Source organism: Vulpes lagopus, chromosome 23, assembly GCF_018345385.1.
Source record: "Vulpes lagopus strain Blue_001 chromosome 23, ASM1834538v1, whole genome shotgun sequence".
Classification (NCBI taxonomy): Eukaryota; Metazoa; Chordata; class Mammalia; order Carnivora; family Canidae; genus Vulpes; species Vulpes lagopus.
The window spans coordinates 5,437,869-6,501,134 of NC_054846.1; the positions used below are offsets into that span (position 1 = coordinate 5,437,869).

Consider the following 1,063,266-nt stretch of genomic DNA (forward strand, 5'->3'; position numbering starts at 1 on the left):
AATGTTAAATACACCTAAGGGTTTATTAATTATTCTAGAGGTAGATGCTAATCTTCAGGAATGAATAATGAAAATAATAAATGGTAAATATCTATTTGAATATAAATATAAACAAATATAAATATGAAACAGATGTACATATGAAACTATACCAATGAAAATAAAAGCACACTTTTAAAAAAGGTAACAGGTAATATTTTTAAAATATTTAATTCCAGTATAGTACAATGTTGTGCTAGTTTCAGATGCACCATTAGTGATTCAACAATTCCATTCATTACTCAGTGCTCATCATGATAAGTGTACTCGGAATCCCCTTCATCTGTCACTCCTTCCCCTCCCTACCCCCTACCCTCTGGTAACCATTCGTCCTGTTCTCTATCATTAAGAGTCTATTTGTGGTTTATCTCTCTCTCTCTCTCTCTCTTTTTTTTTTTTTTTGTTCATTTGCCTTGGTTATCAAATTCCACATATGAGTGAAATTATATGGAGTTTTTCTTTCTCTTACTTGTTTCACTTAACATTTACCCTCTAGACCCATCCATGTTGTTGCAAATGGCAAGATTTCTTTTTTTTTTTTGTGGTTAAGTAATACAAAAGCACTAATTTGAAAAGATATATGCATCCCTATGTTTATTACAGTATTATTTACAATAACTAAATTACAAGCAGTCCAAGTGTCCACCAATAGATGACTGGATAAAGAAGATGTGGAGTGTGTATGTGTGTGTGTGTGTGTGTGTGTGTGTGTGTATTTTATATATCAGTTTTAAGGTTGATATGGAAGTATAAACAACTTACAAAGTAAATTTAAAATAGAATAACAAAGTTGGAGGGAAAACACTACCTGACTTCAAGATACAAAGTTAGAATAATCAAGACTTTGGATTCATAGGTTTTCCTGAAAGAATATATAGGAAATACCTTAGCATTTACAAGCCATGTGTATTATCTCTTCACAATTGCTGAACTTTTTCATTATATTCTGGAAGCTACATGGGCAATACATAAACAAATGAGCTTGTTATGTCCCAGTAGAACTTTATGTCCAAAAATTGGCAGCATGCCCAATTTACCTGGAGGTCATAATTTGCTGACTCTGATCACGGCTATGGAATTAGGAAAAGGATAGACCTATAGATCAATGGAACAAAATAGTGTCAGAACAGACTCACTTATATTTGGTCAGTTTTCAACAAAGATGCTAAATAAATTCATTGGTGAATATTTGGTGGTGGTTTCTTTATGTAGTTATAATTTACATTTCCTAAGTAATGGTGTCAAATGTCATTTGTCTGTCTGAACTTTATTGAAGCATTTGTTAATTTATAATTTTTTCTCTGGTGAGAATTTAAAAAGACTGGCAGTACAAAGATTTGATGAAGATGTGGAGCAGCAACTGGAACTCATATATTGTTGACGAAAATATAATACTACACCAGTTTGGAAAATGGTTTGGTAATTTCTTAAAATGCCAAGAAAATACCTACCAAATAAGCCAGCAATTTTACCTGTAGTTACTTACACAAGAAACATTAAGATATGTCCACACAAAGACTTGTAAATGAATGTCGATAGGACATTTATCCATAATAGCCAAACCTGAAAAAATCCTGTGTGCATCAACTGATGAATGGATAAAATGACTATGGTATATCCATACAATGGAATAACAGCAATCAAAAGTAGCCAGTCTCTGAAACAAGCAACAGCAGAGATGAATGTCAAAATCCCTGTGCTGCCTACTGGTGTTATATGTGCCTGATAAAACACTAAATTCTTCTCCTGAGACCAATATGATACTCTATGTTAACTGATTAGAATCTAAATAAAAACTTAAATAAAGTCACTATGCTGCGTAAAAGAAGGCCAATATATATATTCAATGTAAATTCAATCGAATTTACAGTGAACAAAAAAGACAACTAGTAGTTCCTTATGACTGAGGAAAGAGTAGACAGTGATGAGGCACAAGGGATCTTTTAAGGGTAATGGAAATGGTTTGTATCTTGAGTCTGGCGGTGGTTTTATAGCAGTGTACAAGTTTTAAAACTCCCCCATTTTTAATTATGACTGGATGCCCTATATAATTTATATCTTAATAAAGTTCATAGAATGAAAATTGTATGGTAAATATTATATTATTTATAAGTAAACCTAACTTAGGAAGATGTCCATAATGTAACTGGATCCAATGTAGAGAACTGTTTTTTGTAGTTCATTCTGTTCTAGTATTTGAAAAAACTTCTGAGGAATAACAGATCAGCAACATCTTGTGACATAAAATATGGCATGCTAAAATTTGACATTAGGTTTCTATATTTATTTAATTTTTAATAAAAAGTCCATTTTTTGTGACAAGCAGAATGCATTCAGGAAACAAATCACTAAGTGATTTAAAAAATTAAAGATTAGTTAACTATTCACAAGGGATTGGATTATTATTAATTAGTAAATGATTGGCTCCTTGGATAAAGAGAAGACTAAGGAAGGTAAGAATAGCAGTTATAGGAATAAGTAGTAACAGGATCATGTAAAATAAGAATCTGATGGTAAGGATGTTCTTATTTCATTACTTTGAACAGCAGGTAAAGACAACAGAGTAGTATTGCCAATTTGAATAAATAAAACACAGTCTAATTTCATCTTACATGGGAACTTTATCTTAATTGATTAACAGCTGGTCTTAATTCTTTATTTATTGTATTGCCATAAACAGAACAGATGGACATTTGACAGCACAGCATCTGATTTTCAAATTTATGCACAAATGCTTTCTAGCTTTTCTTAGTTATAGCTGATTTCATTCTTATAGGAAGCCTTATATTTCTAGTTTTTTATATTACTTTCGGTGGAGAAAAAAGACACATTCTGTTACACATTATTTTATATACTAAAGTAGAACAGTTATTTGCTTTCCTCTTGTTACAGAATCCTAACTGTCCTAAAGAGATCATCTAATGTAATCTCATGTCTTTATATTATATACCCGATTCAGTTAAAATTTTCAAGTACAACACTAGTTCTTTATCAAGTCCCTAAATGAGCTTCCTATTTCCCTTACTCTCTTTTTTTTAAAAATGATTTTTATTATTAAAAAAAAAGATTTTTATTTATTTATTAATGAGAGACACACAGAGAGAGGCAGAGACACAGACAGAGGGAGAAGCAGGCTCCACGCAGGGAGCCCGATGTGGGACTCGATCCCAGGACCCCAGGATCACGCCCTGGGCCAAAGGCAGGCGCTAAACCACTGAGCCACCAAGGCTGCTCCCCCTCTTTTTTTTTTATCTTAAATCTAGTCTCTTGTATTCCAATTTATGTATGCTATTAGACATTACCACTTAATGTTCATTGAGATCAATTTTTGACTGGTTAAGGGAAAACATTGGCTCTACCAAGAGATGATTAACGAAGTTATGAAACATTGTTTTTAAATTTAAAAACACACAAAGCACATCCATTCAATAATCTTTTATGAAGAGCCAATTTTCCCTTTGGTATGGTCTTAATAATGCCTAATATGCTTGCTTCACCATTTCCAAAGTACATCCAGAGGACGTCATTTACAATATTCACTTGGGTTCATTAGGCTGAGCATAATTCTAAAGACAAAGAGAAAGTAATCTGAATTAAGAATCATTCTAGATTTCTGTTATTTTTCTCTAGGATTTTAAAATTTTGTCCTTCTTTTAATTTAGTTATATTTTTAGTGACTTTCCTTTATAAAGACAAAGCCAGTAACATTTACAGAACTTATAGGATTTCAAGTAAATTGTAATATTATTTTGTGTTTTTACTTCTTCCATAGGCTTTAGCACTATTTATTTAAACTATATGATACAATTATATGTACAACTAGTTTATGTGATAGCAAACAAAATAGAATTATGATAAGCATATATTTCATTACAAAGAACATTTTTCCCCGATCGTACTAAAGAACAACCTAGAGATGTCAGCATTAGATATACTCAGTTAATAAGGGGATTAATTAGTGGTAAAAATGGCTAAGTTTTGGAGCTGAAATTGTTTTTAAGATTTCTATTGACATTATCCTGTCATAATCTACTAAATAAATTGGCCACTACACAACACATGTAAATGACTTTTTACAAAGATATTAGTACAACACTTATACAGCATGTTTAGTGAGCATAGAATCATAGTCCTTAAAAGCTTTAATTCTCACTATGATCTTTTCTTTCATTAATTTTCAATGTAATTATTTTGTTTAAAAAGAAGAAGAAGAAGAAGAAAAAAAACCTAAGGAGTTCAGAAGGAATAAAAAAGCAAGTTACAAATTGTTCATGTTATTACTTGATTAATATTCTTGTGAGATATCCAACTAAATAATCAGATCCCAAACCAATTTTCTACATGAACTACACAGTGAAGGTCATAAGAAATGTCCTTAAAGTTCTATTCCTATCTCACAGTAGTAAAAAGAGGGCAGTGCATTGTGATGCAGATTTGCTGCAGTGTTCAGCCTCGTTCTCTAGCAGCCAGGTTCCCATGAATATCATTATCCTGCTCATAAAAAGAGGCATACCTAGTAATGGGTAAAACACTACCAACGGTAAGATGAAAGCCCTCATGGCCAGCAAACCCACTTGCCTGACGTTTGAATGTTTGGGAATTACCAACAGGTGCAAGGAAGCAAGATAGTATTAGGTGACAGTTTAAAGAATTAGGAGGAGAGTTTAGTAATAACCACTGAGAGATGCTGAACTGAGCTTGGTATTTGGCAAAGGTTATAATTTGAGAGCTACAATAAAATATGAAAGACTACGGAAATGAGTGTACTATTTAGAAGCAGGATCAAGAACAAATCTTAAAGGTCTTTCTTTAAAAAGAATGTAACATACAATAAATGAGGCAGTTTCCTATCATTATGTTCTTTCAGAATAAAGTCTTGAAGGGATAATGTATTTTAATACATTTTCATTGTATTAAATACCAATATTTTAATACCACGTTGGAAATCTGCAAATAAAGGTAGATGCACATTTAATTTATAACCGAATACTTTCTGTAAAATTTATTTATATAATGTAATGTGAATTATGTACAGTTGACCCTTGAACAACGTGGGGATTAGGGGCACCAACCTGCTGTGCAGTTGAAATCCCTGTATAACTTTCAGCTCCCTAAGTACTTAACTACTAATCACTTACTGTTGCCTGGCAGCCTCACTGATAACCTAAGTAGTCAGCACATATTCTGCATGTTATACATGTTATGTACTATATCCTTACAGTAAAAGAAGCTAGAGAAAAGAAAATCTTATTAAGAAAAAGATAAGGAAACTAAAATACATTTTACAATACTGTACAATATAGACAAAAAGCTACATAAAAGCAGACTCACATAATTCAAACCTGTGTTATTCAAGGGTCAACTGTATTAAATCATAAAGACTATTAATAAATACTTTTCATATCACAAGAAAAATATAATTTAGACTTAAAAATCTGGAAATTTTGAATGAATATAAACATTCAAAATTCAGACTTACATTAGTTTGCATATGATTTTAATAGAAATATACCAAGATGGACATTCTATATGTAATATTTTCCCATTGTGAACATTTCTCAGGTTACTAATATTAAATAAAGCTACTAATTTAGAAGTAAATATTCCTTTTTGGCATTAAAAAATCACTATTATTTTAACCTTTAACTGTATTGCTGTCAAAAATGATCATGTATTTATTCTGATATTTAAAAATGTCACAATCATTTTGGACAATAAAAGAACAATTATAAACTCCTCGCTAACTATAAAATAAAACTACCTGAGGATTCTACTGAGTAAATAAATACAGGGAGAATATCTAAAGGAGTTCAGTCTTAAAGGAATTGGCTACATGACTGTATTTCCTGTTGTAGGGCATGGGTAGCTAAAATACCAATAGAAAGTACAGCTGTATTTTTCCATGGAAGCACCACCCCCCCGCCAAACACAAAGGGGTTTGGGAGTCAGGGTTGGCAAAGAGTGACCAGGAAACCGTGGGAAGGAAAAAAACTGTAAATTCTGTGTATGAGTTTGCTAAGATTATATATGTTTGTGAAGAAAAATGAACATAATCTGATTTGAGATCTGAGCTCTTCTACACCAAAGGTGCAGCAGATTTTTGGTTCAACTTAGATTTTGCTAGACAGAAACATTAAGTCTCTTCAGAACAAAATAAAATAATTACAGATACCCACAATACAATGTTCATGATGTTCAGAAAACAATCCCAAATTACTTGACCTATAAAAAGCCAGGTAAAAATAAATTCATAAAAAAATAGAAAAAAAAAAGCCAGGTAAATGGAATCATTTTCTCAAAGAAACGAAAAGCAGCATATACCGAAAATGACTCAGATGTTGATATTACTAGAAAAAAACTTTAAAATAGCTCAATATTTGTTCCTGAGGTAAGTAAACTAAATTTAGAACATTTCGTCAAAGAAATAGAAAATGTTCTTTTAAATGGAAAATTTACAATGGAAAAAAAATGTAGTCTCAAAATATTTAGATGCCAAGCTTAATAGCAGAAAGGAGATGTCAGAGGAAAGTTTCAGTAAATTTGAAGATAGATTAATAGTGATAATATCAAATCTGAAAAAGAGAGAGAAAAATTAATGAATAAGATGGTCAGAGCCCCTGGCACATGTGAGGTATTTTTCCCTTAGGCTTTGATCGTTTTATTCATTCATATACTAAGATATGGGTAATTGAAGTTCCAAAAGAAAAAAATACATGAGAGAATAGAGCAGATAAAATGTTTGTATGAATAATTATGAATGTCTCTAAATTCATAAAAATATAGATTTATAGATTCAAGAAACTTAGCAAAATCTAAAATCTAAAAAACTTAGCAAAAGATGAATGACACACACAGACACAGACACACATACACATCACAAGTTCATCAGCGTTAAACTACCAAAAACCAACATTAAGAAAATTTCTTGGAATCAATTACATTGATCATACATTAAATGTGGAGGAACAACGGTTCCTTGTATATGAGTTTGTGTGTGTGTAGGAACAATGATTCTAATGATCTCTGACCTCTATGCAGAAAAGATTAGGCCGAAAGAGTGAAAAAGCATTTGTAATGTAATTGTAATGCTAACAAAAAAAAAAAACAAAGATGAAATAAATTTTAACAGAATAAGTCTAAGAGAAACTGTTGATCCATACTACAAAAGAGAAATGTTAAATACACCTAAGGGTTTATTAATTATTCTAGAGGTAGATTCTAATCTTCAGGAATGAATAATGAAAATAATAAATGGTAAATATCTATTTGAATATAAATATAAACAAATATAAATATGAAACAGATGTACATATGAAACTATACCAATGAAAATAAAAGCACACTTTTAAAAAAGGTAACAGGTAATATTTTTAAAATATTTAATTCCAGTATAGTACAATGTTGTGCTAGTTTCAGATGCACCATTAGTGATTCAACAATTCCATTCATTACTCAGTGCTCATCATGATAAGTGTACTCGGAATCCCCTTCATCTGTCACTCCTTCCCCTCCCTACCCCCTACCCTCTGGTAACCATTCGTCCTGTTCTCTATCATTAAGAGTCTATTTGTGGTTTATCTCTCTCTCTCTCTCTCTCTTTTTTTTTTTTTTTGTTCATTTGCCTTGGTTATCAAATTCCACATATGAGTGAAATTATATGGAGTTTTTCTTTCTCTTACTTGTTTCACTTAACATTTACCCTCTAGACCCATCCATGTTGTTGCAAATGGCAAGATTTCTTTTTTTTTTTTTTGTGGTTAAGTAATACAAAAGCACTAATTTGAAAAGATATATGCATCCCTATGTTTATTACAGTATTATTTACAATAACTAAATTACAAGCAGTCCAAGTGTCCACCAATAGATGACTGGATAAAGAAGATGTGGAGTGTGTATGTGTGTGTGTGTGTGTGTGTGTGTGTATTTTATATATCAGTTTTAAGGTTGATATGGAAGTATAAACAACTTACAAAGTAAATTTAAAATAGAATAACAAAGTTGGAGGGAAAACACTACCTGACTTCAAGATACAAAGTTAGAATAATCAAGACTTTGGATTCATAGGTTTTCCTGAAAGAATATATAGGAAATACCTTAGCATTTACAAGCCATGTGTATTATCTCTTCACAATTGCTGAACTTTTTCATTATATTCTGGAAGCTACATGGGCAATACATAAACAAATGAGCTTGTTATGTCCCAGTAGAACTTTATGTCCAAAAATTGGCAGCATGCCCAATTTACCTGGAGGTCATAATTTGCTGACTCTGATCACGGCTATGGAATTAGGAAAAGGATAGACCTATAGATCAATGGAACAAAATAGTGTCAGAACAGACTCACTTATATTTGGTCAGTTTTCAACAAAGATGCTAAATAAATTCATTGGTGAATATTTGGTGGTGGTTTCTTTATGTAGTTATAATTTACATTTCCTAAGTAATGGTGTCAAATGTCATTTGTCTGTCTGAACTTTATTGAAGCATTTGTTAATTTATAATTTTTTCTCTGGTGAGAATTTAAAAAGACTGGCAGTACAAAGATTTGATGAAGATGTGGAGCAGCAACTGGAACTCATATATTGTTGACGAAAATATAATACTACACCAGTTTGGAAAATGGTTTGGTAATTTCTTAAAATGCCAAGAAAATACCTACCAAATAAGCCAGCAATTTTACCTGTAGTTACTTACACAAGAAACATTAAGATATGTCCACACAAAGACTTGTAAATGAATGTCGATAGGACATTTATCCATAATAGCCAAACCTGAAAAAATCCTGTGTGCATCAACTGATGAATGGATAAAATGACTATGGTATATCCATACAATGGAATAACAGCAATCAAAAGTAGCCAGTCTCTGAAACAAGCAACAGCAGAGATGAATGTCAAAATCCCTGTGCTGCCTACTGGTGTTATATGTGCCTGATAAAACACTAAATTCTTCTCCTGAGACCAATATGATACTCTATGTTAACTGATTAGAATCTAAATAAAAACTTAAATAAAGTCACTATGCTGCGTAAAAGAAGGCCAATATATATATTCAATGTAAATTCAATCGAATTTACAGTGAACAAAAAAGACAACTAGTAGTTCCTTATGACTGAGGAAAGAGTAGACAGTGATGAGGCACAAGGGATCTTTTAAGGGTAATGGAAATGGTTTGTATCTTGAGTCTGGCGGTGGTTTTATAGCAGTGTACAAGTTTTAAAACTCCCCCATTTTTAATTATGACTGGATGCCCTATATAATTTATATCTTAATAAAGTTCATAGAATGAAAATTGTATGGTAAATATTATATTATTTATAAGTAAACCTAACTTAGGAAGATGTCCATAATGTAACTGGATCCAATGTAGAGAACTGTTTTTTGTAGTTCATTCTGTTCTAGTATTTGAAAAAACTTCTGAGGAATAACAGATCAGCAACATCTTGTGACATAAAATATGGCATGCTAAAATTTGACATTAGGTTTCTATATTTATTTAATTTTTAATAAAAAGTCCATTTTTTGTGACAAGCAGAATGCATTCAGGAAACAAATCACTAAGTGATTTAAAAAATTAAAGATTAGTTAACTATTCACAAGGGATTGGATTATTATTAATTAGTAAATGATTGGCTCCTTGGATAAAGAGAAGACTAAGGAAGGTAAGAATAGCAGTTATAGGAATAAGTAGTAACAGGATCATGTAAAATAAGAATCTGATGGTAAGGATGTTCTTATTTCATTACTTTGAACAGCAGGTAAAGACAACAGAGTAGTATTGCCAATTTGAATAAATAAAACACAGTCTAATTTCATCTTACATGGGAACTTTATCTTAATTGATTAACAGCTGGTCTTAATTCTTTATTTATTGTATTGCCATAAACAGAACAGATGGACATTTGACAGCACAGCATCTGATTTTCAAATTTATGCACAAATGCTTTCTAGCTTTTCTTAGTTATAGCTGATTTCATTCTTATAGGAAGCCTTATATTTCTAGTTTTTTATATTACTTTCGGTGGAGAAAAAAGACACATTCTGTTACACATTATTTTATATACTAAAGTAGAACAGTTATTTGCTTTCCTCTTGTTACAGAATCCTAACTGTCCTAAAGAGATCATCTAATGTAATCTCATGTCTTTATATTATATACCCGATTCAGTTAAAATTTTCAAGTACAACACTAGTTCTTTATCAAGTCCCTAAATGAGCTTCCTATTTCCCTTACTCTCTTTTTTTTAAAAATGATTTTTATTATTAAAAAAAAGATTTTTATTTATTTATTAATGAGAGACACACAGAGAGAGGCAGAGACACAGACAGAGGGAGAAGCAGGCTCCACGCAGGGAGCCCGATGTGGGACTCGATCCCAGGACCCCAGGATCACGCCCTGGGCCAAAGGCAGGCGCTAAACCACTGAGCCACCAAGGCTGCTCCCCCTCTTTTTTTTTTATCTTAAATCTAGTCTCTTGTATTCCAATTTATGTATGCTATTAGACATTACCACTTAATGTTCATTGAGATCAATTTTTGACTGGTTAAGGGAAAACATTGGCTCTACCAAGAGATGATTAACAAAGTTATAAACATTGTTTTTAAATTTAAAAACACACAAAGCACATCCATTCAATAATCTTTTATGAAGAGCCAATTTTCCCTTTGGTATGGTCTTAATAATGCCTAATATGCTTGCTTCACCATTTCCAAAGTACATCCAGAGGACGTCATTTACAATATTCACTTGGGTTCATTAGGCTGAGCATAATTCTAAAGACAAAGAGAAAGTAATCTGAATTAAGAATCATTCTAGATTTCTGTTATTTTTCTCTAGGATTTTAAAATTTTGTCCTTCTTTTAATTTAGTTATATTTTTAGTGACTTTCCTTTATAAAGACAAAGCCAGTAACATTTACAGAACTTATAGGATTTCAAGTAAATTGTAATATTATTTTGTGTTTTTACTTCTTCCATAGGCTTTAGCACTATTTATTTAAACTATATGATACAATTATATGTACAACTAGTTTATGTGATAGCAAACAAAATAGAATTATGATAAGTATATATTTCATTACAAAGAACATTTTTCCCCGAGCGTACTAAAGAACAACCTAGAGAATGTCAGCATTAGATATAGTCAGTATAATAAGGGGATTAATAGTGGTAAAAATGGCAAAGTTTTTGGAGCTGAAATTGTTTTTAAGAGTTTCTATTGACATGCTCATCCTGTTCCACTATACTACTAACTAAATTGGCCACTAACACATGTAATGAATCTTTACAAAGATATGCAGTACAAACATATACAGCATGTTTTAGTGAGAATATTATCATTTCAGAAATATTTATTCAGCTCTACATCCCTTTAAACATTTGCCCAACAATGTATTTAATCTTGTCTACTGGGCTCTGGACTGAACACTGAGGATATGCAGAGAAATAAAAAAAAAAAAAAGAATTCAAAGACTAGGTGGTTTCAAGTCCAATTTTACTCACAAAGTGAATGATCTGGAAAAAATCAGTTTCATACTCTAATCTTCAATTATTTTTTCCTAAGAGACTATACATGGATCTGATGAAAACTAAATGGGTTAGTATGGAAATGGGCCAGTCTCAAATATTAATATAAATAATTGTTGACACATACCTGTTTTTCTTAGTACATTGAGTTTTTTATTTTTATTTTTTTTTAAGATTTTATTTATTTGATACATAGAGAGAGCAGGGGGGTGGGAGGAGCAGACAGAGAGGGAGAAGCAGACTCCCGTCTGAGCAAGGAGCCCAATATGCCGGGCTCAATCCCAGGACCTCGAGATCATGAGCTAAGCTGAAGGCCAACATTGAACCAACTGAGCTACCCGTGCACCCCTACACGGAGTTTTTTAAATGATGACCAATATAGGTAAAGAGAGAAATAGTAAATGTGAGATAAGTAAAGGCAATTTCAAAACATGCAGAATCAGGAGACATTGAGCAAATACAAGGAAGTAGAACACCACTTGATCCCTGAGAATACATTCTTGAAGTTTTTAAGTTTGAAGAAATCAGTTTAAATTTCTCTGGTAAGCATTTTGTTAGTTTGTTATGTTTTGTGTATTTTCTCAGATATGATGTAATTATGTTAGAGGTAAAATCATAAGTATCGAGAGGAATCTTCAAAATTCTCTGGATACATAAAATGAAGGCTTTATTAAGTTCAGCTAAGCAAATGTTACTTAAGCTAAACTGGAGTTTATCTATAAAAACTTTTAAGTTGTTTAGCATTCGTTATCTTAAATATAGAGTTAATTATCAGAGACTGTTTTTAGCTATTCTCCCCAGAAAAACACATTCCCTTCTCTTAGGAAACACATGATCAGAGGTGATAAAGAAAGGATGGATAGTTAAAATCTACAGATAAGTCATAATTTTGTTTCTAGATGAAAACACTTTAGATTTATTTCATTTTTACATTATTAAATTGAACTATTTTTATTTTCAAATTACTAGCTCAATATAAGTGCTCTGATAAAATGCTAATTAATAGGGAGACACATACATACTACTGCTAGGAGTACATCCCTTAAGTTTTAGCCAATATTTGCTCTTGTGTAATTTATTTAATTTTCTGTATTTATAAGTTTTAGGGCCAGAGTGTTGGAATTTTAGTTTCTTTCATTCGTTTTAAGCTAATATTGAGCTTTAACTACTTAAACTAATTTAAACTAATAAACTACCCTTTAGGAAATAATTTTCTTCTACTATGTCTAGAACACATGATGTCGGGCTAGTAGGTAGAATAAGACAAGTGTAACAGAGGCAAGAATTGAATATTATGGGGTACATCTTGGATAATCATGTTTGGCAGGTACGTATTTAAAGTGTAGACAGTAATTGAATCTGGAAAAAGAATACATTTATTAAACAAATATTTATAGACAGGTGTCCGTGTGTCAAGCACTTTTCTATATGCTAGGGAGAAAAAGCAGGGAATGAAATACACACACGCACACGCACACACACAGAGTTCTCTGCCCTTAAGGATATTTGATTTCTGTTGTTTTATGAATCCAGGTTTGCAAGTAATAGAAAATGAGGATATTGGGATAGAACCACTGAACAAGTTGCAGGTTATTTAAACCAACTTATGGAACAGAGTTTCATTCAGGCAGGCGCTATGCAAACAAGGAGTAATGAACTGGTGGAAAATAACAAATGCTACATGGCTTATGCCTCAGTCTTACTCCTGGTCAATGAATGAAAATTCAGAGTTAAGCAAAGCTGACCGCTAAGCTTCCCTGATGATGGAGGTGGCTGTAGGGTAAGGGGACAGAATCAACTTCTGTAGCATAAAAAATTACACAACTTTCTTCCTTCAAGCGAACTTTTAAAAGTTAATTTTTTCTGGATTGTTTACTTCCTTATTTAAGAGAATAAACTTTTAATTTCAATTTTAATTATCATTACAGAAAATTATAAAAACTTCCAACTTTATTTTTTCTATTGAGTTATTGAAGGTATGGTATTAGCATTTATTTCTGCCTTATGTGAAAAAAGGTTAAAAGTACTGTGAAAGCTAATTCACCCATAAAAGACCCCAGTTAAATAATATGAAACTCGGCCTTGGAGGTTCTAGGGTAAGACAGGATTCACTTTGTCCTTCAGATTGTTGCTTTTGTACAAACATGACATTTTGGTTGGACTTTGTGTTTGACAGCTCTATAATATAATTTTACAGAATGTGTTGAAGCAGAACCAAATGCCATTGGCTTCGTTCAGTAGATTTTCTGCCTAATGGAAAGCACCATTACTATTCTATTCATTTTTACAACCAATGAAAAGAATTGATCATTTTGATTTGTGGAGTTCTTTTATACATGATTTTCTAGGAGATAAAGATCATGTATTAGCCCTTATGTATGTCCATGATTGAGCATTAATTGACTTTGATCTGTAAGAAACTGCCTATGCTTCATTCCAAGGTTAATTTTGGCATAACTTGCACTAGCAGTTAACAGGTAGTGTATTGGCTTAAGGAATATATGTGAGTGGGAGGAGAATTCTGTGGTGTAATTTAAAGGGTGTTCATGTACACAGAATAAAAAAGGGATTTATTTTATAATATGAAACCAATTCATAATTTGAGAGTAGAAATGAAGCTGAATCAAATACAAGTGCCAAGTGAAAAACCCCTGGGGTCTTGGGATACTGTCCAGTCGGAGAAAGGAGGCAGCAGTAAGGCTGAGGTTACTGGAGCTCACAGGTCAGATACAGGTCATGATGTAGGTCAGAGTGACACACCTGGGGGAAAAAAGAAAGATCTATAGGTTGTTGGTATTGGAATAAAGAAGCCCCTCCAGACATAAATTTTTGTTTTGTTTAAAACTAGTTAACTTGAAATTAGTATTTTAAAGTAAAACATTACTTAACTTTTTCTATCGGACTCATTAAGGTTACCTACCTTTATGGCTCTAGGGAAGCTGTGACAACTTAGAAAAGAAGCTGTTGGGGCACTTGAGTGGCTCAGGTAGTTAAGCATCGAACTCTTGATTTCAGCTCAGATACAGGTCATGACCTCAGGGTCCAAGGATGGAGGCCCATGTGGGGCGCCACACTTGGCATGGAGTCTGCTCGTCTCTCTCCCTCCCCTTCTGCTCCTCCCCTAACTCATTATCTCTCTCAAATAAATAAAATCTTAAAACAAAACAAAAACAAGAAAAGAGGCTGTTACTGGGCACTACTGTAACTTTTGAACTTTTTAAAATATTTTGCTGCTTATCTCTTTTCCCTTCATAAAAGGAGAGGAATCATCTCTTACTATGCGACCTTTAATACTTTAATCAAACTATTTAACATGCTGACCTTGAGAATAAAATAAATAATTTATTAATATGAGAGAAACCTAAACCACGGTGAGTTTGTGATTTTTAATGTATAAGCTTAAGTTCTTTATTTGCATTTGTCTCCCAGCAATACTTTTTCGGGATGACGATAATATATGTAGATAAGAAATCATGATGCTGAAATGAAAATCTTAGAACTTCAACACAAAAGTCCACCATCTGATATAATACTGATTATTTTGCATAGTAAAAGCATCGACATAAGGTGTTAGAACAAAGGGTATCCTGATACCTGCCCTGTCCTGTGGTCCCAGACTGGACGTACACACAGTCAAGGTATTATTATTATTATTATTATTATTATTATTATTAATTTTCCAGCCCATCAATAGGAAATAGACAAATAATATAAGAACCTCCTTGTACTTCTCAAGCCTATCTAAAATAGCAGCTAGCTTTTCATGGGAGATCATTTGAAAATGAACTGGGCTGTGGATCTTTTTAGAGTATGAAACATTCACTTGAGTCAGAGCTGTCTCTGCTGCCTTCTTCTAATTCATTATAGATATAAATCTCTGTCCCAAGTTTCCCAGACCTGAGAATGTTGTACATGTGACAATGGAGGTAGAGATTGGATGGATGCTTTGCAAACTACTGAGTATGAGTGATTGTTGGCAACCATCAGAAGCTGAAAGAGGCAAGGGAGGATCTTCTAGAAGCTTCAAGAGAGACCAGGGCTCTGCCACTTAGGCTTCTACCTTCCAGAACTGGGAGAAAATAAATGTCTCTTGTTTTAAGCCACCAAGTCTGTGGACTTTGTTACTACAGCCCTAAAAAACTAATAGAATGTGCTACAATGAAACACCTTCAGGCATAAAAAGGAATACACTACTGACATATAATAAAGCATGGATGAATTTGAAAATACTATAGTAGTAGAAAGAAATCAGACTCAAAAGATCACATATTGCATGATTTCAGTTATATGAAATGTCTGCCTTAAAAGCAGAAAGTAGATTAGCAGTTTTTGGGAGATGTGGATGAGAAGCAAGGTTGTCTGCAAATGAGCAGAAAGGATATCTTTGAGGTGATCAAAATATTTTCAGATTGAATTGTTATAATGATTGCATGACTGCAAATTTACCAATTTCTATAATTTACTAATTAAATTTTCCATAATTTCTAAATTTCCAGTAATTTTTGAATGGTATACTTACATGAGTAAATGTTATGGTATGTAATACTGTAGCTCAATAAAGTTCTATTAAATAAAAAGGAAAAAAAAGAGATGCTGTGAAGAACAATGAAGAAAGAAATTAAGTGAAAGTGTGATGGTCCTTGAGAATATAAACAAGAGTGATAACATTGGGGAAGAAAAAGAATCTTGAAATCTAGAATATTTCTTTTTTACCCTAGACATACTTTCCAGTTTTTCTTTTCAATTATTAAAAACATATGTTCCATTTTTATGTTCATACTGTAATTAGGGGAATAGATTGGGGAATTACCTAAGAGCAACAGGGAATTAATAACAGAATTTAAATATTTGAATCTGTCTGTACAAGCAGATGACTCTGATCTCATTGGTTGCCATCCTGGATCTCAGGTTCCTATAACTCATTTAAAGGAGTAACAGATAATCTCAAACAACTTTTGCTATTTCTATAGGCATATTATAAATCTCAATTCTATTATAAAGACTTCACATTTTATATGTTTATGTACTTTTAGATGCAATTATATTAACTTCCTATTGTGACAACATGTCTCTAGTGATTAGAGTTTCTAATGATATATGTTTTGATTAATAGAAAAGTGAGTAAATTACTGCTTGACACATGCTATTGTTTAATCAAAGATACTCTTAAATACCTAATGTCTTATATGAGAAGAATTCAATGAGATCATGGTGATAAATAATTTGGGAACAATTATTTTAATTTGCATACAGCACTGCTTAATATGTCAAGTGTGTCAAACATAAGCAGAAGGGGAAGGCAATTGGTAAGCAATAAATAGGGTGTTGGCAATATACTTGTACCAAAATATTATGGAAACTGTTTATTAATCTTTTATAATTATTAAATTAAGTGTAATTGACAAGATATAATTTAATGTGTATTTTCAAATATAATAATGTAAGCATAGACTGATTAATCTGCTTAAATAAAATGATTTATAAACAATCTAAGCAATGTTTATATTACCTTAATTTTTTGGATGAAGACTTGCAGAATATAAACTAAAGTTCATGCATTTTCTGTGTTCAGTATTTTCTCTGTAAAATGGAAAAAAATCTTATCTTCAGGTACCACAAAATTGCTGCTATTTATAGTTTTATATGGGATTTTCATAAAACATGTAAATAAAAGACAGTAATTTAAGCAATCTTAAATATTTTCAAGAAGACGTTGTGAAATGAGTTTTATAGCACTCACTACAAAAAGGAATCAAGAGTATTTTACCCACTTACCATGTATCTTTCATTATTTTGGACCTAGGCCTTTCATTTATTATGTACCAATTTGCTGTAGTATCTGGAGCATAATGAGATCTCTTATATGTGATGAGACTGTTCTGGAGTGGTGCATAAAAGCAACCACACATCAAGTCAGCTAGATAAACAGAGGGGAGTTTTCCCCAGCTTATCAATTTTAAATGTAAAGCATGATTCACATAAAATCCTTCATATTCTTTACTTTCCATGACTGTTTATATGATATACTCTTGTTCTTTAAAACAATAACTTTTGGTTATTTTTTACTAGCCTCTTCTTCTGATACAATCTGTGAGTTGGACACAAATATAAACTGTTTTCTATCTAATTATTTCCTTTTCAGCTATCTTGCATTTAATATATAATAAGTATACTTATATTAGGCCTGTTTAGCAAAACTCCATTCAGTTTTATAAAGATACATATTGGCCACATAGTTTTAAGTATATGTTGACATCATATATAACTACTTTTTTTCAATTGAACTATAGTTGACATATTATATTAGTTTTAGGTATACAATGTACTGATTCAACATTTATATACATTACAAAATGATCACCAGTATCTAGTTATCATCTTTCACCATACATAATTATTACAATATTATTTACTATTTTTCCGTGTGCTATACTTTATATTCTTATAATTTATTTATGTTATAACTGGAAATTATACTTCTGTATCCCATTTACCTCTTTCTCTTACCCCCTAAACCCCTATCCTCTCACAACCACCAATTTTAAAATTATTCCCTGTATTTCTGAGTCTGCTTCTGTTTTGTTTTGCGTGCCCATTTTTTGTTTTTTGATTCCACATATAAATGAAATCATACAGCATTTATCTCTGACTTACTTCATTGCATAATATCCTCTAAGCCCATCTATGTTGTTGCAAATGGCAAGATTTCACTCATTTTTATAGCTGAGCAATATTCCTGTGTGTGTGTGTGTGTGTGTGTGTGTGTACATACCACATCTTCTTGATCTATTTACCTCTTCATGGACACTTTAGGGTGGTTCTCCATCTTGGCTAATGTAATAGTGCTGCAATAAACATAAGGGTGCACATATTTTCTTTGGATAAATTAAGGGAGTTTATATTTTCTTTGTATAAATACCTAGAAGTAGAATTGATAGATCATATGGAGTTTTTACTCTAAATTTTTTGAGGAACCTCCATGCCACTTTTCATAATGGCTGTGCCAATTTATACTCCCACCAAAAATTCATGAGGGTTCTTCTTTCTCCGCATCCTTGCCAATATTTCTTATTTCTTCTCATTTTGACAAGTGTGAGGTGATATTTCATTGTAGTTTTGATTTGCCTTTCCTGATGGCTAGACTAGGTATGAGCATCTTTTCATGTGTCTGTTGGCCATCTTTATGTCTTTGGAAAAATGCCCATTTTAAAATCAAGTTGTTTGTTTATTTACTTATTTACATTTGTTTTTGGTGTTGAGTTGTATGAGTTTCAATTATTATAGCTGTGTAGCATAGTTTGAGATCTGGGATTGTGATACCTCCAGTTTTGTCCTTCTTTCTCAAGATCACATTGGCTATTCTGAGTCTTCTCTTGGTTCCATATAAATTTTAGGATTTTTTTTGTCCTAATTCTGTGAAAAATGCTATTGGTATTTTGATATTTTGCACCGAATCTGTAGATTGCCTTGGGTAGCATAGGCATTTTAATATTAATTCTTCCAAACCACAAACCGTATATCTTTCTATTTATTTTTGTTGTCTTCAATTTTTTTAAAAATATATATTTATTTATTTACTTGGGGGGGGGGCATGCACATGAGTTGGGGAAGGAGCAGAGGGAGAGAATCTTCAAGCAGACTCCCCAGAGTGTGGAGCCCTACATGGAGCCAGGCATGGGGCTTGGTCCCACACCCCGTGATGATATCATGACTTGAGCTGAGACCTAGAGTTGGATCCTCAACTGACTGAGCCAGCCAGGCACCCCTGTTGTCTTCTATTTCTTTTATCACAATGCCTTATAATTTTTTGAGTAGAGGTCTTTCACTTCCTTGGTTAAGTTTATTTCTAGGGTTTTTTTAAAATTCAATTTTAAATGGGCTTTTGATAAATTTCTCTTTCCGGTAGTTCATTATTATTATACAAAAATGTAACAAATTTTTGTATATTAACTTTGTATCCTGCAACTTTGCTGAATTTATATTAGTTTTAATAGTTGTTTGGTGGCATCTTTAAGGTATTCTATATATAGTATCATGTCATCTACAAATGGTGACACTTTTACTTTTTCTTACCAGTTTGGATGCGTTTTATTTCTCTTTCTTGTCTGATTATTGTGGCTAGGATTAAATGGTGAGAGTGGGAATTCTTGTCTTGTTTTCTGATCTTAAGAGAAATGCTTTTCACCACCGAGTATGATATTAGCTGTTGGTTTGTCATATATGGCCTTTATTTTGTTGAGATATCCCTCCATACCCAGTTTGTTGAGTTGTTTACTTTTTATCATGAATGGATACTTTACTTTGTCAAATGCTTTTTCTTCATCTATTGAGATGATTATATGATTTTTATTCTTTATTTTGTTTGTGTGGTCTATAATATTGATTCATGTATGTTAAGCAGTCCTCGTTCCTTGTCATAAATCCCACTTCATCATAATGTAGGATCCTTTCAATGTATCATTGAATTTGGTTTCCTGATATTTCATTGAAGATTTTTACATCTATATTCATCAGGGATATTGGTCTGTAATTTTTTTTTTTTTTTTGGTTTTCAGTGTCATTGTCTGATTTTGGTATCAGTAATGCCAGCCTCATAGAATGAATTTGGAATAATTCCTTTTTCTTCAATTTTTTTGGAATAGTTTGAGAAGAATAGATAGTAACTCTTCTTTAAATGTTTGGTAGAATGTTGGCCTATGAGGTTATCTGGTACTGGACATTTGTTTGTTGGGAGTTATTTGACTGCTGATTCAATTTTATGACTCTTAATAGGTCTGGTCAGGTTTTCCATTTCTTAATTCTCATTTCTTAAGGTAAGCCTGGATTGCTATAAACTTCCCTGTTAGAACTGTTTTTGCTGTATTCTGTAAATTCTGCAATGTTGTGTTGCCATTTTCATTTGTCTCAAGGTATTTTTTTTTTATTTCCTTTTCAATTTCTTCGTTGATCCATTGGTTTCTGAGTAGCATGTTGTTTGACCTTCATGTTTGTGTTTTTACCAGTTTTTTCTTGTAATTGACTTCTAGTTTCATACTAAAATACAATTTAACTCCAATCATTATCGTTACGGGGGCAATTCTGCACATGATAGAAACACAATTAGAAGAAATTAGGTATAATAGTTGCTCTAAACATAGGGAGACCATTTCATAGAATTATTGTGTAGGTAAAGCAGAAATTAGAGGTCATATTTTACATAATGTTGAAATATTTAAGGGTATTAATATCCGTAGAGAAAGAAAAGTTAATAAAACCACTTGGCAATGTGATTATAGTCTATAAATTGCTAATCTGATGTGCAGACAGCAGCTGTGTCACTTTGCTGGGGAGGTCAAGGAGCTGCAACTGCTTTTTTTCTGCCTGAAGGAGAAGGCAAATGGCCCGCTAGTCAACTGGCTCCAAAGATTTTATAAACAAACACTTTGCGTTTGAGAGAGAGAGAAAAAAAAAAGAAAGACATTCTATTTCTAAGTTTGTGGGTTTTGGCTTATTACATTAAAATACATAATTTTACAGCACAGTATGACTGAGAGAGTTCTAGAAAAGGATGTAATAATCATTTGGAAAATCATTATATGATCTCTGAGGTCTCATTCAAAAAGTTCTAAAAGTTCAACAAGTTCTAAAACTTCATGTCTTTTTGCTTTATTGTTCTATACATATATATATATATATATTCTATACATAAGCAACTGCTTTTAAAATAAAAGCAACAATGCATCTATTATTGCTCCATCTTGAACATTATTCTCTTCCCAGTCCCTAGCAATTACAGTATAGCAAATTATTTACATTTCAGAACAACCCAGTAATAAGCATCGTATATTTTAGTTTTATTGTTAAGAACCTGAATACTAAATGGCAAAAGCAGGCACAGCATGTATTCTACCAGTGTGGTGTGCAACCTCTTTCTCATATGCTTTACTTTCCCTTTACACTTGCAAATTGGATAAATGCAGCCATAGGTGGTTTGACAGCTAATTAAATGTGAATTTGTGCATTTATATGTCAGCTTACTACCAGTATTTGTGGAAATAAGGTAGAAATTGTATAGAAAACTTTAAATTCAGTTACTTACAAATCTGATTTTACGATGCATACTAAAACATTCAAATTGGAATTTTTATTGTGTATGTGTATGCATGTACATCTCTACGCACTTATTACCTGTTTGAAAGTATACTTTATGTATCTCACATAATAACAAATCTGTGGGGAGCAAATAATGTTAGTTTGGAAATAAATTTGAAGGCCCTAGCTTTTTCATTATTCTTAGACTTCGTGTTTTGTAAAATTCTCATGGAAGGAACATACTGTAGGGCTTTTAGAAAACTTAGATTCCTGAGAAAACATCATTTTGACGATAGTGGAGTTCCATTATATTGGGTTAGTCACAGACACAGTGAGTAATAATCCAGCCTTCTGAATTATGATGGAAGATTCATAGGACCTTGGACAGTGTAAGTATTAAAATATACTGTAAAACTTATCCCTAATTCAACAAAATATTTTCAATTTCAAACAGCCTGTACTTTAACTGTGTTCTATACATCCTGGATTTCCCTGTAAAGTTGATCATAAAGTATATGGAAAATATAGGTAACATAAGGTAATCATAAAAAGAGAAGTAGAAGTCTAAAATAAGGCATCAATTAGGACAACACAGGTTTATAATATAAATCCAATATAAACAAAAAAAAGGAGTTTAAGTTTGGTTCTAAATTTTGGAAATTAAAATGCAAAGAGAAACAGCAGGTTAATAATGCACAATGACAACAAAATATAAAGAAACCAGTTATTCATCTTAAGGTGAAAATTAATTTTTTTCTTGAAGTTAACTTTAAAAAGAACATCATTGTAATTAGCAATGCCTTTAACAGCAGGATCATAATAAACATCAAAGTTTGTCTTCTAACTTCCCTCAAAAAAATGTTAATTAGATTCCCATTTTGTTCAACAAAAACATTACCCCGAGGGGCAGCCATATAAGGCAAAATCAGGCTCTCTGCTGGTCGGGTTAAATTATTTGGTAGCTGTTTACTGAATATATAATTTCTTCATAAATACTATTATTTTGCAAATATTTTATTTTGTATACAAATATATTCACAATAATTTGTTAATTTCTGAACAGATTTTAGTTAACTAGTTCCCAAAATTGCCTTTCAGAAACCACTCGTGATTTGGATGATATTTCCCATCTTGCCTTATCCTGGAGGGCAGTGATCGGTCCTAACCAGGCAACTATCACATACTTTCAGCTAAAAAGAGATTCAGGAAGAGACATGCTTCCCAAGCAAAACCTATGAGAAATTATGATGCTTGCTGAGACTTTTGTGACAGAGTTATATACTTTCCTCTTAAAAACAAATTCAGAGGCACTTGGGTGGCTCCATTGGTTAAGCGTCTGCCTTCAGCTCAAGTCATGATCCCAGGATCCTGGGATATAGCCCCTCACCAGGGACTCCCGGCTCAGCAGGGAACCTTCTTCTCTCTCTCCCCTCTGCTGGTGCTCTCCCTCCCCCCCTCTCTCTCACAGATAAATAAACAAAATCTTTAAAAAAATATTTAGATTTTAGATGTGTATCTTTTTGACGTATTACCATTAATTTATTAGCACCATATTGCACCTGAAAATAACTCTCTCTTAATGTAGGACAAAGGCACCGTGGGTTCTAATGGCAATTAACTCTCTCTCTTTTTTATTATTTTATTTTATTTTATTTTTTATTTTATTTTATTTTGTTTTATTTTATTTTATTTATTTATTTTTTTAACTCTCTCTTAATGTAGGACAAAGGCACCATGGGTTCTAATGTTATTTTTGGCAATCCACTAGAAACATTGAACAGATTACTGTTAACTTATGTAAATCAGTATATTCCCTTTTGTCTTCAGTTAGATTTTTTTTGTATTTTTTGTTAATTTATGTTCAAAAGTTTAATACTTAGAATGCTGTGTATACACAGGGATAAAAATTTAAAGGGTAAAATGCAGTCAGAATACAAAGTAAATACTTTTCTGTTTCTTCACCACTACAGTTGTCCACTGCAGGGGCAAAAATTGTTAAGACATTGTGTATGCATTCAAAAATTTTCTGTGCATCTACAAGCAAATATGTTTAGATTTTCTTTATGACACGTAGAAACATGTTGCACAGTCTTTTTTTACCAAGTTTTTTCACCCAAAAAAAAAAAATGTACCTTGGACATTTTTCCATACTATGAAAAAGGATTGTCTCATTCATTTAATGACTTTGTGATTTATGTAACTAATTCTCTATTAAAGTCTGGTTAACTGATCTAATCTTTTGCTACTGTATTAATGCAGCAATAAATAACCTCATATATACATTGTTTTGTGCAATTGCAAGTATTCATAGGTATGTGTGTATGTATGTGTATTAGCTACTGTCACTTTTACACACATCTGCCATTTATATATATACACACACACATACCAATTTGTCTTCCCTGTGATTATACTAATTTGTTCTACCAGCAATGTATGAAAATACTAATTTTCCTCTCCAACACAGTTTGTCATCAACCTTTTGAAACTTTGATAATCTGAGAGATTAAAACACTAATCAAAATTTTTTTATTTTGAATAACAATAAATTTTCCTATATGGAAGTCATTGAATTTCTTGGTTTGTAAACTAACTTTATATACTTTGCCAGATTTTATTAGATTGTTAATCTCTACTAGTTTTTCTTATATTTTTAAAAACTAGTTGTGGAAATCAGCCCTTTGTGGTAAATTGCACATTTTCACAAGTGTTTTTGTTTGTTTCTTTACCTTGTGTAAGACGTTTTTCTCCATAACAATTTTTAAATTTTGATTCATTTGAAGTTAAGTTTAAATTTTCATTGGTTTTATCTTTGTGTGTGTTGCAGTTTATAGCGTTTATTTGAAAGTCTTCTCCATTCCAAATTACTAAAAGAAACTTAAATGATATTATCCTTTGTTTCCTTTTTTAACATTTATATCTTTGATATATCCAATAATAGTTTTGAATCAAGGTATAATGTATATATAGATCAACTTATTTTCCCAGATGACTAATGAGTTATTAGCATTATTTAAAAAAATTTTTACTTAGGGACTCCTGGGTGGCTCAGTGGTTGAACATTTGAGCATGTGCCTTTGGCTAAGGTTGTGAACCTGGGTCCTGGGATCAAGTACCACATCAGGGTCCCTGTGAGGAATCTGCTTCTCTTTCTGCCTATGTCTCTGCCTCTCTCTCTTTCTTATGAATAAATAAATCTTTAAAAAAATGTAAATTTTCTACTTGTATCCCATGGCTATGAAATCCCACTTTGATATAGGTCTACATTTTCTCATCATTTCTTTCTTAGTTCTTTTTCATGTTATGATAGCACCATGCTCTGTTGATTATTTGCATAATATTACATGATATTTATTATCTAGTAAGTGTCATTCCTACATCATCTACTATTACTAGTTGTCATAATTTCTCTTATTTTCTAGTCTGTATTATTTATATTTTTTTTTGTCTGTATTATTTATAAACTTTGAAATCAACTAATCTATTCTCTTCATGGAAAAAAATTATAGATGTTTTTATTGAGATATACTAATTTGATTTATAATTAAAAATTTAATTTTATTTATTGTAGGTCTCTATTTTTTCCAACAATATAGTAGACTCGTCTCTTTTTATTTAAACATTCTTGCTGTTCCTCAAAGTTCCATTTTAAAGTTTATTTATACCTCTATCACATATACCTCTATCCCATATGTGATATGTGTACTCTTAGATATTATTCTATTCTTAAAAAACAATACCTAGTAAGTAGAATTCTAAGGTGATCCACAATTACCCTCTACCTTGTGTAATCCCTCCTATATTTTCATTGAACCTGTGACTATGATGAGCTATCAATACCATGATTATATTACATTACATGGCAAGAGGGAGATTATCCTTGGGTGGACCTGATTTATCAGACGAGCCATTTAGAAACAACTTTCTCTAGCTGCTCATAGAAGATAAAGTCAGGCATTTGCAGCACCAGAAAGATTGGACACTATGTTACTGGCTTGAAGATGAACAGGGTCATCAAGTAATGACCTGTGGGTCAGCCTTAGGGACTGAGAGTGGTCTCTGGCCTACAGCCAGCAAGAAACCAGGGATTTCAATAAGATACGCAGAAGGAACAGAACTCTACTAATTACAGGTACGAGCTTGGACAAGTATTCTGAGCTTTAAATAAGACCGTACCAAGCTGACTTCTTGATTTCAGTCTGAGCAGAGCATCCAGTTGTGCTGTGCCAGACTGACAAGCAGAACTATGTGCTAATAAATAGGTGCTTGGTAAACCACTAAATTTGTGTTAATTTGTTATGCTTCAATAGAAAACAAATACAGGAGCGTACATCCATTTTATCTTCTAACAGGCTGTTATTTGTTACTCATTTTCTTTATTTTTCTGCTGTAGCATTTCATTTAATCACCTCATAATTAGCCAAAGGGGGGAAATTAACAGTTTTTGTTCTTTAGTTTTTCAGGCAAACAAGCATGACATCTGCAAATAAGAATGAATTTGCCTTTTCTTTTCCATTTAATATTTTTTCTCTTCAACATTTCTGACTATAACTACAAAATAATGTCACCTTAGAAAAGTAACTGCAGACATTCTTATACTAGACACTATTGTCACTCCTATGTATGTTAGATTTTTATAGGGAACGCCTCAAACTCTGCCTGAGAGCTCCCACTGGCTGTAGGAATGCTCTAGTCATTACACAGGCTTGACATAAATGTTGAGAATTATTATTACGTCCTATTGCTGCTGTAACAAGTTACTTCAAACTTAGTGGTTTAACCAATACAAGTGTATTATCTTACAGTTCTCTAGGTCAAAATCTGAAAGACCCACTGGGCTAAAAAGCAATGTATTAGCAATATTGTGTTCCTTTCTGGAGTCTCAGGGGTATAGGATTTCCTTGCCATTCTAGCTTATGGAGGCTGCCCGCAACCTTGGCTCATGTACTCTTTGCTCTAAAGGTAGCAAAAGTTGGTCATGCCCTTCTCGCATCAGATCACTCTGACCTCACTTCTCTTGCCCTCTACTGATTTTAAGTCTCTGGTGATTACATTGGATGTATAATGTATAATCTTATTTTAAGACCAGTTTATAACAACTTCAATTCCATCTGCATTCTTAATTGTCTTTGCCATGTCACCCGAGGTATTCATAGATTTGCAGATTAGGACATGGACATCTTGTGGTGGGGAACATTATTCTGCCTAGAAGAAAGATGCATCCCAGCTTCCTTACCCCTGGATAGTACAGTTTGAAGATCTGATCTTCATTTCCCTCACAGATTACAAGTAGGAATGAACTTCAGTTGCACCCATTCATATATTCTGTGTTCTCAAATCTGTGCCTCAAATCCCCTTTTCCCCTTTAATGGAATGAAGGGCTTACCTAAGACAATTAATAGCATATGTGACCTTAGGAAATACTCTTACAATGGAATTCTAGAACAAAATTATTCCCTGGTCCCATGATAACAAGAAATTGTTTATTGTAATTGTTTATTGTACTGATTATGTGTAACATACGTAAACATCACCAATTATTAAGATTTTTACTTGAGCATGAGATATAAAGGTGGAAGGGGATGCAGTTTCTGTAGTACACGAGGAACTTGAGAGTTAAGGGAGGAGTGGTAATTACAAGGATTGAAAGCTTGTTTGCCAGTTGTTAATGGCCATAGAAACTCTGAATGAAGAAAGTCACAGCTCGGACATCAGCCTACTATCAATCCAGGGCACAGTGTGAAAGCTGAAAGGCTACTGTTGCTCAATTTAAAGAGATGCTCATCTACAGGCAGATGACACGTTATGATAGAAAACAGACTCAGGATTTGAAAGTAAAAGTAGTAGAATTATGAAGGAAGGTAAATTTAAATCTCTGGCTCCCAATCTAAAATCCTGTAGAAAAGAGGAGAACTAAGAGACCTGGGATTGGTATCAGAGGAAGTGCATGAGAACCTAGAATTCACAAATCTTCAGAATGTTCTGGATTGGCAGAAATGGCTCCTTTCCCCTTGCTAGAGGAATAGTGTTTCATTGCCTGGGAACTATGCAAATCTCTCATCTGAAAAAGATGCATGATTTTGCTTATTCTTTTCAAGATTTTCCACTGTCTCCCTTTGTCATTTCTACATTATGAGCAAGAGTGAAGGCTCAGTGTCACCTGCCCATATCACAGTGTCCCTCTATGAGAAGAAAAGCTATTCACCAAAGAACTAAAGAATGTGGTTAATATACTGGCAGGAACTGCAAAGTAAGGTCTAGGATGGTTCTTAACGAGGCTGGACTCGTGAAGGAAAAATATAAGAACGTAAGAGGGCGTTTATCTGTAAGGGAGGATTCTCTCATGACTCAAAACTGAACATATTGGCAAGGATTCCCGGAGTCCTAATATGCATCTGGAACATGGAAACTTAGAAATGAAGTTTACAGTAAAGGAGTTGAAGCTGCTGTAACTCAGCGGAGTAGTGATTATCAGGTCAAATGGCTTTGAGACGTGGGCATGTTGGAATGAATTTGCTATCTAAGATCCAAAAACCTGGTGACCTGGAATGATTCCCAAGATCCACCAGAAAGCACTCCTTCACAAGAAAGATGAGAAATGGACTAGTGAGGAAGGCATTAACATTATCTGAGAAACTTAGTGGTGACTGTCCTCTGTGAGCAAGTATTGATTGCAGGATATAGGCTTTGAATTTGTCTGCGATGTTGGTGGGGACGTTAGGATTCAGGAGTAACAGAAGCCAGGTGTCAGCATATAACCATTAGAAGCAAGATGAATATAATAAAATAATAAACGGAAAGACCATAATGATAATCCATGTGGACTCCTGTCTCAGAGACAGGAGATCATGTAGTTGCTTATCAGAGGCAAAATAGCTGGGCAGTCAACTACATTCCTGTTTGATGTAAATAACCAGAAAAGACCAAGAGTAAATGACTGTGAAGGAGAGGCAGGCTGATGAATAATCACTGTCATTTGAAAGTTTGCCAGACTTTATTTCTCAGCCTAGAGCCCCTTGCTTTACCTGGAGGCCAGGTACCACTGAGGAAGTATCAAGAGGTCATAGCAAGTGCATACAATCACTGCTTTGACTCTTCAAGGGACCTGAGCCCATTTGTGAGAGTTTCCATCCATAAGAAAAAGAACAGATTGAACTTTCATATACTGTTGGATGCAGGATATGAGTTGACATTAATATCAGGGGAACTAAAATAACACAATATTCTTTCCCAAAAAAGCCCAGGCAACAGAATAAAGGCCCAAAACCCATCTTATCATAGGTCCACTGGGTCTGCTGAAGAATCTTATCCTTTTTTTCCCCAGATCTGATTTTATATTAGGAATAGTTATACTTAGCAACAGAACCCTCACATGAGTTCTCTGACTCATGAAGTAAAACCAATAATAATAATAATAATAATAATAATAATAATAATAATAAAAGCTAACTGGAAATTCCTGAAACTGTCTCCTTTCCTTCACTTTAGACTGGGACAAAAATGGTAAATCCAAATTCTTTATTCCAGTTGGAATGGCAAGGATCAGTACCAAGTTCAGAGAATTAAAGGATATAAGGGTAGTAGGCATCATCATATCATTTAATTTATAGTTTTGATGTCTATGGAAACCAAAAGAATCATATGCAGATAATATGGACCTAAATTTGACCAGTGATAGTCTGATGGTAGCTGCTGTCCAAAGTGAGCACCTTTTTATTTATTTATCTTTTTTTTAGAGAGAGAATGTGGGTGAGCGAGTGTGGGTGGGGCCAGGGATGGGCAGAGGTAGAGGTGGAGAGAGAATCTTAAGCAGGCTCCACCATGCCCAGCGCAGAGCCTGATGTGGGCCTCGAACTCATGACCCTGAAATCATGACCTGAGTTGAAATCAAGAGCCAGATGCTTAACTGCTTGAGCCGTCCAGGCACTCCACATAGTTTTGTTTTTTAAACAAATAAAAAAAGAGATTAACTCAGACTCTGGAATTTGCTATGAATCTAGCAAATGTTCTCTTTATAATTCCCATGAGAAAAGAGAATCAAAAAGAGTTTTCTACCAGAGATATATAGAAAAACAAACAAACAAACAAAATCAACTTTTTATTTATTTATTTTTAATTTTTTTAAAGATTTATTTATTTATTTATTTATTTATTTATTTATTTATTTATGATAGACAGAGAGAGAGAGAGAGAGGCAGAGACATAGGAGGAGGGAGAAGCAGGCTCCATGCCAGGAGCCCGACACGGGACTTGATCCAGGGACTCCAGGATTGTGCCCTGGACCAAAGGCAGGTGCCAAACCACTGAGCCACCCAGGGATCCCCTCAACTTTTAACTATAGAGAACTAACTGGTGGTTGCCAGATGGGAGGTGGATGGAGAGTGAGTGAAATAGAATAAGGAGATTAATAGTACACTTACCTTGCTGAACACTGAGTAATGTATAGAATTGTCAATCGTTATATTGTACACCTGATGCTAATAAACACTGTATGTTAATTATACCTCAATAAAAACAGTTTAAAAATAAGATGCATTTTATTTTTTTGTCCCAGGTTATGGTAACTCTCCTTCTCTGCTATAAAGTTGCAGAGTTGCCACATGAACCTTACGGCCCAAAGTATACTATCTGGCCCTTTTCAGAGAAAGTTTGTTTCCTCTTTTCTAGTGTATGCTGGAACATCCTCTCTAAGGTAATAAGAAATTATTTCATCTTCCATGTCCATTAAAAGGAACACGAAGCTCTCAGAGCCTCTTGACATTTTGAAGGTAATATATATAACTCACTTAATCATACTACTTCAGCCCATTTATTAGGTGAATCATAAAGCTAAAAATCTTGAATGGGAACCGAGCGGGAGAGTGTTCTGCAGCACATTCACACTGATGTTCAGATGACTGCAATTTAGTCCAGATGACCCAGCAGATGCCAGAAGTATAAAAGGAATATAAGGGCAGAGCGTGCACTTTTGGCCAGCCTAAATAGGAGAGTTGCAGGGGTAGGGATATACCCAGGGGTGTGATTCAAAGTCCTGCTGCTTCAGCAAAGACTCATTCATCATTTGAAAAATCAGCTCCTGATAAGTTATTTGGCCCTAGCAGACACTCTGTGTGACCTTCACATACGATTTGATTGTGTCCAGAGTTGGGCACCATGAGCTGCGGGTTGTAAGATCCATCATTTGAGTTGAGTATGAACAGCATCAATCTCTTATAAAATGGAATTATTACACATATTCAGGATAAGGATCAAGCAGGTTCCTTTTCAGAAATAAGACCAGACCATCATGACACCTATCCCTGTTCTCTAACGCCTCTATTCTAGCTAATACCTGTAGACATCTGGGGAATTTCCTGTAACCTGAGGACGAGAAACCTGAGCCTGGTTCTCTGTACACTGAAGTGAACTGAAGGCAGACTGCCAATCCGATTTAACTCCACATAGTGGTGACCTCAGAAGCTAATATGAGAGGAATTTCAAATGTTTTAACCGGTCACCAACTTGATGAGGAGAAAGAAGTGGCCAAAGATATACACAATGACTCCCAAAAAGCATGAAATTGCCCCATTGGATTTTGAGCTGCCAAAAAATGACGAGGTCTTGGAGGTTTGATGATAAGACCCTTAGAATTTAGGACACAGTGTGGAGATCTTGGTGTCTCTTGTCAGTGCTCATCAGACATGAACTTTTCAGCTGTGGAAGTAACTAATTGGAATTTCACGCTGCAGAGGCATGGTAGGTCCAGCATATATGTCAAGAGCAGAATCTACTGCTGAGCCTTTGACAAGCTTCTGTTCCTTAGGAGACCAACCAGCTCTTGGTTTCAAGTTGATTTTGTTGGCCACCTTCTATCCTGTAGAAAGCAGTAATTCATCTTTACAGGGATTGATAGACATTTTGGCCTTAGCTTTGCCTTCTTATCTGACATGACAGCAGTGCCGTGTGAAACCCTTGAAGTCTCTGACTTATTGCCGTGGAGCGTTACAAAAGACTGTCTTGGATAAAGAGGCTACTTTATAACAAGGAAGATCCAGTGGTTGGCTTATGTCTTTGGGATTCATTTTTTTCATTTAAACATTAGAACATTTTCTTTATGACTCTATATGGAAGGTGGCAGCCTGAGAGAACATTTTAGCTTATTCTCAGAGGTGCACGTAAGGGGTGACACTTTGCATAATTGAGCAATGGTCTTTATATGTTGCTATGATTTCAACAATTAAACCATACTGAGCCATAATAAAATTTAAAAGATAGTATTACGTCCGCCTCCTCTAACCGTTGATCCCACGAATACGCATTTGGAAGATACACATGGGAGTCAGGTTTCCTGAATTAGAGGTTCTAGTTCTTGGAGAGCAGATGCTCCAACCAGGTGGTAGCAGTGGCATAGCAAGGGTAGGAGGTGGAGGGGGACATGTGAATGGTTCATTCCTGACAGGAATATCCTTTACCACTGACATTGTTTAGAATTGCTGGTGACTGTGGATAATAAAAAGTAACAAAAAATTTAATAGTTTAGTACTGTTTTTGAATTCTATACAATGCATTCTCTTCCTAGTACACATTCTAGATTTCCCCTCACATCCGGCCAGTGCTTGGTCTAGTTTTTCTTCTCATGTGTTAACCCGGACTTCTATTCCCGAGGAGTTTAGCCTCTGGTTGCTGTGTCCTTGTCAGGACAGGGTCACAAATCCTTAGGAAAGGACACTCCCGCAACCTTGCTCCTTGCGATGCCCCTGGTCAACAGTAAAGTTTCCACTAAACCTGAAGCTGAGACTGACTGACGTCTGATCATTTTGCAATGCCTCTGGACCAGCAAGCAAAAAAGCAAGTTTCTGTCAAGGGATTAATAGTTAGCTGTGGGTTGCATAAGGACATAGAGTTGGCTACTTCACAGTTAGGGGGCGAGAAGAATTATGTCGAAAAGTCAAGTAGATGCCTCCTATTGTTTCATGTCCAGAAACAATAGGAGGCACGATTATTGTTAATCATCAACAGACCAATGCAGGAACCTTGTCCTGACAAGGACACAGCAACCACAGGCTAAACTCTTCGGGAATAGAAGTCCGGGTTACTACATGAGAAGAAAAACTAGACAAAGCACTGGCTGGACGTGAGGGGAAATCTGGAACGTGTCATAGAGAAGGGAGGTGATGTTTATAAACTCCAAATTTGGAACCGATGAGAGCAACGATGTCTGTAGATGTAGCTTCTATCTTTACTCCGTAAGGTTTTTGTTTTGTTTTGTTTTGTTATTAGTTAAGAAATTCTGCGGGCACCTGTATGGCTCAGTCGGTTGAGCACGTGCCTTCTGCTCAGGTCATGATCCTGAGGTCCTGGGACCAAGCCCCGCATCAGGCTCCCTGCTCGTTGGGGAGTTGCCTTCTCCCTCTGCCTTTCCCCCGCTCATGCTCGCTCTCTTTCTCTCTCTCTCTCAAATAAAGAAAATAATCTTAAAAAAATAAATTCTGACTGGCTATTGCTTTGATAAATCAGTGATAGAGTATAATAAATGTGTTATGGCGGCATGAGTGGATCTCAGACATGCAAAGAATAGATTGTAAAAGAAATATCAGAACTAAACAGTTACATACACCCTTCTTAGTGTAATCATTGAGACTTTCTATATCCACCTTGCTATAGGAGCATGCTCAGCCACAGGTGGACCAATAGACAAATCACCAAAGAGTTATTGTGGTTAAAAGAAGCCCCCAACTAATGGCAGATAAGAATTGATTTGTAAATAACCCAACTGCCTTACTATGGTAAGCGGATTAATCCCCACTCCCACCCCAAGATTTACATATCCTAGTCCCTGGAAACTATGAATATATTGGTACATGGGGGAGAAATTAAGGTTGCCAATGAAATGAAGGTTACTAATCAGCTGACCTAAAAAAGATTATCCTAGGTTATCCAGAGAGGCCCATTGTAATGACACAGATCCTTTAAACATGAACAAGAGAGGCCGAAGGGTGAGTGTCAAGGTGATTTGATATGAGAAAGACCAACCATTGCTGCCTTTGAGGACAAGAGGACACAGCAAAGGAATAGAGACAACTTCACGGGACAGATTCTCCCCTCTGCCACCAGAATTGGGAATACAGCCCTGTAAATACCTTGAGTAGAGTCCAGTGAAATGCATTTTGGACAGTTGACCTCCAAGACTGTGAGATGATAATTTTGTGTTGTTTAAAAGTCGCTACGTTTGTAGTAATAAATTATGACAGCAACAGAGACGAAGAATATACTCTCCCTTCTTGCAGGACAAGCCTGAGGCTTGCAGATTATCTCCCATTGGTGTCATCGGGTAAAATTGATGATACTACTGATACTTCCCAGAATTACCTGCCAAATAAACTATTTACTTTTAAGTCCCGGTCTCAGGGGCTACTTCTGGGGCAATGTGCCCCAAAACATGAGTTGTTGTTTTTCTACCTTTAATGGAAGTATTTCTGTTGTTTCACCTAAATCCTGATGCAGGCTTTATGGTTTGATTTTTTTGAGTCTTGCAATCTTAAATGTTCTGGCTGAAACAAATTGCTTCCATGGTATATAGGATGTTGCAAGTGAGAGTATATCCCCCCACTTCCTGACTGTCCCCCTATCTGTGGCATTGTGTGAGACACGACGGAGAGCAATTCTGGGAGTTGGAAATCCTTATTCTAAGTTACAAATAGCTGGTTAAACTTTAATATAAGTTGGAAGTCAGTGTGCCTACCGAGGTCATGGCCGTAATAGACCTGAAGGATGAAATCTAGATGTATTCTATTGGCTACTTATCATATGCTTCAGTAAGGTTACCCTGTGTGTGCGTTTGTGTGTAAATTTTTACTGAAAAAGACCTGTCAGTAATGCTCTATAAAATTGCAAATCCTAAGAAAAGTCCAAGCATCCCTAACTATATGTATAGAAAGTAGACTACAAAATAAAGATTCTCCAAGAATCATCTGTTTTCAACTTATATCTGGTCATGAAGTAATGTGCATAAGAAAAAAATTTCCCAGAGAGTAGATTTAGGAAAAATGAAATAAAATGCCCTGAAAAATATGGCAGTGATCCGTGCTGTTTCTTCTTTTTCTTTTTAGATCTGTCCATTTTAGTCATCATGTTCACTTTCCAATACAATGAATGGGCTATGTCGCAGGGGGAAGGTTAATTACATCTGCCATTTATTCATTTGCTGCTGTACCAAGTGATCTATCAATAAATCTGTCTGTATATCATCATCATCTTCTTCAATCTGTCTTACCTTTGCTCTCTGGAAAACCTCTAAAATAGGTCATTTTTTATTTTTATTGTCTGAAAATGTAGGCTAATTTGGGTGTCATTCCGTTTGCATTTTAGTTGTTTCTGTAGTAAGAGATGATTATGTCAATAAGAAAAAAGAAAGGTCTGAGGAATTGGAGACAGGACGGGAGAAGAAAAATTAATTTCCCTTAAGCCTCATTTACTTCATAGTATTTGGCTACTCTAGGAATAATACAACATCAACTCCAGACTAAGATGCCAGGGAAGGACAAAAGATTTTTGCCGGTGTTTCCTTGATATATTGTATTTTAGGGGAAGTGTACTAAAGGGAGAATTCATTCAGCTTTATTTTTCTAGTCCAGTAGTATACTATAGGAGCTTTCACTTTATGCAATAATGATTGAAATTCAATTTTCCTTCATGTCTTGTGAGCATGTCTTGCTTTAAACTTCTTCTAGTAATGACTAAAAGTTTTCTTTTAGAAAATTGAAAAACTGTAACATAACCTTTAAATGACAAATATAAAACCCTGGAAGATACATGCAGCATTCTATAACATATACCATTGTTTAGAATATTTTTCTACAAACTATATGTTAGTTATGTATAAAATATAATTAATATTACATATTTCACATTATCATCCATTGAATTGAATATTCTCATATCCATGATACTCATAGGTATCCATACCCAGTGCCATAGGTATCATGGATATGATATAGTTCCATCTACCTTATAGAATTTTTATGTTTTTCTTTAATTATATATTTCAAAAGCCAACGCAATGCCCTGGCATATAATGACACTTGTCATAACTCTAGAGTGATTGTATCAGATAGAGAAAAACCTGCTAATTTCACAGTCTATCAGTAATTTTCCAGGCAGCTTCTTGGTCTAACATTTTCTGTAGCTTTGAATTCACTGGAGCCACCCACATAAAATTGCATGTTATATGAAATATGTACTTTTTTTATATAGTACATGGCATATAATATATAACATATTTATGTATATTACATTATACTATTAAATCATATATAGATATGATCGTATTAAATCTGATTTGAGGAACTAAATGGGTTTAATTTAATAATTTATCCGATTTAATAGTGGGTCAATCCGCACATGAACTTAAGTTTCCCATCTGTTGGGGCACCTGGGTGGCTCAGTGGCTGAGCATCAGGTCATGATCCTGGGGTCTGGGATCAAGTCCCACATTGTGCTCCCCCCAGGGAGCCTGCTTCTCCCTCTTCCTGTGTCTCTGCCTCTCTCTATGTCTCTCATGAATGAATAAAAAAAAAAAATTTTTAAAAAAAGTTCCTCACTTATTTTTGTAGGTCTTTATTCTAAGAACTATTTACCTAACTTCAAATTGCTAGCAAAAATAATAATAATAATAAAAAATTTAAAAATCACTGTACTTTTTTTTTTAAAGGAATCTCTGTACCCAGTGTGGGGTTCAAACTCAGGACCCTGAGATCAAGAGTTGCATGCTCTACTGACTAAGCCAGCCAGGTGCCCCATCACTGTACTTTTTAAAAGACTTTCCAAACTGAAAGATAATATTGTTTAAGGTACAAAGTAGAATAATGAAAGGAAAACATTTCCTTTATATTTCAAAAAAGTAGAAATTGGAAATCTTCCAATGTCTCTGAGTGGTAAAATGCGCAGGGTGCTTGTGTTTGTGTGTGTGTGAGAGAGAGAGGGAGAGAGCACATGTGTCTTTTTTTCAAGAGACTTACTTGAAATGTAAGAGAAATTTGGTTCTATGAAAACAAGATAGGCAGATGTAAAAGCACTGGGTAAATATTGATGAAAATTTACATTGTTGGTTGAGAGGCTGCTGACTGTCTCAATTAGATCTGTTTCTGAAATTTCTAAGTCTACGAAATTTTTGTTTAAATAAAATTGGTAGAAAAGCATAGACATAAAATTAGATAAACTTGGGACTGCTGTGGTTTCAGGTAGAGGAGGCAGTGAGGATATAAAACTCTGTCATCTACTCATACCTTCTCTCTGCTCTTTCTCTGGCAATAAACATTTGTGAACACAAGACATGAAATTTGACTTTAAAGTGAGTGAAGAAAGCAGAACGATCCCTAATTCTTATGAAAGTCAGAGTAAAAGTCGAGTACAACATGTTACTTTGCCCTGAAGTTCTCTTTGAAATAGTTTTCCTTGTGGTTCTGAAGGGCTTCCCAGTTTGGTGCCCTATGTCTTGGAAAGTTACTTAAATCTTCCCAGTTTTTTAGGAACACACACATGCACATGCACAACCAGGAGTACGAATTTTCGGGTTTGAGCTCACTCACATTTTTGTCTTGGATGTCTGAGGTGATGCTGGGTTACCTGAGTTGAGAATGGTGGCTAATTGGGAAGCATTTCAGGCCATTTCTGTAACTTAAAAGATGAGACAGTAGGCTTCATATTGCGTTCCTTAAAAACAAACAAACAAACAAGACAAAAAGAAAACCTACCTCTTTCTCCATACACTATAAATCTGCGTGAGAATGCAATTTTTCTTATTTCATTTGGACGTCTCTGCAGTTACTTGTTTAGTTTTTAATTACTTGGCCAAATTCCCTCTGAATATTCTGGGTCAGGTGTACTCTGTTCATTTTTAAGGCCTCAACTTGTCTTAGAATGAATGATAAACTTCGACTTGGTCTCTAAGGTCTATTCTAGTACTCACATTTTATGACTTTTAAGGTTTTTTTTTTTTTTTGTATATTTTTTATTGGAGTTCAATTTGCCAACATATGGTATAACATCCAGTGCTCATCCCGTCAGGTGCCCCCCTCAGTGCCCATCACCCAGTCACCCCATTCCCCCACCCACTTCCCCTTCCATTACCCCCCTGTTCGTTTCCCAGAGTTTGGAGTCTCTCACGTGCTGTCACCCTCTTTGATATTTCCCACTCGTTGTCTCTCCTTTCACCTATAATCCCTTTCACTTTATTTTATATTCTTAAGTTTTTATATTACTTTATTTATTGGATAACAAAACAATACATATGACTGTAAAAGATACCATATTTCTCCAATGTCTAAGCCAGTTTTTTCCTCTAAAATGTTGTTGCTTATTAATTTTTTGAGGGGATATTTTTAAATTTATATCAGTTGTTAAAGAACAGATATATTACTGCTTTACATGAAGGTTGTTGTTAACTATTCCTGAATCCTTTCTATGCGATCTGATACTCCTAACGTGGGATCGCCTTCCAACACAGAGGCAAGGGAAGGAAATCCTGTTGCTCTCCTATATTTATATCTTTATTCCCCAGACACTTCTATATTATAATGAAGAAAATATTTTTAAAATCCACATTCTGTGGTCTTCTCTTCAGAGTTCGAAATACATTACCTTTTGTACAATCAGTAAAAAACAGACCCATTTCTTGTACCTTACAAATTGGTATCCTATTATGTTCACTGTTTTAGAGGAATAAACTACCAGTGAATAATAAGGTAGGCATTCAGTTTTAGCCTTTAATAGTTAAGATTTAGCTCAACTATTGAATAGCTAGCTGTCTGTTAGCAAGTTTCTTACTTTCTTTTTGCTTTGTTGTTTTATTCATAAATAGTGTTAAGGATGAGATGTATTTCAAATGTTTCCCCCCCTGTAAGGAGTAAATAAGTTAATTAATATAATGTACTTTGGCTGTTTCTGGGATATAGTAAGCATCCAGTAAATAACAGCATTATTATCAACCTATTTGTCCTGTGGGTTAAAGATGTACATTCTATTTTATAGATGTGCAAAGACATTACAACTTTGTTTATTTTCTGCAACTAATGTTATTTTTTTTACATGTCACCCTTCCAATCACCCATCCAGGTAGAAAAACAAAAATAATATATAAATATTTGTTGCTTTTTAATTCACTTTAACTGTTAATTCTTTCTTTTTTATTTCTCACTTAAAATAGACTTACTTAAGGGCACCTGGGTGGCTTGGTCGGTTGAGTGTCTGCCGTCAGCTCAGGTCAGATCCTAAGGCCCTAGGATTGAGCCCTGCGTTGGGCTCCCTGCTTAGCGGGAAGTCTGCTTATCCTTCTCTCTTTGCTCCCCACCACCTACACTTGTGCTGTCTCTCAAATACGTAAATAAAATATTTTAACACATTTTTAAAAATTAAAAAAATATAGACTTAAGTAGCATAGCTAACATCTGTACTCCTCCAGAGGCTTTGTAATCCCTCCTAGCTATGTGGGAGAAAGCAGACATGTAGTCCCAGTCTATTTTTTCCCTCTATCTTTAAAATCACCATTTCCAAGTTTGGGCCCTAAAGGAGAAACCAAGAGGTAGGTCGTTGGTGGTAAAGAATCTGAGATCTTTCATTTTTGTGATACTTGTATTTCCTCTTTACTTTTCCTGTTATATATTCCCTTTTCTCAGGATTGTAAAGACTTATAGCATATATTTAATGGCAGACTGTCTGATTTACATTTAAGGAGATATTTATTTGTTGCATCAACCTAACCATAGTTATCCTTTCTACCCTAGATACCTGTGAAAGAGCTCTTCCTAAGCAATCTGTCTTTACTCATCAGATATAATATTCTTTTTATTCTGTATCACATATATCTCTGGGGTCCACTTGCTCCATCCATTCCATTTGTCATTGCCTTATCACAAGACTGAATTAGATCTTAACTAGGTTATGGCACTCATGATATTGTCACTAATCTACTTTAATGCATCTGTTTTCCAAGCAATCTATCTAACTTGCTTAACTACCTATCAGGTACAGAGAGGAAAACTGACACAAATACAGATAAATGCCCAGCTAGTAATATAAATGTAATAGAGAGCGAGGAATGAACACTCTACCTTAAAAGAGCAAGCATTATTCAGCTTCTGCTGCAGAATTGTGAAAAAAAATAGTGTTGCCAGATCTTTCGATTTTTCAAGATGAGATTGGTGTTTTGATTTTTGTGAGAAATTCCTCAACATCTATTTATAACTGAATCAGAAATTGTTAAATTTATTTTGTAAGGCTACAGTTAAAATTCAACCCAAGAGTAACCAGTTGTCAAAAACCAACGTGCAGAAAAAGTCATTATTCTCGCAGCTTTGATCTACATTTACAAAACCCCTTGTATCGTTCTGTAACATGAATATTCAATACTACAATTAAACTGAATCCTTTCCTGTTCTCATACTTACTCGTGTGTGTATGTTTTCATATGTGTTGATCTTTTTGTCTGTAATGTATTGATCCCGGCATAATTCCCTCTAATGTATTAAGATTGAAGTCAAGGAATGTCCCCTAAGTCCCCATGATAACCAGCTCTTTATCTGTGCTTCTGAGATAATTTTTCAATGAAGTGTTATTATATAACAACATTTATCTGAAGAGTAATCTAATTAATACTTCAAGACAAGGGCCAGCTATATTCATCTTTCTTTCCCAACTTTCAAAGAACATCCAGTAGAGAAAAGATACTCATCATGAGAGGGAAGAGGTTCCCTGTGATGCTTGAGTGTACACTAATGTCTTAGAAGTGCTGCTGTCCTTGACCACCTTGGAGTAAGCCTTATTACCCTGTTGTGTTTGTTCATGCTGACCCAAGGTTCCCCATCCCCACCCTGACCATGCAACACCAGTCTATAAGTTCTAGTGATTTTCATAATACATTTGTATCTCACTTTCTATTCCCACTGCCAACACCCTAGTTTAGTCCCAAAATTATCTCCCTTATTCCAATCTGCCCTAGGCTCTAATCTCCCCTGCAATATTATTAAGCTACACCCCTATTCAATAATTTGTCTTGGCCCCAAACTCATGTCTAATGGTATCTTAACCCCTTTTCTTAGTCTAGCACTAAAGCATAAAATTGTATAGATTATTTTCTGCAGAATAATATCTGTTTGAAGAGGTACTAGAGATGTAGGAACGGGGTAGGGGTAGATGGGGCTAGATATGAAAAGATAAAGGAAAGGCCCAGAATCAGGCTCCCAGAAATCTAGGAGCCCCAAGGATACTGAAAAGCCCAGAGTCAGGCTCCTACCCATCCCAAGAAGACAGAGATAAGACAGTAAAAACAGAGAATAATAATAAACCTGGCTCCCTAGCTCCAAAATATTAGGGAGTATCTCCCTTTAATGCCTACAAAGTCATCACAATAACTCACCAGACCACAAAGAAATAAAGAAGAATTAAGAAGCTGCTATAAACATTTTTCTATGAGTCTTTTGTGAACACAAATTTTCATTTCTGGAGTAAAAACCTAGGAGTAGAGTTGCTAGATTATAGGATAGGTTCAAGTTTTATTGTGCAAGAAGAATGCGCCCAACAGTTTTCCAAAGTAATTGGACCATTTGACATTTCCACATGCAGTATATCAGAGTTCATTTTCTCTATATGTTTACCAGCATTTGATGATGTCAATATTGCCAAGTTTAGCCACACGAGTTGGGCTGATTTTGTACTTCCAGTTTTAGTAATCATTTGCCCTTTGATCACTGGTATTTATCCACCTTCAGTGTACATTGGTCTTCATCAAGTCCTTCATAAATTATGAGTAAGTGCTTTTTCCATTTTCAAATGTTGTCTACGATTTTTGTAATATAAAAATAATATCTAAAGATTTTGTGTATTTTGTTTATAAATTATTTAGGTGAAACTCAGTCCTCCTCCTGTGTGTGTTTCCTTTACTGTGTCGCACTACTGTCACACTCATAAAACTTCAGGCACCAGATGGGTGTCCTACAATTTATTTCAATTCCGATATTGTCTACCTGGAGATATAACATCAGATCCCACAGGCTAAGTGCTCAGTCCTATAAGACTGACCCACATCCCAACTTCTGATGTCAATTGCAAGCCCAGACAGTCACCTGTGCTTCTGACCAACTGGCTATAGATTAGAGATTCCAGTGACCCCTCTTCTTGAATTCCATTAATTTGCTACAGTGGTTCACGGAATGCAGGGAAGCATTTTACTTACTACATTACTGGTTTATCACTAAAGGACATAACTCAGGAACAGCCAGGTGGAAGAGATGCATAGAATAAGGTATGAAGAAAGGGTCCAGAGTTTCCATGCTCTCTCAAGCCTGTGCCACTTACACTGAATCTCCATGAGTTCACTAACCTGGAAGATGTCCAGACATCCTCCTCTTGGGTTTTTCTTGGAAGCTTCATTGCACAGGTATGATTGATTAAGTCACTGGCCATTGGTGATTGAACTCAATTTTAGCCCTTTTCCCCTCCCAGGAGGCTGGACATGGGACTAAAAGTTCCACTTTTTTTTTTTCTTTTAAAGATTTATTTATTTTAGAGAGAGAGAGAGAGAAAAGGAGGAGAGAGGCAGAGGGAGAGGAGGAAGGAGAATCTTAAGCAGACTCCCCACTGAGTGGGGAGCTGGATGTTGGGGCTCAGTCCCAAGACCCTGAGATCATGATCTGAAATCAAGAGTCAAGTGCTTAACAGACTGAACCACCCAGGTGCCTCTAATAGTTCCAATATTCTAATTATTCTAATTTTTTTAAGATTTTGTTTTTTTATTTGAGAAAGAAAGAGAGCATGCATGAGCACAAGCAGGGGGAGGGGCAGAGGGAGAGGGAGAAGCAGACTCCTCACTGAGCAGGGAGCCCCACTCCGTGCTCAGTCCCAGGAACCCGAGATCATGACCTGAGCAGAAAGCAGACACTTAACTGCTTAACCCACTGAGCCACCCAGGAGCCCCTTCTAATTATTCTAATTATTCAGGTGGTTCCCCTGTAACATTTTTGATTGCTATAATAAATAGCATTATTTTAAACCAAATTTAATATTTTCTGTTTACATATATACAATTCTTATTGTCATTATTGTTGATATTTGTATATTTATCTTATGTACTGTTGTCTAGATAAATTAACTTTTAATTTAGGTAAATTTTCTTTACTATTTGGAATTTTATTTTAATTTTTAATTTTTTTTAATTTTTATTTTTTTGTTTCAGGTTTTATTAAATTCTAGTTAGTTAACATACTGTAATATTGGTTTCAGGAGTAGAGTTCAGTGATGCATCACTTACATACAACACACAGAGCTCTAGCCCATCCCTACCCCACCTCCTCTCCAGCAACTCTCAGCTTATTCTCTATAGTTAATAGTCTCTGTGAAAAAAATGCATTTTATTTTATTATTTTTTTAAGATTTTATTTATTTGAGACAGAGAGTTGAAGGGGCAGAGGAACAAGCAGACTCCATACTTAGCAGGGCTGAATCTCAGGACCCCAAGATGATGACCTGAGTCCAAGTCAGAAGCTTAACTGACTGAGCCACTCAGTTGCCCAAAAAGTGCATTTTAAATGTTTCTTTTTGTTGTTTATTTTCTCATCTTTTATTGCCTGGATTCCAATACAATGTGGAAAGAAGTGATAATATATCTTTTCCTTTTAGGGAGAAAGCATCTATATTTCAACGTTTTAATGTTAGCTTCAGTTTATTTCAGTTTAATTTAATAGATTTTTTTTAACAGATTGAGAATATTTATTCCTAGTTTATTTCTAGTTTCATATTGATAGGGTGGTAAGACACAGGATTTTTCAGTTTTGTTAATGTAGTAAATTACACTGTTTTTCAATGCTAAAAAAGCTTTTAATCCACGGATAACCCCCACCTGGTTGGTCATGATATGTAACTCTATATTGCCAGATTTTGTTTACTTTTTATTTTTAGGAATTTTGGCCTTTTTCTTTATAAGGCATATTGACTTATAATTTGTTTCTTTGGTATCCTGGTCAAGTTCATGCTGTTTTCAAGGTTAGCCTTTTCAAATAAGCTGGCAAGTATTTCTTTCTCTTCTATTATTCAATGATTTTGTAGGAAATCAGTATTCGTTTTTCCATAAATACATAAAAGACAACCAGCTAAGCCATCTGGGCCTTGAATTTTCTTCAAGAAAAGTCTTCCTTTCTCTGATTTGTTATTTGTTTGTTTGCTTTTATTTATTTATTTTTTCATATGTGGATGAAACAAGATAAAGCAAACAAACAAAATAAAAGTGCCTCTTAGTTAAAGAGTGAAATATAACCTTCTGGAAAAGTTCTTTTTTAAATATTATTTATTTATTTTTGTATTTTTTTATTGGATTTCGATTTGCCAACATATGGTAAAACACCCAATGCTCATCCCATCAAGTGCCCCCCTCAGTACCCGTCACCTGGTCACCCCATCCCCCCTCCCGCCTCCCCTTCCACTACCCCTTGTTCATTTCCCAGAGTTAGGAGTCTCTCATGGTTTGTCACCCTCTCTGATTTGGCTCTGCTGTTCATTTGTTTTTAATTTACAAATTGAATATCTTTGCTAGAAATATAGCTAGTTCGGTTTCTTACTTTCTTAGTTTTGAGAAGTTTGTCTTCCAAGAAAATTACCTATTTCATCTAAATGGCTTATATTGGCACAAAATTGTTCTTAGGTTCTCTTCTTACTCTTGTCTTGCATATAGTGTCTCTCTCTAGTAAAATGCCTTCTTTCATTCCTCATATGGAAAATAGTTTTTCTTTATTTCTTGAATAGTCTTTTTAAAAGTTTATGGGTTGTATTCATCTTTTTAAAGAACTATTTTTTTTTTGCTTTATTAGTTTCCTTATCATTTTTCCTTTTATATTTCATTGATTTCACCTCTTATTTTTGTTTTCTTTCTTTTAACTTCTCTGGGTTTATTTTGCCCCTTTTACCTACTTCCTTAAGGTAGAGGATTATATCATTAATTTTAATCTTTTACATTAATATAAGAATTAATCTAAGAATAGAAAAATTGCATTTATAACTAAAAATTTTCCTTTAAACAAGCTTTACTACATTCTATAAATTTTGATTTTTGTGTTTAAATTTATGTTCATTTTGAAATGATTTCTATTTTTCCTTGTTGTTTTCTTTTTTGACATTTGATTTACATAAAAGCCTGTGGTTAATTTCCAAATACTTGTGGATTTTCTGGATACATTATGTAATTTTGTCATTTATTATTAAAATGTTATTTATATTTATTTATTTAGCAAGGTGGGGAGGGGAGGTACAGAGGAGACAGGGAGGGAGAACCTTAAACAGGCTCTGCGCCCAGTGCGGAGCCCAACACAGTGCTTGGTCTCACAGTTCTGAAATCATGATCTGAGCCAAAATCATGAGGAGGATGCTTAACTGACTGGGCCACCCAGATGCCCCCTTATTGTGATTTTTAATTTAATTCTGTTGTGCTCTGAAAATATGCTCTATAAGATCTCAATCTTGTAAAATTTATTCATGTTTATTTAATGGGCTAGCATATGGCTTCTATCTTAAAGATTAGTCAATGTGCACTTGAAAAATTGTGTATTCTGTGATTATTTCATGTCATATTCTATAAATATCGATTAGATAATATTAATTGCCCAAGTAATATGCCCAAGAACTCATAGCTATTAAAAGTCAGAGTCAGGTTTTGAACTGAAGTGGTTTTAATGTCTGAAGCAAACATACATGCATGGGATCCATCTTTGATTTGTCACAAATAGCAGGAACCTCTCTAACCTTCTGAATCTTCAGAACTGACATAGAGACTGATTTGAGAGCTCTGATTTGCCCTGTTAACCTGGCGGTGCCTTCACTATGTCGGATAAAGTGATTAAAATGTTAGCCCTTGGTCACTACTACAGGCATACAATCCTTAAATAAGAGTAGATAAATAACCCATGTAAATGCCATTTTATTCATTAAAATTCTACACAGCAAAATATCTAGTCATTATCTCAATGAGTAATATACTCCAGTGTCTTCATGTGTATCATAAAACATAGTAAAATGGATAATGGATATATTCCCCTTAATAATATTGCTGCAATTTAAATTCCTATTTAATGACATGAATAGGAGCACATTTCTGTGCATAAAATAGTAAAATGTCAGATTATAGCTCAACAAAGAGCAGCATTATTATTTAAAGGAAAATTAATGAATCATCCAAAATAGCATATAATAAATTTTTCACATTTGTTTTCTATTGGAATTATTTCTTCCTACTCAAAGAACAAAACCAGTATACCCTACATCTCTCAGCATAGCCTTCCACTAGAATGATTACAATATATTGTAACAAATTGCCAGTCAGAGATAATTTTTCATGATTCTGACCATGATAAGATTCTTCCATTACTTTTTAAAAGGCTATTATTAATAAGCTAAGAATGGAATATAAAAGCAAAAGTTTCCTATTCTTTATTTTTTAACAAGAAAAATCTTTCAGGTATATGATATTGAAATATCCCACAAAACAACTGCCCTAAAATGACAATCTAGTATACACAAGTTAGAGTTACTACACTCCAAAAATAACTTCAAACCAAATGCTCACAAATCCCAAATACTCTATCCCAGGGCATACTTTATTCTGTTATTGTCTTAAATGGAACATTAAATGCATATCTGCAAAAGAAATCCATAGCACTCAATCTAAGTAAAGACATTTTCTGGGAAACATTATAAAATTGAGTGAAACCTATTGCTGTGAAGTCATCCAGAATGAAGTAGGAACTTTGAAAAATTTTTATGAAGTTTTTGATTGTAAAGCTTTACTAATATTATGTGAGAACATTTTACCAGTAGCTTGCTTTCTTTGTGTTCCTCCTTTTTCTAAGAAATGTTCAGAAAGCATTGTGAATTCAGCAGTAAGGTAGTTCTCTAAATCACTAATATATTTCATTTCTAAATTTTAAGGATAGCTAAATATTTATAAATGCACTGCTGCCCATGAAAATACATGTTGTATAAATGTATATTTGTTTTAATTGTAAGTACTGATGATGAATTTTCTTAGCAATGTATATTAAACTGGGGCAGCCTGGGTGGCTCAGTGGTTGATCATCTGCCTTCCACCAAGGGTGTGATCCAGGAGTCCCAGGATCAAGTCCCACCTCGGGCCCCTGAATGGAACCTGCTTCTCCCTCTGCCTGAATCTCTGCCTCTCTCACTCTGTTTGTTTCATGAATAAATAAATAAAATCTTAAAAAAAAAAAGAAACGTATATTAATGTTTGTGGATATCAGCAAAAGAATATATGCACTTTTAATTTATTACTTTAAGCATAATTACTTATGATTTGGAAAAAAAGTGTATTAATGATTCCCAAGGTGGGGCGCCTGGGTAGCTCAGTGGTTGACCCTCTGTCTTTGGCTCAGGTGGTGATCCTGGGATCCTGGGATCGAGTCCCACATCAGGCTCCGCACAGGGAGCCTGCTTCTTTCTCTGCCTATGTCTCTGCCTCTCTCTCTGAGTCTCTCATGAAGAAATAAATAAAATCTTTAAAAAAATAATGGTAATAATTCCTAAGGTACATCTGAAGCCTGATGAATATGTGCATATTTAGAGTCATAAAAAGTGAAGATCTAAGTAACTGTCAACTGTGTGTTGTTTATTTTACTAGGAATATGTATCTGTCAGATTCGAGCATTCAAAAGTTGTTTTTAGAGAATTTGGGGGAAGTAACCTTTAACTTTTATTTTAGAGTCACAGTACATACATTTCAACAAATTTTTCTCTGTACTATTATGTTATGAATCTGGATTGCACTTGTTATGCCAAATGAATAGAGATCAAATAAATAGAGATAAAAATGGAGAAGAGGGTGCTTGCTTCTCAAAATTAAGAAGGACCAGACTGTTAGAAGAACAGCAAACATAACCTAGAAACTTCAGGCCTAGTCACTATGTCTCCATAGCTAAGGAAGTGGGCTTTATGATGATCCTGAAAATGTTGTTAAAGAGAGACAACAGTGCATGCAGCACAAACTATCACGTCTAATTCAGTAGACTCTGCTTCTTTTTTTTTCATTTCTCAACATTATTGTGTATAATTTATATAACGTCTTTTTTACCCGAGTGGTAAATGTATTTTGGAAGCTATTAGGAAAAAAAAATATTCTTCATTCTATTTTCTGTATCTTTATTTTCATTGTCTATATACAAATAAGTAGTTTTTTTATACCAAAAAATTCACTCCAGTTTTTTACGTATACGAAAAGCATAAACCCCACATGTTTATGGGAAAAATCTGCTTCTATAGTATGATAAGAAGACCCCTAAAAAAAGACCCATTTGAATTATAGAGCTTTTCTAGTTCTATATTGAGATAATTATCTCTAGTGGCTGTGTAGTAAGTTTGATGATTTGTCGTAATCTATTCAGAATAGACAGTACATTATGTAGCGTGGCCGCTATATCAGTAATAATATTGCATGTGTGTTTTATCATGATTGAAAAAAAATAAATTATAGAAATAATAGTATTAAACAAATTAGCATTGAGATCCTCTAAAATCAGACCTTTCCTCTTAATTGTGTTTTAGTTATTCAGTTCTACCAACTAGGAACCAACATTTCCCTAGATTCAAATTCTTAGTGTGTTTTCTAGGTAGTTTATACACTTGAATCTTTCTGTATCTTGAAAACTGGCAGATGGTACATCATCTTTTTTCCCTCCCTGCCACTCTGCCCCTCATCTTTATGTTAAAGGACCCATTGTTTTTTTGTGTTTGAATTATTTTATACCATTTCTGTTAATTATCATATCAATGATGATTCAATTTGTAGGGCACCATTTCTGCATTTCCCAGGCAAGACCCACAGTGAAAAATATTAATCAGAACCACTTTGGGTAAAGGTGCTGTGGTCTAAGTTTGTGTGAGTCTTTAGCAGGAATGATATTATGCTGATTTCCCCAGTATGGCAAACCAGGTGTTTTTTTTTTTCTTTTTTAATTTCAATTGATCTGACCCCTAAAATATCAAGGAGGATGGTAGCCTGATGTTTCCTGATAAGGAGACCTAAAATGGGCAGTGAATTCTTTTTTAATGACTAATTTCTAAGTCTCAAAAGTTGGGATGACTTCTGTCACATAGAAAATGTTCAGTTTGACTTATTGAAAAAAAATACATTTCATTAATCAACAATCTTGAAAAAATTTTTATTCTCAAAGGATCCTATGTCAGTAAATAAATATTATAACCAGTTTTATAGTTGTGGTATTGGTAGTGTTAACTAATTTTTTGGAAATGTCATAGAAAATTATAACTGTTGCTATTATATAATAGTAATATAATGATATTCTTCTGAGATGAATAATAATATTTTATATTTGACACAATTATATAAACCACCAAAATATTAATTTTCATCCAAATGCATCCATGTATTATAATATTGGTATTCAAGTATTTTTTCTACTAACACTTTAAAATAACTTTGCAAAACTATGAAGCACCTCATGTATTTTAAAATTGACATCTATTATTTTTTCTTGTAAATTTAGATAGTTGCAAAGGAGTTTCTTCTAGCATACTTTGTATTATATATGCGCATTAAATATATTTTCTGTGAAACTGTGAAGCTGCAGATTTATTTTATTGAATTTATAGATAATGTCACAGAGCTACTTAATTGGCAAAGCAAGCCTACATTGTCAAAGAAACCAGCCAAGTCAGACTAACAACTTTCTGTCGTGAGAAAAAAATTAGAACTCATTTTCAATCCTAATAAGCCCGCTAATAGGCATGCCTTTAGGCAACCATCTGACTTTGGTAATCTCATTGAACATAATCCCTGCCTTGAGTATGGAGCCTTAATGAAATAAGTCACACTCCTGAAACAAATCCATTTTTAAAATTCAAGTATTCGGGGCAGCCCGGGTGGCTCAGTGGTTTAGTGCCACCTTCAGCCCAGAGCATGATCCTGGAGGCCCGGGATCAAGTCCCATGTCTGGCTCTCTGCATGGAGCCTGCTTCTCCCTCTGCCTGTGTCTCTGCCTCTCTGTCTCTTTCTGTGTGACTATCATGAATAAATAAATAAAATCTTTAAAAAATATATAAATTTTAAAAATAAATAAAGTTCAACTATTCTGGGACGCCTGGGTGGCTCAGGGGTTGAGCATTTGCCTTCAGCTCAGATCATGATCCTGGAGTCCGGGGATCGAGTCCCACATTGGGCTCCCCCTAGGGAGCCTGCTTCTCCCTCTGTCTGTCTCTGCCTCTTTCTATGTGTCTCTCATGAAAAAATAAACAAAATCTTTAAATTAAAAAATAAAATAAAATTCAAGTATTCTTTCACAGGGGAGATTGCTGTTGGTGTAATCTGAAAGCTTAGACCTGAAAAATGCATTTTAGCAAGTGCTTAGATGACAGAGGAGATAGCTTTCTTCTGAAAAGTGAGGGGCTGCCTTCTGTGAAGGAAGAGGGAACAGATAGACACAAATCATGGCATATTTTCAGACAGACCACTTGTTGGAAATTATACATTTGAGAGTTGAGAATATAGATACTGAAATTTTAAAATTTATTTGCAGCTGTACCACAATATATATGCACCTTAATGTTTTTGCAAGCCCAGCTTTTAGGACTGTGCATTATAACATATCTAATACATGCTTTAAATTTTCACCATCAGGAGTAATTTTAATTATATATGTTGATAAAAAAACTTATATCTGTTGATCTATTATCTTTTAAAATTCTATTTTCTACTCTTACAGATTGTATCTTATATTCAGTGTATAACAATGACAGTTTAGTTTTTGCTAATTAGATAACTAAGACAAATATTTACTTGCATATCATTTAATTGTCATACCAACTCTACCAACTCTAAGATGGATAATATGCTTCATTTTAGGAAAATAAACTGAGATAGAACATTTATGTAACTTGCCTCGGTTCATATAATCAGTAAGGGTTAAAGTTAGAACTCAGATTGTCAAAATCAGCAAATCTTTATGGTCTGTCCTATTCTTGAATTGATTTTGTTCTGAAACAAATATAATTAAAGTAAACAACAAATTAATTTGGGTAAAATTGAAAACCTTTATATATTTACACACTTTATTCTTAGAAACTAAATTTTAGTATCAATACATGTGATGGTAAATAAATTCATATATAAAAAAATTAAATTTTCATGATTTAAATATGTCATATTAAAGAAACACTAAGTTTGAGTTGTATCTGGATTCAAAATGTTATAGTTTCTTAGGATAACTTTGAATATTTTATAGTTTTTAGGACATCACGTATCGTTGTTGTAAATCTCCATGTGAACTTAGATTGCGTTCACCCACAGTACAATTAAAACAAAATAAAACAAAAATATCCAACTTCCCAGTAGCTGAATGGATATAAAGTGCGAACAAGGTATGTTAATGATAGAAGAGTTCAAGTGGTTCTAGGAGCTAATGGCAAATAATTAATCATAGTCGTTTACAAAGGCTGTGACTTTAAGTGATTATGTAGGTCGTGTGATTTATCAAAGGTATTTCAGAGAAGAGGTTACAAAAGGCTGTTCTGGATTTGCACGTGCGCTATAGTTATCTAAGACACCAGTACAGTGCCAACATGGCCCCACATTAATAGGCTTATACAGCTTGTGAAATTTGAGTTCACCTTAAAATTTGGAAAAAAGTATAAATAAGATGTAGACAAACACAATGGGCATTAATGTGCTAGTAAATTAAAAGTTACCCCACACAACAAAACACTATTCTTAGTGCTTCCCATGGTGTAAATGCTTGTACCATAATCAATTTCAAGCTACCAAATGAGAAGTTATGAAATAATGCACAGTGGCGCTATAGTATGTTCACCTTACTGACATCATACACCTACGTGACCTCAAGCACTTAAACCTCATGTCCTTCAGTGATAGTAAACAGCTATTAATGATAAAAAAGGAAGCAATTAGTCGAGTATTTCTCTTTCTGACATCATTTACTTAATTATACGTTCATAAAAGTTCTTTATTTTTAATGTCAAGTGTGTTTTCAAAAGTTTTTAGGAGCAGGGATATAGCTTTTATTGGGTTGTACATTGTTTCAAGCCTAATATACATTTTTTTTGCCCCATAAGCTTTGCTATATTGTCAATTCATACAAAATAGTATAATTTTAATCTTAAACGTTAAAAGCAAATTTTAATAATTTTTTGTTTAATAACTAGCTTGAAAAATTCCTGTCAATTTCTCTAGTCTCCTGAGCTGGTCTGTAAATAGACAGTAATAGTCAGTCTGTATCCTCTCATCCTCTTGAGGAACATAAATATATTTCTCTGCTAAGAATAGCCCACACATCCCAGATGGACAGTCTAAAATATGGGGGGTGGGTGGAAGAAAGATGCAGCTTTATTTTTTAATTGAGGCTGACAAAATGGAATGATATTGAGCACCTTGTATTAGATAGAGATGACACCTCACTGTTAAACCCCTTTAATCATATACCCTTTAAATAAGTAGTGATCAATATAAAAGTGATTAGGGATCCCTGGGTGGCTCAGGGGTTTAGCATCATGCCTTTGACCCAGGGTGTGATCCTGGAGTCCCGGGATCGAGTCCCACATTGGGCTCCCTGCACGGAGCCTGCCTCTCCCTCTGCCTGTGTCTCTGCTTCTCTCTCTCTCTGTCTCTCTCATGAATAAATAAATAAATAAAACCTTTAATATATATATATATATGTATATATATACGTGATTAAATATCATATTATTGTGAATCCAGTAACCATGTGAATGAAACAATAACCAAAATCAAAATCAGTGGCAAACTTTGCTAATGCAATAAGGCAAGGAAAGGCAATGAGAAGTATATAGATGGTGAAGGAAGACCTAAAAATATTTTTGTTTGCAGATGACATGATCATCTGTGTAGAAAAATCTAAAAAAAAAAAAGACAATTCTTGGAACTAATAAGTAGTTGTAGCAAGTTGCAGGATACAAGGTTAATATATAAAAGTCAATTACAATCCTATATACTAATAATGGAGGGGTGGAATTTGAAATTTAAACACAATACCATTTACATTAACACCCAGGAAGGTTAATACTTAGATATAAACCCAATAAAACATGTACAAGATCTATGCAAAGCCAACTATGCAAAGCCAAGATCTATGAAAGTCTGATGAACGAAATTAAATGACAAAGTAATTGGAGAGATATTCCATTTTCATTTATAGAAAGGGTCAATATTGTGAAGATGTCAGTTCCTCTCAATTTGATCTATAGATAACTAACTAAATGAATAAATAAATAAATTAAAATAATACTAGCTTTTATAATTGCCCGTGCATATACATTTACTGAGATCTTTATTTCTTCATGAGATTTCAGGTTGCTATTTAATGACTTTTCAACTGTGGGACTGTCTTTAGCATTTCTTGCAGGGAAGGCCTAATGGTAACAGACTCCCTGACCTTATGTTTACCTGAGAATGTCTTTTCTTTTCTTCTTTTTCTTTTTCTTTTTTTAAATCTGAGAATGTATTAATTTCTCCCTCACTTTAGACGGACAGTTTTTCCAGATATAGGGTTCTTGGTTGACAGTTTATTTTGTTTAGCACTTGCATATATCAGGTAACTGCCTCTGGCTTCCGAAGTTTCTGCTGATTATCTTATTGAGAATCTCCTATATGTCATGGGCATTCTCTCTTGCTGCTTTCAAGAGTCTTTTTTCCCGTGGCTTGCAATTTTTTTTATTATAACGTGTCTTGGTGTGAGTCTCTGAGTTCATTTTACCTGGAATCTGTTGAGCTTGTTGAATGTTTATATTCATTCCTTTAATCAAACTGGGGAAGATTTCAGCCATTATTTCTTCAAATATTTTCTCTGTCCCCTCAGCTTTTCTTCTTCTGGACCCCTACAATGCATGCATATATTGATTGCTTTAAAGGTGTTCCACATGTCCCCTAGGGTATGTTGACTTTACTTCAGTCTTTTTCTTGTTTTCAAACTCAATTTTTCACTATCCCATCTTCAAGTTTTCTGATTCTTTTTCTGCCTTTTAAAATGGGCTTTTGAATCCATCTAATGAATTTTTAAATTTCAATTATTGTACTTTACAGCTCCAGAATTTGAGGTGGGGGGTTCTTTTTAGGTTTCCTATCTCTTTCTGATATTTTAATTTTGCTCATAGATTGTTTCCTTGAAATTTTCCACATCTGCCTTTAGTTATTTGAGCATCTTTGAAGATTGTCTTCAGACACTTGTTTTTAAAACAAGATCTTATATATTAGATCTACTATCAAGTCTTTTTTATAGGTCATTTCTGTTGTTTTCGTTTCTTTGCTTATTTCTGAATGGGCTGAACTTTCCTATTTCTTTTATGCCTTATGATTTTTTGTTGAAAAAGTGTATATTTGACTATAATAATGTGGTAACTCAGGAAGTAAGATTCTTCTCCTTCCCCAGATTTCTGTATTTTGTTTTTGGTTTTGCGTATTGTTTTGGAGTTTTTGGTTCTTGTAGGCTATTTCTGGGTGGAGAATCAGCCTGAGGTTTAAAAGTCTTCTCAGTTTTTTCTGAGCCTGCCCCTTTTCCTGGTCATTTGTGGCGACTTTCTAATTTCTCCTATATAAGTAATTGCTTTTGAATATCCTTATCTTTAGCTCTCAAAAGAGGGGGACAAAAAGAGGAAAGTGAAGGAGTTGGCAAAAAGAATACTGACTTTGCCCAGAGAGAGAGAGGAGATGGCAATATTGGGTGAGGTTCAAAACAATGGCTCTCTGCCTTTTTTGCACGTCTGTGATCAGAAGCAGCAATCAAGGATCAAAGCATAAATCTCTGATATTTAAAGGTAGGATCCTTTTAGCCCACCCTATTTCCCTCATACTGATTGCAGGATGCCCTAGGAACACATACAGGTCTGCCTACTGTGGACCTGAAAGGTGGGAGGAGATGGGTGGATTTTACTCTGCTAGAACTGAATTACCTACAATTTTCTATCCACACCTACCCTTGGAAGTTGCAAGTCTTGAATATATTCTAGGTTTCTAATATAGTTACTACAGGTAGATTTTGCCTGTGTAATTGCTGTCCAGGTGGAGACACATAATCGTTCCCAGAGCTTCTTACTCCATCATTTTCCCAGAATCCTCTCCTTTTTATGATCTAGCCTGATTTTTGACAAGAAATCTGGGCACCATAGACTAATTAAATTGACATGTAAAATTAAACATCACAGACTCCTACTAAGAAAATCTTAAAACAGAGCCTGGTGACTATTCTTTCAGTAGTTTTGGATGAAATTAACATGTTGGACAGCCCACACTCTTATAGTTTATCCACAGAAAGAATGTTGAAGAAATGGATATTTTCTAGAAACAAGATGATCTCCTATGAAATTCCAGCTGGAATTGTTTAAAATTATACCAAAGAGGATCACCTACAGTGATCTTGGGGTCTTAACATAGTTTCTCGGTGGAGTAGATCACCAAAGAAACAATAACTGATGTGGTGCAGGAGGCCAAACCAAAAGAGATTGCTGATTTGATTTAGGAACAAGCCTTTTGAAAGAAAGTGTCAGCTTTTTTTTTTTTTTTCTGTGAGATCCAAAGAATATGCAGTAGGTTAATGAAATAACCAATTAACAACATCTTTTATCATTCCCCTTATCTTTTCATTCTCCTTTAGTTCATTGCAGAAAGGTCAGAGAGAGTGTGAGAAGACAATAGGAGGAGGGGTAGAAGTGGTTCAGTAAAGTAACTAGACAGACCAAAGAAGCCATCTAGAATTTTCTTGCTTTAACCAAGCTCCAGTTGCATGAGCAAGAGTAGTTATAGTCTCATATTAGGTTGTAATCTTGAATACTGTGACTGGATCTAAATACTACATCAGATTCCATATTTATGCCTTTGAGATATTATAAATCACTTTTTACTATTAATCATGAGAGATCAGAGAAAGGGCATGAGTTTTCACCCAAGGGAAGAGGAAGAACTTTATGTGTTCCACTTTATGCATTTGAAAATTAGGATAGGAGAAAAAGAGAGAAAGAAAAAAAAACTTTCTGATTACAAAGTATGAATCATTTGCTCACCAAAAAATACAAATTTAAATGAGAATGTTTAAAAATAATAATCCATGTTACTATATAATATAATTTACAAATGTACGAAATAACAAAATAAGAGTAAAAAAGACATGGGAAAGTGGAGCCATCAAAAAAAATTGAAAAAAGGAAAAAAAATGTTGCGTTTATAAACCCTCTTCCACAAGTCTTGTTAGTTTATGATGAATTGTGTAAAACACTTCAAATCCTCGAGTCTTTTAAATTAGAAATTTAGTTCATTTCTGTTGACTTAACTGTATACCAATTCTAAATGTTTACCTATTTTATATTCATTTGCTCTTCACATCATAAAAACAAAATTTGATGTTTTAAATGGGACAGCCATGTGCTTCTGTTTTGTTAAATAAATGGGACTAAATAATTTGATTCTAAGAATGTTACAAAATAAACTTATATTGGGAATAACAGTAAATTTTATATAAAATTTTCTGATATTCTTATGTTTATTACAATGCATATTTTGTAACATAATTGCAATGCTCTCTAGACAGAGTAGCAAAAAAAAAAAACACAAAAAGAAATACAGTGTGGAATTTTGGCATAAAATACTCCTATAAACAGGGACATATGTACAGACCTCATATCCCACATTGCTTACCTTGGGAGGACATTATCACATACAGTCTTTAATACCTCATATTATTGTTAGTTACCTCTGTGTAATACTCCATACTCTGACATTACTGGGCACAATGTGGTGTTTTTATATTTCCAAAGTAGAGACATCGACTATTTGGAGAAAATATGTACAAGTTTGAGAGGGTCCTTGGGCTTGGTAATTCTCAGTTTTCCTGAATTTTGCCATAAAGTCATCTACTAGAATCTCATATGTCCTATCAGGATGGGATTATACTATCATGCTGTTAAGATAAATGATTCCTATCAGCTTCAGTGAGTCCGTGCCTACCATTCATCTTCTCGATTTCCACCTTCAATGTGTGATGTACTCAACAAGCTCGAAATTGGTCAAGGTTACTAAATGAATGGTCTTTGGAGATGAATGCTGGAGTGGACAATCAGATCTTGACAGCGGAGAAGAAAGTACCTCAGATTTCTGACAAGTGAGCACTGTTCAAATAAAATTCTTAGGATGTTAAGCTGCTGAAAGGGTATCATCAACCGAAAACATAATTTTTACCTTAAGGTTGTTATTATCACCTTCAGTTGACACAACTCTTGAAGGATTAGTATGCATCTACTGTACAAGGAGCACAGCAGTATTAAACTGGAATGAAAAACCTGGCACTCTTTCCATATGATTTCTGTCACAGCATCACAGTAATGGACCTTCCTGTATAATATGATGCCTGTCTTTCTCTCAATATATTTAGAAGACTTGGTATAGGTCTATCCCGTGAAGCTAACATGTAGGAATGCTGAATAATTATACCCAGACAAAAGAAATCTTTTATGTCTCTGGCCGTATCATTTCTCCATCCACAAGGAAGAGAGGTTACTATGAATTGATCAGTTTGAAGGACATTACAGTGGACTAAGTGTTTGAATCTTGAAACTTTTAATAAGGCTAGACTGTCAGTGCTCATGAGATTAGTCCCCTTCACTGCCTTGCTTTTTTATGATCAAAATGGTAAAGACTAGCACTACTCATTTAGTAGACTAATGTGATTTCTTTGTGGAGAAATATTTTATTCTCTTAGCATCAAGCAAAGCATTTCTGCTGTGATCAGAGAATGTCTAGAGTTTGCAGTTTCAGCCCGCTCTGGTAGCCATCAAGGACACTTTTATACCACTGAAGTGTTCATTGCTATTATTTGAATTTGTATATTGGTGGTTGTGGTGGGTGTGGGTGCAAGAAGGAGAACATCTTTACACTAAAGGATATAGAAAAAATAGATTTGAGGAAAATGTAATGTATTCTAAGAGAACATATTGCTTTTCTTAATTCCTTGTACTTGGCAAACCATTTGTCATTTTCAGAGTCAGGACAAAAAACACCATTATAAAAAAATGAAATTCATTTGTTTGAAAGCTAAAGAGAATATTATGTCGGGTGTGAGACTGTGTGAAAAGGACTAGAAAGCAAATTGATTTACTTAAGAAAAAAAATGATGTACTAAGGGAAAAAAACATGACTTTTTTGAATTTATAATTTTTATATTTTCAGGTCTGTTACACATTTGAATTAAATTTTTAATAACTTTGAAATATACTTGAGGAGTGTAGTTAAGTATTAAAATTAGGAAAACTATGGGAATTCTTTTTTTAACAATAGTTTGGTCATCTATACCACTTGCAAGGGTATTGTACCAATTTTTATACATAAAGCTTATGTAAACTCTTCTATTCAGTCATAAGTTCTTTTCTGAACTATACAATCCTTTAGAACAGGATATATGTCAAAATTGTCTCCATAGCCCTGCTAGCACATTCTTCAAAGCCTTGTATTTAACAATTCTTCACTGTAATATCTTCAATGAGTAAATGAATAGAATCCTGTCATATTTCCAAATGTCAAAAATCGTGACATCCTCTGTCAAACATAAAAATGGCAAAATATAAATAATACAATAATACAACATATATGCAACTTCTGATAAATTATAGTTATCAAGCAGTATATAATTTAAAATAGATACAGAAAATTAGGTAGAAAACTATATTTCGGGTCATTTAAATCAAATGCAATTTTTGAAAAGCATGACCATTTCTTAAAGCAAATAGTTAAATTGAAATTATGTGCCTAGGAAACTTATTCTCAGTTATTTGAAAGACATAGAATTATTTGCAGATCAACCAGGCATTTTATTTTAAATTTGAAGATGGGGCAGCATGCAATAGAAGAATAATTCAAAAACAAGGTATGTTTTTAAGCACTCCTATTCGGTGAATCATTTTTATGACAAAAATTATAATAAGCTAAGTATGGTACAAAATCCATCTTTTTTAACAAGGCGAGAATATAGTATTAAATTATACCATCCTTATTACAATCCTAAGTCAGTCACTTCACATTATTTTTTGCTCAGGTTGATATGTGCATTCATAGTCATTGCCAGACTTCCATTACTAACTTCCTCCGTCATTTATCATTAGTGTAGGATAGAAAGCCAAAAAGAAACCTAACGTGATAAGGAATATATAAAAGAAATATAACAAGTAAAATGAAGTGTTCCCAATAATATTCATTGAATATTCTGCTTTAGGTTGAGGAAGAGTTTTTTTTTTTTTTTTCATTTTCTTGCTTTCTGATATTATTATAACACAACCCATATGGGAAATATACAAATGAGATATTATTAAACTATGTATGATCATGCAGCAATTATTAATTAGTAAAGTAAATTAAAAGTTAGCCTCTTATCCCAGTGCTCTTCTCAGAATTCTTGGAAGTGGCAAAAACATAGACTACAGACTGAAGTGAGGTTCTATTCTATGGGGAATGGGCAATGGGCAATGGAAGCCTGATCCTGTGCCACTTTCCTTTAGTGAGACCCATTATCCAGAGAACTATCACCTTTAGTTCATTAACCTTTCTACCTCTATCAAAACTAACCCTTAGAAGACTGGCATAGAGGCAAATTTTCTAAATATCTGGAAAAGTCATAGGGCTCAGTTAGCAAAACAGGCTCTTAGAAGTGGTCTATGCCATTATCAAACATGGTGGGTCAATTGTTCCCCAAATGAAGTATTGCCTTTCCATATCTTTAGCTGTCAAATCCATGGAGTTATTCTAATAATTGCTGGAAAAGCAGCAAAATGAATTATTTTTTCAAAAATGAATTTTAAGGAAGAGAGTAAAATAAGAACAATGAATCACATAGATCCTCTCTTTAGTGTTCATAAAAATACCCCTTGGATTTTCAGGGAAAAATAATTTATACCATGAAAAAGAGGAATATTTATATAAATGAGGAATAAGACTGAAATTGTAACTGTATTTAAACTCAGATTCATTGGTTGTTTGCAAGGAGAGTACAACTGCCTATGTAGAAATCAAAACATCAAATGAATCCTAAATCTCTGACTTGATAGGGGCACATAGTCAGTGATATTGCAACCAGGATATAATAAGACTGTACATTGCAATTAGACCAAAGTCCAGTGTGTATTCAAGGCAAGATATTGGTCAATGTTCTTACTAGCAATTAACAAGAGAAATATTCGCCCTTAAGTATGGGTTTCCCTCAAAATGGGGAAAACAAACAAACAAAACTAACAACAGTCTAGAAAATGAAAGCATTTCCCATTAAAACAAATATTTTGATTATTCTCAGTATCTCCTGTGTGCCTTACTCTACAGTAAAGTTCATGCATAAAAACTAGAATTTTTCAGAATCTCTTGCTGGATGTTCTAGATGCAAACTAGTTTTTACTATTTTATGAACTTTGCATGTTTAGGAGGCAGAAGGAAAGCTGATGTCATCACACTGGTGTTTTGCTCCTTCGCCTAGCAAGAGAAGCCTGTGAAGACATGGGTGTCTCCCTATTTCAGTCAACACCTCTACCATATGTGAGGCCACTGCAGATTCTGACAGCCTCTGCTCCTGTTATTCTATGATTTTTTTTAAAAAAAAGATTTTATTTATTTAATTGAGACAGAGAGGGGAGAGTGAGAGAGAGAGAGAGAGAGAGCAGGAGCAGGGAGAGGGAGGAGCAGACTCCCCGCTGAGCAGGGAGCCCAACCTGGGGCTCCATTGGGGGACTCCAGGATCGTGACCTGAGCCGAAGGCAGACACTTAAGTGACTGTGCCACCCAGGCACCCTGATCTTGGTTTCCTTACCTCTAGATCATCGCTTCAGCAATGGCCACCTGATGCTCCCTAGCCTTTCCAATGATTTTGTTAAATTCCTAGATTAAATATCTTTCTGTTTAAAATGCCTAGAATAGTTTTGTTTCTTGGAATAAAGCCAAACTGACATAAGCAAAAAATGGGAAATACAGGTTAGATTATTTCTTATTCCCAAACAATCATAATGATTCTGCAGACCAAACTAGGTTTACTCATGGAACTGACAGAGGTGTAAGTAAGTCTTTTTCATTGTCCTGGTGTCATTATTTGGAAAGGTACAGCTCAAGCTCTTTGCAGCCACGATGTAACCTTTAAATCGGAAAATTTTTCCCTGAGTCATTAAGTGAACAATTTGAACATGTCTTCAACATCACTTCCCATGAGATCCATTCTTTTAGGATCAGCTAAAGAAAAGAAACAGGCCATTAAAATTTGTAGAGAATAGAATTAAGCATGTACCACTGAAAAAATACAACTTTTTTTTTTTTTTAAGAAAGGGAATGTAGAAAAATGCAGAGAAAGACTATTCATTTTGTATCACTGAAAGATTCTACATCTTGAAAACAGAGAAAACATTAAACCACTGATTTTAGTTGTTAAAGGAAACATAAAACCAGAAACCACTGATTAGATTCCTTACATGAATCTTCTGGATTAAGTTAAGGACAAATCAGCAATTTTTAGAGAAGATGTGATAGTCAAAACTGTGAACATTATGAAAGCTCTACTCAGCAAGATCATTCAGACCCAAGCTGATTGACATGATAGCATCTGTAGGTATGTACATATGTTTTTTTTTTTTTTTAACTCTGGACAAACTCTTTTAATCCAGTACGATAAAAAAAGGCACAGCTCCAATAAATGTATCACTGAAATGTAAATGTTGTTACCTGGCTTTGTTCTTTGGAAGAAAGAACTTCTTTAAAGTGCTCCATGGGCTCTACAAAAATCTATCAAACAATTAACACAAAGAAAAGAATTTTAGGGGATCCCTGGGTGGCTCAGTGGTTTAGCACCTGCCTTTGGGAGTGATCCTGGAGTCCCGGGATCGAGTCCCCCATCGGGCTCCCTGCATGGAGCCTGCTTCTTCCTCTGCCTGTGTCTCTGCCTCTCTCCCTCTATGTCTATCATGAATAAATAAAATATTTTTTAAAAAAGATTTTTAAAGTGTTTTTTTTTACAATGAAAAATATACATACATACCTTCGTGTATACACAACCCGCCCCCCTGAAAATAAAGTTACCCCCATAACATAAGTTTCATTAAATACTGCCACACTGTGAGGGGCACTCACATCCAGGGCATACAGGACTTTTACAGATGCTGCTTCAAAGATGACAAAGAGCCTGAGATTGAAGGAAAAAAATTCAGTATTTACATGGAAAGACCAAGTCTCTATAAAAATGCTCAAAATAGTGGGTCTTTGTGTTTAAACAATTCACTGTTATTTTGCATTCTTATAGGTTGATATTTAAAAATCTATGTACATCTGCACATACGTACAGACATACATAAATACACGCATGATGTGAAGGTGTTATTACCTATCAAATAAGGATTCTCTCCAGCAAGTGACATACATATTTTCTGCTCACAATCCTTGGCCAGAAGTAGATCAGGGGCTTCCTGGGAGACAAGGAGGCCCTAGATACTCCTCTTCCAAATGCCAGACAGAGGCACAGTCATGAGGATTGGAAGCCCGCAATTTAGAGATGCATCAGGCATTCTATTCTACAAGGTACTGGGGGCTTTCTTCTACCTGTTGTACTTTCTGTAGAATTTGCTTTAGTGTTGCTCTGTTATTGATGGATATTCTGGTTTTGTTTGCCTGAAGGGTGGTTTCACTGGAGCTAGAAATCTGAGATGATAGCTGATTTTCTTTTAGCATTTTTAAAATGGCATACTGTGTTTTCTTCTGTTAAGAAGTCAAATTCAATCATATTATTTCCTTTGAATTTTATTTCCCCAAGTTTATTTTCTCAACCAATTTCAAAGGACATAAAGCATTCAGAGTGAGTCTTTGAAGTAGAATCACGTTAGAAATGAGTAGCAAAAAGAAAACTAGAAAATAGAATACTTGGAAATTAAGCAATATACTTCTACATAACTTATGGATCAAAGAACAAATGAAGGATATTAAATATTACTTTGAAGTGAATGTTGATAAAAATATTTTATGTTAAAATTTGACTGATGTAGCAAGAGAAACCCTATGGAAAGATAATCTCTTAAATCATATAATAGAAAATATGACAAAATGGAGCTAAGCATTCTTCTTAAGAGTTTAGAAAAATATTATTTTTCTTTTTGTGTTTTTTTATTTGTATTTTTACAAATCCATGTAAAGATGCTTCCAGACTAAATGAAGAAGGACAGCGTGCTAGAATGGGTTCAAATATCAGGTCACTATTATATTCACATGGATATTAGTGGGGAGGGGTAAGTGAATTATATTACTGAATGCACATGCGGCGGTTCACTTAAGTTTCCAATAAATATTCCTTTCAAGGACCTAATAAACTGCATCTTTGGAACTGTGAGGAGATGTGGGGTAGACGAAACTTGAAATTTAATAAAGATATAAGACAAGGAATTATCTTAATATCTCATTAAGATAAGCCACTTAGAAGCAAATATACAGAAGAATTTAAAGATTTTATTTTTATCAAATTTTTAGAAAAGGAAATTAAAGGATTATAAACAACCATGTTTATACTTATATTTTTCTTCTCCTTCTTCTCCTCCTCCTTCTTTAGTTTCCATTTCCTTTCCATGATTTTGGGTTGATGGCCTTATTTATTTAGTGCTTCTTCTACAAACAAAATAATATAAATTACATTTAGAAATTTCTTACTTAATATTGAAATATGTGAGTTTTATAAGTTACTATGTAGTGTTTGCACTGACATTATGTTCTCTTATTTTTCTATTAATTTAATTTTGAAAATTCAAAAATACGTAATTATGTTATTTAAAGATTAAAATGTATATCCAATTATTCAACACACATTTAATGAGAGTTCATGTCTAGTATTGTGCTAAGTAAAAACAAGAAATTAATATAGTCATTGGGACACTTGGGTGGCTCAGTCTTTTTAAGAGTCTGTCTTTAGCTCCCTGCCTGGGGAGGGTCCTGCGTGGGGCTCTGCTTCAGGTTTGGAGTCAGGCTCCCTGCTTGGCGAGGAGTCTGCTTCTCCCTCTTCCTCTGCCCCTCCCTGCCACTGGTGCTCCGTCTCTCTCAAATAAATAAATAAATGAAATCTTAGTTAAAAAAAATTAACATAGTCCTCAACATCAAACAACTTGCAGAATATAAGGGGTACTGATAAAAATTATAAATAACAATAGCAGAAAAGTATTTAAAAGCTATTTAAAATTCAAATTTTATGGAAATGGAATTTGTTATTCATTAACCATTTTTCATAGGTAAAATTGAGTGAATTAAAAATTGAAATTGGTTGGGTATATTCAATGTACATAATAGATACTTAGAATTTAGCATATTCAAGATTTTTTTATTTATCCAGAAAGTATATATTGTAAAATCTTCAAAAAAAAGTCAAGAAATAAAAAGCTATTCATTTCAAGGTATACTATTTAATCTCAATGCCAAAATAACAAATTACTAAAATAATAAAAAGTTCTGCTTTATATATAATCTGACCCAAAGGGGAAATTAAAAACACCAAAAGAGAAAACATAGAAAATGACATAAGTGCAATGTAACATGGCAATGTATGAGACTCAAAAAGTGAGAATTCATGAGCAAATTCACTTACAAATGATGTTTTAAAAAGAAGCCCTAAATAAACATAGTGAACTACTATAATTTTCAAGTAGATTTGAAAATAACTCAAAGGAAATTATGAATATGTTAAAGATAAACTTAGAAATATGCATATGCAGTAAGATAAATTATAATGAAACATCTCAATTCTTATTTTTACAAAAATCATCAAAAGACTTTGTGAGTTTAATCTAGAGAATCATGACAAGAAGCACAAACAGCAATATTTTAATAAAATAGAATTAGGAAAATACAATGATGAAGCGTGGGTAGTCTACAACTGATGAGGTTGATAGTATCAATGTAATATATACTTTCCTATATAAAATATAATTTGATTTTTAAAAATTTTTTTAAAGATTTTATTTATTTATTAGAGACAGAGAGAAAGAGAGAGAGAGACAGGCAGAGGGAGAAGCAGGCTCCATGCAGGGAGCCCGACGTGGGACTTGATCCCCCGTCTCCAGGATTACGCCCTGGGCTGAAGGAGGCGCTAAACTGCTAAGCCATGGGGGCTGCCCTATAATTTGATTTTATAATTAAAATAGGTAGTAATCTAAATTTCCAGTAGTCTTCCAGAATAATTATTTAGGAAAAAAAAAACCAAGAATGTGCAATTTAGATACAAATTATTATTTTATAGTAAACTTTGTTTTTATGTTCCTTTTGAAAATCAAGAAAATATTTTAAAATAATTAAGTTTTAGGTAAGCCACCTACCTGTTCAGAATCAATGCATATCTAAACATCATCTCCCATCCAACTGCTTGAACATATATATAACATAACTGCTTGAAATATATACAAAGACTTTTTTCTTACTCTTTCATTCAGAAAAATTGCTTATCTTCTCTTATCATTAGTAAACATAATGTCTTCTCTATTAAAATCATTATTACTAGGATATTAATGGCAATATTATTTATAATAATGGAACACTTATGTCAACAGTACTAATATAACTGTATGGAGTAGATAATATTATTATTATTGTCATTTTTAATATTTAAGCTTTTCCGTATTTAATTCTTAATCAACTCTGAGATTACTATTAATTTCCACATTTTACAAATAAGACAAGTGTCAAGGGAAGATAGTTAACACACCCAAGTTTACAATATTCTTAAGCACCGGAGATATTGCTCAAGACCAGATTTGTCTGCCTTCAACTCCTGTGATCTTAACCACCATAGCATGCTGGCTTCCCCACCTACTTTTTGTTACTTTCCTTAGTTTTCATGGCAAGTATGTATGATGCTGTTTTAAATAACACCTTATTTCTAAATAGAAACAATTGGAGCAAACTCTTTATCCAAATCGATTGTACAGAACTTGAGAGAAAAGGAGAAATTGGTAAGATGAACTACATATATGTGAAGCCATTCCAGATCAAAAGCCACGATTTTCTGGTACCATACTTACGTGAAACTTGCTTTTCCCCACCCAGCCACCTTACAGCTAGCCTCAGTGATCCTGGGCTGGGCTCTCGGTATCGATATCCTTCTTTTCTTTCTCTCTCTTTCTATACATGTGCGTGTATACACAGACACGCACACTCACACACATATATATGTATATACGTAAATTAAACACACAGACGTATTTATATTCTTTTTAATCTTCAGGATTATGTAATGATCTTTGAATATGACCAAATATACTGAATAAATTCTGAACATGAAAGGCTCTGTTGCCCACAGGATGGACCTGTATACCCTTATGAATTAGGGAGCCCTGTAAAGGGACCTAATATTTTTGAGTGCTGCCAACCCGCCAGGCATGATACTGTCTTGCTAAGTGGGTATGCAGTGGGGTTTTAACATCCTCTTATAAATGAAGACATTGAGTTTTACCAAATTAGCAGAATTGACTAGGGCCACAGCCAGTTAATAATAGAATTAATGTTTAAATTCTGGACTAATCCAAGTATTTTTTTCTACTAAAATCTTCTACATAGAGGGAATGTGCATATGACAGCCAAAAATCTTTGTAGGTGAAAAAAAAACACACTTTCTCTCAACTTCTCTAATATTATGTAACATTGACAGAAACAAAACTCCGCAAGTGTGTGCAGGGAGCTGTCGGTGACATGCGTGAACTCAGGCTGCCTCACTACATCACCAGAGCTTTTCCAACAGTCCAGATCACTTTCCATTATAAGTTTTGCCCCTGGTCGATAGGACACTACAGTCTTAAATGCACCAAAAGAATCACCTCTGCATGCTCTCCCTACGTTCTGTGCTTTACACAAGTGCAAGGAACAGCCATGCAGGGCAGTGACAATTATTTTTCTATTGGTCTTTTCCTTACCTGCTACTTTTGGACTAGACGGAAAACAACTGGCTTTGTAAACATCAAACTCACATTAGAGTTCCATATTTTCTTCCAATTACTGTTTACCCTCCTAAAATTCTGGTGATTCATATCCCTGTTATGCACTGTTTACCAGCGTCTCTCTCGTCACTCTAATTTAATCTTGAACCTCCACACGCTGTTACCATTTCCTTTACCTTGTCAGGGTGCTGAGGATGTTCTCCCATTTTGCTTTATTGGGCAGAGAATAAAACCACAAATTTAAAGACATTTTTCAATTCGCGGCTTTTTCTTTCATGCGAGAGAGGACCTTGTTCATGTCTGAACTATGGGAAGACCTTATTTGTATTCCTCTTGCGCTGAGCAGTTCCCTGCAGAGTCCTGAACAATCAATTGTATATCTCAGCAGTGAGACTAGCAATGCTCCTCCCATATCTGACATTTGGTTGATTATCTTACAGAATGTCCTTGTATCGCTTTCTATTCTTGTTGATGAAACATTTGACAAATTGTGTCCCTGTCCTATTTCTTTCATTTTTTTCTCATTATTATTTAGATGAGGCACATGACATAAGCCAAATTTTTATATGATTTGTTTCCTCTTTATATCAATAAACTATATTTCCTTTTGTGTGTGATTTTCCTAACATATTTGGATTCAGTCTAAACTTGTGATGATTATTTAATGTGATGTGGAATAAAGCATTTATCTAGATAATTTAAAGTACGCACTTAAACTATTAATACTTTGGGTAAGTCCCTCCTGGAATCATTTATTTCCTCCTTCAATTAGAGCAGGAAAGATTGTTAAATCGGTAACAAAGTGCAATTATCTTTCTGTGGTTTCTTTTAACATCTGCTTACAGTTATATGTTAATGTATCTTATTTAGATTGGAAAGCTTTTTTACTTCCCTTGATAATTCCAAAAATTGCAATATTATTCATGCAAACAAACATATGTCACTTCACATTTAAGCTGAGAAAAATATTTAAGAATGTACTGTAAAAATCCATTAATTTTAATGAGTGTAGTTAATGTAAATATTAAATTGAATCTTAAATATTAAATAATGCTTAACAAACATTAAATTATTGAAGGTTATATATTTCATAGAACTACGTTTACTCTTTTAGAACATATTCTTCAATCATACATTTCAAAATGCTAATAAGTATCTATATATGTGATCAGTTCAAATACTGCAAATGAAAACTCATGCAGAATGCCATTCATTGAATCATTTAATTCAATTTATTGGATAGTTATTTTGTGCCAGATATTAACAAAGTGCTAGGAATGAAATATTCTCTTCAGAAGGTGACAGTTTATTTAACAGTGAAATATATAAACAAGTAAACATTTTAAAAATTATTTTAGCAAATGATTGTATTTAAAAAATATTTTATTTATTTATTATTTATTAGAGGAAGAGAGAGCACAAGCAGGAAAAGGGGCAGAGCGAAAGGGAAAAGCAGACTCCTCACTCAGTGAGGAGCCAGATGCAGGCTTGATCCCAGGACCCTGAAATCATGACCTGAGTCGATATCAGGTGCTTAACTGACTGAGCCAGCCAGGCGCCTCTGATTGTAAACATTTTCCAAGAAGCACAGATACAAGCAAATAATTCCATCTGAAAGAGTCGTGGAAACTTGTCCAGGGTTAATAGCTGAGTTATGCTGTGGGAAAGTGAGTGACATTTATCAGGGGGCCAGAATCAATGACATTAAAACACAAAGTATGCCTGGGGAATAGAGAGAAATTTTCATTAGCTTCCTAGGGCTGCCTTAACAAAGTGACACTAACTGCATAGCTTAAAATACTCTATTTCTGTGTTCAAAATTCTTTTAAGGAATCAGTCATTGGATTTAGTACCCTCCCCACCAATCTAGAATGACTTCACCTTAATTTGAATATATTTGGAAATACTCAATTTGCAAGTTATGTCACATTCATAGGCACTGGGGTTAGAACATAAACATATGTCCTGGGGGGACACAATTCAAACCATAAGAGAGTCCTACCAAGGATCCTTTGGAAAGAAATTGAAAGTGGTAATAGGACACACTGAAGTGTTTGGATTGGCATTGGGGAAACACCAAAAGTTTGAAATCAAGATGCCTACTAAGGTGCTAATTTTTGTTTCAGAAACCTAAATGTTGGGCCCGTGGAAGATAAATTGGAGGGTGAGAACGCCTAGACTTGAGCTAAGAAAGGACTAACAAAGACTGGCAAAAGGAAAAAAATAAAATAAAACTGAAAAAAAATGGGCTTTAGTTATGTTATGAATTTATCAAACTAACATTCATTAAGTGGAAAATGTGGTGCTACATGTTTAACAACAGACCACAGGAGGAATTGAGACTGAAAAGTCTATTACTCACAGGTCCTGGAGGAAGTACCCTGCATGCCTCAAGAGGACACATATGTGGTCAAGACAAAATGAAGAGAGAGAAGGGGGGTGGGCAAGCCCTGCGGTACCTGCCTTTGTGAGGATCCATGTTTGCTTGCATTTCATTGTGATTCAGTGGAGTGTTATCCAGGGGATATGCTTGCATGAAGGGCTAGTGTCAGTTCAAAGTCCTTGCAGGCCCCTTGGCAAACAAAATGGTTGCTGAGACAGCAGTATCATGGAGTAGCTTAGCTAAACTCTCAGCAGTGATGAAATGAGCATGGGATATGTGGAGGGAGAAAGATAGAGAAAGGAAACTTGATGCAAAAGTTTGTAGCTTGGGTGATTATGACAGGCAATGCACACACACCTTAGAAGATTCTTCTTAGAATCTAAGAAGAGGAGCACCTGGCTCAGTTGGTCAAGCAGCTACCTTTGAGTCAAGTCATGATCTCAGGGTCCTGGGATCAAGCCCTGCATTGGGCTCTCTGCTCAGTAGAGAGCCTGCTTCTCCCTCTCCCTCACTCTCTGCCTGACACTCTGCGTACTTGTGCATGTGCATTCTCTCTCTCCATCAACTAAATAAACAAAATCTTAAGAAGAAGAAGAAGAAGAAGAAGAAGAAGAAGAAGAAGAAGAAGAAAAGAAGAAGAAAAAGGAGGAGGAGGAGGAGGAGGAGAAGTTGAAGAAGGAAGAAGAAGAAGAAGAAGGAAAGAATCATCTAAGAAGAGTAGGTTTGGGGCAGGGAATATGGAAGGAGGAAATTGATTGTAGTGTTTTACCAGGAAACCTTGATATTTGGGGTAATGAAAAAAAGTTCCATGAGCAGTTGGAAATACCAGCCTGGAGTTCAGGAAAGGGTGAGATGTTGAAATAATGTCATCAGGTGTAAATGATGATGGAGTCCTTGGGGATTCCGTGGTATTGCTCAGGCTTCCTGGTGTGGAAGAAGAGAGAAGAAATAAACACAAAAGTCTTAGGAAAAACTCAGTGCTACATGAAGTAAGATATTATCATAAGTATTTACATAAAACTGTACTTAAAATTATTTTACAGGATTAAACAAAATAAACACAGTATTTAAATTTCAACAGTGGCTAGCACAAAAAAATATTTCATCACCATCATTAATATAATCTCATCGTCATTATTGTTTAAATAAAATATGCATATTTTCTATAAGATTGACAGTATTTTAGGTCGTTAGACCATCATATTTTTTAAATAAAAGTTTTGTTTTGGAGTTATTTTTTGCATCATATCAAGGATACATACTTTCAACCTGATTTTTACTGTTGGTACTCACTTTGATCACATAGTTATAGAGTGTTTACAAAGTTTCTTCATTGTAAGTTACTCTCACTTTTTCCCCCCCAAAGGAAACTTTAGAAGAAAGTTACTATGTAAAGTCCACCTTTAGGGAGTGAGGAGTTAAACTTTTCTTTCTTGAGAGCAGAGTATCTACATAAATCCTATGGAATTCTGCATGAAACATTTGTCTTTTCTCCCATATACTTATTTATCTCCCATATATACTTCTATAAATAAGTATACTTACATATTTATATATCAATATCTCTATCTATCTATCTATCTATCTATCATCTATCTCCCCCATATACACTTATTTATCCATATCAGTATGGACTGAACTATGGGGTTTATGACCATGTCTTAGATGTTTCCTGGTACTACAAGAGGCTTCTGGATCATCTTGTACATTTTTTCCTCAGTCCTAAAATCAGCCATTCCTCAAGGATCCTGGTTCCTTTTATTGGAGAATGGTATTTAGAAACCAATTCTGAGTGCTACATGTGCTTTTTGCTCTAGAAGTGTCATTGCTTTTACACTTTCTCATATAACAGAATCAAAAAAAAATATGTGTGTATATACTGATCTGGGTATATATTCCTATCTACAAATATTTCTCTGTGTAATCGTTTGTACCTATATTAAGCTAAACACGAACTCATATTGGTATCTCTAACTCAAATCTGTTGCCACCTACGTTATTCTCACCTCCTCTCCTTTTTTGTCCTGAAACCTCCCATTCCAACCATGAGGAATCTGGCTCCCTATCCAGCATCCATTTAAATGGTTGTTCAATTCTGGTGTACATCTATAATAGTATCAGAATTGTGTACCTGAATCCCTGGGGAAAACCACTCTATCAACTAGAGTACAGCACATATTTTAGTCTTAAAAATTTTTGATCACACTAAAAATTACTTAGATTAGTACCTTTTCCGACATCTTTCTCAATGAAGTCATTTTATATACTTGTCCAGACTTTAATATTTTAGTAAAAATGATTTTAAAATATTCTTAAATCCGTGTACAAAGCCTTCATATTTTTGTGAAGAAAGAAAAGAATAAACATTATTAATGATAAGTTTGAGTAATGTAATTGTAAAATGATAACTCTTTTCAAAGGCAAAAAGAAGGATACTTATTTCAAACTATCCTTAAAAGGAGTTCATTTAGCATTATTTTGAAATTGTCTTTGGCAGGGTAAAAATCATTTTATAATTATTTTACTGAAATGTGTTTTATCCAAATTATGTTTCAAAAATTTAAAAAAAAAGCAAAATAATTTAAGGAAGGTAATAAGGACTTAGTCTTTATGTTAAAATTTCCATACAGCTACATTTCTAAGGTTTTCTGCAACTAAAAATAAAATACTATCTTGAGAAGAGCAAACCAATTTACAACGACTCCAGGCAAAGACGATGTATTTCATTTGTTTGCATTACCAGTCAACAATTTGGACAAAACTAAATGAAATCTGAATCTTCTGAGATGGAACCACCAAAATTAACCAAATAACAACCCTCTGTTTATAAAGATCTGTCCTAGGGAACTGTTAAAGTCGTCCTCTGCATAGAAAGGGGAAAAAAACATATACTTATTTTATTATTTTATAATATCTTTCAAGTACTTTTTTTTAAATCTTTTTTTTTCAAGTACCTTTTTAAAATTAGCTTATTTTATCTAAATTCAATTAGTTAACATATAACCTGTCATTAGTTTCAGACGTAGAGTTCAGTAACTCGCCAGCTGCATATAACACTCAGTGCTCATCACATCACATGCCCCCTGTAATGCCCATCACCCAGTTACCCCATCCACCAACCCCATCCTTCCAGCCATCCTCAGTTTGTTTCCTATAGTTGTCTCTTATGGTTTGTCTCTCTCTCTCTCTCTCTCTCTCTCTGATTTCATCTTATTTTATTTTTCCCTCTTTTTAACAAGAATACTTTGAAACTGAATATAATAAAATTCTAAGCATTGAACTTTGTCACTTTCAGTAGCATAGGATTTTTCCTTATTAGTACCCATCTTTGTCATACGACTCTGTTGAAATCTTACTTATTCCCTGAAAAACAATATCTGGAATAGGAAACCCTGGAGTTAAACTAAGGTATGTTGGGAAAAAGTAAAACCCTTACCAAAAAGTTGTGAAAATCTGTGTTTCAGACCTGGATTTTTGACTAAACTGCTTGTGACCTTGAGCCCTTCCCATAACTATTTATGACTCCACTTCTTCATTTAAAAGTTGTTTGGTTTAGAGATGATCTAATGAATGCCCTAATATTAGTATGATGTGACTTTTCTGTAAAAAAAAAAAAATCACATATGACATTCTCTTTTCTAATCATACCCAAAAACATATATAATATGTGAAATACCTCCTCAGAGCAAAATAATATGGAAAAATGGCTGAAAAAAAAAAAAAACAACTAACAATTCCTTTCCTTTAAAAATCCTTGTCCCTAAAATCTTATAAAAATTCATGTAGGGATTAGGTGAAACTACAATAATAATTTTAATTCTAAATATGAATCTGGTTGTTAACCAGATCCTATCTACACACAAGGTAACCCAATAATCCAAATATATTTTATTAGAATAACTTCTCTGTTCTCAGTACAAGTACTGCTGCATAAAGGTGCTTGGAAATAAAAAGCAGAAGTTGCAGAACAGTTTTAGTGAGTGACATCTCAATAAATCATTGAAGACTCTGCTTTTGATGCAGGATTTGCTTTAGAGTCAGCTTTTCACAACCCTGTAGCTCTAAATATCCCATATTCTCATTCTTCAAAGCTCAATTACATAGAAAATATAAGTACATATTTATAGCCCCTTGCTTAGTGCTCTAGCTGTTAATCATCCAGCTCGTCTATATCTCAAGGCTCATGGCCCACTCTTCCTCATAGTTATGCATGCAACAGCCTTTTCAAGCTACTCACAACTGCCCAAATGGGACCTTTCATCAAATGCTTCCATACATGTCTTTACACATGCTGTTCCTTCTGACTATGACTCTGTTTCCATTTCTTTATCTGGATGATTTTGTAAATATTTAATGAAATCACGTACTCTCTGAATCTCACTGCTGCTTTGGAGATTAACTTAATTATTTGTTTCTGATTCCAGAGTAGAATTTTATGCAAAACTCTATGTCCTGCATTGTGTACTTAGAGTTATGAGGTCTCTCCCCTCTGGATTGTTCTTTTATTATTATTTTTTATTTCTTATTTTTTTGTTTTGGATTGTTCTTTTTTTAAGACCAGGGATAATGTTTTATTTTGTTTGATGTTACGTATACCTAACCAAATTGGGTAGTGATTCCATAAATGCCTCCTAACTGAAACAGTGAAAAGCTAGCTTCTTAAAAGATGTAGACCATGCCCCCTCACACACCCTGCCCCAAATCCTAGGTTTCTAAAAACAGACATTCACAATATACTTAAGTTTTACAAGTTGAAGCAGGCCCCTTCATGAAAAGTAAAGAGAATTAACTTTTGATTGGGCTGATTTTGATTTAAATCTTGGTTTTGGTTCTTACTAGTAGTTTGACCTTGAACAAATAGCTTACATTTTATGCGACTCAGATTCTTTATTTTTAAATAATTGAATGGAAATAATTATATCCATGTTGTTAGAGATTTGAGTGGAATAAAAAATTACAAGCCCCATTCTATGGGAGGCAGAGTGAATACTAATTAATTTCTTCATATACTCCATTTAAAGCTTAGATTACATTCTAAAATATCTAAATAATGTCTGAGATTTGAGTGTAAGTTGTATGATCATGCAGAACTATTGGCAATCAAGTTTTAGATATTAATTTGTTTTATTTTATCTTAAAAGTGGATGCATCATCACAACTATATGGTCAATTATTCTTTGGTAGAGCAGTAAAGAATTATCCAATGGGGAAAAAACAGACACTCTCTTCAGCAAATGGTGTTGGTAAAATTAGATAGCAACATGCAAAAGGATGAAACTGGACTACCTATGCATTAAAAACCTAAATCTGAGACAGGAAACCATTGACATACTAGAGGAGAAGACAGGCAGCAACTTCTTTCACGTTGGCCGTAGCAACTTCTTCCTAGATATGTCTCTGAAGGCAAGGGAAATCAAAACAAAATTAAACTATTGGAATTACATCAAAATAGTAAGTTTCTGCACTGAGAAGGAAACAATCAAGAAAACTAAAAGACAACCTACAGAATGGGAGAAGATATTAGCAAATGACATATCTGATAAAGGATTAGTATCCAATATCTATAAAGAACTTATCAAACTCAACACCCCCCCCCCAAAAAAAAGGATCCAATTTAAAAATCAGCAGAAGTCATGAATAGACATTTTTCCAAAGAAGACAGATGGCCAATAGCCACATGAAAGGATGCTCAACACCACTGATCATCAGGGAAATACGGATCAAAACTACCATGAGATATCACCTGACACCTGTCAGAATGGCTAAAATTAACACAGAAAAGAACAGATGTTGGCAAGGGTGGAGAGAAAGGGGAACCCCCTTACACAGCTGGTGGGAATGCAAGCTGGTGAAGCCACTCTGGAAACCAAGTGTGGGGTTTCCTCAGAACTGTAACTATCCTAGCATCCAGCAATTGCAGTACTAAGTATTTAGTCAAAGAATATAAAGATGGACACATGCACACTGATGTTTAGAGTAGCATTACTTACAATAGCCAAATTACGGAAAGAACACAAATGTCTATCATCTGGTGAGTGGATAAAGATGGTGTGGGGGATATATATATATATATTACTCAGCCATAAAATTGAATGAAATCTTGCTATTTGCAATGTGAATGGAGTTAGTATTATGCTAAGTAAAATAGGTCAGAGAAAGACAAATATCATATGGTTCTACTCATATGTGAAATTTAAGAACAATACAAATGAATATAAGGGGAGAAAAAAAAAAGAGGCAAGCCAAGAAACAAACTTTCAGCCATAGAAAACAAACTGATAGTTACCAGATGGGAGGTGGGCAGTAGGGAGCAAGGAGTGGGGGTGGGGGATTGGTTAAATAAGTAATGGGGGTTAAGGAGGGCACTTGTGATGAGCACTGAGTGTTGTATGGAAATGATGAATCACTGAATTCTACACCTGAAACTAATAATATACTGTATGTTAACTAACTGGAATTTAAATAAAAACTTGGAAGAGAAAGAAGTTAGTGTATCAATAATTTTGCAAGTTAGAGGAAGGCCATTGTTTTTGTTGTTGTTTTGTATTTTTTTTAGGAATGCCATTTTAAGGAAGTTGCATTTGGTCTTAAATTTGAATAAAACCACTAGAGTAAATGACTGGACAAAGCCAACAGATGCGATGGTTACACTGGACTATCTAGCAGACAATAAAGGTAAGCACTACTGTTATACAGAGTATATTATTTGCGTTAACTTTCTACAGTTCTAATTCACTTTGATCAAATGTATGTGCCAGATATTAGTGAAAATAGACCCTGATTCTATTTTTTAAAAAGTAGATGATTGATTACCAAAAATGATTATAGAATAAAAATCTTATTTCTATATGATCAATATCAGTATATTCTGAGAGATTATCTCCAACTTGGAGTGATTAAAATGCATATTATCATGTCCTAAGGTGACCAATTGAAGAAAGTAGTTGGCTATTTTATTAACTGAAAGAGTAGATCAAAATGTCAGTATTCTAAACTGAATTAATTTTTCTCCCATCCTGGACATTTTCAGTGATAACTTTCACAATAGTCAGTTGAACAGTTAGAATCAGAATAAAGTATACAGTTAAATATCAGAACAAAAGTAGATGACATGAATAGTCTGAAATTGGGTTTTGTATTTTGTCTTTTTGAAAATTCTGAACTAAAGCTCTGCATATTTAAAAGTAATTTCCTGCCATTAACAAATATTAGATATTCTGAAAACCCAAGATCTCTCTTTTTTGAAGATTTTATTTAACCCAAGATGTCTTACAGAGACTGCGATATCTGTAGCGTACAAAGATAAATCTGACCAAAGTGAGAAAAATGTAGCACCGGAGTTTGGAAAATATGAATATAAGACAAATCCATTAACTCCCTTGTTGATCTTCTTCAGCCTCATAGCTCTTAATCCATCTATACTGATACCAACTCTTGAATTTGCAGCTTCAGGCTAAATGCTCCCTTGAACTATAGACTCACGTACAACATCCTCACCAGGATGCTACTTCTAATTTACCATGTCCAACGCAGAACCCCCTCCAAATCTGCTTGTCCTTCTCCCTTCTCAATTTGGATAAATAACAATAGTTTCCTGTCAGCAGTTTATGTCCACTCTATGAAGTCATCTTCCAGTCTTTCCTCTGTATGTCATATGATCCATCAGGACACACTGTCAGCTCTTCTCTCAAATATATTCACTATCCAACAACATCCCAACACTTCTGTGCTGGTCACATTATGGTCAAAACCATTTTCCTCTCCTTTTCATTTTTTTTTTTTTATTAGCTCCGTAGTTGGTTTATCTCCATTTGCCTTGTACAACTGCAGTCTACTCCTTTAAACAAACAAACAAATAAAAAAATTTATTTATTTATTTTAAAGAAAGAGAGAGCACAGGGAGGAGCAGAAGGAAAGGGAGAGAATTTTAGGCAGGCTCCATGCCCAGCCCAGAGCCCCACATGTGGCATGATCTCACCACCCTGAGATCATGACCTGAGCCAAAACCAAGACCCATGCACATAAATGACAGCACTACCCAGGTGCCCAACTGCAGGCTACTCTTAACACAACAGTCAGATAATCTGTAAAATACAAAGTACAGTACTGTCATTTCTGTGCTCAAAACTATCTAATCCCACCAGTACTATACTTGTAGTCAGGGTTGGATTTATTGAGCTTGGTGTTAATCGAGATAAAATGCACATTGGAGGAAGCCTGGAGACTCTCAGGAAGACAGGATTTACAAGGAGGACTTTGTGAGAGTCTAAGGAAGAATTGGGGAAGCGAGGATCTGTTTTGTATTAGATACTGCTAATAAGCAAGGTGATTCAACAACTGAGTACCTTGGTAAACTTTGTTCCCAAAACAGGCAAAATAATTTGAGGCCGATAAGAAAGCAATCACACGTAAGACAAACTTTAACTGTGATAAGATCTTGAGTCTCTTCTTATAGAAACTTGTTGATACGATAGGAGAGGAAAGACCAGTTCCTAGTAGGACTGATTTTTACCTTCTCAGAGCTCATGGGCATTATCCACTCATTTTTGGCAAAAAACAAAGTCATCACAGTGAACCACAAGGATTCACTAAGTCCTCTCACACCTCTCTTATCTAATTTATTTCTGCTACTTTACACGCTCTTTCTATGCACGCTTGATTCTTTGCTTTTTCTGCAACAACCAAGTGTACTCTCTCTTGGCATCTTTTTATTTGATGTTCTTCTGCCAGAGTGCTTCACTTCAAGATATATGGGTAGTTTACTTATTCCCTTTCTTCAGATCTTCACTCAAATGTCGTGTCTTTGGAGTTGCTTTCATGGTTACATTATTTTAAACATGACAAATCTCACTCTACGAATATTCTCTATCCCCCTTTCTTGTCACATTTTTGTTCTTAATAACACGCTGTTACAATCTGGCTTGCTATAGACTTCACATATTTCTTTGTTTATTGCTTCCGTGGTTGTACTAGAATCTCAATTCCATGAAGGCAGGTATTTTTGTCCGTGTGCTTCATTGATGAGCCTAGTGCGGAAAACAGTGCCAAGCGCCATGTAGAAGTTCAATAGAAATGTGTTCTGAGAAAACAGTGCCATAACATACTGTTTTCTCTGAAATTAATCATAATTGTAAACTTAAACAGGTGAAGGTAACAAAGAGTTCTACTTTAATGCCATTGCCTATAATCACTCAAACAACTTTTTTCAGCATTGCATTAATGCTGAAATTAGAATTAAAAAAAAAAAGTCCCAAAATGGTAAAGATGAAATGGCGTAAGGAGTTTAATATGAACTTTGTGGAAGGGAATTTTAGGAGACAAAAAAAAAAAATATCTCGATTGCTTTTGGCTGCATCTGGTAGACATAATTATGGGCAGCTTTTAGACGTCTTAAAAACAGTGATGACTTCTGATAATTATGTTAAAATATATGTTGGCTGTAATGGAACAATGATTGGAAAAGGATGAGATAAAAGGCAAAAAATCAATTAGGAGATTATTATAATAGTCAAAATGATAAAAAAAAAGAGATAATATAGACAAGATCTAAAAGTGAAATGGGGAAATATGAGAGATTTTAGAGGCAGAATTGATTTGGTTTATTAAACAATGGATATAGGAAATAAGAAAAGGAGGCATTATAGCTTAATGGACTCTGGCTTGTACTGTAGTCTATGGAAGGGAGAGCCATGTGGAGGCACTCTCGTATGCCTGTGTGTGTGTGTGTGTGTGTGTGTGTGTGTGTGAATGCATAAACACAGTGTTTCTGGAGAAATTTCCATAATATTTTTTTTTATTTTCCAAATCTAATGATGACCCAGAAAAGACTAAAAACTTTTGTACCAAAGCATGTGATACGTTATTTTGTGAGGAGATGAATAAACATGATATCTTGTTTGTGATGAGAATGATGGGGAGAGGGCAGTCCAGGTGGCTCAGAGGTTTAGCAATGCCTTCAGCCCAGGGCATGATCCTGGGGACCCGGGATCGAGTCCCACCTCGGGCTCCCTGCATGGAGCCTGCTTCTCCCTCTGCCTGTGTCTCTGCCTCTCTCTTTCTCTGTCTCTCATGAATAAATAAGTTAAATCTTAAAAAAAAAAAAAAAAAGGAATGATGGGGAGACAAGTAGGCAAAAATGATCACCACTTGTGGTTAAAAGTGTTTGATTTTTCTATAGCAAAATATCTTGGGACACGTCTAGGAGCCAAAGGCAAATAATGATGTCACTGACATGAAGTGCCTAATGAAAACCAAAATTTGACATTGATGCACTCAGAAATGTTTTACTCCCCGTAGGACACTCGTTTTTATGCATTTTCATTATATGTCAACCATCAAATAGGTTCCAAAAATTAAGTTTTCTGGGTTTTTTAAAGATTTTATTTATTTATTATTTGAAAGAGAGCAAGAATGAGAGCACAAGCAAGAGGAGCAGTAGAGAGAGTGGCAGAGGGAGAGGCAGAAGCAGGCACCCCACTGAGCAGGGAGCCCAACATGGGGCTCTATTCCAGGACCCTGGGATCATGATCTGAGCCGAGGGCAGACACAACCAACAGAGCCACCCAGGCGCCCCTAAATATTTTGTTTAGAATTGAAGGAAATATCCTCATTCAAGCATTGCATCAACACATAATAATAAATGTATCATATTTTAAAAATATCTAAAGGTAAAAAAAACTTTAATCACAAAAACTTAAGTGATTATTCATATCCATTCATACCACCGACTTACTCTATTCCTTCTAAATGGTTAAATAAATGTCTGTGCTTTTAAACTGAACAACCTTTAAAAAATCTTTAATAAATTATAACTAATGCCAAAATTTGTAGCCTAACAAGAATACATGTATACATGCAATTCACTAATAAGCATAATTCACATTATATCAGACAAAGAAAAGGAAACAAGAAGAGATTCATAAAAGATACTTGGGCTCTCAAGCTTGTATTACAGCAACCCTGGGAGCTTGAAGACCTGAATGAGGCCTTTAATATGTCAAATAAAATACCATCTCAGAAAGATCAATATGAGCAAAATACTCATTAGCAGTAACAAAATCCTCATGTAAACAGCTTTAAATAAAACAGTAAAGGGCATGAGAAAGCAAGAAGAGAACAGTTCGATCATTGTCTTACATAGATCACTATGATTCAAATTTTCTTCTGCTCAAAACGAGGAAATCGGTGTTAAATTTATTTTTCTACTTAGTGAAAAATTTATTCACATAAGCAGTTAAAACTTGCTTCATCTTCCAAATTAACCTCATTTTCTAGCATCAGTTCTTTGATGATGGTTCCTCTTTTTTTGTGACAGCTTTATTGTGACACAATTGCATATTATAAAATTCATCTTTTTACAATGCATAATTTAGTAGCTTTGAGCATATTCACTATCTAATATCAGAGCATCTCATCCCTCCAAAAAGAAACCTGTAAATAAGAGCAACCTGTTCCCATTTCCCTCTCTCCTAGCCCCTTATAACCATTATTTTCTGGTCTATGGGTTTCTTTACTAGATAGATTCTATAAATGTAATTGCACAATATTTGGTTTTTGATGACTGGTTCCTTTTACTCAGCACAATATTTTCAAGGTTAGTTCTTGTTTTAGAATATGTCTATCCTTAATTCCTTTTTATTGTCAAGTAAATTTTTTATATGGCTATACCAATTTTTAAATTTACTCATCAGTTTTGAATATTTGGTTTCATTTTTAGGTTAATAAAATAATGCTGATTTGAATTTTGTGTACTAATTTTTGCCTAAGCACATAATTTCACTTCTCTGGTTATGTATTTGGGAATGGATTGCTGGGTCTTATAGGAATACTTGTATTTAACTTATTTTCCAACAATGTATGAGGGTTCTAGTTTCTCCACATCCTCAACAACACTTGTTGCCTTTTTTTTTTTTTTTAATTATTTATCTCTATGGGTGGTAAGTGGTATCTCATTGACATTCTGCTTTGTTTCCTTAGTGACTAATTATATTTAGCATCCTTTCATGTTTGTATAGGTTGTCTTCTTTGCAGGAGTGTTCGTTTAAACCTTCTGCCCATGTTTGACTTATCTTTCTATTGCTGATTTTTAAGTGTTCATTATGTATATTAAAGACTGGTACCTTATCAGATATATGGTTTTTTAATACTTTCTCTCATTTAGTTGGTTATATTTTCACTTCACTTTCTTTTGTCCTGTGAAGTACAGTTTTAATTTTGAAGGAGTTGAATTGACCTATTCATTTGTTGCTTGCACTTTTGGTGTCATATCTAAGATACAATCATGCAATCCAAGGTCATGATGATTTATTTCTTTTTTCTTCTAAGATTTTGTAGTTTGGCTTCTACAATTAGGTACATTATGTATTTTGAGTTAATTTTTACATTTGGCCTAAAATGTGGGTATGGATCCAGCTTTTTGTTTTGTTTTGTTTTGTTTTGTTTTGTTTTGGCATGTATGTTGATGTACAATTGTCCAGCACCATTCATTGAAAAGGCTATTTTTTCCATAATGAAATTGTCTTGATACCCTAGTCAAAAATCAACTGACAGTAATTTTAAGCATTTCCTTACTGACTCTCAGTACTGTTCCATTGATCTATATTTCTGTTCTTTTTTTTCCACTTCAACTTTTAAAGAGTCTTGTTTATTTATAATTTAAATCCATAATCCATATTTTATTTTATTTTATTTTTTTTACCATATTTTATTTTAAATCCAAATATATGTGTGTATATATATATATATATATATATATATATATATATATATATATAGTGTTATATTGATTTCAGGACTACAGTATTTTGATCCAATAATTGTATACATTATGCAGTGCTTATTAAGATAAGTGTAGTCTTTTTTTTGTTTGTTTTCAGATTTTATTTATTTATTCATGAGAAACACACAGAGAGAGAGGCAGAGACACAGGCAGAGGGAGAAGCAGGCTCCCTGCAGGGACCCCGATGTGGGACTCAATCCTGGGACTCCAGGATCACGCCCCAAACCAAAGGCAGATGCTCAACCACTGAGCCATCCAGGCGTCCCTAAACTTCTTACTCTATTTTGAAATCCTTATATTTATCTCAATATCATTTCTCCTCATGTCTTTTTAAATATTGATAATATCTTTACCTCTCATGAGTTTTTCTACCTTTCACAATGTCTAGAAAATAGTGAACACAGACTTAGTCATGGATATCACTTGCACCTTCCTTTTAAGGATAGTTTGATGTAATTTTTGAAACTAGACTTGAACCAATTTAGAAGAATTGCTTTTCTCTTAAAACCTCTTTATAATTGTAGACTTTAATTTCTATTAATCTGTATTATTCAGACAGGTGTATTAAAGACACCTCAGAGTTTGTGTGTCATTCTTTTGATTGAGAATATAGCTTTCTAATTGGAATTGAGGAGTAGAAGTACTAGATTAGAAGAATAGTCAGAAATCAAAAATCTCTCTTTTCTTGCACTTTTCCTCCTAATCAACTTGATGAAAATATTTTCAATGAGAGCGATGCAGAGATGAAAATGAATAGCTTCACTGTTCTGCTAATAATGGAGTCAAGCTCATAAAAAATAACTTGCAAAACTTTTAGGTCATCCTTTTAGCATGTTCTAGTTTTATTTTTTTAAGAGTTTCTTTATTTATTCATGCGACACACAGAGAAAGAGGCAGAGACACAGGCAGAGGGAGAAGCAGGCTCCCCGCAGGAAGCCCAGTGTAGGACTCGACTCAATTCCAGGACTCCAGGATCATGCCCTGATCTGAAGGCAGACATGTTACCCTGAGCCACCCAGGCTTCCCAGCATGTTCTAGTTTTAACATGGCATAAGCATAAGAGAATAACATTTAGATTTCAAACAACTAAAAGCAAAAAAAAAAAAACAAAAAAAAATAAGTAAATAAATAAATAAAACAACTAAAAGCATTCATTGTCACATTTTTTTTTTCTTGGAAAGCAGAAAATATATAGTTTACAGTTAAAAAAACAAACCTGTTTATGAATTCTGATACATCTCTAAATATAGCCACATCACTGTTTAGTTGATGATGTTATTATACTAGGTTTTATGTCTACAAATTAGAATCATTACTATTCTTAGGAAGCTTTTCCTGAAAATATTTAGCAAAATTTTTCAAATAGAAATAATATTGTTTTTAAAAGAATTCTAGTAGCCCTTTAACTTATCTCAATATGACACACTTGATATACAGAAAATCTTCTTTTATAGAAACTTTTAAAATTGAAATTACATTTACCTAACTTTCAAATTAACATCACTTCTAGCAATATACCCTAAAGGTGCACTTTTTTCTTTTTTTAGGATTTTATTTATTTATTTGAGAGAGAGAGAGAGAGTGTGGGCCAGTAGGGAAGAGAGGTGTGATGAGCAGAGGGAGAAGGGCAAGCCAACTTTGAGGTGATTGCAGAGCCTAACACAAGGCTCGATCCATGAACCTGAGATCATGACCTGAGCCAACATCAGGAGTCAGATGCTTAACCAACTGAGCCATCCAGGTGCCTCCTAAAGATGCACTTCTATTATTAAAAAAAATTCAGATACACAAAGTTATTCTTCACATTGTAATCACAAAATATCGAAAACAAGCTAACTGCTATTTAAAGGAAATGGTTGAGTAGCCTATGCTACATTCATACAATGGAATGCTATGCATCTATGAAAAAGAATGAGGAAGATTTCTGTGAACTAATATCAAGTGATTTCCAGGACATGCTGCTAAGTTAAAAAAAGCAAGCCACAAATGTGTATTTATAATGTGTTATTCTCTCTGTAACAAAACTAAATTAGATGTAAAAAATACATGTGCCTGCTTATTTGTGATAAATGAAAATAAAACAAAACATGACAAATAGAAGCCAGAGACTAAAGAGAATTTTTGCTTACATGGAAACATGGGAATTGGTGGGGAAAGTGTGGAAAGAAGGTAGAATGGGAACATTGCAACAGGGATGGGGAGGAGATGACACTTCTGAATATACCATTTTGTATAGTTCTGTGTCTTAGAACCATAGGAATATTTTATATGCATTTCACATACTCTAAAAATTAAATCATTCAAACTAAATGGACTGTAAGAAAATTCAAAATTAGATATAATCCCAAACAAATGGAGCTAACTTTATAATAAGTTAACAAAATATCCACATTGCAGGAGTTAGAAAAAGACAAAATACAACCTAAGTAATTTTGGAGAAGAATATCTTGGATGGATGCTGTAAGACTAAGACAAAAAGAATCATAAATACTGCAATCTCATCAGTAAATGTATTTCTCACAGTTTGGAAACAATTATGTGTATATACTAGAATTGAAATAATAAGTAAATACATTGTAAATAATAAGAATTGGGCTTGACAGTTTTGGGAAAGTTCCAAATAAGCAAAATGGAAGGCTAAGTAAACTGGAATTGGAATCTATGGTATAAGTATAAACACATATTTTTTAGGTAGATAGATATGGATATTGAAATAATAGATATGAGTATGGACTTAAATGTGAGTATGGCGTGGGTACTCATACAAGTACAGAAATAAAGAAGCCTGTATATGTGGTGTGCCGTAGTGTGTGTGTGTGTGTGTGTGTGTGTGTGTGTGTGTGTGTTTCCTAGCTTGAACACTGGAAGGACCTGAAAGTAATGTCTGTTTATAATGAAATTCATGTTTAAGGCCCTTGCTTGATTTCTAAATACTATTAATAAAAAAAAAAAAAGAAACCTGGACATCTTGCAGAAGTGTTTGATTACAAGGCTGGAACAGAAAAAAAAAAAATACAAGAAAAAATTAAAAAATCATCATAGAACATCTTGTGAGACCACAGTGAAAAGAAGTATTAGAGAAGGAAGGAGAAAGGAAGGAAGGAAGGAAGGAAGGAAGGAAGGAAGGAAGGAAGGAAAAGGAAAGGGAGAAAGGGGGAAGGAAATGAAGAAAGAGGGATGAAGGGATTAAGGAAAAATAGAAAAGAGAGTGAACCTGGTTAAAAAAAGAAAAAAAAAAAAAAAAACATAGGAGCTAACCTGAGTTTCTTATAGCCAAAAGTGGAACTGGATAAGAGTTATCCAAAATAACTAAATAAATGTTGGTGTCTTTGAATTATAACCCATAGAGTCAAGTAAAAGTCTATCAGCCCATACTGATATAAATGAATAATTAATTAAATAAATACATGGAGAGAAAGACAGCTTCTGCTAACAGAATTCCAGTTTACATATGCAAAAGAAAAGAGAAAGTTAAAAAACAGCATTAGGCAAAAACCTTAGTAATCATATGCACACAAAATCCAATTATGAATACTAATACAGCATTAATTTGAAGAAATACAAGAAGAAAAGAATCTCCCATCTAAATATATATTAAATAATCAGGGAAAGCTAGTAACTTTGGAATAGAGAAATATACCAAAAACCACACTGAGTGGTGAAGGTTAGCATCATCATTAATAAAATATATTGACATCATATATCTCATAATATGATGCAGAGAAATGGTACAACCTCATTTTGTATAATTCTTTTAAAATATGTATAAACTTCATCCAGTTATGAAAAAAATTAGACAAACATAGATCAACGGTCATTCATGAAAATAACTGAACAAGGTGGCTCAGTTGATTGAGCATCCAACACTTGGTCATGATAAAATAAGATTAAGCCCTGTTTGTCAGTGCTCAGCAGAGAGTCTGCTTGAAGATTCTCTCCCTTTTCCCCTCCCCACCATTCATGCACTCTCTCTTTCTCTCTCTCAAATAAATAAATGAATCTTTTTAAAAATACAACAGAAAGTAGTCTTTAAAAATGTGAAAATATGGGACATCTGGGTGGCTCAGGTTAAGCAATCAACTCTTGATTTTGGCTCTGGTTATGATCCCAGGGTGGCGAAGTTAAGCCCTGCATGGGGCTCCATGCTCACTGGGGAGTCTGCTTGAGATTCTCTTCTTTTCTCTCTGTGCCTCCCATTGCTTATGTACTCTCTCTCTAAATAAATAAATAAATCTTTGAAAAACATGTGAAAGTGTCAAAAACAAGGAAGGACAGAGGAAAAGTTATAGACTACAAGAAAGAAAGGAACATGATATCCTGCTAGGATCCTAGAACATAAAAAGGACATTATTGGAAAAACTGTTGAGGTCAAATGATGTTTTGGGATTAGATAGTAGCATTATACTAATGTAAATTTCCTGCTTTGAATAATTTACAGTTATTTAAGACATAAACAACTAGAGGTGGCTTAGTGAAGGATTTATGAAAACTCCACTATTTTTGCCACTCTTTTGCAAGTTAAAAAGTTAATCCAAAATATAAAGGTAACAAATAATATCAAAAAGAGGAGAAAAGAAGTGTAAATCTAGACAAAAACTGACATGTATTTGGTCTTACATGCTTTCTCTAGGGGGCCGAGAGCCATGTGGTTATTTGAGTTCTTACTTAAGAGATAAGAGATATTCTAGGTAAACAGACAAAGCAGGGAAAGAATCACCTTATACAGGCACACCTCATTTTATTGTGCTTCATTTTCATATGCTTTGCAAATGCTGTGCTTTTTGTTAATTGAAGATTTCTCACAGCCCTGTGTAAAGCAAGTCTGTTAGTAGCACCATTTTCCCAATAGCATTTTCTCATTTCATGTCCCTGTGTCACATTTGGTAATTCTCACAATATTTTAGACTTTTCACTAATCTGTGGTGATCTGAGAAGAGTGATTTTTGATGTTACTGCTATAATTGTTTTGGGGTGCCACAAACCATGCCCATAGGAGATGGCAAATCTAATCGATAAATGTGTGTGTTCTGATGGTTCCACCAACTGGCTATTCTCCATCCCTCCTTTTCCTGGTGCCACACTATTCCTGGAGATAAAACAAAATTAAGCAATTTAATTACTTGACGATGACCTCTAAGTGTTCAGGTGAAAGGAAGAGTCATACATCTCTCACTTTAAATCAAAAGCTAGACATGATTAAGCTTAGAAAGGAAGGAGTGTCAAAAGTGAAGATAAGCTGAAAGCTAGGCCTCTTGCACCAAACTTCTTGGACTTCTTGTGCCGGTTAGCCAAGTTGCAAATTCAAAGGTAAAGCTCTTGAAGAAAATTAGAAGTGCTATTTTAGTAAACATATGGATGATAAAAAAATCAAAACGGCCATTTTGCTGATATGGGGAACATTCTGAGTGGTCTGGATAGAAGATCACATCAGCCACAACATTCCCTTTAGTCAAAGTCTCATCCAGAGCAAGGCCCTAACTTTCTTCAATTCTATGAAGAGGTAAGGAAGCTGCAGAAGGGCAAACAAAAACAAAAACTGAAACTAGCAGAAGTTGGTTCATAAGATTTAAGGAAAGAAGCCATCTCCACAACAGAAGGGTGCAAGGTGAAGCAGCAGGCGCTGATGTGGAAGCTGTAGCAAGTTATTGAGAAGATCTAGCTAAGGTAATTGATGAAAGTGGATACACTGAAGAGCAGGTTTTCAAGGTATGCAGAACGGTCTTATATTGGAAGTAGATGAAATTTAGGACTTTCCATAGCTAAGCCTCAAAGCTTCACTGGCTGGCTTCAAAGCTTCAAAGTGCAGGCTGACTCTCTTGTTAGGGGCTAATGCAGCTGGTTACTTTAAAGATGTTATTTGTTTTTTATTTATTTACTTACTTACTTACTTATTTACTTATTTGCAAGAGAGAGACAGAGAACTCATCTACACTGCGAGAAGGGACAGAGGGAGAGGGACAAGGAGACTGCCGTCCCCACCCCCCACATACACACCATGCACTAAGCCCCTCGTGGGGCTGGACCCAGGGCTCCACATAGGGCTCGATCTAATGACCCATGAGATCATGACCGAACCTAAATCAAGAGTCAGACACTCAACTAAGTCAACCATGTGCCCCGCAGCTGATTATGTTTGATTGGAGCCAGTGCTCATCTACTATTATGAAAATCCTACGGCTCTCCAGAAATATGCTAAATCTACCCTGCCTGTGTTCTATCAGTGGAGCAACAAAGCCTGGCTGACAGCACATGTTTACATCATGGTTTACTGAATAGCTTAATCTCACCGTTGGGATTCACTGCTCAAAAAAAAAAAAGGATTCCTTTCAAAATGTGACTGCTTATGGACCATGGTTACCCAAGAGCTCTGATGGAGATGGGAGTTGAGATTAATATTGTTTTCATACCTGCTACCATGACATGCATTCAGCAGCCTGTATATTTAGGAGTAATTTTGACTTTTAAATCTTATTTAATAAATACATTTAATAAAGCTATGGGTGCCACAGGTAGTGATTCCTCTGATGGACCTGGGCAAAGTAAATTGAAAACTTTCTGGAAGGGATTCACTATTCTAGATGCCATTAAGAACATTTGTGATTAATAGGAAGAGGTCAAAATATCAATTTAAGAAGAGTTTGGAAGAAGTTGATCTTAACCTCCATGGATGACTTTGAGAAGGGGTTCAAGCCTTCAGTGGAGGAAGTAAAACAGATGGGGTGGAAATGGCAAGAGAACTAAAATTAGAAGTGGAGCCTGAATGGGGCACCTGGGTGGCTCAGTGGTTGAGTGTCTGCCTTTGGCTCAGGTTGTGATCCCGGGGTCCTCAGATCGAGTCCCACGTTGGGCTCCCCGCATGGAGCCTGCTTCTCCTCTGCCTGTCTCTCTGCCTCCCTCTGTGCGTCTCTCATGAATAAATAAATAAAATCTTTAAAAAAAAGAAAAAGAATGGAGCCCAAACTTGTGACTGCATTTCTACAATCTCATGATCAAACTTGAACAGATGAAGAGCTGCTTCTTATGGTTGAGCAAAGAAAGTGTTTTTTGAGATGGAATCTACCCCTGGTGAAGATGTGAGGATCGTTCAAACAACTTAGTTGGTAAAACAGCAGTAGCATTTGAGAGGACTGAATCTAATTTTGAAAGAAGGTCTACCATGGGTATGGTGCTATCAAACACCATTGCAGGATACAAAGAAATTGCTTGTGAAAGAGTCAATCGATGTGGCAAATTTCATTATTGCCATATTTTAAGAAATTGCCCCAGCTCTCCCGACTTTCAGCAACCCCCTTGCTGATTAGTCAGCCGTCAGCAGCCATCTGTGTTGGGGCAAGATCCTCTACCAGCAAAAAGGTTATGATTCACTGAAAGTTTAACATAAATTTTATATGTATTGGGAAACCAAAAAATTAATTTGAATCACTATAATTAATTTGACTCACTATATTGCAATATTTGGTATATTGTGGTAGTTTGAAACCCTCGGTATCTCTGAGATATGCCTATATCACAAAGATTTGTAACTTAAATGGGAGTACTAGGTAACTTTGCACAGCGCATAGGGAGATCTTGGTGATAGTTTCCTCCCCTGCTTTGTTTGTGGGTAGGCAGAAAACAAAACCAAGCAAATAAACAAAATGAAGACCCAAACAACAAAACAACACAAAGAAAAGTAAAAAAGAAAAAAAAAAAAAGAAAAAAAAAGCATCTCACCTCATGGCAGTCCTCACACTGAGAAATATTAAGGCGAAAAAAAATTTTAAATTGGCCTTAGGTTGATAGTATCTAAGGCTCATGACACAACTAGACACTTTTAAAACACAGGATTGAAAGAATTGGTGGAGATAGATATACAAGGACAACACCAAAAAAAGAAAAACAAAACAAAACCCAAAAAACAAAAACTACAAAAACTGTAAAATATCCTTGGAGAGAAAAACACTTGAATGACAATGATCAAATACATAGAGTATATTTTAGATATAAAATATATTTTATATATTTATATTCTATAAAATATACAGAATATATCCAGACAATGGAATATTACCCGTACAAAAAAGAAATGAGCTATCAAGTCACAAAAAGACATAGAGAAATTAAACTTTAAATGCATATTAGTAAGTGAAAGAAGCTAATCTAAAAGGGCTACATACTGTATGATTCCAACTGTGTGACATTCTTGGAAAGTTAAACTGTGGAGACAGTTAAAAGATCAATAGTTGCCAAGGATTTGGGGTGAGGGACGGATAGATAGAGCACAGAGCATTCTCAGGGCAATGAAACTACTCTTTATGATAATACAAAGGTCAATATATGTCATTGTAAATTTGATAATACCCACAGAATAAACAACACCCATGTAATGTAAAACATAGACTCTAGGTGAGGATGATGTATTATTATGTAGGTTCATCAGTTCTTACAAAGTGTCACTCTAGCTGAGGGTTATGATTTTGGAAGAGGCAATGCAAATGTAGGGGCAAATCTCTTTAATTTCTTCTCAAATTTACTATGAACCTAAAATTACAAAAACAAAGTCCCTTTAAAAATGTTTGATGTGTTCAAAGATATGAGAGATAGTCTTGAAAGTACGATGGAGGAAGAAACAGGTATCAAAAATGATAAGATAATTTTGAAAAATAACCAAATAGAGCTATAATAAATTCTAACAGAACTGAATATAAATTCTTGAAATGAGTAACCCAGTGCGTTTGACAAAGAGAACTAGTGAAGTAAAAGAGCATAAGAAATCACATGGAAAGAAAGCTGATATAATCCATGGACACCAGAAAAATGAAGATTTTCAGGCACAGCCACCCAAAATTTTACATGATATGCGGAAAATTACTTTTAAGAAATTCTGGTGTAGCTATGCTGTATGGTTCAATCGGAGAACAACAATACTCAAGGGAGTCCTACTTCTGTGGTCTACTGTAATGATGCCTGCGTGAGCTAATGAGGGCAATACACCAGGGTCGTAACAGTGGAGATGCTATGGATTGAAAGAATGTGGAAGCCATTTTGAAAAAGACATTAGTGTCTGACAGTTTATTAATAAGGTTTTTCAGCACTTTCCTTTGATTACGTGGTTGTATTAATGAAACTAGAAAAACTCAAAAAACCAAACTATACTAAGTCATATTGGGGGGATGTTTAACCTCCACACATTTAGGGATGTGGTTGGCCTAATTTTAATGATTGTTTTGCTAAAAGGTAGATACTGTGCTATTTAACTCAGTCTCTGCAGCATTTCTAGGATGTAGACATAATTTTGCAAGAAATAGGAAAATCACTCATTCCAACAATGGAGGTGTAAACAATTCTACCATTAAAATACATACATACCAATGAATGGCACTGACACACGCATAACTCCCCAGAGTTCTGTGGTTAGCATTGTTTGGAACGTGGCTTGAGAAGAAATGTTGGGAAATATCAGGAAGGGAGACAGAACATAAAGACTCCTAACTCGGGGAAACGAACTAGGGGTGGTGGAAGGGGGGAGGAGGGCGGGTGTTGGAGGGGAATGGGTGACGGGCACTGAGGTGGACACTTGACGGGATGAGCACTGGGTGTTTTTCTGTATGTTGGTAAATTGAACACCAATAAAAATTAATTAAAAAAATAAAAAAGAAAAAAGAAAAAAAAAGAAAATAGGTTTTCATTCTTCATCTGTGAGATGAACAAAGTCTTATTTATAAACCAAAGGTAAAAATTGGTGTTCCTAAATATCTCAGGTATTTCTTCAGTAAAGGTTATACATCAGTTACCAGCATGGGATATAATGCCATAAACAAAAAACACCATCAACAAAATCTGGTTTACAGACCTCACATAATTATCCTACTAGGACAAGTAGGAAGTGTCAAACCTAGAATTAAAAAAAAAAAAAAATGAAACCTTAAGTCAGAATAAAACTATATTCCTTTCACTACATGATGTTGCCCCTCCAGCTGTTTTACCACTTCACATATCAAAATACTATACATTTATACATGATTTGGAGAACAAGTCTGTATTGCATGCTTGTTCCCATTGTATACGGATAGGATAGGATCGAAACAACAAGCATAATTTAATTTACCTTTGATTTTATTTCAAATTTAAGACAGAAAAATGGAGAAAGTCTTATTGTCTTCTGAATAACAAATCTTAGCATACTCCTTTATTAAGCAAGAATCCAAATGGTTGCTTTCTGTCAGTGAAGTAACATATAGCAACCACATTGTCGCCACTCAGAATCAGTTCCCAGGTTTTTTGTCTTGTCCAGGGCCTGTCACACTTACACAATATGCATGAACTTTTATTCTTTCTAAGGTTGGATGGCACTTTACCTAATACATTCCTTTTTATCTTTCGATTACTGATTCGTTATCTAAGTCAACCAGCTCTGATTTATCCTTTTTCCATATTTTAAAAATATTTATTAAGAACTTATGTCATTACTCTATGTATTTTTTTAAAGCTTTTATTTATTTATTCATGAGACACACACACACACACACACACACACACAGAGAGAGAGAGAGAGAGAGTGAGAAAGACAAAGACATAGGCAGAGGGAGAAGCAGGCTCCATGCAGGGAGCCTTATGCAGGACTCGATCCCAGGACCCCAGGATCACACCCTGGGCTGAAGGCAGGTGCTAAACTGAGCCACCCAGGGATTCTCCAATGTATTTTTTTTTATAAAGATTTTATTTTTAGGTAATCTCTACACCCAACATTGGGCTCAACTGCAAATCTGATATCAAGAGTGGCATGCTCCAAAGACTGAGCCAGCCAGGCGCCCATTACCCAATGTATTTTGTATAACCAGATAACTTAGAGGTCAGGTGTTGGCCACCTAGGTACTAGGGCTAAAATAAGAATGAAAAAAAAAACTAAATAATTATTTATTTTGTTCACTTTAATTTAAAACATTAGAAACATTGAGAACTAAAGTGTTATATTTCTTTTTAAAAAACTTACCAACGGTAGCATCTACAGTCTTTGCCTTTTTTTTTTTTTTAGATTTATTTATTTTAGAGAAAGATAGAGTGTGTAGTGGGGGAGAGGCAGAGGGAGAGAAGGAGGGAAAATCCCAAGCAGATTCCCTGCTGAGAGCAGAGCCCTACAAGGGGCTAGATCTCATGACCCTGAGATAATAACCTGAGCCAGAATCAAGAGTTGGACACTCATTCGACTGAGCCACCCAGGTGCCTCAGTTTTTTTCATTCTACTTCTGCATATATAATTAGTTAAAACATACTATAAAATATAAAGAATAGCATATATTACATAATAATTATACCATATACCACTATGTATAATTAACATAAGCCAATCTAAGATTAGTAAACTAAAAATTAGAGAGTAAGGGAAAATACTGGATGAAAGACAAACTTAACAGTACCCTAGAGATAATTTAAGATGGAGAGATGCAGTGATAACAAATGTATTAGGTATTTTTCAGTGCACAATAAATCAGAACAAAATTTAGAGGCTAAAAACAACAAACAACAAGTATTTATTATCCCAAAATCCAATGGGAAAGGAATCTGGGCACATCCTAGGTGGGTGTCTCTGGACCAAGGTAAGGAATTATCTTTCACATGGCTTTCTATGTTTTTTTTTTTTTTTTTGGCTATGTTTGTATCAGTTTCGAAACATTTTATCCTACATGCTTTCAGAGCCATGCAATACTTCTAGAGTGTCTTTAATGCGAAGTTTTTGCCAGTTTTACTCCCTTTGGGACATCTTCATTGTTTTCAACACAATCATGTTCCTCATTTGTGTCCATATGTCTACCTAAGTTTATTTAGTCAATCTGGCAACATATCTAGAGTCTCCTGAAGAGTGCCATTGTCAACATTCCCATTCTTTCTTCTATAATTCCATTTATGTTGGATGTAACTTTTATTTTTGGCATTTATCATTTTTATTTCTGCTGAATTTTCATATTTGTTGGCCAATTTCATTTTTTATCATCTATGTTGGGAAATGTCATATATGTTTATCACTGTGAGAGAAGGAAGCATCACATCTACATGCCCTGCTGATAGTATGTGAACTGAATAACATGCACAGAGAGCAGTTCCTTCAAAAGAACAGTGACATAAGTGGTCACAGATCATTTTGTGTATCTATTATTTACTTGCTGACTTGTGCACTAAGGAGGTGGCAGTGAATTTTGTACTTCATCTCACATGTAATGGTCAATGGTGACTAAAAATTGGAACATGTTGCTATAATATTCACATTATTTAACTACACCATAGTAACTAGAATTCATCCTTCTCAGAGTCATTTAAAGCAAGTGTTGACTATAATTTCTACAACAGAAAAGAATGGAAGATACAGTGAAAATGCCATTTTTCATAAACATTTTCCAATAGGGATTAATAAACAGGATATTCATAGTCTCTCGATGAGGTCACTATGTTATATGTGCTCTTTTGTGCCTTTAGAGAGCAGAATAGTGATTTCAAGAGCTGAATATAATTAAAATATGTTCTTTGATTATTTCACTTTTGATTTAATAAGTTTACTATAGTCAGAATCAGTCAAATATTACTAAAAATAGTATGTACCTAACTCATAAAAATTAAAACAATATGTATTTTTTTAAGATTTTATTTATTATTTGAGAGAGAAAGCACAAGCAGGGGGAGCAGCAGAAGGAGAGGGAGAATCAGGCTCTCCCTAAGCAGAGAGCCTGATGAGCTCAATCCCAGGACCCTGGGATCATGACCTAAGCTGAAGGTAAACGCTTAGTTGACTGAACCACCCAGGGCCCCCAGAATGGTCTATTTTTAAATGAGCTAAGGCTAAGACTGTAACTGCCTATTATGGATTAATTAACTGGAAAATGTTGATAACATTGATGGCAGCTTTCTTACATTCTAGTTCCATAAGCGGGAGTGCATTGACTCTAAAATCTTAATTGATCTTTCAATTGGTTATACACTATTAAATAAATCACATTACTCATACTCAAAAATTCAATTTAAGGCATTGGCCATATAGGTTTTCCTAAATGTGTAACAGCTGGTGTATATTCATAATTACATTTTTTTGTTTTCTCCTCTCAAAAATCAACTTAGTCATAAAAAGCACTCACATAATAATTGATAACTCTCTGCAAAATACACATCTTTAGTATTAAAAAGCCTTCTATGTGTGGGTTGTAAAACAATATACAGAAATTCCATTTAGTCAAAAACAGTTGTTTCATTTTAAATGTAGTCGGATCAGATGTGTGAAAGACATTTCTTGCCTTTGGTTTAAATTGGCTTGGTTTAAATTCAGCATGGTACATGATCTACTTGACTAAGTTTATTTAAAATAAACTTAAATAGAAATAGATAGAAAATTAAATAGATAATATTTGCTGGAAAAATAAACTAGTTGAAGGTCAGAAAGAGGACGGGGAGCTCCTCCATGTTTCTGTTATCCCACCGAAGGGTCTGCCCCAGTTAGGAACTACAGTCTGGCACTCAGAATTTACAGTTGCAGGATATAGCCCTTTTACTAGATCTTCTACTTAGAGCTTTTTCAGCAAGTTCTGTGTGGACTACTAGGCCCAGGCAGTGAGCATTTAGCTGCTACCTCCTAGGATAGCTTTTCTTGAAAACTCAGATTCCTGGCACCTGGGGGAAGTGACAGCCTCTGTAGCCTGTGAGCATAAGCTATTTACTCTTCTTGTGGGATGAGGTGGCTGAAACTCCCTATACTATGTTATAGTTTGTCATTTATCCATAAGCAAAATGGTTTCCTGTTATAAGCTATGTGGTACAAGTAAAGAGAAGAGAAATTGCCAACTCCTTGGGATAAATGAAAAATAAAATCAAAACAATGAGGGATTCAACCAATTTATGATTGTATATCACTCTTATTGAAGAAACCAATATCAGTTTGGTAGGAAATTTCTGGTGCTTTTGGACAGACTATTTAACTTCCAGAAATGCATGACTTAAATTTTTTTTTTAATTTTTTTATTTATTTATGATAGTCACAGAGAGAGAGAGAGAGAGAGAGAGGCAGAGACACAGGCAGAGGGAGAAGCAGGCTCCATGCACCGGGAGCCTGACGTGGGATTCGATCCCGGGTCTCCAGGATCGCGCCCTGGGCCAAAGGCAGGCGCCAAACCGCTGCGCCACCCAGGGATCCCCAGAAATGCATGACTTAAATGAGAAAAAGTGAAATTATGATTTAGAAAAGGAAATGCTAAAAAAAAAAAAAAAAAAAAAAAAAACCAAACCACCTTAGTGTTCTTCAGCATACCCAGAAAATATGTTGCCAATACTAAAGATGTCAAGATCATGATCAGAGGTTACAAAAATTATTACTTCATTGTGATTTTATTTTTACACATAATTTGAAGCTACAGAAGAATTAGGCCATCTCCAAAGATTTTATCATGAGAGGTAAAAAAGTTTGGATAAATGCGGAAAAGGCAGAGTAGGTAAATGTAATAAGGAATACTCATAGACAATATAATTAGTACTATATCAATAATTGAATTTGTATTCAAAATATTTCCCCACAATTAAAACCTTAATGTGTGTGAGATGGTTCAGATGTTTACTTCTGTGTAATATTAAGGATGAGAAAACATTATCTTTGAACAAATTCATTCATATTCATATTCAACTTCACCCTCTTTTCAAAACTGGGATAGGCATTATAGGGAAAGAAGAGGACAGATCTTTCACAAACACAGATACAGAATTTTTTACCATATAACAAGTCAAATTTGACAACACACAAAAATGTGATACAACATGGCATAGTATCCAAGGATTAAATCATATTTTAATATTTAAAGTTTAATTAAAATATTTAATCACACTGTGAAAAGGAGAAGGAGGAGGAGAGACAACTATAGCCATTAAGTACAGAGTGATGAGTGATTACATTTAAAATTACCACACATTTTCTCTTTTAGAGCTTCAAACTATAATTGTGCCAATTCAGGAATGAGATAATCTAGATGTTTCTCACTTCTGGGTTGTGTAGCAGAATTAGAGAAAAAAAATTATGTATATCTATAGATATCTCTATATAGATAGATATAGATAAACATACTCAGATTTGAAAAAAAAAAATTTAAAAATACATTTTCCCATCCCACTAACTTTATAGGTTAAAACATTATGTAGTTCATATTTTTTTTGTGGTTAAATTCATTTAACTTAAATTTACCTCCATTCACAATTGAGATTATCTATGGACTTATATCCCATCAGTCATAACAATGTGTAGTATTAACCGATGTTTCTCTTTGCAACTTGTTAAAATGGTCTGTATAGTGTATGGAGTATGGACCCAAATCTCAGCTCTCCATTGTGTGAACTTGGACATATTAAATATATTCTCTGACCTCAGCTTCCTCATCTGTAAAAAGGGATAGATGAGAAAACACACACACACACACACAAGTAAGACAAATAAGTCTTACTTATTTTTAGGTTTAAGTGCACACTCCTATTATTTCATAAAAATATTGCATTATTATTGCTTTTTTCTTTTATCTGACTTAAAAAAAAATGTTACCTTCTTAGGTTAGAATAATGCTTAGAAAAAGGAATGCATTTGTTCAACGTTTGTTTAATAAATGATTTATCTATTCTCCTGGGTGTATTTGTTCTCATTAGACAGAAAATGTCAAGAGTTGGCTTCTGAGTATTAGATATTAAAACGATCACACCAGCCTTCAGAAAAGTCTGGATTAACATAAAGGTAATGTTTGAATACAATGTATGACCTTCATACTCAGTACAACTCCAGCATCAACCTCATGAGTGTGACTCCATGCACACACAAATGCGTATCTACACTGACACAGTTCCTCTCTAAATAAACATCATGTCAAAATAGGAATATTCTAACATCAGCAAAATGTAGACAAAAGTGATTTTTTTGTTTACAGTTCAAAAGTTTAATCACCTTGATGGATATATCACAAAATTTGTAAACATTTCAATAATTCATCAAAGAGATCTCCAAAATGAATAAAAGTACTCTATAGTAGACATAGGAATGAACTGAAATATTTTTTTAAACATTTCAGCAAAAAAGACAACGTGCAATAATGGGCTTAGTAATAGACTGGACATTCAGACAGCAAAAAAAATCCCTAAATGCCCTCAACTTGTATTAGCCTACTTAAAAATCTTAATTTCTTTTCAGGTAATCAGCATGTATCATAAAATCTTCAATATCCTGAACTGATTCAGTAATCTATCATCTATCTATCTATCTATCTATCATCTATCTGGATTCAGTAATATATTTTATATTTGTATTTATATATTTTACATAATATAAATATACTATATATAATGGATACTGTTTAATGTGTAAAAATTGAGAATGAAAGAAACAAATGAAAAATTAAATATGACTTTTTTATTACTTAGTGAAATCTGTTCATGCTAATTTTAAATATAGCCTCAACAATAGATTTTATATGGCTTCTGTTCTTTTCAAAATGGAAGCTTTGAGCTACTGCTTGTTATTGAATGGTTGTGAATCATATGCTGATTTAGGAACACTTCAGCACGAACAAAATATCCTTAATGAATACCTTTCTCTTTACGTACTAATAGCAAAAATATCTTATTATTATAATTGGAAATGTTCACATCAAAAGTAAAAATACATTTTCATAAAGTAGTAGTAATATTAAAGTAATCATATCAAATAAAATAGAAAGACCCACCTGTGTCTGCACAAATTATTGCCTATAGAACATTGGTTTTCTTTATTTCAGTCTCTATATAAAGTGCCACCACAGTTATTTTCTGAACATGAGGTAATGAAAACTAGTAACATTACCTTTATTTCTATATAAGGGATTTCAAGAAATACTTTCCTAGAAAGTGTCACCATCATTTAGAAAGTTACTCACACATCAAATATTATTTTACAGAATTACAAGAGGCCCTTCACGATGCCCTTTCCTTGAGAAGGCCAGGTGAAGTGGTCCTGGAACTGCCCAGTTTTCTTCACAATGTTGGACGGTTCTTATTAAATTCTAGGCTCTGTGAAGAAAGGAATCAAATACCACAATTATTTACAAAGACATTTCTGTTGTTGACCATCATGGTGTTTCCAAAGTGTCCTCAGAGCTGTAATGGAGGCAGCAAAGACAGGCCGCACACCCAGAAATGGACTGAAGGCCTAAACCTAAGAGGGACAGTCTGAATGAGACTTGGTTTCCACACATTAAACTGATCAGTGAGGACATCTTGCAACTGTAAATTCTATGAAATACTTGATTAGGGTAAGGACGGGGATTTGGTCTGTTTAAGTGACCAGAATGAGACAACAGAGCCCAGAGTATATACCACATATTCCCTCACTAGGGAAGTTTGGCCATATTTGAAATTACAAGCAAATCATCCCAGGTGCCTTTGATATCCAAGTAAGCTTAATTCTTATAGTTACTTCAATGATTGGATTTAAAATTTTCCCATATGCACTCATACATGGAATTAAAAAAAAGGGGGGGAGGGGATATAAAGAGAATGGCAAGCCGAGAAACAGACTCTTAACTATAGAAAACAAACATGATTACCAGAGGGGAGATGGGTGGGGAAAAAGGGGAAATAGGTGATGGGGATTCAGGAAGGCACTTGTGACAAGCACTGAGTGTTGTATGGAAGTGTTGAATTACCATATTGTACACCTGCAACTAATATTACACTGTATGTTAACTCAGTGGAATTTAAATAAAAAAACTTTTTTTAAAAAAAGTCATTAAAAAGAAGGCACCTGGGTGACTCAATTGGTTGGGATCTGACTGGTTTTAGCTCAGGTCATGATCTCAGGATCAAACCTCAAGTGGGATCCACACTCAGCAGGGAGTCTTCTTGAGGATTTCTCTTCCTTCCCTCTGCCCTTGCCCTTGCTTGCACTATGTGTGTGTGTCTCAAATAAATAAATAAGTAAATAAATAAATCTTTTTTTTAAAGTCAGTAAAATGCCAGATTTTCTAATAAAAATAATAATTTGCCAAATGAAACTATCCTATTGGATTTTACTCCTTAGCTCTTTAAGTAAAAGGTAATGACCACACTTCAAAGCTATGGTAGGGAATGTGTTCATAATTTATATAGGATCCTTAAGGTTCATACCATAGTTAAAATTTAAAAAGTATTAGGGTAAAATCTCAGGTTTATATCTTGACCAGCAAGAATGTTATTCTGTATATACTTACTATAATAATTAATAAGCTTTGATTGAGAAAACATAAACTTCAAGAATTCTTACCTTAAAAATATGCAAGCAAATTCTTTAGAGAATTTCAGCTAATTCTAGGTAATGGCTTTTTATTGTACTCATTTTAGTTTTTGTGCCAAATCTGACTCTTATGCATAGTAGTTTCAAGAATACAGTTTTACCCAAGGAAATTTATATATATATATTTTAAAGTGCCACACATAGCATGGAGCCCAATGCAGAGCTTGAACTCATGGCCACTGAGATCAAGACCTGAGCTGAGATCAAGATTAGGAGGGTTAACTAACTGAGCCACCCAGGAGTCCAAGGGACTTTGGATTTTTTTTTTTAACAAGATTTTAAGGAATCCATCAATATTTCAGGTGTCGTTGATTAGGAACTTATGATAAGAGAGGAATGGGTTAAAGCTGTTTTGCTACTAAGAGAAGTTTCTCAACAAATAGCATTTAAAACCAACTCTATAAGGTATTCAAATGGCTCAACTGTACATTGTCAAGGACATTCCAATATTTTTAAATATTAATTACAGAAACTAACATAAAAAAATTCTCTACATATGAATAGGCTTGACAAGGAGTTAGAAAAGATTATTCTTTTCTTTAATGAAGCAAAACACAGTTGTTTGGGTTCTAATGGTTGGCACAGATTAAATAATACATAGAAAATACACCTTATTCCTAATTTGTTGTATTTGAGGGATAATGTCCTTCATCACATGACTAGTGATAAATTTTACTAAATGTAAACTATTATTTTACAGTTCATTAACCATAAATATAAATAATAATTAAAATAATCAAACAAAAATAAAATACAAAAAATCTCTACTGCAAAAACATAGAACTATATCATTGTGAATTAATGGCCTATTAATGTGTACATAGTGATATAAAAATTAAAAAGAAAAATAAGACACTAGAAGTAATTTTTATTCTATTATATCAAATGAGTAAGGAAACAAGGAGAGATGAAAAACTGCAGTTTACTACTACACAAATTTAATTCAATAAGTTAAAATATAGGAAACAGACTCTTACTAATTTGATTTTTAACTGTAGAAAATGATGTCTGAATATAGGCCAGATTCATAACACACTGCAAATGCAATTCAAATTAGATCAAATTTATTTCATTGGAGACAATTTTCAATAAATCTACTTATGAAATAATGAATTGATTATAGGATTAATAGCAGAATACCTTTTTGAAATATGCCAGAGATATTCGTGTATGCAAGTGCTTTTTTTTAACTTCCTAATCAAGATGTAATTTAACGTGTCTGTAACTGTTTGATGAAGGGGGCATCAAGAAGTATCATACCTAATTAAAAGATAGTCTCTTAGAAACACAAATTCTAAATTCTTAAGGAAAACATGATGATATAACTTAATTTAAATGAAAATTTACATTTTTACTCTATTCATACAATATTGTTGAAACAGGATTGTGTGTGTGCATATTCCAATGTTGTAACAACAAAAAAAACCCAATGAGTTAGAGTGGGATTATGTGAGCATGCATCCAAAAATACAGTATTATTGATCCAGTTTTAGATTTACCATAAAGGGTAAAATTAAATGATAAAAATTTCTACAGAAACGTATTCAACTTAAACAACATACTAATAGTTATCATTTAATAGTGTCTCCTGGAGTAAAATTTCCTACATGGCACTGATTGACAGCATTCTGTATTGAGAATATTCTGTATTTTTTATGACATTTATTGAATAAGACAGACAGTAATATTGTGTGCCCTGATGTGTTTCATGTATTTATATAGTCTTTCATTTTATTCTCATGAAAACCTGGAGTTAACAATCCACAATTCAGTGATGTGAAAACCTACATGAGTAGTAGGGATATAAAATAATTCACCTAGTCTGAAAAAGATGTGGAAATTTTGAATAGAAAAATAGGTTGTGAGGAATGATGGGTGGTCCCTGGCTGTGGGGAGGATGACTATACTTTTCCATCCAGCAGGAGAATTCTGGTTCCCACCTGTTGCCTGAGGGTGATTATTAATCATGCCTCTCTCACTCTCACATGTCTTCCAGTTTGGATGACAAATTATATGGTCACTGGAGCAATGAGGAACCACGACAGGCTTTTTAGTGTGATAATGACATGATGAGGGCTACGCTCTAGAAATATTAATCTGAAAGAAATGTATACATAGGAATGAAGAGAAGAAAGACCTGAAGCAGAGAAACTGATTGGATGTCTGCTTCCATCATCTCAGGAAATGTCCTGAAAATCTGAATTAGGACGGAGAAATTAAAGGGAAATAATATATATTACAAACTGAACAGAGCAATGTTGCAGATATAAAATAAATAGGACATGGATACTAAATGCTTATTACAAGGGAGAGTGAGTAATAACAATGATTGCAAGGTTTGAGTCCTGAGTAACTGGGAGTATGATGCCACTAACATGTGGAAGGCATTGCAATTGTATTCTTGGCCTCACAGCATTTTATTTATTTGTTTGTTTGTTTGTTTACTTATGAAAAGGCTGCTTCAATTATTATGGGTTCTCTGACTTAATGTTTCCCTGTAAACTATTCCACTTCAGATACTAGGATGCCAGTTTATATTTGTCTACAGAATTTCTAACTATATAGGTCACTCTGATGTGTGCAGTTGATTTTAAAAACTGTATTAACATAGAAACTCATATTCTCTAATATTTTCACAATTGATTTTTCTTCCTTTTGTCTATATTATCTTTTATAGAAAGCCCTGCTCCCCGAGCACAAGCAGTATTTTTTATAAGTTGTTATGATGTCTCTCATATTTTCCCACACAATTTACATTATATATGATGAGGTTAGAAGTCCTGGGTTACTGTGGTCAAGAACTCAAAGTAAATGATGTTGATATACTTTAGATTACATTTAAAAAATCAGGGAAAGCACACTAACAGGTAAATATTAGTGATGTGCCAGGCTTATCGATGAAGTTTTAGAGTTTCTGAGAATAAAATATGTTCTTCTAAATAAAAACGATAAATATTTTATCTGGAAAGCTGATACCAGAAGAGAACTATTCCTATCAGAGAGTACTGATGAGGTCAATGAAAACGTAGAGGGTGCTATAAAAAGGACTGAAGAATTTTTAATGGAATCAGGTGATTGGCATTATTTATTTTTATTTTTTGGAATTCTAAATGTCTGTTTCCTTTGGGTTTGTATAGCTCTGTTATCAGCTCTGTTACATTACAAATGTAATGATATTACATTTATCAACTGTAGGAGGGCTTTTTTCATGTTTTGAATGTGCTCTTTTATTACTTTAAATACAGTGATTTTGCATTTTATATTTTACAATTGTAAATCCAGTATCTGCCCTCTTTCTGAGTCTGATTCTGCAGTTCTTATACCACTTTATTGAACATCAATCAGCATACCAAAAGCTTTACTATTAAGACATACAAGTCAATGAGTTTAGAGATTAGTATACACCAGTGAAATGGTCACCACAATCTATGTCATAAACATATTAATCACCTCCAAAAGTTTCCTCCTTCTCTATTGACTGATTTGTTTCATTTTTTTTTGTGATAAAAATGCTTAATATAAAATCTTCTACCCTCTTAGCAAATTGAAGATATACAATTCAGTATCATTAAGTATAAGCTCTGCACTGTACAGTAAATCCCTAGGGCTTATTTATCTTGAATAAATGAAACTTTGTACTCTAGGCTTTGAATTTTAACTTATAAATGGTATAAAAAGTGACAGAAAGCAAAAGGATGGTAGATATTTTCTTGAGTTATTTGAGCAGAAGGTAAAAGGATATGGAGGATTTTAAAGAAAATATCCATTAGAAAGCAAATATCTATAGCAGATTATGGTGAAATGTGAGCAAGAAAAATCCTATAAATAATTATGAAGGAATCCTGTGTACAAGAAAAAAGACAAATTATGTGAAGAAACGGCTCATTCAAGATGTTAAGTGGTGCCATTATTTTAGAACAGTTTAGCTATAAACGGAATGACCTGCAGTTAGATGAAATGGGTGGATGTAGTATCCAAAGAAAAGGTATAAGTGCAGTGTTTATAGCTAGTGTTTATATGTCTAGTCCACGCAGTGGGTAGAAATATTCTGATTCCTGTAACTATCACATATCAGGTTGTGTGCTAGACAATTTGCACATGCTGTGCAATGTTATTGTATTGTAGTAACATTGAGAGATAGCGTCGACTTGTCCCTTTGACAAGATGAGGAAACTGAGGCGTAGAAAGATTATTTACCTTGCTGAAGTCCCTCTGCTCATGGAAATGGAAACTATTCTGTGTCTGCATACAATTAAGATTATAACCCAAATATGAATATACATGGAGCCCACATATTCTCAAAACCAATTTAATAGTTTAGACCTTGAATGCCAGAGATTTTCTAAAATATTAACAGCTAAGTATTTCATAAATAGGTATTTGATCACATATAGCTTGGTTATACTTTGAAAGGCCTGTGTTGATAAACCAATATGTAGTCTTTTATCTCCATATTATCTCTGATTAATTAAAATTAATTTTTTCCCAATCTTCTATCAGGGCTGTATAAATATCGGTATACATATGTATATTTTTATATTATAAATAAATTTCTTAATATTTTATAGAAATTACAGAATTTATATAAATGAAATATTTCTGTTTAATTTTATATTTATTTTATATGTGAAGTATATTTTATAAAATTTATATATAAAAATATAAAGAAAATGTCTTTTGAATATAACAAAATAATATGCTTTATTTCTTTTTAAATATTTTATTTATTTATTCATGAGAGACACAGAGAAAGGAAGAAAGGCAGGCAGAGACATGGGCAGAGGGAGAAGCAGGCTCCCTGCCAGGAGCCTGATGTGGGACTCGATCCCAGGACCTCAGGACCATGACCTGAGTCAAGTGTAGATGCTCAACCACTGAGCCACCCAGGTACCCAATAATACTCCTTCAAATTTTAATTTTCAAATAAAGTAGATATTTTCTCACAGTTTTTGTGTAATAATGCTTAAATTATAGAAAGTTTCTCTTTTTGAAAAAATTTCTTAACAACTAATGCTACTACATTTTTCTCCTATCTTCTATCTGCCTTCTAATTAGTATTTTCTGTGGGAATCCTTAATGATGAAGTGGTATTATCTATACCTAAAGTTTTTAAAATAGCATCTTTCACTGAAAAGCATTTTAGAGATACCTTAGTGGCATGTGAATTAAGTGTCTGACTCATGGTTTTGGGTCAGGTCATGATCTCAGGGTCATGCGATCGAGCCTGAGTGGGGATCTGCACTTGGTGCAGAATCTGCTCAATACTCTCTCTCTCTCCCTCCCCCCTCAAATAAATAAATAAATAAATAAATAAATAAATAAATAAATATTTTAAATAAAACTTTAGTAGACATTTACTGAGAAGTGAATAAATGAAATGTACTTTAAAGGCTACTGATTATGTGGTGAAAATTTCCCTTTGTCTCCAGATGCATCACTATGCGTCTCCATCCTACTCTGTGCCTCTTGAATGTAGGACTTTGGTGGATTACATCAATGGCTTTCCAGTCGAGGTCAATGAATGGGTGGTATCAAAAGAATATTTTGAAATGGAAGAGTACAAAGCAAATTTAAGGTATTCATTCTGCTATTTCCAGCTTGAGGGGTTTCTCTGTCTAGCTGCATCCCTCTAAGGAAAGTCTCACCTTCTGCAAGACAGGCATCTTCCTACCATCTCTATTTTTTGTAGCATTCAATAACTTGTTTCCCATCTCACCTGCCTCTTCAAGCCCGTAAGGGTTTATGAGTGGATGGTGACATAGGTGGCACTATGCCGTAGGCGTCTCCTGTACCATTTATATTAGCTTGTTAGGACAGCCATGACAAAGTACAACCGACAAGATGGTTTAAACAACAAACATGTCTTGTCTTATAGTCCCAAGGCTAGAAGTCTGAGAACAAGGTGTTACCAGACAGAGAACTCAGTTCTGAACTCAGGTTTGGCTGCTTGGCACTAGAAAATCAATACTTGAGAGACAAGTGATGATGGGAAAGGAGAAGTTGCTTTATTCAGGAAGATGGTGGACCAACATCCCAAACCCATCTCCTCCAGTCTAGGCAAAGCCAGAAGCTTTTAAAAGGGAAGGTGAGGAAATGGTGAGGGGGCTATGCACATGGGGAGCTGGCGCTCAGCAGTTAATCACCTACCAGTATGACCTGAACTGATGTGCTGGTATCCATGGCGGCTATTTTCAGATGTGGTCTGGTGTGGTCCTTTGTTCCTCAAGGCCAGTGGTTTGCAAAATTTCAAGGAAAACAGATTCTGCTAAAAACTTTGGAACTCAGGTCAGCAAGCAAGGAGTGCATAGCTTGAGATAAGTTAGCCCTTAAGACCAGTGGACGTGTTGTTACAAAGGTATCCCCATGATCTGTTCCTTCTGATGGTGGGAAGGGTCATCTGTTCCATGCTTCCAGTGGTTTGGTAGCGACTGCTGGCACTACTTTGCTTGTAGACACTTTACCCCTATTACTGCCTTCAGGTTTACATGGTGATTTCCTGTGTATGTCTTTCTCTATATCCAAGTTTCCTCTTTTTAAAAGGACACCAGTAATATTGAATTAAGGACCACATAATGGCTTTAACTTGATCACCTCTATAAAGGGTTGCTGAAAGGGAGGTGCGTGAGATGATGGGATAATGGGGTAATGAGCATTAAGGAGGGCATGTGATGTGATGAGTGGTTTTATATACTCTATGTTGGCAAATTGAATTTAAGTTAAATCATAATTTTCATTAAAAAAAGACCCAATAGCCAAATAAGGTCACATTCTGAGGTATGAGGAGTTAGGACTCCAACATATCTTTTTTTAGAGGATACATTTCACTCTAAATCACTGTTGGCTCATCATTGTAAACAATCCTCACATTAGACACACTGCAAACTACCCAATTGGAGGCTTCCACCTGATTTTCTGGCCGACAGAGTTCTTACCAGAAGAACATTAACAGCTGCTCTCAAAGGTAGGATATCTCATGTACTGAAGGAAAAGGACTACCTATTTTCAGATCAGGAATGTCAAAGAGTATGTTATTTATTTCTTATGTGCAAATGCAAATTTAGAGCACAGGCATTTCAGTTATAGATACCCAATTTATAGATTTATTCGCCTTGGCTTAAAATCAAACTGTTTTAGCAAATTTTACAAATTACTGTAACCAAATTCATGGGATTTTTGAAGCAGACAAAAAATATGTTTTTAAACCATGCTTCTATAGATTTATATAAGTCAAAGATACAGTAACTTCCATTTCTCAGTTCTTCTTGCCTACTCATATACACTTTGACTAAGGTGAGGCATCTGTACACCATCGGTCTTAACAATTCTCACATCTGTTTCATCAAATATCACTGAGACATTTACTACAAAACAGTAATACAGAGAACTGATCAACATTAAGCAACTGCTGCCCTTTGCGTAGTACTATCCTAGCTGTACTAGTACTACCAGCGCCAGTCAGACAAATGTGAGAGGGGTGATGATGCCAGGAGTTGGAATGGGACATGGTATTTCCTACATGATGAAAAATTGTACCAGGGGAAGGAAAACAGGATCACTTTTTCATAGAGTGGGAGTGGTGACGATACTGGCAGACATGCGTATAGAATAGAAATGGCAATGGTATCATTCTAATGTAAAAAAAATAAGTAAATAAAAACAAGACGGCAAAACAAAATCAGTTTGCTAAATGCTCATATACTCTCCCATTTTTTTTTTAGTAATGACTTGAGAATTATATATATGAATAAAATATATTTATTCCTCCAAAACACTCCATATCTTTAAAATAAATGCTAAGCTGGGGAAATCTGGGTGGCTCAGTCATGATCTCAGGTCCTGGGATCAAGCACAGCAATGGGCCCCGTGCTCAGTGGGGAGTCTGCTTCTCCCTCTCCCTCTGCCCCTCCCCACCCTCGTGTGTGCATGCGTGCTCCCTCTCAAATAAAATCTTCGAAAAAAAATAAAACAAATGCCAAATAGATTTTTAGTATATATTTGGGAAAATTTAAAAGAAAGAGGAAAGGAATAGTTAGCTTTAAGCTCTGTTTTGCCAAGGTCCTTAATGTTACTCATCTGTATCTGGAATCCTGACAGAAAGAGGGTCATATGCATCCTCAATATTTACATTAACAGTAGGAATGTCCTAATTCTTAGAAGATGCCAGTCATTACTCTACCATTCCCTCCGCACACTTGTTTCAATGTCCTGTTTCTGGGGAACGGAAAAATAAGCCTGTGTGAAAACAGAAGGGAAATGCTCCAGGGGCAGACTGCATGAAGAGATAGAGGGAGGCAACAGTGAGGATCAGGAGTTCATGGAAGTCATGGTTGAAACAGGAGAAGCAGAGAAAACTGCACCCTAACAGAAAAAGGGAAACATAACGTTATGAATAAAAGATGAAAACAGGAAAAATGGAAGAGAATTTACATATTAACTTGAGAAAAATTCAATGGAAAGAGTGAATTTCAGTGAATGAATTAGGAGTAAGATGAAGAAAAAGATGCTAAGCCTGGAAAGCCTGACTTTTTATCATCCAGTAATTCAAATCAGGAGTTGCTGGATTCTATGCCGTAGAAGGGAGGAGCATAGTCAATGAGGGAAACATTTACTTATTTAGGCGATGATCAATAATCAGAGAGATCACTTAACGAGGCAGTAAATCTGCATCTTAGTGGACACCTTCTGTAACCAGCTATGTCCTTCCCTTCATTGCCTCTGTCGTCCTTAAGTCCTCATATGCAGACCCATTGGTATTGTATCTACTGGCCTCCGTTTAGGAATCAATTTTCACAAAGTTAAATGTCAGCATCCTCCATTTATGAGGTTAAAAAATTACTGTGATCCTCAAATCTATATGCTGGTGATTCATTATTAATAAATAAATACACATGCACAATCTAGAAGTAGGCTCTGAGAAATCTCTAACACAGTATAAGTACCTATAAACCTGTGGAATCAAATCTGTCTTAAGGCCCTATTCTCACCCACGGAAACAAGACAGAACAAAACCACAAAAAAATACTGCATTGATCCAGTCTGTAAACTTGGACTTGTGCCTCAGAGACACAACTTGTAACTATCAATACGGAGGGTGGAAAAACCACACTTCTACGATCAAGACAGACTTACACGTGAATCCCAATTTTAGTCGTTTAGTCGTTTAAGTCGTACAATACTTTATTGGTATTATTATTATTATTATTATTATTATTATTTTCTATTTGAGAATAGTTGACACCCAATGTGACATTAGTTTCAGGTATACAATTAGTGATTCAACAAGTTTATACATTGTGCTATGCTCACCACGGTGTAGCTCCCATCTGCCCCATTAATACGGATGTTAAAATATCATTAACTATATTCCATGTGCTGTGTCTTATTCCTGTGACTTATTGATTCCATAACCGGAAGCCTGAATCTTTCACTTCTCTGCACCTATTTTGCACAACCTCTTACCCTTTCCCCTCGAGCAACCATCAATTTGCTCTCTGTATTTATAGTTCTGATTCTGCTTTTTGCTTGTTTATTCATTTGTTGGTTGTGGTGGTGGTTTTTACACTTATGAGTGAAATCATATGGTATTTGTCTTTCTCAGTCTGACTTACTTCATTTAGCATAATACCTTCTAGATCCATCCATCTTGTCTCAAATGGTCCAATCTCATCCTTTTTTATGGTGGCATATGATTTCTGTGTGTGTGGAGTGTGTGTATGCGGGTAGGGGGTGGGTGTGGCTGTGGGGGGGGGGTGAGTGCATGTACATGCCACGCCTTCCTTATCCATTCATCTACCGATGGATGTTTTCATATCTTGCAAGGTTGCTTTCATATCTTGGTTTTTGTAAATAATGCTGTAATAAGCATAGTGGTGTCTGTGTCTTTTCAAGTTAATGTTTTCATTTTCTTTGGGTAAACATCCAAGAGTGGGGTTGTTGGATCATATGATAATACCATTTTTCAAATTTCCCAAGAAACCTCCAAACTGTTTTCCATTGTGGCTGTATCAAATTCACATTCCCACCAACAGTATAAAAGGGTTCCTTTTTCTTTAATATAATAGTTTATTATTATCTCCTAAGATAGGGATAAATTTGAAGATGAACTTTTAAAAATTATGGGTAAAAAATATAACAAAAAATTACCATTTTTAAGTGTACAGTTTAGCAGTGCTCTTTTCACGTTGTTATATGACAGATCTCTAAACCATTTTCATTGGAAAACTGAAACTCTAGGTCCCATTTCCCCACCATCCAGGCCACTGGCAACCACCATTTTACATTGTGTGTCTAAAGTTTGACTACTTGGGATACCTCACGTAAGTGGAATCATCTTGTGTTCGTTTCTGTGCGACTAGCTTAGTTCACTCAGCAAGTCCTCAAGGTTCTTCCACATAGTAACACGTGACAGGATTTCTTTCTCTTTTAAGGCTAAAAAGCATTCCCATTGTATGTATATAGCACAATTTCTTTTTAATCCATCAATTCATTATTTGAGTTGCTTCTATCTCTTGATTTTTGTGAATAATACTGCAGTGAACCTTGACGTTAAATATCTTTTAGAAACCTTGCTTTCAATTATTTTGGGTATATACCTGAAAATGGAATTACTAAATAATATGGTGATTCCATATTTAGTTTGTTGAGGGACCTCAACTGTTTTCCAGAACAGCTGTTTCATTTTACACTCCTACCGACAGCGCACGTGGGCTCCAACAAAGGACCTAATTTTCTTATGTCCTTGCAAACATTTGTTTTGTTTTTGTTTTTGTTTCTTTGATAGTGGCTGTCTTAACAGGTGAGACGTGATATCTCATTGTAGTATTTATTTGCATTTCTGTAATGGTTAATGATGTTGAGCATCTTTTTCATATGCTTATTGACCATTTGTGTGTCTTCTTGGAGAAATATGTATTCAGATCCTTTGCCCGTTTTTTAATAGAGTTGTTTTGTTTTGTTGTTGTTGAGCAGTAGGAGTTATTTATACATCCTGAATATTAAGTCCTTATTAGATAGATGATTTATACATCCTGAATATTAAGTCCTTATTAGATAGATGATTTTCTGAATATTAAGTCCTTATTAGATAGATGATTTTCCGATATTGTCTCTCATTTTATAAACCTTTTCATTCAGTTGATTGTTTTCTTTCATATGTAGAGGTTTATAAGTTTGATGTGCTTTCACTTGTCAATTTTTGCTTTTGTTGTCTGTGTTTTTGTTTTTTTTAAAGATTTTTATTTATTTATTCATGAGACACAGAGAGAATCAGAGACACAGGCAGAGAGAGAAGCAGGCTCGATGCCAGGAGCCCGATGTGGAACTGGATACTGGACCCCAGGGGTCATGCCCTGAACCAAAGGCAGACGCTCAACTGCTGAGCCACCCAGGTGTCCCTGTTGTCTGTGTTTTTGATATTATATCCAATAAATCATTGCCAACTCATGTTCATGAAGCTTTTCCCTTATATTTTCTTCTACGAGATTTTGTAATCCTACATTGAGGTTTTTTTTTTTTTTTTCCATTTCCATTTAATTTTTATATATGGTATAAGATAAAGGTCCAGCTTAGCTCTTTCCTTCTTTCTTTCTTTCTTTCTTTCTTTCTTTCTTTCTTTCTTTCTTTTTTTTTTTTTTTCTTTTGCTTTTGGATATCCGGTTTTCTTGTTTTCTCAATGCCATTTGTTGGAGAGACTGTCCTTTTCCAATGTGTGGTCTTAGAATCCTTGTTGATGATCATTTGACCATTTCTGTGAGGGTTTATTTCTGGGCTTTCTGTGGTGTTCCATTGGTCTATATAGTCTGTCTTTAGGCCAGTAGCACATTGTTTTGATTATTACAGCTTTGTAATATGTTTTGAAATCAGGAAATATGAGGCTTCCGATTTTGTTCTTCTTTTTCAAGATTGTTCTGGTTATTCAGTGCCCTTTGAAATTCTGTATAAATTTTAGAATATTTTTCTATTTCTGCAAAAAAAGAAAATCTTGGGATTTTGATAGGGATTGTATTGAATCTGTAGATCATCTTGGGTAGCATACACATCTTTACAAAATTAAGTCTCCAATTTATAAGCATAGCATATGTTTTTATTTATTTTTATCTCTTTTAAATTCTTTCGATACAGGAGAGCTTGGTTCTTGTCTCACAGAGTGAAAAAATGAATCTCCTGAACACAGGAGAATGAATAAAGGGATAGAAGTTTATTAAGTAAAGATACAGAGAAAGCTCTCAGAAGTGAGTGGGGTCCCACAGGGTTGCCCCTGAGGGCTTGTAGGGTTGGTCTTTAATTGAGAGCCTAATCAGGGAACCTAAATCCTTTTAACATATCTATTGATATCACCATTGAGTAAGGACTAGTGATAACATCTTTAATGGCTTACTTCCTTTTTAGGTCACAAGGAGGTGTTATAACAAGACACCCTCCCCACCCACACCTTAGGGCAGGGTGGTCTGGCTTGTTCCTTTATCTCTCGTTTCCTTATATCTCAGCATTTGGGGGATTTTTGTGAGCCTGCTTTTATGGCTGCCTAGCTAGCCCTGCCTAGCCCTGTTTTTCCCTACCTCACTTTCATCAATTTTTTTTGTAGTTTTCACTACACAAATCTTTTGCCTTCTTGGTTACATTTACTTCTAAGTATTTTATTGCTTTTTGTGCTATTGTAAATGGATTGTCTTCATAATTTCTTCTCAGATTATGTATTGTTAATATATACAAACACAGCTTGATTTTTCATATTGATTTTGTATCCTGCAACTTTGCTGAATTTTTCTATTAGTTCTAAGTGTTTGTGTGTGTTTATGTGGAACATAGGATTTTCCACATATAAGATTATAACATTTGCAAATGGAGATTTTTTTACTTTTCCTTTCCAATTTGGATGCTTTTTATTTCTTTTCTTGACTAATTGTTTTGGCTGGAAATCCCAATAAATTAAAGTGACAAGAATGGACATTCTTACCTCATTCTTGATCTTTGATGAAAAATTTTCAGGCATTCACCATTAAATATGGTGTTACCTCTGAACTTTCCACATATGGCCTTTATTATACTGCTATAGTTTTCTTCTATTCCTAGTTTCAGGAGAGTTTTTATTACAAAGAGGTGTTGAATTTTGTCAGATTTTTTTTTTTTAAATTGATTAGGATATTTGGATGATTTTTGTCCTTTATTCTGTTAATCTGGTATACAACCTTAATTGATATTTATATGTTGACTCATCCTTGTATTTCAGGAATAAATCCTAGTTGGTCATGGTTTATAACCCTTTTCATGTACTATTGATGTATTCCTTCCCCTGAAATATGACATCAGCCTTCTAACAGCTTTCCCTGTATGGCGTTCTATTCTCTTAAAGACAAGTCTTCACTTAGCTGTCAGATAATTATTTTAAGACATTAACCAAATTTTCCTTCCTTAACCTTTCAATGACTTCCCATCAAAATCAGTACCAAATCTAGCACATTATAATGGGTCACAAGGTTCTACATAGCTAGCCCACCAACCTCTCTGAGCTTAATCCAGTCTTCCCATACTAGCTTTCCTTGGCATCTTTCCTTGTTGTCCCTTCTATATGGAAAACTTCCTCCAGATATTTGTCAGACACTATTTTTTCCTTTTTACTAAGATTCAGATATTTATTTTATTTGAAAGGCTACTTTGGACATTCTATATGAAATGTTTCATCCTCTTCTCTTTATGCTTATGTCAACTATTTTTCCTAATTCTTATAACTGTAGCATAATATATTTAATGATATGGAGTTTTAGATTAAGTTTCTCTCCTATATAAAATAAGTTTCCTAAAATGAATACCATCTTTTTTCTTTTGTCATTACCACATACCCAGTGCCTATTGTAGCACCTGACCCAAAAAGATACTCAAAATATGTTTCTGTAAAACGTAGAGTAATAAATAATACAATCTCTCCTTTTACATTTCATATCAAACTATTCTTCTGAAATCTATAGTTTCCTTATTTTAGCTTTACTGTATGACAATGAGTCAATGTAATTCACCTGTATATTTCAGCTTGTTATAACTGTAAATGTAACTTAGAAGCAAATTAAAATATTTTCTTTCATAATTGAAAATAGACTTGAAACATGGTTAAAGTTGAATTGCTATCCAGTCATCCATCTTTGTCAAAGCATTTTATAAAAATGTTAAGGTTGGAGCAAATGTAATGAACATTTGTAGGAAAAAATATGAACTTCTGTAATAGATGAGGTGGAGCATGTTGAGAATCCCCAGCTCTGGTTTAATTAGGATTGATTAAATGTTAAAATGATAATGAAACAAGGGAACTGGAACTATTAATTGAACACAAAGATAGGTAATAAGGCAGGTTGTCTGTGACCTGAAACTGAGGAAGCAGCTCTGTGAAGTCACCTAAGATTATTCTGGGTGCCTTGTACAGCTAAGTGAACCTTGTCACTTGCCTAGTAAGTGTATAAAAACAGTGTGCCAGTAATAGGACCTGATTTGAAGTAAAAATAAATAAATAACCAAACAAAACATTGAATTACATGTGCACTGAATTGTTGCTTAAGTCTAAGGCATCTGATTACTTTAATGTTCTTTCATAAATTTTCTTTACTAGTTTGTCTTGGTATTTTATGCTCAATAGTAAACTTAGCAAATAGAACATATTAATCTTCAAGATTCATTTTAAAATGTGTTATTTCTTTTTCTTCATAGCTTTTAATTTCTTTCTTACATTTCACTGGCTAATGGAACACTTTTATTTATTCACTATAAAATGTCCTCATAGAACTATTTTCAATAATTTAAGCAACATTCTGTAAAATAAATAATAATAAAGAACTCTTTTGGCTAAAGCTTTAGGAAACAATTTAGTAATGTTGAATTGCTATTCATAAATGATATGCACCATTAAGGATAATTTAAGTATAATTGTTTTCACGTATAGCACCTATATTGTATTTGTTATAAATTTCTATTTTTATAAAAAATACATTAGTTTGATCTCTATTTTTAGATTAAAATAATTGTAATGTATATATAGTGTTTAAAACTTACAATGCATTAATATTTATTCTCTTTGCCACAAGTTTTCTTATATTACTAGATTATACATTCTTTAAACATAACAAAAACTGTCTGTTGATTGTTGCTTTCATTAAGCAAGATAAATTTCTTACTTTTTTTCTTTTTAACTCACAAGAAGGAATACTACATTGGTAAAAATTAAAGTTTTCCAATTGCCCTACTGCTTTTGGAGCAAAACCACTCAACAGATACAATAAATTCAGACAATAAATTGCTAGTGATTACATGGTTGGTATATCACTCAACCTAAGCATTACTATTTATTTGAAATGGACATATAGGGATCCCTGGGTGGCTCAGTGGTTTAGCACCTGTCTTCGGCCCATGCCCGGTATGATCCTAGAGTCCCGGGATCAAGTCCCACATTGGGCTCCCTACATGGAGCCTGCTCCTCCCTCTGCCTGTGTCTCTGCCTCTCTCTCTCTCTCTCCCTGTGTCTCTCATGAATAAATAAATAAAATCTCTTAGAAACAAACAATGAAATGGGCATATAAACAGCTTGTATCCAATAGTCATATTTTTGTACATCAGTTTGAAAAAAATGGGCATACATTTTCTTAATTTTTTTTGGAATCTTATAAGTTGTGTCACTAAAAAAATAGTGGTAAAGGGGAACTGAATATTTAACAATGTAAGACTAACATATATTGTTTTGTCAATGTTTTCCATGTGAGTTTACTTTAAAAGTTCTGTATTTCAGTCTAAGTTTGAAGCATATATGCTTGAATTATCTTGGTTTATATCCTTCTCTCCTACATTTACCAAGGATAAGTATAGACTAAGAATCGATAAAATACTTTACAGTGTAAGATAAGACATTTAAGACAATGCCCAGAACTTGAAACTTATGAATCAAACTGTATATTACTTACTTTCAGATTATAAATTTGTTTATCCAGGCTATTCCTAGAAACTGACATACCATTTCTTTGATTTCTAGACTACCCAAAGAATTTTAAATTAACCATTTGTTAGATCAATGATGAGGCATAATTAAAATTCCAGTAATATTAAGATACTGATTGATAAACATTTTAAATGATTATAACAAAATAAAACATTCTGGAAATAAATTACCAAATGATAATGCTAATACTCTTATTGACATGGTAAAATAATATTTTAGGAAATGTAGAATTCAGTGGAAAAAGTTCAGACTTTTATTCTGTTAGCAGCTATTTATTGGGCTTCTCTCGCCTGTTAATTTGTGTCTAGGAGGTGACGATATAGAAGTGAGCAATAAAAGAAGGCCAAAGTCTCATTTAGGGATAGACAACAAACACAGAAAAACTAAATACACATATTTATAGCTGGTGTGCTTACTGTGAGCCAGAAATTGACATCACATTATGGATATCAAATTTATAAATCCCAGCTTTTTTTTTTTTATGGATATCAAATCTATAAATCCTAGTTTTTCCCCCTAGGGTAATCATTATCCAATCATGATTGGAGAGAGGAATTAAAATACAAAAACAAACAAAAGCTTTGAGTAAAATCAGAATGAGCATGATGATAGACATCTACAGTGGCTGGAAATAAGGAAGTGTCACCAAAAGTTTGCAAGTAATATAAAATTTTGTGAAAGCTATGTCATTCAATATACACTTGAAGAATAGGTAGATTTTGAAAAAGTTAAAAGATGTATTAAATGAATATGTTACCAAATATATTAATACATTTATTCAGTAAATATAGAGAGAGCACTTATAGGCAACTCTCTGCACAAAAATACAAGCATGATCAGGTTGGATCTTAGACTCAATGACCTAACATTCAAGCAGGAGAAAACATAATAATGAAGAATGAGTAAATAAATGAATGAATGACTGATCTCTTTCCAGACATTTATATATCCTATGAAGAGCAAGTGGCAGTATAATTGATGAAAGTTGGTAGTGTAGAGTACTGGTAGGCAGAAAAAGGTCACTCCATGGAGCTATAAATGTTAAGGTCTCAGCCATAGGGAAATCTGGGAGAAGGAATTTGGGAAGATGGAACATCAAGTATGGAAATATTAAGATGGATATAAGCTTCACATGTTCAAAGAACAAGATTGCTACAGTGATTGAAACTTGGTAAAGATAAGGGCAGGAGGGATCCCTGGGTGGCGCAGCGGTTTGGTGCCTGCCTTTGGCCCAGGGCGCGATCCCGGAGACCCCGGATCGAATCCCACGTCGGGCTCCCGGTGCATGGAGCCTGCTTCTCCCTCTGCCTATGTCTCTGCCTCTCTCTCTCTGTGACTATAATAAATAATAAATAAAAAATTAAAAAAAAAATAAAAAAAAAGATAAGGGCAGGAGTAAAATCTGACATCAAAGATGTGAGTACCTAATTGTGGAAGGACCTATGAACAATGCGTAGTAATTTAGATTGTTAAAATACCAAGTGGAATGTGAAATTCTAGGTAAAGAAGGGACATATTGTGACATATATTTTAAAAAAATAGCTGTAGAAAATATAGTTTATATATTTTATATGTGGGAAATATATTTGAAAGGAGGTAGAAAGAAGCTAGAGATCAGTTTGGTAATCAGATAATGGGAGATGATAGATAATATCTAACGTAGATGATTGTAGGTGGGACTAAGGTGTATATATACCAGTGACAAAACAAACTTACAAAGTTCAGGGAATCTTGTACTGTCCAGTTATAATATAATTTTAATTGAGGAATTAAGGCAAAACTAAGAGTTTTTATTTAATTTAGTAGAAATAGTAACTCTCAGAAGGCTTTTTGTTGTTATTGGTGTGGTGGTTCTATTTTATTTCCTCTTCTTCAATATAGTAACTCCTGATTTTTCAAAGAAAGTTTTCGTGTAAAGCTTTATTAACTCTTGTTGAAATTAAATTCCATGAGGTCTGTGAAATTCTTTAGAAACCTCACTGCATGATTGCTATTTTCCCTAACTTGTTCTTAGTTTATACATGATTATCATCTTTTTTTGTTGTTGTTATTTCTCTTATTATCTTTATAACAACTATTATCTTCTTACTTGAGCTACATGCCTATTATTTTATCCTTCCCCCTTCTAGTCCGCTCTCAATGTGCACATTGTCACTCCTCTATTAAAGATCACCATTTAGGAATTTGGAAACTCTCAGATTCCTGGACTTATAAAATTGAGTATATTAAGTATTGAGTCTATACTATGAGTCATGTATGGGCTAAGATTAGAAATCCCATAATGAAATCTTTCATGGAGCTTCGCATAAGAAACAGGATACATGCTTAGATAAATAATTATATGTAATGTACTAAAAACAGTAATTTTGAGAAAATTAAAGATGCAGTTGACCATAATGTTGGGACACCTGATTAAAATTGCAAAGAGAGAAATAAAGGCTACGAAGAGTGGAATTAGGAATTCTTGGGGTGCCTGGGTGGCTAAGTTGATTAAGCATCTGCCTTAGGCCCAGGTCCTGATTCCAGGGTGCTGGGATCAAGCCCTGCATTAGGCTTCTTCCACAGCAGAGAGTCTGCTTTTCACTCTCCTCTGCCCCTCCTCTTGCTTGTGCTCACTCTCACTCCTTTCTCTCTCAAATAAATATATATATATATTTTTTTAAGGATTTTTGTTTATTTACTCATGAGAGACAACAGAAAGAGAGGCAGAGACACAGGCAGAGAGAGAAGCAGACTCCCTGCAGGAAGCCCCATGCAAGACTCAGTCCCAGGTCACCAGGATCACCACCTGAGCCAAAGGCATATGCTCAACCATTGAGCCACCCAGACACACCTCAAATAAATAAAATCTTTAAAAAAACAAAAAAACAACAACAAAAAGAGATTCTTCCTGAAGAAAATGACATGTAGGTTGGGACACAAAGAACATAAAAGTTAAGCTACCAGGTTTTGAGCTTTAACTGTGATGTTGGAGGTACTTTTCAGTAGGAAAGGTTCATAAAAAAGAGAAGATTTCAGTGAATTCAATTTGGGACATGTGTTTTAGATACTTGTGAATTATTTAATTGCAGTTGTTTAGTAAGGTATATGACTCTAAGCCCTTAATTATGTCAACAAAATGTAAAGGGTTGTGGAAGTAGTGGAGGATTCCCAGGGGATAAGTAGAATAATTGTAGAGTAGGATTTGACCCCTGAGAAACAGCATTTCAGAATAGTAAGAGGAGGAGGAATTACACGGGGAGAAGGTGAGAGAGAGTGAGGGAGAGAAGGAAAAAGAAAAGATAGGACAGGACATGAGAAGGAAAGCCAAGAAAATGAGGCAACACTGAAAATGGTCAGGCAATTTGTTTAAAACAGGAAGGTGTAGTGTCACAGAAGCCAAATAAAGACTGTTTCAATGTAGGAGTGGTCAACAGTGTTAACTGACTGGCAGAACTCAAGACCAGAAAAATATCTTTAAAAAAAATTTTAAAAGATTTATTTATTTATTTATTTATTTATTTATTTATTTATTTATTTATTTTATGAGAGACACAGATTGAGAGAGAGAGAGGCAGAGACACAGGCAGAGGGAGAAGCAGGCTCCGTGCCGGGAGCCCGACTTGGGACTCGATCCCAGGTCTCCAGGATCACACACCCTGAGCCAATGGCAGGCGTTAAACCACTGAGCCACTCAGGGTTCCCCAGGAAAAATATCTTTGAGATTGAAAAAGGGCTTATTTTGGTGGACCACAGCAATTTCCAAGGACTATATGGAGCAGGCATTTTAAAGATGGCAATAGTTGGAGAATTAAGTGGAAGAGGAAAAGGAGAGATAATAATTGGATGTAATTTTTAAAAAGCAACTCTTCTTGTCTCATTTGATTCTCTTCCATGACCCTATGCTTTTCTAGACTATTTTACAAACCATTTAACAGGTAGCCCCATTTTCTCCATGCCCCCTCTCTTCTTTTGCACTTTCCGCCTCTTCCTGGAATACCTTTTTCTCACCTGTGAAGCAATCTCTTGTTTCTCCGAATAGAAATGGTTGTCCCCTAACTCTCTTTATCATACCTCAGCAAAACAATTTTGAAATACTAAGTAAGGGTTGTGGAAATATGGTGGTGAATTGGAAAGATTTTCTGAATTAAGCAGATTAATTCTGGTGTGTTTCAGTAACTTGATCTTCAATAATGGACAAATCAATGTACTTTTCTGCAATCTGTTGTAAGTTGGGGATATAATAAACTTAGAGGGTCATAGGGAGTTACAAAAGAAATAATAAATTTAAAAGTCCTACCAACTTTTGATACAAAGTATTTTCTCATTTAATGCTGGTTTTCTCCCTCATAAATTTTCTTAGCACTCCAGATGAAATTCCTTAGTCATTTATGAAGTAGTTAGTTTTCATCATAACAATTTAAGACTAGTAGGAATCTGAGAGGGGGACTTGACAAAACCAGATCAGCTCATTAGTTTCAAAAATCAAGTATGCTTAAATGCTGTGATTGAGCCATTTGGTCAAGTCACAGGAGTCAAAGGAGCACGTCATTCACCATCAATTGTAGGTACATAGTTTAGGATAATGTACATTTAACTAGCATTAGCTCAGTCAAGGGGTGGAATATGGAAATACAGAACACAGGCAGTCAAAAACTTTGAAATCTATCGATCAGTCCTGAATGAGTTTTAAAGGCAGGACATTAGTCTCTTGTAGAAATACCCATAAGGCTCACACTGGTCTGGGAGGATTCTAGGCACATTATCCTAATACTTGTCACATTGTAGTGTAATGGCTTGGGTGGATCTTGATTATGGTATTAAATATTATTTTTGTATCTCTAACTCCCAGCATATCTGTTTCAGAGTAGAAAACTGATTTCTATTTTGTTGAATGGATAATTGAAGGGATACTTGGAAATTACCACTAAAGAATAGGTTTAGTTTTTATTTTGGGGAAAAGTTGGTAGGTAGACATGAAATCCTTAACTTAGAGATAGCCAGTCCAAAGTCTGGAAGAGAAGCAAAACAATTAGCTCTAGAATAATGTATCTAGGACAGAATGATAGAAACTTGGTTCTGGTCAATACAGTGTTACTTTATTTTGCCAACTTAACTGAAACTTATTTTAGAATGGATAGTAAGAGCATGAGATTTATTCTATTTAATTCCAGATAAATATGAAATCTAGGGAATAAATAAGTCTATATCTGAGGAGATCAGTGCCATCATTCATGTAGGAAGCGAGAGACGTCAGCTTAAAGTGTAATAACTGAGGTGTTGTGAGGGATTGATGCATATATAACTCTTTCAAAATCAACTCAATTGCTGGTATTTTTCAATTAGTTTAAGGTATTTATGTGGGGTAACAGACTAACAAACCTCAAATCTCGGAGACCAAATCTTAGTGGCTTAAAATAACCAAGGTTATTTCTTGCTCATATTTCATCCCCATTTTGGATCAGTGTATATTTATCAGGGTTTTCCAGAGAAACAGCACCAATAGGGTTTAGATAGATAGATAGATAGATAGATAGATAGATAGATAGATAGATGATAGATACATTTTTTTTATAGGAATTGGATCACATGATTATGGAGACCGAGAAGTTTCATGATATGCTATCTGCAAGTTAGAGAACCAGGAAAGCTGCTGGTATAATTTAGTTTGAGTACAAAAGTCTGAGAATTGGGATGTTGTGGGGAGGGCAATGTAGAAGTCCTGATCTGAGTTCAGAAGCAGGATGGGCAGAAGACAGATATCCCAGCTCAAGCATAGAGTGAATTTGCCCTTCCTTCTTCTTGTTGCTCCATGCATGCTGTCAGTGAATTGGACGATGCCCAGTGGGTTGGTAAGGGAGATCTTCTTTGCTGAGCCTACCAATTCAAATACTAATCTCTTCTGGAAACCCCTTTGCACACACACCCAGAAATAATGTTTTACCAGCTACTGGGGTATCCTTTACCCCCATCAAGTTGACACCTAGAATTAATCATCACAGTCAGCAAATGCTTCTCTCTTCACAGTTATCCCTTAGGAATCCAGGCTAACTGAGCAGCCACTTATCTCAGATGTTGCCAATTTCTTTGACAGAGAGAAAGGAGCGCTGCAGGATCTTGCTAAATTCTCTGCCCAGAAGTGATATGTGTCACTTCTACTCATAATCCTTTGTACAGAAGTGGGCACATGGCTCCATTCAACCAGTGGAGACCACAAAGTGTGATTCAGACACATTCACAGGAAGGAAGTTGGGATATTGCAGTGAGCAGCATTAATGAATACAAAAGTATATTGTAAAATCCTGATCTGTTACATAGACTTGTTTTCAAGTTTCTTTTTTTGACCATGTTTGCTTGTTTAAATGTAAATAATTTCCATATAATATTAATAAACAACAGAAATAGACATTAATGGAATGAGACTTCAAGAAAAGTGACATATGTATACATCTCCATTTGGTCCTTAGTGTATTTCCTCCCAGGCAATGCTAGTACCATTCTTGGGAATGAACTGAGAAAGATGCTTTGGCTGCTATGCTCTGGAAGGATCTCATTGAGAGGAAGTCTAAAAAGAACAAGAAAAATCAGCAGTAATTTCTTATTTCACCAAACCCTTTATTTATCCTTCAGGAATCATCACTTTTTACATATGGCATTTTCCTGATTTTTACCTGTCATATTTTATATGTGCTTCTAATATTTTTTATTTCTATCTTAATTATATAGTATAATTTTAGTTGTGACATTATTAGTTTCTATGCTATCTAATATATGTATAATATGCTAACATAATATGTTTATATAACACACACACACACACACACACACACACACACACACACACACACACACACACAGATGCCAGATCTTAAGATTTAGATCTTTCTTCCATTCTTTCTCATTGTCGTGCCTAACGTCTAGGAAGTAGCTGTTTGGGTAAAATTACTTGTCCATATGACCAAATACATATATTATCTCCACTTCTAACAGTATATCTCCTTACATATGTAATCTTTCTGAACTGTTGACTTAGAGCCATATTCTCACTATCCTTTTACATTCTGCTCTCAAAGAACAATATAACATATGTTGCTGTGTGTACTTCTTTGAAATTTGTAAAGAGAATTATTTGGACATTCCTAAAATATTCAGAGGTTTAAATACAATACTGAAAGAAGTAAATCCAGTGACATAAAAGATTGTAAGAGACCACATAAATTCTGAAAATGTTAAAATGCAGTTTATTACAAAAATTTCTTAAGTCTAACTCCTATATCATATTAGTTTTCATGTATTTGCAAGACGCTTGAAATCCAACAATAAACATTAAAGATTTCCATCATCAATTTTTGATCAGCATACATTTAAGTCATTATTTTGAAACACAGAACTTTAGGGTTCACACTGCTGTACTCTCATTCTCATATGTAATACTAACATTGGCCAATAGATGCCCTAAGAGATCTCTTAAACACAGGAACTCAAAGAATTAAAATTATGCATTTGAGAATCGGTACTTCTTATGCTTTATTTTCGTAGTTCAATTTTCATTACATTTGTAAAATGGTACAATATTTTTAGATCCTGGGGTCTTAAGATTACCACATTCCAAATTACCTGCGCCAAACACTGATTATTAAAATAATAGAGGAAAGAAAAAGAAACTTTTCCAGAATTACTTTCAAAACTAACAGTGAAGGTACATCTGATCCACTTAGATTAATGATTTCTAATTTCAATAAATACAGTCGGCAGTATAGTGTGTAACTATAACTCTCAGGTTAATTTAATCATAGAAGATTAGGGTGAGTTGTAAAGCATTTGCTCAAATGAATTAGCTGATACATTTGGATTTTTCAGATTTTACTATGATATCTATTATTTTCTACAACATAGCTATTAGCAGATTGTGCATTGAGTGTATTAATGGGAGGCATTTTGATTATAGTTCCCTACAACTACATCCAGATATTTTTAACACTGAAGTTTATTCATAAGAAAAAAATTACTTAGATTTTTTATTATATAAATCTGGGAAAATATAACTCTGTTGTTTTTCTCTCTACCTTTAGTTAATGTAAAAAAAATTATTCCCAGATTTTTTTTTCCTCTTAATCCAATTATTTTCATCTAGGCTTATGTCCATATCTGCCATCTTCCTAATGAGGTCACAAAATGTATAGACAAGTGCCAATATAAAACAATTTTTAGTTTATTCAATTACATTTACTTTAAAAGTATTTTCTTAAAAAAATACATGTATTTTCTTATTCTTCCTCCCTTCTATAGAGTAACACATTTTGACCCCATCCCTATGAGCTTGAGATTTCAGTAAAGGACATATTGGTAGATGACAGTTTTCAAAAAAAAGTTATTCCCGTTGTTTTCAGAGTAGGACAGAAAAAAGTAACTATTCTTTACCAAGCCAAAATAAGAAAAGCAAAATATAGCTCTGGGGGAAATTCATAGTAGTATCACTTGGAAGTCAGAGAGAGTATGTCTAAAAAGAGCTATTAGATGAGGAATATAAAAATACATGAAAACTCAAAAACTAGAGTAGAAAACACAAAGATGAGTCTGGTAAATCTATTATTTTTCATTTACCTTGATATGCTTATATAAGGAGGCAACTTTATTTTTTCCCTTCAATTTAGAAGATAAAACTTATCCAAGTTGAGGATCCATGTTTATCATAAGAGAAATATTAGGTTTACAGGTCTTTCTACACTTGGCAGCCATAGTACAAACCACTCATGGTAACCTACAGTGGTCCTTTGAATAGCCCAGTAGTACTTAGTTCTGAATTCGAACTCAGAATTTTCTATCACCCAAATTATTAATGATAATTATTGATAATCACCCCAGATTATTGATGACAATGAACAGATCTATTCCTTAAAATCCAACCTGATTGCTCTGTTAAATGCTGCAGATTTTAGCTTCGAGTTAGGCAGCACTTCTTGGAAAATGTTCTATTCTTTCTCTATTTAACATTACCTCAATACAGATTAACATCAACCAGTTTTTTGAACCTAAATTTTATTCATATTATACATTTGCCAAGGTTCCTGTGGAACTTGAAGACCAATTTACATAGTGGAAATTAAAGAATTCAGATATGCATTGATGTGAGACTTTGAGGTATAGAAAAAAGAGTTATATCCAAGTTTTAGCATGGTGTCTCTGGAAAGGGACTTTAATCCTTTATGAAATGTATCATTTTAATGGTAGGTTCATGATTAAAAAATATGAATAGTCTTAGTGTGTCTTCCTGTGTGTTAAAGGAAATATTAATAAGAAAAGAACTAACTTTCATAGTACTCATCAATAAAAGTAACATTCTCTTATGTGAAAACAACACAATGCCTGCACTATAATACACAATGAAGACAAAAAAATAAACATCATCTGAATTTGCAACATATATTGAAATTCTTAAAAATTAAGCTAATATAATCTCATGAAAGCTACACAGTTGATTGCAAATACCACTTAGTTCAAAAATGTCTGTGTGTGGGTGTGAACTTAATAGAATCTTTCAGTCTGTAACTTTATATATTAGAATTGAGGTTTTGATTCTTCTATCTTAAAGCTACAAACAATATATTTGAAAATCTTCAGTGCATTTCTCCCTCCAGATGCACATAAAGTGCATTTAAGATTGAATTTCTGCATTAGCCAAGAAATTTAGATATAAACACATTGTATCAATACTACAGTAATACAATACTGTATTTGTTTATTTGTTTTTAAAGATTTTATTTATTTATTCATGAGAGACACAGCTAGAGAGAGAGAAGCAGAGACAAAGGCAGAGGGAGAAGCAGGCTCCCTGCCGGGAGCCCGACATGGGACTTGATCCTGGGTCTCCAGCATCACTCCCTGGGCTGAAGGCAGCGCTAAACCGCTAAGCTACTGGGGCTGCCCTACAATATTGTATTTAAATATCTTATAACACATCAGATATACCACTAATAAACCCTTTATTATTAGAATGCTAAAATAAAAGGTAGGGAGAGAAAGGTCATAAAAGAGTAAAGCTTAGAAAGAAGTAAAGGAAGGAAGTAATGGAAGTAGGAAGAAAAACAATAGTAGATATAAGGGAAGAAAAATATATTTTCAAGTATCAAATATTCTAATAATGTTGCAAAACACTATATATCTGGCATTTGGAATTGCCATTAAAAAGCTAAAAACTAAGCATATATTAAATTTCAGGAATTATTTTTTAAAGAACCAATTGTTAAGTGCAGCTTTCGCACTTTAAAAACACTCTGTGCATATAATGCAGGAGAGAGTACAATCATATGGAAGCTCACATTGCAAGAGAGCTGAAATGTCTAAGATAGATACATTTTGTGTTCATGTTGTAATTTTATGGCTCTTTTTAATTAAGGAAGGCTTGGTCATTTGTGGTTCAGATTTTTTTTCCTGGCCTTGCTTTACTTTGATCCCTCAAAATTAAGAGTGAAAATTACTTAGCATAAAGTAGTGAATATTGGCTTTTCAAAATAAGGATTTTCTTAATTCACAGCAAACCTTCGTATAATTGATTCAAAAAGAGAAATTAGCAAAGCACACGCTATTATTATCTTTAGAGTATTTATATTACTAATGTACCACAAATACATTAGAATAATTATAATTTGAGAAGGAGCTTGTAAAATTTGATGACGCTACAGGAGTCCAAAAATAGAGAACCAAAAAGCAATATGATTAAAAGGTAAATCTTTCACACAAGTATAAATACACACTCACAAGCAACAACACAATGAGCTTCATAATTTCTGTGTATTACATTTTAATATGTTCATGTAAATTACCTAAATTAAAATCCGGGAGTACATGTTGGTCATTCAGCTCTAAAGATATTTTCCTTGTTCATGTTGACTTAATATTTTAGTCATCTTTCCCGTTACAATTTACAACTAAAAATCTATCTAATGACTTTTTGCATGCATTACATTTTATTGTTGCTTTACAATTACTTCAAATATCCTGAACAGTAATTATATGTATGGCTATATATAAGGATATTATAATATTGCTTATATAAAAATAAATGACTACTTTAACAGACCCAATCAGTCCTCTCTTAATCTCACCCTGGGCAGGTAAAATTTATTTTTTTGACTTCTCTTAACCTCATCCTTTGTCCTAGTCACTCATCTCCTTTGCACACCTCCCAAACTAATTACCCTAAGGTACCATTTTCACAGTCTTTGTACCCAGATGCCAATTTATCCCACCTAAGGGGAAAGTTCTTAAGAACTTAAATTCTATCACAATATCATTATAATATAGAAATTTATGAAGTTTTAAAGTTGTACTGTAGAATCATAGAATGACTGATCTGTAAGGAACTTTAGAGATAATTTAGTATAATAAAATCCTCAAATTTTACAAATGATGAGTGTGATGTAGGAGTTTAAATAACTTGATCTTGGTCACACAGCTAATTTAGGACAGAATAAAACCTAGAATCTCTTAGGAGGGTGCAGTCCTCCTAGTTCTTTCTTTCTTTCTTTCTTTCTTTCTTTCTTTCTTTCTTTCTTTCTTTCTTTCTTTCTTTCTTTCTTTCTCTTTCTTTCTCTTTCTTTCTTTCTTTCTTTCTTTCTTTCTTTTCTCTTTATTTTCTTCTCTTTCTCTCTACACAGTGAGAAAATGGTTTCTTTTTTTTTTTTTTTAATTTTTGAAGCATATTTGTTTTCCAGTTTTATCCCCCTAGGCTTTTGAATAATATTATGCCTGCCTAAATTTAATTCATAGCCCCAAACAAGATGATCACTGAAGTGAACTGAAAAACAGTTTCTATTAAACAGTCTGTGACACAGGCTTTGGTGGAATTTCATAAGAATTTTTATAATATACTCTGTATATTTTCACAGTGAACTTTTAAGTCTTCTCTGCCATTTTGGCATGTTGGCATGAAGCAGACCAAATATGCCATGTGACATTTCTAAAAGAAGCATAACATGTGTGCTTTGATCAGCCTGAGTACAGGATATTCAGTTGGCTTCATTGTAATTATAATTGTAGAATGCCCATCTGCCCCTAAATGTCATCTTTTATGCCCTACTGTGGTTTCTGAAACCATTATTTGATTACTTTGGGAACTGAAGCACTTTTGGAATATGTATGTGTATGTGTGTGTGAGTATATGTATGTAATGAGCAGTGCAAGAAGGCATTGCACTAGTCATTTATATATTTATATAAAATCAATAGCTGTCAAAGGAAAATAAAATGTTGCAGATTACCTGAAATGCAAGCATTACAGTCTAGATGTGTTGGGGGATCTTCCCAGGGAACTGAATATTTAGGAAAGGAACTGAACAAATACTTTAATAAAGCTGGAAAGGAAAGTTTATGTGGATGCAAAGGAAGAAAAAGAAGTTCTCTCAGAAGCAAAATTACCATTTTTTCCCTCAATTATGCTAACTAACTTTCGAGAAAGGATTTGGATATATATGTCCACAAAATAGATGTGCATCCTCGAATGATTTATTAAATATTGCAGAAAATCAAATTTATTATGTTTCTTGATAGGAATATACACAAGTGTGCTAATTTCATCAAAGTCCCTGAAAACACTCATGAGTGGATTCAGTACAGAATTATAGTCGACTCTGGGAATATCAGGACATAGTATTTTGATGGACAACAATGTATGGGATGCTATGAAGTTTCCTGAATAAATCACTTTATGAAAACATTTTTATACAACTTAAGAAAACCCGGGCTTAATTTTTAGCTGCTCATTTGTTCCTACAAGGAAGTCCCGACGGCTGTAGGTGGGACAGTGGGCAGGATGTGATAATGACCTTTCTAGATGATTGATCCCTTCAGTTCACTAAGCATTTGTTTACAAGTTTGGGCCGTCAGGGGTGTGGCTTGTAGACCCCCCCACCCCGCCTCTGGCTGACGAAGCCCCTGGAGCCTCACCGAGCCTGGAGCCTCACAGACACAGAGGGGTGGCTGCAGCCCACCAAAGGCTTCCAGCAGACCCCATCTTCCATAGAGCTATTGATATATTAGCCGTAATAAATATTGCAAAACCTTCAGGGTTTTGGCAGTGGAAGCTGAAGCTGAGAACTTTCACTTTTTTTTTTTTCCCTTATTAAATGCTTTTTTTTTTTCTTTTTAACCCTGGAATCTCCCAAGTTCACATAGCTTGACGGTGTGTATCTAAATCCTAAGAATGAAGGGGGAAGATGCTGCAGACTTGTGAGATCTCCTGTAGAGCACTCACATGAAAGAAAAAAACAACAACAAAAGAAACAAAACAAAAAAAAGCAAAAGCAAAAAGAAAAAGCAAATCTTCCGTTTACGAATGCGGATGAGCGCCGCCCGCTTTCGCGTTTGCTCCGGGCGCCCGGGCGGTCCCTGCCTCCAGGACAAGGTGGAGCTGCTGCAGCGACTCCCTGCAGCCGCCCCGGGAGCGGGAAAGTTTGTCCCGAAGCCCAGGGGCAGCGGGGGTGCCCTCGGGGGCTCCCCCGCCCTCTGCGGCCGCGGCCCGGGCCCAGGCAGCGGCTCGGGCCGCCCAGGAGCGCCGGCGCCCCAGGGCTGCGGGGCGAGCATCGCAGGCCCGCGCGGGTCTCGCCTCCTCCCCCGCCGCCCAGCGCCCGAGCGGCGGCCCAGGCCCCGCCCCCTCGCCCGGCCCCGCCCCCAGCCGGTATGCAAAGCACCCACGTCAGAGGGCGGGGGCGGGGCCTCCGCGTTGAGTGGCAGCCGCGGCGGCCGTGGGAGGAGGCGCGCGAACCAGCCGGGTCCAGCGACGGAGACACGCGGGCGGCGAGAGGAGCTGTCCGCGCGCTGCGGGTGCTGAACCGGGGCCGCGGCCGCCGGGCCCCCTCCAGGCGACGCCCTCCCCGCCCCGCCCTGCCCCGCGGACCCGCCGCCCCGCCGGGACCGCAGCAACTTGACAAAGGAGTGTGGACGGGGCGCGGGGGCCAGTCCCCTGTGAGCCACCGGGGCGCCCGTTCAAGCGTGACTTTGGAGATTCCTGTAGTTTTAGACCAAACTCTTCTCCTCTTTACCCAGCTGAGACCATCTTTTAACGTTTTTTGGGTTGTTGTTTTGCTTTTTGCTTTTTTTTTTTTTTTTTTTTTAAAACTATTATTATTATTATTGTGATCTATAGATCCCCACCGTGTAGGAATCTTTCTGGGAGACTTTTTATTTTTTTGACTCTTACAATAAGGTAAGACAAATACCATTGCTGTGAATTATTACAAATGGGGGAGGAATTGCAGAGTGCCTTACGAAATTTTGAAAGCAAGTTAGGCTTTTTGTAATCCGAAACAGGACTTTTGGCAATGATTGCAGGGGTTATTTAAATAATTATTACTATTATTATCATTGCAGGAATATCAGTTGGTGATTAAGCACGGAATTCTAGAGGGGAAGTTGAGGGTTTTTTGTGTGTGTGTGTGGTTTTTTGTTTTTTGTTTTTTTTTTTGTGAAGTTAATGTCATCAGGTTATATTCTGCTTTTTAAATGCAAATATTTGTGGAGCAGCACTTCTAGCGAGGCTCAAGAAACAGGAACCGTTCAATGCAAGCCCCCAAATATGTTAGCAAATTACATGAAATGAGCCAGCCAACAAGTTGTTTAAGACAAATGCAGTGTTAAAAAAAAAAGATATTGGAGTGGACTAATGTCTGATTAATCAGTATTACCTCTGATGTCTATAGCATAGACTGCAAAGTGCAGAGCTCTCTTAACGTTTTTGGAGGGGAGGTGGTCAGGTTAAGAGCGTTTATACCATGTTGGGTTCGTTTAGACGTGTTGTTTTGCAGTAGATCCAAATACAACTTGTGAAACTCAGTCTCTGAGAATTCTACGCCCCAAGGTCATGTGTATTTCCAAGTTGGGGGCTGTTTGTTCTGCTGTTGACTAGTAAATGTGATCCCCCCCCCACCCCCTAAGGTTAGAGGTGGATGTAAATGGGAAGCTCCGATTTAATAATACAGTATTGGCTTGTATTATAGTCGCTACTGCTGTTGGTAATTGAATGGAACTGGGAAGCGTGGGCTGAGAAAATGTCTCGCTATTTCAGCAATGTTTAACCTCTTGCATGTTTAACAGAGAGCTTTTCTCTACTTAGGAGATTTGCTTTTGAAGCTGTGCTCCTTTTGTCAACTGGCAGTGTGTTTTGAGTGTGTATGAAGAAAGAATTCAGTACAGAGAGCCGCTGAACAGTACTTCTCATAGTGAACAAGTATCAAATGCTAGAAGTTAACTGGTGCTCTGTGTATTTCTTACTGCTATTCATGACTTTGGCAGGCATGCATGATGTTTGATACACAGAATTGTGATTTTTCATCTATGTCGTTTTGTGGCACCAGGTTAAGGATAAATGAGAGTTGGGGAATATAGAGGGGAAGGTTTGCATTCCAGGGAAAGAGTTCGGGTTGCAACTAGACATCCTATCTTAATAGGAACATGTGAACTGTAAGCTGTTTCAGACTTACTAAGTATCATTCGACAGTCTAGGGCTATGTTTTTCAGCAACTAAAGAGCACACTAAGTTAAGTTTATATATTTGCATGTTTTTAGTTATAAAAATTTCTGCTCCAGTTGCATTACACTTGCAAGTGTGAACTTTAGCTTTAGAGTTTATGATTTAAAATAATTCCTCTGTGTAGAGCTTTTTCATTTTATCTACAGCATAGTCCTACGCGTGAGTGTGATTGTTCCAAGAAATGGATATTACTGCAAACACTAGAGGTAAAATGTAAATCCCCTTAGGTTGTTCCCATATTTTACCCTGAGTGCAGATTGTAGGATTTCTGTCAGTCATGTGGTCGTATATTAAACATTGATACACATTTTTAAAAGGGAACAGGTAGAGAAGCGAAGGAGGAAGTATGGAACACTGGGACATGAAACATTTACCAAACAGCCTCCTTTACATTAATATAGAATAATGATTTTTTTATACACTTTGAAATTTTCTTTTTAAAACTAATCATACGGGTATAAACACTCATACTATGGAATTTCAAACAGGACTATGGCTTCTTTTAGTTTCAGTTTTCTTTTCTTTACTGAAACATCAATATATATTTTAATTTTATAACTTACTGGAAAGCAATAATAGAAATAAACACTATACTCACCTAAATGTATTTCAGTATCTGATTCACTTCTTTCTGCATAAAGTTTTCCAAGATGTATGTCTTTGTTTGAGTATAAGCAGTTCCCCTGAACTACTAGTATCTGGAATTCTTTCAAATTAAGTTTAGTGTTGTCACAATGAGATGTTAAACACTAAAATCAAAATATGCTATTGGCAGTCATTAAACTTGTAAGGTAGATTCAATGAAATTGCAAATTTAAAATATTAGAGACATCTTTCCTGATTTTTTTACATATTTCACTTTTATATCTTAGTTCTGAGGCAAGGTAAAATTAGATGACCATGATAAGCCCGAATTTAGCACTTGGGGATGCTATCTGGATGCAGAATGCAACTCTTACTGTAATCAAATAAAATCGCCAACTTTGAAGACACCTATTGAAGATATTCAAATGTGGTGACCCTTCATAAATTCTTTGCTGCACAAAAAAAAATGACCATATTTTGGAGTTACAACTTGTCCATGTGAAATTCAAAGGAATATTCAAAACCACAACAATAGATAGCCTGCTAAAGCATGAATTCATTTCATGGCATAGATACTAAAGTAAATGCAGCACTTTTTACTTCAAGATGATGAAGTTTTACCACTTGTATAGAAAAATTATTGAAACAATTTCATTGCACGTCACATGACATACTCAAGTTGTCTTTCTTAATTGCATCTCAGTTTCTTTTTTTTTTTTTTTGACATCTCAGTTTCTTAAAGGACATTGATCTCAAAATTTCAAAAATGGTGTTGCTAGATAGATGTCTTTTTTTCTTATAGATAAGATGAATAACTGCATGCTTGGTGATATCTAAGATAAAGATGAAACAGTTGGGCTTTCTATTATCAAGGCCATACATTGCTTTTTTAAAAATTCATTTACTAATATGTACAATAGAAAATTAAAGAAATTAATAATAAACTTGAAGTATGCTAAAAAGTTTTAGTGAATGACTTGTTAAAGGTAACTTAAAATTCTACTTAAGAGATAATGTAAGTAAATTGAGAATTTTCTTTGGATAATGGCCATTTTTTTTAAAGATTTTATTTATTCATTAGAGACAGAGAGAGAAAAAGAGAGAGAGAGAGAGAGAGAGGCAGAGACATAGGCAGAGGGAGAAGCGGGCTCCATGCAGGAACCTGTTGTGGGACTCGATTCCAGGACTTCAGGATCACACCCTGGGCCAAAGGCAGGCGTTAAACCACTGAGACACCCAGGGATCCCCATTTTTCATGTTTAATCCTCATTTATTAAAGAGACCAACCAAAACACCTTCAATAATATCTTTCAATTAGTTCTGCCCCAAATTCCACAATAACTCTAATATTTTTATAACTTAATATATTATGAAGTTCTAAAGACTCTTATGAATAGATCAGAAAAAGTATTTCCTGTTATTAACATTACCATAACAGCCATGTGACCAATTATCTTACCAAACAGACTTAATCACCTTCTGCTTCAACACCTTCTATGTCCTTTGGGCATAGTTAAGTCTAGTTAAGGTGAACCGTAGGGTCCCTTGTGGAAAATCCTAATTTTCCCATTAAATTGATCACCCTACCATACAACAAAACAATTGGTCCCTTTGTGCTTTAATCACTATGGTATTGAGGAAGTTAATATTATTATAATAGATAAGATAGTGTTTTTAATAAATTCAGAATTCCAATGTCTTGATATTTTTTTTAAAGAGAAAGAATTAAACAGTAGTTTCAGTATATGATCTAAGGAATGTGTATGTGTGTACATCATGTGTGTGTGTATACACATATATATTTCTCAGTAAATTATACTCTACCATAAACATGCAATGAGAATGATCTTGAACATGCAAATTCAACATGCTACTTAATACAAAACTAATTTACATAATAAGCTGTAATACAGTATGTAATTTTTAATGACAAATGTGTTTTTTTGTTATTCTTAGTTTAATTTAGGTTGTTATGCTTTAGCACACACCAATTTTTTGCCATGAAAATGTCATTCATAAGCTCTCATGCTGTGATTGGCAAGGAAAGGGACAATTGGAAATGAAAATTTGTCAAGAATGGATGTGTACATAATGAAGAGTTTATGGCACCACACTGATTCTGAAAAAATGAGTGCTGGTAAAGGATATGAAAGTTTCTATCTCTAAAAGAGATATATCAGGTTTATTTCCTATACATCTTTGTGTAATAAGCCATGCACTTCTAAGGAATAGAGCCTGGATATCCCTATACCTAAGATGTTTTTATTCTTTGTATATCAGTGTTTTCATGCATAGATGTGGTAAAATGTGGGAAGAGGATCAGCCTTAACTCTGAACTTTCTTGCTTTAAAACCAAGTAATTAATATTAATTTAATGTGGCTTTTGGTATCAAATTATGTAAATCTCTAAAGCAAAGTAGTTGCTTAGTGAGTTCATTTGCATGTCAATACAGAGAATATTATTCCAACTCGTAACTGGTTCATGGCACTGCTAGCAATTTTAAAACACAATGCAAAAGATTTGAAAATACTTTTCTTGTTCAGTTTTATTTAAATATATCCATTGTAATTGACAGTCAAGGGAAACTTACTTTAGTGATATATATATATCTTTTTCTGTATAAGTAGCACTAAGGTAGCAATTAAAACATACACATACAATAGCAATTAAAACATACAAGCCTGAACTATGTTCCACAAAGATGGTGATGAAATGGAAATAATTTGCCTTTCATGATTGGGCCACTTCCACTTAGATAGTGTTCTATGACCACCAAGACGTTATTTTTTCTAATTTCTAAAACCCTCAGATATTTTTACTAACATGAAGTGGCAAATGTCCCCATGTACTCTGTAGATATGTGCCCCCTTTTCTCAAAGCTACAGTAATTGCTGTGATCCTGACATCAACCAGACTCTGAACTGCCTCCTCTAGGATTAAGGAGGGGAGGTCCCATTCATCTTTCCAAAGAAAGAAAGAAGGTGATTTGCTACTAAACACATTTGCTGTCTCACTGTAAATTACCTATTGATATTTGAGCATAAGGTCTTTGATCCTGGATTTACTTAAACAAGAAGAAGACAGAAGGAGATACCATTCAAAGTGTTATATACATACATATTTTACTCCTATTAGGCCATTTTATTTACATTAAGTCTAACATTTGTGAAAACTGTGAAAAAAATCATTATTTTAATTTTAGATATAAGAAAGTTGACCCTCAGATCAAAGTTATACACCTCTCTAGAGTGTGGCCACACCACTAGGAATAGGTGGATTAGGCAATCATACCCAACTCACCTCTCTTGTAGCTACACTGTGCACTTCCAGCAACTCTATTTAGATCAGGTTTTCAACTGGATGTGTCTTATTTAAAGCTACCCATTTTCTGTTAAACTTTCTTTACTCTATGTGAATGCCTCCTCTACCTCCTTTCCCCAAGTCTTTCCTTTAATTATTAAATTATATGGAAATAATTTCATGGCATTTATTCCTTAGTATACACACTCTAGAGTGCACAATACCAAAGGTTTTAAGAAGTTTTTCCTTTGTATTTAACATTAGAAATGTGCTACATTATTCCATCTCGTAGACCATTAATAATAGTAGGAACAGACAATATTTCCCTTTCTATGTTAAATAGCATAAGAACAGTAGAAGAGTTATTGTGTCCTAAGAGTTCTAGGTTTCTCCTCACTCCCACAAAAACATCCTACTGAATATCAAATACAAATACATCTTGAACTTCAGCCCACTTCAAGCAATTGCCACTTGTGTTATCAACCATTAGTCCCATTTAAATCTTCAGACTAGTTAGCTACTAATATTCCAAATGATCTGTGAGATGAAATAAGGCCATCAAAATAAAGTGAGTAGTTTTGAAGCACAGTACAGAAAGAGGTAGTCTAAGTGGTCTCTTGAACACTTAGGAAACAGTAAATGCTTCATTTATTGTTTTTTATTCTGTTTGAGGCCTGAAGGGAAATACTGACCACTAGCTGATGCTCTTTGTTTTCAAAGCTCTTTGTTTTCGTGTAGAATTAAGCTCACTGAGTAGGAGAGGAGGTGAGTACTGTTGGCAGTAATTATAAAACAGTTCCCAGGTGAGCCCCAGAGTTGCATCAGATTCCCCAATGAATCCTCATTATCCAAGTTTGGAGTTGTCCTTATTAAATGGATCCCAAAGGAGATAGAAAAGTTTGATTTATAGAGGAAGTTAACTTAAAAGTGAAAGATTATAGGGCTCTTATTAAGTACTTTGCATATTGGTTAGCAGTATCAGTGTTTTACTTTTAAAATGATGCCTGGTATACAAGTTTTTAATCTTGAAATTTCTGCACCATTTTTTATACCATTCATTTGACTCACTGTTCCTCATGCTCTGTGGAGCCCTACAGGAAGTCCATTCACTCCCACAGCTACAATTATTCTCTCTTCACAGATATCTTCCGAATATACAAGCGCTGGCCCAGATTTGAACTCTATTAATGTATTTACAAAGGTCTGATGGACATTTTAATTCTGATTTCATGATGACAGCACAAATGCCATGGACTCATCACCTCATCCCTAATATGGTCCCATGATCCCCCATCCTCATTTTTCGCCTGCCAGTTAATGACACACTTTTCTATTGACCGCAGTCTGAAAATTTCAGAGGTGTTTTGAACTTACATCATTCTTACCATACTATATGCAGTGAGTCCCCAAGTTCTAACATTCTTCCCTTTGTAATATAGATTTATCTATTTCCCTATTTTTTGTGCCCCCATCTTATCACTTTTACCTTGACCCACACTCTCTCATCTCAATCAGAATTATTTTGACACTTTCTACAGTGATCTCCTTGATTCTTGTTTCTTCCTGCAGTGATAATTAATGATACTTATAGCAAGTAAACATTTTGGTAATTCATACTATGCCATGTAATATGTTAAGTATTTATAAACGTTATCATATTCTATATGCATAGCACCCTATGAGGTAGATAGTGAAATATCAGAGCTTAAGGAGTTATGTTGCCCACAGAGTTGGGACTCAGATCAAGCTATGTCTGAAACCAGCTGCATGATCATCATCATTATGTTCTGCTGATACAGACTTCATACCTCTTCTAGATTCCTCTCAGTTAAACTAAGCTTTTAAATGTCACTGTGTCCTTCAGAAATCATCAGTGGATCTCTAATTTTTACTATATTAAGTTGAAATTCTCTACTAGTTCTTGTTTTTGGTTTTGTAGCCTACAAGTAATCAATCTGATTTTCAGTTTTCTCGTGTGTGCAATGCACTTATGTAAAAACAGAGATGGATCAAAATATGAAGTATGATTTCTTCCCTCAATACAAAATCAGTGCCCTGTCTGGACTGTTGCGTTTTCAAGAATCTCCACTTGCATCTCACTCTTCAATTTCTAGACAAGTTTTTTCATAATAGAAGAGCACATTGTGCTCATATGTGCTTTTCACGGGCTCTTGTTTTTGTTGCAATTATTATTTTTTAAAGATTTTATTTATTTATTCATGATTGACGCAGAGAGAGACAGAGAGAGAGGCAGAGACACAGGCAGAGGGAGAAGCCCCTCCCATACAGGGAGCATGACGTGGGGCTCGATTCTGAGTCTCCAGGATCACAGCCTGGGCTGAAGGTGGAGTCAAACAGCTGAGCCACCCGGCTGCCCAACAATTATTTTTTATTACATTAATTAACCCACTTACTATACGCTAGCGATGTTTCAAATGGTAGAACTTCTACTGATATTTTAACTGCTTCAGTCTTCTGATGGCCAGCTTTACTGTGATGGCCGTAGTGGTGCAGGTCCAGATCCCCTGGCTGTGGTTTTCATGCAGGAGCCTCAATGCCAGGTGCCCACAGCTCATCTTTTCATCTGGTTTTGCCACAGAAGAAGCGAGTGTACTTAGTGTGCTGGCTTATTTCAGTCTGCTTCACCATTTTCCTGAGGGAGGCACCATCAGCAGTCTTGTATTTACCCGTGATTCTGATCTTCTTGGTGCATTTAGCCATGTTGCCGCAAACTAGGTCCAAGCCCAGAGAGCTTGTTGCAATTAAGGTCATGTCAGTGTCACCAAGATGTATATTTTTTTTCACATGTATGTATGTGTTCTCTACTACTGTATAAAAATTACCATAACCTCAGTAATTTAAACATTTATTATCTCACAGTTTCCATGAGTCACAAGTCTGGGTCCAGACTAGTTGGGTCCTCTGCTCAGAATCTCATATCAAGATTTTAGCCAGGACTGGGCTCTTACTTGAGGCCCAGGCTCCTTCCCCAAGGTCACTGGCTGTTAATATTTTTTTCTCTTTTTCTTTTACTTTTCTTTGTTTGTGTGTGTCCTCAAGGCCAGATAAGAATTTGGCTGACTCCTTCAGTTTTTGACCTATAGACCTGCTTTACAGGGCTCACCTTATTAGGTCAGGTCCAGCTAGAGTAATCTCCTTACTTACTTATGTCAACTGATTTGGAACCTTAATTAAGTTTTAAAAATCTCTCCTCTTTTCCATAATGTAAGGACACTGTATCACCTTTGTCCTATTCTGTTGGTCAAAAGTGAGTTAAAGGTTCTGGCTCCCCGTAAGGTGAGGTGATTATACAAGAGTGTGGGTCACTGGGATTCATGTAGGAGTTCTGCTTCCCATACCTGTCTCAAGTTCTGCTTGAACCCTAGAATCTTTCTGCATTATTGCTGTGCCACCGGTCTCCAGCATTTATGACCTGAACTGTGCGGTGAATAGTCTGATGTGGCTTTTGGTTCTTTTAAAGCATCTTAGATTGTTCTTCCTAGTTGATATTAAGTTCTTTTTAAAGGAAGAACCCTAGGAATTCCTTCCATGTGTGCAAAACGTCGCAGTTTGAAATTACTTCATGTACATATTGTTACATAATCCTCATTGAAGTTTATTCTTTTTTGTGTTTGCCTCTACTATGTAGCGTTTTGTACATGTAGTTTATGACCATGGATTGGTTAGTGTTTTTAGGTTTTGTTCTTCTATTCTGCTTTTATTATTTTATCTTTTGTCTTTGGTCTTCAACGAATTGAAAAACCACACAAAGGGCTTATTATTATTATCTTATTTCATGCAACATAGAATCTTTCCACGCAAATCAGGGATTTATATTTAGTGTCAAGCTTTACAGATGTATAGAAATTATAATTAAAGTTAAAATGATATTTACATTTATTATTTAAGAAAAATGCCACAAATTTATTTATATTTACTTTGAAAGAAAAACTTCATATTTTAAAAGAATGTCATCTTAAAAAGAATATCACACTTATGATACTAATAATTTTGTTCTTATTTATTTAGTCTAGCAATTGGTAAATATTTAGGTAACTACTTTTCCTTACATTTATTATACAATTTTATTGCACTTATAACTTTTATAAGTTTACATACATTTTACGGTAATTTTATTTAGATAAAAGCTAAATAAAATCAACTAGTATATAAATTCAATTTTGGGGGCGCTTGGGTGACTCATTTGGTTAACTGCCTGACTTAGGCTCAGGGCATGATCCTGGGGTCCTGGATTCAAGCCCCATTTGGGGCTCCCTGATCAACAGGGAGTCTGCTTGTCCCTCTCCCTCTGCCCCTCCCCTCGCTCATCTGCTCACTCACTCTTTCTCTCTCGCTCTGTCTCCCAAATAAAATGTTTTTAAAAATTCAATTTTTGATTTTAATAAACAGTAATTTTCTTTAAAACATTAGGATAATATTTAACATAAAATAATTATTTCCGTAAACATTAAGTGCCTACTGTATTTCAGGTGCCCTTTTGGGTGCTGGGGATTGAGTGAGAAGGATAGAAAGTTCCCACTCTACTCTTTCTGTGTAAAGATAGATAATAAAGAAACTAATATAGGCAGAGGATCATGTCTATTATTGATAAGTATCATGATCAAAAGTAAAACAGGTAAAAGATTACTAAGGAATGAGTGATGTCTGAGGTAGAGGTTATCTTGGGTACCAACTCTGGCATTCTGTGGCACCCATTAGGTAGTTTCTGATAAGTTGACATTACTTGTGGATGTTGTGAATAATGCTACAATGAATGTGGGAATGCCAGTATCTCTTGAGATCCTGCTTTCAATTTTTTTGGATAAATAGCCAGAAAGAGTTGGGTCAGTGGATCATATGATAATTCTATTTTTAATTTTTAAGGAATATCCATCCTGTTTTCCATAGTGTCTGTGCCATTTTACATTTCTGCCAACAATGCACAGGGTTTCTTTGGGTTTTTTAAAGATTTTATTTATTTATGAGAGACAGAGAGAGAGACAGAGAGTGAGAGTGAGTGCACAAGCGGAGGGAGGGCAGAGGGAGAAGGGAAAGCAAATTCCCCACTGAGCACGGAGCCCATGATCTGGGATCATGACCTGAGCCAAAGGCAGACGCTTAACCAACCAAGAGAGCCACCCAAGCACCCTAGGTTTTTGTTTTTTTTTGTGTGTTTTAGTTTTTGTTTTGTTTTGTTTTGTTTTGATAATAGACATCCTAACAGGTGTGAGGTGATAATTCATAAAGGTTTTAATCTGCATTTCCCTGATGATTAGGGATGTTGAACAAGTTTTCATGGACATGTTGGCCATTTACATGTGTTCTTTAGAATAATTCTTTCATTCTTGATGTCAAATTATTGACAAAGTCCAAAAGGCTCCCATCATGATGAAAATTATTCTTTTTATTTGTATTTTTCTTGTTAACACTACAATATATCTGAAATGTTATTTAGATTAATTTTTCCTTCATTTTTAAATACACTATACAGAGCAGATGTGGTAACTAAATTCTGGGACTTAAAGCTAATTTCTGAAAACTCTTTGTGCATTGCACAGTTTATTTGTTCAGAACTTCACATTCTTTCATAGAAAACTTGAGTGCTCTAAAAATCTATGTTCCTTTGAGGCAATGATCCAGTGAGCTGGTATTTATGTCAAGTGATTCATTATCCTAGACACTATGGCATTATTAGGGAAAGAGAAATGCTTAGTATGCCTTTTGGGTTTGTGCACATGCTTGAGAAACCAGTGTTTATTAAAAACTGTGACATCATGGGACCATGTAAGGAAAAAGCAGAAGAAAATGAATGTGCTAGAAATACACCCACAACTTTATGAAATAAGTGCAACAATTAAATGCACAACATCTCAGTCCTTTGGCAGAATCTCAAAAGTTAGTGCATTTACAAAAAAAGTAAGACTTGAAAGAACTTGCACAAATTGTGGCAATGCTTTGCATAAATTACTTCCTTTGATGAGATTTCTCATGAAGTCATCATTAATTGAGCTAAAAAGATTTTAAAAATGAAGAGAAAAAATTCTAGAAATGCTTTGCATTTTAAGTCTACATATTTACAATTAATGACAACTAAGATTTCAAATAAATTCCCCCTATGACTGTTTATTTTCTTTTGGCAAGTGTCCTGTTTGTTGTCTCCTGAGGGCTGAGGACGAGGAAAGTCTTTTGTTGAGTTTGTTTTCCTGTCTGTGAACAAGTAGTATGATTTAATTGATAATATCTGGAGTTGAATTTTTTGCCGCGCTGTGAAAACTGCTCTTGATACTAGCATTCAACTAGACATCGTGATAATTGTATATGTTTTTGTTAAACATCTCGGTCAGGTTAACAACTATCTAAAAATCAGTAGAGGGAGCTCAAGAAAGCATTAAGGATATTTTGATACTAGCTTTCTCAATATCACTATGCTCAAAAATTGTCTTCTTTAGAGAGCATGGGTGGCTTAGTCAGTTAAGCATCTATGTTTGGCTCAAGTCATGATCTCAGGGTCCTGGAATCTACCCCCGAGTCAGGCTGCCTGCAGAGCAGGGAATCTGCTTCTCTGTCTCCCTCTGCGCTTTCTCTCTCTCCTGCTTTCTCTCATAAATAAATAAATAAATAAATAAATAAATAAATAAATAAAATCTTAAAAAAAAAGTCTTCTTTATCTTTAAGTGCAACATAACTTTTTTGAAATTGCAAAATTCATGGTTATTTATTTATTGAGATTGTATTTATTTATTCCTGAGAGACACAGAGAGAGAGAGAGAGGCAGAGACACAGGCAGAGGGAGAAGCAGGCTCCATGCCAGGAGCCCGATGTGGGACTCAATCCCAGGACCCCAGGATCACGCCCTGGGCCAAAGGCAGGCTCTAAGTCGCTGAGCCACCCAGGGGTCCTCAGATTCATGGTTATTTAACACTTCAAGAAGCCTCACCATTTCTCCCTATTTTTTTTGGTCCTATTTGTTAAGAAGGTAAATAGATTTGATTTATAAATTGTTGAGACACTATGAAGATCTCACTCTGTGAACCGAGGCTTTCCTGCCCCAGTTTTTAGATGTTAGCACAGGGTCTAATCAAGAAAAGAGAACATGACCACTAGGTGCCTAGCATTCGGGGACTTCTTTCTTTCTTTTTTTTTTTTTTTTTTAAATTTTATTTATTTATGATAGTCATACAGAGAGAAAGAGAGAGAGGCAGAGACACAGGCAGAGGGAGAAGCAGGCTCCATGCGCCGGGAGCCTGATGTGGGATTCGATCCCGGGTCTCCAGGATCGCGCCCTGGGCCAAAGGCAGGCGCCAAACCGCTGCGCCACCCAGGGATCCCTGGGGGACTTCTATATAGCATTAGTTGGCTTAAATTAAATCTTTGATAGTCTTGAGAATAAGTTGGGCCTTATCCTAAAATGTTACTAGTTAGCTAAACACTGGACTTAAACATAGGTTTGTGTACTATCCAGGACCTGTGCAGCTTCCTTCTAAACTTTGAAAAACTCGAACAGAATAAAGGGCATCCATTCTCAGAAACTCCTAAGCAGATCTGATGTTTTCCTTTGGCAACTTCATATAGAGAGCCAGGTCTCGTATCTATATATTTCATAAATTTGAAAGTACCAACTCTCAGGTTGTTTTTGGTTGGGACTTTGCTCCACAATTTTCCAAAGTTTTGCTGAAAATAGAAAACTTGATAATTTAAAACACTTTTTCAAAATAAAATATTTTTTTTCTGCATCTGAGAGTATAAATACATCCAAAAGATTCAATTGAAATCCTACCATGCTGTAATAATGGGCAATTACATAGCAGCATTCTTTAAAGAGGAAGGAAAATTTTATTACTAATAGCTTCTTAACATAGTCTCAGTGTGATAGTATTAGTCAGTCTTGACTTAATGATAAGTTAATAGATTCTTTTCTTGCATAATGACAGTTTTTGGAATCAGTTGCCATTTTTCCAGAGGACATTTAAATTTTATAGCAACATATGTGATTTCTTGAGATCATAATAAAGTTGCATTTTAGTAAAATATACATATTATTATTTATTGTTTGGCATGCAGTTTTCCTATGAATGTTGAGGATCTACAAACTTTTAAAAGGTATATTTGAAATCCATTCAAACGATCCTGGAGACCCGGGATCGAATCCCACATCAGGCTCCCGGTGCGTGGAGCCTGCTTCTCCCTCTGCCTGTGTCTCTGCGCCTCTCTCTCTGTGACTATCATAAATAAATAAAAATTAAAAAAAAAAAATTGAAATCCATTCAAAGCTTTTGTTGTTATTTTAAAATTTCACTAGAAGTTGAACTATTTGGGAAAATCACCTGATCATACTTAAGTTTAGAAATGGCTATTGTTGCATTATTTTATAATGATTAAAATTGATTTAGGCTAGTGATGTTTGAGATATTTGGTTATAGTGTTGCATTTTATGATTTTGTTAATATAATAGTGAAAATTATACTTACTGGATTTTTTTAAAGATTTTATTTATTTATTCACGAGAGACACAGAGAGAGAGAGAAAGAAAGAGAGAGAGATGCAGACAGAGGGAGAAGGAGGCTTCATGCAGGGAGCCCGGCATGGGACTTGATTCCACGTCTCTAGGACCAGGCCCTGGGCTGAAGGTGGCGCTAAACTGCTGAGCCACCTGGGCTGCCCTACTTACTGGATTTTTATTTACATTTCTTTATTAGTGAATATGATGTTTTAATGTTTTTTAAAGTAAGTTTTCTGTAAATTTTCTCTGTATGTTCTTTGGCCATAAATCTAAAAGAATCTTAACTCGATTTTATAAAATCAATTAAAAATTGAATTATATGAAGAAATAAATGATAAAATAATAATATTTGTCATTATTATTTTATCATTTATTGAGCAATTATTGGTCCTCAAGCCTGATTTTGTTTTTGTTTTTTGTTTTTTGTTTTTTTTCAAGCCTGATTTTGGACACCATTTAAATAATGTCACTAAAGCATTACAAGACCTTTTAAGGTAGAACCAAGGCTGAGCCAAAGGCTTTTGGGAGGTTAAAGGCCACACTGTCACAGACAGGGTCACGCATGGACTTTCCAGGCTCAAAGGACTCAATGCTCTGTGACTATATATTAAGAATTCTATAATTTTAGTGTCATATTTCTCATGCAAGCTGATTTTTTTGATGTCTAAAGTCTCAAATAAAAATACATTAGGCCCAGCAAGATTTTCTAGAAAGCACTTGAGTTTCTCAAGTACATAAGATTTCTTCAGTGACTCATGTCTTGACTGCATAAGATTCAAAATGAAACTATAGTATTCTAATGCAATCTTGATTATTCATTATTTTTTAATTAAGAAATTCTACAATTTTGTGAAAGCAAAAGTACCATGAATTAAAACTTTTTTTAATTTAGAGGAAAATAAAACTAAATTTATTAATGCAGTCTTATCTTTTTTCATTCAAGTCTTATCACTAAATGATGGAATATCAGAACTTGTGGTTTCTGGGGTATCTTAGAAAAATGTCAGACTAGACATAATTTTGAGACAATTACAAACTAAATAAAATCATAAGGTGATGTTTTTACAGGAATTATATTTTAAAAATTGTCTTATTTTTCTAATAAAAATTAAATATATGTGTATCTATACCAATGTATATAAAATATATAAAAAAATTAACTGAATCTACATTGACTTTTCAGTGGGAGGAATCTTTATTATCATTTAATTTAATAATGAGTAAACAAAGATTAAGGCATTTCATTTTAATTGGGATTAGACTCAGTTGTGTATTGGTTTCATTCCAGTCATTGCACGCTTTCTGATTTTTGTGTATAATCCTGAACAAGATACTTTCAGACATTTTATTTTGGGAGGAGAATTGTTATTGTAATAACTTTTGAATGCTAAAACTCTATTTATGAGCCTCATACCTGTAATCATATGGTGAATGGTACAAACAAAAGATTTTGGTTTTGAATTTGCAGTATTTTTCCTGATACAAATGTAGGTAGAGTAATGTCAAACATTTGTTTAATGTATATGCTTTTCAGGCTGGGTAATACATGTGGTTCTTCTTAAGTGTTTACCCCTTGTAGTCCTTATAGCTCTTAGAATTTCATATTATATAAATTGTATTCATTTGTACAGTGGTTTGGTAGTCATTCCTTTAGAAATGCAAGTTAATAATGCCTGACTCAGAAAGCCAAAGTGTTGTACTAAATCACACGGATTTTAAGAAATTTCATATAATTTTTTGGCTACCTTGTGGAATACTTTTACATGTTTAAGATAAAAGTGATTATCTCTTTGGGGCTTGGGGGTGAACTATATACATAATGATTTATTATGGACAGTGAACACTAACTTTAATCATGTTTACCTTGAAATAAATAGTATCCTATATTTATATTGTATTTTATATATATTTATATATATCTTCTAAAACCCTCAAATTATTTGGAATTCTTATACTTACTAATAAGTCCATAAGTACATTTTCAATGAAGCATTATGTTGATGTGTTAAAAGCTGAAGATCCACTGGAATCATGCATATACTAAATATAATGGTTGAAAACCCAATGGAGATCCAAATCTGAGACATAAAATAAAAGCCATTTAGTATGACACAATAATTATCACACTAAAATATACTAATAGGGCATTTTATCTCATTTATTTTGAATTGTGTATGAGGATTTTTAAATGATAGACTAATTATGTTCATCAAAGGGAAGGATTGTCTAAATAATATGTAACAGTCTTTCACAAACTCATCTAATATGGTAAAGTTCTGATAGCCCCAACTTTTAAGTATTTATTTATAAATTTTAGATATCAAATTTAGCTAAATATTGTCCAGTAATCTGCCATGTTCTAGATAATTCAGACTGGGATTTAGGTAATGAGGGTGAGTCTGTCACACAGGTACAAATGCCTGTCATTTACCTAAGTGGTCTACAGAGTTAGAAAATAAATTTTGTAAATACAAATGAAAAAACAGACAAACTAAGGAAACAGTACAAACAATAAAAATTCTTCTAGAAAACCTCCTCGGAGAAAAGATAGTGAATTCAGTAAAATTTTAACTTAAATGCTGCACAAAAATGTGAATCCAATTTCAATTTATCACTCTATTTTGTATTTTCTCACAACAATTGAGTAAATTCATAGTTCTGGACTACAAAGAAATCTTACAACTTTTATTATAGGACACACTTGGAAAAACCAAGATCAAAGAACTACCATAGTTTTTAAATCCAATTTTTACCTGTTGTTATGAAAACAGCTTCTTGTGAAATGCTCTTTGATGTTGGACTTTACTGGTATTATTTGAAAAGCAACATTTCAACGTTAACTGAAGGGGAGTGACCTAAAAAGCTAAGTTTAGAAACTAATTACCAGGTAAGAATATTTACAAAATTTTGAAAAAGTGAAAGTTAGAAAATTAGCTGAGATCCCAATTAAGAAGGGCCTATAGAAACGTAATAACGAAATGTAATGTGATGTCCTCGATGATTTTTTGGGGAAAAACAGGACATGAGGTGAAACTAAAGAAATCAGAATAAAGTATGAACTTTATTAACTTTAGTTGGTAGTAATGTATTTGTTTTGGTTTATTAATTGTGACAAATGTATTATATTAACATAAGACGTTTACAATAGGGGATCAAATGTCTGGGTACACAGTTACTATCTAGCATGGGAGATGTACTATCTTTGCAACTTTTCTGTGAACCTAAAACTTATAAAATGAGCAAGACATTAAGGTAATGTGAAAAGAAGGCTATTTTAGCTATAGATACAGTGATTTATTTTATGGGTAGTTAGTAATTTATGGTATATAGAAAATCACAGATTTGAACATATTTTTTTACTCCTCTTCATAAGGAGCATAGAAATTATGACAATGTCATTATTAAGGAATTTACTCTAGAAAGGAAATTCTACATTTAATTCTTCAGGTAGAATAGATCCACCCCAAAACTTTACAGTTACTTCAACTAAAGAGGAACTATTCTTTAGGTATTTGATGATAGATAAATAGATAGTTTGACTATAGAAAGAGACACAGAGACAGAGTTAGGGATGATAAAGATACACAGATAATCCCCATTCGAGTGTAAGAAAGAAAATAACATTGGGTGCTTAATGGGTTAAGGTCTGGGTTCCAGAAAACCATTATTATTTCCTTCACTATTGTGCTATATGAATAAGAAATTATTACACTTTGATGTATATTTCAGTAACAAAAAAATCAAAACTCTAATCAGTATAGTGCGATTGTGACATATTTTTAGTTTATCTCTAAGTTAAAATAGAGCATAAATTACTATTTCAGTGTATGTTCACAGAAATTTAGTGCAAAAATATAGCACGTAAGAGATGACTTTTGCAGGGGCGCCTGGGTGGCAGTTTGTTAAGCCGGACTCTTGGATTCCAAACAGATGGTGACTGTGTTCGCTTCGGCAGCACATATACCAAACAGATGGTGACTAAGGATCCTGAGATTGAACCTCACTTCTGGCTCCCCGCTTAGTGCAGTCTGAGTTTCCCTCTCCCTTTGCTCCTAACCCCATGCTTACTCTCTATCTCTCTCCAAAACAAATAAATAAATAAATCTTTTAAAAAATTACTTTTTCAGAAAGTTCAGAAATGCAGTATAGTCTCACCAGCCTTTAAGAATCATAATACAGGGCAGCCTGGGTGGCTCAGCGGTTTAGCGCCACCTTCGGCCCAGGGCGTGATCCTGGAGACCTGGGATCAAGTCCCTTGTTGGGCTCCCTGCATGGAGCCTGCTTCTCCCTCTGCCTGTCTCTGCCTCTCTCTCTCTCTCTCTCTCTCTCTGTGTGTGTGTGTTTCTCTCATAGATAAATAAAATCTTAAAAAAAAAAGAATCATAATACACATTAGGTTATTTTAAGGTTTATAATGTAAAAGGGCCAAGAGGCACCTGGCTGGCTCTATTGGTGGAGCATGCATCTCTTGATCTTGGGGTCATGAGTTCAAGTTCCACATTACAGGTTCAGTTTGCCTAAAAAAAGAAAAAAGATCTTGAAGTATTGTAGAAATGATCATTTCTCACCAGTTTTTAAGTTCTCTTTACTATCTGAGCATATAGAGAGATTACACTGTCTCATCCTCTTGAAGTTAGGTGTTGTCCTGTGACTGGTTTGGGCAGTGAAAAGGGAGTAGATTGAACAGGAGAATTCCTAGCTGGCAATATTTAAGAGCAGGTGCCAGATTCCCTATGTTTTCATCCCTTCCAATGGCATATCCTGATGCTCATGTTGAGATGACGGTGTCATAAGATGGGGCACTCTTCCTCATGTCAGTTTTTAAAAATAATTACACAAAAAGGCTTCTTCCCTGCCAACTATCAATGGATATATAGCATAGGCAAACATTCACTTTGAAAAACAAATAGGTTTGTGATATTTGGAGTTGATTGTTGTGTGATTTTGACAATCTAGACTATAAATGCTATATAGAAACCTCTATAAACTTGAATTTTTAAAGACATTTTAAAAATAAACTTTTATTTCTGTAATAACGTACTGGTAATATTCTATAAGCATTTTGCTCTAAATGTTTCTAAATACATATTTTGATTTTCACTTCTTAAAACTCATCAAGAATTTGAGATAATTACAATACTTGATTTCATTACTTGTTTAAAATATTTTATATGCATAACTATATATGTAAATATTCATGTTTGTGTGGATTTGCACTTGTGTGTATGTATGAGAGTGTGTGTGTACTGGTACTAGATATGTGTTTATTCAAAATGCTGTTGTATTATTGAGAAATTTATGTTTTATAAAATTTTTTTTTGAGGATTCTCACTTCTTAATTTGTGATAACAGTAATTCTGTGTGGATATCTGCTCTTTGGAATTAACTTCACATTCTAAAACATATACTTTTATATAAGCATTTTTATAAGGAAATTCCAAAACAAAAAATAGATTTAAAAAGTTAAAAGTTAACAAGCAAGATTAATATGTGCATGGTGTATCGGATTTTACCTGGTTCTTTTTGCTTTTCTGTATTGGTTGCTTGAAATACGCCTTCACTTTTTTCCTGTTGATCATTATATTTGTCTAATCAGATTTTCAAAATAACCATGATGTTCTTGATGTTTACAACCTCATCATGATGAAGCACAGCTTTGAATTGGTGTCATTTTCCAGAACTGACAAAGTTATTTAAAAAATTAAGTTGAGTTTGATTCCATACTAATCACACAGGCTGAGTGATTGTATGCAACATAGTATACTCTGACATGTTTGATTGTAATGAATGGAATACAGCTCAAATAGTAACGTGGAAATAAATTTCCATTTGGAATAGCCTTATGGGAGAAAAGTTCAAATTAAATCCTTTTAGTGCATTAAAATGCAAATATAAGAAGGCAATCCAATTGAGTTACATCGATAATAGAACATATAACACAAATGGAAATTCCTCCCAAATAATTAAGTTATAGCTATATAAATCACTGATGTGTGCATTTGAATTTTCTTCCTTTCGTGCATGCTTGAAAGTTCATTAACTTTGGATCACATTAGAATACGTTTTGTTTATCCCCTGCAGACCAGTCACTAGGCAAGCCCTTTACCCCACTGAGGCTAAGGAAGGCCCTTCACTGCATTTCATTGCATTAGAAATCCAGTAACTGAAGCTTTGAACTCTGTCAGCAGGTTCTGTTTTTGACATAAGTATGGAACTTCCCAAACTGGGTCAACACCCGGTAATTTCAAAGTCTTGAATTTTCTCAGTAAATTTTTGACTCTGAAATATGCAGATATTGTGAGAACAGTAATGGTCATACACCAATTGTGTGATCTTGAAAGAAAACAAAAAACTTTAGAATAGAAAATTTCTGCTTAGAAACTGAAAAGCAAGCTTCTCTGTGTATTTATGTGTGTGCATTTGTTTGTGTGTGTGTGTGTGTGTGTGTGTGTATTTTTGAAGTCAGGTTAACATCAGCTGTTGGTATTTGAGATTCTAAGTCTTAGTCTTTTAAGGTGTATATGGTGATTTAAAGTTCAGGCACTCAAAAACTATGCAATTTATAATAACCATGAAAGCCAAGAAACGGAATAAGAAGAGAAAAATGGAAAGAAAATAATATGCTTTAGGCATTTAAATTAGTAATGCCAATTATATGCAATTAAGAAGGAGCATTAATGGCTATTTGACCACTAAATATGTATAAGATTGTCTTTGGTACAAATTATGATCTTGAAAAAGAATCATCTGCTCTAATATTTATAAGGAGCACTGCCAGGTAATAATGTGAGCTCATAATTAAAATTTTAAAATAAAAAAATCAAATTTAATTTGATTTACATTTATAAAGCATGTACTAATGCCTTACTACAAATCAAGCTGTGGTTAATAACTTTTAAAAGTGGATTTTTTTTGGGTCATTGTAACTTAATGTCTTATACTGGAAATAAAATGACCCAATTAAATATAAATTGCAGATGGTTACTTATGACAAGTGTAGGTGTTGTTTGAGTAAATATTTCTAATGTTACCTATCATCGGGTATCAGTGTGCATGGTGTTGTTGTGTTGTTGTTGTTGTTTTGTTGTTGTTTTTAGCAGAATATAGCTAGTTTTAAGAAACTGCTAAGCAGCTATTGACATTGCATTTGGGACTTTAACTGATTGTAACAGAAATATTTCAAGGATGGTGTAGTTGATTTTTCTCATTAAAAATCAGAATACTAATAGTTGTCATTATTTAAGAGCCTAATGTGTGTCAAGGCAGAGTATTAGGTGTTATGTATACATTGTCTTATTTAATTCGTACAACAGCCTCATAAGATGGTACGATCGCACAGGTGAAAGCTGAGGTAAAGAGAGGTTTAAATAATTTGGCTAAAGTTACGTTATTAATAATTGACAGAAGTCAAAATAAAGTTCACACAGGTATGATGCATATGAATGATAAAGCTTGATTTTTCATTTTCTACTTAAAAAAAAACTTTGGAACATCTCAATTACTGTATCATGTCTTCTCTTAGCTACTCAAGGACATTGCTCTAAGGATTCTCCTCACTCTTTCAGCCTCATCAATTATTTCTGCCTTACTGGATTATTTTTATCAGCATAAAAGAGCAAGGTAGTTTTTCCCATCTTTAAAATCATCAAACGAGCAAAAACATTTTTGATTATCTGTGATTATCCTTCATTCCTTTTCTCTCCCTTGTTTTGTGGCAAAATTCCTATAAATCCCTACCACTCTATCAAATTTCTCTCTCTAAATGTATCCTCTCTGAAATCTATTCCAGTCAAGGTCAGCAATCTCCTGCCTATTACTAAACACATTGTTCAGTTTTTAGTCTTCAGTATGCCTAGACTATTATATGATTTGTTATTGTCCGTAACTTCACCCTTCAAACTTTTTCATCATGTGCTACTATCCATGACATGTCTTGGTTCTTTTTATTTCCATATGCAATTTAAAATCGGCTTATCAAGTTCCATAAAGAACCCCATTTGGATTTTCATTGGAAATGCACTGATTCTATAGCTCAGTTTGAGGAATATTGGTATATTAATGGTAGAGAATTCTTTCCAAAATATAATCACTGTTACCATCTCCTTACTTTAAGTATTTCAGTAAAATATTTGAATTCTGTAAAGAACTTTATTTTTTATTGCTACTCTAAATGTTAATTTAGAAGAAAAATACATTTTCTAACTGAATGTTGTGGCCTAAAGATTTGTAATTGTATGTTGCATGTGGACTTTTTCTTTTGGTTCAGCAATGCTTATTTATTCTAATAATAAAAATTCATTTGTTAGCTTCTATATAGACAGGCACATAATTAAAAATAGAGTTTTGACTTAACTTTCCAATTATATGTTTTATTTTATTTTTACTTTTTTAAAAAAATTTAATTTTAAATTTTTATTTATTTATTTATTTTATTTTTACTTTTTAATTGCATTGACTAGGATTCCAGTACAATTCTTAATATATTTGATAATAACAAGTAATTTCTGATTGCTGATCTTACTAAGGATTATTTCAATGAGTATTTTTAAAAATATTTTTAAAAATTAGATGTCTTTTTTTAGGTTAAGTAGTTTCCATCTATTCTTAGTTTGCTAAGAGTTTTTATCATGTTATCTGAAATTTAATCAAGAGAATTGTATAAGATAAGCTTTAGTATTAGTATCAATGATCTTTAATCTGTAAATGTGCTGTTATAATACATACTAATCAAATTAATTAATATAGTTAATTACTTAATTGAAGTTTCTATAACTGAAGTATTCTTTCCAGTACACTATGATTTATCAAAAAACTGCTTCATATTTAGATTGGAGCTAGATTGTTGAACTGCATGGGTTACTTAATACATTTAAGAGAGAGAAGGCTTATGTTATATTTATTTATATTTATATCTACTATGTATGTATGTAGAATCGACCCTTGAATAACATGAGTTTGAGATGAATGGGTCCACTTATACATGGATTTATTTATTTATTTATTTAATTGAGAGAGTTGGAGCATGTGAGTGGGGAGAAATGGGCCAAGGCAGAGAAGGGAGAGAATCTCAAGCACAGTCTGTGCTGAGCATAGAGATGGACATGGAGCTCGATCTCCCCACACTAAATAAGGTCATGACCTGAGATGAAATCAAGAATCAGTCTCTTAACCAACCCAGCGACCCAGGTGCCCCTATACGTGGATTTTTTTTCATAATTCATGTTAATATTTGGGGACATGTTTTATAATTATTCATTATGTAGAAATTTTCCACCAGTTTTTATTATTTTTTTATGGGAGAATGATGATGATAGCTATTGACTTATAGCCAACATAGAAAAATAGCTGAGAAAAAGTTAAATTATATTTTAAACATGTTTTCTTTATCATTTAGTATGCTGCATTTTTAAAGATCTTGTTTTACCTAGTACCCACTATATGCATACATTTATAGCAATCTATTTCAACATTTAATCAAAGCGTATTTATCCCTTAATATGTTCTTCTTTTTAAAAAGTAAGAATTGTTATGCATTCTTAAGAAACCCTGCATGCTCTGGCTTCCTCTTGGAACTTCCAGTACCCCTTAGCATATTGAACTCTCTGAGAAATCTTTTATAAAATTATTTTTTATGCCAGCTTCCCTAAAATTTTTCCTTCCTATATAAATCCAGCTAATATATCCCTAGTATTCTGCAGAAAGCATTTTGGGGGCAGGCGAGGTGGCTCAGTGGTTGAGCATCTGTCTTTGGCCCAGTGCATGATCCTGGAGACCCAGGATCAAGTCCTGTGTCAGGCTCCCTGCATGGAACCTGCTTCTCCCTCTGCCTGTGTCTCTCTGTGTGTGTCTCTCATGAATAAATAAATAAAATAAAAAATCTTAAAAAAAATAATGTGTTTTGGAAAACGGTTTCAGGTAAGAGATATATAATTTTTCACTAATATTTCAGGTTATATTACCTCCTTTTGGTATATAAATGGCTATATTCACAGGCTAGATTTCCTGGTGTAGAGTTACAGCTCTTTTTTTTTTTTTTTTAATTTATGATAGTCAGAGAGAGAGAGAGAGAGAGGCAGAGACACAGACAGAGGGAGAAGCAGGCTCCATGCACCAGGAGCCCAATGTGGGACTCGATCCCAGGTCTCCAGGATCACGCCCCGGGCCAAAGGCAGGCACCAAACCGCTGCGCCACCCAGGGATCCCGAGTTACAGCTCTTTATAGCATATTTATGTTATTAATCCAGTCTACTACTCTAGAGTTCTGTTTAGTTTTTTGAGTTAATAGTCTAACCAAGTCTCTCTCTCAGTCCTAAACCATTTCACAGGAATTTCTATATCCACAACTTTCCCAATTCCAGAGATGTAAAAGCTAAATTTGACAGACTCTTGGTAAATAATTTGGTTTGCTGCTGCATTTACCTTGAAAGTAATCATCGTGGACATGTCTTCCAGACTGTCTTCAATTCCTTTTTCTTTTTTTTTTTTTTCCCACTCTTAACTGGGATCGTGTCATCTCTCAAAGCCAAGCCCATTTCAGTTCTGACTATTTCTTAATAGAGAATAGTATTCTCTATTATCTCACCTCACAGAGAGTTGTAGTTACTTTTTGGGAGATTAGATGGTAATTGTTTTGGCCTAGACCATGTTATTTCTGAGATGAGTATGTATCAAAGTTTAAAATGTATCAAAATTTAAAACTACAATAGGCAGTCGTGTTTATGAATCTGAGAAGGGACTGTCTGTGATGGATATTTATTTAGAAAAGAAAACCATCTAGATGACCACTGAAATCACAAGAGTGCATGGAGAGCTAAGCAGAGTGGAAAGATGAAGATGTAGAACAGAAAGTCTCTAGCTTTGAAAGTAGTGTGGAGCAAGAGAAAATGAAAGATTTTGAATACCTCTAGATAAGTAATGGAAATTACCTTTCTAGATAAGTAATGGAATAGATAAGTAATGGAATACCTTTCTAGGTAAGTAATGGAAAATCCACAAGGGTTATTGCCCTAAGATAAAATGGAGATATTGTGTGAAGATGAGGGATATGATTGTTTATTCAATGAAATATCCAAGGAGCCATACTTATGTGCCAGGCACTCTGCTAGCACTGGACTACAGAGGTAATACCAGATGACCCCTGACCTCATAGAGCTTGAAATATACAATGACACACAATTACTTAGGGAAAGCCAAGACAGATAAGAAAGTACATAGAGATTTTCATTAAAATTACCAATGAAGATGTATGTAAGAGACTCAGTGAGGCAAATTTTTGTGCAATAGTAGGGGAAGAAGTCATATTTAAATGGGTTAAACTGTAAGGAATTTATTTTAGATTCCATGCATAAGGAAAATATTGAAATACACCAAAATATTAAGCATCATTGACTCTGGACTGTGACATTACAAGTAATTTTTATTCTGTTTTTCTCATATGTATTTTATAAATGGCTACACTCAAGATACACCTTTTTTATAAAAAGAAATATCATTTAAAAAATGAACGACTGTGTTCTAATGATTATCGCTAATTGAATTTTAAATGTAAATGGAATGGAGGTGTAACATTTAACTAAGCAATAATATGACAAATATAAAGAAATTAGATAAAACGGTTCAAATACAGACAGTCACAAAACCTTTGTAAACTTACTTTGAGGGCTTCATTATCCTGATTGGCTCCATAATGATCTAATTAAGTCGATAATTGCCAAAACTCAAGTCGTTCTATGCTGACAGGCACATATCCACCAAAAAAACTAGAGCTGCTTGAGCTGCTAGAAGTTTTTAAGAAGTGGAAAGCAAAGCAGTAATTTATGTAGCTACTAAGTTGGCACATGCTAATGGCTTCAAAATGTAGAATAACTTCAATTCCCACCAGTTTAGCAGCTGACATGATTATGTACATGAATCCTCTAGGAAATTGAAGGAACCGTAATAACAAGCCCCGTTAACAAGAGAAGAAAAGGACCGCCTGGCTGACTGTCTAAGTTTCCTGTGTTAACACTGATTATCAACATCAGTGCTGGTAAACACAGCCATTCCGGGAGATTGAGCTGTGAACATTTCTGGGAAAATGAGATCAGGAGCCATGATTCCATCCTATTAAAACAGCTCCTCCGAGGCCTGTGTAGGATAATACCTTTGTTATCCTCCCTTCCCTCCAGCCCGGGGAAGGGACTATGCAATCAGAATTTCCCGGAGCTAAATGAGAAGGGGTTAAGTTGTTCATTGCGCCCAACGTCATTGGACTGTCACAAAGCAGTAGGCCTCAGAAGCCAATGAGCTCTTCGTGTTCTGTCAGATACTTTCCACAAACAAATCAAAGCACTTTTGAAATATTCTCAGGTGGTTTCCCATGTCATGTAATAGAAAAGAGTGTGTAATTGCTCGCCTGAAGCCCATCAACCAATTACAGATTAAAATATACATCGAGGAATGCGAAACTTCAGGGGCAGTATAATCACGTATTTTAAAATTGATTACTCCGTGTTGCCGAGTACACCTCTAAGTCCCCTGACTTTAATTTATTCACCCCAACACACTTCCACCAAGGCCTCCGTGGCCCGAGATACCACTGTGCTTAAAATTCCCAGGACTATTCTTATTTCTCAACACTACAGTGCAGTGGCCCAGAGGTAGACTTGAGAGAAAATCAACTGTACGTAGGAAGGAGGGAAGAGAGTAGAAGCTATGGATGAGAAATCAGAATTTTGAGCTTTAAGGAGCCACAACAAGGATCCTCCATTCCACATCCCATGACTGACCAAAAGACATCGAAACCATTTCAGCGATGTCTGTCCTTAATGTCATAGAGCTGCTTATGTAAAGTTTCTTAAAAGCAGAAACAGAAGAAATGAAGCATCTCTTTATGGCACCAGTTATCACAAATATAGGAAGATTCATAATTTCAAGGGAACTACTTTGACAGAGCTTTTTTTTTTTTTCACTTTTCAAATATTTATCAAGTCTACCATATGCCTGGCACCAGCTGAAACGCTGACCTAGTCTGAGAAAGGGCTACATTTTAAAGTGGATGTTATCTGTATTTATATGAAAATAAGATGTTTCATGCCTTTAAAAAGAAAAGAGTGAGAAGAAGGAAGGAGGAGAGGGAGCACAGGGAGTTGGCGGGGAAAAGCCGTCCACAAACAAGGGTTGCGTGTCTTTCACTACCTCATATGCTGTAGAAACTACGAGTAAGGAAGCAGAGAGCTGAGACTTCCGGTGACCTTCTCTACTCTCTGCGTAACCTTGAGATGGTCCTTAATCTGCTCGTCCTCAGTCACTCAGTTGACACTGTGCACACCAGATTCCAGTACTCCCTTACTTGTAGTGTTTTTGAGAACCATGAACACTCTCAAAAACTCAGATGCATGGACAGATACATTGAGTTCAGCCCTAAGCTTTTGAACTACTATTAGAACGACGTTGCCACCCCTTCTCTGCTACATATTTAAACGATTTTGATCAATTTCTAATAACTAAGCAAGAGTCCGACTTCAAAAAGATAGTCACATTCTCTTAATAGCACGTAAGAGTTCACAGATTGATAATCTTAGGGGACCAAACAACTTTGTCTAGAAGATAAGAGGGAATTAGCTCCTCCCGCAGAGCAGATGGCAAGAATCCCAAAGAGAAATATAAATACCTGCAATTTTCTTGATTGCAACTTCTCCTTCATGCTTCTGAAGATGATTTCTTATCTCACCTACAGCAAAGATTCCCTATCGCTAGGCTCAGGAACATTTTCAGGGCAGGTAGTTTTAATGCCACTAATGATTTCATCTGAAGTTAGAAAGATTAGATTTTATTATTTTCAAAGTACAGTGGACACACAATGTTACATTATTAGTTCCAGATATATGACGTCGTGAATTCCACGTGTAGGGTATGCTACGCTGTTTGCCACTTAGCTGCCGTCTGTTATCACACAAACTACTCAAGTACCATTGACTAGAATCTCTATGCAGCACCTTTTGTCCCTATGACTTATTCATTCCATAACTGAAGGCCTGTGTCTCCCGCTCCCCTCCACCCATCCCATTTTGCCCATCCCTCCAATTCCCACCCCTCTGGCAACTGAAAGATTACATTAAAGAAATTCTAATGTGTACAGTATTTTCCCTCCGTAGTCTCAACCTTTTTCCCCCCCCGGCCCCTCTGCCTGTAATAAGAGTATGGAAATAAATACAATTCTGTCCACCTCTGCTTAGATCAAGAACAAAACCAACATTCAGGCACTGAATCAATGAAACAAACAAACAAAAGTAAATGCTCTACTGAACCTTGGAATGCAAATATAATTTATGTGCTTTGAGATTAATCTGTTTCTTGTTCAGGTATAGCAGGTAGTATAAAGCAGTGTTTCACGAGAATGCCCCCCCCCCCCGCCCCAGTAATAGATCCCCTGTGATGCCTGTTTAAAATGCAGATTCTTGGATTTCCTCTAAGACCTCTGGAATCAGAATCTCTTGGTTCATCCTAAAATTCTCTCGCCCACCGAAATCTGATAGCTGTAGGCATAATGTAAGGTCTGCTGTTTTAGGAGCGCAGAGAAAGGGGAGCCAGCGGCTAGGAAAGTCAGTGAGGTGGAAACTGGCACAGAACAGCGGTTCTGTACTGACACCCCTGAGCCCTCTCATTATGCCTGCGGTTTTTGACTTTCTCATTCTGACGCTGCTTGCATCCTTCCGGCCCAAGGAATCTTCTCTCAGTGAGAAGCTCCTGCTGTAGTAGGTACTCTCCAATTTCATGGAATAATTTTATATCATTGTGACATTTGATTACTATAATCTCTGTAAATAGAGTTGAATGGCTTAGCCACATCCTCAGAGACTCACAGGACATCTTTTGGAACATGACTTCAATTTGAAATGATGCCACCAGATGGCCAGCTTTAGAGAAGATCAAATGAACTGTCCTTCAGTGGCCAAAGAGCCCCACATTCTAAAATTGGGTTGTTTTTGATATTAAACAATGTGACCTTGCTATGACCACAATCTATATTTTTTCACTCTCTGAGTGCAGACAAGTACTGTAGTGGATTCATTCATTTAATATAAAATATTCATAGAGCTCTATTAGCCCACAAATAACAGAACATCCCATTCCATCTCTCCAATGAGAAATCATGTCCTATGATTACTCAAATCAGCCAGATGATATCTGAGATTCTAATTCTGTTTGGGCAGTGACTGTGCAGTGATGTGTTCCTGCTGGGTTAGGTACATTCTTAAGTCTTCTAGTGGGATTATATTATGGTTAACACAGCAGACAGTGGTACGTAAACCCATTGGATCATCACATTTGCAGTGATGATGACACAGTTGTATTCTAATTCAAATGATATATTTGCATAGGCAAATGTGGCTCTGTGAAAAAATACTGATATTTAAAAGTAGTTTCCTTTTCCACTTAATATTATTCATATATGTAATGAAAAACATGGTTTAAAGTTACCACTATGGTAGGATTGACATGCATGTATTGACACATAAAATTTAATGTTTTATAACATGTTTATATTATGGAAATGTTGATAAGGTGAATATTTAAAAAGCAGATAGCCGGTACCTGTTCCATAGTGAATTGATGAGAATTGCTTGGTTTTTGGTTATCATGAGCAACAAGGATCCAGATCTTTTATCAATGTAGTCATCTTGGACAAATCTCTACATATCAGTCTAAGTTGTTTTGTTTTGGTTTCCTATAATACCAAGTCGAATTGTTCATATAACCTCTTAACATAAAGCCTGCAATAGGTAATAACTCAACAAATGTTTGCTTTTGTTACTAATACATTGTTTTAATGATGTTAGACCTTGACATATCTGGAAGGGCTTTTTCTATAGTTCTCTTTCGAGCTGACACAGCTTATTTAAACACAGAAAACTAGGAAGAAAACAAAAACGCATTCACTTAGAATTTTTTTCTTATTTAATGTACACTATCAGTCATTTGAAAAAATCTGATTGTAAAGATAATTAGCTTTTGTTTACACAGGTCATAGATACTTCGTGCACTTTTCTAATCAGTTGCATAGGAAGTGCTTGCGTTCAGGCTTGATTGAGCTTGTTTTAAAAGACTATAATTTTCAAACCCACGAACCTATTTATTATGCATTTGATGAAGGGTGAATTTATAGTTAGGATGAAAAATTCTGTACAGGTAATACTACACTTACAGAGACGGTATATCCTTCCTTCTGAAGAATGAACTCATATGGATGCTGAAAACCGAATACGCGGTTAAAGTTTTTCAAAGACCAGACACAGATGATTTTTTCCTAAACTCTTTGTCAAGTGCTCAGGGATACCAGAATACAATCATTTTACAAGACCTTCAGTTTGTTGCTTCAAACGGCAGGGTGATTTTAGAAAATAAAAAATGTTCAATACCTGTGTGGACTTTATCCCTCTAGGTTCTTAGAATTCTATTGCTTCATGTTTCTAATCTCACTGTATTGTCTTCATAAAATATATTTATAGTGCTAGCGTGTTTCTTAAAAAAAAGCACATTTTAAATCTTGTGATGAGTAAATCTAGAAGGAATTGATGGTTTTGTTTGATTAAGCTCTTCCTCTCCTCTATAGCAGACATGTTATTCAGCACTATCTCTGAGGTTATACAATTTGGAAAATCATTATCTATTTAAATTTAGCATTTGCATAAGATATTTATTAAAAATGTACTATTTAATTTACATTAAGTTATTCAATTCTAAAGGGGCTCCCCCCCCATTTTGTATTCGTCTTATTTTGGTTTTTACATGGAGCTCAGAGATGCCTTTTTGTATTAATATTGCCATGATACAATTTGAGGCCAAGTTTAAGAACTGTCACGGTCACACAGCATTGGTTTAAGATTCTTCTCGGTGACAGACTGTAAAGAATGTTCTTTTTATGTTTTCAATTATTATGTGTTTGTGTTTGTTGATTACTATGCTCTAATTAAATATTTGCTATGCAACATCAAGGGTATCATCAAAGTTTTTTTATTATTTTTGCAAGGAATATGAAAACTTGCAGAGATTTACTTGGAAATATTAAATTCCAACAGAGTTCTCTAGCAGACATTTTCTTAAAACTTCAAATATAAATGATAATAAGTTACCACTACAATATTCAAAGGATTATATTTCATGTAAGATGTGGATTTGAACAAAATAAATGAGTTAATTAAACATAACAATAGACAAAGTCTTGAGCAATGAGGTATTACACCTAATTTAACTTGGAGATAACATCCTGCCAACATGTGACTGATCTCTTGTATATAAAATCATTTTTACAATGAGAAGAATATTACAAACACCATTACAGAAATATGCATACTAAATAACCAAATATATTAGATGGGGACAAAGAAAATTCTGGTAGCATTATTCTATTTTCTTAATCTAGATATCTTTCTTTTGCATATTCTAACATATAATGCAATCATATGGAGTTATTTGATTAGAATCTTAAATAAATCCTGAAAAGAACTCCAGGTAGTAGGAAATGTTATATCTAGACATATTCTATACATGTATTGAGAAATATTCTGGACATATTACCAAGTAATTAGCTAAGTACCATCGGAGTTCAGTTCATTATACTGACTCATTTTCCTCATCTGTGAGAAAATGACTTTGGACTACATAATTTTAATGTATCTTTCAAATATAAAATTCTAGTTTTTTTCATGTTTCATGAGACTGGATTTATGTTGGAATTAGATTAAATTTAGCATATTAATTACTGCTCTGTATTTTTTGAAAAGTAATACAAACAGAGGGATATGCTGAAAAGAATTGTAAGAATCTCCTTAGTGCATCATTTGAATTATTTCCAGGCTTATAGATCAAATAAAGTCATGATTTTCAAATGCTCTCATCAGCTTTTCCACCCAAGCATTTTTGTTAGTGTATGAATTGAATAATATATCAATTCTTGTCTAATATTTACAAAAGACCCCACTAAGATTGGCATTTCTTTTCTCTCTCAGATTTTCACAGATAAGGCCTGGTTATAGCCTTATAGTATGTGTACATTAGCATTTTGTATTTACCTTTGTATTTTTAAAAGCTTAATAGTGCAAAAAAAATCCACTTAACTTTTATCATGAAAAAGTTAATGAAAATGCTACTAAATTTATTTAAGTAAATTAGAAAACCAAATAGTTTCGAGATATATGTATTCATTAAGTGACTTACAAATGGTATTTCTGTGAGATCCATTTGTTTTTTGAATTCTTGACAACTCAGGTTTTTTTTTTAAATTTACTGAATAATTAGTTGATATTGGGTCCGTCCTTGCAAGTCCAATAGCCACAGATAGATTATATTGTGAGCATGCCTTAGACACACTCATAAACAAACAAAAAGATTTTCTTATTTATCCTTTGAGGGCATTCCTAAGCATAAAGCACCAAAACAAAAAGAGGGATGTCAAAGAGGCATAACTTTGGGGGTAAGCAGGATGAGTTGGTGGCAAGAGCCAGGGATATAGAGGGAAACACGTAAACTAACTGGTAAACTCCTCTGGAGAAGTAGTTCTTTGGGTTAATGGGAAAGAACTTTCCATTGCAAATTTTTAGGTGGTGCTAGAACCAAACTGTTTAAATTCAGGGATTGCGTTAGTATTGATTTGAGATGGAGGGAAAAAAGCTGGTCTGTGCTCCAAATTAAATCAAATTTTGCATTGAGAGAAATGGCTGCTTTAAAAAAAGAAAAAAAACAACCCTCAGGATCGGGCAAGCTAATCACAAGCTTGATGCCTGACTGCGCTGCTCTCAGCATAGTAACATGAAAGAAGGGTCCAAAGCTGCCACTGTTAGACGGGAGGTAGGATGAGACACAGACCAACATCTGCCTCCTCTCAGCCACACATGCACACACATCCAACAACATGACAAATAAATAAGTAAATATATAACTGAAGGTGATTATGTTCCAGAAGGAATGCGATTTAAGAGAAAGAATGAGGAATTTTTAAATAAATATATTTAGGAACACCAAGTAGATAAAAGGAGCCACAATGTCCAAAAATAAAAAGACATTATGCAATGGAATCACAGTTAATTAAATAAAAATAACAATATTTTTAAAAGACAAAATAATTTGAAATTTTGGCAAGCATGCCTATTAGCATTTAAATACGAGTTAAATGAAGAGGTTACACACTAGATTATACAGAAAAACAAAAATTGATGAATTATAGAATACTACTGAGAAATTTATCAAGCATAAAGTGCTAAAAATAAATAAATTTAACAAGGTGTCAAAAGCTACCAAGGAAAGGAACACATTCCCTACAAAGGAATGACAATTAGATTAACAGAAGTCTTCTCATTAAATTAGTATAAGCCACAAAACATTTTAAAGTGTTTGAGAGAATGTACTACCAATTTAGGATTACCTACCTATCTGAGGTATGATTTAGTATTAAGAGCAAGGTGTTATTTTAAGACACAAAGAACAAGACAGTTTACCTCTTATTGGCCCATGCTGAAATATTTTAGAAAGGTTTACCTCAACATAGAAGTAAACCATTAGGAACGTATAATGTGCAAATAATAAAATGGCAAATGCAGAAGTAAATTAACTATTGACAATAAGCATAATATAACCGATTGTCTTTTAAAGGTGAAGCTATTACTATTACTAATTTCATGCAAGGCCTTATATATACATATATTTTTAAAGATTTTATTTATTTATTCATGAGAGACACAGAGAGAGAGAGGGGGGCAGAGACACAGGCAGAGGGAGAAGCAGGCTCCATGCAGGGAGCCCAACACGGGACTCGATCCCTGGTCTCCAGGATCATGCCCTGAGCCCAACGCAGGCGCTAAACCACTGGGCCACCAGGGCTGCCCCAAGGCCTTATATTTTGGAAACATGTGGAAAGCTTAGGATTTTTTGTTGTTGTTCAGATGAAAGTAATATTGAATATTTTTGGCAGGAGAAATCCATCTTCAGCTTCTAAATAAAGTGAAAAAGAAGAGGATGTATTGAAAATACATTCAGTCTAACAGAAAGTATGAAAGGAAACAGAGTAATCAAAGATAAATAATGGTTAAAAATGACACACACAAACATGGAATAAAACTCTAATTGTAGAAATGCTAAAATATAGCAACAATCTTAATAAATGTAAAAATGGTTATATTCGCCTAATAAGGACATATTTTCATCATGGTTAACAAAAACATTTGCTGCTTAGAAAGTTAATGCCTAAAGTAAATCACACTGACTTAATAGAGATAAATGCAAATATAAATGTGAATCATGAGCTCTGATGAAGAACATTTTATGCTCTTTTTAAATGGATATGGAAGGGACACCTGGGTGGCTCAGGTCAGGATCCTGGGATCCTGGGATTGAGCCCAGCATCGCTCCCGCCTGAGAGGGAGCCTGCTTCTCACTCTCCTGCTTGCCCTACTTGTGCACTTTCATCTCTGTCAAATAAATAAAAAAGATCTTAAAAAAATAAAATAAAATGGATATGGATATGGAAGAGAATAGAACCAAGAGTTTTCCTTACTGTATATCAAAATTGTTATCAGACTCTAGTAATTAAAGTCAGTGCTATCTGCATAGGAATAAATGGAATCATATAGACAATTTTAAAACACAACCGCAATATGGGGAAAGCCAACCTTTAACCAAGACAGATTTATAAACAAGATAAACTTCTTTAAAAACAAAACAAAACAAAACACTTCAGTTAGGTAGAGTACAAGTAAAGGTAAAAATAAAATACAGGGAAAAATTAGAAAATAAAATCCAAGAAAAATAAAATAAAGTCTTGTCCCCGTACCATGCCCCCAAATTAATTCCAGATTCCAATGAAAAAGCTGAAGTGAAAAACTTGACATGAAAATACATGTATGAGAACATTTTTATGAAAGGGAAGTTTTCTTCTTAAATCTTACAGTTTTATTACAAACCATTTAACAGCAAATCGTATACATTATAATTAGAAATAACATATAATTAAAATTAAAAGTAAAAATGAAAAATATAATTCAAAATTCATTTTAAAAAAAAGAGTTGTTTAGAAGCCAAATTTGAGGGGAATCCATGTGCCCTGAGGTAGTTTCCCTTTATGCTTTATGGGCAATTACGCCCCCTCGGGGTTGGCCTCAGCTATTTTTGTATTTACTGTAGGACAGTAAGTGGACTGAGTCAAGCTTGTAGCTTGCTCTTTCAAGAAAAGTAATGAAATAAAAGAAGCATTTAAGTGTGCTTGAGGGAAGTTTTGATAGATTTTCCAGCTACCATTCAGTATTTTCTTGGCTGCTCTCTGGGTGTTCGAGGAGCCGTTTTGCAATAGATTCCCTTATTAAGGCAACCTGAGAGGCATTTCTCTCAGCCTCCAGCTGCAAGGAATCATTATGGTCATTTCTGGTTCTAATTCCATGAGAACAGGGGAAGGGAGATAAATATTACTGGCAATCTTGAGCCCAGCCAATTCTGTTGGGAATTTTATATTCATTACCTGGGAAAGAAAAATTGGAGAAACAAAGCTGCTTAAAAAAAAAAAAAAAGTGTTGTCAGAGTTACAGGATTTGCAGAATTACAGGTGTCCTGAGCAGGCCATTTTAGGGTTGGATATTACTACTGAATGTTACCTGCCTTGAGACTAGAGATAGCATCTAGTTTCTATATAGAGTTGCAAGTTAGTTCTCATCCTATATAGGCAAATCCCATGAAGCATTTGCCCCTAAATTTAATTAGAAGGAGACATCCCCAAAGACCTCATCTGTGTAATTCTCAGAAATCAAACTGGTACCTGAGCCTTGCCTTTATTTTCTTCTCGAAACATTTGCTTCAGAAGATATATAATATAACTCAGGAAGTTGTTAAGGATATATTGCCTGGATTCACATGTCTAGTGCACCTAAATTAGTGGACTTTGTATTGACAGATTGTTGCCAAGAATGTGAAAGCGAATGTGAATGGTGTACTTGGCCTGGAGCACCATAAATATCCAATAAGCACTTTTTACTCTTATATCGTAAAACGTTATGTTACTGCTCTTTGTTTTCCATCTTACCTCAGTTTTCTTTCTTTCGAAGCCTGTTCATTTTTTTCTTAAATCCAACCTTTCATCTGTAGTTTATTTTTCAAATTCGAAACACTATGGGTATAAAATGAAATGCAGGTTCTTCTTATGTCACTTAGTACTAATTCAAATTTTTTCCTGTGTTTTTGCTCACGACTTGGGTTTTAATCACCAGCCACCATTGGCCACATAACTTGCTAGTACAGTTTCTATTAATTCCTGATATTTCTTGGAAAGTTTGAACTACCCTTGTCTGCTTTGGTTCAAGTCACTGGAAATGTGCTCATCTTCAGTTGACTTAGCTGAAATTGATCTTTACGCTTCGTTTACTCGCTGCGTTCTCAATCTTTCATGAAAGCGTGGAGGTTTTGATTTTGAGCGACTTTGTGAAAATCCTCCCAGCAGAACTAGGTCACATTAACCTAGTTTTCCCTCTTTCCCTTTACACACGGTGGTGGCCCAGAACTGTCCTTCTGGGGAGGCGTCAGGTTGCTCTGGAAAATATTCTGGGTCCCAATGACTGTCTACTACTAACTGTGGACTCCATCCTTGGACTCTCCCCATACTTTTCTGAATTCATATTCAGTCGAATACCTCTGAGACTTGGCTGACCTGAATGAATGGGCACGTTTTCCCCCATGGCATTTCAGTTTTAAATACAGAAGAAATTAAATTGTTCCCTGTGCAGCAATTCATTGTTAAACTGTGACAGAATTTTTTTTTTTCTTGTACAATAAACGTAGTCCCCGATTTAAAGAACATAGGCGGCTAGAAACCTTGGTATGGGATAGATTGAATTTAAAATCTGACATTGACAAAATTGCAATGATTTTTTTTTTAATAGCAAATAAAATCTGTAACATGGTACCTTTGGGATTTTAGACAGAAGTCAATCCTAAGAGCTGCATTCTTCCTTAATTTACATTTTAAGTGCTCATCAAGGTAGAAAGCAATGAATTCAGAAGACAGAGACTATAATGATTTTCTCTTCTTTTGAACTAGGGCAATATCCTCAAGGTCATATAATATATTATTATTTTTCGACTTTAAAGCATCGTTTTTCGTATGATGTCAGGCAAACTTAGTGCAACTTAGATACAAACTAGGGTAATAGGACTTTCACAGCAAACATGACATGAGATTACTAATCGTTAGCTAACACTTTGCAACGTGCAATAGAGTTACATCCACAGTATTTAGAAGAAAACAAAATGAAACAAACTATGATCAATGTGATTGGTTAGTTTCAGTTTTCATGATTACTTCCAGTTGGTACTTACTTTGAAAAGAATTAGGAAATTATTAATAATTCTCAGTTTATATTGCCATGGCATGCAGATGTTATTCCTTAAATTGTTTCTTGAGAATATGAAGTAAAAAACAAAAACCCTGAACTTTATTATTGTGATTAATGTTTTTTTTTTTTTAATTTAACATACGAGACCTGTGGGTTATCAGCTTTAAAAGAGCAGATGGATGAAGGAGAATGGGAGTAGAGGCGGTAGAAGGATGGCTAGGAAAGTGAAGGGAAATCATGAGAGTATTGTGTGATTGCAGCTCAAGGGAGAAGGAGGTCAGGTAAGTGGTCACTTTTGTGAAAGCAGCATCGATGGATTAGTTGGATTAGAACTGGTTAGAAGCTGGATTACAGTGGGATGAGATTTGGAGCGCAAGTGTGAAGAGAATCAGTTTATGAACAAAGCTACAGGTAGAGTCCCTATCTTTTGACTTTAGCTATTGTTCTTCTGCAGCATGCTGCTGCTCAGCATTAAAAAATACTTTTTGTTTTCAAAAGTTTTATTTATTCGTTCATGAGAGACACACACAGAGAGGCAGAGACACAGGCAGAGGGAGAAGCAGGCTCCATGCAGGCAGCCCGACGCGGGACTGGATCCTGGAAGTCCAGGATCACGCCCTGGGCCGAAGGCAGACGCTCAACCACTGAGCCACCCAGGCATTCCTAAAAACATACTTTTTTTTTTTTTTTTTAGTACTTTTGATGCAGTTTTTAGACATATTTGTTTTCAGGTTAGCAACGATGAAAAGAAAAGTGCCCGTTTGTTGTCAGATTTCTATGAAAATGAGCTAAAACTCAGAAATTTGACTAATAAATAAACTGCATACAAAGATATAGGAACAATATTGAAGTTGCTTCCTTTTTGATCTTGTCACACATAAGCCAGGTGGGTTTACGGTACAGAAAAGCTAAGTATAGCTACTAAGACGTATCACAGTATCTTGGACATATTAGTACATGCTTTTAACCAGTCGTCTTGCACCATGATACAGACTGTAGCTTTCAGCAAGGTGGGAAATTGATGCCTCTATATGTGTACATACCAACATACATAATACAGAATATTAATATCAGATTTATTTTAGGGGATCCCTGGGTGGCTCAGCGGTTTAGCGCCTGCCTTTGGCCCAGGGCGCGATCCTGGAGACCTGGGATCGAATCCCACGTCGGGCTCCTGGTGCATGGAGCTTGCTTCTCCCTCTGCCTGTGTCTCTGCCTCTCTCTCTCACTGTGTGCCTATCATAAATAAATAAATAAATAAATAAATAAATAAATAAATAAATAAAGTCGTAAAAAAAAAGATTTATTTTAAAATAACTCCAGTTTATTCATTAAACTGGAGTTATTTTGATGAAACTGATTGCGTAAAGTTTATTTTTTAATATCACCTATCGAAGGTCATCATAAAAACACACATATGGAATTAACGTAATTTCTGCCTATACATGATATATTTTTACTATGGAATCATGAATGTATTATAAAGTCAAGTCTGGGGGCTTTTTTTGGGAGATCGCCTAGGAGTCATGAGTAACTGTATGTATCTTGTTTTTCTGCCTAAGTTTAAGGCACCAGCACTTACAATTTGAAGGTCCAGACTATTGTAAGGTCATATAATTTAATAAAATTCCTTGGTTAGGTCAGCTAGACCTAGAGTTTCATTCTGTTCCACGTTGTCAAACACATTTAAAAAAAATATGCATCCTGTACTATATATAACCATCCATATATAACTATAGAAAATCTGGAAGGTTATATGACTATGCCTCTCACATTATGTGCATACATATTCATAAAATTTATTTATTTATAATAAATATATAAAAATATTGTATAACTATAGTTACCTAAGCACTGCTGTAACCACATATGTGACGTTAACCATAGCTATATATGACTGTCTTCCCAGTGAAGATCATTGTGATAACACAAATATACAAAATTTTTTTTCTGAAAATTGCACGTAAGCAATATGATTCTGAAGAGACGGTGACGCTGATGTTTTTTCTGTTGGCTTTTGGAAACGCTAGTGGGTAGTAAATACGGAGTTGCTGGACTTCACAGAGGTGCGGTTTCTAAATAGTGCCTTAGACACTTAAAGCATCTGTACACGTGTGTCCTTTCTTTCCATAGTGAATGGCTTCTAGTCAGATGTGCTGTAGCATTTAAAAGAAAAGTAGTATATTCGGAATCGGGATAGTGACATTCCAGGCCTATGACTACCTTCATCGTAGGTGCACCTGTTATTCCTGTGCTTGTCATCTTCTTCCCATATAAAAAGAAGGGGTTACACTAGGTCTCTAATATGATTTTCAGTTCTGCCATCTTGTGTTCCATATTGTAGTTAATTTTTTTAATTTAAAAAATGTTTTTAGTGCACCAGAGGAGTTAATATAACTGCAGCATATAAATAGTTTTGTACAGCAAAGATGGTTTTAGAAAACAAATATTTACCACCCAACATGCTTTTCATAATGTGGGATTTTCATTTATTTAAAGCGGAGTACATGTATCTTTTTTTTTTTTAATTTAAATGGAATTCAGTGTGAATACTTTCTCCTAATGCAGGCTTAAATTATTATACATTTCACACTGCAGTCCTTCCAAAATGCCAATGAATATATTTTATCTATATTTAGCTTCTTTCTTTTTCAAATTAAGCTGGCTATTGAAAGGTATAATTGGTTAGAATCTGGACAGTTTTGTTCAACAAAATTAATGACTCAGATGTCATTGAAATAAAAGTTCCTCCTTCTTTGAAAGTTAAATTAATTTAATGGTCATAATTCTTATTATTTAGCAATTATAATTCTATCCCTATCTCAGATTTTAAGGAAAAGGGGTACTGCACATGTTCTAATCTTTCAACAAAAAGTATTACATTTAAAAGTTTTTCTCTCTCTTTCACAGTATGAACCAATGAGACAGGATTAAGAACTAAAGAAGTTTCCATGCTTTTGTATGTGTCCACATAGAATTTAAAGACACTTACCCAGGCAGGAGACATAGAGGTCACATAGCCATTGCCCTCTTATGGTTACTGTTTGTTTATTGTATTTTCAATCACATTGATCCAAAGTGAATGTAAGCTAAAGATTCTCTCTTCCAGTAGTATTCAGCATGAATAAGTATTTGTTTGCTGTTTATGACTACTTCTTGTTCAGGCTTTTCATCTATATCTGCATCATTATGTGTGTGTTAAAAGTAGAATTATATAATAGAACCATGGGTCAAATGTGAGTGGAGTCAGCCTTGGGTTCAGATACCAGTTTTGACAATAACCAGCTTTCTTAACATGGAAACTTTATCCTGATAAGTTTCTCTTTCTTTATATTTAGTTCAATATAAGTAATAATACCTATCAGGAAATGTTTTTGGATAATTAATCCTGTAAGGTACCATCCTAATATGTCTAGTAGGATATGCGCGATCTATTTTCTCTTTGCTGCTCTCTAGTATGGTTCTACGACATGAAGGCTGTGACTCCTAGCTGTTTTCTTATTGCTGTTAATTATGCTTATTAGAATGAACATTTGAAGACAGGACATTGATTAGGAGAATCCATTGCTCTGATGAGGATAATCAGCTGCTAGATGGAAAGAATCTGGTTCTGTAATAGGGAGAATCCACTGCCCATAATGAAAGTAGATTTTTGGAAATTTTTTTTCCCCTAAGAGAACTATTAAATTAGAACTCAAACACAGCGTTCAATGTAGTGGGTATGAAGTTAAAGCAGGTCAAAAGATAAAAACAGTTACCGCAACAGATTTGCCTGATAGATGATGTAAAACAAGTCTTTCCAGTCCTTCCAATTTCAGCTGAGCTAAGGGAATGAGAAGACTGTCAGTCCTTGACAAGGGAGGCTTTTCCACAGGAACTTCCACTGAAAACCTGGTTTTGATCCAGGTATAAAAGAAAAGCTTTTTGTAGTAACAGCAACTGGAATTCTAGATTGATTTCATAGTCAGTTTTAATGAATATTTTCAATTACGTGAAGAATATTAAGAACCCCTTAATGTACACCTACTATTTCAAATTAATTACTGATCGCCATTAATTTATTCATTCATTTATCTATCTAAAAATATTTATTGAGCTCATGCTGTATGCCAGGTACTGCTCTAATTCACACAGGTAATTAACAAAGTCCTGTCTTTATGGAGCTAACATTCTGGTTGGAAACAGAATAAACAAACCAGTAAAAATATAGCATGCCAGATGATAAGAGCTTCCAGTCATTCCATTTCAATGGAAATTTCCATCCATCTTTTTCTCCAAAATTAAAACTTCACCTTTTCACTTGCTCTACCTCCTAGTAACATTTACTCTTCCATTTTGACTAAATCTGTCTGAGAGCTTAGTCCAACCTCTTCCCATCTCACACCTAGATTAGATGGCATATAAATGCTAAGAATTCCAAATAGGTGTATCTAGCCCATATGTATTTGCTGAACTTCAGGTTCCTATATCCCAGTGACTATGTAGCATCTCTAGTAGGACTACCAAAAGGCTTCTCAAAAAAGGAGTAATGGTTTTCTCCCTCAAACCTGTTCTTTCCCATATCCTTATCCAGATCAATAAATCTACACAGAAGGGAAAATCTGGTACAAATGCTAGACTGCATAGGGTCATGAATCCCTTCCTACAGATGAGGTGCAAGTAATGCGATTGGTTTTGCTTAGGTTATACTATATGACACAAGGTAGGTGAGAAGTCAATCTCTCTGTCTCGTAGAATTATAGAATAACAAAAAGGAAAAAGGCATCGGTAATCATTTAGGCCACTTCCCTATTACCAAAGAGAACAAAGAGAGGTCTGTGGAAGTTAAGAAACTCTGAGTTTGTGATAGAACCAGTTTAGTACCTCCTTCTATATCTGTATAAGGATATTAGCCTTCTTAAGTCAATAATCATAGTGCAAGGTTGAAAAGACACTGAAGGGAGCTATGTTAAAATTGTAGCAGAGAGCAGCCAAGTCCATGTGAAATTGATGGAAGATTTGACAAAGGAAGTGACTGGAGCTATCTTGGAAGACCTATAGTATTTGTCTCGGCTGGAGGGAGAAGCAGTGAGGGTTCTCCAGGTGAAAGCCTTACTTGACTTCCCTGCAACTTTAGATAATGGTGGGGATTTGCTTCATCTTGACAATCTTTTCATTCATAGGCATGATACCAGCTTCCTTCCCCATCTCAAATGCTTTATTTTGTTCCTAAGGCAATACTTTAACACTCTTAGTTTGTTTTCCCAAGTGAGGTGAGATTCTAGAGAATGTGTAAACAAATCAAAATCCCTGAAATTTGAATCTACTAAATCATGTAACTACTCTAAATCCTACTGCCATAAGCAGCACAGCATGTTACACCATATGGCGAATAAAATAGTTTGATTCAGAGAAAAATATTATTTTTTGAACAAGAGAAACCTTTATCCATTCCCCTTACCTTTTTCAGGTCTAACTTTGTTACATCTGATGTTAAGCAGATACTTTTTAGATTTGTAAACATTTTGTTTTCTCTAAGTTAATAATGAGGTTGTTTTCTGATGCTTCTATATAAATGTTGAGGTTGCAAGGGAAAAGTCATAGGATCATTATTGCACCATCTGTTCCAGCTGGTTTGTTTTAGTCACATGCTTTTCAGTGTTCTTATTGAGCTATCAACAAACTGCCAATTAATTATGAAAATCTAACAGGTTGTCAGAGGTTACAGTACTGAGAAAGTGAGATCATGAGTCAGTGAATCATGGGATCGATTACTACTGATTTACAATCTCTAGAACAACTTCTGTGGATGAGTGAACTTTTAAAGACATGCTAATGACATCTTTGGAATCTGTAGCTGAAGATAAATAAAATGATAATTATTTTCTAAGCATCCATCAAGAAATATCTTTTTATTTAGATTGCTAATTGATAGCTATATAATGGGATTCAGTTATTTTTCTTAGTAATATCTTAATGGAGAAAATCTTGCAAGGTAGACATTCACAGAAGATCAATGCAGAAACTGGTCTTTGTTTCTTTGTCTAACACTCACTGGTAAGGCCAACACCTATCTACAATAGAAATCAGATTTCTCAAAAATAAAGTATCTGACCTTTTTAAAAAGATTATATTTATTTATTTATTTGCTTATTCATTTATTTATTTATGAGAGAGTGGAGGGAGGGGAGAGCGGAGGGAGAGGGAGAGACAGAGAATCTCAAGCAGACTCAGAGCCCACTCAGGGCTTGATCTCATGATCCTGAGACCATGACCTGAGCCAAAACCAACAACAGTTGGATGCGTGGCTGACCAAACCACCCAGGTGCCCTGGTATCTGACTTTTAATATGAATTGTTTCATTTTCTCTGTGATACCAAGTAAATCACTCCAGTTGTCTGATAGCATTTTCTGAGATTAAGCATTTATATTTTTATTTTTTCTGTTTTCAAGTTTTGTATAACTTGGTATTAATAAATTTTAGACTTGAAAATTATAGGACTATCAATGAAAAAAATCATCATAGTTAATAATATGAGAAAGTGGTATAAATAAGTTGTATATAATGCGCTGAAGATTTACGTGTTGACTGTTGTAACCAACATTTGGTGAAATTTCTTAAAGCAGAGAATCCTAGTGTATTGCATTTTAGCAGAGAAAATATTTCAGGAGATTGTTGATCTAATTATCAATGTATGGAAGTTTTCTCAAGATTTGTAAAATTTTTGGTCACCTATTAAAATTAATTAATTGTTCATTTAATGTGTATTTTATAGTATATGAAATATTTGTAGTTATGTGGAATACGTGTGTGTGATTGAGCGTGTGGATGTGTATGTGAGAGAGAAAGGACAGAAAAAGAGAAACCCTTAAGTGAGCAGTTTGAGAAATTTATGATCCAACCTTTAGCCTGTCATGATGACACAAGGCTGTTGCTGTGCCTCTTTCCTCCTGCTTCTGTTTGACAAACGAAGGAACACATAGTATTCAGAACCTTTAGAAAATATCCCTTTGGCTGAGTTGATCCTGTTTGCTTTATTCTTGGGCTCTATCTTGGATTTAAAATATTCCATCCAGTTGTCTTATAAACAAATATTTACCTCTGAGAGAAGTATTAGACTATACATCAAAATGACAGCAAAGGGATGGATTGCAAATGAAATTATTTAGTTTTCTGGTTTAGTTTTCAGATGTTTTGTAGCGGTAGTGAAATAGGAATTGCATTCAATATCATCAGAATGCAAGAAAACACAATCTTTTTTTTTTTCTCTTGAATGCAGGATGACATTCATTTATGCATTCATTTATTGAGTGTCTAGTAGGTACCAGACAATTTGCTAGGCTCAGATGATATAATGCTGGAAAAAAAAAAAAAAACCAGCAAAAAAACCCCCACCCAGATCCCTGTATTCATGCAGTTTGAAGGAGAAGACTGATGGATAATGTAGAGAAGAAGGCCACAATTATTCAACTAATCATTTTAACGATATATAATTACAAATGGTTGCTCTGAAATGAAGGAAAACTCACTTATAAGCATGAGTAACTAAGAAATGTAACTCAAGCTTGGTGTTATAGGGAAAGGTTCTTAAGGGATATGTTTGATATGTGAAGGTCTTCGGTGATAAATGGGGGTGGAAAAGGTGGATTTCTTTCCTTTTTTTTTTTTTAAGATTTTATTTATTTACTCATGAGAGACACAGAGTGAAGTGAGGCAGTGACACAAGCAGAGGGAGAAGCAGGCTCCCTGCAAGGAACCGGATGTGGGACTTGATCTCTGGGATCACACCCTGAGCCGAAGGCAGACTTTCAACCACTGAGCCACCCAGGTGTCCCGGGGAAGGTGTATCTCAAGTGATGAAAATAGTGTACAAAAGTCACCTAGTGAGAATGGACCAAGTTCAGAGAACTGAATGAAAGTCAGTGTGGCTGGACAGCAGTTCTTTAGAGGAAGAGAAAAGCACCAGAGCCTAGACTCTGTGGGCACCCGTAGGGTATGTCAGGGATTTTGGTTTTTATCTTAAGGGTAAAGGAGTATATCCTAAATTTATTAACAAGGGCAATGATGTCATGGTATTTACATTTGACATGATCATGTAGGCTATTGCTCAGGGAATGATTCAAGGTACACATATGCATGAACGTGGATGGCCAGTAAGGATGTGCTCGGGGAAGTGTGGGAGTGTGGTGCTGAGAGCTGAACTAGAGTTGTGACAGTAGACGGGAAAAAAACTGTTGTTTGGGAAATATATTTTGAAGGCAGAACTAACAGAATTTAGGAAGGGTTTTAATATGAAAGGTATGAGAGATGCCTGGGTGGCTCAGTGGGTTGAGCATCTACCTTTGGCTCAGGTCGTGATCCCAGGGTCCCAAGATCGAGTCCCACGTCGGGCTCCCTGTATGGAGCCTGCCTTTCCCTCTGCCTGTGCCTCTGCCCCCCCCCCCCTCTCTGTGTGTGTGTCTCTCATAAATAAATAAAATCTTTAAAAAATAATTAATATGAAAGGTATGGGACACAAAGTTGTCTCCTTTTGTTTCTGGCTTGATTAAATGGATGAAAGAAAATCCGGGAAAGCATTACATTATGTGGGGTTTGTATACCATGAGCTGCTTTTGAAATATACATGTGGAGCTGTTAAGTAGGCTTTTTTTTTTTTTTTGTTAAGATTTTATTTTTATTTATTTGTGAGAGGCCCACAGAGAGAGAGGCAGAGACATAGGCAGAGGGAGAAGCAGGCTTCTTGTGGGGAGCCAGATGCAGGACTGGATCCCAGGAGCCCGGAATCACAACCTGAGGCGAAGGCAGATGCTCAATCACTGAGCCACCCAGGCGCCCCATAGGCTGTCTTAATCTGGAGACTGGATGAGAAGCAATGATATAAAGCCCCCTCCCCCCCACCCCACCCCCCCACCCCCCACCACTATCAGAAAGTATAACATTCCTATGAAATCTTCCATAAGCCCCAAACAGCATAAAACAAAGAAGCAGTTACCATTAATTTACGTGGAAAATTTCTTAAGTGTTCTCATGACCCCCAAAATAAGCCCTCTCAGGGTTTTCTGTCACCTTAGCTGCACAAAATAAATCAAGACAAAGCACAGATGCTCACAGGGACACTTCAAAAGCCCTGGGGCCTTGGTACTGAAATGCTGGATGTAGTTCCCAGGGAAGGGGCTTGGCGGAACCACTCACTATTCCATGCCCCCAGGCGGGCTGCTTCCTTAAGGGCTAATGCAAAACAAATGCAGAACACTGTTTCCTCTTTAAACCTCTTTTTGTGAAAGCAAAATCCTTTTCATATTTCTCTTAGTGAAAACAGGTACTAATGCAGGTGTTCCATGAAAGCAAAGTGGTCTAATGTGAACTTTTGAAAAGCAGGAGTTAGCTGTAATTAAAACCATAGATGATGTGGAATGTCTGGACTGGATAAATAGAACAGGCATGTGGCTAAGAATGAGATTGGATAAACTATACCTTTTAATGGTGAAGCAAAGGAGTGACATGAACCTGCAAAAGGGCTGAGAAATTTTCATAAATTCTACAAAAACTGAAGAGAGGGGTGTCTTAAACCCCAAGTGACCAGTTCTTGAAAAAAAAAAAAAAAAGGAATGTTACTTTGATAGAGCAATAGGGGTAGAAGCATGCTTGAGTGAACTAGGTTCAAAAATTAAGAGAGATACACAGCTCTTTCCGAAAATTCAGAAAGTAAAGGAGAGAAATTATCTTAAAACCTGGGTGATTAGAGTATCTTTAAAGATGGAAGTTAATAACTAAGTGGGGAAGTTTAGACAGTAACTAGCAGGGTTAATTCATTGGGTAAGTTTCTCAAGAAGTCAGATGTACAGAATAGAGTAGAGAAGAGGAGAAAGAGCTCCTCTATTGTCACAATAGGGGCAAAGATGCGTTGGTTAAAATTATAAGGTGAGTTATAGTTTAATTCAAAGCATAGATTTGTGGGACACCTGGATGGCTTAGCGGTTGAGCATCTGCCTTTGGCTCAGGGTGTGATCCTGGGGTCCCAGGATTGAGTCCCACATTGGCCTCCCCACAGAGAGCCCGCTTCTCCCTTTGCCTATGTCTCTGCCTCCCTCTCTCTGTGTCTCTTATGAATAAATTAAAAAAATATATATATATATTTTAAAGCATAGATTTGTTTGTTTGGAAGAGGGGTTAGAATTTATATGATCATAAATTTATTGCATTTTATAATTTCTCTGCTGTATTCAAAGACATAGAGCAGTGGATAGACTCATGTGGCTTAAATTTAAGGCACTTACTAAGAAGTTTTCTAGAAAATATTCTTTTAGATAGTATTGGAAAAATGCATTCATAACTCAGTATAACTGTCTGCATAATTGTTGAACCTCAGCTCATTAAGTGCCTCCCAGAGAAGACCACCTTATCAAACTCTCCGCAGTCTTTACTAGTGAATTATAATAACTATAGTTTTATTAAGTGTTATTCAGCAAATGTACTTAAAGAGGAGTTCAAAATTTATAAGTATGTTGATAATCGTACTTAATATGAATGCTTAGAAAATTAGCCATGGTTTGAAGTTCAGTTGTTTTTTGTTTTTGTTTTTGTTTTGTTTTTCATTTTCTTTCAACTTGGTTTTAATTAATTCTCCTTAATACATTTTGATTGGGGTTTATATCTACGTTTTTAATGCTGTGTAAGGCTAGATGAGTGAAAAAAAAAAACAGTATTTGTTATGATCAAGGGGATCATAATCTTTATTTGGAGATGCTAACCTATTACGGATTCACTTGGCAATTACCCACTCATTTTGATTAGATATGTGGAGATTTCTATGCACTGTTGAATATTTCCTGATGCATTTTTTTCCCAATAATAATGCATTTTCTGATTACTTGTAATGCTGATTTTCACAGGTGAAAAGCAATAAGAATGTTTAAGTGCTGGTCAGCTGTCTTGGTTCTTGGATTAATTTTTCTGGAGTCAGAAGGAAGGCCAACCAAAGAAGCAGGATATGGCCTTAAATCCTACCAACCTCTAATAAGATTGCGACACAAGGTACAGTCACCCTTCTGAATTTGCTCACAGTGCCTAGCAGTTATGAACTAAACTACTAGGTGTCTGCTTTATTATACACCTAGGAGCACTTAGTTCAGTAATGCCTTCAGAATATAATTTCCATATAAAAGTGCACATTTTAAAACATGAAATGGTAGTAATTTGAAAATTTACAATTTTTGAAATTAAATATTTCTTGACAAAGTACAGAGAGGGCTCATTGAAAAAAATCATTAAAGCTTACATTGTCATAGTAATAGACTTATAAAAATAAGTAAATATGTTAAGACTTAATCAACTAGTTTCTGTTATTCCCACGTTAAGTTTAAAACTTTTAAAATTAAAGCATAAGTGTTATGTTTTTTAACTTGCAATAAAAGTAAACAGAAAAAGATGTTTATACCAGCTGGAGATGTATAGGTTGGCAAAGAATTAGTATTTATAGAAATCTAATTAGACATTTTAATTTCATACAAATCATAACTTTAAGTTCTTTAATATTGGGGAAATACTTCTCTTCCCTATGTTAAATATTTTCAAGTATAAAATAAATTGACATTTAGGCATACTATAAATCATATAGATTATGTAGTTACACTAATTAAGCTAGTGTTTTTATTTTAATACTAGAGCAACTTTAATGCTAAAGTAAGTTTTTATTCAATCAAATTAAAAGTTTATAATATATTTTGATTTTCATAGAAAGTAGAAAACAAGACAAAAACTAACATGCTAATTATGGTAAAAAATATACATTTAAGATTTTCTTATGTTGTCTCAAAAATAAATAAACAAACCTTGAAATAAATATAATTCGGTTTACCCCTGAATAGCATATGTGTTAGGGGTGCTGACCTTTGTATAGTCAAAAATCCATGCATAACTTTTGACTCCCTAAAATCTTAAATATTAATAACCTACTGTTGACTGAAGCCTCATTGATAATATAAACCATCAAAGAACACGTATTTTGTATATGTGTTATATACTATATTCTCATGATAAAGTAATGTGAGAATTATTTATGTAATTACATTAAAATGTTATTAAAAATTTAAAGGAAGAAAAAATACTTTTACAGTATAGTACTAGATTAATTTTTAAAATTGTGTGTAAGTAGACCTGCCCTGTTCAGACCTGGGTGTATACTTGTAGAAACACACACATATTTACACTGCATCTGTATACGTTGCATATAGTCTTGCTGAAATTCTTTCATAATATTATAAGATTTTGATAAAACCACCAACGTTGACTGGGATTTTTATGTGCCAGACCATACAGTAAACTCTTAAATGTAGTCTTTTATTTAATCTCCAAAACAATCTTCTAAAGATGTATCTTTTCATTTTAAATATGAAAAATCAGAATTTCTAGAGTTGTTAAGGGATTTTATGAATGCATACAGTTGTTAAATATATTAATTGACTAGGGTAACATTCAATATAGGTTTGATAGCCAGAAACAATAAAATAAGTAAAAAGTGGAAATGTACTTCAGTGTTAAAAATCATTGTTGATAATTGATCTTGTTTCACTACCTTTCAATTATCATTTGTGCCCTGTACATCACAAAAACTCAGTTTTATCCTAGTCTAAAGCATAGAGAGAATAACTCCTTTGTGAATACTCTCAAAACATATTATTAATACAATGTATTAGCTCATTTTGTTAATACCAGTGAATATTTATTCTGTGCTGTTTATCTACCCCAAGTTATATGTCTTGAGGTCAGAAACTATGCCTTTCTAATCCTTTCATTCCTGGAGCTATGAACATAATAGATAATATTTAATTGACTCCATGGCAGAAAAAATTGTAGAATGCATGGCTATGCTGTTTTTATTGTTCTTCGGCTAACTATAATACGACAGGTTTTTATATGTCAGTGTACATTTATAAACAAACCATTTTGAATTAAGTTTGGATGTTGAAGATAAATTATTTATCATGCTCTGCTGTGAGATTTAGTAAACCTTTAAAGAAAAGAAACAACACAATGAGTTAAGCCTATTTTAGAAACACTAATAATCACCAAAAATAGTCAAAGTTACCTTCCAATCTTTTCCATTTCTCTGAGTCTCACACCTAAATAGTTACAGATAATATATGATTACTGATATTTAAAAGCAGAGATGCAGAATGTTAGCAATACCTAATTTTCAAATGACTTAGGACTGAGGTAAAATTAAACTATAAAAGTTATTTGTGAGTGTGTATGTGTGTGTGTGTGTATTTGTGAAAGCGTTTGCATGACAGGAGAAAGAAGTACTCTGAGTTTTACAAGTCCCTGTCAAAACCTTACCAAGTAATTTGTGCTCACTAGCAACATCTCCACCCAACCACAGGGAAGTGCCTTTATTTCCCCAAGATCTTGATAATTAATAACGTTATAGCCTTTATTTCTATTTGAATCAATCATTATTTGGATCCCAGAAATGACCTGTCATCCTTTTTCCACTGATTCCCATTCTAGTTGCATCTATTGGTAAGGCTTTCCCAAACCATAATTAAAAATGGAACAGTCACAGGTGTTTCTTACCTCCCATTTTAAAATGTATTTTCACCATTTGTGATGTAATATATATATGTGTGTGTGTATATATATATATATATGATTTTATGTATAAATATGTATAATTTAGATATTTCCTTCCATTATGATGTGAACTACTATTTATCATGCTATACTATAGCACCTAGAATTGTGTTAGGCACATAGTCAACACTTAATAAATATATATTGAATGAATGATTCCATCTGCTGACTAGAATAGGGCTAAAATCATATATATATGATATGCATATATCATATATATGTGATACATAATTATATAGTTAATTATAATTAGTAAATTAATTAGGTATTTTTCTGCTTATGAGAGCAAAATCAACAGAGAATACTTAATAAAATGTTTTAAAAATTATTTTAATAGCATTACATACATTAATTTCCTATTATTTGTTATTTATTAACCTTCCATTTTATTTAAACTGCAAAGAATATAAATGCCTATATGCCTATATTTCTGTAAGGCTTAGGGATGGATAATATTTTCATTTTTTGGGTTAGGCCTCACTGTGTTCAATATATTTACTGACTAGAAACAATAAAATAATATGTGTGATAAATTTTGAGATATAGTAGATATTTTCCACCAGAGAGGTGTCAGTACTTTGAGTATGAACAACTATTTGTTTAGAACTCATGTTTACCAAATGTTTGCGTGCCACTGTATAAAGAATCCTCTCTGGGGAACAAAAAGTGAAATGTCATTTATTTGTCAGATTACATAGAAATATTACAGATTTAAATATAAATATATGTGTACATATTTATATCATTAACAAATATATGTATGCATAACTGATTGAAAACATATTTGTCTGAGTCTCAAGATAAATATGAGAACCATATAAATTCATCATGCCATTTATAGAAATTGTAATTATAGTCACAGTATGTCTGAAGGAGCTGATCATGTATTTCAACTGTGTGTTTATCCAACAGAAATTTATGGAACACATCAAATGTGGGGGCTTAGTAGTTCTATTCTATACATTAGGTCATTTAATCGTTGTATATTCCTATGTAATAAGTGGTTTATTGTTATTCCATAGTTGAGGAAACTGGAGTTCACAAATGTATAGTAATTTTTAATGCCACATACCTAGAAAGTTAGGAGAAAGGATTTAGGATTTAATACACAGACTAAATAGCTTGATGCAGAGTACATAATGAAAACTTTTTGTAGTAATTTGACCTGGGTACCACGTATTTCCTATTCTCCCCACATTCCGATCACATGGCAGGAAGGTTGGATTTCACGTCCCTCTGTGGTTAGATGAGACTGTGTGTCTAGTTCTGGCCAATGAGTTAAGTGCTATAGAATGCATCTGGGCTGAACCATGTGATTCCAGTTTTAAAGTGTTCCCGAACTCTCTTTTCCCCTAGCATTTACAAACAGCATCTGTTCAAGGTGGTGGTTGCTTAATCACCCCAAATTTCTAGATAACCAGGATGAGTAAAACACCCAGGCAATTAGTGTTTGTCTTGAAATGTGAAATGAGAGAGAGAGAAAAAACAAAACAAAACACTTTTGTTTTAAACCACTGAGACTTGGGAGTTGTTTATCGCCTCCCCATGACCGCAGCCGATCCTCACCAATAAAGACAGAACTTCTACTCCTATCACAGAGTCGGAAATCCTAGGCTGCTTTTTCTGTTCCATTTTGGCTTCTTGTTTCATTTCCACTCTTGGGATTTTTCTTGCACTCTTTTCTCTGTTTCTTCCTTGTCTCTACTTCTTGCTGGCTCATAATTTCCCATCACACTGTAACTTCCTATTGTATATATGCCCCTGTCATATGCAAGTCCTAATGATATTCTAACATATTGCCGTAGGCTCTAATTGGTAGGCTCTAAACTCTGTTAGGCACAGTACCCTATCTTACGTGCCTTTTCTTGCCTACAGCTCTGATCACATTGTTGCATTGTTTGCTGCTACTCGAAATCAAAGTCAGGCTTGAAGGAACATCTTAGGAGGACAATAGGAATGTTCTTTGAGGATAGCTAATGGGACCACTCAGAGATCTTAAAATTCTTACATCTTTATGTGAAACCAGAGAGTGCCATGTCCAGCTTTATGGTACAAAGCTACCCCCGCAAACCCAAAGTGGCTTATGACTCCCTTACCTCCTAAATCAAAATGTTTGTCTATGAGAGTAGTTACTGTGCAAATGGACAAAGAGTTGGCATAATTTAGTAAGTCCAGAGAGTGTTGCTATGCACCGTAGTGCAATATAATTCAAAAACATCATTTGTGGGAGACGATTTCTGACTTTTGGTATAAAAAAAAATGATAGCTGTGGATTGGTGAAGAGTAGCAAAAGAGAACTCTAGGGAAGGAGACAAATGTTAAACAACACATCAAAACCATGACTGCTTAGAGGCTGGAAACCTTCAGGCAGACCCAGGAGCATTATTTCCTGACTGAGGAAAAATTTTGCCATCCCATCTGAAATATCTGACTGCTTGCAGCATGTTCAAGGGAACGCCCTTAAAATGTTAATATATTTTGTGGAGGTCAGGAAGCAATTTAACACTCTATCTAAGAGCAAAAATGTTGGTGATAAAGGGAGTGGAGAACTGGTCAAATAATTCATTAAATATTGAAGATTATACTAATTGGGATTCCTGGTGGCTCAGTGGTTGAGCATCTGCCTTTGGCTTGGGTCATGATCCCGGGTCCTGGATCAAGTCCCACATCAGGCTCCCCATGGGGCACCTGCTTCTTGCTCTGCTTATGTCTCTGCCCCTCTCTCTTGTGTCTCTCATGAATAAATAAATAAAATCTTTAAAATAAATAAATACTATGCTAACTAATATATCGATATATTTATTCCATAGTCATCATCATGGCTGAATATTATTAATAAATCTAAGATTTTTTTTCTATTCAAGGAAATTACGTTTGAAAAATAAGAACATTTTGAAATTTTATTTCTCAGAAATGAAATTCCAGTGTTAACTGAGCTAAAATTCCAGTGTTAACTGAGCTAGTTCCCAGAGCCTGATTTCCACAGGGCACTATAAATAGGACCAGGTTAAACCAGCACATACCACAGGGACTGTTAATGGGAAGATCTGTGAGTTGAAGGACACCAGTTCTATAGTATGGGCTGTAAGCCTGCCTGTTCTTTGCACCAGAAGCACACATTATTTTTATTATACCGGACAGTAAGTATTCTGCCCTTTGCTGTGACTGGAGATGCAATCTCTCTCCTCTAAGGCTGTTAACACACTTGCTCTTTGCTCTCAAGAGAGACATTATCTCTAAGTTTCAAGGCAGTTTTTTATCCAAATATCCTTGAACAGCTAGTCCAGAGCAAATGGCAGTCAGTGTCTCTGTTCAGGAGGCCTGAGAAACATGAGGCACCGTGGAGATTGTCTCCCAATGCACATGGAAAAGACCATCTTTAACAGGAGGTTAGAGTTACCATCAAGTGTATCTATCTAAAACCAAAATTAATGCTGTGTGCACCAAGTACACGGTTAAGGCTTCATCCTACCTTTTACCTGATTAACTTTGTCCTTTCTTGAACTTTAAGGGGAAAGAAATATTTAACTCAGCTCTGGCTTTGTTGCTTGCATGTTTGTTCTTTCAAACCAGATTATATTTGAGAAACTGGGGGAAAATTGGCATGCAGAGGACTGAATCCTTTTGCTTAGCAAAAATAAAACATCAAAGGAATGTACCCACCTTCTAAAATTCTCAAGATGTGGACCAGCTACAGAAAATTGTCATTTGATCCTTTCAAGAATGAATTCTCGAAGCAGTACTGTTATAGTTGTATAGGAAGGTGCACAAAAAGGATCCTCCCTTACACTTCTCTGACTCTACGTTAAAATTTTTTTTTGTAAATCCTTAAAAGTAGCTATAACTTGAACAAATAGAGCTACTTTCCATTGAAGATGTAAAGTTTTGAAATGTTAAAAAATGTGGTGTTTTAGTATTCTATTTACATCTATTCACAAAGTATAATAAAGTACATAAATAAAGTCAAATTTATATAGTACATTAAAGTCAAGCTTGTCAAGATTTCAGAAAACTCTCCTTATGTATCAGCTTTGGGCACATATCATGCTTTCTATCACCCCGGTATGGATTTTCAAGTGACTTGAATTACAATGCTTTCTTTTATCCAACACCATAATTTTTTTTTAAGATTTTATTTATTTATTCATGAGAGATACACATAGAGAGGCAGAGACACAGGCAGAGGGAGAAGCAGGCTCCATGCAGGGAGCTTGACATGGGTCTTGATCCCGGGTCTCCAGGATCAGGCCCTGGACCGAAGGCGGCGCTAAACTGCTGAGCCACCCGGGCTGCCCCCCAACACTATAATTTAAAAAATATCCTGATAGTTAAAAAATGGCTTTACTCCTGTTTTTCTGAACATTGATCCATCTACTGAGGAAGAAACATCAGAATATCAGGACCTATGTGCTCTGAAAGAAGTTTGTCATTACTGTTCATTTTCTTTCGATTGACTTCCAAAGCCTTCTTATCTTTAAATTTTTCGATCTAGTTGTCTTTTGTTACCGTTTCTGTGGAGAGGATGTCAGCTACATCGTATTAGTTTGCTAGGAAAGCAAACTATTAGTATACCCTCATTATCTGCCAATTAAGCACATTAGGCTACCTCCTATTCAAAAAACAAAATACAGGTATGTTGTTTTTAAAGGGGTTCAATGGGAGTTTACTAAACTGTAGATGTAGGAAAAAGGGTTGTAAGTTAACAGGTGAATGAAGTAAAAATACGTTTATCTAATCATTAATATTAATATATTGCAAGCTAGCATCTGCATTCAGCACTTCAATGTGTAAATTAATTATACATTGTTTTGTACATCTTTCATTATTAAAATTCTATTGTGAATTCAATTAGCAAAGCTCTCTACTATAAATGAAAGATCCTGATTTATGAGCTTGGCATTCAGCATGTTTAAAAGATAAACACCCTATGGTATATAAACCACAACTGAAAAGTGTGGTGTTGTTTTTAACTAATATTACTCATTACTTATTTGGGGCATCAGTTCCTGTATATGAGCTGAGAGTTAGGGTTTTAGAGCCATTAGTCGAAAATATTCAATTCCTTATATAATATATATATATTTTATGTATATATAATTTTCATTCATTATATATATATATATCTTTCCTATCTGGCAAAGGAAAAGCCGAGGAAAAGGAATAGGAAAGCCGAGGGCCTGGGGGGCAAAATTCTTTGTTGAAGATCATACAGATGGGTGTTGCTCAACTAATATTAGAATCTGGATTTCTGGGGCACCTGGGTACCTCAGTGATAGAGCGTCTGCCTTTGAGTCAGGTCATATCCCGGGGTCGAGGATCGAGTCCCACATCAGGCTCCCTGTAAGGAGCCTGCTTCTCCCTCTGCCTGTGTCTCTGCCTCTCTCTCTCCATCTCTCATGAATAAATAAATAGAATTTTTTTTTTAAAAAGAAAGAATCTGGATTTCCCATCTTCTAGGACAGTTTTGTTTTCCTTTAACACATTGCTCCCTTAAATTAACCTGTTTCTTCAAGTCCAGGTTTTAATCAACAAAAACATGCATTCACTCGTTATTTCAACAAGTATGTATTAAGTAGCTGCTGCACACAAGATACTGAGCAAAATGATTCAAATTAAGTTCTTAGATACACGTATTGGTTTGCCTGTGATTATTGAAGTAAACATCTCAAATGAATTGATTGAAAATACAGGAAAAGACTTTATTTAATATACAGCAAGGGGACCAGCCTACAGGGACAGCCAGTTTGCTTCATAGACATTAATTTCAGGGAAATAAATGGGAGTGACTATGCATATTTGCTGGTCGAACACTAGGAAAAACAGGCTCAGTCGAGATGTTGAACTAGTCACCAAGCTGTCTGAAAGCGACCGAGAATTTATCAGTTGTGTGGGTTAAACAGCCCGTTCAGAGATGGGGCTGTCAATCATTATACTAACAACTGGTAGACATAACGAACCAAAAAAGGTCTATTTCAAACATTCTGTCAGAATTTTGCTTACATATGCTCTAAGAAATGCTGGCAATGGGGTTTTGTTTTCTCCTGAGGTAGGGACCTCTTTTGCTCTTGCTCAATTTTTAAAATAGGCTTTGTTTTTTTATTTATTTTTCCAAAATAATTCCTTTTTTATTTGTTGTTGTATCTGAGTGTGGTTGACTCACAACGTTATGTGAGTTTCAGGCATAGAGCGTAGTGATGCCACAGCTCCCTATGTCACGCTATGCTCACCGCTACTGTTAGAGCAGTGGTACGTTACCACCCAAATTGAGCCAAGAGTTCAGCATGCCCATGTCTGTACACCCCCCTCCTGCACTATCAACGTTCTGCGAGAGATTGTGTCCATTAGGTTTATACTTTTTTATAAAAAACACACACAAAAGCAAGTGTTCTGACAATACTAAAACAAATAATTAAATTCAACAATGTAAAGCTTGAAAATATATTATTTGAAGTGATATAAACATTTCATTGTGTAAGGGTTTAGGAAATTTTTGAAAGGAATTATGTATCCCTTATATTTGGTTTCTCCTAAATTTTGGAATGAAATTTTAAGTATACAGAAAATTTGAACTTTACAGTGAATACCCATGTAACCAAGACCTAGATAAATATTTTTTTATGCTTGCTTCTCATATATATAAGTGTTTGTGTGTATCTCCACACTGTCTTTTCATTTATTAATCTATCTTATTTTTTATTCACTTCAAATTATATTATAGACTTTAAGATTTTCTTAAATACTTTGGTACACATCATTAGTTAGGGTTAAATATTTAGAGCTTTTTTTTTCTTTTGAGATGCCATTTATGCACAATGGAAAGGCCCAACCTTTTATCTTTACTTTTTGAATTTTTATAGAAGTTTACACTTCTACAATAAACATCAAAATACAATTGTATCAAAATACTCAAAGGCATCACCCCCCCTCAAAGTTCCCTCATATGTCTTCCCTGGCAATCTCTGACATCTTCATTCACTCTGAGGCCACTAATATTCTGATATTATTCACCATAGTATAGTTTTGCCTGTTCTAAAATTTCATGTGAATGGGACCATAGTATATATTCCTGTGAACATAAACGTGATTGGAACTCTTATGAATAAAGTGTCTATGAACATTCTTGTACAAGTCTTTTTGGTTGTATAGTTTCATTTTCTTTGGGTTAATAGTTAATAGTTATTAGCAGTGGATTAGGAATTTTTCCTTCAAAAAGAAACCACCATGGGGTGTCTGGGTGACTCAGTCAGTCTGGCTCTTGATTTTGGTTCAGGTCATGATCTCAGCGATTGGCCTGCGATGGGCTCCAGGCTCAGCAGGGTGTCGGCTTAAGGATTCTCTCTCTCCCTCTACCCTACCCCCTCACATTCTCTCTCTCTCTCAAATAAATAAATCTTAAGAAACCACCAGCACTTGTAAAAAAGATGTACAATTTTACGTTCTCAACAGAAATGTATAAAATATCCAGCTACTTTACATCTATGGCAACTTTTCCTGTTCTTTGTTTTTAATTTTAGCCATTCTGAAAAGTGGTATTTATTATAGTTTTAATATGAATATTTTTGATGACAGGTAGTGACATTGACAATTTTTTTCATTTGTATACTGATTACTCATAAATTTTGTTTTATGAAGTGTCCAAAAATTTTTGTGTATTTAGTGATATTGTTTTTCTTTTTCTTTTTTTGGTTCAGTCATTGAAGTCCTTTATATTTCCTCAGTTCTTTATAAAATATGTAATTATTTCGTGCACTTATATCACTGTAAAATTTTAAACTACATATAGCTACTATTAGAGTCTTTAGTGTGATTTCATAGAAAACAATGTGAAGACAATAAAAGGAGTCTATCTTTGGACAGAGTTATAAATGTTTATAAACAATAATAATCAAAAGCTATAACCCTTAACACAAATTAGATGTGGCTAAAATAATGCCATATTTTATTACAATGCATCTGAAGATATATATAGATAGATCTTCATATCTATGTATATCTATATATGTGTATTTAGGATTATATATAATTATATATTAATATATAATATATAGAATTTAAAGTATCACATTTATTCCACTCATATTTCATTGTTAACAGATTAGGAATTCATCTATTGCAGTTGGTTTATGAGCCACTTAAGTTAATCAGTCACAGTCAAGTTAAAATCTAGAATACTATTTCCCTAGTATATTCCTCTATGACTCACTTCTGTGAGATTAACAATATGCAAACCAGAAATGGCAGAAATAACATTTACAGGAAGGAATTAAAACTCCACTTAGGAAAAGAAAGAATAAAAGGACCTATAACTATTATAATGAGAAAATGTCTCTTGTCTTATCATGTTATATTAGAGTTTTAACAAGTCTTAAAAATGATGTGCTATTTCATCTTTGAAGAATAAGAAAGTAAAAGATATTTAATGTTACTGGGTTCTACATTCCTGTCAGTTCTATAGGTATGTAGCAAGTGTTAATATAACTTCAGTAATATATCACTAATTGTATCAATTCTGTTTCATCAGTTGAATAATGTTGACTTTTTTTATTTTTGTATTCATTCTTAAAGTTTATTTTGGATTTATAGATATTTGAGAAATACATATGAGTAAATTTTATAATTCTTATTTTTTAAAGTTTTTATTTATTTAAATTCCAGTTAACATACAGTGTAATGTTAGTTTTAGGTGTACAATATAGTGAGTCAGCAATTCTATATAACACCTTGTGCCCTCCTTAGTCCCCATCACCTATTTAACCCATCTTTTCTGCAAACCTCCCATCCTGCAACCCTCAGTTTATTCTCTAAAATTAAGTCGGTTTCTTGGTTTTCCTCTCTTTCCCTCCCTGTGTTCATTTGTTTTGTTTCTTAAATTCTTCATATAAGTGAAATCATACGGTATTTGTCTTTCTATGACTGACCTACTTTGCTTAGCATAATACTGTCTAGATCCATCTGCATCTTTGCAAATGGCAAGATTTCATTTTTTTAATTCTCGGTGAGTAATATTCCACTGTGTGTGTGTGTGTGTGCGTGTGTGTGTGTGTGTGTGTGTACGTAGGCTATGACCAACGTGAAAGAGGTTACTGCCTGTGTTCTCCTCTAGGATTTTTATGGCTTCAGGTCTCACATGGAGGTCTTTTATCCATTGTGAATTTATATTTGTGTATGGTGGAAGAAAGTGCTCCAGCTTCATTCATTTGCATGTTGCTGTCCAGGATTCCTAGAACAGTTTGTTGAAGAGACTTGTCTTTTTCTCATTGGGTGTTCTTTCCTGCTTTGTCAAAGATTAAGGGACCATATAATTGTAGTTTCATTTCTGAGTTTTCTCTTCTGTTCCATTGATCTGTAGGCCTGTTTTTGTTCCAGTACCATACGATTTGATTACTACAGCTTTGGAACATAACTTGAAATCTGGAATTGTGATGCCTCCAGTTTTGTTTTTCTTTTTCAAGTTTGCCTTGGCTATTCATCGTCTTTGTGGTTCCAAACAAATTTGAGGATTGCTTGTTCTAGCTCTGTCAAAATGCTGTTGGTATTTTGATAGGGACTGCATTAAATGTATAGATTGCTTTCAGTTGTATAGACATCTTAACAATATCTTTCTTCCAATCCATGAGCATGGACTATATTTCCATTTCTTTGTGTCCTCTTCAATCTCTTTCATCAGTGTTTGATAGTTTTCATAGTATAGATCTTTAACATCTTTGGTTAGGTTTATCCCTAGGAATCTTACTGTTTTGGGTGCAATTATAAATGTGATCTATTCCTCAATTTCTCTTTCTGCTGCTTCATTATTGGTATAGAGAAATTCAATAGATTTCTGTATGTTGATTTTGTATCCTGCAACTTTTTCAGCCCTAGTAGTTTTTTTGGTGGAATCTTTTGGGTTTTCTACATTGAGCATCATGTCATCTGCTGATAGTTTGACTTCCTTGCCGATTTGGATGGCTTTTATTTCTTTTTGTTTTCTGAATTTTTCAACTTATTAAGCTTATTTATGTTTAAGCAATATTATATGGAAAAAAATAAGACATTACTTGTCCACAGAACCATTTCTTTCCTTTGAATGGAGAACATGTCTTAATCAGGTATTAGAGATACTAAGAGAAAGAGTATGTAGACTCTATGAGTGACTGTATCAGATTACTAGTTTCCATTCCATTTTACATTTAGTTTATGTTTACATGAATGTGACCAAGAAATAATACATGAAAATGGAAGGCAAGCAGAAGGTTGAGCAGAAAGCCCTCCTTATTTTACTCCCTCTTGCCTAGGACATTTCTGATTTATTTTTTATCTATTTTGAGTCATAAAAAGTCTTATTTGGATAAAATATGCTTGTTACATAATAAAAATTAAATATTGAAACGGATCATCTTAATTACCTAGTGCTTTTGTGAATTATGGTTTCAAGTGGTTTAGCCAGTACTAGAACTCAAAAATTTTTAAAAGATTTATTTATTTGAGAGGGAGAGAGAGTGAGCAGGGAGGAAGAGTAGGGGGAGGGAGAGAGAATATCAAGCAGAATCTCTACTGAGCACAGAGCCTGATGCAGGGCTCAATCCCATGACCCTGAGATCATGATCTGAGCCAAAATCAAGAGTCAGGTGCTTTACTGACTGAGCCTCCCGGGTGCCCCCCCAAAACTCAAATTTATCCCCAAAGGATGAAGATAAGCTAAAACCAAATATGTTTTAGTTAATTAATTACTTTTAGAGAGAGAACGTAAGTGGGAGACAGGGAGAGGGAGAGAGGGAATCTTTTTTTTTTTTTTAAATATTTTATTTATTTATATGAGAGAGGGCACAAGAGCCAGAAAGAGCATGAGCAGCGGGGAGGGGCAGATGGGGAGGAAGAAGCAGACTCCCACTTCGGGATCCTGACACTGTGTTCCACCAGAACCCTAAGATCATGACCTGAGCTGAAGGCAGACATTTAACCAACTGAGCCACCCAGGTGCCCTGAAAGAGAGACAAAGAGCCTTAGGCAGAGCTCAATCTCCTGACCCTGAGATCATGACCTGAGCTGAAATCAAGAGTTGGACTGTTAACCAATGTACCATCCAAGTACCCCAAAAACCAAATATATTTTTTTTTTAAAAATTGAAGACAGCTTTTAAAATAGTTTTCTTCAGGAAAGAAAATTAAATATTTTGAAAAACATATTTACATTTATTTGTACAACCATTACAAAGGCATCATGAAACTGAAAGTTGAAATGTATCTTGTTTGTCTACACATCTAATATCTTCATTTGACTAATGAAAAATTTAGGGTTTAATTGTTTTGTTCCCAAATTGCTAAAGTCAGTTAGTGATAGCTTTGGAAATCATTCATCTCTTAACAAAGAGTAGACAGGGACACCACCTATTAGGGACATCTTTTTTGATGTATTTGTTTTAAACACTATCATCATAATTATGCACATGCAGTACCTATATGTATTATATATACAAATATATCCAGGACATGCATATTTTTACCAATTGTACTAGATCTTCACCTCCTTTCTTTCTTTTTTTTTTTTAAGATTTTTTTATTTATTCATGAGAGACACACACACACACAGAGGGCAGAGACACAGGCAGAGGGAGAAGCAGGCTCCATGCAGGAAGCCCGATGCGGGACTGGATCCGGGGACTCCAGGATCACGCCCTGGCACCAAACCGCTGAGCCACCAGGGATGCCCAGCTCTTTTCTCTTCAAAGCTTGATATGCCAAGTAACCATGTATTATCAAACAAAACAAAAGAAAACAAACAACAAAACCCCATTACCTTTTAGTTCTCCCTTTGAAATCTCAGCCATTGCTTAAGTCCATCATTATAATACAAAACAGCATCATTAAAACATAAATAGAATTGGTTTGTGCTATAGTTCAAACCCTGTTGTTGTGTCTGGTGTTCCTCTTATGAGAAAACTGTTCCTTAAGATCCTACGATTTTTACTTTTGATTGATATAATAAAGTCCCTTATTCACCTCCCAGAAGTCTGTATTCATTGCCCCTGAGAACATTATTTCTGTGAAATGTTCTGCTGAAAATGGATTCTAATGACCAAGTCATTTGGAGAAAACTGCCTAGTATGCTTCTGTGGAAATCCACAATGCACAAGAGCATATTAAAGTCTGAGAAGTATTCTAAACTTTGCTTAACCTAGAATTTCCCAACTAAATGGACTATGGAAAATTTTGAACACCTTCTGGTATTCTAGGAAACGCAATTTGGGGAACTGTGCTCCAGTGGCTTTAGACTTAATTGCTGCTATACATAGCAGCCAACTTTGGCTTCTCTTGAAACTAACAATATTCAAGATCTGACTTACTATCATTTTATAGTTATAACGATAAAGTAGTATAAATTTATTTTTGCTTGGGATGCCTGGGTGGCTCAGTGGTTGGGCATCTGTCTTTGGCTCAGTATGTGATCCTGGAGTCCCAGGATCGAGTCCCACATCGGGCTTCCTGCATGGAGTCTGCTGCTCCCTCTGCCTATGTCTCTGCCTCTCTCTCTCTGGTCTCTCTTGAATAAATAAATAAATAAAAGTCTTAAAAAAATATTTTTGCTCTTTTTTATCAGTCTCTATTTTATATTTATATTTTATATTTAAATTTCTCTAGAAAGAGAATGTTGATGTTATGGTTTAAGAATTATGATACACATATCTTTTCAAATTAAGTTTTTGTTTGCTTTAAATCACATGCGATGTGTTAATCACAATTCTTTAAAATCTTGCTATCAGTAATTAGACTGTATTAAATAAAAATATTGAAATACACTAATATTTACTAGTTTAATTGAGGTAATAGGTACAGTGAAGTACATAGATCATCACTGTGCATTTATTTATTTTAATATTTTATTTATTCATTCATGAGAGACACAGAGAGGGAGAGAGAGAGAGAGGGACAGAGACATAGGCAGAGAGAGAAGCAGGCTCCTGCAGGGAGTCTGATGCAGGACTCAATTCCAGGACCCTGGGATCATGCCCTGAGCCGAAGGCAGACGCTCAACCACTGAGCCACGCGGGTATCCCATCACTGTACATTTAAACACATTTTTACATATGTACACATTTGCAGTGCCACCACTGTAATTATGATACAAAATATATCCTCAATCCAGAAGGTTCCTTTTGTCATCTCCTGAAGGTAACCACTATTCCAGACCTTTTGCCATAAATTAGTTTTGCTTTTGAACTTCACATAAAAAATGAGATCCTGCTACAGATATTCTTTCATGTATGGCTCTTTGTCTCTTTGGCTAAACACTATGTGATGTTTATCTATGTTGATATGTGTATTGTTGTTAGTTACGCTATAGTGCCCTGTTACACAAAAATCACAATTTGTTGTGTGTTCTATTATTGATGGATATTTGAGTTGTCCTAGTTTGAGACTATTATGACATTCTTATATAAGCCTTTTGTTGGACATATGCAGTTATTCCTCTTGAAGTGTAATTGTAAGATCATGAGGTTGGCATATATTTAGCTTTAATAGATAATGCCAAAGAGTTTTCCAAATGTTTGTGCCAACATATTTGTTTTGTAAAGTATTTCAGAATGACTTAGTAATTATTTTAATTCTAGATCTTTCTTTTGTCTACCTAGATGGAAAAAATGAGATGTGAGCAGATGTTATATTATTGTTGCTGCTGACTAATGATTGAGCAAAACAATTACAGGATGATTAAGTGACTGAATATTCAGCTTTCAAGAAAAAAATACTGAAATTGAACTCCAAAATTTCTTATTAACTCCATTTTTGAAAGTTTAATACGATGTGAATTAGTATGCAATGTCTGACTCAGAGAAAAGAGTCATTCTTTCATTGCAAATTTACCCTAATTATAAACAAATCATATACGTTTAAATTTTTCTTAAAGTTATTTCCCCTTTTTGACACATGAAGAAACTTAGTGATTGTCAATTTAAGCTTCTTACAGCTTTTGTACATAATATAAACACCAAAGTTCCTAATATCTATTTAATATAAAATAATCTCTTAGGTATGACATTTTATATTTATACTCTTTAAAATAAGATACTTCAAGCAGTTTCCATCTCGTCTCAATCCGTAGTGGGATTGACTTCAACATTTTTTTTTTCTGTAGTATTTTCTGGTAATTAGTAAGACAGGATTTTATTATAGAAAACTTGATGTCACTGAAAGAATATTTACTACTAGAAAGTATAATGCTTTATATATGAGAAGTCTGAAGTTTCTCAGCACACATTTGACCTGTTACCTCATAGTCCTTAAGCCAGTCCAAATTTTCTTGAAGTGAAAATTAGCCTAAGAATCCAAGAATAGTAAAGCATTACAAAATCAACAAATATAAAGCAGGAAAAAAGAGGACTGGCATAGTTTGATGCTTTACATTTGTGTAACTAGGGTACCAAAGTACCCTAGTATTATAATACCCAGTATTATTAATGTCGGGGTTTCCCACCTACACTTTTAGTCTGATTCAGCTTTGAATGCCCCTTGATATTTATTTTGAACGTCTTATTTTCTCATAATCTTATTGCTATTAATTATAGATACTTACTGAACCTAGTTTATTGAAATTACCTAAGCTTGTAACATATAAGCCCCTATACCACTGGGAGACATAGGCTCAGCTATCTTTTGAGTTATGTGCTAATTGGTAGAACTGGGTTAGTTTCTAAATGAAGCTAATATTGCTTATTTCTTTTTTACTTATCAAAATCTAGAAAAATGATGGTCCGTTCCGGCTGATACAATGAAAATACCATAGACTGAGTTGCTTCAGTGACATTTATTTATCACAGTTCTGAAGGCTGGAAAGTCAAACATCAAAGTGCCAGTAGATCTGGTGTCCAATGTCTTACTGGTTTATAGGCAACAGTCTTCTTACTGTATCATCACGTGGCCAAGAGAGATGGAGGAAGCAAACATTCTCATATTTCTTCTAGTAAGAGAGTCAGTCCCATTTATGAGGGCTCCATCTTCATGAACTAATCACCACCCATATACTGTAGCTTCAAATACCACTGAATTGGGGATTAGGCATCAACATATGAATTTGGAGGTAGACACAGATATTCAGTCCATAGCAGTGATCTGAAAATTAGTGTCATTATTGTGTTCTTGCTGGTATCAGGAGTGTAAGCCATGTGAAATGAAATTCTGGGAACAAAATGATCATCTGTTGTGAATTTTACCTGTTACCAGTTTAAAATGATAACATATTCTACTGACCCTTAACAGAAAACTTGTATTTAGGATCCTTAGGATGAAACATTACACAAACCGGTAGAAGTATATTGTGTATTTCTGTCAAATTTGCTTTTTTTTTTTTTTTTTTAACAATCTAAGGTTTCAAGAAAGCAATTATAGGTATAGACTGATTCTAAGGGCCTCTAAAGCAGTGGTTATCAATCTTGACTGCATATTAGAATTACCTAGGAGCATATAAATATGCAGATGTCTGATCCATTCCCTTCAGAAATTAAATCAGCACTTCTGGGATTAGGTCCCAGACATGGAAGTATATAAAGTTTTCTGGATGGTTCTAAAGCACAGTCGGTAGATAGCCACTGTGCTAATGGCTAGAATTCTGTATCAAAGTGTTGAATGTCAAAAAGCCATAAGAATATTAATTTGTATTTAAAAAGTAATATTAAATAGTTTTAATTATTTAATTAATTAAATTAATTAAATTTAATTTAGAAATACTGAAAACTCTGTATTATAAGATTTTATATTCTCTCTCCATATATTATTATATATCATACAAAATATAGATTATATGAGGTATATAAGATAAATGTCATAATAATATATGGAGAAAGAATATAGAATTCTTATACAATAACAATATATGGGAAGAAAAGACCATATGGAGAGAGGATATAGAATTGTATAGTACATATTTCTAAATTTAAAAAATATACATACTATGTTCACATGGTGTATGCATATATGCTATAATATGCATATATTTACATTATTTGTGAATATGTGTATACATAATTTAAATATTACCACTAAAGAAAAAATGCTTTTGTATAAAAGGAAACCCACTTTGGTGAAAATTTTGTACTGCTTGTGAATATTCTTACTACTGAAGTTGTTGGAGGGCCAAAGAAAGTAATAATGCAACAACGTTAAACAGGTCGAATGTTAATATGTGATGGATGAAGTGGAAAGTTGACTATAATATGTCTATAATACTAGCGGAGGAAAATCAAATCTATAATCTGTCAAGCCACAGACAAGGCCTGGAGAATGAGCCCCAAACAATGTAGAAGAACAGAACTTCCAGAGGGAATGTTTGGATCATCCCTTTAATTAACATCCATTTAATTGCAAGGTTGGCTGGGGGGAAAGTGCTTTAGAGACTTTTAATGGCAACTTATGGTGAAAGGAATCCCCAAAGGAGCTAAGCCTTTGTTAAGGATAGGTTGCTTCTGTTTGTAATTAGGAAACTATATTTGATTTAAGCCATAACTGATGGCAGTTGAAGATTGTGAAACATATACCTATCTAAGGCTTAGATATTTAAAACCTTCCAATAGTAATATACTCTAATGTAAGGATGTATTAGTGCAGAGATTTGAAGGGCGTATAGTACTTACACTTTCAAGGAGATAATGTATCAAACAGAAATCTTGAGGTAACCTCAGGACGCAGTGGAAGTGCATAGGATGGTCATTCAACCTGGTTTTGAGGGGTGGTATTAGTGAAGAAACAACTTAGCTCAAACTTGAAAGAAAAAAAAAATGTTGGTGTTACTTGGTAATAAGAAGGGATAAAAGAATTCTAAGCAGGAGGAAAGATACATTTATTAAGAAACCCTGAGAATGAGTTCAGTGTTTTCAAGAATTAAAATACTTGACATAGGGAAAAGACTCAGTTTATTTTTATTTTTTAAAAGATCTTATTTATTTATTCGTGAGAGATACAGAGAGAGAGGCAGAGACACAGGCAGAGGGAGAAGCAGGCTCCATGCAGGGAGCCGGACATGGGACTCGATCACAGGATACTGAGATTACACCCCTTAGCCAAAGGCTGATGCTTAACGACCGAGCCACCCAGGTGTCCCAATGACTCAGTTTAAAGAGGTGAGGAGCAGAGAGGTGATGGAGGACACTATATAAACAGTAGTAAAACTTCTGAATTTTACTATAGGATTGAGATGGAGCCAATGGGCAGGATTTAATAAATAACAACATAAAGTGAGTGATTTATATACCTTAAAGGTTAAAAATATTTTTCTAGTTTTTAAGGTAACAATTTTGTTAAAGAAGCTAACTTTTATCATGCTTCAGTTCATCATACTTAGGAAAGGCCACCCTGCACAGTCATCTGAAATCAAACGGGGCTTGTGTAGATAGGGGCTTAACCTGCCTGAAAGTTGGCAGTGGTATTACAAAGCCACTTCCTTAAGAAAGTTCAGAAAGTATGGTCTCAGAATCCAATTGATATCCTTTGGGAACTTGTTAGAAATGTGAATTCTCAGATTCCACCCGGATGTGCTAAGTCAGCCTTCCTGGTAATTCTGACTCATGATAAAATTTGAAAACTGTTGCCTAAAGGGAAAAGCATAAGTCAAAACGTTGCATTTTCTTCACATGAGGATTTTAACATAACAAGGTAAATCCCTTTCCTCAACATAATAAATGACAATTTCTAGTAAGTATTTAAGAATTTAAATCATAATTATTTCTCTTAATGTAAGATAGTTGACTTACATTATGTTATGTCTTTTGGGTACGTTAAAAGCCATCCAGTTCACCAGAGGATTATCCTCTTCTAGGCTGAATACTCTCAAGTATGCCTGATAAATAGTCATTCTGCTTATACGGTTACATTGAGTAACTTCCAACCACCTTAAGTGGGCAAAACTCCTCATTGCAACTTTGAAAATCTGCTATTTTGAACTAAACTCTATCTCGTTGTAGCTTTCAATTACTGGTGCTAATTTAGCTCGGCAGATTTTTCATAAAGTAATGTCTTCTCCATAGAGAAGCCCTTGAAATATTCGAACGTGGCTGTCATATCCCCTGAAATGCTCTATTCCTCAAGCTAAAAATCTCTCATTCTATTACCATTTTTCATATGAATTTGGCTTCAAGTTTCTCTGTGTTCTTTACTCTGCTAACCAGGGTTCATTTTATCCTTTTTCTGCAAAATGTGGTGCCTGGAATAAAACTCAGTGTCTAGGTGTGATCTTCTTCCCACTAAATTCAAACTTCTTTCTGGATATGACATCAGTACATTAATAATGAATTCGTTGCTTCTTTTCCTTTCTTACCCATCGTACTAAAGACCATCCACATTAGGTACTCTAGAATCTACAATCAAATATCTGATTTTGTGTTTTTGTATTTCTTTGTTTTTTTATTTGTTTAAGGGGAAGGTGTTTTTCCTACCATGTTGTGAAGTCAGTCTATTATATTGTGAATTTGGTAGACTCTGTATGTTGAGAGGTAAACCAGTTAAACCTTTATTTTGGTTAAAGGTCAAAAATCCTGTTTTATACATTTTTTTCTATTTTGATTCATTTTATTCTCAAATCAGTTATCATTTTGCATATACCTGTCTAAGACAATTACTACAGTTTAGAAAATGTTGATTCAGTTGTTGATATTGAAAATGTGAATAATTATTCAAGTATATGCAAGGCACTGAGTTGTTCTAGAATCAGCCTATGTAATTCAGCATTCCGTAATGATGGTATAAAATGTGTTCATGACACATACATATGTGAAATGAGTATCTACTCTATATCCCCTTGCGAGAAGGGGAAATAAAGGGAACATTTAAAAATTAGTATATGGTGACTTTTACTTAACCCATTCTGCTTTCTATAGAGTCTCTGCTTCTAGATGTCCAAAGTGTCATTCAATAATTGTTTTTAAAAAATTGTTTGAAACCAAATTTAAGCTTTTCTTTCAGTGATTTGATATATCTGTATTTTGCTTTGTTTTGTTTTTGGAGAGGAGGGAATGGAAAGAATGGAATTCATTTAGACCATGAAGTTTGAACTTGACTAAAATAGAAATATTTCGTTTTTATAATCCCTTTAGTATTATTCCTGGGCTTTTACCTTTTATGAATATTTTTTGAAGATTTCATTCTCTCGAATGAAGGCAAAACACAGCAAAAGCATATCAAAGATGTTTTCTGTCTGCAAGACGATCATGACAAAACAACAGACCTATTATTTGCCTGATTTTCCCCAAATACAAGCAAAATTATAAACCAATAAATAGCCAAATGGATTTTTCTCAACCTAACTTTAATCAATTGGAGTAATCTTATGTAAAGCACTATAAGAAATACCCAAAACAAATGTTTCATTTGGGCAGAATTTTAATTGCTTTTAAAATTCTCATATTCAGTATTCCCCTGGCTATTCGGGGTCTTTTCTGATTCCACACAAATCTTAAGATTATTTATTCCAACTCTCTGAAGAAAGTCCATGGTATTTTGATAGGGATTGCATTAAACGTCTAAATTGCCCTGGATAGCATTGACATTTTCACAATCTTAATTCTCTAATCCATGAGCATGGAATATTTTTTCATCTCTTTGTGTCTGCCTCAATTTCTTTCAGGAGTGTTCTGTAGTTTTTAGGGTATAGATCCTTTACCTCTTTGGTTAGGTTTATTCGAAGAGAATTAAAATCTGGTTTATTTTCTCTGAGTGGAAGTACGGTAGTCATGATAGTGAAGATGAGAATCTGGAGAAAGTTCTGAGCTCTCTGAATGCTGCATTTTATATACTCACACTAGTGCATTTCTTCACAGATTTACTCAGATTTGGAGCATTAGTAAATTAAGTTTTTATAGAAACAAATGAAAGAAAATTTCTATCAAAAACAAGTTATGTTAAAATATCCAAAGAATAATTATCTTGAAAATTTACAGGATAATGTGTAGTGCTAGGTATTATTTATGTAATAGCATTCAACCAAATATCACATATAATTTTTTTTTAATTTTTATCCATTTATGATAGTCACAGAGAGAGAGAGAGAGAGGCAGAGACACAGGCGGAGGGAGAAGCAGGCTCCATGCACCGGGAGCCTGATGTGGGATTCGATCCCGGGTCTCCAGGATCGCGCCCTGGGCCAAAGGCAGGCGCCAAACCGCTGCGCCACCCAGGGATCCCTATCACATATAATTTATTGCATTTTCTTTAATTATAAAACACTGCTGAAATATTAACTTAATATTCTAGAATCTTATGTTATCATTTTCTTAAACAGAAGTATTTGTTAAACACGAGAATGAAGTTTTGAGGTCCTTGAAAAAAGATAAAAATCTGAAGCTCTCAGATCAATAAACATTTTGAAAGACATAGGGGAACCAAAAGGGGAAAAATAAATCCCCCAGGCCAAATACATTTGGGAGAAACCACAAAAATCACCACAAATTCAGCATTAAAAAAGTAATAAAAAAGGAATTACATTTTAGATAGTATCAATTTTCAAAAGCATCCCACAGAGATATAGGCCATAATGCTTAAAAAAATAAATATATTAGAGCATACCCCATAGTCAGTATACCAGAAATGAAAGCTTTACAAATATTCTATATATTGTTAATGTTGCCAGTGGAATACTAGGTCAGGACATAATTGAGTAAACAGTATCCATTATCAAAATTGAAGCAGGAAAAAGAATAGCAAAAGTAAATTTGTGGATATTTAAGAAGACGGAGAGGGGAAGGACACCTGAGGGACTCAGCAGTTGAGTGGCTGCCTTTGACTCAGGACGTGACCCTAGGGTCCTGGGATCAAGTTCCACATTGGGCTCCCTGCAGGGAGCCTGCTTCTCCCTCTGCCTATGTTTCTGCCTCTCTCTCTCTGGGTCTTTCCTGAATAAATAAATAAAATCTTAAAAAAAAAGAAGAAGAAGAAGGAGAGGGGAGAAGGAGGAGTAGTAGAAGGATAGTAAAGGCAACAATATGGGAGGTAGAATGATGTAAAGGAGAGAAAAATTTGGAGTACGTTTCCCCTAATCTATATTATGGAAGTTTTAGGTTTAGCCTGGTGCCTTGTGAAATTGGACACATAAAGCACATAGTTTGATAATGATTGAACAAAGAACACATTAAATTTATTAAATATTAAGGGAGAGCGGAAAGAATATTAAATATTGCATGTTACATGGACAATGCCCTGAAGCTAATAACAGATTCAATTTCAAAGACCACCTGTTTAACATGCTGTATTTTTTTTTTTCCCTGAACACTGCTTACATTTACACTCTTTGTTACTTTGCTTCAGGAGCCTCTGTTTAATGGAAATATGATAGTTTGTGATGTAAATTAAATTGTGAAATTTTGTAGAACAAGATCACATAGCATATGAGTTGGGTATTTTAAAGGTATCCAATCCAAAGTCCTGTATTTTAGTATCTAGGAGATTGAATGCTTACAGGTAAAATAAGCCATCACTCAGGTGACAATTATTCAATGGCAGGGCCACCAGGAACAGGTGGGAAATCTGCTGCCCCACTTCATCTACAAAGTACTGTTCTTTCTTTCTTTCTTTTTCATACCTGATAACATTTCCAATTAATGAATCAGATGCTTTAGCATCTGTATCTATATATAGATACATTGAATATATATATGTGTGTGTGTGTGTGTGTGTGTATAATTACTACTCTGGCTAATATAATTCTAAGAAAAAATATATATTGTGGTTGATTTTTGTTAAGAAATTAAAATCATTATATTTTTCCAAAATTTCCTTCTGTTAAACCTGAACATAATCTACTTGTTATGAGCTTTATTATTTATTTTAAGTGACAGTAATTTTTAAATATTTACTGGATATTTGAATTTTCTTCACTACTTTATACTATAGGTATTTTAACTTTTATTAGTATATAGAAATTACTAATATATTAAAGACATTAATCCCTTGGTCCTTTTTCTTACATAAATTATTCCAAACTGTTAAATAGCTTCAAAGGCTTTCCTGGATAGTATTTTTGGTGATGAAAATTCAAAATATTTATTGTTCACAATAAATTCCTTTATGTTTTAAAAATATTTTGTCCTATTTACGTAGGAAATGATCCCCAATATTTTTGTCCTTATCACAACTGTTATTCATTAAGGCGGTTTTCTTTTCTTTGTTGACACTTGTGCTAGAGTCAAATGTTTCTAGAATATTTATCCTAGAATTAATATGATTTTATAATTTGCATTTACATTTGAAAGTGTATATATACATTCTGGAAAGCTTGGAAGACATTTTGTTGTTTTTATGTGGATTTTTGGGTCAGAAATCTTTTTATTTATCTAACTTTAACCACTTTTTTGAATTTTGTTTGTAAGTGATTCATAGTCTCCAACCTCTTTCAATGGTATTTTAATGCTATATAGATTATGTTGTCAGATAAACATGATCCCAGGAGACAGTATTCTAAATGTTCAAAAGTAAGCCTCGTATGAGCATTTACCAATCAGAAGGACTGTTGTATGGATTTATCAGCTAATAGTCAACTTGGAAATCTGTCTAAAATTTACAATTTATACCATCGATGTGTCTGTTTATTCTGGCATGGATGCAAAACTTTTTTTACTAAAGCTTTATGGTATACTTTAATACCCCAAATGATACATATCTCCCTTGCTATAATTAATTTTCAGAATTTTTTCTACCTATTGACACTTTCTTCTATGAACACTTTGGAATAACTGACTTAAATTACAGAATTATTTATTGATATATTGCACTAAAACTAATAATTAACTTGTGCTTACACCAAACATTTGTTAACAGCCATGTCAGTCGATTTTACTTTGAGAAGAATTACCATCTTATAATAAATTTAACTTTTTCCAAGAAGAAATGAAGTATCTCTCATTAACCTCCTTTTATGTCTCTTAGCAGTGTTTTGTGATTCTCCTTATATGGGTGCTTCACTTTTTTTTTTTTTAAAGAGTTTATTTACTGGGGATCCCTGGGTGGCGCAGCGGTTTGGCGCCTGCCTTTGGCCCAGGGCGGAATCCTGGAGACCCGGGATCGAATCCCACATCAGGCTCCCGGTGCATGGAGCCTGCTTCTCACTCCGCCTGTGTCTCTGCCTCTCTCTCTCTCTCTCTCTGTGACTATCATAAATAAATAAAAAATTAAAAAAAAAGAGTTTATTTACTTATTCATGAGAGATAGAGAGAGAGAGAGAGAGAGAAAGAGAGAGAGAGAGAGAGAGAGAGGCGCAGAGGGAGAAGCAGGCTCCATGCAGGAAGCCTGATGTGGGACTCGACCCCAGGACTCCAGGATCATGACCTGGGCCGAAGGCCGGTGCTAAACCGCTGAGCCACCTGGGAATCAGCCATTTTTTTAAGTTGATTACTTAGAGTTTTATATTTTCTTCTATTGGAAATTGGTCTGTTTTGATAATATTTTGGACATTAAATTTATATTTCCTTAAATTATTCCTACAAGTGTATAAAGATCTAGATTTTTGCAGTTAATTTTGTTCTTGGGTTCTATTGGTTCTGTACATTTTTTCATTGAAAGTCTTTCCAGGGAGAAAATCTCTTCCTATCAAATGGAATTTTTCTGTATCAACTCATTAATTCCTTTCAACAAAACTCTGTTATCTTGAGCCAGCTATTTGAATGAAAACACATGTTTTATCTGATACCACACTCTGCTCTTAAAGAAAGGCAATATTTTATATCCAAAAGCTACACTATCTCAGTTTCTTCATGCTTTGAATGAAGTGATGTGTATAACATTCATTCTTGAGAGAATTAGAGCATGTCACATGGTAATGATCGTTTATTGGTTTTTATGAATTCACCATTTTGAAGACTTTCATTACACTTGCCTAGTCATTAAATACAAGACAGTCATCAAATAAATGTTAGTAGGCGTATGTTTTCTGCATGTTTCCAATAGAACTACCTTAAATCAATATTGTAAAAGATAATGTCCACCCATTTTGTTCAAAATGTAAAAAAAGGGATAAAATAGTATATTATCTCTGACATGAATATCTTTATTTTAAGCTCTTTTCCAAACAAATGTATCACAAAACACTTGTCATTGAGTAAACACTAAATACTGGCAGCAGCTTTTACTGATATCACCCATTTAGTAAGCTTATGCAAATCTCACTATGTGGTGCCTGCAGAATTTTCTTTTAGCATTCTATTTGATACTGATTTACTTTGTAGTTTGTACTAAAGCATTTTCTCTGTGGTTAGTTTCTAAGTGGTTTTGGATGCCACACGAGGCTGAAAGAATATTTTGCTTAGTCTCAAAGAAAAAGAAAAAGAAAATAAATATGTATATTTTATGTGTCGTGGGCTTGGGTAGGTATAGATTAAATTTAATATGATAGTAACATCAAAAGATTTATATATTTAATATGCTGAGAGACATAAGTTCTCATAAATTGATGTGTCAGTGTTTAGGACTTGTGAATTCAAAAGATTCTAGAAACTAAATAAGTGACACAAATGAACAAATTGAGCCTGGTGAGTATTCTAAGAAAATAGAATACTTAAATGGAAAAATAGAGTCTTAAATACTTTCTTTATGGCAGATTTTGAAAAAAAAAATTGGACAGTATATCAAATAAAATTAAGAATAAGGAATTTATAAAGTAAAAGCGGAAATTGATATGCTAGACAATAGAAGTCAATGGATTAGGAAAATATACTCAAAAGCTCTTTCTTCTCTCTCTGTGTGACTATCATAAATAAATAAATAAAATAAATAAAAATAAAAAAAGCTCTTTCTTACCTTATTAATAAAATATGTATATCTCCTTTTAAGCCTAAGCAGTGAATAAGTGAAGGATAGTAGAAAATAGCAAGAGATGGAAAGAATCATAAGCAATACTTACAGCAATCTGATTGCGGAAATTTGAAAATTAAGGTAAAATTGGTGATTTCTTAGAAAAAGGCAAATTTTCAAAATCAACTCAAATGAAGGTGAAAAACTTACTCTCCAACTACTATAAAAGAGATTGGAAAGGAAATTAGAGATCAGCATTGAAAAAGGCCAGAACCAAATGGCTCCACAGCTGTCTATCATCTATCTATCTATCTATCTATCTATCTATCTATCTATCTATCTATCATCTATCATCTATTTATCTATCATCTATCATCTATTCTTAACTACCTAATTTTTAAAAACCAGATAATGCAAATGCTATTAAAATAATACAGTTTTTCTTTTTTTTAAATTTTTTTTTAAAAAATATTTATGATAGTCACACACACACACACAGAGAGAGAGAGAGAGAGAGAGAGAGAGAGGCAGAGACACAGGCAGAGGGAGAAGCAGGCTCCATGCACCGGGAGCCCAATGTGGGATTCGATCCCGGGTCTCCAGGATCGCGCCCTGGGCCAAAGGCAGGCGCCAAACCACTGTGCCACCCAGGGATCCCAAAATAATACAGCTTTTCATCGTGGTATAAAATACCTCAATTGTAGAATGTTTAAATTAATTCAAATTTTATAAAATACTCTGGGCTCAAAATAATTTTGTCAGATATATTGATTACCTACTTGAAATGTTATGTCATTGGAACTGAGGGCTGCTTATTGGTTACTGAAGTCTGTTTAGGAATATTTGAACTATATATTCTTGTCAATTTGTCTGCCTAAGAAAAGTATGTGTGTGTGTGTGTGTGTGTGTGTGTGTGTGTGTGTGTGAAGAGAGAGAGAAATGGAGAAAGGAGAGAGGCTTAAGTAATTATTTTTTCTGGTTCTATTTTCATATTATAGACCTTTTTTATTTTTTTTAGTTTACAGTATCTATGGGCAACAAAATGGCATGCTATAAATGAGCCTTTGTTTACCAAATTATTATGCTGACTCCACAGTCTAATTATGGCCTCCTTAGAAATAAAGAATCTATTTTACCTTGGGAGAACAAAGATAAAAGATTGACTGTCTTCACCTTCCATATATCATTTGATTTACCTGGGTTGTGTTCACTGATAAAGAGCAACACTTTGCAAATCAGCCTTTTACTAACCAAATGCAGACTAAAAATAAATGAGAACTAAATCCTTTTGATTTAGATGCCTGCCTCTGATCTGCTTCATTAGCAGAGGGCCATCCCCAGCAGCCCTTTGAACTCCTAGTCCCTGTGATCCATTATATTATGTTAGTTGTGATCTACTCTAATGGACATCTTACTTGTTAAGAGCATTTTGGTGCCATTGGCCCAGGAGAACTCTGGTTTTGTACATATTCCAACATTGCGAGTCCTTGAGATGTTGGCATTAGATGAGAAGTGATTAAATATTCATCTTTAAGAAATTAGAATGCTTCCTACAGTGAAGATTATTTAGAGGGCAGGCATACAGATATTCACTAAATGGGGCGCCTGGGTGGCTCAGCGGTTGAGTGTCTGCCTTTGGCTCAGGACGTGATCCCAGAGTCCCAGAATCAAGTCCACATCCAGTTCCTTACATGGAGCCTGCTTCTCTTCCCTCTGCCTGTGTCTCTGCCTCTCTTTCTGTGTCTCTGTCTCTCTTTCTATGTCTCTCACGAATAAATAATATAAAATTAACTTTCCAGCTTAATTAATATATTTCAATCTTGGAATTTCCGTTCTTATTTTGGAAAAGAAAAGTCCTGTGGGCATAACTTGTACAGACTACTATTGTCTAAAACAAGAAGAATTATATATGCTTAGTTCATGGCAATGCTTTTAAATTTTGGCAATTTAAATACACTAGGGTTCTTTCAGTCAATTTTTAAAGGGGTCAGGTAAAAAAAATTGTGCTCTAGAAGTCGCTATATTGAATCTATTGCATAAAGTTTGTCAAATTCACATTAAGAACTTCAATAACAGAACACATTAGTGAATTTGAAAACATGGGGGATTTGTTCAGATTTAATTTCAAATTATTGATATTCAAACTAAAAAGTAATAATATAGAGACAAGATAATGAAATGAACCATATAACACAAGAAAATGGTAAAACTTTGAGAAATTGATTTTTTATAATTAATTTGAAGAATAATACCGATCTATAATAAATTTATTTTAAAAAAGCATATACTTTGTAACACTTTATAAAATGCCTAGAGTGAACCTCTCCTGTAGAATTTTCCAGATTGGTGCTTACTTCAGTATGTACAGAGTAATGAATGTCAGATTCTCCCCCAAACACTTCTCTTTTAATTTATCAATACACAATTTTGTGCACAGAGGAAAAATATCCTTAAAACCCTCTAGCAATCCCCAGAAAAAATAAAAATAAAAAATAAAACCCTCTAGCAATCAGCTTATGCCCTGCAGCCCAAGATTTAATTATTCTTGTCATTTTTAAGACACATATTAAATATATTAAGTAAGAATAAATCGTTATACAATTTGCCATAGAAAAGTATAATGAAAAATATAAGGAATAATCTCCTTAAAAGCAACTGACATAAATTGTGTTTGAAGGGGCTTGGGGAAACTGAAACATGTACATAATCTCAATACTATGTTGTTTGAAGATACATTGCTCAGTTAGTGAGAAATAAGAATATGAAGGTCCATATGGAGCAGCCAAAAAAAAAGAAAAAGAAAAGATTCTAGGGAGAAGGGTACGTTTTTCCTGACTGCAAATGCAATTTGTATCATTTTACATTTGAAAAAAAATATGACCCCTTTAAACCTTTTCATCGACTAATTCATCTTTTGTTTCCTATAACCCCTTAATTGTTATTTTCCTAAACTGTATCCTATACTCTTCTCTCTTCAGCTAGCATGATGTGTTCCTAAAGCTGATAATTTCCTGTTCCTCCCACCACACATTAGCGTTACATCAAATCCAAAGTACACTTCATTATTGCAAATTTTCTTCCCAATTTTGTTGTACTGCATATTCGTATTAGGTATTTTTTTTCTATTCTTTCATTTTTCTTAAATGAATTGAACCTACCTAAATCCTGCTCCAATTCTTATTTATATAATTTTTCCGTTGGAAATTTAAATGCTTTAAAATTGCCCTGCTTCTGTCCTGAAGAATTCACTAATTAAAGGATAGAGCACCTCAGTGACTCAATCAGTTAAGCTTGAACTCTTCGTTTTGCTCAGGTCATGATCTCTGGGTCATGAGATTGAGCCCCAAGTCGGGCTCCACACTCAGTGTGGAATCTGCTTCAGATTCTTTCTCCCTCTCCCTCTGCCCCTCCCTGGTAGCACATACTCTTTGTCTCTCTCTCTAATAAATAAATAAAATCTTAAAAAAAAAAAAGGGTAATTTCACCATATCCAAATATTTATACATGCAAATTTAGGGGGGCAAATAAACCTGAATACATCCTTATTGTATTTTCATGGAATTAAAAAAATTGAAAATATAGAATAGTATAGAGAAATATGTAATAGAAACTCACATGCTCATAACCATATAAAAAGACATTAACATTTTCCCAGGTTGCTTTCATATTTCTGCTTATAAAAAATAGAAAAAAACCATATAGACCTAAAAACCCTCCCTCCATTCTCCTCCTCTCTGTTCTTCTTTTCCAAAAGTACTTTTCCCTATAGTGTAATGCAACTAATTTTCTTACAGCACAAATCCATATACCCAGAAGGAGACACATGGAGTTCCGGTAGCTCTGGAAGATATCTTGAGATGATATTCATTACATTAATTCACTCATACTCTCAACTTGATATGCTTTAATCTTAAAGCTAAATTAGAAAGTTCACCACCTATATTCCTTACGTAAAATCATAGAAGAGAGTAGATTAATATGAAAGAAAGTTGGTTGATACACAGAATAAAGTAAGGCAGAAAATACAGGTAGTTTCTACAGTCTATAATTTTCAGCCAATCACGATTGATGTTTGTAACAACCCTTCCTTCATTAATTATTTCATGTGTTCTGGATCCTTGATGATATTTCAGACACTAGAGTCCTGTTGTTATTGTTTTCTCCAGTCAGCTGGGCTCTAACTTCTTTTCTGAAGGTCCTGAGTTAAGTGATTTTTTTTTTCTGTAGCCTTCTTTCAATATTTGGCAATGCATGTGCAAATATTATGAGTTAATCCAAAGGACCTTCTGAGTTTCAGACAGATGTTTTGTGCCTGCAGCCATGTTCCCTTGATAATCATAATCAGTCTCCCTATTTTCTTGTTTCAATTGCATGAAGATATACAGTTGTCAAGTAGCAATTTAAACATCCAATTCATGGAAGAATTTTTGTGACTTACTGAGAACATTTCTCCCTTGAATACTAAAATAACACAATAAAATAACACAATTCAAAGTTAGAAAAGGAGTAAACAAAAATATGAGAATATACTATTAAGTATAATAGTAAGAAACACTTTTCCTATTGTTATTCCTTTGTTCCCTGGTATTTGGTATATGAGAGAACAGGGTCATATATTGATTATAATTGATAATATGCATTTCATCTTAAACCATTAATTCACAAGCAGTTTCCTCCTGGCTGGAAACATAACTAAGTACTCAATAAGATAAACCATTGAGCTAATCTATAAATCCAGCTGCTTCTGAATATTAGGATTTATGGTAAGGTCAGTGAATTTTTAGTTATGTTAATCACTTCTCTTGCATGAAAATTAAGTTATTTGGTCCAAAGGTAATATTTTGTAGGATATATAGCAGTAAATAAGGCATTTGATGAATCTAAAGAGGGTGACAACTTCATAACTATTGCTGACAGGGAAGTTAAATCTGTATCTAGTGTGGAAAATATCTACAAACTTCCTAATGAATGTGACCAATGTAACCGACTTACCCCAGGTAATTGGCTGGCTCATCTAGGAACACATCACATATTAGAGATTTAGTGTCAGTTTCTGCTTTGGCATAACCACAGTACTTTTCATGGGTATCAGTGATCAGCCCACTGCTTTTATAAAGATTGCATGCTCTGGTCTTGAGAGGATGTCATTACAAAGCCTGAATATGTACTTTAAGATAAGTCCATTCTAACTTCACTACACTTTATGTGTCTCATTTAGTCTTTTGAACTATATTAAAAAAATTTACGACTCAACATTATTTAATATGAGTAATTGAAACTGATGAGTATTCTAGTTTTGGTCAATAAATCAAGCAAAAAAATCAACTATCATATTCTAAAGTAGTCTGCTAAATCCAGAACATTCATAATTATCCCCACATCGATAAATATGGCCTAATCTAGTAATTTTCTTTCCTGTGTAGGTCATCATTATTAGAATTCATCTCCACATGTGCGATCCAGGCTTTTGGGGTTATAAATTATTAACATCTTACAATTATTTTTATGTGTTAGTTACTTCCTTCTTAGATTTTGTTATTGTTCTCTCTGGGGCATATGGATCTGACACTCAGGAATAGAAAGGGGGTAGAAAAGTATTGGTATGTCACTGTAAGAAAACTATTACAAATGAAGCTACTATAATGTCTTTAAGTATCTCTCGAGTAGTTTGATTCAAGTTATAGATAGAATTGATTTTGTTGACAATGGAAGTACAATAGTGTGTATCTGAAACTCTGCATTTGGGTCCATTCTAAATTTAAGAGACCTACTTCCTCTCCACTGGTACATTTAATTCTTAGAGAAGTGGCATGCTTTAGATCCTCATGGAGATGACAGCTGGATACGAAATGCTAATTCTGGTCACCGTGACTGTATCTGTCACTCAATATTATGGCATTGCTTCCTGGCAACAGTAGCGTCAGGAAGATGGCCTCTGCCATAGCAGTTGTTCCTAATATCGTGCAGGTGCATCCAATTGGAAGAACCCAATTCACATCCAAACCTTCATAGGAAAGAAAGTTTGGGAACTATAAATATTACATTTTCTATCTATCCAACCAACAGTATGGACAGGAGGTGGAAAGAGGCTGTGATGCAACCTGTGGGAAACATATCCCTGGAAATCCTTTCCTTCTCATTCACCTAAGCAATAACCAGCCAGGGCCAAATTGATATTAATATCTTACCCTGGGTTTTCCTATGTCACAGACATTGCATATTTAAAACCTACACTGGGCTTAGAGTTGTTATTATGTATTTTCAGAGGTTTCCTCAATCCCCTAGAAATGAATCAGAGACAGTTGCCTTGGTTTCTTCATGCTCCAGTGGATACAAATATTTATTTATTTTTCATCCTTCAGACTTTTACTAATGGTACATCCCTCTAAAGGTGCACATTTTTTACAGTCGTCACAGATATGAACTAGTTTTTAGAAGCCCAAAGCTTTATCTCCTGCTTTATATGGGCCGTGTATTTCAAGCCCCAGAATTGCGATACCAGCAGCTTATGGAATGTGCAGTATTCATCTTGACTCCTGTAAACTGATTTTCATTTTCCTGTTTCTAATATGTTTTGTTTCTTTTTTTTTTCCTTGAAAGCTCAAGATATACATTTAAATAAAATTTGTTGTGTTTTTTCCAGAATGTCTAGGTCTTCTTGGAGGGAGTGTGTATGTGTGTGCGTATTCGTAACAGATTTCTGAAGCTAGGAGCCAAATTATCCTTGTTGTAATAATTCACACACTTACCACTTAGCATTGCTGGGTAAATTTTTCATTTTATATATATATATATATATATATATATGTATATATATAATTCCATTATATATATGTATAATGGAATATATACATATGTATATGTATATACATATGTATATATTCCATTTTGTCTGATGGGAAACTTGTAATTTTCCCTGTAGCTCTCTCCTATAAATGTTTTCTTAATATTATTACTAGATTACTTAATATCAATTTTCAGTAACAAACAACTTTCTTGATCAGCTGTGGACCATTTTCTCATAGATATGGGCAAATCAAGGCAAGGTGGTGATATAAGCTCTTAAAATATCCTACTGGGAATATGATTCCTTGCCAATATTCTGCTGAAATAATTTCCCATCTACCTAAAGATGAAAATAATGGCTTCATTTTATTATTATTATTATTATTATTATTATTATTATTAGTTGTTGTTGTTATTTGGTGCTGGTTGTTTTGCCATAATTAAAAAGATAAAGGAATAAGATCCTTGGGTGGCTCGGCTGTTTGGCACTTGTCTTTGGCCCAGGATGTGATCCTGGAGTCCCAGAATCGAGTTCCGTGTCGGGCTCCCTGCATGGAACCTGCTTCTCCCTCTGCCTGTGTCTCTGCCTCTCTCTCTCTCTCTCTCTCTCTCTCTGTATCTCTCATGAATAAATAAGTAAAATATCAAAACAAAAGATAAGGGAAGAAAATATAGGGAGACTTGCTTACAGAAAGTTTATAAATGGTAAGATAATGATTCCAACAAATACACAACAGGTGCACAGTAGGAAGAACAACTCAGTCATATTTTATGAAACTTAATATATTAATAATTAAGGCAATATATATATTTATATTAATTCAACAGATATTCATTAACCCTTAGTACATGGTACCATGGCATTTCATATGAAATTTATGGTCTTTACTGAAAAAATTCAGTTGTAAAATCAATATGGATATATTTAGAAACCAACAAAAAAATTCAAATTAAAAATAAATAAAATTTAGCAAGATTTACTAAGAATATTATCACTTAAACCATAAATACTCAAACTGCACAACCATGATTATGAAAAATAATAAATATAACTGACAGAAAAGGGATTTTAAAATCTCCTTAGGAAGGGAAGAATGATAAATCTATAAATTACTAAATGGTGAGCAAAATACTTAGTTTGGGGAATTACTTGAAGTCACTAAAGGCATAATTTAGAATCACCTAAAATTGGAAAATAGCTGTGTGTAATCTCCTGATTTTGTGAAGTGCTAATTGTGCTGAACTAATTTAATTTCCTTTTATAATAGAATAAGAGTTTTCATAAGCAAGGGACAACTGAGGGACTTAGAAATACAAGTGAAAAAGGTATATTTTAGCATATAAGACTTCTCACTGATGAGCTGAAATTTATAAAATGCATCGTGTTTACTTTTTAAATGTATTGGCTCAAGAATCTCAGAATTCTCTAGAGATAGCAGTATTACTTTGTCAAAACTTGAAAACACTACAAACATTGCTTAATTTATCCTATCTTATTTATGAAGGGGAGGAGTACAGCAAGCATACTCAATTTTACATGCAGGGATACCAGGGGCACCTGTGTGGTTCAGTGGTTAAGCATCTGCCTTCAGCTCAGGGTGTGATCCCGGGGTCCTGGGTTCGAGTCCCACATCGGGTTCCCTGCGGGGAGCCTGCTTCTCCTGCCTACGTCTCTGCCTCTCTCTCTCTGGGATTCTCATGAATAAATAAATAAAATTTAAAATATATAGGGATATCAGAATAAGTATTTTATTTAAAACCATTAATTTCCCTACAAATTTGCCCCCTTACATATTATCATGACAAAAATTAAATCACCAGAGTAAACTATAATGCAACAAATATTAATTTTTTGCACTTGCTATTATAGTCAAATATCTATATACTTTTTAATCATAAGCATATTTTCAAAGTACAGCCACTTAGTTCCTATGCTTTGCTGCTCCTTGGGATATTTCTTGATGTAAAAGTTTTCTATATCTGCAAAGATTAAAGATATATCACAAATAAATACACCACAGTTTGCCTTTATATAAATAGCTTTATTATGACGTTTGCAGCTTAATCAATCAGATAGTTTACTAAAAGAAATAAAGAAATGAGAAAAGTGAGTTTCCTAAACTGGTGAACGTTAAAGAAGTTATTCTTTCTTAAATCAATGTTACATTACTATATTGAATTTACACCCATAAAACACACACACACCACATGATAATGTAATGATTAACAACAATTTATTAATAACATGCACTTCTACATTCTGTATTAGGGCTCTCCAGAGAAACAGAACCACTAGGATGTATATGTATTTTGAAACAAATTTATTACAAGGGATTGGCTCACGTGATTTGGAGGCTGGTAAGTCCTAAGATCTGCAGGGTGAGTCAGTAAGCTGGAGACTAAGGAGAGCTGGTGGTTCAGAGCCCGAAGGCCCGAGAAGCTGAAGAACTGATGGTATAGAATCAGTGCAGACATTAGCAGTTTCAAGAACCAGGGAGAGCCAATGTTTCGGTTCCAGGCTGAAAGCAAGGAAAAGCCAATATCCCAGATCTAAGGGGAGTGTAGGCCTTTTTGTTCTATTTAAGCCTTCAACTGATTGGATAGGACCACCACCTTAAGGAGGACAGTCTGCTTTATTCATCCTATCTATCCAAATGTTTATCTCGTCCAAAACACTTTTGCAGAAACACCCAGGGTAATGTTTGATCAAGAATGTCAGCTAGGTTTTAACGGAATATATCTTAATTTTCAATACTGTTAATATACACAGTGAGTATTTCCTGTTTGTACCTGAATGCAATTATATCATTAAAATTGATTTCATGGAAGGGTGCCTGTATTTGTCATATGACAAAACTTGTCTCTGTTCAAAGAACTGATTCTATACTTAGAAACAAAATCATATTGTATATTTATTCCTTAAATTAGTAGTATATAAGTGAATAATTATTAGTGAATAAATGAATCATTTGTTAATTGATGAGTTTTTCCCTTATAGTATTCCTAGTAGAGTTCAGAACAAGGTCATTTTTATTTATCTAAAATTCATTATGTATTACTTTTTATGTTTAGAGAGTAACTCATTTATTCATTAATTAAATATTGGACCAAATTTTTAAGTACTTTAGCAGTAAAGGACCAATTATTTGGCCCATCTCATCCTAGAAACTTAATCACATCTATGCATATGTTGCATTCAGTTTCAGAAATTACACAGAAAAATTAGACCGGAAAACTTCATTTCAATATTTTATCTCTACATTTTAGAAGAATAACCATAGCTGAAATTCCCATGGTAAGGTTTCATCTTGATTTTGTTCTATGTGTGGAAAAAGAAAGATATACTCTAGTAAATAAGCACTTCTACTTCGGCTGTTTAGATGTGAAGTAGTATTGTGAGCTCTGATTAGCTGTCCCTTATTAACTGCATTATTTAGTCTGTTGAACCAATGTCAATTAAACTGACATTCATTACTGAAAAAAATATGATTACAAAGACAGGCTATTTGATTTAAGACTCCTGAATATATCTTCCAACTAGTAGGACTCCTTAGTATCACTCTCTGATCACTTGCTGTAAATATTTATGTTATGATATCCCAGTGGCATATATAGTATCTAAGCAACCATGCCATTTCATCATAACTAATCATGCCGTTCCTCACCTAATTTTGCTCTTGAAATATAGTATCAAAAGATGATTATTTCATTGTTCTGGTTCAGTATAGGTATATTATATGCATATTATAAATAAAAGGAATGAGCAGGGAAGTCACATTTGAGCCGTATGTCCTTCTTACCCGCAGGTTTCTTAAAAAACTGTGATATGTATCAAGTCATGCATCATTCAACCTTATTTTCATATGTGGAATATGCCTCTCCAGTTTCACCTTGCATCTCACCAGTTCAAACTGAGAGAATTGTGTTCCTTCTCAGTGTCTAATCTTTTATTTACTGGTACTTCCTGTTCCAGGGTTTACACCAAAACGAATAGCTGGTATACTTAGAAATTATAGATTTTAGAAACAAAAATGTGAGAGGTTTCAGGGAACAAATCATTTTAATAAATTAAGGGTACACTTACTTGGGATGAGTTATGCTTGTTTTGAAAACTCTCAAACAGATGTTTCTTAAATATACCAAGGAAACCCTTAATAGGCCAATCTCAGAAAGAATGAGACCAAGAGGATTCTTATGGGATAAACAGAGGGGCAGATATACTTATGGGGGAGGAATAGGGAAAGAGTGAGCCTTTCTGTATATTCTATCCCTCTGTTTATTTCCCTTGCATTCCCATTATGCAGTGCAACTCTGGGGGAGAAAAGAAGTTTTATTTAAAACTGATAGATATGTACCCATGTCCATATAATTTCCGTTGCTTTTTGTTCTTTTGTATAAATCCATATTTCCAACTGGGATCATTTTTCTTCTGCCTAGAAGATTGACTTTAACATTTCTTATAGTGAATGCATAATTTCAGCATAAAGGGTAGAATGGGGAAAATAGATGTATATTATTGTAAGATTCTCTTATCATAGAAGACATGAGGTAATATGACTTGATGGTGGATATGTTAAAGCTGTGCATAACCCCCTAAATAACCAATAAAAATCTTAAAAGGTGAATGAGTTGTAGCTAATAAGCTAAGAGTGGAGTTAACTCAAAGTGAAATATAGACCAAAATGAGAAACATAAAACTATAATACTCATAGGAAATAAAATAGGAAGACACTTAGAAGACCTTGGAAATGGTGATGACTTTTTAGTTACAACACCAAAGGCACATTCCATGAAATAAATAATTGATAAACTGGACTTCATTAAAATTAGAATCTTTCCTCTTCAAAAGACATTGTCAAGAGAATGAGAAAACAAGTGACAGACTGGGTGAGATATTTGCATAAGACATATCTGACAAATGATTTGGACTTGTATCCAAATATTCAAAGAACTCTTGAAAGTCAACAATTAGAAAGCAAACAACCCAATTAAAAATGGACAAAATATCTGAAAAGACACCCTACCAAAGGAGATAAACAGATGGCAGATCAGCATATGAGAATATGTTCAATTAATTCAATAGGAGGAAGAAAAAGATAAAGTAATCAAACAACAGAAAGGACAAATGCAAAAAAAAAAAAAAAGTGAGCTAACAGATTCAAATCTAAATATATTAATGGTCACTTTAAATATAAATTGTCAAAATAGTACAGTTCAAAGATAGAGATTGTCATCATTAGAAAGACAAAGGATAATTATATACTGCCTATAAAGTGCAATTTCAATATAAATATCCACATAAATTAAAAGTTAAATGATACACAGATATATCCCATGGTAACATTAATCAGAGGAAAAGCTAGACTAGCAATATTGTAAAGAGAAAGCGTTAGAGGTCTCCAGAAAAAGAAAGATAAAACTTTGACTTTAGGAAATCATTTTAGGCCCCCAGCTATTCCATAGCCTCACCCCTTCTATGCCCTATGGTAAGGCTCTACTTGCCTAAGTACACTCCTTGCAGAACTTCCTAGGAAGTGTTCAGATTAAAAGAAATGCAAAACCCAGTAATCAAAGATTTTAAGGGGAGAGGGAATGCAAGAGTTAACAGTCTACCAGACCAGGAGATATCCTAACTGTATCAGAGACAATAAATCAGGGGTAAAATACCTAGTACTGTTGACAATAATAAGCCCAAGGCCACATCCACTTCATACCAGCTCTTAGAGAGTGGCCCGTAGCCCCTTCCCGTTGTCTGGTACTGACCTCTGCTTTATTATAATGTTAAAATCTCTACTCAAGAAGGAGCACAAGCTTCTTTTTTATAACATAGGATACCTGAATAGGCATGTTTTCTAAGTATGGCTGAGCAACTTTTGGCCTGACTTTATGTGCAATGACAAAACTTCCTTTCTGAATATTAATTCTAACCCTAAATAAAAGGAAACCACTCACCACCTCTTGGCTTTGGAAGTTATTTCCCATGAGCTCCTCATTTGCTGCAACTGCAAATGTTTGTCCCACAACTGTCCTTTGTGGGACAACTCCATCTGGTGTAGTGTCTTCCTGTACCTCACCAGGGAGTCAACTCACGTTAGTGCAGTTATAATATCACTGTGACATAAAACTAATTTCAAGGTAAAGGCTATTACTATGGATAAAGCAAGTCATTTCATAATGATAAAAGGGTCAATTCATCAAGAGGGGAGAACAATCCTAAACATTCATGTGTCTACAAATGAAGCTTCCAAATACATAAAGAAAAAAAGAGAGAGGAAGAAAAAGGAAGATACTTATTATTAGGAATTGGCTCATAACATTACGGAAGCTAAGTCCCAAGATCTGCAGTTGGCAAGCTGGAGAAGCAGGAAAGACTTGAGACCCAAGAAGGGCCAGTGTTTCAGTTTCAATCTAAAGGCTGGTAAAGACCCATATCCCAGGTCAAGTGGTCAGGCAGGAGGATTTCCCTTTTTGTTCTATTTAGTTCCTCAACTGATTGTTTTTTAAAAATTATTTTCGAGATTTTATTTTATTCATGAGAGACACAGAGAGAAAGGCAGAGACACAGGCAGAGGGAGAAGCAAGCTCAGTGCAGGAAGCCCGATGTGGGACTCGATCCTGGGACTCCATATCACGCCCTGAGCCAAAGGCAGATGCTCAACTGCTGAGCCACCCAGGTGTCCCCAGTTCCTCAACTGATTGTATGAGGCTAGCCACATTAGGGAGAACAATCTGCTTTATTCAGTTTACTGATTCAAATGTTAATCTCATCTATGTGAGATTCTCACCAAAGAACCCAGAATAATGTTTGAACAAATGTCTGGGCACCCTGTGGCCCAGTCAAGTTGACACATAACATTAACCGTCACAGGGGCTATCTGCTAATAAATGTTCACCCCTTCTACTAATAAGCCCCCAAAGCAATCAGCAAAATATCATACAGGTACTCAAAGGTCACTTTTTTTTCAGGGGGAGATGGGCAGATGGAGAGGGGGAGAGAGAATCCTAAGCAGACTCCACACCCAGAATGGAGCCTGGCAACCTTCTCAAACCCTGAGATCATGACCTGAACCAAAATAAAGAGTCAGGCGCTTAACCAGCTGAGCCACCCAGATGCCCCACAAAGAGGACCTCTGAAGAAGAATTTTTCATCAGCAAGCAACATTCCTATTTTAAGAACAACTGGCCTGAGAATGAGCAGGAAGGCATATGAGCAGAGTAAAGGCTGTTAAAGAAACTTAGGGAGGCCAACAGAAGGAGAATGAAAATACCAATGGAAAAATAGCTGAATAATGAAGAAAGAAAGAAAAGATAGAAAATGTAATTAAGGTAAATACAGGGCAATGGAAAGGAAGGGATGCATATTTTTCAGTTTCCTAGTCTATTTTTTATTAATCTGCATGATGAAATGCATTTAGAAAGCTTACACAAATCTCTGGGAGGAAGAACACAGGACAGAAAAAAAAAAAACTGTCAAGGAGAGTTTAATTTTAAGAATTCACTTCGAAAGTAATGAGAATAGCTTCCTAGAAAAGTCTCATGAAATGGGAACCTTGTTTAATTCCAGAGATAAATTAGAGGAGCATAATTGTTCAAATATAAATCTCTCAAAGTAGTTACTGTTCTAGAGGAGTACAAAAATTCAGTTTTTAAAGAGACCACAGTTAGTTTTGATCAAGTAATAACAAATGAATACGATTTTAGAAACAATGATTTAACTGTCCATGCCAAATTTAAGATAATTAATTCTGTTATAATGATATAAGTTGTTTATCTTAGAAATTAGCATCTAAATTTAGAATTGTTACTATGCCTCATAAGATTTGAAAGGATGGTTTTACTGTTTTTTCATTTCAGTACAAAAATTTTAGATGATATAGCACATTGATTAATATAGGCTATCAGTAAAACTCGAGAAGCCATTAAAATAGGCCTTTGGAAATTAAAATGCAATCGTTATTTTATACGTGGAAAACAGGAATGAAAAAGTTCTCTCATATAAAAGAAGTTTATAAAAACTTTATCAAAAGAGGCTTTGCTATTCAAAACTGTGTGCATCTAAGTTTGAAAATAGTGGGGAAATAAGTCCTCCAAAAACTCGTTCATAATTTTATAGATGAGATAAATGAAAGAAGAATGGAGAAAAAATGATGGACAATAAACAGAAATGGTAATAACCACCCAGTAGTTATAAGACTAATCCCAGAAAAATTAAGGACACAGGTGATTAAATGTTAAGATGTAAGGATGGAATTGGAGGAGTCAGTAGGATAACGAGAGGACATTCAGAATATATTTAAAAGAACAAAGGGAAAAAGCCCCTTTTAAAATAGTAGCATATGGGGTGCCTGAGTGGCTTCAGGGGGTTTAGCATCCGGCTCTTGGTCTGGCTCAGGTCATGATTTCAGTGAAATTGAGCCCTGAGGCAGGCTCTACACTGTGCATGGAGCCTGCTTAGGATTCTCCCTCCCTCTCCCTCTGCCCCTACCTGCCTCCCACCCCCATCACTCTTGCTCTCTCTCTCTCTCTCTCACACACACACACACACACAAAATAGTAGCATATAATACAGATAATAAAGAGATGAATTTTATGAACTTAAGTGTAGACGCTGTCATATCAATATCATTAATTAGAACCTGGATAGAATTCAGATACAACAACATTTTATTTATAGAGAAACTTGATTTGCGGACCGTGTACAACACCTATGAAAAGACAATCACATGAGTTGTCATTATTCTTATTAGAAAACATAAAGGAATTTGAAAATGTTGCCTAGTACAGGCAAAAAAGCTGACTCGTCCAACTAATTTGTATGAGTAAAAATTCATTCTTAAAGATTCTTCGGGTAAGCTTTACTTTATCCTACCCTTCAATTGTAAATGGGAGGGGGGGTATGAAGAAGACAACAAAAATATTATTCAGTATTTAATTATAATAATAATTCTAAATTGATTTCTTATTTAGAATATATATGACAATGGATATGAAAGAAGGATGGGAAATGTCAGGTATGTGAACGTAAATTGTTCAAAGAAATGTAAGAGGGAAAAATGTTTTATTTCAGGCATTTATGAAAATAAGTAAAGCAGGCACGATTGGATAGAAAATATTTTGTTTCTTTTGGGAAATTCTATTAGAAGTTGAATGAAGCAAAAAACAATATAAGTATCCTAAATCTCAAGGCAGTGTTAACCATTCCTATTTGTCTGTATGGCTTGTCTGCCTACTGTATCTCCACCCTTGAAATAAGATGACTCAACGACTACTTAGAATTCATATCAGAGACAGCAGTAAATTCATGGTAAGATAAACAATTGGCTTCTATTTGTTTAATCTATTATGAAAATGCCAACTTTGTGTAAGTGTTGCTAATCAGAAATAATGGGTGCTATATATCAATTAAGAAGATGTTTTGACTTCATGCATATAATTCAGGTAGAGTTTAGAAAGCACTCTTGATTGAGTAATCATTTTAATGAAAAACTAGAAAATAAAATGTCAAAATAGTGAGTCATTTATTGGTTTAATACTTTGAAACATATTATTGAGAGGGATACTCTCAGCAGATTCACCATTTTAATTTTTTAAGGCAGTTAAAGAACAAAATTAAAATTTTACGCTTTCAAATAGCTACCGTACTTACTAAATAGAGGAATTACAGGGACTCGATTGCACATTTAACGATAATTTAATTTTGCTGCAATGCTGTATCACATCAGTTCCTAGCCCTTATCTGTTTATGTATGAATCATGTCCAAGTAGGGCCAGCTTTACAGGCACGTAACCTACCCAATTGCTTGGGACCCTATGCATGCTAAGCTAGGCCACATGTTTGGGTTTATACTGTGTTGTCACTACTTTGAAATTCTTAATAATTTCTGAACAAGGGGCCTTGCATTTTAATGTTGCCCTGAGCCCTGCAGATTACATAGCTGATCCTGTCTCCAGGCCGCAAATACCTCCTTCCTGTACTTTAGGGAGACCCAGGGTGACAGTGCCTCCTGGGTGCTGTCTCTGTGGCTTTTGCCTTTCCACGAAAGCACAAATGGCAGTAGGAAGGGTGATGTTGCTTGTTGCTCCTGACATGGGTGTTCAACATTGTGGGTGCTGGAGGCTTCAGGTCTCTTGATCTGGAATGAAGAGAATGACTTCTCACGTACGCCACCTGTATTCCCAAGCAGAGTCTCCGAAAATTGCTCATCAAAGCAGTGCCTTTGGATTTATCATTCCCTTTGGTACTCTTGGGGAGCTGGGCAGTGATGAGGCCTGGGTCAGAATTCCTCCCTTACCTTGGGGGCTGCTCTTTTGCCTTCCATTATTTCTCATACTCCTCTTCCTTATCTTTTCTTTGTCCTTTTCATGCCTTACTTTTATTTTTTAACTTCCTGCTTTTTTGGTCGTGGCATCTTCTTCCCTTTTATCTTGAACCAGAACCCTCCATTTTACTTCCAGCAAAGAAACAAAACGAAACAAAACAAACAAACAAAAAAACAGGCGAGAAAAATAACAACTCAAAACCGTCAAAGCATATAAACTCATGTGTAGTACATGTTTAAAAGTGGAAAAATGTTGCTCCAATCTTCAAAAATTGGCCTAGTTCAGAAAAGTCAAGACCTAGTTCAGTCACAGAAAAATTATGTCGATCCAGAAGCATACGTGGAATTTTACGTGTTTCCTAGATAAACATAAACCGATCGTTAATGAGGAATTAAAAAGGGGAGTGTGGTCTCAATAATATTTATGTCAGAAGCAGTGTTAGCTTTTTACATAGCAATTTATTGGTACCAATCAACAGGGGTCACTCAAATAAACTCATGTTCCACTTAAGAAAAGTGATCATAAGCTAAGACGGCTATAAAAAATCTCATAAACTTTGTGGCTTGAGAACAACAGAAATATATTGTCCAGCAGTTCTGGAGTCTAGAGATCTGAGACCCTGAAGGATAATCTCTTCAGTCCTTTCTCTGGAGGTTTGCTGGCAACCTTTGGTATTCCTTGTAAATTGTCTTCTCTCTGTATCTTCATACCAAATTCCTTCTGTACATGTCTCTCCCTGTCCAAATTTTCCAGAACAGCGGTAATATTGGATTAGGCCTACCCTAATGACTCCGTTTTAACTTATTTATCTCTGTAAACTCTATCTCCAGTTAAGGTCACATTGTGTGGCACTAGGATTTAGAACTTCCCATATCCCTTTTTGAGGGACAAAATTCAAATTAGAGTACATGTCAACATAAATAGAAAAGCGATAAAGGAACGCAATTAAATTACACAAGGAAATTGCGTAATTCCTTAACGCAAGGAAATTATATTTGAGAAATCCAATCACTATTCCAAAACTCAAAGAAGATACTGTGAAATTATAGAGCCTCTCGTATCCTGTGATATGTATAGTTTTACCAACTTACCCACAGATTTGAGTATAAATCTAACATGAATCCACTATTATTTCTAACCAAAAATTTCAGCTAAATTTTTAAGAAAGTTATGGAATGAAAGATATTTAGGGAGGAGAAAAAAATAGCAGAGCTGAAAATAAGGAATTAATCTAATCCCAAATAAACAAGCCAACTGATTGTAACATTCAGTTGTGTTGTGTCTTTCTTCTACATTTCCAATATAATCTTGAAAGAAACGATAAGAAATGGCCCCTAGGAGGACTATATTTTAAAAATGTTTTAGACGAAGGATGCTGAATCAATTCACTTCTCTTAAAGTGGAATTCAAAAAAGTCTGCAGTTTAACAAGTTCCCCAGTGATTCTTATACCCACTAAAATTTGAGAAATTTGAAACTTTTTCCAGACCTGTGACCTTCATCCAGAAGTCAAGCATCTGTGCATGGTTCTGATCTCTAACCTTGATCTTTTTTGCAGCCCATCTTTCTCCACAGTCCACTCAAATGTTGGTTTTCCTTATGTTTATGGACGTAATTGTTTATTTGTCTGAGTTATAGATCATGCTATTTATAAACTATTATTAGCATTCTCATTCCACTGTGACTCTTGACTCTTCTTGACCTTTGTGATTGCTTGTGCACTGACATGGTGGGCTAGTATGATATTACACTAATTTGAAACAGAATGTGGTTTCACATTGTATTGAAAATGCTGATGACATTTAATAGACCGGATAAATAATAATTAATATTATTTTATTTCAATTTCCCTTTCAATTTCCTAGATGAGGCTATAATTTAGAGCTTTGAGCCTAACACAATTTAATTTATTGCAACTTAATTGATAAATCTAATAAATCTAAAATTCGAATGTTTTAACACAACCACAGCACTAATATATAAGAATATATGACTTATATACCTAATGTTCTGTAACGAATATTTCAATTTTGCAAACAGAAAATGTTTTACTATTAATACATATGAAATATTACATGACTCCTGGATTTTTCTCTTTTTCACTCCTGTTGTATCACAATATTAGCCACTCAAAATCTTTTGGGATTTAAATATCAAATAGTTTTAGGTTGTCTCAAACTTCTGATACTTTCTCAGACTTTTAAAAATTTGACTATTACTTAAAATATATATGGGTAGGCCTCTAATAAATTTAAATGTTATTAGATTTCTATGCTATTTGAAAGGATTTCAAGTATTTTGAAATATTTTATCTTTTCTTAAATTTAAAATGGGTTGAACCACACCTGCTAAAAGAACTAATAATTAGTGAACCTGCTTTCCAACACAATTATGCCATTGCTTTTGAATGCAGTAATAAATTATATCATTGAAAGCCTTTGAACTCACGGATTTGTATTTTTCTTCTTAACGGAGTGCGTAGTGTGAATATACCACACAGTCTTTGACTTTACTTTTTGACACAAAGCAAGTAGTATATCCTCCTTGTATTAGTTTAGAAATCTAACTCTAAATTTGGGATGTCCAGTCTAAATTGTATGTCAACATAAAAAAATATTCTAATTGAATAGATAACAAGTTGAAAATCCAAAGTTGATCAGATTTATTCTCACATTTGGAAAATTGACATAAAGATCTGATCTATTTTCCTGTCATTTGATATCCTTGCTTTCTTTTAAAGCCAGTAATTCATATGAAATTTCTACACATTTCTAATCTAGCTTTGTCTCCAATTCTTGGAAAATGAGTTTGGCTCCCCATCACTGATGTCAAATCAAAGAGCAAATCATATGGGTTCTTCATCTATCACTACCCTCACCCGCATATGTCTTACTACTTACACCCATACTCACAATCATTGTAAATATACATTTAATCTAATCTATAACCATGAGTGAAATCAATTAGAAATGTGCACATGTGCAGTTGATAAAATACCAAAATTTTCTTATGCTATATTATACTATTTAAGAATGTGTTTGTGGTATAATACCTTGTCATTGCCAGTACCCCAGCATTATATCTTTTAAAAAATATATTAAATATAGTGTGAAATTAAAGCTAACTTTAAAAGACCAATTATAGGAATGTTTAATAAACTTGTGGGTGCATTTTTATTGTCTCTTTAAGCAAAAGAGTCCAAGTAGTCATAAATATATTTAACTTTGTGTATTGGTCTACATTATGCACAATGCAAAAACATTAACAATAATAGAAAACCATATATTTTTAAATCTTAAAATTAGTGTTTACCAGTATGAATAATTATTAAATTACTCTTACCCTTTTGCTTTCATTTTATCTCGGTTGTTTTTGTTTTTTCCCCAGTGACCTAGTGGCAGAGCAGATGAAGAGTTTATCAGGATAGTAACCATCTGTGAGTAGAGGTCTTGAGAGAAATCTAGATTAAAAAGGAATAAGCAGAGGGAAAGCTTTTGCAATCCTACTAGAAAGCTATGATTTAGTGAAATGAGGTTCCTGGAATTTAAAGATTAGATAAAAATAGAAGCTGCTTGTCAGCTCCTTTCAGCCACAGTGCTAATCAGGCAGGTGGGCCACACACCCCAGCTGGGTTGTTTTGTCCCCTCAGGACCTATTTACAACCTGCTGTACACAGGTCTTTTTTAAGCATCAGTTTAAATCATACGCCTGTGCAGTCACACAATATCAAATGTCTGCATGTATCAATGTATTTTTCTCTAGGATAATGAAATTAACAACAGATGTTTTAGGCAAATTAATTTTTTTATTAGTTTATTGGAATCTGTCACTTAGGCAAATTTTCTTTCTCTTTAGTTTATTAGAAAATATTTCTGATGTATGGTGATGTATACAATAATTTAATAAAACCCTCTGAATCCAACACCAAAGTAAGAAATAAGACACTGACAATATTGTTTAAGCTCCTCCGTACCTCTCCTCAATCATGTTCTTTACGTGACTACCTCTTTGAAAGAAAATGTTTTCTTGATTTTGTTAAGTACTCTTACAGTATGCTTTATAAGCTTAATATATATGGATATTTTGACAATATAGTGAGTTTGCATGTTATAAAACTTTATATTATTGTAATATTTTATTTATTCATAGTGATTTCTATAGCTTCAATTTATTTCCTCTCTAATTAATGTTTCACTTATAAATATGTCACATTCACCATATGAAGGATAGTTTGTTTCACATTTTTATTATTACGAACAGTGATGCTAGGATCATTTTCAGACATTTTTATAAGTGCAAATATGCAGAAATTGTTCTGGGATACATTATCAAAAGTGGATTTGTTATCTCCTTGGATATCTGCATATTCAAGTGTAGCTGATATTTACAAATGACTCTAGGAATGTTACCAATTTTCTCAAACAATAATGTTTCTAATCATCTAGTGAAAATCATCTGCATTGATTCCAGTTTCTTTGACGGACCTCTTCAGATTTGTCTCCCAGTTCTCCAAGAAGAGACGTCAGCTTGGTGCTGGTCAACTTGTTAACTGGTTAGGTTACAATGAACTATCCTGTTTGTTTTAAAAAAGTGTTTGAAAGGGTCCCTTACCTTTCTTATGTATTCACAGTTCTCTACAACTGCCTAAATATTTTTAATCTCCTCAATTTATCTTCTGTATGCAGTAATCCCAGTGTTTGAAATTTGGCACAGCACAGTGACTCTTTTGTTGCTTCTACTGACATTCACATGTATCTCTTTTTAAAGATTTTTTTAAAATTTATTTGAGGGGGAGAGGGTGCAAGTGTGAGTAGAGGGAGGGGCAGAAGGAGAGTGAGGAGGGAGAGAAAATTAAGCATATTCCCTGCTGAGCGTGGAGCTCCTACACGGGGCTTAATCTCATGACCCTGAGATCGTGACCTGAGCCCAAACCAAGAATCAGATGCTCAACTGACTGAGCCACCCAGGTGCCCCCATGTGTATTTTACAAGTTTGGATTCTGTGATTTTGTTTTGCTCGTTTCTGTCTCTGGGCACCTTGCGAAGCATCAGCCAAAGGCACAAATTTCTAGAGATGAAAACTTCTCTGCTGTAAAGGGTCTTAAGACACTATCAAAGTAGAAACATTTTGCTGCTTGAATTTTTGTGGTCATAGCAGTGCATAAATTTGCACTCCAAACCCTTGTGAGGGCATTCCAGTGGTTACAAATACTAAGGAAAATATATTTCCCACACTAGAGCTCAGGCTAGAAACCACACATTCCTGTTTTGCCTCCATGTGCCTCAAAAGTTAATTTGTTTATATCATTTTATTTTTTTCATCACCAGAAGTGTACTCCCCATACCCTATTTCCCCCAATGCCCCACCAGCCTCCCCTCTGCTAACCGTCAGTTGGTTCTCCATAATTAAGAGTCTGTTTCTTGGCCGGTCTCTTTCTTTCTCTTTTCTATTCCTTTGCTTCTTTGTTTTCTTTATTAAATTCCACATATGAGTAAGATGTGGTATTTGTCTTTCTCTGACTGACTGGCTTTACTGAATTCATTTATCAGCTCTAGTACTTTTTCAGTGGAGTCTTTAGGGTTTCCTATAATACAGTATCATATTATCTGCAAATAATGAGAGTTTTACTTCTCCCTTGCCAATTTGGATGCCTTTTTTTTTCTTTATGTTGTCTAACTGTGGTGGCTGGGACTTCCAGTACTATGTGGAATAAAAGTGGTGAGAGTGGACATCCTTGTCTTGTTCCTGACCTTAGGGGAGATGCTCTCAGTTTTTCACCATTGAGTATGATGTCGGCTATGGGTTTTTCATATAAAGTCTTTATTATGATGTTGAAGTATATTCCCTCTAGACCTACTTTGCAGAGGGCTTTATCATTAATGAATGTTGTTGTACTTTTGTCGAATGCTTTTTCGGTATCTACTGAAATGATCATGTGGTTTTATCTTTTATTGGTGCCGTGTATCACTTGATCGTAGTGCATGATGTTTTAAACATATCGTTGGATTTGGTTTGCTAATATTTTGTTGAGGATTTTTGTATCTATATTCATGAGAGATATTGGCCTGTGGTTCCCTTTTTGGTGGTATCGTTATCTGATTTTGGTATCAGGGTGATACTGGTCTCAAGAATGAATTTGGAAGCTGCCCTTCCTCTGGTATGCCAAAGAAATTATTTAGACAAAAATTTATATGTATGTAACATTCCTATTTGAATTCCATACAAGACAATTGAGGCACATTCTTTAAGTGCCTGTTATCGTCATCTCGTGAAATGAATCATCTGTTTTATCTTTATCTACTTAGACATGTATGTGTGTATGTATCTATCACCATCCAACATTCTATCCTTTTCTCTATTCTTTTTCATTCCCATTTTCTACTTAACTCTTTTCCTTATTGTCAGCCATTTTATTCATTTGATGACTGATTTTTTGGCATATATTCCTATAAAGATGTATTTTCTTGTGCTTTTGTGCCTTGAATTCACATAAATAGCGTTACTTTTTTCTCACTGTGTTAATTTTTTCACTCAATACTTTGTTTTTTTTTTTAATTTCCCTTGTTATTTATTGCTTCTAATTGTTGAGTGTCTGTTATTTACAAAGCAATTTTTCTAGTGATTACCACATCAATTGCCACTAATATCTTACACAAACAATGTTGTGACAGTCATCCTCCCCCCTCCTACTCCTTATGGAACTTATGAGAATTTCTAAGCTTTGATCATATATGGTTTGCAGGGGATTATTCCTATTTGATTGCTCTAGTCTTACAGAAAAGGCAGTGTATCTTTTATAATTTTAGATTATTTTAAAGAAAAATTTCCTGATATACAAAACATTTATTTCCTGAATGTCTAGTAGAATTTATCTACAAAGATTTTGGAGTCTGGGTATTTGGAAAGAGATTTTTCATGGCCATTTCAGGCATTTTTGGTTTTGTTTTTAAATTTTACTTACCTATGTAAGTTTTCTTATTCTTCTTGTGCCATTTTTGATTTTTAATTTTTTCAGAATTGTATCATTTACATCTAAGATTATTAGAATACTGGGTTTGCCTTTTACATTAAATCACTGCTGTCTGTATTTCCAATTTTTTACATACCACATTTTGTTTACTCTAACGTTCTACTTTTTATTTTTTAATTCAGTCTTGGGAAAGGTTTGTCAGGAAATCTTATTAAACTTAAAAAGAAAATATTAATTGAAACTATATTTCTAGGGAATATAGTTGGGTGGCTCAGTGGTTGAGCGTCTGCCTTCGGCTCAGGCCATGATTCCGGCATCTGGGATTGAGTCCCACATCAGGCTCGCTGCAAGGAGCCTGCTTCTCCCTCCGCCTATGTCTCTGCCTCTCTCTTTCTGTGTCTCTCATGAATAAATAAATAAATCTTTTAAAAAAATTATATTTCTACTCTTCATTTACTTTTATCTCTGTTCCCTTGATGTCTATTTTTTTTTTTCTGTTTATGTTGTTACTATCTTTTAACCTCTGGAGTTGAATTCATAGTTTGTATTTTATAACCTTTCCTGTTTCCTGATAATTAAAGCTATAAATTTCCCACAAATATTATTTTCCAGAGCTCCATGACTTTTGTCATGCAGTGCTTTCTCTTGCTTCCATCTAAATATTTCAGAATTACTGTATGGTTTTCTTGTTAATCAGAGGATTATTTGGTAATCTAATATTTATATTTTAGCTATGGGTACTAATTTTGGCAACTTTGTTATATTATTTTACTATTGCCAAATATTATCTGATAAATTATATGTATAATTTTCCTGTTTTATACTATTTTTATCATCTTTGCTATTGAATCTATTATTAACATACAATATTAGTTTCAGGTGTACAACATAGAGATTTAATATTTTTATATATTATGAAATGATCAACTTGATAGTTCTACTGTCACTATACAAAGTTACTACATTATTAAGTATATTATCTATGCTGTAATTAATTACACTTCTATGACATTTCTTCTATAACTGGAAGCTTCTACCTTTTAATCATTTTACCTATTTTGCCCATCCGTCTCTCCCCTCTGGCAACCACCAGTTTGTTCTCTGCATCTATGAATCTGTTTTTTTTTTTTTTTAATTATTGTTTTGTTTTTAGAACAACAGAACTTTTGTTTTTAGATTCCACATATAAGTGAAATCATACATTATTTATCTGTCTCTAACTTATTTCATTTAGCATAAGATCCTCTAGGCCGTTGTTGCTGCAAATGGAAAGAGTTCATTCTTTTATGGCTGAGTACTATTCCACTGTGTGTATGTATATAACATCTTTATCCACTCATCTATTGACAGATGCTTAGGTCGCTTCCATATCTTGGCTATTATAAATAATGCTGCAGTGAACATTTGGGCACACATATCCTTTTGAATTAATATCTTTGTTTTCTTTGGATAAATACTCAGAAGTATAATTAGTGAATTATATGGTAGTTCTATTTTTAATTTTTTGAGGAATTTCCATACTGTTTTCTGTAGTGGCTGCAACAGTTTAATATTCCCATCAGCAGAACACCAGTCTTCCCTTTTCTCCACATCCTTACTAACATTTGTTATTTCTTATCTTTTTGATAACAGCCATTCTGACAAGTGTGATGTGATATCTCATTATAGTTTGATTTTCATATCTCTGATGATTAGTGTGTTGAGCCTCTTTTCACATGTCTGTTGGACATATGTATGTCTTCTTTGGAAAAACGACTATTTAGATACATAACCCATTTTTTAATCATGTTATTTGTCTTTTGTTGTTATTGATTTGTGTGAGTTCTTTATATATTTTGGATATTAACTCCTTATTAGATATATCATTTTCAAGTATCTTCTCCCATTTAATAGGTTGCTTTCATTTGGTTGATGGTTTCATTTGCGCTACAAAAGCCTTTAGTTAAAAAAAAAAAAAAAAAAACTTTTAGTTTGATGTAGTCCCAGTAGTTTATTTTTACTGGACTGAGAAGGGATATCCAAAAAAATATTGTTAAAACTGGTCAAAAAGCTTACTGCCTATGTTTTCTTCTGAGAGTTTTAAGGCTCCAAGTATTACAACTCTTTAATCCATTTTGTATTTATTTTATTATATGTTTAAGAAAGTGATCCAGTTTCATTCTTTTGGATTTAGCTATCTAGGTTTCTCAACACCATTTATTTAGAGACTGTCTTTCCCCATTGTATTCTCTTGACTCTTTTGTCATAAATTAATTGACCATAAAAGCAGTTTATTTCTTGAGTCTCTATTCTGTTCTGTTGATCTATGTGTTGTTTTTGTGCTAATATAATTCCGTTTTGATTATTATAGCTATGTAGTATAGTTTGAAATCAGGGAGCATGATACCTCCAGCTTTGTTCACCTTTCTCAAGACCGCTTTATTTCTCATGTAGTAGACACTTTTATAATATTAATACTTGCAATTCATGAGCACAGTATATCTTTCCATTTATTTTTGTTGTCACCAATTACTTTCATCAGTGTCTCATAGTTTTCGGTGTACAAGTCTTTCACCTCCTTGCTTAAAATTATTCTTAGGCATTTTGTTATTTTTGATGCAATTGTAAGTAGAATTGTTTTCTTAATTCCCCTTTCTGATAGTTCATTAGTGTATAGACATGCAACAGATTGCTGTATATTGATTTCATATTCTGCAATTTATTTAATAATTGAATTTAACTGAATTTATTTATTAATTCTTGTAGTTTTTTGGTAGAGTCTTTGGATTTTCTTTATATAGCATCATGTGATGTGCAAATAATGAAACTTTCATTTCTTTCTTAAAATTTGGATGACTTTTATTTCTTTTTCCTGCCTGATTGCCATGGCTGGAAATTCCAAAATTTGTTGAATAAAAGTGGCAAGAGTGGGATTCCTTGTCTTGTTCTTGATCTTTGAGCTAAAAACTTTTAGCTTTTCAATAACTATAATGTTAGCTGTGGGCTTTTTCTATTTGGCCTTTATTATGTTGAGATAGGTTTCCTCTTTATCAACTTCATTGAGAGTTTATTCAAAAATGGAGGTTGAATTTTGTCAAATGCTTTTTCTGCATATATTGAGATGATCGTATGATTTTTATCCTTCCTTTTGCTAATGTGGTGTATCACGTTGTTGATATGTGGATGTTAAACAATCCTTGCATTCCTGGATTGAGTTCTATTTGGGAGTTGGACAAGGTGTATGATCCTTTTAATATATAGTTGAATTGTGTTTTCTAATTTTTTGAGGGTTTTTGCATATTTTTTCATCAGAGATGTTGGCCCATAATTTTATTTTATTGTAATATCATTTGTTTTTGTATCATGGTAATTTTGGCTTCATAAAATGAGTTGGAAGTATTCCTTCTTCAATTTTTTTTCAATAGTTTAAGGAGGATAGAGGTATTAAGTGTTTGGTACATTCACCAAAGTGAGTACACGGTCATCTGGACCTGGATATTTGTTGAAAGCTTTCTTTTTTTTTTCTGATTCAGTTTCATTGTAAATAATTTATATTTTCAATTTCTTCATGATTCCGTCTTGGAAGATTACAGGTTTCTAAGAATTTATCCATTTATTCTAGATTATTTGTTGGCATATAATTGTTATACTATTCTTGTCTAATTCTTTGTATTTCTCTTTTATTGGTTGTAATTTCTTCTCTTTCTCTTCTGATTTTATTCATTTGGGATTTCTCTTTTTTTCTTGATGAATCTGTTTAAACATCTGTTGATTTTGTTTTTCTTTTGAAAGAATCAGTTCTTAGTTTCATTGACCTTTTCTGTTTTTTTTTTTTTTTTTTTTTTTTTTTTGGTCTGTAGTTCATATTTATCCACTTGGATTTGTATTGTTTTCCTTTTTCTAATATCTTTGGGCTTCATTTTTCTCCTTTTAGTAGTTCCTTTAAATGTAAAGTTAGAATGTTTATTTGAGATTTTCTTGTATAGTAATGAACTCCCTCTTAGAACTGCTTTTGCTGTGTCCCAAAGATTTTAGACTATTGTATTTTCAATTTGATTTAAAGTATTTTAAAATTTTCTCCTTGATTTATTTATTGATCCATTGTTTAATAACATATTTTTTTTGGTTTCCATGTATTAGTGTTTTTTTCCAGTTTTATTTTTATAATTGATTTTTATTTTCATACTCTTGTGGTTGGAAAAGATACTTGACATGATTTCAGACTTTTTAAATTTATTAAGACTTGTTTTATGGCTTAGCATGTGATCTCTCCTGGAGAAAGTTCCTTGTGCATTTGAAGAAGATACATATTCTTCTATTTTGGTTGGAATGTTCTGTGTATATCAATTAAGTCTATCTGGTCTAATGGATCATTTAAAACTAATGTTTCTTTACTGATTTGCTGTCAAACAATCTATCTATTGATGTAAATTGAAGGTTAAAGTACATTATTATTATTATTATTATTATTATATTGTTGTCAATTTACCCCTTCCTACTGGATTGACTTTATCACTTTATCATTAGGTACTTATCATTAGGTAATTCTTTTTCTTTTATTACAGTTTTGTTTTATTTATTTATTTATTTTTATTTACTTGTTTTTAAATATTATTTATTTATTTATTTATTCAGAGAGAGAGAGAGGCAGAGATACAGGCAGGGGGAGAAGCAGCCTCCATGCAGGGAGCCTGACGTGGGACTCGATCCTGGGCCTCCAGGATCACACCCCAGGCTGTAGGCAGCACTAAACCACTGCACCACCAAGGCTGCCCACAGTTTTGTTTTAAAGTCGATTTTTTCTTATATGAATATAAATGCACCAGCTTTCTTTTTGTTTCCATTTGTGTGGAATAAGTTTTCTATCCCATCACTTTCAGACTGTGTATGTCCTCACTTTTGAAGTTAATCTCCTGTAGGAAGTATGGAGATGTGCCTTGGGGTTTTTGTTTGTTTGTTTGTTTGTTTTATTTTTCATTTGCCACCCTATATGTCTTTTGATTGGAGAATTTAGTCAATTTACATTTAAAGTAATTATTGATAGGTATGTACTTTTGGCATTTTGTTTTTTGGCTGTTTTTGTAGTTCCTCTCTGTTCCTTTCTTTTCTTTTTCTCTTCCCTTGTAGTTTGATTGTTTCCTTCAGAGAAATGTTTAGAATCCTTTCTCTTTTTCTTTTGGGTATTTACTAGAAGTTTTTGTGTGTGTGGTTACCATGAGGTATACATATAATATCTTATGTATATAACAGTCTCTTTTACGTTAGTAGTGAGTTAATTTTGAACCCATTCCAAAGCTTTATATTTTTACCTCCCATTTTATATTTTTGATGACATGTTACATCTTTTTATTTTATATATCCCTTAACTAATTACTGCATTTTTTTAAAGATTTTATTTATTTGAGAGAGGGAGTGAGTGAGAGAGTGCAAGCAGCGAGAAGGGACAGAGAAAGAGGGAGAAGCAGACTCCCCACTGAGCAGGGAGCCCAACTCAGGGTTGATTTCAGGATGCTCCTCTGAGATCATTACCTGGGCCAAAAGCAGAAGCTTAACAAACTGAGCCATCTAAGCACCGCTCTCTAACTAATCACTGCCTTTTTTTTAAATTTTTTTTTTTTAATTTTTACTTATTTATGATAGTCACAGAGAGAGAGAGAGAGGCAGAGACACAGGCAGAGGGAGAAGCAGGCTCCATGCACCGGGAGCCCGACGTGGGATTCGATCCCGGGTCTCCAGGATCGTGTCCTGGGCCAAAGGCAGGCGCTAAACCGCTGCGCCACCCAGGGATCCCCCTAATCACTGTCTTTTTAATTAATTTTGCTACTTTTGTCTTTTACTCTTTATTCTTGCTCTGTAAGTGGTTTATCTACTGTCATTGTTATTTATTTACTTTTTCTCATGAGTTGTTTGATTTCATACATTTTCTTAATTAACTAGTACTTTTTCTTTTTAGCTTAGAGTGGTCCCTTCAATATTTCTTGTAAAACCAGTTTAATGATAATGAACTCCTTTAGCTTTTGCTTATTTGGAAAATTCTTAACCGCTTCTTCAATTCTGAGTGATAACCTTGCTGGGTATACTTTTTGATGGCATATATATATTTTTTTATTTCAGCACTTTGAATACATCATACCACTCCCTTTCAACTTACAAAATTTATGCTCAAAAATCTGCTGATAGCCTTACAGGGTTTCCTTTGTACACAATATATTGCTTTTCTCTTACAACTTATAAAATTCTTTTTATTGTTCTTATATTTTACCACTTATAATACAATGTCTCCTGATTTTTCTCTTTGGGTTCATCTTATTTATAACTCTCCTGTCTTCCTAGAACTGGCAATTTCCTTCCCAAATTAGAGGAGTTTTCAGCCATTACTTCTTCAAATATTTTTTTCTGACTTTTTCTCCTTCTCTTCTTCTGGGACCCCATAATGTAAATGTTACTCTGCTTGATGTTGTCCCAGAGGTCCCTAAATATTTCCTTATTTCTTTTAATTCTTTTTAAATTTTGCTGCTCTGTCTGGGTGTTTTCCATTGCTCTGTCTTACTGCTTACTGATTCAAGCTTCTGTTTTCATCCATTCTATTGTTAAATTCCTCTAGTGCATTTTTCAGTTCAGTTGAATTTGTTTGGTACTTCTTAATATTTTCTATCTCTTCTTTGTAGTATTCTCTGTGTTCATTCATTTTTCTCCTGAGATCAGTGAAGGTCTTTATGACCATCACTTTGAACTCCTTATCAGTGAGGGTGGGACTTTGGTGATATCTCACCTGTTTGTGTCCAAGCTGCTGAGCAAGGAAGACAAGTCTCAGGACACTCACTCATGCTGATTGTATCTGTCTCTGTGCAAGTTGGGCAGTATTCAGGTACTTATCCTGCTCTGTTATGGTTTATGTGGTGCACAGGATGGGTGTGAAATGGGGTGGGCAGATCCTAGTTTCAATGTACTAGCAGGCTAGAGGGAAGTCACCAAAAATGATGGTTGTGACTCTATCACCAGCAAGTTAGCATGAGATTGCAAAAGTGGTATCTACCAATGCTTCCATCCCCAGAAAAGTTTCCTGCAGTTTCCTGCCTCTCCAGCAGCCACTTTAAAATTAATAAGTTGGTGGCAGCCTGGGTGGCTCAGCGGTTTAGTGCTACCTTCAGCCCAGGTTGTGATCCTGGAGACCGGGGATCGAGTCCCACATCGGGCTCCCTGCATGGAGCCTGCTTCTCCCTCTGCCTGTGTCTCTGCCTCTCTCTCTCTCTCTCTCTCTCTGTCTGTCTCTCATGAATAAATAAATAAAAATCTTAAAAAAAGAATAAAATCTTTAAAAAAAGTGGGATCTTTATTCTCTATAATTCTTTGATTCTCCTGGTCTTAATCTCTGTTGATTTTGAAAACAAGACATTTTGGGGGTTTGTATTTCTGTCTGTGTCCTTCAGGATCAAGATGCCTGATGTGAGGCACAATCCCTTTACTTCTCAAGGAAGAGGTCCATATTCTTTTGGATCCCTCCTGATTGTAGGGTCACCTCATCTAGGAGGGAGTCCCAGAATGAGGTCCTTGCTTCTCCTACTCTTCTCGATTTGTCTCTTTTGTCTTTTGTTGAGGAGGTGCTGTTAATCTAGTTCTCAGCTGTTTTCAGGGGGAAATTACTCCATATGTAAGAGTAAATTTTTGGGGTCCGTGCAAGGAAGTAAGTTCAGAGTATTCTTAGGTTGCCATCCTGAACCCTTCCCTCTGTCCCGTTGGTTTCTATGAAACTTCCTTTACAACTTAATATGTTTCAGATTTTGAAAATATTACATATGTGCTTTAAAATAATGTTATTTAAAAAAAAATAATGTTATTTAAAAAAAAATAATGTTATTTTTGTTAATTGAGTGTAGGGTTCTTTATCCATATATTTGCTCAAGCTGATTCTCTGTAGAACTCATAATACAGATTATTCTTTGCTTCAATTTTCAGTTTCTGGGAGATTGTTAAAAAATGCAGCACCACTTGATCTATCTATGTGTGTGCATGTATGTGTGTGTAACTATACATATATATATACACACACACACATTTTATATAATTAATTTAGTGTTAAGTCTGTTATTAGGTAAATATACATTGATGATGGTTATATCCTCTCATTTTATGGTTCCTATTAAGACTATATATTTTCCCTTATGCTCTTATCATATTTGCTGTATTTATTACATGCATTTCATCTCAGATTTTAGTATGGAATACTGCATCAAATATCTTCTCTTTCGTACTTATGTATGTGTATATTTGTATACAAATATATATATATATTTGGAATTATATGTATATAAATATATTTGTACATATATGCTTTTGTACTTTTAAGTACTTCTTGAGGATGACATATTGCTAGATCTTGTTTTTTGACCCATCAGAGTTTTAAAATGTGAATTCAAACCATTTATAATAATTATTATTACTATTGCATTTGGAAGGGGAATTACATTTGGTTTTGGAAAGGGAATTTGGAGTTGGGTAGATGTAGAGGTGAGAGCAGTTCTCCAAAAATTTCTGTCTCTCCCTTTGTAAAGATTTTATTTATTTATTTGAGAGAGAGGGAGAACATGTGAGAGGAGAGAGAGAGCATGAGCAGAGAGAGGGGCAGAAGGAGAAGCAGACTACCCGCTGAGCAGGGAGCCTGATATGGGGATCAATCCCAGGACCCTGGATCATGACCTTAGCCAATAGCAGACATTTAACCAACTGACCAACCAGGCACCCCCAAAAGTTTCTCTTAATTTGATCTCCAGCTGCTTCTCATAAGCCATCTACACCAGTGATGACAATCTTTGATCTTCCCAATAGTTTATCACTTTTTTTGTACCCTATAACTCAGAGGCTTGCTTTGTTGGAATATTTTAGTTTATAATATTAGCATAACTCAATAGCCCCGGTACTTGCATTACTCATTATTATTGTCTTTTTCTTTACATTTTTGTCTTCATTTTCTTGATAACTTTAACTCCTTGGTGACTTGAAACCCATAAGAGCTGTGGGAAGAATATTATATGCTAATAAATAAATTCAAAAATGTTTTAGTTGTCAGATTGAATGTGTGTTTTTGTGTGTGTGTTTGTATGTGTGTATTGCAAAATGTACATTTACATTGAAGTATACATTTTCCTAAAAGGGGAGAAAATAATACAACAGTGAGGGAATCGGATGAATTATGCACCACCCAAAATGTATCTTCTTCTGCAATATACTATTATCACCCATATAAACTATTCAGAGATTTTATTTTTTCTGTATATTGTATATGTTTTAGTCCTTAAAGTAGATTGTAAGTTTTGATAGAAGAGGTTTTCACATCAACCATTGTAAATAGAAGAGGATGTCAGCAAGGTGGAAGGCTAGGAAGTCCCAGTGCTATTCTTGTGCACAAACACAATAAAAATAGTAAATAAACAACCACAACTGATGAAAATAGCTCTGGGAAAGCTCTGGACTATAATGAAGGAAGCGCAGAAACCCTGTGGAGTTCAAAAACTGAGAATGACCACAAAGATAAGTATAGGAAGCGTTTTGCATCCATCACAAAATTGCTAGTCTGGAGCAGCTCAACATTAAGAGAGATCCCCTGGAAGGATTTTACCCCATGTGGAAAAGCAGAGCAGGAAAACCCCAGAGAGCCTCAATGCCATGGTTATTTGCAGCCTTTGCTGCTGACAACTCCCACAGTCTTCACCAACACTGAACCCAACTGATGGAGCTGCCCAGAGTCCCTGTCTGTATTTTCTCTCTGGTGCAGGAACTGTCTCTGCAGTGAGACCTTTTCCTGGGGCCCCACTCAGTGCTGTGCCCTGCTCTCCAAGACTGGAACACCACAGTGCCTTCCCATCTATGGGACCAGAGCTGCTGCTGCTCTGCACCCCACCTCCAGGATTCTCAGTCAAGGCTTTGATTCACTATTACTGGGGCAGTACTTCTATTTCTCTTCGTTCTGCCTTCTAGATGCCAAGCTCAGGCTTTGACCGACCATCACCATGACTGCACTGCTGCAGCTCTGTGACTCACCACCATGGTTCGAAATTGTAACTCTGTCCCACCATACCTGTGTTCTTTACCACCCCAGGCCCTATGTTGTGGCTTTCACTACTCACCATCAACAGGCTGTGCCCATGCAGCTCTGTGCCCTATCTCTGGGGTTCTAAGTTGCAACTTTGACTTGTCATCACTGTGCCTGAGCTGCTGCTGCTGTTCTGCAACTGCCCCACTAGGGCTAGAATCAGAATGTTGACCCACCATCCCCAGAGCATGCTGCTGCTGTACACTGCCCCTCACTCCCCTGACCCAAGCTGCCACCCAGGGCCTGTGCCACTTCCACAGCCCCTCTCAGCACCCTGTGATCTGTGTCACCACAGTGAGTACCAGAGACCAAGACTCCTGCACACTCCTGTACCTCAGACACCAATACCACCACTGCAACAAGTTCATCTGTGCCTTAGGATCCAGGAACTGAGGTAGGTCTGTATGTGCCTGGTCCCAGGACTCTGCTGGGACCACTCCTTTTCAGGGGGCCGGACCTGGTTTCAGTGTCTTTGGTCAGAACATCCTCCAACAGGCAAGAAAGTAGAATTGGAAGACTCCTGCTGCTTTCATCTCTGAGAACTACCGTAACCCTACCTGCCACTGCCACCCACAGAACCTCCAAAGTCTTGGTCAAAGAAGCCCCTTTGTGATTGTCATTAACATTGGCCTAAGCTGATGGAGTTTCATGGAGACTACACTAATTTGCTTTCCCAGGATCCAAAAATGCTACATGCCACTCAGCCAACACCTTCATAACCACCTTCCGGTGAGAATCTTTCCTCATTGAAGCCAGTCTGAACAGTCAGGAAGAGTTGACTGTTCCCTCAAATATGCAGAACCAACACCAAGCCAAAAGATACGTGAAAAAGCAAACAAACAAACAAAGAAAAAGCAGATAAAGAAAATGACACCACCCAAGCACACAATGGAGATTTATGAGACACTTGAGAATGAATACAAAATGATTATTTTAAGGAAGCTCAGTGAGATTCAAGGGAAACAGATACACAATCCAGTGAAGTCAGGAAAATGATGCATGAACAAAATGACAAGTTCAATAAAAAAGTAATAAAAACTATCTATACAGATTTATACAGATTTTGATCTTGGTAATCATTCCATGATGTGTGTGTGTGTGTGTGTGTGTGTGTGTGTGTGTGTGTGTTTGGCTCTGTTCTAATGTAATCACATTTGCTTGAAAATGCTGCTGTATGTACTATAGTTATCACACTATAAAGGTCTCCATGAAACCTTAGGTTGAGGAACGCCTGGGTAGTGGCTCAGTAGTTAGTAGTAGTAGCCTTTGGCTCAGGGAGTCCCATTGGTCTCCCCACAGGGAACATGCTTCTCCCTCTGCCTCTCTCTCTCTGTCTCTCATGAATAAATAAATAAAATCTTTAAAAAAAAAACACCTTAGGTTGAAAATACAAGGGGGAGCTAGACCATGACTTTTGGTCACCTCAGTGAGATATTGTATGTAAAGAACTTAAACATTTCTTGGCATATAGTAAGATACGTGTTTTAATCTCCCCCCTCACTTCCTTCCCCTGAGAATGCACTCTCCTCTCTAGAGTCCTCTCCCTCCTTTCTCTATTTTTATATTCCCCAAGCCTTCATCTTCTCTTCATAGACACTTGCAACCAATCTTTCCATTCATTGGGATAGTAATGGTTGCGTTTATGCTTAGAGGCCACCTATTGACCTCTGTTGTGCTTATCTTCCCTATTGAGTCCCTTGGTCACCTGTGACTAAAGAATTTATACTTTGGGATATTTTGTTACAAATCTTCATATTTTCTACATTGCAAGATGTAATTTTTTGTACAAAATATATTTTCAGTAATAAATGTTAATTACTGGTAGTCTCAGGAAATTTTTATTACTAGAAAAAGCGTACTCCAGATTGTTGAAAATTTAAAAATTAAATCATTATATTCTTATAACAATAATAACTTAGGATCCATTTAGAGACTTAATAAGTTATAAATTTGAATCTATTGAGGGATAAACAGAAAATGGAATGAATTCTAATGCAAATATGTGCATTTTAAATAATACAACTTCACTAATTTCCATGTCAAAATCATTAATTAATTAGTGATTTATATTTCTATTTATTCCAAATCCTTTAATTAGTGATTTGTGTTAGGAAAATCATCATTATTTTTCACACTCCAAAAACACACTGTGAAAACTGTTATAATAATTGACATGTTTATTTAATTTATATGGCTCTTTACCAAATAGCTTTAGCTATAACACTTAAGTGGGCATAAATTTTCTTCTGGAAATGAGAGAGAAGTTTCTTGAATATATTTTTATATAATCCTCATGTTTAAAGAAGTATGTAGTTGAGCTATGCTTACCTATTCACTGTTTCTCCCAAAGGATTAAATATTTTACAATTCTGTGCCTTTGCACAGCTTAATGTTCTTTCCAACAAGAAATTAGTTTAGTACTCTTTAATTCTTAGCTCAAGCAACAATTTTCATCGTGAATTCTCCTTTTGTTCCAGACTCAGTATAGACAGTTGCTCCTCCCATCCTTGTTTCTACATCATCCTATAAATTCTTTGTCATTGTTTTATAATTAATAGATAAAACGTGAACTTCTGAGATCAGAAATTGATGTTATCTATACTTCATTCCTATCTCATAGCATGGTGCTGGCCATGTATATTCAAAACAAACCTGTATTCCAGGAGTGAGTTAGTATGTGAATACTTTATTAAAGTGGTAACATGGTCATGAGATCAATAAGTTCTAATTATATTTTGAATTTCTTCACAAGTTAATAAGTGGATAAAGCCAGTGAGAATGTATATTATCAATTTGAAAAATATAATTAACAACATTTTCTTTTTAGAAAAAAATAATCAATATTTAAAATTAAGTCTGTCTTTTAAACGTTTCCATATTTGTGCTGGATATCCTTCACAATGAAATATTGCCTACAATACATAATTAAAATTATCAAAAGCTATTTATTTTCTTAATTTACGTTCTTTCCATTTCAAATTTATGGCTTCAGAAAAGTAGCCCAGCAACATATATTAATTTTAGATTTTCCCCATATTTCAATTCAAATTCTAATAGTGTAAAACAATGATGCTGTAAGAAGGGACTACAGAGTCATCATTTTTTTTTAAAGGTTTTATTTATTTATTTAAGAGAAAGAGAGAGAGACTGAGCACAAGCAGGGGTAATGGCTGAGGAAGAGGGAGAAGCCGACTCCTTACTGAGCAGGGAGTCAGATGTGGGGCTCGATTCCAGGACCCCAAGATCATGACCTGAGCTGAAGGCAGATGCTTAACGGACTGAGCCACCCAGGTGCCCCAGAATTATCACTTTTATTTTATGATTGTAGGTTAGGTGAAAGAACTTTTTTTTTTTTTCTCCTAGCATTTTTAAAATCCTTAAATCTTACGCATTGTAAAATAAAAAGTAATTTTATTCTTTATACAGAGAGGAGTACTCATATTATTTATGCATCATGTATGCAGTTTTTAGTGAGCACTCTCTATTTTGATTATTTTAATTATCTATGATTCTTGTGAGTCTGCATTATTTTCTAACATAACATATTTTACTACCTGATACCTCTTTTCTGCAGGCTATTTTTTTCCGCCCTAAATGCCCATACACAATTCCTTCACCTAGTTAAATTCTACTCATCTTTTAAGATCCATTTCTTTTATGCCTTTCATGAATATCTGAACCAAAGATGTCTTTTCTGGCACATTGTGAAACTTCTTACTGATTGTATTGTAGTGATAGTTTATGCATATGTCTTATCCTTTTAACTTAAATACACATACTCTTGTTAAAAAAAAGCAGACAAAAAATATTTCTGATGTTTACATTAAAGTCATGAATGTAATTATATATTTTCTATAATAATGATTGATTTTATTTTAAATGTTAATACAAATAAATTTCTATTTTAACCCTTACATATTTAATGTTTAAAATTATAATACATATGTAACAAAAGCATAATACAAATATTGTTAAACATGGATTTGATTTATAAGTAAATTCCATTCTAGTTCGATTTTTTTTTTTTTTTAAGTACGGTGCTTGTCTCTTGTTACCTTGCATATGGACTTAAGAATTCAAAGTAATACTGAAGATATTCATCAATCCAATAACAAGTTCTTTTTATCTTTTCTTCTTTAAAATCATATAAACATATCAAATATAATATGAATCTACAATGAGAAACAACTATAATTTGGACATTGGAATTAATGACCTCACACCAACATATTAAACCAAATGAGAAGCAGCTCTAGATTAACAATATATAGCTTTTACAGGTCGTGTTTTGAATATCTATATATCTATCTGCATCAATCTATGTATTACATAATATAACTTATAGCATATATTTTTAATAAAATTGTACATATGCCATATATTATGAATATATGTAATAGTTCTTAAAACATAAGAGAATTGCTTACTTCTTCATGAAAAGATGAAACCTACTGGTTGGCCGACTGAAATAACTTTATCATCCCATTGTGCATTTAGCATGACACACTATTTCCTGTCTTCCATACACTGTCATAGATGCCTGACTTCGTTCAAGCTATGTCTTCTGATAGGATCTTCTTCCTTTTGCTGTAGAAATCAACTACTTATTCTTACCACCTCATCTGCTCTCGATATATTTCACAGTTCTTGACATTTTCAAAGCTTCCTTTCACCTGTCTAAGAAAGAATGTATTGTTCCCCTGACTGTGCTCTTTAGATTTTATACATAATTCCACTATTGAATATCACATTTTATTTCATGTATTTTTATGAATATCTGCCTGTCCCTCCACAAGGCTGTTAAATTCTAATGTTCAGAGACTCTATTAGGTATAGTGCACGCTCTTGCAGGTATTCTTCTAGACACTGTGGATATACCAATTAAGACCGCAAAGTTCCTTTTGCTAATTTCAGTTAAGGGAACATAAAATGAACAAATAAGTACATATTTTTCCAGGAAGTAACAACTTCTGTGTGAAAAGAATAAGAAGTAAGAAAAACAACTAATAACGGGCGTTATCTTTTAGAATGGTGAGAGTTGAGGCTTGTTGAGGTGACATTGGATCAAGAACATGGTTGAAAAAAAAAAAAGAACATGGTTGAAATTCCAAGGGAAGTATTTTAAATAAAAGATCAGAAAATTTGTTCAAGTCAGTAAGACTGAAAATTCACCATGAGAGTTTACCGAAAAAGTGTCTGTATCTCCATGATTTAGGAGACTTGATAGACTGCATTTTATTTGCAACTGTTTATTTTCCAGGCATTTTATAATTAAATTGCCCTACCAGAAGATATATGTTTTTGAGAAAGTACGTGTGTGTGTTTTGAGAAAGTACGTGTGTGTGTATGCACGCACACACACGCACTGAATGCCTCAGGGAGGGAGCTCATGTGTTCATGGGTATGCGTGCTTCAGAATAGAGGAGATTTGCTACAAGATTGTGGTGGAGTGGCTCTGCTGAAAGTCTCCTATTATCAGCTTCCATTAATTTAATATCACTTAATATTAAGGAGTACTATTAATAGCTCTAATATAAAAAACTTTAATTTTCTAATTTTAACCACATAGCACATGGATGGAAATAAATAAATATAAATATTGAACATGAGTATTTTCCTGCAAATCAACATTTCACTTTTGTTTGATGGTATTTGTCTGGTAAACAATAATTACATCAAAGAGAAGGGAAGAACCCTGAAACGAAATTTAAACTAGGTAGCCTTTTAAGATTAATAGTCTTTACCTTTTTGCCACCAAAATTTGTATTTATACATCCTTTCTTTCCATCCATTGACTGTTTTCACTGTTACAATCTATTGATCTTTATTCTTGAGTTTAAAATTATGTGTGCTTACCTCAGCTTCTATAGCAGTACTATATAGATATGCATTGTATATAAATATATGTAAATACAATGCAAATAAATACAAATACAACAGAACTGTAGCAAATATTTCTTTTTTTTAAAGAAATGTTCTACATTTTTTTTCAAGATTTTATTTATTTATTCACGAGAGACACAGAGAGAGAGAGAGAGAGGCAGAAACACAGGCAGAGGGAGAAGCAGGCTCCATGCAGGGAGCCCGACATGGGACTCGATCCTGGGTCTCCAGGATCACACTCTGAGCTGAAGGTGGCATGAAACCGCTGAGCCACCCGGGCTGCCCTGCAGCAAATACTTCTAATCAAATTTTATGTGTGCTGTATGATACACTATTAATATATATATATATATAATGATTCAGCTTTGGTGAATGACATCTTTTTACTTCTGTAACATGTATGGATCATATGGATTCTGAGCCAGATTGCTTTAGCCAGGACACATCACTTTTGGATGCAACAGACTTATTTGTCTCTTCTGTTAATGTTTAAATTTTAAGATTCATTATGGACTTGATTAAATATGCCAGCAAAACTATTCTGTACATTTGACTTTTCTTAAATTCCATGACAGAGATTTGTTTTGTTTATTTTCTCAATACATGATCAACCTAAACACGGTGAGTGTGCGTTATTTTACACTTTAGGCAATGAAAAACAAATAAATAAAAACATCTTTTTTTTCCTCCCATGACTTTAAAGAAAATCTATAGTCCCTCAGAATGTGCCACCCATTCAACCAAAGGAAATGATATGCTTAAGGGGGAACCCTTAAGTTGAAAATACCTTCCTAATATGTTAGTTATCAGGGAGCATGGCCTTACCAAATGCCTTTTCATTAATGGCCGAATGCAAACCAAGTCACATGGGGCTGAGGGAAAACAATGGCAACCTAGAAATCTTTTCTTTATCACTCCCATACTGGAGGGGGAAAGATGATGCATTTTATAGATGTTCCCTACATCATTCATGTAGTGTAGACATTATTTTTATGTGTATTCAAAAGAAAGACTAAGTATATTCTCTCAAAGTAGAGAGAGGATTGTTTTACCTCTTAGGGACCAATTCATTGTACTTGCACTTGCTTCACTCTTATATCCTTCTATGTGAAGGGAAGCCTATGGGATGACTGAAAAGGTATATAATCAGTCTCATTAATCTAGTAATATGCATATGCAATTTTAAAATAAAAGAGTATTTAAAATAAAAGAGTATGGGTATTACCTGTAAGAGGTTCATGTCTTTTGTTTAAGTGATTTAACTTTTATAGTATAGAATGAGAGGACAGTTCACCGTCTAATGTTCATAACTTAATGCTGTTATAATGGAAATTATTCACTTAGTATTTAGATGGTTTCTTCTCTTTCCAGAGACCTTGGACTTCTTAGTAAAAAGGAGGGAACCAAGTAAACTATGTTTGAAGATACCATGGACAGACATTTAGCTTTAGTGCTTGATGAAGAGACATCAATTTTTATGTTAGAGTCATCATGAGAGCTAAAATGCAAATGCAAGATAAGAAACATTCTTAAGAATATCTTCTAGAGTGATAGCATTGTGCTGTTTTGTGGGACTAGCAACCTATGCATTAGTGTTATTTAGCTACATTCTTGTCTGCCTAGGTGCTTTAAGACCACCTCATCTCATTTTAGAAATTATTGTCTACCCCATCGTGGCCTAATTTTACACTAGCTCAGCTAAATTCTATTTATTATGCTATTTTTTATATTTAAGACATATTATACAATCATTTGTTCCTTCTGAATCCACCCTACTGCCCAGATTGTCTTTGCCAATCTTTATCATAGTGTCTGCAAGGGTCTATTTACTCATTTCTACTATTGAGCTGGATTTCATGAAATCTACTTAGTTCATTAGTATAGCACTTTGGTATTCTTCCAAGAAATCATATGGTACAAAATAAAACACAAATGGTTTGCTATTATCTAATTTTGATAGGTAGCCAAAATATATTTATTATTTTAAGACAAAATCAATTTATCAGAAAATCTTTTGAAAGAATGTTAAAATTGAGTTATACCGAGGAATTGACATTTTACCATTATAGACAAGATCTAATTTTTCTTAATGTAAGAATGTTATTCAACTGTATCATGAAGACAGGGTAACAAATCTTTCTGACCTCTTAGAAATTCTCATATAATTAAAAATCATAATTTTCTCCCTAAAATTTCCCCATTAAAAATAATTAACAGTTAAAACATGAAGTAATAGTTTATAAAGTAAAATTGTGGAAAGTATATAGTCAGGTGAATAATGCAACATTTTAGCCATAGAAGCAAGTTGAAACAATTTTGACTTTGAAATTCCTAAATAATATTTAATAAATATCTACTGACATGGTTTTAATACAAGTTTTGCAGCGAATGAAGTAGTTTACCCTTATTTTTTTTTCTTATGTTACAGATCTGTTATTCTTAGTCCATTAAATCAACTTCTATTTTTTCTTTAAATACATGCTTCTTGGATATTTTTTTAATAATAAAATTTTTTTTTGGATATTTTTAGTTTGTAAAATATTTAAGGCTATTTTCATTGGTAATTTATGATTATATGTAATTGTATAAATAGATAATTAGGTTTTAAGAAAAAAAGTACAACGTAATATAATATCAGTGAGTGTTAAGCCTATTTGACAAAAATTAAAATTAGGCTAATATCAGTATCATACAAACTTATGATAGCAAATCCTAATTAAGATTTTTGACAATACCAAGCTGTATTACTCATCAACTGTCACAAAAAGCAGTGCATTTAAAATCTCGTCAAATTTCTGACAAATCAACCTACTTCACCACTCAGCTGACTTTCCTTCTAATAGATAAAGAAAATAAATCTTCACAGACTAAACTTTCAAAATTAATTAAATCAAACCCATGAACCTCTTGCATCTTTGACCCCACTTCTCTGTGCCCACCTGTTATATTGGAGAACAGCTTCTCCTTCAATCTAAATGTCTCCACTTATGTTCTGTGTCACATTCAATAACCTTATAAAATCCATCATATTATATTTCCCTTTTATCATAATCCTCTCCATTTCTACTTTGTATCTCCTATTATTCACACATTTTCAATTCTGATTTAAATAATGTAAAATAAAGATGAAACAAAGAGGAGAACAAAAACCAAACATGATACCTTTATGAATTTCACTTAGTCTCCAGCCACACATCACCCCAGGCCTTTCTTTCCTATACATGTTTCTCTCATTCCGTTTTTACTACTTCATACACTATGCAATTTCCCTCTCCTTCCTCCAGTTTTACTTCTAAACACATAACACGACAAAAAAAAAAGTGTTTTCTTTGAAATCAATGATGCCATCTATGCCACTTTTTTTTTTTTTTTAAGAGAGAGAGAACAAGTGAGCGAGTGGGGTAGGAGAAGAAGTGCAGAGGGAGAGAGAAAATATATATATTTTTAATCTACTTATTTATTCATGAGAGACAGAGAGAGAGGCAGAGACACAGGCAGAGGGAGAAACAGGCTCCTCACAGGGAGCCTGATTCAGGACTCGATCCTGGAACCTGGGATCATGACCTGAGCCGAAGGCAGATGCTCAACTGCTGAGCCACCCAGGTGTCCCAAGAGAGAGAATCTTAAACAGGCTCCACACCCAGTGCAGTGCCTGGGTGGGGCTTGAGCTCACCACCTTCAGATCATGACCTGAGCTGAAATCAAGAGTCAGACACTTAACCAGCTGAGCCACCCGGGCACCTCTATGCCACTTTTTCTGATGAGCATTGCCTTAGACATAACTGTACTTGATCTGTCAGAAGAATTCTATATTACTGAAAAATTTCCCCTACATAATATATTCCCTGGGATTCTATGATTCCATGCTCTTTTGTTTTTTCTCCTATAATTTGTCCACCCTTCTATTCTCTTTTTTTGCCTAATTCACTTAATATTTTTCTTATACTGTTTCAGATACTTAGTTCTAGATCATTCAACTCTACTATATGTTCTCCAGATACAGTACTGATGATTTATACACAGGGTGGTGATTTCTAAATTTATATGTCTTGTTGAAATATCTCCCATGAGTTCCAGACATTTTAACCATCTGCCTACTTTGCATCCTTAGAGTGATATTTAAAGTAAAATCGAAGTCAGCATGTTCAAACATCAAACCCATGAAAAATTCAGGCTCTTTATCTCTTAAAAGACATAGTAGACAAGGATTACTTTAAGTGTCTGAGCAACTAGAAGGATGAGGAGATGGGAAAGATGAAGAAGATGAGATAGCCGAAGAAGGAAGGAAAGGTCAGAAGTTCAATTTTGGATGTGATATATAGGCTGTTACTATATATCCAAGTAGAGATTCAAAAATACAGTTAAATACATGAGGCTGAAGTTCCATGGCGAGAGTTGTTGGCTAAGAGATATAAATTTGAGAGTCCTTAGAAAAGGTTGGTGGTCGCAGCCAGAAGACTAGATAAGATCACCAAAGGAGCAAGGATATGGAAGAAAGATAAGGGTTCAACATCTAGGAAACTAGTGGTTTGAAATTGAGGAGATGAGGAGGAATCAGTAAAGCAGATGGGAAAGGGGTGGCCAGACATCAAGAGAAAATTCGCAGAGTGAGACAGTATTAGAAATCAAGTGAAGAAGGGATAAAAGTGCTTCTTTTCTGGCTTCCTCATCTTAGAGGCATCTTTACCCTTCTAGTGACTCAGATCCTCGAAACCATCCTCATCTATTCTGTTTCTCAGGATACAGAGTTTATTCTATCAGGAAATCTTGACAGTCCTGATATTCCAACTGCACCGCTACCACACTGTTCCATGCATGATCACTTCCCACCTGGATTACTGCAATACCCCTTCCACTGGTCCCTCTAATTTTTCCCTTGCCCCTTTTAACCTATTCTATTTTTTTTAATTTTTTTTTAAATTTTTATTTATTTATGATAGCCAAACACAGAGAGAGAGAGAGAGAGGCAGAGACACAGGCAGAGGGAGAAGCAGGCTCCATGCACCAGGAGCCCGACGTGGGATTCGATCCCGGGTCTCCAGGATTGCGCCCTGGGCCAAAGGCAGGCGCTAAACCGCTGCGCCACCCAGGGATCCCTTAACCTATTCTAAATAGCCAGCCTGATTCTACCTAATGCAGTTCAGATAATGTTACTCCTCTGAGAAGAGACTTTCAATGTTTTCTCAGCTGCTTTAGTATCAGGGCCAAAGATCTAACAAGTGCCTCAGATGCTAATCTAGCTCCCTTTTTGCATTCCCTACCAAACTCCCCTTACTCAGTCTAGTCTACTCACAGTGGTCTCCTTGGCAGTTTTGACAATGCCAAGAACTTTGGTACCTTAGGAAATGTGTGATTGTTTTTCTCTTCTAGAATCTATTTTCCCCAGATAAACGCCCCGAATATCCTCTCATCTCATTTAAAATTTTGTTCCAAAGTCATTTTATCAGTTGATGGACATTTGGGCTCTTTCCATAATTTGGCTATTTTTGATAATGCTACTATAAACATTGCGGTGCAAGTACCCCTTTGAATCAGTATTTTTGTATCCTTTGAGTAAATACCTAGTTGTGCAGCTGTTGGGTCACAGGGTAGTTCTATTTTTAACTTTTTGAGGAACCTTCATATTGTTTTCCAGAGTGGCTGTTGCCATTTGCAATGACATGGCTGGAGCTAGAGTGTATTATGCTAAGCAAATAAGTCAGAGAAAGAGAAATACTATGTGATTTCACTCATATAGGAATTTAAGATATGGTAATAACAGATGAAATAGGGAAAAGAAAAAAAAAGGACAAGGAGGCAAACCATAAGAGGGGCAGATACCCTCTCTCAACTATAGGGAAAAAACTGAGGGTTGCTGGAGGGACAGTGGGCAGGGGAATAGGCTAAATTGATGATGGGTATTTCTTTTTAAAGATTTTATTTATTTATTCATGAAAGACACACAGAGAGAAGCAGAGACATAGGCAAAGGAAGAAGCAGACACCCTACAGGGAGCCCAACATGGTACTCAATCTCCAGACCCTGGGATCATGATCTGAGCTGAAGGTGGACGCTCAACCACTGAGCCCCTCAGGCACCCTGGGTGATGAGTATTAAGGAGTACTCTTGTGATAAAGACTGGATGTTATATGTACATGATGAATCACTAAATTCCACTCCTGAACCTAATATTATACTGTATGTTAACTAGCTAAAATTTTGATTAAAAACCTGAAACATGAAAACATCATTTTATCATTGTGGACCCATGTAAGATTGCAGTCAATTACTGTAAAGCTACCTTCTCTGGTATATCTTTTTTCTAAATAGAATTTACTGACATTTATGCATTATGTTACTTTGAGGATATATTTTTTTAATTTTGTTTTGATTGTTTTATTTTGTTTCATTACAGTTTTGTTCATCCTTTGTAACCTTGTCACTTGGAGCAGTGTCTGGCACATAAAAACAATCTGTACATATTTATTTAAATAATAATGACTGACTGAATGAATGAATGAATGATGAAAGAAGAGGAGAGAGGACAGAAACAGATTCTTTTCATTAACAAATATGTCTTTGGAAAACTTAAGCTTGTTTATCCTATATTATGAAAGAATAATATATTTTTAAATCAAATTTATTTTAAAATTTTAGTTTTAATGAACAACAGATACTCTAAATTAAAAATAAATCAGAACTGGAAAAAGTAAATTAATTAACAAAGGACAATACAGGATCTAAAAGGCTGGGTCAATTAGGACAAGAGAAATAACACACAAAGTATTAAAAGTCTAATAAAATCAAACATTGAAGAAGCATGTTACATAAATATATATTTGTCAAAATGCATTTGTATCCTCAAATATGACTCTGGAATTAACCCTTGCAGCAAAATAAGTTCTTATTTTAACTATTTTCATAAATTTTACCAAAATTTACTGGGATTCATACAATTCTGAAATTTTATTTATATATACGTGTCATGTTTTAATTAGAAATGTGTTTCAAAATTATTTTTAGTGTGAGGTCCTGAAACTTTTACACAGTGTAAACTGTGCTTGAATATTAATTGAGAAGGTATAGAGGGCACAATTTCTACTTAAAAACTTGAAAGCAAGCTAATTCTTTTGGGGTTGCCTGGTAACTAATAAGGAGTATGTCAAATTGAAAGACAGATCTGACTGAAGCAGCATTTGAATAAATAATAGAATTGTTGTCAACTTTAGCCTTAGAGAAGTAAGGCAGGGACCAATTCTAAGTTAAACTGAAGGAAAGACAGTTGAAATGTCTTTTGTGTTTTTTTTTTTTTTTTAATGAATTGTCCACTGTTTGCCCTTAAACTTTTTTTCCTCACTAACAATTTGTGGTTAATGCAGAGGCATTGAAAATAAATTCTGAAGACTTCAGTCATTATCTTTTGAAATGAAATGAAGTGGCCTAAAGCATTTGAGAGGCATGATTATTTATTATTCATTACCATTTATTTATTTATTTTTTTATGAATCCATATTATTATAATGTATTAGTTTCTTAAGAAATATATGTACAGTAAGAATGATAACTACTCCAATAAAAGATTGCATAAGTATTTTTTAAGGTGAGATTTGTTTACAATGACTCTAGGGTATATGTACAACAAAATATCTTGACAAGTCTTTAGTTACCATCATCTGTTATATCAGGCCGTTGATCACATACTCACAGTATTTGACCTATTTCTATTTTAATTCCAGCAGGAAAAGAGTCAAGACAGTTCAAGAATCAAAGGTAAGAAATGACTGTTTTAAGATCATAAATTCCTATAAGTATAGGAGAAGAAAAAATTGATTTGGCTTTGAAAATATATCTAAAAATGAGAAAACAGTAAGAATTTGAAAGTTTCAATGTGGTTTTAAAGCCACTGTGAGCCCTTTGGGAATTCTACAAGGTCACTGGGGATCCTCCATTGAGGTCTCCTTTCTTCATATAGTGTTGTTGGAAACTTGAGACATAATTTTCTGAATTGTTCTTGTGGCATTCCTCCACCAGGCATTTTCCAAAGAGTTGGTGTTCTGTTAATCTATGGTGAGAGTTGTTGGCCAGAGATATAAATTTGAGAGTCCTTAGGAAAAGGTTGGTGGTTAAGGCCAGAAGACTAGATGAACTTTAAAAAATATGTCTCATAGGAAACCAAGTATTGAGTCACTGCTGTCTCTATGAAAGAGAGAGAAATTTCTATGAAAAATCTTTTATTTCTATGAAAAATCAAGACAATATTTATATGTTAAAATTTGGTGTAGCTTTTAGTATGGTATAGTCCACTCTAGTCAGACATAGGGAAACTCTTTTCCCCATAATGACATTCTTATGTTTGATGTTTATTGTTGAGATAATAAATTACACTAGGTAGATTATAATCCTGCAGCAAAAGATTTCCATTAACTTGATTTCCTGCTGACCATAATAATGAATTTAACAGATTTTCCCTGGATTAATCCTCTGGCCTCTCCATTCACATCCTAGCACTTCTTATTCTACAAACTAGACATCCTCATCCACCTATCCCTCTCCAACAGTACATAGTCACGAGCCTGACTATGGAATGAGGGATGATTTTCCTGTTCCCTTCCATCCTTTTTTGCATAGAAATATAGATTTATTTTTACTTTAATTTTTTTTAGAGTCCTACAAAACCAAAACTGAAACCAAAACAAACAAACAAACAAACAAAAAAATGTAGAGAAGTCACTAAGTTTACATGTACTTCTGAAATGATGAAAGGGCGGGTAGTCTTCTGAGGGTCTCTAAATTGACATATCAGTCTTGCTTACTAATAACAAACCCAAATATAATCTTCTCTGCACATTTCTCTGCAACAAATTCAATTACCCAATATGTTTTCCATGTTTGGTCATCTGTGTGTGTCTGTATTACTGAAGAATGTGAAAAGATATTCTTTTTTTATTTTGGTAGGTATATGTTATTCAAATGAATTATTTAAGACTGCCCTTCCAGCGATTTCCCAAACTATTTGTGTTCTTTTTCAGCAAACTGAAGTATGTCTTGTTATTTTATATGTGAAATTATTACACTTATTTATCCTCAAAGCACTCATATTAATTCAAAGTTTCATACTTTTGTGTTGCAAAAGGGAATTTGTATTCCAAGATGTGCTGTATGATGTGCATTTAAATGATATATACATTTTAAGCATACTGAGTACACATCTTCTCACGAAGGGTCCCAGTGTTTCAGGTTAATCTTAAATCATATTTATAATTCTGTTATAGTTGAAATAAGTTTAGCATAGCTTTCTTCTTGATGCTTTATTGTCTTGGGATATATAAATCCTATCATCTGAAGTAGTAGAAATTATGTTTTTTCAACTACTGCCTCGAAACATGTTTTCTTTTATAATGTAATAAAATTTCAACATGATGCTTGTCACCTCTTTCACTGTTATTGGCTGACACTTGTTTCAGAACTCTCACATTATGGCTTCTAGGCTACTGAGTTGTAAGTAAATCAGGGACATACAGTTTTGTCAGGACCTGTTGCCTAACTCTACTTAGGACTCCGTATTTTTCTTGACTATTTATGGGATTCATCTTGAAATGTTGTTTTACTGAAAATTATAAATGGCCATTAAAAATGTCTTTAAATATCAATATTAAGAAAAAAAAGATTTGAATAAAAGCAATAGCTTACCCACTGGTATGTGAGAAAAATTTTGAAAAGTAAATATCGTACATATTTTGGTAGCTAATTATTGAAATATGTGTTATGCCCTCATTTGATGTTAGTAATCAATTCTTAACTAATAATTCTCTGGACTTCCTAATTGGTGATCTTATTTGTCAGAACATGTTTATTACATAGAAATGTATGCAGAGGAAGTCTTTAACCTTCTAATTTTCCGCATTCTGTACCTATTCCTGCTTATGACTACAGTCCAATCCTCGTTATACCAGTGACCTAAAATCACATTAATGCACAAAGCAGTCCAATGAAAAATCGATCAGTCTTTTCCTCTGTGTACATGGAGGTATATATTGAAATGTTTGGAAACTTGCTGTTTTATCTCTGATTAAGTATTTAATACTCACACAATTTTTTATTCTCATATTATTTTGAACTGCCATAGAATCCGATTTTTATATATTCTAAAATTACATATATATATGGGTAAAGTTTTATATGTGTATATATATATGTTTATACACACACACACATATATATATATATATATATATATATATAAGAAATTCAACTGACAAAATGAATTTTGGTCCCATAGTATACCATCGTATTATCAATTGACTTTCACATTTAGATTGCCTTTTATTAAATAAATTATAGCCTCATCTGTAGTTAGTACACAATCTTGAAGTTTACAGTTGTTTACGATATCCTTTATTAAAGTTACATTGACAATTATAGCAGAAAAATAAAGACAGTCCTAACAGGTTTGAAAGAATGATCAACTATTCAAAAAGCCGTATTTCACACTGCTTTTTCAGTGATATTGCAAATGTGTTAGAATAGAGTATATTATATATTTAAAATCCATTAAGAATTTGATAAACATTATTAGGAAATAATTTCCTTTGAAGAATAGTTCTAATATAAGGAGTACAAGTCAGTTATCCTCTACCAGTATTTCTCAGGGCAGTATTTTAATGTGTGATTTGTTTATTCATTTATATTTAAGAACATCTCTCTAGAGTTCTCAGTGATAAAACAGTAACAGTTTTTGACAAAAAACTTAAATGATACTTGTTTTACAGAGAGCTTAAAAATTCTGTCAGCTTAGTCAAGTTTTTAATTTTCCAAAAATAATTTACAATACTTATTACAACCAGAAGGATAATATCATTGTGGAAAGTTTGCATATGATTATGCTGTAGCATGCTCCTGAATATCTACTTTTTTCTCCCCCTTGTCAATTCAAAGAATGTTTGTTCCTTCACCAAAAATACTCAGTTCTTTTTTAATGCAATTTTCCTTTTCTTCTCAAGTGGATACTTTAGGCTCTTCTCATTCAGAAGGGATAAAAATAAAGTATATTTCCTTTTCATTGCTCATTATATGTTGGGAAACACAGAGGACTAAAAGTGGTTCCCAAATAGTCACTTACATGGTATATTATTAACATCTATCTTTTGTTAAATATCCAATAGGTATCAGACATTGGGCTGAGCTTTTTACATATATTACCTCATTTTAATCCTGAAACACACATTATTAAGTAAGATTTAGTATTAAAACATGCCAGCATATTGAGAAATCACATCTAAAGTAAATAATTCAGACCGATATTTTAATTTTGTCCTATTTGTAAATGGGTAATATTTAATTTCACCAATTTACCAATTATACATTAAATATATTTAGCATTTTGTTATTAGCAATGCTTTTGACATTTTCATGGATTTGATATATATGAATTTTATTATTCATTATTTTTCTTTAATGGTATGGCGTTTCTAATATTTCCCCTACTGAAAATTTGTATAAATATTGCTCAGGGCTTTGTAACTTTAAGAAAAATCTGATAATGATAAATGTGGCATACTCATGTTCTAGGGAACAGATGTAAGAATTATGCCAGCTTGCTCAATAAATGCTTGTGATCTTTGACAAGTGACTTCACCCTCCAGAAGTAATTCTTCTTTTATGCTTAATATTAATGTAACATATCCCATGATATCAAAAGTCCTTTTACATATATGCAATTCTAAGGCTTATATTTCTTTTTTTTTCCTAAGGCTTATATTTCTATAGAGACATTAGACAATGCTATTACTACAATTACTTATCCTTTAAAGCTCTGTAATTCTCAATAGGTTCTACATGGCAAAAATTATGTCTCATACATTTGTGTATAAGGGAGAGGTAAACTGCATAACTGTTCTCCCTGTGGTACATACACTCTTGTATATAGTGAACAATAAGTAGTATATTAAGACCATACTTAATCAAATTAAAGGTGTGTGTTTGGGACAATAAATGCTAATAAAGGTACTATTGAGCTTGTAGTCTTTACATGTGAACACACACACATGCATGGAGAAATGCACATACGTGCTATTTACTTTTATATAACCATACATTCAGATTCTCTTTATTTCCTACATCACAAAATTGCCAATTGAGGGGACTGAAAATGATCTGCTACATATAGGGATGTGTATAGCTATAGATATATGTCATCTATATATATACATTCTATATATATTACCTGTTTCCATATATAATACGTCTCTACATATAACATCCCCATATATAAATACACATATATTTACTATACTTCACTATATATAATATTGAATTGGAATTAGAATGCTAACAAACTCCTAATTTGGATTGCTTGAGTGTTCAGAGATCTTTTTACCAGAATTATAGAGTTACTGATACTAGTTGACTTCCTCTGGGTTAAGTAACTTGTCAGGAACAGTTATTGGATGGGAACAGACCTTCAAATTTGTATTCCTGAAAACTGTGAGACCCATTACATTAACAAATGAAACTCTCAATAAAGCTGAAAGACGGTAATTCATATATATGAGACCTTTATGAGACTCTTTGTATAATTGTTGTGTGTCTTTCTGTTTAGGAAATAAAATATAGCCAGTGTAATACTAATGCCTGAAATGGAGACTGTTACCATTATATAAAATACAGAGCTGCTATATTTTTAATGAATTATAATATCATACCTAGTGAATGCTAGGATTTTTGGTATTCAGCTCAGAAAGCTATTGCTGAGACAAATAATTGTAGGATTCATAAAAACTGTGATTTTTGTCTATTGTATTCAATAGTTATAATCCTTAGGAATTCAGTAGTTAGAATCCTAAACTTTTATTTATTTATTTCTAAACTTCTTTTAGAAGTTTTCTTAAATAAAACTCATATCTAGAAAATGTCAACCAAAGGATTGTTTTGTTTATTTATTCATTTGTTTTTCGCAAATGGTAATGCTGGATAAACCCCAGGCAAGTGGACTTAAGGCAGACTTGTGAAAATAATTATTGAAAAATAATTAAATGTTGTAAAAGCATGCGAAGGAGCAATAACTTGTTTTATATACAGACGTCTTTTATTATACTTCACTTTATGCTTCTTGGATAGTGTGGTTTTATTTATTTATTTATTTATTTATTTTAGAAATTAAATGTTTATAGCAACCTGTGTTGAGCAAATCTACTGGCACCATTTCTCCAACAGCGCTTGCTCACTTTTTGTCACATTTTGGTAATTCCTGCAATATGTCAAAAGCTCAGGTGATTTAGTATTTTTAGCAACAAACTATTTTTTAATTAAAATCTGTAGTTTTTGGGACACCTGGGTAGCTCAGCGGTTGAACGCCTGCCTTTGGCCCAGGGCATGATCCCGGAGTCCTGGGATTGAGTCCCACATAGGGCTTCCTGCGTGGAGCCTGCTTCTCTCTCTGCCTACATCTCTGCCTCTCTCTGTGTGTGTGTCTCATAAATAAATAAAACCTTTATTAAAAAAATGTACTTTTTTTCAGACATACTATGTCACAGTAGATAGACTACAGTATAGTGTAAACATAACTTTTATATGAACTGGAAAATTAAAAAAAAGTTTTTAAAGATTTATTTATTTATGATTGAGAGAGAGAGAGAGAGAGAGAGAGAGAGGAGCAGAGACACAGGAGCAGGGTCCATGCCAGGAGCCCGATGCAGGACTCGATCCCGGGTCTCCAGGATCCCGCCCTGGGCCAACGGCAGGCGCCAAACCACTGAGCCACCCAGGGATCCCCGGAAAATTTAAAAATTAATGTTACTCACTTTATTGTAGTACTTACTTGCTTTATTGTGGTTGGTCTGGAACCTAACCCACAAAATCTCTGAGGTATGACTGCCATATTATGACATAGCAATTGCATTATATCAAAAATTATATTTTCATTCTATTTATTATATAAAATACACTTTTAAAATTCATTAGGGACAAATGTATTCTCATGATTATCAGTTACCTTGTTGCAAAATATCAATGTCATATGTGCACCATCCATAGTGTATGATTGAGTAGCAACACTTTAATTACTTATATGGGTTCTCACATATTTCAATCAGTTTTCACTCTACACCTAACTTAATGATATAAGTGTAAATCAATTGTTGAAAACCAGATAAATTAAAAATGTAATTTCCAAGTTACTATGAACACATGGCCATGGTTTTCTGATTGCATTAGGTGACATCTGTGACATTTATGATTTTTTATTATAAAAAACTGGTCACGATTCTTTATGTGACTGGTATTTTTGTGATAATGTGAGTTTTGAAATAAAAATAATAATACATAGATGCAAATTCTTGAAGCCATATATACATGAGATAGAATTCCTTACTTCGACAAACTTTCAAAAATACAACAATTTCAGTTCTAATGTAAAACTCCATAGAAAAAAATAAATTAATAAATATATATTCACTTTGGATAATCTAAATGATGGTCTTAAATACCTTGCAAAGTAACTTTTAAGTAGTATAGATTTCAATATAAGTAATAACTTTTCTCAGGGAATTAAGATAATATTCGTTATCCGTTCTTTTAAAAATTCATTTGACCAACTCGGTTCTTTTTTAAATGATCTTGATGCCTGTCTTCCTGCCACAGCAAACAGGAAGACAAACTTCTTTCACTACCAAATGATGCTATTATCAAAAACAAGAAGAGGTGTCAAAAAGTATGTGATCGTATTCTCATTTATGTCATGAGGGACTCAGTTTGTATTATGCCAAACACATCACCCTTCCCCCCATTTTGCATACATTTTGTAGTTTTCAAAAGGTTACCAATAAATCATCTTGTCCAATAGATCATTTATTTTGGTTTCAAGGTGATTAATTTTGCCACTCATTTTGCTCACCAGGAGGCAATACTAACTAAAAGAAACGGAGGCATAATCCCTTTGTTGATGCTGGTAAACAACCCAGAACACTTGGATCTAATCTTTTAAAATTCATATTTTTTTAAAAAAATAATAATTTAATGCTGCATGTAATACCACATTAATATTGTTCAGGCTTTTCTTTACTTAGCTTAATATTTTATATACCTGTATGCTAAATCTCAATATTGATCTTCCCTTCAGTCACCAATACAAAATATCTTCATTATGTAGACTTTCTCAGAGTCAAACATTTCTGAAGCTTTTTAAAAAATTCCATAGCCTAAAACAGTTGAATGTAATATTTCAAGAAAAATGAAGTAACATTAGCCAAAATATGTTGATGGCTTCATTTATTTAGCTTGATGGAATCACCTCACTTAGTTGCAGACATGGTTAGCTTTTGTGGAAGAGTAGTTCTTGAAATTGTTATGAACATTACATTTTTTTTTTTTTTTGGCCTAAGTCCCTGTTTTATCTGCAAATGAAAAACTATCAGTTTCCTTCTTTGTCTCCTCTCTTTCTTTAAACAAGAAATTTGACTCTATTAAAAAGACTATATTTACTTAGGGTTTTATAATATATTTCTGGGGACACCTGAGTTGCTCAGCGGTTGAGCACCTGCCTTTGGCTCGGGGTATGATCCTGCGGTTCTGGAATCGAGTCTCACATCAAGCTCCCTGTAGGGAGCCTGGTTCTTCCTCTGCTTGTGTCTCTGCCTCTCTCTCTCTCTCTCTCTCTCTCTCTGTCTTGCATGAATAAATAAATAAAATCGTAAAAATAAATAAATAAATAAATAATAAATAAATAATATATTTCTTCTTTCTTACCATTGTAATAATATATATTTGTAATTATTTGATTTTTTAATGATAAAGTTAGAAATGTTATATAAAAATGAGTTATTATTTTGTGATGTTATACTCAGTGACTTTTTTGAGGTGAAATAGACCTACATTTCTTTGTCTAAAAATGATAGATTAGTTAATTTGGAATTTTGCCTATTAAGGGCCAAATAACATTCCTTTTAAATAATTATAAGATGCATTTTATAGTTTTAATTTGTTATATGGCTAACATTTTTTTTTCAATTACTTAGATAATTGGATCTAAATGTTTTTCGTTGGAAAATGCATGCCATCCTACTAAGAGTAATATTGTTGTTTAAATTCTTGGTGCATGGGATCCTTATCCTTTAGACACTGGAAAACTTTGGTCACATATGCATTGTGGTACTGCAGAATTTGTACATAGTCCTTTAGTGATGCTTATCTTTGTGTCATTAAACATTTTCATTATATTGGATCAAGGATTTCCTTTTCCCCGTTACTCATCTTTCAAGAAAGAGTTATTTTGATTCAGAGAAACTAAAATCACAAGAACCACATTCTGTAAACCACTGATTTGTATAATACTTTATAAGGTGTATCACAGGGTTTAGACTCAGCATAGTTAGGAGCAGTTAACTTATCACCCACTCTTAAACTTTTTTTCACCTGTTAAGTAAATATACCACAAAGTGCTGTTTTAAGGATTAAATAAGTTAAAGTGTGACTCTTGTGTGTGGAATGAAAATCTTTTGGTTTATGTGAGTTCTTATTTCAGTGCTTTCAAATGTCTGTAATTATTTTGTGATACATCTGTGCTAGAAACATATCTATGAAAAAAAAGCTTTAATTTCATAAAATGTTAAGAGTTCAGGACATGTTGACTTTATTTTGCCTTGTTATTTTACATTATTCCAAATTATAACCCATGTATTTTCCACATTTGAAGAAATCTGACCTACTGATATTAAATAGCCTTTAGGTATTCTCTCATAATTATTCTTAGACTAGCATTATTCTTATCTTGTTTGTACCATGATGCATAAAACTCCATAGAAGAAAAAAACTAGTACAATGCAGTGGATACTACTAGAACATACAGAAGATCCATTCTTTATTTTTGGGGAAGTAATGTGTTATTATCTGAGAGTATTAACTTGATGTAATGGTTTATATTTAAATTTATGAAGAGATTTATGAGAAACTTAAAAAAAGAAAACCAAACCAAATTTAACTTATTGAATATAAGTTAACCACGGCTACAGTTAGAAAGTACTGCTTTCTGTCAGAAATCTTCTAGTAATGTTAACCTGCCTGAAATTCAGAAAGGGAGAAGATAGGATAAATTCAGCTGCATCAGATAATAAAGCTTAGTTCAACAAATGTTTATTAGTTCAAATATTAGAAATGAGGTTAGTTAGGAATGAGGGAAATTAGGATTAAGAATAAAGTTTCCACCTCAAGGATGCAAGGAATACTGGCTTCGAGGTGGGGAGATGGGAACTAGAGCAAATAAATGCAGTCGAAAAAAAAAAAAAAAAGTGATGTATACTGATGAAGTTTTGGAATATGGATGAGGTCCGGAGCCAACAACCAAGAAAGAATTCTTGAGACGTCTTTGGTGCAAAATGGTGGTTTTATTAAAACACAGGGATAGGACCCACCTGGCAGGAAGAGCTGCTGCTCAGGGACTGTGAGGGGTGGCTGATTATATATGTGGGAGTTGGGGGAGGTAAGGAAAAGGGAGGTTTCAAAAGGGTTTTCATATGCTAAGGAGGACCTACAGGATACTGGAGGCCTTGCCATTGTCACGTTAAAGATGGTTTTTCCCTCTAGCAAGGCATTAACATTAAGACATTGGAAACTTTCTGGACAATGTCACTCATATCCTACTCTGGGTAGGAGCAGGGGATGTCCTTTGTGGGGTATCAGCCTGTGCTTTGTCCTCAGTAGCCCTCTGTCCCCCATCACACACTTTGGTAAAGAAAGGTATAGAATGCTACGCATAGAGGTATAGTGAAGTATGGGGAGGAGTTCTAGAAATGGACATTTGGGAAAGGCTGGCTATTCTTTTTACAGAGAAACAAGATATTGTCTAGAAGAATGGGGATGAAAAGGAGAGATGAGAAATTAGGGAGCATATTCTAGGTCATGAGTCATTAGTGAGTTATAAATGTTGAACTATCAATATTAGGTTGATGAGACTTACAGGGAGAAATCAGAGTGCAGTGGAGAATTGACACAAAGAATCATTTATAACTAGGAAAATGCCACTAGCAAATTTTTTTTTCGGCAGAAATAATGCTAATGTGAAGACATGGCCCAAGCTAGATGGAAGACTCATGTCAATGAGAACGTACAGTATTGCTTGGCTGGCTCCCGGGGAACCAGAATCAAGCCCCATGTCAGGCGCCCTGCTCAATGGGGAGTCTGCTTCTCCCTCTCCCTCTCCTGCTGCCCCAACATTGCCTCCATGCTCTCCCTTTCTCTCAAATAAACAAAATCTTAAAAACAAAAACAAAACAAAAAAAACGGTACAACATTGAAAAAGATTGGGTACAAGCTAAGCAGCTTTCCAATTTGAGAAGCCACAGATTTTTCCTTCTGTCCTCTGAAATCGTTCCATTTTCCCCTTGCCACAAACAGAACAAAAACTAAGAACTGCACAGTGATCATGAAACCAGTTCTGTCTGCTGGTTTAGCATTTAGGCTCAAGAAAGAGAGTGAATGTCAGTCCTGGGCTGACCACTAAACAGCTGTGCGACTCGCGGCAAATGTTTGGCCTCCATATACTAATAAGGTCCTCATCGGCAACATGTGCGTAATAACAGCACTTTCTTGGTAAGTTTGTTTTGAGGGTTAAACAAGTTGTTAAATGCAGAGCACTTAATCAAGAGCTGTCTAGGATCTGAAATTTTAGTGTCTTCACAAACTAATAAATAAGCCTCACAGTTTCCTGGGTGCAGCCAGAAGATATGAGGCTCATGGGTCAGAGACAGAGACCAGCTTATTATTACTCAGAGTCATCGCAGGAGCCAGGGTGTAGCATCTGTGCTAATTCTTACAGGGCTATGGGAAGAGGGCGCCTGGGGGTGTCCGCAAGTGGAGCAGTTCGCAGTACAGGAGGGAGCCACTGCCCTCTCCCCCACCCAGCTCAGAAAACCCTGATGTGTTATAATGGGCAAGAAGCACACCTGACAGTTGTCCCTTGGAAAGGACAGTTTATTACCTTTGGCAGTAAACACACTTGCCCCTTGCTTTAGAGGGAGACCCTCTATCTATCTTCTAAGAATATTCACTGTACAAAATCCCTGAAAAGAAAATCTGGGATAAAAAGCAAAACAGAACAAACAAACAAAAAAGCCCACTGTCTCTTCTTACAAGACAGGCAGAAATGGAAGAGACACAGGGAAAATTGTCTCTTGGTTAAGAAGTTAGAATAGTAGCAGCTAGAAAAACCCACTCAATAAACATTTATAATTACTAGCACCACTGCCACCACCATCATCCTTGTTCCGAGAGTGGTTTTTTCCCCCTTGGTTCTCCTCTGGGGTGCAAGTGAATGTAGACTATAGCAAGCGCAGGATTTTCTCGTTTACAGCCTCTCTGCTGAGGTTTCGTGGAAGGGTGCACGTTTCTGAACTTGCTTCTAGGGTAAAAGAACTAACTAAATAAGCATATAGCAGATAGATGCACAGTGAAAAACAGTGATATTTCTTCTCTTTTGTATGTTTATACATGGTCATTTAGAAAGTCAAACACAGTCCGAGAGTTAAAAATAATTACAGCAACTCACAGTTGTGTAAATAATAAGTGCCAGCCAGGTCCAAATGGTAAGATTTGTTTTTTTTTTTTTTTTTTTTTTTTGATGGATAATACATTAAATGTCAACTAATTAAATTTAAAATAATAATAATAATAATAATAATAATAATAATAAGTGCCAGGCTCTGTGTAAGGTGCTTCACTTGTTTTATCTTGACTATATATATGTGTTTAATATTTATGAGTACTTTGTCAGGTCTTCTGCTAATTGCTTTCCACGTATTATTTTATGTAACCCTCAGAAGAATTTTGTATACTCACAGGAGAGTAAATTTTGCTGTCAATCCATCCATCTAAAAATGCCTATCATTACTATTTTGGTGTATGTGAATTCAAACATTTTTTATATATGCAAATACCTCTGCCGAGGCGGAGGGAAAAATCAACTCACAAACAGCTCAGTATTCTTTTGGAAGTATTAGTGGTAGCCTTGCTCCTCAAAAGTTAGCAAATGCTTTGTGATGGATACTATGAATTGGTTCGCTCCACAACCATTTCAGACGCCAATTAGCATGCTTTCTTTTTATAGACTTTTTACAGAATCTAGTAAATTGAAAGCTACATTTCGCAGATTTCCTTGCATTTCGCCTTCTGGATGTGTTTTAGGTTTTTCCCATCAGATTCATACATGCATGGCCTTTTATGGAATTCTTTTTTTTTTTTAAATATTTATTTATTTATTTATTCATGAGAGACACAGAGAAAGAGAGGCAGAGACATAGGCAGAGGGAGAGGTAGGCTCTTTCCAGGAGCCTGACATGGGACTCGATCCCGGATCCCAGGATCACCACCTGAACTGAAGGCAGGAGCTCAACTGCTGAGCCACCCAGGAGTCCCCCTTTTATGAAATTCTTTTTGTAAAACAAGCCCAGTTTGGGGGAAAGAACTTTTCCTTTCACAGGCAATGGCTACGGCAGTGTAGTTCTGAAGCCAGCAACTAGGGTGACCGCTTACGTATGTATTAGTCCTGGTGATTGGAGAGTTAGTGAGCCTTTTGCTGTTATAGGTCTGTGGTGGGGTTTTAGAAGTTGTTTCTAAGAGCTCAATACATAGATAGCCCTTTCCTTCAGTTCCGTGAGCTATTTTCTATATCTTTTAATATATCTCTTTTGCTTAAATAGGGCCGAGGCTTTTGTCTGTAATAATGAGCCTTGATCACTACACAGATTAGGAACCTGGTGTGGACGAAATAAGTAACCAAGGATGCAAACCGATCTGCAAGGCTGAGGCAGGCAGTGACGATCAGGAGGTATAGGTCGTTAAGCTCAAACATGCATTGTTCAGGCACATGTGAAAACCAGGTGGTCCCATCTAGCTTCAAGCGTAACAGGAGGGACTTCTTAAGTCAGATGTAATTATCCTTCATACAGTCGCTTATTCAAACCATTCAAACTTTGGTGTTGAGCATCAACTGTGTGCCAAACACAGTTCTGGGCGTTGGAGATACAGGAGTGGGCAGAACAGGAGAAAGGATTTGCCTTCCCGGATCTTACATTGTGGTTCTTAGGAAATCTGCCCATACCACAGAATGGTTGCTTGTTTTCAAAGAACAGCTAAAATCTCATGAAAAGCACCGATGACTTTTCTTCTCTGCTCCTCTTCTTTCTCTGCCTCAGCACCTAAAATTTAGAATAAGGCACCAGTGCTATAGGGGATGGAGGCAGGAAGGGAAATTGAAACTGATAGATTAGAATCAACTTAATGAAGGACAAAGTCCCTCTCTGAGGAGTTTAGCTGCTGCTACCTCTAAGGTCCCCCTGCAGACCCTCAGACCTTAGAAGGAAATGATTTCTGATTCAGCAAATATTTGTTTTTCAATCTTGCCCCCAAATCTCTTCCTACGAATTCAAAATCATGGGGACTAAGTGGTAATTTTCATGATGTAATTCCCATGAATCCTAAGAGAAAGAACTCCACGACGGTTTTTGGCCCTGTTTGGTCTTTTTTTTTTTTTTTTTTCCTGTTTGGTCTTCATCAACATTTTGTTTTCTCAGGGAAATGAAGCAGGAATGCTTTCGTAGGCTGACTTAGAGCACACAGCTGTCGGGCTTATGGTTTACCTACAGAGATCCCGTTACTTGTCTTGGTTTCTATGTGATAATTTTTCTGCTTTATTATGTATATTTCTATCCTCTTACAGGCATAATAGAATCTTATTTACCCCAGTATAATTTTTAATAAATAGTGTTTTAAGTTTCTCCTTGAAAAATCTTGATATAGAGGATGCTATATGCATATATATGTATATATACACACATATATAATCATATAAATATATAATATATAAACAATATATAATGTTAATATGAAATGTTAATAACATCCAGCATTATAAATCATATGATTTAAACGGTATATCATATGATGCATATTGTATTATGTGAAATAATTAATACAATCATAATACTTAGGTGATCACAGATGTGATTTATTTTATGGTATTTTGTTGCTGTTGTGTTTGTGTATAGGCTTGAAAGGAGAGCTGATATATATCACTCCTTTACTATGTGTCACACATCTAGGTGTTTTATTTCTTCAGCTCATTGTATCTGTAAGAAAGCTCTGAGAAGTAGGCATCATTTTATGTGTCTGGAACATGAATCTTGAAGGATAAGTAACTCACTGAATATTATACAGCCAATAAATGCTTAATTTAAAATAAACTGACTGCTTTTCCTTGGGATTGTCATTCTCACAGTTATCTCTAAGCATCTTGTTGCATGCGTAATATAATACAGTGAAATTTTCTATTTTTGGAAAAATCTGTATATGGGAATAAGGTCATTGTTTGCAAATGCATAGTAACCAATATAAACTACATTGTTGCAAGATGGAAAGTCCTGTCCCCTTAAAAACTGAATAAATAGATTAATTATTTAAGTGTTGGAGTCCAAATAAAACACTCATATTTCATAGCCAATAAAAGAAGTGCACAGGTTGAACAAATTAAATGGGAGACAAACTTAAACCTTTGCCCCAAATAAAGAACTTAATTGTCCTATGATTTAAGCAAATCAACAACAAATCAACAAATTAATGAAAGATTAATTTTATTTACTTTAATACAAATCATAAAATAAATGAAATTAAAATACTACATCACTTCCTAGGAGGGGCCTGATAAGGCAGTTATCACTTGGTTCAGTCCACAAAAGGCACGTGATGAACATGTGCTGAAAAAGCATAGTTTTTAATTGAAACTTTTTTTTGTTCTTTGTGTGTTTGTTATTGTTGTTGTTATTTTTATTGTTGTTGTTGAATGGGAAGTAACTTCATTCTCTTCTCTCCTGCCCTGTTAAAATGAGTCAAATCATAACGCCGAGTGATGAGGTCACACTAGCTAGCTGGAAACCCGACTTTGCCATTCTCTAGCCATTTAACTGTAGGCATATTTGCTAATTAGGTTGAGCCTTATTTTTCTCTTCCTTAAGGGAGGACAATTGAGAGCATTCATCTAATTGGGTGGGCGTGAGGGTTAACTATGATTACACATAGAAGGTTTGGAACAGTTTCAGCACATAGTTAATGCCTTATAACTGTTAACTACTATTATACATTCTTTTTTTTTTTTAATTTTTTTTTTAATTTTTTATTTATTTATGATAGATAGTCACAGAGAGAGAGAGAGGCAGAGACACAGGCGGAGGGAGAAGCAGGCTCCATGCACCGGGAGCCTGATGTGGGATTTGATCCCGGGTCTCCAGGATCGCGCCCTGGGCCAAAGGCAGGCGCCAAACCGCTGCGCCACCCAGGGATCCCCTATTATACATTCTTGAGTGATTTCATATATGAAAAGATTTGGGGAATTGTTCATTACCTATATTATGAATTATACAGGATAGGAGTAGAAAATATCTGTAATAAGGAAAATGAGTCCTTTGAACATTCCTATCATTCACAGCAGTAAACTTAATCATCTATTTTTCTAAATATTGGATTTAATTTTGATGAAACAGATTTTTTCCAGCAACTTAATCATTAGTGAGTTTATCCATAGGATTTCTGTTCCATGATTCTTGTTAAATCAGGAGATGAATGCTCAGTATTATTTATTGAAATTGAAAAAAAGTATAAATCATATATTTTTTCATTTTCTCTGTAAATTTTCTGATTTGTAATTTGGGGATTTTTTTAAAATAAGTTTCTCTTTGAGGGGCAAATAAAATAATGAATGTTAATAATACATGAAAAATACTTAGCGCATTACCTGGAATCTCACAGGTATTCAATTAATGTTAATTAAATCTAAATCAGATAGCAGTTTATGAATATAGATAGATATCTGTACATGTACAAATATAGATTTCATATTATATGTAGTATATATATATATATACATATATATATAATTCACAATAATTTCAATAAACTGGTATAAAATGAAATACATTTAAAGTAAATTTGTGGGGCAGCCGGGGGTGGCTCAGCAGTTTAGCGCTGCCTTCGGCCCAGGGCGTGATCCTGGAGACCTGGGATTGAATCCCACGTCGGGCTCCCTGCATGGAGCCTGGTTCTCCTTCGGCCTATATCTGCCTCTCTCTCTCTCTCTGTGTCTCTCATGAATAAATAAATAAATTTTTTTTAAAAATTAAAAAAAATAAATTTGTGTATTCCTATACATATAACCTTTATATGTATAGGTATAAAATTAAATCACTTTCTACCTTTGGAGAAGCTACTATGTATTATCACACACACATTCACACACAAACACAACCAGTTTCTTTATGGTTAAAATCAGGACTTGGATAGTTTTTGTATCTCTGTTGAAACACTGGAGGTGTTATTCAGAAAGTATTTGTGAATAAATGATGAATGAACTAGAAGTCCTATTCAGTTACAAAATGTCAGTATACTTTTATATGAGAACATTTCATGGAATCCATGATGAATTATTTAGAATATTTTCTATTAGAAATGTGATACATTATTTTTACTAAAAATTAATTAGTTTCACCAGTGTTCTTTGTCAAACAGTAGCAGATACATTACCTTCTTGGTTATCTTTTCCAGTGTATAATCTAGACAAACGACATGGCATAGTTTATTATTAGCTTTTTATATTTATTGCCATACATAAAATTTTCATTTAATTTCAAGAGTTGAGGTTTGCAAATGTGTTAGCACACATTTTCATCTTGCTTCTAAAAAAATGAATTGGTAGCTATGTCATATGTTTAGCTAAATTTTTAATGAGTAATGTATAAATTGTGATCAGTGGAAACTTTTTATTTTATAAGATTTTGGGATGATGTGTATTACCAAAATTTAATTGTCCCCTGTTGAAGGAAAATATGTGTCTGATCATTTAAAAATTCTAAATTTCAGATGCAGAGAGAAAAAGCTTGCTTTGTGGCTGACTCACAAAGTCAAATTTGCAGGCCAAAAATAATTTGTGATGACAGTAAAGGGCTACAGAGCCAATAATAGGAAAGTATCTAGTGTTTGATTATGATAGAGGTTTTTACATTTCAGTGGATTCATTACTGCAGCAATGCAAAAAAAAATAACACATGAACAAGTTAGGCTTTTAACATATTATTTACTTATTTTCATGTTTCATTATTAGAGAGATTATTCAGTATGGAATTGATAGATATAATGAAAAAGACAGCTCTATCTACACTGAAATGAAAAAAAAAAGGGGGGGGAAATATGTAACTCCCTCAATATGAAGTATTAACACTGGAGCCCCTGGAGAACAGGAACTGGGTCTGAGCTTATTTAGAATGTTTTCTCAAGTTTTCTAGAACTTAAGAAGGAACACTGAGTTAGCAGATGGCATTGATCTATGTATTTTTTTTTAATTTTTTATTTAAAGAAATATAAAAGTATCAGACACAAAAGGGGAGTATTAGGCAGATGGGTAACAAAAAATATGGTAATCAATAGTGAAATGAGGAATAATCTAGATTGCATTTATGTTTTCCATTATGTACTGAAATATATCAGCAAGGGCCATCTTACAGTTATTGAAGAATTAACTTTACCCTGTATGCCGCAAAACAAGAAAACAATTATCCAGAAATGAAATGATTATCAAATTACGGTCACCAATTAGTACAGTGTTAAGTGTCAGTGGGATTCTTGGAAATTAATGGAAAACAATATTCTAACCATGAAAACCTACAAAATTTGGCTCAACCTGTACCAATTTGCACTTGCTTACTACATGTTTCAAATGGGCCCCACTCTAAAATTTGTGCACCAAGGGTACAAATAAAACATTCCAGCCACCTAACCCCACATCTTGATTAGTGCTCTTCTTCCCTTATACATATTTGCATGCCCTTTTTTTTTAATTCCTCCACCTCTTGGAAAATTTTTAAAAACAAAAATATGGCCTGAGAAGTGCCCTTTCAGATCCAGGAAGCAGGCTCAGGGTCACTGTCAGGGAATTCTGGGGTCCAGTCACCCTGAGTAAGGCCTGGAAGAGAGCAAAGTCCAGACTTGGACAGAACCCCAAGAACTGCTTGCCTTGCAAGAAACAACCCAAGGAGGCCCAGAGGGTCTACAGCAAGGAGCTCAGACAGGAAGCCCCTGCCCACGCCCAGTCAGTGTTGCTTCAAAGGTGCAATGAACCGGAAAATACCACTTAGAAAGGGTATAGTGAGTAGGAAAAGCTGCATTAGGGGAAGCTTGGGAAAGGGGACTACATTGAAAGGAACAGTGGTTTACATGGATAAAGCTACAGTTTGAAAAATTTGACAGTTTGATGAACTAGTCACTAAACATTTCTGTGTTCAGGAAAAGTGCTAGCCCCTGTTCTCTCATTCTCTAAAATCCTTTACAGTTCTTGCTGACCCCCTTCTCTGTTGATTTTGTTAGACCGACTCAGTAAGTGATCTCCTGGAAGTATGAAAATAAATAAATTAATTAAAAAGCACACAAATCATGTGTCTGATGGCATTGGGGTTCTAGGATGAGCCTGCCTTAAAATGCTCTTCAGAAGAGCAGCGGGAACTATACAGTTGGTCAACAGTGCCTTCATTGCATTATCTGACACAAGTTCCTGTTTACACGGTCATCTCTCAGTAACAGGTATCGTCTATAATTATTTTAGGGTGATGTAATAGAATTCAGAAAGGTTAGGAGCCACTTCATCCGAGAGAAATGCTTTCACTGTACTTTCAGGCTCTGAGTCTTCGGTGAATTTATCTGAAAACCAAACCAAACCAAACCAAGGTCAGGTAGAGATGCTGCAAAGAGTTTGACTATTGTCTGGTCATTCTGGAAAGAACACGCTGGCAGATAACCTACAGGAGAACAGCACACAGCCCATCTGGCGTGTGGTCTGCACACCACAGGCCCTATGATCTCAGTCACAGCAGGAGAATCCTACACGGGGTGACTACACAGGCGCCCGCAAAGACTGAAACGAAGGGAAATTTACTAGAGAATAGGAGGGGAGAAAATCTCTACACTCGGCTATTTTTAGCTTTACTTTTAAACCATTTAACTACATTTTTAACCTGTGTTCAATATGCAGTGTGAGCATCCTCCTTGAAATCTATCGGGACAGCTACGGGACCTCATGAAATCACAAACCCACTATCAACCAGGGCTACTGATATATTGATGGTTAGTGTAGATTTTGTCCCCAGAAGATGCTGAAATGAGTCAGAAAAAAAAAAAGCTTTAAGTCTAAGACTATTCCTTCTGAACTGAAAATTCATTCCAGTTCTCTTACACTTCCCAAACTATGCCCAGCCATGTTGTGAGCTAGGTTTCATCCAGAATTCTATATTAAGATTATGTAACATTATGAAGATACTCCAAAGAATGCCAAGACCATGGAGCTACTCAAATACAATTATAAATCTCATTCTTATTTGAAGCCTGGGGAAGCCATTAAAGAGATTTAATTGGAAAACTAAATTCCCATGTAAGTTAAAATCCAAAGACACTAAAGTCCAAAAGAATTAAAACTCAAAAAAAAATCAATTATCGAGCCCTTTAAAATCCAAAGAAAATAGAATGTTCCCTATTTTTCATCCTGCTCAGCGTGAGCCCTCGGGGATGTTGGAGCCTGTTTGTAATGAGGCTGCTTTCAGCACAGTCCGGGCATCTGTTTTCCACAGGGTTGATGTGGTTCTCCCACAAACTCAGAATCTCAATTAGATCAATGCCAGATCTGATGTGCCTCTCCTTTAGAGCATCCGAAGATTATCATAGTGTACATAACTAGCCAATAAATTTTGTAAAGAAGCTTATTTTCCAGAATGCGGACAAAGTTAGTCCACTCAGAATTATATTTGCAGAGCCTAGGATTTAGATTTGGCAGAGACCAAAACAGAAATGCAAAGCTATCTGAAGAAATGGAGCTAGAACACAAAATAAGGCTTGTTTCAGCTACTTTAGGACGCCAGTTCACCTGTGCCAGTTGTTCATACGTAGGAACCTCGAAAATAATTTCAACTAGAAGAAGACTCTAATCAAGAGGTTAAGTATGGCACCGTGTTTACCATATCTGGGAGAAAAGTAAACTCTTAACAAACACTCTCGCCATTCTCGGATAAGGGCTGGTGAGACATGATCACCTTCTCTTGAAGTTTGGAAATAGACAGTAAATTGGTTTTATCAAGTATTGATTTACACAGTTTTCTTTCTCATCCAGCATATGAAACATGTTTTAACTTTTCTGTCAGCTGAATTTCCCTTAAAATCAGAGCCTTTGGACAGGCTGATGTGCTAACATTTAGTGGTGAGGACATCCCTGGGAACTGAGGAGTGAAGACTGAGGTAGAGAGAAAGAGGATGAATGTTGGACAGCCACGGACTCAGCGCTCAACAAGCTGGGCGTCACACTTGATAACAGGTTAGTTATTTGGCCTCGCAGGACATCTTTAGGGAAAGGGGCATGAGGGTCCTCCACCCGCAAGTCATCCATCCATGGGCTAGAAGGGAGAAGAATTTATTGGAACTTATCCATTGAACTCCATTATTCAAAACTCATTGCTGAGACACTAACTGCCCGGCCCTTCCAGGCCGTCTAGGTGTGTGTGCGTGGGTGGTGTGTGGCGTGGCATGACACGTGGTGGATGCATATGCATGAACATCAGAGAAAGGGCATCAAGCGTGGCTCTCCTGAGGCCAGTGGCAACATGCCCCATGAGCAGGAAACCGCTAGGTTGTGGTTGGACTCATTGAGTCAAAGGCCGAATCAAGTAGGCTTATCTGGACTGAGGATAAAGGTACTGGAATCTGGTAGCTCCCGTTTCCTTTGAGCTCTGTGTTTCCAGCCCACCCATGCTGTGAAGAATGTGGAATCCTCTCAGTGACCCAGCCTCCAGCTTTTCTTGTGGACTAACGTCTACGGAACCTGGCCACGGGAGGCCTATTACGCTGCCTTGTTACTGTAAAACTGTTCAGACCCATGAAACTACCCCCCGGAGGAAGGTTTTACTCTTATTTGTGTTCTTTTTTTTTTTTTTTTTCTTATTTGTGTTCTAGCATCACTCTCAGAAGATTCCCAACTGTAACCTACTGTTAATGCGTCAGTTTGCGCTAAGAACATAGTGAAGACAGTAGATCTGCCGTGGGTTCTTCAAGGGTTCTTCAAGTCTCTCTCATCCCTCTTATTTTGAGGATTCAGATCTTGTGCATTGTTTCTAGCTGATAATTTGTATTCGATGATGGAAGATAACTTCTATTGCTTTATTTTTCTGCTCTTTCTATTCTCCTTTTTTAGAAAAGCCATTGCTAACCTGTTTATAAAATTGGTTTTTTTCTTTTAATACCACGTAAAAAAGTAGCTGTTTTCTGGCTCTAAATACCTTGCTCCTTTATCAACGTTATGCTTCTGTCCAGATTATTATTATTATTATTTTAAGATTTTAGATTCTGTATGTTTTGAGTCTGCCAAATGCATCCAGTGTTCGGGCAAGTCTTGTGCACGTTCACCTCTTGGCTTGGATAATCCTGCTCAGGAAATATTGTCACCTAACCATAACATGGGTTGAATCTATCGTCATCCCACCTGCCTTCCTGTCACATGCTTCCTGTTTGCTGTGCTTTCATCTAGGATCTCAATTCTACAAACTGATCGTACTTGGTCTCCCAAGGCACAGAAAATTCCTGGGTAGCCAATTCAATGTAACCTCATTCCCTAAATTATTTTATTACTTTTCAAATCTCAGCCATGTGGATCAGCTTCATGAATTCAAGCTTGGTTCTTCCACCTTTTCCTCTTTAGCCTTGAATGCATCAAACCTAAGTCTGACAGTAATCACTTAAAATCACAACCTCTTCAGTATTAGGCAACACGCTTGGAATCCAGCTGCCTTGCCGTCTAAAAGCCATTCCCTGTAGACAAGGCTGAAAAAAGCACAATGCGGATGACAAATAACTCGTTCTGCTCTTCAAAGTCTAGATGGTAGGTATATGGCAAGATTCCCTTTTCCATAGAACTAAACTTTGCCTTGAGTTCAATCTGATGACTCAGGCCTCTGCAGCCCCCTGGTGGCATCTGCTGAGACACCACTGTCTTCACAGCCAGGATTCACCAGGATTGCCCCTTTACTGAAGTCAAGGAGGTATTGTTTTTTTTTTCTTTTCAAAAATTTTACTTAAATTCAATTAATTAACATATAATGTATTATTGGTTTCAGAGGCAGAGGTCAGTGATTCATCAGTCTTACATAACACCCCGTGCTCTTTCCATTGCGTGCCTTCCTTAGTGTCCGTCACCCTGTTGCCTCATTTCTCCCATCCCCCTCCAGCAACCCTCAGTTTGTTTTCTATGATTAAGGCTTTTGAGTGTGCGCTGGAATTTTCTGCCTCAATAGAGTGCATTTTGCTTTCAGAGATCCATGTGGCTTCTATTTTACTTCATTCCAAGATGCCCAGTACCTTGTCAAGGTCAGTGCACCTTTGCTTAAGACCTGGTGTTTGCAGGGATGTTTTTATATCTCTTTTATAAATAGCCATGGACAAATCCTTCATAAGCTGCCATGACTAGCCAAAGTATAAAAATACTCGCAAATGCTTGATTTAAGGCAGTTGACAACCTAAAATTCACTTACATAACGTAATCTAAACCTCTACCAAAGCAAACATGTGAAGTAACATGTGAAGTAAAACCATGTAGCTGTGATTCCAACTTGTAAAATCAAAACCATGAAGAGTAGAGAATAATAATAATAATAGTAATAATAATAAATGATAAACAGTAAACAAAATACAAAAAACAAACACAAAAAAGAAGGAAATAGTAAAAGCTCAGTTTTTCCTTCCCAAATTCAATTCTCACATCAACTCTGCCTTCCTTAAGGATAAATGCAAGAGAAAGAAAGAAACCAGGCATAGTGGGTGTTATGCGAATGGGTTCCTCTGTGTGGAAGGGATTATCAGGAAGGTTCTTCCTCTTTATCTCTACTTCCTGGTCCTCAATAGAGTCAAGCTCCCCGTCTCAGGGGAACAAATTCACTACTGAAATGGTCACAGGAAATATTTGAAGTCCGATAGGCACTTGCAAAGCTATTCTGTGAGGTGATATTTTGGTGAATAAAATTCAGAATACTGTACTATTCAAAAGTTCTAATAATATATAACACCATATAGAGAAGGTGGTGAAAAACAAGATTCTCCATCCATTCTGGGAAAAAAAGTCTATAAGCTTCCAATTTGATATCATTAAGCACTCAGATATTTGATCTTCACTTGAAATGGATTTGAGGTATCTAAATTTCTTCCTGTATAATTTAACTAAAATATAAAATAAACCTTTCAAGTTTTGTCAAATTGGGATTTTTCCTATCAAAACTCAGCAAAGTTGAATTAAAATTCATATGCGGGGCACCCCCAGTGGCCCAGCAGTTTAGCACCACCTTCAGCCCAGGGTGTGATCCTGGAGACCCAGGATCGAGTCCCACGTCGGGCTCCCTGCATGGAGCCTGCTTCTCCCTCTGCCTGTTGTTCTGCCTCTCTCTCTCTCTGTGCTTCTCATGAATAAATAAATAAAAATCTTAAAAAAAAAGCATATGTGTAGGGCTGTTTCCTTTTAGTTAATATTATGCTACAGATTTTCTTAATTGAAGACATAATTGGAATGTTTTGAAGTATGATTTAAATGGAATTTGGGTCACAGTATTTCATTTTAACTCTGATTTTCTGTTTTCACTACTAATCCAACTTCACTTGAAGAATTTATATATCCTGAGAAGGACATCTGAGATCGAATTAAGGGAGGAGAATCAAGTGTTGATAATCTGGAGTGGAAATAATGCTGAGAAGATTCAGTACTTGTACTTCTGGAAAATCATCAGGATTTCTATGGGTAGCATGTTCCTCAGGATAAATCGTATTTTTTGCTTTGCCCTCAACTGGTGATATTGAAGTTTATGTCTCACTTCAGTCTGCTGCCTTGCAGAGATACCCCCACGGAGGGCTGAAGCATGTTGTCTATCAATATTTGATGTGTGCCAGGTAGTGCGTGTCTGGCTATTACCCCTTGAACACAGTGCATCACGTAGGTATTTAGAGTCTATATACTTAGTGAACATCAACCTAAGTGCAAAGTACTCACCGCGGCATACTGAAGTCACAAACCCATGAAATATTTCACCCGTCCTCTAGAAGCGTGTGGGAAGCTTATTCCACAAATTCAAGTCAGATCTTTCAGTATATAACCTAATATAAGCCTGGGGACAAAAATTTTTAATGGCTTGATGATACAGAGGACAGAGGCTCAGCACGTGAGTGGCACTGAATATCTGGCCTGAGAGTTCCCCTAACTCTGAACCTCCAAATCCTAGGCATCATTGTGTCCTAGTTTTCACTGTCATGCACACTTCCTTTACCACTACAGCCAGGTAAAAAGGCAGTGGAACAGACGTGTTCTTCCTTCCTGGGAACAACAATAATCCAGTGTCCTGGGCTTTTATTGGGCTACACAGCATTCTTCAAAATCTGATTATTTTACATGGAGTTACCATATGGCTCAGCAATACAACTCCTAGTTATATATCCAAGAGAAATAAAAACACGTATATCCAGACAAAACTCATACACAAATGTTCATAGCAGCGTTATTCATAATAGCAAAATATTTGAAGCAATCCAGATGCTCATCAACTGACAAACAGATAAGCAAATTTGGTGTAATGCAATGGAATGTTATTCTGTAATAAAAAGGGAATGAAGTACTGATAAATGCTGCAGGATGGATGGATAAACCTTGAAAACAGTGTATGACATGAAAAAAAAAAAAGCCAGACATAAAAAGGCCATATGTTGTCTGATTGCATTTATATAGAATCTCCAGAATTGGAAAATCTATGAAGACAGGAATTAGCAGTTGACTAGGGAAAAGTAAAGAAAAAATGGAGATTGACTGCTGATGGGTTTGAGGTTTCTTTTCAGGGTGATGAAAATGTTCTAGATTGTAGAACCCTGTGAATATATATTAAAAGACGCTGAATTGTGTACTTCAGGTGGGTTAGCTGTAGTCTACGTCAGTTGTTTCTCATATGTTCCTCCATCATTTTTTTCTTCTTAGCATGATAATCATTATTATGCAGGACTATACTTCTTATTTAACTTCTCTGTGATCCTTAGCATTAATGCATCACCGCCTTAGGGTGCTTTGACAAATTTATAATCTTGTGGGCATCCAAATGCATTAGAAAATGGAGAAAAAAAAAAGGTTTGAGATATACTGGAAGACACGATCTTATTATTTTGAAATAGTGTTGATATTTTGAAATAGCGTTGATAAAATCCTAAGTTTGGTGTGTTGAACTTATAAAAAGCAAATTAACCTACAAGTAGGAATGAAGCATCAAGAAACAGATCAGAAGTACCACTTATGTTTATATTCTGTACTAGTAAAGATATAGAAAATTTTTCAAAAGGTGTAACAGGTTCTATTTCTTAAAACAAAACAATACTAAGAAAATTTGCTTAAAATTGCACATCAAGGGATCCCTGGGTGGCGCAGCGGTTTGGCGCCTGCCTTTGGCCCGGGGCGCGATCCTGGAGACCCGGGATCGAATCCCACATCAGGCTCCCGGTGCATGGAGCCTGCTTCTCCCTCTGCCTGTGTCTCTGCCTCTCTCTCTCTCTGTGACTATCATAAATAATAAATAAAAAAAAATTAAAAAAAAATTTCACATCAAAAACTAAAATCTGACAATAGCATGCTCCTTTTCATCTTTATAGCTTGCCACTACTGCACCGAATTTGCAGAAACTGGTCAGAAGTATATTAAGTTGAATGAATGATTATTTATATGGTGTCCATAGGAAGAAACAAAATACTAAATGATATTGAAATCTTCATGTAGCCACAGAATAATGTAGGAATAAAAGAAAATATTTCTTGTTTTCTGTGTATAGCAGTTTTATTATTCTTATTTTTATGCCACCTATTAGCTTCAAGTCTATGAGTTAATGCTTTTAAATATTATTAATTATATATTAAGACATATTATTTTCTCTTATATTATCTACTGGCAATTTAAGGGGCAATCAAAGCTCACATATAACATTGAAATATGAATCTAAGGAGTGCTTTTTGGGGTGGTATATTTTATAATTGCAGCCTTCTGCATTATGCAGGTTCCTACTGAAACAATTATTGTAGTCATTTTGTGCTCTTGCCTTTTCATACAACTACTGCATTTCATTAACAATTAAGGTCATATTCTGGTTCATTCCAAGTACACTCTTTTGCTCCTACCCCAGATCCTAGCATGCTATTAATAGTGCCAGCTCTGGTTAACGTTTACATCAGACTTGAGAGGAGATATTACAGTGAAGTGCAAATTAAAGGCTGCTAAAATGCTGCTGCCAACAATTATACTGGGGCACAAGCACATTTTTCATTTATTTCAATGGGTCACATTAACAAGGCTGCATGCCACATTATCATAAAAGGTGGACCAGGCTGTCGGTTTTGATTACTGCTAAAGGAATGGCATTCTAAGAAGGCTTTGCTAAAAGAGAACACATCTATTCCTAACTAGTAGTTTAAATGTATATAATTATTGGACACTTCTTGTAGAATGTTAGAGGCTTCTGTCAATCAAAGGTCAATTTTTTTTATTTCCCTCCTTTTATTTATTTTTTTCTTTTCAATTTAATTTCTCTACAGAATTAAACCCCTTTATGTAAACTAAATAGATGGAAGAGAAAAAGTCTTGTATTTTAATAGCTTCCTGGATAACTGAGCCTGTTTAATTTAAAATACTACAATGCAAATTACTATCCTAGAGGAAGATTGTGTAAATCAAGCCCAAGTTTAGGCAATTTATCCTCCATATTAAATGTTAAAAAAAAATGAATGTCCTAAAGTCATTCAAGCTGAAGGAAATTAGAACCCAGTGTTTTTTAAATCTAGTTCATTGTCTTTTGGGTAAAGATGTCTGTCTGCTGGAACATGGATGGAAATTATATTTAAAAGCTCATTATTTATTCCTATATGATGTGTGCAAACATCATAGTGATTTTGTCATTGGTTCTACAGAACAGGAAATTCAGATAAGAGTTTTATGACCCTGTCAGAGGCAGAGTGCATGAGTTATAAGCCATCTCTATTTTAAGACAAAATTAAAGATGGCTTTCTTATTGAATCATCTTTAATCATATAACCATCCTTTATCAAAAAAGCACTCTTTCTTACCAAAATGAGTTGAATCTAAATATTTGAAAAAATGAGAAGATACTCTTGGAAAATAAATAGTGAATCTGAAAGTTTGGTTTTTAACCTCTTCAGCTGTGTCTAAGCCTTGTCATGGCACCGTGGTTCTTTTATCACTTACCCATTACTATCAGTCATTATGTAGAGCATTTGTATTTGCTTTATTTTTTTTTAATTTTTATTTATTTATGATAGTCACACAGAGAGAGAGAGAGAGAGAGGCAGAGACACAGGCAGAGGGAGAAGCAGGCTCCATGCACCGGGAGCCCGACGTGGGATTCGATCCCGGGTCTCCAGGGCGCGCCCCGGGCCAAAGGCAGGCGCCAAACCGCTACGCCACCCAGGGATCCCTGTATTTGCTTTATATGATACTATTTTCTTTTTTAGTTTAAAAAAAATCAAGATAAAGACAGTTGGCAAGAGTTATTATTCATGGTCATTATATTAATACAGGCATTCTGAGTTTAAATTTCAGAATGTTCTACAATATATTTACAACAAATTTCTAATTACAAACAATATTCATAATATATTTTTAAATGAATACTATATTATCATATATTTTATATAAGCAAATAAATGAATTTCAACTTTACAGTTTGATCATCACTAGACTATCTCCAAAGCCCCTTAAGCCCTCTTGGGTCACCCTCTGTCCAGTCACTATCAAGTTTAAAAGTTAACTATGATTGTAACTTCTAAAATTGAGTTGAATTTTACCTGTTTTAACCATGTATAAGTGAAATAATCTAATTATTTTGTGCTCAACATTCTAAGGTATTGTAAACACTTATTGCCCAAGGCTGTATTTTGCTCATTTTTATTACTATCTGGAATTACACTGAATGAATGTACCACGATGTGCTTAACCCAGTGTACTGTTGACCAGCATTTGGCTAATACAGAGCAGGGATTCAAATGCAATTCTCCCTGTCTTTGAGCCTGCACTATTTCTTCTACACTTTTACTTTTTGAAAATAAGTTGAATAAGATAAAATATTGTGTTGTGGTCATTGTAGAGTTAATATAAGGAGATAATACATAGCCATATTACAAAACTTACCAAACCATATAAAATATTTTAGTGCTAATGTTTCCCCTCAAAATCTAAGTATTCCAAAAACTAGTATTCTTATACATTTTTACTATACATTTCTCTATTATAATTTTTATTTGAAAAGTACACTTTCCTTATTTCAAAAAATCTTAGTATGGATAATGCTTATATATACTATGATTTTTTATAATCCCTGCATTAACATCAGAATACTTAGTGGAAGAATTATCTCTTTCATTTTTTTATAATAACTAATGTGGTATCAGCCACTGATGAACTCTTATTGGTTAATTGTGGGCCTGGCAACAAGTTATAGATAAATGGGGTTACCTCTTTAAATCTCTTGGTGCCTGGCCATGTGAAAATAAGATTCTGTTTAGCTATGAGAAAGTCAAAATATTCCAAGGATTGACATGGTAACTGACAGATAATATATGTATCAATTTTTTTTTAATTAAAAAAAGACTGACCCAGTAATTTAAATATTTTGGCAATCCTCTTCCAGAACCATGAGACCTTCATGGTTTTCTTTTTGCCACCATGCATTATCTGAAAAAAAAAATCTATCTCAAAAATAGAAAATTGCAATATTGCAAATAGTCTCTGTAGGAATTGAATTATTTTCAAAGCAGGAAATCCTACTTGAAAAACAACATGAGCATGGCAAAATAAAAGAAATTGTGTTGGTTTATTATTAAGCTACTTAGGGCAATAAATAACACTGGGATTTAGGAAATATCATTTCTTTTTTGTTACCAAAGAATACTACTTTTTTTTTTTTAAGAATACTACTTTTAATTCTTGAATATTCTCCTGTAGAAACATAAGAAAATTGACTTTAATTATAGATTTTTTTTGCTTATAACATGACAACATATACAATTTCCTTATAGGAAACCCAGAGGACATGTATGATCTAATTTTTGATATCATTTATTCATTTATCTGGTTCTCACTTTTTAGGCAACACAATGCCCAGGTGTTTACCAGTTTAACTTTCTAAATGAAAGTCAGAAAAATTATTTTTAAAATTCCACTATTATTCCAATTCCTTCCATTTTTCCCTGAAATGACAAGAGTACTAAATTATAAATTATGTTTAGAATAAGCATTAATTATGTTTAGAAGAAAAGTTTTTTTAGTATTTATTCAGGATACAAATGCTATCAAAAGTAAAATTAAATGTTGTGTCAAAATAGCTACAGGAATCTACCCCCCCCAAATAATATTTAATCTGAGCATCCCATAGCCAGTCAAATTGGCACGTAAAATTAATCATGTCCAGTTTGCCCTTTTTCAACTTGGCACCCATATGCATTTTAAACCGTACTAAAACTCTAATAAAGATAGTAACAAAGTCGTAATTCCACCTAAGACAAACTATCCTGAGTTCAACTGAAAATACATTAATTCCTTACCCAGAAGAGAAATTAACAATCATTGAGTGGTGTTTGCTCTTCTCTTTGATAACCTTTTACCTACTATGAAATAAAATCAATACATTTTATCTTATTTGATAAAGGGATAAGAGAATAAAGAAAGCAAAAATATCATGATAGATAGGTAGTAGACAGATTGATGATAGATGATAGATAGATAGATAGATAGATAGATAGATAGATAGATAGATGATAGATAGATGATAGATAGATACCTGAACATATAGCAAAATAGAGAGGAAATACTTGTGACGATTACTTGTTTTCTGTAACCGGTCAGATGACCACAGTTGGTATTTATAACTACCTTCTTTCATTATTCATTCTATGTTCCCTTTGCTTTCAGTAAGCACCTCAGTGGGCTGACCCAGACTTTATTCCTGAAGTAACTGGTCTGTTAATGGATTGGGTTGTGGTTTTTCCATTGACCTTAATCACAGGGCAGAGTAATACTAAGTGATGATTTAAGGCGTCTCTTGTATGCCAGACACACTGTTCCTCACTTCAGTTGTGGAGTAGTAGTCCAATTTCTCCTTCATGGTCAAGATCAATCACCCCAGCCAATACTGTATCTTCCTTCTTACCCTACTGATTCAGTGGCATGAGGAGCCTAAAGGCCCAGTTGGTGGTTTTAACTTCCAGTTCAATGGAATCATTATTGAGTCTCCTGGTGGAAACACTTCTTCCTCTGGACTCAGAACACAAGGTAATGGAAACAGGAAGCAAAAGCTTTGCTAGTGCATTATTAGGGGTAATCGCAAGTGGTTTCACACCCTTTTCCACCCCTTAATTGCTGACCCATAAATTATGGCTCTGGAAGAAATAGCACCATGTATCGGATGGTGATTCATAGCATATACAGCCTTCTAGAGAACCTTGCCTCAGCCCTGCATGATTTTGTCTCCTAGATATTGTATCTCAGTTCTCAAAAGGCCATCCCACCATTCTGTCAAGCCAACTGCTTCAGGATAGTGGGAAACATGCTAAGACCAGTGAATTCCATGAACATGGGTGCATTGTCATGCTTCTTTTGATGTGAAGTGGGTTGAATCAGAGGCAATGATATGTAGAATGCATGACAGTGGATAAAGCATTCTATATGGCCGCTGATGGTAGTTTTAGCAGAAGCATTACATGTAGAGAAGGCAAATCTGTATCTAGAGTAAATGGTTATTCTAGTAAAAACAAAATGTCACCCGTTCTATGCTGGAGGCTGTCCAGTTTAATCAGCCTGTGACGACATAGCTGACTGATCACCACAGAGAATAGTGCTTATTGAGAGTGGGACTCAGTGCTGGTTTCTGTTGCTGGCAGATTGGACACTGGCCATAGCCAGGTCAACCTTGGTAAGTGGAAGTCCATGTTGCTGAGCCCATAAATACCTTCATCCCTACCACTATGGCCACTTTGTTCATGAGCTTATTGGGCAATGACAGAGGTGACTGGGAAAGAGGCTAACTATAGTTTAATCCAAATCCAGAGTATTTACAATCACCTTACCTGATTATTAAAATCCCCTTCTACTGATGTCATCCTTTAATGAGTATTCATAGGAGACGCAAATATCTTCATGTTTTTTGCCTATTTGCAGAAGCCCATCTACATAACTGTGACTTAATTTTTTTCTGTCACTAGTTTTTCAATAATGATTCTTCCAAAGATCAATCATCTAGTCAAATTGTTAGCCATAGTCCACAAATCAGTATATAATCACCTCTGACCATTTATCTTGCCAAGAGCAGTATACAGCCAAGTGCATTTCTCAAAGTTTTTGTTTTTGTTTTTTTCCTCCCCATGGGAACAATTTCATCTTAGTACTATCCCTCAGGGATGTCCCAGAAACGGGCTGTATTACTGTAGCTATCTTATTTTTGGGTGGTGCTTGCATATTCTACTGAACCATCTGTAAACCAGGCCCTATTCTTCTCTTCCTGTGTCAGCCTATGGTAGGAAACTCCCCATGAGGTCACAGGTGGAGGCTAGGAAAGAGAAGGTAATATAGCAGAACTGGGAACCATGGATACTTGCGCCACTTCCCCCATATAATTTGTACTTTGTATAATTTGGCTTACTTGGGCCCATTCAAATATATACCACTTCCATTTAATAATGTAGTGTTTCTGTGTATGTCCAACTTTATGACTTTGTGGGTCAGATGATGCATAGTTCATAGTGGGTGCCTCAGGTCACATGGTAACTTGGTGACTCATGGTTGAGTATTAGTCTCTACTGAAGCCCACTACCAGTCAAGAGTTGTTTCTCAAAAGAGTAGTCCTTTGTGGATGATGGCAAGGTCTTGCTACAAAATCCTAAAGGCTTGCACTGTGAGTCACTTATAGGGACCTCCCAAAGCCTCCAAACAGCATTGCTCTCTGCCACTGACACTTCAAGCATCACTGGATCTACTGGATTCTATAGCCCAAGCGGTAGATCAGCTTCATAGATTACCTGACATCCATAAGCTTCTACTCTGACTGGTGGTTCATAGTGATATTTTGAGTCTTACTAAATTATTGTCAGTGCAGATCTGGTGTCCAGTCATCCCTGAAAAGTTTGATTATTTCCTTTCCCCTGATATAAAGTTATCAGAGCTATCCATCCTTTTGGGAACGGGTAGGGGGAAGATTAATAGTAAACATTTTCTTTTTTTTTTTAATTTTTATTTTTTATTTTTTTTTTAGTAAACATTTTCAATAGTGTCCTTGCTTAAGGTGACCTGGCTTCCTCATTCAAGGAGTTATTGCACTGTAAAGTATCTCCAGTATAGGAATTGATCGAGAGCCCATGGCTCTCTCTTTTTATGATTCAAGTTGGACTTTTGTTCACTTGAACTAGAACTTGTTTTGTTATGTAGGTCAAGTAAGGATTTATTAAACTTCCTATCTCACTTGTAGGAACACCATGGCCAACTTCCCAGTGCCACAATCTGCATAAGTTGGATTATTCTGATTGATACTTTGACTCTGCTGTACATTGTGGTAACCATGTTCACCTTGCCTGTGGCAGTTGGGTGTTGCCACTAGGCCCTTGCCACTCCAGGATTCAGTTACTCCCATTATATTTAGGTTTCCCAATTCAGAAACTATGGTTCCTAGTATGAGGTCTGTTTTAGAGAAGTATTACCACAGAGCTCTCCAAGGATATCGGGGCTTCCCTCAGTAAAAGTGAATCAGTAAAAGATATGTCTTCTAGACCCTTTCCACTATGACATTTCAATCCCCCTAAGCCTTTGATTCCCTTCCTATACATTAAACCAAGGCATGTCTGGCATTCCCAGTTCATTCATGGAGATCCACCTCTTGGCCCATGTTTCAGTCAACCAACCAAACAAACTTGTAGAGTCCTTCCTAACTCTGAGAGTTAGAATTGCAACATTAAATACTTAATCTCATTTTAGTGAGCCCAAGTTAATGAATTCAGCCTGATTTGACCTTATGTTCCTTCACTGTTATCTCAAATCCTTAATAAGCATGCCCGTGCATGTCCCCCAGGTATCTGTCTGTATACACTAGAAAATTCAAGTTGTTCTTTGGAGTCTAGCACACCTCCTTATGGATAACACTTTATGCCTCACTTTTAGGGGCTTGATGGGATATGAGTATAGTTAAGGTCCAAAAGCAAAAAAAAAAAAAAAAAAAAAAAGATGGTGGGAGTGGGTACTGGGAAGAATTAGGATTGTCTATAGGTATAGGAGGCTACTACAAATGTATGGCTAATCGTCTTAGAAAGAGGGCAAGCAGCTAATACATCTAGGAAGAGGTATGCTGCTGCCACTGCAGGGTAGAGAAACCTCTTCATTAACAAAGAAGATTCATCTAAATTTAGGGGCTCAATATCCCCAGCTACATAGCTTGGGTGACCATAGAAGTTCTTAGGTCATTTATGTAGTGCTTGAGTTGAGAATTCAAATCTCAGAACTCATCCTTTTCTTTCACCACTTTGTCCAGTGACATTAGGAGCAACTAAGCAATGTCACTATATTCATTAGTTTTCCCCACCAAATTTGCAAGTATTATATGCTGAATCTCCTAGTTTTTTTGTTTCTTATAAGTATTTGATGAGGAGTATCCTGTAAAATGTGTAGATAGATACTTTGCATATCTCTGTGAACAGTTCATGCCATTGACTACAGTTCTCCCTTTACTGCTGGAACTACAGTCATGAGTGTCTTTAAACCTAATCAGGTTAGAGAGCCAATTGGAAAGCTCAAAAACCAATTCAGGACACTCATCTTTACATAGTCATGGAGGCTGAGAGGTTGAATGATCCATCATCTACAAACTGAAGACCCAGGAAAGCCAATGGGCAATTCATTCTGAGTCCAAAAGCTTGAGAACCAGGGGAGCTGATAGTATAAATCCCAATCCAAGGACAGGAGATGAGATAATGCCCTAGCTCAAACAATAAGGTAGAAAAGGGAGGTGAATTCCTCCTTTCTCCCTCTTTTTTTTTTGTTCAGGCCTTCGGTGGATTGGATGGTGCCCACTCCTATCGCGGAGGGTAATCTACTAAGTCCGCAAATTCAAATGCTAACCTCATCTGGAAATACCACCACAGACATTCTGAAAAATAGTATTTAATCTGGCACCCTCTGGCTAGTCATGTTGACACATAAAATTAACCGTCACAAGAAGTTTATTTCAAATAGTGATATATCCCATAAAATAATTAACATAATGTGATTTAATTAAAAAGTGGAAAGAAAAAGAAGTGTGATATTTTAAGACAAGTGTTCTGGCAATGCTTACCTGACATGATAATGCTTGGGTAGACCTAACTGATAATAACTTAGAAGAAGTTCATGCTATACGGAAAGATGAAAGTAAAAATTCTGATGTAGGAATAAATTTAGCATGTTCAAAAATGAAAGGACACATATAATCATATCATTGTGAATGAAGTGGAGGTTGGTATGAAGTCCAAGAAGTAAGCAGGGATGATTATACTTGAGTTACAGCAGTAGTTTTCAGTGGCCTGATCTGGGAGAACAGTGGAAGCAGGGTCAGTAAGACTTAGCAATGAACTATTGCAGTGGATGGGAGAGAAGAAATTATGAATATTTTTTGTATTTCTGGCTAGAGAATTTTAGTAATAATTTCTATGGTAGGCAACATAGAAAGAGAAGGTTCATAGGGAAGAACATAGTCTCCTTTTTTCTTTTTTTTTTGAAGTTGTGCTGTATGCTATCCAGGTGAATAAACATGGGAAGTAGGGAAATTTGATACTTGGGTCTAGAGCTTAGGGAAAAAAATAGATTCATCCTGTAAGTTGAAGAACAGAACGTGTGAAGTTACTTAACTTTCCAAATGATGCATCAAGTGGTAAAGAAAGGGTAAAAACGATTAGGTCTAACCCTACTCTTCTTGATTTGGCTACTTAGCTGTTTTCAGAAGACTTATTTCATCTATTCAAGAATATTCTCATTTGCCAAATGGCCACAATAATACGTGTGCACCTATAGCAATAGGATTTACGGGTGAGGTGCAATAAAAAAAATGAAGCATTATGTAAAAAACACTGAATATAAATTGTTAAAAAATAAAATAATTTACATTTAATTGAATAACACTCTTTTTGTAAATATTTTACATGTATCATATATATACAATGCTATTAGTCATTCCTATGAATAATTATTATTTATTCTGTCTTCTTAATTTAATTCATTGTAAGTTAAATACTATTCTTTCTTCCCTACCTTCCTTTCTGCCTGACTTGCTATCTTCGTTCTTTCTTCCCTTCCTTTCTTGCTGTCTTTTTCCTCTTTTTTCTTACTGTCTTCTCTTCTATTTATTTAATAGTCATTTACTTAGTACCAAATTTGCTAAGACAACATGACATAATAACTGAGACTCCAAATTTCAAAGCCAGTCATCTGAATGAAAATTCTGAATGGCTTTGGTCACTATGCCTTATTTTCCCATCTCTTAAGTGGCTAGAGAATGAAATTAGTAAAACACATAGACCGACTAACATCTGGCACATGGGAATGTAAATGTTAAATGTAACATATAGTTATTCCTTGCCAGATACTTTGATAGATAAGTCAAGATGAATAAACTAATAAATGACCCCTGCTAATAACTTCTCATAGCCCAAGGTCTATGGAAGAAAAATCAGAGTCAAACATGAAGAAAAAGAACCATAATAATAATAATGTGATTACCAACTTGATAAAAGACCAACTTGGTAAGATAGAAGATAAGCTTTTTGACATAATGGTGAAAACTTCACATAAAATAAATATGTTTAGGTCTACTATTTTATCCGATTCTCTTAAGTCTTTATATACACGTACAGCTAGAATCTGGTATTCTCCTATATGATTACCATGGAACATAGCCTGGAGCAAAATGGTGGTAGGTTCAATTTTGATTTGTAGCCAAATTGTTAACAAAGCACATATAATCCCATAGTTACCAAACTAAAAATAAACTAAAAAACAAACTATAAATAATAATGGTAATTAAACAGTTGATAGGATAAGACAACATGTTATGGACATGTGTAGCAGGAGTCACCGTCCTACGGAGTCTGGATACTGAGTTGAATTCATGGAGGGTTTAGTAGAGGAAGTAGCCATTAATTTGATACCTGAAATATGTGCACAGAGTAAGCATGGGCTAGCTGGTTGGATTTGGAGAAAGAATTTTACTGATTTTAGAGTAAGTCTCTTCCTCTGAAATTATTTAAAATAGAATTTTTGAGTCAGTTCACTAGTTAAACTATGTAATGGAGCAGGCATTCTCATTAGTTATAAAAATTGTTGTACATAAAATCTTGAAATATCAATCTCTTTGAGTTTATAATACAGCTAATTCAAATGTAGAATTTGTGTATATCATCAATTAAGGTACAATATTCCTATTAAAATGTTGAATTTGTAACAATTGATCAAACCAATAATGATATACCTTTTAACAAATGAGTAGGTGTTTTCAACTCTATCTTACAACCTTATAAAATTAAGATCGCCTTTGTTATATATATATATATTTTTTTTCCCTAATGGATAGACAGTGTCTCCTTATACTTCCTTAACTATGACAGTGTCTGAAATGATATATCCAATTAAATATAGAATTTTAAATAAACACAAAGGGAAAGGAGAATAAATCATTTTTCTTAAACTTCATCAAAGCAGGAAGACAATGAGAGTTTCTGTCTTTGGCACCAATGCAGTGAAAATACTGGCTTGGGTGTAAAAATAATACTGGGCTTGAATCCTGGTGCTAACATTTAGCAATAATGCTATGATTTCTTGAGGTACTGAACATGTGTATCCACACTTACTGAATGTTATCCATGTATATACACTATACGCAGGCACACATACACAAACACACTAGGTTTATACTTTATCAGAAGGAGATCCCAGTGTATTATGTAGTTGACAGCTCATAATTTATAAATATGCTCACTATCATACACTTTCATGTACAATGAAGAAAATGAAACATTACAGAGACAATGCAATGTTTCTAAGACCTAATGGCTACCAAATGACTGAACTGTGATTCAAATTCATGACTAGGTGACTCTTAACTGCAATTCAGCAATGCCTCATTTTCACAGTCCTTCCTTACTAGTTACTGTCTCCTCAATTCTACTCCAGATCTTTGACGTTCTTCATCTATACAAGAGGAAATAACACCAACTACCTTTCCAAGTATGTTGTTAAAAAAATAGGTGGTTAAGCAGACACACATGCTTATAAAATACTGAGTTTCTTACTCCGTAATGAGAATACAACATCTTTATTATTTTAACTGGATTGCATTGCATTCAATACACCTAAAAACTTACTGAGGAGTTTCCTTCTTTAATAAAAAAAAAATGCATGTGATAAGGACATAAAATACAGGATTCAGTTCCTGGCCTGTAGATAATAACTAGTAGCTACTAATTCTTATTTGTTTGTTATGAAACTAAATCAAAATTACAAAATATTGGGACTCTTGTCATTATCGTTTGATATTTTTGGGAATCAAAAAATTGTACTTTTTGACCCACTTAGTTTAAGATACGTAATTTCTAATAGATCTGATTCAACGGGATATCAAATTAAGTCGTCTATGCACAATTGAATGCTACTTGTACTAATCTCTTTCCAACACTTACTGTTTTGAGAGCTTGGGAAGCATTTCCAGGCATATTCTACCCCCACCTCTCTTTTTCTATTTTAGTGTTCCTTATTCCCTTTTGTAAAAGGGGAGTGATTTCTATTATACATCTACTTGCACAACCCCTATAAGACAGTTTATAATTCTGAACTTCTCATAGAAAATAATAGCATGTATTTTAATAATAATTTCTCAATCCCAGTTAGATTAGAAAGGTGATTTTACAAAGGTGGTTTTGCACAATAATACAAAAATACTACCTTGGCTTTATTACTTTATTTCACAGAAGTTTACATTTAAAAAATGTCACGAATTTGGCATCTTTAGTTCTTTCAAGGCTTTTAATGGTACACTAGAAAAAAAAGGAAAATACTTGGTCTTCAATTTTAAAGAAAGCATGAACTATTGAATCTGTGGATACTAGTGTCTTTGTGTCTGGCAGGCATCAGTGTAAGCACATAGATTTTGGCTGATGCTGCCAGAAGTCAAACCTCTTGACATCTGTTCTCCTGACAGCCCCTAAGCAAAAGAACTTCAAATCCAATGTATCAGATCAGCTTATCAGAATCAATTTCAATCTTCAATCATTTAGTACAAGCTGATCGTACGATGCCTGAAATATCCAGCAAAAGCTGTTACTTGCATTGAAAAATATATTTGTTTTATCTGGGAAATCAGAGCTGAATTTGACTTCTGAAACCTTTGCTAACTTTTGACTAGACTAGAGGTGACTGTAATGATTTTCACATGAATTGTCTAGGCAAGAATGGTGAGAAATGTCCTTTTTACATCATTATTTCATGTAGGCAATTAAATTTAAAATTTATGGATTATACTTGTGTTTTTCATTTCTAAAATTAACACATAATTGAGGCATAAATGAAATTTGTTGGCTATCATGGTGTTAATTCAGGCACATTAAAGTGTTTTATCCAAATGATCGTTTGTGCATACATAATGCATTGCAATTTTCCCAGAAGAGTATAATTCTCTTCTTATTAGACTTTTTTAGACAATCCATTTGCTGATGAGTACAAATATCTTAGTGGCACCATGAAGTGTTTTCTATACATAGTTAATTAGAAAGAGATTTATTATACACAAAAGGAGATAATTTCAAAGTGAATTTGTTTTCTCATCAATATCAATTTATATGACCAGATTAAAGTTAATATTCTATTTTCAATGTTTAACTTTACTTTCAGGGGATTGTTGTTAATTTTTTTTATTGGCATTTTAAATATCCAGGTATTTTGTAACTTTTCGTCTTTGTGGCATAGCATTTTAGCTACATAGATAATATATTTTTATTAAAGCATATAATCTTTATATTAAAGAGCCCACTTCATATTTCTTTCAGAGTGGAAATAAAATAAATTAATGTCTTTATAAATAACTTTTATTAAAAGTTGAACATGTCTAAAGACTTGAAATGTAACAGTGATTTGTTATTGATATTTTGGGTATTGGGCATGCTTTTAATAGATCTCTTATAGTTTATTTTGATCACTATGTGTCATCTATTATTTCTGTAGACAATAGAAAAATCACATATGCTCTTTCCTACTACAGTATTTTATATTCCTATTTTTTTAGTTGTCTCAATCCCAGGACCCCTGGTTCATGCCCTGAACCAAAGGCAGACGTTCAACCACTGAGCCACCCAGCCATCCCTGGGTGATTTTTTTAAATGCTATCTTGGATTATATAACATTTTGAAAGTTTCATCTAGTTATATGACATTGTGGTAATAAACTTATATGCCAGAGTAGAGGTCACAAAGTCCTGTCACTTATAGAACAATGCACTTAAAAAACAGTGTAATTCACAGAAAAATTGGAGATAATTTACCTAAGAAAAAAACAATTTATAAGTAAAACCAGAATTAGAATTTTAAAAAGCCATAGATCATTCACCATTTTATCTTAATAATTGGGAATATTTTTAAAATTTTATTTATTTATTCATGAGAGACACAGAGAGAGAGAAAGAGAGAGAGAGAGAGAGAGAAAGGCAGAGAGACAGGCAGAAGGAGAAGCAGGCTCCACGCAGGGAGCCCGATGTGGGACTTGAACCTGGGGCTCCAGGATCACATCCTGAGCCAAAGGCAGATGCTTAACCACTGAGCCACCCAGGCGTCCTAATTGGGAGTATTTTTAGACATGTTTGCTAAACAGAAATATAACATTTAGTTTGAAATACGACTATAAAGGAGAAGCAATATAAGCATAAATTTAGAATCTAATATTTTATTGTAGATATTTCATCTTAATAATTTGATTATTATAATTTATTTAATAACATACTAAAATTAAAATTATTTATTTCACTTGTAGTGGTAAAATTTGAATTAACAAACTTATTTTCGGGATCCCTGGATGGCTCAGCAGTTTAGTGCCTGCCTTTGGCCGAGGGTGTGGTCCTGGAGTCCCGGGATCGAGTCCCACATCAGGCTCATTGCATGGAGCCTGCTTCTCCTTCTGCCTCTCTCTCTCTCTCTCATGAATGAATAAATAAAAAATCTTAAAAAAACCCCTTATTTTCTAGCTTGCCACTTTTTTTGGAATAATATTACTAAATGGCACTTTTGTTCAGCTTTAATTACTTGAAAAATTGACAAATCATTTTTTAAATCTTTATATTCCTTTGAGAACAAATTTTTTGTTTAATAAGTAAACACAACTATGTATTTCTTTGTGCAATTCATTTTGTATAGTAGGAGAATCTATGACCTAATTATTTAAGGCCCTGTTTGCATGAATGACTCAATTGTTACTCATCCAAAAGCAAGTCAGTGAAATTCTCTTTTAGCTACATATATTGAATAGTTACTATAAAGTAAATTATAGTACATACTTGTTAAAAATGGCAAAATTTTTTTTTAAATGGCAAAAATTTATTTAAAACTATTAAAATAGTGGTTCAGACCCTTGCAATGGGGAGAGAGATCATCTCAACTCCCCTTAGAAAAGTTGGGAAGGCTGTAAATAGCAGAGTAAGGCAATGGAAAAGTACCCAAGGAGCTCCTTTAATAGGGAAGTTGGTTGATGGGGTTAGGCCATCTGTTTTTGCTAATGGTTGCTTATCAAAGTTATGCTTATGTCTTCCCACAAAGTTATGCTCGTATCTTCCTACAAAGATCATGGCACTAAATTTCTTGATAATCACATTTCAAAGAAATAACTACCAAGTCCTTAATACAGATATTCCTGGATCACTTTCTTACACCATACACAAAGATAAATTCAAAATGGATTAAAGACCCAAACATGAGACAAGAAACTTAAAATCCTAGAGAACATAGTCAGTAACCTCTTTGACATTGGACATAGCAAATTCTTACTAGATATGTCTCCTGAGGTAAGGGAAACAAAAGCAAAAATGAACCACAATAAAAACCTCTGCACAGCAAAGAAACAATCAACAAAACTAAAAGGCAGCCTACAAAATGGCAGAAGATATTTGCAAATGACATATCTGTAAAGGGTTAGTATCCAAAATATATAAAGAACTTCTAAAACTCAATACTCAAAAACCAAATAATACAATGAAAAAGTGGACAGAAGACATAGATGGACATTTTTCCAAAGAAGACATACAGATGGCCAACAGACACATGAAAAGATGCTCAACATTACTCATCATCAGGGAATTACAAATCGAAACTTCAATGAAATGTCACCTCACACCTGTCAGAATGACTAAAATCAACAACACAAGAAGCAACAGGTGATGGCAATGATGCAGGGAAGGGGAAATTCCTCTTAAACTTCCTCTTAGGAATACAAACTGGTGCAGCGAGTCTGGGAAACAGTATGGGGATTCTTCAAAAAGTTACAAATAGAATTACCCTACCATCCAGCAATTACACTACTAGGTATTTGCCCAAAGAATACAAAATTTCTAATTGAAAGGGATATGTGCACCCTGATATTTATAGCAGTATTACTTACAATAGTCAAATTATGGAAACAGTGTGTGTCCATTGACTGGTAAATGGATAAAGAAGAAGTGGTGAATATATACAATGGAATATTGCTCAGCCATAAAGAAGAATGAAATCTTGCAATGATATGGGTGGGGCTAGAGAGTATTATGCTTAATGAAATAAGTCAGAGAAAAACGAATACCCTATGAATTTACTCATATGTGATACTCAAAAAACAAAACAAATGACAAAGGGACAAAAAGAGACAGAAGCAAAACAAGTATCAGACTCTTAATATAAAGAACAAATTGATGGTTATCAGAGGAGAGCTGGATGGAGGGATCAGTGAAATAGGTGACGGGGATTAAGGAGTGCACTTGTTACAATGGGCACAGGGTGTTGAATGGAAGTGTTGAGTCACTAAATTGTACACCCAAGTAATATTACACCGTAAGTTAACTAACTGGAATTTAAATAAAAACCTTAAAGTGAAAAAATAAAAGAATAGAGAGAGTCTCTTCCTTTGGGGAGCTTTAGATAAAAGGTTATTACAGACATCCAGTTCTGTTTCTTGCATTGTTCTAACCGGTGGTATCAAGGCCACTGTTACTTCAGTCTTGACCTTTGGGCATGTACAGACTTGTGATCTACAGTCACATTCACACATTTACATGTACATGTACACACACACACAAATGCACACAGGTGGTAAATGTAGAGACTTAAAACTCTTTGTCATTTGTAGTAGGGTATATTTGACTTGCTTTCAATGAAATATCCATTGCAAGGAACATATATACATACAATAAGCCTAATATATGTGCATGGGTGTATATAACATATATTATGTATCATATATATATTTATGCTATACATTCAGAGGATATTTGAAATTTATATAGGCTGTCTACGCTCTTTAGGGATTGATAATTGGATATGTGTTTATCCTGCATTCCCTCCTCAATGCTTCCTGTAAGTTATTCTTTTGTCAATTGTATCCATTTGTGCTACACATCTTTGGATATATTCTGAAAATAATAAGGAAAAAAATCTATTAAAGCATAAAACCTTTATATGAAAAAAGAAAATTGTTTAATTCATCAAGTAAGTTCTGTGATGAAAATCATGTTTCTAAATATATTTATATTTCTAATCTTTGAGGACTTAATTAGCTCAAACTAATTCTAAAAATTTAATTTAGGTGCATCATTTGCTCTTCACAAAAGTAATAATAAAAAGTTAATTAAGGGATTCCTGGGTGGCGCAGTGGTTTGGCACCTGCCTTTCGCCCGGGGCACGATCTTGGAGACCCGGGATCAAATCCCATGTCGGGCTCCTGGTGCATGGAGCCTGCTTCTCCCTCTGCCTGTGTCTGTGCCTCTCTCTCTCTCTCTCTGTGACTATCATAAATAAATAAAAATAAAAAAAAAAAAGTTCAAAAAAAAAGTTAATTAAAACACTGTAGAAGTTTAAAATAATACAATATATAGATAATATACATCTGTCTCACTCATCTCATGAAAGATCTAATCAACATGTGTTTTGATTGTACTCACATAAATTTTGTTGGAATGGTGATTTCACACTTTAAATATAATTGCCTACTAAAATGTGATATGTATTTTTAACTATAGAAATAAGATTCCCCTGCCATAACAGCTATCCCAAGAGAATGATTTTTGTGAGGTTAAAAATATTTTCTAATTAGCAAGCGACAGTCTTCTTGAGGTAGAGTTGGATTCCTTATTTATCATCAAATGTTTAAGACCTGCAAAAATACAGGCATTTAGTGCAATAATTGTAGAAAGCAAATAAAGTTGGCAGATTTATTAAACCATAATGTGAACCAGTGGTTCCATAGTGGAGGAGAGTGCACACCAGGTGGTACACAAAAGGATGAATCTCCAGGGGAGCCTCGGTGGCTCAGTCAGTTAAGCGTCTGCCTGTGGCTTAGGTCATGAATCCGGGGCTCTGGGAATGAGTCCTGAGCAGGGCTCCGTGCTCAGCAGGACACCTGCTCCCCCTTCTGCTTCTCCTTCTCCATCGTCTTCCTGCTCCTCTCTTGCTCACTCTCTCTGTCAAATAAATAAATAAAACCTTTTTTAAAAAAAAAATAAGATGAATTTCCAAGCCTAGAAAAAAAAAGATCTTGTAAGGCAAAGGCTATTGAATGGTTTTAAATATAATCACGTTTATATATCCAGAGGAATGCAGCAGCAGCAGTGTGGAACGTGGATTAAGCAGCGGAAACAGGTAAGGCAGGTGAAGGGGAGGTTCGTGAGAAAAATAGGACTTCCTAAATTATGACAACAGCAATGAAATTTGACCAAAGTGAGAGAGTCAGAGGTGAACATCTGGATGGGAGAGGATGGGAAGAGATGCTGCAGATGACACAAGTGCCTAGATATTTGTTGTGCATTATGAAGGTAATTCTTGGAAGAAAAGCACGTTCTGGAGAGAAAAATTATTTCACTGGGGAGCAACCTTAGTGTAAGGGATCTATAGGCTACTCCAGAAGTCCGGTAATTCAAGGTTAAAATGTGGCCTGGCCACCACCTTGGGCAACTTATGTAATATCTTTGAGTCTCAGTTCTTTTCCTGTGTAATGGAGATTGTAATTGTGAATTCACACATAACGGATTCAGAATTGAATTCATTAGCAAAAGTTACCTTTTCCTAGGCACTAGCCTTTATCCCTCTGGCATTTTGGGGGGGGGGCTTGGTTAGCAAATAATTGTTACTGCATTAGCTCTATTGTACGTGTGTCTCTCTAATAAAGTGGTTTATATCCGTGTGAAGTGACCTGTCTTTAAGAGTACCAGGTGGTCTTTTTAGGAAAATAGCATACCTTAAGATTCGGATGGGTGATCCCAAGTGTAGTATGGGTCTCCAGAGAGGCTCTTTCAGCTTAAGAAGTAGCATGTTTTCATTAGATACCAGAGGGAATATAAATCCAAATACCAAAACCTCACTATATGTTAATACTTTGGGATCCGTCAACATATTTAGGGAAATATTTAGAGAATATAAATTAATAATTCATTTACAGCTGAGTGGTCAGTATTCTAACTTTTATATTTTTAGGTAATAAAAATTTATATTTTTAGGTGTATCTTCTGTACAAAAGTACTGACGCTGATTGCTCATTATTGTATTCTTAAGTGCTAACAAATTAGTAATCCTTGTCCATCTATTTAAGGCTGATAAGGATGATCTTCCCTTTATGTACTAAAGGAGCATTTGTTCAGAGAAGATTGGTCACCCAAAGGATATAGGTGAATCATAAAGATGTGACACATTAATAGCAAGCTATGCACGGGCTTTAGTGTTGGGCTGTCTGGTTTAGAATCCTGATTCCACTGCTTCACCACCATGTGAAATTGGGCAAGTCACTTTTTTCTCATTTTTTTTTTTTTTACCCGTAAAAGAAAATAATTCCAAATTTATCTATAGAGTGGCTATCAATAATCAATTCTGGGGATCCCGGGGTGGCTTAGCAGTTTAGCACCTGCCTTTGGCTCAGGACGTGATCCTGGAGACCAGATATTGGGTCCCACGTCGGGCTCCCTGCATGGAGCCTGCTTCTCCCTCTGCCTATGTCTCTGCCTGCCTCTCTCTCTCTCTCTCTCTCTCTCTCTCTGTCTTTCATAAATGAATAAATAAAAAAATAATAATCAATGCTGTGCACATGCACAGCAATATATGCAATTTTATGCAGTTTCCTCGGCCTATGATGTATAAAGTATCATTATTATTTACTCATCATCGTTTTTTAACTAGAGAACTTGATTTCCCTCCCTACACTTGCATCCCACCAGAGTAGTCCTCTTTTAATAACCTGTAATCTTAATGCACAAAATGCTAACATTTTTGAGTCAATTAGATACTCCAAATAAAACAGCTATGTTACCAGCGCGCATCTGCACACCACACACACACAAACACACATTCACAAAATCTGAAAATCAGGTCAAAGTAAATTTAGTGTTAATTTTATTCACCACCACTCCCACCTTACCCCAATCTACACACACACAAAAAAACATTCCACTAAAGATATTCTTAACTCAAAAGCTAAGTTCATTTAAAAAGTCTTTCCATGGTGAGCCCGTAAGAAAGTGTGACAAAGTCCTATAATCACACAACTTTCAAGGTTTTGATTTACTTAGACACTGAAAGCAAATGGTTTGATGTTTTTTTCCATTTACTTTTGAGTAGTTTACATTCAGATTAAAACTCATGCAAAGGTAAAATTTATTGTGTAGTTTTGAGAAGGACAAGGATTTCCTTGTCCTTGTCAGTTATGAATCATATTCTATTTTTTAAAGATTTTATTTATTTATTAGAGAGAGAGAGAGAGGACAAACAGGGGGAGGAGGGACAGAGGGAGAAGCAGACTCTGCTGAGCAGGGATTTCCGCACAGGTGGCTGGATCCCAGGACTTTAACTGACTAAGCGACCCAGACGCCCCAATCATATTCTTTTCTTTTCAAAGATCATGTACCACTTATTTTATGTCTCATATATAACTTTCAAGTTTTTTTTTTTAAGTTGATTTGTTGCTATTCAGTAATAAAGTTAACTCATAAGTTTTTTTTTTTTTTTGAAGCACAATCTCTAAGGGCCTTGAGAAATTAGTTCAGTTATATAATGGTATCATATTTTTTTTTTCAGTTTGTGCACCAACAATATCACTGAATTATTGAAAAAAACAATTCTTGACAATTTTTAAAAAACATTCTTGTTTACATCTGACATCCAAGCCATGGAATGACCACTTGATATCAAAGGTAGAGAACAACACACACACACACACACACACACACCATTTGTGAGACATACTGAAAAGTATCTGTGTGTGAATATCTAGAGACATCTCAACTTTATCCGATCCAAAGCAGGATACATCTTGTCTTGTTGTCTTTCCCTTTCCAACTAATGGCTACTCCTTCCTTTCATGTGCTCAGTCAAATCTTGGAATCCATTTAGATTCGTCTCTTTCACTCACTTTCTTGGGAAAACGTAGTCTTTATATTCAAAACGGATTCAAAGCTCCGAGTTGCCCAAGAAATCTGCCTCTGCCCCTTTTGTCCGAGCCACTCTGACCTCCGTGGGGATGATCCCGATTACCATCCTTGGGGTTGACCTTTCTTCCCTGAAGACTCTTCTCAATCCAGTAGCCAGAGTGAGTAAGATGAAAGCTCAGACACCCTCAAGGCTCCCCTCTCCAGAGGCCCTAAGGCCATGTCCCTGCCTCTTCCCTCTGACCTCATCCCTACCACTTTCTTTTTGTTCTTGTTGCTCCAGTCACACCAACCCCCTTGTGACTCTTCTATTAAAAACTGAAACTTCCTATTTTTGTCGGAATTTCCTCTCCGCTACTCCTGCTTTTCTTTGCCTTCATGGCCTTATCACCTTTTAACAAACTGTGCATTTTGTTTGTTAATTCTGTTTTCTGTCTGCCTCCTCACTAAAATGTGAGCCACTTGAGGGCAGGAATTCCATCTGCTTGGATCACTATTGTGCACCTTGTCTTTAGAATATTAGTATATGATAGATCTTTGATGGATATTTTTTAAACGGTTAATAATATTGAGGCTTGACTTGTATTTATATCTTAAAATATTTGATAGGATACGTGAGGAAATCTTCTACATAATTATCTGCCAGCTGAAGTTTTGAAGTGACCACGTGAGAGAGAAGACATGCAGAGTCGGGGATAGTTGGTGCTGTAGCCAGTGACATGATTTTACGATGTTGGTTCTTAGTTGTGTAGGAAGACACTTCTTTCTGCTTTCTCAAAGTTCATTTATCCTAGGTATAAAATTGGATGCCAATTAGGAAATAACATTGATTATTCAGTAGGTATGAGACAAACCACTGCATTGTGTGAATCATTTTATATTAAAATGAAAATTATATGAAATTAAAACATAGTATTTCCACTTTGATTATTTTGATAGCCCTTTTATATTTTTAAGTCTTGATAGTATTTTCAAATCAATAGAAGTATAATAAATCTTTTTAGGAAATTCGTGTTGGGAATTTGGTCCATATCTAGAGGGTTTTCGTTATTGTTTTTTTCTTTTTTTTAACAAAGGCTATTTCCATTCACTCACTTCCAGGACTCCATTGTTAACATCCTACTAGTAGCTGCTATGTTTTGATCATTAGGTTGGTGAAGATAGCAAGTCTAGACACGCACGTCTAACACCCAACTAGAAGAAGTAATCATTTGGTAGCTGTGATTTTCAATTTAAAATCTTGTGTCTTGTATCTCACATATTTCATTCATTGGAAAGAGTTCAGAAGTTGATTCAATCATTTCTAGCATGGTGCTTCACAGGGAGTTAAACAAATCTTTTAAAAAAGATTTTATTTATTTATTCATGAGAGACAGAAAGAGAGAGGCAGAGACATAGGCAGAGGGAGAAGCAGGCTCTCTATGGGGAACCTGATGTGGGACCCGATCCTGGACCCTGGGATCATGCCCTGAGCCAAAAGCAGATGCTTAACTGCTGAGCCACTCAGGTTTCCTAAATCACAAAATATTTATACAAGAAAATAACAAGATAATGGCTAAATAGTCTTTCAGCATAGGATTTATGTTCTTGTCCTATGAGTTTTCGGCCCTAATTCTATCTATCATCTATCTATCTATCTATCTATCTATCTATCTATCTATCTATCTATCATCTATCTATCTATCTATCTATCATCTATCTATCTATCTATCATCTATGTATGTCAATGTTAAATATATAAAAGAATAATTGAGGGGGTGCCTGATGGGTGGCTCACTTGGTTAAGCATCGAACTTTTGATTTTGGCTCAAGTCATGATCTTAGAGTTGTGAGATCAAGCCCAACACTGTCTCCATGCTCAGAGAAGGGTATGTTTGTCTCTCTCCCTCCTTTGCCTCCATCCTCCATTCCTCCCATCCTCTGCTTGCTTTCTCTCTTTTTTCTTTCTCAAATAAATAGATAAATAAAATCTTTTAAAAAAGAGAATAGCTGATGCACCTTATTCTATTTTCACTTACTATGTTACTTTTTTATTTTATTTATGTGTTTTTAAAAAGTATTATTCAATAATTCATGCACATTTAAGAGTGTTCAAAATTTATTAACTTTATTGATCATGATTTTATAACATTATTTTATAACACCATTAGCTAAGGAAGGTGTTTTATATGTAGTCTAATATATCTCTCTTGTCAAAAACGTAACTTCTTTTATAGTTTTATTACAATATGAGGGTCACATGGAAACTGCCCTAAGATTGTTTAAATAGTCTAATTTCCTAAAACAGAGTTAACTAAATAAGCATCCAGCGTCACTAGTTTGAATAGAAGCCATCAAACTGTGTAGCATGTAATCTTCATGTTTTATTCCGAGTATTTAAAATTTACTTTAAAATTATGGGGATAGATTCTCTGAAGTTATTTTCTGTATATCTAAATCTATTCAATATGATTTTAACAACTTTGAGGTATAATTAAATTGTGTGTGTTGTGTATATATATATGTGTACATAGTATATATTTTTGTGATATGTATATATATGCACTTGTGTATATATTTGTGTAAACATATATGTATATTTTTAATCACACATATACACCATTGTTGTTTCATACAGAGTGATCTCACTGCCTTAAATTTCTTTATGTTTTGCCTCTTCACCCTTCTCTTCCTTCTAACTCTTGAAAACTACTGATATTTTTATTGTCTCCATAGTTTTGCCTTTTCCAGAATGTTATTTAGTTAGAATCATACAGCACATAGCCTTTTTAGACTGGTTTCCAATATGTATATGATTTTCCTCCATGTCTTTTCATGACTTAATAGTGCATTTCTTTATAGTGCTGAATAATATTCCATTGTCTGGATACACTACAACTTATAAGTCCATGTACCTAATGAAGGACATCTTGGTTTCTTCCAAGTTTTGGTAATTATGAATAATGCTCCTGTAAACATTCAGGGATGTGTTCTCTGAGTTGGACAACATATTCTCACATTTGACTACCTCCCAATGTAATTAGGGATACGTGAGTAGATATCTTTCTGTATCTATATTTCCATCTACCCACACACATACATATGAAATTTATTATTGTCACTTATTTTCATTCACAGAGCTGTTTAGCATCCCGTAATCACCACCAAAATCAAGATACTGAACAGATCCATTACCCGTGTTAATCTGTAATGCCTATCTTTTATAGTCAGATCATCCCCACAACTTCTGCAAACCACCAATTTGTTTTTCTGTCCCTATACTTTCACCTTTTCTGGAATAACATATGAATGGAATCATACAGTATGTAATATTTTGAGATTGGACTGGCATCTTTACTATCTAATGCATTTAATATTTTAATAAAATAGCATTTGATTTTTATTTGTCAGAGGACATATATATAAGTCTATTTACACTCAGCCATATTTCTTTAAGCTTTGATTCCATAGCCATACCTTGGCTGCTGTTTGAAGCATGATAAGTGTATGTTCATGAAGTATAAAACACGCTGTAATATTTTTAACAATATCTTGATTGAAATGTCCTAGGAGATTTTTTTTTCCCACTGAAACATTAAATACTTAAATCTAATTGAGGGTTTCATTTCTAGAGCATATTGATTATTTGGTATACAATTGACTGACCTTTTGTCTTCTCTCCTCTATTTATTCAGAGGGACGAAGCTTTTCATGTGCTAGTTTGTCTTTTTGAGAAGTCAATTGCCACCTTAGGTTTTCCTGCTTTGGATCTCCTGAGAAACATTATGAGACATGAGGCCTGTTTATTTCTTCTAAGCCTTTGTTGTACTGGCAGAGACTGCTCTTTTCCAGAGGTCTATTTTATTTCTCAAGTTGTGGAAATTGTTTAAAGGTTAGCAGAATCAGAGATTCGAGTGGAATACACCCTTGGCATAGAGGGTGTGAAGGTCATTGCTGCATTCCACAAATGATTATAGTTTCCCATCAGACACTTTTCAATCTGATCCACTTGCTATCAGAAAAGTCAATATTTGCATTCTGTTGAATATGCATAACCACCAGTGTTTGAAGAAAGGGCTACTTGATATATGCACTTCTATGATTATCTTGTTTGCATTCACAAGAAATTATCTGAAAATCCTCTAATCACTGAAAGACTTGCTGTAAGGGGTTATTTCATTATTAGAATTAGTTCTGCTGCAACTTTAAATTAAACCGACCTAGCATTTTGTATCACTTAATTTATAGTAAATCGTGAAAAAAGGGGGAAACTTAAATAACTAAAAAAATAGCTTATTTATTTAGTAAGGTATTAAATAACTTAAATAACCATAAATTAAATAACTATAAATTAAGAAACTGCTGGATGTATATGTAGAAATAACTTTTCAAAATTTTCATATTTTTGATTTTTGTAAATCTCAAGTGTATGCATTGAATGAGTTCGTTTTCTCCAGGCGGGGGATGGGGTAATGTTTCATATTTTAATAAACACAGTTAACTTCTACTAAAATTATAATATGACAGTTCTTTATTGATAAACAATTTTCCATGCTTTATATTCTATAGAATTTTCTTCTTTTAGAGATTTTAGCATGTCTTGAGAATTATTAACTGTCACTATCATCCATTTACATATATTCTGGTTGTTGTTTTACCCTGTCTCAGGGCAAATGATACATTTTCTGTTGTCAGTGATTCTGTTACTTAAGCAGTGGGAATACTTTTGCTTGCTTGGCTGTCTTTGGCTTCCCAATTCTAAATCTCATATTTTGTGGTTTGTAACCTAGGAAAACAAAGAAATCTTGTAAGTACCTCATAACCCCAAAATTGACTACTTCCTCTAGATCCTATTTGCCTTTCCAATTTTGTGAAATCAAAGAAAATGGTAACCCATATCTGATATGGGAAGCATATTTCAATTCTCATGAGCTACCTATGTTTTTCTTTTAGTAGTTTCTGAATTCAGTCACTTATTCTCTCACTATAAAATTTGTAGAGCTTGTTGTATCTTCAGTTTGAAATTTCAAACTGAAATAACTGAGAAACAGGTTCTTTAGTGCCCTGAGACTCACTTTCTAAAATATAAATGATGTCTGTAAATGTCTGTAATGATGTAATTGCATGTAAATGTAAATGTCTGTAAATTGATGAAGTTGGACTAAGTAAATACTAATTTTTATTATGATATGGTAATCTGGGTTTTCTGGATCTCTCAAAATCAAGCTAAAGGTGGCAGATCTCTTGCTTAGGGGGCATTTTCCATGAAGGCATCCTCAGGTATGGAGTCTTTTTCTGAGAACTCAAAACCTTGCAAATTAGAATTTGTTGGAGCCACTGAGTAGGAATATTTCTCCAGATTTCTATTTCCTCTGTTAGGCTTCCTACGCTCCCTGGATTCTCTTTTTATGTGGTATTTATGTTGTTACTTAAGAATTATAAGCTTGAAAAAAAAAAAAGAATTATAAGCTTGTTCTTGTATTTAGAACGTTTCTTCTCTTCCCCTTATCATTCCAAAATATCTTCCTCACAGCTTTGTTAACTTTCTGAAAACTCACCAGAGGAGCCATGTTTATTTGGGTTACAGAAGTGCTTTTCAGAAGATGAACAAATAAAAACAACCATCACCACCAGCTTCATCATCTGGGAGCTATTACACAGAAATACATAAGTAATACAAAAAAAAAAAAACAACAACAAAAAGAAACTGGCTTAAAAAAACAACAACAGGTTTTCACACATGAAAGTTAATGGATTAGCTTTGATACATTAGCTTTGACACATCAAAACTAGGTGTAGGGCAGATAAATTAGGACAAGGGTAGGAGATTCAGGGAATGTGTGTTTCCTTGGAATTGCTGCTTCTTGGCTCCTTCTGTCAATGCCATTTTCACAACTTCTAAATTTCAAATATCATATTTTTAGGATTTAAATTCTAAGGCTTATGGTCAGTCTGCGGAAAGTGTTAATTAAATTGGTCAAATAACAAGAATCCAATTGAGTAAATTTAAAAGATCTAATTGGCTTTAATCAACATTTCATGAATCAGACAGCATCCCGTCTGGCAAGCAGTAAGGAGCATCAAAGGGTTACAGAAAGGGAAAGGTTTTTAAAAGCAGAATAAGGAAGTGATAAACAACAGCAAAGATTGTTTTGGCCAAAGTCTCTTCCTTTGTGGGGACAATAGATCTTATTACATGGGTTACCTCATCAGTGGTAGCCAGAAGATTCCAAACTGACCTGTTAGGGTTGCATTCTCGGGGAAGGTTGAAATTTCTTTCTGTTTTTTTTTTTTTTTAAAGATTTTATTTATTTACTCATGAAAGACACAGAAAGAGACACACACACACACACAGCAGAGGGAGAAGCAGGCTCCCTGCAGGGAGCCCGACGTGGGACTTGATCCCAGGACCTCAGGATCACACCCTGGGCTGAAGGTGTTGCTAAATCACTGAGCCACCTGGGCTGCCCTGGAGAAGGTTGAAATTTCAATTAGGATAAGTATTAAGCCCCAGTTTGGTGACTTGGGTCTAGAACAGGTGACTCTGTTTTGGGCCTGTGGTTTATTTTTTTAATAAATCCCGTGTTTGTCTTCAGCAGTTATTTGGCTAGAAGAGCTAAACGCAGACCAGTGCCATAAATGTCAAATGTGGTGCTTGTACTCCGTCTTTTAGAGTCTTGGTCACCATCACATCATGCCTTCTACTTTTCAAAAGCTTTTGAGGTGGAAAATTTTACCTCCACTGTCTATTTAGTCATCTTAGTTCAAAGTAGTTTGAACAAAAATTTCCCTATATTTGAAGTAATTGTGAAATCTCCCAATTATTAATTTTTAAGACTCTGTACATTTATTCTTCTAATTTCTTTATCATTCAGTCTTTATTTTTTTTTAAGATTTTATTTTTTTTATTTATTCATGAGAGACACAGGGAGAGAGGCAGAAACACAGGCAGAGGGAGAAGAAGTTTCCCCGCAGGGAGCGCTATCATACAATCTTTAAATAAATATTTACTTGATATTTACTACATACCATGATCTTTGGTAAACACTAAGATTACAATTGTCAAGAGTCTCATTCAGTTCCTTATATTTTAACAGCAAAGGTATATAAAAAAATAGCACTGTGATGTAATTACTTTAGGTACAAAAGTCTGTAGGAACTTGGAGAAGCATAGTCACATTTTGTCAGTTAAAAATGTAAAAAGCTGAGATCCTTGGGTGGCTCAGAGGTTTGGCGCCAGCCTTCAGCCCAGGGCGTGATCCTGGAGTCCTGGGATTTAGTCCCACATTGGGCTCCCCGTGTGTAACCTGCTTCTCCCTCTGCCTGTGTCTCTGCCTCTCTCTCTCTTTTTCTTTTTTTCTTTTTTTTTTCTCTCTCTTTTTCTCTCTGTGTCTCTCATGAATAAATAAATAAGTAAATCCTTAAAAAAAATTAAAAATATATAAAAATGTAAAAAGCTTGGGGTGCCCATGGGCTCAGTCGATTAGGTGTCCTACTCTTAATTTTGGCTCAGGTCATGATCTCAGGGTCATGGGTTCAAGCCCCATGTTAGGCTCTGTGCTGAGTGTGGAGCCTGATTGGGATTTCCTCTCTCTCTCTCTCTGACCCTCCCTCTCCTCTAAAAACAAACAATAAACAAACAAAAACTATGAAAACCTTTATAAAGAGTTGAGAAACTGTGGTAGATACACATGGTAAGACTAGGTGGTCGAGGAAAGTAGTTTCATGGAAGACTTATGTCTCCAATGAATGAATATCAAAATAATGTTTGTTTTATTTAAAAAAAATACATGTTCAAATTATTAAATATACATGGAATACAGATATGTGGATAATAATACATATTTTATATGGAAATGTTCATAAAATTGCTCTCTCCTTAATAATTTTGATGCCATTCAACTTAGGAAACTATAATGTGAGGGATGCCTGGGTGGCTCAGCAGTTGAGAATCCAGGATCCAGTCCAAATCAGATTCCCTGTGAGGAGCCTGCTTCTCCCTCTGCCTGTGTCTTTGCTTCTCTCTTTGTGTCTCTCATGAATAAATAAATAAAATCTTAAGAAAAAAAAAAAGGAAACCATAAGGTGCCATCAAAACCTATTACTAAGTGCTTATAGAATAGTATATGGATATTTAAAAGTATAATTATATTCAAAATTAAATTTACCTCTATAACCAAGATGTTTCACTAGTCTTCATTTCAGTGAGGCTTTGAATCAATTATATTTTTTAGTCTTATTTTATTCACAAACACACACTCAGTATGTCAACCTTTGAAATTTGTGGAGAAGCCACATAGTATTAATAGATGGAATAATTGGGTAAACCACAAATGTGTCTTATAAAAAATGGAAAGTTTTCAAAATAAATACACCCTGTTTCTTAAAATGATTCATAACTAACATTATTTCAATAGAGTTTTTCATAAAGTGGCCAAAATGTTAACATCCTTGATACTGAGATTAAATAATTTTAAAATATTTTAAAACACTATTTTATAATGAGCTATAAAAACAATGAATCTAATCAATCCTGACAGCACTTTTGGTTAATAAGAAAAGAAATCTTGGATAAACATCAAAATCACTTGGAAAACATGTTGAGAGAGAGGGTGAGTAAGAGAGAAACTCTTTTGCTCTGTTACTAAAGATTTTGATGCCATAGTCCAGAATGAAGCCAAGGAATCTGGATCTTTAAAAGCTATTCTGATTATTCTGATATATAATGACATTTGCAGAACCATGACTGCAATAATAAAACAATACAGGTATCTTTACCTTCTTCTTATATATGAAAAGAAGTACATGTTGACTATTGTTAGTATTATTTTAATCTTTTGGAAATGACTGAGGATCTGGAAATCAAAATCAATTAAAAACAGTGAATAGCATTATAGAAACTCGATTCTACACTGAATGAGATTATTTCTAGTGTTCTTTTTTAAAAATTCCTCCTTACCAAGTTTAATCTGAAAATAGTTGGCAGAATAAATAACAAATGTACAACATTCATATCGTAGGTACTGACTATTGGTGTATAGTCTCTATAATACAAATAAAATTATATGTCAAAAAAAGTGAGGTGAAACCTGTAGTAGAAAAACTTAACAACAAAAGGAAAGAAAAAGGAAGATATATAGTCAGTGAGCTTGAAAGTATATAATACTGGCTAATTGCTAATTGATTTCACTTTACATATTATTCAATTAGAATAGAATTGAATAATTATGACTCTAGAAATAAAAAAAAATATATGGAAAAACACAAATTTTAAAATAGCATGATATGCAAAATAGAAGTTAAAATTCCCTTGTAATATTACAGGATATAGTATTTACTAGAGTTCTTTTAAATTTCATTATGGAAACACTAAGGAAATGTGTTTATCAGACAAGAAGTAAAAACATTTATGCCTTGGATGCTGTGTTGAAGAGTAAAAGACAGTAAGAGAATGGTGTTATATGAAGGTTGACTATGGATTCATTTTGTGAGAAGATTTTCCATAGATACTCATCAAATACAAGAGGTAAACGATGAGAACAAACTTTAATCCAAACAATATATTTTTGTGTTCTGGGATTTTAAGAAGTTTCTTTTGCATTCCCCAGGGTTGTCTTGGTGAAAGGCATAATACTGGAAAACAAATAAATCAAGAAAATATATCTCACATTTTTTTGTTATGTAAATGAGAGTTCTGGGTCCTAATTTGAATCATCCTCTGCCCTTTTCATGAAATGTATAGATATTTAAACTCTCTAAGAGAAGATATGTAATTTACATTAGTGCTAAAATAGCAAATATGAATCTCAAACCACAGACACGAGAATTAAAAAATGCACATATAATTGATATGAATGATGCATGGTTTCCATAAGAGTACATTCTTCCCCATGCTGTAAAAACCTTCTTGAAATTGTTTTTCTCTTGTCTTATCCTAGTTTGTCAGTGCAATTCATGCAAAAACTGATAGTTTCTGAATCCTTTTGTTGACTTATTACTTGCTCTTAAATATCTTCCTTTAAAAAAAAGATTAAAATACATCAGCATAGTATTTGAGTTAGGTTTGAATTGTATAACATTGTAGAAGCTTCCAAAACCTAGGGAATGCACTGTATATTTTGATGGTAATTGAGTACAAATATAACACCTCTTTTTTTCATAATATAGTATCTTAAACAGTGCTGTAATATAGTTAATGTGCTGTAAGCAATATCGAATTCCTAAGAAGTAAAAAAAACAGAAACAAAAACAAGTACTACACAGGCCTAAAAAGTAACCCATGATTATTTTTTAATGAATTAATGACTGAAGAAACTGGCAGTTTATTTTGTAACTTTCTTAATTTATTATTGAAGTGGACCATAATAGAATATAAAAGGCCATAATCATTATTCATATAAACAAATACTGTATTTTTCCATGTAACATGTGGAACACAACTCAAGTATTATTCAATATTATTAATATCAAAAGAGATAGTCTTTCACAGGTATATGATAGTTTTCCTAACCATATGAATATATAGTAAATTATAGACAGGGATGTACAAAAGTCAGTAGAATTCAGCACAATGACAGGAGTAAGAAAGTGTTCATTTTTTCTTTTGAAAAATTTATTTATTTGAGAGAGAGAGAGAGGGAGTGTGCATACATACCCTGGGTGAGGAGCAGAGGGAGGGGGAGAAAGAGAATCCTTGAACTGACTCCCCTCTCACCCCAGAGCCCAATGCTGGGCTGGATGCCAGGACCCCAAGATCATGACCTGAGCTGAAATCCAGAGTGGGCAGCTCAGCCCACCGAACCACCCAGGCGCTCGGAGCATTCATTTTCCTAAGTGCAACTTTCTCTCCCTTGTCACTATCTGTGTTGCAGAAAAACAGCAATTATACATACAGAATCATTCTGCTTTCTAATTGTGAAGTGCCTTTTTATCCTTTGATAGACATTTTTACAATTTTGGTCTCAACTTCCTGTGGATACTGTTGGTAGGGGGAGGGCTGGCAACTGTTCTCAAAAACAAGCCTTAATCCCAAATAAACAATCAGTCGGGCAGATCCCTTTTTTGTGTTATTCATTCTCACAAGGTGACCTCGTCACACAGCTTCTATTCTTTACCAGAACCAGGTCTCAATGTGTTGTGGCTTTGTTGTTATTTAGGAAGTCATGTGTAATATTTGAAAATCACAGCCTAACCTTCAACAAAATTGCTGTAGCTTAAATTTGATTTTGAGTACCCACTAGAGGCATAAGCATCATAAAACAGCCTCTAAAATCCCAATAATCAAGGAGAAAGAAATCAGAATTAATGAACTTGTTTTGTTGAAGATTTCATAAAAGTTAAATATAACTTATTTCAAAATGTATCTATTTCTAACTGAAGAAAACCAGGACCAACTTAAAGGTACCTATAGAATTTTATATAAATCACTTGTGTTTGCAATTATTATATAAATGTGCAATTTAAATGTATAAAGATATGTTAATTTTAAGAGCTCATTTGAATGTCAATTTTACTATATCTGCATATATATACGTGCATATATATATACACACATATATATACATATATATATATATGCAGTAATAAGAAGGAAAAAGGTAAAGATTATACATAAGTACTAAAATACCAAGTTGAAGACCAATTCCCAGGACCTCAGATGCAAAAATCCAAACATTTGTTACAAAATATTATTAAGATGAACTAGGCATGTGCTGCGAGGTAAGACTATAATTACACATCATTATGGAAAGAAAAGGAAGTAATGGCATATAATTAGGGTAAAAGAAGAAAATATGGGATAAATCTGGTACATATATTTATATTTATATACTTAATATACATTTATTTAATTAATATGTATAACTTTGTATGTTTATGTTTAAAAGTGTAAAGTGGTATTTTATACCAGTTATCTACACCCCAGAATTACATAAATAATTCTGAATTAAACAATGTCCTGAGAATATGAAAGTTTCACGTTCTTGGTGTAGTATATCAAAAGGCAGAGTTTTGCTAGATTTCCATGGATAGCCTATGGAAGTCTCTTCACTACTCTGATTCCTTATTGCAAAGTTACTATAAAATGCAAGATCATCATTATAACAGTAAAACATTTTCATTATCTTTTAATGGATCTAACTTCTGGTTTAGGATGTGCGCTGTGCATTATAGTGAATTTCAATTGAGGAAGCCAGAATTTTATATCTGTATTTTAGTGAGGAGGTAACATACGTGATTTAGTTAGTTGTCTCATCAAATCTTTTCCTGTACTGATTTTTTAGAAAATTTGTATCTTAGAGCTATAAAGTGTTCTTTTGCTTTTGGCAGAAAAAAAAAAAAACAAAGATCTATGCATGCTAAGTTTTGCAAAAATTACTTGAATAATGTACAATCCTATTACTCTTATTAGATGATTTGGTGTTAGTTTCTTTCCTCAAATAATTATTATTATTATGAATTGTGTAATAAAAATTAATAATATTACAGAAGGTTTAGGTGTCCTGAAAGGATGAATTTATGGAACAAGCCAGGGCATAAAAATACCACTCACCTTCCCTAGAATTTCCATTTGATACCGTAAACAAATGGGAAAGAAGAAATTAAACAGAAAATTGTAAGTAAACAAGAAGAAGAAAGAGGATATGAAACTGTAGAGAAGGAATTACAGTGAGCAAAGAAAGAAACAAATGGGGCAGGGGAAGAAAATCTGCCATGTTTAGGAATAAAGGAAACAAAAGAACAGGTGCCATGGATATAACTTGTCATTTGTTTTTTTGGTCTTAAGCAGCTGTTGCTTCTTTCCCAACGTTTCTTTTTAAATACACCTGTCTCTAGGTGATTTACTCAGTTCCTTAAACTTACTTCTTTGTCCTTTTTTCTTTTTTGTTGGGGAATAATTCAAGTATAGTTCTCTAGAAAATGTTTTGGCCTTTAGATTTAAAAAAATGCATAATGGTGGATTTGCACTGGAGGCATTTATATGAAATCATGCATTTAAAAAATATAAATTCCTTCACTTTGTCTTCCAATAGGACTAGAACAATCAACTGCAGTATGACTGAAAATATAGAGAGCCCACATCTTGATTTTTAAGTACCATTTCCCACTATTCTGGATCAGAGATCCTTGAGAAATATATGAGGCCAGGTCTGGGCAGCAGCAATATGCTAGTACAGAAAGCAAAGAATTGCTCAGAGACAATAGGGACATGTCCAAAAAGTGTAATAATTGGTATGTTAAGGGTATCCACCTGTTTAGTATGACACAATTTAAGTTTAAAAAAGAATAATGATAGAAATGGATGTAAATGGATATATATATTTTTTGAATAAAAAAAATTTGACCTCACAGTGACTGATAAAAAAAAAAAAAACAAGGGGGGTGGAGAGGGTTTTTTAAAGGCAAATTAATAGAGAAGGAAAGCAAATTTAGAGAATCATTATTTTTCAAGCCTGGAAGTAATTACTAAATCTAATAAATATCATCAGCATTTGCTACATTCCAGTTTAATGAAGTCTGATGTTGTCATATATACAAAGAACATTTATTTATCTCTCATGTGTTTTTCATTGTCCTGGACTAGTGGCTATCTGACTCACAATTTTTATTTCATGGTGAAAAACAGGAGAGCAAAAGAAAAAGCACAGCTTGCCAAGGATATGTCAAACCTCTGTTTTCATCACATCCATTGACATCTCATTGCCACAACAAGCCACATAACCAAGTCCACATTCAAAAGGAAGGAATAGGCCATTCCTTTTTTTTCCTGAGATTTTTATTCATTTATTTGAGGGAGCACGCATGTGCCCATGAGTGGGCGTAGGGGCAGAGGGAGAGGGAGAAACAGACTCCCCGCTGAGCAGAAAGCCAGCTCCAGGGATCCATGGGGGGCTCAATCCTAGGACCTGAGCCAAAGGCAGATGCTTAACTGACTGAACCACCCGGGTGCCCCCAGGAATAGACCGTCCTTCTATTTTTATCTACCACAGATTGGATAGATCTAACTAATTAATAGTTGAAAGCTTGTTGGACATCAGAATATTTATATTCAGATATTACAAATGGATTACTTTTTTGGTTCAGAGAGAAAAATTATTAAGTGAAGAGATCTTGCCATCACCATTTAATTTAATTGATAAAATGAACCTATTATGTATCTTCTAGTATGGTGTAATAAGTACACAAATCACCTACATAGTGAACTTGTCCAAAATAGTACTTAATTTTAACTTAAATTAAATATGAGTCATTAATAGGCAAATCTAGAATGTAAAATATTCTAGAAAACAAGTGGCATATAATCTTCAAAACACGCTAGAAGATGGGGCTATTATTGTGAAACAGAAGCGACTAAGAAGCCATAAAACCCGACGCAAGTTATGAAGCTTGATTAGATCTTAGGTTAAAAAAAAAAAAAAGATACACTGGAAAACTTAAGTACAGATTGCTGTGGACTATACATTCCATGTTATGATTAAATCAAGATTAATTTCATATGGTGTTATAATAATGCTGTATGTGTTATATAGACCATTCTTAGGAGAAACATGCTGAAATAATTAGGGATGAAGTTCATGATATCTGTGACTTCCTTTCAAATACATTATGTAGGTGGAATAGATAAATGGATGGGTAGGTAAAATAGGGCAAGTGTGGTAATACTTAAAATTGTTTTCAGACTGTGAATAATTAAATAAAACATTGTGACTGATGTATTATTTTTTGCATGTAAATAAAACATATCAATCACCTTAATGTGATTATTTAAATAAAGAATAAGTAACTTTGAATATTCATAGGTGTCCACTATGAATATTTTCTGGTTTCTGTCTTTTTTGTGTGTTGTTAGTGAGTGTTATTTTAATACTTTAGAAAACATTAATATATAATCAATAGCTTCATGAGCTGGTTATAGAATATATACATATAAACATACATTTGAATATTTTATAGTTTAATTTACTTAAGTGAGGCATAAATAATATAGTTTAGGTCTAGAAAATTGTCAAGATTTGTGTATTGTTAATAAGAAATTCTATTAGCCATTATTTTTCATGATTATTATATATAAACTATGTTAAAACAATAGGTTGCCTTTGGAGGTTTATAATTTAAATAAAAGTGGAAAGGCCATTCCACTTTCATTTTGATGCTGTTGGGACAATAACGAGTAATAAATGGATTTTGCATTGTTATGACAGCATCAAAATAACTTACAATTTTTATACGGTGATTCCTTGTGGTAATATAAAAATGTATATGAGCTCTAAGGATTTTCAGTCTCTATTTGGGATATGGATTAATAAAAATATCACATTGTTGGAAGCTCCTGATCTTCCTAATTCTGCTTTGGGTGAATTGTGGCCCATTATAAAGAGATATGGGATTACTTACAATTGAGATTTTATAACTAAGACTTTACAGCTGCTCTTCTCTAAATGAAGGAAATGAGATACCTATCAAAGTCACCATGGAAAATGAAAAGATGGTGCCCATTTCTGGAGAAAATAATGATAGAAATAAAGGTTGAATGATGAAAATTTAGTCTTGGATGAATTTACAATTCTTGCCTATCTAGAAGACTCTTTTGTTTCACAGGTCCCTTCAGGCCTATGAACTCATGCAGATTTCTCAAATCTAGATATGTCTTAAAATTACCTGATAATCGGGGCACCTGGGTGGCTCAGTGGTTGAGCATCTGCTTTTGGCTCAGGTTGTGATCCCGGGGTCCTGGGATCAAGTCCTGCATCAGGCTCCCCTCCTCACAGGGAGCCTGCTTCTCCCTCTGCCTATGTCTCTTCCTCTCTCTGTGTCTCTCATGAATAAATAAATCCTTAAAAAAAAAGTCACCTGATAATCAAAAGAACTACTCATATCTTGGTCTTACACAAATAAATTTTGATATTTATTTTTGGGGAGAAACAGTTTATTCTTCCTTTATCAGCTCTTATGGATATTTTGAATTAATCACTCAATACAAATACCATCAAAGAGAGGCCTTCTTGGTTGGATGCAGTAAAGAAAACAAGAAGTAGCATCAATACCAATCTCCCATAACCATAATCTCCCATCGTTATTACAAAGGAAAATATATTCATAATCTGAAGTTTTCCACTTGAGATAAATGTGGGTGAAGATGAAATGCACAGAAGTCATCTTGAACTGACTCAGATTTGGTCCCCGCCTGTATTTGATTGTTTGGTGGTAGAAGCTGGGTCTCAGTACCACATGCACAGTGAAGATTTTCCCTCCACTTTGGGTATCAGAGTCAAAGGGTCCCTCCTTCATGGTCTCACTTCTCTAACATTACCACAAGTGGGGGGCCTCACGTTGTACTGAATTACATTTCTAAACACGTTTTTGGGGGAATATTTCTGAATACAGACTTTGTAATATGCATAAGACAAAGTGCTACACGAAAACTCCTTTAATCTTCAGTGGAACCTTATGGGTTCTATAATGTCAAGTATTATTTGTATTGGTGATGAAGAATCATTGCTAGTGAAGAAACTGGTTTTATTGATTTTATTTTTCTAATATTTTGAAATACTTTATTTCCCATGATTTAACGATCCCTCTCAATTTTGTGCTATTTGTAAAATAAACATGTATTATTTGCAATTTCTTCTACATGTGATCAAAATATTTAAGAGAATAGGGCCTATTATAGAACCTAGTGATATCTTTACAGACATTGCAGCTTTATTTGATACTGTTTATGCCTAAATCACCTTTCTTTTATATGTTTTTATCTTGGCATTTAAAACCATCATGAAACATAACTTTCCCTAAGTAATACAAAAAACACGGGACACTTTAGCAAATGATTTTCTGACTTTGCTTGACAGTAAGTGGATCTGAAAAATTCTCCCGAGGAAGAATGATCAGACTGGAGATTTAGATAAAGGCCACAGATACAAAATTTTAGGTCCTATTAAAGGAAATATCAATTCCTCATGATCAATGAGAAGACATTAAAGACACTAGTTTAGGGCCACCTGGGTGGCTCAGTCAGTTGAGCGTTGGACTCTTGGAGTTGGCTCAGGTCATGATGCCATGGCTCCATGCTCTAGGGAAGTCGGCCTGAAGATTCCCTCTGCTACTTTTCCTACCCACACACTTGTATGCTGTCTCTCAAATAAGTAAATCTTTAAAAAATAATTATAAAAAAGAAAGGATTTTAAGCAGTATGTGAGGCTGGAAAAAGAGAAGGTGTTGTGATTAGGTTGGCATTTTGTACGAACAGATGTTTCTGAGTAGAGGAGAACGTTCTGGACAGTGCCAGAAGAGAAGCTATTAAGACATTCGTAGTCCATGTGAGAGTGATGGTGATTGTATTATTTATTTTTGGTAAGGAAGTACCACAGACAAAGGAGCTTATAATAAAACTCATTTTTATCTAACAATTTCTGTGAGTCAAATGTTGGTGTGGGCTCTTGCTTCTGGATCTCTCACATGCAAGGGGTCAAACATGGCTGGAGTCGTAACTGAAACTTCAAGTGGGGAAAGTTCTACTCAGAAGCTCACTGAGTCGTTGACAGCATTTAGTTTCTTAAGGTATTAGAAGCCTGTTGGAGTGAGGGCCTTGGGTTCTTGCTATCCGTTGACCAGAACCTATCATCTCCAATTCCTTGTCACACGGTCCTCTCCATAGGGCAGCTCCCAACATGGGAGCTTGCTTCAGTAAAGTCAGCAGGAGAAAGAGACTGCTAGTGAGACAGGTGTCAGAACCTTAGGACATCCCGATACATTTCTCATATTCCGTTGTGAAGAAACAAGTCATAGTGCCAGTCAAGCAGTGGGTGGAGGGTAGAGAGGAGGAATTATATCAGTGAATGATAACCAGCAGGTAGTGATCATTGAGGACCGTCTTAGAATCTGTGTGCTGTCGTCACTTTGACTTGATATATTTACTATGATGGATGGAAAATACTATACAAGAATTTTTGAGATTATTAAATAGTATCCTCAGCTTGGTGATGAATTGGATGAGGTAAGGGTAGGAGGATGGTTTCAAGAAGAGCCAACAATCAATTAGAGGAAAGATGTTGGTATTTACTGATAGATAAATCAGTGTTTATTTCTACTATTTCTTATTTGAATTTTTGTTTAAGACATGCACAGTTTATAGAAGAGGTTTTTGCATTATGTCAATTGATAGACTGTGACTGCTGCCTTTTGTATTCTGATATTTAAACTCAGGAAATGTATAGCTTTCAAAGAGGAAATCCGTAATATTTATTTCAATATTTTCCTCAGAAATGTTGAGGCAATCAAAATTCTTACTCCATTATCCTGATCACCCCATAAAACTTGTATTCATGTATGAAAATGGTTCTCTGGGTTCCTTAGAAGATTTGTGAATAAAATTAATTAACTGTTATCTTAAATCATCCATAATATATAAAGTATTATATAAAATATGTTAGAATCCTTAAAAATAGCTTAGAAAATCTTAAATAAAGGATTTATAAAATCATTTCTGGTGTAATAAACTAGAATTATATGGTATTTCTGTTATTTCCACTTGTGACCTATTGAAAAAGTATTTCTATATAGTTCGACATGCATTACACTGCAGGGATCATTGACAATCTGTCATCTGACTTGAGAACCTCACTCTACCTCATGAAATCTCCATTCTGAGTCATTTTATGTGAGCAAAATTTCAAAAAAAAATAAGTATTTCATATTTACCATTGCTATTATTTTTATACTATGGCAGTAATTGTTATATGCATTAGTAGGAAACTATTATTGTTTCCTAGTAAAATAATTCATAGGCCCAGGTGGAAAAGTCATTTCTTAATGATGAACCAGCTCCCTTTTTATGTAATTACATCACTTACAAAGAGTACACAAATGAAATAGAATCCATACTAGGTATTAACTCTAATTTCTACATGATTCGCTTGAATTTCATTGTTCAAATATAACCGATACACTCAGAGTTGCTTTGAATATAAATTAATTTTCAACCATCTATTGAAATCATATTATTCCTTTTGCATTTCGGAGGTTGTATTGTGAATATTTGCATGCATTACCATAAGGATTTTGTTTCTAATATTCTGTCTTTAATGGTCTTTTCCTTAAACCAGGATTAAATTTGTGCATTTTAGAAAGCTTTCTGCTCGGTATTCCAGCCTGAGAGTTTTTGTACAGGATGGAAAATCTCTTGTTTCTCGCTGCACAGATGCCTTCTCCATAAGGCAACATTTTGCTTTTTTTCTCTTAGTTCAATCTGGACACCATATTCCTAAAAATTTAAATAATATAATCTTATGCAAATTAAGCCTTTTAAAAAAAATTGTGTCTTGAAGGAAATGCAATGTGCCCTAATGAAACTTTAGTTGTCACCACAATATTGCATTTCAAAACATTTAGTTCATAAGTCTGTATTCTTCTTACTGCTCTTTTCTTCCTAAATCCAAACTCAACTCACTGATATACAGAATCAAGGCTCTACACTGCAAAGGCTCCATTACAATCTTGAAAAATATTATTATTAATATCATCAATGTAAACTTTCAAAATATAGAATAAGTTCTGGGATTATAAATTTTTAGAGTTCTTAAAATCTATTCTTACCTTTTTACTCCTACTACCACGATTTTGCTTCAGATCCTCATTATCTCCATCTGGTCTATTTTAATAACCCAGTCATATTTCACTCTTTCCCCCTCAAAAACATTATCTATATTTTACAACCGTTCTTATTTTTTTAACCACATAATTTTCCTGAGTTTCCACCAAATCCAGTCCAAATTTCTCAGCCTCACACATAAAATTCTGTAACTCACAAACCTCTTCAGCTCATAGGCTCTCATTCTCTGTGCGGAGACTTACACTATAGGACTAATAAACAAATTACATTTCTTCAAACACACACCATATCCTTTATCTCCTCTAGTCCTCCCTCATTCCCTCTGGATATGTTACTAGTCATCATCACCGCCTCCCTTTTTCATGTTTTTTTCTCTCCTCCTCCTTTAATTTGGCTAATGAATCAGTTCCTCCAAAGAAAGTCCTCACTCATGCCAAGACCAAGTCCTTCCTCTTCTATTTCCCTACAGCATCCTATAAAACATCTATATTAGCAAGTGTTATCTTTCTTCATTCGGCTGAAAATAAAGGTGTATCATATAATTGATTGTATTTTAGATTTGATGAAATAGGGGGAGACATAGCGTGAGGTTTTAAGGACTATTCTGTGTCATTTTGTATTTTCCGTCTCTCAAGCCTAACTACATACTTGGTCGACAATATAGCAACTTGGTTTCTTCCAAAGCAGAATAAATTAGTATTTTGTAAATTAGTATTTTGATCTTTATGTGCTCCCTAACAAAGTCTGCTATTTGTCCTCCTTCTTAGTTTTTTTGAGATTTATTTATTTATTTATTTATTTATTTATTTATTTATTTATTTATCTGAGAGAATGGGGCATGGGGGAACAGAAAAAGAGGGAGAGAGAGAATCTAGGGAGACTCTCCACTGAGTACAGAGCCCAAAACAGGACTGAATCTCAAGACTCTGAGATTGTGACCTGAGCCAAAATCAAATGAAATCCTTAACTGACTGAATTACCCAGAAGCTCTTATTTGTCCTTTTATAGACTAAATCTTTTACATGATCTCATACACATATTTTTGCCTTCCTTTATATTGACTTAACTTTCAACTTTCATTTTTACTTCCCCCCAAATGCTGAAGATCACAACCAAATAGTTTTGGTAATTATTTTATTGTATGTTTGTTTCTTTCTGTAGGGACAGGAATCTATTTATTGTTTTGGTCCTATCCTCTGCCTTTTTGAACACACTTGCCCTATAGACTGTAAACATAATTATTATCATTTTACTCTTTATTCCAAATGGTTTACTCATCAATGCTTGAAGGTAAGCTTTTGTTATGAGAGAGGATGTTCATATGATGCACTGATCATTTTCTCAAATTTTCACTGCTTGTTTCACTTTACCAACATCTGTATCAACACAGCCCATATGCCAGGTTGTTCCTCTTTATGTCTTCAACCCTTCTGTTGATGCTGTACTGAAATATGTCCTCTGTGCATATGCTATTCTTTAATCTATTACAGGCTGTTTCTTGAAGAACTAACTGTGATATTCAATTATATATATATCTTCTGTATCTGTGATTTTAGCTAATCCCGCTCAATGATGAATAAGACCCAAATACATTAAAATGTCTCCTTATAAATGCATTTCTGTTAAAATCAAAGCAAAGTGGGGTATATTTGGACATTTGTGACTTGGTGTTATTTTATATTTTTAGATTACAGGGGAAATGCTTGTCAAATTTGTGTTTATCTTGAAATTCTGATAGAAAATAAAGTAAGTAAATATTTTGTAGCCTTAAGCATGTCAAAATCTTGGCAAAGTAGTTTTGATATAACCAGATAAAATATGTTAGTTCCAGTACTTGGCAGACAAAAAACAACTTGAGAAATATAGAGAAAGGAAACAGTGAAGTAGCAGAAGAAGATACGAATTAGACTTATTTGTACATACTTAATAGGTCACATGACGTAATAGGTGAACTACAAACTGCACTTTCTACCAACACTAACTATAGAGTATCTTTGTCACATAAGTTAGGCCTTTGCTGTCAAACACATAGAGCCTCCATTCCTCACCACCACCCTGGAACTTGTATAAGCAATGCCAGTGACGGTGGTAAAAAGTTTCACAGCCAACTCATAAATTCCCTGGTACTTAAGCATTTATTTTGAAGACAAAGGAATTATGTATGTGTGTATGTGCATGTGTGTGTGTGTGTGTGTGTGTGTGTGTAATGGGTGTTAAGGGCAACATAATTGTCTTTGCTTATATAAAGTTTGTTTTGGCCAGCAGAATTGTTCTTCTCTTTTAATACCCAACACGATTTTTTTTTTTTAAGATTTTATTTACTTTTTGAGAGAGAGAGAGTGAGAGAGAGAAAGAGAGAGAATGAGAATGGAATACCCAACAGGATTAATAGAGACTAAAGTGAATATATTCAGCTCTATATAAACTAAATATTAGCTTTAAATAATTGAGATGCTAAAAATTTAAAAAAAAAAGAAAAAAGAAAAAAATTGGGAACCCTGGGTGGCGCAGCGGTTTGGCGCCTGCCTTTGGCCCAGGGTGCGATCCTGGAGACCTGGGATCGAATCCCACGTTGGGCTCCCGGTGCATGGAGCCTGCTTCTCCCTCTGCCTGTGTCTCTGCCCCCCTCTCTCTCTCTGTGACTATCATAAATAAATAAAAATTAAATAAATAAATAAATAAATAAATAAATAATTGAGATGCTAGAGACAAACTTACTAGTTGATATGTGTTATTGCTTGTTATAACAGGTGTTCAAATATATATGGAATATTTGTTGACTTAAAAGCTTTGGGGAAGATTGAGATATCAAATGGAAGACTTGTTTTAGTATGTCTCTGAGATCCTTTCTAAATCTCACATTACCTATTTTTAAAAAATATTATTTTCCCAAATGGCCAGTTTAAATATTAAGTAGGAAATTTCTGTCCTAAATGTCTGCTATGAGAATAATAAAATATTTTATTATATACTTCTGTTGGTAACATGTAGTACTGCATGCATGATATAATGTATTTGTTTGATTTATTAATACACTATTTTTCACGGACATGTGTTTTTAAATGATTCGTAGAAAATTGCATTTGTATTTTACACTTGCATTTAATATTACCCATGTACTTAACTTAATTATAAGGTTATATTTCTCTCTTCACCAGGTTTTTCTAACATTTTTGCCAGACAGTGAGTTGTTCTTGGTATCACATCATATCATATCATGTCAATGTCATATCATATAGGTTTAAGAACAACACACTTTACAGTTGAAGAAACGTGCATATTAATAAACTACCCATAGAAATTGGGCTTATAGGGGATCCCTGGGTGGCTCAGTGGTTTAGCGCCTGCCTTTGGCCCAGGGCGCCATCCTGGAGTCCCGGGATCGAGTCCTGCGTCGGGCTCTCGGCATGGAGCCTGCTTCTCCCTCCTCCTGTGTCTCTGCCTCTCTCTCTCTCTCTATGTCTATCATAAATAATAAATAAATAAATATTAAAAAAAAAAGAAATTGGGCTTATAGGAGAGCATATGTTTTTAAAAATCAGAAGTTCTTAACAATTACATCAAATTTTAAACAAATAGCAACAATAAAGAAGCATTTATTTTCTTTTTGAAATGTCCATAAGCACAAAAATTGTTAAAAGGAAACTCTAATAAAAGTTCTCTAGTTTATTTTCATCACAAACTATTCTCTTTACTAAGATGGTCTGGAGGAAGCTATTTCTTTAAATATAAGGGCTTGGGGCAGCCCCAGTGACCTGCCGTCTTCAGCTAGGGGCCTGATCCTGGAGTCCTGGGATCGAGTCCCATCTCAGGCTCCCTGCATGGAGCTTGCTTCTCCCTCTGCCTGTGTCTCTGACTCTCTCTCTCTGTCTCCCTCTCTCTGTGTCTGTCATGAATGAATAAATAAATAAATCTTAAAAAAATAAATATAAAGGCTTGAGATTTCCTAATTATAATTTTCTATAATATCTATTAGCCTTAAAAAATAGGAAAAAAAACCTTTTTTTACATTTTTAGAATAAAATCTAAATTGCGAGCCTCTTTGAACCAACTGATTCCACTGATTAATGATTTTAGAAAAGAAAAGTTAATTTATTCTCCATAAACTCTGACTCCAAAGTAGTAGTGTAAGGATGCTTTTTGTCTGCTTTTAATTTAAGACACTACAATTTAATACAAAAACTTATATCATCTTATATCTAGTTCCTTTATATCTTTATATCATTTAACAAATCAACTAGTTACAAATTTATTTTATTTAATTGAATTTTTTTTTCTCCATCCCTTAGACCTAGGACCATCCTGTTTTTAACTTTCTTCTTAAGGGTTCCCCCCCACCCCATTTCTTCCTTTATTTCCCTTTCTTTCTTTCTTTCTTTCTTTCTTTCTTTCTTTCTTTCTTTCTTCTTTCTTTCTTTCTTCTTCTTCTTTCTTTCTTCTTCTTCTTCTTCTTCTTTCTTTCTTCTTTCTTTCTTTCTTTCTTTCTTTCTTTCTTTCTTTCTTTCTTTCTTTCTCTTCTTCTTCTTCTTCTTCTTCTTCTTCTTCTTCTTCTTCTTCTTTCTTCTTCTTCTTTCTTCTCTTCTTCTTCTTCCTCTTTTCTCTCTCCCTCTCTCTCTCTCTCCCTCCCACCCCCCCCCCCGCCCCCATCCCTCTCTCTCTTCTGGGGAATAGGTATTTTTTGTTGTTTTTTGGTTGAGGAAAGTATTGCTTTTGTTGACGGTATATGGAGGCAGTCTACTAATCTTGTTTTTGCCTCAATAAACCTTTAAGATGATTGAAAAAGAAATTCCATTAGATGGAGTTTCTCAACAGTACATGACAGAGATATGCCAAACTTCCCTCAAAACTGCGACTCTAGCCTGGAAAAATTTAAGATGGATGTAATAGATGACTATCTCAGCTAAACTAAACTAAAGCCAAAAGTTTTCTTCAAATTCCTATTTTTAGGTAATGCTATAATGTGTTTTAATTATGAGACAATTTTTGTGTATTTTAGATATAAATCTCAAATTATTAAATTCAACATATAATATAAAGTCAGCTGACTTTGTATGAATCTCTTATTTGTAAAAATTAAATATTGAGAGGATTACCTAAAGCAACAACTTTAATTTTGAAATAGTTTATCTGTGTCCCCTTTAGCACAGTCAGTAATCTGTTTAGAAACTTGAAACTTGAAATAAAATATGAGAATGTTTATATATAAAATGAATTATTCTTACTCATATGAGATAATTTACTCAAAAATTGTTATCAGATCATTCAAATAAAAATCAAAAGAGGGAATACTAGAATGTACTCTATCTTGTATTTAAGTGATGTCATTCCTGATTTAAGTAGCATTTTCTAGGTTTTATGAATGACATTTTTAACTCATGAGGCTTAGCTGGTACCTGATTCTATATACAGAACAGACGGCTAGAGGGGAAATAGAAAACAAGTCAGTCAATCTTATATATTTTTATGTGGAGGTGGTAACAGATTTGTTATGGGTAAGTTAGTTATGACATAGTCCATCTGGTGTAAATTATTTCCACTGAAAAAAATCTAGATTTTCTTGCATGTCAAGCAATGAGTGGGTCATCACTAAATTGAATTAAGTACTATTTTATAACTATGAAGTGGATGTACTCCAATAAAATCATGATGACAAGGAAGATGTTCTATATTAGTTTGCTTGGGCTACCACACAGAACCACAGAAATTTGTTTTTTCACAGTTCTGGAGGCCAGAAGTTTGAGATCAAGATTTTGGCAGGATTGGTTCATTCTGAGTACCATGAGGGCAGGATCCATTCCAGGGATCTTTCTTTGACTTATAGCTAGCCATCTCCTTATGTCTTCACATTGTTCCTGCTTTGTCTACCATTGTGTTTTTTTCCTTTTTTTTCTTTTTTTTTTTTCTTATAAGGGCTTTGGTCATAATGGATTAGGGTCTGCCTAATGAAGTCATTTTCGGTTAATCACCTTTGTAAGGACGTTACCTTCAAATTAGGTCACATTCCAAGTATTAGGGGTTAAGACAAAATTATGTCATAGTAGTTTGGGGGAGGGACACAGTTTATTTCATTAATGGCCCTTTAGATATTTCCTTAAGTGCTTCTAAATTGTCCTTAAAGATTTCCTGAGTAACTTATTTAGCATTTTATATATAGCAGTGCAAAGTAAGGGATTTAGTGGAGCCTAGAGTGAAATGCTAGAGATCAACAAAATCAAGATGGATGATCACCAATTGTAGAGCTGTGTTTCAAATTTTAGTGTGAACTGAAACTTAAGCCTTAATAATCTCATTTATCTGCTTAGTATGAGTCAAATAAAATAGCCTGCTTTCTTGAGATAGCTTCAGTATTGCCTACTGCAAGATTTTATTGCAGATCTGCTATCTTTGTGGCAGTAAGAAAATCACACACAGGCACACACAGAATGGACACACAAAAAATAATAAATTTTCATAAACACATACATACACTAAAATGTACTAAGTCCCAGGTATTTTGCATAACATCTACACAATCTGCCTACTCAGCAGTTCCTAAATTAATAAACTAAATGTGTGGGAAGTTTATAAACTGCGACATAGTCTACTGATAAGTGGTGAAGAAAGAAATATTATTTCTAAGGCATCTCAATTGGATATCTACCTTTAGAGAATGACAATTCTCATAATTCCTCTTTCTCCTTTTTAAGATTTTATTTATTTATTTATTTGAGAGAGAGAATGCGTGAGAGAGCACAGACAGCAGAGAGGGAGAAGCAAGCTGCCCATTGAGCAGGGACCCTGATGCGGGGCTTGATCCCCGGACCCTTGATCCCATGACCCTAGGATTATGACCCCAGCCAAAGGCAGATGCTTAACCGACTGAGCCACTGATGCCACCCTCATAATTTTTCATCCCTTAAATGCTTGAACCCAGTGTTGTAAAACAAGTTCCTGAAGATTGCTATGCTCAATATTAAGCAAAGCCTGAATTATTGCTCCCTGATTTGTTTAAATATCTTTTCTAAGGGAATCAGGAAGCAAAGTGTTAACAAGAAATAAGGAGCCACAATGATAAGCAAATGAATGTTGATTTGGGATCAAGGAATAGCAATTTAGGGAGCCGAGATTCTAGCAGAAACCTAAAAAATGTCCCATTTGCAGGGTGAAAGCAAAGGGTTTTTATGAGGAAGAGTAAGGGGTAATATAATTAAATAAGTTAAAGAAAGAAGAACAAACTTTGCTATGGGTGTTAACTAGATGAACTACTCTGGGTTATAATTTGACTATTGATTTAAACTTCACAAAGTTCCCAATCATCAGTCTTATGATCAGGATGTCCATTCCCTGTTGACTTTTCAAGCAATTGCTTATAAAAATTGCAGTTTTGCCCTGTCCAAAGGTTTTGGCCCAGTTCAAAAAAGAACAAAACAAAACAAAACAAAGGTAGTTTCTTTGGAGTGGCCACTCCTGATGTATTATAAAATTATGCCAGTCATATCAATTTTTCAAAAAAGGACTAAAAAGTGATAGCCTCCTCAGTAGATATATAGGTCATATTTTTTTTTTTCCAAATTTATTTATACTGGGAATAGCAAATGCATATCTCAAAACAAATCCTGTCTGGTCTTATACAGATTCTGAGGTACCACTTAGTTTGCTCTCTCTCTCTCCTCTCTCCCCAAATTAAATGCAATTAATTACATAAGAAGTGAAAGGTGAACAACACCAACCAATACTGATTCTGTCTCCAGTTTGGACAAAAATTCTATTTACCATTCTAAAGTGAAATTACCAAAACTCTTTGAGCCTCTCTGGACTCAAGTGAGATTGCTAGAAGATGTAACTCCTTAAAATATATAAGGGTAGACCTATTCTCTAGTCCTGTAAATTTGGGATGCTTGAAAAAGTGTCTATAGGGTGGCCATATGCTTAAGAACCTGAATATAATTTCAAAAGGGACCATGGATATTGAGTGGAAGTTAAGGTCGAGTAACAAAGGTAATGGATCCATTAGAGATATGAAGCATTAAGCTATAATAAAAAATTCAACATTTTCATGAATAAACATGTGTTTTAAAAAATATTCAAAACGATTAATGTTGGCTTACTAGTAATCAGTTCTCTTTTAGATGTAACAATGCTTTAGGGGATATCTTAATAGTTTTACTTAGGCTCTGAATGCTTTCTTATAATTAGATAAGCATTACCCTACTCTAGAATAAAATAAAGCAATGTAATGATGAACCAACAATTAAGGATGGTCTTATTTGTTGCAAAGATATTATTATGCTTTTCTAGGAGCTCAGGAAAAAAAATTCTGAGAAATAGTGACCATATGTGTTACAAAATTAGGAAATGTTTTATTCTAAATGTAACTGTTATAACTAGAAGCCAAAATTCATGTTTCAAAAATTTCTATTACTATCATGCTGTGTCCTAGAAGGCAAACACAGGAAGCTATTAATATTTATAGACTAAGAATGAAGGAGACATTATAAATTAAATATTACCTGTTTTCATAGAAGAGCACAGTAAACTGACCAAAAATCTGGCAGATGATTTCCTATGGTAACAGGAAAACAAAAACCACAGGGGGTCTTTAAAACTGTTAACCTTCGATATTATTAAATCTCTCACTTTACTACATGCAAGGGCCCGAGATTTCTTGAGGTAAATAATAAATAGCCAATCCCTAGATTTTCAGCTAAAACTTTTATTCTTTAATTCATCATAATGTAGCTTCATTATACTATGTGGTTTTCATCTCAAAATCTGCATGTTACTTGTAAACCATGTTTAAGGAGTTTGCTACAAAGCTCTGTAGAGTCTAATAAAGAATTTGATAAGTTGGTTATTAATTAAATAATTAAAAACCAATATCAGTGAGCTGAAGTGTGAAGACGTCATTTTCTGCTAGAGGTGAAATGTGACTTGAAATTTTCCACCTCAGTCAAATGATTGCAAACCCAGAACATATTCTCAGAGATATTCTTCAAATTATAATAAAAGTCACCTTCAATGCAGTGTCTTTATTTGATATCCATCATATTTCAGGGTCACATTAGAATTCAATAGGGACTAACATCACTGCAAGTGTGAATAGTTAGTATTTAACATTCATCAAATTTAAATAAGACTAGAGAAAAAAAGGATACCTAAAAGTTATCATTCCTGAAATCTTTTGTCCCAATAAAAAAAAAAAAAAAGAAACTGTACCTAATTCAGAATTCATGGGGATGTATTATTAAATGAAAGTGTTCTCCTAAGATCACTATTGCAACCAATTTCCGAAGTGTCTTAGCAAGTTCAGAAATTATTTAAATCACTTAACAGTATATTTTATAGTTAGCCATGTGTCAAGCGTGAGCAGGAAAAAAAATGCCTTGAATTTGTTCAACATAGCATAGTATCAGGATAATACGTAAGGAAGGCCATTAATTAGTAATAATAATGTTTGCACTCTGTTGAAAACAACAATAGTTAGGCAAACTTTGGTGAAAAAGTAAATTTTATGGACTTTCTATTGAATTGCGTCAGTCTCTTGCAAAAGGTCATACATTAGAAATGGAGAGTTCACAGCAGCACACAGTTTAAAGAATCTCATGTATATAATAACATAAAATAGCTATAATTTTCTTTATATGAATGTTCAAGTATGTATCCTTTTTTTTTTCAAGTATGTATCCTAATTCAAGTTTCTGCAATATAATGTTTTACACTTTTAGTTGGGAACATATTAAAGGGTAATTAACTGGGAAGAGCCAAGGTTACTGAAGTATTTTAGTCGCAGCAAGCATTATGCATAATAAATAACCCTGCAAATGAGGACACTAGCTGTGAATGCTCTGTTTTGATTTATATTTTTTAAAAATGCAAAATCAACTTCTTAAAAATACGCTTCATGTAAGTATATACAATATATGTGAGATTTCAGAAAAAAATATCATTTTATTGAAGAACATTTTTGATGTCTTGAAGGTGACTCTCTGAACTTACTAGAACAAAGGGAGACTTCCTATTTTACAGTGATTTTGAATTCATTTACAAGAAAGTATGAGGAAAAAAAGCCAGTAACTATCATCTACTATATTAAGATGTTCTGCATAATATTTTACTTAGATTTCATTCAAATTTACAACAAATCTGGGAGTTATTGTATTTCTTCTCTATTAATGGTAAATTGGGGCAAACAATACAGCTAGCAAGTAGCATAGCTGGAATTTAAACAGTTTAATACTAAAACCTATGCTTCATCTTTCATAATAAGACCTACCGTTCAAAGTATAGGATACAACACACACATACACACCTTTATTTCCTCTCTTGAAATATCCTTGTAAATTAAAATATTCCTTAATTGGGTTCTAAACTTTTTAATAGCAAAATTTACAGATATATGAACAGTATTTCAAATAATTATTTGTATATAATAGCCAAGCAATGCTTGTTAATTACATACATACACTTTTTTTATTTTTATTTTTTGTTTTTTTTCATACATACACTTATGAAAATACACATTACTGTTGTTGGTAGGATTCAGCCTTTAGAGGTTTGGTCACTTTTATCCATAATTATAATAATAGAGGGGCTAGTTGTGAGAATGGAAAAATGGATTCTGATCTCCAAATCGCTTGTCTAGAATGTAAAATTTTTACATCAATTTTCCTCAATTGGAAAATGAATGTATTTAAATGAAAGTCCTTCAAGTGCCTTGAGAAATAAAAGTTCTTTAGTTCTATGGACATGCCTGAAATTGCAGTTAGTTATTATCTAAATAGCAGTTTAAAGAGTATTAAGGGCTCAGTTAATAAGCTGTCTCAGTGACAAAATTAAATTTAATTCATAGGGCCTGCCCTAGAGGATCTTAAAAGACAGGGCATCAACTTAACAAAAATTAAAAGACAGATAATCAACAGTAAAGGTAATAATAAAAGATGCTATCATACAATGCCTGTAATCTATTTCAAATGAGCAGTAAGGGCAATTATTATTCTGAGTTCATAGGAAGGTAGGTACAAATGAGAGTGTTTGAGGGTTGCAACAGGGGGAAAGAGATTTATTAGATTTCAAAAAAAGGAACAGTTTTGGCTGGAGTAGCAAGCAGGAAAGATTTTCTAATTCATATCAAAATAATTACAATTGAGAACAATGTTGGGTTCTTAGACAAAATATTTAAAAGAACAAGTGGGACTCTATTCTTAGGGAACCTACAATCTATTTAGGAATGTTTAAAGAAATAGTCAAATTTTATTGTGTAGCTTTCTTAATACTATGGTAAAAAGTTTTTAAATTTGAGAGTACACAAATACTTAAATACTTTAGTTCATTACTCATATTTGACTTTTTCTATGAGTGTTTGGGGCTCAATTTTCATAAAAAGGGTTCTATTAAAATAAAGATCAATATTGTGTGCTATTAACATATAATATGAACATATATTGCTATATTGAGCATAAGTAAAATAAATGTCAGACTAGTTGGTAGAGAATTAATTTATTTGAACTAATAAATTGATTTTATTATTATTATTATTATTAAATTATAATTATTTAAATATTAAACATTAAGTTTTTAATTAATATTAAATTACTCCCCCAATTGGGACAATTAAGCAAATTTTATAATTACAGTGTATGTTTTATGAATTTTAAAAGTTTTGGTGAAATTAGGCCATGTAGTAAAAATAAGGACCATGATACAATTGTTGGTAGTAAGATTTTTTTTTACCTTAGTATTCGGTTACTATTTGAGCTTTACAATGTATTAAAAAAGTTAATATCACCAAATTATCAACTTTGGAGACATTGATGTTGTTCTGTTCTACGGAGAAAACTTTGCCAACAATTTTGGGAATTGAGAGTTTAAAAGGTTAAGATAATATCAAGTGAGTAAGAAATTATGGCTATTGAATGAAAAGAAGATGTATCTCAGAATTAATTTTATATATATATATAATGATATATATATATATTGATATATATATATTGATATATATATATATATCATGTATCTTTATTTCCAGGGTAAAATGATGAATATAACATTATTTATTTGCTTATTGTCTCTTTGGGGCCAAATATACCAGTTAAGGTAGGAACTACACAATGCTATCATTTAAAATTTTAAGATCTATTATAACCAAAGTTATCTCTTCAACTTTGCTTTCCTTTTAAAAATAAAGAGCAAAATAGTATAAATTAATAACATATGCAGTATAATCAAAAGAGTATGTTTAAGAAAACTGCACCAAGTAGTTATATTTGATGAGACATACATGTAGAGTAATAATTTAAATTTAAAAATTTTCATATTTGGGACACCTGGCTGGCTGAGTTGATGGAGTATGCAGGTCTTGATCTCAGTGTTGTGAGTTCCAGTCCCATTTTGGGTGTAAAGATTACTTAAAAATAAAATTCAAAAAAAAAAAGTTTTTACATTATTTACAAATGAATTCACTACATTCTCTTAATTTGTTTTAGACATAGTTGATGAATCTTTACAATTTTGAGTTGTTAACTTAGTTTTCCTATTCATATCTGAACCTACTAAAAGTATTTTTGCTTTAAATTGTCTTCTCAAAGGTTTTGACTACTGCATTTATTGAAAGGTAGATACTTCAGCAGCAGATTCATTTCTGTCCTGAAATATATATATAAAATTTAAACTATATATAAATATTTGAATAAAATATTTAGTATACTTAAAGTATAAATAATTATTTAAAAGTTAAAATTTAATTATTTAATAATATTTAATTATTATTTTAAAATAAATAATTATTCAATAATAACATTTTAAAATTATTTGATTTAAAATAATGATTTAATAATACATAATAATAGGTTGGATAATTTAATATAAATAAATATATATACTTTATATAGAGAGATTTCATTGGTTAAAGTACATTAAAATTCTAGAGGCGCCTGGGTGGCTCAGTCAGTTGTGTCTGCCTTTGGCTCAGGTCAGATTCCAGGGTCCTGGGATCTAGCACCATGTTGGGTTCTTCACTCAGCAGGAGTTTGCCTCTCTCTCTCTCTCTCTCTCACTCTGCCCCTCCCTCCAACTCATGTGTGCTCTCTCTCTCAAATAAATAAAGTCTTTAAAAGTTAAAAAGGATTTAAAAATGAAGTATTTTAAAATTCTGTAGGAAGCTCCGTTGGGTAAGCATCTGCTTTTGGCTCAATTCATAATCTCAGGGTCCTGGGATTGAGCCCTGCAACTGGCTCCCTGCTCAGCTGGGAGTCTGCTTTATCCCCTCCCACCCTGCTCCTGCACATGCTTTCTGTCTCTCCCAAATAAATAAATAAATGAAATCTTTAGAAAACATAAAATAAAATTCTGTGTACATCCATTTGTCTATTTCTGTTTTAGCGTAAGACTAAATATTGGAAAGGCAAATAAGCTAACTGAACATTCATGTGCCAACCATTTTTATTTAGCTACAGTGTGGATAATAAATGTGTATCTCCTTTCTTTTGCTTGATTTGGTGATTTTAGTTTGAGGTTTGGGAATACTTTGAAATGCTAGCTTTGTCATGCTGAGCATATAAGAAGCCAGAATTGGTCTTCTGTGTAAACTACTCCTTGGATGTAAATTTAAAACATGGTTCATTCTTCTAGGCAACCAGGGCCCCACTTAGTGAATTACTGTTTGTGTTAAAGGCCAATTCAATAGCACACCCCTGAATTAGCTTTCTCAGACAGCTAATTCTCACCCAATAAATTGTGAGGCACAGAAGGGTGAAACGTTATTGAAAAAATCTCCAAAACCATTTACATACCAAGAAATATCTCTAATCTAAATAGATGAGATGAACACTGGGTGTTATATTATATGCTGGCAAATTGAATTTAAATAAAATTAAAAAATAAATTAATTAATTAATTAATAAAATTTCTCACACATATATGCTACTTTTTGTCAAAGTAGTTAGATATTGTGACATTATTAAAATGCATTCATTTAAAAGCTTAGCTGAACTCCTTGCCATTGTTAACATTTTTTTCAATCATTATTAGAACTTCTGTTATATAAGGGTCTATGGATTTTTAAAAAGATTTTATTTATTTATATAAGAGACAGAGAGAGAGAGAGAGACAGAGGCATAGGCAGAGGGAGAAGCAGACTCCATGCAGGAGCCCAATGTGGGACTTGATCCTAGGTCTCCAGGATAACACCTTAAGCCAAAGGCCGACGCTTAATCGCTGAGCCACCCAGGCATCCCGGGTTTATGTATTTTTAACATGAAAGTGTAGTCACCATTCATTAAATAATTAAAACTATTTCCTAAAGCATTTTATAACTATCTGAAGTAACATATCACATTGAATGTAGAATGCTATTAATTGTAATACTTTATTTGGTTACTACAATAATGAAAATAAAATCTGTAAATTAAATAATTATATCTGTATTAAAATGCAGAAATATGTGCACCTTAGAATCAGTAAAATGGGTATACTTCTTTGAGAGTTACATAAGTCTTTCTTGCCCATAACATAACAACAATTGTCACCTGAAACAATATAATGGTTATATAAATGTTTAAACTCTATGACAAAATTTGTGCTTCCAGCCAAGATAAAGGACCAGGAGGAGGTTTAGTCTCCTACCTGTTAACAACTAGAAAATCAGGACAAAATATATGATTTTTTTTTTTTTTCTTAAAGAGCTTAGTCATCAGGGAACAAAGGACAATGATCCCTGAATAACCTGGAATCAACAATGTGAGAACTATACCTGCCCCAGGTCTTGAGCTGCAATTTCCAGGTCGTGGCCCAGGAAAGGGGTGTTAGAATGAGCCCACTAGTCTCTTTGAATTAAGGAGACAGAGCTGGAATGTGGGGAGGCTAACACTGAGGCTAACAGCTGAGTTCAAAAGACAAAGGACTGGAAAGGAGACAACTGCACAGAGAAAAAGCTCTTGGACATCTGACAAAATTCTTCCTTGAGATTTCATCTGAATTCTGAACAGTAGAAATGAAGAAAATGATCTCTGAAAGCATTAGAGGAAACAGTCGCTGGAGCTCACATACGACTGGGGATAGTTCTTTTGCCCACCGTTCAAAGTAGAGCACTTTACAATTCCAGAAGCAAAGCATTAGATGGAGTATTCAAAAGTGTCTGGTTTGAGGAATGAGGCAGATCTAGCATTAGGTTAAACACTGTTCTAATCCTCATTAACAAAGCTTAAAAGCATGTTGCAAAAAGGATCAAAGTTTTTCCATGTATCTTAATTCCATCCCAGAAAAAAAGGTCAGGAATACTTCAAGGAATACAAAAATATCAAGCACCTTAGGTAAAATTCACAACGCCTTCTATTCAATCACAATTCACCAGACATAGGAAGAATCAGAAAAGTAAAACACACAATGAGTAGAGATACCAATCAGTGGAAATCATCCACAATAGAGATGATAAAATTGGTAGATAAGGACATTAAAAGAGATATTATCATTGTATTCCCCACATTCAAGAAACTAGAGAAGGAAGCCTGGGAGGCTCAGTGGTTAAGACTCTGCCTTCAGCCGAGGGCGTGACCCTGGGGTCCGGGGATCAAGTCCCAAGTCGGGCTCCCTGCAGGGAGCCTACTTCTCCCTCTGCCTGTGTCTCTGCCCCTCTCTCTCTCTCTCTGTGTCTCTCATGAATAAATAAATAAAAGCTTAAAAAAAAAAAAAAAAAGAAACTAGAGAAAAGATTTAATGTGTTAACTAGAAGTATGGAAGAATTAACTAGGACCCAAATGGAACTTCTAAAATTGAGAAGCACAAGGCCTGATATGAAAAATACAATTGAGGGATGGACAGCAAATCAGACTGTAGAGGAAAAGATTGCTAACAGTGAATTTATGCTAATAAAATCATCTAAAATATAACAAAGATAAAAATAGGATTTAAAAAAGTCTTAACATCATTGAGCTATGAGGCAATTTGAGCAGCCTAATATATATGTAACTGGAGTCCTAGAAATGATATGTATAATTGGAACTCAGAAAATTACTTTTCAAATTTGATAAAAATTGTAAACTAACATATCCATTAAGCTCAACAATCCCTAAAGCCTGCAAAAATTAAAAAAAAAAGACAATTGTGTATGTATGTGAACAATCACAGTTTAATTTTTAAAGCTCATATTTTGTTATAATTTTTCAATCTATCAAATTTTACAGGAAAATCAAAATTGTATACTTTAAATATATGCAGTTAAATGCATATTAATTATACCTCATAGCTGTTAAAAAATATAAGGCTTCCATATAATGATTATTTTAAATATGTTATTTCATGTAGTAAGGCTTAATCTATTTGGTGTGCTGTAGGATGGCCTTTGCTCTCTCCACATTTCTCTCACATTCCTTCAGTTGCTATTCTAGGCATGTTTTCATTCATTAAAGAGCAAGAAAAACAAGAGAACAAGAGTTTTTCAAGTCTCTGCTTGCATCTTGATTTCTAAAAATTCTATTAGCTAAAGAAGGTCACATGAATAGGAAGAGCAAAACATATCACCCACATATTTTGAGTCCTGACATGAGAATTTAAGTACTACAACTACAAATAAATGGAAGAACAATATGTTTATGCAAAAGTCTGCTATTTAATTTACATCAATTCAAAACTCAAATTTAAATGCACATTTTAGGGGATCCCTGGGTGGCTCAATGGTTTAGCGCCTGCCTTTGGTGCAGGGTGTGATCCCGGCGTCCCAGGATTGAGTCCTCCATCAGGCTCCCTGCGAGGAGCCTGCTTCTCCCTCTGCCTGGGTCTCTGCCTCTTTCTCTCTGTGACTCTCATGAATAAATAAATAAAATCTTAAAAAAAAATAAATGCACTCTTTAAATCTGTTCCCAGATCTACCAAATTTTATACCTTATACAGGAAACAGTTGAAAATCATTAGGAAAAAAAAATGTGGGAAAATGGTAGGGTTTGGAATATACAAAATGAAGCAACTTTGTTTTTGTTTCCTCTGAATTCAAATTATTTCTACTCAGTTTTTGAAAATTTGTGTTTGGTAATTCTGTGGTGTCCTAAAATTGTGCAATTTTATCAAAATAACATAAAATTATTGTTATTTGACTCTATCAAGTTACTTACTTAAAGAAGTATGTCAGTTCTGTTAAATATGTGACTAATTTGGGAATTGAATTCATATGGACCCATACAGCTTATAAGTTAACAGTGTCTATTATACACTGTCTACATACATAATATAAATGTCTTGTCCTAAAGGTAAATTTTGCTATATTTCATAATATTTCAAATAACATAAGCATAATTTATTACAAATTAATTGAATTATAGAGTTAAATTTTGAAGTTATAAATAAAAAGTTACAGAATATATTTTATACTTATCTAATCTTACTATGATTTAGATGAGTTTATTTTAAAGTTAACAGACTTGTAGCACTGCTCTTAAAGTCGTATACTCAAATACACTTTTTTTTTTTTTTTTTTTTTTTTGTAACTAAAGCCTTTATTTTATACAACTGTGAAATACAGATTTTTACCCTTTTGGCATTGCAGACTCAAATTCTCTGGAAACTTACTGGTTTGACTGGAAGGAAAAAAAGAAGTAAAAGCATGCTGAGGGTCAGATCTGTGACAGGAAGGGAGCATAGATGCCCCTCACGGCTTGGCAAACGGGACGAAATGGCCCAGCAAAACCCATTCTGTTAGCTCAAGGGCCCCTCCTGCAAACCCAGTGGAGGGCTGATAAGTGAGTTGGGGGTTTGTTTTACCATTAATTCATAACTATTGCTAAAAAATGTGTACCAAAAGCACACTGTTGTATTCAACAGATAGAAAGAATTGATAAAAAAGAAGCCGGCTACTCTCTGTGTAAGGGAGAAAGACTCATTGGAAACGTGGCGTGTCTTTGCTCACTTCTTCAAAGTGACCAGTCCACTTTCCAAAGGAGGCTGACCAGCAGTGAGGGAACCCTGTCTCTATGGTTGTGCGGGTAAGAATATCTCAGTAAGCCTGGACCCAGGCCCATCAGCTACCTCCTGCTGAACCTGTGAAGATGTAGAAAAGACAACACCTTCCTCCCACCCCCTTCCCCAGTCCCTGCTGTGTGGAGACTGACCACACACACTAAGCTGGAGAGGCAAATGGACTGGAATAAACTGCCCTCTGAAGGCACAAATACACTCTCACATTATATTATAGATTCGAGTGCAAATCTCCTAAATATAGAGAACAAACAGCCATATTTTTAAGCTATGGTGTAAAGGACCTACTTAGATTGCCTGTGATAATACATTTTTAAGGGGATAAAAGGAAGTAAAATAATCCTGTGATAAACCATCTGTCTTCAGGGCCTTTAGGCAGATAAATGTCTAAATCTTTCCTAAGAATTGTGTCTTGTATTCATGAAGATAAGAAACCTTGCCTTGAGCCAACAGTAAATGGTCATATAATTTAATGTATGCTTAGCCCTCTACAAACCCGTCATATTTTTGTACATGACTATGTTTTTAATAAAATGATAATTCCTAAGGTTATGACTGTAATGTCTAAACTTGATTTACATAAAGATATTTTCAGAAACAGTTAATAGTGAGATTCCATTTGCCTGACCTGATCAAAATTAAAAGGTATCATTTACCATTGTCATCATTTTATTCCTGAGCTTACTACTGCGCCTAATCATTCCCTACATATTTGTTAAATGAATGAATGAATTCAATTAATGCATAGATTTTTAAAATTAATCCAAGACTTTTACCATATTTATTTCCAAAGCCATGTAGCATCTTTTACTGCATAGGAATTTTACATTAAAAACATGAGATAATTTCTTAAACTTTCTAAGTTACCATCTAATACAAAATAAAACTTAACTAGAAGCTTCAGATATTTTTCAAGGCTTTGGCTAAAAGCACTATGCAGTATTTATGATGATGATGATGATGATGATGATGATGATGATGATGAGTTAAACTGTTTTCCAATGACCTCAGATCAGTCTGTAATGATCACTTGAAAACTACAAGATCATATCCTCCTTTCTTTCCCTTGTCCGGATTTTTATCTTCTCTTTCACTTTCCATCTCTACTTCTCCTGAGACATATTTTTCAATAAGGTCAAAAATACAACTATTGATTGTGTCTGACAAGTGTCAAACCTATTTGCTGTTAAAAAGGAATAGAAGAGAACAATACCTAAAAGTCTAATTAAAGCTAGTGAGACGGATGGTGTTACATTAGAAAGAAAGATCCATTATTTCCCCATGTATAACACTTAAACCCTTAGTTATTTGTTGTTCTTTTTCTGTAAAGCTTTATTTTTTCAGGGATGATTTTTAATTTAACATTCTATCATGGAGCTTATATTTTCATTACCTTCCATGAATACACATATAATACCTTGAAGGCTGTGTATTTCAACCAAATAAGGAATCCATCAATTTGGCTATACAGACATCTAAATCTTTCTTATAAAATATGACACCCTTCTATCAATATAGATTAGTTGAGAATTATGTTAATAAAGATGTTTCTATGAAACATCTAAAAAAAGGAATTCTCTTTAAAAAAAAAAGCTATATTCTCATGTAAAGACATAAAGCTCTATGAAAACTCCCATGTACAAAATAGATAAATTTAAAATCTCAGAATGCATTTCAATTATTTTGCAGGAAAATGTGTTACAGAATTCTTTAGTAAAAAGTTATAGACCTCAAAACACCATATTACTTGATCTTTAAACTTTATTTACACTACTGTTTTAAATTTATCTAATAGAGAAAATAATTTTGATATTCACAACTAAGTTAATTTTGAAGACTTCTAAGATTTTCAGACTTTTGCTTCTAAGTAAGACATAGAATATTTCTCTTTTTTTTATTTAAACATTTTATTTATTTATTCATGACAGAGAGAGAGAGAGGCAGAGACACAGACAGAGGGAGAAACAGACTCCATGCAGGGAACCCAATGCAGGACTCGATCCTGGGTCTCCAGGATCAGGCTCTGGGCTGAAGGCGGCGCTAAACCGCTGAGCCACCCAGGCTGCCCATGTAGAATGTTTCAAGAGAGTATCACTTTTACTTTAATAACGAGAAAAAATATAACTGTCAAAATCACAGTTTTAACAACCCATTAGAGAAATGAGGATGCAAAGAAACCTTAATGAACTAAAAACCTATGTAACGACAAGACCCTCCTAGGGGAAAAAGGGCCCTAAATCTGCTTCCATCCCTGCTGGGGTGGACGGTGGAGGAGATAGTCACCAGAGACTGAAGTAAGGAGGGTAAGGAGAAACGACTCAAAATTAAAATACACCACTACGACTAGTTGCAGCAGCAATAATGGTGGGCAAGTGGTGTCTGGCATGATGGTTTAGAATCCCGAGGTGCGCCACCCTCCAAGCAAGTCTTCACCTGCCAACTCTCCAAATTCTTCAGCAAAAGCTGGAGTTGGAGACAAAGGCCAAAGAGAGTAGAAGAGTGGATAGAGAGAACTTTCTTGAGGCTTTTGGAGTCCACCAAAGACTGTGGGCAGGTCAGGATAACTGAGAGAAGCCAAAATGAGGCTTTCTGGGCTTTCAGTAACCAGGAGGCTGTGACTGTTGAACACTGTAGGGAGGGAGAAACAATTAAGATAAACTCCACAGAGATAAATATTCTGACAATAAGAAATAACAGGCATTGCTGCTACAGGCTGTGTATATCTCATGAACCGAAACAATGCCTCTGAGGCACATTGTTTCTTCTCAGAGGCTTAAGCGCTGCATCCTAACAATGTGGCAGGATAGGAAAGTTGAGAAACCAATTTTCCAAGGCTTTTGGGGCTTTCACTGAACGCTGGACCACAGCCCTACAGAGGGCAGGCTCGGGGCAGCAAGGCAGAGGAGAGCAAGCAAGAAAACCTGAATATCATAAAGACAGAGCAGGATTAGAGAGCAAATAGAATTTCTCATAACCCAAATAGCTGAGAACCAAATCTCCTGTGGTTTAGAGTGTTAGTTCTGTGTGTAAATCAGCGAAGAGATTTTTACAGTGTCCTTGGTAGTAAGATGTCATGCTCTACTGAAGTAAATGAACCTCATCGGTACTGAACTCAACCCAAACATTAGCCTAGCCTAGGATTTCTCAACAACACATTTATTGTCTCAAAGATTCACATTATTGTTCAGAAAGAGAAAGGATATGCCCTTTTCTGAAGGTAATATTATTTATTTCATTCTCTCCTTAATTGCTTTTTAAAACTTAGGAAAAGGAGCCATAAAATATAGCATCATAGAGAGATGAAACCATTAATAGAAGCCAATGTAGAGATGGTCGAAACATTAGAATTATCAAACAGAGAATTTTAAAAATCTGTAGTAAAAATGTTTAAATGTATGGCAAAGAAGAAAATAACTTGAGTGAACAGAGGAAGAATTGAAGCAGAGAATGTCAACTGTTTTTAAAAATCCAAATGGAGATATTAGGAAAAATACATTTCAGTTTGCATATAGGAAGAAAAGGACATAGAAAAGGAAAGACTCAGTGAATCTGAATAATGACTTTGAAGATGATCTAAACTCTAGCAAACAGAAAATATAACTAAAGGCAGAACATTTGAGATCTTTTGTACAATAAGATATATTCCTATATATGTGAACTGGAGTTGAAGAGGTAAAAAGAATCGGAATAGGAAAAAAAAATGATGATATAATTGCTAAGATTTTCAAAATTTAGAAAAGTACTTATAGAATCAAGAGTCTCAGCAGACATTATTCAAGGGGAAAAAATGAAACCATACACAGCTATATCAAAGTGAAATTGAAGCAAATCAAATATAAAGAGAACATTTGTAAAAAACCAAAACCAAAACAAATAAACAAAACTGTGTAGACACACTAGTAGCTCCCCGAAGAATTCCATATCCCAGTCTCCAAAACATGTGAATACCTTACTTTATATGCCTAAAGGGACTCTGAAGATGACATTAAGAGAAAGATATGGATATGGGTGATTATCCTGGATTATCTAGGTGGATTCAATGTAATCACAAGGGTCCTCCTCACAAGGGAAAAAGTGAGACAAAAGACTGAGAGTCTGAGAAGACAATGAAAGCTGAGAACACAGAGGACAGATATTTGAACATGCTGTGTTGCTGACTTTAAAGACAAAGGGAGGGACCACAAACCAAGGAATTCAGGCGGCCTTTGACCCTCCAGAAGAAACACAGTACTACCATTGGCTAGATTTCAGCCCAATAGTTTGGAACTTCTCACTTCCAGAATTTTATGAGAGTTAATTGGAGTTGTTTAAGCCATCCAATTTGTGGTGATTTGTCACAGCATCAATAAGACAGTAAATACAAGCTACCAAAAGAGAAACCCACAGATCATATTGAAAAGCAGTAAGAAAAGAAAAATGGCAAAATTTTCATCATAAAGAATGTAATAAAGAATATGATGGAACAACATCTTTAAAAGGCTAAATTAAGGGGCCACCTGGGTGGCTTAGTTAGTTAAGTGTCTGCCTTCAGCTCAAGTCATGATCCCAGGGTCGTGGGATTGAACCACACGTTGAGCCCCACATGGAGCCCCCACATCGGACTCCCTGCTCAGTGGGAAGCCTGCTTCTCCCTATTCCTCTGTTTGTTTGCTCTGTCTCTCAAATAAATAAGTAAAATCTTTAAAAAACAAAGGGCTAAATTTAAAAAAGTAATAAACTAGTGAAGATTCAATAACTAATTAAACTGCCTATCCAGATTTCAATTTCTAGTAAAAATATTACTCAAAAATTGAAGTGAAAAAAACAAAACTTTCAGAAGGACAAAAAAATGAAAAAAGAAAAACAACTTTTCTCCCTACAGACTTATTAAAATAACAATTAATATTAAAATAACAGTAGCAACAAAAGCTGTACAGGTGGAGGGGTAATTACATTATATCAAAACCTAGATTTTTCAGAAACAAAATAATGAGGAGTATAAGAAAGGATGAATCAGTCTCTCTTTTTCTTTCTTATTTAAAAAATTAAATAAAACAGCATTTAAAATAGCTTTAACAACAGTAAATAAGCATAAGACTAAAAAAGCTTTCTATAGAAAGAATCTTTCTATAGAAAACCTAAATAATGGAGAAGCATACCACATTCATGTATTGAGAAATAATATTATTATGATGTTGATTCTTCCAAATCCATCTACAGATTTAAATAAATCTCAAGGTCCTAAGAGACAATGTGTTGGGTTGTTTTCATCTTTAATTTCAACGATTCTAATATATATATATATATATATATATATATATATATATATGGAAATATATGTGATTTCCATATATATATGGGAATCCAACAAACTGAAACTGTACAAAACTACTTTAAGAAAAAAAAGGAAATAAAGAAAAGAAATGCTATAGCCTTTACTCTACCTCACAATTTTGGCATAGGTAGGGATATATTATGTAGCACACAAAAAGTAAAAAAAAAAAAAGATAAAAAAACCCCAGAATTCCATAAAAATAAGTTTATATTCATCAGAAGACTCCACTAAAGAAATTAATAGACATAAACAAGTCCCAGAATAAGATACACATGTACATATATATCTACCAAAGAGGTATATACAGAACTTATAAAAATCACTATAAAATTATATATGACCCAATAAATATGGACAAAACACTTGAATAGAAACTTTGAAAAATGAAAATATGACTATCCAATAGCTATATTAAAAGATGTTCATCATCATCCTTCATCAGGAAAATTAAAATGAATGTAACTATGAGATACCATCATAGAAATACCTCTTATAAAGCTAAAATCCAGAAGGATGAAAGAACATGATTTAACAAAGGCGTAACAACATGTGGAACTTGCATGTGAGTGTAAAATAAGAAGCAACCTTGAATAACAGTTTAGTAATGTTTTATAAAATTAAATATACATCTACCTATGACAGAGAAATTCCACCACTATATATTCACTTAATAACTGAAAACATATTTCCAAAAGTATTTGTCCATAAATGTTCATCATATCCTTTTTCATAATAGCCCCAACCAGGAAAACAACTCAAGTCATCATCCACAGGAGAATAGATAAGTGGATATTAACATATTCATATAATGGAATACCACTTATCATTACAAATGCAAGAACAGATATGGCAACATGGATAGTTCTCAGCAAAAAAAGGTTGAATGAAAGATGCCAAACACAAAAGAGCACATACTGTATTATTGATTTCATGAAGTCCAGAGCAGACAGAAGTTTTCTATGGTGAAAGAAATCAGGACTTTTTGGGCTCTTAGCACATTTACCTTGATGGGTATTTATCTGCAAAAAATAAAAATTAAAAAAATATGTATATACTTTATTAATGACAAAAATAGTAACATTATAAAGCATTTCCTTTGGCCTAAAGCCTACTTTTCCTTCTTGATTTAAAATAAAACATTTCTATGGGCCCCAAAGATTACTGAGAACACTAGAAAGTGTGTCTTGAACAGTGCTTCTCTTTCAGGTGGGAGGAGTTGAGCTTGGAATTGACAGGAGAGATCAGAAGTGAACTTGATGTAGTTGGAATATTATATCTTGATAAAGGTAGTGTTAATAGTGTGTAAGATTGTCAAAATTGGATCACTCGAGATCTGTGCATTTGCTAATCTCAAAATAAGCTAAATATATAAATCAAAATGTCCAAATTCAGAGTTATCATATGCTCAAACATATGTCTAAAGAAAATTAAAATAATCAGTGGTGAGATTAGAAATTAATTCTTGTGTTCCTAAAAGACCATTTTATACCTTTATTCTCATTGCTCTGTGCTTCCTATCCCAGATGTCCCAAGAAATATGAAAGCCTCACAAAGTCCATGCTTTTGGTCCAACTTAATATTGGCTTTATGTACATAACATAATCAATTCAGAGTATGAAAAACAAATGGCTCCATCTATATAAATCAGCAGAGCTAAACAATAATAAGTATTTAAAAAGGAAATTTTATTTACTTCTGTTTCTCAGGAAAAATTGTGATACTCTTTTTTTTTTTTTCCTACCCTATAATATTTATTCTTAGAAATTGCCCCTTGTCAATCTGGTAAGGCTATTGAGCAACCTGCCCATGCTTTACTATAGAGAAAGGAAGTATATGCCACTCAACCTGACCTATCAGGTTATCCTTTTTTTTCTAGAGAAATGGATTGATCAGGCATGGACATCTGCTCCAATTAGGACCAGTTAGAAACCTTTGGAAGAGATTGATATCCCAAATGATGGTTATCTCTTCTACTTAGATAAATGGTGGATAGCCCCACGTAAGTCTGCAGTTACTTAGAATCATCATTGCTGCTGCATGAAAGTACTACTGTAGAAAATGAGGCCAAAAGTCAGGAAAATGGCTTATGAGGGGGAAAAAAAAGATCCATGATGACGTTGAAGAGTATCTGAAAAGAGCATGTCTAATATTAGAAACAACACTGGGTTTTCAGTTACCAGTGCCAGAGATTCTCTTTTGTGTACAATGAAAGGAAGGCCATGAACATTTCTACACTTAAAATTTTTCTATTTTTCAAGAATTGTTAGAAATATAATCTTGTTTACAGCTATAATTATCATTAGCTATTTACAACAAACGCAGTGTTGAAAGAAAACACACATTGCATATTAAATTTTAATTTTAAATAAAATAAGTGCAAAAGTACTATGAGCAATCATTTATGTTTATATATATTTTTATATATTTATGCACATTCATATGGGTATAAATAAATGGCATCCATGGCTAAGATATTTTAACATATTTGTCATCTATATATTGTTTAAAAATAAAGTTAACTTTTCTCCAATAAGTACATTTGCATTTTAATTTTTCAGTAGATCCTAAATTACTGTAATATATTTTATAAACTTTTGCAGGTAAGGTTTTAAAACAATATAAAGCAGAGCTAAGCAACCGTATAGATACATTAACAGAAATTAACATCTGTGGCTTTGTGATGTATTTGAAGCAAAATTTCCTAGACAAGGAAGGCTAAAAGGTAATCTATTACTCTGTAATTCCACATCCATTATGTATATTAAGGAGTAGGACACGGGCCAGTTCTTTTATATCCCATATTCCTGTTGGTATGCTGAACTCAAGAAACGCTATGCATATCTTAAGTATAAAATCAAGGGTTGTTTTCTCCATAGTTACATTAATATAATTTTTTAAGAAATTATAATTGTATTTGCTAGACTAGAAATGAACTCAGGTTGCTTTAAGTGATAGCAAGAATAAGAGAATGTTGAGTTAAGCTTGTCTTACTTGTCTTATGAAATCAGCAAAAGGCATGATGTAGAACTGTACTTGATCCACAAGTAGGGACATGAACAAGGATACAAAGAGTGATTAGATATCCAGACAGATCTTTTTGTTTGTTTTTTGTTTTTGATCTTTGCCATTGTCAGTTCCCTCAGCAGAAAGCTGACCATGCTCTGCATAGAAGCACTGACGACCCTACATCCTCTAATTTTGCATAGAGACCTTAACCACATGCAGAAACCCTCTAGTAGTCTCTCAGTTCCAATTCCTAATTAGAGATGAAGCAAAATCTAATGAACAGATGCGGGGTTAGTCCTGTCCCTTTATTCAATTAGTTATAGTCCAGTGTGCAGTTTTTATTTGAGATCTTTGTAAGACATCTCACGCCCACTCTTCTTAAATTGCATTCCACAAACCAGGTCATATTGTATTAAAAACAAGTCCACAACAGAATAAACCTATTTCCTCTTTCTGCGAGTTTCCGAATGTTGGTTCGAATCTAAGGGTTCTATCAAATGTAGAGTTCAAAATTTAAAGATTAGTTACAACTTTATTTAGAATAGGATAGTCCAAACACCTCCCCTTTCTAGATGCACCTACAAAAATAAGCAAATTATTACAAATTATTACATTCTGCTTAGTTTAGAGATTCCAGAAGGTATGCTAACATGATTAATAGTCAGCTGTGAGACATTTTTACTCTCCGTGGACTTGCAATTAATAGTATTTTAAGTATAGATTGAAAACAGAATTAGATCTTAAAGAATGGATCCTCAATCTTCTCAGGGGGTCTTCAAAGTTATGAAATTACTACAAGTTACAACTGCAATAAGACAATTTCAAAAAGACAAAGGAATTTAAACTCACAATCTGAGTTCATCAGAGTATCGAAATTCAATACATATTTTGCATTAGGTAACTCAGATGTAAACAGCACAACAACTTTTAAGAGAGTAGCATAAAATCATAGTAGTGCTTTAAAATGTGGGAAAGGAGAGCAAATTTTCCCCTTTCCTCTTATTTCAGTACCTGGGTTCCTGAGAATTAAGCTGATAAAAAGATTATCAGGAGAAAAATGTTTATACGTATATATTCTATGCATGGAGCCAACAAAAAAAGTAACTGTCTCCTTGAAGGATTCAAGTTATAAGTTTATAGACCTAATTAGTTGGGAAAAGGGAAGGGGGATAAAAAGCTCTTATAGGGAGATTAAAAAGGTTTCTTCAAGAAAGATAAATTAGTTTTTAGGAGAACAAAGGGAAGATAAGGAACTTTACATAATATTTGTCCATACAGATGTGAGAGGTCTCTCTCCTCCTCAGTGCTTTATGTTGACTTATTTTTATTCCTCCTCCTGGAGGCAGATTCCACCTTGAAGAGGGAATTTATAGCAGCCTCATTTCCAGGAAGTTGCTGGTTTTAGTCAAATAAGGGAAGCTCAGAGTAGGCTTCCTTCTGCATATGTTGAATTTCAAATGTCTTCAGTATAAAAATAATCTTCATACCAACACTGGGACTCACAGCGGAGTTCTGCAAAAACAAATGGAAAACACTGCGAAAAGGTAAACTGAGGAATATCAAGACTTTGTATCTCTTTGGGCAAAATTCACTTTGAATTGGGCAGTACCAAACTGGAAGCGTTTGGCAACATTCTGCCGCTGGAAGCCAAGGGAAAGTGTGGAAGCAGAGAAAGGGAATTATTTGATTGTCTATTGTCTATAAAGCGTAGTTGGCTGTTTGTGACTGTGATTGGTGTCCTTAGTGTTTTGATTTCAGAACTTTGAGGCATTTACAGGCTTAGTCTTTTGGTTTGCTTATGTAAACTGTCACAGCACTAGAGCTCCCTGTCTAATGGCTTTCTTGTTTTATTTGTTTAATAATGTCTATGATGGAAATTTGCTCACTAGAGTTCTCTATTACCTAAGAATTCTCTAAGAGCTTTATGTTTTCTGAGCCCATATTGATAGAAGGAAGTGAAGGAAGGAGAGCAATTAGTGAATACAGAAATTATTCACTTATGACTCAAAGTTCAAAGGTTACAAGACAGAACTGGAGACCATACAATCCGGGTATGTTACTTGACAAGTAAGTCAATGAATGAACATATCAGACTGGTTTATAACCAGTTTGACAAAGTAATTTGAAAATTGGGTTATAGTATACAGGAAGAAATATGTGGTGAGTTTGTAAAGAAACCTTTGACAAGCTTGGGTTAAATCCTTTTTTGTGTAAATGTGTACCAGAAATCACTTTATCTGTACAAATACTTAATATTAGTAGCATTGATTAGAACAGGGAAAGATGAGAAAAAATTTAAAGTAAAATTATATAATATGACAATGTTCAGAAATATTCTAAAAACTTTCTTTAGCTCCCGTAAGGCCCTCCATCAGAAGTCTGCTTTTTTTTTTTTTTTTTTTTTGTTATTGTTGTTGTTCTTAGTTTTCTCTGACTCGACTCAAAGAATGTTGTAACACTCTGCAACAGTATTTCTTCATTCCTCATCCATAGTTTGTGGAATTGGGAAGGGGAAAAGAGATGTGGATGGGATGCTCCCTCCTAGAAAGGAAATAGAAAAAAATCAGCAATTTCGTTGTTTGACCATGGGTAGATTCTAGAAGGAAAAGATTCCAGACGTACATACAATGTAGCATTTGGCTTTGGAAAAGAATATAATAGTTGTCATTCTTTGTCATACTAATCAGAAGCCTTCAGCTTTTAGCCTTCAATGGATTATTTTAACAACAGTTTTTTTTTTTTTGATATAGAGAATAAATTTCTCCTAGATACAAATAAAAGTGTCACCTGAAATAAACACTACGGAAAGACAGAACTGTGCTAGTTTCCTCACACCTGCTAATTAAATGTTTGGGATTTTCGGAAAAAATATTCCCGACTTCGAGCATCTTATCTGCTAACCGAACTATAAAACCAGTGATATCAAATTTTATATCATTAATTTAATTTAACCAGCATTATTTTGCTAAAGTAAAAACATTATTTTCAATGTATATATGATACATGATACCATGACGATAGCTCTGAATAAAAAATATGTATATTCACTTTTTATAAAACAATTTTTCTACCCAGTTTCTCCATTTATAGGACTATATGATGCTTATTATGATAGCATGCTGTGACTCCATGTGGCGGTGTTTGACTAAAATACACACTGCATTCTTTATGTCTGCTTCTATACTTTTCTAATTAGCCAAGAACAACCAATCAGTTACACTTCACCATTATATTATTTTATGATGTCAAATATGTCTCATTTTATGAAACAATATAAGACAAAGTTTTCATTTTTGAGATTGCTGTTCAATTTTTAATTATACGTGTAAAATATACATTCGCCTTTTAAACTGGCAGAAATATTTCGACATGAGCTCCCAGGCTAACACAGAAGATTACTGGCAGTTGACATTAGGGTGTATAAGCATAATGATAACCATAATTAAATTCTGGAATCTTTATGCAAAATGATAGACTATGTTGTTATCAGCAAGCAACTTTTAGCTATAAATACATTGAATTTCAGAATGAAAAACAAGCTGATGTACTGAGTTTCATATCAGTTAAGAGTTTCATATCAAGACAGAACTTAGAAGCTGAAATTTGGTATTTCAGAGAAAGGAGCAATTAACTTATACCTCAGAAGATTGGAAACTTACGCTATAACCCTGAAGAAAGACTGAAGCATTAAATTGATTCTCTGCCTGTTAAAAGAGACCCAGAAAACCTCCAAAACTCCACTCCTCAACATAAGGCAGTGGAAAAAGAAAATCAACTCTAAGTGTGAGAAGTTGTTGGAGAGGAAATTTTTAAAAAATCAGTTATAGATTAGTTAAAGCTATAGAGGTTATGGTGGGAAATACCCAACAGAAAACTTTAGGACTTCTGGGAATGTGATTGAAGTAATAGCTCCAAGAGATATTAGCCAGTAATATTCCAGAATTTTTTTAATGTTCCAATCATCTGAACGATCATAAAACACTTGAGCAAAATAAATGGAAATAAATTTCTATTTCCATATCATGCTAAAACTATAAAAACAACCAGAACACTTTAAAAATAATGACAGCTATACTATATAAGCATGTTTCTCATCAGTATTTTTTTTTAAAAGGTTAAAATAGAAGCACATAGATGGCTCAGTCGGTTTAGCATCCAGCTCCTGATTTTGGCTCAGGTTATGATCTCAGGGTTGTTAGACTGAGCCCTGGGTTGGCTCCATGCCGGTACGGAGTCTGCTTGAGATTCTCTCTCTCCTGTCCTTCTGTCCCTCCCCTCTTTTTTGCACTAAGTTCTATTATCGTCTGTTCCCCTCTTTTATTCTACTAACATGGTGAATTGTATTGTATTGTCTCTTCTTCTGTTTTTGGAGATTGATGGAAAAATAATGTTTGAGTAATTTTCCTCAAATGATTGTTACATAAAACCAGTGAAGTCTCTTAGTCCTGGTCTTTTTGTTGTTGTTGGTAGGTTTTGATCACTGAATCGATCTCTTTGTTATTTCAGTTATCTTTTTTTATTTCAGTTAGGTGGTAGTCATGACCTCATTTTAATTTTGAATTTAATAATTTGACTCTCCCCCCCCCCACCTTAGTTTTTATTAGCGAATCAAGATAAATGTTTTGTAAGCTGTGTTGAATTTTTCAAAGAATAAACTTTGGTCTAATTAATCTTCTCCATTGGTTTTCTATTCTCTAATTTATTTCTGCTCTCATCTTTATAATTTCCCTCTGTCTGCTGGCTTGGAGTTTATGTTTATTTTCTTATTCTAGTTCTTTGAAGTGTACAGTTAGTTTACCAATTTAACATATTTCTTGATGTAGACATTTGTAGTTATGACTTCCCTCTTAGCTATTCTCTCTTTGAGTCCTATAAATTTGGTTTGTTATGTTTTCATTTTCATTTTCACTTATCTCCAAGGAATTTTTCAAATTTCCATTTTGATTTCTTCTTTGACTCTTTGGCTATTTAAAAATGTGTTGTTTAGTTTCTACATATTTGTAAATAATTTATTGTGTTATTTATTTCTAGTTTTATCCCCTTGCAATTGGAGAAGATACTTTGGAGTACTTCATTTCTCTTTAATGTATTGGGGCTTCTCTCATGGTTTAATGTATAGATTTTCCTGGGGACACTTTTACATGCACTTGAAAGAAAAAGTTTGTATTCTGCTGTTTGGAGGTGAAGTTTTCTGAATATGTCTATTAGGTGTAGTTGGTTTACAGTGTTATATGCTTTCTTATTTCATTATTGATCTAGTTTTTCTTATTAAAAAAAGTTTCCCATTATTGAAAGTGGAGTGTTAAAGTCTGCAATTATTATTGTAGAACTGCAAATTTTTCTCTTCAATTATATCAGTATTTGCTTCATATACTCTGGAGGTCCAATTTTTCTTGCATATATGTTTGTCAGTATTATATCATCTAAATAGTACATAAAACCACCGTTTCAGACAGCTCCATTCCTCACTCATTTTATTTTTTTTTATTTTTTTTTATTTTTTTTTCCTCACTCATTTTATTGTTGTTTTCACAAGTTAGATCTTTATCCATTATAGGTATATTAATATAGATGAAAAATTATTGGTTTTTGCTTTTTCTTAAATCATATAGAGAAGAGTTACCCTCCAAAATGCCTTAATATTGACTTTTATTTCTCTATGTAGTTACCTTTATCAACATTTTAAGTTTCTATATATAGCAGTAAGTTATTACCTAGTATCCTTTATTTTCTGTCAAAAGAATCCCTTTGTTACTCCTTGGAGGTCAAGTATACAAGTACCACATACTCATAGGTTTTGTTTGTCCGAGAGTATCATAATTTCTCCATTTTTAAAAGATAGTTTTACCTGATATGGAGTTCTTGTTTGTCAGTATTTTTTATTTCAACCAATTAAAGTTATCCTACCACTACTTTCTGTCCCCCATGGTTTCTGCTTAGAAATCGTTATTTTTATTGACAATTTATAGGAGAAATTTCTTATATCTTGATGCTTTTAAGATTCTTTGTTTTTCAAAAGTTTAATGTGTATGCAGTGTGCATATTTGTGCTTTTATTTTTCTTGTACTCAATTGGATGTGAAAATGTATGTTTTTAAAATTAAATCTGGGAAGAATTTGGTTTTTATTTCTTCAGATATTCTTTCTGCCCCTTTTTTTCTCTCATCTCCTTCTTAGACTACCATTATACTCATTTTGTATGTTTGATGGTGTCCTATGGGTCTCTTAGGCTTTATTCTTTTTTAGTTATTTAGTATTGTTATTGTTATTCCTTTTTATTTTTGTTCTTTAGAATGGTTAATTTCAATTGACTTAACTTTGAGTTTTCTGATACTTTCCACTGCTTGCTAAAATCTGCTACTGAAAGCCTTTGGTGAATTTTTCATTTTAGTTATAATGATCAGAGCCAGAATGGTTGGGAACATGGACTGGTATCTTTAACATTACCACTGAGCTGGGAAAGCGAGATAGGAAGGGTGAGTGAAAATGTCACAAAGCCTTTCTACTATTTTTAAGTTGACATTTTCTGGATTCAGCCCTCTCTTGGTTTCTATAAATTCTTGACTATTTTCTAGAGTTATGATTAAGCTTATTCTGAGAGTTTATGCTCAATTATTTTTATTTTTACTTTATTTTAAATTTTTTGTGTGTGAAGAACTAAGCCCTTGGAGCTACCTAGTACTATTATCACTGACGTCATCTCACACATAACTTTAAAAGTAACTTTCCTAATTCACTCTTTTACTCATGTTACCACTTGTTCAGTAATCCAGAATGATACCTTATTTCCTATTAAATCTAGCCAAGCTCTCCAAACTGGCAGTAAGAATTGCTACACATAAGTAACAAAAATCAAGTCCTCTTGTACAGTCCTTTTCATTACATGGTCATTTTTATGGCTGAGTTATGAAGTGTGTTAGCCAGCTTAATGAGCCTGAGTATGAAGTATCTAGAATCAGTCAAAGGTTATAAAGAAGAAAACTTACTAAAACCATTGACTGAATAAACCTAAAATAGAATTGAGTCTTACCTTGATTATTTGGGATTTAAGTAAAGAGAAAATATCATAAATATATATACAGGGAAAAGAAAGCTTCTCATATTACAAATATTTTTCTTTTTTTTTTTTTTTTTTTTTTTTTTTTTTTAAATTTTATTTATTTATGATAGTCATACAGAGAGAAAGAGAGAGAGGCAGAGACACAGGCAGAGGGAGAAGCAGGCTCCATGCGCCGGGAGCCTGATGTGGGATTCGATCCCGGGTCTCCAAGATCGCGCCCTGGGCCAAAGGCAGGCGCCAAACCACTGCGCCACCCAGGGATCCCCTATTTTTCTTTCTATTTTTAAAAATATTTTCAATATAATTTCAAGTTATAGGTGCTCTAACAACGACAAGAATATGGATTTTAGAAATTCATTATAATTTTTGTTCTGTTATATTTAAATACATAAAAACACAATTTCCTTACACTTATTCTAAGAAAATAAGGTAAGTTTATTTTCCAAATTCATTCTCCTTTATTATTAAATATTTCAACAATTTTCTGTGCCAATATTGAAAGTGAAAGCACTATAATAATTAACTTGTGTCAACTTTTTTTCATCTTTAGATGATATAATTAATAATTAGGGAACTTATAATTAGGGAAGTGATGTATTATGCTCATTGTCACTTTCTTTTTTTATGACTACATCTTCTAAATATATTTTCATATTACCAACTACTCTCTTTGCTGAGGACTAAAGCAACTAATGTACATTTTTAAATTATTGATTAGTAAGTTAATGAAATTAACCACTGGAAAACATTTTCTGGACTTACGTCACCAATAAGAGGAAACTTAAGTTTAAGAATAATTCATTCCCTATAGCAAAGAGCTTTAAATAAATATAATGCTTATTCATAAGAGTGCTATTAAATCATTAAAAGCATCTTATAACCAAAGTGCTCCGAGAAAATGGAGATCTGGGACAATCATTTTTATATTGCAATATTTCTTTAGTTATGCCACATTTTTGTAGACTATTTTATTTAATCAATTTATTATTTTTTTTAGCATTGTACATTTTACTGCTCTGACTTACTATTGATATTACATTTTTATCCACCATGATATACAGAAAATGAAACTGTGCACCAGTGTTTCATATCACAAATCCTCTCATGTAATGTTTCTCATAGATAAAGTTTGTGCCAAATTTATGGAGTTTTAAAATAATAATTTTAGCTGAATATATATGTATCTATCACTTTAAAAGATAACGTGTGTATACATAAAATAAAAGACTTATGTAAATATTTCACAATGTGATTCAATTTGTTGATGCCCTTTGATCTTTTTGGATATAACATCAACTATTGTATCAAGCATTCACTTATTCACTTATTGAGATTCAACATGGACTCTGTGAGGGGATGAGAGGTGTTGAACAAACAGACAGCATCTTTGGTCTTTTTGAACCTGGATTTATTGAGACACGGATATTGAACAAATATTCAAACAAGTAGCCTTATAATCACAGTTTTGTTTTAGGTGTTGTGGAGAAAAGACACAGAGTACTAAAAAAATACATTCCCGTTGATGATCAGTGGTGAAGTTACTGTAGTGGTAAAGCAGTTTAAGGAAAGACATGAAGAAGGGTGTAAATGAAGGTTTCTTTGATGAGAAGCCATGTAATGTGAGACCTGTGCGGTGAGTGGGAGTTAGACAAAGAATGTTGATGTGTTGGTAGGGAGGTGAGAGGATTTCAGAGGGATCACCCTAGTAGAATATCTTAAAGACCAGGAAGTTTGCAATGAGGCAGTTGGCAGAGCTGTAGTGTGATCCAAGTACTGAAGTGCAGCAGACATATGGGCAGAGAGAGAGGTCTTTGAATTTTTTGCTTCTAAATTTACCATTCCCTAACTCTAGCTCTCGGAAATAAGTCAAAGCAGAAATACCTCTATGGAGAGAATGAGGTGTCCTCAGGAGCAGGACATGAAGAACAGAATAGGTGCAAGGACAGCATTAGTACGAGGCCCTTTTTTCTTTTTTCAGAATTTTGTACTGCTTTACGGCCTTCTGGATTTACCTGTTACTGCTGAGAAATCCCTAATCCATTTTCGTGTGACTGAGCATTTATTTTTTTATTTTTTCTTTTTGGAAGCTTGTAGAAAATTCTCTTTGTTTTCAATTTTTTTAAGTTTCTCAATGTCCTTGTATGAGTCTATTCTAATTCATTTTACTGGGCACTGGGTGAACACTGTCAATTTGGCAATTAATGTCCTTTAGTTCTGGGAAATATTTTACTAATTTTATTAATTATTTCCTACCATCTGTTTTTACTCCCTCTCCATCTGGACCTTCTATTATTTGGACTTTGGAATTCTGGAAGTGATATCCATGTTGCTTTAATGTCCTTTTTCCTATGTTGCCATTTTTTCTATTTATTTATTTTCTGTAGGCTTTTCTGAAGTTTGTATTGAACTATCAGGTTTTTACAATTCCATTAGCTGTTTTGGTTTTTATAAAGTTTCTTCTTGTTCTTATTTCAGGGATTACCTATTATCTTTCGTTTCTATCAGAATATAAATTACAAGTTTTGTTTCGTTTTTGTAGTACTTGTCTCCCTGTACATTCTCATTTCACACTGTCTTTGCGTGTTTATTTTGGCCTTATTTTCTATGTTAGATGGTTTACTCAAATGTCCAGTTAATGTTGGCTTTCTGCTTTTGATTATGAGAGAGATAGCAAAAGGCTGACTTGGAATTTCTGAGTACCAGATAAGGTTTTTCAACAGTAAACTTCACTGTGGGTGACCTGGGTGGGTCAATTTTAGAGAACTCCCAATGGTAGGTTATAAATTGCTCAGAGAAGGGTCTTTGAATCACCTGCTTGAGGGCCATGCCTATGACTGCCTATATTCTTGCATGGTGCTAGGAGTGAAGGCACTATGGCGAGAGAACATCTCTTCACTACATTCAAAATTCAGTATTCTTCAGATTCCATATAGTTTGTGTCTTGAGTGAATTAACCTTGAGACTTCTACAAGGGTTGTTCAGTGGAGAGAACCTAGTAATTTAACAACTTATCCTATAACTTTCTTTCTTTCTTTCTTTCTTTCTTTCTTTCTTTCTTTCTTTCTTTCTTCTTCCTTCTTTTCTTCTTTCTCTTCCTTTTCTTTCTTTCTTTGATTTTATCTAAATTCAAGTTAGTCTATTCTCCAAAATTTTTCACCAGGCCTCTATATATTTAAAAATCACTGCCACTCTCAGGACTCCTGGGTGGCTCAGTGGTTGGGCGTCGCCTTCGGCTCAGGATGTGATCCTAGAGTCCCAGGATCGAGTCCCACGTCAGGCTCCCTGCATGGAGCCTGCTTCTCTCTCTCTCTGCCTGTGTCTCTGCCTCTCTCTGTGTGTCTCTCATGAATAAATAAATAAAATATTTTTTTTAAATAAAATAAATAAAATAAAATCACTGCCACTCTCACTTCCTATGAGATACTTGGCCTTGCTAGTTTATACAGTTTTGTGAGGAATCTGTAAATTCGGATTTACAGATTGAATTTGAATCAATTTGAATTGTAGATTCAAATTTACAGATCTACAAATCTGTAAATCTGTATACTAGTAAATAAGGTTTTCAACTTTACCAACATAGGATTCAGATTCAGTTTCCTTAGAGCCACTAAGTCAGCTCCCACTTATTTAAATGCTTTCAAATTTCTATATTTTGTTGCTGTATTATTTCCAGTTCTTCCTCATCCTTGTATATATCTTTTAATATAATTGCCTCTTAGTGGTTTTGAAGCATGTAAGCTGGGAGCAAAATGATATTCATATGTTCAACATGCCATAGTAAACCAGGAGTGCACTAAAGAGGAAAATATATGTATGCTAGTGTGTATGGATATATACATACACATACTTATATTATGTACATAGTGTGGAATATATGTAAAAGAAGCTTCATTGCTTTCTTAATTTCTGCAATTCCTTAGGTAACAACTATTAAGAAACTTTACTCTGTATTTCATTAAGGGAAAGTCTGTACTGGGTGAATATAGTTCCTGTTTTTTGCTAGTTTGTTTATTTAATAAAACATTCAGAGAAGTATCTTTAAGTTTATGCATTTCTCATACGATTATTTGTGAAAGATATATGGATTAATCCTATTGGTTGCATTAGGACCATTAAGAAACTTAAGAAAAGGGGATCCCCGGGTGGCTCAGCTGTTTAGTGCCTGCCTTCAGCCCAGGGCGTGATCCCGGAGTCCCGGAATCGAGTCCCACATCGGGCTCCCTGCATGGGGCCTGCTTCTCCTTCTGCCTGTGTCTCTGCCTCTCTCTCTCTCTGTCTCTCTGTGTCTCTCATGAATAAATAAATAAAATCTTAAAAAAAAAGAAACCTAAGAAAAAAATTCTGCTAATCAGGCTTGAATGGATAAAAATTGAATATAAGGAAACTGATATAGGACAAAAAACACTGAGAATCAGAAGCAACAGAGACATGTACAAAGGAGGAGGCAGACTGTGACACCCAATAATTTGGAAGAAGTCCTATTCTCTAGAAGGGTTCATTGAAAATCCTGCCAAGATGCCCAACCGTTAATTACTTCTTAATGGTAATCAAAGAGATAGCTCTGACCATGTAACCCTAGATGTCAATCTAAAGTTTGATAACAGAGATTCATTCGATGATGATCAACTCTCTTATGTTGATGAGGACAGACTTTGGTATGCAGATGGATATGAAGCACTATAGGATTGCCTTTTTCAGAAAGACATCATGGGATGGGTGGACACCCCTTACTGAGGAAAGGCAGGGAGTTTTGCACCGTTGATGCTGTGTACCCTAGAATATAGCATAAATTGGAAACAAAAATTCTCTGGGAATCAAAATTGACAATAATGACTGGTCTCCAAAGTTTTCTCTCCCTACTATCTTGATGTTCTCACTTTTCATTTTACCAACCCCTTACTGAATGCCCTGCAAAATTGGAGCTCTGGTGTCAATAAAATCTTTAAGTAGAAGCTGGAGGTGTTCTCACTGACATTACTTGATAAGTTGACAGTGTGGATAGGAAATCTTCTGCAATAGAAGAAATATGGTCATAAGATCTGAGGTTACACTGCTGGCCATATTTTTGTTGAAGAACATTTTCTGTAATATCACCAATATAGTACCATACTATTAAATCATCAAGGGTTAAGTAGAGTTTGAAGGATAATCTGAAGCTAATCTTGTCAAATATTGTCCCAATGAGTATTACCTAGCACATAAGCTTTGGAGTGTTACTCTTTTGAAAATCACCTCCTTTTTTGATTATCCATTAGAATGAAATAAAATAGCAATAACAACAGGAGCAATAATATTAAGATTAATAATAGCTAACTGTAATACAGCACTTATTAATAGGTAGTATTTTTTCTTTTTTAAGATTTTATTTATTTATTCATGAGAGACACACAGAGAGAAAAGAGAATGAGAGAGAGAGAAAGAGAGAGGCAGAGACCCAGGCAGAGGGAGAAGCAGTCTCCATGCAGGGAGTCCGACATGGGACTCGATCCCGGGTCCCCAGGATCACACCCTGGGCTGCAGGCGGAACTAAACTGCTGAGCCACCAGGGCTGTCCCACAGGTAGTATTTTAAGTGCTTTACATGCATTGATTTAAAATAAGTCTATGAAATCAGTTTTATTACCATCTCCATTTTGCAGATGAGAAAACTAAAGTAAAAAGAAACCAAGAATATTTTCAAGATTATAGATCCAGTTACTGATGGAGGCTCAAACCCAGGCAGCGGGACTCCTGGTCCAATGGTCCTAACTAATGAGCAAATGAGACTTTTTTTCTTTTTTTTTTAAATTACAAGTTCTTTTATTACTAAAGTTAAAGATACTCTTAGTCTTGTGAAAAACTATACAAAATCCAATTTGCTATACTTCCAACTCTTCCTTCTATATATACTTTTTTTCTTACAAAGCATTCATTCATTCAGTTATCACCTATCATTTTCTATAGATGACTGTAAAATTGAGATTCCTAGACTTTCTACTAAGCTCAAGTTTTACCTTTCCAATTGCCTATAATACATATCCCCTAAATATTCCACCAGAATTATAAAAAAAATCAATAGAGGGGATCCCTGGGTGGCGCAGCGGTTTGGCGCCTGCCTTTGGCCCAGGGTGCGATCCTGGAGACCCGGGATCGAATCCCACGTCGGGCTCCCATGCATGGAGCCTGCTTCTCCCTCTGCCTGTGTCTCTGCCTCTCTCTCTCTGTATGACTATATGACTATCATAAATAAAAATAAATAATAAAAAAATTAAAAAAAATCAATAGAAACAAAATCCAGAAAAAATAATGTAATGATTAATATTTCAAACAGACGTGAGTTTGAAGCCTGGTGTCATCACTTACTGCGTGACCTAGGACATGATAAGTAACCATGTTGAGCTAGTTTCTTTTTTATTTGTAAAACAGAAAATAAATAAAATTTATTATATAGGTTACAAATATTAATAAAGGGAAAATACTTAGGAAAATACTTTAGTAAGTATACTATAACTAAAGAATACTAAAAACTAACTAAACTAAAGAAAACTTTAGTTAGTATTCATAAATGATAGTCAAGAAAGGAAGCTTGGTTTGCAGATGTTTCTGTATTTCAGAGCTAGAACTCAGAACTACATAGAAACAACTCTATTTTATGTAATTTTTGAAAATATATGATAATTACCTAAAAATAAATCATTTGGGACAATGATAAGGATTGGCTTCCCAACTTAAGAAATTATTATTCTGAAACTACTTGTAAGGGTCATATAAAAATGATACAAGAGGGCAGCCCAGGTGGCTCAGCAGTTTAGCGCTGCCTTCAGCCCAGGGCCTGATCCCAGAGACCTGGGATCGAGTCCCACATCGGGCTCCCTGCATGGAACCTGCTTCTCCCTCTGCCTGTTTCTCCGCCTCTCTCTGTGTGTCTCTATGAATAAATAAAAATCTTTAAAAAAATTTAAAAAAAATGATACAAGAGCCAAGTTTTATGGGACATAAAATATTGCTTTTCTGTCTTTTCATGTTCTTCCTTTTCCAACCAATTTCTACCTATCAAAATCCTAGCCAACTTTTAAAATCTCTGAACAGATATGACTTCTATTAGGAAGCTTTTGTTATTACTTTTACTCAAAATAAATCTCCTACTCCAAAATTCTGTAACAATTTGTATCTCCACACCTTAAGAAATATTTATGTTTTAATTGTGTCGTATCCCTATCCCCACAGCCAAAACATAAGGTCCTTTGGAGCTTAATACAAATGGCACATATGTTAGCATAGTTTTCAGTACTTGGGTGATTACCTTTTTGTAGAAAGTTCTATAACAACTTGTACATCCAAGAAAGAGAAGATGTGGAAAGGAACAAGAATAGTCATCAAGTTATAAACACCATATAATACCAGCCCCGTGAGTTCCTACCGCACTAGAGCCTGAAAGGCAAAATGAGAGAAAAACCTCTGGAAAAGAGCATCAATGCCCAATAATTGGCAGAGTAGGGAGAGTGAGGTGCCAAATCATGAAATAACTTTTAAATTCATACCAAATCTGCCATATTTGTCTGCCAGCAGTATAAAATAGAGAAACAAGAATATTATCTAAGCACATTGTACATGATATAAAGGTGAGTGTAGAGACTATCATGTGCATATGGAAATTACAACATTTATAAAATGATAAAATATTATTTTATGTATTATAGTGTGTAATACTGTGTTCCATTAAATAACTCGTAGAGAGTTTATCAGTGATTTGACAGTAACCTACACCCAGTGATGAGAACAGCACAATCAAAATATTTGGAATGCTAAGAAAACAATTCAATTATCTAATAAAATTAATAAAATGATCTTTCAAAACAACTGAAAAACTATTGCATTGGTTACACAATAAATTAAAATATTATCTTATTTTGTGGAAAAATGAGATTGCAAATATGTAGATGTGATAAACATGGAATAAGTTGAAAACTAAAGTTTTTTAGGAAGTGTGAAATAATAAACAGTGATAATGAAGCAAAACACCAACAATAACAAACAAAAAACAAAAAGGAATATGTAGAGCTACAGAATAGAGGTAAAACAGTAAGACCAAAAACCTAGAAATCATAGTGGAACATAAGCTAAATAAAAATTTAAATATAAATATATTCAGCTAATGTTAGCCTCATAGAATGAATTTAGACGTTTTCCTTCCTTTTCTATTTTTTGGAGTAGTTTGAGGAGAATAGATATTAACTCTTTAAATGTTCTATAGAATTCCCCTGTGGAACCATCTGGCCTTGGGCTTTTATTTTTTTGGGAGTTTTTTTTTTTATTACTAATTCAATTTCTTTGCTGACTATTGGTCTTTTCTAGTTTTCTATTTCTTATTGTTTCAGGTTTTGGTATTTTATATGTTTCTAGGAACTTATCCATTTCTTCCAGGTGGTCCAATTCACTAGTTTTTCATAATATTCTCTAATGTTTGTATTTCTGTGGTGTTGGTTGTTATTTCTCCTCTCTTATTTGTGATTTTATTTATGTGGGTAATTTTTCTTTTTGATTAAGTCTGGCTAAGGTTTACTAATTTTATTATTTTTTCAAAGAACTAGTTCCTGGTTTGACTGATCTGCTCCATTGTTGTTTTTATTTTAAGTTTCTATATCATTTATTTCTGCTCTAATCTTTATTATTTATTTCCTTCTGCTGGCTTTAGACTCTGTTTGGTGCACTTTTTTAGCTCCTTTAGGTACAAGATTAGGTTGTTTGAGATTTTTCTTACTTCTTAAAGTAGGCCTATATTGCTACATACAAAGGGATATCCCCTCAGACCTGTCAGAATGGCTAATATTAACAACACAAGAAACAACAGTGTTGGGCCAGGATGTGGAGTTGGGGGAAGGAATCTTCTTGCACTCAGTGGGAATGCAGACTGGTGCAGCCAATCTGGAAAACACTCTGGAGGGTCCTCAAAAATTTAAAACTGGATTTACCCTACAACCCAGCAATTGCACTACTAGATATTTACCCAAAGGGTACAAAAATACTAAATCAATGTGATATATACACACCGTGATGTTTATAGCAGCATTATCTACAATAGCCAAATTATGGAAATATCCCAAGTGTCGATCCACTGATGAATGGATAAAGAAGCGACACACACACACACACACACACACACACACACACACACAGTGAAATATTACTCTGCCATGAAAAAGAATGAGATCTTGCTATTTGCAATGATATGGATAGAGACAGAGAGCATTATGCTAAGTGAAATAAGTCAGTCAAAGGAAGAAACAATATGTGGAATTTAAGAAACAAAAAAAGCAACAGAAAAACACAGAGAGAAAGGCAAACCAAGAAACAGACTCTAAAGGAACAAATTGATGGTTGCCAGTGAGGAGACAGTGGGGGAATGGATTAAAAAGTTGATGAGGATTAAGGTGTGTACTCTCTCTGATGAGCATGGGTGTTGTATGGAAGTGTCGAATCACTATATTGTACACCTGAAACTAGTATTGTACTGTGTGTTCCTTAACTGGAACTTAAGTAGGAATTTTAAAAAAAAATTAAATAAGATTTTAAAGACAAATACATTAAAAAGTCTAATATGATAATCATTTTATTGTTAAAATAATTAGTCAAGCTATGTAACTCGTATATATGCTACATACAGCTTAATTTTCAGACACATGAGAAAAGCACATATGTATTAGAACTTAATATAGAATTAATATAAAGGAGATAATAAACAGTAAATTTTTTTTCAAAAGAGAGAAGACTTGAGACCTTGGGGATTTTACATATAAAAAAAGTCTCTTGTTTATTTGGGTGGATGGAAAGATAATTTTTTTTAATGTTCCATATGTATTAGAGAAACATCAGAATAGATTGTCATTTCAGCTGAAAAGAATATGTTGGACTTAATTCCGTGACTATAAGTGATATAAAACAATTTATTAGGCAAGAACTCAGAAAACTCCCTTATTTCCTCCATCTGTATCCTGTTCTTTGTACCTTGCTTGCAGCACTTTCTTTTGAGTTGCTGTCCTTCCACCAAGTCCTCCTCATCAGTATTGTGGTGAGTGTCCCGGCCTGTCAAATCCTTCCCTCACTTTGACAAGTAAAACCATTTCTCTAAAAAGTGCCATAGTCTTACTTCCCCACTCTTCTATGTGAGATGACTGAGTGTTGATGAAAAATAACACAGTGAGGTAAATTGATGCAATTAAAAGCACTTGGATTCCATCCTCAATTGTGTCATTTTAATCCACAGCCAATTATTTATTGTGCTTCCTGTTCTTATTGCCAAAAATATTGAGACTGTTAAGGCTTCAACCACTTACAATGCTATTCACAAGGTTACCTTTATTAAAACTACTCTTAAACTCTTCATGTTCAAAGCTACTCTTTTGGCCTCCTCTCTTTATGGCTGATACCCTATTGCTCCATATATCGATTTTCTTATAACTCTCCTTGTTCTGACTCATTGTTACCACATAGGCCAGGCTGGTAGCTTCCTGACTGGTGTTTCATTTCTATCCACCACAAATAATCCTTCTTAAAACTGCCAAATACCAGCTCCCATTGCCACACTAACACATCCTTAACCTAGCCTTCAGGGCTGTTCATTATAAATCCTTTCCCTAATTTGCTAATCATATCTTCTAACAATCTCAGCCATAACCTCTGCATTTTGGTAACATAAGAATCATCATGTGCATATATTCATACTTCTGCTAAGAATCTTTTCTTTTTTTTTTTTTTTTTTGGATTCTCTTCTTTACATGACTAATTCCCATACAATGCAACCTTTTCTTCTCTAGAATGCCTTCTAGAACCCTACTGGTTTGGATTATATGTCCTTTACATTATAAGGTGGTGACATAATACTTTTGAGGTAGTCTTCTTTTATTTTCTCCTTGACCTTTGTCCAATTCAAGCTGGGGATTGAACCTGTGTCTGTTACCTCTAATAAACTAAGTGCATGAAAAGCCAAAAACACCTGCTTTTATTCCAAACACCTAAGCCAAGGGAATTGATAGAATTCAGAAGATAAACTTTTTGGAGAAACTGTACCTGACTTAGATTTAAGCCACAGTTAACTGAAGAGAGAAGTAGGTGGTTAGTTGAAAGAAATAAGTTGACAAGAGTAGATGCAGTGCTTTTTGTTTTGTTTTTGTTGTTGTTGTTTGTTTGTTTTTAGATTTTATTTATTTGAGAGAAAAAGAGAGAGAGAGCATAAGCAGAGGGAGTGGCAGAGGAAGAGGAAGAAGCAGACTCCTTGCTGGGCAGGGAGCCCGGTGCAGGCAGGGCTCCATCCCAGAACCCTGGGATCATGACCTGAGTGGAAGGCAGCCACTTAATGGACTGAGCCACCCAGGTGCCCCTTGTTTGCTTTTGTTTTGTTTTTAAGATATTTATTTATTTATTTATTTATTTATTTATTTATTCATTCATTCTTTCATTCATTCATTCATTCATGAGAGACACACACAGAGAGAGAGAGAGAGAGAGAGAGAGGCAGAGACACAAGCCGAGGGAGAAGCAGGCTCCATGCAGGGAGCCCCATGTGGGACTCGATCCAGGACCCTAGGCTCACACGCTGAACTGAAGGCAGACGCTCAACCGCTGAGCCTCCCAGGTGTCCCTATTTGTTTTCTTTTTTTTTAATGTGCAAAACATTTAAGTGACCAGGGGAATAGGAGTTAGATTTGTAAAGTAACAAACTGTATTCTGCACCTGACACTAAATGTATTTGATATTTCATGCCTTGCTGTTTCATAAAACCCTCCCTTACATTGATTTACACCCTCAAAGAGGAAAAAAAGAACCCCCAAAATGACAGAGATTGAAGTTTTATAACTTAGTCATGGAAATATAGAGTCCTGGGTGTGCTATTAAGTTGATTCTTAGGAAACAAAGGCTCTTTTTTGAAAATAGTGGATGATCAGGTTTCATTGATGGTAGAGAACGTTGTGTGTTTTGGAAGGAGGAACTATACAGGAACTCTTTCAACTTTAATGTGTTTTTTTTTTTCCAAATTTTAATTGTGGTAAAATACGTCTAAAAGTACCTTTTTAAACCATTGTTAAGTATACAAACCAGTGGTATTTAAGGACTGTAATATTGTGCAACCATCACTCCCATTCTTGAGTTCTCCAGAAATCTTTTCATCTTGCAAAACTGAAACTCTATACCCATTAAACAGTAACCCCCCGCTCCCCCTCTTCTAGCCCCTGCCAAACTACCATCCTACTTTATGTCTGCATGATTTTGACTTCTCTAAGGAGCTCATAATTAGAATCATATCATATTTGCCTTTTTGTGATTGGGTTATGAAACTCTCTGTACTTCCCACATAATTTTGCTATGAACCTACGAATGCTCGAAAAAAGAGTCTATTAACTAAAAACATAAAATCAAGCTATGAAAAACACTTTTTGCAAAGAAGAATTATTTTTCTTTTTTAAAAAGATTTTATTAATTTATTTGAGAGCGAGACAGCACAAGTTGGAGGGGGAGGGGCAAAAGGAGAGGGAGAAGCAGGCTCTCCACTAAGCAGGGAGCCCGACTCGGGGCTTGATCCCAGGACGTGGGGACCATGACCTGAGCTGAAGGTAGACATCTAACCAACTGAGCCTTTCAGGCACCCCAAGAAATACAATTTTTTAAAGAAAATTAAACATCTTAAAAATAATGTATTAAAGTGGGTTTTAAAATGGAAACTTTTAAGTTCTAAAAGCAATATTCTTCTGGCAATCATTCTTAACAGTTCTAATGGAAATTGCTGTCTTCTTTTCTCCCTCAATTCCCTATTATCCATGTGGTTGGTCTGACTCCAACAATCAGCATTATAATGAATCTGAAGATTACCTACCCAAATCTACCCTTCCATTACAGTGTTTGATCTTCACTTTAAATATTTTATTTTGTTATTTAATATTCTTTCTCAAGTGTGAAAATATCTACATTATTTGAGAAAATCCATCTACGGTTTTAAATTTTTAAATAAATAAGAAATAATATTTTTGTAAAGTTTTGGGTTTATTCCAAAGCCTGAAATAGTTTAAGTATCACAGATGATTTAGCATATGTCTTTACTCTCATTGCATACAGTTGTACAAAATAAAAACTTTTATTTTATGTCTGCTAATTGATTTATTTTCTTATTTATTTTATCCATCAATATCATTTATAGAGGAGAGTAGCATCTAACTACTAAGCAAAAGAAATACTTTTTTCTTTCAATCACTCAAAATCATTACAGAACTAAAATATCTAAAAATAAATATTTTGCTTTTAATAATCACTGTCATCTAAAAAAAGGTCTTAAATGCCATATTCTCATCTGTGATCTATCCGTCTGTTTCTCAATTTATCTATCTACTAGTCTACCTATAATGCCATTGCATTTCCAGTTATTAATGGAAATTATTATCAAGTGAGAATTCTTTAGCTTCCAACCCATTTCCGTAATCTAAATAAATCACACAGATGATGAGAGTATTTTTATCTGGTAAAGTGTCTAACCACGAGTACTACTCTAAGACCTCAATAAGATAGAAATATTAAGTTAATATGGAAATCGTGGCTCCTAGATGGGACTTGGAAAGGATAAAATTAATAATGAGGAAAAAATTTTGTGTGCTTTGTTATCAAGGTTCCTAGTTGAGGTTGGAGTTTTAAGAGTGTATCTTAGGCTCTCTCGGTGTTCTTCTGTTGGAATTATACTGCAGTTGAGAACATTAAACAAGAAGTTACTTAGCATGCTAGCTAGTGATCTCAAATCATCGAACTTCTTGAAATGACACATCAACAATCATCTGTGCTGGCAAAAATGTCTTTGGATTTAAACAGAAACTGTAACTTGGATGGTTGGAATTTAACTGAATTCCTGTGTTTTTGTTTTTGTTTTTTTTTTACTTACCTTTTTTCATATTCACTTCTTTTAAAATAAATCTGATTGCAGAATTACATGAAGGTGTTTGCAGAAGTCCAATGGACTGACTAAAATAATACGGGGAAGAAGGTTCCAAATTCACTGAAGTACAGACATGTGACCATTCAAACTGCCTTTCAATAGTGGCACACTGGGCCACCTATCATTCAGACAGCCTTGTTTTGACCAACTTCACAAAATAACAGCAGGGCATACATATCCCAGTCTCTAAAGGTCATGAAAAGATCATACTGTGCTCAATATTCTGCAGGCATTGGAATATTTACTGGAACTGCTACTTGCCATGAAGTTTGTGAGGACTGAATGTATTTTGTTAGCGTTTACAAAAATACAGTGTCCAACAGAAACTGTATTTTGTATTTACTGAAGAGTTTTGCAATTTTTCCATATTTGGGTAACAAAATGTCACCGAAGTATTATACTTATTTTTAAAGCAAAATATGTAATCATATAAATTTGAGGGGTTTTTTGTTGTGTTTTGTCTTGTTTTTGCAGATGAGGGAAATTCTTATGTAGTGGTATGGCACTCTTGAAAATTTTATATAGGTTATTTGGGAAAAACACATTTCCACACTCCCATAAATTTATTTCTAATGGACATAATAAAAGGTAGAGTTGTAAAAAGTTGTTCTTTATTCATTCCAGGGATTTTAAGTCAATATAGTCTACATGTCAAGTCTATAGTAAATGATAATTCTTAATAATTATAACTATATTTGTTAAACACATACTAAGGCAAGCAGATCGAGTGCATTATCTCACAGAATCCTCTTATGGGATCAATCATATTATCTAATGGTTATTATTATTATCCTCATCTTATTATTTTAATAAATAATACAGATTTTCTTCTATGATCTAGTTAGGGAAACTAAGGCTCACCAATTTTAACTGATTGCCTAAAAATTACACTTGTAGTGACAATTGGAATACAAATTAAAGGACTCTGACTTTATGATCCATTCTTGTAATTATTAACATGATACAAAAATAGAATACATAGTGATAAAATCTTAGAAAAGAGAAATTAGAAAATCTACCCCAAAAATAATTTTACATTTTGTATGGCTGAGGATGTTTCTAGTATATGAAAATATTTAAACTAGGGAATTAAGTATATGATTGTTTAGTGCAGGTGAGTTTAAATATGAAACATGCTAGAGAAAGCTTATTAATATATTCCTCAGATATTAGCTTTTATTAAAATTGTGTTTTGTCAAGCATTCTTAAATGAAGGGATTGGATGAGAGTAAATCTAAATATAACTTACCTCCCATCTTACCATTTGAATATCAGGCCTAAAGACATTACACCCTGGATGAGGTCAGACAACTAGGTAGTAGAAGAGCAAAGACTATAACCCTGTTTTCTGACCAAAAATCTTTTGTTTAGTTCAACAAAGTTAACACAATACTTATATTTTGCACTTCAGCATTATACATTTTTATGAGACAATTAACACCTCAAGTAATTTGGCACTCTAACTTAATTATGTTTATATTCGATTGGAATCATTAGAGGTAGTTAGCTCATCAAATCTGGATTTTTCCTTCCTCTGCTCTTCCTGTTTTTTTTTTAATTTCTTTTTATCATTTAAATTCAATTTGTCAACATACAGTATATCACTAGTTTCAGATGTAGTTTTCAATAATTCAACAGTTGCATATAGCACCCATCAAGTGATCTCCTAAATGCCCATCACCCTGTTACCCCATCTCCCTCCCAGCAACCCTCAGTTTCCCGGAGTTCTGAGTCTCACGGTTTGTCTCCCTCTCTGATTTTTTTTCTCATTCAGTTTCCTATCCCTCCCCTGATGATCCCTTGCACTATTAGTTCCTGTTTTCAATTCAGTACCAGTCTGTTTCATACTCTGTCTATCCCTAGAGCAGCCTTCTGAACTCCTAACCCATTGGTAGGACATAAACTCAACTGTGCATGATACATTGCTTGTGAGATCTTACCTGTTATTATCCATCTCACTCTCCTTTGTGTCCCTAAATGTGCCCCTAAATCTTTGCCTCACTACTTGGGCACCCTCAAATCCCGCCTTATACCCTTTGTGAGCCACTAAAAAAAAGTGGCAATGACTATTCTTTTCTACCCTTTAGGAAGTAACCTTATCTATACTTCCCTTATCTACCCTATAGCAAGTAACAGAACCTTGCAAATAAAAATGAGTACATTTAATAAAGTTTATTTCAATCTACATCCATTCTATATTAAGTACTGTTTGATAAATTGTATATATACATATGTGTGTGTGTGTGTGTGTGTGTGTGTGTGTATGACTTGAAGAGGATTTCATTATTGAGAATCTGAAATGACCATTTTTACAATTCCATAGAATTATTTTGCTTTATGACTTGGTGTCTTTCATCTTTTAAGGTTTCATCTTTGTTTTAAATCTGTTTTTTATAATGCTCTGAAGGCATAGAAATTCTAAAATGATGTGCATATACAGCACTTTTTTGGGAACAAATGCCTGTTTTATCAAGTTATGAGAGAGCAGGATATAAGTTCTTGATTAAAATTCATTTAATGTGTCATCTGACTGAATATACTTAAAAGAAATCTTTGACATGTTGATCAGATTAAATTGATTTAATCTCAGCTGAAACTTAAGTTCAGCGTTAGTCATGGATAATTACTGTCAGAAAGGATATGTTCTAGCTGTTCATTTACATAATATGAGCTTTCTTTTGGATTGCATATGAATTAATTATATTTCCTTTAATTGTAGCAACTACATGCAACATGCAGCTTCTAGCTAGTTCATTAACTTCTAGAAAATGGCCAATATCCCAAACAAATCTCTGAACTGGAGTACAGGCTTTGAGAGGAACAAAATAAGAGGAGAGAATCTGGGAAAACAATTCACCAACCCAGATACACCAGAAATGAGTTCATTTTTAGCAAAGCATTCCTCCCCCAAAAGAAAACTACTGATTTAGTTAGCCAACTCATTTGTGACTAAAATGTAAAATGGTCAGACTCTCAATAAACATTAAACTCATTCTTTGATAGTAAAAAATAAATTATTCTCTTGTAAATCTTAAACTATTTGATAGCAAAAAAAAAACAATTTAGAATTAGATAGTAAGAACACAAAGAAAATATAAGGTATAAAATTATACGAAATATAAGTATGTGAGTCAGATTCCTGACAGTCACATCTTGGACTCTATAAACATTAGATCAACAACTGGCATAAAAACTGGCATAAAAATGAGGAAAAAGATATTCCAAATTGAAATCGGGCATATTTTATAGTTACAACTGATACAATTTTGGATTTTTTTAAAAATGTATTTCATTGAACATTAAAAAACAATAATGCAAACACAGAAACATTTGCCCAGTATTATATCCACCTAGTTAATAGTTTGCTTTTCTTTATCTTTTCTTAGTTACTCCTAAATACTTGCATTATTTTATGTTTTTAATCACATTATAAACTTCTCATCTTTTCCACTTAAAGAGTATTGCCTAAATGGTTACCTAGTCTTTTTCTTTGTGTTTTATTTATTTTGGATATAAAATAGAATGCAATAAATCAAAGACTCTAACGTATGATCCCAGAAGCAAGAGTGTCATCATCACATGGGAACTTAGAAATATAAATATTGGGCTAGCCACAGTCCAGATCTACTGAATCAAAAACTCTGAGGTGGTTTAGAGGCAGAATGAATGTTTTAACCACTTCTCTAGGCCATTTTAATGTGTGCCAAACTTCAGGAACTACCTTATTAAATATATTTTACAAAATTTGTTTAAATATTTCCATGCGTTATCACATAAAATAACACTACGTAAGGGAGATTTGTTCAGTAAATTATGCTTTTTATTTCTTTTTCTTATTTTTAAAAATTTTATAGACTTTTCTCAATAATTGGTATATGGTATCAAAGGGTTCAAGAAGATAAATTTATTCCAATTTATACTGCTATCAAAAGACATGCTTTAGGAAAAAAATAGTCAATAGTATTGGCCTTTTCTTTTTGTAATGTTAAATTTACTATTCTCCATTTGGAAATACATTTATGTATTGAAGTAAAAGTACTATATAGGTTTCATTTAAAAACAGAATTACTTTTTAAAATACTTGTTCATTTGTACATATCTGTCCGTAAGAAAATTAGTCTCTAGAAAGGTAATAATAATAATAATAGTAACAATAACAGTAATAATAACTAGCAATTAAAGAGTTTTATATGTGCCAAGCCCTTTCATTTTGATAACCCTAGGAGAATAAGGCATTATGCCTATTTTACAGATGCGGAAACTGAGTTACAGATGTCTTAGATACTTGCCCAAGATCCTGAAGCTTGCAACTGGTGGGGTTATGGTTTGAACTCTGGATGAGAATCTGTGTTCTTCATCATTATGCTGTTACCATGTGGAGAGATGATTTTAAATCAATAAAATAAAAATATGCAAAATATCTAAGAAAATTACTGTATTTTTTACCTCACAAATTATTTCTTTTTAAAAAAATATAGGTGTCTGATGGTTATACACACATATACACACATGCATATGTAAACATGTATGTCTCTATTTTATTTATGTGTATGTCTGTCTCGTGTGTGTGTGTATTCAGTTTACTGATATATATATATATATATATATATATATATATATATAAATTTTTAGTCTCCAGTCAAATAAATTCTCAAAGGAAAAAGGCCAGATCTACCTATCAGAGTGATTCAAGTTGATTAGTTTGGTTTTAGTACAAGACTGCTGGATCCATCTATTCTTTTTTGGTGCTGATGGAGATTGTTAACCTGAATAAGTAACAAGAAAACTGAATTATTTGCTATTTATTCATTTAGTTGAGAAGTGTACTTGTGATTGTCCAGTGGCAAAGGTTAAAACAAAAAGAGATCAGCTATCAGAGCCCACCAAGAAGTTCTCAAGGCGCAATTATTTTCTATTCTCTTATTTCCTGCTTTATATGCATACATGTCATTTCTCCTATCCAGAATTTTATTACTGTGAAAGTTGACATTTATTTAGCATTTACTCTATGGCAGGGACATGATTCCTGTGGATCATTACATGCTATATTTTGTATAACTTTAGGAGGCAGTCTATAATTACCTCCATATAACAGATGGGACACCTTGGCTCCAAGAAGTAATTTATCCAAAGACATAAGCTAATAAATGGTAGAGGCAGGATTTGAACTCGAGCAGTTTAATTTGGGAGATCATGTTCTTGAGGACCACACTACTCATTGAAGAGGGAGAAGAGAGTGCTACAGCACAGCGTGGGGGTGGGGTGGGGCGGAGGATTTTCAGAGTGATTTCAAAAGCTCATCTACCTGTCTGATACAAGTCTCTTTTCCACTGAGAACAACTGAACCCTGATTATACTATATTTCTCTTAGACTTTTTTTATTTCATACTTTGACATGCGCTTATTATTTAGACATCTGAATACAAGTTCTTTTCCTCTTCTTTATCCTCAGGATTCCTGATTCAGGATGGTCCTTTGGGGTCTTGTGAAAATAAATACTGTGGTTTGGGAAGACACTGTGTAATCAGCAGAGAGACAGGGCAAGCAGAATGTGCCTGCATGGACCTTTGCAAGCGGCACTACAAACCTGTGTGTGGATCTGATGGAGAATTTTATGAAAACCACTGTGAAGTGCATAGAGCTGCTTGCCTGAAAAAACAAAAGATCACCATTGTTCACAATGAAGACTGCTTCTTTAAAGGTAAACACAAGGTGGACCTAAAATGTCACCTTCTATTACTTTCCTTTTTTCAACAACTGCCTTTAAGTTTAAACTCTAAGCATGATTTTATATCAGCAAGCATTTAAAAAGGGAAAGAAAAAAATGTGAGTGTAATTACATCAATAATCGGTAAGTATATAGAAATTTACATGGATAAAATTCTGAATCTCAATTATGAGCACAAAGTTGGCCAAAATATGACTCAAATTTAATATAGCTTACAGCATTGCACCATATGGCTTCCCAATCATGGCAGTTATCTTAGGACACAGGGAGGCCAATTCAGTCAACAGGCCAAATCCACCCAGGAAAAAGCACCTGGAGTGGAACTGAGTGAATAGTGAATGCCAAGCCATGCTGTGATAACATCTCATTTCTTCCTGATTAAAAATGATGGGTTTTAGTTTTCACCACATAATTCAGATTATATGGAACCTGTAAATGTCCATTGAAATAACTCTGAAAAACTCTGCTAAATTTAATTAGTAAATTTGGGATTACAACAAATTAAAATCTAAAAAATATTGGTATTTACTTTCAAGGTACTCAAAACCATTGGTTACTGTTTATGAAAAAGTACTGCCGAATTAGTAATTTGAGAAATTATTTTAACATTCTATATAAAGAAATAAATCATTGAACGTTCTTATATCATTTATTCATAAACTTATTTTATCTTTATTTGTTTCTACTGGACAAAATATTTGCTTATTAATAGTCATAGGCCAGACTGAAATTCTGAAATTCTGTTAAATATACAGAACTTCCATCATTTGAATAAGTTAGTGATCAATTTGATTTCTAATTTTCAATTGGTTCCCATCCTATTTTTTCATAATCTTCCTAACGTTTATTTACACTTTAAGACTTGCCTGATATTAAGGTAAAATGTCTCTCCCTTTTCAAACATGGTAGAGTAAATAAAGTTTTATTTCCAAGATGAGAATAAAATGATACACAGAGCTTTTCAAATGATGTATGGTGCAATACTCTGTAATCAGTGTGGCGACTAGAGGCCCATTGATATAATTGAAGTAAAATTATAGTAGTTTCCTTACCACAGGAACTACGTGCCCTTGAATACATGCACAGAAAATTTTATCATATCAGATTCTCTTCTTTTGCAGAAAGAATAGCGGTTGCTTTGGTTTCAGTTCAATTTATTCCCTTCTATCAAATCTATTTTACAAATAACTAAAATTAATTCTATTAGCATCGTGCTTTAAACCTCATGAAAGAGAGTGTTGTGTGTGTTTGTGTGTTTGTGTGTGTGTGTGTGTGTGAGAGAGAGAGAGAGAGAGACAGAGAAAGATTATTTTTTCTATCATTTTGATCTGAGATGGTACAGTGGAAATCTTGCTATGCCACTGATGCATGACATCATAAAACATGAATAATATTCTCTAAGGTAATTTAGAGTCATACTCTGAAAATGAGGTTTTGTCCAACTGACACCCAGCAATCGATTATGTGGGAACGTAAGATATTAAATATCATGTAAGAAAAACATTTGGTATATCTAATGTTCACCTTTATTGCTGGATGCTTAGGCATAAGGCAACTCCATATGAATATCAGTATGGACATAGATGAACTGGATATAGCCAAGAATATTGTCTTCCTTGTGAAATCATAAAACAATGGTTTGAAAAACTCTTGTTTTTCAGATTATACTAAGTATATTAATCAAATCTATGGTTGTTTCAAAATACATTCTCGTCACTTGTAAGTCAAAATACTATCTTATCTCAGTATCTGTAGTATTTTTTTTATAAAAAATATTTGTAGTATTAAAAATTCATTTATATTATCTGGGTTAGCTACCAAGGGTTTACATACTTCTCAGGTCTCTTGTCTTCTATTTATTCATTTTGGGGTTTTGCCTAACATGTATATATCTCACAAAAGGACTTTATTTCAACAGAAATGAACTAAATAATATAGAACAAAACCATAAATTGTCTGTCTTATTGGTGTGCAGTTGGCGATTATAGCTAAAGGCCTGACATAGTTGTAATGACGAAAATTAATCCTTGTGATTGTGAACTTTATATTCCGTAGAATGTCTGTAATTATATTGTTTTCAATAATGGCCCAAAGGAAGAAGCAAATCAAAATATTAAATTCAAGAACTTCTAAAAACCTAAGTTTAATTAGATTTTTTAATAGAAAAAAATCACAACAAACTAAATAACAAGAATGAGTTTTCCTCCTTTAAAAAAAATTTCATATTTTAGATCTAATAAAAGTTAATTATCTAAACCTTAGAATAAGAGTCAACAAACAAGAACCTAGAGGCCAAATACAGGTCACAGTCTTTTTTTTTTTTTTTTTTCCTCATAAAGTAATGTGTTATTAGAACGGAGACACATTTGTTGATTTAGAAAACTTCTTTGGGTGTTTTTGTAAAACAAATAAGAGTTGAGTATTTATAGCAGAGATACTATGGCCTGCAAAGCATAAAAAATATTTTGTCTGTATCTTCCCGTAACAAGTTTACTAACATCTGCTTTAAAAGTTTGCCAGTGCCTTAAAATTACTTTTTAAAAATATTGAAAGAGATTTTCCATATCTTCTTGTTTATGGTGGTGAATATAAGGACCTAACTCATGTGCTATATTTGAATAAAAATAAACACACACACAAATGAATGCAAGCAAAACAGGAAATCTGAGTAAGATCAATAGGCAGTGCTAAAGATGTCATCTTGGTTATCATATTGTACTATGTACTATTTTCAAAATGTGCTATTGGTAGAAACTGGGTAAGGGGCACATGGAATCTCTGTTAATTTCCTACAACCCCATATGACTCTACGGTTCTCTCAGAATAAAAAGAGTTTGATGATTAAAAAAAAAAAAAAAAGCTGGGAAAATACTATCAAATACTTAAGACAATGTTAAAGAAGGTATGGTTTGCATTATTCATTAATTATTTCACTTATTTCAAGTTAAGTCCTATTTCACATATCAAATTTATCAGGTTTGCCATTTATATTTAAACTTATTAAGATAGATTAATCTGTACAATCATGTTTATTGATTGTTTTAAAATTAAGGTTAGCGTGCAAGTTTAAAAAGATTTATATCTATATTTACATCTTTACATCTATGCATATATCTATACTTATATATCTTCCTTCTATTACATTAGGTCCTTAAATACTTAAATTCCTCTGTAGTATGCTTAGCTTTAGTATTACTGACTCTTAGAGACAATTAGATTTCATTAAGAATTTTCTTTAATGATTTATGATCATGATGGAACTATAAATAAAATATATAATAGATCTAGGAATATAACATCTTTAAATTTATTACTATCCACATTTATGTGATTACAAAGAATAACATTATTGATTAGAATATTGTAGTATTTGCTTATTGGCATCAAATGCTTTAAGATGATACTTGACATATGTTGGGGAGGAAAAACATTTTCTGGACATTTCTAAATTCTTCTGGCTGGCCTAATAATCAAATTTACATGAGACAGATAAGAGGAGAAAAATAAATGTAATTATATACACATGGGGCCGCATAAGAATGTGAGACCCATTGAGAGGGAATTGAGGTTTATATGTGTCCTGAAATAAGAAGAGGGTAAGGATCTGGGACTTCAAACTGGAAAAGACAATTCACAGGGAGATGGTTAAGCAAAAGTTTGGTAAAGGAATGTTCACTATGCCATGCTGAGCAGTTTTTTTCTTATGTTTGAAAAGTTATCTACAGTAATAACCCTTTTCCTGGTGCAGGCCCCTTACTTAAATTCTTTTAGGCAATTAAGGGTGGGGTGGGGGGGACCAAAAAGCTCTTTTTGAGTCTTTATTGTCTTCAAATAAGACTGGAAATAATCCACATGGAAAAGTGGCACATTCTGAAGTGAACTGTACTGAACCCCATCACATAGTATAAAACTTTCTATTTTTTTGTGTGTGTAATGCCTAGTTGTTCCTTGTGATGGCAGTTTTGGCTTAAAGTCATCTCCATCCCGACCTCCACCCCCCAAGGGGCTTCTAACTTCTGCAATTCACATCACTAATAAGAAGTGTCATTTTCTCTCACTCTGACTCCAGATCAGACTGTCTTACACAGCAGAATTTACTTACTCAGAGAATAGATATAAGCTAGAGTAAGAAACTCAAGATATAACCTATGCCAAAATGAATAAGGAATTAAACCTTTTATGAGAAAGTCAATTGAACAGAAACCCTTTTGCCATTTACTGTGCTGAGAATAAAACTGCCATAAAAGCAAATGTTCTGTGCACTTAAATGTGCATCACAAACAATAACAACTTGGGAAATATGGTTTTTATGGCTATATGTGTACTATTTGAATGAGATCTGACTTTGTGTTCTTTTCCTTGGTATAATCTTGAGAGACATTCATATTCCATTTTTTAATTGGTTCTTTTACCTGATTTTTTTTTTTTTTGAAGCTAAGACTTAGAGAACTTAGGCTAGAAAACTAAGCTGCCAATGATACAATCATATTTTAAAATATAACAGGAATTGCTGTGTTAATAGACGTGGGCTTTAGATTACCTTTTTTCTTTTTTTTTGAAGAGAAGCTTTGTAAAACTTCTATTTTATGTCTAGTCTTTTACGCCATTTCATGAAAATCATTTGATAAATATTTAAACTTTGGAAGTAACACTCAGATATTTGCTTGTTTTGGCTTGGCTTTTGGTCAGTATTAGCCAAATGGAAGGTCTAGTTCTCTTGAATGCCCTCAGCAGGCACAGCATCAAAATCAATTTGATTAATTCCTGATGTTTGAGTAGATTTACAGTAAAAACTTCTGAATTTGGTGATGTGAAATTGACTGCGTTGTGTTTTACTTTTAAAATTTATCTCACATTTAATCCAAATTAATGATATATTTTGTTGTAACTCTAATAAAAATGCGAAATATAGATTCTACGTATTGCTCATTATATTACATATGTAGAAATAATTGTAATGTGCAAACTCAGAAATTTACCATTTGTTATTAAAGTCATTTAAAATGTTTATTTCTTCTCTGATTTTTGAAAACTGTAAAGAATTCTGTAAACATTACATATTATATGGGCTTACCTTCCATGTAGAGATGGATAGTAAATAAATGATAATTACATAGAATATGAAAAATGATAAAAAAGAAATTTAGATATTGACTACTTAACAAATGTATTAAAAACTATTATCAGAAGGGAAGAGAGAGACAACCAGTAGTAATAATAATACATTGAATATTATTTATTTTAAAACACTCTCACAAGTATTATATTATTGTCTCATCATAATAAGAAGCCCATGTATTATAGAGAAGTCAAATAAGACTGAGGTTTTTAAAATGACCTTCCAACACTCACATAGTGAATTAATACTACTGAGATAAGAAAAAAAAGGGGTTCTCTCTTCTCCTTAATGCACATATCCTCCAAATATTCTGCTGAAATACACAATACCATGATATCTTATTTGCCTATGATTTTTAAAGCTTCATTTTAATAGTGAATATGTGACATTATTTAGAAACATTCTTGCTTACGGTGGTATTTTTAAGGATTAAATAATGCATTTGATACCATTCTTAGCCAACTGAAGAACATAGTAACAGATAATAATTATTTAAGACTGTATCTTTTATACAATACCTATGAACATTTGATTGCAGTACATTTTAAAATTTGAATCTGTGAAACCACACATACTTTCTTAGAGGTTTACATTAGGTTATAATCTTGCATCAAAAGATTCTGGATAAATTATTACATAACTGAATTTGCCAGATTATAATTGGCTACTTTATGGTAGCAAATTTTCTGATTGTTGATAAAACTACTTAAAGAAAAACAACTATTTCGAGTTTAGAAATGTATTTATTATTAGTTTCTCAGTTGACATTTGAGAAACTTTTATAGTCACCTTTCTCACAGATTTATTTTAGGCTGATTTTACTTATGCTGTAAATATAGTATCTATTAGATATATGACAATGTTATTTTACACCCCTACCCCCCCAAAAAAAAAACCCAAAACCTTAGAAACTAAGTGCATTTTTGTTTTACTAAGTGCATTTCTTGATGCATGTAATTTTTGTCAAGTTTTCCCATTTGTTCCCCTTGTTATAGGAACTAAATTTAACATTAAAATTCATGGATAGTCTTATCTTGTTTTCATATATTTTCATGCTATATCGTTTTTCTTCAGTTTCAAGTTATAGAATTAATATTTTAGTTTAATGTTTTACTTCATGTTTTCTATGCATGTGTGAATAATATTTTAGTTTAATATTTTATTTCATGTTTTCTATGCATGTATGAATATTCCATTAATAGTTATAAGCACAATATTCAGTAGTGCTAGAAAAATGAGAGCACCTGAACATTTTATCAGTTCAAATAAATTTTCATCTGTCTTGAGACTGTTTAAATATTGTATCAGTCATTACCTCTCACTGACACCTTCACTTATGTTTACTTTGTCAGTATCCTATTTTCCAATGCAGAAGGTGACATTTCTGTAACTTAGAAAGTGAAGAACATTTTTTTACAACCATTACTTTTTAATGAAGTTAAAATCTTCTCTTTAATATTTCTTTGCAAAATAGGACGATGAAAAACTTTCCATTGATTATACTCAGCATGTATAGTTGGGGATAATATGATCTAGAAGATGCAATTGAAAAATTTTCTCTATTAGCCTGATTTATATTTCACTTGTAAAATCCTTTTGGTGGGGATGGCATCTGTACGGCTGAATAAGTTAAGCATTCAACTCTTGATTTCTGCTCAGGTCATGCTCTCAGGGTCATATGCTAGAGCTCTTCATTGGGCTTTGTGCTGCATGTGGAGTCTGGTTAAGATTTCTCTCTCTCCCACTCCTTCTCCCTCTGCTCCTCCCCAACTCTCTCTCTCATCAATCAATCAATCAATCAATCATCAATTAAATCCTTTCTGAGGGGTGTCTATCGATACTATAGGAGACTTTTGAAAATCTATTAAAGATAAACATTTAAACCCAAGTGGGAAAATGAAGAGCTTTGCCTGTGGTTATCATCCAGATAATTATGTGAAAAAAATACTTGAAGGGAATCACATTGAAGAAAGGAAATTTGGCATTTTCCAGCACAATGTAAGGCATAGGTAATTAAGAGTGTAGCTCTTTTGATAAATGTTAAGCAAAGTATAAGAAAGTTCAATTAATAAAAGTTCAAATTAATTTAATGCAATAATGTAATCAGTTTGTTTTTAGTTCAAGACACCACATCATCTAGCTACAAATTATTTATCAACCTCATGATTACAACAGAGGGTGGTGTGTACTCAGATAAATGTGAAGCATTTCATGTGTTCCCTCATGTGGTAATCACTTTGAAGACTTGTTTCTATATGTTTCTTTCATCAATATATGAATTTCCATTGATCTGTATAGCATCTCTCTAAAGGTCTTCCCCCCAAATCTAGGCATGAGTTGTGATTACATTTTGCCAGTATTTTTTTCCTCTTGAGGACTTCTAAGGAGACGTTGGATGTGAATTCATTAATACAGAAAAGTAAGGTGTTAAGTCAAGAGGTCAATTAGTATCTAATTGTAGTTATCCAAAAAGAGAGAGATGACAGTGGTTTGAACCAAGATGACAGAAGTGCCAGTGGCAGTACAAAGTTGTCCGGCTCTCTGACACAATTTGCTGTTGAGTGGACATAGAGTGTATGGGAAATGAAAAAATAATAATAAGCTAACCTAAAAAAAATTGAGAAATCTTTTACAGAAATGTGAAACACTGAGGGGCTCACACTTTTGAAAGTGGGTGTAAAGAGAAAATATATACATACACACATGCATTGAAGATAAGTTTAAATCCCTTTTAGACAAGCAAGGGAAAATGCCATTTATTCAGTAGGATATGAGTCAGGAAATGAAAGGAGAATTTGGAGGAAGATAGGTACATTTGGATTTATAAGTATATTAATAAAGAGAGTAGGCAAGGGGCTCTATAGTCGAGATCAACCAAAGAGGAAGCACGCATTGGGGAGCCAAGAGTCCTGGGGATAGAAGTGTATTTCAACCTTCAGAGGTCAGGAGATGGAGAAGGACAAGTATATATTTATGAAAGTGACAGAGGAGAAGGTTTTCGAGATTTGAGGAAAACAAAGGAACAAAAGAACTTGTAAAAAAATAAAGACAAAGGAGAAAAAAAGACAAGGCAATCTGGTAGAATTTCCAGCAGCTTTGAAGAACTCTCTATCTCTGCTCATAAATTTAAAGTGAAAGTTCTTTTGTGATTATGTACTTTTTTACAAATATAGTCAGCTGCTTTGATTAAGGCATTGAATAGATGAAAAATTAGGTTTAACCAGGATTATTTTTTCCTCGGGAAAGAATTATAGATGAGAAAAGAGTCCGAAGCCGTATTGTCCATATCTTTCAGGGGCGGTATGATTATTTTATCTCTGCTTTTGTGCATATACCTCCTCTGGCATTCAGAGACGTCCTGGTGGGTGTCTTTTGCCTTGGCTTGCATATAGGTGAGAACAAGTTCCCCAACCATCTCTACAATCTGGAAATTGCATCATATATTTTGGCTTAACTTCTTTATGCTTACATTCAGTTTACATCTGTGCCTCTTGGTTAACATTCCCAGTAATGAGATGTGTTTAAACTAGTTAGCCAGGTCGTACCTTTCCAAGATCTTTGGAAAGCATATAGGCTCATAATAGCTCTTTTATTTCAATAGCTCTCTACCTCTCTGATCAAGTAGCCATCACTATGATGGGCAAGGAGATAAGATAGATCTTTCTTTCTTTCTTTCTTTCTTTCTTTCTTTCTTTCTTTCTTTCATTTTAGAAAAAAAAGAAGAACAATTGTCAGGTAATTCTCCAAAACAGAGTCTGGATGGGAATTTATCCTGAAAAGATACCTAATGTAATATTACTTTATTATTAATTCTATAACTCAGTGGTCTTGACAGTTGAAACTGCTTTGTTTAGCTGAACAAATCATTTGAAAATTTGAGGTAGCTCAAAATTTTCTACCTAATATTTCTATATTTAAACAGATTCAATTTTTTATGTGCTTTAATCAGTCTGGCTGCCAATAATGTTAGACTAATTAAATGTGGTTATTTCTGGGGTTGTTGGCATTTAATTCAGTTTTGAAATATTTTTTATCCTAAAAGAGGAAGAAAATGCTATTAAAAATTCAGAAAGATGCATGAGCATTTGATGAATTTAATTGACCATTAGTGTAATTAATTGAAAGGAACAATATTACATATGCTTGATTAATTTTATAAAAGCTCAAAATGTTACATGCTTGTCAAAAGACTTCAAGTAATAATTAATATAAAATATTGCAAAAATAAAATATATGCATATGTACATCATGGATAGGTATGTATGAGCAAATACAATTTTTTTAGCCATTCACCAGTGATTATTTATTGACGCTTAATCCTGTGGCTGACCCATTCTCAATGCTATGTCCAAGAATAGAGATGACACAGTTCTTATTTCTGCTAACTGAGTGGAGATGAGTGGCTGGAAAAATCAATTAATGACCAGTGATGTTTTCCACCATTTCTGGTCTCAGGATATGAGGTCAGATTAACATCTGTACAATTAATATTCAACGACACGAAATTACTCTGTCATAACAAACCCACTTGCCTTCTGTTTAAGTGAAACATTTTTTTTCCCCTCATAGGGTATATGTGCCACATTACGTTCAATTTCTGTCTATGGACATTTAGGTTTTCCTCTTGGCAGTTTATGGAGTATGAAGTGCAAATTAAAAGAGAGATCAGGGATCCCTCAGAAACATAACTGGCAAGAAATAAGGGAATCAAATTTAGAAAACAACAACAGGGAAGTTAGAACTCAAAAGGAATGTGTGGAGAACTAGTTTTACCTTGTCGTCATGTATGTTAGCTCCTGTAGCTTTGGAAGGCACTCAATGTTGTTCTTATCAGTGGACAGTGTTTCTTTATAAGCTTCTCATCTTCATTCTGACAAAGTTCACTCTAACAACCCAGGAGATACTGGCCATTCACTCCACTTTCAGGTAAGGGATGACATTAACTAAGATGTAGTGATGTAGCAGATCCTGAGTTTATTGCATGTCTCTAAAAACCCAGAGAACCTAATGCCCCATATGTAGTGCATGGCGTGTTTTGACTACGTAAATGTGCCATTGAGGGGAAAGACATTTGCCACTACTTATTGACATTATAGATCTCTGGTCATTGGACCCTCATCTACTCCTAAACAAGCAAAGAATATTAACACTAGAAATCTCTAGCTTTGAGGTGGAGTTTTTATGCTTTATCCAAATCCATCATTTCTTTTGTATATCCCACATTTACTCATTTATTTTCAAAACAGACAAGTGTGTAAATTAATTCTATAAGACAAAGTGATTGCTGTTTAATTTTCACTTGAAAAATACTAATATTTTCAGTGCAAAAAAAGGTGCGAATCAGCTGCACTTTTAGTGAAATATAGAAGAATATGTAGGTTGGTATGGGATGTGTTTTCTAGAGTTCGGAATAATAACTATGGCATTTAGCTGTGATGACAGTCTACAAAACATAAGAGTAGGATTTGGGGGTTTAATTAAATTTATGTCAAAATTACTTTCAAATCCTGGGGAAAAATATGCTTGAATAATACAGCACATGTTTTGGCCTTTAAAAATTTTAACAAGTGGAAACATTTACATGACACATTGGCACAATCTCCATAGCTCAGAAACAGCTAGTATAGGACTCAGCAACAGCTTTGTTCATTAATTCCATAGTAAACATGCACACGGGCTCCTGTATGAATTTGTCAGTGCTGCGTCTACATCTACAGGAAGCAGGAGGCATGGAAGTGAGTCTCATTTCAACATATCAATAAATATATGAAAGATCATACCATGCCTTTTCTATGTCATTCTAATTATTTCAACACCAGAATACCATGATCAATCAATCATCAATCAATCAATGAATATCTTTTTTAGACATCCAGTTGTTATAAGCAATAGGGAGGGGAGGATTACTATATTTGACCCTAGGTTATCCTAAATATTTAGAACATTTACTTGCAGATTCAGAAAGTGGTTTGTACTCAAAGCCTCTTGTTACCCTACCGTGCCCCAGTCGTCCTTGCCTCCCTGCCCAATGCATCCCACTGTTCTCTGAGACTTGAAAGCAGTGGCCCTGACAAGGGAAAAAAAAAAAAAAAAGCCATTACTCTGTGGCTTTTGGCAGAGGCCAAGGCATCAACCCCATTTATAACCCAATCTCCTGACCCTGTTCTTAAGAAAAGCTCAGAAGGACCAAACTGTTAAATTCATAAAAAGCAGCCTCTATTCCAACCTTATTTCCAATCAAATTAAAGTGAATGGACCAATTTGAGCTAGAGCCTTTAGCTCTTTCAAAAATTTATCTTCTTTTCACCAAAGCACTTACCCTGAATTCCTTTGTTTTTGTCATTCTACTGCTGTCAATTTTTCTACTCCTAGATGTCGGCACAGTCTCATTACTTCATCTTATCACTGACGACTAGGAATGAAGGAGGTTAAAGATGGTTATCATTAATAGTATCAGGAACATTCATAGGATATGACTTGGGTAGTTTTTTTGTCATTTTCTTGGGGCACTTAAGTATGTCTTTTTCTCAGGACATTCAAGTCTTCTTTCCCACTCTTCTTTCACAAAACCTGTGCCTTCTCTACGGACTCAGGAGTTCGGAACCTTGACTCTTTGAACTTAACTTCAGGTTTGCACAGGTTGGGCTCTAATTTCAGAGTTCATATGCCAACCTCACAGGTTAAAACCTTGTCCAAAGGTAGGTTCTCGGGAAGCTTTCAGCCTCAGCCACATTCTGGGTCAAAAAAAAAAAAAAAAAAAAGAAAACAGGAGTTAAAATGTGTGTATTTCATAGGTTTTTTGTAGTCTCTGGTTTTCTAAAAATAACTTATAGTCAATCTTTATTGGTCCGAGTTTCTACTTAATACCAAACATGCCCTTACCCTTAAAAAAAAAGAATTTATATACATTGAACACTATTAGTATTGCTTTGCATAAATTACTTAAAGTTTCAACAATAAATTTTCTTATTCTGAGGAAGAGAATAATGGGGTATTTTAAGTAATTAGCCCTCAGCACTAATTAATAATGGGTTGGATTTTGAGAAAATAAACTTCCTATTTCTAATGATCAATTCTAAAGCACTTGAACAGATTAAATTGTGACCCAGTTTAAGAATGATCCTCCTGAATCCTTTACTGTGTTAAGGAAAAATCATCACATGTTGTGCACCTGTAATTTTACACTAAGATCGATCCTCAATTGCCAAGGCATGTAAGTTTAGAAGTGACACAACTGGGAGCCTGGGGAGCTCAGTCAGTTGAACATCTCATTCTTTATTTCTCCTCAGGCCCTGATTTCAGGGTTGTGGGATGGAGCCCCGTGTCAGGCTTCTCGCTCTGGAAGACTGCTTGGGATTTTCTCTTTCTCTCCCTATGCGTCCCCTTCACTCACACACTAAATCAATCAATCAATCAATCAATCAATCTTTAAAAACTAAAATAAAAGTGACAATTTATCAGACTTTTGTCTGCTAGTGAATCTAAGTTAATAGGTCTGGAAATTATAATGAAAATTGAGAAAACTTATTCCTTAAAGTTTTAGAATTTGAGAGTATGGACAAAGATAATCATTTTTTTTTCATATAGGACTTTTCTAATTCACTTTAGGATATTGAAGGAAATTTTTCTTTTCTCGTCAAAACTTTGCCTCAAGTTTGTCAGGCAATACTATTTCCATCACCATAATAAAGTTGCCTTTCCCCTTCTGCTCTCTTTACATGACTGAAACAAGGACTGAAGACTTAGAAGATAAATGAGGGGCCCAGGGTAATACTTTAAGGCTTTGGGTGGTCAGGGACATGCAGTGTCTGAATTTCAGTTAATTAAGTGATTGATCTATGCACCTTGTGCTTTTGAAGAAAAAAAAGACTAAGTATACTTTAAGAAAATGTCTATACTATTTCCCCAAGAGAGGAAGGCTAATACCTATAGTTCTACACACACACACAAACACACACACACACACACTCACCAATGCCCCATGCCCTCCCTAACACATTGATGTCTAATTTGGGGGAAATCCAGTGTGACATCAATAGCTGATCTTTTGATAAGAATTTTACAAAAATATTGAGGTATTATACCTAAGATTCATGATGTATGACTGTAGCTGTTAAAAACACACATGCACACACACACATTTTGCTAAAGGTCTAATATAGTTACAAGGGTGTTTTAATACATTATACCTAAAATGAAGTAGGACTAAAGAAAAAATAAATGAAAGGTGGTTTCATGTAATAATGCTTGAGGAAATGAATGAATAAAAAGGGTTTCTCATGTTTCTTGGTTTTATGGTACAAAAGTGTAATGGCTTTTGAGGGGTATAGAAAAGGAAGGTTTTTAAAAAATTATCTCTTTATGCCAGAAGGAAATGAAAATTATGGTTGAATAGAACACTTGGGACCAGTCACATCAATAGTGTCTTTTAAAATGTGTTAAAAGTGCTGGCACATAAAATGAGGAGGGAAAGTTATAGAAGACTTAATAACCTGATCAAAAGAAAAAAAAATGAATGAAATACATGAAAAAAAATGTTAGAGCTTGGGATTTGATATCCTGTAGGAATAACACCTATTAAAACCATCACAATAAAAATCCTGAAAAGGTGTTTAATACAGTCTACTGTCAACTCTCACTAGGGTGAGTAGCCTGACTTTGCTGATTAATTAGACCTCACCATTCAAACATATCAAAGTAGTTATCAAAATCTTAATATTGGTGGGCATGCTAGCAAAATGTAACGTAGCAGATATGAGAGTAGCAAGGATTAAGTATATTCACAAAATGTATTCTTTTGGAAATTATGTACCAAAGAAAGGCTTTATATGCTAATCCTTTCATCCTCACTTTAATAAGACACAAATTCAGTGAAGATGAAGAAAAAGAATTGCTGTTACATTCAAATTTAGCCTTTATCTATTTTTTAAATATGCATATGTTCCCTTTCCTGACCATTTAAATATTATGCATTTAAAAACTCTCTCTGCTACTGTAGCAAACAGAGAAAAATAATTTGGCTGATGCTTATTAACACATGAAATATGTCTGTGGGATTCTCCATCTTCTCACAGTGGACTTGAATAAATGCTTACTTATCAGATTAGATATCATATGATTTTATATAGTAAGTGGATTTTACGGAGTGCCTTTTAGGTAGGTACAATAGTCATTAAACATTAAAAACTAGGCAAAATAATGTTATGTATAATTTATAATTGGTAACAATATTAAGTTGATGGGTATTTTAAAGGACTGAGAACAATTAAATTGATCGTGTGATAGAGGATATATAGATAAAGAAACTAAAGATAAGATTAGAAACATTCCACAAATATTCATCTTTACTGGAGGTTAATTTATGTAAATCTAATATTACCCTAGTTAATTTTTTTTCTAACTATATATCGATTTCAAGGATCAGAATGAAAGTTACAAAACCCAAGATTATGTTTCTCTCTTTCAAAACACCCCAGATGCATTTTGATACCCCAAACAAGATCCAGTGTCTTAGCCACAATCCAGAAGTTTTCATGTGACCTGATCAGTACGTATCAATGTCCTTCTTCTTTTATAATTCTTCCTAACTGCTTTCTCATTTCAGCCTCCAGGTCTATTATCCTTGATACCAAAACAGCAGCTCACTCCTACCTAAGGACCTTTACATTCCCCGTTTTTGCACCACTAGTAATGTTATTCCTCAGATCTGCACAGGGCTTGTTCCCTTACTTCATTCAGCTCTCACATGTCACCTCCTCACAGGATACCATTCATAAGACACCTTTTGATATTTTCTTCAAAATACATTAAGCATTCTGTACTCATGTTTTAAGATTAAAAATGTTTTAAGTATACATTTGAAATATTGCCAGGAATATTACTACTGATTTATGTCTTCTGGTTTTCGACAGGCTTTACTACTAAAATGTAATCTCAATGAGGGCAGGGACAGCTTTCTTGTAGATCATCTATGCCAAGTCTAGAATTGAGGTAGTCACTCAGTAAATGTGTGATGAATGAACGAAAGAATGAATGAACATACATTCAAAAATATCCTTTAGATGTCTTTAATAATGACAATAAAACTAGTGTAGGAAAACAGTGATGGCCTGAATAAATGACTAACTGATTTCTAAAGAGGTAAATAGCATAGATAATACCAGGCATATTTGACTATTCCTATAATCTCTTGACAATTGAGAATTGTGCTAACTAATCATATAGAACCAGACAAATACCACAGTTTACTGTTTTGAGTGTTTCAATCTTCTTAAGTTTCAAGGTATACGCAGACACGTTATGCAAGGCTCAGTGTCCACCCATTGCTATGCTTATTAAGGGTTTTCTGTTCTTTCTGAAAATTCATTATTAGTCCCTTTTTGGGTTGTTCCTGCCACTCCCTGTGCTTCCCTTATCGTGTGGTTTTGTTCTGTGACTCTCCAAATGTGTCTTCTGTGGACAACATGGTATGCTTGTTCAACTACTGTTGAAAGCTGAGGTTTTCTAAGCTCACTCTACGGCCTCACTTTGGCATTCCTGGATTCAGAACTTTGGTGGTAATGCTATTAACATGTTTTTAAAAGACTTTATTTATTTATTTGAGAAGGAGAGAGGAAGGAGAAGACTCCCTGCTGAGCAGGGAGTCTGACTCTGGGCTTGATCCTAGGACCCCAGGATCATGACCTGAGCCGGAGGCAGACACTGAAAGACACTTAACCGGCTGAGCCACCCAGATGCCCCTGTTAACATGTTTTTTCAAATGAGGAAGCTCTTATGGGCAAGTTGCTTTGGTGCTTTTGTTTGTTTTTGTTTTTCACAAAAGTCTCAAGGGGTTTACTTGTCTTTGGTTTGCTTACTTGTTGACATATATTGTATGATTTTCTGGGGTTTTCTTTTCCATTAAAATGACATTTCATGAAGTCAGGGACATTTTTATGATTTTTCTTCATTATACCCTCAAACCCTAGAACAGTATCTGACACATAGCTGATGTTCAATAAATAAGCACCAGCTGCAATAACTAGATGGATAGACAGAGAGAAGAGGCTTCATGAAAGTTCTGCTGTGACTGGCAGAAGAATTTTAGGCCTTTTAATGACATCTGTGTGTGAATGTATCTGTTAATAACAGCTTTCAGACCTGACAGAAAAATCCAATGAATTGGATTGAGCAAATACTAAGAAATTTAGTGGTATTTACAATTAAAATTGCAAGAGTAGAATACAGCTGGGTACAGAGGTTCTACTAATATGTGTGTCCTCTGTCCATGTCCTGCCTCTGTGCTCCTCTGCATCAGCTCTACCTGACAGGCAGGAGGGAGACATATCAGCAGACATTGTCTCATGGTTCTGCAGACATTTTCTCATGGGTCTCCAGCACCTGGTGACTTCATTTTTCCTAGTTTCCTGTCCAATGGAAATATAGCTTCTCTTTCACACAGATTCCAATGAGAATGTCATAATTGACACAGTTGGGTTGTATGATATCCCTGATTCTTTGCCTACCACCTCACTCCCTATGCTAGGCCTGATTCAAATATTAAAGATGGAATTACTCCATCTAAGAGGATATGGAATGGATGAAGGGTATCTTCCTAAAAGAAAACTATAATGTAGTTAGCTGAAGCAAGGAGATAGAGACTGAGCAGTGATGGACATCTCAATAAAGGAGATAGGAGGGTAGCAAATAGTGTAAGAAAAGATGCTCAACATCATTTCTCACTTGGAAATTGCAAATATATATAACAATTAGATACTAATACATGCCTGTTAGAATAGCTAAACTAACTAACTAAATAAATATACTCCCAAACTGGCAATAACAAATGGTGGTTTGTTTCTAAAGGACTTGACACACACTTGGATTCTACAAAAAATGGAAGCCTTCCATTTGTTTGCTGCCTCTTAGTGACTTTTGCATTTTGGTTGCTTAAAAAAATATAAGAATTACACTTTACAGTTGAGACCTCATAGTAATTAAACTCTCAAGACTGAATTATACCTCCTTGCAATCTGAATATAAGGAGATTGAATTATATACTTTTTCTCTCTGTGCAGTGTACCATAGACCTGATTTATTACTGGTAATAGTATTCAATCATAGATTAGCCCTCAGAATATTCAGAATTTGAACATATCTTAATAACTGTTGAATGTTTCCTGAGAACTAATATCTGGTTTTAAAAAGTAAGAAAGCATACTTTGGGTTGATAGATGCAAGTTTTAAAACATAAATGTAGAATAGTCAGAAATGTGCCCTACTGTTATAATAGCCATGGCTTCAAAATTTCAAACTCTCTGACACCAAATAGTTGACAGTTTGGCGGTTTCTTACAAAACCAAACATGTTCTTACCATATGACCTAGGTATTTGTCCACTCAAGTTGAAAACTTACATCCACAAAAAACAACAAACCCTGCACAAATATTTACAGCAGCTTTATTCATAGTGGCCTCAAACTAGAAATAATCAAGATATCTGTTAATGGGTGAATGGATAGAGTTACCATATCCATGTGATAAATAAATATGTATATATAATATAAATATGAATATAAGATATATTGAAATGTTCATATATTTATATCATATATTTTAATTTATAATACAAATGATAATCTATTTATAATACAGGGAACATGTTTATATATTATATTTATTTTTAACATGAATATCATGATACTGATAAAATACAATAAATATGATATATGCATATAAATAAATATGCATATTTATATGTACATAAAAATAAATAGAAAGAAATGACCTATCAAGCCACAAAAAGGCTTAAAGGAACTTTAAATGCATATTGTTAAAAAAAAAATAAATGCATATTGTTAAATGAAAATGATACACATTGCATGATTCCAACCATATGACATTCTGGAAAAGGCAAAACTATTGAGATAATAAAAAGATTAGTGTTGTCAAGTCCTTAGAGATGAAAGGAGTATTGAATGGGTGAAATCTGGGGGATTTTTAGAGTCCTGAAACTACTCTGTACAATAATGTAACGATGATTACCTTATGCACTTGCCGAAACCCATAGATCTGTATGACAGAAAGACTGAACTTTAATGTAAACTATAGACTTTAGTTAATACTAAAGTATCACTATCAGTTCATTAATTGTAACAGATACACCAAAATAAGCCAAGATGTTAACAATAGAAGAAAATGTAAGAGTTGGTGGACAGAAGGACCTCTCTGTGCTACGCAATTTCACTGTAAACACAAACTTTTCTAAATATTGGCCTATTAATTAAAATAAAAACAACAACAGATTGTCACTATAAGTTACAGGAATATTGCCACAAAGAACTTAGGAACTTTAGTTACCCAGTAGATAAATACAAAAAAAAAAAAAAAGAATGAATTACTTTAAAAAATATATATGCTATTAAAATATATATTACTTATATTCCCCCAGTTACGTATTACAAACAAATTGAATGGAATATGTAATTTATTCCTCCAATAAGATTAATTCACAGACAGGACGATCCAGTTGAATTCTAATGTTTGATGTTCTCCTTATTTTAAAGATATATAATATTAACATGTTTACTACTTTGAAAAGGTTCATGTATCATATGTATATATCAAATTTCATATATGTAAACTTCATATATATATGTTTCATATATATATATATATTTCATGTATTAGTTGATGCTTTGACACCAGAATTAAAAATGTGAAATGTAAATATACACAATAAAATCCCTATAGTTCAAAAAGTCTTAAGGGAATAAGAACAGAATCTTGTAAAAAAATTTGATAAACATTCTTCTTATGCAATTATATAAAGGCCCAATTACCTAATTAGAAAAAAAATATTTTTTTCAGGTGTAAGATATCAAAATTTTCATGTTTTATCAGCTTATGCAGCTGCAGCCTTACTAGATACAAACCCCATTGTATATACTATAATTATTAATATTTATTGAGAAAGGAAAACAATTCTTAATATAGTGTAAAACAAAACCAAAGATATGAACTTTTCTCAGTTACATTAATCTGCTCTAATACTAATTTGGGTGCATGTGCAGTGGGGTAGGAAACATCTTTCAGCATTTGAATTAAAATTTTCATAAAGCATTAATACATTGGTGGCATCAATTAGGAAAATATTACCTTATAACAGGTCAAAACATAACAAATAATTTTAGGAAATAATATGATCAGTTCAAAACATAAGAAATTAATATTTACCATTTTCACCCGCAAAACAATTTTGTATCATTTTTACCATTAGTTAAGGAATGGAATAGTTCAAGTAGCAAAACAATGAGGATGTCAAAAGATACCTACATTATTACGGGCAGTAATAATGTAATAACCTCTTTAGAGAAGTAATAACCTCTTTAGAGAGGTTAGCATTATTATGGAATTCAAGGGTCATGGCAGCATATCAAGAATATTAAGATTAAACTGAAACTTGATTAATTATCTAGACATATACTGATCCTATGTATCAACTGTATATTTCCATAACCATATATAGGTGGAGGAGGAAAATATTACGGTTTTGTGATTCAGGTGGCTGTTCTATATCAGTGATAAAGTGCAATATTGTCAGATATCTAAGGGAAAATAATATAAGAAAGAAAGCAGCAGATACACTCATCTGTATTTTTGTTTGTTGCTCACCAGAAAAATGCAAGGTCTGGATTCCAGAACACTCATTATGAAACTCACCACTGCCACTTAGTCCTCCGGTCAATAATTAAGAAATGCAAAAATATTGTGACACATAAAAATAATTCTAATAGTCTGTAGTGAGGATTAAACAGCATAATGTGTAAACACCTTTATCTTGGTGGTTGGCACAAAGGTAAGTGCACTCTAAAGTGAATGAAAGTAATTAACTTTATTATTTCCCTTTTTGCTTTTTGCTGTATTTCTTCTCTGATATATCATATATAGCATCACAATTACACCTGCTTTGGATGGAGTCTCAGGCAACTAAAAAAATCTGTATGAATTCAATTTCTCTACTTAAGATAGATCTGGAGGTAAAGTCAGAAGATTGGGTTCAGTTTCCATCCCTGCTACTTACTAACAGTATGGGAAATCTTGCAACTTAACCGAGCTCCTCAAGTAAATGTGAATCATAAATCTCACTTAAAAGCTGGTTCCAAAAAAAAGAACATGACACATAATTGTTTTTTTTTAAATTAATGCTTCTTTGAAAGGTAGAAAGAAGTGTGACAATAGTTTTTTTTCCTTATTCATGCAGAAAAAGGGACATTTCTCTTTTTTAAAGGTTTATTTATTTATTTCAGAAAGTGGGGGGAGGGGCAGAGAGAGAATCTCAAGCTGACTTCATGCTGAGCATTGAGCCCCTCGTGGAGCTCGATCCCACAACCCTGAGATCCTGACCTGAGCCAAAAGCAAGAGTAGGACGCTCAACTGACTGCGCCACCCAGACAGCCTAAAAAGGACATTTCTAATACAATATTGAACTGTAATCATGGAATTCAGTGTAGCTAAGTGGTTAGAAGAAAGGACACTGGAGTCAAATTACACCTGGTGGTTGTACTCCTGCTACTTCCTAGTGGTGAGATCTTGGGCCAGTTTGCCAACATTCAAACCTGAATTTTCTTATCTGCAAAATGGGAATAATAACAATACCTGCCCCCCACTGCTGTTGTGTTGACTGAACCTTCTGTAAGAGCACAATTCACAAATCACAGCGCTTGTCACATAGTAAGTACCTTGTACATGCAAATTATCATTATGATTGATTTTTCTAAGCATTGATTTACTTTTGGCAAGTACTTGAGATAGCCAAGGGAGCTTTTCTAAATAATGTGCACATTCTTGAGGAAAATAATCTTCCGTCTTAGAGGAGCTTCCTGTATAACATGGGGTATAGTACAAATATGCACTGCATAAATTAACACGGGTGTGCACGTGGGTCTCACGAATATAATTTGGAAAAGCATGTGGATCTTTATTCACAGACAGACCAATAGAAATGACCAAGGAAGGTTGTTTTTGTTTTTGAGTTTCTCAAATACCACCCGAAATTGGACTCTGATTGTGGTCCAGTAATGATGTGAGCATGAATTAAGAAGAATTCTGACTTTTCTAAAGTCAGGACTCATACTTTTCTAGTGTAAAGGACAGGAACCGGAACTCTGGAGTCAGGGAGGCCTGACATTATTCTCTGTGCTACCTCTTACTGTGTGATTTTTATCCAGACACTCATCTCAGACTTAGATTTCCACATTCATGGTTATAACGTGGAGTTAGATGAATGGTAGTGTCCTCTTTACGTAAAATTCTAAAACTGAGAACCATATACCAGCCTCTGCCTTTATTACATTTATAGTACTGCCTATATGGAAAAATGTACCTGGTTTTCTGCAATGGATAGAATCTAAGCTCTGCAGGCATTCCCTAGAGAAGTCTGACGACTATTATGTTTGCAGAAGTGGTAAGTCGGTTTTACCCTCCAGTCCGGAACATCATTAAAATATTTAGGCACCAGGAGTATCGGATCTTTACAGAAAGAAAAAAAAAAGAGCCATTAAATAAAAATTGCTGATGTCAATTTTGAGCACTGAAAATTCCTGAGTGTGATTTCAAAGGGATTACTGCTGATATTGTAAATCAGTCAGCAGTATGCTGTGCTCATTTGTTCTGTTTTAATGGACCTTATATAGCTTCCCAGGAATTATCCTGTTAACAGAGAACCCGATAAATATCCAATGTTCAGAAACAGTTTTGAATTACCTGATAAGCAAACAAAAGTGTGTATCTGCTTATTTTTTTTTTTTTATCCAGGCAAAAGACATTTGGTGTTTTGTTTCTCTATTGTGCTATTTAATTGGAAATAGTATGAAAGCATTCTGATAATTTCAGTGGTTTGGCTGTTAATTATTATGTGATGCTTTAGCTTACATTGATGGCATTGAAAAAATGAAGCTAAACCATAATCACAGAATTATGGTAAGGAGACACGTTTAAAATATCAGATTGGAATATAGAACTTGAAAACAATCTTTCCAATGTTAAAAGCTAATTATGACTTAGAAGTTCCATTATCTGCCTTAAATTTAAAACAACTGCTAAATGGATCATTTCTTTGTTATTTAGCCATTTGAGCTTCTCTTTGATAAAGGTCCTTGCCATCCAAACGGAACATAAAGATTTTATTGGTCTCTAATGATGCTAACTACAGCTGTACAATCATCATTTTAGAGTCCAAGCTCTGTCTGTTCTTAGATCTGCTGTCACTTGATCACAATTGCAGAAGTATCTTTAAGTGTATTTGTTTAACCAGATGGTAAATGGCTGTAAGGGGATTACATCCGTCTTTTTTACTGTATGACTAAGTGGTAAAACAGAAATTTTAGCTATGGTGGGAAAACACAGACTGGTATCATACAATAAGTGGTTTCTCTTTGTTTATTGCAAGAAGCAGATACGAATATTTACAGCCTAAAAGTACAACATTGTAGCAAATACTTTCATTATATGTACTTAAATATATGAATAATTACTTTTAGTTAAAATTTAAGCAAAGCATAAAATATTGGTATAAAATGTTATGCAATGCCTGGCATATATTTCAAAAAAAATATGAAGAATTTCCTCTTGTTATCTTCTTCTTTAACTGCTAATTTAAATTATTAGAATAATGGGCCGAGAAATCATAATATTCAAAGCATTTAAATTTTCTACATACAAATAATGGCATTTCGCATTTGTAAAAGTTACCAAATAAACTTATATATAGTTTGATATGAAAGTTGATAAGAGTTTATAGTAAATTCTTGCAGTTGACTTGGTGTTAATTCTTCAAATTTGAAAAACTGTGGAGAATATTTACATAGATATATTTAAATTTATAGACTTCTACAGGGTTTCTATATTTAGAGACAGCTAGGATTAAAATCTCTGTGGCAAAGAAGAAGCTTTGGGGGTGTGCTGAGTAATAAGTATGAACTGGAAAGAATGATAAAATGTTTAACAAACTTACAAACTTTTGTCCTTGTTTTGTTTTGTTTTATTTTTTTAAAGTATCATGTAATGGCAAAATGAATGCATCCTGATAGTTTAATGACTAAAATGACATAACTAGAGATTTTTATTCCCGCATAACAAAATGAACATCCAGCTTCAGTAGAGCTGTCATTGCAAATGAGAGCAGATTTAAGGTGAAAAGTTAGTAGAAATGAGGTGGTAATTGGTGGTCATTTTAAAGTCCAAGCTGGTAGTCGTTCAAAGAATAGTATGATTGATAAGAAAGCATATGCTGATTGCATATCAGCAATCAGAGAGAGCTGATATGAAGAACTCAAAAAAATGGAAGTTACCCTGTCATGTAAAGTTGATCATTCAAATGGGCTTCTCTGATGGCAGAAACTTGTGTTGAAGAGGATGATTAATTTCATTAAGTCTCAAGAGTTGGGAAGGAAGGGAGTAGGCAGATGGGAGGTAAATAGGAGAAACAGTACCCACCTTTTTTTCTTCCTGCTGGGCGTAAAAAGGTCTTTCATCATCAAGACACATTTAGATTTTTGTAGCATTACCTAAAGGCATGCTTTGAAAGTTGGGTATAATGAAATCCCTCCCTGACTGGATAAGGTGTGCACCATTAGTGTTATGCCAATTCACTCATCATATGGGTAGCATAAAGATGGAATAATTTAATTTTTTCAAAATTTTCCCCAAAGTGATGATACATCTATAATTTATAGATTTCTAACTGTATGACCGCAAATGCGATTTTGCCTGAAATCAAAAACATCATCATAGGCTGGGGGTATTACCCACGTATTACTGTTGAGAGACTATTTTGTTTATGAGAGATCAAGTACTGACTACAAGACCAAGAGCTAGTTAATTTAAGTAGAAAAATGAGGATTTGAAATCATATGTGTAAACCGTCTCTTTTTCATTGCTAATATTATTATACCAGACTCCTTCTCTTAGTAAGCAAGTTGTCTTCTCCGACTTTACCCTGATATTTCTGCAAATAGAAAAAATATATACTTTGTCTTTAAAGAAGAGAACGGAACTTTCTAAATTTTCTTAATCCTATTCTGGGTGTGTAGAAGAACGATCACAAAACTAAAGAAATAAAATTTTAAAATAAGGAGTAAATTCCTCAGGAATGGCATAGATAATAATGAATGACTTGAACAGGGGGAATTTTGCCAAATAAAACAAATAGGATCAAAACAGTATAAATAAAGGGATAGAGGGCAGCCTGGGTGGCTCAGCGGTTTAGCCCCGGATTCAGCCCAGGGCATGATCCTGGGGCCCCGGGATCAAGTCCCACATCAGGGAGCCTGCTTCTCCCTCTGCCTGTGTCTCTGCCTCTCTCTGTGTCTTTCATGAATAAATAAATAAAATCTTAAAAAAAAAAAATAAAGGGATAGATAAATAGAAAAAGACACAGGTGACAACACTTCTTCAAACAGACTCTTCTTGTGGTTTTAAATAACTGATGTTTACAAATCATTTTACTGGTCCAAAGTATTTCCATCTATTTTTTTCCTCATTTCATGCAAAATAATCCTGGAAATAAAAGAATAGATATATTATTCTTAAGATTTGTTTCATATCATTGGTTAATAGGGACATAAGATTTACACAAAGGCTATTCAATCTTGAATTTATGATATTTGACATCATTTTGTATCTAATCTTCAATATGCCATCAACCCATAGCTTAATAAAGTACATCCATTAAGTGCCAATCAGGCAAATTGTGGCATGTGAACTTCCTTAGTTTTTTTTTTTTTTTTTTTCTTATTTAGAGAGCAAGAGAGAGAGTGTGCATGCGGCAGAGAGGAGCAGAGGGAAAAGGAGAGAGAGAATCCTAAGCCAGCCCCATGTTCATTGCGGAGCCTGATGCAGGGCTTGGTCTCATAACCCTCAGGTCATGACCTGAGCCAAAATCAAGTGTCAGATGCTTAACCAACTAGGCCACCCAGATGCCCCTGAATTTCTTTCGTTTTATATCTTAACAGAGTTCATCGGAGCTGATTATAAATATTTATATAGGTGGATTCATTTCCATTTCCTGACACAGAGAGCAAAGAGGGATAAAAATGGAGATGTATTACTTTGTAAATCTTATATAGTTCAGAATCATTTCAGCTGGAATCTCACCTTCAGTGTCTTTGTTACTGATACTAACTTTCTTACCTGCTGATATATTTCAAAATTATGAGATCAGGTTATAAAACATAGATTTTTGCTATAATAGAAATAGAAAGTTTTTTAAAATTTTTTCTCTTATTAAAAAATCTTATGGTTATTTATAGGAAAGAGGCAAAGTTATTCATGGAAAATCTATTAGAGAAAACTTCTGTTAGAAGGTAAGCAAAGATAGCAGATATTTTCAAGTTTTTATTTAAATTCCAGTTAGTTTACATACAGTGTAATATTAGTTTCAGGTGTAGAATTTAGTGATTCAAGATGGCATGTATTCCTAGGTCATTTAACTCCCAAATTTCTATCATATTTTTCAATCAGCTGGACTATACATGCACATTAGAAACAGGAGCAGAAACAACTTATTTGCATGTAAGTGAATTTACTTACATTTCAAATAAGGCTATCATAATCCTTTTAAAATATTTATTTCATGCTTCTCCAGGATGTTCAAGGACAAACATGAATTACCATCACCCTGGATTTCTCAACCAAATGATATCCAAATGATTTCAATGTATTACTCTAAGAGCTTTTATCTTTTTAAATTTTTTAAAAATTTTATCTATTTATTCATGAGAGACACAGAGAGAGGCAGAGGCATAGACAGAGGGAGAAGCAGGCTCCATGCAGGGCCCACTGTGGGACTTGATCCCGGGACTTCAGGATCACACCCTGGGCCGAAGGCAAGTGCTTAACCGCTAGGCCACCCAGGCATTCCAAGAGCCTTTTTCTTTGAACAAAACCAAATATTATTTAAAGAACATTCAGGGGACGCCTGGGTTGCTCAGTGGTTAGTGTCTACCTTCAGCTCAAGTTGTGATCCCAGAGTCCCTGGATGGAGTCCCATATCGAGCTCCCTCCTTGCAGAGAGCCTGCTTCTCCCTCTGCCTTTGTCTCTGCCTCTCTCTGTGTGTCTCTCATGAATAAATATATAAAATCTTTTTTTTTTAAAGTAAACATTCAGACCTCCTCTATCTGATAAGTGATCATAAATTGCTTTCCAAAGCTTTGCTAAATCTAAGATAGTTTGCTAAGTGTTATAAACAACAACAACAACAAAACATATATTTTATATTCACATCTATAAATATTTTTTACATCTATAAATTAATTCTTACTACTACAACCAATATCAGAAATTTAAATAACAATATCTATTGGAACACAGGAATAATTCTCTTCTTGAAATGTTTTGTGAAAAGATTAAAAAAAGAATATACTGTATACATAGATGACCCATAAATAAATCCTGAGTTTATTATTTTGTAAAGGAAATTTGAATCATCAGTGAGTTAATTTAAAGTCATAAAAATAATAATTTCCAGGATTTATAGCTTACCCTTGTGCTTTTTTTCCAATAAAGGATGCAATAGTTGAAATATATAGAAAACTAAACATCAGATCTATAGAAAACTACATATATACTTAGTGCACTATTGAAATAATTTTTAATAGAGATAGCAAATCTACTGAACATGTCAAGCCAAAAGAATTTAATGCACTAAGTAGATACTTTGTGCATTATTGTTTCAATGTAGTCCTACAACAGAACAGTGACAGAATTTGTCACCAATTTGACTACCTAAAGTGTAAAAATTAATTACTAAAATTTAAGTATATATTAAATACAATTTCACATTTTTGCCACCCATTATCCATTAGAATATTCACTATTTTGTTAAAAATAAGGACGGCATTTTCATTAATGTATACTTCAGTGAAAGTTCTGGCAAAACTCTCTCCTAAAAATTACCAAAGGCAAACATCCAAAGTAATCAATGTGTATTATCGATACAGATTTATTACTCAAGTATGCTACTTCCTAGAACAAAAAAATTCCCAAATCAGTTGTGATGTAACACAATAAAATGTTATTGCTTGTACCTATTATAGTCCAATATGCATTTTCCAGGTTTAGTTGGACTCTGCTTCATGTTGTAATTCAGAGACCCGGGTCACTTCCATGGCAAACCTCTGATCTATATCAGATCCTGTAAGTTCTCTCCATTCAGTCAGTGGATGGGGGAGCAATGAGGAGCACTGCTGGGAGATTCTCAGCAGCCGAGCTGAACGTGGCACGCAGCACTCTGCCACATCACACTGACCACACTCCGTCACTGGCTGCCCCTCACTTCAAGCGAGGGTGGGAAATGAAGCGTGGTGTATGCACTGAAGGAAAAGGATTGGGTATGAGGAGCATGAATTAATCTCTAACAGCCACATGACCTTATCTATTTTACTAGAGTAGAACTGGGACAACTTCCAGTTGGACTTTTATGAAATCAGTGGGTTAATGGGAGAAAAAAAAAAAAAAAGCTTGAATGTTTTTTATACTCAGGGACTGGGTGAGGCTTGGCACTTTGACAAGGAATTATTCTTTCTGGACTTAGATGTCCTCACCTGTAAAATGAATGAACTATACTATACCTGGTCCCTACAGAACACTTTCCTGTGGAAGTTTAACTGTAATCAGTCTGATGAAAACTAGTCTTAGGGAGAAAGTGAATTAAAATGGAAGGTTGACAATTGAATATGAGTGTATATTTGATCAATAAGTGAGATCGCTCATAAATTTTATGCACGTCTATGTATTAAAGTAGGTAAATATTGGAGTAAATTCTAGAAACTATCAAGAGAAATGTATCTAAAAAAAACCTTTTTACAAAAATTTTTTAAAGATCCTACTTCTTTTTTTTAAGATTATTTATTTATTTATTTATTTATTTATTAGAGAGAGAAAGAAAGAGGCAGAGACACAGGCAGAGGGAGAAGCAGGCTCCATGCAGGGAACCCGACGTGGGACTCGATCCTGGGTCTCCAGGATCAGGCCCTGAATCGAAGGTGGGGCTAAACCGCTGAGCCACCTGGGCTGCCCTAAAAAAAAAAGCTTTTAAAAGATGCTATAGGTACCATAAAGAATATTACAGCAAAAGATGAAAAAGCCTGAGAAGTATTTAAAATTGGGAAACCAAGGAGACCCACTTATAATAAGTAGGATGGATAGACAGATAGACATAACAGAGAAGTTCAGAAATAAAATACTGACTCATGAAACAAATCATAAATGATCAAAAAATGTTCCTCTATTTTGACATGACAAGATTGGCAATAATGGGTAAAGTAGCACTGTTTTTGTTTTTGTTTTTGTGTTGTCCTTTCTGCTATTTTTCTCTCTCTTTCTTGGTCAGAGGTCTAAATGTTTAATTTAATTTACGCTTACATAACTGTGTGATACCCTTGAAAACAAGCAACATTAAGTTAGGTTAAATGACTCGCAGCCTTACCTGCTAATGCTGTTATGGGATTTGGGATTTGAAAATTTGCTACAGACTTTCTTCAGAACCATTAAATATTGCATTGCTTGTAAATTACCAACCAATAAAATGTTAGCAGTCATGAATTTACTTATTTTAAAGGTTAAGTTGACCGTGCTTGAAAAATATGTTTAAATGCTGAAGTTCCAATCAGGGCCACAATCATTTTGTGGGGGATAGCTTACATTAGGATTGTTGTATCGACAACCCAGGGATTCTTGAATTGCTGTACAAATATCTGTGATGTGTGTTCATATGAGATTCAGTACGTGCATATCCTTAAATGGCATATTACAAAGGCGGTGGGCTTTTCAGAATATACTGAGCTTTATGATAAATTATTAGTGATGACCTTCAGATTCAGATAAAGGTAAAGGTGTATGGAGATGGAGTAATTTGTTGTGGCCTATTTCACAGTATATTCATATGCTTTAAAGTACCGGCTTTGTTTTACCTAATTCTAAATTTGATTAAAGAATATGGAGGATATTTAACTTAATGTCTCTTGTTTATCAAAATAAAATTTTCTTCTAATATAAAGTTAATTTGATCAGCTATCCAAAATGAATTATAAAACTGTATTTAATTGTTTCTTTTCCAAAACTAGATAATCATTTCCTCACAGTGCAGACTTCTGTAGTATCCTCAGTTGTTGAAATAGTGTCTACTCCAAGAGCTGGTATGTAATATGTGTTTTAGAAATAACAATTTATTAAAGGAAATAAAACAAGGACTGGTTAGGTCTTCCGGCTTACCAGTTATATTATTTTAAAGTCCTTCAATAACTCCCCATATTCCTCTGATAGCTTTCATGTTTTTATAACAGTCGACTCCTGTGGCGTTAGTTATGTTACCCAACTAATCTACATTCTTGATGAATTCATGTGTTTTACATGCACATACACATACACACGCACACACACATCAATAAAGGAAAGAAACAAACAAAAATATTAGAAACGCAGTGATTATTTGTTATGTTCTTTTCTTGTTTTATCACTGTATGTACTCTTTTTTTGAGGCTTACTTTGTCTGCAAAGTACAAAATGCAGTTAGCTTCCCAAAAGTGCAATCATACCATTAAAAAAATGTATTGAGGAAAGAAGCGGCTCAAGTGTCTTCCCTTGTTTACTTTTATTCATTATCCAATTTATATAAATATGAATTAAATATGATTTTAGCCACATTTTTTCCAGCTCATGACAATTTAAATGGCAAGTTTTATAAAAATCATTCTTATGTGTCAAAATGCATTGATTTTAGACTATACTACACCCTTCAAGTTATTTTATTCAATAATTTTGTTGATAATAACTGCCTTTTACTTTGAACATTTTGGGGAATAGCTGTCAATCAAAAATGTCCCCTTAATGGTTATTTATATCATTTGCACTGATCATTCTTCTTCAGTCATAGAAATTATTCAAATATTTAAAATTGAGATGAGCTGCAAAGACTATCACCGGAATAATTCACCTAAAACTTTCTCCTGAATTTTCTCAGTTTTCAATTGCAGAAATTGAAATTGGGCTACATTGTTAGGATCTTAAAATATGACAAAGATCAATTGAAGATTTTTAAAAAATGGATCGTAGGAGCACTCATTTAACACAGATAAAGCGATTTCTGTCTTATTACTGTGTCTGAAAACTAGGACTCCCCTCAATCTTAAACTCAACTATTTGTTGTAAATTAATATTCTATAGTCTCCATTTATCATAGCATCTCTTAAGGATAAAGGTAATTTAAAGTAAAAAAAGGAATATAATCCAAGTTTCAGTTTTAATGTGACAGTGAGAAATGAAATGGATAGAGGACACAATTTATATATGCTTAATACAACCAAATAAATTCCTGATAAGTTAGGAACTTAAAGAATGTTTTGTTACCAACTCTTGTTAAGTGATTGTGTCTCATTCAACCTAATTCCCTTGATTCTATTCGGTTCAAAAATAAATCTTTACTGATACTATCAATGGAGAGTTGAAGAATTTATGGATTCGAGATTAAAGTACTATAGGTACATACACTTATCCAGTTATTTTCTTAAGATTATTTTTAAGTCGCTTTAGGTTTGCAGCAAAATTGAACACAGTGTCTGTGTTCCTGCTGGCGCCACATCTGGGCAGCCTCCCTCATGTCAATATCCTACATTTTTCATAATCCCGGAACCTACACTGACATATCATTATCATCCAGAATCCATGATTTACCTTAGACTTCCCCCTTGGTGTGCTCCACTCTAGAGTTTGACAAATGCATAATAACTGGCATCCACCATTGTGGTGTCATATATAATAGTTTTATTGTCCTAAAAATCGTCTGTGCCCAGCCTTTCCCCTCCCAACCCCTGGCAACCCCTAACCATTTTTTCTGTCCTCATCGTTTTTCTAGAACATCAGGTAGGTGGATTCGACGTTATGCCACCTTTTCAGATTTGCTTCTTTTACTTCTTTTACTTAATATTATGTGTTTAAGATTTCTTCTTGTCTTCCTATGGCTTGAGAGCTCATTTCTTTAGAGCACCAAGTAATATTCTGTTGTCTCGATGTACCACGAGGATTCATCCATTCACCTAAGGAAGGTGATCTTCGTCGCTTTCAAGTTTTGTCAGTTGTAAACAAAGGTGCTGTAAACATTTGTGCGTAAGGTTTTGTAGACATAAGTTTTCAGCTCAGTTGGGTAGATGCCAATGAGCACAATTGCTGGACTATATGGTAGTAATATGTTTAAATCTGTAAGAAAATGGCAAACTGATTTCCAAAGTGGCTGCACCATTTAGCATTCGCTTCAATAGTGAATGAGAGTTCTTGTTGCTGCACATCCTGGCAAACATTTGCTGCTGTCAGGATTCTGGATTTTGGCCCTCCAAGTAGGAGCGTAGCGGTATCCTGTTATTGTTTTATTTTGCATTTCTCTGATGACATATGGTATTAATCATCTTTCCATATGCATATTTGCCATATGTGTATCTTCTTTGGTAAGGTGGCTGTCAAAGTATTTGGCCCATTTTTTAATCAGGTTGTTTATTCTCTTATTGTTAAGTTTTAAGGATTCTTTGTATATTTTAGTTGAGAGTTCTTTTTGAGATGTGTTGCTTTGCAAATATTATCTCCCAGTCTATGACCTGTCTTCTCATTCCCTTGATATCATGTTTTTTTAGAACTGAAGTTTTTATTTTTAGTGAAATTCAGCTTTTTTATTTCTTTCATGGGTCATGGCCTTGGGGTTGAAACAAAGGTCAAGCCATACCCACGATCACTGGGTTTTATCCTTTGTTATCTTTTAAGAGTTTCATAGTTTTACATCTTATGTTTACATTTATAATCCATAACCCATTTTCAGTTAATTTTTGTAAAGAGTGGAAGTCTGTGTCCAGATTCTTTTTTTTTTTTTTTTTTGTATGTGGGTGTTCAGTTGTTCCAGGACCATTTGTTGAAAAAACCTTTTTTTTTTTTTTTCCCATTGTATTATCTTTGTTTCTTTATCAAAGATCAGCTAAGTATATTTAGGTGGATCTCTTCCTGAGCATTCTAGACTCTTCCATTGATCTACTTGTCTTTCCTTTACCAATACCACACCATATTTTATTAATGTAGTTATGTATTTATATATTTTCAATTAGCCAATATATAGCAGAACATCATTAGTTTCAGATGCAGAGTTCAATAATTCATCAGTTGTGTAGAACACCCAGGTCTCATCACATCACCTGCACTCCTTAAAGCCCATCACCCAATTACCACGTCCCCCCATCCACCTCTCCTCCAGCACCGCTCAGTTTGTTTCCTATCGTTAAGAGTCTCTCATGGTTTGTTTCCCTCTCTGATGACTTTTCCTTCAGTTTTCCCTCCCTTCCCCTATGACTCATTGCTCTGTTTCTTACATTCCAATGAGTGAAGCCATATGATAATTATCTTTCTCTGACTGACATATTTTGCTCAGCATAATACCCTCCAGTTCCATCCCTGTCAATATAATGTAAGTATTACTTAAGCTTTAAAATAAGTCTTGGCATCAGGTTGTCAGTCCTGCTCTTCCTCAATATTTTGTTGTCTACTCTGGGTCTTTTGCCTCTTCACATAAACTTTGAATCATTTTTATCAATATTTACAAAGTAACGTGCTAAAATTTTAATTGATGTTACATTGAACCTGTGGATCACATTGGGAAGAACCGACATATTGATAATATTGAGTCTTCCTATCCATGAACAGAATGTATCTTTATTTATTTAGTTCTTCTTTGATATCTTTATCAGAGTTTTATAATTTCCCTAATTATTTCATTTTTAGGGTGCTACTGTAAATTACATTGTCGTTTAATTTCAAACTCTCCTTGTTCATTGCTATCATGTAGTAAGGTGATTGGCTTTTATAATCCCCATATCCTGCAACCTTGCTAAAATGGTTTACTAGTTCCACATTTTTTGTAGATTCTTTCAGATTTTCCATAAAGATGATCATGTCATCTGCGACCAAAGACAGTTTATTTTTTTCAACCCAGTCTGCATGCCTTTTATTTCCTTTTCTTGTTACTGTATTATTTGGAATTCCAGTATGATATTTGAAAGTAGTGGTAAGAGGAGTCATCTTGTCTTGTTCTTGATCTTAGTGGGAAAGCTTCAGGTTTCTCGCCATTAAGTATAACGTTAGTGTTAGATTTTTTGGTAGATATTCTAAGTTGAGGAAGTTTTCTGCTTTTACTAATTTGCTGAGGTTTTTTTTTTTTTTTAATCATGAATCATTGTTGCATTTTGTCAAAAACTTTTTCTTCATTTATTGATATGATCATGTGGCTGTTCTTCTTTAGTTCACTTGTATGATAGGTAACATTAATTGATTTTTAATTATTGTATCAGTCTTGCATACCTGGAATAAATCCTCCTTGTTTATTATGTATAATTCTTTTTATACATTGTTGGGTTTGATTTGCAAAGATTTTGTTGAAGATCGTTACATCTGTTCATGAGAGATACTGATTTATAGCTTTCTTTTCTTGTAATATTTTTGTCTGATTTTGGTATTAGGGTAATGCCTGCCTCACAGGATGAGTTAAGAGCTCTGTTTGTAAGTTCTGAGAGACTGTTTAGAATTGGTATAGATTTTTCTTTAAAAGTTTGGTATAATTCAACAGTGAACCTATCTGGGCCTTGTGCTGTTTTGAAGCACTTTAGATTATTGATTCAATTTTTTAGATATATATCTATACATATTGCCTATTTGTTCTTGTGTGAATCTTGGCAGAATGTGACTTTCAATTTGGTGGGCCCATTCTTGTTCATAGCATTACTTTATTGTCATTGTAACATCCATGTGCTCTGTAGAAATATCTCCTCTTTCATTTCTGATAGTATTAATTTGTGTTCTCTCTTCTCTCTCTTCTTTCTTCCTCTCTCTCTCTCATTTTTTTTTTCTTTTTTCTTTCTCTTTTCCCTAAGCCTGGATGGAGGCTTATTGATTTTATTCATCTTTTCGAAGAATCAGCATTTGGCTTTTGATTTTTCTTTATTGATTTCCTATTTTCAATTTCTTTGCTGTTCTTTAAACTTTTCTTTCTTTTCTTCTGCTTATTTTAGATTTAATTTGTTCTTTTTGTCAAAAGGTGCAAACTTCCCAGTTACAAGATGAATAGGTTCTGAGGATCTAGTTTCCTGAGGTAGAAACTTAGGTTATTGATTTTAGATATTTCTTCTTCCCTGATATATGTATCCAGTGGTATGAATATCTCTCTAGAATACTCTTCAACTCATTTTAAGAGGAATTATTACCCAGAAACCAAAGACAAATAAATGCATGGCAAGAAAACTATACGCCAATATCTCTAATTATGTATGCACAAATTCTGAACAAAATACCAACCAACCCAAATCAGCATCACATTAGAAAGATCATACAACATGATCAAGTGGAATTTATTAACACTTGTATGTTGTTAATCTCCACATAGTTTGAGTTTTTCCAGTTATCTTTTTTTATTGATTTGTTATTTAATCCCATCATGATCTGAGAACAGATACTGTATGATTTCTGCATTTTTAAATTGGTTAGGGGTGTTCTATGAACCAGAATGTTATCTATCTTATTGAATGTTCGATGAGAGCTTAAGAAGTTTGTATATTCTGTTACTTTGGATGAAGTTGTCTATAGAGGTCAATTATATCCAGTTGATTGATGGTGTTGTTGAGGTCAGCCATGTCCTTAACTGAGTATTTGCCTGTTGGATCTGCCCATTTCTAATAGTGGAGTGTTGAGGTCTCCAGCTATGATAGTGGATTCATATTTCTCCTTGCACTCTCTCAGTTTTTGCCTCAAAGAGTGTAATGCTTTGTTGTTAGGTGCCTTCATGGTAAGGATTATTATGTTTTCTTGGAGAATTGACTCCTTCATCATTATATAATGGCCTTCTTTATTCCTAATAACTTCCTTGATTTGAAGTCTGTCTTTTTTTTTAAGATTTTATTTATTCGTGATATACAGAGAAAGAGAGGCAGAGGGATAAACAGGCCCCTCTCAGGAAGCCTGATGTGGGACTCAACCTGGACCTGGGATCACGCCCTGAGCCAAAAGCAGATGCTCAACCACCGAGCCACCCAGGCATCCCCAAGACTGTCTTGTTTGAAATTACTATGGCTATCCCTCTGCTTCCTTTTGATTAGCGTTAATGTAGTATATTTTTCTCTATTTATTTTTTTAAATGAAACTTGTCTGAATTTAATAAATCGAGGAAGAACAATAATCATATTACTTAGTATCATGGATATTACCTCAGGCAGGTGAAGGGATGGGTTGACAAGAACTGCTATTTTACATAAGAAACTCTTTGGTATAGTTAATTTTTCTGCATCATGTGAAAATATTACACTGATAAAAACTTTTCTGGTGTTGATTTTTAAAATTTTGATTCCAGTATAATTAACATATAGCATTGTATTAGTTTCAAGTATGCAATATAGTGATTCAACAATTCTATACATTATTCAGCTTTCATTATAATAAATGTATTCTTAATTCCTTTCATCAATTTTACTTATCCCCCTCCTCCCCTTCCCTCTGGTAGCCATCACTTTATTCTCCATAGTTAAGAATCTGGGTTTTTTTTTTTTTAAATGAATCTGGGGGTTTCTCTTGATTTCTTTGTCATTTGTTTTGTTTCTTAAATTCCACATATAAGTGAAATTATATAGCATTTGTCCTTCTTTTAATGACTTATTTCATTTAGCATTATACCCTCTAGATCCTTCTATGTTGTTGCAAATGGCAAGACTTCATTCTTTTTATGGCTGAATAATATCCCATTGTATGTATATATACCACTTCTTTATCCACTCATCTATTGATGGGCACTTGGGTTTCTTTCATAAATTTGGCTCTTGTAAATAAGGCCGCAAATAAACATAGGGGTATGTATATCTTTCCTTTGTAGTTTCAAGTTTTTATTTAAATTCTTCAGTGAGTGCCTGGGTGGCTCAGTTGGGTAAGCAGTTGCCTTTGGTTCGGGTCATGATCCCAGGGATTGAGCTGGGATTGAGCCCGTGGCAGGCTCCTTGCTCAGGAAGCCTGCTTCTCCCTCTCCCTCTGCTTGCCACTCCCTCTGCTTGTGCACTCTCTCTCCTCTCTCTCTCTCAGTCAAATAAATAAATAAAATCTTTAAAAAATAAAAATAAAAATTCCAGTTAGTTAACATACAGTGTAATATTAGTTTCAGGTGTGGAATTTAGTGATTGATTCATCACTTACATACAACACTCAGTGCTCATCACAACTAGTGCCCTCCTTAGTACCCATCACCCATTTGACTCATCACCCCAGCTACCTCCATCCAGCAACCTTCAGTTTGTTCTCTATAGTTAAAAGCCTATTTTATGGTTTGTCTCTCTCTTTCCATCCCCCCTCAACCATGTTCATCTGTCCTGTTTCTTCAATCCCACATATGAGTGAAATCATATGGCATTTTTCTTTCTCTAATTTCACTTATCATAATACTAACTTCTCTATGATGTTACAAATGGCAAGATTTCATCTTTTTTATGGCTGAGTAATATTATATCATATATATATGATAGATATTACTTTATAAGTTCATCAACATATATATATACTAGTTTCAAGTATGCAATATAGTGATTCAACAATTCTATACATTATTCAGCTTTCATTATAATAAATGTATTCTTAATTCCCTTCACCAATTTTACATATATATATATCGATGAACATTTGGGCTCTTCCCATCACTTGGCAATTGTTGACAATGCTGCTATAATGCTATTGGGGTATATGTATCCTTTTGAATTAGTATTTTTGTATCCTTTGGGTAAATACTTAGTAGTGCAATTGCAGGGTTGTAGGGTAGTTCTATTTTTAATTTTTGGGGGAATCTTCATACTGTTTCCAGAGTGGCTGGACCAGTTTGCATTCCCACCAACAATGTAAGAGGGTTCCCCTTTCTCTACATCCTCGCCAACATCTGTTGTTTCCTATTTTGTTAATTTTAGCCATTCTGACAGGTGTGAGGTGATATCTCATTGCAGTTTTAAGATATCTTTTGGAATTGGTGTTTTCATATTCCTTGGGTAAATATCTAGTAGTGGAATTATTGGATCATATGGTAATTCTATTTTTAATTTTTTGAGGAACCTCCATATTGTTTTCCTTGGTGGCTGCATCAGTTTGCATCCCCACCAACAGTGCACAAGGGTTCCTTTTTCTCTACATTCTTGCCAACACTTGTCCTTGTGTTTTTCTGACAGATGTGAGGTGGTATCTCATTGTGGTTTTGATTTACATTTCCCTGGTGATTAATGATGTTGAGCATCTTTTCTTGTGTCTGTTGGCCATCTGGATGTCTTCTTTGGAGAAATGTCCATTCATGTATTCTACCCATTTTTAAATTGGATTCTTTGTCTTTTGGGTGTTTACTTGTATAAGGTCTTTATATATTTTAGATCCTAACGATTTATCATAATTGTCGTTTGCAAATATCTTCTCCCATTCAGTAGATTATCTTTTAGTTTTGCTGATTGTTTACTTTGCTATGCAGAAGCTTTTAATTTTGATCCATTTACTTTTAATCTATGCATGTTTTTATATTTTAAAATGATTTTCTTGTACACAACTTATAGTTGGATCTTCTCTGACAATTACTATCTTTTAATTGGTAGAGTTAAACTCTTGACATTTAAAGTGATTTTAATATACTTGTATTTCACATTCACCACATTTGTTACTATCATCTGTCCATTGCCTTTGTTCTCTGTTTCTACTTTTTCTTCCATTCTTTTGCTGCCTTGGTTTTAGTTGAACATTTTATATAATCCTATTTTTTCTCTTAGCAGATAGATTATACTTCTTTCCCCATCTCTCTTTTTTTTTTTTAGCATTTTCCTTAGAGTTAATAATATACACTTACAGCCTATCCAAGTGCACTTTTGAATATCACTTCTCAGGTAGCATGAATAAGTTATAAAAACAAAATAATCCTGTTTCCTCCCTCCAATCCTTTGTATCATTACTGTTATTATTTTCATTATGTACAAGTAAGTATATGTTATGTGTATGTCATATACAAGTATGTATATGACATATACATAATCATACATAACCAAATACTTTTTTGGTATTATTTTGGACAAGGTACTATTTGTCAGGTAACTTAGAATAAGAAAAATTAAAGGTTTTTTTTTTTTTAAGATTTATTTATTTATTCATGATAGACATAGAGAGAGAGAGAGAGGCAGAGACACAGTCAGAGGGAGAAGCAGGCTCCATGCCGGGAGCCTGATGTGGGACTCAATCCCAGGACTCCAGGATCGTGCCCTGGACCAAAGGCAGGCGCTAAACGGCTGAGCCACCCAGGGATCCCCGAAGGTTTTATTTTAATTTATTCCTTTTGACTCCTTGCTTTTGTTATGTAGATCCAAAGTTCTGACTTATATTATTTTCCTACTCTCTAAAGAACTTCTTTTAACGTTTCCTACAAAGTGGATCTGTCGGCAAGAAATTCCTTAAATTTTTGTTTGTCTGAGAGTCTTTATCTCCTTCAATTTTGAAAGATAATTTTGCAGGGTACATAATTCTAGGTTGCTGGATTTTCTTTCTCTCTACATAAATAATTCACTTCACTCTCTTCTTGCTGTATGATTTCTGAGAAGCTGCCTAATATAATTTCTATTTTTGTTCCTCTATAGGTAAATTGTCCCTACCCACACACCTTGTTTCAGGATATTTTTCTTTTTCTTTGATTTTCTGTAGTTTGAAAATGATATGCCTAGGTGTAGGATTTCCCTCAAGCCCCTCTTCCCTTCATCCTCCTCCCCTGTTCTCTTCCTCTTTCTCTTCCCCTTCCACCTTTTCCCCCTCCCTCTCCTCCTCCTCTTTCTTCTTATTTCTTTTTCTTTTCCTTCTTTATTTCTTATGCTTAGTGTTCTCTGAGTTTCCTGGATCTATAATTTGGCATCTGTCATTAATTTGGGGGAAATCCTCAGTCATTTATTGCTTAAAATATTCTGTTCCTTTTTCTATTTCTTCTCCATCTGGTATTCCCATTATGTGTACATTATGCCTTCTGTAGTTGTCCCACAGTCCTTGGATATTGTATAGTCTGTTCCTTTTTTTAAAAAAAATTCTTTGTTTACTTTCCCTTTTAGGTTTTGAGGATTCCACTCATATATCCCCTGGCTCAGAGAATTTTCTTTCCTCAGCTAGTATATATATATATATATATATATATATATATATATATGGCATTCTTCATTTCTATTCCAGTGTTTTTAATCTTTAGAATTCCATTTTGATTCTTTCTTAGGATTTCTGTCTCTCTGCTCACATTGCCCATATGTTCTTGCATGCTATCTACTTTATCCAATAGAGCCCTTAGCATATTAATCATAGTTGTTTTAAATTTCTGGTCTGATAATCACAACATCCCTGCTATGTTTGATTATGCTACTTACTCTATGTCTTCAAATTGTATTTTCTGCCTCTCAGTATGTCATGTGAATTTTTCTTGATAGACACGATATACAGTGTACTGGGTGAAAATAACTGCTATAATTAAGCCTTTAGTAATTTGGTGGTATGATCCACAGGGAACAAAAGCTTTTACACTCCTATGATAAGGCCTCAGTCTTCTAGAAAGGCTTTGCCTCTGGATTGTCAACTTCACATATGCCTCTCAGTTTTTCCCATTTTCTTAGGTTGGGAAGGACGATTAGAATGGGCTGATGTTGGGTATTTCTCTTCTGTAGATTATGTAGAGTCTGATAAAACTCCAGCTGATTGGGTTCTCCTTAAACAGTTAATTGTGAGATCAGGGCTTCTTAAGAGCAGAGTGCTTTCTCATATTTCAAAATTGTTACTTTTCCCCTCTCTCTGTGGAAGCACAAGGATAGTTTTCTTCAGTATTTACTTTGAGAATCTGGTTAAGCTCCTACAGGTAAAACTCATTAAAAAAGGTTGGGGTTCTCTATGTGTGGGGATCCCTGAAGTTTTTAACTCTCAGACTTGTTCACACTCAACCTCAGCAACTTATAAGTTATAGTTTAGGTTTTGTTTTATTTCTTTTTCTGGCACAGATTCCCTTGGTAGCTTCTGCTGGTGAGTCTCTGCTCTGGAAAACTGTGACTCCCTACATTGCATGTCCGTCTTTCCAATTTGGAGGCAGCAGTTTGCTTGGTATCCTCCCTTCTCTAACAGGTTCAGGGAGAGTTGATTTTTTAGTATCTTCAGCTTTCGACTTGTTGTTAGGACATAGTGGTGAATTCCAAGGTCCTTACAAGAGGAACTAGAAATCAGATGTCCATATATTCTGGCTTAGTTTATTTTTCACCTCTTTTTTTCAACAGTATTGTGAGCAAGAAGGAAATAATCAACCTCCCCTTAAAATTATGTGCTTTACAGACATCCAACACATATTTTTAATGGACACAATTAGATCATTCAGCAGTGTCACTGAACATCAATAATTCACTATTGATCCAAATGGAATAATACCTGGGGCATGTTGGAGTGATATCTTTTGGAGTCAAAACGAAACCAAACTACTTATGCATTTCAGTGAACCATCCAGCAATGAGCTTCATACATAGTTAATTAGAGAATTCTACTGATAATACTGCCTCCTCCATTGCCTAGAGTCTGTGGCTCTTTCCTCAGCCAGAAATATAAATTGAGTTCTGTAAAATAATAATTCCATTATAAGTGGAAATAGAAATGTGTAGAAGAAATAAAGATAAAACATGCCTAAAATCATTTTTATTTTTAATTAGTTTTTTTGATCTATCTAAATAGGAAATATCTGAGATATAGTATTCTTGTACATCATTGTTTAAAGTTTTATGCTTCCTTAATAAAGAACTTGCCATGATTACTTTGGATTTATGAATAATATCATTGGGTTTAAATATTCATTCTGGATTTTTAACATAATATTATTGGGAGAAAAAAGTATAAAATAGTAACCAGATAAGAAAATTCTCAGTTAAGAGATATGCCAAAATCTTTATGAATGTTTTCAGTTTTCCAAGTATTACAATTTCACTTTGGCACAACAGAGGAAGTTTCCAAATAATCTAATGTCAGGAATTAGTTGAAGGTTTATGGTTTTCAAGTAGCAGGTCACTAAAAATTTGAGAAAATCCTGAATTAGAGAGGAAAGATTTAAGGTAAGACAAGTGATCATCTTAAAGTCCATTACTGTTGGCTTAGGTCTTACAAGATGAAAAGAATATATATTACTGGTGCTCACAGAGTCTGGAAAAAAAAAAAAAAAAAGTTGACCAGAGAATGAGGGTAAAGGGAAGTTGGAAAAGGTCTTTTATAGTGATTGAATACTGTCTAATCAAATATAATAGATATTAAAACACTATTTTGTTTATAAAGCAGCTGTATATTTCTGTCTTAAAATTGTCTGATTAAATAGGAATTTTGAGTTATCAAAAAGAAAAGGGCCTGACCTACTTAAGAACTAACATCAAATATTAGTTTAAGGCCTTTTATAAAATCTTCTGGAGAGCTGCTGACATGGTTAATAGCCTTTGAGGGTTAATGCAAATTAACATGTAAGAAATTGCTGTATTCAGAATCAAGGAATCATTCAGGAGAAACCAAATAGAGAGAAAACTATCTTCTGACCCTGACTGTAACACAGAATATTATACTGCATATTTAACACCTATTGTGGCTGTAATCAAGCCAGATGGCCTGAGATAAACCTGTGAAAGAGAAAGTAGCTTTCTTTCATAAAAGGAGAATAAAACAAAACAAACAAAAATGGGCAGTGTCCTGAGTCTTTACCTGATATTAGCAGAATGTCAGGACTTGTGCATTTCTTCACTAGGAGTATGTAGAATGAGACAGTGCTATCAGAAGAAAGAAAAAGATAGCAAGAAATGGGATTGATAGGTCAGGATTAGAAAAATCAGCATCGAACGGTAATTTCTAAAACTTCATTGTGAATGAGAAAGATGGTTGTATACATTTTGTTTTGTGTGTTGCTGTTTTACATTGTGTTCCAGGTAATTAGTATACCGTGTTCTTAAAAATATAAAAATATATTCTAAATACTTTTGAATCCCCAACTTCTGAAGTTTACTGATGCAACTTCGGTACGTAATTACTTTTACTCTAAGAAAAACTGTGTGTGTATATGTGGTGCGTGTGCATAGTGAGTAAACAACAGAATGTTGAGTTGAAATAGAGTTATCCTACCATTGGCTAGATACACTAAGTAGCTATATTATTTGCTTTTACCAATCAGATCTGTTAAAATTAAGTTCCATTCTTCAGCAATACCACAAATTACTGTATCATAGAACATCGTAAGGTTAATATTTTTAAATTTTACAGATACGAATTTGTCTTTTTTATTTCTTTGCTGTACAGTTTTATGTGTTTTAACACATTTATAGATTTGTGTAACCACCTTCATTATCAGGAAACAGTGAAGATCCCTTAACCCCCCTAATTGCCTTTGCTCACTCTTTGTAGTCACACTCTCTGCCTAAGCCTACTTTGAGGCAACTACTGATACCATCTCTTCTCCGTTTTACCTTTTTCAGACGAGATTGGGCGCGTTCAGGGTGGTATGGCCGTAGACGTTTTACCTTTTTCAGAATGTCATATGAATGGAATCATAAGGTATTGGAGCATTTGAAAGTGGCATCTATCATCAGCATAATGCCCTTGGGATTAATTTATTCTGTTTTGTGTATCAATGATTTGTATCTTTTAACTGAATAGTATTCCAACATATGGCAGTCTGTGTATTCATTTACTCACCAAAGGACATTGAGGCTGTTTTGAGTTTTTGGTGAATAAGGATAAAGCGACTATAAACATTTGTGTACAGGTTTTTGCGTGGACATAAGTATTTATTCCTCCAAAGTAAAAACCTGGTAATGGCTTTGCTAGGTCAAATGGTAAGTGTCTGTTTAACTTACTAAGAAACTGCCTGATTGTTTTCTAGAGTATTTGTGCTTTTTTACAGTGTAGCAATATATATGTGTTAGCTTAATATATTTTTTAGAAAAACAAATATTAAATAGAAGAGTCAAGTTTCTATTATATTTAATAGTTTATGCTTTGTGTTTAATCAATGCAGTAGACAGAGTAATGGCCCTCCAAAAGATATTCAGGACCTACTCTATGGAAAGTTTAAATATTACCAAATATGAAAAAAGGTCTTTGCCAATTTGATTAAGGATCTTGAGAGAGATGCCTGCCGACATGATTAACAAATAATCATTAAGGGTTAGGGAGAACTAACATTTAGGATATTGCTATATTCAGAAACAGGCAAGAGAAATATTCTTTTTAAGATTTTATTTATTTATTCATGAGAGACAGAGAGAGAGACAGAGAGAGAGAGAGGCAGAGACACAGGCAGAGGGAGAAGCAGGCTCCATGCAGGGAGCCTGACGTTGGACTTGATCCCGGGTCTCCAGGATCACGCCCTGGGCCAAAGGCGGCTCTAAACTGCTGAGCCACCTGGGCTGCCCAGAAATATTCTATTCTTTCTGTGGAACTAACATTCTAGTGACAGAAACTAGTCTATAAGGAAATAAATATTAAATGTAACTGTAACTGTAAGCAAGGATAAGTGATAAGGAAATGTCCTACTGTTAGAAGTTTTTTGGATGGTTCCTCACATAAGATGACATTTGAGTGGAGAATTGAATGAAGTGCGGTGTGCTAGTTATGTGGCAATTCAAGAAAAGGAAGTTCACAGCAAAGTGTAAAGGTATTGAAAAAGTTTGAGGCAAAAGCATACAACATGTGTCAGGAAGTTACGACATGGTCTGTGTGACTGGAGAAGAGTGAGGAGGAAGCTGAACCCAGATGATATTGGAGCACTGCCCCAGACGAGCTCTTGCAGAGACTTCTACATTTCGCTAAACAGTCTGGGTTTATCCCTTTATCTGAGAGAAAGTCACCGAATGTTTTGCCTGGGGAAGTACAATGAACAGATTCACACAGTTGATCCTTGAACAACCCAGAAGTTAGGGTTGTTGACCCACTGCAAAATCGAAAATCCATATGTAACTTTTGACTCTGTCCAGACTTACCTAAATAGCCTACTATTGACCCAGAAGCCTTGCCAATAACATAAGCAATCAATGAACACTTATTTTGCTATATGTATTATATCCTGTATTCTTACAATAAAGTAAACTGAAGACAAAATGTTGAAGAAATTCATGAGGAAGAGAAAATACATTTAGGCCTGTACTGTAAAAGATCCACATAGAAGTGGACCCGAGCAGTTCAAACCTGTGTTATTATGATGACTAAATTGCAGGTTGAGGAAGCTGAAAGAAAGGGACCCGAGTAGGAGGCTACTAAAAGGCTATCCACTAGGTGAGAAATGATGCCAGCTAAAGCACTGTGATAGCAGTGGGGGTGAGAAGAATTTCTTGGATTCTGAATGTAATTTGCAAGTAAATCCAATGAGATTTGCTGCTGGTCTAATATGGGATGAGTGTGAGGTGAAACAAAGATAACATCAAAGTTTCCGACCTCGGAAATCAGCTAGCTATTTCTAGACCAAAGAAAGACTGTAAAAGAGCAAATTCAGGAAATTGCATTTTAGAGTGAATATTACTTATTTAAACAGAGATTTGGGGTGGGCAATTCAAAATACAAATCTAATATTTAGGGGAGAGGTTATCACTATAGAAAAAAATTGAGAATCAGAAAATATAAATTCCTGAGCCCATCATCTGTGATCTTAGGATAATAATATCCATGTTAAATAATCAATGGAAAAATTATTTGCGATTTTATAAAGAGGAGGTTTCTAGAATGTATTATCATTCTCATTAATTACATTTAAATGTATATCCAGAGGGATGGACATTTAAATTGAGGAAAATGTAGGTGTGCCTCGGTGGCTCAGTCAGTTAAATATCTGACCAGCTCAGATCATGATCTCAGGATCCTGGGATCGAGCTCCTCTGTGGTATTTCTTTGCTTTTTTTTTTTTTTTTTTTTTCCTCTGTCATATTTCTTGCATGAGGAGTTCTTTAGAGGAAGAACTGAGGAAATTACATATTGTTAAAATAAAAATAAACACCAATAATATTTGCAAAATCGTGGTTGATTCTTATATTTGGGCTTCTCAGTTCATCAAACTACAATATGTGGATATAAATTATTCCCATAATACAATCAAACTAGGAAAAAGGAAGGGAGAAAAAGCTCATGTTATTCTTCATTACAGGATTATAGATGTGTCCATAAATCCATATAAATATAGAGAGGTCTTTAAATATAAATAACAATGCACTTAGCAAAACAGCATTGGTTTAAATTTTTAGGAAGTTACTCAAGACAAGAATATTATCAAGCAATTTCTTTATGTAGTGAAGTATGGAAAATTTAAATGTTTATTTAAGGTAGAATTATTTTCCCACTTGCTGGGTAAAAAATAAAATTTTCTATTATATTGACAATGTAATTATATTTAAATAGAAATATAGACACATTATTATAGGTGTTTCTTATTTACAATAATGTTATGCATTTTATGCAATAATATAGAGGAGAAAGTGATGATGATTTTATATAAGAAACTTAAATAACGAAAAACAATTTTCAAAAATACTGAAATTACTATAAAATGAGTTTTGATTACTAACGATTTTAAGCAACAACACATTTAAATGTTTCACTGTGGCATAGACATTTTTTGTTGTTGTTTTTAGTTTATATTTATTTTAAGAAATGACTATTTTAGCTGCCCTAGAGTGCTATTCAAATAGAGATCATTATTAGCACAACTGACATAAAAGTGATACGGAGGCATACAGTGCTACCCTAATCATCTCTTGAAACTTTTTTTATGTGATGTTTTTTCACTGATCAAGTATACTTTAATATTATCTCTTGATGATAATTTAGAAAATAGGTTCAAAAATTATTTGAACACTCTACACACATACTATAAAACATTCAAAATATCTTTAAGATATTTTTGATGATTTATTTAATAATCCAAGGCCAGCTTTTCACATTTTATATTGAATAGGCATAGAATTTTTGCTTAGATTTATATCTAAAATTCTGTGATTTTAATTAAAACATTTAATTCATAACAAGTTTAATATTTCCATATCTTTACAGTTGTATAAGGAGTATTATACCAAAAATGAGAAGATAGGAATGAATTGAACATTTCTAAAATAGAAAAAGAGTGACTTTCAATTATGGCTGTATAATGCAATAAATAACATAAACAATCATCCAAATAGAACATAATGCTACAGATGCCACATAAAACCCAAGGCAGTAATTGTAAATCAGTTAGTTAAAAGGCATAAAGACCCCAAAACAAAAAAAAACACACAACAATTTTCATAAGTCAAAAGCAAATTAATAGTGGGAATTCAAGATTGTAAACAATCTCTGAGGTCACCAGGTGATCAGTAAGCATTGGCCAAATCTGACGATATTGAACTTTCGTATTTGCAATTATTTTAGGCAAGAAGTGCTTGTAAAAAAAGGAGCATCTGATAGAACGCTCTTACCTAATGTTGACTTTCAAAAGCCATGACCTCAATGCAATAAAAATATAATTTTATTCCGAAGGAAGCTGTAAGTATACTGTCTACCTTAATCTTCGCAATAGGTAGAGAAGAAGAAAATACTCTTAAAAATAATCATTACAAACTGTCTTTCCACTGAAATTCCGGTTTTCATTCACACAACAGCCACAATATGAAAAGCCTCAGTGATTCCATTTTAAATGGGTTTGGGGATGGTACTGCCAGGTAAAGGCAAAAGTACAAAGGTTTTCTTTATTTTTCTTTATTAATTTTTTAATATATATTTTTAAATATTTTATTCATTTATTCATGAGATATACCGAGAGAGAGAGTGAAAGAGAGAGAGAGAGAGAGGAAGAGACACAGGTAGAGGGAGAAGCAGGCTCCATGCAGTGAGCCCAACAGGGGACTCGATCCCCGGTCTCCAGGATCAGGCCCTGGGCTGAAGGCGGTGCTAAACCGCTGAGCCACCCTGGCTGCCCCAAGGTTTTCTTTATAAACATTTACTTTAAGCCTCTTTGCAGTTCTCTAGGAGAAAAAAAATATCAAATATAACTCCAAATTAATATATATATATATATATATATATATATATATATATATATATATTGTTCACATAATGTAATAAGAGAACCTAAGTGAGAGCAAAGAGAATAAGAGATAGGGTTATCATCTCTGCAGATATACAAAAGTTAAAGAAAACAGTTATTAAGCATAGTAAAAGAAGGACAAAAGCCTATAAAATGAACAAGGAGTCTTTAAAATTAAGTAGAAATTATAGAATCTATGCAGTGTGTGTGTGTGTGTGTGTGTGTGTGTGTGTGTGTGTGTACTTTTCTTTTTCTTCTGGTTGAACGGCACATATACTATCCAACCAGGCAGTTGAATAGTATAGATAAAATCTTGCAGAGTACTTTCTGAATCAAATCCTTTCAGAAAAGCAAGCAGGGCCATGAAATTATATAAAGGTCTTGAGTGATTTCTTAAGAGCTACCGCGTTAGAGTACGAAAGGCCCTTCTGGATTCAATAAACTTTGTTTTTGGACAAAGTGATATATTTTGGTGCAAATAAAATGTGTAGTTGTCAAGGGGTATCTGGGCGGCTCGGTTAATTAAGCATCTGACTCTGGGTTTCAGCTCAGGTCATGACCTCAGGGTCTGGAGATCAAGCCCGGTGCAGGGCTCAGCACTCAGGGTGAAGTCTGCTTGTCTCTCTTCCTCTGCAACTCTTTCCACTCACTTTCTATTTTCCTCTATTTCTCTCCCTAAAATAAATACCGAAAATCTTTTTAAAAATGTGTAGATGTGAAATGGACAAACAGTAACAGTTTTGTGTTAAAAAGATAATTTTATTACACTCTTGAAATAATAATAATTTTAATATTAGCTTTCAGACCGTGCATTTATGATTGCCAGACATGTTTATGTGCGCTTTCCAAGAATGAAATGGCTTATTTCATGCAAAGACTTTATAAGACAGACACTATATTTATCCCTGTTTTACGGACCAGAGAAGTAAGGTATAGCGATATTTGTAGCTGCTCAGTCACATAGATAATAGAAGCAAGAAACATGATTTAAACCTGTTGCTTAGGGATGCCTGGGTGGCTCAGCAGTTGAGTGTCTGCCCTTGGCTCAGGTCATGATTCCAGAGTCCCAGGATCAAGTCCCACGTTGGGCTCCCTGCATGGAGCCTGCTTCTCCCTCTGCCTATGTCTCTGCCTCTCTTTCTGTGTCTCTCCTGAATAAATAAATAAAATACTAAAAAATAAACCTGTTGCTTAGTCATAAATTCAACTTACATACTTGTTATATTAAAAATAATTCCGTTTAGAAAATGTATACTGCTGACAAGTGGTCAAATAAACCTTTAACAAATATTTGAGGGATCCCTGGGTGGCTCAGTGGTTTAACATCTGCCTTTAGCCCAGGGCATGATCCTGGAGACCCGGGATCGAGTCCCACATCAGGCTCCCTGTGTGAAGCCTGCTTCTCCCTCTGCCTGTGTCTCTGCCTCTCTGTTTCTCTCTGTGTCTCTCAAGAATAAATAAATAAATATATATATCTTAACAAATAACAAATATTTGATAGCTGAGTCTTTTCCTTGAAAATGGAGAATATTAATTCCTGTGGGCCACATAATAGATTGGGAAATGTCATAACTATTATATATGGAAATATATGTAGATTATGTTATATATAGCATGATATTAGGTAACCATCCATTGTTATTACCATGCTGCTTTTTGGAAATGTTTGGACAAATTTGCAGTCTTGATTGCAGGGATTCTTCTAATTATTGTTTTTTAAAGATACAAAAATTTTCAATACTAGATTTTCCAGAAATTAAGAATTCATTTATCTATAAAACAAACTCAGAAATTGTTCCTGATTTTTAAAAATTGAAAGTAAATAGGTCGGTGGAAAATTTTCATTACTGAAAATGCAAAGATGTATAGACTATTTAGCTGGCATCTGTTATGTTCTACATTTATTATGTGAGGTACAACTATATCAACATATACAGCACATGCTAATGAATCTCATCTTAAAATTCTTCATAATACCAAACAACTATAATTCATTCATAAGGGTATTTGCTTTTATGAATTGGAGAGTTGTACATAACTTGTTTGAAAGGTTGATTAGATATCCATACAAGAGTTGGTTGTTCTTGACTTGGAAAATGTAATGTGAAGATAATGTTTCTTTTCTAAATCTATGGTTCTCAAGTGGTGGCTACATATATATTTTTAAATATAAATTAAACTATAATTTGTATTTAAATAAAATTATTGATTTAATACATATTTACATATTATTAAAACACATCTACGCATCAGCAAATTTTACTTGTTCTTGTGTCTGTCATTCCTTTTGGGCTTTTTCTCATTATGGGAAAATTTGACCTACTTAGTACACTTGATTAGCATCCAGCTGTCTGAGATGTTTCTCAAGCAGAAAATTGTTTGCAAAAATAAAGACAGAAAAGGAATTAATATGTATTGAGTACCTGTAATGTGTCTAACGCTTAACTTACCTTAATTAATAGAACGGATCCTAATAAAACCTCTAGGTAAGTTTTATTAGCCTTATTTTACAGAAACAAACATGGCTCGGAAAGGTTAAGTGATATTTATTAATCCATTAAGAATTTATGGAGGGCCAAGTATATGCCAGACTTTTCTTCATCCAGATACTTGGAATACATTGCTTAACAGAAAAAGAAAGAAAGAAAGAAATATGTCCTGCATGTGTGAACACTGTGATGTGATATAAAATAGACAAGCCCAAGATTAGAAGCCAGGTATTTTTTTTTTTTTTTTAAGATTTTGCTTATTTACTTGAGAAGGAGAGAGAGAGAGAGAGCTAGCATGAGCAGGGGAGAGGCCAAGGAAGAGGGAGAGGGACAAGCAGACTGCCCACTGAGTGTGGAGCCCAACATAGAGCTGAATCCCAGGACTCTGAGAACGTGACCTGAACCAAAGTCAGACACTTAATGGACTGAGCCCCCAGGCGCCCCTAGAAGACAGGTATTCTGATATATATCTACACAACACATAGATGATTTTTATGAGTTTTAAAATGAGATTTGTATTATGCTTATATATACACACACACACACACAACATATGTATATGATGATTGAACAATTGGTATTTTATATTGTGATGGAAAAAGGAAAACTCCTAAATAACTTATTCTTCAGTGAAAAGAAAACATAAAGACAAAACAATAAAACAATTATCATTTATATATCACCTAATATGTGCCAGATGCTGTTCTGTGCATTGAATGGTGAACAAATAAATGACTTCTCTTACCGCATTTAGTCTAGGAAGGGAGATAGCTCATGAAATCAGGGAGGTCGGCAGAAACCTCACACTCTCCTGATCACTTTTCTCTATCGCATCTGCTATAAGAGATTCCCTTTGCAGCCTTGAAGTGAGTGTTGGTATTTATCAGGTCTACAAGCCTTCTCATCGACCTTCAGTAAGAGGGTAGAAAATGCAGAAAGGGAGATGGGAGGAAGAGGGAGGGAGAACGAGATTGGAGGTGAATGGAGAGGATGAGAGGGAGACTCTACTCTCAAGTATAATTTCTGCGTCTAAATCCAATTATATCAACTTAAGCTACACACATTCGGGACAAATACCCATCCAGGAGAATGCCGTATGTGATACTTTAGAACTAGCACAGTGCCTGGGATATCCATGATTGATTATTAGACCATGGTTTCTCAATCTCAGCACTATTTATATTGTGAGTTAAATAATTCTTTGTTATGGGGGGCTTTCCTGTGCATTGTAGGATGTTTGTCGGCACCCCTGATTTCTACTTTTTAGATGCCAGTAATACTCTCAAGTTCGTGACTTCCAGGAAGGTCTTCAGACATTACTAAAAATTCTCTTGAGAGCAACCCACACTTGATGGTGACTCACTGCTGTTAGAGAAAAATCAGGGCTTAGAGCAGGACAGGTGGGGTGATGAGAGTCAGCAGGTCAGCAACAGCGGTATTATTTCTTTTTTGCAGGTAAAGAAACTAAGACTTAGATAAAAAGCTTATTATGGTTGCACAACTAGTAATCTTTGGTCTACCTAAATATGAAACCAATATTCTAATAACTTTATCTGAGTATCTTTTAAGTTCTTTTTTTTTAATTTAAAAAGGTGGCCAAAGGAGATGATAGTTTGTGAGACTAGAGGAATAAATATGACCTGGGCCATATCCGAAGAGGGCCACACCAATAAGAGGGTCTAGGTCTAGCATTTACAAAGAGACACAACTGTGAAAGGGCGTGGCGTTAATGAATTACACTGATTTATTGCAGATAGACTGTACGTGTGGTGTTCGGAAGAGACAGAGGGTACAACCACCTACATCATGCTAATAGGTTTAGATACTATCCAGTTGATGATAAGGGATCATTGAAAGAATAGGACCAAAAAATTAATAGTAGTTCCAAGTTGTTAGAAAATCACTTTGACAATATTGTAGAAATTAGGTTTGTGAAGGATGCGGGGTTTATGTGACAGAGAGAAGAATAAGGAGGTTTAGCCAGGACTTGGTGAGAGATGATAAGCAACTAAAGTGGACACCTGGGGGGCTCAGTGGTTTGGAGCATCCGCCTTTGGCTCAGGGCATGATCCCAGGGTCCTGGGATCGAGTCCCGCATTGGGCTCCCCACAGAGAGTCTGTTTCTCCCTCTGCCTGTGTCTCTACCTCTCTCTGTGTCTCTCATGAATAAATAAATAAAATCTTAAATATATATATATATGTATATGTGTATGCATGTAAACTAAAGTGACATCAGTGGATTTGAAAAAAAAAGTCAAGTTTGAGGCAGAGTAAAAAAAGATCGATCACACATGTTAACTAATTTGAAATAGTAAAAAAAAGAAGAGGTAGCACACAGGTTTTTAGCTTGGCCATCTAATTGGTACAATACACTGATAATTGAATATCAGGGGAAAAAGAGATGGTATGGGGAAGGAGAGGGGTTTAGGAAGACCCGTGATTGTAGATGATGAATAGAAGGAGAGATGAAGAGCTACTTCACAATGTATTCTTGTCTCATTTCAAACACAATGTTTATTTAACTTGTCTCCCTAATTTTAGAAGTCTATTTCTGTTAAAATTATGCTATTTCTGCATACATACGAAGAAATGTGTATATATATACACACATCTAAATATATACATTTTATAATATAATATATATGCATTTAAATATATACATTTCATATATAATATATGTATATATAAATGTATATGTACATTTATACCTGTACACATATGTATACATATATTTACATATGTGTATATTTTATACACATACATTTACATATACATGTATTATATATATTATAAACATGTAATGACATATGTATTTGCAGGAGTTTGGGTTGATTACCTTTATTCTTTTTTGTTGTAGCTTTTGTCTATGAATTGTGGTTGACAGCATACAATAGGCAGAAATCGATATTTGCTTCTCTCACTTTGCATTATATTATAGGCGAGTCCCTATAGTCCATATTTAATTTTCTCTAAGTTCTGCACTAAAAAGTCTTGAAGTAATTATCTTTGAGTATGATTTATTTTCTATATATTGAACTCTTTCTTAAGGATAAGATCTCAATTGGTTTTATGGAACCAGAGTTTATGCATGTCTATTGTTCCTAGTCTGTATCACTTCTTTTCTTTCATAAAGGGATTTATTAAATCATTTTCTCACAAGGAATATCTAAGTATGCTCTATACTTTTCTCCATGTCAAACATTAACACAATTATTTTTCATTGTTTATATGATAGCCAAGAACTTTCTTGCAAAAAATGTATATATATATTTTTATATATTTGATTATGTACAGGTATTTTTAAAATACCTACATTTATCTTTAAATTACCTACTTATGCTTTTCCTCAAATATCCATGTGTCTGTCACATAGAAAATGCAATTAATTAGTAATTAATGGTTTAAAACATTGGTAAATTAAATATATTAATACCATGTATTCCTTAGGGCATTAATTTTAAAAGAGTTTATTACCTATTTAAGGAAATAAGTTATAAATAAAAGATAATTTCAAGATGACAGTTAAATATGAAAATATAATATTGTAAAATTTGCAAGAATATGTATATAAATTTAAACATAGATGTATGAAATGGAGATTACTTAGTAAGTGCCCTCAAATGATAAAAGATTGGGATATTAACTAAAGTCTGGATACTTCATACTATTTCTGACTCTCTTTTCCTGAATTAACAATAAACTTCAGTATTTCCAGAGGCAAATAAGATAGGGGGAAAAAGACATTTTATTAGCCAAGTATAAATCATACTTGATGCTTGCTTTCATGGTCTTCTCCTTTCGTCTGTCTTTAGAGCCTAAGACAGAGAGAAAAAATTGCCATTTAATTGCACAACACAAATTAATAAATGTGAAAATCACCATTTTTCCAGCTTTTTTAATCTTACTTTTTTTGTCCAAGTGCAATATCCAGCAAAATGGGTTGATTTGGTATGAGTCCCATAGAAAGTAACAACTTGATATTAGAAAGTTACTGAAAGAGCTTTAGTATGTAGGAAGGAAAATGTATATGTAACTAAATATGTTTTACCCTTTAATTTGATCACTACATTTTGTCATCGTCAAATATAGTTACTTTGCAACTGATGTTAAAAGCTACACTGAAAAATGCATTCGTTGTTTAGGTAATAGGTGCTAAGCGCCAAAATCTTGCGGAGACCCGTTTTTTGGCTTCTCTTTCTCACTTTCCATTTCTTTCTAGGGAAACATTTTGATTCTCTTCTCATGTTATGCTCATTTCCTTGGTCCTCTGACATCAATCCGTAGGTTTTAAGCTTATTACTATGCATCTCTATGGGTCTATGTTTCCTATAACATTCTTCTATCCTTTATCATCTATTATGAAATATTTCACCAATATTACAATCATGGTACAACCAAAATTGAACTCATTATTCACCCTTGCTAATATTTTTAAAACAATTTTACTCTGATTTATGACACTAGCTTCCTACCTGTCCTCCTACATTCAGCTTGACTTATTCTATTCACTATGACTGTCTTTAATTTAATCTGTATATGCAGCTCTGCACTAAGTGCTACACTTATGTCATTTAATCCTTACAATTTATGAGATGTCACAATACCCCCATCGTATTGCTGGATAAACTGAGCATCATGTGTCTTAGATGCTTTTCTACAGCCCCGTAGCCAATAAGAGTTAGAGATGGGATTTGGGATTTGGTCCACATGACTCCAGAGCTAGTGACTAGCTCTGATCCTTGGCTGCCAACTACATATTACTGGCAGAATGAAGCTGAAATAAATATGTTATTCCCCTTCATAACATCCTTCTGTGATTCCCATAGTGCCTTCACAATTGCATGTAATTCATTCGATTAAAAGGCATTTCAAGATCTAACTTGAAATGGTTTGTTTCTAAAAGGTAAGGATGAAATTGGTGGGTGGCAAGCTGACCTACAGGAGAGTAAATGTTGACACTGCTCCTGGTGTCTTCGGGGGCGGGAGGGGCCCATCTAAATGGGATTCCCCTTCCCAGCTGGAATTATAACAAATTTTAACAACAACAACAACAACAACAAAGGCTTTTCTTTCTTCCCCTGATAAAATTCAGCTTGAAAGACATGGCTTGCAATGTGTGAGCCTAATGGTCCTGAAAATCCTGACCACAGAATTGGCCAGATCCATCCCAGGGGTGCTGACATCTCTCTTCCGCAGACTGAACGCTCCCGCCGGAGCAGCTGAGTAGGCCCCTGCTGGCAGATGCACAGATCTCAGGGGAAAAGTGAGCGGAGCTGTGACAAGTTTGCCAAGTTATACTTTGTAAATTTACAAACAAGATAAAGAAGCCTACCTCTCAGGAGCGGAGCAGGTTAGAATGAGAGGGGGAGGCAAATCACTTCTCATGGAGATCAAGAGCTAGAAGAAGCAAACACTCTTATCCCTCTTACCCAGGCTGAGTCTGTCTGAGACCCTTCTTCTTGTTTGCTCGCATCATATCCAACCTGTCAATTCCGCCGCCAGCACGCCTGGCACATCTCAGGCAGCCTCTCAGTGCACTCTGTTGCTGTTGTTGTAACTATTGCAACAACCTCTGATTCTCCTGCTTTTCCCCTTTCGTATTCTGTGTTGACTTTCTCCAGGAGCTGAATACAAATATTCATCCTCCTACACAGTTTTGATGCTGAAACCCCTGATCTGTCGTCACGTGTGATAAAAATCAGTCTCCAATCCAAGGTTTTCTATCCTCTGACATAAACCGACCTATTCTATTATTATTATTCACTGTTTACCTCAAACATGATCATTTATTTATCCCTAAGCACAGCCATTCATTTCCTAAGAATGTGCCCTTTTATTGTTTTTCCTACATAACTGTAACAATATGACAGCATACAAAATTTATATTTATATTGAAATATGAATGCTTAAATGTCATAACCGAGAGAAAAATGGCAGGCTGCTTTGTTGCATATAGATGAGGAGTAGGGATTTCTGTAAAATGAGCTTTATATATACACTTAGGGATATTGCATATGAGACCCAATTCAATCAAATCAAATTGTGACATTATCACATGTGGTACAGAGAGGATTTTGTAGTGTAAGGAGAATTTATGACACACGCTTTTTTTAAACTCATTTGTAGCTATATCATTTTAATTTTTTGATAGTTTAAATTACAGTCAAAGTGCATTTGTAATTCTCTACCTACTTTCAGAAAAGAGGAGAGACTACAGCGTAGGCTTTCCAAGTTCTTTGCAATTCCAGATCCTCTTATACTGACTTCTTGTAGATCATTCCTGCACACATTGAATATGGTATCTACACCCTTTAAATATTGATATTTAACATGCTTGATTTGGGTAGTGACGTTCTTACTTCTTTAAAATTGAAATTCTAACAAAACACTGAATTTCTTTCACTGCCCCCAAGCTATTAATTGCCCACTAATTATTGATTCAAGTCTATCTTTCATTCATTGATAAGCAAGATAATTATTTTTCCCTTTGTTGTATTCTATTTTAACTATTGAAAGAAAAATGAAATACCACTGCTTTTAAAAAAGGAATATATTTCATAAGATTTTCAAAAGTATATTTTATCCATACATAATTAAATGAATTATTTAACATGTTTTTTTTCTACAGTATTTATCAAATGGGAAGTATTTGCATAAAGAATTCATTCCCATTGACAGTTGATTTGATCTCTGTATAACAGTTCCTTCTAAAGAAGGAAATTGAATTCTCTCACATATGCTATGTCAGTTTTACCAGGTAAAGAAAGACTAATGATGTCAGATTATTTTTCACTGGGATAGAATGAACTGAATTTGCATCAAGGGAGAAATGATTTCTTAGCCACAGACACATGCATTGATCAGATTGTCTGTGAGTAGTTTATTCTATGTATTTATATATTTTCTTTCCATCTTGCTGTCAACTGTTATTATACCACATTTATCATCAGAGAATTAAAGGGAGAAAGCAACTTCCAAAGACTGCTTGAAATGAGTTGAAGTTTGCCCACTAAATCCTCCAGCTGCTTCTCTAACAAGAATCCAGAAGGAAGAGTCAACCTCTATGCATGACAAATATGATACCGCCACCGAATTTTTGGTACCACATTCAAATGAGGATTAATATCAGAATATTTTTTTTAAATTTGAATGATGCCACCAAACTATCATTTAGCGTTTCTGACAAAAAAAAAAAAAAAAGAGAGAGAGAGAGAGAGAGAGAGAGAGAGAATTACCCTCCAGGGGAGCTAGTTAGGGAAATTATATCAATTCAAGTATTTACAAATATAACACACAAGTCACTGAACAAAGAAATGATATTTAAGAATACTTGGTTGTAGTATTGCCTTCAATGTTGTATTTTTGAGAAATATAATATGCTGTGTTTGTGGAGGGGAGGGTAGTAATAAATGCCTAATATCCATCGAAGTTCTCTTGGGCTTATAAAGCAAGTACTTGCATTGTTGCACATATATACCTGAGTATTTATTCATTGCTGAACAATACTCTGTCAGCGTTTCTTGGAGTGTGGGCATGTAAATATAGTAGCATTATGAGATGTTCTGTGGAAAACAAAGAGGGCAAATACATGTAAGATATGCTACATACTTTATACCCTTCTTAGAGATTCACCAGACAGGATATAAATTACTAAACAAGAGGGATGGTAAAATTAAGTTTCATATAACCTCAAGGTAGAGTATTTTAAAGCCCCATTGTCTCTACCCTGATTTATGCTACTATTACCTTTAATATGAATTCCTCTTAATTCAGCTTCTTGCCCCCATTTCTAAGCCCCTGGAAGCTTTCTCTACCATAAAGCAAAATTGACTGATATAAATAGGCAAATCTGACTCTATTATTTCTTAATTCTTCAGAGCATCCCTATGCTTTCGTTTTAATATCCAAACTCTGTAACATACAATACAATAACATTATTATTTGTTCAACTTCATCCTTTACCTTTAGCTCTGCATTTCAGCCAAACTTGGTTTTAAATCAACCCTATTCTCTTAAATACCTTGAAAAGCACTGGTGTTGCCTCACTGCCATCTCTCTTTTATTTAATACATTCTTCTTAAATTGTAGCCCTTAATTTAATTTGGATTTAAACTTCCCAGCCTTCTTTGACATCCCACCTTATCCTCTCATCTGAGTTCCATTTCCTTCCAACGTGTTCCATAGCCCTCTGTACCTGCATATCATAGTATTCAATTGTTGGAATGTAACCATCTGCTTCTGTAAGCCTAGCAATGGTAAGGAACAGGCCTGCCTCATCCATTATTTTATCCTCAGAAGTTAATGCTATGCCTTTCACATAACTGACTCTTCCCTCCAAATTTTTATTTAAATTTCATTTAGTTAACGTACATTGTAATATCAGTTTCAGATATAGAATTCAGTGATTCATCACAAGTGCCCTCCTTAATCCTCCTATCCTATTTAACTCCCCTCTGCTAACCAACAGATCATTCTCCATATGTAACAATCTATTTCTTGGTTTTCCTTTCTTCCCCACCCCCCACCCCCGCTTGTGTTCATTTGTTTTGTTTCTTAAAATACCACATAGAAGTGAAATCATACAGTATTTGTCTTTCTCTGACCTATTTCTCTTGGCATAATACACTCTAGCTCTATCCACATGGTTGCAAATGCCAAGATTTCATCTTTTATGATGGCTGAGTAATGTTACAGTGGGGTGTGTGTGTGTGTGTGTGTGTGTATTCACCAGTCAATGGATACTTGAGTTCTTTCCATATGGACATCTTGATTTGAATTCATTTCCTAATGTTTTGAAATGGAACAAGTGTAGCTGTTTAACAAAAAATTACAAAATATTAGGGGAAAAAAACAAAGGATCTATGAATTAGAAGTTCATATGTTAGAGTAAGAGTGTAGAGAACAACTTTGATGGCTATCATTAAGTAAAGTTACAGAGAGGTTTAGGTAACCAGTAAGGAAATTGGGAAACGTACTAAAGACTTAAAGAAAATGTCAGAAGTTTTGGTACATGGATGTAACCCAATGAAATACATTTTACTGCAGTTATCTGGTGGCAAAAGATGATATGATCATTCAAAAAATAAAATTTCAAGAACTGAGAAAGAATGTAAGAGATTTGTAAATTAACATTTGGCAAACCTTAAGAATGGTGATACTGTGATGTGAGAGAGGGGAAAAATGCCCATCCACTCCTCTAGAATAGAAATGAAAGCAGTGGGGAATTTTGTGACTACAGGTTTATACCAGAGTAATAAGGTTAAGCATTTCACTCTGATAGTCCAAATATTCCAAACAGTGGAGGCAGTATCATCTTTAAGAGTTTAGAAAACAATATTAAGAAAGCTTCCTGAAGGAGGTAGAAATGAGAGGGGAGTGGTAAGTAATATACAGAGTCTACTGAACAATATTTATCCCAATGGAGATGGGAAACCACAAATTTGCAAAGCCACTAATTAAAAATTTTATAAGATTTTATCCCTCAGTGTTCAACTGTTCCCATAGTCATGGAGAATGAAAGATACGTAAGTGTATTATAGATTTGTGTTTACCAAGAATTTGTGGCTCAAAGCAGAACTGAAGGAAATAAAACTCTAAGCAAGAGAGAAGCTCCAAGGGATATCAAGAAAAGAGACAACAGGGGAGAAAAACCAGGAGCAAAGTGCTCCTCTGAGTGTGGGAGACACCACCATGTGCTAGATACTAGATATCTCAGTATATTCACAGAACAGACCAATAGAATAGAAATGATGGAGGGCTCAATTTTGTGGTCTGGGAATGAGAATTAGAACTGCAGGTATGGAGGTGAAGCGTTTCAAAGCAGTGTCTATGGGAGAAGGTAGTTGAAGTGGACTGAAGGTTGGGCTATTTTGTGGGCTTTTTTGTTTAGTACCTGTTTCCTCTGATGGAACCTGATTTGCATGATAACAAGGATCATGTCTGCTTCTGCTACTATGCCATCCTCGTGTCTGTCAGACAAAATAGCAAAGGCATCCTAAATAAACCTTTTGTGAATATGAATAATGCAAATAAGTCAAGGATTTTTAGGTCAGTGTATGAATAGTTGCTCATAAGACTTTAAATTTGGTAGTTCTCTAAAAGTTTTTGACTTTCTACTCTCTGCAAGGTACCTGGTATTGAGAATAATTTGTAAATATAAGAGACACAGTCCCTGCCCTTCTGGAGCATTCATATTGGGGATGCAAACCTTAAATTGTTAAATTATTAAATTAAAATTTAAGTAATTAAGACAGAGATAAATGGGTTAAAAGATACTTATGTAGGATTGCAGAGATATAATCTGTAGGAAGATATATTTATACTAAGCAATGATGATCAAGTAGCATTTAGATTTATGGGAGGGATAGAGGTGGTCTGGAAGGAGGCACCGTTCCAGGCAGGTAAGTATAATGCAGCAGTTACGAATGTTATGAATAATTGCTCCCCCACTCCCTAAATTGTCTTTTGGGAAAAAACTCTTAATGGGTAGAAATATATTTTCGCTGAGGTGCTCAGATCAAAATACAGAAAATATTGTTTCTTCATTCTTTCCCTCCTATCTCACATTCAATCCATCCTTGGCTCCTAATGGAGACATCTTCCAAATACAATCCAATTTGAGATTCTTATCAATTCTTATCATGTCTCCCCCTGCCACCTAATCGAAGCCACTTTCACCCGTCCTGCAACAGGTTTTTAAAAACTGATCCTCTCCTTCCAGCTTTACAATCAGAATGATCTTTTACTAAGGCAAGTGAGACCATACCACTGCCACTTCTGAACATCCCAATCAATGAATTCCCAATTGCTCTTACAGGAAATTCTAAATTCCAGGCAATGATGTACAAAGATGAGGTATTTGGCTTCTACCTGAATTGTAGTCTTCATCTCATCATTCCCTCCTCGAGTTTCCTGGGCTCCAGTCTCCCTGGACTGTGTTTTTATTCCTTAACACGCAAAACTCATTCTGGCCTAGGAGCCTTGCGTGCTCTGTCTCCATCCTCTTTCCTCAGGTCTTTGCAAACCTCCTCTCTCATATCAGTCAGGTTTCCGGACTCATCTATGCCTTCTGTCTCTACTTCCCAAACAAACCTTCAATCTTCCTTCTGGGTATTGTTCTTTCTGATACTTATTAATATTGGAATATACATTCCCTATTTACCTGTGGATACGCATGTACACACATTCATGGATACATGAGCATGCAAATGAATCATAGATGTGCAGCTAGAGAAACAGTCTTTCTCCCCCATTAGAATATATAGTTTATTAAGAGACACAAGTATTTGGCTGCCTTATTCACTCTTGTATCTCCAAGTCAAGAACTATCTTGTCCAGTCTATACTTAATAAATGGTTGATAAATGCATATAATTAAACCGAAGGTATTTCAAAATGACTTTTTCAAAATGACTAATGTAGACCTTCCTGAAATAACTATTTTCTTAATTTTATGATTAAATCTATTATTAAATTTCTAAATATCAGTATATTTAAAATATATTTTTGAAAACTACAGGTTTTTTTGGTTGTGATATTCTCCATTCTCTTAAGCACACACATTTGCCCACTACCGTCCCTCTCTCTGTGCCGTTCCTCCTATTTTCCATAAGAAATCAGGCCTGAATTATCTCTTAAGGAAAATTCATCTTCCATGTGATTCATGAGAATTTTCCCATCCTCCAAATGAAAGTAACTCACAATTCCTTCAGTATTAAAATGTTTTTCTTATGCTTTCCCTAATAATTAGTGTTCTTTATTATAAATAGATTACTCATTGTGGCTTATATTGTGTTCCTGTAAAACTATAAGGCATGATGCACATAAACACTTAAAAAAAAAACAAAACAAGCAAACAAAAACAAACAACAAGATTTTAAATATCTTACTTTTTATCTTTCTGTTGAATCTTAATGTCTCATTCAAACCTAGATGTTGGTTCTTTAGTGCCTTTGCCTGCTCTCTGTTAAATCAACCCTTCCCAATACAGCCAAAATTATACATGATTTTATATCTACAAAAAATATCCATTGACCTGAGATTTTATTCAGTCTTGAAGTGTTTATTTTATAATAAAAGTGAAAAAATTAAGTATGTTATTAAATTAATTTCAGTGTAATATGATTAGTGTCATCCAGTTGCTTATGACCAGTAAACAAATATTTGAACAATATTCAGAGTAAGTAGATTTTTTTTTTTACCTTTTCCATGAATTTCAAATATAGGCCTGAAACAAAGTACCATGCCTTTTGTTTTTTTCCTAAACTTCCTATATTTTTTGGCATTGATACAATGAATAATTAGGAGCAGATTTCTATGTGTTTCTGTGATTTTCCAAACTATAAATTCCATAACAAATGTGAATCAGCCCTCTGATTGCAAACAGCACATTGACATTATATTGAAATAAATGAGTCTTTTTATACTCAAAGGAGAGGTTTGTTTTGTTTCCATGTATTCCTTATGGACCTGAATATATAATTTTCTTCTGTTGTGAAATTTCAAGGGAATATAGACTAACTCTGAATAAACCAGTTAGAAAGCCTCCAAAGATACCTTATGGCAATGTTACCCTATGTTTACATAGCCCAGGGCATAAAGCTTTGCTAATCTTAATTTTTATATTTATTGCAATATAATTAATTTTCCCCAAATAGCACAATTAGGGCTTAATCAGAGTCTCTTCCTTTAATATTATCGCCTTGAGTCAGATTTCTGAGAACATTCTCAATCTTTTCTTCCATGCAGTAGAATTTAGTGGTAACAAGACTAGAAGGAAAAAGACAAAACAAAACCCACAACTGTGTTCCTTGGGGAAAAAAAAGGTAAAACTCGGCTTAGCTGCTATTTCCATATTATTAGGTTTAGATTTAGAAAAATGACGTGGCTTCTTGTTAGTTTGATCTGAATATTTTTAAAATCACCTTCTGAGCTAGCAATATGTTTGAAATTATATCTATATGGTAACTATATGCCCATTTCTTTAAGTAGACATATATAACAAATATTGCACCTTATAAATTATACTTTATATGGTTCATTATGTCTTACAGTTTTGTAAAGTGTTTCTCATGAGCCCTATATTCTCGTGAACGCCAGCTACCATTTTACATACACTAGGTTTCCCTCATTCCTTGCTAGTATTTCTCATTTGAGTCACACTCTCTCACTCAAGAAGTCCGTGCTTGTCTATAAAATTGGTGTTTTTGTTAGAGTAACATTTGTAATCCCCGTGGAGAATTAAAACCTCCCATCACCCCTATTTGATTTGATATGAAATCAAATATCTTTTGTTCTCTTAGGCCACTGAAGAGACATGTAATCATTCCCAGTGATTGTGAATGCTTAGAATCAAAACCCCTGTCAAGAGGAATTACTGTGTAGGGACTCCCCAGCAGTCCATGGCACTCATCCAGAGAACTAATGCCGCTCTTTCCTGCGCAAGCAGCCTCTGTGCTGAGTGCTGAGATTGTCTACTGGATGACTCATTCCACATCAGAAGTTCCTTCCTAGGACTGAATGTATTCACTTTTGAGCAATGGCTCTTCTCAATTCAGAAGTAAATGTTAGTCCTCTTTTTCCTCTCCTTAATGAAAATATAACTGTCCAACTCATCCTGAGTTATTCCCAGAAACAGTAGCCCTTCCTAGGATGTCAGTAAGAGGTTGCTCCTCTCCTCCCAGACAGCCCACCTTCATCCAATTCTGAGTTCCAGAATAAGTTTGCATTTACCTATTAAGTTGTAACCACAAAGAAATGTATACAGGTTCTCATCTACATTTATAAATGTATCTTCTGATGTTAGTTATTGTATTTACTGTCTTATAACATGGATTATTTTTTTAAAATACTCTGAGAGAGAGCACAAGTGGGGGGTGGGTGGCAGAGGGGGAGGAGAAAGCAGACTCCCCACTGACCACTCAGCCCCATGCCAGGTTAATGCCAGGACTCTGAGACTATGACCTGAACCAAAGATAGTTTAACCGACTGAGCCACCCTGGTGCCCCTAATGTGGATTATTTTATTCAAACATCATCCTAAACCCATAATACAAAGATTATCACTTTCATTGTATTGGTGAGGAAAGTGAGTCTTAACTCTGTAAGTTAAGGTTATGAGACAGTGAGTTGTAGAATCTAGATATTCTTATCTAACCCCAGAATCCCAATGCCCCCCTGTCCTGTGTTGTCAGGATCTAAATCAACCATACACAAATACATAAGAACATTGGAAGTTGGTTTAACTGTACATCTTTTTCTGACCAGGATGAAGAGGAGTAAATACTTACCCAAGAACTAGCTTTGCTCCCTTGACCATGTCAATAATATCAAACTACTCAAGTTGTAAGAAAGCTAACAAATGTTGACATATACCCAAGTAAAGGCAAATAAATAAATAAATAAATAAATAAATAAATAAATAACTTTAGGAAAGACTTCTAAAAGTGAAATGTGAATTTTAAAAAAAAAAAAAGTAGTCTCTTAACATTCATTCATCTATGTAGTTAAATTATATGGTTTTTGTTAAAACCTCCCTAAAGGTGAATTTTATTATACTGATACTACATTTAGAAAATTGATGGGCTAGACAAAATAAGAAACAAGTAATTTGATAGACTTTTTCAGAAGAATTGTTCGGGAACAATTTTTTTTCTCATTTCTATAATATAAATAATATATAAGTGATGTAAAATATGAGAAAAAAAAAGATTAGATATTCTTAATTTCACCTCTGTTTATTGTTAAAGGGTCAGATGCCTGATGTAGGTGTTTTTCTTTTGTTGTTGCTGTTGTTTTCTTTGTTTGTTTGGCTTGGTTTTTAAGTAATTCCATCATCTTCAAATAAGTTATTTTAGATCCTTTAATACTTGGCAGGCCTTTCCTTTAGAATTTATCTGTATAATTTCTTATGCGTGTATATATTTTACATCTGCCTTAGTTCAAAGAGTGTATTTAGTGAGCACTTTGAAAGGCTGAGGGTCATATTACTAACCTAATTAAAATGAGAAACTGTGGTCATTCTTAAGGAAATATTCCTTAGGTAAGCCTCAAAAATGGCATAAATTAAGTAATGTACAATGCATTTTCTGATAATGTTGTAGCATAACAAAGTGACCTAATTGTCAAGAAGAGAAAATACTCACGTGAATGAAACAAAACTATAGGAAGTTAAATGCTTTGAGAAATCATGTGTGTGTGCATATTATAAACTGGATTTTCCTGCATACTATTTTCCTTTAGCACTTAAGATGGTTGTAGAAGAAAGTAAAAATGTTCTTAACAGGTAATTTTGAGAGAAGCTAAAAATATTAAAAATATAGCATTCAAAGGAAAATACACTCAAAAAATACAGGGAATATATATGACTAACATTTGTTTTCGGAGTTACTCTATAGTGTTTCACTAGCATTTAAACAATCTTATAATGCCTATACAAATATTCAGAATTAAGTTATTTCAGATATAGGAATAATCATTGAAAAAAATGCTATTTATTATATATACACATATTATATGTGTGTGTGTGTGTGTGTTTTTTCATACCTTTGTTTCGTCAGTTTGTCATTAGGAATGATGTATTGAGATAATATTTCTTGTATTGCTTCTGATTGTATGCACCTGTGTTTTGTGTGCTCAGGTAACCTGAGCAATCTTCATTCAGAGGTGCTAATTGTAAAACATATTATTATTAACCAGGTACTACTGGAAGATTCTTTCAACAGATCAGTTTAATGGTGGCACTTCAATAACAACACAGACTATGTGAAAAACTCACATCTGGATTTATGTTGTAAACATTTCATAAGAAAGTAATTTCTGCTTTTCTATATATTCTGTATGAAAAGAACTATGGAGTCAGTATGATCAACTTAACTTCCAAATTCAAATTTTTCTCAGTTTTTAGCTAAATTGTTTGTGAGAAAGGAATTTATATTTTTTAAGCTTCAACTCGGTCATGTGTAATTAATGAGAATAGTAATTTCTACAGGAGACCAGATTTTTACTTGAATCATTCTTGCCCTTGAACATATGGGGAAATTTAACTCAAAACTTCCAAAATCATATCCTTATTCTTCTTAAAATTTCTAGATTTCTGACTTTATTTTCTTATAGTCATCTTTATCCCCTTTCATATTAGTACACAGTTCATAGCTTTCTTTTTCTGATTAACCCTTGAAGATACTGGGTTATTGGAAGAAGTCACTTTATTTGATGCATAGTCGGCCCCCTCTCAGGCTTGGAGAGGGAGAGGGGGCTGATTATGTCATCTGGTGGTCTCTGCCACATGCTCTGCAACCTTCTAAATGTCTTTGGGCCAAACTCATGATTCTCTTCTACTAGGAAGAGTAGCACAGACATCCATGCTGCCCTCACTCGGCATGCATGCTGTGTACATGCACACATGCACATCTATACTTTGCATGAAATAATTCAATTGTGTTAGAAAAACAATTACTTCCATCTTGTTTTATTACACTGAATGGTCACACTGATAATTAAATGGACTAATGCTTTAAAAATTCATAACAGTACACAGTAGCACAATCAATGCATTTTAGTGTCTCTTCCCTTCAGACACTGCAGTCTTCATTCAGTGGTACCTATTCTAGAACACATTATTAATCTATATAGCTTTTCCTTTTTTGATCTTGACAATATCAAACAATTCAATTTTAATGAACATATATATGTTCATATATATGGATATGTATATAGACACAGAAACATATATATACAGAGAGAGACACACACACAGAACATATATATATACATATATATGTATATAGATAGACACAGATATTGATTTTCTTGACTTTGTCATAGTAAAATCTAGAAGAGCTGCTTTTGCTTAGGGATAATCTATTATGGCAGTAGTAGTAGTAAAGGAAACAGAGATAACAGTTTCATGACTATAAAAGAAAAAGTCCTAGACATTTACAGATTGTATGGGTTAAATAGGCTGACAGTGTGTTAAAGATATTAATATTTCATATTGTTGAAAGTTGTTTTTGCTTTCTTGCATTCAATTATCGAATTTATTTCTATACTTCATGTAAAGAGCTTACTTAATTTTTAATAATACTTTATATCATTAAATAACACTGTTCTTGTTTAGCAAAGAAAGAAAAAAAGAGAAAAGGTAAACAAGGGGGAAATATTCAGTAAACTTTCAAGATCCTGTGCATGTGTGTGAGTCAGAGATGAGATCATGTGAAAGTTGATACCCTATCACTGCTAGATGTTCTAAAGGGCAGAGATCTAAGAAACACAATCATGTTTCTGATGATTATTGTGGTTTCTTTTCTGAGGACATATCTAGTTTTTCTAGTTTTCTCAGGTTCAAAGGTCAATGGATACTTTTTCTAAAGAAAATCTTTTTAATTTAGAGACAATTTTACCAGGCAGCCCGGGTGGCTCAGCGGTTTAGCACTGCCTTTGGCCCAGGTTGTGATCCTGGGGACCCGGGATCAAGTCCCAGGTCAGTCTCCCCACAGGGAGCCTGCTTCTCCCTCTGTCTGTGTCTCTGCCTCTCCCTCTCTCTTTCATGAATAATAAATAAAATCTTATTTAAAAAAAAATTTTACCTAACTGCTGACTCATAAATATTTACTTAACAACCACTGTTTTCAGTTAGGTTTGTCATTAATCCCTTTATAAGGGCAATGGTAGATTGTAGTACTTTTAATATGTTTCTTATCCCTTAACCACCGATGGTATTTCTCACCATATGATTTGCAACATCTCTCAAGTGCAAACGATTACACTTCCATACTCTAATGAACTTAGAAAGTCTATAACTTGCTTTCATCACTTGAAGGGAAGCAAAAGTGACATAAGTGACACTTTTTAATAGATTAAAGACTGATTCATGGTTTGCCAACACTATCTTTACCCTTTGTCGTGAGAACTAGAAAATTTCCAGGTAGAGGGAGTATCACAAAATTTGGCCCCAAATGATGATGATATGGAACAAAGCTTATTCTAACACAATATACACATGTAGCAAGAGCTTTTCTGAATTTTTTTCACTGCAGAAAAATGTATCCTTTCCGGACTGCTTAATAAGGAAATAAAGATATATATATATATATATATATATATATATATATATATATTACAAATTATGCAAATATACAACCTATGATATTAACTTCTTGAAATCTCATAGCACATGCTAGCATATTAAATACTAACAATTCATTAAGCATTTTTTACCCAGTATACTTAAAAGAATGATGGGCCTTACTTTTTTTAAGCTCCTATTGTAGAAAATGAATTTGGGATAATATTAGTTTAGAAGAATGATGAAGACTTAAATAGCAAAAATATTATTTTGAAAATAGTGAATATACTAACTGTCCATCTCCTAAATCAAAGCTAAAACAACCAAGAAATCAGGATCCTGAAAATTAAAGGGCAGATGACCTTTTCATTGTGGCTATTACATTTATGAAAAACCTAATTATATCTGAGATCATTTTTATAGATTATTCTTAGAAAACAGTACATTTCTGATAAATAGTCATTTTAGTGTCTTTACATTACTGTAACTTTACAGTACTACAAACTATCTTCTCTTCTTAAAATAAAATTGCATGCACCATTAGATATTTCTTGAGATTACTTAGGCAGAATGATTTTAAAGGATGCCTGGGTGGCTCAGTTGGTCAAGCGTCTGACTTTGGCTCAGGTCATGATCACAGGGTCCTGGGATGGAGCCCCTTGTTAAGCTCCCTGCTCAGCAGGGAATCTGCTTCTCCCTCTGCTCCTCCCCCTGCTTGTGCTGGCTCTTTCCTTCTCTCTCTCTCAGATAAATAATAAAATTTTAAGAAAAAAGAAATGGTTTATATTATGCTGAAGTTAAAATGTTAAGGTTATAGCTATAAATACTAAGCTGTACCTGGAAGTCATTTTGTTCTTTACTGCAATTCCACTTAAATAGAGAAAGAGAGAAAATAAAATTAAAAAACAAAACAACTGTGATATCTGGAAAAACAAATGGGAGTGAACCTTTGGGTGTCTTGATTCTAAGGTCAATAAGCTCTGGTGCTGGAGAGAGCCAGCTCTGGAGCAAGGTCAACGGCCATTAATTTTCAGCTCTGCCACTTTAGTTAACCAATCACAATTCATTCTGCAAAGACTTTCATTTTCAGTGTTTCATTTTGTTCTTAAAAATATGATATCAAGTAGCTTTTATATTTTTGACATTGTAAGACAATGAAACTGAGGCAATGATAGTTTGAGTATTTATCTAGGCCAGCAGGCTAGTCAGAGTTGAAGGGAGGATTCGAACCTTAGCATTCATTAGCCCATCCTCCACCGCCTTTCTCCATCAAGCCTAAATTTTTTCTCTATCATTAAGAGTCACTTATCTCTCTTTTCTCTCTCCTTTTTTTCTTTTCCCTTTCCCCATATATTCATATGTTTTCTTTCTTAAATTTCACTATGAGTGTGATCATATGGTATTTGAATTTCTCTGATGGGCTTACTTCACTGAGCATACTATGCTGTAGCTCTATCCATGTTGTTGCAAATGGCAAAGTTTCATTCTTTTTGATGGCTGAATAGTATTCTAATATACAATATGATATTAATTATTATAATATAGTTAATATAATAATATATAATATATATCATCTCTTCTTTATCTATTAGTGAGTTGATAGAAATTTGGACTCTCTCCATAGTTCTTCCATTCTGTTTTTTGTTTGTTTGTTTGTTTGCTTTCATATCATTTATTTTGGTTCTAATCTTTATCATTTCCCTTATTCTGCTGGCTTTAGGCTTTATTTACCATTCATTTTCTATTTCCTTTAGATGTAAGGTTAGGTTATATATCTGAGACTACTCTTGCTTCTTGAGATAGGCCTGTATTGCTATATACTTTCCTCTTATGACCGCCTTTGCTGCATCCCAAAGTTTTTGGACTGTTCTGTTTTCATTTGCTTCCATGTATTTTCTTATTTCTTCTTTAATTTTCTGGTTATCCCATTCATTGTTTGATAACATGTTCTTTAACCTCCATGTTTGTGGTCTTTCCAAAAGTCTTCTTGTGGTTGACTTCAAGTTTCATAGAGTTGTGGTCTGAAAATATGCGTGGTATGATATCAGTCTTATTGTACTTCTTGAGGGTTGATTGACCCAGTATGTGATGTATTCTGGAGACAGTTCCATGTGCACTTGAAAAGAATATAAAATGCCATAATTGTGAACAAAGAAGGCATGTGAAATACCGACTGATTTAAAATACATTTATTTTTAATTTTTAGATGTAAATACAAGAAATAAAGATTATTCCAATAATAGTAACATTGTAGACTAGAAATTACATGTCATTTGTTTCACATGCACACCCACATACACACACATTTACTGTCCTTAACATCAGTTAAAATAAAGGTGCCTGTAAAAAATAACATTAAGATCTGTGAAGTAATTAAATAGCAAACCATATTATAAACTAATATACCTCAACTACAAATGAAAATCTAAGATGTGAACATTTCTGAAAACATGTCTGAGTTTCTCTTTTACAATTGCATTTAAATCCTAAGGTAAGTTTTCAATATATTTGATGGTGGTAAATATGTTTTCTTTAAAGAGGAACTCTTTCATGCCTTATTTCATGTGAATAAGATGAGTGATCAACCTTGATAATGTCATTTACAGTCACAAATGCAATAGTCTATTAAAGAATGAGATTGATTTTCCACTCTGATTTATAAGCTGGTCCAGAAGACAGCTTCTACGTACTCTGAGTCTGAAAAGACACACAATATTCATGCTTGTTTTAAGAACCCATTACCTTCTCACAGCAGGAAAAGACAGCATGAATAAAAAGAAGCAACAGCCTTAGTTAAAATAAAACTCAAAAGGAAAAAAAAAGTGCTTTTACTTGGCTTTAAAGATATTTAAGAATCAATTATTATAATTAAAAAGATTACATTAATCTCATAGCTTGTGGTACTAAAGTACATTAATTTCTCAAGCATGCAAATTAAAGATCTGGGCATTAAACTCAGGAAAGAAATAAGTTTAGTAGATGGTTGAATTCATAAGAACAGCGTTTCTTGTTTTATGTTCTGATTCTTTGCGTGTTTTTAAAAATTATACTTTCAATACAAACTCAAGGAACAACTTACCAGGACATTACTATCACCTAATTCTTAGTGACCTAAGACAAGGGGAATAAGTAGCATGACAAGAGTTTACATAAATAATAAGATAGTTATTCAGCCCTTTAAATGGATATCCACAAAGTGTATAAAGGAGGTTTCTGGAAAAAAATATTAATAATCATTGGGCTGATCAATCCTGAGAAAGAATAATAAAGTAGGATGCATTATACTTCAAACTTTATTACAAAGCTATACTAATATACTAATCAAAACTGTATGGTAATATGGTAAAAGCAGAAACATAGATCAATGAAACAGAATTGAGAACCCAGAAATAAACCCCACCATAAACAGTCCATTTGACAAGAAAGCAAAGAATACTCATCTGTGAAAGAGTAGGAGTGAAATCTGACCTCTGTCTTATACCACTCACAAAAATTAACTCAAAACAGATTAAAAGCTTTAAATGTAAAACTAGAAAATGTAAAGCTACTAGAAGAAAACAGGACACTGTGATATTGATCTTGGCATGATTTTGTGGATATTAAACCAAAAGCACAATCAACAAAAGCAAAAATAAATAGACTACAAAAAAAAAAACAAGCAAAAAACACACAAAAAAACCTTTTTCTGTAAAATAAAGGAGATAATCAGCAAAATGAAAATGCAATCTATGGAATGGGGGAAATATTTTCAAAGCATCTATTTAATATGGAAGTAGTATCCAAAATTTATATGGAATTCATACAATTTAACAGCAGCAAACAATCTGATTTTTCTTTTAATGGGCAAAGGACTGGAATAGACATAGCTCCAAAGAAACCGTATTAGTGAATATGAAAAGATACTCAATGTCACTAATCATCAGGAAAATGCAAATCCAAACCACCATGAAATATGGCATTATCCCTGTTATAATGGTTATTGTGAAAAGACAGGAGACAATAAATTCTGGCAAGGGTGTGAGAAATGGGAACCCATGTACACTGTTGGTGGGAATGCTAAGTGGTACAGTCACGATGGAAACCAGTATAGAGGTTTCTCAAAAAATGGGAACTAGAACTACCATATGATCTAGCAAACCTGTATCTGATGGAAATGGAATTACCTTTTTGAAGGTATATCTGCTACTCCCATGTTCATTGCATCATTATTCACAATGGCCGAGACTTGGGAACAGCCTAATCATCCATTAATGGAAGAATTGGTAAAGAAAATGTGCTATACACGATAATTCAGTGGAATATTATTCAGCCAAGCAAAGAAGGAAATGTGCTTCTTGGACAGCATGGCTGGAGCTCAAGGATATTTTGCTAAGAAATCATAGAGAGAAAGATAAATCTTTATGTACTCACTTACATATATAATAAAAAAAACCCACCACTTATAGAAATAGTGAGCAGAATGATGGTTGCTAGAATCTGGGAGATGGAGGAAATTAAGAGATGTTGGTCAAAAGGTACAAACTTCCAACTCTAAGGTGAGTAAGTTCTGAGAACCTAGTATGCATCATGGTGACTATAATTAACAATTTTGTATTATATACTTTACATTTGTTAAGAGAGTGGAACTCAAATGTTATCAACGCAAAAATGGTAATTAAGTGAGGAGATGGAGGTGTTACCTAACTTTATTGTGGTAATCATTTCTTAATCTATACATATGTCAAATAATCATGTTATACACTTTAAAGTTACATATCTGGCAATAATATCTCAAAGCTAGAAAAAAAGAAATGAGCTTTATTGCATTACATTAATGATTGAAGAAATGATTGTATTAAATCATATGAAATAATGAAAAATGTTTAAAAATATAGGATAACAAACACAATTAAGTTGGCAAATAGGTACTCAAGTCATTCTGATCTCCTTAGGACACTAGGTAAAGAATTATTGAGAGCACTTTTTTTTTCTTTTAAGATATTATTTATTTATTCATGGGAGACACAGAGAGAGAGGCAGAGGCAGAGAGAGAGGCAGAGGCATAGACAGAGGGAGAAGCAGGCTCCTCTCAGGGAGTCCAATGCAGGACTTGATCCCAGGACCACAGGGTCACACCCTGAGCCAAAGGCAGATGCTCAACCACTGAGCCACCCAGGCATCCTGAGCACCAGTAGTTCTGTTGAAGAACCCATGGCGGATTAAAGTGATGATCTTAAAAGATTGTATGGTTTATGACATGTATCTATGTCTTATGATATTTGGACTGCAGAAGAGGAGGAATTATTAGAAGAGTAACAAAATGATTACTTGCAGTTGCTAGGTAAAAAAATGATATCTGCAGAGGCCAACAGTAGTAAGAATGAGACCTCTCTGGGTAAACTGTTCAATTTAATTTCAATCATCTACCTCTTCTCAGATATTTCTGTTTATTATGGCTCCAACCTAATCTGTGTTATATGACAAACCAAATCTTGTGAATTGCCACAATAAACATTGCATAAGTGATTCTGCAGAATAAAGTGGGCAACAGACGCCTTAGTCTCTAATTTGGATCATCTTTCCTGTGCTTGTTGTCCTCTCTTTCCCTCTCCAGATCTTCTCGAGTTGTATAGATAACTTCAAGGTGTCTTGACTTTTGGTGTCTGGTAGGGTTCAGAAAATGAGGAGCACAGGGAAGAAGGAGGGAGGGTGAGACTGGGGAGATAAATTAGACAGTTGGATAGATGATAATGATAGATAATAGATAATGCTGCAGGTAGGTGGATAGATGATAATAGAAGATAGATGGGTAGGTAGAGATTATTAGATAGATATAAATAGATTTACATATCTAGATACCCCTCCTCCTCACCTCTTGTGGGGGCAGTAGGTCAGCTACATCCTTTGACCTAACATCATCACATCTCTTGTCGGGGGGCACTCTTCACACAGCTTCTTTCTGATAACAGCTGGTTTTTTTTGTTTGTTTGTTTTTTGTTTTGTTTTGTTTTTTCCTGCTTAGGCCTAAAATTGGGAATGGCACCTTGCTGTTACTGAGTTCTTCTGCACTCCTATAAATAGTTTCTCAATTAAACTATCCTCAAATCACCTTCAGTGCAAGCACCATTTGATCCCTACTAGGATTCTAATTGTTTCACCTCTTTTATTGATAAAAATATAAATGAAAGAAAAAAGAGAAATGACAGCATTATTGGTACAGTTTCTTAGCCATTTCTTTATCTTAAAAAAGCATTGTACAAAATGTATCAATTTTTTTTTGTATTGATATATTGATATATTTGGGTGGCCCATGTATTTGAAGTGGGCATGAATAGATTCAATATTGGCCATAAACAAATTGTTAAGGCAGGAAAAGTTACCTAAGTCATGTCTTCCAGTCTTTTGTGAATGAAAAGCTTCTAAGTTTCATTTAGCAGAGAGTCACCTAATTACTCTAAAATGAAACAGAAAGTAGAATGTATATATGTTCATCTGCTGTTAAAATTATTCTTTAAAATCAGTTCCATTTTGTATATATAAAATATGTTCTAAAGCATTGACGTACAATATTTGAGATCAAAACCCCATAAATGAACAAGTAGGATGATTTTCTTTTTTTACTCAACAGTTATTTTATAGGGGCATCTGGGTGTCTCAGTCGGTTAAGTGTTTGCCTTCGGCTCAGGTCATGACGTAAGGGTCCTGGGACCGAGCCCCACATGAGGCTCCTTGCTTGGCTGGGAATGTTTCTTCCTCTACCCCTCCTCACCCCTGCTTGTTCTCTTACACTCTCTTTTTCTCTCTCTCTCCCTCTCAAATTAATTAATTAAATCTTTAAAAATATGGATTTTTATAAAGAACGGCTTATGAGATGGAGATATTATTAAACAGAAGAGGTGAGACCACCATTCTCACAGATTTTGTGTTTAGATGAAATAATATAGGTGGCAATCAGTCATTCATAGGTTATATGAACTGTCATTCCTAATTATTTAAAGGAGTAATTTTAAGAATAAAAAAGTGACCAGTGCAGTAGGAGTAAGAGCATATTTAGTATGTTAGTGTTTATTCCTCCACTTGGCTCTTCAGTAACTGTTTTTGAGGTTGATAAGGCTTTGGCATCCACTCAATGGGCCTGAAGATCTGCTCCCAGCTGGGCTGCATGTCTATTCAGATTCGAGTGTATGTTGGCACAGGAGGATGTGAGGCTGTCTTCACAGTGAGCTTCAGGGAAAACAAGAAGGGGCCTTTGTATGGTGTCAACTATAGGACTCCAACAGCATGAGGACACCTTGTGACATCAATATAAATAGCTGCAAATTGACAGCTGGTACCAAGTAATCAAAAACAGGTGGCTAAATGTGAACTAAAATGTGATGGTGATTATTGTATTTTGAAGGTACAGTCTGTGAATCTTCCTGTGTGTAATCAGGATGGCTATTTGCATTATAAACACTATAGACTCATTCCAAACCATATCTGTGACTTCACCAAGTCAGCGTCCATACTTGCTTATATAATTTAAAGCATCTGTTCTTTTAGACACTTCATTTATACAGTTATGGAGAACCAACTATAAGCCCAAAAGTGGCCTTCTACAAGTGAACACTGGTATAGTTGTCCCTTCAGGTTATTTCTCAAATTACAGATGACAAATATAAGACACATATAAGACAAAATAAAACACAAATATCCTCATCTAAAAATAAAATGTGGGGATCCCTGGGTGGCGCAGCGGTTTAGCGCCTGCCTTTGGCCCAGGGCGCGATCCTGGAGACCCAGGATCGAATCCCACGTCAGGCTCCCGGTGCATGGAGTCTGCCTCTCCCTCTGCCTATGTCTCTGCCTCTCTCTCTCTCTCCCGCTCTCTCTCTCTCTGTGACTATCATAAATAAATAAAAATTTTAAAAAATATAAAAAAATAAAAATAAAATGTGTATCTCTCCTTGTATTTGATAAATGGGCTGCATAAGAATATGCTACTTGAGAGTTACCATCTATGTATTTCAAATCTACCATCTGCTTTAAGTCTAACTTCCACCTTACACCTAGTTAATGTCACTAAATTAAACAGTTGTATATTCCCTTAATAATGCACTATATCCAAGACAGTCTTATAAAAATATCTTTCTCTTCTCTAACAAAATGTTTGAGATGATTAAAGAGGCTTACTCTTGAGAATGGAGATCTTGCTCTTTATGGTGTTCTACTTTTTATTAAAATAAAATAAAACTTTGTTAGACATGGAGCAATTGACAATATCACACAAATTCTGAACAGAATACAGCACTTACATTGGGGATGTAGATATGGATCCAACACTATCCTTTCTGAATTTTTTTTAAAGCCTGAGTTTTGTTGTTTTTGTTTTCACTTTTCTCTCCTTTCCAAGTTAATCAAGCATATTGAAAATATGAATATTTGCTTATTATCCTTATTCTTCATTTCCCAGTCACATCTCAATGCTCTGTTTGGCTTGTGCTCCCAAGAATACATAGGGTTTACAATCCCGTAATTCAGCCGATAACTGTTAAATACAATGGATGCTGTTAGGTCATTACCAAAAGAGAATCCTGTCAATAACATGAATGAATAAAAAATGTCAACATCAGCAGCAATATTAAGACTCTATTATACCTTAGGTTTTGTAATCTGTTGTTTTGTTGGAATTACATTCCAAATTCAAAATTTCCCAGTATTCTATTATTGAAAATTCCAGCCTTTATTTAATGCTTCTCTCTCTACATGCTCTCCTGAAGCAAGCCCCATTTTTTTTTCTTTTTAAAATCGTGTTATTGATGTAAAATTTAGTGCAATGACATGCAGGAACCTAAGTATGAACCTTGACAGATGTGTATACTATGTAATCATTAGTCCAATCAAAATAGAGAATATGCTCATCACTTCAGAAAAAGTCTTTTATTTTTCTTTCTAGTTAAGCTTCCTTTCTCAGCCAGTGGTCTTGTTCATCCCTAAATACTGGTTATTAGATCTCTCTCTCTCTCTCTCTCCCTCTCTCCCTTACTTCCTACTTCCCTCCCTTCCTCTTTCTCAATCTCTGGTCATTTTTTTTGTCAGAGATTTAAATTCCATTAATGTTTTAAAAGAAATAACATTGGCTTTTAAAATCTATTATATAACGTATTTGGTTTATGTTTATTTTTATTATTATTTATTTTTCTACGTACTTTAGGTTACTTTTTCTTTTTTCTAGCTGCTTAAGATGGAATATAATTGACTTTAAACTTTTTTCCTTATATAAACATTTAAATATTCAGTTTTTTTCCCCTATAACTAGGAATACTAATATTCCTAAACAACAGAACTTATACTAGCTAAAACAACCTGTATGAAATGAATAAGTTTGGAAAATGATCTTACCATATATTAAGACTAGGTGGTAATGGCAGAGTGACAGACACATACATTAATAGAACAGGATAGAGGGGATCCCTGGGTTGCGCAGCGGTTTGGCGCCTGCCTTTGGCCCAGGGCGCGATTCTGGAGACCCGGGATCGAATCCCACGTCGGGCTCCCGGTGCATGGAGCCTGCTTCTCCCTCTGCCTTTGTCTATGCCTCTCTCTATCTCTCTGTGACTATCATAAATAAATAAAAATTTAAAAAAATTAAAAAAAATAGAACAGGATAGAGAACCCACCAATAGAGCTACAAAAAGGCAACAGCAATCCAGTGGAGGAAAGATAGCCTTTTCAACAATGGTGCTGAGGTTATTGGACAGCCACAGGCCAAAAAAAGAAAGAAAGCACAAGCATGCGTGTGCATGTGCACACACCTATACACACAGAATTCAGCTTAAACCTTACAACTAAATGTAAAACTACAAAACTTTTAGAAAAAAATAGGTAAAAATCTTCAGGACTTAGAATTTGATAAAATTTTCTTTTTTTTTAAATTTCTTATACTCAAACCAAAATCATTATTCATGAAAGAAAAAAGTGATAGCTATAACTTTATCAAAATTTTAAAAAATGTCTACTCTAAGGAAACTCATGGGACCAGTATAAAAAAAATTCAAGCTACCGAGTGGCAAAATATATTTGCAAATCACATATCCGACAAAAGACTAGCATTCAGACATACAAGAATGCTCAAAATTCAGCAATAAAAATAAACAATCCAATGAAATTTTAAGATGGGCAAAAGATATGAATTGACATTGCACAAAAAATATATATACAAGTACCAAATAGACACATGAAAAGATGTTCAGCATCATCAGTCATCAGGCAAATGCAAATTAAAACTGCAAGGAGCTATCACTGCAGACATATCAGAATGGTTAAAATAAGAGTGACAACACCAATTCTGATTAGGATGCAAGAAACTTGGATCACTTACACATTGTTGGATGGAATATAAAATGGTACAGCCGCTCCAGAAAATAGTTTAGTGATTCCTTATAAAACAAAATGCCTAGTAGCCATATATTATGGACTGAACAGATTTTATCCTTCCCAAATTCACATGTAGAAACCCTAACCTCCAGTATGACTGTATTTGGAGATGAGTTCTCTAAAGAATTGAATAGTGTTAAATGAGGTCATAAGAATGGAACCCTGATCCAATAAGATTAGTGTTTCTATAGGAAGAGACATCAGAGAGCATGGGTTTCGCTCTCTCTGCACATACACAAATGAGCACACAGTGAGAGACAGCCATCTCCTGCACAAGCAGAGACCTCTCCTCAGACAGCAATCCTGCTGGCACCTTGCTCTTGGCCTTTCTGTCTCCAGAAACGTGAGAAAATAAATTTCTGTTGTTTAAAGCCCCTTGGTCTGTGGTATTTGTTCCCACAGCCCTAGCCAACTAATATACCAAATAACCCCACAATTGCACTGCTGGTCATTTACTGTAGAGAACTAAAGATTATGCTCATACAAAATCTGTACACAAATATTTCAGCTTTATTTGTAATAACCAACAACTGGGATCTACCCAGATATCCTTCAGCAGGTGAATGGTGGAACCGACTGCGGTCCATACATACATACTGTGGTCCAAGGAATACTATTTAGCGATAAAAACAAAGACAGAAACTTTGATAAATCTCCAGGATATAAATCAACACCAAAAACAACAAAAAGAACCTAAACATTACATACTGCGGTATTTTTGTTTATATAACAGTTTTAAATGATGACATTTTAGAAATGGAAGATGGGTGAGTGGTTGCCAAGGGAGGTTTGTGCAGGGGGAAGGTGAAGGGTGTTGGGTGTGGTGATAAAACTGCACCACAAGGGATCCTTGTAATACTGGGTCTGTTCCCTGTCTCGACTGTGGTAGTGCATCCGTAACCTGCATGAGTGATAATGTTGCACACACACACACACACACACACACACACACACATACCCCTACATAAATATATGTCAGAATAAGTAAAACTGGTAAATAAAAAATAAAATCTGATAAGATAGATGGATTGTAACAATATTAATAAACTAATTGTGGCATTATGCCATAATTTTGCAAAATGTTATCAGTAGGAGAAATTGGACAAAGTATAACAGGGATCTCCTTATTAATTATTATAAGTACATGTGAATTACAATTATATCAAAATTCAATTTCAATTAAAAAGTAAAGACTGCATGGCTCTATGATCACTAATTGTCCCATAAAGTTGCACTTTGTCAACAATTTGTAAATGTAGAGAACTAGGATCCCTGGATGGTTCAGCGGTTTAGCACCTGCCTTCGGCCCAGGGCATAATCCTCAAGACTTAGGATCGAATCCCACCTCAGGATCCCTGCATGGAACCTGCTTCTCCCTCTGCCTCTCTCTCTCTCTCTCTCTCTCTCTCTCTCTCTCTCATGAATAAATAAAATCTTAAAAAAATAAATGTAGAGAAGTGGTTACACATCAATCATGAGTACAAGGGTGGTAGAGGTAGAAGGTGTTGGCTATGGAAAAATTTTCGAAGAAGAGAGTTTTGAGAAATTATTTCAGAATGATTTGAGTTAGAGGATTTCTCTTTCCCTTTCTTCTATTCAGGGAAAATTTCATGTTGGTTGCTTGAATAATGGCAGTGGTGGTCCAAGCCATGGAATACACGGTGGTCCAAAGTGGAATACAATTTGGAAGGAACTTAAATTTCCGAGTGCTATGACTGGCAAAGTGCAAATAATGCTGTGGGAGTAAATGCTGAACATCCTTTGCTTGACAGAAAGCAAAAGAGAAAAAACAGCCCTGATGCGTAACCTTTGCGGAGAAAACCTTGATTTGGTATCCTTGCTGATTTTAGCTGTGTAAATTCTCCCACCGTGGTCAAATTTAGGCTACAATGGGTTGTTGTTACGAACTTGTGGGAAGAAATGTGAACAGTTGACTCTTCTGATCTGATATGAGCTGGCTCAAGCCAGAAAGAATGAGTAGTGGAAGTAGAAATAAGGTACTTTCCGCAGTTGGGTGAAGAGGTTGCACAAACCTGAGGATCTGGTTTAATGATGTCCCCATACATTTGCAAAGCAGGAGAGGATTGTCTGCAAAGAAGCCTTTGGTTACATTTTTCCTTTTTATTGAACCTGAGTCTGAAAGATGAATCTTTCTCATATAACTCCTTTTTTACTATAGTACACATTTTAAATGGGTGTAGGAAGACTCTTTACCATTACTCAGAAAAGCTTTCAAGTTCGCTTTGATAAAGGAATACCGCCCTCTACTAGAGCCAGTTGAGAATGATGGATTTTTCCCCATATCTATTTTTTATACATAACTTGGTGTAAAAAAACAAACAAAAGAAGTTACAGATCAAAAACAAGATTTTTGTGTAGTAGAAGCTGAAGAGCCAAGAAGCATTCTCCTTTTCAACATAAGAATAGTACATATTATATATATATATTTTAGGAAATACAGATTTCTTCCCATTAGTTGATATTTTTATTCTTATGACTTCATTTTATCTTCTGAAAATAATGAAGCACTATAATTAATTCTTATTTTCTCTTTCCTCTTTTTTAATATTAACTTCCTTTCACTGCTATTCTCTGGGAGAAGTTTTACTCCATTGCACATTTTTTTCCCTCTCTTTTCTTCTCCCTTTATTTTTATTTTCTTTCTTCATGTTTACAGTTACTTAAATAAGTATTTGTTGCCAAAGTACAAGTGAAAAAAAACTAAGTAAAAATATAAGAATGAATTTGTCTTATGTCTGCCAACATAAATGCTAACCTATTATTCTAAACATATTTGTATTTATTCAACTCAAGTCCACTGTTATTTATAATTGAAAATAAAGTTATTCAACACAGAACAGGAAAGCTCTGGGCTCCCCTTCCCCCATTAAAACTCTGACTCAACAACAATTCATACATACATTTTCTTTGTGAGAAATCTGGAATTGAAATTGAGTGGCTCCTGCACACTGGGTAAATGTGAAACTAGACTAACCAAAAAGGGTAGGGAGACTCAGGACATCCTCTTTCCTGGGTCCCTGTCCTTGTGCAGCAACATATAATCAGGAAGAGAACCCCCAGCTCCCAGGTTCTCCAAGAGGAAGGAGGAGACCGGTTCACTTGTTTAGCACCACAAACTTTCCTTGATGGGCCCCTCAGAGGACTAGCTTCTCTTACCATTCTTGTAGTTCTGATGGGACCCCCATGGGGTACCTTGGAAGAGAATGAAGACGGTACCTTGGGGTAGCAGAAGCCTTGCACACTCCCTCTGCTCAGCACAGAGCAAGCAGATGAAGAATCGTCATTCTCAGCTTCTCCCTTGGGAGGGAAAGAGTTGACCATGTCACTTTCTTGCCAATCTTGGAGCTCTGATAGTCCCAGCACAGTCTAGCCCTAACAGTAGCATGGGCTGCAAGAGACTATGGATTCATCCTCACCTCCAAGAGCCTAGCCACTAACCCCCAACCCTGCCCTGAGCACAGAGTGAGCAGACAAGAAAACATCCCAACTCTCACCTGCCCCCTGGGGAGAAAATAATTGATCAATGTATCTAATATCCCACCTTCTCCCAGACTCCCCAAAGAACTAGCACCAGTCCTACTATCTTTACTGTTTTTGCGGTAACAAGAATGAAAATAACCACATGAATTTATGACATAATTTTGTCAGCTTTTGAATATTTTAAGTGCCAAACAGCTTACTATATTATGAAAAAATGTTTTACTATAAAACAAATTAGTTTTTATCTAAAAATATGAAGCAATCCAAAATTGAAACCTCAAGATAGATATTTGCAGTAGTGGTAAAGCATATGTTTAATATAAGTAAACTGTAATTTAAAGTTAATATAAAATAATAAATATTAATTTTATAATATTTAATATCAATACATATAACATACTTGTAAACATTATTAATACCGACTTAATATTTTATTAACTATTACATTTATTATGTATTTTATCAGTAAACGATTAGGTATTTACCAAAATATTTATTATTAACAGTTAATAAAACATTAACTAAAATGACTATATATTTTAAATTATAAGCAACATGTAAAGTGAAATCATAAAATATATAATATATGTGCTTTATTCATGTAATCAGCAATAAAGTTACTATGCTTCCAGGTGCAATTTTTATATAGAGTAGTACATCTCTTAACATGCACATTTATTTTATTTGATTTCTTTAATTTTTCTTTTGGTGTCTCAAAATGTGCCCAGTTCCAAAAGGATGAGCAAATAAAACCAGTTGAAGGTTGCATTGTGACTCTATGATGTATACATACAGAGACAGGGAAAGAGGTGGCAATCCGCACGTATCCCTCTACTTCTTCGAGAGTGCCAAGGCTAAGTCTCTTGGTACCCAGGTTTTACTCTGGACCCTGACCACACAGGAGAGCCGCTGGAAAAACATATGGGTTACGATAACATGTAGTACAGGACCACATGACAACATCCCTGAAGAAATAGCATTATTTTCTGAGTGACCAGTAATGATTAGTTGCATTGTATCCTGAGACAATGCTGTCTTTATTACATTGTTCACATCCATTCCAATCCAGACCTAAATTACCACTCTCATTAAGTCCATAATACTTCCCAGTTTTTATAGTAGCTTTTATGTGACATCTCTGCATTACTCAAAAATCTATTCTACTTTTCTGACATTTTAAATTTGTTATCTGTATTTCTAGTTAAAATTTCATGGACAGATGTTTAATTACTCTAAGTAGCCTGCAATGTATTTTAGAAAGAATGTTATACTTTATATTTCACATTTACATTCATTTCTAGACAGTTAGTGATACTATTGTTTGATATAAATAACCAGTTCTGAGGAAAAATTATAACATTCAGCAATGTCATTTCTTAATATTCTTCTCTTAGATCAATGAAATTTAGAAATAAAAGATATTCCATAAAATTAGAATTTTTTATGTATGTGGAGTTATGGAGAGACAAGCACATAAGCGTATGCAATTTTCCATCTATCATTACTTGGCAATATCATGAAGGTAGCATTATTTTAGCATTTTTGTTTCTTTATTTGCTTATTTTACTTTATTTTTTTGTTTAAATTTTTTCCTGAATTATCATCAACTATTGTTACGTGTGTGTGTGTGTGTGTCCTGGGTATATCTTATTAAATCCATCTCTGCTTTCTAAAACAAAAAATAACACATACAATATTAAACTCAGGTAATAAAGGGAACTCTTTTAAGTAGAAAAAATCAACAGGTAAAATAGCTAACATTCTGTGACTTCCATAATGATATATTAGTATTTTTTTTGACCTTGAAGTCAATAATATATGTATTTTATAAATAAAAAGGTATTCATAATTTCAGTTGGATCAGCATTGCTTCCATGTGTAGATAAAAGGGTATTAAATGCATCCATTATTTTGACCATATAATGCCTTTTTAACCATACTCATAGTTTGCAGGAAAAGTTAACTTTTATGACGTAGTTTTGTTTTTCTTTATGGGATATGAAATATTAGGGTTTGTTGTGTTATTGGACTCTTCATGAGTCATAGATATACAAATAATATAGTGTGATCTTTTTAATTGAATAATGATATGAAAAGGCTTTGTCTAGTTTAAAATATCTTGTCTAATTTCATTATTTCAATTCCTGGCTGTCTCTTCACTTAAAACTAATGCAATGCCATCTGCTCCCAAAATCCACTGAAACATCTTCCCCTAATTACAAAGGCATCCAGCTTAGTTACCATATAAACTAATCATTTTCAGAATTGGTCTGATATAACTTTTCATAGTATTTAGAATTCTTTTTTTTTTAAGATTTCATTTGACAGACAGGGAGAGAGAGAGAGAGAACCAGCAGGGGCAGTGGCCAGCTGAGGGAAAGGGAGAATCAGGCTCCCCACAGAGCAGGGAGCCTGACAGGGGACTCGATCCCAGGATCCCGGGATCATGACTTGAGCTGAAGGCAGCTGCTTAACCAACTGAGCCACTCAAGTGCCCAGTATTTGAAATTCTTAGCAGTCTATATATCTAGAAATTCTCAGCAGTATTATTTTCCACATTTCCTTCAGTGTTTCTTTCACAACATCTTCTTCTCTTTTATGGGCTCCTATTTCTTTTCCTTTCGTCTTAAGAAAAGGTTATTATCAGATACCTCACCTAGTGCTCTTCCTTCCCACTATTCACCCTCTATTTTGATTACCTCAACATCACTTGTGTTGAGTCTGAACGAATTTTCTACTAATTTTATACCCTATTTTCAAATAAATAATAATTTTCTCTGACACTCAACTAACATTTACATTTTAATTAACTCTTACTGAAAATCTGTCCTAAGCTTCCAGGTTCATAAGTCTAGCTATGTATTTAGCACCTGCAGTTGGAGGTCATGCAGGTGTGTTTCAGATTTAGTACATCCAGAACTGGCTCAATACCATTTCTCAAAAACTGTCCTCCTTTTTTCTTTTTCATATTTCAAACAATGAGATCAATATCTACTCAATTATTCAAATCAAGAAATAAGGAAATATTCTAAATTTGTTAAATAAATTCTTTCTGACCTTTAAACATATCATCATTCATCATATCTTCTTTTTTACATGTGTAATGTCACCCTTTACTTTACTTTAATATCTGAAAAATATGTCTAAAAACAAAATTTTTACAATATCACAAATGTTCCTCGTGGACAGCCTATTTGCAACACTCCTTCTGGAGTACTTTTCTAATGTCCAAATTTCCTTATATCATAGACTTACAATGCGATCTGCAATGCAATGCCATTTTAAAATCCCCTCCAAACTTCTTAGAAGAGCATATTAAGGCTCCCCGTGAACCCTCATTATCCACCAGACTCCATCAGCAGCCTCTACCTGAGGGATAATGCACTATATGCTGGTGTAGGAATACATCTTACTCATTATCCATTCCATGCATTTCTACTCATATTCTGGCTCTCTGGTATAGCAATCATGTCTCACAAAATACACCACCACACTGTCCTATGTTACAGTTCATTCTTTTAGTTCAGTTTTCATATTATCTATAAATTCCTCTCTTATCTTTGCCCTGAGATGGTTAGTCATCCCCTCACCTGAAGAGTTATCAAACCTTACAAATGTATGCCATAAAAAAAAAAAAAACACAAATGTATACCATACTTAAAATTGTCTTAATATTATGTGGGTGTTTGTAGTGGTTTGTTTATATGTGGGAATTTCCACTTGCCTTACTATCAGACATCTTTCCTCTCTATATTACCGGTTCTTGGCATAGACTAAGATGAAGGCATTAAAAATATGTTGAGTGTAATAGTCTTAATGTCTCATACTGCTATACAAATCACTTCATAGGTCAGTAAAGTCACAAGTAATTACTTTACAATATTTTTTAAAATACATTTTTCAGCAAATTGTCTCTAAACCCTGGGAATATTTTTAAATTTTATTAGAATGGCATTATATATCTATTAATATGCTATTCATAGATATATATTACAAACACAATTTAAATTACTTAATGAATGACATTACTTAAAGAGATATTCCTAAACAACTCATTTTTCAAAATGAAAATCAACTGGAAATGCATGTTAGAATAAGATACAATATTGAATTTGAATATATAAGAAATTTAACTTTATTTTTTGATCTCAAATATAATATAACTTTTGGAATCATTAATAAAATCATAGCATATTTTAATGTCTTTTTATATGATTCATATGTACTTCCTAGTGGTACAGAGAGTAATCTTAGAAAGTTAAAACTTTCCATTTTATTTTCAAATTTTCTATTATCTCCTCCTGAAAATGATACAAGAGAACACATTCAGGTGATGAAACGTCAATTTAAAAACCAAGCAGATGGTGCTTGCTTGTCTTATCAGATGCATAATGTGAGGCATGTTTCAAAGGGGGAAAATTGCATTTAAATGTCCAAATAAGAATGTACAGTATGTCCACTGATTAGATATTTAGAAATGAGCAAAGAGCCAAAATGTTTCTTAATGCTAAGTCATGCAAGTCGCATTTCAACTTTTGGAGAACATGTAAGAATTGTGATTTTCAAATATGCTTAGCATCAGAGCAATTTATTACTGAAAGGGACCAATGTATCCTCTGATACCACTCTTCCCCTCAAAATAAAAATGCCACCTCCTAGCTTGGGGATATGTTAATATGTTATCTAACCTTATTATGCCAGTTCTAATTTTTGGAAGTAGTCTGGTCAAACAGTTTGAGGAAATGAAGATTGATTTATTTATTGATTCATTCATTTATTCATTTAGGTTTTTCTTCAAGACTTTTTGAAGTCTCATATTCTGACATTCATGGTGTCTCTGTTGAGAGACTACACAGTGACTATTTCCTAAACATAGTCAAAGGGACACTTTTCATTTAATTTAATGTTTTTGAAACATACAGGAGCATCTTGAGTTTAACACTACTGATATTAATACTTTAATTTTATAGACAAGGAATCTCAAGACCTAAGACTTTAAGACCTTCTCTAGACTACAAAACAAAGAAAAAGAGAGGCTAGGATTCTCTTCACTCATAATCAAATGTTTTACCCACTGCAAAACTATGGCTGCAAACACAATTTAATATTTATCAAAAATTTTAGTTTACGCAGGGTAAAGCAAACATGGTCAAATTGAATGTTTTCAACAAAAACAACAGACATTCAAATTTCTTAAAGTTCAACTATAAATATCTTTACTTTTAATTCTTACTGTCCTCTTAATAACTAGGATATAGTTATGTATATCATAACAGACAGCAAAATCTCGGGAATTAATTGGCAGCATGTTCATTTATTTTCAAAGCACACATCTTTGAGTTTGCTAGGTGCTCCAAAAGGGCAAAAAAAGGTGTCTGAAAATAATTGGCCAATTGTTCTCTATACTATAATTGAAGACCTTGAGTAACCATACAAGGAATTGTGCTTGCACAATATCAAATGTTTTTACCAAAGTTAAATCTCAATGAATGTTATTTAAAAGAAAAATTTTTTTTAAGATTTTGTTTCTTTATTCATGAGAGACACAGAGGGAGAGGTAGAGACACAGGGGGAGGGAGAAGCAGGTTCCCTGCAAGGAGCTTGATGCAGGACTAGATCCCAGGACCCTGGAATCATGACCTGAGCCAAAGACAAATGCTCAACCACTGAGCCACGTGGTGCCTCTCAATGAATGTTATTACATCAGTCAAAAAGTTCAGAGATTCAGAGATCTTTGTTCTTTACCTAATCAGTTGTATTTATATCATACATATATTTAAAAGATTCATAACAATAAGATAATTCTGGAATCCTACTGAATCTTTGCTTTCTAGTCTTTATTCATCTCAAAAAATGCTTCTGATTCTAGGCTTTCACTCTGGTAAACTTAATTATTGCTCTTTCCTTGTGAACAAAATTGCAAAATGTGTTTGTTCCCTGTCATTGTTGCATACAATCATTTAAGGAAAATTGGCAGGATGTATCTGAGATTTTGGCTCTGTGGTTTGAAGACAATCTGCATACGCTTGTGTAAAGGCAGGTGGCAAAATGTGAATCCAAAACTATATCCATTATGTTCATTTACTTTACCATTTAGAAAGCACAGATGTTAACTATATAACAACAAGGTGGTTTTTATTGTAATCACCTGCTGTTAGGGTCCCTCCTGGCACAGTAGCCGAATGGATTCTTGTTTCCTTCTCATTTACAAGGTGTTTCTTATTTGATGGCTCAAAACAAAACTGGAAATCATTTTTCATTCATAAGAAAGGCTTGAAACAAGATAATTTTGAAGAAAAAATCGGTGCAAATTTGAATTGCATGCTATCATAGTTAATTGTATACATTCATCATAATGTGATTTGTGTTGATTTTCAGCTTAAAAATCTTGTTTTCTCTTTGTCTTTTGATTTGCTATTGTTTGGGCAGAATTCTTTCTATTCACTGACAATCCTGAAAATGATTACTTGATTCTTTTTTCCTTCAGCTCTCACTCGCTAAATAGAAAAGTTTAATATTTCCTTATTTTTACTATCTAATTAAAATTAATATTTTGAGGAGCTTTTGCTCTTAAATATCAGAACATATAAATATACAGTCCTAAGCAAATATAAATATAATGTTAAAAATATAATATATGTAACGCATACGTTTATTGAAGATTTTTTTGATTAATGTACTACCAGAAGTTTTATCATCAGAGAAATAATTAATCTAAAAAACAGAAAGACTGTTTCTAGAGGTAGTGTCCACTTGCCTTCCCTCTCATCATGTCTACTGTAACTAAAGCTCTTTTAGCTCTATGTTCAATTTTTCCTCTTTGGGTTAAGCTTCTCAAGTGTTCTAAATTCACCACTATTGACACCTACAAACTGCATTGTTCTCAAAGCTCATTTTTCTCATAACTTCACTCTTCACCTGAGGCCTGTTGAAGGACAGTGCTTCATATTTTGCTGTTACTAACATAGTCTTTGACATAACTCTGTACTGGAATTGAACCGGTCCGTAATCAGGCCAAATCAAAATATTTTTCTCTGCTTCCTATTGATTTCCCCTCCTGTTTGCGTGTATATCATCACATTTATAAAAGGTTGTAAAAACTAATAAATATGTGTTGGAATAATGATATATGATAAATATAATGGCTAAAATAAAATTAGATACAAAAATGCATAGATTTATCCAATCATTCAATACAAATGTATTAAACATTTATCATTTGCTAAAAATAACTCAACTCTGGCCTAGAAAAATTAGTGATATATCACTTCACACTCAGATTATTTAGTCTAATGGAAGAAGATTCTAAAATTCACAGATTCTAAAATTATCAGGTAACTTTTCTAAATGCCTTTTTTTGTAGTTAAAAAAACTCCTCATGAATAAAACATTTTTTAATAAAATAAGAATCTTAATATGGCCCCAAAGAACCTGTCAAATTTTCATTACCCTTTACTTAAACCTGTTTTTAATCAAGTAATATTATCCAAAAAAGTTTACAAATATATATGTTATATATTTGTAAAGTTTTTTTTGTTGTTGTTTTCTTGTTTTTAGTTTTGTCTTTTGGGGTTTTTTTGGTAAGTCAGCCTTTGAGTTCTAACAAGTAAGAATCTTTAAAATATCATTGTATTAACCATTGAACCCTGGAGCGCTGTAACAAATAAAAATATTGTGATGGCTCAAATATGATAAATATGTTTTCTTGCTCATAAAAACCAAAGTTTGTCTCTAAAAAACAAAGTATGTCTCTAAAAGATAAGTAGTTCTCTAAGTGGCAATTCAGGGACTCAGGTTTCTTCCATTTTATGGCTTCATCTTCAACATATGTATTCAGAGGAAATGAGCAACAGAGATCATCTACAGGTCCAGGACCCTAAAATTACCACATATCACTTGTGCTCATTTTCCATTGCCTGAATATCTGTCACTCAACTACCTACTTACTATAGGAAACATTGAAAACTGCACACCCCCGTGAATCCAGGAGGAATAAAAAATGGGTTTGGTAACAAGCACAGGCATTAACCTCTTTGATATTGGCCACAGCAACATCCTTCTAGATATGTCTCCTGAGGCAAAGGAAACAAAAGCAAAAATAAACTATTGATGATGGGCATTAAGGAGGGCACTTGATGGGATGAGCACTGGGTGTTATACTATATGTTGGCAAATTGCATTTAAATTTAAAAAATTAAACTATTGGGACTTTATCAAAATAAAAAGTTTCAATCAACAAAATCAACATCAACAAAATCAAAACGTAACCTATGGAATGGGAGAAGATATTTGCAAATGATATATCTAATGAAAGGTTATCCAAAATATTCAAGGGACTTATTAGACTCAACATCCAAACACCAAATAATCCAATTTAAAAAATGGGCAGAAGACATGAAGAGGCATTTCTCCAAAGAAGACATTTAAATAACCAACAAATGCATGAAAAGATGCTCAATATCATTGCTCATCAGTGAAATAAATATCAAAACTGCAATGAGATATCACCTCACACCTACTGGAATACTACAATTCAATAACACAAGAAACAACAGGAGTTGGCAAAAATGTGGAGAAAGGGGAACCCTCTTATACTGTTGGTGGGAATGCAAAGTGGCACAGCTCTTGTGGAAAATAGTGTGGAGGTTCCTCAAAGAGTTAAGAATAGATCCACCAATTGAACTACTAGATATTTGGCCAGAGGATACACAAATACTAATTCAAAGGCATGCATGTACCACAATGTTTACAGCAAGATTACCTATAATAGCCAAATTATCGGAATGGCCCAGGTGTCCATCAACTGATGAATGGATAAAGCAGATACACACACACACACACACACACACACACACACACACACACAGAGGAATATTACTCAGCATTAAAATAGAGTGAAATCTTACCATTTGCAATGACATGGATAGAGCTAGAGAAAATAATGCTAAGTGAAATCTGTCAAAGAAAGACAAATACCATATGAATTCCACTTATATGTGGCATTTAAAAATTTTAAAAATGAACAAAGGGACAAACAAGGAGAGAAAGAGGCAAGCCAAGAAAAACTCTTGACTATAGAGAACAAACTGATGGTTACTGGAGGAGTGGTGGGTGGGAGGATGGGAGGACTGGGTGATGGGGATAAAGGAGGGCACTTGTGATGAGTACTGGTGCTGTATGGGAGTGGTGAATCACTATATCATACACCAGAAACTAATATTGCACTGTATGTTAACTTGAATTTAAACAAAAACTTAAAATATTTTAAATTTAAAAATAAAATAAACAGCTATTTGTTTTGTGTCTCAAAAACCTATTCAAGTGAAATGTCTGCATGGGTGTATGTATGTACATAGTATTAAACTCCATACATATTGGAATTAATCCTTAAAATGTACCTATTTGAATCCTGAGAATCACAAGAAGTTATTTATGGTGATTCTGAATTTCCTTTTTCCCCCTTCTTTTATTGTTTTTATTATTGTTCTTCCTTAAATATGAGGGGGGAATATATAATATATATAATAGAACACTTCCTGTAATCTTTATCTTCCAATAATACTTTATAATCTTATTTCTGTTATAAAATATATCAGTTGATACTACTCAAAACAGTAGGCAATGTAAAAGGAAAATTTGGTAATTTTTTTTGTAGTTTGCTCCTCTGTTATTGAGAACAACTTTTGGCAAGTATCAGGCGATAAATATTTTCCACTTTAAAAACACATCCCATAATAGATTAAAAGATAAAAGGTTCTAGCACCTTAATGGAACAAAAAACATCAGTGACCTTTGGAGAAAAATGCTGTAGAAGTTTTAAAAAAGTACTCAAATGACTCTTTGTTGCATTATGACAAAAAAAAAAATAAAAAACCCTCCAAAGTATCATCAGTTTTTGATATAGACATAACATTTTGAAAAATATAATTGACTCAGAGGATGTGAACTAAATTTTCCTTTAAGTTACTATCATTGAAAAGCATGGTTAAATCACAGATTTCTCATGCCAACTTTATTAGAATATGATATTCATACTTAAATTTGAAAGTAGATTGCCACAGTTAAAATGTTTTTTAAAATGATCAAAACTGATTTTGAATTTCTTTTTCTAGTCCAAAATTCCCTTCTATCTGATGCAATGACTTGAAAATAAATTACAGTGTATCTGATTGATGTCCTTTTGCTAAAAATGTAACATTCCACCTATATAATATTCAAAATGCAAATACTGCATTTTGGAACGCTTGAAATTCACAGAGAGAGAAAGATAAATGATAGTGGAAACTGAAGATTAATTTTGAGAAACTGTAAGCCCTCTTTATATTAGTTCTACAAAATAAAATTTCAGGGAACTATCTTGACTACTTTTGCATAAAATAAATCAACTCAGAGAACAAATTACCTTCTGTCTGCCAACTAGTATTTAAAATCCTCAAAATATTAACAAAAAAATCCTCAAAATATTAACAAAAAAATCCTCAAAATATTAATTTTTAGTCTTCATTAGAGCCACAGGAGTTCATTTCGTTTTATTTTTATGTATTTTTTTCTTACTTTTGGTTGTAAAACTTGAGAAACAAAGCAGTTAAGCAATTCATACAACATCACACATCTGAAAAATGGCAGACCTGGGTGTGTGGCCTGGTGTGGCCCCAGAGCTCAGCTCTTAGCCGCTCCTTCGTAGGACTTGTACAAGTAATTGTACGCAGCTCTGCGACCAGAGAAATAAAATGGAGAAAGCTACGACTATGTGATCCTCTCTTGAAAATTCACAGTACCCTTTTAAAAGGCCTAAAAAAAAGTCTCTTTACGGATACTGGCTACGGTATTCCCCAAATATATTTGTCCCACACATTTTTATTTAATGAAGCATATATTAATATTTTGTAGAACTAATGTTTCCTAAAATACAATTTGGGAACAAATCTCTGTGGCATCTATTGAATTTTCAGCTACATTGTCATTTCATGTACTTTGATATTAAAACAGGTTCTGGGATTCTGAAAGATACATATTTCTTATTAATATTTATATTATATCCAAACATTTCCCAGGGGTTATTGTCAAGTTTCACTTTAACATTTAACCCATTGTTTAGAAATACCTATAGGGTAGTAGAAGAAGAGGTTTTAGTAATGGTAACCCTCAGAGCATTTAATTTATATATTCAGTGAGCCAATTGATGGCACCAAGAGCCAATTGGTGATATTTATTTATTTTAGATAAATCCTATGTTTATATTTAATTCTTAAGATAAATATGTGATTATAAGCCACACTGCATATAAGATCGAATTTTACATGAACTGTTGTGTATGAAATTTCTGATTTACAATAGAATAACGGCATCTCAGTCTAATACTGTGTTTGCAGTGGTTTCATAGATTAATAACTATGATTAATGACATATTTTTGTTTTTCAAACCCTGTCTTGATTTAAACATCAAGTAGGATTTTAGGTCAATGTTTCATTTCTGATTTCATCTCCATGTTTTCAGACTTATTGTACAGTATGCAAAATTCACTCTCTTCTTCTCAGTAGAGTCATTTTGAGATTAACTCTGTAGCTTGTTTCAGCAAAAGCTGAGTGAAGGAAATTTAGATTCAATTGTAGTGTATGTAGAAAGTCCATTAAAATGCTGTCACAATGTACAAGTCGCTCAATAATTCAAGTGCTTGGCATCTACGTGAAAGGAAAACATTTAAAAAATCTCATTATAAAATAATGTTATAATTTGATTATCCTGTAAGAAAATTCATATGGTTTATAATTTTTAACTCTCTCTTGCTTTGACTTTGGTGAAAGTGTACTTGTTCAGTCATTGTTGGCACTGTATTATTCTTTGAGTCTTCCGCTTCTTTCAGTGTTCCTTGAGGGATTCTCCAAGATACTGCCAACACGTCTCATCCCCTCTCTATATAGTCACTTTGTATTCCTGATTTATAAAAATGTAGAGGGGAGTAAAAATAGGTTCCAAAGGTTTTTGAAGATTAGAGGAGAAAATTCAAGTGAGATGTCTAGGACAGGGTTGACACCATCATGTAGTGAGCTTTCCATGCCTTCACATGGTGGCTACTCGGTATGGTGCATTGTTTTGCTGCTGTTGCTTTGTTATTATTATTGGATGCTTATCAAGTGCTTAAATCACTTAATCTCAAAAGTTATAACTGTTTTTGTCATGAGTACTTCTAACCACCTTTATATTAAGGAGTTTATATAAATTACTGTTATTATTACATTACATAAAGCATATATCGATTAATATTGTTATAATTAAGTAAATAAGCTTAGAACAAAGCTATGGAGTAAATATGGTTTTTTCACTGAGACATAAGCAATATACCAAAGTTTACATTGGTAGTAGAATTCAAAATCATAAGCTATTTACGTCTTGCTATACATTTTAGCTTTGTAGGAAATTAAAACATTTTGCCATAACACAACCACCGATTTAATGTCTCTGGTCAGGATCATTCTCTCCATACTCTGGTACCAAATTTTCAATTTCCTGTTGACTTTTCTATAGCTTGTTTTCTTGGCTACTCAAGCAAATGCACACAACACTGGGGCTATTTCTTATATAACATTTATTTCTCTCCTCTTGCATTCTCTATTTTATTAGTTCCATTATCACTGTACACATGTTAGTTTTAGAAGCTTGAGGTAATAATAATAATAATTAAATAATTATTTGTGTTGATTTCGTTCTATGTGCCACGTGTTCTCTTTGGTAATTCATAAGCATTATCTCATTCTATCCCATAACACCATCATGGTTTAAGTTTTCATACTGTTCTCATTTACACATGTTTAATGGAGTCTTAGATAGGTTAATTGACTTGTCCAGATTCACCTTTTTGTAACAATGAGATTTTGACTCAAACCTACACATCCTACCTTGAGAGCCAATAAATTAGTGATCAAACTATTTGACTCTGTAGAATTCATTTTCAACAGAATAACATAACTACATCTACTTTACCGTGTGACCATCATTATCATCCATGCCCAAAACTTTTTCATATTTCCCAATTGAAACTCTATGCCCATTAGATATTAGTTCTCTGTTTCTCTCTTCCCTCTGCCATGGCAACCACCGTTCTACCTTTTATTCTTATTAATGTGACTGCTGTAAGTACTAAATATAAATCGAATCATGAAATATTTCTCCTTTTGTGACTGGCTCCTTATTTCACTTACCACAATAGGGTCTTTAAAGCCCTTCCATGCTGTACTGTATATCAGATTTTTTTTTTTTTTTGCTTTTTAAAAGCTGAAGAATATTCATATATTGTATATATATATATATATACAATTCATATATTGTGTGTGTATATATATATATATATATATATATATATGCCATGTTTTGATTATTCACTGATGGATCAGGGCAATTGACCTCCTACCACCTCTTGACTATTGTGAATAATGCTGTAGATATCTTTTTGATCTAAGATCCTGTTTTCAGTTCTTTCAGATATGAATTGGTGTATCATATAGTAGTTCTATGGTAATTTTTTGAAGAGCTGCCATATTGTTTTCCATAGAGGGCTGCACCTTTTTGCATTCCCACAAATAGTACACAAGAGTTCCAAGTTCACCACATCCTAGCTACAACTTCTGCTGTTTTATGTGTATGGGTGACTGTATTGTAGCCATCCCAATGGGTATAACATAATATCGTGGTTTTGATTTTCAGTTCCCTAAAGATTAGTTTGTCAAGCATCTTTTCCTATGTTTGTTAGCCATTTCTATTTTCCTGGGGAAATATTAGTTGAAGTACTTTACATATTTTTTAAATCAGTTTATCGTTGTTAAGTTATAGGAGTTCTTTGTAAATTCTGGATATTAATGCCTATGAGATATATTATTTGCAGTTTTTCTCTCATTCTGCAGGTTTTCTGTTCACTCTGTTGATTGTGTCTTTCGATGCACATGCTTAATTTTGATACAGTCCATATAATCTATTTTTACTATTTTGTGCTTTTTTGTCATATACAAGAAATCATTGCCAAATCCAGCATCATGAGGCTTTTTCCCATGTTTCTTTTGTGTTTTATAGTTTTAGGCCTTACATTTATATCCTTGATCCATTGGGAATTAATTTTTATATGGTATATAAGTCCAAATTTTTGTTTATCCATTTATCTGTTAATGTGCACTTCAGTTGTTTCCAGTTTTTGGCTATTGTAAACAATGCTGTTATGAACATGAACAAGTCCATGCTTTCATTTCTTTTCAGAATATGCCCAGAAGTGGAAATGCTGGATCATATAGTAATTCTGCATTTAATTTTTGGAGGAATTTCTGTGCAATTCTTTCACTTTGCTATCATATGCTTCTATTTTTCTATCATCTATCATCTATCACTATTTTTAATTTAGTCCCACATTATTTTAATTTTCTATCAATCTTTTCTCTGAAGGTTATAGCACTTAGGTTATTTTCTTCATTACACTGCCCCCCCCCCCCAAATCGTTCATTCCATTATTTACACACATAGAAAATTGCTATAGCCTGGTTTTACTATGTTTTGTTTTATCTAGTTCTTTTGTTTCCCTTTCTTCAATCCAGTAACCCCAACATACATAGTATCTGTTCTCTCTTTCTTTTGATTCTTTTAATTACTCACTGTAATTAACTACTCCTAATTAACTACTAATTAATTACTCCTGATTTAACTAGTTCTCATTTCCAGGCCAGTCCATCCCACATGGTCAGCACTTTAAGCACTCTTTTGCCTACATTATTTTCACACATGCCTTATTGCCCAACCTGTTCACTGCTTGGCAAACTTTATCCAAGGCTAATACGAATTTCTGCTTCCTTGTCTACAACCAAATGGATCTACATCCCTACAGAACAAAGGTCTGTAATCCATGGGCTAACTCTAGCCTACCACTTATTTTTGCAAATAGGGTTTTATTGGAACAACAGCCATACCCATTTATTTATGTATTTTCTACGACTGCTTTCATGTTAAAACAAAAATTACATAGTTGCTACAAAAACCTATGACCCACAAATCCTGAAATATTTACTATCTAACTTTTATACAGTATGTTTACCAATCACTGCCTATAACAAATCTCTCAAAATAACCACTGCAAATTCAACCACAACTTGGATATCAGTTCTGCCCAGCAATGTTTCTACATTTTTTTTTGAGTTATCTCTATCTCCATAGTCCACTATTTCAAATAATCTCCATTGTGCTTCAGCCTTGATTCATCATTCAAAGTGAAAATTATTTCCATTACTTTTATGTTAACCCCACTGATTAACTAATATCTAGATTTATTGCTTCTAATTAATTCTTTTCTTAATAGGAAATAATCCTCTAACTCAAGCATGATTTCTCAATTATGTGCAAGCTCATACTCCCTTTTTCATATACTTTACTCATCAATCTGTTCTTTCTTAGCCTCAATTTCTTCTACTCTTCTTCCTATTAATAATCAAACATAGATACGATTATCTATCTATCTATCTATCTATCTATCATCTATCATCTATCTATCATCTATCATCTATCATCATTCTATCTGTCACAGTACATAAAATATATATGAGACCTCCCTTGAGCCCACCTCTCCCTTGAACCCACAACTCTCTTTATCCCTTTCACAATCACTCTTGAATGTTTCTACTACCTCTAATTAACTTAGGTGCTAACTATAATTTGGACTTACCCCCACTCTTCCAAGATATTTTTATATCATCTGTGATTTGCTTCTTGCTATGTTCCATCTTTTTCCTCCTGAGACTCAATTTCCACCCTTCACCGTTGAACATTTTTTAAAGCACTTCTCACTTGAATTGACCTATTCCATTTTCCTCAACTACTTTTGATACTTCTTTGAGTCCTTGAGGGACTATATGACCTATGGAGGTATGGTAGTGGGAGAAATGGGCACATACAAGAACATACCCCACAGAAACATTTTATATAACTTAATGTTAAGTATATTCATCCAAGTGCTTCCACTACCTATTGTATAACTTGAGCAAATCTCTTACTTCTGTTGGCTACATCTATAAAATGTAGTATAATAATTATACCTATCTCTTTTTTAGGATTAAATGAGTTAATATATGTAAGTACTGCAATAGTGCTGTGCACATAGTAATAATGTCTATATACTATAAGGTTTAGGAATGGCCTCCAAAACTTTTTGTTAAACACCTCAAGGATCTTAAGATTTTCATAATTGGATAATGTCAAAAAAACTGTTAAATGTCTTAAAAGCCCTTTCATAGTTTTCATAGTTGACCCTACTTTCCTATCCAGTCTCATCTTGTACTTAACCAATTGAACAATTAACCTTTTTCATTTCTATTAAGAAACTGAATTTAAGTTTTATTTTTTTTATTTTTTTAAATTTTTTTATTATTTATTTATGATAGTCATACAGAGAGAGAGAGAGAGAGAGGCAGAGACATAGGCAGAGGGAGAAGCAGGCTCCATGCACCAGGAGCCTGATGTGGGATTCGATCCCGGGTCTCCAGGATTGCGCCCTGGGCCAAAGGCAGGCGCCAAACCACTGCGCCACCCAGGGATCCCTGAATTTAAGTTTTAAAATTCACATTAGGCACACCTCTTTGAAACCCTCTAGCCATCTGTTCCAATCAACAAATCTCATTAAATATCTATTTATTTAAAAGGTGATAAAAAATCAACCCATATTTAAACATTATTGCATAAATAAGAAAATTATGATCATTGTTTTTCACTTTGAAGAAAAATTTAATTGTACAGAAAGTATTTGGTCATATTAGGAACTGCTCAATATATGTTTTGGTACATGATTTTTTAATGAACAACAATTAGAGTTTGAAAATAAAGTGTAATTGAAACAATTTAATAGTGAAAGAAATATGATATTAAAATAACTAATAAAATATTTATGGTAGGCAGAAGCTCTCCTCCAATTTTAAAGATATCCACATCCTAGGGGCTCCTGGGTTGCTTAGTCGGTTGGGTGTCTGACTCTTGATTTTGGCTCGGTCCTGATCATAGGTTCATGGGATTGAGCCCTGTGTTGGGCTCCATGCTCAGCAGGGTGTCTGCTTGGGATCCTCTTTCTCCGTGACCCCATCCATTCCATAAATAAATCAATATTTTAAAAAAGGATATAGATATCCCAATTCTTGGAATGTGTTAATATGTTGTATGGGAAAATGAGCATTACTGGTATAGTTAGGCTTGGGGAGCTAAAGATAGAGTCCCCTGTATTATCTTGATGGGGTTAGCTAATCATAAGGGCCTTTAAAAGCAGAGAGCTTACTTTGCTGAAGCCAAGAGGAAGCCACAGAAGGGAACTTCAGAGAGATTTGAAGGATAAGAAGGATTAGACATGCTATTGACGGTCATAAGATATAGGGGACCTGAAGCACATACCATAGAAGGGGCCTTCGGAGCTAAGGGTGACAGCAAGGAAACTTCAGTTCTACAATTTTGAGGACTAAATTGGGCCAACACCTGCAGGAGTGTGGAAGTGGATCTATCATAGAGCCTCTAGAAAAGAATGCAACCCAGCGGACTCCCTGATTTTAAGCTTTGAGAAACTCAAAGCAGAGGATCCAGCTGAACTACAGTATACCCAGATGTTTGACCTTAAAGAAATTGTGAAATAATAAAATTTGAGTTGTTTTAGATTGCTAAGTTAATAGTAATAATTTGTTAGGACAGCAATTGGAAATTAATGAACATTTTATTACCATAATTATTATATAACTTATTAATCAGTATCTTTGCACAGAGGAAAGTATCCATTCATGCAGAGTTACTTGTATAATAAAAATGATCTTCACCATCATAAATATTTTTGAATATTTTGAAATTTGAAACTTTGATATTTGGCTATTATGAAGTCAGTAACAGAATATTTGATCATCAGTGTTTTACAGACTCATAGATATTAAAAGACTGTGCAGATTGTATATTATCTCTCTTCAAGAAGTTACAACCTATTAAATCCCAATGTTTTATTTATATGGGTCCTTTTAAACGGATTTGAAGCATGACTCTGAAGCTTATTATGCTAGAAGATTAATTTTACCCAGTTAATCAATCACGAAGTCAGTGATAAACACTGAGCACTACCATGCACAGAAATAGAATAAAGGCTTAAGGAATTTTCAGAATGCCTTGTGCAGAAATCATGTAGTATTATTTTCAACACAGCAGCAAATTAATTCACTTCTGAATTTGTAAACCAACGAGTATAAAATATACCAGGTACTAGGATACTAGGAAAGCTCAGAGGTCAATAGATGCATCTTCTGCCTTAATTCTCTGTGTAGATTCTTACCATAATAATAGAAGGAAAAAAAAGCTTGCTCAGGTAGTGAATTATTGTTTCAAAAATTATTTTCAGCTGTTGCCACAAAATATACTAAATCCTGCTATCTTCAAGTGTGAATCTCAGGAAGCATCTTTCTACTCAATAATGCCATGGATATCATTAGTGATGGAACAGAATGATTTTTTTAATCTTCCCATCCACATGTGAATGAGTTTCTCTTCAATAACAGCATTTGTATTCTTTGTCTCCTATGTTCTAGCAGTAGCAATACATGAATTAAAGACACTATTTGAAACATAGCACTTGTGAGGCTTTACTTTTTACTTAAAATACAGCAGAGCATCTTAGGAATGACCTGATAATAAAGATAATTAATACCATGAGATTTGGAAAGACGGAACATACAGGCTTGGCAAAACTGCTCGTCTAGTAAAGTTTATTATCCCCTTTTAACTAACTCAACGAATGGTTATCAGAGTAGAGCAAAGTGAGAGTTCCACATCATTTCCCCTGACTGCATTGCCTATCTTATCATTTGTCAGAGTCCTCTGGTTTGGAAAATTGTAAATGGACTCACTGTGTTAGATTCAGAAAATATTATCAATACACACACACACACACACACACACACACACACACGAGTACCTTTAAACTGACTGGCTTTAGAAATGCTTAGACTACAGTGGCTATAATCGCTGTCCTCGAGCTAACTGTTGTGGAGGGCAGTTAGCTTTCTTCATTTCATGACCACAACTTGTTTAACCACAGAACAGAAGTAACACAGATATGAGGTGGCTGCATTTTTAAGCTCATGTGAAGAGAGAATCCAAATAATCCATTACTTTCCTAATAAAGAAAATACTAAAGGTTAACCATGATGGTCTTCTTTCAATGTAAAGAATAGCCCGCCGCCTAAATAATTTATTTCAAAAGTATGCACAGACATGAAACTTTTTGATGACTGTGTGATTGTATCCTGCTGTCATAGAATGCGTACCGTCCTAAAGTGACATCCAAGCCTTGAATACTGTGCAAACAAGGTGAAAGACATCTTTAAAGAATACCGTATCTTGCAGTTTATTTGCTGGGCAGAGAGAAGAGCATTAGTACCAGAGCACAACAGGAATCTCTTTTTAGTCAGTCTCTCCTACGTTTCAATCACAGCTCATCAGGTGTTCAACAAACTTGATGGAATGCTTGCCATGTACAGACGTTTTTCTCCAAAGGCTTTTTTATTATTATTATCCATACCATATCAGCTAGGTAAGATACTTATTTATATATCACATAGTAATAAATGATATATTCAACTACAGTTTCACCAGGAGGTATCAGTCACTGAAAATTCTGATTACAGTATGTTTAAAACTGAATGCTGTTCTGGATAAGAGATCTTAAATCTGAGACCTAGAATGTCTGCAAGGAGGAGAGGATTTTGCTTTTCTATTAGGAACATAGAGTGATAAAACAGAAGGATCTCTTGATATTGCAGAAATGATTCTTTCTCTTATTTCTCTGAGGAAGTTTTCCTTTAAAGAAAATCCCAGACCCCAGGAAAGCATAAATCTAAGAAAGACTGTCAGGCTCCATTCATTTCTCCACAAAATAAATGTGCTTTGAGTGATGCATAAACCCAAATGGTATCCCTACCGTTTGCCAATTATGCTACATACCAGCTGTGGCAAGATTAAAGGGAATAATATAGTTCATATAGAAAATGTATAGTTTATTCATCACTCTTGTCCTCCAAGAAACACTCCTCCCTCTGCAAGAAATGCACGAGCAACAAAAATCTAAACACTGAGATCTTTACAAAAGTTTTTCTTTTTTTAACTGGGACTGCAAAAATGCTGCTTTATTTATTTTTCATCTCCATAATGTGACAAGTGTAGCACTTTTCATCACCTAATACCAATCCCTGAAGCTGCTTAATGAAACATAACCACTGCCATTTATCATTATTTTCTAACAGTTCTCAATATTTCCAAATTCCTGTCCAATGGAACTAAAATTAATATATTCACAGAGGCTCTGATAACCTATCTACTACTTAAAAATATGACCAAAATAGAATTCGCAACAGTCACCGATTCTGTTATTTTATAAGGGATTGTTTGGGTTCTTCTAAGAATAAATCAAATATTTGTTTATATTAAAGATGTTGTATAAACATTGTCCCTAAAGACAACCCATGATAATAGTCGTGCTTATGCAGTTTACGCTTAGTTTTTAAAAATTATTTTCTGTGTCATTTTCCGAATTAAAATATGACTGAAGCTTAAGAGAAATGAACTTCTTAAATTTCTAATTACTATTTGAGTCATTTAGAAGTGCTAATTTATCGAAGTTTTATCTCAGTAAAATCTAAATTGAAAGTTAGCATTACTTAAGAGGTAAAGAAATCAGGGCAATTTTGTCTCAATTGAGGAAAACTGATGGTCTTTGTATATTCATCTCCATCTGCCAGCTTGAAGACTTTCTTTTTTTAAAGATTCTTTTAAAATTTAAATGCAGTCTCCATGAAGGCTTTGTAATGTCCTTTGACATAAACATTGAAAGGTGGACATTGGCCAGGCCATATGACCATAGCTGCTGACAGTGGCGGTTCTAGATCCTCTATCTTAAAGGAAGAAACAAGTGTCGCCTGGAAATGTCCCTCCTAGTCTCATCTTTAAGAGGTGCTTCTCTCTGACTTAGGCTGGTTTTGTGTATTATTTACTATATTTATCCCATTAAGTGAGATTAATAATTAGAAGCAAGATTTAGGACATAAGCTTTTTCTCCCATCAATTTGCTTAAAAATAACAGGTAAACTTTTCCCCAGATCCTCAGAGATTTATATCTAGAAGTTAAGCCTAGGAACAAACAAGACGAAGCTAGGAAAGGGATTTTTATCGCAAGGCTAAAAATAAAATGTGTAATTAGTGCTTTAAGATGATGCATCACTATTTCAATAATCAGTTAGCCAAGTCTAATCTTAGCCTGTCTAAGGCATTCCGCACTACATCTGTATGATATGGTAATCTAAATTTGAACAGATGTCCTGAATGTTATGTCAATATTTGAATTGCTATTATGGCTATGAATCAATATTACTTTGTAAACATCCTTATTTTAAGAGGCTTGAATCATGGCACAGTGGTTAAATACACAGACTCTGGAGTTTAATTGCCTGATTTTATAACCCAGCTCCAGTATTCACTGACTATATCTCTTTTGGAGCCTTGCTCAACACCCTATTGCCATAGTTTGCCCATCCATGGAAAAGAAGTAATATTCATCTCATAATATAGTTGCAGGGATTAAATGTGTTAGTATTCAGTTTGAGATCCCATAACATGATGAACATTCAATTATAATTGTTTATTGTTATTTATGTGTGCAGTAGGTCTTGCTTCCACATTTCCTTTTTGGAGTCCGACAAAATACATTGCACTAAAATATCGACTTTGTGAATGAGATGAAGGTATAGGGGTAGGTAGCAAAGTCATCTGAGTCAAACATCTCTTTGATCCTACTATCAAAATGGCTCAGGTAAAAACAAAAAATTCTATGTAAATGAGGAAGGGACTAGGATTGGGGACAAGCAAAGGGAATATCAGGTTCATCTATATTGTTTGAGCTTTTACAATAAAAAAGTATTCTAAAAAATAATATCTTCAAGTTGAATTACTAGTCTATATCCAAAATATCTGTAAATAGAATATCCATATTTTTTTTTATCTCTCCTAGCTCGTTCATCACTATGGTGATATATTCTGTTTATATTAAAAAGAGAATCTAAATCTAACCTTGTGGGGAGGGGGTCAGTTATATGTCATAAACTATGGTGAGTTCTTTACATATAATTTAGTCATTTCAAAAATTCATGAGTTAGGTTTTGATATCACTACATAAACTAAGAATGCTAATATAGCAAGAGCCAAACATTCACAGCTAGCATATATTGGAGCAGGTTCTTAACCTAGGCACCTCGTCATTTAGTAATTGAGAATAGCCATTTAATAATATGCGGTCTCAATACCCAACTGAATCCAGGGTTCATCTCTTGAGCTTTCATCTGAGTTTTATTATAATGACTTCACAGCCCATCATGATTGCCCTCAGGTGTCTGGTCTGTCTAAATCCCCCCATCAGCAGCTATCAGGGATTGTTTGGGTTCTTCTAAGAATAAATCAAATATTTGTTTATATTAAAGATGTTGTATAAACATTGTCCCTAAAGACAACCCATGATAATATGCAATATTATCATATGCAATATGCAAACTGTGCAATTTCCACTTTTCTTTCCCTTTCACACAGTTTAGAAGTTCAAATTTTTTCAACATGTTTTCTTTATTAACTCAGATTATTAAAACACAATACTTTTGCGTTTGGCACACAGGCTATGCTAAAAACTAGGCTCATGTTTTTTATACTTCCAAATGGGTCTCTTAACTGGATTACATGGTTGTGACTAAAATCAGGTTTTGTCAAAACTGAGTGTCCATTTGAATCACCCTAAGAACTTGTTAAAACACAGACTTTGGGCCATACACCTAGAATTTCTGAATTGGTATATATTACGTGGTGCCGGGAATTTGCATTTGGGCTGCAATGGGAGTGACCACTGGTAGAGACTAATATATTACATTTTAAAAATGCTTTCAATCGCTTCGTTTCCATGAATGCTAAGTATTTTTTTAAAAAATTATTATGAACATTATTTTTAACCCTTGACAAAATTCTAAGTACTTATATTAATTAGGAATTGATAAAATTTTGATTCTAAGACTATTTTTTTCCTTCTCCATTTTTTTAGGTGTTTTTAGATTTTATGGACTAGGGAAAGCATTAGTGGTACAGGAAGCTATACTCGAGTTTGTTCGTTACAAATGTCTAATGTCAATCACTATCATTTGGCAGCTTGTAAAGTAGCACAGACTCTTAGCCAAACTACCTGAAGGCCAAATTCCAGTTCTACAATTTCTTACATCTGTCACCTTGATTAAATTAACCTCTGTGAGCCACAGTTTCCTAATATAAAAAAGGGAAATAATAGTAGCATCTATCCTATTTGGTAGTTTTAGTGTCATATAGATTAATATATGAAAGGAACTTAGACATATTTACAGTGAGGGATATAGGAGTTTTAACTTTTCTTTGATGGTGGTATTATGCTTTACATAATGTTAAATATTTTGCTTGTAGAGTTTATTAACTGATAAGGTATGATAGACACAACTATCAAGGATCAAATGGAATTCAAATCTCAGCTTGACATGTTTTACATCACTTTTATATTTTTAATTCAACCATAATATTCCTGGAAATGTTATGATTGGAATATTTCCAATATAAAAGCCTTCAAAAAGACCATATTAATAAAGCAACAAATAGGCTTTGCTACTTATGAGAAAATGAATTTCTTATTCTTGAGAGTATTGCATTCATTAAAAAACCTATTTCAAATTCTTTAATAAACACAGTACTTATAAAACAGCATACAGAATCCACCTTTTGTTTTAAAACTCATTTTTTCCTAATCCTGTTCTATGTACTTTATAATTAAAATATAATCACCAGAATGGATCAATTGTTTGGCCAAATATTTATTTCTAATTTTGTGGAAGACTTGTCATTTTAATGCAAGAATAGCTAATAGTGCTAGTGTGGTAAAGAGCAGCATTTTACCTGATTAAAACCAAATTAACATAATCAAACTATTCTAGGAAAGTTAAATGCTGTACTGCATATCATTAGGCAGTTCCCAGAATGTTATAGTGCCCCATTTATAATAATTTTATTATGTGTATGGACATTTAAACAATTTGAGTGAAACATAATGCTTACTATGCATCTTCAGTGTGCTTTTTGTACCATGACCCTGCTGAATAGGCAATATGAAATCTTTGCTAAAAGAAATAGAGTAGCCAATAAGCAGATAGCTCTCAAAAATTTAAAAGTATGTGAACTATGCTAAAAGTGATGTTAGTGAGTTGATGAAAGGCAGAGCTGCATTACATTTTTCTGTTTGGACTTAACATAGAAAGGGTTGGTAGGCATTTAAAAGTTTTAAGCAGAAAAGACACCTGAAAAGGTTAATTGATGGAATAACATTAATTAGATTGAAGTTGGTGAGATTGAAAGTATAGAGGGTTACAAGTTACGCAGTTAAGAAATTAGTGCTAGGATCAGATGAATGATAGAGTCCTGAGTTCACTTACCTACTAGTATGGATGGAGAAATATAATAGAAATTAAGAAGGAAAGGTAGAAGAAAGCTAATGAAATTAAACATTTATCTCCTCACCTCCTTCAAGACTCCCATAAGATGAGTGTAAAATAATAATCCCATAAAAGAGTTGGGCCATTAATGAAAGGAACCTTAAATTAATTTCTCAAAGACACAGAAAAGAAAAAAGGTACTTCTACAATAAATGTATATAATAAAATACTGAGGACAAGCACTAAAATTAAAAAGTATGAGCATATAAATTCCAAATCAGTAACAGGAAAATGAGAAAATAAAAACAAAACAAATCAACAAAATTTGTTCAAAAAGAAAACATACAAAAGCCAAAAAATAGTGAGCACAATAAAAGTTACAGAAACAAATTTAAAGACACCGATTATCATAATTGTCTTAGTCCGTTCAGACTGCTATAACAGAATACCGCAGACTGAGTGGTTTATAAACAACAAAAATTTTTTTCTTACGGTTCTGGAGGCTGGAGAGTTCAAGATTATGGCACCGACAGATTCTGTGTTTGGGGACGGTTTCCTAGCTCACAAACAGCTGATTTTTCACTATTTCCTCACAGGGCAGAAGGGGTTACGGAGTCGGGGTGCTCTCCTTTATAGCCACGCTGATTCTATTCATGAGGGTTCCATTCTCATGACCAAAGCATCTCCCAAAGGTTCGATTTCCTAATAACCATTACATTGGGCGATAAAATTTCAACATAGGAATTTTGGGGAGACACAAACATTCAGACCATAACAATAATAAATATAAGTGGACTAATTTACCAATGAAAAGAAAGAGAATGCCAGATTTTAAAAATTCATTTATATGAGATTAGGATGAATAAAATACTGTCTCAAAGGTAGTTGGATAAGTTAGGGCAGAGTTAGTCACTAAGGCTGCCAGATAAAACACAGTGAATACAGTGCAGGATTTGGGAATATGTATGTGAAAAATTTGTTCATTATTTACCTGAAATTCTAAATTAACTGGCTGTGCTGAATTTTTATGTCCTAAATCTGACAATGCTAGGAATACTGAAATGCTCATTTACAGCATTCTTTTATCTATCTATCTATCATCTATCTATCTATCTATCATCATCTATCTAATCTATCTTCTATCATCTATCTCTCTATTATTATGCATTCATTCATTCAGAGAGCACATGAGCAGGGGGAGGGGCAGGGGAGGAGGGAGAGAGAGAACTCCAGGCAGACTCTGCTAAATGCAGAGCCCAGTGTGGCACTCAACCTCACCACCCTGAAACTGTGACCTGAGCCAAAACCGGGAGTCAGTTGGATGCTCAGCCAACTGTGCCCCCCAGGGCCCCTCATTTACTGCAATCTTTAAGTCATTTCTATTCTTTCTCTTTTCAAAGTAGATGTTAAGATATTCAACAAATATTTAGCAAGCAAATAGGTGTCAGCACTGAGGAAGGCAGTGAAAATAAAAATATATATTTGTATACGAAATACGAATTCTGTCTTTGTGTGTGTGTAGGTAGATAGATGTCGTTTGAGATATAGTTTCTTAAATAAGCTATTTTAGGCTTACCTGAGTATAGTAATAAAATAAAGGCAATGTATATAATGGGAGAATAGGGGGAAAGAAGTGTAACAACATGTTGGTATTTAATTTACAACAATGTATTGTCCCCAAAATGTCCTGTTTTAAAAAATAAAAGGTAGGGGCACCTGGGTGGCTAGGTGGGTTAAGCTTCTGCCTTCGGCTCAGGTCATAATCTCAGGGTCCTGGGATGGAGCCTGTGGGCTCCCTGCTCATCAGGGAGTCTGCTTGTCCCTTTGCCCCTTCCACTGCTCATTCTCTCTCTCTGTCTCTGTCTCTTTCTCTCAAAAAAATAAAATCTTAAAAAAAAAAAAAGGTAAAATGGCAGAGAAAGTGAGCAAGAGAGAGACAATTGCATGAATATGATTAATACAAAGTATTATAGAAGTTTAAAGGGAGACACAAACTTAGGCCCCAGCTAAGGCCTGTATGTTTCTGAACCTTAGGGACTGGGGACATTGCCTAGGTTGCTCCTAAGCTGGATGAGACTTAGAATGCAATTCATTGATAAAAGCATATTTTTCTTTAGCTTTACAAATTTATCCCAGATTTACAATTATTGCAATAGACAGAAATCATAAAGCCCTGAATGCTCAAGGCATTTGTGTGTTGCATGAGCTCCTAGGCCCATTTATGTGTGAAGAAGCAGTTAGGAAATCAGGCCTAGATTTAGCACCTGAGCTAATGTCAAGTTTGCTTTTCCGCTTAGAGGGATATGGTTATAATCTACTTTATTTAAACTCTGAACCAGTGTGTTCACTACCTTAGATGCATGTATGAATCATCTGAAGCGCTTTTTAAAAATATTGATGCCCCGGCCCTATCACAGATCAATTAAATCAGACTCTGAGAAAGAGGCCCAGGCATCACTTGTTTTAATGCTCCTCAGGTGGCTATAATACGGAACACGCACTAAAAACTACTGCTTCTGAGAGTCCTATTTTCTCATTTAGTACACCTTAAAAGCAACTTCAAGCTGTGCCAACAATACTCTTTGGGTTCTGAATTACCTGTTTGTCTAGCTTTCCTGACCATCCCCACTAGGCAAATGGCAAATCGTTCTTATGTTCACAAGTTAATAAAATGCCAAATTTACCCTGACTACATTTAACAAAATGCTTTTGCCCAAAACAACCCCTTTTGACCAAGAGGTTACTTCAATAAGAGTAAAAAGTCTAGTCTACTCTTTTATGACAAAGGAGAAAAGTCAATGACGTTCCCGGGGTATATGTAATATAGTAGCCTTCCTTCATTCTGACACTATCCCTTAAATTTATGTAAAATATTAATTTCTCACACCTTCAGCGAATTACATTTATATGACAAATTAAGGGAGCTTTTAAAATTAAAACTTAAAAAATGCTGCTTTTGAATTCAACATTGAGTATATCTGTATCTAGGTGTTTTTTTTTTTTTTCTTTTTCCCAAAATCTCTACACTTGAATTTCAAGAAAAGAGCCAAAGAACAAAACCCCAGGAATAATGTTAATGAATTTTATGTTGATATCTATCTATGCTATACTGTTATTCTATGTACCAGGGGTCACAAAGTGTGGCACACTGCCTGGTTTTGTACATAAAGTTTTATTAGAACACACCGATGACCATGTGTTCACAGGCTGCCTAGGTCTGCTTTTGCCCTACAATAACAAAGTTGAGTAGTGGTGACAAAAATGCTGTGGACCAAAAAGCCTAAAATATTTACTCTCTGGCCCTTTACGGAAGTTTGTCCAAACCTGTTATAGATTTTTCTTTTTAATCTATTACTTAAGAGAACTTGAGGTAACTACTTCCCACAGATGAGTCTTTGACAATTCCTTGTGATGAAAGGAAAATGTGTTATTTGTGAAACAGGTCTATTCCTCAATCTGAAATAATCTTCCAGTTCCTCTCTTTTTTCTCTCTGTCACCTGTCCTCTTTTCCCTTGTCTTGTTTGTTTTGTTGTTGTGTCGTGTTTGTGCTCCCTCCGCCCCCTGCCCTTCTGTGGTAGTTTCCTATCTTTCCTGGACTATTTAAAAAGCTGTACTTCCTTGACTTTTAAAATGATTGCTATCTCTCCAGAAATCAAGTACTGAATTTTCTTTGCTTTCCCTTGAGATCGTTTACCGAGTCTGGGAAAGATCATTTAAGGATGATTTAAAGAGTCATTAAAATAAAATAAAAATTCGGATCATGCTTCTCGTAGCTTTCTATTTTGTCTCTAAATCTGGCAGGATTCCAAAAAGATGGGTCTGTGCTGGGAACCTGGTCCTGAATCAAGTATTGGATACCAGCCAACCTGCTGGCATGGTTTAGCACATGTTGAATATTCGACTAACTTGTTATTTATGAGGGGCCTTGGGCAGATGTTATAATCAGGTGAAAGAAGCCCAAGAGCCAAGTACCTATATGGAGTAAACAATTGTGGAAATGCACTCACAGGTAGACATGTATTTGGTTTTTTCCACAAAAGAAGGGAGAGAAATCAATTGAATCTCTTCCAGTCAGAATTCATTTGCAAGTCCATAGACAAGAATTACTTTTCATTGGTATCGGTTATCTACAATTTACAGAGCACTAAAATATTTCAAAGGCAGCGAAAGCCTGAAGGCAGATAACCCTGCAAGTCATGTTATAAATATTGAATAATTTTCCATTGGAGACACCTAATAATTCCTTTGCTCATCCCCAACTTATTTACCAAACTGTAGTACTAGAAATCAGTATGTGGCCCGAACAACATTGAAATAGTACAAAAGGAAAATCTTTAGACAGAAACTACAAAAGCCACTGTCATTATTTTAATTATGGAGTCAAGAAGAAACCAATTTAATTGAAGAACAGACAATATTACTAAACCATTATATATTTTTGCATTGGTATCTATATGGACATACATAAATATAGGTGTATGAATATTAGTGTATTTTCGCTTCAAAGAAAGGGTGTTTTTGTTTTCATTGTTTATAACAAGTAACCAAATCAAGAAATTAAAACAGTAAGAATTTTAAAGTTAATGTAAAGGCAGACATTGTGGTTTTTCTTTTTCCTTATAAACTAGAAAGTCAGGCATTGTTTTCAAAATGTATTTATTACATAATTCCGCAGCTCATTTGTAGAATGAATGTCTTTAAAAATAAGGAGTTTGTAAATTCATTTGCATCTGAAAACATACATGAGAAGGACAAGTACTTAAGTAATTCTCTTTTACTGTTTATTCATAATGTGGAAATTAGGAATTTTACATTTCTGTCGACTTTAGAAATTGCACAGATTTTAATACATTTTTTCTTATGTGAACATATTCATAGCTCATATGCATTTAATTTGTCTTAAAATTGACTTGAGAAGAGTCAGTTTAATGAAAAAACAACTTTTCATCACACAAAGTTAGCTTGAACTTACCTTTGATAAGGTATTTCTTAGGCTTTTTCTAAACATTGGTCATACTCTATCAAAGAAATATATCTCTACAAGATTTGCTATTACTCATAATAATATAGTCACAGATTTTGTTTTGTGTACACACACACACACACACACACACACATCCTTGCATGTGGTGAAAATAAAAATATCAGCTGAATGTCATAGTAAGCTTTGCATTTCAGAGAAAGGCAACAACTCTTTTCCTCATATTTTTCCATTACCTTGCAGAGTTAGGCAATTTATCCCCCTTTCAAGAAATAGCTTTTAGCACATAAAGTTGTGTGATGAAATTGTCTTCATTTCTTCTCCACCAAACTACTGAGTTCTTTACCAGTTTCTTTTTTAAGAAGTCTGCGTCCTAATACTCCTTGAGAATGTATGGTCATGGTTTGACATTGTCATATCCACTTCACACCTCATAAGTGCCGTCCTTTATTTTTTGTCTTTTCAAGGTTTTTTTAAATGCTAGTTAGTTAACATACAGTCCAAAACTGGTTTCAAAAGTAGAATTTAGTGATTCTTCACTTGCATATCACACCTGTAGTATCACAAGTGCCTTCCTTGATCAGCCGTATTTCAACTGCCATGTATTTGCCAAAGACTCATTAGTCCAATTTATCAAGCCCTTTCTCCTTCTGAACTATAGAGCTTCTGAATTATATTTCCTTTTCCCTCATTGAGACCTCTACCAGAATATCCCCAAATTACCTCCTACTCCTATGATTTAAAAATTTATTACTTCCTCTGTATGTGTTTGCTGTCTTATAGGCCTAATTTCTACTGATGGCAAACACAATCTACACCTAATGTCCAAGCTTTCCAGGCTTTCTATTTACAATGCTTATATAGTTTGCCTTCTATTTTTTCTATTTCCTAAGTAATCTTTTGTCAACTTGATGATAAACTATTGTTAAAACATAATGTACATCCATGGGGCACCTGGGCAGTGCAGTCAGTTAAGTGTTCAATTCTTGGTTTCGGCTCAGGTCATGATCTCAGGGTCATGAGATGGAGCCTGCATCAGGCTCCACGCTCAAGTGTGGAGTCTGTTCAAGACACTTTTGTACTTACTGTGATAAATAAGATACAGAGTAGCTGAGATATTAAGAAGCAAGATGTCTATGAAGTCTTGACTAAGTTATTCAGTGACCAGAAAAAAAAGATGTATGCTTATGTTCATAAGTAGGAACTTTTAACACCAAGCTGTCCAAAGGACCCAGGGCTCATAGATAAACTTCAGGAAGAAATTAACTCAAGCTTAAACTTCCACTACAGAAAAATTTAACATTAAACTTGAGGCTTAAAAAAAAAAAATAAACTTGAGGCTTAAGGAAGAGTACTATAGTCCATAAGAGTACATTTCTGGATTTGTTCCAGACCAAAGTACTATGCTCAATGGCTGTTGAACTACATTTCCCATATGGAAGTACTACAGTTTTTCTCTGTGGCTTATCAAGCTTGCCTGATAATTGTATCACACTTGATTTACATTTTTTGAAGCTATGAGCATACAAAGTCATGATGTGTAGATAGGCTTGGTATGTCATTCATGTCATTATTAGATAGTGCCCATAATGATTGATTATTGTGGAGGGATCCCTGGGTGGCACAGAGGTTTGGCGCCTGCCTTTGGCCCAGGGCGTGATCCTGGAGACCCGGAATCGAGTCCCATGTCGGGCTCCCGGTGCATGGAGCCTGCTTCTGTCTCTGCCTCTCTCTCTCTCTCTCTCTCTCTGTGACTATCATAAATGAATAAAAAAAGTAAAAAAATAAAATAAAAATTAAAAAAATGATTATTGTGGAAATTAAAAATCCTACCAACCAAAGACCTCTCTGTCCCAATATAGAAGACAAAGAAATGATTTATCATTGACTATGCATATCAGATTTCATGCATGAAGGCAGTCTTCAGAAGACTTAAGTTCTTGACAGAATTTCACACGATTCTGTATAATAACAGAGGAAAAAACAATTAAAGCTGAGTTAATTTCTGAGTGATGGGCATAGAATCCTAGGGTTAGAAGTTTCTCCACCTTTCATGTAATGTCAAATGTCAAGCCTATTATTGGGCTTATTATGCTTTCATTGATATGGTAATTGTTCTTACTTCATAAGGTCATATAAAGATTAAATGAGTTATCTGTAAAATACTTAGAACAATGCCAACACACAATTGCTGTGTAAATACTGGATTAGAAATCATTATATGGCTATGGCTTCACAGATGAATAGTATATCTTTTGCAATTTAAATGCAAAAAACAAAACTTTCATTGGCAACCACATATTTGACTGATGTGATAAAATTGTAGGGAAAGATTATTTAGGGCTCAAAAGTACTAAGAGACCTATTCTCAAAGGAGTTACATGAGTCTTAATTTTGACTATAATCAGTATAAGGATAGATTTACTCTCTTGTAATCTGGTTAATTTTAAATGATTTGGCCAAAGTCTTTAAAAATTAAGCAATTTTTACTTAGGCAATCTTAACTCTGAGAAGTGTGATATACATACAAGTAACATAAACGAAAAGTAATAATCTTCATAAAACACAAGAGCTTTAAGATATAATATGTAAGGCAATATGTGCTCACATTTTAACAGTAATTGTAAGATTGTAAGAAGATGGAAGAACTTTGTACATATTCATGTGCAAAATATTTGTAGATAGCTTTCCAGAAAAAAAAAAAATTAAGTAGGACAAACTCAATTCACAAAGTGTTTTAACACCATTAGCTTTCATGTATTGTATTGGAGGCATGCCTTTTCATATGAAGCCTATTATGTTTTCTTGGTTTTTACTATAAAGATAATGCTTTAAAAGACCATTAAATTCCCTAAACAATTGAGTAACGCATTTGGCCAATTTTATGATAATATTGTAAGTTTATTTACTTTGGGTAAGATAAATGTCCATTTTTCATTTAGGTTTCCAAGCATTCTAGGTCATCAATTTCACCATTGTACTGTGCTGTTTTTATTTTGTTGTGTTTCCGTCAGCATTCTCGGCATGACTATGTTTATGGGGATGATGAAAGAGAGTGGTGATGGAAAGTAACGGCTGAGTTGAGCACTTGTTCCAAAGTGTGTCACCTTTGAAGGGTATAGTTGGAAAGAGCATAGTGTGCCTAATATGACCACTCACAGGCATTTTAATCAATGTTCTCTTAGGATTAAGAGAGCAAAGTGACCTGGTTACTAGAGCAGTTTTATAGAAAATCTAATATACAATCACATTTGCCAAACTAGAAATCCAAATCTTTTTTTTTTTTTAATGCTGCTTATAGAAATTTGTTGTCAATGACAGTGTAGCATGTAATTGACAGAAGTAATCATAAGTAACAAAGTGTTTGGAAAATAGATATTTAACTGACAATACTTTCCTTTTATTTCCAGTAAGGGAAGTAATTTGGATTAAATAATTTGGGATTAATTCCCAAAACTAATTAGTAAGTATACTAATTGAATTAATTGTATTTTTAATCATTTTCCTTTAAGTATTCAATAATGCTTAAGGAAATATTAAATTAAGCTAAATCACATGGTGCGTGTGTAGAGAGCATGTGAAGGAAGGGTAAAAGAACCAAGGTCTCTAGTAAAATATAGTCACTTATTAACTTAAAAAAAAACTGCCTGTAAAACAAGATGTCACCACACATGTATTAGATGGTGAAAATTCAGAACAATCCAAAAAATGCCAGCAGGATGTGTAACCATAGGAACTCTTATACATCGCTGATGGGAATACTAAATGGTACAGCCACTTTGGAGGACCGTTTAGTGGTTTCTTACAAAACAACATAATTTTACCATATGATCTAGCAATTATGCTTTTTGATATTTATACAAAAGAGCTGAAAACTAAGGCCACATAAATATCTGACCATGGTTGCTTATAGCAATTTTAGTCATAATTTCCAAAACTTAGAAGCATCCTTTGGTAGGTGAATGGATATATACACTGTGGTGCATCCAGGCAATGGCAATGGAATATTATTAAATGCTACTAGAAGTGAATTCTCAAGCCATGAAAAAACATGGAAGAATATTAAATGCTTATTATTAAGTGAAAGACCTTAGAAGGCTACATTCTGTTTGATCTCTAATGGACTTTTAGCATGTCCACTGATTGTTGGGGGATATTGATAGTAGGGGAGTCTATGCATGGGGAGGGCAGAGAATATATGGAAAATCTTTACTTTCTCTCAACTTAGCTGTGAACTTAACACTGCTCTAAAACATAAGTGTGTTCTTTAAAAAAAAAAATCCCCTGCCTCACACCAAGAAACAGACTCTTAACTATAAAAAACAGACTGATGGTTACCAGAGGGAAGGTGGGTGGGTGGTTGGGTAAAATAGGCCCTGAGCTTTCAGGAGGACACTTGTGATGACCATTGGGTATTGTAAGAAAGTGTTGAATCACTAGATTGTACACCTGAACTAATATTATACTATATGTTAAGTAACTGGAATTTAAATTAAAACTTAAAAATAAAATTCCCCGTCTCTAGGAGAAAATCATGATTCTTAAAATACCCTAAGTTGTGGGGGCACCCGGGTATTTCAGTCAGTTGGGTGACTGACTCTAGATTTAGGCTCAAAGGTGTTGATCTCAGGATTGTGAGTTTGAGTCCTGCATCGGGCTCCATCCTGGGTATGGAACATATATATTTTTTTAAATGTACTAAGTTGTGAAATGGTATGCGATGTGTGTTTGTATTAGTGAATTCTCAAAGTTAGATTTGTATCTGAGGCATAATAAATTTACATTAATTTTGTATATAACTATTATATACTTTTTGGTACCAACATTTAAGTAGAGTAACACAAAAATATTTATACTCCTATTTTTTTCACATTTAAATAGATCTTCCAGTTAAAGATTAAAGTTTGTTTTAATTCTGTTCAGACAACTTTCAATAAAGGTAATTTTACCTCCTTCATACACAGTTTAACAACTTACAAATTAATATGTTTTCCATGTTGAATTTGATTCATATATACATAGTAAATCAACATACTAAAGTTTTGACATATTCCTTATGCTCTAAATGCAAAATATTTTTCTAAAAATATGTGAAAGAGGGCAGGCTGGGTGGTTCAGGGGTTTATGCCGCCTTCCTCCCAGGGCGTGATCCTGGGATCTGGGATCGAGTCCCCTGTCAGGCTCCTTGCATGGAGCCTGCTTCTCCCTCTGCTTCTCTCTCTCTCTCTCTCTCTCTCTGTCTCTCATAAATAAATCAATAAAATCTTTTTAAAAATATGTGAAAGAATTTTACTAACAATTATTGAACAGTATGAGTTCCAATATATATTCTAATAAATGGATAGAATTAACACTAAATCAAAGCATTTAATTTTTATTCTTTGAATATCTAAGATTTCAGCTTATATTAGAACAAAATCAATCAAATTCTAAATATAAGTGTTAAAAAGAAAAATAGTATACTTAGATTTGAATATTTTTGTGTTGAAGGGAATAGGTCATTTTTATTGATGGATAGAAGAGATGGATAAAATTATACTTTCAAAAAGATAAAAACAGCCTTTGAAAAAACATAATACAAAGCATAATTGGTATAATCTATAAATTTTAGCAATTACCATGTACTGAAATGGATACTTGTACTATAGGATATATAAAATGTAATTATCTTTGGTTCCATAGAGACTTGGAAAGGCACTGCCAACTACACAGGTGCAGCCACTTGAATGTCAGAGATTCTGCATCTTTCCCATCCCCCAAGGCCAGATGGATTTTAACTGCCCTTAGAACGACACTGAACCAAGAATCACAGGGCCCCAGTGTCACTACATTCATGGGAACGATGATGGTATAGACACCACCAAATAGGCATCTCATTTGTCTTATTCTCAGTGTCTAGAGTAGGAACAGCAGAGGAGATCTCTTACTTGTCTCCTAGAATAGGAGGTAAATCCAGGAAAATATTTCTTTCCCTTAGCTACACCAATCTAACACTCTCTGTTGGTTAAGTTTTGAGAAAGGAATCTTATCAAAGCAGTAAATAAACAAACAAAAATGTCTTACCCTCCTGCCTGTGTTATTCATGGAAGAGTCTGGGATTTCCAAATATCTGTTAATTGATGTTTATTTCTGAATATCTATTCTTCTTCATTAATAATGGCAGTTCTTTTTATTTCACTGAAAAGTCAGTAAATATTTAATATTTCCAAATGCTGTTTTTGCTCCTTAACCCACTGTAAAAAAGAAGTCTACTCCATTTAGAAGACATTTGCAAATGACATGTTTGATTAAGGTTAGTATTCAAAATGTATAAAGAATTTATACAAGTCGACACCCAAGAAACAATCCAATTAAAAGTGGACAGAAGACGTGAATAGACATTTCTCCAAAGAAGACATACAAATGGCCAATGAACACATGAAAAGATGTTTAGCGTCACTCCTCATCAGGGAAACACAAATCAAAACAACACCGAGATATCACCTCATACCTGTCAGAATGCCTAAAATGAAAATGCAGGAAACGAGTGTTGGGAGGATATGGAGAAAAAGAAATCTTTATGCACTGGTGGGAATGCAAACTGAGGCAGCCACTCATGAAAAATAGTTTGGAGGTTCCTCAAAAAGTTAAAATAGAGCTACCCTCTGATCCAGTTATCATACTATCATACTACTGGGTACTTACCCAAAAAAGTACAAAAACAATAATTCAAAAAGAAACATGCACCTCTATTTTTATATGTTTATAGTACTATCATTTATAGTAGCCAAATTACAGAAGGAGCCCAAATGTCCATCAATAGATGAATGGATAAAAAAGACATGGTGTATATATGTATATATACATATATATATATGTATATATTTTGAAAGTATAATTTTATCCATATCCATATATATATATATACAATTGACTATTATTCAGCCATAAAAAAGAATGAAATCTTGCCATTTTCAAAGACATGGATATAGCTAGGGAATATAAGGCTAAGAGAAATAAGTCAGAGAAAGGCAAACACCATATGATTTCATTCATATGTGTGATTTAAGAAACAAAACAAGTGAACATTAGAAAGTGTGAAAAAGGGAAACTAAGAAACAAACTCTTAGCTATAGAGAACAAACCTATGGTTTCCAGAGGGGAGGTGGGTGGGAAGATGGGGGAATAGGTGATGGAGATTAAGGAGTGCACTTGTCCTATGAGCACTAGGTCATTTGTGGAAGTGTTGAATCACTATATTGTACACTTGAAAGTAATATAATAATCTATGCTAACTATATTGTAATTAAAATAACATAAAACAAAATAGAGAAAATATCGATTCCAATGGGAAGGAGGTATATAATAAAAAAGGAGATTCTAGGGGCACCTGGGTGGCTCTGTCAGTTAAGCATCCGACTCTTGATTTTGGCTCAAGTCATGATCTCAGGGGCGTGGGATCCAGCCGCACACTTGGTTCCACGCTCAGTGGGGAGTGTGCTTGGGATTCTCTCTCTCTCTCTATCTCAAATAAATAAATCTTAAATGAAAGGAGATTCTAGATTTAAAGAATGTTACTCCATTTATTTACTAAAATTTTTCTTTAAGGTGTCCAATTACCTACAGTTCAAGGACTTCAACAAACATGTTTCATTGTTTATCTTACTTTTATTCTGCAACATTTCACATTTCCTCATACTCTCTTCTTTGAAAGTTTTTTTTCCCTTTAGTAGTACTTTCTTATTTTCTGCAACTTCTCAGGCAGTCCTTTTCTTTTTCCATTATGCGTTTTTTTTTTCCATTTGCCTAGAGTTTATTATTATGTTTATTTTGCCCTTTTCAAATAATCCATGGACAAATTTACTGAATCCCATATATATGTTGATTTTAAAACTCAGTTCTGAAGATGAGAGAAGTAGTGAAGAAAGGACAAAAGGGATATTGCTTGTACGTAAAAATCATTGTGCTCCCTTTTCGCCCTGTAGCTTTGAACCAGTTGCTTAATTTCCCTATGCCTCAATTTCTCATCTATAAAATGATGACACTGTATTGTCTTTCTTTTGGGACTGTTGTGAGGGTGAACGGATTTAATATGTGTAAAGCTCCTGACACGTAGGAAATCTGCATTACATGTGATTTATTGTTAATAGCAGATGTTCCTATTTATTACTAAAAAAAAACCTGTGACAGAAATTTTATTAAATCTATAAATTCCACAAAATTTTGCATACGTGTATAACTACTTCTTGTCCATTTTCATAGACTATAAATGCCTTCACTGGAATGCTTTTATTTTTATTTTCTTTGGATTGCAGGCAACCACTTGAACTTTCATGGAAATTTACAAGTTGAAAAATGAAAGTATTAATAGAGATCATTGTGTTGATGACAATACTCAACTAGATCAAAATTAGAGTGTAACAACTCAAACTGTATCCTCTTCACTCAAGTGTCAAATATTAGTTAACAGGTTCTCAGCATTTAAACCCTAGTTACTCTGGCCTCTCACCAGCATTCTCATCTTCACATTGTCTATAGCCCCAGGTCAGCATCTCCAAACTGCACCCTACTCGTTACAGTCAGATGAAAGGAAACACAGACCCAAAGTCAAATACAGAAATCCCAGGTAGGGCTATTGGAATAGTCTGTGATCCTTTTTCACATGCTTCTCTCGAACATTCTCTCACTTCCTGATGCATACACATGTTCACACACACAATCACAGGCACATCATGTCGGAAGGCCACTTTCATGGACACTAAAATCACTACCTCCCTCTAGATTTGATTACTTCTCTTTTTTTGTCAGCGATTTCTTTGCTATCCTAAGAACATTTTTAGTATTATTTTTTACCGAGAACAGAATAACGCAAAATTCACTTAATCTGCAGCACAAAGTTTACGTTTGTTGTAAAAAAGAAGCTCTTGACAGGATTGCTAAACACTAAAATTGCTGAACAACAGTAGTTATTTTGCTGTCTTTGAAAAATAAGACAGTCTCTCATCTCTCTAGAAGAGATTGTTTTCCGTCTTGTCTTGAAAGAGAATGAATACTGTTTTTCAACTCCATGCTTCTCAAACATATATTTAAAAATCTTCAGAGATCTTTTAAATCTTTTAAAATTATAGATTCTGTTAAAGTCTAATTGTCAAAATTGACAACAATTATAAAGTTGGTATTTTCCCTAAAGATATGTTCTAAAAATTTTTGACTGATGCAATACCTACTACTTTTTCATTACAAGTTACATTAGGCGCTGTATTTTCTATAATATATTTTATATCACATTTGTTATCAGTGGTATATGCTACTTTTCAATTTATTATTTAAAGACACTATCATGGGGACAGTATAAGAAAAATCCTTTGTAAGATAATTATGTGAACATATTAGAGCATTTGCAGTTATTTTTTAAGACATTAAGCCAAGCAATTATTTTCACTAACTCTGATGTTGCCAGTGTTGCCCTGGTTATTCTGTGGGAAATACTGATAAAGCTGTAATGCATTGTTAGTTCAACGAGCTTATACTTCATTTGTGGAGATAAAATTTGCAAAGTTGAAACTTCAGGATACAAAATGCAAACATATATCATGGTATACACCGAGTGCTCGGAAAGGAGAGATAAACGAATATCAGAAAAATAAAGACTTTTATAGGAACACAAATATGCATTTAGCATCATTAAGAATAGAATTTTTAAAAATGCGAACACACACATATATAAATTTCTTCAAAACAAATTCAAAAAGAAAAAAGCATACTGCCAGTTAAAAATATCTTATTCTATTTTGAAACCAGATATATATGAGTTCAAGTGCAAAATTCAACACAATCTAACCCTTTGCCTTCGGCAGGTCATTTCATCTCCCTGTGCTTCAAAACCTGTGAACTACCTATATAGGAATGTATACTGAGGAACAAATTACTTTGGCATAGAGAAAATACACAGTAAATATGTTGTTGCTAGATTGGATACAAATGAAAATTTTCTATCCTACCATGAATATAACCCATTATTTTTACCTTATATATGTGTAAAGTATGCAAAGTAGGAACATAAAAGTTATGTACCAAATATATTATCTATAAAAGATATCAGCTTCTTAATATTGATACAATAAATGATTCCTTTTCAATAATATTGTTTTAAAAATAACTTAATTCTTTTGTTACAGGAGATAACTGCAAGGCCACTGAATACAGCAAGATGAAAAGCATGCTTTTAGATTTACAAAATCAAAAATATATTACACAAGAAAATGACAACCCTAACGGTGATGACATATCTTGGAAGAAGTTGTTGGTGGATCAAATGTTTAAATATTTTGATGCTGACAGTAACGGACTTGTAGATATTAATGAACTGACTCAGGTATGATTGATGATTAAATTAACAAGTTTATTTAAATATAGAATGTACAATATATTTACATCTGTGTGAATTTATTCGGTATTAATAAAATATATACTTAATCTATATTATTTGAGAGTGAGGACTAAACATATTTTTAAGTGTAAAATTTGACTAGTGTTAAATAAGATTCAACTGAGTAGATTTTAAAGATATAATTGGCTTTATTGAACAATACATGAATTGGGCAGCATCCCATTAAGCAGATAGAGGGGGGGCTGGAGCAATTGTACGAAATGGAAAGTTTTTGTAGAGGAGAGTGTGGCAAAACAATTATTAGCAAAAAGAGAAAGATTGTTCCAGACAAGGCTGCTTTTCCTTTGAGGGTAAGAAAAGGGCCATTATCATGTAGATTACCTCATCTTCTTTTGGGGGTTGGAAAGGGCCCATGTGGCAGACTTAGTGGTGCTGACTGAAAAATTCTTGACTGACCTACTAAGACTATATTTCTGGGGGAGGTTGAACTACAAGTAGATTATGTATTAAACCCCAGTTTGGGCATGTGGCCTAAGTGATGTCACTTTAGGATTGTTTTTTTGTTTGGTTTTAGGTTTTGGTATTGTTTTTCTTCTAACACTACTCTATCAGCAGTATTAATTTCAAGTAACATTTATATGATGTTGTGTAGTTTAAAAAGAGGTAACTATTTTTGATAGGTTTCTCTACCTTAAATACCTAAAGGAATCAGTTCTTTATCTTACAAAATGTGTATCTTCAGATGTATTCTGGAGCTTTTGTAATGTTTAATTTTCTATCAGTCAATAAAAATTTATGTATCCAATATTCAAGGGAACTATTCGCCAGCAATTGAGCACATCTATAATCATAATATAAATAAATCATTTAAGAAGGTATCAAATTACTGAAATATTTTACTGTTTAAATAATGAAAGATCAATTAAGATATAGTCAATCTAGGTTTAATATTAAATCCACATTATTAAATTTCATTTATTTGAAAATTGTCACCAAAATGAAACATGTAATGAGAAAATTGTTATTAAAGAGAATATTTGAATAAACAGAATGTCTATTTAAGCCATTTTGGAAAAATAGAAACACTTTTATGTGTATGTGTGTGTCATGAAAACAGACAGACTAGTTTGAAGGAAAATGTAATACCCAGACTCAAGAAACCTAAACTAGTTGTAGTTAGAAGTAGAAATGTTAAATGAGACATAAGACTTCTCTAAAAATGTATACAGGTTTTAGGGAGTAATGGAGAAAGAAGCCAATCTAGACCAATCTAGGAAAATGGTGATAGCACGGAGGAATTTTGCTTACTTCTTGATAATCCCTGTAGTGTGTATATTCAGGTGGATTTTCCTCCAGTGATTAGCAGTTAATATAGTTTTAAAAAAATCCATTAGTGTATCTCTGTAACATCATGCCATTCATCTCTTATGGTTAATTTTATGATTTCTCTTTAAAATCTGACACTGTGGGATATTGATTTTATTATACAAGAATTTCTTAGCTTTGGAATAGTGTAACTTAGCTTAGAGACGTTATGTCAAAGTGACTTTGTAACAAAGTTGATTATAGTTCTTCCCATTCCAGTTAATTAAAATATATATCATTTTCATTATCTTCTTTAATTCAGCCTGCATTCATCGACTAGTTACTAAATCCAGGCATTAGATTTTAAAGAATCAAATTCTGGAATTTTAGGTAAAATTATAAAACCTTTAATTAAAATATCTGTTATCACTTACCTCATCATTTATTTTTCAAGAAAGAAACTCTAGAATTTTATATTTATAGTGACAATGAGAAATGACTAGTTAATTAAAATGAATCTAAAATTAAGGCTTGTCACCTTGATCTACGTGGGCCTGACATATTGGAATACAATGTGTTTTCACTTTTATTTTTATTTTATATAATATATATCACATATATCACATCTCCATACTGGTGTAACCACTGGCTGGGTACAAAACATCCATCTTACCCAATCCAGTTGTTATCATAGTAGCTACATCTAAATCCAAATAGAAAATTGTTCCTCACTAGAAAATGGCAGTGACACAGAACTCTACCTGTTTCAAGTTTCTGCCACTTGAAGTTTGTGTTCGTTTCCCAGGGCAGCCATAACAAAGTAATGCAAAGTGGTTCCTAAATCAACCCCTCTCTGTGTTCTGGAGGCTCAGTGTCTAAAATCAAGAAGCTGCCTAAGCCTTTCTCTCTCTGAAGTACCTGGAGGAGGACCTTTGCTTGTCTCTTTAAGTTTACGGCAGTGCTGGCCATTGCCTGGCATTCCCTGGCGTGCAGATAACGTCATTCTGCCTCTATAGTCGCAGAGCATCCTCTCTGTGTGTCTGTCTTCACAAAGCCTTGTGTTTTCTTAAAAGGACATCGGTCCTATTGAATTAAGGAGCCGCCCTACTCCAGTATGGCCTCATTTTAAGTTACCTAATTACATCTTCAACAGCCCTAGTTTCAAAAAATGTTACATGCTGAGGCACTTGGGATTAGGACTTCAAAATATCTTTTGAGAAGATACAACTCAACCCACAATGAGGTTCATCGGCTGCAAAATAGAGTTTTGTTTTCTCTGTTTCCCTTGATTTGGACTTGCTTTAAGTCTGAAAAGTGCCCTTCCAATTTATCTGAAAGTTATCTTCAGAAACTTTATTTTCAGAAACTTCAGAAACCCATTTACATCTTGGCTATACGTGAAGTACATGCAAGGAAAGTTCTGGGAGGTTTACTGACTTCATTCTGAGTACATCCCATGCCAGATAAGTCATTCACACCTTCAGTGGTGTGTCGTGAAAATGTATCTCATCTGTCAGTAATCAACTATGAAAAAAAAAAAGGAGGAAAATGACAACAACAACAACAGAGGGTTATAAGAAGCCCTCTTGAAAAGATATAATAATAAATATCTAGATATGTCTAGAACAAATGTTGTTTTTGACTTGTGTATTTTTTAGGTTAAGGTACTCTTTTTAAGATCTTTTTGCCAGCTATTATAACCAATAATGCATATGGTTTTATTAATAAATTTTGAAACATATAATATCATAATTTAATATGGAATTTTAAAATAATTTAACTGAAAAGGGTAAAAAAGGAAAGGATCTTAATGGTGTCTCTTAATAATTTACAAGCCATTATTAGAAAAAATGTAATATGTAACTCTAAGATACTGCCAGTGACAAGTAAAAATTAAAGAATATAATTCGGCTTTGAGGTTTTTATAATTGCAGCATGAAAGCTGGCTGCACACATTCTATTTTTATTCTACATAATGAATATATATTCTAGAGTTTTTCTTGCAGATTTTCAAGTAAATTAGAACCTAGAGGTCTTTCTAGTTGAGGGTAAAAATGCATAAAAAATGTAATAGATAAAAGGAATAAGATCTTTAGTATCACAGCTAACAACGTGTCACAGCAAGAAAATATTTGCTAAAATGAACTCACCAGTTATAGAAATAAATCTTAATCAATCCATTTCTTCACTTCTCTAGCTTAACATAAGCATCTGTAACTGCACATTTACTCTTTCAGTCTGATGCTCATTTTTGTATATTAGAATACCCAATTATAAAATATAAATTTATAGCAAAGTGAGATTTTAGACTTTCAAGAGAATTGTATTTTATAAAATTGATAAAATTGATGGTAGCACACTGGTAGATTTGCCATTGGCAATGGAGGGTCTGGAAGAGTTAAAACAGGTAATAACAGAAGAAAAGAAATCAACAAAGGGGATGACATATGCATTTCAAAAGAAAAAGGACAATGTCTCAAAGGGAAAAGGAGTCAGTGGTTCTAAATTGATGAAGTCCTGGATATTTTTTTTCAAAATAATCTTTTTTTATGATCAAAGTGTGGTGGATAAGAACTTTGATTATAGAGCCTGAATTCAAATCACATCTTTACTACTTACAACCTGTGAACCTTTGGTGAGTTACTTAAACTCTGTGACTTTATTTTCCTTTCCATATATTGGCAATAACAGGTATAATAATATTTATAATATTCATATCATTTATAATATGTACCCTTCTAAGAAACATGACTAGCATATAGAAAATACAGTGAAAATACAGAAAATACATGAAGATAACTTTCATGTGATTGCCATGGATGATCATGGAAATAAAGAGGGCACACATACTGAAGTTAGTCAATGAGTGATTGAATAATATTTCCATTATGCTCATCCTCTGCATTTTTTTATTGCTTGCACTTGGATATTAGGTGATAACAACTTAAATACCATTAGTTCACTGTTAGGTCATAGCCATTATGACCCAGAAATCTATAAGCACATTATTAAACATGAAAAATATTTTAATATCAACTTTTACAATGAAGAAAATGGCTTGGGGCACCTGGGTAGCTCAGTCAGTAGAGCATCCAACTGTTGATTTTGACTCAGGTCATGATCTCAGGGTCAGAGGATAGAGCCCCCTGTTTGGTTCCCGGCTCAGCAAGGATTCTGCTTGAGATTCTCTCTCTTCCTTTCCCTCTGTCCCTCCCCCCATGTGCATATACACTCCTCTATCCCTCTATAAAATAAATAAATAAAGTCTTTAAAAAATTAAAAAGGGTGACTGGGTGGCTCAGTTGGTTAAGCCTCCAACAGTTAGTTTTGGTTCAGGTCATGATCTCAGGGTCAGAAGATTGAACCCCAGTAGGGTTCCCTGCCCAGCAGCGAGTTTGTTTGAAGATTAGCTCCCTCTGCCCCTCTCCCCCACTTCCCCACAGACTCTGTCTCTCAAATAAATAAATATTTTAAAAAATTCAAAAAAGAAAAAAAGTAGTTCTTGCAAAAGAAAATAAGTAGTTTTGGTTATCCCAAGAAATCAGAAGAAAAGAAATGATGGTATGTTTTTATACTGCTCATCTCATTTGAAGTACTTATATATATATATCTCATATAGTCAGCGTGAATTGTTAAATCCTGAGTACTATGTTATAGTAACTGATCAATAGTAATATTAGTGATAATAGTAGTGATACTATTATTTTATTGCTGTAATTCAGAAATCTGTGTCCTCTTTGCACTTCTTTTTGAGCACAAAAAATTGCATAGATAGATAGATAGATAGATAGATAGATAGATAGATTCTTGCAAAAAACATTGTAGCCTTGCAAGGAAGATATAAGGTGTTTATATCACAAATTACTTAAATCCCAAATTGAAATCCAGTTTAGATAAAGCATTTTGTACCCTTTTCCTTTCCTTGTGCTGTGTCCATGGTGTGCTTGGCATTCCCTGCACCACAGATGCAGTGCCCAAATCTATCTCTCAACTTGGGGCTCTAAATTCTTTATCATGCAAAAAATATGTCCTATTTCAGATTCTACTACTAAATTTATATGACCAAATGCATCACATTCCATGGTTGCCAAAATCTATCTTAGTTAAAAAACTAATAACAAGTTATAAGATATAACACCAACGTCAAAAACCAATATCCATCATACTCTTCCCTTAGGGAGAAATATATCATCAGTCTTTGAAACTAGAAGAAATTCCTAGCATCTGTCTTGTGCCCTATTTTTTTTTTTTTTTTTTTTACCCTCAGAACCTAATTATGTCCCACAACTCTTTCCTCTAGTATATGGCCCACTTTCACCTTTTGGGTGAGGCTTTCTATTGCCCAAATGATATGGATATGGATGGTAGGTAAAGTGGAGTGTCTATCAAATTTTTTTTTTTATAGGTACAGATTACCCTTGTCTCCTTTCCCATATAAGTGTCTTAATTACTATATGACAAAGGTAATATTTCAATAACATTTAATGTATTTTATGCATTTTGTCTTTAAATGTCTCTCTTCTCTTTATTGAAAACAGGTAAATTGTCATTTATTTTGTTCTAGTTAGTGGTCTATATCTTTTCTTGAATCCCTGCTCTAGCGCCTGGATCCCATTCATAAGGAGGGTATAGAACTGAGTAGTCTCTGCTGGTAACTAATTCCATGTACTAAAGGCAAACCAAACATCCTGCCTTTTCTTGAGGACCATTCTGATAAGGTGTGAAAACTCACTTGTTTGGTATTCGAAGCTATTTTACTGAGAAAAGACTAAATACAAATAAATAAGCACTTGTCTGGATAGAGAAGGGAGATAAGTGAGAACTTCCAGAGAATGCCATGGTAATTAATTAATCCTATTTAACATTTTAAAACCCCATAAGCGGTCTAGTAGGCAAAGTAAGTCCAGCAGAAACCAGGTGTTTGACTTAGAACAGCCCAGGATCTGAAACACAAAGAAATTTGTCCAGATTGTCCCTTAGAGGGAAATGGACAACTGTGTCTTGCACTGCGGTCTGATAGGTTGGATCTTTGGGGTAAGATGAGGCTACAGCCTTCACCCTGTGGAATGGCATCCTTGGGTTTGTTAGCCGTGTTAAAAGATAAGCTGCATCGTATTAAAATTTTAAGAATTTTCTTGAGCAAAAATTGAGTTGGGCAGTGCCAAACCAGACATGGTGAAGAAGCACTTCGCTGAGGGGGAGCTAGGGGAGAACTCATGGAGGAAAGGAGAAGGCAAAGTAAGGAACTCACTGATTGGCTGTAGCTTAAAACCTACTTGGCTATTTGTGATGGGTTGTCAGTCTTGAAAAGTTGAAGCATTTACAGCTTAGATCTGGGCTTGTTTACATAGGCGCCAGGGCATTAGAGCCAACTCAGCCTAATGGCTTCCTTGGTAAACTTAACAGCAGTGAACACAGGGTTCTTAAAGTGAAAAAGTGCTAACAGCTTGGAAAATCTACTCCTTCGGCCTCTCCCTATTTCATAAAATAACCACCCGTAGAATTTAAGTAAGCAAAATCATTCCCTTGTGATTCTGAGTTTAAATAAGCAGCTGTATTGAGTATATTGATTTAGCTCTTTCTTCATTTAGAGTCTGTCATCTTAATAAGCTGATTCACATTAGGCATGCATATTAGAATGAAATATTTCCCTAATGTGCACACATGCCAACTCTTTATTAAAATAATAAAAAGAGCTACTTGTTCACAGGATTTAGATTATTATGTTATACATATTTGACTTAAAAAGCTATTTGCTCAATGACTACCATATGTGAATACATTTACGAAATTAAATAAAAAGCAAGAATAAATAAGACTGGATATTTTTAAGCTATCAGGATGGGCATGGCAATGATGTTTTCGCAACCTTTGTGCATACAATTTTCTTTAAAAATGTTTAGAACTGTTACATAGGGAATGGACAGTTAATCTTACTTTGAGTTGATAAAACCTATTACAAATTTAAAGATTTCTTAAAAGGTTCTGGTGCCTAGTCAACATATTTATTTACTAAAAGATTGGTAAGAATTGTTTTGTCTAATAGATAAAAAGCTATTTCAGTGAAGACGAACTAAAAACAAATAAATAAGCACTTGTCTGGATAGATAAGGGAGATAAGTGAGAACTTCCAGGGAATGCCATGGTAATTAATCCTATTTAAGATTTAAAAACCCCATAAACCTTCCGCTAGACAAAATAAGACAGCAGAAACCAGGTGTTCCACTTAGAATGGCAGTGGCAATGCCAGTAGGCAGATCTTCATAGTACTGGCAGTTTCCTTTCCAGCGTTGAAGGTTTCCAGCAACGATTAGCACTTAACAGAGAAAGGTAAGGCCTGTGAATGTTGGTTTAGGAGCCCCTTGGGGCTACAATTAAGAAACAGTACTTTCAATTCTACCTAGAAACATTAGTAACTAGTTTCAAATATTCTTTTTTTTTAATGTTGTTCATAATAATATGCACAAGACAATTGGAAAATTGAAGTTTTGTTTTTTCATAAAATAAACATATCATTTATAGCATCTTTCCCTTGGAATGTTAAAGTGCAGTTAATAATTAGGCACTCACATTTACACAATCCCTGTGAACCATATATAATCCCTTAAAAATAAAATATTTTTCTTCCCACCGGTAGTTGAATAATGTAATCTCTTCAGCAGGTCTTTCAAAAGAATTAACGTTGGCCGTATTGATTTTTTAAATGTTACAAAATCTAAAAGAGAACTTAAAGGTGTAATTAATTTTTATGAGATTCCCTCCTTCTAATACACCTATTGCAGGATAGCATCGGGTATATATGAGTAAACTACTATAATTTGTAATGTTAATTATTTATCCTCTGCCCTTTCACCTTTTTTACTTTTTAGAGCACTGTTAACAATCTGTAATTATCTTGTTTATTTAATTATTTGATTACCTGTTCCCACTCATCTTCTCTAGAAAATTATCTCCCTGAGGACAAAGACTATGTCATTCTTATTTACTATATCTCCAACATCTAGCACAATTCTTGTCATATGTTGGTTGTTAAAAAGGGAAAGACAAAAAGGAGGAGGAAGGGAGAGAAGGAGAGAAGCAGAAAGGAAGTGTACAAGGAAATGTTCAGAGAACTAAGTAGTAGAGAAGCCAACCCATCCATATAGAGCACGTGGGAGAGATTTAAAGATAATGCCTAAAGATATGATTTCTTATAAAGTATATTTATTTCCTGACCCCCTAGGCTTTGATGAAATCTGCACAATTTGCCAAGTAAAGAGTGAAAATATTTTCTCTTCAACTTCACAAATGTGATACATTTTCTTTAAAATAGAGGAGCACTGAGCTCCGATAACTGAGATCATTGTGATTGTGAAATGGTCATGATTAGTTTGAGGCGAAAAGCTTGCAAAGGATGAGGTAAAGCTCAGCCCTCAGTTGAGCTTTTGAACATATGAGTAGTGTGTCCTTCCATGAGTTTACAGTTGCTATTTGTCCGTCTCTACCAAGGAGAGTAAAGAAAAAGACACAGAACTGGAAGATTCTATTCCATTGTCCTCCTATACCCTCACACCAGTGGTTTCATCACTATGACTTGACTTGAGATTATTAAGTCCATATATAAAAATTAATTCTATGTATTTAACCTCTTTTATGAGAGTGATTATAATAATCTTTGATTTCTAAGTCATAATATATATGCCCAGAAAACTAATACCCATCCATATGTCTCCACAGCAGAAAGATAATTCTCTACACCTACCTCCAGCATTTTCCTTTTTATTCTTTCCATTTTTATTTATCCTCAGATAACTTATTGTCTGACATACTATGTAGTTTACTTATATATTTATTTGTTCCCTCTCTGCTAGCATATAAGTCCCACATGGGAGGGACTTTTGTCTATCTTGTTGGCTGTTTTCAGAGTTTAGGAAAGAGTTTGACACATAGTAGATACTCAAAAATGACTTGTTAAATAGATACCTGATTAAACAAATGAAGGAGAATAATAACGAGAATAGTTTACTTTGGGAGGGACAGTTTTGTTTTTGTTTTTGTTCTTATGTTTTGGAAGAAAAAAGAATGTAGTATCAAAACATTGAATCATCCCTGAGTTATTATAATTCCTCATGCAACCTTGACAGTTCTATTACTTTGAAATTAAATATATATCCCCTCTGGGATGCTGTGTATCTGGGTTCCTTGGATGACATACATTCTGCTAATACTCCTGTCAGGTCACATTGACTCTAATCTCTGTGGAGCCCAAGATTCATATAACTTGATTTTTGATTACTAAAGAAAGTAAGAATCTCTAATTTTTGTGGCCTTAGAAAACTCACCAAAACACTGGTAAATTTGGGAAACATATTCAATATTTTACAGTAGATAACAAATGAAATTATGAGTGATCTCCCTGACTAAATATTCATCATAAGATACTTAGATAACAATATATTCAGTGAGTCTGGCTGTACATGATCACTAGTTCAGAAATAGCACATGTATTTTGAAGGGCCTAGACTGGGAAGTTCTTGGAACCAGTGCCAGACATACATAAAAGAAATGTTGTCAACGATGAAAGCCCTACAAGTTTGGATCCCCTGTGTCAAAGAGTGTTTGATATGTTACTGTGCCCTTGGGGAGGAAATCTGCTTATTTCCTGTCATGCTTTCTTGCAGGCAGTCAAACACTCATTACTTTAAGGTTATCAAAACTCTAGATATCTAAAGCAATTTCTCCATGCTGGTTAAAAGGTCATAGAAAAGTATCCCCCTCGTTTGAAATACCTCAGACTGTACACAGATCCCATCAGGAAACCTAAAGGAGAGAAGAAGTTACTAGGAAATATATTTTATCTTATTTTTTTTAAGATTTTTATTTATTCATGAGAGACAGAGAGGCAGAGACACAGGCAGAGGGAGAAGCCGGCTCCATGCAAGGAGCCTCAAGTGGGACTTGATCCCGAGTCTCCAGGATCACGCCCTGGGCCCAAGGCAGGTGCTAAATCACTGAGCCACCCAGGGATCCCAGGAAGTATATTTTAAATAAGCTGTTACATTGACCAAAAAAAATGGAATAAAATGAAGAAAAATGTGTATTTGAAATATTGATGGTAAGGGAAGAATCATCTTTCTCCTGTACATGAGCATGGTCCAATATAGATGACATAGTTGGGTTTTTTTTGTTGTTGTTGTTTTTGAGAACTTCTAGCCAAGACCATTTGCTTCTCTAGGGCACACTCATTAAAACAGCACATCCAGCTTAAGTTGTATAATCATGATCAAATCAAGATCAGGATCAAATCAAGATCAAGCTAGTGTTATGCCAGCATTCAAGAGAAAGGTAGAAGTTCATCTCCTTGTCTAGCACATGACTTAATCTGAGCAAACTATTAAAATAGAAAATGTGAGACAGAAAATGATGAACAATTTCTCCAGGTTTTTCCATCTCCTTCTCTTTATGAACATGTGTGAGAGAATAAAAACCACTAAAAAATATTATTAAAGTACCTGACCAAACCCTGCTGTCACTGCATCCTTAAAATTACTACACCGCTTGCATTGCAGATCTTTAGGAAGAGCGTAGTGAGGTAAGATGAAATATGCTGCCCCCTTACCACCCGGGAAAAAGTCATTTTCCATGATCTAACAAATAACAGATGGAGAATGGCTGAGAGCTCTGTTGCTTTCTAAATAGAAAAGCAGTATTAGTTTTCTCATTAGGCTTATAGGAGAGATGGCTTCAGCCGTTAGGTAGTTTTGTTAATCCCTCCAGCTGGACTGTGCAAAAGTGTAAGGCTTAATACTCGCTCTCAACAATATCTAGGTATATGGATCAATTAAAGCAGATAAATGTTTTGCCTTTTCTCCCCCTCTAAGGCAGCGAATATCAGCTTAACCAACGGAATGTGAATACATTACACAAGAGCAGATAACCCAGTGTATTGTGCAAGTTGTATTTAGCAATGCTCAGGTGGCTGCAGAAGGGGGCCGGAGGCTCTAGTGACCCTCAAGCTAAGCTCCATCCTCAGAGCTACCTCTCTAGCTCGGCCAATATCTGGCATAACTAAACTTTTAACATGGAGATGTTCCCAAAAAGGTTATTAAAAAAAAAAAGTTCGAGAGCATCTGAGAACCTTTAGAAGTTAGTGTCACTAATCTGCCACTGATCTAACAAAGCCTACTGCTTTATCAAAGACAGTAATCTATGGTGAACACACAGTAGTGCATATGCAAGCTGGTGTGGAAATCGGCAGTGAATTATTTGCATAAGAAGCACATTACAGGTTTAAAACGTCACTATTTTTGACTTTAAAATTGTGTATTTTTGAGTACACATTATGTGTTGTCTTCTAACTTTATGTGAGTGTATGTGTGTGTGTTTAGGTACGTGTGTGTGTGCGTGTGTATACTCTTCACGATAGCCATGAGACATAAATGTTACTACCTCCAATTTCTAGTTGAGGAAAGGTTAAGTGATTTGCCAGAGATTATAGAACTGCTAAGTGGCATTAGCAGGAGCAGAACCCAAAGCTGGCTGACCTCAGAGCCTGCATTTTCTGATTACGTGCCATCGCTTTTTAAAACCACGCTGTAATGCACAGCAAGTGAAATACTGCCTCTGCATGTAGGAGAATATGAAAAGCCATGGGCACAGCTATGCAGCCACCCAGACGGGTAGGAATGTTTGAAAAATCTTGGGGAGCTCTTTTATTTGAGAGGCAATAGTCAAAGCAGTAGAGTATAAAAAAGCTACAGCCTCAGTCCATAGGACAGAGCACAGAGGAGAAAAAGTCTGATGATTTTTCTCACCCACACTTGGATAGATTTTCATCATCAATTGGTGCATTAATTCTCTTTGGCTCCTGGAAACAGTCATTTGCTTAATAGCTCTTTTGTGACCGAGGGAGTTAATGCACAATCCCAAACGGCTTAACTTCCAGCTGAGGAGGAGTTTAGGCAGAGAAGAAAAAAAAAAAAAAATCTAACTTCATTTTTCACAAATAATTTGGAGATGAAAGTTGGAACAAATGCTCTCACTATTTTTGTTGAGAAAGAGCCCTGTTTTATTTTGACAGAGGTCACTGAGACATAGGAGGCAATTTTCATGTGGAGATATTTCCTTGAGTCAGTATAAATGGAGCAGAGAAAAGGAGTGAAACACAAAATGTTCTTGTAAAGTTCAGATTTTTCTAGGTCCTACTGTGAAATTTTTGTACTAGAAAATTTGGGCTAAATTCTAAATACCTATCTTAACTTTTTAACTTTATATCTTTGGAATGGTTAAAAATACTTTTCCAGGGTGCCTGGATGGCTCAGTGGGTGAAGCATCTGCCTTCGGCTCATGTCATAATCCTGGGATCAAGTCCCGCCTTGGGCTCCCTACTCAGGAGAGTCTGCTTCTCCCTCTGCTCCCCCATCGCGTGCATGTCATACTCATTTGCATGATCTCACTCACAAAAATAAATAAATAAAAATCTTTCTAAAAAATAATTGAAAAAATTAAAGAAAATAATTGTCCAGTAACTGAAAATCTGGGTCTCTCATAGGTTCAGTTCTTTGCCCTACTGCAGACTTAAAATGATCTATTAAGTGATGATTATGTATAATTAATTATGCTATAGAAATGCTAAGATGGTTATAATTGTATGGTTTAATTTTCTTGTCAGGTAATAAAACAGGAAGATCTTGGCCAGGATCTTTCTGATTGTACTTTGTATGATCTACTGAAATACGATGATGTTAACTCTGACAAGCACCTGGCTCTTGAAGAATTTTATAGAACATTCCGTGAGTATAATATTCATTCTCTAACTTCTTCATTCTTTTTCCTGTTTCTTTAAACAAGACAGTATATTTGCTTGATCTCAGAGTACAAACTATTTTTTTAAAGAAGTGATAAAAGTAAGATCATTTAAGTGCTTAACTGTACTGAAACATATGTAAGAGCTAAGGAGTTTGGTAATTTTAAAATGAAAATCTGGAAGTATTTGATAACCCTAGATATCAGTTCTTATTGATCCTAGTTGAAAACATTAATTCCACAATATTGCTTCTAAGGTTTGGAGTAGGAGCAGCACTTAACTTACTTTCACCATATGGCAAAAACAATTTAATCATTTACAAAGTGACCTTTTTGTTTTGTTTTTTTACACTATTGGGAAACCAAAGTAGATTACTAGATAGACTTTGCGTTATGTTAACAATAATTAGCATAAGAATGCAAAATTGTATTTATGTTAGGGTACTTTGGAATAATTTATATATGTTTAAATTGCTTAACGACTACTTAAAATGGGCTTTATGTGCTTTATAAAGGGGAGTTATAAAGACGATCTGGTTTAGAAAAGTCACCGGCCAGGTTGTTATTTAAAAATATTTCAAAGAAAAAAGTCTTGGGGACAGAAACCAGAAGGGAAAGATTTAGGGGATGTGTGCAAAAATTAAATTAACTGGCTGGTGTTTGAAAATCTCCAAAGAATCAAAGTTCAACAGGGTCTAATTCAGCACAGAAACCAGTATTTTTTACATCTACCTATCTATCATACATCTACTCTCTTTAATATGTTATGTGTATACGCATTTATATATTGCTTTCCAGAAGACAGGAAAAAGTGTATGTACTTGATGTGAAAAGATTTCTTTTGAATTTTGCCTCTGCCATCTATCAGTGGTCTGATATTCGGGGAATTACTTAAATTTCTGAAAATTCATATAAACAAGGATAGTAATTTCATATTAAAACATTAAATTATATGTTATGTAATATTTGGTATAAGCAAAATAACACATGTGAAACAGTTGCAGGTTTTAAAGCCTTCTATCAGTATATTCTTCAAATTTAATTAAATTGCATTTCCATATTAAATTAAAAGGCAGGATGACTCTGTAAACAATCACTTATAAGTATGTTGCAAGGTGAGACTATTTTTAAAAAATAACAAGAAAGCAATATTATTATTCTACATTTGTATGAAGAAACTGAAACACAGGGAAGTTAAGAACTAAATAGCTGAGTTTATAATCAAACCTTTGTCGGACTGTGAAATCTATGTGTTTCCCACTAAACTTCACTCTGTAATAGGCATTATTTTGTGTGCTCACGGTAAAAAGATACTATGTTTTTTCAGGAAAGAGATTATATATGCATTGTTTTATATTTATATTAACACCATCCTTTTATATTATTATATAAACACTGTATGCAAGATAAAAGGACTAAACATCATAAAAACACCTAAATAAAATATTAAGTGAATTGAGGGTATAATACCCAGTTTGGGAAGTCAAGGAGACTTGAAGATGATATCAATTGCATTTGTCTCCAGGATGAGTGGATATGGTTCAGGCAATAGGACATGGGAAATTGGACAAAAAATAATAGCATAAATAAGAACTCAAGTGCATGACATATCAAGGTATTTACAGAAACTAGTTCAACTGCAAAAATCTGTTCCAGGTGTGAAATTCTATGAAAATATGCCAATTATTATTACTGTTTTACTAACTTGTCTTATTAAATAAGCTGTATAACCTACCAACTCCCATCCCTCACCCTCATACAATGCAGATACATGGATTTAACTACCTAAAATTAATTGGAACTTGTAGGAAAAGCAGGTAATATTTTTAGTGGTATTCAATTTATCAAGCATCAATAAGATAATTAAATAGATGTTTGTGTAGAATTCTTATTCAAAATATAATTATTGTTGATGATGAAGCGCTGGAGCAAGAAACTGAAACCATAAAAATAATGTATAAATAGTGTGTTATTTTTATGACAGCACAGCAAAGTCTGAATAATGATCCCTGGCAATATCAGTAAATAAGAATCTTGTCCAGAATAGTGTTGCTTGCACCTCTCACAGGGAAAAAATGATACTGGGTTTTGATATATGATTTGATGTTGCTAAGGAAGGCAAGGTAGATCAGTATATCGTTCTGATAAAGAAAATTTTACATTTCAGAAATCTTGTATCATCAATAAAAGCGTTCAATAGAGAAATAGTAAACTATTGTCTATGAAGGAGCTAAATTATACTAAGAACTCCTGAGGTTGAATGGGAAGAATCTATATGATTTGGGTTAACTATTAGAAGGTAATATGGCAACAATTATATGGAAATTATTTATAGTAAATGCAATGAGTTTAATGAATATTGTAATGTTTCTTCCATTTGGTCAAAATTATGTATAACACGAAAGGTCTGCATTTTTAATATTCTGAGTCATAAAGAGATATTAGGTAATGAAAGCACTTGGCACTCAGAAATCATATTATGAGCTTTTTTCTTTTTGTATAATCAGAAAACTATCCCTTAACAATGATAAAATAGTATTCATATAATCATTTAGAGAAGATAATGTTTTTCTAAGTAATGCTGGAATTATATGGAATATTTTAATATTCTTTGTGGTCTTAACAAGCAATTTTCAGGAAAGTATTACATTTTCACTGTTGCACTTATTGAAACAGGTCATCAAACTATACAATGATCCCTCAGAGACAGCAGAATTAATTTGTATGGATTGTGTCAGCATTAGCAAGAGGTATTTATACTTTTTGAATAGGAAATATATATATATATTTCTTTCTTTCCATCTTCACAATACTTTATAGCTAAACGCACTTTGGCTTTGTGAAGGTTAGTGACAGGCTTTTAATGATGGCGTGATTTGAAAGTCACTATGCTATGAAATACTAAAAACTAGGAAATATATATATATATATTTATATATTTCTTTCTTTCCATCTTTATAATACTTTATAACTAAATGCACTTTGGCTTTGTGAAGTTTAGTGACAGGCTTTTTATGATGGCATGATTTGAAAAAGTCACTATATTAGGAAATACTAAGGTAGTATCATGAATAAAAATGTGTAACAATAGTGAGAAAAGCAATCTATTTAAAAAAAAAATCATGTATTAAGTACCTATGTGTATAGAATGCTGTGATAGTTAAAAACCTAAAAAAATGTTTTTCTTTCCTTTAGGAATATATAATCTCAGACAATGATAAAAATGACAGATCTAGTATGTGTAAAAATAATCTTTTTTTTAACATACAGAGTGATTCCCCCAGATAGTTCCTAAAAAAAAAAAAAAAATCCCAGAAAACTAAAAAGTCCCTAAATGAATGTACAGAGGAATAAATTAAGTCCAGGGAAGTTAAAAGACACATACACACACACACACACAAACTTCTCTTGATCCATTAATTATCTGCTGGTAGATACACATTTTTGGAGTTCCAGTTTAATATTCTTTCTGCCATGGTATAAAATAGAAGAAAGTAAAGCAAAAGGTAATGGGCAAACGAGAAAAGTTTAATGGTTAAAAAAAAAAAAAAACACATCATCAACACTATTACAGTGCTGTTACAGCAGTTATAAGGTTTTCTATAAAATAGCCTTTTCTTTTCCTTTTTGGATAGGATGAATTATTTCAATATTACAATCGACATTGAATGGTATCTTTTTCTTCATAATTTTTGGCCTTAATAAAAAGGTATTTAAAATACATCCTCAGTGTGAGTATCAAATATTCTAAATCATACCTCGTTTGGTTAACAAACTTGGAGATCTATTTAATGGGATCAAATAATTTTTAAATAAGGTCAGTGACATAGTTTTGAATACTTAGTGGAAATACTAAATCCTCTGGTCAGATGGTGAACACCTTTCACCAGGCATTTTGTTGTCTTGAGTATTTTCAATAAACTGTGTAGATTTTTCAATGCAAAAGTTTCTTATAGAATTAAATATGAGTCCACAGTGCTATTATTAATCACAAGGACTTGAATTGATGTACAACGAAACATCGCTTTATTTTCTTCCCATTCAAAATTAAATTAAAGGGTTTGTTTGATTTGCATGGGACACTACATTTTTGCCTTAAATCTATAGGTAAATGCAAGTGATTTGCCATCAAACAACACGACTATACACTGAATTGAGGCATTTAATTTCAAAAGTGATACTCAGATAAATGTTTACATTTACTTATTTTTGCCGTCAAACTCAATTGAGGTGATAAAGTGCCATGATATGATTATTAATTGTTTTTATTTCTAGCTAACAAAAAACGATGCTATTTAGTAATAGAAAGCATTTGGAGAATGCTTTCTGTGTACTTTATTTTCTGAGTTAAATTATAAGTCGTTTGACTCTAGTGCTAAGACTTAAAATTGTATGAAATGAGGAGTTTGCAATTCCGATAGATTCTTGAAATTCTATTAAATTCTTATGAGTTGCAGTTCCCAAAGTCATATAGATGTACTTCAAGCTATGTATGTATTCTATTAGTTCAAGTTCTAATGTCACACTTAAATAAATCTCTATCAATTCAAAATGGTCTTTATGTGTGGAAAGTTCCAAAAAAAAGATATGTGTTTCTACTAGGCATGAAATAATTAGTTTTTTGCAAACATAATGCATCGACTGTGAGCATTTATATTGAAACTAATTGTATAATAGTTCTCTCTCCTTTCTTAAAAAGAATAAGTAATTAGAATTCTAAAATTTTAAAATATTTAAAAAACATGGAATGATTATTTTAAATTGCCTAACTATTCATGATTATACTCAAAATGTCATCTCTCTTTATATGAAACAGTTCTTAATGGGATATAGTTTTGATAATGACATTAGAAGGAAAAAATCATTTTCTAGGAAATCACAATTGCTGTAATAAAAATATTACTTATTGGAACCATCTAATAATCAGAGTAATGAAATATGAATATTATGTTAATATTCATAGATATTAGATCATTAGTATATAAAAGACATTTATTTGAGAAAAATAGCAGGGCTTAGTGAGAAGAATTAAGATTCTTACAGTAATATGGGTTAAAGGTGATAGGGCCAGAACTAAAGGAGCAATTGTAATAATTCAGGGAAGTGGTCATATTTGGATAATAGCTTACAAGCAGCGTCCTCTAAACCTGATGAATGATTCCATATGCATGGGATGGAGAGGATAGGGCCAAGGATAATGTCCAGTTTTCTAGCTTGCATACCGAGGTGACCAATGATGCTAGTCATTAAGGTAGGGCACACAGGAAGAGAAGTGAGCTTGAGGACATATACTGAGTTAAATTTTCAACATACTGACATATTCACATACAAATTTTTGGTTGGAGAATATCATGGCCGAGAGCTCAAGTGGGAGTTCAGGACTACAAATAGAGATATAGGGCAGGTAGTTAAAATTTGATACTCAGACAGGGAATGAGGTACCCAAGGTGAGTATGTAAAGAGAGAAGAGATGAGCAGAAGGGCAATAAGGTGTTAAATGCAAAATTAATTAAGTAATTTAACAACAAAACAAAAAACCCACACGGTTGGTAGGAAGTAAACCAAAGGGCTACATCATCATAAAATTTTAGTAAGAAATTGTTGACCAGCAATTTCCATGACTGAGTTCAAAACAAGAGAGTATATGACAGATGAATAAGTGGCTACTGTATTTCACAATAAGGAGGTTGTTGGTGACTTTGGTCACAGCATTTTCAGCAGAGAAGTAGAGGTAGAAGCAAAAGTGCTGGCGATTAAGAGGTTAAATGTAAAAAAGGAAAGAAAGAAACAGAAAAAATGCTGAGTGAAGAAGCAGAGCACACAAGCATACATCAAGTATATATTTAGATAAAATCCAAAATAGGTAAAACTCATCCATGGTTTCAGTAGTTAGCATGATGGTTGCCTTTGTAGGAATTAGAGGGTGATGGGTTGGGAACACAAATGAGAAAAGGGCTTCTATGGTGCTCATAGCATTCTACTTTTTAGCCTTACAAAAAAAAAAAATCCCATACTGGTTTTGGAAATGCCATATTAGACGCTGATGTAGCTACTATCGAACAGCCTCACACATAGATCACTGTAATAAGAAACGTTGCAGCAACTTTAATTGCTTGTCACTTTGGGAAAATAACTCTTTTACTACATACTTTGATTGAAAAATTAATTCACTTGTTTATATAATTATAATGTTCTATGTTAGAGTTTATAGATATGCCCTGACAGTTTTGGTGTATAGAGCTTAGCACCATTCACTAACAGGTAATTTCCACTTTATATTATTGTTGTTTTGTCTAAGTTCGTTGGACTTTATAGGGAAAGGACTGTCCAACATGATTGTTGGACCCACCCTATAGACATATATTCCAAAAAGACAAATTTTGGTTCTAAACAAAATGAATTATTTTTACATACCAATTGTGAGTAGAAAGACAACAGGTAAGCCAATACCAATTGAAACTGTAATTTAAAAAATAAAATAAAATGAACTATAATTTTAAAAAGAATGAAAGCCTTAATTTTGTTTTTTCCATTTTAAGATGACCCTGTCTTTCCTGATTGCTAAGATTACCTTAATCTTTTGTAGCTAGTGCACCTTTATGTTTATTCTTTACCTTTAGCCATGATTTCTCACTGGTAATTTTGCTTGCTGACCTAACTATTTGGTGCTCCTAAAAGCAGACACAATTAGATATTTTAGCTTCTCTTTTATTTCAGGTGAAACCCTTCTATTTATTTTTTAAAATATTGACTCTTTTCATCATACAGATATTGAGAGTCAGGCCTTTCCTGACACGAAATAAAATTGAAATAAGAAACAATAAAATGAAATTGATTATTCATTCTTATTTAGCCACCATGCACCATATCTTGTCAATCATAACTTAGCGAATCTGACTTAAAATTACTTTCCCTTGACTTCAACATGGTATTCAGCAATAGTGTGTGCCTGGGGCTGTTTCGGACTTGCAAAATCATTTCTGTAATTCATTGGTACTTTGGCTTTGTTAACTCCATGTTCTTCATACTGATTGTTCAGAAACTCCTTGAACTGAGCCTTACATTGCACTTGTGTGGTTCTGAAACCCTATCTGCATGGCATCTTCTTCATAATAGCCTTCCTGTGCAGATGGCCTGCTGCAACGCTGCCCCAGATCTCATCCATTCAGGCATGAGAGAGTTACTGCACCTTGGCACCAAAGCCTTGACTGGAACTTAAAGTACCTCAGGGGCACCAGGCCCGCTAAGGCAGGAGAGCATGTGACTCTTATAGCTGGGTCATGAATTCAAGACCCATGTTGGTATGGAACCTGTTTTAAAAATTAATTATTTAATTAATTAATTAATCTATGTCAGATCTCCAAACTGTGTCCCTACTAAAGGGATTTAATTTTTGCTGGCTAATTGTTGTTCAACAGTTTAACAATTTGAATGCAATGTATCATGCTTTAATTATTAGCTGTTGTCTGAATTCCCTACCCAAGGTTAGTCTTAGAGAATGCATTTCATTTACATTTTCCAGTAGAACGTTTCTTTATAGGATTCTGCTCCGTCAAATGACCCATTATGGAGGCACTTACCTGCAAAGTGAATGTTATGATCTATAAAATCAAGTACTTTTTAAAAATATATATAAGAAATCATACATGTTTAGGCAATTAATCTTTAAAAACATTGGTTTTTAATTCAAGGATTTGGAAGCAAGTACTCAAAATACAATTAAATATAATTTTGTTAAATATAATTTAATATGTGGTTTTTATTACCATCACATTTTTTTTAAAACCAGCTAGAGGCCTGAACCCCTTGTATAAGAATTCTATCACTTTCATAGAGTGATTACATGGGTGTAACCAGATAAAACAAGAAATTTAAGTAGGCCTCATCAATAACATATAAAAATCATAAGATTTAAGTTGAGTGTCTAATATTAGTTTGAATCTATCCTGTCTTGTTCAAAAAAAAATAAGAAAAAAAAGAATCAAAACAAGAGAAATGGCTTTTAAATTTTAATACATTTTAAGCCAAATCACATATTAATAAAAGTTTGGCCAACAGACTTTGCTTTCATTAACTACCATAATTCCATATCCTTTTTAACAATGACAATTTTTGTTGTTGTAGTTAAAGAAAGCAGAAAGGCACAAAAGAGAAAATAGGAATCAATTTTAGTTCCATCATTCAGTTATAATCACTTTGATATACACATATGCACATATTTTATGAAATGTGACATTGATATTATATCCTCAAGATTTATCTTAACTCTACCTTAAGTAGGGGAACATATCTCAGTATTAACAAATGTAGCTTAGCATATTTTAATGGCTTGTATTGTATGAAGTTACCATAATTATAGAAATTATAATCATAACTCTCCATTTATTACTATTCACAAGCTATTATTTCTTTCTTTAAAGATCAACACTGTCCATTTAACGTATAGTACAAACAAAAAATGTTAATCATCCTAATAACTTTTAATTTTCTAGGAGCCACATTTTAAAAGATAGAAATGAGTGGAATTGATTTTATTAACATTTTTTATCCCAATATGTCCAAAAATATTATTTTTTTTAAAATTTATTTATTTATTTATTTATGATAGTCACAGAGAGAGAGAGAGAGAAAGAGGCAGAGACACAGGCAGAGGGAGAAGCAGGCTCCATGCACCGGGAGCCCGATGTGGGATTCGATCCCGGGTCTCCAAGATCGCACCCTGGGCCAAAGACAGGCGCTAAACCGCTGCGCCACCCAGGGATCCCCTTTTTTTATTTTTATTTTTTTTAAATTTTTTTATTATGTCCAAAAATATTATTATCACAACCCATCATCAATATGAAAATAAAGGAAATACTTTACATTTTCTATCAAGTTTCAAAATCTAACATTTACAGCATATCTTATTTCTCATTTGGACTAGTCATTGACTACCGTCTCGGACAGTATATAATATTAGAGTGTTAAAAAAATCTGTTTTAAATTTTATTACAGTTTTTTTAATAAGTACAACTGTATTTATTCAGGGACAACCCTGTCATCTATGCAGGAAATCTACAGATTCCATTCATTTATTTTTTATTGTTGATGTATAATTGACCTACCATGTTATATTAATTTCAAATGTACAACATATTGATTTGACAATTTAGTTAAATATGAGGTTAAGCACATGTTCCAGTTGTAAATAAACAACATAGTGCAAACTTAGTGCTCATATCTATTTTTCTGGAAACCAGAAAAATACATACCTTATAAAATAAATGTAGCCTCCTAATCAACAATTACATATGCAACATAAATAAGATGTTTAGTTTAAAAGTAGAATTCAAGGGGCGCCTGGGCAGCTCAGTCGGTTAAGCAACTAACACTTGATTTCAGCTCATGTCATGATCTCAGGGTTGTGGAATATCATGGAGCCTGCTTGGGATGCTGCTTGGGATGCTCTCTCTGACCCTCTCCATGGTCTAGCTCTACAAACAAACAAACAAACAAATAAATATCAATCTTTAAAAAATAATAATAAAATAAAAACAGAATTCAACAAAACATATTTAATGTCACTTACCTTAAGCCAGTGTCTTCCAACTGTCGTGTTATCAATGAATCATTTAAATCCTATGTCCCCTGCCCACATTTAGCACCCTTATATTTCCCCAGTTCTTAAGGACAATTTCTTCCTCTCTGATTTAAAACAAACACACCAATAATGGATATCTTTCAGTGAGAAGTTGTTCAGTTTGAGAATTAAAGGTCTTACTAGTCTGAGTTATTTCAGTTCACCTCTGAGCAGTGAAACACATCCAGGGACTCAGTAAAGCCTTTTATACCACAAGGATTAATGTTTACATTCAGTTTTTTTAAAGTATAAAAACAGCTAGAGTATTTTTACCTCTGAGAACCTTAGGAGACTTAATGTAGGACACTGAATATAACCTAATATTCTTTAATGCGGAGTTACTAAAATATTCTGTAGTGCACAGGACCATCACAATAAAAAAAAAAAATGCACGTACATATGTAAGCATTTATGTTAACAAGACATGTGCAAAATATCTTATTAACACACCATATAGTAATTCAGTATGATATTTTGTATGACAATTCCTTTTATAGATATTCCAAAAGAGTAACAGATTAATTTTTAGCAAATATTTTAAGAATTGACAGAAGAAATTAATATACATCCATTTTTTACACTTGTATACAACTAATTAATTTGATGAGTATTTATTTTTAAAGATTTTATTTATTTATTTGAGAGAGAGAGGGTATACAAGAGAGCAAGCCAGCACAAAGGGGTGGGAGAAAGAGCAAAGGGGGAGGGGGAGGGAGAAGCACACTTCCTGATGAGCAGAGAGCCCGATGAAGGGGTGGATCCCAGGGCCCCGGATCATGACTTGAGCCAAAGGCAGATAGATGCTTAATTGAGCCACCCAGGCGCCCCTAATTTGATGAATATTACCTATATAAATTGTATATCTGACACCCTGCTTAGTAATGTTCAATCTTTTGATTGTTGTACTCTATTCGATAATGGACTTCGATTTTTTAGAGATATTCTATTACAACTCTCTCAGTTTATAACAGACCTCTAACTCTGCAGTGCTATTTGATGAGTGAATATTTAGCATAATCTACTACTATCATCATTAGTAAATTTTGGAATGATAACTTCTTATGAAAAGGGTATTTATCCTGAAATTTTAATGAATATTCATTATATTTTTAGGTGACAATTTAAAAATAGATTGAAATTAGATAAATTTTTTAACAAGAAGGGAAAGGAGACGTTATACCAAATGCTATTTAACTGCCTGATTGAGGATTTTGTGAGGCATGGAATACGGCATATCATCTGCAATGTACTCACTGGGAAATGTGCTCATCCTAATGAAAGTTGTTCCAAAAAGGAAAGAAATTTCAGTAAACTTGTTACCCATCATTTAAGTAATGTAAAGAGACCTTTGGTGGCAGTAACCAGATAGGATGGAAAAAAAATCTATGATGTTTCAAGCATTACACAAGTTACAGATTGCAGGTCATCTCGAGAGGTAATGTACATTTATTGCACAGGCAGGTGGACATTGATGGACTACTCTTTCTTCTGACTATGGTTATAACTGGTCTTTAATGACAGAAATATAGTATGAAATAAATAAGGGAATTAAACATTTTAGTGGATGATATATTGTACTTGCTCTAAACATTTCCCACTAAAATAACTAAAAAATAAAAATTAACAAGATAAGGTAGGATGGAGGGAGGGGAAAAGGAGACGGAGAGACAAGCAGAGACATCAGAAAGAAGGCAGAGAAGAAAGATTGACAAGAGAAAGAAGAAAGCCAGGCCAAGAAGATTAAGTGTGGTTTATTTTATGGAAGTATTTTGTAGTTTAAAGCTTAGCTGTGCAATGATCCACTGATACATTTTTACGTATCTAGATTAATATTTCAAGTTAAAATTATTAACTTTTTATGCAACAGCCAACATTTGTTATACTCTTATGTGACATTATCAAGGCAAGTCACTACAAATATGAAGATAGATAAGAAAGTTTCTCTTCTCAGCTTTAGGACATTAAGCAGAAAAAAAATTACAAAATAATATGGCATGGAGTAAGTGACTCGTATAAAACACAACCAAAAAGAGACGACTCTCAGGAATGGATTCTAAGAAGAGGTAAAATCTGAATTAAGCGTATCCTCCCTATAGGAATTCTGGAGGAGAAAGCCAAAGACATCAGGGGCTTTTCTGCTAAGCAGAACATATCAGCAAAGGCTGAGCTGTGGGACTATTGCAAAAAAACAATGTGGGAGTTGAGGGAGCTGTAAGTGCAAAGAGGAAATTAGTGAAAAAAGAAGTTTAAGAGGGAGGTAGGGGCTGGAGCTTGAAAGTCCACAAATACAATATTAAGAAATTGAGATAATCTGTATAGTGACAGGCAAAGAAAGCACTAGCAGCAACATGGAATTGTCAGACCTAACTTTGGAAGGATCACTTAGAAAGCTGAGAGCAAATGTGGCTAAGAAACAAGATTGGTAGATTAATCCGATCAATGGTGTGTTGAAGTCAGTGATGGGAATCTTCAGAAATTTTGCTATCAATTTGATACGACATTGGAAACTGGAAAGGTGGGAACCTTTACACCATAGACATTTGATCACAATGTCTACAAAATCACAGTCCTGCCCCCTGATCCCACCCAACCCCAGCTCAGAGATGTGCTTTTCTTAAAAACTTGCCAGAACACTCCTGACTCAAGGCTGCAATCTGCTACTGATAAATCTTAGAGATTGAGCAAGGGTAATTGAGTAATTAAGAGGGTGTAGATTTAAAAAATATACATATATATTTAAGAGAAGAGACCTAAAACACTTGGTAAAGGATAAGGCTGACAATTTCTAGAAAAAAATCTTAGAATATATACATTTTGCAATCCCAAATTAGTATTGGTAATAATCGTTTCACCAGTTTGCTGTGATTTACAAAAGACATCTAAATAAATTAATTGGTGACAATTCTTGTTTTGTTCAACTTCACATTCAAAAATATTCTCATTATCTCCTAGAAATCTTATTGTGACTTTCTATTATAGTAGGAATAATTCATATACGTGATGTAATAGATTTTTTGATAATGGAAAAAAGTCGTGAACAACTTGTTTCAAAATTTTTGAGCAACTCAAGTAAAAAAATATATTAACTTTTTTCTTACTGATGAAAAATGGACATTGAAATGATATCAAACTAAATTAGTTTAGCAAACTAAAGATCTGAACCAGTGACTGTGTTTAATGGTATATGTACAATTCATTTCCATTGACACAATTTATTTTATTAGAATCATCTTTTATAAGAATCTCTTATATTAGCATTCTGAAAACTATGTAAGTGACAGCTTAACATTTCTTTTAAAGATTGCATCTTTGCTATAATATATGAAGTAGTAACATTTCCTTTTGATATCAAGAGTTTATCTTACTGCTATATTGAGTGAGATTTTTTTTACTTATGAGTTGACACATCTCTTATATAAAGGATATTATTCTTGTGAAGTCTCATTAAAAGTGCATATTATTTTCGTACCCTTTGTAGATATTTTGGCACTCAACTAAAAATCTAAAATTAAATATTTAACACCTTTTAACTATGTTTAAACAACAAATGAAAGTGCTATACACACCATTCCTCTATATAGCTACTTGTTATTATCACCCCATATTGTAACTGAAGTTTCATATTAATACCATGTTTGAAAATGATTTTATATTAGCACTGAACTCCTAGACTTTATAACTTAAAAGTAGCACATTTTCATATAGCTATGGATGTACAAAATAAACAGTGCCAGTAAAATATTTTCATGTGAGGTTATACTGCTTCTTTAGTCTGTGATCTTTCCATCTTTTGAGAGTTATGAACTTTTTCATATTTTAGTTTCAAACTTGAGTCATCAAGTTATCACTTGCTGAAATATCAGGATATTTGAGACATTATTGTAGCTCATGGAAATAGTAGGATTTATCAATTCTATTTGAAATTATTCTTCAAAATCCAGCCTATTTGGCCACTTTTTATGCCATTTTAGCAGAGAATTTCATTCTTTTCTCCAGAAACTACTCAGTCTTGCTGTTAGATCCAATGTCAGAACACTTGCATCTGATATTTCCTATCCCTAATTTTATAACTCATTTTATAATTTGTGTTACTTGGCCTTTTATTTATTTATTTATTTATTTTTTGATAAATGGGCAGCTATTTGAAAAATACTGATATCCACAATTATTAAACTTTGTTTCTAATAGTATGTAACTATCACCATAGAAACAGGGTCAATCAAGGGAGTATACTTACATTTAGAAGGGATGCGGTTCTAAAAGTGTTAGTATATTTAAATTGAAAAAGCTTTATGAAAAAATTTATCATAATAAATTTTTTTCTTTTAATTTTAGCTGAGACATGATATCAGAGTGTTGAGAACTGGACTTGTGCCAATTTGATCAAGAACTATTAGGTTTCTTGTAGATACTAGGTTACTTGGAGATCAGAGACCTCAAATAGTATTTTGTAGATACTATCAGCAATGGATGAATGTCTAATGTCAAGAAAATGCTTGCTTTACTGCCAGGTGGTATTATATGAATGTTGGTATATATGGTGGAATTTGGTGTGAGATTTCCTTTCATCTTTCATCACACTTTCATAAGTAGAAAAAAAGATATAATTAGAAATGAAGTTAGATCATTATTGTTACTAATCCATGTTATAATGTTAGAGAAAACATCACCCAACATTATAACTGAAGAAAGGTACACAGTGTGTTAGCTTTGACCATATCAATTCATTGGGCCAAGAAATATATCTATAGCAGTTGAATGCATAATTAAACCACAGTCATGAGTTTGTGGTGCTAATTGATTTCTTAAATTAGTTAAATAGGACTCTCAGAGAGTGTTACTGTCCAAAAGAGTCTACACAATGATGTGCTCACTCCTTATGCAGCCCTGACCATGTGCTTTTACATCTCTTGATTGTAATGTGAACAAAGCATCTATTAGTGAAGGAACAGAATAAATTTTTAAAAAACCTTGTACTTGTCATATTCTTGTAATAGTGAAAGAATTTGCACCTGGTTGAGCATAACAGATTAAATGGTTTCAAATTTGTCAGCAAGCTACCAAGTAAATTTAGATATTGCATCCTACTAGAACATAGAAAAGAAGAATGTTTGACTCCAGAAAGTCTGCTACTTTTTTGAAAACTAAGCTCCAGTTAAAACATTATCTCAGACGCAACAGCATAATTCTTCATCTTGAAAAACTTGTGAATCTTGTTATACTCATCTATCCATTTAAAAAGCAACCTGTGCATTTACAATTTTAAAAGCAAACTATATTTGTATTATTCTTTGTTTGTAAACATTTCTGAGATTATGGAGAAAGAAGTTGCAAATGTGGTAGATTTAAAATATATCTGCAAGATATTCCATATTCATGGATTAAAAGACTAATATAATTATGATGTCAGTACTATCCAAAGTGATCTATAGAAGCAGTGAAATTCTTATTAATATCCTGATAGTGAGTTTTTGTTTTGTAGTGTTGTGTTTCTTGCAAAAATAGAAAAATCCATGAAAACTTCAAGGGAAGTTAGCCAAATATACTCTCGATAAAGGAGAAAATTGGCATTCTCATGCTTTCTGATATTAAATCTTAAGATATAGTCACATAGTCAAAACAGGTGGCCCTGACATAAGGACAGACATAGAATGGAATAGAATGGAGAGCCCAGAAACAAACTCTCACATACGTGATCAAATGATTTGCAACATAACACCAAACCCATTCAATGGGTAAAGGATAGTCTTTTGAACAAATAGTATTCAGGAAACTGAGTATCCATATACAAAAAACAAACAAACAGAACCTGGATCCTTACCTTACAGTACATTAAAAAAAATGACTGAAAAGTAAGAAGTAAAACTATAAAAAATATTTGAAGAAAAGAGGGGGAAGGCATATGACATTGGATTGGGCAATGATTTCTTGGATATGATAGAACAAAGAAAAAAACAGTAAATTGGACTTCATCAAAGAACACTGTAAGAAAAGTGAAAAGGCAACCCAGGGAATGGTACAGAATATTTGTAAATAATTTATTTGATAAGAAGTAATATCCAAAATATATAAAGAGATCCAACTATTCAACAACAGCAACAAAAAAACAATGACCTAATTAACTAAAAAAATGGTAAAATGCCCAAATAGATATTTCTCTAAAGAAGATATATATATGTATATATATGTATATATATCTTTTAGGAAATTCCAATCAAACCCACAATGAAGGGTGGGTTTCACACTCATTAGGATTGTTATTATATAAAACAAAACAAAACTAGACAGCAAATAAATGTCAACAAGCATGTGGAAAAATGAGAAATTTGCCAGTGGGAATCTAAATGGCACAACTGCTATAGAAAATGGTAGGTACTCCTCAGAAAATAAACATAAAATTACCCTATAATCCAGAAATCCCACTTTTAGGCATATATTCAAAAAAGTTGAAAGTTGAGACTGCAGAGAATTTGTATACCCGTGTTCATTATAGCATTATTCAAAATAGGAGAGGTGGAAGCAATCAAGTGTCTATTGATGAATGAATGCATAAACAAAATGTGGTATTTATGTACAATGGGGTATATTGTTCAACCTCAAAAAGCAAGGAAACACTGACACATCCTGCAAATGGGTGGACCATGAAAATGTTCTAATATTATTAAATGAAATAAGCCAGCCACCAAAAAACAAATATCGGATGATTACACTTACATGGAATAGATTCATAGAGAATCTACGGCTGTAAGATCCATTTGGTCAGGGATATTATCTGTATTTGCTCTCTATTGCTTCCATAATAAGGAACAACAACAACAACAAAAACGTATAGGCTTGAAAGGACCCAACCTGATTATCTTACAAAATGATAGGTCAAAAATCTCACTCAGTGTCACTGGTCTAAAATCAAGGTGTATTGCCAAGGCTGTATCCCTTCTGGGCATCCTGGAATAGAATCGGTTTTCTTGCCTTCTTCTCAAAGCAGTCACATTGCTTGAGGTATAGCTCCATTTGTTTGTCATCAAGGCCCACAACTTTGGGTCAAGCCTTTCTCAAGTTGAAATCTTTCTGGTTCTCTCCCTTTTACCTACCTCTTCCACTTTTAAAGACCCTTGTGGTTACATTGCTCCTCCCCAAATACTCCAGGATAGCTTTCCCATCTCAAGGTCCGTTGATTAGTACTCTTAATTCCAACTGTAACCTAAATTCCCCTTTGCCCTGTAGTCTAACATATTTGCAGATTCTGTGGATTAGAATGTAGACACTTTTGGGGTCAGAGGCACCACGCTATCTAAGTAGATAATGTGTTCTGAATACATATTTCATGAATGAAACAATGACTGAATTTCAAAATATATCAAATTCAGTATAATAATTTGGGTGTAAAATTAATGTTGATGCAATATCTATGAAAATAATTGCACAGACGTGGCTCTACTGTGTGGACCAGTAATTATGATATAGTGTAAATAACATGGAAATTAAAACAAAAGACTAGAATCATCTGTTAGCCCTGCTTCTTATTATTCTTGGTTTGAGAAGAATTAATTTATCTTCTTGTGAATGGTGTTTTTGTGTGTGTACGGTGTTGTTTTGGTTTGTTTTCTACATGAAACATGGAAGTTGAAGTAGGACTTGATGTGTTTATTCAATGAAAATATAATAATCAAATTAGATAGTACAATTTAAAACTCTTCTTAAACCTTTATATGCATTGAGGATATTATCCATCAAAGCCTAAAAGGGATGTTATCTTATTTTAGACATCCTAATTACTATCTAGGATTATTTGTCCTTGATTTGTCTTTGGAACTTAAATTTTGAAATTCTTTAAGTTTTAGGGTAGTCTACAAAAAATACCAGACAACAATCTTCTTGTTTCTGTGGAGTCCAATTATATCCAGTTGGTTTTTTTGTTTGTTTTTTGTTTTGTAAGCATACTAGTTTGGCTAATTAGGTTTTAAATACACGTTTAAATATTAAACAGAGGCCAGATATATTTTTTACTTGTTTAAAACTACTCCCATGGTGGGGCACCTAGGTGGCTCAGTTGGTTAAGCATCTGCCTTCAGCTCTGGTCATGATCTCAGAGTCCTGGGATTGAATCCTGCATTCTGCTCCCTGCTTAGAGGGGAGTTTGCTTCTCCCTCTCCTCTTACCCCTCTCCTCTTCCCCCCTCTCAAATAAATAAATAAATAAAATCTTTAAAAATATAAAAATAATCCTATGCCTATCCTCCCTTTCCTTTACATTTGGACACCCTATTTTTGCCCGGATCTAAGGATGAATCTTTGACTCTGGGTCAGTCTTAGTAGCACTGGGCTCTGAGGCGATTCCTGCCCTTGCCCTTCTCCATTTATAATTGTTCCCCATTTAATTCAGCTTTGTAAAATTGGTTGGACTGGGTGCATAGAAAATTTGGCAGTTAAATCAGTAATGAACATTTTAAGCATAAAGTGAGATAAACAAATTGTATTGGTTTGCTAGAGTTACCAAAACAATTCCACAAACAACAAAGATGTTTTGTCTCACAGTTCTGGATCCTGGATGTCTAAAACTACAAGTTTTAGTAAGGTTAGTTCCTTCTGAGAGCTGAATGAAGGATCTCTTCCAGGTCTCTCTCCTTGGCTTATAGATGGCCAACTTCATGTTCAAATGGCATTTTCCCTAGATGCATGTGTCTGTGTCCAAATGCTTTATTTTTCTAAGGACATCACTAATAATGGATAGAGCCCACCCTAATGACCTCTTGGCAACTAATTGCATCTACAATAATCCTGTTTTCAAATAAGGTCACATTTTCAGATACTGGGGGTTTATCTCATATAAATTTGAGAGGGATACAATTCAACACATAGTCATGTCAACACATTTTCAGTAACTGAAGCTTAAAAATCATGCATATAAATAAGATGAATAGCGTTATTGGAATTTCCCTATACAAATAGTGCCTTGAATGAAATTTGGAGAAGAATGCTACTCTCTGTAAATTTTAAAAATAATACAGCACTTATAAAAGAGCTTGATTGCAACTTATACCATTAAGGAAATTATGCAAGTGATTTAAACAAAATATGCAAATAAACAAGAATTTTTTCAAGTGAAGTGTTTTAAGTATTATCAAGAACTTGCAAATAATCAAAGGCTTATTTTGTAGTTTAATGTTGTGTTAGGCCAAACAGTTTTGATTTTGTATATAATTTTCCAAGTAGGTAAAGCATTATTACTTTAATTTGAACAACACCAATTAATTTGGTTATCTTTCAGTTAAGTGTTCCCACTATATTTTTATTCATTTTGATATGTTTTGGCATAATACAAGCTATACTTTGATCACAGTTTATTATATTAATTATCTTTGTCTCTGGATCAGTTCCACTGTCAGCTTTTTTATTTTTATTTTACCATTATTCATATAATACTCTTTTTTCCAGTGTGCTATCTGGAAGAGTGAATGAACATCCTCTCCCCATGTTCATGCTTGACCCTTCTTATTTTGTCACTGACAGAAGTTAATATTAAGTATATTTTGAGCTATTATTTCACAATTATTGAGCCAAATTACATGCGTTATAAAAGCTTTTAGGTTTTCAAAAGCCAGCAACATAAGTTGATGCGTTGTTGGAATTATTTAGAGGTTAATGGCTACTTCTGAACACAAGAACCTTGTTTAATGGACCATCTCTCTCTTATTTTCTCAGATAAAATTGACACTCAGAAGAAAACTAAGTGTTGTCCAGAAAATATAGTTTGTAAGTCATGTATTTGGTATAACAAGAAAAAGTCTGTAACACATTTTTATCAGATAAATAATGACCTTCCTCTTTAAAAATTATATGCATGATTACTGAGAAAACTGGCAAAACCTAGTTTTCTCATTTTTTATTCAGTCTAAATCTATATGTTCATCTGTTCATCATAGGTTCCAAAAAAGGAATATCACTGAAAGTCAAAAAGGGGTTGGTCCTTTTTGATCTCTAAGATTGCTCGTAATGGTTGTATTTAAGTGCATTATATTTGGCCATTTTTAAACTTAAAGTTATAAAGCATATAATGAAGTAGTTAATTCAGAAAAATCTGGAAATTGCCCGCATTTTTTCTGTCTTTAAAAGAAACCTATCAGTGAATAGAAGTCCACATTGGTGTTATCAGACATAAAAAAAAAAAATAAGTAACAATATTTTCCAGTTTAAAAAACAAATATATACATTTTGCTTAATTGGAAGTTTGGCTGTCTTTGACTCTTGATCTCTCTTTGAACCTTTTAATTTAACATGAAATATGCCAAAAATAATGTTTGAGAACTACTTCATGCTTGTGCATAACTGGTAATATAAAGATCCTGAAAGATAGTAAGAACATGAATTTTTGTATATTTTTGCAGAGTGAATTTAAAGGTAGAGCAGTTGTTTTTATAAGAACAGTTGTCCCACATTCTGTGATCTTTCCTGCTATTCCTGCCCTACTGTAGGATCAAATTCTTTTTTCAAGTCATTATGATTGCATGTATCTCCCTCAGTATGAAACCACAAAGGTTGATTGATGGCCGTACTTTGTTTCCCTTCCCGTAGCCTTTCCTTGATTTTCCACAAAGCTGACACACAGTGCTTTGTGGACATGTCAGGTATTCATAAAGGGTTAGGTTCACTAAAAAGAATTATAAATTGAAATAGAAAAAAGTTAAAACCTGAATTTTAAATCTGACATTTCCCATAAACCCAGCTGAAGCCTACACAGAGTTAACGGTGATTCCTTTATGGGCTTGACTGGGCACTAACCTTCTTTGCTCTTCCTATTCTCTAATAAGCGTTTCTCTAGGAAACTTTTTTCTGTTTTCTGGTGTCTATTTTGTTTGTGAGTCACCTTTTGGCAATCTAAATTCCACAGGATCATCCAGAGCAGTAATGGACACTGTAAATCTAGGTTTCTTAGACTACTGTTCACCATTAACTTGAGGTGCATATGTGACTGTTTATAATTTAGATTTTCCAGACCAGCAACTTAATCTAACACAACACACACACACACACACACACACACACACACACACACGATACTAGTAGGCTCCTATAGCCACAGACATCCCTGCCAAGCCAACTATAAACTCATACAGAGGAATATGTTCAAACAACCTCTAATTTGCAGGACAAATTCTTTCATAACCACTTTCAGATTACACACCCATCCCCTGGCTCTGTAGAAATTGGAAAAGAACTCTTGTAATGACTGTTCCTTGGCTACCCATTAGGGGAAAAAATGAAAATTAATTTACATAATCAATATTATTTTCTTTACATGTCTCCTCAGAGGGCTATTTGGGGTCTACTGTTTCAATGGCATTTGATTGTCCAATACCAAATTGTTATTATAGGATCTAGGGAGGGAATAAAATGGATGTATTTTATGTACTACAAAATATATTAGACAGTATTAATAAAGCCAAAGCTGTTGTTAAGTGGTAGACTCATTCAGTTAACCAGATAGCTTTTAGGGGAGCTTCATGTCATCTGCATAGTAAATGTATGTAATATTACTGCTTTGTCTTAAGAACATTTGTAATAATGTGAGTTTTTACTAATACAAAATGGTAGTAAAGAATGTGCTAAATGACACAAACTATTTTGTAGAGATCCCCGCGACATCAAACCATTTATTTTGCTAATTGTAAGAAAATAGCATGCAGTAATCAAAGTACTGTTAGGAACTCGTGATACGAGTTTTTGAGTTTTGCTTTTTTGTTTGTTTGTTTACTTCTTTGTTTACTGGGGAATTTGTACATCTAGTTACATGCAAACAAAAATGTTCAGGGAATCAGTAATTTTAAATTGTCTCCCTGATCATTGTTGCTGATTTATTCATAATTAACAAGTAAAAGTAGGGGACGCCCGGGTGGCTCAGTGGTTTGGCGCCTGCCTTCAGCCCAGGGCTGATCTTGGAGTTCCGGGATCGAGTCCCGCATCGGGCTCCCTGCATGGAGCCTGCTTCTCCCTCTGCCTGTGTCTCTACCTCTTTCTCTGTGTCTCTATGAATAAGTTAAAAAAAATCTTAAAAAAAAAAGTGTATGGTATTAACTGATTCAATTAGACTTTAGCTAATTGACCTCCCTAAAAGATGATAATAGCCAACAGGAAAATCATCTGATTTTTAAAATTATGTATTTAACTTAATTCACCTAGATTTAAATCAAAGGACTGACTACTTGGTAAGAAAAAAAAATATTTCATTTTCTCATACAATCGAAGGGAATTTAGCTAATGGATGTTGACACAACCACATTGGTTGGAGATACACAGAGTTTAACTATTTTAAAAAAAATTTTTAAAAAGATTTTTTTATTTATTCATGAGAGACAGAGAGAGGGAGAGGCAGAGACACAGGCAGAGGAAGAAGCAGGCTCCATGCAGGGAGCCCGATGTAGGACTCGATCCTAGGATCCCAGGATCACGACCTGAGCCAAAGGCAGGTGCCCAAACGTTGAGCCACCCAGGTGTCCTAGTTAACTATTGAAGTACATTTCAAAAAAAAAAATATTAATGTATATTCTTAAACGGTCAGCCTAATCAGAGGTCAAAAAATTTGAACCAAAAATCATTTAACACCTATATTTAAGGAATAAAGGAAATGAAGCCCAGACATAAGAGTTAAGTTGTCCAGTTTTTCAGAGGTCATTAACCACTGAAAACTTGGTTGCAGCTCTCTGGATACTAAGTTCATGCTTCACTGGGATACTGAAATGTTTTTTCAAGGTAGCATATTTTCTACCTATCTCTTGTAAATTATACAAAATGGAACTGCTTTAAAAATGTTGCATTGCTATTGCAAAAGGAACTTTATAGAACTTTACTTATATTACTGGCACCTAAGTTTTACCTCTTCTGTTGACAGAAAATCTCATTAATACTTGTAAAATACATATTTATGAACGTGCTCATATGCAGTATAATGCTTAAAAGAAAAATTACTTTTCACTCATTAAAATGAATTTAGGGATCCCTGGGTGGCGCAGTGGTTTGGCGCTTGCCTTTGGCCCAGGGCGCGATCTTGGAGACCTGGGATCGAATCCCACATCAGGCTCCCGGTGCATGGAGCCTGCTTCTCCCTCTGCCTATGTCTCTGCCTCTCTCTCTCTCTCTCTCTCTCTCTCTCTCTCTCTCTGTGACTATCATAAATAAATAAAAATTAAAAAAAAATTTAATAAAAAAAATAAAAAATAAAATGAATTTATATTAGCATTCTTTAATTCGCAAAGATTTGTTCATATTTTCCCATTTAATGTATACTGTATATTAGTAGATTGAAATGTAGATTGAAAATGAAATTCAAAAATATTATTATTGTACTTTAAAGAAAAGAAAAAATGAAAAGGGAAGGAAATCTTTGTATTTACTTTGCATTACTGAGTGACCGTGAGACAGTCATTTAAACAAAGTAGAAATCATGATACTAATATTTAAATGTATGGTTTATACTAGATAATTCCTACAGTTCTCTACACTTTGAAAGAAGTACCAACTCTCCATATATATAAGAAAATGTAATATAATATTTAATAAATTTTAATTACAAAATAAACAAGTTAGCAAAATATGATAATTTTACTAAAATAGATATAATTATATTTAAATAATTATAATTATATATGAATAATAAAATAATATATATAAATAATATATAAATAAATGCATTATATATAAATATAAATAATATTTCTCATATACAAGGGTGATAAAATCTCAGCAACCAGGATATAGGAGAGGCATTGCCATCTGCTAAATGTCATCTATATAATAAGCCTTTATCAATATATCGAATATATTAGGCAAGAAAGAAATTTGAAAGACATACGGATTAGAAATGAAGCAAAATAGTCTTTATTTGCAAACAACACTATCATCCTAAAAAATTCTACCCAAGAAAAGAAAACAAAAAGCTACTAAAACTACTAAGTTTTGTAAGGACACAGGATATTATGCCAACTATACAAAACTCAGTTGATTTCAATAAACTAGCTACAAATAATTGGAAGTTAAAACTTAAAAAAATTCACAATAGCCTCAACAATATCTATAGTAACAACAAAACTATGAAATATGTCAGAGGTAAATCTAATAAGAGATGCATGAAATCTGTACACTGAAAATGATAGTTTTCATGAGAGACATGTCATGAAGACAAATAGAGAAGTTGGTCATGTTAAAGAAATAAAAGATGTTAATGTTATCAAAATTGGTCTATGGATAGATACAAATCAAAGTGAAATCCTCCGAGACTTCTTAACAAAATTCAAGAGCCGATTTATAAGTTTATATGGAAATAAAGAGTATTTAGAGTAGCCAAAACTATTTTTTTTAAAGAACAAAGCTGGGGAATTTACATCTAATTTTAAAAAGTTTTTTTAAAGCTATAGTAATAAAGACAGTGGGGTATGTGTCTGTATATAGATATACAGAATAATGGAATAGGAAAAAGAGTCAAGGAATAGCACATTAGGTCAATTGATTTTTGACAAAGATGTTAAGGGTATGCAATGAAGAAAGAATGACGTTTTCAACAAATGGTATTGGAACAAATGGATATACATAGGCAAAATAAAAAATTATATTTCTATTCTTATAACACACCACGGGGTAAAATTAACTCAAAATTGATCCTTGACCTAAATTTAAGAGCTGAAATTATCCAAATTTTAAGAGAAAATAAAGAGTTAATTTTTTTACTTACCTTGTACTGGCAAAGTTTTCTTTAATATACATAAAAACACCAATTACAAAATAAAAAAAAATGAAATTGGTGTTCATTAAAATCAATACTTTCATTTACCAAAAAATAACATTAAAAAATGAAAAGGCAACTACAAAATGAAACACATTTTTCAAACCACATATCTAACAAGATCATTATCTAGAAACTATAAATAATTCTTCCAATCTAATAATAGGACGACAAAACTTCAATTTTAAAAATGTTTTTTAAAAAAATAAATAACAGATATTCACTAAAGAAGGTAACAAGTGACAAATTAATGTGAAAAAAAAATAAAGAAAAAAATTTTAAAGATATTATTTATTTGAGAGAGAGGGCACAAACAGAGAGAGGGGCAGAAGGACAAGCAAGCTCCCCACTGAGCAGGGAGCCTGTTGTGGGGCACTGTCCCAGGACCCAAGTTCATGACCTGAGCCAAAGTCAGACGCTTAACCTACTGAGCCCCTCATGCACCCTCATGTGAAAATTATTCAACAGCCTTTATTATTAGGGGGGTGAAAATTAAAAGCACAGTCAGATATTGCCATACTCCCACTAGAATGGCTAAAATTACACATTGACTATAGCAAGTGTGGACAAGGATACGGAGCAGCCGATATCTCATATAGAGCTGATTGAAATATATAATAGAATAACACTTTAGAAAATAGGAAGCTTCTAAAAAGTTTAACATACAACTGCTTTATAGCCCTACCTAGGAGGTAACAAAAGTGAAAGAATATGCCACACAAAAACTTGTACATAGGTGTTTATATTAGCTTTATTCTTTCAAGTCAACACTTGGAAACAACTCAAATGTCTATCAGTCGGTAAATGGATAACCAAATTATGTAATGTCCACCCAATAGAATGGCCCTCATAATAAAAATGAATCAAGAATATATACACAAGATGGATAAATCAGAATGATTGTGCATTTATATACAAGAGGTCAGGCCAAAAAATAGTGTAGACTAGATTCTAGTTACAAAAATTCTGGAAAATGCAAACTAATCTATAGTAACAGAAATAGAGGCAGGGTTGACTTGAGAATAGTGTAAAGTTGAGTGGAGACTGTGCAAAGAATGGGTTAAAAGGGAACACTAAAAACTTTTGGGGTGATGATTGTGTTTATCATCTTGAATGGGGTGATGTTTCTAGGGTATGTATACACATTGAAACTCATTTAATTTTACGTTTAAGCCTATGCAGTTTCATCTACTTCAGTTTATCTCAATACAGGTGTATATTTGATGCACTGATTAAAAATAATAGCAAAAACAAGAACTATCACGGATAGTGACTGATAATTGTATGTAAAAAGTAATTATGATAAATTATCTCAAATTTGTAGATTGTAAAACAGCAGGAGTGAACCCCAATGCAAACTATGGACTTTAGGTAATAATGAGGCTGTGCATGTGCAGAGCAGGAGATATACTGGAAATCTCTGTAGTTTCCTCCTAATTTTTCTGTGAACCTAAAACACTCTTTAAAAAGCCTTTATAGGAGTGTCTGGGTGGCTCAGTTGTTTAAGTACCAGAATCTTGATTTTGGTTCAGATCATGATCTCAGGGTTGGGAAATTGAGCCTGCAACAGGCTCCACACTGGATGTGGAGTCTACTTAAGATTCTCTCTCTGTCCAACACGCAGTCCTTTTCTTAAAAAAGAAGAAAAGAAAGAAAAGAAAAGAAAGAAAGAAAAGAAAAGAAAGAAAAGAAAAAAGAAAAGAAAAGAAAGAAAAGAAAAGAAAAGAAAAAAGAAAAGAAAGAAAAGAAAAGAAAAGAAAAGAAAAGAAAAGAAAAGAAAAGAAAAGAAAAGAAAAGAAAAGAAAAGAAAAGAAAGAAGAAAAGGGGAAAGAGCCTTTATAATAAAACCAATAAATGACCTTAAAGTTTACACACACACATGTATTTCCTTTGCATGGGCACTGGTAACCTGATGGTTTATTTGTTTTGGAAGAGACACTTACTTCCCCCAAAAAACTCTGTTTCTTCTATTTTGATGTGAATATGTTAGTTTCCATTAACAAGTTTGATTTATCTAGCATAAGAGTCTCAGCTCAATGTTGAGCTGCAAATCTGAAATCCTTTCAAATTCACATGCAAGCGAGAAAATGTAAATTGGTGTCGAGTCAAAATCTGTGAATAGTAGACCCTATTCTGGCTAACGAGGCAATGCATCATTGCAGAGAAAGGGTTAGTCTGTGAGAATCCGGCTGCAAGAAGTCAAAGGTCCACAAGTGAAGATGGATTCCGACAGCCGCTTTGGCTACTCACTTTTCCTTGGAAGGTAGAGGCCACTTACTAAGGATCTCACCTTAGGAAAACTGAGTTGTGCAATCTGTTCTTTGTGGGAAGTTATTTTGATCATACCTTAAATAAAATTTGGGGTTCCTGGGTGGCTCAGTCAGTTAAGCATCTGCTTCAACTCAGATCATAATCCCAGAGTCCTGGGGTCGAGTCCCACATCAGGCTTCCCCCACAGCAGGGACTGTACTTCTTCTTTCTCTCCCTCTGCTTGCAGTTCCCCCTGCTTGTGCTCGCTCTCATTCTCTCTGTCAAATAAATAAGTAAAATCTTTTAAAAAAAAATTAAAATTAGGGATCCCTGGGTGGCGCAGCGGTTTGGCGCCTGCCTTTGGCCCAGGGCACGATCCTGGAGACCGGGGATCGAATCCCACATCGGGCTCCCAGTGCATGGAGCCTGCTTCTCCCTCTGCCTGTGTCTCTGCCTCTCTCTCTCTCTCTCTCTCTCTGTGACTATCATAAGTAAATAAAAATTTTAAAAAAAGAATTTAAAAAAATTAAAATTAATTTTAAATAAAATAGACAAAAATACAATGGAAAACATTTTCTTCTAGAAGAAATCATTTTAGATTGGTACTTAATGCCTTCTGCTTCACATTTGTTGTAAATGGTTTCAGAAGAGTACTACATGCCTAAATATTATTTCAAAAGCAGTTCATATTTTCATTTCGTTTGACAGTGTATTCTGTGACCGATTTTTCCAATGTAATATGGACCCTTTATAATCCTTGGAGGAATATGAGTTTCATACAAAGCTATTCCGTCAGTGGACTCAGTATGTGCAACACACGAAAAAGAAACGAAGCTGGAAAACTCAGAAACTGAATAAGATTGCCCCAAATCACATTCACAGACATGAGTAAGACGGACATGAAATAATAAAAACATTCATCTTGGACACACAAACGTACACCAGACACATAGAATCCCAACAAATTCTGATTTCGAATATTCTAGGCTGAAATTACTCCTGGATTTTCATGGAAAATAAACATATACAGAAAAAAAATGCCTTGGTTTTCCATCAACACTTGGAGGTGATGATGCCGTTGCCTCGCTTATCACACGCTCTAGAAGTTCACCACCGTGTATCTCTGAATCTTCTGTGTAGAGCCGGAGAGCGTGTGGTGCCCTTCCATCACTGCCCTCTTTCTGTACCTGAAATTACTGGGAATTCAGCTTTAATCATGGACCACCTGCTCCCACCCAACCTCAAAAACGCCTGTGGAAATGAATGAAGAGTCGCACACAGAAGAGCAAATTGTGTGTTTGCTTTCATGTCAAGTGTGAGGGAATTCGTGTCTTCCCTACGTTTTGCAACTGATTTTCATCATTCGCACTTGCCTTTGCTTAAAATATCTATTTTTGTTCTTCCTTCCGGATCTTTAAATCACTGAAAATAATAAAAGGAGACAAATCATCTATATCCCTGAACATGATGAAGCGGTAATTGCCCTCCTTTTTAAGACTGCTGGGCTACAAAGATCAGGTCCGAGGGCAGAGTCATTCAGCAGCGTGCGTTTAAAACCCATGAAGCTTCCAATCTGACATGCTCGGCATCATAAAGTATCCTCAACTGCCTGTCCACCCTTTGGCCCTGCACACTTCCTAACTTTTACTTGCAGGAAACTGATGGGCAGAGGACAGTAAAGCAGTCGTTTCCCGGGAGTTATTTGGGGGGTTGTAAAAGTGGAGAAGGTGCTGGAGGAGGCACTAAAACTCTCTTGGACTCAAATTTTAGGAATGCATTTTGGTATTCTGGCCACGCTCCTGGAGAGGATGTCTCAGTTGGGAGGGACGCAGCGGGGGCTCCATTTGACCTGGGGAACCAACGCGGGGGCCCCGCTGGAGTATAGATGCTGCTCTAGTGGTTGAGAAGCGAGATGTAGCGCCAGATGCCTAATAAATTGTCTTGCTTGGTGATCGTTGGTTCGCGAGGCTCTTGTGGCAAACTTCTGGGACCTGGGAGGCCCTTCTCAGATTGGGGATCCGACAGGTGCCCAAGGCAGCTGTGCGTGTGTAGACGCAGCAGCGATGCTCCCCAAAGGTCGCAGGGTGATCTCACCATGTTCAGGAAGACTTTTAAAATAACCTCTATTGGTTTAAAGCGTTCTTAGGAGATCTCGAAGGCCATCATCTACTGTTACCAGTGGTATCATACACTACCCACTTATTTTTTTTTTTTCATATACTACCCACTTACATCATACTTCTCCAGGTCTTTATCCTTTTTTATCATTTTAATTACACGTAAAATTTGATTTTATTGTCTAGTTTTCACAGGAAATGGCTTACCTGGTGTCTATTACCAAATCATGCCTGTAAGGAGCTATCAAGTTGTCTTTGTCATCCGAAACTGTGTTCAGTACTCATTGTTCTGTTCAAGTCAGTGGAGTACTCAAGGTGAAATAAAATAGATCTCAGATTATCTTTTGTGAGCGCCTAAAAATTTTCTATTATCTTGACATCAGAAGTTTATTGATGCTATCTAAATTCTTAGCGATATTGCAAGTTAGCACGAACATACTAGTTTTCTACTGCTATCATAATACATCAAATTTAGCAGCTTAAATTAACCCATATATTATCCCACAGTTCTGCAGGTCAGAAGCCTTGGTACAGGGTCGTGCAGTTGGGTCCTCTGCGTCAGTCACAAGGCTGGAATCAAGGTGTAGGGAAGGCAGCTGTGGTCCCTTCTGGAGGCCCTCACGGTGATCTGCTTTCCAGGTCTTTCAACTGGTCGGCCTCATTCAGTTTATTGCAGTTGTAGGATTGAGGTCTCCATGTCCTTCCTGACTGTCCACCTTGGGTCAGTTTTGGCTCCTAGATCTACCCACATTCATATTCTCCGTGGAGCGTCGCCTCTAGCAATGGGCAGTTGAGTCAGATCTCTCTGACTTCCCTTCTGCTGCATGTCTCTGGCTCCAGATGAAGGATGTTCTCTGTTTTAAGGAATTGTGTGAATGGGTTGGGCCTTTCTGGATCCAGGATAAGTTCCTTGTTTTACGGGCAGTACATTAATTACCTCGGCAAAGTCCCCTTGGCCAAATAATATTATTCGGTGAATAATATTATTCACAGGTTCTGGGGATGACGGGATAGCATCTTTGGAGGGTAATTATTTTGCCAACTCCAGCATGGCATAGCATTCTTTTTTTTTTTTATGACGTAGCATTCTAATCCAAATCCTGAGAAGTATTTTGTGCATCTACTAGGTAAGCAGTAGGTCCCACTTCACCAGCTTGAGCAGTATATACAGACAGGTATCTTCTTTGTAGCTAATCATGCCTGTCCCATCTGCTACAGTGATATTTTGTGCTTAAGACTCCCAAGTTAAGGCTTGATAAGGCTTATTTATTATTTTTTTTTTTTTAGGATTTTATTTATTCACTCAGAAGAGACAGAGAGAGAGACAGAGAACGAGGCAGAGACACAGGCAGAGGGAGAAGCAGGCATTCAGGGAGCCCGATGTGGGACTCGATCCCCAGACTGGGATCATGCCCTGAGCCAAAGGCAGACACTCAACCGCTGAGCCACCCAGAAGCCCCTGATAAGGCTTATTAGTTCAGGGACGCCTGGGTGGCTCAGCGATTGAGCATCTGCCTTTGGCTCAGGGCGTGATGCCGGTCTGGGGATCGAGTCCCACATCAGGCGCCTTGAGGGGAGCCTGCTTCTCCGTCTGTCTATGTCTCTGCTTCTCTCTGTCTCTCATTAATAAATAAATAAAATCTTTAAAAAAGAAAGAAGGCTTAGTTCATCTAGATTTTCTCCTGGTGGGTAGTATGCCTATATCCAGAGGAGCTTCCAAAGTTAGATAACTATGGTAGCAGAAGCAATTTTTTTTTTCCCCTAAAACTCCAGGCTTTGTTGAATATACATCATCAGCACAGAACACACATCGATTCATGGAGACTTTCTCTCTTGGAGCCTTTTGCGACAGCACACCGTAGTGGCCTTGAAGTCCTTCAGGAGTTATGATAACCTTGACTCTCAAATGCAAGTGTCCAACATGCTGGTTGCCTTCTCCTTAGCTCCTACTTCTTATGCCAATTGACCCATTCTCCTTGCCCATCAGCTGTCCCCATGTTCCTGTAGGCAGAGCAGTGTCTGATAACTCTGAGGACGGGTCTATTGGCTTCTGTTGTTTGTTTTTGATACCTCCGGAGGCACTGTTACAGCTGTGTGCCCTTTCTCATTGAGACTGTGTGGCACACTGCATTGATATGGGCTGGGTAGTGGTGGAAATCTAAGCAGCAGTGCAGCTAAATCATATAATGTCCGCATAGACACCTGCACTCAGAGAGCTAATGAAAAGCCTTCTCTAGTGGGGGAAAGTTTACAGTACCTGGGAGTTCTGACCAAATCTTCTTTGTCCATAACTGTTAACTTGGGAGGGGGAGAAAGAGAGGGAGGGAGACGGAGAATATCACGTGTGTGTGTATAATCGGACAGTTGGATAGTTACAATTGCCATTAGGACGGTATTGGGCAATTAGAACATTCCCATTCAATTCTTTGAAACAGAAGGGAATCAAGGACGCAGACTTCCATGAGCTCTTCCCTGGCTCCACCATGTACTTTCCTTTATTTCATTTTTCTTTTTTCCAAAGCCTATTACTTTTTGTATTACTGATCCATTTGTTCTTTGTGATATAGGACTTCAATTAGATATGCCCCCATCTTTACCCCTCACGCCCTTCTAAACTGAAATCCATATGTGCCCCCCCACACACACACACAGAGTTTGATAAATTGTTATACATGTTCCCTTGAATGGCATCTCAAATCCAAAAAAACCCAACATTCTCATCACCTTTTCCAAGTCACTCTTCCTCCCTTATTTCTTCCGGGTGGTAAGTGCCAGTTTCCCAGGTCCAGATCTTCGCACCACCCATAATGTGTTGTTTCTCTGGCTTCCACAATCAGTTGCCAACAGTAGAATTTTATTTCACTAAAATATCTCTCAATTATATCCCCTCTCTAGTTACATTTTTACTAATTGGTTAATCCTTTTGCATTTATTGTCTGAATTATTGCAAAGTATCCTAATTATTTTCAACCTCTGATCTTTAAGCTGCCAATCAGGTGATATTTCTACATTTCAAAGCTCTTACTATCTTGTTATAAATCCCTCAGTGGCTCTCAGTGACTTTGGGAATCAAGCTGAGACTCACGCTCTCTTCTCTGCTGAACTTTTGAGCATCATTTTATTTGCTTTGCTCTTTTTTCCTACTTGTGGCACTTTTCAACCTCACAGATTTTGACTCGACACATTTGGAACTTGCCATGCTTTGTTTTCAACCATGGTTTTTAAAAAGCTGCTCTCTTCCTTGAACACATTGTCCTCTCCCGTATCTCATTCAAGTTTTGCAAAACTAAGAAGTCACCTTTTTCAGAAAGCCTGCTCTTATATTTACAGTTTTTTCATTTGTGCTACTTCTGTGCTGCTATTTTAACAAGTAGAGGCTAATGCCGAGGTGGGCAGTGGAAGGGACATATGTAATAAAGGTGTAATAAAGGTATGTGCTTTCAACACACAGTAGACACTATATTAGGTTAGACAATCTTCTACCCATTTTCATGTAAGGACCCAGGGCCAGGGGCAGAGACAACAGCTATCAGGGAACAAATGAAAACTGGGAAGACTCTTCAGCAATTTGGCAGGTCAGTCATTCAGCAAAATGACTGAGGTGGATAGATATTTGGCAAATTGGCCAGGCAGGCTTGCTGTATTCAATAATTTACCTCCCTTCTGAAACTACCGAAGCAGAATCACATGTGGCTACCTGCGGCTGGAATTGTATCTGATTCTGGATGAATCTAAATTAGGAGTGGGTATGTTGACACATAATCTCTCTCTCTCTCTCTCTCTCTCTAATTTTGGTGACTTACTTGGGCAGGGCTAACAGCAATTCAAAGCATTTCAAAATATACTGAGACAAAGAAAAACTAGAGGCAACTACTATTTCAAAATATAGAGTCTTTTGATGTAAATAAAGAAGTCTGTTGTCAAAAGCTCTTTATAAGGTCAGGCAACAGCAGGATCCCTCACCTGGGATAAATCCTCAGCCACTGCAACCTTCACCTTTGATTAAGTACAAAACTATTATATTTACCTCCTACAGCAACATCATAAATGGCTGGCAGTACTGCTGACAGTCAGATTATCTCCTCAAAATATCTCAATTTTCCTGAATTTTTAAGCTAAAACTTGTGTATACAATCCAAAAAAAAAAAAAAAAAAAGTTTTCATTGCACTTAAATGCTTTTCTTTGTCTAGACACAGACACAACGATTACATGAAAATGGTTTTCTTTTTCAGTGTATTGATTTCTTACCAGAGCATTTATTAACTGTTGGTAGTTTAGAATTTCTTAGATTATTCTTTAGAATAATAATTTCCTTAATATGTAAAATTTTGAGAATATCTACTGCCAGATAAACTGTTTATCTATAGCAAATTAATTACCTATTTATGTTCAAATAGCATACTTTTAACATTTACAATAATGAGAGGAATGACTATACATTTTAGTCTTTATAAAATATGGCATTTAAAATAATAATAGTAAGTAATGCCTCTAGACTTAAAACTTCTATTAATATTTTCTTCCAGTTTATTTTCATGTACATGGTATTTATTTAGTTATTTTTTTTTCCAGGATTAGGTTCGGATTGTTTAGCTGAGTTGCATTCAGTTTTTTTCAGTTATTATCACATCAACATTTTCCATGTCATTAAATAGTCTTTTTAGTTGGAATCCATTCTAAAAGCAGAATGGCTTAGTGCACTATGGAGCCAGCAGCCCATGTTTACATCTTGACTCTGCTGCTCACTAGCTTTTTTCCTCGGGCAAATTACTAAAACAATTTGTGCCCCTCTTTCCTAGCTATGAAACAAGGATTATAATACTACTTATCTCATAGGCATGTAATGGGAATTAAATGAGTTTATATATATGCTTATATATACGTATATATTAGAACATTCCCCAGTATGCTCAGTAACTCCTATCCATTATTCTTCTTTCTCCTTAAATATCCAGATGAGTCTAAGGATTGAAGTATCGACTTTTTAATATTTTTTATTCAAATTATTAAGTTTGTCTTTTCACAAATGCACTGATACATTACCAAAAACACTTGCTGTCACTAAATGTTATGAAAGTGGTATATTTTTAAAAATATGTTTGTATATTATGAATCATGTGATATTTTCATTTATTTTGTTTATATATTTCATATAGTTTGTTTACATAGCCCATTTAACCTTTCAAGTAACTTTTTATATAGTAACTATTTTTAATTCTGGATTTAGATTTAGTTATTTGTTTAATTTTTATAGTGTTCAAATATAGTCAAACAATTATGACACCTGCAAACTTGAATTTTCTTTCTTTTTAATGATTTAAAAAGATTTAAAAACTATATGAATATATAGTTACCTGTTTATGTTCAAATAGTGTACTTTTGACAAAATGACAAAATAGTGTACTTCAACAAAATAATGTTGAAGAATTTATAGGCTCAATGGCACAAAAGAGTTTTACCTTTTCTTTTTCCCCAAATAACTCACCTCCCTGAAGGCATCCATTTTACAAGTCACTTAGGTGATTTTCCAATGCCATTCTAAACATGCAAAAAAGATTGTGAATTGTTAGCATCTAATGTTCTTGGGTCTTGATCTTTATTTTTCAATTAATTGTATTGTGGAGAAGTTTCACATTAATGTTTCTGCCTCATTTTTTTAATGCTTAATATCCCTTTCCCAAATGCCAGAGCATTTAATTTTGATTCATTTCATTTACCTGGGTATAACTTTAAGAAAGTTTTACAGATAGGACATCAGTTAGTATGTCCTACTTTTCTGAGTAACTGTATATGTTTATTTTATTGCTTTTTATTGCTTTCATATTAAAAGTAAAACAAGCAAATAGGTATAAAATCTTGCATCACAGGCATTGTCTCTATGTTGCACGATTTTTTTTTTTTTTGAGATAGGGAGGAGCTGAGGGAGAGGGAGAGACTCTTATGCAAGGGCCACCCCCAATGAAGAGTCTGACAAGGAGCTCAATCTCACAATCCTGAGATCAGGGTCTGAGACAAAACCAAGACTTGAACTATTAACTGACTGAGCCACTGAGGTGCTATGTGCATCCTAAATATTGAAACTTATCTTCCCTTTGCTCTCTATTCGTCTTTCCATATTCACTCAAGAAGTGATCATTTAAAAGACAACTGGGAATTTCAGGTGAATATGAAATGTGCATCGAATCCTCAAAGTTGGAATACTTTAAAAAAAAAAAGCTAGAATAATTCTTGGCAAACTGGGCTTTAGGCTTAGATATGTGAACATGAAAATATACAACTGTTTCTCTGAAAGTAGAAATTAAGCACAGCCCAGTGCCCACTGCACAGGACTAGTATCTGACAGACACCTGGGTGGTAAGGAGTGTATTGAATAGAAAATCAACAACAAAATAGACCAACTCTGGATTTTGAAAATGATACTTAATCAGAGGGAAAAGATACCCAAGTAGATAATGATCTAAAAATAATCTGAAAGAAGAAAATACCTTGAAAATAATTTTACAGAAAAAAATAAGTTACTCTTTGGATGCTTAGTGAAATTCAAAATAATATTAAATCCATGAAGGAGAATTAAAAGCCGTCAGATGAATGAAGTCTCTTTGAAAAGATATAAGGTGAAATAAGAGTAAAACTGAATGAGATCCAATGATTAGCTCTTAGAAATTAAAAAAAAAAAAAAACACAATGAAAGCAAAATAATATCAGCAGAATTAAAAACTAAGTAAGAGTAGACTTGATAATGAAAAAACTTAACTGATGATGTTGAGAAAGAACTTGGGAAAATTTTACTAAGTATTTAGAAAATGTAAAGAAAATGCAAATGAAGAGAGGTAATAGATAAGGAGGACAGAGAGCTGGCCACACCTAAATATTATTCATGTTCCCAGGTAGATGCTAGAATAATGAAATAAGCATTGTCAATAGGAAAACAAATCTTTCTTTTTGGAACTGAAAAAATACCTATGTGTAGAGATCAAGAAAATTCATCATATTGCAGACATATAGATGAGAAGAATTAATGAAAAGACATCCATAGTAGACAAAACATTCACCCATATACATGTGACTACAACATATAAGTATGTGAAGGGATAAAAAGATGAATTATTTTATTTTATTTTTTATGAATTATTTTAAAGACTTTCTCTGGAATATATAATGTTAAAACACATTTTAAGATGTATGGGGGCACCTGAGTGGCTCCGTTGAGTAAGTCTCTGACTCTTAGTTTAGCCTAGGGTCGTAATCTCAGGGTCCTGCAGAGTCTGCTTAAAGATTCTCCCTTCTCTAAAATAAATAAATAAATTTTAAAAATATATTTAACATGCCCTTGTCAAAAGTTCAGAAATACCATAAGCCAATAAATCATCTAAGTAGTAATTAGTTATACTTCATTGGGAGCACACCAGAAAGACAGTTTGCAAACTGGAAGCACTCAAAGCAAAACATGGAGTGAGCCTCAGGATTATAGAGAAGCTTATTATAGTGAGAGAGTAATGACTGTTTATTCATCACAGTAATTGGGGAGAATATTAGAATTTTCTTAAATTATAGGGAATTAGTCAGTGGTTACTTCATATCAACCTTGGAAAACAGTCTAAGTTTTGCTCTAAGTTTTGATTTCCAGAAGTATAAGCAAGAAATGACCCAGGTCAAGTTAACCTTGCAAAATAAACCACATTGAGCTCTGTTTATGTGGTTAAACTGGTTTTGTCTGTGTCAGGGAATTTTCAAGGTTGGTCCTCAGTTGTTTGTGATTTTTTTTTTTTTTAAGATTTTTAGATTTATTTATTCATGAGAGACAGAGAGAGAGAGAGAGAGAGAGAGAGAGAGAGGCAGAGGGAGAAGCAGGCTCCATGCAGGGAGCCTGACGTGGGACTTGATCCCAGGTCTCCAGGATCATGCCCTGGGCTGAAGGCGGCACTAAACCGCTGCCCCCCCGGAGCTGCCCTGTTTTGGATTTTAACACCCTTAGAGATATTGTGCCCTGCGTAATATTTTGTTGATACAGATCTTTCATCTCCTACTTAAAGGACAGAAAGAGGGGTAAGAATCAATTACTATTTTTATAAAAAACATAAGTTGTCCACTGATAGTTTTTCCCATCCAGCTCAGTCTTGTAGTTAGTGGATAATCCCTCAATACTCGGCCAATAAAATCTCTTACCAATCTAAGTTTTGGGTTAGATATTCTTATCATCACATACTGTAGCGTATGGGGGAGCCGCTAATCCTATGTGTTTATAAACCTGACTTTCAGCTAAGAAGCTTTATACATATATATTTCCTCATTTCTTTACAAATAGCATTTCATCAGGACAAATACATCTTATATGTGCACATAAATTATAAAGATGCCTTCTTATTTCAGAAATGTACTTTCTGGCTGGCCCCTTGGATGACTTGGCCTTGAGATTCCTATTCTTATAAAATTATGTATTCTGTAGAAAGCAATGTAGCTGGCTTTCTATAAATGTAAGGCTGACACTTATAAAAAAAAGTCACCTATAGCTCCTACCAAGTATTTTTAATGAAGATGGTTAACAATAGCAACTCAAGGCCCGGAAGCCTTAGTGGCATTCCGGTGACCCAAAAGGATTAACATGCCTCCATGATTTTCTCCGAGTGACATTTAGTATATTTGCTTGAAACGCTAATCAATCATGCCTTATGAGATATGCCATTTAAAAAATAGTTTGGCCAAGAATATAATTCAATATATTTAAGTGAATAAAAACTGTGAAAATGATTAAAATGGAAATTGTCTGGATGGAGGAAGTAGCTAGTTCAGCGCCACAGGGTTAGTTCTGCATATAGATGGATCAGCAGTACCATTTAAGGAAATAGAGCATCGCAATTTACATACATCAGAATATTTAAGGGTACTGGGAACACAGGTAGGGAGGATCACCTAAAGTAAGTGAACTAAAAGGAGATATATGAAATATGAGCTGAACATCAAATGAGATTTATCTGTAGAGTAGGAGAGAAATTATGTGAAATTAGTAATTTTATAGGCAAGAATCGTCTGGAAAGCATTATTCTAAAAAATACTTAGATGACCCAATTAATCATTTGGAATCAATTTCATGTTGTGAATTAATTAAAACCTGATGACAAATATGAATAGGATTAAATCATTAAAACAAATAGATACAAGAAATTTTTACAAGAGTAGAAAGAAATCTGCTAAGGAAAATGTTTGCATTTGCATTTAATTTCCCAGCTGTGTTTTCACATCAGTGAGAGGATGAAAATAAAGCAATATTAATATTTCTGGGAACTAATCCCAGACTCCCACATAATCCTTAAGGCAAGGAAGTAGAAGCTAGACATGTTATTCCAGAGAGAAAAAGAAAAAGACTTAAAAATCTTTTTTTCATTTATATTTGTATCCATGTCATGTATAAGATGTTATCACTCTCTAATTATAATTTAATTCACTAGATATCCTTTGTGTCTTTTTACAAATTCAATTACTTTGACCCCCTGCTCACCAATGTAACGATACCTGATTACATTCTTTTAGATTATCCCTTTGCAAACTATTTTAAAATTCACTGTTTTTTTTTTTTCTTTTCTATAATCTGCCAAACGAAGAGTGAAAAGTTTCTGCCAAGTGAAGTAGCTTTATTCCGAAGAAAACCTTGTCTATGTGGCATGGTGTTCTTTTTTGTTTTTCACTTTCTTTTTCTGATACAGTATGTTTTCCATCCTCATCCATGAGGCCATGGTCTTTAAAATATAATTCCAGGAGACCTTGCATTGCAAGGAAAAGCTCAGAGGTTGTCCATTGGAAGTGAGAAAACACTTGGCAGGTGGGGCTTGGACTCCCACTGCTTGACTCAACACAAGCAGCTCAGCATTTAACCATTTAAAATTTTAGTTTTGTTTGTTTTTGATGCCACTATTGATGAAAGCTTGTATAAGGATTGTTGGTTTATCAGTATTTTCAAAATATAACCATTGGATTTCTAGTGGCTTCCATAGGAATTTCAGAGTCCTAACTAAATTATTCTTTCCTTTTAAAGCAAAAATTTAGTACTTAATGTAAATATTAAGTAAACATGTGAGTTAGCGAAAATAAAATAAGCATATAGTGATACAGACCTCACCTCAAATATTTACTTGATACAGTATAGCTGCTGTGGTATTAATGCTTTATCATGTTTTTATTTGTGGATACATATTGTATAATTTATACCTCAGTGTACCATAATTTAAGATAGGAATACAGGAAATACTAATTTTGAGATAAAACAATTTAATGGGGAACATAAAAATGATAATAATTCTGTCAAATTGTCCCGAGATGCTATTCATAGATTAGTAAGAGACATTAATCTGAATAAACTCCTTACATAGTGCATAAAATTATCTCTAAGACTTCAAAGATCATTTATAATAAACTAAAAATATGGTGAAGATCATTTCCAGTTTCTCTTTTCAGTTACAGAATTAAAGATCAGTCAAATCCACTATATTTAAAGATAAGTCTTTTAAAACAACAGCCAGAATTTTCCAAAATGTATATCATTAATTATACATAAGATACAATGATTGTTATAAAAGTACACCAGTTGATTTTCAAAGGCAAAAATGGAGTCATTTCAATATCAATAAATGCAAGGGTTTTTTTTTTCTGTTAGATGATGCAACACATAATTAAAGTCTATAATACTTTGGATATTTTCCAGGTCAAATTGATAAATACAAAATAACATATTACATTATTACATTAAATAACATATTACATTAGTTAAATATGTTCATTTTAAAATGATTTAAGTAAAATAAAATGATTTTAAATAACTTTATAATCTACTAAATGGGAAAAAGAGGTTTGTATATATGTAATTATATAATTGGTAAAAAATATTCAGTTCTCTATATAGAGATATAATAAACTTATTTTCTTATATTACCAAAAATTAAATACTTTAATAAAAGGTTAAATAGAATAAATATATGTTGTTATATAATAAAGCATATTTTTAACTTCATGTTAAACAGAGCTCACAACAGGACATATTTTAACATAAAAATTATGTTTAACAAATCACATATAGGGCAGACCCGGTAGCACAGTGGTTTAGCGCCGCCTGCAGCCCAGGGCGTGATCCTGGAGACCGGGGATCGAGTCCCACATCGGGCTCCCTGCGTGGAGCCTGCTTCTCCCTCTGCCTGGGTCCCTGCCTCTCTCTCTCTAGCTGTGTCTCTTTGAATAAATAAATAAAATAAAAAAAAAATCACATGTAGCTGATCAAAAAAATTGCATTCTCCCTTAAGTAGATCTCCTTTGCACAAGTCTAAGACTCTAAAGACCTAATTTTCTGAAGAGGTTAATCCTGTTTACTTGACCCTACTGCAGTTTTGAGATAGAGATGATGGATAATGTATTCATTTAGACATTTACACAGAAGGTACAATTTTTGATACTATGTGTGCTTCGAGGTCCTATCTCCCAGGGCATATGCCAGAGGGGGTAGGAACTGCTAACACTTTAGGGTCTTTATTAACATGGGCATGAAACCAGTATTAATTTCTAAGAAGAAGAGGAAGAAGTTGCCTTTCCTACTGATATACCCACCTGTAGGAGTCTAAGTACTCAACACAGTCTAAATATTTGTTTAGGAAATGAATCTCTAAAGAAAATATAACCTCACACACATAAATCTGCCAATTTCCATTAACAAAAAGACCGCTTAATTTCTTAGTTTGAATTATGGACCTCTAGATCATGTCATTACATTAATGTGTAAACCAAGAATCAAAAGGTCACTAAAGGCAATTGTTCAAAACAAAGGGAGTGTTGGTTTCCAAAAAGTGAATTGCAATCTCAGAGAAAAATAAAAATAACATTTGTGGTTTTAACCTAGTAGTTTTTCTCCATTCTAGGCATAAAAAAATGTTCAAATCTTTTTGAAGTCTATATTGAATTACTACCTGGATATTTTAATTTAACCACTTCTCTCTATCCTCAGTGCCCTGAGTTGAATAAAATCAGAATAATCTCTTTTCTAGACTTCAGTAATAAATCTTATTTATTTATTATTTCATTTAACAAGTACCATACACCAATCACTCCCCAGGTTTGTGCTTGGTGCTGAGGTAAAGGAGTGAATGAAATACCTAAAGACTTAAAGGGTTTCCATTCTATTGGGTTAGGTGTGTATGTGAGAGAGAGAGAAAGAAAACAGGAAAAGTGTATAAAATACTATATGGATATTATATGAAGGAAAGGAAAGTAAGAAACTGGCAGAATGCCATTATTTATAGGATAGTTGGGGAAGACCTGTTGGATGTGGTGACAAAGAAGAGAGATCTGAATGCAGTAAAGAACGAGTCATATACACGTCTGTGGTATGGTGGGGAGGAGACAGTGTTATCAGGTAAAGGGAGTATAGCAGGTAGAGTATGCTCTCTGTGGTCAAGGATCAGCGTAGAGACCAGTGCACCAAGAAGTTGGGTACAGAAAGAAAAATCAGAGAGCTCGTCAAGGATTAGCAGCCATTCTGTTGTATAGAACCTTGTTAAGAGTTGTGGATTTGATTTTGAGTGTGATAAGAAACTATTGATTTCTTGATAAAGTTTCTCTGTAAGCTCTCTAGAGAATGGTCTATGGAATAAGGGGAGAGCCGGAAGTGATAGATAGAAAAGATAGTTTTGGCATCAGCCCAGGCTAGAGCTTAATTGGATACATATATCAAAGTTAGAATGCATCTTTTTTGATTGGATGTAGAATAGATGAAAAAGGAAAAATCAAAGGATAACTTTTAGAAACTTGGTCTGAATACTTGGACAAATGGAACTGTTGTTCCCCTCAATGAGTAAAGATTAGAGAAGGAGAAGATTTGGTGTATGTTATGTTTAGGTACCTGTAAACATCCACGTGGAGACATGAGTTGGCATTTAGAAGAGAAATCGACATTGGAAGTACACGTTGGAAACAATGATCTTTTGGATCGGATTTTTAAACCATGGAGCAGGAGTTAGCAGAGAGTGAGGAGCTCACAGGAATATTCTGAGTTGTGAGTGCTTCTGCATTCCACTGTGTAAAAGTCAAGAGGTTGAAACATCCAGTAAAAATATGAGAACAAGTAGCCAGGGAAATTGGAAACAAATAAGCAAAACTGCAGAATTATGTCTGTAGAAAGCCAAGGGAAGAGAGTATTTCACTAAGGAGAGAAGGTTCAACTGTTATCAAATACTTGGACATTAGACAAAATTGTTTTGCTTTCTGAACTTTTTGAAACTGCCCTTTTTCTGTAAGAGAAATAATGGTTAAATAATCAGTTTTTCATGGGTCATCCCAATGCCCTTGCTGCACTTTGGGTTCCATTTTCAAATGGAAGGAGAAACCTACATTTGAATTAGAAGCTTGACAAGTAAGTTCTCAGTGCATTTTTCCCCCTTTTCTCTTTCATCTTCCTCCTTAAAACATCTGCTTCTTGTGGTAGTAATTTTTTTCTTTTTTTAGATTTTTATTTATTTATTCATTCATGATAGACACAGAGAGAGGCAAAAGGAGAAGCAGATGGGGAGCCTGATGCGGGACTCGATTCCAGGGCTTGGAGATCATGACCTGAGCTAATGGCAGATGCTCAACCACTGAGCCACCCAGGTGCCCCTCGTGGTGGCAATTCCTAATTACATTTATAGTATAACTACATTATTTATTTTAAATAGCCAGAAGTCATTGGTTGGTTGTCCTAATGTTCTATCTAGTTTTTTTTTTTTTTTAACTACAAAATAGTGTTGCTTTAAAATTAGTAAAATCTTTAAATTTACTCTTTATTAAATAAGCTTCAAACTTGGAAAGAAAAGGGTATATTTAGATTGACATTAACATTACTAATCTTTGAAAAAAATACTAATCTTTATACCTGGTACAAGTTGGATAGAGAAAATAACCCTCAGGCTTTCTTTGAAAAAAAAAATCACAATTTATCTACTGAAATCAAGCTGCACCTGTTTGCCTCTATAATCAACAAAGCACAAAGCAAACTTTATTTCTCCCAGTGCAGAAATTATGGCTTGTGTCTAAAAACAAACATTTTTAATTAGAGTTGGGTATTTCTTTTTTTTTTTTCCCCTAGTTTTCTTCCTTTCCAGAAGAGACTGGTTAGGATGTAAAGGTGACATGGGGGTAACCACAAAACTCAGCAGATGACAGTGTCAGGCTGAAGGCAAGGAGCGAGGATGCAGTCGGCAGGGCAGCAAATCCGGCTCACTGGGAGCATTCCTTGCAGGAGACCGGCTGGCGGATTAGAAGATCTGTTAGAGGATTAGGATATTCAAATGCCATTTTTTTTTTGTCTTTTCCTTTTTTATTCCTCACAATAGCCCCCATTGTGTAAATTGATTATGAAATATTTTCTGTCTGAACATTAAGTAGAACATGAATGTAGAATTAAGGAAGATGGAGACACTTAACTGCCAACACCCACAACCATCACAACAGGGGACTCAGAATGCAATGTTCTCATGTGCATTCAGGTTCTGAGTAAATTGAAGGTGAATTGGGGGTTTTGATTTACATTCTCTTGGTTTGAGAATGTGTGTCAGGTGACCTCAGTCAGTTTCTCACACTCTAATGCATTTCTGCACGCCCTCTGAGTTTTCCTTTGGATAGGAAGCTCCTGAAAAAGTTTCTCCCGAAGAATGTTCTGGGAAAGGAAGAGGTGTTTTTTAAAGCAGGAATGCAAGTGACCAACAAATAGGAAATGCCCTTTAGCTCAGCAGTAAATAAAACAACAAATGATGAGATTGTTTTAAATAGTTATAAATATGATAGGCTAAGAGAAGTGACAGCACAGTTTTCACAAAGGTATGGGTAAAAGGTATTCAATCCCTAGGAGTGGAAAAGGACATATTTCTGGGGAGCGATTTAGCATTAAAAGTCAAAAAGTGGGGCACCTGGATGGCTCAGTGGTTGAGCGCCTACCTTTGGCTCAGGTTGTGATCCCGGGGTCCCAAGATCCAGTCCCACAAGGCTTCCCACCGAGAGCCTGCTTCTCCCTCTGCCTGTGTCTCTGCCTCTGTCTCTGTGTCTCTCATGAATAAATAAATAAAATCTTTAAAAAAAGTCAAAAACTTATCATGCATATTCTTTAATGCACAATTCCAAGAAGAGAAAATATAAAACATCCCAAGCCGTGTTGATAGTGGACTAATTAAATACAAGATATTACAGAAAAAAACCCAAAGGCTACAAAAATGAAAAAAAGAATACATGAAAATATGGCTACTTTGCAATGTTAGCAGAAATGGTAAATTGTAAAACACCATATAGAGAATAATTAATGGAAAATTTTAAACATCCGTGGAGATATATATATATATATATATATATATATATATATATATATGGAGGGATGTGTATGTGTGTGTGTGTGTGTGTGTGTGTGTGATTTTGAATGGATGATCAATGTTTTTCATTGTTCTTATGGGATTTCACGTTCTATTCACTCTTTCCTCCTTTCTTAAAGCATGTGATATTTCTACACTCAAGTAATGTCAGGGTGTTCTGTGAAAAAACATTTTTTTGAGCATCTTACTGAATATTACCTTTTCAAAGTAATATCACAAGACAAAGAAATCCATTTGACCTTGAATTACTCGACATTTCTCTAAATACTTAACCAGGAAACACCCTTTGATGTAACCGCGTCTACCAAAGATGGTCTGAGAAACACCATTTGCAGCTTCTGCACCTCAGCTGTTTATGCACCTTCACCTCGCACATCCCCAGGCAGACCTGTAATAGCTGCAGATGAGTAAAATATGGTTTGGTATTTGAGTTTTCCCTCACGTTATTAACTATTATTATCCACAATTTGCACATTACACATTTTAACTATTATTATCCACAATTTACTGGACAACTATTTCTTATTTATAGAACGTTAACAATCACAAGGTTGTTTAGGGGGTGTTCAGACTTACTCCTTAGATAATTAACTCTGCCTCATACTACTAAACACTTACTTCATTTGGACGTGGCAACCGGGTAGGATATGAAAACAAATACAGGTTCTGAGTGTTTTTATGTTAGACAACCACGGGCATCGATTCTCTGATTTTGTTTTTCAAACACCATCAGTCTTAGATTAATTTTGTGATAGGACCTTCATTGTCTTTGTGAAATCTATAGTGGGTCCCGTGCAGTCACTACTAGGAAGTTAACCTAACTGTCAAATGATTTAACTCGCTGAACTTAAGAATGCATACCAGCATGTATTTTTTTTCCCATTATAACAGATCTTGGCTCTATATGTATTACTTTTTAATAACATCTTTATTGAGATAAGATTCATATACCATAATATAATTCAATTCACCCATTTCAAGTGTACAATTCAGTGTTTTTTTAAAGCATGTTCACAAAGGCGTGCAACACTAAGGAGGGCACTTGATGGGATGAGCACTGGGTATTATACTATATGTTGGCAAATTGAATTTAAATTTAAAAAATTCTAAAAAAATAAAAAAGGAAATTCACTTACTTATTACTTATCTATGACCCTTTTTAGTTTAACAAAGTCATTTTATGAGCTACTATTTGTAATAAAAAAGACTCTTAAGCATAAAAACAAACAACAAGAAGCGTGCAACATTCACCCCAATCAATTTTAGAACATTTCTGCAATTCCCAAAAGAAATCCCTTACCTATTGTTAGTCCACAACCACCCCAATCTTCTGTATAATATTGAAAATAAGTATTAAAAAACTTTGCTTCTTGTTCCATTGTTAGGAGAAAACCATTCAGTCTTTCAAATTAAGCATGATATTAGATGTGAGTTTTTCATAGATATCCTTTTTCAATGAGACTTAGGAAGTGCCGCCTACTAGTTGTTGAGTATTTCTATCACAAACGTTTTTGGGTTATATCAAGTACTTTTTCTGCATCTATTTGAATTAGCATGTATTTTAGTTCTTTGTCTATTGGGATGTGTATTACATTAATTGTTTTTCAGATACTGAACCGATCTCAGATTCATAGGATAAATCCCATTTGGTCGTAATGTATAGTCCACTTTATACATTACTGGATTAGGTGTGCTTGTGTTTTGTTGAGAATTTTTTGCATCATAAGAGGTACTGTTATGTAATTTTCTTGTGTTGCCTAATTTTGGTATTAGGATAATATTGACTCTGTATAATGAGTTGGAAAGAAAACTTGGCATTTTGGACAATATACAGTAGCCACTCTGAATACTGATCCCCACTACACGCACCCCACCCCCGCCCCGGAACCCCTATCCCGAGCATGTCAGTGTTGAAGGGGGGCTCTCTTTGCCTCTCTCTCTGATTTCTGTTCAGCTCAGTCTGCTTTTCTGACATCACTTCCATGTGTTATTCTCCACAAATTGTTAGCTAATTGTTCTATTGTTTGATAACATCCTAAAGCAATCAATGTTCCACAGTCAGGTACAATTAAATTTGGGTCATTTTGCAAGAGTAATTTTGATGCATTCTTTGGGGCTGGCTTCAATCCAGGAGGGTTCTTTAGCTATTTCTTTCCCTATTTTCTGTTAAGTGTCTCTCTTGCCTATAGTTTCATGTGTTGTTTTCATGGAGGTATCAGCTCATCTCAATCATTCACCACTAAAGTTTTCACTGTTTTCAGCAGCCCCCTTAGGCTTGAACTTCCCCATACTCTGATCCAAATAATGTTAGTCACCTTAGACACTGCTGTAGGGATCTTTTTTTCCTTGTGGTTTGCCTCCCCCCTTGAGCAGAATCTCTATGATACTGCACTGACCCTGGTAGTAAGAACAGCAGCCTATTTCTCTCTGAATGGCCCTCCTGTTCTATAAGAGGTTTATTGGGTTGGGATTATTGCCTTGATCATCTTGTTTTGTGTCTTCTAAGGTGGGGTTTTCTCCCAATTAGTGAGTGGGGATGAATCCAGTTGAGCCCAGCATTCTTGGACCCTAGAAGTGAAGACTGAGAAAAGAAGGTAATTCAGATTTCCCACTCATGCTGGCCTGGAAAAGACCCCCTCTACTGTGAAGCTGAAGGAAGGGAGAAGTGATGGCATGCTTCCTCTCCCAGGAAGAAACTGTAACTCTAGACTTAAAGTTGCAGAGGGAGGCAATGCCATTTCTTTGCTGCCTAAATCCGATGTAGAGCTTCCACCTTGATGAGTTCAGGAAAGAGGGAAGAGGTATCGGCTCAAATGCCACAGACTCTGGTTTTACTGATATTTAGTAGATCGCCTGATCCCCTAAAATAAGTGGCTCTCCATTTGCTGTATGCCTTTAGTACAATTCAAAAAATATTCATTTTTAAAAAAATGATTTTTTTTAACAGTTATGGTTTTACCAGGTATTTTCCTTGCAGCATTTAAAAAATAATAATGATGAGAAAAACACAGAAAGGAGGGAAGTGTGTCTCATAATATTTATATATCTGTAATATGTATGAATTTAATTTATCTTAAAGAAAAATCAAAGTTATTATAATATAGAAAGAGAGCTTAATATTCTGTGCAGAAGACTGATACAAATGAACACAGGAATCACTTATATCTGTCAGATGACTCGACATACTAATAATAAAACCACACTTAAACACTTACATGCATATTTACACCACAAATAGTTTATTGAGAAAATTACTATGGATATCTATTATTTTTGTCATCCATAATCTCTGTATTCTTCTAGTTCTAAACCCCGTATTTTATATTAGCACATTGGTTCTCAAGCTGGAGCAGCTACAAGAATTCCTGATTGAATAGGTGTGAGCATGGCTGGGATTTTGCATTTCTAAGACAAACTCTGAGAGTGACTGGTCCAAGGGAACTGTCTTTTCTCCCACTCTTAGTTTCTGAGACAGATAGTGACCCAGGTCTGGCCCATCTGAGGATCACATTTTTACTCCACAGTGATGGGAGCATGACTCAGTAAAGACCATTGACACAAAGAGATATTTTTTCTTGCCCCATTTGGAGAAAGGCAAATATTTTTTTTAAGTGTATACAGTTTTATTTATTTATTTATTTATTTATTTATTTATTTATTTATTTATTTATTCTTATTTAAGTATGGTTGGTATACAGTGTTTTATTCATTTTAATTTTAGGTGCACAACATAGTTATTTGACAATTCTATGCATCGCACAGCGCTTACCACCATAATTGTCGTCACCATCTGTCACCATACATTATTACAATATTATTTACATTCCATACTTTTCAATCCTATAGTTTATCTATTTTATAATGTTTTTTTTTTTTTTATCTCTTAATCCCTTTCATCTATTTTGCCCTTCCTCCACACTTTCCCCTCTGGCAACCATTAGTTTGTTCTCCATTTTTATGAGTGTTTCTGCTTTGTGTTTGTTCATTTGTTTTATTTTTTAAGATTCCACATGTAGGTGAAATCATATGGTATTTGTCTTTTTCTGTCTGACTTACTTCACTTAGCATAATACCTTCTAGATCCATCCATGCTGTCACAAAAGGCAAGATCTCGTTTTTATGGATGAATAATATTCCACTGTACAAATACATATACCAAAACTTCTTTATCCATTCATCTGTTGATGGACACAGGTTGCTTCCATATCTTGGCAATTGTAAATAATACTCCTATGAACATAAGGGAGCATATATCTTTTTGAATTAAAGCTTCCGGATTGTTGTTGTTGTTGTTGTTGTTTTGAGTAAACAAGTGTTCTTTTTCTGTTGGATCCTCTAACACTAATGTTAGCCTGGACCTGCTGACTGCCTCATATTGCAGAAAATAGAGCAAAAGGGAAAGCCATAAGGTGAAATAAACCTAGCATGATAATAGAGTTTGGGTCTTTTGAACAAGTAACATCTAGGGCTAGACCAGATCTAGCTCTGAACTGCTTTGTACAAAGCACTTATTCCTCCTGAAAAAAGACATATTTATATACATAAACAATGAACAGATTACAAATATAATCTCGTAAAATAAATTTATAGAGGATGTACTTATGAAAAAAAAAATCACAGAAATAAGATCTATGATGCAAGGAATCAGCAAACATTTGTGCATAGCCAAACAAACACTGTCTGAAAAAAAAATAATAGCATTTAATTTGAGGTTAAAATATAAAACCATTCAAGATGCAACTTACATATTGGAGGACAATAACACATGTGTTGGGAGGAATGAAAAGAATAAAGTCCTTCTACTGTTCAGCATGGGAACAAAAATATCTGTTAACTGATAAAAAATAAAATAAAGCACTTATTCCATTTTTTGTTCAAGCCATTTTGAGCTAAATTTGCTATTTAACCGTAGCTGATATGCTGCTAAGCAAATAATTATCAAGTATTCATTTTGTCTTAAAAATATGACTTATAATATTAAAAGTTTTTGAAACAGATGATATTGAAGTGATCTTTACTGCTAGTGCCATTACTATTCTCATTAAAATGTTAATATTGCTTCCTCTTTCCTGTTCCTCTCTAGGGGTTCAAAAATAAATCGATAAAATATAATCAACTTTTTAACTTACCTAATCCAATATCATCATTTATGTCATATGTATTTGGGAATTTATTGTATCTCTTGTAGATTTCTTATCTTTTCCTCACATGTATTCAATGAAAAGCCTTTTAAACAAATGGAACCTATACAATTTAAATAATTCATTTGATAAAATAAATAATTAACTGGACACACTTAGATCATATAAAAAATAGAATTCATTTCTCCAATTTGTATTTCGTTTTTCTAGGTCTCTGAAATTGTGTATCATACTGGATTTTTAAGAATTCCTCTAAAATATGTTAAAAATTAAATTAGTATATGTAAATAATAAAAGTAGAATAAATTTGTATTTATAAAAAAAAGTTGCCTCAGGCCAAGCGAAATTGTTGAAGCTACGTAATGAAAAATAGCAACAGATGTGTTAGAGGTAAAACAGTGGCAAATTTTTGTCACTATAGATTATAAATAATCAATGCATACTGGATTTTTCATATATATACATGATATTATAGCAGTTGTGATAAATGCACTAAGAAAAAGCAAATTAGCAAATTATTAGCATTATTTTACATTTGACATTTCATAAATATTCTGTGTAATATTGTACTTAGTTTTATGTAAATTTCACATATAAAAGTCTATTTAGAAGAAATACTCCTAATATATATTTCCATAGATATACAATTGGCATCATGTTTGTGCCTGGTAGGCAAGTAATAGCATAAAACAATTTTTTCATTCTATTATACAATTCATCTCCCTTCCCCAATTACAAAAAATACATAATCATTAGAAATGGGGGAAATTGTTAGAAACAAAGTCATAGCCACACAAAGAAAGAAAATATAAAATAATTTTGGAAAAACTTTAAAAATAATTTATATAAATGGCCTCATAATGCATGAGTAAGGAATGCAGCCTCTAAATGATGCATATGCCATGAAACAGCTTTAAAGGGGACATCCAACAGGAGAATCCTTTCCCTCTGACTGAGGGCTTACACTTGTTGTGGATTCTTATTTTGATTTCTTTTTTTGTTAATATCTTTAATGTATTGGAATACAACCAACTATTCATTAAGTGTGGAAATATTCTCTTAAAGAGGAGTGTTATTTTAGGAGATATTGAGTGCAAATACAAACTATAAAACAAATACCTCTTATTTTAGGTGAATACTAAGTAAAAAAAAATGATTACAATTCAAAGGATTAATTATTTTACATAAGCTTAAACTTTGAGAGTTCATATAGATTTCTCAAGTAGACAAGGGTGAAAAAATGTAATAGAGAAGCAATCTAGACATATTATAAGGGAAACAAGAGTTAAAATCTTTTCTTTAACTCTGAATTTGGGACAAGATTCTGAGTCCCTTCTGTGCTGAAGTGTTAAAGGAGGAATGGGAAATGTCTAACTTCTCTCCCAGCTATAAAATTCCAAACTCTAATAACATGTCCTCACTTCGGCTCTCCACAATCTGGAATTTTGCAGGCAGATATTAAAGTTCTATAACTGGGCAGCCCCGGTGGCTCAGTGGTTTAGCGCCACCTTCAGCCCAGGGACTGATACTGGAGACCTGGGATCAAATCCTGCTTCTCCTTCTGCCTGTGTCTCTGCCTCTCTCTCTCTCTCTCTCTATCTCTCTTTCTCTCTCCTCTCTCTCTCTCTCTCATTCTCTCTCTCCCCCTCTCTGTGTCTCTCATGAACAAATAAATAAAATCTTAAAAAATAAAATAAAATACAGTTCTAATTACGTTCTAATGTTTTCTTGCTCTTTTGTCTTTTTTTCTCTATTTAGGTGCTATCAGATTTAAACCCCAAGTATCAATGAAACAAAGGCACTACCTAAAGGCCAAATATGATCAGGAATGTTTTTTATCTTTTCCATTTGTGCAATGGAATATATTATCTTATTTTAATCATCAGATAAAAATTAGTAATGCTTGTTCTCCATTGTGTGATAAGGTGAAGTTTACAAAATCAAAAGAACAAAATTAAGTATTTTATGAAAATAATCATAATCATAAATATATATATATATATAATCATAAATCATTATATTTGGTATAATGACATCAAAATAACAAGGTTTTATGAGGAAATATTGAAGTAAGATCTGGAATAAACATATTAAATTGTTTCATTTCTATTAATAAGCTTGATTATTTTATATAGAAGTATTATATGTAGTGCATACTTCAGCCTTCGTGCTTTAAAATTTTTTATGCTATTGAGGCATTTGTAATGAGTGAAATATCTTTTCTTTTCTTAAAAAATTATTTATTTATTTTGAGGCTGAGGGAGCACATGAAAGAGCCTGGGGATGGGGTAGAGGGAGAGAGAAAATCCCAAGTAAACTCCATGTGAATGCAGAGCCCAATGGAGGGCTTGATCTCATCACCCTGAGATCATGACTTGAGCTGAAACCAAGAGCCAGATGCTTGACTGAGACACCCAGACACTGAGTGAAATACATTTTCAAAGTTTTATAGGATTTTCTCCTTTTCAAGTCATATATCTTCTAATAAATATATTGTCATAATTTACAAATTTGTTGGTAACAAAATAACCGAGTCATTAACTGCATAAACAGATTTTTTTCAATAATGCATGTCTTGCTTCTATAATAGGAATTTGGCCAAGAAATTAGTTTTAAAATTCATTTCAATACAATGTTCTTCTGATGTGTGAAAATTAAATTTCTTGCTTGAGAAGTGAAAAGTATCATGTAACTATTGGTAATTATACTCAATTTGTATTTCTAGAAAGGTATTTCTCTCTGAACAAATTAATTTATAGAAAGAAACAAATTAATTTTTTGTGGAGATGATTTTTTGGTTAAATAAATACAGTAGAATAGGCATATAATAAAGGGAATGAAGGAAATAATATTGTAGGATGAATTACAATCTATAAAAGTAGTATTAATTTAAGAATTGAAGACCAGTAATTGAGTGTGTAGATGTTTTATTATTTCATGTGTCCTTTTAGTGAAATATGCCTCTACTAGCTGTTTGATATTGCTAATAAGATGATCTTTGCTCAGAATCCAGGATTTGGATTACCCTGGATGATGATATTAATTTATTAATTTAAATAAGTTAATTCATTCAGATTTTTCTTTTTTAGGTAGTGGTAACTATGATTTCCAAAATCTAATTAATTTTTTTTTAATTTTTTAATTTATTTATGATAGTCACAGAGAGAGAGAGAGAGAGAGGCAGAGACACAGGCAGAGGGAGAAGCAGGCTCCATGCACCGGGAGCCCGATGTGGGACTTGATCCCTGGTCTCCAGGATCGCGCCCTGGGCCAAAGGCAAGCGCTGAACAACTGGGCCACCCAGGGATCCCCTCCAAAATCTAATTAAATACACATTTTCTGGTCTTAACTTTAAAAGTCATTTTTGTTAAAAATGCAAAAATATTTATAAACGTTTTTAATCTACAGAAATATTATTTTAGATAATACATATACTTAGAAGAAGAATGAAAGCAAAAGAAACACCTAGGTTTTAGAAAATATCCAGTAATATCTCCTAATAATTTTCTCCTCTTATTCATAACAGGAGTTATTCTAATGAAAAAGCATTAGATTGGCAATAAGAAATTTAGTTTCCAATTTTTTCAAGCACTAATTATTTCTGCAAGCTCAGATAAGTCAGTAACATTTTTAGATAACTCTTTTTCATATATTTTATAAATACTGATAAATCATTTCTGCTTTCAAAGTTAAATAATTTTATTAAATATTAATTATTAAAGATCAGATCTTTTCTACCTATAAAATGAAGTGATTATTGCCTTCCAGATAGCTGCTTGAATTCCTTATCCATTTTCTTTTTTTTAAGATTAATTTATTTTAGAGAAACAGACAGAGAAAAGGCAAAGGGAGAGGGAGACTCACTTAAGCAGGTTCCACAATAAGCAGGGAGTCCAATGTGGGGCTCCATCTCAGGACCTTGAGATCATGACCTGAGCAAAAACCATGAGTCAGACGCTTAACCCACTGTACAACCCAGGTGCCGAAAGTTCTTTATACTTCTAGAAGCAAATGCATTAAACTCATAGTAGTTCATTGTTAAACTACTATTTTTACCTATTTGCTTCTATAGATGTTGTTGGTTAAACTTCAATAGGTGCCAGTGAAATAAGATTTTTTTTTTTTTTTGGTCCATCCTTGTTTTATTCTAAATTAAACCCAACCCACTGACAGTCATAAAGTCCATGATTCATGAGAAATAGCTCCATGAACTTATTATCCAGACAAAGTAAAAAGTGGAATCCTTTCACTCTATTAAAATATAATTACTATTATAATCATCATTAAACTAAAATTTTAAGAAGTATTTTAGAATGATGAAGTCTTTTGCGCATACATTTTAACTTCTGGTATTCCCAGCAACTCTGTAAAGAAGGTTAGCAAGGCAGGTGATCTTTTATCATTTTGTAAGTGAGCAAACTGAAATTCAAAAGCTGGAATTTGGGGCACCTGTGTGGCTCAGTTAATTAAGCATCTGCCTTCAGTTCAGGTCATGATCCCAGGATCCTGGGATCAAGTCTCACATTGGACTCTCTGCTCAGTGGGGAGTCCATCTCTCCCTCTGACCCTTTACCCTGCTCATGCTCTTACTCTTGCAGTCTTTCTCTCTCTCTCAAATAAATAAATAAAATATTAAGAAAAAAACAAAAAAGAAAGATGGGATTTGACCAAATCATAGAGCACAAAGGAGTCCAGACACAGTTGGAATTCAGACCAGGTCCTCTGACTGTAGGTCGAAAAATGAATTTCCTTCATGATTTCCTAATATTGTGCTTATTGTCCTCTCCAACTGAAGTGTAGGTCAATTTAAAACACCGACATTTCTTCTAAAATTGTACATTTTTTCCCCTACGGTTTCCTAATGAGGCTGATACAGGCAGGCTGGGCGCGAGAACCCTGAAGAGGGTCCCACAGAACCTGCTAGGTCTTTGGCTTCATGCAGGATGGAAATCATTGCAAGCCAGAAAAAGTGAAACAGTTTATTGAATAGGGTGAGTGACAGATGGAGGAGAGCAGATGGAGTATGTGGGAGACTTGGAAAGGAAAAGAGAATGAATCTTGTTGCTTGGGGCTAGGTGTTTATATTGGAAAAGGATCTAGGGTTTCTTCAGGAATCCACAATAGGGTCCAATCAAAGGTGAATGTCAGATGAACAACAGGTATTTTCTCATAAATTATGGAAGGTAGGGGTATTGATGCCAGCATCAGCCCAGGTTTGTCTGATGCTAATGACCTGGAATATGTTTGGGATCTGGCTGTTGTTAGGTATTATTAGGTGTTTGGGGTCTAAAACAAATCTCAGAGATTACGTTTCTTGCTTCCCCCTTGAAGTGGGAACATAGCTTCTTTGGCTTATTCAGAGGCAAACTATGGAACATGAGTACATGGGGCCTAGCAGAACAACAGAGATAAAGCCTTTCTAAAATGGGCTCCCTTCACCTTCCCTACTTCAAGACCACTCTTTTCTCTCAAAATTAATGTCTTCTGCTAGTTTTTGTTTTGCTTTGCTAATAATACATATGAATATATTTTTGTAGGAAAAATATTTCCCACATTTTTCATAAAAATAAATATTTTCATTTTCTCTAATTGGTTGTCACAAATAGGTTTAGTTCATTTCAACATCCGTTTAATAGGTCTACTTTGTGCTTGATGTAGATGTAAATATAAATTTATATGTAAGTTAATCAATATGAATATAGAATTGCAAATATATGGAAGATGTGATACTTGTATCTGAGGAATGGCCCATTTATTGGGAAAGATTATTGCAAATAACATAATTTTGAAATGTAATACAATATTTAAATTATATATCGGAAGTTCAAGGAAGGATTGCACAATGGATAGATTACTGTTTGAAGAATGAGTAGTATCTGAATTTTTAAGAAAAAAATAAGTGAGATAAGAAAGTAACAGGCAAAACAGCATGAACAAGAGCACAGAGAAACAAACCTCTAGTGGATCACGCTGAGAAAGAAGACAGTCTCACACCTGAGAAAGATAATGTATGTGTGTCTGTGGAGACTTCGTTGTCTCATATGGTTGACAAGAAGGTAGCATTACTGAAAATAGAGTTAAACAATTGATTCTAACAGAATTTGGCTTTCAACTGCATAAGAAAACATCAGTCTGTGGGGAACAAAGATATATTTTTTTTCCTGAGTACCTAGTTTACTAGCGTTTTTAATCATCTTTTCTTCCTATAAAAATTGTTTATCAGGAAAGAAATCTTGAACTGTCTTTTTTGGACCTTAATCCCTTGTTTTAAGTTTGTAATAAAACTTTAACAAGAGCTAACAATCCGTTCTTCCAAGATTTATTTTAAAATTCCCAATGTGCATTGTCATAGGGTTTTAATACTATGTTCAAAAATTTTTTTAATTATTTTATTTTATTTTATTTATGATAGTCAGTCACAGAGAGAGAGAGAGAGTCAGAGACACAGGCGGAGGAAGAAGCAGGCTCCATGCACCGGGAGCCTGATGTGGGATTCGATCCCGGGTCTCCAGGATCGCGCCCTGGGCCAAAGGCAGGCGCCAAACCGCTGCGCCACCCAGGGATCCCTGTTCAAAATTTTTTAATGGTTGAATATACTTTAAAAATTATGGGTTGGATAAAAATACAGAGATTCATTTGGTGTGAAAACCTTTCTGTGCATTTATTTATTTATGCTTTTAATATATAAAGGAAATAATACATTTTCAAGTTCAAAGAAGAGGAAGACCTATAACTGAAATGAAGGTAGAGCTGGATCATTATATAGATTATAAATCCTAATATTATAGCAGGTAATTGAGAAATTTACTTAAATTTTATGAAGGTCTGTCCTATGGATTTATCATTCATGTAATACATTTAATATTTTACGTTAAAATATGTATATAACCTCTATAAGTTGTTCAACAACATGGAGTCTGAGATTTTCAGAACCTATTTCCTGCCTGGAAAGTAGAGTAATGCCAGTGAGAGTCAGTGTCCCAACAAGGCAACTCATCAAAAGGTTATTGTTATAAAGATCCACAAATGTGGAGGGAATAAAACTATCCATTGAAAGGGGGAGAGAGAGAGATGAGGTTTTTGTTTCAAACAGCATTACCTGGCCTTAAGGATAGTTTCAAACTTCAGGAGTAGGATGAAAAGCCCATCAGGTGAAGTTCAAGAACTTGTAGGCAAACAAAATTCAAGTTTAATAACTTGCTGCAACCACTTATAAACTTTCCTTTACTAAAAAGGCAATGCAACAAGAACATGGCCAGCTAGGGCTACCGTAACAAAAGAGCAGAGCCTGAGTGGTTTAAACATCAGAAATGTATTCCTTATATTCCCAGAGGCTTGAATTCCAAGGTCAAGGTGTCAGCAGGTTTGGTTCCTCTTGAGGTCTTTCTCCCTGTTTACAGATGATTCCCTCTCCCTGTGACCTCCACAGTTGTCACTCTGTGTATGCATATCCCTGGCATCTCTTTCCCTGTTTGTAAGGACACAGGTCATAATGGATTAGGGCCTCCCTCTAATGGCCTCATTTCAGTGTTTTTACTGTTTTCATATGCCTATCTCCAAACATACTTACATTCTGAAGTACTGGAGGTTAGGGCTTCAACATGTAAATTGAGGACACAACTCAGCCCATAACAATGATGTATCAGTTGTTTTTCTGAGGAAGGACTAGAGGAAGTGGAGTTCAGCTTTGTATCTCTTTAATGGAAGCCAGAACAGCAGAGTGGATCTGAAGACATCGGTGGTATGAGAGGAGAAATCACTCAATACAAGGTGGCCGTTTTAGCATTCTACAGCAGGGGTGGCCTGGGGAAAAGATGTTTATTACCTTTGGAGCCAGTCATTTCTGTGGTTGTTATCATAGTCTCATAATCAGCAGGATTGATCTCATTCTTTCATTCTAGGATGTCACAAAAAATAAAATGCAGAGTGTAGAAAATCCTGCGTTTACCCTAAAATGACACTCTGGGGTGGCATTCCTTTTGGGGGCTGACTGTGTGGCTGCCCATAGGTAAATGGCCACTATTAAATTGCTATGTCCGTGGGAGCCTCCTAAAAGGCTCCACGACTAAGCATGGGGCAGAGGAATTTTTAAATGTTAGGAGAGGCAAGCAACCTGAAATAGATTTCAAATGAACTAGATTGACCTAATAAAACATAAATGATTATCATTATGTAATTAATGTTCATATTGTCCTCATCAACTGCAGGCATACTTAAACTTGCATCTGGCTCAAAGAGATTTTTAAATTTTAGAGTGGTTTTATTTGCATCCTGAGTGTCATGCAACAACTAATTCCAATGATATAAAGTAGCTTATATTTTATTTTGTAAATCAAGGGAAACGGTTGACAGTTTTAAGTAGGAGAATGCATGGGCAACTTTTCAAGAATCCACTGGTACCACGAATATATCTCTGCCTACTTGGAACCATATTTAAAGACGTACTAAGGAAGTGTATAATATACTATGATATGGGTAACCCACACAGTATCATATAAAATATGTCACCGTGAGTAAGCATATTAACATAGTTACATGTAGGTAATGCAGGTATAGTATCAATCCAATCACCTTACAAATGACTATTTCTTATATCAAGCACCAAAACATAAAACCATTTTTGGACTATAGGATAACAGTTGGCTATTCCATACACAGAGTATTCAAACATAGTCTGAATATCATATCCAAATGAACTATCACTTCACAACTCTTTAAGTCAAATCGTAGTCTAACCACCTGCTCATATGATAAAATCTTTAACTTATACTTTGAATAAGAAAGACAATATGGAGAATTTACTTAGAGGGTTACCATTTGTAAGAATAAATGATCACTGTATCACTGTGTGATACAGGTATCCCACTTTCCGAAAGCTCACATTAGGCCACTTCATTTTTACAAAAGACTGGCTTTAGTACTTGCTTTTGCTAACTGAAAGAAAATCAAAAAAGATTTTTCACTTTATGGAAAAAAAGCCATTACAATACTAATGTAGGTCTTTTATGAAAGTGAAGTGATCTAACATGAACTTTCAGAAATGGGGGATATTTTAGCTTTTTGTCCCTGCAGTTTACAAAGGGTTTTATAGGTACACTGTACTTTTGGATAATAGGGAAACCTGTATTGTTTGTAAAGTCACACTTTGTTTTACTTAAAACTTGTTCTGATTTTATACTAGAGGATAAAACTAGAATTTACAAGTTTCTTCTCAATTCTTATAATCAGATATTGAAGTAATTTTATTTTCTTTTTAGAATAAAAACACAAGCTTTACTTGTGAAAGTTATGTCAAGATGTTTTGATATATATTTAGATTTTTTCTGAGTGAAAAAAACATTTAAGACTTTTAAGAAGATGCAAAATATTAATTCTGGTGAATTACAAATATCTTTGTTACCCATATAATTAGAAATTAAAATTATTGATACCAAATATCTCATTGAAGTACATATTTTTTCCTCTACTAATGCTTCAATGCATTAAAATGCATCAAATCATGCAGATATGTATGACCAAATATTCATTGAATTGAAATATAGCCTGTAAGATAAAGGTATTTTTTTCATAGTTTTCAAAGGTGATTGCTTTTAAATTATATTCTAAAGAGGCAAACCAAATGAATGCAAACTTAATTCACCGTTAATTCCAGATATAAAGAATATGCTTCATTACAGTTAGTTTAGAATTTTAGCATTATTTTTGAGGAAATAAGCTACTAAAACTTGAAAAAGAAATAAGAAGCTCCAAATCACATAATTGTTAATAGGACATATAATTGAATATGTAATTGAAACATACATTTTAAATAGAAATCTTTTATTTTGTAATTAGTAACATGTTGTGTGCAGTATAAAAATACAGGCATACAAATGTACAGATTAACATAAAATTTTTATAATTGTATTCTATAGAAACTCATTATTTTATGCACTTCAAAAAATTGGCCAAAATTGCATTCACTTTGCATATCTTAAATGTGAATTTATTAATGTGTTTCTTGTGGATCATCTTTGTTAAATAGTGAAAATCTATGCTTTAGAATAAACTGCAAATTATAGAGCAGATTCCAAATTATCACAACACAGGCTGTTGCTTAGGAAAAACAGTCCTCTCTTTCCATAAAACACAGGGTGTAAAAATTGAGGGAAAGAAAAATGCAGACCACTTTGTCTTGTCTTTGAGCTGAAAAGACTAATCATTTCATGTGACTACCACTAAGTAGTACATATTAAATGTTCAACAAATGTTGAATAGTATATGATTAATGGTAAAAATATTTCTATAATGTATTTATATGGAATATCTCTTTTAAATGTATGTATTATAGGTTGCACTAGGCAGGATTTAAAATGCAAACTTTAAAAATGTAATACTATTTTTTATTTTATGTATTTAAATTTAAAAATTTTAGAGATGAAAAGAATTACAGAAATCATAATGCCTTTATCCTAAAAAGAAAAAAAAAACAACAAACACAAAGTTTTCTGATATTGAATGGCATGTCAAAATTAATCAGCTACTTAAGGTCAGACCATGAACTTCAAGCTGTTTCCTAATCATTTGCTTTCTTCATGTTTTTCACAGTTCTTTTTTGTTCTTTGGAGCTTTGGACTGCTTCATCAAATTACTTCTTCTCTTTAATTTATTCTCTTTTAGTCCCCAGCTTCCTCTAAACTTCCATTACTGTTATGAATTTCAGTTTTCTCAGACTTTCTTATTGATTGTTTTTCGTTATTCATTTCGAAATTACCCTCTTGAATTTCACAGAAAATGGTGGAATAGGAAGCTTCCAGAAATGGTCATGCCACTAAAACAAATATCAAACTGACAAGAATCCAAAATCAACTATTTCAGGGTACTGGAATCCATTCAAACAATTACAGTGTCTAGGAGGGTGCTTGATAACTAAAACAGCTGGTAAAGTGTGAAGAATTTTGGCATTTTATATAGCAGCTACCATTCCTATTACCGAGCATCAGGGTGGGTAGCCGTGTGAATGGCAGCACACATTCCGAGTGTGACTTGCTGGTGAGTGTGGACAATATGAACATTATCCTATAGAGATCAGAAGGAGTACGTTAATTTGCCCGTTGATTCACTGGGGGTTGGTGCGTAGGTTGGTTCAAGTGGCTTGAAATTTTTGTAAAAATAATTTAAAAAAATAGAAAACATCTTGTTATTTTCTGACTATATAGATAATAGAACAAAGACTTCAGTGATCACACACAATAAGAAAAACAGTCTTTGCAAAAACAAAACCAAAAAAGTTTCAAAAAGTTGCTAAAAAGGTGGCCTACTGCAACCCTCAACAAGGAACATCAGTAGTCTCTAAGAATGAGGAGAATGTGATTTACAGACTTACCATATTACAGTATTAAAAATATCAAGTTTTCAACAAAACATTATAAAATACTGGGGCCCCTGAGTAGCTCAGTCAGTTAAGTGTCTGCCTTCTACTAGGTCATGATCGATCCTGGGATTAAAACTTGTGTTGGGCTCCCTGCTCAGTGGAGAGTCTGCTTCTCCCTGTCCTTCTCCCCCAGTTTGTGCTCTCTCTTTCTGTCATAAAAGTAAATAAAATCTTCTTTTAAAAAATGATAAAATACCAAAATAAACATGGAAATATATCCCATTCCTAAGAAGCAAAAATGTCAGAAATTTTGAAGAAGCCCAGATATTAAATTTATTAGATCAAGACTTTAAATTAACTACCTGAAAAATGCTTAAAGACCTGAAGGAAACCATGAAGAAAGAAATAGAAGGATATCAGGAGACTGATGTATGAAAAAGTAGGGAATATCAGTAAGAGATAGAAACTGTAAAAAGAAAACAACTCGAACTTCTGTAGTTGAAAAGTAAAATAGCTGAAGGGAAAGATTTTTCACAACCTGGTCTTGAATCACCAGAGGTTCAATAGGAGATTTTAGCAGGAAGAAAAAAGAAACAAGCAAATTTGAAGACAGAGCAATTGGAACTTCCCAGACATAGAAGGAAAAATAAATGAAAGAAAGAAAGAAGAAGAAGAAAGAAAGAAAGAAAGAAAGAAAGAAAGAAAGAGAGAGAGAGAGAAGAAAGAAAGAAAGAAAGAGAAGAAAGAAAGAAAGAAAGAAGAAAGAAAGAAAGAAAGAAAGAAAGAAGAAAGAAAGAAAGAAAGAAAGAAAGAAAGAAAGAAAGAAAGAAAGAAAGAGAAAGAAAAATGATCATGGTTTAAGGCACCCCCAGACACACCAAAATAGTCATGGGAATTGCAAAAAGAGAAGAGAGGGAGAAAAAGGGGCAGAAAATATGTTTAAAGAAATAATGGTCAAAAACTTACAATATTTGATTAAATCATGAATGTACATATCCAAGATCTGAATGAACTACAAGAAAGTTACTCTAAAAGAGATCTACATCAAGATGCATTGTAATCCAACTGTCAAAAGATGCAGAGAGACAATCTTGGAAGAAGCAAAAAAAAAAAAAAAGAATGATTTCATTATGTATAGGGACTTACATCAGCTGATTTCTCATCAGAGAATGCGGATAGTGGGATATTTAAAGTACTCAGGATATATACATTAAAATGCCTGTAAAATAAGAATTCAACAGATAGGGCATCTGGTTCAGTTGGTTAAGCATTTGACTTTTGGTTTCAATCAGGTCAGGCATGTGGGATTGAGCCCCAAATCAACAATTTCAGTCCTTTGGAATACAGTCAAACAATTGGATTGTCCAGAGAATGCTTGATAACTAAAAAGGCTGCACTCTACAGGGAGTCTACTTGAAGAGTCTCTCATTCTTCCCCTCCCTCACACTTACATGCTCTCTTTCCAAAAAAAATTAAAGAATCTTTAAAAGTAAGATAAGAGGGACACCTGGATGGCTTAGCAGTTGAGCATCTGCCTTCGGTTCGGGGCATGATCCTGGAGTCCTGGGATCGAGTTCCACATAGGGCTCCCTGCATGGAGTCTGCTGCTCCCTCTGCCCCTGTCTCTCTTTCTGTGTCTTTCATGAGTAAATAAATTTAAAAATCTTAAGAAAATAAAAATAAAGAAAAGAAGAATTCTATATGAGGCAAAACTATTGTTTGAAAACGAAGGAGAAACTGATATTGACAGATAGATAAGACCTTTGGTACATTGGTAGTGTACACCTGTCCTATAACAAAGGGTAAAAAGATTCCTTTAGGCTGAACAAAGGGACACTAGATAGTAACTTGTAGCCTTGCAAAGAAACAAAGATCACTCGTAAAGATAAATATGCAGATAAATATAAAAGGTAGAATTATTTTATTTTTGGTTTGTAACTCTTTTTTGTTTCTTAAATTCTTTTAAAGACAAATTTATGAAACAATAAGTATAAATCTGTTATAAATCTACAGAATGTATAAATATGTATTTGTGACAATAACAACTTGATTGCAATGCAATAAACATTCAGAAAATACAATGAAAGAAAGATTACCATTCTCTGTTATCAACAATATAATGAAACATTTCCTATTATCTTATCTACAAAAGTATAGTAACTATAAGAGGAAAAATCCTAAAAAAAAAAAAAAAAAAGACGAAAAATCCTGTAGAGTTGCAAGTATTATTGAAGTATTTTTGTAAGAGAGAAACCATAACATTTTTGAAAGGTGTGGGGAAATTAAAATGCCAAGCAAAGTAATGTGTAAGAAGTGCAAATGCAAATATTCAGAGATCCCTATGCTGTGAGAAGTCAAAGGCCAGCGTGGACAGAGAATGACCTGTAGAAAAGCACTGACATGCACACGTCTCCACTGACATGTAAACGAGCATTTCTCGCACCACGCAGTCCAGTGGATTTACTGGCAAAATGCTACCAAGTGAATGTCATGCAAAAGAGTAATTTCATAGTTGAGTTGAGCCTGCAATACTGACCTACAGAATCATGATTTAATATAATGTTTATCTCTTTGAGCCACTAAGTTTCAAGGTAGTTCCTTACCCAAAAACCATTAGTTGAAACAACTATTGTGAGGAAGGGTTTAATTAATTAATTTAATGCCTTCCAATACCCATCCAAATGTGATCACATGTCTATTTGAACCTGGGTATGGAGTTTCCAGAAAGGTTCATTTTTCTCTATTTATTTTCTTCCTTTCTGTGTGGAATGTTAAGATTGGCTAATAGTTATTTTGGATTAAAAGGTGACATTGAAGGTGGAAAACACAAGAAATGAAGGATATCCTGGGCTTCTGGTAGCATTGCAAAGCCACCAATTCTAGACTACTTCTCCTCAGTGCCTGGGAGTGAACAAAATCTTTTGTGTTTCCACTTTACAGCTGAATGTATTTCAAAGTGATATTGAAGTTTCCATGGTTAACTATTTGAAAATGATATTCATTCTTATACTCTTGTCTAGTCTCTGATAGGAAATTTAATGTGAAATGGTTCCAAAAGATAAAAGGAAGAACATGAAGAAATAGAAAATAATACATTTTAATCACAGATTGGACAGTTTTGTGGGGTGCCTGGGTGGCTCAGTCCTTTAAGCATCTGCCTTCAGCTCAGGTCATGATCTCAGGGTCCTAGATGGAGTCCTAACCTGGACACCCTGCTCAATGGGGGTGTGCTTCTCCCTCTCCCTCTGCCCCTCCTCCCACCTCAAACTGATTGTGTGGGCAATCCCGCTTTCTTCCTCTCTCTTTCAAGTGAATAAATAAAATCTTAGAAAAAAAAGAAAGCTTTGTGTAAGAAGTGAACACTGAAGCATATTTGTTAAATTAAACTGCACATTATTAAATATCACTCCAGAGTATAAACCACTAAAAAATTATTTGTGACACAAAGGTCAGGTAAATGAATGTTAAAACATTGTATTAAATCATTGTGTATATAATATGAATTATGTGACCATTATTAACTCATTATGCATCTTATTTGCTTCAAATATTTATTATAAATAATAAAGAAAATGCACATAATCATTTTATCATCATACTGTAGTGCAAATAATGATGAAATGCAAATTAAAGCATGAGGGACACTTTTTCACTTCTTTAATTGTCTAAGTGTGTATGTGTCATTGTTTACTGATAATACATATTGTCAGCAGAGTCAGAGCAACACACAATTTTTTGTGCAATTTATTAAATTGAGAATTGATGTTCATTTTGACAGGTCAAATTTCAAATATGATTAAAAACTTTTAATTTTCAAATATTCTACTTCTAGCAATTTATTCTAAAATTAATTTGTTAAATATCAATTTGTCTCTTGTGCACAACTTATGATTTATTTAGAATAAATTTAGAATAAATGGAGATGGAATTGACAAAGATACCAAAACTATGAGGTTGACTTTGTAAATTATAAATATTTTATATCTATGAAATGAAACAGTACAATTATTAAAAAGAGGATAAAAAGTATGGGTAATGATATAAAAATATGCCTAATACCTTATTGGTGAGAAGTTTAGAAGCCTGCAGATTTAACATTAACCTTGTATATTTTATGCTACTAAATATGCATATACTTATAATACGTTTCTATATACATACACACGTAAAGATTCATGCATACGTATTCAGCATAATTTAGGTCTCATTATACAATTATTTGATATGTGTATAAAAATATTTCAGTATGGGATTATGGGTACACTTTTTTTTTTAATTTTAATTGAAGCGTATTTGACATACAATTTTATATTAGTTTCAGGTGCACCACACAGTAATTGGACAATTATATACATTACAAAATGCTCACCAAGATAAATGTAGTTCTTATGTCACTATACAAACTTATTATATTATTGACTATATTCCCTATGCTGTACTTTTTGTCCCTATGACAGATTTATTTTACAACTTGAAGTTTGTACTTCATAATCCCCTTCACCTATTTTGCTTATCATCCTACCCTCTGGCAACCATCAGTTGGTTCTCTATATTTGTGAGTCTCTATTTTTTAGTTGTTTGTTTGTTTGTTTGTTTGTTTGGATTCCACATCTAAGGGAAATCAGATGACATTTGTCCTTCTCTATTTGACTGATTTCATTTAGCATAATACCCTCTAAGTCCACCCACGTTTTTGCAAATGACAAGATCTTATTCTTTTTTTCTTTTATGGCTCATACTCTATTGTATGTATATATAGCACATCTTCTTTATTCATTTATCTATTGAAGGACACTTAGGTTGCTTCCATGTCTATTGTAAACAATGCTACAATAAACATAGAGATGCTAATATCTTTTCAAATTAGTGTTTTTGTTTTCTTCAGTTAAATAATGGGTAATTTTCTTAGAAACAGTTTTTTTCTTTATTTTCCCCAAATATTTTTAAAATTATACACTGAATATGTTTCATATATAAAGTTATAAAAGTATTAAACTATGAAAATAGTAACAGATTATATATATATGTAGATATATATACATAATATTTGTATAAGTTAGTTTTCTTTTATAAAAATAATTTGACAATATATCTCAGGAGTGTTAAATATTATTATTAATTTTGACCTTTTCATTTCTTTTTTGAGGGATAAGGAAAAACATAATAAGGGAAAATCAGTAGTGATGAATTTGCACATTACTGCATGATATTTATTACACTAAAAAGAATAATAAAATAAATTATGTGTACACAGTATAATCTAGTCATTTTAAAATGCTGAATATGGGGGCATCTAGCCAACTCCGTTGGTTGAGCATCCAACATTTGGTTTTGGCTCAGGTCATGATGTCAGGATCCTGAGATCAAGCCCTACATCTGGCTCCAGGCTCAGCAGGGAGTATACTTGAATTTCCCTCTCTCCGTCTATCCATCCCCCTGCTCATACTCTCTTTCTCTCAAATAGATGAATAAATCTTCAACACATAAGATAAAATGCTGATTATGAATACAACTTCAACATTTGTGCAAATTCTGATTGTTATCAGAACTAACATTCAACTGGCACGATCTGATTGATCAATATAATACTGTTTGTCAAATTTGTTTGCTATACTCCTGATTACAAGGATGAAAGATAAACATAAAGATTTTTGAACTCCACAAACATCTATCTATTCACTGCAAAATAGCTAAAAAGAAATGTACCAGAAGTCTTCTGATGTGTAGTAGATATTCCCTTATTATATTTTATATTTCTCAAATTCTGTGATATAGTTTTTTGTTCGTGACTTTTCTTTTTTATAAAACAGAAAGCAAGAAACAAAAAAAGAGTGTCCTAAGGTATTTGTTTGCAATCCCAGTATTTAAACAGATTTTAATGGAGTCATTTCTGTTGTATGAAGATCATTTTTAATTTATGCGCACAAGCGCACCCACACATGCATGTGTGCATGCACATACCCCCACAACCACACACCTGGAGGCTATTCTATTTGATTCACATGACCCAGGGCTGGATTGCACTGCTCTGTTAATTGATTTCCATAGTTACCCTTTCATGTAGTGAAACTTTTGCTTTGACTATAATTCAGTTTGATTTTTGGACTGCATCTACACATTATTACCATTCGCAGGGTTACACTTCACTGAACTGAATGATTTAAGTGCCAGAGAGGGACTTTCAAACTGGGAAGGGTAGAAAACATCGAATTCCTTTGAAGCTTGCTATTTTCAGTTTTTCAGGGCCTCATATTTTCCAAGACTTCATCATGTCACTGTTAGTGTGTGCTCTAAATTTTTTAAGTAATCATTTGTATATTCCTTGCCTGACAAAATATTTGCATTTCCAGAGAACTTCTCCCAGGGAGATTTAGAAATTTAGAAAATGTGAATTTATACACTTTGTAATAATTCTTCCTTGAGTTTTTTCTCACTTAATAGAAAAAGAAAATGTTTAAAATAAAAACAAACTCTAATTTCTAAGAGAAGTGTTGTAATTCATATCTCTTGGGAAATATACGTCTATACTGAATCCTTGTCCTTACAAATGAAGATGGCAGAGAGACAAAGATGAAAACAAAGAAACAAAAGAGGGGCACCTGGGCGGCTCAGTTGGTTAAGCATCTGCCATTGGCTCAGGTCATGATCCCAGGGTCCTGGGATTAAGTCTCACATTTGGGCTCCCTGCTCAGTGGAGGTCTGCTTCTTCCTCTGTCCCTCCCCACCCTCATGAGCATGTGCATGAGTGCTCACTTCTCTCTGTCTGAAATAAATGAATAAAACCTTAAAAAAGAGAGAAATAAAAGCAGACAAGCTAAATCTGTTGCTTCACCTCAACTGATTTGGGGTAGCTTTTCATTAAGCAGATTCAATAATAAGTCTTAGTATAAACCTCAGTCAACCGAAAGCTGGATAGGGCATGGAAAGGTTGACAAAATAAGTGAATATGTTCTGGAAGGAACAAAGAATAGCTTGGAATTGGGACAATATGCATGCAGATGGCTGTGCAGCCCAAACATTGATCTAATTAAGTAGACCCAGAACATGATGTGACAAGCAAAATGTATGGCATTGTATCTAACATCATGTTCAAATCTGTTTAATTTGAATCTCAAAGATCTGGGTCCCTAAAATGAAGTCTGGATTACGTTCATTTTTAGGATATTATGATTTTCTTCCATAAACCAATATTTATGTAAAGAAAAGTTTTTAAGTTAAAATTACATCTTTTAATTATTCTTGGCATATAGTGGATATAACCTTATATCATGTAATTATGTTTTGATTCAAAACTAACTAGAGGAATATAATCAGGAATAAAAATGTCAATATCTGAACCTTAGTGAAATATTATTTTGTACTCTCTGGGCTTTAAGGTCTGTGAGGAAAGAACCATTTCTTTATGTTTCAAAAATATATTCCTCACATCAGAAGAGTATCCGGCTTATAGTTATGTGCTCAATAACTCTTGTCAATGAAAGAAGAAAGATAGCATATTGGTTATTATTTTTTTTATTTCTCAATGAGTGAATGTTGATTCCAAACTTTACCTAACTAATTTATGTTATTTCCCATGTATTTAATAAATATTTATTAATTATTACACCATATATCAGGCACAGTCCTTTTTCAGTAACTCCCATTTTCTTGCATGCAATCGATCTCTACACTTGTATTCTACTCTATATTTGCCCCTTTTTCCCATTTCCCATACTAAAATCAACATAACACAATGGTAACTAGCACATGTTCCTGGAGCTGGGAGTAGGATTGCTAGGTTCAAATCTAAGCTCTACCACTTACGAGCTGTATTGAATATCCAAGACTAATTACATAGTTGTTCCCTGCTTCAGTGTCCCTACCTTTTAAACGAAATAATAATTCTAATGCCTATGGTTTTTGAGGATTATGTAAATAAAAATTAGTAAAGTATGAAAAATAGTATGTAGCACATAGCTAATGCTCAATGTATGTTAGCAAATATCATTTGTGAAAACCGTATTTCACTAAAACCCTCTATTCCTACATATTGATATCCAATGCTTTTGTATGCTTCCTTTTATTTTCTTATTTAAATTTTATATTGTATGTTTTCAAATTTTATATCATCTTTGCTCCACGACTTATACAACCGTGCAACCCTGAAAAATTACTTAACATCCCTAAATCTAATACCCCATCAGTAAAATAAAGATAGCAACAGTACCTCAAATTTACTTGAGTGTTCAATACTGAAGAATTTAATACAAAGTCTAGTGTGTATTCAATAACTTCTGGCTACTAAAATTATCATTATTTTAAATTTATTATTTTTTGCTAAAAATGATGGATATATGGATAAAGAGGTAATAATCTTCTTCATCTACTACAAGATATATTTCATTTAGTTTTTACTTCTGTCATGTAGCAAAAATTTTCTTCCATAATAATCCATAGTTAATCTCCAATGGTGTTCTCTAACCAATACTCTTCAATTTGTTTCTTTCTCTAGGCATCCTTTGTGTGTATTACCTTACATTTATCTAAATTAAATCTCATCTTGTATTGCTGTTTTCCCATTTCTCACTTTTCCTCACTCTGAAACTTTTCTCCACCTTCTACTGGGTTTACAGTTTATTTTGAAAAATATCTGTAGCTTTGATAAATGCATACTCTTCTTTTGTTGATCAAACACAATGATAGGGTCCTCTCTGAATTCAACTTGACTCATTTAATTATTACATTCTCTTTCTATATTCTCAGTGATTTATTTGTGTAATTTATATGATCATTAATGGTAGCAAAAATGATGATAATAGGACCTGCAAGAAAGTGGACCTTAGAAACTACAAAGATTGGTTTACTGTCCTTTTGTTACATTTTTCTAAGCTCAAATGTCTAAGAATTAGGACCAGACGTTATTGTGCGTATCCTATCTTTCTTCATGATGGAAAACCAAGACAGGATATTTATAATTATTCCCTTCACCTCCTGCCAATATTCCTGTCTTTAATTAATTTTATTGATTTCTATGAGAGAAGTTTGTGATTTCTATCCTAGGTCCTATAACAAGAAAGTGCTGGAGTCAGAATTCAAATTCGGAATCCTACCAGGAGCCAGTTTGCACTCTTCCAATATGATTTGTTCCCTAGAATCATATCATACAAATTAGTTTATACTGGGTATATGTCTCATAGCAAGGTAATATTGCATATGTAATAATAATATATTACATGCTGTTAAGTTTAATATTTTTGTAATTCTTCATTTTCTGAGAAAATATGAATTTTATCATTCCTATGAAATATATATTAACAATTTCTAAAGGTTTTCTAACAGATAGCATGTAGTAACAAAAATTACATCATCATTCTAGGTTTTCTTTTGTTTTTAAATTTTTCCTTAAAAGCACATTTATAGAAGTATTTATAGCAATGTATTAAAATCTGATTATATTACATGCCTTCAGGGAAAAGAAAATATTTTTTCTTATCTCACTGTTAAGAAAACTGCTACATCCAACTTTATGCTTTCATGATAACCAGTAAATCCTTGCTTCTTAAAACCACCAAATTAGAATTTGATATAAAAAATGGATTATATTAAGATACTCCCTATTTAATTGTGCTGATTACAGAGCTTTGCCTCTATAAGCATAAGACAAATTAGTTAAGAATCTCTGTGTGTTCCTAGATGTTGCTATTTTAACAAAATGGTTAGCTAAATGTCTGTATTATCTAATATTAAATTGATAATTATGCAGTGCTGGGGAAATACTGTGGTCTGTTGTTTATTTGTATGCCTGTTTTCGAAATAAATGAAATTCTAGTAAATATATATTTAGAGACTATGATGTGACACTCTTTATAGACCAAGATCAAAAATAAGTAATATAGGGGCCGCCGGGTGGCTCAGTGGTTGAGGGTCTGCCTTAGCTCAGGTTGTGATCCCGAGGTCAGTTCCCACATCAGGCTCCCTGCTTCTCCCTCTGCCTATCCTTCTGCTTCTCTCTCTGTGTCTGTCATGAATAAATAAATAAAATCTTTAAAATAGAATAAGTAATACATATATCAAATTTTTTCATGGATGGAATAACACTAATGAAATGTTTACACATAATTTTAAACTACATATGCTATTATTTTATTAATATTGAGCAACTAAGTAATTATCAATTGCTATATTTTTAAATTTTATTGAAGTGATTAGAAGCGTATCTAGAGTTATATCTACACGGTGAAGCAAAATGTTTATGAAGAAGTCTGCTGTATCTACAGTCTTGTGTTTATGCTTTTCTTTCTATTTGTAAAATATTAGTTTCATAATCGGTATCTCAGCTAAGTAAGGCAGAGATTGATCAGATTGAGCTGATCTCAGATACTGCAGCATATTGTATGGGTGAGAGGGACTCTGTCTCCTATGGAGTCCCAGAAGTGCTGCAATAGTACTGGGTGCTCAAGTCCAGAAGAATTCTCCCAAGGACAAGATTTGCATGCATCCGTGTTAAACATAATGGTACATGTCTTGACTAAAATGTTTCTTTATCAAAGTTAATAGTCCTCTTTGTGCCATCTGTATATTGATTGCCCTTGTAACCTAATACAAGTCTGTCTGCCTGATGAGGAGCAAAGCCAATCACTGAGACATCAGGGATGCAGCAAGGAAAGAGATTATCTGAGAGACAGCCAGGAGAGGAAGAGGAAGCTCAAAATCTGCTTCCCTAAATGGGGAGAGAATGTGTTTTTTATAATCATAAGGGTTGAGACATATGTATTGATGAAATTTAGGACTCTTCATGAAGAAAGATGGAACAAGCACACTGAAAAAACACATATGTAGCATACATCCCATGTTAACTTTGGGGTGATGACAACAGCCAAAACAGGCAAGATTCAGCCCCTGACGTCAGAAGGTTATCTTAGGATAACTGAGAGCTGGTACGAACTGGCTGCGGTCTTGGACTCATTGTCTTGAGCAAAGAATGCAGAGACTTGGTTATTCAGAGGTTGGAACCATATTATTTCACCTTAAGTCCAGGTTTCTGTAGAGACAGCTAGTGGGTTTGTTAGTGGGGTCTGAAAAGACACAATAGCTAATTAGGGGAAAATAATTCTCTGAAAAACAAGCTTTAAACTATCTACAAGTTTCAACCTCAAATCTATGGAGCATGGATTCACCTTTGTTACATTTTTCCTTGTAAACTATTAAGTTGCCCACTTGTGCTTCTAACTTGGTCACTAGCTATCTCTTTAATATATGATACCTCGTCCAAACAAGCCTATCAGGGAGCCCCTTGGTATGGTGACATGCTATATGAAACCAGTGGCAGGCCCATAAGTGTGGCTAGAGAAAATCCATATAAAATAAAACCACTTTTTTGCACCAAAGACATCTCAAGAATTCTTTCTTGGCTGTTGGCTTCAGACTCTAATGTCTTTCCCACATCAATATGGATCATTTCTAATTATTTACATCAAAGACTAGGGTAGTAATGAAGAGAAGAAGCCAGTAAGTAATACGATGAATCAACTCTACCAAATCGTTTCATTTTTTTCTTTCCTCATCGCTATTCTTTCTATTCATGCTTTTTTTTTTCCAAAGAAATTCCTTCAGTTACAGTGCTAATGCTGTAAAATGTTAAAGTTTAGCATCCTGCCAAATATATTTTTCATCAAAAAATTTCTATTAATAGTGAAAACCAATAGTTTTTTTTTTTTGCCTTAGTTTCTTTTACTAAATATTATCCAGCCAAAACAAAATCACACTTGTTGACAATGCTATGTGAAATATAATGTTTGATTATAGGTTAAAATAGCTTAAATTCTAAATGAATTAGATTATAAAGGTTAAAATGCTATGGCTTTTTTTCTTTGACATTTCATAAGTGTATATTGAAATACTCTACTAATTTTTATGTAATTTTTAATACTAGTTGTCTTTTTTCATGAATTTAAAATAGAAAAATATATTCTCAAAAATAATACTTAAAAATATAAACAGATGTCATCTGATAAGATAAATGATGTATTTTCTATTACAAATTTCTAATAGAAAAGTCAGGCTTAAATATAAAAATGGTGACGTTTAACAACATTTGTTTGTTATAAAGAAATAAATACAGTATCAGAGGCTGGAATCCATCAGTCCTGTTCTTTTATCAACTTAAGCAAAAAAATCCATGTTTTACGTATTTGTCATATGATGCTGTAATAAGTAGTTTTACTATTTAAGTATCCAGATCTTTTTGGATTTATTTGAGCAACTTCTTTTAAAAAGAAATATATTTTATTCTTTTAGTCAATATTGTTTGCAAAATTTGCTCAAATAGCAGTATAAATATATAGTACCTTAGTAAAATGTCCAAAAAATTGAGAAACTTGCTGCAGATATCAAATTGATTTAAAAGACTGAAATTTTTGCATAAAAGAAGCCACAAAATGTAGATTTTGACATTTATTATACTGGATCCCTTTCTCAAATAATCAAATGTACTTTAGTAATTATGAAATCTATACATATAGAATTTCAGTTAAAGCCATGCAAGTTTCTAATTTACATAAACATATTCAGTTTGTATAATTTAAATCTAGTACATTCATCTTAGAGTCAATGTATAGAGTATCTATTCAAACTTACTGGGTAAAGTACATAATTGTTCACACCTCTTCTTTGTTTTGATGATGAAGATAAATGACCCTAAACCTGAGAGTTCTTAGGCATTAAGACAGCCTTGCTATGCTGGAGGGCTTCCAGTTGTATTGTATTTACATAGGATTTTTTAAGGACCTGTAGTTTTGAGGTAGTGATATTTTTTTAAATTATGCCTAGAAGTTCCTAAGGGAAGTGTATATTTAAAGTAATTTAAACTATATTCATATGCAGAGAAGATGTATTCCTAGCTTTATAAGTGATATAAAACGATCACTGTATGGCAACAACCATAAGCTTGTGAAAGCCCTTAAACTTATGGCCTTTGGGGGGATAGGTGAAATTTAATGAGTGCAATCCATTTTTCTTCAATTCTAGACTTCTACAGAATAATAGACCATAAATAAATGTCACTCATGCTCTCACTGATTCTTTGTAAACTCCCTCTCTGTTAAGCATGATTGAGAAGTAGGAAGTAAAGGCAAGCAAATACTGTGACTTTTCAGAAAAGGAAAACTGAATTCTGATTTTCAATGAAAATCTGCACCCCACAAGTTAAAAGGCCAAAAAAAAAAAAAAAGTATTGCAATAAATGGAAAGACTGAGCTCAGCCTCGCTGAAACAAAAGGCAGGGGAGTCATGAAGCACCAGGGTGAGCAAATTGAAAGGTACGGAAGAGCAGTGGGGTGGAGAGGATGGTGATCAATTTAGGGAGGCCAAGTGGCCTCCTCCGTGGCACTAGTCTCACCCTCTCAAAGAGACTGTGATAAAAACACCATCTTCCTGGATGATTACATTTCAAAGGGATGGCTCTGAGGTCCTTGACAATGGCATTCCAGGGGGGTGTAACTGGCTAAGAAGCTGGGAGAAGATTTACATCTCAAAGGGGCAGAGAAGGAATTTACAATAGCAAACTTTCAAAGCAAATGCTCTGAGCAAAGAAAGGTCAGAGGCCTATAATCTCGACAGGTTTTGTCTCAAGTTTAGTTCATCTGAGGCTGTCTTTGTCCGAGATAGATCCCTCTGATTTCTCAGCGAGAAAGTGGTAGCAGAGTTGACAAGGGGTCCTTAGAAGGTTTTCCTTCTCGTAAGCATTTCTGCTAAGCATTTTGGTGGTTAAAGACACATTTGAATTAAAATGTTCCCTATTAAAATGTAAATTCTCTCTTGGAAATCAGGCTTGTTCACAGATTAGTACTGTGAACGACTTACATGGGATAATCAGATTGCTTTCCTTCTGGCTGAGAAATGTGTCCTGAGAATTAGTATTTTGATTGGATGTGAAAAAGAGAGAAGAAATGATCATTGTTCTACGTGATAAACTTGGAGAAGATAGACCCAGTAGGATGCTACTACCAGGAACTAGGATTTTACATTTGGGTAGGACAAACTTGACTCACTTTTACATTTTGTTTTGTACTTTAGTAGTAGCAATTGTCATAGTTATTATAGAGACTCATCCTTTGGTTATTTAGGGAAGCTCGAAGAAGATAAAAAATACAATGGGGGTTTACAAATTCACCCATACACAAATGGGAACAATTTTCATGTATTCTGTATGTGATTATTTTATGCTTAGTGTTCTGAATCTAGAAAGTGAGCAGAGTCACATAGATCACATTTAAATAACTAAAGCATGCTGAAGGTATGTAAAACCAGCAAAGTAGTTTCCCAGTGACTAGGCAACTTTGTATAAAGGGCCGGAGAATAAATATTAGGCTTATGCTGATCATAAGGTTTCTGTAACAACTACTTAGCTCTGCCTATATAACTGAAATCAGCCATAGGCAATACAGTAAAAAATGAGTATAGCTGTGTTCCAATACAACTTTACTTACAAAAACAACCCGTGAGCCTGATTTGGTGCATGGGCGTCATTTACCAAGCCCAGGACTATGGGAACATTTGCTGATGTGAAGAAAACTCTTACATAGTCAACACTTCTATAGCCTACCTGAGTTCATGCTCTAGTTGCAAACATACGGTCATTTGCATGGTGAAAAAAAAACAAAACAAAGCAAAACAAAAACAAAAAAAACCAGAAGGCTGAGAGCTAAGAATTTGTCAGTAAATTTGAAAGTGACAAGAAAAAGAAAGGCTCTCTAGACAGAAATGTCTTTAGAGTTGAAAAGGGCAATTCATTAGCTGATTAGAGCTTGACTGGCTTGAGAATAGCAAACTCCCTTTTTTGTAATTTTCTGTTCATCAATCTTGAGAAGCTTTTGACCTGTGCATTAGAAGGGAGATTCCCAGGCTCACGGCTGACACTACAACTAAACCTGATGCTTTCCCAATTGTAAATGAGTAAATTGGTATTCCAGAATAAACAAAGGTATCCTGTGATTTTGATTAGCTCAGTCAATCCCCAATAGCTTAATTAATTCTGGATGAATTGTTAAATTTGCTTCTGAATTTGCATAGCTGAGACCCAGTCTTCTGAAGCTATGAAGAGCTGCCAAAATGAACAGCCAGTGTTCAATTCCCCATCTTTCACATCTACTTGCTGCAACATAATAGGAAGACTCTAACTCTATAAAACTGCACAGTGTAGGCTGGTGTTCTGGATCCCAGTGTCAATTTTATCATTTAATAGCAGTGTGCTATGGCAAATAGCAATCTCCTTTACCCGAATTGTTTTAACTAGGCAAACAATACTAAAATCTTTTTCAGTCTGAAATGCTGTAAATCTATGTTGCATAGGGAATAGATCATTCGTTTAGGTCTGTCTGACCGACTGTAATCTAAAAAATAGTGAAAAAAATTTTTGATGTATTAAAGACGGAGCAAATAAAGTGCCATTTGATTGGCTCTAACATTAACATCCTGGGGTTTCCTTGAGATAAGTTGGAGGAATGGACACAGGTTAACATTCTTTCCTTACATCCGTAATAGCTTTTTAACACACCACTGAACACACTGTTAACACACAGGAAATGGGGAGTGATTAGCTGATTGCTCTGCCCTGACTGACAAATGAGGATTCACAGCAAACTCTTCGTGTTAGGTTCTTTCCTTTGTGTGTCTGTGCACTTTCTCCTCCCAAGTTACTACGTTGAATTTGTAAGTGATCACACTGAAACTTTTAAAAGATGATTAGAGATAGTAAACGTATTCAGTGTTTCACGTATTCAGTAATTTAGGCATTTAGAGAATAATATCAAATTTTCTCAAATCACGCATTGCATTTATACCACAAATCATACAGGAAAAAGATATTTGATTACTTCAACGTTTCATTATATTTTTCATGGTTTTTGAAGGTAAAAGAGTGATTATTGTTATGTTCAATAGGCTTTTTAAAAAAAAGCATGCATTTTAAGTACAACATTAAGGGCACTTTAATTTGCATGTACTAGTAGAATTAAAGTAGAGCCTAAATAAATTGCCTTGTGGGTCATGAGCTTGGGTTTTTCTTCTCATGCTTAAGTGATATCTGTGAAAATTGAACCCATACAATTTATGTCAGCAGTGCCTTTTTCAAAGTGATTGTATTTCCTAAACGTGGTAAAATGGGGCCTATCTTAACCTACAGATACTTCAGTAGCTCTCTACTAGCAGTGACAGATGTGGCATATTCAGAATTTGCTAAAGACCAAGCACAGTAATAAATTTTAAATATCATATCTTACCTTCACAGTATTCTTAAGGGTTAGGTACCATCTTTATCGTAAAGATGAAAAACTTGAGACCTAGAGTTTAAAAAACTTGTCAAAAGCCTTCTCAAGGAAAAAAAAAAGGCCTTTTCAAGAGTGTGCATTAGAAATCAAACGGAGAAAGCATTCCAGTGGTATCTCAGGTGTGGGTCCTGTGGATAATATTGTCTCTACTCTTGAAGTTTTCCAAATTATATTGTTAAAATTAACTTGATTACCTTGGGTGACCATCCAGTCCTCTCTGTTGGATGCAATTTTTGTTAGGTGAATTTCAAAAGGAAACTATTATTCATAAGGAAGAATAATTTTCGAAATTGCTAGTGTTCTACAAACCACTGAATGATTGTTTATTCTTCACATATTTCAGTTTAAAATTCAACTGCATATAATTTATCTGAAAGAGATACATTAAATAAAATTGAAGAGAACAGTTGAATGGTAATTGCACTTCATTTATAAGATCACAGAAGGAATATCAAAATCATAAATGAAAAAAAGAAAAATGTGACTTACCATGTTAACATGTACAATGTCTTGAAGTATTATCACAGTACAGCCCTATCTATAATGCTGTATTGTCCTTATTACAGAGCTATAAAGAGATCGAAAAATGAAATTCCAATTTCGCGCAAGAGCTTTTGCTTCATTGTTGTACCGAAAATCTTTTATTGAAAAGTTTTTTTTTTTTTTAAATCTTCCTGTGACTTTTAAATTCCTCCAATGACATTAGAAGAAAGGATATTTTTGTTTTAACTAACCGCTAAATACTTTATTTATGCTTTTGATTTTAAGTCCTTTTGGTTTCTTTCAGAACTTGTGGCAGAAATAATTCCATTATCGCTTGCATTCTTCAAATTTTCCTCTCTAGTGGCTCTTTTTCTTAAGGAATAACTCAGGAATTTTTTATTCTATTCCTCATCAGATTTTCCTCTCCCAGTTTAGACCTCTCCTTTTTATTCCGCCCCTCTGTCCAGTGTACTTAAGGTATCTTGAAAATATATGCATTGCTACCTCTAGTATTTTTTTGTTTCTAAGAACACCTAAACACTCCGCCTTCTCTGTGTTACACTCTAGGCTTCTGCAAGGCACATGGCTACCTCGGTGCTTGGAAACAGGAATTGGCAGGGCAAGTCTGTGTAGACGGGGCTCTATTTACCAATGGAGAAAGACACCATATATGTGAATGTACACTTTTCTTCAAGGAATCGGATTTATGTTGCTTCATATTCTTGACACTTGTTATCACTAAACTGTATAATATATGCCAGTCTGAAAGTTTTGGTTTAAATTTGCATCTCCCTGATTACACATATTGTTAAGTCCTTTTTCAGATTTTTCCTAGCCATATGGATTCACTAGCGCAGAGCATATTTGTTCAAGTCTTTGATTGGTGGTTTTTGGAGTTGTCTTTTACTTGTAGATTTTTAGGAGATCTTTATTAATTCCATATATGAGATTTTCATTAGTTTTATGGATGTAAAGTATCTTTTCCACTTGGTGGCTTGCACTTTCGGTCTCTTAAAAGTACGTTTTGAGGAATAGGTGATCTAAATAGCAATGTAGTTAAACTCATAAGTTATTTACCTTGTGGTGAGCTTGTTGTTGTCGTCATTGTTTTTATTCAAATTCATAACATGTATGCCATGTTATCCTTGACTGTTTGCTGGACATTTTAAGAATTGTTTATAATAATGATTAGATGACCAGGATGATATTATCTTACTATAGGAGGGAAGATTTTTATGTTTTACAAGACAACTAGATAAAAGTAACCTGTAGTCCATACAATTCACTTGCAGCATGAGGCATGTTGAAGTCCTAGCACAGAGAGTGGTCCATTACTGCACCCATCCCATATGCCTGGAGGAGCACAAAGCCACCAAAGGGCATTTAAGCCTCAGCCCTCTTCTGCAGGTGGAAAAATTCCCGAGGCACTGTGAGACTCATATGCAATCTTATGTCTCTAAGTTACGGTTTTCTTCAAGACATAGACTGGCCAGTTCTTCACCGTCTTGTTATGTTATGTGAGATAAGAATGAGAAAGAATATATATTTCTTATATTCTTTATGAATATTTTTCTGTATTTATTCCAGGTATGTTTGTTTGTTGTTCATTATGTTACTTCTGCATAGAAGATTTAGTCCAAATTGTCCAACCATTGCTACCAAAGGGAAGTTTCTAGATCTCTTTTTAAATTTATTTTGTTTTAGGGGATCCCTGGGTGGCTCGGCAGTTTAGCTCCTGCCTTTAGCCCAGGGAGCAATCCTGGAGTCCTGAGATCAAGTCCCACATCGGGCTCCCGGCATGGAGCCTGCTTCTCTCTCTGCCTCTCTCTCTCTCTCTATCATAGATAAATAAATTAATTAAAATAAATAAATAAATACATACATTATTTTGTTTTAAAATAAATAAATACATTTGTTTTGTTTTATTTTTGTAATGCACCTTCTGATATAAGCATACAATAGTTTACAGATAAGCAATTAGTATAAACATCTTATCATAGTAAATTAGTGTGTATCTTGACATGTCTAAAGTAGGTAACAATATTTATTTTGAAATCACCTATTTCTTGACAAAAGATACCATCAGAATTTTCTAGTTAGGTAGGGAATGTGTCATTGAATAAGTATGATTTTATTATGAGAATAATTAATTATTCCACCTATGATTTCTAAGTGTCCTTTTTTGGTGTGTGTGTGTGTGTGTGTGTGTGTGTGTGTGTGATACATTTTTGACTTAAGTATTTTATTTAATCTGTTTTTAATTAGTAATTACTTTTAATGGAGTAGAGAAGGGAAAATACATGTAATTTGAAAATGTTACTGATAAAATTTCTTCTGTTTCATTCCTGTAATAATGATTGTAAGCATAATTAGGGTAATAAGATTATGAAACTAGTATTAAATTACTCAGCTTAAGTATGTATTTAGAAACATGAAAAGAACAGAATCCTGTTTATGATAAATTACATTTTTCTGATGATTTTAAAAGAATTAATTTTAAACAAAGTTACTAAAATCATCTTTTTTAAAGTGGTTTCACAAATATTCTTACTATTTTATTCCTTTTTTAGTACTATTTTTAGAACACAGTTTTTACCCATGTTCCTATTACTGTTTCTATCATCTAGTTGCTATTGGAATAAATGCTTCATAAATACTTACCTGCTGTAGCTGAAATTGTACTCAACTATACTTATCTCTCTGGCTTCAGACTCTGCTAGAAGAGACTTAGAATTCTCCATTACTTTGAAAGCAAGCTCTTAATATTCCTCTAAGTCAAGTTGTGAAAAGGAGAAAGTGCAGAAAGGGTTCCACAGGGAGACATTATTTTACTTGCCTCTTCCCTTTCCCAAGTAATCAAAGGAAAAAAACTGATCTAGAAGTGTCATTAGTAGTCTTCATAGCATGAGATTAGAGGAAACACCACAGCTAGAACTCTGGTTTCTTTCCTTGGATACTTGAGAGGTCCTGCAATAGGAGGCAAAGCTTATAGGTCAAAAGAAGTGCTGAGGTGCTTCAAGAAGCTTAGTACCATCTGTTATACCTAGCCTATGTGTTTTTATCTTTGTTCAAGATATCAACAGTTGATATCTTGATTTTACTTAAAATCAAGTAAATTTTACTTAAATCATGATTTTACTTAAAGAAGCCTTTTCATATGTGCATTATCATTGGAGCTGAAAGGATGGAGGAGGATACTAAAATGATAGATCTTATTTTCTCCAAAGCAGTTGTCCGTACATAACTAGCATAAGATGTTTGTGGATAGAATGCTCTTACAGAATGAAATATGCTATCATTAATGTATATTTATGAATGTGTAGATTAATCCTAATTAATGAGGAATTAAATTTTCAATATTTTTTCTGGGAATTATTTCCTAAAGTGACAAGTGACACACTCAGAGACAACCAGCCTGCACTAAAAGCTCTTAAAATAAATTTTATGTTCTGTCTCCCTTTCTGATATTTCCCACACATTTCTTCTCCCTTCCCTTATATTCCCTTTCACTATTATTTATATTCCCCAAATGAATGAGAACATATAATGTTTGTCCTAGATTGGCTTATAGATTCATTTGTAGTCATACTTTTAGGTTGTTAATACATTTCTAGACATAATTACCATTTCTTTTTTTTTAAGATTTTATTTATTTATTCACGAGACACACACACACACACACACACACACACAGAGAGAGAAAGGCAGAGAAACAGGAAAAGGGAGAAGCAGGCTCCATGCAGGGAGCCTGAGTGGGACTCGATCCTGGGTCTCCAGGATCACACCCTGGGCTGAAGGCAGCGCTAAACCGCTGAGCCACCAGGGGTGCTCTAATTACCATTTCTTTATAAAACTTAAATCCAATACGTTTTATGTATACTTTCTTCACCATTAAAGTATGTTTGATGAAATTTATAATATAAGAATAGATGTGTTTTATGTTAATGAGTGTGTGAGATTAAATCATTACTTGTTAATAGCTATCTGAAAAACAAGTAAAGATAAGCATGACAATTTTGTAGATAAAAGAAATCTTACTGCTATATTTATTTAAAGAAAGAATCATTTGATTTTGAGAAGTAGCAAGTGAACAAATAGGCTTTGTGTATATAGTTCTATATGACATATTAGGGAAGAGGAGAAATGTATATATAGCATGACATATGCAAGAAAAAATTCTAAATACTTCAAAATACATATTATTTAATAATACATATTACTGAGATAGTTTTTAAAATAATTTAAAAATGTAATCTCCAAATTAAAGAAAATCTTTTTTACTGTGCATTTTAATATGCCTTGAGTGAAGAGTAATTCTTATTTCTCATTATGCACCCTCTCAAAAAAATTGCATTTTAGAAAGATGTCCCACAGTGTTATGCCAAATCTCAGCATTTACTCTAACATGTCCCTATTATCTAATTAGCATTGTTAACGCATAACTACCAAAAGCACAACTAATTTGAATGGCCTGGGACCTAATACCAAATGCAATAAGTTAGTGAAGAGATTCCAAGGTGACTTAGTAGCAATTATATTTCTAAATGTCAGAATAACCAATGTTAACATGCTGATTTTAGAACCAGATGTCCCATTATTTCTTACATGATTTTCCTGAGAAACCAGAAGCTAGAATTGAGAAATATTAATGGAAAATTACTAATCATCTTTATAGTACTCTACATGATGTTATTACTTTTATAATTCTTCCTTTTTCTGGGACCTCGGTGGATCAGCTGGTTAAACATCCAACTCTTGATTTCAGCTCGGGTCGTGATCTCAAGAACACGAGATTCAGCCCCACGTTGGGCTCCCTGCTCAGTGCAGAGTCTGCTTGAGATTCTCTCTTTCCCTATGTCCCTACCCCCCCTCACATAAATAAATAAATAAATAATAATAAATAATATATATATATATATGTATATATATATATATATATTTTTTTTTTTAAAGGACCTAAAGAAAGAAAAAAAAATTAAAAAAAAAAAAAAAAAAAAATAAAGGACCTAAAGAAACACCGTCTGGAAATTTCAAATGTTTTCTATGCCTCATTGGTCAAATATATTTTAGTGATTTTATATAAATAAATAAATAAGTTTTAAAGAAACAAAGACTAAACATATTGCCTATGTTCTTATTACACAGGAAACATTGAAATAAAATGTGAATATGGGTAAATGTTATTAAGGAACATTAGGCTGCTGCTAAAAATGACTGAGCAAGATCCTTCTTACCCATTTGCATCATTTCTATAAGTGATGTAATGACAAAAAAATAAACTTGGGCTGAGTCTGTCTCATAAGGTTATTCAGTTTTAAGGGCATGCCCACCTCCTTCTTTAACAACACAAAACACACAGCTGCCTTAAGTAATTAAGGCCTTTAGATTTAGACACTAGATCTTCTACAGCAAGTGAGTTTATTTCATTTATATTCATCAGATGCTGTTGTGGCAGACAGAGTTCATGACAACAGAGATCATTTAACATTAATGCTTAACATTGTGCATATGGGGGATTGTATGTTCAATCCTGGTCTTTCAGTACAAAAATGCACGCCAATTTTGACATGACAATTTGTGACGGTACCAAAAAGTAGAGTAACTGTTTATTGAATAGTTTCATTCTATGAAATGCATTTGATTGACGTTTTTCTTCCTTCTGAAGAGGCGTAAGTATCAGGAAGAGAAAAAGAAAAATAGAATGGTGAAGGAAGGGAGAAGGGATTGCGGAGGAGACAGCAAAGATTGCACCCAATCGATAGTTGTTGCAAATCAAGAGCTACCACTTTCTATACCCTCAAAGGGGCTCATGTTTAAAAATATCATCAATCACAATAAAGGAACAAAAGACAGTCATTGCCCTCCCCCACTCTGCCCCCATGGAAATTTCAGTTTAAAATACTGATCTGTTAGAATATTCTAACCCAGCTAGGACTGAGTCAAAATGTCAAAATATCAAATTGTCAAAGTCCAGCTAGGACTGAGTCAAAAAAGTCAAAATGCCAACCCCAGTCAGGGTAGAAAAGTTAATGCCTGTGAACGTCCACTGAGGAGAACTGATGGGCAGCTGTCACATGCCCCAGAACTGGTCGGATTATCTAGTCATCTCTCAGGATAATCCACGATGCCAGATTTTTAATCCCTGTAATTGGTAAAGATTATCTGAAAACAGGAAAAGGAGAGCCAGGTCCAGGTTACGAATTATATTTTCTGGCTCAGCGTACTTATTAGGAGAAATGTGTTGAATAGTTAACAATATTGTACTTAATTTTAAAAGTTAAGGATAAGGAAGCAACTGTACTGTGTCAACATCGTCTGGTTTATAAAGGCCGCTGACAGAGTTTCGCTTAAATTGTTGTTTGCTTGGTGAACCTCAGCTTCTCTTCCTTCAACTTCCCAAATAAATCTTATCCCTTTAGAGTCAATTTATGTTTCCCAGCATAATGATGCATTTTACCCATTCAGCTCTGCTAGCGCTCTCCGAAGCCAGCCAGCAATGATCTCACCTCACCTACAATATAAATCTATCAGTGAATAAACAACATCATTTTTATTTCAATGCCGATGACACACTACATGTCGATTTGGCAGTTAAATAATTTATCCCTCTTTTGGGTGCAATCTGCCAGGCTTATTATAACTCTACTTCTGATATTCATTTCATGTTTAATAGTTCTTTGCCTCATGAGGACGCTTGTCAATCAATTAAATTGAAATGTCATTCTGACCTTTTATTGGAAACAATTTATTCTTTTTTTTTTCTTCATTTCATCACAAGCTTTTTTCCATTTTATTCAAACTAAAAGCCTTAATGACTAGTATTCAGAAACTTTATACTAATTAACCTTATAAAACGACATGCTCATCAACATTACTGACACTTTATCTTTGCAGAGGTTATCCAGTTGAGTCTGCCTGAAGATCAGAAACTGAGCATCACAGCGGCAACTGTGGGACAAAGTGCTGTCCTGAGCTGTGGCATTCAGGGGGCACTGAGACCTCCCATCATCTGGAAAAGGAACAATATTATTCTAAATAATTTAGATTTGGAAGACATCAATGTGAGTACATCAACAGATGTTGCTTTCTGATTTGCCTATTTCACATGATGGGCTCCTGACTTGGTGAAACCTGAGGAGCTTAATGAATGTTGGATGAAGAGTAGGAGAGAATATTGGCGCATTGTGTGCTCAATAGGTGGTTTGAAATGATCCAAATCACTGGTGTAGGTATGGCGATGGAGCACTGTGCTAGTGGGATCAGAGTAACTTAAACCAATGCTGTCTGACTGTCAGAATTTCTACAGTTACCAACAATCAAGCCTTACGTATTTGCAGGTGTGGTTGAGCAACAGCCTATAGCTTGTGAGGTGTTAGATGGGTAAAGGCAGTTTTTGCTTCAAACACTTTATAAGGTATTAGAAATAATGAATATTAAGCAATAAATGATTTATTTTCCTAGAATGAAATGGGAATAAATTTCTCTACTCACGTTCACTCTTAGAGATTCGGACTCTCATTTGAAACCAGTGTGAAAGAGTACGGCTTTGAAAAGGAAACAAACAGGTTATTATCTGTTCCTTCTGTGCTATGTGATCCGAGTTGAGGGTTAAAAAGTATATATCATCCTAGATGATGAAAAGAGGTAAAGCTCGTTTGTTATGGGATGCCCATGGAAAGGACATAGGGCAATCCGTTGTCTTGGTGATTTGGGAATTTATGTTCTCTATACATATAAATTTTCATTTTTTAATTATTATTGCTCAGAAAAGCCAGCACCTATTTGCTCATTCTTTGTTGCTTCGTAAAGAACCCCTAAAACACAGATCCGAGAGAGTCATTCCTATGTATTACATCTTACTAATATTCTTGTTTCATGGCCTCAAATGATTCAAAACATAAGCTTTCCAATTTTAATTTTTTTATTTAACATTTTTGTCTATATTTGCTTACATCGAAATTTCTTCAGAGAGTATATGGAGTATGATATTTAATTCTTATGCTATCAAGAACACTGTGCATTAGAATAGCTATAATCTCAGCAGCATTCAATAATCTTTGAGAGATACAGCCTTAGATAAAGCCACCTTGGGCTTGCTTATATGTTGTTATGTCTACATTTTATCTTTTTCTATCTTCGTTCCTCCTATCAAGTTTTCCACTGTGATATCCAGAGGCCCATGTATTCTGTGGTGCTGTGGTTTGAATACCTCAAAAAATCTCATTTGAGTTGTTTCAATAAGGAAGTATATGTTATGAGTAATATTCTGTGGAAAAATTGTAAAAAATGTGCTCATTCTTGTGCATGTATCTTGCAAATTATTTTGTTTACTTCCTAAATTCTGATTCTGTTCTAGAAACTTGAAATTTCTAGAAACTTGATATTTCTAAGAAAATTATTATAGATAAGTTAGGTGTCGAAAAAATTTGTAAGTAAGTATTAGATAAATTCTGGCATCAGTAAATTGATTTGTATTGGATAAAGTTACTTTGGTTACATGCACAGAACAGATACATTTTGAGAATTTTAAAAACATCTTTAAGATTTAGAAAGTTTCCATTTCATTACAAGTCATAGTTAAATAAGTTGGATAAACATTCATAACCCATAATGTACATATAACAAGCTACCAGCCTTCCAAACAAAACTGCAGAGATATATTTGAAAGGGATATTTATTCAATTTCCCAATATATTACGGTGTTTTCATTTAAATGCCTTTACCAATGTAAGTAAAGTGTGAAATAAACAGTTTAGTTTAAATAAAATATTACTTACCATGTTTTGTTTTATACTTATTCCTGCTTAAAGTCTGCTATAATATTCATCATGTAAATGAACTATTTATCGGTATCTATCCACCTGTATACAGAGTTTATTAGTTAATAAACTAACCACATAATTTTTATATATAACTGCATTAAATATATTAAATGATTATATAATCAACTATATGTTATAGTATATATATTTATTATATAATAGCCTAGTATTAACTACATAGTTTGTTATATATATATGTATGTATATATATATTCAGAGAAAGAGAGTCAATACTGTCTCTAGTGAACATCTTATGTGTCATCTAATTATTCAACATCTTTTGAACAACCCTGCAAATATTTTGGCAGTGCTTTGGTTCTTTGCTTTTCCAAGCCCGAAACTTAGCTACCTTAATTAGCCTCCTTCACAGTTAGGGAGCAGATATGTGAATAAGGCTGCAACAAAGACGCTGCTGAACAAGGTTTCATTCTGTAGCAAGAACAGGGAATTGCAGGTGCTTTACAGAATTCCCTCTCCCCTCCCTCCTACCTGGTGAGTGCTGTGACAGCAGATCCTACTTGCATGGACGTCGGGGATAAAAATTCTAGAGTTGGTCAGTGTTCAGCTTCAGTTGGAACTTTATGGGTCAGTCTCAACATGAGGCCTGCGCTTTTTTTCCCTGCCTTTTCATTCCCTAAGGATGACACTCAGTTCTGGATTTCTTATGACTTTCTTAATAGCTTCCTTAAATGGCATTCCTGCTTAAAACTAGCTGGAATGGGTTCTATTATTTGCCCCAAGAATGTTGTCTAAATAATTTTATATTAAATTATTATTAAATTAAATTATTAAATTATCCTAACATATTAATAAATTAAGAAACATCTATAATTGTATCTTCTTAAAATGTACGTTTCATCATTAGATATAGATTTTGGATGTCTTGAAAGATCAAGATGACCTTACTCTTATAAAATACATCCTTTGTTTATAAGCAAAAAGAACTTTCAAAACTTCCAGATGTTATACCCAATGAGTATATATTTATTCCCACAAAAGTGAGCTTAATTCCCATTAAATTATGTAAGGTTAAAATCATAAGTGCTTTTTCTGTCAAAAGAAATTGATGACAATTTTCAATATTATTTCTGATTCTTTAATATATATTAGGTAGGATTTAATACATATTTACCTGGGCAATGTATAAATTCTTTCTGACTACAAAAGGTTACAATAATATAGATATATTTTTTAACAGCTTAATAATGGCTCCTTTTTTATATCCACTAATTCCCATTCTTAATTGCAGAAGAAATCCTGTGGGTACGTTTTTAATTTCCCTTCCATGCATTGCATCTATAATTTTATTTATTTAGTAGGATAGATTCATATTAATTCTCATTATGTCACTACTTTATTATCTTATTAGCCCTAAAGACAACTCCATGAAGCAAGGAATTTTTGGGGGGGGTGGTGGTGCAGAAAATCTTACCCTCATTTACATTTGTGGGGATTTATGCCAAGACAGTTATTCACCCAAGGTTGTTGAGCTAATAAGTGGTACAGTTGGTATGTTTATTTTTTTTAAAGATTTTATTTATTTATTCATGAAGGGTGCAGAGAGAGAGAGAGAGAGAGAGACAGAGACAGAGACATAGGCAGAGGGAGAAGCAGGCTCCTTGGAGGGAGACTGATGTGGGACTGGATCCCACGATCCTGGAAACACTGTCTGAGCCAAAGGCAGATGCTCAACCACTGAGCCACCCAGTCATCCCCCAGTTGGAATGTTTATATACATTATTGACTCTCATTCTTGAACTTAACCACTGTATGGAAGTGGGATGGTCTGTCATTTTCTGCTACCCTTTGCAAAATGTATCCCAAATAATTTGGCCCCAAATAATTACTAATAGGTTTTATATTCTCTGTTATTATGGGTGGGACTAATTGATATCCACTTGATGTTAGAAGCCTTTCATTTGACTTGCCTTCTGTCTTGCACCAAGTGAATAAAAGAGCCCTACTCAATTACTGGAGGCAGTGACAAGGATGATTTGCAAAATGGGCTGGTTTCTAATTAACATATAGTCTCTTGGGACTGATGTGCCCTCAAGGTATTTAACCTGTTTATGCCCAGCTTCTTTATCTGCAAATTGAAGATAATAGTAGAATGAACTCATTTTTGCATGAGAAGTAATGAGATAAAGCATTTTAAAATGGGTAACACTCTATGAGTCATATTGTAAATGTTCAGTTAAACTAGACTCTTTGCCTTTTCTTCTCTCTTGTCCTCCTCCTCCCGACGCTTCCTCCTGCTTCTTTCTCTTTCTTCTAATATATGTTTCAACAGCACAGAAACACTCAACCTGCCTAGAACAACAGGAATTCAATGTTAGAACACATGTGGCAATAAAAGAGTTTAGGGACAACAGAAAAGGCCCTCACCAGATTTGTAAGTTATGGTTTCCTAAGCTGGAAGATTTTTCTTTTTTTTCTATTCAATGCAGCTTTAGGAACAATGCTGACTTAATTTTCTATTAGCAATCTTGTATTAATCCCTGCTCTAAAGATATGCTATTAAATTCACTCAGCTACTATATATTCATATATTTTCCTTCCTATATGTGTCCTCAATCCTCTTTCTGCCTAAATTCCTGCAATAGAGAATTGGTTTACTTCCGTCATTCTATTTTTAGTGGAACTTGGCACACATACTACAATTCTGGTATCATTGTCATGTTGGTCTGATGAGCTATGACCAGGGGATGCAGATGAGCAGCAATGAGGTTTAAAGCATGACTCTCCTGACCTTACTTCTCCTTCTCTCAAGCTGGTTCCTAGATTCCAGTCCTAGTTTTGCCACTTACTTGCTATGCAATCTCAATGGATTGATTGAACCAATTTAAGTTGCAGTCTCTTCATCTATGAAAGGAGGGATTGTCATAAAATTCCAATGACGCATACCAAGTTGAAGATAAAATATAATTTATTTATTTTATCACTATTAGTGATATGGCATTTTTGGTCATGCTTAATAACAAACATAAAGCCCTATGAAAACACTATTTTGAAATAACTTGCTTTAATTTATATTATGACTTTCAACAACTTTAAAGGTAGACTTGCTAATTAAAATGCAAAACTCATAGAAACATTTGAATTTCAGATATACAATAAATATATATGTATTTTTACAATAGGTATGTACCAAATGTTGCACGGTAGATACTTACACCAGAATCATTCTTATCTGTCTGAAATTCGACTGTAATTAGGTGCTGCATTTTATTTGCTATGTCTGACATTCTCTTTACATGAAATTCAAATTGTCTTAAATACTGCATAAAGCTTTTCTTATAAATGATACTATGGCTTACATCACTGATACTAAGAGTTTGAACTGTTGAAAGTGAATTTAATACATTTGCTTTGTAGATATTATTTTTCCATCTTTGCATTTATTCTGTGATTTTTGTTTCTTTTACATCTATCTAACCTGTTAGTAATTGTGTCTCACACTGAGAAGAGACTAGGAATAATAGTGGATTAAATGCACGGGAGTTTATTCTTTCATAAAATCCCCCTTCCGTAGCTGGCATGCTTGCTCCATGAAGCATCAGGACCTCCATCTTCTATCTTCTTTCTGACATCCCAAGAGTATGACTTTTATCTTAAAGGTCATCTCAGGGATCAAGAGGGCTGTTGGAGCTCCAGCCACTGATCTATATTCCAGCATTCTATGGTCCAGGCTCACAGCAGTACAAAGCAAGTAAAAGATAAAAGATCTTTTTCCTGGAAGTCCCGCATCTGTTTATGGGTCAGTGATGAGCAATAACAGCAATAACTGTACCAAGGAGACTGGTAAATACCATCGTTTAGCCAGGCATACAGCTCTTCTGTTACCAAAGAGGAACAGGAGAGCAATCTCTACTCCTCTATCTATGTCCGTCTAAGAGGATGGAAGATGTTCTAACTTTTTTCTTTATACTCTTGTTTTGTTTTGTTTCTTGGCATTCATCAAACGTGATTATCCATCTGAATTCAAATCTGAGCAGCTCTGCTCACCAACTTTGTTCCTTTGGTAGTTTCATCAGGCTTCAATTTACTTCTTTGATTGTTTTATTTTGCTTTTACAGGCTTCTCCTTAAATATTCTACTAAGTTTTATTTATTTATTTTGTATTCAGTCTGATGATTTTTTCCCAGATCATTCTGAAGATGGTTCTATCCCTACAGCTTATTCGAAACAATTCTCACCATGTACAGTTAACATCCATTTAAAACAAAGTGTTCCATTGAAAAATGATACATCACTCACGGAAAGTAAACCAATTGAAATAATCACTTTAATTCAAATCAGAATCCAATTGCATGTGTGGCACCTTGCGTATTAGTTTTTGTTTATTTAATGCTCAATTTCCTAGTACATAGCTGGCAAAACTAACACTGGGAGATAACATAGCACAGCATAGTAATACAATTTTATCAAAATTAAAAAATTTAATACAATTTTATTTTATTTTTAAAGATTTTATTTATTCATGACAGACAGAGAGAGAGAGAGAGGCAGAGGGAGCCCGATGTGGGACTTGATCCCAGGACGCTGGGATCACACCCTGAGCCAAAGGCAGACTCTCAACCCCTGAGCCACCCAGGCACCCCATAAAATTTTATTTTATTGTTAATTTTATTTTATTATGTCCAGATTTTTAAAGGTATTAAATGCTTAATATGGGATACTATACCATATACTGATGAAAAATAAAATGTTTCAGAATATGTTACTAAACTTCAAATTTAGAAGTAAAATCCCCAAGTCATACTTAGCTCACAGAGACTAAAAGAAATTATTTTTAGTAGAAGAGAATTCTGACTCTGTTATTCAGTTTTAATACTTACAGCAGTGTGAAGATATAACTTTTCCTCTTAAGCCTATGAATTTTAGAGATCTCATATAAACAAAAGGGGTATTTTTACCCTTTAGGCTATTCATTGATAACAGAACCCAAAGTATGTATCACCAATAAAAACAATTTAATTAGCAAGTTTTCATTTTAACTTTTTAGAAAGCTATATTTTTGTATTTTAATATGGGACATATTAGAGTATAACATCAACACTAGTTATTAAAAAGGAAGTTATCGACTTTTTTCTTCTCTAGACTATAAACAATCCATTTCTTATTTCTCCTTAACTAAAAAATGTAGACGTTTAATGTTTGTAGTATAATACATCATTCACCATGTAGTTTTTGTCTCTAATTTATTTTGAATAAAAGCCTGAGGCCATTGTGACTTAAAATCCAAGGGGAATTAGAAAATATTTATGATTTGAAATCTTCCAAGCCAAAGAAAGCTAGGAATATTGGCCAGGCTAAAGATGTTGGATTTCTTCCACAAATGGCAAACATGCAACATACATTCATTTTCCACCTATATGGGTGTTTAATTGGTGAAATTGCACATGATCATAAACATTGCCTAAGAACATACTTCTTCAAAGTGAATTTTATTCTAAATTACATTGTTCTGCTAATATTCTGGAACACTGCATAGTACTATTCATTTCTTCAGAAAGTATTAAAATCAAAAATTTAAAAATATTATTAAATGCCTTTGGCCTTATTCTTTAGGAACTTATTCTTGCAAATAACAATATGAAAATATTCATGTGTGGATAGGTGAATGAAATACTCCCATGCTAATTTGTTGAGTACCTGGTAATGTATGTTATTTTTTTAGTTTTAAAATTTCAGGTACAGTTTCAAAGTTATGATGGATGTTGTTATTTTAATAAGTTTATGAAGAATATTACTATGGAAACATGACTTTACTATGACGTTCTCTTTTTATAAGAACCATTGCTAAATATCGATAGATTATTAAATTGATGAAACATTTTCATTATTATATCTCTGAACTCATGGCTTCAACTACTGTATTTAAGCTAATACATTCTAAGTTATAATTCTATTTAAGTTTTCTCTTCTTTTCTTTCTTTTTTTTTTCATTTTAATGTGTGAAATCTGATGTAGGAAAGATGAGTTTCAGAGCCAAGGACCAAGAAAGAATTCTTCAGATGTCTTTGGTGCAAAAAGATGATTTTATTAAAGCATGGGGACTGGACCTCTGGGCAAAGAGCTGCACAGAGGTCATGAGGTGTGGCCCATTATCTCCTTTAACTTGGGAGGAGGTTAGGCATAGTGTAAATCTAAAGAATTTTGGAAACAGGATTTCCAGGACCTTGATGGGGCTAGCTATTGTTGGGGAAAGGTCATTTATCACTGTCTAATAAAACTTGAGTCATGTGACCTTTCAGATATATATCTATGGGCCATGTGTTTGGGCGATGATTGCCAGTATATATCTTGGGGGCTAGAGAAAAAAGGAATTTTTTATATATTAAATAGAATTAACGGGGTCCTGGGGATTGGGCTAAGATTGCTCTCTTGCCCTCAGTGAAGTAGTAACATGGAGGCAGCTGAGTTCCTGGAGGAACATCATTCTGTGAGTTTCGAGTACTTGTCAATGGGCTATAGATAGTAAGGAAATTTAATTTTTCTTTTGCCTTTGTTCCACATCAAAATCCAAACCAATTATCTTTATCCCCAAATCTGCAACATCTGCAGTGTTTCCTATTCCATGTAAACTTGGCCAGAAAACTGAGTCCTGCTAATGTTCTCTCTCAATTTGTCCGTCAGATCTAATATTACGAAACTTGTGAATTTAACTTTTTAAAAAATGTTTCTTAAATCTCTTCTGTCATCTCATAGTTTCAGCTCTTATCATTTCTCACCTTCAAACTTGATCCTTTCCTACTAAGACTGCCCCTCCAGCTTAAACCTACACTTCATATTACAGGCAGACAGATCGACATAAAATTTATATTTTGTCATTTTGCATTCCTCTTCAAAACCCTTTAATGGCTGCTTGTGGCTTGCATGAAGAAAAGAAAAATATTCAAATTATTTAGCTTATTCTGGAAGGCTATTTTTCTTATTAATTCCTCATACTATTCATACATATTCATTCTTTCCTACAAACCTCCAAAACACTAACGCTTTCTGACTATTAAGCTGTGCTATTATTTCCATTCTCAAACACATCTCTCTACTGGAAAATCTTCCCTTGTCTTTTTAATTTACCTAAATCCAGTGCACTTTTTACAAACAAATAAATATTTCTTAACCCTAAATTTGACTCGTTTTTAAGTTCGTTGTCTAGTAATTATCATACATGTTGCATCATAATAAAACTATTAACATTCTTGATTTTTTTCTCTAGACTAGAACTGGGAGCTCAAGGACCTTTACATATTCAACCTTGGGATATGAGTTTAGTACTGTACTGACACATAGGAGATAATAAAATTAAATGTGCAAATGACCAATGACATGGTGATATTTCTAATATTCACAATTATGCATTATTGAGTTTATTTGTATAGTGTAACATCTTGCTAGAGACTTTACTTACTGTAGTCACATGCAGGGTTATCAATCAACCTATGTTTATTAGCAGTCAATCATTGAAGCCTAACAGAGTTCAATAATTTCTGGATTCCATTTCTTTAATAACATTTCTCATTAAGCATATTGATTTTTTACTGCAGTTTCAATTTAATCTCCTATCATATGCAATAAGGGGGAGGGAGAAAAAGATGAGGGGCAACGCATATTTGATCATTGTTTAGTCTTTATATATTCAACAAATATTGATTAAACTAGTACACTTTTCAGGCATTCAGTTAAATGCTGAGGATATACCTGTAAGAGACATCAATTCTAGTCTTCAAAATCTCACAGATTGAAGGAATCAAAAAAGAATATAACTGCATTACATTTAACAATGCAGTATAAAAGCTTCATAAATAAAGATCTTCCTCAACTAATGATGGGGTTACATCCCAATAAACCCATTGTAAGTTGAAAATACCTTAAGTGGAAGATGCATTTAATACCTATAACCTACTGAGCAGCTTAACTTAGCCCAGCCTAACGTAATGTGCTCCGAACACTTACAGTAGACTACAGATAGGCAAATTCATCTAACATAAAGCTTATTTGAAAACAAAGTGGTGAACTTCCACTGTAACTTAATGAATATGGCACTGAAAGTGAAAAACAAAATGACTGTATGGGTACAGAATGAGTTTTAAGTATATGGATTTGTCCTCATGATCCCATGCTTGATTGGGAGCTCTGGCCCACTGCTGCTGCTCAGCATTGCCAGAGAGTATTAGTACCACACAGTGCTAGCCCAGGAACATATATCAAAATTAAAATTTGAAGTACACTGTCTACAAATTTGTATAGTTTTCACACCGTGGTAAAGTTGAAAAATCGTAAGTTTGTGGCTATCTATATATATTTGTTTCTTTTATATGCAAATGTATAAAGAATAGAAAAACAAAGTCAGATTTAAGTTGCAGAGTCACAGAAGATGTCTAAGAATATGCTAGTTCTGCAGTGGAGTCGAGAGCTAAATGCAGGAGTGGCAGGCTTTTCTTAGGAAAAAGTACAGGAGGCTTGAGATAGAATGTGGTATTTAATGGAGTGCAAGTCCCTGGTTATGTACAAGCGTAAGCAAAGACAATAGATTAATAAAGGGCTCCAAAATATTAATATATTGATAAAGGGTTTGAATATATTAAATAAACCCAAGCTTTTTGCATTTGATTATAAAGGTGTACATTTGTGTTTATAACATATAACAAAATGATAAAAATGGTTGGATACTTAATATTTGCCAAGCATTGACATTTTCATTTTTTAAAAAATATATTAACTTATTTTTCAACATAAGGGAAACCTGCATACTATACCCATACACAAGATGATGTTTAACTTGATTTTTAGCTGCATAATTTCAATAATAATTTGGTTTTCTTTACAGCTTATCTTTCTCCATGCAACTTGGTCGATATTTGCAGATAGAACTGTAAACAAATAATACATCTACAAAGTTTTAAGCAACTTTTCAGTTTTGTATCAAAGGAGAATAGTGAGCACCACTTAAAATATATATAACTTATGCCAATTGATCTTACAGACCTCCTAAAGTACATACTATTCATTTCACAGAAGACTTTTCATTGCCCTCCAATTATAGCTAACTTCTTCCTAACCTTTTAAATAACGCCCAGTTTGTAAGAGCTATCTATTGCTACACATTTTTAAAAAAACTGAGGGAAAATTCTAGATATAATTGCTTCACAGCCACCAACAATCATAGGGTTCAAAATCAAAATCTTCTTGTATAACTTAAGGCATAATAGGTGGAGATTGTTTAATATAGAAAGACAACATGGCTTTAACAGTAACTGTTGATTCTTATTTTCTTTATCTTTCTCCTTTTGTGCAAGAACACATAAGATTACATAATATAAAATAAAAAATAGTGTCATAGATATCTCTGTCTTCTAACAGTATTCATGTATGCTATCAACATTATTCTTCTGAGTACTCAATGTTTTAGAGAGGGAAAGTTAAGGAGACTATTGGAAGTGATTAATCAAAAAGAAAAGGAATTGTAAAATCTTTTTTTTTTTATATTCTAGAGTTTATAGATGTAAGATTTACTTTAATTTATGGCAAGAAATATTGGCATAAAAATAAAGACAATCTTCAGTGTATGAGGTGAACAAGGACAATTTAATTTTTAGAGAGAAACTGGGCTAAACATGGTTGCAATATGTTATGATGTTATTTCATATTTTGGGTAGGAGAAACCAACTAGAGGGCCATCTTCTGCCTAATGCTTTAGAGTCAATTGCTTAGGACACTGTATGTTACAAAGATAAGTGATAATGACATATTTTTCAAGATGTTATTGAACTTTGGAGTAATACTCCCACCCAAGGATTATTCAGTTCACTAGGGATGTACATTTGTCCATTAACTACTTATTAGGACACAGACTCCGTGAATATGCATGTTAAGTTTTATTATATGTTGCCCAAAAGAGATGCAAATGATTTCTATTCTATGGAAAAGATAACTCCAAAATAATTATTAACCAATTTTGTGTTAAACATCACAAATTTATATGTGTATGCCTTTCACAAATTCTATAAACATCTGCTCTTCAAATGGACTGCAAGCTATCTTTACCATCTTGCTGGTTCCCTCATTAATGAGATAAATAAACCTTTGGCTCCTCTTCACTTTATATTTTTATTAGAATTGTGCTTTAACTCTTTTAAAGTTATATTCAACCGTGTTGTAACCTCCATGCATCTACAGTTCCTATACACTCCAGCAGGATTATATTGGTAAAATGTACTTTTCATTTCTAGCAATTTAACTGAATAAAAGAGGGAGCTAATATTTTTACAATTTAGTGATAAAATTCTGTCTTAGAAACAGTTTTTTGTGAAGTGGGTGGAAGGAACTTAATTGCCTCTGCTGTATTAAGACATTTAGAGACTTAAACATAATCCCTGGCCCAAGAGAGAGATGCACCCATGAAACACTGAAGTTATTGCTCTGTCAGTTCCTTGGTAATTAAATGTCGGCTAGGCATGAAATCTCTCTAAATCACAGCCTTTGTATTTCTAAAGAAAATAAAAGCTATTCCAGCAACTTACCGTACAGATTTGTGAAAAATTATATAAAATGAAATATACGTCTTTAAACTAACACAAGAAATAGTAAAAATTTAATAAGGTCTAGTTCTCTTCCCCTTACAGGAACATTTACCCATTCCTTTTCTCCTCACTTTAATTCTTGTTCATTTGCTAATAAGATCTTATCCTATTAATGTGAATATTTTATTAATCAAAGAACTGAAAAATCAACTTTGAAATAAATTAGAAGTATATATAACACTAATGAATGTTTCATAAGAAAATGTAATATTCACCTTCTAACTGAAAAACACAAAATTAATTGTCAAGAAAATGTTTTTTCTATTTTAGACTCTTAATATTCCATGAAATATGTTTCCTTAACACAAATCCATAGAGTAGAATATACAAATTACAGTCTGGTGAAGAATACCCAAAAGAGTACAATTACATTAACAGAAAGATATAGTCTGTCTCGTAATTTACTTAGAAAAAAAATCTCATTAGGTTTTAAATAATAGCAGTTTTCAAGACTTTGAAACAACACCCATGGATCTCTAAATATACTACTGCATCTGTGTTTCATTGAATCTGCTTTCCTCTAAAAAACAACAACAAAAAAAGTAGTTACTCTTGTACAGTGGGATGGCAATCAGAGTGTTGTTCTGACCTGGTCACACACTAAAATAAATCTTATATGAACCAACTAAAACTTCTAAATTGGAGGTAACTTTATTTATTTTTATTTATTTATTTAATTTTCTTTGGAGGTAACTTTAAATGAGAAATCAGGATACAGTAATTCAAGAATAAACCAAGACTTAAAGGAAATACCTAAATTCCCGTGTAAATTATATACTGAAATCTCTTATACAGTTTGCTTTAGGGAAACATGGGTGGCTCAGTGGTTGAGCATCTGCCTTTGGCTCAGGTCGTGATTCTGGGGTCCTGGGATCGGGACTCGATCCTGCATCGAGCTTCCTGTGGGAAGCCTGCTTCTCGTTCTGCCTATGTCTCTGCCTCTCTCTGTCTCTCTGTGTCTCTCATGAATAAATAAACAAAATTATAGAAAAAAAAAGTTTTTGCTTTAATTACCAAGTTTATTCAGGCACCAGTTCAAATTTGAAACTATGCTTCTTAGTGAATAATTAATATATACTTATGTTTTTATTATTGAAGTTGTCTAGTCAAAACACTGTGGTGATTGTGTATGCCTAAGAGGGCTGTGTAGCACTTTGAATAATACTTATCTTGTTAAATAAATGAAATAACATAACGTCAAGTACCAAATTAGTGTTTGGGTCACATTATTAATAGAAGAAAAGTTTATGAATTAGTGGACAAAAAATTGATAGAGAAGTTCAGACTTTGGCCTTGAAGAATTAGGAGGAACAGAATAATTCTAAACAATAACCAGAAACTCCAATTATAAGGACATTTTATGAAGGTAGAAATGGACACAAAATATCTGGCAAGCATAGAACCAACCAACTCAATTGCCATAGTAACTCTTAGTATAAAGATAACAGTGGGGAATGAAATTTTCTTGACTCTAAATCAATACTGAAAGTGCCTGGGTGCATCTGGTAATATTAATATGGCCCGTAAGGAATTCATTTGCTTAAGTTTTGCTTCTTTGTTTGTTACTGAGCAAATATGGTACAGAAAGGTTGGGGAAAGACAAGATGACATTTTGTGTCAGATTCCTATTAATATAACAGGTATAGATAGCAAGTGAGGGACCTCTTTCACAAGAGCATATGAAGCAATGTTCTGTCAACAAATGAGGGGAAAAGCAGGAACAAATTAGGAAAATTTTGGGTCCTAGTGACTCTTGCGTAGTACTGTTAGTACTATATAGTACCTAGTATCATGTAAAATTGAAAGAATCTTCTGAGTTGGTTTCTTGTTGGAATTAGAATACATTTTATATATAAATATAATGACTTTGAAGTCATCTACGGACATCCAGTACAAAACATATGTAGTTTGAGGATGCAAGATTTATTGTTCATATTTATAAAAATTTAACCAAGTGTAAATGATTCATATGTTCAGTTACTGTTACTTACTGCTTTGGAGACCCTGCCAGTTTCCAGTTACAATTATGGTTTTGAGATTGTTGTAATTAAGTTTAGTTTTATCTTAAGACATCTACTTATATCATCTCTTATACTTATGATGAGAAAGGTATCAATATCCCAGTTTTACAGACAAGAAAGGGTCAACTCAAAGAAGGTAGACAACTTCAAGGCCTGACTTGAGCTGGAGATTGCTGCCTTCCTGGTGTTACAGTAACTGATTGATGGAACAAGCCAAAATGAAAGTAACATCCAAGCCTTTAGTCACTTAGTGTAAAATTATAAGCAAGAGGCTAAATTAGAGAAAGTGCCAAATCTCCCACTGTTTCATTTTTCTCCGTGAAATGACACCAGTCAAGGGTCAGATGGATCAGCACAGACATGGTGGATTGCTAGCCAAAATGAAAGTAATTGCCTCACGCCCCCCGAAAAAAAGCTGAACAAAAGGACCCTGCAGTTTCATGGACTCCAGTGGAGGAGGGGAAGGATGGGTAAGGGCTAGGCGTAGCAAAGTACTAAACACTGGGTCCAGAGTAGAAAAATATGTCTTCGAGTCCCTTCCCCACTCCTCTCCCCATAAAGCGTTCTCAGCAGAGGTGCCTGTCACAGGTGCTTCTGACGTAGGTTCTTGATGGAAGGTAACCAAAGGAGGTGCTGGGGCTAGTAATACAAGGGATCCTGGCCAAGGGATCCTGGATTCTTAACTATAACTTTCTATAGCGATGGCAGTGCTGCTCTCCGAGTCTGGTGTGGGAAAGGCAACTTTCTCTCACAAGGTGTGCCAGGCAAACCTTTGTAACTGCCTGTGGTCAGACCTGAAAGATCACACATAGATTTTTTGACCAGGAGCCAGACTCCTCAATAATTTTTGCAAAACTTATATGTTAGTTAGCTTGGAAAAAAATCCCATTCTCTTGTATTCAAGACTGCTCTCCTCATTAAGAGCATTTTTAGTAAGTTACCTATAACTTTATTGACTTTTATATAACCTCATAATTTTGCTATTTATTGTAAATGGAATAGTACATTCCTTGAAATGTGTTTGGAAATGTTTGCTGCAACTTGGGATAGGAAACAGAGCGGGAGTAGAGATGTAAATGGCAGTCCCACAAGCCACTTGAAAAATGGTGAAAAGAGGAAGAAAATCCTTGTATGAGACGTATGTTAGACAACCATAGCATTCTGCTGCCTGGATGTACCCTAAATGTCACTGATCTCCAGAAATAAAACAAAGCTAGATTTTACTAATGATTCATTGATATCATGTCTTTCTCCTTTGTCTAATATGTATCTATATATATGTTGCCTTAGCTCCCTCACTATATCTTAAGGTCTTTGCTCACTTAGCGGTGCTTCTTAATTCATATTTTATAACCAAAGAAAAACCAAAGTGATATTTTCATAGGAAGTTCCCAATACATACTATTGAGTTGAATATGCTAAGCAGTCAGTAAGACATAGAGCTTTCTTCGTCATTGAGATCAGTGACTTTTTTCTTTTTCTTTTTTTTTTTTTTTTTTGTACACCCAGGTAGCAGAGTAACATGGTTGTCCCTTAGTAGTATGAATTTTGACATTCAAAATGAGTAAGTGACAAATTGTAATAAAGGGCTTAATATTGGCACCGCCAACCTGATAGGAAGTTCAAAGGAATAAATTGCTAATTAGAAATGAAGGTTTCAGATTGAGATGCATTATAAAATTAAAACTTAAATTTCATTGGGATTTAATGTTACCCTTAATGGACTAAAGTGATTTTCAATGTCCTTTTTGGCATCTCTTTGCACATTAAAGGTAATATGGCTGTCATTCATCTTTGGTTAATCTGAGGAAGTAAAATGATTATACTTTGAAATTATGTTTTATATAGTAATTTTTCTTCAGGCATAACTTAAAAAAATGGAGCTGCCATTTGTGTGTTTCCTTTAAGCAGTTTTTATCATTGTGGTCATATTTCTGATTATATTGTAACATTTCCACCTTAAGAAAGCCTTTAGATTCATCAGGTCTCAGTGATATGTTAGTACAACTTGTTTTTTTTTTTAAACAATTTCCCACAACTAAAATAGTCTCCATAACTCAAAACATAGAGATTATGGATTTTCAAATCCAGTCAGTAAAATAAAAATATGTTAGAAGAATTAACATTTTTGAGTGCCTATCCCCAGTGCTATATTAAATTGGTTCATTGGATCATGATATTCAAACTCAATAAGGAAAAGTGCTTCTCTGCCCCCATCCCATTTACGTATGAGAATCTGAGACTAAGAGACTGATTTTACCAAAGTCATACAAAGAGAGCTAGAAGTAAGGCCAGAATTAAAAGCCAGGTTTGGTACTTGCTTGGCAGTACATAAAATTAAATTGGAATGATACAGAGAAGATTAGCATGGCCTTGGTGCAAGTATGACACACAATTACATAAAGCTTTTCATTAAAAAAATGAAAAAAAAGCTAGATTTATTGTCTCCAAAGTTATATTATTTTTTGTCTGTATAAGACATATCTAATCTTCCTTGTATATTATATTTGAATTAAAAATGAGTTATTTTGTTATATGTGGCCATCATAAAACTATTCCAAAGTCTATATCTATATAATTCTATATGTTTTAGTATCTATAGAATAGATGTGCTATATTATTTTAGTCAATTCCATTTTAATACTCCAAAAAATTTGATAAGTTATCATGTGGAAAATTGTCTGATTATACACTATTTATGCCTTTAGTGCTGTAGTAATAGATACAAAAATATGGTGAATTATGAAAAATTAATTCAATATAATTAACCATTAAGATTTCTGAGGGTCAATATTTTGCACAGAGGTGCCTGATAAAAACACACTTCCTAAAATTGTGAAATACTGCTATTAAAAACTGGTAAATATGGTAAAAAACGTCAATTTATTAAGACTAAAATTTGCATGTGATTAAAGATAACTTTTTGAAGGCTATCATTTCCATATGATGGATATTTCATTCTGCTTTCTCATTAATAAAGAATACTGCATGCTATTGACAGTCAGAGCAGAGTTAGGATTGGGGTTTCCCCACTTGGCTCCAACTGCAACAACTTTCATGTTGTTCACCACAACACCTGCTTCTCTGCTTTTTCCAATCTAGACTGCAACAGGTGTCTGCATAGGATTGCAACTGAATTTTGTAGACAGTAAATATGCCAGAGAGGGTGGGTGGATGGGAGAACAGGTGCCTAGGTTAAGGAGTGTACTTGTGATGAGCACTGGGTGTTATACGAAAGTGTCGAATCACTGTATTGTACATTTGAAACTAATAATACACTGTGTTAACTAACTGGAATGTAAATAACAATGTGGAAAAAATAAAAATAAGTATTTTTTTTAAAAAAAAGGAAAGAAAAAAGAAAGAAAAAAGGAAAAAAACAAAACAAAACAAAAAACTCTAATGGATACCCACTGCTATAAATCTGTAGTTCTGTTCATAATATAAAGCAATTTTTAATAAACATCTATATAAGAATGATAAAACTACATTATAAAACCATCAAATCGGAAGTGCACATAATGTTATTTTATGCCCTCTATTCTCTAAATTATTATATAGAAGATATCCTGAATTTTGGGGTGCCTGGCTGGCTCAGTGGTTGAGCATCTGCCTTTGGCTCAGGTCCCGGGATCGAGTCCCACATCGGGCTCCTTGCCTGAGCCTGCTTCTCCCCGTGCCTATGTCTCTGCCTGTCTCTGTCTCTGATGAATAAATAAATAAAATCTTAAAAAAAAAAGATATCCTGAATTTCAATCTTGCAAACAAATTGCATTGCTATAGCTATGTAAATACATACATGACGAGAAAAATTAAAATATCAAAATAAAAGCACTTATCTCTGGAATTCAGAATTGGGAGTCATTTAGGCTTTAAAAACTTAGCATGAAGTCCTATTAATATAAAAAAGTGGAGAGGATCAAATTTAGTGCAGTCAATTATGGAGTGGAGGTCTGCACTTCAATTTGGCAGACAGGGAAAATTCAAATATGGATAGAGTTAATGCTGTTGTTCTTTAGTAATTGCTTCAAATGCATTTTCTTAATTAGTAATAACTATCGTATCTCTTATGAAGAAGCATTTATCTTCCCCACTGTCTGTCTCATGTACAATAGTATGTAACCAGTATTGGAAAATTTCACTTTTATACATCCCTCCCTGTAATCTTTCTCATCACTTAAAAATTTCTCTTGCAAGTATAATTGCCTAAGAGCTTGTGTGAATTTAATTAAAGAGAAATAATAAATTTGCCATGTATAAGCAAGTCCTTGAGAGTTTTACCATGTCAAATATCTCAAATACGTTAAATTAAAGCTCCCCAAGCAAAGGGTGCAAGATATTCTGCATAAATCTGCTTTTAGAGGTCCCACTTAATGAAGAAAAACATTAGTCTTTTCTAACAGAAATAAAGAGATATTTATAATTGACCTGAAATATCATAACATGCCACAGAAATCAATCATTTGGGATATGAGATACAATACCCTGATTTGTCATTTTTCTTTTTAAAAAAATTATTTGTTCTGTTGTAAACCATGTCACACATACACAAAAAATGTCCTACTAATAACTGAACCTAAAACTAACTTAAACTATAATCAAAAATTACATGGCTCAGTTGGTTAAGTGTCCAACTCTTGGTTTCAGCTCGGTCGTTCCTTGGACTTCTAGCTCAGCAAGGAGTTGGCATGAAAGATTCTCTCTCTGCCCCATCCCCAGCTCATGTTCTTTCTCTCTCTAAAAATAAATACATAAATCTTAAAATAAATTACCCCGGAAGTGGCTTTATTGATAACACTTCACTGTAATATTCTGATAAACAGAAATTCCTTTTAACCAATATAAAAACTGCAAATCATCTTGAACAATCATCATAATATATTTTATAGAGTCCAGATACAGTATTTCGGATTTAAATGTTTTTAAATACATGATCATTTGGTGGTCATTTATTTAATTCCACCAGAATGTTGAAATAAAAATTGAGGGATTGGTATGAATGTATGTTGGTAAATAGTGATAATTTAAAAAAATTAATAAACAAAATAAAATCTAGTCACGCTTTTGTCATTTTTGTTAGTGAACCTGAGAATGAGATAACAATGGTCTTCATTAATATAATTTCTAATTGTACCCAATATCTTTTAAAATAAAACATGGGCCAAGAAGTTGTGACTACTCCTATAGTCTAAGTTACATTCCAGATGTAACATAAAGTACAGCTGTGTGTGTATTTACGTATAATTTTAATCCCCACCACCCCTTGGGATGCTTGTATTTCTGTTAGCATATCAGGAAACTCTAGAAACAAAGCTAGAAATGGAACTGAGGCTTTCTGCTTCAAAAATCTATTCATAAGTTTAAGAAAGCTATCTGTAAGTGTTGATTTAAGCAATATTTCACATAACTGTCTGAGTTACATGTATTTTCACCTGACACTATTGAAACTTCATAATTTGATCTTAAAATCAGTGAATACTGGCATGGCTCTTTCTTTCCAATTCTGCTTATATTTATTTTCCTTGACTTATTGCACCTTTTAGAAACTCCAGTACAATGTTGAATGAAAACGATGATAATAGGAATGTTTCTCTTCTTAACAAATCTCAAAAGGTAGCTTTAAGGGTCGACTCTTAAATATGATATTTACTGTAGGTATTCTGAATACCTGTTAGCGCATCAATTTTATTTTAAAGGTTCTGAAAATGTTATCATTGATGATTCTTCTATATCCAATGTGTTATTTTTTCAGCAGTTTTTGGGATTGTCTTATGAATTTTCTCTTTTAATCTTTCACTGTAAGTTGATTTGTATAATATGCACCAACCTTGGTTTCCTGGATAAAGCAAATTGCGTGACTTATTGTCGTGACCAAGGTATCCCTTAACAGATTGAGGAAGTTATCTTCCAGTATTCAGAGAATTTTTTCATTAATGAGAGCTAAAAATTGTCCAGTTTTTTCTTCATCCATTAAAATGATAATGCTATTCTGATAATGTAGTAGAATATGCTGTTTAGTAAGGTTTGCACTAGCTTTTCATTGTTGGAATAACTTTACTTGGTCATACTGTAGTATCTTTTATATATTATCATTTACTGCTTTCAAGTACTAAAATTTTAATAAATGCTTTTATGCCTATATTTATTTTTTAAGATTTTATTTATTTATTCATGAGAGACACAGGCAGAGGGAAAAGTAGGCTCCATGCAGGAAGCCCTATGTGGGACTCGATCTGGATCTGGGATCATGCCCTGAGCAAAGGCAGACGCTCAACCGCTGAGCCACTGAGGCATCCCACATTTTAAAATCTTATATTTTAATTATCATTTAGCTTGAAATATTTTCTAACTTGTGTTTTCTGTGATCTAAAATATATAGTATATACTTGTATATTATATACAATTTAAGTTATTTAAATTTATATTTGTATATATAATATGTATAAAATATTATATATCATATTTTGTGTACTATATAAATTACTTATGTGTTTATTTTCATCCTAAGGAAACCATTTTAGCATATTTTTATATAGTAAATCAGCTGTCAATTAATTTTCTATTTTGTGTCTCTGAATGTCTCTACTTAATCATCCATAAAGATTATTTTTACTGGATATATAGTTCTGTGCTCACAATTTTATTTTCATTTCCTTTCATAATATGAAGAGGCCAGTCTATTATTTCTTGGCCTCTTTTTCTTTTTTTCATGTTTCTTTCTAATGAGAATGAAGTGGTCAATCCCATTACTGTTTAATATATGTAGTGTGTCACTGCCCCTGCCCCTCTTCCCTGCTTTAAACATTTTCTCTTTATCTTTTAATTTCACTACTTGACTATAATGTGCCTAGGTACCATTATAATTTACTTTGCATTTATCAAGTTTCAGTTTGTTTAGTTTCATGGAATCATAAGTTGATATTGTCTTCCATATTTGGGGCCAATAAATATTTTTTCTATTCCTATTTCCTCTCTTCTATCCCTTGGTATTAAAATTGCACATATTTTAACATTGATATTTTTTTTCATGGGTCTCTAGCACCCTGTTAATTTTTCTTTGATGCCTTTTCTCTTTATTTTTCAAATAGCTTAATTTCTATTTAATTATATTCAAGTTTACTGACACTTCCTTAGGCATTATTGATCTGATGTTGAGTCCATTCAGTGATGGTTAATTATGTAATTTTATTTGTTGACTTTTCAGCTCTAGTTTTTTTATTTGGAGTTTTTATTTTACATATATATGTTTATGATTATATATATATTTACATATATATGATTTATTTGAAATTATTTCTCTTGTCATTCCTTATTTTCCTTTGGATGCTTGTTCTTATTTATAATATCCTATGTAAAGTCCTTATTTACTTATTGCTTGAGTTTGGTTATCTTCTTCTATTTGCCTGTCTGATTAATCTTTAGTTGGAGAGTGGACAATAAGAACAATATGTTATAGAGTCTCTGGGTTCTTTTTTCTTCTGAAGAGGGCTTTTTTTCCCCCCTTTAATAGGCAAATTACTGAATGGACTCAAATTCCAAACTCTGACTTAGGCAGTAGTAAAAAGTTCTACTCAGTTTTCCCTATGCAAGCATAGTTCAAAATGCAAGATATTAAAGGGATTTAGATACGGGAAGAAATACTTGGTTTGAGAATGCAACTAAAGTATTGGAAACAGAGGATTTAAGAAAAAATAAATATTGTAGCACTCCAAGAAAATATATAAAATCAAAACCAAGGCAGTAATAGAGTAGAAAGTGTTGCGTTTTGTTTTGTTTTTAATTTTGCCTACCCAGCATTCCTTTATTTTCTTAGATAACCACCTCACCATGTCTCCGTGTCCATGCATTTGGAAGAAATTGACCTAATCCTTAGTTCCAGATGGGGCACACATAACTCTAATCATCAAAATATGCAGTCAACATCATTTCTAGATTTTGGATGAACTGACTGATTTATTGAGCTCTTTCCACTCCACTTAGATTTATAAACCCGGGATCACATCCTGAAAAATTATGTTATGGGAGCTATCATGTTGATAGAGCCAGCCTAAAAATGAAAATACCATATTAAAAACCAGAACAGAAGTATAGAAACAACAAAATGCCAGATCTTGATGACATCCATTGATATCCAGAATCCATTTGTACCCAAAGCTAGAATTTCCAGGTGTTAACCTTGATATCAACAGAATATCTGAGAAAATAGAGGAACAATAATGCAATGAAAATGCCTGAACAACATTGTGATCAAAACAATTAAAAAATAAAGTAGAAATTGTCCCTGGTGAGATCTATACATTTTCTTAACTGGCGGTTGACTATGACTACAAGTAGTAGAAAACTCAAAAACCAGTGCCTTAAATAAATAAGGATATGTTTGCCTTTCATAATAGATGTCAAGATTAAGCAGGCTGGAGTTCGAATGATTGATCAGCTATGGCTTCAGGAACCAGGCTTCTTCATCTCTCATTCTGTGCCTTCCTTTTTTTTTTTTTTTTTTTTTTTTTTCTGTGCCTTCCTTTGTGATGGCTGTTGTACATTAGACATCATGTAGGCATTTTAGGCCAATAAACAAAGAGAGTGGAGGAGGAAGTGCTAACAAACTTCCTAATCTCTCACTTTGATAACTGAATCTTTGGGCTAATTTTAAACTTTTGCTTCTAGATCAGATAATGTCATGATAGAAAGGGCTTGAACATTGCATAAGCCAATAAATTAGGCCTTTTTAGCATTCTGGAGTGTAGGAGGACATTTTAGAAAAAGAATGACTAAAGGGAAAATCTGAGATAATATGGTTAAGAAAACTATTTCCTTTGTGGAAATGAAGGAGAGGTTTTTTTGTTTGTTTTGTTTTTCCCTAAGAGAAGTAAAAAGGCAAAAATATATGGAGTGGGTCTTAAAATTTGTTATATATTAAAAGCCATCTCTGGGAGATTTTAACTGTGAAGTACTTTCTCCCTGGGCTGGGGATAAAGTAATCTATATTTTTAAACAAGCACTCATTGAGATTCTGATATAAGTGATATGCAGATTGCATTTTAAAAGCAGGAATGTATTTTAAATAAGAAAGGAGAGAAGATACAAGAGCACATACATTTTCTCTATAAATTGGTTAAAAAGTTTCTGTGCCTATCATGATAGTTTCATGAGTGAAGCTTGAGACTTTAGAAAAATCTTTAAAAAATTGTGAACACTGTTAGGAAATTCACAAGATGAATATAGCTTTGGTTAGATTGGTAGTGGCTCAAACCATTCTGGCCCCAGTTTATTTAGCCACATACTGCAGTCTAATGTCAAATTCCCTAACAACAAAAATCAAAATAATTTAGTCTAAGAGTATTGTCCAACTATAATCACGCAAACTTGATTTCTTAAATATCAGATGACCTATCTTAAAGAAATATAAAACAAATAAGATGATTATAGCTTTTAAACTTAGACTTGTTTATGCATACTCCTAATGTATACTTTGCCCTGCAAACTACATAAATTTTAAACAGTAATGAATATGTAGAGTGTTCCCTTCTGCAGCACATATACTAAAAGTGGAGTGATAGAGAAGATTAGCATGGCCCCTGTGTAAAGATGATGTAATGAATATGTAGAGAGCTCAATGTGGACTTCACAAATACAACCTTGGGAATTATCCCTTGAAGAATAGATTTAAAAATTGAAAGAAGCAAATTGTAGAAATATTCAGAAATACCAATCCACATTTATAATATTTATAAAATAACAAGTGAAAAGGAAAATATTGCTTTGGTAGAGTAGCATTTTGTTCTTTTTTTTTTAATTTTAAGATTCTATTAGAGAGAGAGAAAAAGAGAGCAGGGGAAGGGGCAGAGAAGGGGAAAATCTCAAGCAGATTCTACACTGACACAGGGCTCAGTCTCATGACCATAAGATCAGGACTTGAGATGAAATCAGAGATCAATTGCCCAACTGACTGAGCCTCCCAGGTACCCTTAGCATTTCTTCTTCATCATAGTTTGAGTACTGAGCTAAGGCAGTGTAGGCCATGTGAAGTCCTTTTCTTCCCTTAACTAAATATGTGAAATAAGGCTGAGATTTGGAGCCTCTTTCTTCATTGTCAAATGAGGATGATAAACTTTCACACATGAGGTTAGGTTGGTAAAATGTTTAGAATAGTTCTCTCCACATTTTCTAACAATAAAGTAATAAAATCTGCAGATACAATTAGTAAAAAAAAGAAAAGAAAAAAGAAAAGAAAAGAAAAGAAAAAAAAAGAAAAGAAAAGAAAAAAGAAAAACAGAAAAGAAAGAGGGAATTTGTTGCTCTTTTAAAAGTCAGATTACCAGAAGGAGGAGAGTATGATTACTGAGTAGCAGATAGAAACCAAACAATTTTAAAAGATGGCTTAATAAAAATAATTTTTACCAAAGGAAAGCTAAGTGTGCTACATTTTAAAAAATATATTGCCTGATAGCTCAGTAAAAAGTTTATATACACACAATTATGAAAAAAAATGATGATTCTGAAAATAAACTGATAGTTTAAATATAGCAGCACTGAAGAATGGGGAATATTTATACCATTTAGTTATAATGGTTATTTGATCTAACGAGGGTAAATAAATCCCATTGTCACTTATTTTACTATTCCTTACTGTGCTACATGAATTGATCTGCTTACAATGAAAAAATTAATAATGTATTTGTGAGATAACAAAAGTATTGCATGACTCTAAATATTTTTCATCTTTAAAGATTTTTATATTTAAAGTGGTAAAAAAAAATCAGAATCTTTTTACCGTAGATATAATTACATTTTTTTTTTTTGTATATAGCTTATGTGCATATGGACTCTTAATTATTCAGGATGCTTCTCTTTTATTTATTTTACTTGATCAATTCATCTTTGTTGACTGATTACGGTTTCTATTATCTCAATGAATCTCTCTAATTGAGGTTCAGTAAGAGATAATAATGGACATCTGATTGCAATCCTACATTTCAGTTGAAGTTCTCTTTTATTGCCATAGTTTTGAGGTTGTCAACCATGAGATGCTGATAACTTTGTAGTGATTATGAATATTTAGTTCCTGAGAATAAACTCATTTTAAATATAATGTATTGTATAAAGGATGGAATATAGGAATGATTTGCTACCAGAGTATAGGTAAAAGGTTTATTAATGAGAATAGATTGTTGGAATATAATTATAAAGACAATGATTGTGACAGTTTTTGCACTTACTAGAAACTTCACACGCATGCATCATGCAACATGATATTTTTATTTTTATTAATCAGTGAAGCCAGTTAACTTGTGGAATGAAACTCAAGGGTAGAGAATGGAATCCAAGTCCTTTTCAAGGTTTTGATTTCAAAATTCTTGCTCTTGTCACTCTGACAAATTACTTCTTTGCTTCAGCTTTAATGAATGCCTATTTCGTGGTGGATAGTATACTAGAAGATTTACTGACCAAACTTTATTTGATCCAATAAATTCAGTTTTACTAACCTTAGTCTATAGATAAGGAAACAGAGATTCAAGGAGCCCAACTTTCTCAGGATCACATAATTGTTAAACATCAGATCATTTCATTCATTCTAGAACGAGACTGGGAAGTTTTTCAGAATCCATACAGAATAATTAAGATTTAATATTGATACTAATTTTATTAATTTGATTTTTATAATTCTAAGGTAAGATAATTGTCAAATAAGAATGTCAAATATCACAGAAGAGATTAGGTTTATCTGTTATAAAAACCACGTTGTGAAGTTCCCAGTTTATGGAGTTCAAATAAATTACAAGCAAGAGTATTTTAAATAACAATTATTGAGTATACGCCCATACCATTTATTTTTTTATTTAAGCACTAAGGTATTTTCTTTCTTTGAACATAAAAAGAATTTGAGAATGTAATATAATATACAAGGGTTAAATAATAAAATAAACATAAAAGTGATTTGATTAATTAGTCAATGATATAAGAAATATAAATGAGCTACATTGAGTTCATGTTTTGCATATTTTATGTTTGTTACAATTCAAAGCCTTCACAGAAAATTAATATTTTAAACATGACCTTCAGACTTAATTGTATTTTCTGCATTCTCTATACTTATATTGTTAGTTCACTGACCAGATATGCTCCAGAAAAGCTACATGTGAAACAAAATTTGCAATTTATAATTTAAAAGATGCTGAGGGGATGTGTTCTTTAAAGGAAGCCTCAGATGAATAGTTTTGAAATGTAAATAAAACGTTTTGCATATGGATCTACCTATATGTTTTCTTAAACTAGATACTATTTGAAGAAGTTCTCAGGGATTTTGTCTCCTTGTTTTCCCACTCTGCTCTCTAGTCCTCCTACACCTGGATCTTCTTTTTCTATCATCAGCATCTAGTGAGCACTTACATGTTAGGCTACCATGTTAAGTGTTGGGGCCATTACACCAGATGCTGCATTAGTGAATCATCACCTATCACTTTTGGTTTCCAAGAAATTCTGTGATTATATTTTGAGTTGATATAGTTTCCCTCAGGCTTGATTAAACAATTTGTTAGTACCTTAATTAGCTCCAAGCTTGTTTGAAATTCAGTACTCAGTCTTCAGGTATAATTTTTAAACTATTTAAAATTATAATAACAAAACACCAGTAATAACTATTTATGTTACAGCTGCGGTATTGCAGACATACTTGTAAGTACATTTTATAAATGGAAACTTTCAATCTTACAACAAGGTGGTTATAGTAATATTCCCATTTTGTAGATGATGATTCTGAGACAAGAAGAGGTATGTGACTAGCCTTCATCACATAATTCTTTCTTTTATTATAGATTTTGCTTCACCACCTTTCCCTACAGCCCCCAGTCCCCAAACACTGTTAACCAGCTTCTCAGTTCACAAGCAGGAGTTTGCTCTGAAGTTTTATAGCATAATATGCCCTCATTGAAGTTATGCCCTAAAAAGATACTTTGTCTTCCCTACTTCCAATCTCCAAGTGAACTAGATGACCTTTGATCTTTGTTAAAAGAATCTAGAAGATCATATCACAGGTTTGTGTTAATATGCCACTGGGCGCTAATGAACATCACAACGGTAGAGCACCACAGTGTGGAGTTCAAGCGTCAAATTCATTCATCATCATACACTAGTTCTGGTGAAGAGCAAGATAGAGAAATCTGACTTTTTCGCCCGATAAAATGCCACCGATTTTAATTTACTTTATATTAAATCCTTGTTCTTTTATCGCTTTGCTTTTGAACTATGTACTATTCATGGTCCTGAAAGCAGCAGGTATAAAATATTTTCTTTTAATCATATGGATACAGGTTTTCAACTTATTAACTTGAAGTCACTTTTATTTATAAATTATTTTATTGCTTTTCCTTCATTCTACAGTAACAATAAATCTGTACTTTGTTTTTGATTATTGTATTTATTTTCTTCTCATGTTCGGCAATTAAGTGAAGTTCTGCATTAGAAATTGTTGATTATTGAAGGCACATGATGCGAGGAATCTCTCCTCTCCTTTGGCTTCCCACACATTGCTGGTTTTATTTTTCACTTTTGACTGATCCTCAGTCTTCTTGTTTGCCAACCAGTCCTCCACTAACAACCTCTAGACTGTGGCAATGCCAGCTTTAATCCCCTTCTATTGTCTCCAGATGAGCTCAGCCAGCCTGAAGTAACTGCTGTGACAGTGACAAAATCAACTCTAGTGACTCTGGCCTTTGAGGCTTTGAGTTTCAGCATCTCTCTCTGGTCTGTTCTTTCTGGCCCTTCCATGGCTGGTTCCTTTTCCAGTTTATAGTTTTGTTAGTAAGATATGCTTTCATAGAGAGGCCTTGCAGGACCATTCCATCCAAAGTAAACTTTCCAGCCTAATTTTTCCCTATAATTTTGCTCTAAGATATTAGCACTTTCGTGTGTTTACTGTTTGATTCTCCTCACTGCAATTATGCTTCTTGATAGTAGGTAGTTTTTTGGTTAATTGGTTCACTTTTTTATACACAGGACCTTGAATACTGTATATTCCCTAGTAGGTGTTTCACAAATATTTACAATGGATAGAAAAATTCATTTATAAATAAAAACGTATATAACATAATGCTAATCCAAAGCTAATTAGTGGTAGAGGCTGTAGTTACTATAACAGTGTATGTAAGTTATAAATAACTTATAACTATTTGTTATAAATAACTATTTGTTAAATAAACACATAAAAGGTTAAATAAGTTATTTAAAGGAATAGAAATTGACCCCTGCTCCTCGTGGAGAGCCTGTATATACCTACCCTCCAAGCTCTACGGTGTCTCTGTTCTAATCACATCACCATTCATCCTTTCCACCTCCCCACTACTATTTCCTTCACACTGTCACAGGTATTGCTCCTGAGAACATTCCCAAGAAGCCTCAGAGTATATTCCTGGGGAAATCTGATCTAAGACCATTGCTTTTTAAAAAGATAGGATCCCTGGGGCACCTGGATGGCTCATTTGGTTGAGCACCTGCCCCTTAGTTTTGGCTCAGGTCATGATCTCATGGGTTGTGAGATGGAGCCCAGCATCAGACTCAACAGGGAGCCTGTGAGGAGTCTCTCCCTCTGTCCCTCCCCGTGCTTGCACACACATGTGCTCTTTCTCTCTAAAATAAACAAATATTAGAAAAAAAATGTGATCCCAGGGTGGTGGGAGATCAGGCCACCTTGGCTGCGAGGCATGGCGCTGAGCTGTGGCTGCCTGCTTCTGGGCACTGAAGAAAAAGTACCTTCTCCTCACTCCTCACTTCTTCCTTTCCTCATCTATTAAACCAGTGACTGCTTCGCTGATTCTGAGAAGAAATGGAAGATCACTTCCCTTCCTTCTTCCTTGATGACTAGGAGATCCAGCCATCCATACTCAGGCTGAGGTGGAACATCTCATCACATCTTATATCTGTGCCCATTTTTCTAGCTGCATCAGGAAACCACTCCCTCATTCTCTATCAGCCCTGGCCTGTGGCAAACTCCCTCACAATTTCACTTCTGTTTCTTGCTTCTTTCTATCCATTGGCCTTCCTAAAAGCAGGTACCTGGCTGTAGCTAAGCACCTTCTGGAAAAGAATCAAGCCCACCAAGCAAGGTTAGCTCAAGATCTGGCCCCTGCTGCTTCCTAGCAGTGGGAAGTCACCTCTCTGAGCCTCAGTTTTCTCTTCTGTAAAATGAAGATCATCTTGCCCACCACCCAGGAATCTTATGAGGCTGCAAAAGGTGATCCACATTAGGCACCCAGCACTGCCTGACCCAAAGTCCTTTCCATTTATACTCAAGCCTGCCTTGCTTGCATCAGGATTATGTGCCTGTGTCCTATGTTCTTCAGGCATCCCATCTCATGAGTTTTATTGACATCTGGGAAAAGACACTTACTTTCTACACATAAACGCCACTTGCCCTGCCCTGGATTCCTAGGCATCTTAGATTGGTCATGTACTCCCAAGAGTTTTGGACATTCCTCCTCCATTCTCTCTGTCCTCTCTATAGCCTCAGCTTTCACAATTTAATCTGGAGGTATTTTTTCTGTTTCTTCATCTTTGGCCAGAAGCCTACCATACCAGGCTTCATGGCATCTCTGTTCCAAAGAATTTTTCTCAGTCAACCCTTTGAGTGTCCCCCAGCTCTTACTCGGGACCCATTATCCTTTTGATGCCATGCATGATGCTATTTGTCTATATTTTGTTCTGGTCCAAACACTTAGGAGATTGATCATAATAGCTATCATATATTCTGTGCCAGGTAAGGGCCTAAAGAGAAAAAAAAAGGAAAAAGAAAAGAAAGATATCTCAGTTTTCTTTATAGAGTATTAATGATTAAATTACAAAGAAAAGCTTAGATAATGAATGAAATAATTGATCCGTATAGGAAGATATATATATATATATATATATATATATATATAATCTCTTGACCTCACATATTTCGTCACCTTGGGGAAATTATTCAAATCTTCTGTGTCCATCTGTTCCTTGATGGAATAAATATGCTGAATTGAATTATCTTACAAGTAATTTTATATATTTCTTTCATAACCTTAAAATTTAATTATGATGGCTATTTGGTTTTATGAATAAGAAAAAGGGCTATAGCAAATAGAAGACTGGCAGAGTCAATTTTTTTATTATATCTGCACCTGAAATTACCATGTAGAAACTATGTACATAAAAATCTCCACGGAGAAAGTTCATCCACAACCAAAATATAAATGGAAGAAATTGATTTAAGTTAGTAATTCCATATGAATATGAAAGCAAGCTGCCTTTTCATTTCATGAATGAAATTTGTGGCAGAGTCTTCATCTTCAATTTCAACCCCTTATCTTTTGATTTCTTATTTAGATTTCCATGGCATGAGCACTGTGCTGTCTCCACTGACATGAGCCTCCCCACTCTCTTGTTTAAAGCAGTTTAGTACTAGATTTGGGAAACCTGGATTGCATTTACTGACCTCAGTCATACAATCACCTCAAGTTTCTGAAATTTAGAGCAAAATTGGGCCGAAACAGGAAGAGCATCAGTTTTCTTCTGAGGCCGATAGCACATGGTAGGAAAGGAAAAGAGATATAAACGATTTTTGGTGTTATACATGATGTACACCTCTAAATCATCTTGATCACTGCTGCCAGCTTAAGCATCTATAATAAAACTGTAATTCTATGATTAGAGCATATGTAACTCTTACACATCCAACAGAACACTTGACTAATGTGCCACATGATTGACTCTAGAAATGCAATCCAAAAGGAGGACAGCTAACATTCAACACTTTTAAGATTGCATATTGTTATGTTTTTTTTTTATTAGCAACAAGAGTTTGGACAAGCCAGTACACTTTTTAATTGGTGTAATACTCAACACAATGATTATTTCAAAGTGTAAATTACAAGATATGCATTACTATGAGAAGCCCCTTTAATATTTCTGCGTGTCTTGTGAACAGAGGCACTGACAGCTTTTGCTCTGGGATGTATTTGTAAGGATATTTCTGTAGTATACAGACTTAGAAAACAGAAATAGTGTCTCCCTCCAAACAGAGTTCGGGTTTGCTTACTGTCTCCAGCATTGACCTAGGCTGCTCTGCATTGCTCCCACAAGGCTGAGAGGGCAAGGGAAACTGATGCGAGTGTGAAGCTCACAATGTTTGCTGCACCACCAGTAAGAAGCACCTTTGTCTCTGACCCAGGAATCTCATGTCTTCTGCCAGCATTCACAAAACTAGAGCAGGCTATGTCTTAGCTTGTAAATAGGAAAAAATGTTAGACCATTCACAGTTTTCGACAGCTTGAACTGATTTAATCCAGTGGACTGACCACATGTTATATCAGGATTGAATGTAATTTTGATAACCATCTTAAAAATATATGCTATGGAATCCAATGAAATAAATAATTTAAGGCTTAAGAATATTTGTTGGTTTTAAAACTGGAATGCTATAGCATAACCTGATCTGATAAATCTAAATGACAACACTTAATGATCTATCACTGAATAAAAAGTCTAGTCAAAGGTAAAATAAACTTGTTTGCAGCATGATATGTTTTTTAAATGTTTTTAAAAAAATATGTGATTTTCCAAATAAATGCCTGGGAACTTTTAAAAAGAGAGATTATTATTTTTATCAACACTTTCAAATGCCCATTGCACACTTCCTATATGTCAGGCACTGTGCTACATGCTGAGACATGTAGTGAACTACACACTATCTGCCTTCATGGACAAGGCTATGGAGAACGATCATTAAAAGTAGTCACATAAAATCTAAAAGCTGACACAATTATACTGAAAACTAAGAAGAAAAAGTGTAAAGTGATATGATAGATTAAAGAAAGGGGACCTAATTTATGTCATCCAACAAAAGATTTAATGTAGTATCTCAAGGATATGGAGGAATTATTCTGGAAAGTGTATGCCAAGCAATAGGTATAAGGACTGCAGGGTGGAAAGAATCCTGTACTGCTGGAAAGAGACCAGAAGAGTCCTTTATAGATGGTGCCTGATGGCAGGAGATAAGACTGGGGAAGCAATCATATATTCTTTTTTATAAAATTTAAAACTGTCCTAAGACATTTTCTATTAGTGTGCCACATGTCTTTTCTCCTACAAATGTTAACATAAGGTCTAAAATGTTTTTATTTTTAAATTTTATTTTAGTTCTTTTAGGAGATTTTATTTATCTATTTGAGTGAAGGAGAGTGCACTTGTGTGCACAAATGGAGGGAGGGAGAGGAAGAGAGTCTGAAGCAGATTCCTGTTTGAGCGTAGAGCCTGAGGAGAGACTCAATCCCACCACCAGGAGACCAAGACCAGAGCTGAAACCAAGACTTTGATGCACAACCGACTGAGCCCCCAGGCATCCCTGGGTCTAAAATGTTTTTAAAAGAAATGTACTAAATATTTGAGATTCATAGTCATGACTTTCTACTTTTTTCCTTTTTGATGTTTTTAGAAAAGTGTAGAAAATTTCCAAATACGGAAGTATAGTTTCATTTCCATTTACTCGTTTCTTACTTATTTTTCTCTATGAAACTATCATATGAATAATGAAGCTGAGACTCTGTAATCCAAAGAAAAGAAACTGTTAGAGAAGCAGTCGCTCTTTTGAACAGAAGCAAAAATATACAGCTTCACTTAAAAAGTAACTTTAGAACATCTTAATTTTACCAACTGAAAATTAGACTGATGTTGGTTGATGTTGGAATGAACTGTTCGAGGTAATGCTAAAGTTTTATTTCTTGTTATTTTAAAATGTTTACCTTCCATCTGGAAGCCTGCAGTGCATGCCAAGTTAGATGTGTCAGGATATGAACTATTAATTCCTTATCATTGTGATCTCACATTGTATTGTAATTTACAAAGTGCTTTCCAAAACATCATTTCATTTTCATTTTCTCCTTATATCTCCTTGTGAGATAAAGAGAGGAAATGCTTTCATTCCCAATTTGTACACTTGGAAAACGAAGATAGAAGAAACAACTATCTCCAGTGTCTTAGAATCAGTCTGTGACAAAGCTGGGTTTCAAATCTGAGTTTTGATTTTTCAAAAATATTTAATAAATTCTTAAATAAATAATTAGAACTGAAGTGTTGTTAGCAAAAGCAACAGCAAGGCTTCTCTAAGAAGCACAGTTTTGATGGGAAAAGTGTGCATGCGTGGATATATAATATCACCCAGCAGAGCTGAAGAAAAAGGAAGAAGTAGAAAGAAAAATAAACATTTCAGGAGGATAAATAATCAAATCGCATAAATGCTATAAACATCTTTGTTCTGCATAAGTATACATTGAATTGGAGAGTTGAAACTTTTTTTTTAAGATTAGGAGTAGAATAATCAGCCTTATTCAGGTCCTTGATACCGATTATATCTTTTTCTTTGTGATTAGTTACAAGGAAATTTTCCTTTCCCATAGGACATCTGAAAAGACAGCTAAGCAGTCTTTGCTTGAGGTTCAGAGTGGTTGGTGAAGAGGAGATACCCAATAAAAGTTTCTGGAAAAAAATAAATTGTCTTAGAGAAGGCATTTAATGCTCTTCATTTTTTAAAGTCTTATTTATTCTTATCTCGGAAATGGATAGCATTAATATAAAAAAAAGAGTCATTGTTTTCAAATAGGATCTATATTTTAGCTGTGGTGTGTGCAATTAGCAGAACAATACTCCCCGTTCTCTCTTAACTTATAAAAGACAGCTGAGCCAGTAACAGTGGTATCATCTTAGCGCACACAGAAGAAAGATTCAGTAATGAAGGTCTCATATACACAATATTTCTTAACTTATCATGAAATCACAAGGTCCTTTCCCCAAGTTTTCAGAATGATTCAGAGCATCAGACTGCTCAATTTTATGCAGCTATTCATCATTATTGCCTCATTGGCCATCATCAAACTTACTATGTTACTTAATAACAACCTGGAGGTTAGTTCTCATCTAGTGAAAGAGTTAAGTCTACATTTATTGAATTAGCACCTTTGTATTATAAAATATTTCTAAATGATTTTACTTTATTTTTTAAAGATTTTATTTATTTATTCATGAGAGACACAGAGAGAGAGACAGAGACACAGGCAGAGGGAGAAGCAGGCTCCTCGCAGGGAGCCTGATGTGGGACTCAATCCTTGGACCCCGGGGTCACGCCCTGAGCCAAAGGCAGACACTCAACTGCTGAGCTGCCAAGGCGTCCCTCCAAATGATTTTAAAAACATTTTTTGATTAAATCTTGTGAACCTTCTTGAAAAAATCAGAACATTACTATTGTATATTTAATTTTTAATTTATTTTTTCCATCAATTATATTATTTAGTAGATTCAGCATTTGTAGATTTTAAACTTACGCTCTTAACTCATCCTAAGTAATTTTAAAGTTCATTGTACGTAATATTCTGCATTTCGGTTTTGATACAGTTCAGATTTAAAATCTCTCTTCATCCCTGATAGGAAGAAAAATGCTCTCTAGCTATTGAGAAATCCGAGTGACTATTTCATATAACAATCTCAGTGTGACTTCTTGGTTAGTATTCAGTTTGCCTATGCAGTAACTCCAGTGAAGTGCTAAGGGTGTTATTTCTTAAGAAAATAAAACAACAAAACAAAATTCTAATAATTAAAAATTAATCAAGAGAAAGCTTCAGCCAGAGATAAAAAGTTACACTAAATAGACATTGCTACATGACACATTATTCCAAAATTTCATGACTTAAAATCACAACCATTCATTATTTCTTGCAAGATTTAGGGTCAGCTTGGAGGCCTTGCTGACCTAGATTGAACTACACTGGCCTTGCTTAATTTTCTCACCCCCTAATGCAATAAGTTGTGTGTAAGCTGTGAACCGCCTCGTCTTGAATGGCCGCGGTTGGGATAATTTAGCTCTACTCCATGTGGTCTCTCACTTTCTAGCAGGCTAATCTCAGTTTATCCTCTTGTTGATGCCAAGGATCCAAAAGAGAGCAGGACACAGCAGGAAATAAGGCAAGCAGAGATGCACTTTCCTTCCTTCCAGTCTCTGCTTGCATCACATTTGCCAACATTCCTTTAGCCAGAGTAACTAAAGCAACAAAACTCAAGATCAAAGAGGAGAGGACTAGAAAGTTATAAAGCAAATGACATTGTTTAAAAAAGCAGTTAATTGAGACCATCTATGAAATTAGTCTACCACAAAAGGGGATTCTTAGGTTAACAACCACTGTTGAAAAGACCTACCTTCTCAGATGTGGAATGATTTTCCATTGAAGGGCAAAGACAAGGTCGCCAACTAGTAAATTTCATTGAAGGGCAAGTACCTAGTGAATGAAATGGGGGTCAGTTGGTTTTTACCATGAAATAATGTGTTTCCAGCAGCTTCTTGATACATAAAGAATTATCTTGACTTACAGGAAAAATGGGAAACATCCAAGAAGTCATGTAAAAAAACCTGTTTTGAATGACTGACAAGTCTTTACTTCCAAAATAAACTCATTCTTCAATTCTTTCTCAACAAACCTTTATTGAGGGCCTGGAAATAAAATTATTTTCAATTCTGAGTATTGCAATTAAATAGGCAATTACATCAGAGAGAAATAAGTGTCAATAGGGCTAAGTACATGGTTTCTGTGGAGTGCTATGTTCAGGCAGTAATAATCAGAAATTAAACTTTGCAACATGGATGTTTTATTTAAGAGTCTTTATCAAAATATTTTTAAAAATGATACAAATGCATAATCCACAAATCTACATCTTGATGAGTTTTCATAAATTGCAAATAACGATGTCACCGGCTCTGGGATACTTTTGAATTTATTCTCCGTATGTTACCCCCCTTTTTTCCCCCTTATTGGTGAACGATTAGGACAGAAAGTGTATGTAGTGCAAAACATGTGCTTGCAGTAGACCAGACAGCTAACCATTTGCTTTCCTAGTTTGGCATTTTTCTTGAGAGATACTGAAAATTGATGTACTGGTTATTGATGCATTGTCTCTCCTCTCTAATAACCCTTAAATGACAGCTCTGCAATAATATATGTGTAAACAGTTCCGCTATGGCAGATGGCATGGTTTGTTAGTAGGAAGTACTAGAACACTAGAGTAGGAAGGTTTCTCTTCCAAGTTCTGGTGTGTATTTCTTGGCAGACTCCTGCACTGTGTGCAACTTTCTTAGTGCCGAGGCTTCACGTAACCCCTGGCTTAGTCCCTTGGCTCTAAAAGTCGTGATTTATAACAGCTTATGGTAGTCCCTGTGGGCAGATTTCTCCAGCAACACCATAGTGGCTGTTCAGTGGGATGTTCCAACAGGGTGCCACCTATGAACATTTTCTCCTATAGAAGCTTTGTAGCCTTAGTGAATTTTTCTACCCTCTAATGAGCCATAGACATGTCCTCTACAAAGAGTTATGGGTGTCAACAATGCAGGAGAGGAGGAGTCTCTTCCCCAGGCCTAACTATCTCACCTTTTGGGTTAATGATTGCTCCTATATCTGTTATTCCTGTATTGTTTAGAGTACCCTTTATTCTTAGTACACAATTACCCATTGCTCTAATTCACTGTTAACAGTAATTTCTAATTGAAATTTCCATGCTCATATTCCTGTGTGGTTTCTGCCTGTTGATTGGGTTTTGGATCAAGTGCTTGCTTTCTTCTGGTTCCCAGAGCTCTTCTGATTCAAGACTGATGATTCATGGAAATAATGCTAAGTGGATTTTTTGCATAATATTATTTGCTGATTTAATCCAAGAAATTTAAAATATTTATCAATTAATATTAAACACAATTTAACTGAATATTATAATCAACCCAAGCAGATATGGAGAAGATAATTTTCAAAATTACATTGAAAATAAGAAGTGGGTGTTATTGAAAAGAAATGATTAGAAATGAATATTATTTAGGTACAAATACCAAGAGATGATTGGTTCTATAATTTAAATAGCCTCAGAATTGATCACTTTCTATTAAGATTGTATGTATTTTTGATTTATAGATGGCCATATAATTGATTGCTTCATTGATATTTACAATGTTATAGATGACTGAATGGTCCAACTTTCCTCGGTCAGGCAAAGAGAACTTCTCTCATTTTATGTTGGAAAATTGATATGATTCCTTCATTCCTCTGATTTTCTTAACCTCTTTATTAGATCATTCACACCTCTACATTATGTAAACATGTTGATACCTTTACTCTGGTTATACCTGGTCTCAAAAATCCGAGAGACTTTTCTTAAAGATGATTATATACATTTTTTTTCCTGACAGCCTTTAACATTTCTCCTTATCTTTGGTCTTCAGCAGTATGAATATATTTGTTATTTGGTTGTTTTGTTTGTTTTTTTTTTAATTTGTTATTTCTAGAAAATTCCTGACTATTCATTTGCAAGCGTTTTTCTCTCCATTGTCCCTCTTTTTTTTCTTCTAGGATTCCAATTACACATATTTTAGACTGATATTGGCCTACATCTCTTGGATGCTCAGTTCTCTCTCTCTCTTTGTTTCACTAATTTCCTATGTGTGTTTCCATTTGAGTAATGTCTACTGACTTATATTCAATTTCACTGAGTCTTTCTTTCCATGTGTCAGGCATACTGATGAGCCTGCCAAAAGCACTCTTCATCTCTGTTACTATGTGTGTTTTTAAATTTATTCCCAGCATGTCCTTTGACACATTCTTATTGCTTCTATTTCTCTGCTTAAATTACCCATCTATTCACAATGTCTTCAGATTTTTCCAGTAGAGCCTGTGACATGTTCATCATAGTTATTTTATCCCCTATCTGATTTTCCTAACAATAGATTTATATTTGAGATTAGTTCTATTGATTGTTTTGTCTCTCAACAGCAGATTATTTTTCTTCTCAATTTTGCGTGTCTCATAATTTGTAGCTGGAATCCACATATTCTATGTGGGGTGGTAGAAACCAAGGTAAATAGTATTTATGCCTGGAAATAGGTATGACTCTTTTTGTGCTAGGCCTTTATTGAGGAGGTGAGCCATGGTTCCATTTTGTTGGTTGCTATGATTACCCTCAATGCACCATCACCTTCAAGTTCCTCTGGTGGCCACTTTTGGTTAGGGTGGGAGCTAGATTGGTTATCTGAGAAAATTCTTGATTGCCTTTAGTCCATCCTCAGCTTTAGATCTTCCCTGTAAGCCTGTGCCTCAGAGAAGCTGTCTCTCCATGCTCCATGTCCCTCCATTAGCAGTATTCTGTTCTTGTTTGTTTCCTGGTTCTTGTAACTGAGGTGCTGAGGAGCAAGAAAGGATTCTGTATTTTTTTTTTTTTTTAATTCAGCCTTAGCTTTAGGCTGTTCATGTGCCTCTGAGTTTTTTGAGCAGAAGTTTCTCAGTGATCCTGCCTGCCACCAGTGGCAAGGGATCTTTAATTTTCTAAAAGTAGAAGGACTTCTTGCCTTTTTCCTTTTCCCAAACTCAGGATGTTTTTACCCACTGAAAGTAACCGGATTTGCTGCCTTTCTTCAGAAGGTTAAAACTTCATTCCACTGGGAAAAGACTCCAGGCAAGAATCGTTGATTTTTTCCTCAGCAGAACTACAATATGTTACACAACATCAGAACTACACTTTGAGGGATGCTTTCCCTGATCTCCACTGCTCCCAGTCTTTTTCATGAGCAAACAGAGAGGTCCATGGAGAAGAGGACACAAGTGTGTGTGCTCCCAGGGGTCTATACTCACAACTGTGTATGTTCAGGTTTTAGCAATCCATTAAAAAAATCACTTCATTTTTTCTTAAAACACCCATTTGTATGGCAGCCTTGATTTCTTCTAGTGTTGTGGTATAGGTGGGTGATTGCCTGTGCATTGTTTCTTTTTTGAGGGTCACTCAAACGTAATCAAATTTTACCCTAGTCAGTTGCCTTCGAAGTCAGTACTCTGATGGGTTCAAGAACACAGTGTGATTTTGTAGATTGCCTAACTTCTTATTGTTTGTATAGATGTGACACCCTTTCCATTTTTCTATTCTAAGATGGAGCCAGAACTCTCTAATCTACTGTATTAATTCACTAATTTTAACAAGGGGACCAGGATTCCAGGTACCTTTGGGTATTATGTTATTATTATTTTTGATGAAACCAAAAGAAAGATTAGTTCTCTTTCAGAACATGCCAGAATATAGTATAACATCTAAATGTCTATTTTTCCCCATTAAAATTTTAATAAGTAAAATTCTAGTCTATTTAGAATAAATAAGAAAGACACTTGGAACATTTTATGTGTACTAGGGGAAGCAATATATATTCAAGTACATGATTTAAGGTCTAGTAGAATTTTTTGTTGAATTGGTTGTTTTATATTTCAATATTACACATACCCAAGGGTGTATACAATTTAAGGTAAAATAATGGACTTGTAATTTATAGGCTCAATAACTTAAAAAGGATACTTAATACTTAAAAAGGATAACATTAACAACAAATTTGAAGCCCCTTATAGGCTCATCCCTATTACAGTCTCCTTCTTTATCTGTAGATACAATTCTTTCCATGAGTTATATGCTAAGTAGTTCTTTGCTGGTTTTGTAAAAATTTTTTTTACCATAAATGTATATAATATATACATATCTAAAATATAATTTATTTTTGCATGTTTGAATTTTATATACATTAAGTCATACTGTATTTTATATACATTAAGTATCTAATAGGCTAGTGAAAATCTTCTGTAGTTCCACATACATCATAAAAAATAATAACATCATAAAATAATAACATCATAAAATAATAGTACTTAGTCAATTTCAACATGTAGATGTTTGCCTAAATTACTTTTATTGCTATTTTATGAAAATATATTTTGTACACATACAAAGCTAGGAAAATAGCTTGCACAAGATTACAAAGTAAAAGCACACTAGCATAATCAACATTACAAATTACTGTAATGTGAGTATATGTTAAAGCAATGGATATTACATAGAAAATATCATTTGAAGTATGGTAACATTGGTACCATGCAATTTAGAACTATGGAGAACATAATTGAAAAAGGAAAGTAAGTTTTAAATTTCAAATTTATCATTTTTTAATGGATGGGATTTTCTTTCAGATCAGAACAAATGTTCATGGTTAAATACAGGCCTGAATTTTTAGTTGTTATGCTCTGTCATAATCATACCTGAGGTGTGCTTCCCTGAATATTCAGGATGATCAATGCTTGTCATTTATGGGTTGTTAAATGCTTTAATTTTTACTTTTACACAATTGATTATAGACAATTGTAGCCATAAAAGTTTTTAAAATTTTAGGAATGTCTTTCAGATTTTCTTTTTACCACAGTTCTGTTTTTTTTTTTTTTTACTGCTTTGAAAAGAATATAAACAATCAACTCAACAAAATAAACGTTTTCAAGTTTCTTCCTATTGACTTTCTAGACATCAGTGCCTTGAGGCAACTTTTTAATTGTGTAGAATCTCATAAAGATTTAATCACTGAAGAAATATTCATGGGGTGTCTATTGGCAGCAAGATTATAAAGGTGCAATGGAGGTCCAGAATAAGTGCAAGATTTTTTTCCCTGAATTCAAAGATTGTCTATTTTAAGGCCATAATTCTCAACCATGGCTGAGTATCAAAATTGCACATTTGATTTAATCTATTGAAGGTGAGAAAAATGCTGAGAAAAAGAAAGATTCAAAGATTACAAGTGTTGAGTCAGGATGGAGGTAGAGTAGGATTGATATATATCTATATACATATATATGGTGTATATACTTATATATATTCTCAGAATACATATTAAAAAAAAACTCAAAGGTAATTTTGAGGTTTGGCTAAAATAATGGAGAATCTGGAAAGAGGAAGATGTGTTAAGAATTGCACAGTAATGAGAGTAGTTCAATCCTGCAGTCTGATGGTTTGGATGGTCATCTTAGACCTCTCACTTTGGTGGTGTCTTAGTCCATTGGGGTGCCATACAAAATGGAGAGCATAAATAACAGAGATTTATTTCTGGAACTTATAAATCAAAGATCAAGGCACTACCATATTAATTCTGGTGAGAGGCCTCTTCCTGGTTCATAGCCAGTGGCTTCTCCCTGTATCTTGATATGGTGGAAAGCATGAGGGATCCATCTTGGGTCTATTTTAAAAGAGCACTAATCCCATTCATGCAGGTTCCACTCTCATTATGTAATCACTTCTCAGAGGCCCAATCTCATTGTACCATATTGGGCATAAGGATTTCAATACCTGAATTGGGAAGGGAAAGCAAACATTCAGATCATAGGAGTCAGTGACCCCAGCCTGAACATCAGCATATTTCAGGTTTCTTATATATTAAATGGGACTAACAGTAGTGCATTTGAAAAAGATTGTCTAAAGGATGAAATTTGATAATTTATATGAATTATTTAGCATAGTACTTGACATGTTGAGGTGCTCAATAAATATTTATTTGGTTTAATTTTAGTGTAGTGAAAAGATCTATGCCTTACTCAAAGTGAAGAGAGAATATTAAAGTCTTGTTTATACAGAAAAGCTGTCTGAAGATTATAAAGTTATATATTAGAAGAAATTGAGACTGGAAGATTTTGCTCCCCATTTAGAAGAAAGAGGAAAAACACATAAACACACATACATAGACTAGAAAGGGTCACACATATGCTAATTTAGAAAATATTCCAAGTTAAAGCAAGTTCATGTTGCGGAATAACACAGAATAACACAATAGCGATAAGATCCTTTAAATAAACATTATCAAGGTTATATTCTCAGATAATTTTCACATCATTAGGTGAAGGAATCCTGATTATAGTAGACAGGGAAGAGTCATACTTTCCTAGGTAGCTATGTAGAACAACACATGGAAAAGTTGTTTATTTCAGATTTCATGGAGATTTAAAAGAGGAGTTTTTGAAAATATACTTTACGAGACCTATTTATAGGTTGGTATGCATGAATAGAAAAATAATTACAAACAGCATATATGCTTTGGGTTTTTACAATTACGTCCAATTATTCTTGTCCTGTGAAGGGATTCATTTCTGTTCTATTTTGGTCTCCAAGATTTGTTCTGCTTTTCATGAATCTTTCCTGTGTGTGCTAGCCCCCATGCCTTTGTCTACCTTATGCACACTGGGTTCTTAGGTTATTGGTCATTATGTTTGGATCATAATCTTCTGCAAAATATTTTATAACTCTAATCATTATTGATTCTTTTTCCTTTATTGATTTTTACAGAAGTTTGGCTGTTCCACATTTTATCCTGCTGCATGTCAGCTGTCTGCTGTAGTGCTAACCAGAATCACAGCTTTAGTCTTTATATTTGGCATTTCCATTTTCTAGCCCGATTGCTCTAAGCATGAGCAGTGTTTTTAGTGGTGGCCTGGGAGTGATGCGGGGAGTTTTACCACACATATGTATCACACAGCGACTCTCCTGTTGGGGCTCAAGGTCTAAATCCTCTCCTGTTGTGCAGATCATGAGACTTTCCCTCTAGTGTTATGAAAGCTCACCCTGGCAGCTGTAGAAATGTGGTACGATTAATCTTATATGATGTTGAAGAATTTTATCTGACAGTTATTAAAGAAATATCATTCTTCAGCTAAATGATTTGATGGCCAGAGCATACAGTATGTTTCTTTCCTGCCATTCCTTCTCTTTATCCTCCCCCTTTCTTCTCTGTCCTGCCCCCTCCTCCTTATTTTCATTCTTACTCTTCTCTCCTCCTCTCACTCCCTTTCTTCTGTCTCCTTTCTTCTGTCTCCTGCTCCCTTGACTGAGAGTGCACTTTCCTTATTTTCAGGCCCAGGTTCAATAGCTTCAGAGTAATTTTCTTGATTGCAATCAATCTGTATGAGTATCAGAAGGAAGCTATTTTTAAAAGAAATGCACATGGTATGAATATAGGTAAAATCTGAAATATACTAGTTATGTTTTTTGAGCACTGCTACATGCATATTGGTAAGTCACTAGGTACTATATTTTAAAGATGCAAAGATAAAAAAATGGCAATGGGATTTTCTGACCAAATGCTGTTGACACGATTAGTTATAGTTTAGAAAAAAAAAATAAAGATGAATGCTCACTTCTTTAAATAATAAAACGTAAATGTTAAAGGATTAATATATAATTTTGTAAGTGTAAGGAAATGAGAAAGAAAAGTTGGGAAATATTTATATGAAATCAGAATGATAAAGCCTTTTGAATCATAAAGTTGATGCAAGGAATGAAAAAATCTTCAGACCAAATGAGTCTACACAAAATTAAAAGATAAAGAATTCATTAAAAATTGGGGGAATGAGCATGAAAAATAGCAAACTCCAAAGTTAAAAGTTAGAAGAGACAATAAATAGTTATTTTTTTTAAGATCATTTATTTATTTTAGAGAGAAAGAGCACACAAGCAGGAGGAGGGGGAGAGGGAGAGGGAGAGGGAGACGGAGAGAGAGAATCTTAAGCAGACTCCCCACTCAACACAGAGCCCCATGCTGGACTTGATCTCAAGACCCTGAGATTGTGACCTCAGCTGACATCAAGAGTCGGCCTTCTAGCTGACTGAACCACTCAGGCTCCCACCAAACAATTCTTCAACGGTTACCACATACATATAAAACCTTTTAATAGTATTTGTAGTAAAAGATGTTGAAAATTTGCCAATTACATCTTGAAAAGAGTGGGTGCAACAGCATCCGTAGAGTCACCCTCACTGCTGCCGAGAAAGGAAAGAGACACGGATGTTCACTTATTTTAAGTGCTGCTGTCTTTTGACGTAAGCCTCCGGCCTATCAGCTTTCCTTCTTCCTTTTCCTCACGTGCTCTCACTATATTTCTAGCTTCTTTTCTCCAGACTAACCAGTGTGATTGACTTCCTTTGTTTCAGGCATTTTATTTTGACTTCTTTCTTCTCTTTTCCTGTACTTATTCCTACAGAATCTGTGATTGACAAGGAAGGTAGCATAAGTATAAGGGTTTAAAGCACAGCCTCGAGTAAGCCTACCTGGTTTCAAATCCCCCTTCTACTAGTTAGGGGCCAAGAAAAACTAAGAAGATCACTTACCATCTTAGTATCCCCTGCTTTAACGTGAGAGGGATTTATTAGATTCTCTTTAGTAGATTTATAGCTTTGTTATACAGATCAAATATGTCAATATTTATGAATTACTTAGAGCAGTATCTGACATATAATAACTACTATTTAAATAAGGATTAAAATGCTTTGTTTTTTTTTTATATTTTGCATATATAACCTCTGGTTCATTTTATTTCTCTAATGCTTGCAATGTTTTGTAATGCAGAAGTGTCTATTCTTTATATAACCGTATTTTGGTCATTCTTTCTTTCTTGATTTCTAAATTTTTATACTAAATAAAGATTCGGTTGGCCAAAGTGATATGTGGTTTTATTTAACATGTATATATATTTGATATCTAAATATTCCATATATAACTTATTTTCAGTAACAGCTTTATTGAAGTACCATCTTCATAAAATTAACCACTTTAAAAATTGTCTAGTTGAGCAGTTCCTAGTATATTCTGAAAATATTGCAGCCACAATGGCTATCAGAGTTTAGAATATTTTCATCACTTCAAAAGGACTCCAAACCTGTTAGCACTCATTTCCTATCATCTCATCCCCTCAGCTCCTGGTAACCGTTAATCTTTTTTTATTTCTATGGAATTGCCATTGCCATTTCCTATAAATAGACTCATGCAATTGGTGCCTTTTTGAGTTTAGTTTATTTGATTTAACATAATGTTTGCAAGATTCATTCATTCTATAGTATATATTAGTACCTTATTCCTTTGTATTGACAAATAATATTCAATTATCTATGACTTTGTTTTACCCATTCATTAATTGATAGGTATTTGAGTTGTTTTCACCTTTTGGTTTATATGAGTAATGCTACTATGAACATTCATGTACAGTTTATGTATAGATTTTTTTTGTGTGGGGGGTATATGCCTAGGAATCAAATTGTTAGACATACAAGACTCTGTTTAACTTTTGAGGAACTGCCAGAACTGTTATTTCAAATAGATATTCCATTCAATATTCTCATCAGCAATGTTTGAGGGTTCCAATTTTCCCGCATCTTCTTCAATAATTGTTACTGTCCTTTTTGTGTCTTAGCCATTCTAGTAGGTATGAAGTGGTATTTCATAGTGGTTTTTATTTGCCTTTCCCTCATGACTAATGATGCTGATTATCCCTGTTTGTGCCTATCACCGATTTAAAATTCTTTTTTTAATAAATATCTATTCAAATTATTTGCTTGTTTTAATTGGAGAAATATATATATATTCTAGATACAAGCCCACATAAGATAAATGATTTGTAATATTTTCTCCCATTCTGTTGGAGATCTTTTAATTGTCTTGATTATAAACAGTAACTGTTACTGAAACTTTGCTCAGTTTAGTGATGAGCTAATGATTGAACAGGTATTTAATTAAATGTGTTGAATCAATAAGTCTTCGAGACTTGCCAAAGTTCTCTATTTCTGTTTTGTGTTATGCCCTCAGTGCTCCCACAGGCAGTAACAAGTTTGCCTTAGCCTTCAGTTTCTGTCTGTGTGGGGTCTCAAAGCCAATTAGAGATGAGAGATTAGGGATTCTCATCCTAATTCTAAAATGTAAAAAAAAAAAAAAGTATACCTTTTTTGGGTATGCGCACAGTCTTCCACATTTTTATGACCTTCCAGATTCCCAGAAATATGCAGATTTTTTCATATCCCCTTATTGACATCCCATTCTCACTTTTCCTTTTATGTTTTTGTTTGTTGGTTGGTTTGGTTTGGTTTGGTGTACCTATTGTTATCTCCCATCACTAGCGCCATCTTAAGAAGCTGTAATGCTAAGCAATTGCTGTTGTTTCTTTTCAATAAAGGCCTTAGGGATTGATAGCTGTTTACACAGACTGAGCTCAAAGTCTTGCTCAAATGTAAGGACATCACAAAAATGGAAGTTTTCAGGGGGCTGCTAGATGGGTCAAATGGTGACAGTTCTTCGAGGATGAGACCTTGGAGGAGCTCGGAGCCTACTCTTCTCCCTCCAGTGTGTGCTGGGATGATGGTTTTCACAGCTGGCCGCATTACAAAGCTGGTTCAAGGCGTCCATGCAGCTGTGAAAAGAGGGATGCCACAAATCTCTTTGTTCTTACAGAGATTCAACTATTTTTTGGAGTAAATGCTCTGTAGATTGGTGCAAGTCCTTTTTTATCTATTTCCAGATTTCTGAAAAGTTGATTCTGACAATTGCTGCAGTGTATTCATTGCCTTTATGGAAGAGAAGATTTTCTAGTCTTTACTCGGCTCTTCCAGAGGTCCTTCTTAGATTTGATTTTGACAAACAGTGTGAGATTTTTTTCTTTCTTTTTTCCAAAATAGTCATACATTTGTCTCCATATATTTGAAATAGTATGGTTGTTTTGTTCTAATATATTGATTGTTTATGGGCTTTAAAAAATCATATTCTATCAATGTAGATATAAATTTTACCTCTGACATCATACTGCTTTCATCATTTTTTTCTGGGTAAATATATAATTAAATGATATAAAATTAATGGACAATTATTAGTGTCAAGGGTATAATTAAGAGCTATTTGTTTTAGCTAAAAATAAGAAAAAAAAGTCATTTTACAGCTTTATTAACTAAAAAGGTACAGCCATCCCTTCTTATCTTTGGAGTTATGTTCCAAGAGCTGCAGGTGATGTCTGAAACTGTATATGGTATAAAACCTTATATGTATTCTGTGTTTTTCCCTATATATACATTCCTATGATAAAGTTTCATTTATAAATTAGGCATAGTAAAAGGTCAACAATAAAAATAGAAAAATTATAACAATATACTATGATAAAGGCTCTGTGAATGTGTTTTTTCTCAAAATACCTTATTTATTATACTCACAATACTTCTTGGAATGATGTGAGATTATAATGCCTATATGGTGAGATGAAGCAAAGTGAATGAGGTAGACATTGTGACTCAGGATGAGACTACCACTGAGCTAGTGATGACACATCAGGAGAACGATTATCAATTTCCAGACTGCGGTTGACTCTAGTTAACTGAAACTGGGGAAAACAGACCTGTGGATGAGGGGAGACTGCCGTAAACTAAATTAGAAAAAAATACATGGAAATTGAATTACTTTATATATAAACTCATATAATTCAAATAAATACTAAAAAAGCTGTATGTGTGAGTGAAATTACACTTTTTAATCAAAACATGTCTTGAGAAAATGGTAATTATAGGCCATCCAACTCTATGAGACTAACAATTATCATTTTGATAATTTAAAAACATTATTTTAGTCTATTTACTTTGCTTCTGAATATGCTTTCTAAAAAGTGGATTATTAAAATACGTTTTAAATACAAAGATCTCATTTTGTTTTATTTTATTTGAATTTATTCCTTAGGACTTTGGAGATGATGGGTCCTTGTATATTACTAAGGTTACCACAACTCACATGGGCAATTACACCTGCTATGCAGATGGCTATGAACAAGTCTTTCAGACTCACATCTTCCAAGTAAATGGTAAGAAATATGATGTTGTCATTGCTTTTATGCTTCACTATATATTCAAAAAATATCACAGTTGATTAGGAAGGAAAGGCTTCAACTTCTTTAGTTTGGCAAGGCCTCAGGTTTTCTTTATTTTTCTTTTTTTTTTTTTTGAGACTTATTGTTAATGTAAAACCTTTTTCAACTTAAAAAAACAGGTGGTTGAGTGAATAAATGCTATAAATTTATACCGCTTTTCTCATCATGAAGTATAACAGCGTAATTCATTCTAATTGGAAAATTCAAGCATCAGAAATGTAAATTACTTTTTGAAATTTAAATATCAACAATTAGACAACCATATAAATTTTAGAAGCTGAAAAACTAAGCATCTTAAAATTTTAATCAGATTATCTGATCTTATTAATGGTTTAAAAAACTGCTATTTATGTGTAGCAAATGTTATACTATTAATCATTAATTCATGGCTGTGAACATTGGCCCTGTGGGCTGATACTCTTTTTTTTCTTTTTTAAGATTTTTATTTATTTGAGAAAGAGAGAGAACATGTGGTATGGGGGAAGGGCAGAAGTGAGGTGAGAAGTAGATTCCCCACAGAGCAGGAAGCTAGACTCCAGCTGGATCCCAGGACCTGGAGATCATGACCTGAGCTGAAAATAGGTGCTTAACCAGCTGAGCCTCCTAGGTGTCCCTGATATTATTTTTATAATCAGAGGGTTTTTCTTTTCTAAATTCAAATTTAGCTATTTAGTTCAATGGATGATGTAGGATTGTATGTATGATGCATTAATTCACACTGATTCACTTCCATAGGAACTAGTGTGGTTTGTATGAATTAAGAGGAGAGTGACAGATAGGAACTTAGTGAGGTAGCCAAGGGTCAGATCACAGGGAGCCCCGAAGGCCTAATTAAATATTTAGATTCCCATTCTGAGTGTAATAGGAAGCCATCAAAGTATTTAGTGTATGAAGTGGCATATTCTGATTTGTTTTAAAATGACTAGAAGCATTGAGACCTGTTTAAAAAAAAAAAGTATTTTAGTAGTCTAGGGAAGAGATAATTGTGGCTTAAAATAGAGTGTTAATGATGAAGAGGTAAAGAGTGGTTAAATTTGGAATATTTATTGAAAGCACATCTGATGATATCACTGAGGACTAGAATGTGAATATGAGAGGTAGTTTTTAAATAATAAACCCAAGAAATTTCAAGCATTTAGATATATCCTTGTGTTCTATCATAACTGACCTTAGAAGAAACACATTTGGACACAGATTTATATATATATATATATATATATATATATATATATATAGTGAATGAGGTAGACATTGTGACTCAGGATGAGACTACCACTGAGCTAGTGATGACATATATATATATATATACATATATATATATATACACATATATACATATATATATACATATATACATATATATATACACATATATACATACATATATATACATATATACACATATATATATATATAGTTTTTATTTTATTTTATTTAGATTTTATTTATTTATTCATGAGAATACCCAGAGAGGAGAGAGAGAGAGAGGCAGAGACACAGGCAGAGGGAGAAGCAGGCTCCACGCAGGGAGCCAGACATGAGACTCCATCCCAGGTCTCCAGATCACACCCTGGGCTGAAGGGGGCGCTAAACCACTGAGCCAGCCCAGCCGCCTATGTATATACACGCACATAATATGTTTTTTCAACAAGTTAACTTCAATACAATTTCTAGGTGGAAATCAAGTATGTAAGTCTGGAGATCAGAGGAGAGTGAGCCTAAAGTTGTGTATTTAGATAACATCAATGTGTGTAAGCTGTATTTAAAGCCATAAATTTGAGCTTGATGAGGTCCCCTTTGGAATGCGTAAAAATAAAAATTCATACTGAGGATTGAGCCTTGCATCTGAGGTTAACAAGTGGAGGAAAGAAGACTTATAATGAGCACCTTGTGATGGAAAGTGTGTCCTGAGAAATCAATTTTAAAATGTTGGGAAAAAGATTGAGAAAAATGGAGAGTTTATGGTTTGACTATATGGACACTCAACAGAAGCAGATCTAGGCCTTGGTTTCTAATGCAAACCCAGTTGTAACTAGACATGGATCAAAGCTTGGAAACAAACTTTCAGGGAACCAGTGAAGAAAGCAGACAAGGTACAGAGGACGTGATGCATGCTAGTCCCGGTGGTCTCCGATGTTTGGAGTTGGACTTTGGAGACAGCAGTTGTACCTGAGGATATGCGATCTTGAGAGGACAGAACTAGTCTGTAAGGGGGGGGGGGGTGTTCTCTCTCTAGATGCTGCATCCTGGGGAAATGATTGTTGTTGCGAATCTGGCTCTTTGTTATGATTGTTTGCAGACTAATGGTCTATTTGACAAAACTAATGCTCTGAGCTGTTTGTTTTGTTTTGTTTTGTTGTGTGAGAGATTTCTGCATTTCTGTTTTGGTCAACAATTAGTTCTGTCTTTTATACTTATCCCCAGTTCTAGTTCTTTCAGTCTAAGGACCAACTAGCTGGTCCAGTTCTTAGTAGTTTGTGGAGCAACGCATGGTTCATGTTCTAGCAGCATCAGGATGACTTGAAAAAATTGCCAAAATGTAGATCACTAGACTCCACCAGCCCTTTCTGGAAATTGATTTTAAATTTGCATTTTGGCAAGCTTCCGAGGTCATTGTGATGCAGGGTGACACATGAGAACCGTTCCAAATGACTGTTCTTTAAGAGTTTCTGCTCTTCATTCATATCTGAAGCAGGCTTCTCAGATAACTCACTCATTTGCCATGCGCCAGCTAGGAAGCCCAGGAACAAGGCTCTGAGCGAAACTGCAGGCTTTCATGTTGCAAGAGGTGCCCTGAGCAGCACTGGAGAAATGCAACTTCCCTACTTTATCCCCTCCTTGTGAAGGAATTGCTTCCTCTCTGATCTCAAGTTTTTTTCTGAAGATGGAATGTGGGAATAAAGGAACAATGAGGTCTCAGCAACAGAGCCATGACCATGGGTCTCAACACTATGACTTAATTTAGAGGACTTCCATGTTAGCATTGACTGCCACTGAGATCTAACACTTTCCCTCTTCTAGAAACAAAGATCCTTGAACCTGGGAGTAAAACCCTTCTCTATTACCTCCTACTACGTTTAATCTGCTTCAAACTCCTTTTTTTTTTTTAATGTTTTTATGAAGGAATGGGGTTTAGAAAGAGGGAAAAATGATAATATTATTGCTGAACATTGGTTCAGGGTGAACAGAGAGAGAACTGTGTTAGCCAGAGAGTGATGGGGAGTTGAAGGGAGGGAATTTTATAAAAATTGCACATACGATACTCTTTCATGCTGATGTGAATAATCTGGTCAAGAGGAAATGCAGATCGTTTAAGAGAAAAAAGGGAAAATTGCAGTAGTCAAATTTTTTAAAAAGTTGATGTAATTAGTAAACACATGGAAAGATCGGTCTTTGGAAGATGAATAGTTAATCTGTTGAAACAGGGAGCAAGACAGGCTATTTGGGAACAGATGCTCAGGGTAGGAGCCTGAGGAAATAATCCTCTTTGCATTGCTCGGATTTTTTTCAGTGCAGTCAGGAATACCAACTATTGAAAGTGAGGAATTTGTAAGAGCTTGTCTGAGCAGAGGAAGAGATATAAAATAATTATCTTGCAGAACAGGAGGGTGATAGAAATAGCAGTCAGTAGTTGGTATATCAGACAGATCTTTGGGTTCTCTTGACACGATATGTGCTAGTATGTTTTCCTTCAGTTGTGGTTGGCTGTGCATTTGCAATCATAGAAAGAAGAGATTTGGGTTTAACCAGCATTTTATTTGCTAGAGTAAGTGGGAGAGAGACAGGCATGAGGAAAATAAACAATTTTGCAAGAGAATGATTATAATGATGGACCACAGAATAGGGGGTAAGGTGAGGAAGCGGGTAAGTTAAGGAAAGCAGTGAGACCATGAGAAATGGGAAATGAAGTGAAATACTGACTGGTGTTTCCAAGTACTTCCAGAATGGGATCCTAGGGAGAGTGAAATGCAGTACCTTCCCCCAAAGCACTTTCTTAAAGCATCTGGCAGTTTCTCTTTATCAGAAACACTTTTAATTGGGTCAGGTTTATATAGAGGAATGTATGAACCACTAAGGTTTGATAGGCGTTCAGGGAGCCAGCTGTTCCAAGTCTAACTTGCCAGTTCTAGTCTTAGCTGAAAAGGAGAAATGAAGCGAAGAATAACATTAATTTATCAAAATCAACTGGCGTAGATCAAAACCTTGTTCTACTGTATTTTCATCAATGAGGGAAGATAATAAGTGCATTTCAAGGATCATCTTTAATATTTAAACCTATTTGAAGAAGCCAGGAAGCTAAGTAGAAAATATATTTTATGTATATCAGCGAGAGATTACCTTTGGGCAAGATGACAGCGCTCCCACTAACAGGGGCTTAAAGAAGACACTGCTGTGTTTTTCTTACGTAAAAAAGAAGCCCAGATGAGGTGCTTCAGAATGGCAACCCTGTCATGTCACCATTATCCAGTGCTTCCCCTACTGGGGTTAGAACATGGTTTCCATTCCCAGTGTCATCCCATGCTTTCCAAATGGCAGTGGAAATTCCAATCATCATGTTCCTGTTTCAACAAGGAAAAAGGAAGGAAAAATAGCAACTGTCACCTGAGAGAGCACTTTTGAAATACCTTCAGTGGAGGCACCAACAATGACTTCCATTGACCCTTTCTAAATGCACAGCTTGAAGTATATTTCTGTGGCCTTCTTGTTTTACCACCCGCAACAACTGAGGGTTCAATTATTTACAAGCAGGAATAAATACCTCAGAGGTAGGTAGCCATGTTTGTCCCCCAAAAATGTCTGGTGCATCAAAACATTTTGCAAAAACATCATATAGAATGATGACATTTTATCAAGGTATCTAGAAATGCTTGAATTAGCTGCAGAACAGCAGCCAAACAAGTGATTTGCTAAACAAGTGATTTCTCATTTTTTTTCGGTGCTTTCCTTTGATTTTATGGTATTTTATATTTGGTGTAATAACTTTAAATGTATATTTCGTGTATAAGTAATTGGAGTAAACTTGAGATCACTCAGAATATTGTGATAAGCCAATAGCAAAAGAATAGTAGGGAGTGAGCTGTGACACTGCAAAAATACCATGAAAATGCAAGAAAGTGCAAATCAGATTAGCCAAATGGCACATTTATAGATCCAATAAATCTCTAAACTGGTTGGACTCATTTTCTATTTTTCATCCACTTTTCAGAAAAGGTTAAAAAAGGCCTTCAGGAAATTAAGTTTTCATAGAGAATTTAACATATTTATCTGAACAATTACTAATAAAAATAAAATATATCACCAATTACCATAAAAAGCTCTGAAAATACCACAAGTTATTGGAGTTTGTGAAAGCGTTTTTGAAGTGCAGAGTCTATTTAAATATCCCAGGGTGCAAGCCAAATAAGTCTATCAATAGCCCTGTTTCTTTTCAAACAATGCAAAATTAGATTATTGAAATATGAGAGTGCTTCTGTGTCCTTGTCAGGGGAAACATTATGTATAAATCAAAGGAGCTTGACTCCGCCAGTGGAATTCATTTCACGCTTTTCTTTTTCTTTTTACATAAAGCAAATCGTCTTTAGATCTTCAGCTCATGATACAGGATGTTTGAAATTTCAAAAGTCATCCCGTGTTTACACTTCCCTCCGGGCAGAGAGCTTGTCCATAGTCACAGCAGCCCCGCACGTACGCTGTAAGGTCTCTCTCGATCACGTTGTTTGAGACCTCACACGTAATGTCAAGTGCATTTCGTTCCCCTGGCCACGTCAGAAAGGCCTGCACACAGTCGCTGGTTTTATAGGATGCCCAGACACAACACCCCCATTTTCCTCCTTCAAAGTTTGAAAGCACCTAAAAGAGAGACCCCGGAGCCAGATATGCAGAAATGGAAACATCCCCCTCTTTACTTGGCAAAGGTGTTTAGGGGAAGAGGCTGGGGTCTGGGCGGCAATGGCCTGCTTCGTCTTGCTTCATAGACTCGAACCTTCTTCTCCAGTCCCAGGCAGCCTTCCCAGCCAAGCTTCCTGTAGGGCCAGTGTGCAGATGGGAAAGAAAAACCCAAAACCAAAAAACCCCTCCTGCACGCAGTGAGATCCAGAAGACAGTTGGTGGGAGACCTGCCTCCCCCTCTCACACCTCCTCCCTCCAGGACGAGGGAGAGGAGGGGAGAAGGAGAAGCCCCGAGGTCACTCAGGCTCAGAGCTTCTCTGTGGTTCTCGGGCAAGGAGCAGCAGCGATGTGTTTCCTGTGCAAGATCTCAGGGTGCACCTGAGGTCACGGAACCAGAAGCTCTGGGCCTGAGGTAGAGTTTGCATCTTAGCAAACTCTCCTCATGGTCAAGTCTAAGAACCAGGGCTCTAGAGATGTGAGTCCCTCGAGACAGGAGAAGTGGAAGGGTCCTCAGAGATTCCAGCTTTCGTATCTTAACCTTGACTTGACACCAAGTTCATTGTGATCTTGGGGAGGGGCCGTCTCTTCGGGCTGGGCCAGCCATGCCTCAGGGCAGCCATTCCTCTCGGGAGGCTTGGCCGCAGATGGTGTTGGTGTTGGTGTTGGTGTTGACGGCCTGCCCCAAAGGGCCCCCGACCCCCACGGGGCCACTTCAACTCTGGTGGACGTCCGTCCCCTGACAGTCTGATGCTATAGGAACTCGTCCCAGACCTCTGCGCCTACACATTTGATTTGCCACATGAGCTTTATCAGCTGGACTCAAGGCAGCTGAGAGGTGCCAGAGACCTAATGTCTCACAGGGGCAGCCCTTCACCGTGAGGGACACAGGTCAGTGTCCCACTCAGGGAAGATTCTGCGTTCTAGTTTCTTTCTTCTTTCTTTCTTTCTTTCTTTCTTTCTTTCTTTCTTTCTTTCTTTCTTTCTTTCTTTCTTTCTTTTCTTTTTCTTTCTTTCTTCTTTTTTCTTTCTTCTCTTCTCTTGTCCATCTTCTCTTCTCTTCTCTTCTCTTCTCTTCTCTTCTCTTCTCTTCTCTTCTCTTCTCTTCTCTTCTCTTCTCTTCTCCTCTCCTCTCCTCTCCTCTCCTCTCCTCTCCTCTCCTCTCCTCTCCTCTCCTCTTCTCTCTCTTCTCTTCTCTTCTCTTCTCTTCTCTTCTCTTCTCTTCTCTTCTTTCTCTTCTCTTCTCTTCTCTTCCTCTTCTCTCTCTCTTCTCTTCTTTCTCTTCTTTCTCTTCTCTTCTCTTCTCTTCTCTTCTCTTCTCTTCTCTTCTCTTCTCTTCTCTTCTCTTCTCTTCTCTCTTCTTTCTCTTCCCTTCCCTTTCCTCCCCTTCCCTTCCTTCTCCTCTTCTTCTCCTCCCCTCCCCTCTCCTCTCCTCTCCTCTCCTCCTCTCCTCTCCTCTCCTCTCCTCTCCTCTCCCCCGTCTCTTCTCTCTTTTTTCCTTTTCTTTATTCTTCTTTTCCTTTCTTTCCTATTTTTCTTTCCTCCATCTTACTTTCCTGGTCTCTAACGTGTGCCTCCTAGGATCACATCCCAAATCAGCAACATGAACCTAAGTTCTTTTCTCACAATTGCTTTTGGGGAGACTCGCATTTAGGAATGTTCTTACCTTAATAATAATGGCTGCCTTTTGGTAGCTCCCTCTGCAAGCTACTGGTAGGCACCATATGTTTGCTTCCAGAAGGGTTTGAAATATGATTGAACATGATATTAATCCATTAACTCCAGAGTCTGAAATATCTATCTTTATTATTCCTCATGCCAAATTATGTTCAGTAACACTGTTCAATAGAGTTCTTCAGAGCTTCTGAAATTAGATTAAATCATGACATCAACATACTATGATTATGTAATAACAAGAGCGTATAGATGCTCAAACTTTAATATATAGTCTAATTATAAAATCCCCCTAGAGAAATAAAACTTTAAAGATTAAAGTTTCAAAGAAATTAGTCCAAAGTAGTCAATATCCAAAATTGAAGTATCTGCCCTTGCAGTATAAAATCTAAAGAAAGTCCAAATGTTTTAATTACACGTAAAGTCCAAGAATCAAATTCTTCCTTAATTTCTTATTTTGTTTCCTTTTGGCGAGAGAGGTCCTTGAAAATTTTATGGATTTGGTACGACTTCAACATCTTTATCTTGGGCAAATTGACTTAAGTATATCATCTTGCTATTTGTTTTCAAGTGGTTACATCTATTCTTTATTATTTCCCTGTATTTTGCCTTCTGTTGGATTGCGTAACCTTTAGAATTCTATTTTATTTTATTTTCAGGATTGACTCATTTAATTTTTTGACTCATTTAATTTTTTAAGTGTAGCTGTAAGCTATATTTACAATATGCAACTTTAACTTATTACCATGTATCTTCAAATGGTATTTTATCACTTCACATTTATTTTTTTAATTTTTTTTATTACTTCACATTTAAAATCAGAACCTTAAATTACTGAAATCTCCAATCTCTCCCTTTCCATATTTGTAATAATATTGTCAAATATTTTTATATGTTACAAACTCTACAACACGTTGCTTTATTTCTGCTTTTAAGTAAATATCTTGGGGTGCCTAGGTGGCTCAGTTGGCTAAGCATCTGACTGACCCTTGATTACAGCTCGGTTCATGATCTCAGGGTTGTGAGACTGAGCCCTAAGTGGGGCTGCACACTCAGCTGGAGACTGCTTGAGGTTCTCATTCCCTTTTTCTCTGCCCCTCTACCCCACTCACGTGCATGGCATTCTCTCTCTTCCTCTCTCTCAAATGATAAGTAAATCTTTAGAAAAGTAAGTAAATATCCTTCAAAGATGTGCTATTTTTTAAAAAACAAAAGACAAAACTTTTACCATTTCTGATCTTCCTCATTCATTTATGTAAATCCAAATTTCTCAATCTTCCTTCACCCTAATAAATATCTGGTAACAATTTCCTCAGCCTTTGTTTATAAAAAGGTATTTTTTCCCTTCATTTAAGGATATTTCTGCAGGATATTGAAATTTAGGTAGGTAGTTTTTGTTTTCTGTTTTTCTTTCAACATTTAATAGATGTTGTTCTATTATCTCCTGGCCTATGTACTTTATAAAAGAGAAGTCAGTTATATTTCTAGTCTTCTTTTTTCCTCTTGCTGTTTTTTAAGGTTTTCATTTTTCACTGGGTTTCAGCAATTTAATTATTAATATACTTTGGTTTTGTTTCCTTCACTTGTATTTATCCTGTAGGGATTATTCAACTTCTTGGATTTTAGGATATACATTTTTCAACAAATGTAAAAAGAAAAAAGTGGCTGTTGTTTTTAAGTAGATTTCTGTTTTCTCTCTCCATTAGAAATTCAATTATAGATATGCATGACTGCTTGACATTTTTCCATAGGACACTAAAATCTGTTTTATTTGTTTTCCTCTTCATGCTTTGCTCTCACTATACTTCAATTTAGATAGTTTCTATTGCTCTGATTCAAAGTCACAAATCTGTTTTTCTGTATGTATAATCTGCCATTAAGCCTAACCAAAGTATTTAGTAAAATACATTTCAGATATTGTATTTTTCAATTTTAGAAGTTTCACTTGTTTTTTATAATCTCCATTTTCTCCTCAGTTGTGTCCGCCTTACATATTTGAACCTCTCTATATCAGATATTTTGAAGATCATTCCATGCTCTCTGATACTTTCCCTATTGATCAATATTTTCCTTACATATGAGTCACATTTTCCTTCTTCTCAACATCTATCTTTTGCTTTTGTTTGTTTTTGGTTTTGATGATGGAAATTAGTGAGAGAGATTTGCAGGATTCCTTTGAAAAGTGTTGCTTTGGCATTAACTTACCCGCATATCTGTTAGACCTTTTTTGAGGTTTTCTTTTTAACCCTATTTGAGTATTTCTAGAGTAACCTTTACACTAGGGTTTGTTTCACTACCTTCATAAGTTGTAGTGTTTCTGGAGTCTCTATGAGGTGTTTAATGAAATTCCTTCAATCTTTTTTTTTTTTTCTATTAAATCTCTCCAGTTGGGAGTCATTAATGTAACTTGCCACTTATCCTTGAGTAAGCTCTTGGAGCTTTTAAATTTATAGCTTCCTAGCTGTGGTTCTTTCTATAGTCATTGAACTTTGCCTGACTTTGTGGAGTTTCATCCTATAGTTTGAGTCGAAGCCCCAACAGATTCCCCTAGCTCTCTATCTCAACGTGTGTCTCTTCTTTCTGGTACTATGCCCTCACCAACCTTCCCCTCTGTTAACACTCTGTTCTCTATTTTTAAGAATCTGTTTTATGGTTTGCCTCTCTCTTTTTTTCCCCTCTATGTTCATTTGTTTCTTAAACTCCACATGTGAGTGAAATCATGTGGTATTTATCTTTCTCTGACTGACTTATTTCACTTAGCATACTACTTTTTAGCTCCATCCACATCTTTGCAAATAGCAACGGTTATTTCTTTTTGATGGCTGAGTCATATTCCTCTATCTATCATCTATCATCTATCTATCTATCTATTTATCTATCTATCTATCTATCTATCTATCTATCTATCTATCTATCTTTCTACCCATCCATATATATATATATATATATATATATATATATATACATATATATATATTACTTCTTCAGCCACTCATCAATGGCTATTGTTGATAATGCTGCTATAAACATGGGTGCATATGTGCCCCTTTGAATCTGTATTTTTTGTATTCTTTGGGTAAATACTGGTAGCGCAATTGCTGGAGCCTAGGGTAGCTCTATTTTTAACTTCTTGAAGAATCTCCATACTGTTTTCCACAGTGGCTGCACCAGTTTGCTTTCCCACCAACAGTGTAACATTCACAGTAACCATTTTTTAAAAGACTGAGAGGTTTTTATTAGTTAAAGGCAAGTTGTGTTATGACCCTCGTTCGTAAAACTTCTGAAAGTTACTAGATATGTCTGATATTGCCAGCATCAACCCTATATGAAATAAACTTAGAAATTGTGAGTAATACTTGTTTTGTTCTCAGTGTCCAGTACGTAATCTGCCAGAAGCACAGTAGGTACTCAGTAGAATATGAAGGGATGAGAATGAACAACAAATAGCAACAAAAGGTCTCTTCTGGCTGTGGTGAAATATGAGTCTTTCTATGTCAGTTTCTTAAGGATAAAGAATTTATACTTAATTGATCATAACCACCCCACAGTAGGTTATTTTTTTGATTATGTGTCAAGAAAAGACTATATGCTCTCTACCAAGTAATTCTCTACAGTTTTCTTTGGTGATAGAAGCCCATTTTGGCTGCTTTAATGGCCACCCATCTTAAACTACCTTTCCCAGATCTCTTTGAAGCTAAGTATCATCTTGTGACAAGGTTTTTGCCAATGGAGTATAATAATAACTAATGTGTTTAATGTCTAGATATTAACATAAAAGAGAAGATATGGGGACACCTGGGTGGCTCAGTGGTTGAGCGTCTGCCTTTGGCTCAGGTCGTGATCCCTTGGTCCTGGGATCGAGTCCCACATCGGGCTGCCTGCAAGGAACCTGCTTCTCCCTCTGCCTGTGTCTCTGCCTCCCTCTCTGTGTCTCTCATGAATAAATAAATAAATCTTTAAAAAAAAAGGAAGATACATGCTTCTCCTTCTCTTTTTCTCTGTTTCTGCGAATCTGATAGTAGTAGCTGAGGAGCTATGTTTAATTTAGAGAAACGAAGTCAAGTTTTAAAGTTAGCAGAAGAAAAAGATAGAAGGTTCCTTAATAATGTCTTCACAAAAGATATTCATTCCCTAATCCCTGGAACTTGTGAATGTTACCTTATATGGCTTATAAGGAGACTTACATATATGATTAAAGATGTTGAATTGGAGATATTATTCAGGTACTTTCTAAACATAAGGGTCCTCACACAAATGAGGCAAGAAAATCAAACAAGGGAATGGACATATGATACCAGAAGAAGAGGTTGGAGTGTTTTGATAAAGGGGTCATAGACCAAGGAATGCAGGTGGTCTCAAGAAGCTAGAAATTGCAAGAAGATAGATTTCCCCCTAAGACTCCAAAATGGACCAACCCTGCCAGCACCTTAACTTTAGTTCACTAAAATTGTTTATGGACTTTTGACTTCTAAAAATGTGAGAGAATAAATTTTTGTTGCTTTAAGTCACTAAATCTGTGGTAATTGTTTCAGTGACACTGGGTTGACACTGGGTTCTATAACAAGATCAGGTTGCCAAACTATCCTTTGGACATCTACAGGGACTTATATTTGGTTTAAATCACTGAATTTGGATCTCTTTGTTATAACAACTTAACCACATCCATACTATCAAACCACCATACCATTTTCTGACTATGTCTCAGAAGATATATCTTATTTAAGCCACGACTGTATCGTTGGCCCGTTAGGTCAGTTCAGCCAGCATTTTATCTTTATTTATCAGGCTTACTTTTCATTTCTACTACAATCCAACTTCACATTGATAGAGAGGCTCTATTTTATGCATTCAGTGAGCCAGGATCCTTCTGTCTATAGACCACTGTATTATGTAAGACCATGCTGCTGCATGTCCTTATTATAGTCTGTGAACTGTTTCTCTGACCTGTGAACTGTTACGAATCCATGAATTGAAGTAGAGAAATTATTAGTAAGGAGCACCGGGGTGGCTCAGTGGTTGAGCGTCTGCCTTTGGATCAGGTCGTGATCCCGGGGTCCTGGGATTGAGTCCTGCATCAGCCTCCTCACAGGGAGCCTGCTTCTCCCTCTGCCTGGGTCTCTGCCTCTCTCTGTGTCTGTCATGAATAAATAAATAAGATCTTTAAGGAAAAAAAGATGTTACTAGTAAGCTCAAAAATTTTTTTATACCAATTTCATATTTCTACACCATCTATGTAAAGGATTCTATTATCTGGTAACTATAGAAGTCGAAGTAAAGAAAAGATCTCCCAATCGCCGATAGTTTGAGAATCACTTCCCTGAAAACTTGGAGTCCTCCACTAGATCCTCCGTGCTTTTTTTTTTTTTTTTTTTTTTTTTTTAGCAGATAACAGAAGGGCCAATGCTTGAAGGATGTGTAGAAAGCTTATAGGACAGGCCTTGTAACAGCACTTTTGCCTCCCTACTAGGATTCACAATTAGTACATTCTACTTTTTTTTTTTTAAGATTTTATTTATTTATTCATGACAGACACACAGAAAGAGACAGAGAGGCAGAGACTCAGGCAGAGGGAGAAGCAAGCCCCATGCAGGGAGCCTGACGTGGGACTCAATCCTGGGACTCCAGGATCAGACCCTGAGCCAGAGACAGGCCCTCAACCGTTGGGCCGGGAGCCCCAGTATCTTCTGTTGTAAGGGAGTGTGAGAAAGAGAAGCTGGCTCTGGGCTCAGAAAAGAAAGGGAATACTCTTAGTGTGCATCTAGTCTGATTTTGCCATGAGAGCACAGTGCTTGTAGGCTTTCTGGGGGAAAGATCAAGTGGTGTGGGGCACCACGTCTTTCAGAAAACATTTGAGACAATCACATGGTGTCTGGGGAACAGACACCCTTGGACACACTGCCACATGGAATTACTTGCGTTTGTGAAACCACGTCCTCAAGGATTTCCCCAAGGCCCCACATTGCTCCAGCTGACATACAGCCTTTAGCTGATTCCGAAACTAAAATTGAGATTAATGTTTCTGAAAACTCTGCCTTCAGGGGGCTGCTGCCACCCCTACCTTCACCATGAGCTCTCCTGTGCCATTTCCTCAAACTGAAGGATGCACATCCCGCTTGTATTGATTTCTATTACCTTTTCCCCAGCTTCTCCTGCTCTCTTTCTCTTAGTTGCTCCCTTATTTATTTCAGGAGCTTTCACCAACTTCATTATCATCTTAATTTGGACCCTTTCCTTTTTCCTTTGGCAGAGCAGTTGCTGGAAATCAGGGTCTTCCTTCTTGTTTATTGCTCTCTGCTTTCGGGCCCGAACATTTTTGTTCTCGTGTGTTCCTCTGTGTGTCGTCCTGTGGGATCTGTCACAGGGAGATCTGAAAATACGGCATCTGGATCTGCCAGAAGCATTCACAGTCCCAACAAATATTTTTTCACCTTCTCCTTCTTGATGTGAGTCAACCACCCAGACGTTCTTCTTCCACTAGACTAATGTCTAACCTGTGTGCAGACAAGCCCCATCGTTACCTCGCCTGGATCCCTCTTCGCGTGTCTCCTCTTCTTCAGTCTGCAGGGCTCCTGGTCACGTGCCCTAAGCTGCAGAGGAGGGCCCCACGGCCACCTGCAATTACTGTCATTTTGAAATACATCTGGGGATGCCACAGGACTTTTATGCTGCTCTTCTGTCTTTCTAATATTTTTTTTCCACACTCAGGGAACACACTTTGATAGAGCGTCTGTGAAATACTATTGTCATGTTTGTGTATTTCCAAATTAATATGATCATTCTTAATTTTTGCGTATCCCTGACTTCATGTTTGTGGGGTCAGGTCATGTCCCTCCTGTGCCTAAAATCCTACCGTGGCCCCCAATGCCACTCAGATTAAAAGCCAGTCGTTGGAATGCCCTTCAAAACATGAAATGCTCTGATTTTGTGGCATCTTCTTATCCTGCTACCCTTCCCCTCGCAAACTCCACTCCAGCTGCATTTTATGCTCTTTTTGTCTTTAAATATAACAAGTGTTTGCAGTTGGCTATTCCCTCTGCCTGAGGAGACTTTCCAGATCTCCACCAGGCTCGGTTCCAACCTCCCTCGACTCTTTGGTTAAATGTTCCTTTTTTAATGAAGCCTATGCAGACTACACACTTTAAAATTATAACTAGTCCTCACCTTCCCACTTCCAGTCACTCTTGACTTTATTTACCCATAGTGCTATTGCCTTCTAATAACTTCATACATCCTAACCTACTATTTACAGTGTTTTTTTTCCCCTAGTATTTACCATCCTTGAAATAAGGATACATTCCACAATCCAGGGTTGTAATAAGCCATATGTTTATTAAGCCAAAAGCAATTTTTCTTTGTTATTGATATATAAATAATAGCATCTTAGACTTCATTAAGTAAGTTGAATTACTTATTTCATATGTTTATAGTTTATTTTTGGTCTTCCTTCACTGGAGAAAACTCTCTCTCTCTCTCTCTCTCTCTCTCTCTCTCCCTTTCTGTCTGTCTCTCTGCATTTTCCCTGAACAGTGCCATTAACTGGATAAATACATATTAATAGATAAATAAATGTTCCCCATTGGTTCCAGTTTAGGATCCCCTTGAGGAATCATTCTAGTCTGCTTTCTGAGATTTTTCCATTCTCCTCAGCTGTCAGATTGCAGGGAATTACTTATGATTTTATTAAATAGACAACTAAAACATTTCCTTGGTTTTTAATGATACCCTATTTAGAGCTGCCTCTCATGGCGCGCGTGCCTGCGTGCCTGTGCATGTGGGGGGGGGGTGTACATGTGGGTGTGTGTGTGCAGGACATCAAGATCTAATTTTCCTTTTTCATATCAGGCTGCTCTGTCCTCTAAGATGTCGTCCTAAGTAAGTCTGTCTTTTCCAGTTTAATCGGTCTTTCTTCCTTTCTTTTGTTTTCATTTTCTACTACTCATGTCCTTATAGAAAATTAAAGTATATTTTTAAATTACTTCAGTGCCTCCTTGACTTCCTGAGCAAACCTAATTCTTGGAGACAGTGGGGGTATGGAGGTTTAATTGCCATTTTAGGTTTTTAGTTGGCAGTGCTTTCACTGGCAGTTGCTTCTCTATCCAACCCTTGAGATTTATTTCTCTAGAACAAAGATAAGATGCTTTTTTATTTTGCCTTTGTCTATTAATAAAATGTGTGCTCTTTCCTTGGCTCAGGACTCATTGTAGATCTCTGCAATCTAAAGCCACGATCAGAGTTTATATAAAAACGGAAACCAGAATACTTGTTACCACTAGCAGTGGGCTGGTGTTTAAGTCTTTGAAAAAGCTCTCCTTTACAGAAGGCATCCCTGCAAGATTCCTCGTTTGTAACAAAAAGGTAGTTAATGGAAGTTGGGTAGTCAGTTCAGCATTGCCTAGCTAGGTGGGCCACTAATAATATAGAGGAGTAACCTGTACTTAGTGCTTTGTAGCACTAATGGAAATTAGCCGCCTGTGCATCAGGGGAAAAAAAAACACAGAAACACTTCCTACAGACACGGTTGAGAAACACAGAGAAAGCCACTTACTGATACATATAAAAAGGACTTACCTTTACTTCGGCCTTGATTTAAATACCAGACCAAAGTGCACCTGGGTAATTCAGAATTGAATTATGACAGCCTCTACACAGGGTGACCTGCTTCTTAAGGTCTGTATTTGTTAGACACAGTTCCGCCTGCATAAACACAGCTATTCATTTATGGGGAAAAAAGTCACCCAATGGGACCAAATCTAATTAGCCTGTGTTTATTAAAGCTTAAGGCCTAAAGCCACTGGCTAAGGCTGCAGCATATAGAAACCTGCTTTCCTACTCTCCCTCTCTATATAAAATCACCCTCAAAGCATGTGCTACCCGAGCTAAATCACCTCCCGGAGCCATTTCAAAAGCTACGATTCCTCCTACAATTATGATGTCAACCGAACTTTACTCTGTACATTTGTCAGGGTTTCCCAAAGCATCAGATGTTGGGTGTTTGGGGGCTGGGCATATAACACCAGTTTCTTCTCCTCGCGATCTGATCTTCCGAAGCAATTCAGGGAAAGGTAGTGAGTTATGTAAAGGACAGGAGATCATCTGCATTGTGGAAAAGCTGCTCGGCGGATGTGGTTGAGCTCTAAGACAGCTGTTTAGTTTCCATACTTTAACGTGTCCAGTAACTCATGAGCATTGCTATGGACCTCGGCACATGGAAACAAAGTCCACCCCTGACCTTCCCCAGAGCAGAACAACACACATCCTCTTTACAGACAGATCCAAAGTAGGAGAAGAAAGAACTGAGTAAGCTCAGTCCTTCTCAAAGCTTGCCATCCCTTCTCCCACTTGTGGACTCACTGATGTCTAGGGAGAGGTACAATCCTCTCCATGAATCAAAGAGTTCCTTCGGGTCTTTTGTTACCAGGAGCAAATGTCTCCAGTAGCTGACTCATTCTCGGATACCATGGTTTTGTATTCACCCATGATTGACTTAGACCTAAATTTATTCGGCCAGAATTCTTTTATGGTACAAGTGAATGTATTTATGGACCTTTATGGGTAAATGGATGTACTAAATCTTATTATCTTACTTTAAATATTAAAAAAATTCTTTATAAAATTATAATCTGAATATATCTCCACACACAGTTAGATTAGCGTGACCTAGTTCACTGGACTGGTTTACACCTGTCCTTAGAAGTGATAGTTCGCAGATTATTTCTGTGTATACAAGTCCTAGGTAATGTTACAAAACACTCATGAGGTGGCCGGCACTTAAAGAACAGTATAATGACTAATTAATGTAATGACACTTGTATAACAAGAGAGTCGAAAGAAGGTTAATGTGATAATGAGGCTTATTTGATCTTAAAGATTTAGCATGAAGGAACTCTCAAGATAGCTTAATTAGGTTTTAAGCACCTTTTACAATTTGCATGTGTACTTGTTAATCCATATGTTCTAAAAATAAATTTTACTTCATTTAAATTAATGAATTTGTCTAATCTTTTCCCTTGTGCTGTTTTACTGTTATTGGTGATGGTGTTTCTCTCAATTTTTCATTTGATATCTATTATTTATGATTTTTCTTTCATATTATGCTTAAATCGTAGTTCAATTCAAAGTAGTAAGATGTTTTAAATTATGAAACAATGGCTTAGTATATTGCAGGCAGTTACGACAAGTCATGATTGGAACCATTTAACTCCTTTTTATGTCACTTAGTACACTGTATTACGCCATCCAGTATATCAGTAAATGTGATTTCATTATTTGATACCTGTGTCATTTTTAAACTTGTCCAAATGGAAAGAACATTTTAGAAATTAATTTAACAATGAAAGAGGACATCGTTTGTAGCAGTAATTCGATAAATTGTATACTGCTTTCTGGTGCCTTGGGAAAGTATAGAATTACATTTTCACATTTCATATTTAGGCTTTCATGAGTTCTCCAAATTAATACCTCTTTATGCTTTTCTTATGAGTGATTGCTATAATCCGTTTACACAATTTTTACTACGCAGTTCATGTTTCTTTCTCAATGCAGTTTCCTCTTGTACCACATTACTTCTTGACGTCATTAGGGCATGAGTATAAGTATGGATGGGCCTCCTATTTTCTTTTTCTTTTTCTTTTTTTAAAATTTTATTTATTTATTCATGAGAGACATAGATAGAGAGAGGCAGAGACACAGACAAAGGGAGAAGTAGGCTCCTCACAGGGAGCCCCATGTGGACCTAGATCCCGGGACCCAGATCACACCCTAAGCCAAAGGCAGATGCTCAACCACTGAGCCACCCAGGCATCCCAGTCCTCCCATTTTCTCTGACCAAGGTCAGATCCATTTTAAGGCTTGATTCATGTTCCATGTTTTACACGCAGGTATCCATGAGCATTGCAGTTCATAGTAATCTCTTCCACCTTAGACACCCTGCGTTGCTACATATACGGTATTCTTTTCATTGGAAGCAATTAAGTTGATTTTCAGAGCATCTCTCTTTAGGGTTTTAATGTACGTGGAGCTTTGCAATTAGATATCCAAAGAATGAGGGTCATGTTTCATAAATACTTTGCTTTCTCTATAGGCTTAATTTTTTACTTTGCAGATAGCACATAGTAAATAGATTTATGTTGATCTGTTTTGCTTGTTGAACTGGAAACTTTTTTTTTTTTAATTTCCTAAAAAATAACCAAGTAAATTGCTGTGGGCTGATGAAAATTGGCCACTCTACATGTAACAATGGTATATGTGTCTTGGTATACAGTTGACCTTTGAGCAAAGTGCAGGTTAGTGGTGTCAACCCCCTCACAGTTGAAAATATACGTATGACTTTTGACTCTCCAAAAACCTAACTACCAATAGACTACTATTGATTGGAAGCCTTATTGATAAGGCTTAACATAAACCATTAATTAACACATCTTTTGTATATTATATGTATTATGTAGTGCATTCTCAGAATAAAGTAAGCCACAGAAAAGAAAATTTAATGAAGAAAACCATAAGGAAGAGAAAATACTTTTACCGTCCTGTATTTAGCAGAAAACAAATTTGCATATAAGTGAGCCCTTGCAATTCAAACCTGTGATAGTCAAAGGTCAGCTGCAGAGTACTCTTCTAATGACAAACCAGTGCTCCAATTAAACTCACAGTAGATAAGGTCATTAATTAAACTTGGTGGCATAAGCAGGACATAGCTCCTTCCCATATAGCCTTTTTGAAATTTGAGGTGTCAGATGAATTCAAAAATTTGTATAAAATGCAAAGAAGAACTTTTCCAAAATGGGCCATAGACACAACCTAGACTGAGTACATTTTCTCCTTAGTAGGAGGATTACCACTCATGTAGATTCATAACTTTAGGTGAGAGTCAAAGAGAAAGGTGTGGACATGCAATAGCATTTTTCCTGAGAAATCTACATCTGTATTGATTGCAGTGTATTTACTGAGATTATATTAAGCACAAGGTAGTTTCAGTTTAGTTGAGATGATGAGGCAAGCATGCTTCTAGAAGTATAATGCCATATATAAAGACTCCGTATTGAGCAAGTGCTAAAAGATGTTGTTGTTACTGCTAGTTATGATGAATATGATGATAATGACAGACAAGATAAGCCAAAAGGAAATGAGAAGGGAGTATGTGTTGGAAGGTTCTGATTAATTTATTGTTCATAAGGCAGCCTGAGAAGTTCTCCTTTGGTTCTGGCTCCACATTCCCAGCTAACACAAATTAGTTTAAGTAAGCTTTGTCAGAGGTTAAGTAGGAGGATTGCTATACATTGGCATCTAGAATAGTGACTTGCAAGTAGGCTTCATGATAAAAAATACGAATAATTTTGTCTGTCATATAGTTGCATAAGGGATTAGCAGTAGAAAATAGATCATTTGTGACTATCAGTAGTGCTGTCACTATCAATAGATAATATATGCCTTCAAATCTTAATATATGCCATCATATCACATTTCCTCTAAATCACTTTTTAAGAGCACTGATTATTTTAAAATAAAGCAAGTAATGAACAAGCAAAACACCCAGTGATAGTACTACTCCCAACAAGTACGACAGTCCTTTTTCTCACAAATGCTAATTTAAGTCAGGATGTCTTAAAAGTAAAGACTAAAAAAATATTTCTTAGAAAGTATCTGGGAAATTTTATGGACGATAACGAGCATTTTGTAAGTGATTATCATGGCTTTAAAAACTGTTTGAATGTGAGTATTTTAAAATAACACATCAACTCTGTCAAGGAAATAAGAATTGTTTACTGAAAGTAAGCTTTTAGAAGGAAGAAAATGTATTATTTAATCAACTGATATATTTTAGCAAATATTTTAAGTTATAGTGTAGAAAAAAATACGGTAAATAGTAGTGCCATCTATTGATAAAACTGAAAACTACAGTTTCTTTTTAAGGAAAACTGAGAATTTATAGGACTATATTTCCAAAAAAAAATGATTCTTTATTGTTGTGATTATTTTATTATTGTATCACATCAAGTACTAGACATGTTAAAAAAATTTGTGTGAGTATATGTGTATATGTATGTATCTATGTATATATGTATATATGATTAATAATGTTATACTTCCCATAATAAATATTGGTTATTGATTTAAGTGTACTTAAGCTGTTGTCTGATTGAATAATAGCAAATTTAATCACTGAAGAAAATTAACTTTAATATTATATACTGTTTTCTGCAAATAAATAAGCAATAAGTACTCATATAGTGACTGATGAATCAGTGTTTTATTTATTCTATTTTAATATGCAGAAAAGACTTTAACACATAAAAAGTGAATATTTACCTTTTAGCATGCTGTTATGATTATTTTAATATTTCTTTTTAATTTTTGTTTGATTATATATAAAACAGACTTTAAAAGATTCTTAGATTAGTTATTCTCAATAATTCTAAATTATACTCTCAATTTTTCCAATTTGCTACAGTACACCTGGTTAGAATATTCTATATCCTCTCTGGCCAAATTATCAAAGGTGATACTGAATAGTTTAGGAGAGTTATATTTTTTAAAAATATATGCTAATTAAGGGACAATACTACAGAGAGAAAAGGCACAGAAAGCAGAAATAGTTCATTCATTTAGAGTAGGTGCAACGTCCTACTCTCAATTTAAACATAATTTTGGCTATGATGTGGAGAATGGATTTGTACAGGAATGTAGGAAATAAGATCACTTAATAGATTTTACATTTACAAAGGCTAGAAATAGTGGAGTTGCAAAGTAAATTTAGGGTAGGAAAGGGGAAGAAATTGAGAGAAAATTAGGAGTAAATATGTTGTGGTATATAATTATGTAGTGGATTGATTGAGAATGCTAATAATTTAGAGGGACAAATCACAGATGACTCCTATTTTTTAAATTTGGCTCTGTGGTGGCAACATTATTTGCAAATAAACATATAGGAAACATGCCATTTCTGAGTTGAACATCACATTAGCTTGAGAGGTAGCCACCTCTGGTTGTTGATGGCAGCAGCCGGCACTAGGAGTATGGGAACATACACATGCACGCTCTCCCTCCTGCCGGGCACACACCAGCAGAGAGATGTGTCAGGTGCACTATTAGGGAACCAAAGCTGTGAGAACGCAGAGTATGGAGAAGCTGGGAATGAAGGATTGCCCAGGAAAATTAGAATGGCATTATAATGGTTGCAATGGGTTGGATCATTTTCTTTGAGCTACATAGGGTGGGCTTCTCTTCATTACTGAAATAAATCATGTTTTATTGAAAGTAGATCAGTAACATTTTCATTAAACTTTTTTTATTTTGAGATAACTGTAGATTCTTATGAAGTTTTAAGGAAATGATGCGAAAACATCCTTTAATCCCTTTCACCATTTTATCCCATTGGTAACATCTTGCAAAACTATAGTGCAACATGAGAACTAGGATACTGGGACGCCGAGGTGGCTCAGCGGTTGAGCATCTGCCTTTGGCTTAGGTCATGATCCTGGAGTCCTGGGATCGAGTCCCACGCCGGGCTCCCTGCAGGGAGCCTGCTTCTCCCTCTGCCTGTGTCTCTGCCTCTCTCTGTGTCTCTCATGAATAAATAAATAAAATCTTAAAAAAAAAAAAAAAAGAACCAGGATATTGAAGTTGATAACATCAAAGACAAGAGCTCAATTCTATCACCCCAAGGATCCCTAAAGTTGCCCTTTTATAGCCATACCCACTTTTTTCTGTCCACACCCCCTCATTAACCACTGACATTCACGAATCTGTTCACCCTTTCTATAATTAATTATTTTGAGAATGTTGTGTAAATGGAATAATACAATAGATAGGCTTTGGGGATTGGACTTTTTTTCCTCCATTGAGCACATTATCTGGAGATTCATCTATGTTGTTGTATCAATAGTTTATTCTTTTTTTTTTCAATAGTATTCCATGGTATGGATATAGTAGAGATTGTTCATGTACCTACTGAAGGACATTTAGGCTGATTCGTTATTTTCTATTACAAACAACACTGCAAAAAGTATTCATGTAGAGGTTTTTATATGAAAGCAAATTTTCATGTCTCTGGGATAAATACTCAGGAATTTAATTGCTAAGTCAAATGGTAGTTTCATGTTTAGATTTGTGTGTGTGCGTGTGACTGATAGAGTGCTTGTACCATTGTACATTATCACCAGCAGTGCACGAGTGATTCAGTTTCTTTGCAACATGGCCAACACTTGGCATTATCACTGGTGTTATTTCAGTCATTCTGATATGTGTGGTGAAATCTTATTGTCATGTTACTTTGCATTTATGTGATAGTTAATGAAGCCAAACATCTTTTCATGTGGTTACTTGCCATCTGCATATGATCTCCAATAATATGTCCTCTTATATCACTTAGCAATTTTCTAATTGGATTACTTTTTTTACTGTTGAGTTTTAATAGTTCTTTACATGTTCTTTTGCTTTGATAGTTCTTTAGATATTCTTTTGTTGTTCTTTTATCTGGTTTAGAAATATTTTGTCCCACTCTGTAGCTTGTATTTAATCCATTTCATAGGCCTTTTTTCTACAACATCAAAATTTTAAATTTTGATGAGGTCCATTTTCCTTTTTTTTTCTTTTTAATGAATGCTGTTTTTAGAGTCAAATCTAAGAATTCTTTGCTCATTCCTAGATAGTGAAGAATTTTTCCTATGTATTTTCCTAAAAGTTTTATAGTTCTGTATCCTGCAGTTTAAAATACATTTTTAGTTAATTTTTTGTATAAAGTGTGAGATTGAGTCAATGATAATGCCATGACAGAAAGATAATACATGAACACTAATAAAAGAGAAAATAAAAGCCTCCAACTATGGATATGACCTATAATTAGCAGGCCATGGGAGGGATGACTCAAGTCTGAGTAATTACAAATTGGACCATGTCTGCTATAGTCAGGTATCTGCTTCTTCCTCAGACAACTTATAGATCTCTAAATTCTAATCCCTAAATAAGCCCCCAAAATAAAAGGATTCCTCTTTCCATCATGTGTTTGAGTTAGCATTTTTGCTGGTCCTGTTTTTGTTTTTCCAGGTTTGAGAGTGAACGTGAGGAGTAAAAAGAAGCAAAGGAACAAAAAAATTCTAAAACTCTATTTTAGATAGAGGTGATCTTACATCCTGAGTTAGGAGTAGCTATTATTTAATTCTTAGATGTAACTTGACAAAAAAGATTTTCGTATGACAGTTAAAGATGGAGATTTCACAAGAGATTGAAGAAGAAGGAATACAAAGGGAGTTTATCAGTGCAATATAGGTAGGAAGAAGTCCGAAAAAAAGAGGAAATAGCAATAATGTATGATACAAGTATAAAATTAAATGAAAAATTAAAACAAATATTATGTGCATGACAATTGATATATGTGGTTTGAACTTCTGCTTCAAAATGAATGTTTGGAAATAAAAATTTAACTATGTGATACTTGCACCTAAAAAGTTAGTTGTTATGTGATAGAAACACCTAAAAAGAAATGAAAATATATTGATGATACAGTGATTGATCAGTTGTGTAGAAAATAAATTAAATGAAATCAATAGTAAATTAAATCTATAGTAAATGAAAAAAAATATTTTAAAAACTTTATTTCTGCAAAGCCAATCAACAAGTGTTGGAGGGAAAAAGTGTAAAAGTTATCCTTGCATATTTGGGAAGAGCAAGCACTTAGTCTGAGAAAACAAGGACTTAAAATAGTTGAATCAAAGGCTACTTGTATTTTAAAACAATGGTGATGTTTATTCTTAAACAACATTCCTTTCTTTCCTAAAAGCCACGATATGATACGGTACGCAATAGCTCACTTGAAAGTGCTAGAATCAGAAGGTAAAGAACGCCATGTGCCATCACACAATTCCTACTATACAAGGCCTTTTCGGCGCTTGATAAACCAAGCACCCATGTAGCCTTACATTCAATAGAAACATCTCTTATACTCTGGGTTTTAAGATCCTTGCCCCTCCAGTTCCAATGGCATCACATCTGACTCCATCGTTGTAAATATTTTCAGCCTTTTGCCAGATTTGCATGACGTTATCCTCAGACACCGAGCAAATGACCCACGGCTCATTGGGGTTCCAACTAAAATCTGATATCTTGGTGGTGTGTCCTCCATGAATAAACAGGAGTTCTGGAGGCCCAGAACTTTTACGGAAGTGTTAGTTAGGCTTAAACACATTGGCTCGAATAAAGAAAAATATTTCCCCATAGTAAAAACATTTGAACGTACAAGAATCAAAAACTTTTATGTACCTAATATATATATTAAAATTGCATCAAGGAGAATATAAGAATCAAAGGATTTTTTGATAAAGGTATAATAATAGTGAGGATTTTAAGGTACAATTAAAAAATTAACAGATTAATGAACAAAACCTAAGCAAACGTAAAGAAGATTGTAATAACTCAATGACTGTGTTTGATATATATGTTGTGTTTAGATTATAGGTAGACGGATGGCTGTAACATCAGTGCTGTCATATATATGTTTTTTCTCATGTACATCCATATCACATATATATAAAATGCTGAAAAATAACTGAAATGTAACTGATAAAAATAGCATACCCTAGGGGTACTTGGGTGGCTCAGTCGGTTAAGTGTCCACCTTCAGCTCAGGTCATAATGTCCGGGTTCTGGGATCCAGCCCTGTGTGGAGCTTCCAGCCTCTGTGGGGAGTGTCTGTTTCTCCGTCTGCCTTTGCTCCCTACTCCCTATTTGTGTGTGCTTGTGTGCTCACAGGGACTCTGTGCCTCAAAAAAATAAAATCTTTAAAAAAATTAGTATACCATAATATACTAAATTAGATATGAAAAGAATAAGCCTATACCTTACAATGTTTATTTTTAAAATGCTAACTAATATAATGGATGTTTCCTGTAACAGAGAAATAAGCCAGGGTTATCCTTTTTTTTTTTTTCAGGGGTACCATCTCCACTATCACTCAATTGTTTTGGAGTCTAAGCATATACATATTAGAAGATAGACAACTTTTTAATATATATTTGCAGATGATAAGATGGCTTAACTCTGAAATCCAAGAGATCAAAATCTAAAAGCTTTTTTACTAAAAGAAAATTAGGGCTCATAGGCACTTAACAACTTATAACCTATATAAACACATTTTCCATTAACAGAAAAAAAAGAAAATGTTAAAAAAAGGTAGTAGAAAAAATTCAGATTCTAACTAAAGGACTTCAAAAATAATGTAAATAAATGGAACAATATAACATATTCTTATATTGGGAGATATCATATATTAAAATAACTGCATGGGAAAAAAGTAATAATAAAATAATTCCACAGCTTTTTAAATTATAGATTTAATACAATTTCAAGCAGAATTCCAAAAATCTGTTTTTTCTTCTCTGTTTTTTCCTTTCTTCTTCCCTTCCTCCCTACATTTCTTTTTTTTCTTCTCCCATCACTTCTTTTCCCCCTCTCTGCTGCTACTTCTTCTAATAAAAGAGTAAATGTAGGAAAAAAAAACCTGATGAAACTAGCAGTAGTGTGAATGAATTTGTTGTAAGGGATATCAAAACTTAATTTAAATCGACATTAACTAAAGAATATAGTACAGATTCATGAGGTGGTTAAAATACAGAAAAGAGCGGTAATATGTAAAATCATTTTATTTATTTACTTTAAGATTTTAAGATTTTATTTATTCATTCATGAGAGACAGAGAGAGGCAGAGACACAGGCAGAGGGAGAAGCAGGCTCCACGCAGGGAGCCCGATGTGGGACTTGATCCCGGGTCTCCAGGATCAGGCCCTGAGCTGAAAGCAGGCGCTAAACCACTAAGCCACCCAGGAGTCCCTGTAAAATCATTTTAAACATGAAAATATATGTGCATATATGTGATATGTAAAATAAAAATAGAATATACAATGAAAAAATATATATTGTGATTGAAAAATTATTATACATGGTGTGATGAAGAAAGGATATACAATTATTCAAAATATATTGCTTCATTCTTGAATGACGTATTAAAATAATCAATGCCACTGAAAGAAAATTAGGGTTTCTCATACATTATGTAAGCATTTTTAACATTTACCCAGAAGTTGGATCATAAACTACATTATAATCTAATTAGAAATATAATTGTGTTAAAAAGAAAAATATATTTAGGCTGTTAATTGTTAAGGAAAATATTTATTTAACTGAAGGTGTCGGTGTATGGGTGTTTTTCTTTAGCAAGACAAGAAATCCAATAGAAATGAAAGAGTTGTTTCATGGGTCACCATAAATAAAAATATCCTGTATTTAGTGATTCAAAATACACTGGATGAAACATTTACAGCACAAATAAGAGCTAAAAGATTGTTGTACATTTCTCTAGTAGAATAAATATTCCTATATATTCACAAGAAAAAAATGGGTAAAAGCTATGAACAGGCCATTCATAAAAGGAATCAAAATGACTAATGAGTATAGGAAAACATATTCAAGTAGCAAACAATGAAATCTGATTTATTTAAAATGAGGAACCATTTGCCAAATTTAAACAATTAAGAACATCCATTTCAGATGAATTTCTGGAAAATGCACCCTCCCCTACTGTGGTTAGTTTTGAGTGAAGGGATTTCTATAAATTATTAGCATAGTAATTTAACATTCGATTTTAAATACATGTACTTTTCAATTTAGCAATTCTTTGATTCAGCTTATCTGGAAAATCAAAAGCAATAGTAGTATGTTGGTACAAGAATGATTTTTATGCACACCTATGTATAATAGTGTGAAACTGTGACCCATGTCACCATTAAAATTGAATAAATTGTGTACTCTTAACTGCAAAAATTATTGATCTATTAAAAACAATAAACCCATTTACATATATTGTCCTCAAATATGTCTAAAATATCTAAAATTAAAAAATACAAAGTAATATATAGAGAATAAATTAATATTTGAGAAACGAATGTGTGCATATATGCTGTATAAGGATAGAGGTGAAATTTAAAGCACATTGAAAGATTAAAACTGGATATTTCAAAACTCTAGTGAGAGAGGTGATTAATATTTTATCTGCCTCCTCTGTATAATGTATTGTTAATAATCAATATGCAGTATATTCAGAAATAAAAAAACAAGAAATTAAAGAGAAATAAATTAGAGCCAACTTGAATGAGTAATATCTATTTTGCAACATTTTAAATGGCTTTTCTATATGCATGATCTCTTTTTTCCCCAAAATCCTTGAGGCAATTATTATTAATATGCTAATTTTATAATTGAAGAAAAAAACAAGACTCAGTTTAAGAAGTTTCCAGCTACAGGTGGCTGTACACGCTGAACATGGGGCCTCAAGCTCTGATTGGTCTGGTTTCATGTGGTTCATGGATTTATATGAAGCAGGGGTAGATTCTGATAATGTCTTTAGATGATAAAATTACTAGGTTTCAGCTAGAGAGAAAAAAAACAACCCATGTCACTGTCCATTAATTCTAAAAATTATCAAATGCATTAAGTCTAAAATAGCACATTTTTCCTCTGTTGAGATTTGAGAGTTAGCTGCAGTTTTGTTTGTACTTTTGTGACACAGGTTTCTTTTGACAGTTGTTGATTAAAATATAGCTAAAGTAACGCTTGCTTAAATAAAAGCTTACTGCCATTTGCAGTGATGTGGATGGAACTAGAGGGTATAATGCTAAGCAAAATAAGTCAGTCAGAGAAAGACAGCCACCATATGCTTTCAGTCCTGTGTGGAATTTAAGAAACAACTGATGAACATAGGGGAAAGGAAGAAAAAACAAAATAGGATAAAGACAGAGAGGGAGACAAACCATAAGAAAGTCTTAACTATAGGGAACAACTGAGGGTTGCTGGAGGAGAGGCGGGTGGGGGGACTGGGTAACTGGGTGATGGGCATTAAGGAGGGCACGTGATGTAATGAGCACTGGGTGTTATGTGCCACTGGTGAATCGCTGAATTCTTTCCCAAAATTAATGATACACTGTTAACTAACTTGAATTTAAATAAATAAAAACAAACACAACAACAAAAAACGAAGCTGACTGCTGCTTAATTCAAGAGTCCCTTTTTCAAATGAGGTGGTCTGTATGTTTTTAGTAAATTAATGGTTTAGAATTATATGGCTAACTCTAATGACAGGTAGATTGCATTTATAATTCCTATCAGAAAGCTCATTTTGAAATCGGGACATTATAATCCTCAGTGTGTTAGCACTGGTATAAGTGTAGATGAATTTAACCCTCGAAACCTACAGATTTTTTTTTTTTGCTTTTGCATAAAGTAGTTTGCAATAAAAAAAATCCCTGAGGAAAATTATTTTTTTTTTTAAACAATTTTTTTAATCTTTATTTATTTATGATAGTCACAGAGAGAGAGAGAGAGGCAGAGACACAGGCAGAGGGAGAAGCAGGCTCCATGCACCGGGAGCCCGATGTGGGATTCGATCCCGGGTCTCCAGGATCGCGCCCTGGGCCAAAGGCAGGCGCCAAACCGCTGCGCCACCCAGGGATCCCCAGGAAAATTATTTAATATTTGTAATTATCATCACTCAATTGAAAAGATTTTCACCAGGATTTGCATCAACAATATTATCATAAATTCATTTCTTGCTATCTGCAAGGCATTTTATATTTTAAAATGCCATCACACTGTTTCATCGTAACCTTTATTTTTCAAATGAAGAAAAAAGCACTGAAAGAGTGACAGTAAGTCTCCCCAAATCACTCAATTCCAAGTTGCGATGTGAGCTCTGCCTCTTGAGTAATCCTGTCTGATACAAAGTGTTTTATATTTTATGGTCTTACACGTCTTTCAAGTTTTTCCATTTCTTATACAAGTGGTGGAAAAAGATAAGTCTAGCTAGAATAATAGCTTTAAGGAAAGTTGTAATTTTTTTTGCCACACATTTTAATATTACGTTGAAAGACATATGTTTTCTGTATCTTTTTAAGCTCTAACTAATGCAACTGTTTTTTCTTGCTCTCCAGTCACAAAAGCTGCCTTTTTACAGGGTAGGCATGTACTTACTCGTTATCTGGCCAATGGGGTACAAATATGATTGAGGAAGAGCTTAAAAGTTTCACTTGATGCGTTTAGTTTTTTTTTTACAGGCAGTTTTGAATGAATCTGGTTATATATTGTATTTGGATAGGGTCTATATTTACATCTTAAACACTAAGCAAGTTTGCAAAATGTATATTGCTTCCATTTCCCCTTCTCTAGTCCTGGCAGATATAGCTGATCAAGTATGGCTTTTCTATCCTATTGAACCCATATGTGGGTTTAGGCCACTTCCAATTTGAATCTCTAAAAAGTCCATTTCTATTAGTCAGCTGGTATTGAGTAGTGAAATTACATACATTTGTCATTTGTCCTATTAAGTCTCAGTCATTTTGCATGTAATAGCAAAAATATGATTTCTGGAAAGCAAAGTGTGTGAGTTAAGACAACTAGTATTTCAACTTGCTGTATATTGTTTCTTTTAATCTGTTTAATTCTAGGAAGGGTTTCAAACTTTATAAACGGGGAAACTTAGATAAATTAGATATTTTATCCCTTAGAACATAGAGTATGTGTCAGAGATACCTTCGGATATTCGGGGGTGTATGTGAAGGGGTTACTAGAATGTATCTACTGCACATTCCCTGCCTCAATTAATTAATGTGGGATCTCCTGAAAATTTGTTTAAATTAAATATATATTAAATGAAAGTAAATAAAGTCTAAAAAAACCAGTATCCATCATATGCCAGGCATTAGATTATTTTTTTCATTAATTCTTTTTTCATGGATTGAGAAAAACAATGTTCTCTCTTATTGCCTTGAATGCTTTGGCTATGTTTGGTGTCAGAGAGCATTTTTGTAAATGATGGCTTTTGACATTTTTTAAAATTGGAGATTAAAAGGACCACTAACTTTAAGGATTAGTAGAATGGTTCTAAGTTCATTAAACTAGGATAGACTGCTATCCCTTTCAAAATAGCTTAAAAAGTTGTGATTTGTTAGACTACTGAAGGATAAATGGGAAGACCTAACAGAAAAATCACAAAAGTTTATGACCATAAGTATGTTGTTGTTAATTTATATTTTGCCTCCAACATTTGTTGCATCCTCTACATTTTTATGAAGGCTGCAATAATGTGATCAGAGAGTTTTGTAATATTGACAAGAGGCAGTGTGAAAGTCATGAATATAAAAAGACTGCTTTGGGACAAAGTTAAAGAGAAATTGATGGCTTTAATAATGTCAGAGACAAAAGGCATTGGACAAGCTCAGTAGCATTTAAAATATTTATTAAACTCTGTCTGTAATTTTTCATAGGAAAGTTGCTTTAATGACAAAGGAAGTCGTAATACAAACAGAACAATCCAGATGCCGCTGTGAGTCAGCACTACTTCAGAGACATTTATATTCTTAGCCTCAAGCTTTCTAAGAACCTTTTCTAACAGTTGCAGCTGTGTGAATAATTTGTGGAAGAGCAGTGATAGAGTCCTTCAAAGAATACAAGATAATGGCATCGAGAAAAAGGGGAAAAAATATATATATATCCAATGTTTAGTTGTTTACATACCAGTGACCTGACAATTCACCTTAAATTCATTATTGTTTTCAGTTAGATTGCAGTCATTGTATTGGGTCAGTGATCTCCGCTTCTGGACTCTAAAGTCAGACTTCCAAAGCACCCAGGTTGTGCTGTTTTCATACTTTCTGAAACAATGCAGAGATTTCTAAAGAAAGATCACAGAATGAGAGTGGAAGGATGAAAAGAGCAGGGCTTAGTATTATAGACATTCATTTTTTCATTAGATCCTTTCTCAGCTAGATTAGAAAGATGATTAGATTCTATTAGATACTTTCTGATATCGAGAAAAACATCGATTTATTTTAATACAGTGAAGTTATTATAGAGCTTTAGAAATATATCCACCAACTTTGACTGAGTTTTATATCTATTAATATTATTCAGCACTGTATGGTTTTGAGCTGATAAATCTTCACAACTGATTCCGTGGCAGGAAGAGAGACTGAGCAAAATATAATTATACTATTTTTACTGTACTTTCTTTAGCCTATCTACTTTTTTATTCTAAAGTTAATTTTTAGTATCAAAACCTCGTTTTCATTTTAATTTCTACAGCTAGTTAAAAAGTATTCACCCTAGGTATGTATTCTTAGAGCAACTAGTCCCCCATATACGGTATCTGATTATGCTTTATGGTCTAAGAACCATTAGATAAACTAAATACAATTTTATTATATTAGTTCAATATAGTCATATGATAATTTTATCTTAACTGGCTCATGGAAAGAAGTAGTTCAGTTTCCTTGAGAAGTTACTCGATTTGAGATGAGTTATTAATTAATGCCTCTCCAAACTACTATAAATGCATTGATAATATTTTGACCTTTACATTTTAAAATACAATTTTTCAAGGACTTCAAATATACCTTATATATTTACTGCTAAACATCTAACTTTCAGACTTTACATTTAGCTTACAAATAATCATATTCCAGTAGTTATATCCATGGGAATATTTATTTTATGATTGGTACCAGATTAGACAATTTAAGTCAAGAATGCATTTTTTTTAATGTGCATTCGGTTAATGTCAAAACCTGTACTCAATACTTATTCAACATGTCAATGTATAAAACAGAGCGTTTGAAAGATGAAGAGATAGTCATCTAGCACAATTTGCTACCCTTAGAAGTTGCCCAATAAATATTTATAAATTATTTTCTTAAAATTCAGAAAGAACGGTGTATTTTATACATTTCTTAAATTTTATTTATGAATACAATGCATATATTTACATTCTTGTATATGTCTCCCATTTTAAGAGACAGAAACTATATTTTCTAGAATGAAATTGATCAGTATGTAATAATCTCAACTACTTAACATGTTTATATACATGAGCACATAATATACTATTTAATATAGGTATCATTTGATTTTCTTAGATAATATTATATTAAATAAATTGCTTCCTGAGTAATTTTGGTGAGAATTTGAATATCATTAGGAAATTTTCACTGTATAGACATTTACTTTAAATATTACCTTTTGCTTAAAATATTGAGAGCCTTATTTAAAGATTTTCATGATAACACACAGATTGGATTCTAAATCCAACGTGAAAACTCTTTGGTGGTCTTCATCAGTTTCTTTATTCATGCAATACCAACAGCAAGGAAAGACGAGTTCATAGAGTGCACTTCCTAACTAAAAATGACTGTAACAAATGGCTTGAAATGTTCTCTGGAGGATTATTGACTTTTTAATTCAGGCTACCATCAATCCTCATTTATATTTCATAATATGTATCCCGGGAAAAATAACCTACTTTTAAATGTGTAGCTTGTCACTGAGGTTAAATAGTCGTTATGCCAATCACTTATCCTTCAATTCTGCGTAAATTAAAAGATATTTTTCAGACCATCACTTGATACCAGCATACTAAAGGAAAAGCATAATATATGATTATTTTTCTTCAAAAAATAATAGTGTTTATTTGGGTATAAAAGTTCAATATGGCAAAAATTATTTTTCATTGTTTTTCTTTCAGTTCACTTGCAGATGTATCAATAAAGTAGAAACAACTAGGAATGCAGGGAGATTGAATATCTTATTTGAAAAGTTGTCCTTTGAGGAATATCAATGACAGTATAAGTGACCCGTATAATATCTACATTTTTAAATATGAATGATGTAGAATTTGTTATCACTGAGTTGACTGATGTGCTTCTTTCAAATTAATTTTTGATATATTCAGGTTGTCTCTCTCTTTTTTTTTTTTTTTGCTATTCCAAGAATGATGTAAGAAACATTGGTCCTTCGGCTATAAGTTTTGTGGCAAGATGCACTTTCTTCTATTAAATGTTTATTGAAAGAGTAGTTTTCCATTTTGGCACTCTATGTAAGTCTTTTTAAAAAGCTCATCTCCCAACTCCTGAATTGTTAAGAGATTAGAGATTAGGTCTGAGTATTTGAAAGAAGTCTCTTTACTCTAGATCTTATGGTAATGTGGTTTTGCTGGAAGTATATTATCATATCTCTAAAAAGTTATTTACTTGAACCTCCTCCAATATAATAAAATGGCACAAAAAATACCCTGTGCTTTTAGATATATGCCAAAAGCCTAAAAATGTGCTCTATGTTCCCAGGAAAGTATGTGCAAAATTTTATGAGAACTATTTTTGAAAGTATATTTGATATTTCAAAATAAACCATTTGAGTGCTCATCAGGGTTAAAAAAAAATCAGAGTGTGGTTTTACTCCCATATTGCTGCTGGTGTTTGTGTGTATTGTGTTTGTTTTAAATTAAATTTAGGGGAGGGTGAAAGGATGCAGCAGAAATCTGGTGCTCAGAACTTTGGAAGTTTATTACTTTTTCTGTTCCAGAAACCATTAAAGGCAATTCACAAAGTAAAGACATAGCTACAAATTGAAAGAATTACTGGGCATTTCTGAGGATTCCTTCCTTCCCATAGAGCTGGTATGAGTCTAGTGTAGAGCCAAAATGATGGGGCCAATAGGATGGTATCTGTAGTCCTGATTGTGGCTTCAACTCATCTCTTGATTTGATTTGCTTTTATAACTTCAGTAAATCTAGAAGGCTGATATTTATTCATCAGTTAGTCTAATTTGTATATTCAATGGCTCCTCCTGTCACTAGGAAGAACAATGGTGAAACTAACTTTGTGCTAGAGTTGAGACCCTAAAGAGAGTCTCAGTGTGGACCTTGCATCTTGGACAGGCATTCCACTGGGTGAAAATAGAAGAAATCAGGCAGTTCAAAGTATATTAGTTAACCAAAGAGCAAGATGGTCCAGGTGAATATTTCTATCTATTGTCTTTTGCTAAGATAGCTCCTGCAGAGACTTCTTTCACTGAGAACCAGGGTATTTCTCCTTATTTACCAAGACATATTCTTACTAAGGCAAATGCAGGGTACATATGTTCTCATAGTCATTCTAAATAACAAAGGATAAAGTGTGAGCATGAATAAAAGATATGTGTGGTAATTAGGTCTGTAATATGCCTTTTGTGGAACATTTCTTCATGTTCCACAGTTCTTTTGTCACTCAATTAGGTAAGGGGATATAATGATGAAATAATGCAAAACCACTTCTATCAAGAAACTTACTATATATATTAGCAAACAATAAACTACACTAAAACTTAGTGGCTGAAAACAACAAACGTTATCTTAGGAGATAATAACAGGAAAACAGAGATATGAGATAATAAGTAGAAGAATGAGACAGCTAAAGAATTTGAGAACAGCTTAGTCAGCTGGTCTTGGTATTAGATCTTTTCTGAGGTTGCAGTTTCCTTGGAAAATGTGGATTTAAGTACTTTGCCCGTTTTTTAATTGCTTTTTTGTATTAAATTGCATGAGTTCATTGTATATTATTTTAGATACTAGCTACTTATCAAATATCTAGTTTATAAATAGTTTCTCCTGTTCTGTAGGTTTCTTTTTCATTATGTTGACAGTTTCCTTTGCTATGCAGAAGGGGTGGTTTGTCTTTTGTTGCTGAGTTTTAACAGCTCATTATATATTCTGGATACTAGTATGTTATCAGATATAATTTGTAAATATTGTCTTACTCTGTGAGTTGTATTTACACTTCTTTGATGATATCCTTTGATGCACCCCAAATTTTAATTTTAATGAAGTTCAATTTCTTGATTTTTTTCTTTTGTGCTTGTTTTGGAGTTATATCTGGGAATCAATGGAAAAATACAAGGTCAGGAAGATTACCCTTATGTTTTCTTCTAAGTGTTTCATTATCTTATTATGTTAGCTCCTACATTAGGTCTTTAATATATTTGAGTTAATTTTTATATATGTTGTAAGGTAGGAGTTCAAATTTGCTTTTTTCTATATGGATATCCAGTTGTTTCAGCATCAATTCTTGAAAAGACTATTCCTTGGCATCTTTGTTGAAAATCAATTAGCCATAAATTAATAGGTTTACTTCTGCTTTCTAAATCTATTCCATAGATTTACATTTTTTCCTTATGCCAATATCACATTGTTTTGATTAGTGTACACATATACATATGCATATATATTTTGATTTCTATATATGTGTGTATAAAACTATATATGTATATGTGTATATACTATACACATATATTGTAGTATATTTGGAAATTGAGAGTTATGAGACTTTTAGTTTTATTCTTTTTCAATATTGTTTTGGCTATTTTGGCTGTTTGGGGGTCCCCTGTAATTCCATATAATTAAGAGGATTAGCTCTTCCATTTCTGCAAAAAAAAAAAAAATGCAGGTGGAATTGTGATAGGGATTACATTGTGTCTCAAGACCAATTTTTTGGAGTATTGTCATCTTACTGACTTTTCTTACCAATTCTTACTATCTTACTAATTATTTCAATTCATAAACATATGTCTTTTCATTTATTTAGTTTTTCTTTAAATTCTTTCACCTCATTTTGCGGTGTTCAGCATAAAAATCTTTCATTGCCTTGGTGAAATTTATTTCTAAATATTTTATTTTTTTGGACGCTTCTGTAAATGTAATTGCGATCCTGATTTTTTAAACATGCTAGGGTAAGGAAAAGATTTTCTCATTTATATTTTCATTTACTTATTTATATAACTGAATTTTTAAAGTCTTATTTAATTCCTTATATTTCTTTGTAATTGCGAACTATTTTAATGTTCAAATTTTCTCACATTTGGTGAATAAGGAGGTGAATAAAGGTGAATAACCCCTGTAAGCTGACTTCTGTATTTCTTTGATGTTTCTATCATCCTTGAAAACTTCTTTTATTACCAAAACAGGATATCCCAGGCTCAGCTTGTATTTTTCTTGGCATAGTCTCAGAAAAACTTTTATGTAAGGATGACTGGCATATTTTTGTAGATGATGAATTTGGAAACTAAGAGCTATAGAAATATTTATCATTAAAATATATAATCATTAATTTTCTCACATTGCAATTTTTGGGAAATCAAAGAATATGGCTTACTAATTCAAATTTTTCCCCATTTCTTTTTGTAGTCCCTCCAGTAATCCGAGTGTATCCAGAGAGCCAGGCTCGAGAACCTGGGGTAACTGCAAGTCTCAGGTGCCATGCAGAAGGGATACCAAACCCTCAGCTTGGCTGGTTGAAGAATGGAATCGATATTACACCAAAACTGTCCAAACAACTCACACTGCAAGGTGCTTTTTATTTGCATTTTTTCCCTTTAAATGACCATGTTGAAACTTCACACTAAAATTTATAACAGAGTTTACATGATTTGAAAAAAAAAAGAAAAGAAAACTAGTTGATGGAAACAAAATGTCATGCATATGAAAAAATATATATAATTGTTCCTAAGACATTATATTTGAAATAGAGTCCTTTAGTACTTTTATTGCTTTACATAATAATCTTGTCATAATAATTCATTATGTCATTATTTTGATGATAAGTAAAATACTACATTATGTATCTTTTAAATACTTGTCCTATGAATTATAGCAGATGTGCTAGTGGCTCTCTTCATAGAATAGATTCTGAAGGGGCCATTTAAATATTTAAATCATACTTTAAAAATATATCATAGAGAGTGTCAATAGTACAGAAATTCCTTAGTGAATATTTTGTAGCATACCTTGTAAATGAAGAGACAAGAAAAAAAAAGTCACTAGATACATATCAGAGATTGAAAGTTGTGAATGTTCTTACTGAATTTTAATATATAAAATATTCTATTTTAATAGTCTAAGTATAAATATAATTAATCAATTATTTTGCAGATTATAATAACAATGAACATGTGATAAGTAGGAAACAAAATTTTTTTTGTAATGTCAAGTAATCTAAATAATGCAAAAACAGTTGTATCTATGATGATTATACTAGTAAGTTTAAAAATGTATAAATCTTATTTCCACCATCCAGATAGAATGTGACAAGTCATTTTACAGGAGTATCTGATGCATGACATTATATTCTTTATTGTATGCTTTAAATTCCTTCAGTTTATGCTAGAAGTGAATGTATTTTCACTTTTGCTTTATTTGTATAAACATAGACTTCACTTCTTATTCCACCTTAACAGTGAATGTTTCAATATACGTTTTTAAATAAATCTTTTTGAAATATTTACTAATTTATTTTTGCAAGTGAAAAATGACATATGAAAGGAATTGTGACCTTTAAAACCTGAATCCTACAAATTTCTATATTAATAGAAGTAAACCCAACAAATTTACATGTTTACATCTACTGATTACATCTTTAGGGTCTATAATCTTAGAAAAGGATTGATCTGATTGATAGAAATTAAAGTGAAGAAAGTTCTAATTAGTTTCTAGTTTTGTTATTTGTTACCCATTTAATAGCAGTAAACCATATTAAATGAACATATTATATCTTTACTCCTAGGAACATACAGGAAGGCATATTTAGGGGGTTGGATACGCTCCAGATTCAATAGTGAAACAGTGGGGGCCCTTGTAAGGTAGTTATTATCATTTTTAAAAAGAAGAGAAAATAGCTGAAGTTTTGAGAGAATGTGACAGATGAGAGGTGAGTAGGGAGCAGAAATCTAGGTGCACAGGTATGTGAAATTCCATATGGCTTTCTATATGGTTACACATCACGAAATACTACAGTTATTTAATTATCCATTCATTCAGCAAATACTTAGTTAGCATTTATATGTGAGGTCCCCATCTAGGCATGGATTGAAAAACTACGCCAGTGGATGGGACAATATGTTAATGAGAGGAAGTAAACGCTTAGAAAAGCAGAGATGTTTAAGTGGAAGGCAAACCAAGATAAATAACACAGGAGACTAAAAATCAGCAGCATGCAGAGAACAAGGTGATCCTACAGAAGAAAAGAAAGCTAAGTATGGGAAGATTCAACAATATCAAAGGCATAGAAAGGTATAGGAAAGTCACTGAAATGTATTCATAGGTCTAGTGATTAGTTTGGCCTTTTGGCATCTAGAAAAATGATTTGTAGCCATCAGGCCTCCATGGGTTTAGAAATGAGAAGGAGGCAAGAAAATATAAAAATCTCTCCAGATTTTGAAAGGAGGACCGAGGAAAAGGTAGTTGCTGCTGATGGAAACGATCAGGACTTAATGGAGATATTTTTTCTTTTTAGACAGTGCATCAATCTGAAGAAATGTTAGTAAAGAAGATGTGCAGATAATGGAGGTGGGGGAAGGATGATCAAGTAATTGTAAAAATCCAAAGAAAAAAAAGAGAGATTTTCCCCTGGAAAGAACCAGAGAGTTTCCTTTGAGAAGTAAAGAAATGTGAATATGTAGATGGAAATAGGAAGTTGGCTTTACTTGTTTTCCCAGCTTTTATTGAAATATAATTGACATAGCATTGTGTAAGTTTAATATATACTGAAAAACAATTTGGGTTTACTTGCTAATTACATGTATGACCTTCATGATTCAAAAACAAGGTCACTTTAGGGCGAGAAGTTAGATTAGGATGGGAAACATCACACAGAGTAAAGATTTGAAATAAAACTGGAGCAGGAAATGAAAGGTACATATCTGTAAAGGTCAAATGAAATGAATACCAAGTAGCACCGAACATCCTGCACGCTGAAAACTGTGAAGTTGAAAATCTGTAAGTTTGCTTATGCAATAGTCTCTTAATGTACTCAAAAACCTAGATGCACGAACACCAAGTGCAGAGATATGTCAGCGTGTTCTAGTCTTGGCAGTTGCTAAGGCATATGTGTCAGAATGATAAACGGACTAGGGAATTGCTAGTTCTGGCAATAGACTAGAGAACATCTAGAAACGGTAGAGAAGGAGGAAGACAGTGGAGCATACAAGGTGGGAGAATGTATAAGAATATTGAGAAAACAATATTTGAAGAAGGAATAAAATGACTTGATGTTTCAAAAAAATTCTAGAGAATTCAGGTTAAGTGTGTGGGTCTTGAGAGCAAGTATGTTCTAGGAGAGAGCCATATTTCATGTAAAACACGAAGCCGATGCAGCTGAAATATAGTGTTCACTCCTGATCTTTTAGACCAGGGGTCTGCAAACTGTAAGGCCCACAGACCAAGTTTGGGGAGCTGCCTATTTTGTAAATAAAGCCACCTGGGGGGGCTTTGTTTTTGTTTTTAGAACACAGCCACACTTGTGTTTTAAAAATTGTTGATGGCTGCTTGCATGCTGCTGACAGGGGTGAGTAGCTGTCACAGATACTATATGGCCCACAATGCGTAAAACATGTATGTGGCCTTTAACAGCAAAAAAACAAGACAAAACAAAAAACACAACTCCAACCTCTGTTTTGGAGTAGTGATTCTCAGCAGTGGATGGGGGGCATGGAAGTGCCCAATAACCTCTATAAAGTGAGAACAAGGTTCATGTTATCCGAATGGCTGTTCCTCCCCAAACGCTTACTGCCTCTCCACATCCCCTTCACATCCCTTGAGAGCCATTGGCATTTCCAAGCTCTTTTTTCCCCATTGGTTTTCTATCTTTCCCCAAAGAGCCACATGGATTATTTTGTCCCTTATCTGCCTTAGGAGAGTCATACTGTTTCTGTCGCACATGGTATATGGGATTCTTGTGATTGGATAACGTGAAAAAAACACACACAGAAAAAAGAAAGAAAAGAAAGTAATAGAGGGGAAAAAAAAAAAGAAACCTAAATAAATGAATACAACAAACAGTGAATTTTAGAGTCTGACAGGTGTCCAGCCCTAATCTTTTGAATTGAGTAATTTGCATAAGATCATTCTAGGAGTCTCAGATTCTGCTTCTGATAATTATGTGTTATTTAGGATAATTAAGAAATGATATACGTAAAAACACCTCATATATTTCCAACATATAGTTGACGGTTAATTATACCCTGGTTTCCACATTGGGGAGTGCAACTTGTTATTCAGGGTTTAGCTTAAGAAGTTATTTTACCAAGATTTAAAAGTTAAGCTAATTATTCCCTTAATACTTTGGTTATATGATGATTGTATCAATTTCCATATTATAATACATAATATTGTTTATGTATATTTCTGGAAAAAGACTGAAATCTTGCAGACAAATCATGTGTTAGTATCTTTACGTTTTCCTTACCTAATAATTTCCTTACCTTATAATTCCAGACATATAATACATGCTCAATAATGTACTTGATAAGCGACAATCATACTATACTTCCATGATGTAGCTCACTGAATTTCTCTATGAAATCCTTTTATACATATGCTCCTGCATTTCAGCCGTATTGCTATTATTTTAAAGTTTTATAAAGGTTGGGGAAAAGTGGATTCTAAGTACAAAAAATAAATACATAAATGGCATTATAGTTATCAATGTGAAATATGAAATGCGGAAAACAGGAAATAATTGTAAAATATGAAGCATGTACATTTGACATAGAGTTTTGGGCTCTCTGCAATAGAATGACAACACAGTTTACGAAACACTTGAGTGCTTTTGGAATAATTTGGCATGCCTCCAAAGCATGGAATAGGAAGGAAAACACTTTAATTAGGACAAGCTAAGAGAACTGCTTGACTGTGTAATCGGAAAGCGCTGTACCAAAACTGAAATCATAGTTTACAAGTTGCATTTGCCTTCTGTTTTCAGCAAATGGCAGTGAGGTTCATATAAGCAACGTGCGCTATGAAGACACGGGAGCATACACTTGTATCGCAAAGAATGAAGCAGGAGTGGATGAAGACATCTCTTCTCTTTTTGTGGAAGATTCTGCTAGAAAGACCCGTATGTATTGAACACTTAGACCCACAACTTTACAATTAGGCCTTTTTCAAAAAGCAAAAGCACCAGAAAACTCTTCAAAATGACCAATGCATAAAACAACAACAACAACAACAACAACAACAAAAACAAAACAAAAAAACAAAACAAAACAAAACAAAAAAGCACTTTCAGAGCTAGGAAAGAGAAGAATCTTAAAATTTTAAAATCAGGTTTGAGAATCAAACCAGAGGCTTGTGAAATTTTTAATACAACACCAGAATGATCTTGTTTCCTTTGCAAGTGTGCCTGCCATGTTTCAGGTCTTGTCTTCCCATTCTCCCACACAGGAATTTAAATTCCTCTCAAAAATCCCTCTTCCAAAAAAAAAAAAATCCCTCTTCCAAAGGACTTCGGGATTTCAAGGTCCCAAAAATACAGCAACGAAGCTTCTATAGGTTTAATAAATTAATATATTTATTTTTCTGTTAGTTGCCTTGCAGTGGGGGGCCCACGGGCCGTACATCAGGGCTTCTCTGCCACAGGCACTGGTTACTGCCACCATAAGACACTCACTGCCCCGGCACCAACATCCATCCCTGGGCTGTTCTCTCCATTTAGTGGTAGAAACTCTTTGCCTTTGCTCTACATGTTTCCTGGTTATAAAAGTAATAAGAAAAATGTACCACTCTTTAAAAAAAAAATATATATATATTACTTAGCGAAAGAGATATGGATAGGGTGGGGATGTTAAAGATGGATTTTTAGTAATAGCTCAATTGCTTGGACTTCAAAGTACTATTATATAGTGTTAATCAAGTGAGCTATCTATGGGAAAACCCACAGACACTTCCTTCCCCCAGTTACATGTGCCACAGTATGGTAGCTTTAGGTTTGGGTCTGGATGTACACGGAATGACTATGGTCCTTGATTCTCAGTCTGATTGTCATATCTATTTACAAGTCTTACTGATCTCATTTGTTGCAGGGGCCCTGATATTTGGAGGGCTGCCTAGTTTGGCATGCCCATTTCTCTGAACCAAGTTTTTGAACAAGATGAAGTATTGTCTCAGGAATCTTCTTATTTCTCTTTAAGTCAATGAGTACACGTAGATATTAGTGGGTCCAATGGGCAAGGAGGCACTTACTCTAAGTCCTGACTACCAACATATCTTGGTCTGTATTTGGTCTGGCTAGGACAAACTTCATAACAAGCAAATATTTAAAGAGAAAATTCTTAAGGTTCAAAGACAGAAAAAAAAAAAAGCTGGATTTAATGATTTGGATATGATCCACCATAATGTTTCTACTCCTTTCATATGTTTCTGCTAAACACCAATTTGCAATTCACTTCCTGTTAAAAATATAATTTTAGGTGACAAGTAATTGAATTCTTTGGTTTTCTCTGTTCTTTATGGTGACAATAGTAACAGATTTTAATTTCAACTCTCCATTTTGATATTCTTTTAATGTTGGTCAAGTACTTTCCAATATATTTTCCTAGTTACAGCTTTAAAATACCTAGCAAGAATTCCTATAATCAGTGAATCACTAACTGTTTATCAGCATGTAAATTTGAGGAAAATTCGAGAAGTAGATTCAATATAACTTTATTCATAAATTTAGTCATATAAATGTTTTTGTTTAATTATAGTTTCTGAAATCATGTTTTTATTTTATTTTGTTATTTTAAGCTCTTCGAGGCCAAAATAATACAGTTTGAAAATATTTTGAGATTATATGTTAGTAGCATGCTAATAGCATTTTTAGAAGCTACAGCAATGCAGGCCTTACTACATCTATATTTATAGACCTTTCAAAGTCATCTTCTAAGAAACAATACAAGTGAAAGACTTGGAGTGTTTTGTTCTTAAGTCTGGATATAAATTATTTATAGATGTTCCTTATGTATCTAAATTATGTAACATTTTCAAGGATAAAGAGAGAAAACTAGGTGGTGCCTGGGTGGCTTAGGCAGTTAAAGCAGCTGCCTTTAGCTCAGGTCATAATCCCAGGACCCTGGGATCAAGCCCAGCATCGGATTCCCTGCTCAGCAAGGAGTCTGCTTCTCCCTCTCCCTCTGCCTCTCCCTTCTCTTCATGTTCTATTTCTCTCTCTCAAATAAATAAATAAAATCTCAAAATAAAAAAAGAAAGAGGGGGAAAACTAACAGATTTTATTTTTTAACTTAATTCATTTATTTTGGTAAGAACACAGCGTAAATTCTACCCTTAAGTTTTTAGGCACATGATATTTTATTGTTAACTGTAGGCACTCGGTTGTATAAAAGATACATGGAATGTGTTCTTTTTGTGTAACTGTGACTTTATGCCCATTGAACAACTCTTCATTTTTCTCTCCTTCACATCACCTGACAATCACCATTCTATTTTGTTTCTATGAGTTTGACTCTTTCAGATAACTCATGTAAGTGCAATTTTATAATTGTCACTGGCTTGTTTCAATGAGCATAATGTCTTTCAGGCCCATTCATGTTGTCACAAATGGTAGGATTTCCTTCTTTTTCAGGCCAGACATTCCACTGTAGGCATACACAATGTTTTCTTTATCCATCCGTCAGTAGATATTTGAGCTGTTTCCCTATATTGGCCATTGTGAATGATACTTCCATGAATGTATGAGTGCAGATATCACTTTGATGCTGATTTCAGTTTGTTTGGATACACACCCAGAAATTGGATTACTGTATCATATAATAGTTCTATTTTTAATTTCTGAGGAACCTCTGTTTCTCATAGTGGCTGCACCATTTTTCATTCCCACCAACAAGGCACAACGGTTCTAATTTCTCCACATCCTTGACAATATTTTTATCCTTTGTTATAATAATAACCATCCCAACAGGTGTGAGAAAATATTTCATTGTAGTTCCTATTTGCATTTCTGATGATTTGTAAAATAAGACACCTTTCATATACCTACTGGCAATTTCTATGTCTTCTTTTGGAGAAATGTCTGTTCTCATTGCCCATTCTTTTAAAAAAAATTAGGTTGTTTCCTCTTTTTTTAATTAAGTTATAAAAGTTCCTTATATATATGGAAATTAAACACTTATCAGAAATGAGCTGAAAATATGTTTTCCCATGGCATAGGTTGCCTTTTCATTCTCTTGGTTGTTTCCCTTGCCATGAATAAACTTTTTAGCTGGATAAGGTTCAACTTGTCTATTTTTGTTGGTATTCCCTGTGCTTTTGATAAAATCATAGGCCGATATCCCTGCTGAACATAGATGCAGAATTCATCAATAAAATATTAGCAAACTGAGTCTAATAGCACACTAACAAGATCATAACACCATGATCATGTGGGATTCATCCCTGGAATACAAGCATGGTTCAAAGTATGCAGATCAATAAGTGTGATTTTCACATTAAAAGAAAAAAAGAATGAAAAGTAAAAACCACTTGATCATCCATTAGATACAGAAAAAGTATTTGACACAGTCTTTCATAATAAAAATGCTCAATACTACACACGGAATATACCTTAAAGTAGTAAGGGTCATATGTAACAAGCTCACAGCTAACATCATACAGTCAATGGTTAAAAAATGGAAATCATTCCTTTCCAGATGAGGAATAAGACAAAGATTTCAATTCACCATTTCAAGTCAACATTCACTGGAAGTCCTAGCCACAACAATTGGGCAAGAAAAAGTAAAATCAAAGGCATTAAAATCAGAAAGGAAAAAGTAAAATTGTCCTTGTTTGCAGATGACATGAACCTATAAGTAAAAAGAACTACAAAGCCTCCACAAACAATTAGAACAATAAACATATTCAGTAAAGTTTCAGTGTACAAAATCAACATATAAAATTTGTTGTGTTTCTATAATATAAAATGAGATATCTGAAAGGCATTTAAGGAAGCAATCCCATTAACAATAGTATCAAAGAGAATAAAGTACTTGGGAATAAACTTAATCAAGTAGGTGAAAGATTGTACGCTGAAAACTGTAATACATTAATAAAAGTAATTAACGATACAAATAAATGGAAAGACATTTCATGCTCATGGTTTGGAAGAACAAATATTTTTAAAAATGCTCATATTACCCAAAGCAATCTATGATTCAGTGCTATTTACACACACACACACACACACACACAAAAAAAAAAAAAAAAAAAAAAACACAATGGAAATAGGAATAGAAAAAAAATTCTACAGAAATAGAAAAAAAAGTCATAAAATTCATATACAACAACAAAATATCCAGAATAATTAAAGTGATCTTGAGAAAGAACAAATCTGGGGACATTATACTTCTCAATTTCAAACAATAAATAAATAAATAAATAAATAAATAAATAAATAAATATATATATATATATATAAAACTATAGTAAGTAAAACAATATGGTACTTGTATAAAGACATATGTAGACAAATGGAATAGAACAGAGTCCAGAAATAAATCCATCAATGTGCAATTAACTTATCTTCAACAAAAGCACCTGTTATACATTGGAGAAAGGAAAGTCTTTTCAAAAAATTGTCCTGGGAAACTGATTGTCCACATGTAAAAGGATGAAACTGGACCCTGATCTTACACCACACACAAAAATCAACTCAAAATGGATTAAAGACTTTAAACATAGGACCTGAAAGTGTAAAACTCTTATATGAAAACAAATGGAAATGTTTCATGACATTGGTCTTGGCAGTGAATTTAATGGATTTTAGCTGTAACCCCAAGCATTTACTAATTCATCTTTATATTCTACTCTTTTATAGGCATGCTAATCCAGTTCCTTTGGAATAACAAATTTTACCTCTCACTTAAATAAATGCCTTTAATTTTTGTTAGGTCCATAAACTTGCTACACTGGTTATTGAGAACATTTCATGTTATATATCATATATATATATATATGTATATATATATATACATATATATATATATGCAGTTGATGTGAATACACTCATTTTTAGAAATGTATACACATAAATAAAATCAGGATAATACTAAAGGAGTAAACTGAGTAGAATATTAGGAGCTATAGAAAAGAAGAAATTGAAAATGCAAGAGTGTCTATACAGTAGAAGACAGCTTTCCTTGGGGTGTTTCCTAGTGCCCAGTAAACTGTCAGAATCCTGTATAACAAAACCAAAACCAAAATCAAGTGGAGATCATGTTAGAGAAAGCTATGGCCTTTTGTACCCTACCTTTTAAGGACTGCTCTGAGTTCTCTTCTAGGAATATCCATGGACAAAGACCAATATTGATTATACAAAGTGCATTTGGATAGAAAGATATTTTCAAGAAAGCCAAAGGAAACAGTCACGGAGCCATCAGTGATGACTTTACTCATCTTGACTGTACATATTAAAACATATATTGATTTGTCCACATTCACCAAAAGTAAATTCAGAGGTCTTTCTTCCTTTCAGTGGTGATGGGATACAACGTGTACATGAAAAAGCAAATTGATATAATAGAAGCACATGAACTTTGGCATTAGACATGAGTTAGAGTTGTACTGCGTGATAGCTGTGTGATTTGGAGCTATACGTCACCTCTCTGAGCTTTAGTTTTTCTATCTGTAATAATCCAGGATGAATACTAACTCACTAAGGGGTTTCTTTGTACATAGTATAAAGCACTCTCCATAGGGCTAGACATAAAGTAACTCTTCCTCCAATTAATGCTTACTTTCTGAAAATAATCATTTATTCCTTGCTAGAAACATTGACAAAAGCTATTTTTTAAAAACTGGAAAATCTAGTAATTGTTAGAAATTAGAGTTTCTAAGATGAATGATACATAGAGAAAGAAATAGAGATCCATACAAATATTGAGATAGATGTAGAGATAAGAAGAGAGAGAGAGAGAGGGATGGTGAGAGATGAGTATATATGGACATGTACATAATGACATATCCAAATATAAAAATCATTATTTCATTTTCCATTTAAAAAACCTCACTCAACCAATTAAAGAATACATTTCTTCCTTTAATGTAGCTGTTAAGATATTTTAAATAATATCTTGTCACCAGAATTTACTTTTGTCATAGAATGAAAGCAAAAGCTACACTTTATTTCTCTTACATCAGTCAATTTATATTTCTATTACATTTTCTAAATTCTTCTGTAATGTGCTCTTATTCTGTTTTCTTTTTGAAAGATGCAGGGAAGAGAAGTATTGAATTCCATACAGACTGCAATAAACATGGGGAAAAATTTACAACTTTTGGACTAAATGACACAACACAGCCTTACTTTGTTTAGCTACAGCTTCAGAGCAATCATCCGTTATTTTCTACATAATAGAGCAGTCATACTCATATCAATCACATTTTTTTTTCCTTATACTACATTTCCCAGCAGGATGATACTGCTGAGTGAACGATTCATGCAAAGCATCATATGGCTAAGGAGTTTATGTTTTGCTTGTAACCTAATCTTTGAATTGGAAAACCTTGAGTTACGGTGCCCAACTTTGTCAACAACCCTCACTGGAAGTTTTCTCATGTGACAAATTAAACTACAAAAAGTACTTCAAAGTAACCTCATCTACAGTTAAGTTAGGGATAGGGTTTGATAACTAAGATTTAATGGGGTGATATATAGGGAGGATTTAAATGTAAAGAAGAGTAGAAATGGGCCATAGGGGATTGTAACAGGGAGTAGGAGATGATATGAAATATATGAGAGGGTTTTAGGCAGAGGTAAATGTTATTCATGTGAAAATGGCTTGCAAGTCGCATAAGCACTCGATACATTTCCATTCCCAAGGGGAGTTCAATTCCCAGATGATAATAATTCATCTTCAGGATTAAGGTAAATGAAAAGCAGTGTGAATATAGGCTGCTATTGAAAGCTTTTAAGCTACTGGCTGCATTAAGCACGGAGCACAGATTATATCACCTCGCTAGGATTTTAGTAAGGAATATGATTAATCTAGGTACTTGTAAATATTAGAACAGAGTGTCTGAATATATTATAATGGTATGTACAACTTTAATCTCTATCATTGTCACAGTCAGCATTATATTTGGAAATATTGGGCCATTACAACAATCCTTAGTGTAGAATTAATTTCAATAAATTAATATTGGTTGGCAATTTTGAAATTTATTAATTATAAGATTCTCTACACCAGTACTTTAGATGTGTTAAACTCTACAACAAGAGTACTTGAATGAACAAGTTATATAAATATATAATGTGAATGTAAATTAATGATATTAGAAAAATACAATGACTGTAATTCGCAATACACGGGCTTTAGAAATATTAGAAAATGTAGCCACTTGTACCTAAATATTTGAAATGATATGTAAATGCTTGAGAAGTTGTTTGCCTATTTTGGAAGTAGAGGAGTGCAGTCATTCCTGTCCCGTGACTGAAGACAGGTCCTCTCCCAATAAGCTCATCCTTTTCCGATGAGCATGCAGGAGCCATGGGCTTATAGCAGTGAGGGAGGAAAGGGACACCTGCGTAGCCAGTCACATCAGCCAAATCAACCCTGGCGATCAGTGGGGTGACAGATGTGACAGCCAGATTGCCTACACCAGAAACTAATATCACGCCGTATGTTAACTAAGTGGAATCTAAATAAAACTTTTTTAAAAAATAAAAAGATAAAAAATGGAAAAAAAAATAGAGGAAAGGACCTTAAAATGGCAAAAATATGTTCTTCTTACATATAAGCAATTTGAGTATGGTATTGTAAACTATGAAAATAGAACATATTCTGACAATATAGGGTAATTAATTAACTCTCTAGTCTTCATTCACTGGCTGTTTTTATTACTTTATATATATATATATTTTTTATTTTTAAGTAGGCTCCACAACCAACATAGGGCTTGGTTAGACCCAAGACCCCTGAGATTATGAATGAGTACATGGTCTAACTGACTGTGCTCCTTTGCTTCCTATTTTTTAAAGAATGGAGAATGCCTATTTCAACAGGGAAGATATGGATTTTGTATTGATTTTTTGTTTTAAGTATTTATTTGAGAGAGTGCACACATGAATGGAGGGAAGAGCAGAAGAAAGAGAAAATCCAAGCAGACTCCCAGCTGAGCATGGAGCCCGTGGGGACTGGTCCCAAGAATGTGAGATCATGTCCTGAGCTGAAATCAAGAGCTGGATGCTTAACTGACTGAGCCACCCAGGAGCCCCAGGGCAGTTGTATAAATTTAATGAGCTCATATAAGCAGAACCTTATTAGTGTCTATAGAGGCTAGGAACATAATATAAATAGATGAGCAAAGTCTGTAAACAGGTACAGGTGAAGCCAAATGCAGCAGTCATCAATTAATTATTATTTCTACACTCAACCAATATGAGATAGGTAGAATAATTAGGAATAAGAACAGTCCGTAGTTAAAGATAAGGTGTGCTTTGATAGCCAGGGTGAAAATTTAATCCTGATCGTTATAAGCTATGTTGCTTGAATCAAAAAGAATCAAATAAGAGCAAATATTTCAGAAAAAAATGAAATAAATCAGTAAATGAAAAAATTTCAGTTTTTTAATTTAACCTCACTGAATATCACTCAATAGAGAAGCTGTACTAAAAACATTTAATGCAGAGTGAACAATTCCTATGTCTTTTGAAAAATCCCCAAATCTATTTATTTAATATCTGTCACAGACTTTTACGTATCAGTAAGCTTAGTGTGAAATAAAATGCACTTAGGATAATCAGACTCGTGTCAAGGTTAACCGTGCTTGATAAGCATTTATTATTTTATGAGCTTTTATTATTTATCATAAATTCTAATATTCATAGTCTCAATTTGGTCAATGACATTGTCACATCCCGTGAAGTAACTTGTTCCATAAATCTTTACATTTGTTGACCCAGAATATACTGAAATTATCCGCCTCATGATTTCCGTATCTGAAGGCTGTATTTTTAAAATAACATCCTTTTCAATGTCATTAAATAGATCTGTGTCTCACACATTGCCATTTTTGTACAATAGTAAGACTTGTTATCTAACAAGATGCTACGTGACCTGAATGTCATCAAACTGACAGGTTTACAAAAATCCTAAGCAATTGGGCATCTCTTTTGCCTACAAAACAAAACAACACTCAAAGCTTTCTTTGTTTGATTTATTGCGCATATTTTGTCTGCAAGGTGTTATGTACCTTCACTGGAATATTCTCATCTCATCTCATATTACACAATGCCAATTTGCCTAATTTATTTAAAGATAAATTAGGCAAGTGATGATGACATCTTATTTATATTACTTCAGGCATGCAGGCTAAATAAGCTTATATACAGTGACAGTGCTGAGTATAAAATCTCAATGACGCTCTTAGAAAATCTGCATACTGATATTTTGTTGGTGGTGTTCGGGAGAGTTCGAAAGTTAGAACTCACTTTAAAATTCTGTAATTCCAGAGGCCTTAAACTTGGTGAATCCGCTGCAAAATAATTGTGCACTTAGTTTCACAAAGAAGTTAGAATTATCATCGCTTGGTGATTTTCTTGCAATTCTTTGATACGGGAACTCAGTTGGAGAATAGGGTAAATGTGTGAAGCATTACTAAAACAAATGTGCTTTTCAAATGCACGGGTTCTGGGGTGAGGGGCTACAATGAGTTACCTTCTGAAAGTTTTATAAAATCTAATTTATGCCGCACATTTTTATCAACTGTCTGCAGAGCCTAGATTGCACATTTGTGTGTCCTGTTGTACTGTTTGTCCAGATATCTGATTTCTGATGATGATGAGATGAATATGCCAGAAAGAATGGGTCAGTTCCATTATTGTTCTACCTCTTCATTTGCTTTACTTTTCAACTTAGTGCACATTTCTATACTTGTGTCACATATGAAATGTAACATTACATAGGAAGTGTTATTAAATATGATATTTCTTAAAAAGTGCTCTATTTCATGCAGTAAACTTGTGTGCCAATATGAGTATCTTTGCCCTAAATTGATCTATCTATCTAATATATACCTTTATACTAAACTGGTTTAAACAATAATACAATTTTGGAAACATTCTTGCAATAGGGAAATTTTAATAGAAAATAAATCATTAGTGAGTAAAATATTTCCATTTTTATCTCAAACATGTTTTTTTAGTATTTTTTCAAAAGTTTTGGAACAGGAAGTCAAAATATTTTTCTAGAGACATTGTTTTTTTTTTTTAGATTTTATTTATTTATTCATGAGAGACATAGAGAGAGAGAGCGAAAGGCAGAGACACTGGCAGAGGGAGAAGCAGGGTCCACGCAGGGAGCCCAATGTGGGACTCGATCCTGGGTCTCTGGGATCATGCCCTGGACCGAAGGCAGGCGCTAAACAGCTGAGCTACTGGGGCTGCCCCTAGAGACAGTTTGGATTCAGATGACTGAGAGTATTGTAGAAAAAACGAAATAATTATATAATTTTATTAGAATTTAAATAAAAATAAAAGCTCATGAAATAATTATGTAATTTAAGTATATAAATTATTATAACATTTCACTAAACTGAATATATTTATATAGAGTACAGTTATATATACACACATAATAAGACTATATATACATATATGTATACACACATACTATCGATATATATTACAACCAATATTGTGCAAATTACAATCATACTTATAGTAATATCAAAGTGTAGTTTTAGGAGTGTGTTTCAAAAGTGCAGAAAAACTGGGGGAAACAGTATGATTATGTTAAATTTAAGAAGTTCTAATCTTAAAAATTTACCCCCAAGATATTTTCAATACAATTAACTGATAAGGAGTATCGGCGACAGACAGACAGATGTTAATGAAACAAACCAAAAATAAACTAGAGCATAGTTTCACTTTTTTTTTTTTAAGATTGTATTTATTTATTCATGAGAGACACACAGAGAGAGAGAGGCAGAGACCCAGGCAGAGGGAGAAGCAGGCTCCTGGCAGGGAGCCCGATGTGGGACTCGATCCTGGGACCCCGGGGTCACGCCCTGAGACAAAGGCAGACGCTCAACCACTGAGCCACCCAGGCATCCCTAAGAGCATAGTTTTAAAAAGAACTTTCAGAGACAAGAACAAGCAACGTGGCAAGGTATGTTATGAAAAGCTGCTAATCCTTATTAGGTGTCCAGGAAACTTATCTTTTAACCAGAGAGAAATGTCATTTTGCACATACTACAATACCAGAAGTTCAAAAGCTGCGTAATAACAAGATTTGGTAAGATTTGGAAGAGGAAGCTGTCTACACTGTTAGAACTCGTGTCAGCTTTACCACCCTTTGGAAAGCACTTTGGCCTCATTACCTACTAGAGTTGATTCCTCATGGGCCTTGGGAGTCAGCAATCGCATGTATCCAAGCAACATTACATTGCCATTCGCTCGGAAGTTATTTAGGAGGAACCTGCCTTATACTTAATATTTTGCTACGATTTGTCATTTCTTTTTTATCTACCTTTTAATTCCTTCCATATTTCCGTGGCAACTGAACTAAATTTAATTTACATACTTTTTGCAATGGCTATAATTTAAATGTGTGTGCGGCTGGTTACCTTCCCACGTGCGTGAAGGTCAGTATTACTTCAAACTTATCTACTCAGATGGACGTCTACAAAATTCACAGTGAATAAGGGGTGTCATTGTAAGGAGAACAAAAAAAAATGTCTATAGGAAACAATCGGTTTGTCCATTCATGCTTTCACTTATTAAATACTCACTGAAGAAAAAAAAAACAAAGACAAAAACAAACGTGTTGCTCTCCTGCAGTTAGCAATTCTCTACTTTCAGAAAGGCTGTAGCTTGGTGTGGGTAGAAGTAAAGAGGCTATACTGCGTGGCGGAGTAAAATAATTGCTGCACCAGGCATATACTCCAGGTAGGATAGGATCGCAGGCCCAGAACAACAAAGTCCAACTGGGTCTCACAGCATAGCCTTTTTTTATTGAGGTGATGACATTTGAGTTGATATTTGGTGGCTGTAGTGAAACTTCCATAGCTAGACACTCAGAAGTATGTCAAACTTGGGAATTGTCATAAAGTACATGGTGGGTTTCGTGAGCCTTACGTAATGTATGGTCCTAAAAATGTTTGCTGGGAGTCTACAACACGCAGAGAGAACAAATCGTTGGCTAGAACCGTATTAAGGAGGGCCTTGAACTGCATGAAGGGAAAAAGTCCTATTAAGAGTTATTTGCAAGCTTTGCTCCTGCAAAGGTAAAAATCCTCTCCGTATTCATTACTTAAAGAGTTCACAAGAAGCATTTTTTTGCTAGGTTTTATTATTAACACACAGTGGGCATTTGACCGTGGTTTTTATTACCTGAGTAGTATTAACCAAAATTCTAATTCCCTACACAGCTCATAAGACAAACAGGCTTGTATTGAATCTCAAGACAGAACGTGTATCCTGGAAACTCATTACAGCCTCTGGTGGAACACAATTACCGAGACCGTTCGATGTGAGGTTGAACCATCTTCCTCTATCCATCTCTTGAAGAGTATTTGGCATAATAGCATTTCCCCAAAGTAGTGTTACTTGGTTCATCAGCCTACTTGAATTTCCAAGAAGAAAACCAGCGCATTCATAAAGTATTATTTTTCATAATAAATAATCATATTAAAATAGTCAAGGACTAAAATTACGCCTTAGGCTGCTTATGCCTATTAATTTGTAACCATTAAATTACAGCAAAACTGACACTGGAAAGATTGTATTATGATAATAGAAGATAATCGACCGTTAACTTAATGCTTTTGGGGCCCTCCGAGCAATCTGTACTTCATACTGATATAAATATGGTTGGTAGGACGTTGGCCGGATAAACAACTCTGGCTACATAGCCTAATATGAAAATATTTTATATTTTCATAGTTTAATAGTTTATAGTTTCAGGGATCCCTGGGTGGCGCAGTGGTTTAGCGCCTGCCTTTGGCCCAGGGCATGATCCTGGAGACCTGGGATCGAATCCCACGTCGGGCTCCCGGTGCATGGAGCCTGCTTCTCCCTCTGCCTATGTCTCTGCCTCTCTCTTTCTCTCTCTCTGTCTGTGTGACTATCATAAATAAATTTAAAAAAATAATAGTTTATAGTTTCATAGTTATTTTTATAGTGATAGTTTAAAAAAGTGCTCTTCTGCTCCTTAATTTATTTTTAGACTATTGTTATTTTATCCCAGACTATTTGATTGACCTTTTATGTTTTTAACACATGCTTGCTTTATTTTGCCTTTAATTTTTTTTTTTAATTTATTCGTGAGAGACACAGAGAGAGAGGCAGAGACATAGGCAGAGGGAGAAGTGGGCTCCAATGCAGAACTCGATCCCAGGACCCCAGGATCACGCCCTGGGCCAAAGGCAGACGCTCAACCTCTGAGCCCCCCGGGCGTACCATATTTTGCTTTTTTAGAATAAGCTATTACAGAAATTAACTCAATTGGAGACATTCATAGAAATAACATTTTAAAGGATCCAGTGCTGTAAAATACTTAGCATAGTGTTAACACATAAGTGGGGCTCAGTACATATTTGTTCTGGTTCCCATCAGCATTTTTATTTTGAGTTAATGATTATTATCTTTAAATTTTTCTTAAAATTGAGCCTTCCTGTCGAAGAGGCTCTGTTGAGATACATTGAACAATGGATAAAAACTATGAAAATGGGTAAAAAATGGGTAAGAGTGATAGTATGGTAAGCTAGAGTTGGGCCCATTCAAGAAAGAGTTACAAACTAGGTATCTTAGGTTTATATTTAGTAGCAAAATATTTTGAAGCTCAGATATATTCAGAAATTGCTTACATTCTTGTTAACAGGTTGGCAACTCTTTGTTGACTCTTGTGTCATATATTCTATCACTTCTCTGTGAAGCTAAATTCTATTTTTGAATCCCACTAAAACAATTTCATCCTCAAGTCTGGGGGAAAAAAAAAAAACGCACCCAGAACATAATCTTTCAGAGTTTCATTCGAATCTGCTCACTAGCCTTGCTGCTGCTTCGTGGAGAGTATGGGGAGCAAGAGAAGTTTCCTAAGGGAATGTTAGTAGAAAAAAAAAATTTAAACTACGTATATGAGAGTGTTCTTGTATCGTATTCCCAAAGTCATGCTTCACCACATTTTATTTTCAAGAGTGAGCAATAATTACAGGTTCCAGGCACTGTGACACCAGGAGGCTTCAGCTGAAGATGCTCTCGCGTGTTGGGGCCTAGGTTTATTCTTGCCACAGCCACGGGTGGCTACACTGCTGCTAGTTGGCCTGTTTTTTTGTTTTTTTTTTTTTCCTCTCCCTGTCACTTCTCTGCTGAGCATCCTTGACCCTGTTCCCTTTTCCCTGTGCAGGTAATTACAGCTGCTCAAGTATCACCACTGTCTGTGGCTTCTCCTGCCTTCTTCCGTGTTGACAATGGGAGGAAGAGGATTAGCTGGCACTGTTCTTTCTTAGTGATATGGATTCTTTATGGCATCGGGGCGGGGGGGCGGTGGGCAGAGGAGAGAGGAGAGACAAGAGCAGGTGGGAACAGAGGCCCTGCTCCTTTTCTGATTCTGCAGCAGTTGTCCCTCCAGTGGGACAGGTGTTAAGCAGGGATCCTGCCCCCCAAGGTAGCAGCTCTGTCTCAAATAGAGAAGACGGCATGTGTTGAATGGGTATGGGAGCAATTACAAGTCCCTACTCTCTACTGGTAGTCGTGGGGCACATTTTCGCTTCCTTCACCCAGGATGGGGCAGTGATGTCCCTTCTTCATGCTTTCATTTCCCCTTCTCACGTGATGAGAAAGAGTTGTGGTCCTCATGCTCATGTACAGGCATTTAAACAGTGATGGCAATATCTCAGTAAAGAAGATACCAGGCTTCTGGAAGATTAGAGATTTAAAATCAGGTGAGGTTGTGATCGGGAGTCTTAATGGAACAATGTAAGAAGCATGTGAGTTAATTCAGGAAAAGAACAACTGTGAGGATGGCTGGAGACATTTGTCTGGTTTCATCATGTTTTCCTCTTAAATAAACGATTGAACTGATTCTCAGTTGGTCATATGAAAAAGACCATGTTTCACTTAGTTCGTCTGAGTGATATTTTAAAAACAGGCAAGTAAATTCAAGTAATTAGAAGAGTAACTGTTGGGGCGCCTGGGTGGTTTGGTGGGTGTAGCGTCTGCCCCTGGCTCAGGTCATGATCCTTGGGTCTTGGGATGGAGCCCTGCGTTGGGCTCCTTGCTCACTGGGAGCCTGCTTCTCCTCTCCAGCTGCCCCTCTCCCCGCTCATGTTCACTCTTTCTCTCTCAATTTTTTTTTTAAGATTTTATTTATTTATGAGAGACACAGAGAGAGAGGCAGAGACATAGGCAGAGGGAGAAGCAGGGTCCTCCAGGGGAGCCTGATGTGGGACTTGATCCCTGGTGGGGGATCAGGCCCTGAGCTGGAGGCAGATGCTCAACTGCTGAGCCACCCAGGGGTCCCTCTTTCTCTCTCAAATAAAAAGAGAGAGAGAGAGAGAAGCGTATCTATTGAGAATTCTAAGAAAACATAGGCTAGTAAGTGACAATATCATGAAGAACTGAGAACAAAATCTAGGGTTTATGATGTAAACTGCCATTCCTCTGTCACCAATGCAAGCAAAATAAAAGGGCTAATGTTTTTGAGCAGATACTGGATTCACAATTAAGTCAAAGAGAAGGAAAAATATCCCAGGAGACAAAACACTTAGGGAAACCCCAGGCTAGAGTTGAATTGGCCAGGGCAAACCTAGCCTCTTCGACAGGAAGGCTCAATCAACTAAGTGGACATACAATTTACAGTGAACTCGTCTTCTTGGGACCATCAGGGTACTTTCTAACTTAAGATCACAAGCACTGTCATGATTAAACTGAAATCTTTTTATGAAAATTATTATTAGTTTCTAATTTTCCCCTTATTACTTTTACATCAAAACTCTTGCTGCATAACACAGACACCTGGGTTCTCTTTCATGAAATTGTAGAAGAGCTAAGATACGTTTAAAATATTTTTGGGAAAATGATCCCAGTACTTTTGAAACTATTTATTTTTAAAGATTTTGTTTGTTTATTTTTGAGAAGGAGAGAGGGAAAAAGAGAGAGCATGAGCAGAGGGTAGGGGCAGAAGGAGAAGGAGAAGCAGACTCCCTACTGAATAAGGAGCCTGACGATGATGACGATGATGAGGACACCGATGATGATGACGCAGGGCTCCATCCCAGGACCCTGGGATCATGACCTGTGCCAAAGTCAGATGCTTAACCAACTGAACCACCCAGGTGTCCCTACATGTGACCTTATTATAGAAAGAGAATATAGCGATTAAGAGTATCGCATTTTACATTTCCGTAACAGAATGCCAAGTCTGGTGCTTAGTGTGTCTAAAAGCAAATCAAAAGCAATAGGAAATTCACTTTAATCAACACCATGTAAATAGTTTAAGCAATCATGAGACAAATTTGAATTTATCTCAGAACCTGTCCTTGGCCTGCAAAGGCTTTTAATACTTGCTATTTTTTTAAGGTTTTTTTTTTTTTTTTTTATTCATGAGAGACACAGAGAGAAGGAGAAGCAGAGACACAGGCAGAGGGAGAAGCAGGCTCCATGCAGGGAGCCCCACATGAGACTCAATCCCACGACTCCAGGATCACCTCCTGGGCTGAAGGCAGGCACTAAACTGCTGAGCCACACAGGGATCCCCTAATATTTGCTGTTTGACAAAGAATGACTCAAGGGGTATATTAAATACGTGTTCCTCAATGCTGTACGCACAAACATTATTTCTCTTAATTAAAAAGCAAGATATCTTGGCTAATTGCTGCAGTTGCTTCATACTTGACTTAAAAGATTAAGTTCTTACCTTTGAAGATATGTTTAGGAAAAATGTGTTCTTGTTTTCCAAAATATACGTGTCTATATGCGTATAAACACGTGTTGTGTGTGTGCATACACAGGTGTGTATGTGCCAGTCACTGTTCTAAGCAATTAAAAATTCTTAGCTCATGGAATGCTCTTAAAATCCTTATACTATCTAATTTGTCTGTATATTTCATGCAATTTCTTTAGAAATCTGTTCTAACAAGAAGTTAACCTCTGTTAACTTATAATCAGCTTGTTTTATGAGACATTATGTCATTTCCTACATGAACACTTCCTCAGAGTGTGGAAAGTCTAATTTTTTTCCTTCTTATCTTTGCTAAAAATTTCAGATGCTAAGTTTATGGCCTCCTGCAGTGGTTATTCATTTGGGTGTCTGATGCCTTTTATTGTACTGCTACTAATCTCTTTTATAATATCTTTAAAGATGAGCAATTTTAACTGAATTATAAACTATATATTTACCCAGAATTCTTAAGTATCAAGATATTTAATGTATTTGAGATTTGTAACTCTAATTTGTAATTTTCCTCATGAAATATTTACTTAAAATCTTTATCTTAATAATAAATAATATTTTAAAGTAGTCAATCTCCTTCAAAGACGGCATATCTCTTATTTTACTCTATATTTAAATGCAGTTATATTTGTATGTTAACATTATATGTAACATGAACATATTCAGTAGATATTTAAATATTAAATGATGAGCAATTCAGAATATGAGAGAAGTAATGAACATTTTTAGAGGGGTGCCTGGGTGGCTCAGTCGGTTAAGTGTCCGAATCTTGGTTTCAACTCAGGTCACAATCTCATGGGTCTTGAGATTTAGCTCTGCACTCAGTGGGGGGTCTGATTGAGGATTCTCTCCCTCTCCCCCTCCCCCCACTCATACTCCTTTCTCCTTCCCTCTTCCTCTCTCTCTGTAAACTAATTAACTAAATATTTAAAAAATAATAGAAATAACACCCTTTTATACAAATTAGGTGGCATTGCAACTGCTTTATGGTCTGCGGTCTTTCATTGTTTCCTTACACATAATATGATAATAAGGAGAATGCCCTGAGATCCCTAATTATAGGTTAAGATATATTCTTTTATGCAATATTTCATTTTGGCAATATTTCTATTAATTTAATATCTATAGGTGTGATTACCTAAGTTTACCTAGGATATATGCATATATAGTTAGCCAAGATCTACTGAGCAATTAATTATGTACCACGTGCTACTTAAAATATTTCATAATCTTTTTATCTTGTAATTCTCTATTCAACCATTTGATATGTTTTAGAGGTGAGAAAGGTAAGGCAAAAAAAGAGGCAACTTTGCTTGCCATCTACTTAAAAAGATAGAGTATATGAGCAAGTTAGAAGGCAAAGATTTTCCGGTGTATCTGCAGCTAATCACTACAATTGTTTAATGATGTCATTGTTTATTGTTTATCTTGTAAAAATGACAGTCAATACAGTTGTGTGAAGAATTATCAAAATCAAGTCACTTCCTAAAAATAAATAAATAAATAAATAAATAAATAAATAAATAAATAAATAAAGTCACTTCCTGATGGTGGTAGGCTTAGAATTTCTATTAGGAGATGCTCAGGTCTTGGCAGTCTGGCTGGGAGGATGTTAGCTAGTAAAGTTTCCTCCACGTTATGTTTGCTTAGTAAGCAGTCTGCTACACTAACATTCTGTGGTGTCCAAGATGGTCCTAATGATCCTCCTCTTCTGTTAAACACCCCCTTGTATTATTTTCTCACTTTGAAATACATCAGTTCCCTGTCGCACATAGGGTGGGATGGAGGTAAAGCTATATGACTTCTGAAGCCATGTCACAAAGGGCATTGTGGCCTCTGCCTTGCTGTCCCAATCACTGATTCTGGGGGAAGCCAACTGTCAGTATGTGAGGACATGTGAGCAGCACTGAGGAGAGTCCCATAAGTAGAGAACTGGGGCTTTCTGCCAACAGCCAGCACCAGACTGCCCGCCAGTACAGTGAGCCGCCTCGGAAGTGGATCTTCCAGCCCAAGTTAAGCCTTCAGATAACCGGAGTCTCATGAGACCCCAAATCAGAACCCTCTCAGCCAAGCCACCACCACAAATACCATAAATGATTTTTGTTGCTTTAAGCTGCTAAGTCTGAGATAATTTTTTATGCATCATGCGATAACTACTGCAAATACGGGCTTACTTGATTTGGCACTGGAAGGAAAGGTGGATATTATTTTTTTAAGTTCATTTATTTATTTTTTATTTATTTAAGTAATCTCTACACAGAGCATGGAGCCCAAACTCATGACCTCATGATCAAGAGTCACTTGCTCTTCCAACTGAGCCAGCCAGGTACCCTGGAAAGGTGGATATAGTTTTTATTTGTTTTGTGTTGTGGCTCTAATCTTTTGATATGGCAACAGTTCTTATGTTGTCTTGGTTTTACTCAGACTATTTCATTGCCAGGAGTAGGTTCTCTCTATTTGGTGAAGTATCGATTATTTTTAAATTGGTGTGACTGTTACACTGGCCATGTGAAGCAGCCAGGGATGTATCCACATTCAGTACCCAGAAACTGGCCTTCCATAGACAACTTCTGATTTTTTTCCTCTTCCATGGAAAAGTCACTTTCACACTTTTGAGTTCTCCTCATTGTCACACATCGTCAAAGGACCCTGACTCTACATCATGGTGCCATTTGCTATGCATTCTTAGAATTCTGGTTCTCGGTGCTCTCCATTTTTTAACATGATTTATTGATTCAAATTACCCCTGACAAGAATCTGATTATCCCATTTCATCAGTTTATAGAAATTAAGACCATAGATTCCTGGCCAGTTTCTGAGTCGTATTCATCTTTAATCAGTGCCCAACAAATGACAGTTTTACTTGAAAGTGGCTTTGAATTTGGCACATGGCAGGCAATGTACTTGACATATCTTACATAGCTTTCCATCCCCAAAATAGTATATTTTAAATGTCTCATTTCATTCTCCATATGCACATTCAAAGAAATTTCAGCTACCATAATACTAACCATACATTTTTTAGATACATTAAATTTTTATCTATGTTTTTCTTTTAACGTTGCCCTTTTCCATTTGCCTTCTGAAGTTAAGTCAATTTCTTAAATCCAAAAGGAGAAGCAGTCAATAAGACATCTAACTAAAATGTTATCCTTACATAAATGCAGCTTATAAAAAAAAATGTTTTCCACTAGTGAAAACCTTACACTTTCAAAGACAAAGACAAGCAAAAACTTATTTAATTGAAAAGCCAAGCAGTTTCCATGTGAGTAGCCAAGTAAAATAGCTGTTCAGTACTATAGCATGCTGCTGTGTAGTTAATCATCTTATTGCTGTTATTTATATAACATTCAACTCTTCACATGTATTTCCAAATACAGATAGCATATTTAACATGAGATCCAATTCTTTGAATGTAATTGCAAGTCCCCAATATATAAAATAAAACAATTTATAGATTATGGCATTAATAGAAGATTCTGTTACTGCTGTCCAGGCATTTGTTTCATTGAGCCACATTTTCATTATAAGGCATATGTTCTCTTCAGAAAGAATTTTGCATTTCAATTAAGTCATGAATAAGTATTGAATTACTGGGTGTCTATAATTCTGAGGGTTTTGTTGTCCAATTATAAATAAAAGATTTCAGAACAAAAGTTTTATTTATGCTATATTGAGGGCTGTGTTGTGTTACATAGGATTCTCTAGGCACAGAAAAAAACTTATTTTGCTCAGCTTATGTAGACTTTTGGTTCTACAGGATAACAACAGATAAAAAATAATTAACCTGATTTACAGGAGAACTAGGGGAAAATTAAGTGAAGAATTTTGGTTAGGGTATTAAATGTGTCAGATTTAACATATGGGTAAAGATGAAATTAAAAATGTCTTGATGTTTGGAATGTGAGTTGAATAGGACACAGGCATGTAATAGAAGACCTTACGTGGTAAGGACTTTGAGTATATACACACACACACACACACACACACACACACGAATATGTAGTATGTTTTTAAGTAAATACGCGGCATGATTAAGCCTGCATTTACTATAGGTAGCTGTTTTTATTATGTGAGAGATAAATAAATATGGTAAAACAAAGCCATTCCAGTATGTAAGTGGCTGTTAAAATATAAAAATAGATCTGGGCACTTGGGTGGCTCAGATGGTTAAACGTCTGCTTCATCCCAGGGTCCCAGGATGGAGCCCCATGTCAGGCTCTCCCCTGAGTGGGGAGTCTGCTTCTCCCTCTCTTTCTGCCCTCCCCCATGCTTGTGCCCTCTCTCTCTTTCATGCTATCTTTTAAATAAATAAATGAAATAAATGAAATGAAATAAAAGTAACATTCCAACAGAAGTAACGGGTTAAAGCAGCATAAAAAAAGGAAATACTTTTTAGATATTTGCAAACATAACTTATAATCAAACTATCCTATATTATATGTAACAGATATATGATATTTACATATATACATGTATCATATATCTTATAACATCTATATTTTAATATTTGGAAGGCTTGTGTACATGTGCATGCATACACGCACATACAGTTTTAGAGTGTGGAGGGGTGAGCACTTGTGCAGACTGCTTGTGGTGCTCATAACAACCTTCTGGCAGTTAACCTGGCAACACGTGGCAATGGCTTGAAACATCCCCATACCTCCTGTAGGAATGTATAGTCATGGAAATAAAAACAAAGAAGGATGGTCATCACAGTTAAACACCTCCATGCACACATACACACACGTGCACATCAACACACATTTATGCATCCATCTATATGACTGAGAAGTCAATGATACTTACTGAATCTTACAACTTACACTAGCCTCTGGTATGGGTCCTGAGCCTGCATCATTGAATAATGAACAATAATATTTTTAAAAGGAAGAAAGCAATATGAAGGAATAGTGTATAATGATTTAAACTGTATATTTGAAGACCAAAATACACGTATGATAAATGAATATATAGGATTTAAAAATATTTTTATATGTTGCATATTTATAATATCAGAAATACCCCCATATACATGTGCACTTATATAAAAATCAGAAAAATAATGAAAAGATGTCTAAGGAAAAGAGACTTGGCTATTATAACTGTGTAATTGAATTCAAGGTATTTTTTACATTTAATGTGCATTCCAACCTTATACAATAAAATGCTTATGTTCTAAATACACAATAAGAAAACATGCAATTTTAAAAGTTAAGTAATTACAGAATAGATTCTCTTTATGGCATTCATTCTCTTGAGTTAAGATTACTATAGCTTTCCATCTATCATATTTTTAGTGAGTGTTACACTTGATTTGCTGTATTTTTCATATTTTAATAAGTTGAGCTTTATTTAAATTCCAGTTAGTTAATATACAGTGTAATATTAGCTTCAGGTATAGAATTTAGTGATTCATTGACATACTATGATTTGGGGTATTGTAAATAAAATCTATTGCATTTTCTGGGATCCCTGGGTGGCGCAGCGGTTTGGCGCCTGCCTTTGGCCCAGGGCACGATCCTGGAGACCCGGGATCGAATCCCACATCAGGCTCCCGGTGCATGGAGCCTGCTTCTCCCTCCGCCTGTGTCTCTGCCTCTCTCTCTCTCTGTGACTATCATAAAAAAAGTAAATAAATAAAATAAAAAAAAAAAATCTATTGCATTTTCTAATTCTTAAGTAAGAATAGATTTGGGGGTATTTTGGGGGGTCTTGTCACCAAATTGAACAATTTAACTAACTTTACGTGTACTTTTAATGTAATCTTTTGACTAATTTTATCTTCAAATTTTGATCATTTAATTTTATAGCTTACACTACTTATACAATTTATATTTGTTTCTTAATGAATCATCGAATTCATAAAAAATAATTTCTAATGACAGTTATAATCTCCTAGTTTGACTCCCAATTTTTTATTCTAGTATTTTTGTTAAATTCATATTAATATAAATACTCCTCTACTCTTGTTTTTTATTATATATTATATATCATGTATATATATCTAGTATAGATCATATCAATTTAGCTAATGCTATTGTATTTACATTCTCCTTTTTATTTTATTTTATTGAGGTATAATCGATGTACAATGTTATATTAATTTCAGGTGTATAACAATTTGATTGGACAATTTATACACTAATCAGTGCTCCCTCACCATGATAAGTGTGGTCACCATCTGTCACCATAAAACGTTACTGCACTATTATTGACTATATTCCCTATGCTGTGCTTTTCATATCCATGACTTGTTTATTTTATAAGTTTGTACCTCTTAATCCTCTTTATCTATTTCACCCGTGCCCCTCCCATTCCCTCTGGGCAACCACCAGTTTGTTCTCTCTATTCATGAGTCTGTTTTTGTATGTTTGTCTTTTTAGGTTCTACCTGTAAGTGAACTCATGAGGTATTTGTCTTTCTCTGAGTTTTTTCACTTAGCGTAAAACCCCTAATTACAGTTTGCTCAGTCACAAAGAGTAGTTAGATGATATTTACTAATAGGTGACATAGTCTATCAGATTACATTGTTTAAATTTCATTGATTATTCTCACTTGATATAGTAATATATTGCATTAAATTAATTAAATTTTTAACTAAATTCCTACCAGTATATTATTGCATTCCAAAGGGATTCTTGTCTATGATCAAACTTTTAATATATTGATGAATTATGCAAAGCATTTTATTTTTAATTTCTGTTATTAGTGAAGTTGTCCTATAATTCCCTTTGCTTTACTACTGTTATCAGTTACTGGCATCACCTTTGCTGACTTTATAAAACAAATAGAAATGTTTCCAGAGTCTAAATATATTTAATGGAACTGGAATTATATGATTCTTAAACGTTTGTAAATGTTCATTATAAAACCTCAGACCCTGAGAATATGTTGTGAAGAAACTGTGTGTGTGTGTGTGTGTGTGTGTGTGTGTGTGTGTGTGAAGAAACTTTTTAAAAATGTTTCGATCAGTATCAGGTTTTATTCAATTTTTTTTTCCTGTGTTCAGTTTGGATATTTATATTCCCTTGGATTTTTGGAATGAAATCCAGATTATCAAATTTATTAGCAAAAATTCTATATTAAAGTGATGAATCACTAAAATCTACTCCTGGAACTAATATTACATTCTATGTTAACTAACAGGAATTTAAATAAAAGCTGTTTTTGAAACTACAAGAAAAAATACATTAACTCAAAATCACAGCTAGTCATTCACAGCTAGTCATTCCTTCTTTCTTCCTTGTCTCCTTATTTCTCCTTCTTTTTTCTTTCACATGCTTCTGCTGCTTCTTCTGTTTTTTTCTCTCTGTGTCTTGTTCCCTCTTTCTATTTTGCTCAATAATTCGTCAGTTCAGTGTATGTATTATCTTTTGGCCAAAACTCTTTGGGTCCACATATTAAAAACTCATTTTTGTTGTCTTATATGAATTATAATCACATTTTATTCTTATTTATTTATTTTTAAAGATTTTATTTATTTAATTTAGAGAAAGAGAGAGCAGTGGTGAGGGGCAGAGGGAAAGGGAGAGAATCTCAAATGAATTCTACTCTGAGTGCAGAGCCTGATGTGGGGCTCAGCCTCACAACCCTGAGATCAGACCTGAGCCAAAGCCAAGAGTTGGACATTTAACCGACAACTGCACCATCCAGGTGCCCTCAGATGTGATTTTTTAAAAATATTTAATTTATGGAAGAATTTTGTGTTTAAACACATCTCACATATGTTTATATTTGTTTTATTGTTGTCTGAAAATTTCTAAACTACTTATGCTGATTGAAATATACCTACAAAATAGAGACTTTTCATTTTCTGGTTTACTTCATGAGTACTCTTGAAAATTTTTCCAGAAAAATCTGAAAAAAAGCCCCACTTTTGTTTATATAGTTCAACATTCTGTTTGTGTAGTACATTTATTATGAAAATACTAATTCAATCTTAATAATTATGTTTTTGAAACTTTGTCTTTTTCTCTTAATTTTTCAAATACTGAGAGCAATGAGTTAGAGAAATAGAATACAATTGTAGATTTATAAATTTTGTATCCCGTCCTAATAGAATTTGCTTCATATTATAATATGTTTGTAGTTTATACAATATTAAGTTCAATATGAAGTGCCTTGAAATTTTATCTTCTTTGGTGTTAATATCACAAGCCATATATTTTTTCGGGTACTTTCTCATGAATGATTGCCTATCTTGAAAATATCTCTGTCCTTAACTCCTTTAGACTAGCGGTACTTTGATAGACCACTAAGATTTGTGCAGTCTTATTCTTCTATCTAGAAACCTTACCCTTAAAATTGTCTCTCAGTTCAGTCTTACTCATCTTGCACACCCTTACCTTCAATATTTCCCAATATTTAATCCATCCACATTCACGGTAATGTTCCTCTCTTTCATAACCCGTTAAATGTGTGATTTAAATTTTTTTCTAAGTTGTGGTTTGAATAATAATTTTTTTTCTCAACTAGAATATAAGCTCTTTTAACTGGGAGATTGGGCCTGTGCTAATCCGTGTATTGCATCACTGAATGCAGTGTCTGACATAGGCTGGGCACTCAGTCAGTACTCACTGAGCAAATGAATGGAAATATGAGGAAACATAGATCTAATTACCCTCTTTTTTATAAACCAGAAAATAAAAAAGGTAAGGCTAATCATGGCTCAGCCTTTCCTGAGCCTACAGAAGAAAATTTAATCTCTTCTGTATTATGTACAGAAGACTTTCTTGATCTACTCATAGAAAAATTCTCTGGTATCATCTTCTATCAGTTTTGCCCTTCAAATATACTCAGTTACTGAAATTTCTCTGAATACAGTAATTCCTCCTCATGCAGGGGATATGTTCCAAGACCCCCCAGTGGATGCCTGAAACAAGTTATACTACTAGACTCCATATATACGATTTTTATTTTTCTTACACATACATACTTATGATAAAATTTAATTTATAAGTTAGGTATACTAAAAGGTTGACAATGACAGCTAAGAATAAAACAATTATAATAATATACTGTAATAAAAGTTATGTGAATGTGATCTCTCTCTCTCTCTCTCATACTCACCTCTATTCTTGCGATGATGTAAGATGATAAAATGCCTAAGTGATAAAATAAAGTGAAAGATATATGCACTGAGACTACTATTGACATTCTAATAATACTTTAGGTGCAGGATCATCTACTTCCAGACTGAGGTTAACTGCTGGTCATTGACATCTCTGTCCTCTCCTTGCTAATAGGATCTATCATTTTCATATTCATTTCAAGAACACTTGTAGACAGGGGTAGCCTGGGTGGCTCAGCAGTTAAGCATCTGCCTTCAGCTCAGGGCATGGTCATGGAGCCCAGGATCGAGTCCCACATTGGGCTCTCTGCATGGAGCCTGCTTCTCCCTCTGCCTATGTCTCTGCCTCTCTCTCTCTCTCTCTCTCTCTTTCTCATGAATAAATAAATAAAGTCTTAAAAAAAAAAGAACACTGTAGACAACGAGAACAGCATCAGAAAATGTCCTGAGGGATGCATATTACTTTACAAAAATTTATTTTTGAAAAGTTCAGCAGGTTTTGAAACTGGATGACTTGGACCTTCAACTTCCAGCTAGGAGAGCTGGACTGTAGTCTTGGCTCTGCTAATTCATGGTAGAGGTTCAGTTAAAAAAAAAACAGTTTAAAAAAAGTAATTATGGTTTATTGTGGTTAAAATAGTCAGGGAATATTTAGATATGCATGAGCTTTTACATCAGTTAAACTTTCTTTTGACAGATTATTTTGCTTTGAAAACAGAATTTGGGCAACTTTCAATTAGTAATGGAGGAAGACATTTCTCTGAGAATATTTCTAATTGTTAATTTCTATCTCAATTCTATTTTAACTCTATTGATTCAGTTTCTATATAGTATTTAATAAACCTATTGTCAGAAACAATTTAATATGAATCATTGTGCATTGAACTAAGCAAGATATATTTAGATATATTTCATTTTGTCTGGTTTAAAAAGAGAAAACATATTACTTAAAAATAAGCTACATCTGTAGTCAAAATCCTTTATTTAAGGAACTCTTCTTGCTCAGGAATATTGCCTATTAGGTAGGAATATTGAATATTGTGACGACTGAGAATTTTTAAAATATAATTTTTTCAGTTAGCAACTTTTAACTATACTGTCTTAAATAAATAGTTTTAACTACCAAATGTTTGTTCTAAAGATATATTTTAATAACATTAACCTAAATATCCCATTCTTTCCAGTGATGCATAAAATGTTCTCTGTTTATTAACAAAATCTTTATTCCAAAGAAGAATTGGCAATTTCAGAAATGCAAAGACCATTATTAGCTAGTACCAGCATTTTACTGTTTTGTTAATTCAAAGTCGTTTGTTGAATTCACCATCACCACTTTTATGTACATGTTCTATCCTAGAGATTGTGACCTCTTTAATAGTTATTTATATGATTCTGCAATTGAAGTTCTATTTACTCATTTTTCTTTCTCTCCTTTTTCCTTTAACATGCTGCAGTAGCTAACATATTATGGAGAGAAGAAGGTACTAAATTCCATTATTTTTATATTGTAATTATTTTGCTTAATTTTTAGTAGATTTGTTGACTATCAGTTTTAATAATTATCTTATTTATGTGTATGTTGACTTGATATTTTATTGGTTATAAATCAATATTGTCTTTTGTAAACCTGATACCATTAAATATATTTCTTACTCCTTATCAGTTTGATTTATTATTGATATATAACCAAGGAGGTAGGTTATAATACATTGAAATGCTTTTAAACAATTAAAATTAAGTCAAAGAAATAAAGGCAAACTTAAACATCATTTCCATAGGAAACCCTGATTTAGATTAGAAAAAGGAAAATTATAAAAAACCATTGCTTTACCGAGGGCATGTATCAAATTATTTAAGAAAATAGGTTATAAACTTGAAGGGTCTAGATTCAAATCCAGTCTCCACCACTATATAACCAAGGGCCTCTTTTTTTGTCCCAATTTTCTTAGCTCAAAAATGAGGATAGTTGTTAATACTCAGTAGGGCTGCTATCAGTTCCTTAAATATAGTCTACACTCAATAAACTGTATCTGCTTCCACTTGTTATTTTTCTTATTGGTAATGACTGGAGAGGATGTATTTGACCAGTTACTCACGTGCTTTAGTTAAATTCTTAGGAACAAAATGTAATAAGTTATCATTACAGTTCTGGAAAGCATTGGCCAAACATTGCCTCACAATCCATCCTAGACAAACTTTGGCTTCCCTGGTCATAGCTTCCCACATAAGCTGGAGTCACTATCACCTGTGAGGGCCACGTCTCATAAGTGTCAAGTAATTCGAGAACCGAAGCCCCTGTTTGGTCCTCAATAAAGAAGCACACCACCATTCCCCCCCTTGGTGTATGCTGCTTCTGAAATCTTTTGTATGGGTTTCTTCAAAGTCTGGTTTGCAAAGGGGTTCTGGTGTGATTATGCCTTCTCATTTTATTCCACTTAGATATTTCACATGGAACATACAAATGTAATCATTACCAAAACTAGCATTAACATATCTGTTAAGCAGCATTTCTTTCTGCTCTCTTCCCTCTCGAGACCAAGCAAATAGATCTCTGGGCATTTTAAAAATTGATTTCATGTTTTCATCGTAATGGAAGGAAAAAGCCTAAGTAGTCAGAGCTCAGGGAACCCAGATCTGGCTTTGCTGGTTAACTGCTGGTAAAAACTGGATGTATTATTTTACCTCTGTGAGCCAGATTTTTTGACACATTGCTTGAAATACAGTTGACACCCTTCTAGCAAAATCGTGATATGTAAATGTCCTTAGACTATGTAAAACAATACTTTCTTATAATTTGACTTTGATAATGACCATGAACATTATTATTTTATAATTTTATATATGTAATAATAATAATAATATGATATTCTTCAGGCTACCTTTAAAAATATGAGATCTCAAGCTTAATTCAAATCACCCTGAGATTCATTATACAAAAATATTTTTGACTATCTAAAATCTTCTGTTAATTTCTTAACATGTGTACCTTCAATAATTATTCACCATCAATCAAAAATTGGCTTACTCTTCATTATTTTGACAGAGAATATGTCCTTGAGAAATAATAGCTATTTAGTATATTTTGCAGATAATTTTAAGACATATAAGATAAATGTCTTTGGGTAAAGTTTTTAAATCTTTTATTTCATGGGCAATTATCATCAGAGTCCTTTGTTGTTTCTTAGAATAAACAAGATTTAACATAATATACTTGGGAAGACAATATGCCTGTTTTGGATTCATAGGCATCTTTAAATTATTTTTTACAAAGCCACAGTTACTGGCAAGGCATCACAATTAGAAATGATTGCATGTAATAATAGTAATGGTGGCCAGAGATAATAGGCCAGCTTGCGGAATCACTGAATCTTAATAGTATATACAATTATTTCATAAAGGGTAATTAAAATAATAGCTAACTAAAGCTTCCAAAAATGTTCTACCTTTACTTTTAAACGATAGAATAATAACAAATATGAACTGCATATTCTGAGATCCATTTTTATTTCCACCGAGGTAGGTAATGTTTTCTGTTTGTACGCTTGCCACTTTACCATGGCCAAGAGAAAATTCATCCCAGAGAGAACCAACTGGGGAATTCCAATTTCAGGCACTCTAAGATAAATATTGGAAAGAGAGTTAAAAATGATAAACCTCTCATAATGTCATTGTACTTATATGCAAGTATTAAAACCATAAAATTTTGTTTAACTGAAAAATTATTTTTTAAACATGAGCATCAGAATAGCTTAGCCAGGACTTTGTAATCTAAATTGATTTTACTGAATTTAATATGTATTATCTTATTAATCACATGGATATTTAAGCTTGAAGCACAGCATCCTCTACTTTTGTGGGTTCTTTTTCCAGTTCTTTTCTAGTCATCATTATGGTTTGAGGAGTATAGAAAGACATTGTTGAGAGAGGAAATATGCCATTTATTCACAAATATTTTAAAGGGACTGTTAAATGCAAACCACTTTGAAAAATACTGGAAATGTAAAAATGTTATTTATATTTATATTTATAAAGAAATTTTCTCTAAAAATTTCAGTCAAGTAAGTTAAAGTTCTTATTCTAAGTCATTCTTATTGATAACTAATCTTACTATATGGTTTGAAAATAATACATTAAAAGATCCACGGTTTGGTTTTCTTCTACAATGTTTTTTATGATCTTGTAATAAAATAAAATCTAGTAAAGTATATATTAATATTTAGTGGGCAGCAGTTTAGGAATACCATATATGTCCTAACTTAATAACTGTTTTGGTTTGTATAAGCTCTAAAGTAAAGAACTTCAAGCTATTTTACTCACTGATGAATTAATCTTAATTTTTGAATATGCTACATTCAATCTCCAAGGAGAGATACAAGGTGGTTCATTATACAGCATAGTATTTCCTACATTTGTTACAACATGGCAGTATTTTGATGAATATCTATAGGGTCAATATTAAATAAAGTCTACTTTAGGAAATGTTGGGCATTTAATGATTTGAAAGCCAAAAATAATTTCTATGTTTATAAAAATTGAGTATCCCTTCTATTCCTTGTAAATATTTATGAAATCTATTCATAATATATTGAATAATCTATTCATAATATAAAATATTATGATTGAATATATAAACTATTGAAGTAAATCACTGTATTAGTCAGGCTTATTAACACCTTCCAATACAAAATACCAATAGAAATTGCAGGGAAATCTTACAACAAAGCTTATACATACACCATAATCTGATTAGCTTTGTGATCTATGATGTCACCAAAGTGAAGGAAAAGGGATATGGCAAGCAGGTCAGCTTTTAACTTCTTCAGCCTGAAATTATTCACATTTCATTGGCCAGACTATTATACATTGCAAGAGGGGTTGGGAAAAATAGACTAATATATACCAGCTTTGTGAGTTCCATAAACTTCTCATAAATTTATTTTTAGAGAAAAAATGCTGACATTCTCAGGACCATATTACTGCCTCATAATAATATTGATCATTTTTTTAAAATGAAAACTTTCACAGCATAAAGCTTCTGATTGCATCAAACTTAGTAAGTCATAGCATTGTGGAGAAGTAGAGACCATGCCTTCTAATGGTCACTACACAATGCCAAGTAAACCATGATCAAATTCTTGGTATTTTCACTAGCCAGTCTTCTACTGCTACTTTAAATACTAACATCAACCTAACCTTTTAGTGTTTTACATTATTTCATTAAAAACTTTTTTCAAATCAAAATTGTGATTTGATAAGAAATATCCATTTGCAGTTATATGTGCATATACATACACACATATATATGTACATATATATAATATGCTAGATGTATACATGCATATATACATATATAATTATATATATGATTCCCATTAACATTATATAGCACAAATATTCTATTATGTTATAAACTTTGCTATGTTAAGCGTTAAATGTGAAATTAATCATGCAGATCTGCATTCAGTTTCTTCAGCATATCTTGAGAAGTTCAGGACATGGTATACAAGACTCAAAAGGAACTGGTTTTAGATAATGTCACTCTGACCAGTCAAATAGTACCCAGCTAATAAGAGCTTGACACAATCACTCACTTTCTAGCAAGAATGTAAGAATAAGTTTTATTCTAGTTGAACATAATATAGAGATCTTGTAGACGTGCAGTGGAATGATGCTACTTTTGTGTAAAAAAGTTTTAGCTCCAAAGACAAAGTGCAAAACATGGGAATAGTCATGAACCAAAAATCATCCCCTGCTAAGTTTTCCAAAATGAGAAATGCAATATGGACTATCTACTCTTGTCTATATTTTTCTTTACCTAAAAGAAAGAGATTTTTTTTTCTAGTTTTCAAAAAGAAAGATAAGCTTAGGATCTCTTAAAAGTGAAAATAATAATATCAACTACTGAAGGACTTTATAAAAACACTTAGTGAATTATTTGGTTGGTTACAAATCACTGCATCATAGAATTACAAGTTGCTCCTCACCATAACTTAAACCCTAAAGCAATGGCAATTTAAATCAGAGGAAGACAAACATCACCACAAAATATCTTTTAGTATTGACTATTTTTGTTATTACTGTCTATCCAGGAATTAGAAATTAACCAAATTTTATGATTGATGTAAATTATGTAATATATGTGCTATATATAAGAAATAACATCGTTGTATTATCATGATACACTATTACTCATGAGCAGCTGTCCTAATGGACAGAGACAGGCATGTGCATTAAATCCATTTTTTCTCAGTCCATTTCACGTACTTAAAGGTGCCGTATTGATTAGAAAATCCTCTGGGAAATACTTCCCTCTTACAAGACTGCAAGTAATTCTTGCTTGCGTCCTTTCTCTGTAGAGAAAGAAAAGCAAAGCAAAAGGAAAGCTCACAAGGAACAAACAAATTATGGATCACTTTCTGGAGCCACTATATTCCATTAGATTAACAATTGACCCAGAAAAGACAAAGTACATGTGTCTGTCTTCGCCGGGGGATGAAAAAAGAAACTAGATGCTGCATGTATTGCCAGTCCTGACTGTGACAGGCGTGGTGAGGCTTTTACTGAAGCCGGGAACTTTTGTATTATCTTGCAATACAAGCATGAATGAGGGGAGACCTGCTAATAGACCTGTTAATAGAAACTGACATGGTTATTAAACTTTTTGGGACTCAGAACCCCTTTGCATTCTTCAAAACTATTGAGAACTCAAAAGCTTTTGTTTATATGGGTTATCCCTAGCCACCTAGATTTCTATATCCACCTATTTCACACTACAAATTAAGTCTGAGAAAAATTAAAGATGTTTCTTTATCAATTTCTTGAAAATAACCACAATAAATCCATTTATAAGCAGCCATAAATAAGAGTCTTAAAGCTATATTTTAAAAAATGAAGAGATTCACATTGTTTTGCATTTTGCAAGTCTTTTTAATGTCTAACTGAAGAGATGATGTTGGATGTCTATATCTGCATCTGCACTGAATTGTTGTGATATCACTCATTACATCATATGTCATGTACCTGTCGAAAACTACAACTCTACGCTGGAAGAATCTGAGAATAGGAGAGAAAAATACAAATGGCACCTTAATATTATTATGAAAATAGTTTTGGCTTTGCAGACGCCCTGAAAAGATCGACTTTGAGACTTGCCTACTGGAAAATGAAGTTGATCTTTTAGCACACTTATAGTTTCATAGAATTTGATGTCCCAGAAAACTGAAATGTAATAGTGTATCTCATAGTGTAGATTAAGAAAAACATGGGAACAGAAAGCAAAATCCATCTCACTATTTTTTCCTCCTTATGCTTAAAAGAAGAGATAATGCCAGTCATAAAGGTAGTGACAGTACTATTTTTTTGAAATTTTCCCATGTGTCACTCTGCTGTTTACTTCCTCCACCCATTGAATATGATTCTTACAATAGCTGTATAACATAAGTATAATTTTTATATGCAAACTTGAGATGGGGAAATTATGACATAGACTGAATAACTTTCCCATGGTACAACACTGAGTTCTAAAGCCATGACTGGCCTCTGAGCTGTTCAAACCCAGAGAATGGAGTTTATCTCTCTGTTAGAGTCTCCCATCCAAAAAAAAAAAAAAAAAGTTCAGACATGGAAACTTAATAATTATAGTGAACATGCACAAATATATTTTTTTTAAATAAATAAAGCTAACAAATGCCCCAAATGAAAATCTGCATGTGTCTCTAATTAACAACATCTCCCTGATGGGGCAATTTATATTATTCAGTGGCCAGTGTAATCCTAATAAATGTGTATATGTATAATATTATAGCAGTAAATTTAAAAAGAAACATCTGTATCATATTCAGATCACAAATTCTGTTGCCAAAACCTACAGAAAACTTGATTTAAAAAAAATCTCCCTAGCAAAAAAAAAAAAAAAAAAGGGAAATCATATCTCTTGTGGGTAGAGAGAGGAGGAACTCATAGATGGCTCTAAACGTATACATAAAATTTCAATTCATGGCAGAGTGATTAAAAAATACTCATTTTATAATTATTATTTTAGTTAATATACTTATATGTGGTATTTTGTTGTCATTACTATTCATCAATACTGAAAAGCTTTATTTCCACTGAAAAAGATAAAGCTCAAAAACAAAGTAAACCTTACATAATGAAATCTGTATTTCTCCAATAACCCGTAACCTGGAAACTAGTTCATGCTTTATAAAACCGCTGAGTGTGTAACTCATGTAAGAAGTAAGAAAATAGACTTGAGATTTGAACAAGTGATTTGGACGGATTAACTGGGTTTTAGAGGAAAACACAGCTCAGAAATTTCATCAGTGCAACAAAGCAGTGGAATCCCATTGACTGTATTTTGTACAGAATATGGTAAATAACATAATGAAAGTATCCATTTGAGTAAGGGCAGGAATTTCTCACGGACCTTTGCAAACAGTCTGAACCTAGAATATTTGTCAGGTTTAAACACATTTGAATTCCCAGTTGTGGAGCAGAATTTTGCAGCAGCTGAAGGAAGGGACAGTCATGTTCATTAAAAATTTTTGAAGCTTTGTAATAATCTTCAAACACAGTGTAAACCTGACACAGCTGAAAATTAGGTGCCACGTGGCAACTCGGTCATGTTCTCAAGTTTCAAGAACCCATAATGTTAAATTGATAGTCACTGACATGTAGCACATGTCAATCCTTTGTTAATGTTTACATGGAAACTTGCTAATAAGAATCAATTGTATTTGAGTAAAAACTGACTTTTTAAAAGTTTTATCCTTTGTTTTATTATTATTTTTTAAGATTGTATTTATTTATTCATGAGAGACACAGAGAGAGAGAGGGCAGAGGCACAGGCAGAGGGAGAAGCAGGCTCCATGCAGGGAGCCCGACGTGGGACTCGATCTCGGGTCTCCAGAATCAGGCCCTGAGCCCAAGGCCACGCTGAATCGCTGAGCCACCCGGGCTGCCCTCCTTTTTTTTTTTTTTTTTTAAGTTTTAATCCTTTGGACCTAGAATTTATATTCCTTTAAGTTTTAATCCTTTGGACCTAGAATTTATATTCCTTTATGCATAACTATAATAGTAAAGAAGAGCTGACAACTACTAAACTTATTTTATGAAAAATATGACTTGAATTTAGTTTTTGCCACTTGCTATTGTTCAGGAATATTCCATCATAATGCAGTGCTCTCTGGAATTATAACACATAATTAACTGATAAAGATTGCATGTTTAAAAATATGAATGCTATCAAATATTTATAAAACAATAAGATGTGTCAAAACAATCTGGAGTCACTTAAAATGCCTAAATGTGTTAGAAATAATTTCATGTGCTCAAAGAAAATTATAAGTAAAATGTGTAAACACCAATAAAGTCATAATTATGCTTGAATACATTTTCCTCTAAATCATAAGAATAGATGGATATATGGCTAGATGGGTAAAATTGGAGACTTTTTTTATTAACTAGGAACATATTTAATAAGAGTAAATATGGATTAATTTGAATAAACAAATATTTTTATGACTCAATACACTTATATTGTAGTCCTCAGGCTTGACTTAATAAACCTTGCAGGTGTTACCCATAAAATGAAAATATGATGCTTGGGGAATTTTTTGTATTTAAATAAATTCTTTCTTTCTATCAATGTTTTTTAGAATTTAAACTCTTAAGCAACAATGTTTTGGCTTTTCAAACTACCAAGATTCGAATGTCATCAGTTCTCTTTTAAAGAATACATGCCATCACTGAATTGTGTATGCTACAGTTAGACAATAAATATGATTGTGCAAACCAGTACAGCTTGGCAAGGGATCAGGTGAGGATCAGGAAAAGAAAGGACCGTATGCACTTGGGTCTGGCCAAGTTGGGACAAAGCAGAAGCAGAGGAAACAAAGAGAACAGTTGGAATATGTGGAAGCTCCCAGGTGCAGGCCTGAGTTACCCCCCCCCCACCCCATTGCAGGTGTCAAATTCGTAGCACCCTGCACCCATTAGGTATGGATTAATAAAGTAAGTGAGATGAGTTTCTGAGATATCATACACCCAGATCTGTAGTGTGAACAAAATTAAAAGTATGATTAAATCATTCACTGGGATCTTTCTAAGACCATAAACTAATTCAAATTTTAAAGCATAGAAATAGATCCCAAACTTCGCCAGTATGAAACTGAAATCTAAAACCTTCATGTAGGATCACATTTACAAAAGTCATCTTAGGAAAATATGTTTTCTGTAAAATCTGGAGGACTTGGTCTTTTTGTTTCTAATAGTCTTTATGTAAACTGAATTTCTACAAAGAATGAAATTTATTTTCCCTAGAGAACGCTAATAAAAATATACAATAAATAGAATTCTCCAAAGCCTATTTTTATTCCTTAATCAGCACCTACATTAAATGGGGGACAGTCTCAGAAATAATCTATGTATCAAACAGTTTATAGTTTTCATCTTTATATGGAGCACTTATGAAATTATATTAGAGAAATCACTGAATTGCAGCTTAAGGAGAATAAAGTGGAATGCTTGCATAATATCAGAAAGTTGCTTTGGTGTGCAGTGAAGCCTTCACACGGTTTGCTTTACTAACGTTACACAACTTTACAAATTGATCTCCTGCTGGTCTTATGAGGAGCACTGAGTTTGGGTTGTAAAGATTTCTGATAATCTTATTTTGAACTTTTGAATGTGTTTTTATTCCGAAGGTCTGGGAATTGGGAACATGTTCTATGTTTTTTATGAAGATGGAATCAAAGTGATACAACCCATAGAATGTGAATTTCAGAGGCACATTAAGCCTAGTGAAAAGCTCCTTGGATTTCAGGCAAGTATTTAAAAACTTCCTTTGCAGTTTTATGCAGCGGTTTTGTTAAGTAGAATTATATTTTGGAAACACAATGAAATCCCATGCGTATATGAAATGTTTGGGGAGGAAAATATTAAACCTGTGATACTGGCTGTCATTCTATGCAGTTTTATATTTGAGGAGGAAAGATGATATGTTGTGTGTTCCTAATTACTTGTTCTAAATAAAATAAAGGCAATAGAAGTGAAATACGTAGAATGAACAGAGTGTAATAACTTTACCTGCTCCCTAATTTAGAACGTCTCACATTTTGGTAGGCAATGGTTACCCTAACAAAATGAAAGAAAATAGCATGTAAATAATCTGATGGGAAATTTGGATCTATTAGCTGCTTTATATATATTGATTCCCTTTTATTTTTCATCTCATCCTTATGAGGTCTCAATGGAATGAATATTGAGATTTATAGAGAAAAATATCAATTCTTTAATTTATTTATGTGTACTTTATCCATCCCAGAAGATTCTTTTTCTGTAAAATATTGGTACAGCATTCATAAAATAAAATAATATCTAACAAAACTGGTATTGAATATATATATACATAATATATATAAATAATATATATATATTAGGGACTATAAATTATAATTATATTACCAGAGCTATCTAGCTATCTATTTAAATATATGTGCACATAAACAGGTATACACCAAAATATGTAATATTAAAGGTAGCTGTGTTATTTATGTATTCCCACACAAGTTTGGACATGCACCAAACACCCAAAGTAAGATAAGATATTGGTAGACCTCATTATGGACCCTCTCTTGATATTCATTTTTAAGGTTGGCATGGCCATGAGAGATGAGTAAACTAAATATTTAATGCCATTGTTTATAATTTTTACTTTCAACTCCTATTTTCAGCCTACCAGTAGCCAGTGTTGTTGCTGTATATTAATACATGGAGACAATTTATCATTTTGCAGTACCTGGGTGGCTCAATCAGTTAAGCATCCAACTCTTGGTTTCTGCTCAGGTCATGATCTCATGGGTAATGAGATGGAGCCCCATGTCTGGCTCCTGCTTAGCAAGTGGTCTGCTTGAAACAGTCTCGCCCTCTGCCCCGCCCCACACTGGTGTGTGCATGCACTCTTTCTCTCTCTCAAATGAATAAATGAAACTTTAAAAGAAAAGAAAACAAATGGGACATTTTCAATTTAAAAATATTTCAGTTGTAAGCTAAATTACTAAATGGAATTATCATTTCTGCTAAGCTATAATTTAACAAGTGAGACATTTTAAGTCGCACATACAATTTTTGTTTTGTTTTATAATCACATAAGCTATTATTTGAATCACTTTGACCACTTTGAATAAGGTATATGTGTGGTGTGTAAATAAATAAATGCATATATAAAAATTTAATTATTTGCGTGAGATAAAGCAAATCATGCATTTTATACCACCTTCATATTTTCATAAAAAACATTATGTATGAAAAATCTGGGCTAACACACAGATATGGGAAATGTAGCATTAAAATGCTTTAAATCAAAATAAAATAAAATAAAATGCTTTAAATCAAAGCAAAATAATTTTGCGGGAGAGTATATCTCTGAGTACTACAGGACCAACAGTTTTGTAGCTGACACATATGTGTTGGTTTTATCACAGAATTTGAAACTTCAGTTACTTAATAAGAATCTGTGAAACGCATACTTCTCATCACAAAACTGTCACCTCATGAATTTGATTTGCAAATTTAGAGACAAAGAGTTTTCTTCCTACATTGCAAGTGTGCTATTCCAGAGTATTTAAATGGTTTAATACAATTTGGTACAGTGCAAATCTTAAAGAATATGCTTTTTCAGGACATTTTTTGGTGGCTCCAGATGAGTTAATTTAACTATTTGGAATCTAAAGCTGAAAAAATAAACAAAAATTGAGGCGACTATTGTGACGTGTCTGGACAACAGGGATGTGAGTTTACTTACCTGAATTTGTCTCTCTTTAAAGCTTTTGAATACATGGACCTTCTCCTAAAACAACTTAAGGAGAAACTACATAGGATTATGTAGATTTATCTCTCTCTCTATATATATGGGTCTATATAGTGAGAAATTACATACATAAATAAATTGTATATAATTTTCTACAAAAATTAAAAGTTGAAGAAGTGATGACCAAACTCCATAATGATAGCTTTTGCTCATTTCCTTCAACCTGCCCACCCTTATCTGCAAGCGTCCGTCAACAGTGAGCGTCAGAGCAAAAGTGGTTACGAGGAACTAATTTGCTGCATCAGATTTTCCAAATCACAACCTTTGGAAATCATTTCCGTCCTACATATGAGTTTATGCTAGGAATGCGTAATGCAAAATGAAAGAAAGCATAAGGATAAAAGTTAGCGTTCTTATATTATATAAAACAAAAATTTACCAAAAAAAAAATTTAATACTGAAATGGAAGAATAAGCATGGAGTAAGAAATATCAGATTTGTACTTTTAAGAAGAAAACAACTATCAAATTGTGATTTTTTATTTTTTTCAAGATTTATTCATTTATTTGAGAGAGAGGGCAAGAATGGTAGGAGGGACAGAGGGAGAGGGAGAGAGGGACTCCCCATTGGGCACAGAGCCAGATGCAGGGATGATTCCAGGCCCCTGAGATCATGACTTGAGTTGAAATCAAGAGTTGGCCACTTAACCGACTGAGCCACCCAAATATCCCAAATGTGTGTGTGTCTTTTAAATTTATGGTCTTTCTGTTGCTTTGAATGTTGAAATTAAAACACAAATACATTTCAGCTGACCTACATATTTTCAAAGCACTGGGAATAATATCAAAAATTGTGACTTAGCTAAAACTAGGTCTTGCTTGTAACTGTTAAAGAATATGGTGGCATTCAATGAATATCAAAAAAGAAAGATGTGTCCTATGCAATTATTATAGTCCACATATATGAAATAAAAACTGCAGTAAATAGACTTTTATTTTATTCTGTTATTTTTTATTGCTTAGTGTTAATAAAACTTAATTAATTGGAATATGTATACACAGGCACCTTCATGGTACACAAGTATACAGCAGTAGAAGTAAGAAGAAATCGATCCTCTTATGCTTTGAGAATAAATGTCCAACTAAATAATTATTTCTTATGCAAAGCTCTTTTTTGCTTTCTGTTTAAATGCAAAAGAGATGCGGGCAGCCAGGGTGGCTCAGCGGTTCGGCACCGCTTTCAGCCCAGGGTGTGATCCTGGAGACCCGAGATCGAGTCCTATGTCAGGCTCCCTGCATGGAGCCTACTTCTCCCTCTGCCTGTGTCTCTGTCTCTCTCTCTCTCTCCTGTGTTTCTCATGAATAAATAAAAAAATAATTTTTTTTAAAAAAGAAAAGAATGCCAATTTCAGCGTGTATAAGCTACTTGGTGCTACATTTCTAGATTTACATTTTTAATTATAAATTAATTTCCTGAGGAAGTTGTTGAGTATCGTGTGAGGAGAAAACTTTTCTCCAGAGAAACAGAACCAAAAGAACTAATGTCTGTATCTATATCTCTCTATCTCTGATTCTATCCCTATCTTTATCCCTATCTCCATCTCTCTCTGCCTCTGTCTTTATCTCTATCTTTTTATTTCAAGAAATTGTCTCAGGTGATGGTGGGTGGCGTGGCTGGTCCAAAACCCCTGGGGCAGGACAGCCAGCAGAAAATTCAGGGCAGAGTGGGTATTGCAGTCTGGAGTCTGGAAGCCACAGGTCAGGCCAGTAGCCTGGAAACTCAGACACAAGCTGATATTGTGAGTCTTGAGTCAGAAACCTGGAAGACTGGAGATTCAAGCAGATTTCCGTGTGGACCACTTGAAGCAGAATTCCTACTTCTTTGGGAAAACTCATTATTAAATCCTAAGGCCTTAGGTTGAGTGGATGAGGTCCACGCACATCCTGGAACGTGATGTTTCACTTAAAGAACAATTGTGCTAATCACCTCTAAACGCTTTACAGCAGCATCAAGACTGGTGCTTGCCCGAACAACTGGGCACCCAAGCCCAGTCAAATCCCAGGTAACATACGAACTTAACCATCACATCTTACTGTCTCTTCCAGTCAAGGGCCTATTAAATTCATGTTTGTATTCCCGACATGGTTAGGTGCAGTGGCCTGACACATGGCAGGAGTCAAACAGCATTTGTTAAATGAATTTAATGAAAATCCCATTGCTCAGAGCCTTGGGCCACTCAGTCTTTTATGCATTCTCGAAGTTTAAACGTATATACATCTCATTTCTTCCTTACTTTACAATTCCCACAAGGTAGTGCTCTTTTAATGTGTTTGTGAAAAATATGTTATAGAATAATTTATCAATGAATTGTTTGAAGGTAGATAAAACCTCATGGGTCTATTAATTCAGGATCACATAGTCAAAACATTCTGTGCAGATAGGCTGTAGAAGATAGTTTGTGGAGTTCTATTGCAGGAAAAAAAAAAAACTACTCCTTGGGGATTTTAGAAGATAAATGTCTTGAGTGAGAGTAGTGGAAATGAGTCTCTTGGAATTATTTTTTTCCCCATGAAAGGATTAAACATAAATATCATATTTTTCAAAGTCATTGTTGATACTGAGAATGGCAATGCAATTTCCGATATAACTCATTAATTAGTAACATTTAGGTAAAAGCTGATATACTTAGAATATAGAATTTTTCATCAAAGCTCTCAGAAGATGCCGTTCGCTTGCTTTAAATAAAAATTCAATTTTGGTGCAATGTCAGATTACACCGGGTTCCAGCTTTTGATAGTGAGTTGGTGAGGATTCATGCAACACGGTTTAGTTATACTTTCATCTCCTTCCTTTTTTTTTCTTTTTTGTTATATAGCCTCACTAGATATGACTCTTGCTATATTTATCCTAGGTGTACAGATGATTTCATCTTGTCCCCTATAGTATGAACTTCAAGCAAATAGAATTCTCTCCCAGACTTATGAATTCAGAATGCAAACTGAAATGGGTTGGAAAAAGTTTAAATTGCAAACTCAAGGATGACAGGCTTTTCCAAGATGGCCAGCTTTTCCACTCTTCTGGTTTTCACCTATTCTGTCATCTTTATCTCTCATTCTTTACTTTTTAATACTTTTACATTCCATTGCTTCTGTGTTAGTTTATCAGAGATCTGCAGTTCTTCACAGATACCATGATGCTACTTATTCTTTCATGGGTACTGGAAAAGCTTAAATGAAAATCACACGTGTCTTATCATGCATGGGTCTTATATTTTGAGACGTGAAGGTTTTATTACTGTTTTTAATGGTAAATTAAATGGTGCTGAACTGCAGAGGGACAGACTTTCTACAGGGAGTCTGATGTGAATCACCTCGGGAATGTCTGTTTTCTGGGTTTGGGAATCCCACACATGAAAATTATTTTACTTTTATAAATAAATATTACTAGTACTCTGTTAGAATGAAATTAGTACACGAACAGATTGTCTGCAGTATTTCAGAATACTTAGACATCAAGAAATTGAATCTGAAATTAGAAATAGGGAAACACACACACACAGTTCACATTTCTTTCTTTCTCTTTCTGTCTTCTCCCTTACTGAAGCTCTCAGGGCACTCAGCCGTTCCTTTACTCATACCTCCACATTGTCCTTTACAGCATTTCATTCTGTTTCTAATCCAATTACCTTCTATCCAAACTCTGTTCACAAAAATATTTGTTAAAATGCCAACCCTTTTATGTGAAGCAGACCATTCATTTCCCCATGAAACCGTTGAACAAGTTTTTGAATTCAACGCCTCTATATGTTTCAGAGAGTAGTGTTTCCCCCACTTACTCTTTTCTCAACGGGCCTCTATTCAAACATGGCTTTTCTTTAAAAAGAGTTATAGAATGGTAAAGATTTAAGTTTTTATCCCTTTGTGGTTGCAGTGATGTCCTGCGAAGAGCTTCCTAAAGAGAGTAATGTAAACTACCTCTGTTTCTTAGTAGATTACTCTGTAGATATTAAAAGAAATAGATTTATGAATTTGGGTCTTTGAAGCACTAGACTTGAGGTCTTCCAAGTATTGATTAAAAATCATACCGTTTTAAAATTCTCACATTTTGCTTCCATTAGGCTGTAAGCATGTAAGCCTAACAACAGTGGGAAACATGTAAATTGTGCAACAGCATCTTAGTGGAGTTGAATAGCAGGTGATTTTATCTATGAAAGCAGATTAATCCTTCCACAAGAATTATTCATGAGAACCAGCCAAGTTACTTGGATGACTATGACCAGAATGACGTATGCGTCTTAGATAATCTTTTGTCATCATTTGGAAACGTTTTTTCACATGAGAAACTAGGACTTACTACACACATGCAAGTATATTTTATGCACTTCAGAAAGAAATGTGCTTATAGTAATTTAGATTTTTCAGTGGAGATTTCTTAAGGATAAAATTGAAGAGTTTAACTTATAATAATTATTCATACAAATATCTTTAAGTATGAAAACTTTTTACTTGAGATTTATAAAATCACAGAAATCTTCCTTATATAGATCTTAAACTATAGTTACTGGTTTAAGAATTAATTTTACACACAACAAAAGTACCTATTCTTTTTTCAAAATAATAGACTTGCATGATAAAAAAAAATAATGCAAAAGAGCTTAGATCAAAAGTAGTAGCTTCTTTCTTCATGTCTCACTACTCCCAGTTCCACTGCATGAAAGCAATTACATTTACTCATTTTATAGAATATGCTCAGTAGTGATAGCTCTTGAATTATCAATTAGATATTTTCTATTGGTGTTTCTTTATGAACAATAACAATTTTGCTTATATAGCTCCTAAATTTTCCTCTTTCTAAATATGTTGAAAATTATGTAATCATTTTAATGCTTTGGGGGATTATATTTATAATTTTAATGATATAGTTAAATCTTAGTCCTTATTTTTCTTGCAAATTTCTAAAATTTCTACGTGACTTTAATTTTCCAAGCTGTTGCTTGATTTCTTATTGTTTACATTTTATATTTTAAACATAGTTGTCATAATTACAATTAAACACCAAAGGCTGGTCATTTCTTTAAGGCCATTCTCCTATTTCAGATAGGTCATAAGTCCCAGTTTGGACAATTTGAGAGGTGGTTTAGAAAGAAAAAACAACACAGCAGATTAATGCCTTCAATTTATGTTATTAAATGTTTGAATTGCTAAAAATTAAAATTAATTGCTGAAAGCATTTAAAAAAACATATTTGCATTTCTCTTTGTACTTCTCCTATAATGGTTTCATATGTTTCTTAGAAAAAAATCAGAGATTCAACTATATAAGAAGAATTAAAAAAAACGGAGCTTAAACCTCAAAACAAAACCTCAAACCTGATTATTTACCTCTTAACTATTTAAACCACTAATTTATTACCCATTAAAACTCCTTTTTTTGCAGGGATCTTAGTAATTCGTCTTCAAAATTTTATTAAAACATTTTTAGGGGACACACTACAGATTGTTCAGTAAATTAAAGGCAAAACCTAAAGTTCATCTAGGACTTGCCAAACAGCACAGCAATCATCCATTCCCTTTTTAAATCTCATCTGTGCAGTGCTAAAGAAAATGGACACGAGCCACTATCGAGTGGTACAGCTACTAGCAGTCCAAGTTGCCTGAAATCGCCACCAAAATGTTTCTTGTTTCAGGAACTGGATCCATTTCCTGACTCTATCTTAAGTGCACTTTTTTTTTTTTTTTTTTTTAGTGTACTTTCTTCTGTCCTGAAAAAGACCCCAAGAGGCACTCCTACCTCACCTCTATTTTGAGATGAAAAATGTACTCCCTCTGATAAGGGCAGAAAGAAATGAACTTAGCATATTTAAAAATCTATACACTAGTATCATCTTTATTGAAAAATAGTAACTTTTAATGAGTAAGTCACCCGGATCAAAGGTGCCGCACAAGGACTATAGCTAATGGTATTGGAAGAGCATTGTAGGTGACAGATGGGAGCTACATGGACATTTCAAGTCACTGCATCTACTACACTGATGCTAGTGTAACACTGTGTTACCAACTGTACTTCAGTTAAAAATAAGGAACTCTTTAATGTGTCATTTTCAACATATAGCTATCCACTAATATAATTTCCTAAAAAGTTATTTTACTACTTTATTTTACTTCCAAGTAAGTTCAAAAGTTCACTTTTGGAAAACTTAAAGGTGGAATAAAGTAGTAACATATCTGATTAGACATTCTGTATACATTTTAAAGGATTTGTTTGCATTGACCTAAATTGCAGAGGTGGTGGTGGTGAATTCTCACTCAATATGGTTTTCATGTTATTACTCAAGATTTTTTCTGAACTGGACAGTGTGGCGAATGCCTATCTAATTCATCAGTAAAGAAAGAAGAGACAATACAAAATATAATTCTGTGGGCTATATGAGAAGTAAAGACTTTACTTTAAAGACAAAGGATAATTAAGTAAATAGGTAAATAAGTAAAATAAAAAAATAAAGACAAAGGACAAAGAAAATGTACCTTTGGTTTGTATCTTCCTACCTGTAAGTAAAGTAGGTGCAGAACTAAATTGTTATTTTAATATAACATTTATTTCTAAACGTTTGCAAAACATGCTTTAAAAATGGGTCTATTTGCATGGTTTTTATTTAACTGACACAAACATAGCAAAATACATAGGAGTATAAATTATTTGGGCAGTATCTTTTCACTATTTATCTGTAAGAAATCAACTATAAGGTTGTTTGTGAAATAATTAAACAGTAAATAATATAAATCATGATAAAATAATTTTTAAAAGAGTAATGACCTAAAAGGTACAGTGTAAGGTTTTTCAGGCATTCTAATGTGTAACAAACTTATGTGTGCCTTACAATAGGGTTTAAAAACAGAAATGCATAGTTATCCTATAAACAGCTTTATAATTTTTGAAGATAAATCTAGCACCCTTCAAAATAATTTGTTTTGGTAAATAATAGTCTTGCAAAAACTATTAAGCCTGCTTTCCACATAAGGCACTTCTGTGCTGGACAATATGGGAAGATGGAAAAACTCGATCAAAATGACATGTCACCATCTGCATTGTGAGATTATGTGCTACAGAAAAAAGTTCAACTCCTAAATGACATTACATTGCATTTAACCAAATGCAGATACTCCAACAACTGTAAAATTAACTCAATTTATGTTTTATGTCAAAATTTTTAAAATAGTTACAAGCAAATTAAGCTAATCAAAGGAAGAGATTGCATATGCTATTTAAAAAGATGATCAATAAAACCGGTGTTGCTCGGTTACTAATGTCTCCAAAAAAGAAAAAAATTGTAAAATGCACTTTATCAAGTCTTCTGTATCACTACTAAAAAAAAGAAGAGATAAACCTGTAAAGAAGGAAAGGAGATCTTATATTGTTTTTGATATTCTAATTGAAACTGCTCAACACTTTTCCTTAAAAGTTTAACTTTGTTTCCTCTTCATCCTGTGGACTTGTAACAATAAGAAATAATTTAATTTACTCCATTTTAATATAAGAATTTCAAAACATGAAGGTAAATTAACCCAAAGAGATTCATTTACGATGTCTTCTAAAAACAAGCAATTGTATTTTGACAGATTTCATTTCTCTGTGCTCCGATCATATTACTTAAAGCAATTATAGATTTTGAAACAAATAAATAATACCTATGAAGTGGATAATCAGGAAGGCAAAGAAAATGAATTACCCAAGTTGGTCTGAGGTTAAAAAAACTTAAGTTCAGTTTTGGGATCCATGTTTTGCAGCCACATTAACAAACTATCTTTAACATTTAAGGACTTTTATGCAAAATTTAGGATAGAATGTATTGCTTCAAACAGAAGAACCCAATCAAATGATGGGAAGCTATTAACAGAGCTATTATGCTCTTTAGCCAAAATTTAAAAGTCTATCTTACAGTGACAAAGTCTCTCTCTTCTCCAAGTTAAAGAAAGAGTAGATATCCAGCTGTCACAAAAATTGTACAGCGGAATGTGTACATTTGGCATTTAAACAAATGCTTTATTGATCGTTTTTATTGATGTCTACTAATCAATAGTTGGAAGGACCATTTGAACAAGTATTTTGTGCTGCTACTTAAAGAAACTAGAATGTAGGACATATTTGAAAGAAATAAGCCCCATCTTCCCATGATATTCATTAGTGTTCATAATGATATCATGGTTATAATGAGTTTTTCATTTTTTTAAAGAAAAGTTTGCGTACTTAGCTCAGCTTGGTTGCTCTCATTTATTCTTTCTTTTCTTTTTTTCTTTTGTTTCCTTTTTAGTCCCTTACCTTCATGTGTTATCTGATAAGAAAAAAATTTGTTAATCTTATTTTTTTTCTCTCTAGCTAACCAACATACTAGTTGTGCTTTGTAAAACAAAGTCAGGAAGGACTATTATTACTTCTATACAAATCATATCTTCATTATATTAGGGAACAAAATTAAACACAACTTTTCTTCAGTTTCAACTGTCCCCACTGTTCTTTAATTAAGTTATCCACCATGAACCACATGGGTCCCTATAATGTACACTTTCTGATATCCACCATATTTGTCCAATATTTTTAGTGCCTGATATTAGCGTTTAATACCAACACCTTTAAGCCAAACTATTTACTGATCCTTCAAACTAACTCAACACTGGTTTTGATGTTTAATTTGGCCTCTCCATTATCCAAATTGATGCCTTTCCCAGCAGACATTAAGTTCCTGCCCCAGGGACTCTCAGTGCCTCCTGGCACCTGGACCAAACCCTGGCCAGGACAAGAGAACCAGGACACATTTACAAAAGACCTGCAGTTTTCTTCTCTTATATTCTGTAGACATTTGAAATTTAGCACTCTAAAAATTAATTTTTAATTTTTATTCTTATCTAATGTACCTTTGTTTTCTTTTTTGAAAACAATCTACGAAATCCTCACTTAGTCTCCTCAACTCCCAGATGAAATGAGAAAAGTTAAGTGATTTGCTCAATGTCACAGAACTACCAAATGATAAAGGGGAAAAAAAATTATCTTGCATAATTCTCTCAATGTAACAATTATTCCGTACTTAAAGTAACTCTCTGAAACAAATATTCAGTGAACTTCTCTCCATAATATTGTTAAAATTAAAACAATGTATGAAAAATATGTAAACTATTATAGTTTCATGAAATATAGACCCCAGAAATTTTCTATATGAAGATACCAGGTATGGGACGCTCGGGATGGCTTAGTCAGTTGAGTGTATGCCTTTGGCTCAGGTCATAGTCCTGGGGTCATGGGATCAAACCCCACCTCAGGCTTCCTGCTCAGGGAGGAGTCTACATCTCCCTCTTTCTCTCCCCTTCGCCCCTGCTCATGTGCATGTGTTTACTTTCTCTCAAATAAATAAATAAAATCTTTAAAATAAAATTACAGCTAACATTATATCATTTGACCTTTTCAGATATGGTTTTATTTATTTATTTATTTTTATTTTATTTTTTATTTTTTTTATTTATTTTTTTTTTTTGGTTTTATTTAATGTGCATAATAATCCTATGTGATAGATAATATTGTTATTCCACTAAAGTAAATGAGAGTCAAAAAAAGTATTTACACAGCTAATGTGAGTGCAAAGCTGGATATGACTTCTAGGTCTGGTTGACCTCAAAGCCTGTTTTCATAACTTCTCCGATATATTGTCCCTAAAGAAACTGGTTCTCAATTTATGACAGTGTAATGTCATCAGCTCCATTTTTATTGTAACACTAAAAGACATAAATACATTCTTCTTCTGCTAAAAGAAAGGATGAAATATCTGTGATGTGGCCTTTGTAATTTTTATATCCTAGGTTCAAAATCATGCTGTAGGTGGTTTTCTAAGATAGGACAAATGAAGGCAAATCACCTCCTACATTTCCATGACTACCTATGCTTTGAGTAGACTGTTTATGCACTTTAATAAATGAAATAGCAAATAGAATTAGATAAATTAATTTTATGTAATTATAGAAAAACATCAGTTGTACTGCTCAAGTTATAAGCAGTAGTCTCAATTGAAACATGATGAAAGTACTTAAACTTCATAGTCTTTCTTTTTTAAAAAAAAATGGTCCAACAGGGCCATAACCACTGATATCAAATTAATTGTACATTATTGTAAGATCTTGTATTTTTTTTAAATATTGCAGAACAAGATCAACAGAGGACACTGTATTCAGTGTATTAAAAAAAAGCTTATCCTTGATTATATATATTTCCACATGGCTATGAAAAATATCCTAGAAATTCTAACCTAAACATCCCAATCAGTACAAAAGAACCTTTGTTTCATTTGTCTTGATTCATGATAAAATGAAAAAAAAAAAAACTCACTGAGAATAATTATTTGCATTCTATTGATAAAGTGAACACTTTTTAAAAGTGATTCATTATTCACTTTTCTACAGATTTCAATAGACTCAGATTATGATAGTCCGGATTTTAAAAAGAGAAGCAGAGAGCAGAAAAGAAGGCTCAAAATCAAAAAACTTAAACTGTTTTGGGAAAAAAAATCACTTTGGTTCTGGTTCTCAATCCATTTTCTTTTTTAACTAATAGATATTTTTTTATCCCAAGAAACCTTCCAGGCAAGTTTGACACCACCCAAACTGGTCTAAATCCTGGTCAAGGCGATGTAAGTCTACTGATCATATAGAGGACATGGCTATTATGGCGATGTCAAATTGCTATGAAAGGTTCTAAATGTTTATTTTCAATTTCTAGACTATTCTCAGCTTGGTAACAAATGATATGCCAACTGGCAGCTGTTCAGAGACAACATTTTGAATAGTCCTGCTCTAGAATTCAATTTCTCAATCATTCTGGATGATATGGCATGACTGAGAATATATACTTTTGACTTTTCTTTTCCTATGATAAGTGACATTCAAACAATTATTTACTGAGGAAGTACTGTACCTTCACTACTGTGTTTGGAAAATGTAAAAATATGGGAATTGCAAAGGCTAACACTTCAATTGAGGATGATAGTACATGGTTATATGCCAAGTTATGTGGCACAAAATAAAATGCTATGGAAGTTCAGACAAAAAGAAAATCAATGAGACCCATAGTTGTTAGGCATGAGTCACACAGGTATTAGAAGTACGACTGCCAAATGTAGACTGAGAAGAATTTGATTAAGAAAATGTGTGGTGTGCTCTTTAGCAGATGTGGAAAATCACTGGCTTTTATGAAATTTTGGTGAGAATATTCTAGCTAGAAAACAGACTATTTGTTGGAGAACAATGAAGATTGGAGTTATACATTTACAATAAGATTTTTTTTTATTTTTTATTTTTATTTATTTTATTTTTTTTTAAGATTTTTTTAATGTTTTTCTTCTTCATTTTTTTTTTCTTTTTGCCAAGACCCTCTACTCCTACCAATTCTCAATTACTGCCAAAGGAGGGAATGATCTCACCATTCTTAGGAAGCATGACTACTAGAGAAACAGAAAAAATTAAATGATATACAACTACTAAAATCAATTTATTTTGAATAACTAGTGAGCACATCAGTAAGAGAACCGGGTCTACAATATATCTACAAATTTTTAAACTTAAATGCTACATGTTGATCAAAACATCAAACTGACTTTCTCTCATTCTTTGACTCAATATGCATTTCCAGTAATTACTAGGAGTGTCCACATACCACCCTTGAGTGAATCCACAATGCTGCTAAATTCAATGCCCAAGTTAGGTATGGTTGACCTCACAAGGTCTTAGATCTAAGATCTAAGTGATCTTAGATCACTTTATAAGTTACAAACTTATTTCCCCTTTTTTATAATGATAATGGCAGTTCATTTTTATTCACAGATCTGTATGTTACTTAATGCATTTGTATTCTAAATTATGCAAAAGATCACACATTTACTTTTCTGTGTATCTTAGAGACCCTACCCTATCTGTATTTCATTACTTTGCCTTTTTAGTGCTTTTGTTTCCTATGCTCCTAGGCCTGGCATTCCTTAGATTATTGTTTATACTTAGTTCTATAGATAGGCTTATGCATGATTATTATTTTAAATTTTACTTTGTTATTTTATTCTGCAATAATCTTTCTTTTATTTTATAGAATTGCTTAGTTTTTTTTTAATTTCCTAATATAAACCAAACCAATAGAGATTATCTATCTAGAGATAGATAATCTCTATATCATCTGTGTGTCTCTCCCTAATATCTATCTACTATCATCTGTCTGTAATTTCCTTATGTGGGTTCATGTATGTGTGTATGTATTTTACCCTTTTTAATTTTCTATTTAGTTTTGAATCACCTGTAATGTAGTATACTTTTTGCTATCATGTCTCTATTTCAAATTATGCATTTAACAGATTTTTTTTTTTGCTGTAAAGAGGCTGATAGAAGAAGACCATTGATTGATGAGGCCACAGATTAATATCTTTGTATCATCTGACCATGATTACAATAAGATACTGAGCATTAATACACTCTCACGATGCCTGGGTGGCTCAATGGGTTAAGTATCTCACTCTTGATTTTGGCTCAGGTCATCCTCTCAGGGTTCTGAAATCCGGCCCTGTGTCGGGCTCTGTGCTGGGCATGGAGCCTGCTAATGATTCCCTCTCTCCATCTCCCTCTGCTCCTCTTCACCCCCTTTCTAAAATTAATGACTGACTGACTGAATGAATGAATGAATAAATAAATAAAATGCACTCTCAAAGGAATTTAAGGTAAAGGAAATAGAGTAGAAAAACCAAAACCTGAGACTTACCTTTCCTGAATCATAATTAAGGAACATAAGATAAAAAAGCCACTATAGACAGAATTACAGGATTTCAGTGGTAAGTAAGATAGGGATATATCCAAAAATGGGATCAACAGCATTGTTTTTTTTTTTTTTTTTTTCTGCAAAGGTCCAGATAGTAAATATCTTAGGCTTTGCAGTCGACATGATTATTGTGTCATTATAGTGTGAAAGCAGTCATAGACAATATTTAAATGAATGGATTTGGCTGTGTTCCAATAAACCTTTGTGTAAATTTGAATCCCGTATAATGTTACATGTCACGGAACAGTATTCTTCTTTTGATTTTCTTCAATCATTAAAAAATGCAAAAAAATGTTCTCAGTTGTTGGGCCATGTATCAGAATAGGCAATGGTATGAATTTGGCCTGGGGCCATTGTTTGCTGATCTTTGCCTTACAAAAATGAAAGAACATTTTTGGAAGAATCAAAGTCTGAATTGCCAAATGCATCAGAAATTACAAGCAATGCAGGCATTCTTGTGTATTCGTGGCTTTATTTCCACATATAGTTTTGCACGATATCTCTCACATCGTAAGTACTCAATGAGTGCTTCGCCAACAAGAAGTAAAGACTAATGATTGGAAATTCTGAGGCCAGTGGTGATCTTCCCTCTTTTGAAAGAGGGAGGATGATGAAAGTCAGTTTGAAGTATGAACAATTTAGACTGAAGGGTCAGGAAATGGAAGTACATCTCTAGACACCTTAGTGTCTGAAGAGAATTAGTTGGATGACTGGAAGGGAAAGAAGACAAAATCCAATTAATGTCTCCTTATCCTTTGCCTCTTAAATTACAAGGGAGTGTTCGTGTTTGAATAGTTGGAGACATGACTACAATTACAAATTAAATATAGGCCGAATCTTTCTGAAGGCAAAGGACAGTGGACAAATTTGTGATTCAAGAGAAGGATGAGAGGAGGGGATAATGACAGAAATTTACTGAGTAGGATGCAAGGGAAATGGAGGTGCTTGTGACAAATAACATTTGTCCTCACTATGAATGATGGAAGATGTGCTGAAAGGAGGATTATGAGGAAGGACGATGAGGAAAAGGAAAGAGAGATTAGAATTTAGAGGTTTGATGGGAAAGTGATTTTTTTAAAGATTTTATTTATTACTTTATTAGAGAGAGAGAGAGAGAGAGAGAGAGAGACATCTATTGATCAAGAAGGAGGAAGGGCAGAGGAAGAGAATCTTCTCAAGCAGACTCCATGCTAAGTGTGAGCCTGACCTGGAGATCATGACCTGAGCTGAAACCAAGAGTTGGAGGCTCAACCAACTGAGCCACCCAAACGCCCAGGGAAAAGTGTTTTTAATAGACAACACAATAAATGAAAATGGCAAAGTCCTATAGAAGATGAATGCAAATATCCACCTATTTGACCTACTTATGTTTAACAATCAGTAATCATCAACACTATTTTAATTGTTAAATCCAAACTTCTATCATCACTAGAAACATACCTTGTTTGCCTTTAAAATTTTGGAAGAATATATGTAATTGAATATGGAAATGACGTAAAGGGAAACAGATGAATTCTAACTATGAACTAGAATTATCTTTTTTCCTTTTGACCCTCATCCTTATTAGGTCTAATATCTTATCAATTCCTTTTAGTCTAAACGGTGGGTGTACATTTCTATAAAAAGTGATTTAATTAAACTTCTTGATCTAATTCCTGACAATTTTCCTCATCAGTATGTATTATCTTAATTTTATTTTGCATCTTTGTTTTTTTTTTGAGCTCTTCCTTTGTCTCATTAAATGCCTAATGCATGTGAAAAACATTCCTCTAAAATTCCTATCCACAGAAATAAATATTAATCTATGCGATTTGAAAAAATAAGAGTGCTGTTGTAAAATGGGACCTAATAGACGATAATCTGAAATAATAACATAAAGTGAAGCAAAGAAAACTCAGGGTGGCTGTCAGGAAACTTTTAATGGCTTTGTAAAAATGATTGTGAGGCTGGTCAGGGACATCTAATGGAGACAGCATACAAATAGGAAATAATTCCCAGCAGAGCAGTTTATTTTACTGTTGAATAGTTTTGTAGCAAACAAAGGGGTGGAAATTGCTCCTGGTTCGGCAGTTGTTTCACTGACAGTTATGTGTCAGGTCACTCACACTTCCTATTATTTTGGCAGATTTTGTTGGTAGCTTTTACACAACAGCAAAGAATTTATAAACAATTTTTCTATGTTCAGAGCCTTTCATCGACCTCAACTCCCACTCCCCCCCCCCCTCATCTTCATGCCTCTCAAGTACATATTAAGAGTCCTGGATTCTCACAAAATAGGTTCTTGTCAAAAATATTTAATATACTTCTGGAGAAATATGTTTGGCATAGAAAATAATGTTTCAGTGAACTGATGAATGAGACTATTCTGTACGTGTGCTGGGGACAGATTTCAGGTTTGTCCTGCCTGTTGAAGGGGGCCGTGGACATTGCTCGGGATGACCCCACTGGTAATCATGTTACAGTGATTAGGGTACATTCTGTGTAATGGAATTAATGTCATGCTTCCAGAACTGCCAGAAGCACACATTGGATGTTTAGTTTTCGATTTGTTTGGTTCTGTTCTGGAAGCCTGGAAACAGCCTGTACTGTTTAGAGGAAAACACTATCATTATATGTTCCCCGTGTCTTGATTGTACCTGGCAACTTCTGGACTGAATCTTAAAAATTAGAGGACATTCCAAGTTCTCCCTGAATCAGATCTGAAGTTTTAGAGGAGAGAAACAGCAGACCACACACCGAGCTCTCCTTCCAAAGTGCTCTGGTTTTTACGTCATTATCTAAATTTTATGCAAACAGGAAAACCACCTACTATGCTGGTGCTCCCCCAAAAGGTGTTACTGCGGCATATCCATTTTAATTACTATATGGCAAATGTGGTTTATTTGCTGTCAGTATTATCTTTAGAGTCAAAGAATGCTTAGTGGTGTTGATAATGAAAACCTTGTTCCTTGTGTTATATGGTTATTAAATACAAATGGTGAATGGAATGTCAGCCGGAAAAAAATGTTTTTATTTGAATTAAAGAAGGAGAGTATTCTAACTTAAGCGTTACTGACTGGAATTATACAAATCAATAAATTAGACATCTGTAATCAGTGATTATACCTAAACCATAAAGCAAATGAAACGCTAGAATCAGTGTTTATCATTACATCGTTATCATTATATAAATATCATTACACACATATTTTATGCACAGTTCAACAGATCTCTCTTCTCAGTAGTTTTCTAACTATAGGTAAGTTGAGAGAATTACAAAGCCAAAAGACCGGTAGATAAAAGAAAAAACCTGAAACAAAAAATGAGCTAATGATGTTTCTCCCGTTTGTGATGTGTCTACCAGCGTGGATCACAAAGGCTTAAATATCCCTTTCACATTCATGTATTTACAAAATTCAGGAAAGAAGGAAAAGGAGGTTTTTTTTTTTTTTTTTTTTTTTTTTTTTTTTTTTGCCTCATTTATGGCCTTCTTTTGCAAACTCTAAATATTCAACCAGAAAACAATTGACGGTGAAGGAGCAGAATAAAAATTTACTTGGGCAGATTAAAAGATAAAATGTGACCTTGCTACCGAATTGAAAAATAAAATAAGCATTCTGAATAGCTACCTAATTATAATTTTTCTAAGCTTCTGATACTCCACAAGTTAGAAAACTTCGAATCATTTCTGGTGGATTTGGTAGTTTTTGAAAAGATCAAGGATATGCCATGGGGGCAGCCACCGATGAGATAACCTCTAAATATATTTTAGTGTGACATTTAATGCCTGGTAAAGAAGCTTGAGATTAGAGGATTTGAGAGAAAACATTGGATTTATTATCTATTTCTGAAGTTACTGAATTATGAACAGGTAATAACGAATGAAAGGATTATATCCTGTTAGAAATAAGTGATTAAGGTCTTGATGAAATTTATATCAAAGGGTTATTCATATTGATTTATATATACATTTAATGAGCTTGCATATGCACTATATATTGTTTTATTTGATTTAACACACACACACACACTCTCCGATTATATATATATTTTACTTTTGATACTGAAAGTAGTAAAGCATCAAACATTAATTTTGCTCCTAATATGCCATACCCATGATATAATTTAAGATATTCATTTTATCCCCTATTTTCTAAATTATAGGATGAAGTCTGTCCCAAAGCTGAAGGAGATGAAGTTCAGAGGTGTGTGTGGGCCTCCGCTGTTAATGTCAAAGACAAGTTCATTTACGTTGCACAGCCAACTTTGGACAGAGTCCTTGTTGTTGATGTCCAGTCCCAAAAAGTTGTTCAGGTATGAATGATCCCTGCTTTTGAAGATGATTTAAAAAAAGAAATTTACTTGTATGTAATTCTTTACCAAGTAACTAGCCCATTGACATTTGATTGCCATTGATAACTTGTTTCATTGCTTGGATAACTGGAAAATGTATGCATTTTCTGCACACTGTCCTCTCTTTCTGTTCCTTCAGCCTAATGAATTAAAAAAATAATTTAATTTTTCTTATTTTCAAAACTTAGATTCCATAAACACATCATAATACTAACACGGCTATTCCACAAAAATCAGTCTCAGTTTTGCTTATTCTGTTCAGAGCTACAGAAGTTCCAGTCAGAGGCTAATTAAGGTATTTCTATTACCATTCCAGAAACAGTATTATCTCTTTCTTACTTGATTCTTAACAAAAGCCAAGATAATAGTAGACTTCATTAGATAAACGTAATTTAGTAGGCTTTACTATAGTAGTTAAACAAGTAATATGTACTAAAGTCAAAGAAAAAAATCTTAATACACATCCTCATGGTCATGGTTATAAAAAAAAAAACATTCTGGTTTAAGTTCCCAAATGTTTCATTCCCTGCTCTTTCTGAAGTTGTTTAACTTGGGCAATCTATTTGTACTCCATTGCACATCAACTGAGGGGTGGTATAGGATTTGCTTCTAGGCAATCTGGCTCCCGTTACTGGGCACTTGACTCTTATGACCTCCTGATTCTCAGAGAAAACAAACTTAAAACAGCTTTATTAGATATGCATAATCTGCAAAATGGGACTAATAACTGTACATATCGCATAAAGTTGTATTTAGAATTACCTCAATTAATGCATATAAAACATTTATAGAAGATCTTGGCATGTAGAAGTGCTTTATATCTATTTACTATCAAAGTAGTTCTGAGACATTGGAATCTAACCATTCCTTATATTTACAAAGACTTTTTCTGGCATCAATAATGTTTTCGAGTCGAATATTAAAGTAGCCCCTCTCATGATTCTTGTCTAGAACCACAAAAAGTGGTAATGAGTTCAACATTAGGGCTTTTCATTCTAAGAGTCCTTAACAGCTTCATATGAAATCCCATCATCCATCTATCCACACACTCATTCACTCTGTGTACATTTGTTGATTGCCTTCTATGGCTATGTTTGGTATTACAAATAAAAGAATTAAACATGTTTTTATTGAAAAAAAAAAGTATAAACAACCAAAAGCAGAATCAAACTATAAATACAGAGAATAAACTGATATTAGCCAGAGGAGAGGTAGGTAGATGGGGTTTGGGCAAAATATTGAAGAGGAGAGAGAGATATAGGCCTCCATTTATAAATGAGTAAGTCATAGGGACTAAAAGTAGAGCATAAAGAATAGAGTCATGATAGAGTAATAGCCATGCAATGGGACGGATGGTAGCTATACTTACAGTGAACATAGCATAATGCATAAACTTGTCAAATCACTAAGTTGTACAACTGAAACTAATGTAACATTGTGTGTCAGCTATACTCAAATATTAAAAAATAAGTAGAAATTAAAAAAATATGCTCACAATTAAAATAACTTAGGATGGACTCATGTAATTAATTGAAAGACAAAAAGAAAATTGTTTGGCAGAATAACAAAAATCTAGCCATATGCACACTATGAGGTATACTCTCTAAAAAAGGTAAAAGAAAAAGTGACATTTAAGGACAGTATAGATAATGCAGGAATTCTACTAACAACAAAACCATAAAGCTGTGATGTGAGACTTTAAAAGGAACTTTAAGGAACAAAGCATCAGGTTAAAGCAAGTTACTTGATGATGATAAAAAGAAAATATAAGACTAAAAACGTATGTGATTGCTTACAATTTTATCAAGTGATTATTGCCATACTACTAGTAGAGATTGGTATATGATCAAAAACAGAAGATTTTGATACTTCAACACTTGATAAATCAACAAAATCCATGCTATATGTGAACTGAACAACACTGTTGCTATGCTTGAACTAACATACGTGTGTGTTAGCCTTTGCATCCAGCAATGATCAAATATATTAATAAATAATAACACATATTAAATATAGTGGCCCTGCAACCAAATACGACAGACTAAGTAGCTTGTAAGCAACAGATTTTTTTTTTTTTTCTCAGAGTTCTGAGTCTGGAAAGTCCAAGATCAAAATGTCAGCATGGTTGTGATCCTATGAGGATCCTCTTGCTGGTTCATAGCTGGTGCCCTTTCACTGTGTCCTCATGTAGCAGAAGGGGTGAGGAATCTCTGATGGGTCTATTTTATTAAAGCACTAATTCATTCAGGAGGGCTCCATTCTCATGACCTAATCACTTCCCAAAGACCACACTTCCCAAAACCATCACCTTTGGGGGTTAGGATTTCAGGATATGAATTCTAGGGGGGACATAGACACTCAGACCATAGCATTCACTAAGTGAAGCATTTAGTAAAAATGACCACATGCTGGGCTATAAATTAAGTCACAAGAAATAGTAATGAAAATCATTTCATACCCATTCTCTGACACAACATTACGCTATTAATAACACCAATGTAAATGTAAAATATTAATACCAATATCAAGTAATATCGGTAATCATGATTAAATATGTTGAATCCAAATAAGACTGAGTTGCCGGGGAATTTAGCTCAGCTCCTTAATTAAAAATAAAACAGTAATAGATTAATTTAACTGGATAGTTTTAGAATTCAGCTGAAGAAAATTAGAATAATCTGAATGAAAGAAGGAAAGTATAAAGAAATGTCTATAAAGACACAAAGGAATTAACATGTAAAAGGTAAACACTGAGTTATTCAAAAAAGACTAATCAAAAGGAAACTGGGAATTATCGCAACGAGGACAAAAGTCACAATTAACACTATTAGAATTGAATAAAAGAATATATAACCACGATCCGATCCTAGCAGAGAGTAAAAGAAACTAAGAAAGTACTAAGGTGAAAGTCATAGTAGTGAATTTTGAAAAAACGAATGGGAAAAAACAAATTAAAGGGAAAACATAAGTTAATATGATGTAACCCAATGGGAATACAAAAGGAATCTTGATTTGAGAGTCCTAAAACAAAACAACAAAAAATATTCCGTCCCAGACGGGTTTAGAGGTGAAAGCTGACCTGTGGCAGACTTTCTGTATCGAAGAAGCATCTTAAGCTTCTCTGGATGCGTCTTGCCTTATTGCCTCACTTGCTACAGCTACCTTCCATTTGGAGAACAGAAGGGACCAAGAATAACCTACCAGATAAATTCCTGTTGTAGGAGAAATGTGAAAACTTAATCCTTGGAGCAAAAAGGCAGAGGCTGTAGAGTGTCCTGGGCTTGCTCACGCAGCTCTGGCTGGGTGTATGGTGTTGAATGGTACCCTTCTGTCACTGAAAGGGAAAGGTTCTGGATTATAGGGGCTGCTGAATACCTCACCAGAAAGAAGGGGCGAAAGAGCAGCTGCAATGACTTGGGCCACTCTGCAGCAATCGGTTCTACAGAAATTTAGGGATGACCATTGTTTATAAAATGAAAATTAAAAACTCAATCAATCAATCAATCAATAAAATGAAAATTTTCATACCGGGTACATTCAGTCTAGTATTCTTTCCGATAGGAGTACTACTTCTTGAAACCTATTGTGGACTGTAAATACCAACCTAAAAGTTTAGATATATACCACAGAAGATTTTTTTTTAACTAAAATTTTCTAGGTTTTAATTTGTCTAAGTTTTCTCTTTCAAAACCACATATAATTTCAGTCTGTGAGCCCTTTGGATAATTAATTCCACATCTACTACCTGCTGAGTAAAAGAATACATCCTTATATTTGTCTTAATATTACCTTAGGGTATGTAAATCGTAGCCCTCAAAAGCGCATGCTTAAAGGTGAATTATAAATATCCTAATGGTTCTATTTTTATACTTGAAAATATTTCGTTTCTTAGAATTATAAAAATTCTCTCAAGGTTTTCCCAGTTTAAAAACAACACGGCAGGTTTTACAGACCTAGATATTGAACCCTCTGCTTAAAAATTAATAATCCAAGTAGTTCAAGTTCTAAAACTATTTAAGGAAAGATCATCTCTAACTACTTAAAGCACTAAATTAAAAACAATGACAACTAAAAAAAAAAAAAAAACAATGACAACTACAACAACTTTGTGATTTGAGCTGTATTTGGATCCAAGGACAGACCGCACTCAAAGGCAACTGCAAAGTACAAAGTTAATTTTGTAAAATGTTAAGCATCCTTTCTCAATTTGACCACTTTTCTCAACTGCGGCTAGGGTTGAAGTCAGTCTTTTTTGCATCCAAGTGAAGTTATACTTCCTGATAATGTGCTGTAGCTGTTGATTTATTTCTTCCAAAGCTGTGTATATTATACAGAGACAGCTAAGAATATTAATTATAACAGAAATTTACTTAGTCCTCTCCCAAACATGATAGAAGATGCCACAGAATTTTCTATAGTGTGGATAAAGAAATGGAACAGTGAAGTTCAAAATCAACCTTGAAAAAAAGAAAAGAGAAAAAAACAGACTACTCTTATTTAACTTTAATCTTTCAAGCTTTCTTTTTCAATCTAATTAAAGGAGATCCCCAGTGTTTTATCCAGACCTTATTTAAGAAATCATATTTCTTCTTCTTTTTCATGCAAATACATGCAAAAGACTGTGCAGATTGGTATTAAATGTGTATTTAGGATTAAATATTTAAAAATTTGGAACAGCTTTGTTACATTTCATTATCAAAATGACACATATTTTCTGACAACATAAGATTTTCATGAAATTCATGATAAAATATGCCATTAGAGTATATTTGCTTTCAGCGGATGCAACAGTATTATTTTTATCTGCAGCTTAAAAAGTAAAAGGTCACAGTCTTTTAATGGAATCGGTGATGTTGGTGTTGCTTTAAACATCAAATGTATCTACATTTTTCTTACTGTGGAATTTTTGTAAGAGTGGCAGACAGGTGATATTTGGCTGTTTTAAAGACTGACTAGTAAACAACTGACCTCATTTTGTCTTCTGTGGAGCAAAATCAGGTTCTGCTTGGATGCAGCAGCGGCTTGTGACACCTCGGGAGTATTCTTAAGTGTCATCAGCAGTCTCCTCTAGCCATTAGCACATTATCTTGAGAATCGACATCATTAGTTTAAATTAGGCTCACTTAATTAGCCAGCTGGTACTCTTCTTGTCAGGCTGATAAACAAGCTGTGCTTCACTGTTCCTTCATGTCAGGACGACACCCCAAGTTTTGTGTATCTTTATTGCTATGATTGGTGTTGCCTCCTCACAAAAATAAGCCATCTTTATAGAAGTTGATGCAACTGGTCCATGACCCGTATAGCATATACTTTAAATCGTTTATATTTGTCTCATCTCAAGAAGTACTGATAAATTTGCATAACACTGGGTATGTTGGTATTATGAAGGAGTTAAGGTTTGTAGATCGACAAAGAGGAAAAGAAACCTTATTGTATAAGCAATTATATTCTTAAGCAATGTTTTAAAATATTAAAGAAAAATATTTTAGTGATATCTTTATAAAGCTACAAAAAGACCTTTATTATTATTATTATTATTATTATTATTATTAACTATATAGTGTATTTTAAACATTTTAATGAAAGAATGGAAGAAGTTAATTCAACATGACAGTAGAATAGTCTGAAAGTGGTATTTATATGGAAAATTAAGAAATGGATTTTCAGACCTGCATTTGTAGAGTAGATCATGACTGTTAATTAATTATAATAATAACATATTATAATTTGAAAGATATTTCTTTTTTTATATAAATTTATTTTTTATTGGTGTTCAATTTGCTAGCATATAGTATAATACCCCAGTGCTCATCCCATCAAGTGCCCCCCTCAGTGCCCATCACCCAGTCACCCCCACCCCCTGCCCACCTCCCCTTCCACTCCCCCTAGTTCATTTCCCAGAGTTAGGAGTCTCTCATATTCTGTCTCCCTTTCTGATATTTCCCACTCATTTTTTCTCCTTTCCCCTGAAAGATATTTCTGAAAATGTTTAAAAGACCAGTTCATTTTTGAAAGTAGGATTGTGGCCTAATTATTTGCATACCACCAGGCCAAGCAAATGCCACTGTGTGCAGAAAACTATCATGTTTATGGTATGGGAGAAAAATTTCCAACCTATAGTAGCAGAACCTTTCATTTAGACAAAATCTTACAGAATCATTCATTAGATCTAACCTGATTCCCTTTGTTCTAGTATGGCCTGGATTTGAATCACCTGCTACAAATCAATCTTACTTCCATAGGCTTCTCCAGGCAAAGCCTGAAAACCATTTTCCCAGCAGAATAAGATCAGTAGTTAAATGCAAATTTATACAAAGTAGTGAATAAGCAATCTATATAGGTTAATTCTGAGGAGAAGGATGAATATATATGGAATGTTTTCTTCCAATCACATATTCTTGAACATTGTAATTCAATTTATATCATTTCTTCTTGATAAATGGTTGGTAGCTGCAGGAAAAAAAAAAAAAACAAACAAACATATACACCAGTAGTCTCCAGAGTGGATTGTGTGTAGCATAAGGGAATGAAAGGTGATGAGGTGTAGGAAGGGAATACTAGGATGTCATTTATACATCTTTTTATCTTTAAAAAAATCTTAAGACATTTTATAAATATTTAATACATGGACCAACATGGAAGCCTAATAAATTCATCTGTATGCTGAATAGTGATATAATGCACAGTGGACAGGAAGGCACCTGGAGACGGAAGTGGGAATTTTACAATAGGAAGGGATCGATATTGGTACTTGAATTCACTGTTGTCTGTACAAAGGGATTATCAATACGGCATATCTGAACACAAAGATTGTTATGAAGATTAAATTAAAATAATTTGTATTCGAAAAACATTTTAAAAAACTTTTGTTCATAATAAGGATGGTATAGAGTATAATGGTCTTTCTTAAAATAATAATGATGATCTTAATAAGGTTTGGAACGCTGTTTAATTTTCGCAGTTTGCTTTTCCTAATTAAGTAGATTTAGAGGTCCACTAATTGTCGAGTACTGCTATTATCAGGGTATTATTCTAAGTGCATAGGTTGTATTATTGACTTAAAAGCAAAAAAATCTTTCTCGGAACCTAGAATCTATGGGATATAGGTGGACATGAAAAATAGAAATACTAAAAATGTATATTATATAATATGTGCTCTTGTGGTAAGTGCTTTGGAAAAGATAAAATGGTAGCTCAAGACCAGGTGGGGCTGGGAAAGCTAAGGGTGAGGGGATGTGCCCAAAATGAAGGCTGGCCAAGGATTAAGCAGGGGGAGTAGACCGGCATCACTGAGAAGGTGAGTTCTGAGCAGCGAATGTGTTGAGGAACCAGACATTGGGCTATCTAGGGGAAGACCATTAGGGGCAAAGCCCTCCAAAAGGCAGAAGTATGGCAAGCACGCTGGTTGAACAGCAGGAGGCCCAGAGCACCTGGACTGGAGTAGTAGGTGAAGGCGCCAGAGAAAGGAGACAGAAGGGGCAGGTGAGCCAGGGCTTGGTAGTCATTCGAAGGACTTCTGGCTTTACTCGGAGGGAAATGAGAAGACCCCGTAGTGTTACTGTTCTTATGATCTGTCTAGTAATGCTAACAAAAAAAATATATATATATATTCCTAACAAATCTGTTGAGAAAGGTGGTGAGTATAAAGTTAGAAGTTAGGAACCATGGGGTGAGGTCTAGAGGATAGAGCTCTGTTCTTGGGGTTGCAGGGGAGGTGCTGCAGAGGTCAGTATTTAGAAGGCATATAGAATCCTGTTTCCTGAGAATGTGAGGCACGGGAGGGAGGGCAGTCAAGGATAATAGAATCTTTACCATCCCTTTCATAAAATGTGGAGAAACATTTCAAGTATTTCACAACACAGAGTCTTAATAGGTTTAATTGTTGCAAGAGAGATAATACTTTAAGTATCAAATGTAGTGTCTTTCTCTTTTACAAAAGCTTATGATCTAAACTTACTCATCATTTAAAGTAATTTCCAGAGTATACTAGAAGCTATTTTGTGAAATCCAATACATGCAATTTATTCCTTTCAAAAGTTGACAATATAAGTAGGAAAATATCTGTCTTTTGGCTGAAAATTGGGTATGGCAAGATTATCCTAAAGATGGTTGTTTGGAAATATTTCTGTCATTGTTACATGATTTTGTTGCTGAAAACCATGTAAATGTTCCTTCTGTAGAATGTGTTATATCTGTACACTTGAAAAGTTATAAACAGATTTTTTTCCCCCTAAGAGTTAAACATTTTCCAAATAAAGCATGTCAGAGGTATTTTTCTCCATTTTGGATCTGCATATCTTTTTCATTTCTGGGAGCTATTATAACCAAACACCAAAATATGTTGAATTTCATAACAAACCTTTAAAATGCTGAAATATAAAACTATCCAAACATTTTGGAGACCGTTGAGTAGATAGATATATTTTTTTAATCTGAAGCCATTTTGAAAATTGATATTTTTTCTCTTTCAAATACATATATCTTAATAATTTGAAGGCAATTCTCTATGGCACTGTCTTTTGGCATCTCCTGGAACATATTCTCATAAGTTGACTTCAAAAAAATAGTCTTTGCCTTCCCATTTGTTAAAATATTCGTACTTACATGCTCAAAGCATCACCTCCTCCCCTTATCCTTCATTCTGCTTTGTACTTCTTCCTCTGACCTTTCATGGCATTTGGTCCGTATTTTTATTTTGTCACCTGCATCTAGTCATTCTAAGTTCTTTCACCCTCTAGCCTATAGAATCCTTAAGGACAAAGACACTGTTTATTTACTTTCTCTTCTAGGTCTGAGATCCTTCATTTGCTAAATAAGGACACTATATGTCCAACTTCAAAACATTACAATACTAATTGTCATGAAAATACCTCTAGTTCAGGTGCCTGGGCAGCTCAGTTGGTTATGTGTCTGCCTTTGGCTCAGATCAAGATCCCAGGGTCCCAGGTGCAAGCTTCCCTCTGCCCTTTGCCTGATTTGTTCTCTCTCTTCTGTCTCTCTCAAATTAGTAAATCATTAAAAAAAAATCTTTTAAAAAGGGGAAAAAAAAGAAAATGCCTCTAATTCAATTAACTTTTCTGATAGTAATAGTAACATGTCCATGGCACAACCTAAGCACTTCATATTTACTACCTTACCAAATATGCAGAACGAGCCTTTCAAATGGGGTGTGATTATTGTCTCCATTTTATTAGAGAGGAAACTTAAGCACAGAAAAGCTTAGTAACTTCCTAAGGTTTTTCTTTTTCTTTTTTTTTTTTTCCACTTAAGTGAGGATGCTACATTTGTAGTCGGCTTCCGCTGTAGTCAGCTATAAGCATGGCATATACCGTCTCTCCCTGATTCTCAGCGAGGTCTGTAACACTTATACAGATGATACTGCATATGTTTGGGCCTATGGATTTCTTTCCATTTTCCAAAAGAGAAAAAGTAAAGAATGTTTCTTATACGTGAGGCATAAATAGGAGGGCAACGTGTCCACGCATTGTCAGGAATTAAACTATCAACTAGGAAGGATGGTGTCTCATCTTCAGAGAGGTTGCCACATGGGGGATAAAGACAGACTATCAAATCTCAGCTCTGCTGATCGCCTGCTGGATGATTTCTGGGAAGGCTGAGTCTCCATTTCTTACGCTGTTTTATGTGGATATTAACCTAACCCATGGACTGTGGTATGCCCATAGACGGTCGTACTTAGGAAAGAGATCAGTGAAAGAAAAGAATCTTATGAGAGCTGGCAAACTGGAAATTTTTATTTAAATTGCTCCTTAATATTTAAAGTCATCTAAAGATCTTTGCTCTTTGTGTAATTGTCTCTTAATAATTGAATAATAATGAGGTCTTTGTTAACATTGCTTTTGTTGTTGAGCTATTTTATCTTTAACATTTTAAAGACCTTAGGACTATTTCTTTTTAAGCCGCATGCAAAAGAGGGCAACTGTTATAATCACACATGGATCAAGTTTTACATATAAAGGGGAAAAGATGAAAAATCAAAGGAATCGTATTGCTTTGTTACTCGTGTAATGATTAATGACGGCACTTCTGCTATATATGCGTTGAAATAATCAATGAGTACATGAAGAATTTAAATGAAACATCTGGCATTCACTGGATTACAATTAACAAAATACCAGACTATCTCTTAAGCAATAAAGCCATTTAATTATCTCAGATAACATCAAGTCTAGAGACAGTTACTCTAGGTTTGTGCCGCAACTCAAGGTTGTTATGGAGAATTCAGTCTCTTTTCATTTTTCTCCTGCCAAATCCTCAAAGTGTTGTGTGGCTTTTCCTTCTTAATCTAATTGTCTTGGCCTCAAAATGATTGTCATTTTGACAATCTCTAATTGTCATCGCCCCGTGTATTTGGAAATTAAAGCTTAATGTTCTCGTATGATAGTATTCAAAGCAGGAACAAAGAGAAAGTATGGTGCAATATCATTCTCAGAAATCATTCATCATATGAATTCTTACCAAGTATAAAGGAGAATATGTCACATGACCAGGGTAGCCTCTGGAGAGGCCGGGAAACTTGGCATCTGTGAAAGGGAAATAAGCTTACATCTCTGATGCTCACCAGGTGGGCCACCTTCCCTGGAATCACAGTTGGCCACCTGGTCCCAAAACAATATAATGGCTCTGTTAGGAAGAAAGTCATGAGGACACTAATACAGAAATGTTCAAGTAGGTCTCTTGAGAAGTCCAATAATTAATTCAGTAATCCAAGAGTATTGAGAATTTTAAATAGAAAAAAATTCAGGTCAAGGTTTCAGAAGATAAATACTTTCATAAGACTAAGTTGCCAACATGTGAGCTAAAAAATGAGGCTTCACATATTCAACCACAACTGTAGTTTACCTTTAACTAACCCACTGAGAAGAGTATTACATTATGAACTGCGACTTGGGAAATTCTCTAAGGATATTCAACAGAGCCTCGGAAAGAAATGCTTTCAAAATTGAATAAAGGTTGTTTTATTGAATACAATTGTTTTATATTATAAAATTAGAAAAATACATATAAGGAACTACTACAGGAAATTACTTGAGAAAGGCATTAGCCTGAAATATAAATAGCTTGAAATTAAGGTGAGTGAAATAACTTCCTGGCAGCAATTTCTTTTCTGGAAGTTTTGTTCTAAGTAAATGCTGAATATTATAAATATTGGCAGAAAAACACATTTACCATATCAAGTATGGTTCAAAAATTGCTTTTACTTCTTTCTGTGATTTTAGATTTCTCGTTAAGGAAACTAAATTAGGTAATCTGTCATTAGGGTTACCGCCATACATCAGGTTGCAGGAATTTTAGCATTATAGATGGCCAAATCCCATGACCAGCATTAGAATGAAGAAAACCTAATAGTATAAGCATAGCTCTTACCTGTGTTCAATAATTGAATAAAATACACAGATTAATCATTTATATATTTTAAGTTTCTAAATAGCTTATCCATGACACACAATCTGCATGGGTAATGAAGGAACATAAGACTATATAAAACTGTGCGAAAACATGCTTGCGTAAAGTATTATATTTCCAGATTAAACATATAAAGGTTTAGAAAATCAGAAAATTGGCAACATAAATTTTTAATCTGACAGCTAAACTCTTGTTTCTTTCAAAATTTCTGGCATAGTTTGAAACTAATATTTCAGTCTGAAAACATTTTTTTTTCAATTCCCATTTCCTACAGGCAGTAAGCACAGACCCTGTACCAGTTAAATTACACTACGACAAATCACATGATCAGGTCTGGGTGTTGAGCTGGGGTACCACGGAAAAAACTTCTCCAACACTGCAGGTAAGCACATTCCAGTATATTTGAGAAAAATAATGATTTTTAACCCTTCAGATAGCTCATTGGATATTTGTGGTGATCTTCCGTTGGAGGACTGTACTTTAATCACATCTAGATTTGCACAGAAAAGGAGGGGGATAAAGTTAATACTAAAGTACTTAGTTTGGATGGGATTATATTGCAGTGCATACTTACCAATGGTTAGATTTATATGTAAAAAGAAAAGCCAATGATGACAAAACTGATGCCATTAAGGAAAAAAGAGTCATAATTTACCTTTCAACAATCCCCTCCCTCCCTCCAATTTTCAGGAGGATTTTCTTGTTTCCATCTCTCTTCAAAATAGGGCATGTGAGCTAGAGATTAAGATTCTTGGACAGGCTCAAGGCAGATCTCTATCTTTCCCCAAACAGATAGTATCTTATTATCTGAGCACAGGCTCATTTCTAATTGGGGAATAACTGCTATAGTCTTTGTGGAATTTGCTTAGGTTTTAAGGTTGCTTATATACAACTTGATAGAGAGAGGAAAAGTATATATATTTTGATGATGTCTCTTTGGCACAGTTTCAATTTCTGGAGTTATAAGTTTAATGGAAAACTGAGAGGGAATGAGAAGGAACATTTAACCCTGAAAATGTGTTTTATCTTTGTCTCAAACTACCTGGTGATTGTAGCACTGCCCTGAACATTTTATCTTCTTACAAAGTCCCAAATCATTAACCTTTGGCCAGTTTTCAGTTGTCTATTGAGTACAATGTTTTTAATTTTAATCAGTTATCACTAAGAATACTTTAAATATTTCTGAAGTATTTTTAATTTTGCAATATTTAACTTACAAAGGGTAGGCCTCCCAAAATGGAATCTTTTAAAGGAACTCTCAGAATGACAGGGCATTTTATTTTTCATTAGAAATATGTGTCATTTGAAACATCTAACATATATAATAATATTTCGGTTATCTATTGTGGCAAATCAAATCAACCCCCAAATTTAATGTGTTAAACAGAATTAAAGAATGGCTTATTACCCAAAGTTCAGTGGTTCTATAATCTGTGGAGTTTGTAGGCATGGGTAGGGAACCCTCAGATGGCTGCACTCCTGTGATTACAGAGCTGGGTGGCTCAAAAGGGCCTTATCCCCCACGTCTGTCATGTGAGAGTGGTGAGTAGCTGGGTGGCTTGGGTCTCCTGCGTGTGCCTACTCATCCTTTAGACTGGCATCCGCAGCATGGTGGTTCCAGGTTATAAGACAGTGGAAGTTGCAAAGCTAATTAATATCTAGGCCCTTGAATTCTCATAAAGTCGCTTCCACCAAGTGAGTCACACTGCCTTCTTAGATTTAGGAGGACGAAGTAGCAGAGCCTGTCTTCTGATGGAAAGAGCACAGTCTTCATTGTGGACAATTGTTTGACTGATCTATCACAAAATGACAATATTGCCCGGTTATTTGATATTTTGCACTTAAATCTTGACCAGATAAAACAGGTCAATATATATGATTTTAAAAATTCACTCTTATGAATTATTTTTAACTCTATTACCCTTAAAGTAAAATAAAAACAGCTTATAAAAGTAAAAAATATATATTTATTTTCTTTTAAAGTCGTATGAATTTTCAGTTTATCATGTTCTTTGGAACTGAATCCTTCCCGTCCACTTTGGTACTTGCTCCTTTGATAAATTAATAGCTTTCTCAGTGTTGCAATCCCTCCATAAAGCATTTTAGGCAAACTCCTTTAATATCATACAGAAAGGGCAGAAAAGGCTTTGAAAAGGAGTTAAGTAACTTCTCCCATATTATTCAGCCATTTATAAATGGCTTCTTTGACTCTGAATGTCCAAAAAATATATATACTTGTAAGATTTAATGAATCTTAAATATTTGTTGGGTGGAGGGAAAGGTAGGTCTCACCTATTTTACCTGAAAATGTAAAATAAATGTAAGAATTGAGAAGTACTCTTGAAATAGTGCATAAAGATTTATTTGCATAAAGTAACATTTATACACATGTTCATACATAGATATATGTGACAGATTAAGTAAGATAGATACATGGATAGTTAGATAGACAGGCTGACGGAAATACAGGGTCTCTGGATCAGAGAACAGACATTTCTTCTTCCAGGAGCATGGTAGCATTCGCACTGCATCCCCCATCCTTCCTCATGGGGTGACGTGGTGGGAGACTAATGTTACCCTGTATATACAGCATAGTGGTACTAACAGGAGAAGGACCCTGGAATTATGTGTCTCAAAGGCTTTTTTTTAGGCTGTTGACACATTGGTCCATTCTCTCCCATGACAGATAGGGATTATGATTACTCTGGAACACAAAATTTATCAGGTTGGCAACCTGGAATGTCAGTAAGGCTCAAAGGAGTTAAGTCTCTCCCTCTCTCAGGAGCAATATGCCACCCTTAGCTTCCAAGGCATTTTGGGGACACCATCATCCTTTCACCAACTTTACTGGTGCCTATTGCTCAGAAAGACCTGACTTAGCTTAAATGTCGAAATATTCATGGATAATTGTCTTCCAACAAGATTATCAAGAAACATTGTCAAAGGAAATGGGATTTAATATTTGTTTTACTTATTTATTAAAATATTTTATTTATTTATTCATGAGAGACACACATTGAGAGACACAGAGACATAAGTGGAGGGAGAAGGCTCCATGCAAGGAGCCTGATGCAGAACTTGATCCTGGGATCCCGGGATCACGCCCTGAATCAAAGGCAGACACTCAACCATTGAGCCACCCACGTGTCCCTTAGATTTGTTTTAAAAGAGAAGTAGACTTTCATTTGGAGAAATCAAGTTCACCAAACCAAAAACCTGAGCAAGGTCCCAGTTTTGCTGTAGTGTCCCTGCGCCATGTTGAAAGATTAGACTAGAACTAGAGACATTGTGCTAGGTTGCGATGGTTAGTTAGGCAGTCACTTTTTGCCCTAATGCCGTGTATCTTATAATAGTGGCCACTAAAACCTTGAAGGTGCAAAATCATTTTTTCAAGGATCTGAAAGTCCTATGTGTACTTCTACTTTGTGTTTTCTTTTTTTTTTTTTTTTCTACTTTGTGTTTTCATTGTGACTATAAGTCTATACATCTTTGCCTGTTATGGAAACAAAATATATTATTTTCTGTGATATTTATGATTAATAAAACCCATAAACCATCATAATGTTAGGTATACAAGACAGTGGTTTTCCAATTAGTGTTCTCAGATGAATTCTCAAAGATTTATCCGAGTTATTTTTCTTTCTTTTTAAAAGGCATCTATGCTTTATGAAAATAAGAAATGCTGTTTTAAAAGCTGTGAGTCTGTCATCTGCACAGCTTTATAATCCATGTGTAATGTCTTTTCAAATGCACGAAAATTAGAGAAGAAATGCCTTCAGGAAACAACTTGGAATAAAGTCTTTACATCTTGGTATTGACCAGGAAGTAGGCCCCAACCAGATGGGGTGACAGTGGGAGTGGCAGCTGTGGGCTTGTGGAAGGAAGGCATCACACATGGAGACACCAGCAGCAGGATGCCATTAGCAATGAACCAAGGATTGTCATAAGATTGAGCCTACTGTTTAAGGTGCATCATAGATCAATCTGTGTCTTTGCAGCTGGTAGGCTCAGTCCTGAATCGGGCAACCCACCACTCCCTGTTCAATTGCAGCAGTGAGAAGGATCTAGAACCGTCAGTGAGCAAAGTCCAGACTGAGAGGAGCTAGAGACGTGGGCATTGCATTTTTTATATCCTAAGACTACGTCAAACACGAATGAGATGCTCACCTAATATACCTTCATTGGCATAAAATAGTTTTGCATCAGTAAGATTGAGATACATTACGGTGTTCCTTGAATATATTAAATTATGTGATGCCTGTAAACTACTGAGAACATACACTGGCATTAACAAGCTTTCAGTAAATATTATTGCTGCCATCAGTCTAAGTATTATTATTAATTTCAAATACTAGGTACATGCATTTCAGAGTTATGCACTGCTATCCAAACTAAAGGGAAGAAAATTTGAAGAGTTTCTTTCCCATTACTTGTGTTAATCTTTATTTAAATTTTGTAGACATTATTATGAATGACTAAAATCCATTAAAAACTTCCTCACTGACATTCATTAATAAAATAGGTGAAGTAATTTAAAGCTTTTATCAAAGACTTTGATTCTTTCTTCCTCTGGACACATGATAGGCTCCTTTTGGTTAGGTGGAATCATATGATTAGTTCTGGCAAATATAGTCTGTTGTAAATGAAAACATTCAAGTAGTTCGTTGGTTGCCCGTTCAGAATGGGATACTAAGTGAAACAGTACATACCCCATGAAAAACCGCTGGAAAAGTAATAGGTAGAAAATGAAATCTTTATTTCCCAAGCCTCTAAGATGTTTATATATTTTTTTCTATTTTGTCTTATTTTTTAACCACAACATAACTAAGCCTTCTAGTTATAATAATCGATTTTCACTGGGAAAGCAATTTCCAGTGGAACTCAATGAACGTATACCCATATGAATGAAGAAAAATAGCCCCTCCGAAACAAAACAAAACAAGGATCAAAGTGCTACTTACTTCTGTCATAAAAACCAAAGGAAAAGGCTCCATTTTGAGGGAGGAAAGTCTATTTAACTTAACAGAGTCAGTCAATAGTTTCGGAAGTTTAATTTGGTGGCCATATGTAGAAAGGATTTAAAAGGGGAGAAATAAAGGCAGAAAGTTCTTTAAAAGGCTAGCAGAACAATGGTTGTCCAGCAGGAACAATAGGAAAAAAAAAATGAGGAGGTGGGAAAAATCTGAAGAACTGTGAGAATTTGGTGCATAATGGGATACAAAGAATAAAAGAATTTAAAGGTAGTGATCTTCCTTTAATGGACCATAAAAGTCTTAAAAACCAATTAATGATGAATAAGAAGAGGAAATGTCTTTGATTAAAGTTACTTAAAACTGGGTCACCTGAGTGGCTCGCTTAGTTAAGCCCAACTCTTGGTTTTGGCTCAGATCATGATCTCAGAGTCCTGAGACTGAGACCTGCCTGGGGCTCCTTCCTCAGCAGGGAGCTTGCTAAGACTCTCTCTTGCTCCCTCTGCCCCTCTACTCTTCTCATTCTCTCTCTCTCCTCTCCAATTTTTTTTTAATTTTCAAATATTGAAAATATTATTTTCAATTAAGGGGGGGTAAAATTGTGAAGTTACTAAGAGCTAATATATTTCATATGATTTGTTTTGGAGTCTTTGGTTTGTTTCCAGCCCTGTTCTATATTAGGAGAAGTTTTTTGTTTATCAGTTACACCTCAACAAAGCAAAAGAAAGGAAGAAAGGAAGAAGAAAGAAAGAAAGAGAAAAAGAAAGATGGGCAAGCTAAAAATCTCATTTACACCCTATGTATTCTTGGTTGTATTTTTCTCATTATAGCAAAGTCAATACTTTTATAGTGCAAAAGTAGTTTCTATTTATTTTATAATTTAAGCAGAAATTATTCAAGACAAATCTTTTTCTATTTTCTATTTCTTTATAAAAACAAATTTATGTGTTGGAAATAAGCAAACAATTACAAAATTCCAATTTGCTTAATGATACACTAATTTTGAGGATGGTAATAAAGAGTCTAGGAAACAGCTTCTGATTTGTTTCATCTCTAAATCATATTAATGCTGATACTATTAAGGGAATGCACTGCCGAGGTCTAACCGCGGTCTGCTCCATTTAGGTAATAACCCTGGCCAGCGGGAATGTGCCACACCACACCATTCACACCCAGCCAGTGGGAAAGCAGTTTGACCGAGTGGATGATTTTTTTATTCCTACTACCACACTCATCATCACCCACATAAGGTAAGTGCTAAATGAGTGATCGACTTTTAGATTTCTCTTTAATTTTGACAGGAAGGATAAAAAAAATCATAAAAATAAAATACATCTTTATTCCACAACAAATACACACATAATTGCACATGATTTACCTTGTCTCATCTGCTTGATGAACTTTTATCAACATTAGTGATGAATTTCTTGACATGTATTTCTTTTTAGGCCTCGTAAAAAAGTGAATTTTAAAAGATCGGTCGCGTTTTTAAATCAATTCTATAGTTAATATTTTTGCAAATTGTTATTAGAGTCTTCCTATTAGGCTTTTGCAAAATGCTGACATTTGAACTCGGTGTGATAAAAGAAGCACTCTCAGAAATCCATTAAAAAAATAAATAAATCCATTCAATATATTATAATGACATTCTTCTACTATTTTTGCCCATATAGAAATTAATATAAAACCGTATTAGGAGGCACATAGCAACTTGACGTGAAATGTTTGAGGCCTACACTTTGAGGAAACACATCGATGTGTTCTATCCTTGTATGTATTTAGAAGAGGTAAAGAGGTAATTTCTTCTAATGACATCACTCCAAAGTTCCATAGAAATGCTTTAAATGCCTGAAAGAGGGAAACTGGATATATGACAATTTCAAGTATTATATATTTTGATAATTTGCTGAAAAACTTTTAAAGTACTGCTAACAACATTAGTGCATTTGAACCAAACTAATATTTCTGTTCTGTTTCTCAAGTGAATTACGAAGGGGAGTTGCTCCAGATATGTTATATGAGTCATTGTTTGATCCATGTGTTTATTGTTTCTCTTGTATAAAATTGGAAATTATCTAAGAGTTGGAGTTGTAAGAATTCCGAGAGACTGTGCAATTTAACCTCCAGAAGTAAAAAAGGGGGATTGATAATTGGAAATGTGGCTCATAGTCAGACACTACATGTAGACTGTTATTTGCATAGCCAAGTATGTTTTCAAAGAGGTTAGTATATTTTTCAAGCAATTGGCCATTACTTTCAGAATGTCTATTATGTGCTCAGCAATAAAGTGATTAAAAACATAATGTCCTGTTACAATTATTCCATACTTTATGGAAAATAAGTAGAATTACTGAAAATGCAGCATATTATTAAAGTATTTATATCAAAGTAATAATTTTTACATCTGACTATAAGTGCTGTAATAATTCAGAGCCAGAAGAAATCACCATATGAAAAAAAAAGGGCACCACTTGAAATGGTACAAAAAATAGATGTTTTTATACTTACTCGGTAAGGATCCAACTTCGTTGAATTGGCAATGAGTGTTATAATTAATTCCTTTGTCATTTTCAAGTTATTGATAAATTATTACTAATCAATAATTTACTATGTGATACTTGATTTACCCCATTCGCCTATTACGTGTTACTCTATTTGATACACTATTATCAACTTTGCCTTTTTTTCAAATGCTCTAGTAATGGAATTATTTATAGCAGATTTCCTGTGTCTCTAATACTAATAGGGTTAATAGTATATAGTTTGGGCTATTCTTTACTCTTGCAACCAGTAAATTATATCATTGTGGTGAAATGGCTACCACGTCAAGAGTTTAACTTTGTTAAAATGCAGTGAATGCTTTGTGTAATTCTGAGTTTGTATTTATAATTGATATACAAGATTACATTGCACAATTACAGGATTGCTATACATACAGTCAGAACTTAACGTCTCTCTAGGGTCTAAATGGCTACTCTAGGGGCCCCTGGGTGGCTCAGTTGGTTGATTGTCTGCCTTTGATTCAGGTCATGATCCCGGGGTCCTGGGGTTGAGTCCCGCATCAGGCTCCCTGCTTGGTGGAACCTGTTTCTCCCTCTAAATAAATAAATAAATAAATAAATAAATAAATAAATAAATAAGACATAACTGGAGTTGGAGCTAATAATTAGAAGAACATTCGAATTATGTGATCACATATAAGGCAAAATCTTAGTTATGTGTATACATTGTGAAAAACACTGAAAAGTATGCTTAAGGATATTTTAAAACATCTTTTTTCCTTTTAGGGATGGATAATGAAATGCAGGGTTGTTTTTGCCATACTTATAAAACATACCAAATTAAATTATAGCACTCCTACTTGCATACCTTGCATGTAGAGTCCCATTTTCATGAATGTGAATGGTGGTCAAATTTTCTACTATACTTCAAAGTAATTATTCCTATTACTAAGTGAAGAGTGAGAGTAAAAATTAGTATGTGTTTCCAAAATCAGAACATTAAATATAAACTAGTTTTAACATAATGGGGATTTTTTTCTACATCAGGAAAATCGGAGGGAGGGATATGAACTTTTCTCCTACCGATTTCATGTAACACATTTTTCGAACCAAATTTGACACGTGTTTAAATATGTGTTGCAGAGATTGATCTTTTTGTAACTTGTGTTTTTCAGACTTTGAGACTATTTCCTGACTGCTGTGCTTGGTATATCTTTCCAGGCCAAGCAGAAGGTCTGACACATAATATGTGTTTAATTAATATGAGTTTCCTTCCTCTGACCCCTCATCACATTAATCTACTTTTCGCTCAGATTGCTACACCCTCATTTCAAATAATTTATATCTCCAGTGTCTGAAAAGCTCCTGAACAAGTGTCAGGATTTTATATCCTAAGTGCCTAAAAACTGGTAGGCTCTTAATTCATGTTTCTCACAGGAATGGAAATAAAGAAGAAAGTGCTACACTATTTCCTAAACTAGACTATGTATAGGATTGAGGGAATTACACAGCATTAAGGGAACTGTATTTCTTATGTACTGAATTTCCCAGCATCTAACACAGTATCAGAGATGCAACAAGTACTGCATTAAGAGCATATAAATTATGTAGAAGCAGTAAATAGAAGTAATAAGTCCTTACATCTCCTGTCACAGATCTGAGCCAGGATGTCCCAGCAACATCATTTGTCATAATCAACAATCATGTTTAAATATTAAGTTGCAGGGCTCCTGGGTGGCTCAGTCGGTGCAGCATCTGCCTTTGGCTCGGGTCATGATCCCAGGGTCCTGGGATGGAGCCCGCATCTCATTGAGCTCCTTGCTTAGCGGGGAGTTGGCTTCTCCCTCTCCCCCTGCCTGTGCTCTCCCTCTTTCAGTATCAAGTACATAAATAAAATCTTTAAAAAAGATAAAAATAAATATTAAGTTGCCCAAGTTGCCTATAATCGTTGTTCATACTCCTCATTAACCTACACTGGTGCAGGGGCTCTCCTATGAACAGTTAAAATTTTGCTACAAGTCTCTACTTTTCCCTGCTTGGCTTCTTCTCATTGTTTTTCTACATTTTTTTCCCTTCTTCAGTGTCTGTAATTCTCAGGCTTGTTTATTCTAGTCTGTAAAGTAAATCAAGGCTGAGGAATTTAAGGGAACCAAAAACTATTTTACCAATCTCTATTAAAAATAAACTTGTTTAAAAAAATGATCTTCACAGAATGTAGGAACTTGTTCACTTTTTAAGACGACTTAAAATTCTCAGCACTTTAAAAGTCCATGGGTCCCAATTTATGTTCCCTCTTTTTAATTGAAATATAGTTGACAAATTAATATTAATTATTATGCTATATTAATTTCAAATGTACAACATAGTGATTTGAGAATCCTCTACGTTATACAGGGCTCACTACGGTAAGTCCCGTTACCATCTGTCACCATACATAAATATCACCATATTATTGACAATATTCCCTGTCGGTACTTCTTAATCCCCTTCACCTATTTCACCCATCCCCTCCCTGTTCCCTCCTTAGCCACCAGCTGTTTGTTCCTTGTATTTATGATTCTGTTTGTTTATTCATTTGTTTTGCTTTTTAGATTCCACGTATAAGTGAAATTGTTTGATATTTGTCCTTGTCTGACTTATGTCACTTAGCATAATGTCTTCTAGGTCCTTTTGTGTTGTCATAAAAGACTTCATTTGTTATTATGGCTGAGTAATATTCCCCTGGGTGTGTGCGTGTACATATGTATCACATCTTCTTTATCCATTTTGAATGGCCTGAGGACTTTTAATTTCAGAAAACTCATTTATATTTAAAAAATATCAGAGGAGGAAGGCCTGATTCCATCCACTCATTCAGTTCCTTAGCTGAGTTTCTTCCCATTCCTTGAGAGACACAGCCTAGACCATACACAATTATTCCTATTTTTTAGAAAATGTGTTGTCAAAGGGAGCACAACATCCAGTTATTCCTATTTGATCCTATGACTTTATTAGTGAAAAAGCCCCTTTGATTTTATGCATTTCTGCCTTCTCCATAGAAATCAAAAGAGTACCTGAGCCATGAGCTGGGGATAAAACAGGTACATCGATGCCGTCCTAGCTCTGATCTAAATCAAAATGGTCTTTAAACTATTGAGTTCTGGTTAGTGGACCCAGCTTGTGTTCCTGGATTACACTCTCTTGAATATGAGTGCTTACCCAGGAGATAATAGAGAACTCTAGACCAGCATGCAGCCGGCCATCCTTTAGGATCTACGTATGTGAGGGCACCTGGGTGGCTCAGTGGTTGAGCGTCTTCTTCAGCTCAGGGCGTGATCCCTGGGTCCTGGGATTGGGTCCCACATCAGGCTCCTCACAGGGAGCCTGCTTCTCCCTCTGCCTGTGTCTCTGCCTCTCTCTGTGTCTCTCATGAATAAATAAATAAAATCCTAAAAAAAAAAGAAGCCAACAATATTAAAAAGAGAAAAAAAGATATGCAGATGTGAGCCCCAAATGTGAATTCAGTTTAGTTTAATAAAATTAAACTTTCTGGAAGATAGAGGAGATGTATTATAATCCTGTCTCCCCAAGTGCCAACTATCTACTCAGCTTCTGAAAGGTATTGACTAAATACTTAATGACTAAAAGTTTGTTTCTAAAATATTATTAAAATTCTAGCATACATATTTTTAATATTTGAATATCCACTCCCTAATTGGGGGGCCCTTTGGGGTTTTTAAAAACCCCAAAAACCCTTTTCCCTTTTGGGGGGGGCCCCCCCCTTAAAAAAAAAAATTTTTTTTCCCCCCTTTAAAAAAAAAAAAAAAATTTTTTTTAAAGGGGTTTTTTTTTTTTAAAAAAAAAAACCCTTAAATTTTTGGGGAAAAAATTGGCCCCCCAAACCCCCCTTTTTTTTGGGTTTTACTTTTTTAAAAAAAAATTTTTTTAAATTTTTTGGGAAAAAATTTTTTTTTTGGGGGGGGTTTGGGTTTTTTCCCCCCCTTTTTGGGGGGTTTTCCCCTTTTTTTTGGCCCCCTTTAATTTCTTCAAAAAAATTTTAAAAAAAAATTTAAATTTTTTTTTTAATTTTAAAAAAAAAATTTTTTTTTAAAAAAAAAAGGGGGGTTTTTTAAAAAAAAAATTTTTTTAAATTTTTTTTTCCCCTTTTTTTTTTTTTTTTTTTTTTCCCCTTTTTTAATTTGGGGGGTTTTTTTTATCTTAAACTCTAGCAAGGAATTAATCATAAATCATAGTTCTAAAGTTTAAGAGATTATGCTGTGCAAAAAGAATATGTTTTATAATGACATGGGAAATATAAATTTCTTATATGAGGAACTTCAGTTTGGATTTCTATCTTCTTATATATACAAATATATCCAGAAAGGAAAAATTAAAAGATTGAAAATGAAAGTGCATGTATAATTCTCAGAAGAATCAATTCTGTCTAATTAATGCTATAAAAATTGAAATAATAATTCATTTTCTTTTTTAAGCAAAAGTGCTCTACAAATATAAAGCAAAATGTTTCATTATTGTCCTCATAACATGTATCCAAAGAGCTAAGTTACTATAATATCATCACATGCAAATAGATATATTTGAATGATATTATAGTTCTACTATTCTTAGGTTTTTTATGATGTGGCTAATTCATGGGGGATTTAGTGATTTTTGTATCAGTTTTTTTAATAAGTTAGAGATTAAAAAGTAATTTCAAAGCAATTTTTTCAGAAAAATTATATTACAATGGTTGTATTATCTTCAAAGCAACTAAATGTCATAAAGAATGGGCATTTACATAATTGATTGTTTCATTTTTGGTACCATTCTGAGGAGAAAAGAATTTAAATGTCAATTTCTTGTTGCACTATGTGTAAATATTACGACTTACTTACTGTGCAAGTGTTACTATGATGAGCATAGGAAACAAAAACCACAGGTTTGACAGTGGTTTACCACGTTGGCATATGTTTGCCTCTTAAATTTTCCTTGTAAAGACTACAGGGGTGGGGAGAAGGGAAAAAATAAGAGGAGAAACTAATGAGGTGGCAGGTATTCAAGCAATGAATGATAAAACATTTCCATGGGACCCCCCCCCTTTGAAAATTCTTCAATAATTCTTCCAAAGAAGGATTTATTTTTGGTAGTCGAGTGATGAAATTGAGAACTCCATAAGGGCCAAGGTGGTTCAGAGCAAGAGAACTTGATAAAACTTAGTGCAAAATACCAAGAAGCCCCTAAAGTACAAGCTATGACAAATGCAAGAATTGGCAGAAGGCTTTCTCAGAACTTTTGACTTGTCATGAATAAAAATAGTTGGAAGATAAGAAAGAGGATAACAGGTATATGTTTTCATCTACATTAAAAGGGCACAGCTAATATTTGGGTTCTTCAGGGCTTTAAGATATTCTTTAAATTTTCACTGACTAAAATAATACCTTTGATAGAATTTAAAATAGGTGCCATGTGAAGAAAAAGAAAATATTTACAGTCTGACCCTTGTAATATCTACCAATCATATGTCTTCCATCTCTTGTCCTCTCTGCAGTTGACTACAACTACAGACGAGTTTAATCCCATCTAGTTCACCTGGCACAGAGGACACTTGTAATAAATACAAGAAGGAAACTATTTCTGATTTATGTGCTACTTTGGGAGTACTTCTATAGTAGAAAGGGGAGATAGTAACTTCGACGATGCTTTTCGAGATGCTTCAGAGGCTTGTCTACCCTTTGCATACCCCCCAACACCACCATTTGATACTATTGCCGAGAATTCCAAACTACTGTTTCTTTGGGTTATATTTCTCTAGAAAGCTACCTTTAAAGTGTTCCTATTTCTTGAAAAGAAAATGGAGTAGTAGTTGGAGAATTTGATATCTTTCTTATTGGCATTTTTCTTTATGGATTGATTGGTTGATTATGTAGAGTCTTAAATATTTGAACTTGGGAGGTGTGTGTGTGTGTGTGTGTGTGTGTGTGTGGATTTATTTCAATCTATGATTATGTGATAACTAATAAGATGAATAGAGTATATGTAATAGAAACCTTGAAAGCAACAAACACATATATAAAAACTGGGAATTCCAGTTCCAACATTTTTCTCCTCCCCAGACTTGACCTACTAAACAAACCCAAGAAACAAAGAAACAAAGAATGTTCCAAAAGTTTCCTTGCAACACTCCTCCCTTCCCTACCACATTCCCCAAGATGATGTGAGCGTCAAATAATTATCTCAAATTGGGTAATTCAGGAATTCCATGAAAAGTAAACCTCTAGTGTTACTCTTCAGTCTTGGTGGGCTGGAAAGGCAGTTTTAGGACCCTCAAAAGTCACATGAGTGTGAAAGAGTGTAATGTAAGAGGGTTGCAATCAAATGTGGAATAAGGGGCCATGGGCTTATCCTGTTGCAGATGGGTCATAATTCTTGCACAGCCAATGGCTATGGCTCCACTGTAAGAGATGAAGAAAACTGAAATAACAAGTAGCGGGCACCATTCTGGGAGTCTGGAGAGAGGTCTATAGCACTCCTTTTCTGTTATAAATTATAGCAAGGAAATGATTAAGAAGGGATTGGGTTTGATTTATGTTTCCTTGAAGCTTCTCCAAGGGAAAAATAAACATTCTCTGAAAGTGAAAGTTAAAGTAAAGTATATCATTCTTCCTCATATTTTATCAAATCTGTTAAAGCAAAATTATATATATGGCTGGTCATTTATCAAGACAACTCTACACTTGTGACTTGATTCATGGACAGGCCAGGTGTATGGAGATACAATTTTAGCAGTAAAATTGTCTGGGTACACTGAAACGCTAGCACATCGGAAATTGAAAATATCAATTGTACAATTCCTTTTTTAGGAAAAATACAATCTCAGGAATGGTAAGCAACAAGTAAAATTGTTTCCAAAAATGGTTCTTAGATAAAGATCTCAGAAAAGTCACAGTTCAATGAGGTTCTTTTATCTTTTTTTTTAACTCCTTTCATCCTTATATGCTAATTTCTCCCCCCAAAAAATAAACAATCTAGAAGGACTTTAAGTAAATCAGGAGTGGGAGCTCTTTCGGGCTGTATTTCACACATAGTGAATATCTGAAACATTCAGGAATTCTGAAAGGATGATCTTCTCTTTCCCCAGTATCTCAGAGGTTCTTCATTGCCCTCTCCGCTCCATGCAAACAGAAAGTCTAATTGTCAGGACCTGCAATATCTTGGGATCCTTTCATTCTCAGAGCCTCGTACACTATTCGAAAAACAGAAGACATTCATAAGTTGCTCATTAAGCAAAGTACATATGTATATGTTCCCGAGTGTTTCCGAGTGTGTATGCATGTACACATACAAATCACTGTTGGCAAACCTTCTAGCATTCCTATATGGGTGCATGGCTTCTTCTACATAAACACCTGATACATTTTTTTCATCTTATTTTTAAAGAAGTAAACACACTATACCCTTCAATTTGGATCTGTAATGCTATTTTCTTTTTCATTATGGTTACTGGATTTGCTTTTTGACTTTCAACCTTCTTGAGCATATTAGCATACCCCACATATTGAGTGTAAAATGCTTACACAGAAAACCATTGAGTTCTTACAGCCAAGTGGGGTGTGTGTGCGTATGGGCGTGTGCGCATGTGTGCGCATGTGTGCCTGTATGTGTGTGTATTCAGTTTGTTATCTCCATTATTTCTTGAGTTAGAGAACAAGGTTTGCTTCCCTGCTTAGTCTCTGCCCTATATTAACAGCTCTCTGCACTGAGTCCTGTAAAAAAAAGAGCCTAGTGTCCAAAGCAGATGGACCAAGAAGACCAGTACCTCTTTTGGTAGAATGTGCACTTAGATTAGTAGCCCATATAGGTATGTAATTTTTTTTATTATATGGAAAAACGAGGGTAGATTTAAGGAGCAAACTATATTTAAAATATGAGGATCTCATTATTCTTTTAAAAAAGGAAAAGTCTTATTCAGGTGTTATTAGTAGACTCCAAGCTCTAGGATTTAATAAAGCCCCTAAATAGATTCATTCTACAGCATTTTTTACTGAAGAAATCAATGGAGCACTAATAATGTGTAATTTAGAAACACTCTACATTGCAAATCTGCCTCTTGAGTTTTATTATGCAAAGAAAAATAGCTCTTGCTTCTCTCAGGGGTCCTTATGCTAACTCATCAAAGTGTTCAGTAAAACGTAGGGCTGTCCATTTGAAAGGACCCAGGATTCTTCTTAGGAGACAGCTGTGGGTATATCTAGTAAGCCTGTATGTTTCTTTTTTCCTTTGGTCACGTATGATTTTGGGTTTTGCTGGAAATGGTAAAATCAAATTTATTTTACCATAAATGAGTAAGTGATATGATTGCATAGATTACTTTACTTTCCTTGCTTTGTAGTAAAAACAAACTCAGTTAACAATTAAGGTTAATAAAGAAAAATTTCAAAAGTTAAGATATGATGCAATACATCTAGATAGGGGCAGAGCTCATCCTGAGAACCTAAGTGATTTCTTATGTGAACTTACTATGTGCCCTGCATTACCTATTTCATACGTATATTTAATGGATTATAGTACTTGAATCAAACATATAAGGCATTAACTAGTTCTCCTAAAATGTGTATACAAAAGAAAAATGTATATTGCAGTCTCTAATTCTTTCTGTCTGAAGTGGTTATATTATTAGTCTATTGAAGGAAGGTGATATATTTCACCGTAGTATCTTATTTTGTGAACTTATTAATTTTTCTTGATGGAATGTTTTATTAAAATGCTAAAACTTTCCATACAAGTATCATAACAGAACAAAAACTCTCTTTTCAATGAAAGATTCCTACTGTGGCTCAATAGAGCAATACGGTTGAAAACAATTTTATCTTTGAGAATCATGAATAAATTAATAATGACTACAGTCAATAGAAACTTTTTTGAAATTTTCTGTGACTGTGACTAAATTATATATATATAACATATATGTACATACATCACTTCTCAATTTTGTTTAATTATAAAAATGGTTAATTTTGGAGCACCTGGATGGCTCAGTTGATTTAGCATCTGCCTTTGGCTCAGGTCATGATCCCGAGGTCGTGGGATTGAGTCCCATGTGGGGCTCCCTGCTTAGCAAGGAGTCTGCTTCTCCCTCTCCTCCCCACTCATGCTGTCTCTCTTTCACTCTCTCACTATCTCTGTCTCTCTCTCAAGTAAATAAATAGATATCTTAAAAAAAAAACAGTTAATTTCAATGGAAAATTAGTTGTGATAGTGAGGGGTGTCTTTAGATGGGTAACCTGGTGGCGCAGATATTCTATGTTGACAGTGATTTGAGACTGCAAAAAATATTCACTGTGAACCCACACAAGTTAATATTTTGTACCATTTTTTTAAAATATTTATTTATTTGAGAGAGTGAGTGAGTGGGAGGAGGGGCAAAGGGAGAGAGAGAGTCCCAAGCAGTCTCCACTTGGAGCGTGGAGCCTGAGGCAAGTCTCAATCTCAGAACTCTGAGGTCATGACCTGAGCTGATACCAAGAGTCAGGTGCTTTACTGACTGAGCCACTCAGCTGCCCCTGTGCCATTTTAGTTTATTTTTGAATCTGTAGATATTGCCTCACTATGGCTAATCCATTTAGGAAAAGGAAATTTGTTATTGTAAGCCAATAAAATAATATTTACACAAACGCATCCCTTTTTGTTCATTTGCGCTTTCACTTGCTCTGTAGCAGTGTTCTATCTCTTGCTTCTCCTTGTGAAAAAGAAATCCTGCAGCAAAATTTCAGGTTTTAAAGATTTGGTTCAAGCAAAAATGAAGTACATGAAAGGATGTCACAGAGCCTTTAAAATGTACTGAAACAGAAAAACCGACCAAATTAGCAGATATATGGAGAAACTGCCTATTAGTTCTCATCTGTCATCAGTCATGAGTGGAAATATTCACATAACCACATGAGTAGATTAAGAACGTTAGGCAACAAATTTCAAACTGCCAGGGTTTTCTCCCTTGGAGTATACACTAGCTCCTTGTAGGATACATAAACTTCACAAAATGAACTGGAATAGACAGCTTCAAGGAAATAAAAATGACAATTGCCCTCGTGACTTTTAAAACAGCTAGCTGGCTTGCTTATGGTTAAAATCTCTGTATTGATTTAGACTGAGATTAGCTGTATTTTTCTACACTGTGGGAACTTTTGCTTTCTTACCTTCCCACTTTCCTCTTATTTGGGGGGGGAAGGGATAATGAATAATTATAGATTTTTGTTCTACATTGACAACTGGTTTTCAAGGGAAACAGTATAAAATTACAGTGATTCATTTTTTTGGTCATAATGTAGAAGCTTATTTTTATGCTTTATGAAATTTAAATGCATAAATATAGTTTTTAGTTCTTTGAAACAAAAGGAAATCAGGGTTTGCATGTGCTATAAAAGTAGTGACTGATTTATGTAAGTAAGCCATGAAAATCCTAAAATAACCTAGATTTTTCCCTCATAATTTAAATCAAGATTATTCATCGATTTTGAATGATAGAAAACATTTTTTATGGTTTTAATTAAAAGTATACATTGTTTAAATTCTGTTTAAAAACCTGCTGTCCAATTGTGAAAGAATAGAATATTTGGGACATCTGAAGAATTTTTATTAAAAAATACTTGACAACATTCATTTAATTAATACATGAAAATAATTCGAAAATGGTTATTGGTTTATATAGGAGGATGATGTTAAGAAATATTTTTAGTAGATCATAGGTACACATATCTTTATGTTGACTAAACATGCTTTCTTGATTCATTAATTTGTTTGGTAATTTTGACATCAAAAAACTCTACCTACTAAAAAAAAAAACTACCTACTTCCATCTAAATTATTATTTGCATGGGGATATAATCAAATCTATTTAAAAAGATTTTTGTTGTATGCAAATGACTTTTTTAAAAATACAGAATTAAAGTGGATTAGAAATTATTTAGCAACAGTCATTTGAGATATATATTTTTGATAACTTAATAGTTTATGTTTTGTGAATTAAGAGATGTACTTCATGGCTATCATCATTATCAGAGGCCTTATGAAAAGAGAGTCACGTGAACCTATCTATTACGTTTTTCATTTACTGAATCCAGTCTGTGTCCTGTCAACATCAAAGATATATGGATCATCTTTTTGATTCTTTTACCATTTACCTAATTTCAGCTTGGTCCATTTACCATCCATAAAAGTTTCTAAATACATGAAAATACTTTTAGACAACCATAATATGTGGGTTTACCAAAGGCAGATACATTATATTTAAGCTTCCAATTCGTGAAGTCATTATGAAAATTTCAAATTTCATCAGGGAAACGTTTGTCTTTATTGTACTTATGCAAGTGAAATATGCACAACAACATTACATTTAAACACAAAGTTGTTAGTGTGAATAATCTAAAGAGAGTCACTTTTTTCATTGTGATAAACTCATAATGACTTCCTAAGAGTTATGTACAGAAGTAAATCAAGAATTTGAATTTTAGCGGAAACAAAGGAGTGAAAATGCTAAGGAAAAGAGGACCAGGTATGGGAGAAATTTATTAGAAATACAGGAAATACACTACCACTTATTCATATTGTCTAACCGTTTCATGAATAATTTCCAACTTTCCTCTGGTCCTCTATATAATAGTCATTTAAAGTGATTCCCTATAATTTTATTTTAACATAAAAGCAGGGCCTGATATTCTAAAGCCAAGTCTCAGTTTACAGTATCATTTACATACCCTTTGGTTGCATTGCTTGGTTATAGTTTTTGTTCTTATTACTATGGTTATTATATAATATGTTAAGAGAAATGAGGAAACATTGAGCGCTTACCCTATGCCAGAGAATGCACTCAGAGTTTTAATGCACTGCCTCGTTTAAAACCCGCAGCTACATAAATTTTTAATCCTATTCTACATATGGTGAATCACTTAACTAGTAAGTGTTGGAACCAGCTATAAACTCAGTCCTGCCTAAATTCAGTTTCTAAGCACTACGTTTTAGTGTCCACGTCCTTTTTCACTTGTAGGATAAAACCTAATGACTGATGTCCTCTCCAAATTATCTCACACGTATGTTTAACACATTTCCCCTCTCACTTTTCTGTGACCTCTGCTACAACAAAACTCATCTCCTTACAACAAACCTACACCATATTTTCTCAACTACCTGCATTTATTTGCAGAATGCCCTGTTTCTTTGTTGTCTGCCTAACAAACCCTTTAGGGCTTATCTCAAAGCCACCTTTTATAAAATTTGTTATGTTTCCCTAATTGAAGTCCCCTCGGCATTCTGGATTTTTGTTATTTCTCATTTCTGTTGAGACTCACACAGACCTAGGTTGGAAAGTAGCTCTTTGGATCCTTTGGGGCCTTTAACACAGTATTTAATTTTGTTTAGATCAGTTTGATTTTTCTCTTCCACAAGTAAATGATTTCAGGAGGGATAGAGAAAAAATATGATGTGGTGTCTACAGTCCCTGCAGACTCTACAGTAATTTTTTGTTGTCTGCTCATGTCTAACTTCATAATGTCTATTTATTAATCTGTTCCTCTCCGTTCTCATGATACAGCCCTAAACTGAGCTCCCTTACCTCCCACCTTGCTAATGTAATGAACTCTTCACTGTTTCTATTTCTCCATACTTCTTCTTTTCTCCATATTTCAGTTCACTAAACAGAGCACCTCTTTTGAATTCCTAGCTGTAGTGATACAGTTCTGTATCAGGAAAGAAAAAAAAAAAAAGCTAAAATATATCCTATTGGATATAGATTAAGGCCAAACTACATTGAACCCACTTCCTAAGTGTGTGATCTGCACCTACCCTAGGGTCCAGCCAATATGAACCTGAGTAGCTCCAAACTTTCCTGTTTCCATTTAACCATTTATTTTTGTCTATAGTACTCTTTCTGATTCTGATTTAGATCCTCTTAATTTATGTCAATCTCCTGGCCAAACTCAAATGCTCTCTAATTCATACAACTTTTCTTATTCCCCTGTCATTTATGACAGGACTCTACTCAGAATTTATTTCTTTTTAAGGGTATCAACCAATTATTAGTTTATTTCACTTATTCATTCAATACAGCTGAATTGTTCACATGCCAGACACTATTCTAGATTCCAATAGGAAACTGAATACAGATTTTGTCTTACTTTCCTGTGATGCAATATGAGTATCATGGCAGTCAATAAAAATTAAAAGCTATATTTTTATTTATTTTTTAGAGAGAGAGAGAGACTACACAATTGTGGGGAGGGGCAAGAGGGAGAGGGAGAGAGAGTCTCAAACAGAGTCCTGGCTGAGCATGAACCCCAACACAAGGCAACTCCGAGATCATGACCTGAGCCTGAATCAAGAGTCAGATGCTTAACTGACTGAGCCACACAGGGGGTCTAAATATATATTTTTAGAAAGAGCTCACTTTGGAATGGTGAGAATATAGATTCAAATTCACATGTTACCACTTACTCTACAGTGTGATTTCAAGCAAATAAAACTTTGTAAAGGACATTAAAAAAAATGTGTCTGTTAGGGACACGTGCCCCATCCAGAAATGTTGCTTGTTTCACATATTAGTTTATCTTTAATTCACTGGAATAACTTTGTTAGCTTAGCCCCCCCTCCAACCTCCCACTGTCTCTCACCTACAGCTATATGTGAGAGAAATAAATGCAAACTACCCAGGTTAATTAAAAGGAGATGGATGGGGATATTGGGAGGGGAAAGCCCTACCTATTCACCTTCACTGTCATTTCTTCCCTTCATCTCTCTACAGACTCCAATGAGGTGTAATTCTTTAAAATCTTTTAACTAAACTTTACCAAGACACATTTTTTTTTTTTAGGAAAACTTTGTCTGCTAGGGGTTCACCCTGTCATCTTCTTAGGTCCATGTCTTTTGCATATGTCACTTTACTTACTAACCAAAGAACAAAAGCACCTGACAGAGGCATAGACAAGCCCCAAAATTCTCTCTGGCTACAATTATAAGTTTAGACATGATGTGCAATCCATTCAGAACCTATATGCTACAATGAACATTTTTTTTCTGGGACTTTCTGGAAAGAGAGTTCTGGGTTTTTTTGTGTAGACTGTTCTAGGAGCACTTACTTTCATACCATGTGAAGCCTAGACCTGAAATCAAGATAGAAGGCAGAGCCAACACACTAAGAAAAAATATGATCTATGTTCCATTATGGTAGACCATAACCTTCAGCTATGCTTGAGCTGGTTCTAGAATTTTCATCCATATAAATCTCCATATTCCTTTTGGTTTAAAAATGTTTGGATTGCAAATCCTGTTATCTACAAATTAAAGAGGCTAAGATTAGGTGCCCTTATGTCTAAAATACACATATTATCCACTTCAGAGTATTTTTGGGCTGATTGCGGTTCTTGTGCGGTTCCCGGCACACACTAAGAGACTCACAAATGTTATTTCCTCTTCCCTTGGGTTGATGAATTTCTTGTCATATATTTACTCTATCTATAGCAGTTATACTAATTAGCACTCAGTAAATATTTATTAAAAAGCAGTGCACTGAGGAGCGCCTGGGTGGCTCAGTCGGTTGAGCATCTGACTCTTGGTTTCAGCTCAAGTTGTGGTCATGAGATGGAACCTGTGTGGGGCTCCATGCTCAGCTCAAAGTCTGCGTGAGACTCTCCCTCTCTCTCTGCCCCTCCTCATCATCTCTAAAATATATATATATATTTTTTTTTTTTTTTTAACTAGTGAATTTAGTAATGTTTCTCTGAATGTCTGTTTGGCATTATGATTCTGCATCAAAGAAAAAAGGACAGTGAGTCAAGTCCCAGTCTGTAGTTTACTGAAAACCTCTCCATGGTTTTGGTATCATGGAGACAAGGAGTTGCCATTTATCAACCACTTGATAACACCTTAAGCAGATGGCTCAGTTTGAAGGTTTTTGGATCACTTGAGGAAGCTCAAGAGTAATGCTGAAACCTGTAGAGGTTTTCTCAGAGTTCTTTAGATAGAAATCAGGTAATATTCTGGTTTTTTTTTTTTTTTTTTTTTTTTTGGTGTGTGTGTGTGTGGACTGTCATTTACCTTACCTCCCACCTTGCTAATGTAATGAACTCTTCACTGTTTCTATTTCTCCATACTTCTTCTTTTCTCCATATTTCAGTGGAGAAATGTGCGGCCTAAGCGAGCGCTAGATACGGGTTATGGATGGTGCCATTTGTTTATTCAGTCTGGGCATCTGTCTCTATGGCTTGCACAAATCCACATTTTTCTCTAAGTGCTAAGGAGAGGAAATTCACTAGAACTTTTCTCAAAGGGAAGCTTGTTATTTCATTTAGGATATGACTGAAACTTGTTATCGAACAAAACCTTGAACCCTGGGAATATTACAATTCTTCTAAGGTTTATATAATCTATTTTCCCCCTCTCTCAGGTGGATTTCATTATAAATCTCCTAGAATGTTTGTTTGAAATTTATGACTTTCATGAAATTCTGAAAATGTTCTAGAGATGTTTACTCAGTGATTTTTCTTTTTTTCTTGTTCAAAGCAATGTGCATCAGAATGGATATTTCAGTAGGTGTCTCAGTTTTAGTTTACTATCAACCTAGTTTACAACATTGTTGAAGTAAGGTTTTTAAGTAACTTAGAATCCTGCCTACCTGTGGCTAGTACTTCTCCAAAGAGTATAATTCTTCTAAAAAAGTGAATTTATCAAATGGTAACACAACAGAGAAGAATATTACCAGCAGTTGAAATTCAGATTAAAAAAATCCTTATAAAGCTCAAGAAGCTTTGGTTTCTGGTTTGTTTTAATTTGGAACTTTAATATCAGTGGTATAGAGAAAGCAAATCATATTCTCTGCAAACAAGATATAGGAAGAAGTTCAAATCCAAGGATAGTAGTTGTTTTGTTTTGTTTTTGCCATCATGAGCACTGATGATTCCCAGAACTCCCGTGGGTACCTGTAATGAGTTCCTTATCTCTGGTGAGAAATATTTCAAGTAAAAATGTCCAGTAACAAAGATGACAAGGAGGAATTCTGAATAAATATCTGTCAAATGGAATAGTGGAGAATTTTTTTTTCTTAAGTGTCAGTAGGAGGGTGATCAAATGAAAAGCCCACGTGCTTGGGTTTACTTGACGAGCATCAGACAGGTGAATATTTGAGCGCTCTCAAAATGTATTACTCAGTTTCCTAGGACTATCAGTACATCCTCAAATGATTTAATAAAGAATCAATCATGGTTATTTCTATTACGTCCAATATTTGCAACTGTAAACATCAGTCCTATAGTATAATTCATTTTTAGACCCTTTGAAGTAAAACACCATTAGTGGTTGAAATTAGAGCCATGATAGATACCTTCATTTTCACGAGGGTACAAAGAAAATGTAATAAAAACAAGAATCTCTAAAATAAAAAAAAAATCATGGAGATGATTTGGTAGGTCCAGAAGCACATCAGTATTTTGAACAGAATGAACCAACCACCAACATAGTAGATGGTCATTAAGAACTCAGAAAAGCATGAGGAAAACAATCAAAACCCAATTCTATTGGAAAATGGGGTTGTCAGAGACGTTTTTGTAGGAACAGCAGGAAAAAAAATAAAACACTTCATCAACAAGTCCAGATATGTGATTACCCTCACTTGTTACCTTCAATAAAGAGATAGACAGGTGTTAGATAGACAGCTGATAGATGCAACAAGGGTCTGTGTATCAATGAATTCCTTACATGTTCAGTGATGACGTTTATTTTCGGCACCCTCTAGGAACATAATGTCTACTCTTTTTTTTTCTGCTTAAAAAAATAAAATCAAAAGTAGACTTGTCATCGTGAAATGAACAGCAAAGTCATCTTATTCTCTCCATGACTCTAATAATATTAGTAGATATTGTATTGTTTGGCATTATCTATTTCCGTCAGGACCTATAGCTTCTGAAAATGGCAATAATCTGTCTTCAATCACTTACAGAAAATTTGTGAGACCACAGCATCAATAATTGCCTCTCTCAGAGCCAACTCATTTTGACCAACACTTGGAGAACTTTTCTGATAGTCTTTAGGTGCACTAAAGGATATTTTGACAACTTGTTACATGTATAACTTAATTTTTGAGTTAATACCAACTTAAAAGTGTCAGCTGGTTTCAAATCACTCTGCATGCCCATATATTTTACACATGCACATATGTGTGTGTATTAAATAATCAGGGTGTGTATGTAGGAGCTGTGTACCAGGTTGTCATGCATTTTCCAGTTGGCTGGTGCCCACGACCTATCGGTTGTCAGATATTTTTAATATAGCTTCAGAAATAACAGGTTTATCAAATGCTTCATCTGTGAAGGGAATGTTTTACCTTGTGCATATTATAGCCTATTATCAACCATCACAGCCATATGAACCCCATTTCATGCATTATGAAACGGATTCACAGAGAAATCAAATGGCTTACTCAACATCACGCAGGTTATTATGTCATGGCGCTGGGACACAAACCTGGTTTATACTATGCTTGAGCTGGTTCTAGAATCCAGACTGTTTGCATAGTCTGGTTAGAGCGCTGCTTTTGAGTGTTCTTAAACACTTTCTTCCTGATGAGGGCACCCAACTGACCCACTCTCTCAACACACATATATACTCCCTTACTTCCGTTTAAAATGTCCCCTTTCGTTTTGTGGAGAGATTTTGCGCAATCTATTGTTGTCAGATATATTTCTGAAATTCATTTTATGGGACTTTTTTTTTGAGAGATGTTCATTGTTAATGTACAGGCAATGGCATACCACATTCTATGACATTGAATCAATCAAATTAGATTGATTAGAATGTGTGCTTTATAGTAACTGGGTAGTGCTATATGTTCTGGTGTTTTCAATGCTTAAAAAGCGCTTCCAGTAGAAAGCAAGCAGGCACATTCCTTATTTTAGTCATCATCTAAGAGCTTCCTTCATAGCTGCCAGTGTGTTAAATCACTCTAAAAATAGTCTTTATACTCACTATCCAAATATTGCTGGGATAGGCTTTAGAAAGGATACAATACATAGTTCAATTTCAAGTATGAGAGACAGGAATTACTCTAAAATTGATTTTCATTTCTAATCTATTATGTAAGAGTAGATTGCTTGTCTCTTCCAAAACATTGCTTCATATATGATTATTAAATACTCTGTAAAAATATTGAAGCATCTGGGTTATCATAGTTCATTACATTAGATTCATCAATTTAATTGTACTTTCGAACTCTTGTCCAGTAACTGTATAACTTAATTCAGTTCAGTTATTTTTTTGTTCATTTAGATTTATGAATTGTAGAACTGAAAAAAATAATTCCTGGTGTTCTTTAGATTTTAAAATATTTTTTTTTCATGGGACATTGGAAAAATACCATTCTGTAGTCATATAAGATGATAATTGGGCAGCCTATCTTTTTTAATCATCAGCAAGAGATAAAAGGGTAATCAAAAGGCAACATGTGAAAGATTTTAGATAAAATGCATTTGTTGAGTAGTATATTCATTTTCACCAACAATGCATCCGGTACAATAAGCTGCTCACTTATTTCTAAGTAGCAGTTGTTATTTTCTCACTGGTACGTTGTGAACATAAAAGAAAACAAAAATAATTATAGACTTCGGCCCACTTAAAGATGAATGTGAAAAACCTCTAACGGACAGATGGGGCTCATAGGCAGAGAATCACTTCAGATGCCTCAACATTATCTTATTTTTATAGACAGCTATTTGAGTTAAATTTCCTTACATCCACAGACTGTTAAAAGCATTTTTCTTCACCCTCCTTGCCTTTAATGAAACTCTATTCTCCTTCTTGTCGGCTATTTTTGCACACATGCCTGATTATTCTTATCTAAACAGCCTTGATGTATGTGTGTGGGGCTGAAGGCAGGAGGCGTTTGCCTCTGCCATACTTGCTCGCAGGGTCATCTACAGACCATGGGTCCTTCATCACCATGAGAAAAAGACAAATGATTCCCTTTAGAAATGTCTAATCCTTCCTCTCAGTTGTACCACTTTGACCTCATCTTATTTATTGCAATCTAACAGCATCTAAGCCACCCCTTTGCAACAATTGCTCATTAGAAACCTCAGTGGGTACCTTCCTTCCCTTGCCATGTCCTGTCAGGCGACTTCCTCTTCTTTGTGTGCTGCTCAACCACCACCTATCCCACTTCACGCTGTCACAAGATCAACTGGTGCTATTGATTCTACCTCCAAAATATATCCTAATTTGTCTAATTGTCCCTATTGCTCATATTGCAAGTCATTGCTTCATATATGACAATCATACCTATTATCTTTACAAGAAATACCACGGAATTCAAGACGTTTGTGACCTATGTGTTTCCATTTTTCTTCATCCTCACCACCTGCTGCTTCCTAATATTTATATTGGACTTCAAACAAACTGCTCATAGTGTCTCTACTGTGCCAGGTTCTCTTATGCTGCAGTATCTCTACACCTGATGTCATCTGTTGAAACTATCCCAGCCCTGATCATTGTATTTACATGGAATGAGGGGCTCAATCCCAGAGCCCCTGGAACATGACCTGAGCCAAACGTAGACACTTAACTGACTGAGCCACGCAGGCACCCCAGAATTCCTTTTTCAAAAATTATTTGTTTACATATTTGTCTTCCCTATGAGAATAAGGTCCCTAGCAACAGAATCATGATCATTGTATTGTTATCCCTCCCTCACAGCTCATTGCCTGGCACATGAATGCTCATAAGGGAATGATTGACTATAATTAGTAGAAGCTACTTGTGCATACTTGAGAAACTTTCCTCTGCAATCTTGAAACTAATTAGGGAAAGGCTTTACTTCTCTCTATCTCAGTAAGAGTTAGTAATTCTTATTATTCTCAGTGAATGAAATGTCACAACTTTTTGACAGGTGTAACCTGACCACCTGCAGACAAACGTAGGCATAGGTGGAGGAGTTTGATACAGAAATCAATGACACACGTGTTTTCAGCAAGTCCTTCATAACCTAGGAAAACAGTTTAATAGATAAACACAGTTGAATGCATTATGGTAAGTGCTATCATGGAGGTAGGGTCAAGACACTGCTGACTGAAGTGAAGGACACAACCTTTCAGACAAGTCAGAGAAGTGGCAATAGCAGTGATGTATGCAGTTGGTTTTAAAGAAACAAAGAAAGCTTGGAACATAAAAATGGTAGCACCTAGTTCTACAGAAAATTGGACATCAGCTCACCCCTTTCATAAACACTTAGGAATGTTTGTTTTCTTAAATCAGGCAAGTGGGTGGCAATAGCCAAAATCCCCCAAAGAGTTGGAAAAATCTAAGAGGGTTTATAGATCCCTTGAGCATCAAAGGGATAAGCCGAAGGGACTTGTCTAGATCTTTATTCTATCTTCAGGGTAATCATCAGCAGTAACATCCTCTTATGGGGACTGAGGGGCTGGTAAAATTATTCCTCCAACCGAAAGCATCTGTTTGTATCTTCCGCATGAAGTGCTGACCAATACAGACATGTTCTTAGATCTTTGACTTTGGCAAAAATAAGCGTCTTTTTGTTTGTGTTCGGTGGAGAATTTCTGTTATGTTACTCTGAGACAGCTACAAAAAGTTGCATGGCTGGTCATACTAAACAAGGGGAGAAACATGAAGAAATTTATTACAGACAGAGGAAATACCAAGTTAATTTTAAAAAAAATTAAACATGGCATGTTAACCTGTATAATCAGAAAATAATATACACTTAAAAAGCTGTTGTGATTCCTTTGGGGAAGTCCCATGATTTCTGTCTGGCAGAAACATAAAGTGTCGTATTCACCGACCAATTTGAATGGCTTTTTTGAGAGCTGCCAAGGAAGAGTCTAGTTTGAGCTGTTTACTAGGAGGACTGAACTTCCGGTTTAATAATAATGCATCACTTCTGTTGAAATTTTGTCACATTCAGGATATGGGTAGTTGTAACTAGACAGTATTTTTACCTATCATCTATGTGCATGTGTCTTATTCTGTTTTTTTTTTTTTTTTTGTAAAGCAGTCACCAAGCAGAAATTTAATCGAGGGAGCACCCTGAAAACAAATGGGGAGGACAGGAGAGGCTGGGAGAGCTGCTTGACCCTGAGTGAGAAAGAATGAAGAGGAAGGAAGTGAGTCTGGGTGAAACATCCTAGACAGCCAGAGCCAGGAAGGCTGGACAGTGCTGTTGGAGGTCCTAGAGCCAAAGCCCACGTTCAGAGAGGCCTCGCATCTCGTAGCAATGGGGCTCATCCTGCCATACTCAAGCACTGGCTCGAGCAGCCTGTGGGAAACATGGTCAGGCCACAGCACAGCTATAGATTTCAAAGCACAGCAGCTGAGACCCTCAGTCAATTAGGGTCCCCGCAGGAGAAGAACTGACGACCTTATTTTCATGGCTGGCACAGCATGTAACATGGATCCTACAGAAATCAATAGTCAGCAAGGGCTTAATAAAATTAGTTGAATTAAGTTAAATTAAAAGTAACAAAAAGAATGGAGGGGCTGTCTTTCTAAGGAAGCGTATTGAGATCCGGGCTCAATTTTAAAGTTAACTTCTACTATTGAACATGTAGTATTCAATTTAGGAGTTTGTTAATTTGTAGCTAATCTCTATTGTGTATATTTACAATGCCTGTGTATGAGCGCTGCTTGGTTTTCTATGGGAAATAACACATTATTCGTATTTTAAGACCTTCAAGACCATTATTGTATTTATAGACCTTTAAACCTATAATCAGAATCTTTGAAATAATTCATACTTAGCGTGATCTTTGGTAGAGAATATAAGTCCTTTCAAAAACCATTTTGTGCTGAATCCTCTGAGACAGTTGGCAAACATTTTAAGTGTGGTTAGAGACCATTAGGGAGCGAGGTAAATTTTATGTAAAATTATTTCCAAGTCACTCATCGGTAGAGATCGGAAAAAAAATATGGTTGTTTTACTCCTCTCAAAAATTAAAATAAAAATTTACCTTCTTCTTTTGGGAGATTTGTACCTTCAAGCTTGGAAAGGGAAAGGGGCATGTGGTATAAGTAAACTTGCAATAATTCTTGTACGAAAAATATCTACCTTCATATACCTGCCTACAGAGTTCTTCCTTTTGCTTAAAACTCACATCAAATTGTGTCTGTTAGTTTTAAGGATTCTTTTCCAGATGTTCTCAGTACCATCCTATAGCCACGCCTATATTACTCTGCCCATTTCCTGTGTTCTCGAACCTGATTATGATTATAGCTACTGTATCATTTATCATATTGTATTTTATATCAGAGAATTTTATTTCTGCACTCCAGAGATTAAACTTCTGGAGTTTAGTGGAATTTGTTAAACTATTCACTTATTGCAATACCTAACAGACAATTGTTATTAAATATTATTTGGGTAGAATTACGTATATATATTTTAATTGATTTTAGTAAATTTAATATCCACATAAAGAATATGTAGCTACAAAAATGTTCATAAGTCATACAACACAAACAATATTATGCAAGTAGTATACATTGAGATACTACCTAGAAGATGGTAGATTTTTTTCTTAAGTATTTTTTTCTGGCACTTTCTGTTGGTTTAGAATCTCCAATCACTCCTAAATAGTTCATCTTTCTTTTTCTCTATGAATTAATTTTAATTTTTCCCTCTCTCTCTCTCTCTCTCTCTCTCTCTCTATTTATATATATATATATTCCCCACAGTGGTTTTAAGCTCTATTCATGACCATCTCACTCCTGAGAGAGGAATAGAATAGAACTTAAGAACATAGAATCTAATCCAAGCTCCTCAGTAACTGAGCTGTGTGACTTCAGGTGTATCCTTTAATCTCACTGGGTTTCAAGATTTTCATCTATAAAATGAAAGGATTGAACTAGATCATCTGTAAAGTCCCTCCAGTTCCAAAGCAAACTCCAAGGTCTTAAGATTGCCTCAGACCAGAACATCTGGCTCTCCGCCATTCTTCTCTCTAATGCCTTATGATATTATATAAGAATTACAAAGTATTAGTCATTCTCTCAAAGGAGGCAGACATTCTTTGGAATAGGAACTTCCTGGGCAATTAATACCTATTAAAATAGAATACATAATTATCCAAAGATCTATGATATCTACAGCACAGCCAAGCTCACCGTATTGCCAAGTACAGCCTTAGCTACAAATGAATCCTCGCTAGGCCCAACGTATTCCTGTGACAGTCCACCGTGTGACATTCTGCACGCACTGCACCCCCCCCCCCCGCAGAATCATTGGATTGGTGTTCGATATACCTTGATGTAGCTAATATCTGAATATGGAAAACTTGGGCAAGATAATAACATTTTGTGATAAAAAATGGTTTTCTTTCCTAACTATAGTTTCTTGATCTTTAGGGTCTGCCTCTAAATAAATCCTCCAGCATTATATGGCCTTTTTGTCTTTTTAAATTTCTTAAAATCAAAGCTCATTTGCAGAGTGTGTATCCGCAAAGATTCAAAGTCATGTTTTGCCACTTTCTGACTTAATTTCCAATCTCTACACCTAGAGGATAAATATTTACAAAATCTTATCACCATACAAGTCCAAGAGAAAAACAGGAAAGAAGGAAGATTTTATATATGTATAGAACTACTTTAAGAACTACTCTTATTACATGGGTAATCTGGGCAATTTTTCAACATAACTATAAGCATTATTTCCTCTCCACCCTCCATCTGATGATAAACCATCGAAATACTAGAAAAGATCAAGCCCCGTGCACTACCTCAGGTCAAGTTGACTTTAGTTCAACTGCTGAGGTGTCCATGCTCTGGACTAAGGCGTCATATTTGGAGATAAGAGTATTTTCATCTTGACCTATACCTGTTCATCTATCCCAATGATAGGATGCTCATTGCACTAATGTCTTAGTCTTGGTAAATTCAAGCTAATAGTGGGGCACCTGGGTGGCTCGGACAGGTGAGCATCTGACTGTTGATTTCACCTCAGGTCAGGATCTCAGGCTCCTAAGATCGAGCCCTGCTTTGGGCTCTATGGTCAGTGGGGAGTCTACTTGAGGGTTTTTTTTCTCTCTCTCTGCCTCTCCCTCTGCTTTTCCCCTTGCTTGATCTCTCTCTCTCTAAAATAAGTAAATCTTCAAAAGAAATTCAAGCTGATGGTGAATGGAAAATATAGTCGAGAGAATATTACTACTTCAAAACAGTAGGTATAAAAACCCAAACATATAAGGTCAGTGAAAGCAGTTAAGAGGATTATTCACATTATGGAAAGACTCAGTTAATTGATTCTTAAGGTGAGCAGCATTTCTGAGATAGATCACAACATATTTTACTAGAAATTATTCTTTACATCATTTTTTCAGGAGAATCTTTTCAGGAAGTACTCAAAGGAAGAACCTAATATTTTATTCCATACTGAATTCAAAGCTAAACTCTACTTGTTTGTTTATTTTTTACTACCCATGATACGATCTTGGAAAGAACTTTCCATATGAGGGAAGTGGTGATTGCCCCATATGCCTTTGAAATCTGTTTCATGTAAAGAAATGGAGTTTTGAGCCTCATCAATTTTTAAACCTAAAGAAGTACTTGACATACTGTAGTGAAAAAAAGTTATAGTCCCTCATTATTAATTCACAGATCAGCTGTTCAAGCAAAATTGTTTCTGAATTTATAGCAAACTAAAAGGAGCATAAAAATTATTTCTTCCTTGTGGTCTCCATAAACAGCTTTAACAGGGACTAGGTAATAAGTGCAATATAAATGCCTTTCCAAATAGACAAGAGAGGCTGTGATCGGATTGTAATCTGCTGTAAATGCGTTTTGGGGCCATAGGTCCTTGCCAAGGCAACACTATGGCTTCTATCATACTCTCTTTTTTTAAGAAGGAAGTGTGTTGCATTATGGTTTGATTTATTTTTGAAAAATAAAATGCACTCCCTAGGGCTCTTTGAAGAGTAGTATTTAGACATCCTATAAGAAACGCTCAAATCACTCCCTCCCCCCCTTTTTTTGGGGGGGGTGGTTTACATAGCCAGCCAGGGGAAATTAAGGGAAAGCAGTATAGGCAACGCTAAGGCCCAGGCTGGATGCTCAGATTCCCTCAGAGGCGCCACTATTTCCACTCTTACTATGGCGCCTTTGGATTCTTGGCTTCACTTTCTGTGGGACAATTCCAAACCTAACTAATTTCTGGACTAGTCCAGGCAATCTAAATACAAAAATTGGTTCTGGACTCCTAATAAAATTCTCATTAGCTCAGGAGGTAAAACTAGTTTTCCTGTTCAAAAACTCGTGCCCCTCATTAGAACAGCAATCATAGTAATAGTAGATCGTCTTCATTATTTTGTGCCAGGCAGCCTATTAGGCATTTTATGTATAACATTAATAGTGTTCTCAATAACCCTTCAAACGAGGAATTTGTAGACATTAATAGAGAATGACATGTGGAAATCATATAATGCCAACCAAAAAGCAGCCTGCTGAGCAGAACCTTACTAAGTAGCTCTTGGATTTAATCACAGAAATCAAGATTTAGACTCTAATTTCAAGGACTAGAGACTCTTAGAAGTACACAGCAATGATCAGAATCTCAGCAACTGACTCTAGCCCACTAAAATACATAACCAGTCAAGGAAGAGATTAGAATGTGAATTTATTGACAATAAGCATTATAGCAGAGCATTTCCTTTTGGGGAAAGATAATATGCATTGAAAAAACAACAACAAAAAAAAAAAAAAAAAAAAAAAGAAAAAACAACAACAACAACAACAACAACCTGAGAGGACAATCAAGCCAAGTATTTTAGGTAGAGGCCACTGAGTGCAAAGTTATCGAACAGAAACACTTCAGCATGTTTGAGGAGTAGCGTGGAGACCTCTACAGTTCCGGAGGTAGAAGACGAGTTTGGAGAAGTACAGCCGGTTGCATATTATTCTGAGTGTGTAGAAGCCATTATAGGTTTTGATAGAAGTTGAGATGGAATCTGATTTTCACTGGGGAAGTGTGCGGTTGTGGATATTATATTCTAAGAGGGCAAGTGTATAGCTAATGTAGAAATCCAAATGCAAGGGTAGGACCTTCAGGATAGTGAATCCTCAAGGATACGCTACTAAGAGTTGATCAGTGTTCAGGAAATCTCTCTCCTTTTAAGAGAATTTTCTTTTTTTGTTTTCGGCTGTTTTCTCTGTTTTTCCCCACTGCATTTTTATAAACTTCTAGCTTTGGAGTCCGTCCTACAAAATTCTATTTGCATCATGTTTGTAGGTAAGTATATATGATTGAGACAGAAGAACAGAAGAAGCTGAATAAAGAGCAAAGAGGCCAGACGGTGTGAAACATACGTCTAGGGCTAGAACAGGAACGTGTCTTTCATGCCACTGGTAACAAGAGGCAACTAATGTTCTTCAGTCTGTTCTTCTTTTGAGGGACTATGTGTATATTTTGGTTATCCTGGAGCTCTACGAGCAGATTGAAATGCGATCGAGAACAGTGTTTGAGAGAAGCTTAGAAGGCTACCACAGGAATAATGCATGAGATGATGAGTGTCTCTTTTGAGTAAAGCTCTGGGTTAGAGACTAAGAGTAAGCACATATGCCAGCCCGAGACTTCCCTCTCAGGGAGCTTAGAAACAGAATGAATTAGCCTCCTTACCCATTTCCGCTGTGTGATACCAGGCGGCTTATACTTGCTATTTCAGACTATGCTGTTTATCTTGCTCTGTATATTTGAAATGTGTTTTCCTCCTCTTTCATCTGACCACCATTTCCTGACACTTAATTTGCTCCAGTAAGACATCCATAGTCTCTATTAGTCTGTGTAAATTGCACATTTTCTGATGGAATTTCATGTCTGATTATAACACTTAACACATTGCATTAATTTGTGTATTCATCAGTGTCTTTTAAAAAATATTTATTGAACAAATATATATGGGAATGTGTGCAAGCACCATATTGTTTGTGTTATATGGATTAATTCAGTTCTCACAAAACCCTTATAAATAAGAGGCACTTGGGTGGCTCAGTGTTAACCAGCTGCTTAAGGCTCAAGTCATGACCCCAGGGTCCTGGGATGAATCCCTGGGTCAGGCTCCATGCTCAGCTCAACGAGGAGTCTGCTTTTCCCTCTCCCCCTGCCCCTCCTCCGGCTCATGCACTCTCTGCACTCTCTCTTAAATAAATAAATAAAATCTCAAAAAAATCTCTTATAAATAGATGTTATTGCTAGTTCCATTTTACAGTTGAAAAAAACTAGATCACTGAGGGTGACACAGTCATGTGGTGGGCTTTAAAGCTAGAATGCCCAGTGTCCGAGCCTGCATTATGAATCCTAGACTATACAAGCCTCAAGAATAGTGACTGTTCCACATTCTGTGATGTATTTCTAGCACCCAGACCGCTTTCTGAATAGGACACCACAAGAAGAGGGGATCAAAAAGTTGGAAGGGCATCTCAGTGGCTCAGTTGGTTAAGCATCCAACTTGTGATCTCAGCTCAGGTCTAGATCTCAGGGCATGAGTTCAAGCCCCATGTTGGGCTCCATGCTGGGCATGGAGCTTACTTTAAAAAAAAAAGCTGGAAAATGATGAAATGTATTAAACACATTGGTAGCTATAAATTAGCTGGGACATAGGGTGGAATTATTGAAACTTAGTAGGAAATACAGCACATGTTATTTTATGAATGGCTTTGATTATAAGAGAGAGAGAAGAGTTTACTCAGTTTGGGTGATCATTAAGAGTTGTGGACTTCTGAGAAAAATTTGCTAGAATTAGGGATACCTGGGTGGCTCAGTCTGTTAAGCGTCTGCCCTCAGCTTGGGTCATAATTCCAGGGTCCTGGCATCAAGCTGGCATCAGGCTCCCTGCTCAGGGGATGGCTTGCTTTTCCCTCTCTCTCTCTCCGTACTGCTCCCCCTGCTTGTGTGCTCTCTCTCTGTCAAATAAATAAATAAAATATATTTTTTTAAAAACTGGCTAGAGTTAAAACAAGCAAACCAGTTAAATATCTGCTAGATATGCTGCTTCAAAATTAGGCTACTATTGAAATTTCAAATAGCATTATTTATGCTTGTTAAAATAGGTCACAAATAAAAAGATGGTGTTCAATGCACCTATTTTAGTATAATTTGAATATTGAAAGTAAGTAAGTATGGAGTTCCTTTGGGAAATGGGCAATTTACACAAACTAGAAAGGACACCAATTTTGCGTATGATTTTATATAGAATATTTTTTAAAACTTGCAGGAATTAATTTAGAGGTGCCAGTGAACCCACATTTTGTGTGTAACTAAAGCTATGACATGGTGAGAAAACAAGAAATGATTTCAATCGTATGTAAAATAAAATGGCCAAATAATGGGGGAATAAAATTTTCCGTAGAGACTAACAGAAAAAAACTTGTGAGAAATATAACAATTTAAAACTTGTTAGTTGCACTGATAAATTAAGAGTTAAATGCAAGGTCACTGTCTCTGACGATTCTCTAAACCAATTGTTTATTCTAATTAGCCATGACAACTGGACAATATCCTTAATCTTCCATAGTCATCAGAAGAAAAGAGCAGGATTCAATGACCCTATTCTCAGATGAATCTTACATTTTCTCTTGAACGAAGAATAATAAAATTATGTATTAGGCTAGATCATTGCACTTTTGGGAAAATCGTTTGTTATTCCATATTTTAAAGTTGATGGATTGACATTGAAAAGCTCATCAATAAATAAAGATATAGAATCAGGCTAATGTAAGCATAAGCTCATCTGCTTGAATGTGCTAAACAGAAATATTTCTCCATATGGCGTTTCTAAGTATCCAAGCACAAGTTCTCTGAATAAAGAAATGATCTGTGCAAACCATCCATCACTCACCCACCCATTGTAGACGTAAATTAAAGAATAACATCAAAGCAAATTAGCAGCTGTTGCTCTGAAATGCTAGACAGTCAACCCTCATAATGCAACATGGATCTTTTTGAGTAGGTAAAAGGTGAGGAGTTATTTTAAAGCCAATAGCTAAGTGAAACTCAAAAAAAAAAAAAAGTGAGCAGACAAGAAAACCTGCTGAGGGGAAAAAATTCAGAGCTCTTAAACATATTTATCTTCCCTATTCAGAGCAAGGATCTAAATTCTTGAAAAGAAACTGGTGACTTATTTTTGCCTTATTTGTGATTTTAATATATGTTTTTGATATTTTGTGATTATCGTTAATGATAATAGCTGTAACTACTGAGTGCCTGCAATATATCAGACTTGGTGCATGTATTTCTCTAATATTCACTGGTTTGTGTTGTTGGAATATATAACAAAGTGAAGAACCAAAGCTCAACTAAAGTAACTTATTCAAAATTACATAAGAACAGTATTCAAATTCATGTAATTCCAAAACACACCGTTTCACTGTACAGTCATCGGGAACTTGAACTGGAATATTGTTCCACAGTAGAACTCACATCAATATTAAAGGAAGGAAATGATAGATTTGTTATTTTTTTTCCACCTGTAGAAAAAAAAAAAAAAGGTCAGTCACTATTGTTCTGGGATTGCTGGGGACCATGGTGTTACTATTGTCCTCTTTTCTTTGTTTTCTGAATCCTTTCTTGCTTTTGTTGCTTCCCTCCTGTAACATTGCTTTTCCCCTTTCTTGAGGAGTTTAACTAATAAATTTTAGAAAACCATCTAGGTTTTCTTCCTATATAAAATATAAGGGATGAAAAGATTTAAGTTACCTGACTGATACTCCCATAATAAGTAAATGAGCCATTTGAACTAAATACTAAAATTATACCAAAGGTTCTAGAAGCATGGTGCACTTGGAGACTCTCTAAATGCAAATGTTAAAAGTGTATTGCTTTTTACTTCTTTCAGGTGAATAAGCTCAACCGTATCGATATTTTTGTTTTCTTCTGTTTCTATGCCTAATGACTCTGAGGGTCTTCTATAGGATATTTGTGTCTTTATTGTTTGCTTCTTTCCCTCCCAACCATTTAACTAAAATTAAGGATGGGGCCAAGGAGGTGATAAAACCGCTCTCTGATTCAAACGTGCCCCAAAGCAGGGAAGCGTTGTCTGATATCATCAGTGTTGCCCTGAGTTAGACTTAGTCCGCAAGTCCTGCTCTGCTTTTGCTGTTAGTATGAGTTTAGCCAGCAATTAACATTAGATTTAGATTTTTTTTTTACCATTTTAAGTGAAATTCACATAACACAAAATTAAACATTTCAAAATGTACAATTCATAGTATCAATATATTCAGAATGTTGCGCCACCATCACCTCTAGTTTAAAAATATTCCAAAATGTTTTCATTGCCTCTAAAGGAGAACCTGTACCCACTAAGCAGTCACTTCCCATTCCCCTTGCCTCAACCCTAAAAACCACTAATATGCTTTCTGTCCATATGGATTTACTTGGTTTTTGTTTGTTTGGTTGGTTGTTTGGGTTTTTTTTTTTTGGGGGGGGGATTTACTTGTTTACATCACCTGTAAATGGGATTTATTTCACATAAGTTGTATCATATACTCTAACATTTTGTATCTGGTTTCTTTAGCATAGCTTGATGTGTCCCAGGTTCATCCACACTGTGGCAGGTATCAGTACTTTATTCCATATTTTGGCTGAATATTCCGTTATGTGAACAGACCACTTTCATTTATCGATTTATTTGTTCATAGACATGGGTTATTGCTACATATTTGAATATTGGGAATACTGCGGCTATGAATAGTTCTGTACAGCTTTTTATTTGAATACCTGTCTACAGTTTTGGAGGGATATCTACCTAGAAATAGAATTCCCGGCTCCTATGTTAATTCCATGTTTAACTTTTTGAGAAACTGCCAAAATGTTTTCTTTAGTGTTGCGTCATCTTACATTCCCACCAGGAATGTATAACTTCCAATTTTTCCACATCCTCAACGACATTTGTTATTATAGCTACCTTAATGGGTATTAAATGGTATTTCATTGTGGGTTGATTTGCATTTCCTAAGGACTAAAGACGTTGAACATCTTTTCAGTGCTTGTTGGTCGTTCGTATATCTTCGTTGGAGAAATTTCCGTGTAAGTCTTTTGTAAATTCTTTAATTGGGTTGTTTGTCTTTCTAAAGTACTTTATTCTGGATACTAGACTACATCAGATGCACGATTTGTAAAAATTTTCTCTCATTCTATGGGAGGTCTTTTCACTTTTTCATGGTATCTAGACAGTGGTGTGTGATGCACACAATTTTTAATATTGATAAAGTCCAAATTATCTTTTTTCCTCTTGTTATTTGTACTTTTAGTGTCCTAAGAATCCGTCGCCAAATCTGAGATCATGAAGATTTATAACTAAGCTCCCTTCTACGAGTTTTATAGTTATAGATCTTACTTAGATCTTTATTACATTTTGAGATGCCTTTTATATATGGCATGAAGAAGGGAACCAGCTTCATTGTTTTGTATGTGGATATGAATTCGTCACAGTACAATCTGTTGAATAGACTATCTTACCCAACTGAAGAGTCTTCCTATCTTTGACAAAAATAAATTAGCTCTAGATGCATTGCTCTATTTTTTGACTCACAATACCATTCTATTGGTCTACAGCTTTATTCTTATGATGAAATCACATAGTAGTGAATAAAGTACATTTTTGGTAAATTTTAAAATAAAAAAAATGTGAGTCTGACATCTTTGTTCTCTTATAAGGTCAATTGCCTATTTTGGAATCCTTGTAATCTCACATATATATATTAGGTTCACCTCTTCTATTCCTGCAAAAAAAAAAAAATGGGATTTTGATAGAGATTTCATCGAATCTCTGAATCACTTTGAAGGGTATTGCCACTTTAGTAATATGATGTATTTCAGGCTGTGAACAAAAGTGACTTTTCATTTATTTAAACCTTTTTTAAAAGATTTTGTTTATTTATTTGAAAGAGAGTATGTGTGACAGAGAGAGACAGAGAGGAGAGAGAGAGAGAGAGAGAGGAGAGAGAGAGGAGAGAGAATACAAGGAGAGGGAGGGGGAGGGAAGAAAGAAGCAGGCTCCCCACTGAGCAGGGAGTCCAAGAGAAGATGATTAGGGGCTCTGTCCCAGGACACTGGGGTCTGACCTGACCTGAAGGCACAAGCTTAACTGACTGACCACCAAGGTGCCCCCAAATCTTTTTTTTTTTTTTTAAGTAGTCATCCTTGTTTTGTCCATGATATTTTAGGGAAGGTTTCCAGTGACAATGAGTATGTTGTTAGCAGCAGGTTTTTCATAAGTGTCCTTTATCAAATTAAAACAATTCTCTTTCTCTTCCTAATTTGCTGAGTGTTTTCATCATGAAAGAGGGTTGGATTCAAAAAGAAATACCTTTTTTTTTTTCTGTATCAATTCTGATGACCATGACTTCTTTTATTTTATTAATGTAGACAATTATATTGAATGAGTTTTTCATAATGAACTGTTTTTTCATTCTTGAGATTAATCTTACCCGCTCATGGTGTATAATCCTTTTACTCTGCTTCCGGATTTTGTTTGCTAGTATTTCACTGAGGATTTTTCCATCTATACTTAAAAGGGATGCTGGTTGTTACTTTCTTCTTCCCTCCCTCTTTTTTCTTTTTTCTTTTCTTTCTTTTCTTTTCTTTTCTTTTCTTTTCTTTTCTTTTCTTTTCTTTCTTTTCTTTTCTTTTCTTTTCTTTCTTTTCTTTTCTTTTCTTTTTTCTTTTCTTTTTTTCTTTTCTTTTCTTTTTCTTTTCTTTCTTTTCTTTGTTTTCTTTTCTTTCTGTTCTTCTTTCTTTTCTTATCTTTTCTTTTCTTTTCTCTTTTCTTTCTTTTCTTTTCTTTTTTTCTTTCTTTCTTTTCTTTTCTTGCTTGCTTGCTTGCTTGCTTGCTTCTTGCTTTCTTTCTTCTTTCATCTTTCCTCATCTGGCCTTGGTGCCAGGGTAATGATGGCCTTTTAATATGCATTAGGAAATGCTACTTCCTTCACTACTGTTGTAGAAGATCTTTAGAAACATTGGTGTTAATGTTTCCTTCACTATTGAATAGAATTTACTGATGAAGCCATTTGGCCCTGGACTTTTCTTTCTTGGGACGTTTTTCATTACTGATTCAGTCTCTTTACTTGTTCCATGTCTGTTTTGATTTTCTATTTTTTTCTTGAGTGGATTTTAGAAGTTTGTGTTTTTTTAGGAATTTACCCATTTAATCTATTTTATATAATTTGTTGACCTACAATTGTTCATAATGTTCTCTTTAATCGTTTTTAGTTCTTTAAGTTCTGTAGTAACACCTCACTTTCATTACTGATTTAGAATCTGATTCTTTTCTTTTGTTAGTTTACCAAAATATCTGTCACTTTGTTACACTTTTCAAAGAATCAACTATTATTTTTGTTGAATATTGTTTTGTTGAACAGTAGAATTTTTTTATACTATCTATTTCATTTATTTCCAACTCCAATTATTATTTCCTTCTGTTGGTTTTAGACTTAGTTTACCTTCCTTTTTTAGTTCTTTACATGCAAAGTTTGGTTATCACTTTGAGATCCTTCTTTTGAAATCAAAAATTTCTAATAAGATACTAGGAAAGAAATGCAAGAAACTAGCCCACTTCTGATACACTTCAGTGTTGATAAACTAGATCGTATCTTCTGCAATAATTACTAGATCTTTAAATTCTTAAAAACTTCCTCAAATTTAACTTTTCAATATTTCTTCTTGTTTTTATATATAAAAAAAATGTGTTAGTCTTGTGAAAACAGCAAGAAAATCTGCTTCCCAAAAAGCCCCCAAACCAGGAAATTCTATAGAAAGAATTAACAGTAGTTTTTTTTTATGATATTGAAGCATTTTTTTTAAGATTTTATTTATTTATTCATGAAAGACACACACACACAGAGAGGCAGAGACATGGGCAAAGGGAGAAGCAGGCTCCATGCAGGGAGCCTGATGTGGGACTAGATCCCGGGTCTCCAGGGTCATGCCCTGGGCTGAAGGCGGCACTAAACCGCTGAGCCACCCGGGCTGCCTAATGTTGAAGTATTTAGAGCTGTTGTCACATTGATTCAGTATTTTGACTGTCATTTATATCTGTTAATTATTAGTAGCCCTACACATTACGATTTTGATTTTGATTTTGTACCTAAGATTGTGTATCAGATGGCATAGGTGGGATTTGATTCTACATCATCAATAGTCAATAAAGGAGTCATTGACTATTAAGAACCAAATATCAGATTAGGCTCAATCCAAGAATCTAACATATGAGGGCGAATGTGCAATGTACACAAAGCCAACACAAGGACATAAAGGGGCTGAGAATAGAGCCAAAGAGAGATCCAAATTTTTTTGTCACAGAAACAAATCTTACTAAAACTAGCACTCAAAACAAAAGAAGTTAAATAATCCATAGATGCTAGGAACACATTCAGAAAACAACGAACACAATGTGGCATTGTTTCCAAAGCAGTGTGTTGCTCAGTTCCTAATATTTTAAGTGCTGTAAGGTGAAGCTCAGCTATGTAGATTCTTCAAGGGAGGAGCAAGTCTAAGAGCCAAATAATTGTATTATTAATAATAAAGATTATTAGTGATGATTCAGTTTATTATTTAAAACAATAATTTTCACTTGAAATGTTTCTAAAACACATTGATCATATTGCCCAAAATGTCCTAATTTTTTTGCTTTTGTTGAAATATTGTGCTGTTTTTGCATTGAGTGTGTGTGTGTGTGTGTGTGTGTGTGTGTGTTTCACTTCCCTTCTGTCATCAGAAATGTTAGCTATACCCAATCCCTTTCAGTAACAGCTCCCTTGGGCTTCTTATCTACTCTTAATGATTGATGGATGTATAGATATATGAAAAAAATCACTTTTAAAAATCTTATGACTGAAAAGTAAGAGAAAATCAAACTCATAATAAATTTAAATACAATGTTGTAAAATTAGAAAAATATATGTCGTTTTTGAGCTCTAAATTAATTGGCATTAGTTAAGTATTCTAAAAAGGCAGCAACTGTCTAATTTCCATTCCAGTGAAATACTACCATTTTCCAGTTCATTATTGTAGACATTCTAGTTATATGTACGTTGCCTCTGCCCTGTGTCGGAATTTCATGACTTCCAACACTGATATTCTTACAACTAATTTATTCTTATGGTATTCTGGGAAGTAAGTAGCATAATCACCACTGTACAAATGGAAATAAAACCAATGAAATTACAGTTTTGGGGCAGACTTACAACATAAGTATCAGGCATACTTTGGTTGTTCTATTTCTACTTTCTTCCTCATAAAACTTCACTACATGTTTCTCTATAGCATCGTCATGCCGATTAAAAGAAGTTACCAGGGAAAGGCTGCTAAAGTTAATAAGATTAAATTTTCAAGCAGAATTGATGAAGTAGTTATACAAATTCAACTACTTCCGACTTGTTTGTCCTCACTTCTCTACTATGTATGCTTGATTCAATCTCTGAAATAAATACGTCTTTTCAGAGATTTGCAATAAAATCACATTCCATTTTAAATTATGATGTTCGGTCACCAAATTACATATAATAGACTTAAAAATGGAAAACCTCCCGGTATTATTGAAATGAGAGTTAAGACAATTATCAAAGGTACTATGCTGAATATAGATATTGTAAAAAATATATATATATATATAGCTGTGCCAGGTTGAATTTCAAAGCAGATTTTCAAAGACAGAATGGTTTAAGGAAATATAAAAGATAACCCCTGATTAACATTGTGGAATGATGTCTTGAGAGGAGAAAGCTTTCCTGTTTCCAATTTTTCCGTTCAATTGTTGTCTGCTGTATCTTCTGCTGAAATTACAGCTGCAAGCATTTTCTTCAGGCAAACTTTTAGTTTTACCATGCAAATTCATTGTTAATATTATAGATCATGACATTTCCCGTTGGTCTTTGGTCTAATATTCGCTACTACATCATTATTTAAACTATGAATTTATTGTTCCATTATCTCCTTGTGTAATTCAGTACAAGTATTTTTTGCATTTTCACATGTTTTTCATTTAATTTAATATCAAAGCATACTCTGGTATCTTCAGGATTCATTTCAGTATGTCTATTTCTTTGCAGATAAAACTTTACATAGATAAATTTTTTAAGCATGAAGCACAGTCTGTTTATTTATTATTTAATCGCAGTGTAGTTGACATACAGTTTAGTTTCAAGTGTGCAATATAGTGATTCAACGGTTCCAAGTATTACTCAGTGATACTCAAGATTGGGGTACTCTTATGCCCGATCCCCTAATTCCCCCACCCCCCGCCACATCCCCTCTGGAAATCATATTTGTTCTCTATAGTTAAGAGTGATTTGTCTCTTTTTTCTTTGTTCATTTGTTTTGTTTCTTAAATTCCACATATGAGTGAAATCATATTGTATTTATGTCTCTCTGACTGACTTTGCTTAGCATTATACTCTCCAGCACTTATTTACAAATGGCAAGATTTCATCCTTTTTTTAGGTCTGAATAATACTCCATTATATATATGTATCACATCTTCTTTATCCATTTATCTAATGATGGACGCTTGGGTTGCTTCCATAGTTTGGTTATTATAAATAATGATGCAATAAACATGGGAATACGTATATCCCTTCAAAGTAGTGTTTTTGTATTCTTGGGTAAATACACAGTAGTGCAATTACCCAACGGTAGAGTAGTGGTATTTTTAACTTTGTGAGGAGCCTCCATACTATCTTCCACAGTGCCTGGCCCAGTTTTCATTCCCACAAACTGGGTAAGAGAGTTCCTTTTTCAATCCACATTCTCACCAACACTTGTTACTTGAGATTTTAGCCATTCTGACAGGTGTGAGGTGATATCTTATTGTAGTTTTGCTTTGCATTTTCCTGATGGTGACTGATGTGGAACATCTTTTCATATGTCTGTTGGCCATCTGAATGTCTTCTTTAGGGAGACATCTGTTCATGTCTTCTGCCCATTTTTAATTGGATTATTTGGTTTTTGACACTGAGTTGTAAAAGTTCTTTATATGTTTTGAATACTAACCTTTTACTAGATATGTCACTTGCAAAAATCTTCTCCCATTTAGTTTAGTTTTTAGTTGTTTTTTTTTTTCTGTACAGAAGCTTTTTATTTTGATGTAGTCCCAAAAGTTTATTTTTGCTTTTGTTTCCCCTGCCTTAAGAGACTTATCTAGAAAGATATTGCTGTGGCCAATGTAAGAGAAATTACTGCCTATGCTCTCTCTTCTAGGATATCTATGGTTTCACTTCTCACAGTTAGGTCCTTAGTGCATGTTGCATTTATTTTTGTGTATGGTGTAAAAAAGTGGCCAGTTTCATTCTTTTGCATGTAGCTGTCCAGCTGTCCCAACACCATTTGTTGAAGAGACTGTTTTTTTCCCGTTGGATATTCTTGCCTCTTTTGTTGAAGATTAATTGACTATGTAATGGTGGATTTGCAGTCTGTGCTTTGTTTAGACACTTAGTAAATGCATATTCAAGAATGAAATAATAAGCAATTATCATGAGGAGTACCTGAGCTTTTTATATAGACTTCATACATATTGTTTTGTTTCTATTAGCATTTAGAAATATATATTTCTTATTACAAAATGGACTATGCTCATTGAACAAAGATTGAGGACTTTTAAAATATGAGCTTAGTTCAGTCTCTAACCTTGACCAAAGTCAAACTTTGGACATGTTATCTTCAGTGCATGCGTGGGCTATGCTTATTTTATTTTTTAATGGTTTAATTATAGTGTACACACAACACTATGCTCTTTTCATATATCTGTACTGAATAAACATTAATCCTAACTTAGTTTTTTTTTATATTTTCAACATGTATATTTTATTGCAGCAAGTGTCTATATCACCATTTACATATTCACTTATGTACAGACTTTTGGGTTGTTGACACATCTTTTCTACTGTACGTGATAATATTATGAATATATTTATACAAAAATTTATTCATACTTATTATTATTCTCCCAGCACAGTCAACTAGAAAGTGAATTATAGAACTAAAAAGAGTAAAAATATGTGAAAGACCCTTGAATCTAATTACTAATTATTTTCTACATGCAAGTTACACTGTTATTAGCAATAGAAGTGCTAATTTCATTGAGCACTTTAACATTATATATTCCTAATTGGTGAAATGAACATATCTTATTGCTCTAATTTTATTTAGTTGAAAAATAGTGGGGCTGCATGTTTTCTGTGTATATTTTGATACATATGTGCTGTATTGAAACCATAAAGAAGTTTATGTAGTAATAAGTACAATCTCCTTTTATAAGCATCCAGCACTTTTCTTTTTAGAAGATTAGACATATGGTTGAGTAACCTTCCAGTCCATTTCTTCTAGCAATTACATATAAATGCATTAAATTGGATAGTATTCTTTTAAATCTGGTATGTACTTCTTTAAAAAGTAACTGTTTTGGAGATACCACTATGTCATTACTAATAACCTATCATTTTTATAGCTGCAGTGTGAGATTTCATTTGGTGGATGGTTCATAGTGTATTTAAGCATTCCTTTAGTGTTTGACATTTAAAGTATTTCTGAATTTCCTTATTGCAACCAGTGCTGCGGGGAATATCTTTGTGCATGCTACTTGGTGGTCATTTATTAGCATTTATTAAGAGGAGATACTGAGAGGCCTCATTGCTTCATTAAAGCAGAGTCGTATTTTAATTTTAAGAGGTAATATCAAATTATTCTCCAAAAAGCTTAAAATAATTATACTTCCACCAATAGTATGTGAGAGAAGATATTTGATCACATCTTTACCAGTGTTGGATTTAAACACACTTTATTGTTGATACCACCAGATTGGTAAAAATAAATACCACATATTATTTGTTTTAACTTACATTCACTTAATTGTTCATGAAATTTTGAATATTTTGATGTTAATAGGCCATTAATTCTTCCCTCATATGAGGAATTTGTTTGCTATTTTTTCTATTTAATATTTTGCTTTTTTGATTTTAGTAATTTATCAAATTTATCAAAAGTCAGAATATTGACTTTTTCAATTATATTTTGCTCATTTTATAGATTGCATTAACTATTATTCATTGCAGAATGTAGTATTCTTTATCAAGTTTCACTTCTAGACTTCTAGAATGTGGGATCTTGCTTAAAAAGCTATCATCTTCTTCGATATTTGACGCTTTTAATACAGTTATAATACTGTTATTTAATATAGGCCTTTTTAATATTATCATAATATCATCATAATTTCAACTCTTTCATTTCTTTAGGTATTATTTTGTGTAAAAACTGAGTTATATATACATTTTTCTTACTAGATAGCTGATTACCTCAAAATATGTAGCCTTTATCTTCTCTACAAATTTGAAAAGCTATCTTTATTATATTTTTAACTTTCACAGTTCACGTAAGTCTGTTTCTAAAATTTTTATTCTGTTCCATCAATATTTATATGTATTGCTGAAACTCCACTAGATCAAGGCCAATTTTGAAATACATGTTTTAAAGCAAGAGGAAAGTACTAGCCACTGCAATGATAAATATGAAGAATTAAGTGGGTTAGAAATTGCAAAGGGGAGGTAAAATTATCCATCTTTAAAAAGTGATATGATTGAATATAAAAAATACTAGAATATAAGCTAAAAACCTATTATAAAAATAAAATAATTCAAAATATTAAGGGGCACAAAAACAATGTTCAGAAATTAGTAACTTTATACATTCTGACAAAAAAAAAAAAAACGAGATATAATGGAAAAAAGAATCCTTTAACCTTAACAAATAAAAGGTAAAATATCTATGAATATACCCAAGGAAAAATTATTTTTTCTTGATACAGCAATTAAAAATGAATCAAATAAATAGAAATATATATCATATTATTTAAAAAATATTAAAGCTCAATATATAAATATATTTATGTAAATAAACCCCTCAAATATATTAATATTTTAAAATTAGATAAGCTGATTCTAAAATGTGAGGTAAGAGTACTAATCGTGTTCTAACTTAATAAACTGACTGTTCTAACTTGTAAAAAGTTTACAGAACACTGCACATGCACACACACAAATAGCCAATAAATTTTGAGAAAAAAAGTAGTTAGATTCATTTTCCTGGATATTTGTACATATTATATAGGCTAAATAAATAGAATAGTGCAAAATGTATCTATGAGGAAAGAAAAAGACTGATGAAAGAAGTAGAACATTCAGACTTAGACTAAATGCATGTGGGCCAAGTCAATGGGAAGTGATGTACAATTTCATAAAATAGGTGCTAATAGATACCTTCTTAAGAATAATTTTTTAAAAAAACAGTTGGACCATTACCTTATATGATAGATGGTTGTAATAATGATGTCCAGTCAATCCTATCTCCCAATACCAATGCCTTTGGGTAGTTAATCCCCTTGCACATTGACTGTGGCATGTGATTTCTTTATGCCCATAGAACTTAAGCAAACAGGAGCCAAGCAGAGATTTGACAAGAGCTTTCCCTATTAGAATGTTGCAGTCACCTTTGAAGGAAGTCTTGTGAGCATCCTTGAGGAGAAAAAACCAGATGGAGAGAGGAAGGCTCACTCATGCCAGGCTTCCTGGCTGAGCTCAGCCATTGACCAACCCACCAGCTTAATGAAACCACGAGTACACATATTAAGGGAGTGGTTAAGTAAAATATGGTGGATCATATTATAAATTTCTGATGAAAGACTATAAAGCAGTATAGGAAATATGCACAGAATGTGAATATATCCTTAAAATGCAGTGTAAAAAGGAAAAAAAATATGTGATATATATACCATATTGTCATTTGTATGAGTGAAAAATACAAACAAAATAAGCAAAATCCTCCTCTTTCCCTTACTCCTGCATGCCTGAGAACACATACACAGATTAATAAAAAAAAATTACCAAATCCAGATAAATTTTTGGATATATTACAAACCTTTAGTCTGTTAGGAAATAATTACTCATACAGTTTTGCTCTTACCTGAAGAAAATATAAAACTAATGGGAAAATAATAATACAACCACTGGTGTTAATCATGTGGATAACTTTTATCACATGATTTCGAACTTAGTTTTGCTAATTTAACAAAATATCATGGACTGGGTGGTTTCAACAACAGAAGTTTATTACTCACAGTTCTAGAAGTTGGAATGTCAGAGATCAGGGTGCCAACAACATGTCTGGGTTCTGGTGAGACCCGTTGTCCTGGTTTGCTGATAACTGCCTTAGGTTGTTTCCTGAGAGAGAGAGAGAGAGAGAGAGAGAGAGAGAGAGAGAAATCATATCTTTGTGTTTCTTCTTTCAAGGACACCATTCCCAGTCAGGAGGGCTCTATCCTCATGACCTAATTTTCTCCCCAAATTTCCAACTCCAAATAACATCACACTGGGGATTATGCTTTCAACATAAGATTTTCAGGTGTGGAGGAGACACAATTCAGTCATAGCATTTCACCCCTGGTCCCTCAAAATTCATGTCTTTCTTACTTGAAAAATGCACTTGTTCTATCCCAATAGTCCCAAAGGCCTTAACATGCTCCAGTATCAATTCTAAAGTCCAAAGTCTTACCCAAATGTCATCTGAATTACATATGGAAAAGACTCATGTCTGATTCACACTGAGGCAAAATTCCTCTCTCTGTGAACCTGTGAAATCAAATATACTATGTGCTTCCAAAATTAAATGGTGGGGGCGGGCGGGGCACAGAAGATAGATACTCTATTCCAAAAGGGAGAAATAAGAGAGGACAAAGTGGTGATGAGTCCCAAAGAAGTCTAAAATCGAGCAAAGCAAACTCTATGAGATTTTAAGACTTGAGGATAATCCTCTTTGACTTCCTGTTCTGACTTCCAGCCCCACTGCAGCTCTGCAGGGTGAGGGTTGCACCACCAAGGCTCTGGGTGATGTTCCAGCCCTTTTCAAACTGAGACGGTGGCTCTGATGATCACTGAATCACCTTTGGAGTCATTTGTCCTTAATTTTGAAGAACAATCCGTTCACGGATACAGAGATGTTTGGTCTTTTACTATAAAACTCAAGAAGTCCAGCAACCTTCCTTCATCCCATCCTGTCTCCATCTCCATCTCTTTTGCTGCAAACTGGCATTCTCCCTGCTGGGTGACTGATGTGTTCTGTGGTTCACATCATGCGATATCCTTATCAAATGTCTAGTCTTCTGCACCCTCAATGTTCTTTTCTGAACATGCTTCACATTTTTTTTTAATTATAGACAGGCTAAGATTTTTCCAAGTCTTTATGTTCTGGGTCCTTTTACTTAACAATTCCTCTTTTAATCTGTCTCCTTCTGCTCCCATTTTACCATAAGCAATCAGGAGGAACCAAATCACGTCTTCAACACTTGGCTTATAAATCTTCTCAGCTGAATATCCAAGTTCATCATTCTCAAGTTCTACATTCCCCCAAATACTGGAACATGAACACGGTTTAACTAGATTCTGTCTTTCTTTATATTGTAAATAAATGTCTTTCCTCCAATTTCCAAATGTCTTTCCCCCATTACAACGTGAGATCTCATCAGAATGGCCTTTACCAGCCATATTTCTACATCCCATTCATGATTACTTATGTGTTCTCTAAGAAGATAAAGACTTCCTTTCCAGCTCTCCTCTTTTATTTTGAACTCTCACCAACATTGAATGGCCCTTACCCAGCAAAATTGGCTTTTTCTAGCATGCACCTCAAAACCCCTCAATTCTCTATTGCTTACTCAGTTCCAAGCCTCATCCACACTTGCAGAAGTTTGTTGTAGCAGCACCTCATCTCTAGTACCAATGATGTTTTAGTCATTTCAGGCTACTTTAACAAAATATCACAGAGTGGGTGGCTTAAACAACAGAAATTTATCATGGTTCTGGAGGCTAGGAAGTCCGAGATCAGGATTCAACATGTTTAGATTCTGGAGAGATTTCTTTTCCTAGTTTGCAGACTGCCATCTTGCTCTGTCCTCACCAGGTGGTGAGGGAGAAGGAGGGAGAGAGAGAGAGAGAAGAGAGCATCTCTTTTAAATCTCTTCTTCTAAGGGCACTAATCTAATCCATGAAGGCTCGTCCTCATAACCTAATTTCTTCTCAAAGGCCCCACCTCCAAACACCATTACCATGGAGATTAGGGCTTCAATGCATGAATCTGGTGGGGCTGCCGGGAGTGGGGGTGGGGGTGTCACAAACATTGAGTGCATAGCAATTATTAAAAATATCTTACTAGTAACTAAAGGTAAGAGACATTTGTTCAAACTTTACCAAAAGTAAGAAAGTGCTATCTAAAGAAGCATTCATTTCAGAGGGGGGGAAATCAAGAATATCCTTCTTGCAGTTTGGAAAGTTATACAATATTTTCTTTATCAGTTGTCAAATGATCCCAATTGGAAACTAAACGTATATGTCACGATCCCTCACTCCATGTAACTCTGTATATTCACTAGAATTGAGTTTTTCAAAACTCTGGCTAAGGAAATCTGTGGCTCCTGTTTTGCATTTCTATCTCCAGGTACACACTCCACCTTTCTCTACTTTGCTTTCTAGCCCAGAAGGCTGCCTAATATGGCTTCTGGTTTGTTAGGTCAATGAAACACCTGATCGGAGGTTGCACAAAGAAGGAGCATGAGACTAGAGTGTATAATCCCCCCTACCTTCCCACCCCTGTTCCCTCATTCCTCCCCCATGTCTTTAGGTGACCAGCTATTTCTTTAGATCAAAGGTGACAGGTCCTCACATGACATAGCTCTCCACATAACTCCTTCCTACCTAGATAGAGCAGTGGCAACAGCCTCATTGTTACTCTCCCCATATTACTGCACTGTCCCTTGTGACCAATTTCTATTTCACTGTAAACAATCTCTTTATTGCACCCTCCTTGATTTATTCTAATTGAAATTTATTCCTTTCCTTCTGGGATCCAGACTAATATAAACTCTCTCTTCACGTGAGAGCCTAGCAGAACCGAAATGTAAATTAGCAGCTGACACAGGGATAGCTATACCCATCCCTTTTCTCATCTTTGAAGAGGCTCCCTAAACACTTTTTGAAAGTCAGGGCATCCAATTATAAGTGCCCCGCTGCTTGACTATAATTACCTTAAGGATAAGCGTGCATTTCCTCTCCATTTCCTTCATGAGGTTGTACAACGTGCACTGAACATAACAGCTTGTGAATAATACTGAATCTGGTCACACAGTGTCTAGAACCCAACTCATGACAGACCTAGCTCCTTATTAAATCTTTCTTCCACCCATCATTTCTGTCTTGGAGGTATACGACAGACACATTGGTAGTATTTATTGACTCATCAATTTTGCTCTTGCCTTTATTTTACCTTCCTTTTGTATTTCCACCTCTGTGCTCACAAATCATTTTCCATTCATCTAATTACTATCTCCGTTTCCATGATGTCATCCCTGCTCGATTTGTCAACTCCTGTGTAAAAAACACCAGAATCACAAAAATGGGTAAGATCCAAGAAGGTCCTATTTTCAGATTTTCATGTGTTTTTCCAAAACCAAGTTATGAAGAGCAACCAATCTTTTAAAATGCCATCTGAAAGCATAGTTGTCAGGTTTGTTTTTTGTTTCTCTGTTGTTGTTTTTTTTTTTTTTTTCCTAAGCTCTTAAGCTCTTCAAAAAGAGGTGGAGGAGTTTGGTCTTTGAAACATGGTCTGTAGTATAGTGGTGTGCACAGAATTCTTAATAAATCTGGGTCTTTTTCCTTGTATGTCCCGTACACTAGAAGTGATAGACCTTTAGACACTGTATTAATTCTGTCAAGCAAGTAGGCCTCCTGAACCTAGCATAATTAAATTATACATTTATGTTTCAGTTTGGTCCAGAAGAATCAAACTCCCCACAGATCCAAACAATAGGATACCAGAGAAGAAAAAGAAATAGGGAATTTGGCATTCAGAAGCACATTCTACTTTTTAAAGAAAAAATTTCTAAAACTGAAAGTGAAGAAGTAATGTTAAAATCTTTAATATAGAATTTCTATAATATACTTATAAAACACATCATGTGGTTCATTTTAGCTTTTCTAACCTGTGTTTTGAAAACAGAAAAACTTCAAAGTAGTATCATTTCTCAAAAACATCTAAGCTTTAGGTCTATTCAGAGACTGTCCTTGCTCTAGTTATAAATCTTTACTAAATGTGTCAATTCTATTTCTCCGTACCTCCCATCCCCCAAATATGAATGTGACCACTGTTTATGAACAGGTGTGTTTTACTGAGCTGTTTATGTGAAGTTCAGATAAAAACTAAATCCTCTGGTACTTGTGTAGGAACAGCATTCAATCTTTTCTTACAAGGGTCATTCTGGAATAATAGAAAACAACTAAATATAAAGGAATTCATAAACTAGTGAATGATGGCTCATGTCAGATTTATGCTTTGTGTCCATGAAAACCCTCTTCAGATTTTCATGTGTTTGAAACACATTCAGATTTTCATGTGTTTGAAACACATGTCAGCTGTAACACAATGGAAGATGTCACTTCAATAGCACATTGTATGTGTGAGTTTATATATTAATTACATGGAAAGGAGGTTATAATTTTATTTCTTATCTGTTAAGCATCTCTTACCTTCCAACTAGAAAAATGAGATACTTATAATCCAATTAGAAAAAACAAGGTATTAATAATCCTGCCTACTATTATTAGGAAGCACTAATTACTTGATCATATGTTTGGGATGTAGATTTTCACAAGCCAAATTCCAATATAATTAATTCCTAGGGCTGTTAAAGTGATTCTGTTCTGGAATTTTATTTCAAGAAACACGGTTTCTATTAATGAGACATCAGAAAAGTTTGGGAAACGCTTTTGTTTTAGATGTGGATTGCACAGTGCTGTTTTTATAATAGGTTAGAGGGTCTGACTAATCCCACGTCCAAACACACACAACTGCGGGGGTATAGCTCAGTGGGAGAGCGTTTGACAACAAACACACTCAGTCTGCACTTACTACTTCCCACTTGCAGCCGTTGATACACATAGAAATACTCGTTTTAAAATCTAGGGAGGTGTAGGTGAGGAGATATGAGGAAAGAGCTCATGTGGGAATGGAGAGGGAGCATCAGGGACACTTGGTAGCTGGTAGTATGGGGACGTGATGTCAATGGTCAAAGACTGAAGGTCAGCAGTAAGGAGAGCTGTTCAGGTGAGAATCTATGAGGACTCTGGGGTGAGGCACTACTGTATTAAGACTCAGGAGATAAAATAATTGTCATTCTGCAAATATTACAAGGTTCTTTCACTCCAAACTTTGAAATGTTAACACTCTTGGCACTGGTCATAACAACCTAGTGTAGGCTGTTAATTGCAATTATGGAATTCCTTCAGTAGCATCTCAGCCAGCAGAGTGGGGGGGGCATGGCAAACGCTGTGGGGGGACAATAACCGGGAAATCACTCTGTGAGAACCTCTGACCAGACCCATTTGGGAACTCAGTGAGAGATACGGGGAAATCAGTCATTACTCAGGATGCAAGAAATGCAGCCTGGTCTTGCCGGGATGTGGAAGCCTTTGAGCAGCTCTTTATTGGGCGTCATCGTATTTCAACATGCTTCTCTCTAAATCTGTTCTTTCCCCTCTTTGCCAAACAACTTCTTTTGCAAGGCTCCCGAATTGCCATGTCATAAGCTCTGACCGCAATTCTCCATCCCTTTAGATGTCCTAAAGTCTGCCTCAAAATTTTCTGTTACATCTAGTGAAAATCCTTGAGTAAGACAGGTGTCTATTTCAAATCCCATCCTCTGTGCAGAGGTCAGAAATCACCCAGCACGCCATGGCTCACTGCTCCATGACCTCAGTGAGAACCAAAGCAGCCCCTCTAAAGAAGACGGAGTGAGCTAGACTGCCTTCATTTCTAACAATGTGAGAAATTTCGATGATCGGAGAATGGGTGTACCAGCCATAGATCCTGTTGGCAAGACGTGAGAGCAAGAATAAAAATGTGAAATGCTATTGCAAGTGTGATCTCTGCTGCATATATAAGGGGTAAAATCTTGCCACGTTTGAGTAACACGATGTGCTTATTTTAAACACTGAGAATACTGGCTCTACAAATTGATCGTTTTTGTTCTTCCCATTTAAGAATTATAATAATATGCTGTCCCATAGGAAATATCATGTTGGACTCATAATGGGAGAATAAGGTTCCTTAAGGTACAAAGCAGGGGCAGGTTCTGTTTATTGAGAGTGCACTGTTTGCCTGGTAATAAACACACACTTAACTTTTATCCTCCAAGCAAGGTAGTACTTTTGTCCTCTTTTGGCCAACGAAGGCATTGAAACTCGTAGAAGTCAAGGACTTTACATGAGGTCACCTATCTATTATATCGAAAAACTGCATCATGAAACTAGATCAGCCTGGATTGAAAACCTCTATACTTCATCCTAACCAAGAAGTTCCCTTGTGTGAATCACTTCCAGACCTCACCTTAAAGTACAAAAGCAGTAATTAAGGCTGAACTTCTTAAAAGCTTCTAAAATGAACTAGATCGATTACACTTCAGAAAAAATAAAAATAATTCGTGAAAGAAAAACATGGCTCTAATTCTCCTCCCTGAGTCCAATAAGAAGTCCACCCAATGCCGTACCAAGAGGTCCCCCTTTCCTAGTTTTATTAATTTTCTAGTGAAAGAAGTGATTCCGTAAGTTTTACTTCTCATTTCTGACAGTCTGCAACTTCCTGCAACATATTCTGACAAATATTAGACAAACTATGTTAGGCCTAGTCCTGGGCAGGATTTTATTATACTAAGCAGGCATGAAAGTTGAGAGCCTCGTAAATATTAATCACAGACTAATGAACAGTGGGAGATTTTTGAATATCAATCTGTACTAGGGGGAAATTTTGAATTAGAGACACCACGTCCTACCCAATAAATCAGTAGTGAAAAATTGAAGGCATTCTCATGCATCTGCTTATGTAGCTAGATCTCTAGTCCTAAAGGAGAGTGCAGCATGGATGCCAAAATATATGTAATTTTATAACCCCACATGGAGCTTTTGCATTTTTAACCGAACCCTTTTTTAAAATTTTAATTACCTGCAAAACAGATTGAACTGTATTACAGAAAACTTGAGTGCATTCTTTAGTATTAGAGTTAAAATAGTTCACCAGCAGTTAGAGCTTGTCGCATTCTTCTTCATTAGCATTCACAAACCATTGCCCAAAGGGAATGGAAGACTCAAGGTTGAGAGAGGAGCCGAAATGCCAAAATTTGATTGGCTTATTGCTTTTATTAAATGTGCATATTACTGCTTTTCTCTCTGGGCACATGTACAATGCATAACATTAAAAAAAAAAGACAATCTCTTCCATCATTTTCAAAATTTTATAATATCAGATACACACTGACATATCTTTGATGATTGTCCATTAATGGAAAAATATCCCTTTACAGTAATCAGAACTAATTATTTATTAAGACAAATATGAGTCTGAGTAGTAAGATCTAGGATTTTACAATCTTTTTCATGTGGACAAAAAATAATGGGGCTCGGCTTTCTCAGTTTGAGGGTTTTTTTATTCTTTAATATTCAGATAGCATTTAAAACCTGTGCTAGGCAATTAATATTTTAATAGAAACAGTTAGAAATGATTTTTAATCACATGTGTGCTTCTTCATACCATTATAATCAAAACTAAATTTTATCCTAAATAGGTATGATGTGAGCTGTGTTTACTGAAATGACACAAACACAGTTATTAAGGACACAGGAAAGGAGAAAGATCGAGGAAATAAGCCAGAAATGGTGACTGTCACCAGAAATATTATTTTCAAAATGATTACTTTATTCCACCTCATGTAAATAAAATAAGCAATAACTACTAAATTAAGTAATAGTATAGCATGATGCTATAATTAAGCATTAATCACTACATTTTCCATCATTTTCTATTTTTGTTACTAAAATTCCTAGACTCATTGAAAGCAGGGAGAGTTATGTTGACCCAGAGTGTATTCCCAGTGCCTCATATTCTATTGAATATTTCAATATTTCAATAAATATTTAAAACTTTTTAGAAAAAGAGTAGATACACATTATAGTTATCCTTTTGTATAGATGAAGTTGTCATCTCTCTAAAGTGTCACAACAAATAGTGTCTTCACATATGTTTAAAGAGCTAAAATTAATATGGCTTCCCAACTACATGCAATATAATAACATAAAAGCAGTTACAACTTTGCATTTATTTTATTAAAGAATTTGTGCTTATGCACTTGCTGTCTTCCACAATTACAACACAAAGATTGATTCTTTGAAAACACTAATCTAATCTTTCCTATGATATTAAAGGTGAGTTTATTTTGAGATTGCCATATGCTTGTATTTGAAATTTTAGGGAGTTTTACCCTGATGCACCATATTTATTTATGTATAATGTGTGGAAATGGTCTTTTTTTTTACATAAATAAGATTTTGTGTATCAAAATCCGCATATCAAAAATGAACTTGCACAGGTGACAACATAATAGGTTATCTTCTGAGTTTTTGTTTGTTTTGCTGTGCCACAAGTCATCTTATTTTTAAGATGCACATTCAGTGTAACAATAGACCCTTGGCTTTTTCAAGATATATATTTATGGAGCCTTTGAAAATACTAGGATGTGTTTTAACTGATATTATTAACAAAAACTAAAGTAAGAGCCCTTCAAAATTTGATTGACCCAGTATCCATTTTGAATATAATTTTATATAGTAGTCCCATCTCATTTTATCTTATTCAACTTACTTATTTTTGTTATGGGCCCACTGGCTTTATAAGCCATGGTTTCAAAATATATTTACACTTCTCACAGGGACTTATAGTAATTTATAGCTAATATTCAATACAAATGCCTTGAAAGGCACTGAAGTAATTAAATAGGCCACCAAAGTAAATAAGAAATATTTACTTTTAAATTAACAGAAAAAATCATAAATCCTTAAGGTTCATCATGTTTTGATATAAGATAACCAATATGATGCAAGTATATCACCAAAAATGATTAACAATATAAGCATGGCAAGGTTGAAAAATGCAACCTGTATTCAAAACTTATAATAAAATAAGTGTTAAAATCATAAAAGTAGTTAATTGAGGTAATCTTAAAATCTAATAAATAGAAGTTTAATAGTTCTATACCAAAAAAAAAAAAAATCTGCATTTATTAAGGTGGTCCTGTAAGGCAGCTTAAGAAGAGAAAAATGTGGATAATTGTCTAAGTATCAATGAATGTCAGCTTCCTGGTGATCTTAAGACAAAATAAGAAGTAAACAAAGCAAGCGAAAGACTTGATATATATTCAAGTCTTTTATTCTTGTTGACTTTAATAGCAGTAAACTAAGCTTATTTGATATTGGAAGGATTAGAAACACACAAAATAATGTTTACTTTTTTACCCTGTATGGTAAAGGTAAAATCTGTTCTTCTAAGTTGTTAGATATATTGCTTTTAATTATTTTGTTTTCTACACCATGAGTTACAATTGTTTGGCTGTAACGAAATAATGACCTAGAGAAAGGAGAAGAGTGGCACAATTTAAAGTTTAATTCTAACCTGACTGTGACACAAACTGCTGCAGAGCCTGACATTTAATGCCTAGACTAGGGGTGGCCCTTTCCACCTGCCCACATTATATTTTCAGGTGGGAATCAGTCTATAGTTTCCTGTCTAACTTTGGTTTTCATCTTTTCAGGTTTGGATTTATTCTTCACAAAGATGAAGCTGCACTACAAAAAATTGATCTTGAAACCATGTCATACATCAAGACAATTAACTTGATGGACTATAAGTGCATTCCTCAGTCACTGGCGTATACACACTTAGGAGGATACTACTTCATTGGCTGCAAGCCTGACAGCACGGGGGCAGTCCCACCACAGCTTATGGTGGACGGTGTAACCGACTCAGTCATCGGATTCAATAGTGATGTTACAGGCACTCCGTATGTCTCTCCAGACGGGCACTATCTTGTCAGCATTAATGATGTGAAGGGTCTTGTAAGGGTCCAGTACATTACCATCAGAGGAGAAATACAGGACGCTTTTGATATTCACACAAATCTGCATATATCTGATCTGGCATTTCAGCCATCCTTTACCGAAGCCCATCAGTACAACATCTATGGCAGTTCAAGCACACAGACTGATGTGCTCTTCGTGGAGCTCTCCTCTGGGAAGGTTAAGATGATAAAGAGTCTAAAGGAACCACTCAAGGCAGAAGAATGGCCTTGGAACCAGAAGAACAGGCAAATCCAGGACAGTGGCTTGTTTGGTCAATACCTGATGACGCCTTCCAAGGACTCCCTCTTTATACTAGATGGACGGCTCAATAAGTTAAACTGTGAGATCACTGAAGTGGAGAAAGGAAATACAGTCGTTTGGGTTGGAGATGCCTAGGAAATGCCTAGGAACCCTTATCACATAATAATGGAATGAAGAGTTTTCCAGTACATTGCACTTAATCCATTGTTTAAATTTCAGCTTAACTTTCCAAGATTATACCCTAGTCAAGCATAAGTTACTTGGTTGGCCCAAATAAAATAGACCTTTTTTTCTTTTTCTTTTTTTTTTTTTTTTTTTTGCAAAGATGCACACAATTAGTAATATTGGTTGATTAGAAATATTTAACACAACATTTAATAAGAAACTACATCAATCACAAGAATCAAATCTATAATTACACATATTAAGCCAATAAAATAGAAATTTAAATACTTAAAAAAATAACTGCAGGGAATTTCAGATGACTTTAAGCACCATTTCATTTTGGGGGTGGTTTATCTCTTATTTTTCTTTCCACTTTTCGGTATGCTTAAACTAGAAATAAAAAGGTATTGTGGAACCTTAAAATTCTTACTTCAAAATATTCCGTCCCATCCACTGTTTATAATCTTTTGTGCCTTGTAGGGAATGTCACAAGAGGAAAAGGTAGGCTAAAAGCTGCATACTGAACACCCTCATAACTACAAATCTTTTGTCATTAGAAAAGTTCGGCGTCTCTTGCGCCAAATCCAATCGTCGGCATTGGGTTCAACCTCAACGAAATGTCATTTGAAGGCATAAGTTGGCCTTAGGTTGTATACAGGTGACAAACTCTATTTGAAACTTAACCATATGGTCTGCAGCATGCGACAGAACATGGGGAGGAAGGGAGGAAAAGGAATTATGGAAAACTGTTTGCAATGTATTCTCTTCATTTTGCTTGTTGTCATTGGAGTGAATTGTATTTTTGATGCAAGTTTGTCTCAGATGTTAACTACTTACAAATGTTTCTTATTAGCAGAATAGATTTTTTTTTTTTTTCATGTAGTCCAGTGTTGAATCAGCAGGAACTTTCAGCTTTAAAAAAGAAGTCTCATTTGTGTCTGCTTAGGGTAAAGCACATGTAGGGAAATTACCACCAGGGAGAAAATACTGGCTAGAGAACTGAGAAGTATTAGTGGCTTAGGAGAATTAGTAGCGGAAATTGGGACTAGGGGCTAGCTCCACAGTGGCGAGGAAAGTCGAACTTCACTATCGCCTTGGTAATTTAAATATAACTCATCAAAGAACTTCATTCCTTGAGAACTTTCCTCAATGACTTCTGCTCAACTCTTAAATAACCCTTAAATGACCTTCTCATTAACTATGTGCTATGGTTTGAAACCTAACTAATTCTCTTATTTGAGACACTAGAGAAGTAAAAATGATTGCTTCTTTAAAAAATAAATGAGGAAATAAAAGGCTACTAGAAGTGGATTAAAGCTAGAATTGGTTTATTGAAATAAGCAGATAATTATCTAGGCTTAAGGTCATATACATGTTTGGAGACTATTTTTTTCTTTAGTTGTTGCTAAAAATGCTAATGGGCTGTTGAAACGACCTCCGTTTACTGAAGGTAATCCAATAAGGTCTTTTTTAAATACAAATTTGACTCAAGTTTAAATTGTATAAAACTGCTTAGAAACCTGAAATTTTATAGTGTGTAATACCTTATGTATATATAGCATCCTGAGCTGTGTAATATGGTAGATTTCTTCTTAGCTTAAGGAAACATTATGGGAGGTAGATTTAATAAACAACAAAAATCAACTTATGTTTCTACTTACCTGCTTTCCTTTTTAGCAAGTTTCTCCCTTGTGAACATGAACCATATAAAGTGTCTAATGATTTAATGTAAGTCCGTCCCATACATCCTTCTTTGGTAGCTTACACCATGTGGATGCTCTGTCTGTAGACATTGCTTGATAAAAGAAGAATAAACCTCTTAAATTTTAACACTTGAGAGTCCAGTCCGTGTTTTAACGTGCATACCTGTGCTTTATCTTGTCCTAGCTCCTAGTGCTTTCCAACACAGCCTGATGCTCTGCATTATTTTGAAACTTGATCAGCTGGGGTAGAGGGCCAGTCAAGTGAGGTCAATCAAGGAAGGGCAATTTAGTTTGTCTTTTTATATGAAATATAAGTTGTATTGCAAATAACGATCTCGTCAATAATGTGGGTATGTCTAAAAGATGAAAGCTTAGAAAAACCAGGATGGGGCATCTGGGTGGCTTAGTCGGTTAAGGGTCTGATCAGCTCGGGTCATGATCTCAGGGTCCTGGGATCAAGCCCTGCCTAGGGCTCTGTGTTCACTGGGGAGTCTGCTTCTCTCTCTCCTTCTGTCTCTGTCCCTGCCCTCCTTGTGCGCTCTCTCTTAAATAAAGAAATAAAACCTTAAAAAAAAAAGAAAAAAAAGAGAAAAAGAAAAACCAAAATAAAATAATGAGGTAATTGCACTAAAAAAAATAATAAAAAAATTCTAACATGAAATAGTAGATTTGTAATAAACAGGGGCAAAAGTGAAGCAATAGCGAAACAGGATGCTAGAATGAGAGAAGGTGTGAAACCAGGAATGGGAATAGGATGTGGGAGGTCCTTGATGGAGGACCTTGACCTCGATCAAGAGTAAAGGTTTCATGTAAAGAATGTAATAGAGATAAAGCAAGTAGGGTAGGTTACAATCCGATTGTGGAGGGAGGGAGGTGAAGAATGAAAGAAACCAATTTAAAGAGTTTAGACATTATCCAGACAACAAGGACCCAATAATTTTTAAAAAGAGAAATGACAGTGAAAATGACACTTTAAATTTGTATTATTTGTATTTGTATTATTTGTAACGGAATGAAGGTTTGACTGAAGAAAAGGGAGATTAAAAGAGGTATCAGTCGGGAGGCTACTGCTACAGGTGAGTTTATGATCTTTAATACAAGACAATTAAATTGAAAGTATATAGTATGAAATAGGACATATTAAGGAACCAGACATGAAATGGCAACTGAATAAATATGAGGCATAATAAAAAGAGAATCTCAAATATGATATCACTGATAGACATAGGAAAGCCATGAAGGAGAAACAGATTTTGGATCAGAGAATAAGGATTTAGATAAAAGGCAAATTAAGTGACAATATTAGGCAATGGAATATATTCCCAGAGAAATGTCATCATGTGTGGCAAACCAACCACCTTCTGTTTAATTGCATCAATGTAAAGTTGAAACACATCGTTTTAAAAATGCAACTTCGAACCCTATTGCCTTTCGAACTCCCACTCAAAAAATTTTTATAGGGTTTTCTCTTGAGAAATAAGCTAGTTTGACTGGATTTTACATTCACTAGTGAAGATTTTACAAGATGAAACAATATGTTTAATCCTATCTGACAATTACACAAATTTTAAAGTGAGAACAAATTTAAGAATACTGCTATGGTGGAAATCAATCCAAGTTGAACATGGACCACCCAAAGTTACGACCTTAAAAAGTCATCAGGGGCTACTTCTAATGCCCCTTGTTCATATTTCTACCATTTAAGTGTTCCCGCATGAATGGAAAAAGAGAACAAAAGCAGCACTTTATCAAAAACACTGTAATATCATTTGCCTCTCCTGGGAAACTTCATATACAGAAATGTATTCTGAAAATCATGCTAAAGTTCTTGTTTGCAGTCTTAAGTTGTGGTAACTTTTCTCATCCTCTCAGAAGACTAAGTCTTAACCAGAGCACATGAGCGTATTTTTGTTTGTTTGCATTTAATAAATTATCTAGTCCTATTAGTAATTGGTAATTAGTAATTTCAGTAATGATGAATACATCAGCGAAATGTACCTGTCTCTATGGTATTTAATGGGTACAGCACAGCTATTTTCCAGTGATTTATAGCTACACCTGGTGACTTAGAAAAGTTTTAATTGTTCTTTTATACTAGAGTTCAGTGATGATAAAATTCCCAATGTTTGGAGATTTTTATTTAAATACACAATTACATTTTGGAGGTAGTATAATTGGCCTGAAATTGAGAAGGAATGTATTAAAATAGCAAACATATTCTGTTTTAATATTTGATAAACATTTAAAAAAGGATCTGCAAATATACATTTCACCACTTTTAAAATAATCAAAATTACCTTAGTGTCAAAGGAATGTACTGTTACTTCAATTAAAAAAAATACCTGCTATTCATGTGTATAAATTATTTTTGCACTTCCATGAAAAATTACAATGTTCTTTTTATACCTGGATTTGCGTACTTGTTCAGCGTGACAACGTCCAAGTGAAAAGTCTCATGATAATCAGGATAAGGACTCAACATACATGAAAATATATAGCCATTAGAAATAAGTAATCACTAAATTACTTTTACTGTGCCTTAGTTTACCCACCTATTTTTAAGCCAGTTTTGCTTCTAATTCAAGTTCTATACTATGGACAGAACTATTAGCACAGAATAGCAAAGCATTCAACATTAGAGGTTTGGAGTAAAATACAATTCATGAATATCTCTAGAGCACTAAACATCCTTTTGATACATTAATTGCTCTTTAGGGAAACAAAATAAATTGAGCAAAAATAAATATGTAGATTAAAGATATCATATAAACAGCTTATGAATCTTACATAATTTAAAAAACTTGATTGTTGACAGAAAATATGATTTCATTTTGTCTATCTTGGTGCAAATGTGCCACATACCGTGTAGTTTTTCATAATGCAGCAATTAGACATCTCACTGTGTGTATGTCTGTGTGTGTGTTAATTTGAGCACATGCAAAAATGGAGATGTATCTAAAATATTGGAAAATTTAATTTAATTTTTTATTTAAATTCAATTTGCCAACATATAGTATAACACCCAGGGCTTGTCCGAAAAGTGCCCTCCTTACTGCCCTTCACCCAGTTACCCCATCCCTCCGCCTCTCCTCCCCTTCTGCAACCCTTTGTTTCCCAAAATTAGGAGTCTCTCATGGTTTATCTCCCTCTCTAATTTTTCCCACTCAGTTCCCCTCCCTTCCCTCATGGTCCCTGTCACTATTTCTTATATTCTACATATGAGTAAAACCATATGATGATTGTCCTTCTCCGATTGACTTACTTCACTCAGCATAATACCCTCCAGTTCCATCCACATCGAAGCACATGGTGGGTATTCATCCTTTCTAAAGGCTGAGGAATATTCCATTGTATATGTAGACCACATCTTCTCTATCCATCATCTTTCGATGGACACCGAGGCTCCTTCCACAGTTTGGCTATTGTGGACATTGCTGATAGAAACATCGGGGTGCAGGTGTCCCGGGGTTTCATTGAATCTGTATCTTTGGGGTAAATCCCCAGTAGTGCAATTGCTGGGTCATAGGGCAGATCTATTTTTAACTCTTTGAGGAACCTCCACACAGTTTTCCAGAGTGGCTGCACCAGTTCACATTCCCAACAACAGTGAAAGAGGGTTCCCCTTTCTCCGCATCCTCTCCAACATTTGTTGTTTCCTGTTTGTTAATTTTCCCCATTCTCACTGGTGTGAAGTGGTATCTCATTGTGGCTTTGATTTGTATTTCCCTGATGGCAGGTGATGCGGAGCATTTTTTCACCTGTCTGTTGACCATTTTTAGGTCTTCTTTGGAGAAATGTCTGTTCATGTCTTCTGCCCGTTTCTTGACTGTTTTGTTGTTTGGGTGTTGAGCTTGATAAGTTCTTTATAGATCTTGGATACTACCCCTTTATCTGATAGGTCATTTGAAATATCTTCTCCCATTCTGTAGGTTGTCTTTTAGTTTTGTTGATTGTTTCCTTTGCTGTGCAGAAAATTTTTGTCTTAATGAAGTCCCAATAGTGCATTTTTGCTTTTGCTTCCCTTGCCTTCATAGATGTGTATTGTGAGAAGTTGCTGTGGCCAAGTTCAAGAAGTTGTTGCCTGTGTTCTCCTCTAGGATTCTGATGGATTCTTATCTCACATTTAGATCTTTCAACTATTTTGAGTTTATCTTCGTGTGTGGTGGAAGAGAATAGTCTAGTTTCATTTTTCTGCACGCGGTTGTCCAATTCTCCCCACACTATTTATTGAAGAGACTGTCTTTTTTCCATTGGATAGTCTTTCCTCCTTTGTCGAATATTAGTTGACCATAGAGTTGAGGGCCTATTTCTGGGTTCTCTATTCTGTCCCATTGATCTATGTGTCTGTTTTTGTGCCAGTACCAAAATGTCTTGATGATCATATCTTTGTAATACAGCTTGAAGTCAGGCTTTGTGATGCCCCCAGCTTTGTTTTTTTTTTTTTTTTTTTCAACATTCCTCTGGCAATTTGGGTTATTTTCTGGTTCCAAACAAATATTAAGATTATTTGTTCCAACCCTGTGAAGAAAGTCCATGGTTATTTTGATAGGGATTGAGTCGAATGTGTAAATTGTTCTGGGTAGCATAGATACTATCACAATATTTATTCTTCCAATCCATGAGCGTGGAATATCTTTATTTCCATCTCTTTTCATCTTCCTAGATTTCTCTCATAAGTATTCCATAGTTTTTAGGGTATAGATCCTTTACCTCTTTGGTTAGGTTTATTCCTAGGTATCTTATGCTTTTGGGTGCAATTGTAAATGGGACTGACTCCTCAATTTCTCTTTCTTCAGTCTCATTGTTAGTGTCTAGAAATGCCACTGATTTCTGGGCATTGATTTTGTATCCTGCCACATTGCTGAATTGCTGTATGAATTCTAGCAATCTTGGGGTGGAGTCTTTTAGGTTTTCTATGTTCGGTATCATATCATATGCGAAGAGGGAGAGTTTGACTTCTTCTTTGCCAATTTGAATGCACTTTATTTCTTTTTGTTGCCTGATTACTGAGCCTAGGACTTCTAGTGCTATGTTGAATAGCAGTGGGGAGAGTGGACATCCCTGTCATGTTCCTGATCTTAGGGGAAAGGCTCCCAGTGTTTCCCCATTGAGAATGATAGTCACTGTGGGATTTTCATAAATGGCTTTTATGATATTGAGGAATGTTCCCTCTATCCCTACACTCTGAAGAGTTTTGATCAGGAATGGATGCTGTATTTTGTCAAATGCTTTCTCTGCATCTATTGGGAGGATCATGTGGTTCTTGTCTTTTCTCTTGTTGATATGATCTATCATATTGATTGTTCTATGAATGTTGAACCAGCCTTGCATTCTGGGGATAAATCCCACTTGGTCATGGTGAATAATCTTCTCAATGTATTGTTGAATCTTGTTGGCTAGTATCTTGGTGGGAATTTTTGCATCCATGTTCATCAGGGATATTGGTCTGTAATTCTCCATTTTGGTGGGGTCTTTGTCTGGTTTGGGGATCAAGGTGATGCTGGCCTCATAGAACGAGTTTGGAAGTATTCTGTCCATTTCCATCCTTCAAAACATCTTGAATAGAATAGGTATTATGATTCTTTAAATGTTTGGTAGAATTTCCCTGGGAAGCCATCTGGCCCCAGCCTTTTGTGTCTTGCAAGGTTTTTGATGACTGCTTCGATATCCTTGCTGGTTATTTGCTTGTTCAGTGTTCTATTTATTCCTGTTCCAGTTCTGGTAATTTGTAGGTTTCCAGAAATGCATCCATTTCTTCCAGGTTGTCCAATTTGTTGGCATATAGTTGCTCATAAGACATTTTTAAAGTCATTTGTAGTTCCTTGATATTGGTTGTGATCTCTCCTCTTTAATTTGTGATTTTATTAATTTGAGTCTTTTTTTCTTTTTAATAAGACTGGGTAGGCGGTTATCTATCTTATTAATCTTTTCAAAGAACCAGCTCCTGGTTTTGTTGATCTGTTCTGCATTTCTTCTGGTTGTCTCTATTTCATTGAATTCTGCTCGAATCTTTATTGTCTCTCTTCTGACTGGTTTAGGCTTTATTTGCTCTTCTTTCTCCAATACCTTTCAGTGCAATACCTTTCAGTGCAAGTGAAATTTGTGTATTTGAGGTTTTTTTTCTATTTTTTTTAAGGAAGGCTTGTCTTGTGATGTATTTCCCTCTTAGCCTCACTTTTGCTATATCCCCAAAATTTTAAACAGTTATACTTTCATTTTCATTATTTTTCATGAATCTTTTTAACTCTTCTCTAATCTCCTGCTTGACCCATTCATCTTTTAGTAGGATGCTTTGTAGCCTCCATGTGTTTGAGTTTCTTCCAAATTTCTTCTTGTGATCGAGTTCTAGTTCCAAAGGCATTGTGGTCTGAAAATATGCAGGGGACAATCCCAATCTTTCCGTAGCAGTTGAGACCTGATTTGTGACATAGTATGTAGTCTGTTCTGAAGAAAGTTCCATGTGCACTTGAGAAGAATGTGTATTCAGTTGAATTAGGATGGAAAGTTCTGTATATATCTGTGAAATCCATTTGGTCCAGTGTATCATTCAAGGCCCTTGTTTCTTTGGCGACGTTCTCCTTAGAATATATGTATTTTGCTGAGAGTGCTGTGTTGAAGTCTCCTACTATTAATGTATTATTATCTATGCATCTTTATACTTTGGTTATTAATTGATTGATATACTTGGCAGCTCCCACATTAGGGGCATAAATATTCATGATTGTTAGGCCTTCTTGTTGGATAGACCCTTTAAGCATGATATAGTGTTCTTTTCATCTCTTATTACAGTCTCTGAAATAAAATCTAACTTATCTGATATGAGGATTGCTACCCCAGCTTTCTTTTGAGGACCACTGGAATGGTAAATGGTTCTCTACCCCCTCATTTTCTTGCTGGGCCAGTTTGGTGGTCCCATATTCTTTCAGTTTCTGCCTATTCTGGAAGCCCTTTATCTTTCTTTGCATTCTGAATAACAAACAGCCTTGCTGGATAAAGTATTCTTGGCTGCATGTTTTTCTTGTTTAGTATCCTGAATATGTCATGCCATTCCTTTCTGGCATTCCAGGTCTCTGGGAATATGTCTGCTCTTAATCTGATATTTCTTTCCATATAAGTTAAGAATCTCTTGTCTCAAGCTGCTTTTATTCTTTTCTGTTTATCTTTGAAATTCACAAGTTTTACTATTATATGTTGAGGTGTTGATCGGTTTTGTTGATTTGGGAGGAACCTCTCTATCTCTTTGATATGAATGCTTGTTTCCTTCCCCAGATTAGGGGAATTCTCAGTTATGATTTGTTCAAATATACTTTGTGGTCCCCTCTCTCCACCTCTTCTGAAATCTTAATGAGATGGATAGTACTCCTTCTCTAGCTTTCATTTATTTCCTGAAACCTTTCCTCATGGGTTCTTAATTGTTTTTCTCTCTTTTCCTTAGCTTCCTTCCTTTCCATCAACTTGTCCCTTATGTCACTTACTCTCTCTTCCATCTCATTAACCCTAGCAGCTAGTGCATCCAGTTTAGGCTGCATCTCAGTTAAAGTATTTTTAATTTTGGCTTTTCCAGAGCCACCAGGGATTTTATAATTGTATTTCTGAATTGTATTTCTGACATGGTACTTAAATCCATATCTAGCAGGTCTGTGGCAGAGAGTATTACTTCCAGTTCTTTTTTTTGTGGTGAATTCTTTCCTCTAGTCATTTTGTCCAGTGCAGAATGGCTGTATGAGTGAGCAGAGTAAAAAATATCAACCACTACCTAAGTACAATACATCCTAGACAATTTCAAAGAGGTCTGAGACCAGAAAATAAAAGAAAAAGAAAAACAGAACAAATTTCTTTTTTTAAAAAAAGGACCACAAAAGTGAAAAACAGATTTAAAAAAATAGTATTATTTTTTTTTTAGAATTAAAAATAGTAAGAGTTAAAAAAAAAAAAGAAGAAGAAGAAGAAGATGGGGAGAAAATGGTGGTGGGGAGAGAATATAGTCTCACCAAGTGGACCTAGAGGGTGATCCTCTTGGTTCTGGGTGCATTTTGTTTTGTATGTTAGAAGATGCTAAATTCCAAATTTATATAAACCAGCAAAACTTATACAGAGATCCAAAACTGACCACAAAAACAGAAACAAGATAAAAGAGGAGAAGAATAGGAAGGAATAGAGACTATAGTCTCCCAGAATGAACCAACATGGTTTTTCACTTGGCCCGTGTGTTAGAATGTACTAACTTCCACCATTGTAAAACAAAACAAGAGAAAAAAAACTAAAAACAAAAACCCATAAGTCATACATCTACCAAAATTAAACTGAATATGTTGAAAGGAATCCAAAAATGAAGAATTTATCTAAGACATGTAATTGTAGAAATACGAAAGTCAAAAATGAAAAAGCTTAAAAACAGATGAGGTAAAATATTGTAGTTAAAGGCAAGAAAAGAGAAAAAATATTGGAAAATTTTAATCTGAAGGATAAAGGAATTCATTGTAAGGGAAAAACTTTGAGTTCCATATACTATTTTCCCTCAGTCCTGGAGTTTTCCAATGCTGCTCAGTCAGTACACTTGCTCTTCCCTTGTTCTTCCAGGAGGTCTTCTGGGAGAGGGGACTGCTGTGCTGATTCTCAGGTGTCTGTCCCTGGGCAGAGATGAGCCACCCCTTGCCAGGTGGCCCAGCTCAGTGTGAGCTGTTTATCCTGTGATAAACAGGGGCCTTTTTCCCCTAGAGGCCATGCCTCTCTCAGGTGAAAGGTGAAGAGAAAAAAATTAAAACTGGTGGCAGCCAGATCTCCCAGCTTTAGAGCTAAGAGCTCCCTGTGAGTACTGAACCACAGTCTCCCAGTGCACACTGGCCTAGACACTCCTGGGGGTAGGGCCAGGGGCAATTAATTGCACAAATTGAAGGGAGAGTTCTCACTGTCCTGTGCCTTTCCTGATTTCACCTGTCCTGGGGGGGATGAAAAATAGCTGGGTTTGTCCCCTGGGGCACCCTTGGATGGATCGCCCTGCACCACTGGACCTGTGCTGCTAGGATCTGCCTCTCTCAAAGGGAGTGGAGGACAGCCTGTCTCTGTCTCTTGCCAGGCTCTAGGATAAAGAGCTCCGGTGCCAGCCTGTGCACCTGCCAGTTTCTCCCAGATGCCCTGGGAGGGTTGTGGGGCTCTAGTCTTTTATTGAGATCCGACCACAGTTTGGGGTGAGCTTTCTCCCAGGTGCCCCTAATCTTATTGTGTCTCGGGGAATATTAAGACTTCACTGCCCCTCCTGCATTCTACTCTATTTCCCCACTGAGCACTTTTCGGTCAGGGAAGACTCAGGGCAGATTTCTAAAGTTCCCAATTGTCCACTGCTCCGATTTCCTGCCGCACCTCTCTGTGGCTCCCCTCCCCCACCTTTCCTCTTTTCCACCTTCCTACCTTGTCAGGAGTGATCACTTTTCTCTCTATGGCATTTCAGCTGTCCTCTTTTTACATCTCAGGTTGTATTCATAGATGTTCAGGATGTTTTGAAAGTTATCTAGGTAAGTTTGGGGGACCAGATAAATCAAGGACCCCTCCTCTTCTGCCATCTTGCCTCCTCTCCTGAGAATTAAATTCTAATATTCAAAATATCCCATGAGTATTTTTGAATATCTATTAGATCTAGAATGACAAGATTGATTGTCAAAGTGATATGGGAGAGCTTGTTTCTTGTCTCATGAGTTGAAAGATGAATCTTGCAGACAAAGGAGAGTGAGTGAAGTGATAGTAGTGAGGATACAGAGAAAACTCTCAAAAGTGAGAGGGGTCGGGTTGCCAGTGGGGGCTGGTCGGGTTGGTCTTTTATTGGAAGCCAATCAGGGAGCCTAAATCCTTTAACATTACCTACTGATACCACCACTGAGTAAGGGCTGGTGATAACATCTTTATTGCCTTACTTCTTCTTTGGGATCTGGTTTTTGTTGGTTACAAGTAGCTGTTATAACAAGACACCCTCCCTGCCTGCACCTTAGGGCACAGTGGTCTGGCTTGTTCCCTTATCTCTGGTTTCCTTAACCTCAGCATTTTGGGGATGTTTGTGAGCCTGCTTCCATGGCCCCCTACCTAGCCTTGCCTAGCCCCATTTGTCCCTAACTCAAAAGTTTTTAAAGGTATAAGCTACATAGAAGTAAGGGAAATCAAAGAAAATAGTAATAGATTTTGAGTATGGAGACCCTATTAGATCAAATAAGTTAAGAATATATATGTATAGTATCTGAATAATGTAATATTAATAATTAACAAATGAATATCACACATACATACATATACACATATTTATATACACATATAAACATCACTTTCTTGATAACTTTTCCAAAATTATTAGTACATTTCAAAATCAATTACAGGGGCACCTGGATAGCCCAGTGATTGACCATCTTTCTTCAGCTCAGGTCATGATCCTGGGGTCCTGAAATCAAGTTCCACATCAGGCTCCCCAGACGGAGGCTGCTCCTCCCTCTGCCTATGCCTCTGCCTCTCTCTCTGTGTGTCTCCCATGAATAAAATATTTTTTTTTAAATCTTAAAAATCAATTACAAACACAAATTTAATAAAGAAGATAACATATTTCATTCTTTTTTATGGCTGAGTAATATTCCATTGTGTGTGTATGTGTGTGTGTGTGTCTGTGTGTCTATATATGTGTGTGTACACACATATACATATATGTATATGGTCCTGGAACTCCAGGATCATGCCCTGAGCCAAAGGCAGATGCTCAACTGCTGAGCCACCCAGGTGTGCCTAAGGAGTGCACTTGTAATGAGCACTGTGTATTGTAAGGAAGTGTTGAATCACTATATTGTACACCTGAAACTAATATAACACTATGTTAACTAATATGTGGCTTAGCAGTTTATGCCTGCCTTTGGCTCAGGGTGTGATCTCGGATTCCTGGGTTTGAGTCCCACATCGGGCTCCTTGTATGGAGACAGCTTCTTCCTCTACCTGTGTCTCTGTGTCTCTCATGAATAAATAAATAAAAATCTTTAAAAAAGAGAGAGAGAAAGAGAGAGAGAGAGAGAGAGAGAGAGAGAGAGACTATGTGTAGTTTAGCTTATCAGTTTGGAACATCTGTGAGGGTCAGGGGTGATTCAGGCACATGAAGAATTCATACTCAGTCTGAAGATTGTTTTCACAGGCCCCTACCATATGCTGGCAAAATGATCAGAGACCAGGCAGGAGATCAGAGATAGGTGTCCAGGCAGCACTATGTCTAATTGATGATTTATAAGCTGCTTTGGAGAGATAAGCCTTGTCCCCTTGCCCTGGCTCTTCTGCCCTGGAAGCCAAAATGCTAAGTAGCTAAGATGGGGCAGTCATCTGTCTCACCCCCAGGACAGACAAGGATCCATGTTTCTAGGAATTGAAAATACTGTATTTTAGACAATGTATTACAGAAGTCTAGATACTCTCTTTCCCTCCCTGGGCTTCTCATTGTTATTTATTTATTTATTTATTAATTTAGCTTGATTACTGAAATTAAATATAGATCCCCCACAATGTGAAGACTCTGATGTTGCTCCTCAGAGAATACCCCATTATGGGCATATGCATAATAACTCTGGGAAGATATGGTTTTAGCGGGTTTGCTTTGACTAATTATTTGTTTGATCTGTTTCCCTATCTCTGTGGGCATTACACCCAGCAGTTAAACTCCACTAATTGCTGGCCTAATTTGTCACTGTTTTCAACAATGTCCTTGGGAAACAAATTTCCCTAGTCTGCCCCAATTAAATCCAGACTCCTCTGCAGGGATAGTTTTGAGGCTTGCCTTAGAGATTTGTTTCTGCATAGCTCTCTGTTACTGTCTCTTATCCTGGTTATCTCTGGCAAATCAGCTGTCCTGTGATTTACCATATTACTCATCTTCTTCTTCAGTAATCATCTTCTTCTTAATTAATTACCACCAAAATCTCCATTATTTTGGAGTGTCCTTAGGTTTGAATTCCTTTACACTCTGTTTCACGTCAAGCCAGATGTTTATGACAGTAGGTCTGCTGCTATTTTTGTGGTCTGCCTCTCCCCCTTTCCTACAACTTGCAAAATATCTGAACCACAGCTCTGGAACTAGTGTTAGAAATAGTTGCTCCCTACTTTTGCAGTGACACTCCAGCTTTATGAGCGAAGCAATGGGCGGGAGATGGTAACCTCTGTTCCTCTAAACTTACTTCTCTGATCCTGGAACTTTCTTAAAATTGTCTACATGGAACATCATGACGTAAAGCCCCATTAGTTCTCTGATCACCTGATCACACGCCCCCTTAGCATTTTTCTCCCACAATCATTCATCTATATTCATAGAGCTTCCTTTATTTTCTTTTGAAAGGCTGCCCCTGACTGGGCCCTTTAGACATGTTGTTTCTTCCATCTGTAATACACATTCTCCAGATATTCTCATAAATTGTTTACTTTCTTCAGGTGGTTGTTTACTAGTGAGATTTCCTGACTACCCTATTTAAAATTTGAAATCATCTTCCCAAATATGCTCATCTGCCTTTGCTGATATGCACTTCCATAATTATATCAGCATCTAACAGGTTATAGAATTTATTGTGTATTTGTTTATTATCTGTATAACCCTCTCCGACACATAAACATAATACAACCAAATAAGAGCAGGGATTTTTGTTCTATCTTGTTTATATCATATCCAAGAAAGGGCTTGGAATGTGGTAGGTACATATTAGGCAGTCAATAAGCACATGAGAGACAATTGAATTATTATTTTAATTGGACTCAAATTATTTTTGGTCTCTATAGAATATATGTTTAACTTTTTGAGAATTGCAAATCATTATGGTAAAAATGTATGCCTTGAATGTTATTAAACTGTGATAATTAACTGTAGCAACATTCAGGCAGGTGTTTCTATTTAATATTCTTTAATTCTCTAAAGTATTAGAGATAATAGACATTTAATGAACATTTGGATAGATGATGTCTTTTAAACATTTGCCATCTCAAATGTAATTGCTAATGTAAACATGATGTTTGTTATGTTAAAGATTAATCTCTTTCATGTATGATTAAACTCTAAAGTAATATATATCACCTTTTTGTTATTTATAGAGGCAGACTGTCCTTTAATATATTAGCCTTGACACAAGAAGCATGCTTGCATAAAATAAAGGATCCTATACTTGTGGTATCCTAAAGAAATATCAATATATGTGGGGATTATTATTATATTTCTGTTTCAAGATCTCCTTATGAAATCAAAAGTATACCACTCCTTGTTGGAAGCAACTACAATTTTATTTAAACCTTATTGTGTGAGGAATTAATACTTTCTGGAACATACAACCTGATATAACTTGCCTTTGATTGCTTTTACTCATGTCTTGTGCATAAAACTAATATCTTCCATTGTTAGTTCAGTTTTCTTTTTTGCTAATATTATTAGTTATTATTTGAACTGAGTATAACCAATCATAAAGATCATACTAATTAAGAAAATTCTAATTAAAAAAATAAGTAAATGAAAAAAAAATAAGTAAATGTACCTATTATACCTGAGATGCTCAAGTATGTTATTTATGAGTTGTATGTTTTAATTCTTTTAGAATATTTCTAGACAAAATTAAAGAGAATTTGGAGTTAAATAAGCAGTCAAATATTTTATTTATCTAATATATTTATCATTTTTAAATTCTAGATTTTTTTCTATAAAACCATTATTATTATATATATTTCTTAATTTGTAAAACCAAATCAAGATGTATTTAATAGTCTAAGTCTAGGATAAATTCACATAACCCAGAGGATTGTGGGAGAAGTGATATTATCAAAGGTACATAGAATTCATATATTCAGTAAAGTATGAGGGAGAGTCAGTTATAGACTAAGGTAAGCAATTTAAAGTTCAAAAAGTAATAATATTTTAAATGTTTTTAAAAAGAGCATCGTTAGTAATGGTATAAGGTATTAATTTGATTCAAAAAAGGTCCAGGTTGCAATATAAGGTGTCCTGCCATATTGTTTATATTGTTTGTCATCCCAGTGGCAATGGAAGAGTTTCTAATAAATCCTCCTGAGTATATATAACATTGAGTAGAGCCCAACATATTGAAGCAAAAACTGGATATTCATAGCACCCCACTCATAGGGCAGAAAATCTATCCCTGTATGGGCAAATTTAAAACACTGGCTTTGCTTGATATTGGCTGAGCTTACTTGAAAGTTGGAGTTTCAGGAAAAGAGGGAATTCAAAAAGACCAAAGACTGCAATACCAGCCTAGGGTCACCCAGAGAAAATTGAATCCACTATTCACACTCCCAGTTCCAAAGCAGAAACAGATATTTTGCACAGCAGGAGAAACAGACCATCAGAATAGATGGCTTCAAAATTGCCCTCAAAAGAACTGACATTGGGACACCTGGGTGGCTCTGTGGTTGAGCCTCTGCCTTGGGTTCAGGTCTTGATCCCGGGGTCCTGGGATCGAGTCCCACATCAGGCTTCCCACAAGAAACTTGCTTCTCCCTCTGCCTATGTCCCTGCCTCTCTCAGGGTCTTTCATGAATAAATAAATAAAATCTTAAAAAAAAAAAAAAAGAACTGACATTATTTGAAACAGAAAGTGAAGAAATTGAGGTTAAAGACCACTCTTACAAACAATAAAGATTTGGATTATAAGCAACTAAGGGGAGGCTGGTAACTGCATATTCAATTTATAAGGTAAATTGTATGTCAGCTCATTTTTGAGAATCAGAGATTCTTAAAAAATTAAAACAAAACTACTATATGATCTAGCAATTCCACTTCTGGGTATTTATTAAAGAAAAGTAAATCACCATCTTGAAGAGATAGTGCATCCCCATGTTCACTGCAGCATTATTTACAACAGGCAAGGTATGGAAGAAACTTAAGTGTCCATTGGTGGATTAATGGATGAGCAAAATCTGACATACCCCATACACATACACACAAGAATAATAGGAATATTATTGAGTCATAAAAAGGAGGGAATACTGTCATTTGTGACAACATGGATGGATTGGGGCATTACGCTGAGGGAAATAAGAGAAAAACAAACACTATATAATTTCCCATATATGTAGAATCTCAGAAAAGCTGAATTCATAGAAGCAGAGAGTATATAGTTATCACCAGGGACTTGAGGTGGGGAAATGGGAGATAATGAGATACTGATCAAAGAGTACAAGCTTCCAGTTATGAAATGAGTGAATTCCAGAGGTCTAATGTACAGCATGGTGACTATAGTTAACAATCCTGGACTGTATACCTGAACATTCCTACGAGTAGATCTTAAATGTTCTCACCATAACACCAATTTTTGGTAATTATATGAGGTATAGGATGGGTTAACTTACCTTATTGTGATAAATATTTTATAAATATGGGTATATGAACTCACTACATTGTACTCCTTAAACTTACACAGTATAATATGTCAATTATATCTCAATAAAGTTGCAAAAACATACAAAAAAGGTATAAATATGGCCTGTAGGACCATGAAAAGTACTGACCATCATTAGCTACCAGAGAAATGACTTTGGGAACCACAATGAGATTACAGTTCACACCAACTAGAATAATAAAAAAGAGAAAAGAACAACTGTCAGGGTGGGTATGAAGAAATTAGAACTCTATTATACTGCTGGTAGGAATATAAAATCATGACAGACACAACTGAAAACAGGCTGAAAATAAAGTATTTTATTGAAGTATTGATCACAGAATTACCAGATGGCTCAAAGGATTCCACTTCTAGATTTGAATCCAAAAAACTTAAAACATAGGTCCACACAGAATCATATACACAGTTGTCCTTTGCAGTATTATTCATACCAACCAAAAAGTGTAAACACTCAAATGTCTAGCACCTGGTGAATGGATAATTTTAATCTGGTGTACCTCCACATAATTAAATATCATTCATAGGAGAATGAATATTGCTTTCTGCTTGAACATGAATGAATCATGAAAATATTATGCAAATTAAGTGCAGTTGGTCATAAAAGACCATATCTTGAATAATTTCTTTCATGTGAAAATTTCAAAATGCAAATCTATGGGATAGAAAAGCATATTATTGGTTGACAAGAGTAGGGCAGGACTTAGGAGTAACTACTAATGGGCATCAACCTTCTTTTAGGGTGATGAAAACCATTCTGCAGTTGATTATAATGGTAATTGCACAATTCTATGATATACTAAAATTTTGCGGTTATACACTTAAACGACAAAATTTATGGCATTTGAATTATATCTCACTAAAGCTGCTATATAAAAAATCAATATATAATGGAGGTAAAAGGAGAAATATTCAGGTGACATGGTTTCTTGGTGGAAAATCCCAAGAAATGTACAAAAAGTTTCTAGAACTGATAAATGAAATCAGCATGGTCATGGAATATAAGATCAATACACACAAATCAATTGCATTTTTATGTATTTACCATGAACCACTGGAGACTGAAATTAGAGATGCAATACCAGTTATAGCTGCTCCAGAGAAAATGAAATATTAAGTATAAATCTAACAACACACATATAGGATCTATACAATGAAAATAAAATATTGAAGAAAAAAGTCAAAGAAGTTATAAATACCAGAACAGGCATATTATTTTTATTGATTGGAAGATTCAACATAGTAAAGATGTCAATTCTCCTTAGTTGATGTGTAGATTTAATGCAGATATCAAAATTTCAGTAATTTTTGTTGATATAGACAAACTTATCCTAAAATTTTCATAAAAATTATAAAAAAAAAGAGAGTGAGAAGAACCATTCTTTCTAATAAGAAGGCTTATTCTATACCTATAATAATCAAGACAATGTGGTACTGTTGGAGCGAATGACATAGATAAATGCAACAGAATTCAGAAACTAGAATTAATTTTGACAAAGGGGCAAACCAATTTAATTGAGGAGGATAATCTTTTCAACAAGTGGTGATGGAGCACCTGTACAACTATAGGCCAAATTTTAAACAAAACTAAGTCAGTGCCTGGGTCGCTCAAATGGTTCAGCATCTGCCTTCAGCTCAGGTCATGATCCCAGAGTCCTGGGGTCCAGTCCCACATCAGGCTACATGCACAGCAGGGAGTCTGCTTCTCCCTCTAACTCCACCCCTCTACCCCCTAGCTCATTCTTTCTCTTACTCTCTCTCAAATGAATAAAATCTTTAAAAAAAAGTCAAAATGGATGAAATGTGAAACATAATACTATAAAACTTCTACAACAACATAATAGAAAGTGTTAGGGGCCTAGAACTAGGCAAAACATCTTATACTCAGCACCAAAATCATGATCCATAAAAGGAAAAATTGATAGATTGAAACCATTGAAATCTAAAACTTTGTTAAAAACTCTAAGATAAGGGGCTTCTGGGTGGCTCAGTGGTTGAGCATCTGCCTTTGGCTCAGGTGTGATCCTGGGGTCTGGGATCAAGTCCCATATCAAGCTCCCTGGAGGGGATCTGGTTCTCCCTCTCTCTCTGCCTATAATAAATAGGCAATAAATAAATAAATAAATAAATAAATAAATAAATAAATAAATAAAATAATAACCTTTAAAAAACTCTAAGATGAAAAATCAAATCACTGACTGGGAAAAAAAATAGGTTCACAAATCCTAAATCTGAAAAAGGACTCATATGTATAATGTGTAACGAATTCTTAAAACTCAATGTTAATGAAACAAACAGAGAAGATGAGCAAAAGATGTGAAAGACATTTCATGGAAGAGGATAAACAGATGATAAATAAGCATATGGAAAGATCTTCTGCATCTTTACAAAAATACAAATGAAAAATCACCATAAGGGCAGCCCGGGTGGCTCAGTGGTTTAGCGCTGCCTTCAGCCCAGGGCATGATCCTGGAGCCTTGGGATCGAGTCCCACCTCAGGCTCCCTACATGGAGCCTGCTTCTCCCTCTGCCTGTCTCTGCCTCTCTCTTTCTTCTCTCATTCTCCCTCTCTCTCTCTGTCTCATGAATAAATAAAATAAAATATTAAAAAAAAAGAAAAAAAATCACCATAAGATAACACTACATGGCTATCAGAATGGCTAAATTAAAAAGCGATAACCTCAAATGATGGTGAGGATATGTCGATGCTAGATAACTCATAGACACTGCTGGTTTGAATATAAAATGGAAGAGTGATTTGGGACGAAAGTTTGACAGTTTTTCTTAAAACCAAAAGTGATCTTGATAAATCACCTAAGAATTGCGCTCTTGGCCACTTATTCCAGAGATACATGCAGAAACTTGCACATCAGTGGTCACAGCAGCTTGATTCATAATCTCCCCAAGCAGGAAACTTCCTTAATGTTCTTCAGTGGGTGAATAATTTAACAAACTGTGAGCTTTAATATCATGGAGTATTCCTTAGCCATTAAAAGGATCAAACTACTAATACAAATAAGAACCTGAATGACCTTCAAGACAATCATGCTGAGTGGAAAAAGCCGATGAAGAGAGAACATATGGGGGCAGCCTGGGTGGCTCAGTGGTTGAGCATCTGCCTTCAGCCCAGGGCGTGATCCTGGAGACCCTGGATCGAATCCCATATTGGACTCCCTGTTGGAGCCTGCTTCTCCCTCTGCCTGTGTCTCTGTCTCTGTCTCTCTCTCTCTCTCCACCTCTCATTAATAAATAAATAAAATCTTAAAAAAAAAGGAGAAAACTTTGGTTTATAATCCAGTCCTACCAATTCTTATATGGTGATATATCCCCGAAAGTCTCACTATGTCCCTGAAGAAACAGAACCAAAAGCAGGAAGTTGCTGTGATATTTATATTATTTTTAAGCCACATTATTAATTGAAATTCTGTGTAGGAAGTCAAATATGTTAGCTAGAATGAGCTTGAGGAAATATTTAATTTGATATGAGTTGCAGCCATCAGCAAACATAATCTTTAGAACTATGATGTCCTAGAGAACATTCTGCACCAATGGAAAAATTCTGTATCTTCACTGTCCAATATGTAGCCACTAGCCATATATGGTGGCTGGTATAATTGAGCAACAGAATTCTTAATTGAATTTGAATGCAATGATTTCACGTTCCAATGTCAACTACATATGGCTAGTGCCTACCATGTTTGACAGACCCAAGTCCTTCAGAGTTTGAAAAATGTAATGAAAACGATCCTTTTGATGCAGCACATAGCATATATATTGCTTCTAATTCACAGTATTTTTCTTACCACTTACCTGTGGAACCCTTATTAGGCCACAATCTCTTTGGAATTGTTCACTCGTCTTTGAAATGAAAGAATTAGACCCCTTGAAGGTCCCACGTTTCCATATCCTTCTCACGGCCCTCTGTCACCGTTTCATTTGAAATATTGACGTGTGCCTCTACTGCTTGGTATATCGTCTTCCCCGGTCTCAGTTGGCTCAGATAAATAACACTTTTCAATACCAATCAGGTTGTAGCCCGAGGGACTAGAGAGCAGGGCTTTCTCATCATGGGGAAGCTGAGCTCGGTTCCAAGGAGTGCTTCTCTGAACCGATTGATTGAATCGTAGAGGTGTAAATGTGCTTTCTCTCCCTGAGCCACCCTCTTCTGAGAGGCTGACAGGCAGTGGGTGGCAACAAGCTGTCTGACAAGACAGATTTGCTGTGCGTACCTCAAGTGATGCGATTATAGAAAAGAAAACATAACAAAAATCAAATTAGTGTCAATGCTCTGGTTCTTTCAAGCTCGAGGGGGAATTGCCTAAAGTCACCTGTTTTATAAGAGATTTAACAGAGAAGCAACACTGGCAACCTTGGTTTGCCAGAGATGGGGACAGGTGTTATTTGACCTGGCGGGATGTCTGCTTACTGAGAAAGTTTCTTGGGATTTAGTTCAATTAAATTAATGCATGCACGCTGACTCTGAACCAGATACTGTGTGCTAGTAGGGAACAAGGATGAACGAGATGCTATCAGCATCCATAGACCTTTTCAATCCAGTAAGGGATAAACAACCAAATAAAACAAATATTTTGAGACTGCTATGTCGCAGCTTTTTAACTTTATCAATGGGATCATTTGCATTTGTGTTTTGTTGCACTGCTCGTTTGGGCCCTTGCTAACAAGGTGCTATACGGGCATGAGGTTATTAGGTCTTATTTAGTAACACAGCTTCCCCCAAATTGGTAAATATTTACTCTAGGAACAAATGGACATTGTCTATTATTAGCAGCCTGATTTTTTTTTTTTTTAGCAGAAGAGTTCACCATGTCCTTAGCTACACCAATCTTCTAATCTTCAAATGCTGCTTTTTTCCTGTGCTACGTTAGTTCTTTTGTTCACCCATTTATGAAATATTTATCAAGTACCAACTATTGCCAGGCTCTGCTCTAAGTGCTGCTTATACTAGAACAAAAAGGGAAAGAATTTTCTTTCTTCTTCTTCTTTTTTTGGAGAGAGAGAGAGAGAGAGAGACACCACACGTTGGGGGGAGGAGGGGTAGAGGGAGAGAAAATCTTAAGTTGGCTCCATGCCCAGCATGAAGCCTGATGCACACAGGTCTCCATCCCACAACCCTGAGATCACAACCAGAGCCAAAATCAAGATTTAGATGCTTAACTGACTGAGACATCCGGTGTCCCCCCAAAAAGGCAAATACTTTTCTTGAAGCGGACTTGTCTAGTGGGGGTGAAGAAGGAAACTAGGAGGACATAATTCTTCAACTCAAGCTCTTGCCCTGTGTCTTCCGCTAATCATGGTGGCTTCAAAAGCTTTGCTTCAGTCAATTCCTGCTTCTATTTTCTGTGTGTTGTTAGATGATTCTATCATTTCTCAATTTTAGCCACTGTAGCTCTCAATCAGTGTACAGGAGCCCCTGGGGAAAGAATACAAGTAGGAAACACATCTGTGCATAAACATAGTGACTCCGTTAAAGCAGAGAGGAAGCATGAAGTTTCGTAAAACTAAGCTGGGAACTTCAATCCACAGCCACCAATACCTTTTTTCAAGCTTGGCACGTTGTCCTCAATGCAACTTAGAGTCAGTGGGTATCTTCTAAGTGCAAATGTCTTACCCTAGTTCAAGAAAATCATTAAATAATGGCATAACTTTCCACCCTACACTCGATGTTAACAAATCACAGTACAAATGAGTCACTAAGAATAATGTGTCGGGTACGATGGATTCCAAAATTTTATGTCTAACAAATGTATTTGAACATGATGACTGCTAGACATAGGCTGTGTGATTGCCTAAGGGATTGTTGGCCAGACACTCAGAGACATCTGAGGGTGATGGGACTCTTGTTCTAACTCTAAAGCTCTGAGTTCCAGAACACACCTGGATAGGTAGGGCTTCATCAGCCTCCGAAGCCACAGATGACAAATGTGGAGCGTGTTCAAGGCTGTGTTCTGCGCCTTCCCTCACCCTGTGGAATGTGGGTGGGTTGTGGCACCTCCCTGACACTCACGAGGTGAGCAGTGTGCTTCAGATCTTGCTCTGCACTGTAGGGCCGAGTTTTCATGCCTCATGTGAGCATCCTGGAGATGTGATGTGCCTCTCCCTCATATCATCATCTCCCGGAACAGATGAGGATGTTTTAAGTTTTAAGAACTTTGTACCACTATCACTTATGAAAAATGGTGCTTCTCTCTGCCACATATTCTGATTGCACTGACTTCCTTAAGTATAGTTTAGATGATTTGCTATGGAAATAGGCCATTAGGGTAAATCTCAGTGGAAAGATACCAGGGAGAGGATTCGGGAAGAACATATAATGCCTGATTGATTGAATGTATCTCCTGTGACTCCGACATCGATATATAGGATGGCAAGTAGAATTCTCAGTGGAGTCTGAAGACTTATCTCTTAGAGGTCTGCCTCATTGGATTACATTAGAATTTTTAAAAGGGAAAAAAAAATATTGCATTTCTTTAGTTATTGTTAACTTCTCTGTGGAAGATTGAAGTGACCAGGATTGCAGGGTACCATGGAGGAGATGCCTGGGCTCTGTAGGTTGTGCCATTAGTTCCAAACAGGGACACCAGAGGCTGGTTGTAACCTTAGACAGGTATCAGGCTATCATGGTGAACAAGTCAAAAATGAACGGGGAGGTTAAAAATGTTTAGCATGATCCCTGTTCTGAGTGACACCGTGTAGCACGGTGGTGTGGGAATTATAACCAAGTGATTGGTTGCTGATTGATAGAGTGCTGCTTTCCTCTCAGGTTTCAAGAGGACATGCTTAGTAGAAACCTCTGATCTTGTTAAAGCTGAAAGTAGTGGGAAATTAAAACAATATTGGCTCTAAGAAGGACCTTAGGGAATACGATTTCTAATTAAAGAAATAGTAAATGTAAAATAATGGGGTTTAAGAATAAGAGCAAACTCTTACATAGCTCTTTATAGGCACTCTATTTCTTTCTCTTTTCTTTTTTAAGATTTTATTTATTTATTTATGTAAGAGACACAGAGAGAGAGAGAGAGGCAGACACAGGCAGAGGGAGAAGTGGGCTTCCCATGGATCCAGGACGCCAGGATCTCGCCCTGAGCCGCCCCGAAGGCAGACACTCAACCACTAAGCTAACCGACCGTCCCTGTAGGCCCTCTATTTCATGCTTTAAGTATTTTAACTGTTTTAATGCTCATGACAAGTGTATGAAGTAGGAACTAATCAAACTCACTTTACGAAGGAAAACAAAGTACAGAAAGATTAAGTAACTTCGGCAAAGTCACGCAGCTAATAGGAGGTGGAGCTGGACTATGAATCCAGGATGTTTGGCTCCAGAGTCCAGGCTTTTAATCACTGGAGGAGTGGAAGCTCGCCTAGATGCAGGACAAAGGCCTGCTGCTATTTAGCTTGTTCATGCTAGCTTTTCCCAACCTATTATGGAACACAGGCAGGAAGAGTTTGCATTTAACTTGGAAAAAAATTCAATACACCCTTAATGTGTTATCCTAGCAATAGGTGAATTCTACTTTAATGATATTAATGTTGCATGAAGAAGTATAATCTGTCATGACAGAGCTTGATAATCACCTCCTGTACCCTAATAAATTGTATTGATGATTTAATGTACAAATCAGTAAAGAAATGATTTCTCAATCTGAGAAAACACATGATATATTAAGATGGGCTGCTTAAGAAGAAAGAAAAAACAATGTATTAAAAAAGATTATTTCTAAGTCTGTCCTAAGGTGCAAAGGAGTAAAACTATTTGGATTTTGGACCCTATAAAGGATGTTTCAGAAGAGGTTAATAAAACTTCCTAATCCCTCTGCCATATTCAAAGTGTCGGCTAAGAAGACTTCTAAGGAAACTGGAGTTTTTTGGAAAAACATACCTTAGAAGTTACTCTGCAGCATCCTATAGAAGTTATTTTTTATTCCCTTCTTTGAAAGGCAGATATTAGTTTATGCTTGACCCTGGTTGAGCCTAGTCCCATCACTAAAGAATATCAAATAACTCTGTGGAAATTGGTCCCAATACTGCACTGGGGGATATAAGTTATATTTAAGCAAGAAGACTGTTGCTCAACAAAGGTGATTTTTTACATAGAAAAAAATGCATGCAGTAATATATAAGAAGTTTCCAAGGGAGCATGGGGGATACCTTCTCTCAGCACCCATCATCCTTTATCCTCTCTCATGCCTGTGTCCTGGGAGGATGACCCAGGGGGACTCAGTCACCGGACTTCTTAGTCCTCTGGTATTCACGTGGTAACCAGAATACCATACAGAAGACAGGAAACGTAAAACTGAAACTAATAATACAGTATAGGTTAGCTAAATTGAATTTAAAATAAAAAAAAAAGAAGAAGAAGAAAAGGAATCCAAAGCCAAAACGAACAAACAACAAAAAAAAGATTCCCTCAGGGCCTTTATTCGCGGGCTTCTTGTCTACTGGGTCACCATGGTATGGCTGCATTCCTGTCAAAGGACGTGGCTGGGGTCTGAAAGACCCCTCCACTCAGCAATCTCAGCCCAGGTCCATGCTCCCGCATGCCCCGTGGGGGCTCCTGATGGTGCTATATTTGGAGTATGGCCCCATCCCTTCTTGCTATTTCTAGTCCCTCCCCCCACCTTTTTATGTGCAAACTGTCCTCTAATTACACCAAGACTGTCTGTTTCTGTCAGGGCCCTCACTTACATGGGGAGGGAATTAGAAATGGCTTGGTGAGAGCAGAAACTCAAGATGAGATTTGCTTGGTTTTCATCATTTCAATGGGACTGATCGGATTCTTGAACAGTACTGGACAACTGCATAAACCAGTAGTTGATTTTATTATCAGCAAGTGTTTTTACTCACGTTAACAAATACAGTAGAAGTTTCAAGAAAATAAATCATATTTATCTCACTGTGGTTCACAATTGAGCTATATTACTAAATGATTGATATGTTGATTAGAAAAGCACGATTCCCATAAATCTATTTAGTGTTTTGTTTGTCGGAACATACTTTTTTATAGTTTTACTTTTTTCTTTTTCTTTTTTTTTTTTTTTTTTCAAATATGGCTCTTCCTTTCTTCCTTCGTCATCAACAATTGCTGGTAGCCCTACGCCTATCCTGTGAGCCTCTCCTGCTTTGTTCAAGATCTTTCCCTCTCCTTGGGTCTAGTGATTAATGACCTACTATTTTAAGAAATGACTCTGCAAAACTTAGTCATAAAACAAGGGCATCCCAAAGACCCCAAATTAGAACAATAGTAACAATTTAAAGCCCTTGCGTAGTAAGTTGAATATGGTCACTTAAACATCTCAAATCCTGATCCTGGAACTTGTAAATGTTAATTAACCTGGAAAAGTGTCCTTGCAGATGCAATTAAGTTAAGAATATCAAGATGAGGAAATTGTTCTGGATTGTCTGAGTGGGTTCTAAATGTCATCACAATAGTCTTATAAAATAGAAGCAGAAGAAAGTTTCTTTTTTTTTTTTTAAGATTTTATTTATTTATTCATGAAACACACACAGAGAGAGAGAGAGAGAGAGAGAGAGAGACAGAGAGAGAGAGACAGGCAGAGGGAGAAGCAGGCTCCATGCAGGGAGCCTGATGTGGGACTTGATCCCCGGACTCCAGGATCATGCCCCGCACAGAAGGTAGGTGCTAAACCACTGAGCCACCCAGGGATTCCCCAGAAGAAAGTTTCACACAGAGAATACAAAGGACGTGGATATGAGGATAAAGGCAGAGATTGAAGGGGAGATGGTCACAAGCCTGGAATGCTGGGGCAGCACCAGAAGATGGAAGACACAAGGAATAAATTGTTCCTTAGAGTTTCCAGAGAGAATGTGGACCTACCAGGTTAAAGACTTCAAGTTTTCCAAACTGAGAGAATAAATTGGTGTTTTAAACTACCAAATTTGTGGTTATTTACTAAGGCATCCACAGGAAACAGATACATCCTTATTACACCTTAAGTCCTGTTCTCTGCACTGTTCATGAATTAAATAAGGTACTCTCAAAAATCTCTCAAAGGTATGTGCCATCCTTAGGACCCTTTTACAGATAAAGAAACGAAGATACAGAGAAGTTAAGTTGCCCAAAGCCACATTGTTGGTAAATAACAGACGGGATTTGACCTCAGGGACTCTAGCTCCACAGGTCACACTCAACCATTGCATCATGTTGCATCATTTTGTGACTCACGAAAGATTCAGTTTTTTAACCAAGGTCAACCAGTGGAACAAACCCTATCTCAGATATCGTGAAATGTAGGTTTTCAGATATTTGTCACCTTGGTGTAGTCACTTAACTATAAATTGTAAAGTGAGAGTAGACTGCCCTCTTTAACTAGAATATTCTTCAATTTCTTGATCTTCGTTTATTTCCCTCCTTATATAGAAGACTCTGCCTGTTACTACTTCTCGCACACATTTTTAGATATCAGTTATTGGAATATTTCATTTGGTACTTGCATTTATCTCGTTCCTTACTTTGGCTGGCTAAAGTTTTCCCAATAAGTGGTGTTTGATCTCCTAATCTCCAAAAATGGAAGAATCAGAATTTTATGATAGCAAAAGTCACCACTCATGTACGTACAAAATTCTTCTGATGTTTTTCAACAAAAACAATATTAATAAATCTTCACAAATATTTTCTAACCAAAGTAAATATGTTGGTTAAAAATCCCATAAGGTTAGCCATTTAAAAGATCTGAAGGAAAGAGAAAATTGTACAAACTTTGGATGATTTTATAACAACTGGTATAACATCAGATTAAATAAAAGATGTGAACAGTCAAACTGTAAACTCTTAGCCTCTACACAAATAAGCAACTTTTTCTTTATGTTTTTCTTTTCTTTACACTAGCACTCCTGTAGCCCATTGGGATTCTCAACCTCTAAAATTTCAGGACAATTAGACAAGTATGTGATTGGGAGTTGAAAGACTGCTCAGCATTTTTTTTCTCCTCCTTTTGATAAGGTATTCTTTTTTTTTTTTTAGAGGGGAGATAGTCTTAGTATCTTTTTCTGATGTGTTCTTAACAATAATATCACTGATTATAGTATCCTCTTTTAGAATTTTGATGTAGATTAAATGAGAAGCAAATGGTTCTGAATTAAATATTTTAAAATCCCATTTACTAATGTCAGCAAACATCTAAGCATTTTAAATCAAGTGAAGTCTCACTTCTTTGTAAGTAGACTATGTTTCATCTTTCTTCACAGTTTTCCCTCCTCTGATATATAACATAATTTTGTCAGTATTTGAATATTCCCATACCACAAAGTTTTCTCTTTTATTAATATTCAAGTAATTTTGATAAATACTTCTTTCAGGAAGGGTGAGAATATCAGAGTTTATTCAAATATTTTAAGTAATACTTGGTGTTCTTATACTTGTTTTAGCTACACCAGACTGTATACAATTGCTTTTGCTGAATTTTCTGCTCCTGATTTCCTAAATTACTGCCTTGATTAATTTGATAATTGATTAATTAGTTTACAGCAGACTTGAATAAAACTTTGAAATAATGAATTGAGATGGTCCTAAAGCAGGGCAACACTTCATAATACATTAAAACTAAATAATAGACATCCTTGTCCTGAATGAATCATAAAATTCCCAGCTTGCCAAGACCACCTACCTAGAATATGACTGACCTAGTATTTGACCTCTGATGTCCATCATTCTTTTGTGTAAAGCACACTGGACTTTTGTGTGATGAGTGGACACAATCACAAATGGTAATACGGACTTTCTTTTTTTTTTTGGAATGAGTTATCCCTTTCCAATAATCTTAAAGCATAGATGTTCTCTTCTAAATTTGTGTTGCCAACATTTCTTGTATGGATTTACGTCATCAGCTTTTCACCACTGAAATCTAGCAATCTATAGCTTGAACTATTTTCATTAGGCCTTTGTTTCCGGTTTCTAACTTAGTACAGTAGTGTATTAATTTTGCAAATAATCAGTAATGAGATCTACACATTTTATTTACTCATTTATTCCACATTTATTTATTGGCTATTACATCCATAGCACCACACTTGTTTACATTCAGGGAGCATGGCAATAAATTAGAGCCTCTGCTTTCTAGTAGTTGACATCCTTGGTGTTGGGAAACAGAAGAGACACATTTAATAATAAGAAATAATAACCTGAGCACTATAATAGCTACGTAAACAAATTCTGCCAGAGACATAGAAGGGATAGTGATTAAAGGCCTTATAATTTAATAGTACCCTGTAGATTTCTTGGCACTGTCACATGCACTAGTTTATTTAATCCTTACAACAATTCAATGAGGTAGTTAATGTAGATATTATTTTTAACACTTAACAAGGGAAGTAAACGCTAAGTCTCCAAAGTATCAAGACTCTGATGGCAGAACCAGCTGGAATCTCTTCTGATTCATAATAAAGGATTTGTTTCTACTTTACATCACCTATTTAAGCTTATCCTTGATATCTAAATTTAAACCCACAGAATACTAGTCTTATTTCAATTTAAAATAGTGAGTAGAAAAAATAAAAATAAATAAAAATAAATAAAATAATAAAATAAAATAAAATAATAAAATAAAATAAAATAAAATAAAATAGTGAGTAGTAAAAATATATTAAGCCTTGCTAGGTGGATACCTCCAAATATCAACAACAAAAATGATGCAAGGCAATCAGATCCAGCAAGTGTCAAACAGCACCAAGTGCATGACATTGTGATACCTGCTTTGTGTACTTTTGAGAAGAAAAAAATTAACATGAGATATCCAGAATGAAAATTAGAAAATATCTTCCCTGAATAGTATCAACATGTGCCTGCCTGAAGGCAAGGAGTTAGATCAGATAATCTCCCAGGATCCTGTTATTCCTTTCTCCCTAGTACCTAAGTCAAGCTCTGTAAGAATCTTTGGCATCAAGTACATAAATTCTTTGAGCCACTTGGGTGCTGTTTAAGCATTATACATGCACTGCAGGTGTTAATGGTCCTCTCTAAGTGCCTAATTCACTCTCAGGCAGGGACTTGAGTGCACATAAGAACAAACTTACTTAGGTGCCTAAAACCTTTTAGATTCACTCTCACTAATGGTGTGACAATATATAAAAGCAAAAAAAAAAAAAAAAATCCCCAAAACTAAAAAAAATATGTACAAAATAATGATGGAAATGGAAGGAGTATATTATATTAACAAAACGTCAAAAAAAAAAGTTTACATTTTGTATTGTAGTCTAGAGTTTTTAAAAGTGGTGATGAAACAGTAAAGGTAAATAAATGATGTTTGAAGTGAAAAAGGGAATTAATGTTATAAAAACTTTCATTTATTTTTAAAGATATTTTATATATATTAACTCATTTGAGAGAAAGGAATTCATAATCAAAAGAAGAAAAAAACTTTAAATAAATCATATGGAACTTTTAAAGAAACATCTTAAAGGATTAATATTAAAGATTAAAATTCACAAATTTGAAGAAACATTATAGGGAGCCTGGGAATGGTTTAAACAGAGACTTTGAGGGATGATGCCTGGGTGGCTCAGCAGTTGAGCGTCTGCCTTTGGCTCAGGACATGATCTCGGGGTCCTGGGATTGAGTCCCACATGGGGTTCCCTGAGAGGAGCCTGCTTCTCACTCTGCCTGTGTCTCTGCCTCTGTGTTTCTCATGAATAAGTAAATAAATTTTTTTTAAAAAGAGACTTTGAGAAAAAGTTTTAATACAAGTCTTGTGAAATGGTATGTTTAAAGTGAAAGAGGGTCAAAAGAATATAATAGTGTTTGAAACTCAAACAGCTGGATCTGAACCCGTAAGATTATGAAATATGATCTTGAGAATATAAGATCTAGAATATGAAGTATGGCCTTCATCCTAGAATAGGATAAGGATGTTTTTATCTTGATCATAGACATATGCCAAGTGCTTCAGGTATATTACAATGGGGTTTGTGATAAGAACTCTAGATCTTAACAGGAAATATTTTGTTGTAATCAAGACACATTAGGAAAGATCAAACTCAGTGTTGCAAATGGAACAACCTAATGCAATTATGTTTTATTCATTCACAAATAAGTGTTAAGAAAAAAGTAGCTAATAACACATAGCATCACTGAAGCCCACTAGTGCACAGTCAAGACATTTTCTTGCCATCTTTCTGAAGCTGGGATGTGTTACCTACCACACTCCCCAGCTGCCTTATTAAGGCCAGTAGGCGTACACAAACAACAGGGGACACCCCCTGAAGCTCAGGAATGCCAACAAGGCTGGCTTTCCTGAGCTTCAAAGTACTATAAAATCGGAAGGACAGTTCTTGGCATATCAAACCCTCAGGGCACTGTACAGAGATTGAAACACAGCTCTAATCTTCCTGTGAGAAAGGCTTATTTACTTATTCTGGAGCTTGAGCTTAAGAAACAGGCTCTATGTTTCTCACACATTTATAAGCTATGGAAGCATTCCCAGGGGATGTAAGAAGGGAGACACCATTCTTGTGCACTGCCTTGGTCTTGCTACAACTTGGTGAGAACTCCCAGGAGTGGGCTCATCGGAGTCCTGTTTTTTTCAACTATTACCCAGGAGATGTCTCCAAATTGAGAGATCTGGAGGCTAGCAGGGTTTACAGTTGTGGCTTCTGAGGACTATGTATATTTGAATACTTTAAAAGTTGGTGCCCAAGGGGATGACTTCCAGTCAGCCTGAAACTTGATACAAAATAAGATTCTTCCCTTTGGAACACTGGCAGATCTTGCCACACCCTCAACAATGAAGACATATCAAGAATAAATCAGGCTGTTTAGACAAACACAAAGGTTTGAGAGATAACAGGAAACTAGGACAAGGGTGAATGAGAAGCTTCATCACCAAAACAAGGCCACTCCTTCAAGACTGAAGGAGGTAGCTGTTTTGCATAACATATAAACAAACACAGAGTCAAGTAAAATGAAGAAAGATAAAAATCTGTTCCAAATAAGACAAACTCTCAGAAAAAGACCTTGGTGTCCAAGTTCAGAATGCATGGAGAGTCATAAATAAAATGAACTCAAAGAGAATCACACCAACATACATTATAGTTAAAAAGTGAAAAGTTAAAATTAAAGAGGGAATCTTAAAGGCAGCAAGAGAAAAGTAAGTTGTCATGTTCAAGAAAAATTACAAAGGCTTTCAGCAGATTTTTCAACAATAACTTTGCAGGCCAAAAAGGAGTGGCATAACAGTTAAAATGCTGAAAGGAAAAAAATCTGCCCACCAAGAATACTCTACCTAACAATCAAAGGAAAAATAAAGTTTTCCAGATAAGCAAAAGCCCAATCATCACTACTAAACTGGCCTTACAAGAAATTGCTAAAGAGGTGGCTCAGCGGTTTAGCACTGCCTTCAGCCCAGGGCGTGATCCTGGGGTCCCAGGATCGATTTCCCATGTCAGGCTCCCTGCATGGAGCCTGCTTCTCCCTCTGCCTGTGTCTCTGCCTCTCCGTCTCTCTCTCTTTCTGTGCCTCTCATGAATAAATAAATATTTTATTTTTAAAAAAATGCCATTATTTAAAAACAAGAAAACATATGAATGTGAAAATCTCACTTGGAAGAGTAAACATATAAAGGTGGTAAATGTAAGCTAATATGAAGGTTAAAAGATAAAAGTAGTAAAATAGGGAATAAAGGCAATAATAATGTAATAATGTTGTATGGTGACAGTTGGTGACTACACTTACTTACAATGGTGAGAACTGAGTAATGTATAGAATTGTTGAATCAATATGTTGTATACTTGAAATTCATACAACATTGTATGTTAATTATACTTTAATAAAAAAGTAGTAAAACTAAATAAAACCACAGTAATTAAAGAACACGTAAAATAAAAAGAATTAAAATGAGGGATGCCTAAGGTGACTCAGTTGGTTGAGCATCCAACACTTGATTTTGGCTCAGGTCATGATCTCAGGATCCTGAGATTGAGCCCTGTGTTTGGCTCTGTGATGGATGTGAAGCCCGCTCCAGATATTCTCTCTCTCTCTGCTTCCGCATCATTCTCTCTCTCTCTCTCTCTCAAAAAAAAAAAAAAAAAAAAAAAAGGAAAAGTAAATTTTACATTAAAAGAAAAAAAATAAAAATAAAATGAGAGGGTGAATAAAAATGTGAAGTTTTACAGTGTATTTAAATTTAAGTTGTTATCAACCTAAAATAGACTGTTATGTATATTTGTGCAACAAACAAAAGTCCTAGACCAACAGCTTCATTGATTAATTCTACCAAACATTGAAAGATTTAAGAGCTATCCTTCTCAAACTTTTTCAAAAAATTGGAGAGAAAGGAACATTTCCAAACTCATTTTACAAGACCAGCATTACTCTTAATACCAGAACAAGATAAGGACACTATAAAAACAAAAGCCAAAAAAAAAAGAAAAATCACAGATCTATATCCTTAATAAACACAGATGCAAAAATACTCAACAAAATATTAACAAATCAAGTTCAGCAATAGACTAAAGGGTCATGCACAATGATCAAGTGGGATTTATTCCATAGGATGGCTCAATATCTGCAAGTCAATCAATGTGATACACTATGTTAACAAAATAAAAGAATTAAAAACATATGATCATTTCAAAGGATACAGAAAAAGCATTTGACAAAAATCCACATCGATTTATGATAAAAACTCTCAACAAAGTGGGTGTGGAGGGAAGGTACTGCAACATAATAAAGGTCATATATGACAAACCTATAGCTAACATGCTCAATGGTAAAAAGCTGAAAGCTTTTTCTCTAAGATCAGGAACAAGACAAGGGTGTCCATTCTTTCCACTTTTATTCAACATAGTATTGAACATCTGGACCACAGCAATCAGATAAGAAAATAAATTAAAGGCATCCAAATTATAAACAAAAAGGCAAAACTGTCACCATTTGCAGGTGACATAACACAGAAAATCCCAAAGAATCCACCAAAAATTGCTAGAACTAGTAAGTGAATCCAATAAAGTAGCAGGATACAAAATTAATATACAAAAATCTGTTGTTTTTTATACACTAATAATGAACTATCAGAAAGAGAAACTGAGAAACCAGTCCCACTTACAGTTGCATGAAAAGAATAAAATACCTAGGAATAAATTTAACCAATGAGGAAAAAGACCTATATACTGAAAACTGTAAGACATTGAAGAAAGAAATTGAAGAAGACCCTAATAAATGGAAAGATATTCTGTGCTCATGGATTGAAATAATTAATATTGTTAAAATGTCTATACTACCCAAAGCAATCTACAGATTCAAAGCAATCTTGAAAAACAAGAACAAAGTCCCTGATATTTCCCGATTTCAAGCTATATTACAAAACTATAATAATCAAAAGAGTATGGTATTGGCATAAAAATAGACACACAGATCAATGGAACAGAACAGAATGCAGAGCCCAGAAATAAACCTGCACATATAGTGTCAATTAATTTATGACAAAAGAGGCAAGAATATACAATGAGGAAAGTTCAGTCTCTTCAGTAAATGATGTTGGGAAAGCTGGACAGCCATCTATAAAAGGCTAAAACTGAACTACTGTCTTATACTGCACACAAAAGATTAACTCAGAATGAATTAAAGCCACAACATAAAATCCTAACAGTTTTAGAAGAAAACATAAACTGTAAACTCCTTCCTGTTAGTCATAGTGAATTTTTTTGGATCTGGCTTCAAAGGCAAGGCAATAAAAGCAAAGTAAGTGAATGAGACTACTTCACCTTAAAAGATTCTACACAGAAAAAAAAAAATAAAAAAAATATATATATATATATCAGCAAAACAAAAAGGCAACCTACTGAATGGGAGAAGATATTTGCAAATGGTATATCCAATAATGGGTTAATATTCAAAATAGGTAAAGAATTCATACCACTCAAATCACAACAAAAATAAAAATAAAAACTCTGATTAAAAAAATAAGCAGAGGGCCGGAATAGTCATTGTCCCAAAGAAGTCATACTGATGGTCAAAAAGCACATGAAAAAAGGTGCAACATCACTAATTATCAGGGAAATGCAAATCAAAAGCACAATGAGGTAACGCCTTACACCTGTCAGAATGACTATTAGGCAAAAGACAAAAAAATAACAACTTTTGACAATAATGTTGAGAAAAAGGATACCCTGCTACACTGTTGTTGGGAATGTAAATAGGTGTAGCCATTGTGGTAAACAGTATTAAAAATCCTCAAAAAATGAAAAAAATAGAACTACCGTAAGACCCAGCAATTCTACTTTTGAATATCTATCCAAAGAAAATGAAAACACGTATTTGAAAATATATGTGCACTTCTATACTCACTGCAGCATCGTTTACAATAGCCAAGATATGGAAACAATCTAAATCTTCATGATGGATAAACAGATAAAGAAAATGTGGCATATAGACTCGGCACACTCGGCCATAAAAAGGAATGTAATGTTGCCATTTGCAACAATATGGATGGACCTTTAGGATATTATATGTTATATGAGATAAGTCAAAAAAGAAGGCAAATATTATATGATTCAGCTTATGTGGAATCTAAATAAAACAAAACAAAAGCCAGGCTACAGAGAACAGATTGGTACTTACTAGTAGGATGGCAGTTGGGGTGCAGAATGGGTGAGGGGGATCAGAAAGTACAAATTTCTAGTTATAAAATAAATAAGTCCTGGGGATGTTAATGCACAGTAGGGGAAATATAATTAATAACAGTGTATGAACTTAGTATGGTGACATATGGTATCTAGATTTATGGAGATGATTATGTCCCAATGTATACAATAAAACCACTTTGTTGTTCACCTGAAATTAATATATTGTATATCAATTATACCTCAATAAAAAGAAGCTAGTTATATACAAAGTTTTTAATGTTAATGTGAAAACTAATTGATTAATCAAAGAAAGGATAAGAACTATATGATCATTTAAATAGATGCAGAAAACGCAACACCCCAAAAATGAATAATCAAATTAAAAAAATGAGCAGAAGATATAAATAGACATTTCTCCAAATAAGGCATCCAGATGGCCACCAGGCACATGGAAAAATGCTCAACATCACTGTATCATCAGGGAAATGCAAATCAAAACTACAGTGAGATATTGCCTCACACCTGTCAGAATGGCGCAGATCAACAACAGAAGAAACAACAAGTGTTGGCAAAGGTGTGGAGAAAGGAGAACCCTCTTGCACTGTTGTGGGAATGCAATCTGGTGCAGTTGCTCTTGAAAACTATGGAGGTTCCTCAGAAAGTTAAAAATACAGCTACCCTATGATCCAGCAATTGCACTCCTAGCTATTTATTCAAAGTATACAAAAATACTGGTTTGAAGGGATACATGCACCCAAACATGATGTTTTTTTTTCTTTTTTTTTTTTTCAAACATGATGTTTATAGCAGTATTATCTATTATCTACAATAGCCAATGGGTTAAATAGGTGATGGGGAGGAAGGAGTGCACTTGTGATGAGGATGAGCATCGGTGTTGTATGGAAGTGCTGAATCACTATATCGTACACTTGAATTTAACATTACACTGTGTGTTAACTAACTGGAATTTAAATGAAAATTTAAAAAAAAAATAGAGCAGAGTAATGACAGTGGTGAATCCTGGGGTCAGGTGTAAAACTGGTGGCATATTGGGCAGCCAGGATTGACTTTGCTGAGAAAGTGGGATTTTTAGCCACAGACTTGAAAGAGATGAAATCTTTTCACAGATGAATGTCTTCCAAAAGATTATGTCAAGAAAAGGGTATAAGTAGAACTAGTTTTTAATGCAAGATTATACTTAGTGGTCTTATAAAGAATAAGGAGGCTCTGACTGGGCTAAAGGAGATAATAGAATAAAAATTCAGAAAGCTAACAGAGGTCTATCTGCATTAGTGCGGGCAGCCGTAACAAAATACCATTGACTGAATGTCTTAAAAAACAAACATTTATTTTCTCACCATTTCATGGGGTGAAAGTCCAAGATCAGGGTGCTAGCACTGTTGAGTTCCCACAAGGGCTTTCTTCCTGGTTTTCAAATGACCACCTCCTGCCTGTGTCCTCACATGGCAGAGAGAAGAACACATTCTTTGGCATCTCTTCTTAGAAGGGCACAAATTCCATAAGAGCCCCACTCTCATGCTGTCTCCTGAATCTATCTCTCAAAGGCCCCATTTCCAAATACCATCATGCTATAGGATACAGATTCAACATATAAATTGTGGGAAGATACAATTCAATCCACAGCAGGGCCAGCAAAGTCATGGTAAGGTCTTTCTTTGGCTTTACTCCGAGTGAAATGGAGAATCATTGCTTGGTTTGGGCCAGAGAAGACGTGAGAATTACACCACATTTTACAGGATCACTGCAGCATCTGTCTTAAGAACAGATTGTAGAGAGCCCTAGAGGAACTTGAGACCTAGTGGTTATCACAGCAATTGAAACTTGAGATGATAACAGCTTAGATTAGAGGGAAGACATGAAGAGGTGAAGAGACAGAGGGAAATGGATAAAATCCAAATGGTAACAAGGGTTTCCAATGGATGTGGTAGGTGAGAGAAAAAGTAACTTCAGGGGTTTTCTAACTGAGCAACTGAGAGAATGAAGCTATCATGAAAATAAATTTGTAAGGTGCTAGCTTCTCCCCTATTTAAAATCATGAGACCAATGAGATCATCAGGAGATTATTTATAAGAGAGGAAGAAAAAGAGGACTAAGAATCAGCACTAAGCAATGTTGAGAAATAGAAAGAGCCAGGAAAGTAAGTTAGTTGAAACATAATGTAATATAGGATTGTGAACACCGTGTGAGGAATGCCTATCACTGGTACTAAATACATCACACCTGGCTCATATGCTCTGTAAGAGACTTTATAGATAACTGAGAGTGTAGACGGTCAATGTGGATAGCCTTGGTGATCTCAAGGAGGGCAGTTTTTGTGCAGAGGTGACACAGAGTACCAAGGACTTCAGGACAAGAGAAGGAGATGGAAACTAGACTGAGCAAAGGAGTGCGCCGTGGCATCATCAAGGAGAAGGTGACTCTTGACAAGAGCTTTGAATTTAGCAATTAAGAGGAAAATGGAAAGAATGTCAGGTAGAGTGAACAGTACAGGTGACGGACTGGTGAGAAAGATCAGGTCATATTTTCAAAATCATGAGAAATTTGAGTTGGGTCCAGTGCAGTGTGAGGACAGCAGTAGAAAAGTTAAATGAAAGACAGCTAATGAGTTTGACTTTTATTGTAAATGAAGCGTGAGAATGGCTGTGGACGTATATTTCAGGTAGGAACACACACACACACACACACACACACACACGCACGGGCGCGCGCGGATGTGGGAGAGAGAGATCCATTCCTTGCATCACTTCACCACTTTGAGTACATAAAAAATTGAAAAGTACATTGCAAAGCGGTCAAACTTTGGGAACCAGAGGCAGAGAGATGAGGATCTGACTCTTCCCATTCTACATTTTCTGCTCTAGACATTCCTTTGACATTGCAAAACAGCATTGATATCTGACATCATGCCGGGAATTGTAGTGTACCTACTGGAGGCAGTTTTTCATTAATCTCTATTGTATTATTTACCAAGTAATATCACTGAGTTTAAACCCAAAAGGAAGTTAAATATTACTTGAAATACTGGAAGTTCACAGAAAGTAAATACAGCTCTTTGCCTGCATATGAGAGTCATGTATGGAGAAAAATGTTTTGATGAGCCTGAGGAAGTGATGTTGTAATTACAAAGCAACAAGAGCTTATAAATAATTAAAAAGTTTAGCCAAATTCAGCATGCGTATGTGTGTGGATGTCTGTGTGTATTCAGGAGAATGTACACTATCCTCACTTGTATTATTGCAGTTGAAACTTAGGAGACTAACCCCATGGCCCCTTTCACGTTAATTAGGATGGAATTGAGATGGAGGAAAATTATCCAAAGACACTGCAATTAAAATTTGTCTTAGAGCCTCATGTTGGATTCAAAAGCAGTTTTAAGAATAGAAATTGAAACTCGAAAGTAGATCAAACCACCCTTTTATTAACACAGCACTTATACTTAATATAATGAGCATCAATAATATAATTATTAATGACGAATTTGTCTAAGAAACAAAATGTTCATTTGTCATCTAATCACCTAGATGTGGTTTTGAGACTAGAGCAAAGACATCTTCTATTCGTGGCTTTGTGAGCTATGTGGACACATAATATATCACAGATTTCCTCGAGCAGCACATTTTCTAATTGAGGGAGCAGCAGAAACAGGAGCTGATGGTCTACAAGATCTACGATCTTCGTCGAACACATAATTGGTATCTGTGAAAAAGCATAGAGTCAGGAGGGTGCAAGGGGTGTGTGTTCATCTGGACTTGGATGACAAGGCTTCAGTAGGTAGAGCACAGAAGACTGAACAGTCCAGATCAGGAAAGTGGGTCACGGTGGACCCTCTAGGAACGGCAGGACCACAGAATAGAGAGCTTTGAAAAACTGGGCACCGGGTGCAGATTAAATGTGACAGAGAAAAAGGGAGTCTGCTTACAGGGGGTGAAGGAATGTCTTCCAACACTTGCTGAGTGTTTTCCTGGCAATTGTCTGCAGTGTGGTTTGGAGCACGAACCAGAGAGTCCAAATAAGAGGCTGCCTCCATGAACCCCTAAGGAAAAAAAAAATCTAAGCTCACTCTAACTCTAACAGGGGTCATCATGCAGCATGAAGTTGCAGAGATTGACAATTTTTAAATAAACACATTTTCTTTGTCTCTACTTGTGAGTTCACAGTATATTGGTTTCTTACTGCCTTACCTCTAACAATGTTTATTTCACCTTGGTACAGCTTTCCCATTTTGACTCTGCCTGTCTCAAGTTTTTATTCTCAGACTGTAAGCTTCAGGGCAAAGACTATCAACTTTTCAATTTCCACAATGTTTGGTGTCCTATATCCCAGTGACAGATGGAAAATAGAAACCGAAGAAGTAAGTTAAATGGGAGCTGAGTTTCACCTTACTAAGCATCATGAATCATTACTTTTTACACGTGGCAAAAAAAAAAAAAATAATAATACTAAATAAAAGTTGTTTATTTTAATTAATTAATCTTAAAAAAAAAGTTCTATGTTATTTGCTGCTATCAATAAACTAGAAAGTTATTGTTACTGGAAAATCTAACGCATACCCTGTAAGGAAAAGTAGAAATGTAATGTGAGAAAGCTCTTGAGAGACAGATTTCTAGCTGAATTTGGAGAGAGTGTATAACTAAAACAGATGGACGAAAAGAAAAAAATAAATAAATAAGGAAAATAAAGACTTTCTTGCAAAATGATGAGATCTGTGTAGGTTTATAATTTGTCATCCTTCCTCTCCTTAATGTATTGTGTATAACCATTAGCGGCACGTTTCGGGAGGACAGATTTAAACACAGTATGTTTTGCCACACAGAATGTGTTGCTACTTTTATGATTCCAAAATGTACTGTGCCCCCGGAACTGCAAATGTTGTCATATTAAAGCACTTGTCATTTGGATTTGCTGAAACAATAACTTTTGCCAGAATTCGCTCTTTCTGAAAATGATTGCCTTTTAGGAGTTCTCACAAATAGATTTATTAGCTTTCACACTGAATAAACAACCAAGAGCTTGCTATGCAGATCGGCCCCAGAAGCTGTTATGGAGGATATATTTCCAACTTTTATGGCAACATCCTTTACTTTTATGTTCCACCCTCTCTCGAATTGATGAATTGAGTTTTGTTTAAAAAATACAAGAAAATGCAACAGAATGAAGCAGGACAATTTCTTCTGTTTCTTATAAACCTAACTCTTAAGAGTTTCCTTGGTATTTTAATGCAAACAAGCTTTTAGAGGAGCAGAAGTTTTCACGGTAAAGCTGCTAGAAATGAGGATTCGACAGGGATGGATCCAGGCAAGTTTAGGAATTAGTAACAAACAAGAACAGAAGTATCACTTGGGAAATGTGGTTTCCCTGTAGCTTCCTCTTCCCACTGTTTTTTTTGTTTGTTTGTTTGTTTGTTTATTTGTGTTTGTTTTGAGGGTGTTGGTTGTTGCTCTTAAGGAATAAGTAAGCATATAAAAATTTTATGATTTGAGAGAGCGTGCTGTTTGGTCAATTAAAATATTAAATTTTGTGAAACAAAATGCTTTACCGAACAGAGGAAGCTTTAGATGTGTAAAGAGAGAAAGGAAAGGAGGAATAAGTGAAAGAGAGGAAATGAAAGAGAGAGAGAGAGAGGGAAGGAAAAAGAGATTTCTAGGACCACACTACCTGATTTTCAGTACGAAGGAGGGAAGGCATATTAACTCCAGAGATGATTACATTTCACACTAGATAAAAAGCGCAGAGATTGCAGTTACGAACGCATCACATTGTGAGACTTGATGTAAGTAGATTCCATACCTCTTTACACTTACGTGCTTTGTAGAATGGATGAAGACTCAGATAACTCAGTGTGGGAGGTTTTCTCTTTATATCCTGTCTGCCATGTGTCTTGGTTACCTGCTCCAGGAAGTTCTCTTCTGAAATAAAAATAGATTCCAAGGATCTCCAGGACTTGGTACATATGGACTGAGTGCTACGTGTTTTCTATTTCTCTGCAACAGGTTATATTCCAAAGAATATATAACATATTTAGATAACTATTTCCCATATTTTTAGTAGAAAATGTTTTAATTGAAAAAACAGAAAAAACATTCCAGGGTCCTATGATCAGAATCCAACTGGTAAAGTTGAAGTTTTATGATATATTTTCTCCAACCCCTGTCTCTCCAGTATATTGAAAAATTATAAAAACACTTATTCTGAACTTGTCTTTTTTATCACGAGAGGAGTCTCAGCTAGGTAGGATCAGCACAGAAGATAAAGAGAAATGAAAACTCTTCCATCTAAATTACCTGGATCCCTCCCACCCACAGGTAAATAAGGTTAGTACAGTAGACCTAGAATGTGTTCATCACATTAATGAGTAATGAACCCAGTGCTTTTCACTATCCCAAACTCAGCTTCTCGTAATAGTTAAAATTCTGGTCATTACCAATTTTGCATCATATGTTCATATATGAATCCATTACAAGCTATGCCCCCGTGCCCTAGAAAAGGAAAAACATGTACTTCTAACCCAGACATTAATGAAAGATGCCAGACAAGGAGCAGGAGATCTAGTTTAGGATTGACTCAATCACTATATTCAAGTATTTGGCTTCTAGGATTCAACTCTAGTACTCATAAGGGAGCATGATAACTGAGATCAATGTGAATAAAGTATAAAAGAATACATTCAAAAGTAAATAGCAGTTTCTATGTATGAAACTTGGAAGTCAGAGAAATCCAAGACAAGAAAGAAAAGATCTGACTAATAATGAGATAAGTAGATGATGATAGATGGATGATAGATGATAGATAGATGATAGATAGATAGATAGATAGATAGATAGATAGATGATAGATAACACACACACACATAAAGTTGGAGCTGGCAGTGGGGAGAAGTGCTCAGTTTCCTGTCAACTTCGAAAAATGTTCTTTACAAGATTGAGGAAATTTGTCTAAATGAAGCAAACAGTACAGCAACCTTACTTAATCCCTGGTTGCTCTCTACAAGCAGTATCAAAATTTTACATGCTGTTGGCATCTGCCTTCACATTTCTTCTAAGAACATATGGTGAGGGAGAAATGAGGGGTAGAGAGGTGAAGGAAGTGTTTTCACACATCCTTTTACCAGAGGGGATCTCTTCTCCAGAAGTGTGAAAGAGTTCCACGCAATTAATAAACCAAGTATAAGGGAGTGTCGAGCAAGAAAGAACTGAGGCTACAAAGTAAACCAAAAGTTTATTTGGAGTCTTCAGGAATTCAAATCCAGGAGACACAGATTCAAGAGGAACCTGAAATGTGCTCTGAGAAGAGGGGGGAAAGAGAGTTTATAAAGGAAAAGGCCACAGGCTTCTTCTCTAAGTTGTTTTGAAAGAATCATGATCAGGGTAGGCACAAATGATGAACATTGGTCTATACTTCTACGATAGGTTATTATGTTAGTTGCTAGGCTGGAGTTAGTGAAATAAACCTCATTCTGAGAACTGCAACAGGATGTGACAGTTTGTGGTTGGCACAGTCTAAAGGTTCATGCTCCATCCAGGTATGGACATGCATAAGACTAGCCTCCCCAAGGGCCTGCTGGCTCCATTGACATTCCTGACTTCATTTCATATATTTCTGTTCACAGGAGAAATTGTCTGATTCAGTTTGTTCTTTCCATATTTTTGAGCAAACTATGTCTAGTTTATGGAAATTTCCTTTACATGGTTCAGAATACATTAATTCCTAGTACGTGTTTCTCCACACTATGCCATTCTGGGATGTTAAGGAATAATAACAATAACACTTGTTGACATTCACTTAACAGTTGCCGTGGGACGATGCCATTCTAAGCATTTTATGTTTATTAACTCAGTTAACTTCATATAATCCTTGACTCAGATACTTTTAAAATCCCCAACGTCGAGGTGAGAAAATGGGTGTGTGGACTTTGAGTAATTTATTGAAAGCCCAGAATCAGTAAATGGCAAAGTCAATTCCATGCAGCATGGTTAATTCAGATGGTTCAGCGGGACTGGTTAAAACAGGAGGATCACTAGGCATGTGGAATTGCCATTCCGTCTCCAACTCACACACACACACACACACACACACACACACATGCGTATACACATTATTTGTATGAGTTAATATATTCAAGTAATGCCTTATTTTCTTTTGAATTTTGGATATAAGTTCAGATTTTTAAAAATGGAGTATAGTGAGAAGGAAGGTTTCTGATGAGGGAAATGTAGATATTGGCATACTTTTGATTTGGTTGGTGGAGAGCTGAAAAATGTTGGCAGGTTCTGAGCACGCAGAGTGTTGATTCAGAACCTGGGAGAGCAAGAACCACACAGATATGGGCATAAAGGCATGCTAACCCCCGATTCTAGGTGGCATGGCTTAGCACTGTCCGCTCACAGAGCAGGCATGAGCATATGGTGGCCTTCTCTAGCTGAGCATTATTGTCCTCCACCATGTAAGAAGTAGTTGTATTTGTTTATTTATACCAATAATTATTTGAAAATGTTATAAAATGAGCTATTTTATTTACATCCTATAAGGGGCATACATTAAGAGATCTAACAAGGTAAAGAAATGAGCCAAGGGACTTTATCAATCAGGGGACTTGGCGGGAAAAAAAGAAACCGAACCAGGTATTTGAAATGAAGGAGTTTAACAGAGACTTGGTTACACCGATGAGTAAAACACAAAAACAAAAGCACTGAGGTATTCCAGGAATAACTCCAAGAAGAATCTATCACCCTTACACCTGGGGGAAGGGAGGAGGAAGGTTGGGATTATCATAAGATAGACTAGCAAGAAGGGTCCCACAGAAAAGAAACTCAGAACTCCAAGGAGCATGTGTGAGCACGCTGCTGGGGGGAGCAGGAGGGATCCCAATAATACTGGTGCTAGGAGAGCAAGAAGAGCTGGTGGCTGGAACCCGCAGCTGCTCCTGAGGCGAAGTCCTGTGACTGAGGTGGTGGTGACCTATACAGCAAGCACGGGGAAGAAGGAAAACATTCTTGTAATTTCTTTATTGTGCTGCTCCCTATTGTCCGAATGTAACAAGACAGCAGTTGTCATGATAAATGCAGTTTGCAGATGTTCAAACTCAGCCTCATAATGTAGAGGTTAGCAAGGTAGAACTGAGGCAATGAGGTCTCTACCTTAATAACCAGGAAAGTGTGCTAATAGAGATTTAGCCTCTTGGTGATCCAGTTTTCTCATTTATGAACTTCTGAATATAGTAGTATCTACCTCAAAGTGATGCTATAAATACTAAGCTACTAAGCATATTATATATGTGTGTGTGTGAGTGTGTGTGTGTGTGTATGTATATATATATATATATATATTGAATGATCAATAAATGTTAGCTATTAAAATCACTTTTATTCATAGAGTTCTCTAAAATACATGAAAGCAGGTGTGAGGTAAACAAGAGAGAGGAAAATCTTTTTTAAAAATCTTATACTGTAGAGAATGAATAGATGAGTAATAAGCTTCTAAGCAAACTCACAAATAACTGAACTGACAATGCCTATAGTGTGGTAATCAGCCATCTTCCTTGTGTGTAAGTAGTAAGCAAAGCTGGAAGACAAATCAAACGTATGAAATCTGTCGAGCAGACATTTCTAAGATATCTGAAATATTACTCATTTCTGAGGATTCTGTTAAACTCAAGGAAGAATGCTTCCATAACATTCCTATTCAAGTGACAACTCCCTGGATTGTGCCTCTGAAAATCCTGTTCATTGGAGTTTGAACGTGGGAACTACTGATATCATATAAAAAAATAACAGCGTGGATAAATTTCTTATACTTAACCTCAACATTGATCTCATATGTCTCTAAGGTTCCTATTAAAAAATAGTAACTTCTTAACATTTATCATTGATCGTGGAGAACAACAAAACAAAGACAGGACAATCTGAGGATTATCACATATATTTGGAGTGAACATGTGGGCTATAAGCCACAATTTATGAGCAGATTAGTCAAATGGTTTTATTAAACACATTAAGCCATATTTATTTCCAAGGAGTTATTTAGTCTAGAACAAGCAGGGAGCAAACTGACATTTATTAAGCCTTACACTTTATGTAAATTATTACATTTAATTAGTTTTATTCCATTCTATAGATGAGAAAAGAATTTAAGAAACTTTCCCAAGATAATTATTTTCAAGTGATAAAAAAAAATTTATAACCAGTCAGGAATTCTACTAGTTTACCATATTGTTTGTTTGTTCATATTTTATAAAATTTTATGCATCCTTAATAAATATTAACTGAATACTTATTAATTTTCTATGAATTTGCACACTAAAAGAATAAAAAGAATAAGCTTAATTCCTTCCCTGGAAGACACATCTCTTTTTGGAAAGATATAACAAGTCATAATTAGAGATAATAATACTTTTAATAAAAAAGCTTAATTATTAGTGTAAATAAAAATGTATACTATAATGTCAGAAAATCCTTAGATATTAGTTGTTACTAAAATATTTCAATAAGTACTCAGAGTATGAAGAAGAATTTGACCTAAAGTCTGAATAGCATTTGGCATACACTAAGGAAAAAAGCTCTCACTGAATTCTTGCTAATTTGTCTACAGTGAAATCTGTTGAGGTGTAATCAGGGATCCTTGCATTTCGTCTGACATAATTTCAGTGTTTGTCATACATACTGTTGAGACAGTATGAGTTCTGAACCCAGTGAGAGATAGAGGTCAAGACATGTGCACATGAAAACAGCAATATTAGTTTAATTACCAATAGAAATAGTTTAAAAATTGACTTCATAGTACTGAACTCCAGAGTAGACATATTTATTCACTTAGTTACATACTTGCTGACCACCAGGATGGGTAGAGACTGCCCTTGTTAAAGTTAAGGCTATAACATAAAATAGGCAAAAATAGCAAAGTAACAACATTCAAAAATTTTCTTCTCCAGGATGCCTGGGTGGCTCAGTGTTTGAGTGTCTGCCTTTGGCTCAGGTCATGATCCTGGGGTCCTGGGATCAAGTCCCACATCGGGCTCCCTGCGTCTCTGCCTCTCTCTCTGTGTCTCTCATGAATTTAAAAAATAAAAAAAAGTCCCTGCAAAAATTTTCTTCTCCATAAATCAATAAGAGTACTGGCAAGAAAAGAAGAGAAAAGAAAGATTCCCATCTAGGCATATCAAAATCAAATTGTAGAAAACCAAAGACAAATAGAGAATAGGAAAAGATAAATGATTTCTTATGTACAAGAAGAAATGGGAAATCTGAAAAGACATAGAAATCAGGACATTAATTTAAAACAAAAATGGTCCCACAAAGAAAAATCCAGGACAGATGATTTCACTGAAAAATTCAAACAAATATTTGAAGAATTAACACTAATTTTTCATATTTTTTTTAAAAAACAGAAGTGAGAAAACTTCTTAATCATTCCATGAGGTCATTATTACACTGAAGCCAAACCGGACAAAAATATCCAAGAAACTACAGACCAGTAGTCACTCAACATAGGCATAAAAATATGGAAGACACTAGTAGCAAATACTGGAATTTAGCAACATCTAAAACAATTATACATGAGGATCAGGTGGGATTAATTCAGGTAATGCAACAGGTAATGCAAGGTTGGTTCAGCATCTATCTTAGCTCTGGCCACTACAACAAAATACCATAAGCTAGCTGGCTTAAACAAGAGACATTTATGTTTCACACCTTTGGAGCTGCTAGTCCAAGATTAGGATGCCATTATGAAAGGTTTCTGATAAGAGTCTTCTTGGATTGAAGACATCCGTCTTCTTGCTGTGCCCACACATAATAGAAAAATACTAGCTAGCTTCTGGTCTCTTATGATAAGGGTACTAGTCTCATTCCTGAGGAGTTCAGTCTCAATCTCAATGACCCAAATGCTTCCCAGAGGTCCTACTTCCAAAGAGCATCGCATTGGGATTAGGATTTCAGTGTATGAATTTTGGGGGTAGCACAAACATTCAATATAAATTGAAAATCCATTGCAATATGAAAATCAATGTAAAGCACCATGTTAATAGAATAAAGGACAAAGGAAAGATCATCTCAAAATATACTGGAAATACTTAGCCAAATACAATACCCTTAGGTGAGAAAATACTTGACAAACAACCTGATAAAGGCCATCTATGAAAACACCACAGCTAATGCCCTATTGTATGTTAAAAGACTGAAAGTTTTCCTCAAAAGATCTGGGACAAGACAAGGATGTCCACTTGTATTCAACTTTGTACTAGAGGATTTAGCCAGGGCAAGTAAGTGAGGAGAATTAAATAAATTCTTCCAAATTAGTAATTAATTACTAATTAATAAAACAGTCATTTCTCAAAGATGTGTTTTTGTGCATAGAAACTCCTGAGGAACACACATGCACAACTCTTAGAGTAATAACTTCTACTTAATGGATTAGCAAAGTTGTATCTGAGATCAACATACAAAAATCTATTGTATTTCTAAACTGTCAATGGTGAGCAATATAAACACAAAATTCAGATAATTTAATTCCCAAAAGCATCAAACAATTAAATGCTCACAAATAGATTTATCTAAAGACATGCAAAACTTGTACCCTGAAAGTACAATATGTTACTGAAGGCAATAAAAGATTTAAATAAATGGGCAAATATTTCATGTTCATGGTATAGAAAATATAATATTTATTTTTAAGCTATCAACAGTACATAAACTGGTCTACGGATTTATCATAATCACCATAAAATTTCAGCTGTCTTTTTACAGAGTTTGATAAGTTAATTCTAGAATTTATACAGAAATACAGGTAATCCAGAAAATTCAAAACAATCTTGAAAAAGAAGAACAAGCTTGGAAGATTCATACTTTCTGGTTTCAAAACAAACTGCAAAGCCAACGTAACCAAGACATTCAGATCAGTGAAATATACTTTGGAATCCAGGGATTAACCCACTCCACATATTTGCAGTCTATTAATGTTTTATAAGGGTGTCAAAACAATACAATGTGGAAAGAAAAGTCAAGAAATGGTGCTGGGGGAACTGGATATCCACATGCAAAAAAATGAAGCTGGATCTCTAAGTTACACCATCTACAAAAAATTCACTCAAAATAGATCAGAGATCTAAATTTAATAACAAAACTGTAAAACTCTTAGAAGAAATTATAAGAATAAACCTTCATTTGGACAAAATCTTTTTAGATACATCAGCAAAAGCACAACAAACAACAGCAAAAACAACATAGATAAATTAGACTTCATCAAAAATAAAGACTTCAAAGGATTAAGAAACTGGAAGTTCATCCATAGACTAGAAGAAAAGATTTGCAATTCATGTATCTGATAAGGGACTAGAATTTACTAGGGAAGAGTTAAACGGGGCCAATTTATAGAAGTATGACAATTTCTCAGGCTCCAAAGGGAGTTTGGTCTATTATACATTATGAATAATTTTGTAGGGTAGGTGAAAACAGAGAGAGAAAAAATATCTGGAGACTTTAAATTCAAGCTTTCTTATGGTCTGTAAAACATATAGAAACCATAAGACATACTTTTTACATCTATAAAGAAAGTATAAAAAGATAAAAACTTTTTTTAAAATTAAAAATAACTATTATAACTCAACAATAACAAAAATTATGCAGTTTACAAATGGGCAAAAAATTGAATAGACATTCCTCTAAGCTATCTATAGAGCCAATAAGTACATGAAAAAGATGTCCAACATTATTAATCATTAGGGAAATAAAAGTCAAAATCACACTAAAATACCACTTCACACTCAATAGAATGGCTATAATGGAAAAGACGGTCAATACTAAGTATTGATGAAAATGTGGAGAAATTGGAACCCTCATATATTGATGGTGAGAATTTAAAATATTACAACCACTTTGAAAAATAGTTTGGCTGTTCCTTAAAGTGTAAACATAGAATTAAAATACAGTCCCAGCAATTCCACTACAAGGTATATACCCAAGAGAATTGAAAACATATGTCCACATTTGTGTGGACTTCTACATGAAGGTTCATAGCAGCCCTATTCGTAATAGTCAAAAAGTGAGAATAACTTAAATGTCCATTTGCTAATTGATGGAGAAACAAAATGTACTATATGCCTACGATAGAATATTCTTCAGCATTAAAACGAATGCTGTACTGGATAATATTACAACATAAATGAACCTTGAAATCATTGTGAGAAGAAAAAAACAGACACAAAACACCACAAATTGAATGATTCCATTTATGTAAAATGTCCAGAACAGACAAATTCTGGGGGGGAGAAAAAGTATTTTAGTGGTTGCCAGGTGTTGGCATAAGGATGGCGGGGAATAGAAATTGACTGCTAACAAACATGCAGGTTTTTTTTGAAGTAATGGAAATGTTCCATAATTTCATAGTGGTACTAGTTTTAGAGCTTTGTAAATATAATAATACTGCTAAATTATACACTTTAAATTTGTAAATATCATATGTGAATTCTATCTCAATAGAAAAAGGAATTAAGACATGGTTATTCAGAGTAGAGTATGAGTTTCCTCCAAACATCTTCAAATAGCTATTTCCTAAAACAAATGGGGGAGGGTATGGCTGAGACACACATGTTCTTGCTTCCAAATTTATGAAACAAATAATTAATTGTTTATCATGTGAGGCAGAGTGAGACGGGGACAAGAGATGGACAAGATGTTATTCTGATGTAACCTTTCCCTCCTTGAAAGCATAAAGCTAGGGCAAGAAGTCCCCCTTCTCAAACAAGCATGTATTTTTATAACATACTTTTAAGGAGAAAAATGGTTTATTTTGTACCTAATCTATTTCCAGTATTCTGTTAAGTTTAAAAGTATGAAGATGAAAAAAAAAAATAAAGAGAAAAACACTGACAATATTGTTTAGTAGTAGAGAACAGATTACCACCCACTGAAAAACTCAAAACAGATCAAATATATAAAACACTTTTCAAGACATGGACATCAGGCACCAAATCCATGAAAGATAATAAACAATTGAGAGAAAACTTAACTGCCTTAGTTTATGGGCAGAGTTCCAGTCTACATCACAGGGTTCAGGACCCCACAGGGAGCCTGAGGATCTCTCTCAATTGAGAAAATGAAGCTGAAAGTTCTGAGAAGCAAAAGTAGATATTTTCACAGGACAGATTATCAGACTTGGGAGAACTGAACAAAGAGATCCGGGCAGGGCTCTGCAGATCTTCCTCAAGTCTTCAGCTCAGTACTGATCACTGCATGTGTACAAATTGATAACTCAAGACTGGAGAAGGAATTATCCAAATGGATCCGAGGGTGGTATCCCCTGTCCTCAAACAGGACTAGAAGGAGATATTAGTCTCATCAGCCGTAATAGAAAACCAGAAAATCTGTAGGGCACAAAACATTTAAATTAATAATAGAAATATTTTAAATTTGATAAAATAAAACCATAGTTCCAAGAAGATCAAAGAATCCCAAACACAAGAAACATGAACAAAACTACACCAAGGCACATCCCCATTAATTGCTTAAGACAAATCATAAAAAGAAAATCTTATAGGCAGCACAAGAGGAAAAAGACCTAAGTTGCAGAGAAACATCTGCAGCATCCCCTCCTTTTTTTTTTTTTTTTTTGGCTAATCTTGTTTTCTATATCCAACAAAAATATCTTTGAATATAGATAATATTTTTCAGACATACTAAATTGAAATTCACCAACAGCAGACTGAACTACAGGAAATGTTAAAGGAAACCTGAAGGCAAAAGAAAAATAACATCAGACAGAAACTTGTTTTCAAATACAAATGAGTGAAATGGTATACATATGTGTGCATATACATATATATATATATATAAAGTATATTTCCGTTAAAACTTAAATCTTACTAAGTGAATACTTAGTAAGGCAAAAAAAAGGAAGATATTTGTGGAGATTATAACATGTGGAGGATAACGTATTGATGATCATAACAAAGAGGACAGGGCTATGCGGTTATGAGATCCTTATACCGTGGCATACAAAACTTGAAGGTAGCAGGGGGCAAATTAAAATGAATTCCATGAATTCTAATGTGAGCAATAGACGTACACACAACGAGTTAAGCTAATAAGGCAACAAAGGAGATAAAATCACTGATCAACAAAAATAATTCAGAGCAAGGCAGAAAAAAAAGAAGGAAAAAAAAATGAACCAAAAACAAAGGGGACAGGCACCCGGGTGGCCCAGTGGTTGAGCATCTGCCTTTGGCTCAGGGCATGATCCTGGGGTTCTGAGATTGAGTTCTGAATCGGGGTCCCTGCGGGGACCCTGCTTCTCCCTCTGCCTGTGTCCCTGCCTCCTTCTCTCTGTGTCTCTCATGAATAAATAAATAAAATCTTTAAAAAACACAAAGACAAAGGGGACCAAAAAAAATAAATAAACAGGAAGATGGTAAATTTATACGTAGTTATATTAATAATCATAAGACTGTAAGTGATTTTAAAATGCAAATTAGGGGATCCCTGGGTGGCTCAGTGGTTTGGTGCCTGCCTTCAGCACAGGGCCTGATCCTGGAGTCCCCAGATGGAGTCCTGCATCAGGCTCCCTGCATGGAGCCTGCTTCTCCCTCTGTCCCCCCCCCACCACTCTCTCTCTCTCTCTCATGAATAAATAAATACAATCTTTAAAAAAAATAGAGTGCAAATTAAATGAGTATTGTCTGATAATAAAGCAAGATACAACTATGTGTTTCCTACAAGAAGTCAACAAATATAAAGAAAAATAGGTTAAATGTAAAAAGACTAGAAGAAGTTATATTATGATAACATTAATCAAAAGAAAGCTAAAGTTGCTATTAAAATAGTACCTGAAAAGTTAGAGTTTAGAGCAAACAATATTATGAGATTTGAAGAAGTTCATTTCACAATAAAAGTGAAAATTCCCCATCAGGACATAACAATCCTAAAGGTCTATGTGCATAGTAAGAGAGCTTTAATATACGTTAAGCAAAAATTGATAAAACTGAAAGTAGAAATAGTAGAATTTTCAGTTTTAGTCAGAGATTTCAGCATCGTCCTCTCAATAATTGATAGTAATGATTGGGATATAATAAAGGCACAAAAAATGTGAACAATACTATCAGTCAAGACCTATTTGACATCTCTAGAATATTCCACTAAACAACATACACATTCTTTTCAATTGGACAGGGAAATTTTTTAAAATAGATTACACTATAAGCCATAAAAAAACTCCATTTATTTACAAAAGTTAGTTATGCAGAACTCCTTGACTATAATATATTTAAATTAGCGATCTGTAACAGAAAAGTCTCTAGAAAATCCTCAAGTTGGTGGGAACTAAATGTCATGCTTCCAGATAGTCCATGGGTCAAAAAAAGTATCAATGGTAGAATTAGAAAGTATTTTAAACTGAATGAAAATAAAAACACAGCATATTAAAATGTATAACATTCAGCTAAAGTGGGACCTAGAGGGATGATTATATAGTAAATTTATGAGAATAATGCATTAGAAATAAGTACATTAGAAAGATAGTCTCATGTTAATGGTCTCAGATTCCAAACCAAGCAGCTAGAAAGCAAAGAGCAAGCAATAAAGCAAAAGAAATTAATAAATATAAAAGATAAATGGAATAATTAGACAACAAAAATAATTGAAGAAATGTAATGAAAAAAAAAAAACAACTAGCCCATTGGGGAAACAATTTAAATTGATTAACCTCAAGTTATAAAAACTAAGATTTACAATTAGAAAGGAGACATCAATCCAAATCATGTAGGGATTGAAAGGACAATATGAAACTACCATGAACAAATTTATGCCAACATATTAAAAACGTAATGAAACGTATTCTTTGAAAAACATAAAGTACCAAAGCTCACAGAAGAAATAGTAGTTTGCATCTGTCAGAAAAGTAAAACCGCAATTCAAAACTACCCACAAAGAAAACCCCACACCCTGATGGCTTCAACGATAAATTCTAGCAACCGTAGGAAGAAAAAATAAAATGAAATTCTACATGAACTCTTGCAGAAAACTGGAAAGGAATTAATGATTCTAAATTCATTCTTTGAGTTTATTGCACTGATTTTGAAATTAGGTAAACACATGTCAGAAACAGAAATACAGATCAGTGTATAAACGGAGCTTATCTAGAGAGTACAAAGTTGGTTTAACATTTGAAAATCAGTCAATGCAACTCACCATTAAAAAAAAACTTTGAAAAGATAAAGTCTGTGGTCACATCAAAAGCGGAAGAGAAATAAATTTACAACATAAGGGAACACTTTCCACCTGATAAAGGGCATCATTAAAAACCTACAGCTATTTTGCTACTAAGTAATGAAAGGCACGAATATTTTGTCTTGAGACCAGGAAAAAGAAAGGGTGTTTGTATTCACCATTTCTATTTACCAGCATATTGAAGATTCTTGTCAACAGTCAGGAATGGCAAAGAAAGTAATGTCATCCAACTGGAAAGGAGAAGGTAAATTCTTCTTCATTTGTAACCAACATGATCAACTGTGCAGAAAATTTACAGAATCACCAAAATCCCGGCTAATGTGATATGTGAATTTAGCAAGATTGCAGGATACGAGGTTCATTAAGACAGTCAATTTTCCTTCTGTGATTAACAATAATCAGAAACTAAAGAACTAATACCATTTACAATATCTTCCCCAAATATGAAATTCTTAATGAATTTGAGAAAAGTTGTTGTACGGAGAAAAGATCAGTATGGATTTTCCTTGACTTACAATGGGGTTGTGTCCCGATAAAACCATCGTAAGTTGGAAATGTCATAAGTTGAAAATGCGCTCAGTATAGCCAACCTACCAAACATCATGGCTCACCCTAGTCTGCCTTAAAGGTGCTCAGAACACTGACCCTAGCCTATAGTTGGGCAAAATCATCTAACACAAAGCCTGTTTGATATTAAAGTGTTGGATATCTCATGTACTTGAGTGAATACTGAAAGTAAAACAAACAAACAAATAAAAAACCTCAGAATGATTGTGTGGGTTGAGAATGGTGGTAAGTGTTGACTTGCTTACTCTCATGATTTCATGGCTGCCTAGGAGCTGGGGCTGCCACTGCCCAGCATCAGGAGAGAGGTTCATACTGCGTATTGCCTGCCTGGGAGAAGATAAAAATCCTGGAGGTATGGTGTCTACTGAATGTGTATCACTTTTGTATCATTGCAAAGCTGAAAAATCCTAAGTCAATCCATCATAATTTGGGGACCGTCTATACCGAAAATTACTCAATATTGCTGACAGAAAAAAAACCTTAATCAATTGAGAAATATACCATTTGTGATCATGTGATTTAAAATAAGAAGTGTATATTTGGTCTTTGCTCTTGTTACTGGCACACAGCTCCTAAAACCTTGGGAGGTTTGTTAACAATGCATTCTGTTATCCGTAACAACACCTGGGTTTCTATTGATAAAGTAACTTTTGTAAAGCCCTGCAGGTGATCTGCCAGGGGAATCGATAATGTGTTTAGAGGACTGAAACTTCAGTCCAACTCTTTGACCTCCAACCCTTGGGGTGGGCAGAGGGGTTGGAGATTGAGTACAACAACCAGTGGCCAATAATTTCATCCGTCTTGCCTGAATAATGAAGCCACTCGAAAACCCAAAAGGATGGGTTTAGGGAATGCCCGGATTGGTGAACAAACCTGTGGAGATGCTGGGATGGTGGCACACCTGGGGAGGGCATGGAGGCTTCATGCCCTCTCCCACATACTTTGTTCTATGTATCTCTTCCATCCCGCTCTTTCCAAATTATATCCTTATATAATAATAAACTGATAAGATATTAAGTAAACTGCTTTCCTGGGTTCTGTCAACTTGTATAGTAAATTAATGAACAGAATAGGGAATCATGGGAAACTCCCATTTAGAGCTGGCCAGTCATAAGCACAGATGACAGCCTGGACTTGCAAATAGTATCCGAAGTGGGAGTAGTTAGGGAACTGAACACTTAACCCGTAGGATCTGATGATCACTCCAGGTAGATAGTGTTGGAATGGAGTTGAATTAGAGGACACCCCCCCCCCGCCCCCCACCAGTGTCGGAGAATTTGTTTGATGCACGGGAAAATTCACATACCTGGTTCCAGAAGAGATGTATTGATGGTAGAGGAGAAACAGAAGAGTTTTCTCTCACACTCTGGTCATGGATCAGAAGACTAATGGAACGCTAGCAGCTTCCTTTACAAGCTTCACTCTTCCTAACTGGTGACCGAATAAAGAGATCCACTCAAAAGGAAGGCCGAATAAGGACTGGCCTTAGTAAAAGACAAGCTTCGGTAAGGAAAATGGATCTAAGGATGCGGTTACGGTTTCAAACCTAGAAAATGCTTGAATATTATTAAGAGAATAGTCACTGAAAGAAACTAGAATGTTACGCAAGGAGAGAATGGGCTTGGGTTAAGGGTATGGGAGCCTGTTAGGTGCAACGATGGCTGCTGAGCAAAAAAGAATGCCTCCTGGGGTGGAGTGATGCCTTAATGGTACTGAACACAACAGTCCAACGCCATGGCAGCCCACTGCAACGATTAACTTAGAAAAGATTTAAATCTGTATGCTATCCTCAAATTAAAGCAAAGCAGAGTAGTATAAATGATAGCAGATAGATACCATAATAACTTTTCATTTCAAAAGCATTTTAGTAAATTATTATTGTAATTAAGTAATTTAAATCACATTAAATTGTGTATGACTAGGTTCTTACCCAAATTTAATAATTCATATCGGATTATTACTGTACATCAATTAAAATTCCTAACATCTTAATGATATGCTTGTAGTTTGAACTCTAAGAATAAGTTATTTCTCTTCCTGGGATGAAGTAGTAGACATTTGAGCTTGAGTGAACTTAACCAGTAAAGACAGTGCTTGTACCAGAAGACAACAGACGTCACTTGGCACAGCAACAGCCTAAAAATCTGAGAGAGAGAGAAAAAAAAAAAAAGATGTTTTTATTAAGGCATGGGGCATAACCAACCAATTATTATAATTTCATTAATAAACGTTTTTCTGGAACCAGCAAAAATAAGTACTTTTTAAAATTATGTGGGGAGCTTTCTGACTTGCTCTAAAAGTGAAATGTATTTAACACATATAAACCAAATCACAGCAAACTCTAGATGAAACTCAGTCCTTGCTAGTTAAAGAGATAAAACACATTCTCCCAGGCACACACATTTTACTCACATCCACATCTACACTCTAACATACTCATACAAACACACGACTAAGGTCAAATATGCAAGGATAAACACAAATGCTTGTGCCTTTTTATTGTCTTGTCTTACCACAATGAATAGTAGTGGTAATAGTAGACATTTGTAGTTTACGCATGCGTATTAGTTCTGTGCTTGCTGAGAAGCAAAACGGAAAGGTTACTTACAGAAAATTGGATCACTACTGAAAATCTGTTTATTTATAGAATGTTGACATTCTTCTTTGTATGAAAAAGATACAGCATGAATGGAGTTTCATAGATGGAATCAAGTTCAAAGATTTATTACAGATTTGTTTTCAATATGTGTGTAGCGGTTTAAATTTTTGATTAAGCAGCCTATTTAAAACAGCGGGAGGTTAAACTTTCAAAGCATGGTGCCTTTAAAAATGAAACAGAAGAAAAAGCATCTTGAGAGAGAATTATAATACTTTTAAGTACACATATTAATTTTTTCAGAGGCTTTTCAGCGTAAGGTGCATCTGAGCAGGGGCATAGTGATGTACTTGATGATATAATTTTTTTATTTAAAGCAAATTGTCCTGGTCAAATGTTAACGTTAAAACTCCAAAATCAATAAATATTGTATTAATCTCTCCAGACATCTTATTCAATCCCTTTCACAGAAAAATATGTGTTTCTAAGAGAATTTCTTTTTCTTAGCATACTTTTAAAAACTAAATAGACAGTGCATATGACCCAAAAATTAGGGAAAAAAATGACCTGCTTGGATAATAAACAAAACATTATAAAATAGCTTCATATTATAGCTACATTAGGAAATATTGGATGAAAAACCATTCAGTCTGATTTGAAACAAGAACAGCTGTGGCAGACATGATGCTATTGGAACAACTGTTACTAAATACAAAACTCCTTGCTCTTGCGATTTTTAATGTATGGGGGGGAAGTACTGCACATAAAGAAACATGACACTGCAATGCTCAAAACTAGAAAAAAAGTGGAAATAAGGCAAATATCAAAGTCGGAGAAAATTTCAGACTTTTAAAGACTCTTCTGAAGTCTAGTTTGGTTTATATTAATTCAATTCAGTATTTATTGAATGTTTCCTAAGCCAGACAATGTGCGCAGGGTGAAAGAAAGGAGTTATTTCTTACCTTTCTGCCTTCCAGTAGCAAACTACTGGGAAAGAAGTTCAGTATGACCATACTAGTGATAGTAACAAAAAAAGAGATTAGGGGATTTAAGAAAAAGAAATTCCTGGAGGGTTTAAAGGTTACATCTAAAGGGATCTGCAAGGCCTCTTGAAGGTAGGTATTAAGTCGGAAATTATGAAGGGGCTGAGATTTTGCCTTACTTGCAAGTGAACAAGTGAGCCTGCCTGCGTGTAATATACACACAAGCCCGGAAAACATGAGAATCTATGGTCAGAGACAAAGACCAGTTATAACTCATGATAAAAGCAGCAGCCAGAGAGGTATCTTGTATTAGCTTCCTAAACTCAGATCCCCATACGGTGACGCAGTGAGGGAGAGATGATGAATGCATATGTAGTGAAGTACATTACAGGAGAGGAACTCAGAAATTAAGAAATGCTGGTCTTACCTAGGCCTGCTGGTGACCTACCCATTTTCCCCTTAAATGAGGGGCCCGAGGAGGATTTATCTTTACTCTGGAAGGTAAACAAATCTTCTCTGGGGAGGAAAAGGATACTTTACTTTCCTGGAATGATACCTGAAAAAAAAAGTATATAATAAAGTTCCCTATCTTTATTACATTGGTCAGTAAATAAATGCTCTTTGACCTAGAGAAAGACACTCTCTTTAGCTTCTAGGGAAGATTCAATATCTTTTGCGCAGAGAACCAGACCATGTGGACGTATGAAATACTCATGGAGTGTTATTTCCTCAAATAGCAGCTGACTTGGCTACAAGAAATGGGAAAACATCTTTAGATAGAAGAGACCCTTTGAATCAAAACATCCTATAATACAAGACTGACATGTGTCTATTCAATTCATGTTCTTTTGGTTTATTCAGTTGAGGCAACAGGTGGAGGAAAAGGAGAGGTAGTTGGAACATTGAGATATAAGAAGAGGAAGAGAGTCCATGGTTGTGCTGATGATTCTCTTTTGGCCTGATGGCTCTATGATGTCTTGGGCTTTCAGATTTGGAAATACTGAATGTAGGCTGTGGCTGGTAGGACATTCAGGTATAATTATTTGAATGTCTGCTAGGTACTGTAAAGGTCACCTTGAAGTTTTAGGAAACAGTAGGACCTATGATATACAAGCAAATCCTTCACCTGGGCTTATAATTTGATATCTAGTAGTTACAAAGCTCTTGAAGCACTACATTCATGAATTATATACATTCATCAAGGCCTATTAGAGAACATGACATTCAATTGGAGACTTGATTGAAAAGAACAAGGCTGCTGCTTCTGGGTGGTGCAACATGTATTATAATCAATGAAATTCATGACTTCAGTATAATTGCCATATTCTTTTGCTGCACAACATGCTTCCTGAACCCAAAGAATACTGTGTCAGACAATAAAAAAAGAAAGGAAGAAGAAAGAAGAAAGAAAGAAAAAGAAAGAAAGAAAGAAAGAAAGAAAGAAAGAAAGAAAGAAGAAAGAAAGAAAGAAAGAAAGAAAGAAAGAAAGAAAGAAAGAGAAAGAAAGAAAGAAGAAAGAAAGAAAGAAAGAAAGAAAGAAAGAAAGAAAGAAAGAAAGAAAGAAAGAAAGAAAGAAAGAAAGAAAGAAAGAAAGAAAGGAGTTAAGGGATCATAGTATGGACACTCTGTGGAGAGGCGTATTCTTATCTGGAATATTTGTCTATCTCTCTGACAGCGCAGTGATGCTCCTTGGTGATAAGAGGGTTTCACTATAGAGAACTAGATGCCAGGTAAACCCCTGGCACCATATTAAGAGCTCAGTGTTGCAAACTTTGCTCTTGGAAGGTTATGCATTCAAACAAGAGCTTTGGCAGACAAAACACCCTCAGTGAGGGGGAGAGTTTGTCATTAATCCCAGGGAAAGCCTCATCCCTGCACCAAAGCTATATGATAAGTCATCTCGTCTATGATTATTGAGACTTTCCTACGCGGCGGGTCTACTTTGGTGGTCATTTATCTGTGGCACAATTATCTACACACCCTACCTGTTCCAAGAGGTCCATCAATCAGTATACGGTTTCCCCACACGTATGTGTCACCGACTTTTCAGTTTTGTTGCTTTCACATTCTGCCTAATGAATTATTGAATCTACAGAAACTAATAGGAAATATCTATTTGATAATAGACATTGGAATTAATATTTAAGGAGTTCCTTCTTCTAACTCAGTCACTGTGCTAGAACTTTTTTATATCGCTCTAGTTTATCCTCATAAATCACCCAGGGGATGCTATCATTTCCATTTTACAAGACAGAAAATTGTGACTCAAGATAATTAAATACCTTACTAAGGCCACAGTAGAGCCATCATCAAGATGTATACATTAAAAATGTGCATTCATTTGTATGTCTACCTCAATAAAGTTGAAAAAATGGTATAGCCAGAATTATAATCTGACTCCAAGACCATATTTCTTCTAAAACCAACTGACTTTGAGTCAGTTGAAATTTGATTCATTAAACTTCTTTAATGTGTATGCACGTGTGAGTGCCTTCTGACATGCACAGGAGTAGGCTTATACATATTATATGCATTAATGACATGTAGTTTTGCTGTAACATCTTTCCTGCTATTATTATTATTATTATTATTATTATTATTATTTTTGGTTTGGATTTTGTGTTGGGAAACAAAACAAAAACTCTAATTCCTCTAATACTTTCAGATTCTCATTGGCTAGGATATATGAATATAGACAATCACCACACGTTAAGCCTCAACAATTTAATATCTTGTCCCTTGGGTCCCTCAAAATGCTTTTCCCATTGAGTCATGGTTTTCCAAGTCAAATAATTTGTTTAGCTTAAGAGTACTTTAAAAATGCTTTTGTTTTCACTACCTTTTTCTATCACTTAATTATCATTTAAGCTATTATTTCTTTGCTATAATTTATTTATTTACCTCAAAACTAAGTGTCAGGTTTATTCATTAGAAAAAACAACTGTGAACAATGGTTAACGGCTTCCCTGAGTGGCTTCAAGTCTAAAACAGAAATGAACAAACCAATAATTCCATTAAGGAATTAGAAGTGCAGAGGCAAGGTTAAATACAAGTGACTAGATCTTAGAATATAAATGACAAAAAAAAAAATCTGTTTTGCAGTAACGTCAATCTGTACACTATTGACCTATGTCATAGTCTCTTTAATTCACTATTGAATAACCTTATTTTTATTTATAAAAATATAATGCTAATATATGCATATATATTAGTATATGCTAATACATAGCATATACTATATATTATGCCAGGCAAGGGGAACAGCTCTAGACTGAGTTTTTGCCCTCAATGAGCTTACACTCAAAGAGAAAGCCTTAGTAGCAACAAAATGCTCTGCAAGTTTTTTGTTTGTTTGTTTGTTTGTTTGTTTGTTTTTAGCTTTTAGTGTATCTGCACTAGTTAGCAATTGAGAAAAATATCTGAGCTTACATTTTGGAGACTATTGTCTTTCTGCAAAATATACCTATTATTCTAAGAATAAAATGAACAGCAGTGCTCTTTCAACTGAACTTATATTAGAGTCCCAGGAGATCTAATGGAAGACTATTTCATATTATCTTGTACTTAACTTCTTAGGAGATTTTACCTTTTGGCTATACAGTACTCCATGTAATTCCTGGGAAACAAAATCTAGATTTCTCTTACTTCTAGTTCCCTTCCTGGTAGCTTCTCAATACCACTTGCCTTTAATCTTCTTGCCTGAACAATTCCTACTTGATACTAAGGTATCAAGCTGAAGGACAGCTCCTTGGCATAGCACACTTCTCTGTAGCACATCAACCAAACCTTTGACGTTTCAGGCTTATGTTCTCACTCATCTCACCTTGATCTTTTGTCTTTTCTCTTCAGTAAATGTAACTGGTTTGAGGTCACCGTGCAGTTTTCTGAAAAAAACAAAAACAAAAACAAAAACATTTTTCTATGTAATAAATAGTTTGATGTTCTAATTTGACTCCTCATAAAAAAGCTTTCTGTCCTTAAGAAAGGAATTCTCACAATATTATTGGAATACAATTCTAATACAACAGAAGGAAACAAATCAAAAGAGTCATTTGACATTTTACATAATACTTCAAGAAAATGGTGCTATCAGTCTCTCTCACACATGCAAAATGGCAACTATGAGAGATGATGGATATGTTAATTAGCTTGACTGTGGTGATCTTTCCACAAGATATACATATATCAAAACATCAAATTGTGTACCTTAAATATAAAGCACTTTTACGTGCCAAAGATATTTCAGTAAAGTTGTTGAAGATTGAAAAAAAGGACATTAAAATTTTTAAGGGAAAATTATGCTAAACACTTTGAGGATAGAGACAAAGATTCTGCTTTCTTTGGTTAAATTTATTCAAATTACGTTAGGATACTAGTCATCCTGTGATTACCATTAGGTTTTTGACAGATCATATCTCCTCAGCTTCAAATTGCTACTACTCCTTATGGCCACTCTTCTTTCATATACAATTTTCTTCAGCACTGAATGACCTTCTCCTATAGTTTTCTCCTTACCTTTCAAGGTCTATATTCTTCATGTTTAAGATTCAGATTAAATCACTTTATCGTGAAATTTTATTTTATCCCTGGTTGATTTGATCATGCAACTTATATTTATGGGTCATCTCCTATGGGATAAGTAAATGATACATCTTGACGTTATAAATACAAATAACAAAGATTGTGTTCTAAAGGAGCAAGGAAATAGTAATCAGAATGGCATATGCTAATTTCAGTGCAGACTTAAAATGGGATAGGCACAGGAGAAAGAAAAAGAAGTTTTTACTGTTCTTTCTCTATTGAACAATATTGTGTAACCTGTTTCTAATCTCCTACTTTGCATATGGCAAAAGCAATATCTTACTCATATTTTTATGCCAAACCTTACAAAACTATAGGCCAATAAATATGTTTTTTAAAAAAAGGAAATGAAAATTATGTCAATGGAAGTAGTGAAAGAGTATCAGGATGACTTATAAGAAATACTGTAGAAAAGATTTTTCTAAAAATAGAGTTTTAAACAAGGTGATTTCTCTGGTTCCTTGTGATTCTAACATTTCATGTTTCCATTCTCAGAATTATCTTTCCCTGGGAATCCCTGGGTGGCTCAGGGGTTCAGTGCCTGCCTTCAGCCCAGGGCGTGATCCTGGAGTCCCGGGATCGAGTCCCACGTCGGGCTCCGTGCATGGAGCCTGCTTCCCCCCCTGCCTGTGTCTCTGCCTCTCTCTCTCTCTCTCTATCTCTCTCTCTCTGTGTGTGTGTCTTTCATGAATAAATAAAGTCTTTAAAAAAATTATCTTTCCCCAGTAAATTTATTTTGTTTGCCTACTGAAAATTGTCTGACAGCTTTGTTCACTTAGGGATAGCTTGTCAGATCTTGATAAACATTCTCACAGCTTATTAATGTTTGAGGATTCTCACAAACATGTAAATGCCATTAGAGCCTTTGCTTTTGAGATCTTCCACTCTATTTTTGGCACTGGATGACCAAATAAAGGTTGAACTCAGTCATTTTCTTTCATTAAAATGCTTCCCCAAAGATCACTGTGGGTCAGAAGTTTATTGACAAGTTGCATGTCAAATGTTATCTCTTCTGCAAAACATGCTTAGGTTTCAATCATATTTGATCTCATTTTTCTGTGTTATCAGTACAAATTATGGAGGATGCTGTAGACTGTCGATTTGCTCAGCGTAAATGTATTTTATTCAGTGTGTTGTTTCCACATCTGTCTTCTGCTACCATAGAAGCTCCTGGTACAGGTGTAAAGCTTACCCAGTGCTCACATAGGTAAACTTATAGGGAAATAAAACAATTACATAACTTATTCAGTACAGAATAATATGAATCCTCATTTACAGTAGTATTGATACACAGCGTCTCATGAAAGATGAAACTAAGTATGAAAAGAAAAAGTAACCATAATTTTGAAAATAGTGAGTGTCATCCATAAGTTGGAAGATTACAAAACAAATGTCTGGAGAGTTACATTTGAAATAAAGAAACTTTAGAATTGCAAGGAATCGCTTTTGTGATGATATTATCTTTCACTCAGCTTCAGAATCTCTCACTGTTTCTTGACAAAGGAGACTCAGCAAAGACGAAAGTTCACACCGAAATTACCCAAAATAGCTAGCACTTGGACCTGTGTCTTTTGATTTCAAACTGAGTTTTCTTTCTATTAGAATCAAATGAGAAAAGACAACATATAAGAACACTCATTCTATAATTTAAATAATAAATTACTATTTAAAAGAATAATGCATGTTAACAACATTAGAGAAATTCTATTAGATGAATATTCAATAGTAGCTAATTAATTTATAATAAAAATATTTGGACAGTGTTATAACTTCTGGATTCAGCCTCGTTATAGGATACTATGCCGTCTCAAAAGTACAAAATTTATAGTTACAACACAAAAATCAATGGACTCTTGTTCTCATTTCGAAGTTCATAATATTGTTCAGGTTGTATAATTTAAAGACAGAGAACTGGAAACAGATTTGGTAGTAAAAAATTTTAAAAAACCCACAACCATATTGATACAGTTTTCAAAGCAAGAAGTTTCAACTAATATGTTTCGAAGTAAATTCAGATATAAGCTAGGTACAGAGTTTGATAAGTAGCTCTCTTTTATTCTCAATTTTAAAATCTTTAAACGTTTATAAATTTCATATTTCCTGTTGGTTTTCAAAAGCATAATGCTTATTTCAGGAATCTTCTAGAATCCAGCAAATGCACAAAAATAGTATGAGTGTACATTCTATTATTTTGAAAAATTGGACTTGTCAGCAAAACATTGCAACTTATAGGCAACTGTACTGGTGAGGTATAAATAAAACAGTCCTCTACCTTTCATATAGAGATTTCTTGCCATTCATAAGGGATAGGCTATAGACATTTCTACAAATGATAGAACTGAGAAATGTCATTAGTTAAGTACGTGTTATATATGGAGTCCCCCCAAACATAAAAATACAGCACTTACCAAAGCATGTTTTGATGATAATAATGTATAATGGTGCACACCAAAGCAGTAAATAAGTGATGAAATACTTTTAAACCACATAAAATAAATAAATCTTGACAGTAAAACCTTTCCCCTGTGTTTAGAAAGAGTAATCAAACAATAGGAGAGTCAGCACAGTTCTGCTGGAACTATCTGAGAGCATTAATACAGCTACAAATACATAATCTAGGACTTGTTCTATTTAAACTATCAAATGGTTTCACAACGATATTAAATAGGCCTGTGCAGATGACCGAACTGATTAACGCATTTTGCTTCTTCAGTTGATGCTTGTGCCGCGCATGCATGGAAGGTTTCTTTCATGATATACAGCTAAACTAAGTAATTTAACAATTACTTCATATTTTTTTTTTTTATTACTGCATTTCAGATCAAAGTAGACATGTTAGCCTTGGCTGCAATGGAAACTTGATTTTCTCCTTTCCTTTAGCATCGTTTCCTATGAGCATTTTGTAAACATACACATTATGCCACTACTACATTTACCAAGCGTACCTAATCAGGGTCTTTATTAATTTTGTGAAGTCTCTCACGAGATAGAAAAACTGCACCTCCACTGTTGTGCCCTGAGATGCTATTATAAGTCAAAATAGATAAATCGGCATCATATTTTAAGTACATCATCTAGAACTGGAATTCAAAAGCCGGAGAACATGAAATGCCAGAATAAGAGAGAACAGTGTGAACTCCAGGACCAGCAAGTTTCAGGCCTGACAGTAGTAAACAGCGCTCGCTGACAGTGTTTCATGTGTCAAGTCGTACACAATGGCAAAAAGAAAAAAATAACTTTGTATTGTTCATTTAAAAAATTCTTCTGTCGGACTTTGGCATTTTCATGGAATTAGGGTCAGAGGAATAAGGAATAAAGTATTAAATTTAAAAGCAAATCATCTTAGTTATACCCATTTACAATGTTGATTTTGACGATTTCACAAACACTGCATTGCAGGATAACACATTGTACAAGTTTGTGTGTTAACTTCTCAGTGTCTTTGGTGTGTTCATTTCGGGTGCAAAGTTATTTTAATCAAGATCAATTTCTGAGTTTCAAAGAAACCATAAAATGATTCCATTTAGCACTTCCCCAGGGCTAACACCTAATTCCACATGGTACATTGAAAACTTGATTTGTCACTCTTTACCACAAAACCTATTCCAGAGCACCTGGGTGGCTCAGTCAGTTAAGCGGCTGCCTTCGGCTCAGGTCATGATCCAGGGGTTCTGGGATGAAGCCCTACGTCAGGCTCCCTGTTCAGCGGGGAGCCTGCTTCTCCCTCTCCTCCCTATTTCTGCTGCTATCTCTGTCTCTCTCTCTCTATCTCAAATAAATAAATAAAATCTTTAAACAAACAAATACCTCTTCCACCTCCTATTTTCTCTAACTCAGTGACTAAGAAGTTCATGATTAACTACTTTTCACCCTGAGCATATTTATTCATCAATCCTGCATTTAATAACTTTGCCTTATTGATAATTCTTCCTTACAATTCTCGCATATTGCTGCTTCTCTTTTGACTCACTGCCCTTACATTAGTTAAGACGCACATTCTTCCATGTGGAATTTTTAACATTCTCTTGTATCTTGAATATAGGCTTAACCTCTTTTAATTAAAAATTGAAGTGATCTTTCCAAAGTACTAATCCACTATTGTTACTCTTCTGATTTTCACCTATAAATAGTGCCTTTCTGTCTTTAGAATATATCACAACTCTTTAATATGGAAAAAAAGTCATTTTTTTATGTTAACAGGTTTCTACATCATTGTCTCCTCTTTCCTATTCCCCATTAGCCTTGCCTAGATAATTTTTGCTTCTTTATGCCTCATATTGGTCATTTCTTTCTTTTTTTTTTTTTAATTTGTTTTCATTTAACTTTGATTTGCCAACATATACTATAACACCCAGTGCTCATCCCATCAAGTACCCTCCTCTGGTCATTTCTTTCTGAAGTCGTTCAACCATCTAGCACTTATTTGAATGTCTATCCTTGTGCTTCTCCCAAACTTGCACTCCCTTCACAGTAGCATTTACCACATTCTATTATTATTTTTTATTTATATGAATTCCACTTGGTCCTAAGCTTCTTCAAGACAAGATTTCTGTCCTACGCACTGTCTTATCTCTGGTACTAGCCCAGTATCACATAAAAACAACTCAGAACTATTTGCTTAATTGAGTGGATTAATTGGAGATGATCTATGCAATAACATATAAAAATTTGTTATTGACATAATATATAATACAACATAGCTATATAATTATAATTAATACAAATCCCAGCTGATTTTCAAGGTTATTATGCATATCTCAATTCAACTGACAGAAAAGAGAAATTATGAAGAATGTGCATGTGAAGATTTTAGAGGCCAGTCACAGGAGTAGTTCACAAAAATTTTGCTTATTATATTGGCTTTAATTCAAATACTCTAGCTGGGTCTCCAAGAAGAGGAAATGAGTTTAGTGAACATGATTCTGTCTCTGCCACAGTCAACCCATCTGGTTGTAAAATACCAGATTCACTTATGTCCCCATAGATAGGACAAAATCAATCCCTTTTCAAAGAAAATAAACAAAGACATTCAATTACTGCACCCAACTTAAAGTTTAAGGTCTTGAGAAAATTCATTTGGTCTTGGTGAGTCCTTAATTGTCTGATAACATATAAGCCAAAAGACATCTTAGTTTATGTAACTAAGAAAAAGGGGCTGGATAACCATATTAAAAATTATCATCTGGAAAAGTGTGGAATGGAAGGCACCTTGAAATCACTTTTCCAGAGAAATAAAATCTGACAGTCCAGGTATTGTTAAGATGACTTTGACTGTTGGAAAATCACCTTATCATTAAGGTGATTCTTCCTAATTTTCCTCTTATATATTATTCTTCATAATTGTAGGCTTTAAAAATTTTTTTTCTTTTTCTTTCTTTCTTTCTTTCTTTCTTTCTTTCTTTCTTTCTTTCTTCTTTTCTTTTCTTTCTTTCTTCTTTCTTCTTTTTTTATTTCTTTTTCTTTCTTTCTTCTTCTTCTTCCTCTTCTTCTTTCTTCTTCTTCTTCTTTTTTTATTGCAGATGGGAAGAAGGGCAGAAGAAGAGGGAGAGAGAGAATCCTAACCAGGCTCCACACCTAATGTGAAGCCTGACATGGGGCTTAATCTTATGACCCTGAGATCATGACCTGAGCTGAAATCAAGAGTCAGGAAGCTTAACCTAATGTGCCAACAAATCACCCCTCTTCTTTCTGACAGATTTCTCCTTGTTCATTTCTCTCCAAAGCTGCAAGCTGCATCTGATGTGGGTGTAATCTAGAGAAAATTATCTATTTGGTTGTGCAGAGTTTTCACAATATTATTTCTTCTTGTGCAACTCTAACTCTGAACATCAAGAATTGATTTGAAGTGAAAGAAAAGGTGGGAGGCACCTGGGTGGCTCAGTCATTGAGCATCTGCCTTTGGCTCAGGGCATGATCCCAGAGTCCTGGGATGAAGTCCCACATCAAGCTCCCTGTAGGGAGCCTGCCTCCCCCTCTGCCTACATCTCTGCCTCTCTGTGTCTCTCATGAATAAATAAATAAAATCTTTTAAAAAGTCAAAGGGTTTTCTAATTCCAGATTTGTTGTTTCTTTGACAAAACAATTTCCTCAAAATGTAGTAGGTTTCAGATCTGTTTGCTTACAGGTATTTCAAATATGCCAATAAATTCACACAAAGTCCTTTTGGTGCATAATTCTTGGATATGCTTTATTTATTTGGTCTGTTAATCTTATGCCCCTTTTCCCACTTAATTTTGGCTAATTTGAAGTGAACTGAAGGAAAAGATTCAGTTGTATCTGTGTTACCTTCAGTGATACTTGTCTCTGGACTGGACACTTGTTCAATTAGGGAGTATTACTGAATCTTTATTGCTGAGCTTTTTCCATGTCATGTTTCTTTACTTGGATCCAGAAGGGTTTGGTGGCTTTTCCAACCTCATAACTGTATTTCTATATTTTCTCTATTTTTATCTATATTTGAAACCAGTCAATTCTTGTTTGATCTCATATCTTGTAATATCTCACTAAAAGCTGCCAGTCATAGTTAATATATAGTATATTTGTTTTAACTCCATTTCCTTGAAATCAGGCTCAGTGGGCACATAGTTTATTTTGAAAACTTTCAACTGTTTTATAGGGAATAATTTACTGAACATTTTTCAATTATCTAACACAGAGCTTCAATTAACACAACTTTACAATTAGCAATATGTATGTATATATATATATATATATATATATATATATACCACTTGTCTTCCAACCACTAAAGCAATGTCAAATATTTTAGGTGCCTATAAAGGCAGCAATCCATTTCTAGTTACCAGTTTTGGTATAAACTGATGAAATACTAACTGCTGTAATAAATTTATGGATTCAAACATGAGCAAGATTTATTCGTTATTTGGGTAAATTCCAATACTAGTGTTCTTAACTGGTCTGTGTCTTTCCCCCGGTAGTAATTTACAAATCAAGATTTCTTTTATCATGAGTCTATGTGTCTTTCAACTCTTGGGCATTCATGCGCATTGGATCATGTGCAAAGAAGAAAAAAAAAAATTGGAGGATGCTGTACAGAAAGTTACATGGGTCAAGCCTAGAAGTAGTGTCTGACATTCTGCTGCTCAATCACACTGCAGGACCATGTCTTACAACAGAGTAATCTAGCTATTTATGTAGAAATAAGAATTAACAGTTTTGTATCCATTTTCATATCAGTATATAATCGAATAAATGAATATGCTTTCAATTTCCTTCAGAGAGGAATTTCTGCTTTTCTAACACACCATTTGTATAATATTTAGAAAGAAATCTTGCAAGTTAGGAAAGATGTTTTTAGGCTATCACAGACAGCTGTATTCTGAGGAGGAAACTGGCAACTAGGGAAATTTAAGGAAGTGATGAGATGGATTTATAAATTACATTCTTAGCCAAGAAAGTGTGCCAGAAGAATCAAGATACAGTTCTTTGAAAAATGAAAGTGAATGTTTAGGAAAAGCATGAAGAATAATCCTTCCAGATACAGTTTTATATTAAAACATATCAATTGGTCTACACTTTTTTTTTTTTTTTTTAGAAAAATTTAAAGCATTAACTGGGGGAAAAAAAACACCTGTTTTTGGAGATAATAAACTCAATTTTGTATAGATTCACCACTATATTATGCATGTACTTGTTTTGTTGAATCAAAGATGGAATGAGTGAACATTTGAACTTGAACTAAAATAAATGAGTGATGAGTGTGGATATTGTGGCATAAATCATGCAAAACTTTAAACTTTTATTCATTATATATTTTCCCAAAATGCCAAGATGACATGGCATGGGAGGTATTATTTTGAAGCAGATTTTAAGGCAAAGTCATTTAATTAAATTTATCTTTTTTCAAAATAACATTCCTCCAGCAGTACATCTGGGGAATGTCATGACTATACACATTTAAAATGTACAAAAATATTTTTATGCTCTGAGGCTTTCATTTGCTATTATTATTACTCATTACTATTTTCAAATTATATCATCTAACAAAGCTTTTTTAAATTAAAAAATGCAATGGCAAGCAATTGTACTTTCTGAATCTCAAAATAATGTATAAAGGGGAATAATTTGGGCCATAATTAACTTCAGATTGCCCAAGGGAGTAAGAGAAAATTAGTTTGTGTTGTGAATATTCTTTTTCATATACACCGTATTTTAAACTCTTTTTCATCTAGGCACTTCTCATTAGAATAAATACAATTAGTGTGTAGTCATTGTTTTTAAAGTTTAAATTTCCTTTAGATACATTTGGAATTAAAGTATATTTTGGATTTAATTAGGAAGTAGGATAAACACCTTGCCATTTTAATTGTTTCTGTTTCTTATATTTGGGGTCAAAAAAAAATGAACAGTTGTTGGTAACTTATTTCTACTTCGGATAGGCCAATTAAAGCAACATAGCCAACCATTTCCTGCTTTTGTGTTTTTAGACTTAGCTTTTATTGGCATTTGGAAAGAACATGACACTGAAAATTAAAGCCATAAATGAAAGCCCTATAGAGTTGAGAACACTTGAAAATAGCATGATAGATCAGAACTAGCTGAGAACAGTGGAAGGAAACTCTCCCTTGGAGGGTCTTAAAATCAAAGGAAAACAAATGCATAAACAAGATAAAGATAATGTGTTCAAAGTCACCTAGAGGATTACAGCATTTTTTTTTTTTTTGGCACAATCTGAAGAACTATGATAGTTTTTAAATGGGTATGGCATTTTGAAACTTGAAGACAAACAACTTTAGAGTTGAATTTTGTCTGGTAGCCATCTTCCCTAAAATTTATTCTTGGTTTAAAAAAATAATAGTGGAATGGCCTTAAGGTTAGATATCTACAATAATGATTCCAATTTTGCCCAGCTAGTTACTAAAACCCTATTGACCTCAGAAGTGTTCTACTCTACCCCTTAGCGATTTTAGCTTTCTTTTTAAATCATGTAGTTTTGCTACTTTCAGGCCTACAGGCTTTTAGAATCTCAATATAACTGGCGTTTTGTGGCATTCTTCAGAGTCCACAGCAATATGTCTTTGTCTCTCACATTGGAAGGTTACATGGCTGATGTTAATTTTCTTCAGCAAAGTCTCTCTGTCACCAGGATTTATCCTGGAATTGTTTAGAATGGTCACGTCAATAAAAATATTTTTTTCTACTGTGCTCTCAATATTCAAGGATTAAATGACAATATAGATGCCTTATTACATCTAATAGTTGTATGACTTCCTGCCAAATGTCTAAATGAGGGAGGAGGAGGAGTATTTTGAAGTATAAAATCTGACTGTCAATGATGTCCAGAACTCAACAGTCTAACAGTGATTATAATAGTATTAGATCCCTCCAATCTTCAATAACTTTTTCATCCCCATAATATATTTCCAGAAAGAGGATGAAGGGATTGAAAGAAATAAGATTTATGTCCTGAATTTAGGTATTTTTTTCTTGATTCATTGTATGCTAATGGACTGCAGATCACATCTATATAAAAATAATTGTACTGTACTTTCATGTTTAACCTTGTCCTAAAAACAACAGGTGAAATTATAAAGTATTTCACCTTTTGCTCTATATGATTTTTATGTCGAATTCAAGGGTGGAAACAAAACTTTATTAATATTAAGAAAATAAAAGAATAAAAGTATAGGCTTTTTAGATTTTATATTTCAGTGGAAGTTCATGTGGGTTATTCTATGCCATAATTGGACAAAAATTACCCAATGGAATTTTACTTAGTTTCATAAAAAAGTATCTTTTCTAATAGTACTGCAGCATGACTAGTATTAAAGTAGAAGGGCAAAAAAGTAATGGATTGAAAATAAAACTTGTTTACCAGAATGGCCATGATAAAAAAAGATGTGTCCTTTTTATCCTAAGCCAGTCAATTTAAAAACACATCTCTTGAGAGGAAGATTTGGAAGAGGAAAAAATACATATAAGCACATAAAAAATATATATGTGTGTGTATAATGTATAATGCTATTTCCTGAAAGACTTGTTGGTGTAAATAATACAGGCAGATTTGCATACTGAAACAATCTCTTTCAGACCAATATGCACATGCATGCAAATGTAAAATAAGACATAGGAAAATATTCAAATTTACCCAATGAAGTTTTAAATACAGAACAACACACAGAAATATTATCATGTGACAAGATGAACACTTCATTGGGGCAATATTTTCCTGTTTTTCACTACAATAGGTAAATTGGATATATTCTTATTTTATCTATATAAATTGAGTATTCGTGTTAGGTAGAGTAGCGCCTTCCTCCAAAGAGATCCACATCCAGTCTCCAGAACCTGTGAATATTAGATTTTATTGGCAGAGAAGAATCAAGGTGCAGATGGAATTAAGTTTGTTAATCAACTGATCTTAAAATAATAGAGACCTTTTCTGCATTATATGGATGAGCTCAACATAATTGTAAGGATCCTTAAAGCGGAAAGGGAATTGGAAGAAAAAACAAGAGAGATGGTAACTGTACTGGATTTTAAGATTGGAAAAATGGGCCATGAGCCAAGAAATACAGGCCACCCCCTCAAAGATAAAGGAGTAAATGTTCGAGTTCTGCCCTGGTGCTTCAAGAAGCAGTCCAAACCTGAAGATACCCTGACTGATTAGAAACCCAGTTGGGGTTTCTAATCTCCTGATTATGAGAGAATAAATTTGTATTATTTCAGCCACCAAATTTGTGGTAGTTTATTACATTTGGAAACTGATTCAGATTTGGATAGCTTTCTATCAAGAATTTTCAGAATCCTTCCTTATCCAAAAATTTATGGCCACCCAATTTAATTTTCTCTACAATATTATCATGTCAGAAAAAATTAAAGTATTGAACTATTGCAGGTAAATCATTGCTTAGCAGTTACATCTGAGATTCAGAAGCACAGAGATGCATTCAAGTTTATAATCTATAAACTTTTAGTAAGTCTTTCTATTTATGTTTAGATGCTGAGGTTTAATATATATTTTCTTTTTTACATTAATATCACCGGTCTGGGTGAAAGATTAAATTTTAGACTTTATTAAGAAGTGTAACTTATTTACACGTAACAAGTATTTATTACATTCCAGCTACTGTTCTAAACATATATGCCTCAACTCATGTAATTCTCACAACAATCCTCCGAGTTTATTTACTCTTCTCTTTCTCAAAAGAGGACTCTACACTCCAGTGTCAGTAACCTAACCAATGTTGGTCACTTAAAAAAAAAAAAAATAGTGTGGTTAGAATCAAAACACAGGCAGTCTGGCTCAAGCTTGACTGACTCACCAAAGCCTTACACACTGTATTACTCAGCTATTGCTGGGTGAATGTATAACAAATAATCCCCAAAGCTCAATGACTTGCAGCAACAAACATTTATTCTCCTAGTTTATGGATCTTTAGGTTGGACACAGTTTGGCTGATACTAACTAGACATATTTGGTTTTAACAGGCCTCAGTTGAGGCTGTAGGCTGCTGGTTCATTTATCTTCTTCAACTAGGGACCAAGAGTCACCCAGGTTATGTTCTTTTTGTGGCGGTGGTAGAAGCCGAAATGACTACCCAAATGAAGCCCAATTTTAAAACATCTTTTTACTTCACATCTATTAACATCTTATTGTCCAAGCAAGTTACATAGCCGGTGGGGTGGTAATATGTACAGTGGTAACAACTACAAAGGCAAATGGCAAACTGAGTGGATGTGTAATTAATTACAGAGAGGTAGTGGAGGCACGGGAAGAATTAGCAAATCTAACATAAACTCTCTTACATCAAATCTCTATTTCCACTTCTGGATTTTACCTTGCTGTTTTTTCTATAGTTCAGTGTTCTTTATAATAGTTCATTATACTCATAAAGGAAAGTTTTTAAGCTAAATACTTTAGCAATACCCCAGTCAACTCTCAAAGGACTTAAAATGTATTTTAGCAAGTTAGACTCACAGAAATCCGGTAGGAGTGATTAATCTTTTCATTTTATAGTTCCAGTGCGATAGAAGGAAAGTATCCTCCATGTTCATATCTCTCTTTGGTTCTGAGTGAAAGTTGAGTGGTGGTAAAATAAATTTGTTTGCATTCAATTTTCTTATTTACTGAGATTTTCGTATGTTCACCATTTTATACTTCTTTTAAATAATTTACTCTTATTGTAAGTGCTATTTTGAAAAACAAATACACACCTATTTTTGGAGAGAACTTTAGTGAATACAAACAACCTGGTTGTAGTCTGACCATTTAAAACTTCTGTTCTTCTTGTATGCCATCTCTATTCATCGAAAAGTAAAAGAATAAAAGTAAGTACATGGAAATGTTTAGATAGTTTTTATAGTTGTGTGTTAAAGAAATTTAAACAAAGTTTCTTGTTTCTGTTTTTATTTTAAAGTTCCAAACATTTACATTAATTTTAGCATATGCATATACAATTTTATCATAAAATACTTTAAAATATGTGCAATTCAATTAGGCGGGTAGCTTTACTCATATCATAAAAATATATTTAATGAATTTGCTATTTAATTTCCTGAGCTTATTTAATATGCATTTATTCAATAGGATTTAACCCTCTTTTCTCAAACTGGTAATAATCCTCAGTAAAGAATTGTTTTCCAAATCTGTTGAATGTCTGTTGTATCATAGAGTGCTCAGTTATGACCCAAACTAGAAGTAGGAAAATGTCTTTCAAGCTATAGATAACTAAGAAGCAGAAATAAAAAGGTTTGTCACTCTTAATGAGATATACAAATTCAAGTGAATCTGGAATGTCTTATAGTATATACTTTTTAAAGTGATTACTAATATATAATTAGAAGACCATGTTCCCATGAGAAAACTTTATAATAATTAATTGTATTGAATTATAGAGAATACTTCTCACTTCATGTGTTTTTCAGAGACAAATATAATGGCAACTAAATTAAAATTTCATGGTCTATGATTTGATTTAAATATTCATGTATATTTATATATGATGTCCTGCGAAGCATGCAGACTTACAAGACCCAGGAAAACATTTGGATGTTCTTCTTGTCTTATATTGCAAATTAAGCACAAATGCTTTCTATGGTTTATTCAATTCCCTCTCTAGGTTTTCTCAAAGAGAGAGTGGTATTAAATTTGACTTATTGAATGTGCAGAAAAGAAGTGTTTCAGACAGTTAGGCCCTGAGTAAAAATAAAGGCCCCTTAGGAAAACACTCAGCATGACAGTTTGAGAGCTCCACTTCTTGTTTATTCTAAAAACTACCTGAGAGATTTTCTCTTTCTATTCATACTTACCTCTTATTGGTGTTATGATAGACATTCTTAAATACTCAATGGAGCAAGGTGTTTGACTTTAGTTCATCCTGGTAATCCTGTTTTTAGACAGTAGAATTATGATAGACAGAGCACTTTTTGTTTTATATGAAATCCCCTAGAAAAATCTTGCATTTGGCTGCCTTTATGTTTTATGGAAACAAAACATTACCACTTACGAACTGTAGTACAAAATACATGTAGTGCTAGAGTACGGTCAAATTGCTTTTTTTTTTTTTTTTTTACATATTACTTTCTTATAATTGGATTTTTTTGTTTGTTTCATGGTATAGTTTATTAATTCTTGTTTGAAAAAAGTTATAGATTATTTTAAATTGAGATATAGTGGACGTTTAACATTATATTAGTTTCAGGTGTACAACAAAATGATTTGATATTTGTGTATATTGTGAAATGGTCACAATAGGTCTAGTTGACATCTGTTACCACACATAGTAATACAATTTTCTTCTTTGTGATAAGAACTTTTAACTTCCATATTCTTAGCAACTTTCAAACATATAACTACTGTATTATTAACTATAGTCACTTCCTAGTTGAATTTTCATTTTTGCTACTTTATGGCATTAGTGTTTGTTATAGCCAAAGCTTATACACCTCACAGGTATGAATGTAATAGTGACAATAGTAGAAGCAATGGAAAATAATATTTTAAATGGAGAAAATCTTGGAAAACCTCATAAATGTGTTCCTAGTGATGATATGTAGATATTTTTATATTGTTTCTTATTTTAATATTTATTTATTTATTCATGAGAGACACAGAGAGAAGCAGAGGCAGAGGGAGGATCAGGCTCCATGCAGGGAGCCCAACGTGGGACTCTATCCAGGGTCTCCAGGATCACACCCCCAGCTGAAGGCGGCGCTAAACCGCTGAGCCACCGGGGCTGCCCTATATTTTCTAAGTGGAATAAAATTCTCCTAAATAAGATAAAAATTTCAAAATAATCTAGGGATATATGTATATATGCATATATGCATGCATATACATATATGTATATTCTATGGTGATATCAGTCTTGGTTCTAAGTGCATTGTGTAATATTAAATAAGTAACACCTTGTAGTAGAGCCTAGAAGTTCTTATTTTATTATTTTTTTTTAACCAGGGAAAATGAAGGCACAGAGAGAGGTTCAATAAGATTTTCTGGTCAAAAGGTCAAGGTTTATCAATATTGCAGCTGCTCTTGAACTAAAGTTGTTTGTGCTTTGTATTATCTGCTATATTATATTGCTTCTGATTACAAGAGAACCTCAAACTAGCATTTCCAATAGTTTTTATGTCCAATGCTTTATCGATATCCCATTCAATGTTTAAAGTACAGAAGACACCAAGTTGTGGTAAAATTTCAATAATTTTCCATAGTAAATTTTCATAACTGTTCTCCACTTTAGAACCTCTGTTAGGGAAAGAAGTTGAACCGTTTCTATTTATTTCCCTTGTGGCAGGCTCTATAAGTAAGATTGATGCATTAGTCAAATATTGTTTTGTTTCTGATTTCATTAATAGTATTAGTTATTAAGTTCACAAGCTTTATTTGTATTATAAATAAAATATTTTGTAGGTCATCTATATTCATCTTTTTAAATTTCTCTTAAAATTCTCAAAAATCAGTGGATTTTTTATAGAAACATTTCATGAGTTTTAATATTCGCTATTTAGCATCACAGTGGAACCCTTAAATGAATTTGCTATGACATGCCTACTCCCAACTGAAAGTGTGAAACTCATATACTGTTCTTATAAATAACATAATATGAATCAAAAGATAAGCACCCTACATCACTGTCACCCATAAGCAAAGGCTGTGTGTTCAAAGTAATGGAGAAAGAAGAGACGGGCAAATCATAAGAGACTCTTAATAGAGAACAAAGTGAATGTTGCTGGAAGGGCGGTCAGAGGGGGATGGACTAAGTGGGTGATGGAGATTAAGGGGGGGCACTTGTGATGAACACTGGGTGTTGTATGTAAGTGATGAATCACTAAATTCTACTCCTGAAACTATTACGTTGTATGTTGACTAACTGGAACTTAAATAAAATCTTGAAAATAAAAAAGTAATGTCTGTGAAAAGTCAGAGAATATTAGAAATCCAATCACTTCAAGTAATTTTTTAGATAGTTCAGGATACTTGCAACTGATATGTAAACCTTAAAGAGTATAGTGTCTCAAATTTGTTATATCAAATTTAGATCGGTTTAACTCTATGATGCCTTTTACTACCTCTTATCGCTGGATGAGCTAGAATAATTTGCCAACGATTGATGTAGCTCCCTACGGAGGGTCCTGCTGTCAGATTCTTGTGAAGAAGACCATTTGAAACAGCTGACTAAACCACAGAGTCATTGTGTGTGGAAGATTTCTTACATTGATTGTCGAAACTCTGAGGAATTTGATTTGTTACATCATTTTTGTTCTTTCAACACCTAAGTTTTCTATAGATGATTTTTACTTAGAATCCATGAAGTGTGTCTTTAAAAAATAATAAAACAGGTGACAGACTGAACTGATCAATGAAAAGCTTTATTTTTATTCGATTCTTTAATTTCAAAGTGGTTGCCTTGTTCGCTTGTTTACTTATTTAATTTTGGTGTGGTGTTTTAATTTAGTTTTCATTTATATACCTAACCTATTTACACTCAATCTCTTTATTAAATTATGTTTCCATTTGGAATAAGGTATTTGTAAATACTTGAAGATGCTTCATACTCTTGCAACCCTAATTCTTATACCCATAGTCAACGACTAAACTTAATAAATAGGATATTACCATTGGAATAAAATTCCTCAGTGGTTCTGTTGTGAAAGAATCCTATTTTTCCTTCCTGCCCAAAAAATCATCCAGAATGTTATTAATCTTTTATATTGTTTTTATATTGTTTCATAGTGTTATGGCAAAAGTATATATTTTTAATTACTCTTTTAAGTTATTTTGCACAGTTGATCCTAATTTCAATGTAATATTCATATGTACTCTTCTATGACTTGATATTTTTCATCAATTATCTTTTTAAGGTTTATATATGTTGATGAATATGAAAGCAGTTAATTATTTTACACTGCTGAATAATATTTTCATGTATCAATCTATAAAAATTGTATTTATCCATTCAAATACTAATAGACATTGGTTCTTTGTAGTGTTTTGTTTTTAGAAATAATACTCTATGTGCATTCTTGTGCAAATCTATTGCTCATCTGTGCAAGAATATTTCTAAGAGGGACACCTGGGTGGCTCAGTAGTTGAGCATCCTCCTTCGGCTCAGGGCGTGATCCTGGACTCCAGGATCGAGTTCCTCTTTGGGTTCCCTGCAAGGGAGTCTGCAGGGAAAAGAAAGAACAATTCTATTCAGAAACAATGGGTGTATTTTTTGGACTAAGTTAAGTTGAAGGAATCAAAAAGCCTTTGTTATTTTAAGAGACTTCAAAATGCACCAGAAAGATAAGCAGTAACATATAGTAGAGATCTTTAATATGGAACGAAGAGTTACAACTTTTCACAGTGTAACATATGGTGTTTTTTGAAAGTTTTGAAGAGGCCATTTTATAATTAAATGTCCAGGAAGGATAATTGAATAAATTTCTGCAGGTTAAACTTGAATAAAAGTAAATTAAAATAGAGATAAATCAAAGGGCTGTTCTAAAAATTCACAAAAAAAAAGATAGTGGCAGTGAAATTAGAAAGAAAAAAAAAGAAAATTAAACAAGAAAGCATAAAGTGATTAATTATCTACTTATGATAAGAAGAAATAACATATGTTTACTAGGTGTATAGACCGTGTGAACAGTACAGAAGTTCAACTATAAGAGCCAAGAATATTTGCCTGAAGTGATTTGTGGCTAACATTTAGAGAAAAAAAGGAAGGTAAAGAAAGTGTGCTAGGAAGTTAGCTAAAAGATAAATACCGTAAGTGTTGAATAGCTTTTAAAAGTCAGTGTAACTGAGGGGGGCACTTGATGGAATGAGCACTGGGTGTTATGCTCTATGTTGGCAAAAGGAACTCCAATAAAAAAAAAAAAAAGTCAGTGTAAGACCTTGACGAAATTTTTAAATATCTGTGTGGTTATTATCTTTCTTTTTTCCTTGAAAAATTTGGAGGCAGAAATTCTCAACTATTTGAAAATAGTATAAAGTTATAATAATAGTTAAGGTGAAAATATTCCTACGACTAATGTAGCAAAGTTCAAAGCAGAAGAGCCCACTGTAGTGTAGGGTCTAACAGACATATCTACAGCAAGATTATAAGCAGCATTCTTCAAATCTATGTGAACCATTTGTTATATAGCATTAATAAAGAATTTGAAAATATGAATTTTTAGGAACATAAATTTGATTGCCTTAATGTCTAAGATCAAGAATAAAAAAGCAACTAATAGAAACTTCTGTTGTAACTAATACAACTTCTGTTATAACAAGTAAATAGCTGAACAGACTGAATAACCAAGAATATTTCTTAAATCTCTAATAGAGATAAGGGAACAGAGCAAATGCCAGCCTCCAAGACTGATGAGGCTAACAGGAGAATACAGTTTACCAGAGCAAAGATTCACGAGCAGAAAAATCTGACAACATTTGAAAATCTGAATTATAATTGACAAATTATTGGAGTCTGAGTCTATTGAAGAATAAACTAATCTGCCCTCAGGAAAAATTAGTTAACCAGAGCCTAACTTGAACAGAACAGACTTTATGTTTTCAGAGCAGTGCTAGGTTCAAATCAACACTGGGAGGAAGGAACGGAGATGTCCCAAGGACCACCTGCCCCCACACATATAGAAACTAATCCCCCATTATTAATATCCTGCACTCTGTGGTGCATTGTTACAGTGAGGAGCTGATATTACCATTGAAATTACTCAGAGTCCACAGTTTACATGATGCTTCGCTCCTGGAGCTGTACATTCTATTTATTTGAACAAATGTCTGATGACCTACATCTGCCATTAGTGTGTCATACAGAGTGTTTGCACTGCCCTAAAAATTCTGTATGCTTTTAATTAAAAAAAAACTAATCATAGGTCTGACCACAGTTAGGTAGGGTATAGAGTTTTCCACAAAAGGTATAATTGACTGGTGATTAGCTACCCTGGTGAGAGAAAAGATGAATGTATTGGAAATAAAAATAAATCTAGACTTAGGTGGAAACTTTATTTCTAAAAGACTATTGTGTTACAGGGGAGACTCTGATCTTGGTAATTTGTAAGCATCTCAAACTCAAACAAACAAAAATGGTTTTCTTTGCTATGAATGCATAAGCAGAGCTAGCAGGGACTCCGTGGGAGAGGAGGTCAAGTGGTGTGAACGTGCAGGTGGTACATCGGTATGCATCAGCAAGAAATGCTTCTCAGTGCGGTTGACTGAATCTCAGAATGAGCTGGTCAGGAGGGATGTTCTGCACCCACTGCGTTTGCGCTTGCTCAGACTTGAAAGCCAGCCAACGTTTAGGGGCCTGAGGAGAGAGGAGAGGCCTAACTAAAGTTTGGTCAAGCCAAATTTCAGTGGACAAATTTAGGGCCATTGTGAGCACTTGGTCAGCAGGTGATACAGAAACATGACAAAGGTTTAGTATTTAGAGACAACATGTGTTCAGTTTGAGATATTTACTGTGAAATAAAACAATGAGGTCCATGAGGGGTACATTTTTGCCGTGAAGGAATCAAAAAGCCTTTGTTTCCTAGCATAGGGTTTTAGAAAATAAGACGCTCATTTAAAAAAATTGTGGCAATATCTGCCCACACATTTTATTTATTTGTTTACTACTTGATTCTTGAGATGTTAGTCACACTGCATTGATCTGAGAAAGTTTCATGGATCCAGAGGTTTTTTTCAACCATAATTTAAATAAATTAATATAAAATAAGTATAATACAAGTTATTGCATGTATATACCCATGGTATTGTTATAGTATATATGTATATATCGGCAGAATCAAGATCTAGATTAACTCAAGGAAATGCAAAGTATGTGGTTTCTATAGAACTTCAAAAGAGGCAACATGACTTATAAACGTGAGATTATCTCTAAGTTTCTAGTTCAAGGATGTTTTTTAAATAACGTTTGAGTTAAAGACGTGTTGCTTGAAACCTTTAGAATTAAAAGCTTTTGCAAATACATGAATCACATGCCTTCCTTACAGAATTAGAATCTAGCTTTGGTAGTCATTTGAGTTTTCTTTGAATAGAGATTTTTTTTCTCATAATCTCTGTATGGTTATGGATATAAATATTTTAGATTTTGAAATTACGAAACTGTGATACTACAAATATCATAGTTGATGCACAAAACTAAAATGCAATATATAGCCTCACTATGGTATTTGCACCTCAGATTTCCTTGTCTGTTCATCCCTTCAGCTTCATTTACATTCAAAATGTAGTGAAGATGCATGTACTATTATAGTAACCTTCAACTCAGTCAAAATTCAATTCAAACCGGAGCCTCAATGTTTGTTCTGTGAATGTGCACTGACCTTATCTCTGTGTTAATGTGGTATTTGAATATCACCAATGTCCTGTAATACACAATTTATGATTTACACATCAGTGAGGGGTTCACACAGTCATATATTTAGTTGATCCAAGAAATCTCAATTCAAATGAATACAGACAGTCAAACAAGGTAAAGAAATCAGCTGTAAAGGGTCAAATTCTAAGGAAAAAAATCAAAGATGATTTAACTTAACTGACAGAAAGAAAATGGTCATGTTTACTTCAAGAGAAATTATCATTCTAACGGGAATACTTTATCCAAACTGAATAGAAAGAATTTACCAGAGTGTAATTTTATTCATGATATAATGAATAGGAATTATAATGTACAGATCTAAATGTAAAAAACCTTATTCTGAAATGAGATTAAGTGGTCAGATAGAAACAGAATGGGCAGGTCAGTTGAAGAAAACCAGCATCTAAGAAGAGACTCTAATATAATTAATAATATAAGACCTCACTGGAAATACATATATTCTTTTTAAATTTGGATATTGGTTGAGACTGCAAAGAGTTTGGAAAGAGGCTATATTATGAAATGCATGACTATTTTATTCTTAACTCAACAGGTATTAGAGTTTTGGTTGAGAATGGATAGATATTGACTTAAAAGAATAGAATAGGCCTGTACACTGAGTTGGATTTTTGTGATGATGTATCTGATCAAAAGACAGAGGCATGGTTATACAGGCCTAGAGATGTAAAATCAGTCTAGAAATACAGTAAGGGACTGACCTGGGCAGAATGTATTTGGCATATAAATGAGAGAATAACTAAAGTAATAATGCAGAGAAAAAGATAACAGGAAATAGGGTAAATGATATTTATTGAGCAGGTACTATATGCTTGTGTGGGCTTTTTTTTTTTTTTTTTTTAGATTTTATTTATTTATTCATGAGAGACACACAGAGAGAAGCAGACATAGGCAGAGGGAGAAGAAGACATCCTGCAGGAGCCGGATGTGGGACTCAATCCCAGAACCCCGGGATCATGCCCTGAGCCAAAGGCACACACACTCAACCACTAAGCCACCCAGGCGTCCCTATGTGCTTGTTTTGTTAATAGCATGACATACCTTATTATCATATCTAATTTTCACAACAAGTCATTTTGGAAGGTATTATTAGGCCAATTTCAAAGATTAGGAAATTAAGGTCTATCTGTAGAGATGAAATGTTTAGCTAGAAAGTGCTAACACGAGTATTTACACCTGGATCTTGTTCCTAAATTCAGGGACTTTCTACTCCTTAATACAGTATGATTATAGAATGAAGACAAATAAAGCAGTTCTAATAATTAATAATGAAGACTAAAGATTATAAAAGTAGTATGGGTTCAGTTTTCAAATAAATTTAGTGTTAAGAATAAATGAAGCTGTATCATAGAATTTCTGTAGAAATATATGGTCTAGTTGAGAAATGTTAAGATGGAAAAATATGTTTAAGTTTTAACCAAATAAATTGGTGCTAGATGGCAACGAAACAAATAAGGTGTCTAGAGCTGTGTTGTCCAATACAATAGCAGATAATCAAACGTGGTTATTGAGACCTTGAAATGTGGCTAGTGGGTCTGAAAAACTGAATTTTAAGTTTTGTAAATTTTAATTAATCTAAACTTAAATTTAAAAACTGATATTCTATTCAGGTCTTTACATATATACTAACTCTGGTACTAAGTTTATTTCTTCAGTTGTAAATCTGATGGTTTCTGTGATGGTTAAGTTTTATGTGTCAACTTGTTTAGACCATATTACCCAGTCTATAAAAATGTTTCTAGGTATTTAAGATTATTTAAAGTTATTTAATCAAACAATAATCTAGGGATAGCTGTGAAAGTATTTTGTAGATGTGGTAAATATCTACAATCTGTTTGCTTTTAGGTAAGGGAAATTACTTTCTATAATGTGGATGAGCTTTATCCAATAAATTTAAAGGCTTTAAGAGCCAGAACCTAGGTGTTCCAAACAAGAAGAAATTGTGCCTCAAGCCTGCAGCATCAACTCTTGTTTGAGTTTCCAGCCTGCCAGTCTTTCCCAAAGGTTTCAGACACTGACTGTTACAATCACATGACCCAGTTCCTTAAAATACACATTTTTTTTAAAAGTACAAAAAAAAAAAATTTGGGACACCTGGGTGGCTCAGCATTTGAGCCTCTGCCTTTGACTCTGGACATGGGGTCTGAGATCGAGTCCTGCATTGGGCTCCTTGTGGGGAGCCTGCTTCTCCCTCTGCCTATGTCTCTGCCTCTCTCTCTCTCTCTCTGTCTCTCATGAATAAATAAAATATTTTTAAAAAGTTAAAAAAAAATAAGAGATAGAGCATGGGAGGGAGGAGCAGAGGAGAAACAGACTCTCTGCTTAGCAGGGAGGCTGAAGCAGGGCTCCATCCCAAGACCCAAAGATCATGGCCTGAGCCAAAGGCAGCCACTTAACTGACTGAGCCATCGAGGTGCCCCTAAAATACACATTTTAGTATATACTTTAAAAAAAATGTATTATTAAAATAAATATCTTTCTGATGAAAGGCTTATATGCAAAATATACAAAAAATTCTTAATACTCAATGATAAGAAAATGAACACAAATAAAAATGGGCAAAAATCTGAATAGATTCCTCACCAAGACAATATACAGATGAGTATATAAAAAGACACTAAAATATTTTGTCATTAGGGAACTGCAGATTAAGTAATAGATAATCTAAAAAGCTGACAATACCAAATGCTGGTGAGGATATAAACAGAAGGACCTCTCATGCATTGTGAATGGGAATGCTAACTAATATACCACTATTTAAAGTCGTTGGGCAGTTTTTTCAAAGCTAAACATGGTATTACCATGCAATCCAGCATTTGCACTTCTAGGTATTTAGCTAATTTGTAAGCACTTTCTACACAAAACCCTGAAAATATAATTATGACCAGCTTTATTCATAACTGCCAAAGCTTGAATGCAACCAAGATATCCTTCAACAGGTAAGTAGATAAACAAATTTTGGTACATCCATTTAAATACATGATTAAACCTTAAAGGCATATTGCTAAGTGAGAGAAACCAGTCTATATAGGCTAGATATCATGCAATTCTAATTAAATGAAAGTCTTCAAAAGGCAAAATTATAGTCAGTAAAATGATCATATTGGTTTCCAGGAGTTTGGAAGGGTAGTAGGGAAAGTTTAAATGGCTAAAACTTTGTGATTTTGGGGTGGGGAAGCTATTCTGACAGTGTAATGGTGGATCCTTGATATTTTGCGTTTGTTAAAATCCATAGATATTTACATCAGAAAGAGTGGAACTTTATGTATCCAAAATCTAAAAAAAAATATTTAGGGAATTGAGAGAATCATAGAAAGGAATTCAGAATCTGGCAAGAGAATCTAATTGAAATATCAAATTTGGAATACCAAGTACAGGGAACACCCTCAGTGAAGGAAGATGGAAGTGCCAACCTAAATGATTTTAGTGGCATCTGTAAGATTAAAAGTCAAAAGAACTGCATATAAGCACTGTATTTTTTTTGCTAAAGTTGGTTCCTCCAGGGATACAGTTAAGTATTTTATTATATAACATACTGTTATACTATTTTATGTGTATATCAGAAATGTACAATAAGTAAATAAACAGCTGATGATGGAAATCAGATTTCTCACCTTTGAAGCATGAAATTATGGGTAAGTAAGCACTGAGGCTACAATGATCCATCTGGCAATGGAATAAAATTGAAGATAGTATGAATTCATATTTAGCTTAATACACAAAGAGTGGTTACATAAAGACATTTTTAGAAATACATCTATATGCAGAGGTTAGTATAGACCCACATACTAATTGATTACAATAAATCAATTAATGTAATACATTATAATAATAGAAAAAAATCCAAGATACTCACAATTGTCTCAATAGACATAGAAAAACATTTGGCAAAATCCAAATCCTTTCATGAGGAAATAATCAACAAACTAGTAATAGAAGGAAAGTTCATTAACCTTATAAATAGTGTTTACAAAAACCCTATAGCTAAGAAAAAATTAATGGTGAAAGACTAGACGGTTTCCTCCTGAGATCAGAAATAAGAATGTCTGCTACTTACCTACTGAGTGTGTCAACTCTGTCTGTCATAATTTAGTTCACAGAGCCCTTGATCACCTTTCCATTCCACAAGACATCCCACTGGCCCATAATAAAAAATTATGTTTTTTGAGCCCAGTGATTGAGCAGTAGCCACTGCATTAGATTTATTCACAGAAAGACATTCACATGCCAGAAGTTGAGAAATGTGTCTAACAAAAATTCAGTGCCTTATACCTCAGTAAAATTTCTAGGGGGCCAGTGGTGTGGAACATGTTGAGATATCTCTCTCTCTCTCTCTCTCTTTCTCTCTCTCATTTTTTAAGAGAGAGATTGAGTGTGAGCAGGGGGTGGAGGGGCAGAAGGAGAGGGAGAGAATCTTAAGCAGGGTCTACGTCTAACGCAGGGTCCATATCATGACCCTGAGATCATGACCTGAGCCGAAATCAAGAGTTGGATGCTTAACCCACTGAGTCACCCAGGCGGCCCTTGAGATACATCTGCTGAGGGGAAGGATAAATTATTGCATTTGGCATTTCCTGTAACCCAAAAAGAGACACAATGCCTACTGGGCCTCTCTAGATTTTGAGGGCAACATATTCCTCATCTGGATATGCTACTCTGGCTCATTTACCAAGTGACTCAAAAAGCTCCTACTTCTGAGTGTGCCACAGAACAAAAGATGGCTTTGTAACAAAAGATGGCTATGGTAACACAATATTTTGATATCTACACAAGCTCCTCTTCCATTTGAGCCATATGATCCAGTCAATCCAATGGTGGAATGAATGGTCTTTTGAATATGCGGATTATGTCAGCTGGGCGACAATATCTTGCAAGGCTGTAGCAAGTTTCTCTAGAAGGTTGTGTATGCTTTGAAATTGTGTATGATACATGGTGCTGTTTCTCTCATAGCCAAGACCTCTGGGTCCAGGAATCAAGTGGAAGAAATGATTATGACACAACTTGCTAATAAAAATTGAGTGTAACAAAATTTTCACCTCCTGTCTCTATGACCTTATGCTTTGTGGGCTTAGAGACGTTGGTTCCAAAGGAAGAGGGCTTACTTCAGGAAATACGGTGATTCTTTGAATCGTAAATTATAACGGCGACCCAGCTACTTTGGACTCTACCTTTCTCTGCATCAATAGGGAGAGCAAGGATTTCCTATACTGCTGATTCTGATGATCAAGGGGAAACTGGGCTGCTGCTACTCAGGGAAGAGTATGTCTGGAATACAGGAGATTCCTTGGGGTCTCTCTTAGTACTCTCACTGTCTGTGATTAAAATAAATGGAAAATTAGAACTCAAAACCAGGCAGGGCCACTTAGGGCCCAGCTAATTCAGTGTGAAAGTTGGGGTCACTTCACCAAGAAAAGAATCACATTAGCTTAATAGTTGATGAAAGAAAATGGAATATCAAATGGGTAGTAGAAAAAGATAGTTATAAAGACCAGCTATGATTACACGACAAGATGCATAAACTATGACTATGATTATTATAAGTATTTCTTCCTTATTTTGTTGTGAATATGTTTGTGTGTTTGTGATATACATCAGATATATATGTTTTCTTCTATTTATAATGGTCAACATCACAATATTTTTATATCTATGAGAAGACTGAACACCATCCAAGAACTCTGCATCCTCTTTTGGGAAAAGAGCTAATACGTATTTCATTATATGTAGGATAATTTTACCATGTTAGGTGGAAATGTGACTTTGCTGTTATTTATGGATTAATTATGGTTTAAGGAGATATGTATGGATACTAAGTTGACGAGCATTGGAAGGTAATGATTATTTTCATATTCCAAGTTGGCTCGGCCATAGCACCCAGTAATTTGATCACACATTAATATATGCTTTGCTGTGAAGGTATTTTGTAGATGTGGTTAACATTTAAAATCAGCGGATTTAGGGATCCCTGGGTGGCGCAATGGTTTGGCGCCTGCCTTTGGCCCAGGGCGCGATCCTGGAGACCCGGGATCGAATCCCACATCAGGCTCCCGGTGCATGGAGCCTGCTTCTCTCTCTGCCTGTGTCTCTGCCTCTCTGTGTCTCTCTCTGTGATTATCATAAATAAATAAAAAATTTAAAAAAAGTAAAAAAATAAATAAAATCAGCGGATTTTCAGTAAAGGTGATTACAAAAATCAATTGTATTTCCACATAGAAAATTAAGACATTTCCCCTTTTAATAGCATTGAAAGAATAAACTATATAGGAATAAATTTTAAAAAATAAATGCAAAATTTATTCACTGCGCTAAAAAAACAGTATTGAAAGAAATTAAAGAGATTCAAAATAAATGGAAGAATATGAAATATTCATGTATTGGTAAACTTAATATTGTTAAAATGACAATACTACCAAGTTAATCTATGGATTCAGTGCAATCCCTAAGAGAATCTCAGCTGACTTTTTTATCTCTGCACTAGCACATCGGTTTTTCTGTAAATCTAAATCTGTTCTAAAAATCTATATTTATTTGGGAAAATAGATGCTGTTTTTTATTTTATTTTGTAATGTGGCTAGTAGAATTGAAAATTACACATGTGGCTCACTTACATTTTTGTTGGCGCCTACTGACCCAAAGAAGCACAGAGCAAGGCGGAAAACCTAAGTATCTGTGGCCTTCTGCATAGGCTGTGAACTTTAGAGACTTGCAGTTCAGATCATTCCAGAGGATGAGAGAATGTCTATACTGAGGGTAACTGATTAACAGGAAAGAATTTGGAAAATTAAAAACAAAAAACAAACAAAAAACCAGAACAGTTTTCCTCTCATTACCTAAGTCTCCCAAAGGTGTGTGTGTGTGTGGGGGGGGGGGGGGGCGGAATCAAGCAAAAACAATAAAACTATAATGGATTGTAAAATATGCAAGCATCCACAATTTTGACTTTACTTCAGGAATTTTAATCTATCATTTCATAGAGTAGACTCATTTCTTTTAATAACTGTATGATAAAATACCTTGCACAATAATCAACTTTGCCCAAGTATTAGACATACTAGAACTTAGAATGCTGTTTATTTTAGAACTCGCTTTGGTTCCTTTTCTTGGAAGGGAAATCCCTTGAGGTCAGGGACTTGGAGAATCACAATTAAGAATTTCTTTTCGTTCAATAAAGTATTAATCAGTTGTGACTTATAAAGTGCAGGAATATGACAAATATATTTTCTTTTTTTAAAGGATTTTATTTATTCATTCATGAGAAACACACACACACACACACAGAGGCAGAGACACAGGCAGAGGGAGAGGCAGGCTCCATGCAGGGAGCCCGACGTGGGATTCGATCCTGGGTCTCCAGGACCATGCCCTGGGCTGAAGGTGGTGCTAAACTGCTGAGCCACACAGGCTGCCTGACAAATATATTTTCTATGTCATAGAGGTTTTGGTCCATCACTGAACAACTTTGAGGACTTTGTCATCCATAGTATCTTCCCTTTAGAGCATTTTATTTCCTTATATTTGTGATTCAAATGGTTTAGAGGCCAAAGTATTAATCATAACCTTTACATATATATCTCCATCCCATAAACATTCATTGAGTGAAAATTCATGATGTTTAGCAAGTGATTTCACTGGTTAATTTTGAAAACACATGGGACTTGTCTGTGTGACTTGGTTGTGTGACTCTTAAATTCTGTAATAAAATCTTTCTGATTATTACCTGTTCCATCTCTCTTTTATACTCTTACCATCTCCTTCTCTACTCACTCTTAACTCTTATAAAAAACCTTTAACTTTCACTTCTTCCCTTCAATGCACATCTATGTTTTCAAAGTATCTTATCTCTTATTTTCTCTGACAAGCTTCCTTAAATATTAGAATGAATTTGACTGAAGAATCTAAAAAAAAAAAAAAAACTATGTTTACTTAGCACAGACAATTTTAAACAACTTCTTACTCCTATCAGTATCTCTGACATGCCCTTAAGTTTCAGATATACATAACAGTTGTTTGCGATCTAGGAATACCTTGGAGACATTGTCGGTTTAGTTTTAGAACATCACAATAAAGCAAATATTGTAGTAGAGGGACTCAAATGATATATATTTTTTGGATTCCCACTGCATGTAAAATTTTATAAATGTTTAACCTATGCCATAGTCTATTAAGTGTGCAATAGCATTGTGTCTAAAAAAGAAGTGTAAATAACTTAATTAAAAATACTTTATTACTAAAACATGCTATCACCTGAGCTTTTAGCACCTGTAATCACTGATCACAAATCACCATAACAAAAATAATAATAAAGACAAAGTTTGAGATATCTCAAAAAGAATGTTTGAGATCTCAAAAGAATCTCAAAAAGAATTACCAAAATGTGACACAGAGATATAAAGTGAGCAAATGCTGTTGAAAATGGCACCAATAGATTTGCTGGATGCAGGGTTGCCACAAACCTTCAAACTGTAAAGAACACAATATCTGCAATAAAATGACGTATGCCTGTACACGTCTACCTCAGGCAGCTTGACTACTGCACGCCCAAGTTCACATGGTTAGAAAATGGTGGGAATTAAAAAATGGTCCCTCCATTCAACTTCCAGTGCTATTTCATTAGTGAACGCATCAAAGCAAGAAACTACGTAGCATCTACTGTAACGCTGCATGTTGGAAAAGGTGATAAACTCTAAAAATGGGAAGAGTTACATAAGACCAACAGGTCCTCTGGGATAATCAATAAACGTTGCAGTATGCTACATTTTCAACCATTTGTATTATCATTTATCCTCACTTGAAGGTTACATCATGCCTCGGCCTACTACAACAGCGGTAATTATCTGAGGGAAGAAGGGGCAAGGGCTCACAATATGTCATACGTACTCACCAGACAGGTTAAGAGAGGTATTTGCAATTTGAAAAACCTCCACAAGTTATTGTGATATGCACCTAGATAGAAAGTGATTTTGTTGAGAACCTCTTTTCAGGGTTAAACACAATAAGTTTCATGAGTTTATATTTTGCTCAGATGACTTATGTTTTTTAAAGATGTCTTTCCTGTGAGCCAGATCAAATCAATATTACTTAGGATGCCTGTCCGTGAAGTAATCCTCCAATGCCCTCAGTGCAAGGTTGTACTTAACAGCAAATATATCTGTAAATTTAAAAAAAAGTAAATAATAGAGATATAAAACAGAATAGACCAGGACACTCAGATGTCAGCTGAAAAGATCGAGGACAAACTTCATGTGCAATGTAGAGACGAGTGTGTATATTTTCCTCTTACAATGTTTTTTTTTTTTTTCTTCCAGAATCACTCTGGCATACCCTCTACTCATCAAAATTTGCTGTTAGAAAATCATTGTAGCTATAGTGTGTATAGAGAGTAAAAATAAGAGAAGCTAATATTTACTCTATGCTTGTTATGCTCCAGGCACTGTAATAAAACTTTTTTCACATCATCATTTTGGCATCTTGACTGCATTGCCTAACCTGCCCTCTCACAAATAGGTATTAGAGAATTTCATCACGAGATTATATACCCAGATTTTTTTTGTTTACAAAATACCAATACATCTATAGAATTAATACTCAGAGGCATTCAGGATCTTACAGTTGAAGGGGGGCATATGAATTTTTCAATCTAGCTCATCAATTTTATGAAAGATGTCTTAAAAGAATAGTCAAGGTAATTCAGATAATTAGGAATGGTACCAAAAACGGATTTTTGGCTACTGATCCCAATTTTCATATCCCCTCAAACACACCTGGCCCCCTATTTTTTAAATAGCATATTATGTTCTGCATTTTTTTCTAAAACTGTTTATTACATTACATTTGATATGTATCAGATTCTTACTGTAGGATGCATGAACAATATAGTATATTGCATTTACTATTTATTTTTTTGAGGTATGGTTGATGTAATATTAGTTTCGATATACAATGTAATGACTTGAAATGTGTATACATTGCAAAATGATCACTACAATAAGTAGTGACCATACATAGTTACGGAATCTTCTTTTCTTATGATTAAAATGTTTAAGATCCTCTCTACTACATACTTTCAAAATACAATAAAGTATTATTAGTTATAGTCACCCGGCTGTACATTATATCTCCTTGACTTATTCATTTTATAACTGGAAATTTCTACCTTTTGACCCCCTTCACCCATTTTACCCAATTCCATCCCTTGCCTCAGGCAACTACCAATCTCTTCTCTATATCCAAAAGCTTGGTTTTTGTTTGTTTTTTAGATTCCACATGTAGGTGAGATCATATAATATTTATCTTTTTTTGTCTCACTTACTTCAGTTGGTATAGTGCCCTTGAGTTCCCTCCATGTAGTTGAAAATGGAAAGATTTCACTCTTTTTTGTGGCTGAGTAATATTCCATTGTGTATAGGTATTTCACAGTTTCTTCATCCATTCACCCATCGATGGACATGTAGGTTGTTTCCATTTCTTGGTCATTATACATAATGCTACAATGAACATGGGGGTGCATACGTTTTCAAGTTAGTGTTTTCATTTTCTTCCAATGAATACCCAGAAGTGGAATTTCTAGGTCATACTGTAATTCTAATCTTAAGTTTTTCAGGAGCCTCTGTACTGATTGATCCCCATAGTGGCTGCACCAATTTACATTTCCACCAATAGTGCACATGGTTTCCCTTTCTCCACGTACTTGCTAACACTTATTATTTCTTGTCCTTTTTTAAAAAATAATAGCCACTCTTACAACAAGGGGATGATATCTCATTTTGGCTTTTATCTTTATTTCTCTGATGATTAACAATGTTGACCATCTTTTCATATACCTATCAGCCATCTGTATGTCTTCTTTGGAAAAGTGTCTATTCATATTCCCCACCCATTTTCTGGTCAGGTTTTTTTTTTTTTTTTTTTTTTTTTTTTTTTTTTTGTCATAAGTGATATGAGTTCTTTTTATTTTTTAAATACTAACCCCTTCCAGACATTTAATTTGCAAATATTGTTTTCCTTTTCAGGAGATTGACTTTTTATTTTGTTGATGATTTCCTTTGCTATGCAGTTTTTTTTAAGGTTTTATTTATTTATTCATGAGAGACACTCACACATAGAGGCAGAGACACAGGCAGAGGGAGAAGCTGGCTCCATGCAGGGAGCCTGACGTGGGACTCGATCCCTGGTCTCCATCATCACGCCCTGGGCTGAAGGCAGCTGCTCAACCGCTGAACTACCCAGGCGTCCCTGTGCAGGTTTTTAGTTTTGTGTAGTCCGACTTATTTTTTCTTTTTCTTTTTTTCTTTTTCTTCTTTTTCTTTTCTTTCTTTCTTCTTTCTTCTTTCTTTCTTCTTTCTTTCTTTCTTTCTTTCTTTCTTTCTTCTTTCTTTCTTTTTGCTTTTGTTGCATAAAGTTATTTTTAGATTGTCATTGTCAAAGAATCCAGGTTACAAGTAATTACATTATATTAACAGTGCGTTTCTTTATTTAACATTTAGGTATGGATTGAAGAGGGATAAAATATCTGGGTTGCCTAGCCTTAATGCAAATAAATAATAGGCCAAAGAATAAAGATGCTCTCTGAATTCTAATTTCAGTTTAAACTAAGTGGAATTTAAATTTTAAAGAGTCACAATTCAGAAGATCTTTTTTTTTTTATTACATATCACTATACAGATGAATTATTTTTGGGAATTTTTCATGTAAAATATATTAGAAGTATGCTCAGACTTTTGGAAGGATACTTTCAAATAGTTCTATTTTCTTTAAAGATAGTTTGATGATTTGTTTTTTTAAAGAATTTTATGAATTTTAATTTTATGTTAAGTCAATTTCAAGATAACACAGTTTTACAATTAAAAGAAATGACAGGTGCTCGCTTCGGCAGCACATATACTAAAATTGGAACGATACAGAGAAGATTAGCATGGCCCCTGCGCAAGGATGACACGCAAATTCGTGAAGCGTTCCATATTTTTAAAGCAAAAATGAACTATTGGGACTTCATCAAGATAAGAAGCTTTTGCACAGCAAAGGATACAGTCAACAAAACTAAAAGACAACCTACAGAATGGGAAAAGATATTTGCAAATGACATATCAGATAAAGGGCTAGTTTCCAAAATCTATAAAGAACTTATTAAACTCAACACCAAAGAAACAAACAATCCAATCATGAAATGGGCAAAAGACATGAAGAGAAATCTCACAGAGGAAGACATGGACATGGCCAACATGCACATGAGAAAATGCTCTGCATCACTTGCCATCAGGGAAATACAAATCAAAACCACAATGAGATACCACCTCACACCAGTGAGAATGGGGAAAATTAACAAGGCAGGAAACAACAAATGTTGGAGAGGATGCGGAGAAAAGGGAACCCTCTTACACTGTTGGTGGGAATGTGAACTGGTGCAGCCACTCTGGAAAACTGTGTGGAGGTTCCTCAAAGAGTTAAAAATAGACCTGCCCTACGACCCAGCAATTGCACTGTTGGGGATTTACCCCAAAGATTCAGATGCAATGAAACGTCGGGACACCTGCACCCCGATGTTTCTATCAGCAATGGCCACAATAGCCAAACTGTGGAAGGAGCCTCGGTGTCCATCGAAAGATGAATGGATAAAGAAGATGTGGTTTATGTATACAATGGAATATTACTCAGCAATTAGAAACGACAAATACCCACCATTTGCTTCAACGTGGATGGAACTGGAGGGTATTATGCTGAGTGAAATAAGTCAATCGGAGAAGGACAAACAGTGTATGTTCTCATTCATTTGGGGAATATGAATAATAGTGAAAGGGAATATAAAGGAAGGGAAAAGAAATGTTGGGAAATATCAGGAAGGGAGACAGAACATAAAGACTCCTAACTCGGGGAAACGAACTAGGGGTGGTGGAAGGGGAGGAGGGCGGGTGTTGGAGGGGAATGGGTGACGGGCACTGAGGTGGACACTTGACGGGATGAGCACTGGGTGTTTTTCTGTATGTTGGTAAATTAAACACCAATAAAAGTTAATTAAAAAAAATAATAAAAAAAAATAAATAAAAGAAATGACAGGAGCAATCTCTCACTTCATGAGGCATTATCTTTTGAGACATATTTACTAAATTAAATGTATGAGATCAGGGCTTCTCAGAGATTCCTAGAACTGTAGAATTTCAGGGCTTGTATGCAACCATATACATTATTTCCTTAATTTATTGAATTATTGAAAATATGAAAGGAAGGTCAAGAAAGCACAATTTACACAGGATTGTTTTTAAGTTGTGTGAATATTTCTGTGGTAATGAACATTCATGTATGACTATTAAGCTTTTATTCATTTTGCAAATGCTTTCCAAAATATGTTTTCCTATTCTAAATTTATTTACTTTTGATTGATGTGTTAGCAAAATTGACTCCCACTATGCAAACTATATCTTAAACACAAATAGCACTCTTTATAATTGATAGCAGTTAATACATCATAAGGGAATTTTCTTTCCATAAGAAAAATACGTGAAGCAAATAGGTATTCTAGACAAGAAGACATCTAACATTCTTTTTTTTTTTTATCCCATGTTTCTGATCTATGTAAACTTCTGGGGAAGCTGTTTTCATTGAAATAGCAGGTCAGGAAGATTTGTTGAGAAATCGAAAACTATAAAGAGTTTGTGTGCTGTAGAACAGCTTGAAAGTCCTTTTAATCAATATTTCTTTTACTCCTAGCATATGAAATAGTCTGATACTATCTGTTGATAATTATTTAGCTTCCTGTAAACTTCCAATTGTTCAGGATAAAAAGCTACACATCCAGCAAAACATGCCTAAATAAGTTTTTATATGCTTGAAAGCCATTTATCTTGCGCTCAAGAGGTGTAAGATTTGTGAGATCTATAGAGTATGACAGAATGGGAAACTGAAATGCTTTCATCATGCCCCAGAGAGAAAAAGTTGGCTTTTAGGCTGTAATGTTAACAGAAGGGAAAAACGGGGCATCGAAGCAGATGGGATCCACTAGCAAATAGACAGATGAAGATCACTGGAATAAGGAGGCCATGTTTGGCAGAACATGATGGCACTTCAGCGCTGGACTATTTCCAAGAGCTTGTGCTTAACTCTGGCTTGGTTTGGGCAGCCCTGGAAAACTGGACAGACCCATTAAAAAGGTTGAGTTATGATACAGTGAAAAGATAGGTGATAAAAAATAAATAAATAAAAAAATAAAAAATAAATAAAAATAAAATAAAATAAAATAAAATAAAATAAAATAAAATAAAATAAAATAAAATATAGGTGATAAGCAATGCTCTGAATCAGACAGGAGATAGTGGACCAGCTTGCTTAGAACAGTGCCACAGCCAAAGGAGCCCAATTTGGGGGAGACAAAGGAAGACAAAAGGAGGATGGTGTGTCAAGGCTCCAAAGGGCTTGCATTTGATCGGTGTAGTACCAGATATGAACATGCCAGTACTGAGTGAGGATATCAAGTCCAGTTATATTGATGTAGCAACATGGCAGTGGGAGGGTGAGAGGGATAGTGTTGAAAGAGAGAAAGAAAAGACAGTGGACTTATGTGTAACCAGGGCCTTCCTGCTAAATACCAGGTCTTCAGTGAGATTAAGTGTAGAGCCTATCAGCTGCTGAAAATGAAATTGCCAATGTACTGACTACTTTGCTCAGGATATGGGTGGCCCGAGCCTTGAGTTAATAAACATTATTGATTTAAACCGTGAAAAACCAGGGAGTAAAGCAAGTTTGGATACCATATTCTGAATTAAATAAGCCAATCAATAAGTCGAATGAGTGTCATTAATATTAAACATGAACGAAACATTATCGTGGTAGGAAAAAAACAGATAATAGATCAGTTTTTTAAAAATAACTGATTTATTTTAAATATTTTTCCTATCTGTCCCCCCCCCCCCTTTTTTTTAAGCTGTAGAGTCAAAAATATCTGCTTTGGTAGGAAGTACTAGCATATTACCTTTAAATAGCCTCAAATGTAATTGTTCAACTCATAATTGCTGCTTAGGAGTATTCCAATGCTCGCACATGACTCATCTTATTTCTAAATGCAGATGATTTGGGGCAATGGAACAAGATCACACAGAAGTTAGTCAAGTCCTACCATCCATGTTCTCCGGTTACTTTGATATTTGAAACTACAGAGTCGCAATCTCACAATCCAGTTGGGCAGGTTTTCTTTTCCAAATCAAGTGGATGTTATATTACAATGTTGTAATTCGGTTTCTACTGTGGTATTTTATTAGGATTCCAGTGTATGCATGGTCAAATAAAGATTCTAAGAGGCACTTGTATATCTGTCAGCATGTAATGTAAGAAAGAGTGAAAAAATCCACTTAAGGTATTTCAACTAGCAAGAAATTTAATACAAGGAATTTTGTGGTTACAATATTATTAAAGGGTTAGAAACACAGGATGTAAGGAATCTTCAGGTACGCATCCACTATATTTGTCTCATATCTGAAAATTATAGCTAAACACAAAAGTATGGAATCTGCTACAAATATTCATACATGTTAGATCTTGCTTTTCAGACATCAAAAGTGCAAGAAAATGGTGTAAGTTAAAAATTTCTTTCAAATCCCATGAGAGTGTTCTGCATTTCTATAATTTAAATAGATACAGAGCTCTAGCTTCAAGGGAAAATAACAAAAGCAGCTTCTGCTTCCCAACCACTGTGATAAAAGAGGAGGGTGGGGGCTGGAGAGTTGAAAATGTCTGATAAACTCCAATTGGGTTATGCAACACCCCATATAAGACTGTTTTCTGGGAGAGACACGAGTTATGGCCAGGCCACATTTGAAAGGCAGTTTAATAAGCAGTAAATGTGCCAGTTGTTTAGCCATCACCAATAAGTATGTCAAGATTATTTCCAAATGGTTAGTTAATTTCACTCGGATGAAAGGGCTTCTATTTTAACAACAAATGGATTACTTTAAATTGTGCTTAGGAATTAAATGCCAATTCTAAAATAATCTGTGATACCACTACAAGGAAATGATCAAAAATTAAGTAAAATGTTAATATGTATATTGATTAATATGTATATGTATTTTATAATCTATTTATAGTCCTCTTCTTGTTTAATGGCTCACTTCTATTTATCAAGAATTGTCCAGGTATTTTAGCAAAAAAAGTAGCCAAAGGCAACATCCTATTCTGTCCCAGTTTTCTGTTTTGTCGCTCTGTCCTTGGAATCTCTATTGTCCTCCCAACCTAGTAATTTTCTCCTGAGACAGTGGTATTTAAAAGGTTATTGGTCCCAGGGCCTCTCAGATTCCCTACACGTTAATTTCTTTAAGCTGTAATGGCTGTTACTTTTCTTTAGTTCCTGCTGCTATTACAACTGGTTGCATCTTTCATCTGTCTCAGTGTCCTTAGATTTACTTATTCATTTTTTACGTTTCACTGCTAAGTGCAAGACACTTTCTCCGTCTAGTTAGGATCACCACTCTTTAATTATTTGTAATTTGCTTTTGTCATGTTATACTGTTCTATATTGGAGGCAGTTTATATAGGCCATCCTTTTATAGTCCCAGTCAAAAGCAATTCCTATATAAACACCAAGGTTTTGGCCAAAATTGGTTGTATTTAATCAAGTTAGAATGTTGCCTATTTCCTCTACTGAGTATGTGCCATTCTGTACGCATTTCTCAAGTTTGTACATTCTCTTTGTGAAACTCCCTCCTCTAAAGCCTGGTTGTAGACAGCTAGCTAGGTATTCTAAGGCCCCAGAACATTGGTCATGGTCTGTGTTCTCATGATTTGGTTGAGCTGGAGCAGTTTTTTCCAGAATTCTCTTCTCTGTATGGTTCTAGCCTTAGAGTTGGTTGAAAGATTTGGAAAGCAGAAAAGAAGCAGGGAGCCATTACTGAAGATTATCACATATCCAGGGGTTTCGACTTCTCTTTGATCTCTTCAGCACTTCTTTCAGATTATTGAACTAATTGACCAGCAGAGGCCCCAAGATCACCACCATATGCTTAGCTGTGGACAGAGCTAAAACTACTCTGAGCCAGCAACTACCTTCCCATAGATCTCACCATAAGTTTGTTCTTCCCAAGCCCATATTTGGGGATGGAAAATCTTGTCTTTTCAGACTGACTGGTTAGTGACTGACTTCTTTTTCTCCTAGTTTCCCCTTTCAGGCTTTGACTGTTCAAGCTTCATCCACAAGTACAGAAGGTCAAATACATATAGCAAATCCCATACCCCATCACATCCATAAGGATGCTGCTTGCCTCACTGAATCCTGACTGAAAAGCCAGACTGTATGAACATACTGTTAATGTCTTAATATATTTTATTTTCTCTCCAAACCATATACATGAGCCACTTTTACTAGCTTAGACTCTTGGCTACACAGGACTCATTCTAATGACTTCACATCTCTATTTATTTATGATAGCACATCTCTATTGATATAAGCTTTCTTGTATACACAAATGCTTATGTCCCAGTGACTTATTTCATCTTTACTCTCAATATTTTTAGAAAGCCAATTCACTCCTGTGCCACAATTAAGTATGGTAAGGTAATTTCTAGCAAGACTGGTCACTCTAGAAAAATCAGATCACTTACTCTGTGATTTCTTTCTTTGTTTTTTTTTTTTTTTTTTGTAATTTTTTTTCACCTCCCTTTTCAATCTACTCTCTTTTCTAAAAATTCTAGAATGAGAACAAAATATATCAAAAAGCATCTAGAACACAAAATGGTATCTTTAAAAAAATTTTAAATATATGTAGCTTGACTCCCCATTGCTATTGCCACACTCTAAATACGTCTAGTCAATGAAAGCAGTTAACTCTTTTGCTTTGCTGATTAAAGTTTTTCCACCCTAATAATCTGGAGGGACAGCAAGAGATTATTACCCATATGTTTAACTTTTTTCCTAAGAGTATCAAGGTGCTATGTACTGCATTTGCTAGCTGAGATTAATAACAAATATTTTAAGACTACATTTGATTCAGATACTATGGTTTTCTTTTAAGCTATTAGAAGCAATATAAATAGGATATGTCCTGCTCAAGTGTAACATAGAGATCTCTGAGCTTCGTAATATTATATACAGCTAAGCTCATACTGGTTCTAAGTGACCATTAAGTACTCAATCAAGGGCCTATGTTATATTTTTATAACAAACTACTCCAACCACCATAAAGATGAAATGTCTAATGGTCGTTTACACTCATTTACTGATACACTGTAAATCTGCCATATTTCATGTGCCTTGGCAAAGCCACTGACAGGAGGTTAAAGAAGATATGTGTTTACTATCTATCCTTATCACCATCTGAAAAGAATGCTTTGGAAAGTTCTTGATCAGAGGAATCAGATAAATATATAACTCGTCTTTTATATGCTACTTTTCAAAAGTGTACATTTACAAAGCAGGCCAAGATGTGCAAGGACTGTGATTATCTCTTGGCGCCAAATTTCTTGCTTTTCTCCCTAAGTCATGTTCTTACCAAAATACATGAGTTACAATGGCGTTCTCCGTTTAGAAATATAGATGATACCTAACAGAGGTGATAATGGAGTAACCAATTTTCTAGAAGGTTACCACCATTTAAAAATCTTTATCTGTCACAGAGATGACTTAACAAAGACAGCTTAAGGTGAAGCTGTCATTTTTTAAAAATCAAAACAAATCAAGAAAGTTAACTTTTCTTACTTCTCAAATGATGTTCCTGGAATTCTACTTTATTCCTCTCGCATTAGATAATAATTTTCATTTATAACAGACAGAACCTCAAATCAATCTTGTTTGCACAAATAGAGTATAATTGACTTAGGTAAAATGAGAAATCCTGGATTTTTCTGGCTTCAGGTTCAGCTAAATTTTGATCAAAATATTGACATTAGGTCTCTTTCTGTTCATACTGTATTTCTCTTTCTGTTCATATCTTTGGTCATAAAGAGAGGACCTCTGTTTAAAAATAGTCAAGGAATGAAGAATTATTTTGTTCCTTTACCCACTCTCATTCTTACCCCTAAAAACAATGACTGTGACCAAGTGTATAGAAAGGCCCAATCTGAGACCGAGTGCTTACCTCTGATGCAAGGGAGAAAATCAACTCAACTGAATAATACCTCTTATAAAGAATCTAGACTTAGACTACAAGTAATTAGATAAATGAGAACATAATTTCATTTGAAACATTTTTCTTTTTACCATGAACAATGCATTATTTAAAATATCTAAGGTACAAAAAAATTAAAAAATACATAAAGTTACAAATGTTGCAAGGAAGAACTAGACAATAAGGAATGGATACTAAAGAAAGTAAATAAGATTATAATATAATACAGGTTTAATGTAAACCACAATATCAAGTGGTTCCTGAGGAAATACACAGACTAGTGTTTCAGATTAGGAAATGAGTATTACTTTTTTCATCTATGAACCATTTCAAGACAATGGATTTCTCTATTCCTTTGGAAACTTTCTATGGAAACAGCATTTTAAGTTTTTTTTTTCAAATTTCCTTAAAATTATTTAAATTTCATTTGACCTTATTTTTTTTTTTCTGTTTCCTAAGAAATCTAGTTCAGCAGTTCTCTCAAAGCAGTATATGAAGGAGATATTCTTAGTTGTTGTTGTCGTTTTTCTCTCAGAATGGGAATAAAAAAACAACATTTATTGCACTGAAAAGAACATGAAACTCAGTTGTTTTTTATTCCCTCTAAACTGGGAAAAGTACAGTTCTTCCCCACTATGGGTCTTTATCCCTATGAGTGTCTCTTTTACTACCTACACAAAACACTTCTGGCCAACAAATGAGTGGGGGATTTCCTCCACAAGAACAAGCAATTCTTCAACACCAAGTAGGTTGTCACCTCAATTCTGACACAGTGTACCTGAGGATGGCGTCAGATCCCACGGGTCCCACAAGACTCTTGCAACTTTTCCCTTATTTCTGATGCCAGTCACAGTGACCAAACAACTATAGATTGCAGGTTGCAATGACCCTCCTGCTCAAGTTTGAGTAATTTGCTAAAGTGGCTCACAGAACTCGGGGAACCACATACTTATATTCCCTAGTTTAGTAAAGGATATGATAAAGAATAGATAAACAGCCAGATGAAGAGATGCATAAGGTGAGGTCCAGGACGTTCCTGAGTATAGAAGCTTCTGTTCCCGTGGAGTTGAGGGATGCGATCTTCCTGGTGTGTATGTTTTCATCAACCTGGAAGCTCTCCGAATCCAATCCCCTGCTTTTGGAACTTTATAGAGGCTTTCTTACATATACATGATCAACTAACTCCACTTCTCATTTCTTTCTCTTCTCGGGGATGAGGGGCAGGTGCTGAAAGTTGCAGGCTTCTTTCTTATCATGCTTGGGTCTTTCTGGTGACCAGCCCCCATCCAGAGGCCATTCAGGAACCCACTCAGTCACTTTAATAAATAAAAGATGTTCCTACTGCTCTTACCATGTAGGAAATTATTAGAGTTTGTGGAGGTCTGTGCCAGAAAGAAAATAACTTCCTGATTTGGATTGGGGAAATAAAAACAGGCTTATTACCTGAATGTTTGTTAATTTTTTCAGCGATGGGTAAGACAAAAATCCTGCCCTTATCTCTAGTCTGTGTGTTTTGTAAAAGTAATTCCTGTATGTTAATCTTTTATAGGGCTTCTGTGAGTCTGAAGTTAGCTAGGAAGTGATTTACTGTCTACCGACTTCAGATTCTGAATCTTTATTTTGTTAATGGAATTGATAAGAAAAATGGGTCTCTCCTGGCTTTTTCTTCCTTTCCTATTCCCTTCCTACTTCACCTTGGCAGAGATTTATCTGCAGGCACCAAAAGGAGTATGTATATGAACTGCAGTGGTACTTATCTGCCTCTGAGGTCACTGTAGTGTATGTCTTTCCTTCTGTAACGAGTAAAGAATAGATTGATCATAGATGCATGATAATGAATGGATGTGGGGAAGCTACTATTTTTCACAAGCTACAAGAAGTATTTGGAGGCAGGTCATGATTACTCTAGTTAGATACTACAGACCAAAGTAACTTGCTCTTTAATTACAAAGACATGGGAACTTAAAAAGTAAAATTAGAAATGTGCTATTTATTGAAATATCCCAAACTATCTTTGAGTTAACTAAGCAAAAGAAATAAACTTTAAACGAAAATGTAATCTTTAAATATACTGATATATCACATTTTGCCTTAAAAATACCTACTTTAATTCAGACCAAGGACATTTTCTAAATGGCCTAGTAGAAAATGAGAAAAATAGAAAGCTTCCAGAAGTTCCCTCAGAAAAAGTGGATAAACTTTTTTTTTTTTTTTTTTTTTTTTTTGGTGTTTTTAATTCCAAACCCCAATGTGATCATCCTTCACCTACCTAGTTCCATAAGATCCTGTTTTGTTTTGCTTAGGTTTTGGAGGGGCGTAAGGGATGGGAGCGGCAAGTGAGTTAGGAGAGTGACACCAGTGACAAAGGGATCTTGGGTCACAAAGGATCTTGGGTTGGCTGAATGCTCACTACCTTACTACCTTTCTCTAGGGCTGGAAGGGGCCGGGGGAGGGTGGGTGTCAGGAACTAAGACCAATACAAGGATCTTTTCCCCACGTCTCAAGGCTATGGCCAAGTACCTGCAGGGTGCCCTTGAGGAGTAGCAAGAACAAGCGCAGTGGCTCTGGAATCCATGTAGATGTAAAACAAAGCCCTGAGGAATGGAGGGGAGTGGGAGGAGGTGAAGACTGGGTGAGTTTGATTTGAGATCTTTGGGTGAACAAGGAATTTGCTTCCAGAGCACTTGGGAAGTCTGGCTTCTTAGTCCCAAAGAGACAGACAGGGAGAGGCCTAGCCTAGGCCTCTCACTAGGCCATTTTAACGTTCTCAATATAATTATCCCTTACCAACCTGCCAGACCTAGAATTTGTAGCTTCCCAAATCTTCAAAGCATTTTGATTCCTTCTTGCATTGTTAGAAAATAAGTTACGAAAAAGAAAAGAAAAGAAGTCATACTTTTCTATAGAAATAAAGGGATTAGGCCTCGTTCACAGTGTCACATTTAATAGTTTATTCTCTCTCCTTTGGAATTAAAGAAAGAATAAAACAGCTCTGACAATAGCAGTGTGTAAGGGATCCCCAGATATCTTTGCTCTTACTTCATCTAGTGCTCTGTGTTTAAAATACCTTGAGATATATATTTTAAATTGGAAACACTTAAATATTCTTCATTTTTGGAGTTTTGAGTATATTATGGTACAGCCATAGGCCGGTATCACATGCATTCATGATTAATACAGTGAATAATTTTAAATGATTTTGAACAGAGGTACTTTTAAATATTATGTCAAAATATCCAATATGATAGATAAACTATATGATATAAATATGACTCTAAAAATACATATGCATAGAATAAAGCATAGGAAGAAAGAAACAAAAATAATAATAGAGTTTGTATCTAGATATAAGATTGTTTTATTTTTCCTTTTTATAAGGGGCACCTGGGTGGCTCAGGTGGTTAAGTGACCAACTCTTGATTTTGGGTCGGTCAGGTCATGATCTCAGGGCCCTGGAATCAAGTCCTGCCTTGGGCCCTATGCATAGAGTGGAGTCTGATTGAAATTTTTTTCCTTCTCCCTCTGTCCCTATCCCGACACATGCTCTCTATCTCTCAAATAAATAAATGAATCTTTAAAAAAAATTTGGAATTATGCACACCATATTAAATACACCTGAAACAAAAAGGAAGACATTTGCTACTCAGATGTAGAAAAAGTTATGAAAAAGTTATTTAACTTACAACATGGTATGATTTATATTTGACATATAAGATGAAAATGTTGATGAAGATTTTAATTTATCTAAATAGATTTTATCTATTTAATCCAAATCTTATTTGATAAAAGAGTTAACTTTAATAAAGTTTATTAAATTGCCTAAAGTTATATTGCTATTTGATGCTATAAATGGGACAAAAAACTTGTTTTCTGGACTACTTGAGTAATTCTCTATGTACTATATAAATTTAATTTGAATAAGAAGAATATAAAGAGGTAAATGACAGCCTAGAGAATAATTCTTTATATTAATGAGTTGCTAAAGTTATATTAATAAGGGCAGATATCCTGAAGCTGAATCAAGTGTTTAATCATCTGGTTCAGAAAATTGTTATTTTTATAGTGGGGATGTTGCACAATGTAGTAGAAAGTTAATGGGTTTGAAATGAGTTTAAACTGTAATGGGAAGCCTGGTTATACTCTAGAATATCAATGTGACCTTGAGTGAGTTACTAAGAATCTCTGAACCTGATTTTACTTTGAAAATGAGCATGGTAATTCCTCTCACATGTGATACCATGAGTATTAAATGACATACAAAGTTGCTTAATACATCTGTTAGACCTTCCATAAATGTCAGTTTCCTTCCTTGTTCATTACTTCCCGTACAATTCAGTGATTCGTTCATATACTTGTTTATTCATATATGCCGAACATTTCAATAGATTTTTAAAATACAACCACAAAAAGAAGAGAGGGGAAGTATCTGGGTGGCTCAGTCAGTTGAGCAACCGACTCTTGATTTTAGCTCAGGTCATGACCTCAGAGCTATGAGCTCAAGCCTTGCATTAGTCAACACACTCAGCAGGGAGTCTGCTTGGGATTCTTTCCCTTTCCTTCTGCCCCTCCTGCTCACACACCTTACTTTATGTCATTTTATAGTCTTCAATGAATCAGATGACATAAGAACTCTCCGGATTTTCTCTTCTTTCCATTGCTGATACTAGAATGGTAAACATTGCCTTTTGTATGATTTAGGATGATTGGTAGGCAGGATAAAGAAATGAATAAAGCTAATTAAAAATTAAGCAATTAAATGCTATTTGACCACCTTAAAATATGAATTTTTATATTTCCTTGGAACAAAGATATTTAATATATCAAATATTGTTTTATATAGTTGTGAATTTTAGAAGTGAATGAATTCAGATTGAATTTTGGAATTATGGAAAGCTGCAATAACACTCACAATAATTGAAAATATTTTAGAAATAATCTCCATTAAAGAAAGTTCATTATCGGTGATATTTGATTTCTTAAAACTCAATGACTTAAGTGCAAATCATAAACACAATTCAAATCGATATCTATAGTCTCTCATGGCTTCCTCATTTTCCTCTGAATATGTTTCTCCAGAATTCTGTTCTCCTTGTTTTTAATCTTCTTTAATTTATCTGAACCTAAATACCTACATATCTCTATTTTACTCCCAGTCTATGCCTATTTATCTTTCTTTTTTATATATTTATCACAACTTCCTGTTCTCTTTGTATCTTATTCACTAGACAACTACATTTTTGTCTCTAACTACATTTCTTATGATTGTTGCATTTTCCTTGTCCTCTCCTGTTTCTTGTTTCTACATTATCTAGTAAGTAACAGTAACAGTGATAGGTAATAGCTGCCATATATCAAACATTTACTAGATTTAAAATAGCTAAGAATATACATGAGAAAATTGTAATTGTGTGTTATTATTTTCCCCACTTCAGAGTTCTGAAACTAAAACTTAGGGAAGAAAGTGAATCAATTAATTTTACAGAGTAAAAGTAAGCAAGGAAGGAATAATGACATGGCTGTCAGTTGAGAATATCCAACATCCCTTTTTAGTTGTATGTTGGGTGAATGGACAAAAGTGCCATGCCATTTGCTCTTTTTTTTTCTGTCTCCTATACATGTAAAGCCAGCATATGAGGTTTATTATACTCTCACTCTTAGAAAGAGTGACAAACTAATGTTTTATTTTTTTAAATTTATTTTTTATTGGTGTTCAATTTACCAACATACAGAATAACCCCCACTGCCGTCAACCATTCACTCCCACCCCCCACCCTCCTCCCCTTCTACCACCCCCTAGTTTGTTTCCCAGAGTTAGGAGTCTTTATGTTCTGTCTCCCTTTCTGATATTTCCCACACATTTCTTCTCCCTTCCCTTATATTCCCTTTCACTATTATTTATATTCCCCAAATGAATGAGAACATACAATGTTTGCCCTTCTCCGATTGACTTACTTCACTCAGCATAATACCCTCCAGTTCCATCCATGTTGAAGCAAATGGTGGGTATTTGTCATTTCTGATGGCTGAGTAATATTCCATTGTATACATAAACCACAGCTTCTTTATCCATTCATCTTTCGATGGACACCAAGGCTCCTTCCACAGTTTGGCTATTGTGGACATTGCTGCTATAAACATCGGGGTGCAGGTGTCCCGGCATTTCATTGCTTCTTTATCTTTGGGGTAAATCCCCAACAGTGCAATTGCAGGGTCGTAGGGCAGGTCTATTTTTAACTCTTTGAGGAACCTCCACACAGTTTTCCAGAGTGGCTGCACCAGTTCACATTCCCACCAACAGTGTAAGAGGGGTCCCTTTTCTCCGCATCCTCTCCAACATTTGTTGTTTCCTGCCTTGTTAATTTTCCCCATTCTCACTGGTGTGAGGTGGTATCTCATTGTGGTTTTGATTTGTATTTCCCTGATGGCCAGTGATGCAGAGTATTTTCTCATGTGCATGTTGGCCATGTCTAGGTCTTCCTCTGTGAGATTTCTCTTCATGTCTTTTGCCCATTTCATGATTGGATTGTTTGTTTCTTTGGTGTTGAGTTTAATAAGTTCTTTATAGATCTTGGAAACTAGCCCTTTATCTTATAGGTCATTTGCAAATATCTTCTCCCATTCTGTAGGTTGTTTTGAGTTTTGTTGACTGTATCCTTTGCTGTGCAAAAGCTTCTTATCTTGATGAAGTCCCAATAGTTCATTTTTGCTTTTGTTTCTTTTGCCTTCGTGGATGTATCTTGCAAGAAGTTACTGGGGCTGAGTTCAAAAAGGGTGTTGCCTGTGTTCTCCTCTAGGATTTTGATGGAATCTTGTCTCACATTTAGATCTCTCATCCATTTTGAGTTTATCTTTGTGTATGGTGAAAGAGAGGGGTCCAGTTTCATTCTTCTGCATGTGGATGTCCAATTTTCCCAGCACCATTTATTGAAGAGACTGTCTTTTTTCCAGTGGATAGTCTTTCCTCCTTTATCGAATATTAGTTGACCATAAAGTTGAGAGTCCACTTCTTGGTTCTCTATTCTGTTCCATTGATCTATGTGTCTGTTTTTGTGCCAGTACCACACTGTCTTGATGACCACAGCTTTGTAGTACAACCTGAAATCTGGCATTGTGAGGCCCCCAGCTATGGTTTTCTTTTGTAAAATTCCCCTGGCTATTCGGGGTCTTTTCTGATTCCACACAAATCTTAAAATAATTTGTTCTAACTCTCTGAAGAAAGTCCATGTTATTTTGATAGGGATTGCATTAAACGTGTAAATTGCCCTGGGTAACATTGACATTTTCACAATATTAATTCTGCCAATCCATGAGCATGGAATATTTTTCCATCTCTTTGTGTCTTCCTCAATTTCTTTCAGAAGTGTTCTATAGTTTTTAGGGTATAGATCCTTTACCTCTTTGGTTAGGTTTATTCCTAGGTATCTTATGCTTTTGGGTGCCAAACTAATGTTTTAAAATAGATGCTGGTAATGGTCATTTGCAATGCAAAATAATACATCCTGCTAAAAACACAATTTTCATTGTATTCCTGAGCTAACATGAAATTAAGAGACTGTCTAAGGAGAAAGAGACAGAGACAGAGAAATTGACTTGAAGTGAAAAATGAAATTTGCAAAGAAGTCATAGCAACTGAAAAGGCAAGAGTAAGCAAATACTAAAACAAGTCATCATGAAGAAAATAATGCTGAAAGCAACAGTAAGTCTAAGCATTTAGCCAGTGGATAAAGCAAAGGAGCAAAACCTGAAACCCTCAGATTAATCCAGGGGAGCTGGAAGGGGGATATTGCAGTCCTGGTGAAGAGTAACTTTTGGCTTCTAGCAGAAGCGAATGTAAATTTCCATTAAAAGACAGCATTTGAAAATTAGACTCCAAAAATCGACCTAGTCAAACTCAGAGAGTCAGAGTCAAGAACAAAACACTGTACATCAAACGATGTCTCCAGCCTGAATTGGTATTCTTGCAACTATTATTCAATACATACTATTATTTTTAATGTGCTTACTCTGTTTTGTGTATTGATAAAATAAAGTAGTTGATGCTGTGGTTATTAAAATAAAATTTACTTAACCATATTTCTTGAGCAATCATTCTCAGATATGAGACTTCCGTGATCTTTGATGTTAAAAAGTGTTGTTTTTAATCTGGATCTGGTTTTATATGCAGGTTTAACTATACTAGCTCTTCCTAACTTAGCTTGAGTTATTTGAATGCAAGACCTTTAGGCATAATTTGTGTTTGACACTGATGTAAATTGCTTCTAGGCTTCCCTCCTAGCAACTCTGTTTACACACCTTACTTCTATTAGAAGCTATTAGGGCTAATTAAAGAAACAGATTTAATTTTCCTTTCAAACTCTGAATCAGTAGAAGCTCCAGGTGTTTTTACTACTAATATTTCCTCCTAATACTGAAAAGAGAGAGAAAAAAAAAATTAGTCTCATAAGCAACATCATTAGATTTCAGTACATGATATACTCATGACTAAATTGTACCAGTTGGAAGAAGGTTACATGAACCTCTTTGTTGAAGAGGAATCAAACAGCCTATCATTTTTTATTTCTTTTTTGTTAAGATTTTTAAAATGAGGGATATGGTTTATGAATTTGCTGTAGCTATGGAAATCTGTCCTTAGCACAAACTGATTTGAAAGAATTTGTAGCCTTTTTATCATGGATCATTACATTTTGAGTAACATTTGAAGAAATAAAAGAAAAGAAGAAAAGAAAAGAAGAAAAGAACAGAAAAGAAAAGAAAAGAAAAAAGAACAGAAAAGAAAAGAAAAGAAAAAAGAAAAGAAAAAAAGAAAAGAAAAGAAAAGAAAGAAAAGAAAAGAAAAGAAAAGAAAAGAAAAGAAAAGAAAGAAAAGAAAAGAAAAGAAAAGAAAAAAAGAAAAGAAAACCATCTCAAGCAATGATTTTAAATCATTTTCACCAGAGAGGCCACTAAATTTGCTCTATATAGGTGAATGATTTTATGATGATTCTGAATCTTACCTTTTTTGCTGTAGAATCAAGACTACACTAGTAAAATCAGAGTGAGGAAGTAGGAAGGTCACCTCTTTTGCTCCTGGAGTCCAAACTTGAGCATTGAAAGGCTCGTACAATATCATCTGTCAAGACACAGCAATATTTTGCCATTTACAGATAGGAGATCCTGAAATTCATCTATCAGGGGAAAAATAGCACCAAAATCTTCCAGAAGAAGACTTCACCTTGAACTTTTGTCATTAGTTGTTGTTATTATTATTTAATAAAGATGAGATTGAAACCATAGAACAATTTAGGGAATTTTACCCCCACAATAATAATAGTCTTCTGATTCATCAATATATGATACTGCTCCATTAGTTTGATATTTTAAAAATCTTTTTTTTTTTAAGTTAGAAATTTAAAAATTTCAATAAAAATGTTTGGTAGTTTTCAATGGACAAAATTTTCACTATTTGCTAAACTTTTTTCCTACTATTGTATTTTTGAAATTATTATACGTGGAATGGTCTTCATTTGGATTTTTCATTGCCAGTGGGTAAAAAAACAAATAATATTTGTATATTGAACTAATTTTCTGTAAATCTACTGACTTGATTACTGTTTCCGAGGTTTTCTTAGGATTTTCTGTTCATCAGATTAATGCATCACATTATAGGTGAATAGAAATACAGTTTTACTTCTTCCTTCCTAACCTGGAGGTCTTTTAATATTTTTCCTGCCTAACTTCCCTGTGTAGAATTTCCAGTACAATGTTAAACAGAAGAGGTGAGAGTGAAAGTCTTTGGCTTGCTCTCTACTTAGGGAAAACTTTCAGTCTTTAAATATTATTTGTTAGCTGTGGGTAATCTGTAGACGGCTTTTATTGGGTTAAGGAAGTCTCTATTACTAGTATGTTAAGTGTTTATCAGTAAAGTTTTGTTCCCAAGATTGCAAATCCGAGAAACCACCAAGGAACTGACACCAATGCAAACACACGAGGGTTTATTTACAAGCTCGAGCTTGGGTCCAAGTATACCCGACACAGCAGAGCAGGGACTTGGGCCCCGAAGTGGGTTACAGCTGGGTTTTTTATGGGCTGGTTTAGGGGATTTTCTGAAGAGGTGGAAGAATTTTTCCATTCCAATATGGGGGAATGGATGCGTTTCTTAAGATCTGCTATGGGATCCCCTGCCGAGGGCATTCTGCAGTTTTTCCTGTAAAATTCAGCTCTTATTCCCAGGGGCCTAAAATGGCTGTACTTGTGCTAATGCTAAACTTGAGGTGGAATGGCCTTGATTTTTCTTGGCCTTCACAAAAGGGTGCTGTATTTTGTCAAAGGCTTTTTATGAAGATCTTGTCCTTTATTCTATAATATGGTGTATTATAGTGATTGATTTTAGGGTAGATCAAACTTGCATTTTTATGGTAAATCCCACTTGGTCAAGAAATGTAATCCCTCTTATACGTTGCTGGATTTGGCTGCTAGTTTTTGTTAGTATGCTATCTATATTCGTAAAGAATGTTGCTCTGTAATTTCTTCTTCTTCTTCTTCTTCTTTTTATTTTATTTTATTTTTTATAACTTTGCCTCGTTTTGGGATCAAGGTAATACTGGCTCCATGAAATTAATGGGACACTGTTTACTGCTCTTATATTTTGGGGAGAGTTTGTATAGGAGTGGTACTAAGTATTCTTTGAATGTTTGGTGGAGTTTACCATCGAAAGCATCTAGGCCTGCAGGAATGTGGGATTTTCAAAATCATTAATTCAATTTCTTTACATTTTGTAGAACTATTCATATGCTCTATTCCATCTTGATTTAGTTATGATAGTTTGTATCTTTCCAGTGATTTTTCCATTTTATCTTGGTTTTATAAATATGTATACTGTATATTACATATATATGTATAAATTTGGCAGATAGTTGTTCATGTTATTTCCCCATATCTTTTTTTTTCCAAATCAGTAATGATTTTCCTCTTTTATTCCTGATGTGAGTAATTTAAATCTTTCTTTTTCCTTGGCCAGTCAGGCTAAAATTTTGTCAGTGTTGTTAATTATTTCAAAGCTCTATTGATTTTATTGCTTTTCACTATTTTTTCTATTTTCCATTTCATTTATTTCTGCCCTAACCAATTTTATTTTTTATTCTGCTTGTTTTGAGTTTATTTTACTCTGAGTTTTACATTATGCTCAAGTGAAATGGGTAGATTTTTCTCACCTTTAGTCCTTCTTAATATTGATGGTTATAGCTGTTTTCACATTAAGAAACACTTAGGATGCATTCCATAATTTTGATATCTGAATTTTGATATTTAATTTCCTTTCATGTAAAAGTACTGCTGAATTTTTCTAGAATTTACTCACTGACCCACTAGTTTTATGATTTTTTTAAAAAAAAATTCCACACATTTATGAATTTCTCAAATTTCCTTTTGTTATTGATTTGTAATTTAATTCTATTATGACCAAGGCACATATTTTAGATGATATCAATCCTTTTAGAATTATTGAGATTTATTATGTGGTTTAACATATGGTATACCTCAAAGAATGCCCCATATTCATTTGGGAAGATTACATATTCTGCTGTTGTTGGGTGAAATGTTTTCTAGACGTCTCCTGGTTATATTTGATTTATTGTTTTGGTGAAATCTTTTATTTTATTTTATTTTTATTTTTTTATTTTTTTATTTTTTTTTTTTGGTGAAATCTTTTATGATCTTTGTGTTCTTCTACCTATTTGTTCTACCCTTTGTTAAAAGTAGAATATTTAAAACTCCAACTGTTGTTAAATTTTCCACATATTTTCTTTTAATTCTCTCAGTTTTTGCTCTATGAATTTTAGAAACTTATGAGCTGTAAACATGCTTACAATTGCTTTATCTCCCTGATATTTCTATCCTTTTATTGTTTAAAATGTCATTCTTTTATTCCAACAATTTTTTTCTTCAATTCTATTTAGTCTGATTTTGAGTCACTCAAGCTCTCTTTTGGTTTTTATATGTATGGCATATATTTTTCTGCCCTTTAACTCAATCTATTTATACTTTTTTAATTTAAGGTGCATCTCTGTAATAATATATAGTTGGATAAATTTTTTTTTCATTTTGTCAGTATCTGTTCATTGGAATGTTTAATCAGTTTAGGTTTAATGAAATTACTGATAAAGGAAGACTGTATATGATATTTTGCTATTTTTTATATATCTTATTTTTTTATATTCCTCTATTTCAACATACGTTACAGTCTGCTTTCATGTTAAATCGACATTTTCTAGTTCTCCATTTCACTCCCTTGTTATTTATTTTACTATATCTTTTGAGACATTTTCTTAGTGGTTGCCTTGGGAGTTACAATTACATCTTCACATAAACCTATGTAATTCACATTAATACTAATTTAATTTAAATAATATATAAAATGTTTTCTCCAAATAGATCCATTCTCTACCCTCCTTTGTGTCATCTCTGCAATACAATTACATCATTATATGCTATAACCCACAATGCACTTTTATAATTATTTGCTTTATGCAGTTGTTTTTTAGTAAGATAGTTGAAGAAAAATGTAAAATCTAAAAACACCCATATTATCTTTTCCCATTTACTTATGTAGTTATCTCTATCAGTGATCTTTATATTTTTTTGGATAGTTGATGTTATTTTCATGTATTACTCCAGCCTGAAGGACTCCTAGGGTTTCTTATAGTGCACATCTTCTGGCAATAAATTCATTTAGTTTTTTAAAAATCCATCTTTATTTTTGAATGATTGCTTGCTGGATATAGAATTCTTTGGTGATGGTCCTTTTCTCTCAGCAATTTGAATATGTCACCACATTGCTTTCTGACTTCCATGGCTCTTATGAGAAATCTGCTGTTATTCTTACTGAGAATCCTTTGTAGGTGATGAGTCTTTTATCTCATGCTTCCTTTAAGAGTCTCTCTTTGTCAGAGAGAGGCAAACCAAGAAACAGACTCTTAACTGTAGAGAACAAATTGATGATCACCAGAGGGGAGTGAGGGTGGGGGATGGGTGAAATAGGTGAAGGGGATAAAGGGATGCATTTGTGATGAGCACAAGGTGACATATGGAAATGTTCAATCACTATATTGTACACCTGAACTAATATTACATGTATCTTAGTATATTAACTAATTGGAATTTACATAAAAACTTTAAAAAAAAGAGGGTCTCTTTGTTTTTGATTCTTGAAACTTGACTATAATGTGACATGTCGTGAATATCTTTGAATTCACAGTCTTAGAAGTATGAATTTCTTGGATGTATAAATCATGCTTTTTATTTAACATAAGAAGTTTTTGACCATTGTTTTCAAATACACATTCTGCCTTTTTCTCTTGGCTTTCCTTTTGTCACTTTTATTACTTGCCTATTGGTACACATTGTGTAGATGTATGAAGCTCTGTCCACTTTTTTCCTCATTCTTTTTTTCTATCTACTCTTAAAGCTGGATAATTTCTATTAACCCATTTTCAATATGCTTATTCTTTCTTAAGCCAACTCAAATCTGCTGTTTAACTCTTGTGATTATTTTAAATTTCAGTAAATGTATGTCTTAGTCCATTTGAGCTACTATACCAAGTTTGCCATAATACTGTATAACTTACAAACAACAAACATGTGTTTCTCATAGTTCTAGAAAATGGGAAATCCAAGGTAAAGGTACTGGCAGATTTGATGCCTGATGAGAGCCTGCGCTCTGGTTCATAGATGGACAGCCATCTTCTTTCTATGTCTTCATTTGGTAAGACAGAATTTTTTCCCAAGACATTTAATGCCTAAATTTTAAGAGTAACTCACTAGGTGCACACTCAAATTGCTCTTCATCAACATGCACTTTTTATGCAGCCAAAATAACACATTTATATGCAATATGAAATAATCTGCTACATGCCTGTGTATATATTCATTATATATTTATATTAAGCAAATATTTGTTGAGCAACCAAAATATTCAAGAAATTGACCAAACCAGCCGTCTTTACCCCAGTGGATTTTATATTCTATACTGTCAAGTAGATCATCAATGATGTTGGAAAATTCTTCCTATGTTTATTTTTTTTATTTTTTTTCTTCTTCCTATGTTTAATTCCTGTAATTCATTTCATATAAAAGTCAAGGTATGTCTTCATTTTCACTTTTGATAATAAAGCAATTTAAAATGTAAGAATTTTGTATTCTCAGAAATGAAATTTTCACTAAATAGCAAGTAAATAACTTGTAATCCTTGTTGAGGCTGTATCTTATAAAAATGTCTCTTAAAGTTGAATAAGGTATGACCTATTTTAAAGAATAATCAAATTATTGTGAACATCCAGTCTCACTAATAGTTTTATTGAAATATTAAATATAATACTTTATATATAAACCCTTATGCTATGGTTTCTATGCAGCTATAAAATCAAAACACATTTGCAGATTAAATATTAACATAACTATAGAAACAATTAAATTTAACTAATTCATTAATTTAATGTTACAAGTGATGTGCTGAAACCACATTCATGATAGAAGCTCAACTGTGATATTGATATCTACAGCACAGGTTTTTTTTCATGTTTATCATATCTGGAATTATGAATGAAATGTGATACATCAATCCATATGCCTTTTTATAAAGTTTGAAATATTGCAGTAACTTTTTTGTACACATAATAAAATAATAAAGGCTTCATTTGACATGAAAACATAATTTTATATCATATTTTACTGATCATTTCTCATTCACCTTTGTAATTTAAAGTAGACCACTTGTCTCCAAGGTAGTTAATAGCACACCAAATATAGACATTAAAATGATGTGGCAATGCTCAGTTATAATAACAAGTTGATCCAGATACCTATAGCAATTCTCAGAGAGTAGTTATCTTCTTCATGCTATGTCATACTACAATACTTCTTAAAAGGAATGAGCTAGATTTTCATCCATGGACATGGAATAAGGCCCAAGAGATATTACTAAGTGCAAATGTAATTTTGAGTAATATTAAGTTCTTTTTAATTTTATATAATGTACTAAAGTATGATATATTAAACATTATGTACATTATATATGAATAAGTATGCACACACAGAAAATATCTGGAAAGATAAACTTTAAACTATAGGCTATTTTTATTAATTTACTGTTGCAGAATGCAAATGGGTAGAACAGCTGAAAAATTACTTTTTTTGTTTTTGTACACTCATGTAATGTTTATACTACAAATATCTATGTATAGAGAAAGTATATATTTTAATTCTACAGCATTAGAAAGTTTAGGACAGGAATTAGATATAGTTTTTCTAAATACGTATTGATAAAATTAGTCCTTAAATGAGTGGTGAGATAGTAGACAGTAGTAATGAGATTTTTTGTTAAGCAGACCTGAAGTGGAAAACTATCAAACATCTGACCCTAATACATGATGAAAAGCAACATTTTTCTTTTCTTTCAAAGTTAAACTATAAATTAAAATACTTGAAATTTATTTTAGATTTCAAGGCTGGTACTATATAAACACTGTGTTTGATTCAGAAATCTAAACATTTAATTAATTTCAGGCAAGATAAAATCATCTCTGCATATAGATTTATTAAGAAATGTCAACTTCTAATACAAGAATAAACCATTTCATGTCTTATGTGATAGAAAGAGCCAACTGCTTTACAGCTAGCAGGTGAATTTATCTCTCTATTTCATATTGTCTTCATAAACTACTAGATCATTCTATTACCAGCCAGATCTCTTCATCACAGAGAGTTCAAAACCTAAGCCACAACCTTTTGTTTTCGAATGTTCATGCAAACATGGGATATCCTAATATAATACAACATATGTAAGAATAACAATAACTGTTATTATTTTCTCAGCAAGATTAATTCCTGAATGTTTTTGTCTTGAAAAATTACTGTTTTATCCTTACATAATTATTTATAATATTTATATAATAATATAAATTTTAACTATATATATATATTTGCCCACAGAAGAGTTATGTTACTTGTATTTTGTTTCTATCTAAAATGGATCTTTAAACCTAATCTTCTCCACAACAACAACCCTTGAAAAGGAGCCTGTTGTTTCTTTCAGTACTCTACACAGAAAATTCGTAACTTATTTTGATGGAATAAATTCCTAATATCAAAGTGAAAAATGTAGAACCCTGGAAACAAGAGATAACACATTAGAATTCTCTATTCCTAGTAGGATTTTGATAGCTACTTCCTTAAACAGGGAATACTTTGAATACCTGGAGTCTACATTTGCACCAAGTGTTCATGTCTTCTCTTAATCTAATTTATGCTTCAATGTGCATAACACATGGTGTACAGAGTCACATTTAAAAACCGAAGAGTAAATATTTATGTGATATAAAGTATTTCCAATGGTAAGTTAAATAAAATATTCAACTTACAGTTTGTATTATACCCAACTATTTGCTTCATTTTTTACAACCAAAATTTGTATAAATACAGAGAAGTTGAAAAATAGTAGAATAAATACTACTACCCATCTACGTAGTTTCACTTATATTTGATTACAATACATAGTTTGATATATTAGACTTCATTTCACTGTAAATGCAATAGATATTTTTTGTTGTTGCTGGATCACTTGAGAGTAAGTAGGAATATCATGATATTTTATCACAATTCCCTCAAAATGTGTTTCTTTATTTTTTTTTTTAAGGATAGGTTTTATTTATTTATTTATGGACAGAGGGGAAGAGGGAGAGGCAGAGACTCTTGAGCTGACTCTGTGCTGACTGTGGAGCCAAAGCAGGGTTCTATCTCCACCTTGAAATCATGATCTGAGCCAAAACCAAGAGTCAGACGCTTACCTGACTGAGACACTCAGGCATCTTACAATGTATTTCTTGAGTTATATTCTCCTCTCTAATCACTCTACATTCATACAGGTTTTCCAGTCTTTGGCATTATCAACATCATAAACTGAATTCTTTCAGACAGTAGAAAGAGATAATGTTCCCAAGATTTTTTAGACAGAAATCCTCCATGGATATCATGAAAGTAGACTACAGGGGTGCCTGGGTGGCTCAGTCGGTTAAGCATCTGATTCTTGATGTTTTTTTTTTTTTTAAAGATTTTATTTATTTATTCATGAGAGACACACATACACACAGAGAGAGAAAGAGAGAGAGAGAGAGAGGCAGAGACACAGGCACAGGGGGAAGCAGGCTCCATGCAAGGAGCCCAGTGTGGGACTGGATCCCTGGACTCCAGGATCCCGCCCTGGGCTGAAGGCAGACGCTCAACTGCTGAGTCACCCAGGGATCCCTTGACTCTTGATTTTGACTTAGATGATGATCCCATATGCCTGGTATTGAGCCTCACATCGGGCTCCCTACTAAGAGGGGAGTCTGCTTCTCCCTTTCTCTTTGCCCTTCCCCCTGCACTTGGAGTCTCTCTCTCTCTCTCTCTTTCTCTCTCTGTTAAAAAAAGTAAATAAAATCTTAAAAAAAAAATAAAGTAGCCTGCACAATTCAAGATTGACAAAACAAGATTTAATAATGTAGGACTAAATGAACTAAAAAACAAACTTGTAAAATTTATAATAATAATGTGAAAAACCCATTTATATTTTCTTTATCTGCAACCCACAATTTATTGGATTATTGTGATATGAACAGGCATTAAATATTTATTTACATCTTTCCAAGTAACATTTAGAATTAAAATTATTTTGCTAAAATGATTATTGATATTGATAAGCTAAAAAATTTTAGGAAAAACACTTAATACCTCAGTTAAGAATGATGAGTTTACAAAATAGCTCAAAACAATAGCAACAATATTTAAATATTTCTCAAAATCTCTTTACTATGTTCCATTACTTTGTTTTGTTTGTTTGTTTGTTTGTTTATTTGTTTTATGGATGCCACATGAGTGAAATCATATGGTATTTGCCTTTCACACTCGGACTTATTTCACTTAGGATATACCTTCTAAGTCCATTCATGTTGTTGTGAATTGCAATAAATAAACAAAAAATTCATCTTTTTATAGTGGAGTAATGCTCCATTGCAGACATATACCACATCTTCTTTATCCTCTATCAATGGACATTAGATTGCTTCCATATCTTGGCTATGGTAAATAGTGCTACAATAAACATAATGATGTAGATATCTTTTCGAATTATTGTTTTCATTTTCTTTGCTAATACCCAGTGGTGGAATTATTGAATCGTATGGTATTTCAATTTTTAATTTTTTGAGAAACCTATAGAGTGTTTCTCACACGGTGGCTGTACCATTTTACATTCCCACCAACAGGCAGGAGATTTCTTTTTATCTCCACGTTCTCACCACTTGTTATTTCTTCTCCTTTTGATTTTAGCAATTCTGACAGATGTAAGGTGTTATTTCATTATGGTTTTGATTTGCATTTGCCTGATGATTAGTGATGTTTAGCATCTTTTCATGTGTCTGCTGGCCACATGTGTGTTTGCTTTAAAAAAATTCTATTCATTGTATTATTTGTGTTTTTTTTTTTTGGTGTTAAGTGGTGTAAGTTCCTTATATATTTTAGATATTAATCCAATATTGGATATGTCATTTGCAGTTATCTTGTCCCATTCAGTAGATTGCCTTCTTGACAAAGGAAACAAGAATATACAATGAGGAAAAGACAATCTCTTCCATAAATGGTGCTGAGAAAACTGAACAGCCAAATGCACAAGAATAAGACTGGAACACTTTCTTATACCATACACAAAAATAAACTCAAAATGGATTAAAGACCTAGACTTGAGATGACTTGAAACCATAAAAATCCTAGAAGAGAACATAGGCTGTGATTTCTTTGACATCAGTCACAGCCATATTTTTCTAGATATGTCTCCTGAGGCCAGAGAAACAGAGCAAAAATAAAGTATCAGGAGTACATCAGAATAAAAAGCCTTTGTACAACAAATGGAACCATCAATAAAACAAAAAGGCAACCTACCAAATGGGAGTAGATATGTTCCTTTACTTTCGATGGCCATGTAATTTTTTTTAATTTAATAATATATCCCTTTCCTAAATGGACAAAATTAGATATATCAAATGTATAACTAAACTGTGTTAGAAATCTTATTAATTAGGTGTGATACATATCACTATAAGAGCTTATTACTCATTTAAAAATAATACTTATAAAAATACTTATAAAGTCTCCCTAGGAAATGGGTCTATTGTCTGCTTTATAATTAGTGGAATGACAGGGTTACCGTATTAAAGAATATAATCTTCAGGCAGGACAAGAACATTGGTAATATAGATATCTTGGAAAGCAAAAGAAAATGCTTTTATAGGTACTGGAGGTGAAACATAGAAGAGTTGGTTTCAATGGTTCCCGGTATCTTGTCTTCTTAATATAACATGATGGCAAAAATACATAAACACAGTAGTCATGCTTGAGCATTGTCATTTTCATGGTGGAAATTCCTGTAGTACATTTGCTATTGAACCGATATATTTTTTATTCAAATAGAATTCTCCTACATTAGTAAAGAGTTCCAGTATTACATTTAAGTCACTATTCATTTTGCCCTATATAAAAATACTGTTTTGATTAGCCATTATTTTTCTTATTTATCAATAGGAGTAAGGAAAGTTTTGAGAATATGCATGTGAGTATGACTTTAAGGGAAATTCCTTGAAGACAGACAAGGGATAATCAATGTAATTGTGATTAAAATAGCCTGTTAGGCAAGCTGCTGAGTAGTAAGTCAGTTCTCCTAGGATTTCTAAAAGTAATCTCAAATCAAATTTGCAGCTTTCTTTCAATGTTACATACATAAAAATCTTGCTGAGTGATGAATACCATGGCTCTTTAGGTTTTTGCACCTGCTTTGAAAGGATAGTAAAGGCTCAAATAAAATTATTGTAGGCACTTGAAATTTCTCACCTGTGAAAGACAAAATGCTGCAGTAAGTAAGAGTCCTTGGAGGCCACTATAAAATATTCATTTGCAGATAAGCTCAAGTGCCTAAGAGAGAACTTTTAAAGTATAGGAAAATATTTGATATTTGAATTTTTTGTATTACCATAGTAGTTGTGAGAACAAACGATTATGCTCTCTTGAGTATTATTTCTTTAATAAATTACAGTTCTTTAAAGATAAGTAGCACCTTTAAGTAAACTTATATCTCAATAAAAGCTATAGATTAGTAAAAATGAAGATTAAAGAAGAAATTAGAAACCTTTAAGAAAAAGAAGTTCACTGTATGAAGTCATTATTTTCAGTGCTTAATAGAATTCCAAGCTTCCTGACAACTAACTCTCCGTATCTTCTAATGTTAAACATCTTAACTTTATTGCATGCAATGTTTTCCATTTTTATTTCCATCTCTGCATATTTACTATTTTTTTTATCTTTCCAATCTTAACTTTATGTTCTCTTCCAAACTTGTTTTCTCTTACTTCTATACTATCTCAATTCTCATTTATATTCTTTTTAGCACCCTTTATTTTTTTGTAGGACTTGTTAGGGTTAGATTACATATTTAAATGCACAATTATCTGGGTAAGTCTGTTTCAACCTCAGAAATGTAAGTTCCATGATGCTATGGACCTTCTCTTGCTACTACTTTCTTCTGAATGCCAATCACATTCCCTTATGGATAGATAATTCTCAGGAAATCCCACACTAAGGACACATGGTTATATCATCACACTTGAATGTCCCATCACAAAAGACAACCAACAAAATGATTAGAAATGAAGAAAATGATACCCTTGAGACCATGACTTCTTTTATATGATAAAAGTTGGTTGGTGGTTAGGCTTTTTTTATTCTGAATAAAAATGTCTTATTTGTCTGCATTCTTTCTACACAATTCAAAAATATATATGCATTGAACATAAAAAAAGTATTTTATAAGTGTTAAACAAACTAATGACTATACTTATGTAGGGCATCTTCCATATATAGTCCCCAGAGAAGCCCATAATTGAAGGCAGGGTCAACCACATTTTACTCCTAGATGCTGATTTATGATATTGAGGAAAAATAATAGAGATAATGAAATGAGCCCTAACTCCCTTCATATTGGTATTCCTTTAACTTTATAATGTACACATTGAAATTGGTATTTACTGAAATTTATATTTGTTAGGGAACAGAAATTATACTTATTGGAAATACATTATTCCTTTATTTTAAATCAGCATAATTACAGGAGCTGACTTGCTTGCATAAACCGGCAGGTGCCTTTGCTATTGATAATTAGGCTGCTGTATTTAAAGATAACAAGTTGAATATAAGAAATGTTTTAAAAATTATGTTTGTTTAAGAGAGATTGCACCAAGAAACTTTGTCCAGTTGGTCTTTCTCAGTTGTAGTTTAAAGATTGATTAATGAGTCTAGTAATTCTCTCTAGACTGGGGGCTGAAAAGTGACCAGACTGACACAAGAATATCAAGTTACAGTAAGCAAATTCTCAGAGAATAATATATAGTATGTGATTGTAAGGAGCCTAGAAACCATTAGCTATTGCTTCATGAATTATCGCTCTGTGATAAAAAACATACATTGGAATTCATACTATTCATACTAACTTGAAGTGTACTTGATAAGCATTGACACAAGGAAAATATTAAGTCACATTAACCCGTGCCAGCAATGATAGCTTGAGAAGATTATTCCTTCGAGAGAATGTGACTGCATAATCTGGAGCAATTGACCACGACACTTCATCTCTCACAGAGTACCAGACATATATCAACAGGTTGTTTTTTATAGAAATTCAATTTTGGGGGCCTTGTGACTACTTTCTTATTCTTACGAATCAAAACTTTCCCTTGTATTTATCAGGAAATAAATGACACTAACTTTGCAATTGAGAATAGCTTAATAAAGAAACCTTTTAAATGGGGCAGGTGGGAATAAGAAAAACCAATAACAAATAGCAAGGGAGCCTTGGCTTGCAATAAGGAAATCCACCCCACACCCCAAGTTATCGGAACCTGGACAGATTAGTAGCTTTCATTAAAACAACTTAACCCATATGCAGCAATCTTACAGGGATGGATTCAAGAGAAATCTTCCAAGAGTGGCTCAACTACTCCCACCTGCTGATTTCTTCCTAGTACTTCTCGTTAATTCAACTGGATGCCAAGAGCAAGGAGTGCCTTTGACGTATTCCACAAACATCTGTCTCTTTTGGCTCAGGGCATAGGAGAGAGGAGTTCAGGGTGGGTTTGGTGAAGCAGAGAGGTACACAGCCCATACAAATAAAATATTTGATGAAGCTGTACTTACTAAAATGATCATGTAAAACAGATTATACCTCAGATACCTTGATTAGACTAAGGCTATTCAAAATCCATTTTAGTGAACAATTTATAGATTATTTAGTTTCAGTCATTTTATTAGAGGGATGATCTCATTCACTCTGTGAATTTTTCCAAATTACATTATTATAAAGCAACCTTGATTTTAAGTTATGGGTTCCCTTTTGTCGTCCCCTGTATACTGATTAAAATTTTCAGAGCTTCCCATTAGGAAGCCTCAATAACACACACATACACACACAAGCAAACACTACACAAACCTGGAGTCTGCAGATGTTTCATCCCAGTGTTTTGATTAGAGAAATGTTCCTTTCCTGTACTTTTTTTCCTTTATATATAAGAACCTATTAATCTGTCAGTCATCAACTGCATACCTACTAATATATGTTCTCATTGTACTGATTGCATTTCAAACATTTCAAGCATAGCTGAATTTTGTTTTTCTTCATAATGTTCGTCACTTCACATTTACTACTGGCTCTGCCGTGGTATTATTTCTCTGACAAACAAGAGGCTATTGTGATTATAAAGACAATATTTTCACTTCCACTATTCCAAACAAAGGATCAAAATCAAGTTTGCTTTCAGTGGGATGTGAAGGAAGTATTGCTTTGTGCTTTGTGTCCTGAAAATGCTACTAACCGCCTCACAAATGCTGTCATTACTGACATAGTAGGTAATACATATATCTGATGCTATCATTAACATTCAGTGATTTTTTTCAAATGAAAATGTATCTGTAAAGTGTTTGAACATGATTAGAATTAAATGATTGAGCCAGTGCAAACTGATCATTGAAGCTTTCATTTCTTAATCTAGTCAGCTCTATGTTATCTCTATTAGTGGGAATATGAAAATTCAAAGAATTAACCTATAAATTACTACATCTTATTTGAAAATGGGACAAGTGGCGAACAAAAGTCATCTAGCATCTAAAACGATTTAAAACCAAGCATAAGGAGTTAAACATTTTAATCTTGGTCATGTGAATAAAATTGGCGACTCATACAATTTTTCAATTCACCTGATGATTGTTTTCTCATAAATCAGTCATTGTTTAACACATATTTTTCCTAGTCGCTGCCACACACAGATGTGTGTGCATGTGACTTTCTAATATAAGGAATCATATTTATTGACTAAACTTTATTAGTGCCTAAGACATACTGCATAATAATAATAATAGCAATAATAAATATTTAGCTAGAAAGAAACAGTACTAAGTGTTTCTGATAGTTCTTTCATTTAATTTCCACCAAAATACTCTATAAGAGTGTGCCAGTGGTGTTAAAAGGTCAGAAGGATACCTTAATAGTATGCTGAAATAAGAGTAGCCTTGCAACTAACTGTTGAAAACCAAACACACAGCACTGAAGATAAAAACCGCCTGTATAGAACGTCACAATAGGCCACTTATTTTTTTAATTAACTAATTTCCTGATAGAAATGTTTATTAAGTGCAGTTTCTAAGAATATGAGTAATTTTCTTTCATTCTCAGTAACATCGTTTATGACACGAGCTGTATTTGTGAATTTGTGTTAGCTTGGTCACTCCCTGCCTTCAGGAATCTGCAGATATAGGACTGCTCGTAATTTATTCTTTCATCAGACATAGTCATCAACAGAGAGCTTCTGACACATATGGCCTATCTAAGGGATTTCTCATTCATTTCAACTTTTCCAGCTCTTCCTTCTTGGTAAACCTATCTAGGCAAGCCCACACCAGCCACTGAACTGTGGTCCCATTTCTCTGAACAAGGGATACTTACTTTTTTAAAAAAAATATTTTATTTAAATTTAATTTGCCAACATCTAGTATAACAACTGCTGCTCATCCCATCAAGTGCCCTCCTTAGTGCCCGTCACTCATTTTTCCCATTCCCCCACCCATCTCCCCTTCTACAACCCTTTGTTTGTTTTCCAGAGTTGGGAGTCTCTCATGGTTTGTCTCCCTCTCTAATGGGGTGGTTACATTCTCTTCTCAGGTGTGCTGCCTCCTTTCTGTAATTTTCTGTCATTTGTCTCTGAAATGTGAAGCTATAGAAGTTCTTTTGAGACTTCTTGCAACCCCCCTCCATCTAGTTCTATTAAAGATGGATTTTGTATATCATTGTCTCATATTCTCCGTGGTTTCTGACAATTTATGAGACAAGGAAGGGGCATTCAATTTATACTCTACAATGTAACTATTGTAAATAAGAGTTTTTTGGGGGGCAGGGTGGTGGTGGTTGTTATTTTATACTGAGTCCCAAAAAACTAGGTCAGTACTTTGAGACTAAACCTAACAATAAAGGAAAAGTAAATGTCTGTGCACAGTGCAGAAAATATTGTTGATTATAGTCTCTTTCTTGGAGCAAAATAATCTTCAAATACATAAGCCAGGGATAATGAGAGAAAATCAGAGAAATAGAAGAGGAAGGAGACTCTCTGGGTTGCAGAACAGAGAGGACTCTGCAGAGAGACACGCAGAGTGGGTGTAAATCAGGTTTAACTATGTTTTTTTTTAGTAATATACACAGTGTAGTTTTGGTAGTTTGTGGAACAAATAATTATTATCTAGATATTTTTTTGTGTGATGCTGGCAAGGTAAATAGGGGACATAAAAGAGAAAATACTTGGTCTTTTATCTTTATGAGTTTTCAGTTAGTAGGGGAGATGAGCTAACTTTTGTGAAAGGCAAAAAATTCCTTGTCGTTAAAAAAAGAAAAGGATACATTGTGTTACATGAATCTTGCGGATGGAGAGAATGCTTTATTAAAGAGTTGGTTCTTGAGGGTAGGAATTATTCAAAACAAGGAAGGGAGAAAATACTCCCGATAGAAGAAAGAGCATAGGTGATGAGAAAATACACGCTGCACATATAAACAGAAAGTAAATAACATCAGCTGAAGCGTAGAAAATATAAAAGAAACTCTTTGAATAGAAGTTTGAATAGCTTCGTAGAAACTCTTGAATTCCTTGCAGTTATTCCATCCCTTTCCTTTGCCGATGTTAAAAAATGCTATGACATACAAAGATAGTTTTAATTGATGAGGGGAATGAATACATTTTTCTTTGAACAAGTCTTAAGGTTCTAAATTATTTGCTTCTTTTTAAAAATTTTTTTTTGTAGTAAAATAGACCTGAAAGTACCTGACCTGTGCAGTTTTATTACTCACAGGATGATAATTTCCACATAGGTGCAATGTTAGGAATTCTCATTTGGTTGGTTTTCCGTGGATTAATATGAGAAATAAATGCGTTGGCCTTTTTGCTGTGTTGCTGCCCCCCTCTTGAGGTGTGTATGAAAATTCGTAAGTTTTCACTCTGTTGGTACCTTCATTAGGGATTTCCACCAGCATTTAGCAAAATTCTGGCCATGTTGTACAGAGTAAATGATGGCAAATTTGCAGTGAAGCTAATAAAACTCTAGCTTTGGGCCTTTCACTTGTGTGGGCTTCTTCCAAAGGCATAGTGTGAGCTCTGGATATTTGTTCAAAAAATATGATATAGGGGCGCCTTAGTGGTTCAGCAGTTGGGCATCTGCCTTCAGCTCCAGGTATGATGGAATGTGGAAGAATGGAGTCCCACGTTGGGCTCCCCACATGGAGCCTGCTTCTCCCTCTGCCTGTGTCTCTACCTCTCTCTGTGTCTCTCATGAATAAATAAATAAAATCTTTTAAATATATATATATATATATATATATATATATATATATATATATTTTTTTTTTTTTTGTAAAATTTGCCAAGGTAAGATTTCAAATGCAATTGTTAAAGTCAACTATCTCATAATGGTTCATTTTACCATCTGTCATCTTTTCTCTCATACTGGCTAATACTGGACTAAGCATGGGTGCTTTTGAGGGTATCACTGAAGGAACACTGAGTTGGGGAATCTTTCGCTTTTGGTTTTGTAGGATATATTTCTGGGATTTGCAACGTGTGGTTGGCCACCTCAAGTGTAGCAATTGCCCTTCACTGTGCCAACTCAACTAGCATTGTGACACAGGGCCAAAGAAATTCGCCACGCAAATGTGATCTATGGTAACTGGCTCTGGAATTACGTGAGAGGTGTAGGGGGAAAAAAATTAAAGGTATGGATCCAGAAATAGTTTTGTAGAAAATTGTTGTAATCGTGAGCTGTATAAGTTGCATTACTCACTTCATTGGTCCTTAGAATGGATAGTCTCTCCTGTGTGCTTATATGTATAATTAGTTCATTTTCACTAATATATAAGATATAGGTAGGTAGGAAAAAAGATGATAGGTATATAGGTAAGTGATAGATAGATTATTTGAGAGTTGGCCAAGAAATGTGTGAAATAGAAATCATCAAAATTCATGGTTTTTTGTGGCACAAATTAATATTCAGTGTTTCAAATAATGAATGAACGTGAAGTAACATATGCATTTCAATTATATAATACACTGACTGCATTTAGTATGATTCATATGTTTTCCTGACAAAATGTGGCAGTCCTAAAAGAAATGGCACGCAAAATTGCCTCTGGTGTGACAAAATGCCCTGAAGAAACAAATACCATCGTGACAAAAGTCCTACACATATAAACAAATAGGCAATATTAAAATGAATTTAATATACATTTTTGAATTTTTTATAGCTTAATACACAGTTGCAAATTATAAAGTGCTTTGAACTATTTTTGTGCATGCTTTGATTTCAGAATAATTTTAAATATTTTCCACAATAATTTAGCCTACAAAACCTAAAATCTGACTGAAAGAAATCATCCTAGTGGAAGCCAAAAACGTTAAAGGCTGCCAGAAGCATCAAAATATCAAACATTTATTGATTTTTGTATCTTTTAGCAGGCAGTTAAGTTGATTTGACTCCAGCAGAAAACTGTCTTGTGAAGAAGCTCAAATCTAAGTTCAATTTTTTAATCCTTTGCTGCTTTGTGTCTGCTCCATGTAAGCGTAGCTCAAGGGTGACCCAGATATTTAGACTGTGCTGATACACAGATTTCGGGGCTCTCCTTTGGCTCTCTTCTTCTTGGGATTTCTCTCACCATTCAGCCCTGTCGTTGTCTCAAACTCTATATTTTTGTTCATGCTAGAAAGACTTCACATTTTCTTTTGAAGATGTAGCCACAGCCTGCCTCAGGCTAAAAGTCATAAAAATTGGAAACTTACCCAGAGACATACCCTTCATTCAAGTGCCATACAGAGCTTGCCTTCTCTTTGCTCACTCCTCAGTGTCTTCAGATAGCTGTCTTTAGTGTTTAGTCCAGAGTTTATTAGCTATCTGCTAAAGGTTGCTCCTGTAGGAGCTTCTATGGCGAAGTCTAAGTGTAGGTTCTTCTCACTCTTTTGATTAAGAACATAGCAGGTTTCTGATTCTTCAGAGCTAAAGGGTTATAGAAAATTTCACTCTATCCCTCAGGGGCCTTGAGTTTAACTCTTTATCCTCATCCTACACATCTTCACCTATGTCTTGAGGCAGAGACTCATTGTGTTTGTGTGGCCAGAATTTCCTGAGTTCCCCCGCCCCCTGAATCAGTAGGACTTTTTATCTTAAAGATTGTGAAATCTGTGAAAGCATGGGTCATCTCGTTTTGTCTTTCTGACCCTGACATCCAGCCTCACGCGCCATCCTAAAACTCATAAATTGTGCAGGGGTAATGCTGGCTTGTATCATGGGTTAACTAATTTCCAAACTGTCAAGGCAGTCCCAGGTAAGATATGAACAGATACCTCAGATACAAAGAGCATATACAGATGGCAAATAATCACAGGAAATTATGCTTAAAATAATATATTAGGGGATTACACATTAAATAATGAGATACCACTACATGCCTGTTAGAGTGGCTAAAATCCGAAGCACTAATAGCATCAAATACTAGTGAGGATGTGGAATAACAAGAACTCCTATTCACTGTGCTGGGGGAATGCAAACTGGCTGTCCACTTTGGAAAGCAATTGGCAATCTCCTATAAAGGTAAATATACTCTCACCCTATGATCCAGCAATTACACTTCTTGGTATTGAACCCATATGAGTTGAAAACTTATGACCATACAAGAATCTACAGATGATGTTTATAGTAACTTTATCCATAATTGCCCAAACGTGGAAGCCATCAGCATGTCCTTCCATAGTTGAACGGGTAAACAAGCTATGTACGTCCACATAATGAAACATTATTTAGCAATAAAAAGAAACGAGCTATTGAGCCATGAGAAAGCATGGAGGAGAAATACCTAAAATCATACTGTTAAGTGAAAGAAGCCAATCTGAAAGGCTCCATCCTGTATGATAACTATACAATATACTGGAAATGGGCAAACTAGAGCAATAGTGAAAAGATCAGTGGATTCCAGAGGCTGTGGAAGAGAGGGAAAGAATGAATAGGTGAAAAATGGGATTTTTAGGACAGTGACACTATCCTGTATAATAGTACTTGAATGGTGGATTCATGACATTATGCATTAGGCAAAATTCAAACTGTAACCAAAGGTGAATCCTAAGACAAACTATAGATTTTAATTCATAATGATGTAGAAGTAATTGTTCATTGGTTTTAGAAAATGCACCACACCAATTCAAGATGTTAAGAACGGGGGAAACCGTGGACAGGTGGAAGAGTATATAGGACTTACTCTATTCTTTTTTCCAATTCCTCCATAAACCTAAAACTACTGAAGGAAATAAAATCTATTAAGTTAAAAGAAAAAAAACACATAGTAAATGCAAAAAAAAGAATTGATTTCTGCTATTTATCAAGTTTTTTTTTTAATTTATCAGGAATGCGTACCTATCACAGCTTACACATAAGTGGAAGTCCCAAATAAGGAGAATTTTAAAGTAATATATTTTTTTAAAGATCTTATTTATTCATGAGAGACATACACAGAGAGAGAGAGAGAGGCAGAGACACAGGGAGAAGCAGGCTTCCTGCAGGGAGCCCGAAGTGGGACTCGATCCCGGGACTCCAGGATCACACTCTGAGCCAAAGGCAGACGCTCTATCGCTGAGCCCCAGGGATCCCTAAAGGAATATTGGACTAAGTTCCAATATTTTATTTGGACTAAGTTCCAAATAAGCCTATGGAAGACTTTCTGGACTTATTCTCTGCAAATTAAAGGGCTTGTACACAAGCACTGTGCAAGTACACTTCACAAAATGAGAACAGACATTTGGGGCACCTGATTGTTTCACTGTTAAAAATCCTATTGCATAATAGGACCTAAAAACAGCTACTAATCTCACTCAATGCATGGAGCATTAGGCCACGAGTCCAGTTGTGCCTTGAATACTTGAATCTGAGGTTGTGATTACCGAATAGAGAGCATAGAAGTCATATTTAACAGTAGTAAGACACATATTTTTAATATACTTCAGTACATTAAAACTGTTTTTGTCACAGTTTTGATTTCACAGAAAATCTGAGGAGTGAGGATAAGAGTTCTCATAATACCCTGTACAGAGTTTTCTGTTTTTCAATGTCACACATTCGTATATTCCATTTGTTATCATCTTTTAACCAATATTGATATGTTATCATTAACTAAGGTCTGTAGTTTACTCAGATACCCTTGGCTCTTATCTACTGTCCTTTTACTCTTCCAGGATTTTATCCAAAACACATCATATTTAGTTGTCACATCTTCTTGGGATCGTCTTTTATGTAACTGTTGCCCAGATTTGCCTTGTATTTTCTGACCTTGACAGTTTGAGTGCTGATCAGATGTAGAAGTCATTTCTGTTGGAGTTTTTCTTCTCCTAACTATACTGAAGTTGTGGTGTTTTGTGAGGACGATCACTGAGGTAAAATGCCATTTTCATCACATTACATTGAGGAAACGTTATTAACACAATTTACAATTGTTGCTGTTGATTTTGATCACCTAATGGATGTAGTATTTGTTAGGTTTTGCAACTGCAAAATTACTCTCGCCTCCACCCCTGACATTTTCTATACTATTTTCTTTGGAAGAAAGTCATGATGTACAGTTTGCACTTAAGGAATAAAGAGTTATGCTTCACTTCCTTGAGGGTGAGGTATTCGTATGAATTATTTTGAATTCTTCTGAGAGATTTTGTCTTTCTTCATTTGTTTATTTATTTTTTCAATTAGTTATATCAGCATAGACTCATGGATATATATTTTATTTTTTAAAAAAGATTTTATTTATTTGAGGGTGGGGGAGAGAGAGAGACAGAGAGAGACAGAGGGAGAGCATGATCGGGCGAGAGGCAGAGAGAGAGAGAAAGGGAGAAGTAGACTCTCTGCTGAGCAGAGAGCCCAATATAGGGCTCAGTCCCAGCCCCCTGGGATCAAGAGCTGAGAGGAAGGCAGACGCTTAATCAACTGAGCCACTCGGGTGCCCCAGATATTTATTTTATAATTTAGGTTAAAATCCAATGCCACTTTATTTATTTTTTTAAAAAAACATATGTATGTATGTATGTATTTGTAGAGAACACAACAGGGAGAGGGGCAGACAGAGAATCTCTAGCAGACTCCACACTGAGTATGGATCCCAGTGCAGGGCTTACTCCCACAACTCAGATCATGACCTGAGCAGAAATCAAGAGTTGGATGCTTACCTGACTGAGCCACCAAGGCTACCCAACTTTCCTTATTTTTTGATCAAATTTTTACAGCTTGACCAATTGAGAGCTCTTTCACTTGTCCCTTGTGCCCCTTTGACTTGCTCTCCTCAGTGTTTTGTTGTTGTTTGGTTGGTTTTTTTGAGTAATTTCTTATTTTCTGGCACTATTAGATGCTCTAGGCTCATTTTGTATATTTCCCATCCCAAATCCTACACTCAATCATATCTCTAATGAGCTCTGATCCCTGTTATTGGAGAATGGTATTGCAATCTAATATCTACCTGGTGGATGTGCTCATTACTACCGAGGTGTCATTTTTAAGGTCATCTATAGCATTTTTATATGAATAACAAAAAACGTGTTAGTATAAAAAATGAGTTATGTTATTATGAAAATGATATAATATTAGAAGTAAAAGCCAAAACTTAAACTCAAGAATAAAACAAAGTAAGGAAGTATGTAATAGCTAGTTGAAGCACAGATTTTGTAGAAAATCCTTGCGCTAATCAATGGGCAACTGGGGAGTTGTTTGGTTCCTTGATTAGTTGGTTTTGGTTCATTTTAAAAGCAGAAAACGGCATCAAATTTTGGATACAGTACTTAAAGATAAAACTCACCTAAAATTGGGTAATTGTTTTTTGCATTACAATGTCTCTAAGATGATCCATTTTGCCAATAATTCTGTCTCTAGATGCCTAAGAACAGAATTGCATGTAACTTGGAATTCAAAGAATCTATCAAATCATGGTATCTACCCTGATCATGGTATTTTCAATGCTAATCTGTGACCCAACATATTTGCTTTGAAACAAGAATAACTGAGATTATTATGAGCCTTTTAATCACTTTTAAAGCATACATACTTACCACACAATACATAAGTTGCTCAGGAATGTATTTAAGAAATGTGTCACTAACAGATTAGTTTAGAAAATAAAGCAGTGCTGGATAACTTTTTTTGGATTATTTTACATAACAGTTATCTTCAATTAATGACAACTAATGCTAGAAAGAAATTTTAAAAAGAGAACATTTTCTAAAGCTTCTTTCAGTAAAATTGTTATAAATGAGAAAATGATTGCTATCTCACTGTCCCTAAATCTGCAAGCCACCAAAATTGACTGATAAAAATAAAACGCACAATTGGAGAAAAAATAAATAGAAAATAAAACTGAAACTGTAAAAAAGTACATGCTCTAAAATTAGAATTTGTTCAAAATTTAGAAGAATGAGAGGCTTTGATGGAATATATTATTTGCTAAATATGACCCAGAAATAAAAACTTCTTTGGACTAATGGGCCAAAAACAATATTCACAATGGTACCAATTGTCATTCAAATTGGCATGAATCAAAATTTATTGGATATTCATTTGAAAGTTAAAATGCAACTGAGTGATCACAAATAATTTGTGAGTAAAATTATGAAAAATGTATTTAGTTATATTTTTCAGAAAAATACAATTAAATTTACCTAGTGGAATTTAACTACAAAAAGTAAATTTCCCTCTAGTGTTCAAACTGTTTACATTACTTTGAAAAACATTACTTCTCATGTTTCAATTAAACATTTTGTGCAAAAAGCATTAGAGTCAATATGACCACTAAAGATGAAAAAAAGCAGATTTTGAAACATCTTGGATTCGAGCTGCCTGTGGGTCAACAACAAAAAAAATCCATTAAAACTTACATTGTCTGAAGTGATTTTCCTCACTGGAATAATTTCCCTACTCACTTAGAATTTCTCAGTACTATTGATTTCATTTGAATTTTTGTTTCTAGAATTCCAACATCTAGTTTAAACATGTTGACATTCTCTTTTAAAAATTGCATTTCTATTAAGGAATTATATATAAGAACTCTAGGGATCAACTTTAGAATAGAGAGAAGTAAGTAAGTACAAGGATAAGTAGATAAGTAAATCTATCTATTTTGCATGTTACAAAGAATGAAATGAAACTGGAAGTGTGCTGAAACAAATAGGTAAGAAAAATTAGAATTGTTTAAGATTTGGTTGAATTTAAACTAGCTTTATCAGTTAAACTTAGAGGCAGAACCTCATCTCATCCAACAATATTACAGGTATTTTATTTATTTTCTAGGAAATGGGAAATTGCTACATATATTAGTTATGCAGATGCTTAGAAACAAAGATGGAAACTCTAATGTATTGAAAAAGAAATGAAAATAATATCCTTACATACATTTTTGTGATGTGTTCATTCCTAAACAGTTGAAAGTTAGGAAAAAAATAATCTCCCAAGAAGTTTACTTTATAACATAAGTTTCTTTAGGGGGTATTCAAACTATTATTTGCAAATGCCACCAATTCATGCTTTCATTCAAAACAATGTCCTCTGTTAATTTCTATGTATATTATGTGTTCTGGTTTAATTACTAATTTAACAGAATATTTCATTTCTCACATACAAAAATATATGTAGGTAATACGTTAAATGATCATTTCTCTTCCACTTTTAAAAAAAATGTAGGCTTTTAAGCAAATAAATATTCATTCTTGTCATCAGTTAAATATATTTATGGTTCCTCTTCCATTGCTAGCGCATATAACACACAAGGCCTTGGGTATAGGCTTACTAGTAAGCCAGATAAAGAGCTGTATTTTCTTAAACTATTTTCACACAAAGGAGAATTATTTCAGAATGCTTAGAAAAGTAATGAATTCCTATAATAAAGACAATTACATTTTCTGGGATTTTTTTTTTTTTTTTTTTTTGGCAGTAGTTTCATAGAGCCATATGGATAGCTTCATTTGTTTATTTATTTTTTTATATTTTTGGATTCATCTACTGTTGTTTCCTTTTTCTCCTTAAGGATACCTTAGATGTCTTGTTTATAATATTTCAAGCAGCTTTGGGTCCAATGAGCTATTGCAACTCTATAGCACTGACAATAACTAAAACTTTCTCACCTTGGAATGTCAGGTAAGTGTGAATATATATTCATGATCTAATGAATCTCCAATCATGTTTATGTACCAGCTGTTTGCTTTTACTCTGCTGCTGTGATATAGCTGGCTCTGAATTTTCTCTTGCTTTTTATTAACTCTCTTGGAACAAGAAAAGAAATAAAAAGTCAACAGGATGTGAAAAGATTCTTCTGATAAATGTAAAGTTCTGACATTATAATTTGCAAAAATATATGTGCCTTAATGAAACTCAATAATCTATGTACACCAAATACATCAACTACATTTATTTTATGCTTATTTTAGATGGACATTTTTATAAATATGCAACATATGACTACAAATAAATAAAACTGATTATCATAAAAATATTTTGGCTATTTCATCAATTCACAATCAAAGCCTACCTAAGTTAAACAGTTTCAGTGTTTTTCTTGTTCCATTTTCCACTGAGTCTACTTCTCTGATTTTATGATCTCAATACACAGTTTCACAATGTTGCCAATATCTTAATTGAAGGTGCAGAAAACCCAATAAATACATTTGCTGTGTCTATTACAGTTGAAATGGTAAAAAATAAAATGGAAGTATTAATTTATTAGATCATTAATTTTGAAGTTAGGAAAATTCCTTTTTTTTTATAAATTTTAGTTATTTATTCATGAGAGACACAGAGAGGGAGGCAGAGACACAGGCAGAGGGAGAAGCAGGCTCCATGCAGGGAGCCGGATGTGGGATCACGCCTTGAGCCAAAGACAGACACTCAACCATTGAGCCACCCAGGCATCCCAAGATTAGGAAAATTTCTGTCACCTTTAAACTGAAACCAGTTTGAGATCTACATGTGGTTATTTGAAAATTATAGATAAAAGTGTAATTTGCTCAGATTCCCACCTAGCCCATGGATTGTGAAAGTGTCACCTACCTACATCAGGGTTCAGTAAATTCTTGGAGGTCAACATTTTCATGGCTGCCTTAGTTTCTAATATATCATGAGTAAAGAAAGCCAGTCTCATGGAAATACAGTAGGTGCAGTAGATATCCCTCCTACTTGGGATTTGGCAGCTGTGGTATAGTGTACATTGAACAACTGTCTTCTTGTTGCTCTGACTGGTAAAACACTCCTCCCAAATGCAAAAGGGAAAAAAATGGTTCTAAGTTGTTCATTAATTAATCCATTGATTTAACAAGTATCTAATGAATGCCTGCTAAGGAAGCTACTTTACAAGACTGAGAATTCAGTAGAGAGAACAGAATAACTAATTCTCTTTCCTCGTGGTCCTATGTGTGCCACACACTTAAAAAGTATCTTAATAACTATCTCCTATGGCTTGAATGGATCCTGGAAATATATCATCTACCAAAATGACTTTCTTTACAATGAGAAATAGTAGTTAAGAATCATACAATTATATTTATTTTGTCACAGATATTATGCAGGAGGAAGAGTTAACAATACAGATATTTGATAAAGTATTTGTTAATTTGGTGTTCTGCTGATTTAAAACCAATTTATTATTATATTTCATTTCCAAATGTGTAATCTGAATTCCTTGACTGCATTATTCATCTATGTATTCTTAATTTTGAAATCAAGACACCTATTTCAAAATTGCAGGTGCTATAGAAAATGAAGATTCAATTGTTAATATTTGTTCTCTAATTTAGTCTAAACTTATCTAATTTTCTGAATATTTTGTTGGAATGGATTTTTAAAAGACGTACTTTGATATTTGACACTTAATGATTATTTTCTGTAAAAGTAAGTCTATGGGTTATATTTTCACTAGCATCATTTGGAGATGCTCATCTTATCCCTTCCAAGCTCTTATTTATATCATAATCTGATCCCAGTGTAATTAAAAAAAAAATCATTATTTGATTGCTGGATGGTAATTTTTGTCATGTAGGGTAAATGTTTTGTTCTGTAGTATGTCATGTACTTTATTATTATTTGACAAATAATATATTCAAGATTTTTAAAACAAAAATGGAATCGTTTCAACAAAATGCAACAATTTCCTGCTATTGTTATCTTCTGACTCCTATCAGTGCAACTTCCCTTGATTCTTTTAGGTTATTCTTCTGTTAATTACCACTAGATTTATCAAATTAATATGCCTGATTTATCAATTTTATTTTTATTTTTTTTAAAATTTTTGTTTATTTATGATAGTACCACAGAGAGAGAGAGAGAGAGAGAGAGAGGCAGAGAGACACAGGCGGAGGGAGAAGCAGGCTCCATGCACCGGGAGTCCGACGTAGGACTCGATCCCGGGTCTCCAGGATCACGCCCTGGGCCAAAGGCAGGCGCCAAACTGCTGCACCACCCAGGGATCCCTGATTTATCAATTTTAGACATTAGCTATTAATTTATGTTATAATAAATGAAAACAGCTCATTTGTTTCATCTTGTACCTTTCCTCCTCCCAACCATTTTCCTACCATATTTTCATCTCTATTTTAATTTATTTACACTTGCTTTAAAATTTTAAATAACTTGTTACATTTATATTTTTACTTCTTTCAGCTATCATTTGAATCCTGCTCTGTTCCACAGAGTTGGGTGTGTTTTTGTATGATTTGGAATAATCAAATATTTATCTACATTCATACATTAACACTCGATGTGCTTTTCTACTCTATTTTATCTGTGATATTTGTAACTTCATTTTAAATTCAACAACAACAAAATATGCACCTTCAAATAAAAATCACAATGAGAAAATTCAAAGCTCTAGGACATTCAACAAACTCCAAAATGAGAGAAATTAAACGTTTGGTTATCAGTAAATAAAGCAACCTAAACAGAAATGAAATGCCCAAATAAACCACAAATTTTCATTTTATCTTAAAGATAGCAGAAAGCCAGAAGAGATTTTATGCTGGCATTTAAATGATCAAATTTTTAATTTAGAAAACTAACCCTGAAAGCATAACAAATATTGAATATGTATGGAAAAAAGAGTTGTGAAGAAATATTTATATGTAATTGAAAGAGGACAGGGCATCTAACTAAAGTAGTATAAGTGAGAATAGAGACAGAGAGGGGGGAGAGAAAACTAAATAAAACAAAACAAGTTTGAGAATTTATGACACAGGAAGACACAACAACAATCTGATAACAGATTTAGCAAGAGCAGGAGAGAGGTCAGGGATAGTGAGTGACATAAACTCGTAGCCTGATTCGTGAAATAAATAGTTGTCCTGACGTGTAGAGTACATCACAAGGAAGGAGAAGAAAGTTTGAATGGAAAAGAAACAGGTTTGTTTTTGACATGTTGACTCTGAAGTATATCCTGGAATAGCTATTCAACCTCATTCCCCCACATTTTCCTACGTTCTCCATCGTCCCACTTGCCTCTTTGATAAAGGCCCAGAGGACTTGTTTTGGCAGGATGTACCAACTTACATTCCATCAACAGAGCTATTCAAACATATGCTTTCTAGCCAAAAACCTAGGGTTTTTAAAAATTCTTAGGAAAATAAAAAAAATAAAAATTCTTAAATATGGTTTAATACCCTTCTCCATTTGTATACATTACAGCAGAATCATAGAAGAATTTGCTGCTTAGCTGTAGAGAATGCAAAGGCTATGCTTTTCACCTCTTCTTATTTGTATGTGTAAGTATAATATAGATCAGTGTATATTGATACACACATCAATGTGTGTGGGTGTATATATATGTGTAAATATATATCAGTGTGTGTGTGTGTGTTATACACACTATATATATACATAACTGAAGTGTACACATTGCTTAAAAACTATAAAAATTTGGCATCCTTTCCAAAGTTAAATAATAAAACTAAAAACTACATGAGAAGCTGCATCCCCTAAATGTGTGAAACAACAAACACACTCAAAAATATAAATTTACATCTGATTTCTCTGGTCTTGCCATATCACATTAAGACCCATTTACCAATAGCATTTAAAAAAAAAAAACTATACCATACAATATTTCCAGAGCAAATTTGATTTGTGAGAAAAAAACAAGTTTCTTTGGATATATATTTAGCTTTCTCATTTCTGCATCTTTAATACTCTGAAGTCAAAACTTTTCTTTCTCAAGATTTAGAATCTATATTATATACAGGAGATAAAAGGCAGGATAACTTGTTGTTGTTGAGGTGGTGCTGTTAATAATATCTATAATATTTCTCTTTTTTTGGTTTTTATTAGCATGTTATCTCTCTTTTCTCTGTTGGTGTTTTCAAGATGTTCTGTTAGTCTTTGGCATTCTACACATTTTTGCAATATATGTGGGTGTACTTTAGTTTTTATCCTGTTTGGGATACATTCTGCTTCCTTTAGGTTCATATCTTTTATGTATTTTCTTTCTTTCTTTCTTTCTTTCTTTCTTTCTTTCTTTCTTTCTCTCTCTCTTTCTTTCTTTCTTCTTTCTTTCTTTCTTTCTTTCTTTCTTCTTTCTCTTTCTTTCTTTCTTTCTTTCTTTTTCTTCTTTCTTTTCTTTCTTTCTTTCTTTCTTTTTCTTCTTCTTTCTTTCTTTCTTTCTTTCTTTCTTTCTTTCTTTCTTTTTCTTTCTTTCTTTATTTCTTCTTCTTTTTTTTGTGGGGGAAGGGCAGAGAGAGAGAGAGAATCCCAAGCAGGCTTTACACCCAATGCAGAGCCCCAGATGGGGCTCTATCTCATGGTCCTAAGATCATGAATTGAGCTGAAATAAAGAGTCAGAAACAACCAACTGGGCCACCCAGGTGCCACTCTTCTATGCATTTTCAATCAATCATTGCCTCTTCAAAGACTGAATAGCCCACAGCCTTTTTTTTTTTTTTCCAATTTCTTTTCCTGAAAGTCTTTCAACATTCCTCATATAATAATCTTAATCAGTGAACTTGAAAAAGTTTGATAAGGTTTGAAAAATAAGTGGCATTGGAGAAATGCTAATCGACATTACTCAAATTGAAACAGAGAAAAATAGAAAAGAAAATGGAAAAGAAGAATATATTTTAAAAGGTAGAAAAGAAAATAATAGAATGTATCGCTACTACTCAATATCAAATGGTTTAACATGCATGTAACTGAAATTTCAGAAGGAATAGAAGATTAATGGACAGAAGACTATCTGAAGAAATAATAATAGAAATTCTTACAAAAATTGTGAAAGATAGCTAACCATATTTTCAAGAAGCTCAGAAAACATCAAGCAATATCTTAAGATTTTTTTAAAAAGCAAGGGAGAAATTAAAATTTCCAAGACACATCATATTCAATTAGAGAAAGAGAGAGAGAGAGAGGAAGAGAGAGAGATATTAAAAATATTCTGAACATTGCCAGGGAAAAAAGTTATATATGGAGGGACAGAGATAAGAATTACACAGTCTTCTTGTTAAAAACTGTATATGAGAAGAGAGACAACTAAAACATTTGGTGTTGAAAAAAATAAAAGAAAATCTACTATGCTAGATTCTTTATTCAAATTTTCATCCTCCATTTTCTTCCTATCTTTCAAAATTGAAGGAGAAAAACAAGCCTTAACAGTTGAAGTAAAACATTAAGAATTCATTATCAGCAAACCTACACTATAAGAAAATTTAACAGAAGTTCTTTAAGCAGAAGGAATATGGTAAACTTGTTACAAATTAATAATATGATAGAGAGAGAGTTCTTCTACACAAGCTATGGTGAGAGCTGGAAATGGCAAAAAACAAAGTAGGGATAACTTTATCTTTTTAAAGTTTAATCTTTCTAAAAGTTAACTGACTGCTAGACCAAAAATAGTAGAAATATATCGGTATTTACAGCATATGCAAAAATGTAATATATCACTAATACCATAAAGGATGGGAGGCTCTTATACTATGTATAAAGAGCCATAATATTATTTTAGAGTAAACCATGATTAATTAAAGGTATATTTTACATATCCTAAGATAGTATCTTAATTTTTAAAGTTGTATAAATAATAATTTCTTCTTCACTAGTGGACAAGAAATGGGATCATAAAAATACGTAATCAAAATATACCGTTTTCTTACATGAGATGAATTGTGATGCTCACAGTATCTATAATGTCCCTTCATACTTTTGCTAAATCAAAGGAACTAAGGAATATTTTTTAAGGTAAATGTATCATGATCACATTACATCCTTAAAAAAAAGTATCTTCAGAATGTTTTCATTTTTCTTTTTTTTTTTTTTAATGAAAAAGAAACTAATTATAAGCAGACCATAGCTATGGTATTAAACCATAGCAGACCAAACTCCCCAGAGTTTGCCATTCTTAGTTTTGATTTAGGCATCCAGCACACATACGGTGTTATCTTTAATCTCCCTGGCCACTTTCTTCAGTGTACTTCCTTGGCAGGGACTGATGATAAATTGCTATCATTGTTCCTTTTGTTATTTATAAATGGGATTAGATTGAGCTATTTCTCCCACTGGAAGCTCTAATTGCAATGCAGTTTTCAATTCTCCCAGAAATGACCTGAAGGATCTGTTTTTTTCCTTAATTGAAGACTTCAGGCAGCCTGCCTTTGTCATGCAGTTACTGAAGCTGTGTGCTCAGATGTCTACCGCTATTTGATCATAACACAGACACAAAATAATCATCTGTTTATCATGCGGTAAATCTTCATTTAGCACTCAGAAAAGGTACTTACGTAATAATAGCATTTTCTCTGAGTCTATTCATTCTGCAAATGAAATGAAAATTCATCATCGTATGTTACCAAGTCTGGGAAACACTTTTGATTATTTTGATTTAAAAAAAAAAAAACAAAACGAGTAAAATACAAACTAAGATTTTAATATTAAGTTCTATTAATGCCAAATTTTTATCTTCTGTGAAATGAGATCAGATTTTTGAACAATATTTGTTCAGATCGATTGGGTTTTTATGCCAATACATTTTTCAAAGATGCCTGAAGTAGGTGAAATGGAATGGAAAAAGCGAGGATTCCGCTTAAAGGGGGAATGTGTCGAAAAACTTGGAAACTGGGTAGTAAAGATACAACAAAACTATAGGTAACCATAGAAATGAGATGTCAAGTAAAATAATTCATCCAAACACATTTTAGACTTGCTTTTAAATGAATATTTCCTACCTTTCATTATGAAGTGAATGTTTAAGAAATTTACTATGTTTTTTAAAAATTAAATGACCATTCAAGACATTTTCTTTTAGAATTACCTTATACTCTGGACCTGCAGCAATCTAGTGATTACACACATATATAACGTACTTTTTTAATATATGTGTGTGTGTGTATATATATCATGTACACACATACACACATGTATATGTACTCATATTATATAATTTATATACTATAAACTAATACATAATTTGTCAATAATATATATTATATGTAATTATACATAAAATATACATATACCTGATTATGGATATTTTTTAGCATTTATCGTGATATAAACCAAGTTTTATTGTTAATTGTTCATCACCAAAAACCTGAGTAGTATTTCTGCATGGGTCATATCCTTCATTGCTTCCCAGAGCTCTGTTTTATATAATCTGAATAATCTCACCTGGACAAGTTTTTGATTAGCACTTATAAACCAAAATTCCCCATAACTCCAAATCTATGTCTGATTCTGTGCTTTGAGCCAGAGCTCATCTGGCCTCTCCACTGAGATGTCACATTAAAAGCTAAAATAAATATGTTTAAATCTGAAGACGATTTTTCTCCTCAAATGTCCACTCACCCTATAGTCGTCATGCTTGTGAGTTGCCCTGTTTCTGCAGTCAGCAGGTTAGAAACTCAGAGGCTTTGATTCCTTCATTTGCCACGTGTCCGATCGTCTACCAGAATCTGTGAATTCTCCTCTTTATTTAACTTTGCGTTCCTCTTCTTCCCTCCTTTTCCATTGTCCCAAGTTCTGTGATTCTCCTGTTACTAAGTATACAGATTTGATTTTCAATTGCACTTCTTGCTTGTATTTTCGCAAACGTCAACCACCTATACGCTACCAAGATAATTTCTCTCGAATACAAGCATATTTTAATATTTCAATAGCAGTACATTGTCATAATTTTTAAGTGCCTGACTTAAAACCTAAAGCCTTTTATAATTTGGCTGGTGCTGTCTTCCAGTGACTCATTTCCTATCATCTGTCCTTCTTCTCAGTATCCACTTAAAAAATGTCCCATGTCATTTTATGCCTCGCTGACATTACATATCCTCTTTTCTCTACCTGGAACACACTTCTTCCTTCCTTCATCCAACTGCACCCAATCTATCTTTCAAAGCACCTTCTACAGTGATTCACCTTGACCCAGTTTGATGGCAGACCTTCTTTCTCCCTTCCTGAATACAGAGCATACAATGCGACCTTTTATTACCCTGCACACATCACACTATCTCACAGTCATTGACATGTTTGTTTCCTTTTCTCTCTGAGATATAATATCCCTTAAGCCAGGATCTGTCTTCTTCAATTATATCTCCTTAGCATCTAGTTTAGTGTCTGACAGATAATAAAAATTTGAAAATAAATGCTGTAGGTTACAGATTGTTTTCCTTACATTTTACATTAAACAAAATTTAGTCTCATAGAAGCAATAATATGGCCAAGGTCATAATGCAAATGAATTGAAAAGTCTGATTTCAATTTTATTTTCTCTGTGACAATTCCACAAAATCCTTACTTGGTATACTGTTGGAAACAAAGTGTTAAAGTAATATGCCCAATTAAAAGTTGTATTTTGGGGATGCCCGGGTGGCTCAGCAGTTAAGCGTCTGCCTTCAGCTCAAGGCCTGATCCTGGACACCCGGGATCAAGTCCCGCATCAGGCTCCCTGCATGGAGCCTGCTTCTCCCTCTGCCTGTGTCTCTGCTTCTCTCTCTCTGTGTCTCTCATGAATAGAAAAATAAAATCTTAAAAAATAAATAAATAAAATGTGTAATTTTTTTTAAAGATTTTATGTATTTATTTGAGAGAGAGAGTGAGCACAAGCAAGGGGAGTGGTAGGCAGAGGGAGAGGGAGAAGCAGACTCCCCAGTGAGCAGGGAGCTGTATGTAGGGCTCAGTCCCAGGATGCTGGGATCATGACTTCAGCCACCCTGGGACCCCTGAAGTGGGTAATCTTTCTATACTTACTCTGACACACGATGATGTAGTTGACACTGATATTACAGGTATTTTCTGCTTACGTGGAATTATTACAATTAGGGATGTGAGTTATTTTTCTATAATGGTATGATTAGAGTGTTCACACTTTGTAGTTATTAATCAGTAATGATTATTAACTACTTTATTCTAATCGTTTACTTTAGTTATGAGCACAAATATTTGAGGGATAAAATAATTTTCCCTTTTTATTTATTAAGCTGTGCAATTAAAATATGTAAACTAAAATCTGCACTCATGTAGAAGTTTCAGTTAATTTTTCTGTCAACTAAAAAGCTGGCCTTCCAGATGAGATGACATGGATGGACATAGAAGATATTTTGCTAAGTGAAATAAGTCAGACTGAGAAAGACAAATACCATGATTCCATTCATTGGGAGAAAAAAATGAGTAAACACACAAAAAGCTGAATCAGACTTATAAACACGGAGAACATGGGGGCATAAGCGAAGTAGGAGAAGGGAAGTGGGAGGTACAGTCTCCCAGTTATAAAATGAGTAAGTCATGGGAATAAATAGCGCAGCATAGGGAATATAGTCAATGCTATTGTGTTAGGATTATGTGATAACAGATGGTAGCTATACGCGTAGCATACTGTAGAGAGAAGCTGAATCACTATGTTTTACACCTGAAACTAATGTAACATTGTGTGTCAACTACACTTTATTTAAAAAATTAAAATTAAAAGAACTACTGTCACTTGCAGTGAGCACAGGGTACGGTACGGGAGTGTTGAATCACTATATTGTACACACATCAAACAAATATTACACAGAAAAAGAAATTTTTTATTTTTTTCTAACTGAAATTTAAATGAAAACTTTAAAAAAAATGAAAAAGATCTGGCCTTACAAACTCTCTTTCTGTAGGTTCTTCTAAGAGACTATATAGGTTGAGACCTTATAGGCTATTTTAAAATGTTATTCTTATTTCTTATTTAGGCATATGAATATTATATCTCCACCCATTTAGAAATGTCCTAAAATCATACTCTAGCTGATTTATTTGGTAGTGTGGTGGCTTAAATATATCCATTTCTGCACATTTTTTCTTTGAGTAAAGATTTAGTATGATTATGTGTTCATATAAATATTCTCTAATTTCATTAATTTTTAAAATATACCACCACCATTGTTTTGATCAACAGATTAAAAAACTGGATAAATCAATTTATGAGATATTTTAGAAGATTTTATGGGATTCAGTAAATGTATTTTTATAATCTGACTGCATAAATAGGAAATAATTTTATATAAAATATTAATCATACACAAGGAAGCAGCTGCAAAATATAGTTTAAAGGAATATAGCAAGCGAAGTGTCTCTGTGCACCAACTTCAAAGCTAACTCTAAACCTGTTTAAACACATATAAAAATTATGTGAACCGCTTTCGATCAGCTTTGCTTGACTAAAATTTTAATGCATGGTCAGAATATAACACAACCTTGGTAGATTAAATCTGGGAAGGAAGAAGGGGAATAGGTTAACACCATAAAGAGGAAACTTAGTTTTCACTTTATATGAAAGTAACTGGTTGGTGGATGGTAGGTGGAGGTCACCTCTAAAATAGGCAAATAGCATCAGAATATATTATCTATATAGCCCAATCTTTTTTTTTTCCAGCTTTATTGAGCTGTAATGGACATATGGTGTAGTGTAGGTTTAGGGTATACATGTAATGATTACAGTAATAAATTTAACATCCATCGCCTAACACAGTTACAATTTTAATGTGTTTGGGGGATGAGTACTTTTAAAATCTATTCTCTTAACAACTTTCAAACTTACCACATGGTATGTTCACGATGGTCATCATGTAGATTATACCCCAGGACTCATTCTTCTTATAACTAGAAGTCTGTACCCTTTGACTACCTTCACCCATAAGCCCCACCCTGCATCCCCACCTACCCATTCTTGCCATTGGCAGCCACCAATCTGTTCTTCAGTATTTTTTCAGTTATATGTGTCCATATTAATTAACTTGAAGCATTGTAATTTCAATAGAAATTTGTGTTTACTTTCCAGTTTAACTAAATATGATAGAAATTACATTATGTTTCACCTTTTTTTCCAAATGTTGGTGAACAACAATATCTAGGTTGAGTTTTACTCCTAAGATCCCATTATGTGAATTTGCTCTGACATCCTAAATATGTTGTTTGGCTTCAAGCTTTAGGTCTCAGGCTGTGGAAATAGGAAAGAAGAAGCACAGGATATGTACACATCTACCCCCTCGATTTTGTTGGTCCCGTGCGAAGCACAATGCCACATCTAATGGCCAGGAAATGTAATTTCCCTTTTAGTGTCTACATTACCAACTACAATTCAGGGATTTTTTAAAAATAGAAGAAAGAATATAAGAACAGATGCTAAGATATAGAAATAAATGCGCTATAGTCTTCCTGAATGTCATTTTTTCCCATAAGCAGAGTTATTTCATCACGGATTCTGAAGGTAAATGCCTCATGTCCCAATCTGTACTATATCCAGCTTATTTTTTAGGATCTCTTGGTGATGTACAGTAAGTACTCTCTATCAGGTTATGCTATGGCTACTCTTTCTCTGCTAACCTTAAAAAAATAAACGTACCTGTATGACCACAACTAATGTGCAACGATGGAGCAAGAATATAATACACCTATTAAAATGTTCATTTGGAAAAAGGAAGAAAGCTGCAATAGTTATGAGGAGTTCATTTGCTGTAATAAAATTTCCCCAAATGTGCAAGGGCTAGTTTACATTTTGCCTTCAGCACTAGCATGCTCCATCTGCTGTATGTCAGAGGATCTATGCTTTCACAAACTCAGATGCAATGTCATTTTTAATATGTGGCCTGCAACTTCAACCTGTTATTAGCTATGTCAGAAAGCCAAAAGGTGGAAAGACCTTGGAGTAACCTGTGAAAATTTTCTTGCACCAGACTTACTTCTGCTCATGTTTTATCATCATCACACTACTTTTATGCTCATCACACTACTCACTTCTGCTCATGTTTTATCAGAGAAAACTTAATCACAGGGGAAGGCCTGACTGAAAAAAGAAGCTGGGAAATTTCAGATACTTTAGTTGGGCATCCATATACTTAGCGCCCAAAACTGAAGGGGAACATGAATCTTGTTAGTCAGCCAGGACTTTCTACCTGAATGGAATACACACATCAATCAGGTGCCCACAGCAGTCTAAAAATCCTGCGAGTCAGAAAATGCAGACAATCCCAACCCTGAGAGAGAAGTAAATTCCTTGGTAAGCCCATCTGCCCGGTACTGTTTATGCTCTGTGTGAGGACTTGCTCTGGCCATCCTTCATTGGGAGGTCATCCTGCTGCATCGCTTATTTTCTGCCAGTGCAGGATTTGGAGTCCCCGAAAGTAGACCTCAAGGTGAGGACTTGGGTCCCAAATGAGCAGGACAAACTAATCTCAAGGCGTCCAAATGAGGAAAGTGAGACATTGAAATGAGAAAAGCTTTAAAAATGTACAAAAGTCAGCCCCATGGGAACTGTGGGCAACTGGGGCTCAATTCCACCCTGAGTTCCGGAGGAACTACAGAGGAATTATTGCTAAATTGCCTCAACAGGAGCGTTTCACCAGAGGCATTTATCCTTTCAGACCCTTAGGTGTTGAGCATTGCACTCAGGATCTTCAGACGTCTAATCTCACCTCCAATTCCCTTCCATTCTTCAGTGTGGCTATTCACTGCAGAGTCAGCTCCCAGTTTGCGGAGAGACAGTGCAGGGTCAAGGAGTCTAATGGGAATTGGCTTCTGTAGCTGCAAGTGAACTCAGAGACAGGGTAGTTATATGATCTGTCACACTGGCTTTCAGAATTTAAGCTATGGTTTCTTCTGCAGTAAATTCCCTAAAATACTCATTATTGTTCTTATTGATTTGCTTCTAAATTTCTCCAAGTTAAAGAAATCACACCAAAAAAATTGCAAAATCCCTTACCAGAAGGGTCTATACTCAGCCTTGCTGTGATTGCCTTTTCATGATGGAGGGCGACTCTTACGTTCTCCTATTGATCAGGATAAGAGACTCCATTCAAATTTTAGCTGCCAATCAATTTCATTGCGTTGTGGGGAGATTCTATTTGCTAATAACTAGTATTGCTTCTCTAATGAATTCTTATTTTCTCAGGCTCCGGCAAAGATTGAGACATACCTGAGAGGCTTACTTTCCTTAGCATCATGACTAGGATCTCTACTACTGACCTCTACCTGGAGCATGACAAAAGGATCGAATGCCTTTCTTAAGTAGCTTGCCCTAATGACTTCCTAGGCCTCTGTACAGATGACAGCAACACAAAGTTATCTATAGTACCCAAAGAAATCATGGAACCTAGCAAAGCTTCTTTAAACACCGTGATTACATTGTCCTGTTCATCAGAGTCTAAGATGCGTGGCTATATAGTCTGGCCCTAGTAAAAGATACTGTCCAATGGTTTTAAATTCTCAATGTTCTTGGGAAAAAAACTGAGTGTTGGGTTTCAGAGGGATCACCAATCAATTATATCCCTTCTTCTTATGTATGATGCTAATATTTAATATAAGTCAAGTGACTTCATGTCATAGTGATGTATACTCCTTATTATGTGTTTGTTAGTCCTAACTCCATTACCTAACAAGGAGACAATAAAACTAAACAAAGAAACATATTAAGACAGGAAATAAAAATTAAGAGGTGATGGATAACTAAATTTTCTACCCCAAATGGTATAATCTCTGTCTTTTCTTAATTGCTACCAAATTGATTGAGTTCACATAATCTGAACAACTAAAGAAGAATGATTGACATCAGCTACCAGTCAGTTCTGTTGTGGTCTTTGATAGATCTAAGCAATGAATTCTTGGAACATACTTGGACTCATTTAAACTTTTAGGGCTTGAGAATACTTTTGGGAAGTGTATGTAAAGTTTTCTGTCTGTAATATTGGTGGTGTGACAAATATGTGTCATATTAACTCTATAGGCTTAAAAATTGTATGAAGTCAGAGGGTTAGATTCTGAATTTTGAGACTCTAAAGGTATCATAGTCTCTTGATGAGGAAGAGAAAGCCTCAAGTGACTGAACACACCCCAACACTACCTAGGCATCAGAAATCTCATTTTCCAAATGTAGACCTTGAAGGAATTAAGCTAAAGCTTATTATTCCAATTTTTCAATGTAACTTTTTGTTTTTGTTTTTTTCAGTTTAATTTTTCAGTTTGGGATCTTATAAGAGAAATAAGACCATTATAAAACAAAAATAATAAGAATTGGTAATAAAATATAAGAGAAATTAGATAATGATTCCTAGGAAAGGTCATCAAACACATCCTTTTATTCGATCTGTGAGTTCTATCAATTTATCAATAGAGAAGTGATTGCATAAATCCCTTATATAACAAAAGTCATTGCTGTGTGGTCTACCTATAACTAGTAATTATGTGAATATTTACTCTGTAATTTAAATGTCAGATTAAATAGGAAAATGCACGTATAATTATCTAGAGAGTACATCTGAATATATTTAAGATTTTAATTATAATCCGCATAACATAATTCAATTGCAATAAACAAAACCAAACCAAAATAAATGATTAAAAAACAGGCAAAGGACCCAAATAGATATTTCTCCAAAGATTACAAATGATCAACAGATATATGGAAGGTGTTCAACATCACTAATCATCAAGGAAATGCAAATCAAGATCACAATGAAATACCAGCTCACACCTGTCAGGATAGCTGAAATCGAAAAAATAATAACGACCAAGTGTTGACAAAGATGAAGAGAAAAAGGAACCCTCTGAACTGTCGATGGGGATATAAGTTGATACAGCAATATGGAAAACATTATGTAAGTTCCTCAGAAAACCAAAAATAAACTACCATATGACCCAACATTCCCCCTCTTCTGGAGTTATATACAAAGGAAATGAAATGAGTACTTCAAAGAGATAACTGCACTCCCAAGTTTATTTCAGTGTTATTCACAATAGCCAAGATATGGAAACGTATGTGTCTGTTGACAGAGTAGATAAAGAACTGAACTTGAGGTGTATGCATGCACATTACTCAGTATCAAAAGGCAAGAGACGCTGCCCTTGGCAACAACATGGATAAAACTGGAGGACACTACGCTGAGTGAAATAAGCCAGACTCCCAAAAAAATAGTTGTATGATTTCACTTATGTGTAGAATCTGAACAGTACATAGAAACAGAAAACAGAATTGTAGTTATCAGAGGAGAAGAGATAGAAGAAATGGGGAGATGTTTATCAATGAAAACAAAATTGCAGTTACATTGGATCAATAAGCCTAGAATCCTATTTCCTTCTGCTTAAAATAAATCTCTTGTAATTCTATCATTCAAAGATAACAACGTACAATATTCTGATGTATAGCTTTTCAGACTTTTTCTATGCACATACACATATATACATATTATAAAAATTGAATCATATTATAATAATGCTATTTTCACTCGATCATCTGTCTATATAAAAAATGTCATATTCATACATAGCCTCCATTGTATTCTATTTTATAGATATGGCCCAATTTCATTAGCTTAAACCCAATTTTTTTCTTCAGATTCTCTTCACTCATTTCTCCCACCTGCCATCCTCTTCCTCTGGCAACCTCTGGAACTATGAGCTTATCTTTTAAAAAAATTTTTAAGAGTCCACTATAAGCAAAAAAATATGGTATTTTTTTGAGATCATATGCTATTTATTTTACTCTGATTTATTTCACTTAGCATAATGACCTCAAGATCAATCCATGTTGTCACAAATGTCAAAATTTTATTCTCTTTTAGTGGCTGAATAATATTCCACTGTATATATAAATTTTTGAATGGATTTTATTTATTTATTCATAAGACATACACAGAGAGAGGCAGAGACATAGGCAGAGGGAGAAGCAGGCTCTCTCTGGGGAGCCTGATGTGTGGGACTTGATCCCAGGACCCTGAAATCATTACCTGAGCTGAAGGCAGATGCTCAATCACTGACCCACCCAGGTGCCCCTCCCTTGTACATATACAGTTATATATCCCAATTTCTTTACTGTTACATGCATTGAATAGACTCATCTTTTTTGAACTGAGTCCTCTCAAATAAATCTTAGCACTGAATTGAGTCCTCTCTCTTTTTTTTTTTTTTTCTCGGTGAGTCTAGCAAAAGGATTGTAATTTTGTTTATTTAAAGAATCAGCTCTTAGTTTCATTGATCTTCTCTCTTGACTTCTACATCTTTATTTCATTTAGTTTTTCTCTATTCTTTGTTATTTTCTTCCTTCTACTATCTTTAGGTTTCATTTGTTCTTCTTTTCTGTTTCTTGAGGTGTAAAGATGGGTTATTTGTGACTTCTTGGTTCTTGAGGTAGGTACTAATCACTATGAACTTTCCTCTTAAGAACTGCTTTTGCCACGTCCCATAAATCATGGCATGTTACATTTTCATTTTCTTTGTCTCAGTGTATATTCTGATTTCTCTTTTAACTTCTTTGACCCACTGGTTTTTCAGTGGCATGTTGTTTAATGTCCACATTATTTGTGAATATTCCAATTTTCTTCATATAATTAATTTCAAGTTCCATAATATTGTGGTTGGAAAAGATGCTTGATATGATTTCAAGCCTCTTAAATCGTTTGACTTGTTTCATAGCTTAACATATGATGTATGTTGGAAAACATTCCAGATGCACTTGAGAACAGCATATATTCTGTTGCTTTTGGATGGAATGTTCTATAAATATCTGTTTATACACATTTGGTCTAATGTGTTGTGTAAGGCTGATGTTTCCTTATTGATTTTCTGTCTGGCTAATCTATCCATTGATGCAAGTGGGATATAAAATCCTCTACTATTATTGTATTATTGTACAATAAGTCTATTAATAGTTGCTTTATAAATTTAAGTGCTCCTATGTTGGATGTATAAATATTTAGAAATATATATTCTTTTGTTGGATTGCCTCTTGTTTAATTGGCCCCTTTATCATTATGTGCTACTTATCTTTGTCTTTTACTACAGTCTTTCTTTTAAAGTCTACTTTGTCCGATATATCTACACCAGCTATACTAATGTATAGCATGATGGCTATATCTCAAAACATCATGTTGTACACCTTAAGTATACATAATATTTATTAAAAATAAAATTATAAAAATAAAACCATGACATCTTTGAATCAATCATTGCCTATATATATTTTTCTTGTACACAATATCTAGGACTCTAAAAGTAAGGAAATGAAAGGAGAGTGCACAGAAATAAATAAGTTGATCTGATCTTTATTTTAAACCCTGACTAGAAAAAAAATTATGACCCATTTTAGGGAAAATTGGGCAGTAATTTGGAGCAAATTATATTGGATGTGTATTGAATATTCAGATCAGTATGATTAGCATACAAAATTCAGTGCATGATCTCTTTAGACTTCTTTCCTATCTATAGTCATTGCCCCAAATTCCATTTTCCTTCCCATTTCCTCCTCTGTCATGCTATTTTCTTCCTATCAATCTCAAGTGAAGCACAGGTTTTCACTTTCATTTAGTACTTTACTCTTAATTTAGAGCATGTGAGGTTTCTCTTGCTATTTCAGCAGTGAATCAATGACATTTGTTTATAAGCTATCAAAATATTGAGTTCTATTTATATTATTCATAGTTGCAATATCCATCGTTCTCCTAAAGCCATGTAATTTATGTTAGAAAAATGATATATTCACAAAATGTATTAAACAATGTTAAATAAATACTATTAAAAATAAATTTCACCCCTTGTTTATAAACCTCCACTAGGTTTCTTTCTTTACCTAGCATACTTTAAAATGTGGCTGCAATCTAAAGTAACTCATTCAGAAAATATATAGTTATAATTTAACTTTTAACTACTGACTCAAATACAGATAAGAAATATTTCAAAAACAATGAAAATATCTAATCTGTTGTAGTGAATACTTGCATGGCAGTTACACCTTACATAGATTCCGTGCAGCTCAAACCAAAAAGTATATATTAATCGACTGGAAATTCACAAATGGTAACTAGTATGTCATTTGAAAATCACTATTGATGATATTCACAATTCCTATAGAATGAATATAGCCAGTAAAATACATTGCTTTTATAAGGAAAAAAAACAAAATAATGTGAAAAAAACATTTTTTGAGATACTAAATAGAAAATGCTGGCACTTATTTCTTTAAATAAAAGTGATATTAGTAGTGAAGAAAAAGGTGATTAAAACTATACTTATAAGATTTGAAACATGTTTTGATACTATAATAGATGTGCATGAAGCCTCAATATAATTATGTGACAATACATATTTTTAAGTTTGCAAAACAGCCTTTACTAAGAACACCTAAGGAAAAATGCTGTAACAAAGCCACATTTAGTAAAATGCAAGACACGTTAAAACTAACAAAAAACAGTAATAAAAACCATTATATATCAGAGTAAGTCTGGCCAATTTCCTAGTAGATATTAAGGCTTTCAATTATTTTATCTTGCTCAATTCAAGTATCCTTATATCTTCATTGTTTTCTATTTCATTTTTTTCCTTATAATTAAAACTGATTTGCAGAACAGTTTTCTTTTATTCTCTTATCTTTTCTCTCTCTTCCCTTTACCAGTTTTTATTTAAAATTGCTGCTTCCCAGAATCACAAATTATAAATATGAAATATAAAAAAAAAATAATAAAAAAAAATAAATATGTAATATATATATTTTGGCAAATGTGATATCCTATAGCTTAAGTAGGTATACTGGAGGAGTAAGAAAATTATATATAGGTATATGTATGTATAACAAATTTCTTTATTGTTAAGTGAATCGTGTGTGTGTGTGTGTGTGTGTGTGTGTATAGTACAAACACACTGTATATACATATGTGTGCATAGTTTATAATCCTCTCTCTGACTTTACTCATAAAGACCCTCAGAAGTTGTCTCGTGTAGTCAGGGGCTAATCTTTTTGACTGTGGTTTGTTTGTTATTTTAACCAACTGCTTTTTCATGTTCCAGAAAATATTCTTATGCTGGGGCCCCTGCCAAACAAATATGCTTATACTGCTTCTACATCTTCTTCTTTTCAGTGCCTCACTTACCTTTCTTTTTCTTTCTTTTTACATTTTTTTTTAAGATTTCATTTATTTGAGAGAGAGCGCGAGCGGCTGGGGGAGCAGCAGAGGGACAAGCAGACTCCCTGCTGAGCCCCCTGTGGGGCTGGATCCCAGGGCCCTGAGATCAGGACCTGAGTGGGAATGGAGAGTCTGCTGCATAAGGGATTGAGCACCCGGTGCCCCCCTCACTTAGACTTTTCATTTAAGGTCTTTGCTCCTTATGCTGTTGTGTAGTCAAAAAAGACTCTTACTGTATTTGGGTAAAAATGTCAGCCTTGTCTCTCTTGTTTTCATACTAATAGGAGTTCTTAGAAAAACCCCTCCTTGGGATTTGAAAGTTCTGTTTTTTGGTGATGACTTTGGAAGTTTGGGAGAAAGTACAGACCTATACATCTGCACCCCAAATAGGGGCTAAAAGCAGCAATTTTAGTGTTAAATGGATATGGCAGTTTCTTTGCCATCTATAGTCTCACTACTGTTTTCTTAATCCCGATTTCTGATCTCAGAAACCATGATCTGTGGTTTATGGATTGTGAGAGTTGTTGCTCATTGCAAATTATGCAACTATATGTGGAGTTCTAGGTCGTCGTACTTGTGAGCTTTAATATTTCCTCTTTGACATCATCTGTGGATTAACTGTAATACTTTGTATGATGGTAATGTCACCTTAATTTTTAATATTGTGTACATTGTGACTATTTTTTCTAAGATTTAAGGTAATGAAAGTAAATGATTACCATACTCAGGCCAGGATGACTCAGACATTACAGAAAAAAAAAAAAAAAGAAGAAAGAAAAGAAAAAAAGAAGAAGAAAAAGAAAAAGAAAGAAAGAAAGAAAGAAAGAAAGAAAGAAAGAAAGAAAGAAAGAAAGAAAGAAAGAAAGAAAGAAAGAAAGGAAAGAAAAAAGAAAGAGAGATAGAAAAAAGAAAGAGAGATAGAAATAAATAAAGAGCTGTGCTATTAATGGCCAATGGAAGAACACATACAACTGGATTAGGGAGATAAAAAAACACAACAGAGCACATTAGACAATCTGCAGAACAGAATTTGTTATTGGACCTGGTGGAACAGAGAGTAAGAAAGCACATAAAAGATACAAATTATCTGTCGAAAATAGTGATTGCAGAATTAGCTTGGGCCTAAGACAGGAACCAACATATAATTATAATATTGTTCGTTTGATCGAAGACACTGATCAAGTTACATTTCCTGATTCAGAGGTCACAACAAAATGCCCCATAAACAAACACAAGGGGACATTTTAATAACAAATGTCTTGTCCTTTTACAGTGTAGTGCTAATTCGGAAGATCTTACCTGTAGGCATACTCTCTTAGGTTTATCAAATGTGTTGAATCATGGTACAAGGAAGGAAAGAAAGAAGGAAAAAAAGAAAAAGGATGAAAAGAAGAAGGAAGGAAGGAAGGAAGGAAGGAAGGAAGGAAGGAAGGGAGGGAGGGAGGAAGAAAGGACGACATTTAGCAATCCCAATTGTCTCCACTTTGTAAGACAGGCTATTATTGACATATAAACCCTCACATTCTACATTCTCACTTTCATATCCCGCCTTTAATCAGCTACACTTTTACACCCCACTGTAGTATCCCTCTAGCATTTTCTTCATAATCTGATCTATATTTTAAAAAAACTAACAGAGAAAAAATTACACTGTTGTGTTCATAATTGTCTCATATTCCATTCAGACATTGTTTTGAAGATAGTAGTAATAATAATAGCAGCAGTAATGGGGTGATAGTGCTGTAATTGTATTTTGCTGGAATTATATAATCTTTTCTTTGCCTTATTTACTTTTATCATGTCTTCATTTTATTTTCTGCTCTCTTAACCAAACTTTCTCATTTACTGAGTTCATTTATCATCCTTTTGAGAGACTCATGTTTCAGTCTCCATTTCATGGTGAAACTTCACTCTCCCAACCTATGATTGGGGTGTCACCCTGAGAATTTCTGATAGTTTAAGAGCCACTGTTACCTGGTTTCAAACTAAGACTTTTTTTTCCTTGATTTATAGCCTTAGTATGCCAAAATACATTTTCAACTATCTTCCTTTTTTTTTTTTTTAAGATTTATTTATTTGAGAAAGAAAGAGAGCCTAGGGAGGGGGAGAGTAAAGGGTGTCGGAGAGAGAGAATCTCAAGCAGACTCCCTGCTGACCATGGAGCCCAACGCAAGGCTCAGTCTCATGACCCTGAGGTCATGACCTGAGCCAGAATCAAGAGTTGGAGGCTTAACCAGTTGAGCCACCCAGGCACCCCTCAACTATCTTCTCAACAAAGGCTGTTACAAGATGAACTTTCTAAATCATCATATATTTGCCATTCATTTTAGAACTTCTTTCACATGAATGGCAGTTTGGTTGAGTATATATCTCTGATAGAAAATCATTTTCCCCATAAAGTTAAAAGAGCTACTGCTCTTTCTTTCTAGCATCCATATTACTGTTAAGAAACCCATTGCCAATCTAGTTTATTTTCCTGAACATTCTTTTTCTTTGTGTGTGTGTGTGTGTGTGTGTGTGCTTTTTTATCTAATTTTATTATTTCGAATTATCTGTAAGTACTCAGTGAGCCATTTCAATATGATTACTTGGGCATTTCTCAGTTAAGTAATAACAGTAAATTTAATCAAAATTTGCATACAGAAAAGTTATAAAGGGTTAATTGGAATTTTGAATATTACTTTTAGCACAAGGTTTCAAGCTTTAAGGACACCAAGATCTAGAGTAGTGAAAAGAAAGCAAGAAGCAAAGATACAGAAGAGAAGTTGGTAACTGTAACAGGACTACCAAGAGCGCAAATATTATTGAAAGGAAAAGAGAAATTTATAAGTAATGAGTAATCAGTGGCACCAAATGCTTCAGAGGAGTTAGGCAGGAGAAGTAAAAGGGAGAATGATTGGGGACATTTTTATTTGTGAATTTCAAGCCACCCTTATATAGAGTAGTACAAGAGGGGAAACCAAATAGAAGAGAATTAAGATAAGGAGCACATGGAGGTTCCAATTAAACTTCTTTTCAAGGCACTTGGGTGACTTAGTGGTTGAGCATCTGCTATTGGCTCAGGTCATGATCCTGGGGTCCTGGGATCGAGTCCCACCTCAGGGTGGGACTTCTTCTCTGCCTATGTCTCTGCTTCTCCCTCTGCCTATGTCTCTGCTTCTCTCTCTCTCTCTCATGAATAAATAAATAAAATCTTAAAAACAACCCCACCTCATTTCAAGGAATTTGAAAGAGAGATTAACTAGTCTAGAAAGGATATTTTAAATTAATCATTTTAAAAAATATTAGCAGCTTGAGAATACTTTTAAGATATAGGGAAAGGAGCCTTTTTTAAGAGCTTGAACATCTTAGAAACAAAGTGCATTTTCATACAACTAAAGCCTCAGATATGTTCAAGGTAGACAATCTAAGACCATTTATGATTTTAAGTTAATTTTACAAATGTGACATGTATAGTTATTACTATATTAAGATGAGATCAGGATATGTGAAAAACTCAGCTTTTTCTATTAGGTATGAAGCAATTTATATTATTATTTTTAATCTATATTATTAACAACATATTATTGAGTTGGGAGGGTCAGGTGGGAATGAGCTGAAATTGGAAACAAATAAAATGAAACTTTGTGAGATAACATCTGTGGGTCAGACAGGATGGACTCAATTAGAAATAAGTAAAGGCTAGCTAAGCTTCAATAAGGATAAGTTTGAATAATTATTTGACTTCAGGAAATAGTATTAAGAAAATGTGCATATATATTCAATCAGGTTTTCATTCAAGCTAGCTTAAATAATTAAAAGTTTTATTTTATATATTTTTTTCTATAAGCTCCAATATGTAGACTCTAGTATTTAATTAATTGTAACTATAAATTTTTTTCTTCATCCCTTCTTTGACTAGTATCATTTCCATTCCAGGGAAATTGGAGCAATCTATACTAAAGGATTGAGCTGCAAAATTTTAAAGCATATTAACCTTTGGGAAAGAGTGCCGTGGTTTCTGGAATTAAAATAATGAGAATTCTGGGCGGCCTGGGTGGCTCAGGGGTTTAGCGCCGCCTTCAACCCAGGGTATGATTCTGGAGACCCGGGATCGAGTCCCACGTCAGGCTCCCTGCATGGAGCCTGCTTCTCCCTCTGCCTGTGTCTGTCCTCTCTCTCTGTGACTCTCATAAATAAATAAATAAAATCTTAAAAAATTAAATTAATGAGTTTTCTAAGAATAGTAGTATTCAGATCTTTTCTCTTCTCTATCATGATACCCTATTTGCACCCAAAGAGATAATCAAAAGACAAACTGTAATTGTATATAAGAAATTCCATCCTGGTGCCTCTATGCTAAAATACTTTTCTTTAAGATAATGACTAGCTTTGGACATAGGTAAATTTGACATTTGCCAAAAATCATGGCCTCTGTAGAATGTCAATGTTAAACTTTCCTGACTTTGATTTACATATAAATGCAAGAAAGTTTTCCTTTTTATAATTATAATTTATAATCTCAGAATTTATTTTTTATATTTTACCAATAATCCTGATTCTCTTATGTTCAAAGTTTAAATAATTTTGAGATGTTTAAACTTTACTGGTCTTTTTGGACATAAGGCATAAAAAACTTTGGTGACTGATATAATGTTGGTGGTGACCCTGCATTTAGATAATATGATCAAAGGGCTTAGACAGTAAAACTATGTATATGACAGGATCAGAAGAGTGTGTCATGGATGAATAATACAGCATGCCATGAGGAAAAACATTTTTCAATACTGGTTTCAGTGACTGTTGACAAGGCTAACGCAGGGAAAAAGTTAAGAAAAACATATAATAAAACCTTTACTTTTACCTGTCACAAATTGTTTTTCTTATGTAAGGCAAAGGCAATATATACATGATATGAATGGTATAAGTAAGCATGGAACAAATTGAAAATTATAATAACTGATGTTTGATAAGTTAAGAGAATATTTTGAGATTTCATAAAATACTGAAATTTTTGCATCAATAAACACATTAGAACATTAACATTTTAAGCAGACATAAAATACATGTGAGTGATCAAGTCTTTTTTCTGAGGAGTGCAGTAAAAGATGACAAATATCATAAATTCTAAATTTCTTGGGGAACTTCCAAAAAAGATGACTTTAAGGTCATGCAAAAGGTAAATGCAAATAGACCCAGTATTGTATTAAGAATGAATCCCAAATTTCCTGTGCATTCTAGTGGTTCCAACCAATGCACTTAGCATTAATCTAAATAAAGTAGTATTTTATTTACTTTTTAAAAAATTTTTTGAGAGAGAGAGTTTTAAAGCAGGCTCCATGCCCAGTGCAGTGCCCCATGTGTGGCTCGTTCTCATGACCCTGAGATCATGACCTGAGGTAAAATCAAGAGTCAGACACTTAACCTACTGAGCCACCCTGGCACCCCTAAATACACATTTTAAATCCCAGCATCATTCATGGATATCAATGGAAACCACGTTTGTGAACATGAACTTTCTTGACTCCACATATACCATTAAACCGAAGAAAAGGGCAGATGACAGACACACTTCCAGGCAGCTATGCCTCAAATCTCAACAAATCAGCATGGAAATGTTTTCTCTTGAAACATATTAAACCCACTTTTTATTTTAATTAATAAAAAAATTGTCTAAAGAATGTGAACTGTTAGCTATGGCATCTTGCATGTTTCACTTTATGGAATACATGTGAAAATATGGTGATTAGCTTTCAAGGTAACACTTTATGAGGAATTGCATTGTGGATAACAAAAATCGTAGTCCTTTCACAGTCTCCTTTATAGAAGGAAAATAAATATCTCTCCTCTCAGAAGAGTCGTGGACATTCATGTGATACATCAGGAAACAGGAAAAAGCTGATATGCAGAGGTTATCGCTGTGCTGGTTTTCCACATGATCCCTAACCTCTTAGGCTTTTGTTTTCTGAACTCTCTCATTCGTATCAGACAGTTAGCAGGTGGCAAATATATTTGTGAATTGAAAAAACTGCATGCTAATATTGGGAGATGTACTTCTTATTTCTGACCTCTAAACTCACTTCTATCAGTCTTCAGTGATTTTTTTTTTCATCACTACTTAGTATTCTGAATAAGAAATATTTGTAATCAACGGAAAGGAGGCTAGGTTACCCAACTTAACAAAAGGTTCAAGGAAAGAAGGAGGCAGAGAGAGGAAAAACACTCTTGTGAAATGAGATGGCTATTGTTGAGTTGAGATTAAGATATATGAGATGCTTCTGAAGCTGTGTGTCAGAAAGTTCGGTAAAAAAAGGCAAATTTTCAAAAATGTTGACATGGATTTTTGAATTACATAGACCTTTCACTAATCTTTCATGGATACAGGCAAATATAATTCCATTTTAATTATTTTCTGTACATTTCTTTAGAGGTAATTCAGAGTAGACATTTAGAAGTTTGTCCCCTCAAATTTCTTATGTATTTTTCTGGGCATTTTCTCTTAGATTTTTGAACTTAAGTGTGATAGCCACCTAATAATTAAACTTTTGCTTTTCGATGACCGGAAATCTAAAGTATCCCTCTGATAAAATAGCAAACTGGTTATTTTCCCCCACAACTTCAAGAATATAAATTCATTTAAGAATTTGGACTTCTGGGATCCCTGGGTGGCGCAGCGGTTTGGCGCCTGCCTTTGGCCCAGGGCGCGATCCTGGAGACCCAGGATCGAATCCCACATCAGGCTCCCGGCGCATGGAGCCTGCTTCTCCCTCCGCCTGTGTCTCTGCCTCTCTCTTTCTCTCTGTATGACTATCATAAATAAATAAAATTTAAAAAAAAATTAAAAAAAAAAGAATTTGGACTTCTTTTTGGATGATGAAATAAGGTCAATATTTAAGATAATTTTAGTCTCCTGCCTTGCTTTGTCAGTCAATACCATACGTTCTAGGAGGGAAGCTGCTATGGAAATCTGATGAATTTGCCAGGATAGGCAAATTGTTATTAGAAATTTGGGTAGGAACACCTGGCTGGTTCAGGTGGTGGAACATGCAACCTTTGAGCTCAGGGTCCTGAGTTCAAGCCCCATGTTGGGTGTGGAGCCTAATTAGAAAACAAAAATAAAAACTAACATTTGGGTAAGTTTTATTACATGATGTCCCATGAATTGCATGAATTGGTATTACATATACCACTATGGTTAGAAAATAGTTTTTTCTTTTATTGTTTTGTTTTGTTTTGTTTTGTTTTTTTAGAAAATAGTTTTGCAATTGTTTACATATGACCTGGTTTAGAACATAGAGATTCACTGGCTATGTGAGAATTTATGAGATCCACAGTAGTGGATATTTATAAATTTGAGGCCACAAAGTGTATTTCATACATAACACATTTTACCCACTGGTCCAGGACATATATATCACTTTGCTTAGGTCAAAGTGCATGCCAAAAAATGTTGTAATTCTCTTCCACATTCCTACTCCTAACTGTCTAGAAGTGTGTTAAAAAGCTGAAAAAAAGTGATTGTGATTTTGGTAGAATTTATATGAAGAATTTATTATCACTTGCTGAAGGAAGGGCTCAGACAAACACTATCAGGAATCATATTTAGCAACTAGAATTATAAGAATAAAGTTGCTGGCAAATTGAAAAAAAAAAAAAAAAAAAAGGTCCCCTGCTCTCTTGGCATCTTTTGGAGAGGAGTGTTTGGGCCAGGCTGCTAGAAATAACATTGTGCTCTAGGAAAGAGATTTTCCTAAAATATGTTCTATATAGTTTTTATACAGAAAGTATTTGAATATTCTAAGCAATGGGAAACATCTGTCTACCTACTTTGTTCAAAGAGGTTATGGCAACAGAGAGGGAGGCAGAAAGACACTACCCCTCAAGATTCTCCACCCTTCCAAACTCCTAGGTTTTCAGTTTTGTCAGGGTGGAGGATTTGGATATTGACGGCCCTTCTTTGGTGGACTTTTCTACTAGCATTTTTGTTTGCAATGATCACCCTCTTGAAGTCATCAACAAAGATCATAACAAGCAATTCCAAGTACTGCTGTGGGCACCTTCATGCTGAGTCAATAGAATAGCCCCAAGGAACTTTGGAGGGTAGATATTTGGAATGATAATGAACAATTTTGATCTTTAAGAGGCAGTCCTCTCCGGTGACTACTCTTTCCAACCTTCTAGCTAGTTGTTTCTAAAAACTGTCTATTCTGCTACTGTAACCAACAACATGCTCATCCTTATAAAACTTCTACCTCTACTTTCAGTTTTAGCCTCAGTTCTCTGGTTTTTCTGCAATGTCTGTCCCAGAGAATTAGCTATTGGCAAGCTCCTAAGGGGACTATACCCCATTAAAGATCATTCCAGAAACTTTCCTCAACCCCTCCAACTCCTTTACATGTTCTTTCAGGCCCTTTGGCTTCCATGTGTGTCTCCCATAGAGAAAGCTACTGATAAACTCCTGGAGGGCATACCTGTGAGGGATAGGGCAGGCAGGCAGAAGCACACGGCCCAGATACAGCGCTCAATACTCCCAGCTTTGTGGAGCTCAGTGTTCAAAAACCTAAAGTATTTAGCGAGATGTGGATAACTAACATAAATTTGATATCTCATCCACTGGATTCCTAAAGGCAAAGGCTCATGAGTAGAAGGAAACTTTTCCCATATTCTTGACCTGATTCCTTGTATCCAGGGAAGAGTTGAGGTTAATTTTCTAAGAGCAGGATATGATGCCACCGAGGAACTGCTTGGGCTATTGGTCCCATCAACACTGAGTTATTTTGATACCAGTATCATGCAATCATAATTCTTTGGAGGCTAGAGATGGTTTTGCTCTTACTTCGGTTGAAATAAAGAAACTTATCTAAAGGCCATGGACTATCTACCTCCTCCTTATGGCTGAATTGGCTACTTCTAGAAGAAAAGTATAATATATATATATATATATATAGAGAGAGAGAGAGAGAGTATATATATATATAATACTTTATTTTTTATTTTTTATTATACTTTTTATTATATATATGTGTGTGTGTATATATATATGTGTGTATATATATATATATATATATATATATATATATATATATATTTCTTGTTCATTCCTCAGCAAGTCTATTCCCATTCACTGGTCTCCAAATTTTATCTAAGTGATTCTTTTTTTTTTTTTTTTAAAGATTTTATTTATTTATTCATGATAGTCACACAGAGAGAGAGAGAGAGAGAGGGGCAGAGACACAGGCAGAGGGAGAAGCAGGCTCCATGCAGGGAGCCCGACATGGGATTCGATTCCGGGTCTCCAGGATCGCGCCCAGGGCCAAAGGCAGGAGCTAAACCGCTGCGCCACCCAGGGATCCCTATCTAAGTGATTCTAATGGATCAGTCAAATTCTTCCTGGTAGTGTTATTAAAGGTGCCCCAGAGAAATCATGCAAAATCCCAGTAGGAAAAAAAATGTGAAGGAGCTAGACTGTAAATAGAATAGTCTTAAGGTGATGCATTTAATTATGAAACATCTCTGTGTTTGCAGACTGGCTAATAGAAAAGAGTGTTGATAGAGAAATTAATATGATATTCAAATATTTAACAACAAATATTTAACACTGTGAACATCACAGAGACGAAGTTAGTTCTAGAGGTTTCATTTTTTGCTAACCATTAGCTCCTTAAAAATAATAATATTAAGCATGTAAAAACCTTTATTTAAAATCAGATTATTGTAGGATAACGTATGATCTAGGTAGGATAGTGCACGATATATCTTATCATGCACTAAAATAAAAGTAATCAATGGAAAATAAACAGTAATATGCATAGCCTATACCTATGTTGAGTCTTAAAAGTGATTTCTTGTACATGAATTAAATCATGAATGTGATCTTTCGATAACTTTAAGCAAGAATGCATTCAAGCAGAGGTTATCCTATATCATAGATTATTCTTGAAATTTGATATGATGCAAGTGACCTAAGAAGCTTCTGGCTGTCATTCTATAATAACATTATAAAAAAATGGTAGTCAAACAATTGCATTGCACTAGAGTCATGACTCACAATTTTTGTTTAATGAACACGTAATGAATCACTCATGAAAATAACAAGTTCAGTTTATTTTCTGCATATTCTAATTATCAAAGGGATTATGCTTGCTTTAAAACAAAAAACAAAAATGTGGATAGCTGGATGCTTTATTAGCAATTATGTATGACTATGTGCGTGTGTTTTTTATCTTTTGTAATTTAATTTTAAGATTAGAGAAATATAGAAATTACAATTTTTTTTTACATTTTCATATTATTGGTCAATATATTTTTAGAATATTTAAATCATGTTAAGTCACTCCTTACAACTTGGATTTAACTTTTATTTTGGGTTACTTCTGCAAGCAATGCCAAATTGATTTTAATGGGTATAAATAAAAATAATACCACCACCACTGATAATTGCAGAACACTTACTTCTTTTTGTTCTTTCTCATTGTACATGCCAATATATTATTCAACATGACATTTTCATGGTTATTTAGAAAGTAAGAATCAATTTTATGTCTTTGCCATTGAAGAAGAATATCTTATAACCCAGTGGAAACTACACATTTGAAAACGAAGACAACATCTTCTTCCTGTCTATGAACGTCAGGAGAGAATCCCACCATTCCTCACACAATTAAAAATTATCTAGACTTTGTTGGCACCAAAGTTTTTTTTTTGTTTGTTTGTTTTTTGTTTTGTTTTGTTTTTTATAATTTGCTTACTCTATCCAGGGAGTCTCAACTGAGTAAGAAAAGAGTTGATGTAGGTGTTGGATCAATTCAATTAGAGAAGCAGAACTAATGGGATAAATATTTAGGATATTTATGACATAGATATGTGATTTTATATGGATTTATTGCAAGGGATTGGCATACGTAGTTGTAAGCTCTGGCTAAGCAAACCCAGAATTCACAGGATTGTTTGTGGACTAAAATCCTCGCTTTTTTCATTTGTAAACATATCTCAAAGTCTAAGCCCAGATTTTGCTTCATATGAATAATATTTCTCTGAAGGTGCACAGGTTCTAGTATTTCATGCTACTTCTTTCAATCTTCAGGACTTAGTTTATCTCAAAGCTATCAAAAATCTGCAACAGTTTAAGAACTCTGTTCATAAGGACATTAAGGAGGAGATAGTTTGTCTTTTATACATTCCACCTATTTAGTATTTCTACTTGAAATATAAAAGCTGGAATTAATAATTCTATGTTATATTACCCAGGAAAACTCTTCTCAGAGTAGAGGCAAATGTGGCAATTCATGTTGGAGGAAGCAATTCTTGAATATATAAATCTGACCTTATTTTTTGGATCCATATGGGGGACAGTGTTGCTCTTTGATTATATTATAAACTTTAGGATAGGATAGACATAGTTTCAACAATGGATCTTTTTCGCGTTGGTTGACTCATCATGGACAAATCACTTGTCCCCTCCGATCAGCTTCCTCATTGTAAAATAAAAAGCAGTGCCTGCTATTCAGGGTGATCTGAAAATTAAATAGGATCATTCTTTTTACTGTGCCCAGAAGAGAGAGGAAGTAACTCTTAAATGATAATTTTCTTGTGATATGCACTAAAATTGTAAGCTGAACATTCTCTATGTGAACAGCCTGTCCGTTTTCTACACAGTGGACTGTACACGGGCATGGGCAGAACATTCATTGCCTAACAGACACCAAAAAATTAGAAGTGGGCAAAAGTGTAGTCTAATAAAAAACCAATAGGCCTTAAAGTTTTGGGTTCAAATGACTTTAACTAGCTGCATAACTTTGCCAAGTCATTTTAATTTTCTGGACTTCACTTCTTTTAATTAGTATAATAAAGATGACTATATATGTCTCAGGTGTGCTGGGAAGAGTGGACAAAATAACAATGAAGTAATGAGAGCAAACACTTTATGGAGCACGTCGTAGTGATATCACTTACGAAGGTGATAGTATTATTTTAACTGTACATTTTCGGGAATGGTGCTTGAAGAGAAGTAAGAAACCTGCCTAAGGCCAACGTACAACTTAGCCCAAATTTGAATTATGTCTGACTCCAAAGCCTGTGGATTTAAACTCTCCACTAACATTTTTGGCACACTATACTTGATATCTGATAAGCACTTGGCATTTGGAAAGTACTCAGATTATTTTTATTAGCTTTCCCTTTTCCCTAATTAACTTCATGTCCAGAAAAAAGGAAGAGTCTTCTGTGTTTGTTGGGGAAAAAAATTGATCTCTCATTATGTTGAGAAAAGAACATAACACTGTTTTTCCGTGGCTAGATAAATAACCTTTTAACTGCTAGCTTTGTATACATACACCAAGATCTATAAATTAAATGAATAAATTCAAACATCAACTATTTCTTCTTCATGGAGACAAATACTTGGTTTAAGTTTATTTTCCATCTTTAATTTGTTCAACTGCAGTGGCGATGATTATTTTTCTATCATAAATAATGCCATATATTTTACCTCAGATTAACCCTCCTTATTTTTAATACTTTACATTTATTTTTTTTTTAATACTTTACATTTTACAAACCACAATAAAGCAGAACATGAGTAGGAATAGATGCATTTAAAATTCATTTATAGATGAATGTGTTTTCATTTCTTTAATATATTTCTGGAAGCCAACATAAACAAGTTTCCATAATCTTTACTAACACATGGCATCTTTTTGAGTAATATTGTGTAACTAACTTGTTTTAACATATTTAGTGGCACTTTACCAAACACAGCAAATGAACAGACGGTATTGAAAAACAGGCAATTAGGATATATTTGACTCTAACCCTTCATTTATATTTTACAGCTGTTCTGAGTTTGACCAGAGCAAGTCTTTTGATGGATGTAACTTTGAAAAATGAGGGGTTGACTTTTTTGGTTGGTATTTTATTTTTGTTTTCTTTTAACACCAGAAGTGGCTCCCTCAAGTGAAAAGTGTAAAATTGCTGGACTCTCTGAGGATCCAAAGGAAATTACGTGTGGCAAGAAGTGTAGTGATAAAGCACTTTTACTTTTTATCAAGATGTAATCCAAGAAGTCAGTGGGGATACGTATGCTTTTGCCATTGCTATTAAAACATAAAACAAAATATTGCAGTTACCAACTATTTATATGCAACTCTATAAAGAGACTAAAGAGAGTGGACTTTCTTGAGGTCTCTAGGTCTCCATATTGCTCTAGAAATATAACCATACTCCACAGAGGAATGAAAAAGACTCCTTTGGTATCTCAGTATTTTAAAGCTCTGGAAATAACTCACATTTAGCAAATTTTAGCTAAAATATAACTTGACATTTATGAGATGCTACATTTGAACACTGTAGTTTTTTTTTTTTAATTGAAATCAACTTTCTCCTATAACAACCCAAGGAATTATATATTTTACATCTGTAGTTTCATAGCTGTTATAACACACCTCAGTTTTGTCTGTATCTAGCATGACGACATTTCCCAAATTGGCATGTTTAGGAGGATATTGCATCATATTCTTTATGTTATTAAAAAAACTAACCTCTAATGAAATCAGAGACTGAATGAAGGCCCATTTAGAATGATTGTTCTTCTGAAACATGATTTCGATTTCATGGCTTGCTGAGGCATTTGTGGATTTCAAAATATTTCTATAGTTTCTGGCTACTGATGTGAAGATGAAGACAAAAATAAAACCAATTCTAATTAACCATAATATCGTGGAGTTTAGATTTTATGTTACTCGACGGATATAGAGTAACAGATTCCATTGTAAGTACCCTTTATATTGCCTTATAAGGCAATAGTATAAGGTGAATAGTCTCATAGTCTGTTTTTATAATGATGAAACAGAAGCAGAAAGATTTTAATAAATCTATAAAACACACAGTAAATAAATTGCAAAACTTGCTTTTGTACCCATTCAGGCTTTGTAGTTTCTACTTTCCACATTACGCTGCCTCGGTGTGGAATCATGTGTGTGATAGTTGTTTTGGTGTAATTAGTGTTCCCATCATCTATTTCCTTGGTGTTGAAAATCTATCCCACATGATTTATGTGAAGATAATCCTACCCACCATCCACACCAGCTGGGCATCAAGATCTGTTTAGTCTTTTGACAGATGTTTTGACATAGGTACCTTGGGAAATAAAAGGTCTTTCTCTCTTGAAGATGAATACTTTTGTCAGTAAGTGGATTTCCACAAATTACCCTGGTCTGATGAAGGAGTCAGAAAGAAAGAACGTGCCAAGAAAAGCAGAGTCGAGAGATGGACAGAGGAAATTAAGAGCCAAAAATACCATATTTTTGGTCTCTAGATCCAGGTATACCTAAAGTCAGAACAGCACTATGTTTTTGTTTCATGAATAATGTATTCTACTTAGTTTAAGGTTAAGGGGGCGCTTACCAGCACTCTCACACTCTCCTTTTACAGATGAGGAGGTGAATTAAAAAATGCCAACTTTTGAAAAAAAAAAGAAAAGAAAGGAAAGGAAGGAAATGCCAACATTAGCTCTACTATCAACCCTTTAAGGGCAGGGATTATGTCCTGTTCAATTCGGATGTACCAACACATGGAGTCACTCAAAAATATCTGGAGTGAAGGAAGGATAAGCTCAAAGCTACTATTTGCCACTCTATGTGCCTCACTACTATGTGCCACAAACTGAGGTCAACAGCCAAGCCCTGACTTCCAAGATTCCCTGCATTTGATTACTAAGATAGAGTCGTTCTATACTTGCTGGAAATTATGTTGAATATTTTTATCATCATCATATTTCTTAAACAGCACTGAGGTACCATTTGTATATAATGAAATCAAGAGAATCAGGGACAAACTCTGATAACGTCTGACAAATGTATCCTTCCATACAACTCATATCATGATATAGAACATTCCCTCACCAGAAACTTCTCACTGTTTTTTTTCCAGTCCATCCCTATCATTAAACTTATCTATTTTGATTCCCTCCAAAGGTTCATTTGGCCTGCCACAACATAAACTCTCTCGGGTCTGTTGTTTTTCTTTTCCCCTGTCTATATGCTATGAATATCCCTCTTTCACAAAGAAGAAAAGTGAAATAAGAATAAATAATGAGTATCTAATTATTATTAGCCAAAGGTCATCCAGACAGTACATGTTAGAACTCAGGTTCAAACGTCACAATTTGACTTCAGAGTCTGTGTCTTTAGTTGTATATTGAAACTTAAGTTTCCATGTATTTATATTTAATAACTAAATACATGTCAAAGGTCAAAGTTTTAAATTATTATGCCATATGTATTCTATATTTACATATATTTAATATGTATAATTGACAGAATATATTTTAAAGTACCTAAATAGTATTAAATCATGTTTTTTTTTTCCCTCTTATGTTACTTTAGCATATTTTCCACGTACCAAAGAATATGAAACCAAAGCAACCATCTAAAATTTATACAAGGGCAGCCCGGGTGGCTCAGCGGTTTAGCACTGCCTTCAGCCCAGGGTGTGATCCTGGAGACCCAGAATCGAGTCCCACGTTGGGCTCCCTGCATGGAGCCTGCTTCTCCCTCTGCCTGTGTCTCTGCCTCTCTCTGTGTGTGTCTCTCATGAATAAATAAATAAAATCTTAAAAAAAAAGAAAAAGGAAATTTAAACAAAAAAAAAAGTTGCCTTCAATAAAATTATCTTACTCTTTCAGGAATTGTTTTTATGAAGGTGTTGAAAATTAGTCCCTAAATATTCTATTACACACTGCATATGTAGGCCAGATTTTGTGGGAAAGCACTACAAATAAAAAAAAATAGTTAAATTATATGTTAAAAAGATGAATGTATATCACAATATAATTTACAATGACATTAATAAGCTCATTAGTTTAATTCATTCTGCGTGAAACATTGATATAATGAAATTATTGAAAACAATTGGATTCAACAACATATTATTGTGGCAAGATTTTTAAAAAGACTGCTGTTAATTAATTGATGCTATAAAAATCAAGAAAACAGTTTACAGAGGTATTTTCGTATTGAATTATTTGAGTGAAATTACTTGGTGAAAATTTTGGTATAATGATGCCATAAAATATTGTCTAGGAATGAATTGCTGCAAACTCTTCATGCGTTCCCAAATGGAAGAACATTTTTTATTGAAATTTAAAGCCTCTCATTAAGAACTCAGAAGAAAATTATTGACATGCTGTGGGACTTTCCAGGGTGAATAGAAAATTATCTGTTTTTCTTCAACATCGTATAAAAAGACATATATAATGAAACAGATGTGAATGAGGATAATAACAAATGCACAAAGCTGCTTTTTGGGGAATTAATTATTCCTCTCAATATTTCTTCAGTCCCTTTAACTACTTTTGTTATGGTCATTGTCAATTATATATAGATTCATTGGGTAATATTTCCTAGGTATAAACATAGAAAATTATGTCCCACCCAAGGGTGATCTGAAATTCTGTGACCTCCCTCACAAACTATCCTCTCACTTTCTTCTGTCCGACCCTAGTAAACTAAGATGGCATTTTAAAATTGGTGAAAGTAATGATGTTTATATAATACATGTGTCAATTAATTGGCAGAGATAGATTTGATTTTTATATTAGCCATATTATATAGTGTGACTTATACTTTTTTTTAAAGATTTTATTTATTATTCATGAGAGACAGAGAGAGAGAGAGGCAGAGACACAGGCAGAGAGAGAAGCAGGCTCCCTGCAAGGAGCCTGATGTGGGACTTGATCCTGCATCCCGGGATCACGTCCTGGGCCAAAGGCAGACACTCAACAGCTGAGCCACCCAGGCATCCCAGTGTGACTTGTACTTTATCAAAGGAATTATTTAAACCATGCATTCTTAAAGGGAATTCTATGACCCATAAGGGAATAAGAACTAGTTCTCTGGAACCATCATAATCTTAGATAGTACAATGGTTTGTGGCCTTCCAAAGGACCACCGTTCATAAACAGATATACAGTATCTCTATGGTATTAAAATTTCATGATGGAAGCTAGACAATTAGGAAAAAAGAAGTCTAAAAAGGCTCTGCATGGTAGGGGAGTGGTAATGAACTTTTGTTGCCAAACACTAAACAATGATAGTATTTCAAATATAGCAATGTTGACTCAATAATTGTAGCCATTTTTAATTTTGTGTGTGAATATAGCTGTATAGAATATATATTTGCGTGTATAGAATATACAGATATGAGATTTCTTTTTTTTTAATTTTTATTTATTTATGATAGTCACAGAGAGATAGAGAGAGAGGCAGAGACACAGGCAGAGGGAGAAGCAGGCTCCATGCACCGGGAGCCCGACGTGGGATTCGATCCCGGGTCTCCAGGATCGCGCCCTGGGCCAAAGGCAGGAGCCAAACCGCTGCGCCACCCAGGGATCCCATATATTTTGTGAGATTTCTTTTTTTTTTAAATTTTAGAATATACAGATATGATACAGTTAGATTGCCTGGTGCTGTTGACTGAATGTTTGTGTTCCCTGTCATTCATATGTTGAAATCTAATCCCCAATGTGATGGTATTCGGAGGTATATCCTTTGATAGATAATTGAGTCTTGCAGGTGGTGCCCTCATGAATCAGATCAGTGCCTTTTTGTTTTTAAATTTTTTAAAGATTTTTATATAAATTAATTTTAGAAAGAGAGTATGCATGGAGGGGAGGGGCATGGGAGAGGGAGAGAGAGTCTCAAGCTGATTCTGTGCTGAGTGTGGAATCCCAACTCACAATCCTGAGATCACAACCTGAACTAAAACCAAGACTCAGACACTTAACCAACTGCACCATCCAGGCATCCCCACGACTAGTGCCTTTTAAAAAGAGATCCCAGATATTTCCCTCATCTTTCCCCTTTGAAGATATTTTTGACATATATAGACATATATTCTAAGTAATAAAGAACACTCAATTTTTTCTTTTGCAAGAAAACAACACATGAACCTTTGGAAAGCAAAATAAAACTTCAAATTATAAACCCATTTACAAACAAACTACATAGTTTTCTGTGATCTAGATTTTCAACAACGTTAATCAAGTGGTTTGGGTCTCAGTATAGAATTAGCAATTACAAAAAAATCATGTTTATACAGGATAACTGGGAGGGAAAAGTAGCTAGAGATTAGTTGACTATTGGTTAAATGAAATGTAAAGCACTCTTGGGTTTATTCTTACATATATCCCTGGTTTTCCAATAATCACATTTAGTTTGAAGTTATCCTGACCATAATCTTCTTTTGATTAATAGTGACATTGGGGCATTTCAATGCTTTATTATAAGCCCACTGAGTATTTTCTTCATTTCGAGCATTGTGATTGTTTCTACAACAGTCAAAGCTCAAATAAGATTAAAAATAAGGGGGTATCAACAACAGCTGACTCATGGAAAGAGCCCAAGTGTCCATCCACTGATGGATGAAGATGGATAAAGAAGATAGATAAAGAATATGTGGTGTACACACACACACACCCAAACAAAGTGGAATACTACTCAGCCATCAAAAGAATGAAATTTTGCCATTTGCAATAACATGTATGGAACTAGAGAGTATTTTGCTAAATGAAATAAGTCAGTCAGGGAAAGACAAATGGTTTATGGTTTCACTCATACATGTAATTTACAAAACAAAATATAAACATAGGGGAAGAGAGAAAAAAAGAGATAGAGGCAAACCATAAGCAACTCTTAATGAGAGAGAATAAGCAGAAGGTTGCTGGAGGGCAAATAGGCAGGGATGTGCTAAATGGGTGATGGTGCATTAAGGAGGGCCCTCGTGATGAGCACTGGATGTTCTATATAAGTGATGAATCACTACATTCTGCTCCTGAAACCAAAATTCACTCTATGTTAAACTAAAATTTAAATAAAAACTTGAAACAACAACAACAACAAAATAAGGGGGATACCTCCACAATAAATTTCCCTGTTTACGGGGTGGAGAATTTTAGTGAAAGGAAAGGAAAGTTATATCCCAGGGAGGCCAAGTTTAACTAGCATAACAAATACAGATGTTGTGAAGAGGGTGGTCATGACATGCAATCCTCCTCCAACCCCACAGCTGTGTTATAAGGATTCATATTGTGGCAAAAGTGATGTCCAATTCTTTCAGTTTATCAGTTGCTCAGTTCTCCTCTCCAACATTATACGGTTTGAGAGTTAAGTTTTTGAATTAAATTATCTACTAACACGTTCCAACGTGCATTTCACCAGTTAAGGATTATGAATCAAAGGGTTGCCTGGGTGGCTCAGACAGTTAAAAGTGACCTACCCATGATTCTGGCTCAGGTCATGATCTCAGAGGGGTGAGATCCGGCCCCTTGTCAGGCTCCCCACTGGGCACAGAGTCTGCCTAAGATTCTCTTTCCCTCTCCTATTCTCTGTCCCCACCCTCACTCCTCAACCCCACTCAAATGCCTGTACTCTCTCTCTCTCTCTGTCTCTCTAAAACAAAACAAAATAAAAATAGTGAAGGGAAAACCTTGAATTGCATGAAATTATTTTTTTCTTATTTAACTGGAAGGGCTTCTGAGACACTGTATACTGTGTTCATCAAAAATCTTCAAAATGGTATAACATAGTGTGTTTCTCTAACATACTTGACTTTTTTTTCACCTAACAATGTAAGTAGCACAATATTATTGAAATCATGTGCTGCATAGTGCCATTTAATTTGAATTTAAATTAATTATACTTTCACTTCTAACTTCTAAGTGGTTAGAGATAGTGCTTTCATATTTTAAGAGTATTTTATATGTAAAATTAAAATATATAAGTTATAAATTCTTGGAATACTTTAAGGACTCTCACAAAAGTCCTGTCTGTGTATTGTTTGTCACAAACCTACTTTTCAAATAGCCTGTGGCCGTTCAATTGACTTGACTATTGGAAAAATATAATTTGAATCTATTAATAGAAGATGATATTTTTTCTTTTTAAAATTTACTTCTTTCTTGATTTAGTTATAAATAGTAAGTAACTTATAGTGAAATAATCCAACCTATCCTTCATAGCTCTCAAAAGGAATTTTAGTGAAAATAATGGGTTTTTATTTAGTGAGGTTTGCCCTTAGCCCAGATTTTTAATATATTTACATGTAAGAATATTTGCAAATTAATTGACTCTTTATGTAGTTCTTGATTGTGGCAGCTGTGAAAATAATGATGGCAGAAAATAGAATCATACAAAAAAAAAGGGGGATGCCTGGGGGGCTCAGCGATTGAGCGTCTGCCTTTGGCTCAGGGTGTGATTTGGGCTCCTGGGATTGAGTCCCACATCAGGCTCCCTGCATGGAGCCTGCTTCTCCCTCTACCTGTGTCTCTGCCTCTCTCTGTCTCTCATGAATAGGTAAGTAAAATATTAAAAAGAGAGAGAGAGAGAGAGAGAGAGTAAGATAAAGAAAAGAGAATCAACCCAATTCTAGAATACCTCTTAGAAATCTCATGATTTATTTTCAAATTTCAGTCTAACTTTTGTGAGATAATCAATACCGTTAAGTGAATTACAGTGTGCTTTTACTCAGTTGATAAATTTCAAATAAATCCCAGAAAGATTGCAGATCAAAACAAACAAATGCAGACATCTGCCATTAATTACCCTCCCCAAACCGATCTTTTTTATTGATCTCCTCATTTTTCATCTTTTTAATGAAATTACAGAAGGTTAATTGTTCACGTCGTGAATAAGAATCACAATACATCAGATACTCTGAGTCACATAAGTTTGTAAATTATTTTGAAGAAACTTATACTTAACCTAGTCCTTCTTCAAAAATGACAAAACTTTTAAGGGATATTCAAGAGATTTCTATTAAAAATTGATATTAGTTGAATGAAGACCTTTACTGTAGACATCCCTGGATGTTCTAGAACTTTTTCCTTTCCTAATCCACAGAATTTATCCATTTTTTTTTCTGACTTTGCAACTGTTCTTTGGAAATGTGACGATCTGTTGAGTGCTAGAAAGATAACACACTTATTTGTGAATAAATAATGCCTATGATGAGGTTTAGAAATAAGAAAAGTCACCCTCAATAGCCGTAAGGAAATCTTATTACCAGGTGATGACATATACCTAACAGAGTCAGAGTAAGATGCAAAGTTTTTCTTTAAAAATTCCTTTAAGTCAGCTCTCAACCCATAAAATATCTACCTCAACTAAGCATCAAGAAACCTTCCTTTTTTTTCACATCCTTAAAAAAAATAAAAACCTAGGTCTTCTGTATTTTATACCACCACTACTTTCCCTTACCTACCTGGTCCTGGTTTTCTCACAGGGGATCAGATGTAGGAATAATGGAAATATCTCAGGTTGTTTTCAGGTCTATGAAATCTTAAAATATCTTCAAATTTAAAAGCTATTAGAATTTCAGGTCCATCTGATCCATAAGTGCTTCTTATGATAAATCTTCATTTCTCTTGTTATTTTTTGAACATGTCTTTCACCTGAACTCTTTGCATCATGAGTGAAACAGCGTCTCTTTTTGCTTCCTGACTAAAGACTTACTGAGACTTGCATTTCCTATATTGGCATGGGTTAGGGCACTGAAGTTGGGAGGAAGTAAGGGAAATGGACTAAGTTCCCAGGAAGGAGGTGGGGGAAATTCTGGCCTTTAAAAGACTCTTCCTAGAGAAATGCTTTGAATATATCCAAAGTAAGGATACTCTTCCCTCCCAGCTTAGTGAGTGGAGAGGGCTAGAGAGTGCTTCTCTAGGGAGCTTCCAGCCACATGTGGGGTGGTGTTGGGGGAGGATCTCTTCCTAGGATTATTGCCTCATTTCAAGTCAGGAAAGTGAGTGAGTGGATTTTCTGAAGGGTTTATACATTGAGCTCTTACTTGTTCCTTATCTCTGGATGCCAGGAATCACATATTCCATCTCATTTCCTTCCTCTGTGTGTTTGCACATTTCAAAAATCACATTTCAAACTTCTAGTGAGGTACTGTCCCACGCTATGCATACTAACATTACTCTCTTCAGTTCTATTTTTTTCCCACTGATGAAACCTTAATCTCCATCTAAGGAAACTTTTATTCCCATCAGCAGTGCTTTAGGGCTATATAATTTATATCTACTATGGCTGCAGCCTCTAAGTAAAGCCATAGTTTGTCAGACTGGGTTCTTTGAATATTTGTATTGGCTCCTCTCTTGCTCAGCCCACATCCCACTCATGAAGTAGGAAAGGATACTTTCCCTGTGGTGTCATATTCAGTTATTTGAAAACTAGAAATGATTGTGTTGTAAGTATTGAAACTTTCTCCTTTTGTATTGAGGATAAACAGGAGATAAAAACATGACTGATTATCTCTCCCTTACCTATATACAACTGGAGCTAATCAAATTACAGTTTTCTGATAGATAAGCTTAATGAGCTTATCCCATGAGCTGCAATTTAATGGGAATGGATTAGAGTCAGAAGGGAATTTAACTTTAATGCTGTGTTGGGCTCAATGAATCTATCTGGCATACGGAGATATTTACTCTCAATTCTAAATCCTTCCCAAGAGTAAGGAGGGGTTGCTTAAGTGAGTGTGGTCCAGTGGAAGGGCAAGATTGAAGTGGTGAGAGATAACTCTCTTGGGTCCAAGCAACAAAGGTATCACATATTCTATAGAGAATTTATGAACACAAATAAAACCAACTGAGCATTGTTTGGCCTTATATTATCAACATACACTGGCAATTTCAAATAAAGTCAGTGATAAAATAAATGTGCTTTATTTTAAAACTAACACATTTATTTTATCACTGACTTTATTTGAAATTGCCAGTGTATGTTGATAATATAAGGCCAAACAATGCTCAGTTGGTTTTATTTGTGTTCATATACTTGTGTGTGTTTTTTAAATAATATATTTATTTTATTACATATGCCTTAATAATTTGGAAAACTTCCAGTTATACAGTTATCCCTTGAATCACACCTATTCTGCTTTTTAAAGAGTATACACATTTTTTAAAGAGTAAATTCATCAAGGAGTGACTGGGTGGTTCAGCTGGTTAAGCACTACCTTCGGCTCAGGTCCATGATCCTGGAGTCCTGGGACTGAGCCCCGCATCCACCTCCCCACTCAGCATGGGGTCTTCTCCTTCTCTCTCTCTGCCCCCACTCCTGCGTGTGCTCTCTCCCTCTAGTGCTCTTTCTCAGATAGATATATGCAATCTTGAAAAAAGAAGGAGTAAATTTATCAAGATTTGAATTTGTTTTGACTCACTTAAGGCTTGCCTTAGTCTCCAACCCCTAGGTGCTACATTTTCCTGCATTTAAATAGTGGTTTTAAAGTAAACAAAGATAAGCAGTAACTATAAAGACAACAAAACAGAAATTGAGTTATTTCAATTCTACGGACCAGTTGGAAATTATGTTTAAGATGTAAAACCCCGAATAAGATTGTGGATTATGAAATATAACATTTTGTTTGGAAAGTGCAAATTTTAGGTCATGTGATTAATCTATTTATGTTATCTATGAATGGGGAGCATGTCTGTCTCGCTCACTGCTTTATCCCCAGAACTACACACAGTGCTTACCATGTAGTAGATTCTCTATAAATACTTATTGAATAAACAAATAAATAATTGAATGAACGAGTGTCTCTTAGCTCTTCTAAGTGTCTACCTCACTGAAGTAGGATTTAAGAATGACCAAAATATACTGTTAAAGCTGTGTGAAAATTTCAAGTCTTTAATTTTTAGTGTTTATCTCATTGTTCTTCAATAAACTAAGATGTTTTACTTTGGAAACCTGTGTGATTATTCTAGGGGTAGTCTTCTATATTAGTAAATATATGAGGAAGAGAATTAACACTTATTTAGAGCTTGTTATTTTTAAGCGATTGTAGAGAATTTTAAAATTCACGTTTTATTTTAATTTTTACCATAACCTTGGGAAATAGCCACTGTTATCCCCTTCTTACAGATGATGGCAGTGGAACTGAGCATTGACTAGTCAGGGTCCATGCTTTTCCTTTTAGCGATTTTGAAACATTTTGAGGGCCCTACTGGGTACAGCCTATAATCAGAGAACATTGATGAAGTGCAGGAGGCACAGTGAGGATGATAAAGCAAAGTTCATCCATGTTTTAGCCGAAGCAGCAGGTATACATTTTGAACTTACAAGTGAAAATTCACTTGAAGAAAGGTATAATAGTTTTAAAGTATTCAAATGAGCATACCATAGCATCTTTATCTCCCCACTACAATGTGCAATGATTCAGACAATTTCAACACAACTCAGTTTCCCTGGATGAGTTCTCTCCTCTCCAGGTAATGCTACCCATGCACAGAGATATTGAAAGACAAAAAGGGAGAAGCAAAAAGGTGGGAGTATGTAACATATGCCAGATATTCCAGGTAATTTTCCATAGACTTAAAAAAATACAGTGGGACATATCAATTCCCTTGAATACTGGTTTGGTTATTCACTTCTTTTCTATATTAATAACAAAACCAACAAGAGAACAAGAGGAAGAAAAGGTTCCGATTGAGGAAGATTTCTGAACTTCTAAGAACTTGAATAAAAATCTTCCTAAGTGATGAATTTTATTGCTGTGTATTTCTAAAATAAAGCAGCACCAGCACATTTGTGCCATTCATTTCCAATACAATTTGTAAAGTTATTACCTATTTGGAATATTACCCACTTTTCTTCATGTACAACATAAAAATTTATGATGGATACCCTTTAAATGTGTATCTAAAAGTATGCATTACAATAAAGTATGATTTGTGGTGGGAATGAGCATTGCATCTTCATTTTTAATTACCTTTCTCTTATAAATGAACTCAGGAAAATATCAAAGTAAAATGTATCCTATCACAGAAGAATACATCAGGATGACTTGCTTATGATATTAAACATTTTCCATATTAATGACCAGAATTACTCCTCTACTAAATAACCACACAAATCTGAGTTCAGTTTTTTTTTTATGGAGATGATTATTGAATTATGCAATCTATATTCCTTTGCTCATTATTCTGTGATATAGTATTCCACAAAACAGAAATATTTATAAGATTTAAAATATGCCCATTGAGTTCTGAGAGATTCTTTTATGTATTTTCTATTATCTTAGATAACAATTATGTTCATATATTCTAGGACACTAAATGATTCATAACTGCACTATTCTAAGATATTTTATTTTGTGTCATAAAATGTGGAGTGGTATGAAATAAAACTAAGCAAGATAGGCATCTTATGAAAATGAACCTTTCCACTTAAGTTTGGGAGCTACAACTTTATAAATAACATGCAATATCAGCAAGTTGGCAAAGAAATAAAGTTCAAAAATACATGGAAAACACAATATTCAGAAAAGAGCAGAATGTTAAGTATATATATTCATTTATTTTGTGATATGTTTACAACCTCTAGTAGAAGCCAGCAATAGATTATGTAAGGGAAACCATGCTCTAGCAGAAAGGTATAGTCAAGTCATTGCCAATCCACAATGCTTGGGAGCATGACTCAGCATGCCATATTCCAGGTGGTTTTAGAAAGTATCAGCTCAGAGAATGTTTTCACTTTCGTTTTTTTAGATGCAGAATATCTCCCCAAAGTAGTTAGGGTTTATGGTATTCTCAGGAGAACACTGAACTACCACACTTTATTTCCTTTATGTGTCAAATCCAATTCATGAGAGTGAAAAAGATGGAAATCAAACCCATGCGAATCTCTTATTCCTCAGATGCAGCAGCCAGCCACAGGGGTCTCACATATAGGATGACCTCGGAGTCAAGGGAAGAAGCATAAAGTAGGTTTAGGGGCTTAAATGAGCTAACTCTGGATGGATGACATTCTGAGGAAGATATTTTCACTTCAGGGCAGCAAATGGAATTTTGATCCTTGGTGAAAGCAAGCAATTTTTATAAATTACCTAGAGAGAACAAGAGGGGCGGTGGGATTAGTCTGATGCCTTTGGGTATGTTTGATACAGGGACTTACCAGAGTCCCTGGGTTATTGAGGAACACGGGGCAGACTAACATCCTGCAGATACTCTCCAACATCAGATGGGGAATAAAAATAGGATCTTTTCATCATATAATCCAAAATCAAACAATTATTATGTGATAAATGAATGCTAAAAAATGGATATGCTTACTTAATATATAGTATTTTCTATGTTTTTAACACATAAAATTTCAATTCTTTAGAAAAGAAGAAGAGTTTCCTCTATTTTTTCCATCTTACTTCAATAATATATATATATATATATTTTTATTGTATTTGTTTATTTATGAGACACAGAGAGAGACAGAGACAAAGGCAGAGGGAGAAGCAGGCTTCCTGTGGGGAGGCTGATGCAGAACTTGATCCCAGGACCCTGGGATCACACCCTGAGCCAAAGGCAGAGACTCAACCACTGAGCCACCTAGGAATCCCAGCCTTCGATGATATTCTATTCTAGCAATTAATGTGATTAACTATTAATTATTTCTTATGATTATTCAATAGCTCTTGATTTATCAATATTAGGTACTGATAACCTACTGACTTACTTCAAAAAAAGATAGCAATTTATCATATTAAAATCACTCTGTCCACCTCTGTTTTTATTCCATCCAATAGAGAATACTTATGTTATTTTTAAAACTTTGGTTGGTTTTTAATTAAGATGTCAATTTTTTTTTAATTTTTATTTATTTATGATAGTCACAGAGAGAGAGAGAGAGGCAGAGACACAGGCAGAGGGAGAAGCAGGCTCCATGCACCGGGAGCCTGATGTGGGATTCGATCCCGGGTCTCCAGGATCGCGCCCTGGGCCAAAGGCAGGCGCCAAACCGCTGCGCCACCCAGGGATCCCTAAGATGTCAATTTTAAACAACTTTTAAGATTATCTATTGACTCATCTTCTTATAAGGTACCTATACTCTTGTAAGATCCTATGCTCTTTCTGCCATGAACTTATATAAGCTAAAACTTTACTTTTATTTTGACAAGGACGAAAACAATTTTATTTTCTTTTGCAGCTGCAAGTCTTAGTGCTTCATTTGCTAACTTCAAATATTACATACTAACTCAGAGATTTCATTTCCAAGTATGACAGAGTAAGTGATATTGGATTAGACTTTCTACTGTAAAACGAAAAAAAAAAGACAGACAAAAACAAAAAGGTAACATTTATTATGAACTGGGCAGGAGACAGCATGCAAACACAAATTTTAGAAGTATGGAAATCATGAAATGAGCTCAACAATCATTCCTCTACTAGTAGACAATTTCCTAACGATGGCTCAGCAAGCTGGTCTTCAAGAGGAATGACAATGGTTGAACTGGAATAAGAAGGGAGAGATCAGAATTGGCGGATACTCAAGGTGCTGAATTCTGTAGAAAGAGTACTGAAGAAGAGGGAGTAGGCAAAGTGAATGCCTACAAATGTGCGTGAAGTTTCCTAACTAGTCATATGTGGAGGACCTGGTCTCGCGCACACAATGGGAAATTCGACATGAATTACCATACTGCATTGACTATGGGGTTGAAAGTAAAATAGGCATTAGGGGTCACACAGTTATAAGAGACATTCATGGTGCCATCAAGCCAAAGTGGAGAAATCTCATTACCACCTACTTCGCATCTTACATCTGAGATGTCAGAAAGACCATAGCTTATGAGAGAATATGATGATCTAAGTAAGGCCTACACTATACTTTTCCCGACACAGCTAAAACCCAGCCCTGGCAAGGTCCACAGGAGAAACAGAGTTTGGAGATTGAATTCTACCAGGTTGGAAGAGCTTGGGAAGCACTGTAGACTTTTCACAGATTCTTCCCAGGAAAGTGCTAACAAAGCCTACATAAGGGTAAGGTTATCAGCCAGTAAATAAACTCCCTACAGAAAGAAAGAAACATATTTAAGAAGTTGATAGAGTCTCCATAATGTAACACCAAAAATGTCCAGTATAAAACAATAATTTGGCCCGCTCGGCCCGGCGCTCGCCGAGGGCGCGCACCTGCCCCGCCTCCTCCAGGCGGGCCGCGGGGCCTGCAGCGGGGCCGGGGCGGGGGCGGGGCTCCGAGGCCGGCTCCCCCGCAGCCGCCGCGCGCTGGACCCCGCCGCGCTCCCGATGCTGCTGGTGGACGCCGACCGGCCGGAGCCCGTGCGCAGCGGGGCGCGCGAGCTCGCGCTCTTCCTGACCCCGGAGCCCGGGGCCGAGGCGAAGGAGGTGGAGGAGACCATCGAGGGGATGCTCCTCAGGCTGGAAGAGTTTTGCAGCCTGACTGACATGATCAGAAGCGACACTTCACAGATCTTGGAAGAAAACATCCCACTCCTCCAGGCCAAAGTGACGGAGATGCGTGGCATCTATGCCAGAGTGGACCAGCTAGAGGCCTTCGTCAAGATGGTTGGGCACCACGTCTCCCTCCTAGAGGCCCAAGTGCTTCAGGCCGAGCGGGACCACGGGGCCTTCTCGCGGGCTCTACGGAGATGGCTGGGCTCCACGGGCCTTCCCTCCTTTGGGAACAAGCTGTGGGCGCCGGCGCCCCCGCCCTACGAGCTGCCTGTGCTCTACCGGACAGAGGACCACTTCCCCGGGGCCACCGGCCAGGCCGCTCTGCGCACCCCCGGTCACCCGCGCCGGCACCTGTGAGCGCGGCACCTGCCACCTGGGAGCGGCACCTGCTGCCTATGAGCACTGCACCTGCCACCTGGGAGCGTGGCCCCTGCCGCCTGTGAGCGTTGCACCTGCCGTGGGCAGGGAGAGGACCCCACCAGCTCCCCGCAGGGGGCTTCCCGACTGCTTCCTGCATTCCTGAACCCCCTCCCTCGCTTCACTGAAACCCCGGGCCTGGGCCTCGGAGATGGGTTTGGGGCGCATGTGTGGCCGAGCCCAGCACTGAGCTGGAGGAGGCGAGTCCCTCCCACTCGGGGGGCCAGCCTGGTGTCCCCGGGGCTGCGGTGAGTGGGTCTGAGGAGCCACCAAGGCTTTAGGCCCCCAGGGACCCGGGTTTCCCCATGTCTCTGTGATGGGCCTGGCGTGGGCTTTGTGGGGGCCCCTGCTCCGTGCCACCAGGTGCATGGCTCCAGGTCCTCCTATGGTGGGTGCTTTGTCCCCAACCCTTGTGCCTGCTGGCTTGTGAATCCGCTCAATAAAGGTGTTGAGAGGTCAAAAAAAAAAAAAAAAAAAAAAAAAACCAATAATTTAAATTAATTTAAATAATAATTTAAATAGTATAAATAATTATAATAATAGTATAAAATAATAATTTAAAATAACTTTTAAAATCAGATATGCAAAGAAATCAAATTATATGACTAGCAGTAAATAAAACAAATAGTCAACAGAAATCAAATCACTTATGTCTTGATGTTAGATTTAGCAGACAAGTTTAAAACAAACATTATTTGGTTCAAAGAAATAAAGCAGATATTATAATGATTTTCAAATAAATAAATAAAAGTGAACAAAATAAGCTAATAATGAATGCAGCTCAGAAAAAATGGAATCTATTTTAAAAATTGAAAATTCTATTTTTTTTTTTATTTTTTGATTTTTATTTATTAATGATAGTCACAGAGAGAGAGAGAGAGAGGCAGAGACACAGGCAGAGGGAGAAACAGGCTCCATGCCCTGGAAGCCCGACGTGGGATTCGATCCCGGGTCTCCAGGATCACGCCCTGGGCCAAAGGCAGGCGCCAAACCGCTGCGCCACCCAGGGATCCCTAAAAATTGAAAATTCTAAAACTGAAAATTATACTAACTGAGGTGAAATTTTTTTCTGTGCTTCATAGTAGGCTGAGGATGAGAAAAGAGTCAGTGAACTTGATCACTGAGGAAAAAAAAATAGGGGTACCCAGGTGGCTCAGTGGTTGAGCATCTCAGGTTCTGATCCCAGAGTTCTGGGATCGAGTCCCACATCGGGCTCCCTGCAAGGAGCCTGCTTCTCCCTCTGTCTGTGTCTCTGCCTCTCTCTCTGTCTCTCATGAATAAAATAATAAAATCTTAAAAAAATTATTCTACCTGAGTAACAGAGAGGAATATGATTGAGAGAAACAAGTACAGAATAGCCAGCAATTGCCAGACAAAATAAAACAGCCTAATGTACACATACTAAGAATTCCGGGAAGCGAAGCATTTGAGAACGGGGTATAATATTTTTGTGGAAATAATGTAGGATAATTTCCCAAATGTAATAGAAATTAATCAACTTGCAGATGCAAATAGATTCAGTAGATAATCAAAGATAATATGAAAGCACTTTGAGAAAAAAGAAAGATCACACACAGGAAAACAATAATACAAATTCCCTACTCCTTATTAAAAAATAATGGAAGCCTGAAGAAAATTGAGTGGTATTTCAAAAGGCTGAAAGAAAGGAAAACAAAACCTAATTCTGTCTACCTACTGTTCCATACAGTGAAAATATCCTTGAAGACAAGGGTAAAATAGAGCCATTTCAGACAAATGAGAACTCAGAAATTCGGCTGCCCAAAGACCTGCACTACAAGAAATGGTAAAGGATATTTCTCATCTGAAGGAAAATAATACCGAACAAAACCAACAAAAACATCGATATATTGGAAGGTAAAACGAGTGCCAGAAAAGTAAACCCTTGGGTAAGTATAAAAGAGCGCATATTTTTTCTTTTCATAATATTCCTCAGAGAGAACTGACAAAAATAGAATTAGTAAAATGCAAACTGTGGTTTATAATGCACATTGAAATACAAGATATGACAAGAGCGCTTGGAATTATGCTTCCACTAGAAGAAAGAGTAGACATAGAGAATCATACTCCTGGGACATCATTTCATCGTAGAAGTCAGAAATGGGAGGTTGGAACTATAAATTGATAAGTGTGAGGTGTAAAGTGGGCAGTATAAAGGGTTAAGAAGTATGAAGTGTAAAGTTTAAATAATACAATATGGATTCATAATACCCTTTCATAAATCAAAGATGCATATTTTCTTTTTTTGGTGCATATTTTCAACTCCAAAACAAGCACTATATTTTTTTTTAAAAGAGGTATATTTTAATATATTAAGAAAAGATACAATACCCTACAAAAAAATTAGAATGCGTACTGCCATCAGTGTTGAAGTAACTGGTACTCGTCTTAAAAATCTAAGAAATTGGACAAAATTAAAAACAAAACTTTAACCTGAGTCTTATTCTTTTTGGATGTTACTTTCTTATACATAAAATGCGAGATTTGCTCTTGAACAATGATTTTTCAAATGCATTAATATAGACTGGCTCTGTCGGAATTATCTGAAGAACTGGTTTAATTATCATTTTTTCTTTTCTTTTTTTCCTTTTGAAGATTAGTTGACACATCACGTTAGTTTCAGGTATGCCACATAGTGATTTGGCGAATCTCTACGCTAGCTATGCTCACAAATGTAGCTTCCACTTGTCATCCTTAAGCTATTGCAGTATCCCTGACTGTATTCCCCATGCGGTGCCTTTTATTCCCATGACTTATTCATTCTATAGCTGGAAGCCTGTCCCTGTCACCCTCCTTCACTTATTTCGCCCATCCCCACATCTCTCTCTCCTCCGGCAGTCAACAGTGTGTTCTCTGAATTTATGAGTCTGTTTCTGATTTTTGTTTGTTTGTTTTGCTGTTTAGCTTCCACATATTAGTGAAATTATATGATATGTGTCGTCCTTTGTCTGACTTATTTCACTTTGCATATTCTTGCTTGAAAAGAGTCTTACAGAATAAGAACTTCTAGGAACCAAACTATTCTAAAGAGCAATCAGGTATGAAAACTACAAAACTAAATGATCTTCAGTCTCACTTGCAGCTCGTACATTCTAATCCCCTGAAAAAAAATTAAATTTATTTGCTATTTTACTTCCAGTAATAATACATCTTTAAGGATTTTTCTTATGAACATGCCATTAAAGCATCAATTAAATAGGCTTGCTTATGAATTTGGATGTTTAATGACCTTTTCAATAAAATGTTTCATCTTAATACCCCTTCACTATAAATGTCTCGTTAAAAGGAGAATACTCCCAGGAGCATATAGAAGTTCTGAATTTATAGGGTCAGAACTACAAATGATAAATAGTAGCAACTGGATGGACGCTACAAAATAAATCTTCAGAAACCAAATAATTAGTAGTGCAGGTTTCTAAACCAAATACTATGTTTGCCAACATAAACACAAATAATTAGAGGCCTAGGAATAAGTGTGAAATTGTGGACTCTTACATAATGAATGATGGTCAGGAATGGCGTGTATTTATCATTTCTTTCCTTTTATTTATCAAAGCATTTAGGCTCACTTGCCAATGGGATGCTGCCTTAAGAGCCCATTATCTGTTCCAAAAATTGATTTTCAATTAATCTGCATCTCCACTTCTTACCTTAGCCAATATACCTCCAGGAAACACTGCTCACTGAGAACATTAATTCATGAAATTTGATTAGTTGACACTTAATGGGCTCAAACTGACACTTCCTTCACCTCCTTGGGACATGTTAATTACACATTTGGTTTCTATAAGTATATATAACTAAATATAACTCTTAAGACTGTCTCACACATTATTGGAGACCAGGTCAAGCCAATTGATGACACTGTGCAGAGAGATGAAATACCCACCTGAGTATCTGATAGGGACATGACCTGGATAAGACCAGTTATTTCTTCCCCCACACATAAAAATATTTCCTAATGTAATTTCTTCTCAAATACAAATGTGTTCATCTGTAAATGAATATAGCCAAGAAGGTTTATTCAAGTGAAACAAACACAGAAAGAAAGGGGAAAAAATTATATATGCCAGAATGATCAGTGTTCACTCCCTCTCCCCTTTGCTATGCCCCTCCTCGCGTATGGAACATGAGTGAGTCAATGTTGTGAGCACACCCACATAGATACTCACAACTGGTGCACAAAACGAATCCAGTGACATGTAAAGAAAAGTTATATAAGCTTCATATTTTCATTGTCACACAAGGTAATGACACGGTATGCCTTTATGACTAACTCATCGTAATCTCTTTTCTCATCTATTTCTTGCAAAAGGGAGCTGGGTTCCACAGCTCTGGAACTTTTTTTAGCCATGATCTTTTCTCAACCATCTTTTATGCCAATTTTGGAGAAAAAGATTTTTAATCAAGACTTAGACTATGATCTTCCTCCTTTATATTTGCCTTATGGATCATATTACTACATAATGAATATATTTTTTCCTTTTAACTTAATAGTTTTGTTTTGAATGTGCACAGTTTAAGCACAAAAGTATCTATTTCAGAAAATGTAGACTGAATACTCATATAATTTCATCTTTAAGAGCTAATATTGATTAATGAGATCATTATGATTTGAGGGCAATTGATTAAGAGACTATAGATTCTAAACCTACTGAGTAGATGGGGTCCTTTTTGAAACCTGTGGCCTTTTAATTATACATTTTCTTTTGACGTTAGTTTTAAACCCCCAAATAAATTATTTTTGTAATCCATTTATAATAAAAACTCTTTTATATTTGGCCTATTTTTTCAGTTTTTTCCTTGTATGAATCTGAATGTCTATCTGCTATCATTTTCTTTCTACCTGAAGATTTTATTTTTTATTATTAATTAATTAATTTATTTAAATATTTTATTATTTACTCATGAGAGACACAGAGAAAGAGGCAGAGACACAGGCAGAGGGAGAAGCAGGCTCCCTGTGGGAAGCCTGATGTAGAACTCCATCCCAAGAGCCCAGGGTCACAACCAGAGCCAAAGGCAGATGCTCAGCCACTGAGCCACCCAGGTGTCTCTGAAGATTCTATTTTAATATTCGTTTTAGTACAGGCTTCTTGGCCATCATTTCATTCAGATTTGTCTGAAAGTCTTTAAATCCATTTCCCTCTGGAATGTTACTTTCAATGGGTAGAGATTTTCAACATTATGAGATGTCATTCCATTACATGTGCCCTTCTTTTTTTCTTATTAACCATCTGCAGTTATTTTTTATTCTACATGTATTGGATTTTCTTTTTTTTCTCGTTTATTTTCTGTATCAGTGGTTTGTGGTAATTTCATTATCATATGTCATGATGTGTTTTTCTTGATACTGTTTGAGGTTTATAGAGGTTCTTAAATATGCGATTTTATAATTTTCACCAAGTTTTGAAAATTTTTGACCATTACAAAATAGGCTGTATTTATATCAATAATTAAATTGAGATTATTAAACTCTCAACTATAGGTTTCCTTCCCTGTGAGTGTCACTCTTATGTCAGTTACTCATGAGCTAAAAAGCTATTTTTTCCTACCAATCTTTTCTTCAAGTCTTAACAACAACTCCTCTGCCTCCTGGATCATCTAATTCCAGAAAATTGATCTTGGGACTATCATAGATATTGGGGACAGCAATGAGAGAGGGGGATATGGTTCTCTCCTTCATACCTCATATACGCAGAACTCTCCATTCATTTCCCACACCATTGCTGGTACCACAGGTAAAACCTTTCATAACACCCTTCAAGATATACTGATAGGGGCGCCTGGGTGGCTCAGCAGTTGGGCATCTGCCTTTGACTCAGTGTGTGATCCTGGAGACCCAGGATTGAGTCCCACATCAGGCCCCCTGCATGGAGCCTACTTCTCCCTATGCCTGTGTCTCGGCCTCTCTCTCTGTGTCTCTTATGAATAAATAAACAAAATCTTTTTTTTTAAAGATATACTAATAATAGGTGTAAGGAAGTTATATAAAATTTCTACTGGATATGACTGAGTTTTGTTCTTACAGATGCAAATTCAACTCCAACATTTTCCTTAAAGTTTCTCTAAAGATATGACTTTCAATGTTTGGCTAATATTTTCTCTCAATAAGATTTTGAAAATACACATCTTGGGAACCAATGTTGCTTACTTGAAGTGAAGACAGTTCTGCACATTTCCAGCCCAGTTTGAAATTAGAGGGGGTCACATAACATGCTCTGGAAAATGGACACGAAGTAGAGATGATATATGTTTTCCACGTTTGTATACCTACTCTTCCCCTAATGACCACAGAAGCCTATTTGATTCTGTGTCTGAGTGACTGTGTGGAGCAGGCCTAATGAGCCTCAATGAATATATAACATGATCAAGAAGGAATTTTTGTTGCCTTAAGCAGCTGAGAATTCAGTACCCAAGGATGCCTGTTACTACAGCATAGCCTGTCTTCTTTTGACAAGTAGACCCTCGTATATTCCTAAGTTTAGCAGTTTGTTTTTACTAATGAGAGATAGAGTATATCAAATAATTGAAAATTTTAAAACAGTGTAGATGGACAGCATTTAGAATAAATATTTTATAACATGATGTGCTACATTGTTTTTGCATAGTACTTAAAATGGCACATTTTGAATCTAAAAGAATCCATGCAAATTTTTATTGATTTATGTATTTATTTATTTACTTACTTATTTACCAACTTTATTCAGTAAATGCTGAAAAAAGATTATTGGCCCCAGAAAACAATTCAGTTGCATTTAAAAGAACCATTATTGTTGACAGGGTCCGAGATTGGCCAACTATTCTTCAAAGTCAGCATTTCCTTTAGAGACCACAGTTGACTACATTTCATGTTTTTCTTGGATCTAAATTTTCAATTAATAGGATGTGGAAAATGTGATGGAACCCACTATCAGGCCAAGTCCCTCATTATTATTATTATTTTTTAACCTAAGGTGATCTGCACAGTCAAATGTGGGAGAAGGTAGCACCACCTTGAATAATTCTATCATTTTAGTTCCTGAATAACTCAACTGAGCGAGAGTCCCCTACAATAAACTTTATGTGTGACAGTGTTAAGCCACACTTCTCAGTGTTAATGAACTAACTCACTTAAGAAGCTGAGATGTCAGGATTTATCTGTATCAGCATTTAACTTACTTTAACAAATTATTTAACCCACGTAGCTTCAGCTTTTCTTAGTTAAATTCAGGCAAACAAAGGGCAAGTTTCATTCCTAAAAGAAATAATCATTGCACAGAAAAGACCAAAAGCCCAAAGTGCAAAAGTGCTCTAATTAATCTTTTTAAATGGTTTCAACAACTGATATTTTAAAGCCTCTGCTTATCAAGGGATTTGTTTTTACATCTCAGAACAAGGCATCTTCATATGATTTCTCTGTCTCTCAACAAGGCATTCATGATTTTTTTTTAATGCTGTGTCTTTGTCCCTAGGGCTCTTCTTTAAATACCTAGTCCTGAAAATTCTTTGAAGACTTTGCTTCAATGTTATCTGATCTCTAATCACCAGATCGGAAGTTATGCCCTTTCATTTGATTATTCAATTTATTTGGTTGTTTTCTATGATAAATTGTCACATTTGCAGTTACTATATTTGGTCTTTTAAGTTTATTTCTGAATCCTAAGTAGAGAATAAACTACCCCAGGGAAAGCATCGCATCTTGATTTATTAATGGCGTCTAAGTGCCTAGCTTTGGAAGATAATCTTCAATGATCATTTTGAAGTAGTATAGAGAATAAATCGGTCAGAAGTGCAGTAAGAAGCAAAATGTAGGAGGTGGGTGGCAGGGGAGGCTAAGGAGGGGTAGGAGGCGGCTTTTGCAGATAAGAACAAATAAATGTTTAGCAGTGCCACAGCAAGTATAAACGAATAAAATAACTACATTGACTGAAATTGAATAGTAATCAAAACAATGACTGGGGATCATCGATGGATTAATCCCTGAGTAATCAGAGAGAAAAAAGGTGGCATCTAATAATTGCAGAAATAGATATACGTTACTGTCCCCCCCCCTCTATCACGTTGGTCCTTCTCCAGCAGAAATAGGTTATCAATGATGTTTGTTAAGAATAAAATTCTGAAGCCAGAATCGAATAGAATAGAATTCAGTAAGCCAGGATGTAGTTTTTTGGTGTTGCTCCCAGGAGTAGTACAGTGAAAATGTAGGAAAGTTGTGTGCCTAGATTAAGAAAATTATTTATAGTAGCAGCACTAAGGGCAACTAAGTTAGCATGTAGTGTCTGAGTGCAAAAGATACTTGTCCGTTTAAAGGAGATCACTTCATAGCAATAGAAACAGCAGGATGGCACGAGCAAGAATTCACAAAACAGAAGGAGACATACGCGGGAAAATGTAGTGAAGTACATAAAACCAATAAGCTCAGTAAAGAAGGCCATCACCAGCGGTTAAAACAATAGCAACAACAACAACGACAACAACAACAAATTTACAATAAATTTGTAAAGCTCACATAGATGTAATGATATTTAGATTCTGACTGAGTATAAAATGTGTTTCTACACCTCTTACAACACAAAGAAAAATGAATAGCACTATGATCCACTGCCATAATTCCAGGTATGCATAGAATCAGTCTATTTTTTTTTTATTTTTACAAATTAATGGCTCAGCTCCTTCCTTGATTAAATTAACCTGACAATTAACATATCTTTTTTGAGTTTTGTTTCTCTTGTTACTCTTGGACTATTAAAACTTTTAAATGGGATTTATTCAGTCCAAAAGAATTACATATATATTTAACCACCAGACCAGAGAAAGCCTTGTAAGAATTCAACATCTTTACTGGTAGAACCATGTATGTATTACCTGCTGCCATTTCCTTAATGTCCATAATGTGTCATTTTTTGGGTGCTGGTTTCCCATGACTGGGCCATTCATTCCACTACATAAACCTCCTCCCATTCTAATCAAATAGAAAACTGTGTGTGTGTGTGGGGGGGGGCAGGCAGAAGTATATGACATGAACTATTTTGAGATATTGGACAGCAGGCTGAACAGGATTTTCTCCTTGAGAGAGAGGGATAGATTTCGAATGGAGTGAACTCTAGGATCTGTCTGATTTTCTACTTGGATATATTTAACTGATTTGGAAAAAAAGGCAAACTCAAGCTAGTTAAGGTGAACCCATCAAGTTCAGCAGATGAGGATCAGGATTTAGGATGCCTGAGTTAATTAGATGATGCTTGCCAGATTAAGGTACCAACGTGGAAGGAGCTATGCAGAAAAGAGATCCTGAAAGCTGTATAGAGATCCCATTGAGTCTTGGGTTGACTTCATACCTGCAAATGTGAGGGGTATGTAGGGGCCAAGGGCAGGCTCCCCCAAGATGGAGCACTTTGGCATGAACATTACTTTGAGCTAAAAGCAATCCATGGCCAGCAGATTCAGAAAAACCTCTTTAGCTCCCCCTCAACTGCCTGCTTTAGTAGGAAGAGATATATTAATAGAGATTCCCTTTTATCTAGGGCACTGACCTGCTTAATAGGGCACGCTTTGTTTTTAAAAACATCTCCTTTCATCTCCCCACTCATAACTTTTCTTCTCAACCTCCCACTTGTATCCTCAGACCCTACCCCTCTCCTTAGCTCATATAAGCTTCATGTTGCCTGTTTCTGTAATTTCATGTCTGTGTGTAGATTCCTCCGCATGCCTATTAACTTTGATTTTTCTTGTTTATCTACGTCATGTTGATTTGATTCTATGACCAGCTAGAAGGACTAAAGGGCAGAGGAAGATCTTCCTCCCTGATAAATAAAACTTCTAGGGACTGGGAAAAATCAACCAACCGACCAACCAACCAGAGAAACAAAAACAATCAGGATGTTATATAGTAAATATTCCTCAGAGTACAAAGTTGGGAGACATTCAAATTCTTACCAGAGTGAAAAGACCTTGCTAAAGCAGGACATTTGGTGAAGGTACCAAATGGGAACACCTTAGTAATAGAACTACATTACCTTGAGAATAAAGGATATTCTAATTCTGAACTGAACAAAAATTGAAAATAAAGCTGAATAGATTCAAACTAAGTTGTAAATAATTTAAATGACTGTCAAACACACTTCAACATTTTGTTTGGTATCTAATTATCTTTTAATTTAAAATTAAATCCAGGAATACCCTTGGACATTCTTTAAGTCAAGGTGACAAATTCCAAATCCAAACAAAAGGTTACTAGGTCGTCAAAAAAGCAGTAAAATATGACTTGTAACCGAGGCAATGTATGTGTGGTGGGGAGTGAATACAAATAGATTAATAAATTATATAATTGATGTAATAGCAAGGATTTAAAGATGGGCGGTTTAAATATGATCAAGAATACAAAGGAAAATGTGACCAGACTAAGAAAACAATTTTTTTAAATAAAATTAATTTCTAGAGATAAAATACAATATCTAAAATTAAAAAAAAATCATTGAAGGCATTTGCCAGAAAATAGATGCTGATGAAGAAAATATCACCAGGCCTGATGACATAGTTATAGAATTGATGAAAACTGAAGCACACTGAATAAAAAGATAGAAAAAATTAAAAATTGGTGTTTCAATGATAGTACTATAGTTTGACATATGCATAATTGGAATGAGAAAAATATAGGAAAGGGCAGATAAAACAGTTGAAGAAATAATGGTTGAAATTTTATGAAAATTATAAACTCACATATCATAGAAACTTAAACAGAAGGAAAATTACACCAAATCATATTAAACTTCTACCAAAATGAAAGCAAGAAAACATTTAAATTTTATGTTGTAAACCCTAGAACAACCAATAAAAATAAAACCAGAGGTATAAATACCAATCCAATAATGCAGATTATGTATGAAAATAAAATATTCAATTAATTCAAAAGAAGGTAGAGATAAAAAATATCCAAGAAAAAGATGTGACAGAGAGAAAAGATATACAAGATAATATGCTTAAAGTCAATAATTTTGGTGGATATATCAAATAAAAATGATCTATATATTATAAATATAAGGTAAAGATTGCCAAATAGATAAAAATGTGAGACCCAACTACATGATGACAAGAACTACAGTGTTGATGTGGACAAAGATAATTTAACAATACAATAAAATAGATAATATAAAATTAATCATGAAAAAAATGGAGTGACTATATTAATTTCAGATAAAATAGATTCCAGAACAAGGAGGATTATGAAGAATGAAGCATTAATTTAATAATTATAAGAGTATTAATTTATAGAGAAGACGCAAACCTTCAATGCTTATGCAACTAATAATGGAGCTTCGAAATACATGAAGCAAAACTTACACAGCAGGAAGGAAAACTAATGCACACAAAACATTCACCAAGATAGACTTCACGATGGCCATGGTAGCCATCAACTAATTTAGAGTATTAAAATCATACACATATTTTCTTTTCTGACTGCAAAACTAAAAAAACAGATATTTGGAAAATCCCCAAATATCGGAAATTAAAACAGCATACAGCACAATTTCAATAAAAATTGTATGAATATATAAATTAAGAAGGTAAAATAAAAACTAATATATCAAAAGTAAATGCTTATATTAGAGAGGAATGAAAATTTCAAGGTACTACTCTAAATTTACAGTTTAAGCAGCTAAAAAAAATGAAGTGTAAGTGAAAACTACACAAATGCATAAAGTAAAATAGTAAAATGTAAAGGAAATTAACGGAATAATAAATGAACGAAAATAGGAAAATGTAATATCAAAAGTTGATTTTTTGAAAAGATTAATCAAATAGATAAAACTGTTAATAACACAAAACAAGTAAAAACTATTGATCCATTTGTATGGAATTCTAGAAATAGAGAATAAATCTATAATGACAAAGTGGAACAATATTTGTTCTCTTTGGATTAATAAATAATATCAAAGGAGCAAAGGGGAATTTTCTGGAGTGATGAATGGGTTCCATAACCTATGGTGGTTACGTGACAGTGTACTTCTGTTCAAGTCTCACATAGTACACATAGAGTGAGCTTTTTGGTGTGTAATTTATGTCTAAATAATGTTGATTTATTTAAATAAAATAAAAATATGGACATATTTGAGATTCATTTATGTATAAGATTGATTGATATTAGAAAGAAAAGATTAACTGGCACTTGGAAATACTTTGTTTATGTTCAAACAGGAGAAATAAAATATCAGAATGAATTATGTCTATGATTATACCCAAAATTAAATTCTATAAATCCATTACTCCTTTACTGTTTGACTTTTATGTTATTTTATTGTTACTATTAGTTACTTTCATGATAAATATGATTATTATTTCAAAATTCACATAGAAAAACACATCTCCCCTACGTCTATTGGAAATGTTCATTCTAGGTAAAGAAAAGATGATGTATTTGTTCTTTTCTGTTTATCTGCTTATCTACATCTTCAATTTTTATTCCCAAACTTATATTTCCACCTAAAGATTTTTCTCATGCATTACCACAAAATTGGTGAGATCGTCTACTTCAAGGCCAAAAACTGTTCAATTTTTTTTATATCTTTAACACTTTTTAAAATAATTCTTCCTCTACAGTGATTTGGTGAGTATTTTTGTTTTAGCCATAGCATAACTGTCATGCAAATGGCATCTTTTGCCTACTACCAAAGAGCCAAAATCTGAACACTTGTGCCCACCGCATCTTGTTGTCAGAGTCATCATGCGAAACACCACACAGTCAAGCTTTACTCTCAGGGAGAAGAGACATAGTTTCAGTAGTGGCTACCAGTCCCCATGGCTGCAGATCCCTCCCAGTGACAGCTGATATAGGGAACACCCCTATTATTCTGCAAAATAAAGATCCCGTCCTATCCCTGTAGAGGCCAGATATAACAATCGAGTTTGCCAGGTGCCATATGGCAGCTAAACAGAACAAAAGAATACATACTGAGTCTAAAACAAGGAAGATGGTCCCAAATAAGGTGATAAGCCCAGCAGACTGAGAATTCTATCTCTGGATAAGGAAATTTTCAGGCCTAAACCCCATTCTTAGACACCCCAGTAGGCATTAAAAGACTATATTGCACATTAGCTAAAGATCTGGTGGTAGCAGCACCTGGGGGGCTCAGTTGTTGAGCATCTGCCTTTGGCTCAGGTCATGATCCTGGGGTCCAGGGATCGAGTCCCTGCAGGGAGTCTGCTTCTCCCTCTGCCTGTGTCTCTGCCTCTCTCTCTCTCTCTCTTTCTCTCTCTCTCTCTGTGTCTCTCATGAATAAATAAATAATTTTTTTAAAAAGGATCAGGTGGAAAAAATGAAAAAATAAAAAGGATCAGGTGGTAATCATATAGTAATTTATAAATGTATGAAATTAATATATTGTAAGTCTTAAGTTTACACATTATATGTCAATTATATCTCAATAAAATAATTTTTAAAAACATTTTTTTAAAATTGCTTACACCACTTATATCAGACACAAAAATTAACTCAAATTGGATCAAAAATTTGAATATAAGACCTGAAACCAGGCAGCCCGGGTGGCTCAGCAGTTTAGCACCACCTTCAGCCTAGGGCCTGATCTTAGAGACCTGGGATCGAGGCCCACGTTGGGCTCCCTGCATGGAGCCTGTTTTTCCCTCTGCCTGTGTCTTTGCCTCTCTCTTTCTCTCTCTCTGTGTCTCTCGTGAATAAATAAATAAAATCTTTAAAAAAAGAAAAAGACCTGAAACTGTACAACAGAAACATAGGTGATAAGCTCCTTGACATTTTGGAGATGGTTTTTGGGCCTAACACCAAAAGTAAGGACAAAAAACACAAAAATAAACAAGTGGGACTATAGCAAACTGAAAACCTTCAAAGCAGCAGAGGAAATCACCTAATAGAATGAAAAGGCAACCCACTGAATGGGAGAAAATATTTGCAAATCGTATACCTGATAAGGAGTAAGTATTCAAATATATAAAGAACTCATGCATTTCAATAGCAAAACAAGCAAAAACCAAACAAAACCAAAAACCAAAAAAAAAAAAAAAAGAAAAAATCCAATTAAAAAATGGGCAAAAGATCTGATAGACATTTTTCCAAAGGAAACATAGAGATGGCCAACAACTACATGAAAGGATGATTAATGTCACTAATCATTAGGGAAATCCAAATCAAACCACAATGAAGTATCATGTCACACTTATTAAAATGGCTATTATAAAAAAAGGAAGAAATAAGTTCTGGGAAGGATGTGGGTAAAAGGGAACACTTGTGTACTGTCGATGGAAGTATACATTGGAGCCGCCACTGTAGGAACAGTATGGAAGTTCTTCAAACATTTAAAAATAGAACTACATTATGATCGAACAATTTTATTTCTGATTATTTATCCAGAGAAAACAAAAACACTAATTTAAAAAGATATATGCATTCCATATGCATTTCAGTATTATTTGCAACAGCCAAGATGTAGAAACAATCCAAGTGTCCAGCCACGAATGAATGGATAATGAAGATGTGTGTGTATGCATATGCATATATTATTCAGCCATAAAAAAGAATGAGATCTTGCCATTTGCAATAATATGGATGCAACTTGAAGTCATTATGCCAAGTGAAACAAATCAGAGAAAGACAAGTACCGTATGATTCCTCTTACGTGTGGAATCTAAAAGAAACAAACGAACAGAACCAAGCTCGGAAATACAGAAAACAGATTGGTGGTTGTTTTCATAGGGTTCAAATCTGTATTTTTGTATGTAGAGGGAATTAATTTCTGCACTAATCACTAATAAATATTGTATTAACTTGGGGAAAAAAAAAGAGAAAGGGTGAGGTACAGACTTCTGGTTATGAAATAAGTAAGTCATGGGGATGTAAGTTACAGCATTACTGTAGCTAATATTGTGTTGTGTGTTTGCAAGTTATTAACAGGGTTGATCTTAGAAGTTCTCCCCATCAGAAAAATAAAAATTTTGTGACTCTGTGTGGTGATGGATGTCAACTAGGCTAATTATGGGGGATCATTTCACAATTATATGCCAATATAGAATCATTTTTATGTTACACACTTGAAACTAATATGTCATATGTCAGTTGCACCTCAGTAAGAGACAAACCAACAAAAAAGTTAAGAGGGTTTCAATCACAAGAGACTGCCTTTCCGAACTGTATGGTCACTACATGTTTGATTCAGCGCAACTTCAGATACTAAAGTGTATTTACTAAATCAAGCAAAACAAGATGTAAACTTTATTTCAATTTAAAAAAGAAATTCATATTTTAGTATGCATATATGTTTTTTTCATTATGTAGTCTGGACAGGAGTCCTTTGTCAGAAATGCCTTTTTATTTTCTTAACAGTCTCTTACTATTTTTTTTTTTTTGTCTTTTACTATTGATCTTGACTAGACAACGTTGTACAATGTCCTTTTTTTTTTCATACAGTTTCTCTTCAGTTCCCAAATAACCTTTCCTCCTAGAAATATTTGTCCTACTAAAATTCCTCCAAGTCACCACAATACATTTATTTAATAAAAACAATTCAGGCCTTTATTTTAGAGAGAGCGAGCGTGGGAGCACTCATGAGCTGGGGGGAGGCGCAGAGGATGAGGAGGAGAAAGAATCTTATGCAGGCTCCAAGCTCAGTGCTCAGTGCGGAGCCCCATTTGGGGCTCAAACTCAGGACCCGGAGATTATGATCTGAACCAAAATCAAGTGTCAGACACCTTAACCAGCTGAGTCACCCAGGTAAAACAAAGATTTAGACCGTTAAAGCCCAAGTACAGTTGCTTCTCCTGGATAGATTTTACTTAACTGTTCTCCTTTCTGGTCAAATATTTCCACATTAATATTTTCAGAAATATAAGCAGTCATTTTGTTTCCATTTTCTCCTTAGTATTTAGCCCTGTGCACTAATCATTTATATGCTTAATAATACATTCAATTAATCTCTACATTTCTATACCTTGTGTTCGTAGATTTACTCAGAGCCTCAAATTTTCAATTTCAACAACATAATTTTGACTCCATGGTTTCATTCCCTCTAAGATCATTTCGAGCCATATAGGATTCAGATTCTTCAAATGATCCAACCTGAAGAAAAAAGGCACAATTATCCTACCAATAATAAATAGTAATCTTCTTGCACTAAGTCTCATCCCTGAAATCAGTGAAAGTTTAACTCATACTAGAAAGTGCTTTACCAGCCGTTTCTAAATTCAGAATTTGGGGGTATGAGTTTTGGATAGGATTCGATTTATTATTTAAAATCTTGTGCTCTGCTCCAAACTCCCTTTCTCTTCGATTCCAGAGGTACCAAGTAAGATGAAATTTTGTGAATCTACCTTCATTATTAAATATGGTTTTTCCAGGGATGTCTGGCGGCTCAGTGGTTGAGCATCTGCCTTCAGCTCAGGTCATGACCCTGGGGTCCCAGGATCGAGTCCTGCATCGGGCTCCCTGCATGGAGCCTGCTTCTCCCCTCTGCCAGTGTCTCTGCCTCTCACTCTGTGTCTCTCATGAATGAATAAATACAATCTTTAAAATAACTAACTAAATAAATCAGGTTTTTCTTGTGTTCAAGTAAAAAACTTAAGGCCATGAACGTTATTTCTTATGCCTTCCTAAGTCCTTTGTGCCCTCTCCTCATGCTTGCTGACACCTTCTGCTGCTGAAGCTCCTGACTACCAGTTAAGGTCTCTTCCTTTATGACACAGCTTCATTCCAATGCAGTGTTACTCTGTGTTTCATCTTTATTTTTATATTGTTTGTTTATGACAGTATTTTAAAACTTTATACACTGATTCCTGGCTATAGTAGTCACATTATGGACAATAAATGTTTGTGGCTTAATTCTGGAGACCTCTTGGTGCAGGGAAGCAGTCATCATTCATCTGTTTTAAAATTAGAAATTTTTCCTGGCATATTATGTTTTCCCTTTTACTCCAGCTTGTAGCTTTATTCTTCCTCTGTTCCATTATTTTATATGCCTCATCATTTAGTTATTTCATGACATTTCATATCATACATAGATATGCTTTCCTGATGTACAAAAATAAATTTATCTACTTGGCATTTACATCTATCTCTGGTTACTTAAAAGTTATTTGAAAGCAAAGTGTGATCTAGAGTTCTGTTTTTAAAAACTAGTCTTTTCCAATGATTCATGGCATATTTTCAATACATATTTTAAGTGGACACAAGTTTAAGTTTATTATAGGAGGGCACATTCAGTTTATTAATTTTAACTGGTGAAACACTGCTTTCTTTCAGTGCCAATATCTCATTTTGGCATTTTACCTAAAAATCTCCCATGATTCGAGGCACTAAAATGATTGTTTGGTAAAAGTCAGGCGCTCTCCATATCAATGCCATGTTCAGTATCACATTGGCTGTAAAAATAGGGGCTTAAGCAATCATTAAACATACATAAACCCTGGTTTCCTCATTTGTGAAATGGTAACATCAGGATCCATTCAGAAAGTTCCGGTAAAATGAAATGAAATTATGTTTGTGAATGACTTAGAATAGGTTGACACATATAATGAGTTTAATAAGTGATAGCTGTCATTACTGTCACAGAGATCTCCAAAGAATAATATATAACTATTAAAGAAAAGCCTACAAATTCCAATTGAAGTAAACAAGTCCTATTTTTCATTGTAAAGTGGCAAAGTGCAGGAGAGTAGTTTCCTCTTGGGGGAGCAAATGGGCTATTATGAGGGAGGGATACACAGGAGACCTCCACAATGATAATAATGCTCTGTCTTTTCTACTGGGGTTTTATAAGTGGTTAATTTGTAATTATTTGTTAAAGTGCAAACCTAAATGGGATGATCCTTTCTGCAGGAATATTTCACAGTAAAATGATTACATAAAACATGCATGTTTACTAGGTAGGTGTATGTATTGTTATATGTACATTATTCTATCACATTGCATATCATTTACATATTATACATGCTGTTACATTATATATATATAAATATATTCTTCTTAGTGGTTGAAGCTAGCACAATACTATATAAGCTATTTATAGAAATTATATTGATACCATTAATTTAAAATACATTTCACTGAAAATTTTTGAAGTAGGTTTGGAAATCAAGGAATAAAACCTATGTACAAATAAAATCTATTAACTGATTTGCAGAAGTTTCAGGCATTTATACTAAGCACTCTCAATCATTCTCACATTAGGCAGATGACAAATGCATCAGGTAAAGGTTAAGTTTCAGTGGTATAATAAAACATATTGTTGCTAATACAAGATCAAAGAGTAAGTAGGCCATTAAAATAAAGTCAATATGGAATTTTAAAAATGAAAATATGCAGGATACAGAAACCAGATGATGGAGGAGAATAAAAAGAGCTATATATTTTTTTCTAATTGTATAGAACATCATCCCAGTGATATTTGCTAGCTGGCAAAACTGTTGCTTACCCTTTTAAGCTTTCAGATCTAAAATTTGTAATGTGCAGTTCAAGTGGCTACCTAATTGTTTAGCCTAGTTAGCAAATCATTTATGATTTAGGACTGCATTTGCCAAAATAACTTGTATAATTTTTAACACATATGCTGTATTCTTTCATTTTGTTCTCTTTAGGTAATTATACTCAATTTTAGATGGCATTAGAGTTAAATTATGTTAGTAATTATGGTACAGTGATAAAACCCCAGGCTATTGATCCAAGGATATTTGTACGTTCTTTTATTCAGTGCACTGTTTGAAACATGATTTATTACTGCCTTAGGCCAGTGTTGATAAAATGAAAGATCTGAACTTATGATATCCATTAAGACCCTTTGGGGACCTGAAAAAATGTCTTCAATCTTTGTCCTAAGATCATAGTTAAACACCCTAATGAAGGAAATTGACTTTCTTTGTGTTAATTTGAATATGAGTGTTTTTCAAATAGAAGTGAGGAAGGGAGAATAAAAGAAAATAAGAGAAAAAAGATAAGAGGAAGAGAAAGAAAGAAAAAGGGGAGAAGGGGAAATCAAAAAAAAGAGAAAGAGGTGTATAAACCGATGATTCAGAAGTAGAAACAGCAAAAGAAAGAGCAAGAACATGAGAAGGAGGTAGAGAGGAAGGAGAAGAGGGAGGGAGGAAATGGACAAGCAAGGAAAGGAGAAATCTACACTGCTTGTTTTCTTATAAGAACAACACACTCAATTTAAAAGTATACTGGAGGGATGCCTAAGTGGCTCAGTCAGTTGAACGGTCCACTCTTGATTTTGGCTCAGGTCATGATCTCAAGGGCCATCAGCAGGGGAGTCTGCTTGTCACCCTCTCCCTCTACCTCTCCCTCTGCTCGCTCTCTCACTTTCTAAAATAAATTTTTAAATCTTTAAAAAATAAAATAAAAGTATTTTGGAATTTTTTTAAGGCTAGTCAAAGTACTAATTTATTGAACAATGACTTTTCTAGCTAATTAATGCATATAAGTAGCCATTTAAAAACAGTAGTTCAAACAATCGATTTTCCAATGTCATGCACATTTCCAAATAAAGAATTTCAAAACATCTATTTCTGATAAATGACTAATTTATTCACATAGTAGCCAAATCCACCTCTTGAGTTTATGATCGTTTTTATTCTTCTGTTGTTATTGGCTGATTACACTCAACAGCTTTCCTTCTCCCTCTGCTCCTCCTCCCTGCTCCTGAGTGCTCTCTCTTTCTCTCTCTCAAAAAAAGATTTTTTTTAAAAAATAAGGATTTGTGAATATTTTTACAGAAGTACGAGTTTTGATACATTTTGAGCTGTAAAATATATTCAGTGCTTCATCTCATGACCCTTAAATCATGACCTGAGCCCAAAACAAGAGCTGAACACTTAACTGACTGAGACACCAAGGTGCCTCCCTAAATTATAATTTTTGTTTCATAAAATCCCACTAGATGCCAATCACGAAAGTTTATTGTACAATGTGAGCTCATGAGGACAGGACCCTAAACATGCAGATGCTTGAACAATGCCTAGGAGGTACTAGTCATTCAATTCAAACGTGTTGAATGAATGAACGCAAGGAAAGAAGAAAATGAGGAAGGAGTATGAGCTCGATGTCCTTTCACCAATAGAATATAGTGTATTTGGTATGTATTGCTTTGGTAGATATATCATCAATTGTATGATGTTACTATTATTTTTATCCATATTGATTTTAACAGCTTTAAAGATATGCTTCAAATTCTCAAAAATGAAGGTAGAGAAAATTAGAATTATATGAATGTCATCTAATCCAAACATTTTTCTAATGTGACATGACTTAGAATCTATGATTTCAAAGTCCTTATCATTGTTAATTAATTCGAGCTAATGAATAAGTAGAGATATGTAGATACTGACATGTTCCATTGGTAAGTCAAAATGTTGGACTTCTGTACAAACTCACAAAACTGTTGAGCTATAAAAACAATCTGAATCATTATATAAACGATTGCCACTGACATAACAGTTTTTGCTGCAGGCTCTCTTTGCCCTACTTGTAACCATAAAATTAGTTTTTAGATCATCAGAATTTTTTTTAAGAAAGAAGAGCATGTTTATATATTGCTTTTTTCCCACAGGAGACTACTTAAATGAAGATGCCATTGGGTAATATTTTATTCAGCCTACTGTCCTTGCTAAGCATTAAGCTTAACCCCGGTAGCCTTTTCTACTCATTAGAAAGCTATGAGTTCATTAACTGTCATATTTAATCAATGGAATTCCTAATCCGAGATGTTTATAAATATAGCATCAACACAGAAAACACACACTACCATTACAATGATCAATTTTGAATTTTTTTCATTAACAAAGCTTAATACTTCAAGTTCAAAACCTTAAAAATTATATAAAATAAATATGAAAATAGTTGTCATCAACTTTTTCTTTCACTCTTTGGCTCATGATATAAGGTCATACAAATTATCTTTGCTTTCCATTCTGCCAATGATATAAACCATTCAAATGGGGCAGCCCCAGTGGCTCAGCGGTTTAGCACCACCTGCAGCCCAGGGTGTGATTCTGGAGACCTGAGATCCAGTCCCATGTCAGGCTCCATGCAGGGAGCCAGCTTCTCCCTCTGCCTGTGTCTCTGCCTCTCTCTCTCTCTCTCTCTCTCTCTCTCTCCCCCTGTGTCTCTCATCAATAAATAAATTAAATCTTTAAAAAGATAAGAAAAAATAAACCACTCAAATGAGTAGCTGAGGACATTTCTTCTTACTTTGCCTTTTGATTTTAGTAGGGGATTGATGGCCTGGATCTTTTTTCTTTTTTAATGCTCACATAGTCTTAGCACTATATTTTTGTCCACTTAACTGTGAAAAAACAAACAAACAAACAAACTGGCTTTAGTGATATGATGGAACCACAGGCTCTGGATGGCTTGATTTGATGGATCACTTTGCCTCTGTTCCGTGCTTCCTGTCACATGTCTAAACTGCTTGCAATATTGAGTTTTTAGGCTTTCTACTCTTTTTACCTTTTTGTTTTGTTTTGTTTCTCATCCAGAGCTGTAAAGGAGAGGGGCTACATTTCTTCAATTTGTTTTTTTTTTTTAAATCCCACGGTAGTGAACAGAAGCTAAATTTAAAATTTACACCAAACATCTCATCTGAATTTTAATGTGAAATGTAGGAAAACATTCAGAATAATAGTAGTTTATTTGGCTTCTTCATCGTTTTCCTGGGATAAGGAGAACAGACAAATAAAACAAAAAACTAAACTTGTTTTCAAAAGTTCTACCTTCCTAAGATTTATTTTTCTTCCTTTGTACCTAGTTTTACTATGTTTACTTAACTAATTTAGTAACATAACTTTTGGATGTCTTATCCTAAATTGCAGATTTCTTAAAGAGGTATAATTATGGAAAAAATATGGAGAAGGAAATAAAAACATCCTTTACCATTGTTGCCTTGTTCAGTAAGTTATCACAAGCTGTATGATATACGGGGACTGTGCGTGTGCACATCCACTTTTATTTAACGAAGGCGATTATAACATGAGGAAATGCAGCAACATAGGCCCATACACAGCACAGGAGTCTCATGATGTTCCCATTCCCAGTCCATTAACTCGTTCCCTCTGCTTCAGATTTGTGTCTCTCTTTCTCCATGACTTTTTCTTCTAAACACCTTCATGTGAACCATCAATCACCTTTTGCTATTGCTAAAGTGCATCAAATTAACACAGGTGTAATTTGTTTGAAAACCATAGACTCACCACCAAAGGTCTGAGTCCTTCAATCTGGAATAAAACCTCATGGGAGTAGAAGTTAGGAAGGAAAATCAATCTGTCAGAAGTCCAGATGAGTGACTCTTAAGGCAATACATAGTCCTGATTTTTTTTTTTTTAATTTAGGGGATCTTAAAAAAAATTAGGGGCTCTTCACTGCCTTTATTGAGCTAGGCCTACTGAGGGAGTACCCTTGGGATGAGTGTTGAGAACATTCTTTATTTACTTTTTTCCATGTCTGATTAAGTATGTTCTTTTGTCAGGGGAAATATTAAGTTGTCCAAATATAACTGCAGGTCAAAGCCACAGTGTAGACCATTTCTATCTGCAACCAAATTGTTATTTTGGTGAAATGACGCCTGCCATTATTTCTCAGTTGTTTCAAACTGGAGGAAGAAGGTGTAGGTCTAGGCCTCCCAGAGGAAACTTCTGCTCCCACAAGTCTGTCATACTTGTGACACTGAAGAGGAAAATTAAAGAAAGCAGCTGTGTGACAGGACTGGCCAAAGGAGGCATGATTTATGTGGGAAAAGGCAAATCCGGATAGGAAACAAATAGTAGCACATTATGAAATAAAACACCAAAGGGGCAAGAAATTACCACCACAAACCAGGTAAAATGAGATGAGTTACAGAGATTTTTGATCCCCTTTAAAAGAGCATAATGATCCAATAGAAATATGACAAGGATATGTCATGAACTAGAAATATGATGATATGTGGGGGAGGAGGGTTAGGTGCAGAAAGGGGTACAAGTTCAATTTCTCAACATACAATTCCTATTCAACTTTGTTTTGAACCACGTGCGTGTATTATATGGAACATTTAACATCAAGTTAAATGAAAAATAAAAAAGAACTAAAACATATCAATCCATCAAAGTGGTTCCATATTAACACGACATAGTTGGCAATGGATGGTCCCCATTTGTAGGCAAGCTGATTTAATTTTCTTGCACTTACGTATTTCTGTCTCTGTGTCTTTGCTTATGTTTATGCTTTTTATTCTTTCCATCTTTCCACCATTTCCTGGAAGACTTGGATCGTTATTCAAAAGTAACCCATAATTAATTCCATAATGGTGATGCTTTTTAAAATCATCACAATACTTATGACTGGTGTGTATTTTGCTTTTTTATAATAAAGATTTTCCATTAATAACTTTGCTTTCTTAAAGTGAATTGCAATTAATATTTTGAACTGCTTTTGTATATAACATAACTTTAAATGCAGGGATTGTCTAATATATGCAGATGAGTGAACCAGAGAGATAAAAAGGGCAATCAGTTGGCATTTATTTTGAAACTATAGAGAATCTGAGACTCAAGGAAAGTCAGATGCAACATCGTTTAGTTTTGTTTGTTTTCTGCATTTTTCAAAAGTTTCTCCAGAGCAATATCTGCATAATTACTTTTCGAAGTTGTATGTTTCCCTCATTCTCATGTTTTCTTACAAAAATATTCCTATCAGAGAGACCATTGCAATCTTAACCATAATTCAAATACCATTTAGAAAGCTCCTTAGGCATTGAAGTATTTTCCCTCCACCTTTTAATATAATTTGATAACATTTCCTTCTTTCTACTTTTTAGGTGTATACGTTTTTCTCTTTTATATAATCCAAGATCAGTTTCAAACTCAGTCACTAGTAGAACGGTTAAGAACTGCTGATCTTAACAGGCCCACACAGTAAACAGATGGCATCAGAGCAGTACACTTAGTATTGCTTCAGTGACATTTAGGAATAGTTTTTGGTCAAGTGTAAAGAAACATATTTATTAAGCTCATTGACAACTAGGTTCATCTCACTTAAAAATAGATTTTTTTCCTAAACTATTTTCTCTAATTACATCTACCTGCTGAGAGTAAAGGGGGAAAATAAAAACCTCTATTATAAGAGCAGCTATGCATTTAACAGATATCAATTAGGAGCACTTTGTGTAGTAGTAGGCTCAGTGTTGTTTTTATTTTATTTTATTTTTTAAAGATTTTATTTATTCGAGAGAGAGAGAGAGAGAGAGGCAGAGACACAGGCAGAGGGAGAAGCAGGCTCCATGCAGGGAGCCCGATGTGGGACTCGATCCCGGGGCTCCAGGATCACGCCCTAAGCTCAAGGCAGATGCTCAACCACTGCGCCACCCAGGTGCCCCATCAGTGTTATTTTTATTTTGGACTTCATTCGATGATTAACATTTTAGTGACAAGTCAGATGATATATTTTAATAGTTCTTTGTGAGTCTTATACTGGCTATGAGTAGAATTAAACATATCCAGGATTTGTAATGAAGTCTGATGGGAACAGTGTAGTATTATGTTTCCAATTCACTGTTCCTAAGGCAAGCCCTGGGCTTACATATTTCCACTGGTAGGAAGTGATAGTATCTTGCTGTTTGCTGCAGTTGTGATGTTGTAGCTCACCACAGGGACCCTGTAAACACACACACACACACACACACACACACACACACACACAGAAAAACATTCCAATGTTATTTACATTAAAAGAAGGTATTTTCGGATTTTAGAAATTATTCTCTTGACTTTGTCGAAAGGATTTATAGTTAGTTTATATCATTCTGGTTCTTTCTTTAACCAGTGATTTTATCTATTTTATGAGAACACAGATTCCTTTAAAACTCACTACCATCCAAATGTGTTTTTCCTAAAAACAAATAGCATGCCATAGTTAGAATCTGGTAATTATGGAAGAGTGGATCACGTATGTAACTAATGAGGGTTAGTAAACAAGAAAAAGATCAAAGCAGCGTAAGATTATCTGCATTGTGAGGGATATCCCACTCTGCGCAGACCACCTAAATTTGTACAATCCATTTATTGTTTATTACCAATTATATATACTCTTATAACACACAGTAGTCAAAATCTATTTATCCCTTAAAACATAACTAAGTTTCACAATACTTGGTTGTTTCTCATCCAGCTATTTTTATAATTGAATAACTGTTAAGAAATTAGAAATAAGGTGGTAGGAGAGAAATGAAATAAATGAATCAGAAAAGGTACAAATAACAAAGAGATGTAGCTCATATAACACATTATCTGGAATACAAATGAAAAGCCAGTGTGCTGTCATGATGGATATAAGTGCTGTGAGGTCCGAGATACAGGTGACATTGTGTTATCATAGGCCATGGGAGAGGCATTAACCTATTGTATCCATCATGCTTGTATTCATATTACAAAACATTACACATAAATACCTTACATAAATATCTAGTATACAATGTACTATGCAAGGTCACATGGGAATTTTCTACTATGGGATAAGAAAGACAGGTAAAAATGATTCCAATGTAGCATATGTGCTCTGCTTCAGTTCCTGAATTATGTAGACTTATCTCCAAACGAGAAGGTAGAATTATAAATCATAGTGTCTGCTCTTCCAGACAGAGAAAGAAAATGCAAATGCTCTCAGGTAGTATGGTAAAAGAGCTAAACATATTTAGATCATATATCTTAATCAAATAGATTGGCATTATCAATCTTGAATTAATTTATGAGAATTTGATCACTTTAACTTCTCAAAGCTTTGCTTTGATTATTTCTAAAATGAAGATGGTGGGGCACCTGGGTGGCTCAGCGGTTGAGCATCTGCCTTCAGCTCAGGTCATGATCCCAGGGTCCTAGGACTGAGTCTTTCATTGGGCTCCCCACGGGACCCTGCTTCTCTCTCTGCCTGTCTCTCTGTCTCTCTTTCTGTGTCTCTCATGAATAAATAAATTTTTAAAAAATCTTAAAAATAATGAAGATAGTAATTCTTCACAGCATTGAGGTTGACATAATATATAAGATAAAAGATGGAGGTAATAATCATATTATAAGCACTTTAAATATATATAATTATATATAATATATTTAGATTAGAAAAAAATATATAAACTAGAAATCTGCACCAAGCACTATTATTAAGAAATTTAAATAAATGGAAATCTGAGAGAAATATTAATATCACTGATTAAATGAATTGGCAAGGCATACACATAAATTTAAATTATTTAGTGATGTGAAATTAATATACCAGTTAATTGATCAAGTCTGTATTATTTATTTTCAATAATCTGCTCAGCATTTTCTAGAACAATAGTTCCTTAAGTATGTAGGCCTGTTATGTTCTTCACTTAGACTATTTGTTAAAGTGTAGATTCTTGTGCCTCGAGCCATACTTACAGAATCAGCTTCTCTAAGGGTGGAACCCTGAAATTTGCATTTATAGCAAACATGCCAGTTCTTTCTTACATACATTAATCATTGAAAAGCATTTAAATGCTTTACTTGGGAACTCTAGCAGAACCACTTAGATATTTTTAAAAAATAAAATGCAAGTATTCTTGGTTACATCTCTATGAATATTAAACAAATTAGGTTCAATGAACGTTGCTTTATTTTTAACTACTCCATATCCATTCTACTTCGTTTTAAAGAGCACAGACATCCTTAAAGGAATGGTTTGTTCTCTTCTGAATTCAGTCTACTGCATATGGAAAAATGTGACTGCAGTTAGAAAAATCATATGCGTCCTTCTTAATTTGAATCTTGAGCCAGAAAGAACAGCGAAGAAACTGAAGATGTGTGGCCCACTTTCCCGTTCTGGTGGTGGCGTTCTGAAACGATGGTTCCTGCTGTGACACTCACTACTGTCGCCTTCCCATTCCCACTTCTCAGCCTCTGTAGTTACACAGGGTGTTTATGATTTCCAAATCTATTTTCCAACTGTTTATCATGTTTGTGAGAACTTAATCCATTTTTTCTTAGACAACACTGATTTCTGTTGCTTACAGCCCCAAACAAGCAAATAATAATAAGAAAATAAACTAACATATACACATATATAATATATAAACTAATATATATACATATATAAAATGCTAGAATATATAATACAATAGCAGATGCCCCTATATGCAGTGGCTTCAGTCAGGAAAATATGAAGTATTTTTAAAGAATAGGGGTGAGGACAGTGAAGCTTTATTCAAATTCAGAAGAAACTCCTGGCCACTGTGGTACCCTATGACAAAACAACTAAGGTCATTGCTGGTGGTCTCCTGGGAGCCAGGAAGGTCACGTTCTGGGAGAATCACCGAGTATCATATTATTAACAGTATGCAACAGTCAAGAATGGCATGTTGTGACTTTTTATTATGACACTTGAGTAAAAAGAGTGATAAATGCCAATCTGAACTCTCACTTCAAGGAATGGATCTGAAACTCAAGGATATTCTACGCCTATGTTGAAAGAATCTCTTTATATGTCTTTATTCACAAGGCTATGGTAGCCAATAAATTAGCTTGGGGTTGTTGAGTTTTATTATCAATTCAATTCATATCCCTACTATTGTCTAATGTAAAACTTGGGGCATTGATGGAAGAGGAAGACCTCTGTCAGTAGGTTGAAGCTACATGAAAGGGTTTGAAGAACTCAGAGCATCTCTAATCTTGAATATCCCTGGAGGGTCCAGATGATCCTCCCTTATCCAATAAAGCAGCTCTTCCAACTTCCCTGATAACAGTTTCTTTCTTGCTTGAATATAGTTTACTCCCTTGCCATCAAACTGGAAAATTTCTCTTGCAGTTGAAAATCAGTTATATTTTGTGACCTCCTACCATCGACACTGGACCAGTATAGAAACTCCTTATTCATGGGGAATTAGTTTCATATAATGGTATTTTATCAAGTGTATAATGAGATTGATGGTGTAAGAGAGATTTTACAAATAGCCAAAATCCAATTAGTTCTTTTTTCCTGAAATATTTATCTTCTCAGCATTATTTTTTAAAAAAATATTTTATATATTTATTTGACAGAGGGAGAGAGAGAGAGAGCAGTAGGCAGAGGGAGAGGGAGAAGCAGGCTCCCCACTGAGCAAATAGCCTCATGTGGGGCTTGATCCAGGACCAAACCCAGGACCTTGGGATCATGTGCTGAGCTGAAAGCAGACACTTTGACTGAGCCGCTCAGGTGCCCCTCTTCTCAGCATTCTAAAATTTATTATAAACATGCATGTGGCTCTGCCCAAGGCACCATCCCATAACCTTCCAAAACTCTTGCTTTTGGTGGCTTTGTACTATTTTAACTTGGCTAGGTTGCACTATGAGGCAGGATCACCCTTCCTTAGCCATGTCTGGAAACAGTGGAATACAAAAAAAGGCATTTTGTGTAGCCTTTGTCATGTAGAAGTAAAGCAGTCATATAGGACAGAGGAACCAGATGCTACTGTAGCTCACACATATGTCTCTTACCTGCTGTATCACTTTGTTGATGTACAAAAGGCCGTTATGGTTCCAATGCAGGTTGGTATAGAGCCTTTCTTTCAGATATTCTCTAAATGACCTTTAACCATTGGCATGAATCATTGTGCACTAAATAAAATACAACAATAAAATTTTTCAGGGTACATAAAGACACTGGCTTGGAGCAAAATAATTCCATGATACCAGGAATACCATTATGGCTCACTAGTAAGAGTGGGGGCTTGATTGAGGAGCTCGGGTAATGAATTTTTGTATTTTGTTTTGTTTATCTTTTTCCTCTTCTTGCACCTTGATGCAGTTATTGATCTTGTACATGATTGATTTTTTTCCCTCCATTTTGTTAAAGAAAAAATAATTGAAGTAGTTTTCCTTTATTCATCCAGGGACATATTTTAACCTTAATATTTTATCTCATGGATAAATCAACACTCCTTCATAGTGTTAGAGTACAACACACGTTGACTTTTAACCTATTAATGCCATTCCTGGAAAATTGGAAATACTAGGTATACTATATGGCTTGGTAAGGTACCTGTGTTGCACATTGTGTGTTTATGTTACTTACAAATACACATAACTAGACACATATCCCATGTAATGTAAGAGCCTGCCTGAGGCACCTAGGTGGCTCAGTGGGTTAAGCATCTGCCTTCAGCTCAGATCATGATCTCAGGGCCCTGGGATAGAGCCCCACATCAGGCTCCCTGTTCAGCCAGGAGTCTGATTCTCTCTCTCTGTTCATGCTCTCTCTCTCTCTCTCTCTCTCTTTCTCTCTCAAATAAATAAATAAAATCTTAAAAAAAGAAAGAGCCCACTGTATTGTAAAGTTTTGAGGACTTTGTGGCTTAATCGAACTATTCCTCTAAAGCAAAGAGCACATTACTGAGCTTATACTCTCTAATACTAAAAGATGCAATATGGTCTTTGAATTATGAAGTCAAAAATTGGCTATCCAATTTTCACTCATTTCCCATATCTTCCTAAACCTGTCAGTTTTGCATAAGGTTTAGATCAATAAAGTGTTTTTCATGGGACACCTGGGTGGCTCAGCTGTTGAGCATCTGCCTTTGGCTCAGGGTGTGACCCTGGGCCCTGGGATTGGGTCCCACATCGGGCTCCCTGCAGGGAGCTTGCTTCTCCCTCTGCCTGTGTCTCTGCCTCTTTGTGTGTGTCTCTCATTAATAAATAAATAAAATTTAAAAAAAAAGAAAGGGTGTTCCAGGTGGACCAAAGAGAAGAGTTCTATTGCTAAGTATGTATGATTATCCAGTGGGCATTATAAGATCTGTAGGATTCTTTGTAGACGATAGCAAGTTAACAACAGGATAGTCACAGTAGAGATCTCAGAGTTTTAAAAGCAAAGATATTTACCTTTAATATTGAAAAAGGCTCCTTTTAAAGAAGAACCTTTGCTAGCTATTAGTCTCTGATTGAAATTGAAAAAAACAAAAAACAAAAAACAAAATGGCCATGGTTTTTAGGAAATCAAGAGATTTTACCTATCTACAATGAATCTAACATTATCTTATATGACTGGCCATCTAAATATGCCCACTAGCATTCTGTTCTCAAGCATAAGGGTCATACATAAGATAAGACCTAAACAGATTTTGAAAATCCAAATAAATTTCAAAAATAGTTTGCTCACCTTCCAACACATCTCTTTTTTTCCTGTCATTTTTGCTGTCTCTTCTTCAACCAACATCTAAGGCTTCATAGGAGGTTTTTGTGAACATTAATGGAAAGAATCCCCAGTATTTCATAGTATTAGATCCTGGTTTAATGGGGAACCAGAATGACTATGGAGAAGGGAATCTTCACATTGGCAGAACTTCAACTATTCAATTACCTTTCCTATTGTGTCTGAAAGGAGAAATAACTAGAATAGATCTATGTCAACTTATAGCAGGAAGGAAAGCGTTGTCCTGAAAGATTGCAAGTCTATTTGTCCATTATAAGGTTCATTAATAACATCCTGTCTGGACAACACCCTTTATACCTGAGGAGGAAAAACAAGAATAAAAACAACAATACCCTCATGGATCTCAGTTAGCCACAAAGGACTTCATCGATGAATTGAATATGGTGGTAGTGTTGCTGGTTATGTATGATTTCAAAAACATGTTCTACGTACCAAAGCTGAATTGGTTACAGACTCTGGTAAGTACCTCGTTTTCCAGCAAAAAACACCAACTTTCAGCCACCAGCGGTATGAAACCATAAATAAATAAAACTAGGCAAACAACCTGCTGTTCGCCACCAATTTTAAAACAAAACAAAACAAAAAACCAATGATTGATACTCTTAATTTAGATTTTTTTCCCCCTCACATAGGACACTTCCCTTTTGTAAGGAACCCCATTTCTCGGAAGTCTGAGATAAAATGTGGAAGAGAGCACTATCACTCTACATTTTATGTAACATTATGCTCTTTGGACCCAAATCATTTTTGCTTGGGCTACAAAATTTTATAGATTTTTTTGTGTGCTTGTTTATTACAGAGAAACAGCTGTTGTAGCTGCTGATTACAGCCCTCTCTCCTCTTAGGAACCAATAATGTGCCCATGAGGGCTGGATAAAGAAAGATCGGAGTTATAGTCACCAGGCTATATTCATAACTGCTATCCTATTTTGAAAACTGTGGATAATTTCTTGATTAATTTAATTGTTTTGACTATTCCATTCTTTAGTAAAATTTCCTACTCTTGTACTCCCCAATTTTTTTATGCAGAGTTTTAAATAATATTAAATCTTGGCCCTCTACTGTAATCTTTAACAAACTTAAATGTGTAAGAATTCCAGGTTAAGGCTCCAGCTAGTAATGCTGCATATAGAGAAGAAATTGATGTGCTCCTTTCACACAAAAGTAACCAGAAAATCCAATGTTTTCCTACTGTATTCTTATAAAAATGTATTTTCAAATCTCAAAAAGTACCTCACATCAATCTATTGAATGAATGTTTATTAAGTGCTTGTTTACAGTAGGAATGTTCTAGACTTTGGGACTATGCTGAAAAATAGACTAATTATATAATTTCATATAGAACAAAAAAAAAAGTTTGAAATTTTCAAAGATGAACATGGAGAAGCAAAGGAAAACCTAAGTCTAATGCAGTTACGGATGTTTGGCTCACAGTATCTATCTATTGTAATCTTCTACTGTGACCATTTCTTGTGGAAAGCAGAAAGCTAAAACAAAAATTTCTTCAATTCATTTTTAGTTGGTGGCCAAGCATAATTCAGGTTCTACATCAGATACAATCACATGAGACTCAAAATTTGAACTGAAATAAAACCCATGTCCAATATCCCATTTATCCATGTGGAATATAGCAAACATGGCATAAGTCTGGAGCTAAAATCAGTATTGCTGATTTAGCAGAAATGGCTTTTTTAAAAAATAAAATACTTTTTTTTTAATCTATGTAGTTACCTTGACTGATTTTTTTTATGGTCATTTAAAAAATATCACTGATGAACAGTTGACATGTTACATTGATTTCTGGTATACAACATGGTGATTCAACAATTTTTACACTTTTCAGTGCTCATGACAGTAAGTGTAGTCACCACCTGTCTCCATACAATGTTATTACAATATTATTGACTATATTCCCTATGCTCTACTTTTCATCTCTGTAGCTTACTTATTTTATAACTGAAAGTTTGTACCTCAGTGCCCTCCACTCTCTCACCCATCTCCCCATCCCCTCCCTTCTGAGGTGGCAGGATGTGGGACTCTGAAGCCAGAGTGTTAGCTTCCTGATTTTGCACTTCAGGTGATGCTGTCCTGGGACTGGCAAGTATAGCTAATTTAGTATATCGGACTAAGGCAGTCCTATCATTTACAGATAAAACAATAAAAGATGCCTCCTGACTTGACAAGCAACTTCCTGATCATAAGTAGGAGAACCAGTTCCTTTAGCAGCATGATTCTGAAGTAGCTTTGGGATTCTAGAATCTCATCCTGCAGGCTTCTATTCAGCGTCTTACTAGCTTTGTGAGCAATCTGGTATGCTGTAATAAATCCTTTGTATTCAAATTATCTAGAGTATAACTCATCCTCTGCCTCGGAATATTGACCAATTCAAACTCCAAAGAGAATATACAGAACACATCAAATGACTAGTTTCTGAAGGCTATTTTTTTTTTTTACAGTCAATCAAGTAATTGAGTTGAATAATAATTAACCCTGATAATACATCTCCCATTATAATTTTTCTCTTTTTCACTCCCATTCATTTTCTACTTACTTCTCTCCATTCCTCATCTGTTGACTTGCCATTTAGAGGAAAGGTAAAAATAGATGATACATTCAGCTGCATCTATGAAGAGATGCTCTTTCGAAACACAATGACATATTTCTAATTTGCATTGTTTTATTCCTCCCCAGTATGATGCAATGATCTTAATTCAAATCAAACTCATTTTCTATCTTGTTTTCAAGTGTACATTTTTTCTTTAATTTAAACAAAATCCTTACTGCTACAGTTCCTTCCTATTTGTCTTCATCCCCTTTTCCTTCCGCTTTGAAAATAAATTGCTTTTTAATACGTTACCATTCTTTGTTCTTGCAAAGTTTTTGGTGACTTGTATTTTTATAAGATAAAATATATGGGTTTAAGACTTTTTCCAAACTTCTTTTCTTAGAAAACACCTTGTCTGCTTATTGCTTTTCAGCACATGATACAAATCAAACTCCAGATGAATGGAATCTACTTTTTTAAGAAACTGAATTCATAAAACTGAATTAGTTTTAATATATTGACCTAGGTGTTTTTATAGAAAATAACAAAACTGGGGCATCTGGGTGGCTCAGTGGTTGAGCGTCTGCCTTTGGTTCAGGTAATGATCCCAGATCCCGGGATCAAGTCCCATATCAGACTCTCCATCTGCCTATGTCTCTGCCTCTCTGTGTCTCTCATGAATAAATAAAGAAAAGAAAACTTACATGATATCACTTTAGCAGTCACTTATATTTAAATTATGGTTACAATTTGAAAACTGGGTAAAATTTTGTGAAGTGCCAAAAATCTGGCCAGACTCAGAGATCATTACTTAACTTCTGTTGATATCAGTTTTCTCCTTTGTAAAGTGGGCTAATGATACCATGTATTCCATATGGTTGCTGAGAATTTAAGTGAATACACCCACACACATATACACACACACAGGTGGCTTGTCACACAGCAGACGTTATACAACTATTAATTATTATGGTGTTTTTGCTGCTTTTTCAGTTACTTTTTTTGAACTGAAGGGATAATACTGACTAGAATAAGTACATGATTGAGTGCCAACACAGTCAATATAGGTAGTCAATGTGATTTTATAATCCCTGGAACTCCCATTCTTGCCACATTCTTTTCTCTCTTCTTAAAATCACAAGAGCATCATAAGCTAGAGCATGTGGCTTGGATCCCACCACAAGCATTAGTTACCAGAGAGGGAGATTTATAGCTCCAGAGGAAGATAAATCCACTCTTGACAAGAATTTCCATAAAACAGACAAAAGAGTTGAAAGAGATATAACCAAATAAAGTAATTATTGGAAAAATTGTATTTAAATTACCTTTAGATCTCTGGATGGCTCAGTGGTTTAGCCCCTGCCTTCGGCCCAAGGCAAGATCCTGGAGTCCCAGAATCAAATCCTACATCGAGCTTCTTGCAGGGAGCCTGCTTCTCCCTCGCCTGTGTCTCTATTTTTTTTTTCTCTTTCTGTGTCTCTCATGAGTAAATAAATAAAATCTTTAAAAAAAATAAATTACCTTTATGAAAAATTAAAAAGTAACTGAAAAGGAGTAAGGGAGCATACTGGTGATATGACATAGGCATGAATTTTCATAAAAATAGAAACAAGTGAAAATAAGCACTACATGGGAGAATTAAGTAGACAAATCATAAGCCAGAGAGCAAAAGATATACATGACAGGGCATATAGTGAGCTGAAGAATTAGATTGATGAACTCATAAAAATACATTAGAAAGTTTAAGAAATAAATGATTTAAATAAAATTATGCTGAGGCATTATGATTATAAGTATCAACATCCCAAATAATAGGAGTCCCAAAAGGAAAGAGAAAACAATGAAACAAAGATAATATTATTGATGACATATTTCACATAATCAAAGAATAATAAGAAGAATATGCATTGAAAGGATTCAGTGTGCCAAACAGTGTGCCAAACAAAAGAAAAATCTGTACCTAGAATTTGAAAAATTTGAGATAACTATGGACCAAAAATCATATTGAGGGGGAAAAAGTCTTCATAGCAAAAACACTAGCTGTGAAAGTAGAACGAAATTATCAAATTATTAAACCTTTGGTCTCCATTTAAATGGTCACTTAGGGACGCCTGGGTAGCTCAGCAGTTGAGCATCTGCCTTTGGCTCAGTGCATGATCCCACAGTCCCAGGATCGAGCCCCGCATCAGGCTCCCTGCATGGAGCCTGCTTCTCCCTCTGCCTGTGTCTCTGCCTCTCTCTCTCTCTGTGTCTCTCATGAATAAATACATAAAATCTTAAAAAAAAATAAATGGCCACTTAATGAAAAATACAACAGAATATTATTAGTAAGTTCTCTTATGTTTTTCTACCAAAAAGCATGCTTGAAAGGAATTCTGAAGGAAGGATGAAACTGGAAGAATAATATAGATGATGCTGGAGGAAATATATAAATTAATCAATCAATAATCAAAGGACCAGACAAATGTAAAGAAAAACATACATCCACAAAACTCCATGTAAAATCGTAGAAAATATCTCTATGGTGTTGGAGAAAGAGAGAAACTAAAAATAACTTGAGACCACATACAAGTTCTTGTTTTCATTTAGAAATTTATATATTTTAGTAAATTTCATAAATCAATAGGGGTAAAAATAGCTTAAATATAAGCCTTAACTAGAGAATTACAAAATATATAACATTTTATTCAAAAGCAGGAAAGGTGACATACAACGGATGCATGTAAGTACATAGATTTCAAAGCTGGCAAGAAAAATAGAGAAAATAAAGCACAGTAAATGGAAATATGAAATACCATCTTAGAAACAAGTCCTAGAATAATAGTAATTATGTTGAGTATGACTGGTTCAAACACATTAGCTAAAGGAGAGAAATTCTAAAATTCACAAAAATAGTGAATCACCAATTTGTTGTTTATAAGAGATACATTTAAAAGTATACAGAAAACATGAAAATAAAAGTCGGAAAAATATATGTGTGGGAATCAGAAACATTTTTTAAAGTTGGTTATACAGAAAAAAAGCAGGACCGTACTAGGTTAATTTTTGCTCCTCCTTCAGTAGAGGGTGTCCCACTTGTCTCCCTGACCCCATCACTTGCTCAGTGGTGAGCCTTGCTTCTACCAACCTTGCATCATCATCTAACCTCACCAAGTGTCCCTCACTCCCCAAGACCGGGGCCTGGGTTTTGGTACAGCTTCCACCAGAGCTGCTGCCAGTGGACATGTCAGTAGCTTTGCCCTTCTGCTTTCATTGACTAGACTGAGTAAATGGATCCTCCCACCAATTCTCCATTCAGATTAGTCACATTACCATGAAGCATGAAATCTGGCTACTGTGGGAGAGAATAGGAACATGCATAAATGGCAACAGCTTTATGTGTGTGGCAAAGGCCAATTACCCCGCCATGGGTGGATACTGCAATCGGTACACGCTGAAGGCAATGAGGGGGGATAGACAGCCAGGCCTGCTGAGGTCAGGTCTCCCCTCCTGCAGGTCTGAATTAATGCCCCTCTGAGACCTGTGCAGAGTCACCAATGCAGTTCCCTGCTGCCCCTCTCATGATTGGTTTCCTGAGTTATTTTTCCTTCCTTGTTTCTGCATACTCTACATGCTGTGGTACTGGAACCACGAGCCAACCCCTACTCCAGACCTGCACTTCTTGGCGGTGCCTGACAATGGAGCCCCTTCCTTCCTGTCTCTGTTCCAAAATCTTGGACTCAGAATATTCATTTCCTCTCTCATTGGAAGGCACCACAGGGCAACAACCAGGGTCGTTTGGGCCTGTTTACCACGATGGGCATGTAGTAACAGTTAACACACCATGAGGCAAAATAGAAATAGAAAAGTAGGAGAAATAAAGGAACTGGATAAAGTAGTCTTATTTTCTCTTGATGTACACTTACTAGATACATTAATCTCATCTGTATTTTCTTGTGAAACTCAGTTTAAATGCCATTTTGTATTGATTTGCTCCTCCTCCTTTTTAGTTTCATTTCTATTTTCCCTATCTGAGAAATGCTCCAAATAAATAAATACATTAGTATGCCTATTTTGCCCTTTTCTCTAGGAAATTGGGGCTAAAACATTTAACACCACAACAGGCCAGATTCTTATTTTGGAGCTAGCTTTCCCATTTTTCAAAGAGAAATGGGGATCTTTATTTATGGTTGTAATTAGGGTGGGAGTCGACCTTGGTTTGCAGCGATCACACAACACTTACCTGTGGTCCGTTGGAACGAGGTTCATGTGAAAGTTAATACTTTGGGGGAGTGGGGATTGGCTATTGTACCTGAATAGCAGAGTGGCAATGCTAATTGTTCTGTAGAAAACCTGCTTTTTTATGGCACTTAGGGCTATGCAAAAAGAAACCATTAGGTCCAGAAGTGTTAATTAGCAATTTAAACCATGCTGTGAAAGTGAGAGTATCCTTATGACGCTTCAGTGAAAATTCTTATATTCTATAGATAATAGTCAGACCCTGCTGAACACCAGCTTGAGGGTCTAATTACAAGGGATGAAGAGTAATCTAAAGTTATGAGATTTACATTATATCTAAGTTAGTTCCCTCATCGGGTGAGTAAGGGTCTTTTAGTCCTAGGATAATAGTCTCTGAATACAGAAATCTGGGAAATTTGAATATTTAAATCCTCTTGATACTCTCTGGCTAAGAGTAGCATCCTTTCTCCTTTTCCAGAAAAATAAAATAAAATAAAAAAATTAGAGGCAGATTTGCTTTTCTGCAGACTGCATAGTGACTCCACCTGAAGTAGACACCTCACATGATAAAGCTTGTTCTTCTCAAGATATTCAACATTATTATTATTATTATTATTATTATTATTATTATTATTTTGGCTAATGTCTGTGGAGAGAACACAGTATCACTCTAATTAGGGAATATTATAGAAGCCATATTCCCTAATATTTCCAGAAGAAAGAGGATCTCAATTCTCTTACCATAAATGGGGGGAAACAGCTTATTAAATATGTACTAGAAGGAACCTGGGTAACCTGGATGGAAATGTGTCTTTAGGGAGGTAGACCTGAGTAGGACTAACATAAGACAAAGAAGAAAACATTGAAAAATGGACTTAATACTGGGTAAAAAGTCAGTGTTCTGGCAAGGAGTAGCCAAATATACTGCTGTAATATCATCTTGAACCCTGAATATAGGGCTGCCCTATACTAAATGAGATTGAGATATTGTTTATCTTTAGTGTAGCATAAAGGAAGGCTTTTGCAGACTCAGAGAATAGAGGGTATTAGAATGGATTTACTATGTAAGAATCTCAGTTCAGCTTATTACGTTCTTATTAATTTTTTTGCTAATTATATTCCTCAGGATGGGCCAGGGGTCACGCCCTTTAATTAAGCAATAAAGACTGGACTGGCGAGGAAGATACCAATGTCTTTTGAGAAGTTTGGTACTGGCTGTCTTAGAGTTAACCACGGAAGACATTTCCATGAACAGAGCTTCCTAACTTCAACATGGATGATGACACTACAGAATGGCAATTGTCAGATTATAGCACTGTTTTACCTTAATTTGTAAGATGGTTTTAATTCCTAATGTGCAGTAAGGCTGTGGGACTAGACCTGCGTTTGGACTCTCAGGATAATAGTCTGACCTTTAGAGGTTCATAATATTCCTTGACGAACAGGTAGGCAGCCAACTAGAAGGCTGCTTAATCAACATAATCAAAATAAAATTGAAAGTCGGTGAGACTGTCAATATGTCAGCTACCACAATGGAAAATAATGAATCATTATCCTGTTTATACAAGTCAACTAGTTTTCAAAACCAGAACCCAGTGATTGAACAGGTGGCAAAGTCGTCTTAAGGAAATATATTACAATACCAGTATAAATATTTATAGGAAATATTCCTCTGATCTTGCCATAAAGGAACCTGTGGCAATTTTCTTAGACAACTGTGCACTTGAGAAACGGGGATATCCAGAATTTCAAGAAGGGGAACAGGGCATCTGTGCTAACATGGGTATCAGGTGAACCACAGAAGTTATCAATGGAAATTCCCAACTGTGCAAATGAAATACATGATGGGGGAACATATGAGCCATTAAGCAGTGAATCCACATTTACATTCAATGTATTTGCCTAATATGGAGCTTTGGGATTTAGGGATTACAAGGGTAACAAAAGGCAAGGTTTGGGGCTCATGTAAGGTGGGGAGTTAGAGAAGAATAGGGAATGAAAACTCACCCCCATCACCACGTAAGGTCAGGAAGAAACACAGGCTCAGTGAAAACACAGCGAGAGAAAAAAAAAAAAACAAACCTGCATTTCTAGCAAAGGGAAACACACACATATAAAAACATACCTGCTTTACTTGGGTTCTGGATAGAGTTTTTAATTTTATTTTTTAGTATAAGAATTTGTAAATATAGGCCTGTATTTACAATGATGTGGATGTGGGGTTTGAGATTATTTCTTGGTAAAGCCCATCAAAACCAAGCTAGGAACATTAATTTAATTTTTTTTTCTAGTGGAAACTACCTGGAGTACTTTGCGGAGCCAAAAACCAATGTCTATGAAGTGAAAAAAAATACTCAACCAGCCTCATAGGAACTACCAGCCCAGCCAATCATCAATTCATATATAAAAACTCATCAGATGAGCCAAGAAAGACAAGAGAAACAACAAAGGGGATTAAAGGCCGCCCTACCTAGGATCCTTGATACAAAAAACAAACAAACAAACAAAAAAACCTTAAAGATAGATGTAAATTAGAAAACCCTATCAATGTAATTTCGTACATCAATCAATGTAAGATTCGAGGATAAAAAACTAGTTATCCTAATATCTGAAAAAAAAAATAGCCCTCCTAATGTCCTCTGCTATTCATACGCTTTTTTCTGTCTGTGCCTCATCTAGTAGAGAGCAGCTACCAATATCTCACAGCAAATACCATTGTTTAAGGCTGAAATACTAGGATCATTTCTTTAAATCGGAGATCAGAAAAATAAATCCTTGACAATGCTGAAAATCATTTTCAAAAATAGTAGAGTGATTCAGTTGGTAGTAAAGGAAAAGAATTCATCCTGACAATGAAATGTGGAAACAATACTATTTATTCACCATGTAAACATATCGTTCACTGACGTAAAGTCCAGCGCACAAAAATTTCTTCCTTATAGCAAACATTTTAAAACACCTTGCGATTTTCTGTAATTGCTAAAACTATATATATTTTTTTTGTTTCACCTTCAACCTAAATAATTGTTAGTAGTTGTGATCCTGTTGCATACATTTGCGATTTATATAATCAATTTCAGTATTACCTCTCACACATGGATATGCCACTTATATTAGTGCACGATTGCCTATTTTCCCCAGTGGTTGTCTAGAATAATGTGTGGGAAGAATACAAAATATTTATGTCTAAGTACAGGAATAATAGTCTATTATCGTAGTCTCTTTGGAGTCTGGTTCAGCTTTTTTAGGTAATGCATATGACAGTTTTTTTAAAGATTTATTTATTTTTTATTTTATTTTATTTTTTAAAGATCTTATTTTATGTATTTATTTATAAGAGACACAGAGAGAGGCAGAGACACAGGCAGAGGGAGAAGCAGGCTCCATGCAGGGAGCCCGATGTGGGACTCGATCCCAGGACCCCGGGGTCACACCCCGAGCTAAAGGCAGAGGCCTAACTGGCATCACCTGGGCATCCCTATAATGGGATGAGAGAGAGAGAGAGTGCCAGGGTGAGGGTAGGGGCAGAGGGAAAGAGAGAGAAAGAATCTCAACCAGACTCTCCACTTAACACCAAGCCCTAAGAGGCTCTGGATCTCACAACCCTGAGATCATGACCTGAGCCGAAATCAAGAATCCGATGCTTAACTGACTGAGCCACTCAGGCCGCATATTATATTATTTTAACCATTATTTCTACTGAGAGTTCTAGAAATTAGTTGTTTGAGCCTTAACTAGTATATTTCCATTTTATTTTAACCACTGGGATATAAGATCTATAATATAGCAATACATAGACATTTTAGAAACTATTCTCTCTTTTCTCATATAGTTATAGTAATAATTCCCTTTGTCATTAGAAGTAAAACTTAATAGGATCACATGGATTCAATGTTCAATGAAACTATGTTTAAAGAAGAAGGAAAGGAAAAATCTGTAAATCGTTGATTCAGACATGCATTTGATCCAAACACTTTAAGTTGGCAGATTCATATTCAGAAAGATTTTTTTCTTCAGCTAATGTTTACATAGAAGCTAACCCACAAAATCCATATAGCATTTGATGGGAGCTGCCTACTATATCTCTTCATTGAACCCAAAGAAAAATATCTCTAAAAATACTAGTTTAACACAACAGAAATGTTTTCATTGATTGCATTTTTTTAAAGATTTTATTTATTTATTAATGAGAGACAGAGAGACAGAGACAGAGAGAGAGACAGAGAGAGAGGGAAGCAGAGACATAGGCAAAGGGAGAAGCAGGCTCCATGCAGGGAGCCTGATGTGGGACTCGATCCCAGGACCCCGGGGTCATGACCTGAGCCAAAGGCAGATGCCCAACCGCTGAGCCACCCAGGTGCTCCTCATTGATTGCATTTTGAATTTTATTTTGACTATTGCTTTCTAGAGAGAAAGCAGTTTCAGAATACATATTTAGATAGAAATTAATTGAAGGTTGTCATGAAAGTGCTTAGCTCATTCAGGAATTTGAAAAATTGATGATTTTTATTTGATGCCATGCCTAATTTCATTTAATAATTTTCATATAATTGAACTGTACTTCATTGTTTAGGTTATAGAGTATGATTAAGATATCTGGGTTACTTGTGAAATAAAATTATAATTAAGACTATGGGGGCACCTGAGTGGCTCAGTCAGTTGAGCATCTGTCTCTGGCTCAGGTCATGATCCCAGGATTCTAGGGTGGAGGCCCCCCAACCCCACCCTGCATTGGATTCCTAGCTCAGTGGGGAGCCTGCTTCTTCCTCTCCCTTGGCTGCTCTGCCAGTGATTAGGAAAAAGGAAAAGTTTGGGTGGTGAAGTAAAAAAATAAGTAAAAACATTGTAACACTATGAAAAAGAAATAACCTGAAATTAAATTAGCTAATTCAGGGATACAAAAGAAAAGCAGAAACCTTTTGTTCTCAATATTAACAATTCTCCTTTAATTCTGCTTTATGTAGGACTGACAATAATTTTTAAAATAGAATATTAAAGCAAAAAACGAGTTATTAGCCTCCCTCCTCTGCTTCAGGCCCCATTCTTCAGGATTAACCATCTTTCAAGCTTTCAGGTTTTAGTTATTTGAGGATTAATTGCATAGCTTTAAATCATGTACATCTTTTCCTCTATTTCTCTTTTTTCTTTTTCTTTTCTTTTTTTTCCCCTCTATTTCTTAATTTTAAAATTATTTAGACATGGGCTGCCTGGGTGGCTCAGTGGTTGGGCGGCCGCCTTCAGCTCAGGTCATGATCCCAGGATCCGGGATCGGGTCCCACATCCGGCTCCTGCGAAAAGCCTGCTTCTCCCTCTGCCTGTATCTCTGCCTCCTTCGCCCCTGCTCTCATGAATAAATAAATAAAATCTTTAAGAAAAAAAGTAAAATAAAATAAAACAAAATAATCTAGACAAAATGGATTAACTTACCATTAAAAAAATACAAAGAGTACACTAAGCTTCTCTGGCTCCCACATCTGCATAGACTCTCAGTTTGCATTACTTTTATTAGGATTATTACACTGTTAAATTTTACAACATTGATACTCTTTCCATACTTCTGATTAAGGCTTCTGTGCTTTCACCTCCATTTAATGCTGAAAACTCATCCCAGCAACATTCATGCAATTATAATAATGCAATTTTGTCTTAAGTATTGTGAACAATCCAAAAGAGAATAGCTACGAATCTATGCCTCAAATACCTGCCGCTTAGTGCTTTCCCTTCGTGCAGTACAGGGATTCGGTGTGGCCGGGTGGACTGAGTGGATAAGGAACAGCAAGGAAGGGTAGAGCCTGAGGGAGCAGGTGCAGGAGGCCTCATGGGGGCAGGAGGGGCCTGGGGGGGCAAGAGCTGCGAGCGGGGCAGACCAGGAGCGGCCGCGGGGCTGAACCCGCCAGTGTTCCCACGGCAGGTCCACATCTCATCCATACTCTTAAAAGCTGAAGGAATTGTGCCTCTACTCTCAATAAAACCATGAAAGGCAACTCAGAATTCTAGAAGATGAGCTTTTGGCTCTATTGATATGCAATGTGCTTGGAAACATCGGCTCCCTGTCACCTCCTGGAAGCCTGAGTGCAGGACCCGCCTTTCCTTTTACCAAGAAAAAGAAAGGCCTTAACCTCTTACTCACTGTAACATCCCAAGACATGAGGTTTATAGTCCGGCAATGGTAACAAGGGTCCTGGTGGAATGGGGACAGTGCAAGGGGGTCAAGCTCAGGGCCGGCTGAGAGCAGGCCTGCCAAGGTGTGCACATCCCTGGGGGCTGGCCATCTCCTGGGCCATCATGTCAGCTGTGGAAGGTCTCGGCGGGGTGCCCCGCCATCTGACCCCAAGAAAAGGGGGTCAAGCCACCTCCACCTGCCTGAGTTTGGTCACCCAACCCTTCCCAGAACATCTTTTGTTTTGCCCTGCGAGAAGGAGAGGTAGGCTGGGGTGGTTGGCGGCCCACCTGGCCAGGGGATGACCCCCACTTATTGCCTGGGACAAGCTCAGGCCACGATGTCCGTTCGGCAGAATCATAACCAGCAGTACCACTTACCTTATTGTGGGAAAGGTCCCCACAATAAGGTGACCTTATTTGTGAGGTCACCAGGCTAAAGGTCATCCTGGGTGCTTTCCACACAGCGCAGTGCTCTAGGGAGCATATTCTTGTCCTCCCTTGTGCAGCGACGTCCCTCTGGCTGTGCCACCTGGGCAGGCCCAATCATCCAAGACCTCACTCCAGAGCCTCTGTGACAGGCAGCCCAGATGTCCCTGGGCAGGTGTGGGCTTGTCCCCCTCTCCAGCAGGCACTCAGTGGCTGCCCTGGGGGAGCAGGCGGGCATATCCCTACACACCCAGGAAGCGCTCAAAAAATGCAGGTTCTACTGCGTACCCCAGAGCTGAGGTGCAGCCATGCCCCTTCCCCATCTTTCCCTGACTCCTTGCCAGGACCTCAGCTTCAGGCTGGGCCCCCCAACTTATGAATAATCCTGCCTCCAGAAGAGCTCAGGGCATCCCGGTGGGTTTGGGGGAAGCAAGGCTGGTAGGGCTGCTGAGTGCTGGCCCAGGTTGCCTGGGGCTGTGGGTGTTGAGTGCCTCCATTGTGCAGCCTGTGGGATGTCCTGAAGCTGAAGAGAAGATGGGCTGCCTTCGAACAAATGGGACTTTTCCTGGGAACCGAAATATTTCCTGGCAGTGCATAGGCTGCAACAACCCCCCACCCCCAACCCTATCCACGCTCACCTCCCCCGCCTTGTAGATATAGACCTTGAGGAGAGACCAAAGAGCTCAGCCAGTGAACTGGACACTTTGGTGTGGGTGTGGTGTGGCTGTGGTTGGTGTGACCCCCCCAAGTGTGAGCGGTGTAACCCTTGGGGTTAGATATGGCCTTCCGGGCTCACTGGGGCAGCAGGGCATTCCCCTCTGCCATGGTCTCCACCTTGTCCCATGGGCACTGGCTGGAGACTGCCTGGCCCCAAGAAGCAGCCCCACCTTCTCAAGAAGAGGAGGAGACAACCTTGCTGAGATGTGAGAATCCTTGAGGTCTTGCTTCCCTCTTCGTGAAGGATACCACAAGGTTGCAGCTGAATAGCTCCCGTGTGCAGTCCTGAGTCCCAGGAGTCGGGGCACCTTCTTCCACTTCTCTGGTCTCTATCCCCTTTGGTCAAAGCTGCAGTGTTTCCACTTGTATAATCCTATAGTCTCCGTATCCAGCGAGAGTCCGTGGGTGTTCACTTTAGAACACTCACTTTTTTTTTAGGCTGAACATTCTCTAAATCTCCCCAGTTCTGGTTTCTTTTTGCTTAATAATTGTCTTCAGTTCATCTCTCACATTTTACTAAAAGCAGTGAGGAGAAACCAGGCCACAGACCAACGCTTTGCTTAGGAATCTCTGTTAACTATAGGTTTCATCACTCCTAAATCCTGCCTTCCCCCAAACATGGAATATGGTTCATCCAAGTTCTTAGGCACCATGTGTGAAGGATCACTTCCTCTCCAGTTTTCTTTTCTTTTTTTCTCCAGTTTTCAATAACCTGTTCTCATTTCTGTCTGAAAGCTCATCAGAATGGTCTTCAGCATCCATATTTCTGCCAAGATGCTCTTCAGGACTACTGACGTACTCTCCAACAAGATGGAAGTTTCTCCACAGTTCTCCTTTTCTTTCTGATACTCCACAGAATCACCTTTAGCATCTGTATTGCTACCAACATTCCCTTCCAGGCAATCAAGGCTTTTTCTCAAACACCTCAAAATTCCTCCAGTCTCTACCCATCACCCAGTTTCAAAGCCGTTTCCATAGTTTTAGGTGTTTGTTACAGCAGAACCCCACTTCTCTGTATCAAAGCCTGCCTTAGTCTGCCTGGATTGCTGTCACAAATACCAGAGATTGGGTGGTTTAAACAGCCAACAGTTTTTTGTTTTTGTTTTTTTCACAGTGCTGGAGGCTGAGATCAAGGTGCCAGCGGGATTGATGTTTCTTGAGTCTTCTCGTCTTGGCTTATGGATGGCAGCCATCGTGCTGTGTCTTCACATGGTCTTCCCTCTGTCCAAAATTATGATTTTATTATAACTTGGAAAATGTTAATTTACTATCTTCCAGGGTTATTGATGAAAATTATGTTAGCATAATTTTCTACCCTTTCTTTGATTTGATCCCTGGTATCCGAGAAGATTGCCCTTTCATTTTTGGGTCTCTGATATTTTGCCATAATGTAACTGGAAATCCTTGATCATTGGACCTATTCAGCAGTCAGTGGGTCCCATTAATGTAAATATCTGTGTTCTTTCCAGCTCATGGAAAATCTTATTAAAGTGTTTCATCAAATCTAAAGGTGCCGTTGACTTTAAGTCATACCATATTTTGTGTACTATTAAGAAAGAGAAAACACTGCCAAATAAATGGATACTTACCAGGGATCGTACGAGGCATCCTAACTTCTGAACTCTTAAAAATGTGAAAACAAATGTGAGTTCTAGAGTCAATAAAAATCGTCTTCACTTTTGTATCTCTCTTCTCCCTGTTTTTTCAGTTAACGTAGACAGCCAGCTTTTCTTTAATCTGTCCTCATATCTTATGAATTCTTTATTTATATTTATTTCTGTGAGTATAAATCTGCATTATATAATTAATATATAACATATATTATATTATATATAATTATTAACATATTATGTTAAATAATATTAACATATAATGTGTTTTCTCTATATTGACAGTTTATGAAGTGCTTTACTTTTTACATTCATAACAACTCCATTGTGCCCTATGTGCAAAGCAAATTCTCAATGTATTTAAAGCTTACTTAGGAAGAGGAAAACTGAAAAAATATTAGAAGAAGCATATGAAGGACTGAATTCATCTTAGGTGATTTTTTTTTTTTTAGAAGTACTGAAAAGCAGAAATAAAGAGTGATGAGACATGCAAAATACCCAGCAAATATATGAAGAAAATGCTCAAAATCATTACTCGTCAGGGAAATGCAAATCAAAACCGCAATGAAATATCACCTCATGCGTTTTGGGATGATTATTATTCAAATCAAAAGAGAATAACAACAAACCCCAAAATCTTTATAAAATTGGAAAATGAACCAATTTTACCAGCCATCAGGTTCTACTTCTAGAAAAAGAAAACCTACATTTATGAAAAAGTGAATTTTGTTTATATCTTCAACATTTTTATAACCAAAAAACAATAAAAATAAAACAAAGTTCTCAAGCAGTCATTTCTGCAGTTTGTGAATTTTCTTTGTGTTCTTGCCTATTCATCCCTTTGATGAATTCACCCTTTTATTTTTTATTTGTAAGATTTTTAAATATTAAATGTGCTTGCTTATCTATCGAAAAGAAAAAAAAAATGAAAGAAAGAAAAGGAAAAGTGACAAACTAACCTTCCTTAAAACAATTTTAAGAGGCATATGTAAGATCAAATGTATGGAAAACTAAATTGAAACACAAGGGCCAATATGAGATGATATATTTATACCAGGAATATTCAACAAAGGATTAATGTTCAGAATATAGAAAAAAATATTTTTTAAACATTTTATTCATTTATTTGAGAGAGGGAGAGAGAGAGAGCATAGTAGAGAGAGCACAAGAGGAGAGGCAGTGGGCAGAGGGAGAGGGAGAAGCAGACTCTCTCCACTGAGCAGGGAGCCCGAGGCGGGGCTCAATCCCAGGACCTTGGGATCATGACTTAAGCCAAAGGCAGACACTTAAACAAGATACCCAGGTGCCCTGCAAAAATATTTTTCATATGGTAAAAATATCTACTAACCAATTTAAAACTAGTCAAATTGACCAAAAAAAAATCATATTTGCTGACAAATGAATGAATGAATATTTAAATATTCATAAAATTGCTCATGTAATTAGGTATTCTAAAACATGAAAGCAGATACAATTCTGATTTAATTTTCACATAATAATTATTATACACACCTACAAAAAGTCTAGTAATACCAACATTGGACACAATGTGGGAAAGTAGCATTTCTTTTGCATTGCTGATTGTAGTGCTAACTGGTAAAAGCAATTGAGAAAAGGATTTCAAAATCTTTATAAAATTGGAAAAATGAACCAATTTTACCAGCCATTGGTTCTACTTCTAGAAAAAGAAAACTTACATTTGCACAAGAAGTTTTTTTTGTTTTGTTTTGTTTTTTTTTCTTTTTAGACACACAGAGAGGCCGAGACCCAGGCAGAGGGAGAAGCAGGCTCCATGCAGGGAGCCCGATGTGGGACTCGATCCCGGGTCCCCAGGATCAGGTCCTGGGCTGAAGGCGGTGCTAAACCACTGAGCCAACCAGGCTGCCCTGCACCAAACGTTTATGATATGATATCCATTCCAAAATTCAATGTTTTATCTGCTAATTATTTTTTGTATTTTAAATTTTTGACATTTGACAATATTCACTGTTGAAATCTCCCCACTAGGTTTATGCACAATGTTTAACATTGTGATAGAACAGCTTTATTAGCTATAGCAAATGTGACATGATTCACTTGACTGACTTACTCTGTCTTATTAGACTCTACTTGTTATAAATAATACTCGCAAACTTCAGTTACCATTTGTCCCAACTACAAACTGATATCAGGTACAGAAATGTCAATCTTTAATTACCTGTAAGTAAAAGAAAATCATTTGATTTTATAACTAATTCAGTCTGGAAACAAGTGTATTTTCTTTTCACACCTATTTTTTCAGCTCAAGAGAAAATAAGTTTGAAGCTCTTATTATCCCACAGAACTAAGTTCAAACTTGTCTCGAGGTCCATTTGCACTTTTAGACTTAAATAGACTCCAACAAATGCATGTTCATTTAGGTAGAAATGAACATTTTTACTTCTAGCTTTGCCTAACTTTGCTTCCAGCTATTTCTGAAAGTGAGATTAATTAAGGATTAATTCTGATCACATTTATATATATATATATATATATATTTTTTTTTTAGTTTTTTAATTTATTTATTTATGATAGTCACACAGAGAGAGATAGAGAGGCAGAGACATAGGCAGAGGGAGAAGCAGGCTCCATGCACCGGGAGCCCGATGTGGGATTCGATCCCAGGTCTCCAGGATCGCGCCCTGGGCCAAAGGCAGGAGCTAAACCGCTGTGCCACCCAGGGATCCCCACATTTATATTTTAAAAGTGCTTAAATGTATTGACCATTTACCTTGTCTGACTGAACAGAGAATCTTGTTTTAATATTGGGGAATATTTTATGTAATAGTGAACTATCCATGATACTTGGCAAACTTCATCTACAAAATCTGGACCTCAAGTGTAAGATCCTTAATTATCTTTTCAACTGTTTCTACAAGTATTGAGTTACTCAGGTTTTCTACTTCTTGGCCCATTTTGGATAACTTATGATTCTTTAGAAAATTTTTTGTTTGTAATTCTTTTATAAATGCATTGGCATAAATTCAATAGAATCATAGGTTATAAATTATATAATTTCAGGGTGGCAAAAAATGTGTCATTGATTATCTATTTTTTGAATGTTTTCTTTTTTTATAATAAATTTATTTTTTATTGGTGTTAACTTTGCCAACATACAGAATAACACCCAGTGCTCATCCCCTCAAGTGCCCCCCTCAGTGCCCATCACCCAGTCACCCCCACCCCCCGCCCTCCTCCCCTTCCACCACCCCTAGTTCATTTCCCAGAGTTAGCAGTCTCTATGTTCTCTCTCCCTTTCTGATATTTCCCACTCATTTCTTCTCCCTTCCCTTATATTCCCTTTCACTATTATTTATATTCCCCAAATGAATGAGAACATACACTGTTTGTCCTTCTCTGATTGAATTATTTCACTCAGCATAATACCCTCCAGTTCCATCCACATTGAAGCAAATGGTGGGTATTTGTCGTTTCTAATGGCTGAGGAATATTCCATCGTATACATAAACCACATCTTCTTTATCCATTCATCTTTGATTATCTATTTATATTCTTTTTTAATAATGAAAATTCTTTTTTTTTTTTTTTTTGCGTTTCAAAAAATACCTTTTAACATTGAATACCTTATGCATTTTAACATGTTTCTTAGGACTTAGAGAAGGTTTAATACCCAATGAGAAAATATCACACTTTACCAACAAATAGAAAAGGGCTAATGCATACTGGTTCAGTTTGCATGCATGACTTCTTGTCTACTTATATTATCTATTCATTTGGTGATTTTTTTTTCATGTTACTCATCTTCTCACATAATATTTCACTTCAGATCTCTGATATGGCTTTTTGAGAACTGGATGGAAATGTATGGAAATGTAGTGTATGCTTGTTTGGTGTATATTTTGGCATTTTTTTAATAGAAAATAAGATTGGGAGGGGTGTCTGGGTGGCTTAGTCAGTTGGGCATCTGCCTCTTGGCTTCAGCTCCAGTTGAGATTTCAAGGTCCTGAGATTGAACTTGCTCTTGCTCAGTAGAGAGTCTGCTTGACATTCTTTCTCCTCCTCTCTCCCTGCTCCTGCCTGCCAATTGCCCTCTCTTCTTTCTCTTTCTAAAATAAATTAATAAATAAAAAAACAAAAGATTTGGAGATTGCATTTACTATATGGCGGATTTTGTTGTCTACTCACTTGAATGGAGATACTCCATTTACCCTCCATATATATCAGGCTACGTGAGACATTGCTCTTTCTTCAACCCCAACTTAGTCATTTTTCCTCTGTCTGGTCCTACACATAATGCTGCCATCAGGATCGAGGCAGGTAGGGAGATACAATATGCAGGGTTTTATTCTCCAGGAATTATGCTGCATACGCTTTACTATTCCTGATCTTGAGAACTTTTCTCTTTCTTGTATCCACACCTACTTATGAAAAGGACTATTGATGCCTCTGGCACACACTGCTAGATATCAATCCAATATCCATTCTAGTCTTCTTCATTAATAATAGAAACTATAAAAACTTCAATTTAGTTTGGAAAGGCAATGTGTAAAGCTAAACAAAGAAAATGAAAACTATATATCACAGACCCTCTTTTGAGAGAGATTGCCATAGGACAAATTTTGGCCAAAGAGCTACACAGAAATGAAAAAGCCTTTTAAAATAAGGTCAGCTGGTACAGGCTCCTCTTCTTTTTCATTTGCTTTTCTTTTTCAAATGCTTATGACATACTTTTGATTCCTGGAGGTAGAGGTATATTCCTGAGGCTTAAGGGAAAAAATCCAACTCGAATACCAATTGAACAACAACAACAAAAATTTAAGAAGCCTACCACCGTACTGAAACCACGGAACCCTGAAATTCTTATCTTGGGGAAAAAAAATGAAAACATCCTTATTTGTGTTAACCATTATTGGTTCAAGTTTTCTATGAGTCATAACCAAATTGAATTACAAATTTTGTAGTTCTATACATTTTTATTTTAAAAATAGTTTTATTAAGGTTTAATTAACACAAATTAAACCACATATAGTTAAAATGTGCTCTTCGATATTTAGTTCATATTAAACTATCATTACAGTTGAGATAATGAACATATTCAACACCCCCAAAAGTTTGTTTACATTTGTATTTCCACCTACCTCTTTGTGATCCCCATCCCAAGATGACCACTGATCTTTATGTCTCTATATTTTACTATAAAATTTTAGATGAATGCTCTCTGAAGGCATTGCATAATGTCATATTCTCATAAGTATTGTATCAGAGGTTGAATTATTTCACATCCTAGCCAATACTTTCTATAGTGAGCCTTTTAAACTTTAGATGTTCTAATTGGAATTTAATTTAGATTGGATTTAATACAGTTATACTTCAAATACATTTCAATTGTATTTTCCTAATAAATAACTATATTGAGCATATATTTTGCATTCTTATTTGCTATCTTCAGGTTTTTGCTGAAGTATCAGTTGAAATAGTTCCCATTTTTTAATCTTTTAAGTAAGCTCCACAAGCAGTGGAACTCAATACGGGGCCTGACCCCACAACCCTGAAATGAAGATTTCAGCTGAGTTCTAGTCAATCAGATACTCAGGGATTTTTTAATCTGATGTTTGCTTTCTTATTCCTAAATATTGAAAGTCCTTTATATATTCTGGATAAAAATCCTTTATCAGATGTGTAAGACATCAGATGGCACGTGTCTTCATTATTTTTAATGATGTATTTTTGAAAAGCAGTTTTTAATTTAGATACATTCCAAATCATTCATTCTTTTATTAATCATATATTTGATACTATATCAAGACATTCTTTGCATAAATCATAGTCACAAAAATTTCTTCCTATATTTTCCCCAAGAAGTTTTATAGTTTGGGCCTTATATTTACGTCTAGGATTCATTTTAAGTTTTCATTGAGTTTTAAAGTATGATTAAGCAATTTTTCAGTATATGGAAATTAATTCTCTGAACTATTTATTGATAAGACTGTCCTTTCTCCATTGAATTCCTTTGCTCCACATCAAAGATCAGTTCACACCTTTGTGTGAAATTATTTCTGTATTATTTATACTATCCTATTGATCTGCTAAGATTTTCCTGGGGTTGCTTGAGTCTATAATTCAATTTGGGAAGAGGTCTCCTACATACCCCTGCACTGTGCACTCTAGTTCCTGTTGCCTGTTTGAACTTTTAGCTCCAATCTTATCATTTTAGAAAGGCTTCAAGAGTCTATTTGGATTTCTCCTTCCTTCATGTGCTGAAATTTTCTCCTGGTAGGAAGCTAAGGCATTTCTAGGACTTATATTCCTTGTTTTTTTATTAGTGAATACTATCCTTTGTTATCCAAGTCCATTATCTCAACATTTGTTTTATATATTTTGTCTGTTTTGTTGCTGCTGTTGTTTCAAGTGGGAAGATAAATTTGGTCCTTGATACTCTATATTGATCATACAGACTTTTCTTTCAAGTATTTATTACTGTGATTTTATTCTTCAGTAATATGCCAACTGTTTTCCCTATTTGAGATTGGTTGACATTGCTTGTACAGTAAACATTCCATTTCTAGCTTTCCAAAAAAGCTATAGATATTTATAAAATACCAACATATCAGTACCATATATTTGAATATGCAAAGGGCAGCTGAGTTATATGGTCAGCCTATCATTTTGAAATAATAGGTCTTAATGCAAGATAAATAATTTAAGGCCAGAATTCAAATGTACCCTTTTAAGATTTTGAAGTTCAAGACATAAAAATGAGAAATATATTTTATAACATTCTGTTTTTGTGATTTTGATTTATTGTCATTTGATTTTTAAAAATCAGCAAAGTGTATAACTTTCTACTGTATATTACAAAATTGAATGTTAGCAAATAACAGGAGTTAGGATATTTTTATTTTATTCCATATTGTTGCCTGTGATATGGAGTAGCTCACTTATCTTCTGTAGATTTGTTTCTGCTTATGAGAACAAAATGGTCATGACATTTTTATTCGGTATTGTCAGTGATTTTCCTGTAGACAGTGATTGACAATCCAGGTAAGTTCTACCTGGATTTTTGTTCTTCTTCAACTCTAAGACGTTTTCCTTATAAACCTATAGATCTGGTGTTTAAAATAGAGCTGGGTCATATTCAGAGTTTCTTCATGCCAGATTTATTTATTTATTTATTTATTTATTTATTTATTTATTTATTTTCATTTTTTTCCAGCTTATCTGATCCCTTACTTTTCCTTTTCAAGTTCTTAGTGCCTTCAAAGTCCTTGTTATTTAATTTTCCCCTGGAAGAATTGAACTCAACATATTATTTCTCTAAGGAGATATTTGAAGTTTTACTTTTCATTGTGGTATAAAAGATTGATTTCTTATTAAAGCGATTTCAAATATAGGTTAGAGAAAGTTACCTTGGAATTAATAATATTACCCAGAGGTCAATGAAATTATGTCATATAGAAAGGTATTTACTTTACTTATAAGCAACATGATTTCCAATGGGAATGCAAAAATCAGGGTTAGCATTATAATGGTGCATTTTCTTGTATGATATTATGATTTCAAAAATATCAAATTAATTCTGGACCATATAACTCAATAGATAATTAGAGAATATACTAAGTATTTAGGTCATATCAAAATAATACTTCAGATAACAGAAAAATAACAGATATATTTAAAATTAAGCTAATAAGTAGGGAGGATGAGTAAAAATGGAACCAGCAAGGGGAAATCTGTAAGAAGAATGAACTTCTATTCATTTGAAGAGCTTAGTAGCTATCACATGCATCCTCACAAGAAGAAAACCTGGATATACTAAAAATCAGTGACTTTTACTGAACTCAGATAATTGAATTTGTAGAAGAAATTGCCACCTGGAAATATGCAGATATTGGCACATCCAGCTTATCTGTAAATAAAACTAGAGCCTTAAACATGTAGGAACGCTAAACTGGCACTTTTGGTGATTGTCAGAGTTTGCAAATAGACACATATGAGACTGAGCAATTTCTGAGTGTTTTGATATGAAAGGGACTCACACTTTCATGTATTTTATCTGTAGGAGTCCCCCCAGGTTCCCATGGTGAAGATCAAGAAAGATCCCATCTTGGCTCTGACAGGTAGAAGGGAAAGGCAATCCTTGTGAAATTTACCCAAAGTTTTCTCCATAACAAAGACCTAAATTTCAGGTGAAATAATTTTGCCAAAGCTTTAAGAGAGCTGAGGGAAAGGCATTCCTCCCACTCCAACCCCTTCTAGCTTTCCTTTTACATCTAAAGGGAAAAAGTAGTCCACAGGCTTCAGGGTTTGAAGAAAATGCCTTGGGAACATTGTAGCCCAGGAAAGGAAGTCAGTGGGAAAAAACAAAATTATACCATTGGAGAACTACTAATGAAAATCATGGCCTTGATTCAAATGGTCAAATAAGCACTGTGACTTAATTAGAAATTATAGAGTGATCTCCTTCCACACACCATTCACCATACTTACAGAGTATCAGTATAATAATGGCGGATTAGAGCTGAAAAAGCTCTAGAACAGAGACTCTCTTTGAGGAAGAAGACTTGTGGAAGACCAAGGCCAAGATAAATGACAAAAAGAAAGATACCGGAGGAAATGGGAGGCTCTGGTTCCTACTATACAGTAAAATTGACACAGTCCAACTCCATGACAGGTTTTCACACAACCTCATACTTAGAGCCTCTTTAACTCAATTCTTATTACTAGTGTGCATGAAAAGTAGAGCTGGACAGTAAAGTAATAAAAACAGATTTTACTCAATACTCTTGCTATAGAGGGAAGGAGACCTCAAAATTGAACTGTACTCCATTTTGAATACAATACATAAAAGTGGGAATTTTTATCCAAGGAACTGGCTGGTGGATGGAAAATTACTAAAAGGAAATATTAAAAGTATTGGGGGTACAGGAGCTAGGGGTGTCTCTACCTGAACCTAACTAGATTCATGCTGACAGCAGACTATGGTAATCAGATATCACTTCGGGTATGGCAGCAGATGATGAGGAATTTGATCATATATTGAAAATTGGGGATTCTGGATAAACCGACTCAACAGGATTCTTGCAAAAATGGGGCAGTAGAAGTCCAAAAGCCTAGACCTATCTAGTTGGGAAAAGGATTCAGGGAAGTCTAGTTTAAAGTTTGGTTAAGAAAATATTCTTTATTACTAGATATATATTATGCCTGGTTCTCAAAAAAAAATTACAAGAGATGTTAAAATACAAAACAAAAAAATATATATGTGGTCTGAAGAGACAAAAGAAGCATAAGAACCAGATTCAAATATGGCAGAGATTTTGAAATTACTAGACTAGAAATTTAAAATAAGTTTTATTTGATATGTGCTTTAATGGAAAACAAAACTAAACAAAGAATCAAAAGAAAATGCTAGAAATCAAGAACAATGTTAAACGAAGAATGCTTTTAATGAGGTAAGCAGATTTCACAATGCTGAAGACAAAAATCAGTGGGTTTGAAAATAGGTCAATTTTCCTTCCCAAACTAAAATTATAAAAGATGAACTGTTAAGTAAAATAGAACAGAACATCTAGAATGGTGGGACAGTATCAAAAAGTGTAACATATTTGGAATTGGAATATCAGAAGGAGAAGAAAGAAAAAGAAATATTTGAAGGAACACACAGCAAACCACAGGTTCAGAAAGCATGGAAAACCTTAAACAGAAGAAATAACAAAACAGAGGCACCTGAGTGTTCTATCAGTTAAGAGTCTGACGCAGGTTTCACTTCAGGTCAAGATCTCAGGGTCCTGAGAATAAGCCCCATGTTGGGCTCCCTGCTCAGTGGGAGTCTGCTTGAGATTCTCTTCCTCTCCCTCTGCTCCTCTCCCTGCTCATGCTTGCACTTGCTCTCGCACTCTCTCTCAAATAAATAAATAAATAAATAAATAAATAAATAAATAAAATCTTTTTTAAAAAAGAATAACAAATAAAACAAAATCCTGAAAGGAGAAACACAGTCGAAAAGTAAATATAATAATTGAAAAAAATCAGAAAAATAAAATACCCTAAATATAGAGAAATGTGAATAAGAATTATAACAAACTCCTCATGAGAAACTGAGAACAGACTGAAACATTCAACATGTTGAAAAACAAACAAATCCACCCACCTAAAATTTTTTATCCAGCAAAATTATCCTACAAAGAGAGGAGAAATAACATATTTCTAAAACAACAACAACAACAACAACAACAAAAACAACAGCATCAACAAAGCACACCTAAAACTGAGGGAATTCATCTCCAGCAAAACTGCCCCAAAGAAATGTTAATAGAAATTATTCAGGCAGGGGCACCTGGGTGGCTTAGTTGGTTAAGCATCCAACTCTTGATTTTGGCTCAGGTCATGACCTCAGGGTTGTGAGATAGAGCCTTGCATTGGGCTCCATGCTGAGCCCTGAGCTTGGAGCCTACTGAAGATTCTTTCTCTCCCTCTGCTCCTCCCTGCCTGCTCACATGTCTCTCTCTTGCTCTAAAAATAAAATTATTTAGGCAGAAGAAAAATCATGCAAGTCAGTTTCTTGGATAAATAATAAGAAAAACACGGAAAAAGAAATCAAGATAAAATATTTTATTTCTCTTATGCTTATTTGATCCAAAAAAATAACTTTTCATTTAAAGCAAAAATAGTGCCACTGTATTGGGTAATTATAACATACAGATAAGCAAAGCAAATGGCAATAAAGTAATAGAACATGATACAAGAAATAGAAATTGGAAATACTCTAATGAAAACTACCTGCATTATATGTGATACAGTATGATTTGAAGATGGATTTTGATAAGTTAAAAAATTTTATTGTAAACTCTAGGACAACACCAAAATTTTTTAAGTAAGTACAATTGATATGTTAAGAAAGGATATATATTAAAAAAAAACCATATAAATTGTTTAGTTCAAACCAGAGAAGAGAGAAGGGAGGACAGCTCTTAGAAAACATAAACATAAACATGACATAATTAGTCTAATTATATTAATGATTGTTTTAAAATGAGTGATCTAAATGTACCAAATAAAGGAACTTAAATTCAACAATAACAAAATGCAGTTTTATATATATATATATACACACACACATATATACATATATGTATATATTCATGTATACATATGAATGTATTTTACAAGAAACCCACTTTTAAAATAAATAGGTTAAAAGTAACTTGATATAGAAAAATATGTACTGTGCTAACAGTAAAATAAAATAAAATAAAGCTGGGGCATCTATAAATTTAAGACAACTCCTACATCAGAAGAGTATTACATAATGATTAAGAAGTCAATTCTCCAGGACACCTGGGTGGCTCAGTGATTGGGCATCTGCCTTCAGCTCAGAGTGTGAACCCGGGGTCCTGGGCGATTCCTACATTGAGCTCCTTGTGAGGAACCTGCTTCACCCTCTCCCTATGTGTATGCCTCTGTGTGTGTGTGTGTGTGTCTTTCATGAATAAATAAATAAAATCTAAAAAAAAAGTCAACTTTCTAAAAAGACATGATTCTAAGCATTTATGCACCTGTCAACATAACTTAAAAACATAGGAGACAAAATTGAAAGAAGTAGACAAATCCATTGTCATAGATGGATACTTGCATATTTCCCTATCATTAGTGATTAGATCAAATAGGCAGAAAATCACTAAATATATATATGATCTGAACAGTACCACCAATCAACATTATCTAATTAACATTTACAGAAAAAAATCAATACAATGAATGCAACTTTATTCAGAGTAACAATGAAAATGAGAGAGAAGATTCATATCAGTAATATCAGGAAAGACAGGGGTCATCCATACTGATCTCAAGAACATTAGAAGAGTAATAATGGCATACTGTGAACAACTAACCCTATGCCTACAAATTTGGTAACTTCGATGAAATGGACCAATTATTTCTTGAAAAGACACAATGGATCAAAGCTCACATAAGGTAAAATTGATTACCTGAATAGCTCCTGAGAAGTCTGGCTCCTGGCCAAAACCAATAAAAGTGTCTTTTTAAAACATTTTTTTCAGCCCCAACCATAGACAGCCCCAAAGGCTTACTGGGCAGACCTCAGGGGAAAGCTGGCCTCTCCACACCAGACAATGAACTGGAGTCTCTGAAGTTAACTGCAACTCACCAGTTCTGTTTTGTTTTTTGTTTTTAGATTGTATGTATTTATTCATGAGAGACACACACAGAGAAAGGCAGAGACACAGGCAGACAGAGAAGCAGGTTCTATGCAGGGAGCCCGAAGTGGGATTCGATCCTCAGACTCTGGGATAACACCCTGACCCAAAGGCAGACACTCAACCACTGAGCCACCTAGGCGTCCCTCAGCCCTGTTCTTATATATGGTTGTGTCCTTAGCCCAGGTGTTTTAACCTGGGGACCTCTTTTCCTGAAGCCTTTGGCTGAGGACTTCATCAGATGCCTCTGCTCAGACCTCCTTGTTGGGGGAGTTTGACTTGAAAACACTTTTCCTCCCTCTTTCCTCAGTGCTCAGTAACTTTCTACCCCTAATCTTCCCTCTGCTTCCTCACAACAGCCTCAGGGCATGTAAAAACTAAGAATCTTTTGTTCTAGTCTTCCTTGATTGTCAGCTGACCCCCTCTTCTGTGATGATACATCTGACCCTGAATGAATGCAATGACTCCTTCAGGAAAAAGGAACACAGAAGAAGAGGCTTTTTAGGGGACATGGGATGGGGTTAGCCTTGCACTTTCGCTTTGGCAGTAAATGATTAAAGGCTTCACTGTTGCTTTCATTTTGGCATGTTGCTGCTTTCACTGATGCCTCTGACACCTGGCTGCTCAGCTGTCTCTCCAGCTCGGCTGAGATCATGACAGCTCTGTGTCTGTCAAATGAATAGAATCACTAATTAATAACCTTCAAAACAGAAAAAAGGCCCAGATGAGGTCACTGGTGAAAGAAATAACACAATTTCCCTACAATCTACCCCAGAAAACAGATGAAGAGGAAACACTTCCCAGTTCATGTATAAAGCCAACATTATTTGATATGAAGCCACATAAAGACGCTGCAAAAAAAAAACAAAAACAAAAACAAACCAATGTCTCTCATAAACTTATACATGAAAAAATCTCAATAATGTAATAGTAAATTGAATCAAACAATGCACAAAGAGCATCATACTCATCCCAGGAATGCAAGGCTAGTTCAATATTTAAAAATCAATAATGTGATTCACCTTTTCGACAGTGCAATGAAGAAAAATGATATGATCATACCAATTGACACACAAAAAAGCATTTGACAAAATCCAGCACCAATTCACAAAAAAAATCTCAGCATACTAGGATGGAGAATTTTCCTGACTTAATATAGAAAATGTATGTTTGAATATATCTATGTATTTACTTTTTTTAAGAAAGAGAAAGTAGGAGGGAGGGGCAGAGGGCAAGGGAGAGAGAGAATCTTAATCAGGCTCCATGATCAGTGCAGAGCCAGAAGCTGAGAACATAACCTGAGCTAAATAAAGAGTATGTCGCTTAACCGACTGAGCCACCCAGGTGTTTGTTAACAAAGAATATTTAAATGAAACTAATAGCTAACAACATATGTAATGGTGAAAGATTGAACACATTTTTACTAAGATTGGGAAGAAGACAAGATGTCCTTTCTTATCACTCTTATTCAATGTAGTATTAAAAATCTACTAATGCAATAAAACAAAAGAAGTCAAATAAAAAGTATACATTTTCTACAGAAAGAAAAGTTGAAATAATTTTTTGCTGGTGCCATATTGTCATGTTGAAAAAAACCCCAAGGAATCTGTAAGAAAAGCCATGTAACCAGTAAGCGGCTGAAGCAAGTTTGCAAGATACAAGATCAATATGGAAAAATTGGTTGCTATTCTGCGTAGCACTGATGAAGTGGAATTTGAAATTATAAAAATACGATTTGTGTAAAAAAATCAAGTAGGTATAAAATTAACAAAACCTATGTAAGATTGATACGTGTTAGGCTATAAAAATCTGCAAGGGAAAATCAAATAAATGAAGAGATATTCTAGTCATGAATTGGAATACTTACAATTATTAACTGTAATACTTACTAATACTGTTAACATGCCAATTTGATTTATAGATTAAAAATTTATAGATTAAAATGCATATATTAATAATTAATTTATAGAATAAAATTTATAGATTTATAGTTCTCAGCTTGATTTATAGATTAAAAACAATTTCAACCACTGTCCTATCAACGTATTTTGCAAATATTAAACAGTGATTAGGAATTACATATGGAAAAGCAAAGATCTAGTATTGTCAACACCATACTGAGAAAGAATTAAGTTGGAAGTCTAACACTACCAGATTTCAAGACTAAACATAAAGCTACAATAATCAGGACAACATTGCATTAGCAAAAAGAAGACTCATAGATCAGAGGAACAGAATAGAAAACCCAGAAATAGACCACACAACTATAGTTACTTGATTTTTTAAAAATGTGCAATGACAATTCAATAGAGAAAGAATCTCTTTCAAGAAATGGTGATTAGAAAATTGGATGTACTATGCACAAAACATAATAACAATGATAATAATAACAACAATAACATAGAGAAAAACTTAAAATTTGCCCCCAAATTAAGGAAAAATCCCTCATTCTCAAATGCAAAATGCAAAACTGTAAAATTTCTAGACTACAACAGGAGAAAATCCATTTGACTTTGATTTTGGTGATGAGTTTTCAGATGCGACATTATGTTCATGAAACATGTAATTCGTAAGTTGAGCTTTATTAAAGGTAAAATGTTCTGCTCTGTAAAATATTCGATTAAGAGGATGAAAAGACAATCATCCACATTATGGGAAAAAAATATTTGTGATACCTAGATTTGATCGCAGACTTGTAACAGACTACGGAAAATTCTGGAAACACAACAGTGAGAAAAGAACTCAATTCAAATTAGACAAATGATCTGAACATTCACCCAAGAATATATACAGATGGCTAATAAGCATATAAAAAGATGCTCAGCATCACTTGGTAGGTCATTTGGGAAATGCAAACTAAAACAATTGTGTGATACCACTTGTTAGACGGCGAAATTCAACACAAATGGCATTCCTGGTGGGAATTCAAAGTGGCACGACCACGTTGGAAGACCGTTCGGTAGATTCTTACAAATTTATGATGAAGCAATGACACTCGTGGGTGCTTACTTAACTCCTTTGAAATTTTATGTCCATATGAAGCCTGCACACATATATTCATAGCAGCTCTACACATAATCAGCCCAAACTGGAAGCAAACAAGATGTTCTTAATAAGTGGATGGATAATTAAATAGTACAGTGAAATGCTACTCAGTTATCAAAAGGGATTTCTATCAAGCCATGCAAGGCTTGGATGCATTTTAAATGTATATTGTTAAGGGAAAGCAGGCAGTCTGCAAAGGCCACATTCTGTATGATTCCATTTACGTGACTGTTGGAAAAAAGGAAGTGGATAAACAGATTCATGGCCGCTAAGAATAAGGAGAAATAATCATTGAATAGGTAAAGTACAGAGAATCTTTTAAAACAAAATTTTAATTTTAGAACATTTAAGGACTTGTAGAAAAATTGTGAAGACAGTACTGAGAGTTCCACTCCTAGTTTCTCCCAATATTAACTTCTCAGGTTGGTGTGGTACGTTTGTTACAATTAAACAGTGTTGATGCACAGGTAATGTGCATCGTTAATAAGTGAAACCTGTATGTTGTTCGTATTTTCTCAGTGTTTACTTAATTTCCTTTTTCTTTTTCAGGAACCCACCCAGGATTTCAGCATTATATTTAGTGGTCATGTCTTCTTAGGTTTTTGAATGTGACAGTTCCTCACTTTCCCCTCCTTTGATGCCTTAGTAACTTGGAGAGTACTGGTTAGGTATTTTGCAGAAAGCTCCTGAAGTGGGATTTGTTTAATGTTTTTCTCATAGCACTGGGATTATGGGCCTTGAGGAGGAAGTTGCATAGTTAAAAAGGCCATTTTTATCACATTATATCAAGGGTGCATACTATCAACATGACATCACTGTCGATGTTGACCTTGATCGCCTACTGAGGTTGTCAGGTTTCTCCATTACATAGTTACCTCCCACCTGCCCTTTTTCAACTGTACCCTTTGACAGAAGTGACTATACGCATCTTTGGGAAGTGGAGAGTTATGTGTTATTCACCTTGGAGCATCCACATAAATCACTGGAAATTCTGCTACAAGGGAGATTTGTTTCCTCTCCTCCATTTATTAATTTAATCAATTATTCATGCCAATCAGTAAGAATGCATGTGTATTTATTTTATATCTGGCTATAATCCAGTGCATGATTATTATTATTATTTATTTTTATTATTATTTTGTTCAAATGGTTCCATAGCTGGACATTCGGAGCTCTTTCAGTTGCCTCCTGTGCCCCTTTGATCTACTCTTCTTATCTTGAATTTTTTTTAAAGCACTTCCTCACTTTCTGGAATTACAAGTTGTATAGTTACTGCCCAGTCCTGTAATTATCCATTTCTCCGAGGAAACTTGGTTCCTGATATTGGAGAATGGTATTAGAAAACGAGATCCAGTTTAGATGCGCTAGTTGCTACCTAGGTGTTGTTGCTTCTAGGCCCTCTCAGATGACTGAGTAAAGAGGTATGTGTGTAGGCCAGTCGGTATATACACACAAGGTGAACATCTCTATATAAAACCGTGTATATCTTTATTAAGCTAAAATGGAATTCACAGTGATTTCTCCAACTCTAATCCATTACCGCACAGATCATTCAAGCCTAATCATTTTGCCTTTCCTTAAATTCCACCACAACAATTAAAAATGTGGTTCCACCTGTCTTCTACCCATGATAGTGTCACAAATAATAGGTGCTTTAGGTTAAGTTTATATATAGTTCATAGAAGGAGTTCCATAAATGGGAGTTTTAGGGGAGTTTCATTTAGGGAAAACTTGGTATGTGGCATATGGGAACTCTCTGCATTAGCTTCTTAAATTTTCCTAGAAGTCCAAAACTTTTCTATAAATATAAACCTATTGCAAAATAAGAATGATTATTAAAAAAAAGAATGGATATTATGATATATCTTGCTTTCTGTTTAATTCTTAATAATTTAAACATATTACAAGGTTATTGTATATTCTTAGAAAGATATTATTGGATGGAAGCATAATATTCTGTTTGGAAAATATGATGTATCATCTTAAATTATTTGCCATACTTTTAAATATGTAGTTGTTTTAAATTTGGTGGGATTATGTGTAACAATCTAATGAACATTTGTAAGTGTGTATCTTTGACCATAATTTATATTATTTAATTTAAATAAATTTCTGGAGATGGAAATAACATTAAAATATTTGAACATCATAAATTTATATGTGTACGTACATATGTAAATAAATAAATACGCATAATTTTATAAAGAAAGCTTGGGCTTATTCCAATTTTAGCTGAAGGTTAATGTGAATTTCTGTTGGATTTACACCGGAAAATACCATCTATCATTTGTAGGAAGTGTTTGCATACTTTATAGTTTATGTGATTAAATTTCCAATGTTTGATTATATTGATGAAGCTGATCGTTTTTAAATATCAGCCATTTCTAGTCATATTACTATTTACTGCACCTTTAAATCTTTATCAGTTTCCCACTCTATTATTACTTCAATGAAAATTGCTCTATTGCTTCTTTATAAGTTTTCTCAGAGATTTCCTTTTATTAGTGTAGTTTAAATTTTCTCAGTGAGCTTTCATTTAAATAAGATTTTCACACTGATTAATAGAATTAAATATAATCTCTTACCAGAAAAGCAAGGTAATCTAACAAAAATTGGTGTCAAATTATTGTAGTTTATTTAATTACATTCTATTCAGAAACATAATGATTTATATTTGCCAAATTTTATACCTTACAGAAAGGGTTTTCAAATCTCTTTTATTTTACAGAATAACATAGTATTACCAGCCGGATATCATTTTCAAACTAAACTTTGTCAATGTTAGTAATTTGTGTAATTTCACTTGGCCTCTGTTTCCTCATTTTAACAAGTTGGAGGATATTCACAGTACCTTACCCTATAGGTTTAGTGGAAAGATTTTTTTTAATAGCTTTTATATAAGAACCACTCAATAAATGCTATATTTGCTGACAATGATGACACAATAGATGACAATGCACAATAATGCTCACCATATGCTAATCATGTATTTAAGACAGTCATTTTAAGGCGAATACACAAAATTCAAACTTGTAGAGTCAGGCAACTGTTTTGTAGTTGTAAGCCTCAGAATGAAAAGGAGAATACTGGTTCTCTTAATCTTTGCTCTGTGCCTTTTTCCTCCACCATATTTCCAGATAATATACCTCTGAGTGAGTATTATCTTTAAAGATAATCTGTGCATTGGGTATTCACATGATCAAAGCTTATTTGAGACAATTCTCCTGCTGCTTAGATAATCAGATCCAGAAAATTGATAATTCTTCAGTTTGACATCCCTGTACTACAAAATTCCATCCTATTTAATGTTTTCAGCAGTTACCTCAGTGATAACGTGGCAAATTCTTGTCACATCTGCAGAAGATTCCTACCCCCTGAGAGATAGCTGGCAAATTGGTGAGTGACACAACCAAGGTGCAAGGTATTTTTTAAAGGGGCAAAAAACTTGAATATTAATTGCCACAGACCAGTGTAAACAACAGGATGAATATCCTGGAGAATAACAAGTTTTATTTGTAAATATATAAGAATGGGAAAGAAAAAAAATGATAGTAAGAACCGGATGTGGGACAAAAAAGAATTTGTCTTTGACCAACCACATGATGATTTTAAAATAACACTACAATTTGAGGTGCTGCTAACACATAAAAACAAATACAACGTTATTCTAAAAACTGTGTAGAATCTTTATCAAAGAAGATGGCATTGCTGAAGGTGACCCTAGCACTTGTAAGATACGTTAATGTTTGTTAGGTGCCATGTCATAGAGAGAAATTGATAACATGGAATGAGTTTGGGTGCTCGTTGAGCTCAAAACCTTGTTGTATAAACTTTATAAAACAAACCAGGTATTTATGATATGAAAACAATAGTCCCTTAGCACATATTAAATATTTTAAGGGTTACAAGTATGATGAAGTTGCCCTATCATGCAATTATAGTTGGGAAAGTTAAAAGGGAAAAAACGAGTCAGTGTAGTTGCAGAGTGACTAGTAACACAGGCACTGAGTCCCATAGTTCAGGTCTGGATCTGGCTCTCCTGCCTTCTGATTAAGGTACTCATCTCATTAGGCTTTTAGCACTTGGAGGCAACCTGAATTAAACAGATAAAAAACTCATTATATTTTTGAGAGGGCTAGATTTTCTAAATATCTGAGAGCAAATATGACCAGGACCTAAGGCAAAACTTGTGCCTTCAGATGTCTTATTCCTGATGTGGACTGACAGAAATGGCTCGGAACCCACAAAGTTGTATTTCACAAAGTCCCTTCAGGTAGAACAAGAGAGGATAATGAGAAAACGAGAACCTGCAGGAGGATGGAGCCAGGATGTCTGGGGAGCCTGCAGCTACTCCAAGAGTGGAGACCTCCATCCTCACACAACTGTCTGCCTGAAGGCATCTCACAATTGCTCTGGCCACATGCTTTGGGTCCTCTTCCCCATGCATCTGAATGAAGGTATTTACTATAATTTTATTATTCTTGTTCCACCTATGTCAATTCAATATCAAAGGAGGAAGCAAACAAATGCTTTTTTTTTTTAACGATTTTATTTATTTACTCATGAGAGACACAGAGAGATAGAGAAGCAGAGACACAGGCAGAGGGAGAAGCAGGCTCCCTGTGCAGAGCCTGTTGCAGGACTCAATCCCAGGACCCCGGGATCATGACCTGAGCCAAAGGCAGGAGCTCAACCATTAAGCAACCCAGGTGCCACTCTTTTTTTTTTTTTTTTTTTACCATGCTTTTATTTCATTGGTTTCTAGGTCAAAACAAATGTCTGGGTATGGAGAAAAGATGATTGCACAGAATTTCTGAGTGTTAAATTGGATGCAATAATCTTGTAATTGGACTGAGCTTTCAGCTTGTTTCCTTTGAGGATGTGTTGGGCATTTTGTCTGCGGGGAAACTTTAGTAATAAAATGTAGATTTTTATTAAAACTAGTACATTCATCGTATATTTTCAACCTTGCTTTCCAAGTAGACAGATGCACGTCTTAGCGACCTTAACTTTGGGTAGCATTCAAGGTATGGTATGTGTGTAAAGAAATGAATATTATTTCTGGGCCAGAACATTTAAATTGCTGGTTTGAGATCCTTCAGAGATGTCTGCTGTACTGGCACAGCAGCCAGCAACGTTCAAGGTGGTGTCTGCTTTATCAGTGAAACTTAAAGAAACTTAAAGAACCTCAGTGAGCATAGTCTTCTTTCAACTTGTAGCAGACGTACATTATGTGAAGAAAAAGAGGCCATTGTTTCAAGACATCATTGAAATTTTGGCATTCCTTCTTACCAAATCATAACCTAGTCTACGCTGACGGATAGAAACAAGATGACAAATTCAGATTTAAATATATCTCTATATGTGATTGTTCACATAGATACGTCCATATTTAGTTTGACGTAAATCCATTTATATGCTTATGGGTATATAGAGACAGAGACAGTAATCTGAATATTTAAGATGGAGAAATCCAAATATATATAAAGCTCATCAGAATTATTTATTAGGAAAAACTCCACAGGACAAAAACCATCAAACGGGTAGAATTGAACCTTGTGGAGGGGAGGAGGTAAAGGATCTAAATTGTGACTGTAGATACTGGCTTTTATAGAAGTCTGAGCAGTTTTTTTCATAACAGACTCAAACTAGCAGAGAAGAGGAAAGTGGTGCATTAGAAACTGGGCGGCTATTGCAGAGGATACGTGGCGGCCTTCACAAGAACAGTAAATGTAGAGTATGTTTTTTCAAAGTATATTTTTATTGTTTGAAAAAAAAAAACTATGGTGAGTGAAAATTTCAGAAGTTTGTAGAAACTGATTCTTTATATAGATATTGAAATACATGAAGGTGTCTCTGAGTTTCTAGTAGAGACGATTAGAATTTGTAACAGTACTGATTTAGGTGAAGCTCAACGTGAAGACAGGTCTGGGGTCGGGGAGAGGAAGGATGGAAGGATAAACAGTGTACGTGGAAAACCATCATCGTCAGCTCTCATTAAAACAAAATAAATAGGTGAAAGGAACTAAACGGTACAAACTTCCATTTGTGAGACAGGTAAGTCACAGGGATGAAAAGTGCGGCGTAGGAAATATAGGCAATGATATTGCAGCAATGTTTTATGGTGACAGATGGTGACCACACTTACGATGAGCATTGTATTGTGTATAATTGTAGAACCACTTATGTTGTACACCCGAAAGTAATATAAGACTGTATGTCAACTATACTCCAATACTAAATTTTTAAAAAATCAAGTTTTTCTGAAGGTAAACTAAACACTATGCACTGTCATCAAGCAAAAAAAAAAAAAAAAACCAAAAAAAAATTTCCATAATTCTTTCAATAAAATGAATGAATTTTCCTTCTGTATGGTTTGCTTCCTTAAGTTTACCTTATAGCCATTGAACAAACAAATAGAAAAATCTTAGTATGTTAACTCTTTCATAGGCTAATTCCAATTAATTTACCTTTTTCTCTAATCCTTGAAACAATCACAAGGATTCTATTTCTCTTAGTGAAAAATAAAATGAGACAGAGATTGATACTTTGTCTTAGTTCACGCAGCTAATGAAAAAGCAGAGGTACTTTCAAGTTCAAATCTGAATAATCCTGGAGCATTTGGCTGTTACCAGGAAGCTGTGCCACCAAATGTCTTGCAGCCCCCTTTTTTTTTTTCCTTTTTTTACTAAAAAATATTCTTAAGCAAGGCTCCCAGCAGCATTTAGCCCTGTATACCACCTTGACCACTGGTCACCAGTAACAGCAATGCTCTCTATGACACTGAAGGTGGCACACGCCAACACTCCAAGAGCCATGCTTCAACTCATGTGACAAGGCAACTACTTTCTCCATAATGTGTCTGTACCGTCTCAGCTCAGCCATCCTGTTGGGAGCAGATGCCTGTACTGATATTAAAACCAGGACGATGTAGTGAACAGATTTGATTGTGTTCGTGAGGCTCTCTTGTTCAACTGGCATAATGAATAACAACTGTATTAACATTTGGGTAATGGGCTTTTAAGACATAATAGGGCTGACCATTTGTGGTCTGGATGTTTATGCTTTCTCAATATATCCATAATAGGCTATTAAAAAATAGGATTCTTCTAATTTCATCATAACCATTAGCACACATGGCATTTTACATTGTAAAATGTGAAGAAACTTTTTACTATGAATCTCCTTTGAGAATTTGCTACAAACAACAGACTTCTGAAAAGATTTATATAGCTAAGCTGCATTCTTGTTTCCAGATGAAAAACAAATTGTTAATCATGCCATGTAGAATGTATGCTTTTAAATTGCTGCTGTATGTGAACTATTAGACAAAGCAAGAGTCCTAGGAGTTTCCTTTTTGAGCTAAGACTACAACAAATATATTTGTTTGATTGAGTCAAATAAATGACAAGTTAAATAGGAAACAAAAGGGCAAAACAGCCATTGGAATGGACAGGTCAACAATGGCAACTATCCAAATGTTATTCTTCTATAGATGCAACTGTGCTTTGCCAGTTTAAAATTAAAGTTCATAGAACTACCCTTTCATTCCTGTGTTAAACATGGCAAGTTAAACAGGCAAATATGCAAACTTCAGTTTATATTAATACTTAATGCTAACAAAGAATTCACAGAAAAAAATGCGTATATTATGTATAATCATCTCAATATACAATTAAAAAAATGACATCTTTAAACATGACTGATTGTCTAAAGACCTATGTGACTTCATGCCACTAATTTCCAGAATATAAACAATAAATGTTTAAGAAGTAAACTTATAAATGCTGAAAAATAGCTAGCAGAGTTGTGTTTCATTTGATGCTTATAAATTTCAGAAATAAGAAATGAATCCTTATATTTTCGAGCTTTTCTCTTGTGTAGGAAAATGATTGAAACATTGTTCTCCCCAAATGAAGCTACGTTATGATGCGCAGTGAAAGAATGGATCATATAAGCTCGGTTTCTTTTACTTTATTTTTTTAAGGTTTTCTTTTTTATTGTTAATGAAATTTATGAGAAGTTATTATCATTTAATCAGAACTATACATAGGACGCCTGGGTCGCTCAGGGGGTTAAGCGTGTGCCTTCAGCTCAGGTCATGGTCTCAGAGTCCTGGGACTGAGCCCCACCTCAGGCTCCCTGCTCAGAGGGGGGGGTCTGCTTTTCCCTCACCCTCTGTCTCTCCCCCTACTTGTGCTCTTTCTCTCTCTGAAATAAATACATAAATCTTAAAAATAAGAAACTATACTTAAATTTATGTTTCACGACTTTTTTATTTAAATGATAAAATAACTTTCACAATATTTTTCTTAAAAATAAGAAACTATACTTAAATTTATGTTTCACAACTTTTTTATTTAAATGATAAAATAACTTTCACGATATTTTTCAAAGTTTATTTTGTAAATGATATTCTAAGCATATAAATAGGTTCTGGTATCAATGTCAATGTGAGAAGTGTTCCCAGGCCAATAAGAAATTCCTCTGACACTAGCTGGGTGTCCAAAAATTCAGCTCGATTCTGACACTGTATACCTGGAGATGGCATCAGATTCTGCAGGTTAAGGGCGCAGTCCCACAAAACAGCCCGCTTCCCTCCAACCCCCACGTCAGATGTCAGTTAGAAGCCCAGGCTGTTATCTGCACCTCTGACTGATGGACTGCAGATTGGAAGTTCCCAAGACCACCTCCTTCGACTTTCAATGCCAGTCACAAGTTCAGGTTGTTACCTGTACTTCTCTCTGATTGGCTATAATTCAGAGGTTCCCACAAACTCTATCTTCCTTGGGTTTGGTTCATTTGCTAGAGTGGGTCACCAAACTCAGAAAAAAACATTCACTTACTGAATTACCAATTTACTGTAAAAGGATATAAATATAAGTGAGGTACAGTCAGAAGAGGTGCTTAGAGCCAGGCATGGGCAACGAGTGCAGAGCTTTGATGCCCTCCCCAGGCACACTACTGGGCAAACACCTCTGTATTGTCACTAATCCAAAAGCTCCCTGAGTCCATCCTGTTGGGATTTTATGGAGACTTTACCGTGTAGGTGTGGTTGATTAAATGATTGGCCATGGCAATTGTTCAACCTCCAGGCCCTCTGTCTCTTCTGGAGTTCTGGGGTTGGAATTGAAGTTCTAGTCCTCTAATCACGTGGCTAGTTTTCCTGGCAACCAGCCCTCCTCTTTAGGTGGAGTTCAATGATCACTTCATTAACATAACAAAATGATCCCTCACAACACTAAAAAAATTCCAAGGGTTTGGGGACCTCTGTGCCAGAAACAGGGGGCAGACAAAATATACATTTCTTATTATAAGTCATGATATCACAGTGTATTATTTTCTTCTCATTATTTTCATGAAATTTCCTACCACATTTCAAATATGGCCCACTCTTTAAAAAAAAAGTTTATTTATTTCAGAGAGAGAGAATGTTCATGCACATGTATGGATATGAGTGGTGGGAGGGGCAGAGGAAGAGGGACAGGGAATCTCAGGCAGATGAGCGGGGAGCCTGATGTGGAGCTGGATATCATGACTCATGAGATCATGACCTGAGCCCAAACCAAGAGTCCCATGCTTAACTGACTGAGCCACCCAGGCGCCCATAGGTATACTAATTTTAGTAAAGTCCTAAGAAAATTTGATGTACTACACCAACAAACAACAAATATGGAGTAACATAGCGTGATCATGAATAAAAGTTAGCTAAGCCAGTTACCATGTCATACAATTTTATTTGCAACCTGTAATTGTTACAGTACTCTTATCCGAGTTGTTCACTGAAACCATCAAATCTGTTCTACTACGCTTATGCATATTTAAAATTACTGTAATTGATTTTTAAAGTTTGTCATTGCTTTTATTGGGGTTTTTTGTTGGACTACTGAATTTGTTATACTTTTTGAAATAAAAAACACAACCAGGTAAGTACAACCCCTCCCCCCCCATAAATTTGCAGCTCAATGGATTATCACAAAGGAAATACCTGGGTAACCACCACCCAGATCAAGAAATAAAATTGTGCCACCACCGAGGAAACTCTCACCTGCCCGTTCCCTGTCATAATCTCATTCCTTGCTAAATATTACCACGATTTTTATCTCTCAAAGTAGACTTTTCTTTTTCCTGTGCTTATACAAATCAAACCATACATTAATATTATCTTGCATAAATTTATATTATACACAAGTATATGTTTTAGGTCTAACTTCTTTGCTCTGCCATTATAATGGTAATTATAACCTGTCCATGTTTATGCATGTAATTGGAGTGCACTCATTTTCATTGCTATATAATATTCAATGCTACAATATTGCACTTGCTTGACAATTCTTCTTTTGCTAGAAATGTGATTTGTTTCTAGTTTTATTTATTATGAGTGACAATACTTTGAACATCCTTGTTCATTCTTAGAATGAATTTTATTTATTTTGAGTATAATCCTCGAATTGAAATTGCTGAATCAAGGGTATATGTAGCTTTGAATCTAGTAGAAACTCCCAACCTGCATTTCAAAGAGATTATAGCATTTTGTATTTCCAGTAACAGGGTAGAAATGTTTACTTACGCTATAACTGTTCTATGACTTACTATTTTCAGAATGTTTAATTCTCACCCTTCCGATGGGCATGCAGTGATATTTCATTACAAGTTTTAAGTTGAAATTTCCTGGTTCAAATGAAATTGGTCGACTTTTTGTATTTTTACTGAAGTTTGATGCCAACTTATTAAATGGATCCCACAATCCTCAGATTATTACCTGAGTCAAAATTGTTTAATTAATTGTTTAATATGTTTTATTGAAGTTTGATACCAACTTTAATAAAGCTCATATTCATAAACTGTACCCGATTTCTAATGACATGACTTTTTTTCTAATGATTTGTAGAGTTTTATCAATAATTTGGATACTGGTTTAGTTTGTTTGTCTTTATTACATCAGTGGCAAATATCTATTCCATTTCGTAGCTTACAATTCAGTTTTCCCTCTCTCAACTGTTTCTCTTAATATATGAAAGTGTATAATTTCAATTTAGTCCAATTTTTCAATCTTTTCTCTATGAATATATATATATATTATTTTTATTGTTTTGGCTAGTAGAACATTCCTTACCTCACATACATGAATATATTCTCCTATGTTATCTTCTAGAAGTCTTATAACTTTGCCTTCCATACTTAAATCTAGATTAATCAAGAATTTGCTTATATGCATAATGTGAGGTAGAGGGTCAAGTGTTATTTTTAAAATATTGGGGTGCCGAGGTGGCTTAATCAGTTAAGTATCTGTCTCAATTTTGACTCAGGTCATAATCTGAGGATAGTGGGATCGAACCTGTGTTGCACTGGGTATGGAGCCGGCTTAAGATTCTCTCTTTTCCCTCTGCTTCTCCCCACTCAAAGGAAAAAAAATTCAAAAAATAAAATATTGATATGCAATTAACATAAAAACATTTATTTTAAAAGACTATTTCCCTGGTGCTATCCAATACTA

The 1,063,266-nt window shown here is 34.5% G+C and overlaps 2 protein-coding genes, 3 non-coding genes and 1 pseudogene across 6 annotated transcripts; 5 read left to right on the forward strand and 1 right to left on the reverse strand.

The window, feature by feature from the left end:
• The first annotated feature begins 130,148 nt into the window (after positions 1-130,148).
• FSTL5 (follistatin like 5) lies at positions 130,149-809,296 on the forward strand. 2 transcript variants are annotated; one of them, XM_041737850.1, is made up of 16 exons: positions 130,149-130,212; positions 178,145-178,286; positions 253,367-253,400; positions 372,707-372,955; positions 494,334-494,530; positions 507,501-507,621; positions 591,940-592,106; positions 639,839-639,959; positions 676,612-676,773; positions 681,182-681,316; positions 708,651-708,677; positions 717,900-718,018; positions 736,981-737,130; positions 748,868-748,975; positions 754,689-754,813; positions 806,734-809,296. In XM_041737850.1, exons 2-16 carry the CDS (start codon positions 178,161-178,163, stop codon positions 807,434-807,436), a joined length of 2,544 nt encoding a protein of 847 aa, XP_041593784.1. In that variant the 5' UTR covers positions 130,149-130,212; positions 178,145-178,160; the 3' UTR covers positions 807,437-809,296. The 2 variants fall into 2 exon arrangements, with proteins under 2 accessions (XP_041593784.1, XP_041593786.1); XM_041737852.1 differs by having other exon boundaries at positions 253,370-253,400.
• Positions 137,869-138,142, reverse strand: LOC121480934 (annotated as a pseudogene).
• On the forward strand, positions 608,788-608,893 carry LOC121481742. The gene has a single exon (XR_005985400.1). It is a non-coding gene; the product is annotated as a U6 spliceosomal RNA (small nuclear RNA).
• Positions 615,990-616,095, forward strand: LOC121481753. The gene has a single exon (XR_005985407.1). It is a non-coding gene; the product is annotated as a U6 spliceosomal RNA (small nuclear RNA).
• Positions 809,297-901,803: 92,507 nt separating the features above from the next.
• LOC121481727 lies at positions 901,804-901,910 on the forward strand. The gene has a single exon (XR_005985385.1). It is a non-coding gene; the product is annotated as a U6 spliceosomal RNA (small nuclear RNA).
• An 88,064-nt stretch (positions 901,911-989,974) lies between these two features.
• LOC121481309 (breast carcinoma-amplified sequence 4-like) lies at positions 989,975-991,129 on the forward strand. The gene has a single exon (XM_041738603.1). It carries the CDS (start codon positions 990,090-990,092, stop codon positions 990,612-990,614), a length of 525 nt encoding a protein of 174 aa, XP_041594537.1. The 5' UTR covers positions 989,975-990,089; the 3' UTR covers positions 990,615-991,129.
• The last annotated feature ends 72,137 nt before the right edge of the window (positions 991,130-1,063,266 follow it).

Coding starts and splice junctions, on each gene's coding strand:
- FSTL5 (XM_041737850.1), top strand. CDS start 178,161: ATGTTTAAGTGCTGGTCAGCTGTCTTGGTTCTTGGATTAATTTTTCTG. Junction 253,401..372,706: donor AGACAGTTCAAGAATCAAAG/GTAAGAAATGAC, acceptor CTTTATCCTCAG/GATTCCTGATTCAGGATGGT. Junction 737,131..748,867: donor AGTCCCAAAAAGTTGTTCAG/GTATGAATGATC, acceptor CATTTCCTACAG/GCAGTAAGCACAGACCCTGT.
- LOC121481309 (XM_041738603.1), top strand. CDS start 990,090: ATGCTGCTGGTGGACGCCGACCGGCCGGAGCCCGTGCGCAGCGGGGCG.